Source organism: Ochlerotatus camptorhynchus, unplaced genomic scaffold (genome assembly GCF_037179485.1).
Source record: "Ochlerotatus camptorhynchus isolate MF236.1 unplaced genomic scaffold, CSIRO-AGI_Acam_v1.1 ptg000132l, whole genome shotgun sequence".
NCBI classification, from domain to species: Eukaryota; Metazoa; Arthropoda; class Insecta; order Diptera; family Culicidae; genus Ochlerotatus; species Ochlerotatus camptorhynchus.
Window position 1 is genome coordinate 2066297 of NW_027040622.1, and position 1083432 is coordinate 3149728.

Here is a 1083432-nt window from a genome sequence, read left to right on the forward strand (position 1 = left end):
ACTGAGTAAAATTCTATGTCCGTCTATCAACCTTAGTTTTGTTTTAGCAAAATTGAGTACACGGATGTTTCGATTTTCCTCATATTCAAGCTGTTTTTCCCAGAAATTTGACTTCACTTTTGCAATTTTGAGTTGTATTTGACTCAGCTAATGTGTTACTCTCATCGGCCGTGTGTTGGTTTTCCAGCTTTTGGGGAAAGTTGGATTCTCTAAGCCTGTTGGTACTATTTGTAGACCGCGTAAAATTTTCGTTAATTTTCCGGCAGATTTTTGAGGTTTTCCACAGGAAACATGCGACAATTTTTCTCATTGCTGAGCTCCTGCAATTTTCGTGATTATTAGTAAACTGAACTTAAATTTGAATGATCTCATTGGCCGAGTAAGACAATTTTAATTACACGGTGAATGAGAACGACCCAAAATTTGAGTTTAGTTCACTCATAATCACCAAAAGTGCAGGAACTCAGCGATGAGTAAATTTGTTTCATGGTTTCATGCGGCAAACCTCATAAAACGGCTGGAAAATGAGAAAAATTGACTAAAACTTTATTCACTCTAGGAGTAGTACTTAATAGACTGAGTGAATCCAATCTTTACTTTTCTCATATTCGGGAAGTTTTTCGTCGATAAACCTGGAAAAACATGAGGCAAATTTGCAAATTCGCCGTGCAGTCTATGAATAAGCACGGCCAATAAGATCATCGCAAATGTGACTTCAATTTACTCATATATCGTTAAAAGTGCAGGAACTCAGCGATGAGTAAATTTGTCTCATGGTTTCCTGTGGAAAACCTAAAAAATCTGCCGGAAAATGAGGCAAATTGACGATATTTTTATTCAGTCTGGAAGTAGTACCAATAGACTGAGGGAATCCAAGGAATTACTTTTCCCAGGTTCGGGATTTTTTTTTCCTGAAAAAACATGAGGCAAATTTACTCATTGCTGAGTTCCTACACTTTTTACGATTTATGAGTAAACTGAACCCAAATTTAGGTGGATCTCATTGGCCGTGTCATTTTCTGTATATTCGAGCAGATTTGGGAGGAAAATCGAGAAGCTTACACGTACGCACGGTGAATGAGAGTACCAAAATTTGAGATTAGTTTACTCGTAAATCACATACAGTGCATGAGCTCAGCGATGAGTAAATTTCCGTTATGATTTTTCATGGTTTTCCAGTTTTGACTAGGAAAAATATTCCGAATATGAGAAAAGTAAAGATTGGATTCAGTGAGTCTATTGGTTGGGTCAAAATTTTCGTCAATTTTCCTCATTTTCCGGCAGTTATTTTATGTTTTCCACAGGAAAACATGATGAAATTTTACTAGTCGCTGAGTTCTTGCACTTTCTGAGATTATGAGTAAACTAAACTCAAATTTGGGTTGTTCTCATTCGCCGTGCATTTTTTGCTATTTGAGTCCTATTCGATTCTATTTTGAGTTAATCTCATCTGCCGTGCATATACCGAGTAAATTATCCTCGACTTTCCTCAAAAATCAGATCGAATATGAAGAACATCGAGGACAATTCTTCATCAACATTTCAAAAGGGCGAAGCTACTTTGGTAAACAATGAATTATGCCGTTGATTTCTCGCGAATGAAAGCTTATAGATGGAACATAACACCATCAAGTATGGGAATATTTCCTCTATCAGTTTTTTATGGTTAGAATACAGAAGTGAGCTTTTATTTGCGTACTAATCGGTGGTTGAAGTCGTCGTTTCCTAAAGCAGTTTCACCCTAATGACATTTTGGCATCGAATTTTACTCAGTCGTTTGGTTTCCTGCGCTCAAATGGAAATGGAAATGGAGCTCAAATTTGAGTTGAATACTCAAGACACACCTCCAAGCGTTTGTATACTATCACGGCCGCAGAATTCAACTCAAATTTGATCTCCGTTTATTCAAATTCGCAGAAACTCGGTTCCTCATAAATTGGTAAAATTTTCAACGATTTTCCCAAAACTGCTCGACCATGAAGAAAATTGAGGATGTTTTGACTCACTCTGCACGGCCGTTGAATCTGACTCAGAATCGAGCTGCGTTTACTCAAATTAGCATAAACGAAGGTCACTCACTAGGACTGAGTAACATTCCCCTCGATTTTCTTCAAAATATTTACTAAAATCTCATTGATTTTTCTGATACCAATATTTCAAAATAAATCTCTCTGAATCTTGAAGAATATTCTTAATTTCATTAAACTATTTTTTTTTTGCAAATCTTATTTTATTATTTTTATTTTTTTTTGTATCCAGTAAACTCTTGAGCTCTGAGAGTAAAGAATTCCAAGGGTATCAAGACAATTCCAACATACAGTATATACGGTGGGTGGTACTGTCCACCAGCGTTGCCAGATATACCGATTTATATACTGATTTCCGAACTAGATACCGATATACAGATAAGGTTCTGCAGAATACCGATTTTTGACGTTGGATAACGTCTTTCGGCAACATACGGGGGTACAAAATTGAAAACAGTCATTTTGGATGCGTTACGAAAAATTAAAAGATTTTGAACGATAATAACTCAACCGTCTCTCGATAGATTTACGAGATAATAGCATCAATCGATTGGAAATATTTCTAGCAATTTGCTGAATGTTTCAAAACTTTTGATTTCATTCTGTAAACTATTGAAAAACGGTTAAAAGTAAACCATTGTCTAAAGATGGTGAAAATCGATTGATTTTTTATATTCTTATACTTTCTCCAACCGAGACATCAGATGCGAGTATCTGACACCTCTGATATTTTCTGTTCTACTATATAAGCGTCCAACAAGGTCGCCCGTTCCATCATTGTCTATCCGATCGTCGACCCAGCAGCATAGCAGCAGAGCAGCAGTACCAGAGCAGCGGCAGCAGAGCCTGGGGGCGAAAGGGCAACTACGCCGAGTGCGTTGGTGCCAGTGCTCCGGTATACTGGGCCGCCGTCATGAAATGCCCAGCTGCTGCAGTTCTCAGTGGGTCGTATTCACCGTCTGCTAGCGCAAGGGCAACTACGCCGAGCGCGTTGGAAAAATGGTCCTTTTCAGGGCCACAACATTATCAAGAAAGAGTTTAACGTACGTATGCGAGTATCTGACACCTATGATATTTTCTGTTCTACTATATAAGCGTCCAACAAGGTCGCCCGTTCCATCATTGTCAACAACATCAGCCCAACAAAACGGCCCTTTTCAGGGCCACCATACTTTCGCAAAAGAGTTATTAAGGAATATTCCTAAAATATAATATACACAATTAAGTACAACACATAACAGACGTTATACAACGCCAACCCTGCGGTCGTACTAGTATACAACCCTTCCAACTTTTTTGAATAATCGAAATGATTATTGCCTGCTCGTGCTCGTACCTTCTTGAATATTTCAATTTTTTTTAGACTTAAAAAAACCCTCATTAAAATGTCTTATGGATACTCTTTCGATTAATGTTTCAATTTCCTCACCGTTTTTGGCTACCCATGAATCGATAAACAGTCAGGAAAATTTAATGGTTTTCAGGACAGTTTAGTTTCAGGAGAATTGAGAGAACTTTAGGAAGCTCCGAGAACATCAGGACAGATCAATAAATTTCAAGGAAATCGATGAAATTTTAAAGGAGTTCCGAGAAACTCAGGCAATTTCCAAAAACTTCAGCAATGTTCCGAGGGGCTCATGCAAATTTTAGAAACGTAAGGGAACATTAGCACATTGTGAGAACATTTTATGGGAAGTTCCGTGCTTATTAATGGTAGTGTCGATTACTTTTAAAAATTAAAAAAAATCTGAAAGATCAGAGAACTTCAATGCTGATGTTACAATAAATTCAAGAAAATTGTGAGAGCGCTTAAGAAATTTCGTAATCTTCAAGAAAGTCAAGAGACCTTCAAAGTTGATTAGAGATATTCCAGTAGTTTCATTATAATCATGGAAGTTTCAAGTATTTCAAAAATGATCAGAGTACTCCGAAATAGCCCTATTAACTTAAGGAAAATAACAAGAACTTTTAAGGATAAATATAAAATATTGATAAGTTCATTTCAGGAATGTTCCAAAAACTTCAGGGGCATTGCGGGGTCTTCAGGGACGTTTTATGACGATTTGGAAAATTTTCTGGATCATTAGAACATTCCCCAGGCGCTCTTTCTTCCGGAATTATGTCCTTGTTTATTTCGACTGTTCCGGTAGCACTCTGGCTTCGGACTTTCTCCAGATTTTTTTTCCAATCTACCTTAGGAAGTTTCTGCCAGCATCTCCATGAAGTTTCTTACGTCTTCTCCAGAAAGTTCAATTTAACTTCTCCCAGAAATTTCTTTCGTCTAGTTCAGGAATTTTTAGCAGTTGGTTTTTTTTACTTCTATTTTGAAGGTTTTTCCGAGCTTCTTTTGGCTTCCCCTGGAAATGGCTACTTCTGGAATTTACTTCCAATTTCCGAAACTTTTCTGCCTTCCTTTGAATGTGAAATCCGATTTTTTTTTTCGAAAGTTTCTTTAAATTTTCGCCAGAAGTTTCTCATTTTAGGTCTTGGAAGTTCCGTGGATGTTTTTCCGACTTCTCTCAGAACTTTCCTCATTTTTTTTTCTCCAGGAGAGCTTCTTTCTTCTTTATCTGGATGTTGTTTTCAGCTTCCTCCAGAAGATAATTCAAACATTCCCTGGAGTTTTCTTCCGGAATTTTCCGATCATAGTACAGAAGTTAAAATTTTCGCTTTCAAAAACGGCAAAAATATAAAATTAATTAAAATAGCAAATACCGATAAATACCGATTTTTTAACACCTTTGATACCGATAAGCTTTAAAAAATTCTGAGAACGCTTCTGTCCACCCACCGCTATTTCTCTCCCACTAGCGAATCAATCATCGAAAAATCATCTTTCAAATCTTCAAAATCGACATTAATCTTCCTTCTATCTACTCAGCGTGCGTGCAGCTAGCCACAGCAAAACACAATCTTTTCTGCATCGTAGATAGAGTCGCCCCCCTTGCAAAACACACAAATTTGAAATTGCTACTCCTTGTTTGCTGTGCTACTACAAACAGAGAGTAGCAATTTCAAATTTGTATGTTTTGTGGAAGCTGACATTTGTGCCTTTGAAGTTTCACGCTAAGGCTTCCTTAGAGTATCACCTTAATCAATTGAGTTGATTTTCTGTAGATAACTAGAACTAGAATCTGCGTAATTAACCACATTATTCGAGCACTTAAAATGACGTTTACTACCACTCGAACTTTGAAATAAAACATAATTTTGAGATTTTTTCTTCTAGGACTTCGAGAAAAGTAGCCAACATTTGTGCGTTTCACAAACAAATAGAAATTATTTGGTCCAGTTTTGTGAAATCGCTGGTAACAAGTCACGCCAAAACTGCTTGACAAAGTGGACAATTGGTTGAAGAACAGCTGAGAAACAGCGGTGGGTGGACAGCACCACCCACCGTATATATGGTGGGGTTACAGTATGTTGGAATCATATTGTTACCTAGGAACAATATGAATTCTTTGCATTATTTTCTGAACAATTTCCATAGAATTATCTCGGAATACACTGCAGCAGCACCGACGAGTTAACCTCACTTTTTTGACATCTGGTAGTGCACACTTAATCTAGCTCGGTAAAATCTCCAACAGCCGATTACCTCGGCATTTACTTTTTCTGATATATCTGCAAAATATCTATTTGTTAGCGGATATCTCAGCAAAATGATATTTGTTAGCCGAGTCTCGGCAATTCCGGAGTGATTTGAGATTTGGGCGTAATTTCTTTTGTAAACAAAGATGTCAATTTCTTGAATTTGTAAACCCCTCTGCTACTCAGTGGAAATATTGATCAACAGGGTCGGAAGGAAGGAATGCGGTACACGACTCTCACTCATCAATCTATGCTGTCAGAAGGAACTCACAACGATAGGGTGTAGTCCATAAACAGGGCAACGGGATTAGCAATGGCAGATAACTGTATCATGATTTTTATGCTCAAAAGCCGCAGTGTAAAAACATTAATTAAATAACCGCAAAGGGAGGGAGGCATGGAGACTCCTTTCGAGTCCGGAAGAACGAAGCAAACACAAAAGGTAGTGAAAACAGTAAACAGTATGAAAAGTGACCAAGAAATACGCTTACATTATGCTATACATATTCAAAAGTTTTGGTGTATACAGAAATGTGGATAGATTTTATAGCTTAAATCTAGATTTGTGACGTCACATACTACTACTTGCGGTTTTTTTTTTGGTGGTGTGGGCGATTATGGCTAGTGCGCGGCGATCTTGCTGGTACGGTTGCAACGGTAGGGCAACCGGTATGGGGCAGCTGTGATGCGACCGGTGCGTGGGAGTACCGATGGTGGTGCTGGTGCGTGGTGGCAACTGTGGTGCGAGCGGTGCGAACCAACGTGGTTCTTCCTCAAAATGGCCGCGTCTACGGTCCGTCCTTTGACCGTCAGGGGAAACGATGGCCGTTGTATCCGAACAAAGCTGTCGAAACAAAAGAAAAAGGCCCTTTTGTGGACCTAATCGCCTTGGATTAGTTGCGCACTACATATGCCAATTTTTCCCTGCCCAGAATCACCCAATAAACCGCAAGTTTACAAGCATCGTACATAAAAATTTCACAATTTAACAATACAATTTACAATAAATTACCTTTTTCTTACAGACGACAATGTTCCGTGACAATGAACATTCAACGTAGGTGACAATAGGTCACACTACCCTAGTCGGAGAACAAAGGGAACACCATTATTTTCACCGCATTTCCCTGACTAACAATACTAATCACTTTTAGCTTTAGCGTCTCAACTAATTTTAACTTTAGGTCAGTACTAACTTTACTAACACGTTTTTACATGCACTCGACCCTATAACTGGAAAACCAAACACAATGATTAACAATTTCACTACCGTTTCGCCCTTTCAGCGAACTTACGAGACTAGCACGGCGCGCACTGTGACTATTCCCGAGTGCGGTCAAGAATGCAATCGATTTTACTCCTGCTAACAAGCCAAGCCAGACCGACAAAACCATGTCCTTCGAACGAACCCGAATTTCGCTGTATTTACTTTTTTAATTTATCTGCATTGCCTCTTCCCTCGCCCCGTCTACAGACAACCTCTTCGGCTGAGAGTCTATGACAGCAAATTCGATGAGAGTGAGTGGTGTCGTGGGAGACTGGAAAGGTAGGGGAAAGTGAGCAGTTGCAGCGGAGTAGGATTTTGGTCGCACTTCTCAAGTAAACTGTTATACAACTGTCTTGCGATGGAGTCGCAAGCCCTATTTTTGAAACCATCGGTTACAAATTAAAGCTCAATCTCATAAACAAACTATACCAAATTATAAAAAATTCATTCCTCTATCTCATAGCGTTATTAGTTTTCAAGATTGAGCTGATCGGTGATTGACGTGTTTGTTTACAAATGCAATTACGCCCAAAACTCAAATCACTCCGGAATTGTTTTACTGAACCTCCGCAAAATAAATTGCAGAACTACTCGGTTGTTGGAATTTCGGCGCAAAAATTTAAGTGTGTGGTTTGTTTACATGGGCTTAGAAATTAAATTTGAAAATTTTATGAAATATTTTTTTAGATTTTTTAGAGAGGCAGACTTTTGAAAAGAACCTAGTTGGATAACATTTTTTTTTTTATTAAAAACACGAATCTACTTGAACCGACTAGCAGGCAAAGGTAAACAAACCACCACCAAGAGGATGCAAACTTGGAAGGGCTCCTTTTACGACCTATTTGGCAATCGTTCCGTTGCAATCGATATGAATCACTTGAAGCGACATGACTACCTTATTCGCTTGGAATGACTGCACTGCCTATGATCAACAATCAATACGAAACTAACGATTTTAAATTGGCTCACCACTTTAGTAGCCTATTGGTCCCAAGCAAACGATTAACATACCCTATTCTAGTTGAAATTCTATTACTACACTATGTTTGTTTTGATTCGCTATGAAAGTTTGACAGATAACATCAGGGGTGTGTGGATTCATGCAGAACATGCAGGGGTGAGTGAAATAGCTTGGGACTGCTTGGGACCGTTGTTCTGGTACTGAGTGAGCCAAAAATAATAATGATTTTCTTCGGGACCCAGTGGTCTTAGAGTTACCTCTATGCTATGATCGCATATCAGACCCATATGGAAAAAAAGTAGGCATTGAGAAAATGACAGTCGAAGTTATGAAGTGCAATTCCCATGTAATTATTTGAAAAATCATAGTAAATTTATTGATCATTTATTTAAGTTAAAATTTGTTGCAATGAAGCTTGAATGTTTTGTTATATCATCGAAAAATATGGCAATTCGAAAAGCAGAACTATAACGTGAACTATGGACAATTGAATTTCAGGATGGGGCTGATATGCGAATATTTTACTTGATGGGACAAACTGACTTGATGTTGTTTTCACATTTTTCATTATCAAAGTCCATAGTTTTATCACATAATATGAAAGTAGATGCCAATTGATAGTGGATAACGTTGTTATCTCAAAATTGACAGCTGCTCATCCGTTTTGGTCACGAAATTATTGGAATAGATTAGGTTAAAGGTTCGTCCAAAAAAATTCTAACGGTTGGGGCTGTGGGACATTGGAAGGGTTGGCTGTCTTCCACGACCACGTCGTCGCGCTTCACCGGAACGATGTTGTTCCCCAGCACTTTCAGCCGCTCCTTCTGGTTGATTGCCTGCTGCTCAGACGCGGCGTGTCTCGACTGACGCTTCCGCATAACAATGTCCATCTTGTCCAGGTACTTTTTCACCGTTTGGCGGGTTGCTCCAACCCCCCGGTCAAGGCACGGAACGATGAAGCCACCTTGCCTTCGGTGTTCCTCTTCAACTTCTGCTGCACTTTACGGTCGCTCAACATCATCGGGCGGCCGGAAGCAGGCTTCCGTTCGACGCTCTAGTCTTTCTTCAGAAGGCAGAGGATGTTTAAATGCAGGTTCGGCTATATCCGGCGGACACGAAGTGCCTCACTATGTCCAACTTCTTCGCTCAGGGGTGGAGCTGGCAGTACGAACAAACAACCGAGCGTAGTTGCTTGACTGTTTTCGCCATGGCTGCTGCAAATCAACTGATAACTTTTTTCTGTACACGACAGGGCTGCTATGATTGGCAAAGTATGGATTCATCACCAGGGTAAACGCATGAATTTTTTTTAATGCATACGTTATGGTCATAGATAGAAACAATATTTGTATTCACCGATTTTCCGATAATCTCAATACTGTAAAACTCTAGGGGCATCCCACTCTAAACTTTGTATTTCTATCGATATACCTATAGATACCTGGGAATATTTATAAATACTTAAGAAATACTTATGAAATATCTAGCGATGGTTTGTTTGCTCGGTTGCTATAGCCTATAAACAAATTTCATTTGTTTGTTTATCTGACGTTTGGATTCAAATCTTATCTGATTTTGTATACATTTAACATTTATTATATTGTTACTGATCGGGCAACAGTTTTTCGTTGCGTATAATTGTGAGACGATAGGAAAAGAAACAGTGTTCAGTGTCCCATAATGAAGAGGATCACGATTGAACAGCGGATAGAGCAAAACACATAACAAAAGGGTGGTGGATGAGCTATGATGAAGAGGAGAGAAGGTCAGTGAGTCTGGAGCTGTGGTCCAGAGTGGATCTGATGAAATTTGGATGGGGTTGAGAGACGCACGTTGTTAGAGTGCACTTTTGGAAGGTAGTGTGTGAAGAGCCTATAAGGCGGTTTCGGAGACCGAGATTGCAACCTCTGGGACAGCAAACGTCCGTGGTCTCCCAGGATCTGGTATAAGTTCACACTACAGCCGCCGATAGCCACGAGGATCGGCAGCTTGACATAGACAGCGGCCGGTTTCTCTATTGCAGCAGCGTAAGTGTTAAACCTCCCGCCCGCCATTGGATCAATAAAACCATTCAATTAAAGCCTAAATTAACCCTTTTTGTAAAGCTTCTCATAATTCCGAAAACTCTCCCTACCTCGCCAACGCCCGGAGACCCGGGAGCAAAACAGGCCTTTGGTGTCCACCCCAACAACTGCCGACTGGCTTAGACCAGCAGTCAGGGATGTAGACACGTCCCCTTCAGAGACGGGCAGAAGTCCCGGTGTCAAACAGTTGCGAGTTTCAATATTAATAGAATAAACTACACACCACTGACCGTTTCGTACGTGACTCTTTGATCCAGTCCCAGGAGGAAGCTATGCTGATGGCCATTGGAACCTTTCGACTATTGCTCGTTTAAATGTATCATTCAAAATACAGATCTGGAAATGACTATCTTGTTATAAGTATAGTTTTCATGGAGGTTTTCACGCAAGTTTTCACCCAAAAATTCACTCGAAAAATCGGTTCAGAACCAAATTTAGAACGGTTATTAAAATTGACTATCATAACATTCAATTCACCTGATATTTTTCTTACAGACGCTTACTTTGGACATTCTCATGTGGAAATTATGGTCCTAAAGATTTCGTTTAAAGAAAATCTATTATTTCACCCTAAAAAAAAACAATAGTGTTGGAACCATTGAGTTGGAAAGCATGTATTAAGCACTCTTCGCAAAAATTAGAGAAAATGTACTCCCCCTTCCCATTCGTCACTTTGTTCCACTACCTAATGCATTGCTTGTCACACATTTGTAACACCCCCCCCAAAGCGTGACGTACTTAATGGATGCTCCCTTAGAGGCTTGAACTAGCTTCTAGTGGATAGTTACAATGATTTTACGTCACAGATGTGGCGATATTGGGGGCATGCTCATTAAATGGGTTAATGAGCTGAACGAGAACCTTACAAAAATGCTCCATTTTCCATGTTTAATTTTATGGTTTAAAAAACCATATTGTTATTTTCAAATTATTGTTATTTATAGATTCGGTGGTTTGGTAAACTATGATTAGTCTGTGAAATGTTTAGTAGTCTTGAGAATAAACAGTTTCATTGTGTTCAGCTTTTATTTCAAAATATATACAGTCAACAACAACATACATTCTTCCACAAATATGAATCACTTCCATATGATGGACACGCTAGACTGACTGTACAGTAATTAAATGTTCTTTAATTGTAGGGGACTGTTCACATTTAAAGCTCTTTGGTTCCACAATCGTCTTCTAGGATTCTGATGTTAGAGAAAACGGATCAAAAAGACTTGGTGTACTTTCACATTTTAGATCACTGAAAAACATACATTTTGTCATATCCTTTCGTAGGCAGATTTGAAATACTTACCTCTTACAATGAATTCATACTTCATTTCAAATAAACTAATTTTATACTCTAAAAAATGATTAGATCACGCGACTAAAATTATCGAACTGATGGAGCAAAAAACAACAAACACAGCACTAGCAACCGGTCATAAACAAACGCTACTACGATGAAAATAAAACCTAAAAACAAAATACTTAAAAATACTTAGCGATACTTACGAGATATTTAAAAATATTTAATAAATATTCGAACTAAAGTTTAGAGTGGGATGCCCCTAGGTAAAACTTGTTTATCCACCACCGGCGGGTTGACATCTGTGGGATTTGATGGCGGAAAGTAGTGCCTTAATCCTTAAAAATCTGGAATTCAGATAAATTTTCATTAAAATTACCTTTATATCCTACTCAGGGTTTACTTGAAATGCTACTAAGAATTACCTTGGTATTCTCCTGGGAATCTGGAGTTCCTCAGAAATACCTTCAAATGAGTTCCTTAAAAATTATCATCAAATTCCATGCACCAAGAAAATTATGCAAGGTCGTTGATGTTGATTTTTGATTTCAATCTGTGATCTTGGAAAATATTCAACTTCCGACATCATGAGTATGTTTTTTTTAAACTTTATTATAGAGATTTTTAGCCGAAGCCTAGTTCATCATCATCATCATCATGAATATATCGTTGCTCTAGATTCTTGAAAATTTATCCAAGTATAATTATTTTTAAGTCTAGAATTTCAAAACTTTTTATCGAGTTTAAAATGTTCAAAAAATATCCTTATTAAGGAAATTTAATAAGAAAACAATTCAAACCTCTGAGTTTTTTAAATTAATATTGAACTTGAGCTTGAGCTTGATTGACCGCCCACGGTTGCTACTCTGTTACTGCCAGATCAGCTGTAATTACACAGAGAACCAATAGACGATGCTTGGGACTAGCAATCATCCTCAATGTGTAAAAACTGGTGATCTTAAATTAGGCAATACCAGCGCCGGCCGCGCCCGAACACAGGTCAAGAAAGGAATGGGAAGAATAGTGTTGACAGAACACCTCTGCACTTCCACGAGGAATCACTGGGATGTTGGATAAGAGGGTTGGGTTTGCAGCAGAGTTCGTTTTGGTAAACGATAAGCTGAATTGATGTCCTAATGATCATATAACGCGAAGGAGCTTGGGACTAAACCCACGGTCTTCTGCTCAGTAAGCAAAAACGTTTGCCACTAGGCAGACGAGCACTTTTTTAATCACCGAGTTGCTGTTATTACCATGTAGTCATATTAACAAATAAAACGATTGACGAATCTTCAATGTGGATGGGCCTGAGATTAGACTCATGATGTTCTGTTCAGGAAGCAAAAACGGTTGCCCTAAGGCCACCGAGCCCCTCATATCACATAATGCCGTTGCTCAAATTTGTGTATCAATTCAAACCCGGAACCAACGGCAACAACGGGTTTCGCAAAATACACGATACACAAGCGATTTTACCATAAATCTCTTTGATATGTAAGAACCTGGGACCGCGTTTTTCTGCTCAGTAAGCAGGCCACTGTAACCGACGAGCTTTCAAATCCGAAAACTAAAAACTACGAAAAAGTACTTAGGCCTTCATTAAGTTCCACTTTCACGCGACGTTTAATGACAGGGTCCTATCCAGGATTACATCTGAAAAATCCAAATCTGGCCAACGCCCACCTTAAACCTAAACCTGTTCTAATCCACCTGAAATGACTAACGAATGGAGGACTTTGACTACCCAGCCATGCAATAGTCTCATTCCGTGCCTTATGGCAACTTGATGATTCTATTGCGCTCATCTTTTGGCACCACCCAGGGGAGACTTGGTCCTGTACCCAATGCTTAACTTATCTCCATTCCACTCAGCTACTCGCAATTTCTTGTGATATAGTGGGCGGAATATTATTATATGAGACAATTCAATGCAGACGTCTTTCCAAATTTGGCAGATCGCCAGGTAATCGGTGAGTTACCATGATAGTTGCTATTCAACAACTCGACAACGTCCCATCGTCAACGCCTGCTATGAGAATTTCCCATTGCAGACGCCAACGAAATGACGTCATCGAGCTATCGATCAACTGCCCTGTGTATCACCTGGTACCTTATAGCACGATGCTAGGAGGCGAACCGGAAGAATCGATGAGCTACCTCTCCCCCCTCTGAGTTTTAAAAATTTATATTGTTACAAAAGATAATTTTGCTCCAGATCTATTAAATTCAATGAGTAATTAAATGTGTGCATTACAAAATGCATTATTTTCTTATAAAAAGTCCATAGTAAATTAATATCGAAAATTCCCTCAGTAATGATAAAATTCCCTGAAAATTCCTGATTTTTCCAGGATCAATAAAATTCCTTGAAGATTCCTGGTTCCCCATGTTTTTGCAGGTAGTAGACATCTTGTTTACTCAGTCTATGAGTAACCTGCATTTGTTCGAATTTGTGCGAATTTTTGAATTAAATTCAGTGGCCGTGTTAATTATAAGTAAAATTCCACTACCAAATTAGGGTTAGTGGGTAATAAGTAGGGTAAACGATCCTATAGTTGCTGTTCCTAATTACTCCCTGGGCTCCCATTCTAGTGAAAGGGCGTGCATTATCCTATTAAATATCTCGTTTTGCATAACCCTGTTATCTCAGTTAATTTCTAACCCAATACTTGACGACTGTAGATCATGAAACCACTGACTAAACAACTGGCGGGATTAGTTTGCGTAGTCATGAGAAATCGATAACTGAAGCCATTTTGCGACAATTGAAGTCATTTTGCCGTGAATAGTAACGAAGTTCTCTAAAGATCTAAAAAATTGATTGAACTTCTACGAAGGATCCTGTACTTCCACAAAGTTTCTTGAAGTTAAACTCAGTTTCATGAACTCAAACAAAGCTCCCTGAACTACTTTCCAACCCATTGAGCTCATCCGAAGTTCCATGAGTCTTGTAGGAAGTTTTGTGAACTCCTGAGAAGTTCCGTCAACTTCTACGAAGATCGCAGAACTTCTAAGATTATTTCCGTAGCTTATAAAACTTCAACTGAATCTGTACCAACTTTGCTAAAACTCCATGAACATATTCTTATTATTATATTCCGTTATCTTTACAACTAGAATATTTTCTTATCTATCAGAGCTGGAAAAAGGGCCTATCTGCTTTGATCGTTTCTCTTCATCGACTTTCTCTTACGTTAATAACTCAGCTGCAACAACATTCCCTGTTGTATTTGACGATTCGGACGATATATAAGAACCTCCTTTATCATGCTATGAGGCAAAAATAGAACGAAAACTGTTTTCATAGCCATAGTTATCAAAAAAAAAGTCGATGAAGAGAATCGATCAAAGCAGATAGACCCTTTTTCCAGCTCTGTATAGTTATCCTCTACTGAATTTCTTCCAAGCTGCATAATTGTAGGTTTCCAAGTTCTCTGAAATTCGACCAAGATCTCAGAACATCCATGACATTCTCCAAACTTCAGAAAAGACCCTGAACCCTTTCTGCGAATTTTTCTAAATATCTGGGCTAAACAATGTTCCCAAAACTTCCAGTAAGCTCACAAATCTAACTCAGAACTTTTGAACTTCTACGATACTTCTTGAGCTTCTACGAAATTCTCTGAACCTCTACGAAGTTCGTAGAAATACTAAAATTTTTGGCTGAACTTCTACGAAGCTCCCTAAACTTAAAAATAAGCAATAGAATCCGTTGCAATATCTCTTGCTCTTCTACCCTTAAGCTGGGCTTCGACTAGGCAAGTCAAATGATCAACTCAGTTGAATTCAATTGGCTTGAAAAGTTGAGCCTGGTTCAACTTTTTTCAATTCAAGTGAGTTGATCAAGTCAGTTGAATGACACGGTTTATACGTTCAATTCGCGTTCAAGTCAGTTGAATTCAACCGACTTGATTAATTGACTTTCCCTGTATAAACCTAGCTTTATGGAATGTGATGCGGCCATCGTAAAAGTGAAAGAACCAGGGGGCGCAACAGTGGGACTTCGCCATCTAATCAAAAATCCTGAGTACGGCTCTGCTTTGAACTACACCTCCTTCCTCGATTGCGGAGACCAGCTGTGATTGAATCAAAGTAATAATAAAACTGCAATAAAAAAAATAACATTAGCTCAACAGCAACACAGGACAGTCTCAAAACAAATTTGATGACCACTCAGCGCCAGCGCCTGCTTTTGAGAGTGAGTTCGGCGAGTAACAAAACGATATTTCAGTGCGCTCGTGTTGGTTGGTAGGCTTAAATGGGAGCGCGTGTTCGTGCGGCCGATCCGATGACTCCAGCGCATTGCATCGTGACTGCTTGGGGACCACGTGCTCAACCATGCATTATTTATAATGGAGAACGCACCGTCCATTGATTTGATTTTCGGGATTCCCTTTCAACCCGTTCGATCGATGTTTGTTTTTATTTGGTATACTGCGGTCGGTGGAGGTTGAGGTTAGGGTTGGGGTTTGAAGGTCAAAGTTGAATACAGAAATAGATAGAATTAAACACCAACAAAAAAACCAATCTCGCATACACGCATACACTTATCAATTGTTGGTCCTTGGGAAGGGGTTCGGAATCAAAGTTATTCAAAAATCGACTGCATGTAGAAGATCGAGAATTCGGTGTTGGTAAATTTCGTCACGAAAAGGTGAAGGGGATTGAGTGTGAGGAGCTACCGAAAAAACACACCAATTTTTAAAAATAAGAACGTGAAAAAGGTAGAATGCTTGATTCTCGGGACCATCGAACGTAATTAGCATGTGCGGGTATCGTGTGCCGATCACCTCTCGGCGGCTACCCGTTTCTTATGCCTCTACAATACAACCGTGCATGCATGCACACAAAAAAAGGCAACCATTGGTCGTCATCAGCACGTATGGAAAGCAGCCAGAAAAACACCTCTAGACAGGAGACGAGGTGAAACTTGACTGCTGTTGTGTTGTTTGCTTAAATTATTCACTAAATTAAACTCTTGGCTCGAGCCAGCGGACGGACGAAGTGAGCTGACTGTGTCGATGAGCGAATTACAGAGCAGCGAATGCGCGAGTCACTCACGCTTCGTGATTGATGATTGCGCGCGCAGCTTAGTGTGTGCGATGGTGTATTGTGTTGGCTCTCAGCGTTTGATTAGATTTGAGAGTGTGTTTGGTGGTAGTTGTGGAATACGCGAACTACTCCGACCGGTTTTATTTTTATCGCGGTCTCACGTGTTTTTTTTCGCGGCTCTCATTAAAAGGGTTGCCGTAATATTTGTTTTCCTTTTTAGCATGATGATAAGTTATTACTGGAAACGGATCAGAAATGGAAAGCTGGATGTAGGATCAGGGTTGCTTCAGTGGGCTTAACCATAAAAAATGATTATAGGAATTATTGAATCATGTGAACGCTCACGAATCGTAAAGGGGAAGCAACGAAAATGGGGCAGATTTCAAACGCATATTTCTCCAAAGCATTAATCTGACATATGTCATGCAATATTACTTGCAACGGGGAATGTATCCAGCATATTTTTGGCATGTAGTACAAATGGTAAACATAGTTAAACAACTGAGAAATTTAACGAAAATTGAAAGCATTATAATTTCCCATACATTTGCTTGGACCATAAGGTGTTGTTCGTGCAGGCGACTACTACTGCCTCTACCCTTAACATAAAGTAACTACTGTTCCTATTCATAGATGTCACCACTTATCCCCGTATCATTGTCATTGCTTTTGTAGTTTCCTTGTTATGTTACAATAAATAAACGTTTATAGTTCTCATACCTCCGCCATGGCAGGACGGTCAAATAATAGTTCTCGTTTAAACTAATTATCACACAACGTACAAATCGGGTCCTATCTGTGCGCGATCAGGTGTCTTTCCTAACAGAGGCATCACATAATTGTTACGAAACTTTTCAAAATTAAAGATTTTAAAAATTCTCGAATAAAAAAAAAAATTGAGGCCTTACATAAAAAAAAATGACTCTTGGTGTTACCACGAGGTAATTAATTTAGAATCAAGTCTTTAAGTCAACCCGCATAGTTGCATGAGCCTTAGCTAATTTCGATACTAAGGCCAAGGAAAAAAATGAAAAGTTGTTTTGCCCAACAACAGCTCACTTACATAATCTGACTGCACTATTTACTTAGGATGCATATGCGCTCGAGTAGGATAAACACGCCCACACGCAACAATTCTGCGCATGTAGATTACGATTAGTTTTCCCTCTTTTTTCATCCTTCACGAAGGATAATAATCCTATGTTTATGAGTCATATCGTATCTGAGTTACAAAAAGCAATAAATTCATGAGCATATTGAGAAATCCCGATTCCGAAAAGGACATAGGGGAATTTACGTATTCTCGGCAACCTAAGCAGCGACCTTCTTTCTATAGCCTTTTTCTCTATGGAACGCACACATATGCAGTATTGGTTTGTTTACAATCTTTTGCTGCCAGCTGCTCTAACAATTTCAGTCGAAAGAATTGTCAAAAACTGTTTTGAAACGCTTTTACAAAGCTCCAATCTTCTCTAGTGAGAGCGAGTATTGTCGGCAATCAGTTTTTCTTCGGCAACCGTTCCATTTGAACTGCATGTAAATCTGCTGTTCTATTATCGGCAACTCGAAATCAGCTACAATTTGTAGTGCGTGTGTTTCATTTCAAGAAAACCCTGCTAGATTACTTTTTCTCAGTGGTGAAAGTATAGTCAAATTGAAGCTGAAAGCATAAAGAATCGTTTGCATGCATTCAGCGAAGTGTTTTCGTAAGAAAATCCAGTGAAAATAGTGTTTCAATTTGGGTTGCCGAAAATAGTCTTTCATGCCGAAGCCGTCATTTCCCCTAGTATATAAGGACTCGAAAACATAGATTAGCCTTTTTTTAAGCCCGAGTAGAAATTCGATTATAACTAGCAGAAATTGGCTTTAAGTTCGGTATTGATAGGTACATAGAAAATTCCATAGTGACAGGAAATGATGGTACATAATTATAGTTTGCTAATGTAACACATAGATTTAAGATCACATTGTACAGGATGGAAAATAAAACAAAGTTCGTAGGTTACTCCAGATTCTTCTCATTTTTGAATCCGAAAGAACCTTCGGCCTAGAAGTGAAAGACTCTCCCTAACCGGATAAGAAAGTAGCTTTTGGCCGCGACACTAGGACTAAAATCAGAACGCCAAATGAGTTTTTGCGAGAATTTTAGCCCTCTACAATACTTTCTCTACTAGAGAGTATCTAGGAGTAATTCTAAAGGAATTCAGAGAAAAATTCCAAGGAAATGTGAACATAAGTTGCAGGTAGTTTTGAGAAGCATTTCAGGAAAACTGTAGGGAAAACTATGGGTAAATCTTAAGGTAGTTCAGAAAAGATTTTTTTTAAGACTATGAGCAGAAGTCTAAATAATTCTGAAGGAATTCTGAAGGAGAATTCAAAGTGAAGTAACCCTACTACAAGCTTAATGATTATACGGAAACAATTTTGATACAACTCCTAATGATCACTTAGGGCCTAGAAATTCTCTTAAATCTTAATCAATCATTCAATTAATTCAAAAGAATACTAAGGACAATTCCCAGGGGATTCCGAAAATAATTCCAAGAGAATCTAATGCTGTACATAATTGAAAAGAAAAAACGTTGCTGATTGTCAAACTAAAGATATAGTTTGAAGGTAATTTCTACGAGAATTCATAAGGATTTCGAAAAAAATTAAAGAGATTTCTGAAAGGGTTTCAGAGAGGAGAATTGACAGTGAATTTAGATTATTATTTCCTAAAAAATCTGAATAACGTTCCAGAAGATTCTGACATACAACTACATTTGGAGATTGCAAAAGTTGACAAAGAATTACGTGTTCTCTTTAATCATTTAGAAACTTTATCACCACCTTGGGTTTGACAACTTACCAAAACTCTAGGGAATTGCTATTTTTTAGGTCTAACTCGTAAATTTTGGTATCCCGAACTAATAAAAAGTTAAGAATGTGGAGCAAGAAAAATTCGAGATCACGGATTATTATAAAAATAATTTAGAATTTAAATTGAATTTTAAAATATATTGTTTACATGTATGTACATGTACATTTTTCAATTTCAAATACCTAAGTACATGTAAAAATGTATTTAATTTTCAAATGCTGTTTCCTTACTGAATACCAATGCTACTGACGGCAAGGAGGCAGTTCCCACACCTGGAGCCTACCTATCGATCCATCACAACTCATGGACTGGGATCAACAGCTTTACAACCCGAAGGAAGGCGTGATCAGAGATTTTATGCTTTAGAAAAACCCGGAGGCGCCGACTGGTATTGAACCCAGGCCCTTTGGCGTGAGAATCAACCACGCTTACCACTACACCACCAACGCCGCTCAGTGGCCACCCTGTATTACTTATAATATTAAACTAGTTCTAACGGGACGTTACAAGAAATCAGCTCAACTGAAGATCTAAATTGAATTCCTAGGTGATTCAAAAGAGATTTTATGGGGATCGTAAGAAGATTGAATAGCAGGTTAATTTGTAACGCTGACACTACGGACACAAGCTGGATGTGCGTATTCTGCAAGACGGGGCCACACAAACAAAAGCTCGGCGATTTATTCGGTCCATACATCATCAGCACCAAATCCAGTGAATTCGAGCAGAGTCAAACCGATGAAGACTTTTTCAATGTTAAACGGACGAAGGAAAGGTTACAATCAAAGCTGATCAAGCAAGAGAAAGCGGCTGGTTCATCAAATGCTTCTAAAGCTAAAAAGCGAAAAATTGGAGCACACCGCCTATCATACCAAGTATCGGTTAATCTTTTATCAAACGATTCAACTTTTGACTTTAAATGTTCTTTATTTCTTGAATCTGTGTGGTACATACATGAATGAATTTTAAAGTGACACAGATGCGTCTTTTCAGCTTTAGTTCATTTGATTTTTTTATATTTATTATTTAAGTTCCTAGTGCTATCAGGCTTGTTTATAGCATTCCCAACATGGTGGGATTGGTTTGTTTGAAATTGAAAAATGAAGACTACTTATATAGGGTGTCCCAGAAAGTCCCAGCATAGTAAAATATTGGAATAGAACAACGTTATGTTCGTTAGTTCATTAACTGAAATTTTTATTTCATATATATATATCTAGATTGAGCTGGAATAAGGGCCTAACAGCTTTTGTAAATAATGACTTCTCTTGATGATTTGTAGAAATCCAAGGCACACCCACGCGAACCAACATCCTCATCGGGTAGGGAAAGACTTCCCCTATCCGACGGTTAGGTTGGTCTGCGTGGGCATGCCTTGAATTCCTAGAAATCATCGGTAGAAATAATTGTTTACAGAAGCTTATACGCCATAATTCTAGCCCCCCTATCGAGATATGCTCTCTTCCAATTGGATGAAAATAATCATTAGTTCCTTTAAAAGTATGCAAAGGAGCGAACTTTTGATCTGACGCTGCCCATGAGCTTCAGCACAGATTCCTTGGCGATAATTTTGGCCACTTTTGTCCAGTCTTTTAAACTCTCCGATTGAATTCGCTGCTTTAAAGTGTTTCCGTAGATATCCCTTGGAAAGGGCCCAAAAAGTTTCCATTGACCGGACCTCCGGACAATTCGGAGGATTTATCTCTTTTGGCAAGTAGGGCACTTTGTATGCTTTGTACCAAGCTACCGTGTCTTTCGAGTAGTACATTGACACCAAATCAGACCAAAAATAGTACTGGGCCATCATGTTGACGGATCATGGGCCACATACGCCAATTCAAACACTTCCGAACGTAAATTTAAGTGCTCATCGTCTCCTTCGTCACAAGTGGCTTTGACAACTTGCCACACTCACTTATTGCTTGCCAAACCATGGCCTTCTTTCCAAATTGTTCGGTAAAAATTGACTTATCGGTATCGGCAACTTCCAAACCATCACGCACTGTGTAGTATTGGTCTCCCGGTCAAGCGCCTTGTAGTCAAATTTGACGTATGTTTCATCGTCCATAATATCGCACGACAATTTTCCACACCGCAGGCTCATGTATAGCGTCCAATTCCTCGGTTTGACGGATGTGGCTTGTTTCTGATTCCGGTTCCTCTTCTTCTGCCAAATCTCGAACATAGGCACTTTTCTTATTGACGAAAGCTTGGTGATCTTCTGGTTGGGGTAGAAATGGCGGCGAGTTGAAAGTGTGTTTATACTTTCTGGGACACCCTATAACTACTATTCACAGGCACAACTAACCTAAACTTTTCATCGAACAACATCCCGATATAGGTTACTTGTTCCATCCATGATTACAGTACACGATGGAGTCGGTTTTAGTTTGTGCGATTGCCGATGAAGGAACATAATCGTTTGAGTTTTAGAGGCATTGATTTTGATTCTCCACGTGTTAGCAAAATCAGCAAAGGCATCGTTGAGGTTTGTTCGTTATATTGCGAGGCATCCTATTATAGGGTATCTCAGAATGCCTAAGACCGATTAAAAAAAACGATAACGTAACTCTGTTTACAGTAAATTTGATTTTCATTTCGTATACATGTTCTGTATAGTATTCTCTTACAGTTTTACGTAGAAAATCCGAGATTCGATCAGGCCTAAGCCAAGGAGCGGATTTTTGATCTTACACTACTCATTAGCTTCAGCACAGATGGCTTTCCAACAATTTTGGATACTTGTTCCCAGTCTTTCACAAATTTTGTAACGGAATCCGCTGCCTTTACATGTTTCCGCAAATATGCTTTGGTCAGGGCTCAAAAAGTTTCGATTGGCCTGAGCTGGGGACAGTTTGGTGGATTCATCTCCTTGGGTACGGATTGGACCTTTTTGGCTTTATACCAGGCTACCATGTCCTTGGAGTAATGAACCGACGCCAAATCCGGCTAAAGCAGTACTGAGGCGTCGTGTTTGCGGATCATGGTTAACAGACGCTTGTAAAACACTCATGCACGTAAACATCGATTGTCATTGTCTCCGTTGTCACAAACGGGTTGGAAAGTATACCACACTCACAAATGGCTTGCTAAACCATAGCCTTTTTACCGACTTTTTCGGTAAAAATCGACTTATCCGCGTCGTCAACACTTCTGCCATCACGAACGGTGTTGTACTGATCACCAGGAAGAGTTTTGATATCAAATTTAACGTATGAATCGTCGTCCATAATCACGCACACAACGATTTTCCGCACAGCAATTGGTCGTATAACTTCCGAGCCCTCGGTTTGACATATGAGGCTTGTTTTTCACTCCACTATGGTTGCTTCTTCTGCTTCTTATATGTCTTTAGACCCATTCTTGCCTTGGTCCACTGGACGTTACTAGTCGAGGATCTTTTCTTGCGAAAGCTTGCACGATTTTCCGGTCCAGATTTCGGTCAACAGAGTTCGGTTTACGTCCAGATTTTTGCTTGTCCTGGAAAGTTGCTTCATCACCATACTTCGAACGGCCCCGGTGCTTACACCTTCCAATTTCGCTAATTGACTCAGAGAAATGTTGAGGGTAGTACACCATTTGTGCACAATCTGTTTGCGCTTTTCCGGAGGAATGCTTCGTTTAAACGTCATCTGAAACAAGTAGGGGTGTTCCAAAGTCGTGCTTAGACATTCTGGGACACCCTATAGTATCATCTGCGAACATGAAAAGGACGCAATTGTCTCCGAGGGAAGGAATGTCAGAAGTGTAGATGCTATAAAGCAAAGGGCCCAACAGACTTCTTTGCGGAACACCTGCTGGGATGGAAAACGTGCCTGAAAGACAACCATTCAACGGTACACAGATAAAAATTCTGAATTTTAATTGTGATGTAAACATTGATTCACGTAAACTTGAATTTCATTTCACGCAATCGAGCAACTTGTAAACAATGTTGTTTACAAAGATGGGCTTTTGTATACAATATTTGCTACATTGCATGAAATGTGTCAGAACTTTACATGATATATAATGTAAACTTATATTATATGTGACGCTCCATTTATGTGCATCATATTGAACAGAAATTTACACTACTTTTTCGAACTGTGTACCTTAAACGACCTTTGCTGGAGGTAGTTACGGGTGATTTTAACCAGATGTAATGAGAAGTCAAAGTTACAAAGCTTGTACACAAGTGCGTCATGCCTGTTCAACGTCTAGCAAGGCCATGGCTGTGAACCTGGATACAGCTTTGTTACTTCGGATGTTATTCATCGTCCGTACTAGCTGGTGATTGGTGGAGTGCTCCTTCCTGAACCCGAAATGTTCCGGAAGGAGAATGTTGTTTTCCTCGACAAACTTGAGCAAACGATTGAGAATGAGTTTCTCGAACAATTCGCTCAGCGCTCAAAGGAGGCTGATTGGTCTGTAGCTAGAAAGGCAATGTTGGATCCTTACCGAGCTTGCGGATTGGTATGATTTTTGCTACTTTCCAGATGCTTGGAAAGTAGTGCCGTTCCAAGCATCTGTTGAAGATAGCGGTTAGAAGAGCCTGCACTTTCATGCTGAGTCTCTTCAAGATCAAGTTGAATATACCGTCTAACACGGGAGCCTTCATGTGCATTTCAGCGCTGAGCAAATCTGTTGTACTGTAATCGCCGGAAACACGACACAAGGGGAGGCATCTGATTTTCGAGCGGACTTTGGATAGTCAAGCCAAACAAATGCGATGAAGCGACATGCTTTCTCCTGTGGGGTTATTAAGAGCCGATCGTCATCATATTCGCCTCTGAGAGGTGGAACTGGGATGAGCTTTCAAAACCTTGGCTACCTTCCAGAATGGTCTGGAGCGGTAGTCCAGATTCTGGACAACACACACAACCTTTATTTTGGAGTGAGTTCATTCTGGAAGCAATCTGCCTGTACAGATCGTCCATTTCACAAATTTTGTTCAGATCTCCAGTCTTCTGAAACTGGCGTCTATGAACATTTCTCAAGCGAATCAGTAATTGGGTGTGGGAATCAATAGCAACAAACTTACCCCTCACACGAATTTGTTGAACACATGGCTCGTCATCCACGGATATGGCCTATTGGAGTCCTTCCAACGCATGGTCGATGTCATCTACGGTGCTTCTGTCAACTGCACCCAGTTAACGTGGTGTTAGTCTTTCTGCAGGCTTGGAACAGGAGCCCCGTTGATGCCAACTTCAACCACCATCGGTTGGTGGTCGGAACCGAGATTGTTGTGCACTTCCGGCTTGGATAGTCCGATGTACGACAGGAAAAATTCCAGGTTGGAGGGATTTCCCACCGGAGAGATGAAAGTTGGCTCGTCCGGAAACTGCACAGTGTACAGTACATGTTGTGCATGATCGAATAGTAGACATCCGTTTCGGTTCCGCTGGTAGTTTCGCCAAGCTTCATGGCGGGCTAGTACAAGTGATGGCGGTCGGGTTTTTCTTGAATTTGCTTGCTAGTCCGCACACTGCCGCGGGCTGTAAACAGCGATGAACCGGACACTTCCAGTTGGCGATTCATTCCATTCAATGATAGAAGTGTGGATGTGAGGCGGGGTGTAAAACTTGATCCCTTTCTCGATGATGACTGCAACAACGCACACCCCCCCCCCCCCACCCCCCATAGAGCTGCTGCGATCCGCCGGATAATATTGTGGTCAGACAACCAGAAGCTATCGCTGGACTTTAGGTGGGTCTCGGTCTAAAGGGAACTAAAGCCGTTGGTCCCCGGTTCATGAGTTGATGGGTTCAGGTGTGGGAGCTGCCTTCCTGGCGTCGGTTGCATTGGTGTTCAGCACTGAAAACAAGATCGGCGGAAAACAAATCAATGTAAGAAAAAATTCAACATGTTAGCATTGTCTGGTAAACTAATTTTTTTCTGCTATGAATTTACATTGGTTATAGATTGTCTAATATTTTTCATTCAAACCAGATGGCCACACTGCTTCAATCCTCTACAATCCCATCGTATTAGTGAGTTCCTAATCACATGTGCTGTTCGGAGACGACAAATCATAAACAGATTGCGATAAGAATGATAGATAACACAAACCCTTCTTTTGCGCGTCGCTTTCCCACATTTCCATCACATCACGGACACATATACGGACATCGTCACGTGATAGGAAAGATGTGGAACTGCCTGAGAGAACATCTCCTCCAGCAGCCAGTGTGTGCTGAGCATCGTTCCCATCAATTGACCGCAACCGTGTAACATTGATCATTTTGATTGCTTTGCTTCATTAGACTTAATCTAGAACTGCGTGTAGATAATGGCTTACATACACAAACACACATACACTGAATGAATGGAAACGTCTTCATTCACGACGGTTACCAGCCCACATGTGGTGGGGGTATTTTCGTTCATCACGTGTCGTTTGATGGAATTTTACCTCTCATGTGTCACACTCGCAGACAGTTGGGGCCGGTCTTTCATCACTTCACACGGCATTTAATTAGCGAGCGGGCGGTTGCTGTTTTGCGGCTAGGCTTCTCAGAACTTATCACCTCCGAGAATCTCCGCGCTGCTTGGTTTCTTTTTCTTATGTTGTATGCGAACGGGGTTTGTTTGTTTCCACTAATTCTAGTGTCACTCTCGCCGTGGTATAAGTATACCTTAATGTGGGAGAATTTCAAAGCGTGACATTGGACGGTAGCTCACTACTACGACCGTCTCCGAATAATGGTTGGTTGAGAAGGGGACACACAACCGGAGGGTGGTTTAAAAAAACAATTCTGACAAGCCGTCATCGGCCAGAGCCATTTAGAAAAAGTGCGAAGAAATCATGCCAATAATAATTCTCTAACGAGTGTGTACTTTTTCTTAATGCTGTCGGTTGTTAGAGCTGCGTTGTTTTTTTTTTTTTTTTTCGTCATTTGGAATATGGCTGGGTATTTGTTGTTTTGTTCAATAACGCAATTTGCCCGGAACGATTGTGTGTGGTGGAGTGGCGGAGATTGCACCATACCGGAGGGGTGCGGTGTGCGCACGGGGTAGTCGTAGTCGGTGGAAAAAACGGGCTCTGTAGAACAAAAACAAGTCTAGCAAGATTGCGTTTGCGTTTGTCACTAGGTTGCCTAAAGCTTTTTTTTTGTTTGGATGGTTCCGTGCGAAGCACTGCTAGACAGATTGATTGAATTGGCGGTCAATTTACGATGATATGATTGTCCGTATGTTGCGGGAACATTTATGTGTCTGGACATGTTGCTTTGTTTACGTGAAATTGTGGTATGATTATTACTCCATTTTAGAAGTATATACGTCAATTGGTAAGATATGGTAAAGAAACTCAATCGACATTAAGCTCAGTGGCGCCGGTGATGTAGTGGTAAGCGTGATTGCCTCTCACCCCAAAAGGCCTGGGTTCAATCCCAGTCGGTGCTGCCGGGATTTTCTGAGGCATAACATCTCTGATCAAGTCTTCCTTCGGAAGGCAAGTAAAGCCGTTGGTCTCCGGTTCATGTGTAGGTCGATAGGGGGTAGGGTAGGGAAAACAAATCAAGGGAAAACATTAGCTCATATGCAAAAACCTGTTTCCTAATCTTATACGCACAATTAGTAGACCATCACTGCCGTGTGACAGGAATGTGACGTAGGCGCCAAAATCAAAATTGTTCAGAAGGTGGGTAAATAGGTAAATTTTGATTGCAGTTTGATTATAACATAATAATTACAATCCTATTTGACCTGATGCATGAAGATGTCAGGAAAAATCGAATTTGTGTGTAACAAAGTTCCCAATGGGAAATAATGGTCCAAATTCAAGTTTTTTGACGTCAAAAGGTGCTGTTTGATGCACTGAATACGATATTGCAAGAAAGTGAAAATTAGTCATAATGTTGTATACAGTTCATTTTTACTAAAAAAAAAATCCGGATCCCAGCGGGCATCCAACATTATTTTCCTCATGTTAAGTTGTGCTTCTGGACAAATTTCAGCAAAATCGGGATGTTTTTTATTTCCTTTACTTTTAAGATAAAATTGGGGATGGTTTAGAGGTGCTTCAAGTCAAGTCAGGTAAATTCTGTCTCATAATCAGCTCGAGACTGAAAGCATGAACACTGCTGTAACAACTTGCATAGTAAAGCTAAATATGTTATCTACCAACTTTGTAAAATAATGCGTCGATTTAATTTTTTTTAACTCTTTATTTGTTCTAAATTCAAAATAAATTACATTTCATTTTAACCTAGGTGCTCCAGTTACTACAGTAACTTACCAGCCTTAATTGTTATGATATATATCTATGTGTTTTTACATTGTTCCTGCCTTGGCAATTCAGTATTTTTAAACAGGTTTTTTAAACCTGCATGTCAGTATAACAATTGAAATATTAAAACTAAAAACGAAAACAAAATCTTATCTTGGTATAAAGGGAATTAATCGTTGCAATTGGGGACTGCAACGATTTTTGCTTGAAATTATTAATAATTTTGTTGGACATTTGTTCTAAAGTCTCAACATTCGAAATTCTATGTACTTCGGTAGTACTGTACCAGGGAGGCTTCAAAATCATCTTCAGAACTTTGTTCTGAATCCTTTGAAGTGCTTTTTTCCTGGTAGTGCAACAACTAGACCACATTGGCACAGCGTAAAGCATGGCCGGTCTAAGAACTTGTTTAAATATTAGAAGTTTGGATTTCCTGTTTATAAGAGGATACAAACATTTTATATATTTGTTACATTTGGCTTGAATGCTCTCAATGTGATCGTTAAAAGTTAATTTTTGGTCAAGTATTAATCCAAGATATTTCACTTGGTTTAACCAGAAAATTGGAACTCCGTTCATAGTGACTATGTGACTACTACTAGGTTTCAAAAACGAAGCTCTAGGCTTATGTGGGAATATTATAAGTTGAGTTTTGGAAGCGTTGGGAGAAATCTTCCATTTTTGTGAATAAGAAGAGAAAATATCTAAACTTTTCTGCAGTCTGCTGCAAATAACACGAAGACTTCTTCGCTTCTTCCTTTAGTGGAAATGCCTGTGTCATCAGCGAACAAAGATTTGTGGCAACCCTGAGGCAAATCAGGGAGGTCCGAGGTGAAAATGTTATACAATTTAGGCCCAAGAATGCTACCCTGAGGAACTTCTGCACTAACAGGTAGTCGATTGAATTTGGAATTTTGGTAATTTACCTGCAGAGTTCTGTCAGTTAAATAATTCTGAACTAATTTCATAATATAAAGTGGAAAATTAAACTTTTTCAATTTAGCAATCAAACCTTCATGCCAAACACTGTCGAATGCTTTTTCTATGTCTAGAAGAGCAACTCCAGTTGAGTAGCCTTCCGATTTGTTTGAACGAATTAAATTGGTAACTCTTAAGAGTTGATGAGTAGTTGAATGCCCATGGCGAAATCCAAACTGCTCATCTGCAAAAATTGAGTTCGTATTGATGTGAAGCATCATTCTATTCAAAATTATCTTTTCAAAAAGTTTACTTATTGAAGAAAGCAAACTTATTGGACGGTAGCTAGAAGCTTCAGCTGGATTTTTATCCGGCTTCAAAATTGGAACAACTTTTGCATTTTTCCATTTATCAGGAAAGTATGCCAAATGGAAACATCTGTTAAATAATTTTACCATGAAAGACAAGGTACTCTCTGGGAGTTTTTTGATGAGGATATAGAAAATTCCATCATCACCTGGAGCTTTCATATTTTGAAACTTTTTAGTTATAGGCCTTACTTCGTCCAAATCAGTCCCCCAGGAATCATCAAAAATATTTTCCCGAGAGAAAATATTCAGAAAATCCCGATCAACCTGATTCTCAATAGGACTAGTAAGACCCAAACTGAAATTATGGGAACTCTCGAATTGCTTAGCAAGTTTCTGAGCTTTTTTCCAAATTTGTGATCAAAATTTTACCACCTTCTTTAAGCGCTGGAATAGGCTTTTGAGGTTTTTTTCAAAAATTTTGTGAGTTTCCAAAAGGGTTTGGAACTCGGGTCTAATTTAGAAACATTATTTTCAAATGTTTTGTTCCTCAGGGCAGAGAATCGTTTTTTAATTTGTTTTTGTAAATCCCGCCAGATAACTTTCATGGCAGGATTGCGTGTTCCTTGATATTGTCTCCTGTGGACATTTTTAAGATGGATTAAGAGCTGAAGTTCGTCGTCTATTATAATTGAATCGAATTTAACCTCACATTTTGGAACTAAGGCAGCTCTGGCTTCAACTATAGAAGTAGTCAGAGATTCAAGAGCATAATTAATTTCATCTTTGGTTTGCAAAGGAATGTTTGGATCGAAGTTATATTCCATAAATGTTCGATATTGCTCCCAATCTGCTCTATGGTAATTGAAAGTAGATCTGTTGGGATTAGAAATTATTTCTTGGGATATTTCAAAAGTTACTTGTTGGTGATCAGAACCAAAGTCAGCATGGGTAACCAATTGGCTACAAAGTTTACATGAATCAGTTAAGACCATATCAATAGTGGAGGGATTTCTTGCAGAAGAAAAGCATGTTGGGCTGTTTGGATATTGAATAGTGTAATAACCTGCAGAACAATCATCAAACAGAATATTACCATTGGCATTGCTTTGAGCATTATTCCATGAGCGGTGTTTTGCATTAAAATCACCAATAATGAAGAATTTAGACCTATGACGGATAAGTTTCTGGAGGTCACCCTTGAGAAAATTCTTTTGCTGGCCTACGCATTGGAATGGCAAATAGGCAGTTATAAACGTATGTTGTCCACATTTTGTTTCAACCGAAACTCCCAAAGTTTCAAAAACATTGGTTTCAAATGAAGAAAGAATTTTATGTTTGATTCGTCTATGAACAATGATGGCTATGCCATCACAGGGTTAATCAAGACGATCATTTCTATAAATTAAATAATTTGAGTCCTTCTTAACCTTAAGTTCAGGTTTGAGGAACGTTTCAGTTATAACGACAATATGCACGTTATGAACGCTCGTCTTCATTATCTAAGTCAAAATTGTCAAAATTTCCGTTAGAATTACTTTGGTTAGTATTTTGATTTCTACCCGCTGCAATAGCAGTATAGGTAGCTCCATTAACTCGCTGAACATTGTTAGCTGCGAGGGGAGTAGGTACAGATGAAACATTTGAAGCAGGAATGATATTTGTACCTACGGGTACGAATGTAGAATTTGTTCCTCACTGACCGTTGTTAACAGCAGGGGAATTTGTACCTGTTCGGAAACGTGGAACGTTTCCTACCTGTAGGTTAGAACGAGATTGTAGGATTGCTTTGCGAGTCTTACATTCCCAAAAATTGGATTTGTGGTTTTCACCACAATTTGAACATTTAAATTTCTTAGGATCTTCCTTCACAGGACAGTCGTCCTTTGCGTGAGAGGAATCACCACAATTCATGCATTTAGCTGGCATGTAGCAATTTTTAGTTCCGTGACCCCATCCCTGGCACTTACGGCACTGAGTGAGGTTTTGGAAATTTCCTCTAGTCTTCCTGAAGTGCTCCCACTTCACTCGGACATGGAGCATAAGGATAGCTTTTTCTAAGGCCTTAAGGTTGTTTAGTTCACTAGAATTGAAGTGAACTAAATAAAAATCATTAGAAATCCCGTTGCGCGAATCGACAGGACGGGATTTCATTTTCATTTTGATTACTTGGAGTGGCACAACTCCAAGTAATTTTGCCAGTTCATCTTTGATCTGATCCAGGGATTCACCACTGGGCAGTCCTTTCATGACAACATTGAACACACGTTCAGTTTTGGTGTCGTAAGTAAAAAAATTATGTTGCTTCTCAGTAAGATACTTGAGAAGACATTTAAATCCGTCCAAGGTTTCAGCCAATACACGAAATTCACCCCGACGTCCAATTTGTAGTGAAAACTTAACTTTCACGAAATTCAAAAGTTCCATGCGAAGAGCATGGAAATCGGAAGTGGTTATCACAATAGGGGGAATCTTTTCCTTCTTGGCATTAAGCCGGGAAAGTTTACTAGAATTGTTCTTGGATGATGGATCATTCTCATCATCCGTGAGCAAATCAAATTGATTACTCAAATTAATTTCATCAGAAGGAGGATCAAGAGTTTGCCCTTTTCTTTTGCGTAGTAGGTATTAGTAACACTTCCTTAAGCAAAAAGCAAAGAAATTCGCACGGCAAGAGAGCACGATGCGGACTATGTGCCAATATCATGATTATCACGATGGACCACGGACCCACGGTTTGCCAATATTCACTAAACTTAGCTTGAAGACTTAAGTTAACTCTTTGTATGAAAGGACTCAGTTTGAACTGTTTTTTCCCAACCTATTCTTTTCATTTTCATTTTTTAGTGGACACCCGTTAGTATAGGCTGTAATGTGAACGTGGTATTAATTTACTGAATAATCATAGTCCACATGCTGTGAGCGTCTTAGCAACCGACGGTAGACTGGTTGTTTGCTTGCATATTTTGACACAATAAATGACGCATGATTGACAGGTCACCAAAAGTATTCCGAGCCCCTGAAGGCAGTTCATTTGAGAAAACCCTAACCGTAGAAAAAAACCGTCCCGAAAAAAGAACGTCGTAAATTTCGACTCGTGTATATTTTTACCACTGTCCTTTTCCCGGAATGCTCGCACTCTTCGAATCTTCTGTTGGTGCACGGTTTTATGCCGGCTTAAGTGTGTATTTGCTGACACCAGCAGTCGCAGCAGCAAGGGGCAAAGGAGGTGCGAGGAGTAGGTATGAGAGAATAGTCCATAATGCACCCCTGGGGTAAAATGGCCCCGAGCAGTTTTTTCCCATTACTAATTCTGGGATTTTAAGTGCCAGAATACTAGTTCAAATACTGAACTAGCAACCCTAATAAACAAATGTCAATAACGAACGGTAACCCGGATGGTAGAACTATTCCACACATGGTTTGGATGATACCCCGAACACGTAGTGAAGCTTTTTACTATGGTAATTTTTATTAGGGAATGCCGCTGAAAAACAGCGTGGGTCATTTTACGCGAAGGGTGCGTTTTAGACCACCATACCCTACCATTATCAGTAGAAAACATGTGTAAGCAGAAAAATAATTGAAAGGAGTTTGAGCCAGCAACTAACGCTCGCACGCTGATCGGTAGAGGAGCCAAGCCAGAGGAGAAGGAAGAAAAAACAAACCTGCCTTTCAGCGACTGTCCTTCCACCCCTTGTCGTGTCGTCTCCGACAACATTCAGCAGCAACCCATGAGAGGTGGTCAAAGTTTGTGTACCTACTTTTCCTCTTCGGTCGAGTTCATAATAATAATATTAAAATTCATGTGATTCGAGAGCTCGCCTTTCCGTCCAACCATTTAGTGCTCGCTCTCGCAGTACACCAGTAGTCCATTAACCGCACGGTAATGTGAGGGTGAGCGGTTCGCAAGCAAGTGAGTACCAACCTACCGATTCCACAGTGGAAACCATATGGTGTGCTCCGCGACGACCCGAACGCAAGATAAGACGACACACGGCGAAGCTGCGAGTAGCGATTTATTATCACTTGCGCGCATGACCAAGCACTACGACGCTTGCAAGCGAGTTCTCGATTTGTTAGATGGTGTGCATGTGGTGGTAGTCAAACAGTTCGATTGGGACTTGTTGTTGAATGAAATTTGAATATGTTAGAACATCAGAGCTGAACCGATGACGGGTTGAAGACTTTGCGTGACTTTGAGGTTGCGTGGTTGAGGTTTTCCAAAATATGAGCAGTTACAGGTCAAAAAAAAAAGCAAAAGATAATTTTTGACTCGACCTTCTCTGATTTGTCTGAAGCTTTGTATAATTGTTCGCTGTAGGCAATCATTCACATTTTGCTAAAATTCGGCCATTTTGAATATGGTGAATTCGTCATTTTAATTAAATCGTGTCACGAAAATGACGTCTGTTGTAGGGAAACATAACGTTTTTTTTTTTAAACAAACGGTTGATCTTTTTTACGTGAAAAAAAAAACCAAAATGTACCTAACAAAAAATATACAATATTATTAACTTAAAAAAAACTGTATGAAAACTAACAACTTTTGAATGGACAAATCCTAGAAGAATAACTTGTAGTCAAATTTTGGATCTTTTTGTTGGCACGATTTTTTTTATTTTTACACAGAAAACAATAAATGAGACCTTTAGATCGTCTTCTGTGCAAAATTTCCGAAACTATTGAATAAAAAAAAAACAGTTAAACAGTTTTACCTAAAGTTGTTATTTTACGATTTTGGTTGGATTGTTTGTAGGACACTAACCACAGTTTTCAATATTTGAATAGTTTGTATTTTTCATAAGCCTTCTTTTAGCATGAAATTTTATTTTTGTTATATAAATAACTTACACATTTTTTTAGAGTTCTCTTAATCGATTCTCTTAATCGATTCTCTTCATCGATTCTCTTAATCGATTTTCTTAATCGATTCTCTTAATCGATTCTCTTAATCGATTCTCTTAATCGATTCTCTTAATCGATTATCTAAATCGATTCTCTTAATCGATTCTCTTAATCGGTTCTCTTAATCGATTCTCTTAATCGATTCTCTTAATCGATTCTCTCAATCGATTCTCTTAATCGATTCTCTTAATGGATTCTCTTAATCGATTCTCTTAATCGATTCTCTTAATCGATTCTCATAATCGATTCTCTTAATCGATTCTCTTAATCGATTCTCTTAATCGATTCTCTTAATCAATTCTCTTCATCAATTCTCTTCATCGATTCTCTTCATCGATTCTCTTCATAGATTCTCTTCATCGATTCTCTTCATAGATTCTCTTCATCGATTCTCGAACTTGGCTGCATTCATATTTTGGGCTAATTTTTCTATATAGTCTGTTAAAAGAATGTTTTATTAAGCGTATTGGACGACAAGAACAGCTGAGCATCTGTTTGGAGCCGAGTTATTAACGAAAGAAAGAATCGATCAGTGTAGTGATTGGTCCATTTGAAAAGTGACATTCAAATGCATATCGGAGAAGGTCGAGTCTGATCGATTCATCATTTGGCGTTGAACTGCTCATGTGTTTGTCGGACGCTCCAATTCCCGTAGTCCATTATTTGGATGGAAAATCCGTTTCGTTTAAGCACTTCAATGTTACTCATTAGCTGAGCTGATATAAATTTTGACGTTTTTGCCTTTATCTTACACCTGAGGGTACCGAAAGGCTATAATATCACTTGAAAAAGAAAATATGATTTAAATTTCGGATTTCCAACTATCATGTACCAATTGCCCCAGCTCGACGAAATCGGAAGATGTCTGTGTATTGTGTTTTATTTTCTAGCAAGGAGGAAAACCAGGGTAGTTAATATCGTTTCTGAGTCCTGGGTTCCCAAGCACCATCGTTTGATATAACAAGGATGATTTTTCAAAAGGAAGTATCTGGTTCTAACATAGGAATTTATGTATATCTGGATAAACATACATTTAAGTTCCCTCAAACTGATACTGAGAGATAAATAAAACTTGTCTACATTCAGCTCGCCATAAAACTATCTGAGATGTAGTTCTCGTAAATTTTCTGAGGTTCACGTAACTGACAGAAACACCTGTAAAGATTTGTTAAATTATCTAGACTTTCTCGAAGGGCAAAAGATTCCTTTACATTCTATGGACTTCCTTGAAGTTCACTGCAAGTCCTTAGAACTTCTTAAAAGCTATACAACTGCCTTGAAATTCTTCCGATGTCTGATGCTCATACCTCCCCTGAGATATTTGAATTTTCCTGGAATTCTATGGACTTCCCTAAAGTTCCTTCAAGTTTTCGATTTTTTTTTCTGGATTTCTAGGCACGTTTTAAAAATTGCCATGAAGTTCTCTACTTTTTTGTAATTTCCCTGAAATTAATAGAACTGTCATAAGGTTCTATGATCTCCCTTGAAGTTATCGGAACCTCTCCAGCGTTCTTGAAATTCTCGTTCTTCTGAGTTCTCTGAGCATCAATGAAGTTTAAAAAAAAATGAAGTTTTTTAAGCATCTCTGAAGTTTTCATGACTTCTTTAAATCTAAGAACTTTTTTTTAAATTGTCCGCTATTTTTCTGGAATAAATAGACTTGCAATGATCTTCCATGACGTTCCCTCAACGTTTGAAGCAGCCCAGCAACTTACGAAAATTCCTCTAAAATGTTCTTGCCTTTTCCTATTGTTCTCAGAATTTCACAGAAGTTTTCTGATCTTTCCGGGAATTCATTTTTCAACTTTATTGATGCGATTTTTAGCCAGAGGCTCGTTCACTACTTTCTGGAATTCTACGAAATTCCCACATTTTGCTGAGATTTCTTAATTTACCTTGAGTTTTTTTTGAATTTCCAGAATTTTTTTTACGCATTTATTTATTTTACTAAGTTAGAACTTCTGGGAAATTCGTAGAACTTCTTGAAAAAATTTAAACTGCTATGAAATTCGTAAAACTTCTGGGAAAATTTTAAACATGCTGAAAAAATCGTAGAAATTCGTGGAAGTCCGTTAAACTCCCAGGGAATTCGTATTATTTCTAGAAAATCTAATAACTTCTGGGATCCTGATGAATGTTGGCGTCTTAGTGGAATACCTGTATAAATAGAGAGGAAGAAAGATTTGTAATATCCATTTCATTCCACTACCTTATTTGCTTATCTTTTTTTTCCTTGATTTGTTTTCCGTCGATCTTGTTTTCCGTGCTGAGCACCAATGCTACCGACGCCAGGGAGGCAGCTTCCACACCTGGACCCTACCTATCGACCCATCAACTCATGAACCGGGGACCAACGGCTTTACTTCCCTTCCGAAGGGAGGCGTGATCAGAGATGTTGTGCCTCAGAACATCCCGGCGGCGCCGGCTGGGGTTTGCTTATCCTTGACAGATACGTTTATTTCGTATACAATGTGTAGACTGCTTCAGTGTCGTGTACTAATGCTCGACTGAAGAAAACATAGAAAAAAACTTAATATATATTAACCTAGGTACATTTTCACTTAGAAGCTAGCTAAACTAAAATCTAATTTCCTGTAGAAGCAGGTACTCTGGTGGTTACTCGTCGATGTGTCCTATGTAGTAACTTGAAAAGCCATGTGTGTCCGTTTCCTTGATCCCTGTTGAGTAAAATTGAATTCCGTTGTTTGTTGATCTCGAGGCACTCTGCCACGTCCAATTTCCATCGTGTAGATACGGTTCGTAAAATCATGATGTCCTCCGTCGACTGTTGGTGGTCCTCTGTGAAGATGTGTTCTGTAACCTTTGATTTGAAATAATACGTTAGCCCTTTTTCATCTTGCTTTTTGGTCTTTTAACCTCCGCTATATGTTCTTTAAATCTAGTTGTTAAAGTTCTCTTGATTTGTCCTACATATACTTTGTTACAATGATAACAGCTTAATTTATATACACCTGCTTTACCTAAAACATTAACTGGGTCTGGGTCAATAGTTTTAACTGGTCTAATAGTGAAATTTTTAAACTTCTTGGACATTGACAGATCTTTTGAGAGTTCGTAGAACATTTAGGGATACTGGAGAAGCAGTGTTGGCAACATCAGAAATTAATTGATATTTTTCCGCTCTCATGTGCAGCCGTTATGGAAGTCTCGGTTGCATTCGGGTGTAAAGCAAAAATTATGAAACTCAATCTCACCACAGTTTGCTGAGATTTGCAGCTGGTGGGTTTTGTTAGCTTGATATTCCGAGCTGCGATATCACAGCTTGCAAAATCAACCGCAGTTGTTTGCTTGTTGATTTTTGTCCACGAAAATCAAGCGTGATCTTGGGCGTTGGTGAGATTTGATTTTTTGATATTTTTCCAACACTGTGGAGAAGTCTGGGAAGCTCATACAAATTCTTGGAAGGTTTATAGCTTCTGCTAATATCGTAGGAAATTCATTGAACTTTTGGTAAATTCCTAAAACTTTTGAGAGGTTGATAGATCTGTTTCGAAGCTCTTAGAAATTCTGGGATATTTTTACAATTTCTGGAAAATTGGTAGAATTTTTGAAGACTGATAGGAAGTTTGTAGATATTGTAAGATGATTGTGAAGCTGCTGGGAAAATCGTAGAACTACTAGAAAATTCGTAGAATTTCTGGGAAAGTTTCATAGAAACTGTTTGATGCTCTAAAGCATCTGAAATAGCCGTAGAACATTTGGGAAATTCTTAAAACTACTTTAAAATTAGTGGATTCTTTTGAAAGCTAGGATGAATTCTAGGAAATTCGTTGAAGTTCCAGGAAATTTGTAGAATTTTTGAATAATTAGAAGAACTTATGGTAAAACTTAACAAATGCTGAGATAAAAAATTTATAACTCATGGAAAACTGTAGAAATACATGGATGTTTGTAGAACTTATGAGAAAGTCCTACAACTGCTAAGAAAAACGTAGAACTTCTGGTAATTTCGAAGCTACAAGATCTTTGAGATATTCGTAGAACTTCTACAAAGTTGGCATAGATCTTAAAAGAAAATTTTGAAACTGCTGGGAAAATCTAAGCTCAGTTTTTAAAGGTGCAGCTACAAAGCAAAATCATGCTGTAGGGTTCTATTCCCGGTCTGGTTTAGCAATTTATCGGGTTGAAAAAATTCTCGACTTCCTTGGGTATATAGAGCATGATAGCCACACAATTATACTAATACAAACATTTTTTTGTTTTTCCTTAATTTATTTTCCGTCGATCTTGCTTTCCGTACTGAGCACCAATGCTATCGATGCCAGGGAGCCAGCTTCCACATCTGGACGCTATCTATTTAACCATCAACTCATGGACCGGGGACCAACGGATTTACTTCCCTTTCGAAGAAAGGCGTGATCAGAAATGTTATGTTTCAGAAAATCCTGACGGCGCCGACTGGGATTGCACCACAGACCTTTGGAGTGAGAGGCAGGCACGCTTACCACTACACCACCGGCACCGCTGATGCAAAAATGGAGCAGGCAGCAAAGGTCTCAATTAATAACTGTTGAAGTGCATCTAGAGCACTAAGTTGGGAGCACGCTATAAGCCAATATGTGCCAATATAGGGGAAATGGCTCTAATGTTGGCCTATGGATCTAAGATTGGGCCCATCGCTAAAAATCTGCTATTTATCAATTTTATCTGGATGGACGCGTCAATGGATATTTTCTGTCGCTATTGAAAATTTAGTCGATTTGCTGAATTTATATATGGGCCCAAATTAGGGGCATTTAGGCCAACATTACATCCATTTCCCCTACATCTAAGAATTTCTTGGATGTTCGTAGAGCTACTGGGATAATCGAAGAACTTCTGGGAACATCGTAGGTAACTTTATTTTGTATGGCTTTCTCAGTCTAGGGTAATCCAAACGGTCAGTTGTGCACTGCCCGACGTTTCGGCCGTTTATTGGGGCCTTTTTCAAGGGTAAAAAAGTCTACCGTCTGTTGCTAAATTTTGTTTGTTGCCGCGATAAGCTTGAAGGAGCTTCCTTATGGTTCGTTGAGTTTGATTTTAATTAACATGGTACACTTTATGACACTACACTTTACAACGGTTATTTTGAGGAAGATGGTGGAATAATTTATCCGATTACCCTAGACTGAGAAAGCTAAAAAAATAACCTAATAAATCGTAGGTAAATTCATAGAATTTCTTTTTATTTAATTCGAAGAACTTCTTGGAAGTAGGTATATCTTCAGGAAATGGCGTAGATTTTGTGGGAAGTTTGAAGAAGTTCAGGTATAGAAATAGAAAATTTATTGGTCTTCTAGAAAATTCGTAGAATTTCTGGGTTATTCGTAAAACCTCTGGGTTATTTGAAGAACTGCTCCGAAAATTGTTAAAATTCTTGGAAGATCGTGGGAAAATCGTAAAGCTTTCAAGAAATTTGTAGAATTTCTGGTACTAACTGTTTGGAAGATTGTAGAACTTCTGAAACGAACAGTTGAGCTTCTAGGAAATTTATAATAGATCTTGTGGTAAATTTATAGAACTTCTGGAATGTCATTAAATCTTTTACGATGTCGTTAAAAAACTATGGATGCTTCCGGTAAAATTGTAGAACACATAAGAAATTCGTTGAATTTCACATAAGTTCACAGAACATCAGAGAAGTTCTTGGTTTCGTAGATCGTCAGTAGAAAGTAGCAGATCTTCAAAGAAATTTGCAGGCCTATTCTGTGTGGCGTGTGAGATGAGGATACAGTGAAGTGATGGTGAAGTGACAATGGTCACTTAGAGTTAGGTGACTCTCCATTTGATTTGCACGGAGAGTCACCTCACCCGAGGTGACAATTGTCACTTGGCAAGTCATCTATCCGTACACACCGCGCAGAATAAGCATGTTTTAGAATTTCATTAAACATCGTAGATCTTCAAAGAACATTGCAGAACTTAATGAATATCACATGAAATTTACTTTTTGTTTTGATACTTGTATTTGAACGATTATAATACCCCGTACAGACTATGGCTTATATCATGTAATATGGCTGTCTTGCAATGAGCACTTATACATCTAGTTTTTACTGGAAATCCTACGTATGAGTGCTCATTGCAAGACAGCTTATATTACATATTATAAGCCATAGTCTGTACGGGATATAACACACAATTATTAAAAAATTTCAATCTTTTATCTAAACTAATTTCTGGATGCATTTACTTGTGTTTTATACAAATAGTATCAATTTTTCATCATGATATTGTTTAGAAAATTAAGCACCAGCATAGAGTTTAAATTTCAGTTGAATAAAAGTGAGTGAAATTAGGTGCACTGTTGCGCGGAATCACAAACATCGCTCGAATCAGGGCACGGAATTTAGTGCACCGTTCCATCATTTGCGAGGCAAATTTTGTAATTTTGGTTCTGAGTTTTACAAATCTTATATTGTTTAATGAAAATACGGTAATTTAATAGAAATCTATTAAATTACATATGATAACTTTTATCTTCTTCCCAAGTTTCTGTAGAGAGAAAGACTTTACTCACGCGTTAAGTGCGCGCAATAAGCAACCTTCACGGTACTACGGTTCACTCTATGATTCACCCTCGAGAGGTAATTTTTAATCTTGCTGATAAAAAACAGACCGTCTGCATACACATCATAAACCCTTGTAATCAAAATTTACATTTCTACAGGAATCCTCCAAACAGCGCGGTGGGTGGACCCGTCCACCCACCACAATTTCTCGACAGTCCCCTGTCAAATTAAACTGATTTATTGAATGTTAATAGGGTCAACCATAAACTTGACACCTATAGAAAATCAGTTCGGTGGGTTGGAAAACAGCTGAGAAATGCGGTGGGTGGACGGCCCCACTCACCACGCTATTCGGGGGATTCCTGTATTAAAATATCATCTCTTCTAGAAAATAGTGTCCCGAAGTTTTCAGTATTGGACTCAGCATAAGCGACAGATTGCAGCATGACAAGCGGCTATCTCAACCCCTCCGGATTACAACGCTTTTCTTCTGAACCGTTAATCGATCGGTCATTCTACCAAGAGCACGAGGAAAAACTAAACCAGCTCACGGTTCGTGATTACTCAGAACCTACCTACACTTCTCAAAAGCCTAAGGCTGGCACTCACCACAGGCACGATGTGTGACGGCAATGAGTGCGCACGGTGTGTCACACACAAACACAGTGGCGTCGCGTATTTGTCTGTCTGTCTGTACTGTCCTAAGCAGCACCTCCGCTGATGGTGGATGACGGCGGGTTCGCCTGCTTTAGTCGGAGAAAAAATCGAGCGCCGAATAGTAGGAAGATTCCTCTTCTCTTCTTTTCGCCAAGTGTCTGAGTCGGAGTCTCACCGAAGAAAATTTCCTAGCCGTGTACCGAGTGGTGTGGTCGACCGGTGTCCGCGGCTATCCTGTGCGTGTGTCGTGTCGGGATCCTTTCTGTTGTTCGTCCTCTGCTCTCGCCCTGGTTTTATTTTGCGTCCAGAGCAGCGAGGTGTGCTGGAAAAGCGGATTTTATTTTGCCTTTGAGTCGAGTGCGATTTTTCATGCCGGTTCCGACGCGACGACCTCGACAACGCGCGTCCGAAAGTGTTGTGCGTTAATTACATACGTACATACCTGCACGACGGTACCAGTGTGACCTGAGGCGACGACGACGTCAACGATTATTTATCCTGATCTCACGGGCTGACGGGGATCTCTACGCGCGACAAGGAAGAGATCTCGGAGTTACAGAAATTGCTAGGATCAGATTCTTCGTAGAAGAGTGTAAGGTTCAAAACAACACATTGGAGGACGAGATTGCTCTTTTGGACTTTGTTTTCTTTTTCATCGCCTGCTTGGTCGTCAACCGCGTTTCGATCGCTCGGAGTGGGACTTCTTAGAGAGTATTCAGTGCTCCTTGAAAGATAACACGTTCACTCAGCCAGCGGAGGATTGTGGGAGTGCTTTGATTGTGTGGGACTGAAGTTTTAAGGGGGAATAGATATCGAAAAGCTTTTACACCAATACTGGCAAACGTCGCGTCTGGAAGGCCATTCAGGAAAAAAAAAATCAATTGTTTGAGAGTGGGCCATAGAGGGAAAGCTTTCGGTGCTTTGGCACCGTGTTTGTGAGTGTGCGTGTGCGGGGGTGGAAAGGATATAAGGGAAAAGTTTTTCCCACCAACACGAACCGTCATCGAAAGAGGCTGTCAAGAAGCTTTTGCTGCCACACGTGAACAGAGTGGATTTCGTTTCGGACACATGCTGCCGTGAGCTGTGAGACTGAAGAGTCTAATCTAAGCAATATTTTCAAATTGTGTTCAAATTTCCAAGGGTGCGATAAGCCGGAATGGTGTGGTGAAGTGAGAAGTTGGATGAGATTTGAAGTTGGCTGGTGAAAAGGAATAATTAAAGGGTGAATTAAATTTCAATTTGGTTCTATAGAGAGAGAAAAATGTAGATCTTCCTGGATTTTGAATCCTTCATCAACGAGTGAGAGCAAGTGGAAGCCTTTTTCCCAATATACACATATAGGAAGCAATTGTTTTGTTGTACCACTACAGTGGTGAATCGGATCCTGTAAATCCTCCTGACTACTACTACACACAGATCCAGAACCATACGGAGAGAGAGAGATATAGAGAGAGACAGAGAGAGGTTGGTCGCGCGAAGGAGGCCACCAGCTAGAATACGAGAATCGTAGCAGCACACACGGGATCCTTCAAGCAACCAAAAAAGGGCCTTCCGAAAACGAACCACAGATCAATTTTCTGACGCCTACGGATGGTTGTTGTTCGGTGCCCCCTGTGGTGAAGAGTCAATCTGCCAAAGGGCAGGTGAATCTGCTAATTAAAGTGTAGTGATTTTCCGTTCGCCCTTCGCCATCGCCGTCGTTCGGTCGAAGAAGATTCGATAGCTCGCCGTTCGAGTGGCCAGAGAGCGAAATATTTTCGATTCTCGAGTGAAAAATAGCATCCTCCGAGTGAAATCGGCAAGCAGGCGACGAAGAAGAAAAATTGACAGATGACACTACTGCACGACGACTGCCAATCCGCAACAAGCAATCGGTGGTGAAGTGCGTGAAAGATTCGGATTTTTCGGCATCCAAGTGTGCCCCAAGTGTGGCGGTCCTTCGCGGCCGAGGAAAAGTGTGTTTTGTAAATAGAAATCACATTTAGTTGTACAGTTTCTGATATTTTCCACGTCTCTCCTGTGTCACCCATTTCCCACTATCCCCATCTGTCACTCCTCACCCGCTGTGTTCCGCGATCATCACTTGATGGGGCGGAAAAGTTGACATCTTTTGCGACGTTGTTGAAGTTTTCGAAGCAAAAAGTGTTAGAAAGTTGTTCATAAAGCAAAGTCCAAACGAAGAAGCGAAGTTGTTACACAAAATTATAGAATATAAATAGCTGCTAAGTGTTGAATATTGTTTATTAAGTCTAGAGAAAAAAAAAAGTTGCTACCTGAGTAGAAATCACCGCTTAAAGTAATCGGAGAGCACGCAAAATTCGAAGCCGATTAAAAGTGATTGAAATCCTGAAGAAAGTTTTGAAGGATCACAGAGTCAAGTGGTTATATTAACTAACAGCTCTGTTCACGCCCACAAACAACCAACCAACCTACAACATCATCATCAACAACAACAACAACAACAGCAACAACCACCACCATCAAAACTAGCAACCATGAGCGACAGGGATCGGGCATCACCTACGTTGATCGAGTCCGGATTAAAGACGCTGATAGGAGGCCGTGATAGCAACTACCCACTGATAAGCGGGACGAATGGTAAGTCTGAAGCTCTGTCTACCTATTATTTTCATTGAAACCGAATCCCACATTCCGAGTCTGACAGTTCGCGCTGTGGTAGGAATGGGCGTCATAATAGCGAAAGCAATAAAACAATACCAACCACCCACCCACCCGTCGGTGGGTGGTTGAGCCCACATGGGCTCGATTTTCCCTCCTTCCTACCATCTGTTTCCTCCTTAGTCGACCGCTCTGCACCAACCATGTTGCAATTGTCGGCGTGTTAGTGATGGATTAACCGAATGGCAGTTTTGCTTGCACCCATACTACCGACCCACCTAGCGCTCAGTGCGCTGTGACTGTGATGGGCTTTGCGGATGACTTGTGTGAGGATTATCAGCCCGGAGGAGGAATTGAAAAGCGAAGGGCTTTGCACAACGTTCGACCACCACCGCACCGGTGTGTGAGCCGCTACATGGGACGGGAGGGAAATTCTTTTGCAGTTCTTTTCTTTGCGGCGCTTGTGCTGTTTTCCTCTTTGCTCAAAGCACGTGAACATAGTCAGTGCCGTGTAGTCGTCGGTGGTGACTTTGCAGGTCGGCGATTAAGGTGATTGATTCGATGGGCGACGCAGTGGCGTTCTGGGAGGGAGTTTTGCTTCTCAATTCATTATTGTTGTGGAGCATGTTGGCTTGGTTGGGCTATGGTGAGCTTGTTGGGACGATACCTGTGATATCTGCAGATTTTTAGCGTCCCGTAGAATGGATTGTATGTAGGACTAGAGCAGTGTTGTGATTGAGAAAGTTGTTCGTTTTGATTTCTTCTGGTTCTTGGCTTAAAATTCTTATGCTGCTGCATAAATTATTAGCATTGTGGAAACGCCTATAGAAGGTGAGGCATTGTGGCAATGGAGGACGTGTGATAATGTTCAACGGTTAGAGTTCGAGGAACAACTATGTGATGCCGTCTCGTATGGATTACATTGAACATGGGACATTTATGCATATAAAAGTAGTGTTGGGATTATATACATGGATAGTTCATTCATAATAATCAAGGCTGGTTCGAAGATATAGAACTTTTTTGATGATTCGAACTCTTCAGTAAACACTCCTGGGGCCTCCCTTAACTCAGTTGGTAAAGGCGCAGCTATAAAGCAAGACCACGCGGAAGGCGGCTGTTTCTTGTAATCGAGTCACGTTGAACATTCCTCTTTTCAAACATGACTTGACTATCGCTTGTTTCGTTCGTCAAGTGCTTCAGTTCATTTCATTTGAAGCAAAGACTTGTTTCAATTGACGCAATGAATGACTCGAAAACTGCATCATTCGTTTTTTTTTCCATTTTCACTTCAATTCGGGCTCATTCGACTTGTCACGCATCGTGTCGTCAAGCATCAAAATATAGTATCCGCACAATATCGGTTGCCGATAGGGATGGTATATGGATTATATATAGTAATAATATGTTATTTTATGCTAAACGAAAATTAACGAGGCCATTCTGGAGTCCAAGATGACGGCCATCGGGGTCAGGAAAAGTCTCAAAAAAACCTACAATATGGGTATTTTCGGAACGGGGACGACGCAAAGGTGCCGAAAATCGATATACTATGTAATTTTGAAATCCAAAATGGTGGCCATCTGGTTTCAGAAAAAGTGTCAAATACCCTACATTAGGATATTTTCGGAACGGGGATCGTAGATGCTGAAAATCGATACCCGACGCCATTTTTAAATTCAAAATAGTGACAATTGATTTTCGGATGTGTCGAATACCCAAATATATGGGTATTTTAGGAACGGGAACAACGCGTAGATGTCAAAAATCGATATCCGACGCTATGTTGGAATCCAATATGGCGGCCCTCAGGATTCAGAAAGTATCAAATACCCTACAATATGGGTATTTTCGGAACGGGACGACGCTTAGGAGCCAAAACCGATATTCGACAGTATGAAAATTGAATAGAAGTTGAAAATGAGCGAAGGGCCATTAATGCGTCAGTTTTTCAAGATAGACGCACATCTTTGCCTAACCCGTACGATGTACGCGGGGACTTGAAGTATGTCTCCAAGTCCACAGGCAAAAATGTGCGTCCCTCTTGTTGCTCATAAACTGACTGCGGCTGTGGAATAGTTCTAGCGACGTTTTCATCACTACCTAAAGCCCCACGTTGCGAGAGCATTTCCAGTCGATGGTGTGTTATAATGCAGTTCTTCTTTACCCAACTATTGTGTTGCTCCTCTCGTCATGACCAACGTGATCATCTCAGAGAGAAAGCAGTAGGGTGGTTGTTGCGTGCTGTACCATCATCAGCATTGTTGACGGCTACTCCCGCCTTGAGTTGTTACATTCAAAGTGTTTTTTATGTTACTTCATACGCGAAGTTAACGATTTTCAGAGTTGGTTGGAAATGCTAACATGAAGCTTTAGTGTGATGATTTATTAGCTAGAGAATGATCTTTAGAAGAGGGTAGGTGGATAGTTCCGTTAGAGTACGGCAGTATGAAAATTGAATAGAAGTTGAAAATGAGCGAAGGGCGACGTTATTTTGGAATCCAAGTTTCATAAAACGTTTCAAATATCCTGGCAAATATCCTAAGATATGGGTTTTTTCGGAACGGGGACAACGCGTGGATGCCGAAAATCGATATCCGACGCTATGTTGGACTCCAATATGGCGGCCATAGGGTTTCAGAAAAAGTGTCAAGAGACTACAATATGGTTATTCTAGAACGGGGACAACGCGTAGATGCCGAAAATCGGTATCAGATACCATTTTGAAATACAATATGGCGGCCATCAGGGTTCAGAAAGCGTCAAATACCCTACAATATGGGTACACGCAAACCAAAAATCTATTACAATGAATGTTAGTTCCGTTTCCTATCATCCTCTGTTCATGAACATCGCAGCGAATGTTAGAAGTTGACCTTACAGGCGATGTAATGGTTTTTTGTCTTTTTCATTTCGTGTTCTATCTACGCTTTCGACTATACCAGTAAGCTTGTAGAACGACGCACATTGTAGAACATTGTAGAACGACGCACACACTTGCCTCGAATCTCTCCAGCAGAAAAAAGCATACGAAGTCGAGTATGCGAGAAAATGAGCGCTTCATGTTTGCTTTTAGGCTATCCATATTCAGGAGCATGGAGAGAGCAGTGGACAAAGCACAGGTCTGATAATCGAAGCGTTCTTGGTTCGAGTCCAGTCGGCAATCGGATTCCTATTTTTTCGACATAACTAATTTACCTCACTAATACACTCTACATTTTTCGGTCTCCAATTTTCTTGCATTGGACCGCAGCTAGGTATATCGCATCCTCGGTTCATGCGGTCTCCACGAACATCCTCTGATGATGAATCCCACATAATTGTAAGCGAATCTTACATCGCTCGGTTGGGTGTATTTTTGGAACGGGGACAACGTTTAGATGCCAAAAATCGATATCCGATGCCATTTTGGAATGCAATATGGTGGCCATTAGGTTTCATACAAAGTGTCAAATACCCTAATAGCAGGGTATTTTTCGGAACGGGGACCTTTCTGATTTTTACGACGCGTAGATGCTGAAAATCGATATTCGATACCATTTGCAGGCCATTTGACACACCCACATTGATCGGTATTTGACAGTATTTCACAGTTTCTCTGAACCAAAGCCACCATCTTGGATTTAAAGAAGCCGTGACATCAATTTTCGGCATCTGCATCCCAGCCCCATTCTGAAAATAGCCATATTTTAGGGTATGTGACACTTCCGCAAATCGGAAGTCACCGTCTTGGATTTCAAAATGGCGTCGGATATCGTCCGGCCTCTCGACGCCATCCGGATACCAAAAATACCTATATTTATGGGTATTTGGCAATATTTCCCATTTTTTCTGATATCGGAAGCCGCCATCTTGGACTTCTAAATGGCGTCGCATATCAATTTTAGATTTGTAGACTTAATTTTTTTTTTCTTTGATTTGTTTTCCGTTGATCTTGTTTTCCGTGCTGAGCACCAATGCTACCGACGCCAGGGAGGCAGCTCCCAAACCTGGACCCTACCTATCGACCCATCAACTCATGAACTGGGGACCAAAGCCCTTCCGAAGGAAGGCGTGATCAGAGATGTTATGCCTCAGAACATCCCGGCGGCGCCGACTGGGATTGAACCCAGGCCTGTTGGGGTAAGAGGCAATCACGCTTACCACTACTCCACCGGCGCCGCTGGATCTGTAGACTTCATACTGATTACAATAATATCAATATTGATGTGTATTTGATTCAATTTCCACTTTTTATTAAGTCGGAAGTCGCCATATTTGATTTCAAAATGGCGTCGGATATTGATTTTCATCCACTAGACATCATCCCGATTCCAAAAATACCTTTATTGATAGATGTTCGACAGTAATTCCCACTTTTTATTAAACTGGAAGTCGCCATTTTGGATTTAAAAATGGCGTCGAATATCAATTTTCGATCTCCAGACGTCACCCCGATTCAAAAAATACCCATATTGATGGATAAACAAGCCACCCAACAATGATAAATTTGACATCCACCTGCACAGATCTATGCGCATACGCTTAAATGAACCGAGTGAACAATCAACAAAAGTCATGAAAACTACGCGAATTTGGATTGAACAGCTTCGCTTCAATGCGTAAATAGTAAGCAAGTTCATTTGACAATGATAGAAGAAATGAACACGAGTCAAACCAAAACAAACAGCATGAAAACTGATCGAAACTGGTTCTGTTGATGTTGACGGGGATCTGCTCGAAGAGAAGACAGAATGACTTTCAATTGAAAGTGATGGTTTACAGAATCATCGTCACTTGATGATTTTCAATTAAAAGTGACTTTTTGGCGCCCTGGTTTCAAGTAGTGTGAGAATAATCCTTGGTTTACTTCTGGAAAAATCGCGCAACGTGTGTTTTGAATGACTGAGTGTACATTTTCTATAGAAAAATGCCTCAATTACATGCTGTGTGAGCGAAGACAGGCGATGTGAGTCGCCTGTTCGTGAGTGACTGCATGTTTTTGTTGGCTCTTTCATTGCCTCGTCCTTTACCGTATGTATCGGTCAGGATAGAGTAATGAATTAAATAGAGCAGTGCTTTCACACTCAGCTAAGCAGTCAATAATTCTACGCTCTGACGGGAACCAAAGTTGGCAACTGCCGCAACTACTGAAAAAAGGATCCAATTTATGTAGGAAGAGTTCTTGAAAAAAAAAATCAATTTAATCACAATGTAATATTTCTAGCAAACTAGAGGCTATAGATTGATGAATAAAAATTGCATGCATATCGTTTATCTATTTGTTGACGTAGGACTACTTCTGTGGTTTCTATATGGGGGCACACTTCGTGAAAACCGAAAATCGAACATGCAACAAAATTATGAAAGATTTTGAACGTTAATAACTCAGCTACCCCTGGACCAATTTCAATAATTTTATCGCCAATCGATCAGAAATATTTCCACGCATCTTTTAAATTTAAGACTTTATCATTTTTCAAAATGTCACTATTGAATTGCACGAATGGGCAACTGTTGCTATGATAGTTAATATTATCACCGATTGCCTGCTAAAAGCGATTTCCCTAACACAGATTTCAAAGTTGAATTCGATCCGGTCTCACCAATCGGTGTTTATTCAATCACCGCGTGGTGAGTGGTGATGTTCTTCAGTACACACCGAAAGGCTCCCCACAAGCAGCTAGCTATCAAGGCTGCCCACAACCGCTGATCGGATTTAGTTCCAATCACCGTGTGTGGTGGTGTCCGGTCATCGGCATCAGCAGCAGCAGTGCTTTCGGCGCGTGGCGTTCAACATTGTCATACTAAAGAGTATTAACAGAGAGAACCCCACTAAAATTCCTATTCCTACGTAAAACACAAGCTCCTGCTGCAGTCAACAAATAAGATTTGAATCTTGATGAATGTGGGCGTCTTACTAGAATACCTGTATAATGAGAGAGAGAAGGATTAGTAATTTCCATTTAATTCCACTACCTTATTTTTTTTATCTAGTTCGTTTATTAGTAAGGCTCAATCGCGTTAGATTTACGGAGCCGATAATTCATTGTTCTTTGTTTGTAACAAAATTCACTTAATTCTATGTCTAGTAGGAGTTCAAAAGTCGCTCTCTGGCGGCGTCATTATCCGTACATTGCCAAACTGCGTGATCGATGTCGTCGTAACCGTTTCCACACCGACATATGTTGCTGTCCACAAGGTTTATTGTATTGAGATGCGCGTCTAGCGAGTAGTGGTTGGACATAAGTCTACTCATCACGTGAATGAAGTCACAACTTAAGCCCAAGCCTTTAAACCACGCTCTCGAAAAAACATTAGGAATAATTGAATGTAACCACCGTTCAAGATTTTCAGTGTTCCAATCGGCTTGCCAACTCGAAAGGGTACTCTAACGCACTAAATGGAAAAATTCATCGTGTGAAAATTGCCTGTTATAAAATTCGCCTTCCTGCGCGCCCACCTTTGCGAGAGAGTACGCCTTCTCATTGCCTGGGATTGAGCAATGTGAAGGGACCCATACAAAGGTAATCATATATGATCTTTCGACCAGCACACTCATCTGCTCCCTTACCTTTGAAAGGAAATAAGATGAGTGCCTACTTGGTTTCATCGAACGAATAGCCTCAATCGAACTGAGACTATCCGAGAAGATGAAGTAATGGTCTGCGGGCATGTTGGAAATCATCCCCAATGCGAAATTGATTGCTGCCAGCTCAGCAACATAAACGGAACAAGGTTCCTGAAGTTTGAGGAAGGCGCTAGAGTTTTCATTGAAGACACCGAAGCCAGTGGATCCACTGAGACGAGACCCGTCTGTAAATTATCTTTTCACGCAATTGACGTGTTGGTACTTTTCAGTAAAAATACGCGGGATAATAATAGGTCGAAGTTGATCTGGAATCCCATGATTCACTTGTTTCATGGACAGATCATATTCAATTGAGGAACTGCGATTGGTGAAGTGAGCACGGTCTGGAGTATAACAAAGAAGACACATATCCGATGATATGTAGTGGTGGTAGATTCTCATAAATCGAGATTGTGTGTTCAGCTCCAAAATTTCTTCAAAATTTGCAATTATAAGTGTGTTCGTCACTTCGCATTTGATTAGTATTCTGAGAGAGAGAGCTCCCAGAAACGGTTCTGGAGGGGTGTTACTCCTGCCAGAACCTCGAGACTCATGTTATTCGTTGAGTGCATACAGCCAAGAGCAATACCCAGCCAACGATATTGAATTCGTTCCAATTTTATTAGATGACATTTTCTTGCCGAGAGAAAGCAGAAAGAGCTGTACTCTAGAACAGAGAGAATTGTTGTTTTATAAAGCGTTATGAGGTGCCGCAAATTGAACGGAGAAAGTTGATCCTCTGTTGACATTTTTGCTTCAAATACGTATAATGGGTATTCCAAGTGCACTTTGAATCAAACCAGACCCCCAAGGTATTTGAAAGACAATGATTGAGTAATGTTTCTGCCCAAAAGATTAAGTTGCAGTTTCTGCGGCGCGAATTCAATCCCTAGATTCGTAGCCCAAGAAGACAAGTTATCTAAGGAACTTTGCAATGATCCTTGCAAGTCCACGGCATGTGGACCTCTTACGGAAACCACACCGTCATCTGCAAGTTGTCTTAGCGTGCATTGTTCTGCCAAACAGTTGTCGATATCTTTGACATAAAAGTTATAAAGAAGAGAGCTGAGACATGAGCCTTGGGGCAGGCCCATGTAGCTAATTCTGGAAGTTGTCAGTTGTCCAAGGGAAAAGTTCATTTGCTTTTCTGACAACAAATTGTACAAGACATTATTTAAAATTCCAGAAAGTCCACATCTGTGCAGACAATCTGCAGACAGAATTTCAATGGAAACTGAATCAAAAGCCCCCTTAATATCCAAGAATACTGAAGCCAATTGCTCCTTGTGTGCAAAGGCCAGTTGAATATCTGTGGAAAGCAGCGCTAGACAATCGTTTGTTCCTTTGCTCTTGCGGAACCCAAACTGTGTATTTGATAGCAAGTTATTTGTTTCGACCCACTGATCGAGTCTCCGAAGGATCATTTTCTCCAACAATTTCCTAATGCACGAAAGAATAGCAATCGGACGGTATAAGTAATGGTCACACGCTGGTTTGCCAGGTTTTCGAATAGATATTACTTTGACCTGTCTCCATTCAGGCGGTACAATGTTGTTTTCGAGTAAAGAATTGAATAAGTCTAGCAAGCGTCTTTTAGTAATATCTGGGAGATTTTTCAGAAGATTGAATTTAATCATATCGCTTCCCGGTGAGGAGTTGTTCGATGAAAGAAGAGTCATAGAAAATTCCAGCATTGTGAATGGTCTATCCACTACCTTATTTGCTTATCCTTGACAGATACGCGTATTTCGTCTACAATGTGCAGACTTCTTCAGTGTCTTGTACTAATACTCGACTATGTATCGCGGATACACTTGTATGACCAACTATGAGCATGACCACTATTTGTATATTCAATTATGAGCAAATCCTTGGTCACACTTGTTTAGGATGTGCTCATAATTTATCATGCAAATAATGCTCATGTTCATATCTTGTTATACAAGTGCCCTTATACCTCATAAATGCAGAAATAGACCATAACTAGTAAAAAATACTGAAATTGACCATATCCCCCAAAAACGATCATACATTCAGTTCAATTCTCCATGAAATTGTCCGAGTGTATAACTAAGCTATCGGAACTTCTGATCATTGAAGACCCAGTCCTCCGGTGAGTCGCGATTAATATTGATATTTTAAATCTTGTGTCCTGTGCATGTGCACACATGCGTATAATCACCAACGACTGACTAAATTAGCCAAACTGATTTTTGAAAAAAACCATCGAAAATATATGGACCAAACTGTCCAACCCTATCGCAAATTGAAGCACAACAGAGTTAAATTTTAACACGTTTTTACGACCGTGCGCGGTTTTGGGTCGTAAAAACTTCCCACCCGCACTCTTTCCGAAAGTAATTACGATCCGGCTTCATACTGCATGACTGCGTTCACACAACACACACACACACACATACACACGTCACTGTCCGGACCAGTTCAGAATCAATCCGTGCATTGCACGTCGGACGCCGACCGACACATTGTGTTCACATAGTAAAGGTCCTCGGAGGGTTCGGAGCATCACGAAAATTCACTAAATATGAAGGTAGGTCCAACTGGTCCATCCGTGCCAGCTCGCGAGAATCGTTTGCCGTGCCCGGAAGGCCCCGGCTCGATTCGGTTGCGACCACCATAAAACTGCCAAGGACAATTGCCACTATAACATTTTATGGCTTTATAGCACTGCAATACGCGCGCTAGCTGGTGGAAGGGGGTCTTGCTGCTCCAGTTAGTCATCCCGAAGCAATGCGCGGCCTCTTTGTAGGATGCTGGGAGAACGGGTTTTGTGCGCCGATTCCGAAATGACAGTGCGTCAAGTTTTCTAAATGTTTGTACTTTGCTGGATGGATCCGCAATTGGCGTCGCCACCGTCGTCGTCGTCGTCGTAGAGCTGATAAGAGCCTGCTGGATAGGCTTTGTTCGCATCACAGAGTCCGAGGTTTGTTGATGGAAAATGGCAACGACGAGATAAAGGCGGGTTGGCTGGTTGACACACATCGATTAGAACAATGGCAGTTGCTCTTGGTTTATGCGATGAGGAAGCTATTTTTGAAATGTGTGTCTACGACAGGATGGAGTTAGCAATTTAATCAATCTTAATTACTAAGCCGGCAATTTCGGAACTTCATGCTTTACAATGCGTTACAGTACAATAAATGAGATTGTGCGGTGGATTAAGATAATTTATATGAACCAATTTACGATCATTAGCTTAACAAACGAGACACAATAATTATATGCATTCGCGTGCATCGACCAGGTTGTTTTCATACTTTCATTGGCATACTTAGGCAGGGGACAATCGCTGATTTGTAACAGTTTGAATAAATATTACCTCAAAATGCACATTCCTCAAAATGTTTGGTCTACCCACAACCCAGAAACCTGCATGCTCCGATATCTTGCTGTGTAAGTATTCTGTACTACCAAGTGTCACGAGAAAATCAACAGCAAGTTTGTCGCGTCGGGTTGAATAACACAATTAACAATTATTATCGCGTACGGGTAGGAGGGGCATAATGAGCATCCTGAACCTTAGCCTTACATTTCAAATTGTTCAAAACAAATTGATTGGTAGTAGGTTCAATATCAATTTAATTTAATTTGTTTTAAACAATTTGAAATTTAAGGCTGTTCACTATGCCCCTCCTTCCCCTATACACGAGCACATATCGTTTCTGCACTGGCTGACTGATCCCAAACGTTACCGGCTTGTCATCCCTCGAGTCCGGCTGCACTGTATTGAACTTGAAACCCCAGTTGTTTCTCGCGCTAACCTCCTGTGCCCGCTACAATTGAATCCCTCGTGCGTAATTAAAATTATGAAATATTCTGCCAACCTGTAGCTACATGTGTTTACAACACCAACCGACAACACCAACCGAGAACGGCTCAAGTAGGTTACGGCGGCTGGTCGGGTCTCTGGCAATGGATTTGCGCAATCCAATTAAAAGTCGAATCATTGATTACTCTGTGATATACGACCGAACCATGGTGCAATACTGCGTCTCAAGTGCTCAAATCGGGCCACAGACAGGGACGAGAGCTCGTAGCTATACCTACTAGTTAATAAATAGTAACTAGCAGACGTCCTGCTGCTTCCACCGGCAGCAATCGTCACTATCCGCGTTTCTGCTTCGTCATTAGACATGAAGCGGGTTATCTCTGCCTTTAGTTGGTCTAATCTTCTACAACACTCTTGTTCTTTTCGAAAAACGACGGCGGCTGAGGCGACGCGACGCCAGCTTACCCGGACCAGAGGAGGTTGTTTACCTAGAGAAAAACACTTGACATTTCGCATATGATGCAATCGCACCCAGCAACACGCGGAATGGCTCGTTTCAGAAAAATATGAACTTTTTACCAGTCAGTGCTGCGATTCTGACTGTTTGGTGGCTACTTGTTGCGAATCCTGACGGGGGAGAAGGACGACGGGGAGTGTATGGCAAGAATTTTCATCTCATCGCCACGCTGTCAAAAATAGAATTTCATACGGAATGTGTTGCATCCAATGAGGCATACGGTTGGATTCTGCTAGTCAGCGGCGGCGGCTGTGGTGCTAAACCGTGGTGGAATAATTCATAAATGGGTGGTTAAATCATTATTTTCGGCCAATTGGTCTGCGCTCGCGTTAAGAGCACCGTCGAGGGGAGATTTATGACCAAGAACTTTACTCAATGGTGAATCATTCCAGTTGTGACAGGGTGTATGGGGAGTTTTGCCAGTTTTGGTACGTACATTAGGTGAGTTTTAGATTTTAATAAGATTAATTTAATTTCTATGATGCGATACAGGACAACACAATAATGTCCATTATTTCCCAAGATTCAATATTCAGTTGGTAGAAAGATAAATAACGAAATTATATATTGTGTGGCAAGCACAATGATACTTTATTGACTAGGCTTTCTGAGACCCCTTTTTTAGATTTTCTGCATATGAACTAAAATGCCGGAACTTTTCTATTAGTGATTGCTGAAATCAAAGTAAATAAATTTAAAGGCCTTATCTAGAACAACCATTTCTAGCTGAAACAATGATCACCACCATGTCCTGGGCATGTCAAGTTCACTCCATTATCAAATCATTCCGTTTATACTAGACTAATCTTCAGTCATCACGAACAGGTATGCAAACATTCATCAACCATCTGTAGGGCAGAAGCGTGTGTAGTTTGATCTAGCTTCCATGGATGGAATTATAGGTTGTAGGTACTTCCTGATGTGGGTGCTGATTACTGGCAACGGCAAACAAAGGATGAGGTACATGTGTTAGATATGTGATTGTGATTAGATTTACGTTGGAAATATCGTTGTTGGTGGAAGGATTATTCTGTTGAAAACCATTGTGTTAATTAACTGTAATGTTAGAACGCGGAGCAGTGGTAGAACAAGATATTGTTGGCACAATGTAAACGCATCCCGGTTGGCACCGGTTTGCTCACGAAATGGCTTAGCACAAACTAGATCTGGAAAGCTTTCAACTGATAACACCCGATACGGTGCTGCCCGACCCGGAGCCAGATCCAGCAGCTTTTATTCCAGTCACATATGCACACACAATATAGAGGAAAATAAGCTTCCATTCTCGTTTGCCAGTTTTCTCAACAAAGCAGCAGCCTACAACAATGTAGCATGGTGAGATTCTTTGGTTGTCCGGGACCAGAAGCTGAAATGACAGTCATTTCCGGCAGTCTTCCCACCTCCTGCGCCCGGTCACTTTCAAGTTCGACAAATCCTGCTTCGCACGAATGCCATACCCCATGATGATGATGATGACGATGATTATGGGGAAAAGAAGTTATTCTCTTCATGTATGCTGTTCTGAGCTCTATCCGTCACGGCTGTTGGTACAGAAGAGGAATAGCGAGTGCTTCATTATTCCCAACCACGAGCTCCCCGGCTGATGGTTCTTATCTAAAGTCCCTTCTTGGAGCAATGCGCTGCTTGTGGTGGTTTTCCGAAGCCCTAAAGTCGCTGGGCATTACTCCAGAGCTAATACTTCTGATAGGGAATATTCTAGAAAACTTAACCCAAATTACATCCCGGTATTTAGTAACTGTCATATTGACAGTCATGGAGCTGTCAGCCCCATATCCGGCTATCGTTTCTTATCGAGAAAAGCGCCACGTTCCGGAACTTTCAGCTTGACCGAAAAAATTCTGCAAACCATACAATCCGACACAGAGGAAGAACCGTACATTAAACTCCTCCGGAAAAAAAAAGTGCAAAAATCGATGACTTTTCGGCAGCAGCAGCATGACATGGCAGAAAACGAGTTGCCACTATCGAAGCATACCTACAGCAGTGCTGTGTTTGACTAGTTTTTTCCCTCTTTTTGTGAAACTTGCTGATGGCATTCTGTAAGAGGAATCCACCGTGCTACAGAATGTTGTGGTGCATTGTTTGAGCAAACATTGGCTTGCTCACTTTGCTGAGAGGTACCACCACCGGAACGATAACGGGCGGAGGTCACGAGGTGACGTTTAGTGGATCGATGTGCGGTTTTTCAGACGATGCATGTCGATTCGAAACTGCAAAACGATGACGTACAACCAGCAGCCAGTTTTTTGCCCGGGCCGGTGCATTTGGGTTCAGCCTTCGATGTGTTGTTAAAATTTGTTAACTAATTCGCATTTGAAGTTTTCAGATCGTACACAAAAAAATAATAAGTACGGACGGGTTATGAAATGAGGGAATAATTGCTGCTTCCCGACAAATCGTCGCTTCGTCGGTGGAGATCCCAGCCAAATACGCAAGTCATCCTTATGTTTGCTTATTTTGATCACGCTTGATACTCAATAACATGTGATGGCTTTCGTCAAATCCCGGTATAACAAACCGGTTTAAAGCCGTTTGTGATTTCCGAGAGAAAAAAAAACTCCATAAATTAAAACCAGTAGATGGTTAAAGTGTTCATGCAGACATCGGCAATACTCTGATTAGTCATAATAGCCCGGAATGTGATGAACTTACCATATTTGCCTAGGCCAAGCTTGTTCAACACTGCGATGCATAAACATAAACAACCGAAATCACAGTTCGCTTACCAGCGCCCTCTAAGCACCAGAGAGGGTGGGAAGCTATACGCTAATCATGGACATGGGCTCAATATCAGCCTACGAGCAGAATGGGTGGCATGAAATAAAAACCTACTCCGGTAGGGTTTGGGACTATTTTGGGGCTACTAAACAAAATCCGCACTTTACCTCTTTTTTTAGAGCGGATTTTAACGCGAAATTGAATGTTTCTGCTATAACCCAGAAACAATTTCTAACTGAAGAAAATCCTTCGTTATGATTTTATTTAGTTGCGTACTGAATAAATGGTGTACTATTTTTTATCATATCTTCTGATCAAGCTTTGTTCACACAAATATGGAGCATCTTTTTAACTACACATTCAATTGATGAGCGTTGTTTAACGTATATTGAAAAGCATTTATTCGACGGTTTAACGTTCTGGCAGCATCATTTCGAAAAACATTTGCTGGTTCAGCTTTTATTAAGCTTCAGAGCTGATTTAGCACATCGTTGCAGCGTCTGCATTAAAAAGAAATAGACAGTTTTCATCGCTTTTTATGTGATTTTTTCCCACCTGGTGGTGAATCCACCTATGCATCGCCAATCGTTGTACCCCTATTGTTCACAGTCAAACTTTGTCAGCGATATCAGTTGTTTTGCAGAAGCCATGGCGAAATCAGTAAAAAACTTCCGTTCGATGGTATGTTCTTACTGCCGCCTGCACCGCATGGACATCGTTATGGGGAAGCGCAGGTCCAAGCTGGCCGTCTCGGTGCAGCAGGCCACCACCCAGAAGCAGCGGCTGAATACATTGGTCAAGGAGATTTTCCCGGCAAAGCGCGATGTGGTGGTGGTGATGGACGATGAGACATATCTGACCCTGGACGACAACGACTGGCAGGGGATCGGGTATTTCACGTCCTCCATCAAGGAGGTGAGTAGCAAGGTTAAGTATATCTCCCACACCAAGTTCCCGAAGAAGGTTCTCCTGTGGCTGACTATCAGTGAGAAAGGGATGTCAAAGCCACTCTTTTTTTCCTCGGGACTTGCTGTGAATGGGGAGATGTACAGTATCAAATGCCTGCCGGAACTGGCCACCTTCATCCAGAAGCACCATGCGGCAGAGGATGTGGTATTTTTGCCGGACCTGGTATCGGCCCACTACGCCGAAAGGTCGTTGGAAGAGATGAACCGCCTGAACATCACTGTCGTCCCAAAGATCGCGAATTCTCCGAACGTTCCCCAGCTGCGGCCAATCGAGAATTTCTGGGCCAACCTCAAACGCAGGATCTATTCCCACAATTTGTTTTTCATCGAAAAAGCGAAGAAGGAGCTGAAGAATATCCCAATAGGGTGTTTGATCTAATTTACGTCCTACTAAGCACAACCCGCGCTTTACCTCCTTTTTTTAACGGGTTTGAACAAAAAACGGAAAATTTCTCTCAAAGATGACTTTTAAATTTATTCACCTTTGTTTTTTATTTGATAAAGAGTCACAAATTGTTGAGATATTGTTTAAAATCTAAAACTGCTTCTTGATTCTAAATTCGTTCTACAAGTTTCAATTCCGTCCTACGCCATACGCCATAAGATTTTCTTCGTCCAACGGATAAACGTAGAAAAACGGGAATCGCTAGGAGAGCTTCTTTTGTTTTGAGAACAATGAGCGTTACTATTTATACAATGCGCTCTAATTGGATTTATGAATAATTATAAACACACACGCCAATTATCGATCAGCAGTCAAACCTCTTTACTGCGGTCCTTACTGGTAGATACTTTTTATAACCTTTCAGCTGCCTCAAAACTGTTTGAGATAATTGTGAGTGGGGTAATTCTTGAACTTACCAAATGGTACATCTCCTGCGACCAACATGGCTTCATGCCAGGACGTTCGGTTACTACAAATCTCCTGGATTTTACCACGACGTGTTTCGAACAACTGGAGAATGGGGCGCAAGTAGACGTCATCTATACGGACCTAAAAGCAGCGTTTGATACGATCAACCATGATATTCTGTTGGCTAAGCTATCCAAACTCGGCACATCAAATCGGTTGGCATCGTGGTTTTGCTCGTACCTGACTTGCAGGTCTTGATTCTAGTACTTCCTCGTATTTTACGAACTCGTCGGGCGTACCACAGGGTAGCAATCTTGGCCCGTTGTTGTTTCTTTTATTCTTCAACGACGTATTGCTTGTACTTGGAGATGGTTGCAGGCTTGATGCCGATGACCTAAAGCTGTATTTCGTGGTGCGATGTACTGAGGATTGTATTCGTCTTCAATCGCTATTGGATCTATTCGTTAGTTGGTGCAATCGGAAAAGGCCTACCGTGAGCATACCAAAATGCATGGTAATGTCGTTTTACCGCATCAAGCAGCCGATTATTTTTGATTATGCCATCAACAGTGTTATACTGCAAAGAACCGACCAGTTCAGCGATCTAGGCGTTCTACTAGATAATAAATTATCATTTAACCTCCACCGTACTGCTGTGATCATCAAGGCTAACCGTCAGTTAGGATTCAATTCGAAAATATCAAAAGACTTCTCTGACCCACACTGCTTGAAAGCTCTTTATTGCTCCCTTGTTCGACCTATCCTGGAAAACGCCTCCTTGGTCTGGTTTCCTCATCAGTTGACCTGGAACTTGAGGATCGAAGGTGTTCAGCGAAAGTTTATGAGAATGGCATTGCGTAACCTACCGTGGCGCGATCCACAAAATCCTCCGCCGTATTCTGATCGCTGCAATTTGCTGAGTTTGGAAACCCTGGAACGTCGACGGAGGAATCAACAGGCAGCATTTGTTGCCAAGTTATTGAATGGGGATGTTTACTGCGTGAGTCTTCTTTCGCTGTTAGATATCCGAGTGCCACCGAGAACATTACGAAGTGGTACCCTACTCCAACCATGATACCATCGAACAGCATTCGGTTACAACGAACCACTAACAACTATGATGCGTATGTTCACGGCTGTTGAAGAATTGTTTGAATTTGTGGAACCTTCTGCTCGCTTTTTGACTCGTATTAGAAACGCATGAATGGTATAGTTTTTAAGATATTTCATGTAGGCAACAGTCAGATGATTAATTAAACAAATAAATAAGTCTACCATAGTTTGGATGCCGTGTATGAACAAAGAAAGCCCTTCTCCCATTTAAGTCTGCTCGATCGAACAATGTGATATGCAAACCTGCTACAGCCGCAACATCCCGGCCCCAAACACGGATGTTTTAAGCAACAATTTGTCGTAGAATGAGATTTTGTGCGATTATTTTGCTGGTTGATCGGTGCCGCAAATTGGCTTCAATTCTATGACGACGATCCGATAGATGCTGCGACTGGATACATTCAGCTGACTTGAATTGCTTGACGAACTGGATGTAATTTTACACAGGTAAATCCATAGACGGTAATCTATACCATTCAACATGGTTGTCGGGATGTAGGAATATAGGAATAGAGGGACAAATGATTCGATTTGTTGATCCTGCCGCCGAGAGACTCTTTGTGGTGGCTGTGCCGTGTGTGACAACCCTGGCCTGACTACGCCGACTGCGAGGCCTGAGTTTACAGGAGGTAGCAATAGGAATTGTAACCTGATGGAATTGGAACCTGATTGAATTGAGGATGGGGGACTGTGCTCCGGAAACGTTCACTCTACAAGTGAGCCATTAGCCAAATAAATTCTATCAGGGTTCAGGAGTTTTTCATTTAGTTTTATGCATAAGAAAAATTATTTTTGAGAAAATTAAAGATACAATTTAAATTTCATGATTTCAATTATGGCATTCGACTGTAAAAACCACATTCAAATCTGAATATTCTTTAAGAATATTGAAAGTCTCGTCCCGCATTTCTACCAATGTTTTTTGATTTCCCGAATAGGCAAATCGATCATAAGTAATATGATATAAGGGCTCGATGGCCTTAGAGCGACCGTTTTTGCTTTCCATTTATCATGACATGAACATATCACATCAATTTGGTTCTTTGAGGGAATCTGCATTAAAAATTCAAAATTTCATCAATTTTGGTGCACTGAAACTGGAAGAGCTCTCAAGTGCACCTTCATTGGAAACACAGAGTGTGGCTATGCGGTACGGATATTTTGAATCTTTGTAGGGAGATTGACAGCACTAAATGGTCTTTTTTAATATGGGTTAACTGTAAACTCAAATGGCCCATTGCTAAAAATCTGATTTTTTATCAATTTTATCTATTTATCAATGGGACGGTACTAATGGATGTTTTGGTCGCTATTTATTTATTTACCAGGCTGAGCCTCAATGATGTTAAAGTGAACAACATTAAAATACTTAGTTCAGGTTAATAAAATACACAATACAATAAAATACATGGTCATTCAATGGTTTACTACGTCAGAGAAAATACGGGAAAAGCGCCGGCGTAGCATCTCTCGTGTCAGGTTGAAATCGAACACTGAAGAAACTCGTTTGAAAACACGTTGAAGGCCGTCTATAGCACCGTTTATGCTATAGCTAGTGCGATGCTGAGGCAATCTTAACATAGCGTTAGTTCGCAGCGCTCGGGGTTGGACGTTCACGTTGATCTTCTCCAGGATTGTAGAACAATCAATTCTACCCTGTAAACTATCCGCGATGAGCAGGTCCCGCGAAGTGTCTCTCCGAGTACGTAGAAGCTCCAGATCAATCAGTTGACATCGACTTTCATAGCTGGGCAGACGAAAAGGGTTTCTCCAAGGTAGCTTCCTCAGAGCAAATCGAAGAAATCGACGCTGAACGGACTCAACTCTTTCTGCATCATTGTTATAGCTTGGGTTCCATACTGCAGAGGAATATTCCAGAGTGTGGACCGCACCAGGGAACAGTATAGCGATTTGAGATAATATATATCGGAAAATTTTTTTGCAATCCTGAAAATGAGTCCCAAACATCCTGACGCCTTGTCGGCAATGAACGAGATGTGTTGCTTATACGTTAACTGGGAATCCAGAATAACTCCCAGGTCTTTTACGTGGTTGACACGGGTGATAGTTGTTTTCTGAAGTACATAATTGAACATGATCGGTTCCCTCTTGCGAGAAAAGGTGATAACTGAACACTTCGTGGGTTGACCTCCATTCGGTTCAAGTTGCACCAGTTAGCAAACGCTTCGAGCTGGCATTGGAGGAAGTGACAGTCATCGATAGAACGGATCCGGATATAGGATTTTAAGATCATCTGCATACGATAGACGAGGGCCTTCGAGGACCAGATTCACGTCGTTAAAGTACAACAGGAAAATCATCGGGCCTAGGTGACTTCCTTTTGAGGTATCGCTGACGTGGCTGGGTAAGAAGCAGACTGACATTCACCAACGATTACCATCAGCTGGCGATCACTGAGATAAGAGCGAAACCATCGCAGGAGGTTGCCATTTACCCCGAGTCTATCTAACTTAGCAATCGCAATTGCATGGTTCAGTTTATCGAATGCAGCCGACAAGTCGGTGTAAATTACGTCTGTTTGAGCCCGTTCTGTCATGCTTTCCGTGACATACGATGTCACACAAAGTAGATTAGTGGTAGTAGAACGACCGAAAATGAAGCCGTGTTGATCACTACTTAGATACTACTTATAATGAAGGAGCAGGGGCTCCATGATGACTAACTCGAATAACTTCGAAACTTAGCTCAACGATGTGATTGCACGGTAATTATCCACGTCCCGGTCTATTGACAATTAAGTCGATTGCTGAATTTATGTATGGGCCCAACTTAGGCCGACATTACATCCATTTCCTCTCGATAGGACAAAAATGGGCGATTAGGCCAAAGTATATTTTCACCCTACCTAAATACCAAACGTAAACATCAAACTTCATCATTGGTCGCCCCTTTTGCTGCTTTAGGATGTTATACACATCGCAGCCCACTAAAGGGGGTTAGTTCGGGTCGGAAAATAGGAACGAGGATACCGGAAAACGAAAGAATGAAAGGTGTAGGCATCCCCCAAACATCCTTGGGCAATGTAAATTTTATCGATACAGGCACTGAGACGAACGACCGGGAGGTTGGGTATGTGTGTTGGTACACAGGCACACATTCGACCTCTATAATACCACTCAGCCGTCTTTTTCGTCACCGTAATCATCGATGCTCCATTCATTCAACAGCACCTCATTTTATTTAGGATAGGCAGAGGGTGAGTGGTGGTACCGGTTTTGATTACTCTTTTAGGTTTTTGTAGTATGTCCCGTAATGAACCAACCGAAGCTATTGGCGCCTCCATTTAGCATATTGTTAGCAGAGGTGGAAGGGTGAAGCTTTGACGCACTTTCGTTAGTCATTCTAAGGGTTTGATTATGTCCGGAGTTGGTGGAGCTGAGCTGATTTACTCGTTTACAGGTTTGCTGCCCTTCACTTTATGAGTACATTACTGTTCCATTTAGGACTAGAGATGGCTGATCCGCTAAAACCCAATTCGCTTAAGTGAGCTGGTGACCCGTGGTTCATTTTTTATGGAGCTGCAGCTCATCGGCTCACTCGCATCACAAGTCTAATCCATTAAATCCGTAGCTTACTGCGCGGCTTCACGATTCATAAAAGAGATTGATTACACCACTGACGCTACGATTTTTGTTCAGCAAAAGTACCATTCTGCCCCATTGTGCTACATTGGCCACACCAGAGCATGTTCCTGGAGCTCCGAGAGACCATCGTTCACTAGTGAGTATTTGAGGTATTCTCAAATTTGAGTCAATTTAACTTATTGGAATACATTAAGAAGCTAGAAAAAAATTGGTTAAGACACAACCCAACAAACAATTGCCTATTGAAGAAACGACTTCTTAACGATTTTATTCCACTTCATGCTTAATAATACTTGTACTATTTTTAATAATAACTTCTGTTCAGGCTTTTTTCACACAAATCTGGAGAATTTATTCAACCACAACATGGACATATTTGGTGTTGAATAAGGTATGTCGAGAAGCTTTTATTCGACTTACAAAAGTTGGAACAGAGATTTTCGATCAAATTTTGGATTATTCAGCGTTTATTAGACATCATTATTCCTTAAACAGCGATGGTATAAAGGTGTGTATAGACGCTTGATTCTCATGTGAAATGATGTTTAAATTTGACACTAATATACATTTATTAAACGATTATTCAACAACGGGATAACTAATCCGAAAATAAGAACGGGACAGAGCAGGGTTGTTCTCGTTTAGTGATTGTTGTGTCATTACTTCTATCAAAGCACGCACCCACCACGCATAGTGGTATAAGAGCTATTTTGCTGACTGTATTCACATTTATAGAGCAATATTGTAAAGCAATGCAATGGAATCTAATAATGGAGCTAGAAAACATTTATAAGACGTCTAATAAAGAATTTTATTAAATCAATTGAAAACAGTCGAATTAAAGCGACAATGTATGTGCAAATTACACTTATTAAGTTTGTTATTAGATCAAACTTCTGGTTCTGAATCAGGAAGACAGTCAACGTTTATAAAGTTTTTAATAAGCAATTTAATCATATCAGAGCAAACGGTGGAATAAAGCCACATCTATCGATCTCAATGAGCTTTTTTCAGCACATAATTTGACATCTTGTTTTATTCAGCATTGTACACTGTTATACGGCATTTATTCAATGTGTATGCTTATTTGTGACTTTGAATTGTTTGTTGGGAATGCAGTGCATGTGATTTCTTCTTCAAATCATAACGACCAAACTAAACATTAAGCCTACCCCCGAAACCATGCCATCCCCAAAAAAACTGCAGGAAGTTATATGGTCATTGGATTAGTAGCTTAATAAGTTTAATTAATAGTGTTCAGATTAGTTAAATTAATAGTGTTCAGCTTTAAATTAAGAAAAAAGCTAATAAATCCTGTCTTGGCAACTTATTAATATTGACTAAATAAAAGTAATTAACCGTGTTTAAAAATATTCTTTTATAGTTTCGAATACTTTCATGTCTGTAAACACTTGCCAGTTATCCCACTTGGTAAGGGTCTTAGTAGACTGACTAATTTTGAGCCAAACGAACTGTTGAAACCACAAAAAATCTAGTAGAACCTATTTTGTTTTAATTAGCAGTGTTGCTAAAATCCATCTAGGCATAGATTGGCATGGAGGTTTGTTAAAAATATGCTGCTTATTAATGACACTTTACCTCATGTGTGAATAAGGATTTATCTTTTGCAAGGAACGGCGATGGTTCGACGAACTGTAGAAAACGTAACTCTTAGAAAGAACCCTTAACATTATTATACTTTGAACTAATTTGCTCCCATTCCAAGTGACCAACGAGTCCGCTTATCGACCTTTTTGAAACAAAAGGTTAATATTGGCATATTAGGGGCTGTTCATTAACTAAGTAGACAGTTTTTTTTTGTATTCTCAACCCCCTCTCCCTGCGTAGACAATTGTCCATAAACAATTTATAAAATTTGTATGGACCGTGGATAATTGAAAACCTCCCTTCCCTTAACTGTCTTTATAGTTAATGATCAGCCTTTTTTATATATTAACCTTTATCGAAAATTGACCAAAAAGCGGTCTTGTCGGTTACTTGCGATGTGCTACGGGGACTTATTAATTTCTGTTGCATAACTGATAGCAGGAATACTGCATATTTTCTTATTATGTACAACACGTTCTAATCTGCCATTCCATATCAAAACGATGTAGTGGTTCTCAGAGTTTCGTTATATTGGTAGTTTTGTTCTTTATCGCAAAATATAAAACACGTATTATTTTGTCATTAGGGTGACCATTTCCATAAAAAAAAAATTATGTCCATTTTGTCCAAAAAATCGACCTTTTTCAAAAATGACATTTTTCAAAGCTTTTGAGCCACTGTCCGACTAGTAGTCTAGCATTCCAGTAGACTAGTAGTCGCTATAAATCAATGGAGACGCATGGTAGACTAGTAACAGATGAAAATTAAGCAAAAATACAAAACTTGATAACTTCAAAAAATATCACTCAACAACGCAAATCAACATATTGATGATTGCTGACAGCCTAAATTTACAAGGAAAAAGATAAAAACATATTGCGTCCTCTGTTTACAAACCATGAAAACCATTACAATTAAATACAGTCATTGTTTTTCAATACAAAATCGCAATTTTTAAATATCATTATGTTTTTTTTTCAATTACCTTTCATTTGATATTTTGATTTTTGAAATGGGCTTAGTGATTCAACAGTTAGGAATTTTTGAAAAAATGGTTCTAATAATATATGGGTCTAATATTTTTCGATAAGGAACAAAACTACAAATTTTAACGAAATTCTAAGAACCCCTACATCGTTTTGCTAAGGAATGGCTGACAATCCTCATTGCATGTATATACAAGGTTCTACTTGTTTTACGATCATAACACCTGTGGTTAATCTGTGTTTACAATGTGTTATCTCCTCAACGTACACAAATCATAATAATAGATGCAAAATTCTATTCACCACCACTTCAAGCATTTACTCATAGTAAATTGTTATGTTGAAGATTGATATCTCTACTGTCGCGTGTGTGTCGCTTAGCCTGAGTGAACTAATGCCAGTAGTGTTAATTAAATTCAACAGAAAAAAAACGAGAAAAAAAAATAAAACAACGAGCTGATTCAGCACTGCGAAGTGATTGTTATCAACTGTAAAAGTTCAAATTAAACGCATTAGGCATGACAAGATAACAACAATGGGTTGGACCTCCACCGAATCGGTATAGAAGTGATTATTATTATTTAACTTTATTAGGGAGGCTTTCAGCCTTGGGCTGGTTCGCCTCCATGTATAGAAGTGAACAATTATTTCTCCTGCCATATTCTATGATCACATTTCAGTAAGGCACATACACACACAAACACACTGATGACCTGATCGATGTCGTACCAATTCTTTAGCCGTGTGTGGTCGTCACGCAGGCAGATCTAGGTGACGAAAGTGCTAATCACTCGTAGTCGCACAATTGCCACATAAATCAATTATACCTATCGATACCAACGACGGCGACGATGCACTGCAACTGGAGTGCTGAAGAGGGCGCTCTGTACGACGGCAAACAACTCGATTATTGACCGAGTGTTAATTAGTTTAAGTAATGGCAAATACTTTACATCTCACTGCTATGTCACTGTGGTCGAGGGATCATATACTGCTATCGATGATGCACATGTGGGTACATTGCGTCAGTTTCCCGCTTCACGTGTTCAGAAGGGTTTGAGCGGCAAACCCCCTTTCCTGATAAATGAAGGCATGCCTGCTCGGCTATAAATGCACATCGTTGTTGTCATGGAAAATGCGGGGGGTTTTTTTCAGTAGTAGGTATATCACCCGAAGCAGAAACCGTATTGGCTATCAAAATGATCGATTACTGGTTGAGGGAGATTGTTTCTAATGCTATATAGTGCGCTGACGGCTGAGGTGTAGATGTTGGAGTATTTTGATGAATGGATTCATATTTAGTGTCTCAGCGTATCAACAAGTGACATAGTGTTATCGCTATAGGGCCATTAGTTGAATGGGTCGAACTTAAGAACTTTTCCAGTTCATTGTTCGAATTTACTTGATGCTTCGCAGACCACGATCTGAAAACCAAGGTCTTGAATAATTCACTGTATATTTCCATTGGAAAATTATTAGAAATTATTTTTAATCGCTTGAGAATACCTTAGTTACTTTCTTGGTATTCTTATGGAATTCTCCTCAAACTTTCAATGGAACACTCGTGTAAAGTCTCTTGATAAATGCTTTGGGATTCTATCTAACATTCTCCATGGCAATAGATTTGGTATTTTTGAATGTTTTTCTAGGAAAAGAATTCTAACCCTTGGAACTTTGCTTAAAATGATTCTTCTCGAATTTTTTTGTAACTTTCCTCCAAATTTGCATGAGCTCTGCCCAGTCCAAAAACAACAATAATATGAAGCAATTCAAATGGAATCGATTTGATAAATAATATAGCTGACATCATGTGGTCGTGTTTAGGAATATATGAAGAAAATCAACACTATAAGAAAGCAATGCACCTACGAGTTCTACACGCAAATTGCTCAATTGTTAATATCTTTTCCCTCAGTTGTTGAAGTTCATTAAAGTAATTCATGTAATAGGATCATAGTTCATTGTAGACATGCAAAGAGTACTTTGACTATATGTTTAGTATTACTTCTGCGTGAAGTCAACGATTTACATAGTTGAAGATGCTAATTTCGAATAACAGACTGAAGTGGTAATTTTTATACGATAGATGAGGAGCAGATGAAAGTATAGAATTGATAGTTCCGTTTAGATAACGGCAGTGTGAAAATTGCATATAGAGAGTAGATAGCGAGCTAGGACAACTTTTAAGGAAGGTACAAATCGGTTTTTATGCAATTTTCACACTGCCGTAATCTAAACGGAACTATCAATTCTATTTTTTTTTTAACTCTTTATTTGTTCCAAATTCAAAATAAATTACATTTCATTTTTAACCTAGGTGCTCCAGTTACTACAGTAACTTACCAGCCTTAATTGTTATGATATATATCTAAGTGTTTTTACATTGTTCCTGTCTTGGCAATTCAGTATTTTAAACAGGTTTTCTAAACCTGCATGTCAGTATAACAATTGATAGCTTAAAACTAAATAACTTAAACTAAATCTTATCTAAGTATAAAGGGAATTAATCGTTGCAATTGAGGATTGTAACGATTTTTGCCGAAAATTATTAATTATTTTGTTGGACATTCGTGCTAAAGTCTCAACATTCGAAATTCTATGTACTTCGGTAGTACTGTACCAGGGAGGCAACTTCAAAATCATCTTCAGAATTTTGTTCTGAATCCTTTGAAGTGCTTTTTTCCTGGTAGTGCAACAACAAGACCATATTGGCACAGCGTAAAGCATGGCCGGTCTAAAAACTTGTTTAAATATTAGAAGTTTATTCGTCAGGCAAAGTTTGGATTTCCTGTTTATAAGAGGATACAAACATTTTATATATTTGTTACATTTGGCTTGAATGCCCTCAATGTGATCTTTAAAAGTTAATTTATGGTCAAGTATTAATCCAAGATATTTCACTTGGTTTGACCAGGAAATTGGAACTCCGTTCATAGTGACTATGTGACTACTACTAGGTTTCAAAAAGGAAGCCCTGGGCTTATGTGGAAATATTATAAGTTGAGTTTTGGAAGCGTTGGGAGAAATCTTCCATTTTTGTAAATAAGAAGAGAAAATATCTAAACTTTTCTGAAGTCTGCTGCAAATAACACGAAGACTTCTTCCTTTAGCGGAAATGCCTGTGTCATCAGCGAACAAAGATTTGTGGCAACCCTGAGGCAAATCAGGGAGGTCCGAAGTGAAAATGTTATACAATATAGGCCCAAGAATGCTACCCTGAGGAACTCCTGCTCTAACAGGTAGTCGATTAGATTTGGAATTTTGATAATTTACCTGCAGAGTTCTGTCAGTTAAATAATTTTGAACTAATTTCATGATATAAAGTGGAAAATTAAACTTTTTCAATTTAACAATCAAACCTTCATGCCAAACACTGTCGAATGCTTTTTCTATGTCTAGAAGAGCAACTCCAGTTGAGTGGCCTTCAGATTTGTTTGAACGAATTAAATTGGTAACTCTCAAGAGTTGATGAGTAGTTGAATGCCCATGGCGAAATCCAAACTGCTCATCTGCAAAAATTGAGTTCATATTGATGTGAAGCATCATTCTATTCAAAATTATTTTTTCAAAAAGTTTACTTATTGAAGAAAGCAAACTTATTGGACGGTAGCTAGAAGCTTCAACTGGATTTTTATCCGGCTTCAAAATTGGAACAACTTTTGCATTTTTCCATTTATCAGGAAAGTATGCCAAATGGAAACATCTGTTAAATAATTTTACCAGGAAAGACAAGGTACTCTCTGGGAGTTTTTTGATGAGGATATAGAAAATTCCATCATCACCTGGAGCTTTCATATTTTGAAACTTTTTAGTTATAGACCTTACTTCGTCCAAATCAGTCCCCCAGGAATCATCAAAAATATTTTCCCGAGAGAAAATATTCCGAAAATCCCGAGCAACCTGATTCTCAATAGGACTAGTAAGACCAAACTGAAATTATGGGAACTCTCGAATTGCTTAGCAAGTTTCTGAGCTTTTTCCAAATTTGTGATCAAAATTTTACCACCTTCTTTAAGCGCTGGAATTTGCTTTTGAGGTTTTTTTCAAAATTTTTGTGAGTTTCCAAAAGGGTTTGGAACTCGGGTCTAATTTAGAAACATTATTTTCAAAAGTTTTGTTCCTCAGGGCAGAGAATCGCTTTTTAATTTGTTTTTGCAAATCCCGCCAGATAACTTTCATGGCAGGATCGCGTGTTCTTTGAAATTGTCTCCTACGGACATTTTTAAGACGGATCAAGAGCTGAAGATCATCGTCTATTATAATTGAATCGAATTTAACCTCGCATTTTGGTACTGAGGCAGCTCTTGCTTCAACTATAGAAGTAGTCAGAGATTCAAGAGCATAATTAATTTCATCTTTGGTTTGCAAAGGAATGTTGGGATCGAAGTTATATTCCATAAATGTTCGATATTGCTCCCAATCAGCCCTATGGTAATTGAAAGTAGAGCTGTTGGGATTAGAAATTATTTCTTGAGATATTTCAAAAGTTACTGGAAGGTGATCAGAACCGAAGTCAGCATGGGTAACCAATTGGCTACAAAGTTGACATGAATCAGTTAAAACCAAATCAATAGTTGAGGGATTTCTTGCAGAAGAAAAGCATGTTGGACTGTTTGGATATTGAATAGTGTAATAACCTGCAGAACAATCATCAAACAGAATATTACCATTGGAATTGCTTTGAGCATTATTCCATGAGCGGTGTTTTGCATTAAAATCACCAATAATGAAGAATTTAGACCTATGACGGGTAAGTTTCGGAAGGTCACCCTTGAGAAAATTCTTTTGCTGGCCTACGCATTGGAATGGCAAATAGGCAGCTATAAACGTAAGTTGTCCAAATTTTGTTTCAACAGAAACTCCCAAAGTTTCAAAAACATTGGTTTCAAACGAAGAAAGAATTGTATGTTTGATTCGTTTATGAACAATGATGGCAACGCCACCACAGGGTCCATCAAGACGATCATTTCCATAAATCAAGTAATTTGCGTCCTTCTTAACCTTATGGTCAGGTTTAAGGAACGTTTCAGTTATAACAGCAATATGCACGTTATGAACTCTCAAAAAATTAAATAGCTCGTCTTCATTATCTTTAAGAGATCGAGCATTCCAATTTAAAATGTTTAATGCTTTAAAATCCATTACTGAATTTTAAAGTCATGACAATATTATTAGCAAATTTTACTCCAGTTTGAATAGCATCAAACATGGAGTTAGATTTAAGCATATCAGAAATCATGTCAATTAATGAATTCTGTAAAAATTCCATTTTAGGGGCAGTAATGCTTCCTAAGTCAAAATTGTCAAAATTTCCGTTAGAACGTTGGTTGGTATTTTGATTTCTACCCGCTGCAATAGCAGCATAGGTAGCTCCATTAACTCGCTGAACATTGTTAGCAGCGAGGGGAGTAGGTACAGATGAAACATTTGAAGCAGGGGTGATATTTGTACCTACGGGTACGAATGTAGAATTTGTTCCTCGCTGACCGTTGTTAACAGCAGAGGAATTTGTACCTGGTCGGAAACGTGGAGCGTTTCCTACCTGTCGGTTAGAACGAGATTGTAGGATCGCTTTGCGAATCTTACATTCCCAAAAATTGGATTTGTGGTTTTCACCACAATTTGAACATTTAAATTTCTTAGGATCTTCCTTCACAGGGCAGTCGTCCTTTGCGTGAGAGGAATCACCACAATTCATGCATTTAGCTGGCATGTAGCAATTTTTAGTTCCGTGACCCCATCCCTGGCACTTACGGCACTGAGTGAGGTTTTGGAAATTTCCTCCAGTCTTCCTGAAGTGTTCCCACTTCACTCGGACATGGAGCATAAGGCTAGCTTTTTCTAAGGCCTTAAGGTTGTTTAGTTCACTAGACTTGAAGTGAACTAAATAAAAATCATTAGAAATCCCGTTGCGCGAATCGCCAGGACGGGATTTCATTTTCATTTTGATTACTTGGAGTGGCACAACTCCAAGTAATTTAGCCAGTTCATCTTTGATCTGATCCAGGGATTCACCACTGGGCAGTCCTTTCATGACAACCTTGAACACACGTTCAGTTTTGGTGTCGTAAGTAAAAAATTTGTGCTTCTTCTCAGTAAGATACTTGAGAAGACATTTAAATCCGTCCAAGGTTTCAGCCAATACACGGCATTCACCCCGACGTCCAATTTGTAGTGAAAACTTAACTTTCACGAAATTCAAAAGTTCCATGCGAAGAGCATGGAAATCGGTAGTGGTTATCACAATAGGGGGAATTTTTTCCTTCTTGGCATTAAGCCGGGAAAGTTTACTAGAATTTTTCTTGGATGATGGATCATTCTCATCATCCGTGAGCAAATCAAATTGATTACTCAAATTAATTTCTTCACAAGGGGGGTCAAGGGTTTGCCCCTTTCTTTTGCGTTTAGGCGCCATGGCGGCAGTAAATTTTTTATTCAAATCGACTTCCAAGCAGATTACTATAAGAATCTGAAGGATCGAAGAGGAATTTTCCAAATCGATATCCAAGAAGGATTACCTCGGGTAGGGTCCAAACAAGGATCGAAGAGGAATAAGAGGAGTTGAACAAAGTAGAAAATTTTTACAGGTTGAGCACTGAAAAGTGCGATTATGCGATTATCCAGATCGACTTCCAAGCAGATTACTATAAGAATCTGAAGGATCGAAGAGGAATTTTCCAAATCGATATCCAAGAAGGATTACCTCGGGTAGGGTCCAAACAAGGATCGAAGAGGAATAAGAGGAGTTGAACAAGGTAGAAAATTTTTACAGGTTGAGCACTGAAAAGTGCTGTTTAAATTTGTTGTAGCTTTAGGTAGTAGTAACACTTCCTTAAGCAAAAAGCAAATAGATCCGCACGGCAAGAGAGCACGATGCGGACTGTTAACTATCAATTCTATACTTTCATCTCCTCCTCATCTATCGTATAAAAATTACCACTTCAGTCTGTTATTCGAAATTAGCATCTTCAACTATGCAAAGAGTAGTAAAATTTGAAAATGAGTTTTTTTACTGGAAAGATGTACATCAAACATTTCTCTTTTCTGTAGCGCAAAAATGATAGCAGATTTTATAGTATATAAATCTACTAAGGTAAATGTCGGCTTCGGCACACATTGACTGTTTTCGGCACGAACAATATATACAGTAATTTCACTATATTTTCCCATCAAAACACTTTGCTGAATGTATTCAAAGGATTCCTTAAATTTTGTGCACAATGTGCCGGCCAAAATACCCTTTGGACTTACAAGCTACGACCGTGGCGATTACCGCGACAAAGTGACGAGTGATATGACGTTATCTGGAATTGTTCCATCGGAACTGCTTCGATACAACAATCCTTCGCACCTTGACGGCAACCGATAACGCGCGTTCGTCATTTTTAATCAAACTGCGTTCCCATGGGTGAGCTTTACCCTTTGACTATCGTCGGAAGATAACCACCCCCGCCCCCTCCAATTCCTCGGGATCCGGAGGGGGGCGCTCTTTCGTCTTTCGCAAGAATGTGCTAAACCTCATGTCTACCGGTGGCTTATTAGAGCTGCTTACGATATCAGCCCGAAACGTTAATACCAAAGAGACCGTTCTACTTGGCGACGACGACGCCCATGTTTCTACACGCTTCGTTTGGACTTTTTGGTCGATTAAAATTTATCACCTCCGACGTCTCAATTGTGCATCATTTCCTTCTATCTAAATAGTCACCCGGAGGGACTGTGCTGTCGAACGAATGATTCAAACCCGAGCCGGAGTACCAGGGGTGCTGGCGGCGGCGGCGTGATCCTATTTTTAGTGTTACCGTGCATTCGCTCGAGGATCGCTCTAACGAGCACGCGAACTTCGTCGACGACGCTCTCCCTCTGGTATCGTCGTCGATTAATCAAAATGAAATAAATTCGAATCTATTTCGATTCGTCAGTTTCGTGCAAAAGTGTGTTCGACGACATGCTGAGAATGGTGGGGATGGAAGGGCGAAACGGGCTTCCGGAAGCCGAACGTCAAATAAATCGGCAATTATGAAAAAGGGTCCGCGGCTTGAATTAGTACTCGGCACGCACAGGTCACTGGGTCAGATTCTAAAAAGGCATACTGTGTATGTCAAGAATTGATTGTTGTTTTTACTTGGACGGTGCCTTTCACTCCTTTGCTCCTTGGCGATGCTAGCAATTTGCATCGATTGAGTGATGGCGGAAGAAATTTTTGCGTCCCTCGAGAGTTTGCTGTGTATGTGTGTTTAAATTAACGTGGATGCTATTTCGGATCGATTTCCGAAAGTGGATTGATCGATCAAACTCGACGAGAATTCCTCAGTTCCTCCGTTTGGTGACTATACTAGATCAAGGGATGGCTTTTTTTTTACTTTGTATGCGTTCTAGAATGACAATCATGTGACAACAAACCTTTGCCGTGCATTCATTCGGAATTGGTAGTTAAGATTTTGTTTTAGATATATCTGTTCGTTGAATATAATTAGCTTTCGTCAACATTCAGGCACGTCTAGATCTCTATGAAACTTTTACAATTCAGCGTAAAATAGTTCATAAAACCAGTTACGTTCAGCTTACTCTTTGCACCGGATTCGAAAAAGAACCGCGAGTTTAGCAGAAAATATAGTTTGTGCACATCAACTAAAACAAATCTAGCGCACGTATACGTGGCCCGTGTCGTCGTAAGCAGTTTGTCCAGCAGTTGCTTGATTGCTGAATCTATTATCAGCTGTATTTTGCTCCGCTCGATGCTCCACTACCTACTGACCGCACCGACAGGACCGTGCCCTTGCCAGTAGAGTGGTTCAGAAATTTCCGTAACATTTGCTCCAGTTGCTACACATCATCTTGTCGGGTGGATCGTTTTGATTAGCAATTTGCGACCATGTGTGATTAAACATTGGTCCAGGACGGATGGCGCTGACGGCAAGGGATGGAGATTTGAAATCGGGGCTACACTTTCGATGGCATTTTGATGACTAGCCGTTGGGAACAATTTGGAAATCATAGTTTGTCGCCTCCGGGTCAAAGTGGATTGGTAAACAATGGAGTTTTTTGCTGCTGTTGTTGTTGTTGTTGTTGATTCAAATTCGGGATTTGGGTTGTGGTTTCATATTTTTGGGAGTTGAATTTGTCTGTGTTGACCCATATATTGTTGAATAACTAATGGTGTACCTTTTCTCTTCTCATTGCAGGTAATGGATATATTCTTCCCAAACAAACAATCAGACTTTAGGAAAAGTACAGTATCCTACCTATTATTTAACTCTACATAAAGACATAAAGGTATGCGGTTTGAATACAATTTCCAGTTTAAGCGAATCGTACACCCAACCAAGAAATGTGAGATTATATTGGAGATTTGCATAAAAAGCATGACGAATTTGTAGTTTGTTACCGCAGATTCTATAATATGGTCGATGGAAGGATTTTTTAAAAATACTTGCTTTTGGAATTTTTATGTTAGCTATACTGCCGGTAATCGCATTTCAGTCCCATCTGCGTTTTTATAAATTTTGAGTTAGCATCCTTATTCAGTTTATCTGTCTATGTTTTTAGAGATGTGCTATTGAAAAAAGGTGGTTTGTTCAAGAAAAATTAAGAACAATACCAAGTCAAATTGTCCCACACCGAAAAGTAACCGCAAGTCAGTCCCATTAGAAGAAATATGTTAGAAATGTTAGACAACGCATCGCATCATGAGATTTGTCTCAAGACAGATTTTGACTTCCCCTAGTTCTTACGATACTCATTTTGACCGTAAATGGATATGGCTTTGAGTTCTCATGTGATTTGCTATATCACTTGATGGATTTTGATTTAAAAAGGATTTACCACTTCCCCGGGGATACCCGGAATATGTCCGGGTGTGGCCAACATGTTGCTGGTCACTCATCATGACTCTTATTGATCTTATTTTTGAATTCTCATGTGAATTGATTTATCGCATGGTGGGTTTGGCACGTTTATGAAAAGCTCTGGTCTGATGAAGACCCATACTCACCGGAATATGTTCCGGCAATTGCTGTAGAACCAGCGAAACAAATCCAGGATCATTCAATAACGTTCTATGGACCATGGTATCTTTCTAATGTTCAATACTGTGCTAAACTAATGCAGCATCGTCAAGGAATTGTGACTGACTTGCGGTTATTTTTCTCATTGACGTTAAATGTAATCGCAAGTCAGCCCCATTCAGATTTTGGCCATAAAATAAAAACTTCACGATATTTTTTCAATATTTTATGGTAAACATAGATGCATTCTATCACATTGTATGATTATTTTTAAATTTATCCCTCCAAAATAAGAGTCAAATCAGAAAACTTGTAAAATCTGTGAACGCCGTTTTCTCATTTCTTGTTTTTTTACAAATGGGACTGACTTGCGATTATGGTCAGTATATTTTCGAAGAAAGCTTGTTTCCCCTCATACATTGCAGCTAGAAAATCACCTCGTGAAAGTTTTTAACGAAAATATGAATTCTTTGTGCACTACAGGCCATTTTTAGAACTGCCGTTACATTTACTGTAAGAAAAACTGCAGAAAATTTTTGGAAATCCACACTTATATTTGATGTTCATGCTGTTCGATTTGCGTGTAGGGTTGGTGTCCCAATTATGGCTGCACGTTTCTATTATGGTGTGTTCCAATTATGGTCTATGGGATTCCCATAGGTCAAAATTGAAGCACACCAAAATAGAAGCGTATAGCCATAACTGGTACATCTACCCTATTTAAAACGTTGAGATAAGAGACTGAATTTGTCTAAAGCTATGATTCCTGAGAGAGCCCAGATACTTCTGGGTTTGACACCAAGGATGTCAGATATACAGGGTGATTCAGGATAACTCAACTATTTTTATTTTAAAGTGTGTACCAATATCAGCTTGTATTATCAGATTTGAAATTTCATTCGTTTTAGATTTCAAGCAGCCGTGAAAATGGAGCATGTAATAAATCTGTATAAATTCGTGTGTTATCTTTTAGAAACTGAAATCTGTTCGATAGAATGAAACATTTATTTTTCGTATCATTATAGAGGTAAAAAGGAATCATGCGTGGAAAATCAGTTAAATATCAGAGCTTAGACGCATCGCCAGGACTCCAAAAGTGCTGGAACTTAAACGTGCGTGCCAGCTGTGGTTCATTTTCTTGACAAATGTGGCTAGTAATTAAAGGTAAAGGGAGAGAGATTTCAATTGAAGTATACTAACTTGAAGGTTATATATGTAGTATATCTGGAATATACTGATATCAAAAAATCATGTAAGCATTAAACCATTATGACCCTTTGCAAATGTGACAGTTATTCTGAATCACCCTGTACAGACACATCTACATTATTATAGCCACTTGATCATGCATATAGACTTCATACAGAGTACATACATTGGTAAAAAGTTACAGATTTACACAAACATCATCCATCAACATAAAAAATAGGTTCAGCAACGAATTGACCTGCTTAAAACATGTTTTTTTAACGGCAGTTATTTGCTAAAATGCTGTGCTGTTTCGACTACGTGACTTCGCAGATTTCACTTGAATTTGTATTTCAGATTTTGAGTTTGATGTGAATTTGGTTCGGATTAGTTCCAATAATTCTGGATTCAACTAAGTTTCAGTTTTAATGATTTGAAGACTCCATTCCAATTATTTCAATGACACATTTTCTAATAGATTTTGTAAAAGCAATTTCTCATGAGTCATAATTGCTTCTTCGCCCATGTAAAATAATATCACCAATATGTAATGAAAATATTCTCAGTGCTACTTTTGTATAGTTCAGTGGTCAGTCAAAGGTTTTATGATCTACACACGCCAAGTCTTGCCTTATAAATTTGCGGAGATAATATGATTATGCACTACGAGACACATTGCTTAGGATAGTGCAAGCCCTTTCTTAAGAATGGGAGAGCAGGAATAACATTCTGCGGTTCTCAGAACGTATTTGAGTATTATAAACCCTTCAACACTCTGAAATCTCTAAAAACTTCTAGAACTTCCACGACCCTTGAATACCAGTCAAGATGTATAGTATCCAGCAATCGAAATTCTCACTCAGCTGTAAGATAAGCGACGCATCAGTCAAGCTGCTTTTCGCAGAGCTGAGAATAGACTATATTTTCATCTTTAATTCTTCATCCTCTCCCATCCGAACTATGAAAATATCGCTCCCAAATTCGGTGAGTGCACTTTTTCATCTCCTATTGGACACCGAAAATATTCGAAAGTGTGTTGCTGGAGTCTGAGCAGGAGTACAGCATCTGAGCGTTTGAGCCCATTGTTATGTAAACAGGTGAGTCGATATGAATTTGTCGGCTCTTTTGTTCGCCTGCTGTTTATTTATTTATTTATTTATTTGTCTGCATCAACAGGCTGTGTGAAGCCCCAATGATGATTTAAGTAACTTATACAGGTAAATCAAAAAATAAAAACTAAGAATAAAATACATAAATAAAACACACAATCATTCACGGTTAACTGTGCCAGAAAAGAACGATTCGAAGTATCTTCGTAGCAGCTGTCGAGGCATATGGAAATCGAAGATGCCCGAGACTCGATTGAACACTCGTTGCAGCCCACCTATTGCACCGTTCATGCCATAGTTTGTGCGCTGAAGTGGCAATCTCAGCATAACGTTGTTACGTAGCGCACGGGGTTGGACGTTAATGTTGACTTGCCCCAAGATTGCACTGCAATCAATTCTACCTTGTAAAGTGTCCGCAATGAACAGGGCCCTAGAGGTGTCTCTTCTAGTTCGGAGAGGCTCCAGATCAATCAGCTGGCAACGACTTTCATAGCTGGGCAGATGAAATGGGTCTCTCCAAGGCAGCTTCCGCAGAGCGAATCGAAGAAAACGGCGTTGAACGGACTCAACTCTCTCAGCACCATTGTTGTAGTTTGGACTCCAGACCACAGAACAATATTCCAGAATGGATCGCACCAAGGAACAGTACAGTGACTTCAAGTAGATATCGGAGAAATTCTTTGCTATCCTGAAGATAAATCCCAATGTCCTAGACGCCTTGTCGACAACGTACGAGATATGCTGCTTGTACGTAAGTTGAGAATCTAGAATAACACCCAGATCTTTCACATGGTTCACACGGTCGTTTAAATGTATGACGGAGTTTAACGTCACACTCCATCGACTATTTAAACAGCGGAAGAACGTTGATAACACACCACAAAGCTCATTTTACGAAATAACAGGAGCCAGCCTGACAGAATTTGACATTAATGTTGTTTCACACAGTCGTTAGGTTATTGCCTCCTGTCAAAGTTCATTCATAAATTGAAAAATCAGCTAATTAGAAACGTCTCATAAAATGCTTTGTTGATTTGAGCCAACCAAGGACCAAAAACAAGAGAAAAAGAAGAATTCACTGTTTTCTTTCACAAGCAATATTTCTAGCGTTCAGAATCATAAGGGCCTAACTGCGATGATGCTAGCTACACACTAAGATTATCTTACCGAAATCTGTGAAATTTTACCGAAATCTCAACAGCTGAACGTTCGGTAAACAGTTCGGTGATTTTTCACAGATTTTCTGTGATTTTTCACAGTTTTCGTTAAAAAATTACAGGAAATCTGTGAAAAATCACCGAACTGTTAACCGAACGTTCAGCTGTTGAGATTTCGGTAAAATTTCAGAAGCTTCGGTAAAATAATCTTAGTGTATAATAAATCGTTTTAGTACACTGTACTGCACACTTAGAAATAACTACTTATACACGAGACGTAATCCATCTTCTTTCTTCTTCTTCACATTTAAAGCTTATTGCATATCGCATATTAGCTTATTGCGTGCTCTCAACTTAGTGTTCTAGATGCACTTCCACAGTTATTAATTGAGAGCTTTCGATGCCTGTACCATTTCTGCATTGGTATAATTGTGTGGCAAGTCCAATCATACTTCTATGCCCAGGGAAGTCGAGAAATTTTCCAACCCGAAAAATTCCTAGACCGGACCGGGAATTGAACCCAGCCACCTCCAGCATGGTCTTGCTTTGTAGCTGCGCCTTTGCCGACTGAGCTAAGGGAGGCTCGTAATCCATATTCGAAGTAAATCATGGAACGTAAACAAACATTCATGTAAAATTAAGTGTTCTCAAACCGAAACATCAGCTAGTCGACGAAGAGAACGTTTGATTGAATTGATTTTCACGTTTCTTTCAACTGCTTCTTACGGCAAAAATATGCTTCTTCAGCTAAAATATGGTTTATTCAGCTTCTAATCAGTTCAAATTATTTGTTGGGAATGATCCCTAATAAAATAAACAACAACACATTAACGAACGATAACCCAAATGAAAGAAGTATTCCACAAATGGTTTGGATGATACACGGAACATTGTATATCTGGCATATCTGAGTACTACACACTTAGAAATAACTAATTTTACACGTGACGGAATCCGTCTTTGACATAAAAGATGAGACGTAAATAAACATGTCATGTAATATTAAGTGCTCCGAGACTGAAAAGTGCGTTGCTCGACGAAAAGTACGTTTGATTGAGTTGAATTTCGCGTCTGTTATGACTCAAATTTATGTCAAAATTGACGCTCGTATATGTCACTCTCAGAGCATCTAAATTTACATGAACTTTTCTAAATGTGTAGTTGTCTCTCTCATACCACCGCGAATCCAGACCCGTACGACACAAGCTCGGTTTTGTCTGAAGACAGCATAAAATCGGGTTCTCGGGAAGGGTAAAAAATCATCACTGTAAAAAAAAACCGAAAAAGAAATGAAATTATCGGCTATCATTGCACGGCTACTTTTCTCAAGAGAATTAGGTACTTTGCGTGAATAATGTTCTCTAGCTCTTTGTTTTGACTTTTTATTCTCTGTACCGGTGAAAAGTGCCGTTTCTCTTCTCACATCAGTGATAATTTCGATCTGTGATATTATCGTTCGAAGCCCGCCTCCGAAGTTCACTGAACCCACACAGATTTCTTTTCCTTGATTTGTTTTCCGTCGTTCTTGTTTTCCGTGCTGAGCACCAATGCTACCGACGCCAGGGCGGCAGCTCCCACACCTGGACCCTACCTATCGACCCACCAACTCATCAACCGGGGACCAACGGCTTTACTTCCCATCCGAAGGAAGGCGTGATCAGAGATGTTATGCCTCAGAACATCCCGGCGGTGCCGACTGGGATTGAACCCAGGCCTGCTGTGGTGAGAGGCAATCACGCTTACCACCACATCACCGGTGATGTGAACTTGTATTTCTTTTCACGCAAACTAGCCACTTGCAAGATCTGTTGCATGCAAAATTGGTATGTTTCATTTAATGACTCATAACTCTACACGATCTTTATTGTAAGCTTATATGATATATGCCACTCCATTTATGTGCATTATATTAATCATAAATGTACACTACTTTTCCGAACTATGTATCTGTAGTTCATCAAAAGTCTCTGGAGTTTTTCAAGCTTCTCAGCTTCTTCATTTCATTAGCTTCCTGATTATTTAAGATTTTTTTCTGAGAAGTTCAGAAAACTTCAGAAAAGTTCCGAGAGCTTCACAGTAGTTTACTGCACTCCAGGGAAGTCTAACAAATTTTAGATAAATTTCCTAAATATAAAAAAAGTTCAGTGGACTTCAGAGATGCTCAGTGAAATCAAGAGAAGCGTAAGGAACTTCATTGTAGTTTAGAAAATCTGAAAATTACTCAGTGATCTCTTTTAAGATATTTGGGTCAATTGCAGAGGAGTTTAATGAACTCCTGAAAATAATGGCAAAGTTTGAAGAAACTTCTTAAATTTCAGATAAGATCACTTGAATTCAGATAAATTAATCGTAATTTAAATGCATTCTCATTGCGTTGAATGAAACATCACAAATACTCAAGAAACACCTCAGACAAGTTTGGAAAATCTTCAGAGAAGCTTACACATCTTATACAGGCTATTTGAAGACGTTTAAAGGAACCATTATGAAGATTAGGGTAATTTTTGAGAAGTTTAAGTCAGGGTTTTTCAAAGAAGTTGAGATAATTTCAAAAATGTTTTGAAAATCTTGAAGATGCGTTGGGAAACTTTATTATTATCTTAGAACATTCGGGAAATTTATGGAACAACCGTACTTCTAGGGTGTCCAGAAAATCTAAACAAAAACCTATGCAAAATCCTCCAAAAATTGCTTTAAATGCTAAAGTTCAGGAGACCTCCTTACAATTTAGGGAATCTGATGGAAGTATATAGGACACTTTGTGAAAGTTCAAATTTTATTGGAATGGCTCAAGGTAGGCTCAGAGAGGTTCACAGAACATCTAAACCCCATTGAAATATTTCTCAATGACATTTTGTGTACAACAACGTTTTATTTAAAGCTTTAAATTAAGGTTCGAATGGATTTGGGATCAAATTTAAATTAAATTTCTCGTAACAACCCTGAGAATCAGTGTTCTCTCGGCTGTCAACAAAAGCAGGCCACTCTCGATGTGTGCCACGCGATCGTCTGTTTTCTCGGCAGCAACCATTGTGTGGTCCTCCTCATTGTTCTTCATCAGCAGTTCTTTCGATCGATGCGTTGTCGACTTTGCAAAGCAACCACGTTTTGCGTCAATTGCTGCAATGGAAGCGCTTTGCCCCACGATGGCGTAGCTGCCATACAATGAAACTACTGGAAGCGGCTTCAGTTCTCATGGAGGAGGTTTATTGGATAGCGGAAGATAAAGTGTTCGGGGCCTCCCTTAGCTCAGTCGGTAAAGGAGCAGCTACAAAGCAAGACCATGCTGGAGGTGGCTGGGTTCGATTCCCGGTTCGGTCTAGGAATTTTTCGGGTTGGAAAATTTCTCGACTTCCCTGGGCATAGAAGTATGATTGGACTTGCCACACAATTATACTAATGCAAAAATGGTACAGGCATCGAAAGCTCTCAATTAATAACTGTGGAAGTGCATCTAGAACTAGCTCCGGAGTGTTGGGAGGGTTGAACATTTTCGGCACGAAATTGACCTTATTGTCCGCATACCACTTCAGCACGTCCTTGGAGTAGTGGCATGAGGCCAAATCCGGCCAGAAGATTGTTGGGACGTTGTGGGCCTTCAGGAGAGGAAGCAGCCGCTTCTGGAGGCACTCTTTTATGTACACCTGTCCGTTCATCGTGTCCTGGGTCACGAAAGGTGCACTCCGCTTCCCGCACGTGCAGATGGCTTGCCAAACCAGGAATTTCTTCGCAAATTTGGACATCTTCTGAGTGCGGACATGCTCCGGAACGCTGAACTTATCCTTGGCCGTGAAAAACAGGTTGCCGGGGATCTGTTTGAAGTCGGCCTTCACATATGTTTCGTCGTCCATGATGCAGCATTCAACTTTCGTCAGCATGTTGAGGTACAACTTCCTGGCACGGGTTTTGGCGGACTTGTTCTGCTTCTCGTCGCGATTAGGGGCCTTCTGTACCTTGAACGTTCGAAGCCCAGCCTTAGTTTTGGCCTTCTGGACAAAACTTCGGCTTAGGTGCAGCTTCTTAGCCACATCCCTAACGGAGGCGTTCGGATTTCGGTTGAAGGCCCCAACTACGCGGTTGTGATTTTTGGTGTTGTACGGAATACTTTTTCCTTCACTTCTGGGCTTCCGATCGGTGGTCAACCGTTCCTCGAACCACTTAATCACTCGCGACACCGTGGAATTCGCGATTCCCAACGTTTTAGCGATGGAACGATGCGAGAGATCCTTGTTCTCGTGATGAATGCGCAAGATTTTATCACGCACGAGCTGTTCTTTCGACTCCATTTCCGCGAGTTTTGATCACAGGACTTTAAAACTTGCAGGATGTAAATAATGCACTATGAACTAAATCCACCCAAATTTTCATTAAATTCTACCCAACGGTTAAAAAGTTAGAGCAATTTCATAGTGTGGCAATTTCATCGTGGACACCCTTTAAGTTGAGAGCACGCAATAAGCTAATATGCGATATGCAATAAGCTTGAAATGCGAAGAAGAAGAAGAAGGAAGATAAAGTGTTTATTGTGTTGTATCTTCTGACTATAGTTTTAAGATGTATTGTATAGTGACCAATAATCCTCGGCTCTGTAAAGTTAAGTTCGGGAAATATGCATTTGCAACAGAACTGCCTTAATGATTACTCATGGTTACTCCATGATTAACCAGTTTTGAAAGCCGATGATTTGATTTTTATTAAAGCCAACTGGGCGCAGAAATATTCTCATCTAAAAGCTGCGCCCCATAATATATAAGGCACTATGTGCTTATTAAAATTGCCGACCTCTAGAAGTTGAAGAGATATTGCTATTGATAAAAACAGACGCTTGAAAAAATTCCACCGATTTATCCGAATTACCGAATTTTCGCCTAAAAAAATAAAGAAACTTTATCAGGGATGTTCTGCGCTAATTAGAGCAATTAAGAAAACTTCATGAAGATTCTATAGCCAGCAATGCTACAAGAACTTTAAGAAATACTCTAACCATTCAGAGAAGTTCTGATGATTACAGGAAAGTCCAGAACTTTGGTTAAGGTTCGAGAACTTCAGGGCAGTTTCATTACATTAAAATTTCATAAACTTAGAGGAGGAAGGTCAGCGAGCTTCATGACAGTTCAATTAACTTCAGGTACTGAAGAATACTTAGAAAAGGTAAGAATGCTTCGGGAAAGTTCGGAGAACTTCAGAGCAATTCCATGAACATCCGAAAAAAGTGGGATCTTTGTGGATGTTCCGAAATCATTAGGTCCGTTTGATTAACTTTAAAAAATTGCAGGAACTTTACAAAGTAAAAAAAAACTTCAAAGAAGTTGGGAGTCCCGTGATTGACAGGAAATTTGCGAAAACTTTAATGAAGTTCCGACAGCTTCAGGATAATTTTGAAAACTTTATGATAGGTAGTTTCATTAACATCAGAAAATTACCTTCAAGTAGATCTGAGACGGAAATTCCAAGAATGTAAAAGAAATTACAAAAATTTCAGGGTTGTTCCGAGAGATACAAGAACGTAAAGAATTACAGGAAAGTTTTAAAATCCTTTTTTTTAGGTTCCATAGATTTCTGGAAAAATCAAGAAGATTATTGAAGATCAACGAGCTCAAATCCAGAAAAATTACATGGAACTTTACAGTAGTTTCCAAAACATCAGATGAGGTTAAATATCTTAAAGGAAGAAAAACCTGGAAAACAGAGATGGTTAAGGTTAATTTAGAGAACTTTAAGGCAGTTCCATTAAAATCAGGACCATATCGGGAACCTTCAAGAAACTCCGAATATTAAAGATAGTACAGAGAGCATCAGGGAAGTTTAGACAACTTAATAAAAAAAAGTGCTAAAAACGAAATTTGTAAGGTACATATTGTGTTGGAGTGTTCGACTGTGAGGTTTTACAATAAACAGTTTCGGCTTGGCAGTCTGGCAATCACTCAATCAGAACAAAAAAAAAAAAAACAAAGATAGCCACCATAACCCTCGAAGAGTGCACAACCGCAAACAATTTTATACCCGACACAAATTATATAAAAAATCAAAAAAAGAAAAAACTTTGAATATTCAACTAAAAACCGCTATGTATAAAAACTTACCACCAGAAAAACAGACGTTAGACTTCAAACAGTATTTAGACAAAGAACAAATCCAACAATTTTTCCCCTGAAGAAGGCCCTAATCAGAGCCGAAACGTAGGGACAAATTACAAAATTAATTTGTTCTGATTGAGTGATTGCCAGACTGCCAAGCCGAAACTGTTTTTTGTAAGGTACTTTATACATATTCTGGAGAATGAAAGGAAATACCGAGAGTTTCGGAGAAGTTTCATGAACAGACTACGGGATGGTAAGAGAAGTTCTGATAATTTCTTTGAACATTTACCAGAACCATTTCTTTGAACAAGTTTCCAGAACTTCAAGGCAGTTCAATGAGATTTAGGTTTGAAAGGTCTAAGAGCTTCATGGATATTCAGAGAACTCAAGGGATGTCTAGGAAACTTCAGAGAACTTCAAAGAACTTGAGGCATTGTGTGGAAACTTTAAATAAATTCCAAGAACCTCAGAGAAGCCACAACTAGAGATCATCAGAAAGAATAAAGATCTCAAAAGCTTAGTAGTCCCAATAGCTTCAGGAAAGTCTAGACTTTTGGGAAAGTTCATAGATGTGTAAAGGTTGGTTTCGATGAATTCAAGATAGCTCCATGAATTTCAGAAAAAAAAATCGAAGATTTTTTAAAAGTTCTGGGAGTTAATTCAAAGAACAGAGCTCTTTAGCAGTAAAAAAAATTCTCGCATATTTTGAGAACTTTACAGGCAAGTTTAAAGATTTTTCAAACAGTTGCTTTTATTTTTGGACAGTGCCAAGAATTTCAAAAGAATTACGAGAGCTTCTGGGTAGTTTCAAGAACATCATGGAAGATCAGAGAACCTTAAGGTGTTCAACTTACTTCAAGATAAAAATTCTACAGAAACTTTAGCCCTGATCTTGACATTTTCACCTAGGGAATGAGTATAACGAGTAATGAGGGGTTAGATTTCAATAAATAGATCTTTTGTGGGAATTACACTGATTAACACTGCACATTGTAATCGAAACACGTATCCATCATTGATACAACATACTAAGCGTAATTAAATGAAAAATAATTACCTCATAAGAGCATTAGTAACTACTAACAGCCCAACTTCATAACTTTCAGTATTTTTAAGTGACAAACTTTTTGCAGGAAAGAATTGCCCGTACTGTCACGGTTGCCATTTGGACTTAACGTTAATGTCTTGAAATTTATTGTCGTGGGAGATTTTTGTCTGGTCATGACTTGGTCGGCTTTGTGGGAATATAAATATAAATTAATTACCCTGTTGTTTACAACTTCTAGAAGAAGATTGCTCTAGAACTACTATTCCGGAATAATTCCCCTTTCTGGACCACTGTGCAATGCACCAGTGCTGATCCGACTAATGTAATGTAACATTAACCCGATGGACCCTATTGATGGATCGTTCGTACCCATGTACGTACAAACAAAGGCACGACAAAAATAGCAAAGGCACACACGACAGACCAATCGAACTGCAATCGACGAAGTCTCAACCATCGGAAGGATTATCATGAGTATATAATTTCCTTCCCGACTCGATAGCGATACGGGAAAATTTATCGCCACTAATGAGAGTTTAAGTGCGTAAAAGAACGACGCCGTTTTCTGAATGCTGGTGAAGTTCCTTAGATGTGAGCTTAGCTAAATAAAAGCAACAATATTACCAACGAGACTTAGTGGCAATCAAAAAGATTAATGAAGCAATTCGAATGCCAATGAAACTGAATGTTGGATGAAAAAAACTTATCGACACGCGATAAGATCCTCGTGAGTTTAGTGCAGAAAAGAAATTGCTGTGCTAATGGCAATAATCACAGCAATTTGCTTCAAAGGAGAATGACACCTCTAATATTCTGTTTCACATTTAATGAAGCAGTTTACAAGATCCTAACATTTGCATTGGTGTTCAGTCCTCTATCAATTTTTAAAATGTAGCCTACCATTAATCGCTAGTTACCTGGTAGAACACGAGACCTATAACTTGTTAAAAGTAAAATAGAATCCATGAAGGCCAAGTGCCTACCAGTACAGCGATAAATAAATAAAAAAAGTGCCTCGATTTAATGGAAACTCCTGCTCACCGTCCGCCAGAGAGAAAATTTACAACCATATAAGACATCTACGTTGGCTCGCGTCACTTTGTCTGTCAGACGAGGAACGATATGTGCAAGCACCACCCTCACCCCGGTAGCACAAATGTAATTATTATAAGCTATTATTATGTCATTATACGTGCCTTCCACTGACTGTGGGAGCGAATCCCTATCATTGGCTGCGGCTGTCACTCGTCGTCGCAGCTCGCCGGCTTCCAAGCCGATATGTATTTGCTTTAGACTGATGCAAAATTTTAAATTTTCACTCCACAGTACTCAAACGGTTCCAAATTGAGTCCTAATCATCGGCCCTAAAATTTGAATTCAGTTGGTTAGAATCTGACTGTTTGAAATTTGTTTTAAAATTCCTTTAGGAAAGTCAAACTTTTTGTTCATTGCCTTCTAGTCTTTTTTCCATATTCCATATTGAGAAAATTTTAAATATCTATTCTGCCGCTCTTCGCATGTCGGTCCCATAGTTGTTTTTGTCAAAACTGAGTTTTTCAATGCAAATGCTAGATAATCACGCATATTTTCACAATACTGGATGAACTCAACAACTTTGTTCTGAAAAAGTTTGGAAATACAGTCAAATTAGTTGTCCCATCACATAAGAAGCAATGGTACGAAGTAAACTTAAAACGTGATTTTCTCGGCTTACTGATTTTCGCTATGGGACGGACATGCGAATAGCGGCAGTATTCTTGTTGGAAACTTTCTCAGCTACGACGCACAGGGGTCCAGGATATGTTTTGAGCCTGAAATTGAAACTTTAGACTAAAAGTCTCTTATCAAAGTTGTTCCTTTTAGTTAGGTCCTCATTTTTATGACACTGAATTCTAGGGTGATTCTTATTATCATTGAAATCAAAAATCTTACTGTTTTGTTTATAGAAATAATGGTAAATATTCTTTGGAAAAGTTATAGCTAAGCTAATTTCAAGCATCTTTGTATTTATTTGTATATATAAAAATTTGTATCTCCTAAATTGACCAATTTAGAGCTATTTTCTTGGATTGAGTTAGGGTGTCTCTGAAAAAACTGTTGTTTTGCTTTAATTTTCTTATTTCAAATTTCTCAGCAAAGAAGTCTTGTAATAACAAAACTTGTCGATATCTTTCGCCGATCAAGAGTTATTAACGTTTTTCTACTAAAAATGTGCCTTTTTCAAATGATAAAATCTCTGGATGGGGCAAAAAAAAAGTTGTTATACGGCATTCGAAAGGGCGTATCTTATTCTTAATAATATGAAAACAAAGAGGTATGTTGTTTTTTAAACTCGTATAAAATCAATTTGAATTTATTCATATATTTTACTATAATACTTTATATCTTTTTTATTAGAAGAGATACAGGCAACAACTATTGCTATAAAACATTCGTCTTAAAGAGCTACAAATGTCTCAAGAAGATGTCTTTCATGAGAACTGTGAAATATTTTTTTTTATTTCAACTATAATAAGAACCACCCTAGCATTCATTGTCATAAAAATGGGGACCTAACTATAAAGAACAACTTTGTAGAAAAGACTTTTAGTCTTAAGTTTCAATTTCATGCTCAAAACATATCCTTCCACCTAAATCTGCATTCTGGACCACTGTGCAACGTTCCTGAAGATTGTTTTTCAACCAAACGCATTGGCGTAGCTAGAAAATTTTAGTGGAACCCCTCTTGCCTGTGGCAATTTTTGGGTTTTGTTAAACTCCGGTTAAAAAGAAACTGTGGAACTGCCATTCAATCAAAAGGCGTCAAGGCTATTTGTTATTTTATTTTCTTGTTTGATAAATTTCCACTTCGTCGAATAATTTGACGTATTATGGCGAGGCTTACTTTTATTTTGATGATGAAACATTAAATTTTATTTAATTTAAATTCATTACAACGCTTGGGGGAGCTTTAAAAGCTTACTTATTTTGAACAAGCAATGATCATTTGCTTACGAAGCATTTTGTAATGAAACTACATATTATCTGATTCTCATAAGGATTTTAAGGATCTCAAACTTAAGAAAATTCTCATGTTAGATAATTCCATGAATTTTGTAAATAGATTGTTTTTAGATCTGAATGTTAAATAAATATAGTTTTGCGACCCAAAACCATATGTTTTCAAGATTTTAAAACTTAAAATTGGATATCTCTGATATAGATTGTAAAGATAAATTCTTCAAAATCAAACGTTAATGGAAAATCACGAAATTTCATCAATTTGAATAATTATACGACTAAGATAAAATTGCAGATACTTCCCAATATCCTAGTGGATATTAAAAAAAAAGAATTAAAAATTGTCATAAAATCTTAGCTCATAAACTGGCTTGGAATCTCCCGGATTTCTTAATAAAATCGTTATTAAAGATCTTGAGAAACTTTCTTAGAATCTGATCATTTTTGAGAGAAAAATTCTATGATATAATGATTACGAAAAAAGTAAGATTTTAAAACTTCGAATAATCAGGAATCGCAGTCATAGAAAAATCTTTAAAACCCAGTTTATAATTTAACATTTGTAACGTTTTTAAGATTCCTAGTAGATTTAAAAAATCCTAATTCTAATGTTTGATGAAAAAATAAAATTTTAAAGAATTTACCAAGATTTTTTTTTTCGATACCTTGGGCTTAAGATTAAAGTCCCAAATTTAACTACAATTCTAGCGCTGTAGTACAGCTATATACGGTAGGTACCTACTGGTGTCCTTTCAATCTGAAAGGCAATCAGATTGTCATGGCGAAAAGTAGTAAAAGCAAGAAATGGCCGTATGAATGAGAGTAAGCTCTGTTGTGCTTTTCTTACGGAACACTTGAACTCTTTCTTTAAAAGGACCCATCTGATATGTTTAATGTTGATAAAAAAAAAATAGCAAGATTGTCCTGCATTACTTTTTTAATGGCTTAGGACCAATTTATTCACCTGTGTTTAAGCTTCAAACCAAGCACAACTAAAACTGGTTTAAAAGGGGAAATGCAGGTAATGTCGGCCTAAGTGTCCCTAATTTGGGCCCATACATTAATTCAGCAATCGACTAAATTATCAATAGCAACTAAAAATATCCATTAGTAACGTCCCAATAACGCGTTCATCTAGATAAAATTGATAAAGCGATGGGCCCAATCTTAGATCCATAGGCCAACATTAGAGACATTTCCCCTATGTAGGCAAATTCACAAAACTTCTAAAAAGTTTTCTGCACTTCTACGATTTCCGTTGATTTTCCACAAAATTCGACGTATGAAATTTCGTGAACATGTACGTAATTCTCTGAACTGTTCCAGGCTCATGAGGCTTCAAAAAATTGTCATGAAATTATATGAAGATCCCCGAACAATAAGTAGGTTCCCTGAAAATTAAATTATGTTTAACCTCTACGAAGATCACAAAACATAATTATAGTTCCCTCTTCTACGCAGTTTTCTGAAATTTTCTAAAACTCCCAATCCAGAAAGATTGATGTATGCTGTATGAAATTCTCAGAATTTCTACTAAGTTTCGTTAATTTTTACGATTTTCCCTGTAGTCTTTGATAATCTCTGAAATAAAGAAAAAAAAAATAAGTCTATGAAGTTTTACGAATTAAATTGAGGTTAATTAAAAATCCAGAACTCAATTGTCAATTTGTAGAGTCTGAAGACCTCTTATTATGCTATCGATTCAATGTCGATATAATATAAATTCTCGACATTGTTTCTTCTAGTCTAGAACATTAAGAAAAGAAGACATTAATAAAAAATCCCTGCCCCCCTTGGCACCCCCATTAGCTACACCGTCATATTTGCTACTGGTTTGTGTTCAACACTGTATTTAGCAGTGTAACATACCTAGTTGTCAGGATTTGTGTGCTCTATTTCATGTGTCAATATTGATTTTTTTTTAAATATTTGAAATTTTTTATTTCAGTATTTCCGATAGATGTAAGCCTCAAATGCTTAATTCAAGGCTTATTTGAATTTTGTGCATAGCGGTAAAGATAAAAAGGCTTTGAAAATTAGTAAAAAATTTCACCAAGGAATGACATATTAATCTTTCAAGAAATTTATGTTAATGCATGAATAGTTTATTTCAATGGAATAATTTTTCTGATTCTTATTGAAAAAAAAAAACTACAAGGGACAGCCCAATGGGGTTGCACGAACAGTTGACGTAGGGCTACGCTCACATATGTTAACTATTTTGAACGAAAGTTATTTAAAATTCCCGATATTATTATGACATCCGTGAATTTCTTCCAAAGTGTAATAATTGGTCATTGTACATTTCCGTTTAATACTAATAAGATTCTTTTCCAGTTCATGTGTAATTATTCTTGTGCTAGAAAATATTCCAAACAATCCCTTTTTTGAAAATTGTAGTGGCCCTGAAAAGAGCCGTTTTGATGTTGCATGGCTCTCAAAAGGACCGTTTCTGGTTCCTCTATATATGCATTTTGATCAACATCCAAAGTCCCCCCTTTTTTACATATTCTGCACATAGTATGCTGTGCAGAATATGTAAAAAGGGAGGGACTTTGGATGTATTTTTTGTATAGAATTTCTAAAAAGGGAGGGACTTCGAATATTAATCTAAATGCATATCTAGAGGTACCAGACAAGTTTTGCACTGCACTGTTCTCTGTGAAAAATTAACGGAGTGAACAATTGCGTAGTTTCAAACAACAGCAGTGACATATGATGGAAAATGTTCCTTTGGTTTGTTTTTTTCCGTCGATCTTGTTTTCCGTGCTGAGCACCAATGCTACCGACGTGCCAGGAAGGCAGCTCCCACACCTGGACCCTACCTATCGACCCATAAACTCATGAACCGGGGACCAACGGCTTTACTTCCCATCCCACAGTGGTTCAAAACCCCCAAAACGTGCGTTTTTTATTTTTCGGTATGAAAACGACATTTTAGAAGGATGGTGTCTTTAGAAGAGTTGCAGAGTTTTCAAAGGACTATCGTTTGGTGCTGAAATATTGCTGATCTATCCATCTAGAAGGGCAGGGCAAAATTTAAATTTTACAAACTTGCTCAAATTATGTTGGTGTTTTGAGCAAAGTTGTAGATTATGTCAAATAAAATAACTTTGCTCAAAACACCAACTTCGTAAAACAATTGCGTAACGAGTTAACGAACGTTTTCTTTAGATGACCCCCCAAAAACAGTTTTTTTAAATAACTTTTTTCGACGCGATTTTATCAACAAGGTTTGTTCTAGAAAGTTATTTGCAATCATAAAACACACATTTGACCTGAAAACACTTTACCTCTCTGACCATAACTGTCAAAGTTATAAACAATATTATAGTCAAAATACGCATTTTTCACGTCGACACACCATAAAAACCGGCAAAAACCGGCAAACCAAACAGTTTCCATTCGAAAGATACGCTTTCAAACTACATAACACCATAGGTTTTATCTTGTTCTGTAATGTTCTTCTATTGATTTATCCTCATTCAAAGAGGAGCGTATTTTCCTCGTACATCATTCCGGTTTTACCTTTGGTCTTCAGTTTGCCATCCTACTAACCTTTATATAATACACAATGTTTACCGAGTTTATGTGAGAGCATAAGATCCGTATCGATACTATAAAATTCTATGACTTTATATGTAACTGCAGAGCTTTTTGTCTTTAACGTTCCTTTAGCTTCTTTCCAGTAGAGGAACAGATCCCGTCTATCAATACCCTCTGTGTTAACAAATTACATTGCATTTTAGGTATACAGCAAAATGGAAGTATCAATATTATTATTTTTACGTACCTGAAAGGTTGCACATCTTTTCGGACTCCATTTTAGATTTTAAGATAAAGATCGTCTAACACAATAAACTGAACGGTACGAATTGCCAGCACAAACAAACTGAAACTAAGCAGCACGTGGTTGATCAAAAACTGTAATTTATTTTTGTCTAGCTCTCACATAATCTCGGTAAACATTGTGTATTATATAAAGATGTGAATGTGTTAGTAGGATGGCAAACTGAAGACCAAAGGTAAAACCGGAATGCTGTATGAGGAAAATACGCTCCTCTTTGAATGAGGATAAATCAATAGAAGAACATTATAGAACAAGATGAAACCTATGGTGTTTTGTAGTTTGAAAGCGTATCTTTCGAATGGAAACTGTTTGGTTAGCCGGTTTTTGCCGGTTTTTATGGTGTGTCGACGTGAAAAATGCGTATTTTGACTATAATATTGTTTATAACTTTGACAGTTATGGTCAGAGAGGTAAAGTGTTTTCAGGTCAAATGTGTGTCTTGTGATTGCAAATAACTTTTTAGAACAAACCTTGTTGATAAAATCGCGTCCAAAAAAGTTATTTAAAAAAAAAAACTGTTTTTGGGGGTCATTTAAAGAAAACGTTCGTTAACTCGTTACGCAATCGTTTTACGAAGTTGATGTCTGGAGCAAAGTTGTTTCATTTGATACAATCTACAACTTTGCTGAAGACACCAACATAATTTGAGCAAGTTTGTAAAATTTAAATTTTGCCCTGCTCTTCTAGGTGGATAGATCAGCAATATCTTAGCACCAAACGATAGTCCTTTGAAAACTCTGCAACTCTTTTGAAGACACTATCCTTCTAAAATGTCGTTTTCATACCGGAAAATAAAAAACGCACGTTTTGGGGGGTTTTGAACCACTGTGCATCCGAAGGAAGGCGTGATCAGAGATGTTATGCCTCAGAACATCCCGGTGGCACCGACTGGGATTGAACTTAGGCCTACTGGGGTGAGAGGTAATCACGCTTACCACTACACCACCGGCGCCGTTATGATGGAAAATGGATGCATAAGCTTGACAAAATGGTTAATTATCAACATCAACTCTTTGGTGGTAAAATTAATATTGGCGCCCCGAAAAAGACGGTTTTGTGTGAATTTTGTGTAGGTGGGTTTTGCTTCAAGAATATTTATGAAACATTTATGAGGAATTATTTGTGTCGCCCTGAAAAGGACGCTTTTGGTTTGATACGCATCGTGATACAGTGACAGTGTGGCTTCATCACTGCTACTCTGTCTGAGCGCTCTTGCAGGCAGCCTTGGCAGCAAGCTGCTTGTCGAGCATTTCGAACACGTCTGAAGTTCGAAAAGAAATGCGGCAACGGCTTGATTCGTTTGGGACCAACTATGTGATGTCTTTGTTAGGAAATACACCTTATGATGTAAGCAAATGTATGGGAAATTTTGATGCTACAAATTATAGTTGAATTTCTTAGTTGTTTAACTATTTGCACTATTTGTACTATATGCCACAAAATTGCTGGAGTAAGCCCACGTCTAATTGCATATTGCATGACATATTTCACACTAATGCCTTGGAGATATATGCGTTCAAAACCTGACCCTTTCGATTCATGCTCATTTTTCGTACCCGCAAAGTGTACCCCCATATAGAAAACAAAGACGTAGTCCTACGTCAAAAATTTCATGTATTCATTAGAATGATCTAAAATCTGCTTTAAACCTTGTTTACTTTAGTTTTTATATTACTTAATGACTATTTTACACAGAAACTAATTATTTGACATCTAAAGCATGACTCATTTAATGTCTGGACGCACTGTTTATTTTGCTGCAGTGCTCCTAGCGGTCAGATCTGGAATGTTTTGACAGCAGTTTGTTTTGAAATGTTTCCTCTTTCAGTGCTGAAAAGTTCGTCACGATTCATTTGGTTTAAAAGAAATTATACTTGATGGAGGTCGCGATCTGAAAATTAGCGGTCAGATTCAAAAATCGCGAAGTCGATGAAATTGCCTAAATCGACCGTGTGCAGTGTTCTCAAACGTTTCTGTGAGCCGCATACTATCGATCGGCAGGATCATAGCAAGCGTCGTAGTGGAACTAAGGATCGTAAGCTGCATTTGAAGGTGTTGAGAACGGCAAACCCAGGGCTGTCGGATTATGATATCGCAAAAAAAAAAAATCAATGCCAGCCAAAGCACCGGATTCGTCAGTGAGAAATATTTCGATCTTTTCGGGCCAGTAAGCAACCAAACAGGACACTGAAGCATAATCTAGTGGCCAAAAGACGTACCCGGAAGTTGAACAATGAGGTTCTTACAAAGTACGAAGGATGCATGGACGACGAAACGTACGTGAAGATGGATTATGGTCAGCTTCCCGGACAAACGTTCTATAAAGCCACTGTTCGAGGTAATGTCCCTAGCAAGTTCGAATTCGTTTTTGCCGATAAATTTGCAAGAAATCTTATGATATGGCAAGGAATTTGCAGCTACGAACAAAAAACCCAGGTTTTTGCGACAAACAAGACTATGGATTCCAAATTGTACAAGCAGGAGTGCCTGAAAAAACGTATTCTTCCGTACATTAAGGCTCAATGGATCTGTAAAATTTTAGCCTGATTTGGCTAGCTGCCTCTACAGCGGAGAAGTTCTACAGTGGTATCGAGACAAAGGGGTAGATTTCTTCGAAAATAACTTCAATCCACCCACATGCCCTAAATTCCGAGAGAAATTCCAATTGAGAAATATTGGGCAATTGTCATAAACAGAAGTTGAATAAAAGTGGAAAGGTGACTCGGGATGCGACAGAGATGAAGAGAAGGTGGAACAAAACGGCCGCTCAGGTTAGCCATCAAATTCAAATCGGAATAAATTTTTCGGTTTTTTTCCTTTAAAGTGCAATAAATGACCTTCATTTTGAGTACTTAATATTTTTATTTCATTAAGATGGTTTCGATATACATCCGTTTTTTTTGCGTCCAAATATTAAATGACCCAAGCTTTATAACTAAACTGCACTCAATTAGGTTTTTACTGCTTGAAAGGGGCTTAAAGACCTTTCTGAATATCTGGATCATGAAGTAATGAAATTGGGTTGTTAGCGGAATGCTAAATAAAACAGCAAAAAAGGTTATCTTCCATTTAATTCCACTTAATTAGTTTTGGTATCCATGACAGATACGTATTTCGACTACAATGTGCAGTCTTCATCAGTGTCATTCCCACTAAAGAACTTATCAAAATCTAACTTATTAACTAACTATATTAACTAACTAATTTAAGTAAGCTAAAGGAGAAAAATCTATACAACTCTCTAATAAGGAAAATCCTAAAAGGCTTGGTAGCCATCATAATGAAGTAATGAAATTGGGTTGTTAGCGTTGTTGTTAGTTCTTTAGTGGGAATGACACTGATGAAGACTAACAACCCAATTTCATTACTTCATTATGATGGCTAACCAAGCCTTTGGGGATTTTCCTTATTAGAGAGTTGTATAGATTTTTCTCCTTTAGCTTACTTAAATCTTTGGTTTTTATTAGTTAGGTAGGTTCCGATTCAACACATTGTAGTTTCATTTTTATACCTATGATCTTGACTTTTTACCTAGGGGATGAGTACTTAAGGGGGTTAGATTTTGATAAGTTCTTGATGAAGACTGCACATTGTAGTCGAAATACGTATCTGTCATGGATACCAAAATTAATTAAGTGGAATTAAATGGAAGATAACCTTTTTTGTTGTTTTATCTGGATCATATTTTCTTTAAGTTTGTGCTTCTATGTTAAAAATGATTATTTTCAAAAGAATATCTTTTTGGTTATATTTAGAAGCTGAAAATGTTTAATGTTATTAAAATAAATCTAGAAAATTACCCAGAAAAATTGTCATTATAATTTTTTCTAATTTTTAAACGTATTTGTTATGAAATTTAGTTATTCTTTTCGTCAAATTACTTAAAAATTTTAAGCAAATAGTTTCATTACGACCGGTTTTTTGTACGCAGCACTGAGCAGTAAACTGATGCAAAATTTAAAATTTTCGCTCCGCCGTGCTTAAACGGTTCCAAATTGGGTCCTGCTTAGTCTCCCAAAATTTCTACTACTTTAGTAAGAAACTGACTTGGCACATACCATTTCACGTTTATATGGGAAAACTTATGTTTTTGTTCATATCTATCTAACAATGCGCCCCATAACTATGCGTTTAAAAATGATAGCAGTGATTGTAGAAAATTTTCTCAGCTTCAACTTTGTTGAAAATTACTTTGGAATGTAATGTAAGGAACAAAAGTTATTAATGATTCAAGTCACTGATGTCTTATGATTATGCTCATTCAACTGTTCAGCAGGCAACATTGGTGTTTCTGGTGCGAAGAATAGAGCACAAATATCATGGCTACTATGTCATACTGCAGAATCCAGTGTTGCCCACAAAACAGCTTATCAATCTCTTAAACAATTAATAACAATTTAATTTGACATTTGGCTGAAAAAAGATATTGGCCAAAGTTGTAGCTTAGAAAATTTCCCGTACGAATAGTTATAGAAATTTTCAAAAAAGCAAAATGGAAAATGGGTAGAAGACAATTTACAATGGTTTTCCCATAGTAATTTCCATATAAACTTCGAATAGTTTGTGCCAAGTCAGCTTCTTTCCAAATGAGTTTAAAATTTGGGGAGGCTAATCAGGACCTGATTTGAAACCGTTTGAGCACTGTGGAGCGAAAATTTAAAATTTTGCATCAGTCTACTGAGCAGTTGATTGAGCGTCATAATAAGTACATACTTTTTAAGGATGATCATGACCTGATTTAAAACCGTTTATGCACTACGGAGTGAAAAGTTCAAATTTTGCATCAGTCTAATGTGCATTCATGTCATACACGCTTCTACGCTGTGTTTAACGATTTTGTTCAACATCACGACTCTTTGACTGCACACGGCGATGTGTTTTTTGATTACAGTTATAAACTGCGATGCAGCAACAACAGCAACAACGATTTGCAAACAAAACGAAAAATCCATGAATGCACCTTTTTCCCGCTCTTTCATATCAGTTTGCGAAAAATGGGTAACTCAGATCATTAGCATTCAGAAAAGTAGCGTCACATGATAATCACCCGTTCTGGCCACCATCCACATTTGTCCTCACCTGCCCGGTTCGCCGCCATTGCTTTGTAGTATGTACATATGTGTGTGTGTGTGTGTGTGTGTGTGTGTGTGTGTGTGTGTGTGTGTGTGTGTATGTGTGGGTGAAAAGAGATGGGAAAATGTCACCCTGCGCAGGAAAGCACCTAGTTGAGAATAAGCGTAATTTTGCTGAAACGTGCCGGTGCATTTCAAATTGCATCATCACGAGATAGAGTGTATAATGCAAAGTGCAGCAACAGCAGTAGCGAAGACCTTATTACCGGGTGATGCTGAAGCTGTTCGGCGGTGATAAGCTTTGAAGCCAGACCGTGCATAGGGATTACATGAGTTGCACACATCTCGATGGCGAGACACGGGGACTGTTACATGGAGCAGGGGGGACGATTTGTTTACATTATCTGTAGCATGTATCGCCACTGTCAAGCAACCTCACTGGTGGCGCGCGGTGTGTTCGGTGGTGGAGGAGCTGACGCGCTTCTAGCGCTGGACGATTCGTAATATAGGGCATATCAATTAGGCGGATTCAGTGCTGGGATATTTGCCTCGGGTGGAGATATAGTTGAGCCAATTTTAAGTTGTAGCAACTTGTGTACTTGTTAGGGTGGTTCAAAATATAGATTTAGCTCAATCGATTCTGAATCAGATCCTGATAAATCATCATTCTACTACTATGGTAATATTGAACTATTTGTTATCATTATCCTAGCCTTTTTTCATAATGAATTACAAGTAAGCTTGCTGATTTAAGGGCAATAACGCATTTAATTTAAGGGCAGCTCAAGTAAATAAACGATTAATCGATTCAAAAGAATCGATCTTCCGAGAATTGATTCAAAATCGTCCATTTATGAACGGTTCACAAAGTTGCATCTTACTTAAACTCAATATGAACATGTGAAGGATTTCTCCGCCACATGCAGGAAGGATTACGTGATCTTCACAATCCTTATCAAATCCCCTATCGATACTAAAATTCTTCCAGCGGTATTAAAAAAAAATCGTAAGCCGCCAACCCCTCGGAAATAATCCCCATCCGGCATGGAATTATACACGCTCACTTAATTCCCCATCAGCTTCCGAGGCAAAATGTGGTGAAAAATTTACCGATCGGATTAGGGAAAACCCCTCCCCCCTCCCATTGAGTTAGTTCGCCTACCACACATCCAAACGCACATTCCATCCTTCAAACTCACCGGTGCGATGATGATGATGGTGATGCATACTACGCACCTAAACGTCCTCCCACACAACTCCGACGTCGGCTGACTGACTTACTGACTGACTGATGAACACAAAAATGAAAGTTCAAGGTTCCCATGTTTATGTTTGTTTTACCTCTCCGGATGGCTTCTGATATTGATCCAAAAACGGAAGAGAATCGAAAATATTTGGCGAACCCAGGTTGGGAGGGGGCTTGTGGAAAATGTTGATTTTAATAAACAAAACATACCGTCGGTTGTAATCCACCCCGAAGGGGTACCGTGGAAAGGGAGTTAAGCTACAAGGTATCTATTTTTACGACAGGCAACATTTGTCGAAATTTGTCAAACGGAATGGAAAATGGGCCGTGCCGGCTATTACGTAGAAAAAAAGGCAATCAAAAAACGACGGAATGGGACTCTGTCTGACTGTGTAATCAATTTCGATATTGAATCGTGACCCGGTGAATGTTTTTTGCCTTCTTCCTTTTCTACATGTACCTACTTCTGGAACGCAGATCGGGTTATAAATCGAGAAATTGCGTCGGTTAAGGACCGGTTTTACGGTTTGATTCATTTATTTCAATTGCGAAACTTACAAAAGATCGAACATGGGAGCATTTCCAAACACCTTTGAAGTTCTTACCAGTATTCCTTTTCGCGTACCACTGCTTCGAGGATGAAACAGAGAGCCATAAAGGTTTCGATAATTCTACCAAAGAAGCATGATAGTGCCGTGGTCCCGGGAGAAGTGGTGGCGTCGGTATCCAAGCGTTTAGATTAAATCGAAGCAGATATGTTGTCGACGGGTTGCTTTCGACCTCTTTGCTTCGAGCCTGTCGACCTTCGACCCTTTACCTCTCCTCTCGCCACGCCGTTGCTCCTAGGGCAATCGATACAGTCCCCCAAAATGACCTTCCCTCTCTGAGCACGGATCGTCGGTTAAAAATAGTCATAAATCACTTAAACCAAATCACACAAACTCACACTCCGGCAAACGCAAAACGTGCGCCCAGTTTCCTCTGTGACGCTATGTAGCGTCTAGAGCAGAAGCACCAGCGAATGGTGAGTGGTTTTCTATTTTTCACATCCGATCCTTTGAAAAACTTTATGCTTCATCTTCATCTCTCGGCTGTCCGTCAGTTCGTTTTTCGTCACTGTCGAAAAGATGGTTTTGCCTCCACCGTTGGAGCACATGTCGAACAGTCGTCATCAATCAATCTGTTAGCCAAAAGTGTAGGTACGGCATTAGAGACACGAAATGCGTTGCTCTCAGAGTGCGTTGACAACGAGATTAGATCTTCACTAATGAGATACACTCGATATTGTTACGGTCGGCCCTGGGGGAAAAAACCGAGCTTCGAAGGTCGCCCGCAACTCGGTGATTGACGAGTAATGATTTGTCCTCTGGATCCCTCCGAATATGGGATTCGATTTGTTATTGTAAAATCCCATAATCTAGACCGGAACGGAACGTCATTGGGAACCTACATACAGTCAACGACTATGCCACCCACAAATCTTTCTTTTCCGGTAATTCATTACAGAGCGTAAATACTGTGCACTGACTGACTGGCAGCCGGTCGCGTTGCAACTTATCGTCAATTATCTTCCATTATTTTATTACCACCCCCGCCCCGGCCGGGCTGGGAGCAGATGTAGCCAATGATCTATTGTACGCGGTTTGGTGGTCGCCGCACGCCTTTTGCCGTTGCATCAGCACCGAGCCGACCGACCGCGAATGACACAAACATACATACACACACACATCGACCATCATGTCGTTACGGACCAGCGCTACCCATTCATTCATCGGTTATTATTATGATGATGATTATGATGATGATAATGATGACTCCCCTAGGAACTATTTTGTTCTTGAGCCACCTTGTAGTGGAGTTCAAATGATGTTACCATTAGCCATTCTCAATTTGGATCTGCATATAATCATAATCCGCGAATACATAAATATTAATTGAAATCACCACTTGGTTTGTGAAACAACCGGTGATTTTGATTTTGAATTTCATAGTGATTTTTTTTAATTCTGAACTATAATAAATCTGCATTGACGTAGCCAGGATTTTTTTATTCATAGTCGCTTTAACGCTCTTGGGTCATTTCTTGACTTGTCCGGGGGTGAGATTTGAAATCGTGACTTTGGCGTGAGAGGTATGGATGCTAACCACTACGCATTGTCATATTTTTTTATTATGCTGTATTATAGTCACTTTAACACATTTTAGGTCATTGTGTAAGTTAAATCGTGTAGAATACAAATTCCCGACTAACATGCGCTGAGTCGTTTTTCCACCGTACTGTACCATATATTAAATCGGATTACATCAGTCCACATCGTGCTCTTTTGCCATACGAGTCCATTTTGCTTTTTGCTGAAGGAAGTGTTACTGCTATCTAAAGCACCAACACATTTGAACAGCACTTCTCAGTGTTTAATATTAATTGCAAATCCTCTACCTCGTTCGATTCTTAATGTTCTTCGATCCTTGTTTGGACCCTACCCGAGATAATCCTGCTCTTAAATCCTTCGGATTCTTATATTAATCTACTTGGAATTCGGAATTTGGAGAAACTTTCTTTAGCCGCCAATGCGCCTAAACGCAAAGAAAAAGGGCAATAACTTGATCCCCTTTATGATGAAACGCATTTGAGCAATCAATTAAACACAATTAACACAATTAAAACACTATATAACGCCTATGCGAGGTCAATACTGGAATATTGCTGCATTGTATGGTCTCCTTTTTCAATCACGCACGAAGAAAGATTAGAATCCGTACAAAAACAATTTCTATTATACGCTCTTCGTAAATTAGGTTGGACATCATTTCCTCTTCCATCATATGAAGCACGCTGCATGCTTATAAATATACAAACATTAAAAGAGCGTCGTGAATATGCAATGGTTTCATTTGTAAACGATATTGTTTCGCAACGCATTGACTCCACAGAACTTTCATCAAAATTAAATTTCCATTCACCTACTCGGCAACTCTGAAATCGAAATTTATTTGCCATAAAACATCATCGCACAAATTATACAAAATATGAGCCATTAAACCGCATGATGGCCTCTTACAATCAATACTGCTAAACCATTGACTTTACAATGTCTCAGCATAAACTAAAACAATATTTTTACTCCATAAAGCATTATAACTCATAAAAAATATGAAAGCTGACACTGCTTAATTTTTATTAAAGAAAAAATTATACTTTTAACCTTTTGTCCAAAGTTGACGAAATAAACAAATAAATTTAAGAAAACAAAACTGTAGTCTAATATGTACTAGTCTACGTTGGTTGACGAAATAAATAAATAAATAAATAAATAAATTTGAGAATGATCCATCATCCAGGAAAAATTCCATTAGACATTCCCGGCTCACTGCCAAGAAGGAAAAGGTCACCCCTATTGTGATAACCACTTCCGATTTTCATGCTCTTCGCACGGAACTTTTAAACTTCGTTAAATTCATGTCTTCACTTAAAATTGGCCGACGGGTTGAGTTCCATGTATTGGTTGAAACCTTGGGCAGATTCAAACGTCTTTTCAAGTATCTTACTGAGAAGCAACACGTCTTTTCAAGGTTGACTTGAAATTTCTTGAAGTTGAGCCAGTCCAAGTAATCAAAATGGAAATGAAATCCCGTCCTGGCGATTCACGCAACGAGATTTCAAATGATTTTTTAATTAAGTTGAATCAACCTTAAGGCTTTAGAAAAAGCTAGCCTTATGCTCCATGTCCGAGTGAAGTTGGAACACTTCAGGAAGACTGGACGAAATTTCCAAAATCTCACCCATGAATTATGGTGATTCCTCTCACGCAAACGACGCCTGTACTTTGAAGGAAGGTCCTAAGAAATTTAAATACTCAAATTGTATTAAATACCACGTTCCTACAATCTCTTTCTAAGCTACTTGCTCTTTCCTTTGTAAACCAAAGATGATATTATCAATATTGCTGCTCTTGAATCTCTCATTACTTCTTTAGCTTAATCAAGAGCTGCATCATTACCTACAAGCAAGGTTAAATTCGATTCAATTATAATAGACGACGATTTTCAGCTCTTGATCCATCTGAATAATGTCCGTAGGCGGCAAAATCAGAGAACACGTGGATCTGCCATGCAAGTTATTTGGTGGGATTTGCAAAAACAAATTGAAAAGCGGTTCTCTGCCCTGAGGAACAAAACTTTTGAAAATAATGTGTCGATATTAGACCCGATTTCCAAACCCTTTTGGAAGGATACAAGCATTTTGGAAAAAAAAACATCAAAAGCCTATTCCTGCGCTCAGAAAAGGTGGTAAAACTTTGATCACAAATTCTGAAAAAGCTCGGAAACTTGCTGAGCAATTCAAGAGTTCCCATAATTTTAGTTTGGGTCTTACTAGTTCTATTGAGAATCAGGTAACTCGGGAGTTTCTGAATGTTTTTTCCGAGGAAATTTTTTTTTGATTCCTGGGGGACTGATTTGGACGAAGTAAGATCTATAACTAAAAAAGTTTCTAAATATTTAAGCTCCAGCTGATGACGGTATTTTCTATATCCTCTTCGAAAAACTCCCAGAGAGTACCTTATATAATTTGGAAAAAAAAAATTTAACAGATGTTTCCATTTGGCATGCTTTCCTGATAATTGAAAAAAGCAAAATTTGTTCCAATTATGAAGCCGGATAAAAATCCAGCTGAAGCTTCTAGCTTCCGTCCAATAAGGTTGCTTTCTTGAACAAGTATTTTTTTAAAAGGTGATCTTCAATAAAATAGTGCTTCACATCAAACTCGTACTCGATATTTTCAGATGAGCAGTTTGGATTTTGCCATGGGCATTCAACTACTCATCAACTCGTAAGAGTTACCAATTTAATACGTTCCAACAAATCTGATGGCTGCTCAACTGGATTTGCTCTTGTAGACATAAGTAGAAGTAAGATTCGACAGGGTTTGGCATGCAGGTTTGATTCCCTACCACTGCATTTTCCGTCCATTTGGAAGAGCTTTAGAGCAAGCAAATCGAAAATCAGAACAACACAATGGATCCTTCTTAAACGTTAAAGGACCTAGAGTACAACAAAATTTATTGGAATTCATGACCAACTATGATTTTATCATTGATATTGTCATCCCTATGGATACGACTGTCACTCAACCGCTGATTCGGTTGAAGTGTGTTGAAGAAATGAGCGACTTATGAATAACCAAGCGTCTACAGCAAAAAGGTCTTATGAAAATGATCAAATTTGAAATAGAATCGCAAACACAGTTACAAAATAGAGTACCTGACACTACAAAAACATGTCTGGTACCTCTATATATGCATTTAGTTTAACATTTGAAATCCCTACTTTTTTACAAATTCTGCGCAAAAGATTATTTATGCTCCACCCCATACATAAAAATCGGCGGGAAATTCTGTGAAGGGTGAGCTATTTTGTGTGCAGAATGTGTAAAAAAGGAGGGACTTCGAATAATAATCTAAATGCATATTTAGAGGTACCAGACATGTTTTGCACTGCAGTGTCCTCTGTGAACAATTATAGGAAAACAGATTGTGTCTAATTTTCGATAGATGTCACCGCAAACAACAGCTGTGACATCTGATGGAACATGAATGCAGAAGCTTGACAAAATGATCAATTGGCGTAAAACCCCTGCAGAACCGTTGATGAGTTTGCTGGTCCAAAGATCATAAAGGATTACCTTTGTATGGGTCCCCTCACATTGCCCAATCCCAGGCAATGAGAAGGCAGCCTCTTTCGCAAAGGTAGGCGCACAACAAGGCGAGATTTATGATAGAAGAATTTCACATGATGAATTTTTTCCCCATTAGTGCGTCAGAGTTCTAATGATCGAAGTAGGTCACGCTGAAGAAGTGACGTGTTTGAATTTTGCTCCTGTGTTTAACAAATTGTGAATGGAATGTTTGAATCTAAGAGTGGAGCAGTTAGAGCTGATCGGAACGGGGATCGTGAACCAACATCTAGAGGTTCATCGACAATGCTGCAATGACGGTACGTTTATTCCGATGCACTTCTTCCTGATGCTAGAGCAAGGAGAAACTGATTTTGTTATTATCAGGATCAAGGAGATTGAGCTCCATTTGCGAGAACAATTGCTGTTAAGAATCGCGTAGAGCCGGGCTAATTACAGATCATTCGGGTGAGATCGTTTCTTTTTTTTCATTTGTTTGCATTATAATCCTATTAGTATTCATAAAAACTTTACCAAATTATAACCCAGGGTTTAAATTGAGGAGCTCGGCTAGCTTGGTGGCTGCCGCTTTTGCTTACTGAGTAGAAGATCGTGGGTTTACTCCCAAGCTACTAATAAAACAATTCCTAAGGTCGCATCGCCTGCTTAAGCGAATTTTGACCCAACTCCGTAGCATATATAGGGGCGTTGGTGAGTCGCTGACCTCTAGTTAAGTAGATGGTACACCAATAATATTCTTACTTTCCCCGTAACGGAGAAGATGGGGCTGGCCGGCAATATCATGCTTTTCCTGTTCTGAATTCTGAATGGAAAGCTATTCACTCTCAAATAGTTTTCCTTAAGAAATTAGAAGAAGAACGTTAAAGTTGATACATGTCAGTTGCCAGTATGCAATCTACGAATAATTCCGTTGCAAACGCAACGCAACGAATTGTTTAGCTTTTAGAACAATTCTGAGACTTAAACTAATTAGAATTTCTGAATATAAAAAAAAAACTAATAGGGTTACGGGATGTGCAGGAAGACATTCCGCGCAAATACCATAAACCGGACTAGTTCATGTTGATCTTCGTCAAGCTTCGTCTACAATTTGGAATTCTACATCAACACACTTCAGACAGCCTTCAGGTTCAATTGGCTAAACTTGGTGAGTTCGTTCCATTTTGTAAATTTTTATCTTTTCAAATCAGTAACGTTGGGAGATCACCTTTTTGTGGTGCGTTACTGGTATGAGATCTACCACCAAACCCTAGTCGTGACAACTTCAAACTAGAGATTCAGGATTTTCCAGTTATCAAGAGATTACATTTTAGTCATTGTTACTTTTTAAGACTTGATAATAGTGACAAGACTCGGGTAGTGACCACCGCGCCGCTCTATATTGTATATTTCAAATCAAAAAAAAAAAAATTATGTTCATAGATATCACATAATCCTCTTGCCTTTTGTCCTTCTCCTTTTAATTTTCCTCTTCTATTTTGAGAAAGCGAGTAATGGCGCTATAGCCATAAGTCATAAAAGGCTAGGACAAGAGTTAGTGTTCATGCCCCAACCGTCAGAAGAAAATGGAGCCTCACTTAACCTTTCTAGCTTTGATGCTTCCAACGACCAACAAATTACCAAAATCGGAACGTACGGTACGAGATGTCCACGTTTCATCCATTTATTAGATTCTGAAGCACCATGTTTAAATCTTCGATTTAAATAGGCCCGATAATTTCTGAATCATCTTGCCCCTTAAATGCTGCACAGTAGGCCTGGCCGTTTTGATATGTGTGACGCATCTTCGAGGTGAAACTTATATCAAATAGACAAGAAAAATGATGTAGGTATATATATCATTTTCCAGGATGCTTTCATGAACTGGCTGTGTTGGTGTTAGATTAGATTAGATTAGATTAGATTAGTACGTCAGAGTTCTCTTCTAAGTTGGCAAAACGATTGGACAAGTAATTCTCTTGGGCGGTGGTTACATTCCATTACCCCAAATGTTTCTTCGAGAGCATGGTTCAAAGGTCTGGATGTAAGTCGAGGATTCATTCGCCCTTATGTCCAACCACTGCTCGCTACCCGAGCAAAGTCGGTTAACAAAATGAAAGCAAATCGATATTAAAATTTGCAGTTTCTATCATAATGAAAACTCATTTTGATTTCAATTGTCGCGACATAAGTCTGATATCATATTGTGATATCATTATGCAGTCAAAACTTTTTAAATGAAAGCAACTCAACTTGAAGTTCTGCTCTTAACGTCTTGTTTAAAATTTAATTTAAGTTCATCGTTTGTTGAACTAATGATTATTGTTTATTTGTTTTGTTTAACACATTTTAGGTTATTCCTGACTTGCCCGGGGTGAGATTTGACTTATTCAACTTTTCAGTCTTTCAGCGTGAGAAGCATGGATGCTAACCATTTATGCCAGGTCCGTATTCAGTTAAACATTATGAATGCAAAATGAGTAATCAAATTGATTTCATTGAAAGCAGGATTAGTTTTCCGTTTGCTTCAATAGTGTAAAATTTTGCTCTCATTTTTGCTGTGTTAACCGTTAAGTCAACCAAAATGAGATCAACTAGAGTATTCAAAACAAGTTACATCATAACAGCAAATTTTGATTTCAATTTGATCTTCAGCTTTGCTCGGGTAGACGCCCATCTCTACAGAATAAACCTCGTTGACAGGAATATATGTAGGTGTAGAACCGGTTATGATGACAGTGATCACGCAGTTTGGTGTTTCCCGGGTGATGACGCCTCCAGAGCACGACTGTTGGATACCCTAGTGGCCCGAGGTAGACAACCCTACCGTGCAGTAAGAGATGTATTGGAAACCCGTTATCTTCCCTAACTAGATTCTTCCAATCGAAATTGTTACCCATTAACCTCTAGCCCGCCTAGAACTACTGCTGTTTAAAATGTTAATTCAAACATTACGGATTTTTGGTGTTACACACGACTGAGCTTAGTAAACAATGATGCACACATTATTGGTTTAAAAAAAGAGATTTTTTCAATGAATGTTTATGCTAAGCAAACAATTCAGTGTTTTTTTTATCGTGTTGAATTTTTGCACCTAGTTAAAAAATAACAACTCATGAAACAAAATTGCATCACGACCGGCTTTGCTCCAGTGTGCACTTTTTTGTTATTAAAAATTTGGGATTTTGTATTGAAAAACATTGATTTCATTTGTTTTTTTTTTATGGTTTTCATGGTTTGTAGACAGTGGGTGCAATATGTTTTTATATTTTTCCTTGAATATTTTGGCTAGGGAATTTTACGCAACATATCAAAAAATCAGCGATGATTTTTTTTAGTTTTTTTAGTCATCAAGTTCTGGGATTTCGCTCAATAGGTACTCCTATGCGACTTTCCAATGTCAATCAAATGTTAATGGAAAAAAATATAGCAGATTCAAACACGATTACACCGACAGCAATCAAAGTCATTTAAAAACGTTGAAAACAGAACCTCAAATCGGCTCAACATTGTTCAACAGTGGCAAACTTTTGCAAATTCAATCTGGAAAAATAAGCACCATCACATTATTATCATATCCAGCAGAACTTTCGCCCGAACAAACTTTTTCCTTCAAAACAAATGCGCAAATATCTATCAGACCTCAGCAAATTTTCCTCCATAGAGCGAAAAGAAGACGTCCGAAATAAAAAGAAATCAAAAACCTGGAACACTTTTTTTTTCACAATTGCCACGCCATCCACGAGGCTAATGCATGCATATATGCATTAGAAGCCAAGCACTTGCATCTCCAACCGGCTCGCTCACACTCGTCGTACACCACCCATAAACATATGAACCATAGAGCATAAGTCACACAAAAGTTATTTATCGGATAGATCTTCGTTCGACGACTAAGACGACGACGACGACGACGACCAAACGACATAGCTTTTCTCACGCTTCTCTTCATAGTCGCCGCCATCGTCGTCGTCGTCGTCGTCGTCGTCGTCGTCGTCATTGGCGTTGGCACTTTCTGCGATCTTACTGCACATAATGTGTTTTAAATTTAAATTAGTTTGGAAAACTGTCAAAACATGTAAGACAAAATGGCGACTTATACGAGACGGTAAACGGTGGAATCCCACGTCGAAAGAACCCAGATGCAATAACTCTCAGTTTATTGGATTTGAATTATACGGTGCCCCGGCGGTGGAGTTGGGAAGTTTTTCCACCAATGCCACCGAGCACCTCGGTTTAGTTGTGAGGTTCACTTTTTTTATTGATTTCGATTGAATGGTTTATTTTTGTCATTTTCAATCCATTAAGCAATGTTCATTCTCTCGACGGTAGTATATTACCACCTACAACCCTCTTGCCCTTGCTGAAATCCTAAGTTCGGGGGAGTGTGATCGGTAGGCGCACGGCATGAATTTAATGACTCATCATACCCCCACCGCCTCGTGGTTGAACGCTTTAGCAGCTCTCAGTACGATTCGTGTGTTGACAGGAAGGAATTCTCCGAGCGGAATGGGCCAAAACCAACACGATGACGACTGCCATACCATACCTTTCTTCGGTCGAACATGTCGCTGCTTTTTTGTCGCCTTGTCGGTAGACTTTTTCCGTCTTCGATGAGCGTCTTCGTCGTCGTCAACGGGGCAAGAGGTATTCAAGGGCACTTGTTTTCCCCTACTATCGACTCGAAACTGTTTTCGAACCAACACAACTCGGACTGCAGTTGCTAATGACAATGTGACAGTTTTATGCTACGAACGAACCAGTTCTGCAAAATCGAATGTTTTTCACAAACAATTTCCCAACCTTGTTGACAAATTTCCCCTGCCAGCTAATATAAATGCCACGTTAATCGCACCTCGTTTGATGCGTATTAGAGTAACATCTGGCCTACGAAATGGTCACAAACAGCTGGACAGCACCCGTTGGGGTGCGACCTCTAAACCGGGTCCGCTAGCGGCCATTAGTAACGACGAGCTGTCTGCCTTCGGTCCATTTCCCCAAATCGACGAAATCCGTTCGTTCCGTCCGTTCTCGATGATGAATGAATAGCATGAGGAGACCGGGCAGGAGTGGGAGTCTCTTTTTCCTGTGTGCACGTTTCCGTGGAAGAGAACATGGATTACGAAAATTAATGGCGGATCCAAGCAGATTGAGTGGGAGAAGCTTTGCGCTCCCCTCTTTTTCTTTCCTTCCGTGAAAATACGTTGTGAGTTATCTGGAATCGATACATGCTGGTTATAATGCGGTGTGTGCGATACTAAATAGGATGAGAAACTTTATTTTTTAGTTTGAAACTGCAAGATGCAACGAAATCAAAATGTGTAAGTCAAATGACGTTAGAATTAATTAAAAAAAATAGTATATTTATGTGATAAGTGGCTGAAAATCACTCTAATCAATTATAAAAAAGTATTATTGTTTACTTCATTCAACTTATCAACTTTGTTTCCGAAAATATCAAATAATACTAAGTAAAGTAGGGTTAATGATGGATTTGGCTATACCTCATTCTATTATCGTCGAGGGGTAAACAACGTCCTAGAGAGCTCAATTTTTGGCATGTGGATTAGGGTGGCCCAAAATACAATTTTGTCAGGAAAACTGGGGGCTCACCCTCCAAATTATAGCTAAGGGTGTCAGAAACAAACTTTTGTAAGACGGCAACTTTGGGAAATGTTGCTTCGAGTTGCTAATTTGAGTTTTATGAAAAATGTCCTTTTTACTTAGCTAATATCGAAACAATATGTGTAATTATTTCAAATCTAGTCAAACCTTACCAATTTAATTTCTCTACAAATTCTTTAGGGTCCAAACTATAAGAAAAAAAAATATTATGGGTTGTTTTGTGTCTAAATTTGGTACAATTTTCTGAATTCTCTATACAATGATTTTTTTTTTGTACCTAATGGCATTTAATCATCAAAAGTGGGTTTTCACATAACGCTTGTATCAATCTAATACATTAGAGAGAAGGGAAATTTTATCACAAACAACTTTGCCCGAAACAGTTTGGTCCTATCTTAAATCTTCGCTGAGATATTCACGATTTACTGAAGGAATAGTAAAACAAGTTTCAAGTTTTTATAATTCTTCATATATTTATAGCTATCATCAACATAATAATCTTAATCATTATTTGTAGCTGATACATAATTGATTACAGAGGTTTAAATGCTATTACTTTGAAGTTTTCTGTTCTTAGCAACGGTCAACATTACTTGATGTTTTTCAACATTGGACCGTGCACATTCAAATCTCCTGCCAATCCTAGTGCACGTTCTGCCGGACCATTAATTACACACAAGTAGTCGCATTTTTCTATGATTTTCATGAATTCAAGGATGTTAGTCCAATTTGAAAGATCTTTTTCAAGCTGGGTTGACATTTGAATTCTTGAAAAATTGGAGAGACTTGTTGCTCACAAAATCTGGTAATCTCCGTTTAGGATTGAAATTTTTCACAAGAGTGTTATGTCTTTTGTATGCCGTTTAAGCAAACATAGTAGTTTTGTCAGAATCATATGAAATTTTTCTACATGTGTTTTCAACCATACTGAAGCTGACAGTAATAAGCGTGAATATACTGAAAATAAGTGTTTTCTGCAAAATAGTATTCCCAACTATGGTCCTTGTTTCAGTTTAGGATTGACAGTATTGTCCAACTAATGATAATGAAAAACATTAACCGTAGCTACACCCAACCGGGGGATGTAAGATTCTCTTACAATTATGTGGGATTCATCATCAGAGGATGTTAGTGGAGACCGCATGAACCGAGGATGCGATATACCTAGCTGCGGTCCAATGCAAGAAAATTGGAGACCGAAAAATGTAGAGTGTATTAGTGAGGTAAATTAGTTATGTCGAAAAAATAGGAAACAGATTTCCGACTGGACTCGAACCACGAACGTTGCGATTATCAGACCTGTGCTTTTTCCACCGCTCTTTCTATGCTTCTGAATATGGATAGCCTAAGAGCAAACATGGAGCGCTCATTTTCTCGCATACTCGACTTCGTATGCTTTTTCTGCTGGAGAGATTCGAGGCAAGTGTGTGCGTCGTTCTACAATGTTCTACAATGTGCGTCGTTCTACAAGCTCGTCGAAAGCGTAGATAGAACACGAAATAAAAAAGACAAAAAACCATTACATCGCCTGTAAGGTCAACTTCTAACATTCGCTGGGATGTTCATGATAGGAAGTGGAACTAACATTCATTGTAATAAATTTTTGGTTTGCGTGTAGGATACAGAAATTACAGAATAATTCTTTAGAGACCTCTCTAACTGATTGTATGTCAGCTGAAAACAATAATAAATTTTATTATGAAGAAAAACACAACCTTCCACTGTAAATAAATGAAGAATTATAAAAGCTTGCAAAAATGTATTGTCCTATATTTCTTCAGTAAATCGTGAATATCTTAGAGAGATTTCTAAATAGGACCAAACTGCTTGTTGACCAAGCTGTTTGTAATAAAAATTTCTTATCTTTTTATCTTATTAGATTGATACTAGCGTTATGTGTGAACCCCACTTTCAATGATTAAATGCCATTAAAATTAAAAAAATTAACACCAAAATTTAACACAAAACAACCCGTGGCAATTTTTTTTTCTTATAGTTTAGACCATAAGGAATTTGTAAAAATTTTGAATGGGTTAGATTTCACTACATTTGAAAGAATTACAAATATTGTTTTGATATTAGCTAAGAAAAAGGGACTTATTTCAAAAAACTCAAATTCGCAACTCGAAGCAACATTTCCCAGAGTTGCCGTCGTACAAAAGTTTGTTTCTGACACCCTTAGCTATAATTTGGAGGGTGAGCCCCCAGGTTTCCTGACAACATGCTATTTTAGGTCACCCTAATGTGGATACATTGTGTTTCAGAGTATCTATTGGCCAAATATGAGTGCTTTAGGACTTTGTTTACCCTCTGACGATAAGGTAAGGTTATGGTATTGCCGAAGCCAACATTTCCCCTACTTTCTGGAAGATATGTGGATCTGTGTCAGAGTTTGCATGCGACACGGTTTGGCTCATGGCAGAATTTGGCCAACAAGCACTAGGACCATGCCCGGATGTGAGCAATGCATCTTTCTGCGCTCCAAATGGACGTAAACGATCATATACTTGAATTTTGAAATCATGTGATGTGACTTTAGTTTACTTCAGATTCTGGTCACTTTCCCTTTTAATGTGGTACGATGCATCGAATGATAAGTTTTGAATCATTTAAAATTTTGGTGATTTCTTGAAATATGTATTTTCATGAAGGGGTCGTTCATAAATTATACTCATTTGGACGCCACTTGAAAATACTAACTTTTTTGAGAGACGATTTTAGAAATGTTCTACAAAATTGTAGAACTCGTTTTCTTCATAAACTTTACGGAATACGTCATTTTCATTATTTATGGAAGCCCCCTGAAAATCGATTTTTCGGCTTTACATTTTTGGTTTGATTTTTCGAAGGCAACTAGAGGAAATGGCTCCAATGTTGGCCTATGGATCTAAGATTGGACCCATCACTAAAAATCTACTATTTATCAATTTTATTTAGATGATCACGTCATTCGGACGGTACTGATGGATATTTTTGGTCGCTATTGAAAATTTAGTCGATTGCTGAATTTATGTATGGGCCCAAATTAGGGGCATTTAGGCTGACATCGCATCCATTTCCCCTATGTTGATAAAAGGTTTTTTATTTTACAAAATTATTCAACTTTCTCGAAGGCAGCAACACGCTATCTAGTGATCCACAAAAGATACATGGGTTAATTTCTTCCAAACATGATGTTTTACACAATTGAAATCTAAAAATGGGGCAAATGTTTTCAAAAACTTATATCGTGATGATATTTTTTATGTTTTGATGAACATTTGTGTAAACAAATAGTGAAGATGCAATTACTAAATACTGCGTGCAAGTTAATTAAATATTGAGATTTTCAGTGTAACTATGGCTTTAAAATCGGTATTTCTTCAGTTACACATTCGATTGAATTTTTTGCCACATTCTATGTTTGGAGAAGTTTTTTAAACCATCCCAAGTAACATTTTAAGTTTTATGAAATACTACAAAGCAACTATAAAACAACATTCATAAAACTCTGGTCAAGGCTATTTTGTCATTAATGCATCCGCCAAAACCTCAATAAGACTAGAATATGTCTAGTTGGCCCACCCTGGAGAAGGTTCTGAAGGGTGTATTCTCGAAGCTCTTCAAAATATATTTACTGCAAAAGGTTGTATGACGAACGCATTGAGAACCATTTGAAAGCTAAAACAAAAGCTTTTTAGCAACAACAAAAACCCTTTCAAAGCCATTTAATTTGCCTCTAACTTTTTTCATTAACGGGATAGTACACTTTAAACGTCCAAAAAGTAAGAGAGATAAACGCGTTTAAAGATAAAATTGCTCTCTCAGCGAGCCGGTACATGTTTTAGGAAATCGCTTCGTAAAGCGGTAAGGAATATTCTGGCGGACTTGGAGTCTTTTCTAAATTAATGTATACTTCAAAAGGAACATTTTAAGCCAAAAAAAAAAATGCATTTTTTTTTGAAAAATCAAAGTGTACTGTACTGTACTGTAACAGCATTCCGCCAAATGATGTTTAGAGCTTTTGTAGCTTTTATTATTAGCTACAAGTTATGCTCATTATTCAAATCTGTATCTCTTATGCATAACGAACTAGAGCGGGCAGAACTTGTTACTGTTTTTCAGTGAATGTAAAATACATTCAATTAAAAACAGTAGTGGCTTCTGTTCGCTCTGGTTCGTCATGCATAAGAGATACGGATTTGACTTGTTAACAAGTTGTAGCTTATAACAAAACCTACAAATGCTCCATACATCATTTTGCGGAATGCTGTTGAAGAAAAAAGTTAGAAGCAAATGAATGTAAATGAATGCACGAAATGAATGCAAATGATTTTCCATGCCTGCCCCTAACAACTTGCTAAATCCACTAGGAAAACATCAATCAAGATAGTAAAGGATTTATGAATCCGAAATTATTAAAATAATTAAAATAGAAACTGATGGTACAAAAATCTTGTGGAATATCCAAATTTCTTACAATAGGTCTCCATAAGTGGCCTAGATTTAAGTGCCTAATTATATGTTATGTGAAATGTACGTGAAAACATCGAAAAAAAATAAGTCCGCCCTCGTGAAACGTGCATTCGACTTATTATTTTACATTGAAAAAAAAAAACATATATATATATTCTTCAGACCGAGCTAGACCGAGATTTTTTTTATGATTTTCGCTTTTAAATGTTTGCTCATTGCTAAATTTACCAAAATATAGTAATATCCAAGGAACTATAGATTGAAAATCGAAGATTGTTAAATACAAGCAAACTAATTGTAACATGGCGGTGGCATAAAAGTTGATTTTCATGGGTCATTTGTGAAAAAGTTGTTTTGCTTTCAAGAAATCCTTAACAAATTCATAATGTTTTCAAATGGCTTTTATGAAGAAAGCTTGCTGACTCAATTGTATTTAGCTGAAGCCATTTTGCTTGATCCTAACCCGTTCAGATTTATGGCAGCATTTATGGAGGCTTAGTTGTCTGCAAAAAGTTAAACGTCAAAGTTTGTTTATCTTTCGATATTTAGTTGCGCTGTGGGATCCAGTGTTCTTCCAGGCGGTTTTCTCCCGATGGATTGGGAGCTGTTCCTGAGATAGTTTGTTTTGCAACATTGCGGATTTCGAACAGCTGGAAGCGCAATCGTTCCCGAAAAAGATCCCCTTCTTCCGGATGGTTACAGAAGTGCACGATCCAACGATGCAGGGATGTACGCTTGAATGAAATTTTCGTAGAGTTGATTCTTTCGCCGAATAAAATCGCTGCTATGGATCGGAAACCAGCTATTCTCCGCTAACAGTTTCAGTGGTTTGCTGCCGGTTGTTATTTCGATTATTTTCTATTCGCTAGATCTGGAGAAGGCTTGTATGTTTTTCAACTTTCGACAATGTTTTATGAATTCGAGGGCCTTGTTTTCACTTTACTCTTCTCCGCCAGATGGTTAGTCGTTGATGGTGTGCTGGTTCTTCTAAAGAAGTAAATTTTGCTAAAATCGACTTGAATTTTTCATCCTACCATCCTATCATCCTGAAGAACCATATTTTAAGCTCAATTTGTAAACAAAGTAATTGGGGAGTTTATGATGCCCTTTAAAAAGCCTAAAAAGCAACAACTAATGCTTTTTGCTCTAATGCAAAACCTAATGGTTTTATGATTGCTTTTATAATGATAGAACACGTTTATAAACTATTTTATTACTAAGCAGGAATGTTTAACACTTAGAAATTCTGTATTTATACTTAATGGATTGTTCATTGCCGTAAAACCATCATAAATCAGAGTGGATGCCAAATGGTCACTGAATTGTTACTTGGGATGCCATATAATACCTGTCAAAGAGGATTTTCATAGAAAATGATCAACTATGTTGTTACTTTGATAAATAATTAAATATAGATGCAATATATTGAAGGTGACTCACCTCCGATGCGCCTAGATAGGAACTGGTAAGCCTGACAGCCACCACAACTGAGAATTAATTGTTTGTTATTAAATATACAATCATGGAAAACACATTTTGTTGCTGGACATCATGACTAACGTTTGTAATGGTCTAAACTGTTGGAAATTCATAGTTATTATTTTTTTTAAACTAGCATTACCTAGAGAACTGCTGGACTTGAGAAAAAAGATTTTCAAGCAAATTTATCAAAAACGATGCATAGATTCCAAATAAATTATCATTTCATTAAGAAAAATGCAACTTCATCACGTTTTAAATATCAGCATAAATTTAAAAACTACATATTTTTTTTGAAACAAGCTACCTGTTAAAACTCTTTACCAAATTTCAGGGAAATACTTCAGCTTTCTTTCCAAAACAAATATAAAAATTGTAATGGGGCTGTTTTGAGAAAATCAACGTTATTAAATACTTTTACTATGAATTTCCACAGAGGATTCGATTCCCACTCCATCCGGTGGAATTATTCATGCAAAATCAATTTCCCCTCTGATCTGCTGGGTGTTTTTGCATTTTACGTCCATCGGCAACATATTGGAAAATCAAAAAAAAAAAAAAAACACAAAATTTACAGCGTTACGAAAAGTGTTCAGGTTTTGACCACTTATAACTCTGTTAATAGCGGATGGATTATAATTCTAAAGAAACCAATCGATAGGAAATTTTTCTACAAATCTGTAAAAATTAAGGCTTTATCAATTTTCAAAAGGTCACAATTGAAAATGGCACGAATGTGCAACTATTGCTGTGATTATTAAAATTATCACCAATTGCCTACGAAAAGCGCTTGCTTTCTCTAACACATATTTCAAAATAGAATTCCATCCGGTCTTGCCAAACGGTGCTTATTCAATTACCACGTGTGGTGAGTGGTGGTGTCCGGTCGTCACCATCAGCAGCAGTAGCAGTGCTTTCGGGGCGTCGCTTTATCCATTTTTGTCCAGTAAACATCGAAATGATCCCCGCAAGCAGCTAGTTATCAAGGCTGCTCTCAAAAACCCTTGATTCACCTCAGAAGCAGGAAAAAGCTGCACCGCTACTGATCGGATTCAGTTGCCCGTCGTGAGCCAAGCGCACAACGGGGATTATTACGGATGTAACTTCACGGTGAAAACTTGTCACTTGTCGTCACGGTGAAGTGATTCCCATTTGATTTGTACGGCAATCACGGCTCTTATTCTGAGTATCACTTCCTTATCACCGTGTAGTGACATCCGTAATAAGGCCCAACATACAGCTTGCCAGCCTCATCCGTGTTGAACATCCTAATAGCTCAGCATTACTCAACCATCACGAAAAAACGAAAGATTCAACAAAGGATAAGTAAATTTGAATTCTTCTTCTTTTTGAAATATCATTCAATCATCATAATAAGTGTACCCATACATTCACTCATTATTAATACGAAAATTTAAAATATGTATTTCATGTTTGTAGAACAAAAATTTCCTGGGTAAAACACATTCACTGTATTTACTTACTTGTATTCTTCGAAGCATAGCACAATTACACGCAATTGAATACACGAAACTTAAAACAACTGTTTCACAACACTGTTGATGAACAAAATTGATCAACAAGAAAACTACTTCAACTTTACTGCTTTGCTAGCAATCGTTAAAGTATCATTGAAAAAGCGTTGCCAGATGAATTGCCTTTAGCAATAAATTTAAGTTTGTTAAAGCAAGTAATTGTGAAGTTTGACTCTTAAGCATAGATGAGTGGATGTATTTTATGGTGAATAAATGTCATAAACTTAATAAATCAATCAAAAACGACCATTTTAGGCATTTTACCGGTCCAATTAAAAAAGTCACCGAAGATTGAATTCAACACTAGCAGGAAAGATGGCAGCAGTGCACGTAACCAGCCATTCGCTTTCCCTCTCATGGCGGTAAGCTCCAACTCGGATAAATTTTCAATACCGGCCGTGCTTGAAGGATCTACCAAATGTTTATCAAGGATCGTATTGATTAAAACCGACGTCGACACCATAACAGCCTGACATTCGTGTTCAGGATTTAATCAGAGGATAATACCGGTTGGAGCTTACCGCCATCAGGAGTGTAAACACAATTTCTCACAGCGTGGTCTGGCAATGTGATTTTTTGGTCTACAGCATCCTTATTCACTAGGTAGTGTGACGTCATATTTGCTGTTGTTTTAAATGAAGGAAGAAAAGAGATGGTTAAACTTTCCTCACCGTCACCATACCAGTTGATATTTATGAAACATAGACAGTTTTGGCGTGTTGACATGCACTGGACTGAATTTTACCAATATATTTAGAAAATTATGATTGAAGAATATTTCAAAAAAAAAAGAAGAAAACTAATTATTTACCCTTTGAATAAATTTTCCTTGAACGTTCGCTCGCCTTGCTGCCAGCCACATCACCTCAAAGCTCTTTGATAATGTACCCAGCAGCCAAACGTTTGTGGTCAATGTTTACATAAAAATTCTCGCAATGACCGAATACCACATGACCTTGTAAATTAAACAATAACACGAACCAGACGAATTGAAGTTAGGGTTTCTCCAGGCCGCCAGAAAAAGCAAAAAAAAAAACTCGAATTTATATGATTGTTCGCAAATATCTTGCGATTGGAAAATTTTAGCAAAAAATTCCTTCAATCAATTTTCGCATTTTTATTGTCTTTTGAATAAACCAAACATTCCGTGCGTTTTATGCACGAACATGTGTAATTTTGTCATCAGAAAACGAGGCGAGTTGTTTCACTAACACAGTCGCCGAATATTGATACCGAGCACGAGCATCCTACTCAAATCTATCGTGTCTTGGATACAACATCTTACTTTTTAGGGAAATCAAGAACCCAGCCAAAATGCACTGCAGAACACATGGAGGACATTATTAACTTTCTGCTTAGTATAGTAGTAGTATTTTGAATAAAGATTTTCTTCAACATATGTGTTAATATTGTACATCCTTTGGTATAACACGGCTTCACTAGCCATTTCGTGTCATCATCACAACTTCAAACAACTCCACTCTACTTTTTTTTCCTTTGGTTTGTTTTCCGTGCTGAGCACCACCAATGTTAACGATGCCAGGGAGGCAGCTCCCACACCTGGACCCTACCTATAGACCCATCAACTCATAAACCAGGGACCAACAGCTTTACCTCCCTGGGGTTGAACCCAGGCCTGCTGGAGTGAGAGGTAATCACGCTAACCACTACATCACACCGGCGCCACTAACTCTACTACTTAGTAATCGTGATATCCTCCACATTTTCGACAATTTCAATCCCAGCATTCTTCCAAATAGGAAACAAAACTGCTTTCCCCTCTGTGAAATAAAAACATTGCAACTACAGTACAACTTCACTCAAAAGTACCACTTATTACTACTATAGAACCAGCTCATGGTGCTGCTGGTAAAGACCCTCAAAGTCCCGAAACACGAACCCAGCAGAGCACACAGCACCAGCACAGAATGCGCGCCCGGCACGAGAAATGCATCAAGGCGGAAATGAGAACTTGATGCTGCCGGCCGCCAGCTTGTTGATGGATTGCACACCCAGCTGAGTGAGTAGGTACCTAAACCTTTATATTTTTTACGAGTTGCAGCGGAATGAGAATCAGCTGTTTCTGACGATGCAGACGAGAGCATAAATTCTGCGATGCGACTGATGGAGAAACATGGTGGCCGGTATTAAGATGCTCGCTCGGCTCCCATAAATCGCGAGCGCACACGCTTTGATGACGAATAATTCGGGGCGTTCCGAGGAAGCACATCCTGTTGTTTTATGAACTTGAATCTACCAGAACCGTCTTTAAATGCTCCCTGCTCTTGCCAGACTTATTACACACTTATTAAGTTTCCCATTTTCGCCGTAGCGCGTTTCATAACCTATTTGGTGTGGTGATGGCCATCGTTAACCATGTCGAACAACACAATATAGCAGCATTAGCCGCCATCGACACATCGCTTCTGAAACATTGTCGAACAAATATTTATAAATCCTCAACCCGAACCAGCTCAGCAGGATTGGCTGTCACAACTTTGGACTAATGAGTGATAAATGTCGACATCGTGTGCTCTGTTGTTCCTTTAAAGCAGCTACATATATATTGAAGTGAACCGATAATGGAAGGAGGGAAATTCGATATGACGCTTTTTTTCCCACGTTTTCCCGACTTCCCTGAGGGTGATTGCGGAGCGACGAGTTGTTTTGATTTCATCATTTGTTTGCTGCCATCGCCGCTCAAGGTTGGTTACTGAAGTGAAATGTTGTTTTCCAATGTTTGATTTTACTCGGATCGAGAGCAGCTAATTGTCGCTTGACATAGAAGGGCAACACAAACCGGAAATGGTGAGCGAAAATATGGACTTCATGACCCATTGCCTCTACATCAGATGGAAGGATGCCCGACTTTGAAGAATTATGATTGGAATTTTTCAAAATTTATGCAAAGGACTAACGTTGACATTGACGTGGTTTCGATCAAAGCATTGTAAATTGGATCAATGAGATGTTATCAAAAAGATAAATATCAGCAAACCTTGAAAGCACAATTATCAGTGTAAGAGCAACCAAAGGATGCCCGCAAGGAGGCGTGTTATCACCTCTATTGTGGTCTTTAATAGTTGATGATCTTCTCAAAAATTTAATAGCCCAAGGCTTTGAAATAGTTGGCTTCGCAGATGATATAGTCATAATTGTACGTGATACATATGATTTTATTATCGCTAACAGAATGCAAATTGCCTTAAATTTTGTCACATCATGGTGTGATAGGGAAGGATCGAAATATAGAGTATTTCACCAGTGTGTTGAAGATTTACTTGGTTGATTTTGTTCCACTGCGCAGGCCATCTTCAAAACCACCTTGGGGAAATATACATTTACGACGACTCAAACGTCTAAGATCCAAAGCACTCCGAACCTACCGCCAGTCTCGTTGTCCTTTTTCCAAGCAACATTTCGCACGTGCTAGTAACAATTATTGCACGCATAACCGTTATCTGTACAAACGCTACTGCAAACGAACTCAGGAAAATCTACGCAGACATCCCCTACATTTTTGGAAATTTGTCGACTTTAAACGGAAGGAGAATGGATTACCCGTTGAGTTGTTTCTGGGCGATGAAGTCGCCACCTCCGCTTTGGAAAAGTGCAATTTGTTTGCCACTCACTTTAGAAGAGCACGTCTGCACGTCAAATCACAGAAGCTTGTAGAGATACACCTAGTGGGGTCTGTTCTCTGAGAAGCTTTGCGACCACGTCGAATCAGGTGGACTCCGCAATAAACCATTTGAAATACTCTGTGTCCAGTCCAGATGACATACCGTCATGCATCCAGAAAAAATGCGGCGAAGAGTTGATTTTTCCTCTTACGACACTTTTCAACATATCATTACGGAAGCGTAGTTTTCCCACAAGCTGGAAAACATCGGTCATGTTCCCCGTGTTTAAAAAGGGGGATTGACAGAAGATCGAAAATTACAGAGGAATAACTTCGTTGTGTGCTTGTTCGAAGGTTTTCGAAATCATAATAAATGATGTACTTTTCGACTCCTGCAAGAATTACATTTCTACGGATCAGCACGGTTTCTACCCCAAAAGATCAACATCTACCAATCTCATCCAGTTTACTTCGTTTTGTATACGCAACATTGATGCTGGGGCTCAGATCGACACCGCATACATTGATTTGAAATCAGCTTTCGATAGAGTTGACCACGGAATATTACTGAAACGTCTAGGAAGAATTTGTGTCTCTGTGGATCTTGTTAGCTGGTTTGGATCATACCTTACGGATCGTAGCCTCACCGTTAATATCGGATTTGAATCTTTGGAACAATTTACAAACTTATCTGGCGTGCCACAGGGTAGCAACCTGTGTCCTTTGTTATTCTCACTCTTCATCAACGAGCTTTCTCTCGTACTACCATCTGGCTGCCGTGTGTTTTACGCTGATGACGTGAAAATATACATGATCATTAAAGGTATCGAGGACTGCTATGCTCTACAATTGCTGCTGAATAGTTTTGCTGATTGGTGCACCCGGAACATGCTGACGTTGAGCATCCACAAATGTAACGTTATATCGTTTCATCATAAGCTCAACCCGATTACGTATGAGTATTCAATGAATGGTCAGTCCCATGAGCGTTGTCTTCAAGTTCGTGATCTTGGTGTCATCCTAGATTCAGCGCTGACCTTCCGATCGCACTACAACGATATTATCTGTAGAGCCAACCGATAGCTGGAACTTATGTTCAAAATATCCTGCGAATTTACCGATCCTCTCTGCCTCCGGTCTCTGTACTGCGCACTGGTGCGATCGATTCTGGAATCCAACTCTGTAGTATGGTGCCCGTACCAGTCAACCTGGACTGGTAGGATCGAAACAATTCAGAGAAAATTTGTGAGATATGCCCTACGACGCCTTCCGTGGCGAGATCCGTTAAACCTACCACAATATGGAGATCGATGCAGATTATTGGGACTGCAGACGCTTGAGCAGAGACGGAATGATGCCCAAGCGGTGTTTGTAGCTAAACTTCTCACAGGAGAAACTGACGCACCGGAGTTACTAGGTCAACTTAACCTTTACGTTCCTGAACGATTACTTCGCCAACGGAACTTTTTGCTGTTTGAGCCCCGCAACTCCTTGTACGGCCTTCATGATCCTGTCCGCTTTAAGTCGACTAGGTTCAACGAAGTCTACATCCTCTTCGACTTCAAATCTACTGTGGCAACATTTAAGCGTAGACTGACTGAATTGCATTAATGGATCGAGTGAGATTCGTTATTGTGAAAGAATTATAATTTTTTTTATGTTTTTGACTACAGTTGATATTTGAAGCCATGTTCACTTTATGTTAAGTTCACGGATGTGCTTGTTTTGTAATGTTTGTACTGTATTGTGAAAGATATGGGGTTTTACGCCTTTTCCCCATCACATTCATTAAGACGACAAAAAGTCAGATGAATAAATAAATAAATAAATAAATAAATAAATAAACAAATAAATAAATAAATAAATAAATAAATAAATAAAAATAAATAAAACATAAATCCTTCTAAAACTACTTTTGTGCCATTTACGCGAAGGAAGAAATATTCATTGGACAACATAAGACTGAAAGGCACACTTTAAGAACTTTCGAATGCTGTCAAATATCTTGGAGTCATATTTTTCTTAACTAGTTCGTTTACTTAGGCTCAGTTGTGTGTGACACTTTGCGGAGCCAAAAATTCATAATGTTTGAATTAACATTTTGAAAAGCAGTAATCTAAGTTAGTATTGGGTATCAATTGATCTTCTTCTTCTTATAATTATTATTCTTTTTCTTCCCTTTATTTAACGTCGGTCTCTGTTCCGCAATCTAGTGCCAATAACAGATTCAGTATTTTTCACTTTTTCTGAAATCCTAAGCCGCGATCTTGGATTTCAAAATGGCCTCGGATATCAATTTTCAGCCTCTAGAGGTCATGTCGATTAAAAAAATCTCTACATTAATGGGTAATTGACGTTATTTCCCAATGCTTTTTAGACTGAAAGCTGCCATCTTCGATTTTAAAATGACGTTGCATATAGATTTCCGATATTTAGGCGTCCCCAATCCCAAAAATACCTATCGATCGATTTCCAGCCTCTAGAAGTTACCCCAATTCTAAAAATACCCTATTGATGGGTAAACAAACCGTCCGACAATGATAAATTTGACATCACGTGCACGGATCTCTTCTTCATTCCTTTATTTAACGTCGGTCTTTGTTCCGCAATCTAGTGCCAATCACCGACGGACATCGATTGCCATCCATTGACGGCAATCGAATGTGCAGGAAGGCAACTTCCACACCTGCGTAGGATATTACACCCATTCAACACACATGGGCGTGCATAGATCTATGCGCATGCGCTTAAATGAATCGAGTGAATAATCAACAAAAGCTCGAACCGCTACTTTTCAATGCGAACGTAAGTTCATGAAAGACGAAATGAACACGAGTCAAGCCAAGAATCGAAAGTGGTTCTGTTGATGTTCAAGGGGATGTGCTCAAAGAGAAGACAGAATGACTTTCAATTGAAAGTGATGGTTGATGGCATCGTGGTCGCTTGACGATTTTCGATTGAAAGTGACTTTGTTGGGCCCTGTGTGGAATAATGAATGAATTCGTCGTTTGTGAAGCATTTACAAAGCATGAAATTAAAACATGGACGCATTCAGAGACAAAAGAGCTATTTTTCAGACTGTATTCACCTTTATTCAGCAATATTGTAAACCAATGTAATGGAATCTAATAATAGAGGAAGGAAACAATTACTAAACGTTTAATAAAGCATATTATTGAATCAATTGAAAAAAATCGAATTAAGTCGTCAATGGGCAAATAACACTTATTCAGTTTATTATTTGATCAAACTTCTGGTATTGAATCAGATAGACAGTCAGCCTTCATATAGCTTTAAATTAGTAAATTAAACAGATCACAGCAAACAACGGAATAAAGGCGCATCTATCGATCTCAATAAGGTTTTTGCAGCACATAAATCGACATCCCGTTTTATGCAGCATTGTAAACTTTTATACTGCATTTATTCAATATATATGCTTATTTGTGACTCTGAATTGTCTGTTGGGATCTCCACTATCTCTTCTTCCAGCACTTCAATCTCTTCTTCTGTAACTTTATCGTTGTCCATTGACGACGCACCTCCCTTCACTGCACCAGCGCAAGCAACGGCACTAGTTTCTTCTTCTTTCGGTTGTTGGGTTTCCTCTTCATGTTGTTGCCATATTGGCTGCTTCCGTGCCTTCCGCTTGGTGCAGGAGTTCATTGGAAGCCCCTCCATATTACAAAGTTAACACACATTTTAATTCCCTTGGTAGAATATGTTTTCCTTCTGATTTAGAAAAGGTACCGAGTTGGGAATCTCCTTTTTTGCCCATTCCAAGGTTACTTTCACTCACAATAAGCCCCGCATGTATGCATCACCGCTATCAAATGGATACTGGTTACACACTTCCATATTTGAACATATTTTTTTTCCAAACCTGGCATGTATATAGTTTAATTTTGATATTTAATTAAAAAATATTGGAAAGCTCTCACCATATTCTGCTCTTCCGCCGTCGTTAATTGCTTCTTTTGGAATCCCTTGGACTTTTTCTCTAACGCTTCGTATTTCATTCAGTGCTTCACCTGCAATTTCCTTCCGTAGATCGTCCTTGGTTGGTACTAATATGATTTCGCCTTTTTTGGTCAGTTTCATGTCCACCATCTGTCATTGAATTGCCACGGTGATCTGGGACGAGGCTCACGTCCAAAATCACTGGTCCACCGAGCGCTCCGTGTACGAAAAAGAATGAAAAAAAGGATCAGTTTCAAGAAATGACAGTTTCATCAGATTCCCCAACTAATCATAATCAAGCAAAGTAAGAATATACAAGCTATATTGCGACTATATGGTTACTTGGGTACTCATTTGGCCGTCAGAATGGTTCATCGGTTGCGAAGTGAAGTATTTCTGAGAGCGTTATATTTCTCATTGTTTTGATTTTATCCTAACGTTACCTCAATGTTGTATCACAGACAAGCAGACACAACATATTGAAATTTATCATTGTAAACCCTACCACCATCTGTCGTATATCCTTTGCTGCTGCCTTTCCTACCAACTGAGAAACATTTAAATTGACCGTTAAAAACGATTTTGATGAACCTTCACTATCGCAACTTCGGGTAATCTGCGAAAGTACTTGCATTTTTCTCAGGCACTTTTGATGTAACTGCAATTACTCTCTCTTGAAATACTTGAAATGTGCCACGACAAAATTGGCACAACGACGCGCCATACGCTCTCTTACCGAAGCGCAGGGAAATAATAGTCAGCTTTACTTGTGCTCACAAATTCGCATCTGTTGGTGATTGTAAGCATTAGGGTGGTCCTAAAATTATGTATTCAATAATTCATGTTACATTCAAAGTGATTTATGTTGCTTCATACGCGAAGTTTGCGATTTTCAGAGTTAGATGGAAATACTATTTAGTGTGACAATTTTTTTTGCTAGAGAATGGTCTTAGAAGAAGGTAGGTAGATAGTTCCGTTAGAGTACGGCAGCAATTGAATAGAAATGGATAATGAGCGAAGGGTCATTAATGCGACAGTACAAGTCAAACGCACACTTCTTTGCCTAACTCGTAAGATGTAGATAGCATTTCCAATCAACCCATATTTGAAAAAAACTTACTCATGCTACTATAGTTACCTACGCTTTTGCGAATTTGAGTGAACGGTACTCAAATATGAGTCAGTTTCATATGCCGTGACGTTTGTTTTGACGGCAGGATTGACTGCACGCTATTTCTAAACAACCTTAATTTGAGTAGGATCTACTCATATACTCATATCCGTCAAAAGTAGGGCTACTCTAAAATGAGCAAACAAAGTTAGAACTGACAAGATTGTCAGTCCCAACTTTTTCAACTTAATTTGGGGTACCGTAAAACTGGTTAACATTGATAGTTATTTAAAGTATATTCTAAACATTTTTAACAGCAATGCATGTTTTTCAAATTTTATATTTTTAAAACAAGTACTGAGGATCTAAGAGTTAATTCATTAGTAATATGTTGAACGAAAATTAAAGCATTTGCACTATTTTTTTAGCTTTGTGACCGAACTTCAATATTTTGATTTGGGGTTACTTTGATAATGCTCCATGAATGTAGAAAAAAATGAGTGAAACTCAAACAATTTAGATCTTTAAATATGAAACTTTGAATGAGTATATAATCAGAAAACTTCATAAGCAATAAGAATACAACATTGAATTTGTGATGGCTGTATCGGCAATACATTTCATAAGTGATGGTTTGAGTGCTTTTTCAAAAAGGCGAAAAACACATAAATGTTTTTTTTTTCCATATTTTTGTAAAATATGTAACACATATTATATAAAAACTATACACGATATCAACGGAAATATCCTAAGCTACAATATGGAACCAATGTTTCTTATTTGGAAAAAGCGCAGCGAGTAAATTCATTATTTATATTATACTATCAAAGTTACCCGCATTATCAAAGATACCCCGTTTTACGGTACCTACTTCTGATGGATATGAGTATATCTTACGCAAATTTGGGTTGTTTTGAAATAGCGTGTGTACGTTTCGACCCGTCCTTTCACGCAAAGATTAACATTTTGCCTACGGGATTTCTCCGTGGAGTGGAAGGATAAGAAACGATCCGCTATGTTTCACGAATTTCGACATTTGCTTATGGGGTTTTCCTATAGAAGTGAACAGCCGTCGTCAACGTGAATGGTTTCACCAATAGCAGAACAAATTTAAGCTCGTAGGCCATAGTTAGGAACACGTCTCAGTATTACGTCCCAAATGTGGTGGTTATAGGCTAGTTCACTAGCGCAAATGAGCTCGCTGCTAGCAAAAACGCTCACCGGCATAATGTAAACAGGGCATCAGCGTCTACCAGCATGAACTTTCAGGAGCAACTGAAATTCGTGCTAGTTGGAGAGTACACTAGCGCGAGTAAATCTGCACAGATGTAAACACCTCATAATGTTCAACCCATAGCAGGCTTGATGGAACCTCACTCGCGAGTTTGAAATGAGCCGAGCGTAGCATTTTTCTGAGGAGTAGAATGCCTACTGCCAAATCATTCCACTGAGCTTCAGAGCTTGTGAGTGAAAGGGGATAAAATGAGAGTGAGGTTTGCTACCATCCATGTTCATGTTTTCAATCACACGCTCTTACTCTCACTCTAGGTAAACTCTGAGCTTCTTGCGTCGAACAAAAAAGTCACCCGGAGTCTCGAAAAGCGCCCCTCACGTTAAATCATCCTCTCGCTGAAGTTCACTCTCCCTCTCTCTCTCGAGGAGTTTTTGTTTACTTCTTCCATATTCCTGCCGCCACTCACTCGAGGTGAGGGCTTGCTAAACTCGCAGGACATGAGTGTTCTAAAACCTCATGTGAGTTTGAGGAGTTTCAGCTAGCCTGACACATAGTTATGAAGCGCAAAAAGTGCTAAATCTTCTAAACATAGAGTGAAAAGTGTGATATTTCTTTATTAGGGCAGCATATTACAAAAAGGTTAGTTCTTTCAATTCATGATATTATCAGGGTTTTGATGGCAAGATCATGGTGCCAAGAAATCGAAAAATATGCAAATTTTTCTGAACTTCTTTTTATGTAAAGAGCAATAAATGATCTAAATGTGTCTCAAATCAGTCCGCATCGTGCTCTCTTGCCGTGCGGATCTATTTGCTTTTTGCTTAAGGAAGTGTTACTACTACCTAAAGCTACAACAAATTTAAACAGCACTTTTCAGTGCTCAACCTGTAAAAATTTTCTATCTTGTTCAACTCCTCTTATTCCTCTTCGATCCTTGTTTGGACCCTACCCGAGGTAATCCTTCTTGGATATCGATTTGGAAAATTCCTCTTCGATCCTTCAGATTCTTATAGTAATCTGCTTGGAAGTCGATTTGGATAAAAAATTTACTGCCGCCATGGCACCTAAACGCAAAAGAAAGGGGCAAACTCTTGACCCCCCTTCTGATGAAATTAATTTGAGTAATCAATTTGATTTGCTCACGGATGATGAGAATGATCCATCATCCAAGAAAAATTCTAGTAAACTTTCCCGGCTTAATGCCAAGAAGGAAAAGATTCCCCCTATTGTGATAACCACTACCGATTTCCATGCTCTTCGCATGGAACTTTTGAATTTCGTGAAAGTTAAGTTTTCACTACAAATTGGACGTCGGGGTGAATGCCGTGTATTGGCTGAAACCTTGGACGGATTTAAATGTCTTCTCAAGTATCTTACTGAGAAGAAGCATAAATTTTTTACTTACGACACCAAAACTGAACGTGTGTTCAAGGTTGTCATGAAAGGACTGCCCAGTGGTGAATCCCTGGATCAGATCAAAGATGAACTGGCAAAATTACTTGGAGTTGTGCCACTCCAAGTAATCAAAATGAAAATGAAATCCCGTCCTGGCGATTCGCGCAACGGGATTTCTAATGATTTTTATTTAGTTCACTTCAAGTCTAGTGAACTAAACAACCTTAAGGCCTTAGAAAAAGCTAGCCTTATGCTCCATGTCCGAGTGAAGTGGGAACACTTCAGGAAGACTGGAGGAAATTTCCAAAACCTCACTCAGTGCCGTAAGTGCCAGGGATGGGGTCACGGAACTAAAAATTGCTACATGCCAGCTAAATGCATGAATTGTGGTGATTCCTCTCACGCAAAGGACGACTGTCCTGTGAAGGAAGATCCTAAGAAATTTAAATGTTCAAATTGTGGTGAAAACCACAAATCCAATTTTTGGGAATGTAAGACTCGCAAAGCGATCCTACAATCTCGTTCTAACCGACAGGTAGGAAACGCTCCACGTTTCCGTCCAGGTACAAATTCCTCTGCTGTTAACAACGGTCAGCGAGGAACAAATTCTACATTCGTACCCGTAGGTACAAATATCACCCCTGCTTCAAATGTTTCAACTGTACCTACTCCCCTCGCTGCTAACAATGTTCAGCGAGTTAATGGAGCTACCTATGCTGCTATTGCAGCGGGTAGAAATCAAAATACTAACCAACGTTCTAACGGAAATTTTGACAATTTTGACTTAGGAAGCATTACTGCCCCTAAAATGGAATTTTTACAGAATTCATTAATTGACATGATTTCTGATATGCTTAAATCTAACTCCATGTTTGATGCTATTCAAACTGGAGTAAAATTTGCTAATAATATTGTAATGACTTTAAAATTCAGTAATGGATTTTAAAGCATTAAACATTTTAAATTGGAATGCTCGATCTCTTAAAGATAATGAAGACGAGCTATTTAATTTTTTGAGAGTTCATAACGTGCATATTGCCGTTATAACTGAAACGTTCCTTAAACCTGACCATAAGGTTAAGAAGGACGCAAATTACTTGATTTATAGAAATGATCGTCTTGATGGACCCTGTGGTGGCGTTGCCATCATTATTCATAGACGAATCAAGCATAAAATTCTTTCTTCATTTGAAACCAAAGTTTTTGAAACTTTGGGAGTTTCTGTTGAAACAAAATTTGGACAACTTACGTTTATAGCTGCCTATTTGCCATTCCAATGCGTAGGCCAGCAAAAGAATTTTCTCAAGGGTGACCTCCAGAAACTTACCCGTCATAGGTCTAAATTCTTCATTATTGGTGATTTTAATGCAAAACACCGCGCATGGAATAATGCTCAAAGCAATTCCAATGGTAATATTCTGTTTGATGATTGTTCTGCAGGTTATTACACTATTCAATATCCAAACAGCCCAACATGCTTTTCTTCTGCAAGAAATCCCTCAACTATTGATTTGGTCTTAACTGATTCATGTCATCTTTGTAGCCAATTGGTTACCCATGCTGACTTCGGTTCTGATCACCTTCCAGTAACTTTTGAAATATCCCAAGAAATAATTTCTAATCCCAACAGCTTTACTTTCAATTACCATAGGGCTGATTGGGAGCAATATCGAACATTTATGGAATATAACTTCGATCCAAACATTCCTTTGCAAACCAAAGATGAAATTAATTATGCTCTTGAATCTCTGACTACTTCTATAGTTGAAGCAAGAGCTGCCTCAGTACCAAAATGCGAGGTTAAATTCGATTCAATTATAATAGACGATGATCTTCAGCTCTTGATCCGTCTTAAAAATGTCCGTAGGAGACAATTTCAAAGAACACGCGATCCTGCCATGAAAGTTATCTGGCGGGATTTGCAAAAACAAATTAAAAAGCGATTCTCTGCCCTGAGGAACAAAACTTTTGAAAATAATGTTTCTAAATTAGACCCGAGTTCCAAACCCTTTTGGAAACTCACAAAAATTTTGAAAAAACCTCAAAAGCCAATTCCAGCGCTTAAAGAAGGTGGTAAAATTTTGATCACAAATTTGGAAAAAGCTCAGAAACTTGCTAAGCAATTCGAGAGTTCCCATAATTTCAGTTTGGGTCTTACTAGTCCTATTGAGAATCAGGTTGCTCGGGATTTTCGGAATATTTTCTCTCGGGAAAATATTTTTGATGATTCCTGGGGGACTGATTTGGACGAAGTAAGGTCTATAACTAAAAAATTTCAAAATATGAAAGCTCCAGGTGATGATGGAATTTTCTATATCCTCATCAAAAAACTCCCAGAGAGTACCTTGTCTTTCCTGGTAAAATTATTTAACAGATGTTTCCATTTGGCATACTTTCCTGATAAATGGAAAAATGCAAAAGTTGTTCCAATTTTGAAGCCGGATAAAAATCCAGCTGAAGCTTCTAGCTACCGTCCAATAAGTTTGCTTTCTTCAATAAGTAAACTTTTTGAAAAAATAATTTTGAATAGAATGATGCTTCACATCAATACGAACTCAATTTTTGCAGATGAGCAGTTTGGATTTCGCCATGGGCATTCAACTACTCATCAACTCTTAAGAGTTACCAATTTAATTCGTTCAAACAAATCTGAAGGCCACTCAACTGGAGTTGCTCTTCTAGACATAGAAAAAGCATTCGACAGTGTTTAGCATGAAGGTTTGATTGCTAAATTGAAAAAGTTTAATTTTCCACTTTATATTATGAAATTAGTTCAAAATTATTTAACTGACAGAACTCTGCAGGTAAATTATCAAAATTCCAAATCTAATCGACTACCTGTTAGAGCAGGAGTTCCTCAGGGTAGCATTCTTGGGCCTATATTGTATAACATTTTCACTTCGGACCTCCCTGATTTGCCTCAGGGTTGCCACAAATCTTTGTTCGCTGATGACACAGGCATTTCCGCTAAAGGAAGAAGTCTTCGTGTTATTTGCAGCAGACTTCAGAAAAGTTTAGATATTTTCTCTTCTTATTTACAAAAATGGAAGATTTCTCCCAACGCTTCCAAAACTCAACTTATAATATTTCCACATAAGCCCAGGGCTTCCTTTTTGAAACCTAGTAGTAGTCACATAGTCACTATGAACGGAGTTCCAATTTCCTGGTCAAACCAAGTGAAATATCTTGGATTAATACTTGACCATAAATTAACTTTTAAAGATCACATTGAGGGCATTCAAGCCAAATGTAACAAATATATAAAATGTTTGTATCCTCTTATAAACAGGAAATCCAAACTTTGCCTGACGAATAAACTTTTAATATTTAAACAAGTTTTTAGACCGGCCATGCTTTACGCTGTGCCAATATGGTCTAGTTGTTGCACTACCAGGAAAAAAGCACTTCAAAGGATTCAGAACAAAATTCTGAAGATGATTTTGAAGTTGCCTCCCTGGTACAGTACTACCGAAGTACATAGAATTTCGAATGTTGAGACTTTAGCACAAATGTCCAACAAAATAATTAATAATTTCCGGCAAAAATCGTTACAATCCTCAATTGCAACGATTAATTCCCTTTATACTTAGATAAGATTTAGTTTAAGTTATTTAGTTTTAAGCTATCAATTGTTATACTGACATGCAGGTTTAAAAAACCTGTTTAAAATACTGAATTGCCAAGACAGGAACAATGTAAAAACACTTAGATATATATCATAACAATTAAGGCTGGTAAGTTACTGTAGTAACTGGAGCACCTAGGTTAAAAATGAAATGTAATTTATTTTGAATTTGGAACAAATAAAGAGTTAAAAAAAAAAAAAAAAAAAAAAAATGTGTCTCAAAAATAGGCAACTCATTTACGGATTACAATTTCCTAGCAGATGTGGTAGGGTTTTCGATCTAATTTCCGTCCTACTAAGCACAACCCGCACTTTATCTCTCTTTTCTGAACGAGTTTAAACCAAAAATGTAACATTTCTGTCATAGATGACTTCTAAATTTATTCACCTTTCCATACGTACCGTCGGATTTGATAAAGAGCCTCAAATTGTTGAGATATTGTTTAAAATCTAATACTGCTTCTTGATTCTAAATTCGTTCTACGAATTTCTATTCCGTCCAAACGCATTGAAACGCCATTGGATTTTCTTCGTCATACGGATAAACGTAGAAAAAGGGGATTCGCAAGGAGCGCTTCTTTTGTTTTGAGAACAATGGGCGTAAATATTCATACAATGCACTCTAACAGGATTTATGTTGTAGCTAATGAGCTAACGCATCGGAACAAACCTATTATTGATTTGTGCACGGTGAAATCATAGATATTATTGATCTTTTCAGATCGATAGAACGGAAATGGGCGATTACGACCAGGCATGGAAAATCATTTGCATTCATTTCATACATTCAATTACCTTCATTTGCCTCTAACTTTTTTCATCAACAGCATTCCGCAAAATAATTTATTGAACTTTTGTAGGTTTTGTTATTAGCTACAATGTTTGTACCTAACTCAAATCTGTATCTCTTATTCATCACGAACTAAAGCGGGCAGAACTTGTTACTATTTTTCAGTGAATGTAACATACATTCACTGAAAAACAGTAGTGGCTTCTGTTCACTCTGGTTCGTGATGCATAACAGATACGGATTTGAGTTATGACCAAAAGTTGTAGTTAATAACAAAACCTACAAAAGCTCTATATATCATTTTGCGGAGTGGTGTTGATGAAAAAAGTTAGAGGCAAATGAATGTAAATGAATGTATGAAATGAATGCAAATGATTTGCCATGGCTGATTACGACGAAGCAGCGCTCTACCCTATTAGTTTTTCATTACTATTGCTGAATGTATGAGTTATTTTCTTGATAGCATGAGACATCTAAAGGGTGATACGGTCAAAATTTGGTCAAGGGAAAACGCGTGTAAATCGGTGAAATCGTTTATTTAAAAAATCAAATTAAATTTCTTTTTCAAGTTCAATTAGTATAAAATTCAGGAAAAATATTCAGTTAGGCTTCCGCTTTTCCAAATCCGAATTGCCAGGCCTTACGCTTGACCCCTGCCATCAGATTTTGTACAGCCACCTTGCCCACCTTCTTCGCCGCAGAAAACCAGTTTGCCTTGAACTGCTGCTCGCCCTTAAATAGCAGTTTTTTTGGTCTTCTTTAGGTTCCGCTTGACAATAGCCCAGTATTTCTCAATTGGGCGGAGCTCTGGCGTGTTGGGAGGGTTCTTGTCCTTGGGAACCACCTGCACGTTGTTGGCGGCGTACCACTCCATGGCCTTTTTACCGTAATGGCAAGATGCCAAATCCGGCCAAAACAGTACGGAACAACCGTGTTTCTTCAGGAAAGGCAGCAGACGTTTATTCAAACACTCTTTCACGTAAATTTCTTGGTTGACAGTCCCGGAAGCTATGAAAATGCTGCTTTTCAAGCCACAGGTACAGATGGCTTGCCAAACCAGATATTTCTTTGCGAACTTTGACAGTTTCATGTGCTTGAAAACATCTGCTACCTTTCCCCTTCCTTTTGCCGTATAAAACTCCTGTCCCGGAAGCTGCTTGTAGTCGGCTTTGACGTAGGTTTCGTCGTCCATTACCACGCAGTCAAACTTCGTCAGCATCGTCGTGTACAGCCTCCGGGATCGCGCTTTGGCCGTCGTATTTTGTTTATCATCGCGATTTGGAGTCACTACCTTCTTGTAAGTCGATAGTCCGGCTCGTTTTTTGGCTCGATGCACGGTTGTAGACGATACACCCAGCTTATTTGCGGCATCTCGGAGAGAGAGGTTAGGGTTTCGCTTGAAACTACCGGCAACTCTCTTTGTCGTCTCAGCGGCTTCCGGTTTTCGATTTCCCCCCGATCCAGACTTCCTGGCTGTCGACAAACGTTCCCCAAACACTTTAATTACATTTGTATCGGTTGATTTGGCAACTTTTAGCGATTTTGCCAACTTTGCGTGTGAGTAGCTCGGATTTTCGCGATGCGCGAGCAAAATTTTGATACGCTGCTCTTCTTGTTTGGACGGCATTTTGACAACTGAAGAGTGAATTCCAAAATCAAAATAGGAGCAACATTCTACACACACACACCTTCAAAATGAGGGGTGTTCAGGTTTTTTAAATGCAAAATTGAAAGAAATACGTCAAGTTGATATTGACCAAATTTTGACCGTATCACCCTTTATACGCCCTTGCGAGCGGTCTTTCGGCAGTTAACCGGAACATTCGCCATGGCGGACGAAAACATGCGTGTAGGCATGTTTTTGAGTTCTTTCTTCGTTTTACTTTTCAATTCCTCCTCAGTTTTCACAACAAAATTGTTGGAGTAGATCTTACGCTTTAGGTTGGCCCAGAAATTCTCGATGGGACGCAGTTGGGGAACGTTGGGCGGGTTCACCGACTTGGGTACCACATCGATATTCAGCCGCTCCATCTCCTCCAACGATCGCTTCGAGTAGTGGGTCGACGCCAGATCCGGCCAGAACACCGCGTCTTCGCCGTTATGGTATTTCTTGATGAACGACGCGACTTCCTGCAGGCATTTCGTACTATAAATTTCGAAATCAATGTCCGTTGGTGATTGGCACTAGATTGCGGAATAGAGACCGACGTTAAATAAAGGAATGAATGAAGAATTGCTCAGTCGTAAAAATGTAATCACTTATTGGAAGGATGAGGTTTGCTACTAGGTGGTAACAGAAGCAATATTACTCGGTTCGTATTCATTGCCCAAGTAACAATTATGGTTTCATGAGAGTTCTACAGACCATGTTTTAGACTTGTAGAATGCTTTTAAACCACGATGAAACTAGCAATGTTACTTGGGTGAAATGCATGGGAAAACCATGCTAATTTGATATATTTGTTGACCAATTGAGTCCTTCCAGTACGTCCTTAGAAAGCGTTCAATTAATAGTAATGGAAGTAGTGATAGATCACGTAATAGTCATTAAGCAACAAGGAAAAAAAAGAAGAAAAAGAAGCACTTTCCTTGTAATCCAAATCTTACGCAAAACTTTTCCCCGTTTCGAATCCTCCAGGCAAAATTTGGCATGACTTGGTAATATTTCACCGTCACATTACTCCCGAACGCAAGAATCCATTTCAAACAAGCTTGGCATTCTTGCGGCCGGTGTGCCAAATTTTCCCACAACAGAAAACCATCCACCGCGCTTTGTCACACACACACTCAGCCACACAGGCAGAGTTTGGCGCTTGAGTGACGCACTCATCCGCCAATGTTGACATTTACCAGCCGTTCAAAATGATCCGCTTCTACACGATATGCATTCTAATTAGTGACCTCTCCCCCCGCGATTCCCCTCTGCCGTATGTCATCATTCCGCGGTGATCCACCCGCATTTCACCAACTATAACTACTGCCTGCTCGCATCACACAGAGCACGGCTGATGCCGACAACGACGACCGAGCGAGTGTGTTTTATTTTCAGAAACTTAATGAAATGACGGTAGATCGCTTCTCTCGTGTGCGTCGTCGTCGTCGGCGTCGTCGTTCAATGTTTTCTTTGTGACGTACGAATATTTTCTCGACTTGCTGACGATCTAAGCAGTAGTCCTCCCTCACCCACATGTCCCCCCCTCACTGTAGTGGGAAAATCTAAGCTCTGGGATTTTCAGCCCCCCCCTCAGCTTCACCTCCTCACGACGACGATTCTAAAACAGCGAAAAAAGGCATTTGTTTCGGGACTGTCGTGCATGAGCCAGTCTCCGCGCAACGTTCGTTCACTAAATCGTCGAAAAACGACGTCAGCAAAACATCACGCGCTTTAGTTTTTCCCGATGGTCGTTTTTCCCCTGCCAGCGCGAGCGGTTGACTAAGCTCGGGTGGGCAGTGGCGTCACTTGGGCTGAGGTTTTAAAAGGGGACACTAGTTTTTGTTTTAAATGAAAGAACAACGCACCAAGTGGGGTGAAGAGCCCGCCCTTTGTCCATGTAATGCTAGCAGTAAGGAGTTAGCTCTCACTTCTTTTGTTGTCTTGACAACACAATTTTGGTTCTATGAGTGGTTCTGTAGTCCATGATTTAGACTTTTAAAATTATTTAAAACCTCAATAAAACTTGTAATGTTACTGGGAAGCTAGGTCATCGATGGAACAGATGCTATAGTATCAAAATTGTGGTCACTTAAAAAATATACAGCCCAAGCAACGCTACAAGTTTTATCAAGGTTTAAAAGCATTCTGCAAGTCTAAATAATGGTCTACAGAACCCTCTTAAATCCAAAACTATAACTTGGGAGCTGTGCTAATCTTAGCCAGTCCCAACTCTCACGACGCCCCTGACCGTATTTGCTTATACTGAACTGGGATGACGGTTGATGTAAAAGCATCCACCTTCTTTTCCTCGTCGCCGCCGTTGTCTTCGTCGTCGTCGGCAGCTTTGACTACAGCAACGTTGAAACGCTTACCAACAACTATGAGAATGAATTTTCCGCAAGACATTACGGCCGAAAATGAGAAAAAGCAGTTGCAAAGCAGTCGGCTGATAGGAAAGCAGCCGACGATTTTCCTCCCTAAGCTGCAAATGAGAGGAAATCGAACAGGAAGGCTAGTGGGATGGGGGGTAAAACGTGCACCGGTACGCATCAGCAAAATATCACAGAGTGAAGTAAACAGGCAGATTGAACCGCCTTTTCGCCGGATTGCCGTGTATTTACGTCCGACGACCGTTCGTGCGTTCTTGATGCAGGATCACAGCTTAAGATCATCAAATGTCGAGTGGAAGGAGAAGGAAGACGAACAAGAAGCAAACACCGACTAGAGCAAACTAATATTGAAGAGTAAGACTCTTCGCTAAAATTACATGCAAGTTAAATACCTAATCTAAAATTAAACTAGTCTATTAATACTAGAAAGAGGAGCGGATGAAGGTGTGGGACTAGAGGTGAACTAGAATGAGATACAGAGCGAGAAAACAACAGATCACAGACAGAAGATAATCAAATTCGGATGGTGGTAGTGTTGAAACTCTGGCATCAGGGGCAATTATTCTCTAAGGTTAATAAAAATGTTGTCGCATAAATTTTCACCGGTTTATGGGCCTTTAGAGAATGAGACAAAAAAACAAGTTTCCTTTAATTTTCGGGTCCACTGAGTTGGGTTGGATCGTAAATTTCGGGCGAAAACAGATGAAGATTGACTCACGCACTCAAAGTTTCTGAAATTTCCGCTGTCACATGAGCTTAAGTCGCGAATGTTTTCACACAAAATGATTAATTATATCCTAATGATAACATCATTTGTTGAAATAGCCGGGGCTCCAAGCTGTACGTGTCCCAGGTTTTGTTATAAAATGATATTTATATGAATGATATTTTCGTTCACTAGATCCCACCAGCAATGTCGTCCATCTAGAACGATTCAAATAAAAACCCCTAAAAAGGCATTAAAACGCTAAAATTGACAGAGTTGTCAAAATAGTTTCAAAAATACTAGAATGGTTGAGAATACCCTGTGACGGTATTGTAAAGAAAGGCAGTTTCCACATCTGCGTAGGATATCGCACCCACTACACCACCGGCGCCGGCTTATGGCTTTGAAATCAGAACTGCCAAAATGGCTTTAACAATGTTTTTAGCCAGGCTTTAGGTACAAGCTCCGTATCTTTGCAAGAGAGAATATGAAAGCTGTAACTTCAACCTCTCTCCAGTCAACACCGTACTCAGCAGGAGGCGAAGGTGCCATGCATTTGCCACCAAATCTTTCACCTTCACCCGTCATTTTTGTCTGCCTTCTCTCGGAAAATTCTTCTAATTTCACCAGGAAAATTTATTCGGATTCTGCAGGAAATTTTTTGACAGTTTTTATCCAACCGGAAGCTTTGATTTCAAAATGGCATCAATCATCGATTTCCGGCCCCTACACGTCACCCGATGCCAAAAATACGCGTATTGTGGTGTATTTAACAGTATTTTCCTCACACCAATCTTGGGCCATCTTTTTTATCAGTGTGCCGCAGGTGAGCCGATTGTGCCGGTCATAGAGCAAGCTGTGATTTTTTGTAAAAAACTATGCAGGCAACCCGGTATTTCGGACACCTTGAATGTTTTGGTTTGAAATCGAATTGAGGATGACGCGGAAAGTGGCGGGTGTGCGAAATTTCGTTATTTTGTATGAACACAAAATAACGAAATTATTTACGGATAGTAAAAGTCCAGTGTTTTAGTGTTTTATAATGTCCTCAAAGGCAGACCAGAAACCTAGCTTTTCGTAATGTGAAATGCACCGGTCTATCAGCGGCTGGAAAGAGTTGGAACCGGTGGGGAGCATTGTTGGAGACCGACTATAGATGATGATAAATAGACTTCTTTAGTTTGTTTTGTGTGATTTGCAGCATTATTTGAATTAAGGGTACATACAGAAAATTTCTTTGTTGTTCACGGATGAGTATGATAATATCTGTTTCTATAATCCGTAATTTATCGTTCATAAATGAGGAGACAGGGTTGTTTTTATATAGAAAAAGGTCAAACACGTGAACATTCAACGTGACCCTATTCACTCACTTATGAATTGGCGCTAACCAAACCTTCACTACTTTGTAGTACAGAGTCTAAGCTTTAAAAAGAGCACTTGGTGCTGTGTCCCGGTTTGCCACCTTCTCCCCTATATGCAGCTGAAATTAAGGAAAAATAAATGTAAAAAATACTCTAACTTTGAAAGGGATGATTTTAGCGACAAACTGTCTACAGCAAGAATATGTATTTGTATGTTGTTTACATTTTTTAGAACATTGTTTACTTAAAAAACATTTATAAAAAAAAGTTATACATAAAAAAACTGAATTTAAGGGGGTTTCCATCAAAAACGCTTCATATCTTCACAAGTATTTGTCATACAATTTTATGTCTTGAACAAAGTTTCATATTTTTGTAAGTACTACAACTTTGCTCAAGAAATTACCCTTCTATCTCTTTTGCAAAAAAAGTTATTTTTCTTAACTTTTTCTTAGTGTGCCATGACAAATATTGAAAATCGGCATAATACGCGCAATGTTTTTGTAAACAATTCTTCTGAAGACAGTTTTTGGATTAAGTCAACGGTTTGATCACAAAACAATTAAGTTCACTAAATTGGCATCTCCGACCACTGTGTAATGGGGTCTGATTAACTGCCTTTTTTCAAAATTCGTAATCCTCTCAACCTTTCCTTATCCTTAAATTGTAAAACTCCCTAACCACGAGTAATCAGTTAAACCCCCTTAACTCTAGTTTTAAGATTCTTATTGGAGAAGAAAAAGAATATATCGGCTCTGTAAAGTTTATTCGACTGAGCCTGTACAAATAAACGAATTAAAAAAAATGCCTCTTTCTCTTGAGCCCACTCTAGAACCAACATTTCATATTTAGATCTATAAGTGAACTGCTGGTCTGAGATCCTCTGGTATATTCAATTAGAGGATGTTCCTGAATATACAGTCAAACAGCACGTAATGTTGTGAACAACTTCAATGACAGTTGTCCAGCAGTGTTCCCATTTTATTTTCAACAATCCAATGCCTACGAGATTGTGCCGAAGGTATGCCGAAATTGTGTTATCCCTTTTATCCCTTTATGTCATCCGGTTACCAAAAATATCCATGTTGTGGAGTATTTGACAATATTTTCCAGTTAAAAAAATCCATCATCTTGGATTTCAAAATTGTGCCAGGCATGAATTTTCGGCTCCTACACGTCACCCTGATTTAAAAAATACCCATATTGTTAGGTATTTGACAATATAAAAAAAAATACGGACTAAATCCCAAAAAACGAGTTTTTTACGCACTGATTCGATTTAGTAATATCCGGTTCATCCAGTGTATAAAGTTGTACAGTCTTCGGCCAGCTCAATTTTTTTACGACAAATCTAAGGTCAACAGCTGGATGGAAACGTTGACCATGATAGAACTGCAACACTTTTTTAAGACTTCGAAAGCCGAAATGAAATGACTTATTCTTCAAGATCTTAAAGTTCCAGTTCCCCGAAAGTCTAGACTTTTCTGAAGTTTTAGGAGCTTCCCTGAAGTTACTGGAACTACTCTTAAGCTCTCTGAACATCAATTATGTTCTATAGACCTGAATTTCTCTGAGGTTTTTTATTGTTTTGCAATGTTCCTAAAAATAATTGAACTGCCTTGAAGTTTTCTGATCTATCCTGAAACTCCAAAATTTTCGTTTGTTTCGTACATTTGCAAGAAGTTCTCGAATTTCCTATTACGTTTCCTAAATTTTGTATAAATTATTGGAACTTCTTTTGCGTTCCAATAATTTTCCTGATAGTCATGGAACTTCCATGTATGCCCCGAATGTTTTCAGATTTTTTTCAGGACATTCCTTAAATTGTCGAATCATTCCATAATTCTTGAAAGTTCCTGCAGTTAATTAATGGAACTGCTATGAACATCTCTGATCTTCCTTGAAAGTCTACTAGAATTGAATGTAAAAAAATGTAACCTAATATCATTTAGCAGGAAAAGAACAACTTCAAATATTTCAATTGCACTAGGAAATTAAAATGTAGAAAAATGTGAAAGAGTTAGGGATTTAGGAATTATCTTAGACTTTAAACTAACTTTCATAGACCATTACAACACAATTATTCACAGGGCAAATAACATGCTAGGCTTTATCAAGCGCTTTTGCTATAACTTTCAGGACCCATACACAATTAAAACACTATGTATCGCCTATGTGAGGTCAATACTGGAATATTGCAGCATTGTATGGTCTCCTTTTTCAATCACGTACAAAGAAAGATTAAAATCCGTACAAAAACAATTTCTATTATACGCTCTTCGTAAATTAGGTTGGACATCATTTCCTCTTCCATCATATGAAGCACGCTGCATGCTTATAAACATACAAACATTAAAAGAGCGTCGTGAATATGCAATGGTTTCATTTGTAAACGATATCGTTTCGCAACGCATTGACGCCACAGAACTTTTATCAAAATTAAATTTCCATGCACCTACTCGGCAACTCTGAAATCGAAATTTATTTGCCATAAAACATCATCGCACAAATTATTCAAACTATGGGCCATTAAACCGCATGATGGCCTCTTACAATCAATACTGTGAAACCATTGACTTTACAATGTCTCGGCATAAACTAAAACAATATTTTTACTACATAAGGCATTATAACTCATAAAAAATAGGAAAACTGACACTGCTTGATTTTTATTTAAAAAATAATTATACTTTTAACCTTTTGTCCAAAGTTGACGAAATAAATAAATAAATTTAAGAAAACAAAACTGTATTCTAATATGTACTAGTCTACGTTGGTTAACGAAACAAATAAATATAAATATGAAATACTTGAAACATTCCTGAATGAACCTGCTTAAAAATCTTTAAACATCCCTGAAGTTCTCTGACCTTCTTTGTAGATGTTGGAGCCTTAACCAGTGTTTGGCTGCAAGTCTCATTAATAAAGATAACTAACTAACTAACTGTTGGAGCTTTCCTGCTTACGGAAATTCCCTGAGTTTCTTGGAACTTCTGTAAAGTTACTGTTATTTCCTAGAAGATAGTTGAACTACTCTAAGGTTGTCGAAGTCATCAAAAAGTTCTTCCAATACTCTGTTTTGGAACTGTCCTAATTTTTTTAAACTTCCCTGAAAATCTCCGAATTTCTGTGTTCCCAAAACATGTCCAAAGTTTTCTGAACATCCTGGAACTCCTTAAAGTTTCTTAAAATGTTGTTGACTTTCAAGGTACTGTCGTAGAAAATAACGTTCACAGATCCTTAAGCTTGCCGAAAGTATGTATGTCCCTGAAGTTATTGTGACAACCTTAAGATCTTTGAGCTCCCCTAATAATCTCTTGATCTATCTTCCCTGAGGATCGTGGAACTTCTTTAAAGTTTCCACAATTTTTCTCAAGTTATCTGATCTTTTCTGAAGATTTCTTGACTTTCCTGAAGCTCAAAAAAAAAAAAAGTTCCTGTAGTTTCCCTTCCACGTTGCAATTTTAGATTTATTATAAACTCGATATAACTTGCAATATTACCTGGGCTGAAGCTGATAGAACCACCTTGAAGTTCTCGAAGCTTCTCTGAAGATTCTTTATTATCCCGGTGTCTTTTCATGAACCTTCTTCCTCGGCATTTCCTTTCATTCTTCAGAACTTTATCAAAGTTCCAACTAATTTTTGTTGACCGTCTAAAATTGTCACTACTCTTTTGATGATGTTGCTTTTAATAACACCCCTAAACTTCAAGACGATTTCTACAGTACCGTGTTTTTTTTTTTCTGTGAAGCTTCTGACATTTACTTTGTTTTCTAAACCTCCTTATGTTCTTTAGAGTGTCAGTAATTTTCGGAACTTCTTGAAGGAACTGCCCTAAAGTTTTATAAAATTTACCTGAATTCCATGGAACTTCCCTGAAGTTCCCATGATTTTCATGATAATCATGAAACTGTCCTGATTTCACATAGCTGTCTGAAGTTACGTAACTTCCTTTAAGATCCTTAAATTCTTGGAATTTCTATGATATTGTCAAGTTATTAAAGTTTCCCTGAAGTTCTTGGAATTTCATTTCAGTGTTTGCAATGTTTTAACGATCATGGGATTCATTTTTTTTTTATTTAATGCGTTTATTTTTCCAGGATCATTTGCTGTAGCTTTGCGGAGCCGATATTTATTGTTTAGATCACAATATTAAAACTAACGTTGGTAAAGCGGGGGCCGATTACTCGCGGCAATCTCGAGGTTAGCGGTAACAAATTCTAACAAATGGATGGCAGGGTTGGGATTGAGAACACAAGGTTTGGAGAACAATGTGCTCTTGATCTCAAACTAAGCGACATACTGATGAAAAAGACAAACATGGGGGTACACCGATGGGCAGCTAACAACTTGGGAGAATACAAGATGACACTAACTACTACATTGGTGCCGGTGGTGTAGTGGTACGCGTGATAACCTTTCACCCCAGTAGGCCTAGGTTCAATCCCAGTCAGCGCCGCCGGGATGTTCTGAGGCATAACATCTCTGATCACGGCTTAAAAAGGGAAGTAAAGCCGTTGGTCCCGGGTTCATGAGTTAATGGGTCGATAGGTAGGGTCCAGGTGTGGGAGCTGCCTTCCTGGCGTCGGTAGCATTGGTGCTTAGCACCAGGGCTCTACAATTTCGAAGCTCTAAAATGAACTCGTGTTTTGTTTCTCTCATACATACGTGTTCGACGCTTCATTTCTATAACGCCTAGCTAGACTATCAGCAAGAAACGAAGATAAAAAAGCAGGACGCTTAGAAGGAAAGGCTGGCTGTGGAACTTCTCGTCGTTGCTTTGCTCATCGCTTTCAATGTAACTAACGTCGATTTTATAGTTAAACGAACTTCATTATGGCTTTCAATCCCCTTTCACGAACACTCTATCACCGCTCTTTCAATTTGTTTAAAATGCGTTATGTCCCGTTTTCGATCATTTTTTTTAGATAAATATATGGATGGAAGATAAATTAGAAACATGACGTGTAATCTTCAAGTGTTTTGACGTGAGAAATGCTTTAAATGTGTTATTTCATTTTCCGTCATATACGTCATGAAACCTCTGTTGATGTGTTTCATGAAAGAGAAAACTATCAAAGTCGAGCGCTCTTTCGCTCATCCGTTTCGACGAAGCTTGAAAGGAAGACCAACGGAGCGACGGGAGAAAGAGAGACAAGCGATTGAACATTTGTTTGTGCACGCCGACTGAGGTTCTAGAATGCTGCAAAGCTGTTCGACTTTAACAGAAAAAGAATGCCAGCAGTCTCTTCGTCGCATCGATTTGGTCGATTGAAGCTGATATTGTGACGCCCTGCTTAGCACGGACAACAAGATCGACGGAAAATAAATCAAGAAAAAAAAAGACACTAACTACTAAATCCTCAGATTTATCCGTTTTAAAAACACTTTCCTCGAGCCCTGAGGGATGTGGATAACTCAGATCTGGAAACACGGTTTAGGGTACATGACCAAACAACATGCTCGATATCATGATAACCACTGCCACACGCACATAAATTGCTGCCTGAGAGCCCAATTCAATAGAAGCGAGTCTAACGAACAGTGATTGGACATAAGCCTTGACATAACGCGTATAAAATCGCGGCCTATGGCCAACCCTTTAAACCATGGTTTGTTCGAATGGGATTCATAACTTTGTTGAAGGTTTCTGGACTTTCTTCTCGGACAATCTGTAAAGGTTGTGTGATTAACATTATTTTACTGTTGTGCGATTAACATTAAACAACTGTTCTCACAATTTTCCTGAAGTTTTTGTTCTTTGCTCTTTGATCTTCACTGAAATTCTCAAAACTTCCCAGAAATCTATGGAATTTCCCTGAAGCTATTGGAACCTATCTTAAAGATCTTATAACGTCCATGTTGTTCTGAAAGTTTTTGATGTTTTCACAGTCTTTATAAGACATCATTATTTTTTTTGCTTTATTAGAGATATTCAGCCTTGGGCTGGTTCATCTCTACACACATGTAGATTGATATTTCTGCGCCCAGTTAGTATTCAAAAGAACTATTATGGTAAATTTAGAGCTGGTTACTCACTTTCATATGTGTAGGGAGGGGGAGCGGTTACATTTTTTTCCACCGAACCTCTCACGTGAAACACCAAATCACATGAGAATTCAGAAATAAGATGGTTGGCTGGCAAAGGATGAAGGACCCAAGAGAGACTCTGGAGAATATTAAAAGAGATTTCTTAAGCTCTCGCAGTTTCCCTGAAGTTCTTCTCTAGAAATTCCGCAATTTTCCAGATGTTCATACAGCAGCCTTTGAGATCCCATCCTTGAAATTCATAGAATAGTCTAAAGACCTGTGAACTTTTCAAAATTTCTCTAGCCCTTGGGAGTTCATGGACTTGGACTTCCCTGAAATTCTCTGGGCTTCCCTGAATTTTTGAGTATTCTCACATGGAACCGACTTGATGTTCTTTGATCTTAAGGTATTCGTGCCCAAGCCTCGTTACATTACTGAGTTGATCTATCCAGGCCTCTATTGAAAAAAATTGTGGGGGTGCCGGGCAAAGGTGTTATGTCCTAGACAAGTGGTGGGTTGCAGGTTCACTGTTGTCGTCGTCGTAGACGCCGTCGTATTCACCGTTGTAGTCGCGGTCATAATCGCCGTCGTAGTCGCCGTCCTAGTCGCCGTCGTAGTCGCCGTCGTAGTCGCCGTCGTAGTCGCCGTCGTAGTCGCCGTCGTAGTCGCCGTCGTAGTCGCCGTCGTAGTCGCCGTCGTAGTCGCCGTCGTAGTCGCCGTCGTAGTCGCCGTCGTAGTCGCCGTCGTAGTCGCCGTCGTAGTCGCCGTCGTAGTCGCCGTCGTAGTCGCCGTCGTAGTCGCCGTCGTAGTCGCCGTCGTAGTCGCCGTCGTAGTCGCCGTCGTAGTCGCCGTCGTAGTCGCCGTTGTAGTCGCCGTTGTAGTCGCCGTCGTAGTCGCCGTCGTAGTCGCCGTCGTAGTCGCCGTCGTAGTCGCCGTCGTAGTCGCCGTCGTAGTCGCCGTCGTAGTCGCCGTCGTAGTCGCCGTCGTAGTCGCCGTCGTAGTCGCCGTCGTAGTCGCCGTCGTAGTCGCCGCCGTAGTCGCCGTCGTAGTCGCCGTCGTAGTCGCCGTCGTAGTCGCCGTCGTAGTCGCCGTCGTAGTCGCCGTCGTAGTCGCCGTCGTAGTCGCCGTCGTAGTCGCCGTCGTAGTCGCCGTCGTAGTCGCCGTCGTAGTCGCCGTCGTAGTCGCCGTCGTAGTCGCCGTCGTAGTCGCCGTCGTAGTCGCCGTCGTAGTCGCCGTCGTAGTCGCCGTCGTAGTCGCCGTCGTAGTCGCCGTCGTAGTCGCCGTCGTAGTCGCCGTAGGCAGTACCGTTGGTATATTTGAAATTAACCATCAGCCACTGAGGCTATTTGAGTTGTCGCGTATCTCTGTTGTTCATTGCATACCAAGGGGAAGCTTAGTCGTGTTTTGTCGTGGAGTGTTGTGGATTTGAGATGCTTGATAACCCTGGAGGGTTTGGTTTGGTTAATGAGCAGAATATCATGGGTTTAATCCCAAGCTCTCCCACAACAGAATAAACCACCATCGTTGGGTTCCGAGGGCATAAAGCACAGTTAATAACCAAAAGTTGAATAGTTTAAACCAGTGTTGGAAAAGTTCGCGATATTTCACGAAGTTCTCCAAGGGAAAAGTTCGCGAGTCATAGGGATTTTTTGCGAACTTTTCCATCACTGGCTTAAACCATGAATTTCGGAAAGGGTGTATGCGTGATCCAGTTTGGAAGACATTGTTGGCTGCTTTCAGAAACGTTGCTTCATTTGAATAACTGTTGAGTCAGTCGTAGATTTTGGTAATGGCTATAGAGCAACTGTTTTTGCTTAATGAGTAGATGATCATGGGTTAAAACCAATCCTCATTACATTACTAAATTAATATATCCAGCCCTGTATTGTAGAAAATCGTTAATAACAGAAATTGGAGGAACGATTCAGAAAAGTAATAAATATATTTTGACAAATGTGACGTACGCCTGAATCGGTTCGGAAAACATACTACATACTACTTTGGATGATTTCATTTTATTGTAATAGCTTCTTGTAACCGATAATGAACGATCGTCGGTCGTAGCTTGTTGTGATGTAGGCCTTAGAGCGACCGTTTTTGCTTACTGAGCAGAAGATCGTGGGTGAAAACCCAAGTCTCTTACATAACTGAGTTGATAGGGTCACGTCATTTGCTTGACATGTTTAAAAAGATCGCATCACTTTCCAATGTGAATCCAGATCCACTAACAAAAACGTCCTTTTCGTGACAACCGTGGAGATGCAGAGGTATACTCGGTCTCTAGTAGCAACGGTTGTTGAAATAACAATCCCTCCCAGATGACACTAAGGACGTGGCCGGCGCCGTTATTGACCTCAAAATTATGGATTCTCCTGATTTTGTACACGGAGAATGGATTGCTAGTTCCAAACCCCATTCATATGGATCTTTGCGCAAATTTCGCTAAATCTGGTCAATCACGGAGTAGCAACTACTGAAATGTGTAGTCGTCAATGCTTATGCGCATGCTCATGCTGAATTGATGTTATTTGATCTTAAAGCCCTGACAATTTTGAATCGATACACTTCTTTTTGTCCGGTACAGCACTCCTAGTGGTCAGTTCTGGAATCTTTTGACAGAAATTTGTTTATAATGAAGAAGAGAATTAATTCTGCAAACAAGATATAAAAATAGCGGCGCCAGTGGTGTAGTGGTGTGCGTGATTGTCTCTCACCCCAGCAGTCCTGGGTTCAATCCCAGTCTGAACCGCCGGGATGTTCTGAAGCATAACATCTCTCATCGCGTCTTCCGTCGGAAGGGAAGCAAAGCCGTTGGTACTCGGTCCATGGTTGATTTGTTGATAGATATGTTCCAGGTGTGGAAGCTGCCTTCCTGGCATTGGTAGCATTAGTACAAGATCGACGGAAAACAAATCAAGGAAAAAAACAAGAAATGTAAACCCGGAAGAAGTTCCTGAAATTTTCACGGCGTTTTCGAAAGTTTGTTGCTCATGGAACTTGCTTTAAAATCATTAAACATTTGTAATCGTATCTGAAGTTTCCTCAATTTACCTAATGTTTATAGATCTTTCCTGAAGTTCCCGTAATTTTTCTGAAATTCTTAGAACATCCTGAAGTGGTCAGAAAAATATTTGAAATTTCCCTAATGTTAATATAGTGCACTGAGGTTCTTTAATCTTCCCTGATGTTCTCGGAACTTGTCTGTAGTCTTTGATATTCTTCTGAAGCTTTTGGAACTGTACTTCCTTTGAGTTCTCTGAACTTCTGTGAAATTCCTGCAATTTTTTCTAAAGTTTTCTACACTACAATCTAAACAACCTTAAAAACTGTAAGCTTCTCAAGGAAAAAAAATCAATCTGATTTTGTATTAATCTATGTCACACTTTGTCCCAGCTTAAATTAGACCAAGTCTGTTCATCCCGCGTAATGTTTGTATGATTTTATGCCCAAGGATCCATTTTTCCATTATCTTCTCACCAACCAACACAATGAAACATATGATAAATAGTTGATCACATCTAGAAAATCTTATCGCGAAATCGTTATCCGTCCTCCTCTCTGCTAATTATGAAATAAATGTTCTTCCATTACAAATGAGACCCAACCAGCGACCATTAATTATATCCTCAAAAAAGATTTGTGTGTCGTTGCTGGTCCTTGGTTTTTCCTCTCTCAGAACAAGTGCACATTACTGCCACTAGGGCAAAATATTACATTTTAAATTGGTATGCAGTTTTGAACAGTTAGCACTGGACTTGACACAGCACTCTGACGAGAAAAGAAGAAGAAGACGATACAAAAAAAAACACTGCAATGCCATTCGCTTCCTGGCTCTGACTAATGAACAATCTGCGTTTCGCCAAGCTCTCTCTCTCTGCCGCCCTGTAGCGCGAGCAGGCAGATGTTGGCATCAATCGAGCGTACCCACCACTTCAGTTCACCACTGCTAACTGCTGGGCTGGGTTCGTTGAAGAAAATGGCATTTCCACACTACTGTGTGACATATTGTCATAATTAATAGTTGGCACCGAGTCGGCTAGTCGCGACTTTGCATTGGCTCTTGGGTCGTGTCGAAATGCGAAACAGCTTTCCGCGCTTAGATGGTATCTACTAACGATTGAACCGCTCGGTTTAGGAACGGGTAGTAGGTACCTGTTGCAGTCAGTTGATGTTGATTTAGATTGTGATACAAAGTTGAGCAGACTTGTTGTTATGATCTGGTCAAATAGAAATAGACGAGCTGATTTTTAAGCCTTGATTTGTTTGCCGTCGATCTTGTTTTCGGTACTGAGTAATAACATAGAGGTAACTCTAAGACTAGAAGGTCCCGAAGAAACGTGCTCAACTGTTTGGCTCAGCTCTAGTACTCTCTTCGGTCCCAAGTTAATCGATGCACCCCTCGAAACATAGGAAAATCCACGAACCCCTCATTTTATCTGTCAAACTTTCATAACGATTCAAAACAAACATAGTGTAGCTCAAGAATTTTGACTAGAATCGAGTACGTTAATCGATTTGCTTGGGACCAATAGGCTAGTCAGGTAGTGAGCCAATTTATAATCGTTAGTTTCCACCGGTTGGTAATAATGCTCCCACACTTAGACTCTACCTATCAACCCATCATCAACTCATGGACCGGGCACCAACGGCTTTACTTTCCGAAGGCGTAATCAGAGATTTTATGCCTCAAAAAACCCCGGCGCCGCTGCGATAGCTGATTATAGTTTTCTTCCAAACTGCGGAATGACGCTTTAAATACCAAAATGAAACAACAGACACGGTTTTGTTAACCACGTATACTGCCTTCATATCCAACTTCCATTACCATTGTATACTTTTCGCATTTCGACCGTTCCACCCCCTAGATAAAATGCAATTTAATTCGGAAACCACAATTTGCAAGGATTGGACCAGAACAGTGGAATTAAAAAACTGTCACCCGAATTATCCGCTTTTGTATACTTTTTACCGCTCGCTTTGGATCCACAGAAATGATAGGGAAAATTACAGGGCTCATTAATTTTTCACCGCAGCAAACTACCGCTAAAAGCGAAAAATTTGTTCGGGAGCTCGGACCCTCACCGAGCAATGGGAAAACCACGTCGATTTAATACAGTTGCTGTTAACGAAAAGAGGAAAACAAAAATGCAAACAACACGTCTATTTCCAGTGAATCGATTTTCCATTTCGAGTGTGGCGGAACGGAACGAAAATTAAATGCATTTTCTGATGATTTCAGACAGACTTGAAAGGGAAATAAAGGCGTGGAAAAGTTGCTGCTCCTCTAGACGATGCGGGCAGTTGCAAGGATTTCTTTAGCTCACTTTCGGACCCAATAAATTGTGCAGCTGTTAAACAAAAAAAAAAGTAGCGAGTCGGTGTTCCGGATTTGGAACGGAAACAGAAACAAAACATGCAAGGATTCTATTTTTCCGCTCCAATGCAAGCAGCAGCGTGTCAACTGTGGTGGTGTCAGCCGGTGTGTGAGTGAGTTGTTGCTTTTTGGGGGTTGAGACCGTATTCGTTTGCTTCCGGGGTAGTCTTTCCGGGGCATTGTTGACGAAAATGTGGTGATTAAATCTTGTTTTGTTATTTAAAAAAAAAATGCAGTTCACCATTATTGATTGCAACTATTAATATGAAGTATTTATCCAATGACGAACATGGAATTTTTTAATGAATAATATGCAGTGCTGAGTTTGTGGATAGTCGCGGTTAGTCGACAAATACTCATCACCAAACAAAACAAAAAAAAAAACAATTTTAATAATTTTACCTAGAAAATTACAATTGAATTTAGATTACGAGTAGTGAAATCATATTTTAACTTGGAAAAGCGAAATTGCATTTAGAATACGAGAAGCTCAGACATAATAATACAAATTTACTAAGGCGCCTAGGAAAGCTGAAGGTGCAATGTTTTCAAGTTATAAAAACAAGGAACACAATTAAAAGGAAACATTTTTTAGAGGTCACTCGTAAGCCCAAAAGTAAAAAATGTCGCAAAAAAATGAAACAAGTAAAATATTACGATTTTCGGAATAGTTAGGGAAACCGCGGTAATGTTGGCCTATGGTTCTAAAGATTGAGAGTTATATTTGGTTGGTATAGTCGAAATATATTGTTAAAGAACATTTTCTAATATTTCATGACCAACTTTTAAAAAGGGCTTAAGCTTTTGTACAAAAAGAAGTCATCATTTTCATAAAGTTCACTGTTGGATGAACGTAAAACTACATTCGTTTATGCTTTATTCTAAAGTAAGTACCTGGGTTATGACGATTATAGAAGCATATGCGTAAGTATGTACCTACGCATATGCGCGGATGAGTTTAATTTATACCTAAGTCTGTACTTACCCTACTGTAGTGTCAATTTGAAGCCATTGTGTATTTTGTGTAGCTTTTATTTAAACTACTACAGTGTAATTCAAATTTACGGTTGAGACCAAGTGTGAGCATGGATAATAGAACCATTATTAATCTATTAGACGCAAAATTAAGCCATAGTGACAATGTTCACAGAGCTTACTTACTTACTTAAGTGTCCTGAGCGCCATCCCTGGCGCAAAGGGCCAACGTGAAAGATCTCCATCCTGGGCGATTGTTTGCTTTCGCCTTGACCTGGGCCCAGGTCAAATTCCGGTCGACTTGCTTAATCTCCTTGTTTAGACTTCGCCGCCATGAGCCCCTGGGTCTGCCTCTGCTGCGATGTCCGGCTGGATTCCAATCCAGCGCTTGTTTGCAGATTTCATTTCCGCTCTTCCGTAGAGTGTGGCCAACCCACCTCCACTTACGTTCCCGAATTTCTGTCGATATCGGCTTCTGGTGACACCGTCGATGGAGCTCGGCATTCGAAATCCAGTTGTGAGGCCACCAAGCACGAATTATATACCGCAGGCATCGGTTGATGAACACCTGCAGCTTCTGTGTGATCTCCGCTGATACGCACCATGTTTCGCTAGCGTACAGCAGTACAGATTTCACGTTAGAGTTGAAAATTCGGATCTTCGTGCGGAGACTAATCTGATTTGACTTCCAGATGTTTCGTAAACTCGCAAAAGCAGCCCTTGCCTTCTTGATCCGTGCACCTATGTCACTCTTGGTTCCGCCGTCCGACGCTATCTGGCTGCCAAGATATTGGAAACTTTCAACCTTCTCCACTTCCTGACCAGCTACCGTAAAATTGGATGGATTTCCCGTGTTGATATCCAACGATTTAGTCTTGCTGACGTTGATGTTGAGACCTGCCGCTGAGGAGCGTTCGGCGAGATCGTCGAGCTTACTCTGCATGTCAGAACGCCGTTGTGATACTAAAGCAACGTCATCCGCCAAATCTAGGTCGTTTAGATGCTCCATTGTAATAGGCTGCCAGAGCAACCCACGGTTCGGCACACGGTCGATCGCACCAACCATTATCTCGTCGATTACGATGAGGAACAGTAGCGGTGATAGAATACATCCTTGCCTCACTCCAGCGACTACCCGAATAGGGTCAGATAGGGCTCCGTTGTGCAGCACCCTGCACGTGAAAGCCTCATACTGAGCTTCGATGAGGTTGGCGATTTTATCCGGAACTCCCTTGCGCCTTAGGGCGCCCCACAGGTTTTCGTGGTTGAGTCGGTCGAAAGCTTTTTCGTAGTCAATGAAAACCAAGTAAAGGAATTCGTTGACCTGCTCCAAGATTATGCGGAGCGAGACAATATGGTCCACACAGGATCTTCCAGCACGGAATCCCGCCTGCTGCCGTCGGAGAGTCGCGTCGATCTTCTCCTGTATCCGGTTGAGGATAACTTTGCATAGAACTTTGAGAACACAACACAGTAACATAATGCCACGCCAGTTATCGCATACAGTTGGGTCCCCCTTCTTTGGGACCTTCACTAAGACGCCCTGCATCCAGTCAGCCGGAAAAGTCGCGGTGTCCCAGATATTGCAGAATAGCTGATGCAACATTTGTGCAGATAGCATGGGGTCAGCTTTGAGCATCTCTGCTGATATGCGATCGACCCCGGGAGCCTTGTTGGATTTCATGGTTCGGATAGCAGCTTCGATCTCCGGTAGGGATGGCGCCTCAGAATTGACGCGAGTGATGCGTCGCACTCTTGGCGGTTCATGCCGAGATGTTGATGGCTGGTTGACCGACGAAACTTGTAGAAGCTGTTCGAAGTGTTCAAACCAGCGTTTCAGCTGATCAGTGGGGTCGGTGAGCAACTGACCAGTCGCGTCGTGTTCACAGAGCAATTGAATTCATTTGTGAAAATTATAACATCTCGGTGGAAAAACGTAAACGTCTCGATGAAAAGATCCATAAATCGTTACTAAATGCATCAACAAATAGCATGAAGCTAATCGCACGAAAGAGCGATTTGAGTCGTATTTTCGGAATTGGCTTGATGGAAAATTTGGCATCGAGGAATTCATCGAACAGGAGCAATGTGTTGCCTCAACCTCGGCCTCGGGAACAAAACGTGGACGACCTTCAAAACCTTTCTTGGATTTGAGTGAAAGAGGAAAACGTCGCGTCATCGATAAAGAAGCAGTTGATCCAAAATTCGATACCATCGAGAAAGCTTTGTTATTTGCAAGACGGACCACTTATAATCGAAAGGATTTTAATTTAGTTAAAGTTATTGGGCATATTTAAAAAAAAACAAAAAAGCTCTAAAACCATGCTGGCTCAACTAACTGATCAACGAGGAATGATGTCACCAGAAGAGGCTTTTAGTGTACTTATCGAGGCTGGATTGAGTACATTTCAATACGAAGTAATACATAGTGAATCACCTTCAAGATTTCCACCTTACTATGTGATCGGAGCAGTGAAAAAAATATGCGCCCCTCCTAGTGAATTCATCGAAGAAAGTGCATTGAAAATAAGAGTGAAACTCCAGGCGCTGATGGAAAATACAGTGATACGAATCGTCCAAATAATTGATGCAGAGCTCAACGAGTATATGGATAGCAACGATCTAGTTTCTACGGAACTGGTTCTTCTATGTAGCTGGGGTATGGACGGATCAACTGGATATTCGCAATATCATCAAGTGCTACCAGAAGGATGTCAGGACGATTCAGATGTATTTTCGTCCACTTTAACACCAATTCAGTTGTTCATGTACAATGATCGAAAGGAAATTATGTGGTTTAATCCCATGCCTCAAAGTATTTGATTTTGTAGGCCATTCATCCTTGAATTCATTAAAGAGAGTAAAGAAGTTATTCTGGCTACAAAACAGGATGTATAAAAAGAAATGAGTGAACTAACGCCAGTGAAAATTGAACTCTCAAACGACAAGTTTATACTTGTTGATTTTGATTTTGTCCTCAGTATGATAGACGGAAAAGTCTTAACTTATATCACTGAAAATTCATCGATGCAGAATTGTCTAATATGTGGGGCAACACCAAATGTAATGAATGATGCAGAGAAATTCGAGGAAGGATTTATATCAAACGAAGAAGCCTTGCATTACGGCATATCTCCACTTCATGCTTGGATAAGATTTTTCGAATGCTTTTTGCATATTGCATACATAATGGATATCAAAAAATGGAAGGTATCGAAACCGTTCAAAGAACTATATGAACAAAGAAAAAAACATGTGACGACACAGCTTTACGAAAAATTTGGAGTAAGAGTAGATCAACCACGATCGGGTGGAGCAGGTACCAGTACTACAGGAAACGTTTGTCGAAGAGCATTTGGAAATCCCAAGCTTTTAAGCTCCGTGCTGAACATTGATGAAGAGTTAATTTTCAGATTCCGGAATATATTAATTGCTATTAACTGCCAAGAGCCAATAAACCCGGAAAAATTTGATGCACATTGCAAGGAAACATATAGGCTCTATCTTAAATTGTATGATTGGTACAAAATTTCTGCAACCGTGCATAAAGTTCTCGCTCATGCCGGAGAAATAATCATACATTCACCAGCACCACTTGGTTCATTAGCGGAAGAGGCAGCAGAAAGTCAACATAAACAATTGAAAAAATATCGAACCCATCATGCAAGAAAACGATCAAGAGTAGAAAATTTACATGATGTCTTTATTCGTGCCATTAATGAATCGGACCCACTGATCAGTTCCATTTGGATGGCAAAAAGACGACAGAAAAAAGTATCCCTGGATTATTCCGACATCGTGAAAAGTTTCATGACATTTGAAAATTCTGTAAGTGATTCAGTAGTCAATACTAATAACTTCAATGTCTTGGAGGAACTTATGAAAGCAGTCCATGAAATTGATAAAGAATTTGTTCATGATGATATTGTAACAGAGGAATAAAAAGAAATTCGTTGAAACATATTTGATTTTGATTATTGTATCATGGCTTTTTGTATTTTTTTTACAGAAGATTAGTTGAAAAAAATAAACATATTTCCAAAAAAAAAGGTTTTTTTTTTATTTTTAACGGTGTTCCTCCCAATAAAACCATGGTAGGTTGTCTGTTCAATAGATTTTATTCGCTGAAAACAAGCTTGAAACTGTAACCGTTATAAAATCGTAAAAATTAAATTTTAATTAATCAAACGTTAGGCCCTTTTCAAAAGTTGTTCGTGAAAATGTTGAAAAGTGATAACGCACACCTTATATTGATGAAACAAAGCAGAAATATTTTTGACCGCCTGGTTGTATCAAAATGCCCAATAGTGCACCCCCCGCTTGAGATCTCTCTACCAGCGCTTGTGGTGTGTGACGAACCTATTGAAAGACATGAGGAGCGACCTCTACACTTTCGAATGATTGATTTTGCGGCCCTTTCGAACTTTTTGCTAAACGTTGACTGGAATGCGATATCTACTGTCATAGATGTCGATGAAATGGCGGAAATGTTTTGTTCCATTTTGAACGATTGGCTTGTTTCGAATGTTCCACGAATTCGGCCGTCAGTTTCGCCTGCCTGGAGTACTCTCCGTTTACGGGATTTAAAACGCACTCGCAATGCTTGTCAACGGAAACTGAGTCGTCAACGAACGCCTGGCAACAAACGAAGTTTTCAACAAGCCAGCAATGCGTACCGGTTTTTGAATGCCACTCTCTACAAATCTTACGTATTGCGTGTGTAAACTGGTCTGAGAATAAAACCACGTGGTTTTTGGCGCTTTGTTAACTCCAAACGGAGAAGTGCAGTGATCCCAACGAATGTCTACCTGAACGAAACTACTGCAGCGTCAGCTACAGAGTCATGCCAGTTGTTCGCCAAGCATTTTGCATCCGTATTCGCGACGAATCCCGCCTCAAACTTGGAAATCGATGAAGCCACCAGTGATGTTCCCGCTGATTTTGTTGAGTTTAGACTAGGGGAAAATTTGGCTTCGGCAATACCTTAACCTATTATCGTCAGGGTAAACAAAGTCCTAGAGCACTCAAATTTGGCCAATAGTTGCTCTGAAACACATTGTATCCACATGCCAAAATTGAGCTCTCAATGACGTTGTATACCCCCTGACGATAATAGGTATTGCCGAAGCCAACTTTTCCCCTATTTGCTGTAAATCCAGAAACAGTTTCATTGGCTGCAAATAAACTGAAACGTTCGTTTGTCCCTGGTCCTGATGGTTTGCCTGCAGCTATAATATGCCGTTGTATTGCCGCTCAGCTGTCTCAAAATTGTTTGAGATTATAGTGGGTGGAGTTATTCTCGATGCCACAAAAAGCTACATATCCACTGATCAACACGGATTCATGCCCGGACGATCGGTTACCACCAATTTGTTGAATTTTACGTCGAAGTGCCTCCCTTACCTCAGTCGGTAAAGGCGCAGCTACAAAACAAGACCATACTGGAGGTGACTGGGTTTGATTCCCGGTCCGGTCTAGGAATTTTTCGGGTTGGAAAATTTCTCGACTTCCTGGGCATAGAGTATGATTGTACTTGCCACACAATTATACTAATGCAGAAATGGTAGCAGGCATCGAAAGCTCTCAATTAATAACTGTGGAAGTGCATGTAGAACACTAAGTTGTGGGCACGCAATAAGCTAATATGCCATAAGCAATAAGCTTGAAATGCGAAGAAGAAGAAGAAGAAGCATAAAAAGTATGGAGGAAAATGCGCAAGTCGATGTAATTTATACCGACTTGAAGGCGGCGTTCGATAAAATTGATCATAACATACTGCTACACAAGTTATCTCGTCTTGGAGTTTCTATGCAATTGGTTTTTTGGTTGTCCTACCTTACAGAGCGTGTACTTCGAGTGAAGGTTAAGGGTTGTGTATCTTCGCCGTTTTCAAACAAGTCTGGAGTTCCAAAAGATAGTAATCTCGGACCGTTGCTGTTTATTCTGTTCTTCAACGATGCTGCTTTGGTTTTGGGCGAAGGATTCAAACTGGTCTATGCAGATGATTTAAAGCTGTACATTGTGGTGCGCACACAAGAAGATTGTTGGCTTCTGTAAAACTCGCTGACTTTGTTTACCGATTGGTGCCAGAGAAACAAACTGACTATTAGTGTGGAAAAATGTCAGATAATCACGTTTCACCGCATGGTACATCCAATTTTGTTTGACTTACCAGTGTAACTGATCTAGGGGTTCAACTAGACACAAAAATGACTTTTGACTTACACCGTTCAGCGCTCATATCGAAAGCAACGCGACAGTTGGGCTTTATTTCCAAAGTTGCGAAGGATTTTTCGGATCCACATTGTTGGAAGTCATTGTACTGTGCACTTGTCCGTCCAATTTTGGAAAATGTGTCCGTCGTTTGGCATCCTCACCATGTCACGTGGTGCCTAAGGATCGAACGGGTTCAGAAACGGTTCATTCGTCTGGCACTGAGAAACTTGCCGTGGAGTGGTCCTGACAATTTGCCGCCGTATCCTGGTAGATGCCGACTGTTGGGCTTAGACACACTGGAACAACGACGGAAAGTACAGCAATCGTTGCTTATTGCTAAGCTGTTGAATGGTGAAACTGATGCCCCCGACCTGCTTGCGATGTTGAACTTTCGTGTGCCGAGCAGAATACAACGCTACTGCAACCAAGTTTTCACCGAACCATGTTTGGGAACAACGAACCAATCTCAGCGTGTGTTCGTGCGTTTACGGCTGTCGAAGAGTTTTTCGAGTTCAATGAACCAACCGAACGTTTTGCAAATCGGATTAGGTCTGTGTTAAATTAGCTCTAATTTATTCATTAAGACTAAATTGTCAGATGAATTATTTTAAATACAAATACAAATACAAATTACTAAAAACGCATGATTTAGAAAATCAATTTTGGCCAACGTAATGACAAAGCTTGTATGAAATAATGCATGCCGTGCTCAGCTTTCTCGCAAAAGCATTATTTTATTTCTATGACTATACGGGAAATACGGACACTATAAGCTTAAGTTGGAAAATCTACCTATGCATTGATGTCAAATTTTGTGCAAGTTATATTTTATACTCATATTTTATCAGAAAAGTTATTGATGCTCGCGAGTTTCAAAAAAAAAATGATGTTTTAATTATCAACAAAAAACATGCTTTTACCGGACAGATTCAAATGTTCGCGAAAGACGGACACATGATATGGGTAAGACGGACACTTTCAAGGGTAAGATGGACACTCACAGAAATGATGCAGAATGTGAAATATTTGACCCGATTTTGACATTATTTAGTTGTAGCACGTTTCTTGGAAAAAAAAAGTATTGAATGAACATAAACTTAACGTGCAAGCAATTCAACTGTCAAACAAACAATATTTAACCCGGAGTTAAAAGCAATTCATGGCGAATTATGTCAAATTAGGAGCAGCGTCGGTATTGAGGCATCCCGTGTGAAACCAAGAGAAGCATTGCAAACACATTTCCCATCCCGTTCTTGCATCAAAATCTGAAAATTGGCATCCACATATATCACACAGGCTATCAAATAAAGTGTCGGTCTTGCATTGCTTTGATTGGATTTCTTCGACGATCGCTTTCGCTCCTTTCTAATGGATTGGATGTATTTGGAAGTTTTGCATTTTTCAAAGTAACGGCATATTGATCAGATGTTGTGTCTGCTCCTTTCTCTGCTTGAAATTATCGTTTGCTGACCCTCGGGGTTACCATTTTAAGCAACGGCAGTATCGCTACTAGTGATACTTTGAACGTCGGTTTAGCTGTTGTCTTCAGAAGCCACATGAGCCGTTTCACACTGGAGAAGTGACATCCTCTGGATCCTGATGAGACAGTGCTTCTACGTGACCACTAACAGGTTGATCGGTTACCTCAGTTGGAGCAAATGCATCGTCGGCAAAGATATTACGATTACAAGGGCAGATTCCTGTTTTACTGAAACTGTTAATTTAACTTTAACTTTGACTTTAACTTTTAACTTAAAATTTAAATTTTACTTTTACTTTAACTTTAATTTTAATTTTAGCTTTAACTTTAACTTTAACTTTAACTTTAACTTAACTTCAACTTAACTTTAACTTAACTTAAACTAGATTTTAACTTTAACTGCTGATTTCACAGACGTGCACCTCTATGTCCCTCTCTTCACTTGATAGCTGTTTTCTAAACGTTCATAATTCTTGAGAATTTATTTAAATAATTACCGTTCATTAACCAGATGTGTTCTGGATAATCACAATAACTCGTTCAGGAAGGAAAAAGAAGGAAATACAAACTCTTCAAGATGTATAACTAATCCGACGCCGCAAACTTACATCCACTAGTGTGCCCACGAAGAAAACTTTTGTTTTGTATACAGCTGACAGTTTGCGTGTTGGATGTCAACTGTGATTCTCAAAAGTATTGCTGCGCTTTCAGATTTGATACTGCTTCAAAAAAATATTACCTAATACTTTAATTTATAAAATATAATAAGTGTCCATCTTTCCTACTTTCCCCTACAACCTAGACGATCTGAGAAACTGTTGGGTGTGTGTTTACATCCCTCAATCAGGTTTATATAGCTGAGCGGTTAGCACAGTCATGTACTCGTTCAGGGTTCAAAACTCGTCAAGATCCATCTTGATCCATTTTTTTTTCTTCTGTGGATGAACTATTATTTCATTATTGATTTTATCATCAGTAAACTAAAAAGCATTGTTTTTGGTGAGATATTACAACAACTGGCTAAGGTAATATTCCAGAAGATCCGGAACATCCAGAAAGTGCTTAAACTTTGATTGTGTGTTCAACCTTACCCCTACTGATAGGTATTATGAAAGAAATATGCTTGCAAAAATCTTTCATATGATAATTTAAAGCAGCTTTAGTCCGGGAGTTAGAAGGTGATATCTCGACTTCAGATCTAGCAACCCATTTCAGAATGCTTGATAATTCACGTCTATTCTTAGGTCACTTTCACTTACAATAAGCCCCGCATGTAAACACTATCGTTATCTAATAATACTACAAACACAGTTCCAGATTTCAAATCGATAAGTTTGGAAATCCAGCACGTATTTAGTAGTATTTGAAAATAAACATTTATAGAAGTTTCATAATCAGAATGATCTCACATCCGCTTCCGAAATTTCACTGGTTTGTTCACTCGAGGAAATTTAAAAAATCGAACGCATTTTTTTTAATCACTTGAAGGGTTATCGAATAAAAGAAAAAAATCTCGGCGTCCAATGATCCACTAACAAAAGGAGATTTTAATTTTTGCACACACATTTTTCACTTACCACTCAGCAAAATTTCCGTTAAAAAAATTAAACAAAAACCTCAAACCGAGTGTGTGCAAAAATCTCTTTCACCGATCCAGAACCTAAAAAACTATCCGAGTGAAAACTTCAAAACTTCACCACATGGAAACGAAAAAAAAAAAAAAAAACTGGTCAAATCTTTTTTGGGCTGGTGGCGGAGCACCAAAACAAAGGATAAGAAAAACCGACTAAAGTGATGCCACAGCAACGCAGCTACTTGAATTCTAGTCTCAGAATTTTCACATTGATTACACTGGTTTTTAAAACGTAATAGATCTTCATAGACACTTATATATGCATGTATGTATATGCATGTATATACAATCCAACTTCCACTGTCCGGCAGTGTTTTTATGGAAGAAAAATGATTGCAATATAATCTTTTATTATCTTATACTGATCCCATTGCAAACAATTTTAGCCCGGAAGTTGAAAGGTGATAGCTCTGTTGAGATTCAGTAACCCATTTCAGAATGCCTGGTCACTCACGTCCATTCCGAGGTTACTTTCACTTACAACAAGCCCCGCATACACGTAGTACCGATATAAATGTATATTGGTACTGCGTGTACACTTCCATCATCAAAGCAATTCCTGCTTTGTAGATGGCACGTATTTAGTAGGATGCATTTCATATTTTTATATCTAGTTGTAACCAGTTAGATCTCACCGCTTATGTATTGTGTACTTGCTACTGAATCTTTGTAATCTCGATTCTCGTTGAGTTCTGTTGAATAATAGACATCTGTAGTGGAATACTCTTCCCTCTCTTTCTCTATCACTTTTTGATGTTTTTCGTATCTCTTCTTGAATATTGTAACCGTCATCAATTGAATAATGATAATGCCAGCACTATCCATCCCGGTTATTGTTTGGGGGGGAGGCAGAACGCCAACACCAACAACGAAAAAAAATCTTCCGGAAGCGGAGGCGTAGCACCGAACACGCGAAAAGAAATACCCACCGAAGCACAAACCAGCTAGCACGACGCTACATCTTTTTTTTTTTTTTTTTTTTAACTCTTTATTTGTTTCAAATTCAAAATAAATTACATTTCATTTTAACCTAGGTGCTCCAGTTACTGCAGTAACGTACCAGCCTTAATTGTTATGATATATATCTAAGTGTTTTTACATTGTTCATGTCTTGGCAATTCAGTATTTTAAACAGGTTTTTTAACCTGCATGTCAGTATAACAATTGATATCTTAAAACTAAAAACTAAAACTAAATCTTATCTAAGTATAAAGGGAATTAATCGTTGCAATTGAGGATTGCAACGATTTTTGCCTGAAATTATTAATTATTTTGTTGGACATTTGTGCTAAAGTCTCAACATTCGAAATTCTATGTACTTCAGTTGTACTGTACCAGGGAGGCAACTTCAAAATCATTTTCAGAATTTTGTTCTGAATCCTTTGAAGTGCTTTTTTCCTGGTAGTGCAGCAACTAGACCATATTGGCACAGCGTAAAGCATGGCCGGTCTAAAAACTTGTTTAAATATTAGAAGTTTATTCGTCAGGCAAAGTTTGGATTTCCTGTTTATAAGAGGATACAAACATTTTATATATTTGTTACATTTGGCTTGAATGCCTTCAATGTGATCTTTAAAAGTTAATTTTTGGTCAAGTATTAATCCAAGATATTTCACTTGGTTTGACCAGGAAATTGGAACTCCGTTCATAGTGACTATGTGACTACTACTAGGTTTCAAAAACGAAGCTCTAGGCTTATGTGGAAATATTATAAGTTGAGTTTTGGAAGCGTTGGGAGAAATCTTCCATTTTTGTAAATAAGAAGAGAAAATATCTAAACTTTTCTGCAGTCTGCTGCAAATAACACGAAGACTTCTTCCTTTAGCGGAAATGCCTGTGTCATCAGCGAACAAAGATTTGTGGCAACCCTGAGGCAAATCAGGGAGGTCCGAAGTGAAAATGTTATACAATATAGGCCCAAGAATGCTACCCTGAGGAACTCCTGCTCTAACAGGTAGTCGATTAGATTTGGAATTTTGATAATTTACCTGCAGAGTTCTGTCAGTTAAATAATTTTGAACTAATTTCATAATGTAAAGTGGAAAATTAAACTTTTTCAATTTAGCAATCAAACCTTCATGCCAAACACTGTCGAATGCTTTTTCTATGTCTAGAAGAGCAACTCCAGTTGAGTGGCCTTCAGATTTGTTTGAACGAATTAAATTGTTAACTCTTAAGAGTTGATGAGTAGTTGAATGCCCATGGCGAAATCCAAACTGCTCATCTGCAAAAATTGAGTTCGTATTGATGTGAAGCATCATTCTATTCAAAATTATCTTTTCAAAAAGTTTACTTATTGAAGAAAGCAAACTTATTGGACGGTAGCTAGAAGCTTCAGCTGGATTTTTATCCGGCTTCAAAATTGGAACAACTTTTGCATTTTTCCATTTATCAGGAAAGTATGCCAAATGGAAACATCTGTTAAATAATTTTACCAAGAAAGACAAGGTACTCTCTGGGAGTTTTTTGATGAGGATATAGAAAATTCCATCATCACCTGGAGCTTTCATATTTTGAAAATTTTTAGTTATAGACCTTACTTCGTCCAAATCAGTCCCCCAGGAATCATCAAAAATATTTTCCCGAGAGAAAATATTCAGAAAATCCCGAGCAACCTGATTCTCAATAGGACTAGTAAGACCCAAACTGAAATTATGGGAACTCTCGAATTGCTTAGCAAGTTTCTGAGCTTTTTCCAAATTTGTGATCAAAATTTTACCACCTTCTTTAAGCGCTGGAATAGGCTTTTGAGGTTTTTTCAAAATTTTTGTGAGTTTCCAAAAGGGTTTGGAACTCGGGTCTAATTTAGAAATATTATTTTCAAAAGTTTTGTTCCTCAGGGCAGAGAATCGCTTTTTAATTTGTTTTTGCAAATCCCGCCAGATAACTTTCATGGCAGGATCGCGTGTTCTTTGATATTGTCTCCTACGGACATTTTTAAGACGGATCAAGAGCTGAAGATCATCGTCTATTATAATTGAATCGAATTTAACCTCGCATTTTGGTACTGAGGCAGCTCTTGCTTCAACTATAGAAGTAGTCAGAGATTCAAGAGCATAATTAATTTCATCTTTGGTTTGCAAAGGAATGTTTGGATCGAAGTTATATTCCATAAATGTTCGATACTGCTCCCAATCAGCTCTATGGTAATTGAAAGTAGAGCTGTTGGGATTACAAATTATTTCTTGGGATATTTCAAAAGTTACTGGAAGGTGATCAGAACCGAAGTCAGCATGGGTAACCAATTGGCTACAAAGTTGACATGAATCAGTTAAGACCAAATCAATAGTGGAGGGATTTCTTGCAGAAGAAAAGCATGTTGGGCTGTTTGGATATTGAATAGTGTAATAACCTGCAGAACAATCATCAAACAGAATATTACCATTGGAATTGCTTTGAGCATTATTCCATGAGCGGTGTTTTGCATTAAAATCACCAATAATGAAGAATTTAGACCTATGACGGGTAAGTTTCTGGAGGTCACCCTTGAGAAAATTCTTTTGCTGGCCTACGCATTGGAATGGCAAATAGGCAGCTATAAACGTAAGTTGTCCAAATTTTGTTTCAACAGAAACTCCCAAAGTTTCAAAAACTTTGGTTTCAAATGAAGAAAGAATTTTATGCTTGATTCGTCTATGAATAATGATGGCAACGCCACCACAGGGTCCATCAAGACGATCATTTCTATAAATCAAGTAATTTGCGTCCTTCTTAACCTTATGGGCAGGTTTAAGGAACGTTTCAGTAATAACGGCAATATGCACGTTATGAACTCTTAAAAAGTTAAATAGCTCGTCTTCATTATCTTTAAGAGATCGAGCATTCCAATTTACAATATTTAATGCTTTAAAATCCATTACTGAATTTTAAAGTCATGACAATATTATTTGCAAATTTTACTCCAGTTTGAATAGCATCAAACATGGAGTTAGATTTAAGCATATCAGAAATCATGTCAATTAATGAATTCTGTAAAAATTCCATTTTGGGGGCAGTAATGCTTCCTAAGTCAAAATTGTCAAAATTTCCATTAGAACGTTGGTTAGTATTTTGATTTCTACCCGCTGCAATAGCAGCATAGGTAGCTCCATTAACTCGCTGAACATTGTTAGCAGCGAGGGGAGTAGGTACAGATGAAAAATTTGAAGCAGGGGTGATATTTGTACCTACGGGTACGAATGTAGAATTTGTTCCTCGCTGACCGTTGTTAACAGCAGAGGAATTTGTACCTGGTCGGAAACGTGGAGCGTTTCCTACCTGACGGTTAGAACGAGATTGTAGGATCGCTTTGCGAGTCTTACATTCCCAAAAATTGGATTTGTGGTTTTCACCACAATTTGAACATTTAAATTTCTTAGGATCTTCCTTCACAGGACAGTCGTCCTTTGCGTGAGAGGAATCACCACAATTCATGCATTTAGCTGGCATGTAGCAATTTTTAGTTCCGTGACCCCATCCCTGGCACTTACGGCACTGGGTGAGGTTTTGGAAATTTCCTCCAGTCTTCCTGAAGTGTTCCCACTTCACTCGGACATGGAGCATAAGGCTAGCTTTTTCTAAGGCCTTAAGGTTGTTTAGTTCACTAGACTTGAAGTGAACTAAATAAAAATCATTAGAAATCCCGTTGCGCGAATCGCCAGGACGGGATTTCATTTTCATTTTGATTACTTGGAGTGGCACAACTCCAAGTAATTTTGCCAGTTCATCTTTGATCTGATCCAGGGATTCACCACTGGGCAGTCCTTTCATGACAACCTTGAACACACGTTCAGTTTTGGTGTCGTAAGTAAAAAATTTGTGCTTCTTCTCAGTAAGATACTTGAGAAGACATTTAAATCCGTCCAAGGTTTCAGCCAATACACGGCATTCACCCCGACGTCCAATTTGTAGTGAAAACTTAACTTTCACGAAATTCAAAAGTTCCATGCGAAGAGCATGGAAATCGGTAGTGGTTATCACAATAGGGGGAATCTTTTCCTTCTTGGCATTAAGCCGGGAAAGTTTACTAGAATTTTTCTTGGATGATGGATCATTCTCATCATCCGTGAGCAAATCAAATTGATTACTCAAATTAATTTCATCAGAAGGGGGGTCAAGAGTTTGCCCCTTTCTTTTGCGTTTAGGCGCCATGGCGGCAGTAAATTTTTATCCAAATCGACTTCCAAGCAGATTACTATAAGAATCTGAAGGATCGAAGAGGAATTTTCCAAATCGATATCCAAGAAGGATTACCTCGGGTAGGGTCCAAACAAGGATCGAAGAGGAATAAGATTTGAACAAGGTAGAAAATTTTTACAGGTTGAGCACTGAAAAGTGCTGTTTAAATTTGTTGTAGCTTTAGGTAGTAGTAACACTTCCTTCAGCAAAAAGCAAATAGATCCGCACGGCAAGAGAGCACGATGCGGACTGGACACGACGCTACATCAACAATTCTTTTTGTACCACGTTCTTGTTCGGGAGTATTCACAATATTGTTCAGAATCTTCATTTATTCACATTAATGGAATTTTGCATTGGAACCAGCACGCGGAAAACACTAAATTTGTGACAGCAAATTTAAAACCGACCATTCTCGGGGCAGATCTTCATAGACACTTATATACACGCGAAAACAAATACTGTTCTGGCATGGTACAGTTTGAAAAATACACGGAAACACACACGAAATGAGCGACAAATAAAAATCAACCATTTGCGGGCAGAGCCTATTGCGTTCTTCACCATCCACCATCCAAGATAATTTTGAAACAAAATTCTAAGGAATTCTGAGATGAATTCCAAGGTATTTCTGTGAAGAAGAAAGGCAATCCTGAATTGAATTCCCAGGTGGTTCTGAGCTGAATTGAATTTAAACTAAATTGTTTCGGCAAACTTGCAATGTTTGAAAAATTAAAGCTCAGCAATTTTTTGACAAATTCCAAATCTATTATTGTCATTTGAAACAACACACTTTGAAGATTTATTCGGTATCAATATATTTAAAATCCATTGTTAAATTTCTGAGCATTGATGTTTCAAACATTGCCAATTTACGTTACAGAAAGCATCGTGTTCGGAGTTTTAAAAGGCTGTGCCGAGGATAACTTCAAAGGGATAGGAAGGTTCAGAAGATAAATCCAAGTGATTCTCAGGATAATTAAAAATAAAGAGGGAAAATTTAAAAGAGACAAATTCCATACATAAGTCCAAGGGATTCCTGAGACGAATTCCGAAGGATTTCTGATAAAAGTTTAGTGTCCAAAGTAAATTTTGAGAAGAATATTCAAACCAATCTAATATCATAAAAGATGCACCAGGATTTAAAAGAAGATTCCAAGAAAATGCATAGTAGAGTTTTAAGGGAATCTCAAAGAGAATCAAAATGATAATTGCGAGTATAGTTCCAAGAGAATTTGCTGGTAAGAATGGCTCCTCGGCTTGGGCCGGAAACACTCGTAGTTCTAATACAATAATTAATTAACGGTTGTGCATATGGACCATGGGGACCGCAGTACGGTTATTCCAAAGATTTGTAACATTAGTAAAAGTAAAATATCTGAATTTTTACAATTGCTTAAAATATCCATACGTTTCATTTTGAGGTTAAGTTGACCTTTGCAAACACGTTGATTTACATTTTACAAATTTACCAATGCCAATATGCCAAATCTAGCGTCAACTACGCCCAATTTACAATTTGTGTTTTATGTAAGTTCTGTAGACTATGATTTAGACGTGCAGAATGTTGCTTGGAAAGTGTGCTCTATATATCGCTGGAATTGACATTAATGTTTCAAATGGTGTAGAATCTACGACTTTCTTTTAAAAAATTTGTTGTTTTACTTAATTATTTCATTAGGGCTTGTATTTTCATTACGGACCCAGGAACAACAGGAATGTCTTCTGGAAGATCCGGGACATCCGTAAAAATGTTTAAATAGGGAAACTGATCCTGTAGGTCCTGGGAAGATCTCAAACACCCGTAAAAGTGGTTCTAGAGTTTACGGTTTTTAATAGTCTTGATAAATATTAGAATGGAATGCTAGAATAACCCAAACGTTAATTTTAGTTTTATGAGGGTTCTGCAAACTATGATTTAGACTAGTTAAATGCTTTAAAATCTGGATAAACTTTCAATGTTGCTTGGGAAGATTACTTTATTGAAGAGACTTTCTATCATGAGCTGGTTCATGTTTTCATATTAATACATGCTTATCTCAACTGCCTTTTCATGAGCATAACGAAAAATTAATCACTCCGGATTTTGTACTGCATTTATTTTTCCGATTTGAACTTAATGAAGATGGCTTTCTCCTCCGCAATTCAGTACGTTGCACAGTGGCTGGAAATCGTCATTTTCGTGTACCTAACACACGGTGTGCACGGTGTTACCATCCGATAGAATCTAACGATTTTAAATTGACTCATATTGGTCTAGCCTATGGTCCCAAGTACATCCATGAACGTACCCCATAGTAGTCGAAATTCTAGTACTACACTATGTATGTTTTGATTCGCTATTAAAGTATCACAGATAAAATGAGGGGTTCGTGAATTTTCCAATGTTTCGAGGGGTGCATCGATTAGCTTGGGACCGAAGAGAGTACTCAAAATGCTCGTAAAATATTCGTAAAATGCATAGAAAAAAAGAAGAAGAAGAAGAAGAAGAAGCATAATTTCGAAATTCTTGAAAGAAACTAAACGGTCAGTGAGTCATCTTATGGCACATTAATTACCACCCAAGTAACCAACAAGCCCGTCAATCGCCCTTTTTGCTATATAAGGCTGCTATACGACTGATATAAAGTTCGGAAACCCAATATTTACCTTATATCGCAAAAAAGGCAATTAACTGGTAGTTAGCGGACTTAGTGGTTACTTGGGCAGCGTTCCATCGAAAATCCCTTTTTTTCCCAAATTCCACATTGAAATTAGATAAATTCACAAACGCGATCCTACGCCTCCCGAACCTCCCAGCCAAACTAATTCAACTCAACAGTTGGTCGGGAGCCAAATCCCTTCACACTTTGATTTGTCGATCACCGACCACGACGGCACACGACGCTATCAACGACAATGAGTTGGCTTGTTTTCAGCCAGTAAACGTACATCTCTCAGCACTTTGCCACGCGTCGTCGTGCGAAAATACAACAGCCAAAGGTCGCCGTACAATACAAAACCACGATCAACTGCCGTACGTATAAAATGCGTTCGGATGCATCAAGTGCGTCGTAAAATGCTGAAAGTTCAACGAATCTTGCGTTCTTCCAACTAGAATGATACGTTGTTGCCCGCCACAGCCACCCCCGCATGCAGTGCAGAACGATTTCAATTTCATCCACCAGCAAATACTTGACATCCGCGCTTTCACCGGTTGCGCACCATTAAATTTGACAGTTCCGAACAATTAACATTCCCGTTCGTTTTAATAGTGGCTGTGTGTATTCATGCATTCGTTCGACTAACGCGGGTCCCTTCACTCGAACCACCCACCCACTACTGCATAATCTGACCCCAATCCGTTCGCTGGTACAACAAGTTGCCCCTCCACAGCCAGCATAGTGCGCACTACTCTTGCCCTAACGTCGTCGTCATCTTTCAGAACATTCGCACTACTGACTTTTATTGCAAACCATCAAAGATGCGGTCACCTCCTCGTTTCAGTAGGACTCCTCCACCATAACCCGAGCAAGCCAGCAGAAGCTGAATGGCGCAGAACAATTTCTCTCATTTTGTTATGGGAATGCCGTTGGCTGCAGAGCATCTTACCGTCGTCAACGTCGAACGGGTCCGTCTTCAAATCATCACCGAAAAGCGCGTTGACCGAAAAACGGCTGCACGGAAGATGAAAGCTGAGGGAACTTTGTGGCATCCTTAGTCGTTGTCGTAGCTTTTTTTCTTAGCTGGAGAAAGCAACGAAGGATACTACCCTCTTGATAGTGCTTCCTTCTGGAGCAGGGTGGGACAAGTGTTCTTTGGAGGGAAAATGTTTCGAAATGTTTTCGGCGATGACAACATTGCATCGGAAAATGGGATGACACGGAGTTTGTTTATTTTTTTAAAACAAGAAGATAATTTGGATTCACATGGCTAACGATAAAGGAAACCCAATGCACTCGTATTCATATGGTGTTATGTATTTCTTAAGACAGGTGCGTCAATTATGAAACTGGAGCTCCACTGCAACTTCATTATTTAAAGATTTGTGGGAGCTCACATGTATGACCTTGAAGTTTCTATATAAGACTTCCATAAAGATTCACCTTAAAGCATACAGCAAATCGCAATACATTATTGGAGCTACACATTTGCATCAAAAGTCTGACAGAGAGCCTAAATCAGACAGGAATCTAATTAACAAAACTTATTCCGTGCGGAAAGATCCCACCAGGATTAGAACCACAGACCGGCTCCTGTCTCGCTGCTCCTATGCATGCCGCAAATATCTTCACCATTTTTTCATCTTTTGTATTCCCGGAAAGAAAAATGAAAACACAAAACTGCCATTGTAGGGATAATAGAAAGGATAGAAAGCAGTATTTTATGACAATGGGTTGTGTGTGGTTGGAAGCCAAACAAGGAAAAGCCACGTGCCATTTTAGCGCCGACCAACCCAATGGGCCTGGAAGTGGCTGTGCGTGTGAACTTTTCTAATTTTGAATGCCATTTGATGAAGTTAATGTGATAATAAAAAGCCAACCCGGCATGGTAGGAGAGCATTTCCCCTTTTTCCAATGCTGGTCCGAGCAAATTAGATGGCAAGGAGGAAAATAAATGCGAATTGAATGCGTTTTCTCTTGTTTTGAGGACAGATGTGGGTTGACGCGTCGTTGAGCAGAGAAAGGCCAAAAGCAGGCCGAACATAAAGATGTTAAGATTGTAGTACCTTTGTTTGTTGACGGTGTCATTCACACTGTTGCCCTTTTCAACTGTAACATTCGAAGTGTGAGCAATGTATCGTCGGTGGCCTCTTCGGGTCAGCTCGTTTGGTTGAAATGATTTTTTTTCCCCAAACGGCACTGCACAGTGTTCCACATCAACACACACACACACACACACACGAGTTCCAATTCCGGTTACCGGTAACACCTTTGAGCTGATCTTTGAATTTATGTTTTAATTTGATATTGGATGCTAACCACCGTGGCACGATTTTCATAAATAGTATGTAATCATCTCGAAGCTGCTGCGGCTCCGAGAAACGAAGTGAACAGCAATGTGCTGACTTTGTTCCATTTCTCTGTTTATCGGAAAACCTCCGTAAGGGTATCCAAGCTCATCAGTATTCAAACCCAGAGGAGCTATCCACAGCCAGCGCCAAAGATAGAGCCGCCGTTGCCACCAGCCAGCCACTGATTAGAGTCTCATCGAAATGGCGAAATAGAAAAACGATAGCCGGCTTTGACTTCTCTGCAATCTCGTGTCTACATGTGGCCGATGGTCGGCCGGCGGCGGCGTGGAGCGGAAACACCACAGAAGTGTCGGTCGGCAAACAAACAACGTTGGATGTGTTTGAATTTCAAAATGCGTCCTAATAGACCGAAGACGGGAAGGTTACTTGGACGAAGACGGCGAGAGCGAGGTGATCCAATTTATGTTTAGTCATTCAATTATTACATTTTGCTCAGACACTTCGCCGGTTCGAAACAATCATTACGGACCTGGTCTGCTGTAGCGCGAAGATGGAGAAAGGCAGAGTTGGTATGTAGCAGCAGCAGCAGCAGCAGTGCTCATATGGTTCCGGAAAGTTCCTCATGTCGAAGAAAGTAAAGAAAAGCCGTGCGGAGGTCGGCGGCACCAGAAGACAGGACCATATTGAATATGTAAATTGCGAAGGAAAACCACATGTTGGACCACAAGAAGCCAATGGTGATGGCTATACAAGTGTATGAGGTTGACAAAGAATACCATATGATGCTGATATAGTCAATGCTACTGATAGACAGAATCTCATATGGAAACCAGGGGGCTCAGTGGAACAAAAAGAGCTTAGATTTCTGTTTGTTTGGGTGAGTCAGATGTATGTATGTGTATTTTCATATGGAAACGAGTTCTTTTGATAGCCATTTGCCAGTGTTGAATGGTTATTGTCCCATTAGTAGGGATTTCAAGCACGGACAAAAATGATTCTATCGTTAGTTTACAACCGTGCAAGAATTTCATTCTTAACGAAGTTAAGGACCTTGCATAACTGACGTAACATGTTTTTGATCATTTATAGACCCTCATCTCCCCTCGTAGTGTATATTGCTATACATTTTTTTACGTCAGAGTTTTACCCGCTCCAAATATAGTTAAGGCTGACTAAAAGTAAATTGGTACGCCCCTCGCGCGCTGCTAGCACACCTCTAGTGTTGAGAATCGCAAATCTTTGTTTATTCTTCTATTGGCGTCTTGCAGTGAAACTTTTCCAAGCTTTCGCCATCTACATTTCGAAGTGAGAACTACTAGAAGGAGGATACTTTTCAAATTCTCCAAGTAAAACAGATGATTTTTGGGGCAAATCGGTCCATAACGAAAAACTAATAATTTCCCGTGGAAAATTTTGCTTGAATCCTGTAAGAAAACGTGTTTGCAAACTAACTGTTATTATTTCGGTATGGATCGGAGATGTTTTCATGGAAAATTATGCATAACATGTTTGCACCCACAGGAAGAGGTTACTTCCTGTGCAGCTGCATTTTTCGGAAAATGGTAAATATGTACGATTTCCACTAAGATGAAAGTGGAAATTAAGTGAATTTACTTAGGAAAGATTGTTATCAGTGCGAAACCGAACTTTTTGTCAGTGCGAACCTCAACCTGAGCTGGGTTTTAAAAACAAACGATCGAACTGACGTTTGTCAGAAAACAAGCAGGCCCAATCTTGATACCCGATCCAGGTTGGAACTGAATAATAAACGAATTCGCTATAAATGTTCATTTTGGCCTTTTTAGGCAAACTTATTGATACTCACAATTTTCGACGGAAAACGCAACGGAACTTGATTTACTCAACACACACCATGCTATAAAATGGTGCTGGATGGTTTTCAAAGTGATACGAAGATGACAAATCATCTTTATTTTGAGTAATTGAGCAATTTACTTCTGTTTACGTTATATTTACGATGCAGCGTTGATGGAGCCATGAAATGAAATGAATATATCTTATGAAAGTTCATCTGGAAAAGACAAAGATACACATCAGTCTGATCGTGAAAACGTTTTCTTCTTCACTTCGAATGTGATATTGGAAGGATTTTACGCAGACTTGATGAAAATTAGGATTTAATGCTAATTTTCACGAATTTTATATGCAGTCTGTCAACATTATCATCATCATGCAGTGGCGACATCTATATTGAGGTTTTACGGCAATCTTCCAATAGAGAACAACTGGTGCAAGTTTGATCAAAATACTCGTTCACGTTCAGAAATAACGTCAAACGGAACTCGAAAGAAGAAAAAATATTGTGCACAAACACCTGGAAAATCCGCAGTGGTCCGGTTCCAAGCTGGCTTAAGCGCTGGAGATGTCCAAAACAACAGTTTGTCGAGTGCTCAAAACCTACTAGGAAACCCCTTAGTGTGGAAAGCAATCAGCGGACCTACGCAAAACTGGAACCAGGGATCGTCAGCTGCGCAGCTGACGTGGCCAAAAAGCGTACAAGGCTCTCGTACGACCGTGTTTTGACGAAACACAAGGGCTGCACTTGATCAACTGCAGTACGTCAAACTCAATTTTAAGCAGCTTCCCGGTCATAAGTTTTACATCGCGACTTGACGTGAAGATTCAAGTTCGTGTTTGCCGAAAAGTTCGCTAAGAAGGCCATGATTTGGCAAGCGATTTGCAGTTGTGGCCTGAAAACGGAATCATTCGTCACATCCTCGATGATGACAACCCAAGTATACATCGAAGAATGCCTGAAAAAGCGTGTATTGTCGTTCATCCGCAAGCATAGAGGCCAAGTCATCTTTTGGCCCGATTTTGCCAGCTGCCACTACGCCAAGGTGGTTCTGGAGTGGTATGCTGCCAACAAGATCGATTTTATCCCCAAGCTAATGAATCTTCCGAATTGCCCGGAATTTCGACCAATCGAAAAATACTGGATAATTTCAAAGCAGCGACTTCGACAAAACAGCGGGGCAACCATGGACATCCAGTAAATGCGGACAAAATGGAAGAAATACGCTGATGTCGTGTCCGTTTACACTGTGCGGGCGCTGATGAGCTCCATCAAGAGGAAGGTTTGAGATTTCGTTTGAACTGGAGAAATGTGACCATCTTTTTTTTTTTTTTTTCTTAAAACGTGTTTATTTCTGATTGTTTGTTGTTTTACATATTACATAAAATTTTATAAATGATTTATATCTTAAGAGAAGTATTAGATATAGGTTAAGAGAAATGTTAGTTCGTTTACATCTAAATCCTCCCTAGCTCCATCCTGTACATATTTGAGATATTCAAGAAATATTTTTGCAACTTTTCTCCTTTCTTTTGTCCTCAAAACAGTCAACTCCGGAAATTTAAACTGATTGAATCCTATGTTTCTAGTTTGAGTTCTGTTGATTCATTTTATTTGTGTTAGAGAATACCACCAACAATTTCGCACTTTTTCGCAACCAGCATACCTGTGTTCAATATCCTCAACCTCTTGAGGACAATAAACACACATTTTACTGCCCGCTCTACCAAAGCGGAATTGTTGTTCCGCACATGAGATTTTCTCATTCACAAGAAGATACCATGAAACTTGGTATTCTGATGAAATCTTCCTATCAAAAATATTTTTCCATATTTTTCCCCAGTTGTATTGTGAAAACTTCACCATTATGTGTGGTTTTGGTAGTCGAGCTATATAGTTGCTGTACAAGCTAATTGATGATGGGTTTTCTTTTAAATTTTCATGTAAGTATGGTAGTTCTAAACATAATTTTTTTAAGTAAAGAGAATTTAGTGGTATTTGTTTTATGTTCGGTGGATTCATTAAATTATCAGTAAATGTGTGAAAAAATGGTGCGATTGCCTTCAATCTAATATATCTATTAATTAATAATGCCTTACATTTATGCTCAGGCGAAATCAATCCCAATCCTCCCAATCTTTTTGGGAGGCAAAGTTGATCAAAAGCGACCCTGTATGAAATTCAATGCCACAAAAAGTTTCCATACATGTTTTTAATTTTTGCAATAGATTTCTTATCAATTGGAACAGTTGAGGCTACATACCAAATTTTTGACGATGCATATGTGTTCAAATATACAACTTTTTGTATTAGATTTAAATTTCGAAATTGGTTGTTCCATAAAACAAATCTTAGGTTTTGAAGTAATCCTTCCCAATTCAACTCAATCATTGATTTACTGTGATTGTGATACCATATACCTAAAATTTTTATCTTTTCGTCTAGACGAATCCATTCTGGCACATCCAAACTTCTGTCAATTCCAACAATCATTGCTTTCGTTTTCGAAAAGTTTACTTTCGCACCTGATACTTTTTCAAACATATCGAACATGTGTTTAATTTCCGGTAGTTTACGTAAATCATTCAGGATCATGCTTATGTCATCTGCATAGCTACATAAAAGATCTAACTCCGTTGTACAACAACTTTTAAGCTTCTGCAGTAAGGGTTCCAAATATAAGCAGAAAAGGAGCATAGACAGGGGATCTCCTTGTCTTACAGAACGTCCAATTTTTATGTAGTTTGATAAACTTCCATTTATCAATAATCTAGATTGTGTATATTCGTTAATCTTTTGAATAAATCTAATAAAATCAATATTGATTCCCATTTTCTGTAGGTTTCTTTCTAGAAACTGATGACTGACTCTGTCAAACGCTTTTTCTAGGTCAAACGATATCAATACAGATGTTTTCTTTTTTAAATGTGTTTCTAAAATTTTGTCTCTTAATGAGCATGTAACCTCAAAAATGTTTTTGTGTGGATTTGAACACCTTTGCGTATTTGACATTAACTGTGAACTGAAACTGCTCAAGCGCTTTTTTAAGACTCTTGAAACGAGTTTATAATCAAAATTTAATAGTGTTATTGGTCGGTAGTTTTTTAAATCATTGCGACTTCCATTTTTACGAATCAGAATAATTATTCCTTCCACAAATTCTTTAGACATCTTTCCGTTTAAAACATCGTTTACCACATAAACCAGCTCTGTTCTAATAATATTCCAACATTTCAGATAGAAACCTTTCGGTAAGCCATCCACACCCGGAGATTTCTTGGATTGACTTGATTTAATTTCATTATAAAGCTCATCTTCCGTAACCCTATTCATCATATTTATATTAGCTGGCAAATTTTCCTCAACAGTCTTCGCGGATCAAAATGATCGTTTGTTAAGACTTCTGATCTAGTATATAGAGTTTGGTAAAATTTAAGTATTTCCGTTTCTATTTTTTCACGGTTTGTTTCAATATTTCCATTGATTTCTAATGATTTTATCTCCGTTTTTCTTTTATGCTTCATTTGTTCTCCTACATGGAAAATCGTTGTGTTTTCACCCGCAATCATTGTTTTTGAGTGTGCATAGTAACTTTTGGATATGTCCTTTTGTAAAGCCAGCATTTTTCCCTTGACTAAATTAATTTCGCTACGTAAATTTGGATTGTTTACAGATTCTTTATGCAATAAATTTAACGCAGAATAGAAAAACTCCATTGTGTCATGGTTGCGTTTCTTGAGCATGCTGTTTTTCCATTTAAAAAACGAGACTATTTTTCTTTTGGCGAACTCAGTCCACCATGAAAACCACGAATCGTAATGCCGTTTTTGTCTAACCAACCAGTTCCATTTAATACTGAACTCCTCAATTATTTCTTCTGTTAAGACAGATTCATTCAAACGCCAAACACTTTTCCCAAAAGGTTTCCCTAAATTTGGTAACTTGACCTTCATTATAATTGCTTTGTGATCGGAAAAACAGCAACTGTTTGATTTAATGTCAACAATGTCCTTCTTTAACTCCTCACTCACATAAAATTTATCTAATCTTGCACCTGACCCATTTCTTACAAACGTATAGTCTATCAGCGTTTTATGCATGATTTCCCACGCATCACTGAGATTTAAAGATTGTACTAAAAATTTCAGCGATTGACTATGGTTAGATGTATGATTTGCATCCTTTTTACTGATGACTGCGTTAAAATCCCCCCCTAGAATTAATTTTCCTGACCCATGGTTTATATAATATTGAACTGAATCTGTAAAAAAATTTTCTCTCTCTGCTTTTTGTGCACTGCCAGAAGGTGCATAGACGTTGCAAATTGTTGCATGGTCGTCTATTTGAATGCTTATAATTCTGGAGTCTATACTACGTTGTAAGCGTGATGTTTTAATGTGCGATTTTATCAAAATTTCGGTTCCCCTTTTACTATGATCAATGTTTGAAAATGCTTCAAAGCCATTGATCTCAATTTGTTCTGTAACTTCTTGGAGCATGACAATGTCAAGCTCCATTAGGAATATAAATGATCTGAGCGCATCTAGCTTATTTCTATTAGAAATTCCGTTCATATTTATCGACCCAATATTATATGATAAAACATTCATCTTCCACGACTTATTTCGAGGTTTTCCTTGTACGACTACGCTTCTTTTGATGAGAAGGTGAGCCACTCCTACTTCGTATCTTATCATTTTCATTCATCTCGTCATCGGAGATGAGTACCGCGTATGGATTTTTAAGTGGAATTGTTGGTTGTATTGAAGAGTTCCCTGCAGCCTTTGCTGATGTCTCTGTTATCGGTTGTTGAGTCGACGTGTCCATTTGGTCACTCACCGTTTTTTCTGCTGTAATCTCTTTTGAGACTACTACGCTGCTCGATGGCTGGATTTCAGAGAAAGCGTTAGCGTTGTTAGTGATGTTAGTGTTTGTGTGAGTGTTTGTTTTGACTGGCGGTCTAACATCCGGGGTCACCTGAATTTTGCTCGCGATAGATTTCTGTCCCAAACGTACTAGCTGCGTCAGATTAGTAAAATTAGGACTCAATGGCTCAACCCCATTACCTGCACCGGTACTTGTACTGGGCTGTTGACTTGATGGGCCCCCTGTAGCTAGGGCTTTCGCGTAATTAACTCCAGCTGCCTTCAGCCGGTCGCTGATGTTCCCGTTTTTTCCAGAGTGTAGTTGCATCTCCATGTAGCCTGCCTCCATACATTTGCGTCCCCAGTGTACTGGTCTATTGCAGTGCCTACATGTCTGCTGTTGATTTTTGTAGGTTACCAATGTAACCTCTCCCCGAATGTTGATGTACGAAGGTATTTCGGTGTGCATCTTAATGCGTACAGCCCTGACCCCATTTTTGATACCCTTCAATATGGCTGGTTCAGTCCATTCTTCCTCCTTCAACCAAATGACATCACCATACTTCTGCAGCGCCTGTTCGATTACCGTGTTTTCCGATTGAGGGGAGACATCGTGTATCCTGACTGTTGTTGCGCCATCCTCCATGTGCACAGTGACAGCATATTTGATGTTCTCGATCGTGATCTCGTGTCTACCATCGTTTATGTCCGCTGCCGCTAATGCTTGATCTTCCGAACGACATTCCAAGAACACCAATGACTTTCCAGTGTTGTGTTGAAGTGATTGCACAGTTGAGAACTGGATCTTGAGGTTTTGGTGGACAAACCTGACGATCAGATCCATGTTGATCCGTTTCGATGGCACAGTACCCAAATCGATGACCAACGTGTTGACTCGTGGTCCATTTGATGTGATGTGATATGGCGATATGGCCATTGTTTTGTGTTGAATTGTTTTGTTTGCTTGGCACAGTCTCGACGACTGGCTGAATAGAAGCTTCACTTTTCCGAACAATATTGATACTTCTGCTCTCGTCGACTGATAAAGCGTAACTGATCTAATGCTGTAACTTTGAATTTTTAATAAAAGTACTGTAAAGCAACCATTAATGGACTTTTTAAACTTATTGAATCACGAATTACAGGTATTTTTGTGCGTACCAATTTACTTTTAGTCAGCCTTTACTTCCACAGTGATTTCTTGTAGAGCCCACAAATGGCCGCCACGTAGGCTATACAGGCACTTCCACTTCGAATTTTCATTTACACAAATCTCGGAAATCGGTGCCCCATTTCAATTGCTTCTTCATGTATGCTGCAGTGCAGCAAACGTGGAGTAACAATTTGAATGTTGCACGTGTCGTAGACGCTGAAAATTGTGCACTTAAAGTTTCAAAGTGGTTCGGCGAATAAGGATGTTTCAGTGATTCACCTGATTTCTCCTCATCAAGCACACCAGGTCTGTCATGATCGTTACTCATGGTTACTAACCATTACTAACCAGCTCAGAAGACTATATATATATTTTTTCTAATCAAAACTAAGTGAGCGTAGCAATTTTGATCAACATGCATCCCTCTGATCAAAGATGTGCATGATTATGCAAAGCCAATTCAAGACCAATAATTGAAAAGGCCTTAACACCATTTTGTAAACAAACCTTGTACTATCTAAACTATCGTGAATCAAAACCTACATTTGAAAACCTAAAACACAATCGGGTAGAGGAGAACTTACCCTACCTGTTCATTTTGTTGGTTTACGTTGGCGGACTTCGGTTCGCGACAAAATGGTCTTACAAGGTTTGTTTACAAAATGCAGTTGAGGCCTTTTCAATTGTTGGTCTTGCATTTTTGGACGCCCATATAGATTACTATGCGCTTATATGAGCAAAATTGCACTGCAATAAAACATGCTGAGAAATCTGCACCCTTAAATGTAGATTGGAAATATTACAAATTCATAAATCCAATTCTTTAAAAATTCTTGATTTTAATTATTAACACATTCGTTGAATGTAACTTAGTGACTGAGTAAAATTATATAGCTATCTTTTTTCTCTCATTGAACTATTGCTCAATTATCATTAAAACTGGATTTAAACAAACCTCTGTATAACTCCTGTTTTATGATAATTGAGTAATATTACCGTGCGAAAAAATACAAAGCAATACTACATTACACAGTCACTGAGGTATTTTGATCGACCGTTCTATTTTTTTGTTTTGTTTTGTTTATTAATTTATTTGATAAGGGTCAACCGAATTAACTTTACACAGCCGAGGATTCTTGGTCACTATACAATATATTTTAAAACTATAGTCAAAAGAGACAACACAATAAACACTTTATCTTCCGCTATCCAAAAAGCCTCCTCCATCAGAACTGGAGCCGCTTCCAGTAGTTTCATTGTATGGCAAATTGTTGTACGCCAACGATGGTCAGAGCGCGTCCATTGCAGCAATGGACACAAAACGTGGTCAGCACTCACACACTCATCACGAAACGGTTGCTTTCCAAAGTCGACGACGCATCGACCGAAAGAACTGCTGATGAAGAACAATGAGGAGGACCACACAATGGTTGCTGCCGAGAAAACAGACGATCGCGTAGCACACATCGAGAGTGGCCTGTTTTTGTCGACAGCCGAGTGAACACTCGACCGTTCTATTTATTTAAGAATATTTTTTTTGTTTATTTATTTTTCAATAACGAAGCTTTGAGTGTTTTATAATAGTTACAAGAACGTCATACTTGCCAGACTAAGGCCTTGATGTACTCTGCTGTCCGAAGAAGTCGTATCCACTCTACTCAATCCATGACCACATGTTGCCAGCCTCGTAGTCTACGATTTCAAACTTACGTTGTTGAAGTTCGTCATAGATTATTAACCTATCGCAACCCGGGAAGCCGAGCGATTTGCAGTTTCCATTCGTAGTCCTTATTTCGTCTCTTCCGAGCCGTATTTATTTCTTCGGTACTTGCAACTTTATACTTTTTTTTCTAGGACGGTGATCAGCCGCTCTTAAAATGGATACCAGACGCCGCACCTCCATGATGAGCAGACACGCGGGTTTGATGAAGCATTTCCTCTATCACCGTACTATGATTAACACGCCAGTGTTCACGTCGCACCTCTCCACTTTGCTAGTGCCGAAATTGACAACAGTTGCCCAGGCTATGCTACCCAGCAGTGTCCATGTTTCAGCTGTTAGTCTTTTGTTATCATGTGACTTTCGAGTTCTTTAGAATGCAGGTCCATAGATTCCATAGCTACATTTCATAGCTTCAGGGAAGTTCCAAGAACTGCATGATAGATTAGAGTTCTTCACTGCCGCTCATGGCAAATCCGTCCCATAGCACAAATCAGTATGCCGAGAAAAAGCGTTTAAAGTTTGCTTCGCATCATTGCTTCTTATGTAATGGGACAACCCGTTTGGATGTTTTTCCAAACTTTTCCAGAATAAAGTTTTTGAGCTCATCTAGTATTATGGAAATATTGGTGATTTGCTACCATTTCCATTGAAAATCTCAATTTTGATTAAAACGCAAATGGGATCGACTTGCAATGAGTGGCAGTTCAGAGAAGTTCTATTAACTTTACGAACATTTTTGGGAACCTTAATATAGTTCTGAAAAATTAAAGAAAGATTTGAGAATTTCTGGGAAATTTCTTGAGAAAACTGCGGATATCCAAAGAAAATTCCCAGATCTTCTGGAAAAGTTTCTAGCTCTTCTAGGAAGCTTCAAGAACTTCAAGGCGGTTTAATTAGTTTCAGGAAAACTTAGAAAAGTTCAGAAGAAAAAAAAGTTCTGAGAACTTCAGGGATATTCTGAACACTTTCAGGAAGTCAAGAAATGTTCAGAAATGTTCAGCGAACTTGAGGCAAATCGATTTTTTTAATTACAAAAGCTCAAGGAAGCTAGGTTTTGAGATGTTCAGGGAAGATCAGAGATTTTGTTTTCCAGACTTTTTGGAAGGTTACTAATCATTAAGAATTAAAGGAAAATTTCAATAAACTTTGAGGTGTTCCGGAAATGTGAGTGACGTCGAGTTTTAAGATTTTTCGGTCATTTTCATATATTTCAGAACTTCAGAGAACCACTACAAGAGGATTGCGTGAGCTTTAGAAAAGCTCCGATATCAACAGAGAAGATCAGAAAATCTCAGGGTAGTTAAATTAACATGAGTTACAGAGCGTTCGAAGAAATTTTAAGTAACCGTGAAATTTTCAAAATTATAATTTGGTCGCCGGACATCAACAGAAGTAAAAACTGTCTTCACAAAAAAAAAAAAAAAATATAAGTAGGGGAAATGGATGTAATGTCGGCCTATATGTTACTAATTTGGGTCCATACATAAATTCACCAATCGACTAAATTTTCAATAGCGACCAAATATATCCATAAGTACCGTCCCAATGACACGTTTATCTAGATAAAATTGATAAATAGCAGATTTTTAGCGATGGGCCCAATCTTAGATCCATAGGCCAACATTAGAGACATTTCTCCTACATATCGCATTGGGTGATTTCCTTGAAATTCGATGCCATGAGGCCATTTGTCGTTTGGTGCAACATGGAAAACAATTATGAGTTGACACTTTGGTACCTGGTAAGACGAGTGCATTGGATTGATTGTAACACTTGTATGGCATAAGAATAATCGATCAGTTGTGAATTGACATGACCCATATATGTTTGTGGAAACATGCCAACTTGTGCGTGGGAATGTTCCAAGAATTTGGTAACTTTGGTTTCAAATGGGTTGTAAATTTCACTAGAAAACATTGGGATCACTGATATCTTGGTAAAATCTGTTACAGTACAGCGAAAACATTTCAAAGAAAGTTCCAATAACATCATGGCAGCTTTGAAAACGTCTGAAAGGCATTAATTTTAGAAAAAAAGCGAGTTTTTTTTTAGTAGATCCGAGATCTTTAGGAAAATTCAAAGAACTTCAAAGAAGTTAAGAGCATTTTGGACAGTTTCTTTTTCTTCGAGAAATTTCCGAGTACTTTGAACAAGATCGCAAACTGCAGAGTGCTTTCATTAACTTATTAAAAATTTCAAAAGTATCAGAAGTTTCGAGAAATCATGGCAAATTCCGAAATATTCATAAATTTTCCGAAAATTTCGGAAAAAATGGTCGGGTCATCACGGAAGCTTCATTAATATCAGAGAAAAATCTGGAACTATAAGTTCCAAGAACCTCTTGACAATTTAGAGAACTTTTTTTCTTTCTTTCCTTTATTTAACGTCGGTCTCTGTTCCGCAATCTAGTGCCAATCACCGACGGACATCGATTACCATCCATTGATGGCAATCGAATGTGCAGGAAGGCAGCTTCCACACCTGCGTAGGATATCGCACCCATTCAACACACATGGGCCGGGACCAACGGCTTTACTCTCCTTCCGAAGGAAGACGTGACCAGAGATTTTTATGCCTCAGAAAAATCCCACCGACCTCGGCTGGGATTGAATCCAGACCCATCGGGATGTTAGAAAGCAGTCACGCTTACCACTACACCACCGGCGCTGGCTTTTTAGAGAACTTTAGGGATACATAAAAAACTTTATGATGTACCTTAAAAGAGGCTTATCCAGCTTTTAGTCTGCATAATTGTTTATTAGGAAGTTTATGGAAGTTTAGTGATTCTAAAAGTTGTTCCATGAGAGATGTTCAATGAAGCTTAGAAAACTTCATGAAAATTTCGGGAGCTTCAAGGGTGCTCAAATGGATTTCAAGGCGGTTCAATTAAGCTCAGCAAATAGGTAGAAGCTTTTTAAAAGTTTTGAGAAATTCAGAAATTGAGAACTTTAAGAATGTTTAGACAGCTGTTTCAATAACATCAGGGAAGCTCGGAAATTTTATTTATAAGCATGCAGATATTTTTAAGAATTTTCAATATAAATATTTTTAGATAAATAAGAATGTTTTTTTTTTTGGTAGCGGGAAGTTTACCGCTCAATAAAAAAAAAAGATTTGGGACGTTTTTATTTTTCTACAAATATTGGGAAAAATTATCAAAAATTCAAGAAAATCCGTTTCTTCCTAAGATTCCATACAAAAATTACATGTAAAAATATTTTTTCTATCTCATCATGGAAAAAAATTGGACTCTCAGCTAAACCACATAGTCGATATTTTGTGGTTTTTTGAGTCCAACTTTATGTCATTGTGACTTAATAATTTTTGTCAAGAATGTATGGAAGTAACTGATTTTCTTGGACTTTTGATAATTTTTCCCAATATTTTCAGAAAAATAAAAACATGCCAAAATTTTTTTTTTTAATCTCGCTGCGGTAAACTTCTTCTTGAAAAAGCTTTTGGAGTTCTAGTGAGAGTAAGACAATTTTGGCAAAACTTCACAAAAGTCCATACAACTCTAGAGAAGTTTAAGAAATACTGGGCAAACTTGGAGAACTACATGATAGTTTTTTAATTGCAAAAACTTATGAAAAGTTCAATGATGACTATGCAGAAACATTTAAATCGAAGTTCCGTAGACTTCATGGCAGTTTCAGGTATGGTGAAAAAATACAGAAAAATAAAAAAAAGTAATAAATTCTGAGCTACCAGTTTGTCAGCAAGTTAAAAAAAGACTTCAGAAATACTTAGAGGAATTTCACAAAAATTTGAAGAGCTTCAAGGAAGTACAGTATCAACAATATCAGAATCACAACAATCCAAAAAACCCCGAGCAATTTGATTAACTTCAGCAAAATTTTTGTTATTTTACAGAATTTCGGAAGAAGTACTTTAGGAGCAGAAGTTTCGCAATACTTCAGGAAGTTCTGAAAAATCCATAAAACTGATAAAAGCTTCAAGAAAAGTCCATGAACATTAGGAAACTTGAGGAAACTTCAGGGACGTTCAGAGATCTTTAAGGAAGTTTAAAGGTTTTTTACGAAGTTCCATAAGCATCAAACTTTCGATAACTTGAAGAAAATTGCAGGAGCATACAGGAAGATCACAGGTCATCAAGGCAGTTCCATCAACTCTAGGAAATTATTGAGATCTTTTAAAAAATACTGAAGAATTCAGGAAGGTCCAACTTCAAGAACTTTTAAAGTCTAAGGAAATTGACAAAAGTGTAGATATCTTCATGAAAGTTGAACTTCAAGGAATTTCTGAGAACTTTAGGAAAATTAAGGGATCTTAAGGCTGCTTTATGAAATTCTGGAAACTTAAAGAAACTCCAGATTAGTTCTGATACCTTAAAAAAAAAATAGAAAACTTCAGGAAAATTTCGAGAACTTTTGGAATCTCGTTTAATATTTTCCAGAGTCAGTCTTGCGTGCTATGTATCGATATGCCCGCCAATCATATTATTCTAGAATTCTCAAGTGATTCGAAGTGAGAGTTTTGAGAGTTTTTCCCTATCGTCTACTGTCTTCAATTTGTTCTATAGGAAGTAAGAAGTGGTACCAGAATTGCGGTCTATCACAATCACGATCGTCAAACAGCTGATGGTAGTAATGCTTGGTACATTCCTATCAATGTGCTCGTCGAAGCTCTCTCCATGACCATCCATCAAGTTGACGAAAGAAGTAAAAAGCAACTGGTGAATGTCGTCTTCGGTGGTGATCCATCACCAATCTGGTCATTTTCGGCAATTACGCCACTCATCTGTGCTCGTTTTGAAGTGTGTGAGTATGTTTGTGAGTGAGCCCAATAGATTCCGTTGAATTTTGCTAGCTTTGAAACTCACACAATTGCTCGTGCCGAGACGAACTTGGAATGCGTAGACATTGTTTTCATTTGGTTCTGTCGTTTCGCTTTTTCTCATCATCGTACTGCAGAAGTCTTCACTGTTTTCGTTGTGCTTTACATCATCAGCAGCGAGTGTTACGTTTTGCCTGTGAGCAGCGACCATTATTGGTGACAAAACGTTATCTCAGCGATAGTCGGTTGATGCGTTGACGAGTGTCGAGTGAGTGTCATGATATTTTGCATCACTGAGTGGTACTGCAAGACAGGTATTAAATCTCGAATGATTTAATCATTACAGTTTATGCATTTTTTCGTAGATGAGAGAGTAAATCAAAAGCAGTGAAAATTTCATAAACAATTGTTTGAAAAACCCGGGAATATCTCAGAAATCTGAAAATTAACGAATTCTGACTATGCCTCTAATGTTGGCCAATGGATCTAAGATTGGGCCCATCGCTAAAAACCGGCTATTTATTAATTTTATCTAGATGAACGCGTTACTAAGACGGTACTAATGGATATTTTTGATCGATATTGAAAATTAAGGTGATTACGGGCATTTAGACCGACATTATATCCATTTACCCTATCTGGCTAGATAACACAAATTTGAGAAAAAAAAACTGGATACATCGAAAAAACTGGCAACGCTGCCTCCAGCTAAGAACGGTGCTCTTTTTTTTGACGTTAATTCACTAATCAGATTTCAGGTATCTTCAATCAGAGTACTCTTGAAGCCATGGATTGGCCTGCGATTGTTTGGATTAATTAAGTTCTGAAGTTTTTGCTAGGTACTGTTATCTAAATGGGTGCTGGTTACTGTAAATTGTATGTGTCGAAGACGGCCCTTGCATAGTGTTAAACATCCATACCTCTCACATCAAAGTCACGAGCTCAACGAATGACTAGTCCGGGGATGCGATTGGTGTAAAAGTGACTCTAATAACAAAACAAATTGTATGGGTTATGTATTGTAACGATGTACCGTAGACCAACGTTGATCTGATAGACACTGAGTTGAACTTCTAACAACCCTATAAGCAACAGAACTGCACGATTCTGCTTCCCGTTTCACAATGTCCCACGTCACGTTAATCAATTCTATGTTCTCGCAAATTGCTCGCTGTAATTTTCTTCAACCCCTAAAATTTCTTGGGCCTCGTTAAGTTCCTTGTACCATTGAAGAAGCATGAGAATACTACACACTTAGAAAAATTCATGTAAATTTAGGGGCTTTTGGAGTGACATATATGAGCGTCAATTTTTACATAAATTTGAGTCATAACAGACGCGAAATATAGCTTAATCAAACGTACTTTTCGTCGAGCAACGAACTTTTCAACGATCTTGGAGCATTTAATATTACATGACATAATGAGAGAGAGAAGGATTAGTATTTTCCATTTAATTCCACTACTTTATTTGCTTACCCTTGACAAATACGCGTATTTCGTCTACAATGTGCAGACTTCTTCAGTGTCTTGTATTAATACTCGAAGTTTACTCTCGAGTATTAGTACAAGACACTGAAGAAGTCTGCACATTGTAGGCGAAATACGCGTATCTGTCAAGGATAAGCAAATAAAGTAGTGGAATTAAATGGAAAATACTAATCCTTCTCTCTCTCATTATACAGGTATTCCACTAAGCCGCCCACATTCACCAGGATTACATGACATGTTTGTTTACGTCTCATCTTTTATGTCAAAGATGGATTCCGTCACGTGTAAAATTAGTTATTTCCAAGTGTGTAGGTTTGGCGAGAAAGCATTGATTGGCGATTGGTTCTCGAAATTCATAAGCCTCATTCAATAAACACACTTTTGGAGTACTAATCGTTCACACCCAATATTTCATCAGTCGGTTCCCTATCCATAGATTACCTTTAAATCTGTGAAGTCCACAGTATTCACCTTCAACGTTTTCCAGGAACCCTGAGGGAAAGCTCACCAGATCTGTTCAGCAGTAAAAGCGGATCACCAACCTGTGTTTGACGTCCCCTGAACCAGCCTGCAAATTCCTCCAGATCTGCTTCTCAACTCCCAATCACCCCAATCCTAATATTAACTATGAAAGTTCCCAATATCAAAGCACTACCGTCTTGTAAAACTTATCAGACCATTCTGTTCAACTGATTACTCTTTTCGAACACAATTATACTATCTAAACTTCCCAAAGCCATCCAATCATGAAAAATCCATTCCTCTAGGATGCACTCAATATCAATTTGTCCTCGCACATAAAGCTCTAAACTTCATCCTAAAATTCCATCCTCAAGCAACTATTTCAGATGATCTAACTCGCTGTAGTTAGTTCATGTAGTCCTCCTTTTGAGCATCCCACTCTTGTCACCTAGCCCCTAGCGGGGTGCCGAAAGGTCTCTTTCCGGTTAAATTTATTACATTTTTCTGTCTCTGGTGCTCGGTGCGCCCAAGAAAACCACTTTAGAAAGCGAGCCCACATGAAAGCCTTGCTGTGTTTCTGGCGAGGGCGAACATCTTCCAAATGGAAAAAAAAATCTCCGGATCTCAGCACGTGCGGGGCAGCCTGGGAGGGGGTCAACTATCTCCGTACAATTTACGATCATAATGTATACTACTACCTGGTGCAGTTTGCGTTTGAGTTAGGAGCTTCAAGTTTTCATTTCCCTGTGAAATTCTGCGAGAAAAAAAAATCAGCTGATTAGTTTATCGATTTTTGTAGTCCCAGCACGTTCCACGGGGATGGTATAGAACAAACAAAAACCCACACCGGAAAATGAGGCTTCAACCCGTCCCGTCAGCTCAGCACAGCCGTGTTGCGATGATGGTGAAAAATTCGTCCCTTTTGTTTCGTTCACGTTGCCTCCATATTCCTCCATGGCCGGTTTGCCGGGTCGGGTAAAACTTTCGTATCGCTCGCAACTCAAGTTTCCTGCCCCATTCCGGTTCGCTTTGATTTGTTTCCCATTTCATGCGAGCAGCAGCAGTAGCAGTATAGTGATTACCCGATTTTGACAGCTCCTATTTTGTATGTTCTATGAAACCCATGCGCTTTTTCAGTGGTATTATTACACTTGATTGTAGCTTAAACATCTGTCTGGAAGATGAAGGAGAAGTATTTGGAATTATTTAGGGTTGTGTGAAATTATTGGAAGATAAAAGTCTGACGCGTGGAGGAGCTGACAAAATCGGGTAATTACTGTAGCATCGAAATGGGGATTTCTTTTTGGAGTTCACAGCAGCGTGTTTCATGGGGTTGAGCGTCACATCGGCAGCGAAGCTCATTTTAGGCGTAGACAATCGAGAAAACTAAACAGCTATGTAACATTTCGTTTTTCATTTGCTGGCTGATTCCAACATCACTTCGGTGGCCAGCAAGCTGTCATACTGTGAAAGAGTGTTAACGGAAGGCATTCTACATGAGAGAGGTTCACTAGCAAATGTACGGTTGCTCTAATGAGAATGAACCATGAACAGGATTCGACAGGAAAACGGTTATATGAAAAGATGATAAGTGTAAATTCAAGTCCCGTGACGGTCATAAATTGATAGGAAAATAAAGAACGCCTACCTTCAGACATCGCTTGTACTGTGTACCATCTATGGAGACTTGACTGTATTATTAAATGTTAATGTGCTCAATGTTTTTTTCTTAGCCACGAATAATCAAAAGGTGTAGTTTCTGTATCTCAAAGTTGTGTACAATTTTAAACGAATTTTCGCATTCAGCCCAAAAACCCATTTGCTACGTTTATTGAGTCCAAAATAAGACACCCCACTCTCTAAGTGAAAATGGTGCTAGGATCTTTTCGCCCACGTCCGTTTTTTCTCCCAACCTCTTCGGGAGCCTTGAAATCGAACAACTGCCAAACTGGAAGCGAACTGTTTTGATAATAAAATATCTTCACTTCTGCTTGCACCTCTTAATGCTCGACTCTTGCTGCTCACCCCTATCAATAATGGCTATTTTGTGCTGTTGAGTTCCAACCGACCAAAGAAGGCAAAAGGGATCAAACTCCGAAATATTGTATGACATTCAGCTGGAAGAGTATATACCTACCGTGGGAGCCAGTTCACTCTCCATCGAATCGTTTCGACTCCATTGTGGGGAGGTCACGTACGGAACCGTTCGAATATCAATGCACACATTCCATAGTAGAAAGATCCGGGGTAGGAGAAGAGAACCGGTCAAAGCGAAACAGTTTTGGAAGGAGCAATATTTTTATTGTTATTACGCTATCAACAATCATAAGACGAAAAAAAAAACCAAAGAACCTCATTCGGTTAAAACATTATGGAACAGTGCAGCAAATCCACTCTCTAGTACTGCATGCACTACAATATAGGGTGGGAAAACGGTTGGAGGGAGACAGTCTCTCCACTTTATTTGATTGTTTGGATCTAAAGCGAAAGATGGAAGGGAGCAGCTGCAGTGGGTTGTAATTTTCCCGAACGACGAAATTGAATTTGAAGAAATGGCTCCTCTTGGGATGTAACAACCAATCCTGCCATCATCCGTCGCGGTCGGGGTGGTACAGAGTGGTTGGGACATGTGCAAATTTCGACCCAATGACTTCTGGGAGCATCGCCATCCACGGGAGAGAGCCGGGATTTGTAACTTTGAAAGAAGATTTATGAAACCAACTTTAACTGGTCAATTTGTAACTGTCAGCAAACGCTCGCTCGCGTCAGTGGTAAGATGTAGCTTTCAGGAAAAGTGGTACCGAACATTTTTCATAAGCTGTTTGGTTTTGCTTCGGTGCCACCTCCACCGCCACCTTCCCCCCGCCGTTGGGCGATTTCGGAAGTTGGATGAATTCTTTTTCGTGCTTAGTCATGCTAAAAATACATTGTAATTTGCAGCTTGGAATGTACGCTGGTATGACGTGATTTTCTGCGTGTTTACTTGTTTTTCACGAGTTGGTAGTAAACACTTTACTCATTCGGTTAATTATATGTGGTGCTCGGGAGAGTAAACTTCTAGAGTTGGTTTTAACGGTCGGAAGTGGGGTTGTGATTGGTGATTGAATCCGGGGTCATTTTTCATCCTGCAAATTGAATCTCATACTGTTTCATTCAATTACTAATGTTTCTGTTTCAATGCTCTTGTCTTTCCAGGTAAGGATCATTATCTGTTGAATGTTGGGTGTTTCCGGTGCCAGTAAGTAATTTTTCATCGATTTATATAAAAAAATATAATACGCCATTGTGTGTTGTGTGTTTTACTTCTACAACTTAAAAAATTCGGCATTGTTTAGCATTTAAATTATGGTTTTACAATCGTATGTTTTGAATATCCAATACATTGGTAGAACGATCCCCCCTTTTGATTAAAAAAGGGACAGCAGAGCGGTGGAAAACATGTAAAACAGAAGAGTACTGAAACCGAGGTAAGTAGAGAAGTTGGAGGTAAAGATTATTTTCAAGTAACAATTTTACGCTGATGTTTATTTGTGTTTAAAGGTTTATTTAAATAACAAACATAGATGAATGATCTGTTGTTCGGATATGCTATAGTTTTTACAAATGAGCACTGTTGTATAAAATCACGGAACAGAGCAAATGATCGTCGTAATGTTCTGACGTCTCGGGAACTTTCATCTTCTGACATGTTAGTCCAAAATCAAAATGGACAGTTTCGCACGCCTGTTCGCCATATAGCTCAACTCTGATCCTAGTAAGTTGCAGAACTCTGGAACATGGAAGCGTAAGATATGGAACTTGGAGCTATTTGCCTGAATCCAGCTCTCTGCAAATTTTTCAATTCTCTGAAGATGAGCATGAGCATGATTGACCACCCACGATTGCTACTCTGTTATTGCCCCATCAGCTGTAATTACACCGAGAACCAATAAACGATGCTTGGGACTAGCAATCATCCTCCATGTGTAAAAATTGATGATCTCAAACTAGGCAATACCAGCGCCGGCCGCGCCCGAACACAGGTCAAGAAAGAAAGGGATAGGAATGTGTTGACGTGACACTCGCTTTGATGGAAGCCGAGAACACCTCTGCACTTCCACGAGGAATCACTGGTATATTGGGTAATAGGGTTGGGTTTACAGTTGCTTTCGTTTTGGTAAACGATAAGCTGAATTGAAGGTCCTAACGATCATATAACGTGAAGGAGCTTGGGATTGAACAAACGGTCTTCTGATCAGTAAGCAAAAACGTTTGCCACTAGGCAGAGGAGCTCCTTTTGAATCATCGAGTTGCTGTTATTACCATGCAGTCATGTTAACAAATAAAATGATTGACGCTTCTTGAATGTGGATGGGCTTGAAATTAGACTCATAGTCACTCAGCACAGTGTGCCGAAAGTATGTTCGGTTCGGTACAGCATGGGCACATACATCGGTACACCTTTGGCACAATCTCGTAGGCATTGGATTGTTCATAAAATAGAATGGTAGCACTGTTGAACAACTGTCATTGTAGCTGTTCACAACTTTACGTCTATATTTCAAGAACATCTTCTAATTGAATATACCTGATGAACGCAGACCAGCAGCTCACTACTCGGTTCATTTATGGATTTAAATCCGAAATGTCAATTCTTGCGAGGACTCGATAGAAAGAGGCAGTTTATCAGACTTCGATGGTTCTTCTAATTAAAATAATGCTGCAACTCTAACAAAACAAACTACAGAAGTCATACTCATCATCCTCTATATTCAGTCTCTAACAATTTTACCCACCGTTTTGCCTTTGAGGGCATTACAAAACCCTAATACACACGAATATTATTATCTTATGAACACAAGACAAATTTTGCACACGCACGATTAACAACCCTCTCTACAACCGATCAAATAGAAATAGAATCAGGAAGTAATCACATTTATGAGCGCATTTTTCTTCTCATAAGTCCGACGGCGGTTGCTCCTGCCTAGTATTTTTCGATGTTATTTTCTTTTTTCGACATTGTACTCCTTCTTTTTATCTTGGTTGTGTCCTGTTGGATGGCTGATTCTGCTCACGATCCATATCGCCAGCATTCCTCCTTGATGGTCGCCAGACCGATGTTATCCTTATGATTGCAAAGCAAAAAAAGCTGTCAGAAATACCGAGTTGCCAATTATACCATAACATTCGTATTTTTTCAAAAAGACACAGCTTGCTTGCTATGAACGGCACTGTCGGTACAATCGGCACACCTGCAGCTGACTTGCGGCACACTGAGAAAAAACTTGACTCAAGATTGGTGTGCGGAGTGACCTATTCCTTGTGTTCTGCTAAGCAAGTAAAAACGGTGGCCAGAGCTGGTAAATATCACGGCCGTCATGTGACAATGAGAAAACAGGTCCTCTCACTATCAAGAGACGAAACTACCTATCATTAGCTTTCTTGTCATTTTCCAATGATCAAGCACTCATGAGAAAAATTCTTATGCGGGTTTGACATCAAAATTTCTAACTGATTTAGATGAATTTAAGCAAGCAACGGTATGTAATCGGTAGAGTGGTTATATTATTAAGATTCCCTCGGTACAAGTTACTTTAATAGCAATAAATGAGCCAGTAATTACGATGATCACAACACTGTCACGTTCTGCCATGCTAAAAAATTCGATGAGATTTTGAAGAAAATCTCTATAATCGGTTTTCTCATCCGATGATAGTGACAGAAGTATTTCTCTAAGGCCACCGAGCCCCTCATATAACATTGCACCATTACTTAAGTTGTTATAACTATTCAAACCCGGCACCGATTACAACGAAAAGTTTTACAATATACACGATAAACAAGCGATCTTACCATACATTTTTAATGGGAAAGGACCTAGGACCGCGTTTTTCTGCTCTGTAAGCAAGCCACTTCAACAGGCGATCTTTCAAATCCTAAAACTAAAAGCTACGAAAGAGTACTTAGGCCTTCATTAAGCTCCACTTTCAAGCAATGTTCAATGTTTCGATTTGCTCTTAACGCATGATTCAGGCAATCATAACAAGCTATGACCGACGTGACGATCCTTTAAACCCTGGTTAAAATAGCTATTCAAATGAAATTACGTTCTCGAATTTCACTTGGTAGGTAATGAACAACAGAAATACGCGATAATTCATATAGTTTCAGCGGTTGATGTTTAATTTCAAATTTACTAACGGTACTGCCTACGGCGACTACGATAACGACAACAGCGATTTTGTAACTTACCATTTTTCTAGGATATAACACTTTTGCCCGGCACCTCCACTTGAGCTTCATGCAGGGCTGGAAAGCACCTCAGAGCGTTAGCAAAGCAACTTTGTGCATGCATCTCACAACACTCGACAAAGAGTGTGTGGTTCTCCCAGTTACTTCGCACACTCTCTTCCAACTAATCTGTGAGAAAGCGATCCACACAATGAGCGGTACACTCCGTGCGGCGCAGGGAACGAATATAATACAACAAGCGCTAATGTCTTCTTTGAGTTCTTTGCAGACTTTGCTTACCACGACTGCATGCATAGGAAATGAAGAAGGGCATAACGAAGAATAATGTTGTCTTTTTGCTGGGTTTTCCATGTGCAATCCTACACTGAGTGGCGCTCTTTGCGTCGGAGCCATCGGAGCGATGGCTGCACATTGAACTTTCGTTATTTCTGGGTGTGTGCTTGTCTTCTCTTCTGCGTTGCTTTACACTTGTGCAGGGTGAAAGACAAGTAGACTTTGTGTTTGCTTCATTCTCACTTCGTTGCGCGCATTGAGTGATCAGATTACAGCCCTAGCTTCATGTCTGTGATCTGTTACTGTTTGCAAAAATATCTAATAGCAACTACCTTTGTTGTAATACTTCCTGCATTGCCATGGTCGTCTGGGAGGAAGGTCGCGTCTAGTGCTTTCCCCAGGAACCGGTCTTGGGCGTATCCAGCGAGGCATCCTTCAGCTTGCTTACAATCTCCGACACTGGCGAGAGACCAGTAGACGAGCACTTTTGCAAGCCGTAAACTCGCTGATTCACGGCAAAGTCGGCCACCGAATCACCACCACAACTCGCGGCGGACACATTATCAGCACTTTCCCCAGCTAATTTACCAACCGGACCGTGTTCAAACTCGACAGAAAGCTGGCTAGAAAAAAAAAACACACCCGTGCAAAAAAACGGATCCAATAAACGTCACTCTCGCGAAAGCAAACCCGTCGTCTTCGAACGGAAAAAAAGGAACTCGGTGAGCAATTTTGTGATACGGAATTTCCACTGAAAATAAACCGGGAATGCACGAATTTCACCACACTCAACTGCCGTATTTCAGAAGCACTTTTGATACACTTTCGGTATCAATTTCGGTCGAAAACACTTAATTTTTTGCAAAAAAAAATAGTTGCGAGCGAACCAACATCAACACCGACCGTGCCAAGCTCTTTGACGCCCCTTACAGCGCGTAAATAAACTGAAAGTGATAACTCGCGATGCCACAAATTTCTGGTCCCGGCGAAGAAAAAAATTAAACAACGTTGAGAGGGACATCTCTTCTGATGCTTGCAAACATGATTAGTCACGTTATCTTTCTCCATTCTAAAACTTCCCGGAAAGCGTGAAAATGCTAATCCGGCAACTGCAGCCGAAAACTATGAAAGCGAACGCACGCACAAAACAGAGAACAAACTTAAAACACAACCGTTTCCAAAGGGGTTCGAAACTGCACTCCAAATTCTTCAATTCTCTGAAGATATCCAGAAATTAAGTTTTCTTGAAGTCAAGTTTTGAACATCTCACCAAAACGGTCAAGTACGTACCAATAGTGCTTAATTGAGTTAATGATAATAAGAGAAGAGTTAAATTGAATTCTTTCATTTCTGAAAATACTGAGCGGTTCATCAGATTTCAACAAAGCCCTCTTGTCCAGTAATGTGTGGCAGTTTCTACCTGCAAAGCCATACTGCTATGACTTTGACATGAACTTTTTTTCCTCTGTTTGGGACCTAACACTACTGCGACCAGTAATTTGATCTATTGTAGTATATTCCGTGCCCTTAGTTTAGTGCATGTCGTATTACTCCATCACTATTGAGAAATGATGAAGTATTCGATTTTTGTACAGTTGTCGTTCTTTCATTTATCACAAGGATCCGACTCTAATTGAAAGGTCCCGCTATTTATACCCTTCGGAGTGTTGGAATACGCTCCAAAGGCGCGCCTCTTTGTCAGTCAACATTGGATTCCTTAGCAACAAAATTAAGGAATGACACCGATAATGACCATGCATCAGAACCCTAGTCTTAACCACTTCAAACTAGGGAACAATGATTAGAAGATTAGGAACTTGTTTCAGGACTAAGATGTGTTCCTTTGATTACTGAAAAATCCTGTTCCCCTAGTTTGAAGTAGTCGGGACTAGGAATGGGTGGTAGATCTTACATTCCGTAACGTATCACGAAAAGGTGATCTACCCACGTTACGGGGTTTGACATGAACTTCACCCACTGTTCAGCAGTTGTTAGCTAACAGTTCCATCATTTTTGTAAATGACGTTTATGATCCCATGTACGATATGGAGCACGGGTGGTGGACAAAGCAGAACAGTTCTTTGATTAGGAGTTCCACATAACATTGGTTGCGTTCAAAAATTAAAAGAACGCTTTGCTCGTTTATCATTAGCACCATCAGTCTTCCATTTTCCGTAATTTGTGTTTATTAAATGCAACGTTCTTGGAACCTTGCTCTTTTGTGAAAGCATGGACAAACTTGTGCAGCAATATGGACAAGAATAAGTTGAGCTATGACCCATGATACCTAGCAAAATATTGATGATGTTTAGGTCACCTGCGACAACCGCTTCCAATTTGTCCAACGCGAGAAGTGTCGACCAAACTTGTACAATATTGGTGTACTTTTCCGGAATGCTGGGTATTACTGCATGAAGAAATAGTTTGTTCACTCCTGTATCTTTAGGTCCATTCCCCCTTCTGGCTCTCCTTTTCTACAATAGATAACGTAATCTTAAATGAACCTCCTTCCCCATCTGCTCCTATCTTAAAGAGTACATCGGTATTAGATAGAAATCTTTCATGTTCAACATACTCGATTAAAGCCTTCACGTCGTTACAATATAGGACTGGTTTCATCAAGACTCTTGGAGAAGACCCCTTACTGGTCTGCTCAAATTCAAATGGAAGATATGTAACAGAAAAGAACTCCTTGAGCTTCTGCTTCATAGCTTTTATCTTTTGGGGAAGATAAGAGGGGACTTCGATGTTCATTCCTTGGAGGTCATTGCTTAATTGCAATGTTTTTCTTGTGCTAAAATTGCATAATTGGTTTTTATTAGGAACAAGTCATCAACAGACAGAATTGTATTACTATGCTAACGGGAAGGACGTCCTCTTATGTTAGCACGAGTTTCGGAGCCATCTTCATCAGAACGGTTTTCCCTCAGATAGGATGCAACAACTGAATCGCCGGTTCGTGGTTGTTCACCTTGCACAAGCTGCAGAAGATTATTGTGTCGTTCAAGGAGGGTACATGAATGCCGTTTGCCTTTGGAAATTTCCGAAAAACATGCCGTACAGAATTTTGAAGTGCGCATCTTTTTGGAGACCTCCTTCGCCGAAGGCCTCCCGCGCTTCTTCGCTCGCCTTATTCTGTAAGCCGCATAGATTTGGCAATGTTACACGAGCAGCTATACCACAGATGCCAGATTATTTTTTATGTCATATTCAAATCTCATGGTCCGTAATGGTGCCCTTTATGTTGTGAAGACTAGTACTTCAAAAACGGTAACTTTTGAGGCAAGACAGGGTGTCCTCAACAAGTTAAGGGAACAGGATGCACTAGATGTCCACAACAGGTACAGCAAAACATCACATAGACGCCCTTATTCACACTAACTACTCAGGGGGTAGAAGGTCAAGAAGAGCCACCGCCGCCAACAAAAGCTTGAACCGGGTACCTGGGACTCCCACGATATACCCGCGGCAATGGTCAGCAGACGGTGCCCTGTGCGTATTTAGTATGTAATATGTTTTATTTGGATACACAAAATGTTTGCATCCATGCGTCATCTTAACCATAATTTGCATCACCACAAATACACTTTTCAACAATCTTCAACTGGAACGTACTCACCAAATCACTACACCCGGGAGCGCATTCCCGATGCTTCCACGCATATTTTTATCTAGTTATCCTTAAACAATTCCTCCTCCAGCGACTCCAACCACACATCAACCAAATATCACTCTTCTTCGCTTTTCTTCTTCAAGTCACTTCGTGCACAAAAGCAATGCACTTCGCAAAACCCTAACAATAAATCAGCGCCGTTCTCATCACCGCGTAAATAAACTGAAATTAAAATTTTCACTCACGATGCCACAAATTTTTAGTCAGCGCCAAATCTTCTGATACTTGCAATTTTGCAAACATGATGAATCATGTTTTCTTTCTCGATTCTAAAACTTCTCGGAAAGCGAGAAAACCACCAATCCACCACACACGTATAACCGTCCGGGAGGCAGAGTGCCAGCGCTAATCCGGCAAATGCAGCCAAAGACTATGAAAGCGAAAGCACGCACAAAACAGAGAGCAAATTTTAGACACAACCGTATCCGAAGGGGTTCGAAACTCATCTTCTCTGTGACGGGGGGTCATGAAATAGATGCGAAATTCAAAATGTCAGTAAAAGTCATGTTAGAGCAAACGAATTGAACCTAATTGGAGTTGTGAATCGTTAAAAGCAATTAATAAAAAGATAAATTACGATTACATGACAAATGCGGTCGACTCAAAGTTGAGATTAGTTCATTCATATTCTTTAAATCGTAGTTAACGCACAGGCTGAAGTTGCTCTAGACCCCCTGACCGATTATTTTCAATGAGGTCGCTAGTGATAGGGAAAGGCCTCTTCTAGCATGAGCCAAAATATAAGACTTGCTGATTTTTTTTTTTTTTTTTTTTTTTTTTTTTTTTTTTTTTTTTTTTTTTTTTTATATAAGATAAAGTGGAGGCGAACCAGCCTAAGGCTGAAAGCCTCCTAAATAAAGCTAAATAATAATAATAATTATAAGATAAAGTTCTCTTTAAAACACACCGTTAGCAGTCCCACACAGTTCGAAAAAGTAGTGTAAATTTCTGTTCACTATGATGCACATAAATGGAGCGTCACATATCATATAAGTTTACATTATTTATCATGTAAAGTTCTGACACATTTCATGCAATATAGCAAATATTGTATACAAAAGCCCATATTTGTAAACAACATTGTTTACAAGTTGCTCGATTGCGTGAAATGAAATTCAAGTTTGTGTGAATGAATGTTTACATCACGATTAAAATTCAGAATTTTTATCTGTGCATGCTTCAGAAATAATCAATATAAAAACACTATCAATTTTAACCATATAAAAGGGAAACGAACACTCTACTAACAACACAAAAGCATAATTATTTGTCTGAAATTTTCGAAGATACTGCAAAATGGAGAGAAATGTGTTTTGGGCAGGGCTGGCAAATGTCATTTTCAATGAAAGATCTCACGCGATATTTACAGAGATACTGCTGTCACTATCATTGGATGAGAAAACGATGATAGAGATTTCCTTCAAAACTCATCGATTTTTTTGTCATGGCAGAACGTAACAGTATTGTTATCATCGTAATTACTAGCTCATTTAATACTATTAAAGTAACTTATACCAAGGAAATCAGCTCAGCTCATTTAATACTATTAAAGTAACTTATACCAAGGAAATCTTAATGATATATTCACTCTACCGATTATATACGGTTGTTTGCTTAAATACATCTAAATCAGTTAGAAATGTTGATGTCATAACCGCATAAGAATTATTCTCATGAGTGCTTGATCATTGAAAAATAACAAGAAAGCTAATGATAGGTAGTTTCTTCTAGTGATAGTGAGAGGACCTGTTTTCTCATCGTCACAAGACGGCCGTGATATTTACCAGCTCTGGTTTTGGGTTGAGGACCCAAAGAGTGGCGAAGAAATCAAACCTAATTGTTGGTATAATTATAGAAACCATCTCAGGAATTCAATCAAGTTGGTTTCGTCTCGTGCCAATCTGAGCAAACTGCTATTATGGTCTGCTTTTCCCGACGAGTCTATTTTGAACAATTTGTCTCCAGTAATGACCCTCTGTGTGGAAGTTTTCCAACGTTTCATTGATGAGCTAATCCACTGAAAGACAGTAAATAGTGCAGTCCGACCATAATAAGTAAGTGAATTGAATCGTGTGTTGCATTGCTTGGGAAAAGTTACGTAGACATAATGTCGGTGTAGAGTTTCAGTCGAGCTACGAAATGTTTGGCAGCGAGTGGTGCCAGTTTGGACATGGTCGCTAGTATGGATAGGATCGTCCCTTTTGGATCCGATGTAACTGCATGACCCATAGGTTAACTCTGATGCTTCAAGTATAACTGCATTCTAGGAGCAACGTCGAATGAAACGAAGAGAGAAATTCGCAGCTCATTTGTCCTTTTTACTAAAATTCGGCCATTTTAAATCTCGCAAAAAACTTCAAAATGGCGTATTTGTGATTTTCCAACAAATCATAACTCGAAAACGTCACATTCAATAGAGATGAGGTCCTGGGCCATACCTCACTCATTTTAATCTTTCTTGAGCAGTCATGAGGTGGTCATCATGGAAATAAATATCCTGAAGATAATTTCCACATTTGGGAAAAACAACTTTCTTAATAGCTTGAAGGAAAATTTAACCAAAACTGTATACAATTTTCTCGATAAATTTAGTGACTATTTATATCTTAAGAGTACTTTCCCTAATTATATTGATTTTCAGAAAAATTCCTTTTGTTTTGATAATGTTTTATCACCAATCAAAAGTAAATTATCAGACTAAATAATGAATGCAAAAAAATCATGCGAACTTGAACCTAATTTTATGAATTGACTACTTTTACGGATGTTCCGGATTTTACATGATAAATTACGTTTGCAAAGAACTCTGCATCATATTTTTTTTAAGAGTTGATTGTTTGATTGTCGTCTCCTGCCCTTATTTATAACCTTAGATTGGCTTTCCATGCCTTCCGCTTTTAAAAAATAAGCACCAATAATATTGAGCAGACAAAATGTCCGAAGTAACAATCAATCAACCCATCGTTCTCAATTGTACATTGGACCTATGATTATCTTAAATCAATGAAAGTTGTCGAATTTTTTTCATTTGTTACCTAGGATCTTTTGAAAAGGTATCTTTTAGTCAATAATTGATTTCCCACTTGTATACTTTGGCCAGTTCCAAAAATTTCCATATGCTATGGTATTTTATGTTTCGATGTGGGACTACATCTTTGTCAAAGATATGGGCTACCATTTCACCGTAGCAGCGTCACAAAATCATGTAAGGTTTAAAATGCCATAACATGGCCATCTATGGAGGGATAGTAAAAGTAAACTTTAGATATATGAACAAACTGAAATGCTTGCCATTATTATGGAATGTTGGTAGACTTAGCCCATAGCGAATCCCTAACACGGATTTTAATTACAGATACCAAAACACTAACACATACAATAACAAATGGGTGGAGCCCTGGATCATTATACTCTACACTGACAAAAGTTTTCATATGTTCTTTTTATCTGAAATGCATATAAGATTCATGAGTTCTATGTGATAAATCACATATATTTCATTTGGCCCATAAGGTTCAAGGGATTTTGTGGTGTGATTCCCAGTTATGAGATCACATGAAAGTTATGTGAAATTCTTGTGGATATTTTCCATTGAAAATATGATTTATTTCTTGAGTGTAACTTTATCAAAGCTGTTCAGATATGAGTGGTGCGAAGTCGATCATTTTAAATTTTCAAGTTATTTTGCTTGAAAAATATTAATTTTCTTGCCTTTGTTTACATTCTCACAACACCGCTCACAAATCTGCGCCTTTTTCCAGAGCAAAAATAAGGGCGGGTGCAGTGGCAATTGTGACAATAACGACATGGTGATCGGGATTTCGCTCTTCCCCCATCGGCCAGCACTTCGAACAACTTATTCAAGTTTCGACGGCCAACCAGCCATCAACATCTCGGCATGATCCGCCTAGGGTCCGGCGCATCACTCGCGTCAATAAGGTGATCCAAGAGACGTTTCTCAGTGGAACTGACAGCTATAAATCTAGAGTGTGTGAGTGATCTGGTGTTAATGGTGCTGAATGTAAACATAAACAAAGCAGAAATTCATATGAGAATAAACTGCCAGCTCTACTGTGATCTGTCAAAAGTTTTTGGTAAACAAAAAAGTCAGCTGATCGCAACTGTCTCGTGGACAGCCTTATTCTGAGGCCCCAACCATGCAGGAAATTGAAACAGCTATCCGAAGCATGAAATTCAACAAGGCTTTGATCGCATATCAGCAGAGATGCTCAAAGCTGACCCCATGCTATCCGCTTAAATGTTGCATCAACTATTCTGTAATATCTGGGACTCCGCGACATTTCCGGCCGACTGGATGCAGGGCGTCTTAGTCAACATCCCAAAGAAGGGGAATCTGACTGTGAATTGGCGAGGAATCATGTTACTGTGTATTGTTCTCAAAGTTCTGTGCAAAGTTATCCTGAATCGAATACAGGAGAAGATCGACGCGACTCTCCGGTGGAAGCAGGCAAGATTCCGTACCGGAAGCTCTTATGTAGACCATATTGACACGCTCCGCATCATCCAGCAGGTCAATGAATTACGAGAGTCCCTTTATTTGGTATTCATTGACTAAGAAAAAGCTTTCGACCGACTTAATCATGAGAATCTGTGGGGCGCCCTGAGACGCAAGGGAGTCCCGGATAAAATAGTCAACCTCATCGAAGCGCAGTATCAGGCTTTCACGTGCAGAGTTCTGCATAACGGAGCTTTGTCCGACCCTATCCGGGTAGTCTCTGGTGTGAGGCAAGGATGTATACTATCACCACTACTGTTCCTCATCGTAATCGACGAGATCATGATGGGTGCATTTGACCGTGTACCGAACCATGGGCTGCTTTGGCAGCCTATCACCATAGAGCATCTCAACGACTTCGATTTGGCTGATGATGTTGCTCTACTAGCACAACGGCGCTCTGATATGCAGAGTAAGCTCAATGACCTAGCCAAACGCTCCTCTGAGGCGGGCCTCACGTCAACGTCAACAAGTCCAAATTGTTGGATGTCAACACGGGGTTGTCCAACTTTACAGTAACGAGGCAAGCTGTGGAGAAGGTCGAAAGTTTCCAATATCTTGGCGGCCAAATAGCGTCGGACGGCGGGACCAAGATCGACATAGGTGCATAAATCAAGAAGGCTAGGGCTGCCTTTGCGAGTTTACGAAACGCATGGAGATCAAACCAGATAAATCAACGCACCAAAATCTGAATTTTCAACTCGAACGTGAAATCTGTGTTATTATATCATCAACCGATGACTGCGGTATATAATTCGTGCCTGGTGGCCTCACAACTGGATTTCGAATGTCGTACTTCATCGTCAATGTCATCAGAAGCCACTGGCAACAGAAATTCGAGAGAGAAAGTGGAGGTGTGTCGGCCACACACTTCGACGGGGCGGAAACGAAATCTGCAAGCAAGCGCTGCATTGGAATCCGGCAGGACATCGCAGGAGAGGCAGACCCAGGGGCTCATGGCGGCGGAGCCTCAACATGGAAATAAAGCAAGTCGATAGGAATCTGACCTGGGCCCATGTTAAAGTAAAAGTGAGCAGCCGCTCAGGGTGGAAGACTTTCACGTTGGCCCTTTGCACTTTCGGTGGTGTACAGGACCCTTAAGTAAGTAAGTAATGGGCTGTTCATTAACTACGTAGACAGTTTTTTTGGATTCTGGACCCCCACCCCCTCCCCTGCGTAGACAATTGTCCATGCATTTTTTTTAATTTGTCAGGGTCGTGGATTATTGCCAACCCCCCCTAAGTAAGCATATTTTGTAGCGAAAGAGTTTATAGCTACGCCCAAATGTAGGCAATCACCATGAGTTTTTCACATAACACAAAAAAAAAATTTTTTGTATGGAAAATATAGTTCGAACGAAAACAAGAATATGGGTGAATATCATGTTTATGATACAGAATCGTTCATTTAAACAAAATTTGATTTCAGATTTGGATTCAGCAACCCAAAAAACTGATTCTGATAGGATGTTTAAGAACAGTTAAAAGTTGTTTATTTTATAATATCCACAAAATTTTAAATTTAAAGTGTTAGAATGCATCTTTTGCTAGGGGAAACATTTCAATAGTAATATTCAAAACTGCCCAATGAAATACTAAACAAATTATCCTATTACAATATCACGCAAAATAATTGTTGAAAAACAAAAATTGAGCGGTGTAGTGATCAGCTTCTCCCCGTTTTACGGATCGTATTTTTATGTCATCAGTGCTAGAATTTGAAAATTGATATCAAATAATAGAGGACCCCACCTTAAAAAATAGATCAGGGGCCCCAAAGGTGGTTAAGACGACCCTGGTGCAACGTAATTCATAGTTCATTTTTCCTGTTTTGCAAATAACGAAATAATTAGCGTCAGAATGGCAATGCTATCATTCTAAACGTGCTGATTTGCTGATACTTTTTAAAGGGAAAATAATTGTAAATAATGTGTGAGTACGAGTTGAGTTTTGAGTTTTCTGCAATTCAATTAAAGGGTTCTACCTTATATTCCAGATGTTTTATGTATGCTAGGAATCTACTTCTACTTGAATACCAAATAGAATACTTAAATTTAATTACCAAAAACGTAAAACTAAACTCGTACTCACCTTCCCTAATCAAGTATCAGCAAATCAGCATCGTTAGAACGATAACATTGACATACTGACGCTAATAGTCTCGTTATTTGATAAACATTTTATGCACTCCATTAAAGTTTGGATCTTGTGGAAGTCTCAGTTGCCATCGTTCAAAACAAATGGTGACAGTGATTATTTAACTCGTTTCTCAGAAGAAAAAAACGGACAAGTTGATTTGTGGTGTGAACGTGATTTACTTGGATTTTTCCCCCCATTCCATACATCGCACAGTGGTGCCAGGTTTATTAAAACGCGCTTTTTACTATTTGCACTGAAATGGTAGATGTAGAAGTTTGATGTCTTCAGGTACATTTATTAGTGAGATAAGAATTTTTTTGAATAGTATTAGCTAGAGGCTTGTTATGTTCAGAAAAAATGTGGAGGTCATAACTACAAACAACTTTGCTGGAGATCATAACTTTCTAACTGCTGTATTCGCTGCGATTTTTTTTAAATCTTTCAAATCATCAAATTTTTGGCAGTAATTTTTTCTAAAAAAAATTCTCATATTTGGTATGTCCTACAAAGTTTATCAAACTGTCAATCTACAATCAACATTGCTGAAAATGGCAACATGCTATCATCATTCTATTCTATTGATTTTGGCATGACTTTTGTATTCGTGACATTGGTGATGGTGGAATCTAAATATTAAGTGCAAGTATTTTGATACAGGATCACGAGAGGCGGCCTGATCTATTCACCATTGTTTATATTTTTTGATGTACTTTCATATCGTTACTGAACGGTCTGCTTGTTTCCACTTGTTTAGAAGCTATTGGTATTGGAAGTTGAGTGATTTTCGAACATAAAGCGTACACAACTTATCAAATATTGATGATTAGTTGTCGTGTTCAGAAAAGTTTTAAAGCTTGACAGTTTTAAACACTTTATAAAAAAAAATATTTAAAATTTTTAAATCGTTTTATTAAGGTGCTAGAAGGCTATGATTTTCATCAAAATTGTTAATAGTAACGCCCTCTACAACTTTGCTGAACAAAACATGCCTCTAAATATTTTTTTATAGCCAATAAATGTATCATCTAACTTTTAGGGAAATCGCTCGCTAAACTGCTTATGCCATAATAATTTTGCTTACAAAAAAATATTCCTCAAGATGTCAAACTTCTACAATCAGCCATTTCAGCGAAAATAATAAAACGCGTGCTTCAATACCCATGGCACCACTGTGCATCGGCATCGGTAAAAGCAAACTCTATTTTGCTCGTTTGGCGGAGAAAATTGGCTTACGTGTCCTACGTGCACAAGCTTGTTTGAGTTAATTTTGGATCAGCACGGCAAATGAGAACAACCCAAATTTGAGATTAGTTAACTCATAAATCACATAAAGTGCAGGAACTCAGCGATGCATGAATTTGCCTCATGTTTTTCCAGGTTTTTCCATATTTGTCCAAGAAAAACTTCCAGAATTTTAGAAAAGTAAAGATTGTATTCACTCAGTCTATTGGTACTACTCCTAGACTGAGTGAAATTTAAGGATTTCTGATGTTTTCCACAGGAAACCATGAGGCAAATTCACTCATCGCTGAGCTCCTGCACTTTTGGCGATTATGAGTGAACTAAACTCAAATTTGAGTCGTTCTCATTCACCGTGAGGAAGATAAAAAAAAAGCAGAAATGCAAGGACACACGAACACGAATGCATCGCGGCCACGAAAATTGCCCGCGAGTTTGGCGGCAAGATAACACAAACTTTGTTTGCGGGAAAGCAGCGTCCATTTTGTTCCACTTTCGGTTCCAGCCAGCCGCCCCATTGTGGACTGAAAAGGTGAAAAACGGAATGTCTCCCAGAATCCTATCATTATTTGCCGCAACTCAGCAGAATTGCGCCGAAGGTAGTACATGTTGTTCGGTGTTTTGTGCCGTGAGCAGTTTCGATTGTTGTTGTTGTGTTGTGTCGTGTCGTGTGGGAGTAGTAGGTTATTGCTATTCTGAACCTGGTTCCGGTGCCGGTTCCAAAAAAGACACAAATCAATAATTTAGCTGCAAGCAACCGCCAAGTTGCAGCCAGCTCGGCAGGAATGAATTCGCAAGCGCAACATTCCGCTTATCACGTTTGTAGGAAAGCATCCAACACAGTGGTGGTGGAGGTTTCTTTTCACCCACGTGGCGCCTTTTCAAGAGAACGGTTCTTCGGAAGGCGGAGAGTTTTCAGCGGCGACGCCAGCTAGTGCTCTATCCCGCCAAAAGAAAAAGCATGCCATAGCCGAGGGGCGGGTTGTGGGAGGACATCTACTTCAACAATTCTGTCTGGAGCATTAAGTAGTTTAGCTTAACGAAGCGCTGGCTGGTGCTGCCGCAAAACGAGTGCCATAAAGGATATATGTATTGAAGATGAAAAATTAAATGTTGATGCACACTGGTTGTCTGGCAATCTGAGCTGCGCTTCTTCCCACTCGAGTTTGCTTTCCACAGCCCAGCTCTTATCCGTTTAGAAATGGTATGTGACCCAATTTTTCGGAATCAAAAAGCAAAAATGATTATTGTCTTGGGAAGTTTTCTTGCGCGAACCATCTTCTTATGGACATACACTTCTGTATATGTGTATGATGCAAACTGTATTCGGGAAAGCCAACCGGGAGCCAGTCATTTCAATCCGAGCACGTGCAAGAAATTGTTGGTAGGAATTTTGAGTGGTAGTGGCTTTTTGCATTACCAAATATTTATAGATTAGCCGGGGGTCCAACAAATTTGATTTCCAACAAACTCTAACCAGTTTCAACGCCACTCTCAGACCCCTCGACCTGTCCAGAGTGGAAAATGTACCAATCGAACGAAATCTCGTAAACGGTTCGGACGGCGGGTGGCGGAGAAATCAGAAGCATTTTCATCGACTGTTTTATTTCCACCAGATTGCGAACATCCACAAGCGTGCTGCGCCCTCCTGGCTGACGCTCATCACAAGTTGTTTTGATATTTACTCACTCACTCACTCTTTCACTCCTCCCGTCCACCACCGAACGTCATCGTTTTGATGTTGTTTTAGATGTTTTCCTAGATGGACACGAAACCATTTGGCATTCTGGCATTTTGTTTTCCCCCATTTTCCACCGATGATTCGCCGCTTAGCTAAGAGCATCTTGTTGCGGGATTCGCGTGTGCGTCGTTTTCCCTTTGACTCGATCTGATGAATTAAGATGTATGTACTCTCAACGTACGCACCTAGATCTGCTACAGCCAGCGTCTCGTCCATATCTAGAGCGAACCGAAAGGGGTTTCGAACATTCATCTGTTGGCGGATGCGATACGAGCTACTAAAGCTTCTACTTTCGATGTGTTTAGATAGCTACATTTGAAAAGATAGAAGAGTGGGTTGAATGAAAACCGAATATTTTCGGATACTAACCGGCAGCTTGCAAATAATCACATGGTCTGTTGGCGGAAAAATTGCAGTTCAATCCGGCCGAGAGGATTAGCAGTGTGAATTTTAATTTACCATTTTGACAGCACAAAATGCGTAGCGTCTTACTTCATCGCATCGGATTCCTAAGATGAAAGCGATAACGGAAGACGGTATGCAGCCGCGCTTTCCCCCGTGATCAATCATTCAGACTTAATTGCCGCACGTAATGTTTTCGTACCGAAAAATTTGAGCGTCACACATCGGACGCAGATTTCTGACGCAGGTATAATAATATAGAGGACAACATTGTCAGATGCTCGGTCGTGTCACGGTCTTGACGTGCGATGCTGCGATTTTTAGTAAACGTGAATGTTTTATTTGCGTCCGAAGACTTAATGGACGACGTTGAATAAATAATACGTCATGTCTAAGCAAATGTTGTTGATGTTATCCGATGCGGTTTCCTAATAAATTTACGACCAAATTTTAGGTTTGTAATGATTATTAATTTGATAAATTTGACAATTCAAATTCAAGTCAAATTCAATTCAAATTCATATCAAATTCAATTCAAAATCAATTCAAATTCAATTCAAATTCAATTCAAATTCAATTCAAATTCAATTCAAATTCAATTCAATTTCAATTCAAATTCAATTCAAATTCAATTAAAATTCAATTCAAATTCAATTCAAATTCAATTCAAATTCAATTCAAATTCAATTCAAATTCAATTCAAATTCAATTCAAATTCAATCCAAATTCAATTCAAATTCAATTCAAATTCAATTCAAATTCAATTCAAATTCAATTCGTATTCAATTCAAATTAAATTCAAATTCAATTCAAATTCAATTCAAATTCAATTAAAATTCAATTCAAATTCAATTCAAATTCAATTCAAATTCAAATTCAATTCAAATTCAATTCAAATTCAATTCAAATTCAATTCAAATTCAATTCAAATTCAATTCAAATTCAATTCAAATTCAATTCAAATTCAATTCAAATTCAATTCAAATTCAATTCAAATTCAATTCAAATTCAATTCAAATTCAATTCAAATTCGATTCAAATTCAATTCAAATTCAATTCAAATTCGATTCAAATTCAATTCAAATTCAATTCAAATTCAATTCAAATTCAATTCAAATTCAATTCAAATTCAATTCAAATTCAATTCAAATTCAATTCAAATTCAATTCAATGCAAACTCAATGCAAATTCTAATCAAATTCAATACAAATTCAATACAAATTCAATACAAATTCAATACAAATTCAATTCAAACTTAAAATCCATTCAATCAAAAGTGGTACAATTTATTTCAAAGTTATAAATACAACATTTCAAAAAATAAAAGTTCCGAAATGGCCGAATATTTGCCAAAATTCACACATTTCACACAATTGCCCAATTTTTATGTAAATCGGAGAAGGTCGAGTTTTTCTGATGCTTCATTCGGCGTAGAACTTCTCAAATTGATGGTATTTTATACATGTATTTGACCCAACTTATAATAAAATCAGTCTCAACTTTTAAACCACATTTACAACGAATGTGATCAGCAACCAACCCAATGAAGTGGTCGGAAAAAGAGAAGATTTACAGAGAACGTTTGTACAGCTTCTAACGACTTGATTGCAACTGTTCTCTAATTTCCACGAGCTCCTGTCAAATCTCCAAATAAATTGATCATGATTTTTATTTAAAAAAAATTGGCCTCATCTGTTAATAAGGTAAATGTAAAAATTTGTCAATCTCAACCAAAGGTCGAAAAGACAAAAGGTCACAAAGGCAATAGGTCGAAAAGACAAAAGGTAGAACATACAAAAGGTCAAAAAGACAGAAGATAGAAAAGGCAAAAGGTCGAATCATCAAAAATCCAGTAGGACAATAGGTTGAAGGGACAAATTATCTATCAAAGAATTGCTCATATTTTGAAAGAAGGAGTCAACTCATAGAGAGAGAAACATATTATAGCGGATCAGATTGATTGCCTAAATTGTACGAATTGTATTTCCTTTAATGGTTTACAATTACAATATTTTTTCCTCTTGACCTTTTGTCCCTTCGACCTGTTTTACTTTTAACCTTTTGAATTTTCGAACTTTTGTCCGTTCGATCTTTAGTCTTATTAGTTTTTTGATGATTCAACCTTTTCTCCCTTTGATCTTTTGTTGCTTCGACCTTTACTACCTTCGACCTTCTGTCCTTTTGGATTTTTTATGGTTCAACCTGCTGTTCCTTCGACATTTTCTTCCTTCGACATTTTGTTCCTTCGAAATTTTGTTCCTTCGACATTTTGTACCTTCGATCTTTTGTCCTTTCAACTTTTGTCCTATTAGTTTTTCGATGATTCAACCTTTTGTCTTGTCGACCTTTTGTCCTTCAACCTTTTGTCCTTTGACCTTTTGTCCTTCGACCGTTTGTCCTTAGACCTTTTGTCCATCAATCTTTTGTCCTTAGACCTTTTGTCTTTCGAAATTTTGTCCTCTGACCTGTTGTCCATCGACCTTTTGTCCATCAACCTTTTGTCGTTCGACCTTTTGTCCTTCGACCTTTTGTCCTTCGACCTTTTGTCCTTCGACCTTTTGTCCTTCAACCTTTTGTCCTTCAAACTTTTGTCCTTCAACCTTTTGTCCTTCGACCTTTTGTCCTACAAACTAAAATAGCAATTGAAATATTTAGACATTTTGGGGAATTAAAAATAAATAATTGATACATACTAAATGCTTTAAAAGCATAATGTTACGATCCATAATATGAGGAGATTTGCAAGATCTACATCAACAGTAAACACGGGCTGTAGGGTGGTTGTTGCTTGCTGTACCATCATCAGCATTGTTCACGGCTACTCCCGCCTAGATAGCATTTCCAACCAACTCTGAAAATCGCAAACTTCACGTATAAAGTAATATAAAAACACTTTGAATGTAACAACTCACTGCTTTCTCTCTGAGATGATCAAGTTGAGCAGGAGCAACACAATAGTTGGGTAAAGAAGAATTGCATTATAACACACCATCGACTGGAAATGCTTTCGGTAACGTGGGGCTGTAGGTAGTGATGAAACGTCGCTAGAACTATTCCGCAGCCGCAGACAGTATTTGAGCAAAGTCAAGCGTACACTTTTTGCCTGTAGATTTGAAGACATACTTCAAATCTCTGCGTACATAGTACGGCCCTTCGCTCGTTTTCAACTTCTATTTAAATTTCATACTGCCGTACTCTAACGGAACTATCTACCTACCCTCTTCTAAGACCATTCTCTAGCTGATAAACTATCACACTAAAGCTTCATGTTAGATAGCATTTCCAACCAACTTTGTAAAGGATGACCGTGTTGACATTCAACGATTCGATATTTACGACATTGATGGTGAGACCTATCTTAAACCGCATACAATTCAACTTGGATTCAGCATCAAAGAATCCTTCATAAACCCATAACCATACTCACCTTGCATCGCCTCTACTTCCAACTCAAATGCGTCTGCTTGCGAATGACAAGTAGCTGTCGGTGTGCAACATGATATCTACTTAGCCCGCTACCGACAACATAGGGCAACCGTGTAACAACATCCATACCAGTTCCCATCAGCAGTGAGTGACCTGCCCTTTTCAGAAAACGAATCCACAGGAATAGGGCAAAACTGAAAAGTCGAACACGGGTTGGTACATGCACTGTCCCCACCCCAGCCCAAGCAGCTCAGTTCATGAACATGGTGTACAATTAGCAAACAGCAAACTCGAATCGGATATATGGGAGTTTTGGTGGATTCGAAACGGGTGGCCACAAAGCAAGTGGCGGAAAATACGAGTGAAAACGATTTCCCTGAAATCAATTAGTTACAAGCAATTTGTGCAAGAGCTCTGGTTGGGTGGGTGGGTTGATGGGTGCGTATGTGACTGTGGGAGATTGTTTTCCCACATTTATGCTCGTTTCGGAACAACGCAGTAGTGGCTCAGCAGGATGTTTCACAGTGCTATACACGGCCGATGAGATCGGCTCAACATTGAGTGGGTTTTCACTTTGGTTATTCGTAGACTGATTAAAATGGTCCTCGTTTATGCTCTAAAACCTGCTCGAACATGAAGAAAATCAACGAAAATTTTACTCAGTCTAGGGCTATACTAACGGACTTAGTAAAACTTTTCTCAATTTTCCTCATATTCGAAAAGTTTTTCCTGGAAAATCGAGAACTCTATGAGAAACCTACGTTTTTGCGCATTTGAGTGAACGAAACTAAAATTTGAATTGCTTTAATCGGTCGTGTAGCTAGAATTTTAGTTGAAGAGAAAACCAGATGGAAGCAAACGGTTAAATCCCAATTATAGTGAAGCTTTCTGCCATCAGTTTCCTATGGCACGCTCGGAACTGACTAATTGAAGATTTTCAACATCTACGAGCTAGGTTGGTCGAGAAGCTAGAAAACGAGGGAGGTGGAGTATGGCCAGTGATGGAGTTGAATTTTAATGTGACATAAATCGATGCTCAAACCGAATCGATTGTGTCCCATTTCCTTTCATTGCGATAAGAGGTTGTGAATGGTAAGATAAGTTTTTCTCGTTTAACTTTTCCTGCAGTCCAAAGTTGGTTCTGTGTGATCGTGACTGAAAATTTGGTTGCTGAAAGAAAAATAAATCTTACAAGTTTTGTCATCATCAACTTGATCAATTTAGATTCAAACTGTCCAGGTGACCTCTAAGCAAACCCTGTCTTAAATTACTCACTCCTCCATAACTAGTTCCGGAATTTTCCATAATGCCCTCTAAACCCACAATTTGCAGTTGCCTTTTTCACGGCGCCCCGATTCCCATTAATCAAACCCGATTAAAAGCCCATTAATCAAACCGAATGTCAACGTGCATGAAATGATTCTCCCGCACCGTCCGGTTTTCCACGATAGCGCAGGCAAAAAAAAATCCTGCACCTCAATGTTTGTCCACGGGAAAAAGCAAAATAAACTCGGCGGTCAAAACCCCTGCCAAACTCGCACCACAACAAGAATCCCTGTGGCGAGCTAATTCGATTATTGATTAGCAATTTTACAAAACATCATCATCATCACCCTCCACTCGCGTCGATTCAGCCTGCGGTGATTCATAAGTTCTCCATCTCCGTTTCCCCGTAATATTACATCGAAACGTGAGCATTTTCCGGTCCCCCTCCCCCAGCGTCCCAATTGCTTCGATTGAAGTGAAGGCAAATTTGCTTGTTTGTGGCTTTTCACAGTCACGGTGGTCCTGGGCGGGGGCAGTGGTCGCTTCACTCACTCGGTGGGGTTCATTTTCCAACTCATCTTTTCTTTTATTCAGTAGACCTTCTTCACCCGCCACCGCCACCACCGACCGACCCGCTGTAGCGGTGGTGCATACCCACCATATGTTGTTTAGTTTGTGCTAAGGGGCCAATTTCAAGCACCGACCGGTCGGACGGAAAGGTAAAAAGCCAAAACACCCACGCGGGAGTTTCGTATCAAAGTTGCAGAAGAGGACGACCTGGGCCGGTCTGGTTTCTATCATGCATCGAAACGGTTCGGTCGGTGCGCTTCCCAGAGGATTTCGAAATCAATGCCTTTTCCCTTTATCGTGAATGGATGAGATATGGCAAAGGGATATATGCTATGTGGGAAGACGTGCAACGAGGCAAGGTTTTGAAGGAGCTGGATATTCTTTTTAATAAACAAGGTGCAGTCCAGTACCGCTGTTGTTCTAGTATGCTCAAGATGGTGGGTGGATAGTTCTTATGGGATTGCTATGCTGCGCATCAACAGCGAATGCCACAATGAGGATGACGAACGGTAGTTTGGGAATCTAGGCTCGATAGTGCACATGAGCTCGTACGGAACGGTACGTGCTCACTTTCATGGTGGAAATGCTGTAGAATATTGGTCTGTTGAGTTGTCTGTTTATGGGAGGCAGAGCTACCTATGCGGTCGGTTAGCTGATAGACTGCAGTGTGGCTTTCCAACTGAGTTGCTTAGTAGGAACATCGATGCACTATTCTTCATTGTCGTGACGTGGTAGCTTTAGCTGAATCTGGATGAAATTTCAAATAATGTTCGATGAATGTTTTATGACTTTAACATTTCCTAACATGATTTTTTTTTTCGAATGTAATATCCTTCCGTGAATTGAATCCCAAATCACATTTTTTTTAACTCGACTGGTTTGATTCGGTCTAGAGATAGGCAAACCATTCGCGAAGGTTAAAATAAGTACTTCATCTAAGTGGGAAAATTAATGACCGTTCATTTCTTCTATTTAGGAACGAATTAGAAAGAATGAATTGAACTGAGGGACGAACACTATTTAGAAACGTTGATGAATTAGTACGAGAATGATTGGATTGCAATGAAATACAGTGCTTTCCTGATTTTGTCAGCATAACCAAGGGAAACTGAGCAGTACGTTCCGGCTAATGGCCATGCGAGTCGTGAGTGCGTACAGAACCATCTCATCGGAAGCAGTATGCGCTATCGCCGGAGTGATCCCTATCGGCATCACCCGGCGGAGGACAGCGAGTGCTACAGTCGGAGAGAAGCCGGTTGAGTACGGGAAGTGATGAAAGCGGAGTCTTTGGCAAAGTGGAACACGGTGGATAGCGGTAGATGGACACATCGGTTATTACCAATTCTTTCGACCTAGGTTAACAGAAAACACGGAGAAGTCAACCACCACCAGACGCAGTACCTTTCTGGCCACGGCTGCCTCAGGAAATTCCTGCATCGGTTCGGACACGCAGCGTCACCCCTCTGTCCAGAGCTTGGCAACGTGGATGAAACGCCGGAGCATGTGGTCTTCGACTGTCCAAGGTGCGAGACAGTGCAAAAGGAGATGCCTGTCCTTAACGTGGAGAATGTCATCGATGAAATGTGTCCAGAGGAAGGCACTTGGAATGGAGAGAGGAGCAGCGATCAAGCAACGCCAGCTAGCACTGACACACAAAACATATGTGGAACTTCATTCAAAATAGCTGACTCAAATTTGACCCCTTTTTGTGTTGCCTTAGTGGTATTACTGGCCTAGTTGGACATCGATCTGTCTAAATAAAATTTTCGTGGTATCGACACTGAGCGTGCATAAGGATCATAAACATAAATAATGGCGTCTTTTGTAAACTTCTCGTGTGTCAAAATCAGTCCATGTAAGCCACCAATTTTATCGGATAGGAGGACTCTTTCTCTACACAATCTTACTTGAGTGAGTTTTCATTTTCGATCAATTCACGCATAAAGTAATTGTTTACGTTTGTGGCATTGGCCATTACGAAAGAAAAGCTATGGATAGGTTGTATGCTCAGAAAGCATTGACGTTGACGGCGACTCTGCAACTCTTTATTCCTGGTAAAATTCCATAAGCATCTGACAATCTGTGCATGGAATCTAGCGGACATTGTCACCATGGTACCAGCCAGCCGCCGTCTTTTCACGCAAAGATTGACATAATCTTATGGGATTTTCATAGGAGTGAAAAGGTAAGAAAATGTTCACCATGTTTCAAACACAGACTGATGTTTGTTTGAAGGGATTGGAGTAAGGAGTTACAGAGTGACCACAATGGCGAATTGTCGATAGTCAAGATAATGTACAATGAGATGTAAACAATTGAGGCCCAGATAATTTGTCGTCTCTTTTGTTCCTCCACTGTATAAATGCTTGACGGAGTTTGACGTCTGGGCATTCTTTTTTAGACTAGCTCAACAGGGGGCTTTTCAAAGGATTTTTCAACTCGTATTTTCAAGTCAGTTAGAAGCCAATCAAGAGCGTTGTTATCCAATATTGCCTATTTAAAGATGTTATATGTCTTCGTCTCTTCTATCTAATAGTATTGGATTGATTACGGGAATTATGTCAATTGAATGGAATTTAGTGCAAATAACTCAAAGATTTGATGATTACGTTGCATAGCTGTAAAGCTACCATTTTGTTGAAATATTGTTAACTGTGCTTTTAGTGCGTCAACTTATGATTACACCACGAAATAACCATGCATAAAAGGCAATTTTTTTCTAAAAAAAAACTATAAACAAAACAACTTCCAATAGAAACAAACTATTATTTTCGTTTGTAAATAGTGCTTAACTTTGATACAATTAGCTAGTCCCATCCTAGGACCTTAGTGGTCTAAAACAAGTTTGAAGCCCTTTGCCGTTTTGATCATCCAGGATCAACTTATTACTGTTTTTTTTACAAAGTAATTGGAGTAGTTCTTTGGGTAGGGATTTGAGAAGAATCTTTCAATGTACGGCAATTGAGAAACATGGGGAGTGTTGAAATCTTGGGTATTACAGGTATCGATTAGCACTTGATTTCATTTATCGCTCTGCTTGCGAAATTCTTGCGAATAAAACGATGCAAGGTCACTTCAAAACACTGCATATTTTTTAAATGGTACTTCTGTATAACCCTTGACAACTTGTTTCAAGATTTTGCTGCTTCTCTCTGGACTTCAAAATGTAAGCACTTAACTCCGAATTTATGAAATAGTGAGACATGAGTTCAGGAGTGCTAAGAACACATAGAATTATAAACCATGTTAGAATTATTTTAAAAGAATTGACTACCCCCTTGATCCCCCTTCTCATTTTCAGCTGATTGACAGATCGATGTCCTTCTATACCACTTGAAATCACTGAAATGGGGTCGATTTTTTAAGATCGAGTTCCACATATGTTATGTGACTGAGAGTATGAGAAGTGCCAGTCCCCTCGAAGTAGTCGCTTCAGCGTGGTCCCGGGGGAATCCAGGCAATGGAGAGAGTAAGGAATGGGATTTCGTGGAGCTACACTAGGCACACCCGTGCCAACTTCAATACAGGTCTAGCTTTTTGACCTCCCTTTTCTCTGCTTTGAAAGTTGATACATATTTCATTATCGTCAAAGTAAAATAATTCAATAATTGTAATTATTTGATGGTTTAGAAGAGTTTTTACAAATAATAGGGCAAGGTGGGGTAAAACGCACCCTGGCGTTTTACGACCAACAACGTTTTTCTCGTTGTTTTAAAATACTACTTGATTGTTTATCCCAAGTAACCAAAAGTTCCGCATTCAACGATGAAACTCATGTTCCATAAAGTTCAAATAAAGTTCCGACAAAACCTTCAAGTTCCATAAAGTTCGAATAAAGTTCTGACAGAACTTTCAAGTTCCATAAAGTCCCGACAGAACTCAACGATGAAATTCATGTTCCATAAAGTTCAAATAAAGTTCCGACAAAACCTTCAAGTTCCATAAACTTCAAATAAAGTTCCGACAGAACTTTAAATGTCCATTAAGTTCAAATAAAATTCCGACAGAACTTTCTTCCCAAGCAACCAAAAGTTTCGCATTCAACGATAAAACCCAATTTAGTTCCACAAAAGGCATATAAAGTTCCAACACAACTTTCTGGCTACTTTAGAAGATATAGGCATGAGGAACTTCAGGCTCCAAAAAGTTCCGATGCGTACTCCTAGCAACTTGAAGTTCAAAAAAAGTTTCAAAAAGCATCCTTAAGTAACTTCAGACAAGGCTTAAAACATGGCCGCAACAAAGTTCCCAGCGTAACTTCTTAGCAACTTTAAAGTTTCTATAAAGGTCCGTCATAGCCCACATGAAGCAATCCGCACAAGTCTTTATTAAATTTAATGGACGTTTATATGAAATGATCAGGGGTTCAAATAAATCCAAATTCTTATATTTATCCAGTGCATCAATATTCTATCCAAACATTAAAAAAATAAAAGCAAGTGATGGAATATCATGCGGGCAAACGCCAATTTAAAATTCATCAGGGTGTTGTGTTTCGTATTCAAGTCAGTCAGTTGGCACTGAAAACTCCAACAGTAGGTGGGACAACAGCTCACTATAATATATCTCAGATGACGTAGCGGTTCGTGCTGGGGCTCTCACGCAGAAGGACTGGGTTCAATTCTTCAAACAGCTCCAATACTACTATTAATGCAGATAATTCAATACACGTTCACCTGCCTTTAGAAATAACTTTCATACAGACCTGACTTTAGGATAAGCTTTCATAAAAGTGCGATCTAAATATAATATTGGTGTACAGGACAAAAACCTTTTTTAACTTATTTTCTAAAAGTTTCGTTCAAGTTCCGCCAGAAGCTGCTTAGAATGCTCTTCAATTATGGTACCGGAACTTTCAAGTTCTTATAACGGCTTAAAAATGAGGCTGCTTAGAATTCTATAGACCACCTTCAACCAAGCTGCTTAAGCCACCAATAGTTTTTCATCGGAACTTTTGGTTACTTGGGAATCACCCAGATGACTGTTCTGCAGCTCTTCTAGTGATTATGGGTGAAACTCCATTTAATTTGTTATGCAAAACACGTAAATAAGCGCTGATGGTCAAATTATCCCATAGCACCCGGTACCCTACAGGGATTTCATTATTCTGTAATAGTTTTGATCAAAAAAATAATGGGATTTTTTTTCCCGATTTTGTCAGTTTCCCGATTTTGTCAGTTTCCCGTTTTTGTCAGCCTAAAATTTGAGAAGGGGCTGACACAATCAGGAAAGCACTGTATTCCGTAAAGTCAAGTAAAGAGCCTTAACTGCGTCAGACGACAATCTCGCAACTGACCTCGTGGGGGTTGGACTAGTTTTTGTACTGATCATTTGAAGTGTTTTACGACGAAGGTGTGGATACTACACTAAGCTTACTCAACCAAACAACACAAACAATACATGGAAGCAGGGTTGCTTCCACTCACCAGCTATAAAAAAATGTTTTTCGGAATTATACAATCATTAGATGATATAAAGATGTATTGTACTTAAAAGTAACAAGAAAAGGATGTAAAGCATATGTTTGACTCATAAAACCTGGCAATTTTGCTTTCAGAGCGTCACAATCAGCGATCTTATGATTCGTGAGCGTTCACTCAGAGTGAGCGCTCACGAGTCGTAAAATCGCTGATTGTGACACACTGAAAGCAATATTGACAGATTTTATGTGTCAAACATATACTTCACGACCTCTTCTTGTAGCTTACAAAAACTAATTATCATTATACCATCTCATGATTTCATAATTCCGAATAACCCTGCCTGGGAGGAGCAATGATTGACCTGCTGCTAATGGAGCTGACTGCCTCCACCATCCTCGGCCAATATTTGACCGAGGGCGACATAGCTCAGCACACCAAAGCCGACTATAATGCATTGTCCCGAAATTTGCAATGCAAGAATGAAACCATCATCACCGTGATGCTACTGAAGGCCATCTAATTGTAAGCATTTCACCGTACCGCGTAATGTTGTTGACCCTTTTCCGAAACGGAAAAACTTCAACGGAATGGGTGAAAAACACTGGATCCAGGACAGGATAAGCCCATCGTCATTACTGGCTAGAAGTCGTTGACAACGGTGACATCCAGTTCACTTCGTGAGCATGAGTATGAGCATGATTGACCGCCCGTAGATGCAACTCTGTTATTTCTAGATCAGCTGTAATTACACAGAGATCCAATAGACGTTGCTTGGAACTAGAATTCATCTTCAATGTGTATAAACTGGTGATCTAAAATTAGGCAATACCAGCGCTGGCCACGTCCGAATGCTGGTCAAGAAAGGAATGGGTAGGAATGTGTTGACGTTATACTCGCTTTAATGAAAACCGAGAACACCTCTGCACTTCCATGAGAAATCACTGGGAAGTTAGATAAAAGGATTGGGATTGCAGCAGGATTCATTTTGGTAAACGATATACTGAATTGATGTCCTAACTAGTCGTGAAGGAGCACTGGGGGTGGACCCACGGTCTTCTGCTCAGTAAGAAAAATTGGTCGCCACTTGGTCACCGAGCTCCTTACATCACAAATCACTTACAATCAAGTTACCGTTCAATTTGTTGTTACTATGCTTCGATTCCGGCGACGACCTCACCGACGACAACAAAAATTGTTCTGGAGAAGAATTTGATATGAGTTTCATTTCAACACGTCTTTCCTAAAACTCAAATAGGGTAAATGGATGTAATGTTGGCCTAAAGTCCCCTAATTTGGACCCATAATAAATTCAGCAATCGACTTAATTTTCAATAGCGACCAAAAATATACATTAGTACCGTCTCAATGATGCGTTCATCTAGATAAAATTCATAAATAGCAGATTTTTAGCGATGAGCTCAATCTTCGATCCTTAGCCCAACATTAGAGCCATTTCCCCTATTACTTCTTTTACGTACAAGGTGCTTGGTACCATCTTCTGCTCAGTAAAAGGGCCACCGTGCCCCTTACATCACAACAAGCTACGACCGACAATCGTTCATTATCGGTTACAAGAAGCTATTAAAATGAAATTTAATCCCCGAAAGTAGTTAACGATGTCTTCCAAACCAGAGCAGGCTTACGTCCAATTTTTATGTAACGAGGCTTGGGTTTAAACCCATGATCTCTTACTCAATAAGCAAAAACGGTTGCTCTATAGCCACCGTGCCCCTATAGGGTACGAACATTATTATTACTCAAGTAACATTGCAAGTTTTATCGAGGTTTTAAAGCATTATTCAAGACTAAAACACGGTCTACAGGACCCTCATAAAACCCCAATTGCTACTTGGGTATGCAATCGAGCGGAATTATGAACACCACAATCTCTGCTGCTGCTTTTTCCGCACATATCTATTTCCGCAATTAAAACATGATTTCCAAACTTTTGGTTGATTAATGACATGAATATTGGAAAGCAATTGTATCAACCTGTAACCACCTCTGCACTTTAAAAAATCCTAATAAATTCTAAAGCAAGACCACTCAATTATGGCTGAACGCATACAATTTTCCACAAATATGCTTGATTCGTGAAAAATCATCAATTATCGTCTCAAAACTTGCTCAGATCATCAAAATTCTTCAGACTCTATGACCCTTATTCTGGGTTAATATGAATTATTTCACTAGCCTCTAACCTCTTCAGAAAGCATAATTCTAGTTCCATTCCCCTTAATATCAACCTCACGCAATCACAATTCACACTTCCCCATAGTTATTTCCTCCTATGCCCATTTTGCGACAAAACCGTTTTGAATCACGTACGCTGTACGATTCGGCCAACTGGACTGGATCCATATATGCTTTGTGCACCACCGCTGACACCTAGCTGCCTGACGAACGAGAATGGTAAGACCACACAGATAGCGTAGAACATCCGTCCGTCCTTCGCACGTGTGTTAAATTGCACACCCCTCCGATCACTATCGGTGTTAATTGATGGTGATGATAATCGTTATTGTTATTATCATTGGACCGAGTCCACTCGTGTCCCTCCAAATGCCAAAACACCTTCCCCTTCCTCCGCATTCTAATCTAGCCTGCCATATAAGCCTGCCAAAACACCCGTTCAATTTTCGGGAAGCTTTGGATTTCCGGTCATGTCGTCCAGTCCAGGCAGGGCTCTCCTTTGGTAGAACGTTAATAGCAATTTGGATTCTCCGGAGGATTCTCGTACGTACACCGTTTGGACGTGGATTAAATTAAAGATTTAAATCTAGTTCCAGGCAGGGATTGCTTGCAATTGAGAAAGCTCGAAAGCAGCGCCTCAACTTTGTTTCAATTACAATGGCCCCTTTTCAGATCTTGAAAGGTTCATTTTATTTTTCAACATGCTGGAGATGCTTTGTGAAAAGTAAGTGCTTTCGTTTGCCATTGCCCTCAAGGGAGGTAATTGTTGGATTTTGTACGGGCTTAATTGTGTCATGGTCTATGGTCCCGAAAATCCACGCTCAGCGGGGGTGGTTTTGAAACAATGGACCAGAAAATAAAAGAACATTCCATGGCAGGCAAATCTTCTGCTGCCTCTTCAAGGCAATTCCCGCGTGTGTATGTTTGATGAGTAAAGGAAAACAATCGAAAAGCACCGGAGCTGAAGGAGGAACGACAAATTTTGATCTACGGTGGATCAGTCAGAATCTACCATATATCCTAAATATTATATTTTGCCAGATAGCTCCTCATTCCGGCCCGCCGCGTCTATCCTAAATCCATGAATCCAAAGAATTTCCTTATCCTCGGTCCTTAGCATTGTTATAAATCTTGTTTCATCCCCACTAGCAAAATCCTCCCAATAAAACTTTGCCATTCCGACGCACATCCACACCTACCGGGAGGGGATCGCTTACACCTTCCTTTCCCCGACAACAACCGACTGCCACAATTGCTAGCTGCTTAACGCAAGTTGAACCACCATCACCAAGTGGTCCTTCTCTTCACAGCAGTTTTTCAATGGCTTCCCCATCTTTCCCCCCACCCTAAGCATATTGTGTTTCATTTTTCACCCGCCGGAAACCTTCGTTCCCACACGCTTCTTATCGCCAGTGGCTTCTGTAGACTAGGTCTCCAATGTTTCAGATTTTCCTATAAGCTTGTTCTACGAGCGGTAAAGGTTGAAATATCGCCGGTTAGTTCTTCTTCCTAGCTTCGAAGCTCCGAAAGGAAAACACCGCACACAATTATGTTGGGAGTTACTTTCGCGTAACAACCCAGCCTCTCGTCCTCCTAGGATCCTAGGAATATAAAACCGCAGCAGGTTGATTTGGTATGGTATGTCCCAACGAAGACGACGACGACGACGAGACGGAAACGGATACTGCAAATGAGGTGTTGCATAGATGGGGAAGGGAGGTGATTTAAAATATACAACCAACTCCGCGACGACGACGATAAACGACGCCAGGACTTGTGTCGGCCACCGAGTGAGAGTTATTTTGCAGAACAGTGCGAAATGTGAAACGCAACATGGTGTCTTGCTTTGAGTATTGCGAGCAAGAAGCTTGGAATGGATTTTCCCACTAAAATGGGAGGGATGCAACCAGAGCTAAGGGAAATTGTGGGAGACTCACGAAATTAATTTCATAATTTATAGCAATGAGTGGATGACGAAGTGCACGCAATCGGTTGAGGAAATAGAAAAGAAATATGAATCGCAAATAAAGTTTAATTATAAAAAGTCATACAGACGACCCTGATGGAACAAATCAAAGCAGAGCAATCTGGTAGACGAGAAAGAAACTAGGAAACAAAGTGATCGCGCACGGGTGGGATCCATACGTTGTGTTGATACGAAAAGAAATAGAAATAAAAGCACACCGATTGTTCGGCCGTCCTGCCATGGCGGAGGCATGTGAGATACTGTTTATTGTTTTGTATGAGGTTTTGTAGACTGTAGTATCGATACAGTGTGTAAGGTAAATGTACATATATATATGACGTTGTACAAACACTTAGTGTTCACATGAAACAAATAGTAACAAACAAATCAGAACATAATATCATAAAATAAGGTAATGATGGAAAATGGAAATTTCTGAAAAGCTTGAAAATTGATATCGAGAAAAAGAGAAAATCGGGATTTATTAAAATTCAAAAAACAAAAGTGTAAATAAATCAGTGAATTTAACTGATAAAAAATAAATTGGGGAACGAATATAATGAAAACACAGATTTCATCAATGAATCAAAAATGGTAAAACATAAGAATAGTAAAAAAAATAAACAATTAAATAAACTGAATTCAAAGAAGCGAACCACTTTTCAATCAAAAACACATAAATTATAAATAGAAGATGAAAAATAACCAGGAAGAAATGTCATACCAAAACAAATAAACATAACAATCAAATAAGAAATTATTAAATAAAACACGAAGAAAATAGACGTATACCAAGTCGCACATTTCGGTCAAAATTTTTTGCAGCTACCTGATTATGGCTAAAATAAGTCGTACAGCAGTTTTCACAATCGGAAAACGTCAGAAGCATAGATGCTACATGCAGTGACATGTTTGTCGAAAGATTTTTTTTTTCCATTAAGTGGATAGAAAGGCAGTTTAGGTTCAATATGTGCTAGTGATGCATCGAATAATCGGCCACCATAGTATTCAGCGGAATACTTATTCGTAATATCAAGCAGCCACTATTTTTTCCTCAAACACCTTATCGACCTCTTGTTAGGTTTACCGAATGCCTGACCGGATTAGCACTATTCGGAGCAGACCGGAGGCAGACCATAACGAACCGGATGCGGCTGGTAATGAATCCATAGTTTTAAATAATTTTTCTACGAAACTGGCACGCTCCATAGAGGAAGAAAATAACGAAGATCCCGACACTTTGCAGAGCGAAACAAATATGGAACATGGATCAGGGGTAAATAATTTTGATAATAGTTTTATGAATGACAGGTTACCATCAACTTCTTCACCTTAATCTTCAGAACACTACAGAAATTTTAGTTTATTGCCAAAATGTTAACCGCATGAGAAGCGCCGGCAAAATGAATGAAATTAATAAAAATATACTAAGTTCTACTTACTCTATCATAATGGCTGATGAAACAAGTTGGGATGATAGTGTGAGAAGGGAAAAAGTTTTTGGTAACAATTATAACGTTTATAGAGACGACCGCAATTTTCAATGGTCTTGAAAAAAAAAATCGGTAGGTGGAATATTAATAGCGATTTCGACCCAATTGAATTCGGAAATCATTATGGCTACTAAATATAAAGAATTCGAACATGTATGGGTAATAGCGCAAGTAGCAGATGAAACACATGTCTTTGCTTCGATATACTTTCCTCCAAACAATGCTCATAAGGACACGTATGATATGTTTTTTTTGGAAAAGCGGAAGAAATTTTGTCTAGTTTACCCCCTGAAGTAAAAGTACATATACAGGGTGCGTGACGAATTTTTGCAGTAAATGGCATATTTGAGAAAAAATACACCAGTTAGTTATTCTAGCAATGAATTGTGTGCGATTTATTTTCTTTCGCAACATATGGAAGTTGTAAGTAAATTTATTCAAAAAAATTGCCTTCCCTTTCGACGACTGTAGTTAGACGCTTCCGGAAACTGCAGTATGCACGTTTTAAAATGTTTCGATCCATAGATGTCATCACTACCTGGATTTTAGCTTTTAGCGACTTAAGTGTGGTGTGAGGGGTTCTATTGGTATCCCATTGGACGACGCCCTATACAAAATAATCCAACGGATTGATATCGGGACTGCTTGGGGGCCGAATTTCTTCCTCCCAAATTTACGAAATATTTTCCGTAAGCCATTTCTGTGCTTTATTAGCAGTATGAGCAGGTGCTCCGTCTTATCACTTTCCCAAGCCTTTTTTAATATTATACACTGTTCTTTCAGACACATTTACCGACCGAATTATTTCTTTCGTGCATACTCCGGCGCGCAACAAAGCGACAACGGCTGACAGATTGCTCTCTTGTTTCGACATCTTTACGTTTACTCAACATTGTTTGTTTAAATCTTACACCTAACAGTGCTGCCAAATATATCTAAATCATGATGCACAAGCATGAGAAATTACTATTTGAAATTTACTGCAAAAATTCGTCACGCACCCTGTATATGGGGACTTTATTTCTGATATGGACAATGAAAGCATGTTACTTCCGGTTGTTGGCGAAAATGAAACACTCCTTTTCATTTTTGACAAAACTGCAAATTTAGAACTTAATCACTTATATTTTGTAACTTAAGACTTATGTCTTTCTTCTGTTACATCGATTATATCAAGGAAGAACAAGTGCCACAATTATATTACAAAACAAAAAATAATTGATACGTAATACAAACTGAACTACATTTACTACTCAACTAAAATGCTCAATACATCCTCTATTAAATGTAATGAGATCCCAGAAATCTTCAAATTATACGGTACACCAAAATTTAATGAGGATTTATGTAAGACCTATTTTGATTAATAAAAGGGCGCGTCTTTGGGTCCTAGAACGCTTCGAATATTGCGAAACATCACAATTGAATGAAGCTTCTTGTGAGAAGAACAAGTATGTATGATTTAACTGTATCGAAAACGAATACCTCATTACTTTTCCATAGTAATGAGTACAACAACGACATGAGGCCGGCGCCGGTGGTGTAGTGGTAAGCGTGACTGCTTTCTGACACCCAATGGGTCTGGGTTCAATCCCAGCCGAGGTCAGTGGGATTTTTCTGAGGCATATAAATCTCTGGTCACGTCTTCCTTCGGAAGGGAAGTAAAGCCGTTGGTCCCGACCCATGTGTGTTGAATGGGTGCGATATCCTACGCAGGTGTGAACTACCGGTCAAATGATAAAAAGTCGAAAGGGAAAAGGTTGAATGCATATGAGCGGTTCCATATCATTAAAGCAACGAGTAATTTTCATCTTTTTTGATTTGCATGAAACCTTGCATACAAGTTTTTGGGGAAGAAAAACGCCGTTTTGCATACTTGGTTCGCCATTTTGAATCTAGCCTTACTTATGAGAAGGGCCTATGAAAAATGCACATGATATCTTCAAAAAATTGTATCTCGGAAACGGTTTGTCCGATTGGTTTGGTGTCTTGGGCGAAGTTTTAGACAATTGTTGGTGTTATATGAAGAAAATATGCACGGTAAAAAAAAAGTTTGGTATTTGTGTTTTGAACTAAAATATAAATTTTCCCTTTAAAGTGACATGTCAATAATTTTTTTATTATCTTTATGTTATAGCTGACTGAAAATGCTATCTAGTGCACAGTAGTTTGTTCTGGAGAAAAATAGGTTACGATGAAAAAAATTGTTTTTTAAAAAAATACAATTTTCAAAAAAGCTATTAAGAAAAGTCAAAAAAGTTTGTCACCCTAATTTTATGAAAGTACATCAAATTTGCAAACAAAAAGTACTTCGGTAACATTTTTCTAAGATGCACCGTTTAGAAGATATTACTGATTTAATATTGTTTTTTTTTGATAACTTAATAAGTTTTGGCCCTTTTCGGATGCACTCCGTGTTTTTCCAGTTTCAAAAGTATTTTTTTCGAAAAGATTGGAAAATTTTGAGTTAAAATGACACTGACAGCTTAAAGATTCGAGTGAAATTCTCTGCCTTAAAAGTATTTTGAAAAACAAGTTACAAAATCCCACTATCAGGAACAATGATTTCTTCAAGTGATTTTTGGTGCGTTGTGCTGAAAATGTGTATTCAACTCTTGCATATCGCCTAACAGTTTAATCCATTTAAACTGGATGTGTTTATACTGTGCATATTTTCTCTCTATTGCCGAACATCGCCACAGACATCAAACCGATGAGACAACTCGATTTCGAGATACACCTTTTTGAGAACTGCAAATGTAAGCTCCTCAATTAGCAAGATTCAAAAGAGCGAATTAAGCTTATTTTTCAGGGATGGTGATTGTGCGCAATAAAAAATAACATTATATGTTGGATATCATCTGTTTATTTTTATTCCTGTATTTTTATAAAATTATTGTTTACACAACTTTCTTAACAATATTGAATATTTTGGCATCATTGTCAGGACAGTTTGAATAAAGCTTTGCCTTTATTGTATTTTCTGATAGAGGAAGAAATGAGTGAAATTTTAGAGTTCCTTGAATTGTTTTTATATTATTATATTGATTATTTAGCTGCAAAGACATATTTTCGTATTCTTCTGTAGTAGAATAACAAAATGACAACTTTGTAAGTTCTTCTTCTTTTCGTTTGTTTGCCCAATTAAACAACTCTCTTGCAGTCTTTATCGGGTGTTCGCGTTCTTTGGCTAAACTTGCTCTGGTAGCCATGCGTTTTATCGTACCTCCAATAGCATCGCATGGACCTTTTCCGTGCGATGTTGCGAAGAAATGCCATTCAGCGTCAATACCATACTTTGACTTAAATTTACAAAGGCTAGAAAAGTTTTTTCGGTTTTTATACTGTGAAGCAGCACCATCTGACATAAAATAAATTTTTTTTATGTTTTTATTTTGATCAATTTGTAAAAAGTTTATCATTTTATCAATAAACAAATTGACAGCGACTGAATCATGTCTTAGTTCTTCAGAAATTATAATGAAGCTAAAATGTTTAATTTGCATATTTTCAGTATAATATATTACGAAAGGATGGATTGTGGCCTGTTGCACGTTTCAATGGTGTGATTGAACTTCATCCTGCAAAACGAAGCTGTAATTTTCAGAAAAGTCACAAATAGCTAAAAATTCACCATCTTGCAAGTTTTGTTTTGTAGTTTTCAAAAATTGGATTGTTCGGTTTTTACAAAATCATGCGGAATCAAACTTTCTAATTTTGAGCTGAAAAATGAAGCAAACTCATCGGTTTGCTTTACAATAGTTTCTAAATCACATCTGTCAGTGGTAACCCATTGTTCGAATGAAAGCTTTTCAACAAAGTTTTCTTCCAGTTGTTTCAATAAACTGTCTTCTAAAACTGAGGTATCTGGGCAGTTTTTACATCTTCATAGATGGCAATGAGTTGTCTTATTTTCGCAAAGTAATCTATTCGTTAATGTTTTTTGATCATTCAAGACATTGTATTTTTTTAAGCTATGTAGAATTAAATTGACATTTTCATGCGTAGTGCAAACGCAAACATTATTTGTTCCTGTGATAGTCAATAGTTTACATTGCCTTGGCCGGAGGCTTGCAAATGATGAAAACCCTATTTTTACATTGACGTACATTTCATTAAAGCGATTAAAAGCTTCTCTCAATGTCATCATTAACAATCTTTTCTGAACAGCTAATCTCTTATTTCCTGTCTTTACGCTAACAAAATCTCTTTGGCCTGGCATTGCACGGCTTATATCATCGTCCTCAAAAAAATTCAAAACCAGTTATTTTGTTTCATTACTCAAAGCTTTTCCAGAGCTTGAACCTTGAGATGAATCAAATACATTATCTCTTTCCTTTCAAGATTGCATCTGATGCCATATTTCTACTGGTTTTAAATTCGTCTACAATTTTTTGTACTGACCATGATTTTGGCAACAATGATAAAATTGATAGTTTTTCTTGCCTTGTGGCTGAATTTAAAAATTTAATTTTCATATTTTCTATGACTTCATCAAACTCGTTTGCTTTTTCTGTTTTAGCGTTTAATTTAAAAAGATTTCTTCGTACACCTTCGACGATTTCAGCGCACTTTTTTTCAGGATAGTGAACATTTTTAACCTTACCTAAATCTATAGGCGAAACACGAATAGCTGCTATTCCTCGGTTGAATATTTCGACGTCTACAGGCATCGTGAAGTCTTCATTTGATTTAATGGTTCTTAGCGTTGACTCTGATGGTATCGTGACCAAACTTTCATAGCTTTGCGAATCAGGTACATCAGGTATGGTCTGGTATCTGATTACCTGTATCTAATACTTGTTAGCATGTTTTCAGCACAACGCACCAAAAATCATTTGAAGAAATCATTGTTCCTGATAGTGGGATTTTGTAACTTGTTTTTCAAAATACTTTTAAGGCAGAGAATTTCACTCGAATCTTTAAGCTGTCAGTGTCATTTTAACTCAAAATTTTCCAATATTTCCGAAAAAATACTTTTGAAACTGGAAAAACACGGAGTACATCCGAAAAGGGCCAAAACTTATTAAGTTATCAAAAAAAAAACAATATTAAATCAGTAATATCTTCTAAACGGTGCATCTTAGAAAAATGTTACCGAAGTACTTTTTGTTTGCAAATTTGATGTACTTTCATAAAATTAGAGTGACAAACTTTTTTGACGTTTTAATAGCTTTTTTGAAAATTGTATTTTTTTAAAAAACAATTTTTTTCATTGTAACCTATTTTTCTCCAGAACAACCTACTGTGCACTAGATAGAATTTTCAGTCAGCTATAACATAAGGATAATAAAAAATTATTGACATGTCACTTTAAAGGGAAAATTTATATTTTAGTTCAAAACACAAATACCAAACTTTTTTTTTACCGTGCATATTTTCTTCATATAACACCAATAATTGTCTAAAACTTCGCCCAAGACACCAAACCGATCGGACAAACCGTTTCCGAGATACAATTTTTTGAAGATATCATGTGCATTTTTCATAGGCCCTTCTCATAAGTAAGGCTAGATTCAAAATGGCGAACCAAGTATGCAAAACGGCGTTTTTCTTCCCCAAAAACTTGTATGCAAGGTTTCATGCAAATCAAAAAATACAAAAAATAAAAACTGGAAAAATTTCCCACTTGTTCGTGGAACCGCTCTATAATGTAAAATGGACAAAAGGCCCACCTTCTAATTATATGTTTTGAGCAGTTCCAGGCCAAATAGCACAAGCATAATAATTTTGAGGCTGCGGTGAAAATTGAAAAAAAAAAAGTGTGGCGAAATAGTGTTAGGCTTTGAACGCTTGCAACTTTGTCATTTATAGATGAAATTAAAATCCAAATAGGGGAAATGACGGCTTCGGCATGACAGACTATTTTCGGCAATAGAGAAAAAGGTTCCATAGAGAAAAAGGCTATAGAAAGAAGGTCGCTGCTTAGGTTGCCGAGAATACGTAAATTCCCCTACATCAATCGATAGGAAATAACTCTACAAATGTGCTGAAATAAAAACTTATCAATTTTTCATGGATAAACTTATAATAAATGATATTTTTATTACTGTTTTTTATGTGATAAACGTTTTCCCCAAGCCCAGTCGTCGTATTCGAGTACCACTTGGTTACACATCGTTCTGTTTAAAATTGAAAAGTTATAAAAAAGCACTGTTCGCGTGCATGATCACCTTGACAACCAATGATGGGATGGAAGGTGACTCACCTCTTCAACGGGCTATTTTTGCGTTAAGCTATCCACACCTACCCGATATCATCCGTTACGACTGGCAGTTTTCCATATTTATCTCGCTCTCATATTTATCTCTCATTTGTGGAGAGTCGATCGGATGATATCGGGCGGGTGTGCGATGAGCTTTATGTTAAGAACGATGTCGTACCGAAGTTCATTTTCGCATCGGACAACGTAGTGGAGATCGAACAATCGGTCCTTCTCATGACCACACAGTTAAACTGCCGCTCTTCGTATGTCGGTCCCATGGCCGTTCTTGACAAAACTGAGATTTTCAATGGTGCTAATCACCCACAGGATTTTTCAGTAATCCAAGGAACACATCTTAGTCCTTGTTACTTTTTATGCCTTGTTGATAGTGACAAGACTCGGCTTTGTCCACCGAAGATGATCTTGTAACAAGGAAAAAAATGGGTTAGTTAGTCTTCATATATGCGATTCCTAATCTTCTATTCGTTGTTCCCTAGTTTGAAGTGGGTAAGACTAGGGTTCTGATGCATGGTCATTATCAATGTCATTCCTTAATTTTATTAGTAAGGAATCCAATTGTGACTGACAAAGAGGCGCGCCTTTGGAGAGTGTTTCAACACTCCGAAGGATATAAATAGCGGGACCTTGCAATTAGAGTCGGATCCTTGCGATAAATGCAAGAATGATAACTGTAAAAAAAATCGAGTATTTCATCATTACTCAATAGTGATGGAGTAATACGACATGCACTAAACTAATGACACGAGTAGTGTTGGTAAAATCAGAAATCAATTGATATTTTTCCGCTCTCATGCGCTCGCAATATCACGTGTGATATTGGAACAAAATATCATGCTTGATATTGATTTTACAAGCTCCTTTGATATTGCGAGACTATTCATAACGTGCAAAAATCAAGCTGAGAGTTGACTCGACACAAAAATGATTCCGTTGCACATCGTTTTCTTAGAAAGAGAAAGTATAATTTGCTATCTCTTTTTACTTTTCACCGATGGCAGACACGCAGTGACTGCTGCCAGCCGTTATGGAAGTTTCGGTTGCATTCGGGTGTAAAGCAAAAATCATTAAACTCAATCTCACCACAGTTTGTTGAGATTTGCAGCTGGTGAGTTTTTTTAGCTTGATATTCCAAGCTGCGATATCACAGCTTGCAAAATAAACCGCAGTTGTTTCCTTGTTGATTTTTGTCTACGAAAATCAAGCGTGATCTTGGGCGTTTGTGAGATTTGATTTTTTGATATTTTCCTAACACTGGACACGAGATATACTACAATAGATCAAATTATTGGTCACAGTGATGTTTGGTCCCGAACAGAGGAAAGAAGCTAATCACCCATATTTTCATAATATTGGATGAAATCAACAACATAGTTCTGAAAAAGTTTGAAAAGACAGCCAAATTTGATGTCCCATCACATAAAAAGCAATGGTACACACTTAGAAATAACAAATTTTACACGTGACGGAATCCATCTTTGTCATAAGAGATGAGACGTAAGCAAACATGTCATGTAATATTAAATACTCCGAGACTGAAAAGTTTGCTTTTCGACAAAAAAAAAAGTACGTTTGATTGAGCTATATTTCGTGTCTGTTTTGACTCAAATTTAAGCCGAAATTGACGCTCGTATATGTCTTTCTCAGAGCACCTAGATTTTTCTAAGTGCGTACAAATCAAACTTAAAAAGTGATTTTCTCAATTTGCTGATTTTTACTATGGGAATGTGAAGAACGACAGTACATTCCTGTGATAAACCGGTGGTATTGACCGATTTTCAGAGAGGCTACAATATTTTTTCCCTCTTTAATCCCGTTATATTACTAATATTAAACACTGTACACTTAAACGCAACTAACTCAGAGAGTGAATAACCTACGCTTTTAGAAATTTATCCATACGAATGAGTAAAAGTGACTCCTTCTCTGAGTAAGATTCGTTTTCAGTGTAGTTTGCATAAGGCGCCTATTCAATGATCAACCTCAGTGTGCAATTTACATAAAATTCTATATTTTAACAAGACAGCACGACTAGAAAGCAGGTTTCTGTATTCAGTGAGATTATTCAGATGGACAAGACCTATCACATGATTGACCTCTTAGTTCAGAATTCACTCACCATGCAGCGCTAGTGTTATTTGATTCAAAACGCCTGCTTAAGCAGTTTACATTCTTTGAAAACGAATCTTATTCAAAGAGTGAGTAGCTTTTACTCATTCGTATGGAGACATTTCTGAAAGCGTAGATCATACGCTGAGCAGAAAGAAATTTCTCCATATGAATCAGTAGAAGTGACACACTCTCTGAGTTAGTTTCGTTTTCAGTGTTTCAACTAGGTAGGAGGTTGCTGTCTTTAGTAAAGTTATTTAGATGGATAAGACTTATACTGAACAGCTCAGATCAGAATTCTCTTATATGTCGGCAGTTATGGACCATTTGACTTCTGATTGCTTGCTTTAATTTGAATGCTCTGCTAGGTACATAGAATGTTGCTGTCTTTGGAAAAGTTGTTCAGATGAATACAACTTATTCAAAATTTTATTGTTGCGTTTAGTGTTGTCTGGGATGGTTTCTGTTCTAAAAAAACTGTTTCGCAGGCAATGGAACTTCCCATAAAGCCCGTCGATCGCCCTTTTTTCTATATATAGCTGATATACGCCTGCTATAAAGTATGGTAGCTCTATAATAACCTTACATTGCAAAAATGGTGATAAGTGGTTTATTCGTAGGCTAATAGTTGACTTGGTAAGTAACAAGTAACATTACAAGCTTTATAGAGGTTTTATAGCATTCTACAAGCCTAAATCATGGTCTACAGAACATTCATAAAACTAAAATTTTAACATGGGTACTTTGGTAGATTTCCGAGAATCGGTAGTTGGGGACGTCCCGGGTAGGAATCACTATTCGTTGACTCTTTGATTGTTGATAGTTAATTCACTGATTCCTTCCCAAGTAACAATACTGGTTACTAATTATGATTTCTTAGACCATTCTTTAAACTATTAAAACTAAATGTCGCTTCGTCTTTAATATATTTTTCAAATAATTACATAATTTTCTCGAATTGCTTCTTTTACCATGCAAATAATATACAGTCAACTCTCCATATCTCGATATTGAAGGGACCATCGAGATATGGAGGGATCGAGATATAGATCCTTTGACATATAGACAAAAACATATCGAGATATACATCGCCGATATATGGAGAGTTCGCTGTATTCGAATCAAAACGTAGATTGTAAGAGTAAACCGGTGCAAGCAGTTGGAGAAGTAATATTCCAAGCTACCTGGGATGCAGTTTTTCAAAGACAAAGAATCCAACGAGCAATTCACATCCAGCAGGCATTCAGACACTGACTGGCAGACGCCCAACTCCAGCCCAACCGAGCATGCATCGATACGTCTTTCAACTTCACTCAACTTGACTTTCGCACAACTCAGCTCAGCAGAAGTTAAAAGCGTTTGCCATATCGAACCGTACGAAAGACATTCATTCCTTGACGATGGTAGGTAGGTACTGTGAAAAACATCCCTCAAATGAATGGAACTGAACTGGCTGCCGTCGTCGTCGGTGTGTTCTTCATGGAAACAAATTGGTGGAGGTGCAGTTAGCGGAGGAGTTCCGCCGGAGTGTGTGAGCGATTCGCTTGATGCTTGATTTGAGTGCATGCACCTAGTCGAGCGTGGATCCACAACAATCTCATGGGACGACGCGAGCAAGGCATCCTGTTTTTATTTATTGCAAGCATTATTTTTCTCCGTGCGTCGTTCGATCCTTGCTCGTGTGCATCGAGAAGTGCTCTCGAGTGGGGGTGTCTTTAGCCCGAATTCCATTTCCTGAATCGATGTCGGGCGGAAAGTGGATTGCACACCCCCTCGGATGTTTTTGCTGCTGCCACTTCTTGCATAGTGTGTAGTTCTGTCATTTGTTGTGTTGTGTTCGAAATTGACATGAATAGGTTGTTCCCGGTGGCGGGTGGTAATGGAAAAATGATTTCTCGCACTTGTAGCTTTCTGTTCTGATGGATTATCTGTTGTAGTCTGAACAATTTTTACCAGCATGAAATCCATATCCGTACACTCGTTAAAATTACACGTAATTGTCTGTCCGGCAATGAATAAATGACATCCTCAGCTCAGTTGAGAAGCGCAGGATCATGCTCCTCTAAGTCGTCGGTTATCTTTCGGTCGAGCGACGACGACGTGGCTGTGGCAAGTGTCGTGGAAATTAATTTTATTGTCATCATTAAAACAGTTGATGTTGTACATAACTCATCGCAGATGGTGCATGAGCGTCTCGTTATGTTACTGTTACTATTGCACCGTGTCGCGACGGACCACTGTGGATGTATGTCATTGTTTTTTTTTTCGAGAAGAGAGTTGAAAAGCGACATTCACGAGACTTTGCGAACCAGCCAGCTGGGTGGGTGCGCTGCTGTTGGTTGGATGTAAATCGCGTGCAGCGGTAAATTATGACTAATTTATGTTTTAATGTGCGAAAAAAGTAGACTTAAATGCTTGAGTTCAGAACGATGTTTCAATTATGAACCTTCTGCAATTATTTTAAGAGATTTAAATACGCTGGTAGTACACGATGTTTGGCATGATTCGCTAAGATTAAGGAATTTAGTTCTCTTAGAGATATGCAATTAGTGGTCTGATAGGCTAAGCCAGCTCCTGGTTGGTATTGAGAATTTTCTTTATGAGGTGACATTTAAAGGAAACTCGGGTAAAGGTATTTTAATTTCACCAGTAAACAATTGAAAATGTCGGGTGTTTAAAATATCTACCAGGAAAATATTCTTTCATCTATGATTTCAATGGAATCTGAATTTCACATCGATGATAGTGGCACTAGTTTTAAAATATCGTTAATTTTTATTATGAGATCAAAACTTATCATTTCGTTTTTTCCTTGATTTGTTTTCCGTCGCTCCCACACCTAAAGCCTACCTTTCGACCCATCAACTATGGATATGGACATTTGATGATTTATTTAATGAATCAGTTGAAGTTATAGTTTCCTAAACATAAATAGAAAAAAAATTAACTCTATTTTGTTCAAATAATAGGTCAAATGCTCTAAAAACATGTTTGCATGATCTATCTACAATATCTCTACATAAGTATGGATTAAATATTTGAATTATTTTGCATATAAACTGTTATTTAACAATATTTTTTATGGTTGTGGTACCCATTTATTTAAAATTATAATAAATTATATTTGCATATGCATAAGTTTTATGCTTTCTATGCCCATAAGGCAACTCCAGATGCTTGAAAATTCTCGCTTAAAGTTTTTCGATTTTTCCATCTACAATTCTTAGAGCAATAACCTGTAGCTCTGAGCAAATTAGCAAACCAGAATATTTTTAGAATCTTGATATTTGTCTCTCAAAGTTTCGTACAGAACTCTTGTTAGAATCGGTGACTAGATTCTAAAACAGTCTAGTCACCGATTCTGACAAGAATTTTGTCCAAAATGTTGTGAGAAAAATTTCAGGATTCAATGTAAATTTCTGGTTGGGATAAATTACTATCAGATTCTCATTCGAAACCATTGCTGCTAGGATTTCAAAATAATTTCACACTGGGCTCTAAAAGAATGGCGTTGGAGCTCTGAAAAATCAATCTTATCCAAGATCTTGTTGGACACCTGCCCGAGTTTTCTGAAGAATGTCACCTGGATAATACAAATGAAAGAATTTCATTTGTTTCAAAGATTTGCTAATTCTGAGAAATCTCTTTCAAGATTTTAAAATGATTTCAGTTTTTTCAGAGATAAATCAATCTTGGTTTCTGAATCTGGCCTTGGATTATTGGAAAAACTAACCTGGGATTCTGAGAAAATTCCGTATTTGATTTTGTGGGAATCTTTTCTGGAATTTTAAGGTAATCCAATTTGGGGTTCTCAAAATCTCGTGTAGGATTCTTAGAGTATCCCGCTTGGAATTATAACAATATCTCACTTGGGGTTCTAATGGAATCTAATCAGATATTTTGATAGAGTCCGGTCTGGAAATTTGTAAATGAAACCACACCAGTAAGAATCTCGTCTAGACACAAACCAGTTTCAGGTTCTGAGAGAATCCCATTTGGGATTATGAGAGAATCCCGTCTGGAATCTGAGAGAATCCCAAGTTGGGATTCCCAACTGGTGTTCTGCAGGCTTGATGGAGCCTCGCTCGCGAGTTTGAAATGAGCCGAGCGTAGGCATTTTTCTGAGGAGTAGAACGCCTGCTGCCAAATCATTCCACTGAGCTTCAGAGCTTGTGAGCGAAGGAGGATAAAATGAGAATGAGGTTTACTGCCACGCTCTTACTCTCACTCTGGGTGAACTCTGAGCTTCTTGCGTCGAACAAAAAAATCATCCGGAGTCTCGAAAAGCGTACCTCACGTCAAATCATCCTCTCGCTGAAGTTCACTCTCCCTCTCTCTCGAGGAGTTTTTGTTTACTACTCGAGGTGAGCGCTGGCTAAACTCGCAGTACAAGAGTGTTTTAAAAACTCCAGTGAGTTTGAGGAGTTTCAGCAAGCCTGGTATTCTAAAACAATCCCGTCTGACGATTCGAGAGAATCCCGCTTAAGATTTTGAGAGAATGCCATATGCCATTCTAAGAGAGTTTCATCTGGGATTCTGTCTGGGATACTGAAAAAATTTCTCTTGTAATTTAATGAGTATCTCGGTTGAGTTTCTCTGAGTCAACCAAAAATGCCAAAATTCAGAGCAACGAACTTTAAAACAGGAAATCTTTTCAATGATTAATGCACAGTTCAAATTTCTAAGACAATACTCGTAGACGAATCAAGTTAAGTATTTGAGATTTTCACACAACTGATAGTCGATGATTCTGGCAAAATGCAATCAAGGATGATGTGAGAATCCCGCCCAGCATGTCCGTGTCAACGATTCGAGTGAACTCTTCTTACAAGCTATAATCTATTGCAAGATGTTTAGAGAATTCCGCTTGGGAATCGGACAGAATCTGAGATAATTCCACTTGAGATTCGGAGATAATCCGACTAGTGATTTTTAGAGATTTCCGTCAAGGAATCTATGGGAATCTTATCTGGGAGCATTCTGAAAAAACACTAAATTATATTTAGAGCTAATCCCATCCAGTATTCTGGATGAATTTCGTCTTGAAATTTGAAAAAATCCAGCCTGGAATGCTTGAAAAATTCCACCGATATTCCCATGAGATCTCAATCCTAAAATGTTTGAGAATCCCGCAAAGTATTCACAGAGATTGCTGTGTGAAGTTTTGATAGGATCTCAAATCAATTCTAATGCAATTCTATTCAGAATTCCATCTGCGATTATGAGAGCAATCTAATTGGAATTCTAAGAACATCTCACCTGGATTTCTTAGATAATCTAGTTAGAGATTCTTAAGGAATCCAACGAGGGATGCTGCTCATCTAAGATTTTGTGAAAATATCATCTGCAATTTGAAAAGAATCCATTTCTATATTCTGAAAGAATACCGTGTGGGATTCTGAAAGAATCCCATCTGACATTTAGATATAATCCTATTAAGAACTCTTTATGATTTTTCTCCACCTGGTTTTCAAAGAGACCTCTTTCTAAACATTTTTTGAGAACTCTGCCTGTGATTAACATTGGAATTGGATTCTTATGGAATAGAGTTTAAAAATAAATGGAATTACTTACAGGATTCTTAAAAAATTCCATCTAAGATTCTAATAGTATCCCACTTGAAATTCTAAAAATGTCTCTCCTGGGTTTCTGAAAGTCAGAGTGAATTCTAGTCCATCCAGGATTTTGAGAGAATTTCGTTTGCGATTCAATGAAAATCCTACTCTGGATTACGAGAAATTTAATACCGAGAGGTCACCATCTCTAAGAACTCTAGGAGAATTTCATATGATATACATAAAAAATCTCATCTGGTATTCTGAGATAATGCAATCGAAGATGTTGAATTAATCCTATCTGGGATTCTAAGATAATTTAGCTTGGGGTTCTTAGAGAATCCAATCTAGGATTCTAGAAAAATCTCGTGTTTGATTCTGATAGAATCTCACCTGGTGTTCGAAAAGAATCCCGTCAAGCATTCATACAGTATCTTTTCTCGGTTGCTGAGATAATTCCACCAGGCAACACACTTGTCGCAAACCGCAATTTAGTCACAATCAGGTTGCTGCAACTTGAGATCTTTTTTTTTTTTTTTTTTTGTTCTTTATTATAGAGATTTTTAGCCTGAGGCTAGTTCATCTCTTAACTTGAGATCTGTGCTACTTGGGAAAGTAACCCATATAGGATGTTGAGGAAATTCCGTCTGCAATTCTAAAGATAGTCCATCCGGGATTCTGAGGAAATGCCGTCTCAGATTCTGATAGCAGCATGCTTGGAATTTTAAGAGCATATCTCGAGGGTTTCTGAGAGGATTTAGTCAACTATGCTGGCAGAATCCTGTCCAGGATGCCGTGAAAAATCCGCCTGGTTTGGATTATAAGAATCCATTTTAAAACTTTGAGAAAATCCTGACTAATTTTCAAAGGGAATCTCGACTGATATTGAGAGGTTATGTAATACAGGATTCTGCATGAATTTCATCTAGGGTTCTGAGAAAGTTGCCGATTAGGATATAGGGAGAATTCCACTTGTTTTTTTTTTAATTCAAGAGTACTGCGGCTTAAAAACGGAAAGAATTCCGTATAGGGTTTTGAAAGGATTTCATCAGGAATTCTAAACTAATTCCATTTAGGGTTCTAAGGGAATTCCATCTGGGATTCACTTCGCTTGGAATTCAAAGAGCATATCGCTTGGGTTTCTGAGAGGATCTAGTCTGAGATTCTGATGGACTCCTATTCCGGATGCTGGAAGAGACTCACCTGGAATTCTAAAGAATATCGTCTCGGGCTATGAAAGAATTTTGTCTGCAATTCGAAGAGAATCCATTTGAAAATTCTATTCAAATCCCGTCTGGTAGTCTGAGAGAACTCCATCTGATATGCAGAACGAATTCTATTTCATATGTAGAGGGGAAATGAAGAGAAGAATCCTATCTGATATTCTTAAAAAGAATTACTCCTAAGGATTTTGAGTGAAATCCACCTTAGATTATGACAGAATCTCGCCTAAGCGTCTTTAAACATCTCGTATTGGATTTTGGGAGAATCCCATCTGTTATACTAAAGGAAGTCCATCAAGTTGCCTAAGGTTATTCCGTTTAAAAGTCTGACAGCATCCCTTTTGAAATTCTATAAAAAAAAAACACTTTGTATTCTGAGAGAATACTACCAGGAAAATTGATAGAATACCACCTTGAATTCTTAGCGAATACAGTGTAGAGATGTAATTAGTAATTTCTTCTTGAATTCTTAAAAAAATCCTGCCGGTGATTTTTAGAGAATCCCTTTTTTCACGAATTCCATCGGAGATCCTTAATGAAAACCATCTCAAGTTATGAGAGAGTCCTGTCTGGAATTCTACGAGAAATTCGTCTGAGATGCTTCAGGGATTCTTAGGGAGCTCCATCTGGGACTTTGCGACAATTCCGCTTGGAATTCTATAAGAACCATGCCTGTGTTTCTCAGTGAACCTTGCCAGGAATTTTGTGAGAAGTTTTGCTGGCATTTCGAGAGAAGCTCGTTTGAATATCTGAGTGCATCTCAACTAGGATAGATAATTTAACTTGTGGTTCTGAGAGAATATCTCTTGGGATTTATGTAGAATCCCGTTTGAATCCATCAGGGATTATGATTGAATTCTGTCTGGGGTTCTCCGGTAATACCACTTTGAATTCAAAGATAATGTCTTCCTGGATTTTTGAGATATTCACTTATGAGATTTTAAGGGAATCCCAACTAATATTCTGAGAGAATTGTATCTGAGATTTTAGGACACTTCCATCTTAGATTTTTTTAAAATCCAAATTTGGATTATGAGAGAATCCAACCTGGTTCGTGGTACTTACCTGTGTTCCTGGCATTCCGATAGAATCTGGTTATAATTTCTGAGAGGATCTCACCTAAGTTTCATAAATGATTCAACCTATGCTTCTAAGAGAATTCTTCCTGGGATCCATAGAGAATCCTGTTTGGGACTCCAATAAAATTCCATCAAGGATTATGATGGCATTCTGTCTGGAATTCTCAGATAATTCCACTAGAAATTCATAGCTTATGCCACCTGGGATTTTCAAGAAAAACCCAAATAAGATTCCTATTATATTCCAGCTGATCACATCTGGGATATCAAGACAATTCAACCTGGGATTATGAGATAATCCAACCTGGTATTCAGAAACGATGCAACGATTGTGAAAAACACCGTCTTGGATTCTAAGATGATCTCCCCTGATATTCTTAAAAGGGAAATGAGGGACTTGAGATTCAGAAATAATTCCTCTTTGGATTCTGAGAGAACATTCAAACACAGAAAGAGCATTATTATTAAAATAAAAACCTAGAATAGCCCGAACAATACATTTGACCAACCACGCTATAACACGCAAAACAGCAATTTTGAACCTTAGAAACCCATTTCCACCCCAAACCATACGATTGAAATGTAGATTCCTTAAATTTGGATTCACCTCTTCCTGACAGTAGTAGAAGATTGTTTGTCGAGATTTGTTCACCCAAGATTTATGGGAATTCAAGATTCACACTAGATCCTAACGGAATCTTGCCTACGGTAATCAACAAAGCTTTTTTTGCGAATTAATCTTTTCGAATAATGTTCATGTTACTTCTGAGTTATAGAGTTGGTGGTGAATTTTGTCTGGATCGCTGAAAGATTATGATTTACCTCAAACATGCTGAATCTAATTTTCTGTTATTCAACATTCTGATTCCATTTCTTCAGCTGTGATCCAAGATTCGAGATTCGGATTCCTAGCAATCAGGAGTTAAATTCTAGATTTTTAGTTTGGGAAAGTTGACCAAGATGCTTAATCTATTTTATAAATATTGAAATTTGCCTTGAATTTGAATCATGAGAATGACGAAGTATGGAATAAAGAGAATGATTTTTGATACTTATTTAGGAGTTTATGAAAAATGCAAACTTTTGAAATATTGAAAACCTTGGACTCCTTAAAGTTTACAAAAACCGTAAAACAATTCTTATCACTGTTATTATTTGTTTCTCCTAAAAAACTTGATTTATCTCTACTACACAAACGTCATTTCAATTAGAAGAGACGTTTTCGTGCTACGATTAATTAAATAAAGTTGTACACACCATTTAAAAAAATGCAGGATTCAAAATGGCCGAATTTTATAACAAATGTGCATGATTGTTTACAACAAATAATTCTGCAAAATGTTATGTAAATTAGGGAATGTCAAGTTAAACATATTTTTTGTTTGTTATTAGGCCTGGAACTGCGCGCAAGAAGCTTATTAAACATGGCAGGCTTTATTGGGCTGGACATGTAACACAAATGCTGGAGAACGTCAAAAAAAATATTACGTTTAGAGGTCATTCAACAATTACGTAAGCGATTTTTTGGGATCTTCAAACCACTCCTCCTTCAATATAATGCTTGGTTATATTTAACAATCCCGCCTCCTCTTTGTAAGATCTCAAGACCAACAATTGAAATGGCCTTAACTCCATTTTGTAAACAAACCTTGTAAGGCCATTTTCTCGCGAACCAAAACCTTCATTCGCAAACCTAAACCACAATCGGGTAGATGAGAATTTCCCCTACCTGTGCATTATGTTGGTTTGCCTTTGCGGACTTCGGTTTGCGAGAAAATGGCCTTACAAGGTTTGTTTACAAAATGGAGTTAAGGCCATTTCAATTGTTGGTCTTGATCTTGCGTCGAATATTGGAATGGTGTGCATATGACTTGTTCATGCTTACGTATGATATTTCTGATACTTCCAACTTTCCATGAAATTATCCCTTCCTGAGCGCTTAAGTAATTATTGAATAGCCCCTTAGACTCTGGGATAGACTTCGTGCATGTGTAATTCATGCAGTTTTGGAGAACATAAGTTCATAGCAGGACAAAGTGCATCGGGACAGATTTGGAAGAATGATTCCTTTCCACCATCTAGAGTTCCTTAATGTGAGTACTACATCTTAAATAGCTTACGAAAATATGAGAAATTTTCAAACATTCACCGTAGGAATGCTTAAATCTAAATTTATAGAATAAATATAATTTTTCTTGCAGTGGTGGAGTAGTTATGACGAATGATTTGGAATATCAAACATAGTTATACTTACCCAAAAATTTAATCACCGAATCAAATTACAATGTGACAATCAAATCTCAATTTCCATGGCAGTGAATCGATTTGCAAAGTAGTGTAAACCTCGTTAGACCGCCAGTCCCAGAGCAAGTTCCCAGCACTCCGTTAGCCGGCCACGTGGAAAATCAACCCTCAACCCAACCGGTCACAAATCGATTTTCTTACCTGCTACACACCCACTCAAATCGGTTGAACATGGCAAGCTTCTCGACCTGTTCCATCACCAACCGACCACCCACCTTCTGGGGAAATGGAAATAATGACTGAAGATTGTACCTGATTGGGACTGCCGGCCGGACGATGACGCTCCACTTTGCTTTGCTTGGTGCTACTCTGGGCATTTAAAGCTACTAATGCACTTTGAATTATACGTAGCCGTCGATGTAGGTAGTAAAGTCAAGGTAAATCCAACAGAATGCCAAGTACAAACCACTCTTTCGGAAAGGAATGGCATTTCCGATTGAGTTGTTAGGCTCGAGGGAACCCAGGCACAGCTTGAGCAGGAGTCCACTTGAAGAGAATTTCTCAATCATGCACTGCAATCTCGGTGGATTCATACACAGATGCTCGAAGGGTAACTAATTGTACGGAAACCAGATCCCAGGTATTGGAAGCAGCTTATAAATAACCAATAAATATCCCATCAGAAACGGTGCGAAGTAAACAGATGTTCCGTGCACTTGCTAAATAATAAAGGTTATTTTGAATAAATATGATAAATCAGCGTTTTTCAGTCATCTCATGGTCAATTTTTTTTTTTAATTTCGAGCAAAATTTTGTCTTAGCTAATATTGCCAGTTCACAGCAATCTTAGCATTCATTGAATTTTCAAAAATAAGAAGAAGAAACAACCGCAGTTGTCATTAATTCAAAACACTGACTCAAAAACATATTATTAAATGAATTCAAGATCCACATGTGAAAAGGGCATACAAGGTTTTTGTAAACAAACCTTTGTAGGCCCTTTTCTTGCCAACCGAGGGTCACCCACGCAAACCATCAATATAATCGGGAAGGGGAAAGTTTCTCCTACCCGGAAATATTGATGGTTTGCGTTGGTGTCATATGGGTTGCGAGAAAATGTGATAAGAAAGTTTATTTACAAAAAGCTTGTATGCCCTTTTCACACGTGGCTCTTGAATTGTAGACTCCGAGCTGCTATGTGATGTGGTCAGCATAAATTCTTCTGAGATACGTTCTGGCACAGATTCTGGCATATTTGACGTAACTAATCACAACCGGATCAATTATGACAGATTCATAAACCACCATGTCCTGAAAATTTGTGAGATTCTGCGGATATTAAAGACCTCTGTTTGCACTGTTATCATCACTAGCAAAATCTTCTTCAACTTCATCGACAGCTTCCATGAGTTCTTCCAATGCATTGCAGTTATCATCACCGACTGTTGAGCAGTTTTCAGAATCTTCGAATATCATAAAACTTTTGAAAATATCGGCATAGCTCGATGCTATTTTTGATTGTCTTCTTTTCTTCATCCAAATGGTACTAATGAATGGATCTGATTCGTTCATTTCCCGAATGAAGACACCGTGTAAATGTTCGACTCTGGATCGTTTTCTAGCATCGTGAGTTAGATATTTTTTCAGCTGTTTATGCTGACTTTCTGCTGCTTCTTCTGCTAATATTCCAAGAGGAGCTGGTGAATGAATTGTTATTTCTCCAGCATGAGCAAGTACTTTATATACGGTTGCAGGAATTTTATACCAATCATATAAAGAAAGATAAAGTCGGTATATGTCTTTGCAATATGCATAATTTTTTTCTGGATAAATAGGCTCCTGACTGTTGATAGTAATCAAAATGTTTCGAAACCTCACAATTAATTCTTAGATTGTGTTTCCGTTTAAAAGATCAAATTTCACGGGTATTAATTCTTGCATTTATTTCTCCATGTCTTGTTTTATAGCAAGAATTATCTCTCTACTCTCTTTCACGAATTGCAGGATGAATGGTCTACAAAACCGAATGCTTTGAGGCATGCGGTTTAACCACATAATTTTGTTCGGATTATTCGCCAAATATAACCGAATACATCAAAATCATCTTGACATTCGTCTGGCAGTGTTTGATGATAACCGGTTGAACCATCCATGCCCCAACTACTCAATAAAATCCATCGTCGAGTTCCCTCTCAATAATGATGATTCGTTGGACTGTATGCTCCAACGGAGCCTGTAGTTTCACCTTTATTATGGACGCGGTTTCCTCACTGGATTGAGTTGGAGGGGCACATAATTTTTTAAATGTCCCGATAACGTTGTATGGTGGAAATCTTGATGGTGCCTCTCAATGTATTACTTCGTATTGACTTTTGCTTAAACCAGCTTCAATGAACATATTGAATGCTTCTTCAGGTGACATCATGCCACGTTCACTACGCGTATATTTTCTTAAAATGTTCTTGGTTTTTAGTAAGGTGTCCAGATTAAAGTCCCGTCGATTATAGGCAGTCCGTCGCGCAATAAATAAAGCCTTCTCGATGCTTTCCACCTTTGGATTTACTTCCTCGTTGTCGACGAGACGACGCTTGCTTCTTTCGCTCAGCTCATCAAACTGCTTTGAATGTCTCCCTCGTTTTGATGTTGAAGGAACGTTCTGCTCCTCTTCGATGAATTCTTTGATGGCAAAACTAGATTCGAGCCAACTCCGATGATCTGAATGAAATCTCTCTTTTTTTTCGATGAGATTTACTCCACTTCGTTTGTATTTACTGATAAGTTTGTAAATTTTATTCTGCCGTCGTGTTTGCTTTTCCACATGGATATGATATTTTTCACAAATATACTTGAAGGCTTTTTGAACGTTTTCGCTATGCGTTGGCACTACGTCAAAAAGTGGAACAATAATTTTATTATCCATGTGCACACTTGTTTTTAACCGTGTTCAATGAAGCTAGAAACAACCCTTAACAATTTATATACAACTAGCTGAGTGTGCCCGGTCTTGCTCGGGATTCAATATTAGCTTGAGTTTATGCGCCGATTAAAAAAAAAAAGCGTGCTATATTGTACGTAGCCCCCCCCCCCTATTATCTAAGGGGCTACCCCCTATGATTATCTCCCCCCACACTCGCCCCCACATGCCTAATTTGGTTCCATTTGCTTGATTAGTTCTCGAGTTATGCAGAAATTTCTGTTTCATTTGTATGGGAGCCCCCCCCCTTACAGAAGGGGGAGGTGTCTCAAACCATCATAAGAACCTTCCACGGCCCCAAAAACCCCTGTATACAAATTTTCACGCCAATCGGTTCAGTAGTTTCCGAGTCTATAAGGGTCAGACAGACAGACAGACAGAAATTCATTTTTATATATATAAATATATAGATCCTGAACACAATGAGAAATATAAGTAGCTTCAACAAGTCTTTAACGATAGGTAGGAATTCTGGGTAGCAGATGCTTTATTCTACCTTTGATACATAATAAAGCCCACAAATAATAGGTATAAATATAAATCTAGATAGATCTGGAATTAGGGCCTAACAGCTTTTGTAAACAACGACTTCTCTTGATTATTTCTAGAAATTCAAGGCTCACCCACGCAAACCAACATCCTCATCGGGTAGAGAAAGACTTCCCCTACCCGATGAGGATGTTGGTTTGCGTGGGTGAGCCTTGAATTTCTAGAAATCATCAAGAGAATTCATTGTTTACAATAGCTGTTAGGCCCTAATTCCAGCTCTATCTAGAAATAATCATATGAGCACCATCACAATACATTCTTAATACGTCATGTTGCTTAGCTTTTTATATCAAAAATTAAATTAAGTCCGTTGTTCAACAACATATTTCAATCTAACAAAACAGTTTCATCGTGAAAATTTGAAATAGGGTAAATGTTGGCTCCAGCACCTACGACTATTGTCGGCAACCAATTTTCAAGCGGTAATTGCACAGCAGAACATCTTGTTAGATGTTTTCAAACGATTCCTTGGTTAATCAACTACAAACTGATTACATTTTGATGTCTGAACAAATTGGTCATGCCAGTTTTTTTTACATAATGCAGCCAATTTAGAGGGGAAAGGGAACATCCTCTTAGAAAAGCATTTCAATTAAAGTTCAGTAAAAAGAAAGAAGGAAGACCTAGTTTAACTTGGAAGGATTCTTTGGAGCAAGATAAAAATAGATATAGAGAATTAACAGAGAGAGATTGGATAGAGTTAGTTAAAGATAGAGAAAAACTCAAAAAAGCAGCTGAAACAATTTATAAAGATAGTTCAAGCGAAATATCAGATGGGGAATCTACGGATGAAAACGAGAGTGAAAGAGATAGATGCAAACATTGGAAAAAAATTCAAGAGGAAATGAAACCAAGATATGCAAGAGGATCAATAAACACAAAATTCAAGTAAAAATAGGCAGGTAAAATTAAAAAATAGATGTGAAATTCATATTAAAACAAAAAAAAAATAAACAAAGACTTGGGCTGCACACTACTTATGAGAGATGTCGAACAAAACGGTTTCAATGAAAAAAAAAAAAAAAAAAAAAAAAAAAAAAAAAAAAAAAAAAAAACTATACATGGTAAGATCATTCTAAAATGTTGATATCAAGGTAAGTGACTGTTATTGATGAATCATTATATAAAACATATAAATTACAATATACACTTAAATACATATACAAAAGAGAAGGGAGAGTCCAACAGGGCAACCGATTGAAGCGATTTGGATAGGGAGAGTGGGATTGCCAACTTCCTGTTGGTAACATTTCGTGGATAGAGGGCGGGCTCTTCTCCACACTCATGGGGCATCCTTCAGGACGAGGGCTTGTTCCATTGCGAATTATATGATTTTGGTTGCTGGAAGGAGATTCTTATTCTGTTCCCGGTGGGTTTCGTGTGGATGTTTCTGCTTACGGGTCCACCCCTCCGTTTTTGGCCCTTCATACAGCGCCAAGCTGAATATGATTTGTCAGTGGGACTTGATCAAGCCGTCGAGATTGGATTGCCCATTGCTATGTGCAGGCGCCTTGCTACATGAGTGGTAGTCTCAATCATCATCATCATCAATGCAGCTAATTTAGAGGTCCCGATAAAAGGACAACCGGTTAACACGTGAATCAAAAAGAAAGACTGCCGCAGAAAAGGAAGCTGCCAATAATTGTCATACTCACCTGGAAAGTTTGGAGCGTTGTAAAAACGATTATACACCATTTTGGACAATTAGGTCGATTTGAATACATAAATCAGCAGGCAGCAAAAGAATGTAAATAAACAAGGCCTTCAGTTGTGTGCATGAGAACGAGACAATGTAAAAAGAAGCATGCACGCTGCTTAGACTGACGAGAATATGTAAATTCCCGTATTACACGAAAATCAGCTAATCTAATCGTTTTTAAAAACGCAAATGACGCAAATCTGCGCAAATTTTTTTTCTGAACTCAATAAAATACTGTCCAACAAAAAATAAATGTTGATGTGTTTCTTGTCGTTTTCATCATTTTTTTTTTATTTTTTTATTTTTTTTTTTAATATTTTCCATCGTATTATATTGCATTCGCATTGAAAGCTCTTTACATAACTGTTAAATACATTATAAATTGATATTTAAATGTAGGCTATGATTTCAGAATTTTTTCCACTTTCAAGTTGAACATCTCTGAAACTACAAATCGTAGACACCTGACATTTTGGGAACTTATTAGTCAAAGTGTTTACTATTGATAGAGTATTCCAGAATTTGAGTAAGCAAAAGTAATTTTTTTTATTTTTGTCGGCCAGGTTTCCTATAGTGCATTTGGGAGTTTTATTGTTTAAATGCCGTTTTGGAAAATTATAAGTTATTTATTAAGCGATTGGTTTCATTGGACGTGATCGGGTTTTCCTAATTATGCTTAGGAGGAGGAGGTTTTTAAACCATTTCAGTTTGTGAAGACCTTGTTTGCTATTTAAAGCTATTTTTTGAGTTGTTGAGGTTATTTTGGCGCTTAAAGTTGACCCGGAGTTGGATTTTTCATTTGCGTTTTGATTACTCATTAAGGGTGTTCAGATCATGTACGCCCAGTTAAGATCATTTTTGCGCAATTTGGTTTTAACTATTTTGACTGTTTGGCATTTTTGGTTTTTCAGTTTTCAAGCCATTTTAACGACATTGTTTGAGTTTCAAGCAATCATGGTATCTTAAGTCATTTCAATGATTTTTCGTGGTTATTTTGGAGTTACACTGTCATGGAACTGTCATTAGGCCATCATCTATGATGGTGGTGACACTGTTATCGGCATGAGTTTAATCTACGTACATACGTACAAACGGATAGCGGTTTAACGAAGGATTTCACACACCTGGTTATAAAACATCTCATGCTAACAACATACGGATCTCACGAAAGATAAATGAAAAAATATGATGCCTGTTTAAACACTCACGCACGTAAACACTGTTTGGAAAGCATACCACACTCACAAATGGCTTGCCAAACTATAGCCTTTTTATCGAATTTTTCGGTAAAAATCGACTTATCCGCGTCGTCAACACTTGTGCCATCACGAACAGTGTAGGACTGATCACCAGGAATAGTTTTGTAATCAAATTTAACGTATGATTCATCGTCCATAATCACGCACATCGATTTTCCGCACAGCAATTGGTCGTATAACCTCCGAGCCCTCGGTTTACGGATGAGGTTTGTTTTTCACTCCGCCTTGGCTTCTTCTGCTTCTTATACGTCTTTAGACCCATTCTTGCCTTGGACCGCTGAACGTTACTCTTCGAGGATCCCACTTTTTTAGCCACGTTTCAATCCGAATCACTTTTCATGCGAGTGAAAGCTTGCACGATTTTCCGGTCCAGATTTTGGTCAACAGGGTTCGGTTTGCGTCCAGATTTTTGCTTGTCGTGGAAAGTTGCTTCATCGCCATACTTCCGAATAAAAACTACCTAAGTGTGGCATTTATTTAAATGTGACATAAATATGATAAATACTTTAAGTATATTAAAAAAAATGCGTTTTTATAATGGGAACATCGAAATCCAACTGAGTTTGACTGATTAGCTGCGATAAGACTGCGATACTGCTCTACATGCACAAACTTTTCCAAACGATTTCATCCTAATGACCTTTTTTCTTTTCTTTCTCTTTTCAGGTAACTATACCCAGCACAGTTTTGATGAGTTATACTAGCAAGAGCATCGTACAAGGACTAAAGTGGTTACAGTTTAAGTATTTATTATTTCAGTATTAAATGTTAAAGTGCCAAACACGTCACATATTTTAGGTACCGCCCTCTTTTTTAATATTAATATGTTTGCAGGTCGAATACTGAAAATCTGAAGCATGTTGCATCGTTGCTGTTTAAGGGTTTTGGTAGAAAATTACTTAAGAAATAATAATACCATTTATGGAAACATTGAAACAAATAGAGAGGATTACCTATTCAATTCGAGACAGTAAATTTGAATTTATATGAAAAAGTGTGACAAGTAGTTTTAAACAGTTGCGCGAGTATCATTTATTTCGATGGAGAAGTCTTGAATTTTGAAAACTGTTCGAATTAAAAAAAAAGATTATTACATATAGTCACTCTAACACATTTTTTGAGTCTGTCAATTGGGTGGCTTAAATCCAGTCTCACATATGACTATGCGTTGAAAGTTGAAAGGAAACTATATTTATTTTCCTGGAAATGCTCCCTAAATATTTGCAAAATACTCAATTATTGTGCAGCTACTCAATTTGATTTTCTTAACCGTCTTCTTCATTTTTTCCTTTATTTAACGTCGGTCTCTGTTCCGCAATTTAGTGCCAATCACCGACAGACATCGATTGCTTTCAAGCTTCCCCATCTGCGTAGCATATCGCATCCATTCAACACACATGGGTCGGGACCAACGGCTTTACTTCCCTTCCGAAGGAAGACGTGACCAGAGATTTTTATGTCTCAGAAAAATCCCACAAATCTCGGCTGGGATTGAACGCAGACCCATTGGGGCGAAGAAAGCATTCACGCTTATCATAGTACGAAGAGCGTAGTGATGGACAATTTTCCTTTAGTCTTTCACCCGTCGCTATGCTCCCCTATTTAAAATAACTCGGGAAGTTTGAATTCTCTCACAATCTCAGGTTGGATTCTATAAAAATCAGAAATGTGAATGTATCTTAAAATATCAGATACGATTCTCTCAGAATCATTGTTGGGATTCCTTTTGAATCCCATCAGTGAATTTCTCAAAAATCCCGGGAGACATTATCTATGAATTCAAAGTGATGTTACCAGAGAATTCCAGATAGAATGCCATCATAATCCCTGACGGAATTCTATTAGAACCCCAAATGGGATTCTCTATGAATCCCACAAGATATTCTCTCAGAGCCAGAGCCAGAGCCAGAGCCAGGTTAAATTATCTAAGAAACATGGGCGATATTCACCCAGATATTCAAACGAGAATGTCTGGAAGACTTCTCACAAAATCCCAGGTAAGAATCAATCAGAAGCACAGGCATCATTCTCATAGAATTCCAAGCGGAATTATCGCGGAGTCCTAGATGGAGCTCCCTAAGAAACCTTGAAGAAATTCCCTTAGCATCCCAGATGAGTTTCTCACAGAATCTCAGACAGCGTTCTCTCATATTTCTAAAACTCTAATAAATCTTTACGTGGTATTCTATAAGCATCCCAGGTGGGATTCTATCGTACCTACAGGTACATTCTCCCAAAAACTGGATTCTTAGCGAATCCCGTCTGGAATTCTGAACGAATTTCGGCTTGGATATTACGAGGCTCCCGCCTGGGATTCTGAGAGAATCCCTTCTGGGATGCTGAGAGAATCCCGTCTGGGATTCTGAGATAATCCTGTCTGGGATTCTGAGAGAATCCCGTCTGGGATTCTGAGAGAATCCCGTCTGGGATTCTGAGAGAATCCCGTCTGGGATTCTGAGAGAATCCCGTCTGGGATGCTGAGAGAATCCCGTCTGGGATTCTGAGAGAATCCCGTCTGGGATTCTGAAAGAAAATCCCGTCTGGGATTGTGAGAAAATCCCGTCTGGGATTGTGAGAGAATCCCGTCTGGGATTCTGAGAGAATCCCGTCTGGGATTCGGAGAGAATCCCGTCTGGGATTCTGAGAGAATCCCGTCTGGGATTCTGAGAGAATCCCGTCTGGGATTCTGAGAGAATCCCGTCTGGGATTCTGAGAGAATCCCGTCTGGGATTCTGAGAGAATCCCGTCTGGGATTCTGAGAGAATCCCGTCTGGGATTCTGAGAGAATCCCGTCTGGGATTCTGAGAGAATCCCGTCTGGGATTCTGAGAGAATCCCGTCTGGGATTCTGAGAGAATCCCGTCTGGGATTCTGAGAGAATCCCGTCTGGGATTCTGAGAGAATCCCGTCTGGGATTCTGAGAGAATCCCGTCTGGGATTCTGAGAGAATCCCGTCTGGGATTCTGAGAGAATCCCCTCTGGGATTCTGAGAGAATCCCGTCTGGGATTCTGAGAGAATCCCGTCTGGGATTCTGAGAGAATCCCGTCTGGGATTCTGAGAGAATCCCGTCTGGGATTCTGAGAGAATCCCGTCTGGGATTCTGAGAGAATCCCGTCTGGGATTCTGAGAGAATCCCGTCTGGGATTCTGAGAGTATCCCGTCTGGGATTCTGAGAGAATCCCGTCTGGGATTCTGAGAGAATCCCGTCTGGGATTCTGAGAGAATCCCGTCTGGGATTCTGAGAGAATCCCGTCTGGGATTCTGAGAGAATCCCGTCTGGGATTCTGAGAGAATCCCGTCTGGGATTCTGAGAGAATCCCGTCTGGGATTCTGAGAGAATCCCGTCTGGGATTCTGAGAGAATCCCGTCTGGGATTCTGAGAGAATCCCGTCTGGGATTCTGAGAGAATCCCGTCTGGGATTCTGAGAGAATCCCGTCTGGGATTCTGAGAGAATCCCGTCTGGGATTCTGAGAGAATCCCGTCTGGGATTCTGAGAGAATCCCGTCTGGGATTCTGAGAGAATCCCGTCTGGGATTTTGAGAGAATCCCGTCTGGGAGTTTGAGAGAATCCCGTCTGGGATTCTGAGAGAATCCCGTCTGGGATTCTGAAAGAATCCCGTCTGGGATTCTGAAAGAATCTCATCTGGGATTCTAAAAGAATCCCGCCTTAGCACATTCCGTACTCAGGTTTTGATATAGCCTCATCTTGTACTCAGAGAGAATCTCGTCTGAAATCCATCTGTTTTTCTGAGAGTATCCCACTTAGAATTAGCATGTAGATAGGCTTTCTAAGATAATTTATTCAGATAATCTTTTAGAAACTTGCTCGATGTTCTTAAGAATCTCATCTAGCATTAAGAGTGAATGTCATTAGTGATTCAAAGAGAATCCGTTTCAAAAATTTTAGAGAAACTCATCAGATATACAAATAGAATCTCGTCTCTGATTCTGAGACAATCTTACCCAAGGTTATTAATGAATACCACCTAGTATTATGAGAGAATCTGACAAATTCTTACCACACATATTACTCCTAGTATTCTATATAAGTGAATTATGTCATAAAAATTAAAAGCTGTCTTTTGGAGCATTGACAGAATCTAACCTGGGTTTCTAAAATAACTCCATCTGGGATTATAAGAGAATCCTACCTGTTATACTGAGATAATCCTGTATAAGATTTTGAGAAAGAACTGACTCACTTTAGAAATGTTCGGAATCAATTTTGAAAGTACTACAGAAATCAGTACGGTTCTACTTAAATCTCTTAGGAAGCACAAGATCACTTTAGAAATTTTCGGAGTCATTTAAGAAAGTACTGAATCACATCGCAAATATGTGAACCTCTTCGTGTAGCTATGAATCACTTTATAAAAATTCTAAAGCGCTTCTAAAAGAACTGAATGATCTCAAAAATATTCATACTTAATTCAAATAGTACTGATTTACTTACAAAAACTCCTAATTACTGCGGAAAGTTCTGATTTGCTGACTTCAGATAGAACTGAACCACTTTAAAGAAATTTTAAATGACTTCTAAAAAAACTAAATCACTTGTTCGGAATCACTTCGAGAAACATTGAATCACTTCAAAAAAAAATTACAAATTACTCCAGAAAGAGAAGCATTATATTTGTAAGTCATCCGAAATCATTTCGGATAGTACTGAATCATTTCGGAAAGAACTATATCACTTCAGAAAAGTTAGGAATCAAAGAAATGATCTGAATCAATTCATAAAGGTTCATAGTCACTTCCTAAAGAACTGAATCATCCCAGAAATATTCAGAATCAGTTTCAAACATATGTATTCACTTTGGAACATTTTTTAATCACTTTTTAAAGTACTAAATCATTTCAGAAATAACATATTCAACATTTTTTTAAAAATTTACCAAGGGTGTAGCCATTTCTAATTTATCACTTTCTCGATATTTCCCTGATCATGTGAGGGGTGCAAGCCATTCAAAATTTCAAGATTTATATCAATTTAAACCAGAACTTGTTAGCCAACCCCGCTAGCCATTTCAAATTAAGCATTTATGTTTTGAATTTTTCCTGAATTAAATTTTAACCTTTATGATTTTGATCAATGTTTGCCATGTCTACCAGCGGTACAAGCCATTTGAAATTTAATATTAAAAAAATCCAGATGTGCTCATTGTATGACGAAATAACAAGCCTGCATATATATTTCATGGGTGGCAATATTCGTCGTCTGCTCATTTATGCAGACATACTATCTGCTTATCTACCAATCTTGGACTACTTTATGTATCACGTCTAGACTCGGATCCATAATTTTAACAGCTAATAATATCACTGACGTGCCCACCGATTGCGAGATTATTGCATCGCTTTGGTACGCATATTCAATCATTTATAAGCGAGCCACTATCAGCCAATGATGACACTGGTGAAGAAGTGTATATAATCCACGTCCCGATATCACTCCGACAAAATCGCCAGTTCAAAATGCGCCAACCGAAGCAGGTGTAATTAGCGTGATGGAATTTCGCGATGCACATGTGTCCGGTAGCGGCGGCACCCTTCGGGGAAAAAACCAAAATGAGCACAACTCCGATTAGATAAGATTAGATTTCCCTCAAGTGCTCACACATCCGTGGTTGACTTGCACAGATCCAAAATCCTACGTTCACTGCACCGTCATACCAAATGCCATATGCTCGGATTCATCAGCTTAAACTTGGCACTGGATCCAAACCGCGAGCGAATCCATTTAGTTGGCGAAAAGTCGAGTCAACAAGAAAATGAATGACATTTCTGAGCAGGCTGGGGCTTGGAACGGCCATCAGGAAGTGCTTAGCCGTGTGACGTTTCGTGGTCGGGAGGTGCCGGGCTGGTCATATGACATTTCTGTAAGTTCAGCAGATACATATTTAAACTCGTGACTTTGGTCGTCGCCCAGACACAGTGGCAGAGCGAGAGCGAGAGCACCAAGCCATATGCGTAGGCGTTGGCTGGATGATGGACGGAAAGTAGCTGATCAATTTATACTACATCTATTTGGAGGGAGAAATCCTACGCCAAGATCAAGTATTTTTGGGGAAGGGCGGCAGGATGTCAGTCGGATGCCAGTCGTCGCAACCTGTTTGGATGTGGATGAAGGTGATGAGAAATGTGGAATGAAGGTTCTGATTAATAATAATATTTACGTATCTTCTGTCTGGGGTGTTTTGGAAGTAAACACACATTTCTAAATTTCATAAATATACACATGGCAGCAGCCGGTGGTGATGAAGTCCCGGTCTCTACATCATCATTTTTCGATCGGAGTAGGTTGATGGGTCATTTTGCCGAACCAGCAGTTTGTAACACCATGCATCACTATTCAATGAAGCGTATAAAAGAAATTTTCACAATGTTGACATTCCGATCCCATGGTTGTCATAAACTTTTAATTAAAATATACTAATCGATTCCAAAGTAGATGATCAAATCCCCGTCCCTCACCGCATCCTTGCCGGCGAAACGCCACCAGACTATCAAAACACCCCTGAGGTAGAATGTTAAACAAATTTACATTTTCCTTTCGTGCTCCGTTCATATTCCTACTTTTTCCTCCCATCATCGTCGGCGTCGTCATCATCGGTGGGAGAAATAATTTCCGTAATTGGCATTGCTGAGATTGTTCCAAACAACACAACACATGGTTCCTTCTTCGTATCATCTGTCCGGCTTTCTCCTCACGTGAACCTACCTTCTCCCTCACCAACCAGCAGATACCGAACCTCTTGTGCTTCGCTTCTCAAACATTCCTACAACCTATATTACCACCGCCGTCGGTTGGTCGTCGGCGTCATCTCCGTCGTCATCATCGTCATCATTTTAGTAAACGAAAAAAAAAAAACGGTGGTAGTGACGTCAACAGATTCCACTGACGACGACGCCATCGTAATGATGATTCCGTTCTAGGACTGTGTGAGTGTTCGTGGGGGAGGGGGGGAGTTAAAGCTCCTTCGAACGAGCTTCAAGTGTATTCTCTCAATTTGAGAGAGGAATAATCGGTTGTCACTGTGTTGGTTTCCGCAACCACCACAGTGGAAGTTGCGGGAGCTTTTACGAGCATCACGACCACCAGGTAAAGTTTTGTGAGCTACTAGCGAAATGGATTTCAAAACAAACGAACTGAGTGATGGAATGGGAGTTTGGGAAAATGACACTTGCCGGACCTGCGCCGTTTGTATGGGCTCGATGAGTGGTCCCTGAGTGCGGGGTTGCTCAGGCAGCTGATGGTTTGTTTTGACTGATACGGGTGTCGATTATAAATAACATATAAATAAGAAAGTTTACGTGGGAGATTCGATACCCGGAAATGGCTTTCAGATATTGTTTGTTGTTTTTGGAAAGAACGCCTAAACCGTATTGAAATGGTGTGGGAACGGTTTCGAGATAAAATGATTATTATTCAGCCATTCCATAGCAAAACGATATAGGGGAAATGACGGCTTCGGCATGACAGACTGTTTTCGGCAACACAAATTGAAACACTATTTTCAATGGATTTTCTTACGAAAACACTTCGTTGAATGCATGCAAACGATTCTTTATGCTTTCAGCTTCAATTTGACTATATTTTTACCACACACGCTCTACAAATTGTAGCTGATTTCGAGTTGCCGATAATAGAACAGCAGATTTACATGCAGTTCAAATGGAACGGTTGCCGAAGAAAAACTGGTTGCCGACAATACTCGCTCTCGCTAGAGAAGATTGGAGCTTTGTAAAAGCGTTTCAAAATAGTTTTTGACAATTCTTTCGACTGAAATTGTTAGAGCAGCTGGCAGTAAAAGATTGTAAACAAACCAATACTGCATATGTGTGCGTTCCATAGAGAAAAAGGCTATAGAAAGAAGGTCGCTGCTTAGGTTGCCGAGAATACGTAAATTCCGGAGTGATTTGAGATTTGGGCGTAATTGCATTTGTAAACAAACACGTCAATCGCCGATTTCTCGCGAATAAAAGCTTAATCTCAAAAACTGATAACACTATGAGGTAGAGGAATGATTCCTCTATCATTTGGTATAGTTTGTTTGTGAGATTGAGCTTTTATTCAAGAGAAATCAGTAATTGACATGCTTGTTTACAAAAGCAATTACGCCCAAATCTCAAATCACTCCGGAATTCCCCTAGTGGTTCTCAGAATTTCGAAAAAATAATAGTGTTGTTCCTTATCGCAAAATGTTTTACGAGTATTTTTATTTTGTCATTAGGGTCATTAGGGTGGTTCAAAAAAACCTTTTATTTATTATTTTTTTTTTCAAAAATTTATAACTTTTGATCCAAATTTGAAGAAAATATCATATTAAAGGTAATTAAAGCATTTTTTTGGAAAAATCTAATGGTTTTGTAAAATTGGGATTTGGTATTGAAAAACATTGCATGGTTTGTAGACAGAGGGCGCAAACTGTATTTTATATTTTTTCTTGAAAATTTAGGCTTCACAACAAAGAAAAAAAAATCAGCAATGCATTTTTTTCTTTTTTGAGTTATATTTTTTTTAAGTTATCAAGTTTTGGGTTTTTGCTATATACTCCTATGCGACTAAGCTACTATGCGTTTCCATTGATTTATAGCGACTGTAAAATGGTCAGATTATCTATACTTATTTCAATTTTGGAGTATTGAGGGAAAACCCAAAACTTGATCACTTCAAAAAAATATAACTAAAAAACGACAACAAAAAAACACATCGCTGATTTTTTATATGTTGTATAAAAAAGCCAAAATTTTCAAACAAAAAATGTAAAACACATTGCGCCCTCTGTCCATAAACCGTGAAAACCATAAAAAATCCCAACTTTTAACATCATTATTGTTTTTCTTAAAATGATTCTTAACTATCTTTCATTCGAAATGTTGATCTTTAAAATTGACCAATGGATCAAAAGTTGTGAATTTTTGAAAAAAGTCGTTTTTGAAAAAAACAAACAAAAAAAATCTTTTGGACCACACTAAAATAGAACTGGTCATCCTAAGGGGGCTGTTCATTAGCTACGTAGACAGATTTTTTTTTTGGGATTTTTAACACTCCCCTCCCCCTGCGTAGACAATTGTTCATAAATTTGTTTTTGAATTTGTATGGGCCGTGGATAATTGCCAAACCCCCCTCCCCACTAATGACAAAATAACAAAATACGGGTCTAATACTTTGCGATAAGGAACAAAACTACAAATTTTAACGAATTTCTGAGAGCCACTTTATCGTTTTGCTTTCTAATGGCTGTATTCAAGAGAAGGTTCAGCAGAGCCTCATCTGCACCTGCCGCTTCGCGATTTCTGGGGCACCAATTGCATCATCTAGAGCTGAATGCTTGATTCTCTATAATAAGCAATGAACTCAGTACGTTTTTCGTTTTTAGGTTCGTACATTAAGTAGGGGAAAGGCCCATGTGCTTTCAATTTAGATGCATTTCCACAGTTATTAATTGAGAGCTTTCGATGCCTGTACCATTTTGGCATTGTGTGGCAAGTACACTATGCCCAGGGAAGTCGAGAAATTTTCCAATCCGAAAATTCCTAGACCGGACCAGGACTCAAACCCAGCCTCCTCCTTCACCATGGTCTTGCATTGTAGCTGTGTCTTTACCGACTGAGCTAAGGGAGAAAATACACGCGCTTATATATCAACTGCTAGTTGAAATCAAGTCTGTAATGGTGGTTATTCATAGCTACGCCATGAGTATATGAAACAGCGACTGAGCGGCTACTCTCTACCAGAGGTGTTGCACCACCAACGAGCTGGGAACCGGCTTTGTAGTGCTGGGTAAGATGCGCCAACGCGTGATTGTGCAAGTTGAGGATTAAGGGCCGTTTCTTCAACTACAGCATCATCAACGTGCACTGCCCACACGAAAGGAGACCCGACGACGAGAAAGAAGCGTTCTATGCGCAGCTGGAGCAGGTGTACGACGGCTGTTCGCAACGGGACGTCAAAATCGTCATCGGCGACATGAACGCTCAGGTAGGACGGGAGGCAATGTATAGACCGGCAATCGGACCAAACAGCCTGCATGCCGTATCGAACGACAACGGCCAACGATGCGTGAACTTTGCAGCCTCTCGGCTTATGGTAGTTCGAAGTACATTTTTTCCCCGCAAGGATATCCACAAAGCCACCTGGAGATCACCTGACCAACACACAGAAAACCAAATCGATCACGTTCTAATCGACGGGAAATTTTTCTCTGAAATTATCAACGTCCACACGTAGCGCAGCAGTGCGAACATAGATTCGGACCACTACCTAGTTGCAGTATTCATGCGCTCAAAACTCTCGACGGTGCATAACACCCGTCGAAGTCGAACGCCGCGACCCCACATTAGGCAATTACGGGAACCCGGAGTTGCCTAGAATTACGCGCAGCAGCTGAACTACCCACGGAAGAGCAGCTTGGCGCAACTTCTCTTGAAGATGGCTGGAGGGACATTCGTTCCACCATTGGTAGTACTGCTGCAGCCGCACTAGGTACTGCGATCCTGGACCGAAGAAATGACTGGTTTGACGGCGAATTCAAACTGTTAGTAGAGGAGAAGAATGCAGCACGGGTGAGAATGCGGCAACACCGCACGAGATTGAATGTGGAGCGATACAGACAAGCGCGGAACAGAGAAAACTCGGTTTTCCGAAGGAAGAAGCATCAGCAGGAGGACCGAGATCACGAGGCGATGGAAAATCTGTACCGCGTAAACGACACACGGAAGTTCTATGAGAAGCTAAATAGTTCGCGCAAAGGCTACGTGCCGCAAGCCGATGTGTGCAAGGATAAAGCCTTCTCACGAACGAGTGTGAGGTGATTGAGAGGTGGAAGCAGTACTATGACGAGCACCTCAACGGTGAAGCAGCAGAAAACGAAGGTGGCACGGCATCAGACTTTGGAGCACGCGCAGAAGACGACAGGCTACCGGCCCCTGATCTTCAAGAAGTTGAGGAGGAGATCGGTCGACTGAAGAACAACAAAGCATTTGGTGTAGATCAACTACCAAGTGAGCTTTTAAAATACGGTGGTGAAGCACTGGCTAGAGCGCTGCACTGGGTAATTGCCAAGATTTGGAAGGAGGAGATATTACCGGAGGAGTGGATGGAAGGTGTCGTATGCCCAATCTACAAAAAGGGCGACAAGTTGGGTTGCTGCAACTACCGCGTGATCACACTGCTGAGCACCGCCTATAAGGTACTCTAGCAAATTCTATGCCGCCGCCTGTCACCATTTGCAAAAGAGTTCTTGGGGCAATATCAGAAGGGATTCATGGGTGCCCACGCTGCCACGGACCAAATTTTCGCAATTCGGCAGGTTCTGCAGAAATGCCGCGAATACAACAGATCATTTGTTCATCGATTTCAAATCCGCATACGACACAATCGATCGAGATCAGTTACGGAAGAGTATGCACGAGTACGGATTTCCCGATAAACTGACGCGATTGGTCAAGGCGACGATGGATCGAGTGATGTGAGTTGTTAGAGTATCGGGGAGGGACACTCTCAAGTCCTTTTGAATCTCGAAGGGGTTTACGGCAAGGTGATGGACTTTCGTGTTTGCTGTTCAACATCGCGTTAGAAGGCGTGATCAGAAGAGCAGGGATAGACACGAGTGGCACGATCTTCAGGAAGTCCATCCAGCTTCTTGGCTTTACCGATGCCATTGACATCATGGCACGGAACTTTGAGGCGATGGCGGAAACGTACATCAGACTGAAGGCTGAAGCTAGGGGCAGGTTAGCCCCACACCCCGAGTTCAGATTGACGGTGACAAAATCGAGGTGGTCGATGAGTTCTTGTATTTGGGGTCACTGGTGACCGCCGAAAATGATACCAGCAGAGAAATTCAAAGACACATTGTGGCAGGGAATCATGCCTACTTTGGACTCATAGTCCTCTATGGCCACGAGACCTGGACTATGCTCGTGGAGGACCAACGCGGTGGTTTAGAACGGAAGGTGTTGCGTACCATCTACGGTGGAGTGCAGATGGAGGACGGAACGTGGAGGAGGCGAATGAACCATGAATTGCACCAGCTGCTGGGAGAACCATCCATTGTCCACATTGCAAAAATTGCGCGACTACGGTGGGCTGGGCACGTCGTAAGAATGCCGCACGACGACCCAGTGAAAATGGTTCTAGAAAGCGACCCAACAGGAACTAGAAGAAGAGGCGCGCAGCGGGCAAAGTGGATCGACCAAGTAAATAGAAGGCGACCTGCGGACCCTTAGCAGACTAAGAAGCTGGCGAAGTGTGGCCATGGATCGAGTAGAGTGGAGATGACTTCTTCGGACAGCAGAGGACAACAAGGCTTTAGCCTGATTGGTAAGGTAAGTTCAGCAGAGCCTCATCTCATGGTCTTGCTTTGTAGCTGCGCCTTTACCGACTGAGCTAAACGACGCAACCCTATCAACTAAGTAATGCAAAGGGGCTTGGGTTCTAACCCACGATCTTCTGCTAAGTAAGCAAAAACGGTCGCTCTAAGGCCACAGTGCCCCTTACATCACAACAAGCTACGTACAATGATCGTTTCGGTTTCAAGAAGCTATTAAAATAAAACGACATCCACGGGAGCAGTTAACAATGTCTTCCAAACCGAATCAACCGTACGGAAGTGAACAGAGAACCTCAGTTAAGTTCAATTAACTTAACTAGGAAATTAAATTATTCAAGAAAACTTCGACAAAGTGCTGAGATCTTCAGGAAACTCCATAGAACTTCAGCGAAGTTGTGAGATTTTCTGGCACTTTCATTATTATCAGGGATGTTCCGAGCTCTTGAAGGTTGATCAGAGAACTTTTCAGCAGTACCATTTATTAACTGCAAGAGCTTTCCAGAAGTCCAGATGAATAATAGAAAATTGCAAGAATCTCCGGACTGTTTCAAAAACTTCAAGAATATTGTGGGGATTTCCATAAACATCAGGAAAACTTATGGAATGTTAGAGATGTTCCAAGGACTTTTTGAAAATGTATGGAAACTTATCATGGAAGAACTCAAAATTCTGGCTAAGGCAGAGAAGTTTAGGGAACTTGAGTGATTTTGACCTTGTGAAGTGAAAAATCTTTAGAAAAAAAAAACGAGAACATCTGAATAGATCAAATAATTTCAGGGCAGATCAATTAACTTTAGGGACATTGCGGACATATTTAAAAAGTTCTGAGAAATTCAGGAAACTCTTGAGAGCCTTACTGAATTTCAGTGATCTTTAAGGCAGTACCAAAAACTTCAGAGATGCACCGCAAACATTTGAAAAGTCTATAGACTATTCAAAATCTACAGCTATGGTTTACACTACCTTGTGGCATACCATGGCTATTTCCTACAGGACTTGAAACCGAATCATTAAAAAGCTTCTTTAAGTTCTTTTCCACAGATAGCTTTCAAACCAGTTTTATGTGAAACCCAAAATTTAAAAGCGCTTTATTTGAAACAAGTCGTATAGAAGCTTCCACAACCCACTTGCAACAATCGTGCTACTAGGGAAATGCGGTTCAATCATTCAATTTTTTTCCTTGATTTGTTTTCCGTCGATCTTGTTTTTCGTGCTGAGCACCAATGCTACCGACGCCAGGGAGACAGCTCCCACACCTGGACCCTACATATCTACCCATCACCTCATGAACAGGGGACCAACCGGTTTACTTCCCTTCCGAAGGAAGGCGTGATCAGAGATGTTATGCCTCAGAACATCCCGGCGGCGCCAACTGGGATTGAACTCAGGTCTGCTCGGGTAATCACGCTTACCACTACACCACCGGCGCCGCTACAACAATTCAATTAAACGGTGTGTGAAAAATTCGAGTGATGAATCCGAAACTTCACTGTATCGCATACCCTTACTCCACTTACGTTCTGTCTGTTTTGGTAGCTCAGCATTAAAGAACTAGTTGTTAGGCCACCAGGTGCTAATTATGTTCTGAGGGTAACGGTTGATTAAGACTTGCTTTCCACATCTCGTATGATTGATTTTTCTTTAAATTCCCATTTAAAACATTAACAGAGAATGTAAGTAATGCATACAAGCATTATATTCTATTGCGGTCTGATTTGTTTATTTAATTATTTTCTTATTAGATTTACAACCGACCCACCAAGTAATACTCAGTCCTTGCAGAATCATAAATCACACACTTCATTACTCAGAAATCACTTCAATAGCCAAGCCTCCACAGCCGTTAGTGAACAAACTTCATCATCCCCGTCTCGAAGTACCCGAGCAAAGTAAAATAACAACCTGATATCATCTAGATAATTCAAGCTAAACATTGCATTAGGTCCTAAGTGACATTGATCGATTCTCTTCGTCGACTTTCTTTTTCGTTTATAACTTGAGCACAGAACCGTTTCTTGTTATGTTTGTCGTATAAGATTGAAAATACCTGGGACTGTTTTCACATCACCGTGGGGATACAAAGAGAATCTGTTAAGGTTACTTAGGACCTTATGCAATGTTCAGCTTGAATTAGTCTTGCTATTCCAGATATAATTTAACTTTTCAGTCTTTATCTTGTAATACGATTAAGTTATCAACCTTGACTAATATTGTTATCTGGCAGTATCATGAAAGAAAGTACTATTTGTTTACCAACGATGAATGGTTAGTTTAAATCTCCCCTTGATACCCGGGTATCAGAACTTGTTATCAATTTGGTATTAGTCTTTACACGGGTAGCAGCTACTAAGCACACTTATTATTACTACCACCACAACATGCCAGCGCCAGTGCCCTGACAACTAATCAACACAAACAACTTCCTCCAGTCGGCAGCCAATTTTTGCATCATTATAAGTACGTCGCCGTCGTCGTCGTCGTCATGCTGAGAGAATCATGCAAAGAGCGTCCGTCCATACGTCCACGGGGATGGCGTCGTAGATTATTATGAGCGCCTGCCTGTTTAGCAATTTAGGGAAACGACCCGCGTCTGTATTACTCGATGTTGCCGGGTCAAGTATTATCAAGCCTGTTTACAAGCAAGGTCCGATGGCTGCCGTGCTGTGGGACTTAGGAGAGAATGGTTCAAAGTGTGCCAGTGATCCAACGTGTTTCCGTTCTGGGTTCGTTTTAGACTGCCTTCCCCTAGACTGTTTTTTGCGTTTGTTTTTTTTTTCACGTCTGTCAAAAGAAGCAAAATAAAATAACAGCTGAAGAAAGCAGCTCTGCATTGATCCATGTAGGTAAAGGGTAGGAGTCATGGCTCTATTAGGAGCTGATTGTGTCAATAAGCTATGAGCTGTAATCGTTTGAACGGCAATCGTATCCGACCTTGAGTTAGAAGCACTACTCTGCCATTATGAATAGGTAACGGCTCTCCTGGATATTATTTATTGATAAGTGACACCCAATGAATATTGTATTCTGCCCCTTAAAGTAAGGCATAGGCTTCATTACTTTAGCAACCACAAACCACCGACTAAAATTTCTGCAATTTACTACTGTGACCCAGTGCTGCAAAATATGAATATCAATACCTAGAATATGATTAAATTCACTAGCCACCTGGCGTCAGTATCAGTTCACACAGTTAGAATATCAATATCATTCGCCTCAATGTCAGTGCGCAAATGACATTGACATCGTGAAGAGACCACTGATATTCAAAGTTCTCCGCAAATGTTTCTTATATACGCCAGCTAATCGAGTACCGATCTTTAGAAAATTCCTCAGTTATATTAAAACAATGCAACGATTATACAAAAAAGTAAGATTTGCAACTTTTGACGTAGGATTACGTCTTTCAGCAACATATTGGAGGTGCAATTTAAAAAAACCAAAATTGACAGCGTTACGAAAAGTAGTCAGGTTTCGACCACTTATAACTCTGTCAATAGCGGATGGATTTTAATTCGAAATGAGCCAATCGATTGGAAGTTTTTCTACAAATCTGCTAAAATGAACACTTCAGCAATTTTCAATAGGTCACTATAGTAAAATTACACAAATGTCCAATTCAAAATGATTACCGATTGCCTGCAAAAAGCGCATTCCCTAACAGAGATTTCAAAATCGAATTCCATCCGGTCTCACCAAACGGTGTTTATTCAATCACTATTTGTGGTGATATCCAGTCGATCGTCATCAGCAACGGCAGCAGTAGTGTTTTCGGCGGATGGCGTTGAACATTGTTCGCCAGTACACAACGAAAGGCTGCTCGCAAGCAACGAGCTGCAGCCCACCGAAGAAAAAAGAAGATGCCGCACCGCTAGTGATCGGCTCAAACACTACGAATTCCCTAACTGACCCAAACGGGAAACAAAATATGCGGAATGGAAAGAACAAACTCTTAATATTGAAGTATTTAGGACGAAGCTTCACAATCAATTAAGCGAAGAAGCATTTATTTTTTCTAGGAACTTCTCGGGGTTTGCCGAACTATTTACATTAGTCTGGGGAAGGATCCTAAATTTGAGCTCAAATCAATTAAACTAGACTTACGGTTCCGATGCTACTCTCTTCTACCCTTACTACGCCCACCGTGGGCGCTGTTCCGCTGAACGAAGAATGCTGCGACGTTGCTCGATGCGACAAAGGTGATGTCGTCCGACGAGGAAAAGTTGCAGAGCGATCCCAATGGGAAGCCTACGCTCAACCTTGCTTGGTGGGAGTCAGCAAGATTTCCATTCGATCAATGCGTCGAATTACGCTCGATTTCACATAGGGTTGACGAGCGGTCGATTCGCTCGACGGATGAGTGGCAGTTAAGGTACGTGGATCACTGGGTGGTTTTATTAGATGAAATAGGACCCGACAAATCGTTCACCCTCCGGGGTCACGAACGGATGGAATCCACCGGATATCTTACGATCCACGGTAATCACGGAGGCACGAATATTGAGCTACGATGCGTGATTAAATTCCTAGGCACTCGTCGAGGATTCGTAGAGCATAAAAAAAAACCCTTCGTTGAAGGAAAAACTACCCCGCAACGAAATTGATCTCTGCGTATCTCTTAAACCACGCAATAACACAAACCTGCGTTTTTTTTTCTATATTCTGTTCATAAATAATTGTCGGATTTCGACGGTTTGGGTATTGAACTAAAACAAAATTATAATAATTATCAATTCCAGTGAACTACAAGTGAAAATCTTATATCACTGCTCACCTCACTTTTCAAAGCAAACGGCACAGTTAAAAAAAAGTCATTGTGTGGTCAGTTGTAAACGCCCGATCAAGGACTAGGCTAACAGCGTCACAGAAAGTTCAAAATTCATTTGTTGGCGGAACAATTGCTCAAACACCGTGAAGATCTGGAAAAGCGCGGTCAAGAGGTTTCTCCTTCGCATTCCCGCCTACAGTACAAGCCGTGCAATTATTTGAGATCCATATCTCTGAGTGTGAGCCATCTTTCTACGCTGGAACTCATACTCCTAACATCCGGTTTGCTACCTGCAGGCTTGCTTCCACTCACTTGCTATAAAAACATAATTTTCTGAATCTTGAAACCATTAGATGTTATAATCATATTTTGTTCTTGTTAGATACAAGAAGAGGTTGAAATGCAAGTGTTTGACACATGAAACTTAGTTGAAGATGCTAATTTCAAATAACATACTGTAGTGGTGATTTTTATACGATAGATGGAGTAGATGAAAGTATAGAGTTGATAGTTCCGTTAGAGTACGGCAGTGTGAAAATTGCATATAGATAGTAGAATAGCGAGCTAGGACAACTTTTAAGGAAGGTACAAATCTGTTTTTTCATCTCTCTTTACCAAACTCCCCATTTGGAGAGGGATGGTGGGGGGTCCCCTTCCCCCCCGCCACCACTGGAAAAAAGAGATGAGAGACGCTTTCAGATAGCCACAATCAGCGATTTTACGACTCACGAGCGCTCACTCTGAGTGAACGCTCACGAATCATAAAATCGCTTATTGTAACACTCTGGCAGCAAAATTGACAGGTCAAACACTTGCCTTTCATCCTCTTCTTGTATCTAACAATCACAAAATATCATTATAACATAGAATGAATTCAAAATTCAGAAAATCATTTTTTTATAGCAAGTGAGTGGAAGCAACCCTGGCTATCTGTATCTCCGTAAGTGAGAGAATTTTAATTGAGTGGACCATAAAAAAAACAATCGTTACGCGCGCGCCGCACTTTATCCAGTGGTTGAAAGATGACACCGCCACATGCTGTCAGATGTAGCTACAACAGTGTAGTCCGCAATAAGAGGGACTGTTACAACATTATACAGACATTAGTATACATTATCATCAAAAAAGGATTTCAGTAAAGAATTCACTTGCTTAAAACATGCTGTTTTAAATCAGATATTTTTGAAAATTCAAGCTGTTCCAACTATTCGGATGTCACGCGTGAGACTTCGTAGATTTTATTCGAATTTGAGTTTCAGATTTAGGGTCTGATGTGAATTTTGTTTGAATTCAACTAAGTTTCAGTTTTAGTTTTTTTGAAGACTCCAATGCAATCATTTAAAGGACACATTGTCAAATAGATATACTTAAGTGCTTCTGTAAAAAAATAATTATATCTGTCATCAATTTCTCATGAGTCATAACTTATTCTTCATTATTCTCAGTGCTGCTTTTATGCAGTTCAGTGGTCAGTCAATGCACAGTGGTACAGAATGCAGATTCAGGTGGAATGATATGTTTTGAGCCTGAAATTGAAACTTTAGCCTAAAAGTCTCTTCTACAAAGTTGTTCCTTATAGTTAGGCCCTCATTTTTATGACAATGAATTCTAGGGTGGTTCCTATTATCATTAAAATCAAAAATCTAACTTTTTTGTTTGAATTAATTAAGGTATACATTTTTCGGCAAAGTTATAGCTGAGCTAATTTCAAGCAACTTTGTTGGAAATAACTTTTTTGTATCTCTTAAATTTGAAATTTATCATGAAAGTCATCTTCTAGAGACTTTTAAAACTCTTTAAGACGAATGTTTTACTTTTGAATTTGTTGCCTGTATCTCTTCTAATAAAAAAGAGATACTCAAATATAGTAAAAAATATGAATAAATTCAAATTGATTTTATACGATTTAAAAAAATAACATACCTCCAATTTTTCCAAATTATTGAGAATAATATACGCCCTTTCAAATGCTCCAAAAAAACTTTTTTTTTGTTTGCCCCAAAAAGAGATATTAACATATGAAAAGTGCATATTTTGAGTATAAAAATGTCAATAACTCTTGATCGGCGAAAGATATTGACAAGCTTTATGAAACAAAAATTTGCGCCTTTTTAAGATCTAAAAGTTATCTCAAGAAACCTTTGCTGAGAAATTCGAAATAAGAAAAATAGAGCAAAAAAACTTCTTTTTTAAGAGCCACCCTAACTCAATTCAAGAAAATAGCTCTAAATCGGCCAATTTAAGAGATACAAAAAAGTTATTTTCTACAAAGTTGCTTGAAATTAGCTCAGCTATAACTTTGCCCAAGAATGTATACCTTAATTTATTCAAACAAAAAAGCTAGATTTTTGATTTTAATGATAATAGAACCACCCTAGAATTCATTGTCATGAAAATGAGGGCCTAACTATAAGGAACAATTTTGTAGAAGAGACTTTTAGTCTAAAGTTCCAATTTCAGGCTCAAAACATATCATTCCACCTAAATCTGCATTCTGGACCACTGTGGCAATGATCTGCACATAAATTTATCGATCTTATAAAATTATGAAGATAACAAAATTTCCAAGTAGCCACCAACCCCTTTAATAACCTGGTGAGGGCCCTTTTTGAAATATAAGAGTGATATGCGGCTCTAATTTTTTATGTTAGCCGTATACCAGCCTTTTAACATGAGACATATTCCTCAGGATAATGGACGTCCGTTTTTTAGAATGAGAACACAGAAGGAATATTCTGTAGTTCCCAGAAAGAATTTTAGTATTTGTAACCCTTCATAACTCTGAAATCTCTAAGACCTCTCAGAACTTCTACGACCTTATAAGTTCCCTAAATACTCTCCGAAGATCTCTGCACCTCCTGAAGTGCGCTGAACCAATCAGAAGTTCGCCGAATGTCGCAGAAGATCTTCAAGTTTCGCAGCTGCTTCTTTTCATCAGGATCCTGATTATTTAGGAATTTCTCTGAGACGTTCAGAGAATTTCATAACAGTTCAGAGAGCTTCATTTTTGAGAAATTTAGTGCACTCCATGGAAGTCTATCAAATGCTAGATACATTTCCTGCATTTGAAAGAAGGTCATTAAATTATTGTTGTTTAAGAGTTAATTTTCATTGAACGTTCGATCGCCTTGCTGCCAGCCACATCACCCCCAAAGCTCTTTCATAATGTACCCAGTAAATGGTCAAATTGTGGTCAAATGCGTAACAGTATTGAAGTGGTACCACATAAAAAAAATGCGAAATTTTGTCATCAGAAAACGAGGCGTTTCTTTGATTCGAAAAATGGAGTTTCCCTCAGGCTTCCGGAAATCTCACGCGTACACAAATGCGACAGCGAGCTGGGAGACGGAGCGTCGCATGACTCTCAAATCCATGGTGTGCTACATTATTGTACAAAAGAGAGACCAGAACGATGCGCGCGACAAGCTACACGCTCTCAACAAATTCGAGCGTTTCAATTTTTGTTTGTCTCATCGCATTGCTCTCTCAATGCGACGCATGTATTTAATCACATGCGACTGTTTCATTGAAACATCTCAATGCGCTCTCTCAGGGCGCCATCGCCGTGCGCTGTTTCGCATGCTTTGACTCTCGCGGTCCCATCATAAGTGATGTTGTCGGGTGACGAGGTAAGGGACTGCAAGGGTTTGTTCACAGAAGACTTGTGGCCCTTTGCACATGTGGATTTTGAAATGGGGTAAAGTTTTTAGATGGTTCCAGGAATATCTTCTAGTATGGATTCAAGCAGACTCAACTCATGGTTCCAGAGATATACTGGAATCACCGTAAGATCACCACTAATGATCCTAGGAAGACGCAATTGCTTGTCGAAAGGATGCTAAAGGAAGGTAAAGGAAGGCTACGTGAGCAGTGGATGGCAACCTTACGGTAGTAAAATAATACCGGAATATCTGTGGAACTATGTGTCCTTCAACAAGTCCTTATGTGGAAATATTCTAAAATACATTTTGGTCTGACTTGACCGATCATATCAACACGCTAGTAATGAAAGAACTCTGAAGATTAATATTTTTATTTGTCTGGTTTGAGTGAACACTATTTTAAGGGATTATTTTCAACGCAGAAGTGTACTTTGCTGCAAAAACGTTGGTGGTGACTTCTCATTGCATACACACAAGTCTGCACTTAAAAATTAACCAAGTTTAACATGTTGTAAATGTGTTCTGTCAGATCAATTGAGTTGAAATTTTTGACACAAAATTGCTTTTCCATTGACCTTTGTCCGATCAGCTATGTACAAATTTTACTTTTATTGTCACCTTCCAGCAGGTGCTTCAAAAAATTTGGTATTTCTTACACGTGAAATTCAACATATTTGTAGTTTTGCGTCAAAATTTCAACCCAATTGATCATAACAGAACACATTTATAACATGTTAAACTTGGCTAGTTTGTATGAAAACGACCTTTGTCCGATCAACTTTGCACCACAGTGTACGTAGGTACGAAATGCTGGATTAAGGTTAAAGTAATAAATATAGGAACAATTTGTGGCATATCTGTATTACGGATTGTTGCTAAGCTTCTTGCTTCAGGAATTGTATTGAATACCTGTCAATCAACAAAACTTACTACGGCAGCAACTGAATTCTTCAGATGTGTTAGCGCTCACAGGATAGTTCATATCAGCCACCATGATGCTGAATTGAAACAATCAATTTGCGACGACAGATTTCTAAATAGTCCTAGTGTTAGTACCGTGGACCCTCGGTGAAATTAAAAAAAAGCATATTAACGAGCAAATAAACCACAACTTGATTGTACATTTCGCTTACCAAAGCCACATCTCTTACTTCGTTCGTTATGAATGGGCTATTTTTCAAGTTAATCCTTTAATCAACGAAAATTGCCGCTAGGAAAACTTTGTTGGTCATAACCATCCGACACCTCTTCTCCATGTTCGATAAGAGTGTAGTAGCTAGGTCGTTTCCAAAACAAAACAACACTTTCCCCACATCAAGAACACGAGTTGGTCTTCCAGTTGAGTTTGTTATTTCGATGTCGCAATGAAACGTCGCTTAGCGAAATTGTTCACGCTTATGGAGGGTAAAACGATTATCACGCAAGTACCACAGCAGCACGCTACGTTATGATGATTAATATCTATCAAATTACATAGAATATTGTCAATTCGGAGAAAATTAGCATTTGGCGTCAGATTAACTATTAGTTTTAATAGGATGCTTCGGCTGCCAGTTGCTTTGGTATGTTTTCCCTGAAATGGCAATACTACCCGAGCAGGAGAAAATCACTTATGAATTCCTGATTATGATCCTGATTGCAAAATTTGGTGTTGATCAGTCTGACATAAGAGGTAAAATACCAAAGACAAATACCAACAAATTGCATGCAAAATATTTAACTCACAAATATATAATAAACAGTTTCGGCTTGGCAGTCTGGCAATCACTCAATCAGAACAAATTAATTTTGTAATTTGTCCCTACGTTTCGGCTCTGATTAGGGCCTTCTTCAGGGGAAACTGAGGGGAATTTTATTTTTAGAATTAATTGTTTCACATTTAATAAATATTTTACACTCACAATTCTTGGATTTGTTCTTTGTCTAAATACTGTTTGAAGTCTAACGTCTGTTTTTCTGGTGGTAAGTTTTTATACATAGCGGTTTTTAGTTGAATATTCAAAGTTTTTTTTTTTTTTTTTTTGTATACTTTGTGTCGGGTATAAAATTGTTTGCGGTTGTGCACTCTTCGAGGATTATGGTGGCTATGGTGAAATGGTGTAATTCCTGTTACATAGGCCTGACCCAGCACTCGAACACTCCAACACAATGTAACACAAATATATATATATGAATTCCAAAAGAATACCTGTGTGGTATCCTTTGTTTATTGCATTTGCTTAAGGGGAGGTTTACTTGGATTTGGCTGAAAAACAGTTGAACTTTGGAATTTTTTTTTCAGGAGAATGAAAAGGCATACGAACTTCCTGTTTCGATAATTATATTTGTCCACTATTCCTGAATACTTGGAAATTTTTTGAAGGTAAAAAAACAAAATGGCGGCTCAAAATGGCGGCTCGCGTGGAGGAGTGTCAGTCAGGTTTTGCTGCAGAACTTCGAGTGCACACCCTCTGGTGGTGAACTGAAATGAATTTTTTTTATTGTGGTTAAAGTTGATAATATTCCCTATGGTTTATACCTAACTAGAACGAAATCCGACAAAAATTGACCAAATTATGGACATTTGAAAATTTAGTGCTTTTTTACCCCTTTTTTTCTCACTTTGACCTTGCTTAAAAAATAGTAACTAACAATTTTTTTTTCATTTTAGGTATAAGCCATACAAAAAATAGTATCCTTCAAAGCGCAATTTTCCGATTGTAAATCGGATCATTTGTTCAAGCACTATGCTCTAAGTTGTTATAAAAAATATGGTTTCGAGAAAAACGCGTTTAAAGTTTTTGTAGCGTCCCTCAGCGCGCATGACAAAGGTTCACTCAAAGCGCCATAACTCGCTAAATATGTTTCGGATCGTAAAATCCTTATGGCCACATATTCTACACACTTGTAGCTTTCATTTTATGCAAAAAAAAATCAATTTTTTTGAAAAAATCCAAGTAAACCTCCCCTTAATGTGGTATTGGAATGATTTTGTGCGAAAATTTTGTTGGTATTACTCTTTACCATGTCAGGCTAGACACGGTTTTCGATAAGTACCTAGGCCGTGATTTTGCATGACTTTCCTTCAATGCTGGCTTCTGAAGCTTCAAAGAAACGATTTTTGGTAGAAAAATATATTAGGCTAAGCTTTTGTTTATAAAATTAGATTTAATTTACTCGACTTCCTTGGGAATATAAGAATCACACAATACCGAGCCTCGAAAATAAGCATATTGCATCTTACACATAATTTTCGCAGACACAGATTTTCTCAAAATTGAGCAGCTGCTTATTCGTAGGGGATGTTCTGGAACATGTTTCGACCATATTTCCGTCATTCATGTTCACCCTGGTTTTCCTTTGACACATATGTCAAATTTTTTGAACCTTCAAAGTCGCTATATTGGATTGCTGCTATTTGAGCAATGTGTCAAAAAGCATAATTCCTAATAAATTATATCCATTCTTAACGGCCTTCACTAAACCGAACATTCAGTGCCGAACATTGTTCAATCTTGAAACGATATCGAGATATTGAGCTCTATTTGATTCTAGTTGAGCAGTGCTGCCTTCTATCTGCTAAACATTTGGAGTTGCTATCTCGAACCGAAACTGAGATAATGAGCTCTATTTGCTTCATCTGGAGTAGTGTTGTCATCTCACGATAGAATCATTAATCATTGATGGTAGCCCTTAATGGCCCTGGACTCATAATCAAATCTTACTGAACATTGGAAGTCACTATCATTCACGACAACCTTGGCTGGCTCTTGCGTCATACTGAAACTTTGCGAATATTAAACGTTGCCATCTTCAAAGCGATACCGATATATTGTGTTTTTATTTAATTTTTCTTAATCATCAGTGTTGCCATATCAAAATTGAGAATCAGGTAACCCAGACTGGCGCTCGACTTCAACTTTGCTGAACATTCGAGGACGCTATCTTCAAACGATACCTTGATATTGAGATTTAATTGATTCCATCCGAGAAGTGTTGCCATCTAATTACAGAATTTTGTGTCATTCGTGTCAATCCTAGATGGCCCTTGATTCTTACTCCAACCTTGCTTAACATTCGAAGTCACTATTAGGGATGGAAGCCGGTATTTTCGGTACTGTTCAGGTTTTTGTTTTAGAATCAAATCTTAAAGGCCTTAAACATCCAAATGTATTTCAAAGTGAGTGAGATTGATAGATAAGACATGCTATGTCGATTCGATCTATTTTGATTCGAGCCCAGGAGCTCATGGATTTCAATACCGATCCGGTATTTTCGGTATTGGAGCCCGTGAGGTTCCAAGTTCGAAGCAACACAGATCCAATTAACATAGCATGTTTTATCTATCAATCGCACTAACTTTGAAACACATTTGGGTGTTTGAAGCCTTTTTGATTTGATTCTATAACATAAAACACGAAGAGTAGCGAAAATACCGATTTCCATCCCTACGCACTATGGCTAATAAGGGTCTATATATACATGATATATAGAGCCTTATTAGATTCTACCGAAACCATTACCATAATTTAAAGTAATTTATGGTGATCATGAATGGCCCTTTACTTGTACATACTCCAAATTCGCTGGACATTTGAAGTCACTATCTTGAAACGATTCCGAGATATTGAGCTTCATTTGTTTCTGCCATCTATCGGAAGAATAACGAGTCATTCATGTCCATCCTGGATGGACCAAATCACTTTTCAAAAAGTAGAAGCGTCTGTTCCTAGGGACATGAACGGGAGCTTGACGTAGGACCGCTAGGGCACGCAACAAATGTGATGAAAATTTAGGTCCTATAATTGATCGATCATCTATTATCTTAACTCTTTCCGTTTTGGATTTGTAGGCATACCAAATTTGTAGTATTTTTTTTTTTAATTAGATCACATCTTCAGCACACCTCGTGTTTTCTCGTAGATCAGACCGGAAACACGTTGACACCGCCACGGCGAGCCATACGACTGCTTTTGCTGCTGTCTGCTCACCACGGCGTCCGAAGCGAAAATGAGTTGAAGCTAGACAGCAGCGTTGTTTTATATCTTTTCAGGTTAAAGCAAAATGATGTGCAACCAAGTGGTACTCGATATTTCATGAAAAACAGAGAAAAAATTATCCCTTTTTACTTGTACTTTGGATAATGCTTGACATTACCACTTTTTCAATAGTTTCTTGTTGAAAATCATCGATTGGAAGCATTGCGTAGACACATTTCTGATCGATTGGTGATAAAATTATTGAAATTTATCCAGGGGCAGCTGAGTTATTAATGTTCAAAATATTTCATAATTTTGTTTCATGTTCCATGTTCGGTTTTCACAAAGTGTAACCCAGTAAATAAATTAAATACGTAGTCCTACGTCAAAACCCTGTGATCTGAATTGAGTATGTACCCTGACTTTATCGGAACCAATTCTTCAATATCTTTAAACTACCCTTAAAGCTAAGATATTTCAAAAAATTCTAGACCATCCCTGAAGGTATTGGAAATTGCCTGAAATATCTAGATTTTCCTGAAATTGTCTCTCATTTTACTGGTCTTTCTTTAAAATATCTAAAATTCCCTGAACTTCTTTAGACTTCCTTGAAGTTTTTGGTGCATGCCTAATGTCCCGGATATCATCCTGGAATTTATAACATTTTCTAGAAAAACAAGCAATTTTCATGTTGTTTTCAGAATATCTCTCAAATGATCGAAATTTCCCATATTTTCTTAAGAGTTTTCGTAAGTTCTTGTAGCATTCTTGAAATTAATGTTGCTTTAAAGTTATATGATTGTTTCCAAGTACTCGAATCACTCTTTAAAGTTAATAAAACTGCTCTTCAAACATCTCAACATATCTGCAGTTCTCTCGACTACTCTGACGGTTTTGGATCTTATTAAATACTTTTGCAATTGTCTGAAACTAATGGAACTGCCATCTTCGCTTAACTTTCCACAAATTATCTTAAGTTCTGGAAATTGCTCTAGTAAACTTCCGTTAAAACGTTCCAGAAATGAATTGATCTTTTCGGAACATTGCTGAAGTTTTCAAAAAATTTTCTGAGATACTCGGAATAAATTTGTAGTTACTTCACTTTACTTAAAGTTAATAGAAGTACTCTGAGGCAGTGCTGCAAAATCTCGACAATACACGGTGATATTCACAATTCTGCTTTGGTCACTCATTTGAGCTAACAGACATCGTCAAGGCAAACCATATCAATTGTCAGTGACAATGCTGTCCTTGACAAACATATGTAGATTTTTTTTTTGACTTGTAACGAAATTAAATTACTTGAGGAAGACAATTACAGCCGTTAAAGTGAACAAGCATCTTCGTCCTGATCTGCTTGGATAACAATAATGTAACATAGAATGCACGAAATTACAATTTTTGTTACCAAGTGAATCGGTTTTTTTTTGAGGATCAAGTCTGACAGTGATTACTTGAAAAACATTTTTGTTAATATCGCACGAAACTCTGTCTGAGGGATCATAATATATGCATGACCTTTCTACTTACTGAGCATTCTACTCGAAATTATTATAAGCTTTCAGGGGAAAATAAGGAAGGAGCAATCAATCAGTTTGTTTTATCTAGTTCGTTTATTTGGAAGGCTCAATCACGTTAGCTTTACGAAGTCGATAATTAATTGTTCATTATGTGTACCAACATTCACTTATATGAATCAGATTTAACTTGCTAAAATGGCTTGACTGCCGACTTGTCAAAAATTTAACTTACAATCGTACTAACCACCATGTGGCATGACCAATTTTACCAACAGAAAGCGGAACAAGCTAACAAATAACTATCCGTCCCAACCAGATGAAAACAAATTCGTTTTAATTAACGCAGGTATTACGGAAATCATAAAATCTTTTATTTTGGTATGGTACTCGAAGATTTCAGGTCTTCTGGACTTCTCTAAAATTCCCGGAACTTTTTAAAGAATCTCGAAATTTTCCTGAATGCCATAAAACTGCATTAAATTCATCGGAACGCACCCTAACAGATCTTTCAACTGCCCCAAAAGTCTGTACTTTTCATAAGTTCTCGAAACTTCCTTGAATTTATTGGAAACATCCTAAAGATGGCTTCCTGAAGCGCTTGAGATTTATATTATTAACTTACCCACAAATCATCAAGTGTTATGGACTTTTGTGATGGTTTCTAAACTACCTTTAAATTCTCCTGATATCCCTGAAGTTCTCAAAACTTCATGAAAACACTTAGAATTTTTCGGTTCTTCCCTGAAGTTCCCGAAGTTTTCCAGAAGATCGCGGTACTTCCTCAATGCTTTTATAGTCGATGAAAACTTCTCTGAAATTCTCAGAATTTACTTGCTCCGATGCAAATTGTTGGCTGCCTGCACAGGAGTGCATGTTCATGAGGTGGCCCAAATGAAATCATATTGTTTGTACCAAATGAGCGCGCAATTTATATTTCTGGAGTGATTTGAGATTTGGGCGTAATTGCTTTTGTAAACAAACACGTCAATCGCCGAATTCTCGTGAATAAAAGATAAATCTTGCAAACAAACAAAACCAAATGGTGGAGGAATCATTCCTCTACCTGATAGTGTTATTAATTTTCGAGATCGAGTTTTAATTCACGAGAAATCAGCGATTTACGTGTTTGTTTACAAATGCAATTACGCCAAAATCTCAAATCACTCCGGATTTGATGAGCGTAGAACTTTTTCAACGCATATTAATTTGTAACCATAAGTAGCCACCATGACAGGCCTGCTCTCATCTAAGGTGACTACATATACGTATTCTTATGTGTCAAATTCAAGGTTCATTTTTCCCCTCGCGATCTTCTTGCCCATATAGTGACAAAGCTGTATCACCATGTATAGCTTCGATTTGCGAACGATTTGAATGAATTTTTGCACATTTGTTGTCAATTTTTCCAGATTTTTTTATAAGGTCTTATGTAAACTGGGTTATATTTGTTTTCATAAAATCATAGCTTATAAACGGTTTATTTGATCAAAAATACGTCTGAGAAGAAGTTGCAGGCAATATTGTAGACTCTTGAACACACAAATATAGAGAGAAAGATCACTGTTAAATCGTGTTTCGATTTTATTGTGAAGAAAGTTGAAAATATGCCCTTAAATCTGATGCAGAGTGTGAAATGGTTAAATGTTTAAAAATATATTTATTGTTTATTTTTATAAAATGTTTTTTTTTCCTTCGTCCAGCCATAGTCAAATTGTTTCTGTCTCGCCAATCCGTTCATTAGCCTACCCAGGCAGCGACCTAAAACGAACAAAGACCAATCAAGTAAACCACAAACAGTCGTTCCACAAAACCCCCCAAATGCTTACCCCTCATTCCCACGTCGAGATACGCACATCATCTGAGCCCCGTCGACACGATCAATCAATCCACCGAGCCGAGCTTCTGTTCCGGAACGGAACGGGCTCATAAAATTTTCCACTCACTTCAGCTGCAGCAACGCAGAGGCTCACCACGACTCTATGGCTGCCTACCAACCATCGGAATCACGTGGCAGCACAGGTAAAATCGGATTCCCGGTCACGTGGCCTTGCAATGTTTTGCTTGCTTCTTCCTCGGAAAGGATAACCATCCCCCGTGTTCCACAACGTCCCAGGCTTCCGCTATTTCGTATCCCCAATGCGACCGCTGTGCACGGGAACGAGATAGAGCTACTTCCACTCGATGGTGGCTTACCGTTGCCATAGCTGCACGACTGCCACCCCGTCGCCGGTGGAAAATGCAACCTCTTACTCACCTATGCTGCTCCACGAACAGCTAGCAGCAGCAGCAGCAGGATTTGGGTGGGTGAGAGAGCGTGGCAGACAGTTCAAAACAGAGAGCGTTCCTCCCTCTCTTTGAATATGCCAAGAGAAAAGAGTTGGCAACGTTACGCGAAATGGAATTTGCACGGCCGATGAGAGTAACTCAAAATATAGTCTAATCCGAATCAAAATTGTAATAGGTGTGGTTACTCAGTGAATGAGTAAAATTTTCCAAGATTTTCCAGGAAAATCTTCTTAAATATGAGGAAAATCCAGAGAATGAGTAAAATTTTGGTTGATTTCCTTCATATTGAAGCAGTTTTTTTTTCGGAAAAGTGAGGATAATGTTACTCGCTCACTGCCCACCAAACAATGTTTAACTGTATAAGCAAGTCTGCAGCTAAAATTGTTTGTTTGGTAACTAATCCCACTTTTGCAATTTTGAGTTCAATTCGACTCAGTTACTCTGACGGAGAGAATCCACCACAAGGTGCTCTTCGCCAGGTAGCGCTGACATGCGGTTGAGAGACGCGATTTTCTGGGCGATGCAGCGCCAATTTGGTCAGCTGAACGGCCAGATTCGTAACGGTCGGTAACGGTCCGGTTGAATCGTTATCAGTCGCTGACGGTGCGTTTCACGATCGCACGCGGCACGTTTGCCAGACGTAGGTATGGGCCCGGTCGGGTAATTTGAGCGTGAGAGAGTGCATCGAAGCGGCCGGCAATGAATGGAGCTGGTGGACGAGGTGCTGGGGTGGGTATCAGAAAATATGTACCAGCACAGACACTGTGGAAGCGAGAGGGAGAGCGATAGAATCAGCAAACGCGCGCGTTCCTCGGCATCCGAGAATGTCGCACGTGTTCTGAAAACGTGAAAACTGCTTTCGTCGACTGTTTTGTGCCGCCTGTCTGCCTGCCAGCCTACCCTCCTCGGTGGCGTTGTTCTACACTCTATGGTGTGTGACTGTGCGATAGAAAAGAGGTAGGTAGGTATATTGGCTCATCGTCATCAGAAGGTAGGCCGTCTACTGGTCGAGGCATCCAACACAACGGCAACGAGGAAGCGGGATGATAAACTGAGTTAGGGAGCTAGTTGTGTAGGAAAATTACCGGCCGGCTGGCTGGAACAACTGAATACCCCCTGGTGTTGCATGTGGATCAGGCCATCACAAAGGTCAGCTTCAGGGTTTTTTTTAATCTATTTATTTTTCAAGGCTCAAATGCGTTAGCTTTGCGGAGCCGTGCTTCACTGGCAAAAGTTAGCTTTTTTAAATTGTGATTGGGACACATTTTTTTTTTGTAATTACATACAGCCAAAATACAAATTACAGTGTTACTCAATAATTATGTGAAATTGTAGTTGGGTAAATAATGTTGACAAGTACATCATTAAAATAAACATCGACCATAAAAACTGTAAGCGACTCGTGCAAGTTTTGAAGTTTAAGGTTCATCTAAAAAAAAAAGTATCCCTTTATTGAGAACTTAAGGTGTTTTCCAGGAATGTAATTAAGAGACATATATATCTACTGCAGTCAACTCTCCATACCTCGATATTAAAGGGACCATCGAGATATAGAGAGATCGGAATATATAGAACAATAATAACCTACGAGTTCGTTTGGAGGCACCGAAATAGCCATATAGAAAAAAAAACAGTGATCACATATCGAGATATATAACATGGAGATATGGAGAGTTGACTGTAACAACAATGATTAGGCAACATGCAAATCTTCACTATCTACCCATTCACTCAAATAGCACCATTCTATTGTAAAGATTTCAGGAGAATCAAATTCCATCCATTTCATGTTGTGTAGACTTATAAAAATTGTTAATTTTGCTTTGTTCTCCCAAAACTAATCAAAAAGAACCTAATAAATCAGATGGCAACTTATTTGACCCTGTAAATGAACCCGTTTCATAATGTGTAGACCACAAAAAATGGTCAATTTTGCCCGATTCTTTCCAAAATAGCCTAATACTGACGAATTATTTGGAACCCGGTAAATCATCTCAAATAGCACTCTTCTATTGTAAAAATATCTATATGTATGTTGGGGATAATCACGCAAAGTGGATCTTGTTTTTAAAGTTTCCACAGTGTTTAATGGGTGGCATTCGATTTCCCTGATATTTTTACAATACATGGGTGCTATTTGAGTTCATTTCCCGGGCATCAAATAAGTTGGCAACCGCATTATTAGCTTATCGTGTATTTTGAGAGAATTTGGTAAAATGAACCATTCTTTAAGGTTTGTGTGCCCATATTGCCCATGAGCACCCTATCGAGTATAGGTATTAAGGCATGTGTGTCCGTTTCCTTGATCCTTGCTGTGTTAGGTTGAATCCCGTTGTTTGTTGATCTCGAGGCTCTCTGCAAGATCCAATTTCCATGCTGTAGATATGGTTCGCAAAATCGTGATGTTCTTCGTCGTCAGTTGGTGGTCCTCGGTAAGGATGTGTTCTGCAACTTTGGATTTGAAATCATATATTAGGCCTTTTTCCTCTTGATTTTTGGTATTATTAACCTCAGTTATATGGTCTTTAAATCTAGTTCCTAAAGTTCTCTTAGTTTGTCCTACATATACAAGTCAGATCTGGAGCAGACCATCATTGACGTGGAGACAGCGATTACCAGCATTGTAAAAGAGTTGAAAGCTAAACCAGCATATTACGTGAAAACAGATAAGGGCAACGTGGTTGTCATCAACGACAAGGACGATTACGACAATCAGATAATAACATAGATTAACAACGGACCTTATAAGCTGCTTTGAGTGGACCCCCTTCAGAGCATGGTGAAATACTTTGAGAAAAACTGAAGTAGTGTAAATCAATATTAGGAGATGGAGCAGGTCGTTTACGGGAATCCATTCCCATTCTATCCAGGATCAAAGGTCTGCCCAAAGTCCACAAACCCCTTGGTTCCCCTTCCCAGAAATTAGCGAAGTAGCTAGTCACAAAGTTCCAGAGTATGCCGAATCAGCCCAGCAATTACAATCTTCAGGAGACATCAACGAGGATGAGATTATGGTATTTTTCGACGACACAGCTCTTTTCCCCAGCGCACCGGTCAAGGAAGCGATCAACCATTTGGAGGACTGCCTTTATATGGAAGAGAACTACCGCTCTTTCCGAGGTAGCTTCTACAAACAGACGAAAGGAGTCCCAATGGGAAATCCCCTATCTCCCTTACTGTGCGAACTTTCCATGGCTAACTTGGAGACAATCCTGAAGGAGAAATCACAATTACCAAACCGTTGGTTGGTGGAAGTTTGCTGACGATGTCTTCAGCGTAGTTAAACGGGAAGCCCCTCCACAAATTTTAGAAGAGATCAACGGAATTCACAAGGATATAAAAATCACTCACGATGAAGAAAAAGACGGGAAACTTGCATTTCTCGACCTTCTTGTCATCAGGGAATCATTATCATCTTCTTCTTTTGAAAAATAAATTTACAAAAACCAACAAGCACCAATAGAGTTATCCCCTATATTTACTTCTAACCATTCATTTTAGTAAAAATGGCCGCCATAAGCAAATAAGGCAGTGGAATTAAATGGAAACTGCTAATCCTACTCCTTTCCTTATTTTATGATTCAGAAATCTTACACTGAGGCAAATAAACTTCAGATTTCCATAAGGCCTGGACAAATTAGATTTCATAAGCCACTTATAAATTGCATAAACACGGATTACGAATGATTATCGTAGTACATTAGGTGGTTCTTAAAGCTACGTCTTTAGGCCATCCGATTTCCCAAGCCGTTGATAGACGTGAGCGCAAATGATGCACTCAATAGTCTGAAGGCTCAAGGTTTGAATCCAGTCTGCTCCATTTTATAATCCTTGTATAAGTTTGATAAGCTAGCTTATGAATTTCATGGTTTTGACTTATGAATTATGTGTCATACGTCAAACTTATGATTTCCAAAATAAATCCTTGTTGTGAAAAATCATAAGTGATTCTTATGGAATTCTTTGGATTGTTTACCTCAGTGTACCACATTTTTTATATTTTGAGCTAAGACTTTTCGAATATTCTCACTAGAGAAAACGGAAATTGTGTATTTATTGTGTATTGAAATGAATAGCTCTAGTAGGCTTCAAGCATTAAGTAGCTCTAATAAAATTGTTATGGTTATTTTCCTAAACTACGTATAATCCAACCCATTTGTGGAATAGTTCAATCATTTGGGTTATCATTCGTTTATAGTATTTTTTATTAGGGAAAGCAAAATATTTTTGAAAAATATATTCCATTAGTTGATCTCTAGGGGAGTGGCCACATTACCCCTACGTCGAAACTGCCCCACTTTCCCCTAAAACTATAAGATCTTCAGAGTTGGTTGGAAATGGTATCTAACATGAAGCTTTAGGGTGATAATTTAGGATAAGGTTTCTCAAGAAAAAGGTGTTTTCCTTAAATTGCTCTAACTTGTTGTAAACTCAACCAAATATGCCTAATACTGAGCCAATAATTGATAAATATATGCTGCCAAAAATTCAGAGACGTAATGTTTTAACTCGTTTTTATGAAATTTAAGTACTGCTGTACGATCAATTTTGAGATACACTGTATATGTTCTCTATAGTATTCTCTTTAAATTGGATGAAAATAATCCGCAGCTACTTTAATCGCATGCCAAGGTGAAAACTTTTGGCAGTTTGCATTCAACACACAATATGAGCCTAGAGGTTCTAGCGGGAGTAAAACCCCTGCAGACCTTGTGATTGAAACTTCGAAGGAATGCTCGAATTGAGCATCCAGTCTAGATTCGTGCGAATCTATCTTAATTATATGTCATCGTATATTGGCCTTCCTTGCTATAACCCCTCTCGTGTATGCTTTACTAACTACAGTACTCCCATTGATTATGATCTCTCCATGAAACAGGCTATTCAAGGAGTTCCAGATCACCTTCGACCTTTCTCAATTCCCCGTATTTTTGCTGAAAAGTACCAACAAGTCAATTGCAATAGAAGATTTTTCATTGATCTATCACGCATGGATGGATCCACTGGCTTCGGTGTCTTCAATGAATAATCAACCGCCTTTTGGAAACTTGTTGCGTTTATATTGTTGAGCTAGCAGCAATCAACTTCGCATTGAGGATGATTTCCGACATGCCCATAGGGTATAGACCATTACTTCATCTTCGCGGATAGTCTCAGTTTGAGGCTATTCGGTCGATGAAACAAGGTAGACACTCATCAAGGGAGCAGATGATATTGCTGGTCGAAAGATGATATATGATTACCTTTGCATGGGTCCCCTCACATTGCTCAATCCCAGGCAATGAGAAGGCAGACTTTCTCGCAAAGGTGGGCGACAACAAGGCGAGATTTATGATAGAATAATTTCACATGATGAATTTTTACCATAAGTACAAAGTTCTCTTTCAAGTTGGCAAAACGATTGGACAAGCAATTCTCTTGGGCGGTGGTTACATTCTATTATTCCAAATGTTTCTTCGAGAGCGTGGTTCAAAGGTCTGGATGTAAGTCGTGAACCCGTGATCTTCCTTACATGCAGGCGACCTACGAATTCCTTTGTTTGTCTGATGTTAGAGTTTGATATGGCTATCCCCTCCTTTCCAAACAATTTCCAAACAGCCAGGATTTGGTCAACCGTCCGAGAGTAGTATCTGAAGGAGGCTTCAGAAACCAGTTTACTACATAGCTCCTTCCAATCGAAATTGTTACCGATTAACCTCGAGCCCACCACGAGTAAATGGTATCCAATACTAACCTAGAACTACTGCTGTTTAAAATGTAAATTCAAACATTTTTGGTTGGTTTTTGGCTCCACAAAGTGTCACACACGACTGAGCCTAGTAAATAAACTAGCAACAAAAAAAGGCGTGAACTTTTAATCTGACGCTGCCCATGAGCTTCAGCGCAGATTAATTGGCGATAATTTTGGCCTCTTTTGTCCAGTCTTTCTCAAATTTTTCGATTGAGTTTGCTGCCTTAAAGTGTTTCCATCGATATCCCTTGGAAAAGGTCCAAAAAGTTTCGATTGACTGGGCCTCCGGACAATTCGGAGGATTCATCTCTTTTGGCACGTATTGCACATTTTTTGCTTTGCACCAAGCTAGCGTGTCTTTCGAGTAGTGGTTTGACACCAAATCGAACCAAAATAGTAGTGGGTCATCATGTTGATGGATCAATGGCCGCAAATTCCAATTTAAATACAAATACATACTCCCGAAAGTAAATTCCAGTATTCACAGTCTCCTTCGCCACAAATGGCTTTGAAAACTTGCCACACTCACATATCGCTTGCCAAACCATGGCCTTCTTACCAAATTTATCGGTAAAATTTTGCTTATCGACATCGCTAACTTCCTGACCATCATGGACTGTGTAGTATTGGCCACGCAAATTTTCTACACAGCAGGCTATCATATAGCTTGGAACGTTGGACGTTACTCTTCGATGTTTTTTTGTTTTTTGGCCAAATCGCGAACAGAGACACTTTGCTTATTGACGAAAGCTTGGTTATCTTCTGTTCCAATTTTAGGTTCACCGGTTCCGGTTTACGGTCACATTTCAATGTTTTCTCGAAGGTAATTTTTTCTCTGAAGTTCCGGATGGCGGTTTGGACTGCTCCGATACTAACTTCCTCCATTTTCGCCAACATCCTTACTGATAGGTTGGGAATAGTGTAGCATTTGTGCACGATCTGTTCGTGCTTTTCCGGGGAAATGCCTGGAGTTTTGATGATTTTATACTTCGCGCACACAAATTTGTCGAGCAATAAGCAAACAACAACACACATCGATTTTTGCTTATTTTTCAGATACAGGGTAGACCTCCTGTTGATGAGTGGATACAGATGTTGCACTTGGTTTTGAATTTGTCAACGTGATCCTTGAAAAGAAGCTTGCTGTCTAGTGTTAGCCCGAGGTACACGACCTCTTTGGACCATTCCACCACTGAGCCGTTTAAGCAGATCTTATTATTTTCTGACGGAACAAGTCTGGGAGATTTTGAGTGTGGAAAGATGATGACCTGGGTCTTTGCCGCGTTGATACGGATCTTCCAGCTGTTGAAATATTCAGACAGGACGTTCAGGCCTCTCTTAAATTTGGCAGTCAGAGCTTCGATGACCCTACCCTTGTAAACGATGGATGTGTCATCTGCGAACAGAGACAACGATCCACCATCAGGGAGAGCCGGCATATCGGAGGTGCACAGGTTGAATAGAATGGGGCCAAGGATACTTCCTTGTGGAACCCCGGCACCGATGTTGAAAGCATCCGATGTGATGGTATTCAGAGAGACTCGGAACGTCCTATCCGATAGATAGTTGTTTATTATCTTCACTAGGAAGATTGTAAGACCGTACTGGTGCAATTTGAACACCAGGCCAGGCTTTTTCAACGTCCAACAACACCATGGCAGATGTTTTCGAAACAGACTTGTTCCGTCTGAGAATGTTTGTCACTCGAGTCAGCTGGTGGACGGTCGAACGACCTTTCCGAAAACCAAACTGTTCCTCGAGTAACAAGTTGTTCTGTTCGGCAGATGTTAGGAGCCGGTGGTATACTGCTCTTTCGAACAGTTTTGATAACCCTGAGAGAAGGCTGATTGGTCGATAACTTGAAGGAGAGGACGGATCCTTCCCAGGTTTCCGGATGGGTATGACTTTAGCTGACTTCCAAAACGAGGGGGAGTAGCCAAGTTTAAAGATTAAAAAGCAATGCCAGATGGTTGTAGAATGTGGAACTCAAGTGTTTGCGTTCCAGATTCAGGATGTTGTCGAAACCTGGGGCCTTCATGTTTTTAGATGATTTGATAAAGGCCAACAGTTCGTCAGTCGTAATCTCAGATTCCTCTGGAAAAATGTAAGGAATCTGATGAAGATTGGTTGCATTTTCAGCAACCTCAGATTCATGAGGGCTGACGATGTTTTGTCCGAGATTATGGGAGCTGACGAAGTGTTAACCTATCGCGGCAGCCTTCTCTTCAGGAGTTATCAGATGAACCACTGGGTCACCGGGGCGATCCAGTGGGGTCAGTGGTGGAATGGGTCTTCCAGAAGGGCTTTGCACAATCTGGGAGAGAGCGGATGATTTTTGTAAGACGATTGCAATGGGTCTTCAAGACACGTAAACCAGTACGCTGGTATTGCCTTCGGATGGAGCTACGGAGTCTGATGAGATCTTTGGTAATTCTATCAAGGTTCAGAGTATTGCTCACCTGTCTGTATACTGGCACGTGTTGTTCCCTGGCCAGGGATATCGCCTCCTCGATGGAACGTATACACCGGTCAACTGTCCGGAAGGACACCGTAGTCAACAGTGGAGTCGACACAGTGTTGGAACTGCTCCCAGCTGACACGATGGTAGTTGCGTCGGGAAGCTTGGAGTCGGTTAACGGATGAGCCTACTTCGGCCACCACCGGATAGTGGTCCGAACTCAGCTCCTGATGGGTCATAGGTAGCGAGATGTTGTCTCCAATGTTGCTGATGAAGATGTCTATCGTGGTGTGAACGCCAGACCGGCTCAACCGGGTGGGAAAGTCCGGCGCTAATACGGTGTAGCGAGCCTCTTGCAGGTCGTCGTTCAGGATGGTGCCGTTTTGGTTGCGTCGACTGTTGCCCCAATCTTGGTGTTTGGCGTTCAGGTCGGCAGCGATGATGTACTTTTCGCGCCGTCGAGTTAGTTTGATGATGTCCCTCCGCAGGTCTGCTGCCGACCCGTCCCTGATGGTGACTTGCTTGGGGCAGTAGGTCGCAATGATGGTGATAGGGCCGACCGGAGTGGAGACTTCTACCCCTAAAGCTTCGATGGTTTTCAGCTGAAAGCTCGGCAGAAGCCGACAGCAGATGTTTCTCCTTACAGCAATGGCCACTCCTCCTCCCCCGGAGCTGGTTCGATCAAGTCTTAGAAGCCGGAAGTCAGGAAGGTAGATGTTTACCTCCGGTTTCAGGTCGGTTTCGGTGATGTCGATGTTTTGTTTGTTGAGGAAGTCAACGAACTCGATGATCTTGCTCTTGAGCGATCAAGCGTTCCAGTTGGCGATCTTGATGGTTTCACGGTCCATAACTGAGCATGAGCTTGGAGCTGGTCGGATTTGTTCTTGATGGTGTTGGCAATGTCGTGCATCTTGAGGAAGATGATCATTAGTTCCGCTGCGGTGAACCAAGAACCATCGTTGATTTCGGGCTGCGGTAGGGACGGTCCATCCTGACGCCAGTTTAGCCCGGGGGCTGTGGGGAAATCCTGCGGCTGTGGAGCAGCGGTCGTCTCTTGGCCTGAGTTTGCAGGGACTCTGGCAGTTTGAACTTGAGCGGTGGTGGCCGCCGCAGCAGCCAATCTTTGATTCAGTGGCAGCGGTGGCAGCACTGTAATCGGTCGTCGAGGTATCGGTGGGAAGTTCTGGTCATTAATTTCCGGCACTTTCTTGCGGCCTGGCTGGTTTCTCGTCGATGCTTTCTTCCGGATCGCAATGTACTCGGTGTGCTTCGGGCAGGCCTTGCTTGTAGCTTTGTGATCAGCACCGCTGGTCGCGGTACATGACGGCCTTGTTGTGGCAGGCCATCTTGTTAATTTGGACCGGCTTTAGTCCATTAGCCATGTTACAGATACAAAACTGATTTTAACGATCCTTTATATCTCAGCAGTTATAAGAGCTATAAAATTATAGTCATGAACAAAGCTTTGCCAAATCAAATTATTTTGTTTCTCATCATAATAAAAAAAAAATGCATCTCACTTATTGGTGGATTAATATTTAATTTTCTTTTACCATAAGAAGGAGTGTTGTAACCCGAGAAACTTATCATAAGACACCTAGTACCTTTAATGAACGATTTCAGCGTAAATAAAAAAGCGCGTGTTTTGATATCCTTGGCAACAGTTGAGTTTTTGAATTGATTTTCACCAATTTGTAGAAAACTTTGCGTAATTGTTTGTTGTAGGCAATTATTTTGGATATTGTTAAATGTTTAAAATAGTGCCTTTGAAAATTTTCAAAAAGTTTTGCATGAAAACAGCATTTTTAAGCGAAATGTGGTCTGATACAAAGTTGTAAAAAATCTTTCTGAGTGGGAATGACACTGATGAAGACTGCACATTTCAGTAGAAATACGTATCTGTCATGGATTCCAAAATTAATTAAGAGGAATTAAATGGAAGATAATCTTTTTTGCTGTTTTAAAAATATATATTTTTTAATAAAAAAAAATATTTGTAAATAAAACCCAAATGTTTAAGCCCATGGACACTTTAAAACTAACAAAATCGTTGAACATGAACTTTTGGTATTTGTATTAAACTTTTTGTTAGTACGTTTTTTTCGCACAGAAAATGAGTTAAAATGTCACAAGAATTGTTTTCTGAGCCTAAATTACATGAAAAAAACGTGTTAGCAAAAAAGTTCAAAAAAATTATCGCAAGTCATAAAGTGTTCTTTATTTTAAATATATCAAAACTTTGCATTTTTCATTCCCTTTTTTAAAAGAAGAATAGAAAATCACAAATCGAACAAGGATATTTTGAGATAGTTTTAACATTATTTTGAAATTTTAACTTGAAGTAACTCAAAACAAATTTTCTCTACAACTTTGTCTCAGACATCATTTTGACCAGAAGTGCCATTTTCGTGCTACAATTTTCAACAAATTTCAAGGACACCATTTTCAAAAATTTGCAAGATCCAAAACAGCCGAATTTTTAAATCAATTTCAAGTATTGGGATACAGGTTATTACGCTCAAAATTTTCCAGAGTTTCCAATTTTCGAAAGTACCAACATCCTTCCTGATTCTCGACATGCATTACAAAAAAAAAGTGAAATAAGATCCAAATGTTCTCAAACGTGGGGCTCGTATTGCTCCTTTGAGGAAAACAGTTTTCCACTGTCACACAAACATTATAATTGCTGCCGACTCCCATTCATCAAACAAATTGAAGAAAATTCTTCCATCACAAATCGCAACCACCAAGCACCAGGTGAAGAATCACCCTCCCAAGAAGACAATTCAACTCTTATTAATCCAACAGCAGCGGAAGGCACGTCGAGAGGAACGTGCAGGTTAAAATTACTTTTCCGTACATTTCTACGGAAGTCGTTCGTTGTCTCCACAAGAAGGATGCTGTCGCCAAATTTAGCTCCTCTACCTTCGTTTGTATCTAAATTTAGTAACGAAAAGTTCAAGTAATTGAACAATTCAACCACCTTTGCCAACATGTGGTGATAGCTCTAGCGCGGAGAAGGAAATTCTGTACAGACCGGCGCGGGTGCCGAGGGGAAGCTTTGTTGATTGTTATTAGCGGTGTGCGAATAGTTCTACCCAGGCAGACGGCAAGCCGAGCGAAAGCGCGCGACAAGGATGGAGCGAAAAACCTGGTCTGCCACGTGTATTTCGCATATATTTTAGATTTATAATACGCTTGATCGTGTCCGGATCCGCGTGACACGAAACTCCACCCTCTCTGCTGCTGCTGCTGCTGCTGCTGTGGTACGGTCGATGGATGATGGGGCTTCCTTTTTTCCCTTATTCCCGCGGGGTAGGTGAATTATGGGGGACGGGGATGAGGGTGGAGGGAGCTTCCAGTCGTTTGTCGCACTCGACGAGCGCTCCAGTTCCTCCAGTCAGTCAGTTCATGCAACGTCGGTCGAGCGCGCGTACACGAGAGGTATTCTACTGTTGTTGCGATTGTTTTCCTGCCCCATCCCAAGTGGGGTTCAGGGGTGCTATTTCCGGCCATCTGGATCCAAGAGAGAGATAGAGAGAGGGGCTAAAGAGTGCGTATCTTGGAGGCACATTTTTGCAAGCATGATCCGAGATGGGCCCGAGATTGGCTTGTGCGCAGTTTCCTACAGTTGGCTCTGGGAGGACGACCCCTGGACCGCCGCCGTTGGATGGAGTCGTGCGTGTGCAACAGTTTCTTGCCGGAAGCGCTATAATTCAGTCGAGTTTCTAGTCTACTACCTATTTCGCAGGAGTACGATTCGAATGGTTCATCGTCGGCAGCGTCTTGTGAAAACCAATATCATAGAAGTGTGAAAAGCGAAAGTGATCTGGAAGACCCCAATCGATAGTGAGCCTTATACAAGCAACGGTCCTGGAGAGAAAATTTTATTGAAATTGCGAACTTGGTGTTTTGAAAGCTACCGGGTGCCGGAACGAAACGAAAGAGGCCGCACTCGGGAGGTTTCAAATCACAAATCGGCTGAATGATCCTTCGGTAATCGGATTCGGACCGATTTCAGCAGGATTGTTTAGTCCGGTTCTAGCCCAAATCTTCGGAACTTCCGGAGCAAGGGCTAAATACGATTTGTGTTTTTCTTCTGCGCGAATCTCTAGTCCCCCTACAGGAGTGAGCTCGTCGAGCAGACGCGAAACAAGATCCCAGGCTCCAATCGGCGATCGAAATCAGTGATTAGTGGGAAATTTCCTCAGTGAGCGTGTGAGCAACGCTATACGTTTGACCTTTTCGTGAAAATAATCAATACGATTATCGGCTTTTCGCGGTTTGTGTGCCTACGGTACGGTGAAACGCAGTGACAGCTCGTGGTCGGTAGCGTGCCCTCAACGGAGGAAGACAAAGTGAATTGCCTTGCTGCTTACATGTTTGGCAAGTGAATTATCGCGAGTGCATTTCGGAACACACACTGCGGGGGTGGACGAAAATGCCTGGCAAACTGCTTCAGGAGTGTCGCTTTGCGGAAATTCTACCGGTGGCAGTAACGAGCCTTAGGGCCGTAAATCGCTAGATTTGCTTCGAAGGTGAAAAAACTTACCCGTGTCATAATAAAACAGTGTGCACCAACGTTTGCAGAAATACAGGTGCTATTCGTTTGGGTGGGATCAGTAAAAAAATTCCCGGTTAATTTACGACCACACGGTGGCTTCGGTGACTGAAATGGGCACAGAAACTGCCTGCGGCAGTTACTACAGTGAACAGCAGGGTGGAAACGGTCCCGATATGGCCAATTACTATCAAATGAACAACAGTGGCGGTAGTGGGGGAGGATCAGGTGGAGGTGAAAGTTCCCGCGGTTCCAACAACCAACAACCCGACGATGAGATGACTCACGGTGCTGGAGGCTCTACAGAACAAGCTGAATCCAAGCTGGACCAACGCCAGCAGGAGCAACAAAGATCCATCCACACCGAAAGCCCCAGGAACCCATCCAATCCCTGGACCATTTCCCAACAGATCCAGAACCACATTTCCAATAATCCAGCAAGTTCCAATCCTTCTCGACTGGAAAGATCCAATTCCTTGGCCAGCAATTGGACCTTCCCTTCTTACCAAAGAGTCTACAACGAGAACCACTACGGAATCTCGATAGCATCAGCCGTCCAGCATCAGCTTCCAGGAATCTCTCAACCTCACTCGCTTCAGAACTCACCAATGTCCCACCATCATCAGCAGCAGCAGCAACAACAACAACAACAACAACAACAACAACAACAACAGCAGCAGCAGCAACAGAATCAGCAACATCCAAGTCACCACCAGCAACAATTGCAGCAACAGCATGCCACCCACCTGACAGCGATGAATGGCGGTGCCGGTAGTGGCGGTGGAATACCCCAAAACCATCCGCACCTGTCCAAGAGATTCTACTACCCAGCAGGTTAGTGTGCGTTACTCTTTGCAGCCCAGCCAGTCTCGCAAGCGATCGCAGCGCTGGTGGGTAAAGTTGTACGATAATCGGCGAGCAAACGATCGTGCGCGAGTGGGGGATCAAATGTCATCTCCGATCACGACACGAGTGCGCAGGTGTTGGTGTGATTAGACGGTTTCGTGTGCAGTGAGTTTGAGTGCATTTAGAGGCATATAGCAGACAGAAAATTATTGAATAAACGAAACGATGAATGATGACGGGGAGTACCGTGTTTGGGGGGGGGGGGTCTGCGGAGAACTGTGATTGTCGGTAGCTCCGGTGTAGAATGTTCAGAATAATTGCCACGGAAGATCTACGGGCTACTGCCGATGTGGTCGGTCGTACCGTTGATTGATGATAGTCTGTGTTCGATGCACGAAACGGTGATCCCGGGGGTCACTTTGAGAAGGCAGCCAGACGGGGGTTTAACAACGGTGGGGGGGATGTGACTTGGGCGGAAACGTCTGGATATTCGTCGCTTTTGTGAAAGGCGATTGTCTACAACGATTGAAATAGTTAAGATGTGGATTATGATAAATGATCATCCTTGTGCTGATGTATTTGAGTAGCCGGATGGCGAAGGGCAGTGAAATTGAGTTCTCCGTTCAATAAGCTTTCAGTGTGGCAGTTTAAAGTTGAATAATTAGTTGTTATTATTAATTATTGACGACTCCTATGTGAAGTGGTAGGGGTTCAAATTATTCATACTCAATCGACAAATTGTATACTTCATTCATACGGTTTATATGGAGGATTTTGGTAACTCCTCGAGCACCACATTGATTTCTAATGTTTAGGTCACTTCCTCAACTTTTTATAGTAACCTGTTGTTCACGTTACCTGTTTTTTCGTTGCACCATCAAATCGGGATTACTATTTTTTAACAAAATTTTTGGAAGGTCATAACTTTGTCAAATCGTGAGTGAAAATATAAATTTAACCACTTGGCCATAGCAATCTAATAGATATTCATATAAGCATTCAGGGAAAAAATGGAAGGAGACAAATATGGCATGCATTTGAAATGTGCACTGTTAACTTCCCTAGTTTTTTTTTTTTTTTTTTTTTTTTTTTTAAGGCTTTATTAAAGAGATTTTTAGCCTTAGGCTAGTTCATCTCTAGACAAGTAACAAGTAACATTTCAAGTTTTATTGAGATTTAAAAGCATGGCCTACAGAACCATTCACATTATTGCTAAAATTCGGCCATTTTGGATCTTGTAATTATATTTTTTTTTTAGTTGCGCTTTAAATTTGACTTTAACCGGAGTTTCGGTTTTGGGTAAAGAGCTTTTGCGTTTGTTGGCAAGGATGGTGAAAAGTTTCTGCTCCCGTTTTCTTTCGGTTTTGGCAATGAAAAAACTAGTCAGCAAACGATCGATGTGCAAATACGGAATGTACCCCGTGATAAGCAATGAGTGATGAAATGATGGTTGGAATACTTGACCAGTTTTTAAATGTTGAGTTGATCATTGATTGTTATTAAAAATATTAGATTCACGTTATATCCTGAACGAGAAGATAAGCTTGCGGAATTTTTTTGATTTTCTGGACGTGGTGCCGGGGTTCTGAGAGGGTCATGGTGTTCCTCTTTGTGACAGGGGATGTCGGTGAAATCGGGATTTGGATATTTCTTCGGGGCTGTCTTTTCATCGTGAATTTTAGAAACATTTTTTTTTTCAGGCACGGTAAAGTTAACTTTTTTTCTATAGATAGGGGGAAATGGCTCTAATGTTGGCCTATGGATCTAAGATTGGGCCCATCGCTAAAAATCTGCTATTTATCAATTTTATCAAGATGAACGCATCATTGGGACGGTACTAATAGATATTTTTGGTCGCTATTGAAAATTTAGTCGATTGCATTTAGGCTGACATTACATCCATTTCCCCTATATTTTATATTTTTTAAAGCGGTGAGCTTGGGAGAGCGATAGACTTTAAGCACATTAGACATTAGGAAGCCGGCTAATTGCAGATCAAGCGGATGAGATCCTTTCCATTTATTTCTTTAAATTTGATGCAATCTTTACCAATTAACATCTTAAAAAAGTAATTGAGGAGCTTGGCCAGCTTGATGGCTGCTGCTTTTGGTTACTGAATAGAAGATCGTCGGTGAAAGACGTGTTTATCAGAAATCCATATCAAATACTTCTCAAGAGCAGTTGTTGTCGTCGTCGTCGGTAAGGTCACCACTGGAACCGAAATCTAGCAACAGCAAGTTGAACGGGAACTGGATTGCAATTGTTTTGTGATCTAAGAAGTTCAGTGGTCTAGTGGCAACCGCTTTTGCTTACTACGCAGAAAATTATGGGTTCAATCTCAAGCTCCTTCACATTTTAGACTTTTAGTGTAAATCGGATTATTTCTTAATATGAGATAAAGCGTATTGAAATTCGGTTGGAGCAACAAGTACGTACAAGAAATAATTTGATCGGAAATCTATAACAAAGCATCCTAAAGAGTAGCTTTTATCGTTGTTGGTGAGGACACCGCCACGATCGAAATCCAGTAACAGCAAATTGAACAGGAACTTGGTCGTAAATGACCCAGTTGTCAGTCACTGTGAAGTGATTGCCGTGTAAATCAAATGAGAATCACTTCACTGTGAGTGATTAGTTGTCACTTCAATTGAATTTAGGAGCACGGTGACCTTGTGGCGACCGATTTTGTTTACTGAGCTGAAAATCATGGGTTCAATCCCAAGCTCCTGTTCATTATAGAGTTATACTTTGAATCGAATTTCTTTCATAAAAAACGCAATGAAACTAGGTTGGAGGGACGAGTACGTAAAAGATGCATTTAAGTTTTAGGACAGACGTGATGATCGGAAATCTATACCAAATCCTTCTAAAAACCAGTTGATGTCGTCGTCGGTGAGATCGTCGCCAGTTTCGAAACCTTGTAACAACAAGTTGAACGGAAACGTGATCGTCATATTTACATATACAATAATACAATAGCGAGGATTGTAGAACGGAGACGACATTGGATAATGAAAATGATTAAGCGATCTTCGCACTGAGATGATGAGTTGAACTCCCAAGCAGGGATGGAAAATCATTTACATTCATTTCGTGCATTCATTTAAATTCATTTGCCTCTATCTTTTTTCATCAACAGAATACTGTAAGATGATGTATTAAGCATTTGTAGCTTTTGATATTAACTACAACTTTTGTTAATAGCTAAAATCTGAATCTCTCATGCATGACGAAATATAGCTGGCAGAACATATTATTGTTTTTGAGTGAATGCAATTTACATTCACTGAAAAACAATGGTGGGTTCTTATCGCTCTGATTCATCATGCATAAGATATACAGATTTGAGTTGTTTGCAAAAATTGTAGCTAATATCAAAACCTACAAAAGCTTCAAACACTATTTCACGCAATTCTGTTGATGAAAAAAGTTAGAGCCAAAATGAAATGCACGAAATGAATGTAAATGATTTTCTATCCCTGCTCCCAAGTTACAATTTTGGTTTTATTAGGGTTCTGAAGACCATGATTTAAACTTGTAGCATGCCTTAAAACCTCGATGAAACTTGAAATGTTACTTGGGCTGTTTCTATGCTCCAACCTGTACACACCCCCATCCTCTCGATAGGGTCGAACGGTACCCACTAACTGGTGGGTCGCTTACCTGATGTTGTCCTTCATCTTCGGGTGTGAAATGCTGACATCAAAAGACGCTAGAAATGAGAGGATGCTTTTTACCTTGACTGGCTCGTCGTTTCAGTGATTTGAATAGGTCGAATTGGTCATTAGCGATCAACGATGCTACGACCATGGCGGCTGTATCCCTCCGGTCGGGTTGATTAGGTCCTGAAGATGACTCGTCGGTTATGACTCGGATGGAACTTGATGATGATTGGATTGATATTGTGCTATGACCTTTAGAGAGACTGATTAGCTCTTTGTTAATACGGATTGACGCCACAACGAAGTGCCGGACGGACGATATGGACATCATGGATAGGACATGCTTGACCACCGCATGACGAACCAAAGAATGATTGACGGAATGGAGCAGCTTAAACCGTCTTCCAAATGGCGGGCGCAACCCCCTGCAATACGATACAGTTCTTGAAACTGCCGAAAACATCAGCAGCGCTGGTGATCCATTACATATTTAAGCTACAACTATGTAACATCAAATGCGGCAAGGTGACAACAAATGTGATGCCTTCAAAACCATTCTTACTTTTGAAATTACAATTGAAAAATGATTTAGTTGTTTCCGAATTGACGAGCACAATTTGCGTGAATCATGCTTTCCCTTAACGTTGTCTTGGAAACTCTTTCTATTTTCCGCAACGCGGCGCAACATGTACCAAGCTTAATCATAGAGAAAAAAAACTACAAGGGACAGCTCTGTGGGGTTGTACGCAATGGTGACGGAGAACTACGTGGTCTTACATAATAAATGTTATTTGTTAACTGCAGCAGGAGCTTGTGTTTTGTGTAGGAATAGAAATTTGCCTCTGCCTATACTCTTTTGTATGACTATGATTGCTCTGAAAAGAACCTTTTGATATGAATTTTAGTTAGGACATGTTCAGAAATTTAACTCTTTTGGAAAATCTTAGTGGCTCTGAAAAGAGCCGATGGTAGTACAGACTTAAAGCCTTTGAAAGAAGATGATGAAGTGTAAATAGACAGCTGGATCAGCAAATCGGACCGGACAATCCCATATTCTTCGGTTCAATAATTGGGCACTCGCAAGAGTCTCGGTCCGTCTGATACTGGACATTGGTCGAATAGGTGGCTGCGACGGGTTGGAAGGACGCATCGAAGGATACTTCAACGACGAATGGGCATTTGGAAGAGTCTCGGCCCGGCTACTGCTGGACACGGGTTAACCCGGTCGTTGGAAAGGCGTAGCGATGGATACCTTAACTTCGCTACGAGAAATGGGCACTCAGAAGAGTCACGGTCCGGTTGCTTCAGGATTAGAAGCTTGGTTGCTACCGTTTAGCAGGTTCCTTTTGCTGATCGTCGCCATGGTTCTACTTTCACATAGGGGTAGTTACTTTGTTGGTTATGTGACTAGATGAGATCATCAGATGATCAGACCAAAGATACGTTTGACACTGCCACGGCGAGCCAGACGACCGATGGCGGGCTTGGTAATCGACGAACCTTGCGATGACGCTTGGCGCCTCCTTTACTACGACCAGTCATTGTTGTTTGTTGGGTAGAAGAGTGAACTACCTAACCTGCCACCACGCCGTCCGAAACGAAAATGAGTTGACAGCAGCGCTCTTTTATATCTTTTCAGGATAAAGCAGAATGATATGCAACCAGGTCGTACTCGATTATGACGACTGAGCTTGGGAAGAACGTTTCTTTCATGAAAACAATGATAAAATTGTCACTTTTTTTTGTACATTGGACAACGCTTGATATTTACCACCTTTTTCAATAGTTTATTGTTAAAAATCCACATATGATATCGATGCGTAGAAATATTTCTGATCGATTGGTGATAAAATTATTAAAATTGGTCCAGGGGCAGCTGAGCTATTAACGTTCAAAATCTTTCATAATTTCGTTACATGTTCCATTTTTGGTTTTCACAAAGTGTACCCCCATATAAAAATCACAGACGTAGTCCAACGTCAAAAGGAGGAGTTGTCACATTAGCACCAGAGCACCAGAAAAATTTGGATTCACTCGAGTTGTTCGCAGATGACAGGCGCTGCAGTCCTGTGGGCGGGCGTCCCCGAAAGGAACCATATGATGGCTCTGGTTGAGGAACATTTCTTGAGCTTTTAGAAACATTTTATGATACAAAAACTTAACTGGAGAGGGGAAACCTTTATGATGAAGACCCCCGCGATGCTGAGGCACCATCGATGGACGGAGCTGTGTAATTTCGCCGTAGAACGTTTCGCCGAAGGACATTTCACTGAAGGACGTTTCGCCGAATGGGTCATTTCACCTATTGGGTCATTTTGTTGAATGGGTCATTTCGCCGAATTTTACAACTTGAAAGAACTGCTAATGTTTAAGTGAAGGAAGCATTCCTTTAAATTAAAATTTTTAATTATTTAAAAATTTCTGAAATTAGCTGAACTGGTCATGTTTAAAAGAGGGAAATATTTCTTCATATGTAAAACATTGATAATTTAAACATTTCCGAAATCAGTACAACTCGAAAGAACTGCTCATGTTCAAAAAAAGGAAGCATCACATTTGAACGTTTCTTATTTTTTTTTTCGAGACTGATTTCAATATCTACAGAAGTTTGAGAAAAGTTCAAAACTGTAGAAAATAGCTTGCTCTCCGGTGAAATGACCCATTCGGTGAAATGATCTATGACCCATTCGGCAAAATGACTTTCGGTGAAACGTCGTTCGGTGAAATTTCCTGCTCCCGTTCTGAATTTATCTAATTTATCTCCAAAAATCTGAACTTTCCAGCATTTATGGGAACTGCCCTTAATATCTCTGAAATTCACCAAAAATCTCTAGATCCTGCTTTTCTGTGGTACTTGGAGCTTCTTTAAAATTTCCCCAGTTTGTGTCAAATCTCTATCCCTATCTCTGATTCTTTTTTATCTTTGAAAATTCCTGAATTTCCAAGAACTTTTCAAAAGTTCCTGCAACTTTTTTGATTTCAATGGAACCACTTTAAAGTTCTCTAGGCTTCCATGAAGTTCCCCATATTCTCAAGATGTTTTAAGAACTCCTCTCTTGTTCCCGCAGCTTGTTTCATAAGCTTCACTGAATTTTTTTTAGTATTAACTATCGTTCCTACAATGATGTGAAGTTAATGGGACTTCTCTGAACATCTTCCATCAATCATAAAGTTAAATTTAAACGTGAAATAAATTTAAAAAAAATCTTAATCATGGCACATTGAAAATTTTCAATCGCTTGAAGAAAAACAAATGTTGATACTCAGAGGTTGCCTTGATCATGAGAATGCTGTTATGTCAAAATTCAAATTCATGCAGGTAGTTGGTCTATCTGTTAAGGTTGTCTTCATTGTCAGTTAACTTGAGTGTAGAAGAAATTATTTTGATCAGCACTGGTGTTGACTACTTTCCCCTAAACGATTTGATGATTTATTTCGTAAAAGTCTCTTGACATTTGTGCAGAAGTCCCCAACGTAAGCATTTTGGACTGAGTCCAAAATGTGTCTTGCCAAAACAATAATGTTTGGAATAATTCCTATTAATTTAATTTCCGTAAAACCAAAATGCACTTCCGTCTTATTTCCATATGCTTACCAATATAAAACATCGGAAACAAAAACGGTAAACAAACGGCTCAACACAATCTTCATCGCCTTTTTCATTGTTCAGAAGAAATACTATAGGTACTATTCCACACTCTATTCCGGAATCTGCATCAACCCTACAGCGGCAACAGCGATCCAACCAACTACAAAAAATACCCTTCCACTCTCCATCGCTAGAGTATAATCCGTATTGATTAGCATATCCGCTTCTATTTTGCGCTCAAAGGTATTATTTATTATGGCAGATTTAAATGCACACACACACCCTTGCATGTGCGAAAGCCAGTTAAAAACAAAACAATACCCCCGCTGCTTACCTTCCAGGTATATATCTTCAAGTCTTTTATACCTTCCACTACTAACGGCGACGATTGCATCTTATATTTGAGCTAAATTGAAGTACTTCACCTCTTCCAGGCGCGGTGCATTATGGTATGGAGGAATATAACTACTATCAAATCTGTTAAGTGGTGTGCTGGGAATAGCGAACCAGCTTTCGGGGAGTGTAGACTGCGAGGGTGAACATCGATGAACCGATGTATCGCGTTTCCCGAAGAAGCGTGGATCTGCTCAGCAGGGGTGTTCTCTTAGGTTTGATTTGTTTTCCAATTTTTTGTTGTACTCCAATTAAGGTTTTCGGAGCGGTGGTTGTCCCGCGAGGGCAGTTGATGGGAATTAATTTCAATGGAATTCAACTTCAAGAACGTGAATGATCCAGTCACTAACCGAAGAACGTGACTATACCGCTTGTGTAGGAATAGTTTAATTTCTTGTGTGCTGTACAACTATTTGCAACAAGTGGCCGGAAACAGCTGAATTGATAAAAGATAAAAGGTGAAAAAGGCAATGAAATATTTCTCCGCAAACAACCTGGGAGCAAGTGGAGCAACATTAATTTGATTAAATAGATTGATGGGTTATTTTATCCATATTCGACGCTATTCCTATGAGAAATCAATCGCGTGCCAGTACCGAAGATTGCTTCGTTAAATGTGTTTGCATGTTTTAGTAGCATTGGTATGATTTACATATAGTTCTTGTGACAAATTTTGGTCAGTCGTGGACAATTTTCCAGAGTTATAAAACAAATCAATCATAAACCAATGAACCGAAGTTCCCATAACAAATTTAGATCGATTGAACTACGTCAACTTGTACGATGCTCTGGAGGTAACCTTGGGAAGTATTTTTTTCCCAATCACGGACCATATTTTCAACAGCCCTTCCCTTTCTCTCTTTCAGGTAACTATATATTACAGCTTACAGTTTGTGTCATTGACTAACGACGAACGAGTGCTGCGACTGACTGGGGCAAGTCAATTGCATGAATTGTTGACTTGTCCGGAACATTCCTTCCTAACAAACCAATCTAATCGCTCCATTTTCACTACATGCGGCCTTGTGCTTCACGAAATCGAAGGTAAGTTCGGCTATCGCAGTGCCCGACTGCGTTAGTTAGTATATTGGATATTCCACTCCGAAATGTCAATCGAAAGAAAATGCTTCTCCACCGACTTGACGCGGTCACATGTTCGGAAATGCTCATCGGAGGCGGAAAAAGGTGCCCGGGAGTCTTTATGGCAGATAAGCCAATTGAGGCGTCCTTTGTCATATTGTATTTCTGCCTGGGAACGGTAGAAAACCAGGACATTTGTGGCGCGTTGTCGTACTTATGGAATCCAATTAGCCGCAGTGGCAAAATTCTTCGCGTGCTTTTGTTTTCAATGGCCATCGGAAACCTGCGAGAGGTTGTGGAAATTTTCGGAAATATTTCTGTTCGAATGCAATTTCTGATGCTCATTCAAGATCGGTTCGAATGCAAATTTTGTAGAAGTTATAATGTTTTTACAATCCATTCTAGAGAAAATTATGCCAGGAATTACTGTTTGCATGATTTTTCGTACAATTCGAATTGTTAAATTGAACTTCTTTTTTGATAACCGTAAAGATGGTGGTCCAAATTTTTTTGGAAGTACACCCAACCTGGAAATGTTAACATGAAAAGTATACAGAATTTGCAATGTTTCGCAACATTAACATTGCTTCTAGAAAATCATCACGGGAAGGTTTTTATACAAACATATGCATTCTGAAAAAACTACCCAAGTAACAATTTAAGTTTTATGAAATACTTCAAAGCAACTATAAAAAAAACATTCATAAAACCCTGGTCAAGGCTATTTTGTCATTACTGCATCCACCAAAACCTTCTTAAGACTAGAATATGTCTAGTTGGTCCACCCTGGAGAAGGTTCTGGAGGGTGTATTCTCGAAGCTCTTCAAGATTGATTTACTGCAAAAGGTTGTATGACGAACGCATTGAAAACCAAGAAAAGCTATTTAGCTACAATAAAAACCCTTTCCGAGCCATTTCCCCTAACCGCATGCTAAATCCACTAGGAAAGCATCAATCAAGATAGAAAAGGATTTATGAATCCAATCTTATCGAAATAATTAAAATAGAAACTGATGGTATAAAAATCTTGTTGAATATCCAAATGTTTTAACAATAGTTCTCATTTAGTGGGCTAGTTTTAAGTGCTTCATAAAATGTTATATGAAATGTATGTGAAAACATCGAAAACATTAAGTCCGCCCTCGTAAAACGTCGATTTGACTAATTATTTTACATTGAAAAAAATAAATAAAAAATATTGTTCAGATCGAGCTTGGCCGAGTTTTTTTTTATTATTTTCGCATTTAAATGTTTGCTCATTGCTAAATTTACCAAAACATAGTTATATCTAAGGAAGATAGATTGAACATTGAAGATTGTAAAAAACAAGCAAACTTATTGTAACATGGCGGTGGCATAAAAGTTGATTTTCATGGGTCATATGAAAAAGTTGTTTTGCTTTCAAGGATTCCTTAACAAATTCATAAAGTTTTAAAATGGCTTTTATGATGAAAACTTGCAGGCTGGTATGTTTTTTAAACATTCAAAAATGTTTTATGAATTCGAGGGGCCCGCTCAGTTTGCTCTTCTCCGCCAGATTGGCAGTCGTTGATGGTGTGCTGTTTCTTCTAAAGAAATAAATTTTGCTGAAATCGACTTGAATATTTCATCCTACTTCGTCTATCCTTCGAGATTTCCTTGTCATAAATTTGGCTTTTATTAACTATGAGGAACCATATTTTAAGCTCAATTTGTAAACAGAGTAATTGGGGAGTTTATGATGCACTTTAAAAAGCCTAAAAAGCAACAACAAATGCTTTTTGCTCTAATGCAAAACCTAATGGTTTTATGGTTGCTTTAATAATGATAGAACACGTTTATAAAGTATTTTATCAAGACATTAATAAGCAATTGCTAATGACATTTATGCTTGAATAACAGAACAGTTTTAAGAAGGGATCGAGAACTGATTTTTTTTTTTAAACAAGACAGTTTTTGACTTTCTTGCCAGCCTATAAAAGGTTTTTAAATCAGCAAAAAAGCTGAATTACTAAGTAGGAGTTGTTTGTACTTTGAAATGCTGTATTTAAACTAAATGGATTGTTCATTGTCGTTATAAAACCATCATAAATCAGAGTGGATGCCAAATGATTACTGAATTGTTACTTGGGATAACTTGTACACTGCAGTCCATTGCAAGAACTGCCATTTCATTTACTACATGGAACATATGCAGAGGATGTAATAAATCCAACCTTACGTTGGATGTACGAGAAATTTGTTTTGCGATGAAAAAGGAAAAAGCAGGAAAAAACTTATGGTTATTATAATTGTTTACTCTTCCATAGTACAGGAATTCAGTCTGAAATCTTAAAAAAATAGAAATGTCTCAGAGTCTGGCATTTTAAATATTTTATTGACAGTGCACACTGGGCAAAAATTTACAAAACCACGACTAAATTGAATATCTCGGTTGTCTAAAGCTTCCATCCCGGGATGTACTGGGATGAAAATCCCGGAATTGTTACTTTTCCCGGGATTTCCGAATCCCGGGAAATTTATTTGAAGATCCGGGATCGCGTGTATCCCGGAATTTTTTAATTTGAGACTCTTTTACCCGTTTAAATCTTTCCTGGAATATCTGGAGCATAGTTTGAATCCAGAACTTTCACATCTTATGAAATAGATCTCTCCCCTTCGTTTGCCATTCATTCTATTTTTTCGAAAGAATTGAACACAAACATCACTTTTTGAATATGATCGTTCTACAAGAAGCACTCGTGAAAAATACGATCTGGCAGTGAAACAAACCTAAAAAACTTTTGGATAAATTTTATAATCTAAATGGTACATAGACGAAAATAAGGTTGAGCGTTGTGAGATGTCCATCATTCATAATTGATCGAAAAACCATTGAAATGCATTGTTAAGATGGTTGGAAGTACGTAATGAAGCTAGTCTCAACTAATGAAAAGACTAAGTATTTGCAGTTTTTGAAGTCCTTTCTTAGATTACCGAGCGGAATCTTGTAAAATGCTTACTCCTTCTGGAGGAATTTCTATGTCACCGTTTTCTATCTTGGCTTCCATAGCTCTCCATCGCTGTCATTTGTTACACACAAAGGTATGCATTACCTTAACCCGTTAGTATGAAATCTATGTAATCCTAAAGCACGGCAAAATAGTTTATACAAATACATTCATGAGAGAAATCATCCACCGTAATCATTATGATCTACATGGACTATTGTGAAATTTGGCTGACAAACATAACATCGTGTCACATTAAGGAACTTCTTAGATGTCAAGAGACATTGGTTTGATTTCAGAGAACTTCATAGAAGTTCGTGGAACTTCGTAAAACTTCAGGGACCACCATAGATCTTCAGGATACTTCGTAGAATGTTAAACAACCTCGTGGACGATGATTAAGGAACATCGCATGGATTATTTGAAATTCGTACAAGTTCAGCAAGCTGGCCAGAAATTCAGTTGTACCTATCGAAAAATTAAAAGATGTAAGCTATGGAAAAATCTTTGAAGTACTAGGAACTTCGAATAAGTTGACGGAAAATCCCAGGATTTCGTTGAATATTCTACATATTCAGGGAACTTTATACAGGCTTTGAGTTCATGGAACTGAGTTGAAGTTCAAGAAACTTCTTGAAAGTACAGGAATCTTCGTATAACTGATATTCACGGATTTGCGATAATATCTCTGGCTATTATTCAAGAAGTTCCAACTTAATCAAGTAATGTTTTGAAGATCTGCAAGTGTTCAAAATTGAAAAGACATATTTTAGACATCCTTCCAAGAGGGAAGTTTGATTAGAGAGTATTTATAGGATATACAGCTGGTTGAAGATTTAAAGACCTCTGGATATTTTTCAAGACTTCAGGTTGATCAATTATTATTCATAAAATATTCAACTGTTCTTAAAATTCAAATAACGCCTCTAGATAGTCTCTCAAGATTGCTGGTTGGTCAGATATTAGTGAATTTAGGTGAATTGGCTCTCTCGAGATGACAGATCGGTTAAAAAGTACTTAAATGTCATTTTGAAGATATTCTCCCAAAACTAAACGTTGATTAGGAAGTATTCAAAAGATCTCCAGCTTATCGAATATTTCAGTGAAGTCCTGTGAATATTCAATTGGATCAAGTTTTATTCTGAAATATCCGATTTTGGCTACATTATTCATATTCAGGAAGAAGTTAAAAATATGAAGTCAAAAACTTAATTTATTTAACAAAATTCTTCATATTCCAGGTTAACATTTTAAAAAAATCCATCGGAAGCCTGCTTCAGCTTCCGCATGTCTTGAAACAACTTCACAAATCATGTGTTGTCTTCAAAATGTCTGCATGAAAAAAATACCTTCACATAATTTTGAATTCTTCAAAATGAAGATATGTCTTCAAATATGGTGTCCCTACCATTTAAGAAATCTCCTTTTTTTATCTGTCGTCGAAGGAGATGAAACATACGAATATTAAAACAGTTTACTATCTTTGATCCCGGGATTTCCCGGGATATCAAATAGATATTTACCGAATCCCGAGATGGTGGAAGCCACCGGGAAATGGAAGTTCTACGGCTGCCAAACGGTTTCAGTCAACATGTTATACATATTTTCAAAGGAAAAATTCTGCTGAATCGATTGGTGGTGGCCTTATTGCGAACCGAGATAGAGGGCCGGGATCAACCCGTCTCGCGGTAAAGTAGGAAATGGCACTATTCATCCACCCAATTTTACACTTTACTTAACGTACATTACTGGAAATTGATAGTACTAAGTATATATGGCGTAAAGACACCATATACGCCTTCAGGGAAACTCTACTGGCCTAAAGGAGGATCCGGAATGACCGATATAGTGGCCCCATTATAAAATAATGTCCTAGAACCTTGTGATTTTTTCTATGTTGTTCAGAATCAAGAGATCAAAGCGAATTTAATAAATAATTTATATTTTGGTGTGAAGTGGCCACATCCTGGTTCTCTGGATAATCTGGATTGAGTTGTCATAGCATGTAAACTGGATTGACGTAGAAGTTGTCATAGCATGTAAACACTTTACACCAACATTTTAAAATCTTTATTAAATTCGCTTTGATCTCATGATTCTGAACAAACATAGAAAAAATCGCAAGGTTCTAGGAGATTTTTTATAATGTGGCCACTTTATCGGTCGTTTCGGATTCTCCTTTAGGCCAGTAGAGTTTCCCTGAGGGCGTATATGGTGTCTGTACACCATATATACTTAGTACTATCAATTTCCAGTAATATACGTTAAGTAAAGTGTAAAATGATGTCAATAGATAGTGGCATTTCCTACTTCACCGGGAATTCGGGTTGATACTGGCCTTACATCTTGGTACGCAAAAGTCTCCGGCCAATCGATTCAGCAGAATTTTTCCCTTGAGAATATGTATAACATGTTGACTGAAACCGTTTGGCAGCCGAGATATTCAATATAGTCGCGGTTTTTTTAAATTTTTGCCCACTGTGCAGCGCCAGTAACGTAGTGATAAGCGGCACTGCTTTCTCAACCCAGCGTGTCTGGGTTCAATCCCAGCCGAGGTCGTTGGCATTTTTCTGCGGCGAATATATCTCTGATCCTTTGGAAGGGAAGTAGAGCCATTGATCTCGGTCCATGTGTTCATGGATGCCATATCTACCCAGGTGTGGAAACCACCTCTTTGGCCATTTGATTGCCGTCAATAGATGACAATCGATGTCCGTCGGTGATTGGCACTAGATTGCTGAACAGAGACTGATGTTAAATAAAAAACCCAAGAAGAAGAAATAGAATATTTAAAAAAAAATTGTGAACACTGAAAGCTTTTCACGACACAGATTCTAGGAAAATATCCATTTTTACGGGATATTTAAGGGGGTTTGTCCAAGTTTGAGATCTAACATTCCTTACTACTACACTTTTCTGAAATTTTGAATCCAACAATCAGGAACACTTTTCTAAAATCTACATCCTGAAATTTATTCTCGATCAAAGTCTCAGAATCTTATGAGTGTTTGTTAATCGTGGAACTTGAATTTCTGTGTATGGACTCTTGAAAAAATGTTCAATGCTTGAATCACTAAATTAGGTCTTTGAGACTTATCTTTGCAAATTTCTCAAGGATTTCCTAAGGATCATTCCAAAATGTCTTCAGAATTACTTTTAATTTCAAGATTCCCCTTAATCGGCGCCGGTGGTGTAGTGGTAAGCGTGATTACCTTTCACCCCAGCAGGCCTGGGTTCAAACCCAGTCGGCACCGCCGGGATGTTCTGAGGCATAACATCTCTGATCACGCCTTTCTTCGGAAGGGAAGTAAAGCCGTTGGTCCCCAGCTCATGAGTTGATGGGTCGATAGGTAGGGTCCAGGTGGGAGCTGCCTCCCTGGCGTCGATAGCATTGGTGCTCAGCACGGAAAACAAGATCGACAGAAAACAAATCAAGGAAAACATAAAAGATTCTCCTTAACAATCTTATAATTCTGTCTGGTATTCTGGTCTTGGAGTTTTGTGTAGAAAGCTTAAGGAATACCCTCCAGAAAGCGCTTGAAATGTACTCTACGTGTATTTTCATATTCTTAATAATTGCTGAATAATGCTTATTTTTTGCAAATCATTTGGTTACTATTTCGTTTAGGATTAAAAATATTATTTTACCAAAATGTCCTAGGATATCGCCTCTGAATTCCATAAGAATTAATTTCAGATTTTCCTTAATTCTGCTCACAATGCCGTAGAGTGGATCTAAAGAAATTTTCTTCGAATTCTCTTGAAACTCTCCTTAGAATCCCCTCTGAAATTCCACCTAAATCATCTGCAAGACAGTTCAAAATTTGTTTGGAAAAATGCTTGAAATGTTTTACCAAACCCTCCCGGAAGCTTCTTGAAATTCTCGTAAATTGCATAAGAAATATCTTGGGAATTATCTTGAAACTATCTTCAAATACGCTTGTAATTGTGTAAAATACTGTTTGAACTAGATTAACACTCGATGACGATGCCTCTGATAAAATGGGTAACGGAAAATTGGCAATATTTGAGAAATTAATTGGAAATTTATCGATAGATTTAAAATTTGTAAAGCATGTAGTTTCAAATGGCGTCAAAAGATTTGTCCATAATTGGCTGAACTATGATTTTTCAAACATTGCAAGTTTTCTGTTACACGTATTCGGTGTGTTAAGAATTATCCCCAGTAGTCCTACACTATAACTGTTCCCTTTCGTCTTTCGTATCGACGAGATACAAACCGTTTGTACTTAAACGAGAATTATTGTGACACAGAATTCTATTGTTTGGCTGTCAGCTCAATATAAGATTCGTTTAAGTTGTGCACTAAGTGGAATTCATTGATTTTCCGTTCGTTCTTACTTGAGTGGTTTTATGGTCATATGGAAAAGCAATAACCTGTACCTGTTCAGCTACGAAGCGACCTGCACTACAGGAGTCAATTTTGTAAATTAGCAACCACTCTCTAGCTGATAAGCATTTAAATAATTATTGCATGGGCAACCTGAGTTCGTCGAGACCTCTTTCGGATCAACTGTTTCCAGAAAGGTATCCATCCACTCAACTGAAGCTCCACGTGTTTCTCACCTCACTACTGTGGACCGTAAATTTGACACAGGGTTCAACGGCTTCTAACTCCCAGAACTTCTGGAGGGCTTGTTCCAGATTACGGTCCACGTGAAACTTCAGGTGAGTGGATGGATACCTTTCCGGAGACAGTCCATCCAAAAGAGGTCTCGACGAACACAGGTTGCCCTTCGCCGCAGGAAATCTTACTGCCAGTGTGCAGTTCGTGGTACACTTCTCCACCGACAATCAGGTCAATATCGGCTGGAATGTGGAAGCTTGGATCAGCTAACGAACCTTCAGGAAATTTCCACGAGGAAATGTCAATCGGCATGGTTGGCAGGCAGACTGTGGGCTTCTTCAGGATGAGGAACTCGAGCGTTGTACTGTTCAAACGCAGCGTGGATTTAATAGTAGCAGTCAACTTGCGCTTGATCTGCTTTGACGTTTCACCGATTCCAGACACGGCGATGTCTACTTTCGTTCGACGGAGGTTGAGTGTGTTCGCAAGCTTCTTCGTGATGATACTGCTCATCGATCCTGAATCTAGGAGTACACGAGCGGAAAACTCTTTGCCATTCTGGTCCACAACTAGGAGGTTGACCGTTTCCAACAGGACCGTGGATTGGTACGAGTGTATCGACAAGCTCACTTGGGGGTTCAGATTCACTGATCCGGGGGTTGTTCGACGTCTGTCGACGTGGATGGATTCGGTTGTTGGGATGGCTGACCAGATATAGCTACTGAAGTGGATTGTATCTTCGTGGTTACAATTTCGTGCAGCAGTGTAAGGTGTTTCTGGTGACAGGTTCGGCAATCGTACTTGGATGTAAAATTCCTCCTTTGGTGTCCAGAGCGGAAGCAATTCCAACATAAATACCAGTTCTCGTCGCTGGCGAACAGACATCTTGGAAAACGTTGGACACTGGAACAGCAAGTGGTTCTCTGGACAGGCGATACAGTACGGAGCGGAGTGCTTGGATTCGGTCGTGGCGGAATTGGATACCATCTTGAATGGCTTCTTCTGGATTGGACTGGCCGGGTTGGTTGGAACGATGCTGCAGATCAGTTACGACGGACTTCAACATTCGAGCACTTTGGTATAGGCAATCAACTAACTGCTCGTAGGTGACATCATCACTGCTGCAATATTTCCTAGCAGCTGCCCTCACAAGTTCTCTTTGATCAATTGTTTTATCAACATTAAAGCAAAATATATTTTCAGCCGTAGTTGATCATTAGGCGTAGTTTCAAAATTGGAGTCAGTTATATCATCAATAGGTTTCAGCCATAAGGACTGTTCATTAATGAAAGTAGACACACAAAGGAAAATATTTATTTTCGAACAAATTGATAAGTTTACTCTATATAAATGAAAATCAACATACAGATGACCGATTTCACGTGAGTTTGAATGTTTACTTCTCATTTCTGAAGAACGCTCGAGCTTTTCTCTTGATACTGCCCATTAGATTCTGCACTACTTCTTAACTTTTCGTTGTGCTGCAGACCAAATTTTCTTGAAGCAGGACACAGTGCTTGCTTCTCTTCCATCTTTCTTGAGATTCCGTTTAATTATTGCCCAATATCTTTCGATAGAACGCAGTTCTAGTTTGGGGGATTTTGGAATGTTTCGACAAAATCGACTTTTTCCTTCTTGAGCACCTCCGACGTAGCAGAAACATAGTGAGCAGATGCCAGATCCGGCTAAAACAATGGAGGATCCGTATGCTTTCGGTAGATGGGTAGAGCCGTTTTTTGATGCATCCTTTTCTGTAATTTTCACCATTGATTGTGCCCTTTGTGAAATACGAAGAACTCTTCAAGCCACAGGAGCAAATGGCTTGCCACACCAAAACCTTTTATTATCCCAAATTTTTCGGTTCGGATGTATCGCACATCATTAGGCACATCTATCCTCTGCTCAGCGTTGAAAAATTTCGGCCCGGGAAGTGTACCGGTATCCAATTTGACGTACGTCTTATCGTCCATCAAAATGCACCGGTTCCGCTTTTGAAGGAGAACTTCATATAAGTTCCGTGATCGTATTTTAGAAGAAGCTTTCTGTAAATCCATCCTTTTGGGTGCCTTTTGCTTCTTGTAGGTTCTGATAAAGTTACGTTTTTTTTTTTATATTCTGCACAGTTCCGACGCTAATTGCCATTTTTTTTTGGCAATTTCACGAACGGAACACGGTTTATGCGATTTCAAAAGGCGCACTGCTGCCAGCTACTTTTTCTGGTCCGATGCCCCCTTTTTGCGCCCAGATTTTTCCAAACTTCTTAACAAACTTGAACAGTGTAGATTTACTGCACTTCACGTTTTTTGCCATTTCTCGAAACTCGGAAAACCATTTGTGCATAATTAATCTGCGAGTTGATAAGCTGATCTGACCCATCGATCTGAATTTCTCACTTTTTTATTTTATTTTTCAGGGGTGTTGCCAAAATAAACAATGTTTTTACACACTGAGCGAAAATTCACAATTTTTCGTTACGTTTTAATTTTAAGCCATTGATAAACAGGTGTCCACTTTCTTTATTGAACAGTCCTTAGGGTTACTTCACTTTGAATCTTCCTCAGAATTCCTTTATAATGCTCCCTGAAATTTTCCCGATTTTTAAGAGTTTCCTCGCATTTTACTCACGATCTCCGTAATAGTCTTCAGAACTATTTTGGGATTCATCATATCATTTTTCTGAAATACATCTCAAAATATCCATAAATTTCTTATAATAATTCTATGCTTGAAGTGAAGTATCAGAATCCCAAAAATGTTGTTCATGAAAATAGTTTTTAGCAAAGTGAGTCGAAGCAATCCTGCTCGGAATTATCTGCCGCTATATTTGCCGTACATCAGCCTTGCAGGCTTGTTGGTTACTTGGGTCAAGTAACTAGTCAGACAATAGGTTATGTTGCCGATCAAATCCTGCCGTGAACCAATGTCTTGTTATCCTGATGATTGGGAAAAACGAATTCTAAGTTAAATCCAAAGATCAGACTCTTGAAACGATTTAAATACCCCACAAACACGATTTCCTGCATCATCTCCAGCCTGGCAAACCGTCCGCCCAAATAACCTAAATCTAGATTACCGCTAATCTGCGACCCAATCTCGTTACCATCGTGCAAAACAGAAAAATTGATCCGCCACGCACATTTCCAGCCACTCCAAACCGTGCCGAAACCTAGCGAAAAAAAAATCGCTAAACCATAGACGCCAGGAGAGACGCGATCTGAAAAGTGAGAGTAGGTAGGTAGGTAGGTAGGTAGATAGTGATTGGTCTAGCGACTGCGTCGCCGCCACCGTCGCGGAAAAGAAAGTGCGTGAACCGCATTTCACATCCCCGAAAATATCGCGCACTCACACCAGTTTGGGCAGTCAAGCATGGAACCAGACAAAGAAATTCAACTATCAACAGCACCAGCTCCAGCAGCAGCAGCCGTTGTCGCTGTTGCCAACCATGCTACCTCCAGCAGAGCACCACCGCTCGAGATCATTAGCATACCTATAGGTGGAAAAAAGTGCGTAGAAGGGTGGAGTCGGTGATTGTTGCTCATTGTCGGTTTTCACCGGTTAAGGCTCGATGGTTCAAGAGGAATAACCACCAAAGTGGCGAAAGTCTCCGACTTGACCATACGCACAGGCCTACGACCACCGAAAAAAAAGCACCGCTCAAGCACTTGGCCACTCCGCGCAGAGTGCGTGAGCCTTGTTTCGGCGGGTAACGACCGTACACATGGCCGCGCCGCCACGACTTCAACCTCGCCCGTCAAGAGGCGACGGACAGTGGGTTTACTTTCGACCATCACATCCGAAAAATCTCCTCTCTTGGTATCTTGAACTGTAGAAATGTGCATAAAAAAAAAAAAGAGAAATGGTCACCGCCACTGACTGATGCTGGCCATTTAATCTCAGGGTGTGTAGTGAATGTATCAAATCTCCCCGAAAACCATTTTCCGCCGGTGTGCTGGTGGTGGCGGGGCGGTGGAGCGCACCGGAGTCAGTTTTAATCATTTAAGCGTCTTTTATGACTGGCCGGGTGAAAAGATATGATGAATTCGTCAAAAGATTCAATTGTGGTCGCGAGCAAGGTGGGTTAGACAGGCAAGGAGAAAAACCGTTGAATATGTATCGCGAAGCGATTAGCTTGCCAGACGGCTGGGAGACAATGAAGCAATTCCACCGTGGGCCTGGTTTTGATTGGCAAAACACGGCTGGCTGCTAAAAGGTTTCACAAATGTAAAATTTGCCAGCAGTTTCAAATCCAAATTGAAGTTTTCGCTACTCTTTTGCAGTCTTGGGAATGTGTTTCAGAGCTGATTTTTCTTTAAATTATGGCCTTCACTGAAAGCTTACTGTCCAATATAATCAATATTTGTACCGGAATCATATTTTAGACGCTTAAAAGTTTCAATTCATCGATATATTGCTGAAGTGTTCTTAAATTGAGCTATCTGAGATAATATTTTGAAATAAATATCAAAACTATCCGGATTCACTTATCTTAAGCAAATTCAAATTTCGAACAGAAAAGATTCAAATTTCGGACACCCAATTTTGTATATGGTGCTTTAAGCTGAAGCGTGTCCCACATCAAATTGCATCACGGAAAAAAACGGTGTAGAAAATTACCCATTGGGTATTTTCTCTTGAAAAATTGGGGTAGAAGTAGTTTAGAGTGTATTGTTTACACTGTATTTTTATCGCTGTCAGTTTTTCGAAAGTTGGAAAAAAGATGGCGTCACGAATTGATTTTGCGCAAGCACCTGGAAAATCCTGAATTCACTCATCGGCACATCGGCAAACAACTCGGAATCGTGCAGTCAACGGTGAGACGTGTGATTAAATGTTACTACGAATCTCTGAGCATCGAACGGATGGAGAAATGCGGTCAGATTGGATGTACTATTAGTGATCAGGATCACAAGCGTGTCGTGAAAGCGTTTAAGCGGTATCCCAATGCTTCGGTCAGGGATGTGGCCAAAAAGTTGAATCTGTCCAAGTATTTCGTTCAGAGAGACAAGGACCGGGAGGGACTGCATACGTACAAAGGCTCCAAATACGGTGGGAAAGTCATGGGCCCGGATACTGTACACCCAGATGCTGACGAAGCCTCATTGTCTCGTTAATGGATGATGAGACTTACGTCAAGGCGGACTTCCTGCAGCTTCCGGGACTACTGTTCTTCACCACCCAGCACAAGTTTGATGATCGGGAGGAAGTAAGAAAGCACAAACTTTCAATCAATCAAGCAATCTGCTCATGTGGCAAACGGAGTTCGTGACTACCGGAACTGTATATGACGTCTATGTGCATGATTAAATAATGTCTGTATAAATACAGCTGTTTGTATATCTGGTATTCCTGGTGTGGAGGTGTTTTAAGATAGAACTGACAGTTGGTCAAGTAAAATCAATGCGTTTTGAAGCCTTCCAACCTGGTAGCAGTGTGTATGAGTAAGTTGCTCAAACATCGCATGTATTTTAAATGGGTTGACCAACAGGTTGCCGGACAAGTTGAATAGCGGATTGAATTGTGTGTAGTTCAGTTGCGAAATTTTCTCTCCGTTGACGAATTTGCGAAAGTCGAAGTGAATAATTGTTGTATGTACGATTGTATGAAAAAGTTTATCATTTCGATTTTCGAATTGAGGCCTCAGGTAACAGTGTGTATGGGCCACATTAGACGAGGCAAGTCAATTGATAAACTCATATAATTCAACTGACTTGCATTCAATTCGTTTAAATCAGCTTGTTTGGACGAGACAAGCCAGTATTTCAACTTTCGTTCAGGTCAAGTCAGTTAAAACGGCAAGGTTTACATGTTAAATCCGCATTCAATTCATTTGAATTTCCGGCTTAAGGTCAAATCATTTTGTGAATCTCACTTGAATTTAGTTGACTTGATCGCGAAGAATCGATTGACGTGCCTCGTCTAAACCCGGAGTTAAACGTCAGAAGAGCATTCGACTGAGTCGAGCAACTGACTTAAGCTGGGCTTAGTCACTAGACTAGTTTTCTAAACTAGCTGATTCGATAGAATTTAATCCAAGTTAGTTGACGTTGGTATGAGTGTAAGGAATTAAAATGTGTGTGCGCTTTAGACATGGCAAGTGAGTTGAATTCAATTCACCCTGTCACTCTAGTCGACATTCAATTGACTAGAGCAAGTCTGACTTCAAATAGCTTTCTAGGTGTTCATTTCGCAGTTCAAGTAAGTTGAACGCTGAAGTGAATCATCTAAACCGAGTTTAAGTCTATTTCCAACGTTGAGTATTCGCTTTCAAGTCACTTGAATGATGACCACCAGATCGGAGGTGAGATGAATTTCACTCACTTGCCTCATCTAACCGCAGCTTTAGGCCGGGTTTAGAGAAGGCAAGTCAATTAATCAACTCAGGCTTGAAAAGTTGAGCCCGGGTAAACTATTTTAAATTCAAGTGAATTGGTCAACTGACACTTCCCTAGCAGCTGAATAATTGTGGCTACTTGTGTGCAACTTATTCTAGTCCCAATCAAGTTGTGGCAACTTATGCTGATGGAAGTTTGCTGCTTGGGTTGGGCATTCAGATATACCGAATTTTGAACTTGATACCGATACATAGATAAGGTCCCAAGTAACCAACGAGCCCGCTAATTCGCCTTTTTGCAATATAAGGCTAATACAAGGCTAACATAGGGCATGCTTAGCTTTATATTAGCTACATATTAGCCTTAAATTGCAAAAAGGCAACTTAGCGGGCTTGTTGGTTACTTGGAGTGTCCCAGAATACCGATTTTTGAGATTTTATACCGATTTATACCGATTTATACCGATTTTGTTTTAATAATCAAAATGATTATGCCTGCCCGGGCTGAAATGTCAACTGAGAAAGACTTAATTTTTTTTTTCTTGAGCCTCAAATATAAAAATGCTCATAAAATTACCTTTAGAAATGTCTTATGGTTGATACTCTTTCGGATAATGCTTCTATTTCCTCGCAATTTTTGGATGTACAGGAATCGAGAAACAACTGATGGTTCATCCTGGATGGGAATCGGAAAATTATTTTATTCAGTTAACAAATAGCTCCATTCAAATTGATTTTTTTTAACGTTTATTTAAACTTTCTTTTTTCCTTGATTTGTTTTTCGTCAATCTTGTTTTCCGTGCTGAGTACCAATGCTACCGACGCCAGGGAGGCAGTTCCCACACCTGGACCCTACCTATCGACCCATCAAACTCATGAACCGGGGACCAACGCCTTCACTTCCCTTCCGAGGGAAGGTGTGATCATAGATTTTATGCCTCAGAAAATCCCGGCGGTGCCGACTGGGATTGAACCCAGGTCCTTTTGGGTGATAGGCAATCACGCTTGCCACTCACCACCGGTGCCGCTATTGAATCTTTCCTTGGAATTTTTCCAACTTACCCCTTTGCAAGTTTTATGGAGGTTTTAAAGCATGCTATAAGGCTTAATCATGGTCTACAGAACCCTTATAAAACCAAAATTGTTACTTGGGTTGGATGTTTCTTCTGACTTCGCTCGAAACGTGCTTCTGTATTCTCCCGCCATTTTATGTTTATCAAACTCCAGAGTTTTAATGTGGTTCCATTAGCTTCAGGAAAACTGCAGGAACTTTTGAAACGTTTTGAATCATCAAAAAAGTCCCGAGTAAGAGTAAGTTCCGATAAATTAATGACAGTATCATTAACTTCTTTTATAAATCGAAAACCCGGGAATTTCAGGAAAGTTCAACCCCAGTGTACTTAAGGAAACATCAGAAATATTTTAGAAACTTCAGTAGTCCAGAAAACTTTAGGAAAATTTAATAGTTTTTAGGACAGTTCCAGGAGAATTGAGAGAACTTTAGGGGAGCTTAGAGAACATCAGGACAGGCCAATTGAATTCAAGAAAAACATTGAAGTTTTAAAGGAGGTCCGAGAAACTCAGGGAATTCCCGAAAACTTCAGCAAAGTTCCGTGAGGATCATGAACATTCTGGAAACGTAAAGGAAGCGATATGAACTTCAAAAAATTGAGACAACATTTTAAGGGGAGTGCTTTTTAATGGCAGTTGGCAACTTCTGTTGAACTGATGTTCCATTGAAAATTTTGAGATCTCTTGAGAAATTCCGAAATCTTCAAGAAAGTACAGAGACCTTGAAATATAATAAAAGATTTCCTGTAGTTTCATTCTAACGAAGGAAGTTACGAGTACTTCAAGGATGATCAGAAAACATCAAAACAGCCCCATTAACTTCAAGAAAATTGCAAAAAAAATCATGGAAAAATGGGATATTCTTAAGTACATTTCAGAAATGTTCCGAAAACTTCAGAAACATTGCGGGGTCTTCAAAGATGTTTTATTAATATCAGCAAAATTTTTGGATCATTAGATTATGTAAGGATCTTCAGAAAATATTATGCTAGCATCCCCCAGAAATCTATATCTTCCGAAATTTGTTCCCAACTTTTCCTTGAAGTTTGTGTCGACTGTTTCAGAAGTCTTGTGGCTTCTGACTTTTCTCCAGAAGTCTCTTCCAATCTTTCCTAGGAAGTTTCGTTCAGAGTTTCTTCCGTTTTTCAGGAAGTTCCATTTAACTTCTTCGACCGAAAACAAATCAAGGGGAAAAAAATCTCTCAGAAGCTTATTTCGTCTTCCTCTGGAAGTTCCTCCATAAGCCATAAGGTTTTTTCCGTCTTTTATTTGAAGCTTTTTCTATTCCTAGAATTTATTTCTAATTTGCACCATCCGAATTTTTCAAAAGTTTCTTAAAATTTTGAATCTTGTTCATCCTCGATAGACAAAGCTGAGTCTTGTCACTATCAACAAGGCATAAAAAGTAACAAGGACTAAGCTGCGTTCCTTTGATTACTGAAAATTCCTGTTCCCCTTGTTTGAAGTAGTCAGGACTAGGAATCGGTGGTAGATCTTACATCCCGTAACGTACAACGAAAATGAGATCTAACCATGTTACGGAGCAAAAAAGTGGGGATACTCAGTGAGTGAGTAAAATGTTCCTCACTTTTCCGGGAAAACTGCTTGAATATGAGGAAAATCGATCAAAAGTTTACTCAGTTTAGGAGTACAGTAATAGACTCAGTGAGATATCTCTCTATTATTCTCTATTATAAGTAAATGTCTCTTATATTCGAACAGATTTACTACTCGAATATGAGTTCCATTTACTCATATTAGAAGAAATTGTGAAGACTGATTGTAATCCTCAATTTGCATCAACTTTTTACACTTTGAGGAGTATGGCGATACGTCATTTAATCTTCTTTTAGTTTTGCTATCTCCAACCATGATAAACGGTAAATGGCTCTTATGTTGGCCTATGGATCTAAGATTGGGCCCTATTGAAAATTTAGTCGATTGCTGAATTTTTGTATGGGCCCAAATTAGGGACATTTAGTTCGACGTTACATCCATTCCACCTAGATGCTCAGCAAACCATGTGTTTATTTTGGGTGCTTAGTCAGAGGTCAGAAAAATGTGGCCCAATTCTAAAATACCAACACGTCCTATCCTGCACTACCGTGTGACCGAAAACTTGCTGCACGGGCTACTAACAGTGCTGGAAGTTACTTGCTCATTTGGCTGGCAGGCGTCTTCCTTCGTTAGCGGAAATCGGCTGTCCGTGACATGGCCACATTGGTCGAGACGAGAAGGGATCCTCCTTGACGATTAAGGCCAGCGGCCTGAATGAGTCAGCCATTGGGAACGATAAAAGTTCTTTTGCCATTAGGCTTGGAAGTCAAGATGACCGTGTGAGACCGTTTATCAATACGGAACAAGGTACAACAAGTACTAGAAGTCCTATTGGAAGTGTAATATTTCTGTCAGGTTGGCTGATAGTGATTCAAACCTATTTACCTGGATGGAGGCAGTCAAATTTCCCATCACCCCTCAAGGTGTGTGGGGGGGGGGGGGTAGTTGAGTGCACCTTCAGATAAATCGGTCTATTCACACGAGCGCCTGATATTACTTCTGCCTAATCTTTCAAAAATCTATGATTGCTATCCTCAATCAATATTGCCAAATCTCTTTTCAGCATATGCGCATCCATTTTTTTTAGAGCGGAGGGACTTCAACTATCCGGATACATCACTTTTTTTTCAATAAAATTACTCTCAGACAAATGAAATATCGTTGAATTGATATTCGATATTCAGTATACAGAATATCATGCTTTCTAGTGCCCAATATTGAAATAAAATAAATTGAGAAAACGTTGAGTTCATTATCAGGCGGATAGTAACTATCCGGATATCCGGATAGTGAAATTTCAAATTTATTTTCCCTTTAACAGTTTTCTGTTTTACTGTTCTATATATTTCTAAAAAAAAATGGGTTTTTAGGTGCCCATGTGACCTGATGTGGAATGGCAGATCTGTTAATTGAATAAAATTTAATAATATTGAAAAATAAAAATATCCGGATAATCCAAGTCCCAGCACTACCATTTTTAACTTAAGCTACGATTTTACTACCTTCAGTATCGTTCCAGTGTTTTGGCAGCGGTACTACCCCGAAACAATAACCATACAATTATCACCTCCCTTAGCTCAGTCGGTAAAGGCGCAGCTACAAAGCAAGACCATGCTGGAGGTGGCTGGGTTCAATTCCAGGTCCGGTCTAGGAATTTTTCGGGTTGAAAATTTCTCGACTTCCCTGGGCATTGAAGGTATGATTGGACTTGCCACACAATTATATCAATTCAAAAATGGTACAGGCATCGAAAGCTCTCAATTAATAACTGTGGAAGTGCATCTAGAATACTAAGTTGATAGCACGCAATAAGCTAGTATGCTATATGCAATAAGCTTGAAATGCGAAGAAGAAGAAGAAGAAGAAGAAGAAGAAGAAGAAGATTATCACTAAATAATATGAAATCACAACAAAATCTATTGCCAACCATCGATCTTATTGTATGTATATCATGCAAGTAAATTTAAAATAGTGTTATTACAATAGATCTACAATACGTTCCATATAGCATGAATTTTCAACAGTAGAGAAATAATAAAATGAATGATAAATGGCTTAAGTTTGTTCGGGAAAAACTGATTTTTCGTACGGTTAAGATATATAACAATCCCCTTGTTATGTTGTAGATTTCCCCATATACCAACGATTCTATTGTAGAATCCATACATTCTATGGTTACTTTATCGTTGTGGACAATACAACTTATGTTAAGTACAATAAATTCTATTGTATGGTTACAATACATTTAATTGTACCTCTATCGTTCTTTTTTTACGGGTAACCCTCTCGCTGCTGTGTGTGCCTAGTGAATTAATTTAAAAAAAAATATGAACTTTCCAACACAACAACAACTCATATAGATGAAAATCCACGGATTGTAACCAACTGGTTACAAAAACGTTACTTCTGATCGAAATGACGTCTGAGAAAAGGCTGTAGATTAAAATTATGTATTTATGAGAAAAATATACACAGTTGCTGGTAGCCTTTCGTTGTGTACTGGAGAACGCCACCACTCATCATGCGGTTATTGAATAAACACCGTTTGGTGAGACCGGATGGAATTCAACTTTGAAATCTGTGTTAGGGAAATCACTTTTCGCAGGCAATCATAAAAACAGTTGCACATTCGTTAAATTTTCAATGGTGACATTTTGAAAAATAATAAAGTCTTAATTTCACTAGATGCGTTGAAATATTTCTGATCGAATCGATAATAAAATTATTGAAATTGGTCCAGGGGCAGCTGAGTTATTAACGTTCAAAATCTATCATGATTTCGTTACATGTTCCATTTTCGGTTTTCACAAAGTGTACCCCCATACAGAAATCACAGGTGTAGTAACGTCATAAAATCTTATGCAAAATTCAAAGTTTTGGAATGAACATTTGAAAATTGGCAACAATTGTAGATCAAGAACTTTTAATAATTTTTTTGAACTTTTTGTTAGTACGCTTCTTATGTAATTTAAAATGTCTTAAATATTGTTTCTTTTGTAGAAATCACGTAAAAAATCGTACCAATAAAACTTCTTGTTAAACGATTTTTCTAATTTTTCAAGATGTTTTCAATAATCCAAAAGTTTGTATTTTTCATAAGTTTTTTTTTTAAATAATTGTAAAATTTGAACAAGGAATCTAAGAATATTTGAGTATTTTACACTTTAAAAAATCTCAGAATTACTTCTAAAAAATAACCCTTTTATACTTTTCCAGAAACACTTTTTTTTTCTTCTACAAATTAGTCCTAATCATTATTTTGCTCAGAAATTGCGTTTTCACGCTAAAATTTATTGAAAATCTTCTGATGCCATTTTGAAAAAAATACAAGATCTAAAATTACCGAATTTCAGCAAAAATGTGAATGATTTCCCAAAACAAATAATAATGCAAAGTTACATGCAAATCGGAGAAGCTCGAGTTTTATCGATTCATCATTTGGCGTGGAACTGCTCCATTGCGTCTTACGATTATGGGTGTCAACGGTGCAAAAGCACCGCTTAAATTGTAGTAGCAAGCGAAAGTAGATAGGACCCATTCAACAAATAATCAAGACTTACCAATGGTTGGGTCTGTAAGCGATTATTAAGCGACGATCATCTTTCCCATTTATCTCAAATAAGATCACATCTTTCGGTAGGCAAATCGTTCCCATCCGAGACAAACAAATCCACACCCCACTAATCGTAGGGAAAATTTCGTCTCAAGACGACGCATGGAATCGAGACTTGAACGCAGGAAAAACCATCTCTTCCAACCCAACACACTCGACACCCCACAGGTACGTCCGCTGCTGGTCTGCGTGTCCCGAACAGGGGGGGGGGGGGGGGCAGGTGGGTAAGGCTCCTAGACAAAAAGCTTATTACGGCAGCAGCTCGTTTTTTTTTTTGCTTTTCGATTAAAAGTCAATTATCGGTCGTTTGCCCCTTTGTGGACCAGCCAACCATCACGCGCTGCAGCCTCAGCCTCCTAGGCAATTTGATACTTTTTTTTGGAAATTTTTCTTTTGACTCTACTGGCAGATTGGACCACGGCGGCGCGGTGTGGCTAATGCGTGTTGAGTAAGACCCCCGGCCAAATTGATGCTGACTGCACTTTGCTGTTCGTTCGCATGTAGTGATTTTTTTCTTTTCTTTAGACAATCTTTTCACGACGGTCTGGCTAGCTTTTTTTTATTGGTTGGAAAATGAGACGCTTTGGGGTCTGGTCTTGGTCGGGTACGCCACTTCGAAATTTTGGAGGTGAATGCACCCGTGTGGAGTTCATTTCCGCCTGGGTCCGAAAAGTGGTACTGCGGCGTCGTCGTCTCTTTTGCGGACAGACGTCGCAGTCTCGACCAGCTGATCTCACGAGTTCGGCTGGGTTGATTGAACGGGGTTTTTCGCCGGTTTTTTTGGGGGTATTGATCGACGCGGAAAATCTAGTGTACTGATAAGGCTTTTAATATGCGGCGAACGGGGTCGGTGGAGAGTGGGAAGCTGAATGGAAGCACTAATAACCATCATCGAATGCGAGTGCGTGTGCTGGATGAATTGCTATAATCTACTCAATCAGAGGTGATCGGTTTGGGATTTTGGACATGCTGAGCCATAATTGGGCGGAACTGGGCGTTTAGTGGTCGCGCCTGCAAGTGATTAGATAAATTTGTGCTGATTATGCTAATCGGATGCCTTAAAAGTGTTAATAGTTAGAAGAGAAGTAGGGAATCAGCATGAAGTTAAAAACAGTTGCTTTCAACCTCCACAGTGTGACAAAGTCACCAATCAAATCGTTCAATCTCGGAGACTATTTCCAACCAATTGGAACCCCAAAATGATTTATTCACCTGTCCACCTGAAGCGCTGTTAGCAAGCCAAACTAGGTTTTGTCTTTTTGCTCTCATCGCGACGAAAAGGAAATGCTGCCGCCGGCAAATCAGCGGCTGTAATCTGATCCCAATCCATTGCTCTGATTACTGCGGCTGCTGCTGCTGCGTCACACCGCCAAGCTTTAGGTTTATATGCCCAAAACAACAAAAGCAAAAAGTTCGTCCCAAACAGATCCGGCTGAACGTTTGCGTACAAGGCCATGCTGTAGCAGCGAAAGGAGAAACAACCGGGACAGGACAAGCTGCCACCGTCTGAGGCTTCAACATCATAAAGAAAGTACCTACCAGCACAAAATGAATCCGAACCAACTTTTACCCCATGCAGGTTCCTTTTCGCCTTGACATGCGGAGTTCCCCGCCGCTTGCTTGTGAACCACGTTGAAATACCACGCGATACACGTGTCCCGCGTGCAACGCCGTTTTGTGCTATTGATGACGAACTCCCAACCCCGGGAAGGCGTTTCCAGTGCCCTTTTGTGCAGGATTCAAATTCAGAGAAGAAACTTTTAGCAAAGGCTTTAGATTGAAACCTTTTCAGAGTGGAGAATTTTGGAAGCATTCTCTCTGATAGGAAAGTTGCTATCAATAAGAAATTTGGTGCGGTGAGCAAAATACCCTAAATATTAGGGTGGGTCTTCGTGATCAATTATCAATGAAATTAAAGTTACAGACTGAAAAAAGTTCGAAGTTTCACATCTCACGAGTTGTTCAGATGGGTTATTCAAAAACAATTGTTCAATCTCATAACAACAGTTTGAATGTGTGTACCCTCAGGGGGTTTCCTACTCTTTTGGTATAAAATACATTGTCAGACGTTTTCACACAAATGTCATTGGATTGTAATGATTATATTTCAGTTAATATATTCCACGATTTCTTAGGTTACTCTTTTAGATGCTGTTCGATCACCTGAACCAAATATTGTTGTTGAACTGGGTCCCTCGTGGATTTCTGGCTGATGTCGGAAAATAGCTTCATTCCTCGTTCAGCCACATTGTTGACAATCATCAAGAAAACAACTTGTTGTTTTGCATTGAAAGAACCTGTATCAGAAAAAAAAAACATTTGACTTTGATTTAGATGAGCTACAGCCCAGCTAATGGTAGCCCAACTAAAACGCAGGCAACTTAAAGATAGCCCAATGAATGAAATCCAACTGTACCTGTGTACTTCGGGTGGCCCTAATAGCAGTTTAGTATTTTATTTTAAAGCTTTATTTTGAAATTTTAAATCATCCAACTGCTAATAATTCAAACAACATCACCTCACTAACAACTGTACGGACAAGTTAACTACGCTTTTGAGATTGAGTAATTGCTTTTGAATAATTGATCTGAACCTACCAAAACGATAAGATAAGAAACTCCGAAGTTATTTCAGTTTGGAATCTGACTCCCATTGGTACACCGGCAGTGTTGGCAGAAAAAGTTATTTTTGGCATTTAATTCACACCATACATATTTGAAAATTTATTTAGACATTCTAGTACCATACTTCTATTGGCAAAGATGTTTAACACTTCCTGGAATATATTTATACATGGTCAGTGGCATGATTCATGCAAAAGGTGGCCTCTAGGGATGAAAATTTAAAAAAAAATATCGTTTTCCTATACTGCCTATAATCGCATATCAGTCCCATGTGGATTTCCATCAATTTTGAGATAACAACGCTATTAACTATCAATTGGCATCTACTATTATATTATCAGTCAGTTTGTCCCATCAAGCAAAATAATGGCATATCAGTCCCATCCTGAAATTCAATGATTTAGTCTATAATTAAAGTTCAAGTTTTGCTTTTCGAATTGATGTAATTTAACAAAACATGCAAGCTTCATTGCGACAGGTTTTAACTTGAATAAATCATCAATAAATTTACTATGATTTTTCAAATATTTATATGGGAGTTGCACTTCGTAACTTTGACTGCCATTTTCTCAATTCCAACTTTGTCCATATGGGACTGATGTGCGATTATAGGCAGTATACTCATTTCCATACAAATTTCAAACGCAATGCGGAAAGCCAAGTTACAACCAATTTTCTCAAAATTTTGCACAGTTGTTTGGGACCCCAAATGGAACCAATAAAGGGATGTTCTAGCTTGGTGAGGTAAAATGTGTGCTTCTCCATATAACAGTGACCCACCTTACTAAATATACACATAAGGCCTGTACTCGAAAAAAAAAATGCACCAGGCAAAAGTGTTCGCCAAAAATTTATTTTAAGTTGGATTTTCTTGAAACTTTCAGGGAATGAACTAATACATATGGATTGTGTTTCGGCATAATTACTTTATTCAATTTTCTTTCCATCGCTGAAAGCCAGCACCTTCCTCTTAAGACCCCTCATTACATTTTGTGCAATGGTGGAGCCGACCTTTTTGGTCACTTTCATCCATTTTTTCTTCAACTCCAGCTCGTTCTTAAACACCTTGGACGATTTTCGAACTTTGGCCTTCATTATGGCCCAAAATCTTTCCACCGGACGAATCTCTGGTGAATTTGGGGGGTTGGCGGTTTTTGGTACAAAAACAACGTTATTGATCCGGCCAACATAATGTCTCGCCTCCGTGGGACCGCAGGAAGGGCAACAGACCGTTCTGGAAGCACTCGGTGCGGCTGTTGAGGGTACCCATTGTGATGTACGGTTTATTCAGTTTACCGCATTGGCATATGGCCTGCCAGAGCAAGTATTTTTTGGCGAATTTGTCCACTTTCTTCTTCCTTATGTCTTCCGGAACATCAAACCGTGATTTGGCAACGTAGAACTCCAGCCCCGGTATCTGCTTTGCGTCTGCCTTGATGTAGGTTTCGTCATCCATAACCACACACATCGGTTTCGTTAACCACTCTCGATACAGCTTCCTTGCGCGGGATTTGGCCGCCGTGTTTTGTTGATCACGCCGGTTCGGTGCCTTCCGGACCTTGAATACATGAAGCCCAGCTCGTTTCATGGTTTGCTGAACGAACCAGGCGGAACACTTTGCCTTCAGAGCCGCGTCGTGAATCGAAAGGTTCGGATTACGCTTGAAATAATCCAACACCTTCCAGGCCTTCACAGCTTCAATGTGATTAGATTTTTACGAGTGAGCAGACTAATTTGGCCAGGTTTTTCTTGAAATTAATCACACGCAGCACGCACTACTAAATACGGCTGTTTTCGAGTTGCGAGTTTCGAGTTAATGGCAAGAATAAATAAGTTATGTGGAGTCAAACTATTTTCTACTTTATGAAACGATACTAGAAGGCAAGACCATGTATTTGGGTGGTGAGATATGTTGCGAAAATGATGAAAATAAAAATTGTCTCAGGCCGAGCAGCTAACCCCGCTGTCAACATGAGAATGTAGAGGTAAACAACAGTCATCAAAAATTTCCCACTCACGCGAGCGGTGCCGGTGGTGTAGTGGTAAGCGTGATTACCTCTCACCCTAGCAGGCCTGGGTTCAATCCCAGTCAGTGCCACCGGGATGTTCTGAGGCATAACATCTCTGATCACGCCTTTGGTAAAGCCATTGTTCCCCGGTTCATGAGCTGATGAGCTGACATAAACATCAGCTGGTTTTACTGAGAACTGCCAAAATTTATCGGTAATCAAAAAAATCAGCTGCTGTCGCATGGAAAGCCGTATTGCACCCCGGTGATGAATTAGATCCTGGATTACGATAACTACTTTGGGGCAGTTAATAAACTACGTAGACCGTGTTTGAAAGATTTAAGATCCCCCTCCTCCAGTTCCCTTAACATCGACTAAGATACATATATATGTACTGGCTTCCCTTAGCTCAGTCGGTAGACACGCAGCAGCATTGAGTGTTCAGTAAGTGAAACATATAGTTGAAGACGATGTCCATTTTTTTGACATAGGACTACGTCTTCCGGGAAGAGTTCCAATTCAGGGAAATGTAACGAAAATTGGTCAAACTTTAAACGCTAATAACTTGGCCAATAATCAATGGATTTTGATGATTTGTATGTTGATCGATTCATCAGTGTTATAAAAATTGTGTAGTATGTCACAGATTTTAAATGTTAAATATTTATATAGTTAACAATGATGAAATATGGAAATATTAAAATTTCCCATAAATTTTCTTCGACCGCAAGGTGCTTACCCCTAACACACAGTTGATCTCTAACGACACAAGCCAAAGTCGCAGAATCATTCACCGTTGGGGTCGATCTGATCGGAGCTCGGTGAAAACTGATTACGCTAGAATAGTAGAAGAGGTAGAGCAGCCGAAATTTTCTTCTACAAAAGGATCTGTCAAATCGCTTCCACTATCAGTTAGGTAGGTTATCGCTTTTTTTTCAAGTCAAACATAACACACCCTCCATGTGGTATTGTAGGCTAATCAATTAAAATGTTAAAACAATGTATAAACATAATTAACAGAAATAAACGTAATTTTACTACTACTAGCTTCCACTATCAGTTGCTGCCAAATAGTGGAGCTGGTCGGAGGGAAAGGAAAAGCAGCGGAAAGGGATGTCGTTTCCAAAATGATTCTGCCAAATCGCATCCACCGTTACCATCAATTCCCAGCCCGACAGTGCAGCAAGTCGGAGCTCGGCCATAACATTTAATAGGAGGAATAAGGAGAGTAACGGAAATCTTCATCACGTCTGTCAAATCGCTTCGACTTCCACAGTCAGCCAGTCTCAGGGTCTAGGTGCCTTATATGCAGGTGCCATAGGAGGGAAGAAATCTCGATTATTTTTTCGAAGAACGTATCAGGTTTTGTAAACAATGCATATGATCAACAATTTGGCGAAACTGGTATCTCGCTTACGCATTCTAACACTACCCTCAGATAGAGGATTTTCCCCCTACTGATAGTGGTGTTAGTATGCGTGGGCGAGCTACCCGTAACGACAAATCGACGATCAAATGCATTGTTTACAAAAGCTGATACGTTCCTTCGAAAAAGTAATCGAGAATTGTTAGTTTGTTTACTGAAATGGAACTATGACTATTGTTTATGGCATGTTTTGCCTCGTGAAATTCACGTCATATTCGTACGTAATCAATGAATGATATCGTCAGGCCATATTCCACAGAGATGGCGCTGTTCCGTTGGTACGGTGTGATGAAAATCTCCATATATAAATTGAGAAAAGTGGGAATAATTCGCTTCCGGTGCAAAAAAAGTGAACGACCACCTAAAGAAATAAGAAATAAAGTATCTGATACTTCAAAACATGTCTAATACTTCTTTATATGCATTGAGATTGACACCCTCTTTTACATATTCTGCGCAAAATATACTTTCTGCTCCGCCTCATTTATAAAAATGGGGGAAATCCTGAGCAGAATTTGTAAAAAAAGGAGGGACTTCGGATGTCAAACTAAATGCATATATAGAGGTACCATACATGTTTTTACCGCACTGCCGTCTGTTAACAATTAATGGAACTAAGTGTATGCGTAATTTCTTATAGATGTCACCAATAATAAAAGCAATGACATCTGATGGACAATCAACGGCATATTAGCATGATTAATTTGGCAAGGCATATGCGACCGGAATACACCTTCCGGCTGTATGAAACAGGCCATGAACATTACCGGCAAATAACCCACCAACACTAGTGGACCGTGAGTACTGTGCCCAGGAAAATGCCGATAATTAATCATATTGTCTGGCCTTTTTCAACAGAGATGGCGCTGTTCCGCTGGTAGGAAGTGATAAAAATCCCCATATAAAAATTGAGAGAAGTGGGAATAGTTCGCTTTCGGTGCATATTCAGGTCCAAAAAAGTGAACGGCAACCTAAATTATTTAGTCAGGAACATTGTTGTTCAGTTTTTCCCGGAAATTATTGTTAAACAAGCTTTACTAGAATAAAAACGATTTTTCGCCATACAGTTTTACCTGCTTTACTACCAGTCCCCAGAGAGCACAAAAAAATTAAATTTGAGAGAGAAAATTCTCTCTTACGGCCTCAATCTCTCAACATGCCATGTATTTTGATGACACTCGATTTGTGAATTCCCTTTCACAGATTACAAAATAGAGTACCTGTCGCTACAAAACATGTCTGGTACCTCTATTTATACATTTAGATTAACATTCGAAGTCCCTCCTTTTTAACATATTCTGCTCAAAAGATACTTTCTGCCCCACCCAATCATAAATATCGGCGGGAAATTCCGTGAGGGGTGAGCTATTTTGTGTGCAGAATGTGTAAAAAAGAAGGGACTTCGAATATTAATCTAAATACATATATAGAGGCACCAGACATGTTTTGCATTGCACTGCCCTCTGTGAATAATTAACGTAAAACAAGCTATGCGTAGTTTCCGATAGATGTCACCGCAAACAACAGCAGTGACATCTGATGGAACATGAATGCAGAAGCTTGACAAAATGATTAATTTGTCAGTAATCAACCGTGTACAATCGATTTTTTTTTTTTAATTTTCATCCACGAAATCATCTGTAAAAGTGTTTCACTACAATCAATGTCCTGTTAGAGGCGGAACTTAGGAAGAATCTTTTGTATCGAGCAAGCATGGGGAAAATCATTCACTCGCGCGAGCACCACAGAATCAAAACAGCCATCCTCACCTACGAACGAGTGTAAATGCAAAATGAAACGATTTTTCCCATGCTTGTGTCGAGTATGCTTAAAAGGAGGAGCCTCGAAAATGAATCTAAATGCATAAATAAGGTCGCAGCTCTGTATTCTGGGTGGAAAGCATGGTCCTTCGTCAAGCTTTTGTTCGTGCTTTTAGGCACAGACCTTTCAACTTTTTTAAGATAGGCTCCCCAAAGTTTAGCTTAAACATTTCAATTAATATTTGTGTGGATTTGGAGACGATTTTATTTAAAATGTCTTTTAACAAATCTGAAAATAACAGCAGCCCATTAACAGGTTTTAGTTTTCGTCCCTCGTTCATTGAATATTAATGTAATGCAATTAGAAATTACTAACAATATGGTGATAAACGAAATGGTCATTTTCAATAACGTTCTGAGAAAACTTTCACGCACGTACCCTAATTGTAATTACTAATATATTCTATCAGCGTTTGGATTGTGGCTCAATAGGCAGGGGCAAAAAATTTATTAAGTTTATCTACAACTTTGTCTCAGACGTAATTTCGATCAAAAGTGCTGTTTCCGTGCTACAGTTTTTTTTAGTTTTTTTTTACATTTCAAAGACGCCATTTTGAAAATTCTATAAGATCCAAAATGACTACATTACAGCAAAAATGTGAATCATGGCTCATAACAAACATTTATGCTAATGCAAGTTATGCAAGTCGGAGAAGGTCAAGTTTTTCCCGATTCGTCATTTGGTGTGGAACTGCTTCGGTAATGTTACTAGGCGTACTATTTTAGTTTATAATTGCCTCACATGATGGCACTACTGAGTAAAGTCATACTTCATTATATCTCGTTATCCATGTAGAGCTATCCCGTCTTCTTAATAAAGACATTACTAAGTAGGTGGTGCTTTTGAGCAAAAATCGTTCTTACTCATAATGAACCCCTGACCAAATGGAAAGATGCCATCTTCGTTGAAGAACTCTAAAATAAATAGTTAAAATCTATCTCACAGGGTGTCATGAGTGAGTAAAGAAATACTTTTAACAAAATATCTCGTGATGCTGAAAATTCCTCTTCGTCGAAGTTGTTCATTTGAGTATTTTCCGATGGTGTTTTTATTGTGTACGGATCATGAATATTATAGCTAAATCGTTTAATAAAGCCAAGCATGTTGTATACTCTGTTGATGATTGTATTATAATGATCACTGAATGTTGGTTTTGAATCTATGATAACTCCTAAATCCCTAACTCTTTCACCCTGTTCTACGGGCTGATTTCCTAAAACGATTTTAATGTCTACTAATAGTTAGAAGGCCTAAATGAGAGCCTTTGAGGGACTCCTGAAGTCACTTGAATGGGATTCGATTTCTTCCCTTTCTATCTAACAATTTATTGGCGATTTGTTTATTTGTTTATTGTTATTTGTTGATAAATCGAGCAATCTGAGAAGTCCTGGCTCAAATCCCATTTTTTTTTCAATTTGAAAAGTAGCAAGGTATGTCAATGCGATCACATGCCTTACTGAAGTCTGTATATAAAGCTTCAACGTGGTTTTCATTATCCACTGCAATCAGCGAATAGTTAATAAATTCGAGTAAATTTGTACTAGCCGTTCTTTGAAGAAACCATGTTGTATGTTAGTGATTTTGTTTTTGATTTGATGAAATAATTTTTTATTAACATTGCTTCAGTAATCTTTGGAATACAAGAAATAATTGCAATCCCACGGTAATTACGTACGTTAGATTTGCGTCAGAAGACCATGCTGGAGGTGGCTGGGTTCGATTCCCGGTCCGGTCTGGGAATTTTTTGGGTTGTAAAATGTCTCGATTTCCGTGGACATATAGGGATTGTACTTGCCACACAAATATACTAATGCAGAAATGGTACTGGCATCTAAAGCTCTCAATTAATAGCTGTAGAAGTGCATCCAAAACGCTAAGTTGAAAGCACGCAATAAACTGATATGCGGAGAAGAGTAGAAGCCAGTTTTTTGACGTTCAAGCTTATTTAACTATGATTAAATTAGTAAGAATTGTTTAAGACAACGAAGTTTGGATGAGCGTTAAATTTCAGGAAGTGAGAAGTTCACGCAGAGAATTGGCTGAAGTCATATGAAGATTCTTGGAAAATATAAAATGAACGGATGTTTGATGGGAATTATGTTATAATATTAGCATGTACAGGTGTGCTCAGGGGAAAAACTGAACTACTTAAAACAATGTTAAGAGTTGTTTGGAAAGCTTCCATAGTTTGTAGAAAGAATGTCGTGAAGCATTCAAAGGATTTTCATCTGGTTTTGAGGAGAAGTTTCTTGAAGTGTTGGGACGATGTTCAGAAGTCTTCCAAAGCCATTTTTAGTACTTATCTGAAAGTTTAAGCAAAGATTCACGGATTTCACGGAATTTTCTAACTAGAACACTAGTTATAATAAAACTAAGGAGTCTTTCTGTGAAAAGTCAGTGCCTGCCACAACGTAAATGTTATGAACTAGGAGCAGATACTTAATATTATAACAATCCTGGACTAAGAAAATTTTGCAACCCAAGACATAACAAAACGAACCTCTCTTTAGATCGAATTAATGCTCCATAGTTCACTACATATCGATCTTCAATCCACAAAGCTACACGCCGTTCGGTGCCACTTGATGCGCATTGTTCCGTGATTTTTGGCTGTCTCAAACTACCACCACACACAACCAGATCAAAGATGTCGGAGGCCTCGTGCATTTCCGCGCACACCATTCCGAACCCGTTCGAGGGGGGGGGGGGGTCTTTGATATGAACACACCAAAATAACCCCCCTCCCCCCCCCGGAGAGGTAAGGAGGAAGGCGGTGCAAGCGGGAGACAGTCGAAAATTTCACTTTTACCAAATGAAATCGAAAGTTGTTTCGGCAACCGTCCGGTCTCAACCTTCTCTCTCGCTCGTTCTGCTGCAATCTGTGCGACCCGTCTGCGATCGCGAGCAACTTTTTTTTTTTGTTCCTCTCTCACTGGTTTTGTGTAAATTAATTTTTCGTTTTTTGGTAAATCTCCCCGTGGCATGCCATCCATCCGTCCGTCCGTGCGTCCAGCAGCACGGCACGAGGGGGTTGTGAATTTGATTTTCCTTCACTTCCTCTTTGGTCCGGTCGCCGAATTCAGCTGACTCCGGCTGGACGCTGCGTCGGTCGTCGTCTGTATTGGTGAGTTTTAATGGGGCTTTTATTTTGACGGGCTTTCTTTCCTCTCCTGAGACCGAGACGGTGGCCGCTGCTAAGATCGTTGGATTTAAAAAGTAAAATTTCGTCTTTTTCGGATCTCTTGCGGTCTTTCACTCTGGCTGGCAGACTGTCTGGGCCGCCGAAAAAGTACATTCACATTTCGGGCCATTGTTTTTTTTTTTTTTCGGGGGGCCCCTTCCGAGAAAGACGCGCGGTCCAGGTCGACGGAAAGCGCCAGCGAGTGAAAGATTTATCGCTCGGTCTTTTTCCTACTTGTCTCATACATTTTTAATTTTTTGCCATTCCATCGACGCGGCTCGGTGCCTTCGGCCCCTGTTTCCGAGATAATGGGATTTTATCTGACTGCGCGCGCGCACAGGTTTTCCAGCCCCAATCCGACGGCCGTGCTGGTCCGAGACGACGAAAGCGAAAGGGGGTCCTCATTGCATATTGACAATTGTCTTTTAATTTGGACGATTCTGACAATATTACTCCGGGGCCGAAAGAGGGGAGATAACTAGACTTAATGTAAGGTGTCCAAAATCGCATGGGACTGATTTTGCACCGAAGGGTGGCAGATTTTTCCTTCATCCAAGTGAAAGTAATCCAATTACCGAGGGAGGCCTTTGTTGAGGTCCTACAAACATTGTTTTCGGTAAATCGCGGCTGACGGTGGCAGTCGAGATTTTAGGGGTGTTTAGAGGTTCAAAATTGTAAATCGCATTTGGGTCATTCCAGCTCAACTGGGTACACCACCTGTGGTTGATGTCCCCGATTTGAGCCAAACTTGGCCAAAACGCTTGTTTTGGCATTCTGAACAAACGCATTTTTTTTTTATTTTGCTATGAAGTGCCTAGATCTCTCTCGGCTACAACCCTGGATTATCGAGATCTAAAAAAAAATCATCTTTCAAAAGAGACTACTCCACAACCAAATAGGCTATTTGTGAGCTTATAACGTCCATTTGAAGGTCACGTTTATCTCTTCAAATAATGCTCTAAGCGAAATTTTACGGGGTTCGAAACCTTCAATTGTATTTATTCAATCGAGAATGTAGGAGTGATTTGCGGCTCGAAATCTTTAATCGCATTTATCTCCTCAAATATTCCCTGAAAGAGATTTTAGGAATCATAATTATCTCCTTAAAAATGTCGTACTGGAGATTTTTGAATTAAATTGAGCACATTTATCTCCTTATAAAATGCCCTCATCGATATTTTATGGGTGCTTTAAGGTTTGAAACCTTTAATCGCATTTATCTCTTTCAATAATGGCCTAATCTATATTTCAGGGGTGCTTTAAGCATAGAACTCTTAAATAGCATTTATCTCCTTAATCAGTTATCTGTATTTATCCGCATCCACCTTTATCCGCTTTAATCGAGATTTAAGGGATATTTTGAGGATCTAAATGTTTAAGTTTATGGAGGCGAACCAGCCCAAGGCTGAAAGCCTCATTAATAAAGTTAAATAATAATAATGTTTAAGCAGATTTATTTCCATAAAAAATGCCCTGATCGAGATACAGAGGGTGCTTTAAGGTTCGAATTCTTAAATTGTGTTTTCGTCTCTAAATAATGCTTTAATCGAGATTTTCAGGGTGTTTCAAAGCTCGATATCTTAAATTGCGATTTTCTCTTTAAATAATGCGCTAATCGAGATTTAAGGGTTTTTTTAAGGCTCTAATCCTTTGATCACCGTCAATGCCCAAATCGAGATTTTAGGGGCATTTTGAGGATCAACATCATCAATTGCATTAATCTTCTTAAATAATGCCCTAATGGAGGTTTAAGGGGTATTTTAAGGCTTGAAATCTGTAACCAATGCTTTGAGGATCGAAATGTTTAATCGCATTTAGCTTTTCAAATAATGCTCAAATCAAAATTTCAGAGGATTTTGAGGTTCTAAATCTAAAATCGCGTCTTGATGATTGAAGTAGGCCGCGTTGCGAAAATGACGTGTTTTTGTTTTGCTGCGTCGTTTTCGTTCTAGTGAAAATGTTATAAATTTACAATTTCATTTTAAAAAGGTGTTAATTTGAAAGTACAGAAGTGATGTTGAAAAGTGCATTAAGGGAAAATTTTCAAATTCCTATCCGTTGCATGTGGTGTCGACTGTTCTAACCTACGCGTAGTTACACTCAGCTAAGTTTATTTACCTTTTCGTTCCTCTGTCCTCGATAGGAAATATATGGTGATGGTGTATATTTGCATCAATAATGTATTGGAGCAGGGCTTATCATGTGTGAAAATAGCTTTGGAATGCTTGCGTTCTTGAAATGGGCAAAATATTGTAGCTGCGGCAGAGCTGTAACCTTCTAACTCCCGGGTTCAAGCTTCTTTGCATTCATAAGAAATGATTGCAGGCAGATTTTATCCATAATACCACTGCCAGACAGTGGGAGTTAGGCCAAGGGCGAATCTTCATTCTAATCTACGATTCCACATACTATTAATAACCTTTAACACATCAGAATGAATTGTGCAAATGTTTAGGATCAACAAACATTTTCAGGCGCAAAGGAGCAACAGGATCGAGCTGAAAACATTTCTTAATTCAAAAATCTAAAGACTGTTTTGCATAATATGTTTAGGTTTTTTTTTTTTTTTTTTTAATTATAGTCACTTTAACGCTCTTGGGTCATTCGTGACTTTTCCGGGGGTGAGATTAGAACTTGTGACTTTGGCGTGAGAGGTATGGATGCTAACCACTACACCGGGGTCGCCCCCAATATGTTTAGGCAATGGGCAGCAACAACGGACATATAAACTACTTACAGCTTCTATTTATTAAATGCTTGATATAACTATTGCCAGCAACGCTGGCTGGGCGTATCCAATGGCTTACCCTCCCAACTAACAAAAAATCACCCTTCCCGTGACACTTATGAGGGGTCGTAGAGTTCTCTGCATCTCTCTTAAGTAAGTGTCGGACTAACATTCCTCCCCCTTTCCCCATCAGATGCAAGGACGTGGCCAGGACAGCTCTGGTCTGTTGGAGGGGGACACATGCTTTATCTAAGAGGTAGTAATAAATCACAAATTACTATCTAACAGCAATGGATGAAGATGAGTCTCCTTCTTAACAACAGTTTGGAGCTCGTACCACCTACGACATTGTGCAACCTGGTTTATGCTATGCTATGCTATGCTAAATCTAAAATCGCGTCTTAAATAATGGCCAATCATAATTTTAGGGGTGTTTTTTTTTCTTCTTAATTTTGAAAGGATTTTTAAGAGCATTCCAAGAGAATTCTGAGAAGAAATTATTCAGAAATACCAAGCGTGATTCCACATGTATTTTAAAATAAAACTTAGAAAATGATTAGGAGTATTGAATCAAAATTGTGAGGAAAGTTACAGGCGAATTTTGAGGAGAATTTTAAAAGAATTTTAAATGAAATTCCGAGCGAGTGCTGACTTGGATTTCAGGAGAATTACGAGGTGAATCTACGGAAGGTTTGAGGATTATTCCAAAAGTATTATCTTATAGAGTTCTAAGAAGAATTCCAAGGGAGCTATTCCAATGCAATTGCAATTGTTTTGATTTTTATTTAAATCAAACTGAGCTGGGCGCTTCATTTATGCATATGTAAAGTTCTGGATACCCTTCTATAGCTGTTATGCTGCAAACGTCAAACATTATGTAGCTTCAATAAGGGCCCTTAAATGCGAAATGAAAATTTTCAGCAACATCAGAAGAAACAAAAGTGGAATCTCTGAAGAACGCAAATGTCTTGGAAATTCTAAGAATTAAAAAAAAAAACAGTTTCGAAGTTGAGGGTAGTCCCGAAAACATTAAGAACGTCCAGAGCTACGGGCATGTTTTAAGATCTTTCAGATACCGATAGCTTCAAGACAGTTCTATTGATTTCTGGAAGGTTTATAAAAAAATAATGAAGATCAAAGAGATTAACTTCAGGAATTTTGCAGAATTTAAGTTGAGTTAAAAGATCTTAAAGGGAGTTACGTAGCTTCTTAGAACTCAGACCATGATGATCAGGCTCCAAGAATTCCAGGAAAATTTTGTGAATCTTAGGGTGGAATTCATAAATCTGTTAGGATCGTAGAAGTTTAAAAAAATTACTGCCTACAACAATTACAATGACATCAGGAAAGTTATGAAAACTAAAGCAAACCTTCTAACACGTTGCTGAAGTTGCGATTAACTCGCGGAGATATAGAAAACTTCGGGAAGTTTAGAGATATTAAGACGAACCAGTCCAGGGCTGAAAGTCTCCTTAATAAAGATATTAAAAAAAACCTATGATTTCGGTCCTATGTACATATTTCGGATTGCTTACTAAGTAAAACTTGGTTAAATTCAGTATCTCATAAAAATGCGAACACATATTCTATTACATTTGGTTCCTAAATAACAATCCGATATGAGTAAAGCTTTCTTCAGGTGATTCATTGAAGCGTCCAACAATGCCCACGCTGATATTCCCTATCACTTCAAGATTTCTAGGGCACAAATCTTGGACGGTTGTGGCATCACTCATGAAATTGAAACTCCTTGTGTACTGCACTGCAGCTGCTGCTGCTGCTGCTATCTGCACACCCGTCGTCCGAAGCGAAAATAAGTTGAGGCACAAAAGCAGCGCTGTTTTATAACTTTTTAGATTCAAGCAGCACGATGTCAAACCAAATGGTACTCGATTATGACGACAAGGTTTGGGGAGAACGTTTATTTCATGAAAACAGTGATAAAAATATCACTTTTTATTTGCTAATTTTTCAACAGTTTTTTAAGGAAAATTTGGAAAAGCATTTATTTTGGAAGATTTGGAGAGTTGTTTTCTATCGATTGGTGTATTTGGATTTAAATTTCATCTTTAAATGACAAACTCATAAGCGTTCAAAACCTTACACCTTTTCATGACGGTCACAGTTTTAGATTTTCGATATACCCCCAGCACCTTCCCGTAAGCCGTAGTCTACGTCAGTGATTATCAGAGGAGAAGTCTACAGATCTTTAGAAGAATTGTGGAAACTTTCATGAATGCTAGCTCTAGAGATCTCCAGGGAAGCTCAAAGATCTCAAGAACTTAAGTTACGAATCTCGGGGAAGTTTAATGATCTGTAGTTTTTGGTAGTACTAATATCTGTAAATATTAAATTCCATAAATTCAAGACAACACCATGAGCTTAAACAATAAGAAGTACCGGACATTTTAGAGTACTTCATAGAACTGCCGTTTCATTATTTTCAGGGGTGTTCCGAGTATTTCAAGCAACTTCGTTAATTAATTGCAGGAACTTTCAAGAAGTGCGGAGGAATTGTAGAGTATCCCAAAATTTTTAGAAATGTTCCAAATATTCCTGGAGATACTATGAACATCAGGGAAATTGATGGAACGCAAGAGAAGTTCCGATAAATTCTAGAAAATTTTAGGAAATTTCAGGAAAATATGCATCAAAAAATTCTGGTAAATTTTGAAAGCTTCAGCATACACCAAAAAATTTAAGGACAGTTCAATTAACTTCAGGAAAATTGCGGAAACTTTAAATAGTTCTAGAGGACTTTTGAAGATAACATATTGGATAATTTCAAGCTTATTCTGCTGAAATTATTAGGAATTCACAGTGAATTGCAAATAGAATTTCAAGAGTTATCTGAAGAGAGTTGATAGAGGGTTTTCAAAAAAATGTGTTTGTATTACCATAGAGAATCAAAGTCCAGGGATGGATTTCTTATACGATTTTAAAGATATTCTTGGACTTCTGCCAAATAAATCCTGTGAAGTGTTCCGTTTGGGGGCCTCCCTTTGCTTGGTCGGTAAAGGCGCAGCTACAAAGCAAGACTATGCTGAAGGTGGCTGGATTCGATTCTCGGTCCGGTCTAAGAACTTTTCGGTCTGGAAATTTCTTGACATCCCTGGGCGTAGAGTATGATTGTAAATAATTGCCACACAATTATACTAATGGAAAAATGGTAAAGGCATCGAAAGATCTCAATTAATAACTGTGGAAGTGCATCTAGAACATTAAGTTGAGAGCACGCAATAAGCTAATGTGCGATAAGCAATAAGCTTGAAAAGCGAAGAAGAAGCAGAAGAGCGATAGTTCTGCGCCCATCTAGTTTTTATAAAAAAAATAACATATCGGTTTTCAGAGTTGGTTACTCACCATGACAGACCTAGTCCATTCTAAGCCTTATAAACCTCTTTAAAACTATGATAAATCCTGAAACAGTACATCGGGAATTGATAACGTTAAGGTCATTCTACGGCACTTTGGAGTTCCCTTCATGGCTTCAAACTACCAAATGGATTTGATTCAACCGACAGATATGGTTTACCTTTCAACAAACAAGAGAGAACCATCAGTCTGACTGTACAAGAAAATCTGCAACCTAACTCCCAAATCATATTTCCTGATGTTTGATAAAAGCACAACCCACAGAAACATTATCTCATGTTCCTTAACCCCAAGCCAACGGTGACTTCAACGAGCACGCAAACAGCACAATGAAAACCCATCTCGCACGCACTATTCACTACTCTTCCTCTAACCCGACACTCCATTGAAACGGGGTCGGAAAATCACTCTCCTGGGAGCCGTCTTTCCATCCACTCCGCACACTGATCGATAGTCGATGGATTTCCACCGACTGGAAAATTACCTAACAAGGATGAACCGATTGCCGCTTCCCCGACCCGTCGGACCCGATTTTGAGTGCGTACGCATGTTTTTCCACATTCCACAAACACCTGGGAAAATATCGACACTGTCGTATGTCATCTAAAGCAGAAGTTGATACTGTTGGCCGCCCTGAGGCAGGCAGGGCCAGAAAATGGGTGGAATATGCTAATTCAGTTACCGATTGACCGTTGAAGGCGAAGAAGGAAAGCACTGGCCGCTGCTGGGTTTTCCCGGGCTTCCGATATCCGGTGTAATTTTGTGTCTCTGTCGCCGCTGGTCCGAGCGTTTTTGTGAACCGTGACTCGAACGTGGTACGAGCGCGCGAATCGGAAAGTGAATGAATGGAAAATTAATTAGGCTGATGGTTGTGCGGCGAGTAGTTTGTGACGTTTGTGGAAGCGATTTGAGGGTTTCTAGGAGGTTTTGATGGTCGATCTTTCTGCAGGGTGCAGTGGGATTTTATGTAGGTGATTTGGTTGGGGGGAAATTGATGAATTTGCATACATTAATTTAAGCTGTTGGGCTTGGATAATACAGATTGTGAACACTGGTTGTTTTGACGTTTGGAATGCTTGTGTTTGTCGTGACGTATGTGAAAAATCTGCAGCTCTGTGTACATTTTAGAAAGTATTAAACACGAATTAAAGTTAGGAAATATGAAGTCCCAAGAGCATTGCAGGATTTTTCTCCCTCCTTCCTGGCTTTGATGGTGTCTTAGGGATAAAACGTTGAAGGTTGAAAGGATAAAAGGTCGATAGAGAAATTATTAATTGATTGATTTCCTTTATTTAGGAGATTATCAGTCTCAGGCTGTAAAAAGAGGAATGATCGAAAAATAAAAGGTCGAAAGGAATAAAAAGGTCGAAAGGGACAAAATGTCGAAAGAACAAAAAGTCAAGAAGCTGATGTAAATATTCTGATTCTGATTTGTCATCACTTCACACAAATTCTCAAAAATTTAATATGATTTTACACTATTTTTCCTTCTTAGAAATCAGCTCTTTCTTTAAACTTTTGTCTTCATTGATGTTGCTGAATTGTTTATGATATAATAAAAGTTAATATCTATTCAATTTACTCTTCATAGGAAGCTTATTGAATTTGCATTAAAGACTTTAAATTTTTCCAATCCTTGATCGAAGTGTACGAATTTTGGAAAACTTGTGAGTTCAAGGATTTGAAAAATTGATGAAAAATCATAATCCTATGGATTAACTTCTTTTATACACGATCAGATCTTTCGAAAAATTTCGGAAATTTAAGATAAAATATAAGAATCTCATATTTTTCAGAGATTTTTCCTTCATTATACGTGAGTAGTACTTTACTGATTAAAATATTAAGACAATTTACTCTTCCGTAAATAACACTTATTCATCCAAACAATTGAAAAAAAAATCAGTTGTAGAGTTTTGACCTTTTGTCTTTCGACCTTTTGTCTTTCGACCTTTTGTGTTTCGACTTTTTGTCTTTCGATCTTTTGTCTGTAGACTTTTTGTCTTTCGGCCTTTTGTCTTTCGATCTTATGTCCTTTCGAACTAATTTCCTTACGACCTTGTGTCTTCCGACCTTGTGTCTTCCGACCTTGTGTCTTTCGACCTTGTGTCTTTCGACCTTTTGTCTTTCAATCTTTTGTCTTTAGACCTTTTGTCATTCGACCTTCTATCATTCGACCTTTTGTCTTTTCACCTTTTGTCTTTTCACCTTTTGTCTTTTCACCTTTTGTCTTTTCACCTTTTGTCTTTCGACCTTTTATCTTTCGACCTTATGTATTTCAACCCTATATCTTTCAACCTTTTGTCTTTGAACCTTTTGTCTTTCGACCTTCTGTCTTTCAACCTTTTGTCTTTCGACCTTCTGTCTTTGAACCTTTTGTCTTTCGACCTTTTCTCTTTCGACCTTATGTATTTCAACCTTATATCTTTCAACCTTTGTCTTTGGGCCTTTTGTCTTTCGACCTTCTGTCTTTCAAACTTTTGTCTTTCGACCTTTTGTCTTTCGACCTTTTGTATTTCGACCTTTTGTCTTTCGACTTTCTGTCTTTCGACCTTTTGTCTTTCGACCTTTTGTCTTCTATACAGCATTGTCTTTTGTCTTTCGACCTTTTGTCTTTCGATCTATTGTCTTTCAACTTTTTGTCATTTTGACCTTTTGTCTATCGACCTTGTATCATAAATTCTTGGCAGCTCCTTATGCGACTGTTTTTCCGGCTCTCAACTTTTCGTAACAGGGGTGGGCAGTTAATTTTTTTTATTGATGATAAGGGATTTTTCCATGTGTCAATAGGCTTAACGCCATTAAGCCGTAGAGATCACGAGGTTAAATTAGTCATTTTATCGAAATTTAAACTTCTGCCAAACTGCATAGGTTTTTTTTTTCAAGTTTAGAGACCAGCAACTCACGATTAGCAAATTGCCGGTTTTTCTGTGTTTTCCCGGAATTTTCAAAAATTTCCGCTTGTGCTATATTAATTTAATTTAAAAATACATCCTAATGCGATTTAGCCGAAATAACCACTAGGTAGGTTAAATGAGTTACATAACAGACTATAATTTGTCTTAGTATTTTCTACCTTGAAATGTTGACAAAATTTCTTTAGAATGAGTTGGCGCATTATCCGTTTTCTTTGAAAATTATTACCCACCAAAGAGTTCTTTTTCATAATTTCTTTAAAATAATTCAGGGATTTCCTTGACGATTTTTATTGAAATAAATTCCAGATATTCTATGCACAACACTTGTAAAAAAAATCATGGAATTCATTCTAAGATTAACTTAGAGTTTTTAATGGTTTTCATGGGAAATGGATGTAATGTCGGCCTAAATGCCCCTAATTTGGGCTCATGCATAAATTCAGCAATGGACTAAATTTTTAATAGCGACCCAAAAATATCCATTAGTACCGTCACAATGACGCGTTCATCTAAATATAATTGATAAATAGCAGATTTTTAGCGATGGGCCCAATCTTAGATCCATAGGCCAACATTAGAGCCATTTCCCCTGATTTGCTAGAAATCTCCCTAGAGTTTTTGATGCAATTCACTTCAATTCAGTATTGAAATTCTGCTCATTATAATCGATCATAATTCTCAAATTGGGCTTGCGATAATCTTCGGAGTTCCCTTAAAAATCTCCTCAGAATTTAATTTAAATTGTTCCTTCAAAAATCAATTTCCTAGAGAATATCCTCAGATGTAAATTGGAGCTATCTTCAGAATTCACATGAAATTATTTTTAGAATTATTCTGGGTGTGGATTGAAAGCCTCTTTAACCTTTACGCGCCTAACGTCTAAATTTGCATAGATTTCAAAATTCAATTAGCACTGAAAACATAATTTCTCAATATTTTTCTGCACAACAAGCTGCATCTATTCAAGTTTTTAAATACGTCAGTTATTCCGGTTTCCGTTGGGGTCACTATGGGTCAGCATTCGGCTTTACTGTGCTGTCATAATTATACACACGGTGAACATAATAGTTTCGCATTCAAATTACGGCTATACCGATGAACATGATTATATTGGGCATCCCGGAAAAGTTCAGGTGCCCCCAAGGAAGTGGTAAATTCTCAACAAGAACCAAAACACGTCGTGCGACATATCAAACTGCATGATTTTACAAAACTCGGCCGTTAATACCCTTATTGACAGTCCACGGTCACACCAGCCCTCCCGGTCATGTTCCGGTGCCCTCGGGCAAGTGGCCAATTCACGACAAAAAGCAAAACCGGTCTTACGACCTATAAAACTTCAAACCAGAACATTTCTGGGATGGCCAATGTGACCATGGCATCTCAATAAAGTCATTATCTGCCAAGTTTTGTAAAAACATGAAGTTTGGTACGTCGCACGACGTGTTTTAGTTCTTGTTGAGAATTGACCACTTTGCCGAAGGGCACCGGAACATTTCCGGGGTCACTGCAACATGCCCTGAGTGTGACCGTGGACTGTCATAAACACCATTACCGCCCAAGTTTTGTAAAAAAATGAAGTTTGATATGTCGCACGACGGGTTTGCTTCTTGTTGAGAATTGACCACTTCCTTGGGGGCACCGGAACTTTTCCGGGATGCCCAATATGATCGTGTTCATCGGTATAGCTGTAAAGGGTACAATTACATAATTTGAATGAGAAACTATTATGTTATTGTCGAGAATTTTCCACTTTCTCTAGGGTACCGGTACATATCCGGGAGGGCCAACGTTGGTTTGAACTGTCAATAAGGCCATTACCGGCAGAGTTTTCAAAAACCATGAAGGTTGGTATGTTGCATGACGGGTTTTGGTTCTTGTCGAACATTTTCCACTTCCTCGAGGGTACCAGAACATGCTTGAAAGGGCCAATGTGACCGTGGCATCTCAATTAGGCCATTATTCAGCGAGTTTTGAAAAACTATAAAGTTTGATATGTCGCACGACGGATTCTTGACAAAAATTGTCCACTTCCTAGGGGCTCTAGAACATGCTTGGGAGGGCTAGTGTGACCGTGATCTGTCAAAATGGCCATTACCGGCCAAGTTTTGTAAAACTATAAAGTTTGATATGTCGCAGTTTGATATTTGAGTGAGAAAATATTATGTTCGCCGTGTGTAAGCCGAATGCCGATCCAGAGTGACCCCAACGGAAACCGAAATAACTCCGGAACCATGTATTGATTCAAAAGTTTCCTAGCGAAGTCTAAAACTTGAATAGATTCCAGACAAAATCTTTCATGCTGTGCAGGAGTAGATTGAGAAATTATATTTTTAGAGCTAATTGGATTTTGAAATCTATGCAACTATTGACGTTATTCACTCAAAAAAAACTACAAGGGACAGCCCTATGGCGTTGTGCGCAATGGTGACGTAAGAGTACGTGGTCTTATATAATAAATGTTATTTGTTAACTGCAGCAGAAGCTTGTGCTTTGTGTGGGAATTGAAATTTGAGCGGCGTTCTCTCTGTTTATACTCTTGGCATAGATGGCCCACAGCGACACACGAAAAGCTACTGATTGCGATCAATAGCGGTGCGGCTGATTCCTCCTTCTATGGATGCTCATGAAGACTGCAGCTCACTGCTTGCAGGCAGCCTTTCTTTCGTTGTGTACTTGAGAGCACCACCACTAGCCACGCGGTGTTTGTAGATCACGGGATGTAATTCAACTTTGTAATCTGTCATAGCAAGATCATTTGCCGCAGGTAATCGGTGATAATTTTAATTATCATAGCAACCGTTGCACCTTCGTGTAATTTTCAATAGTGACAAGTCTTGATTTTAACAGATTCGTAGAAAAAATCCTATCAATTGGCGTAATAAGAATTAAAATCCATCATCTCTGAATCAAAATCAGACCACTTTCATGCCGCGACCGACTTTGGTTTTTGAAACTGCACCCCAAATGTTGCCTTAAAGTACATGGTATGTTTGATTTAAACATATCTAAATAGAGCTGGAATTAGGCGTTACACCTTTTGTAAACAATGACTTCTATCGCTGGTTTTTAGGAATTCAAAGCACGCCCACGCAAACTAACATTACCGTCGGGTAAGGGAAGTCTTACCTGATGGTGATATTGATTTACATGGGCGAGCCTTGACTTTCAAGACATCATCGAAAGAAGTCATTGTTTGCTAAAGCTGTTACGCTCTAATTCCAGCTCTATCTAGATATGGGAGCTGACATCCGATTGATGACCTTGACAAATGTCCAAAAAATACTCTTTTACAAATTTATGGTGGTCTTGAAAAGGACCGTTTTGTCGTGATGGTTGAGTAATTCTGAGCTATCAGGGTGTTAAACACAGATTAGGCTGGTGAGCTGTATGTTGTTTGGAATGAGGGTGACGTGCTTGGCAAAGATGGCCCACAGCGTCTCACGAAGAGCTACTGATTCCGATCAATAGTGATGCGTCTTCTTACTCTTTCTATGGATGCTCATGAGGGCTGCAGCTTTCGTTGTGTACTGGAGAACAATGTTCAACGCCACGCGCCGAAAGCACTGCTGCTGCCGCTGCTGCTGATGCCGACGACCGGACACCTCCACATACTGTGATTGGAATTGAATCCGATCAGTGGTTGAGGCCAGTCTCGATAGCTAGTAGCTTGCGGGGAGCCTTTCGTTGTGTACTGGAGAACACCACCACTTACCACGCGGTGATTTATTAAACACCATTTGGTGAGACCGGATGTAATTCAACTTTGAAATCTGTGTTTGGGAAATCTGTGATAATTTTAATAATCATAGCAACAGCTACACATTCGTGCAATTTTCAATAGTGACAACTTGAAAAATGATTAGGTATTGCATTAGAAATCAGATGCGCAGGAATATTTCTGATCAGTTGGTGATAATATTATTAAAATTGGTCCAGGGGCAGCTGAGTTATTAACGCTCAAAATCTTTCATGATTTTGTTACATGTTCCATTTTTGGTTTTCACAAAGTGTTCCCCCATACATGCATCACAGACGTAGTCCTACGTCAAAAAATACCTTGGAATTTGCTATAAACTTTCTTTGGAACTATGCTCAGAATTCAATACCCTCGGATTTTTATTGGATTTATCATCAGATCTCTCTTGAAATTTTTCCCACACAGATAAAAATTCTGAATTTTAATAGTGATGTAAACATTCATTCACGTGAACTTGTATTTCATTTCACGCAACCGCACCACTTGCAAACAATGTTGTTTACAACAATGAGCTTTTGCATACAATATTTTCTACATTGCATGAAATGTCTCAGAACTTTACACGATATATAATGTAAACTTATATGATATGTGACGCTCCATTTATGTGCATCATACTGAACAGAAATTAACACTACTTTTTCGAACGGTGCAGAACTTATTTGAAATATTCATTAGATCCCAGATTAAGCAGAATAAGCGACATTGAGTTTTTGAGTATATCACATATCACTCAGCACTATGAGCTTCAGTCCAGAGAACTTCAGAAATATTTTGCGATCAATACAGAGGTCCAGACAGTTTCGGGGAAATGTACCGATTTTTATGCCAGGTCAATTGATTCCAGGGCAGTTTGAAAAACTTCATGCGAATTTCATTAACTCCAAGGTAGCTTTGAGAACATCACCCGAGTAACAATTTTGGTTTTATTATGGTTTTGAAGAGGTTTATAGGCCTTATAATGGACTTGAAGACCACTATGACGCCCTGTGATCTTTAATCATTATCTGTATCTTTAATCGGAGCAGAGAAAAGCTCATTTGAGTAGAACTAACTTCAAAGCACTTTTTCTCAAATGGGCATAAAACCTGCTCATCTCTTAGCATCAACAGATTACAATCCAAATGATTTCTTTTTCTTAAAACTAGTCAAAAATTCTAATTATTTTAAATTTAACAGCTATGTATGCTAACCGGAACTTACTTTTATTAACAGAACGGGACAAGTAAAAGTTGCAGACATAATAGCACACGACGCATACTATTTACTAATAGGCTCATTATAGCCATAATTAATGTGTAGGGATAGGGATTTGAAAAATATTATGTTAGCACGGAGGTTAATAACGAAATTCAACTCAACTAATACAGCAGAGCAATCTGTCTGAGAATGAAATACGTCAGATACGAAAAAAAACCTTAGTTACGTTCCTACGGCTCTCGAGAAGATCGAGACCGATTAGTTTGCAATGATCTTCATAACTAGGGAAGTTGAAATGATCGTTCCAATCGACGAAGAGCAAAGCGGACAAACTTCCGTTGAATTGCCTCTACTTGTTCTATACTGTTTTGATAGTATGGAGCCCATACAACAACTGCATCCTCTAATGTAGAGTGAACCAAAAAACAGCACAGGTTCTTTAAGCAGTGAATATCAGGCATTTTGATACTTTGGAGGTTATGTATCCTATATGATCTTTAAAAGTTAATCTCGTATCTAAAAGAATGCCCAAATCTTTAACTGGATGGTCACGCTTTAGAGATGTACCAGCGATAGTGTAATCAAATGAGTCTACGGAGCGTTTACGAGCAAAAGAAATCACTGAGCATTTGTCAGGGTTCAAAGTCGTATGCTTTGTTGAGCACCGTTTGTAAAAAAAATGTCAAGTTCTCGCTGAAGGAAATGTGCGTCTTCTTGACAGGTTATTGCAAATTAAAGTGTGAATTCATCAGCAGACGAAAGCTTGAAACATTTAAGCAATACGTTGACGTTATTCAAGCACAGCAAGATGTGACAAAGAATGGTTCGGATATAGTATTGCCAATTTTCACTGACATTGGTGGACCAACCAGCTAGAAAGCAAGCCAATCTAGTAAACTACTAATGTTTTCCGATCAAGATTTTATGATTAATTTTATCGAAGGCTGCTGAAAAATCAGTGTAGATTGCATCAACCTGCTTGTGAGCTTCTATAGTTTTGATGATGAAGGATTTATAGGTAACCAAATAAGTGCAGGTCGATCTCTTTGGCTTAATCCCATGTTGAGTCCCGCAGACATAGTTGAGACAATGATGCTTCAGAAAGTCGAGAACAGTCAGCTCAAATAGTTTGGACGTAGCACAAAATGTCGCGATTCCTCAGTTGGAGACTTTTCGTGTATTACCTTGTTTTGTATTCTGGAAGAACGAATGATTTCTTCCAGATATTCGGAAAAGATCTAGATGATAGAGAGCGGTTGGAAGTAGTTGCGAACGAAATTGCATAACTAAACCTTTTCAAAACGATGGATGATATACCATCAGGACCGGGATTTGAAGAACATTTCAAATGAGCGCAAGCTGATTCAACAGTGTCAAGTGTTATGTGTGTTTAGTACTTAGTACTGCCACAGTTAATAATTGAGATCTTCCTATGTCAACCAATGCATGTATTTGTATACTGTGCGGTAAGCACTCTTTGCCCAGAGAATGACAAAAAAAGCGTTTCTCTTTATAGCCGTCAAACAAAATCTATCGTCTCTAGTGAGTTTGTCAAACTCGCGAATGCAGAGCATCTGAAACCGTTCTATTAAGCTGTAGAAACAAGTATCTTTACTCGGTGTTTCATTTTCAAACAGGTCGACTCAACATTGTACAATATGTCAAACCCCAGGAGAGATCCTCAGATTAGTCAACCAATCAATGCAACGTACAAAGAAAAATACTTCCCTCCCTTTCTCGACAACATTAGCAACATTGTCAGCAATGCTAACCTTCTGCATTGTCACGAAAAACGTGGCTGCCGAAAAGCTTTCAATACCAAACAACAACAGCAGCAGCAGCGAAAATCACTTCCCCTTTCGCTTTCGTCGGATTCGATCATACTGGCTGATGGCGCGTCAGCTCGGCCTATGATTCAATACTTTCCCGACTTCCAATTCTGTTGTAATCGCAGCAGCAGTGAAGAAAAAAAAAACAGCCAAGCAAATAGAGCCCCAAACCTGCTGCTGCGACTGCCGCCGTGGTATTGGTGTGCCTTACTGACTGGCATTTCGACTAATACTGCGGGCTTAAACGTCAAGATGAGTCGGAATCGCAACGGTGGTGGATAGTTAGTGTTGGTTTCTAGAGCCGAGCCGTGCACAGCAAAAGAGAAAGGTCCATGCAGCGCACATTTCCCTTTCTCCTCCAAGCCAGCCGAAAAAAAAACAGTTTCCTTTGGAGAAATGAATCGGTGGTTTAGCAGATGAAGCTTTTTGAGTTTTTAGCAGTCTTTACTCCTGAATATTCATAGACGTATTCTTCAGAACCGCCGTATGACAGACTTAAGTTGTCCCGTTCAAGATCTGTCATGCCTGTACTCGCTGAAACCTAGCGGCTTATGTATCACTACCTCTTTCTAAGCTGTACCCTGTCCACTTCTGCATTGTGAAGCTTACTTCCATATACCGCCATTTCTCGGTCTTCTTTCCTCCTTCCACACACCATCTCTCTTTTCCGATTTTCGCTTTCAACGTGGATTTTTAACGATTTTATATTGCATTAAAAATAGCCACTTTGCTTCCTATATACAACCGCTGCCAGCTTGCGGTAAGCCCTCTTCGCCGTCATCGCGGTGGGTTTTCCTTCTTTCTTCACGCGGCTCCACAAGACAACTTCCTCCTATTTTGCCCTCTCCGCCTCCTCCTACTCTCTCTCTCTCTCTCCTAGCCTCGCACGCTTCATTCCATTCAATGCGATCCGACAGCCCTCACGGCAAATTCCTCACTCTCCTCGACCACCAAACCAAAATGACTACTAGTCATTTTCTTTCCGTTTCTGGTTACTTGGTTACTCTTGCTTCCCAGGGCCTGTTGTTTATTTGTTGTTAGTATCCACCACCAACTCAACCGTGCCACACCATCTACTACTTATTAATCCAACTTACTACCTTACTACCCTCCACCCGGCTCAGCGCGGCTCGGCTGTGATGGTGGTGGCACATCCACTTGGTCGGAACATCCATCGCGTCTCGTATCACATTCGAAGCGCCTTAGTGACTGACTTTTCCTATTCCGAAACCCACCTCACCCTCCCTCACCCCGAGGCACCGGGTGCGCATGGCAAGCTTAGGTTTCTTCCTAGTGTGTAGACCCTTTGGTTGCGCCGTTTTTCCAACCATCGGCGCCGCAAGCTGCAAGCGGATAAAAAGGTTGATTGAAAATTTTTAATTATCACCAACTGGGATCGTATTCCACGGCCCGGCAACATTGAATTAATTGAAATTAATTGCAAAAATGTTGATCGGCAGTTCTACGGCGAATGCCGCATCGCTTCCAGGGCTGTGAAAGGAAAATTAATCCTTGGAATGGTTCTTCTGTCGCTGAGGGCGTTTTCCGATGATTGGAAAAGTGATGAATGTAAGCTTTTTGTGTCAAATCGGAGTTCCTGTGGATGGTGACATTTTAATGGCTTTTAGGATCTTCCGGTTACATAAATTTGAATAATTGGGATTAGGGATATAGTGAGGGGTGGCGAAAAGGGCCTCCGCCAAGGGCGACAAACCAAAGAGGCGAATACCGAGAGTTTCAACTCAGAATTTTTTTCACCTAATGCATTCAATAGTCGTTCTATTCATTTACGGATTCAGAAAGGAGGGGTTGAAATAAGGAGCTCGAATAAGCATCTGTTAGTTTGAGAATCGTGCAAGTTTTTTTTTAATTTCTACAAATGTTTTGATCTTCTGAGCTTAGGCAACATTTTGCAGGTCCCCCTTAGCTACAAAGCAAGACTATGCTTGAGATGGCTGGGTTCGATTCCCGGTCCGGTCTAGGAATATGGACATATAGGGATTGTACTATGAGGAAATCAATAAGCTTGAAATTCAAAGAAATGAAGACTTAAGGGTGGCCATAGTTAAATTGCATCACTTAGAAGTAATCGTCAGAAGCGGCCTCTCAACCAATTAATTTTACTCTTATGGTTCACCTTATCAAATTGCCCGGACTTTCTTTTTAATTCCACTCATAAGGTTTTGTACAACGGTTGAATCGAAATTTTGTTCTGCTTTCAACCATGATTTCCTTGAGATCCTTCGGCGTAAAATTGACCCAATTCGTCTTGTACGACCCCAGAACGTCCTTGGAGTAGTGACAAAGGCTAAATCCGTCCAAAAATTGTAGGAACGTTGTGTGAGTTGAGAAACGGAAGCAGTCGTCTCGTAAGGCACCCCATCATGTAGACGTGGCCATTTACGGTTGTAGTTGTTACGAAACGCTTGTTCCGTTTTCCGCACAAACTAAATCCGCCAGCTAAATCATGAATTTTTTGGGGAATTTCGACACTTGCTGTTTCCTGAGGGACTGTGGAACAGCAAAATTGTCTTTCACAGTCACATACTGGTTTCCCGGAATTTGTTTGAAGTCCGCTTTTACATATGTTACATCAAAACAGCAGTGTGGTTTTTTTCAATATTTGTGTGTACAGCTTACGTGCCCGCGTTCTAGTTGTCCTATTCTGTCGTTCTTTGTAGTATGGTGCTTTCTGAACATTGAATGAACGTAGTCCTGCTTGTTTCTTGGCTTTCTGCACGAAACGTTTGGTCAGGTGCAGTTTTTTTTCGCAACATCCCGTTTGTGATCTTCAACGAAGTACGAAACACTTTTTCTGGAACTCATTTGCTTCCGATCGACAGTTAAACGTTCTCCGAAACGTTTTATGACACAAGAAACAGTAGATTGTTGGATTCCCAACATCTTTCTGATGGCTCGGTGCTAAATATGTGGGTTGCTGAGTGCACGCGCTGTTCCTTCGACTCCATTTTCAACACTACTAAAAAATTTACAAAGAAACTCACGCATTCTACACAATACACGCTGAGGCCATCTCACCCATAATTTCATTAAATGTAACTCAAAGGGCAAAATGTTACAGTTTTTTTTAAAGTGATGCAATTTAACTTTGGACACTCTTTAATGGTAATCCAGTCAACTCTCCATAAATCTAATTGAAGACACCACCGGGTTATAGAACTATCGCCTTATAGAATTGATACATATTTTTTTTTGTTCGTTAATTTATTTGATAAGGCTCAACCGAATTAACTTTACAGAGCCGAGGATTCTTGGTCACTATACAATACATCTTAAAACTATAGTCAAAAGGTACAACACAATAAACACTTTATCTTCCGCTATCCAAAAAGCCTCCTCCATCAGAACTGGAGCCACTTCCAGTGGTTTCATTGTATGGCAGTTACGCCATCGTGGGGCAGAGCGCTTCCATTGCAGCAATGGACGCAAAACGTGGTCAGCACTCACACACTCATCACGAAACGGTTGCTTACCAAAGTCGACGACGCATCGACCGAGAGAACTGCTGATGAAGAACAATGAGGAGGACCACACAATGGTTGCTGCCGAGAAAACAGACGATCGTGTGGCACACATCGAGAGTGGCCTGCTTTTATCGACAGTCGAGTGAGCACTGGAAATATATTTTTGTTCGTGCTTGATTTTTAGTAAAATCGAAATTTATTCCATCTACTGTAATAGCTGTTCCTATATGAATTCGAAAAATAGTTCAAGAATCCATTTACGGAAGATATGAGTAGTTAATTTCAAATATTAACCCAGTATGAACAAAAACACGCACAAAGGATTTTGTCAATTCTTGGAATTGGATTCGTCATATGAAAGGTTCTGGTTCTTGATAGGTTCGGCCATTTGCAGTTCAATATAATCACAAATGATTTAATATGAACGAGATTTGATATACCATGCAGCGGGTGTTGCTATTTTTAATATCTTCTCTGGCGCTAAAGGGTGTCCACGATGAAATTGCCACACTATGAAATTGCTCTAACTTTTTAACCGTTGGGTAGAATTTAATGAAAATTTGGGTGGATTTAGTTCATAGTGCATTATTTACATCCTGCAAGTTTTAAAGTCCTGTGATCAAAACTCGCGGAAATGGAGTCAAAAGAACAGCTCGTGCGTGATAAAATCTTGCGCATTCATCACGAGAACAAGGATCTCTCGCATCGTTCCATCGCTAAAACGTTGGGAATCGCGAATACCACGGTGTCGCGAGTGATTAAGTGGTTCGAGGAACGGTTGACCACCGATCGGAAGCCCAGAAGTGAAGGAAAAAGTATTCCGTACAACACCAAAAATCACAACCGCGTAGTTGGGGCCTTCAACCGAAATCCGAACGCCTCCGTTAGGCATGTGGCTAAGAAGCTGCACCTAAGCCGAAGTTTTGTCCAGAAGGCCAAAACTAAGGCTGGGCTTCGAACGTTCAAGGTACAAAAGGCCCCTAATCGTGACTGCATCATGGACGACGAAACATATGTGATGGCCGACTTCAAACAGATCCCCGGCAACCTGTTTTGAACGGACAGGTGTACATAAAAGAGTGCCTCCAGAAGCGGCTGCTTCCTCTCCTGAAGGCCCACAACGTCCCAACAATCTTCTGGCCGGATTTGGCCTCATGCCACTACTCCAAGGACGTGCTGAAGTGGTATGCGGACAATAAGGTCAATTTCGTGCCGAAAATGTTCAACCCTCCCAACACTCCGGAGCTCCGCCCCATCGAGAAGTACTGGGCGATTATGAAGCAGCACCTTCTTAAACGACCTAAGGTAGTGAAGACAGTCGAGGAACTGAAGAAAGTATGGGTTTACATGCAAAAAACGGTTGATTCACAGGTTGTGCAGAATCTTATGGCCGGATAAGGTGCGGGCATTTGCGTATGGACTGTAAATAAAATACGAGTAAAATGGTAAAATGGTAAAATGAAGTTTAATAGTTATTTCTAAATCCCTGAAAATTTGATGGCAATCGGATGAAAACTCGAATTTTGCGAATCAATTTTGTGTGTGGCAATTTCATCGTGGACACCCTTTATGTGATACTTTCGCCCTGCATTAGAGATGTCAGATTTGAAGATACGTTATCATTTTGAAGACCTTTTAAATTTCGTGACGGCTTTTGTTTTACGCCGACATTTTTAATAAATTTCATGTTTTGTGAAGACTTTTGAAGACTATGAAGACACTTTTTTTTAATTCGTTTATTTTTTCAGGCTCATTTGCCGTAGCTTTTCGGAGCCAATATTCATTGTTTAGATTACAAAATTACTTAAACTAACGTTACTAAAGCGGGGGCCGATTACTCGTGGCTATCTCGAGGTTAGGGGTAACAAATTGTAACAAATAGATGGCAGGGTAGGGATTGTGAACACAAGGTTTGGAGAGCAATGTGCTTTTGATCTCAAACTAAGCGACAAACTGATGAAAAACACAAACATGGGGGTACTCCGATGGGCAGCTGAAATGAAGACACTTGGATGTTGAATTAGATTTAGGTTTCATATTTTAGGAAGCTTCTTAAAAATTGTATTTATGAGCAAGAATGTAACCAGGTTTCAAAATGGAGGAAGCAAAATCTCAAATGAAATGATCATACAACAAATAAAAAGAAATCGTAAAATCATTTCACAATCTCGAAGTCTTGAATACAAATCCTTTAAGTTTGAAATTTAAAATGGGTAAATATTGTGAAGTATTTGATTGGAAATGGTTTAAATCTCAGATTTCAAAAATTCACAGTGACCAAGAGTTTCGGAAAATAGTTTGAGTTCAGTATCTTCAAAACTATAAAAAATGAAAGTACCCTAAAATGCTAAGAAGTCTGAGGCCAGGCGCCCACTGTTGTGATGGAGGTCATCATTCTCGATGAACATTTCAAATGGTCCTATCTGCTTTGATCGATTCTCTTCATCGACTTTCTCTTTTCATAACCACTGCTATGCAAACAGATTTCGCGTTAATTCTACCACATAGTTTGATAAAGGAGGTTCTTATCTAGCGTCCAAAACGTTAAATACAACAGGGAAAGGTTTTGCAGCTGAGTTATTGACGAAAGAGAAAGTCGATGAAGAGAATCGATCAAAGCAGATAGGACCATTTGAAATGTTCATCGAGCATTGACGTGATCTTTTGACATGTTGATGATGTCACACCGCCGCCACGCCTGTGGGCTCCGGGCTTTAGACAATTGATTTATTTTAAATCAGCAAGGTTAAAAGTCCTGCGTTTTGATTATTTCAATTAGTCATCCATCTTCCGGATATTCATATATATATATTTATATAGGGGAAATGACGGCTTCGGCATGACAGACTATTTTCGGCAACACAAATGGAAACACTATTTTCAATGGATTTTCTTACGAAAACACTTCGCTGAATGCATGCAAACGATTGTTTATGCTTTCAGCTTCAATTTGACTATATTTTTACCACACACGCACTACAAATTGTAGCTGATTTCGAGTTGCCGATAATAGAACAGCAGATTTACATGCAGTTCAAATGGAACGGTTGCCGAAGAAAAACTGGTTGCCGACAATACTCGCTCTCACTAGAGAAGATTGAAACTTTGTAAAAGCGTTTCAAAACAGTTTTTGACAATTCTTTCGACTGAAATTGTTAGAGCAGCTGGCAGCAAAAGATTGTAAACAAACCAATACTGCATATGTGTGCGTTTTTAGAGAAAAAGGCTGTATAAAGAAGGTCGCTGCTTAGGTTGCCGAGAATACGTAAATTCCCCTATATATTTTCCTTTGATTTGTTTTCCGTCGATCTTGTTTTCCGTGCTAAACACCAATGCCAGGGAGGCACCTCCAACACCTGAACCCTACCTATTGACCGATCAACACCACCGAAGCCGCTTCAATATATTCATATATGATCTCATTTTGTTTAGTTAAAAAGTCTCAGAATCTTAATTTTTGTTCCAAGTCAGGTTTATCTTGGAATCTTGAATGTCTTTGGGATTTGTTCAAGAATTTCTTTAAAATAATCTAAGAAATCCATCTTGTGACACCGACTTTCAATAGTTATACGCGTATAATTTTCTCCAAAACACTCTAGAAATTATCCAAAGAAAGCTCTTGAAATTCGCACTGCAATTCACTTCGAATTTCTAATAATTGTTGCATAAGTATCTTGAAACTCTCGTCAGTATTCTTCTGATTCTTTTGGAATTTTCCTCTGCATTTTCTTAGAAAAAATTACTGACTTCGGTAATTCATTTGCCGAATTCTCAACAGCTGAACGGTTGGTAATGTGTTCGGTAATCGAGAACATTACCGAAAAATCAGTAAACTGAATCAGCAAAATTAGCTGTCAAATTTACCGAACGATCGGTAACGTTTACCGAAAAAAACAAGCTTGATTTGTAATTGATTTTACCGGAGAACTGTAATTTTGGAGTCGATATGGAAAATGAAAATTACCGAAAGATCTTTTATTTTTTAAAAAGTCTACTGACTCAAATTTAATTCGCTTTAATATTGTTTCAAGGTGTTTTCTGGGTATTATCAATTATTTAAATTGAGCATGAGCATTGAGCATTGAGCATTATTGACCGCCCACGGTTGCTACTCTGTTATTGCCAGACCAGCTGTAATTACACAGAGAACCAATAGACGATGCTTGGGACCAGCAATCATCCTCAATGTGTAAAAACTGGTGATCTCGAATTAGGCAATACCAGCGCCAGCCGCACCTGAACGCAGGTCAAGAAAGGAATGGGTAGGAATGTGTTGACGTGACACTCGCTTTGATGGAAGCCGAGGAGTCCTCTGCACTTCCACAAGGAATCACTGGGATGTTCGGTAAGAGGGTTGGGTTAGCAGCAGGGTTCGTTGATGTCCTAACGATCGTATAACGCGAAGGAGCTTGGGATTGAACCCACGGTCTTCTACTCAGTAAGCAAAAACGTTTGCCACTAGGCAGACGAGCTCCTTTTTAATCATTGACGAATCTTGAATGTGGATGGGCTTGAGATTAGACTCATGATGTTCTGCTCAGTAAGCAAAAACGGTTGCTCTAAGGCCACCGAGCCTCTCATATCACATTATAGCGTTACTCAAGTTTTTATAACTATTCAAACCCGGCACCAACGACAACGAAAAGTTTTACAAAATACACGATAAACAAGCGATATTTTAATATTTTTAATATGAAAGGATCCGGGACCGCGTTTTTCTCCTCAGTAAGCAAGCCACTGCAACCGATGATCTTTGAAATCCTAAAACTAAAAGCTACGAAAGAGTACTTAGGCCTTCATTAAGATCTACTTTCACACGACGTTCAATGTTTCGTTTTTCTCTTTACGCATGGTTCAGACAATCATAACAAGCTTTGACCGACGTGACGATTGTTTAAGACCTGTTTAAACAAGCTATTCAAATGAAATTACGTTCTCGAATTTCACTTGGAATGTAATGAACAGCAGAAATACGCGATAATTCATATTTTCAGCGGTTGATGTTTAATTTTAAATATACCAACGGTACTGCCTACGACTACGTGTGTTCCAGAGCCGGAGAAGACCAGGTGTAAACCTGATATGGCGTCGCAACCCGTTCAAACGGATGCCGCTGGGTGCGCTTCTTCTGCATTTGCGCAAAGCACCGACGGAAAGTGGGTGAAATCTGCGACAGCAAATCAATCAATGAATGGCACAGATAGCTGGGATTGGTTGATCCGTTGATTGATTGATGAAGAATCCCCGAGGGCATGCCGAAATGTGCAACCTCTTCTCTTCCATCGTTACCACGTACAAGTACATCAAATCCCCATGCAGCTTTCTTGGCCCCGGAGGAGGATTCCACGCGGAAGTTGTTAACACCTTGATTGGTTGGGGTCCCTTTTTGCCTACTCCCGGCTGCAGTGGAAGTAACGGCCTGTCCTTCGCTTCTGGTATGATATGCTCCGGAGGAGTACAATTCACACTCTCAGAACGACCCTTCTTCTTTTCCAGAATGTCGCCCTGAGTAATAGTGTGCAGGAACGTCAGCGAACTGCAATCCACTCCGTGGTAGGCATCAGCCGGATCCATCGACTTCAACAGATCCCGCACATGTCGAACGTGAATTCTTGCCTCACGCATCGTGTACGGCTCTTCCACAACCTTAATCACCGAACCTTCCTTCAATCCCTCGATATTCTTCAACTCAGCAAAGTTATCCAACGTAACTCCATCCAACTGCAGCGAGAAACACGTCCGATGGCACGTGTCCTCCCGGTCCATCAGCAACTGGTGGATCTCCTGCACCAGTTCCATGCTGCAAACCTGAATCGACAGGGCCTCAACTCCCGGCGATAGGATCTGCACCGTGAACTCCGCGTCCTGAATGATCTCCATCACTTCCGATTCGGACTTCTTCTTGTCTTCCGATGCTTTGTCCTTCTCCTGCTGTTGCTCACCTTCCGAAGTGTGACCGTTCATACCATCGATGACGGCAGAATCGTTATGTCCGTTGACTAGAGCCTCCTTGGCGGGTGCCATTATCAATTATTTAAATTAAATACAAATACTCAGATGAATAATTTGTTTGAGTTCATTCAATGTTGTCTCTGATTCACGGGTAGAACTTGCTTCATCGCATTGCGTAGGCATTTCATGACCGATGAAAAGAATTTTCCCGAGTGGATCGTTTCCCTTCATGGTACTTCCGGCTGGAACAAAGCTCACAAGTGGATGCTTGTCAATGATATGGCGTTTTAAAGAATAGAAGTTTCTATATCTTGCATCACATTTCTGATATGTACAATCAAAAATTGTGTTTGCCGGTATAAAATCTTTTTTTTTTATGTGATCATTTATGTGACGGTGCAGTCCAGTATCATAACCTGGAATTTGCAGCCGACAGATTATTTAGATAACGAAATATCATTACTTACAGAAAATATCTACGATTTGCTCATCTTGGTGTTGCAGCTGGTCCATATCAGCCTCCATCATTGAACTTTTTATTTTTCACAAGTTTCCACCAGGTCGAAAATCACAATATGGTGAATTTGACGTTTCTCGCTGTGAAAACTACCGAACTCGGTAATGGAACGGTTTGTTTACCGAAACTTCAGTAAAATATTTCACCGAAGTCAGTAATGAAGCTGATCTACAGATCTGCCGGTAATTTTTTTTTTACCGTTTTCGTTGAATTGAAATGAAATCACCGAAATTCGGTAATTTTATTTACAGTTTTCAGCAATAGAGCAAAAAAATTCGGAAAAATCTAGAATTTTTAGGATCACCGATCTAACACGGTATTTTTTTTTACCGAACTCAGGATCTCTGTTTAAGTGTGTACCAAATTTCGATTGAATTATTCATTAAATAGCTGTAGAAAACTGCTCATAAATTCCTCAAAATATGCTTCTGCGTTCTTATGGAACTTCACCCTAAGTTTCCATGAAATTCACATAGGAATTGCAATGGAATACTCCATGGAATTCTTTTCAGGCTATCCTTAGAATTCCTGTGGAATACACCTTAAAATTAAATTAAAAAACTTATATTATAAATTCTCCTTAAAATTCAGCTGTAACACTCCTCACAATTCCAAGCCAATATTCCTAGACATCCATAAAGTTTCTCCTCTTCTATGGTGGCATCATTTTTTTAACTCTTTATTTATGGTCTTATTTGCACCAAAGTATATCTTAAACATCCATCTTGAAGATGAATGAGCAAGATTTGGAATAACGGTTAAGTAAAATTATTGAAAAAGACAAGTCTGACGCTCTGAGGCTCTAAATCGGGTAATTACTGCAATTCCAAATTCTTTCCAAACTTGCTAACTAATAGCATTGCTCGCCTAAAACCATCGTTAGTAAACAAAACAACTCGTTTTGTCCGAAATTCCACTCCACAAACATTCTTGTTTTGTGCAATTTTTCCATCTCCCTATTTCATTCCTGCAACGCCATCATCGGAAGCAACCCGCTCCCGTACCCCCTCATTAAAAGTCAATCTTCAGTGCTGGTGGTGCATTCTATTCTTTTCCGTTCTAACCGGTTCTCCATTACGTTTTGTCCGGATCGCAACTCACGTGTAGGTAGGTATACCACCTATGACACACTTACCCCATTTGGTAGAACGACACACACTCAGAAAATCGACCCGGACTGTCATCGCTTCTATTATGCATACAGCTGAGCTGCGGGCTGTTTGCAGCGTACCTACTTTCCGTAATATGCATATCAGTCACCGACCAGCCAAGAACTTGATCTTGAAACACTGCTGAATTGCATCGCTGGCTCTGGTAGAACGCGACTACGACGACGACGACGACGAAGTAAATTGTGCAATTGGCTTCATGACGGGTAGTTAGTTGGGGCAGTTATTAAATTGCTGGTTGATTGCGCGGTCGGTGGCGGCGGCTATGAGATAATTCTTTGGAACGATTCAATCACGTTCACAGCTCTACGAACAACGGCATACGGATCATGTTCGTCTGCTTATGTTGTTGGTTTAATCTGAGTTGAAGTGGAAGTTGTATTAAGTAATGTTAATCAAACGCTTCTCGGGCGCAAAGTTTACACTTTCGATACCCGACGGGTGGGTCGTTGGGATGTGTTGGTGAGATAAGATCTCCGTTAAACAGGGAAAAGCCTCCCAATCGAGCCCCCCCCCTCTCCCTTTTGATCGCAGCAGTGCTGTGATTGTCGTGAGTTGTGTGCATTTCCTCAGCTTTCGGTTCCGGTATGCAACGAGCAAGCAGCACGGTAAATGGCAGCTTACAACTCAGCGATCGTAACGATCACTGTGGTGTTGGTGCTTGCAAAAATAAAGCTCACGTTCGTGTTGGCGCACCGAGCACTAGCACAAAGATGGTTGGGGACTTGTGTGGGAACTTTGCTCGATAGCGGTCCGTACAGCGTACATGTGTTAACTATAAACAACCGCGTACGCTTGTTGCTGTTTTTGTTGTTGTAGGCTGTGTAGTTCGGTCCACGTTTCTCCCCGCGGATCTTCCAACCCACCGTGTACTGACCCACGAGAGCGCTCGAGAGGTGGGAACTTGCTGCACTGCTGTGCGCTGACGGTGATATTGTGGAGAGCAGGCTCCCAGTAGCGTTCGCAGAGAGGGGCTAATTGGGAGCTAGCGATTTTTTTTTTTCGATTGTGTAGAGAGCAAATAGTTTGCAAATTTAACTCGGAATCGAAGTGAGTTTCGCTGCTATCGATTTCCGGTCCGTGATTCCCGAGTAACAATTTTGGATTTATAAAAGCCTAATTCCCGTCATACTGAGCACAACGCGCTCTTTACCTCTCTTGCTCTAACGACTTTGAACAACAAATTGAATGAAATGAAAAGTTTAAATCTATGTTGAGAAAGTGTTATGACATGGATAATAAATGTCATAGGCCTCTAAATATGGCCATCTTGAAAAAGGTTTAAGGGCTTGATTTTCAAAATGGCCACAAAAGGATTAGTTTCGATGGCCTATAGGAATTACGCTTTAACTTCAAACACTCAAAACTACTAACTCTATACTTTCATCTCCTCATCTATCGTTTAAAAAAATTACCACTTTAAGTCTGTTATTTGAAGCTTAGCAGCTTCAACTATTCAAACATGGCAAAAATATGTGTCGTTTGCTTAACATGGACAACATTAAATTTCTTTACATGTGTGAATTTCTGAGATTTTTCCCCAAGAATACCTTTATTTGATAAGATTCTCTCTTTTACAATAAAACGTTTGATTATTTTTTTAAGAATATGGAAATTGGGGCAAAACTTGTCAAAATAGCAGTTTTCACATACCTTTGCAAGTTAAAACATTGATGTTTTTCTATTGAAAACTAAACAAGGATTATTTGTTAAAAGATACCGGAGGCGAACCAGCCTCAGGCTGAAAGCCTCAATAATAAATAAAACTCAACTAAAAGGTTAAAAGGTTTGAGAGTTATACAAAGTTTTCAAAAATCATTTAACACCCCTACTTGCACTTATTCTGCACAAGATGAAACCAGTTCCATTCGATTCCTGATATTTGTCCGTGTAAGACGGAATAATTTGATCATCTTTCTCCAGCGCGAACTGGACTTGTTGAATTGTGAGAATTTGTATCCCCAGTGTGCAGTACACAGTGGTTCAGAAGGACGAGTTTAAGGAATATAAAAATTAAAGTGTGATGATGAAGTTCAATTAATTTGGAGTCTTCAGAGAAGTTTTTAGTTGAAAGAAGGCACATCTGATGAAGGAGACGTCCATAAATTATAATCATTGGGACGCTACTTGAAAATTCTAACTGTTTTTGACAGACGATTTTTGAAATGTTCCTCTAAATTATAGAACTTATCATTTCCGTAAACGTTGCTGAGGACGCAAATTAGCTAGCATATCATTTTCATCGAAAGATGAAGCCTTTTTTATGAAAGCCCCCTTAAAATATCTTATTCAGCTTTAACTGCTTTTGTTTGATTTTTCCAAGGCATACTATGTTCTGGAAAGTATTCTTATTTTATTATTATTATCGACAATGATAAAGAAAATGTAAAATATGCATATCAATTTTCTTTGGTGTCATAAAAAGTGTTGTATTTGTACGTAAATTACGATAATACGTACACAGCGATCGGTGAAGGAATCATGAGCGGTGAATGGTGTTCGAAAAAACTCAAAAACTCACGTCTCATGCATAAGTTTATTCCCCTACGAGTTTTACCTTACAAAATTCAACTGTACGAAAATCACCGATGAGTTCAATATTTCATTTTATAACTTGGCGTTATTAATTGATATTACGGTTGGTTTTGCATCAGTGGATAGTATGCTATCCATTGACGTTTCAGCGGTTTTTATGATTTTTTAGCGTTGTAAGTGTGAGTGCATGAAAATGCATGAGAATCTCAAGCGTGAGATTAGTTTGCCAGATCCGTTTATTCTCTCACGGAGGCTCAATTAATGAGATTTGAGATGATTTTCCATACATTGATGGTGACCTTACGGTATTCATTTTCCATCCAATTGCTGATGCAGTACATCATGTATATTTGTAGAAAAGTAAGTTCTCTTTTGAGATTTTCTTAAATCTCACTTGGAATTATAATAGAATACTTTAGAAATGTATCTCGGAATACCCTGGCAATACCCTTGAAACTCTTATCGGAATTCATTTTGAATTGAACCCTCACAAGTCACAATTAGATTTCAATAGTATTCTTTTCTGATTTTCTTCCGATTTGCAATTGGAATTCACTTGGAATTATCTCTAAAATATACAGTATGCGTGGTTCTATCTCACCAGCTAAGCAATCGGGGCGTCCTTCAAAGACAACTGGCCGAATTGACCGAGCTATCGTGAAGAAGGCGGAGCTGGACCGGGGACTATGAGCTCCAAAAATGGCGAAACAGATTGAAAGCGAGTTTTCCATTCAACTGACATCACAATCCGTACGAAATCGTCTTCATAAGAAATGTCTTAAGGGCAGAGTAGCACTTAAGAAGCCATGGTTGTCCGCAATATATATAAAAAAAAAAAAAGATTGAAGAGGGCCCAGGACCACATTTCATGGACCATGACGAGACGAATGTAATGCTATTTGGGCCGGCCTGATGGTATCAATGGTGACTCAAATAGCATTACTTTCGTCTCGTCTAACCAGATCACCTTATTCGAGTCATCACTAGTCCATGAAATGTGGTCCTGGGCCCACTTCAATCTTTTTTTAAAAGTTTTTGCGTACAACCATAGCTTCTTAAGAGCTACTCTGCCCTTAAGACTTTTCTTATGAAGACGATTTCGTACGGATTGTGATGTCAGTTGAATGGAAAACTCGCTTTCAATCTATTTCGTAATTTTCGGAGCTGATAGTCCCCGTTCCAGTTCCACCTTCACGCCCCGATCGCTTAGCTGGTGAGATAGAACCACGCTTTTTGTACATCTGCACAATTCTAACGACCGTATCTTTGTGAAGCTGGACAATATCGGCAATATCATGGTAGCTTTTGCCAGTTTTGTGATGTTCAATAATCAAATTTCGGATACTGATCGAAATTTGGTCTTTTTTGGCAATGTGATAAATAAACATAAATTGATAAATCATGGAGGAACACTCATTAAATTAAACTGATTTTCACCAGAAAAACAAAAAAAAAATGTTAATTGGCAGGGGGTGGATAAACTTTTTTTGCATACTGTACATGGAAGTTACCTATGAAATATTTTGGAGCAATCCTCAGCAGTATTCTTTTAAAATTCTTCCCAGAACTTGTTAAGACTGTGATAGATTAGAAGTGCTCCTAGAATCTCCCACTCTCTCAAAGTTACAGAATTGTCATGGAATTTTCCTCAGAGTTACCAACAAAATTAAACAATTACTTTAAAATTGTAACGATGTAATTCTATTTCAGTTTTCAAGGTTAGAGTATCATTTCATTCTGGAGAAAGATTAACGATTTTTTCCCGATCCGGATTCTCAAATTCCTGGCTTTTTCCAGTCTCCTGTTTAACTGGAAATCTGGCCGAATTTTGTATCTGCAATATTCGGTATGAGTCACAAGCCGCGAGAAAATAGAAAAAAATGCTAAATATTCGCACAATCGGTTCCTACGTATCAATTAGAAGTTGACTGTAACCTTCAGGATTGGTATATGAAACATAAAGCAAGATACGATTAATTGTCCTCATATATTGAGCATGAGCATGAGCATGATTGACTGCCCACGGTTGCTGCTCTGTTATTGCCAGATCAGCTGCAATTATACAGAGAACCAATAGATGATGTTTGGGACTAACATTGGAGAGCTAATATTTAGCAATATAAGCGCCGGCCGTGTTCGAATGCAGGTCAAATAGGGAATGGAAAAGAATGTGCTGCCGTTATACTCGCTGTGAAGGAAACCGAGAAGTCCTCTGTGCTTCCACGAGAAATCACTGCGATGTTGGTTGTGGGGAAAGGTTTGCAGCAGGGATCGTTTTGGTAAACTAATGCTATATTTTTTATTAACTTTATTAAAGTCATTTTAAGCCGAGAACTCATCACCTCCCTTATAAAGGGGAAATGTTGGCTTCGGCAATACCTTAGCCTATTATCATCAGGAGGTAAACAACGTCCTTGAGAGCTCAATTTTGGTATGTGAATACATTGTGTTTTAGAGCATCTGATGGCCAAATTTGAGTGCTCTAGGGCTTTGTTTACCCTGTGACGATAATAGGTTAAGGTATTGCCGAAGTCGACATTTCCCCTAGGTATCAAAATTCACTATTTTACGAAATTAGGTTCTTCTTCTTAAAAGGTTTATGATATTTTAATGTTCAACAAATCAAAACTGTGGCTATACTTGACTTTATCCGGCATTGAATCGTTGTAGACAATCTTGTCAACATCCATAATCTTAACATTCAGACGCTGACAAACAATTCGTTTGAAAAAAAAACATAGGTTTTAACATGAAAACAATATCCAGTCAGTCTTTATGACCAAATAAAAAAAAAACGAACGGTTATCAAATTAAATCGACAAAAATCATTGGAATTGGCGACCAAGATTCAAATGACCAATATTCTTAAATAGACATCTATCAAGATCGATGCTTCCGATTTAGCCTTTAAAATAAACAAATTTGATTTAAAAAGGCAATCAAAAAATTGCATAAACTGTTGATGAGGCTATTCCTTGAAAATTATGCACATTGGCGTTAACTGTCCATCTGAATTACTTTAACAAATGGACTCTACCAACTATCAAGCCCGATGCACGGGTACACGACGTTAGGCATACGGACGTTAGGCATAATTGACGTTAGGCATACGGACGTTAGGCATATTTGACGTTAGGCATAATCTACCTGATGAATTCAAGAAGGATGATAATGAAAACCGTCTATTGATTGCTGACATTGGTGACTATAATGAAAAAGCCTTAATTTTTGGGACTCATGAAAACTTGCGACGTCTTGGACAGGCAAAGTATTTGATTGCAGATGGTACGTTTTCCACAGTTCCTTGTTTGTTTTGGCAACTCGTCACTGTTCATGGAAGTATCGCTTCCTTACATCAGCAGACGGTTCCAGCTAGTTTTTATTCTAATGACAACAAAAACAGAATCGTTGTATCGAAAAGTAGGGGAGTAAATCCTGCAAGCAGCAGGTATGTTTTTTGCTATTGAATAAAAAACCACAGAACTCACCATTCTTGATTTCATGAGCTGTTCTTTAGCATCATCTTTTATTCAACCTTAGCTGTTTTTTTTTTGTTATGGAATGAAAAGTCACAGAATTCACCATTCTTTATTTTATGAGCTGTTATTTGAGGAAAAACTTTTCTTCTTTGACAATTGCAATATGTTTACAACAAATGTGTGATTTTTTTTTATTTCTAGATGCGATTGATTTCAAGTATTTATTGCCAGATTACTTAACCGCTATCGCTACTAATCTTGGATCTAAGTAAATATGTAGCTACGTCACTTATGATACGGTAAATGATGGATTCCAAACAATTCTTATTAAATAAACTATGTTTGTATAACTTGTATCATCTTTTATTCAACGATTAGCCGAATTTAAGCATTGTTTACCATGCTCACATCAGCTTCTAGAGTTGCACAGCAGCAAGGTAATTTATGCCTAACGTCCATAATGCCTAATGCCTTTATGCCTAGCGACCATTATGCCTAACTTCCGTATGCCTAACGTATTTATGCCTGATGGGTTACACTCCCGATGCACAGAGGAGTGTCTAGAAATAAATCCTGATCAAACTTTTTGAGAAATTAGAAATTTATTTAGTACTTTTGAACTTTTTCATTGATAAACAAAGTGGTCGAGTCTTGCGAGGTCCGATCATAAAGACTGTTCAAGTTATAAAGTGGACATCAAAAATTGTCTGCATCTTATGCATTTTCCAAAGCATCCGCATATTTATTCAGGATATGTACAAACTTAGAGATTATGACCGATTTCGTTATTTTTTTACAAACGTTCAACAGTTGAACGTTCGGTAGAACTTTGACTCTAATTTCCAAGGTTGTTCGACTGAATTTTAATTTTAAAATACTGTCAGTCTTGTGGTGAAGTTTTTCTTGTTTTGCAGACTGAAAACTAATTAATTAAAATGCATGATTTTTGCCGAATAGTTCAGCCAAAGAAGAATGCTACACACTCAGCATGTATTGTCGTGTTCGGTCATTGTTTACCAAAACCTCAACAGCGCAACGTTCGGTAAAACCTAAAGCTATGTTCATTTAGGATCCGGAATAATAAAATCATCTGTATCTCGGTAACGGATTGACGTACACATAAGGTTAATACATCAAAACAAATGTAATTCACTGTTCTTTTAGGAAAAAATATCAATACAAATCATTTCTCTTCATTACTAATGAAAACATTTTGGTCATCTGAATCGCAAATTTCTTCCCCAGGGTAACTGAAAAAAAAAACGCTTGCTAACCGGTTAGTTCAGTCGGTAAACATTTCTAAGAGTGTATCGATTAGATATAAAAAAAAATGATTATTATTTATTCCAATTTGACTCAAAATCAATTATAATTACTTTATACATCATTACAATGCCTTATTTTACTCAAAACAGCAGAAAATAATGTTGGCCAAGTTTTGGCCAAGTTACTCCTCCATGATGCTCATAAACTAATTGGAGTTCACGGTATGCAGTTTTTCAGGTTAAATATTACTTCGCTTTCCGTAATCTTGAATCTTTGGTGGATCCCAGGACATTAGTTTCATTTTTGATTAAGTGCAAAGAAGTGGTTGACTACCCACAACCACAGCACTGGGTTCAGGCTTAGCAAACTTTCTAGTAATAACTGTGGAAGTGCTAAAAGAAAATTACGTTGAAGACAGGTGCAAAATTCCAGTTGGGACGAAACAGGCAAAAAAAAAGAGATCCTATCGTTCATAGTCGAATTTCCAAAACCCTCGCTAACAGACACCTACCCACGCCAGTGTAGCGACGAGCCACCCCGTCGCTCGGCAAAAAAGCTTTACAGCAGATAGGTAGGGGAACCGGGTGTAATACGCGCCAGGGGGATTATATTTTTTTATTTTTAAAGTTCTTTTAAAGCAGCAATTGATATGAAAGCAGAGCCCACCTAGCAGTTCTGGATGGAAAACCATTAAATTGCAATTGGTTAACCGTTTTACACCATTTCCCTCTACTCTTTCGAACGTCCCATCATCGTCGTCGTCGTCGTAGTCAGTCGGGCAAACGGTGAAGCTTCGTCATCGTCGTCGTCGTCGGTCGGTCGGTGATCGTTGATCGTCGATCGTGCAGCAGTAGTGTGGTGGTTCGCCGGAATACTTCCTCTTTCACTCTCACTCTCACTCTTTCACAACAACTTCAGCATATCAGTGTAGTTTGCGCGCATTTCTCCTACCCCTTGACACGCTCGCCGTGTGACCGTACGGAACTTGGCGGAACCCAATAGCTAGCAGTTTTCGGCGGATGACGACTACAGTGAGTCTCGCCGTGTTTACTTTTGCCTCTTTCTTCGAGCAGCGTGGTGTTGGTTGTGTTGCTTTTTCCATTTCACTTACGCTGTTTTTTTTTTTGGCAAAGCGGTGGGGGACCCGCACACGGCAGCGGTCTCTGGAGACCCTTGAGACAGTACCGTCCGATGAGTCGGGATTCGTCGATCGCTGTAGACGCGCGTGCGTGAAGTGCTTTCTCTTTTTTTTTCGGCGGTCTGGCGGACAGAACCGTGTGTAACCTATTGACAGCCCACGAGGTGAAGGCGAAAGTGTGGTGGCGGCGAAAGAAAGGCCCCAAGAACCGTTCTTGATCGTGTTCTATCCATCCGTATAGCGACGAGCGGTTTGTTTTGATTCTTCTGCGCTGCTAGTGTACGGTGTGGTGAATTTGAAGAGTAGGTTGGGAAACCACCCACCTCCCGAAAACGAGAAGGAAACGCAAGAATATTTTGAGGTGAATTCAAAACCCAGAACGGCGAAGAACAGCTGATAAGCACCGCACATAAGGCGGCTGGAGTGACAAGTGTGCCCGTGACTACGTGTGAGTGTGCGAGTTGGGGGTAATTAAAATTCTAGCCGCAGGTTTCGCGCTAGAAGCTCCAGGGATATCTTGGGAACCTATCGGGAACAGCAATTCACTGTGCAATTTTTTGTTTGTTTGTGATTTGCAAGCTGACAGCCGAGGAACAACTGTGCTGTGCAACGGTGTGTGTTTGGGTGTGAGTGTGTGAAGATAGAACGTGGTGTGTTGATAGATAGAGCAGAGCGCATGCAGCAGCCGTGTGATACCCAGAGCTCTAGCTAGTAGCTAGCTGGTGGAGATGCAATTTGATTAATGAATATAAACAGATCTTCTGAATAGAGCGCGCACGCGAGTGGAAGTGTACGGTGCCGGTGTGAGACGCTCCCCCCGTGGGCCCTTTGAGAACCCCCCTTTCTAGCCCGTTCGAAGTGCCCGGGCGATCGTGTGCCACAGAGTGTATACCTTTGGAGCGAGTGTGGAAGCTTCGCGCTTCGAGAATAGAAGCTAATTTGAATTGAAAAATGAAACGCATGGAATAGCACGTACAAGGTCACTTGGGGATTTGCATTTACAGAAAAATAAAAATAAGAGTGTTTAACAGTGCTAGGGCGCGTGCGGAACTTGTGCGATAGCACTGTCGACGATCACCGAGCGTGTGACCGCGTGAGAACCGTTCCAGACCAGTTCGAGCAGAAGAGGAAGACTGCGCTGGCGCAGCCAGTCCCCCGGAAGATTGCCAAATGTTTTTCGAATTTGACAAGTGTTTACCGTTCTCCTGACACAAAACAATCACGACTATTGGTCGTCGCGTTGGTTCCTACCAACCCCAGTCCCATGCCCTGAAGAACACCAGAAGACGAGTGTGCGAGAGTGCGTGTGTAATCAATACGTGCCTTCTTCTCAGAACCAAGTGAACACCCGGTTGTCGGATGTCGATTAACTCGCGAGCAGCTGAATCCGGTGTTGTCTACCACCACGGGTGTGTGCTACATGGTTGAAAGTTGTACCAAAAATTCCAGTTATTTTGGCGAGTGGACGCTCAAACAAAGTGTGTGCGACAAGCGAAACGAGTGAAAGCATTGTGGTGTCGAAACAATCATCGCGATCGTGCGGAATAAGGCAACATCGAAGAATAACTCTGCTAGTGAAATTACCGGTTGTAACCCTGTGCTCCTGTGCAGATCCTGTTCCCGATGAATATGGAATTTCAACCGCTGCCACCGGTTTCGTCGATGAACATCGGTCCACCGACACCTGCTCCGTCGCCCCACATACAAATTATCCCAAACGGTTCCAGCAACGGGCCAAACGGGGTACCCAATGGAGGCGGCGGCGGTGGCGGTGGCATCGGTAACTCTGTGGCCAATCAGCTGCTGAACTCGATGCCACCTCCGATCCTACCGGTCGGGATGCCTTTACAGCAGGTGGTTCACAATCTGCAGCATCTGACCAACGTTAATGGACTGACCCAGCAACATCAACAGCAGCAGCAACAGCAACAGCAACAACAACAGCAGCAACATCACCAGCAAGCACAACAACAGGTACACCAGGCACTGCTAGGATCGAACAATCCGAATGGACTGACCGGGATCCATCAGGGCCAGAGTTTACCACCGACGTCACAGCTCCTGCAGGCGATACACCACAATACGAACAATAACAGTAGTAACAACAATAACAACAACAATGTGATCAACAACAACAACATCACGCAGTATCAGGTGCAGCAGCTCTGGAGACATCACGCCTATCTAAACGGTAATGTGTTTTTGAGTGCCGGGTTGGGTTTCAGGGCATTGTATTTTGGTAGGGGCTTCGATTCATTTTCAGTGACCGTTACAAATCAGTTGACCAGTGTTGCGGTGATCAAGTGCGGGGAATTATGTTGCAGTTCTAAATGGATCATAATGAAACTTCGTTCGTTCGATGACGAGGAAGGTGCCATATTAGAAGTGAATCGTCGATTGTCAAACGTCTGTGAGATTAAAAAGAAATTGAGGTTCGGTTCGGGATCCGACCGAAGATTTTTTGGAGTGGAACATGTGCTTACGGGACAGGCTTGGGATGCTCTCTAATTACAGCTGTGGAAGTTTTGAAAGATCTATCTGTTGAAGGCGGGTGCAAAATTATCAAGTTGGATCGAACCAGTTGACGAACCAAATGATTTTGTTCTAGGTAGAACATTTTGTGCAGCAAGACTAGCGACGCCTTTGGGAACTGCATCGATGTTGTTAAATGTAGGAATTCTGTTCGAGTAAGTTCTGACGAATCATGTATCCTGTTGAAGCATATCTGATCACGTAAATCATGCTAATGACATGAACGAACAAAGAATCGACACTTGACAAGAATATTTACGCGAACATAGGGTAGAGAACAGCTTTGGCATAAGTACACAGCAGAAACATTAAATATATCAATGATTTTGACGTGAACGAATCAATCCTACATTTGGTACGATAGTTTAGTTCAAAAGCTGCAAATCAAAGTCTACAAGAATGCAAAATATGAATATTTACATTCATTATTCTCAAAAACAGAAGAAGCGAATCAATTTTTTTTTCTGCCTTAACCCGTATGCCGAAGTGAATTTAATGGCTTTTCAATGTGTTTGGACGGAATTTAAACTCGTAGGATGTAATTTGGATCAAGAGTCAGTATTATATTTTTAAGCAATTCATCAACAATTTATGACTCTTTATCAAATCTAACAATCCTAAGGTAAAGAAACATTATATTTGTTGTTCAAACCCGCTCGAAAAAGAAAGCCAAAGTGCGGGTTCCCGAGCAGGAACCGATAGCTAATCGATAACAAATGAATATCTTAATGTGGTATGATACCAGATTTCGGTATGCTTGTGGTATAAATCCTTGTTTTGATATTGTTCAGCTATCGAAATATTTTGTAAAATATCAAATGAATACCAAAATAACAAAATGTGTTCTTTGAGTTTTTAGACAATAACTCCCAACTTGGTATTAGAAGGCCTTCAAAATAACAAACTATGATATTCTGGCATCTAAAAAAGTGTCTGTTATCCGTTTGTTATTGTAATAACTAAACTATTATTAGTTCGTTATTCGTAGAACATTTTTGAGGTATTATTTTTGGTATTTTACCTCTTATGTCATACCATATTTAGGTTGCCAGTTATGCTATTTTCATACCTGAGTTTGGTATTAATAAGTTATTTTTTTCCTGCTCGGGTTGTGTTAAGTATGATTGACGTTAGGTCTTAACCCTATTAGAAACATTGTAAAAGATCCAATAAGAATCAAAACGTTGGAGTAAGTAATGTTATAGCCTGTTGTAACTGTTTTCACTTTTAATTACTGCAGGGCCAATCGAGGAATACTCGCTTACTCTAATAAAATTGCGACTTCAAAGCTTTTGGAACATATTCTTCTTAACTGTATCAGCTTGGTGAGTGATAAACGGTTAGAGAATTTATGAAACTTTCATTTACCCTATCACTAATTTTTCATTTATGTTCCCGATTCTTCAAATACCCTGCCAATAATCTGGATTTTATGTTGATTGAATTATCATCCAATGGCTCCTGCTGTAGTAAGAATTCCGCTTGTCATTAATCAGTAATTGGAAAAGAAATATCTGATCAAGAAGAAGAAGAAGAATAAGTGTTAATTGATGTCAATGTTTTGACGTTTCTATGTCAAAGGCTTTATCTTAATTTTTAAATTTAAGTTTTACTTTTCCGCTAATTAACATTTAGCTCCCAAAATAATTGTTCGTCCCCATAGAGAACAATCGCGGAGGAGCACCAAGATTGTGATGTTTACTAATGTAATTGCACGTTTTTAAGGCAGTTCCAGTACGGCAAAATTTAACGACTTGACCATGTTCCTCCATGAGCAATCTGTCATCACAGTACCTTGATTATTGCCTTAAACATGGGAGAAGCCCTTTGCCTCACAGCATACCCTTTGTGACTGACGAGACATGAAGAAATTTGGGCGTTTTAGTGTTTTAAAGCCATGTAGATAACTATAGGCTAGTTAAGCGATTGTGTGGGCATTTTTGTGAATTGATATTTTATAGGAAACTTTGCCGTTTCCTAGATTATCTTAACGGATTTCAGGGCATTTTTATAAGCTATTTAAGCGTTGTGGGGCCTTTTTATAAATATGTTCATGTCATTTTGGCATTTCAAGTTGGTTCGGAGTCGTGTTTTGAGGAAATTTTCTAATGAGTTTTCTCGTTCTTTTGCTATTTAGGCCTTGCAATTTTTAATATTTAATATGAGTGGAATTCACATCATTACTCAAAGTGAGATGCAATTCTCAAAATAGTTGAAGATTCACTATTTTAGGGAATTGGATGTTGCGGCAAGACCTGAAGAACGGTTTTGTTTTCTTTGCTGTTTGTCTTGCTGAAACACCAACTTATTTTCCAAACCAATTTTGATCAACGAATTTTCGGATTTTCACGCAGAAAATCAATGTTGGATTCTGCGATCATAATGTCATCGATTTTCACATGATAAGCACAGCTCGAGCATACTCCAGAGCAAACCTTAGTCGTTTTGCTGATGAACGGAAATTTTCGAGCTGATCTGTTTTGAGACTACGATCTGAAATTACCCGGCGTACAGTTCCGTCGGAAATTATTGGCTGAATTATCGCATGATTTTGGTGTCCATTTTTGCAACCGTTTCTTCCGCTTCCAGTGCGATCCACCACTGATCCAAATATTTTGAAATTCAGGCAATTGGTTTCTCCGGCAACTGGGGGTGCTGTGCAAATTCTCGATCATTGGATCTTATCATTCGAGGAGTTTGAAATGACGTTTCCCATCACTCAAACTTTGCCGTGAAGCATCGTTTTGATATTTTTTCTTGAATAATATCGAGAAAATTGGGACTTATTTATGCTCAGCTAGAAAAATCAGATGGTAATTAATTCATTTTCTTAAAATCACTACTAAAAGGTGATCCCAAAACTGCTCGATCAGGATTGTTAATTTTATTATATCGGGCGCACAAGCCGTTCGTCACAAGCTCCCTGCTTTATAATTTGATCTATTTAAAAAAAAATAAGCATTTATTTGAGCATGGTAAAAAAAAGCTCCGTGTATGACCTCGATCGCACGTGATCTATTGTTCAGTTGTGTGATGAATTAGGCTTTTGTTCGCGAGAGTGTGGTGTATTTTTGAAAAAAATATACGATATAGAACATGCAGCGCTTGCGGTTGGTACTTGGCTGATTGGAGTGAATGACCGGGAGGAATGTTGAAAGTGCTAGTCACGCAGAATTTTTGGTCTATTCTTTGTCCTATGGAAGTGCAAATTGGAATATAAAGTGCACAGTGCGGGGAGCTATTCTACTTGTAGTTTGATCGGCATCAGTTCTTCACCCAGTTCCAGCTGGCGGAGATATCTCACCGTACAGCGTTCGCACGAGAATTTGTGGCCTATACGATGTGGCATGATTTTTTGGTAACCTTGATCGGTGGTGGAAGAGAGGCGCATGATTGAGTTGAGTACTTTCGAGGAGGTAATTCTATGTGAGTGCCTTTGAGGCTGTCGATTTTCTTTAAATGATGATTTATGTTGCACGACAATCGTTGCCATGATTGGATATCAACGGTGATATCAACACACAGTCAGCGGCTCCGGTGGTGTAGTAGTAAGCGTGATTATTTCTCACCCCAGCATGCCTGGGTTCAATCCCAGTCGGCGCTGATTGGATGTTCTGAGGCATAACATCGCTGATCACGCTTTCCTTCGGAAGGGAAAGTAAAGCCGTTGGTCCCCGGTTCATGAGTTGATGGGTCGATATATAGGGTCCAGGTGTGGATGCTGCCTCCCTGGCGTCTGTAAAATTGGTGCTCAGCACGGAAAACCAAGATCAACGGAAAACAAATCAAGGAAAACAAAATTAACACACAGTCAGAATGCTTTTAACGGTCGTAGTCAAGACAACTAGACGCCAAATTTCAGTTTTGAGTTTCAGCAAAACAATTTACTGTAATTCAGTAATATTTCGCTGCAGATTCGCCGAAAAATCAGTTGAACAGTGTTATTTATTTTTGTGCTGCAGCTTCAGCAACAAATTACAGATATACTGAAGATTCAGGAAAATTCTGTCATTTTAACAGAAGTTCGAATTACTGAAAGTTTCAGCAGTATTACTTTGTTGGAAATTTTGCTGATGATGTTGATTCTCAGCAATTTAAATTTGGTGTGTAAGATGTAAACGCAAATAGAATATTTAGAAATAGCATCGAAATACTGAATGCATGTGCTGATCAAAGTGTATTCTACGAATATGTTTTTTTTTTTTCAAATAATATTGAGATATGATCACCCAAATTGTCCCACTCCTAGGTCGAATTGGTTCATAATGATCCCAGGGACTCAGTGGCCCAGTAGTGAAAGTCTTTGCGTTCTTAGAAGAAGACCTTAGGTTCAATTTCAAACGGTTTTTATTATTTCCAGAACGTGAACACTTTCTCTCTTAGCAACTAAATAATTTTTCAAAACCGATTCCATTTGAATAGTTTAATATTACCGGGCTTGAACGATCATCTCTTGCAATGGTTAGTTGGATTTGAGTGGACTAGAAGCGACCTCCTTTTTAATTAGAACTAGCCTGGGATTTAACTCGCAATTTTTGCTCAGTTAGCAACTAACTAAGCAAAAATTATGAGTTAAATCCCAGGCTCCATCTTACTTTAAAGTTTTTTTTTATTTGCATTGAAGAAGAGAGAATGTAAAATCGCTGTTCGTGAAAGTCTTTTTAATACAGATAAACAACAACAGGTTCATGAGCAATGTTGCAAGAATGACCTCTATGTCAATGTGACAATTTGCTCTAGAAAACTTGTAGTGATAGGGCATATCAGCCAACATGACGATCGTTTGAAGACTCTTGTAGAAATCACCTTAATAAATCATTATATTTACAGGGTGGCCACTGAACCGAGAATTAACCGGGAATCGAAACAACCGAAAAAAATCAGGAAATAAACGGAACATAAAATTTTAGAAGAACGGCCCAGCGTAGTGGGTAACATCCATACCTCTCACGCTAAAGTCAATAGTTCAAATTTCACAACGGACTAGTTACCACAATCCTACAAGTGTTAAAGTGACTGTCTCGAATATTTCTCTACGAATTTTGAATGTAGCCCCGTAATCTTGAAAACTGCTCTAAGACCAGGATCATGTTTTTTTTCCCTTGATTTGTTTCCGTCGATCTTGTTTTCCGTACTGAGCACCAATGCTACCGACGCCAAAGAAGCAGCTCCCACACCTGGACCCTACCTATCGACCCATCAACTCATGAACCGGGGACCAACGGCTTTACTTCCCTTCCGAAGGAAGGCGTGATCAGAGATGTTATGCCTCAGAACATCCCGGCAGCGCCGACTGGGATTGAACTCATTAATCTTATGATTCTGTCCAGGAATCCCTAGCATTTGTTTCCATAAAAATCGGAATTTTGTGCAGATTGCTTTAAGCATTCCCCCCAGAAAACTCTTAAAATTAACTTGTACTAATTTTGTAATATTTAATTTCTCTCTATCAATTTCTTAATAATTCGCTTAGATTGTTCCTTGAAATCTCTTGGTAAGCCATTTAGAACTAAAAACAAGTTTTATCCCAAAATCAGCTTGACTTTCACCTCAGAATCCCGCAGAAATTTTTCTCAGAATTTCCTTGAAATGCTTCTCAAAATTCTCTTGAGGAGGATCTCTTGGAATTCTCTTGAAACTCTCCTTAGAATTCCCTTGGAAATTACTTCAGAATCTTCAGCAATGCTTCTTTATTTGGAAAAATGCGCCATATTTCCAAATTCTTCCAAACTGTTTTGATATTTTCTCAATTTTTATATATTCGTTAGCTATATTAAAAATAAGATTTCGTTGTAGCTCTCTTCCGAATTTTAATTAATCAATCGATAAACACTTAAGAGATTTTCAGTAGTAGACAATCGTTAGGTGTAGTATCTGGATTGTACGCATGTCATCATTAAGGTTGCTTCATGGTTTATTCACTTTGAATCCCCTTCCGAATTGCCTTAGAATGCTTCTTGAAATTACTTCCGAATTGCTCATAATCCCGATAATATTCCCTTCAGAACTACCATAGAATTCACCTTCATTACAATTTTTTTGAAATACTTCTCAGAATTACGTGGAAATTCTATTCAAATTTCAATGAAAGTCTCCCCAGCATTCCATCCCTAGAATTCGACTACAAATCTAATCTTATCTTATCTAACACCAACACAGTCAGTACTCGAGGGCATCATGGAAAATCATTCCAGAAAATCTCCATTAATTTTTGTTTGTCTATTTCATATATGTTTCACACCGAAATTGCACCACATACACAAAAACGGCCAGGCCTACTGTGCAGCAATTAAGGGGCAAGATGATTCGAACATTTAAACACGATGCGTCAGAATACACCGTTCGTTCCAGTTTTGATTAACTGTATCATTGGTTGGTCGTTGGATGCATCTAGGCTGCAAAGATGAAGTGAAGCTTCATTTTCTTCGGACGGTTGAGGCATGAGCACCAACTCGTGTCCTAGTCTTTTATGGCTTATGGTTGTAGCGCCAAAACTTGCTTTCTGAAAAGAGAAGGGGGAATCCCTAGAATTTCTTGACAATTCTCCTCAGAACTCATCTGGGATACTCATCATACTTCTCTAGTCAATTGTTCGGAGTGTCAGAATCCTAATCCTAATCCAAGAGCCATGATTTTATTTTCAAGCTTAGTTTTTTAATTACGCCAAAGTCACATATATCGCAAAATCCATGAATGTGGAAAACTGACCTATCCTAAAATGATGAAAATTTTCTCATGGAACCCATCAGCGCCAGCACAGTGAAAACGGACACGGAATCAGCGCACTTCTTCCATTTTGCCCGCATTTGCTGGATGTCCTTGACTGCCCCGCCACTTCGTCGAAGTTGCAGCTTTGAAATTGCCCAGTATTTTTAGATCGGTCGAAATTTCGGGCAATTCGGAGGATTCATTAGCTTTGAGAAAAAATCGATCTTGTTGCCAGCATACCACTCCAGAACCACCATGGAGTAGTGGCAGCTGGCCAAATTGGGCCAAAAGATGACTTTGCCACTATGCTTGCGGATGAACGGCAATACACGCTTTTTCAGGCATTCTTCGATGTAAACTTAGGATGTCATTGTCCAGGATGTGACGAATGGTTCCGTTTTCAGGCCACAACTGCAAATCGCTTGCCAAATCATGGCCTTCTGCGCGAACTTGTTGGCAAACACGTCCAGCCGCGATGTAAAACTTTTGACCGGGAAGTTGCTTAAAATCGAGTTTGACGTATGTTTCGTCATCGATCAAAGTGCAGCCCTTGTGTTTCGTCAAAACAAGGTCGTACAAGAGCCTTGCGCGCTTTTTGGCCACGGAATTCTGCTTCATGTGTCGGTTCGGATGTTTACTGGCTTTGTACGACTTGTATCCTTCCCAGGAAAGGATGTTCCGCACCGTTTGAAAGTTGGTGTTGTACCTTCTGGCCACATCTCGGATCGAAAGACCGGGGTTGGCTTTAACGCACCTCAACACCTTGCTGCGCAGCTGACGATCCCTGGTTCCAGTTTTTTCGTAGGTCCGCTGATTCCTTTCCACACTCAGTAGATTTTAAGCACTCGAAAAACTGTTGTTTTCGGCATCTTCAGCACTTTAGCCAGCTTGAAACTGGATCACTCCGGATTTTCCATGTGTTTGTGGACAACATTTTGTCTTCTTTCGAGTTCCATTTGAAGTTATTTCACCAACTTTCACCAGTTGTTTTCTATAGAAGTGTAAACAAACCACTGTCGAAGATTTTCGATTCCCAACACTAGAGGCGTGCCAGCGGCACGCGAGGGGCGTACCAATGTATTTTTGTCAGCCTTTAATCTTCATCATAAACATTAGCCCGAGAAAACAAATGTTAAAATGATGTTCAAATGATCACTCTTAACAAGATCGACGGAAAACAAATCAAAGAAAAAAACAAAATTATCTAAATTTTAACTATTTTGTTTGTATTACTTCTGCGTGAAGTTAACGATTTACTTCCTCAAAGTTATCCTTGCTCGCTTTCTACTTTCTATATACAAATTTCACGCTGCCATACTCTAACGGAACTATCAACTCTATACTTTCATCTGCTCATCTGTCGCATAAAATGACCACTCAAAGTCTGTTATTTGAAACTTTGCAACTTCAACTATGTTAATTTTTTTTAAAGTTAGCTAATTACGAAATCTCAAATCTCTGGAAATTTGTGGGTTTTTAAGGTTTTCTGAATTTAATATAAAATGCAGCCACTTTTTCAATCGCTGAAATCAATCATGCTGGTATTGCTTTTTTACCATATTTAGGGGTAAGAGGGGCATAGTGTACACGTACCTGTATTGGGTTGGGTTGTTTAACTTCGAAAAATATACCAATTTTTATATATCATCTGATAGAGCTTCGTTTTCTGAGCACAACGATATGTTCATCAATCCCGTAGGCATTCATCTTGATTTTTAAATCAAGATTTAAATTTTTGATCGTTGACACTAAATCTATTCGTTAACAGCTCGCTCCCATACAAAGTCCCACCAAGGGGTTCTAAGATGGTGATTTTTGCTAATGTAATCGTACTTATTTAAAATAGTTCCAGTGTACCAAAATTGATGAAATTTTGGATTTCGGTTCCATTTTTAATGCAGATAACGAATATGAATTTATCTCAAAACACCTAAACATTTAATTTAGTTTAATTTCTCAAATTCAGTGACCACCCTGTATTGAAGATTTAATCCTTTTTGATCCTGCATTTGGTGATTCGCGACCCAGAGATTGAGAAACGTTGTGTAGCTTATGAAATATAGAGAGCTCTCCACTTTAAGGAGAGGAAACCCTGCATCATTTTAACTTTTTATTCTGAGTCTGATCTATTGGGTTTTTGATTTTGAAAAACATAACCTCGTTTTCCGAGCACAACTAATATTATTTCGATCCCATACAGTATCATCTCGATTTTTAAATCATGAAATAAAGCAAAATAACCACAATACTGTTTGACACATAACTAACAAATAAAACAGCTCACTTCCATACAAAGTACCACCGAGGGGCGCTACGATGGTGATTTTTGCTAATGTTTTTTTTTATTTAAAATAGTTCCAGTGCTCCAAAATTGATGAAATTGTAGAGTTCGGTTCCATTTGTAATGCAGATTACGAATATGTATTTACCTCAATTGAGCAACCCAATTGACAGCTCGCTCCCATGACATTTCTACTCATAGCACACAACTAACAGCTTCCGAACATGAACGCCTAAAACGTTTAGCTAAAAGTGTGCAAAATTTATAAGTTGGTTCGTGTCTGATTTATTCTGGACAAGTTATTTTTATCTAGATAAAAATAATCAATTTGAATCTTCTATTATACATTTTCGATCAGAAGCTAAATTTAAGTGTCATGTCTGTTTGTCGGTGTACAAAGTACCGCCAAGGGGTGATAAAATGGTGATCTTTGCTAATGTAATCACACTTAATTAAAATAGTTCCAGTGCACCAACATTTTCGATTTCGCTTCCGCTGGTTACGAATATGCAATAATCTCAATACTCCTAAAGAACCCAATTAAATGGGTATTTCTGTTACTAGCTGCACTCTGCCTTTATTAGCCGTCTCCCCACCTGTGATAAAAAGAAAATTGATATCTACTGGAAGTTGTCGTGGCTCTTTCCTGACAGTCTCTTTAAAAATGTACTGTTTAACGGTTTCGTAAAAGTTAAAATCTTTGCCTAGGGATTTCGTTTCCGGACCCCAACATCTAGGGTCTTATGTTTTGCATGTACTCTTCTGAGCTAGAACAGTTCGAAGCATGGACAAGATTGGTTGAATAAAGTTAATTACAGCTTTTGATTAATATTAAAATCGACCAAACATACATTATGGAAATACTAATAAGTGACGAAACGATCTACTGTTAAATTTTGAGTAGTTCCAATTCAATTATATTATAATAATACGCATGTTATGTGACAGAACATCAGATTCATGAGTATTTCAAAAATGTTGAACGGTGATCAAAGATTGCTAAGATTAGGATAATGTTTATGTCAATATCAGTTTGCATTCAACACTTATTGTCAGACCTGTTCTCTATGACTTTGGTGGGTGATTGCTCTTGAGTCAGTTTGAAAAGCTCCTAACTTTCCAAGAACAGCGATTATTCGATTGAACTTTCATGCACGTGGAGTCTACAAATGGACGAAAAAAAAATAACGTTAAATTTCCCGATTAAATTAAGTAAATCCATTCGCACCTAGAATGTAGACCAGTCCAGTCGACTTCTCTACTTTCCCTAAATTTGCAGCGCTACAGCCCGTGAACCACTTTCAACAATTATCACCTCCTTTTTTTCGATTGCCATTAGGTTCGGCTAAACATTCCGGTACATATTCAAATTTCGCCATAAATCACCATTTGTGCGAAAATAATGTTAACGTAAGGGCTTTAAATTTAAGTAAGTACCGAGTTTGAACCGATCAGCAGCTACCTCAATTCCCCCGGGATTAAGCAACATTTGCAACCCGCCCGATCGTGGTTAGTCTGGAAGCACACATACACACAGGGGCACGCCGCGGACAGGCTGCCCAGGTACCCGGCCAGAACCTGGTCCGGCAGCTTTCCATTTCATTTCGACTATGACGACTTTCCGCACCCTACCCCTCTGCTGTCTGTCTGTCTTCTCTTCTTTCTCCGCGCACTCACACTTGTAAGTGCACGCCGCATTCTTCAGCCGTCGCCGCCGCCGTCGATGGTAGAAACTTCCAAGTTCGAGTCTCTGCCAAACCAACGCAACGATGACGACGACGATCGGACGACGGAGAGCGATCAATTCGTTTGGGGATAGTCGAATTTAACCGGTTCAACGATTGCGGTTCGCTCCGAAATGTGAGAGAAAGACAAGAGCGTTTTTTTTGCTGTTGTTTCGGAGCCCGGATCCAACTCGCGGGATTTATCTCCGAGCGTGGAAATGGCTGCCGAAGCCAATCACTTTTACTTTCGATGGGTTCCGAAATATGGCATGAAAATGACGGAAACGTGAAATTATGGATCAGGTTATTTTTTCGGTAATTGACGCGGTCGTTCAACTTTGGTTTTGCTCGGAAGCTGAAGGTAATTCGGAATTTTTTAGGAATAATTTTTACCCGTGCAAGAATTGCCAAATTTTCCTGCTCGAATTTCACAACCAATCCGGCGAGCTCCAATTCCAAAACCACCTCGTGGCTGCCAGTCGTGCCGCGCGCAGTTCGTTGGTAGTGGTATCGTCAAACTCTCTTTCTTCTCTCCGTCGAATTCCGCCATGCTGCGTACACGCACAACTGATCCGCAAAATTTTGGCACAACCCCAATCTCTCTTTTCGCCTCCAGCCAACCGCCCAAAACTGGCTGATCGCGAACGCATAAAACCAAAAAAGGCAGACGCATAAAATCATCCACCTAATTAATATTAAATTTGAACGGAGATAGAAAGTGTTGCTGGTTGGACCTTGGGACCGCCCGTCGGCACGCACAGAGCCGCCCAAGCGCAGGTCCGAAAATATACACACACAAACAAACCTCCCAACCAACCGACCGTCGCGACGGCCGGCATGATGGTTGGCGAAAAGACTTGGGTGCGTATCGCAGCGACGAACCGGTTTTTCTCAATCTTGTGGGAAGAACTGCAAATGTCTAAAATGCCTATCTAAGGGATTAGCAGCCATAATGGAAACCGCGAGGTGGTGACATTTTATTCCTCCCCCGGTTCCGGATGGGCCCGGTCATCGTTTCGGGCGGACTCGGAAAGGTCAAACCATCTTTGATATCAGCGCTCTGCCGGGGACGACGGAGGGTGCTCGGCCCGCCGACCGCCCGCCCGGATGTTAGTTTGAACTATGATCTTTCTCGCTCTTTGTTGGTCGGTGTGAATGATTGTGTGTGTGTGTGCGTTGCGATGTGATGATGACGGGGATGACGAGGGGCTTGCTCGGGTTTGGGATGTGTATTTGATATGCGTATTAAATTAAGAGAAAGAGAAAGTTGGCGGTTTTTTGATAGTGCACCAAGCGAAGCAAAAAGCACCCTCGGTCGGTTGGTTGGTTCAGTTTTGGTGATGGTGGTTTTTATGAGTTTTAAATATCATGTTAATTTAAACATTTCTTTCAGATATGAGACGGTATGATGGGATCCCCTTGAAATGTTTTCAATTTATTTATTTTTGGGTTTTAAAATTTAACTTTCTCGACATGCCAAGCGGCTTGAAATTGTCCCATGACCATTGGAGGTGCTTCATTTTGGAAAAAAAAAATTGTACACGGGAACAAATCAAATCTTCGAAATTAGAAAAATTACTCATGATTTCATGAACATATGAAAATACACCATGAATAATATTCATGATATCATGAGCTATTTTTGTTTTATTCATGAATTTAAATTTAAGCTTTTAAATCAAAACAATTATCCAAATCATTTGCCCTTGGAAACACATAAAGTAGAAGACTTTTTCAAAGTCTGGTGAAAATCCTCCCAAAATATTAAGAAATAAAAAATCCCGCGCAGCTTCCAATTATCCAATTAACAATTTGGATACCTGCCGGTAAGTAGCCCGTTTACTGTAGTTACTATAACAAAAACAAAATTTGGGTACACCTATAAGAATAAACATTAGAAAACCTTCAAATTGCCGTTCTAAGGTCACGAATAGCTAATTTGGTTGTGGAGTAATTAAAAAATCTCGGAAATCCAGGGTTGTATCCCAGAAGTATCTAGGCACTTTAGAGCAAAATTAAAAAAGGCGTTTGTTCAGAAAGCCAAAATACGCGTCAAATCGGTGACATTGACCACAACTTTTTTAAATTCTGTACCCACTTGAGCTGGAATGACCCATATTTGAACTACAGCTATCCCCCGAAGATCGCGTTACCCACTGAGTTGCACCCACCGCTTTTTCTCGGTTGGGCTTCAACCAGTCGGTCTGATTTTTTGCATGTGAGTAGTGCTAATGGAGAACTAGTCACTCGCAGAAAATCAGAGCGCTTGGTTGAAAACCTACCGAGACAAAGCGGTGGGTAGAACTCAGTAGGTAACGCGTTCTTCGGGGGAAAGCTGTACATCAATTAATTTTTATTGTTCATATACAAGTTTGTGATATGTCAAGTCAACTAGATCGATACAGCAGTAAAATTCGTTTTTATCAGTTGCAATAACGTTTAGGCACATTTGTATTTGTTGTCAGTTCAAATCAATTCAAAATTTCGCCTTATCCACCCTTACATATAAATCAGGTTCTGGAAGCGATTTCTTCTCTATCGAAAGAATAACCAAGTCAAAGAGTCTGTCTTGGCTCATTTTGGAACGAAGATAGTTTATTATCATTTTAAGCTTGCTGAAGCTACGTTCACACGATGTCACGAAAAAAAAAATCGTACAGCCGTTTCGATGTTAGGATAAACTTCTTCGGGAGAATATTCAAGAACACAGTTCAAGGTGTGTAAGGGAGTTGAAGAGCTCAGGTCAGACAACAGCTCATTAATCTGTGTTTAGAAATTTAAGCGGAAAGTTAGCTACGTATTCGACAAAATACTCCAATAAGTCCAATATATGGAGCAACGTGGAGAAGCAATGGCGGATATAGCATTAGAATTGTCATTTTTGACAGGACACGGACGCGCATCTATGACTATACAACAATTGAAGAAGGTCGCGGCAGACTTTGGGCTAAAGTCTTCTACTGTCATTGATACAGTAGAGCTTGTATCTGAGGTAGAAGTTTTAAACGCAAAACTTTAAAAAACTTCTACCTCAGATACAAGCTCTACTGTATCAATGCCAGTAGAATACTTTAGCCCAAAGTTTGCCGTGACCTTCTTCAATTTTTGTATATTCGTAGATGCGCGTCCGTGTCCTGCCAAGAATTGAAAATTCTATTGCTATATCCGCCATTGCTTCCAAACGCTGCTCCATTAGACTGATGCAAGTTTGAAATGTTCGCTCCACAGTGTTCAAACGGTTTCAAATCGGGTCCTGATTAGTCTCCCAACATTTGAATTCCTTGGATAAGAAACTGAGTTGGCACAAACCGTTTGAAGTTTATATTGAAATTACTATGGGAAAACCAAGCTTTTTGTTCATTGTCTTCTAACCTTTTACATATTGTACTGTTAACAAGTTCTATTGCTAATCTTATGGGAATTTTTATCAGCTACAACTTTGCAGAAAATTATTTTTCAGTCAAACGTCAAATTAAATAGTTATTAAATGATTAAAAGACTGACAATTTTATGGCAAGATTAAGCAACTATATTGTGGGCAACACTGTATTCTGCAGTGTGACATAGTAGCCATGATTTTTGTCCTCTATTCTACGCGCCATAAACACCAATGTTGCCTGCAGAACAGTTGATTGAGCATGATCATAAGACAATAGTGGCTTGAATTATTGATTACTTTTGATGCTTACATTATATTGAACAGTAGTTTTGGTCAAAGTTGTAGCTGAGAAAACTAGCTAGTTATCATTTTTTGAAGCAGAACGATATGGTAAATTCCCATGTAACATTGCAAGCTTTATAGAGGTTTTATAGCATTCTTCAAGTCCAAATCATGATCTACAGAACCCTCATAAAACCAAAATTGTTACTTGGGTTGTTAGATGGATATGAACAAAACATTTCTCGACTACTTTTTCAAAGGGTATCAGCCTTTGTAAACAATGCATTTGATCGTCGATTTGGCGTAACTGGTAGCTCGCCCACGCATGCTAACACTACCAATCAGATAGGGGAAATTTTCTCCTACCTGCTAGTGGTGTTAGTGCTACGAGCTACCAGTTACGCCAAATGAACGATCAAATGCATTGTTTACAAAAGCTGATACGTCCCTTTGAAAAAGTAATCAAGATTTGGTTTTCCCATACTAATTTCCATACATACTTCAAATGGCTTGTGCCAAGTCAGTTTCTTATCGAATGAGTTCAAATTTTGGGAGGCTAGTCAACCGCTAGAACCGTATGAGCACTGTGGAGCGAAAATGTCAAAATTTGCATTAGTCTACTTGGAATATTTTGTCGAATACGGATCTAAATTTCCGCTTAAAGCTGTTTTCACTCGATATAGGAGCTCGATCATCTGTGGTTCCATGTCTACAGATCTGTTTCATTTTCCGCTGTCGTGTCAATTGGAAGTTGTTGTCGATGCCAAGTTCAATGGATTTGTCTGTAAACCTCCAATAAGTTAACTGGCCACATCTATGATAATGGTTTTTGCCTGCAGTGATTCGTCTATATTGTCTATATTATTCAAGATTCTCTCCCATAGTTCGAGAAGACAAAGCAACTTAAAATCAATTTGTTTTAAAAGAACTTGAGCACCGAGCACCGTGACAGTATTATACTTTGCCAGCTTAGTTAAGTTGTTTAAGACGGAAAACACGGGAAAAATTTATCGTTTTAGAGCAGATAGTACTGCTTGTCGTCTAAAACCGTCTTGTATCGGAATGCTCTTTCAACGATACTCCCAAAGACTCTTTAAGAACACTCCATCTCGTAGTTGAGTTACTAAATTATTTGAATATTTATTGTACAGCTCCGAAGAAGGTTATCATTGTAGGTGAAGCACTGACTGCATGAATTTGCTGCAAGATTTAGAATATGGGTAGCGGAAGGACCAAAACGGGCTGGATTGTTAATTTGGTAAATTTTGTTTATTCCATCGTTTTGCAGTTTTTGGAAATTATCGTTCGACAGTCCTGATCCAGTTTTATCGGCCGTGTTGATAAAATCGATGAAATATTTAATGATACATAAACAAATACTCTCGGCTGGCACATGCATTCTCATACACAGCAAAAATAAATTTTAATATTACATCATAGAGGATGCACTTCAATCATGTCGAAAATCTCATGTAATTTTTATGGCCACAAAAATAAACAAATGCAGTAAAAGCAGTGTAATGTCAGTCCATGACTGTATTGATGATAATGTTGTCCCTTTTGGCAAGTAATAGGAGAAATGGCTCTAATGTTGGCCTATGGATCTAAGATTAGGCCCATCGCTAAAAATCTGCTATTTATAAATTTTATCTAGATGAACGCGTCATTATTGGGACGGTACTAATGGATATTTTGGCCACTATTGAAAATTTAGTTGATTGCTAAATTTATATATGGGCTCAAATCAAGGGCATTTAGGCCGACATTACATCCATTTCCCCTATTACACCATATTTTCGACACGATTGAAGTGCATCCATTTTGTTGTGATATTAAAATTATTTTTTTTCTGTGTATAGGGCGCTTGAGGCAATGGTTGTAGAGAGTAGAACATTGACTTTGAGCATCGATGGGCATAAAAAGGCGGGAAAATTAAAGGAGGCAAGGAGTGTACCTTTCGCAGTGAGCATCAGTATACTGTTAATTAATGTATTATTAATTTTTGAAAGTGAATTGAATGAATTTGTGGAACAGTTTGTCACTATAAATGCCCCTGGAGAGGGCCACTGCCGCCACCCCCTCACTACGCCCCTGCTAATACTTAATATCTAAAGCTTTTTAAATCGCTTGACTGACTGACTACAAAATAGCGCCAACAGTCTCTGAATTCAATGTCTTTAAAAACGATATGCCTATCTTTAAAATGCCTTCCTTACAATAGGTAAAATTCATAAATTTAAATCACATTTGTTCCTTTAAAATATGTTCAACATGCTAATCCCTCAATATTTAAAACAAAATTGATTTGTCTTTTTTTTATTCAACTGATCTCAATTTGTAGCTTCATCGGTCACCACTTCTAACACGATCGGTTAAAACTTTTGCAAAGGAAATTGACACTTATTTAACCGAGCAGGAACGCTAAAAATCTCTTAAATAAAGTTTAAAAAAAAACGAGCAGGAACGAATATCCCGATACATTAAATTGGTATGGATGAGCCTGACATAAGAGGTAGAATACAACAAAAAAAAACTAAAAAGATGTTTCCATAATTCTATTTCAATACCAAATTATGAAAATGCAATACCTAAACAATACCACACAGGTGTTCTTTTGGTATCCAAATATCAATTTTTGGTGTTTACAAAGTTTTTTCCATGTAATTTTTTGGTATTATTCTTTGGTATTTTACCTCTTATGTCATGCTGGTCAATACCAAATTTTGGTATCAGATCAGAATTAGGTATTCATTAGTTATTTGCTCCTGCTCGGGTTATTATAATGGAGGGAAATGGATGTAATGCCAGAATTAAGTATTCATTAGTTATTTTCTTCTCCTTGGGAAATGCCAGGGCTTCGAATATGAAAAATGAAATTTCTTCCAAAATTGATAACTTTTGTCACAACTTTTATCGAAATATGTCTCAACTTTCAGATCGCATTTTCCAACATAAGTTGTAAGACATTTAAATGGAATTTGCGCATCTTACAATGTTTTTACGTGTTGGGTATATTCATCACTGTGACCATTACTTTGATCGTGATCGTGATATTCCCCGTTTTTATATTGCTTTATCAATTATGTCATATCACTATTTTGTGAAGCGACCGACATATTTAGACTGACCAAAAGCATTTTCCCAGCCAGGTATTACAAATCGAATGAAATGTACTACTTGACTGGGACCTGCATTCCAAATATCAAAGGGTTCTGCCAGCCCCTTATCCAGAAAAATACGCCTTTTATTGAAGATTTCTGTACAAGAGCATAGCAGGTGTTCAGAGTCTTCCTTTTCTATGCCACAGAATCGACAAATATCCTCTTGAAGTTTTCCTATTAACTTCAAATGATATTTACATGGGCAATGTCCTGTTATCAAACCAGTAAAGACACTGAGATCTTTCTGTACTAATTCAAGAATTTTGCTAGTCATTGAAATGTTCGGAATTATGAACCGATTCGAATGCCTAGCAATGGAAGTGTTGTTCCAATTAGTCTCCACTTTCATTGTTTTTCCATTTATTGATTTCAATTTTAAGAGAACAAGCAGAAACTCCACAGAATGGTTCTGGTCCTATGAATTGCTGAGATGATCCTTGCCTGGCTAACGTGTTGGCTTTTTCATTCCCTTCAATTCCACAGTGGCCAGGAACCCAATATACACACTTAGAAAAATTCATGTAAATTTAGGTGCTCTGAGAGTGACATATACGAGCGTCAATTTTGACATAAATTTGAGTCATAACAGACAAGCAACGAACTTTTCAGTTTCGGAGCACTTAATATTACATGACATGTTTGTTTACGTCTCATCTTTTATGTCAAAGATGGATTCCGTCACATGTAAAATTAGTTGTTTCTAAGTGTGCAGGTTCACTTGGTTTTGACAGGCCAATTTCTGAAGTGACTTTGCACATTCCCATACGAGTTTTGAATTGCATGTTGCTGATTTTAAAACATTTAATGCTGCTTGACTATCAGACATAATGCAGATATTCGAATGTTTATTATTTCTGCGCAAGCATATTACAGACCATTCAAGAATTGCTTGAATTCCTGCTTGGAACACGGTTGGCCAGTAACCTTTAGATATTGAGATATCTATCCCTGGACCAGTTACCTCTGCTCCCTCACGATTTTTCAATCTTGAACCGATTGAATAAAAAACAGTTTTTTTTCTTTGGTTTGTTTTTTCCGTCGATCTTGTTTCCCGTGCTGAGCACCAATGCTACCGACGTGCCAGGAAGGCAGCTCCCACACCTGGACCCTACCTATCGACTCATCAACTCATGAACCGGGGACCAACGGCTTTACTTCCCATCCGAAGGAAGGCGTGATCAGAGATGTTATGCCTCAGAACATCCCGGCGGCGCCGACTGGGATTGAACCCAGGCCTGCTGGGGTGAGAGGTAATCACGCTTACCACTACACCACCGGCGCCGTTTATAAAAAACAGTTGAACCTGGTCTGATGTTTGGTCCCCCACTTTCCCAAACATTACGATCAAATTCTGCTGCATTGTATAAACGATCGAAATTATATTTTTTCTCCATCCAGTCTTCATTTTTTAATACAAGAGAATCAATATCAAACATTTTTTAAATACTAAGGTGTCCGGTAAGATCACCTTCAAGGAAGCACTTTGTTCGTTGAACCGTTAAAGCACTCCTTTCAGCTTCTAATTGGATAAATTGATGCAACGGAAGCAGATAAAGTAGCGCATCTAGTGCCATATTCGGTGTGCTGTTCATCGCACCAACTATTGGGAGAGTAGCAAGTCTTTGCAGTCTCCACAGCTTCTTCTAAGCCAATTTTTCATTAGTTTTTGGCCATCAACCAATGATGCGTAGGATATTTTGGGTCTTACAATCGTCAAATATATCCAGTGGTTCATTTTTGGTTTTAGGCCCCATTTCCTACCAAAAGTTCTCTTACTCATCCAAAGAGCATTTATTGCCTTATTAACAACCTGCTCTATATGTGAATTCCAGATACTTGAGTTTCTCTCAATTTTAAGTTATTTATAGAAAATTTCCTTTTCCGTGTGAACGGTACAATAGTGGTCTTAAAAGGGTTTGTATTCAACCCTTCTTAAGTGCACCACGACGAAACATAATTTAAAGTAGATTGCATTATATTTGAAATGACATTATCAAATTTTCCTCGTATGCAAAGTCAATTATCTCGAAGCCCTTTGCTTCTAAGTTTTCGAGAAGTTCGTCAACTATTAAAGACCATAAAAGAGGTGAAATGGAAACATTTTTTAATGAGAAATTGGCGGAATATCAAGAGAAATGTTTTACAACTTCTTAAGGAACTGGTAACAATTATACCAATTTTATCAAATTTCTTAGCTTTAGTGAGTACCAGTTAGAATTCTCAATGAGATCAATATATTTTTTTATTTTCAAGGCTGCTCATAGTTTTCAATGAAATACCAAACTTATAAAGAAATTCGATATCATTTCTAGAAAAAAACTTGAAGCATTTGGTCCCATATTTTCACCAAACGTTGCTTAAAAGTTTCCACAGTTAGTCTCTTGATATTCCCTAGCTTGCCTAGCAATTCTATTTGTTTAAATTTTCTCTATTTGTCCTGGGACTTCCTGCATTAATTATTGCCGAATCTAATGACTTTTTTGTTTTTCAAAACCCGTCATTCAAAAAGTTAATAATTTTTTAAAGAGGGTGATACAATTTTTTTGGAAATCCGTAGAATTTTTTCTGCACTTTTTCGAAAAAAAATCCAAAAAAATCAGGCAAATCCGTTAAACTTTATGACCGTAGATCGGTAATAAATCTAAAAATCCGAAGACTAAACCACACTGCCAACCACATACTACTAATTTTCTCCAACAACCGGTTCCTTCTCAACCCATTCAGCCGCCACTTTCCGGGAGCTTTCCCTTGTTTCAACATTTCATAAAGCTCACCTCCCGTCTGCTGTCAAATGCCGTAATCGCAGCCGATCGATCGATCGATCGATCACACGGCCTTAGTCGGCATTAATGGCATCATAAGCGGAAGGAAATGCTCGAGCTCAAACGAAATGGAAAACTGGTTACCAACTCGATCAACAACAGTCAGAAGCTTCAGTGAAGGCAAGAAACAAAAAAAAAATGCAAATCCGCCAACCTCAACCACCACCTAAACGAAGGAAAAAAATAAATAAACAAAACAAAAAACTAACGGCGAGAAAGTACCAACACACCGAAGCACACTCCAAAAAAAAAACAGCGAAACGATTCCATTCGTATACAATAGTTAACAGAGTCTCACGGGTTTGGATGCGCGAAGTGCACACCGCGCCGGCGAAAGAGCGAACGAAACAAAAGGCGGAAGAAAATTCACGTTCAAACGAACGGTACGCACGCTGTTTCGGCTTTTTTTTTCGTCGTCGTCGTCGTCGTCGTCGTCCGATGTTGTTCTCACTTTCATTTTCGTTGGATGATGATGACGACGTCACACTGACGCTACACCGTACGGTACGGGAGCATACGGTTGGCTACTCTCGCGAAACGTCAATATTTGTGCTCCACCACCAGCGGAGCCCAAACCTATTGCGAACGGCGAATGACAGTTTGGAGTTGTCACTCGGCTCACGTAGCACACCTTGATGGCGAAAAAAAAAAAAAGACTGAAAGAAACAAGATGTGGCAGAGCAGACGTGCCAGATGGCATCTTAAGGTGTTTTTAAACAGTTGGTTTATGGTTTGCAGAAAATATGAAGGAGCGTTTTTTTTTTGCTTGTCTAAAGAGATCATTTTCGGGTTTTTTGATTCGATCAAAAATCGTAGGAAACTCGCACAGCGTTACGATAGCGTTTATTGCGAAAAAAAAACTTGTTTACATTTTGGGAGAAAGTTTTTCCCCGTGCGACGCTGGCTCACGCATACCGTGATGTAAGAGAGGGGCTAAGGTAGTAGTAGCTATTAAGAAGTAGCTAACACAATTGGGCTGAACTTGCTTGAATTAAGTGGTGGAAAGAGCGTGCAAAAGTGGAAAACAATCAGAAATTGTCACCTGAACGGTACTTTCTTGGATGGTTGGTTGGTTGGTTGGTTGGTTGGTGGTCATTATAATCCCAGCCGAGGTCGTTGGGAAGTTTCTGAGGTGAAAAAATCTCCGGTCACGACTTCCTTCGGAAGCGGGAAGTGAAGCCGTTGGTCCTGGCTCATTGATGGGTGCGATATCTACCCAAGTGTTAAAGTCAGTGAGCGACAATCGATGTCCGTCGGTGATTGGCATTCAATTGCAGATCAAAGACTGACCTTAAATAAGGAATTAAGAAGACAAATAATAAGAAGATGATTGTTATTATAGATTTGTGTGGTAAAAATCTGCAAAATCATACTTAATCATTATTATAGATTACAGGACTGGTAATGCGAATTTGTCTGGCCATGGCGTCAAACTCTTTGTTGCATAAGAACAGCGGGAGAATGAAAGAAATTCAAGATTTCAAGAAAAATTGCAATTACAGATGTAGTTTTCCAAGCTAACTAGAATTACTTTCAATTGAAAGTCTGTTGACTATAATAGATGTGAGTTGAAGATCCCATATCTTCTGAAATTCTTATAAAAAATAGCAAATTGCTTCACTTAACTGTAGAAAGCAGAACAAGGAGAAAATCGATGACCGTAATCCAGTTAAAACCCTTGCCTAAAAAAACAGGGGGAGGAGCTTGACGAGCAGAATAACTCACTGCAGTTAAGCCCTTGAGATCATGAACGCTCATGTGTCCGATGCGTATTTTAAAACTTATTAGACGTTCAGAATGTACTCAAACTAAACTTAAGTAGCTTCCATACTACGACCTCGGCTCTGCTGAAAAGAAGTCGCTGGAAGCGATTTTCAAAACTCAAATTAATCAATTTGGCCTAATGCCCCAACTGCTACAAACCTGTTCGTCCCTTGAACTAGGCAAGCATTTGGAAGAACTGGATTGATTGATTGGTTACCCACTAAAGGGACAAGAAGGCAAAACTTCCAACGCCACCCGTACCAATGCGAGCAAATTCGATTCGATTATGAAATGCAAATTACCTTTTCGCCCCATCAGCTGCCGGGCAGCGCAGTCAGTGCGGGGCGGGGTGCTGCTGGTTGGAATAGATAATTTTTCCTCCGGACATTTGGACAAAATGCAAATATTTTCGCCACTTGGATGAAGTGCGATGTGGACAATTACGTTGCAAAACCTGCACACTCACAGCGATGTGCGGTGATCCATATTGGCATTCCACACACAGTTAGTTTACATGCCAAGTGGTGGAATTTTTACGCGTCCACTAGTCGGCTGTATATCATACGGCTCACGTCTTGGATGGGTTTTGCTATTGGACTAGTCAGTGTGTAGCTGACTTACAAGTAATAACACTACCTTCTGTTGAGGCAGCACTGATATGGGGCGGAAAAAAATAGACATCTGGGGACAGCAGCTCTCGTCTTTCTTCGAGCAGTGCAGAAATGCAGCAGGGGACCATCCATAAATGACGTAGCATTTTAGACCAATTTAAGACCACCTTTCTCACCCTATCAAATGCTACGTCATCTATGCTTGTTCCCCAGGAAGTTTGGCTTGCATGCTCTGTGACGACGAAGTCGATTTTGGTATGCAGTTTATGTGATTTGCATGTGGATGGAGGATTATGCTAAAATAGGGTTTGCTTGAGTGATCCCATTCATCTGAAAGGAGGGTGAGTGGCAAATTTTTAAAACATGATGAAACATTAAATTCCATGCTTATGTTTGAGTATTGCCTGCTTGAGAGTAACTGCGTTATGAGTAGGATCCTGAAATGCTAGGTCAATACCGAGTATCAATTTTGGTTTTATTATGGTCTTGAAGACCGTGATTTGCTCTTCAAAAATGCTTTGAAATTAAGTTTTAACAATTAATTTTTTTTTACTTCAATTAACATGTTTCTACTTGATCCTGAAGTTTTCTGAACTTTCCGAAAGTTTTCTGAGATTGTATAAATTTTACTGGTGTCCTATGAACTTCCCTACAATTCTCGGAACTAAGATTTTCGTTATTTTCTGTAATAAAAAAGAAATGATTAATGAAGTTTAAAATTTTACCATGAAGTTTCAAAGTTCTGCATGTAACTGTTCTTACCTGAGCAGAAGAAAAAAGCTTATGAATTCCAAGTTCAGGTATGATAATAGATATGATAACTGGCAACCTATTTATGGTATTGACGAGCCTGCCTTAAAAAGTGAATCATTACCCATTATAAACAATTACGCAAAGTTGCTTGGAATTTCTTCTCCAAAAATCTGAAATAAATTAAAATGTCGAAAAATCCTTAAACATCCTGAAGTTCTTCGGACTAACAACAATATCAAAAGTTTTCTTAACTTTTTTATATTTTTCTGGACTTGAGTTCCCGGATCTTCCTACAGGATATCGAAATATTGCTGTAATGCTTCAAACTGACTTGAATTTTTCGGAACTTTCTCTTACTGATGATTGAACTTCCCCTAAAATTCTCGGAATATCTCTGAAGTAATTGGATCTGCCCTTAGGACCTCTAAACTTCCCTGAAGATCTCTAAACCTAGCTTCCCTGAGTTTCTTGGAACTTCTTTAAAGTTTTTACAACTTTCCTCAAGTTGTCTGAGCATCCCTGAAGTTGTCTTGATTTCCTGGAATTTCTCCGAACTTTACAAAAGTTCCTGCAGTTTTCTGATGTTAATGGAACCATCTTGAAACTGAAAATAAGAGTCCGAATCTTTTCCAGAAGTCTGCTGAGTTCACGCAATCTGTTCAAGAAACTTCCAGAAATTCTTGGAAGTTCCATTCATTCTTCGGAACTTTTTTAAAGTTTCTTAAAGCTTCATAAAGTGTCCTAAGGTCCTCAATCTTTCCTGAAATTAACTGTTCTAAATACCTCTGAACTCTGAAATTTTCGGAGCTTTTTGACCTGCCCCTAATGGCATATCAGTTTCATATAGATTTTCGTAAAATTTGAAATAAAAATGCTATCCAATATCAATTGACAACTTCTTTCATATTATGTGATAACACTGCCGACTTTTATAATGAAAAATGTGAAAACAACGTCAAGTCAGTTTGTCCCATCAAGCAAAGTAATCGCATATCAGTCAGTTTGTGCAAAGTCATCTACATGTTCAACTACCCTACCCACTGTACCTAGAATACAAATCAAGCGTAACTACTCAAATCGACGTATCTGCTTTTGTAAAAAATCACTTCAATCGACGATTTGTCTTAACAGCTATCTCACCCACGCAAACAAACACCATCATCAGGTAGGGGAATCTTTCCCCTACTAGCTGGTGTGGTTAGTTTCTGTGAGTGAGCTAGCAGTTGTCACAAACCGTCGATTGAAGTGATTGTTTACAAAATCAGCTACGTCGATTTGAATAGTTACAGTTGAAATAAACAACGGTGTTCTTTATATTTATTCTATCCGTATCACAAACAAAACGTAGGGATCCCGCCACTGCGCGATCACAGTTCCATCCTGGAATTCAATCGTCCAGAGGCAGTGCTGCAAAATCTCGACAGTACACGTAATTCTGCTTTGGTCACTCATTCTAGTTAACAGTCATCGTCAAGGCAAACCATGTCAATGGTCAGTGACAATGCTGTCAGTGACGAACATGTGTAGATTCTGTTATTAATTAAATTTCTAACGAAAGTAAATGACTTGAAAAAACAGTTACATGGAGCCGTTCAAGTGAAATGCTTCTACACCCTGAACTGCTTGGATAACAATAAAGTGACACAGAATGAACAAAATTACACTTTTGGTTATTAGGCAAATTTTCGTCATTGACGAACAAATGAATGAAATTCTGACGAAGGTTTTTTTGAAGATCAAGTCTATCAGTGACTAGGTGAAAAACAATTTTGTCAATATCGCGCGAAAGTCTGTCAATGACAATTACAAATCTCAGCACAGTCCAGAGGTCAAGTTACAGTTCTACTTTTTGAATTGCCACATTTTTCGCTGATATAACAAAACATGCAAGCTGCACTGTAACTGATGTTAACTTGAAATAATTATCAAATAATTTACTATGATTATTCAAATATTTACATGGGAATTTCACTTCGTCATTTCTACTGGTATTTTTTCAATGCTTACTTGTTCCATTTGGGACTGATATGCAATTGTAGACATTGAAGGTTTCAGATATTTTCCTGAAATTAATAAAACTGTCCAAAAGTTTTTGAAGTTTATCTGATGTTGTCGGTATTTCCCAGAAGTTCCCGAATCTGTTCGGGACCTAACACCACTGCGACCAATAATAGGACCTAGTTTAGTGTACGTTGTATTACTCCATCACTATTGAGAAATGATGAAGTATTTGAGTTTTTACAGTTGCCATTCTTGCATTTATCGAAAGAATCCGACTCTAATTGAAAGGTCTCGCTATTTATTTCCTTCGGAGTGTTGGATCACCCTCCAAAGACGTACCCCTTTGTCAGTGAAAATCGGTTTCCTTAGTAACAAAATTAAGGAATAACACCAATTCAAACCTAGGGAACAACAAATAGAAGATTTGGAATCACATTGATGAAGACTAACTAACTCATTTTTGACCTGGTTTCAAGATCATCCTCGGTGAAAAAAGCCGAGTCTTGTCACTATCTACAAGGCATAAAAAGTAACAAGGACTAAGATGTGTTCCTTTGATTACTGAAAAATCCCGATCCCTTAGTTTTAAGTAGTCAGGACTAGGAATCGGTGGTAGATCTTGCATCCCGTAACGTACCACGAAAAGGTGATCTACCCACGTTACGGGGACAACGAGCTATACTGAAGTCCTCAGAATTGCTCAGAAGTTCACGTAAGTCCCCTAAATATCGTAATACTTTCATGAAACTTGCAACTTCCTGCTTTTTTCTAAAATCAATTAAGCTGCCCTGAAGGTATCTTATCTCCACACAAGTTTTTGAAGTTTTCCTGGTATCTATGGATTTGTCCTGATGCTATCGGAATGTAATTAAACTTCCCGAACCTCTGAATGATCTTGACAATCATCTTGAAAGATTTTGGAAAGTTTTTGAAGTTCTTGGATCTATTATAGTGTTCTGGTAATTCTTTGGGAGCTTTAAATAAATCTGAAACATTATGAACTTCCTTCAAGTTCTTGAGACTTCTAAATATTGATCCATTAAGATCCTGTCCTGCAGCTCTCTGATATTCATCGAGATTTTACTGAAGTTTATCGAAACTTATCTTTAAGGATCTTTAAGCTTCCCCAAAACTGTGGACTTAACTGAAATTTTCAAAAATTCTCTGAAAACTCTTTCAATATTTAGATGTTGAAGAGTTTTGAGTGTGTTGGTTTATTTCCTTTAAATTCCATTATAATTGTTTATCTTTTGACAGATACGCGTATTCCGTCTACTACTTGCAGACTTCATCAGTGTACAGTACTCGAGTACTTGGCACTGATGAAGTCTGCAAAGTCAAATTTTCAGCTCAATTGATCATAACAAAACATAGTTGCAACATGCCAAAGTTGGCTAGTTTGTTTGAAAATCGGCCTATTGTGCTATTTTAATGGCCACCACTGTAGTTCCAAGTCCCACGTTTGGTAAAAATTGAGCGATTTTTTTAATTTCTGAGAAGCAAATTAACAGTTTCAGACCATTTTCTATACAAATTATAATGCTCTCTCGCTAATCCTGATCAATATGAATCGAAAGAGCTATGGACCTCAATATGAATCGGAAGAGCTTTGGAGGATAGGGGGTTGTTAAATTGACCCACCCTTATGTAGATGTAAGAAGTGTTCTTGAGAATTTTCTAAAATACGTTGATTTAAATCAAAAGCCCATTAGGGCTCCCATGTGATTTATCAAACGATTTTTATTTTTATTCTCGACAATTTGCATGAACATATTGGATTTCTACATTAAAATATGAACTGTATCTTATTGGAAAAAGTCTCAGCTCAGAGCCTCGTGCAAAAAGCGGACTGGTTTCAGCGATAGTTGATCAGTAATATACAGGATTGTTGTCAGCACTTGCCAGACACGAAGCAGAATAGTATTGAAATGGCTGAAAGCACCCAAAAAGGTCCAAAAATACAAATAATACCATAGTATCGAAACGACTAAGTAGAATTAATAATAACAGGAGAAAAGTAATAAATTAAAAGAAAATTACCCCAAAAGATGGAATGGTAGAAAAAATCTTGATTCCGTGCGAACTGGCAACACTAAAATAACCTATGAAAAGAGCTAATAATTGAAGAAAGTCGTGAAAAGGCCTAAAATCACGAAAACGAAAGCCTCAACACACTGAAATGGGCTTTAGCAACATCCAGAAGACCTTCGAATTCATCTTGAAAATGCCTAAAATAAGCTACTAATTTTCAAAACACCATGTTAAAAATGCGTGAGAACTTGTTTATGCCATTTGCTCATGAATTTAAAAGATGCCCAAACTATATGATTTGCTCCATGAGCAGTAATTTTGTAACACATAATTCTGCGGTTGACGCTTAATTTACTCAACATGCATTTTAAATTTTCATCAACATAGCAAGTTGATTTCCTATCGAGAATTATTTTCTTATATGCTACTAAATCTATCGCTGGAGTAATTGATGATGCGCTTTCGATAATGTTCTACTTAGCAATTCCGAACAGAGGATCTCTATGCTCATCGATCAAACTCCTCGTTGGAACGTCTCTCAGAAACACCTCTTTTCAACGGATCACTACCATTTGAACTTAAGCAAAATCATGAGATTCTTTCTTCTGGAACCTCAAGAAAATATAGGTTCAACAAATCTTAATTATTTTCTTAAAATCTCTGGTTGCTCGATTATGTGATTAATTTGTGATTCTTTCCGTTTCGGAAGTCTTACAGAAACCACATGATGAAAGTTGAACTACGTCGTCGCCATGATCGTTCGATCGCTTCCTCCACTATAGGCCCGTCAGTCCGTTGCATAACCAATCTCGACATACGATTCGTCACCGACGACACATGGGCCATTAACGTGGTTGGCAGTCAGTAGTCAGTAGCATGACAACTCTCGCTTTCTTCCTCGCCTGGCACACGATGAAAGTAGTTCGCCTCCCAACCCGACCTCTCCGCTACATCAACATCCAATGCATGCTTCAGGGCAGGAGGATCTTCGAAAAGTAGGGCGACTGTTTAGGAACCCACATACATGCGAATCGCTGCGTGCTGTGCATATCGATGTTGATAGCACATATCTCTGCCTAATCTGTATGAGTGAGTGAGTGAGTGAGTGAGTGAGTGAGTGAAAACGCCAAAGGCGCTAATTGGATCGCACGAGCAAAGGAGGACACACCGCCGCTTTTGCTTTCATTTATGAACCAAGCGATTCGATCATAACATGCAAGCGATCGTGATCACGTAACCACACCGGGGCCGGACACCGGAATCGGATGGGTGCATTTTATGGTGATCCACTTTCGATCGGCGATGGTGCGGACTGACCTCCCCTGAGGGCACCCCGCTTTTGCCAGTCACGTACTGGAACAGTCCTCCTCTTGGTGGTGACATTTCCACCGCAGCACGAAAAGGAAGGATGGTTCGTTTGCAAAATAGAGGGAATCGTGTTCTGCCATTTGCTTGCAGATCTGTCCTTTTGGATCTTCATGCTCCATTGTGTGCCGCTCGCTGACTGGGATCGATCCGGAATTGTTTTCCGACAGAGAAACCACAAAACACAAATCATTTCCTCCTTTCCTGGGGGTTGGAGCAAAAGGTTCGTCGCTTGTGTTCCACGTCAAAGTAGGAAGAACTTCACTCAATGGAAAACCGCAATTACTGCGAGTGAACCACTGAACTATATCTGATCGGATGATGGCGGATGGTGGTGTGTGGCAGTTTGCCATTATTCATACACGCGATGAAATGAATTGCGTTGCATTCATCGGTTGGTTGGTTGGTTGGTGGAAGAAGGAAAGTGCTTCGCGCGAAATGAAGCAATTTCAAACAATGGGATATTGGAATTGGGCGGAGAGTGGTGAAAAATGACGGATTGCAGCGTACACCATGATGACGCAGCTTGTTGCAATTATTTCACATGCGATCATGTTGCATCACCACACCGTACCGTGCGTGAGTGGGAACATAATTTCTGCGAGAGCTTACACGACGAAATTCGAGCTAAAGTTTGATAAATTTGGAACGATCTCAAGATTTGGGCAAAATGTTTTCCTACATTAGAAATCCCTATTTTTGACAAATATCTTTCCCGTTAAATGGAGCCGAAATTCCAGGGATATTACCTAACGTGTCGCTTACCGTAATTATAGCTCGATGGGTTGTTCGACTGTGATGATGTACTTTAGTGGTTTGGCTTTCCAAGTAGCTCACTGCAATCACGAAAAGTTGCAGCAACTGGTTTATGACTGGAATAAGTCATAGAGATGTTTCCACAACTGGTTTATGACAAGCGTGTTACTAGGCTTAGCAGTTTTAGGGGGATTAATAACTATAGTTTTAATCTTTTCCCGACGTTCCGGGCCATTTGGGACCATTTTCAAGGGATCTTTTGTTGCATTTTCCTCGTCAAGGATGCTGTGTTTAACAGGGAAATCCAGTCAGGTTCAAAATGGGTCCAAATTGAGTCCAACCGGATTGTATCGGGTAATTTTTATTAATATTCAGACATTGGCTTGTAACCGGATTGATGATGCGATGAAAAGAAATACAAGTTGAAATGCATGGATGTTTACATCACCAGTCAAATTAAGATTTTTTTCTGTGTATTAGCTACCCTTCAGATAAAACAAAACAAAACAAAACAAAAACGCAATCCACTAATTTTGTCGGAATACCAAGTGCGATCCAAATTGATCGATCTGGAAACGCTCTGAACCAGGTGGATCAGTATTCATCCTCAATCTATTGGCAATCTGTTATCATATGTTGCAGGGACAGCTAAAGATCAACGTTCCTCAACGCAATCTTCAAAATTCACGTCTTGTATCACTTATAATAACAATTTCAAATAAATACAGCACATGTATTTAATATACAGCCAATGGACATGTCAGTTATCACAGGAATCTGTATTGCGAATATCTGGTAGAGGTAACTGAAAACGAGTACAGTGAAGTTTCGGCTTTATCACGATTCGTTTTGCTCACACTTCATTTATATTACTCTGGAATTTATCACGAAAAATGTTTTGCTTACATCACGTTTTTCAGAACTTGAATGTAGCGTTTTATAACTTATGTTTATCATTGTGTGAATATAACAAAAATGCACTACCAAGGAATTGTAAAACATTGTCAACGAATGTTTACTTTGGTTGATTGTTTTATGCTTCAAACATTCTGCCTAAAAATAAAAACTGCTCAGTTATTAGTAACGTGGAGAATAACCCTTGTATTCCTCAGGGACGACTTGTATTAGAGCTTCTTTTATTTATTATGTATATCAATGATGTATGACGCATTTTACGATTATTTATACATATGATAAAATACAATGGATTTGTTATACTAATATCAACATGAAGCTTAAGTGCTTACTTACCTTACCTTACCAATCAGGCTAAGGCATTGTTGTCCTCTGCTGTCCGAAGAAGTCGTATCCACTCTACTCGATCCATGGCCACAGTTTATCAGTCTCGTAGTCTGCGAAGGGTCCGCAGGTCACCTTCTTCTTGGTCGATCCAGCTTGCCCGCTGCGCGCCTCTTCTTCTTGTTCCTGTTGTGTCGCTTTCTAGAACCATTTTCACTGGGTCGTCGTGCGGCATTCTTACGACGTGCCCAGCCCACCGTAGTCGCCCAATTTTTGCAATGATGGTCCTCCCAGCAGCTGGTGCAATTCATGGTTCATTCGCCTCCTCCACGTTCCGTCATCCATCTGCACTCCACCGTAGATGGTACGCAACACCTTCCGTTCGAAACCACCAAAAAATTTGGTCCTCCACGAGCTTAGTCCAGGTTTCGCGCCCGTAGAGGACCAACGTTCCAATCAGCGTCTTGTAGACAGTCAACTTCGTGCGGCGGCGAATTTTATTCGATCGGAGCGTCCTCCGGAGTCCAAAGTAGGCACGATGCGTCTTTAAATTTCTCTGCTGGTATCATTTTCGGCGGTCACCAGTGAGCCCAAATACACAAACTCATCGACCACCTCGATTTCGTCACCGTTAATCTGAACTCGGGGTGGAGGCTAACATTGTCTTCCCTAGAACCTCTTCCTTTCATGTATTTCGTCTTTGAGGCGTTGATGGCAATTCCAATCCGCCTAGCTTCAGCCTTCAGTCTGATGAACGTTTCCGCCATCGTCTCAAAGTTCCATGCCATGATGTCGATGTCATCGGCGAAGCCAAGAAGCTGGATGGACTTCCTGAATATCGTGCCACTCGTGTCTATCCCAGCTCTTCTGATCACACCTTCGATGTTGAATAGCAGACACGAAAGTCCATCACCTTGCCGTAACCCCCTTCGAGATTCAAAGGGACTCGAGAGTGTCCTCGATACTCGATCAATGCACATCACTCGATCCATCGTCGCCTTGACCAATCGCATCAGTTTATCCGGAAATCCGTAGCTGATCTCGATCGATTGTGTCGTATGCGGATTTGAAATCGATGCACAAATGATGTGTGGGTACGTTGCATTCGCGGCATTTCTGCAGAACCTGGTATCACCAGAAAATGGTGATAGGTGGCGGCATAGAATTTGGGAGAGTACTTTGTAGGCGGCGCTCAGCAGTGTGATCGCGCGGTAGTTGCAGCAATCCAACTTGTCGCCCTTTTTGTAGATTGGGCATACGACACCTTCCATCTACTCCTCCGGTAATACCTCCTCCTCCCAAATCTTGGCAATTACCCAGTGCTGCGCTCTAGCCAGTGCTTGACCACCGTATTTTATTAGCTCACTTGGTAGTTGATCTACACCAGTTGCTGTGTTGTTCTTCAGCCGACCGATCTCCTAGCTTTAGTGCAATAATTTATTAACTAGAGAAAGTTCAGAAGAAGATAGATTGATAGTTCCCGTAGAGTAAGGCAGTGCAAAAATTGAACAGAAGTTGAAATTAACCGAAGGACCATTATTGCGACAATATTGATCAAATGCACACTCCTTTACTTAGCATACACTTGATGGGTAAGGGTTGTTTAGGTATTTTCTCAAATCCACAAGCCTGCTTCTGTTCAGTTTTCAAGTTTTCAGAACTTTCACTAGCTGATACATTATTGCACTAAAGCTTCATGTTGATATTAGTATAGCATTTATGTTCGATTGAAACTTTGTAGATGCCGACTTTGGATCTAGAATGCTGCAAAGATGTTCGACTTCAACAGAAAAAGAACGGTAGCAGACTCTTCGTCGCAGCAAATTTTATCGATTGACGCTGATATTGTGACACCCTGATTCCGATGGACCTTTTTAGTATTTATCGGATTCCCAGGAAATACTGGGATGAGCCACCAGATTTTTCTCGATTCCTGGGTAGCTAGCGAGGAAATGGAAACACAGTGTTGGTAAAATATAAAATAAATCAAATCTCACCAACGCCCAAGATCTTATTTTCGTATACCAATATAAACAAGCAAGCAACTGTGGGTGACATTGAAAGCTGTGATATTGGAGCTACGAATATCAAGCTAACAAAACGCACCAGCTACAATTCTAACCAAAGCGTGGCGAGTTTGAGTTTCATGATTTTTGCTTTAACCTGGGCTTAGACAGGGAAAATCAATTGATCAAATCAGTTGAATTCAACTGACTTGAATGCGAATTGAACGTGTAAACCATGCCATTCAACTGACTTGATCAACTCACTTGAATTGAAAAAGTTGAACCAGGCTCAACTTTTCAAGCCAATTGAATTCAACTGAGTTGATCATTTGACTTGCCTAGTCTAAACCTAGCTTAAAGCATCCGAACGCGACCCAACACTACCGTCACTGCTGGCAGCAGTAGTTTTGTGTCTGCCTTCGGTGGAGAGTAAAGAGAGATAGCAAACTATATTTTCTCTTTCAAAAAAAACTTTCAGCTTAATTTTAACATGTTGTGAATAGTTTCGCAGAATCAATGGTGCTTGTAAAACTAATAAAAATCGTGATATTTAAACCAATATTACGCGTTATGAGAGCGGAAAAATAGCATTTGATTGAAGATTTTGGCAACACTGATCACTTTTTAGACATGAATAAATATTTGTCCATTCGACTCAAACATTTTTACACTTTCAATATGTTAAAAATAGCTCACCATTGTTTTCTCTGACATTCGAACGCGGGTCATTTTGACTATGAACAAAATCGGTATAAAATCCCAAAAATCGGTATTCTGGAGAATCTTATCTCTATGTATGGAGCAATCCTCAGAATAACCTCAAATTTCGACTCTGCATTTTCTTGAAATCCTCAGCATTTTTTCAGAACTTAATTAGAATGTTCATGAGAAGTGGATCTGTAATCTATCGTGCAATCGTCATGGAGTTTTCATAAGAACTAACTGAAAATTCAACTCTGAACTCTCTTAACAATTCGTAAATTTTACTTGGAAGTGTTGGAAAAATATCAAAAAATCAAATCTCACCACAGCCCAAGATCACGCTTGATTTTCGTAGACAAAAATCAACAAGATCACAACTGCGGTTGATATTGCAAGCTGTGATGTCTCCATACTGTAATCTCTCCATACTGTGGTGAGATTGAGTTTCGTGATGTTTGCTTTAAGCTGGGTTTAGATTAGGTAAGTCAAATGATCAACTCAGTTGAATTCAATTGGCTTGAAAATTCGGGCCTGGTTCAACTTTTTTCAATTCAAGTGAGTTGATCAAGTCAGTTGAATGACATGGTTTACACGTTCAATTTGCGTTCAAGTCAGTTGAATTCAACTGAGTTGATCATTTGACTTGCCTGGTCTAAACTCAGCTTTACAGCCGAACGCAACCGAAACTTCCATAACGGCTAGCAGCAGTCGCTTCGTGTCTGACATCGGTGAAGAGAAAAAAAGATAGCATTATTATATCTTCTCTTTCTAAGAAAACGAGGTGCAACAGAATTATTTTCGGGTCGATTCAACTCTCAGCTTCAATCGAGGCTTCAACTTTACACGTTGTGAATAGTCTCGCAATATCAAACGAGCTTGTAAAATCAATATCAAGCATTATATTTTGCTCCAATATCACGCGTGATAATTTGCTAATGATCAAAACATCACTGCTTCTTACAATAAACATGACATGGACCAGAATATTACTTATTTTCGGAGAGAGCATGACGTTTTTATCCCGATCCAGATTCCCGATTCTCCGGCTTTTCTCGGTGCCCTGTTTCACTAGTCGGTAAAAGTCACAAGCCACGAGTAAACAGAAAAAAATGGCAAAATATTCGCAAAATCGATTCGATAATTTGAAATGTTTTTATATATTGCATTATCATATTAATGAAAACTTTGATTGTAGCCCAATAGCCGGTATGTAAAATATCTGGGTTAGGTCACATGAAACAGGTATCAAATAAAGTACTTTGCTGCATGTAGGTACCATTGCATAAAAGAATAATTTTTGTTTTTTGATGACCCCAGAATACCGGAACTGTGGAAATGCTTGAATCGGTTATATCTTCCAGTAACTCAACATTCTGACTCCGACAAAAATTTGGCCATAAAAACATGGATTTTATCACGAAAACTGCCCAAGCAACCAGTGTTGTGAAAATATCAAAAGATCTTATCTCACCAATGTGCATAATCTCATTTGAGTATCGTAGACCAAAAACTCAACACGCAAACAACAGCAGATAATATTACAAGCTGTGATACGGTTGCTATGATATCATGGCTACAATTCTCACCAAACTATGTTGAGTTTGAGCTTCAAGATTTTTGCTGTACATCCGATCACGAAACGAAACTTCCATCACTGCTGGCAGCAGTAATTTCGTGTCTTCCATCTGTGAAGCGTAAAGAAAGATAACAAACTATGCTTTCTCTTTCTAATGTCGTTTTCGTTTTTACTACACTACACCGGTGTAGTGTAAGCAGCAATAAGTGCGAGTCATTGACAGTTCATCATCACTTCTTTGTAAACAAAGGTGCAACCGATAGCTACACCCTAATTTGTTTCGGTGTTCGGCAGTGTAGCACCGGTGTAGCTATACCGCAAAAACGAAAACGACATAAGAAAACGATGTGCAAAGGAATAATTTTTGTGGTAAGTCAACTCGTGGCTGCAATTTTACATGATCTGAATAGTCTCGCAATATCAAAGGAGCTTGTAAAAACAATATCATGCTTGATATTTTATTCCAATATCATGCGTGATATTGGGAGCCCTTGAGAGCGAAACAAAATCATTTGAGTGAGGATTATGCCATCACTGCAAGCAACACACATCCATCAAAATAGGTTGCTGCAACTTGATTGTGACTGAAATAAGGTGCATACAAGTAACCACAACAGCTAAATGACAAGTGTGCTGCTAGGGTGCAACCAAATACAGTTTGATATCCTGGTCAATACGACCCGTTAACACCTCATTCTTTACAACATTTTAGCACACAAGAAAGCTTAATGAGACCGATCCTTCAACCAATAATGGCCAATATTCCGATGCCATACCATATTTTGAGCCAGTGCCATCACTGAATAGGACAGATTCTACGAAATTAGCTTTAACTGTTAACGAGACTAATGTTTCAAAATTTTACAAATTGATGCTAGCTGTCTAAACGACTAGCTTTTGAAAATAGTCGCTACCGACTATCAAGACCGATTCCCAAAATTAGTTGGAGTTCACGCTAATGCTTATTAGGGCCTACTTTCATAAATTAAGTCTAATATCGATCAATCCCAATGTTCCAAAACACTTCAAAATGGCGCAATCAGTTCTTCAGTTCAAAAATTCGACAATCAGGGCCAACATTTTAAAAGGGTGATATCGCTTTTGTGAACAATTGCCTTAGCCATCGAGGATCTCACACATGCAAATTAACGACGCCATCAGGCAGAGGAATGTTTCCATTATAAGCATTGCAGGAGTGAGCTTTTATTTGCGAGAAATCGCCATTGGCGTTGTTAATGTCTGGCCCCTTCCAGAATTAAGTAGGCCCTCTCCAGATTTTTTTTTAATATTTATATAATTTAAATTGTCGGCATTAGAATAATTAAAAAAGTAGAAGGGTCTGTGCCTAGGGGCACGAACGGAAGCTTGATAAAGGACCGCTAGTGGAGGGAAAACATATGTTGATCATTAAGGCCTTAGTTTTTTTTTTCGTTCTTGAATTGGTGGCCCTGAAATGTGCCTACACCAGTGCAAGTCGATGCTGGCCGGATGACAGCGGCCTAGTCATGCTTTCTATTGTGGGAAGCCTTTCTTTCGGTCGATGTGGGTGCTTTCGTCGTCGTCGGTCGTCTTCGTATTGGTGCGATGCGTGCTATTCCACTCATACGTCGTGTCCGACGCTTATTCGTCCGTTACTCGAAAGCAAATAACGAAAAAAAAAAAAACTATTTGGCAAGCCTTTTTACTATCGCTGCTTTTCTCTTCCCTTCATTGGTGAAATGGTGAGCGATCAACCGAGCATTGAGCTCGCTCATGTGAGCATGCGCAATGTGTCGTTTGTTCGATTTGCACTCTATCGTTGCGTCCGTGTTTGGAATTTTTCGTTCAATGTCTGAGTTTTTGATTTTTTTTTTTTAATGTGACCCCCAGTATAGAAATCAATATCTAGAGGAGGCCTGGATCATTCTCGAGGAGGCAAAGCATTAGCTACGCCAATGGAAATCACTGGTTGTTTACATAAGCAGTTTCTCCCTTATGAGATGTTGGCACTGATATGACCAATTTTCAACAATTATCGCTAGCTTTAATAGCTTGAACGATGATAGAAAACAAGTCAAGTTGTTTGTAGGATCATGATATAAAAACATAAATTTTCACAGCCTTGAAAGCCGTTAATCCAAAACAATAAGAGTTGGGTCCAAGAATCAAATACTCTTAAAAATGGCCGGAAACTGCTAATGATCATTTGATCCATTTAAAAAAGGGTTAATAGAGCTATGCAGACCAATGATACTCAAAAATAATCCAACTTGCCATCAACGATGGAACGATTCTAACAAATTGGTGAAAACTGTTTATGAGCCTGATGCTCCAAAATCCTAGGCCAATGACAAATAATTATCGAGATAGTTGATTCAATGTAATTTGTGTGGACGCCAACAGTGTTTTAAATGGATCACTTTGTCATGCAGTTTTGGTGTGACATTCTACCAACGATTTCACAAAACTGGACTGGATTTCAATCAAATGAAGTGGTTAACAATCTTCTTCGCGTCAGATCCATGACCAGGCATGAACAATCATTTACATTTATTTCGTGTATTCATCGACCTCTAACTATTTTTGAACAACAACATTTCGTAGAATGATGTGTGAATCCTTTTGGCTACAATTGAGTCTGTAATTTAAATCTGTATCTGTATCTCTTATGTATAAATACATAATGAACCAGAGCAAATAGAACCCACCATTGCTTTTAGTGAATGTAAACTACTTTCACAGAAAAACAATAATATGTTCATCTCGCTCTAATTCGTCATGCATATGTGATACAGGTTTGAGTTATACATAAAAATTGCAGTAAGTTTTAAAATCATTTTTCGAAATTCTATAGATGAAAAAAGTTAGATGCAAATGAAGGCACGAAATGATTGCAAATGATTTTCCATACCTGCCCATGACGCATACAGACTGCGGTACCGGGCAAAAATAGCAGAGATTTTTCAAACCTGATATTCAAGCAAAGTTACATTTTAATAGAAGATGATTGTTTGGTAGCAACCCTAATTGAATATTTATTGTTATTTAATTGACGTCCCCAGTAAACTTTACAATGTTTCATTTTGCGTGACAGTCGTTGTCGTCGTCGTTGAGGATTGAATAGTAGTAATCTGATCGGGGTCTCGGTATAAGGGGCTCGATGGCCTAGTGATGACCGATTTTGCTTACCGAGGAGAAAAACATGGTTTAATTCCCACCTCCTTCATATTATAGAGCTGTTAGTGTCACGATACAAACAAACGACCACATCACTTCCTAGGGTACTGATTCCACTAACATAAACGCCCTTTCTTTGATAGATGAGGAGATGTAAAAGTGTTCTCATGTAAATGTGTTCTAGTGGCAACGTCTGTCAAACTGGATTGTTAGTTCTCTTTCTAGATTACCGTAAGGACGTGGCCGGTGCCGTTATTGATCTTAAAAATACTGAATTTGCACACTGAGAAAGCATTGCTGATCTCAAGTTCGTCCGATTCATTTGCTATTTTAGGTAAATTTAGCTGAATCTTTTAATCATCTACTTCCTAAGCCTGCCTTTTGGTGAAGTAAATTTAAAAAGCTGGGACAAAACAATTTGAATTGCATAACAAATGTTGTGTCAATTATTAGAATGATAGACTATTTATATACAGGTATACCTCGATATAACGTAACTGTCACTTTTGAGTTTCATCGTAGATTTATCGTAAACAACAATTCAACCGCACTAATTAACATTACGATTAGATAGGGGATTCTCTCACCTGTCCGATGGTATTATTACTATGCATGATTGAATTGTTGATTGTGAAAAATCGATGATGCAATTTAACCATTTTCAGTAAATAAATTACATCGATGATAAATCATCTAAACTTCAAACAGAAAATTCCATCGTAATGACATTTGACTGAACAGATTTTTCTAAAATTTAGGCTAGAATTTTCTCACAAGCTTTACTTTCAGCTGGTAAAGTTTAGTTAAAATTAATAAAATAATTTTTCGTAAAAAACAAAAAATGGATTACAATAACTAACAAGCTAAACTAAGTGTTTCATGCAGCTTCTGACAGCACTAATCACTAGAGGGTGTAAAGCCTTCAATCGTTTGGCTGGTAGGAAATATGTAGCGAAATTCACTTTTAATTAAAAATTAGTTAGTTATGTTTATTAAGGAGACTTTCAGCCGAACGCTGGTTCGTCTCCGGTATTTAAAAATTACAATAATGGTGCAATTTCTCCGATATATTATTTCTACATAATGTCACTATTACTAAACAGAACAAAATGTCAAATTGTCTCACCACTAGAAGCAAGGTTTGAAAAGCAATCGACGATTTTTCGAAAATCTAATAGAGCTAAAAAACTATAGAGGAAGAATAGTGCTGCCGTCGCTGTCGGAACATCTTTTCCTTACATGCAGAAAAAACTATGCAGTTTGACAGTTCTGTACCCGGTATTATTCAACATCGGAACAAAGGGAACACCAGCGCTATTGTTCCTTTAAAGTATATTAGTTCTATTGAAAATCTCCATTCCGCAATTTGATTTGATGGGGGAAGCTTTTACTCAATTGATCGAGATCAAAAGAAAATACATCATATTTTCATATTGCCTTGGTGGTCTTTCAAAATAAATCACGAAAAATAGGAACGAATTGCAACTACAAACACTCCCGAGTAACATTACAATTACAATCGACGTTTTAAAAAACTCTTCAAGCCCAAACCAGCGTTGTAAAACAAAAAATGTTGCTTGAAGCACGATTAATCATTTCTCAAGCTCATGCTCATTCAAGCTTTTTTCTGTGGATGGTTTATAGTTTTTTATAGTTTTCCAACACCCTAACTTTTTTTAATCTTTCGAACCGCAGTGATTAAAAACCAAATTACGTAAGGATCAAAATTCTTGTATAACTTTTAAAATTCCGCAAAATCACATTTTGTTGCAGGCGAAATGGATGTAATGTCGGTCAAAATGCCCCTAATTTGGGCCCATACATAAATTCAGCAATCGACTCAATTTTCAATAGCGACCAAAAATATCCATTTGTCCCGTCCCAATGACGCGTTCATCTAGATAAAATTGATATATAACAGATTTTTAGCGATGGAACAAGGCACCCAATTCATTTTATATCTGGCATTCAAAAGTTGAACATGAAATCTTTTAGACTCTTCGCTTCCTAAAGTCTGCCAGCTCCTACATTCTAGGAGAAAGTCTGCAAAATTATCTGTCGATCCTCCTTCTCATCGAATCACGAATTTCCAATAACCCCCATGTCACACGATCAAATGTCACCCACTTCGCACCCCATGTTCAATGGTTCTTTGTTTATATACTCTCCCCCTTCTGTCTCTCTATCACCCTCCCCCGCCCGCTCGACTCGAATCAAGCGAACCGTTCGAAACCTCCAGCTCCAACACTAGAAACCTAATTTCCCTAGGAACCGAAAGCTTCCGCATCATCATACCTGCCTGCTCAAAGAGCGTACGCCCCGCCAACATGAATACAAGCCTTCAGCACCAAGCTCAGGCCCCATCAGGAAGAAAATGTACGAAATTCAACACCGACATTTTCCGCGTGTTGCTTATGTTTACTTTTTGCTTTCTGTACAACCAACCGCATTGGGAAGAAGCCTTCGGAGTCGATTGCCCCCACCACCATCGCAGCTGACTGACTGCCAGTATTAGGTAGGCGGCAAATTGAAAACAAACCACGATCGCGCGCATGCCGAACGGGTAAACTTCGCACTCAATCAACACTCCACCGCGAGTCAGTGGGAAAAATGCGTCATGACAACAATGCACCGCTGCAGCCTGCAGCCACCCACACACATTCCGCTGTCCGCTTACCCCAAAGCAAACAAATAACAGTGCTCAGTGGGGGAGAAGAACTAGCAGTGTTTACTTTATAACTTCCCGCTAGCTTTTTTTTTTGCTCTTCGAATCTTGTCGGAACAAAAGAAAAACGACCGTCACCGTCCGGCCGCCATCTTGGAAAACCTCCACCGCGGTGGTTTTGCATACAAACGGGAAATGCTCACCCATCGGTGCCTGGGGACGCGAGGTGGAGCCTTGACACGGAATTTGACGGACCGCGGCGGGACGCAGTAATCCAATTTCTTCTCTCGGAAGGAACCAGTTTGGTTCCACCGCTTCGGTTTCGCTGTATGGTTTAGTGTGTGCCCGCTTCCTTATCAGGTTTCGAACGCGTTTCGTAGGTTAGGTAACAGCTGATAGTGCGACTTTTCGTTTCGCTTTTGAAACGGTGGAGATGAAATGGTAAAATTATGATTCGATTTGGCTAATTAAAATAGAAAGTTTTATTTTTTTTTTCGTTCGATTCCATCGATTGGGTTGCGTAACTTTTGGTGGAGTGTGAACGGCGTCGTCATGGTCGTTGCAGGCGTCACGCTGCTGGCTGGGCTGGCAGCAGACGGGAGAGCATCGATCTAATTTCCAATTCAAGAAATGGTGGAAAATTGGTGTTATCGTGGCGTGCGTGTGGCGGTCATTAATGGGTCTTTGATTTTTTTTTCATTTCTTTCTTTTCGGTGGAAGTTACGTAACGACTTCGGGCTGTTGTTCGATTTTGGCGTTTCTTTTTCGGATAGGTATTTGATCGGTCGTGAGGTTGCAGGTTTGATGCGAAAGATTTGTACGTGATGACAAGCAAGAAACGGTGTTTGGTGGTTTTTGCTATGATTTAGTAGACATTTTTGGAATGATAGATGGGTGATTCGGGCTATAGTAGTCCCTCTATTTATACGGTGGGTGAACTGTTTCTCAACCACTATTTTTCGACTGTTATTCAACCAATTGAGCTTCTGTAGACAACTAGTTTATGGTTGACACTAATCACATGTACGTAAAAAAATCATCGTAGTTGGTGGAAGGACAGCCGAGAAACAGCGGAGGCTGAACGGTACCACCCACCACATGATTGGAGGGATTATGAAATATATCTCGATTTTCCTCATATGAAAGAAGTTATCCCTGAAAAATCGAGGAACATTTTACTCATTCACTGAATAGTCCTACTTTTTTTCAATTTTGAGTCAAATGCTACTAAATTTTTAGTTACTCTCATTGACCGTGAAAGTAAAGTAAGAAAAATTAGAGTGGTTGCAAGTGTCATTTTGAACTGCTCTTATGATTTTATTATCTGAGAAACGCTCGAAGTCTCAATCCATTGAGTCTACGTTGCAGCAAAGGGACAGCGAAATTATTTCCCAACTATAAGATGCTGCAACGGATCCGGATCGAATTCAAGTGCATTACGCACCGCTCTTAACCTTCTTTTGAACGGCGCTGTGGTCAACGGTCAACATTACGGAGCATTACTAGATTTCTACCAGACCAACGTGCATTAGTCCGACATGAACTCGACATTCGCTTGAAATTGAACAGATATTGATCCGACATCTAGTTGACATGTCTATAAGAGACCAGTTGGCCGGTTTTCTTCCACAGTACACCGCCATATATCAGTTGAAGGTGAATGTGACTCAATTGATAGTAGTTAAAGTTCGTTTGAAACAGTGTCTCTTCAATTGAAGGAGATGAAACATATGAACATGGAGCAGAATTAATAAAATTATTTTGATGGAATCTGAAATTGAAAGAATTGAAAGACTTTGATTCACCAATCTATACGCATGATGTACATACTATCAGTCATATGAAACTCGAAGCATACTGCCGCAATGTCTTCTAGTAAATGAATGAACGACTGTCACTATTTTTATCAGTGATGGGCGACCCCGGCGTAGTGGTTAGCATCCATACCTCTCACGCCAAAGTCACGAGTTCAAATCTCACCCCCGGACAAGTCACGAATGACCCAAGAGTGTTAAAGTGACTGTAATTAAAAAAAAAAAAAAAAAAAAAAAAGTGATGGTATCAGGCCTGTGAAGTCGAGTGAAAATACTATGAAATGATTCAGCCCATTTTGCTAAAATTTTTCTTCGGAAATAATGAGAAAATTTATTAATTGATTTTAGAAAAATTTCAGACAATTAAAAAAATGCTTGATCCCTGATTTAAATACTAACTGCATGACAATAAAATGTAGAAACCTTTGGTAATGCATCCTACGTACTTAAGAATATCATTACACAATATTTGATTTAAAAACTTCTACAAGTTTTGTTGAATTACGTTATCAAAAAATATAAAAACTTTTCCTTTTACTGGTAGAATATAGTTAAGCGTAAAAAACTGAATGTTTTTACAATTCAAACTAAAAAATCAACGTTTTGAAAACTAAGGCCGCTACGATTTTGGCGTCTTCGTAAGAGTTTGTGGAAGATACTAACTCTCCGTAATGAATAAATAAAATATACATTTGGAGCAGCAGTTTTGTACAAACACACCAAAAATCACCTGGATCGATCATTATCGCTCGATTTTGGTTCTAACTCAAGAAAAAAAAAAAATAGCGTTTGGATCGCTGCACTCAAACCAAACTCACGCTTGGGCTTGTACAGTCATTCTCAACAAACAGTTTGAGCTGATTAACAGATGAATTAGCATTTTTCAGCTTAATAAGCATGTTTTTGCCTGAATAAGCTCTTATTTAACTTTCAACATGGACTACAGCCTTGCCAAAATCGAATCCCCCACTCATCACTTTCAAAAATGAAGTCGATCTCAGCTGACCTTATAGAAGTTAGGCATTTTTATTGAATTTCAAGCAATTTTCCGCCATTTTGTAAAAGATTAATTCATTCGAAATGATCGATTCAAAATGACTGCTTTAATCGGCGTATCGATCATTGGAAACAAAAACAGATACATTCAGGGAAAAGGGCCCTGCACTAATTACGTAAGATATGGTTAAGAAGATTTTTCGAATTTTTCAACTCCTCCCTTCGCATCAGGACTGGAATGCACCTCAGAGCCTTAGCAAAGCAACTTTGTGCATGCCTCTCACACCACTCGACAAAGAGTGTGTGGTTCTCCCATTTGCTTCGCACACTCTTTTCCAACTAATCTGTGAGAAGCGATCCACACAATGAGCGGTACACTCCGTGCGGCGCAGAGAGCGAATATACAGGGTGCGTGACGAATTTTTGCAGTAAATTTCAAATAGTAATTTCTCATGCTTGTGCATCATGATTTAGATATATTTGGCAGCACTGTTAGGTGTAAGATTTAAACAAACAATGTTGAGTAAACGTAAAGATGTCGAAACAAGAGAGCAATCTGTCAGCCGTTGTCGCTTTGTTGCGCGCCGGAGTATGCACGAAAGAAATAATTCGGTCGGTAAATGTGTCTGAAAGAACAGTGTATAATATTAAATAAGGCTTGGGAAAGTGATAAGACGGAACACCTGCTCATACTGCTAATAAAGCACATAAATGGCTTACGGAAAATATTTCGTAAATTTGGGAGGAAGAAATTTGGCCCCCAAGCAGTCCCGATATCAATCCGTTGGATTATTTTGTATAGGGCGTCGTCCAACGGGATACCAATAGAACCCCTCACACCACACTTAAGTCGCTAAAAGCTAAAATCAAGGCAGTGATGACATCTATGGATCGAAACATTTTAAAACGTGCATACTGCAGTTTCCGGAAGCGTCTAACTACAGTCGTCGAAAGGGAAGGCAATTTTTTTGAATAAATTTACTTACAACTTCCATATGTTGCGAAAGAAAATAAATCGCACAAAATTCATTGCTAGAATAACTAACTGGTGTATTTTTTCTCAAATATGCCATTTACTGCAAAAATTCGTCACGCACCCTCTAAAAGCGCTAATGTCTTCTTTGAATTCTTTGCCGACTTTGCTTACCACGACTGCATGCATAGGAGATGAAGAAGGGCATAACGAAGAAGAATTTTGTCTTTCTGCTGGGTTTCCCATTTGCGACCCTACACTTAGTGGCGCTCTTTGCATCGTAGCTGCCGGAGCGATGACTACACATTGAGCTTTCGTTATTTCTGGGTGTGTGTCTGTCTTCTCTTCTCTGCTGCTTTACACTTGTGCAGGGTGAAAGACAGACAAACTTTGTGTTTGCTTGATTCTCACTTTGTTTATTTCAGAAAATCAGTACATTGCGCGCATTGATTGATCAGATGACAGCCCTCCCAAGTAACAATTTTGGTTTTATGAGGGTTCTGTAGACCATGATTTAGACTTGTAGAATGCTATAAAACCTCGATAAAGCCTGCAATGTTACTTGGGCTGCTTGCCATTCAAATATTTTGTAAAAGTTTAATGAACTCACACTACCCCTTCCAGCGCTTAATATGTTACTACCCAAGTAACACAAATTCATAAGAATATGTTAAGTATACTGCTGTACAAACAAAATCAGACATATAAAAGTTATATAAACTGTTATAGAACAAATGTGTTGTAAGGGTAAAATACCAACTTCAATTATTTTATTATAAAAGCAAAAGCCGTTAGACACAAAAAAAATTGAATGTAGTTCGAATATTTAACTGATATTAGTATGGTATAAGTGAATATAGAAAACAAATTAAAAATTAAATGAATTAAGTTCATCAACACAATGATGATAAAATAAAAACATAATTAAAAAATAACAGTCTAATAATCAGCAACAGTAGATAAAAACCTAAATTTTGCCAATCTTTTGATGCTCATGCCAATTCTACTCCAATCAATCGATATTCCTCTATCGATTCTCAAATCGTTATTCCTCCGTCGATTCTGAAATCCATATAATGAATTCTCAAATTGAAACTCCGAATGATTCTCAAATCAATGGTACTTCAATCAATTCTTCAATCGATATTCCTCTATTTATCCTCAAATCGATATTTAGTAATTGATTCTCTAATCGATATTTTTTTATTGATTTGTTTTCCGTCGAATCGATATTCCTCCATCAATTCTCTAATATTTATTTCTCCAGCGGTTTTTCTCCATCGATTCTCAAATCGATATGCCTCCATAGATTCTTAAATCGATTTTCCTCTATCGATTCTCATACCGGTATTCCTCCATCGATTCTGAAATGGATATTCCTCCATAGATTCTCAAATCAATGCTCCAATTGATTCTCAAATCGATGCTCCAATTGATTCTCAAATCAATGCTACTCCAATCAAGTTTCTAACCGATATTCCTCGATCGATTCTCAAAATGGTATTTCTTCATTAATTCTCTAATCGATATTCCTCCATCAATACTCTAATAGACATTCCTATATCGATTCTTAAATAGATGCGCAAATCGATATTTCTCCTTCGATTATCTAATCGATATTACTCCATCGATTCTTAAATCGATTTTCCTCTATCAATTCTCAAATCAGCATTTCTCTTTCGTTCTCAAATAAATGCTACTTCAATCAATTCTCTAATCGATATTCCTCCATCGATGCTTAAATCGATATTCCTCCATCGATGCTTAAATCGATTTTTCTCCAGCGATACTCAAATTTGTATATCTCCATTGATTCTCAAATCAATATTCCTCAATAGATTCTCAAATCAATGCTGTAATTTATTCTCAAATCAATGCTACTTCAATCAATTCTTCAATCGATATTCCTCTATGCATCATTAAATCGATATTCCTCTATGCATCTTTAAATCGATATTTATTAATCGATTATCTAATCGATATTCCTCCATCAATTCTCTAATCTATATTTCTCCAGCGATTTTCCTTCATCGATTCTCAAATCGATATGCCTCCATAGATTCTTAAATCGATTTTCCTCTATCGATTCTCATATCGGTATTCCTCCATCGATTATGAAATGGATATTCCTCCATTGATTCTCAAATCGATGTTCCAATTGATTCTCAAATCAATGCTATTCCAATCAATCCTCTAACCGGTATTCCTCTATCGATTTTCAAAATGGTATTTCTCCATTAATTCTCTAATCGATATTCCTCCATCAATATTCTAATCGATATTCCTCTACCGATTCTTAAATAGATTCTCAAATCGATATTTCTCCTTCGATTCTCTAATCGATATTCCTCTATCAATTTTTCTCTATCAATTCTCAAATCAGTATTTCTCTATCGTTTCTCAAATCAATGCTACTTCAATCAATTCTCTAATCGATATTCCTCCATCGATTTTCAAATCGATATTCCTCCATCGATGTTTAAATCAATTTTGCTCTATCGAAATTCAAATTGGTATTTCTTCATTCATTCTCAAATCAATATTCCTCAATAGATTCTCAAATCGATGCTGCAATTGATTCTAAAATCAACGCTACTTCAATCGACATTCCTCTATGCATCCTTAAATCGATATTTATCAATCGATTCTCTAATCGATATTTCTCTATCGATTCTCTAATCAATATTTCTCCAGCGATTTTCCTCCATCGATTCCTAAATTGAAATACCTCCATAGATTCTCTAATCGATTTTCCTCTATCGATTCTCATATCGGTATTCCTCCATCGATTCTGAAATGGATATTCCTCCATTGATTCTCAAATCGATGCTCCAATTGATTCTCAAATCAATGCTACTCTAATCAATTCTCTAACCCATATTCCTCTATCGATTCTCAAAATGGTATTTCTCCATTAATTCTCTAATCGATATTCCTCCATCAATACTCTAATCGATATTCCTCTACCGATTCTTAAATAGATTCTCAAATCGATATTCCTCCATCAATTTTTCTCTATCGATTCTCAAATCAGTATTTCTCTTTCGTTTCTCAAATCAATGCTACTTCAATCAATTCTCTAATCGATATTCCTCCATCGATTCTCAAATCGATATTCCTTCATCGATGCTCAAATCGATTTTGCTCTATCGATACTCAAATTGGTATTTCTCCATTGATTTTCAAAACAACATGCCTCAATAGATCCTCAAATCGATGCTGCAATTGATTCTAATATCAATGCTACTCTAATCAATTATCTAATCGTATTCCTCTATCGATGCTCAAAGTGATATTCCTCCATTTATTATGTAATCTATATTCCTCCATTGATTCTCAAATCGATTTTCCTCCATCGATTCTGAAAAACATATTATAAAGTCTCAAGAATTACAATTGATTCTCAAATTAATGCTACTCCAATCCATTCTTCAATCGATATTCCTCTATCCATCCTTTAATCGGTTTTTCTCAATCAATTATCTAATCGATATTCCTCCATCAATATTCCTCCATCGATTTTCTTCCATCGATTCTCAAATAAATATTCCTCCATCGATTCTCATATAGATTTTCTTCTATCGATTATTCAAATCGGTATTTCTCCGTCGATTCTCAAATCGATGCTCCAATTGATTCTCAAATCAATGCTACAATTTTCTAAACGATATTCCTCTATCGATACTCAAAGTGATATTTCTCCATCAATTTTCTAACCTATATTCCTCCATCGATTCTCAAATCGATTTTCCTCCATCGATTCTTAAATTGATTTTTCTCTATCGATTCTGAAATCAATTTTACACTCGAAAAAAAAATACTTACTTACTTACTTAAGGGTCCTGTGCACCACCAGCGGTGCAAAGGGCCAACGTGAAAGACTTCCATCCTGGGCGGCTGCTCGCTTTTGCCTTGACCTGGGCCCAGGTCAGATTTCTATCGACTTGCTTAATTTCCTCATTGAGGCTCCGCCGCCATGAGCCCCTGGGTCTGCCTCTGCTGCGATGTCCTGCTGGATTCCAATCCAGCGCTTGCTTGCAGATTTCGTTTCCGCCCCGTCGAAGTGTGTGGCCGACCCACCTCCACTTTCGCTCTCGAATTTCTGTTGCTATCGGCTTATGATGACATCGACGATGGAGCTCGGCATTTGAGATCCAGTTGTGAGGCCACCAGGCACGAATTATAAAAAAAAATGAGACACACAAAAAGGGTTGCCAAAAATTAATGTTATGTCGGATTTTCTCCAAACTTTCAGGGAATAAACTACAACGTTATGGTTAGGTTTCTCCTTCATTGCTTTATTGGATATCCGCTCTAAAACCAAATGCCCGCACTTTGCCCTTGACACCACTCATAAGGTTTTGGACAATGGTGTGGCCGACTTCTTCTTATATTTTTACCCACTGTTTCTTCAAATCCTGCTCGTTTTCCAACGCCTTAGGTGTTTTACAAAGTCTGGCCTTCATGATGGCCCAAAACTTCTCAACTGGGCGAAGTACCGGCGAGTTCGGTGGGTTGACGTCTTTTAGTACAAAAACAACATTGTTGTCTCTGTACCAGTCTAACACCGACCGCACGTAATGACCAAAACAGCGTCTCGCCTCCCTGAGATTTTCCCGTTGATGGTACCCGTCGTTAAGTACGGCTGGCTCATCTTACCGCACCCACAGATGGCTTGCCAAATCAAGAAATTTTTGGTGAATTTGTCCATCATCTTTACTTCCTCAGGAACGGCCAACCGTGATGTGGCAACGTAAAACTCCTGCCCCGGCAACTGCTTTGTGTCCGCTTTGATGTAAGTCTCGTCATTCATCACAACGAACCTCGGTTTCGTCAGCCACTTCCGGTATAGCTTCCTGGCACGGGATTTGGCCACCGTGTTTTGATTGTCATTCCAGTTCAGTGCCTTCTGGACCTTGTAGACTTGGATGCCGGTACGTTTTATCGTTTTTTGGACCAACCAGATGGAAACATACGCTTCAACAGACTTAAAACCTTCCTGGCCTTCAACGGGTCAGTTCTCTTCGGTCTTTTGCCACAGCCTGTCCACCACTGGATCGTATGGGTATCCATTAATGACTTCACCACCCGGGAAACCGTCGAATGATGGATGCCTAGATGTTTTGCGATCCATTTGTGAGACCACAAGATTTTTGGGTGGATCTGCTCTTGCTCCGATGCCATCGCGATAACCACTAGACAGATTGTGATGCAATTTTGCCAGCGTAAACATTACACTCTTAGCTGGTTTCAGTCAAAATTGCATAAATATTTACACACACTAAAAATTTACAAACTAATCTACACTACCGATCATAAGTTTAAGGACACCCTAAAAAAAACCATGCAAATACTTAATATGTAAAACATTAACTACCTGATGGTATTAATCACCTTGGTTCAACGGTAATGAATAACTGAGTGTGCTCAGTTCAACAAGAACTACGGATTTTAAGATGTCGATCCCCAGCAAGCAAACCGTCTTTGATTGGAACTACAATGTAACAATAGTACGGATGCTTCCTGTGGATTCATTTGGACTAACTTGGTGAGATCGTATCTGATTTTATCTATTTAAACGAAATTAACATGATTCTCTTAAATTTGGCAAATTTTTAATGAAGTTTTCTCCACACATCCCATTTTTTGTGTATTTGAAAACATCATTGAACGCCAAATGTCTGCACATTTTTGAACATGTGGTGGAACATTACTGTAATTCATATATATTAAAACATTATATAATATACTGGGTTGGGGGGCAGCCTAAGGGAATCAAAGGATTTGTTGACTGGACGAGGGTTCGTGGATTTGCCAGTCCCTTGTCACGTGATTACAGATGGCCATCTGGTCGTTTTGTCTTCCAAAGGTCTTCAATGAAGCTGATTCACCCTGCTGCAACAAACCATCAGGCAGAACTTTACAACCGGTAAAGTATCTGCAGACATTGGTAATCCTTGTACTGATGGTGGGTTCCATTCTCTTCACATCAGATCGACGGATTTTTAGATTTACAACGGATCTACGAACCGGCCATAAACTAGAAGTTTAAATTAAAAATGAACCCCGTTAAAATAAACGGAGTGCCGTTCAAATTAGCAGGGGGTCTAAGATATTATTCACAATCACCAAAGCACCATCACATCATCGTCACCAGATTTAGTGTCCTTATTTTGGTCAATGTTCCACTTCTGGCAAGATTCCTCCTGGTAGGCACGCTTCCGTTCCTGACCCAATCCATAACGTTTCTCCCTCTCTATCTAACTGTCAATCTATGTCCAACGTCTTTTGATTCGTGCGGTGAACATGTTTGCTCGTCGATTTTTGTATTCAATCGACCAGAAGGGGTACAACCCTAAAAAACACTCGAACACATAACACTGTACCAAAACATCATCCTCTGTTCGAATGAAACCTTAGACCATTCAAACCGAAACATCGAAATCACCTTTTCGAATGATAGCGGCATCCGGATAACGGTTGTTCTGTAATCAGATGATGCTCATCTCGAATACAGGATGAAAACGAGAAGCGAACGGCACTCAGTTGAAATCCGTAATGCTCTCATGATTGCATGATTGTCATCCCAAATTTAAATGCATATGGTATTGGTTCAGCCCCTTAACGCAAATCATCCAAAACGATGATGTAAATAATTCTATCGAACGTCATTTGCTGATCTGAGCTGACAAACACATGAGGAAACAAAGTCACCGCTATCAGAGCTGGTACAAACATTAGTAACGCGTGGAAACCGAATATTGTCTATTTCGTGGTGGAGGAAGTTTCCTCTACCAACAAACGGAAGTCAGTGTGGAAATGTAAACAATCGAATTATAGATCTAATTTAAAGCATTTGCAAGTCATCCTATTATTCAATTGTTGTCATCTGGGCGCTGATTTACAGCCAATTTTGAAATAAATATCATCCTTTATGTAGATGAAAGGTACATGGATGCTCATCAGCTGATGACGAATTCAACCATAAGGCAATCATCCGAAATTCGAACGCATATTGTTGAAGGGCTCGAGCAATGCCTTAACCATTGCAAGTATTCATTAGTTATTTTCTCCTACTCGGGTTTCTATCCTGTGGCCAGGAAGCGCACGAATAGCCAGGGCCATCAATGTGGTTCGTTCCACGTGTAGCCGCCAGTGGTTTCAATGGATCACATTATTGTGGAAAAAGATTTGTCAGTTCGAGCTGGTAGAGTTTGCTCGGCCTAACACTTGCGAGCTGTTTCTACACACTAAAAATATTTTACCGAAATCTGTGAAACTTTACCGAAATCTCAACAGCTGAACGATCAGTAAACAGTTCGGTGATTTTTCACAGATATTCGTTGAAAAACTACAGGAAAACTGTGAAAAATCAACGAACTGTTTACCGATCGTTCAGCTGTTGAGATTTCGGTAAAATTTCACAGATTTCGGTAAAATAATCTTAGTGTGTACCAATTTAAAGTCACTCATATTTGGATTAATGGAACACCAGTACAAGCAACTCGGAATGCATTAATGCCAAAACATATAGTCTGGGTAGTGGTAGAGGTTAAATGATGCAATTTTCTCAAAAAATTGCATTTTCTGATTGTCCATTTCATCACGATTTGCTCATTTTGGATGGTGACAATTTGGAAGAAGTTGATTAATCAAGTCAGTTTTTATATTATCACTGCTGGATTTCGAATAACGTTGGAACGCATGAACATGGTACATTTCTAGGATAAATTGCATAACCAATTTGGAATACATTCCCGGAAACTATTGCAAAGTACGTGTTTGCCTCAATACATTACCGATCTTGCATATCTTTCTTGCGAAGAATCTGAAATTTCTGAGTTGCGTAAACCAACCACCAACCAATGACTAAAATACTAATGCAAATGTGTTCCACGAAATCAGCATTGCGATCAAGATTCGTCCTTCATCAAATTAGAAAATACGTCCTATACCTATCCACCTCCATACTAAAACAACTAACCATAAACACACGAAATGAAATCCTTCTCACAGCAAGGCACTTTCTCTCCGGTCCCGGATTTGCATTCTTCGCCCACCACAGACACAGGCCAGTTCAAGGCTACACCAAACCAAACGATCAGCGTTCCTTTTGCAGTTTTCTCAGCTCCTTCCTTCCTGCTCTTCAGCACCGAGCTTGCACCCAAGCATTTTCTGCTTTCCTGTGAATGGACATTTACGGTCTTTAAAATCAAGCACAGAACTGTATGATTGATAAGTTTCCATCCCTAAATTGAGATTGAAGCTTTCGTGAAATTTGATGCGCCCACAGCAACGGATCGTCGGGTAGGTTTGCCTCATGTTTTAAAAATGAAATCCTCCAAAACCTCATCCATTCAGTGCGATAATCGTTTCCGCTTCAAAATTTCAATCAGGAACCGATCGGCGAATCAGTGTGTCCAAGTTAAGCTCCCCAAACAAATATGTATTAAATTCAGATTTGCCAGAATTATTCATTGCGATCTTCATCTCCACACCCTCAGCCTCAAAAAAAAAAAAAAAAAAAAAAACTTTCACTCTTAAGCCGAAAAAGCCTCCAGTTTTTGCTTTCCGCTTGACAAAATTCAGCTGACCGCCAGCGATCAAACAAAACCCACAAACTATTAATGACATTCGGATGGTAGATCTCCTACCCAGTTCATCTTTCTCTTGTTCATATTCCCCCCACCGACGACGACCTGCGCCACTCTCGGCAAGCCGCCCGTGGTGACATTTGCCGAAACAAAACAAAAGAGACCGGTCTAATCCACCACAAGGGAACTGGTTCCGATCAGGTGTCTTTGGGAATTCGCCTCCGGGAAGAAAGTACCCTGCCTGGCAACGCAACGAGTCGATGGGACAAAGGTCAACCTACCTAGCAAGGGGAAGATATGCAAAAATCCCTTCAGGGTTGTTTGTGGAAAGCAGCGAAAGAATTAAAGGTCTGATCGTTAGTCATAACTCGGCGCGAGGTTGCTCAGCAGAAGTGTGGTGGAATGACGACTAGGGAAAGACACGGAGGACGCGGGTGTAGGTGTGGATTACGGTTGGCGGGTGGCAAGGGGGTCCAGGGGAAGAGTAGTCAGACATGGTAAAATATTGGTCTGATATTTGAAGGTAACGGAACCACTTTCACTCCGTGTCCGTGGAAGTTGTGTAGGTACCGGGCTCGAGCTGGAAGAAATGAATTGCAAATATCACTGAAACTGCGATGTTGTCGTCGTTGGTTGGTTGGTTGGATGGGGGTTTTTTTTTTGTTGTTGCGAGGGAGAATCAAAAATTGCTGGTGCTGTTGTGGTTATTGCTTGCTCTGGGCGAGTGAGGTCGTGAGTCGTGCTAATGAAGATCTCGATTACACACACTCGCAGGGCTGCCGGAGACAGTTTTTATTAATTAGGGCCGCTTCGGAGTGGTCGTGTTTGGACAAGACAACTACGGGGATGCTTGCCCGGAGAAATTTGCATGATTTGTGGAGGAATTTGGTCGAAGTGATAATCGGTTACAAGAGCTTGGGATTTTACTTGAATGCAAAGGAATTGAAATTCGTGCTTAGAAAGGGCTACAAATAGTTAGGGTTTAAATTATAATTCCCGGCAGAGTGATGGCTTTGTTGGATTCGATTCGTGAGTTTATGAAGTGCAACTAGACGAAAGTCATTTAGTAGAATGACATTTCATCAAATGTCATACGAAGTGACGTTTTGCCTGGCATAGTGTTTGCCTTTTAATTCGATAAACATTTCTCGAACCGTGTACATTGTTATTTTTACTCTACAAATCAAAAATCTATTGATATTGTTGAAATACGATCACATTGGTATATTTGCAAAAATCAATAGCTAAACTTTCTTCTTCTGAATCTTCTCATTTCAAGCTTATTGCTTATCGCATATCAGCTTATTGCGTGCTCTCGACTATGTGTTCTAGATGCCCTTCCACAGTTATTAATTGCTAGCTTGTTGATACCTGTACCATTTTTGCATTAGTATAATTGTGTCATACTATATGTCCAGGGAATTCGAGAAATTCCTAGACCGGACTGGAAATCAAATATTGGAATCAATCGATCGATTCATGCAAACATATTGAAAATATATCCTTAAATTGCCGAGTTACAATCGTTCAAAACATGACCACTTTTCGTTACAAGTTCATTTTTCGTGCTCGCAAATTGTACCCTCATATAGAAAACACAGACGTAATCCTACCTCGAAACTGCACATGTTCGTCGCTGAATACATTGCCACTGACAATCGACATGATTTTCCTTGACGCTGATCTTTGGCTTGAGTGAGTGACGAAACCTGTTTTTTTTTTTCAATATCACATATATACAGCCATTCTATAGCAAAATGATAACGTGGTTCTCAGAATTTCGTAAAAATTTGTACTCATGTTCCTTATCGCAACATATTACATCCTCTTTTATTTTGTCATTAGAGTGACCATTTTTTCTATATTGAGGTGGTCCAAAAAATATTTTTTTTCCCAAAATTACGTTTTTCAAAAATAGAATTTGGAGTAAAGTGTAGATACCATTATCCAGTTGATTTATTTAAATTGTAGCAAAACACGTTTTTAAAAATGTCCTCAGGCAAACAACAGTTTAAACACACTTTTATGTGGATATACGAGGGCTTTTAAAACGTTTTAACCTCAAGACATTTTTAAGTTATTTTAAAATTAGAATTGCGGGTAGACGGGGCAAGATGGCCACCATAAGGTTGACATCATTTTGATATCAGGGTGGCCTACGAACCAGTAAAATTGGGAGTTTGGAAGGTAGTTGGGAACAGCGAAAAAAAAAAATCGGGGATTTAACGGGGGAAAATCAATTGAAGAATCTAAGTGCCGATTGACTCACAGATGGCAAGTGGGTGAAAATGGTAATGACGTTTTGATATCTGTCAAATTGCATGACATTTTTTTTTCTAGTACATCATCATTTTTGTAATTGCGGATCTTAAAATCAGGTGTCACATGACCAGTTTTGGCTTTGCTTTGATTCGCTAATAAACCGGTCAAATTTTACGTCACAGTTTCCGGATCAATTCAAACTTAACAATGCATTAGGTCCTAAGTAACATTCATTGTTTCTCTTAATCGGCTTTCTCTTTCGTTAATACCTTGGGTACTGGACCGTTTCTTGTCGTGTTTGTCGTAAAAAATGCTAGATAATAGCTTGTTTCATCGATCTGTGTGCTGAAATTAGCTGGGAATGTCAATGTTACTTAGAACCTAGTGCATTGTTCGGCTTGAATTGGTGAAACATAGAAATTCTTCACCAAAGTAATGACTTTCTCATTTTGCTGCTTAATTGATGCATCAGTTATTCGTTTTTTAGGATGCAATTGCTCAACAATATTGCAAATTGATTTTTCGTCTCCAATCCGGGTTTAATTTGTAGGAGACTGAAGGCAAATTGCTGTGTGAAATCTTCAAGAGCACGAATATTAGCCCGTGCAAAACATACAACTGCTGTGCAGCAAAAAATAAGTTCCAAAATTCCTATTTAAGTTCTTCTCAAAATGTTCTTTGGAAATTTCTTCTGAAATACTTTACAACTCTCCCCAGAAATCCCGTTGAATCCCTTTCTTTGAAATGAAGGAAATTAATTTTTTTTAATGAAACTCTAAAGTTGTTTTTTTATTGTTCTTGGAATTCCCTTGCATTATACAGCCTTATTTTTTATAATTATTCTTCAAAAGAATTCAATCATTAGAACTATTTTGATTTTCTCATTAGATTTAACCCTCCTGTCAAGATTCCTCCTTGAAACTCTCCTCACAACTCCTTTGTAGTTGCGTTAAGAATAGCATAGGAATTCAATTCAGAACTTCCTTTCTTTTCTACAGAAACCTTTTGAAATTCACCCCAGAATTTCTTTGGACTTCTTTTCAGAATTCCTTAGGACGTCATCACAGAATTCCTTTTAACTTCATCTCAAACTTCCTTTGGATTTCATCTCAGAATTCTTTTTGACTTCAGCACAGAATATATTTGGACTACATCTTTGAATTCCTTTGGAAGAATTCTTTTGGGCTTCATCTCAAACTTCCTTTGGATTTCTTCTAAGAATTTCGTTGGACTTTATCTCAGGATTCCTTTGAACTTCATCTTAAAATTTCTTTGAACTTCATCTCAGAATAATAAATTTCATCTCAGGATTCCCTTGGACTTCATCTCAGAATTCCTTTGGACTTCATCTCAGAATTCCCTTGGACTTCATCTCAGAATTCTTTTTGACTTCATCCCAGAATTTATTAGGACTACATCTTTGAATTCCTTTGGACGTCATCGCAGAATTCTTTTGAACTTTATCTCAAACTTCCTTTCGACTTCATCTTAGAATTCCTTTGGTCTTCATATCAGAATTTCTTAGGACTTCATCGTAGCATTTTTTTGGACTTCATATCAGAATACCTTTGGGATTCTTTGCAGAATTCCTTTGGACTTCATCTTAGATTTCCTTTGGAATTCATCTCAGAATTCTCACGTCACTTTTCAAATAGAAAATTGAAGCTGAAGTTCGACAGATTATTATTTAAACTGTTTAGAAATAATACATTTTGAAATACTATTTTTAATGGATTCAGTGAATAATAACGTTGAAAATTCAGAAGAAACGATAAAATCACAATTTAACTTTGAATTTCATGCTGCAACATAGAAAAAACCCCATAGGACGTTTCGGACATGTTTTTTTTTTTTTTTTGTAATTACTGTATTTGTACAGGCTCAATCGAATAAACTTTACAGAGCCGAGTTATCCTTTGCGTTATACATTGTTACTGTCTTATATTTAAAGTTAAAGGAACTGGACCGAATACTCGCGGTCGTCTCGAGGTTAGTGGAGATTTACAATTTTTTGGATGGGAAAAGGGAAGAAGCAGGTTTTAAATGTGGTTTACGATATAACTATTTAATTAATCCTAAAGCATGAAATTATTTCTATTCATCTTGAAAACAAACATTGAAAAAAAAAAACCCCAGACGTACAAAACACAAACTAAACACAAGGTTAATCAAACTTACAATCTAAGGTTAATATCCTTAAAGTAAACATATATGAGTTTCATAAACTCCAGATCGCGTCTAGCCAAAATATCCCGAACTGGAACATTAGGTTGTCTACCTCGAGCCCGAAGGGAATCATAAAAATGTGATCTGACTCCACGATACTCCACACAAGACCAAAGGATGTGATCAGCGTCCTGGTAACCTTGTCCACATTCACAGAGATTGCTGTCTCCCAACCCCACACGGAACAAGTGAGCGTTTAGACAATAGTGATTGGACATGAGACGAGACATCACGCGTATGAAGTCTCGACTCAAGTCCAACCCTTTGAACCATGCAAACTTCGACACCTTAGGGATAATTGAATGTAGCCATCGTCCCAAGCTCCCTTCACTCCATTGATGTTGCCAGCTAACGAGCGACTGCTGACGATAAATAGAAAAAAATTCACTATAGGCGATCTGTCGATCATAAATGTCGCCTTCCATAGCGCCCACCTTCGCAAGTGAATCCGCCTTCTCATTACCCAAAATTGAGCAATGCGAAGGGACCCACGCGAAGGTGATGATGAAAGAGCGCACGGATAAAGCACTAAGCAGTTCTCGTATTTTCAAGAGAAAATAAGAGAAGTGCTTTACCGGCCTAATGGAACGGATAGCCTCGACAGAACTGAGACTATCCGTAAAAATAAAGTAGTGGTGCGGAAGAAGTGAAGCAATAGTTTCCAAAGTGTAGTGAATTGCTGCCAGTTCAGCCACATACACAGAACAAGGAGCTTCAAGTTTTCGAGAGGCGCTATGAAATTCATTAAATACACCAAAACCAGCGGACTCCTCTATTAGAGATCCATCTGTGAAAAACGTTCTTGCAGAATCAACATGGCCAAACTTTGCAGCGTATAATGACGGAGCAATCATAGGACGATGATGCTCTGGAATTCCGCGGATTTCCTGCGTCATAGATAAATCAAAATTCACTGAATTGCCGAAATCGGAGAAGACTACACGATTGGAAATATTTCTTTAAGGGCTGACATCCTGTGTTAAATAAAGGTAGTACAAAGTCATAAAACATGTTTGAGGATTTAGCTCCAGAAGCTTCTCAAAATTTGCAATCACCAGTGGGTTCATTACTTCGCAACGGGTGAGGAGCCTCAGAGATAACTCTGAAAAACGGACGGATAGTGGCAACATGCCCGCCAGCACTTCGAGACTCATAGTATGAGTCGAGTGCATGCATCCTAACGCGATACGAAGACAACGATACTGGATCCGTTCCAGCTTGATGATGTGCGTTTTAGCTGCCGACTGGAAGCAAAAACTACCGTACTCTAAAACCGATAAAATCGTTGTCCGGTACAACGTCAGAAGATCTTGCGGATGAGCTCCCCACCACGTTCCGGTAATTGATCGAAGGAAATTGATCCTTAGTTGGCATTTTCGTCTCAGATACTCAATGTGGGATCTCCAGGTGCATTTGGAATCGAACCAGACCCCGAGATATTTAAAAGACATGGAATGAGTGATCGGTTTACCCAAAAGTTGAAGCTTCGGTTGTGCTGGGCTATGCTTCCTAGAAAAAACGACCAACTCAGTTTTCTCCGTGGAGAATTCGATACCTAGCTGAATAGCCCAAGTAGACAAATTGTCCAAGGTATCCTGTAAGGGTCCTTGCAGGTCAACCTCTTTTGGCCCTGTGATAGACACTACGCCATCATCTGCAAGTTGTCTCAACGTGCAATTGTCACTAAGACAATTGTCAATTTCTCTAACGTAGAAATTGTACAAAAGGGGGCTTAAACATGAGCCTTGGGGGAGACCCATGTAGCTAAATCGAAAAGCTGTAGAGTTTCCATGAGAAAAGCTCATATGTTTTTCTGACAGCAAATTGTACAAAAAATTATTCATTAATGGAGACAATCCACAAGCGTGGAGTTTCTCTGAAAGAACTTCAACGGATACTGAATCAAAAGCCCCCTTGATATCCAAGAACACAGAAGCCATTTGCTCTTTCTTAGCAAAAGCCAACTGAATTTCCGAGGAAAGCAACGCGAGACAGTCGTTCGTTCCCTTACCCCTACGGAAACCAAATTGAGTATCTGAAAGAAGGTGGTTCGTCTCAACCCATTTGTCGAGGCGAAAAAGGATCATTTTCTCCATCAATTTCCGAATACACGACAGCATCGCGATGGGCCTATACGAATTGTGATCCGACGCGGGTTTATCAGGCTTTTTAATGGCTATCACCCTCACTCGTCTCCAATCGTCGGGAACAATATTGAGCTCCAAGAACTGATTGTACAAGTTCAACATGCGCCTCTTAGCGACGTCTGGAAGGTTTTTCAGCAAGTTGAACTTGATTCTATCAGATCCCGGGGCAGAATTGCCACACGAAAGGAGAGCGAGTGAAAGTTCGACCATTGAAAAAGGCTGACTGATTTCGTCTACCGAATTCGCGGTTTCGTGAGGAATCAACTGCGACGGCACGGAATCCGGACACACTTTTCGCGCGAATTTAAGAATCCATTGATCCGAGCATTCCTCGCTTTCGTTGTTAGTAGACCGGTTACGCATTCTTCGCGCCGTACTCCAAAGCGTATTCATAGACGTTTCGCGCGACAATCCGTCTACAAACTGCCGCCAGTAACCCCGTTTTTTGGCCTTGATGAGGCTCTTGAGTTCGCGTTCAAGAGATGTGTATGCGTTGAAATGCTCACGTGTTCCGCGTTTCCGAAAAAGTTTAAACGCGTCGGACTTTTTACGGTAAACCTCCGTGCATTGTTGATCCCACCAGAGCGATGGTGTTTTCTTACGAATAGACGATCGCGGCACCGGTCGTGTTTGAGCTTGAAGTGCGCTGTCGACGATGAGATTAGAGAGGAAATTATATTCCTCCAACGGCGGAAGCTCTTCCACTGACGATACTGTATCGTCTATCGTGGATTGGAACTTAGTCCAATCGATGTTACGGGTTAGATCATACGCGACGTTAACGGATTCTGACGAGTTGAACCCACTGGCAATCGAAATTTTGATCGGCAAATGATCACTACCGTGCGGATCCTGGATTACATGCCAAGTGCAATCCAACGATAGTGAATTGGAGCAAAAGGTGAGGTCTAATCTGCTACCATTCGAGGATGGACCAGCCAAACGTGTTACTTCTCCATTGTTAAGGATTGTCATGTTGAAGTTGTCGCAGAGATCATAAATCAAAGTAGAACGGTTATCATCGTACAGTTCCCCCCAGCCTGTACCGTGGGAGTTAAAATCTCCCATGATCAACCATGGAGCGGGAAGTACCGCACATATGTCGAAAAGTTGTTTGCGATTAACAGAGACTCTAGGAGCAATATATACAGAAGCAATACAAAGGCTCTTACCTTTAATGGTAGCCTGACATGCGACAACTTCAATACCGGGGAATTCGGGAAGATTCACTCTATAGAAGGAATGGCACTTTTTGATCCCCAAAAGTACCCCTCCTCCACGTGAATCCTCACGATCCAATCGAATAATGTTAAAATCATAAAAAGGGAGATCAATTTCTGAAGAGAGCCATGTTTCACAGAGGGCAAATGCATCGCAATTATTGTTATGGACTAAATACTTGAACGAATCTAATTTCGGAATAAGACTTCGACAATTCCACTGTAGAACAGTGATCAAATCCCCGACCTCGTTTGGAAAATTATCCATCGAAGGAGATGATAGCTGCAAGAAGGGGCCATTTTGAAGTCAATTGCTTCAAGAAGGATTTCACAGTGGGAAGCAATGTGAGGACAATGCTTTTCAGAGGATCAGAAATGTTGAGGTATTTGAGAATACCGTCCACAATGTCATCAAATGAGAACAACCCAGATGAAGAAGGGGTTTCTGTTCTTAAAATTGGGGCATCAGGGGTTTTGGATGTCCCCGGAAGTGGTGGAAAATCCTGGGTATAGTCAGTTCTGCGGAATCCAGGAGGAGTAGAAGTCTCCTTTTTTCCACCACTCCTTGATTTAGGCAAGCTGATTTGGGGTTCTTTATTTGCAACAATCCGCGAACGGATGCGCTTTCGTTTCCGTGCAGAACCTTCCGGAAAACTGAAAGAAGTTCCCTCCTCAGCCAAGTCAGAGTCAGTCTCGTCATCTGACAAAAGAGAAAAGGGATTTTTGTCATTGGTCGATGGCGTGGCTGTCTTAAGCATTTCTGCAAAAGACCGCCTGGAACGTTCCTTAAGGGAGCGTTTCATTTTGTCCCCGAGCTGTTTGTACGCCGGGCACGACGAGAGAGCATGAGGAGGAGTTCCGTTGCAGTACACGCATTTTGGTGCAGTAGCTGCGCAGGCGCCATCCTCATGCTTCTCCCCGCATTTGGAGCAGCGTGCCTTGTTGCCGCAGTGGGAGGCCGTATGTCCCAACCGCTTACAATGCTGGCAGTTCATGACCCGAGGTACAAACAACCGCACAGGAAGACGAAGTTTTCCCAGCTCGATGTATTGAGGAAGGGCAGATCCAGAAAAGGTCACCCGAAACGAGTCTGTGGGGGTAAAACTCTTTTTACCCTCGCTGAGCGATACTGACTTCATTCTATGAACGGCCAGTATCTTTACCGGAGGAAGCAAGGGGTTCTTGAATCGGCCAACCGCTTGCTTCTCCAGTATCTCGGGGTTCAGGCTCGCCTCAGTGACCACGCCTTCGATCTCCACATCAGAGGCTGGAATGTACACCCTATATTCCAGTGTGAAAAATTGGGAAACAGCAATTTCATTGGCCTGTTTCAGGTTAGCGACGGTCACACGAAGTTTGTTGTGCCTAACCTTCGTTATTTCGGTCACGGCAGAGAATCGCTTTGTCAGATCATCAGATATCTGAACAACATTCAAGGGTTTGTTTTTGGGCTGAAAATAGACAACCCATGGGCCAGTCGAGTCATTCGGGTAGGCCCGCAATCTGGTGCTTTTCTCAGCCTGCCCATCGACAGACTGAGATGACGAACCAGGGATGACATCATCATTCTTCTGAGATGAATGGTCATCCATGTCGTCTTCTGACAAAACATCCATTTTGTTCAACTAGTGGGAGCGCAAAACGCTCTCCCACTGAACGCACAGACACAATACACAGAAAACACTACAAACACAGAAATACAAAATGAAAATTTAACTAATAGGGGAGTAAAAGAAACAAGAAAAAAACAAAAACTTATCTGATAATCCTATACTACTACCACCGAGCGTTATATGTGTAGGCGTTTACACAGATGGCTGGGAAGCGACGCGCAGCGTGGATGACCTTCGCTGTGGTGCACTTGATCGAGGCGCGGCACTCAGCGCACACAGGCGCACGATGAATGATGAACGATATAGATGTAGAAACGGGTGCTCACACTCGATGATGATGATACGTGAGCGGGTATGCGTAAGCGCGTATGCGTGACCACGCAACGATGATGCCCAAATTTGTTTGCGAATTTCCAATAGCACGGATTAATCTTTCCGAAAATGACACTTTCTACTAAAAAAAAACTCACTTTTCGATCAATTTACCGGGAATTATGCCAGGAGTCACTTAGTGAGAAAAAACTGATAAATTATATCAAGCGAATACCGAAAAAACTTCCAAAACAACGGAGCGCGAAACAAGTCGACCGTACTTCTTGCTAGGACGCAGTGTGTGTTTCGGACATGTTACATTGGACGATTTCTATCACTGACATAATCAATGAGTGTTACATTGGACGTTTTGATCTACATGATACTAGATTCCCTTTCACAGATTTCATAGTAGAATACCTAACTTTAGATTGGCCCCACCTTTAGAAAATGAGCACCAATAATGTTAGGTAGTCCGAATGACCGAAGTAATAATCATGTACCCATCATTTCAAACTTTACATTGGACAATTTTTGAGCTAAGATTGTCTTAAATAAATGAAAGTAAATTTGGATGGGTGTTTTTGTATCACATACAATGATAGACGAGCAATAGTTTGTATCGCTTAACTCGATTTGTTTACATTTGTTACATTGCTCTTTTTGAAAAGTGACGCGAGAATTCCTTTAAACTTCATCTCTGGAATCCTTTGAACGATTTCCAAGATCAAAGTATCAAATGAAAGGTAATTAAAATAACTTTTTAGGAAAAATTAAATGATATTAAAAAAAATTGGGAATTCGTACTCAACAACATTAATTGTATTTGTTTTTTTTTAAGGTTTTCATGGTTTGTAGACAGAGAACGCAATATGTTTAAATTTAGGCTATTTTACACAAATCAGCGAAGTGTTTATTTTTTAGTTTTGGAGCTATATTTTTTTGATGTTATCAAGTGTTGGGTTTTCGCTCAATACTCCTATGCGACTAGACTACCATGCTCTGTGATCATGTTGCAGTCGCTGTAAATCAATCGTTAATTTTCATCAAAATTCTAAAAGTTATATCATTTGTAAAATTTTAAATCAGGACTTTGTTTTCAGAACAGTTTATTTAAGGATTAAGTGAAGACAATATATATGTGGGGGTGACCCCGGCGTAGTGGTTAGCATCCATACCTCTCACGCCAAAGTCACGAGTTCAAATCTCACCCCCGGACAAGTCACGAATGACCCAAGAGCGTTAAAGTGACTATAATAAAAAAAAAAAAAAAAAGAAGACTAGCAACTTTGCTTGATTCAAAGATATAGATACAATAGCGCTGCGTTTGAGCAAAGGTGGAAGCAATTGATTTGTTTTCCGTCGATCTTGTTTTCCGTGCTGAGCACCAACACCTGGACCCTACCTATCGACCCATCAACTTATCAACCGGGGACCAACGGCTTTTCTTCCCATCCGAAGGAAGGCGTGATCAGAGATGTTATGCCTCAGAACGTCCCGGCGGCGCCGACTGGGATTTAACCCAGGCCTGCTGGGGTGAGAGGTAATCACGCTTACCACAATTCGTGCAGAGCGACAGTTGACGTGGCTGTGCCTGTCTCAGAGCAGACGTATGAGAAAACGGAAGAGTTACCAGTCACCTTGATATGTTGTCTGCGGATTAAGTCTACATGTAGTGATTCTGTCGAAAATCCAATTGAGTATGATAAAATAAATCGTTTCATTTGATATGTAATACTCGCTCACTCGCATAAACCATCGGAAAAGAACGGCGACTTCACTTTAATCCGACCTGATCTCGTCCGTTTTCACTTCGGTGAACGAAGCATCGAGCCAAAACGACAACAAAGCGTACCGTGGATGATTCATCGTCGATTATTCTTTCCACGTTGAATCATTATCGAGTGCATTCATTTGCAACAGCTGAGTGAGCGTTCGTTCTGTAGAAAGAATCACTCACCGGCTTGCTAGTTTTGAGCAGCAGGAAGACCCAATGATATCTCGGAAATAATCAAAAAACTGCTGCAAATAGTCAACTGAGTCTAAAACTGCTCACTGGTTGATTTTAAATCGTCACAGTTAGGCATGGAAAATCATTTACATTCATTTGCCTCTAACTTTTCTTCATCAACAGAGATTCATAAAATTATGCATGAAGCTTTTTTAGTTTTTGATATTAACTACACACTTAGAAATTATCGCCGACTTCGGTAATTTTTACCGAAATCTGAACAGCTGAACTGTTCGGTAAAATTTATGCAATTCAATTCAATGGCTTTTCAGCTACTTTGAAACTAAATCTCCACTAAAATGACAAGATTTGATCATTTAAGCAAGGTTGAACATGTTTTGAAATTATTTTCAAGTTCAATAGCATTTAAAATGAAGGTTAAAATTTTACCAAACGTTCAGCTGTTCTGATTTCGGTAAAATTTACCGAACACGAAAACAAAATCTTAGTGTGTACAACTGGGATTTCCTTTCTACGCTGCATTGTGCTTTGTGCAGTTGCTTTGCAGAAGCCGATTTTAAACTTTATTCCTTCTGCTCTGGTCAACTTGATTGCCAACTGCGGGAACTGTAAATTCAGACGGATTACCTATCGGCTACCTCACGGAAGCATTTTGCACACACATTATTTTCCTTTCTATTGTGAGATAGCAGCGCTTGGAATATATACGTGTGATACGATTTATCTCGATGATATCGTTTTTTATATATCAGGGGAAACATGTCAGAAGGGTCTAACTCTAAACGTAAACAATGACTTGGATTGTCGGTTTCTTACGAATGACTACATACCCACTCAAACTAACTAAAACATCTGACAGAGAAATGTTTGTTCTATAAGCTAGTGTAATCAGATTCCGTGGGTGTGTGGTCATTCAAGAGAAATCGACATTCAAAGTAATTGTTTACGTTTTGAGTTATACCTTTCTGACATGTTTCCCCTGATATCGGCAGTCATGTTAGCGGGGGTTGAGCATTGGAAAACAGCGATCGCGTGAATGAAGGACTCCCGCACGATAAGGCAAACAATTAAACTTGTCAAATACCATACAATATGAGTATTTTGGAACCGGTGTGACATGTAGGTGCAGGAAATGGATGTTTGACGCCATTTTGGAATCCAAGATGGTTACTTCCGATATTCTAGAATACTATGAATACTCGACAAATACCATACAATATGGATAGTTCTGGAACCGATGTGGAATGTAGATGCCAGGCATGGATGTTCGATGCCATTTTGAAATCCAAGATGGTGACTTCCGATATGCTGGAACCAGTGCTGAGATTTGTCATTGTTATTGACAGACTTTCGCGCGATATTGACAAAATTGTTCGTCACATAGTCACTGACAGGCTTGATCCTCAAAAAAACCTTCGTCAAAATCTCATTCATTTTTTCGTCAATGACAAAGATTCACATGGTAATAAAAACTGTAATTTCGTACATTTTGTGTCACATTATTGTTATCCAAGTAGATCAGGTCGTAGATGCTTGTCCACATTAAAGGCTCCATGTTATTGTGTTGCTCAAGTCATTTAATTTCGTTACAAATTTAGTTAATATAAAAATCTACACATGTTCGTCACTGACAGCATTATCATTGACAATTGACATGGTTTGCCTTGACTATGACTGTTGGCTCAAATGAGTGACCAAAGAAGAATTGTCAATATCATCGTGTATGGTCGAGATTTTGCAGCACTGGCTGGAACACTATGAAAACTCGTCAAATACCATGCAATATGGATATTTTCGGAACTGGTGCGGAATGTAGATGCCAGAAATGGATGTTCGACGCCATTCTGGAATCCAAGATGGCGACTTCAGGTATGCTAAAATACTATGAATACTCGTCAAAAACCTTACAATATGGATATTTCCGCAACCGGTGCAGAATGTAGATGCCAGAAATGGATGTTCGACTCGGTTTCCATACGAACTAGTGGGGATTCTCCTAATAGAACGTGTTCCGTGAAGATTTTTTGAGGTTGGCTTGGCGCAACCTGTCGTGGTGCGATCCAGTTAATCCAGTGCGGGAAGGCTGTACTATTTGGAAGCCTGGACTGATGTGCTATCACAAAAAATGGGGAATTCATTGTAACTTTTCCGACCCGGATTAAGTTGCTGTCATCAGTTTTGTTGGTCATTTGGCTCTCAATTTTTAACTTATCCAAACCAACCAAAATAATCGAGAAATGATCTCAATTCCATAAGTTGCACCGGATTTACATGGAAATTCCCTGAGGTCTAGCCAATGTGAGACATTTGCCTTTTTTTTATCGATATGAACATAGCATTTTTCGCTGTCAAATCATAAACGAATCGTATATATGCGAATAATTGCCATGTATACCGGATATTCTAGGTTCTCCAAATCGTCCTGGAGTTCAGTTGATTTTTTCTACTATATCAACCAAGACTGCAGTAATGTCTGTAGTGTCGAAATATGTCCAAACAGATTCAAAGTGTCTATGTGGATCGTGCCCGACCTATTGCTACGTATACAAGATGTTGTAGGTTCTGAAATCATTCTGAAGATCAGATTATTTTTTCTTCTAGATCATCCAAGACTTATTCAATATCTTTAGTATCGAAAGATGTCCAAACAAATTTGCAGTGTCTATGTGGATCATGCCAACCTATTTCCTTGTGTGCCAAATGTTCTAGGATTTCCAAATCGATGTTTTGATACTGCCAATATTATCCCAGTCTTTGTTGATCTAGTAAAACTAATCATCTGAACTGCGAGACGATTTGGAGAATCTAGATCGTCTAGTATACGTTAATATAATTAAACATTATCCATATAGACACTATGAATCTGTTTGGACATATTTCGATACTACAGACTTTATCCCAGTCATGGTTGATCTAGTAGAATAAATCATCTGAACTCCAGAACGATTTGGAGAACTTAAAACATCAGGTATACATGGCAATAGTTCATGCATGATCCACATAGACACCGTGCATCTGTCTGGAAATATTTCGATACTAAAGGCATTGTCCCAATCTCGGTTGATCTAGTAGATCAAATTATCTGAACTCCAGGATGATTTGAAAAACCTTGAACATCTGGATCACTCGGAAATAGATCATGCATGATCCACATGGGCACTTTGAATCTGATTGGACATTTTTCTACTACAGACATTATTGCAGTATTGGTTGATCTAGTAGAACAAATCAACCGATGTCCTGGACGATTTGGAAAACCTATAATTTCCGGTATACATAGTAATAAGTCACACATATATGGTTCGGTTATGATTTGGCAACGAAAATTGCTAGGTTCATATTAAAAATAAACAAAAAATCAAGAAAATATCTCACCATTGGACAGACCCCAAGGAATATCCGTGTAAATACAATACCGCGACGTGACCAACAAGTGTGACTTATGAAACTCTGGTAATTTCTCGATTATGTGCAGGGTGTTTGGTTTGAAACGATAAAAAATTGTGGAAACTAGAGCCAAATTAACATTTAGGACAGCAAAATACATCAGAGACGCAAAGGTTAACTTTAAAGAAAATGTGTATTTCAATTGAAAATGCATTTTTTTTAATAATGCTACATCGAATCTTGGCCGGTATTATTCAAAAGAAATCATAATATTAGTATTATGTTCACTAGCTACTCAGAATTTATACTGTACATAAATAACTAAAGATGATACATTGTTATTTTTTTTTTCAAAGGTTACACACGATACTCCTTTAGCTCAGTCGGTAAAGGCGCAGCTGCTGGAGGCAACTGAGTTCGTTTCCCGTCCGGACTATTAATTCTTCCGGGTTGAAAAATGTCACAGCTTCCTTGGGCATAGGACAGCACAGGCATAGAAAGTACTTCAAAGAACACTAAGTTGAGAGCAGGCAAAAATCTAATATACTATAAGAAATAAGCTTGAAATGCCATGTAGTAGTATACAAATCATATTTCTAGGCAAAGAAAACAGTTTTTTTTGTGTCGCGGATGTTTTTTTTTGAGAAATCGCGGATGGTTCAGATCAAATTTAGAAAATCTTGTAACAGCCCTGTATTTGTGAGCTCTGTTTATTTGTAGATTTTTTTTTATAAATTACCTTAATTTTATCCATTAAGCGACGACAACAAATCAAGAAGACTAGCAACTCTTCCATTTTCTCATACGAACACTATGACATAGGTACAATCGCGTCATCTGCCGCTCAAAGGTAAATGCTTCGAACGAATTTGATAGCAAAGATTAAATCCTCAGAAGAAGGGTTTGTGTATTTGCTCATTTTTCTATGCGTTGCTTCCACCTTCACTTAAGCGCAGCGCCACTGTATCTGTTGCTTGGATTCTGGCAAAGTTGCCAGTCATCTTGATTTGTTGTCTCCGCATGAAGGCAAACTTCTGTCAGATGAACTACAATAAATAAATAAAGAAATATCAAACGTTAGTTTATTTGCTCGGTTCCAACGTGAATTTTATCAGTTCGTTTACCCCATGTCAGGAGATTTGCGTGGATATTGGAAATTTTGTAAAGAAATTACGATCATTTTGATAAAAGCGTGAGCAGAGCCGTTTTCAGTGTAATTTCTTCGACCAGCAACTCAGCAACACAAAAGCTTTCGGGGAAATGGCGTTCGGTGAAATGGCGTTCAGCCAAATTTTCCACAGTAATTTTTTTTTCGCCCCTCCTTTGCTCTAAAGCTGGCTACGCCCTTGCCAGAAAGAATTAATTCTGGTCTGATAGACATGACAATCCTATCATTTTAATTCCTATGTCTAAGTGAACTCACTGTATTATATAATCATCTTGGCCGAGTGAAGAAGAATCTTTTAACTAATCTTAATCTTTCGTATATTTTTCACAATCTGCTGTATAAAATAATTTTATTATGTATAAGCTAATCTGCAGCTAAAATTGTTGGTTGGATTAACAGCTATTCGAAGCATATGGTTGAACGTTAACATGAAACTATTATGGGAATTCGTAATTCAAATAATTGGATTTAGCTTTTATGTTTTTAACGTAGAATTGAAAAAAAAAAGAAATACATAATTTTAAATTATTCGTTACAATAATGATGGAATTTTATTTATAAATAAAGAAACCCGGTAGATCGACAAACTTTCTTCCTGCTTTCGATCATACGTATTTGCACTCCTGACGATTTATCAGATCAGATCAGAAGATTCTGCGACACGTGTTTCTCGGCATTTTGAGCAGCAAACATTTAGTTCCTCGATATGTACCGTAAAAAACTACTTAGTCAGATGATTTGCTGCTAGGTAGGTCAACGGTAGTAAACATTAAATCTGTGTTCCCTCGATCAGTAGACACCGGGTGCATCTCATCTCGATCGCAAAACATAGTTTTTGACGTAGGACTTCGTCTGTGATTTCTATATGGGTGTACACTTTGTGAAAACCAAAAATGGAACATGTAACAAAATTATGAAAGATTTTGAACGTTAATACCTCAGCTGCCCCTGGACCAATTTCAATAATTTTATAACCAATCGATCAGAAAAATTTCATCAAAAAATCTGTTTCATTTTTAAAAATATTACTTTTGAAAATTGCAACAATGTGCAACTGTTGCTATTATAATTAAAATTATCACCGAATGTTTGCGAAAAGCTATTTCCCTAACACAGATTTAAAAGTTGAATTCCATCCAGTCTCACCAAACAGTGTTTATTCAATCACCACGTGGTGAGTGGTGGTGTTCTCTAGTACACAACGAAAGGCTGCCTGAAAGCAGCGAGCTGCAGCCGACATGAGCATCCATAGAAGAATCCGCACCGCTATTTATCGGAATCAGTAGCTCTGCGTGAGTCGATGTGGACCATCCATGTCAAGCTTGTCATACTAAAGAGTGTAAACAGAGAGAACCCCGCTCAAATTCCCATTACTACACTGATATTATTATTCCATCAGATTTCATAGAAATATCGTATGGTTTTTTGCGACAAGATTTTATGTTCGATTTCATACAATCGGACTATGAAAAACTGTCAGATGTTTTCAACCAGCCATTGTATGATTTTTCACGTATACAACTATGAATTTGAATACAAACGAATGATGGAAATCTTGGAATTTAACTATTGATTTCGTACGTCGTACATTTTTAATTTATTTGATATATTTACTCGTATTTCATTCAATTAATTTAATTTTTTAGAAAATTTCACGTGTTTTCTATCCTGATGCAATCGGTGCACAATAGACTATGCTGGTGCGAAAACTGGAAAAAGTTCGAAGGATCAAACAAACTTCTCGTTCCGTTAGCGTTCGACTTTGATGTTATTGGGGAAGCTATTCGGTCAGTCGGTGCAGCTATGTGCAATGGATGCGGAAGCACCAGAAGCTAATCTGCAAATGTAAAACTATAGAATTAAAATCATAAATAACTTAAATTTAATTAATCTTACAGGTTTACGAAGCCTTATACAATGTCACGAAACTGCATCCGCCATCTTTGTTGTTGTTGTGATTTGAACTAACCTACTACCTTTCATACGATCGTCTTATGACTTTTTAACATAAGTTGCGTCAAAACAATTTATAAGAAGGGCTTACGGAATTCAAATATTTCTCCTGCACCTTTTGTTGTATCCACCACCAGTATGAATTCATACGATACCTATGAAATTGGATGGATCGCATATTTTTATGTGTTCATACGATGCAGCTTATAAAAATAGAAGGGAGAGTTTCCTCAGTGTACTCAAAACACAAGTTCCTGCTGCAGTTAACTAATAAGATTTATTATATAAGACCACGTAGTCCTACGTCATCTTTGCATACAACCCTGCTGTTCCTTATAGTTTTTTATTATTTCGTTCAAGAAGCTCTGCATTTTTACATTGTAAATCGATGAAAAATATAAAATAAAGTTATTCTATTTCAAAGACATAATAAAACACTTACTCATTAACATGAGATTAAATATGACGCTGTATAAATACACGTCAAACGTCTCGATTTAGCACACCACAAGTCAACAACAAACAACGACACCTGCAATCCGTCATATAAAAACTACCTGTTTTTTATCGGCAACTAAAAATCAGCCGTATTTTGAAGTGTGTATATTTCATTTGAAGAAAAACCTAGCAAAACAGGTTTGCTCAGCCGTAAAAATGTAATCAAATTGAAGCTGGAAGACTAAGGAATCGGTATAATACATTCAACGGAGTGTTATGGTGAGAAATTTTCGTTTAAATTTTAGTTGCCGAAGCCATCATTTACCTAATTGTTACAGTTTCATTATTTGCAAATAAAAGATGAGTTTGGCGTTTGAGGTTGCTTTATCTTTGAGACTATGTTAGACGTTTTACCTTTGGTGGTGTTGAAACTCGTTTGCCATCTGTAAGACTATTTTGTTGAGTTAAAGGTGATTCTTAGGTTTTTTTCAACGTAGTAATCTGAATTTTAGAACCGAAAGAGTTGTGAATAATTAAAGGAAAATCAGAATTATATCTGGAACAGCCTGCCCCAACAGTCAACCGATCTTCAATGCTCAATCGATGAAAGTTCAAAATCGCCCATCGTGATATGCAAGCCCATTGAAAATTACCCACAATTATTCCCAACGGAGATCTCGAGAGAGAGAGAGAGAAAGGTAACGATCCCCAATCCCCAAATGACAGGACCCAAAATCATAATCAATCAATCCCGCTGAACGGTTCCGATGCTCAAGACACGACTCAATCACGGACGAAGACGCCGACGACGGACCGTTTGTGCAAATCTCGACCCGCAGATTTCTATTTTGATATGCGCACGACATGAAACGACACGAACCGAATGATGATTCCGCGCCTTTTCGCCGAGCAACGAATGACGAATGGTGGTAAAGGCCATGCCATCGCGATGATGGCATTTGAGACACGATGCCGACCGACAATCGGGAGGAAATAGAAATATGTAGGTGAAATGTCACCGAACGAAAGTGAAATTGTCAACTCTGCGGAGTTTGCTCAAAGCGTGGACAAACATTTCAGCGGGATGTTTTGCAATGCGGATCACCCGAAAGTCAATCCTAATTCCGACTTTCATCCGATTAACCCTCTAGGCTCATGAATAATTTGGGTTTGCTAAACAGGGCCGAACATTTGTCCAGCGCCCGATTTCGCCGGCTATTTTAGCATTACAATGACTCATAAAAATCAGCGCATTCGCATATTCAAACGGTTTTTTAAGGCTCGGCCCCACGCATTCACCGCCTGCAGCACCGTTATCAACCATTGTCTCTAAATGGTCGAAATTAAATCAACAAACGCATTAAAACAACACCATTTCTGTGTTAGTTTTTGCTCTAAAAAAATAAAAAAAACTTGGTTCCACTTTTGATTTCTCGGTGAGATTTCCCCCCTCAAATATTACTCATCACAAACTCACGCAAAGTCATCCATGTGGATGAGTCCATTCAGTGGGAGTCAACGGGGGCTGAGCACAAAATTAAGTAATTTCACTTTCGTTTTTGCATTTTTATTATTTTTCGGGCCACTCCGGCAGACACATTTGAATCACAAAGACCCGTCAAAACAAATTTCGACAGGTGTGCGCGCGAGCGCGCTCTCAAGAGGGGGTTCGCTTCTTTCGGGCGTGGAAATCACCAGCAGGTTACGCAACTCGTTTGTTCGAAAAAAAAACAATCCAAGCGATCGCTGAATTATCTCGATTCCGCTTTTCTTTTGGCTGTCACTGGTCCGCTGTGTATAGCCTAACTGTCCATCAACCTGATTTGCTGATTGCTGTCCACCCAGTGGTGGTTGCTTTCCGAAGGTGCTTATTTCGTGGACCGCCCTGAGGCTGATTGCTACTGTGGTTCGGTTTCGGCCGCCAAATGGAGAGCATTGGGGGAACTATAGCGTTAAAAATTAAAACTGATTAAACGCCGAGGAGGGTCATTGTTTTATGCGTTTCAAGTCGTTTGGCTTCGGCACAGTGTCGTGGACATGGAGCTTAATTTGTTGTGGCCGGCGGATTGAAATTAATGGGTCCCAGAAAGCTTTTTCACTTTCACTGACTGAATGGCTATGGGTGATGGTTTTTGCAATCATTGTTAACGAATTCATGTTTTTTTTTGCTGTGAAGTTGATTATTGATGGATGATACAGATACATGATGATTGCTAAAGTGTAGCAATTTGATCTTGTCAGAACTTTTTATGTAACTCTTATATTATAATTTGTTCAGCATGTCACAGCTTTAAAATAAAACAGCAAAAAAGGTTATCTTCCATTTAATTCCACTTAATTAATTTTGGTATCCATGACAGATACGTATTTCGACTACAATGTGCAGTCTTCATCAGTGTCATTCCCACTAAAGAACTTATCAAAATCTAACCCCCTTAAGTACTCATCCCCTAGGTAAAAAAGTCAAGATCATAGGTATAAAAATGAAACTACAATGTGTTGAATCGGAACCTACCTAACTAATAAAAACCAAAGATTTAAGTAAGCTAAAGGAGAAAAATCTATACAACTCTCTAATAAGGAAAATCCCCAAAGGCTTGGTAGCCATCATAATGAAGTAATGAAATTGGGTTGTTAGCGGAATGCTTTAAAATGTCGGTTATGGATTTTAATTTTAGTTAAAGAAACTTTAATAAATTTAAGGTCACTCGTGATTTATCCGGGGATGAGATTTGAATTTGTGATCTTTAGAACAAGCACATTGCAACTAGTTTTGAGGAAGCTCATTTTAAATTCCATGATTTTTATTTATTTCAAGTTGAAGGGAACTACACTCAGAAACAATTCTCTAAATTATAGATTGTTTCATAAGCTACGAAACAGTCTAGATGATCTTGAGAATCCATTAAATGATTTAAACACTCCTATATTTCATAAAGTTGTACTTGAAAATTTCAGAAACCATGTTAGAAAACAATAAATTGACCTAACAATTATTTAAAAATTGTATCAGAGACGTGAAAAATGCCATCGAAAAATGACCAAATCAGACGTCAAAAAAGCGACCAAAACGATAAAAAAAAACAGATAAATACAATCGCCAAAATGGTATTAAAATGTTTTTAAATCGTCCATAATCAGAAATGGCCTTAATCCTTTCCTTTCCTTTCCTTTCCTTGCGGCTTACAATTGAAATAGCCGGCATCGCATTTTGAAAGTTTCAGAAAAGTTTGCATTTCTGATTATCGTTCAATGATCTTAGATCGTTTTGGTGCTTTAAGATTAGCTTGGAGTTTTAAAAGACTACTCACGAGCAACGTAGACAGATTTTTCGAGACGTTAGATTCGTTCCGTTCTGCTCCTATATGGACAATTATCGGTAGGAAGCATGAAAAACGACCTCTAGAGCGTGACCTTAATGGATGCTCCCTTAGTTTATTTTGTTTTTTAACATTAAGTGTGTTCACGCACACTACGATTTTGTTTTCGTGTTCGGTAAATTTTACCGAAATCAGCTGAACGTTCGGCAAAACTTTGACCTTCATTTTAAAGTCCATTGATTTAAAAAAATAATAATTTCAAAACATGTTCAACCTTGTTTAAACGATCAAATCTTGTCATTTTAGTGAAGATTTAGTTTCAAATTAACTGAAAAGCAATTGAATTAAATTGCTTAAATTTTACCAAACAATTCAGCTGTTCAGATGTCGGTAAAAATTACCGAGGTCGGCTCTAATTTCTAAGTGTGCGTACTTGCTTTTCTGTAAGATTATGTACAGCAAAAAGCACTTGTACTTGCTGTACCATAGTATTTCAGTACAGAAAATTACAGAAAGCTGCAGTAACCTACAGCAAAAGCAAAAAAGCAAGTACATGAACAGACATATTCTCTCCTTATTTAGCGGGAAAAAAATATATAATCCTTTTCTATTCATTTGAGGAGATTAGTGTGTTCGTAGTAGTTGTTAATGAATAAATGAACCTACTTTTTATGGAACAGATTTTAAGGGTGGTGCTTTTATTAACTTAAAACAGCAATCTAACATTTTTGTTCTAAGTTACAGGTGGGTAAATTCTTCAACAAAGGTGTTGAAAAATATTTCATGTCACATTACTGAATACACCATTATTTATGGAGTGTCTACATCTGTGTGGATTACTAGCCAACTAGCACAAATTTCAGTTGCTCCTGATAAGAGATGAACTAGCCAAAGGCTAAAAATCTCTAAAATAAAGATAAAAAAAAAAAGTTGCTCCTGAAATCTTATTCTGGTAAACGCTGAACCGCTGTTTACATTATGCTGGTGAGCTTTTTTGCTAGCTCATTAGCGCTAGTGAAAAAGCATAAGTGTAAACACCCCATTAAGCTCTTCATTTTACCATGCTAGAAATATTCTTCTGTTTTAAATTAGGGTTGCCAAAAAAAAAAACAGTTTTCATTCGAACTTTTTTGCTAAAAATGTTTTGGAAAAAATGGTATTGAGAAGAGTTGTAAGAACAATTATGGTGCTCATTTTTGATGAAAAAAGTATTGCCAGCAGTCATGAATGCTTAGATTTCTGTGTTTTTTTTTAGAATTTCGCACAGTCAAAGTGACAGATCTGTGACAATTCGTTCGACCGAGGAATTTGTTTGTGTTCAAATATGTGTTTTCTCTGTGTAATATGCTCTCTTAATATGATTTTGAAATTATGTATTCATCGTTTCATTCAGCATAGGTGGCAACATTCGCTTGTGTTTCCAGTTCTATATTGCAATACTTCACACCGTCAACTTCCTTAACAAGCTCAACAAAGTCAATAAATCTTTCTTCTGGATATTCCATCTCTTTCTCCTCCATTTCAAAATAATCATAGTCGTCGTCGAGCGATGTCAATCATACAAGGTCTGGAACAACATTAGAATTAAAAGTAGAAATGTTGTAAACATTGCTGATCAAGCGAATGACGGTCACAGAACATCTAATATTGCAAACAGCAGACGTGACGACACAGAAACAGCTGTTTCGTGTAAAAGTTAAACATTGCGATGAAATACAAACGCCACTAAACATTTCCACATTTCACTAATACCAATAAGCCAGTTGGGCCACACTTTGTATGATTGACATCGGTCGGCGTGATCTTGCATTTTCGATTATCTGCAAATAGCATCAAATTTTCCACTGCTTCTTTTGAAGTTTTATGATTGCTTTTAATCAGCTTTTTAAACAAACGGAATGCCGGATCATATGTGTTTGAATCGGGACTCAACGATAAACAAAAACAAGTCATCCGTTGTTATCCCTCGGCTGAGCAGCTGACAGGTACTGCAATGTTTCCAGAAATGAGAGTGTCCAAAACTGCACTTTGTATAGAAATAACAGGTAACCTATATGTGTTAGTATGCTTTGCAGACTGCGAAATCGTGTGCGAGATTCGACTGTGATAGCAATGAATTCAAGGCGAGTCTAAATGGGTGTAAATGTCGCAATATTTAGGTAGTTTTATACCAAAAAAACATGCATATTAATATCTTAAGTTGTTAGCTACATAATTTTATTCTTGGTACGCATTGGCGTAGCATTTTTTTTGCTGAGCTATGGTTAAATGGAAGCTTTGGAACTGCCATTCAATCAAAAACCTTCAAAGGCTATTTGTAATTTTATTTTCCTGTTGGATACATTCTCACTTCGTCCAATAATACGACCTTCTATAGCGATAGTTACTTTTATTTTAATGGTGAAAGATTAAATTTTATTTTATTTATTTCTTAACAATGCTTTGCTATGCTTATAAGTATACTGATTTATAACAGAAAATGATCGTTTGTTCAAGCTTTTTGTATGAAATTACATATTGCCCGGATCTCATAAGGATCTCAAGGATCTCAAGCTTTAAAAAATCTCAGGATTCGATAATTTTATGAATTGTGTATCTAGATTTTGTTTAGATCATCTATATATAAACAATTACGCCCCTTTGAAATGTTGGCACTGTATTCTTAAAATTCTGAAAGCTCCCGGGCTTTAAAATAAAATCGTAATAACAAATCTTGGAAAACTTACCTACATTCTGAAAGGAAAATTCTTCGAAATAAATATAAGAACAAAATTAAGATTGCATCTCAGTTAAAGAAAAAATGATGTAAAATCAATCAGATTATAATTTAATTATTTAATTCAAATGTCCAGATTATAATGTTTGATGAAAAAAAAATATGAAGCATTCTTAATTTCGAGTCATGTATAAAATCAAGATTAAAGTCTCACATTTAACTTAAATTCCAATCGAAAGGAATGAACTCCAAATTTCTATGATTGTGCCCTGTTTGAAACTAGATACTATTTGAATTTCTTCGAACAAGGTTTTATTCGACGGAACACGGGATACAGAACATTTATCTTTGGTCAGTTTTCTGGTACGTTTACTTAAGACTAATGGCCTTAAGAATCCCATGTAACAATTTAACAGCCTTTTGGCTTTCACTTTGATTTATTGTGGTTTTATAATGGCAATAAGCAATCTTTTGAGTTTGAATACAGCATTGAAAAGTGTGAAACATTCTTGATTAGTAGTTTAGCTTTATGCTGTTTTTAAACCCTTTTAAAGCCTGGTGAAAAATCAGAAAGTGTCTGGTTTTATAAATTAATTGTATGCAGCACTCTATCCTTTTATAAAACTGTTCAGTACATCATGCGGTATTTGTCTTATTGATGTCACGACAAAATTCTCCATAAAGGTGTCTTATCATTATAAAAGCAATTTTAAAAACGTTCGGCTTCAAACGGGAACAAAAATGTTGATGTGTTTTGGTGTCAGTGAAGTGTATCACAAAACCTCCCACTGTTTACAAATGAAACTTAAAAGATGGATCCGCCTAGAGACAGCGAAAACCATATTCGAGTGGGGCTTTCAAGCGCAGAATCGTAAGGAAATGGCAAAGGATAATCGAGTAATAATTCTAGCTAAATCGATCAACAACAATAGAGCAGCCGACTGCGAGGAGCGAAGTGAATGCGGTTCACGAAGCACTGGAAGCCGTCAAATTAGACGCTTTAAATTGATAGGAATACACAGCATATTGTCAATGGTAGCCTTCTCCAGAAATAACGTTGCAATGATGATCCGAATAGCATCAGTGCCAAACTGGGACTACGGAAGACTGTTAACAGGAAACTTCTAACGCTGTCGGTAAGCCGGAAATTGACTGCCTTCCGAACCATAACAACGATCTGTCATTCGGCGAAAGGGTTAACTCAAGACCAACAATTGAAAAGGCCTCAACTCCATTTTGTAAACAAACCTTGTAAGGCCATTTTCTCGCGAATATATAAAAAAAAAATTCGCTGAATTCAGTATTTTTTTTATTAAAAACATAATGTTTATTCTTCAAAAACGTAAATGAATATTGGAGAAGGGGTCCTGGTCAGCCGTACGACGCAATTTAGTCGCAATGTTTTCACAAGAGCGCTGGACGGCACTGAAATCATTCTCATTTTTTGTATTGAACACCCGTTATGTTGAAAGGCCACATATAACGCATCATTAAAAATCAAATGGCGTATCAAGAGTGAAATTAGCTAACCATCTACTAAAGATATTAACATTTAAAAACTGCGTGTTTCTTTGTTAAAATTACCCATAACTTTTCAATGATAAGTTATGGTCTAATACTTTGTTCAGCAAAAAAGTTTGCTATAATTGTCCCTACATCTCGTCTCAAGACTACGTTCTCAAAACATTTAAAATAAAAGAGATAGAACAAAAAACAAGGTGTAAGTCACTCAGCACATTGTGCTGAAATTAGATGCGGGACAATTTCGTATGAATTGGATTGTTGTAAATAAAATTGGAGAACTGCTGGACAACTGTCATTGCAGTTGTTCACAATATTACGTGCTGTTTGACTGTATTCTACAAGTTTAAATCATGGTCTTCAGAACCATCATAAAACCAAAATTGTTACTTGGGAGACCAGCAGTTCACTTATAGATCTAAATATGAAATGTAGGTTCTATAGTGAGCTCAAGAGAAAGAAGCAGTTAATCAGACCCCATTAGTGCCCTTAATTCAAATAATGCTGCAACTCACACAAAACAAACTACAGAAGTCGATTCATCATCCTCTATAGTCGGTCTCCAACAATGTTCCGGTTGCTGATAGACCGTTGCTTTTCACATCACAAAAGGCTAGGTTTCTAGTCTACCTTTGAGGGCATAATAATGCACTAAAACACAGGACTATTATTATCCTATGAACAAAGCACCCGCACACCCGCCACTTCCCGCGTCATCCTCAATCTGATTTATCCTTTCGATTTCAAACCAAAACATTCAAGGTGTCAGAAATACCGGGTTGCCGGGATGGGTATTTTACAAACAATCGCAGCTTGCTCTGTGACCGGCAAAATCGGCACACCTGCGGCACACGAAAAAAAAAAATAGATGACCCAAAATTGGTGAGCGGAGTAACCTACCCCTTGACAAAAAACTTATTTTTTGAGGTGGAAGATGCACCCTAATTTAGAGCAGAAAATAGATCTAGTAAGTTGAAACGAAGAGTTAGAAAAAAGGTATGTGTGACAAAGTTTTTTTTTGTAATAAGATAAAAGTAAGATTCATGATTAAAGTTAAAATGAGGATCACCCTAAGCATCATATGTGTAAAACGTAGGTCCATTTAATTGAAACAACTTCTACGAAGACACTAACCACCTTAATTGAGTGGAGTAAATATTTTTCCTCCGCTTAATTGTCGTTTCGTTTTTTTGGTTTGTTTATGGGTAGCCCTTAAGCCCTACTGGAAGGAATCACAGCAAATTTGGCATATTTCATGCTGTTTGGCGTTGAGAAGCCCATTTTCAGATAATTTCGGCGATTTTAAGTTATTCCGACCTTTCTTATGTCGGTGTGGCGTTTCCAAGAATATTCAAATGATATTTATGGTATTTTAGCTTTTCAAGGCTGGTTTAGCGGTTTGATAAAATCCGTTGAAAACTGACGAAATGGTAGTTCAACTTTTATGGTCGAAAGCATACTACGTAAGGGCCCATGCATTAATTATGTCACGCTAAATTTAGAAGAAATTTACCCCCCCCCTCCTTATCGTGACGTTTTTCATTGCTGGATTGCAATGATGTATTGCTTTTCACAAAATCTTAGACCCCCTCCTCCCCTACAGCATGACATAATATATGCATCAACCCTAATGAAAAAAATAAATCTGGATTGTAAAAATAAGCAGCGTTTGACATCACTCTGCCTCAAATTACGTAGCGCAAACTTACTCGCATTCCTCCCTTTTTTAATTTTGTAAAAAGTCTCAATTAGTAGCCTGAAAAGTTTGTATTATGTTGTATACAAATGGGTTTTTTACCGTGAGTCTTATTTAAAATAATCTCCTCTCTTTCTCTTTCCTTACATAAAATTGCAAATCTACACTAATATCGAAACGACCGCGAGTTTCGATGCCATTAACTACACACTTAGAAATACCTAATACACACGTGACGGAATCCATATTTGACATAAAGAATGAGACGTTAACAAACATTAACTGCTCCGAGACTGAAAAGTTCGTTACTCAACGAAAAGTACATTTGATTGAGCTCAATTTTGCGTCTATTATTACTCAATTTTATGTCAAAATTGACGCTCGTATATATTAGTCTCAGAGCACCTAAATTTACATGAATTTTTCTAAGTGTGTATAGTTTTAATTTTTTTATTGTTTAATGAAAATGACAACTTGGCTGGCTCCGTAATGTTTATTCGATTGAGCCTGTCCAAATAAATAAATTAAAACAATAAAATATGCAAGGGTCGCGGGAATTACTTAAATAGCAAATAAATTTTATCATTTTTTGAATTTTGATTTCCGTTGGTTATGCATCTGTGATACAACATTCCTCAATACCCCCACCAGTGCTGTCAGCCCGAGCAAAGTTTTATACCAAATTGATAACAAGTTCTGATACCTGATTACCAAACTTTGATAACTGAACAAGAATTATAACAAAAAAATATCGTTGGATATCATAAAAATAACAAATCATTGTTTAAATTGAAAAAAATTAGATAACAAATCCAGGGATCTGTGCAAATTTGTTCAACCAATTTTAAATTATGTTATTGATTTGATAAAACAGCTTTACGTTGTTAACTGAAATATGATTAACGGTGTTGTTTTGTATCATGCGGATAATATTGAGAGTTTTGAACTAATCATGCATCGTTGCATTTTTGTGTCTTGTAAAGGAGTAAATGAACTTGTAAAATCAATTGCACCAATATCATGCGTGATATTGAGATCGTATGAGAGTATTGAGCTCCACTGGTGCGAAGCCAGGGGTTGGAGCCTGCCCAGACCCGTAGTTGACTTGGCAATTAAGAAGAAGTTTGGGGCAGGATCCAAGTCCCTCGCACTTGTGAAATCGGTAGCAGAACTTCAACGAACCGTATACAACGGTCATACAATCCGATATTCCAACGGCTCCGCAGCCCACGGGCGTGTCGGTATAGGAATTACAGACTCTCAAAGGTTTGTATGCCACCGGCTACCGGACCAGTACTCCGTCTTTTCGGCAGAGGCTGTCGCTGCTTTCATTGCTGCCACTGCACCATCCAGCAGACCAATCGCAGTTTTCACGGATTCCGCCAGTGTGCCCTTCGGATCGGACATTTCCAAGCATCCCGCTTTTAGTTGGATCCCTGGGCACTGTGGTATCCGTGGGAATATAGAGGCTGACCACCTGGCGGATTCCGGAAGAGAAGTTCCTATGTACATCCGGAAGGTCCCACCCAAGGATTTGAAACACTGGATTTTAAAGGTGATCTGGGACTCTTGGTCAGCCGATTGGCTTCGCTCAAGGGATACTTTCATCCGAAAGATCAAGCACGACACACATAGGTGGGAGGACCCACGAGACCACCGTACCCAGATCGTGAGGTCTCGCCTAAGAATGGGTCACACCAACATTTTCCATAACTTTACTGGGAACGGCCCTTTCCGCAGGATGTGTGACATGAGGGGCCCCGTAAATTTTATGACATACCGGTAACCAGAGTTGCGACCTATCACAATCACATGGTAGTAATGCTAATGGTAGTAACGCTTTGTACATTCCTATCAATGTGCTCGTTGAAGCTCTCTTCATGACCGTCCATCAAGTTGACGAAAGAAGTTAAAAGCAACTGGTGAATTTCGTCTTCGGTTGTGATCCATCACCGATCTGGTCATTCCCGACAATCACGACACTCATCTGTGCTCGTTTTGAAGCAGTTCCTGTTATGATTGCTTGTGTGAGTGTGTTGGTGAGTGAGCCCAACAGCTTCCGTTTAATGTTGCCTGCTTTGTTTGTAACTCACACAGTCGCGCCTGCCGAGACGAACTTGGAATGGGTAGGCACTGTTTTCATTTTCTTCTGTCGTTTCGCTTTTTGTCATGATCGTACTGCAGAAGTCTTCACTGTTTTCGTTGTGCTTTTCATCATCAGCAGCGAGTGTAATGTTTTGCTTGTGAGCAGCGACCATTACTGGTGATTGTTGTTAGCCATGGCTCTACCTCTCACTGCGTGACAAAACGTTCTGTCAGCGATAGTCGGTTGATGCGAAGACGAGTGTCACGTGAGTGTCATGATATTTTGCATCACTGCCGGTAACTATCAGAGATGCCCTTAGTGAGGACCCGACAAGAACCGCGGCATTACTCGGTTTTCTCCGAGAAGCCGGACTACTGGAAAACATCTAACACTAGTATATTGAACCTGATCAGATTCTGCACAACCCGACGAAGACCAACCTTAGCTTCTCACCTGAAAACGAACATGAACGACCTACAATACATGACCCACATTCTATTTCTCTTATGGGTAACGCCAACGAATGATTTATACGACAACAACAACCGGACGATAGTCATGACAGCAACTACGGCAGAAACAACTCTGATAAAACTATAACTATGATTTTAGGGGCTCCCGCCTTCTAAACTCTGTTATTAGAGGGCTCCCTTATGGGGCCTCCACTCTAAACTCTGTAACTAGGGGAACTCTCTTCTGGAGTCCCATCCCATTACAAACTTTTTAATCAGGGGTGCTCCCTTCCGAAGCCTCTAACTACGTACGAGATGAACCAGCCCAAGGCTGAAAGTCTCGTTAATAAAGATAACTAACTAAACTAACTAACTGAGAGCGTAAACATATCAATTTGCTGATTATGCCACCTGAGGTTGATGTTTCCATTTAAGGAAGAAAATAAAACAACGCAACTGAAAACCGCAACATACTATTAAAGCTGATAATATGACGCCAAATGTTAATTTTTCACACTTAGAAAAAATCATGAAAATTTAGATGCTCTGACTTATACGAGCGTCAATTTTGACATACAATTGAGTCATAACAAGTCAACTCAATCAAACGTACTTTTCGCCGAGTGATGAATTTTTCAGTCTCGGACCGCTTAAGTTTACATGACATGTGTGATTACGTCTCGTACTTTATGTCAAAGATGGATTCTGTCACGGAACAGAGACCGACGTTAAATCCAGAAACGGTAATAATTTCTAAGTATGTATCGAGTAAGGGACGGTTGACTGCTGCTTTGACAAAACATCTGTGAAGAATTATTAACTAAATAAGTAAAGGACATACTGAGCGAAGTAATAATTTCCGGGAAAAGCGTGAAAATTTTCCCCCAAACGAAGGGACAATGCCCCTTTGCTTATTGCTAGAGCAACCAACTGAGCCTGTCACATGACTTTTAATTGCGCCATTACTGCAATTAACAACCCGTCGAGAAAATTCACTTTGACCAGCTCGGCCATTTGTTACCATCGAGTGTGGAAAACTAGAGAGCAGCTCGTATTTTTGCTATGGGAAACTGACCAGCGTAGTAACGTTTGGATCTTGGCCAAAACCCATCATCTAAATCGCAAGCAAATGGCGTGAAAATTCGAAACTCTGGAGCACATTAGTAAAACTTTTGCGAACATAAACCGACTTTCTGTGTCGTTCGGGATGGAAGTGATTCCCGGCCGTTTATGACTGTTTTCCAATTTCCAAATGCTGAATAAATACCAAATTGCTGTCGGTCAATATTTGCGTGAAGCCATCAACCAGCTAAATGGCCCTTAGCGATTTCTCAAATGCATTTCTCATGACGTCAAACAAAAAAACAAAACTATCGCTTCGACCGACGAATTACATGTGCAAACAATTTTTGCAGAAACCAATCATCGCAAGCAAGAAAATCTGCCAATTCGCTAAATGCATCATCTTTTATGCAAAGTCCGTCCGATATAGATAAACAACAAACCCATCGTCGGTCGTGGTCGCTTCTAAAAAAAAACCTAGAAAATGTGCGAAAGAAAAGTGGAGTAAGTGAAAACCATTATCAACCACCTTTTTACCCCATCGATTTGAGCGATGCGAGGTGGAAGAGTGGCGGCTGCAGTTTTGTGTGCAATTTACTTTCTTCCTCCTTTACCCGACGACTCTAGACGGCGGTGGTGGAAGTTGTGCAATAGCGCAAGTGCACATAATTGTAATTATGTATTTTGCAACATTACCGCACTCCGGGCTCCGAGTCGCGATCATGTGAGTCGTCGATGGTGAAGTGGTGGTTTGGCTCCGAGGGGATGCGTGCAAATAAAGAAAGAGGTCCCCAGCTCGATGCGACTGCTTAGGTATGTGTAGAGAGGAAAGGGAAATTTGATCAAGAGGATCGGATGGCGGCGACGGCGGTGGCAGAGGCGATGGTACGTTGTTGTTTACCTAGTTTTTTACGGCATTTTTATGGGTAACTCGGAACTGAATCACGACGACCGACGGGGAATGGAAAGGAAGTTTTCGATGGAGCACAGTCTGCCAGTTGATGATGGGAAAATATTGCATCTTTTTGCTAATTTTTATTCGGATGCAAATTGCGCGATGGGTTTATATTTTGCATGTTCCGGTTCGAAAGCAACCACTTTTATGGGGATCGTGATATTTTAAATATTGTTGCGCTTTAGCAGGAACTATCATACGAACGCTAGACTAGTTTTGGTTACATTACAGTTTTGGTTTCAATTCCAACTGATCTATAGATTTCAAACCACCTTCAGATACTGCATTTATCACCAATAAATTTTATCAAAACTAACTAAATCTTGCTCATAATAATCAAGTATGAAATAAATTTTAAGTTTATCGGAAGAATCTTTGGAATAATTGGCAGAGTCTGTATGATGATTGAGGTATTTTAGTTGAATGTCTCATTTTGAAAATCCTTTTTCAAACTGCTACTTCCTGAAATAAAATGAATCATATTTACTACAATCGTACTCATTTGTAGGAAATAGAAAAAAAGCTTAATATGCCTAATTTTAATCTAAAATACGTTCACTATGAAAACAGTAACAACTGATAATTTTGAACCTTAAACACGGCACCATAGTGACATATTAATTCTCACTGTAGTGAACGTCTGTTCGTCTCAGCAGAGATTTTCTATGTGCACTGCTGGCGCTGATGAGAAAACAGAAACGTAACGGGAGAGCGTAAGAGTTGATAACTCTCTGCTGGAAAGTGTTCACTCTCTCATCTGTAAGAAGTGAGACAGTGCAAGAGTGTAATCGTATTCTCAGTAGAGAAGCATTATTCTAAGAGAGTCAGTATTTTCCTTCTAGCAGGAATTTACAGCAAGCTGCAACACTTATTTGATTAAAACTAAGGTACACCGGAGCAAGTGAGACCAACGAAAGGCCGTCTTTAAAACTGAATGCTTCTGTGAGATTGCGATAAAATGGAAAAGTTCATGGAGCCAACGACGCAAAACTGCCCATGGCAGCATGGGCTCTTCGGAGTTTTCCGTTTTATCACACCCACGCTTAAGCATTTAGAATCCCAAATAATCGTTCCCACCTACACCCCCCCCCCTCCCATTTGCCACGGTGTGAATGTAAAATTTTCACAGGGGGTTATGTTCCCCAATGAATCAGTACAATGTTCGTCGGTGATAATTCAAATGCTCCATTTCATGGAGCTGCTTCAGATGAGAAAGCGTTTGTCTCGCTCTTGAATCACGTTGCTAGCTGTTGTCGCTAGTACACAGTATTTTCTCCATCTCCTCCCTTTGCTTACACCGAAGAGAATAGCATCTCAGACCACTAGTTTCACTCGTCACGTGGCCGGTGTAGAACAAAGAGAATGGAAGGAAACGCCGCTATTTAAGAGTAAATGGTGAGTCGATAATTATTGCGACACTTTAGATTGATTGGTAAATCGGCTATAGTTATCGAAATGAAACCAAATTGTTACAGTAGTTCTGTTTAGGGTAAATGGCTCTAACCTATGGATTTAAGATTGGGCCTATCGCTAAAAATCTGCTAGTTATCAATTTTATCTAGATGAACGCGTCATTGGAACGGTACTAATGGAAATTTTTGATCGCTATTGAAAATTTAGTCGATTGTTGAGTTTATGTATGGGCTCAAATGAGGAGCATTTAGGCCGACATTACATCCATTTCCTCTATGACAGTTAAATTTTAGGATGATTTTCAGTAAAATGCTCGACATTTGACGCCCTCCATCAGAGCATATACACTGTTGATTGAGCATGATCATAAGACATCAGCGCATTGAACCATTGATAGCTTTCGATCCTTGCATTTAATCAAACAGTGGTCTTCAGCAAAGTTGTAGGTGGACAAATTTCTTGGACTACAAGTACAGCTGAAAGCTTTTGAAGCAGACCAATATGGTGAATTATTAGATAGACATGAACAAAAATCTTGGTTTTACCATAGTAATTCCCATACAAACTTCAAATGGTTTGTGCCATCTCAGTTTCTCACCAAATGGGTTAAAATTTTGGGTGGTTAGTCAGTATCCGATTTGGAATCGTTTAAGTATTGTGGAGCGAAAATTTCAAATTTTGCATCACTCTAATGTACAGTGGTTTCCGGTACGTTTTTCTCAGTTTTTCCCACTCCTTCCCCAAGTAACATTGCAAGTTTTATGGAGGACTTAAAGCATGCTACAAGTCTTAATCGTGGTCTACAGAACCCTTATAAAACCGAAATTGTTACTTGGGTCATCATTTCCTTTTCGTCCTTTGCCTCTCTTTTGGTCTTCCGAAGTTCGTGCTTCGTCATGGCCCAATAGGTTTCGATCGGACGGAGTTCAGGACAGTTTGGTGGGTTCATATCTGTCTGCACAAAATCCACAGAATTACCCGCATTTTTCGTTAGCAGCTTCGTGTAGAGTTTTCTGGCGCACGTTTTGGCAACACTCTGCAGACGTCCGTCCCGTTTTGGAAAGTTCTGCACCTTGTGCGTTTTTAATCCGGATCGTTTCTTGGCCCTCTGGACGAAACTTTGCGAAACATCAAGTTTTTTGGCCAAGTCCCACCTCGAAATGTTCGGATTCCGCTTAAAATGAGCAATCAGCGCTCTCTTGGTTTTTTTGCGCGTTGTTCCCGGTTTTTGTCCAAGCTTGTGGTCTGCTGTCATCCGTTCCTGGAAACTTTGGACGGTCGAATGATGAATATTCATCAGTTTTCCCAAGGCGCGATGCGACATCCCAAGATATTGCATGTTTCGCGGAAGGTTTACTGATTTTCTTCCATCTCCACCTGAATCTCACTGACAACTGCAAAACTAAGCGGATGTAAACAATGCACTTTGAAGAAAAACTGGGTGAAACTTGGTTAATTTCGGTCAAGTATGAAAAAAGTGTAGCAATAATTATCGAATCACCCTTTTAAACGTGGTTACTCGACCAACTCCAAAAGCTCGTCTTAAAGGATTCCTTTGAGAGGTTTGATTTTTTATTAGAAATATTAAATTCCTTCCAGTTGCTGTTGAAGATCCTTTTAACGTTCGATTCGTTGTCATTTTCATGTTCAGTTTAATTTCTGGCGGTGTAACGTGTTTCCTAGCCGTGTTCAGATGTGGTAGAATTGTTCGCCATCGACTCAGGGAGTTAGAGTTGATCCAGCATTTGGCTGAAAGTCTCTTAAATAAAAAAAAATAAAAAAACTAAAACATCAAGACTTCGGGATTTGAAATTGATTTTAATCGTAATTTAGTTCTGAGCTTTTTCAAGTGCCACTAATCATTCTTTAGAGTTTCCATTAAGACTGATGCAAAAATTGAAAGTTTCACTCCACAGTGCTCAATCGGTTCCTGATTAAGCTCCCAAAATCTAAACTCATTTGGTAAGAAACTGACTTGCCACAAACCGTTTGAAGTTTATATGGAAATTACTATGAGAAAACCAATTTTTTTTTGTTCATTGCCTTTTAGCCTTATTCCATATTGCACTGTTAAAAAGTTATTTAGCTATTCTTATGGGGAATTTTCTCTCTTACAACTTAGCAGAAAATCGTGTTTCATCCAAACGCCAAATTAAAAAGTTATTAATTGTTAAAGGGATTGTTAATCTTATGGCATGTTTGTTTGTGGGCAACACTGTACTCCGCAGTGCGACATAGTAGCCATGATTGTTGTGTTCTATGCTGCGCGCCAGAAACACCAATGTTGCTTGCTGAAAAGTTGATTGAGCATAATCATAAGACATCAATTCCTTGAATCATAAATAACTCTTGTTCCTTACATTTGATTGAAAAGTGGTCTTCAGCAAACAGCCATTCCATAGCAAAACTATACAGTTATTATAAGAATTTGCTTCATCAGCAGTTCTTTCGGTCAAATCGTCGTCGACTTTGGAAAGCAACCGTTTCGTGATGAGTGTGTGAGTGCTGACCACGTTTTGCGTCCATTGCTGCAATGGACGCGCTCTGACCCTCGTTGGCGTACAACAATTTGCCATACAATGAAACCACTGCAAGCGGCTCCAGTTCTGATGGAGGAGGCATTTTGGATAGCGGAAGATAAAGTGTTTATTGTTTTGTACCTTTTGACTATAGTTTTAAGATGTATTGTATAGTGACCAAGAATCCTCGGCTCTGTTAAGTTAATTCGGTTGAGCCTTATCAAATAAAATAATAAACAAAAAAAAAAAAAATATTATAAGGTTCTGTAGACCACAATTTAGACTTGTAGCTTGCTATAAAACCTCTATAAAGCTTGCAATATTACTTGGGTTGTTCCTTATCGAAAAATATTAGACCCGTATTTTTTATTTTCTCATTAGGGTGACCATTTCTATGTTAGAATGGTCCAAAATCTATGGATTTCTATGTTAGAAATCCCCTAGGTAAAAAGTCAAGATCACAGGTATAAAAATAAAACTACAATGTGTTGAATCGGAACCTACCTAACTAATAAAAACCAAAGATTTAAGTAAACTAAATGAGAAAAATCTACACAACTCTTCAATAAGGAAAATGAATAATCATAACTATTGAATCACTGGGCCGATTTGAATGATCAAAATATCAAATTGAAGGTTATCAAAAATACTTTTCAAAAGTTTTAAAAATTGAAGTTTGTATGGAAAAAATTTGATTGTATTTGTTTTTTTTTACGGTTTTCATGGTTTGTAGACAATGGGCGCAACACGTTTTAATATTTTTCTTTGAAATTTTAAACTTTTCTACGCAACATATCAAAAAGTCAGCGGTGTATTTTTCTTCGTTTTTGAGTTACAATTTTTTGAAATTATCATGTAGTCATGATTTAAAAATAATGTCATTTATGGAAAAATTAAAAAAATAAATCGATTTTTTGGACCACTCTAACATGGAAATGGTCACCCTAATGAAAAAATAAAAAAAAAACACGGGTCTAATATTTTTCGATAAGGAACAAAACAACCAATTGTTACGAAATTCTGAGAACCACTATATCGTTTTGCTATGGAATGGCTGCAAAGTTGTCGTTGAGCAAATCTTCTAAATCAGAGTCAAATGGTTAACTTTGAGAAAGATATGAACAAAAAAATTGGTTTTCCCATAGTAATTTCCATATCAACTTCAAATGGTTTGTGCCAAGTCAGTTTCTTAATAAATTAGTTCAAACTTTGGGAGGATAATCAGGATCCAATTTGGAACTGGTTGAAGCGAAAAATTCAAATTTTGCATCAGTCTAGTGTCCATGTGAGTGCTGTCTGCCGCAGAAAGCCGAAAAGCAGCGGTTCCTGATACTTCCGGGGATCCCATATTGAAGAACCATGCACAATCCAGCAGTGTGTTTTACAGAATGGAACACCACTGCCATATTCCGAGAGACTTACGTGTGTCCGGCTCGTAATCGGGATAGAACGATCTGGGACTGGGGCTCCGGTGGCATTTCCCATCTCCTGGTATCTCCTTCAATCTGTAGGATAAAGCGTGACTGTAGCCAATCAATGTTTCAGTTGTTCCAGATCACTCCCATGATCCAGTTTTTTAGGTATGGGACTTTTCGGGTCTGGGATGTAGTGTGGAAACCGAGAAAATGATGATTGGCGACCACAAAAATGCAATTGCTTCAGTAGAGAAGATGTTACAAGAATCTGGAAGTCGATGGAATGTACTCAGGTCCAAAATTTCCTAAATAATTTCAACCGAATGACATGTTAGGCTAACTCTAGCAGCACACTTGTTGCAAACCAGTTGAGGCAACTTTTATGTGCCTTATTTCAGTCACCTAATCAAGTTGCTGCATCTTTCAGCAACAGCTTTGTGCTGCTTGGGAACATTCGATTTGCTGGCTTTCAGCCAACTAGAATTAGGCCTTATCGATAATTGTCAAGAAGAAAATGTGACAGTGGCAGACAGCAACACCGATCAAAATCAAAACCATACGGAGCCATTTTCGCTGAAACTGGGCCATTATAGAGCATTTCCACGCCAAATGGCAAACCGATTGGACATGATTGTTTCCGATTTGAGCTTATTTTTGCTCATATGTTGGTTACTACCCAGGGTTGCATTTTTCATTTAAATGTCGATTTTATTTTTTCAAAAAATCATTACATACTTGAAAATAGCGTATCTGATCTTAATAACATCTGAAAAGAAGCTGTAGGCTGGTGGATTACTGCTTATGAACAGTGGCAAAACACAAATCGCGTGGCTGATTTTAATATTAAAATAATATAATGTATATAATTTAATATTAATTTTAGCAATATAAACCAGCCGTAAGTTTGACAGTCAGCGGTGCCGGTGGTGTAGTGGTAAGCGTGAATGCCTCTCACCCCACTGTAACTATGCTGAGTGGGGGTATGAGCATCGGTTGATTCTTGCACAGAACTTTTGGGTTTTCGCTTAACCGCCACTAGGAGTCACTTCTTCTTTTTAAAGGAAACACTTTGCAACCTTGGATTTGGATTTATTCTCTTTAAACTTGGGATACACTTTAGGTCTGGTTTTTTGGATAGCTCGATTTGGAATGGACGGGAATTGGGCAGGTGTGAAGAACGTAGGCGGAGGTGGTAGGATAGTCGACTGCTCAGTCGGCGAAACTTGCGGATCAAAGGTCTGGAAGGGCACAATGGGGACTTCCGGTGTATTTTATTGGAGTTGCAGCAGAGGAGCCTCTGGAAGCGTAGACTGATCGGAGGGTGGTCATCCGAAATAATTAATTGGATTGGAAACGATTTCCGAGGGTTGCTGTGATCCAGAAGTGAAAGCCGGGTTCGGGATCTTTTCCAACAAGTTGGGAAGTTTTTCGAAGAATAAAAATCCTGGTTTTTGGAGCTGTTCACGGCTAGCCGGTTGATTCGCGATGGAGGGAATTACCTCCGGAAGAGGAGCAAACTGACTGAGGTCTTGGTTTTGCACGGGAGCTACCACTGTTGGTGGCGATCCTACCGTGCTAAGACCCGGAATATGGGCGTAGGTTTTCTTCTTTGCTCCACCAAGACGGTAAGTATTGGATCGGACTGCTATCGCTGGGGGTAAATGAGTGGGCCCGGGTTGACTGATCGCCTCCGGATTGAAGAAAGTCAGCGGCGGAGGTGGAGGTTCCGGTTGTTGTTGTGGCGCAAATGCAAATGCGAGCTGATCAACAGGCGCTGATTGACTCGGTGGCAGTGGCTGGTGAGGACCTAGCGACGAACCCTTGATCACTTGACTGAACGTAGAGAATACAGTGGAGGCTACGTTTGACAGTTGTGCTGCGAATTGTGTTCCAGTGTTCCAATACTATTGAAAAAAAAATCAAGTTTGGAGTTTCAAATTGTCTCATATTTATGTCTTGTTTTAGAATATTTGTTTTAAATTTGCATTGGCTGCCAAACACCAGAGTTCTCTTTTACCGAATTCCATGAATCTTTGCATAATTGTTCACTAGGAGCAGTGAATCTATTTTGAGGCTGAATTCAGTCATTTTGAGTCACAACTAATTTAAAAAAAATGGCCTATTCGATATTTTTCAATAAATCATTGCACGAAAAATGGCACATATATTCAAAGTGATGCCTGAGAAAATTCAGCATAAACTTGGTTCTTTGTCCCTGTCGAAGAATTGTCACGGTATCTCTGGTAGGATAACATTGTTTTAAAAAAAAATCAGTATCACTGAAACACCCACCAAATGAAATCTTAGGTGCTCTTCTTTCTGTTAAGGCTAGTTTAAAAATGTTCTATCGGGGGTAAATTTTTATGCTTCAATGGCCAAGAGAGTTAATGTTTGGACGTGATTTTACCCCGATAAAACATTTCCACACTCGTCTCATATGAAAGGGTCGATTCGCTTTCGTTTTGTGGGTGTTCGACGATACCAATTTGACACAGTGATTATGTGAAGTTTCATGGAATTCTGAAAATTTAAATCATAATCAAACCATTTTTATGTGGCAAGCATACTTCTTAATTTTGTAAGGTAACATCAATGAAAGCAATTTGAATACTACCAGTAGCCTAAGTTCCAAATTTTCCAGGGGAGCGGCCACAACTCGAATAGTGCCAAAACCGACATTTGAAACAGCATCAGTATTCGATCACACATGGCGACAATATTGAACCTCTAAAACCAAATTTGATCACATCCTGACTTGTTCCGGAAACCCCCGGTGAAGTGGCCAAAATTTGAATAATAACAACACTGGCCATGCGCGACACATCAAACTGCATCAGCATTCACTTCTACCACAAAGTGGCCAAGGCAGCTGACAGCTCTAAAAATGTTTTCATCAACACCACCATGCAGTGCTGCAAAATATCAATATCAATACCTAGAATATGATAAATTTCACTAGACACCTGATGTCAGTATCAGTTCACGCAGTTAGAATATCAATATCATTCGCCTCAATTTCAGTGCTCAAATGAAATTGACATCGTGAAAGGACCACCGACATTCAAAGTTCTGCCGCAAATGTTTCTCTTATACTCCTGCTAATTGAGTAGTGATCTTTAGAAAATTCCTCAGTAATACTAAAACAATGCAACGGTTATACAAAAAAGTTAATTTATTGAAACAAAAGTAAGATTTGCCACTTTTTCCTAGTGATAGTCATATGGATAATAATATGCTATAATATGCAAAGCCGCACGCCTGATATTATGCTTACTACGAATATCAGTGTCGGAAGTGAAATTCAGTGCTGGACCAATATCTTAAGTGGACCCTACACGATTGCTTTTATTGACAATAATTGTATTGACGTCAATACATCGAGATTGACAATATTTTGGATTTCACATCATCAATATTATTGTCAATAATTCCCCTTCGCGTCAATATATTGATGCGTGTTTGGGTTTTGCTTTACGTCAATTGCCGTTGCTCACAGCACGCAGCACTGCCACCATGTAAAATCAAGTCTATTGATACCCACATTGAACGGATTTTAAGAGAAAACGTTGCTAACCACTTTTACAAAATAATAGTATAGTATAGTAGCCTTCAGATAGATCTCATTGACATCCGGAACATCTACAGTATTTGGTAGCCACTGCGAATTTCAGACAGGTCCTAAGATCCCTGAAGGTGTCATTGACGAATCCACTGAACCATGGAGGTAAGTCATTACCCCAGCTTATTACGTCCATCTCATGCGACTTGGGACTGAAATTCCTAAAAAAAAATTGTTTTTTATTATGATCACTTTAACACTCTTGGGTCATTCGAAATCGTCGTTTCTGATGACAAAGACCAAGAGATTTCCTTATAAATTCCAAAACCTTGCAAACCTAAAAATCTTTGATCAAGATTGACAGTCCTTTGGTTTTGAAAATCCAAAAAAACCATCCCTAAAAGTCCCAAAGTTCACTGGACATGCCATGTGATTTGTGCTTAGAGCTTCAACCGCACAAGACTGTCAGGTTTTTGGCAGGAAACTTCCCCCCAAGACATCTGAAGCATTTTTTACATTTTAAACAGCGGTAGTTCTAGGTTAGTATTGGGTACCAATAACTCGTGGCGGGGTCGAGGTTAATGGGTAACAATTTCGATTGGAAGGAGCTAGGTAGGAAACTGGTTTCTGAAGCCTCCTTCAGATACTACTCTTGGACGGTTGACCAAATCCTGACTGGGCAGAGGCAAGTAGCACAGAAACAGGAGGATAATAAGACTGGGACACAATGGCTGGAAATTGTTTGGAAAGAAGGGGATGGTCACATCAAACTCTAATATCAGACAAACAAAGGAATCCGTAGATCGCCTGCATGTAGGGAAGATCACGGGTTCCCACTACATCTCTTACTTCACGGAAGGGTTGTCTACCTCTAAACCACTAGGGTATCCAACAGTCGTGCTCTGGAGGCGTCATTACCCGGGTAATATCAAACTGCGGTTATACACCTACATATATTGCTGTCAACGAGTTATATTCTGTAGAGATGTGCGTCTAGCGAGTAGTGGTTGGACATAAGTCTTGACATCATGCGAATGAGACCCCGACTAACATCCATACCTTTGAACCTCGCTCTCGAAGAAACATTTGGAATAATGGAATGTAACCACCGCCCAAGAGAATTACTTGTCCAATGTGTTCTTATGACTAATGTTAGTAGCTGTGGATCCAAGCTCCTTGCTTACTTGGGCAATAGTTCATCTGCCCATCTTCCACTTTTTCTTCTTTTGACATGCCTAAATCCGCCACAAGTGGTGAAAGTTTTAGTATCTCGGCATCCAATGCTTAGGCGAAAAAACTATTTTCAGTTTCCATCAAATCTTCGAACCCCTGATGAAGTTGAAATCCAAGCCTTGTGTTTCCACCTGAAAACCGCGTACCAGCAACCGCCACTGTACACACATCAATCCACTCCGATCAATCTCATCCGATGGATCGCATCAAATCGGAATCGAATAAAAAAAACAAAATCGCTATAATAGCCAATCACGGGCCGGCGACCTCACCTCGACCGTTTCTTTGCTTGACCGAACTTATTAATACGCACTGTGTCAGCACAGCACAGCACCCACAACTCATCATCATAGTCATTGGGGTCCGGCATGTGTGTGTAGGAGCGCGGTGGAGGTACTTTGTCACCGAGTCGGACGTCCGTCGGTCCGCCTTGAGCCAGATTCGCACCGTTCGTAGTTTACAATTGCAGAAATCATACTTTTGTACTCGAGGCATGCTGCTAAGGGCGGGGGAGAGTCTTCGGGTAACTCTTTCCTGGTTGTGATGTTCGCATTGTTGTGCTGTTGCTGGAGTTGTTATCAGCTTGGTGAATGAATCGTTTAAACAGACACGACGTGGTGATTCTCCGGGAGGAAGAAGGGCGGAACATTGCGAATCGTAAAACCGGGTTGGTGGAACAATGGGTACTTGAAGCGAGCGAGCATGATGCTCTACTACTACTACTAGTACTACTGCTCGGTACAATGTAGTTACCGAGATGCGAGCGAGAAATGATGCTGCCGCTGCCGGGTGGGAGTCGCCGACATTATGGGGAAAAATAATTGGCGGAAGTGCTATTTGCGTTCAGTCGTGATTCGTTTTCCAATGGAGTCTACATTATTAGATTAGCCGTTCTGAATGGATCGGCATGTTGGTTTTTTTTTTACGCTAGAGGGTTGGGATGGGATTAGATGATGGCTGGGGGGTGGCGACTCAGGTGGATGTGTGCAGCAGGAAGCATGTTAGATTGGAGTTAATCAGTTAGTGTTTGGAATGCAGGGTAGGCTTTTCCGATGTTTGCATTGGAAATTCATGGCTTCAGGGTTTTCCCTTTTTTTTTGTAGCACTGTGAAGTATCCGGTGTGAAGGACTTTCCGTGTTGAGTAGGCAGTAAACTTAGGCTGATGTGATAATAATTAACCGAAATACATAATAGATTGAACGGCGCCGGTGGTGTAGTGGTAAGCGTGATTACCTCTCACCCCAGTAGGCCTGGGTTCAATCCCAGTCGGCGCCGCCGGGATGTTCTGAGGCATAACATCTCTGATCACGACTTCCTTCGGATGGGAAGTAAAGCCGTTGGTCCCCGGTTCATGAGTTGATGGGTCGATAGATAGGGTCCAGGTGAGGGAGCTGCCTTCCTGGCACGTCGGTAGCATTGGTGCTCAGCACGGAAAACAAGATCGACGGAAAAAAAAACAAACCAAAGGAAAAAAAAAAAAAAAACATAATAGATTCGCAGATATGATTGTACAGGGGATGAAGATTGATTTATTTGGTATGAAATGGCTTTCTTGTCACTCCGACGCCAGAGAAAGTATTTGATAGGTGCAGTTTAGGATACTGGATCCCTAAACTATGGATTCTTGACTGTTTAAAGGAAATTAATTCCCTCACACGTACATCGGTAACAATATACAAATACACGGTTCAAGTGAGTTGAAACAACTCATACCCGATCTCGTAGTCGGCGTTCAATTTGGACGCTTATTTTGTAATTCAAGTGAGTTGAACGCTGAATTTAATCGGCTAAACTGGGCTGTACAGTCAAGTGTTTTCAAAACACATTTTATTTTATAATAGACACTTCAAAATTCTTGGGTCATTCGTTACTTGTCCATGTGTTGTAAAATAACTGCAGGCTACAATCAACAATGTGTCATTGGTAATGACCAGTCCCGTATGTTTGCTGCCATGTCCGGCACACTCCAGGGTAGTCACCTGAGACCGCTGATTTTCCTGATTTACTGCAACGACGTGAATCTGGTTATTGAGGCACTACGATTATCCAACGCAGATGAACTTAAACTCTTCCTTCGAATCCACTCAATTGAAGACTTTTGCTTCCTTCAACATCAGCTGAATGCTTTTGCTGATTGGTGCATTCTGAATCATATTGGTGGAGGTTAACCCGTCTTTTAAGGCACTGAAATTGATTGGTTCAGCCAAGTTAAGTACCTAGGTGTTATTCTGGATACACAACTCTCTTTCAAGCAGCACATCTCGTATGCCGTCGACAAAGCTTCCAGAATTCTAGGGTTTATCTACAGGATTTCCAAAGATATCTACTTCCTTAAATCGTTGTACTGCTTCTTGTCTCGCTCGATATTAGAATACTGCCCGGATGCCTGCACTCCCCACTACAACAACGGTGTCGAAAGAGTTGAGTCTATTCAGCGACGGTTCCTGAGATATGCGCTTCGTTAACTGCCGTGGACGGATCCCTTCTGATTGCCTAGCTAAGAAAGTCGTTTGCAACTGATCCATCTGGAGCCCCTGTCAGTCCGAAGGGATACAGCAAGGGCATTGCTAATTGCGGATATTTTGCAAGGACGCACCGATTGCCCTGTTCTCCTTGACCAAGTTGACATCAATGTTCAACCCCGAGCCCTACGGAATAATTCAATGTTGCACCTGCCCATACAGCGAACTAATTATATCATGTTCGGTGCAATCGATGGTTTACAGAGACTCTTCAATAGGGTATCCGCACTGTTTGACTTTGACCTGACTCGCCAGCTGCTTCGCCGGAGGTGTTTGTTTGGTTTTTTTTTTCTAGATCAGTTTAGTTTGTCTACTAATGTTCCTTTAGTTACGAGATGACTATCTATGTACTGATTGATGTTTAGTTTTAGAACTTTTCATGTTAAGTTCAGGTTACATCATTGGGGCCAATAACGCCTGTAGATGTTTAGTCATAAATATATAAATAAACAGGTGCATCGCGTTCACGAGATACAGTTTTCTCATCACAAATGTAGCTGAACGTCAGGTAATGTCTTAAAACATGCATTTCAGGATCAACAACGGAAACTACAGATATTTCGTGCAAAAATTTACGTTTGTTGAACTGGTCACCTTGAACTTCACCTTAATTCTGTCAATTTAAAGCTTTTCAACAAAACAAATAATGTCTCCGGAAGTAGTAAACTTTGATTTTGAACCCGGATAGATCAGCTCAGTATGAAAAAATGGTCGTTACTAGGCCACGGAGCTCCTTCCATCACAATCAATCAATACAAATGATTCGACAAAAACTCTTTGCTCATAGCTATTTTGTGTCAACTGGAACCTTGCGCTTGCCTCCAACTTTATGGGAATATAGAATGTCATTTAGTTTCAAAATGTTTATTTATTAATTGAAGCTTTGTTGATTTGGAAATAAATTAAGACACCTACTGATGATTCTTTAGAACCTTTGATTGAATTTGGCAACAATCTGGTAATCCAATGTCAATAACGCAATAACATAATTCCAAGTCGCTTAGTTCGCGAGTCTTAGAACGATTTTGTGAACTGCCAACCCAACATTGAGAGCTAAATAAGAGCTTATTCATGCAAACATATACTTCTTCACCTAAAAATTTGCTTATTCAGCTCTTAATCAGTTCAAATTGTTTGTTGGGTGGGAGACGTGCATACAAAAGGTCGAAAGCCATATAGTTTTGGAGAAATAAGGGAAATGTGTTTGCTGATGAGCATTTCGAGGCCTAATTGCAAAACTTAAACAAAATCCAGACTCGGTCATTTTAGATTTCCATGAAACTTTACATAACTATTGGTAATGGGCAATCCTTCAAATGTTGTGCTGGGTTTTGACCATTTTGACTTTTTTTTTAAAGAAAGTGTATTTGATCATAACCATGCAATTGGCCTGTAGATTTGAAGACATACTTCAAATCTCCGCGTACATCGTATGGGTTAGGCAAAAGGTGTGCGTTTGACTTTGTACTGTCGCATTAATGGCCCTTCACTCATTTTCAACTTCTATTCAATTTTTATACTGCCGAACTCTTACGGAACTATCCACCTACCCTGCTCTAAGATCATTAACTAGCTAATAAATTATGACACTAAAGCTTCATGTTAGATAGCATTTTCAACCAACAACAAAAAAATAATTTTTTAAATGAAGATTTTCAGATTTGTATGAATCTTTGCAAAAATGTTTACTTTGGGAAATGTTTCACAAAAAATCAGCCATTTTGATTCTTGGTAATTTTTCAAAATGGTGTGCTTAAGATTAAATTTCTGAACGATTTTAAGCCTGAAATAAAAATGTAGTGAAAAATAAGGCCCTTCTAGGAAAACATATTTTTATTTATTTTCAGATAAAATTAAAAAAAAATTAAAACCTAAGTATCTCAAAATGTCTTCGTTCGATTTTTTTAATAAAAATATGAAAAAAAATGTTAACATTTGGAATGTTTGAAAACTGTACAAAAACGTGTAACAAAGTTTTTGGTAAATTTTTATGATTTAAAATGTTTCAAACATGGTTTTCTGAATATATATTACCCGAACAAAATTTTCAACATAAATTTTTAAATGTTTTCCAAAAACTCTTCTTTAACGAATTTTGGCAAATTTGAAGTTTCAAGCTTTTTTAAAAAATTTTATTGTCAAAAATTGAACATGGACATTTTTAGATATTTTAAATTTAAACATTTTTTTCGAATGTTTTCTTCATATTTCTAAAACCACTTTGTACTTTTTTTCCCCCAGAAAGACATTATTATTATCTACAACTTTGTCTCGACGTCATTTTGAATTCTCATTTCCGTGCAACATTTCTTTTAGTTTTGAAATTTTACAAGATCCAAAATATGAATCTTTGCCCCTAAAAAACAGTTATACAATGTTTCATCCAAATCGGGGAAGGTTGAGTTTTTCCGATTCGTCATTTGGCGTGGAACTGCTCAAAAACAAAATCCAGACTGGACCATTTTAGATTTTCTTGAATCTAGCTGTTTGAAATGGGCAATCATTCAATTTTGTGCTGGATTTTGTGTTTTGTGATTTTAAATAGTGAATTTGATACTTTTCAATCAATAATAGCTCGAAAAAGTCCTTCACATCACAATAATTTCAGGGAGGAAATTGTAAGAAAAAAATGTTAATTTTGATGAAGGAATCAATCAAAACATAAAAATGTATTTGTTGGAGCTTCTCAAAAACATTTTTAAAGGAAGTTTTGAAACTGTTAAAATTCGTTAAATTATAAAACCATACATTTTGGCACATTTTTTGGCATTTAAATATTTTTTTCACGTACGTTTTTATTGTTCTAAAAATTCTGGAAAGAATCAAATATATAAAAAAATAAGTTTTTTAAATTCCTGAGCAAATTTTAAAAACATATATCAATGTCATCATGGAAATAAATAGTTGCACCCAAAACAAAACCGAATTGTCATGTTTTGTGGTTGTCTTATTCCATCTTTATACAATGATGACATATGTTTAGAATAATTGTTTTTTACACGTCAAATTTGTTTTGAATTGGAGGAAAATCCGACTTCTTTTCGATTTTCGATATGTTCTTCCAATGTTGTTAGAACAATCCAATATTGTCCACTCTCATTCGCTCTCAATATCATGCGTGATATTGGAGCAAAATACCATGCTTGATATTGCGAGACTATTCACTGCGTGTAAAGTTGAAGCTGAGAGCTGAATTGACGCAAACAGTATTCCGTTGCACCTCGTTTTCTTAGAAAGAGAAGCTATAATAATGCTATCTCTGTTTTCTCTCTTCACCGATGGCAGACACAAAGCGACTGCTGCCACCCGTTATGGCAATGTCGGTTGCATTCGGGTGTAAAGCAAAAATCATGAAACTCAATCTCACCACAGTTTGGTGAAATTTTCAACTGGTTCTAGGTAGAGCTGGAATTAGGGCGTAATAGTTTTTGAAAGCAATGACTTTTATCGATGATTTCTCGAAACTAATGCCTCTCGCTGGCAAATCGACATCACCATCGAGTAGAAGAAGACTTCCCCTACAAGATGGATGTGTTGGTATGTGTAGACGTGCCTTGAATTCCTAGAAATCAACGACAGAATTCATTGTTTACAAATGCTGCTACGCCCTAATTTCAGCTCTACCTAGAGTCGTTTGCTTGTTTATATTTGTGTATGAAAATCAAGCGTGACTTTGTTCTTTGGTGAGATTTGGTTATAAGGTATTTTCCCAACACTGGAACAATCAAACCTTTTTTTTCAGGGCGGTAAGGTTAAATGTTAAGGTTCAATCAAGAATGTTCGAACATTTCCAGAAACTTAGTAGTTGGTTTGTGTATTTTTTTGGAAACTTAAACACATTTTTAAAAATATCAAGAAAGTAAGGATTATTTAAATTAAAACTAAAATTCATAATAAGATAAGAATTCCAAGTGAATTCAATAGCAATTCTGTAACAAACAAAAACCACAAGAATATACGAGAATAGGTCACCAAAATTAAAGGGGATTCAAATGAGAAATTAAAGGAAATTTTGAGGATAAAATAAAGAAAATATTAAAGTCTTATAGATGGGCATTTGATGGCAACTCACAATAGAATTCAAAGGGAATTTTGACCAAATTTCAACGAGTGTCTTAGCACAATTCAGAGAAAATTTGTAAGATATTCCCGTCACAGTCGTGGAAGATGCTGAGGATGATTCCAAAATAATTTCAAGATAATTCTCGGGCATGGCAGAGCTCTTTCCATAAGATAGAGTCCCGAGATTTACTTTGAGGATGGACATTGTTTAGAAAAGTACTTAGAAATCGGCCCAGAATATTTTAATCTCATCCCCAGACAAGTACTGACTACTTGAAGTGTATGAAACATGTTAGGATTCTACCAATTTGAAAAAAGAATTTCAAGAGGTTGGGCAGGCCTTCCCTGAACTTTGGCATGAGTTCTCTGAACTTCATCAGGACTTCCCTGATTTCCAAGAATTGAAATGAAAGGACTTCCCTGAACTTCAGCAGCCCTTCCCTGAATTTTGGCAGAACTTCCCTGAACTTCGGCAGAACTTCTCTGAACTTCGACAGGACTTCCCTGAACTTCAAAAGGACTTTCCTAAACTTCGGTAGAACTTCTCTGAACTTCGGCAGAACTTCCCTGGACTTCAACAGAACTTCTCTGAATTTCCGAAGAACTTCCCTGAACTTCATCAGGACTTTGCTGAAGTTCGGCAGGCCTTCCCTGAACTACGGCAAGACTTCCCTGAGCATTAATAAGACTATCCTGAACTTGGAATCTTGGAATTGAAGTCGTCATTTCAGTAATAGAATTTTTATAATTATACAATAATATTGTGTTTACGAATATGTTCAAAATTTCAATACTTCCCATTTTTCTAATTTTCAATGCTTGTTGGTATTGGTGCATTTCGAATTTGGGTACCACGAACGGGACAAATTCGGGAGAATTCAGGGAAAAATCGGGGAGAATTTGGGTAGAAATCGGGAAGAATTCAGGGAGATATTGAAGAGAATTCTGAGATAATTTTTGGTGAATTCAAGGAGTAAGCTGGGAGATTCCGGGAAGAACTCGGGAAGAATTTGGGGAGAATTCGAGGAGAATTCGAAGAGAATTCGGAGAGAATTCGGAGAGAACTCGGGATAATTCAGAGAGAATGCGGGGAGAATTCGGGATAATTCTGGAATAATTCGGGGAGAATTCGGAGAGAAATCGGCAAAAATTTTGGGAGAATCCGGAGAGAATTTGGGGAGAATTTGGGGAGACTTCGTGGAGAATTCGGGGAGAATTCGGGAAGAATTTGGGGAGCATTCTTGAAGAATTCAGGGAAAATTCGGGGAGAATCCGGGGAGAATTTGGGGAGAATTTGGGGAGAATTTGAGGAGACTCCGGCGAGAATTCGGGGAGAATTAGGGGAGAATTCGGGGAGAATTTGGGGTGAATTTAGGGAGAATTCAAGGATAATTCGGGGAGAATTCAGAGAGAAATCGGGAAAAATTTGGGGAGGATTCGGGGAGAATTCAGGGAGAATTCGAGGATAGTTCTCGGAAAATTTAGGGAAAATTCTGGGAGATTCCAGCGAGAATTTGGAGAGAATTCGGTAGAATTCGGGGAGAATTCGGTAGAATTTGGGGGAGAATTCGAAGATAAATCGGGGAGTTCGGGGAGAATTTGGGGTGAATTTGGGGAGAATTCGAGGATAATTCAATAATTCAGGGAGAATTCAGAGAGAAAGCGGGAAAAAATTGGGGAATTCGGGAAGGATTCGGGGATAGTTCTTGGAGAATTTGGGGAGACTTCTGGGAGAATCCAGGGAGAATTTAGAGAGAATTCGGTAGAATTCGGGGAGAATTTTGTAGAATTTGGGGAGAGTTCGAAGATAAATCGGGGAGAATTCGGGATATTTCTGGAATAATTCGGGGAGAATTTGGAGAAAAATGGGGACCAATTCGGGAGAATTCAGGGAAAAATCAGGGAGAATTTGGGTAGAAATCGGGGAGAGTTTAGGAAGAATTCGGAGAGAATTCCGAGATAATTCTTGGAGAATTCATGGAGAATGCTGGGAGATTCCGGGGAGAATTCGGGGAGAATTCGGGGAGAATTCGAAGAGAATTCGGGGAGAATTCGAAGAGAATTCGGGGAGAATTCGAAGAGAATTCGGGGAGAATTCGAAGAGAATTCGGGGAGAATTCGAAGAGAATTCGGGGAGAATTCGAAGAGAATTCGGGGAGAATTCGAAGAGAATTCGGGGAGAATTCGGGGAGAATTCGGGCTATTTCTGGAATAATTTGGGGAGAATTTGGAGAGAAATCGGAAAAAAAATCGGGGAGAACTCGGGGAGAATTCGATAGATACTTGTGGTAGAAGCTTAATTGAACTTCGTATAGAAGACGGAAGAAACTTCCTGGAGACGCTGGAATAAATTTCCTGAGGTAGTTTGGAAGAAGCTTTCCAAGAAAATCGGCGAAGGTTTTCGGGACAGGCGAAAGAGACGTCTAGGTGAATCTGGGAAAACAAATCCGGAAGAATGAGATTTTTGGGCGATGTCGAAAGAAATTTCCTGTAGAAACTTTTAGGAAAAGTTAGCACAATGTTCCGGGGGTAGATGAAACAACTCTTCGAGCGATTTCAGAAGAAGCTTCCGAGGGCAGTCGAGATCACTTTCCGGTAGGAATCGGAAAATAACATACGGGTTAAAGGGGAAGACAAGTCCAGGAGAAGATTATTTAAATAAACTTCAGACAGTTAAAAAATAGAATTCAGATGGACCTTTTTGGTCACATAAAAAAATAAAAGTATTTACCGATTCCCATGAACTACCGGGATGAGCCATCAGCTATGATTCAATTTCTGGGTATCCAAACATAGCTAGTAATTGGAAACAGTAGTCGAAAGATTATTAAGCATAAACAATTTTATAGAAGAATAAAAAAAGTTAAAAGCCTCTCACAATAGATTTCTCTGATAACTGAGTGCGGGCAGGCAATAATCATTTCGATTAGTAAACAAATCGGTATAAACTCTAAAAAATAGGTATTGAGAGGAACCTTATTTGTAGATCGGAATCAAGTTCGAAAATCGGAACAAACAATGATAAATCGGTGTATCTGGCAACACTTCACTGTGACATTTATATTTGTAGATACTCTCCAGTGTTGGTAGCTGGAAAGTTTATTCATCACAAGTGAGTCTTCCGATCAGGCCATGGTTTAGTCATGGGCATCAAATACGAATTCTCAGAACCCCATAGAAGCAAATCCAAACACTTTTTAGGCCTATCCACAAGCCTTTAAAAGCAGGTTCAGTGAAGATAGATACATGCGAAGGTCCCCCGAAGTACCCTGTTTAAGAAGCTCCCAGGTTCATTTTCACCTAAGTTTGCCAGCCGCCCACAAACTTGTTTTGACTCGGTTGAGTCGCAGAATTTCACTGAACATTCCACCAAGTCTGCTGAATCTGTAACAGAAATTAGGGTTACTCCTGCACTGAATGCACCATACTCAAGAATTAAGTTAATGTAATTTAATGTAAACCCGATTTTTGTCTAAATGTGTAAAATTGATATCAATTTTGAATTTTCCTCAGCAATCGCGCACCTTGCTCTGGCCTTGTAATTGAAATATTCTAGAATAATCTCCAAATCCCCGTTGACCTTTTCAAGTATCAGATTGTATTGTGGTCAGGTTGTGATTTGGAAAAAGTTGGAATCCATAACTCTTATGAATGATTGATCATGGTTTAATCACAAGTTCCAACCTCTAGGCGTTGTAAACCAAAAGGAAACAACCCAGGAAGCTAATCACCTCCCCGAAAGATCCTCCACTCAGACGGCAAGACCTTTCCAGATCGTACATCCTACTTATGTGCAGTCACCACATCATTCGTGCGCCAGCCAGCCAACCAACCAGCGAACGCCCATTCACTGCTAAATTACCGCACTCGGGTGGAAAAGTTTCAATCAATTTCCTCATTTATGCTGCCGCCGGTTTGGTGGTGGCTGACTTTTGTCCACCACAGTTACCTACTAATGGAGAATTACCCAAGCGGATGACAGCTGAGACAGCAATCCCAAAGAAAATAACCAGTTCCACCATGGCCGTCGTCGTCGTCGTCGTCTAATTGATCGCAGCTTCCCTCCGTTTCACCCGTTTCTCGGAAAGATTTCGTCGTGACGTGGCTGGAGACTGGTTGACTACGAGGTCCAACTCTCCCAAGCGATCGATGATGATTGATCGTCGTGTAATAGCACTTTCTTCGGCTGCCGAGCAGGCGTCCAAGCGCGATTCGATTGCATAACCGCTGCCGTAGCCTAGCAAGAACATCCGTGCTGAGTGTCTTTGGGATGAATATGCGATACTCGAAAATTTCATCATTCAATTCCACTCTAAAGCCCACCAATCGAAACTTGAAACAAACACTCCATCGCTGCTGCTGCTGCTGCTGCGGTGATTACGAAACTCCACTTCCGAGCAACTTGTCCCATCAAACTCGTCGCACTCAAACCAGTCCTCTCTCGCATCATCGGTATCGGTTCGCATATCAACTAACATTTTGTTTGTTTGTGCCAGGCTTGCCATTTCACTCGTAAACCTGTCGTCCCCTCACCGGACAAGTCAAACATGACAAGCAGCAACAGCGGCGACTCCGACTCCCGGGAGTTGTAAAATATGTATGTCAAATCAATTTCTCTTTCGTCCAAAGTCGAAGGGTAGCAAATAGAGGTGGTGGAAAACTACACGAGCTAGCGCAAAACTGTGCCAATAAAACCCACCGGGAGGGCTGGTAAATACCATGTCAGAAACTAGTCAGCGGATCACGTCACTTTGCAGAAGCGGGTGGCGGAAGGATGGTATTACAGCAGCAGTCATCCGGCTTTCGAACTGTGCATTGAAAGTGAAATTCTGCGAAACTTTGATTTGGACATTTCTAGCAAACTGAGTGGCGATTTCGCACAGTGTATCCTAATCAAACATCCTGCTGCCCCACGTCAATAATCTTCGACATCGCCGGTTGACGATGTTTGTCTGGGAAGCCGCTGCCGGAGAAAACCGGATTTGGGTTGCATAATATGGTACGAGACATTGGGATCAGGTTATAAGGAAGCACATTATGAAAAATTAGACCCTTTTTCCTCAAATGAAATGCAAACCAGCGACGAACATTGTTCATTGTGGTCATCACCTCACCTAGTGCCTTGGTAGCTGACTTACACAGATCTCTCGTGCAGCCCTTCCCAACCCAAGAAATGCAGCAAAACCATTCACTATCTTTCCTTTCATTCGAAGCATTGGAGGGGGTGCATTGCTTATTTTACTTTCCGCCTTCCGCCCCTCGCTCGCTCGCTCACACACACTGACGAAAGTGGTTGGTTGGTTGGGTTTACTATGTTGCCTTTTCCTCAATATGTTCCTATGCCTGCAGAGTTGCATGGAGGGTATTCGGAATGCCCAGAGGCACAGCTCGATGACGACGATCAGTTACGGTGTGTTAATTACTATCATCTTCCTCGTCGTGGCGTAATATGAATAAAAGGAAAATTTGTCGTCTTTTAGCTGAAGGCGCTTGGAAGGGCTCGGTGGACGGTTGTCTTCATCGTCATCAACAGGTGAAAACACGTTTGAATTATGTTGGTCACTAGGCTTTCGGTAAAAGGCTCTGAGATTGATAGGATACGCTGCGATCGTCCAGTGAACGAACAATTGGTCTTTAATGTGACTCATGAACATTGCATCTGACTTTGCGGTATAAGTTAAAATTCCGTCAAAATGATTCAGCCCGCATTCCTGGAATTAATTAATTATATCAATGAGTCTCCGGGTGTAGCCAGTAGTGTCCTGGAAACTCAATATAACAGTAAGTGGAGTTTTGGTATCGAACGATGGGTTTTAGCTTTTATAACAGATTGTGCTCGGTGATAATTTTGATCACCATTGGAACAGTTGGACATTTGAGTTATTTTCAATAGTGACCTATTGAAAATTGATAAAGTATTCATTAAAGCAGCTTCGTAGAAAAATTTCCAATCGACTGGCTTGTTAAGAATTAAAATCCATCCGCTATTGGCAGAGTTATAAGTGGTCAAAACCTGACCACTTTTCGTAGCGCGGTCGTGTTTTTTTTTTAATTACACTGTTGCCGAAAGACGTAATCCTTCGTCAATATTGGTGGGGTTGTGTACAAGACACGACCGCATGGTTGACGCAGACTACGTTAAGCTGTTGGATGAACTTCTGGTGCAATTTTCTTGATATTGATTTAAAGTACTGTAGAAGTAACCTATTATATCGGTCCTTTGAACATATTTTGGGTTTTATACTAGTAAAACTATGCAAAATTCAGAAACTCTTAAAAATGCGAATACATGGTCTATTACATTTGGTTCCTAAATTGCAATTAGATACCCCACCTTTAATTTATGATTTCTGGAAGGTTGTGAACCTTAACCTGTATACCTCTCCGCCATGAATGTTGTGAGATTAAATATTTCTCAAAAAATACGTTAACTTTTTTCAGTACCTCCATCATTAGATTTAAATAAGGTCTCTGAGGCAAATAACATAGTGAAGGTTGTATTTTATGACAACAGGCAACAGGCAGTTGTGTTTTCCTTGTCAGAAGACGATACTTTCAGTTTGTACAAAATGTCGGTTTATATGTCAGAAAAGTAGGGGAAGAAGGAGTATAATGATCATATCCTCCAATTTGGAGGTCAACCCTATCATGCATCATCATTATGTACTTTACAGCGCGTTGGTAGAATCATGCAACATATAGGGGAAATGGCTCTAATATTGGCCTTTGGATCTAAGATTGGGCCCATCGCTAAAAATCTTCTATTTATCAATTTTATCTAGATGAACGCGTCATTGGGACGGTACTAATGGAAATTTTTGGTCGCTATTAAAAATTTAGTCGATTGCTGAATTTATGTATGGGCCCAAATTAGGGGCATTTAGGTTGACATTACATCCATTTCCCCTATGTAGAATATGTAGTCCCTCCTACATGGATTATTATGCTATGTAACCTTACTATGGCTTGCTATGCCCCGCCTCCGATCAGCAAAAAATCCGGGAAATTATTTCATAATTCTTAAAGTAGGAGAGACTTACAATGCTAATCTAAAATCATAAATACAGGTACCGTCTGATAATGTCAGTGCTTGGTACTAAAATCTGAAATCTGTGATAGGGAAATAACTTTATTCTCACATCAGAATCACCCCATTTTTTATACAAAATGATGGATGAGCGTTCACAAAACGCACGAAATCTTTAAATAAAGCGATATTTAGTGATTTTTTTTTAATCAATCGGTAGATAAAATACCGAGAATTGGGAAGGATTCGAAGCTATTAACGATCAAATTTTATATAAAATAGGTACACAATTATAAACCCCGTTTTTGTGAGCTTTTATTTAGCGGTCTGAAGGAAGCCCTACCTTGCAAATTTACTACATGCCTTTGCAGGATTATATTAGAATATTTTCAAGCATATCCTTTGTAATCATTTCCTTTCATAAAAACATAAGTTTCAGATTATCTTTGGGAGTCCTTAAAACATGTATTTATAACACTCTAGAAATTCTCTGCAGATCAATAAAAACGCATGATTTTCTTGAAAGCTTACCTCCAAAATTCTATTTGAAATTCACTTGAACCCTCTTTAGAATTCTCAACCAATTCACCTCAGAAATGTTTTGAAATTTTGTTCAGAATTACCTTGAATCTAAAAATCTTCTAAAAATTCCTTCGAAACAGAAAAATCTAGTGTGGTCCAAGAATTTTAAAAAATTTCAAGGACCCAAAATCTTGTTTTGTTTCACACGGTGCTTATAAATTTACAAGTTTAAGCAGAATTATGTGCAAACAAGTGGTACTCGATTATGATGACTGGGCTAGGGAAAAGATTCTTTCATGAATACAGTGATAAAATTATTTCGTTTTACTTGTATATTTTTCTAAAGTTTATGGAACATTTTTTTTGTTATTAATTTAGTTGATAAGGCTAAACCGAATTATCTATACAGAGCCGAGGATTCTTGTTCACTATACAATACATCTTAAAACTATAGTAAAAAGGTACAACACAATAAACATTTTATCTTCCGCTATCCAATAAGCCTCCTCCACCAGAACGGGAGCCGCTTCCAGTGGTTTCATTGTATGGCAGATTCGCCAACGGGGGTCAGAGCGCTTCCATTGTAGCAATGGACGCAAAACGTGGTCAGCACTCACACATTCATCACGAAACGTTTGCACAATGGAAGAGCACACAATGGTTGCTGCCGAGTAAACAGACGATCGCGTGACACACATTGAGAGTGATCTACTTCTGTCGACAGCCGAGTGAACACTGGTTTATGGAACATTGAAAAAGTAATTATTTCAGCAGATTTGCAGGGTTATTTCTTATCGATTGGTGTATTTGTATTTCAATTGCATCTATAGATGACAAAGTTATAAGCGTTCAACACCTAACACCTTTTGTGACGGTCGCAATTTTAGATTTTCGATTTACCCTCTGTACCTTCCCGTAAGACGTAGTCTACGCCAAAAAACACGAGCAGGACAGTAAATCTACGCTTCAAGAAAATGATTAAATGTGCCATGACAATAGTGAAATGTTCCTTAACACTCCGAACACGATGTCAGCGGAAAAATGTGTATAGGCAAACTTGCAATGTTTTTTAAATCATAGCTTAGTCATGTATTCCAATATACTCCAATGTATATAGAGAATTCAATTTTTTACACTACCGTATTCTAACGGTCAACTCAACACTTTCATCTCCTCAGTTATCGTATAAAAAGAACCTTTTGAGTCTGATGTTTGTCGATAGTCATCTCCAACTATGTAAATTGTTAACTTCGCGCATGAAGTTAAAAAATTTCAACATCCAAAATGGGAGTTTTTTTCTAAAAATGTAAATGATTGCCCATAACACACTGCTATGCAATTCGGAAAGGGTCGAGTTTTTCCGATTCGTCATTTGGCGTGGAACTGCTCTACTATTATTTCTAAATAATTTTCCTCAACATTCCCTAATCAATCCTTTCTTGGTAATGTTCTGTTCTTTGGAACTGTTTTCATATTCAGGTTTGCTTGGAATTAGTAGCGCAATTCTCTTGGAAATAATATCCGGAGGTCTTTGGAACCAAATTCAGATTTTTTTAGGAATTGTGGCCAGAAATTCCTAGGAATTGTTATTTGTGGTTCGGTTGCTATGAAATCTTGCTCAGAATTTCCCTTGGAATATTCCTAAGGTTCTCCTTACAATCTTAATTGAATTCACATCATAACATCATACTATGTACTTTTTCATAATCCAATTCCCGTGGCATTCTCCAAAGAATTCACTTAAAGTTCTTCTCGCAAAGCCTTTTGAATACTTTTAATTTTAAAAATTCCCAAATTGCCGAATTTTACGCCATGACTATGGATTTGGCAGCACCTTCAATAAAAAAGACCTCAATGAAACTTTGCATACTTATTTTCTTAAAAAAGAAATCCAGACCGTCATTTGAAAAGGGTGAAGCTTTTTTTTAATTTTTATTCAAAAAATTATAACTTTAAAATGATTAGGCCTTCAAAATTGTTGTCTAGGAGTTATTTATCAAAACCTGTATGGGAAAATTAAAAAAAAAATCAAAAATGTCATTGCTACACTGATTTTTTTTCCGTAAGTACTCATTTTTTTTTAATTTTTATTTTCTAATCTAATCTAATCTGATCTAATCTAATCTAATCTAACACCAACACAGCCAGTTCTTGAAAGCATCCTGGAAAATGATATATATACCGATATCATTTTTCTTGTCTATTTGATATAAGTTTCACCTCGAAGATGCGTCACACATATCAAAACGGCCAGGCCTACTGTGCAGCATTTAATGGGCAAGATGATTCAGAAAACATCGGGCCTGTTTAAATCGAAGATTTAAACACGATGCTTCAGAATCCAATAAATGGACGAAACGTGGACATCTCGTACCGTACGTTCCGATTTTGGTAATTATATGATTGGTTGGTCGTTGGAAGCAACAAAGCTAGAAAGATTAAGTGATGCTCCATTTTCTTCTGACGGTTGGGGCATGAGCACTAACTCTTGTCCTAGTCTTTTATGGCTTATGGCTATAGCGCCATTACTCGCTTTCTGAAAAGAGAAGAGGGAAAGGAAAAGGAGAAGGACAAAGGGATATGGATTATGTGAAATCTATGAACATAAACAATATTTTTGATTTGAAGTATACAATATAGAAATGCATAACGGCGCGGTGGTCACAACCCGAGTTTGAAGTTGTCACGACTAGGGTTCGGTGGTGGATCTTATACCAGTAACGCACCACAAAAAGGTGATTTCCCAACGTGACTGGTTTGAAAAGAAAAAAAAATTACAAAATGGAACGAACTCACCAAGTTTAGCCAATTGAAACTGAATGCTGCCTGACATGTGTTGATGTAGAAGTCCAAATTGTAGACGAAGCTTGACAAAGATCAACATGAACTAGTCCGGTTTATGGTAGTTGCGCGGAATGTCTTCCTTCGATTTGAGGTAAACAAATGTTCGGATGTATGTAGTCGAGTTTTGATGTGCATTGGCAAGCCTTTTCGTGGCCAATAGTCAGGTTCAACGCTGCGACTCAACGAATGATGGAATTAATGATGGGACGAATGATGGGACGAATGATGGGACGAATGATGGGACGAATGATGGGACGAATGATGGGACGAATGATGGGACGAATGATAAGACGAATGATGGGACGAATGATGGGACGAATGATGGGACGAATGATGGGACGAATGATGGGACGAATGATGGGACGCCTCGTGGAGGTTCTACTTGGCTTCGGAACAGCTTCTCAGCGGCAAATAATAGGGACCTTGAATGTCCCCTGGGCCTGGTTATGGCCAGATTATAGATAAAAAATATAAAAAAACTCCACGGAAAAAAAACAAACGTCAGGTTCGAACACAAGCACAGCCTACTCACCGATGGCAGCACCTTCAATGAAGAAGACTTCAATGAAACTTTGCATACTTATTTTCTTAAAAAGTAAATAAAAATAAATTTTTATTCAAAAAATTATAACTTAAAAATGATAAGGCATTTAAAAATGTTATCAAGCCGTTATTTATCAAAAACTGTACGAGAAAATAAAAAAAAAAAAAAATAAAAAATGTCATTGTTAACCTGATATGTTTTTATTTTTATTTTATTTTTTTTATTATTATTTTTAATCTTGATTTTTTTAAACATAAAGGCAGCTATTTATCTTCTAGTCGTTTAGGTACTTTCACAGCAAAAAAAAAAACATTTTTTTTTGGCGTAGGAACAATAGTTTTAATTTTTTATATTTCCTATTGAAATCCTTCACACTTTTCTACAAATCATTCTGTGACAACATTTGTGTAGGTGTAGGTTTTGTTTTAGTTATAAATGTTTGTGAAAAAGGTTGAAAAAACAATAACCTTTGTCCTTTTTAAATGGCAGTTTGGTTTTTATGTTTTAAATAAGTATGCAAAGTTGATTAAGTCGACAAAATCGTTTCTTATTTATTTATTAATTTATTTAGGGGAAATGGATCTAAGATTGGGCCCATTGCTAAAAATCTGCTATTTATCCATTTATCTATGTGAACGCGTCATTGGGACGATACTTATGGATATTTTTGGTTGCTTTTGAAAATTTAGTCGATTGCTGAATTTATGTATGGGCGCAAATTAGGGGCATTTAGGTCGACATTACATCCATTTTCACTATTTATTAAAAAAAAAAATCATTACACCCATAAGATTTCATTAATATCTGAGAAGGTGCTGCCAATCAGGGCTGTCATCTGATCACTCAATGTGCGCAATATACTGATTTTCTAAAATAAACAAAGTGAGAATGAAGCAGACACAAAGTTTGCTTGCCTTTCACCCTGCGTAAAGCTGGGTTTAGACTAGGCAAGTCAATTGATCAAGTCAGTTGAATTCAATTGAGCTTGCTTGAGCTTGAGCTTGATTGACCGCCCACGGTTGCTACTCTGTTATTGCCAGATCAGCTGTAATTACACAGAGAACCAATAGACGATGCTTGGGACTAGCAATGATCCTCAATGTGTAAAAACTGGTGATCTTAAATTAGGCAATACCAGCGCCGGCCGCGCCCGAACACAGGTCAAGAAAGGAATGGGAAGGATTGTGTTGATATGACACTCGCTTTGATGGAAGCCGAGAACACCTCTGCACTTCCACGAGGAATCACTGGGATGTTGGATAAGAGGGTTGGGTTTGCAGCAGGGTTCGTTTTGGTAAACGATAAGCTGAATTGATGTCCTAACGATCATATAACGCGAAGGAGATTGGGACTAAACCCACGGTCTTCTGCTCAGTAAGCAAAAACGTTTGCCACTAGGCAGACGAGCACCTTTTTAATCACCGAGTTGCTGTTATTACCATGTAGTCATATTAACAAATAAAACGATTGAAGAATCTTGAATGTGGATGGGCCTGAGATTAGACTCATGATGTTCTGCTCAGTAAGCAAAAACGGTTGCTATAAGGCCACCGAGCCCCTCATATCACATAATACCGTTGCTCAAATTTGTGTATCCATTCAAACCCGGAACCAACGACAACAACGAGTTTCGCAAAATACACGATACACAAGCGATTTTACCATAAATCTCATTGATATGTAAGGACCTGGGACCACGTTTTTCTGCTCAGTAAGCAGGCCACTGTAACCGACGATCTTTCAAATCCGAAAACTAAAAACTACGAAAAAGTACTTAGGCCTTCATTAAGTTCCACTTTCACGCGACGTTCAATGTTTCAATTTGCTCTTTACGTATTGTTCAGGCTATAAATAGGCTCTTTTCAAAAGTTACGCGAAAAATACGCACAATCGTCGCCTACCTCGCAAAACTGGTTCCAAACGACAACAAAGGCATAAGCAACGATGGATTGTTGAACTTTGCTGGTGTAGTGCTGCTGAAAAAAGATAAGTCTATTATTTTGGTTAGTGATCGTTTGGATTTGGGTCACCCCACGTTGTGTTTAGGTTAGTATAAATAAATAATACTATTTAGTCATATAAATCACCACAGCTCATTATCTTCAGCGTTATCGGTTTTCGTTTCTGGATCTTTAGTTGCCTCTGTGATATACTTACTTGCGGCATACTATTTTGGGAGTGTATATGAGCGTGTACCATGTACGGTAGCTCATCTCTCATCGTGATGGTGGGACATAGTAGACACATTAGAGAGAAAACAAGGAGGTATTAGTATTAGTTATATGTAAACAAACAAAACAAAAGAAGAGAAGAGGAAAGAAGAGCAAACAAATAAAAAAGGGATGAAGTAGATAACAAATAAAAGAAACGTAGGCAGATTATTAGAAAAGGCATTATCCGAGACTCGGCAATCAAATGTCACTCCCGCCGAGATCTCAGCGAAACCCCCTCCCCGCCGAGACCCACACAGCCGAGCTCGGTAGAAAAAACTAAGTGTGTAGATAGATTAGTAGGAAAATAAATAAAACTACTTTATGACTCAAAGTGCAATGAATGAGCGTTAGTTTCGGGATCATTTCAGTGTTAGAGTTATGTTAGTTTTGATCCGTAATCAGCCCTGCCGACCCCTCCAACATTAGTTGCAGGCAGTGGTTGTTAGATAATGTGGCACTGTAACTACTACTATTTTAGAGGTATGATTCGTCAAGTTTATACAACTCAATGTTTCAATTGAGGCAAACTATCTATCTTACAATTACAAAAGCAAACCGAAACTTACAATTATATGCAAATGCAAAATGAAACTTGACAAATCATCGTCAATCCCCTTATTACAGGGCAGGGCCTGACGATTTGAATCTAATTTAATTTTGATCAGTGAACGGGCACCATATGGTAATTTTTTTTAACATGAACCTATCATTTCCAGCCTATCTGAACTATTTAATAAATGGAAGCCATAACATGGGTTACGCTCTCCCTAAGCGGGCCCTCCGCATCCTGTCTCTGTCTTATCTCAAATACAAAATGCCAATGTTATGAATGTATCTATATATATTGGTCAGGCTTCAGAATCGTCCAGTGGGCAGTGCGCTCTACACTCCAAGTTACCTTTTTTCAAATTTACCGCAAATTTGATATTTTACCCATTGAGTGTTGATTAGTCACAATGAAACATTGTGACAGAAGTTGAGGTTACTAGTGTTATTAAATAATCTAGGTCCTATTTAGGATTATATCTGAAAAATCCAAATCTGGCCAACGCCCACCCTAAACCTAAACCTGTTCTAATCCACCTGAAATGACTAACGTATGGAAGACTTTGACTACCCATCCATGCAATAGTCTCATTCCGTGCCTTATGACAACTTGATGATTCTATTGCGCTCATCTTTTGGCACCACCCAGGGGAGACTTGGTCCTGTACCCAATGCTTAACTTATCTCCATTCCACTCAGCTACTCGCAATTTCTTGTGATATAGTGGGCGGAATATTATTATATGAGACAATTCAATGCAGACGTCTTTCCAAATTTGGCAGATCGACAGGTAATCGGTGAGTTACCACGATAGTTGCTATTCAACAACTCGACAACGTCCCATCGTCAACGCCTTCTATGAGAATTTCCCATTGCAGGCGCCAACGAAATGACGTCATCGAGCTATCGATCAACTACCCTGGTTATCGCCTGGTACCTTATAGCACGATGCTAGGAGGCGAACCGGAAGAATCGATGAGCTACCTCCCCCTGATCAAGTCAGTTCAATTCAATTGGCTTGAAAAGTTGAGTCTGGTTCAACTTTTTTTCAATTCAAGTGAGTTGATCAAGTCAGTTGAATTGCATGGTTTACACGTTCAATTCTCGTTCAAGTCAGTTGAATTCAACTGACTTGATCAATTGACTTACCCTATCTAAACCCAGCTTAAGTGTTAAGCAGCGGAGAAGAGAAGACAGACACACACCCAGAAATAACGAAAACTCTGTAGCCATCGCTCCGACGGCTCCTACTCAAAGAGCTCCACTCAGCGTAGGGTTGCAGATGAGAAACCCAGCAAAAAGGCATCTCCTATACAAGCAAAGTCTGCAAAGTTCTCAAAGAAGACATTAGCGCTTGTTGTATTATATTCGCTCCATGCGCCGCACGGAGTGTACCGCTCATTGTGTGGATCGCTTTCTCAAAGATTAGTTCGAAAAGAGTGTGCGAAGAAAATGGGAGAACCACACACGCTCTTTGTGGAGTGTTGTGAGATGCATGCACAAAGTTGCTTTGCAAATGCTCTGAGGCGCTTTCCAGCCCTGCTGCCAATGATTTGTCGATTCCCTAAATTCTCAACAGAAGCTGTTAAGAACGCTTTGCAAAGTGTTTTCTTTACAGAATGCCTATGGAATAACGCTCTGCCAATTACTAATGCAATGAAATTAATCTCGTGGAGAAGCTGCTAGGAATACCTCCCCTTGAATTCGCTCCATTGCCTTTTCGAGCTTGGTGGGGTAAATTTTTGCCACCTACTCACTACGTCCCAGGCTGTGTTTAACCCATGATCTTGGAATTGAAGAAACACACACACTCAGAATGTTTTAATGTGCTCGGATTACAATGTAAAACTAAAATCAAACAGTAACTTGTTACAGACATAATCACCAAAGGTGAAGAGCTATCGGGCTAAATCAATTGAAATATAAAATAATTGTAAACCACAAGACAATAAGTAAATAAACGAACATTTTAGTAGAAGTTGTCGTCATCGGTAATGCTTTATCGAAATTTTAACAGTTGAACGTTCGGTAAAACTTTGATCTTGATGTTAACGCTTGTTTAACTCAAAACTAATTTCAAAACACGTTCAATCTTGTTCAAATTATTACATATTATAATGGTAGGGGAGATTTCGTTTCAAATTAGCTTTAACACAATTGAAAAATTACCGATGTCGGGGAAAAATTCTAATTTTGAGTAGCAAATTCAATAGACAATTGAACTTGCTGTTTTCAATTAACCGTCGTGTAAAATCTCCATTCGTTTAGTTTTGTACTTAATCTGGCATGACCTTTGATTTTTTTACAAACTACAATTCAACATTGCTGATTTATGGAATTTGGCGCTTACATTTATTCAAAATATAGTTTGAACGTATATCATATCTAGCGTTAATAACGTGTGCAATATACAGATATCCATAAAATAAAAAAAAATACAAGCGATGCATGGTTAAACATCGTGAATCTTGAAATCCATCTGTGAAGCGTCAAAAGAAAAGAACTCAAACAAAATACCTCCTAATTTAGTTGTTATATTGCATCCAAGCCACCTTGACGATATATGATGCAACATTGCCGAACAAATTTGAGCAAAACCTACATAAATCCATCCTCTGCAATCACCCTTCAGAGAAAGAGAGAGAGGGAGAGCATCCATTGTTTACGAATAAGGAAAGCGAAACAATCGACACTCATTAGTAGGAAGCCCGGTATCTACAGAAGACACGCACCCATAAAACAGCGATCAGCAACAACAACATAAACAGTGCTCTACACTCCCTTCTTCCCCTCTCCACAATCCATCCCACGACGATACCTTCCGCAAAAACAAACCACAAACACACTGCCTTCGGTTAGGTAGGTAGGTACATAAATTGACGATGATGATCGCTGGGGCTGGATTGGATGCTAGTAGGTCTACCACCCAATCTTGCCCTCCCCATGCGGCGGCAGCGGCGGCGCAGGTCCTAAGCTAAACACTCTATTATGTAGACGCGCGGGCGCACATACCAAATAGCTGAATTCCAAACATGGACGTCGTCGTCGTCGTCGGTTGGAAGTTGGAGCGCCGGGGGAGCGGAAAGTCACAATTTCACTTTCGCTTTTATTCGAACGGAATTAAGTGTTATGCTGTTGTATCTTTTTTTTGCTGCTGCTGCTTCGGCGGTCTTTCTTTTCCCCCTTCTTCGTATCTGTTTACGTTTCTTGTTCGTAATTTTCCCCAAGCCCCCCCCCCACCATTCTTGTGCTTGGGTCGTTTGAGTCTTAGCAGAGCTTTAGACTGGTTCGCCGAAGAGTTTGTTTTTTGTTTTTCGCTCTATCTATCCGCTTTGAATCTATTGTTAATTTTTCGAAAATTCGCCTCAACCAGCCTTCTCTTAGTTTGAGTGAATTTGCTGAAAATCAGCCGTTCATTATTCCAGCAAAACCTCGCAGCCAAGAGAAGGAAGACGTTTTTCTTCGGGCGTTCGTGTGAGACATGATGCTTCTGCTGCTGCTGCATCCGACAACTGCCGCGGGGCATTTCTTTCCTTCTATCCCCAATTCCTCCGCATCCCATCCGTGTCCCCGCGGATCGCAATGATACAAAACAAAAGGTGCGGTAATAGTTAATGAGATTTATTACGCCGTTAAAACGTTTTCTCGTGTGAATTGTGAGCTTTCCGCCGGGTGCCGCCGCGTGCGATGCACTTATTGAGATTTATGAGCTCCTGTTCAGCTGCAACGGAGTCTTTTGATTTTTCTATTGCTTCCGCCGATTGCCGCCGCCGTCGTCGTCGTCGTCGTCGCTGGATTGAAGAAGAATTTCAAAAACGGGCAATTCGTCTCATTAAAACGTCATTTAGAAGGCATCCGAAATCGATACACCACATATGTACCGTCATCTTGAGTGTGATGCTTCCGTAGACCAGTCGTCAGCGCGTTTGTGCGTGTGTGTGAGTGTACGTGTGTACCATAACCCAGGATCAGTAGAGTTTTGCCGTGTTTCTGTTTGCGTTTGCTAATTACCCGTTATAATTTTCACCAAACACATCTATAATTAATAGTAGTCTTTCTATTTTCAGGTAAATCAAGCAATAACAAAGACATCTGCGGCGATGACAAACACAAAGAGGACGGCGATCCGTGGAACGTCGAGGCACAGGCGGCGTTCCTGGGGCCGAACCTGTGGGACAAAACGCTACCCTACGACTCTGATCTCAAAGTGCACCAAGTGAGTATTGCCGTTTGCTTTAAGTTTTGATTTATTTTAACTTTATATCTGCGACTGCCTCATATTCTAGATGATCTGCCTGATTAATTTATATTCAATGGTTGATAATATGTTTTACACGGAAGGTTCTAATTATCAGCTAGAAGATTGTTGAAGAACAAGTTGAAAGAGGGCGAGTGTTTTAATTTTTATTTCAACACAACACTTTTGAAAAATGGGGCCTCAGATAGCCTAGTCAGAAAAGGCACGGTAATAACCAAGCCGAAGGTGGTGAGTTCGATTACCAGTCTGGTCTAGAATATCTTTCTAGACAGAATGTCATGTTACAAGTAAAAAAATGCGAATTTCATCACAGGTTTAAAACACTCTTCAAACCAAAATCATGGTCTTGAAGATCATGATAAACCAAAATTGTTGCTACGGTTGTCTTTGCCTCACAATGCACAAATTCATGCAATGGTTGGTATACAGGCCAACCAACAATTGGAGCGGATTAAAAGCTGTATACACATTTTTTTTCTGAATAAGTATATTTTAGCCTGAATTCAGCATCCAATTTTTACTGCGAAAGCTCTCTGGTAAGATCTGACCCTTCTTACTAATATAAATTCTGATATACTGTGATACATTACTATACATTTTCTGAAAGGTATGATGGGTTTTTGAAATAATTAAAAGCTGTCCACTTCTCTTGGGGCACCTGCAACATGTTTGGATACTGGACGGTTGAACTTTTTATTTTCTAACTATCATGGGTTTAGATCTGTTGTTGAGAGCAGTTCCGAATCGGAAAAACTCGGCCTTCTCCGATTTGCATGAACCTTTGCATAATTGTTTGCTATGGGCAATCATTAACATGTTTGCTATTTTTTTTATGGCGAATCGATTGTTATGCATACTTTTATTAAGAATTAACATTTGGCCAAGTGCCTGGAGTATATGAGGGGGTTCCTAGCAAACTACTGGAATCTATCTGTTTATTAACTTTTTGCACAGGATTTGAAACAATATGCGGTCCTCGAAAAATTTGTTCTGCCTAGTTCGGCCAATCTTAGTCTCAGATATGGACAATATTGAACAATATGTGAATTTTTGACGTTTTCCACACAGTTTCGTTTAGAAACTTTAAAGTTCTCTCGCATTTCAAATTTAGCACAGTTGTTGGGGACCTTAATAGGAATGGAAAAAAAGCAGTGGGGAACAGTAGGTAGTAGAAACTCTAGTAAAGATTATGTGGTTTTTGAAAAAGTTAAAAAGTGATAAGAATATTCGATTCACAATCATTGGTCCTTCTCTCTTGTTATGCAAGGTTTGATTTTATCGCTTAGTCATAAATATCTGACTTAGTTGATATTAGTTTTTGTACGTATTCAGTCGCTTTTCTATTTTTTTTTTCAGTTTCTGTTCCTGTTTTGATCTGCTGCAGGCTATTCCAAGCCAATTTTTTTTAAAGCTTTATTAATTAATTTCGATCCAAGTCAACATGCTGAATCAGTTACAAGGAAGAGTTTATTTTTCAAAATAATTTATTTCTACTAAATTGCACAGGAAATCCAAAATCGGCTGCTAAAAATATCGACTTTTTGAATCAGCATATCACAGAAAATGCACTTTAAAGTACCATCGCTGGTTGCTGCAGTAAAACTTATTTCACTATGCATTATAGAACTAAGCGTCTTTGACACTAAAACGTCACTTCTGATTGAAATGATGTCCGAGACAAAGTTGAAGTGAATAATAGGGTTTTTGATCTAATTTCCGTTCTACTAAGCACAACCCCCTCTTAACTTCTCTCTATTGAACTGGATTTAACAATAAATTAATTGTTTCTGCCAAAGATGACTTCGAAGTTTATTCACTTTTCCATAAATATCGTTGAATTTGTTAAAGAGCCACACATTGTTGAGATATTGTTAAAAATCTAACACTGCTTCTTGATTCCAAATTCGTCCTACGAGTTTCAATTCTGTCCAAACGAATTGAAACGCAATTGTATTTTTTTCGTCCTATGGATGAATGTAGAAAAAGCGAGTTCGCTAGGAGCGCTTCTTTTGTTTTGAGAACAATGAGTGTAAATATTCAAACAATACGCTCTAGTAGGCTTTTTTTCTCTGTTCGGGACCTTACACCACTGCGACCAGTAATTTGATCTATTGTAGTATATCCCGTGTCCTTAGTTTAGTGCATGTCGTATTATTCCATTACTATTGAGAAATGATGAAGTATTCAATTTTTTTAAGTTGTCATTCTTGCATTTATCGCAAGGATCCGACTCTAACTGAAAGGTGACGCTATTTGTACCCTTCGAAGTGTGCGCCCTTTGTCAGTCAAAATTAGATTCCTTAGCAACAAAATTAAGGAATGACACCGATAATGACCATGCATCAGAACCCTAGTATTAACCACTTCAAACTAGGGAACAACGAATAGAAGATTAGGAATCACATATATGAAGACTATACACTTAGAAATACCTAATCTTACGCGTGATGGAATCCATCTTTTACATAAAGATAAATATGTCATGTAAAATTAAGTGCTTCGAGACTGAACAGCTCAAAAATACGTTTGATTGAGCCGAATTTCACGTCTATTATGACTCAATTTTATGTCCAAATTGACGCTCGTATATGCCAGTCTCAGAGCACCTAAATTTACATTATTTATTCTAAGTGTGTAACTAACTCATTTTTTCCTTGTTTCAAGATCATCCTCGGTGGACAAAGCTGAGTCTTGTCACTATCAGCAAGGCATAAAAAGTAACAGGGACTAAGATGTGTTCCTTGGATAACTGAAAAATCCAGTTCCCCTAGTTTGAAGTAGTCAGGACTAGGAATCGGTGGTAGATCTTACATCCCGTAACGAACCACGGAAAGGGTATCTACCCACGTTACGGATAACTTTTAGGAATGTACGAATCGGGTTGAACATCTCTCTTTACCAAACTCCCCAGTTTGGAGAGGGATGGTGAGGGGTATCGCATTTTTTAAAACGTGGCCAATTGTAAATTTTCAGTGGTTATTTGTGGGAAAAATGAAAGCCAAATTACAGAAAGTGTTTTCTAAAGCTATAGGAAAAATTCAACTCTATGAGCCACTAAATGTATTCAAAACAATTTATTGATCTTTCGAGATACTTTGATAAATCGAATTCTACCACTTTTTATGATCGATACATCTTATGATTCAAGCCCTAGAATTTATTGAGTGACAGAGATTAAGATTACTGGGCCAAATGCTATCTGGATGAATAGTTTATATAATAGGTGAATTGGGCAGAATAAGAGATTTAATTACAAAAAAATGTTTCAGAAAAATGAACTTGGTACAAATGCGAATAAGAGCAAATTGATAGTGATACCGGATAAAGAAGATGTGTATTCACTGAAAGATTATTTACTAAAAAGATAGATTCCAAAGATTCTGGGGCTTTGAAATTTGTGTAGGGTCTGAAAATTGAACTTTCTTCAAAATTTGGGATTAATAACAATCTTCGTGATGCAAGATTTGGAGAAAAATAGTTACAATGTGAGAGTATAAAAATTTTCCAAAATCACTGATTTGAAAAAAAAAATCATATTTATTAAATAGTAGTCCTAGTCATAATTGTCAAGGCTCTGAGACTTGGAAATATTTTAAGAGTTAAAACAAATTACAGAACAATCGATAGAATCTTGCGGACAAACCCTGGAATTTTCAACACTAAGCCACTGTTGAAATAAATTTGTGGCGATTTACTGTGTAAAGATACAAGTTCCCCTAAGTCCAAAAGCCTTGAAAATTTCCTGGGACAAAAAATCTAGATTTTCTTCTTTTGAAAATTGACGATCGAGGAAATGTTTCATAATTCGACCATTTCTAACAGGCATGAGCTTATTTATTTTCCTGGAGAAAATCCCAGAACAAATTATCTGCAAATTTTGATGCAGAAGTTTCTTTTTCTAGCTTCTAGACCTTTAAAAATGTTAAAAATTCTTAAAATTTAATTCTTCACTGAATTACAATGGGATATTGAATTGGGTTTCTCCCCTATGGACATACCGCTGGCTACTCCCATGGATTAAATGTCAATAGAATAAATTTCGTGAAAAAGTTCCAAGTAGAAAAAGTATATTCCCGTACTTGCTTTTATAATTTTGCGTAGCATTTTGATGTCTTGCACAATGTTTCGTCATTTTTTAGTTTTTTTTTATTTGAGTAATGAAAAGGTTTGCTTAAGGGGGGTAAAGTTGTCCCACCTTAATGCACATCCTTGCAAAAATGGTCATGAAAACAGCAAAACGTAACACAACATTGAGGTACTGTATTTGAAAATTAACTAGACATCCTCCCCCTATGAAATGTCTATGTAACAGTAGGGTATAATTTGCTGATCGAAATGACGTTGAGATTAGCTGCTACTTGGATTAGGGCCACTTGGTAAAATAAAGAACTGGATCAGCAAATATGCTAGAAATTTTTCTTCAATCTTGCTCCAACAAGAAAGTAAGATGAATGAGTATAATTTAAATGAGAACCACCCTTGATAATAAAAAAGTAAGAGGTTGTATCCAAGACACGCCCGTAGATTTAACGTACGTTATCAATAATCAGGGATATCAGGGATAATGTTGTTTGGAACGAGGGTGACGCGCTTGGCATAGATGGCCCACAGCACCTCACGAAGAGCTACTGAATCCGATCAGTAGCGGTGCGGCATCTTGATCCTTCTTCGGTGCATGGACGCTGGCTGCTTTCGGGCAGCCTTTCGTAGTGTTCTGGAGAACAATGTTCAACGCCACGCACTGAAAGTACTGCTGCTGCTGCAAAAGTAGACCGACCGTACACCACCACACACGGTGATTGAATAAACACCGTTCGGCGAGACCAGATGGAATTCGATTTTGAAATCTGTGTTAAGGAAACGATCGGTGATAATTGTGATCATCATTGCAACAGTTGGACATTTGTGTAATTTTCAATAGTGACCTTAAAATTGATAAAGTTTTTGTTTACGAAGATTTGTAGAAAAATTTCCAATTGATTGGTTTGTTTAGAATTAAAATCCATGGGCTATTGGCAGAGTTATAAGCGGTCAAAACCTGACCACTTTTCGTAACGCGGTTGATTTTGGTATTTTCCACCTCCAATATGTTGCCAAAAGGCGTAATCCTACGTCAAAAAAGGATCATTCCATTAAAAGCAACATCTACAAAGACTCTAATCCCCTCAAACGAATGATAACGGTGTAAATATTTATTAATTGCTGAATTCTCGCTTTGGACCACAGTGCATGGTACATTGCTTGTTGATCAGTTTTAATGGAAAAGAAAAGTTTTCCTTGCAACCATTTTTTTTTCCTATAAACGATGGCAGTATGCCAGATTTATTGGGAAAATACATATTTGGTAACGTTCATCCAGACATGATTTTTAGAAAATTCTGGATGCTTCCTATGATAGCCAGTTTTTTTTACGAGACATATTTTTGAAATAATTTCCCATTTTTCGGAACCGTTTCTGGAGCTGGTCCTGGAACGGGGGAGAGAGTGGTGAGCGGCTGATGAAAGAGGAGGTAGCTGAAGTTCCCCAGTCCGAGTTGTGACTTTGGACTTCAAAATCTCCGCTGGCGACACACAGTGGGACATGGCCATTTGCGACGAAACTATTAAGTGTAGAATTTTTGATATTTTATAGAATGTTTCTCATTTTTTGAGCATTTTTTTTTTGTTTAGTGAAATTTTTTACTTAATTTTTATTTCTTGTTGAAATTGATGAACATCCATGGAAACATTGTAGATGAAGTTATTTTAAGGAGCTTTGTCGAAGGCGAAAACTTTTTATCTCTGAAGTGGACGAAAATATAAGATGAAAATTGAGTACAATAGGTAGTACCCTATTAAAAAATGTTTTTTACATAACTTTTTTGTTTGCGTTCGTTTTTATAATTTACGTTCGTTTTTATAATTTTTTAACTCCATCTTTTAGGGGGTGCATCTGGCAGGTTGACAGGTATTAACAGCTAATGTCAACGTCATTGGATGCAGTACCTTACATCCAACTGTAATAGCGGCACCACTGGTCTAGTGGCAAGCCTGGGTTCAATCCCAGTAAGGCCGTTGGTCCCCGGTTCATGAGTTGATGGGTCGATAGGTAGGGTCCAGGTGCAGGGGCTGCTTCCCTGGCGTCGATAGCATAGGTGCTCAGCACGGACAACAAGATCGACGGAAAACAAATCAAGGAAAAAAATCCTACTGTAATAGGGGTAATGGATTTAATTTCGGCCTAAATGCCCCTAATTTGGGCCCATGCATAAATTCAGCAATCGACTAAATTTTCAATAGTGACAAGAAATATCCATTTGTACCGTCTCAATGACGCGTTCATCTAGATAAAATTGACAAATAGCAGTTTGTTAGCCATTGGCCCACAACATTAGAGCCATTTTCCCTATGTACAATTCATAGGGAGATTCTAGGAGATGCCTAATAAATTTTCAATTAAAGTATCTCAATGTTTTGTTACGTTTCGATGATTTCATGACCATTTTGCAAGTATGTACAATAGATTGGGTCAAATTTACACCCCCTTTTCCCCATTTGTCATTTAATGCGTATTGGGGTCCCCAACAACTAAGTGATTTGATTGCGGATCACAATTTTCAATGACTAGTGAACGTTTTGTGTAATATAAGTTGGGATTTGTTGCTGAAAAGGCTTCGATAGATACATAGATACATCCCGTAACCGATTCAAATAATTACATTACACTCACATACAATGAGAGAGAAATGAAACATTGAAACCGGTGTGGGCTAATTGCTGTCATTTTCAGGGCTGTAGCAACAAAAAATAAGTAAAATACACGCCAAGTCCACTCGAACCTTAGTTCAAAGGTTTAAGGTATGCTTTGTAATTACTAAATTTCAACGATAAATAATTCAATGATTTAGAAGAACCTCCCTGATGTTTTCCAGAATTTTCTGAAATTTCACGAAGTGTTCTAGACTTCCATGAGATTCCCAAAAGCAAAAATATTTCACCGTCACTATGTCAGGATCAGTTTTGGAAGTTTGTCAACAAACAACGTCATGAGCTGGTCTGCCGTCGTCTATGACACATAATGGTAACGTGGCCTCATCTATACGCAAGATATCTGTCAGCTGTTCTCTGAAAAAGTTGCTAGTGTCTTCACGGACGAGAGACTGAGTGACGACCATGCCCGACTGGCTGCCAGTTACGTTCCACTCTCTGGCCAAACCATGAGCAGAATTGACATCAATCCCGAGATGTTTTTCAGGGCTTCCTCGAAACTCAAGTCGTCGTACAATCCGGGTCCTGACGGAATTCCATCGGCGTTCCTCAAAACGCACTTGGACAGTTTGTTGTCTCCACTGATGCACGTTTTTCAACGGTCTGTGGACATCGGTGTTTTCCCATCCTGTTGGAAGCTAGCGCTCATGTTTCCAGTACATAAAAAAGGCAACAAACAGGACGTTGGCAACTGCTTAGCGCTGTTGCTAAATTGTTCGAACTCGTTGTTATGGAACCGTTACTCGCTCACTGTAAGACGTATATTAGTATCGACCAGCATGGTTTCATGGCTGGTCGCTCCACTGCCACTAACTTGCTGTGCCTTACTTCCTACACCTCTAACAGTATGTCGGATCGTGCTCAGACGGATGTCATTTATGCTGACTCATCTGCTACCTTCGATAAATTGAATCACCGCATATCAATCGCTAAACTGGACAGGCTTGGTATCCACAGCTGCCTTTTGCAATGGTTTCAGTCGTACCTCACCGATCGCTATCTTACTGTTGTCATTGGTGATCACCAGTCCCGTACGTTCGCTGCCACATCCGGCATACCCCAGGGTAGTCACCTGGGACGGCTGATTTTCCTGATTTATTTCAACGACGTGAATCTGGTAATTGAGGGACCATGATTATCTTACGCAGATGACCTTAAACTCTACCTCCGAATTCACTCAATTGAAGACTGTTGCTTCCTTCAACGTCAGCTGAATGCTTTTGCTGATTGGTGTATTCTGAATCGTATGGAGGTTAACCCGTCCAAATGCTCGGTTATCTCTTTTTCGCGCAAGAAAGGGAATATTATGTTCAAGTATGTTTTGCTAGGCACTGAAATTGAGTGCGTCAGCCAAATTAAGGACCTAGGCGTGATTCTGGATACAAAACTCTCTTTCAAGCAGCACATCTCGCACGCCGTCGACAAAGCTTCCAGAATTCTAGGGTTTATCTTCAGGATTGCCAAAGACTTCACGGATATCTACTGCCTTAAATCGTTGTACTGCTCCTTGTCTCGCTCCATATTAGAATACTGCACGGTTGTCTGGACTCCTCACTACAACAACGGTGTCGAAAGAGTTGAGTCTATTCAGCGACGGTTCCTGAGATATGCGCTACGTAAACTGCCGTGGACGGATCTCTTTCGATTGCCTAGCTACGAAAGTCGTTTACAACTGATCCATCTGGAGCGCCTGTCGGTCCGAAGAGATACAGCAAGGGCATTGCTAATTGCGGATATTTTGCAAGAACGCACCGATTGCCCTGTCCTCCTTGAGCAAATTGACATCAATGTTCAACCCCGAGCCCTACGGAATAATTCAATGCTGCGCCTGCCCATACAGCGAACTAATTATAGCATGTTCGCACTCTTCAATAGGGTCTCCGCACTGTTTGATTTTGATCTGACTCGTCAGCTTGTTTAGTTTGTTTAGTAATGTTCCTTTTTTACGAGATGACTATTTATGTACTTATTGATGTTTTGTTGAAGTACTTTTCATGTTTAGTTTAAGTTACATCATTGGGACAAATAACGCCTGTTGATGTTCAGTAATATATAAATAAATAAATAAATATTCTTGCATTTATTCAGCATTTTAAAGGCACCTTAAATAGTGGCGCCGGTGGTGTAGTGGTAAGCGTGATTACCTCTCACCTCAGCAGGCCTAAGTTCAATCCCAGTCGGCGCCGCCGGGATGTTCTGAGGCATAACATCTCTGATCAAGCCTTCCTTCGGAAGGGAATTAAAGCCGTTGGTCCCCGGTTCATTAGTTGATGGATCGATAGGTAGGGTCCAGGTGTGGGAGTTGCCTCCCTGGCGTCGGTAGCATTGGTGTTCAGCACGGAAAACAAGATCGACGAAAAACAAACCAAAAGAAAGAAAAAGGTACCTTAAATTTTGTTTATGTTTCCTGGACATCTTTAAAGTTCTTAAGATACCAAAATTTTCTTTGATCTACTATTAGGTTTCCAAAGAAATTTTAAGATTTCCAAACCTTTTTTGAAGTTCTCCAAACATCATTGAAGAAGCCTTATCTATTCTATGGTTTATTTAAACTGCTCGAAAATAACAGAAAGCTTCTATGAGGTCATCTCCGAAAAGACTTTCTGTGGTTCTTAAATTTATCTGAAGTGCTTCCAAAATTATCTGAGGTGTTCCATGAGTCTTTTTGATATTCTCTCCTCTTCAATTAGGTGTGTTGCTCTATACTTTGCTGAATGTCTCTGAAATTCACTGATCTTTTCAGAAATTTAGAAATTTTGCAAATTTCTCTAGAACTGGCCAGTTTTCTTCAAACAGCTTATTGTGGTCGTGCGTCTTTCCGAGATTTTCCAAACAACAATGAAGTTTGTTGTGCTTCTCCGAATTTCGTTAAATTTCTCTGAAATCTACTGATGTTCTTTGAAATTCAGTAAATTTATCTAAAATTTACAGACTTCTCTAAAGTTTACTAAACTTCTCTGTAGTTCTCTGATCTTATAAAAGAATTTTAGAGATGATCAGGAAGCTAATGAAAATAAAAAGATGTGAAGAACTTCTGAGAGGTTCAACGCACTACTAATAGGTTCAGCGATCTTCGAAGATCTGACAAATGGTTAGAGGATCTGCAAACTTCAAAGCTGTTAATAATACTTCAAAGAGATTCTGATTGCTTCATAGACCTTCGGAGACGAATTGTTAACGAGTAAATACACCTTAATTGGTGTTCAGTGAACTGATAAGGTCATGAAAAATATGACGAGCTTAAGCAATTTCTAAGTCATGAAGTGGTTTAAAAATTAAAATACTCTCTGAGAACTATTTCGATGTTCATGGATAACAATGTCTGTATAATCTGTATTTTTTACCCATGTCTGTACTGTGTATGATGTCTGTATGCATGATCAAATCGCTAAACATCTGGTATCCCTGTGCACAATACAAGAGTGGCCCTTCAGTCAACGCGAGACCGAGCAGGCAGCAACAGACAACATCAAAGCAATTTGGTTTTAATCATTAATCAACCGCATTTTATTGACGCACATTTTGAATGTACTTTGTTTGAAATGCAGTTGGAGTCGATTAAATTAATTAATTATTATTAAATTAATATTAAAAAAAAATTAAAACAAAAGCGCTGAGAAAATGACTTGTTTGCATAGGGTTGATTTTTTAGCCTTTCAATATTTTGTGATTTATTAAGGATGACTGACATGAACTTAAAATTAAATTTTCATTAGTCTAGTTTAATTCACGCTTGCACCTTCCCAGGCATGGAGTTTGGAACAAATAAGCTCAAATTTCATAAGGCATATGATTCCTTTACCACGTGAAATTTACGAAAATGTAACCGAATTCATACTAAACGTGAATTGAAAAATCAATTTATTTGAGTTTCTTGGGGTATAAACTTAATTGACTCGACACTTTCGAAGGCGAAACACGGCGGACTTTTCGACCTCTTCGGATTTAGATAGAGACTATCAATCTTGTCATAGAGTATGTGTAGTTTCTCCTATCAATCTTGCCATAGAGTATGTGTAGGTGAGCAAACGAAAAGGAAATAGATCAACGCGAACTATATTGATATCATTTCTATAGCGTTACGTTGTTTTTCCAACACGGATATTTATTTTAGGAAAATTATTTCAACTATGGGCTAGCGGTGTCACTACACGGTGATAAGCAAGTGATACTCAGAATAAGAGCCGTGATTACCGTAGAAATAAAATGGGAATCACTTCACCGTGCCGACAAGTTTTCACCGTGAAGTGACATCCGTAATAAGTCCCTATACCAAATCTCAGCTCCCGATAGATTCCTTCCGAAGAAGCCAGTCAAAATCTTTCAACCAGGGCGAATCAGGAGAAACATCCAAGGGGGAGTTCGTACAAATCATCCGGGTGAAGACAAAATATTAAAATTTATTGAAATATGTTTATTTGCTTTATAAGCCACCCAACAGAAGTTCTATTTTTTTATAAATATTTTAGATTTCATACCTCATCAGACTCCATCGCTAAAAATAATTACATAGTAATATGTTTGCAATGATCATGAAATTTAAATAATTAACTTATTAAAGCTTTCTACATCTCGAATTCATTAGTGTAGCTTGCCAATACTGCTCTTAAGCTGCTACTGTTTTCATATAAGTCAAATTTATTCAATTTAATGACCAGTGCGAAAACATTGCTTTGCAATTCATTTTTCAACAGAAGTCGAAGGGTATCGAAATTTGATGTCACTCGAAAAAAATATTTCCAGATTCTCGGAAACTCCCGCGAAGAGCCATCAGCTATCTTTCGATTCTCGGGTACCAAGAAAAGGCCGGGAAATGAAAACAATAAATCCGTGTAGAACAATACTTCGGCGCAGAGGTAATCTTCACTGTATGTAAATTTAACTAATCGATCAATTCCCCCAGTCGAACGCATCGTCGATCAAGTCCCATTCCAATCAGGAACTAACACTTTGACCGTCACGTAATCACCTTTCCAAATGACTGGCGGGACCGTGCCGAGTCTGCGATACAGCCAGACGCGAAACAACCGACGAAAACAAACCGATCGTCGATGATGGTGCAACTTACAGGACAAGACGGGAGGCTTGCCCAGCCACCGACAGAAAAAAACGCATAAAGTAACATAACAGCCCGCGGAGCCGAACACAATTTGGTCAAAATAAAGCGTCTCAAATTTTCAGATTCGTTTTGACTCCATGGTTCCGCGGTGTTGGGGTCCAATCCAGAAACGGCAGCAACTTTTCGGCACTGGAAAGTGAAAGTTTGTGTTCAATAATGTTCGCCGTACGACAGACAGTCAGTCAAAGCTCTCGCCACTCGATGATGATTGATCAGTCGGAATGATTATTTCCATCATAAATTACATAGGTTGTGGCCCTGGCAAAGGGATGGAACAGTGCAGGCAATTGTCCGTCCCTCCATCCCCCCTGGGGTCGCAATTCGGTTGATTGGATTGCATCTTCTTCGCCTGGGCGAATTTGAGGAAGAAACCGAAAGTGAATCAAACAAAATTAGCCAGAGTGGAAGATGAAATTTGGAAACGGTGCGGCTGCGGTTCGTTCAACCGTGACGGCGTGGAGGCAGCTTTATGTGCGATTGAAAATTATTTAATAATAAACAATCAGCGGTTGTTGAAGGTGGGACGTGCAGTGCAGGGGATGAGTCAGGAAACGAAGGAGATGCTCTTTAAACGAAGTCATTTGTAAAATTGTGATTCCACGGGTCCCAGTGAGGAATGATTGGATACTGACGTCGCTGGAAGGAGAGTGTTTAGGGGCGGGTTTTTTTGCGATGATTATCTGATCTGATGGGTAATTTTCCCAGTTCCACGCGAAATAGGTAAATGAACAGAAATTAGTCTTTCCGATTTGGATGAAGCTTTGTCCATGTTATCGATTGATGAATCTTAAACATTTTTTTTTTTCTTTGATTTGTTTTCCGTCGATCTTATTTTCCGTGCTGAGCACCAATGCTACCGACGCCAGGAAGGCAGCTCCCACACCTGGACCCTACCTATCGACCCATCAACTCATGAACCGGGGACCAACGGCTTTACTTCCCTTCCGAAGGAAGGCGTGATCAGAGATGTTATGCCTTAGAACATCCCGGCGGCGCCGACTGGGATTGAACTCAGGCCTGCTGGGGTGAGAGGTAATCACGCTTACCACTACACCACCGGTGCCACTATCTTCCACAGATATTTTTAACAATTTTGGCTCAAGCGTCGTTTTTTAAAAGGGCGTAAAGGGTGTATGTATTTTCGTGGGAAATCAATTAGAGACTTTTAAAAGTAATTCTGATAATAAGCAAAATGTTTAAGCAAATTTCGTAGAAAAACGACTTTTTATGAATTTTTTAAAATCAGAACTTTTGAATGCCATTTCCGGAATATTTATTTGAGGATTTTCGTTTCAAATGACATAAGAAAGCGTATTCAGTGGATAAAGTTCATATGCGAAAGGAAAATTAATTATTTTATGCGTGTGTTTCACTTGCACATTTTAGGCATAACATTAACCTAATACATACTAGAGATGGTCGGGTATGAGTATTTTGAACCAAAACCCGATCTCCCAACTAACAATTTTCGCAATGTAAACGCTTTACTCATTTCATTTATACAGCCTCAAGCTGTATTCAAATGTTATACTATATGAAGAAACCTTTATTCATCCTCTATACAAGCAAATCTGGCGAACTTAGTCAGCTACTTACAGCTGTTATTCTGCTGTTTAGTTGTGCGTAGACTTGAACGGCGCTTATTAAACCTTTTCCCGGTTATCCAATAATCACTACACAGCTTTGTCTTGAAGCCGGGTTAAATATTATCTACGCTATTTTTAATGAAAGATTTTATTGAGTATATATTTTCCTGTCAATCAAATTAATCCAAATTAGTTGCAAGCAACACCACCAAATTATTTACCCTGCACCGACAATATGGAGTCGAACTCGAGACGACAGCATTGGCAATCCTTGACACTAAGAACTGTGCTATGCCAACACTTTGAACTGATGTAAAAAAATCAACATGCCCTTCTACAACAAGATCGCTGAGTAGAGGCTTTATAATAGTGCACATGACTCACTTTTCTCGACTAGTTACTTTACCTTAGTAAAGGAGCAGAGTAAAAGCTGTAAAACTGCACACGTCTAAAAATAAACCTAGTGGACTGTAAAAATGCGTCCAAAGTAGCGCTAACACAGTTGATTAGCTGAGTACAGGTTGTTTAGTTGTTGAAAAAACACTTTTGATGTTTATGTTATTCAGCAAGAGTGGTTGGTTGTGTAGAAGCCACCAAATGAGTAATATATTCACTTTATTAGCTTTGTTTTGCAGGATGTGTATAAAAGTGACATTAGCGTTTATTGACTGTTGTTATTCAGTGAGATTAGTAAATTGAATAATGGTTGTGAAAAAGTTGAGTAAACGCTAAACAAAACAATTTTGCTAGCTTCTGCTTGTAGCTGTATCTGCAGCTTTTTTCAGCTACTTTACAGCACAACGCTGCAAAAGTTGGCTTACAAAGCAGAAATTGTTAGTTGGGCCGTACCCGTACCCGACGGGTTCGGGTCGGGTACGGGTATTCATAAAATAAATTTTCAGGTTCGGGTCGGGTACGGGTATCTAAAAACAATATAGGGTAAATGTTGGCTTCGGCACCCATTGACTGTTTTCGGCAACCAAAATTTAAACGTTGATTTTACTATGTTTTCCCATCAACGCACTTCCCTGAATGTGTCCAAACGATTGTTTAGCCTTTCAGCTTCAATCTGATTATATTTGAACGATCGAGCAATCCAGTAATGCTACATTTTTCTTCAAATAAAGCATACGCACTACAAAATGGGGTTGATTTCGAGTTGCCGATAATAGAACAGCTGGTTAACACGCAGTTCTAATGGGAAGGTTGCCGAAGAAAAAGAGACTGCCGACAATAGTCACACTCACCTGAGAAGTTTGGAGCGTTGTAAAAACGCTTTCAAAACGTTTTGAAAAATTCTGTCGATTGGAATGGATAGAGAAGCAAGCAGCAGATGAATGTAAACAAACAGACGCATCATATATGTGCGTGACGCTGAGAAAATGCTAGTAGAAGTGCAGACGCTGCTTAGATTGACGAGAATACGTAAATTCCCCTATGTCGGGTAGATTGGCCCACATTTGGGAAAAATTTTATCATTTTTTAAACGAGACAACCCCTAGGTTTGTGCCATTAGGTGAGAAAACCACTCTCTGAAAATTTCAGCTCATTCGGATGTAACATGAGCTGGCGCATTTGATTTAAAATTCATATGGGGAAATTGGTTGAAATGTATGGAGAAATAACATTCCTTCATTATTTCGTGCATAGAACTGGTCCAGCAAACTCGATTAAGCTCAGAATTTCGGCACACGTAGCTTAAACTACAAGGAATAATTTTGCTCAAGACAGCATCACGATTCAAGTTAGTATTATGGAGATTTTCATTCTTGAATTTATGTGAGCATTTTGTTCGTATATTGCAATAAAATACAGGCAGCTTATGCAACGTATCAACTAGATTTCAACTGAAACAAATAAAGTTCATATTTTCCACAGGCTAACACCCTGACTCGTGTCAGTAGGTGAGATATGTTTCAGCTCTTTTTGACGTTGACATTAAAAGCGAATATCTCAATAAAACTAACTGGATTCATGGTGAAATCTTCAGCAAAGCTGTTATTCATTAACTGAACTACAAGTTTTGAAAATGTGAATCAAATCGAGAATAAGGAAACTTTTTTATGATCGATAGAGTGTAAGGGTGTCAGTTTTTTCATGTATTTTATCCAAATTCCCCATACAAAATTCAAACTAAAAGCGCCAGCTCATCCTACAACCAAATGAGCAAAAACTTTCAGAGAATGGTTTTCTCACCTGAAGGCACAAATCTAGAGGTTGACCCGTGGAAAATTAGAACTTTTATTTTTGTGGGCCAGTCTAATATCGGGTTTGGGTCGGGTACGGTAAACAAAATAAACTTACAAGTCGGGTACGAGTCGGGTTCGGGTAATATTATTTGCATCTTAACCAGTCGAAAAAATATTGATTCTAAAAATCAAAACCTAATCGATTTGTGTAAAATAAAAAAAAAAAGACAGAGATCGCCCAATGTTTTTCATGCCACCAAGTGTCAAAAATTTGCATTTGTTTACATTTTTACCGGTAATTAATATTTACTCTCATACTCACTCCTTTATTCTGTAAAATACTGAATACGAACGATGACTCGAAAATAAATATGTTGTTAAATAGCTTTAATTTTTGAATAGCATTTCGAAAATTTCAGTTTTAGCTGGATATTTTGGATTGGGTTCGCGTCGGGTCCGGACGGCTATTGAGATTTATGATTTGTCGGGTTCGGGTCGGATACGGTTCTTAGAAAATTTAATCGATTGGGTTCGGGTCCGATACGGGTAATGGTATGTATTTTGAAGTCGGGTACCGGTTCTTGAAAATTTAATGAGTTTAGTACGGGTCGGGTTCGGGTATTGAAATTTCCATACCCGACCATCTCTAATACAGACTGTTCCAGAAAGTATAAGCACACTTTCAAAATAACAAAAAAGTCATGTTTTTTTAAGTTTTAATAATTTTATTTGGAAAATCATATTTGTATTTGTATTTCAAATTATATTTTACTCTCGTTTTATCAACATATTTAATCATAGCCAAGACTCCTAACTTTTCCTCGAACATGACCCATTAGCTTCTGCACAGTGGTACTTCCCACAATTTTGAACACTTTTGGTCAATCTTTTTTGAATTTTTGGATGTCGTCCGCTGGTTTTATTAATTTTCGAAGCTTTGCTTTGGTTAAAGCCCAAAAAGTCTCGATTGGCCGTGCCTCCGGGCAGTTCGGCGGATTCATGTCTTTCGGCACGAAACATACATTTTGACTTTTGTACCATTCTAAAGTGTCCTTTGCGTAATGACATGACGCCGAATCAGGCCAAAATACTACTCGACCTTCGTGCTGCCTGATCATCGGCAACAATCGCTTCTGGAGACATTCCTTAACGTATTTCTGAGTGTTGATCGTCTCCGTTGTGATGTACGGATTAGATGTTTTACCAAACTCGCATATTGCCTGCCAAACCATAACCTTCTTACCGAATTTTTCGGTAAAAATTGCCTTCTCCGTTTCGGGGATGTCCTTGCCTTCTCTTACAGTATAGAATTGTGGTCCGGGAAGCGTTTTGTAATCTAGTTTCACGTACGTTTCGTCGTCCATTATTATAAACCCAGAATTTCGACACAATAACGAATCGTAGAGTTTGCGGGTCCGTGGTTTCACGGACGTGGCCTGTTTTGGGTTCCTTTTGGGCTTTTTTTCTGCTTCCGGTATGTTTTTTGCCCAAGTCTTTCTTTGGCACGCATGACGTTACTCGACGAGGTCCCTATTTTTTTCGCAACATCCCGTTTGTAGGCATCCCTGATCTTTTTATCGATATCCGGACTTACAGGACCGGATTTCCGGCCACTCTTCGGCGCATCTTCAAACGTACACTGTTCTCTATATTTTTTAATCGCAGTTCGTACCGCTTCGACGCTTACACCCTCTTCCTTGGCCAATTTTCTCAAGGAGAGTCCGCTCACAGTGCACCATTTGTGCACGATACTTTTTCGTTGTTCCGGAGTAAGACCACGCATTTTGACAGGAAACACAAAACTGAGCACTTTTTTGATGCTATGTCGTTCAGAAATGAGCAAACAAAAAGACGCAACCAAAACATGTTGAAATATTTCATTATATTCAAAGTGACCGTTAAAATAAGGTGTGCTTATACTTTCTGGAACAGTCTATACATGACAAACATGACATGACAAACCTACGACAAACTGAACTCGCGTCGAAATGGATCAGCACTGCAGATGACGTTGGGAAACTCTCGCCTCTTCCACGGTCCAAAATGGACGAGTGGACGTTCCAAAAACCCTCAGATCACATCGTGATCAATTATCGAAGTAATTAACGACCATTTTAAACAACAAATCTCATCAACTACGATCTTGAGCCGAATGAAACTCTACCACTTTTTCGCTCATACCTTTTGATTCAACTGTCTCGCTTCAATCTATTTCTCGTTTGATTGATTTTTTTTACGAGAGAGAGAGTTTCGGATTCGAACCTTGGTCTTGGTCAACAAGTCTCACAAACCAGTGAACGTTTCCATTGGCGGTAAAAATGAATTTCGGAAGGCAGCGTGTATGCAAACGTTTCGTTTTTATGCGGATTTACAATACGTTTCATTTGTAGTAGTGATTTCAATTTAACTTAAGTGAGCGTGTAATTATTTCACAAAATGAATAAATGTAAATGGTCAATATATAACGTGAACGATAATTAATATTGAAATACAAAAATAGATGACAAAACAAACTAAAAATTCAAAATAATACTTGGCAATTCTTAAATTATATTTACATAAAAGTGACCATGCTACAAGTGTTTCAAAACAGTTTTTAACAATTCTAAAAAATGGATAGAGCAACAGACAGCTGATGAATGTAAAAAAACCAAACATTGCATATGTGTGCGCTAAGCCCATAGAAGCGTGGACACTGCTTAGATTGCCAAGAATAAGTACCGTAAAACGGGGTAGCTTTGATAATATTTTTTTTAAGAATATTCTAAAAATCAATGTTTTTCACATTTTTTTTAAACACGTTCTGAGGATCCTAGAGTCAATTCGCTTGTTTTGGGGTTACTTTGATAATACTCGACGAATGTAGAAAAACATGCGTGAATCTCAAACAATCAAGTTAAAAAAATATGAATCTTTGAATGAGTATATAATCAAAAATGTTATGAGCAATAAGAAGACAACATTGAATTTGTGATGGCTGTATCAGAAATACTTTTAATAACTGATTGTTTGAGTGCCTTTTCAATCAAGCGAAAAACAAGAAAAAGGATTTTTTAGATATTTGGACAATATGTTAATCTTAATAAATAAAAACTCAATACGAAAACAAAATGGAAAACAAAATTTGCAATTCAGAAAAAGAGCAGAGAGTATATTTAATAATTATATTTTACTATCACGCACCACCAACATCCATCTTCAATCTCTTGTTAAATTCAGGAATCTAAAGTTGTATAAAATCAACCACAAGATTGCTGTTGCCAAATTAGAGCGATAGGGCTTCCATGGTCCCCTTCTTTTTTGACGTAGGACTACGTCTTTCGGGAAGGGTGCCAATCCATGGAAATGCATCAAAAATTGGTCAGACTTTAAATGCTAATATTTTGATGATTTGTATGTCGTTCAATTCTGCAGTTCTATAAAATGTTTGTGCTATGTCACACATTAAAAATGTTAACTATTTGAATAGCTAAAAATTAAGAAACATGGAAAAAAATTCAAATTGCATTTTACATTTTCTTCGACCGCAAGGTGCTCACCCCTAACACAGCCATCAGAAAGGTGGTCCCTAACAACACAAACCGAAGTCGCATAATAATTCAGCGTTACACGTAAGACAGGTCGACCTCGAACTTGTTCGCTGCAGCGTAGACATCATAGCATTTTTTCTACTCAGTCACCTACACCAATTTTGACGTAGGACAACGTCTGTGATATCTATATGGGGGTACACTTTGTGAAAACCGAAAATGGAACATGTAACAAAATTATGAAAGATTTTGAACGTTAATAACTCAACTGCCCCTGGACCTATTTTAATAATTTTATCAGCAATCGATAAGAAATATTTCTACGCATCTGTTAAATTATCAATTACAATTTTCAAAATGTAACTATTGAAAATTGTACGAATATGCAACTGTTGCTATGATAATTAAAACTATTACCGATTGCCTGTGAAAAGCGATTTCCCTAGCACAGATTTCAAAGTTGAATTCCATCCGGTCTCACCAAACAGTGTTTATTCAATCACCGCGTGATGAGTGGTGGTGTTATCCAGTACACAACGAAAGGCTCCCCGCAAGCAGCTAGCTATCAAGGCTGCCCTCAAACGCTGATCGGATTCAGTTCAATCACCGTGCGTGGTGTTGTCTAGTCGTCGGCATCAGCAGTGCTTTCGGGCGTGGCGTTCAATATTTTTCACCAGTACACAACGGAAAGCTGCCTGCAAGCAGCGAGCTGCAGCCCACATGAGCATCCATATAAGGAGGAAGAAGCCACACCGCTATTGATCGGAATCAGTAGCTCTTCGTGAGTCGCTGTGGGCCATCTACTAAAGAGTATAAACAGACAGAACCCCTCTCAAATTCCTATTCCTACACAAAACACAAGCTCCTGCTGCAGTTAAGATTTATTAAATAAGACCACGTAGTCCTACGTCACCATTGCGTACAACCCCATAAGGCTGTCCCTTGCATGTTTTTTACTCAGTTGTGAGTCACTTTTACTCATTCGTATGAAAAGTTTCTTAAAGCGTAGATTATTCAACGCATGAGTAAACTACAATTTAAAAAAAAAATCTCCATACGAATCAGAAAAAGCGACTCATTCTCTGAGTAATATTCGTTTTCAATGTATTTAGCATGCCATCTTGGCTAGATAATCAATATTGGATTGTCAAGCTCAGTGTGCCATTTGCATCCAATTCCATGTTTTAACTTGACAGGAAGGCCAGAAAGTAGGTTTCCGTGTACAGTGAAGTTATTTGGATGGACAATCTGACAATACTTATCGCATGATTGGCCTCTTCGTTCAGAATGCACTCACCATGAGGTGCTAGTACCATTTGATTCAAAAGGATTGCTTAAGCAGTCTACATTCACTGAAAACGAATCTTATTCAGAAAGTGAGCCACTTTTACGTAGGTTACTCATGCGCTGAGTGACCAACGCTTTTAGAAATGTATCCTTACGCATGAGCACCCTCTGAGTTAGTTTCGCTTTATGTGATTCGACTAGACAGGAGATTGCTATCTCTAGTAATGTTATTCAGATGGAAAAGACCTATTGTATACACAGGGTGACCAGTGAACCGGGAAATCGGGTAAAAGTCGGACATTCTAAATCACCGGGAGAAGTCCGTGAATTTCGATGATAAACCGGGAAAAAATATACTTCGTGCTCTCTTTGGAAAATAGAAATCTTTGAAGAACTTATTCGATCATTTTGATGAAAATTCCAAAGGAATTTAGAGGAAATTTCAGAATGAATTCTTGAGATACTAAGGTATGTAAGATACAAATTCCAATGGAGTTTGTAGAAGTATTTTTTATGGAGTTTTGACTACAACGCCAACGTTCAAGTTTAAAGTAGAATTATGAGGTGATTCTATGTGAAATAACATGACGATTGTAAAGAGGATTACAGGTTAATTTCAAATGAATATTCTAAATAAATTCTGGGAAGAATATAAAGAGAGTTCTTATGACAACTTAAAATAAATTGAGAGTATTGAATTCTGAGGGAATTAGAAAGATAATTTCAAGTGAATTCTAATTAAAGTTCCAAAAATAATCTCGTAGTTCTACGTCAATATGGCAGTAGTGCTTTGGACACAACCCTCAACTTTTTTGCTCACTATCAGAATTATTTTTAAAAGTCTCTAACTAACTTCCATTCTCCATAGAATTTTTTTCATAATTAAGATTTTAATTTTTGTATTAATTAAAATAAAAGGTTTGTTTTTCAGTGTATATTGTTTGCAGATTTTTGAATTATCTATAGCTCGTTCTTAGATAGCATTTCGCTGCAATCAATAGTTTTTGAGATACGTTTTTTCAAACACAATGCCCATAAAAATACATACGCCCTTTTTAAAGATATGCTTGAGCCAAGATGGTCGTAATATCTGGGGAAGATTAATGTTTTCGCCAGTGGAAAATAAAGACAAAGTATCATTTAATTCAGATATGCTTGCCTGAGAACGTTTCCACTTGAAACTGCTTATAGGCTTGTCATATCGAATGTTTGACAATAGATTTTCTAACGATTTGTGAAACGATGGTTCTAAATTTAAAAAAAAAATACTATGTTCAATGGATCCTGAGGCATGCCCAAAGAACCAGGAACCCAGTTTTGGTATGTAAAATTGCAAAATTGCAAACCTAAATTAAAATCACGCTTGATTTTCGTAGACAAGCAGCTGCGGATGATATTACAAGCTATGATTTCGAAGCTACAAATATCAAGCTAACAAAACACGCCAGCTACATTTCTAATCAAACCGTGATGAGATTGAGTTAAATGATTTTTACTGGCAGCAGTAGCTTCGTGTCTGCCAACGGCGAGGACATCAATTTTAATCCATGCAATAAAAAGTTATACACAACAGAAAATGTTGCATTTTTTTTTTCGAGTACACTCTTTAAGAAAACGAGCGGAACAAAATCAATTGATTGATGATTTTGCCAACAATGCTGTTGAGAAACTTTAGCTCAAAAGTTATACATGTCTTCACCAATGTTATTCTATGAACCAATCTATTGAAATTCGCAACCCATTTAGATTGGAATTAACTCACTAGGTGGCACTAGTATCAATAGAAAACTTCGTGCTATCAGTGTGTTTTAGATGCGAAAAAGAATGCGGTCTTCTGCAATGTTGTTTGGATTACAAAAGACAATACTAGAGTGTATTGTTTAGTTCAGAATTATCTCACTAGGTTACTCTAGTGATCACGTGAAATTTGTGTACATGCAATATCTCATGATCCTTGCTAGATACAAAGTTGCTGTTTTTTGCAATGTTGTTCAAAAGGCTAAGAACTTCTGAATTGAGGACAGCTTATTTTGGAATTCTTTTGCCAGGTGCCACTAGTGTTCTTATGAATTTCATGTAAATGCTGGGTCAACATCTCGAAACATTTTGAATTGTGGACAGGTTAGCTCAGAATTCTCTCACTAGGTGACACTAGTCTTCTTATAGACTACGTGTACAATGTACACTGTACATGCAGGGTCGAAATCTCGAGAATAATCTTTTGATTTTCGATAGTACGCCGTCCACTGCCTACTGCACCTTTTCTTCTTCTTGTTATCTTGTTGGTCATTCTTACGTTTTGGGCTCTTCTTCCTCTCCTGGTGTATCCCTATATTTCTTTTCCAGCGTTCTTTCGGCGTCCGTGGCAACTTACAGTGCATTTTCGGCTTTTGCCCTCCATGGCTTTCTATTACCGTTCTGCCACTTCTACCTGCTTCGAAACTTGTCAATAGTTGCCTGATCTTATGATGCACGGCGTGTTTCTTCATTATGAGTTCGTCAATTTTATTTTTGAGTTCCATATGTGCCAGTTATGGCTATTCGTTCCTATTATGGTGTGTTCCAATAATGACATACTCTCATAGGCCCCACCATAATAGGAACGTATATCCATAACTGGTTAACCCACCCCAGTGTTTATTATGAATGTGAAATAATTCGAGCGTTGATGAGTTGAGCAAACAAATTTGACAGTGATTCATGCGATCATCCTATGGATTTCAACCACACGATATGTTTTTGGGATATCATACGATATCGTATGAAAACTATTCTCATGGAAAACAAAAGACGTCATGGACCTCGTGATAAGAAGCCACGCACCTAACGGACTAGTCCAACGATATCATTAGAAGCGGCGAATAGATGCACATACGAACCAGAATTCTTCGATGAATGTAAAATAATAATTTCACACGATTTTGTATGGACTATATTTTCAACGGGCCTTCCTTAACTCAGTCGGTAAAGGTAGAGCTACAATGCAAGGCCATATTAGAGGTGGCTGGGTTCGATTCCCGGTCAGGTCTAGGAATTTTTCGGGTTGGAAAATGTCTCGACTTCCCTGGGCATAGAGCATGATTGTACTTGCCCCACAATTATACTAATGCATAAATGGTACAGGCATCGAAAGCTCTAAATTAATAACTGTGGAAGTGCATCTAGAACACGAAGCACGCAATAAGCTAATATGCAATGTGTCATAAAGCTTGAAATGCGAAGAAGAAGGAGATATTTTCAACGCTTACCTTGACCTTCATAAGATTAATCGTATGGATATAATTTGCCTAATTTTCTAAGTGTAGACAGCAAAATTTTCTCCAGAAGACTTGAAGATTTAACTCCAGACTAGGAAATGCGAAATTCTATTACAGTTTTCCCTTAAAAGATATGCTTGACAACAACCACAACAACAACAACCTTCGCCAAAACAGATCCTACAATGTGTCTTATCGTATGGCATGCATTTCATTTCTCGCAAGACTCGCATCCCCTGACAGCACAGGCATTAACTCTTCCCATTTCCCTTTTTAGTACGCCGACCTCGATGAATTCCTGTCAGAGAACGGTATCCCGGTGGACGGGCTGCCGAGCGGACACCTGGGCCACTCGACCAGCCTCAACAGCCGCTCCGACAGTTTGGGACACTGTGCGAGCCTCTCGCTCGGCCTCAGCCAGGTGACGACGAAACGGGAACGCTCGCCATCGCCCACAGACTGCATGAGTCCGGACACGATAAACCCGCCGTCACCGGCTGACTCAAGTAAGTAACCCTCTGCAATCTCTAGCTCTTCCAGCTGCTCTATCGATCACACCAGCCTCCATTCCCACAATCATCGACCACCAGCCGCCACCCAACCAGTAAATCGGTGGAAAACATCGCATCTCTTGTCCTTCCCCTACTGCCATACCATGTTCCCACCCAGTCCATCCCGTCGGAGAATCCATTTCGAACCACGCTCGTGTCGTTCCGGTGTGGTTTGCTTTGGATTTTAGCCACCCAAACACCCCACCCCCCCCTCCATCCTCCTCGACCCGTGCCGCCAGACCCGTCCCCTTCTTATAAAGAGCATATCCCCTCATAGTTGTAAATGTTAGTTTTCGATGTTGCAGCGTTTTCGATGTCGTCGGCCACGCGTGACTTTGATCCGCGGACACGGGCCTTCTCCGACGAGGAACTGAAACCGCAGCCGATGATCAAGAAATCCCGCAAGCAGTTCGTCCCGGATGACATGAAGGACGACAAGTACTGGGCCCGCCGTCGGAAGAACAATATGGCGGCGAAGCGGTCCCGGGACGCCCGACGCATGAAGGAGAATCAAATCGCGCTCCGAGCTGGTTACCTGGAAAAAGAGGTGGGTAATTTCACGAGGTTTAAGAGCAGCGAGGGGCCAGACGGGATCCCTAGGTCTCCACAATATGACATTATTCCTAGTTCAATTTTATACATCATTATGAAGTTTAGCCCAGAATTGATGAGCCATAAAGGACATTCGGCTTGAGCCATGTTCATCAAACGTAGATACAACCATTTAAAAAGGAAATTTTGAAAGATTTTGGGCAGGCCTGTTTTAGAGCGGACTTACTTGGGATGTTCGAGATTTACAAAAAATAACAATGCAATACAATAACATTCGTCAAGGCTCAGTCATATTTTTCACAGATGGTTTAAAAATTGGAATACAAACAGGTGTAGGAATCTTTGGTCCCGGCACAAATATTTCAGTTGCGATGGGACATTTTCCAACAGAGTTTCAAGCGGAAATTGTAGCCATACTTGAATGTGTACATGTTTGTCTGATACAGATGTGCAAATATTTGTATTTTTTCTGATCAAGCAGCGCACTGAGTTCTTACAAATGTACATCAAAGATCGTCTGGGAATGTATTCTCTCGCTTCGGAAACTGTGCCAACGGAACTCAGTAAACTTATATTGGGTACCAGGACACTTGGGGTATTGAAGGGAATAAAAGGGTAGACGACCTAGCAAATTTAGGTTCCAATTCACAGTTTTTTGGCCCAGAACCATACTGTGGAATATCATACTGTACGGTAAAAATGGAACTCAAATGCTGGGAAGAGCAGAGGGAAGACTGTCACAAACTGCAACCAGTCGAAAAGATTAATAACTCCGAATATAACATACACCAATCAATAAAAGAGCTCTTAGTATATACACTGGCCTAATAACTGGGCACTGTTCTAGTAGATATCACATGCAGAATATTGGTCGGGTTCAGAGTGATATCTGTCGTTTCTGTAATTTAGAACGTAAAACCTTGGAACATCTGCTCGGCAGATGGTGGTGCATTACACAAGCGTAGATCTAAATTTCTTTGTCTGGTCTGCAAATCCTGGAAAAATAGTTGGTTTTATAAACCATATTAAACCGGACTGGGAAAAGATGTGGCCAGGCAATTAGCCGTCCATTCGTTAAATAGTGGTCGGTTTGCATGATAGAAACAGCAAATAGGGGTACCACAAAAGTTCAAATAATGGACGCAGTGGATTTACTCCCCTCCCAAAAAAAACCTGGTGGCTCAAGAAAAAATTGCTTATATGTACCTAATAATAAAAGTAAGTTGTGAAACGGGTGGGAGAGGGTGGAGGGCGATATTGAAATCCCACTGGTTATACACAAAAAAGGGTTCAAAAGCTGACAAATGAGTGAGCAAAGATTTAAAGTCATACACTTATTCTGGGATTGAGTTGATCGCTTAGAGATTACCGATATTTCTCAACTGAATTTAAAAAAAAATTGAGTTAAGCTACTTTACGAAACACCCTGGCAATCCACTCTTAACAATAAGGGCAAAATATTTAGAATGACAAAGTTGGGAGTCGATCCTATACTAATACCAACATGATGCTTTAGAGCGATAATTGATTAGCTAGACAGGCTTGCAATTGCTCATAACAGCTAAAACGCTATTTTTCGTTGTTATGAAACAATGGGATACTATAATGATAATTTTTATTTGTAAGATGCATTAAGAGGTGCTTGTAGAATTTGTCAATTTTGCTTTCAGAAAGTCACAACTAGCGATTAGCTGTAACGATGAGCAACGCGATGAGCGAGCAATCAGTGATCATGAAATCGCTAGTTGTGACCTTCTGAAAGCAAAATTGACAAATTCTACAAGCACCTCTTAATGCATCTTACAAATAAAAATTATCATTATAGTATCCCATTGTTTCATAATAACGAAAAATAGCATTTTAGCTGTTATGAGCAATTGTAAGCCTGGCCAGAGAAAGTTCTGAAGAGGATAGCGTAAGAGGATAGTACTCTAGCGGAACTATTAATCGATCCTATTCAGAACTTTCTCTAGATAATAAATTTTCGCACTAAAGCTTTATGTTGATATTAGTATAGCATTTCCTCCCAACTCTGGAAATCGTAAACTTCACGTATGAAGTAACAAAACACACTTTGAAGATAGAATGACGGTAAAGGTGGAAAAATTGATAGGTATGAGTACGGTTGTTAAATAATTTTCAATCAATATTTCAGTCAGGGCTTTGATTCTTCAGTAATCAAAAGTTGGAGCTCAGAATTTGTAGAATCATAACAAAAACTGCTTGAATTTTACACAGTACACTTCGTCTTTGAAAATTTCAATGCATCTAATGTAGTCGTCATCGTGGATTTAGAAAAGTAACACTATGGTAGTTTGATTTGATGTTAGGGCCTCGATTCATAACCTCATTTACTTACTTTACTTTTCCTGATCCGACGTCCCCCAGGATTGAACCTGCGTCACAATGTTACGATGACTTACTCGGCTCGTGGCTGCTTGTCTCCAATTTTTTGACCGTCCCACACTTAATGCGGGTACTCCCCAAGAAATTGAGAGACTTGCAGTTCCATGTTCCGAGTTTCCAATGGTTAGTCCGTTTTCGTTGCTTGGGTCTATGCCAAGTGTTCCGGTTCGTATTTGCATTGCTTGCTTCCTGTACTTCAGTTTTTTTACGGCTGTTTGGTAGGGTTTGCACCAACTCCCACTATCTCGCCGAAGGACCATCGTGCACAGCACTGTTTAGAGTACCATGCTGGCACCAGGACGTTGATCAGCCGCTCCTAACATGAAGAACAGACACCGTTTTGAGCCGCACCTTCATGCCCAGACAACCAGAATGCACGTATATTCAAAGTTGTTTTCGTGATATACAAACATATATACAAACAAACAAATCGTATAGAATGCAAAGAAATGGCTTTTACGTACAAAAGTGGAGGCCATATACGCGCAAATTTTAATTTAATTTTAAACGAGTTGATTTAACATCATATACGATTTAATCTGTAATAACAAATTCACTTTGAAAAGTCTTACGATGTAATCCGATCTGATTCGTGATACAGTACGACGGAAAAATGAGTCATCGCATATAGGTCGGAAATTTGCATTCTATACGATTTAACTTAAACATAATGCGATGCATGCCATTCTTATATGCGATTTTGACTTGAACTGTAGCAATTTACGATACTGTCTGCTCATTGTTATACGACTTCTGGTTGTCTGGGTGGTGAATAGACGCTCGAAGACTGCACTCTACTGCACTGCGCAGCATACGACGTTGGTTACCCGATCTTTCCTATGGTTACTGGTACCCCAGCCGGCACCGCGAGGAGGTAGGGATAGGAGTAACTGCACAAGAGGCTAAGTGACCACGCCCACGAATCTCAAAGTGGCATGCAATTTCAGTATGATACCACCTCTAGTGCGTCGTTATTCAGCATGCAATAGAAACTACAGTAAATTCTCTACGTCTTGATGTTCCATATCTCGATATGTGTTCCCATTTTTCGCAATGTCGGTGGTATTTTCGGTCCCATCAAACAGCGTTTCTAAATTCATGGGTTGCAAGAGTTCAAACAACTTGGTAATACGTTTTTGAGTTTTGTGAAAAATTGATCTGATTTTAAAATCTAAATAAGTATGGTTCAGACAGAGTATGAACCACCCTTACCTTACCAGTCAGGCCTAAATATTCCCTGCCCAAGCAACATTGCAAGTTTTATCAAAATTTTAAAGCATGATACAATTATAAATCATGGTCCACAGAACCCTGATAAAACCAAATTTTTATTTGGGTGTGTGTTTTTTGCGGTACGCAGATGCCGTCTCCATTCCTTTCGATCCATGGCAGCACTTTGCCAGCTTCGCAATCTGCGAAGATTCGACAATTCGCTTTCTACCATGAGTACCCAGGTAGACGGAGCATTAAAAACAGCACGTTATTAGCAGTAAATGCTACTTAAAACCAATTTTGGAAAAATATCCGGCTGCTTTACTGCTAGACCCCATAAACTGTCGGAAGTATTGAATTTGTTATGTAAAATGCTGTTTTAATTTATTTTAATAATAATAATTTAAAAAAAGCATCTATACTTTCTTTTGTTATCTCGATATTCTCGAAGTATGGGAAATGCCGATTTGCGACAATTATGCATTTTAATTGCTGATATACAAGAGATATGCATCTAAAATGCTAACATACAGCAAGAGGTATTTGCAATACAAATATGAAGTTGATATACTGCAAATTCTAATGCTTAATGGTTAGCTGGGTGTGAACCTAATTGTTTTTATTTTTGTAAAAGCAAACACGGTGGCATATTGTCAAACAAAAATCGACGCAAAACATTTAAATTTTCAAACCTTCATGAAGAGCTTTTGGAATGGATAATCCGGGAAGAAATTGATCACCGGAATGAAATGGATCATTATGGGTCGCGTTTTTAGATAATGTATAGAAAAAGTACGGAGATGGATATCAAGAGAAATCTTGTTGAAATTTTATCATGAGATTCCACGAGAAAACTTGGACGAGTTTCTCATAACAAAAAAAAATGATTTTACTGTAAAAGTTTCAATTTTACTTTACTGACGACCAATATAATACAAAATCAGCATTCTAACAAACGGACAAAGGATTACAACGATTGTTCTCATTACCTTGAAATTTGTATTTTTCCTTTAAACAAGTGTCAGTGAATCGAATTATTGAAAAAATACTGTAAAAGGTTTTATATATTGAGAAATCAATGGTTTTCCATGAAACTTGGAGAGCTTATAGAAATTGCCTCCATTTAGGCGCAACTAGGCATTGAAGAAAACTGTTGATTTTTTGTTTGTAATTTCTACTGAAAATACCCTTTGGACAAGGATTTAGCTCAGCGGCGCCGGTGGTGTAGTGGTAAGCGTGATTACCTCTCACCCCCAGCAGGCCTGGGTTCAATCCCAGTCGGCGTCGCCGGGATGTTCTGAGGCATAACATCTCTGATCACGCCTTCTTTTGGAAAGGAAGTAAAGCCGTTGCACAGTGGTTCCTGGCTGGACAAAACCTATAAAATTAAAGTTGATATTTTTTTAATTCAATATTTTTTATCATTTTTGCATGTTAAGAGTATCATAAATTGTATGATTTGTGCAGTTCTGTTGATTACAATTTTTTTTATGGTTGTTATAGTGTAGCGATATCACAAATTTTTGAAAAATATCGTAACGTTTCATGTTATTGTTTGGCTCAAATATAGCAAAAAATAATGTTTTTATCAACTTGGTTGCTTCAGAAGAAATGTTCCTCGGCTTATTTTACGTTAAATGGATGGTAAAAAAGCGTGTCTGCACTGCCTTTAGTGACAGTTTCTAATAAAAAATAAGCAAAAATATACTTTTTCACATTTAGACTAAGCAAAACATATGACTGACATATCCGTCCACTACCCTTTAGTAACCAAAAGATAGCTAGAAAAGTCAGCTTTCAGATAGGTTTTGATGTGTTTTGCGATTTTTTGCGAAAGATGTTGAAATTAGGAATAACAAGTAAAGTGTTGGTATTTCTCGTGAAATTTTTATTCTAGACACTTTAAGCACTTTTTATGATGCATATTTTTGCTAAGTTGTTATCTTTTTTATTTAAAAAGTTATGGCTAGTTTTTGCTGAAAAATATAACTTTTTTTTTAAATTAAATTTTTATTTAAAAAAAATTAATTAATATTTAAATGCTTGAAACAGAAAAAAAAACTCTTGCAGTTTTTTTTTACCACAACTGAAGAAAAAACGATGTTTCCAATGAAATTAAATGTTTGAAAATTGGTTTGCTCTATTTGAGTTATTGACAATTGAGAAGAGCAATTTTTTTCAAAGAAAATAACCTTTAACTTTCTAATCATAGAATATAGTAACCTAGGTCCTTGAGCAAAAATATGCGTCATCAAAAGTTCTAAATGTAATCAGAACAATGTTTTACGAGAAATTAACGCATGAAAAAATATTCAAAGAAAACCGACTTTAGTGGCCACCCTAACCTGCTTGTTTAAAAAAAATCATATGTGATGAACCATAAGAGATAAAAACGTTGTGTTTTCAACAAAGTTGAATTGAATGATCTGCAACTGTTTAGAACACTGTTTTAGTCTATCTCAAATAATAAAAAAGTTTGTGTTTTTAATTCACCAATTTTATGGACCACCCTAATTTTACGAACATAAAAAGATTGAACAAAAAATATGGAGCAACTTTTCCATATACTGACGGTTTTGGCGCAAAAATGTTTGTCTTCCTAAATACGGCTTTGGGACCATTGTGCATTGGTTTTGGCTCTACTATACTCCTCATTGTGTCGTCTTGATTGTCAAGTTTTCTTCGTACAGCTAAAAAACATCTATTTTAACTGTTTTTTGCCTATTTGCAACAAATTTGAGGTTTTGGCCAACATTAGGTAGGGTCCAGGTGTGGGAGCTGCCTCCCTGGCGTCGGTAGCATAGGTGCTCAGCACGGAAAACAAGATCGACGGAAACCAAAATCAAGGAAAAAAAAAGGATTTTAGCTCCTTAATTGGATACAAGGAATTCAAATTTAAAAAGATCATTAACCAGTTTTTTTTTTTTTTTTTTAATGTAATTTGAAGGGACAATTTTACCCCATTTCGATGTTTTCAAATTTGAGATTTAAGAAATATCCCAAAAATAATCAAAACACTCAATATGATTGGTCATCATGCAGAATGATGGAGACTTATTAGCTGAGCCATCGAAACTGGTGGCTTTTCAGTTTCTTTCTATGTTAAGTGATTTAATATCTTTATTTACTTTATTAAGTTATCTGTTTGCCCCCGGATTACGGTAATTTTTTTTTTATTCCCTTAAGTAGCCCTTTTTTTTGCAATGCAATACATATGGGTTTTTATGGAATTTTTTAAATGGTTTCCGGCGATTCTGATAACGTTTTAAAATTACATTTTATGTACTTTGACTATATGTTTTTAGTATTACTTCTACGTGAAGTCAACGATTTACATAGTTGAAGATGCTAATTTCAAATAACAGACTGTAGTGGTAATTTTTATACGATAGATGGAGTAGATGAAAGCATAGAGTTGATAGTTCCGTTAGAGTACGGCAGTGTGAAGACTGTATATAGATATTAGAATAGCGAACTAGGACAACTTTTACCACTAAATTACCACTACAGTCTGTTATTTGAAATTAGCATCTTCAACTATACATTTTATGGCTATTTTAGAGGATTCAAAAACCATTTCAATGGTTATTTTTCCATTTTTTCAGATGACGCAAATGTGTCGGTCTCATAGCTGTTGTATAATAAAATGGAAGAGTTGCTAGTCTTCTTGATTTGTTGTCTTCGATTTTATAAAGCCATTTTGGCAGTATGCTGTTTTTTAACCTGGTGTTTCCAAGGCAATTATTGGCGCTTCTATTACGTATTCAAGATATTTTGGAGCACCAAAATTCTCGGGATTTTTTAGCTTGTTGACATTTTTGGAGTATTTAAGCTATTTGAACGATTTAAGGTTCTTTTGTATGGGTTTCAGATCATTTGATTTTCATTGTGGGTGATATTGATCTGTAAGAAAAATATTAGTGGGTCACGAAATTTTGGAAACTCTCCAAGTGGGTCGCAATCAATGAAAGATTGAAAACCATTGGTCCAGTGGGCAAGTGCTATTCTTTATCTTGATCTCTCTGTACTAGGTTGGTGAAAAGTAACCTCCTTGACCACCAGAATGCGCTGCTACTGCATAAAAGGTTATGGTGCCTTGTAGTCCGTTCATATTTAGGCAGACATGCCAAATTTCAGTGCAATACTGTCTTTAGTTTTGTTTTGATAGATGATTGTTGTTGATGTGTTTGGCATCATGTTGAGTATCGATGAAAACGATTTTCGTTCTCTTATAAAACATTATTTTTTGAGAGGCAAAACGGCGAAGGAAACAAAAGAAAAGTTGGATAAATATTATGGGGCTAATGTTCCGTCAGATTACATCGTCAAATATTGGTTTCGAGTGTTTCGTGGTGGCCGCAACTCCACTACCGATCAAGTCCGCAGCGGCAGGCCCTCCAATGTGGTCACAGAGGACTATGTAAAAAAAAATACATGAAATTGTGTTGGCTGTCCCGAAAGTGAAGGTGCGCGAGCTAGCAGATACCGCAAAGATTAGTACTGAGCACACACGCCATATTTTGGGCGAGATTCTACATATGAAAAAGTTATCCTGCCGCTGGGTGCCGCGCAAGCTCAATCCCGACCAAAAATACGAACACGAGAGCACTTCGAAAGAGTGTTTGGACTTGCTTTTGGCGTCGATTGGTAACTTTGATGAAATCTGGATCCACTATTACACCCTACAGAACAGAATGAGTGCCCGTCAATGGACTGAAGCCAGCACGAGTGCTCCGAAGCGGCCGAGGGAGGCTCGATGGGTCGGAAAGGTTATACCGTTGGTTTTCTGGGATTGTCATGGAAAGGAAAAACCATCAACAGCGAGTATTACTGTGCATTATTGGAGCGATTGAAGGCCGAAATCGTGGCAAAACGGTCTCACATGAAGCGAAAAAAAAAATTATTTTTGCAAGACAATGCGCCAGCGCACAAGATTATCGCAATCACAGCTCCAATTGCTTCCGCATCCACATCCGGTTACTTTTCACCCCACCTAGTATCACGAAAGCCCCTTCAATATAAAGATATGGAGAGATGGCTGTAGAACTTGCTTAACCTTGTTTATTACAAGTATGATTGTCATCCAAACTTTAAATGCTTATGACATTGATTCAACCCTTTAACGCAAACCATTCAAAGCTTCGTGATCGTGCAATTTGCGGCGTCATCCGTTGTTCTGGTGTATGTGCCACGAAGCGAGGGATCGATTCCCGCTCCAGCCAGTGGAACTTTTTGCAACACGAAAATGTCCATGCTGGTCTACTGAGTACTGTGTGCGTTGGTAAATATAATTTTCATAAATTTCATCATTCTGTTATGACAAAGAAATGTATGAGACTTTGAAGAAAATCTAAATCATCGTTTTCTCATTCGATAAGAGCAACAAAAGTACTCACTAACATCACCCCGTAACGTGGGTAGATCACCTTTTCGTGGTACGTTACGGGATGTTAGATCTACCACCGATTCCTAGTCCCGACTACTTCAAACTAGGGGAACAGGATTTTTCAGTAATCAAAGGAACACATCTTAGTCCTCGTTACTTTTTATGCCTTGTCGATAGTGATAAGTCCTCGGGTTGCCTGAACCGAGGATCATCTTGGAACAAGGAAAAAATGAGTTAGTCTTCATCTATGTGATTCGTAATCTTCTATTCGTTGTTCCCTAGTTTGAAGTGGTTAAGACTAGGGTTCTGATGCATGGTCACTATCGGTGTCATTCTTTAATTTTGTTGCTAAGGAATCCAATTTTTGGAGGGTGTTCCAACACTCTGAAGGGTGTAAATAGCGGGACCTTTCAATTAGAATCGATTCCTTACGATGAAGGCGAGAATGACAACTGTATCAAAACCGGTCATCATCATTTCTCAATCGTGATGAAGTAATACGACATGCGCTAAACTAAGGACACGGGATACAATACAATAGATCAAAATATTGGTCGCAGTAGTTTTATGTCCCGAACAGAGGGAAAAAAAAAACATTGGATTTCAAATTGGGTCAGACATGGATTTCCAGTCCCTAGTATTGGATGATCTTGAGGCAAGAATCGTTCGTGGTGAAACGTTTTTTTTAATAATCGATTCACCGATTAAATCAATCATTTTTAATCGATCTTTTAGAATCTATCTTTTGAATCGACTCATTTTTCATAGGATCATAGGAAAGTTGGTGCAGCTTAACGCCAAGTTCAGTTTAAAGTTGATATTACGTTACATAAGCTATCTTGTTATAACATTTTACTTATAATAGTCATTTGGTGTAATGATTGATATCATTTAGAAATAAATTGTGTAGTACGTACGTAGTAAAAGTTGTGAGTGTAACAAATATACATGAGTAAATGACTATTTTGATTTCATTTGACATGTGGAACTTTTTCCTTAGGATACTTGATATGGTGAGTGATTAATCAGTTTATAATATTCGTTTTATTGGTATTAAATGAACGATGATCCCATACTTGAAAAGGATCGACAGAACGTGGGAAAACAGGCTGATGCAAGAAATTTTGTAATTCTGCCGATATGTCCCCATGGCTATTGACCTCTGACATAGCAGAGGACTGATGAACCTGAAATATGTCATAAGAAGTGAATGTTTGTTCTAAAGAGACTGAATTTTGTGAAGAGGCGACGTCTTATCAATTTGACAGGTCTTCTGCTCGATTAGAATAACTTTTACTATGACTTTGACATGTCGTCTCTTTATAAATTGAGCCTCTTTAGTTTGTACATATGTAGATGTTCTAGATAGAGAAAGACAATTAAACGTCAAAAAGGTCTATAATCATCTCTGGAGCCCCAAACTTTCTCTTGCTCGTTCTTGCCTACTGAACTGTCACACTGGTTGTTTGCAGAATCCATGTTCAAGGCAAGTGATGTGCAAAGGTGAAGACAAACCAAAAATCAATGTTTAATTGCAAATGCAAATGCACTGATTTTTTTTTTATTGGATCGAAACGAAAATCAAATGAAAAGGATTAATCCAGTCAATTTTGTCGTGTTTGTGCTCGATTAAAAAAAATCGATTAATCGAACCAAAAGAATCAATCTTTTGTATTTCGATCCAAGATCGCCCATTGTTAGTCCCTACACGTCACTCCGATTTCAAAAATACTGATATTGACAGTATTTTTCAGTTTATCGTCAAGCAAGCACCACACGGGCAAAAATATTGTCAATACTCAAAAGTATTGACAATCATATTGATACAAATATGGACGACGGAAATATTGATGAACATATTGACGTAAAATTAGAAAAGTTTGAATTCATATTTCAATATTTCCCCTCATTTTTTCCTTCTGTTTGACTACAGCAGCAGATGGTGCCTGTTTCTTGGCAACTTTTGTCAAGATGGTTGTGATTTGACTCGCAATATTCCATCGGATACATAAATGTTAGTGAGGAGCGACCCTGTATTGATGAACCCCAGAAAATATTGTGGAAAATATTGACATGAAATTATTGATGGAAACATTGACAAAACTTCTGTCGTGTGGGGTGCAGTTCAGTCCAGTTTTCCTTAAAGTGTAGAAAGTTGTTTGATTTGAACCGACACTTTTTTTAGCTTAAATTTTCCAAATGGAGTCAAACCTTTTCTGAATGAACTTCCTTAAGGAGTCCAAACTATTCTGTTGAATGTTTGAATTATATTTCATGTTAGTCTAAGCTTTCCTGAAGTGATTTAACTAACTTTGAACGCAGATTCCACTCCACTCGACTCTATTATCGTTTTTGTGATTTTGAGCACAATTTTTGAGATTTTTTTAAGCAAGCACAATTGTTGAGAAAACTTTGTTTAGATCAACAAAAGTACGTATTTTTTGTAGAAATTTGGATTTCTTGATCAGCCAAGTTGGATTTTGGCTCTGTCCTTTGAAAAACAGGCTCGGATTTTATAGAATAGACCTTTTTGAGTTCATACCTGATGGTAGATTTTTTGGAAGCCAGGTTGGATTTCGGTTCTATCGTTTGAAATTTGTGCTTGTTTGTTTTATAGCACCATGCGTCAAAGATGAACCCGGTTAATATTCACAAAAGTATGTATTTTCATTGAAATTTGATTTTTACGTTTAGCCGAACTGAATTTTGGCTCCTTTCTTTGACAAATAGGCTTGTATTTTATACAATAGAACTTGCTGAATCCATACGTAATGGTTCAATCTTTAAATTTTTGAGAAAACTGAGTTCACAAGAGTACGTATTTTCAAAGAAACATTAATTTTCTGTTCTGCCAAGTTGAATTTCGGCTTTGAAAATAGACTTGGATTTTATAGAATGGACCTTGCTGAATCCATATGTCAGGGTTTAATTTTTTAATTTTTGGGAAAATCAAATTCAAATTCACAAAAATACGTATTTTGATGGAAGTTCGCGTTTCCTGTTCATCCAAGTTAGATATTGACTCCGTCCTTTGAAAAATAAGCTAAGATTTTATAGAATGGACCTAGCTGAATCTAAACGTGATGGTACATTTTTTGAAGCATGCACAATTTTTTAGAAAACTGGGCTTGAATTCTCAAAAGTAGGTATATTCATAGTAATTTGGGTTTCCTGTTCAGCCAAGTTGAATTTCGGCTCCCTCCTTTGATCATAGACGTGGATTTTATAGAATTGCTGAATCCATACTGTTTTTCGTAGGTTTATAGATTTTATAGAATGGAATTTGCTGAATCCATACGTGAAGGACGAACCTGGTTAATATTCACAAAAGTACGTATTTTCATAGAATTTTGATTTTTCTTTTTTACCAAACAAAATTTCAGCTCATATATTTAAAAAAAAATAGGCTTGTATTTTATAGAATGGACCTTTCTGAATCCATACGTGAAGGTTGAGCAGGGTTTGTAATTCGAAAAGTATAGTTTTTTTTTTTATAAATTTGAGTTTCCTTTTCAGCTATGTTCGATATCAAACGTCCCTTGACAGTTATGCTTGAATTTTATAGAATGGACTTTGCTGAATTCATACGTGATGATTATTTTTTCAGCACACTCAAAGCCAGGTTTAAATTGACAAAAGAGGGTAAATAGATGCTCATATACTCTAATCAAACGCGCACTTTTTTGCCTGTGGATTTGAAGACGTACTTCAAATCTCCTCGCACGTCGAACGAGTTAGGCAAAGAAGTGTACGTTTGACTTGTACTGTCGCATTAATGGCCCTTCGATCATTTTCAACGTCTATTCAATTTTCATACTACTCTAACGGAACTACCCATGTAACAATCTAAATGCTTGGAAGATTTATTCTTATTTAATCATTGTTTTATCATAGCATCCCTTGCAGCCTGTGGTTGTATTACGGTTTTGTGTGCTTGTCATAAAATCAGGCCGTCAAGTCTTCTATAAAACTGTTTTATGACGACTAAATTAAAACTCAGACTTCATAGTTTTAACGGTAGCTGTAAGGTGGTTCTGTATCGCTACTTATAACTGCAGCATAAAACCAAAACAAAACATGCAATTATGTTTTATGGCATACTTTTCATGAACGATCTAAAACTTGAAGCAGTCTTAGACCTTCATTAAAGCCTCATTACAACTAACATCTTTATCAGAGGGCTAAGATTCACAGATAAGACATATACTACAACAATAACAAAAAATACTCTGAAAATTGTTACCAATATAAAAAAAAAAACAAATCTATTCAGACATATGAAATGAAAACCCAGTGCTTTTGAACACGATGAAGATGAGACGATCGCCAATATGAAACTCCTGGAGGATCTACAGCTATGGGCCCCCTCATATAACATAAGGCACAGTGCGGTAAAGGAGCTCTTAAAAATATTGAACAAGCGGCTTTCCGATACACTTCCGAAAGATCCACGAATCCTTCTTAAAACAACGCAGACAGTTTCATTAAATCCGGTTGGAGATGGCAAGTATTGGCATCACGGTTTTAAACCTTGTATTGAAAAGGCTTTTAGTGGATCCAATAAGCATTACTTACATCTTGATTACAAGAGAAAATATGAGGATCGCTTAGAATGTTGACTTTTTGACAGGTTGCCAAGGTTTTGGTTTTGTTTTGATTCGCTGTACCTAATAAAACCAGCAAGCTAGTTATAGAGCTTAAATACAACTTAACGCTCGCAATTTGGACTACGAAATGCTAAGATACAGCCATTAGTTTTATGTTATGCTATAGAATTCCAATCTAGGAGAATATGTTATATTGAGGTATTTTTAAGGAGTAGCAAGCTAAAACGAAAAAAAAATGTCGCCGTATGAACAAATTTCACACAGAATGAATAATTACGCTTTAATTGATAGGCGATAAAACACTTTCATACATCTATGTATAATTAAATAATATGTAACTGGTTATTGCTCAACAGTAACAGTTTTGTACTAAATAGATAATCTTTTAATGACTCTGTAATGCATGGTGCTAATGTAACCAACTGAAAAATATCCCTATTTTTTAGTATTCAAATGGCGCATTAAATGTATGCTCCTCTTTGGTATAATAATCACCATAAATATTTCACGGCATGCTGTGAAGCATATGCAAATTGGTTTAATATTGTTATAAAGTCGTCTTAATTTTCAATAAACAATAATATCAGCTATTATTACCAACTGACAAGGATCATGATTTCACATCAAACATCGAAAGAATAAAACCACAATAAAATATTTCTCAATCCAAATCCAATCTATCATCCAAAAACCCCAACTTAAAACCTTCAAGGTCATCAAAATGTTTTGCGTATCATGTTTTATCAACTTCTTCAGAAGCGATTTATGTGGTTGTAATATAGTGTTATGGTAGTCATCAAAAGGATGTTAAAACTTTCTGACCTCAAGGAGGTTTTATGTTTTCATTTTTAACAACCACGTGTAGAGTGTGATAAAACTGGCATAAAACCTATGCTCCTAAGGTAGTTTGCATAACAAATTTTAATGATTGCATTAAAACTGGGCCAATTGGCCATGACATGGCTGTAGAGCGGTTCTCAGGAGGTTGTTAAAGCAATGTGATCGTCAGTGAAGGTTTTATAATTTGGTTATATCAACTGCTATAACACTTCAATAAAACAAAAATTGTTGCTTGGGTATTGCCACTTGACTACTGCCTAACCAAGCAAATCGATTAACGTACTCCATTCTAGTTGAAATGTTAGTACTACACTATGTTTGTTTTGATTCGCTATGAAAGTTTGACAGATAAAATTAGGGGTAGCTTTTCCTATGTTTTGAGGGGTGCATCGATTAGCTTAGGACCGAAGAGAGCACCAGAGCTGAGCAAAAAAGTTGAGTGTTTCCTCGGGACCTTCTGGTCTTAGAGTTACCTCTGTGGTACTATCCTCTTACGCTACACGCTATTATGAAACTAACCAAAAATGGGTGGACTCTAACCAGCTCGGTCAAAACTGAACCTAACCAAATTTTGGTAAACCAGTATTTACCCAAATTTGAGTAAACGTGCTTGCAAAGAAATCTGAGTGAAGTTTACCCAGATGATGACATTAGTTATCAGAGTAGACTTTACCCATTTTGATAGAGAGATTATGTGGAACCCATGAAAAACTTTAAAATACTTATAAATAATTTATATAGATCAGCGCAAGAATGACGTACTTGGTTCGAGTGGATGCCAAACTGAACTGGACTTGACCGTAAATCTACTTCACTAGCTTCATCAACCACAACCTTATCAGACGCGTTAGGCTCTTGATGACGGTTTATGATGAAATACGACATTGCAATCACCACCTGTAATGGGGATATCATTTACAACGCTGCATCGTATATTGTGGTACGGTTTCAAATGATTGGTGTACATTGTTTCGCAGTCATTGGGCAGCCAGTAATGCGGCACTGAATGCCGGAATAATTAGTATCCAGAAGACGACGCTTAATGTTTAACACATTATAATATACTTACCAACCAGCTGCTGGTAAATTTCACTACCCAAATTGTTCCGTTGTTGTTCCATTTTGATTGGATTTTAAACAGTAATTATCCAGCAATCACAAATCGTACGCAAAAGTCGATCTTTCAACGCCGCGTCATTTTAACTTTATGCTTTTTTTATAAGCCTCTGTTACCCAGAATCTGGGTAGATTCTACTCATCTACAGAAAACTGATTTACGCAGGTTTTGGCAACTCCATACGTCATTCAAGAATGGGTGCAATCTACCCAATCACTGGGTAGCCTGAGAATAGCGTGTATCCTCTTCAGTGGGGCTTTAGGTAGTGATAAACGTCGCTTGAACTATTTCACAGCCGCAGACAGTACATGAGCAAGTCAAACGCGCACGTTTTTGCCTGTGGATTTGATGAAATACCACAAATCCCTTCATCAATCAGTGTATGAGCTAAGTAAAGGAGTGTGCGTTTGATTAGTACTGTTGCATTAATTGCCCTTCGCTCAATTTCAACTTCTATTCAATTTTCGCACTGCCGTACTCTAGCGGAACTTTCAACCTACCCTCTTCTAAGACCATTCTTAGTTGATTTTAGAGTGGCAGTTCAAACGAACTCTGAAGTATTGTAAATTATATAAGAAAGTAGTGCAGCTTTTAAAAGAATGAAAAATCAATTTCATGAAACTTTTGAATACTGATTTTGAAACGATTTTATCATGCAAATCTCTGTTTGACAAGATAGATTTTTCATGGCATAATATCCTTCGGTGAAATGATTCCTCAGGCAGCTCCGAAGAAAAGTGCGTGAATGAACTTTGAAATAATGGATACACTGGAAATGAATCTAACTCAAGGGGGACGACTCTATGTAAGATGCATGAATTATTTTACTTTGCTGTTGTGAGATGCGCGAACGCTTAGTAGATAGAAAGAGGATTGATGAAGGTTTTAAAGATTTCTTGCAAAAAGGTGGAAAGCGATGCGAGTAGATGGCTTTAGATGCAAAAGATTAAAAACAGATTTTTCGTGGATTGTTTCGTTAGAGATTTTTCGACCATCACAAATTTTGATCTGACTAATATTTGAGTAACGACTCAATTTCACAGAAACCCAGGTCTCTCCTAGAAATAGTCAATTTTTACTGAAATATGAGTAAATGTCACTCATATATGAATAAACGACACACAAATGTGAGTGACATTTGCTTAAATTTGAGTAAAATTTTAGTAATTCCATGAGTGACCTACGCTTTTGCGAATTCGAGTGAAAGGGACTCAAATATGAGTCAGATTCAATAGCCATGTTATTTTTACGAGCTTAGAAATAAGGGTTAGCTAGTAGTACGTTCAGACTACAGAGTTATAACATGTTATAGCACTATCTTGATGGTGGTTTCTGTGTTGCAATTATTTGACAACCGTTATAACATGTTATAACTCTCCAGTCTGGACAGCGTTTAAGTCAGAGCAGGCATCCCACATAAACGCGAACCATAACTTGACCTTAAAAACTGTTTATAATCCCTGCTCAACTTCAACTGAAATCATTATAGAACTTTCCATGTACGTTTGGGTGATAAGGTTTTAACCTTATGTATTATGGTTCTTTGCAAGTGAGCCTTACAAATAATGGGTTGTTAAGAATCATTACCATTCAAAATAGTTGTTTTCTCCATACATTTTCGGAGCTAGGACTACATTAGAACCTTTTTACTTATGGTTTGAGAACTTTAATGGCAATGATTATGGTAGCCAGTAAGGTCCATTAATGGTTTTGTAATATCGGTCAACTTAACGTGGTAATTGGTAATCAGTAATTCACAGGCAACCAATTCGCGATATATTCCACATAAAGTTGATGGATGTTACAAAAACATCTATGAACCTTACCGACTACCATAATTAATAACATTAAAGTCCTCAAATCATAAATAAAATAGTTCAAATATGATTCCTTTCCCAAAAATGTATGGAGAAAACAAGAATTTGGTTCTTAACAACCCGGTTCACTTCCAAAAAACATTACACATAAGGTTAAAGTTTTATCACACAAACGTTCATGTAAAGTTCCGTAGCCATTTCAGTTAAAGTTTAGCAGGGATCATAAACAATTTTCGACCATTTTTGTTAAGGTCAAGTGATGGTTCGCACACCATAAACCGGTGGAAACTAACGATTTTAAATTGGCTCACTACTTGACTAGCTTCTGGTCCCAATTTCATCTATAAGCGTACCCCATTCTAGTCGAAATTCTAGATTTACGCTGTGCTTGTTTTGATTCGCTATGAAAGTTTGACAGATAAAATGAGGGATTCGTGGATTTTCCTATGTTTCGAGGGGTGCACCGATTAGCTTGGGACTGAAGCTAGTACCAGACCTGAGCCAAAAAGTTGAGCACGTTTCTTCGGGACCTTCTGGTCTTAGAGTTGCCTCTATGATACTATTCTGGAGGCAATGGGTTCGATTCCCGGTGCGATGATAATGATGATGATATAACCCACCCACCCATACAAAGGTTTAAGCTGGACGATTTATCTTTAAGATAATTAGGTATGACATTTTAACCAGGTTAGCAAACAATTGGACGATCAAAGAACTTATCAGATTGGAAAACTGCTAAACTTCCCTGGGCAAAGAGCCGATTTGTGCTAGCTACGCATTACACGAATGTGAATATAGTACAGCACAAGTATCAATTTTGGTTTTCTGAAGGTTCAGTAGACCATGATTTAAACTTGCAGAATACTTTAAAACCTCGATAAAACTTGTAATGTTGCTTGGGAGGCTGTAGAAGTGTACAACGAACACTAAGGTGAATTCCAGTTAAGACGTAGTAGCCATGAAGTAAATGGAGTATGGCTACCCAAGTAATCAACAAGCACGCTCTATTTTAACCTTATATTGTTAACAAAGGAAAATTTTCACCGAAATCCACTAACAACCTTCTTTTCTATTTTAGAACATGAACCTGCACCGAGAAGTGGAACAGCTGAAACAGGAAAACATGGAACTTCGTGCCCGTTTATCAAAGTACCAAGAGGTATAATCTTAACTCAACGTCATCCCTAGTTTAATCGTACCACGTCCACCATTACAACCACCACCACCAACAACATCCAACCCAAACAAAAAAAAAATGGAAAAAAGGCAAAACCGTCAACAAAAGTAGCAACAAATATAAAACAGCTGAAAAGCATCAAGAAACCTAAGTTTACCATCACTAAAGTCATCACAACCACCACCACCACCACCACCAGTAGCAGTAGTAGCAGTAGTAGTAACGATAGCAGCAGCAGCAGCAGTGAACAATAGACAACAGCAACGATTTACAAGGCAACTCCAAGCAGCTACACTAGATTGGGCGGCAGCGCTTCAAAGACGACGACTACGACGAAGACGAAGACGACGTGACGTGGAATGCGAGAATGAGACAAAGCGAGAACGAGAGAATTTGAGAGTGAAGTTTTAGTGAAATTCTACCAATAAGGCAAACAAATAAGCGGCATAAATCCGAACAACAGCAAGCATCAGCGAGAGCAGCATCGTTACCAAAAATGAAAGAAAGGAGAAGGACAGAAGCGAGCTAAGCAAATGTACAGAACAAACAAGCAGTGAAGAAGTGCTGGCTTTACCCCTTTTTTAAGTAGAGTTGTTGAAGGACTCAAACCCGCGCAGGACGATGACGGTCGTAGGTACCGTGCGGCTTCGATGAGAAGGCAGAACAATAGCAGTAGCACTAGAGCAGCTGAAGCGAAATCAACAAAAATACTGAGATATGACAGCTTGAAATTTGTTTACATACATCACACTGGAACACACACACACACACCCACAGACAGGCACATACAAAAAAAACAGTAACGAACAAACCCCCCCTCTCCTTACGACAGGGCAAACATCGCAAAGCCTGCAGAGTTCCCGCGTGTTGGATTTTTTGTTGAATATTTATAGAAAGCATTAACGTTAACCGATTAGAAAAAAAAATGTAAACAGGAGGTTCCCTGGTTTGGCAACTCGCTCGTACTATTTTTGTTTTCTCTCGATTAGTCAAATGTGTTCGGTTTGTTTTCGATAATCAGATCAGAATTCTCTTTTGTTTCGTTTCTCCGGAGTGGTATAGAGCTATTTAATTTTACTCAGACATACACACACACACATACATGCACACCTGCGAAAAAAAAAACAAATGGGTGACGAGTAGTTTTTTTTTATAATTTTTAAGTGTGAGCGAGTGTGAAAGTGCGAAAACTAGCGCGGGCTAAGGATTCCCTTGAAATTAGTAATAGTTGTACAGTTTTCCCTTTTTTCTCGAGGGAAATAAAAGTGTTTTGTTTGTTTTTCCTTTTTAATTAGACTAAATAGGTCTACGGAATATAAGTAGCAGTTAATGGCAGAAATAAGATAGCAATGCAAAATGAAAAAAAAAAAAAACAAAACAGACATCCCGGGAAGTTTGCAATCGATCAAATTACGTACTGTTTAATGTTTCTTATTTTTCTGACGTTTGTTTTGAATCAGGCTTCAGGTGCTGGCTGGCAGGTGGCAGTGCGGTCGTCGAGACAATTTGTACGGCCGATGAGAGTAACTCAGTAGCGGGAGTCGAGCTCAACTCAAAATTGTAAAAAGCGACGCGGAAAATTTTCCTCACTTTGCCGGGAAAAGTAACCGAGTGAAATATCTCTTGATTTTCATCATATTCAAGAATGTATTCCTGGAAAATCGAGAAAAATTTGACTCATTCACTAAGTACTGCACTTTTTGCAATTTTGAGTCAAATTCGACTTAGTTTTGATTGATTCTTATTAACCGTGCGAGCTTTGCCATGCGTTTGTTTAGAGCGATTTTTCTTTCATCTGTTTTTTGGAAATTGTGTTCAAACAGAAAATGTTACATCAAATCTAGATACACATTTCAAAAGGTCCTATCTGCATTGATCGACCCTCTTCATCGATTTTTTCCTTCGTTAATAACTCAGCTGCAAAGCCTCTGCCTGTTGTATTTGATGTTTTGAGAGCCAGTTAAGAAACTCCTTTATCAAACTATGTGGTAAAAAGAGCGTGAACTCTCGCGCAACACGAGAAAAGGGCCTGGGTTGATCGATTCTCGTCATCGATTTTCTCTTTCGCGAATCACCTGCCTGCAAATTAATTTCCCATTCAGTGTGTTATTTCAGCCGCAAGCTAACATCATCTTCTGTCGAAGAAACGAAGCGAGAAACTCGTTTATGTTGCCATCGATGAAGAGGATCGATCAACGAGGATAGGCCCTTTTCAAATGTTATGCGAGTTACTCTGTTTGCATAGTAGTGGTTATCAAAAGAGAAAGTCGATGAAGAGAATCGATCAAAGCAGATAAGATCGCTTTGAAATGTTGATCAAGATATGTTAATGCTGTCAAACCGATACGATCAAGTTGAGGTAGTGCTGTGAATTAATTCAACTTACTTAAATGTTTTGTTATCCTTCGAGGCTTTTTAAACTCGAAAATTATGGCCTGAAATCATCCTCCAAGCTGCTGTTCCGCTGTTCGAACTCAACTCGATCAGGGGAATCAGTTGTGAAATGTTCTTGCTTGCCAAGTCAGTTTATTTTGAGCTTGAGAAAAAGACGGAAAAATGGGAAAATCCTGTGAAAATCATACTTTAACCATGCAAACATGTAATTCATTGAAATTATATATGTAAATAGTCCAATAGTCGTAAGCATATGAGGGAAAGAAACAAACAGAGAAACGAAAGTATATTTACACAAACAGACTTGCTTGAAAGGAATTTGACTCTCCCCTAAAGAAATGTAATACAAAGTGTACAAGGAACGGTGAAGCTAGCGAGGGCAAAAGTTTAAAAACATTATCACTGTAGATTAACTAATTTATTCTCCCCCCAAAATCGATTTGCTAGTCGATTTTTGTTCTGGAATTTGTGGGACAAAAATCCGCTTCCGGCAGCTATCCTCTAGAGGTTTCTCAATTCGTTCTCGCTGCCATCTCCCGGCCCGGGGAACAGCTTTATCCTGCTTAGAGCCATGCAGCGGCCGCAGCCTTCAATAATTAACTCGTTCATGGCCATTTCAGTCACCCAAACTCACACGAACTCCTGAATTGAACAAGCGATTTACATTAAAAAAAAAAAACAACCTTCAAACACAAACGTTAAAATTATTAACCATAACAACACCACACAGAGTAGAATGCTCGCGAAAATGTTGTTGAGTCCTGTAGTGATGCAAATTGAAATGGAAAACGAGAATAGGATTAGCCAAGCGTGCGCCCGCGAAGGAAGCGAGTTGAACAAAGCAAACCGAGTAAATCGTTAACTAATTGAATGATTATTAAGCAAACAAGCAAAACACATTAGTCTGATTCAAAAACCGTAGTGATAGTACCAAGATTGAATAATAAAAAAAAAAAAACAATGAGAGAAAACACGTAGTTGATATTGAGATAAGAGAAAAAAAAAAGGCAAAAACAATATTATTAGTGATTAATGAACAAAGAAGAGGAAGAAACCTAATCAAAACAAACGACTTGATTGTGAAGCAAGTGTAGAGAACCCACTTAAAACCTGTGTAAAAAGTATATTATTACAAGCGATACGAGTTAGGAGAGAGAGATAATCCCGCGTCCTTATTTTTAATTTTTATTCCTTATTGTTTCTGGGTGGAAGATGTGGCAGAAGAAAAAAAATGTTGGTTGAGTGATACCCCCCCTCCCCGTCAAAACTCACTTCGTAGACTCGTAAAAGGAAATGATGTTACCGGTAAAATTTACCCTGTAGTATGTATAGTAGCCAAGTCAAGCCGAAACCCATCCAATCATATGAGTTCACAATCCTAAGAAACGGAAAAGGAAAATGTAAAATTAGGACCGATGGAATTGCGATTCCATCGTTCAAATTACGTCAAATCTCCCGACGACCATTGAGTTTTTGTTTGTATTTGTTATTCTTGTTTGGAAGGAGCAAATCGAAATACCGCGAAGAAGGAAATTTAGTAAACTTGCACCTAGTTATCCGAACACCCACACTTACTCAAACACACACACACACACACACACATACAATATGGTACCACAAATCGATCTAAACCACACTCCTATTGTTTCACGCTTCAATCAAACTGTTTTCATGGAATCAAGCGAAGCTTCTTCTTGTTTTTTTCCTATTCCCGGAAAACAATTCGTCTGTTTTTCTCTTCTTCTACCTTCATTATCTTAAATAATGGCTATTAGTAACGGTTAGGTGTTGAATTTCGTTTTTAGTAAGACAACAAAACAGAGCAAAACCGCAAACAAATAAAAGGAATCATATTTACGCCTGATTTTTTCTTATTTAGTTTGTTTCTTCTTTCCCGCATCGATAGAGTTCTATTTCTTTTTCTTTTGCATATTTCATTCTACAATTCCTGCCTTAAAGTTTCTCTTCGCTTCCGATTTTTTTTTTCATACTTACACGAACAGAAAACGGTCAAATTGGTTCTCTTATTTTCCCAGCGAATGCGCACCGAATTACAGCAGCAGAATTGGAACATTTTTGTTAAACCCCGAATGATAATGGCGGAAAATAGTAATACGTCTATTGAGCATAACAAAACAAAGCAATGAACACGATGAGATAGAGGAAATTTGTTTCTTGTTATCATTATTATTATAATATTATAATTTTTTTTTCTCTGTGAAGTAATGCCACAAACAATTACTTTATTGCTATTATTTTTTTTTTTTGAAAATAAAAACGTAAAACAATAAGTTTAGTTGGCCGGTTTGTGTTGTGTTCTTTATTTTTTTTTATATTTTTCTGTAGGTTTAAGTTCTTCTTTCGAAACTGTCCTTTCCTGTGTTGAGTTGCCTTTATTTAGTATCCGTTTGGATTTTTTCACTATGTTACTTTCTGTTTGAAAAGAAACTGGTTTGATGGATGCTCTTGGTCGTTTGTGTCTTGAGGCAACTGTCATTTCCTGAAAACGGGAAATGGCTTTGCGCTTAGTTCAATTTTAACTGGTGAGCATGTTCAATGAGCAATGTTTTTCGCTTCGGAGCTTCATCACAGTATGTAATTCTCAGACGAACTACGCTTTTTTCCTTAAATGAAACTACATCCTCACAGCAATATCTCCATAGCCGACGCCGGTGGTGTAGTGGTAAGCGTGACTGCTTTCTAATACCCCGATGGGTCTGGGTTCAATCCCAGCTGAGGTCGTTGGGATTTTTCTGAGGCATAAAAATCTCTGGTCACGTCTTCCTTCGGAAGGGAAGTACAGCCGTTGGTCCCGGCCCATGTGTGTTGTTGAATGGGTGCGATATCCTCACGCAGGTGTGGAAGCTGCCTTCCTGCACATTCGATTGCCGTCAATGGATGGCAATCGATGTCCGTCGGTGATTGGCACTAGATTGCGGAACAGAGACCGACGTTAAATAAAGGAAAAAAAAGTAGCAATATCTCCCGGCTCTAACAATAGGCAAAACCAAACACTTTATTATAAGAATATACGCGGGCTACGCACCAAAACTAACGAAGTGTTCCTAGCACTATCGCAATGTGACTACAATGTAGTAGTTTTTACCGAAACCTGGCTCGGTCCCGATATCGCAAATTCGGAATTATCGCACAACTACACGAACTATCGCTGTGATTGCAACGCCCCAACAAGCCTATTCCAACGTGGTGGAGGTGTTTTGATCGGGGACAGAAATGTTTTGAATAGTGCCGCTGTCTCGATTACAGACAGTGAGTGTTTGGAGCAAACAATGGTCCGAATCAAGCTAGTCACTTTTGAGCTGTACAGTGTACCTCCCACCCAATTGCGACAATGCATTGTATGAACGAACAGCACTGGGCATGCGTTCAAAGGCTGTTGTAACAAGCCGGTAATCGTGATATGATGAATTACGGTGCTTGCTACCCACAAATGCTTCATCTGAACAGGAGTATACTGTGGTTTAATCGTTCATTGCCAATGGTCTGTATTACATGAATCACTATGCCAATGCGAAGGGAAGGATCCTGGATTTGGTTTTCACTAGTGATACCGATGGTCTCGTGCTTATGGAGCGTATTGATCAACATCATAACCCGCTAGTGCTGGTGATTGGAACTGAAAGTGAAAGAGATATTGTGCGTGTAGCAGATCCATTCGACTTTGACTTCAATCAATGTGACTTTGCTATTTGGAAATCAATGATTAGCAATGTCTGCTGGGAGAACCTTCTAGTTGATTGCAGTATTGATGAAGCCGTTTCGATCTTCTACAACAAGCTGTATGGTTTCATCAGTGAAGTCGTGCCTTTGAAGCAGTGGGTCGACGTCCACAGGAAAAGACAACCTTGGTGGAACAATGAGCTCCAAAGGCTCCGTAATCGCCTACGCAGGGCAAGGAAACGTTACCTTCGGTCTAGAAATGAACAGCACAAGGCTTTCGCAGTTACATCCATCGCACTGAAGCAAGTCTGAAACAGGGCCCGAAACTGTTTTGGGCTTATGTGAAAAATCGAAAGCGGACCAGTGGTCTTCCTCAACACTTTCGTTACCAGGGAGAAACAGCTGAATCACCATCAGACTCTGCAAACCTGTTCTCGTCGTTCTTTCGGAGTGTGCAAAGTAATAACCGACCTTTGACTGAATCGCGCTTGACCAGTTTGCCACATTACGACTTGAACGTGACTGTTTACAACTTCTCTCCTCATGGTGTTCGCACTAAACTTGAGTCCATAGACACTTCAAAGTGAGCAGGTCCTGATCGTTTACCTCCATTCTTTATGAAACAATGTGCGGAGTCAGTTGCCTTACCTGCAAGTAGGCTTTTCAATAGATCGTTAGCGGAGGGCATTTTTCCTAGTGAATGGAAAACCAACCGGTGAACACTCGTGTTTATTTCAGTTACCGTGGGGACGTAATTTGTGATTATCCCCGGTCCCTTTCAAATTGTATCATTATATATGTACGGTCCTTACATTTGAAATGACGTTTCACATTCATCTAGTGATGGCCAATTTTCATTCGAATAATCGATTAATCGATTAACGAATCAATAAGTAAAATTTGTATTTGTAATCGGTTATATCATGCCGATATAAGCATTAACTTCTCCAGACGATCATCAACCATCGTTTCAAACATATGCTGCACTCTCATTGGTGGAAAAATGACAGCACAGCAAACAAAAAATAATCGATTAAATGTTAATCGAATAATTAAAAAAATTGGGACATATCTGATTTTGGTGTTATTGTTTTGATAAAAGAGAGCGCAAAATTTCACCTCTTTCCAGTAAAACCACAAAATTACCTTGCATACGGGGGGTATTCATTGGATGAAAGGGACCGTGAAAAAGGACACCAAAATAGAAAGTTTTTCTTCCGACAGTTTCATCTTACTATTCATCTTTGGGAAAACTGCAGCTATCACTCCCATTTATAAAACTGGTAGTGTTAACGATATTGAAAATTACCGAGCAAATTCCATTTTGTGTTGCTTTCTCAAAGTTTTGGAAAGTCTTATCCATGATTCGCTGTACCGTAACGTCCATCATGTGATATCAGAGAGTCAACACGAATTCGTAAGGAAACGGTCCAAAACAACCAACTTGATGTGTTACGTTAATTCGCTCGTGAATAGTCTGGAAAAACGTCAACAGGTCGATGCAGTATATGTTGACTTCTCCAAATCATTCGACAAAGTTCCACTTTTTTTTTGCAGGGGGCAATCTGCTCCCAGACACCTGAGAAGATAACTCAGGGTGTGGGGATGGGAGAAGTAGCGCTCCCGACCCACTAAACCTTACCCTGCGCCCTTAAGCATTACATCATGGGAGGGGGCCGGTTGCGCTATGGCTCATCACACTAGTGGTGTGTCACAGACGTGACACTCGCTACGGCACAGTGAGCAGCTGTGCAGGGCCTTCCTCTTATCGTTCGCCGTTAATTGTTCGCCTGAGTTCTAGAGCAGACGTGATAGCAAGCCAACTGTCCACGGCAGGACAGGACAGATGTGACTGCGTACCAGCTGCGTGTGCTGCGAGTTGGTCAGATTCGTCTACACTCTAAGAGCCCGGTGTCACTTCTGCCTTTGCACAACGAGGGTTTGTGCAGGGCTTATCGACCTCCTGGGACAAGCTGGCTGGGGCTCCCGCGTCCTTACTCTGCTGTAATTCGTTTAGCCGCAATATCTCTCCCTTGGGTTCGATAATTAACGTTTCCAGGGCACACCACCTTAGCTCAGTCGATAAAGGCGCAGCTACAAAGCAAGACCATGCTGGGTTCGATTCCCGGGCCGGTCTAGGAATTTTTCGGTTTGGAAAATTTCTCGACTTCCCTGCAAAAATGCAAAAATGGTACAGGCATCGAAAGCTCTTAATTAATAACTGTGGAAGTGCATCTAGAACACTAAGTTGAGAGCACGCAATAAGCTAATATGCGATATGCAATAAGCTTGGAATGCGAAGATGAAGAAGAAGAAGAAGAAGAAGAAGAAGAAGGGCACACCACGAGGAGGCGAACTACTTCATGCCCCCCAACACGCATTGGCTGTGGAAACACTCAAACGTATGGGATTCCCGGAGTGGCTTTCTCGGTGGATTGAATCATACTTATCTGACCGCAGTGCTTTTGTGCGCCTTGGTGGATCCTGCTCTGAAATGTTCTCTATTACTTCCGGGGTGCCTCAAGGGAGTCACTTAGGACCACTACTTTTCGTACTGTTTGGGAACGATCTTTGCGTATTCATCAAATCACCGAAGTATATGTTCGCTGATGACCTGACATTCTTTCGTATAATCACCCCAATGGAGGATTGTTGTGCTCTCCAATTGGACATCGACTCTCTCCTTGAATGGTGCTCATTGAACGGAATGGAAGTGAACATTCGCAAATGTAACGTTATTTCATTCAACCGATCGAGGACAACTGCAATTTTCGAGTACAAGATGTTTTCTTCAAATGTTAACCGAGTGTCATCAATCAAGGATCTGGGTGTAATTCTTGACAGCAAGCTGACATTTACCAATCACATAGCAGCAACAACCACCAAAGCCTACGCGATACTTGGATTTATCAAACGCAACACGCAACAGTTCAAGGATGTCTATTGCCATAAATCAATGTATTGTTCTCCTTATGGGCGCCTTATCATGTCACGCTTTGCTTTCGCATTGAAAAGATTCACCGAAACTTTGTTAGTTACGCTCCATACGGCTGTTACCCTGGAATAACCCGGTTGTTCTTCCCCCATACGAGAACCGCTGTGTTTTGATTGACCTTGGCACATTGGCGGATAGGAGGATACTTCTGCAACGGATGTTCATATTTGACATTCTGAACCAAAATATGGATTGTTTTTTTTTTTTTTATTATAGTAACTTTAACACTCTTGGGTCATTCGTGACTTGTCCGGGGATGAGATTTGAACTCGTGACTTTGGCGTGAGAGGTATGGATGTTAACCACTGCGCCGGGGTCGCCCCCAATATATGGATTGTGCTGAACTTCTTGGCAAAGTTAATTTCAATGCTCCGGTTAGACAGACACGCCAGAATGATCTTCTTCGCATTCCTCAACATGGAACACTCTACGGGCAAAATAATCCGCTTGATGTTTGTTGCCAGCGATTAAACGAGTCTCGTGACAACTACGATTTTAACGTCATGAGTCAACTACGATTTTAACGTCATGAGTCAACAATTGCAAGATTACAATCTAGTGCAGCGATTGCCAACAAGTTTAGATTCCACCGTTTTATACCCAAGCAACATTGAAGGTTTTATCATGGGTTTAAAGCATTCTAGAAGTCTAAATCATGGTCTACAGAACTCGCATAAAACCCAAATTGTTACTTGGGTAGTGTCCTCATATTTCTGCAGATACCGGCTTCTGAAGACGAACATTCGAGCTTTCAAGCATGAATTAACCACTTTGTCAAGCAGTTTTGGCGTGACTTTCTACCAGCGATTTCACAAAACTGGACCAACTAATTTCTATTTTTTTTTATGAAACGCACAAATGTTGATTACTTTTCTCGAGGTTCTAGAAGAAAAAATCTTAAAATAATGTTTTATTTCAAAGTTCGAGTGGTAGTAAACGTCATTTTAAGTGCTCGAATGAAGTGGTTAATTATATATCGTAAGCATCGTAGCGGTTGATTAGACCCGGCAAATTTGAGAGTTCTCCACTAATGCGCACCTCGTCTCGATAGCACACACTTAGATTTTTCTACCGAGATCGGCTGTGCAAATCTCGGCAAAAAAAGTTTTACTGAGATATCAGCGAACATTTCATTTGTTTGCTGAGATTCAGCTAAGCATTACCCGAGACTCAGCAATGAAATGTCATTTTTGCTGAGATCTCAGTGAAACTTATTTTGCCGAGATTTGCACAGCCGAGCTCGGTAGAAAAAACTAAGTGTGCAGCAAAGATTTCATGTCGGTAATCCGGTGGATGGAGTAATCCGGATAAAAACAAAGGCAGCCCTATGTCAAGAACAACATGTGAAAAGGGCTTATAAGCTTTTTGTAAACAAACCTTATTATGCCCTTTTCTCGCCACCCATATAACACCAACGCAAACCATTAACATCGCCAGGTAAGGGAAACTTTCCCCTTCCCGATGATATTGTTGATTTACATGGGCGACCCTCGGTTGGTGAGAAAAGGGCCTACAAAGGTTTGTTTACAAAAAGCTTGTATGCCCTTTTCACATGTGGCTCTTAATCTCACTTTTGGTCTTACCGTCTGACACAATCTGACTACCAAGATATTGGCAATCTTCGACTTTCTCTAACCATTTGAAAAATTCATGCAAATTTCTGATACGATCTTTCATGTAAATTTAAGCGAAACATCGCATAAATCAGCAATGTTGTAAACAAGCTTGCAAGCTATTTCGTTGTATGCCAACTATAGCTCAACATTAAACGAGAGGAAATTTTACGCGGCAGTTAAAGCCGTGATTTTTTTTCTGTGTGTAGGAATGGGCACATGGACAGCCTTGTTAAAAGAGCAATTCCGACATTTAGTGGCCAACTGCAGGATTCGTCCGCAGCTTGGAAGCTCGGGATGATGCAGTTTGGTAAATATTGTTGGTACATCCTATAAACTTGTCGAACCTCTTAACGGAATCCCTTTATGAAGAGCTTTTAGTAGGTTGGTTTATTTCCTTTAAATTCCGTTATAATTGCTTATCTTTTGACAGATACGCGTATTTCGTCTAGTACTTGCAGATTTCATCAGTTTAAAGTGATGTTGTGGTGTTAAGTGCTTGGCACTGATGAAGTCGGCAAGTAGTACACCGTTCGAAAAATTCATGTAAATTTCTGCGAGACATAGCGCACATAAAATTAACGCTAGATTTGGCATAAGCTTACGCGATATTTTGTGTAAATTTAAGCGCAATATCGCATAAATTAGCAATATTTATATGCAAGCTTGTAAACGATTTCGGTGTTTATGCCATGTATAGCTCAAAATTAAACGAAGGGAAATTTCACGCGACAGTTAAAATTCAGAATTTTTTTCTGTGTAGACGAAATACGCGTATCTGTCATAAGATAATCCATTATAACGGAATTTAAAGGAAATAAACCAACCCACTCAAAGCTCTTTATGTTGGTACATCTCAAGGGGCAAGACAGCTGTACTCAGAGTAAATATTACGCTGGGACACGGATATATGAAAAAAAAAATTCTCTTTCCAGTATGATTTCCGGAGGCCTTTTGGTTCCTTTAGTACCTGTGTAAAATTTCAGGTCGGTCGGTGGAACTATATTTTAGCGCCAGTGGTTTTCATTTTACAAAGGATTTTCTATGGGAAAACTAACTTTTTCAAATAATCAAATCTGGTGAGGTCACCCAATAAATTCTAAAAATAAATTAATCCAACTACTTTTTAGGAAATTTACAAGGAAACTTTTCTTCAAAGACTGCAAAACAATCCAACACTTGTCGAAAAAGTTATTTAGCCATTGCTGATTGCTAACCGAACGAACATTATTCTTTTTTTTTCTAGCAGCATCGCCAGCTGTCACTTGCTGCTGTCTGCGCGAGACTGTTACGTTGAGTGGGGGTTCACTCAGCATGGAGGAAAGCCGATTTCATGCGCAAAGAATCTTCGATTTGGATGAAACTTTGCACAGGTTTTCGGTATTGTACAACCATTATGTTTCACAGGGGTCATTTGGAAACAAGCGTAATTTTACACAAAGGTGTATTTGATTTGGCATACAATTTATTCAATCAATCCTACTTGGTAAAACTTCTATCTGTAATACAAAGGTGGCAAATCGGGACGAAATATGTTACCGTTTGGGTACTTTGCCTTATGGAAAAAGCTCGAGCAGCGCGCGATAGAAGTGCTATAAAGAGCCAGCACTCAACCGAACGAGACAGCAATCCACGGGTATACTGCTGTTCGGTGCGCTCAAGCCTGAGAACCATGAAAGTTATCTATCAGTATCGATTGAACTAATGTTTGTTTAGAATTAATGATACTATTATTCATATTGTTGCCTATTGAATGGTGAATGAATAGTAAATAACTAATGGAGCATTCATATACATAAAAGAGATAGGAATTAGGGAGCTGAATAACATAAACTTCAGTATAAACGGTCGAATTAAATACAGAAACACACCAACTGCTAAACACCTACACTTAGCATACAGAAAACAACACCCACTACCCGGATCATGGAGGAGAAGGGAAATTAGGAATGGGAATAATGGATCAAGAAGGAAAGGGACATTTTGGGAAAAGGGAAAAATATGGTCTGCTACCGGTCCGAATAATAGCACTAGTTCTTTTCCACGCCAACCTTTGAGTTAACAAGTTCACCAAGTTGAAGAACAAAGTTTAAAAGTTCACAGAGTTTGATAAAAAGTGAACAGTCGAATACGGGTGGAAAAACAAAGCTGCCTTCCTTTGAAACCGTACAATCAGGTAGGAATATATAAAACGGACTCCGGTAGCATAGCCTTCAATAGACCCTTTTCCTATTTCCCACATGCCCGCAGGACCCATTGAGTTTTACCTCAAAGCCACGTGTATATCAGCCCGAGATCGCACCGGGCCAGGTAGTGCTCGATCGACCGATTACACGTGCCAACGAGTCGAAGTTCAGCCTTGGTAGGGAACCAAGAACCGAATCGTGCCATTTATCGCACTCATAGCCCGATTTCCCGCAGCAGAGATCCCCGTGCCGGCCGGCTCTTACACACAGACACACCCAGATATTGTAAGCAGGCATGGAAAATCATTTGCATTAATTTGTTCCTAACTTTTTTCATCAACAGAATTCCGCAAAATCATGTATGGAGTTTTTGTAGGTTTTGTTATTAGCTACAACTTTTGCCCATAGCTCAAATCGGTATCTCTTATGCATCACGAACTAGATAGTTTTACATTCACTGAAAAACAGTAGCAAGTTCTGCTCGCTCTAGTTCGTGATGCATAAGAGATACAGATTTGAATTAAGAGCAAAAGTTGTAGCTAATAACAAAACCTACAAAAGCTCTATACATTATTTTGCGGAATATGGTTGATGAAAAAAGTTAGAGGCAAATGAATGTTAATGAATGCTTGAAATGAATGTAGATGATTTTCCATGCCTGATTATAAGTTGGTTTTGGTTATTAAAACTTAATTAGTGAAAGAGTAGGTGACCGTGTTTGAACTTGCTGATCAGTGTCCCATATTTGTCCGGAGCCGACCTTGAGAGCCCCGTCTTTCAAGCTCGAGCTAGTCGCCGCAAAAGAGGCTCGTGGATTCAGACCAGGGACCTGGGGCATTCTAGTAACTGAGTGAGAGAGAGCGAGAGCGCTCAGAGTGTAACAAAAATCAACTACTCTTTTAAAAATTTAGGCTTTGTTCTACATAAAAGTGATGGTTTGGTTAGCGTCAATTCATAAATGAGTGAGTAGGTTCAATTTGTCTCAGCAGAAAAGTTTACTAACATTTCATTTAACAATTCAATATCAAAAAATCGTTACAATTTTCAAGTGGCTTCCCACTGAGCATAATTTATGGGTGACCACTTCACCAGGCGTACATATTTTCAACTTAAAACTTCTCTGAAGACACCAAATTTATTTAACTTCTTCTACACGTGGACTCCGAATAGGAATCCTAACTACTGAGGCGAATTCCTACAGCGATTTCGGGAGAGAATCCTAAGGGAGAGATTTGATTCTTGGAGAGGATTTCAACACCGGAGTTCTCCTCCTGTGGAATCCCCATTGAGTTTCTTCTTTGGAACACCTCTTGGGATTCTCCTGCAGAATTGGAAATTGTGATTCAATTCCATAGCAGGAATCAATTCCATACGAGAATACTAACAGGGTTTTTGGAGAAGAGTCCTAAAGAGCCGAATGGATTATGCGTGGCTTTTAATAGAGATTCGTTTTTGAAAGAGAATCATAACTATTGGATTCACCTCCGGAATCTCCACCTTCCCTCGGAAACAACATGCTATATCACAAATAAAATCCAAAAAAGGCGTAAGGTAGGCCGTCCCTTATTTTCTGAAATTCGACCAATTTGTAAATTCAACCCTTTTAAAATGTTCGTTTTGGTTTGAAAACAAACACATAAAAATTTGAAGTTCGTACGTTAACGTTTAGAGGTTGCTCATCGGCTCTAAATGAATGGTAGTGTAGGAGACCCTCCATGCCACGGCAAGCACGCTTCCGTAGTGTATGCGTTATGGGTAAAAATACATCGTTTGTGGGTATTCCTCAAACAGATCATGGAACGTCAGATTGATCTCATTTGGTGTAAGCAACTTTTTCAAAACATAGTGTATATTCATAATAATTATTTTTGTGTAGTTTTTAAGCGATATGTTTTCCATTTAATGTGTTTTGGTTCAATATAGTCGTTATTTCAAAAGTGGATTAAAGCAAAGTAATGAAGGCAATCCAATTAATTTATTTTACTTATTAACAAAGTTTTGTAGTGTTATCTTTTGTTTATTTGGAAGTTTCTTCCGCAAATCTTCCACATTTAACAGCAGATTCTGGTAGTCTTTTTCTTTTTTTGTCACATTTCTGTTATAATCCTGCATTGATTTGATTGCTCTCTCTCTGCGTGGTCGTTTACCACTTGAAGCCGAGTAACGATTTCTTCTCCTTTTTGGTATTCCTTATTAGTACATCATTCACTTACTGGTTCATCGAAGAAGCTGATATCAATCCCCAATACTCTAAAAAATTCCACAGTATTGGTAGTTGCCAGCTGGTCCAGCGAAATTGTACTCAACACAGTGAGAAGAATATTCCGTTTCTTTGTCGGATCATCATTGCCTTACCTTGTTCGAATGGATTGGACAAGCTTTTCTCGTTCTTCGGAAGATAAGCCAGTGTCCAACACAGAGAGACCAATTAGTTCTTCACTTAGATACGCTGCTCCGACTAGGCCCATTGGATCGAATAGGCGTGACATCTCCGAAAGGACCAGACGTTTTGTGATCGGTTCCGACGATACAAACTCGGGAACATTGAAACTGAATTCATCCGACAGTGGATGCCAAAGGAGGCCGAGAGCTTTCACCGAACCCGATTGGCTGATCTGGAGTTCAGTTCGAGAGTCCCGAAGAGTTTTGGGAATGTAATAGCGAATTCGTTTATTACCGGGGTTAACACCAGTTCCAACCCAGTGCGAAACCGAACTTTTTGTCAGTGTGAACCTCAACCTGAGCTAGGTTTTAAAAACAAACGAGCAAACTGACGTTTGTCAGAAAACAAGCAGACCCAATCTTGATACCCGATCCAGGTTGGAACTGAATAATAAACGAATTCGCTATAAGAAAGAACGGTGGGACTGTTGCTACACCATTTTCGCATATTGAATCCACCTGAGCGAAGAAGATCAATTCAACAGTGAGCATGCATAAGGGCCTATACGCGATGATCGATTCTCTTCGTCGATTTTCTCTTTCGTTAATAACTCGCTAGATTGAATGTTTATCGGTGCGTTTGCTGTTGCTGTTGATAGCCAATACAACCTGTTACTACTATGCATTGAACAAATTCTAGAAAATTGTTTCGCTTAGCTGTAGCAATGCAAAGAGAAAATCGATGAAGAGAATCGATCATCGCGTATTCGCCCTTATGCATGCTCACTGTCGAATTAACTGGCGGTTTGTTTCCACCAAACGCTGTTCGTCGTCGTCTCCAGAGAGATAGTCGTCGACGTAGAAACACTTTTCAACCATTGGAGCGGCTAGCGGGTAGTTTGCTGCTTCATCTACAGCAAGCTGGTTCAGGACGCGTCTGGCAAGGTATGGAGCGGGTGCCGTCCCGTACGTCACCGTTTTCAACCGATAGGTTTGCAGCTTCTCGTTGGGAGTTTTTCGAAACTGGATCAGTTGAAGCAAGCAATCTACTGGGTGAACCCATACTTGCCGATACATTTTCTCGGCATACGGTGGTTGTACCGTAGGTCCGACGTAGCAAAGGTCGTTCAACGAAATGTTATTGCTGCCTCTACACGAGGCATCGAAAACCACGCGCGTCTTTGTGGTTGTGCTGTCGGATCGCTGGATCGCATGATGAGGAAGATAGAAGTGAGGTTTCAATAGATCGGGTTCAAATTCATTCATATGTCCCAAGGTTAGGGACTCGTCCATGAACTTTGAGTACTATGACAACTTCCTCTCAATTGCCAGGAGTCTGCGCTCAGCGATTTTGAACGACTCCCCCAATGAGTCAAGCATCTCCTCACGAATCGGCAATCGCACCACGTACCGACCATCAGGGGCTCGTTGGTGCATCTCTCTAAAGTGATTTTCGCAATATAGCTCCTCTAGCGAAAGCGCCTTGCCTTTTTCGAAGCTCTCCACCTCCCAGAACTTGCGGACAATCGACTCCAGGTTATCGATCGAGGAAACATTGCAGACTACGGTTGAGACAGATTGAGATTGCGCAGCACTGGTAGGCCACTGCCAAGAGTCAATTGTTCATTCTCCAGAATCGAAAAGAAGTTTTTGATGCCGATGATCAAATCCATGTCGTGGGCTATGTTGAACTTGGGATCTGCAAGGGGGAGGTGGCGAGGTATGACCCACTTCGAAATATCCACGTTGGCAGTGGGTAGAATTCTTGTCAACATGGGCAGAATCAAGAAATCCATGCTTGTTGTGTACGATCCTAATCGTGAGGACACAGTGATGTTGGTTTTGTGCTACACTTTCTTGACCGATTGACTGATACCGTACACATCGATATTTGCTGGTGTGCGTTTGGAACACAGCCGTTGTGCGAGAGATTCCGTAACAAAATTGGCTTCGGATGCACAGTCTAACAAAGCTCGGGCGAGAATGTAGCTGCCGTTAGAGTGCATGACTTTCACGTAGGCAGTAAGCATGAATACAGACGACATGTATGCTTTCGATACAAGAGACTGGCCAGGAGCGACGGTTCGACAGTTCGTCACTTGTGAGGAGCTATGATAGGAGCTTGACGGTATGGACTGTGGAACCGGCGAAATTGAACGATTTACAAGCCCATCCGACGACGACGGGGCTGGTCCCGTAACCCGAGGGACCACGTGACATTGATTGGCAATGCACGAAACCGACGACGGCGATTCGACGACCGTAGCCGATTGTGAGGAGTGCTGACATTGGCCGACCTGAGCTGCTACAGTCTTGTTGTAACTGTCTGTACTGGGGGCAGCTTGAACATTCAAGTGCAACAGTGTGTGGTGGCGTTTGTTGCAAGTACGACACGAACCAGCCGTGCAATTTTTCATCAAGTGTGAGGATTTCAAACAATTTAGGCAAAGGCCTTGCCTTTTAGCCAATTCAAAGCGTTTTTGTGGTGTAAGCTTCTTAAATTCGTCGCACTGGGACAATGTGTGCGGTTGTTTGCACACACTGCAATTAGGCCAGTCATCACTGTTGGCAGAGTGATACGAGGAGACTTGGACTCGTACCTTGGTTCGGTCTTGAAAACAGGTGGCGAAGATTGGGAGAGCGTAATAGATTGGAGTATGCGAGAGCGCTTTTGAATGAAAGCAACCAATTCATCGTACGTTGGCCGCATATCATCGTCGAGTTGGTTTTCCCACTCCTTCTGCGTAACTGGATCGAGCTTGCTGCTTAATAACTCGACAAGAAAGGAATTCCAGTGATCTCTGGATTCCTCCAATTTATTCAGCACGCAAATGTGCTTATCGAATTCATCTGCCAGATTTGACAGCGCCAACGATGATTTTTTACGCACCGAAGAAGTGGACAGCAAAGCCGAAAAGTGTTGCTTTATTAGCAGATTCCTGTTGTCAAAACGTTTCTTCAGCAAATCCCACGCGATTACGTAGTTGGCCGCTGAGACTGCTAAAGACTGAACAAGTCGCAAGGCATCTCCTTTTAGTACAGTTTTCAAATACTGGAATTTCTGTACTGTCGAAAGTTGCGAATTAGTGTGGATGGTAGTGGTGAAAAGATCATGAAAATTCATCCACTCATCATAGTTTCCACTGAACTCAGGAATCTTAAGTTCTGGAAGGCGAACAGAAGGAACGTGTGCAGGTGGAGCACCAGGACTAGGTGGTGGTCTTTCAACCCTTTCATTGGCGATCGCAAGTTTCCCAGCTAGAGAGCCTTTTAATTCAAAATACTGGTTTTCAAAACCACCTCTTTCGTCCGCGAGATCCTCGGACAATTCCTCTTCAAATTCAATCTCAGCCTGTACTTCATTAAATTGCTCCCACAGACTTTCTAGCTTATCGAGGCGAAATCTAAGTTGAGGGAAATCGCGATCGAACACAAAATTCTCATCGAATTGTTTGATTAGCTTAGCGGAACCAATAATGTTATTTCGACGCACGAAAAGCTTTTTGGCTTTCTTTGTGTTCCTCATAGCTTGCACAACGTATCAAAATGGGTGGTGAGGTCAATGAAACGCACAAAAGCCGATGTATTTGTGTGGATAAATGGTCTGGTTGACTCACCTGATTGTTACTACTCTGCTTTACCTGGGTTCGCTTGGCAGGACCTGCGCTCCTTGTGCAATAACAACTACGACCACAGCAGATTCCGTCCAGATTTCCAAGTCAAGAAGGCTGCCAATGCAGCGGAAAGTCCGGTTGAAGATTTCGTGGGGTACACAATAGCAGTGAAAGCGTCCAAAATGGTGACGAATTGCTCGAGGAGGTGACCCACGCTAACCTTGCAAGCCGGTCGATGATGGTTTTGACCTAGCAGTCCCGGGTTTCGGCACCAAAAATGTTGGCGAACCTGGATGAAGCGGCGGTGGACACGGCGAACAGGGCAGCAGCAAAGCAGGAACTACACCAGTGGTCAGCGAAGCAGGAACAAACGGGGCAACTAGTGGCACAATTCGTGGAGTACTTTTCTTCCATGCAGTGAGGAACACGAGAAAGGTGGTTTTTTGTGTGGTATTGATAACGACCAATTTTATACTGATTTAAAGAGGGCCAACCGATCATTATTTTCCCTAGCTGGTTGAGTTCGGGGTTTATAAGGCACGATCGTGAAGCGATCGGATCTAAAGGAGATAATGATATGGAGTGATAAGCTAGTCTACCTACTCTCGTATCTTATCGTTTGGCTCATTATAACATTTCAATTTTTAATTGGGTTCTAATCTCGGGATACAAATTTCAACAGTGTTCCCCTACTTATTAAGTTCTTCAACAAAGAGGTCGAATTTTTAAAAATAAGGGACGGCCTAGCGAAGCCTTACGCTGACTGTCAAACTGATTTTTTATTAAAGATTTAATCATGTATGATATCAAATTAAATATTTTAAAAATAAATCAAAATTAGCACGTGTGTGGCCTGCACTTTTGTTTGTACAAGCCATTTTTGTGCATACTATACGATTTGTTCATTTGAATATATGTTTGTATAGCGTAGAAACAATTTTGCTATGTGATCATTCTGGCAGTTTGAGCTATTTGTATTCTCCCCCAGCATTCCACTTGGAATTCTCCGTCGAAATGTCCATGTTGTTATTCTTCTTAGAGATTCCTGTTCAGATTCTCCTCCGGAATCTAGAATTAGGAGTTGGAATTCTTCTTCGCGAGAGCCCTGTTGAGATTCTCATCCCCAAACGCGTTTTCTTCCGAAATCGAATATCTTTTGGGTTTCTCCTTTGGGATTCCTCTTTGAATTATAACCCGGATCTCCGGTAGGGATTCCAAAATTCCTAGTGTTCCTAGTCTCTCTTGGTATTCTCTTCCAGAATCCAATGAAACCAACTGTTCAGTTGGAACAACGAGTACGTAGGATCCGGATAGTGGGTATACTTTACTTTTTCTGAGCTCCCTCGCCCTGTGAAGACAGTCGGTCAGGTCCGGATTTAGAAGGGATTGAGGGATCTCATAGGGTTGACTTGCCTTCCGCCTTCGTTAGATGTTGATGACTTTCGTGTTTCTTCTCCAAAACGCTGTGATTCTTCTGTATCGCCCTTGATGCAGGAAAGGAGCCATGTTCGAATAACTGCTTAATTTGATGGTTTGAGACCTGAGACGAAAATCAAACATCGATTTTCAGCTTTACAAGCTCCGTTGTGCCCGTTGCTGATAATATGGCCCGGCACAGATTTCCCTAACTACACACACTGGGAAAACGAAGGTTTTCTTGTACACGGTACTTCCTTGTGCAGCTGCGGATGGATATAACAGCTGTGATATGGTGTGTGCAACATCCTTAGCAGGAGAGGAGCCTTGATTGGATTATCACGGCTATTCGTTTTCAAACAGTGTCTTTCTCCGGATCAAAGAGCAGCTTGCTGATGATTGGGTTATAATGGATGGGTTCACTAGAATCGCGGCTGAAGCTCCGACGAGCTCGTCGCCATTCTTCCAGGATGGTTAGATTTCAGTAGCTCTTGAAAATTCTAGAAAAAACTTGTTGTCAAATGGTACGTCCGGAAGTCATTCCGGAGTAGAAAGAGCTTGATTTATAGAAGAACTTCTTTCTAGATCGAATTGATATAAATTGCTTGAAGATTTACGATAAATACAGATGGCTGAATAAATTTACTAACATTAATCCAGCTCTGCAAACGGTTTCTGATTTCAAACGGTCCATATAGGATATATCGAATCTCTGCGTTGAAATCTGCCGAAAAATTCACAGAAACAGTGACATGCCGTTTCCTGTCCTATGAATTCTGTCCAGCTCCACTCCAAATGACGAATCGATCGGATGAGATATACATGAAACTTTACCAATTGTTTGTTATAGACAGCCAAGCACATTTTTGCAAAAATTCGGCCATTTTGAATTTTCCAAAAAAATACTAAATGGCGCATTCGATGTTTTTCAACACATCATTTCTCGAAAACGTCACTTTCAATAGAAATTACGCATGAGACAATATTGTAGCCCTATTCAAGAAAAAATTACCCCTTAAAAAAAATAAAGTATTTTTCAATATTAAATTAAAAAAACTGTTTAAGCCACGAGCAAAATAAAAGAATATTTTATTTTTTTTTTTTTTAATTTAAATATTAATATTTTTGAAAATTTATTTTTTTTTTAAAAGTCATGAAAAATTATAACTTCTGTGATATATTCAAGTTGGATACCAGACAATTGACATAAATCATGGCCATGCTTAGAATTGTAGTCCGGGATAACCGTAGCCATTCTTCACCCTTATCTGATTAGGAATAAAAATAGAGATGTAAAAATTTCATATATGTTGGATCTCGTGATTGCATTCATGAAATCAATCATTTATTTTAATTTTGCATGATTTTTAATTATTACTTACTGGTTTTATTTCTTTTGAATTATTATCAAGTTTTGCTTTACTTCCTTTTCCGCTATATCCTTTCTCCACTCGTTGAAACTCCTGATACGAATCCACTTAGATGTATATCGATGTGCGTAGATGAGCTTTCCCCTTTACAGGATACACCCGTAGTCGGATTAATAAATTGACGGTGACCTATCTTTCTATAAACCAAAAAAAAAACAACTGAGCAATTCCTTACTATTGTGTATCTACATACCCCTAGAAACAAAACTGTTTATATTTAAACCGAAAACGCTATGTGTAGTTTTGTAAATGTGTGAGCGAACAGAAAATAATGACACTGATTCTACAGTAGATCCTATTGCGAATGAAAGAGTGAGAACGCGCGGGCTGTTTGCTAAGAGAAAACCCCTCCACACACACAGACTCACCGAACTATAAAACAAATATATATATATTGATTGATATTGCTCCTAAGAGAGGAACTTGAAAAGGGATGCAAATCTATCAGATAGTTTTCTACCCCTCCCTTAACAGGCGATTGTCCCCCGCTCTATTGTTCTTCAGCAATGTCCAAAAATGTGGTAAATTAAAAAAAAAAAACTGATGCAAAACAGGTTATGTGAAACCTAAGGTAGAATTAGTATTAGAAGTCCAAAAACAACACGTACACATAGACACACTCACACTCTTACTCAATGAAGTAGTCAAAAGAGAAGTCTTGATTCCTACCCTTTCACAACAACACACACCAAAACACACACACGCGTAGAACATAAAAACAAAACAAAAATCAAATCAAAAGACGAAAACAGTTCGTTGTTGTTACATGCTAAATGGTAGTCGAATTTAGAAAGGATGAAAAAAATCAACTAATAGAACAATAATAGTTATTAACGGTTCGTTTTTTGTAGGAAAAGCAAATTGAGAAATCAGCAAAAAAAAATGAAACTATGAATATAACACTCACACCGCTTCGGTTTAATTGAAGCTGACTGTAAAACTGGTAGAACTAGAAGGTATTAGAATTTAGTGTAGCATTTTACATAGCGATGGATGGAATTTTTCGTTTTCAGTTTCACGAACAGAACGACAGTTTAATTGTTGACCTACGCTGAATTTGTTTGATTTGATTGGTGCAGGCTCGAGGTGGAAGTTAACGCCAACCAATAATGTGCTGCTGAGTAAAACTAGTGACTAAACCTTTCCCATCACGGAAACTACTAATAGACACAAGAAGGATGAAACCAGGAGTTGTTCAAAATGACTGTTGTTTTTTAACACGTTTCCCCCCTCGTAACAAGTTATACATAGCGTGGATGTTGTTCAACTTTAGAAATGCTAAACTGGTGGTTCATTTAGTTGAAATAAATGGGAATTAAAATCAACTGTTACACACTTAAAAACAAGAGAATAAAAAAAAAAACAAATGCTTCCGTCCACCATGTTATCATAAAATGAAACAAGCAGTAAGTGCAGCAAAATAAACAAAATATTTCGTTCATGATTTTGATTTACGAATCAACAAACTCACAGCTCTTGATGTTTCCACATGAACTATAAAAACGCTTTGCAGCTAAACTCACTTACCGACAACAACAAAAAACAACCACAACATTCATGTTCGCTGTCATCTTAAAAATGTAGAACACTCTCCCTGTTTAGAGGCATATCCCGAGGCAAACAAGTACGTAGCTAACTAGCACTTACCGAGGTTTACACCGACTAAGGATGAAGTTTGTAGTTTAAGTCGTTAATTTTCATCACTATTAGCTGTTTTCAGTGGAAACACATATGAATAAACTGTCAATTTAGTGAAAGAGAGAGAGGCTTTAGTTCACCGTGTGTGTCGCGAAAAAATGCTGCTCGAACGGAGAAGAAACCGGAATTGTCAAACAAAAAACGCTGAGAGCGCAACTCCCCTAACAGTAGGCTGTACAAGCGCGAGCGCTTCATTTCGAACGACCGGGACTCGTTTCCAATGCAAGCCGCGTTCGCTTCAGACATATGGGCGACTGGAACCGGCCCTTATAGTTGAAATATGTATTATCTAGTTTATAGTGAGTTACCAAGACAACGGTAGTGTTGAAGTAATGGTTAGATTTTGCAATTAAGCAATTAAGGTATCAATTCAATTTTAAGGTAAAGCAAGCGATTGTTTCCCAGAGCAACAACCAACAACGGCAGCCGGCAGTTGGCTTAACGATAAATTCACACATTCGGTCAAAACAAGTTGTGAACCCTGAATTCTATCATTAAACTTAACTGAAACGTAGTTGAATAGCTTTGTAATTAGACAGGTATATAAACATTAAAAAAAAAAACTGAAGAAGTGTTAGCTGATTCGTTCGTTAAAGAGCATTTAAATTCACGGATACTTGCAGATAATAGACGAGAAAACTATAGTTCAAATAACGATTTACAGAACGAAAACTGTGAAAAAAGGACGCGTGAAAACTGGAAGATACATCTTCGAACGGATGGAACTATAACCTTAGCCAAGTGCTATTTCTTTTCCAAAAAAAACAAAACACTTTCCAATCCCATCAAAAGCCATCTAATTCTCAAATTGTTTCGACTGGCCTACTTGAACCCAACTGACTGATTCTACTTTTCCCCATCCGCCATTTTCGAATGAGCAAGCACTGAGTCCAAACTTCTTGAAACAATCTTTCGAAATGTTCCGATACGATTCATATACACGCAAACCAAGCAAACATACCGTCAAGTACAACGTACATTGAAAGACTTCCACATTATTAAAAATTATTAAAAACCGTGAAGCAGGTAATACGAGGAGATTCGCAGCAAAGTTCCAGCGAGTCGCTCTTCTGTACGATTATTTATATTGAGAAGATATAATCATAAATCCTAAGGGAAACCATTCCGGGTATAGTTCTCACTGTTGGTGTTAGAAGATGATGACATGAGAAATCAGTTATGATCCAACCGAATTGGATTTTGCTTCTGGGATTGAATAGGAAAATCTAAATTTATCGTTATTATTCCCATACACAAGCAGGATCTATTTACCATCGTTTTAATGTTATGTTAGAAAAATATAAGCTCATCTTGAATAAACTGGTTGTACTTCAAATTAAAAGAAATCTAGTTCAAGGAGCCAAAAATTTACATTACTAAGTCCTATTAATCGCAAATTTTACAAAGTCGGCATAAATTCATAGTTTTGAAAATTTGTCCAGGTGAGGACCTTAACCATTTCCTATGATGATATGGAACTACCACTCTGTACTGTCCTCGCTGTTCAACTTGATCGAGTTTAAAAACCTCTAATTGTACACCATCCTACCAATGTATGAAGAGCCAAAAACGGGTTAGGTAGATCCGTAAACAATATCACTCACGTACATACACGGGATTGTTGAGAACAATGATGGCATAAGCATCACTCAAATGATTTTTTCCCGCTCTCATAGACTCGTAATATCACGTGTGATATTGGAACAAAATATCAAGCATTAGGGTAGGATGGTGCAAAACGCACCGTTTAAGCAAAATCGTCAATTGCTGGCGAATGGAAGCTAAAATCAAGAAAAAAGTAATGGCGTTTGGTTTATTACCATGTTTTCTACGAAGATCGAGTGATTTAGAACTACAAAAGGATGATTATCCATGACTTTCAAGGTATTTTATAAATTGTTTCCAAAATGATAGCGGGGCAAAACGCCTGATTCATGATGCAATATGCACCACAACATTGGGGCAAGACGCACGACAACAATGGCCAAAACGCAACACAACATTGGGGTAAAATGCACCCCATGGTAGACAAACCATAACCCCTGCAAGTAGATAATGCAAAGGGATGCGGTATTTCAAATGATTATTTCTTTATGTTACATCAGAAATAAGGTCTCAAAATCTCAAAAGAATGTTAAACTGTGATTCAGCAAGTAAAATATCTAAAAAATATACGAAAAGTAAATTCGTTAAATTTTTTTGTGATATATGATGATAAAAGCTTAATTTTCAGTCGATGATTTTAACAACTGTGTCCTGTTTTGCACAAAATGCTATTTTTTTAAAGGAATCAATAGGTCACTATATGATTTTATGATCAAGAATAATTTGTGAAACCTCCAGTTGAAAACAATCACAAACCGTTACCCGGAAAACGCATCTGAGGAAAAGTTATCGATGTTTTTCAATAAGTGGGCATTTTACCCCAGGGGTGCATTATGGGCTGTTCTCCCTTATATTGATTTCACAAGCTCCTTTGATATTGCGAGACTATTCACAACATGTAAAAATGTAGCTGTGAGTAGACTCAACACGAAACTAATTCCATTGCACATCGTTTTCATAGAAAGAGAAAGCATAGTTTGCCATCTCTTTTTACTCTTCACCGATGGTAGACACGAAGTTACTACTGGCAACAGTGGTGAATGTTTCGGTTCGTGTTCGGGTGTAAAGCAAACATTTTGAAACTCAAACTCACCATAGTTTGGTGAGAATTGTAGTTGGTGAGTTTGTTTGCTTGATATCCAAAGCTACCGTATCTAAGTTGGTTATATCATCCGCAGTTGTTTGCTTGTTGATTCTTGTTGTGAGATTTGATCTATTTATATTTTAACAACGCTGGTTGAGAACCTTCTGCAAACAACAGGATCATACAACCACTCTCCTCATTCATGGTGGACCCTCCTGTATCCAGTATTTACTGGTTCCTATAATAATGGAATGAAAGGTAAGAGAAAAATACAGGAGAGATCTCACCCGACATATTGTAAAAGGAATCACATCAAACTACATGAGAATTCAAAAATAAGAACATTGGTGACAAAATTCAGTACTAAGGACCACGCTCGCTAAACATGGTCCGGGTGCTCCCGGGGAGTTTTATAAATACTCTGAAGTCCTCCTCAGAATTGCTTTGAACTTCTCCTCAGAACTTAGCTGAAGTTCTCGTCAGAATTGATTTGAACTTCTCCTCAGAACTACTCTGAAGTTCTCCTCAGAATGACTTTGAACTTCTCCTCAGAAATACACTGAAGTTCTCCTCAGAATTGCTTTGAGCTTCTCCTAAGGACTATTCTTAAGTTCTGCTCAGAACTACTCTGAAGTTCTCCTCAGAACTACTCTGAAGGTCTCCTCAAAACAACTCTGAAATTCTCCTCAGAATTACTCTGAAGTTTTCCTCCGAATTACCCTGAAGATTTCCTCCGAATTGCTTTTAACTTCTCTTCAGAACTACTATGAACTTCTCCTCATAATTACTCTGAAGTTCACCACAGAATTACTTTGAACTTCTCCTCAGAACTATTCTGAAGTTCTCATCAGAATTACTTTGAAATTCTCCTCAGAACTACTCTGAAGTTCTCCTCAGACTTACTCTAAAACTCTTCACAAAAATACTTTAAAGTTTTCCTCAAAATTACTCTGAAGCTCTCCTCAGAAATACTCTGAAATTCTCCTCAGAAGTACTCTGAAGTTCTCCTCAGAGCTACTTTGAACTGCTCATCAGAACTACTCTGAATTTCTCCTTAGAATTACTTCAAACTTCTCCTCAGAATTACTCTGAAGATCTATTCAGAATTGTACTGAAGTTCTCTTTAGAACTACTTCAACTGCTCCTCAGAACTACTTCGAACTGCTCCTCAGAATTACTCAGAAATTTTCCTCAGAATTGCTTTGAACTTCTTCTCAGAACTACTCTGAAATTTTCCTCAGTATTACTATGAACTTTCCTCAGAACTACTCTGAACTTCTCCTCAAATATACTCTGAAGTTCTCCTCAGAACTACTCTGAAGCTCTCCTCAGAAATACTCTGAAACTTTCCTCATAATTACTCTGAAGTTCTTCTCAGAACTACTTTGAAGTAATCCTCAGAACTACTTCGAACTTTTCTTCAGAAATTCCTCTGAAGTTCTCCTCAGAATTACTCTGAAGTTCTCCCCAGAACTATTCTGAAGTTCTCCTCAGACTTACTCTAAAACTCTCAACAGAAATGCTTTAAAGTTTTCCTCAGAATTACTCTCAAGCTCTCCTCAGAAATATTCTGAAGTTCTCCTCGAAACTACTTTGAAGTTCTCGTTAGAATTGCTTTGAACTTCTCTTCAGAACTACTTCGAACTGCTCCTCAGAATTACTCTGAAGTTCTCCACAGAACTACTCTGAAGTTCTCCTCAGAACAACTCTGAAATTTTCCTCAGAACTACTCTAAAGTTTTCCTCCAAATTGCTTTTAACTTCTCCTCAGGACTACTTCGAACTATTCCTCAGAGTTACTCTGAAGTTCTCCTCAGAAATAATTTGATCTTATCCTCAAAACTAATCTGAAATTTTTCTCAGAATTATTCTGAAGTTCACCACAGAACTACTTTGAAGTTCTCCTCAGACTAACTCTGAAACTCTTTACAGAAATACTATGAAGTTCTCCTCAGAACTACTCTGAAGTTCTCCTCAGACTTACTCTAAAACTCTCCACAGAAATACTTTAAAGTTTTCCTCTGAACTACTCTGAAGTTCTCCTCAGACTTACTCTAAAACTCTCCACAGAAATACTTTAAAGTTTTCCTCAAAATTACTATGAAGCTCTCCTCAGAAACATTCTAAAGTTCTCCTCGGAAATAATCTGAAGTTCTCCTCAGAACAGCTCTGAAATTTTTCTCATAAATAACTTCTCTTCAGGACTACTTCGAACTATTCCTCAGAGTTACTCTGAAGCTCTCCTCAGAAACATTCTAAAGTTCTCTTCGGAACTACTATGAAGTTCTTCTCAGAACTACTTTGAACTTCTCCTCAGAACTGCTTTGAACTTTTCCTCAGAACTACTCTGAAGTTCTTCTCAGAACTACTTCAAACTTCTCCTCAGAAATACTCTGAAGTTCTCCTCAGAAAAGCTCTGAAATTTTTGTCAGAATTACTCTGAAGTTCTCATCAGAACTACTTTGAAGGTCTCCTCAGAACTACTCTGAAGTTCTCCTCAGATTTACTTCGAAGTAATCCTCAGAATTACTCTGAAGTTCTCCTAAGAACTGCTATGAAGTTCTCCTCAGAATTACTTTGAACTTATCCTCAAAATTACTCTGAAGTTCTGCTCATAATATCTTCGAACTTCTCCTCAGAACTACTCTGACATTTTCCTCAGAATTACTATGAAGGTCTCCTTAGAACTACTTTGAAGTTCTCTTCAGAACTACCCCGAAGTTCTCCTCAGAATTGCTTGAACTTCTCCTCAGAACAACTCTGAAGTTCTCCTCAGAACTACTTTGAACTTCTCCTCAGAATTACTCTGAAGTTCTCCTCAGAAATACTCTGAAGTTCTCCTCAGAGCTACTTTGAAGTTCTCCTCAGAACTACTTTGAAGTTCTCTTCAGAATTACTCTGAAGTTCTCCTCAGAATTGCTTTGAACTTCTCCTCACAACTACTCTGAACTTCTTCTCAGAACTCCTCAGAAATACTCTGAATTTCTCCTCAGAACTACTCTGAAGTTTTCCTCAGAACTACTCTGAAGTTCTCCTAAAAACTACTCTTGATCATTGATGAAGCTTTCAAGATTTTCCTGAAATGTACGAAATTGTCTGAATATTCTCTTAAAGATCTTCAAATTTTCCTGATAGTCAGGACATCCCTAACGATATCTTTACTAACCAGAAGTTCAGTGATTGCATAGGAAATTTAATATAGATTTTAAAAATTTTGCAAACCACCAAAATTTATGATTGGTCTGCCACTAAATGTTAAGATAATTTATTGATTATTGAATTATCACACTGTAAACCATGAAAATTAAAATTTTACTCAGAATTACTCTAAAGTTTTCCTCCGAATTGCTTTTAACTTCTCTTCAGAAGTGCTTCGAACTATTCCTCAGAGTTACTCTGAAGTTCTCCTCAGAAATAATTTGAACTTCTTCTCAAAACTAATCTGAAATTTTTCTCAGAATTATTCTGAAGTTCTCCTCGAAACTACTTTGAAGTTCTCCTCAGACTAACTCTGAAACTCTTCACAGAAATACTCTGAAGTTCTCCTCAGAACTACTCTGAAGTTCTCCTCAGACTTACTCTAAAACTCTCCACAGAAATACTTTAAAGTTTTCCTCAGAATTACTATGAAGCTCTCCTCAGAAACATTCTAAAGTTCTCCTCGGAAATACTCTGAAGTTCTCCTCAGAACAGCTCTGAAATTTTTTCTCAAAATTACTCTGAAGTTCTCATCAGAAGTACTTTGAAGTTCTCTTCAGAACTACTCTGAAGTTCTCCTCAGATTTACTTCAAAGTTCTCCTCAGAATTACTCTGAAGTTCTCCTAAGAACTATTATGAAGTTCTCCTCAGAATTACTTTGAACTTATCCTCAAAACTACTCTGAAGTTCTCCTCAGATTTACTTCGAACTTCTCCTCAGAACTACTCTGAAATTTTCCTCAGAGTTACTCTGAAGGTCTCCTTAGAACTACTTTGAAGTTCTCTTCAGAACTACCCTGAAGTTCTCCTCAGAATTGCTTTGAACTTCTCCTCAGAACTACTCTGAAGTTCTCCTCAGAACTACTTTGAACTTCTCCTCAGAATTACTCTGAAGTTCTCCTCAGAAATACTCTGAAGTTCTCCTCAGAGCTACTTTGAAGTTCTCCTCAGAATAACTCTGAAGTTCTCCTCAGAAATACTCTGAAGTTCTCCTCAGAGCTACTCTGAAGTTCTCTTCAGAATTACTTCGAACTTCACCTCAGAATTACTCTGAAGTTCTCCTCAGAACTACTCTGAAGTTCTCCTCAGAACTACTCTGAAATTTTCCTCAGAAATACTCTGAAGTTTCCTCAGGACTACTTTGAAGTTCTCTTTAGAACTACTCTGAAGTTCTCCTCAGAATTGCTTTGAACTTCTCCTCACAACTACTCTGAACTTCTCATCAGAACTACTTAGAACTAATCCTCAGAGTAACTTTGAAGTTCTCCTCAGAACTACTTTGAACTTCTCCTCAGAACTAATCTGAAATTCTCATCAGAATTGCTTTGAACTTCTCCTCAGAACTACTCTTAAGTTTCCTCAGACTAACTCTTAAACTTTCCACAGAAATACTCCAAAGTTTTCCTCAGAGCTACTCTGAACTTCTCCTCAGAACTACTTTGAAGTTCTCTTCAGAATTACTCTGAAGTTCTCCTCAGAATTGCTTTGAACTTCTCCTCACAACTACTCTGAACTTCTTCTCAGAACTACTTCGAACTTCTCCTCAGAATAACTTCGAACTTCTCCTCAAAATTACTCTGAACTTCTCTTCAGAAATACTCTGAAGCTCTCCTCGGAACTACACTGAAGTTCTCCTCAGAATTGCTTTGAACGTCTCCTCAGAACTACTCTGAAGTTCTCCTCAGAACTCCTCAGAAATACTCTGAATTTCTCCTCAGAACTACTCTGAAGCTCACTTCAGAACTACTCTGAAGTTCTCCTAAAAACTACACTTGATCATCGATGAAGCTTTCTAGGTTTTCCTGAAATGTACGAAATTATCTGAATATTCTCTTAAAGATCTTCAAATTTTCCTGATAGTCAGGACATCCCTAACGATATCTTTACTAACCAGAAGTTCAGTGATTGCATAGGAAATTTAATATAGATTTTAAAAATTGTGCATGCCACCAAAATTTATGAATGGTGATGTTAAGATTAAGAATGTTAAGATAATTTATTGATTATTGAATTATCACACTGTAAACCATGAAACAGCAGCCTGTTTGTGAGTTTTTGTCTGTTTTCAAGTAAGGAGTTTTCTTAGAAAAAAAAAAAAACAAATCGCCAGCTGATATTTCCCGGCGACTTTACAAAAGAATCCAAGCTACTAGGCAAGCAAGCAAGTTTTCCTTCATATTTTGAAAATTTGCTTTCGAGAGTTATGACGTCGTCACCATCGTCTCCCATAAAGTTTACATTTTCCCCTCTACCAACACAAACACCAACATCGACCAGGTTGTGCCTGTAAGCCTTTGCGGTAGCGAATTCGCTGCACTGTACTACGGATTTCATCATACTTTTTACACAAATCGCGATTGGAAGTACCTGAATGTTATTGTTGTTGTCAGCAAATATACGTCAAAAGCTTCCGAAAACCTCCACTAGGAGCGCTGTAATAAGCAAAAGAGTTTGTTCCACAACTAAATAGGCCATGGTGTAGCTTGAAATGCTTCCTAGCTCGTTCATTCCTTCAAATAACAATTTTTGCTGCAGAACAGTTTACACCGTCTAAAATTTGTTTATATGCAACAAATGTTTGCTTGTATGAGCTGATTTTTTCAGCTAAAATTGAATGTTGAGAGATATTTTTACATGCCTCTGCAGGTTCTTTGTGGTATTTGCTGTGGAGTTGTTCCTAAGGTTAATTGTACTTGACATATGGGTCTTCAAAACAGTCTTCCATGGTCCTCTGCACTTATAGCGGAGGTGTCCGAGTTTATTCGAAGGGTGTTTTGGGTCTTAGCAAAGAATCCCTCCAAATTGCTTAGAAATCCAATAATCCAAAATCCAAAATTCAGATACAGGTATCTCGCATTCAATCCCAGAAGTTCAATGTCCATGATCGTTGTTACCACACGGAACGTAATAATAATAGTGAAATCGTTACATATAAAAAAACATAAACCAAGTAATCCAAATCATAACGTACTAAACATCATACTGCAAAGAATGTAAAAAAATCATAAATCACCAAGAGTAAATTAACCTACTAACACGAGAAGCAAAAAGTTATATCGAACAAAAAAAAATATTAAGAAAAAAGTGCCTGATAATATGAATTTCTGTTCTTTTTCAACACTTAACCAACCGACGAAATTTAAGTTCCGATTAATATTCCATGTGTTGCAGCACATCCTCCTGAACTCTTGTCGTTGCAAGCGATAATTTCAGCTCATTAGCTCCTATTAGTTTCATGTAGATAACTCTCTCACACACACACAACCATTGGTAGCACCTTGCAGAAGTCGAGTTGCAAGATGCCAGCAAGCGTGATTAGTTCTCCTTTAAATACGAAAAGAAAAATATTAGCTTTGTTTTCGAATTGTTTTTACATTTGATTGTTACTGCCAATGCAGTATAGTAGTCACGTCGCAGAATATGTTCAACGCGCAGCAACCGCATGCAATGCAAATAGATGCTCGATCACACGCATGCACAACACTAAGACAAAGAAAGTAACGGTTACTCTTTTGAGCAAGAGGAAACGATAATAAACATCAACATATTTGAATGCAAACATACAAACCAACAACTGAAAAGTGACAGAATGGACAAGATTTAATAAACATAATGATGTATGAATTATTATACAACAAAATGATGATTTTAGAGAAATATTATTAACAATGAGCAAAACAAAGAATCGTTACGAGGTGAGATTAAACAAAACAAAGAAGAAGAAATAAACCCAAGCATAAAGCTAAGCTGTATGAAATTAGAGAGACTTATTATTACAAGAGATAAAATATGAAGAAGATACAAAGAAAAGACATAAAACACAAATTTATTATATAGACCCAAAGCCGTCGGTGCAGCACATCGCTGGCTTGGGTTGAAAAATTGTTGTATGACGATAAAAGAAAGGAAGAAATGGAGGCATAAAAAAAAAATAAACACAAGTAGTGATGTGGCAAGTTTACAGAACACAAATTGGAACGAATAGAGCAAGTAGTGAAACGCTAAAACCAAAAGCTACAAACTAAATAAGTTTAAAGAAAAATAACAAATATGGGTAGTCGCAGGAATATGATCGACAAGATGGTGATGAAATGCTGAACTTAGGAACAGTAGTAATTGTTGGCATTCAACAGCAAAAGGGAAAGGAATGGGGAAGATGAGAAATATTATGCAAGATGGTATTGAAAGGATTACAATAATCAGAGCAGACAGATGAGCAGGTTATAACAAAAAAAATACATACAATTATGCGATATGCGAAAGGTTACATAAACATAGAGTGGCAGCATGCATTAAACAAACAAACAAAAATGGAATCATAAGCAGAAGAAGGAAGACACATATTCACGAAAAACAACAACACACACAGACACAGACACAGACACAAACACAAACACACACACTCACGTACGCAGTTCATGAAATATGTAATATTTTGTGATGATATTATTATAACATAAAAATTATTGAATAAAAGTAATCGTTTCAAACAAAATTGGAGGGTGTATTGCTTTTTTTGCTATCCGAAAATTATTAATTACAATATAAATAGTAGCTCAACTCCAAGTATTTTTCCCCAATTCATCTTTGATCTGATCCAAGGCAGACATTTCAAGACAACCTTTAACAAACGTTCAGTGTTGGTGTCGTAAGTGAAAAAAAAAGTGTTGCTTCTCAGTTAGATACTGGAGAAGCCGTTTGAATCCGTCCATGGTTTCAGCCAATAAACGGCATTCACCCTGACGGCCAATTTGAAGTGAAAACTCTAATTTAACGAAGTTCAAAAGTTCCGTGCGAAGAGCATGGAAATTGGAAGTGATTATCACAATAGGGGGAACCTTTTCCTTCCTGACATTAAACCAGGAAAGCTTAGTGGAATTTTGCCTGGATGATAGATCATTCTCATCATCCGGGAGCAAATCAAATTGATTGCTCAAATAAATTTCATAAGAAGGGGGATCAAGGGATTGTCCTTTTCTTTTGTGTTTAGGTGCCATGGCGGCAGTAAAACGTTTCTCCAAAACGACTTACAAGCGGATTGCCATAAGAATCCGCAGGATCGAAGAGGAATTTTCCAAATCGATATCCAAGCAGGATTACCTCGGGTAGGGATAACACTTCCTTCAGCAAAAGCAAATAGATACACATGGCAAGATAGCACGATGCGGAATGAAAAATGTCTACTTTCCGTGAATCAGTACTTGCGGAAGTGATTTTAAACTCTTCAGAAAATTCTGATTAAATTCAAATCTTTTCCAAAGTGGTTCAGTAGTTTCCGAAGTGACTTCAAACATTTCTAAAGATATTCAGTACTTTCAGAAGTGATTGTAAACTTTGCTGAATCGATTCAACACTTTCCAACGTGATTCAAAACTCTTCTAAAGTGAATTAGTGATTTCCGAAATCATTGAAATAATTTCTAAAGTGATTCAATACTTTATAAAGTTATTTCAAACTAATTCCTGAAGTGGTTCAGTACTTTCTTATGTGATTCCGAACTTTTATTAAGTAGTTTATTACTTTTCTTGAGTTACTCATTTTTATACATGATCCTGAATACTTCTGCAGTGATTCAGTATTTTCCGAAATGATTCAGAACTTCCCTAAAGTGATTCAGTACTTTCCAAAGTGGTTTTGAACTTTATTGAATTGGGTCATGGTAGTGTGTGTTGAAATACCTTTCTTAGCGATTCCGTACTTATGACTGGTAATGTTTTCAAGTAATTCCTAGCTTTTCAATTATGGTTCACTTCATATTCAAGTGATTCCAAGCTTGTAGATCAAATTAGTTTCATATTCAAAGGATTCAGAGAATTTCAGGTGTGATTCACTTAATATTCAAGCAATTTCAAACTTTTCAGTTTGAATTGACTTCATTTTTAAGTGATTCCAACATGTACAGGACTGATACACTTCTCAGATCCGGTACATTTCAAATTTGTGCATGCACTTAGCGGCATGTAGTGCCCTAATTCCAAAACAAACTTAACATTATCCGCTCAGCCATGGCCTTCTGAACAACTTTGATGAAGACTCGAGCTTTCTAGGTGGTCAGCTGCATCACGAGATAAAATAATTACAAAATTGCTCAATTTTGCATACACACTAGCGACGAGTAGTGACAGAATTCGGAACAATACTAGCCATCTTCCGGACGTCCTTGACCTTCTAAACAACTTTTCTCCAGACTTAAACTTTATATCAGGTTGGATAACATAATTCAAAAAAAGCCCGATGTTTCATGCACACTAATGCACGTAAGACTTGTACTCGAAAAAAAATGCACCATTTTTATCCGTGTGCAACTTTTTTATCCGTGGGTAAAAATTGATGAAAATCTGGGTATAACTAGTTTGGAATGAATTGTTTACATGTACACAATTTCATAATAATCGGTTCAGTGGTTATTGAGATGTCATCGAAACAAGAAGAAAATCGCCGGAGAATTTTGCGCGCCGTCATGGAAAATCCGACTGTGACCATGAGATGGATCGGAAGACAACTGGGAATCATCCATACCACTGTGTCTCGGGTGGTAAAATCGTTTAAGGAGTCCTAGACGAACAAGCAGCGGGCTGGAAGTGGAAGAAAACCGAAGACATCTGACCCTGTGAAGGCCCGGAAGGTGTTGGATTATTTCAAGCGTAATCCGAACCTTTTGATTCGCGACGCGGCTCTGAAGGCAAAGTGTTCCGCCTGGTTCGTTCACCAAATCATGAAACGAGCTGGACTTCGTGTATTCAAGGTCCGGAAGGCACCGAACCGGCGTGATCAACAAAACACGACGGCCAAATCACGCGCAAGAAGCTGTATCGAGAGTGGTTAACGAAGCCGATGTGTGTGGTTATGGATGACGAAACCTTCATCAATGCAGACGCAAAGCAGATACCGGGGCTGGAGTTCTACGTTGCCAAATCACGGTTTGATGTTCCGGAAGACATAAGGAAGAAGAAAGTGGACAAATTTGCCAAAAAATACTTGCTCTGGCAGGCCATATGCCAATGCGGTAAACTGAGTAAACCGTACATCCATACCATCAACAGCGAAATTTACCGCACCGAGTGCCTCCAGAAGCGTCTGTTGCCCTTCCGACGGTCCCACGGAGGCGAGACATTATTTTGGCCGGACCTGGCATCATGCCATTACGCGTGATCGACGTTGGATTGGTACAGAGACAATAACGTTGTTTTTGTAAAAAATACCTCCAACCCCCCAAATTCACCAGAGATTCATCCGGTGGAAAGATTTTGGACCATAATGAAGGCCAAAGTTCGAAAATCGTCCAAGGCGTTTAAGAAAGAGCTGGAGTTGAAGAAAGAATGGATGAAAGTCACCAAAAAGGTCAGCTCCACCATTGCACAACATGTAATGAGGGGTCTTAAGGGAAAGGTGCGGGATTTCAGCGATGGGAAGGAAATTGAATAAAGTAATTATGCCGAAACATAATCCATATGTATAAGTTCATTCCCTGAAAGTTTCAAGAAAATCCGACTTAAAATAAATTTTTGGCGAACACTTTTGTCTGGTGCATTTTTTTTTCGAGTACAGGCCTTAGTGACAGAATCCCGAACTAAGCTGTCCACCTTCTGAACGCCCTTGGCCTTGGCTTAGGTGGTCGGGATCACGAGATAAAACCGTTTAAAAAATGCTCATACTGAGACAATTCCAAACTATACCGAACATATTCCGGACGTCCTTTGGTCTTCTGAACAAATGTGTTGAAGACTCGAACTTTCTAGGTGGTCGGCATCACGAGATAAAATAAATCCCAAAATGCTCAATTTTACATGCTTACTACCGCCTAGTGCCATGTAGTGTCAGGATTCCGAACCAAACTTTCCACTTTCCGGACGTCCTTGGCCTTCTGAAAAAACTTTGCTCAAAACAGTACCTTTGCGGATAATCAGGATTTCGAGATAAAGGTGAACGTTCCTATTTTTATTTCAGGTGTGCTAGAATTTGAAAATTGATAGCAAATCATATGGGCCCCACTGTAAAAAAATAGACCAGGGGCTCCAAGGGTGGTTAAGACGGCCCTGTCTTCTATAGAGTACACCATGCATCTATTCACGAATGAACCAACACAAATGTTGACCAAGGGGTATTCAACTCTGCACACCTTAATCTGAGTTTTGGCAGTGCCGAAAGCTGTGCCAAGCGTTGTGCCGATCATTCTGAAGTAAGCCGAAATGCATCAATCAAGGTGTCAATATCCATTGAGTTTGGCAACCCTGAAGTTAGACTTTTGTGATTGTGTTTACATTTTCAATTTATCTAAATCATGACCATGGTTCATGGCAAATATTAGGCTTCATTCTCATTTGAATGAGAACGGATTGGGCAGTGGAAGAGGAACTGGAAGCAATACGACTCGTCCACAAGAAACGGACGGTGGACCAAACTCAAACGGACGAAAGTTCACTCCCTCTAGGGGAGTTCTGATCGACTTTCGAAATTGAGCAAGGCTTTATAATTGATTGAGTGGTAGGCCACCCATCGTACCGGATCCTTTTGACACGAACTAGTGAAGATTGGATCGTTGATGATGGGGTGTACTCACGGAATAGCATATAATTGCTTTTTTGATTGCATTGATCGGTTCCTAAAAATTCTATACTGTTTCGCTAATTGTCCAGAACTGATGGAATATTTGGAGTTAATATGTATCGACACATTTTTATCAGCACTTGGTGCGTAGAGTCTTGATATTCACGACAATTTTTGGAGGATCAGCAGCAACGTAAAGATTTGATCAATTGTCGACAACCCGTCCACAAAACCGGCTTGAAAACTACCCAGAAATATGCTTGCTAGCAGCGATTGACGGTGAAAGAAGATCAGGGAAAGCACTTTGTACGTTGCTTTCAGAATAGTGATTGCTCGATAAAACTCACATTCTAACTTTTTGGCTAGAAGAGATAATGAAATTACCGATAATCGAATCGGATCACTTGTTGAGCAATTCATAATAGTGGAATTATGATTTATTTCATCAAAAAGTCGTGTTGAAAATAGCTTTGAAAGAATATCGATAATGAACACGACACAAATGAAGGCTACGCTATAACTTCAATTTAAAATAAAGAGGTTCACAACATTATCAAAAATCTTAAATTATAACTAAACAAAAAGTTTTGAATAGGCGCAATATGATGACCAGCACTGTAAGCATAACCAACCGTCACCCTCTTTCTCGCGAAATTTTCAACAGGGTATTCATCACACATTCATTCCAAGTTTTAGTACAGCTTCACCACTTGTACGAGTCATCATTTGAGTACCCATTTTGCATCAGTGTTCGTTCGATCCGACTCAATGTTTATGTTTACCGGCAGCCCACTTGGCCCACCCCCACCCCCCTAACCGCTCTCTTAGCTCACTGGTCGCACTCACACCCAAGAATGCCGGCTTTCGCAAACGACGATGTTGTTGCAATAGGAGAGTGAGACGTTACGATAGGGTTATACAAACCCGCTGTTGACGATTACGTGACGATTGTCAGTCAGACCAAGTAGATGAATGAATGTCGAGCAAGAGAGGATTATCCCAACTAACCAACAACGCAGCGCTTCTTGAATGGGGTTACGAAGATGCCATGGGAGGACATGGGAGAAGGAGCAGGTTCAATTCCAGTTCGGTAACAGCAACTGTGGTGCTTTAGTTGGCAATTTTATAAACTGGGAAAATGTTGTAAATAGTGCGACTGTAGATGCTAAAATAAAACTGTTCAAGTGGCTGCCACCCCCGCCTCACAAGGTTTGACGCGGAGGGTGACTTACATTTTAGCTATTTTTTTTTATTCTTCACGTCGTGTCACCTTTTCCCCCGAACTGGACAAGGTTCGGTTGGTTGGTTGCGGAGAGAAAGGCTTTTAAACATTATGTATCGCCGCTCCGTGTGCTGAACTGTTGTACCAAGCTGTAGTTGCTTGCTTTGAGGTGGGTCGGTAGGCACCTTCAACAGCTGAGTCTGGGCTCGTGCTCGTTTTGCGCTCGAGATTGGGAAAGGTTATGAAACAATTCGTCACTGAGCCGAGCCACGCCGGTTATAGGTCGGTGAATTATTGCAATTGCGAAATTGGCTGATAGGGATGGTCAAGTTGGAGATTTTTAATTACAGATTTTTAACATCTGTGGCATCCAGAAAGTTATAGTTCTTGAAATTTTTTGGTGAGGAAACAAAATAGGGCTTAAATCTTAAAACTCAAATGGTCTTATTATTTCAAAATCTAGCCGTAAAGGTAAAAATGGTTCCAAATGGGCCCAAATAGCATTTTTAGTTTATTATTAATTTATTTGATAAGGCTCAATCGAATTAACATTACAGAGCCGAGGATTCTTGATTACCATACAATACATCTTAAAATTATAGTCAAAAGGCACAACACTTTATCTTCCTCTATCCAATAAGCCTCTTCCAACAGCGGTTTTATTGTCTGGCAGTATCGCCAACGGGGGTCAGAACGCTTCCATTGCAGCAATGGACACAAAACGTGGTCAGCACAAAACGGCTGCTTTCCTATATCAACGACAATCGCGTGACACACATTGAGAGTGGCCTACTTCTGTCGACAGCCGAGTGAACACTGACAAATGGCATTTAAACGGCATAATAACCTTAGAATCAAATTGATCGTGCCCAAATACCTTTGAAATATTACAAAACTCTATGTGCATTTTATACCTGTGATCTTAACATTTTTACCTAGGCGATGAGTACTTAAGAGAGTTATGTTTTGATAAGTTCTTTATTGGGAATGACACTGATGAAGACTGCACATTGTAGTCGAAACACGTATCTGTCATGGATACCAAAATAAATTAAGTGAATTTTATTGGAACATAACCTTTTTTGCTATTTTATTTAAAGCATTCCGCTAACAACCCAATTTCATTACATCACCACTATTCTCACCTTTCAACATCAAATGCATTGCATTGGCGCTAAATGCCTTAATCCATCCATATAGCTGAACTATGCCTCCTCAATTAAGTGCATGCAATCATCGGGTTGTCCTCTCACCTTTTCAGCCATGTTTCGACTGTTAATTTATCTGACAGCTAAGACCTACATTTACGAAACGACCGAATATGTCATAATAATCCGCTGTGAACGCGTGACGACTTAGCTAGAAATGCGCGTGCGACGGTGAATTTCGGAGATCGAGCCCCAGAGCAGAAGCCAAGTGCGCTTACTGAAAGGGACACAACTTGAACAACGCTCAGCTATTGGTTTTAATAAGTCCCCTCTCCATCTCCATGCATTTCATTGCTCCCCAGACGGACGGTTGAAAAGTCTGCAAAATCCTGCATAACATGTACATTTTTGCCGTCTCAATTTTTTATCCGTTACCTAATCAAAAGCAAAAAAAGCTCGCTGCCTTTACCCGAACTACAACAGCAACAGTACGAGATCGAGTGACAGACGGAATGGCGAATAACGACTTATTCAATTAACCGCACTGGGACGAATATGTGCTGCGATACACACTGTTTTTAAACTACCCAAATTGGGGTAGAATCCACCCAGGGTGGACATGCATAATTTGTCAACTTGTCACTCCCAACCTAATTTACCCATTTTTGGGAAGGTTCAGTTTTGATCAATCTGGGTGGTTTCTATCAAAATTTGGGTAGTTTTAAAATAGCGTGTACTCCAGGCTACGCTGCTGCTAGGTTGTGAAAGATCGGCTTTGGATAAACGCGGATTGAGGCAAGGGCCGTCTGGACAACACGCGGGTGGTTCGGAGGCTTGTCTGGCGTCTCAGCAGCTGATATATACCAACACAGATTGGTGGTGCAATTGATCGTTGCGAGATGGATGGATTGTTTGCGCTGCGCTGGTTTTAGTGATCATGGGGAAGCAGGATTGTGGGTGAAATATTCGTGTCGCGATCAGCCTCACCTCAAGGGTGTGTACATGGCGAAATGGACCGATGTAACCAATGTCCCTATTGAAAAACAGTACAAATAATTGTGTCGCTCCTGTAAGGTCGAACAGAGTTTATTTTTACTTACGTCATGTAATTGTATTTTATTCCATTTTAATAAAAAGAAAAATTATAGTTAATTTTACAAAGAACTGTGTCACAATGAAAAATCAGCATATTTTAATCAGTTTTTGTAATTTCCAACAAACAACAAAATTAATTGAATTTATTGCTCAACCTTCTCCGATGTGCATACAACTTTGAATGATTGTTCGTTATGGGCAATGAAATCTATGAAATTAATTTCGATTTTTGTTGGCTAAAAACATCTACTACGATTATTAAAAATACACAAATCACCCACTTCCGAAGAACGTCTTGATGCTACCGGCCATCCACTGGCATTTTTTGACTCTATATTAACTAATAGAGCTGATTGTTTCAATGTGATTAGAGTGAATCTAATAATGATAACTTATCACCAACAAAAAAAAAAAAAAAAAAAAAAACAGATCGACTGATTGAGTGTTTAACAAAAGACCGCGGAGATCTAGAGTAAATTTTACGGATGAACCACTTTTACGGATGCTCCGAATTTTCCGGATGACGGCTCCATAGCTATCCGGGACAATATTTATGTCACGACTCCAAATTCTGTCTTATATCACAGTTCCAAGTGTTTTCGTGGTTTGACCACTTTTACGGATGTTTCGAATCTTCTGGAGGACGGTCCCATGGCCATCCGGGTCCATGTGTGTCAAGACCCCAAATTCTTTCATTTATCACAGTTGCTAATGTTTTCGAAAAAAAAACGTGGAGCTCTACGAGCAGTTTTATGGATGGACCACTTTTACAAATTTTCCATATCTTCTGGAGGTCCATGTTTATGTCATGACCTCAAATTCTTTCTTATATCACAGTTCCTAATGTTATAAAAACCGCGGAGCTCTTGGATCAGTTTCGTGGTTTGACTAATTATGCGGATGTTCCGGATCTTCCGTACCGTTGTCTCCATGAACCATGACTGTATTCTGGCTAATTATGAACATTTGTGCCCAATATTGTTACAATCAAATTAATCTACAGACCATAGGAAATCTAGAGGTACCACATTTTTTTTATATATTCATCAAGAGATGGCTAACCTATGTCATTGCAAACATTACACTTTTTCGGAAGTCATCGTATTCGGAGTGATAATCGCAAAAAATGCAGGAACTCAGCAATGAGTAAATTTGCTTCATGTTTTCTTGTGAAAAACCTCAAAATTCTAGCAAAATGAGGAAAAATTTACAAAAACTTTAAAATTTGTCGAAAATATGCATATTCCATGTAAAAAAAAAAACATTTCAATCCTCTGAATTTTTAAAACTAAGTTCTACAAAGTTCGATTACTCAATGAAAATATTAAATAAAATTAATTGCTTGTGTTTAAAATCCATTGCTTTTTTCACATATATGCTTAGTAAGAGAATTTGCATGTTTAATGATGAGATTCCCTGAAAAGTCTAGGTATTTTCAAGAAAAATAAAATCCCCTGTGAATTCCCGCACTCAAAAAATAAATTACATTTCCAATGGAAAATATCCATTAGAATTTCACATAGCTTTCATGTGATCTCATAATTTGGATTTGCACCAGCAAATCACATGAACCTTATGTGTCCAATTTAGTTTATGTGATTTATCACGTAGAATTCATGTGATCATATGAATTATGTGAATTTCAGATAAAAATCAGTAATTTTTTTATTGGAAAAGTATCATGTGCGTTCCCGATGGAAACTATATGTAAACTATGTTCAGTGCGGTTTTATAGGTTTTCAATTTAGCTGACATCCAGTCATACACTCGAAACATTTGTCATATATCAAATGGATGAAATCCATGTGAATTTCACATAGCTATCCTGTGATCACATAGCTGCAAATCCCACTACAAAATCACATGAATATTATTAATATGAAAAATCATATAAAATTCATGTAATCGCATACATGTTATGTGAAATTCAGATGAATATCACTAATTTAGATTACGGATGAAATTCATATGCTTTTCCAATGGAAGCTACATGAAAATTATTTTCTGTGTACCTTGTACCAGTTAACGATTATGACGTTTTATGAACTATCAAGATATCTCACCCGGTATACCTTAGGTAATGGTAAAATGTACGAAAATTAATGATCGATTAATGATTTTGATCATGCTAGCGCCATTTTGATCTTGTATTTTTTTTTTTCTTTTGGTTTGTTTTTTTTTCCGTCGATCTTGTTTTCCGTGCTGAGCACCAAAGCTACCGACGTGCCAGGAAGGCAGCTCCCACACTTGGACCCTACCTATCGACCCATCAACTCATGAACCGGGGACCAACGGCTTTACTTCCCTTCCGAAGGAAGGCGTGATCAGAGATGTTATGCCTCAGAACATCCCGGCGGCGCCGACTGGGATGGAACCCAGGCCTGCTGGGGTGAGAGGTAATCACGCTTACCACTACACCACCGGCGCCGTTATTTTGATATTGTAGGCAGGGGTTGAAACAGTTGACGTTTTTTTACTACACACTTAGAAAAATGCATGTAAATTTAGGTGCTCTGAGACTGACATATACGAGCGTCAATTTTGACATAAAATTGAGTCATAATAGACGCAAAATTCATCTCAATCAAACGTACTTTTCGTCGAGTATCGAACTTTTCAATCCCGGAGCACTTAATTTTACATGACATGTTTGTTTACGTCTCATCCTTTATGTTAAAGATGGATTGCGTCACGTGTAAAATTAGTTATTTCTAAGTGTGTACACTTGCTTCGTTGTCGTGTGCGACAGTCTGTTCACAGACAAACAGACGTAACACTTCATTGTGTATCTTCGTTTACGCATTTAACGGTTGATTTGAATATTATCAGTTCCGCGAACTACTCGCCGCAGCGCTGGCATCGGATCACTTTGACGTTTCTATACATTCTATAGAACTTTTATGGAATATTGTTTGCGAGTTAGCGAGCAATCTTGTTTTCCGCGAGAAGCCAGAGAGATGTCGTTACTGAGGTCTTATGTTTTGAGATACTATGTTTTCAAGAAAAACTTGTTCAAAGTGTCACGTCTGTTTGTCTGTGGTCTGTTTGAATTCGTACACTCATGCTCTACCGTCGTCTCTCTCACACAACACAACCGGTAGAATAACATTCGAACAAAATGAAAATTATCAAATAAGTATCATATGACATGTGTGATTTCGTTTTAATTCCTCAATTTGGTGAAAATCTAACCATTTCTGATCAGAAATGTTATTGCTAGGACATCGTTGGTTGCTATTTCCAGAATTCACACAAGCACAACATGTCTTATTATGAGAAAACTAAAATACATACATACATACATAGGTATTCGGCGACGGTGTCGTATGACAAAGCCTGTCATATGACATTTTAGTTTGGTACTGTACTATATACTTGTTTTGCAAGTATCTGGAGCAAAGGCAGTCGATTAAATCACAGAATATGTGTCAACTACCGTGACCGCTTACAAGACTGCTTGTAGGGTAAAGACCGGCACCCATTGACTGTTTTCGGCATCCGTAATGTAAACGTTATTTCGCTGAACACTCGTTGCTAAATGTATTCAAACGATTCCTTAGTCTTTCAGCTTCAATCTGATTAAATTTTTACAACTGAGCAAACGAATTCTATCCGGTTATTCTCGAAATGAAATATACACACTCCAAAATGCGTTTGATTCCGAGTTGCCGATAATAAAACAGCAGGTTAACATGCACTTCAAGTGGAAAGGTTGCCGTAGAAAAATAGGGCTGCTGACAATAGTCACACTCACCTGAGAAGTTTGGAGCATTGTAAAACCACACTCAAACAGCTTTGGACAATTATGTCTATAGGAAAGGATAGAGAAACAAGCAGCAAATTAACTGTAAACAAACAAACACGTCATATGTGTGCGTGACGCTGAGAAAATGCTAACAGAAGCACGGACACTGCTTACACTGACGAAAATACGTATATTCCCAAGGGGTATTCAACTCTACACATATCAATCTTTGCCGAGTACTTTATCTATGCCAAGCGTTCGGCCGACCGTGCCGAAGTGCCGCAATCAAGATGTCAATCTCAGTATCCCGAGGGGCTGTCAAACCCCTAATCCCCTCATTACAGTCGAGCCACTTCTGCCAGCGTTCAGCAGTCATCTCGGTCCTGTGTATGAGAATGGAGAAGGGGTCTTCCAAACCGTCATCGCAGGCAAGTATACACACATTTGGAATACTTCTCCTCCAGTACTGTCCATCGCTTCTAGCTGCCACACTCCAACCGAAGCTATTGAAATTATTGAAACATCTCTGACCGAAGCTGTTGCAACAAGCGTCGTTTCACCCAGCATGCCAACATACCATCTAGCGTCGCATCTCGAAGTGCCCATTGCAACGAAGCGTGTTTCAGATCGCATGTTTTCTGTGTACTACCAGAATGTCAGGGGTTTGCGCACAAAAATTGCTCAGCTGCGTTTGCTGTTGTCCAGTTGTGATTATGACGTACTTGTCTTTACGGAAACATGGCTCCGTGCAGATATTGATAGCTGTGAAATCTCGTCTGATTACGTTTTTTTCCGTTGTGATCGCAATGAATTGACCAGTTGCCATTTGCGGGGTGATGTAGTGCTGATTGCGGTTAAGAACACACTGGAGTGTGAATCTGTTTCGATGGCTAACTCGAATGAACTAGAACAAATCGCAGTTTGCATAAAGTCACAACTTCGTTCGCTTTACGTAGTTGCTATCTATCTCCCACCTAATTCGAGTACCGAGTTATATACTGCTCATGCTAATGCAGTGCAACTTGTTGCAGATCGTCTATCGGAGTCTGACATAATCTTGTCGGTTGGCGATTTCAACCTTCCTAATTTGCGATGGCATCTTGACGAGGACATTAATGGATTCATTCCTTCGAATGTATCTACTGATACTGAGTTGAACTTTACAGAAGCAATGTTTGCCAACGGGTTGAGACAGATTAATAGTTTCGTCAACACAAATGGCAGACTGCTGGACCTTGTTTTTACCAATCTACCGGAATATATTGACCTGATTGCACCATCTTCTCCGCTGTTGCCTATAGATAACCATCACACACCAGTTATTTTACTACTTGACGAGAGTTACGCACCAACACTACTTGACGATCATGATCATTGTTTCAAATTTGACTATTCGGCATGCGACTTTGACTTGTTGAACTCTACTTTTATGGATATTGAGTGGGAAGGATTATCGAATAATGGTACGGTAGATCAGATGCTATCAGCTTTTTACGAATCTCTCTCAGAAGTTATCAACCGTCATGTACCTCGAAAAAGACAAAAATCGATATCTGTTTTCAACCAACCGTGGTGGACTCCTGAGCTACGTAACCTTCGTAACAATGTACGTAAGATGCGCAACCGATATTTCCTTACAAAAACTGGGTCTGACAAAGCTAGACTCCGTGAGCTTGAGTTGGAGTACAAAGTCATTCTTTCTGCAACACATGAAAACTATTTGCTCAGTATTCAGTCAACCGTCAAGCAAAATCCTTCACGCCTGGGACTTCATCAAGAAACGGAAAGCTGGAAATGGAATCCCTGGCTCAGTCAACTTCGATGGAACTACTTCTCGGTCAAGCTCAGAGAGCGTGTTTAGTAAAGCATCACCCGTGCAACGTCAAAACTGTTTTGAACAGATACCGTCCCATAACATTAATCTACCGTGTATACAGTTTTCTCCAGACGAAGTACAGAAAGTTCTCGATGAGCTTGATTCAAAGAAAGGATCCGGAACAGACAGCTTGCCTCCTGTGTTTTTGAAGAACTGCGCCGCTACGCTGGCGACGCCCATCGTTGCTGTTTTCAACCGTTCGCTCCAAGACAGAACGTTCCCAAATGCATGGAAAATGGCGTCCATAGTACCGATCCATAAATCCGGAAGCTACAAGTGTGTCACCAATTATCGAGGTGTATCCATACTTTGTAGTCTCAGTAAGGTATTTGAGAAACTGATCCACACCGTTTTGTACAGAGCTGCTGCACCGATCATCTCCAACAGTCAGCACGGCTTTATGAAGCATCGTTAAACAACATCGAACTTAATGTGTTATGTATCAGCGATATCCCGTAGCTTAGAATCGAAGCAACAAGTGGATTCGGTTTATGTTGATTTTGCGAAAGCGTTTGATACAGTACCGCACAATCTCATCGCTGCCAAAATGAACCACATTGGATTTCCGACATGGATCACTGAATGGCTCTATTCATACCTGTCTAATCGCAATGCTTTCGTTATGGTGAATTCCGCACGCTCCAGGACTTTCAACATACCATCTGGCGTGCCACAAGGCAGTGTTCTCGGTCCTCTTATTTTTATCATTTATGTTAATGACCTGTGTGACATGCTCTCATCATCCAAACTTTCTTTTGCCGATGATCTAAAATTTTTCCGTGTGATTGTTTCTCCCACTGACTGTGTCGCGTTGCAAGAAGATATACATCGTGCGATAGTCTGGTGCGGTGACAACGGCATGCGCGTAAACAGCAAAAAGTGCAAAATAATATCCTTCACTCGCTGCAACAACGTTATTCACCATCAATATTACATAGGTCCGGATTCTCTAGAACGTGCAATTTCAATCTGTGATCTAGGTATTACGATCGATTCGAAGCTAAGGTTCAACGAACACATAAACATCGTAACTGCTAAAGCATATACTGTGCTTGGTTTTATTCGTCGTCATGCTTCTGGTTTCACCGATGTTTATTGTCTCAAGACGCTATTCTGCTCACTGGTTCGCAGCATTTTAGAATATGCTTCCCCGGTTTGGTCTCCATTTTACGTTACGCATATCCTTGCGGTTGAAAGGATTCAGAAAAGTTTTATAAGGTTTGCATTGCGTCAGCTCCCCTGGAATGATCCAGTCAATCTTCCAAGTTATCCCGACCGATGCAAGCTGATTGATTTGGAATCCCTCTCTGCCAGGCGTCTCAAATTGCAACGACTGTTTATCTTTGACCTCATAACAGGAAACGTGGACTGTCCTGAACTTCTGGAACTGATTCCATGGAATACTCCTCCTCGACGATTCCGTAATTCTAGAGATGAACTAGCCTAAGGCTAAAAATCTCTTAAATAAAGAATTAAAAAAAAAAAAAAAAAAAAAAAAAAAGATTCCGTAATTCCCCGTTACTTGCAATTCCATTTCACAGAACGAACTTTGGATTCAATAATTGTTTTAATTCTTGTTTGCGTTCCTTTAATGATGTTTGTAGCGAGTTTGATTTTATTTTGACCAAACATGTGTTTAAAGGGTGATACGGTCAAAATTTGGTCAATATCAACTTGACGTATTTCTTTCAATTTTGCATTTAAAAAACCTGAACACCCCTCATTTTGAAGGTGTGTGTGTGTAGAATGTTGCTCCTATTTTGATTTTGGAATTCACTCTTCAGTTGTCAAAATGCCGTCCAAGCAAGAAGAGCAGCGTATCAAAATTTTGCTCGCGCATCGCGAAAATCCGAGCTACTCGCACGCAAAGTTGGCAAAATCGCTAAAAGTTGCCAAATCAACCGTTACAAATGTAATTAAAGTGTTTGGGGAACGTTTGTCGATAGCCAGGAAGTCTGGATCGGGGGGAAATCGAAAACCGGAAGCCGCTGAGACGACAAAGAGAGTTGCCGGTAGTTTCAAGCGAAACCCTAACCTCTCTCTCCGAGATGCCGCAAATAAGCTGGGTGTATCGTCTACAACCGTGTATCGAGCCAAAAAACGAGCCGGACTATCGACTTACAAGAAGGTAGTGACTCCAAATCGCGATGATAAACAAAATACGACGGCCAAAGCGCGATCCCGGAGGCTGTACACGACGATGCTGACGAAGTTTGACTGCGTGGTAATGGACGACGAAACCTACGTCAAAGCCGACTACAAGCAGCTTCCGGGACAGGAGTTTTATACGGCAAAAGGAAGGGGAAAGGTAGCAGATGTTTTCAAGCACATGAAACTGTCAAAGTTCGCAAAGAAATATCTGGTTTGGCAAGCCATCTGTACCTGTGGCTTGAAAAGCAGCATTTTCATAGCTTCCGGGACTGTCAACCAAGAAATTTACGTGAAAGAGTGTTTGAATAAACGTCTGCTGCCTTTCCTGAAGAAACACGGTTGTTCCGTACTGTTTTGGCCGGATTTGGCATCTTGCCATTACGGTAAAAAGGCCATGGAGTGGTACGCCGCCAACAACGTGCAGGTGGTTCCCAAGGACAAGAACCCTCCCAACACGCCAGAGCTCCGCCCAATTGAGAAATACTGGGCTATTGTCAAGCGGAACCTAAAGAAGACCAAAAAACTGCTAAGGGCGAGCAGCAGTTCGAGGCAAACTGGCTTTCTGCGGCGAAGAAGGTGGACAAGGTGGCTTTACAAAATCTGATGGCAGGGGTCAAGCGTAGGGCCCGGCAATTCGGATTTGGAAAAGCGGAAGCCTAACTGAATATTTTTCCTGAATTTTATACTAATTGAACTTGAAAAAGAAATTTAATTTGATTTTTTAAATAAACGATTTCACCGATTTACACGCGTTTTCCCTTGACCAAATTTTGACCGTATCACCCTTTAGCGCTAGAATAAGGGGTTTAGATTAAATTAGGTTTTAAGTAATGAGTCTGTACGACGTAGTCGAAGATGGTGATCAAATAAATAAATAAACTTGAGCATTTTTGATTCATCTACCCGACTTGAAAAGGTGTATTTTGTATTTTTTCGTATTTATGTATTTTTAAGTTTTGTGTATTTTCATATTAAAGGGTATTAAATTCATTAGGAAATGTATGTGTCGTGTACAAAGTACTTTCGATGTATTTTTTTAGTATTTTTATTATGGTATTTTAGTTTAAGCGTGTACGCATTTACGTATTTTTTATGTATTTTCCGAAGTGTGTATTTACAATTCAGCTGATTTATGAAGTTGATCGCCCCTCGCAGTATCCCATGAGTTTGGCAACCCTGCAGTTATGACTTTTGAGATTGTTTGTTTACAAATTCAAGCTCTGTAAGGTTTATTGAAAAACGGAAACGGAGTGGTGAACATTAATTTCAATATTAATGGTATACGAGTGTCCTGTTGCAAGTAATATGAGCATAAAATAACACGCGTGTGGTGAGTTCATTCATTCCACTTGGTTCAATGACGCCAAACGAGCGTTTCATGAAGGAACTGACAAACATGATCACAGCAGAAAATATATTTTGATTACAGCAAGGATTAGGAGTTCAAGCACCACCACCACCACATCATCACAAACATCGATCTTTGAGTTCATCGTGAAAAGGGCAGAATTAGAATAAAAGTATCATTAGGCTTATACCAAGATTTTTTTGACTATCAGTACGCCCTCCAGAAATGATCACAACCAGGCTAGCCAAGGCGGGCCCAAACCAAAATATGTACCCATGTACATGTTAGAAATACAACAAGATGGATGAGTTAATTTATTTAATTAAATCTTCAACATAATGTTGTACAGATATTTTCTAGGCTAGGTGTCGAATTCTATGTCTGGAAGTAGACTTACTATTGTTAAAATCATATACATCAAACGTTTCATTAAACACACGACAGCACAAAGTTCACGGTTCGTTGAATCCATAGTTGGTCCGATGGGTAGATTGCCACAGAAGCGTGTAACTACGTAGAACTCTTTGAGGAGCATTGATGTAGATTTGGCTCACAAAAGAGTTGCAATCCACGTAACCGTTAAGCAATCCAAACACGAAGAGTCGCTGAAGTAGTTTCCTCCTTGCTGCCAACGTGTCCAGGTCAATCAGCCTGCACCGTTCTTCGTAAGGCGGCAAATTTACCGAATCGTTCCAGGGCAGAACACGTAAAGCGTATCTTACGAAGTTTCGCTGAATGGCTTCGATTATGTTAGCTTGAATAGTGTGAAAGGGTGCCCACACAACAACAGCATACTCTAGAAGACTGCGGACGAGAGCACAGTATAGTGATTTCAGCGCGTAGATGTCCTGGAATGCGTTTGTGTTTCGTTTCAAGAAACCTAATGTGGCAGTCGCTTTAGCAGTTATCATGGAGATGTGCTCATTGAATTTGACTTTAGAGTCGATGATAACACCCAAATCCTTAACTGAAGAAACGAAGAGCAAACTACTGAGTCCTATCCTATAGTCATGTCGTAAGGGCTCGCGTGAACGGCTAAAAGATATTGCGCAGCATTTTGTGACATTATCCTGCATACCGTTCAATGTACACCAGCGCAAAAGGGAATCAAAGTCTTGACTTAATTGTACGAAAGATCTTTAAGTCATCGGCGAACATAAGTTTCGAAGAACACAGTCGACTACACAGATCGTTCACGAAAAGGATGAAAATTAAAGGCCCCAAATGGCTACCTTGGGGAACACCAGAGGGTATCTCGAAACTAGGCGAATTAACACCGTTAATGCTCACATAGGCTGAGCGGTCAGTTAAGTAAGACTGTAGCCACTTCGTGGCCCAATTAGGTAATCCCATACACCTCATATTGTCCACTGCAAGCACATGTGGAACCCTATCGAACGCCTTACTGAAGTCCACGTAGATCGCATCAACTTGTCGTCGTTTTTCAATGGAGTTGATCAGCGAGTTGACAAACACCATTAAGTTGGTTGTTGTAGAGCGTTTCCTCACAAAGCCGTGCTGATGTTCGGTAATTATTAGCCTAACCGCTTGATATACGACCTCATATACGATCTTCTCCAGAGCTTTTGGGAGGCAGCTTAGAATAGAAATTCCACGATAATTTTCAACGTTGTGGATGTTTCCAGCTTTGTGAATAGGTGTGATGGACGCAACCTTCCACATTGTGAGGAAAACACCACTAACTAGCGAACGATTGAAGATAATCGACACAGGTGAAGCGAGAGATGCAGAAAATTTCTTAATGAACGATGGCGGCAAACAGTCTGGACCAGGGCCTTTAAAGGAATCCACAGATGAAAGAACTTTCATCACCTCTTCAACAGATACATCCAACTGCGGCAAATGCAAGTTGTAATGAGCTATGCTGCTCATCCAGTCACGACGATCATCCGGAGAATGAGCGGGAGGGGTAGTCGAAAAAACATCCTTGAAGAATTTTGCGAAGAGATCAGAAGCTTCTAGTATAGATAAAAATAAACACGAGTCTTATTTTATTTCGCCGATGGGGTGATACATTTCCTTTCTTACATAGTAAATGTGGAGAAGGGGGTGTTAAATTCTGTGACATGCAATTATTTAGATATAGGAAAAACCTTACATGGGGAGAGGACAGTGGTTTTTTTATCCTTAATTTGCTCCATGGTTTCAAAAAATGCTTCGGTTATTATCTTTATTTATTTATTTATTTTTATTTTCCGGAAACGTAGCGTTATGGCTTGCTGAAAAAAAAAATCAAGCAGACCAAAGATAACTCGAATCCCTCAGTTTCATCAGAGTTTAGTTCTGCAAAGCCTTGTTTTTCCTCCACGATTGACTGGAATTCTTCCAAATAATCCAGATCTGTAAGTGATAATAATGTCTCTGTATTACTATCATTTATATAAATATAATGAATAAAGAAAATGTCGTAATTGTATCTCTTACTGGGCCTATTGCCTTCTTGCACATGGCTTCTTGCCTTGAGCTGCTCACTTGGCAGTTGCGCAAAGTGCCCTGCAGCATTCAAATCGATAAATTCTGGAAGGGTTTGGACTACATGAAAAAACTTCTTCGTTGCTTTTATCTGCTTCGGAATTTTTAACTAGCTTTTCATTCTCTAAGCAAACAGCCTTCCTTCGTTTGATCGGCTGGACCTTATGTTCATCAAAGCTGTTGTTCCTTTTTGGCTTCGAAGAATGAGACAATCTAAGATGGACAGAATTGCAGTGTCGCGTGAAACCAAATATACGCCAACTGCCAGTGCGGTCCATGGTCAATGATATTTTCGTCAGTTTTCTATCATAGCTGCAAATTGTACATTCTACTTTGGCACGGTATTTATTGCCTTGGGTCCTGAACACCTGAATTTTCAGGTTCTGAAGCTGTCCAAGGAAATTTTCATAAAATGATCCAGGAATGTTTCTTAAATGGATTGTGATATGCTCACTAATTAACTGTTTTGTTTAAGTTCTTTAAAAAAGTAAAATGCATCAGTATTTTTTCTAATAGTTTATGCCCACTTTTATGCACCTCCATAGAACGCACGAGAACACTGGCGGAAGCCTTCGCTAAGCCAGTCTGTTTCTTCCGTGGCTTAAGAAAGCTCTTTATCCCTCGACTTCTTATGTCGCTGCCAAATCGAGCAGACACATCATTTCCCCTTCCAGGAGCTCGAACCTCTGGGGCTGCTTAGCATACAACGGCCCATATAGCTCATGGAGGGAATCCTCACCTTCGACGACAGCCATACGACGCATATCCTCTGCAGTTTTTCCTTTCGATTCCCTCGTTAAGTTTGTTAGGGACTGCCGGCATAAATTCTGAGCTTTCAATACGTGTTTGATGTGGAGATTTATTTGGCCATACTCCAGCTCCAAATGTTTCCAGAAGTACGCCTTAAAGTTGAGTTTGTATATTATATGTCAAGACCAACAATTGAAATGGCCTTAACTCCATTTTGTAAACAAACCATTTTCTCGCGCACCGAGAGTAAGAGAGTTTACAAAAAAAATGGAGTTAAGGCCATTTCAATTGTTCGTCTTGATTTAATATTTTTCAATCGAGCAGCACTTTTGACAATACTTACTTCATCCCACGCATTTTCTATTTAAAAAAAAAACGGCACCACACTTGATATATCTATATCAACTTTAAAAATTCTAATGTTGATTACTGTTTCACCGTTCATGACGATACGACGGATATTCTCATTTTGAGTAAACAAAACTTAGTAACGGATAAATCGATTGAAAAAACTTCAGCGCTCAACAGTGATGCCGTTTGATATTATATTGTTCGTGTCATACGTATCAACGTGTGCCTTAACGTGTGCCGATCAGGCAGTGTGTAATACTGTGTTTTGGCACAGTGTGCAGCGTGTGCAGAGTTGATACCCCCTTGTATATTCCCCTTTTTTGGCTACAAATTAATAAATAAATGAATAAATGCGTCTACTTAGCTCAAATTTTACGACAACGAAGTGAGATTCAGAGATTTTGTCGGTTGCTTGCATCACAGGTACAATTCAACTATTTTCAGAATCTGAATTTGAAGTTTGTTGCTTAATTTACAGTTGCATAGCTCCCAATTTTGGTCATCTAACGATTTACATAGTTGGAGATAATCAATAAATAAACACAGCGAGCTGGTACTCGACAGCTTATTCTATTGTCTGCAGATCAAACAACAACTGTTTTTGATTCCTCTGACTCATCTCGTAGAAGTTATTTAAATCATGACAAACTAATTCATATAAATAACGTCAAATATCAGACTTAAAGTGGTCATTCTATTCGATGGATGAGGAAAGTATAGAGTTGATAGTTCCGTTAAAGTACAGCACTTTGTGTATAGAAAGTTGAAAGCGAGCACAGGCTTATTTTGAGAAACGTACGAATCGGGTTGATCATCTCCTTTACCCAGCTCCTAATAAAAGATTTAAAATTCGTTTTACATTACATACGGTTTATATTTCAAATGCTAACATTTTTTTCTTGCTCTTCGCTTTAGCCTTATACTTCTTTGAGGCCGTGATTTTTGACCTTAACGTCACAAATGTTGACTTTATTATGTGTAACACTCGGGTTATCAACAAGACATTTCGCGATCCTGGCGCAGTGGTTAGCATCCATTCCTTTCACGCCAAAGTCACGAGTTCAAATCTCACCCCGGGCAAGTCACGAATGACCCAAGAGCGTTAAAGTGACTATAGAAAAAATAAATAAAAAAAGATGGTTACTCCCTATCCAAACATGACATGGCAGAAAAGGAAACCCAAATTGATATGAAAATACCTACTTTAATATAAACTCAGTTTTTTCATCAATTGTACGTGCTTCAAAAAATCTAATAGGAAGGTATATTCAACAAAATCTAAGGAAGGAGCCAAAATCTACCTTGGCTGAACATAAAAACCAAATTTTAACAAAAATACGTCCTTTTGTCAATTTAAACCTGGCTTTGTGCAATCTTAAAAATATAATCATCATGTATAAATGCAGCAAGGTCCATTCTATAAAATCCTAGCATAACTTTCAAAGGACGGTATCAAAATCTAACTTCAGCAATTCTATAAAATCCACGCCTATTTTTCAAAGGAAGGAGCCGAAATTCAAATTGGCTGAACAAGAAACTCAAATTTCTATAAAAATGCGTACTTTTGAGAATTCAAACCCAGTTTTCTAAAAAAAATGTGCATGCTTCAAAAAATGTACCATCACGTAAGGATTCAGCAGGGTTCTATAAAATCCAAGTCTATTTTCAAAGATCGGAGCCGAAATTCAACTTGGCTGAACAGAAAATCAAAGTTTCTATGAAAATACGTATTTTTGTGAATTTAAACTCGGGTTTCCCAAAAATTGAGAAATTCAATCGTCACGTATGGATTCAGCAAGTTCTATTTTATGAAATACAAGCCTATTTTTCAAAGATAGGAGCCAACATTCAGGTAGGCAAAACAGAAAAATCAATTTTCTATGAAAATACCTTCTTTTGTGAATATTAACAAGGTTCGTCCTTCACGTATTCAGCAAGTTCCATTCTATAAAATCCAAGCACAAATTTCAAACGATAGAACCGAAATCCAACCTGGCTTCAAAAAAAAATCTACCATCACGTATGGTCTATGTATGTATGTAAGAAGCCACCATCCTAGCTTGGGTCTTGCCCTGCATGCGGCTCCACTTAACAGCAAGATCAAATTTCGTAATCATTCTGAATTCAACATATTGCTGTATGAAGGGCCAAAAAGGATTGGGCGGGCCCGTAAGCAGATACAGTTACGCGACACTCGCGGGAATAAAAGAATCTCCTTCCAGCAATATGATCCAACAAAACGAACCACGAAATTCGCAATACATGATAAGCTTTCCACGGGATGGTTTGTTTAAGAAGAGCGCGTCAAATTCATTGCAACTGTTGGAGTAAAATGCAACTATCTAAAATGATAGAACATTTCCTCCTAGACTCCGGCTGGCACTCCACTCCATTGTCCAGCTACAACTTCAATGATACTCTGATGCTCCCTCCCGTCCCCGCATTTTATGAGTATACAAAATAATTTTAAATATATAACATGCATTATTTGAAGTTTATTAAATATATAGTGAATTGCAAAATATAAGAGAAAATAAGCATGAAAATGTTCAAATAACGTAGATTTTAAATTTTTACAATTGCACTTTTTTCTTTTTTTTTTTTATATAATTATTATTACACCTTAATATTTAAGTAGGCTTTAAACATTTTGCCATAGAATGACCTAACGCATCATGGAATATTTTGAAAATATCGATACTATTTTTAGCAATGAATCAATAGACCGAAAAATCTAGGTTATTTGGACATGAAACAATACTTTTGCAAGGATACTAATGAATAAATCAACAATGATTGTATATAGTGAAAACCCTGTAAGAGTAAAACTATTTGGTTATTACACTGTAATGTAAGGTTATATTAAGGCAATTTGAAATTATCTCCAATGATGCTATGCTGTTTACTTCCAGACGTATTTATATCCTGTTTGTAAATATTTGAACAATTAATCAATTATTTTGTACAAAATAAATATAATTTCATGTAATGTATTCGTTTTCGCATTATACCAATAATCTACTATCACGTATGGTCTATTCTATAAAATCCAATTTTGTTTTTTCAAAGGACGGAGCCAAAATCCAACTTATCTGATCAAGAAACCCCAATTTCTATAAAAAAAATACGTACTTTTGTGGATGTAAACTCAGTATGAACACACGAAGGTCAATTTTTTTTAATATCAGCTTAGTTGTGAATCTCACAAGAACGAGAAAGGGGTCAAGGGGAGCGGAATATACGTTAAAAGTTAGTTTAATCACTTCAGGAAAGCTCAGACTAACATTAAATATAATTCAATCACTCAACAGAAAAGTTTGTGCTCCCTAAGGAAGGTATTGAACCTCATCAGAAAAGGTTAGACTCCATTTGGAAAATGTAAGCTAAAAAAAAGTGTCGGTTCACTTCGAAAAACTTTCTACACTTTTAGCTAAGCTAGATGACCTAAGCATGATTGTGTCCTTGCCAAATGCCAGAGCAGTTAAGAAAAATCTGGAGCTCACTTAAGCTGGGTTTAGACAGGGCAAGTCAATTGATCAAGTCAGTTGAATTCAACTGACTTGAACACGAATTGAACGTGTAAACCATGCCATTCAAGTGACTTGATCAACTCACTTGAATTGAAAAAAGATGAACCAGGCTCAACTTTTCAAGCCAATTGAATTCAACTGAGTTGATCATTTGACTTGCCTAGTCTAAACCCAGCATTAGGGAAATGTCAAACACGTTCTGACAAGTTTCAGTTCGGAAAAAGTTGAATCAATACAAGAAACCTTGGATTCATTTAGGAAAGGGACTAAATCAGCTAATGTTGCTTCACTTCAGAACATGCCAATCCAATTCTTAAAAGCTTGGTTTGGGATATGTTGGATCACTTCAGGAAAGCTTTGACAACTTTAACACTCCGAACACGATGCCTCCGATAAAATGTGTAACGGAAAATTGGCAATGTTTGAAAAACCATAGCTCAGCAATGTATCAATCGATTTTAAATCAGTTGATTCGGAATGAATTTTAAAAGTATGAAGTTTCAAATTGTGCCAGTAGATTTTAAATTTGTGAACAGCTATGCTGAGCTATGATTTTTCAAATATTGCAAGTTTGCCGTTACACATTTTACCGGAGGCATCGTGTTCGGAGTGTTAAAAAGGATTGAATAACATAACAGAAAAGTTTAGACTCAGTTTTGAATCTGCTTTGAAAAGTATCACCTCAATTAGGAATTTCCTGAATCGTTTCTGAATTGATTTCACTTCTAAAAATTTTAAACCAATTTTTAAAAGAGTGGATTTAGCTCGAAAATTGTTGAATCACTGAAGAAAAGAATTGAATCATTAAGTATCACTGCAGCAGGTTTGTAAGTTAAGAAATTTAGATCGAATGCAAAAATCTGGTGACTACGGTGGGCTGGGCACATCGTGACAATGTCGGATAACGACCCAATTTTCAGGGTTCTTGGTAGTGACCCCACTGGAACAAGACGAAGATGTGCGCAACAAACAAGAGGGATCGATTAGATTGAAGGCAGCTTACCTAGTGAGTTGCCAAACAAGATTAGGAATGATGTTCGATGAAATCCGTTTTCAACATCGGAAATCGGCTGATCCGATTTCAAGGACCTGGCATGCCTAAAGGGCGTCCACGATGAAATTGCCACACTATGAAATTGCTCTAACTTTTTAACCGTTGGGTAGAATTTAATGAAAATTTGGGTGGATTTAGTTCATAGTGCATTATTTACATCCTGCAAATTTTAAAGTCTTGTGATCAAAACTCGCGGAAATGGAGTCGAAAGAACAGCTCGTGCGTGATAAAATCTTGCGCATTCATCACGAGAACAAGGATCTCTCGCATCGTTCCATCGCTAAAACGTTGGGAATCGCGAATTCCACGGTGTCGCGAGTGATTAAGTGGTTCGAGGAACGGTTGACCACCGATCGGAAGCCCAGAAGTGAAGGAAAAAGTATTCCGTACAACACCAAAAATCACAACCGCGTAGTTGGGGCCTTCAACCGAAATCCGAACGCCTCCGTTAGGCATGTGGCTAAGAAGCTGCACCTAAGCCGAAGTTTTGCCCAGAAGGCCAAAACTAAGGCTGGGCTTCGAACGTTCAAGGTACAAAAGGCCCCTAATCGCGACGAGAAGCAGAACAAGTCCGCCAAAACCCGTGCCAGGAAGTTGTACCTCAACATGCTGACGAACGTTAAATGCTGCATCATGGACGACGAAACATATGTGAAGGCCGACTTCAAACAGATCCCCGGCAACCTGTTTTTCACGGCCAAGGATAAGTTCAGCGTTCCGGAGCATGTCCGCACTCAGAAGATGTCCAAATTTGCGAAGAAATTCCTGGTTTGGCAAGCCATCTGCACGTGCGGGAAGCGGAGTGCACCTTTCGTGACCCAGGACACGATGAACGGACAGGTGTACATAAAAGAGTGCCTCCAGAAGCGGCTGCTTCCTCTCCTGAAGGCCCACAACGTCCCAACAATCTTCTGGCCGGATGTGGCCTCATGCCACTACTCCAAGGACGTGCTGAAGTGGTATGCGGACAATAAGGTCAATTTCGTGCCGAAAATGTTCAACCCTCCCAACACTCCGGAGCTCCGCCCCATCGAGAAGTACTGGGCGATTATGAAGCAGCACCTTCTTAAACGACCTAAGGTAGTGAAGACACTCGAGGAACTGAAGAAAGTATGGGTTTACATGCAAAAAACGGTTGATTCACAGGTTGTGCAGAATCTTATGGCCGGGGTTAAGGACGAGTAAAATCGTAAAAGAAGTTTAATAGTTATTTCTCAATCCCTGAAAATTTGATGGCAATCGGATGAAAACTCGAATTTGCGAATCAATTTTGTGTGTGGCAATTTCATCGTGGACACCCTTTAATGGTTTAGTACCAATGTATGTGAAAATTCTGTGAAAGAACAAGGTGATATCCATACCCAAATGAATTTGCGATACTCGAAAAATGAATATACACTGAAAGTCCTCTATTGTGATATTCAAAATAGTGACAAAAGAAAAACTTCAGATTTGTTCCGGCCTAATGTTATTATTTAAATGAAAATATGAATAATCATAGTATTAATTGACACCATAATGAGGGCTCAACTGTAAGGCACAACTTTGTAGAAGACTTTTTTTCTTCTTCTAATGTTTCAATTTCAGACTCTAAATACATCTTTCTAAAACTGTTCGATTGAGTGATTAATTGATAGGTCATTCTACCTTTGTACTGCGGTTCAGTTAAGGGGTTATTCAAAAAGACGGCCACAGTTTTTAAACCCATTTCATTTTTATTTTTTCATTCTTATTACACGTACTGTCACACATTCTAGGACGTCTCATTTGCATCACCCCAAGGACATAGCCCTACATTTTATTCTTGGCATGAGATGTCAATAATCGATCCATTAAATCAATATCTAACATTCAATTCCACAGATTTGTTGACGTAATATTTGTTCGATTAACAAATATTCGATTTTCGAACTATTAATCAAACGAAAATCGGACATCACTATGGATGTCACAAAAATGTAAACCCTCTTCAGATTTTCACCCTGATTGTAAATTAAACTCATTCCTGTAGAACTGATACATCCAGTAGGTACTCCACAGCAACCAGAACTCGCTCATGGAAAATGAACCATAACAAAAACAAACCCACCGTCTTTGCATCCCTCTTCTTCCTGTGGATCCATCGTCCGTGCCGTGAAACAGTATCATTCAATCGAGTGGGTGGTGTACCGACCAACATTTGATTGCACAGTTCGTCGTGACCGTTCGTGTTCCCAGTTTTAGACCAAAACCGACGACGCCGAGCGCAAAATCGTTCAGTCACGTAACCTGATTATCCAATGTTTTTCCAGAGTGTTGCGTCGTAGCTGCCTGTTTGTGTACCTGCTGAGAAAGGGGAGCTCCTGCGACTATTTTGGGAACCGCCACCGCCGTCGCCGTCGTCGTCGTTGTTTGTGAGGCTCCAGCTAGAAGCTAGAAGCAGTACGAGAAGCTTATGGCAGTCGGTTGGGTGGGTGATGTAACGCGTCGATTGGTAAGAACGTGCAAGCAGTCATGTAAGCCCGAGCATTTTCAGCTTGAGAACGGAAAAAAAGTGTGTCGCATTGCATCGTGTTGCTTGGATTGGTTACGTGTACGGTGAATAGAACCCTAGTAGGCGGCGGCAGGCGGTGTGTTTGTCCGAGATAATTGTTTACTCGCACAACCAGGCCTACATTGATTGCAGCTGCTCCCTGTCCGCGTATGGCAGCGGCTGTTGTTTACTAAGCATTAATTCTCACACAGCAGTCGATATCAAACAAATATCGGCAGTTGTTTTTTTTTCTGCCCATGCAAGGCAGTAAGTTATGTAACGAATGATACGACAAGATGAGATTTTAGAATGTGGCTTTTAACGACCGTTTCTGATTGAAAGATTACGTCATCCTGGGCAATCCCGGAACGGATCGCTACCCATAATTGAGAGATGCAAACGCACTTGAATTGGATAATCGGGCCCCCAGTCTACAGCCCAGACAGACCCGACCAGACAACCTACATTTAGCGGCGTGTGAACACAGAATCTTCAAAGTAGCCCACTCCGAATCCGAAATAAAGACCCCGAAATGGGTTGTTTCACCCATACACCTATATAGGGGTACATAGAGGTTATGCAAGGGTTACGCGCCGTCTGGGTCTCTGTTGTGTCTGTCCGTCAGTTTCGTCGGTACCCACATCGGAGATATTGAGGTTACGCACGTGCTCGCACTCGCCAAAAGCCAACCGTTGCTAGGTCGATCGTGAAGTAAAGTGCAATCTCTTCTGCTCTCGCAGTCTGTGTCTACTCGCTTTCTCTGTTTCGTTCCATCTGTGCTCTACCATCGGTCTTTGTATTACATGCGTGATATACGCGGCTCGCTAAAGCTGCTGGTCCAGTCAGTAGACCCCTGAGAGAACTCTTTGTCTGGGTGCCGCGTGGGGTTACTGGCGGAGGCTGGGTTGGCCGTACCTTCCAGCGAAAGTAATAAGCTCGGTCGCGCTGGGGTTGTGCAACGGTGGTTTCATTTCGTTCGGTTATGATGTCAAGTCAACGGCGACTGCGAATACGTCATCATTGCGCAGTGTAGTCGTGATCGATCATGTAAGTGTTGCTCACGTTGTTGGCTGGGGATCATGTGAATCGATTGAATGCAAATGTGTAGCAATTGTAACAAAGGAGAAGATCGTTTCGACCTTTGACACACGTAACACACGTCTTGGTCACAAAACAGTCGTGGTAACTTTCATTGCAGATACGCTCAAGTTGCTGCTACCAGGGCCGTTGTTATCTCACGTGGGAGCACTGGCCTTTTGCACAGCGAGGTCTTTTAAAGCAATAATTATGTAATTTGATCATGCTATTTCGCTAATTTGGGTAGGTGTACCAGTTATGGCTATACGTTCCTATTGTGGTGTGTTCCAATTATGGGCTATGGGAATTCAATGGACCATAATTAGAACAGACCATAATAAAAACGTATAAATATAACTGGGCCTCTCTTAGCTCAGTCGGTAAATGCGCAGCAACAAAGCAAAACCATGCTGGACTTGATTCCCGCTCCGGTCTTTGAATTTTTCTGGTTGGAAAATTACTCGACTTCCCTGGGTATGGAGTATGACTCTACATTCCACACAATTATACTAATGCAAAAATCGTACAGGCATCGAAAGCTCTCAATTAACAACTGTGGAAGTGTATCCAGAACACTAAGTTGAGAGCACGCAATAAGCTAATATTCGATAAGCTTTAAGCTTGAAATGCAAAAAAATTAGACGGAAAAGCCATAACTGGTACACTAAGTGATTCTAAAATGTGTTCCAAAACGTTCTGAACGGGGAATCCAAACGATCTTGAAGGTGATTTCGATGTTCCCAGCTTGGATTCAACATGTTATCCAGACGTTCCTTGCATTTATCCAGACGTTTTAGAAATGGAATCTCAGAGGTTCCTGACCCTGACAGAGGGTCAAAACGTACTCGACTTTTCAGACTTGTGGGAATTCTAAAAGTACTTGAAGGAAATTCCTGCCTTTTTCAACCATGACTCTAGCCGCTTTCAGCGGGACATTTTTTTTATGGGATGTCTAGATTTGTATGAAGCAGATTCCAAACCACCTCCAAAGAAACTTCAGACGAACCCGATAGAGACTCCAAACATTCGCGACGGAGCTTCCAAACGATTTTAACTGGGATTACAGTCGTTTTAAAGGTACCAGGCGATTATCAAAGGAAGTCCCAAACGGTCCTGGTGGAGATTCCAGACATTATTGTCGGAAGGAGATTCCAAGAAGGCTTGCGCAAACAACATGATTGGCAATATGTACAATAGACTGATACAACATTTTAAATTATCGCTCCACAGTGCTCAAACGGTTCCAAATCGGATCCTGATTAGCCGCATAAGATTCTAACTCATTTGGTAAGAAACTGACTTAGTACAAACCATTTCTTTTTTCCTTTATTTAACGTCGGTCTCTGTTCCGCAATCTAGTGCCAATCACCGACGGACATCGATTGCCATCCATTGACGACAATCGAATGTGCAGGAAGGCAGCTTCCACACCTGCGTAGGATATCGCACCCATTCAACACACATGGGCCGGGACCAACGGCTTTACTTCCCTTACGAAGGAAGACGTAACCAGAGATTTTTATGCCTCAGAAAAATCCCACCGACCTCGGTTGGGATTGAACCCAGACCCATTGGGGTGAGAAAGCAGTCACGCTTACCTCTACACCACCGGCGCCGGCTAATACAAACCATTTGAAATATATGAAAATTAAAGGGTGTCCACGATGAAATTGCCACACACAAAATTGATTCGCAAAATTCGAGTTTTCATCCGATTGCCATCAAATTTTCAGGGATTGAGAAATAACTATTAAACTTCATTTTACCATTTTACTCGTATTTTATTTACAGTCCATACGCAAATGCCCGCACCTTGGCCTTAACCCCGGCCATAAGATTCTGCACAACCTGTGAATCAACCGTTTTTTGCATGTAAACCCATACTTTCTTCAGTTCCTCGACTGTCTTCACTACCTTAGGTCGTTTAAGAAGGTGCTGCTTCATAATCGCCCAGTACTTCTCGATGGGGCGGAGCTCCGGAGTGTTGGGAGGGTTGAACATTTTCGGCACGAAATTGACCTTATTGTCCGCATACCACTTCAGCACGTCCTTGGAGTAGTGGCATGAGGCCAAATCCGGCCAGAAGATTGTTGGGACGTTATGGGCCTTCAGGAGAGGAAGCAGCCGCTTCTGGATGCACTCTTTTATGTACACCTGTCCGTTCATCGTGTCCTGGGTCACGAAAAGTGCACTCCGCTTCCCGCACGTGCAGATGGCTTGCCAAACCAGGAATTTCTTCGAAAATTTGGACATCTTCTGAGTGCGGACATGCTCCGGAACGCTGAACTTATCCTTGGCCGTGAAAAACAGGTTGCCGGGGATCTGTTTGAAGTCGGCCTTCACATATGTTTCGTCGTCCATGATGCAGCATTCAACTTTCGTCAGCATGTTGAGGTACAACTTCTTGGCACGGGTTTTAACGGACTTGTTCTGCTTCTCGTCGCGATTAGGGGCCTTTTGTACCTTGAACGTTCGAAGCCCAGCCTTAGTTCTGGCCTTCTGGACAAAACTTCGGCTTAGGTGCAGCTTCTTAACCACATCCCTAACGGAGGCGTTCGGATTTCGGTTGAAGGCCCCAACTACGCGGTTGTGATTTTTGGTGTTGTACGGAATACTTTTTCCTTCACTTCTGGGCTTCCGATCGGTGGTCAACCGTTCCTCGAACCGCTTAATCACTCGCGACACCGTGGAATTCGCGATTCCCAATGTTTTAGCGATGGAACGATGCGAGAGATCCTTGTTCTCGTGATGAATGCGCAAGATTTTATCACGCACGAGCTGTTCTTTCGACTCCATTTCCGCGAGTTTTGATCACAGGACTTTAAAACTTGCAGGATGTAAATAATGCACTATGAACTAAATCCACCCAAATTTTCATTAAATTCTACCCAACGGTTAAAAAGTTAGAGCAATTTCATAGTGTGGCAATTTCATCGTGGACACCCTTTAGTATGGGAAATCCAAACTTTTTGTTCATTGTCTTCTAATCTTTTCCATATGCAATGCACAATAGTTCTATTGCTATTCTAATGGGAAATTTTCTCAGCTACAATGTGGAGTGAAAATTTCATATTTTTCATTAGTCTTATGCACAATACTGTCATGGTAGATTTAAAGCTGTTTACTCACTGATTTCTTAGATGCGCACGCCCACCCACCTCAAAGCCATGCGCGCACTTAATTCTAATATAGGAATTTGTATATCTGCATGAGCATTCAATTTAGTTCTCTCAAACACTGAACACTCAAACACAAACGCACAAGTCTTTATTAGTAACAAAATTTAATGTACGTAATTATGAAATGATCAGTGGCCCGAATAAATCATAATTCTTATATATATGCAGTGCATCGCCATTCTATCCAAACATAAAAAAAAAAAAATTAAAAAATAATTTCCTGGATTCGAACCCGTGTTTTCGGCATGCGATCTACGAACGCTAACCACTGCGCCACAAATGTATTGGTATACGATGCGGGCAAACACCAATTTAAAATTCATCAAGGTGTTGTGCTTCGTATTCAAGTCAGTCAGCTGGACTGAAAACTCCAACAGTAGGCGGGACAACAGCTCACTTTATTATATCTCAGATGACGCAGCGGTTCGTGCTGGAACGCTCACGCAGAAGGACTGGGTTTTAATTCTTCAAACAGCTCCAATTCTCTACTACTAATGCTGATAAATCAATACACATTAATACCAGCCTTTAGAAAATAACGTTCATAAAAGTGCGAACTAAATATAGAATTGGTGTAGAGGACGAAAACCTTTTATAATATTTTCTAAAAGTTCCGTTCAAGTTCCGCCAGAAGCTGCTTAGAATGCTCTTCAATTATGATACCGGAACTTTCAAGTTCTTATAACGACTTAAAAATGAGGCTGCTTAGAATTCTATAGACCAACACCAACCAAGCTGCTTAAGCCACAAATAGCCTTTTATCGAAACTTTTGGTTACTTGGGTAATGGGCCGAATTAACATTACAGAGCCGAGGATTCTTGTTCACTACATAATACATCTTAAAACTATAGTCAAAAGATACAACACAATAAACATTTTATCTTCCGCTATCCAATAAGCCTCCTCTACCAGAACGAGAGCCGCTCCAAGTGGCTTACTTGTATGGCAGATTCGCCAACAAGGGTCAGAGCGCTTCCATAGTAGCAATGGACGCAAAACGTGGTCAGCACTCACATATTCATCACGAAACGATTGCTTTGCAAAGTCGACGACTCATCGTATGAAAGAACTGCTGATGAAGAACAATGAGGAGGACCACACAATGGTTGCTGCCGAGTAAACAGACGATCGCGTGACACATATTGAGAGTGGTCTGCTTCTGTCGATAGCCGAATGAACACTGACCGATGTTCTTGAAATTCTCGTTCTTTTGAGTTATCTGAAATTTGAGGTTTATTTTTGAACATCTCTGAAGATCTCTGAACTGCTTGAAATACTGACAACTTTCCCCGCTATTTTTCTGAAAGTAATAGATTTACAATGATCTTCCATGGTTATTCGGAGTAACTATCACTTAAAAAATGGCCATAATAATTGAATGTTTGCATGAGTTTTTGATATCAGAACATTCAAGATATGTTATATTTACGCACGTTTTAGTTGCAGCCTGGCGATGTGTATAAGCCCTGATTTTGGATGGATTTTCCAAGCATGGTTCCTTTATACCTCTATAATATTCGAAAAACACATGTTTCATTCATCGAAGAGATTTCAGCTTCTAAAAGATAACGTACAAATGGATACAAATTTTTAACATCCTCCATTTTCACATTATAGCTGCTTGAAATCGAAAACGAATGACATTTCTAATCCTACTAGCCAAACAATCTGACATTTGTACGCACATTAAAACAAAAATTTTTGAACTATATCCATTTTAGCCATTGAGAACTGCATACTTGTGAAATCGGTGGCAGTTACTCCGAATCACCCTGTACATTCATTTCGTGCATTAATTTACATTCATGTGCCTCTAAATTTAATAATCAACAGAATTCCGCAAAATGATGTATGTTGCAGGTTTTTATATGTACTAAATTTTTTGTGAATAACTCAAATGTGTAGGGTTCACTACCCCATTTTCGGCCTATTAAGCACAACCCGCACTTAGTCTTTCAAATCTTGCGTGGTTTAGAATTAAACGGAGTTTTATTATTACTTATGGTTTCCAGATTTATTTTCCTATCCGTACGTACCGTAAGATTTGATAAAGAGAATCAAATTGTTGAGATATTGTTAAAAGTCTAACACTGCTTCTTGACGCCAAACTTAGCCTTACGGATTCTAAACTCGACCTAACGCATTGATACGCCATTGAGACACCAATAAATTCACTTCGGCCTATCGGATGAAGATAAAGATTCATTCGGTCGGAACGCTTCATTTGTATTTGAGAATATTAGGTGCAAACATTGATAATTCGCGTTCTTATTGACTTCGTTCGGTAGCATTTGAAATAAAGTATCGTACCAAACGCATAATTTACCTGTTAGCGCCGAAATCATGGATTTATTTGATGTTTTCTGCTTGAAAGGCCCAAAATGGACGCTTAGGCCGAAGTAGTTCTCTATCCTATCTTAGAGCGGGCAGAACCCACCATTGTTTTTCAAGGAATGTAAATTACATTCACTGAAAAACAATGACAAGTTCTATCTGCTCTAGTTGGTCATTCATAAGAGATACAAATTTGAAATACTCACAACAGTTTTAGCTAATATTAAAACGTACAAAAATTTCCGACACGTAACTCGGTTGATGATGCCTTTACATGACGTTTCCTCAGTTCTCGAAACAGCTTTGTAGCTTAAGGAACTTCTTTTGAAATATTTTTGCATTTTCCGGATATTCTCTGAATTTCTCTGAAGTCCTGACGTTTGCTGAAACTCTACGAAGTTCCCGCAGTTTTCCTGAAATGTAATAACTTCCCTTGAGATCTTTGGAATTTCCTGAAATTCTTGTAACTTTTTTTAAGTCCACGCAGTTTACCAGAAATGAAAACGAACATTTATTAGGTCTAAGATTTTCACTTAAGTTCTCAAAATTTTCCTGAAGCCCATTAAAACGCCCTAATTTTGTGGAAACAAATTCATCCTCATTTTAAACTTTCCCCAATAGTGTCTTTCCTGATCTAATCCTGACTACCAGAAAGATATTTGAAGTTCTTTTAAGTGCTGTAGACGCCCTGAATTTATCAATATATTTCAAAAGTTGCCGTTATTTTAAATTTTAAGTAGGTTATCAGCTAATCTCAACGTTATTTTGTTCAGCAATTTATACTGTTACATAAACAATTTATAGTGGGATCCAAAGGGTTGCCTAATGAATTTTCTAATAAAGTACCTCAATGTTTTGTTCCGTTTTGCTGTTTTCATTTTTCCAAGTATGTACATTAGTATGTGGTATAATCAATTTAAGTCTGAGCTTTGGTTAAATTTGAGCAATATTTGGATTTTTGGTAAGAAAATGAGTAGGATCGTTCCGTTTCCTATACATTTCCCATTCAAAATTTAAAATTCTTCCGCAAGCCCAAATTATAAACAAATTCGTTAAAATTTTGCCCAATTACTGGGGACCTGAATACGCATAAAAGAGCAGTGGGGAACCTACCCTAATGTAAATACTTGGAGAAATGATCATATACTTTATTTAAAATTGCACTTTCAGGTATCTTAAGAAGTTCAATAAGAAGAAGCAACCTCGGTCAAATAGGGTTAAAGTAAAGCTCATTTGGATGAGCTCTGGTCCCTCAATAATTCCAGGAAATCTACCTGAAGATTCAACACGTGTCGTTCCAGACCTTTCTACCTTGAGTGCGGTGCAGCAGACTATCATCAGCATGAAGAACGGGAAGTCCCCTGAAATAGACGGTGTCCACTCCGATTTTTGCAAATACTGCAATGAGCGAACGATTCAAGAGCTCAACAGTCTTCTAGTGAGAGTTTGATTAGGGGAAGAGAGTTCTGGTAGTTTCAATACCAAACACAGATAAAAATTCTGAATTTTAATTTTGATGTAAACATTCATTCACGTAAACTTGTATTTCATCTCACGCAACTGAGCAACTTGTAAACAATGTTGTTTACAAAGATGGGCTGTTGTATACAATATTTGCTACATTGCATGAAATGTGTCAGAACTATACATAATATATAATGTAAACGTATATGATATGTGACGCTCCATTTATGTGCATCATATTGAACAGAAATTTACACTACTTTTTCGAACTGTGAAGGTTAGGAACGCTACATTGGTGTGCCGGGTAAAGCAGGTGCATAAGAACGCCTATCAATGGTTGTCGGTCTCTGCCAGCTGATCAGTAGATTTGCGACTTATGTGCACATGAACTCCGATTCTTACCTCCACGCGGTGCTCGGTGGGGTTGCTGACGGTGATATTTGCCGTCAGTAATGCGAACAAGAACGGGGGATCATCGTCGTCACTAATGCACTATTGTCGCTAGTGTCGGTGATGATGATGACAGAGCAAATAGATAGGTTTTAGCCAACTCTAAGTTGCCCGTGATTATCGCTACCTGTGGATGCTAATCGGCTTGTTGCTGGTAACGATTTGGCCGTCCTGAATGAACTATATCCACCTCTTCAAGGTGGTTTGCTTAAAAGAACGCTAATAGATGGAGGCACAGCTACATTGGTGGACGAGTATAGGCGCATTAGCCTAGGCTGCACAGCATACAAGGTGTATGCGTCTTGGATTCTACATAAATTTCAAGGATCAATAGAGTCAATAGGACTTCACCAAGCTGCATTTCTCCCAAAACGGTCAACAACTGATCACTTACATGTGCTGCACAGGATCCTGTAGGAATGATGGGATGATGGTGGGAGATCTCTACTATCTACTGTCCCTTGTCATTGAGAAGGTGTTCGATCAAGTGTCTCTTGATGTACTACCTGCCATTTAAGAGAAATGTTTTACTGATGCGAACGATGTATGCTAAATCTGAATTAATCCATGGTTTCCTCTCCTTTTCTTCTCCCTTTCAAGGCAAGGGTGTTTCGGACCCCTTCACAGATCGAATAATGGAGATGTCTTAGAGATGAACAGCAGCAGCTGTCGCGATCCATCCACCGCAGAAGGGACATCAAGCAAGGTTGTCCCCTATCACCATTCATCTTCAACTTGCTGATGTAATCTGTGCTCGAGTCAGTTGGGGATGAAATAGAGAATCTGAAAATGAATCAGTCGCATGATTTTAGTGTTTGCAGACGATCTAATTATCGTTTCGGAAACCAAGGAAGATGTTGAGAAAATTTATTCAAAGCTGCAAGAATACCTATCCTACGTCAGACGCAACCTAAATGAGAAAAAGTATAAGGCACTTATACGAGAGCCAAACGGCGAGGCTTTTTCAGACATTGACATCAACGAGGCAACTTACAAGACGACAGAAGTACGCACACGAGATGCCGTTCGTATCTCTAAAGCCTTTATGCAATTTCTTAAAAAGTATCAACCAGACTGGATAATTGGGCGAATCATCTACGAAACCGTGATAGCACCTGTTATGCTTTATGGCACGCAGGTTGCCATACTAACTACACAGTTCGAAAAAGTAGTGTAAATTTCTGTTCAATATCATGCACATAAATGGAGCGTCACATATCATATAAGTTTATATTTTACATCATGTAATGTTCTGACACATTTCATGCAATGTAGCAAATATTGCATACAAAAGTCCATCTTTGTAAACAATATTGTTAACAAGTTGCTCGATTGCGTGAAATGAAATTCAAGTTTACGTGAATGAATGTTTACATCACAATCAAATGTCAGAATTTTTATCTGTGTACACAGCAAAAAATTCTGACATTTAATTGTGATGTAAACATTCATTCCATAAACGAAGTTTTCAAAATCGCAAGACCACATCATGGAGGGCATGGCAATGTGGAAGCATAAAAATAATTCCGACCGGTCGGGAGAAACGCGAGATGGAGAAGAAGGAGGCCACGTTGAAGAGGAACATGCGCAAGAAAGAACAGATGGAGAAGCAGAATCAGAAGGAGATGCTCATGGCGAAGAAAGCGGAGGATGCTAGAAAGAAGGAGATCATGAAAACCATGGAGACCAATACGCTGTTGAGGAATCGCGAAAGGGAACGGGAAAAGGAAAGAGAGAGGGAGTGGGAACGGGAAATGGAACGTGAACGAGAGTATCGTGAGCGTGATCGGGACCGAGAACAACTGCCGAGGCCACACAGTATTGCGATGATCCCGGAACAGGCCAAGTTCCCGATCACCAAATCCGATATTGACAAGAGGATTTCCAAGTTGGACCAGATGAATCAGCATCAACATCAGCAACAGAAGAAGGTCAGTCAGTCGAAACAGGAAAGAGAACGGCATGATAGGAGCGACAGGCAGGACAGGAATGAAAGGCCAGAAAGAAATGAAAGGCAAGACAGAACTGACAAACAGGATCGGCAGGATAGACATGATAGGCATGACAGACAGGAACGTCAGGAAAGACATGAAAAGACCGTCGGGATCAGGAATCGAGCCGCAAACCATCAAAGTCGACCAAGAACGATTCGAACAACAATAGGAGCAGTTATAATGATCGATTGGAACAGAGGAAGAGCAGAACTATGGGGATTCGATGCAGGCAAATGGTAAGGAAAAGTACAGAACTAAGGAGAGGGAGAGCAGCAAGAATTAGAACAACGATGCGCTGAACAAGTATTATCAGGATCAGCACTTTGACGACTTTGCGATCATTCCGAGCGATTCGATCATGATTCAGGATACGAGCTTCTACGATGGACGATATGATGTTGATGAAGACGGTTCGCCGGAAGGAGATTCTGAAGCAATACTACTCGAGCGGCACGGATACGGAGTGGAACTCGTCGAGTTCGGGCTCGGAGTCCACCATGCAAAGTCAGAAGTGAATTCCCTGTGTGCACAATTTTTCCTATAATTATAGTTCAGACAGAGACGAGAGCCGTATATGAGAAAAATATCTACAAACAAAAATAAAATTTGGTTAAGATTTTTAAGGACATGGTTCTACGAAACCATTTCAGGGGCACCATTCGCATCAACCGGAAACCGATCAGACACCATTGAAATTTCAACTGAATACTTGCTTCTCCGCGCTGCCAATGGGTAGCATTTTCAGTCCGTACATTAAGTATCGTCAGTGACTCAGTTGTGTGCCCAAAAAAAAACGCAATGTAGTGGAACAAATAGTATGATAAAAGGCTTCCATAAGCCATGCCGGCAACGAAATGCTGCTAGAATAAAAAATAGCCCTCCCTCTTTCTCTTCATTTAGTAACTTTTGAAACTAATTGCGTACCCCATAATTTATTCCAAAGGCTCATTACAGCTTATCTATTATCACCGTATGAAGCCTTTCAGTTGTTTCCATTTGTTGCGATATAAAATGGTACTGATATAACTGGCATCGCAAAAGACAGAGACGACACCAAAATACGTGACGCAATGGATGTAAATATAAGCACAAAGCGTGGCCCAAAATTCGTTGTTTATAGAAAATGAACAGTCTGGGTTGTCACAATCGCTCCCGCTCTCGCTCTCACTGAGCGTGAAACTCATTGATCTCTTCTCGTAACTCAATCTGCTCACTCTCCGTCGGCTCTCCCACTCAGTTTTTCATGACCATCACTCGACACTCACCTCCCCACTGACATCGAAGAGAAGGAGTGAAGCTCGAAAAAGTCGGTCACTAGTCACCTACTGGTGCAACATTTTTGCAACCAACACGTTACACAACATTCGGCGTGAGTGTTCTAACTAGCATGTGGATATGTAACTAGCCTCTCTTGCTCTCGTTCTCTTTCCAAGTGCATAAACGAGATAGCTAACCAAACCACCCCGCGCGATTGTTTGTAATCGTTTTACAGCATCATCACCCATTTGTGAGTGGACATGTTATGCACGATGATCACAGAGCGTCTCCACCACCTCGCTCTTTCTCTCTCTCTTTCTCTGACTTTTTCTCGTTTTCCACCCGTCGTCGTACCGCACCCAATCTGCTTGCTGAATCGGTTTGGTACTCACTCACTTGATGATAAATCTCGATTTCTTTTTCAAATGAACGTATCTGGTTTTGAAAACAAAGATTCAACGTCAATTTGTCGAAACTCTTAGCACTCCCACGCAAACGAACAACACTATCTTGTTGGTGAAACATTTCCTCATACGTCCCTTTGAAAAAGTAATCGAGTAATTTGTTGTTTGTTTTCTGCATGCCCTCCGCTCCTCAGTTCTGTGCTCGTTGGGACTGAGAGATTTCGGGAGACGCCGGCTTTGGAGTTGTGCCTACATACATGTTTATGCTCAACGGCAGCACTATCATCGTCGGTCGGTAGGTAAACTTATGTAATGACCTATGTGTGGCTCTGTAGGGAGCTCCGTAATCACAAAAATTACACCCTCTCATGAATGTGTGTCTTTTTTTTTTTGTTTCAGCTCGCTCTGTCCACCCGATATTGTTGCAATTGCTGGAGTACTACAGAGCATTTCGAGCGCAGACAAACCGATACGGGTGATCTGTCTGTTGGGGTCTTTTTTTTGCGAGTGTGTCTGTGCGAGCTCTCGTTTATGCAGCTCTTTTTACTCAATGTGCAAAACGTAACATTATATTATGTGTTTTGTGTTTCTGTCCCTCCGTCTCGGTTGCAAACAAGGCTCGTTTCACATCATTGTTTTCGGTTTTGGATGCCCTTTAGGCGAGCTGAAGTGATTGAGTAAGTTTGGTGTGCAATGTGTAATGTTTCTTCCAGGTTGGTCGACATAATCGGTTATGATGTTGGATCTATTTTTACGATCGTGCATAACCGTAATGGAGGCGGAGGAACGGCAATCGTTTTGTAATGGATTTGATGGGGACCTTTTACTGATGTGGCATTTTGGGGCTGTTGTTGTTGGTCTTCGGACGACGACAGGTTGGCTTTGTTTGTTGCTAAGTGGATCGTAACGTATACATCCGTAAACATGAATCAGTTATTTTATTCAAAGGTGCACAAATAAGCAGTTACAGGGTGTCGACTACCTGGAAAAACCAGGAAAATAAGGAAATATCAGGGAATCTCAGGCAATTTAATTCAAATTAAGGGAAATATTTACAGTACTGGACAAAATAAATCATACACCCATATAATTTCTCTTTGGAGCTCGATATATCAGGTAGATTCAAACATACAATAATGGTTTGTTCTGCAATACTTCTGTATGTTTTTCGCTAAAACTGTGCAGGTATAGAATATTCAATATATTGTATGACTTTCTCAAGCATCATTTATAAGTCGTAAAAGGAGAATTTCGAGTTGGACAAAATAAATCATACGCCTGATATCATATTGATAATTCTTGTTTAATTCAACTTTCAACTTAAATTTCAACACTCTCAGCAGGGGCGTAGTGAGAAGGTGGCTAAAGTGTCCCTCGCCAGGAGCGCTGAGTTACAGGGGCACCCAAATCCACGATAGACTTTCAGAAATTTACACTGCTGCACTTGTACTTCTCATAGGTAAAATCTTATCAGAGATTTCGCAGCCAGTAAACAGTGATTACTTTCTTTGGAACTGTACAAGAGATGTTCAAATATTCAAATAGTTCAACTACACGTTGGAGTGCTCTTAATTCATATTTGAGAGTTTAACTATAACTAATGACATTTCGTACAAGATGGCCGTAAGAACGACAAGTAGTTCCTTCTTACCCATTTAACAGATCTGACAACTTATAATAGTGCCAAGGTGTACGGGAATCAAGTTTTATTAAAACAAATTGATTTTAAATTTCATTGTCTGCTTGATCTATGAGAGAGAAACCTCAATATAATTAACAAAGTAAACGAATCGTTGCAATGACTTACTTACTTATCAGAGGTTAGCAAACATCTTTGAGGAAATAAAAATGGATGGAGCTGATTTTGCTATCCAGTACGCAAATGAAAAATCCATTGAGCGTCGGCGTAAACAACAACTCAAAGAGCTCCCCATATTTGACAATATTTCATAACAGATGGAACAGCGTAGAGAAGCAATCGTTTATTTTTTTTTTGACAATGTGGGCTGACAGCTAGGCTGACAGTTATTCCCATGCATCAATTGAAGAAGGTCTTGATAGACTTCGGGCTAAAATATTATTCTTATATTGATTTAGTGCAGCATGTATCAGAGATAGAAGTATTTAAAACACAGATGAAAGAGCTGTAACCTGACCTGAGCTCTTCGACTCCTTTAGACACTTTGAATTGGATCCTTGAAAAAGGTCTTGAAAACAGTTATCCAAGTATCGAAACGGCTCTTGGATTTTTGTGTTGTTGCTTTCTGTTACAGTGACACGTATGAGCTGCTTCAGCTATTTCAAACTGGTAAAAAATTACTTTCCGGCGTGGCTATTCTTGCAACAAAAAAGGAATAGCTTCAGAACTTGACTTGAATGACATTTTGAATCAGTTTTCTGCAGCTAAGGCACGTATGGCAAAATTTTGAATTTATTTTAAGTGATGTTAGGGATATTCGACTGGAGTGATGATTGGATAATTTTGTATCGGCTTTTCAGTCTTTAAGAAAAAATGCTGATTACAGTTTTGTTGCGCCAACCAGTGATCGAAACCAGGGGTTGGGATCATCATCAGGACTCGATATTAATCAGTTTGTATGGTTTGTGTCATAAGATGTTCTTACTTAGTACCCCGAATAATACGAATAACCGTCACTTAACTGATAAAACTAATTGTATTGCTGTATGTATTTATTTGACTCAAGTTATCATAAACTTGTATGTGTAATAATGTAAATTCATTTATGTACCTTTTTTAATAATTCGTTTATTTTTCCAGGCTCATTTGCTGTAGCTTTTCGGAGCTGATATTCATTGTTTAGACAACAAAATTACTTAAAACTAACGTTAGTAAAGCGGGGGCCGATTACTCGCGGCTGTCTCGAGGTTAGGGGTAACAAATTGTAACAAATGGATGGCAGGGTAGGGAATGTGAACACAAGGTTTGAAGAGCAATGTGCTCTTGATCTCGAACTAGGCGACACTCTGATGAAAAAGACAAACATGGGGGTACACCGATGGGCAGCTAACAACTTGGGAGAACACAAGATGACACTAACTCAAATCTATCCGTTTTAAAAAGACATAAATTAAATTCAAATAGTCGAGGTCTCGGCTCGCCAAGACATCTCTAACGGGTATCGCGGGTTGTTTTCCTCGGGGCCTGAGGGATGTGGATAACTCAGATCTGGCAACACGGTGTAAGGTACTTGACCAAACAACATGCTCGATATCGTGATAACCACTGCCACACGCACATAAAGGGTGATACGGTCAAAATTTGGTCAGTATCAACTTGACGTATTTCTTTCAATTTTGCATTTAAAAAACCTGAACACCCCTCATTTTGAAGGTGTGTGTGTGTAGAATGTTGCTCCTATTTTGATTTTGGAATTCACTCTTCAGTTGTCAAAATGCCGTCCAAGCAAGAAGAGCAGCGTATCAAAATTTTGCTCGCGCATCGCGAAAATCCGAGCTACTCGCACGCAAAGTTGGCAAAATCGCTAAAAGTTGCCAAATCAACCGTTACAAATGTAATTAAAGTGTTTGGGGAACGTTTGTCGACAGCCAGGAAGTCTGGATCGGGGGGAAATCGAAAACCGGAAGCCGCTGAGACGACAAAAAGAGTTGCCGGTAGTTTCAAGCGAAACCCTAACCTCTCTCTCCGAGATGCCGCAAATAAGCTGGGTGTATCGTCTACAACCGTGCATCGAGCCAAAAAACGAGCCGGACTATCGACTTACAAGAAGGTAGTGACTCCAAATCGCGATGATAAACAAAATACGACGGCCAAAGCGCGATCCCGGAGGCTGTACACGACGATGCTGACGAAGTTTGACTGCGTGGTAATGGACGACGAAACCTACGTCAAAGCCGACTACACGCAGCTTCCGGGACAGGAGTTTTATACGGCAAAAGGAAGGGGAAAGGTAGCAGATGTTTTCAAGCACATGAAACTGTCAAAGTTCGCAAAGAAATATCTGGTTTGGCAAGCCATCTGTACCTGTGGCTTGAAAAGCAACATTTTCATAGCTTCCGGGACTGTCAACCAAGAAATTTACGTGAAAGAGTGTTTGAATAAACGTCTGCTGCCTTTCCTGAAGAAACACGGTTGTTCCGTACTGTTTTGGCCGGATTTGGCATCTTGCCATTACGGTAAAAAGGCCATGGAGTGGTACGCCGCCAACAACGTGCAGGTGGTTCCCAAGGACAAGAACCCTCCCAACACGCCAGAGCTCCGCCCAATTGAGAAATACTGGGCTATTGTCAAGCGGAACCTAAAGAAGACCAAAAAAACTGCTAAGGGCGAGCAGCAGTTCAAGGCAAACTGGCTTTCTGCGGCGAAGAAGGTGGACAAGGTGGCTGTACAAAATCTGATGGCAGGGGTCAAGCGTAAGGCCCGGCAATTCGGATTTGGAAAAGCGGAAGCCTAACTGAATATTTTTCCTGAATTTTATACTAATTGAACTTTAAAAAGAAATTTAATTTGATTTTTTAAATAAACGATTTCACCGATTTACACGCGTTTTCCCTTGACCAAATTTTGACCGTATCACCCTTTAAATTGCTGCCTGAGAGCCCAATTCGATAGAAATGCGAGTCTAACGAGCAGTGATTGGACATAAGCCTTGATATAACGCGTATAAAGTCACGTCTCATGTCCAACCCTTTAAACCATGGTTTGTTCGACACCTGTGGGAGAATAGAATTTATGTACCTTGTAAATGTGAAAAACAAACAATGCAAATACCTAAGCCAAAAAAATCGTTTTGAAGAGGGGCGTTATTTTCATGGTTTGCCAGGGACGCTGCCAACCTTAACCACGTACTCTCAGTATTTGGTATGACCACCCTTTGCTTTCAACACTGCTTCCAACCGTCTTGGCATACTTTCGACGAGGTTTTGTAGATATCCTGAATGGATATTCTTCCACGCTGCTTCAAGTGCTTCAAAATAAACGTTTTTATTGGAAACCGATGCTTTATCCACTTTGTTGTCCAAGTAAGACCACCAATTCTCAATTGGGTTCAGATCGGGAGATTGGGGAGGCCATTCCAGCGTTTTGATCCGGTTTGATTTGAAAAATGCCGTTGTTTTCTTCGTTGTTTGTTGGAAAATGTAATTGGATTCCAGGCCAGTTTTCAGTAGCGAAACTTCCAGATTTTCACTTAACAATATCTGCAGTCATTATTCCCTTTATATGAGCCAAGCTGTCAACACCAGACCTCGCAAATGCTCCCCATACCATGATATTTCCGCCTCCGTTTTTAACCGTCTTTTGAATGTATGGTGCCATAAGAGCGTCACCGGAACCTTGCCAAACCCTTGATCACCTTTTCTGTCCAAATAACTCAAATTTTCTCTCATCCGTCCACAGAACTCGTTTCCAGAAGTCCACAGTCATTCCGGCGTACGTTTTAGCAAATTCCAGTCGCTTCCGTTGGTCCCGCTTGTTGATAAAAGGACGCTTCGATGCCAAACAGCTTTTCAAACCGCTCTCATTAAGTCGTCGGCGAACAGTACGTCGACTTACTTTGAGATCCATCGATTCCACAATATGCCTCGACGAATACTTCGGATTCTGCTTAGCCATTCGAACAATTCTGATGTCATCACGATTACTTGTCGCACGATGACGTCGTTGTCCGGATGAATTCCTCAGAATTCCTCGTGTTTCGTACTTTTTCCATATGAGCAGAACAGCTCCAACTGAGATCGAGTACTTTTCGGCAATTTTCCGAAAAGAAATTCCTTTTTCACCATCGCGAATCACCAAATTTCTAACATCGATCGAAATCTGCTTTCCCGACATTTTTCACTTTTCAAATGACGCAAACAAAACACAATGGTGCGATGCGCACGCTTCCCGGAACAAGAACTGTCAAACATTACGCCGTGATGCCAAATCTTCAGATTTTGTTTTTATTCGTTGGCTAAAAAATAAAATCTTAGGAGTGTATGATTTATTTTGTCCAAGCACAAAAGTGAGCATATATTTATTTAAATTTGTAACAAAAATAGCAGAATATTATAACAATTTTCATTCAGCTAATTGAATGCACCATGAGGAATACTTGAACATTTCTGAATATACTGCTGAAATTGCGTGCAAAATTTTGAACCATTGCAAGTTTTGTGGACCTTACTGAAGATTTCGGAAATCTCCTGAGTTTCTAGTTAAGCTAATTGAACTGCACTTAGGTACTCTGATCATTTTTGAGGTTTTCGAAGGTACCCGAAAGTTGGAGCAATTCTCAATAAGCTCTGTCCACGTGATGTAGAAAGCTCTGTAAGTGACTGTGACTGTTTATGATAAAATTGTATACATTTCCACCTCTAGCCACACACACTTTATAAATATCCATTCAAAATAATAAATTTTCAATACGGAGCTATAACCACATTTGGCTGCACATTGGGCAGGCCTGTTTCACATCCTTCTCAACCAATGCCACGTGCCATCTAAAACCTCCTATACCGAAGCAATGTCCAATACCCATCCATTGATCAAATATCTCAATTACACATAGGTAGATACGAGACAATCATCAGCCCCGAAGGTGAAGATCGAGTGCTGCTGGCAATTATCGCGCGCGTAAGCAAACGTTGAGAAAACAACAACCCGTTCATTCGTTTCTCAGTTGCATAACCTGGATTAATTTAGAACTCGCGCACGTGTACATACTGGACCGCTTACACGTGAACCTATCCTCCGAGCTTCATCGCTGGCTAGCTGGTTGTTTACACCTTTTCCAGTCGAGGAATATCGTCGATTCGTCGTTACTGTCGGTGACGACGACGACGACGCCGTCCGTCGTCCATCATTCAAATAGATGCACGGTCTCAATCCAGTGATAGGCTACGCGTGTACGGATGGAAGGGTAATATCTTCTTCAAACAAACGCTGTGTAATTGCGAGTTGTCGGAATCCTAATGAGATGCGATGCACAGATTGATGTTGTGTAATGTAGGCAGCGGCGATGTCGTTGATAGTAAGTCATCAATTCAAAGAATAGATTGAATAATCGGAAAACGATTTGCTCTGTTCGCTTGCATCCTCTGGGATGATCCGGGTGGACTGCGATAAACACGATTTACATCAAACAATTTAATGCGTCGTGTCGTAGAGTGCTGTTGATGAGGGTTACGTAAATGGGTGGTTGTTTTCCCAGGAAGGGCTCAGTATTACAGATATTCTCAAAAATATTATCTGAAATTAAGTCATTTGAGCATGATTGATCGCCCGCGATTTGCTACTTCGCTATTTCCAGATCAACTGCAATTACACAGAGAACCAACATACGATACTTGGGACTGACAGTTATCCTCAATGAGTACAAACTGGTGATCTCTAACATTATAATAGGCAATACCAGCGCTGACTGCGTCCGAATGCAGGTCATGGAAAGAATGGGTAGGAATGTGTTGACGTGATACTCGCTTTGTTAGAAGTTGAGAAATCCCGAGCACTTCCACGAGAAATCGCTAGGATTTTGCATAAAAGGGGTATGAGTATGAAGCATGGTTCGTTTTGGCAAACAGTACGCTGAATTAAAGTGATGTGTTCGAGTTAAGATAATAAAAACGGCTAATGAATCTTGAATGTGAAGGGGTTTGAGACTAAATCAATGATGTTCTGCTCAAAAAGCAAAAACGGTCGCTCTAAGGCCACCGAGCCCCTCATATCACATCACACCACTTATGACCGAGCTGTTGTTTTAACAGACGACAATTTTCAAAAACCGCACGATGAGCAAGCAACCCAACTAACAATTTTCACAATGTAAACGCTTTACTCATTTCATTTATACAGCCTCAAGCTGTATTCAAACGTTATACGATATGAGGAAACCTTTACTCAACTTCTATACAAGCAAATCTGGCGAACTTAGTCAGCTACTTATGGCTGTTGGAACGGTCGGGAGAAGCTCTTATTGCATATCCATTAACGCTTCTATACAGCTGTTATCCTGCTGTTTAGTTGTGTGTGAACTTGAAAGGCGCTTATTCAACCTTTTCCTGGTTATCCAATAATCACTACACAGCTTTCTCTTGAAGCTGGGTTAAATACTGTTTACGCTTTTTTATGAAGGAATTTATTGAGTTTATTTTGCTGTGAATCAAATTAATCGAAATTAGTTACAAATCATCACCAAATTATTTACCCTGCACCGGAACCTGGAATCGAACTCGAGACGACCTCATTGGCAAACCTTGACACTACTAACTGTGCTACGCCAACACTTTGAACTTATGTAAACAAATCAACATTCCCTTCTACAACAAAATCGCTGAGTAGAGGCTTTATAATAGTGCACACGAATGACTTTTCTCGACTAGTTATAAAAGAGCAGAGTAAAAGCTGTAAAACTGCACACGTCTAAAAATAAACCTAGTTGACTGTGAAAATGCTTCCGAAGTTGTTCTAACACAGTTTATAAACTGAATACAGGTTGTTTAGTTGTTGAAAAAGCACTTTTGAAGTTGTATGACTGTTATTCACCAAGAGTGGTTGGTTGTTTAAAAGCCATCAAATGAGTAATATATTCACTTTGTTAGCTTTGTTTTGCAGCTACAAGTTGAAAGTTGATTATTGTGTGTATAGAAGTGACATTAGCGTTTATTGGCTGATGTAATTCAGTGCGACTGACAAATTGAATAATGGTTGTGAGAAAGTTGAGTAAACGCTCTCCAAAACTATTTTGCTAGCTTTTGCTTGTAGCTGTATCTACACCTTCTTTTCAGCTACTTTACAGAACAACGCTGGAAAAGTTGGCTTACAAAGCTGAAAATGTTAGTTGGGAAGGTGACTATAACAACCTTACCTGACATAACTCCAAGCCATCGAAACTTCCTCAAAGTACCAACGCTGCAAAATGCAATCATGATCAATAATAATAATGATCCATCATTCGAAAGATATGGCTATCTAATTTCATATATATTAGGTAGAAACTTGATTGGAGCTGTGGTTTTCCAGCCGGAATGGAATGACCCGGAAAAGTTTTGAGCAAAATTCATATCGATTTAGGTTGACATGAGTGGTTCTCGGCAATTTGGTTACCAAATTTTAGGATTGAGTCACTTTTTGAAAGCTATGACTATCTACTTCAAACGTTACAGACACAGAACATATTGGACTTGTGGTTGGCCAGTCGGAACGGGAAAACCCGTGAGAGGTAGCTCTGTGGAAATTCGGATTTACCCGGAAAATGATTAATTCCTGAAAGAAGACCTAGAGACGCACGATTTTTTCTAAATTGCATACCATCATGATCATAGAGGAAATATGCCATCATCATAACGTTTCTGCTACCAGATGGCCAGAAAAGGGATCTGTGGATATCCGGAATGACCGGGAAAAAAGTCAATTCCTGAAAGTAGACCTAGAGATCGTCGATTGCTGAATTTATGTATGGGCCCAAATTAGGAGTATTTAGGCCAACATTACATGCATTTCTCCTATATAGAAAATTTGTCATTACCGTATAGATTGCTTGCCGGGTGGCCAAAAAATGGCCCTCTACACAGTTCGAAAAAGTAGTGTACATTTTTGTCACTATGATGCACATAAATGGAGCGTCACATATCATAAAAATTCACATTACAGATCGTGTAAATTTATGAGTCATTTAATGAAAAATTCTAAATATTGTATGCAACCATCCATCTTTGTAAGCAATATTTCTTGCAAGTTGCTAGTTTACGTGAAAAGGAAGTTTACATGCTTCAATTTTAGCATACATTGGTATTTACATCGCCGTTAAAATTCATAATTTTTTGGTGTGTAGGTATCCGGAATCACAGGAAAATGGTAAATTAGTGAAGGTCGATCCACGATTTTCACCATATCGATATGTCATCACCATATCGAATCTGCTACCAAGTGGCCAGAAAATGAACTTGTATCCATATCCGGCATCACCAAAAATGGTCAACTCCTGAAAGGTCTGGTCCTCTAGGTATCCGGAATCACCGGGAAAATGGTCAATTATTGAAAGTAGACCTAGAGATCCATGTTTTTTTTTTCTAAAATGCATACAATCGTGATCATAAAGAAAATATGCCATCACCATATCAATTCAGCTACCAGGTGGCCAGAAAAGGGTCCTGTGGATATCCGGCATTACCGAAATACGGTAATTACCTGAATGAAGACCTAGAGATTCACGATTTTTCTAAATTGAATGCAATGATGAGCTTAGAGGAAATATGCCACCACCATATCAATTCTGCTACCGTGTGGCCAGAAAACGGTCCTCTGGATATCTGGAGTCACCGGCAAAACGGTCAATTCTTAAAAGTTGACCAAGAGAACGTTATTTCGACTAAATCGTATACAATCTTGAGCATAGAGGAAATATGCCAAAACTTGATAGAATCTGCTACCAGTTTGCTGGGAAACAGTTCTCTGAATATCTGGATTGTTGTTGCTGTCTCTAATGAGATTAGTATACCACAAGATTTATTGTAAACCTCATCTTGATCAAATGAATTTATAATTTTGTTTTCATTATGGTTTACTTGTGGCATATTTTTATTTATCCAGGAAGTACTTATTTAAATAATTTGACCATAACTTCAAACTTGAGATTTATTTACAAAACTTCGTTTACATTTTGATTTACATTATGAGCAGTGACATGTGATTTATCATTATTATTATTGATCAAAATTCAGCTATTATTGGCATGTAAATGAACAGTTTCGTTCCGCTTCAGATGTTGCAATGTTGCATGCAATATTGATTGAACCACCCTAATGTACAAGCTGATTTATTTGAAGGATTCAAACCATTTTGTAAAAAACGTCATGTCATAGGTTATTTATTCATTATAATTTTATCTGAATTGAAGTCTAAATGAAATATGGGATGGGGAAAAGCCTTTTTGAGTTAGCATATTCGATTCAAAATGGCGGAAAATCCCATATCTTTTCACAAAATATTATAATTAAGGTATTGTATGGTATACGCAAGGTAAATCAATCAATAACAACAATGTCCTTTATTATCCTGAATGTCTGGTACTATTTTAAACAATTTTTCGTTTTTCGGAAAATCTGGATATCTGTACGACTATTTACTGGCCTCATGGTGGTCAAATTGATGTACTGGTACCAGTTTTCCATTTTAATAAAGGTACTTTACATTTTGAGGAGAAACCAATTCTCGAATTTCTTGCAATCGGGTGCTGACAAATTTCCACTTTGCTCTGAATTCTGCACCACATTATTGTAAACGCAGAACGCTGGACAACTGCCCAAAAATGGTCACTTTTCCGGTTAGTCTGAATATCTGGACGACTGTTTTGACGTAGGACTACGTCTGTGATTTCTATATTTCTATATGTGAAAACCGAAAATGGACCATGTAACAAAATTATGAAAGATTTTGAACGTTAATAACTCAGCTGCCCCTGGATCAATTTCAATAATTTTATCACCAATCGATCAGAAATATTGCGACTGATGACTTTCAACAAGAAACTATTGAAAAAGTGGTAATGTCAAGCATTGCCCAATGCACAAATAAAAAGTGATAATTTTATCACTGTTTTCATGATGTAATTGTTTTTCCCAAACCCAGTCGTCATAATCGAGTACCACTTGGTTTCACATCATTCTGCTTTAACCTGAAATGATATAAAAGAGCGCTGCTGTCTAGCCTCAACTCATCAATGATTCTCTGCTTGAACGTCAAGCAGTTGAGTTCGGTCTTTGCTCGCTTTGTCGAGTTGTTCGATAAATCTATAGTTTGTTACAAACGTTTGCAGATATACTGCACGTCGCGTCGTCAGTAGTGTCGGTCGCATCGCGTGATGGGAAGACAGCGCTCTCGGAGCCGACTTCGTGAACAAGCGGAGAAGAAGAACAGTGGTGAGGGTAGCTCGGTACCTACCTCAAATAGGTACGCTACTCTGCCCACCGATGTTGGAAATACCAACCCAGTCCCGGTGAAGCGGACAAAAAAGAGGAAGAAGAACCAAGGTCAGTCCGTTGGTACGAGCGGACGCGACGATGTTACCGCGACGAACGCCAGCGACATCGGTGATTTCGGCGACGCCGTCGAAACCGAGAATTCTGCCGGCCCGATTGCGGCGAAAATCAAGCTTCCTCCACTGGTGGTGAAGGTAGTGCCACTCAAGACGCTCATTGGCGATTTCGCATCGCTGGGCATCGCAGCTGAGTACAAGATCAGCAGGATCGGCACTAAGGTGATGCTCCGGACGAAAGCGGAATACGAAATCGCAGTCAAATTCCTGAAGGATTCCAATGCGGAATACTTCACGCACGACATCCCCGGTGAAAAGCCCTTCAAGGTAGTCATCAGGGGTCTACCGGATGTTGATCCCAAGGCGATCGAAGAAGAACTCAAGGACCGGTACAAGCTGGCCCCAATCGCTGTCTTTCGGATGACGAGGCGAGACGAAAACGTGAAGACGTACCCGGATTGTCTTTTCCTGGTGCACTTCCAGAAGGGAACGGTGACGCTGAATGCGCTGCAGGCTATCCGCTCAATCTACTCCATAATCGTACGATGGGAGCCATACCGTGGAGGCCATCGCGATGTGACCCAGTGCCAACGATGTCTGAACTTTGGACACGGCACTCGCAACTGCAACATCAAGCCACGCTGTAGCAACTGCGCTCAAGAACACGCCACTTCCAACTGCCCTGCGGATGGAGCCGTGGCGTTAAAATGCGCCAACTGTGGTGGTGCTCATCAAGGTTCCGACAGACAGTGCTCCAAACGCGAGGACTTCAAACGCATCCGAAAACAGGCGGCAACTAACAACCAACCAGGACGCAAGAAGGACAAAGTCCCGGCATTTCGGACGGAGGATTTCCCGCCCCTTCGTGCTCCTCAGCAAAGGCAAGTGAATTCGCGGGTGCATTCCGCTCAAGCAACTTCCGGTGATTCTGCTGGCCAAAGCTCTCCATCCCCCCCTGGATTCTGGAGACAACCAACAGCGCAAAACAACAACCCCGATCTGTTCTCAGCGGATGAACTGATGGAAATCTTCGTCAACATGTCCGGTGCTCTTCGTAAGTGCCGCAATAAGCCCGAACAGATCCAAGTGCTCGGTAAGTTCATCATCCAGTATGGCGTCTAAACCGCTAAGTGTCGTCACCTGGAATGCTTGCTCTGTAAGAGCAAAAGAGATTGAGCTTGCTGACTTCCTCCGCAAGCACAGCATCGACGTGGGCCTTCTAACCGAGACCCATCTAAAGTCCGGTGACAGCTTCTGGTTGCCTGACCACAACATTATCCGGCTTGATCGCACCAGCTCCAGGGGGGGTGGTGTTGCGGTCGTCGTCAAGAAAGGAATAAAATACCACACTCTGTCCCATATCCGCACCACTATCATCGAGGCCCTTGGTGTGGAGGTGGAGTCGTCGACTGGATACGTCCAGTTCATCGCCGTCTACTGCCCTCGACAGTGTGCCGCCAGCAGTGGACTAGCGGCTAAATTTAAGAAGGACCTGTCCACCATCACCCGTACCGGTTCCCGCTTCGTAGTTGGAGGAGATCTGAATGCTCGCCATGAGGCCTGGCGGAACTACCAGCAGAACCAGAACGGTCGTCTCCTGTTCGACCACTCACAGCATGGGCTGTACTCCGTTTGGTTTTCGGATGAGCCAACATTTATCTCACCGGCGGGCAACCCATCGACGCTAGACCTGTTCCTGACAAATATCGGCTTGTCCAAGCCGGTAGCCTTGAACGAACTCAGTTCCGACCACCAACCGGTGGTGTCTGAGCTGGGCTACAACGTGGCTCCTGCTTCAAGCCTGAGCAAGGACTATCATCGCGTAAACTGGGCCCAGTTTGGACGCGTGGTAGACAGGCACATCATCGACAACCCGCCGCTTGACACCGTGGAGGACATCGACCGAGCGTTGGAGGGACTCCACCAAGCCATAACCGTGGCTGACGAGGCGTGCATCCGACGAGCTCCTGTGAGGGGTAAGTTTATTGCTATTGATTCCCACACCCAACTCTTAATTCGCCTGAGAAATGTTCGTAGACGCCAGTTTCAGAGGACTGGAGATCAAGCGATGAAACGTGAAATGGCCGATCTGAACAAGGAGATTGCTTCCAGAATGGTCTCACTCCGGAACGAAAGTTTCGGGCGGCTTGTCCAGAATCTGAACGACCGCTCCAGACCATTCTGGAAAGTTGCCAAGGTCTTAAAGACGCACCCTAAACCCATTCCGCCACTAAAAGATGAAAATGATGACGATAGGCTCATAATCACCCCTCAGGAGAAAGCAAATGCGATTGGTGAGCATATTGCCAAATCGCACTTGCTTGGCTCCAACATCCAAAGTCCGCTCGAAGTTCAGGTTGAGCAATGCGTACTCAACTTTGATTCCTCCCCTTGTGCCATCCCTCCGGAGGATAGAATCACAGTGGAACAGATTTGCTCAGCGCTGAAATGCACCAAAAACATGAAGGCCCCCGGGTTTGACGGAATATTCAACCTAGTGTTGAAAAATCTCAGCATGAAGGTTCACTCTCTGCTGGCTGCTGTCTTCAACAGATGCTTGGAACTGCACTACTTTCCAAGCATCTGGAAGACAGCGAAAATCATACCTATCCGCAAACCCGGGAAGGACCCAACGCTAGCTTCAAGCTACAGACCAATCAGCCTCCTTTCAGCGCTGAGCAAATTGTTCGAGAAACTCATTCTCAATTGTTTGCTCAAGTTTGTCGAGGAAAATAACATTCTCCTTCCGGAACAGTTTGGGTTCAGAAAGGGGCACTCCACCAATCACCAGCTAGTGCGGGTGATGAATAACATCCGAAGTAACAAAGCTGTATCCAAGTCCACAGCCATGGCATTGTTAGACGTTGAGAAAGCGTTTGATAATGTCTGGCACAATGGGCTTGTATACAAGCTTTGTAACTTCAACTTTCCATTACATCTGGTTAAAATCACCCGTAGCTACCTCCAGCAAAGGTCGTTTAAGGTATATTTGAATGGTTGCCTTTCAGACACGTTTTCCATCCCAGCAGGAGTCCCGCAAGGCAGTCTGCTGGGACCCTTGCTTTACAGCATTTACACTTCCGACATTCCTCCCCTTGGAGACGGTTGCGTGTTTTTCCTGTTCGCAGATGATACCGCAATAGCCGTCAAAGGAAGGATGCCTCGCGAAATAACGAACAAACTTCAACGATGCCTTAACGCCTTTGCTGATTATGCCACCACGTGGAAAATCAAAATCAATGCTTCCAAAACACAAACAATCATGTTCCTCCATCGGCAATCACCCAAACTAAAACCGGCTCCCTCTTGTACTGTAATCATGGATGGCACAAGGGTTGAGTGGTCCGCCGAAGTAACCTATCTCGGGATGTTGTTTGACGAAAAGCTCCTCTTCCGCTCGCATGTGGAGAAAACCGTAGTCAAGTGTTCCGCCTTGGTTAGGAGTCTGTATCCGCTGATTTGCCGCAGATCCCGCCTCTCAAGGGTGAACAAACTGGCCGTCTACAAACAAATCGTAGCACCTGCGATCCTCTACGCAGCTCCGGTGTGGGAATCATGTGCACAGACTCACAGGAACAAAATTCAGGTCGCTCAGAATAGAGTGCTGAGGATGGTTCTTGATCGTCCTTTCGACACTAGAATAACAAATTTACATGAAGAGGCAGGCATTGCCAAAATAGATTCCAAAATTAACGAAATTAAGACTAAATTTACACAAAAATGTAATTTATCAGAACATGCTTTGATAAGCAATTTGTATATAGTAGGTTAGGTGTACATAGTAGTTGTAGGTTAGTTGTAGTTGTAAATAGTAGTTATAAGTAGTCTCCTTTTTCCAATTCAAATCAAACCAATCCCACCAAGGTGGTCATACTTTAAAATAGGCCTGATAGGACTAGGAACTGTAAATAATAATTAAAATCTCAAATGTACCAAAGTTGAAAAGACGAATCTGTGTCACTTAACAAATTCATACATGTAAACCACACAATCACAAGAAATAAAGATCATTTAAATGCAAATAAATGCAAAAAAGCCTCAACTCATTTTCGCTTCAGACGGCGTTGAGCAGGCAGCATAAGCAGCAATAGCAGCAGTAGGAAGGTGGTGGCAGGTTAGGTAGTCCACTCTTCAACCTAACAAGCAACATCCCAAGGCGCCAAGCGACATCCCAAGGTTCTTCGTGATAATCGTCCGGTTCTCCGTGGTGGTTTCCAACGTATCTCCGGTCTGATCTACGAGGTGTGCCAAAGATGTTCCTGGAAAATGAGATCTGTGATGCTGTCACCTACACTGAACACGCCAAGTATAAGCGACCATGGATGTCATCTACGCTTTGAAGCGATAGAAACGCACTCTGTACGGTTTCGGAGGTGAAATCATCACCAACTTTGGCAACAAAACGGCCCTTTTCAGCTTATTACAGTAAGGAGTTGTAATAGAATTTATCCTTGTCTGTTTGTCTTTATTCAGAACCACACGCCCCCAACGACCACACAAAATGCTCTCCATAGTTGTAATCTTGTAACCAAACTTGGAGGCAGGGGTGCTAGTGATTTTGATCGATGCATCTTCATTCAAAAACGGAAGAGATGATCGATCAATTAAAAGAACTAAATGCTGTTCACATTTGTTCCGTGCACTAGCGGTCCTACGTCAAGCTTCCGTACGTGACCCTAGACACAGACCCTTATACTTTTTTAGCCAACCGGTAGCAGAACCGGCTTGGTGATGACATCTTTCCTCTATGCTAATTATTGCTTACATGAAAAAAATCTCGGTGCATCTGAATATTCGGCAGGGTGTTTTCTGGTCGCATGGACTAAGAATCGATATGGTGCTTGCAATTTATTAAAAAAAATCGTGGATCTCTGGGTCTAATTTCAGGAATTCACCATTCTTTCGATGAGTCCCGATATCCAGAGGATCGTTTTCTGACCACTCGGTAGCAGAAACGATATGGTGATTGCATATTTCCTCTATGCATGATTGTATGCAATTTAGAAAAAAATCACGGATCTCGAGGTCTACTTTCAGGAATAGACCATTTTTTTCTGGTGAATCGGAATTTCCGCTGAGCTTCTATCACAGGTTTTCCCGTTCCAACTGGCCAACCACAAGTCCAACATGTTCCTTGTCTGTTACGTTTGAAGTAGATAGTCATAGCTTTCAAAAAGTGACTCGATCTTAAAATTTGGTAATCAAATTGCCGAGAGCCAGTCATGTCAGCATAAATCGACACGCATTTCGCTCGGGACTTTTCTGGGTTTTTCCGTTTCGGCTGGCAAACCGCAGGTTTAATCGGGTTGGATACTGATCTACATGAAAGTAGATAGCCATACCTTTCGAATGTTAGATGAATCATAATGATTGATCATTGCATTGCCGAGAACCAGCCATGTCAACATGCATCGACACGCATGTCGCCAGTTAATATGATGGGCCTTGGTTTGATCCTACGATTTTCTGCTCAATAAGCAAAAGCGGCTGTCTAAGGCTGCCGAGCCCCTCTGATAGTATCAGCGAGAGCAGCACAGGTAAGTTTCAAGTAGGTTGAACAATCTTCAGGTAGAGGTAACTTTTCTGTTTTTATTTTCAGGTGCACATACTTAAAGAATTCACATGCGGGTAAGTAAATTTCTGCACTGAACTTGATTACACATTGTTTTCAGATAGATTTAATGCACTTTATTAAAAGAAGACTTTAAACTATTCTTGTATTTCTTCGCACTACAATTCAATAAATTCTTCACTCATGACGTTTCTTCAAGCACAACAGACGATGAAAAAGCTATCTTCGTCGATGCCTTTTGTATTTAGTTGATCCATAGGAAGTACGTTGCCCCGGAAATGCAGGAAGCTGATGCAAAATTGGGCAATGAAGATGGATTTCGATGTCAACCTAACGGGTGTTCAATAAAAAATTAGATTTTTTTTCAGTCATATAGCTAGTAAAAAAAAATTTTTTTCAACTAGGGGAAATGACGGCTTCGGCATGACAGACTATTTTCGGCAACCCATATTGAAACACTATTTTCACTGGATTTTCTTACGAAAACACTTCGCTGAATGCATGCAAACGATTCTTTATGCTTTCAGCTTCAATTTGACTATATTTTTACCACTGAGAAAAAGCAATCTAGCAGGGTTTTCTTGAAATGAAACACACGCTCTACAAATAGTAGCTGATTTCGAGTTGCCGATAATAGAACAGCAGATTTACATGCAGTTCAAATGGAACGGTTGCCGAAGAAAAACTGGTTGCCGACAATACTCGCTCTCACTAGAGAAGATTGGAGCTTTGTAAAAGCGTTTCAAAACAGTTTTTGACAATTCTTTCGACTGAAGTTGTTAGAGCAGCTGGCAGCAAAAGATTGTAAACAAACCAATACTGCATATGTGTGCGTTCCATAGAGGAAAAGGCTATAGAAAGAAGGTCACTGCTTAGGTTGTCGAGAATACGTAAATTCCCCTAATTCAGTAATTTTTATTAAAAAAATAATGTTTATTCTTCAAAAAAAAAAACGTCAATGAATATTGGAGAAGGGGTCCTGGTCAGCCGTACGACGCAACTTAGTCACGATGCTCTCACTAGAGCACTGGACGGCACTAAAATCATTCTCATTTTTTATTGAACACCCGTTAATTTAGATCACACACTATTTCAAAACTACTCAAATTTGGATACAATCCACCCAGATCGGTCAAAACTGAACCTACCCAAAAATGGGTAAACTGTGTTGGGAGTGAGAAGTTTACAAATGAACAACGTCGATCGGATTCATGTCAATGTTGTTCATTTGTCAACTTGTCACTCTCAACACAGTTTACCCATTTTTGAACAGGTTCAGTTTTGACCGATCTGGGTGGATTGTACCCAAATTTGGGTACTTTGAAATAGCGTGTAGGTCACGCTATTCTGAATCTACCCAGTGACTGGGTGGATGGCACCCATTTTTGTATCCAGTAGGGAGTTGTCAAAATCTGGGTACACTATTTTTGATATGATGAGTAGAATCTACCCAGATTCTGGGTAAGTAGTTCTAATCGAAATTTCCCAAAAAAAAAATTGCTTAGGTATAAAAGGGAGATCGTTGCGCTGCCAGCAGGGTTGCTTCCACTCACTTGCTATAAACAAAATTTTTCCGGAATAATGAAATCATCAGATGATATAATGATATGCTGTACTTGCAAGTACATAAAAAAACCGAGGTTGAAAAGTGTGTGTTTGACTCATAAAACCTATCAATTTCGCTTTCAGAGCGTCACAATCAGCGATCTTATGATTCGTGAGCGTTCGTTCAGAGTGAGCGCTGATTATGATGCGTTGAAAGCAATATTGACTGGTTTCTGGTGTCAAATACATACTTCACGACCCCTTATTTTAACCTCCATGTACTAAATACCATTATAACATCTAATGATTTCATAATTCCGGAAATCAATTTTGACGTAGGACCACGTCTTTCATTTCTATACTGGGGGTACACTTTGTGAAAACCAAAAATGGAACATGAAACAAAATTATGAAAGATTTTGAACATTAATAACTCAGCTACTCCTGGATCAATTTCAATAATTTTATCTTAAATCGATCAGAAATATTTCTACGCACCTAAAGCAATGCTGATGATTTTTAACGAGAAGCTATTGAAAAATTGGTAATGTCAAGCATTGTCCAATACACAAATAAAAAGTGATAATTTCCTCACTGTTAAACGTGCTTCCAAAACCCAGTCGTCATAATCGAGTACCACTTGGTTGCAAATCATTCTGCTTCAACTTGAAAAGATATAAAACAGCGCTGCCGTATGGCATTTTCGCTTCGGACGGCGTAGTGGTAATACCAGCAGTAGGAAGGTGATGGCTAGACCACTCTTCCACACCCAACAAGCAATAATTGACTGGTCGTGGCAAAGGAGGTGCCAAGTGATTTTGATTGATTCTCTTCATCAACAAATTTGATACGATTATAAATAAAAAAACGGAAAGAGTTAAGATAATGGATGATTGTACAATTAGTTCTTTTAATGCTCTTCACATTTGTTCCGTCCACTAGCGGTTCTACTTCAAGCTTACGTTCGTGCCCCTAGGCACAGACCCTTCTACTTTTCATTAGGAAAATCGGCTGGAGTAGGTAATGTTAATGCTAGAGTTATTCAAGATTGCTTTCATGTCATTGGACACATCTTGCTGGACCTTATTAATCAATCATTGCAAACTGGACATGTGCCACAAATTTAGAAGGAATCCTTAGTGGTTTCTATTAAAAAAGTTGCTGGAACGATTAAAGCCGCAGATATTTTTTATAGCAAGTGAGTGGAAGCAACTCTGGCTGCAAGTTTTAACGCTCAAAATATATAAATCTGATGCTAAAAAATATACCGATATGGAACTGTTTTCATGGCAAATGCTACCAGCAGCTATAGTTAGTAAGTATATTGTTAGTTTTTGGACTTTGAACATTCTCCTAATTCTAGGTTATCGAGATATTCTGTGACGCTTTTCTCGATGCCAAATGTTTGTTGTTGTTCCTAATTTATGGAACTAATTAAAAATCAAATCTCAATAATTTGTTAGTATTTCTAACGGTATTGTTTTTTGGGTATTTCAATGTCGTATTCCGTAGTTAAATATTTTCCGACAATATGACCTTAACAGTCCATAGCAGGCTAGAGGACAAAGTTGAAGATGCTAATTTCAAATAACAGACTAAAGTGGTATTTTTTATACGATAGATGAGGAGATGAAAGTATATAATTGATAGTTCCGTTTAGAGTACGGCAGTGTGAAAATTGCATATAGAGAGTAGACAGCGAGTTAGGACAACTTTTAGGAAGGTTCGAATCGGTTTTATCATCTCTCTTTACCAAACTTCCCCTTTGGAGAGGGATGGTGAGGGGTGCCCCCCCCCCTGCCACCACTGGCAAAAGAGATGATCACCAACCGCTCAAGTACCGACGATGTGTTTGAAACAGTTCTACCGATTTTTACCGCACTCCAGTTGTTATCTGAAGGAAGGCATCCAGTCGTAGGTTTGGAAATTGCAGCTAAGGTTACCTCTACCACGGTATGTGCTCCTGGCATCGTCGACTTGACGATCTCGAGGGGACACGGGTAGGGTAGGTGCTGCTACTGTACCTTTCGACCAATGACAGCTATTGCTAGAGGAAGGCTAGAGGACCAAGTCGGGTGAGGTTATGTTTGATAGAGCTACTGCAGCGATCATATCGAATAATTTCTATTAAAATGGGTAAAGTTTACCCTGTTATCAAATGCCAACATCTGCGTAACTGCTACCCAGATTCTGCCTCAGGTACGTTTACCCAGATTTGGGTAAATACATGTTTACCCATTTTTGGGTAGGTTCAGTTTTGATCGATCTGGGAGGACTCTTCCCAAATTTGGGTAGTTTTGAAATAGCGTGCAGACAAACTAACTCTGTTGCGTGGGAAGTATTGTTTGCACAAATCAGGATAACAGAGGAAACTTTCACAACCCAGGTGAAGTCATCTGAGCTGTAAACAAAAACAAAGGATGTCAAAATAAAAAGATGTCCATTGATCGACATCAGGGTTGCAAGCTTCACTCTGCGTAACTCTTCTATTATCAACTCTGATTCAAATATCAGCGAATTACGATGCAGTTGATGTAAACGTTGCGCTGAAAACCCCTTCGTGTACGAACACCCTCATATCACATAATCTGAAATTAACTCATTTCAACAATGTGGAAAATACATTTCATAAAGATGGATTGGATAACCCATTAAAATGTCACTGCCTCGGCACGTGCTTTTGCAGCCCCAGAAAAGTGCGAACCGGAATCAATTGTCGCTTATCAGCTTCCGCAATCCTACCGACAAATGACAGGGCTTAACATGTATAGGTGCTAGAAAAAAAATCGCATATTACATAACAACAGCACAAAGTGGACGTTGTTGTTGCGATAAGGCCGTCAAAATAGTCAACAAATTGTTGAATTCCATTCGGATTCGACACATTCTAGAGTGGTGGTGAGGTAAATATTCGCTTCATTTCAAACTGGTGACGACCGCTCAAAGGGGCGCTTATCAGCATCCGGGGAGGGTAATTAGAAACGGCATTATTTTCCATAATTTATGCTATTGTTGTGTGTCGGCCTGTGTAGAAGCTTTTCGTACACACATTGTATGACACCGCTCGTTGCGCTGGTTAGCTGCTGGCTGCTGCTCCAATTGATACGGGGTCACGTAAGTGGACGACGACGACGACGACGTCGGTTTGTTATGTAAACAGTGAGATTGAAGATTGGAATGACGGGAAAATCCCAACCGTTATCATTCGCAATGCAAGTAATGATCCATTTGAAAATTCTCGGATCATGATCTCATTTCCTTTGTGTTTGGTTGATCGTTAATATTTTACACAATCGTATTTTCAGCTCATTTGGCAGCCATGTAATTTTATATTCATACGGGCCATTTGAACCGTCAGCCGTGGTACTTCCTGGTCGTAATTTTCGCTACATTATTACCTACCAACGGGAATTAAAATAATACACGCACCAACGGGCAGAACTTTCCCAACTTGGTCCGCATATTTTTCGCTCCTTCACCGCCGGCCAGCGAACGAGAGCAACATGCCAAGGGGAACACGTTTTGGTATTTTCGCTGCCCTCCTCGGTCACTCGGTTATTAGGCCTATCAAACGCGGAAAAAGGTGAAACTCGATAAGATAAAGGCCGCCACGAGGCGACCTGGCGTGCGATTCGCACACGTTTTTCCCAATGGTCTTCGATGCACACAAACACATGACACAATTGGCACTCGTCATGCCACCGTTATTCGTCAGTGTTCTTGGCTGGTTTCCTAGGTGGCTATGTGGTCTCCCGCATAAAACGTGTGCGCGACATGTGTTTACATTACAAGCTTGTGATGATTCACGGACGCGTGAGGGTGCTGCTTCGAGAACGGAATGTTAGGAGAGTATTAAAATTGTTAATCCGGACTGTAGGTTTGAGATATGGTGTAGTGTACTGAAACATGAAGGGTGAAGCTGAGACAATAATAGAAAAGGGTTATAAAATCTCTTTACGACGTATTAAAAAATTAGCTCAATACGCGGAACAGGCACACCTATTGGCGTGCACAGGGTGGGGCAAGGTATGATATAAAATAACTTGATTTGTTGATAACTTGATTTGAAGGTAAAATGACTTCATTTCATAATGTCAGGGCACTGATAACCTTTTATTGCGTCAATTTATTTGAGATGGTGCCCGAAAATTGCACCACAGTGTTGCATCCAAAAAAAATTCTGGTGTGTTTTTTTTTCAAGGTGGTTCATGGAGGGTTAAAAGAAGAGGGTAAATAAAAGGTTGAAAAAATTCACATTTGTGGTGGTAAATCGAAGAAAATGCTTTAAATTGAATATTTCTGGTGTAAAAATATCATCAAGGTCGTGCATGGAAGGACTAATGAAAAGGAATACACACCAAAAAATTCTTAATTTTAATTGAGATGTAAACATGCATTCACGTAAAGTTGTATTTTATTTCACGCAAACGAGCAACTTGTAAGCAATGTTGTTTACAAATATGGGCTTTTGTATACAATATTTGCAACATTGGATGAAATGTCTCAGAACTTTACATGATTTATAATGTAAATTTATATGATATGTGACGCTCCATTTATGTGCATCATATTGAACAGAAATTTACACTACTTTTTCGAACTGTGTAACTCTGGTGAAAAAAATGAATCACGCTAAACATTTGCAGGTGAACATATAACTGAAAATTTCTGGTGGAAAGTTCGCAACAAGGTTTATTCATTTTTCTGGAGCATAATTTGCATCGTTCTGATGAATGCAAGCTTCATTGGAAATTTATGGAGGAAAATTTGCACCATTCCGGTGCATGAAGAGGCAGTGCCTGAAAATTGCACCACAAATGCGCATGGTGAAACAAACTTCACTGAAACTTTGTGGTGCACCATTCTGGTGAATTGAGGAGCATGCTTTATTGAAAATTTCTGGTGCAAAATTTGCATCGCTCTGATTAATGAAATGGACAGAACATTTCTGGTGGAAAACTTGCACTGGTCTGGTTAATGAAGGCACAAGTTTTATTTTAAATTAAGCTATATTGAAAATTTCGGGTGGAAAACCTGCAACATCCTGGTGAACGGATGGGCAAGCTTTTCGGAAAAGTGTTGGTTTTTTAATTTGCATCCTTCTGTTAAATAGAGAAACAAATTTTAATAATAATTTCTGGAGTAAAATTTGCATCATTCTGATGATTGGAGGGAAGATGCTTTACTGAAAATCTATGATGAAAAATCTGAAAATAGGGGAAGGCTTTATATGGTGGAAAACCTGCAACATTCTGATGATAGGAGAAGTCAGCTACATTGAAAATGTCTGGTGGAAAATGGAAAAATCAAAAATCTGCACCAATCAGAAGAATGGAGAAGCAATTTTTATTGAACATTAACGGTGGGAAATTTGCAAAATGTTCTAAAATATTCCGAGAAGAACCTCAAGGATATTGAGTTCCTAGGGCAGTTCCATAAGATTTCTGGGGAGAATTCAAAAAAAAATTCTGCGAATAATTTCTAGTGACTCCTGCAGATAGTTCCAAGATAATTCCGAAAAGAATACCAAGAAAAACAAATTTTGAGTGAAATCCCAACGGGATTTTAAGGAAAATATCTAGGAAGTACCGATAATTTCTAGCTTATTCCGGGAATAATTTCTGGATAATACTGAGGAAATTCTTCTGAAACTCTAAGGGAATTTCAGTTCCAAGGTGTTCTGAGTAAAAGTCAAGAAGAGTTCTAAAAATAATTCCAGAGGACTTCTGAGAAGAATTCCAAAAGAGCTCATAGAGTTCTAAAAATTTCGAAATGAATCTCAAGAAATTCTGAAGATAGACTTTTTTGCAACTGTACAAAGTTTAAAATTTTTATTTTATTTTAATTGAAGAGTGGGCATTAGTTTGCCATTGAACTGTTGTTGTCTTACTCAAAAATCGCCTAAGGATCTTCTCTGAAAATTGTTACCGTGGTTAAAAAGTTACAGCTGTTTATGTGCGTTGCAATAAATTTGGGTTTGTTCTTTTTAAATCATATTCAAAACATGTAGAATATTCGGCATCATTGTCTGTCAGACCGACTGACGGTACTTTGGGACAGGGTTTTTTTCCTCGATTTTGTTTTCCGTCAATCTTGTTTTCCGTCCAGAGCACCAATGCTACCGATGCAAGGGAGGCAGCTCCCACACCTGGACCCTACCTATCGACCCATCAAACTCATGAACCGGGGACCAACGGCTTTACATCCATTGATCAGAGATGTTATGCCTCAGATCATCCCGGCGGCGCCGACTGGGATTTTTGGGACAGGGTTGACATGCTCAATCCTTTGCACAAGCTGTCATTCCGTTAACAATGCTGTACTGGATTGTCAAAATAGTTTTGGGCAATTTAGTTCCAATCGTTACAATTTTTTTTTTTTTATAAATTTTAATAATCCTATGAGCATTGGAACTTGGGTAAAAATTTGAAAAAAATTAGAACAACAATTTTCACTGAAAATGACCAAGTTTAACGTATTCGTAACAGTAATAGTAAAGTGTAACTACAACAGCATATAAGGGCTTAAGAAATCTTAATATAGTAAAAAAATAACTGTAACGATGCCTTCAAAATATACAACAAAAAAAAACGCACAGCACAAAATTTCAGAAACATAACTGATAATACCAGTACCTTGAAGAATATATTTTTTTTTTTTTGGTTTATACTTTTAACATGTAAAGAACAGCATGACGCCAAACATTATTACAACGATTCCTACAGGGTGCAGAAATTGGAAGAAAGCGACTGAGTTACTGGGCAAACACAATCGCAGTGATATCCATGTTGGTAGTATAAAAGCATGGAAGAGTTTCAAAACCAAGAAGGGTATCGACGAAGAACTGGACCACCAAAAAACAGCTATGATTGCTGCTAGTGAGGCAAATCGGCTACAGAATCGCTACATAATGGAACGTTTCATCGATATTGTGCACATACTTTGCAAAGGTGGCCAACCACTTCATGGATATTCGGAAGGAGCAGAAAGTGTGCCACCCAGTTGGTGCCTAACTACGATCCTGTGCTGGAAAAACACTTGGCGGAAAGTGCCGAAAATTGCCAGTACACAAGTAACTGTATTCAAATTGATATGATTACGTCGTTGCACAATGTAATGTTGCAGAACATTGCGAAAACCTTGCGAATAAAACCAGTGCACAGTGGTCCAGAATGCAGATTTAGGTGGAATGATATGTTTTGAGCCTGAAATTGAAACTTTAGACTAAAAGTCTCTTGAACAAAGTTGTTCCTTAGTGCTGGGGACAGGGCTTTCCAAGCTGCCATCCACGGCAAGTACCCTTATTCTTTCGACGTTGCTCTGCCTGATGCTGCCTCCACTTCCAGATTGCAGCCCGCTGTTCCATGCGTCCCAGCATCTCAAATTCTGCTATATTACCAGAACGTCGGTGGCATGAACAGCTCACTCGCCGAATACCAGCTAGCATGCAGCGAAGCATGCTACGACATATACGCCTTCTCGGAAACCTGGCTGAATAACAACACTTTGTCAAAGCAGTTGTTTAACGATACATATTCCGTCTACCGTCAAGATCGATCAACCCTCAACAGCAACAAGACCTCCGGTGGTGGAGTCCTTCTGGCCATTCGCTCCTGCTTCGTATCTCGCTTACTGAAACCTCCTTAAGATTCGACGGTTGAGCATCTGTGGGTTGCAATTTCAACTCTAAGTGGTACAATCTAGATCTGCGTGATATACGTTCCTCCCGACCGCGTTAACGACCACAGCCTGATTGAGAAGCATGCACTTTCGCTGGATTGGATTGTCTCTCAAATGGATGCCAGGGACAGCATCGTCATCTTGGGCGATTTCAACCTTGGCACTGTATCGTGGCTAAGCGATGTTCACGGCTTCTTCTTTCCTGACAATTCCCGTTCATCGTTCAGACCGGCTTCTCTCTCCTTGCTTGACGCGTATTCAACCGCAAGGCTTCAGCAAGTGAATGGCGTTCTGAATGCAAACAACCGTTTGCTCGATCTGTACTTTGTCGGGGAGGATTTGGGACAAAGCTGCTCTGTTACCCATGCTCCGGCACCGCTCGTCAAAAACTGCAGACATCATTCACCTCTACTGTTGACGCTTGCAATCGATCCTTAGAAACGCTTCCAAGACCACGCCGAAACCGTCTTCTACAACTTTCACAAAGGAGACTTCGAGCGAATGAATAACTTTCTCGCTAATGTGGATTGGAATGCGACACTAGACTCCGGGGATGCGAATCTGGCTGCCTCGACCATGTGTGGTATCATATTCTACGCTATCGATCAGTTTGTGCCTAAAAAACTACGGTGTAAACCTGCCAAACCCGCCTGGTCGAACTCTGATCTTAAGCATCTGAAAAAGGTGAAAAGGGCTGCACTGAGGAAACACAGTAAATATCACACAGATTCTACGAAGCCTAATTACGTCCGCGCCAACAACGAGTACAGAGATCTCAATGCAAGCTTGTACAACGCACATCAGTCTCACTTGCAGAGTCGTCTCAAAGCTAATCCTAAGGAATTCTGGCGATATGTGAACGAGCAACGGAAAGAAACGGGATTGCCGTCCAATATGACTGATGGCGTTACTGATGCCAACTCCGTCGCAGATATCGCCAATATGTTTCGCACACAATTCAGCAGCGTTTTTTCAGACGAAGTTCTTGATGCTCAGGAAATTGCTGCTGCCACGAGTAATGTCCCTCGTACGTCGGTGTTTGGTTCTCCATTCACCATCCACAGCGACATGGTGATTTCAGCCGGGAAACAGATGAAAACATCAACAGGATCTGGTCCAGGTGGCATTCCCTCATGAGTACTGAAACGTTGCTTAGACACTCTTTCAGAGCCCTTAGCTAAGGTCTTCAACTTGTCAATGACCTCCGGAGTTTTTCCAGAATGTTGGAAGGATTCGTTTGTTTTCCCTGTTCACAAAAAAGGATGCAAGCAGAATGTCGCCAATTACCGCGGAATAGCTACATTGAGTGCTATCTCCAAACTATTCGAGCTAATTGTCCTGGAAAAGTTGGTTCAAGACTGCTCGTACAGTATTTCTCAGGATCAACACGGCTTCATGCCTAAGCGCTCGACGACGACTAATCTAACTGTTTTTACATCGTTCATCATTCGTGAGATTGAACGTGGCCATCAAGTTGACGCCATATACACCGACCTCTCTGCAGCTTTCGATAGAGTGAACCATGAAATTACCATCTCTAAATATAACAAAATGGGTGTTCATGGGAGTCTACTTACCTGGCTTCGCTCCTATCTGACTGGCAGATCTATGTCTGTTAAGATCGGTGACTACGCTTCTCCACCCTTCATTGTTACATCTGGTGTTCCTCAAGGCAGCCACCTGGGGCCATTGCTTTTCCTGTTGTATATGAACGACGTGAACTTGATCCTCAAATGCCTTAAACTCTCGTACGCCGACGACATGAAGCTCTACTACGTAATAAAAGGGCCTCAAGACGCTCATTTCCTCCACCAAGAACTTGAAGTCTTTGATGATTGGTGCGGGATAAACAGGATGTCTTTAAATGTGTCCAAGTGCTCGGTCATCACCTTTGGCCGTAAACGGGCGATGCATTTCCACGATTACACCTTAAGAGGAATAAGCTTGAAACGCGAATCGACTGTCAAGGACTTGGGAGTCATGCTCGATTGCAAATTAACGTTCAAGGATCACATTGCTTATGTTGTATCTAAAGCTGCATCGCAGCTAGGATTTTTATTCCGTTTCGCCAAAAGCTTCAAGGACGTGTATTGCCTGAAGGCTTTATACTGTTCCCTGGTTCGACCTATACTGGAATACTCTGCCGTTGTTTGGTCGCCATTCTATCAGAATGCCATCCATAGAATTGAAGCTGTTCAGCGAAAATTTATTCGCTTTGCGTTGCGACACCTTCGTTGGTGCGACCCGCGTAACTTGCCGAGCTATGAAAGTCGCTGTAACCTCATCGACCTGGAGCTCTTGGAAGGAAGGCGTAATGTGGCGAAGGCTTGTTTCGTTGCGGATCTTCTGCAAGGGAACGTCGACTGCTCCACACTTCTCAGTCTTCTTGACATCAACACTCAACGACGGGACCTCCGGCTGCATGCGTTCTTCAACAACCGGCGTTCGAGGACCAACTATGGCGTACACGAACCAATGTTGAGTATGTGCCGCGTTTTCAATAGTTGTTATTATGTGTTCGATTTTAATGTGTCCCGCGAGAAAAATAAGCGTAGCTTTAAGAGATGTTTGCGTTAATTTTGTGTTTGAAGCAGTTTTGATGTTTAGATATAGAAAATTGTCATTAGGGTAACTATTTTATCTGTTGACAAGTAGAAATAAATAAATTAATAAACGCGATAAATATTTATAGTTAGGCCCTCATTTTTATTATGACGATGAATTCTAGGGTGGTACCTGCTATTATCATTAAAATCAAAAAACTAACTTTTTTGTTTGAATAAATTAAGGTATACATTCTTCGGCAAAATTATAGCTGAGCTAATTTAAAGCAACTTTGTTGAAAATAACTTTTTGTATCTCTTAAATTGGCCGATTTAGAGCTATTTTCTTGAAATGTGTTAGGGTGGCTCTAAAAAAACAGTTGTTTTGCACTAGTTTTCTTATTTCGAACTTCTCAGCAAAGGTGTCTTGAAATAGCTTTAAAATCTTAAGTAGGCGCAAATTTTTGCTATACAAAGCTTGTCAATATATTTCGCCGATCAAGAGTTATTGACGTTTTTATACTAACAATATGCACTTTTCAAATGTTAATATCTCTTATATATCTATACTTTTGGAGTATTGGGAACATATTGGCTGAAGACCAGATGTGAATCCAAGCTAACCTTCTTCTTCTTCTTGTTCACATTTCAAGCTTATTGCTAAGCGCATATTAGCTTATTGCGTGCTCTCAACTTAGTGTTCTATCTAAATGCACTTCCACGCTTATTAATTGAGAGCTTTCGATGCCAATACCAATGCATGAATTTGTATATTGTGTGGCAAGCACAATGATACTCTGCCCTGGAAAGTCGAGAAAATTTCCAACCCGAAAGATTCCCTCGAACCCGCCGCCTCCCGCTTGGTAATACCGTGCCTTTACTGACTAGGCTATGAGGCCCCATCCAAGCTCATATGAACACCACCTGCTTTACTTTTGGTGAGGGCCTAACGCGCTTTGTGTGGTTTCTATTTGTACGAACAGCAATGGGTATAACTTTTTTGTTTCACCATTAAATTGGCTTAAATTTTCACAGTAAGTAGAAAAATGATACTATGGCCTACTGAAAATTGGAACAGATTGGGCAAGTGGTTCTGGTTTTATTTCGGGTCATCGATCGCGGGGAAAAAGTACCAGTCGGCTTGAACAAGGTGATCCTGGAAATCCACAGCAACAGTCATCTATGGGTAGTGGTGATTAATATTTTAACAAAAACAACCCAAAACCTGGTTCTTGATACAGAATGTCCACGAGAAGACCATCGGCTGACCCGAAACAACCTAAATCTTTATTATATATTTTTGATCAAAGTATGGCTTGATTATTCTCTGCAACTATATGAAATGAAGTAAAATGGTGATTCTTGATATATTAGCTGGTCATTGACTCAGAGTTGTTATTAAATGGTCCGCCAGAAGATCCGCAACATCTGCGAAATTGATTGCTGCGTAAAGTTGATCGAAATAGGCTCATGCATGTTGTGTCAGTTTTCCATTCACTGATGAAACAACAACAGTAATAACAAAGAATAACCAAAACATGACTTCCCTTAGCTCAGTCAGTAAAAGCACAGCTACAAAGCAAAATCATGCTTAGGGTGGCTGGGTTCGATTCCCGATCCGGTCTAGGAATTTTTCGTGTTGGAAAATTTCTAGACTTCCCTGGGAGAGTATGATTGTACTTGCCACACAATTATACTAATGCAAAAATGGTACGGGCACCGAAAGCTCTCAATTAATAACTGTGGAAGTGCATCTAGAACACTAAGTTGAGAGCACGCAATAAGCTTAATTGCCATACGCAATAAGCTAGAAATGCGAGGAAGAAGAAGAACCAAAATATGAATTTGAAAACTCATCGGCGATTTTTGCTCAGTGGAAGCCAATTGTAAATCGTTAGTTTCCACCGGTTGTTAAAACCTATGTTCTCAAACATAAAATCTAAAATTCGCACATGCACCCAATCCTTCCCGAAAGTCATTAAAAATAACAACGATGCCTCTGGAAATCAAGCCACGTAGCACCAAACAGTGAACGCACGCTAGAGGACATGCTCATGTGTTTTAGATCAATTCAGTCACACGGCGAATAAGAACGACCCAAATTTGAGTTTAATTCACTCATAATCGCCAAAAGTGCAGGAGCTCAGCGATGAGTAAAATTTGTCTCATGTTTTGCCAGGTTTTCCCAGGATTTTCCAGGGAAAATTCCCGAATTTGAGAAAAGGAAAGATTGGATTCACTCAATCTATTGGTACTACTTCGAGACTGAGTAAAATTTTCGTCAATTTTCTCATTTTCCGGCAGATTTTTTAGGTTTTCCACAGGAAACCATGGGACAAATTTACTCATCGCTGAGTTCCTGCACTTTTGGCGAAATATGTGTCGTTCTCATTCGCCGTGCAGGTATTCGGCGTTTACTCCAAAATGTTAACTGATATTCGGCCATTTCCCACCTGACAAGGTGCCCGACTAGGTGCTTGAGCGAAATTGTGAGACTACGAAACTTGATATTCGGTCGAATGCCATGGCGGCCAAATATTCCGTGCATCACTGGTGACATCGCACAATTAAAAATCCGAAACGAGCTCATAAATTTTCAAATTAGCATATCAGCATATCCACTCAGATGAAATGTGTCATGTTAGACTATCCCGTACGGCGAGTGAGCTTCTTCCGACCCGACACGACTTCTCTGCTCTTGACAAACGTGACCTCATTCCCCGAGCAGCGCAGCGCCATCATCGACGTCGTTCGGTCGTTCCAATTTGCTACGTGCGAACACCAAACTGACTCATTCTGGAAAACTCATTCCCCAGCTAGATCTGAATCAGCTCCATGTGTAGCGACCTAGGACTTACTTTAGTCTTGTGTGTGTGTGATCTGGTATGTCAATAATAGTTATGCGAAGCTTGTGACGATTCCCTTTGTCGCCGGAGAGCCTTGTTCCATTGTTGTTGTAGTTGTCTTTTGCACTCTAAGACAAGAGGTGACAGGGTAGACTTGCTCTATCATTCGTTCCCGGTGTTGGTCTCACCGAGCCGAAAGTCACTGTTAGTTATCATAATGCTACCGAGTTAGTTGACAATCAACTTGCTGTCTTGTAAAGGGAAATTATATGCATCAAACCTAACGATTCTCGGGGATGACGCCATGAATTTAGATCACAAAATGAAATTGCCACCACGGTAGGGCGCGACGGTGGCACGGCCAGGAGGAAGAAGGTCGAACATGCATGTGCCGTTGTCGTTGTCGTAGTCATCGTCGGGTGGCCAATTTGAACTAAGTGGAAATGAAAGCATAGTAAGTGCTCGGATGATTTCATTTGTATGCAAAATTGACTTCTTTTTTTCATCTGGCTTTTCCCCAACCTTATTGAGAGATGCGGATAGCAAGAAGAAATGAGTCGGACGAAAGTGCTCGTTGCTTGCTTGGAGAGGACAACCGGTCGCTTGTTGGTCCATTTCTCGCTTTGTGTTGCCTGGCAAAGAATTTGAGATAAGGTATCATTAAATTATTCCATTTATGAGTGTTTTAATTTTAATGGAAGGCATATGATTTTCTGAGAAGAGATTTGCATTTGTTCCGAACATTTGGCATTGTGAGGTCACATGCATCCAACCGAGCAACAGTATGTGTATTGTCCCTTAGATGTGTCCCTGAATGATCGGGAAATTTTACGCCAAATCTAGCGCTAACGACGTGCTCGCAATAATCACCATTTTTGACGTAGGATTATGTCTTTTGGCAACCATTTGAAGGGCAATTAAAAAAAAAACCAAAATCGACCGCGTTACGAAAAGTGGTCAGGTTTTGACCACTTATAACCCTGTCAATATTTCTTGGCGGGATCGACTGTTACGAACCATGTTGGAGGTTATGTGATTTTCAGTCTTTTGATGCTAAAAAACATGGTTTTAAGTTTTCATCTGACGTTTCGGTCACATGTATTGTGCCTTTTTCAAAGAATTAACTAAATTCCGTTTTAGTGTTAAGAGCCTCCGCATACGTACAACATCGTGACAATTGTGCCTATGCTGTGGGCTCTTAACACTAAAACGGAATTTATTTAATTCTTTGAAAAAGGCACAATACATGTGACCGAAACGTCAGATGAAAACTTAAAACCCCTTATTTGAAGGTTAGGCACAATAAAATTCGTGTGTCCGTCTCTAACCTGAAGCAAGCTAAAGAGATTGCTGTCTCCCAGCTCTTTACGCTCGAGTATAGAGTTTACATCCCAGCTCGTGATGTGGAGATCGAAGGTGTGGTCACCGAAGCGAGTCTGACACCCGAGATCTTGGCGAAGCAGGCGGTTGGTCGTTCCAAGAACCCTTTTCTTCCCCCGGTGAAGAAACTGGATGTCCAAAAACTGGACTCAGTATCTGTCAGCGAGGGTAAAAAGAGTTTTACCCCCACAGACTCGTTTCGTGTGACCTTTTCTGGTTCAACCCTTTCTCACTACATCGAGCTGGGAAAATTTCGACTACCTGTACACTTGTTCGTTCCCCGGGTCATGAACTGCCAAAACTGTAAGCAGTTGGGACATACGGCCTCTCACTGTGACAGCAAGGCACGCTGTTCCACATACGGGGAGAAGCACGAGGATGGCACCTGCACAAAAATGCGTGTACTGCAACGGAACTCCTCCTCATGCTCTCTCGTCGTGCCCGGCGTACAAACAGCTCGGGACAAAATGAAACGCTCCCTTAAGGAACGTTCCAGGCGGTCTTTTGCAGAAATACTTAAGACAGCCACGCCATCGACCAATGACAAAAATTCCTTTTCTCTTTTGTCAGATGACGAGACTGACTCTGACTTAGCTGAGGAGGGAACTTCTTTCCGTTTTCTGCACGGAAACGAAAACGCATCCGTTCGCGGAAATTTGACAATCAAGAACCCCAAATCAGCTTGCACAAATTAAGGAGTGGTGGAACAGAGGAAAAAAAAATACCCAGGATTTTCCACCTTTCGCGGGGCTATCCAAAACTCCTGATGTACCATTTTTAAGAACAGAAGCCCCTTCTTCATCTTGGTTGTTCTCATTCGATAAAATTGTGGACGATATCCTCAAGTACCTCAATATATCTGATCCTCTTAAAAGCATGGTTCTGGCAATGCTTCCTTCTGTGAAGACCCTATTGAAGCAATTGACATTGAAGTTGCCCCTCGTTGCAGTAATAATTTCCTTCGATGGATAATTTTCCAAACGAGGTCGGGGATTTGATCACTGTTCTACAGTGGAATTGTTGAAGTCTCATTCCTAAATTAGATCCTTTTAAGTTTCTAGTTCACAATAATGAGTGTGATGCATTTGCTTTTTGTGAAACTTTGCTCTCTTCAGATAACGATCTTCCTTTTTATGATTTTAACATTATTCGACTGGATCGTGAGGATTCGCATGGAGGAGGGGTACTTTTGGGGATCAAAAAGTGCTATTTCTTCTATAGAGTGAATTTTCTACAATTTCCAGGTATTGAAGTTTTTGCCTGTCAAGCTATTGTTAAAGGCAAGAGCCTTTGTATTGCTTCTGTGCATATTGCTCCCCGAGTTTCGATTAATCAAAAACAACTTTGAGATATATGTTCAGTACTTCCTGCTCCACGGTTGATTATGGGAGATTTTAATTCCCACGGTACAGGCTGGGGTTGACTGTATGATGATAACCGTGACAACTTCAATATGACAATTCTTAACAATGGAGAAGTAACACGTTTGGCTGGTCCATCCTCGAATGGAAGTAAATTAGACCTCACACTTTGCTCTAACTCATTATCGTTGGATTGCACGTGGAATGTGATCCAAGATCCCCACGGTAGTGATCACTTGCCGATCAAAGTTTCAGTTGCCAGTGGGTTCAATCCGTCGGAACCCGTTAACGTCGCGTACGATCTTACCCGTAATATCGATTGGACAAAGTTCAAGAATGTGATAGAAGATGCCCTAACGTCGATAGAAGAGCTTCCACCGTTGGAGGAATATAACTTCCTCTCCAATCTGATCTTGGACAGCGCGCTTCGAGCTCAAACTCGGCCGGTTCCTGGAACGTCTTTCCGTAGGAAACCTCCTTCCCCTTGGTGGGACCAGCAATGCACTGAGGTTTATCGTAAAAAGTCCGACGCGTTTAAGCTTTTCTGGAAACGTGGAACACCCGTGAATTTCGAAGCGTATTCTTCTCTTGAACAAGACCTCAAGAGCCTAATCAAAGCCAAGAAACGCGGATACTGGCGGCAATTCGTGGACGGATTATCGCGCGAAACGTCGATGAATACGCTTTGGAACGCGGCACGAAGGATGCGTAACCGGTCTTCGAACAACGAGAGCGAGGAGTACTCAGATCGTTGGATTCTCAAGTTCGCGTGCAAAGTATGCCCTGATTCCATGCCGGCACAGATGATTCCTCGTGAAACGACGAGATCAGCCAGCCTTTTTCAATGCTGCTCCAGAAAAGTGAGAGCTCCTCTCACTCGCGCTCCTTTCGTGTGGCAATTCGGCTTCGGGGACTGATAGAATCAAGTTCAACTTGTTGAAAATCCTCCCAGACGTCGCTAAGAGGCGCATGTAGAACTTGTTTTTTTTTCGGTTCCTGGAGCTCAATACTGTTCCGGATGATTGGAGGCAAGTGAGAGTTATAGCCATTAAAAAGCCTGGAAAACCCGCGTCAGATCATAACTCGTAACGTCCCATCGCGATGTTATCGTGCATTCGAAAATTGTTGAAGAAAATGATCCTTTTTCGCCTGGACAAATGGGTTGCGACGAACCACCTACTCTCAGATACTCAATTTGGTTTCCGTAGGGGCAAGGGAACGAACGACTGTCTCGCGTTGCTTTCCACAGAAATTCAATTGGCTTTTGCTTAAAAAGAGCAAATGGCTTATGTCTTCTTGGATATTAAGGGGGCTTTTGATTCAGTATCGGTTGAAGTCCATTCAGACAAACTCCACGCTTGTGGCCTTTCTGCATTAATTAATAACTTTTTGTACAATTTGCTGTCAGAGAAACATGTGAGCTTTTCTCATGGAAACTCTACAGCTTCACGATTTAGCTACATGGGTCTCCCCCAGGGCTCATGTTTAAGCCCCCTTTTGTATAATTTCTACGTCAGAGAAATTGACAATTGTCTAAGTGACAACTGCACGTTGAGACAACTTGCAGATGACGGTGTAGTGTCAATGACAGGGCCCAAAGGGGTCGACCTGCAAAGACCCTTACAGGATACCTTAGATAATTTGTCTACTTGGGCTAGGTATCGAATTTTCCTCGGAGAAAACTGAGTTGGTCGTTTTTTCTAGGAAGTATAGCCCAGCACAACCGAAGCTTCAACTTTTGGGTAAACCGATCACTCATTCTATGTCTTTCAAATATCTCGGGGTCTGGTTCGATTCCAAATGCACCTGAAGATCCCACATTGAGTATCTGAGACGAAAATGCCAACTAAGGATCAATTTCCTTCGATCAATTACCGGAACGTGGTGGGGAGCCCATCCACAAGATCTTCTGACGTTGTACCGGACAACGATTTTATCGGTTTTAGAGTACGGTAGTTTTTGCTTCCTGTCGGCGGCTAAAACTCACATCATCGCGTTAGGATGCATGCACTCGACTCATACTATGAGTCTCGAAGTGCTGGCGGGCATGTTGCCACTCTCTGATCGGTTTTCGGAATTATCCCTCAGGCTCCTCACCCGTTGTGAAGCTATGAACCAACTGGTAATCGAAAACTTTGAGAAGCTTCTTGAGCTAAATACTCAAACTCGTTTTATGTCATTGTACTACGGGTACATAACACTGGATGCCAGCCCGTCACAGCAAAATCCTCATCGTGTATGCTTCTCCGACTTCGGCAATTCAGTTCGTTTTGATATATCTATGACGCAAGAGATTCGCGGAATTTCAGAGCATCATCGTTCCATGATTGCTCCGTAAATTTTCGCTGCAAAGTTTGGCCAAGTTGATTCCGCAAGATCGTTCTTCACAGATGGATCACTAACAGAGGCGTCCGCTGGTTTTGGTATTTTTAACGAATTTCATATCGCCTCTCGAATGCTTCAAGCTCCCTGTTCCGAAATATATTGCTGAGCTGGCGTTAACGATAGAAACAATCGCCTCACTTCCACAAGATCACTATTTTATTTTTACGGATAGTCTCAGTTCTGTCGCGGCTATTCACTCTATGAGACCGGTTAAGCACTCCACGTATTTTCTCATGAAAATACGAGAGCTTCTTTAAGATTTCTGGTTTTTGGCCATTTCTTTATCTTTAAGAAATGAAAAGATAAGTGGCCTTTCATGCTTTTTTTTTGTTATTATTACGAGATAAACCAAAATAGCAACTATTCATTACTCGGCTTCAAATAAGTTCCAGCATAATTCTGCTAGCAGAGATACCAACTTTTTTCCTGCATACCAAGCTTCAAATGGTGCAGCAATCTGATGGAATCTTTCGCCATGTTCATCGGTTTCGGTGCTCAATTGTTTTTCAAGTTGATCGAGATGGCAATGCAGGAAATGGATTTTTAGGGACATGTGCACATTTATATCGTTGAACGCGATTATCATACTCTCAATAATTGATCGGAATCTTGGAGACCGATTTGTTCCAAGACAATTATGAATCACATCTTTAACGCTTCTCCAGGCAACTTGTTCCTTTGGCAAAAAATTGTTTTCGAAGACTGTACTCTTCTCTAGCTTCCTGATATCCGGGCCATTAAGTATTCCTGCCGAACGAATAAAATTAAGATTATCATATAGTTATAGTTATTTACTTGTTACCTTCTTTAAATTTAGGTGGACTTAATTTCGGGAACACGTCACGCAAACATAGAACCGCTGGCATTTCCTTGTCCAATGACTTAATAAAATTTTTAACTATCCCTAGCTGGTTATGAAGGGGAGGAAGCAATATTGAGTCTCTGGGAAAGAGTGGTGGATAGATTACATTAGATTTCCGTAGCTGGTGTTGTCCACGCATTTTCCAATCAGTTTTCAAGGACTGGTTCTGCTTATAGCGTGTGTCCCATAAGCACAAGTAACACATGTTTTTCGTATATTCAGTTTGCAGACCGCTTAATAACGTGGCAACCTTAAGGTCTGCACAAATATGCCACTGATGATCCTTGTACATAACTCCACTGTTTACGTAGGTTGCAATTGGCACAGGGTTTTTCGAGTTATCAACGTACAGTAGAACAGCTTTAAGTGAGATTTTCGCCAATCATCTGGCCGGTATTCATTTCCCATTTCAGTCATTAATCCATTGATGTCTATACAGTATGCAAACGGATTTTCTCTGTTGCTCGTAAAAAATAGAACAAATGATTTCTGTCGATGTCGGAAGGATGTTGTATTTGCACCGGTACCCAGGATATTAACTGATTTCAAGTGACCTGCCAATAATTCCGCTTGGCGCTGCGACAGTTTCAGTTGTCGAACTATTTTGTTCAAGTGATCTTGTGTTATTTCGACATGGGTACATGGTGCACTAACCTGGGATGGGCACTAGAGTGATGCAAAATTTGAAATTTTCGCTCCACAATACTTAAACGATTCCAAATCAGATCCTGACTAATCTCTCAAAATTTGAACCCATTTGGTGAGAAACTGAGATGGCACAAACCATTTGAAGTTTGTATGGGAATTACTATGGTAAAACCAAGATTTTTGTTCATGTCTATCTAATAATTCACCATTTCGGTCTGCTTCAAAAACTTTCAACTGTACTTGTAGGAAATTTTCCCAGCTACAACTTTGTTGAAGACCACTTTTTGATTAAAGTTATCAATGGTTCAATGCGCTGATGTCTTATGATCATGCTCAATCAACTGCTCAGCAGGCAACATTGGTGTTTCTGGGGCGTTGAATAGGACACAAAAATCATGGCTACTATGTCACACTGCAAAATACAGTGTTGCCTACAGAGCAGCTGCTTGATCATGTCTTAAGTTTACCAATCTCTTAAATAATTAATAACTTTTTCCTGTCTCGTTTTACATAGAAACAATCTTGAGCAAAGTTGTAGCTGAGAAAATTTTCTATAAGAATGGCTATCGAACTGTTTCGCAGCTTAATATGGAAAAAGACTAAAAGGCAATGAACAAAAAGTTGAGACTTCCCATAGTAATTTACATGTAAACTTCAAATGGCTTGTGCGAAGTCTGCTTTTAACCAAATGAGTTGTAATTTTGGGAGGCTAATCAGGACCCGATTTGAAACCATTTAAGCACTGTGGAGCGAAAAAGTCAAATTTTGCATCAGTCTAATGGGCACATAAGAAGAGTAACTTGTTGTTCCTAATGATGGTAATGAGGCTTGTTCGGAAATAACATTGTATTGTAGGAGCTTTGGAACAGGAATAGCTTCCGAATTTGGCATTGGAATTTGAGCTGATGATACTTCTTTATATATGATATTATCTCTCGAACGTTTGTTGTGGCCCAACACTTTATTTACGCATACAAAACAGTTCTCTGCATCATCGGAACTCCAAATGATAAATGCACAGCTCTCCCGCATTCCCATTATCTCAAGCTATTGTCACACGAAGTACATACAACGTTAGGAGCCCAACGTACACCCGAAATTACAGGCATGCCAAAATACTGCTGGTATCTTTCGACAAACCGTGGTGAAATTGATCTTCTGCTGGGCGCTATTATAAACTTGCTACAAGCGTAGCAAAATATGTTAATATTATTCGCTTTAATTGCAAAACAGATCACGATACTCTGGTACACAAATACAACACTTATTTGACGTTTTACATGTGTGGATTTGATGCAATGTGCTATAGAGGAGGTGAAGAGATATTAGTGATATGGTTATGAGCAGAGCAAGGTCCTTCTTTTAGTTCCAGAACTTAAGTGAAATATTTTATTTGGAAAATCATCAAAACGAGATATAAAACGTTAAGATAACATTTTCAAATGTTTATGAAAAATGTTATCGCAGAAATTTTCTACAAAATACACTTTTCAACAATGGCATAATTATAATCTTAACATCTCATCGCATCCCAAAGTTGTTCACTGTAAATTTCCATGGATTTTAGATTTTTACGGGGGTATCCCATTTCAAAAATCACACGAACGAGGGGTAAGATGGCGAGATATTGTTTTCAAATGATCTAGGAAAGTGTGTCTCTAGTCACTTCCTACAAAACACTTTCAGACGACAATGTCATAACATACTCTAGTTAGGCAGTATACGACTATCATCGGGACAACATACCAAAATTCATAAAGATGGCGGTACCAAAAAATTAGGACGTGGTAGGCTTGAGCTTGAGCTTGAGCTTGCTGGCTTGAGCTTGATTGACCGCCCACGGTTGCTACTCTGTTATTGCCAGATCAGCTGTACTTACACAGAGAACCAATAGACGATGCTTGGGACTAGCAATCATCCTCAATGTGTAAAAACTGGTGATCTTAAATTAGGCAATACCAGCGCCGGCCGCACCCGAACACAGGTCAAGAAAGAAATGGGAAGGATTGTGTTGACATGACACTCGCTTTGAGGGAAGCCGAGAACACCTCTGCACTTCCACGAGGAATCACTGGGATGTTGGATAAGAGGGTTGGGTTTGCAGCAGGATTCGTTTTGGTTAACGATAAGCTGAATTGATGTCCTAACGAAAATATAACAAGAAAAAGCTTGGGACTAAACCCACGGTCTTTTGCTCAGTAAGCAAAAACGTTTGCCACTAGGCAGACGAGCACCTTTTTAATCACCGAGTTGCTGTTATTACCATGTAGTCATATTGAAAAATAAAACAATTGACGAATCTTGAATGTGGATGGGCCTGAGATTAGACTCATGATGTTCTGCTCAGTAAGCAAAAACGGTTGCTCTAAGGCCACCGAGCCCCTCATGTCACATAATACCGTTGCTCAAATTTTTGTATCCATTCAAACCCGGAACCAACGACAACAACGAGTTTCGCAAAATACACGATACACAAGCGATTTTACCATAAATCTCTTTGATATGTAAGGACCTGGGACCGCGTTTTTCTGCTCAGTAAGCAGGCCACTGTAACCGACGATCTTTCAAATCCAAAAACTAAAAACTACGAAAAAGTACTTAGGCCTTCATTAAGTTCCACTTTCACGCGACGTTCAATATTTCAATTTGCTCTTTACGTATTGTTCAGGCTATAAATAGGCCCTTTTCAAAAGTTACGTGAGAAATACGCAAAATCGTCGCCTACCTCGCAAAACTGGTTCCAAACGACAACAAAGGCATAAGCAACGATGGATTGTTGAACTTTGCTGGCTGGTGTAGTGCACAGCAAAAAAAATGTAATATCGAACGTTATTCAAGCTGATGTATGAAATAATGATGTAATTGTAATTTTGTAATTTATCAGCACACACCCTGAAAACCAATCTGCCGTTAAGCGAGTGTGTACCTACTGAAACCTGGCCGTAGGCCTATGCTAGACCGTATAGCATAACGACCTTCTTCCACTAGCAGGCCTGTTTCTGTTTGCACAGACAGTCCCACTAGTTTCCGATACATTTATAGGGGATAGTAGGAGATGAAAAGAATGGAGAAGAGTTATAGAGGTTTTTTTGTTGTTGTTTTGCTGAAAAGAGAGAAACAGAACTAAACGAAATTACACCTGCTGAAAAAAGATAAGTCTATTATTTTGGTTAGTGATCGTTTGGATTTGGGTCACCCCACGTTGTGTTTAGGTTAGTATAAATAAATAATACTATATAGGGTAACCAACTTGAATTGGACCCCTACATATTTTGGACCCTTTTCATATATTTTCCTCGCTTACTGTCTAGTTTCTTCAAATTCATCTGGGTTGATGTTGTAATTACATTCCTTCAATTACTTGCTATGTGTCAAGATCATTAGTTCACCTAAAATTGCTTACAATTGCTCAATTTATGCAGTTTTAGAAAATGTTATCGAAAAAGTTTCATGTTTCGACGTTTGTCAAGAGGAATCGGCGTTAGTGAACTTGTTTTAAATTTGGTCTAAAATATACAATTCAATGATTTTTTTATCAAATCAGTTGATCTGACTTTGGAAGATGTATTTCACGTGTTTATAAAGATTTCACCTTAAGATTTTACTTAAAAAGTATTAAATAAAAAGTGTCCAAAAAAGATCGTAAAAAAATGTTACCAACTTATTTTGGACACTTATCAAATGAGAATCATCAAAAGAGCGACAAAAAAATTCCGGTTGGTTGATCGTGCTATTATCTCAGATTTCTGATTAAATTGGTAAGTAAATCAATCAAAATTATATGAATTCATTGTTTTTAAATATATTTCTTGTTTATCAGGTGATTAAAAATGGGAAAAACGGCAAAACACGTAGAGTGGTCCACTCTGAGTTTTCCTAGTTTTCCTGGTTCCTAGTTTTCCACAAAAGTTTTCCTATCTCCCAAACGCATTTAACTAAGGGGCTGTTCATAAACTACGTAGACGCTTTAGGGGGGTGCGAGCGCTTGGCAGATGTCTATGGCCCATAGAATTTTTTAAATTTTGTGTTTGAGACTGTCTTCTACGGTTGAAATCTCTCAAAAACCGTCTACGTAGTTTATGAACAGCCCATACAAAAAATAATATGGACTGCAAGCATAGAGTCAGGTGTCCGTATTAAGATTTACTTCTGAATGATTTTTTTTTATGGTATGATCAGGTGTCCATACTACGAGGGTTCTGACTTAATTGGTTACAACATGGAATATCTCGAGATCCTGACCAGATAGAAAGTTACTGTCTTTGCCAAAGTAGTTCTAGAGATCATAACCTTTTTGCTGGTGGACAGTAGTTCAAAATTTACTCACTACATAGCGCTAGTATACATGAGAAGTTCTCGCATGTGATATATCTCGAAATTCTGACAAGATAGAAAGTTACTGTCTTCGAAAAAGTTGTTCAGGAGTTCAAAGCCGATAGTTCAGAATTTTTTCACTATATGGTGCTAGTATATACGTGAAATTCTCATATAAAATATCTCGAAATCCTGATCATATAAAAAATTACTGTCTTCGGCAAAGTTGTTCAGGAAGTCAAGGCCTTTTTGCTGGTGGACTTAAGTTCAGAGTTTTCTCACTTTGCAATATACATGAGGAATTCTCGCATATAAAATATCTCTAGATCCTGACCAGACAGAAAGTTACTGTCTTCGGCAAAGTTGTTCAGGATGTTAGGATCTTTTCGTTTGTGGAGTTGTTCATAAATTTCACACTACGAGGCGCTAGTATATACGTGTAATTCTCGCATATACAATAGCTCGAGTTCTTGACCAGCTAGAAAGTTACTGTATTGGGCGAACTTGTTCAGGGGGTCAAGACTTTTCGACTGGTAGACATTAGTTCAGAGTTTTCTCACCACGTGGCGTTTGTATACATATACACTTCTTCTGCATTTACTTTCTATCTGGTCAGGATCTAGAGATATTTTATACACGAGAATTTCACATGTATACTAGCACCACGAAGTGAGATAATTCTGAACTATTGTACACTAAGAAATAGGCTTTGACCTCCTGAACAACTTTGCCCAAGACAGTAACTTTTTATCTGGTCAGGATCTCGAGATATTCCATGTTGTAACCAATTAAGTCAATCCCACGTAGTATGGACACCGTTAACGCGGTTTCCATTTACATTTTCTCTATTATCCGCATTTTGGGGGTTAATTGTAATCAAAGTTTAGCTTTTTTAGTTCAAAACAAGTTTTTTGAGGAATAAAAGTTGGTTGCAGATCGATTGGCAGCAACAAAATGGCAATGGAAAACTCATATGTGTTGTACAAAGTACAAAAGCGCGAGTAACGGGGGGTTAACTTTTATGCATACCGTAAAACGGGGTGTAATTGATCAGCGGTGCAAAATTGATCGCTGAAATTTCTCGTGATATTTTTTCATGTATAACATGTTTTTCGTTACTAAGCGTACGAATGTATCTTTGTAACATTGTAAAAATATTATGCATAAGTACAATATTGGGTATACTCAGCGATCAAATTCACCCCGCTGGTCAATTTCACCCCGTTTTACAGCACCTTCTTTGAAAATTTTCCCACCTAGACGGACCTAACAAATGCGAGATAGGAAGAAGTGACCGTCGTAATTAATTTTAGGCTCATAGGTTGAAAGAACTTCAGCATGTCCAAGATATATTCGTTCCCATTCAGTGTGTCCAAAATATATTATGGACACTGTCCAAAATCAAGTGGAAGGGTCCAAAATATGTGAATATCATGATGTGAAAAGAATTATTTTTCGAGTATATATCAATAAATAAAACATCTAGTGACATTTTACATCCAAGATGAGTAGCTTTCGAACACAACCGCATGTAAATTGCATAATAATAATAAACAAATAATATTATTTTGACATAAACGTGATCTCACTTCCTCTAGGGGTCCAAAATCAGTTGGTTACCCTAGTAATATAAATCATCACAGCTAAATATAAATATATAATAAAGTAAATAATTAATAATAAGTAATGTGAGTATTATTGTACAAATTACAAAACAGTGTAGTAGTTACCTCATTATCTTTAGCGCCATCAGTTTTTGTTTCTGGATCTTTAGTTGCGTCTGTGATATACTTACTTGCGGAATACTATTTTGGGAGTGTATATGAGCGTGTACCATGTACGGTAGCTCATCTCTCATCGTGATGGTGGGACATAGTAGACAAATTAGAGAGAAAACAAGGAGGTATTAGTATTAGTTATATGTAAACAAACAAAACAAAAGAAGAGAAGAGGAAAGAAGAGCAGTAGATAACGAAGAAAAGAAACGTAGGCAGATTATTAGAAAAGGCATTATCCGAGACTCAGCAATCAAATGTCACTTCCGCCGAGATCTCAGCGAAACCCGCACAGCCGAGCTCGGTAGAAAAACCAAGTGTGTAGATAGATTAGTAGGAAAATAAATAAAACTACTTTATGATTCAAAGTGCAATGAATTAGTTTCGGGATCATTTCAGTGTTAGAGTTATGTTAGTTTTGATCCGTAATCATCCCTGCTGACCCCTCCAACATTAGTTGCAGGCAGTGGTTGTTAGATAATGCGGCACTGTAACTACTACTATTTTAGAGGTATGATTCGTCAAGTTTATACAACTCAATGTTTCAATTGAGGCAAACTATCTATCGTACAATTACAAAAACAAACCTAAACTTACAATTATATGCAAATGCAAAATGAAACTTGACAAATCATCGTCAATCCCCTTATTCCAGGGCAGGGCCTGACGATTTGAATCTAATTTTGATCAGTGAACGGGCACCATACGGTACATTTTCTCACCATGAACCTATCATTTCCAGCCTATCTGAACTATTTAATAAATGGAAGCCATAACATGGGTTACGTTCCCCCTAGGCGGGCCCTCCGCATCCTGTCTCTGTCTTATCTCAAATACAAAATGCCAATGGTATGAATGTATCTATATATAACTTGGAAATGACGTACAATCAAATAAACCCGTAACCCACTCACTTGGTCAGGCTTCAGAATCGTCCAGTGGGCAGTGCGCTCTCCAAGTTACCTTTTTTTCAAATTTACCGCAAATTTGATATTTTACCCATTGAGTGTTGATTAGTCACAATGAAACATTGTGACAGAAGTTGAGGTTACTAGTGTTATTTAATATCTAGGTCCTATTTAGGATTATATCTGAAAAATTCAAATCTGGCCAACGCCCACCCTAAACCTAAACCTGTTCTAATCCACCTGAAATGACTAACGAATTGAAGACTTTGACTCCGCAATAGTCTCATTCCGTGTTTATGGCAACTTGATGATTCTATTGCGCTCATCTTTTGGCACCACCCAGGGGAGACTTGGTCCTGTACCCAATGCTTAACTTATCTCCATTCCACTCAGCTACTCGCAATTTCTTGTGATATAGTGGGCGGAATATTATTATATGAGACAATTCAATGCAGACGTCTTTCCAAATTTGGCAGATCGACAGGTAATCGGTGAGTTACCACGATAGTTGCTATTCAACAACTCGACAACGTTCCATCGTCAACGCCTGCTATGAGAATTTCCCATTGCAGACGCCAACGAAATGACGTCATCGAGCTATCGATCAACTACCCTGGTTATCGCCTGGTACCTTGCACGATGCTAGGAGGCGAACCGGAAGAATCGATGAGCTACCTCCCCCCCCAAAAAATTAGGACGTGGTAGGATTTAAATATGTTCTAGAGTTTTACTCAGCGGACAAAAAAAAAGTCAAATATGGTCAATTTTCTCAGTCCTAGAAAGCTGTGTTATTCTTATAATCAGGCAAGACCAATAATATTTTTAAATTGAATAAAATAACAATAAAATATGATTAAAATCATCGCATTTCGAGTGTTTTCATTCTTTTGGGTTATTAAAATAATTACTTTATGGAAATCTCAACATATCAGCACATATTATGGTTTTTTACAGTGAATTTACATGAATTGTATATTTTTAGGGGGGTACCCAATTGAAAAAATCACCCAAACGAGGGGTAAGACAAAGAGATATCGTTTTCAAATGCTCTAAAAAAATGTTCCTCAAGTCATTTTCTACAAAAAACTCTCGGACGGCAATGTCGTAACATGCTTTAGTTAGGCAGTATACGACCGACATCGGAACAACATACTAAAATTCATAAAGAGGGCGGTACCGAAAAATTAGGACGTGTTAGGATATAAGTTTGTTCGAGACTTTTACTCAGGGCACTACGAGAAAGTCAATTAAAGTGAATTTTCTCAGTCATAGAAAAAAAAAGTTCCGATTTGTTGCACAGTGATATTAACCTTAGATTGTAAGTTTGATTAACCTTGTGTTTAGTTTGTATTTTGTTCGTGTGGGTTTTTTTTAAAGGTTTGTTTCTGTTATAATTTTGTCATTACACTGCGGATACCAAATTGAATAGGAATAAGTTTATGTTTTAGGAATAATGAAATAGTTGTATCGTAAATCAAAACTCAAACCTCCTTCTCCCTCTCCCCATCCATAAAACTGTAAATCTCTACTAACCTCGAGACGACCGCGAGTAATCGGTTCAATTCCTTTAACTCTAGATTTAAGACATTAATTATGTATAACGCAAATGATAACTTGGCTGTGTAAAGTTTAGTCGATTGAGCCTTTACAAATAAATTAATACAAAAACTACAAGGGACATCCCTATGGGGTTGTACGCGATGGTGACGTAGGACTACGTGGTCTTATTTGTTAACTGCAGCAGGAGCTTGTGTTTTGTGTAGGAATAGGAATTTGAGCGGGGCACGCTATGTCTGAAGGCACTTTTTTTGCAACATCCATGTACCTCAGATTTTCCTTCACAGATGGTTTTAAAATGTTTCACCTTGGGTTTTTTGAGAAAAAGTGTTTTGAAATTTACAAAGCCGATTATGAATGCGTATATGGACTATTGACGATACAAAACCATTACGAATTCAACAAATGCAGGTAAACAAGGTTCAACAGTTGATTGAATTAATCCAAATAGCCTTAAAGAGTTCTTTTTGGCTCTCAAGTAAAATTCGTAGTGATTAAGTCGACTTTGTGCAAAATCAATTAACATTTGTTGCTAGAACAACTTATTTTTTAATTTCTCTTCCCTCATAAGAGTATAAGAGACAGCAACGAGCAGGACAGTCCGAGACAGCTACGTAATCATAGTCGGCATTGATTTTTGTCCTGTTTCGAGTGTTTTTTTATTGGAGGTATCGTGTAGAAAATCTGGAAGAATAAAAAAAACCTTTATGAAGAAAATAGAGAGTTCGCTTCTTGTGCTTTGAAAAAGCGACTCTGTAAAAAAAATCAAGCCACTTTAGTAACGACGATTGTTGAAATTTTTTTACCGGAGTTCAATAAAGGAGATAGTAGGAACCGAAAGTTTTGTGTCTCGTACTCAGCAGGTGGCAAAGGCGGCATTTGCCACCAAAACATCCTGAGGCTTGAAAAATTTGCTAGGATTCAAAAAAAAATTATATGTTTGACTCAACGGCGAGATCGAAAATAAATTCTGGCAACCATGACGAATTGGTTTGAAAATCGTTTAACCGATAATGCCTTTTAATACAGGAATGAAACGCACATGAGGTAATCTCAAGGGGTAGGTCACTCCGCACACCAATCTTGGTTCATCTTTTTGTCAGTGTGCCACAAGTGTGCCGATTGTGCCGGTCATAGAGCAAGCTGCGATTGTTTGTAAAATGCCCATCCCGGCAACCCGGTATTTCTGACACCTTGAATGTGTTGGTTTGAAATCGCAAGGATAAATCGGATTGAGGATGACGCGGGCAGTGGCGGGTGTTGGTGTTTTATGCTCATAGAATGATAAAAGTCCTGTGTTTTATGATTTTATAATGCCCTTAAAGGCAGACCAGAAACCTAGCCTATCGTGCTGTAAAAACAACCGTTGGGGAACATTGTTGGAGACCGACTTTAGAGGATGATGAATTAACTTCTGTAATTTGTATTGTGTGAGTTGCATCATTATTTGAATTAAGGGTGCTAATGGGGTCTGAATAACTGCTTCTTTCTCTTGAGCCCACTCTAGAACCTACATTTCGTATTTAGATCTATTAGTGAACTGCTGTTCTGAGTTCCTCAGATATATTCAATAAGAGGATGTTCCTGAATATACAGTCAAACTGCACGTAATGTTGTGAACAACTTCAATGACAGTTATCCAGCAGTGCTCCCATTTAATTTACAACAACCTAATGCCTAAGAGCTGGTGCCGAAGGTGTGCCGATGAATGTGCCCTAGCTGTGCCGAATCTAATTTTGGCACAATGTGCTGAGTGACTTACCCCTTGGGTAAGCTACTCTTGACCAGTGAGTTCAAGTAGTCCTCACGTTGAATTACTACAGAATTGATAGAGCTTCATTGCAATTCCCATATTTTGTCTAAGGAAATTTTCAGGAAGGTTCAGCGACTTTCTAGAAAATTCTGCGAACTATAGGGAACTGTAGTGAATTTTAGGAAAGTTCTGAAAACTTTAAATAAGTTCCACCAAAGAAACAGAGACATTCAACAACTTTCAGAGAAGTTTATTGAACTTCAGGGAAGTTCTTCAGACTTCAGGGAGGTTCTACAAACTTTAAAGATGTGCGTCGATGTTCAGAGAAGTCATTTAAACTTCAGGAAAATTCTGCCAACTTCAGGGACATTTTGTGAGCTAAAGGAGTGTACAATGTCCTCCTGGTACGGGGCTGTTCATAAACTACGTATACTCTGGGGGGGGGGGGGGGTTGACAAATGTCTACGGTCCATACAAATTTCGAAAAACAATTGTAGAGAGTTCTGTGAAAAATACCTACATTATATGAATTTCAATGATACTCTGCAAAAAGTTCTTTAAACGTGAGGAAATTTTTTGCAAACTTTATGATGGTCTGTAAAATTTAATAACATTAGGAAAGTATTGTGACTTTTAAAATAACTGAAAATTTCGGGTATAAATGCCAAACTCAGAAGAATTTCATCGAAGTTCAACGAAATCGTGGAAAAATGTATGAACAGGGATTTGAATTTGAATGTAACTTCTATAAGCTGTCTCATCGGGTTGTTGGTGGAACAACTCCCACTCCATGTCTTAGAAAACAGGTATAATAGTAAGAATTTGTTGCGATATCTCTTTCTCTTTTACGCTTCCCTTATGAAATGTGATCGAGGGCATGAGCAGGGTGGAAGGGCGTAAAATGAGATCTTGCCAGCTAATAATATATCGTGAGTACGGCTTACACATGTTACATTGCCGTTTAACGGCATAAACAAGGGTGCAGTTTATGGAAATTTAGGTTTAAAAATATCCACAAGAAAGATGTTAACAATAAGTTCAAACCAAAGTCGACAGTCAAAGTTGTACGGGTGTGTAGAATTTGTAAGAAGAAAAAAACACCACAGAAAAAAAATTCTTAAAAATTTGTTTCTCCTGGGAAACATCATGCATCTAGTGAACAGAAACTTCAGAATCTCTTCAAATTGGCAGATGAAAGCAATAATGACTTTTTTGCTAAAAGCATTAGAGAGTTACCTGGCAAAAAACTAGCCTAGGTTAGTTTTTCAAACGTCGAAGGAAGACCAAAACAGTCAGGAAAAAAATCTAAGATTTCTCACGAAGATTTACGCAGCTTTAAGAAAGATCTTATTCTGAGTGTAAATAAGGTCGGTATGTAACTGTTATCTTTATATCTATATATTTTTCATAACTTTAAACTGTACTTTTTTATATTACAGACGTTAAAATTTGCCAAATGTATGAGACATACCGGCCGTCAAACTATCCAGCCCGGCCTCAACTCAGCTATGAAGAAAGACATCGCGGCCAAGAATGATCCCAATAACTCAATATGGTGGCTGCCGAAAATGCGACGACAGTTTTTGAAGGTTGAAATTTTTATCATCAGCTAATGAAAAATAACGCATCGCTGATTTTTTGATATCCTGTATAAAAAAGCCTAATTTTTAAGGAAAAATATAAAAACACATTGCGCCCTCTATCTACAAGCTATGAAAATCATTTATTAAATACAAAATTCCATTTTAATAATATCATTATATTATATTAAGAATTTTTAATTACCTTTCATTTTATTTTTTAGTCTTTAAATGGGCCCAGGGTTCAAAAATTATAATTTTTTGAAAAAATCATTTTGTAAAAAATCATTTAAAAAAAAATAAACAATTTTTTTGGACTACCCCAACGTTGAAATGGCCACCCTAATGACAAAATAAAGAAAATATTTTGCGATAAAGAACAAAACTATATTTTTTTACCAAATTTTGAGAAGCACTTTGCAATGCAATGTCTTAATAATAGTAAATTTAGGACAATAGTTTGCTTAATTATTTTATTAATTTAAACATTATGAGATCATGACATAGTTACGATATCTGACGGTACCGAAGAGTAAATCTTACTATACCATTGAAATTTAGTATTTGGGTAACTACCATCCCCTCTGGAATCATTTTCAGCTGAATTTGTTTCGATCCTTAACAGTTTGTATCATCAATCCGTATACGCCCTTGTAAACAGCTAAGTAAACTTCAAAACCCTTTTTCCCAAAAATCGCAAGATGAAATATTTTAAAACCATCATAGATTTGATTGTTAAAATGAATACTAACCTCCTGTGAAGAAAAAACTGAGGTACATGAAAGTTGCAAAAAAAGTGCCTTCAGACATAGCGTGCGGGGTTCTCTCTGTTTATACTCTTTAGTATGACGCGCTTGACATAGATGACCCACAGCGACTCACGAAGAGCTACTGATTCCGATCAATAGCATTGCGGCTTCTTTCCCCTTCTTCGGTAAATGGACGTTCATGTGGGCTGCAGTTCGCTGCTTGCAGGCAGCTTTTCGTTGTGTACTGGAGAACACTACCACTCACCATGCGGTGATTGAATAAATATCGTTTGGTGAGACCGGATGGAATTCAGCTTTGAAATCTGTGTTATGGAAATCGCTTTTCGTAGGTAATCGGTGATTATTTTAATTATCATAGCAACAGTTGCGCATTCGTGTAGTTTTAAATAGTGACATTTTGGAGAAAAAAAAATGATTAAGTCTTAAATTTAACAGATGCGCAGGAATATTTCTGATCAGTTGGTGATAATATTATTGAAATTGGTCCAGGGGCAGCTGAGTTATTAACGTTCAAAATCTTTCATGATTTTGTTACATGTTCCATTTTTGGTTTTCACAAAGTGTACCCCCATATATAAATCAAAGACGTAGTCCTACGTAAAAAAAAACAACTCTAACAGATTAAATCAAGACCTATTCTGGTCATCTTGATCTGAATAATTAATTTCTTATAGCTCCGTCAACAATTGTTGTTGATAATATCTAAGGAAGGACATGCGTATTGTTCAGACATGAAGTATCGGTCGATTCTCATCTTAAGATGAATTATTTTAGATGTTTGCCTTGAAGGTTGCGAGGCACAGCAAATGTAGGCCACAAATAAACAACATCCAATAACCGCTGGCTAGCGGAATGTGGTGTTACATAAACATTCCTCAAAACCACCATCAAGATGTCCAACCTAACAATCAGCGCAACGACGAATCCTTTGGCACCGGTTTAGAATTCAAATTAATTGCGTGGTTTTCTCTGTGCTGCCATCACTATCATCCCTGTCAAACTCTTTAAGTCTCGAATATATGCGTCTGCCTCGGTCGCGGTACCCGCCTCTCAATTATCGTTGTCTTCATAGCGAAACATGTGCTACGCGCTGCAGTCTGCCGTTGGAATGTGCAGACAAAACCCCCAAGATGAATAATAGACCATGTCACTCGTCGGCGTTTGGCTTAGACATCGAGCAGCTACCCGAGACGGTGTGGATTTAATAGAACAGAATAATTGCTCCGTTTGTGTCTGATAATCTCCGCAGGAATGGTGAAGTTTCGCGTGAAATTCACTTGTGCGGTGACACCCACCGTCATACAGTGACGATTGCAATTGTCAGAACTGGCTAAGGGGATCCAAACTATTGCGCTCGGAAGTGCTGAATCGGCAATAAGTGCCCGCTTTTGCCAGCCGCATACTCAATCGCTAGGATGACAATCGCAAATAACAAGCACAGATCGTTTGCAATTAGAGAATTCAAATGTCCTCACCACAAATGAGCGGTGGCAAGCCGCGGATGGATGGCGTTGAATCGGGTTTGCCGCTTTGTTAGGGCTGATCCGTGGAGAAATGAGCTGTGCAAACCGAGTGTAAGGATTATACTGCAATCAGGTGTCGTCTTTCAACGGCTCTTCTTGAACAACGCAATCCTACCTGTGGCTTTGACGGTAATGGTTATGGTAATTTAATTGTGTTGAGAAAGGCTGTGATTAGATTTAGCTTTGATGTTAGATGATAAGTTTAACGAGCGTTGTGAAGACTGCCACCACATGTGGTGTCAGATATGAGGGGGTGACAGATGAAGATGATTTCTCCGGTTGTGCGGCAGCCATTTTCCCTGATAGCTATCACAATCGAATAGCTAGGATGAGCATTCACACGCCAACTGACGAATCGAAATCCTGAGAAACCCCAAGTGAGTCAATCTTCAACAGCAACCTAACCTTATTTTCTTGTTTTTTTGGTAGTTAACAACCAATGTCGATCATTGTTGTTTCAATCACGCAAAAGTTCATATTAAATTCATTCAGATAATCCAGTGAACTTTTCTTTTTTTTTTTTTTTTTTTTTCTTTATTATAGAGATTTTTAGCCTGAGGCTAGTTCATCTCTTAGTGAACTTTTCTGATAATCCTCACAACATTCAACATTCAAAAGAAAGAGATCTTATAGATCCCAAATTCTGCTTAAATTCCACCGGAACTTACACCTGCCTTCCATTGTAACAATTTAAAGGGAACATACATATATATCATTAAATTATCTTAATGCTCAGTGAAAGGATTAACCCAACACGGAAACAGGCAATCATAAAAATGATCCCAAAATCAGCTGCCGGTCGTTTGAATGCGAATTCATCCCAACCCAAAGAGCAAGAGCAGGTGCAACACCATCTCTTTATTTACCCATTTTACCTCATTTGACAATTTGTATGTACTGCGAATGGACAAACGGCCACATGAAAATTGAATCTGTCATTAAAATTAAGCTCAGGGCATCGGGTTCGTAACTTTAAAACTGTAATAAATATTTTTATGAGCAATTTGTTTTAATCTTTATCCACCTGCCAGTTTGGGTCAATTTGCCAGCAGAGTAGGTGGTCACCGTGCTACACGTTTACGTTCGACAGGATGAGAATGAAGAACAAACACCCGATAAGGATTAACTCCTGAGAGACCTGGGAGGGACAACGCTCTTATTTCGGAAATGATTAACAAGTGTGGTTAATGAATTGAAAAAAGTTTCTCCCGGATTACCCAGAATGACCCTTTTATTCAAGCAGATATAAATTAGCAGCCGGTGAGAGTACGCGTTGGCAGCTGTCAAACGAAATTTACGATCATTTCAGTTTGTAATCAGGTTGAGTTATGATGCAGTAAAAAAATATACAAACTCCATCAGCTGCTGGATTTTGTACATTGTAACTTGAATAAATTATTCATGATCGTTCAATATTACCACGGCGAGGTCGGTAGTAAGCTTCATTGCTATCTGCGGCTGAGAGTGCAGACACAGCTAAATTTGTTTCCGTTTACAATCTTTTTTTTTTCGGGGATGCACCAGATGTGATTCGAAAAGGTTTGCGACTAAGCTTTTTGGCTTGTTTACACCGGTTTACACTGGCTTCTCTCTGGCGTATCTTGCCATTGTTGCATGAGAGCAGAGAATGAGGCGTGTGAATTTGAAGCATAAAATCTGCACCCAACCAAACTGCACTGAGCAGGAATTTGCAGTTGGATGCCCCACATCCGAGCTGGGAAAGAGGAAGTGATTTATGGAATGATATACTGCACTACTGGATTGCAGAGAAATGGTGCGGAAATTCTCAACTGAGGATTAACATGCCACGTCAGCTCGATGAGAGATAAGGTACATAGGTACTAGCGGTGCTGGTGACCATTACAAACATGTGATTATCGTTTCATTCGGTGGGTCCATATTGCGTCTGCAAAGCCATGTGCTGGGAATAATTCAGTCGGCAGGATAGCTTTGTCAAGTCAGTTTTTACCCTTCTTACTAAGAATGGTACATATACACTAGGCTGCCAATGAACGTATGGAGAAAAATTGACCATCAAATTTTCTACATGTGAATTGCCTCGAAAAACGACCCTATGTAAAATTTGACCGCAATCGGACTTGATTTAGGTGTGGCAATTTTCCAAAGTGAGAGTGGGGGTACATTTTTTCATGTTGAATAATTTATTTGATAAGGCTCAATCGAATTAACTTTACAGTGCCGAGGATTCTTGTTCACTATACAAAACTTCGTAAACCTATCGTCAAAAGATACAACACAATAAACATTTCATCTTCCGCTGTTAAATAAGCTTCCTGATGTCAGAACGGGATCCACGTCCAGTGGTTTCAATTTATGGCAGTATCACCAACGGGGGCGGAGCGTTTACATTGTACAGTGGTTCAGAATGCAGATTTAGGTGGAAGGATAAGTTTGAAATTGAAATTTAGACAAAAAGTGACTTGTATAAAGTTGTTCCATATAGTTGAGCCTTTATTTTTATGACAATGAATTCTAGGGTGGTTCTTATTATCATTGGAATCAAAAATTTAACTTTTGTGTGTGAAGGAATTAATGTATAGATTCTTGGGCAAAGATATAGCTGAGCAAATTTCAAGCATCTTTGTGCAACATAAACTTTTTGTATCTCTTAAATTGACCGATTCAGAGATATTTTGCTGAATTAAGCTAGGTTTCTTCTAAAAAGAAACAGTTGTTTTGCTCTAGTTTTCTTATTTCAAATTTCTCAGCAAAGATGTGTTCAAAGTTATATGGATTATACATAAAGATATTTTGGTGGCGCAGATTTTTGCTGCACAGAGCTTGTCGGTATCTTCCGCCGATCAAGAGTTATTGACGTTTTTCTACTAAAAATATGCCCTTTTCAAATGTTAATATGTCTGGTTGGGAGACACAAAAAATTTTTTTACTGCATTTGAAAGGTTATTCTCAAGAATATGAAAAAATAGAGTCAAGTTATTTTTTAAACTTGTATAAAGTCTGGAACGCGCAAAAATTGATCAACTTCAAATTGGTGTATTTCTGTTAAAAATGCATTAAAAAAAACCTGAAATGCTGCATTTGGAAGTTGAGCGTATATACAAGGGTTGCTATGATGAGTTTTTACCGTTTGCTCTCCAGTTTTGAAAATGACGTTCAAACAAGAAGAGAAGCGTATCAAAATTTTGCTCGCGCAGCAATAGAATCCAACGTCGGATTGGCAAAATTGCTGGATGTGGTCAAATCTGTTAAAACGTTTTAAAAGTGTTTGGGGAGCGTTTGTCGACCGCCAAGAAGCCTGGAAGCGGAGGCAATCGTAATCCGGATGTGGCAGCGACGACGAAGAAGGTGGTGGTGAAATATAAGCGGAATCCTAACCTCACCATCCGAAACGCCGCTGGCAAGGTCAATGTCTCCCATACTACTGTGCAGCGGGCCTAGAAACGAGCCGGGTTATCGGCGTTTAAGAAGGTGAAGGTGGCGAACCGAGATTACAAACAAAACACGTCGGCAAAGCAGCGGTCCCGAAAGCTGTATACGAATCTAATCTAATCTAATACAAGCGCAGCCAGTACGAGAAAGCATCCTGGAAAATGATTAGGTTAGATGTGATCTAATCATTTTTCTTGTCTAATTGATGTTTACAGCATATCTGAGATATGATATAAACATCAATACGGCCAGGCCACTGCGTTGTATTTGCCGCAAAGATGATTCTTGGGAATGAATGGGAACATTTCTTGAATCTACAGGGGTGGAAGGATGCGTGGACATACCGTACCAAACGCTCCGAGCTACTATGTGTAGTTGTGTGTAATGTGTAAATTTTTTGTTACAATATTGATGAATCATAAAATAATGCAATAAAAGGATCTTACCGAATTTTCTCCTATGTTAACAAAAATTTGGACAGCTCTAACCATATTCTGCTCTTCCGCCGCCGTTAATTGTTTTCTTTGGAATTCCTTGGATTTTTTCTCTAACGCTTCGTATTTCATTCTGTGCTTCACCGGCAATTTCCTTCCGTAGATCGTCCTTGGTTGGTTGATTCTAATATGATTCCGCCTTTTTTGGTCAGTTTGATGTCCACCATATGTTATTGAATTGCCATGGTGATCTGGGTCGAGGTTCACGTCCAAAGTCGCTGGTCCACCTAGCGCTTCGTGTGCGGAAGGAGAATGAAAGAAATACGAAAGGGATCAGTTTCAAGAAGTGACAGTTTCATCAGATTCCCCAACTAACCATACTCAAGCAAAGTAAGAATATACAAGCTATATTGCGATTATATAGTTACTTGGGTACTCATATGGCCGTCAGAATGGTTCATCGGTTGCGAAGTGAAGTATTTCTGTGAAGTGATGCGTTATATTTCTCAATGTTTTGATTTTATCCTAACGTTACCTCAATTTTATATCACAGACAATCAGACACAACACATTGAACATTTATCATTGTAAACCCTACCGCCATCTGTCGTATACACTATGACGGGCAATTCACTCAACAGATGGTTGTAGTGTGTAAACGTCAAACGCTAGGGAATTAATTATGTGCCCCACAAGTGGCAGTACTACCAACTAGGAAACATTTAAATTGACCGTTAAAAACGATTTTGATGAACGTTTAAAGAGTGTTATGTCTGCTTGTCTGTGATCATACCTTCACTATCGCAACTTCGGGTAATCTGCGAAAGTACTTGCATTTTTCTCAGGCACTTTTGATCTTACTGCAATTACTCTCTCATACTCGAAATGTGCCACGACCAAATTGGCACAACGACGCCCTATAAATACGCTCTCTGACCGAAGCGCATGGCGGTCCCGAAATCTGTATACGAATCTGCTCACAAATATCGACTGTGTCTTCATGGTCGACGAAACTTATGTGAAGGCGGATTTCAAACAGCTTCCGCACCAGGAAAAGGGAAGGTGGCTGAAATTTTCAAAACCATCAAACTATCGTAGTTCCCGAAATAATATATCGTCTGGCAGGTCATATGCACGGGTTGTCTACAAAGCGGCATTTTCATTACTACGGGAACCATCAATCAAGAGATCTAGGTCCAGCAGTGCCTGGAAAAGCGGCTGCTACCATTCCTAAAGCAACATAATAGACCTGTGCTGTTCTGGCCGGACTTGGCGAGCTGCCACTATGATAAAAAGGCAATCGAGTGGTATGATGCGAACAACGTGGTTGTGGTACTCAAAGATCACAACCCTCCCAACAGCCCGTTCCAGTCTTTAAAATCAATTTGAATGTATTATTCTTTTTAATTATATTTGGGTATATCTTTTTTATTAGAAGCGAAACAGACAACAACTTTGTCTATAAAACGTGCGTCTTTAAAAGCTTTAAAAGTCAACAGACAAAAGATGGTTTTCATAGGACCACTCTAAGGACAAATTTAAATAAAATATGATAGAACATTTGTTTCGATATGTCGATATTTAGTGAATTCGGAAATATTTTCGTGCTTAAAAATTCCCTTCTTTAAAAGTTTGCAAACGTCAGGGTTGTCCTGAAATTAGAGGATTTTTTAAACTAACTTTTTTGATTTACAAAATAAACATATGTGTTGTCTTAAAAAGTTGTGACCGAGTTAATTTCAAGCAACTTTGTGCAACTGAATTCTTGTCAATCTCTTAACGTTTTCGTTTTAGAGTAATTTTTCGGAGTTGACTTAGGGTGTTTATGGAAAAATAATTTTTTAGCAATATTTTTTTTTATTTAAAATGTATCATGAAAGTCATCTTCGAGAGACTTTAAAAGATCTTTAAGAAAAATGTTTTAAAAGGAAAGTTTTTGTCAGTAACTTTTCTAATAAAAAAATAGAAACAAGTATAGCAAATACTTAATACGACTTTGAGAGATAATATACTTGATTTTTTTTCATATTATTGCCCCAACCAGAGATATTAAAATTTGAAAAGATCCAAAAGTTATTTGAAGACATCTTTGCTGATCAATTTGAAAGAAGAAAACTAAAGCAAAACAACGTTTTTTTTTAGAAACACCTTAACTCAATTCAAGAAAATAGCTCTAAATCTGTCAATTTAAGAGATAAAAAAAGTTATGTTCCACAAAGTTACTTAAAACTAAATCAGCTATAACGGCGCCAGTGGTGTAGTGGTAAGCGTGATAACCTCTCACCCCAGCAGGCCTGGGTTCAATCCCAGTCGGCGCCGCCGGGATGTTCTGAGGCATAACATCTCTGATCACGCCTTCCTTCGGATGGGAAGTAAAGCCGTTGGTCCCCGGTTCATGAGTTGATGGGTCGATAGGTAGGGTCCAGGTGTGGGAGCTGCCTTCCTGGCACGTCGGTAGCATTGGTGCTCAGCACGGAAAACAAGATCGACGGAAAAAACAAACCAAAGGAAAAAAAAAATAGGTCAGCTATAACTTTGTCGAATAATGTATAACTTAATTTCTTCAAACGAAAAAGTTCTATTTTTGGCTTCAATGATATTAACAACCACCCTAGAAATCATTGCCATTAAAATGAGAGCCTAACTATAAGGAACAACTTTGTATAAGACACTTTTAGTCTAAAGTTTCAATTTCAGCCTCAAAACATATCCTTCCACCTAAATTTGCATTCTGGACCACTGTGCATTGCAGCAATGGACGCAAAACGTGGTCATCACTCACACACTTTTCACGAAACGGTTGCTCTCCAAAGTCGACGACGCTTCGACCGAAAGAACTGCTGATGAAGAACAATAAGGTGGAACACACAATTGTTGCTGCTGAGTAAAAAGATGATCGCATCGGACGGACATCGATTGCCATCCATTGACGGCAATCGAATGTGCAGCTTCCACACCTGCGTAGGATATCGTACCCATTCAACACACATATGGGCCGTACCAACGGCTTTACTTCCCTTGGAAGCCGTGACCAGAGATTTTTATGCCTCAGAAAAATCCCACCGACCTCGGCTGGGATTGAACCCAGACCCATCGGGGTGTTAGAAAGCAGTCACGCTTACCACTACACCACTGGCGCCGGCTTTTGGGGTGGTGGTGGGGGCGGTACATGAAATTGTAGAATTCGAAAACATATTTCGATGCCAAATGGCTTAAAAATACATGAAACGTCGAGGTCTTTTATTATCAAACATTGTTTGTCCCAAATCTACATTCTGGGATTTTTTTCATGATTTGTATGAGAGATTTTGAATATTGATGAATTGGCTTCTAAAACTGTCCTAATAAACAAATACCATAAACGAATTGTATCCCGGATGGGTAAACTATTCCACAAATGGTTTGGATGATACCCCGAACACGTCGTTAAGCTCTCTTTTATGGTTATTTTTATTAGGGGTTCGCAATCGTCTCCAAACTACTTGTATATCGATTTAAACCACCAATTGGCATCTGACACGTGATGCTTCGTTGGAGTGGTTTTCTTATTATTCATTCAGTGGCAGTGGGAGTGGCCAAAAAAAAGCAAAATACATTTAGTCTTCATCTATGTGATTCCTAATCTTCTATTCGTTGTTTCCTAGTTTGAAGTGGTTAAGACTAGGGTTCTGATGCATGGTCATTATCGGTGTCATTCCTTAATTTTGTTCACTGCACAGGGTGAGGCAAGGTGAGGCAATTGCCAATTGCCCTTTTATAAATAAGATTTTTATTTTAACATTTACAAAATTATGATATAAAATAACTTGATTTCTTGATAACTTGATTTGAAGGTAAAATAACTTCATTTCATAATATAAGGGCACTGAACACATTTTATTGCGTCAATTCCTTCCTAAGAAAATTGCACCACAAAAGTGCATGAAGGGACAAACTTCAATTAAATTTTTTGATCAAAAAATTGCACCTCAATGGTGTAATTTTTTTTTTCAAGGCCGTTCATGGAGGGTTAAAAGAAGAGGGTAAATTTAAGGGTGAAAAAATTCATCTTCGTGGTGAAAAATAGAAGAAAAAGCTTTTATTGAATATTTCTGGTGTAAAAATAACATCAAGGGACTAATAAAAATGAAAATTGGAAAAAAATGAATCACGCTAAAAATTTGGAAGTGCGCATTTAACTGAACATTTCTGGTGGAAATTTCGCTACACTGTGGTGAATGTAGATGCAAGGTTTATTCATTTTTCTGATGAATAATTTGAATAGTTCTGATGAATGCAAGCTTCATTGACAATTCATGGTGGAAAATTTGGGCAAAGCCTGAAAATTGCACCACAAAGGTGCATGGTGAAACAAACTTCCCTGAAAATGTTTGGTGCACCGTTCTGGTGAATGGAGGAGCATGCTTTATTGAAAATTTCTGGTGCAAAATTTGCATTGCTCTGATAAATGAAATGAACGGAACATTTCTGGTGGCACAAGCTTTATTTAAAATTAAGCTACAATGAAAATTTCTGATGGATAATATGCACCGTTCTGGTGAACGAATGGGAAAGTTTTTTGGAAAATTTATGGTCTTAAATTTGCATCCTTCTGCTGAATAGAGAAACAAATTTTAATAATAATTTATGGTTTAAAATTTGCACCTTTCTTATGATTGGAGGGAAGCTGCTTTACTGCTACTTTATTTGGTGGAAAACCTGCAATAATAACCTGATGATAGTAGAAACAAGCTATATTAAAAATGTCTGGTGGAAAATGGAAAAAGGAAATCTGCACCAATCAGAAGATTGGAAAAGAAATTTTTATTGAACATTAACGGTGGAAAATTTTCATCGTTCTGATCAATTTAAATTTTCTGGTGTGCAATTTTCTGGGGGCAAGTTGGTGTTAAAAATTCTGGTGTAAGATTTGCAACAATCTGCTGGATGGAGAAGCAAGCTGAATTTAAAATTTCTGATGTAAAAATTGCACAGTTCTGGTGAATGGAGGGGCAAGCTTTATTGAACATTTCTGGTTGCAAAACTACAACGTTTTGGTGAATGGGCGGGCAACTTTAACTTGACTTCCGAGAACCTCAAGGGTATTGAATTCTGAGGACAGTTCTATAAGAAAAGCTTTCTGGGGATGATTCCATGAAAATTCTGTGAATAATTGCTAGTGAATCCTGCAGATACTCCGAGAAGAACCTCAAGGATATTCGATTCTTATGACAGTTCCAAAAGATTTCTGTAGAGAATTCAAAGAAAATTCTGCGGATAATTTCTAGTCAACGGCGCCGGTGGTGTAGTGGTAAGCGTGATTACCTCGCACCCCAGTAGGCCTGGGTTCAATCCCAGCCGGCGCCGCCGGGATGTTCTGAGGCATAACATCTCTGATCACGCCTTCCTTCGGATGGGAAGTAAAGCCGTTGGTCCCCGGTTCATGAGTTGATGGGTCGATAAGTAGGGTTCAGGTGTGGGAGCTGCCTTCCTGACACGTCGGTAGCATTGGTGCTCAGCACGGAAAACAAGATCGACGGAAAAACAAACCAAAGGAAAAAAAAAAAAAATCTAGTGCATCTTGCAGATAGTTCTAAGATAATTTCAAAAGGAATACCGAAAAAATCAAATTTTGAGTGAAATTCCAAAGGGATTTTAAGTAAAATTTCGAGCGAATTCACTGGATAATTTCTAGCTCATTCAGTTCCAAGGTGTTCTGAGAAATAATCATAAAGAGTTCTAAATATAATTCCCCTGGGGTTTGGCAAAACCTTGAGGTAGTTTAATTAGGCTACCAGGTCCCAGGGCTGATCTGGATCTTTACCACATTGGAAAGATGCACACTAGTGTTGCCAGATAAGTGTTGATGCTTACCAAAAGTGTATTTGAACCCGCTTATAAAAGCATATTAACAGATTAATCATCACCGTACATTGTTTATTGCTCTGTACTTATAATAAATGATTAAGCACAGCATTTGATATTTTAGTAGGAATGCTGGATTTAGTCGCAGTGGAAATCAATCTTTATTGAATTGGATTTATTTCTATGGATATGCACGTTTGGAAAGTATCATCACAAAGATTCTGCACTCGGTTTACAGCTTGTGGGCGGGAAGTGTTGTGTTTGTTTTTGTTTTTGTTTTTATCTATTTAGAGAGTCAATTCTTAGAAATACGAAGCGAAATATAAATCAAGCATTAAGCACAAGACCTTCAAGAAAACTAACAACACGATGTCTGGAAATGGCAATGTTTCATTCAAAACGTCAAGTATTTCAAGAATATCGGGTGAGACCAATCTAATTGTATTTAATCTTATTTTTGTGTAGTAGGATATTCAATTGAAGCGCTCCGGGTTATTATGAAGCCCTCCCCTTGGCTAGTTTTTAACCTGGACGTTGGTGGGTGGGCCTAATATAATGCTTCATAGTGGAGCGTTGGAGACGGTTGGTTTAGGTCCGGCATCGTTGGCTCATGCCGTGGCGGAGTGCCGTCATGAGCATGCGATGAGGATTACTGAGCTTCCCCTCTCTGATGAACAATTGCAGGAGAGAACCCAAGTTCTAGTCTAAAGTGATACTATCACACCTGTTACTCCTTTTTTAAGAGCCGCGTCGTGGTACGCTTACGTATAGGCACTGACGTTGGGTGCGATATTGGCGGTTTTTTCCGCAAATCACTCTTATTTTATTTATTTTTACACAGATGGGTTTGTACTATTGAGGTATTTTAGAAGGTGCAAAACGGTGCTCCTCCTACTTGCGTGACGGGCTTTGATTGTTGTTTTCATTGAAGTATTACTCAGTGAACAATGTTAAACACCATTTGTGTACATGGTATTGTAACTGATCTTATATGTGCTTCATTTTGATTTGGGATAAGTGTTTGAACTGTGGCTCGGGATTTCCACTGTGGCGTGCTTCTATTGTGACATACCTATACGTATTTTTGTGGTGCGACATAGTGGAAGCTTGTGAGCGTAGTTGGAGCATATACCCTATGTAAGTTAAAAATCAGCTAGGAAACTAACTTCAAAGAGAAGCATTTTAGTCACTTGAAGGTGTCACCTGGGACGAACTGATATATAATAAGTATAGGTCAAAGTCAAAAACAACTTGAAACACGTTAAATTTTGGATAGCATGCACAAGTGCAGGTACTTTATAAAGCATGGGTTATGGTTGATTGGGTGGATTAGAGATTTCAATTATTTGATGGTTGCTTTAAAATATCTATTTGGTATATATGTGGAAGGATGAATCAGTGGGAGGTGGATTTAGGGTTTCTTTACATTTTGCATCACAAATCTAGTACTAGGTGTCATTTCCTCAAAACCCCCCAATAGCCGACCTCTTCAATCCCTTCTTTTTCCCATGGCGTTCAAGTGGTCCACATAGACTATTCAGCCATTACCCTTCCTTTATCCTCGGCTTTAGATTGACTTGCGCTCCCATTGCCCCACCAAACGCTGCAAAATGAAAATGAAAGAGTTCTAAATATAATTCCAGTGGGGTTCTGAGAAGAGTTTCAAAAGAGGTCTTAGGAGAGTTCTAAAAAATCCAAGAAGAACCTCAAGGATATTGAATTCTGAGGACAGTTCCAAAGGATTTCTGCACAGCAATAAAATATGAATTATAATGGTGATGTAAATATCCATGCATGCTAAAATTGAAGTATGTAAACTTCCTTTTCACGTAAACTAGCAACTTGCAAGATATGTTGCTTCCAAAAATGGATGGTTGCATACAATATTTAGAATATTTTATGAAATGAATCATAAATTTACACGATCTGTAATGTGAATTTGTATGATATGTGACGCTCCATTTATGTGCATCATAGTGACAGAAATTTACCCTACTTTTTTCGAACTGTGTGGGGAGTATTCCAAGAAAATTCTGCGTATTATTTTTAGTGAATCCTGCAGATAGTTCCAAGATAATTCCGAAAATAATATTGAAAAATAATGAATTTTGAGTGAAATTCCAAATGGATTTTGAGGAAAATTTCAAGGGAGTACCGATCATTTCTGGCTCATTCCGGGAATAACTTTTTTGCGGAAATTCTTCTGAAACTCTAAGCGAATTTCAGTTCCAAGGTGTTCTGAGTAAAAGTCAAGAAGAGTTCTAAAAATAATTCCAGAGGACTTCTGAGAAGCATTTCAAAAGAGCTCATAGAGTTTTAAAAATTTCGAAAAGAACCTCAAGGAATTCTGAGGATGGAATTTTTCGCAACTGTACAATGATTAAAGACAGCTTTTGGATTCCCTAATTGAAAAGTGGGTAATAGTTTACAATTGAACCTTGGTCTATTGTTGTCTTACTAAAAAATCGTCTAAGAATCTTCTCTGAAAAAATCAATTTATTTGTTACCATGATTAACAAGTTACAACTGTTTTTGTGCGTTGTAATAAATTCGGGTTTGTCCTGTTGTTGAATGTTCGGCATCTTTTTCTGTCACCCCGACTGGCGGTACTTTAATTTCCATTGGCTGTCTGAAAGAAGTTCAATAAAAATAAATAAAATTAGTTAAATTAAACCGTAGGGAAACAGTGGTGGGTGGACAGCACCATCTACCACCCACTTTGGAGTACTCCCCATCGCCAGATTAAATGCACCATAGAAAAAAGATTGCCCCTCCTTAACAAGATTCCTGTGCACGCTAGTGATTTTGTTGCTAAGGGATCCAATTTTGACTGACAAAAGGGTGCACCTTTGGAGGGTGTTCCAACACTCCGAAGGGTATAAATACCGGGACCTTTCAATTAGAGTCGGATCCTTGCGATAAATGCGAGAATGACAACTGTAAAAAAATCGAATACTTCATCATTTCTCAATAAAGATGGAGTAATACGACATGCGCTATACTAAGGACACGGGGTATACAATAGATAAAATTACTGGTCGCATCTGATATAGTTCTTCTTAAAAATGATAGTAAAAGTAAATAGTGTAAGTGGATAATTAATTTAAAAAAAATATATAAAAGTTTCCTACAGACTACATTCACGAGAAATTTAAATCAAAGGATTTAGAATTAAATTTATTTAGATTTTACTACTCAGAATTCCATGCGACATTATTGTTCGCCAGGGGCAATGATCCTAGGTTGTGCTGAAATTCTGCCATTTCAAGTGACGCTTAATTTTTATAAAAGGCGATATTTTTTCATTAAATCATAACACGAAAACGGCCCTTCTAATCGAAATGACGTTTTGCTGCGTCGTTTTCGCTCTTGCAAAAAAAAAAAAAAAAAACAATTGTGATCTAGAAAAAGTTAAATTCAAAGCACAAAAGTGGAATAAAAAATGTTTCAAGTTATATTTATCAAATTCCACGTGTCCCTAGTGTTTGTTGCAGTGATTAGTAATATGAGCTGAATGTAGAGTCAAATCCTGGCTGTTCCATGGTATGAGGTGCCGTTAGTTCTAACTAACGCTTTGGAATCCTCAGCTAAGTTTATTTGCCATCCATATAATTATTTCTGTTTATCCATATACATTGCAACTATAATATAATAACTAAATACGTGCCGGTATCAAATTGGCATCTTTTTGATTCTGGAAGTGTGAATTTCAGATATCCATTCGATATATGAATGTGTTCATGCGGGGCTATTGTATATGAAAATTTCCTCAGAATGTACGTGTATGAACAGGCATTCTTGAAATGGGTCATTGGATTTACAGTACACGCTAACTTCTGCTTACTCAACAGGTGAGTCGATCGTACTCACTTTCGTCCGATGTATCGAGTTGTCAAAACTTGAGTAAACGAGAAATGTCCACTCAGACAGCAAAATGCTGGACTTGGAAAAAATGCCAGTCATTTCGGAGGTAGCCTCATAGAAAATGTTACTTAAAACCGCCTGAAATGCCTTCAGATAAGTATGAATTGTTTAGGAAAACGGTGTTGAACCATTTTCTGCTCCGGTAGAATGAATCCGGAGCAGGCAATTTCCATTTCCTTGAATAAAAATCAAAACAAAAACCACAGACAAACAGACATAACTAATTGCATATTTATCAATGTAAAACATCGTCGCTAAAACATAACCGCCATCTGTTGAGTACACTGTGGTGGGTAGTACGCTGAACAGATGGCGGTAGTGTGCAAACGTCAAACGCAAGGGAATTGAGTATGCGCGCCACAGGTGGTGGTACTACCAACAACGATACTTTTAAATTGACTGTTAAATGCTTGTTCGATGAACAACTTACGAGAGTTATGTCTGTTTGTCTGTGCAAAAACCCTCCCCGCAACCGAAAATACCGACGAGTGGATTTGACTCAGTCTACGTGAGAACGTCGTTTACTCAAAAGTGAGTCATCATAAGGCTACTCAATTCTGAGTAGCCCTACTTGCCGCTGAGATGAGTACATTCGACTCAATTTTGAGTTGACCAGAATAAGCGTGTTAAGCTATCACCCAGCGCTGCCATGTATACAGATTTATCTGTATTATACAGATTTTTTTTAATGTTAATACAGACCCGATACAGAATACAGATTTATCACAGATTTTTAAATTACAATACAGATTTATACAGATTTTTATAAAACGCTTGAGAAAAAAAAAATTCAAAATTTATAAAAACAAAATAACTTGCTCGATTTTATCAGCGTACCCCCTTCTCTACAAAATTAATTATTGTGCTAAAAACCATATTTTTTGCAGTGGGATCTGCTCGAGGCGTTGCTGTTTTTTTTTTTTTTTTTTTTTTTTTTTTTTTTTTTTTTTTTTTTTTTTTTTTTTTTTAACTCTTTATTTGTTCCAAATTCAAAATAAATTACATTTCATTTTTTAACCTAGGTGCTCCAGTTACTACAGTAACTTACCAGCCTTAATTGTTATGATATATATCTAAGTGTTTTTACATTGTTCCTGTCTTGGCAATTCAGTATTTTAAACAGGTTTTTTAAACCTGCATGTCAGTATAACAATTGATAGCTTAAAACTAAATAACTAAAACTAAATCTTATCTAAGTATAAAGGGAATTAATCGTTGCAATTGAGGATTGTAACGATTTTTGCCGGAAATTATTAATTATTTTGTTGGACATTTGTGCTAAAGTCTCAACATTCGAAATTCTATGTACTTCGGTAGTACTGTACCAGGGAGGCAACTTCAAAATCATCTTCAGAATTTTGTTCTGAATCCTTTGAAGTGCTTTTTTCCTGGTAGTGCAACAACTAGACCATATTGGCACAGCGTAAAGTATGGCCGGTCTAAAAACTTGTTTAAATATTAGAAGTTTATTCGCCAGGCAAAGTTTGGATTTCCTGTTAATAAGAGGATACAAACATTTTATATATTTGTTACATTTGGCTTGAATGCCCTCAATGTGATCTTTAAAAGTTAATTTATGGTCAAGTATTAATCCAAGATATTTCACTTGGTTTGACCAGGAAATTGGAACTCCGTTCATAGTGACTATGTGACTACTACTAGGTTTCAAAAAGGAAGCCCTGGGCTTATGTGGAAATATTATAAGTTGAGTTTTGGAAGCGTTGGGAGAAATCTTCCATTTTTTGTAAATAAGAAGAGAAAATATCTAAACTTTTCTGAAGTCTGCTGCAAATAACACGAAGACTTCTTCCTTTAGCGGAAATGCCTGTGTCATCAGCAAACAAAGATTTGTGGCAACCCTGAGGCAAATCAGGGAGGTCCGAAGTGAAAATGTTATACAATATAGGCCCAAGAATGCTACCCTGAGGAACTCCTGCTCTAACAGGTAGTCGATTAGATTTGGAATTTTGATAATTTACCTGCAGAGTTCTGTCAGTTAAATAATTTTGAACTAATTTCAAAATGTAAAGTGGAAAATTAAACTTTTTCAATTTAGCAATCAAACCTTCATGCCAAACACTGTCGAATGCTTTTTCTATGTCTAGAAGAGCAACTCCAGTTGAGTGGCCTTCAGATTTGTTTGAACGAATTAAATTGGTAACTCTCAAGAGTTGATGAGTAGTTGAATGCCCATGGCGAAATCCAAACTGCTCATCTGCAAAAATTGAGTTCGTATTGATGTGAAGCATCATTCTATTCAAAATTATCTTTTCAAAAAGTTTACTTATTGAAGAAAGCAAACTTATTGGACGGTAGCTAGAAGCTTCAGCTGGATTTTTATCCGGCTTCAAAATTGGAACAACTTTTGCATTTTTCCATTTATCAGGAAAGTATGCCAAATGGAAACATCTATTAAATAATTTTACCAGGAAAGACAAGGTACTCTCTGGGAGTTTTTTGATGAGGATATAGAAAATTCCATCATCACCTGGAGCTTTCATATTTTGAAATTTTTTAGTTATAGACCTTACTTCGTCCAAATCAGTCCCCCAGGAATCATCAAAAATATTTTCCCGAGAGAAAATATTCCGAAAATCCCGAGCAACCTGATTCTCAATAGGACTAGTAAGACCCAAACTGAAATTATGGGAACTCTCGAATTGCTTAGCAAGTTTCTGAGCTTTTTCCAAATTTGTGATCAAAATTTTACCACCTTCTTTAAGCGCTGGAATTGGCTTTTGAGGTTTTTTCAAAATTTTTGTGAGTTTCCAAAAGGGTTTGGAACTCGGGTCTAATTTAGAAACATTATTTTCAAAAGTTTTGTTCCTCAGGGCAGAGAATCGCTTTTTAATTTGTTTTTGCAAATCCCGCCAGATAACTTTCATGGCAGGATCGCGTGTTCTTTGAAATTGTCTCCTACGGACATTTTTAAGACGGATCAAGAGCTGAAGATCATCGTCTATTATAATTGAATCGAATTTAACCTCGCATTTTGGTACTGAGGCAGCTCTTGCTTCAACTATAGAAGTAGTCAGAGATTCAAGAGCACAATTAATTTCATCTTTGGTTTGCAAAGGAATGTTTGGATCGAAGTTATATTCCATAAATGTTCGATATTGCTCCCAATCAGCCCTATGGTAATTGAAAGTAAAGCTGTTGGGATTAGAAATTATTTCTTGGGATATTTCAAAAGTTACTGGAAGGTGATCAGAACCGAAGTCAGCATGGGTAGCCAATTGGCTACAAAGATGACATGAATCAGTTAAGACCAAATCAATAGTTGAGGGATTTCTTGCAGAAGAAAAGCATGTTGGGCTGTTTGGATATTGAATAGTGTAATAGCCTGCAGAACAATCATCAAACAGAATATTACCATTGGAATTGCTTTGAGCATTATTCCATGAGCGGTGTTTTGCATTAAAATCACCAATAATGAAGAATTTAGACCTATGACGGGTAAGTTTCTGGAGGTCACCCTTGAGAAAATTCTTTTGCTGGCCTACGCATTGGAATGGCAAATAGGCAGCTATAAACGTAAGTTGTCCAAATTTTGTTTCAACAGAAACTCCCAAAGTTTCAAAAACTTTGGTTTCAAATGAAGAAAGAATTTTATGCTTGATTCGTCTATGAATAATGATGGCAACGCCACCACAGGGTCCATCAAGACGATCATTTCTATAAATCAAGTAATTTGCGTCCTTCTTAACCTTATGGTCAGGTTTAAGGAACGTTTCAGTTATAACGGCAATATGCACGTTATGAACTCTCAAAAAATTAAATAGCTCGTCTTCATTATCTATAAGAGATCGAGCGTTCCAATTTAAAATGTTTAATGCTTTAAAATCCATTACTGAATTTTAAAGTCATGACAATATTATTAGCAAATTTTACTCCAGTTTGAATAGCATCAAACATGGAGTTAGATTTAAGCATATCAGAAATCATGTCAATTAATGAATTCTGTAAAAATTCCATTTTAGGGGCAGTAATGCTTCCTAAGTCAAAATTGTCAAAATTTCCGTTAGAACGTTGGTTAGTATTTTGATTTCTACCCGCTGCAATAGCAGCATAGGTAGCTCCATTAACTCGCTGAACATTGTTAGCAGCGAGGGGAGTAGGTACAGATAAAACATTTGAAGCAGGGGTGATATTTGTACCTACGGGTACGAATGTAGAATTTGTTCCTCGCTGACCGTTGTTAACAGCAGAGGAATTTGTACCTGGTCGGAAACGTGGAGCGTTTCCTACCTGTCGGTTAGAACGAGATTGTAGGATCGCTTTGCGAGTCTTACATTCCCAAAAATTGGATTTGTGGTTTTCACCACAATTTGAACATTTAAATTTCTTAGGATCTTCCTTCACAGGACAGTCGTCCTTTGCGTGAGAGGAATCACCACAATTCATGCATTTAGCTGGCATGTAGCAATTTTTAGTTCCGTGACCCCATCCCTGGCACTTACGGCACTGAGTGAGGTTTTGGAAATTTCCTCCAGTCTTCCTGAAGTGTTCCCACTTCACTCGGACATGGAGCATAAGGCTAGCTTTTTCTAAGGCCTTAAGGTTGTTTAGTTCACTAGACTTGAAGTGAACTAAATAAAAATCATTAGAAATCCCGTTGCGCGAATCGCCAGGACGGGATTTCATTTTCATTTTGATTACTTGGAGTGGCACAACTCCAAGTAATTTTGCCAGTTCATCTTTGATCTGATCCAGGGATTCACCACTGGGCAGTCCTTTCATGACAACCTTGAACACACGTTCAGTTTTGGTGTCGTAAGTAAAAAATTTGTGCTTCTTCTCAGTAAGATACTTGAGAAGACATTTAAATCCGTCCAAGGTTTCAGCCAATACACGGCATTCACCCCGACGTCCAATTTGTAGTGAAAACTTAACTTTCACGAAATTCAAAAGTTCCATGCGAAGAGCATGGAAATCGGTAGTGGTTATCACAATAGGGGGAATCTTTTCTTTCTTGGCATTAAGCCGGGAAAGTTTACTAGAATTTTTCTTGGATGATGGATCATTCTCATCATCCGTGAGCAAATCAAATTGATTACTCAAATTAATTTCATCAGAAGGGGGGTCAAGAGTTTGCCCCTTTCTTTTGCGTTTAGGCGCCATGGCGGCAGTAAATTTTTATCCAAATCGACTTCCAAGCAGATTACTATAAGAATCTGAAGGATCGAAGAGGAATTTTCCAAATCGATATCCAAAAAGGATTACCTCGGGTAGGGTCCAAACAAGGATCGAAGAGGAATAAGAGGAGTTGAACAAGGTAGAAAATTTTTACAGGTTGAGCACTGAAAAGTGCTGTTTAAATTTGTTGTAGCTTTAGGTAGTAGTAACACTTCCTTAAGCAAAAAGCAAATAGATCCGCACGGCAAGAGAGCACGATGCGGACTGAGGCGTTGCTGTTTCTTTTATGCTTCTCTCACTCCCTCCAACGGAAAACGCAGTCACGCCCGTCAGCCCGTAGTTTCGTTGTATGAATCGGCTCGCGTATGGAAGCAGTTTGACGTGCGACAATTTGCTTTTCCGTTTCGTTTCCCGCGTTTCATTCAAATTTCTGTTGGGTCGCTCGAAAGTGCAAGTGCTGTGTAAATTAAATCGAAAGCTGTATTTTTTAGAATGCCGAGGAAAAAATGCCAAACGTGGCCTTCAGTTCCAGTTCCAAGCCAATTTCTTCCTTTTTCGTACGGAAGACGGCAGCGCCGGAACAAGGTTAGTTTGTTGTACCTATTATAGCTTTCAAAAGTTAAACCAATCTGTTACCCCAATTTTCAACTACAACTACAGACTGTAAATTTCAATTGGTTCAAAAAGATTTTCTTATTTTGCAGAATGCTCTCTTGATGTGATTAGCAGTGCTAATACGCCAAAACATAATCCGGTTGTTGCTAGCAATTCGGAGACGATGTCAGCAGATCAAGGTTAGATTTATTTATATTATTGTGACTTTTTCTTAAACTTCCTAGCGTTTGCTTACTACGTTCCATATGCAGTCTGAATATCAGATAGTATTAAAGCTCACAATTATTTTTCAGAAATTTCCAAATCGAAACAATGTGATCCGGATATTGCCACTTGCTCGATGACGTCGGAGGAAGGTTAGTTATATTAAATATTTCTTGAAAATAGGGCCGTTGATCAATACTCGATAAAGTCTGCGTTATCATCTGAAAAATGGTGACTGAAGACGCTATCGCATTGATTAATCACCCTGCTCATAAACTATTAGCGTTCAAGGCGTTAGATAAGCCTGGTCTCTGTACTCCACACTTCATTACATGAAACCTCAAACAAAATGATCATTGTCTTCAACTCAAATTCAATGTTAACATAAATTGTTGCGTTATTTATTTTGTTTGAATCCATTGGCTTCGATTGACATGGATTTTAACTTTAATTTTTTTTCAGGAATTTCTCCCGATGCTGAATCAGGGTCAACATCAGAAGCAAGTGGCTCTAATTCTGATGATCGTTGTGAACCAAGTAAGTTTTTGACATTTATTTATACATCAAAAAATATTTCAAAAAGATATTATCACCAGAGTATTCAGTAAGTGGCGAAGATAGCATTTTCCAGCAAAAAAAAATTAAAAAATCTGAGATTCGGAAAAATTAAAATTTTCATAAAGTGCCAAATCATTTTCATCTTCCAATTACCATAATCATGTTTATACAGTTCTTCACTAGGCTTTAAGAGAAATCTTGAGACTTCTTTACGAAATTTCTTTAACGACTAGGTTAAATTAAGATCCCAAATCTTTCAGTAAGATCTTGAAATTTCAATGTAGTATATTGAACTCCTTTAGTATTTATAATTAGCTACGAAATTCCCTGGAATTTAACAAAGCTTACTGAGCTTCTACAATTTTGGCAGACTTCCAGAAAATTCTTGAAGTAAAAAAAAATCCAGCACTGTTTTTTTGAACTGTTGCACAATTTACATGACTGTTACATTATTTCATGAAGTTTTATGTAGTTTATATAATTTTTACGGACTTTAAATAAATCCAGTAAACTCTACCAAAACTCACAAAGCTGAAAGAACTTTTATTAATTTTCTTAAAACAAACATCCAGTCTTACATACTGTTTTGAATTGTATGAAGTTTTCCTGTTAATAAATTGTATTTAAAATAAAATAGGTACCATGAATTTATGCAAAACTCTCTACAGCAACTCCATTGTTAAGCTGGATTCCATTAAATTAGCTCCACATATTTAGCTACATCGAACTTGAAAAATTATACTTGGGAACGAAAGCTCAGATGCTGGTTGACAAATACACAGACGAGAAGCTACTTACTGCGGTTGATCTCCACAAGATTCGTTTGGATGTGATGAACTTCTTCATCTCTATCGTGAACCAAATCATTATGCGCTTTGATTTCAATAATGGTGTGTTGATAAACTTGGCCATAATCGATCCAAAAAATGTAGTGGAAAAAGTTCATCCGTCAATGTACCCGCTACTTAAGCAGTTTCCTGAACTGTACGATGCCGAGGAAGTTCAAAATATAGACGACGAGTTTAGGGAAGCTCGGAACACAGTAGGTGAATGGAGTACAAATGGAGAACTGATCGATGGACCGGAGTTCTGGAGTAGAGTTTTGTCGACTCGTCGTATGAGTGGTGAATTAGCGTTTCCTCTACTTAAATGTGTTATCCCAGCCTTCCTTTCATTCCCACATTCGTCTGCAGATGTAGAGAGAATTTTTTCTGCACATAATCTTAACAAAACTAAGGTGAGGAATAGCCTAAACACATCCACCATGAAAGGTATTCTAGCTGCAAAAGAATATGCAAAGGCTCATAAAACGCCAAGCGGTGTTGTCGAAGTCACCGTTGCAGCTAGAAATCGATTGACAGTGGATATGTATAAAATGAAGTAAATGGTACAGTATCGTTATGTATCAAATCAACCAATTTATCATGAATAACATAAACTCATTAACGTTCTTTTTAATTTTTACAGGGATTGTTTGGTTTTTCAACTGAAACTGCATAATTAGTGAGAAGCTAAGATTAATTCCTATCAATGTTATTCAAAATATCGTTAATAAACCTTTTAACAAAATAGATCTGTTTGTCGACTCCTTTCATAAAATATCACAAAAAAGTTGCAACCGAAAACTATTTTATCTCCACCTCTTTGCCTAATAACTATCCTTTCACCTCTAAATTAGTTAACCATTTAATTTGAGTGGTAGTTTTATCAAATATCCGAGAGTTTTTGCCCCTCCAGTGGTTGGAAAACTGTTTTTGCAGTATGGAGAATATCACAAAATTCGCGACTCTCTACTAAATATAACTTCACAGAAGGAAAAAGGCGAACATGAAAGAAAACGAAATCCAATTTGGCTCAAAAGACTAGAAGAAGCTTACTCGTCGCTATGCTCCTCTAACATAAAAAAAAATTAAAAAAATTATGGAACATTTAATCGATTCCACTGTGCGTTTATATAGCTGCCTTTTAATAACTCATGATGACATCAAAATGCGATGTATTTTTATTTTGTTTTTTCGGCATGCATGCAATAACATGTTGATAACTAAATTTGTAATCTAAATAAAATATCTATATTAAAATAAGTTATCAAGCAGTTCTCACTAATATCAATATATGTTATAATTTTGATATTCTTCGCATATCTTTAAGCTCTCATTTTTGTTCTGTTAGCCATCAACTCCATCAAAATGAAATCAATTTGAATTATCAGGAATAATGAAAACAACATAATTCTTGTTTTCATTTTGTTCTCACCCTCTGCTCGGGAACCTATAAAAATTTCCATCGACAATTAATCATGTTATGGTGTTTTTGACAGCATTCACAACCAGAGGACCAACCGCTTTCGGATGCATATGGAGCTGGTAGTAAACGATTTGAGATTGTATGGGGATTTACAGTATTAATTGAATATTTCCAATATAAGCATGTATGTTAAATACAAGAAAAGTGCCCGAGCACATTAAAATGGTACAAATACAAGTACTCGTAAACATTTAACTTGCATTGAAAATGTATTTCGTAAGAAATTGCGGATTTTCTGATATTCTCCATACTGCAAAAATGATTTTACCAGCACTGGCGGGGTGACATCTCTCGACTTTTCGGTGTAACTACCACACAAATGATGTAATTAATTGTATTCATCTATATTAAAAATATCAAATAGTAATGAACTCGTGCACTTTTTTGCATTTAAAACTGCTTATCAGGAAGATAATGGATAGAAACTAAAATCTCCATACATTTTCAAACGGCTTCATATCACTCTTATAAATAAGTACGGACGATATCACAAATGGCGCAATTATATCCCGTATGGTTAGTACGATAGCCCGAATAGGTGGTTAAGCACTTTTTATGGTTATTTTGTATGCACTGTATTTGTAAAACAACAAAACATGATTAATTAAGAAAAAAAAATCGTCAATACAGAAAATACAGATTTTTTAATAGAGTGGATACAGATTTTTTTATAAAACCACCTGGCAGCTCTGCTATCACCTTTCATCTCCAGGGCTAAAAATGTTTGCATCTATCGGTGAAAACAGTTCTATCAACAAATAGGTGCAGGCAGGTTTCTTCCATAAAAGCACTGCCGGTCAGTGGGAGATGGATTGTATTCACACACGCACACAGCTACAAAGCAAGACCATGTTGGAGGTAGTTGGGTTTGATTCCCGGTCCGGTCTAGGATTATTTTCGATTGTCAAATTTCTCGACTTCCGTGGGCATAGAGTATATGATTGTACTTGCCACACAATTATATTAATGCAAAAATGGAACATTGATGCCTGCTCTCAATTTGTAAATATGGAATATATAACACTAAATGAATAGCATGCGATAAGTAATGAGCAATAAGCTAGCCATATTTTGTGACCGTGTGGTGTCTTGCATTCTAATGTATTTAAACACATTCAATCTTTTCACGCAAGTAATGATTCATCGAAATTTCCACAAGTTTCACGCAAATTGAATTACTCAGCTGACTGTCCCATGTCATGTTTTGACGAACTTTTCAAAGGGTCCAATCTGGCTTGAGCGATTCTCTTCAACATCAACGACTTTCGTTTTCATTCAACTCTGTTGCAAAAATATGCGGTGACTGTGTTAGTGTGTTAGACTGCGGTAAAACAAACAGCAGAATCGACCGGTTGAGCCTAGAATCATTCAAGCTGAACATTGCATTAGGTTCTATGTAACATTGATCGATTCTCTTCGTCGACTTTCTCCTTCATTAATAACTTGAGCACATAACCGTTTCTTGTTGTGTTTGCCGTATAAAATGCTAGATAAAAGCTTCCCATATTGATATGTGTGCGGAAAATACCAGGGAATGCCGTTACATGGTCGTGGGGATACAAAGAGAAAGTCGACGGAGAGATCTGTCAATGTTAGTTAGGACATAATGCAATGTTCACCTTGCATTCTTCAAACGACTACATATAGCACATTCTAATTTACACGTTCATTCCCGTTCATTCCGTTCGTTCGGTTCATTTGCCCGTCCAACACTACTATATTCGCTAGTTGTGTTTACTGACGGCGCTCAAGACCGGTATATGCGATTTTTCTTCAACAAATAGCGGTCAACCTACTTCGAGCTGGTTGAATCGTCCCTTTGGAATCAAGTGATCCCCACACATATCAATTGTATTATTTGTAGAATAAATCTTATTATACTTCACATTATTTATTCAGTTTTCCTTCCAATCAATGCGAGCTTGCTATCTGTTTTGAACTGTCATTGAACAGACCGACTCATTTGTGTGCGAAAACTATTCGTTTAGTACAACCGCCTGTCAGTCAGTGCTAATCGGATTTCCTTGACGTGCAGTTGCGTGCGTCGCGAGTAGTGTTGTGCAGTTATTATTCAGTTTCCACCAGAATTCGGCTTCATTTGGTATTTCGGTAAGTGGTAGAACTATGTTTCACCAGTGCTGCCCTGCAGTTTATCAACCGTCTGCTAGGTAAAAACGTAAATTGCGTTGCATCTCGAAAAGATGACAAAGCTCAGTAGTGAAATTCATTCGCCAGTTGCTTCCCTTTGTTCAGTGCTCTGCCGTGGTAGACGAAAAAAAAAATGTGAATGAAATCATGAGAATGATGATAGCAAACAGAAGGAGATGTGCGGTATTTTTAGAATTTGATGTGAGGCGGCAAAGGTCTTTCCCTGTTTGTTATGTGTTTGTATCGGTTGTTTTGCACTGGTTGCACTTTGTTGCACCGTGCCGTCGGTGTTGTTTTCAGTGTTTAGGTTGGTAGATGTGTCAGTTTGGTTTTTGGTGCTTGTTTTAGTGTGACGATGGGTACTAGCGTGGGAAGCGTAAGGTGAATCAAAACAAAAAGTCACTAAGGTAAGGATGAAAACAATTTGAAATATTTTCTATTCATATTTATGTAGAAGCCTCTTTTCAATTATGAGTCAGAAAATACGTCACAAATCGATAAATGATACATTGATGACACGAAAAGGATTATTGACTGCAAAGTACATATAAGGAAACATAGGTCAGCATATTTTTTTTCGATGACGTTTTATTTACATCATTCCAATAAACATTTATAATCGAAAAAACCACCACGTAGTACAAAATATTACACGCAGGATGAACACGTTTGTCATCTGGGGAGTTTCGCATAGAAAATGCCGTTTCTTCAATTCGAAAGACAGTGAATTATTAATTCAAACACCATTATCAACATCCCAGCTACGCTTGAATAGAAGCCAACGCCAGCACCTCTCACAGTTCCTGTTTCATCGCACTCTCGTCGTAGTGCTCCACGTCCACCTTGACCACGTACAGTAGGAACAGTGCCAAACAGATAAGGAAGAAAATGGCACCCAACTGCACCCAGCTGAATATTTTAACGGCTTTCACCAGCTCCGGTCGTTTCTGAAAGGGGTGGGACACACCAAGAAAGGGTGGTTTCAATTCAATTACCTTGACAACAATCAACCGACCGCGGTGCACCACTACTGTCCAACTTACCATTATTATTCCAATAATCAATGCCACCACGGAAATCACATTAGCCAGGCATGTGCCGATGATGATGACATTAGTACCTAGCAAAGGAAATGTTTACGATTCAATGTCCCATCAAGGAGGTATAAAGAAAACAGTCCTATCACTTACTCGTGGGTAGATTGGCAATTGGGAAGATCTTGGCCGCGATTGTCACAAAGGTACCGAACAGGCAGATGGCAAAACTATACAAAAACACCCGATGAAGCCGGCTGGAAGTCATCTTTTACGTTTGTTTTCCTTTTTTTCGGCAAATTACGGGCCTAAGCAGCTGATGAAAATCGGTCGCCGCGAATGAAATTCTCGAATTTTTCTGCGTTTGGTTGGCAGCAATGGCTGACCGTCTGTCAATGAGACTGCGAAGGGAGGATGGAAAATGGGAAAATTCTTTTCGCTTTCCTTCGCATCCGAGTCGGTCGTTCGTAAACAAATGAACGGGTGAACGTCGGCGCCGTCGGTCCGGCAGGATTGTTGCACATTGTTGCGATGGGGTCGGTGCGATGAACAACTTGTGGCTTCAGACATGCGCACTGCGCTGCAGGGATGCCAGGTGATGGGAGAAATATTCGGAGTGGAAAGTAAATCCAGTGTTTTGTGTACAACAACTTATTCTCAGTATTTCTGTATTACTGAGTAAATGCTCAGAACTTGAAAGAATACCAGAATTGAATATGTGGACCAAATTCAGGAACTTGATTTGCAGTGAGTGCCGTTTATGATTAAAACTGGAATCATAAGGAACTGGACTGCCCTTAAAAGCATACTTGAATATGTTTCGTCTTAATTCCATCTCCTGGGATTCTCCTGAATCGTTCATGAGATTCTCTGGAATCGCTCCTGGGATTCTCCGGAATCCCTCCATTGTAACAAATAAAGAGGCGACACCGACATTAAAATCAAAAACAGTCTTGCATTACAAAAACCCTTCTCACGGGCTCGTATGCACAACTTTAACCCGAAATAATGGGACGATGCCAGCCTCCTCTGGATCACGCGTGAACAGCTATCCCCGCGTCTGCCATTGATCCGTCGAAATATCGACACATGTACCGTTTTTTCATCGTCTCAGGTGGATCCTACAACGAGCGGTACCAGTGCACCACCGGATGGGACGCTATTTGGCCGAACATGTTGACATGTTGACATGGCCTCTGATGGATTCTTCATGTAATTTTGGTTATATGGAGTCGATAAATTGGCCATATTTACGGTGCTTTCGAAACCAGTGGCCAATGTTGCTTTAGACAGTTGACATGGCCTCTGAAGAATTCTCCATGAAATTCTGCGAATTTTGAGATGTAGTACATCAGCGCTGCGTGCTGTCAACCATGTCAATTGATATTAGATATTGCTCCAGCCAGGGCTGGGAAATTTCATTTTCAATAAAAGATCTCACGCGATATTTACAGAGATACTTCTGTCACTATCATTGGTTGAGAAAACGATAATAGAGATTTACTTCAAAATCTCATCGATATTTTTGTCATGACAGAACGTGACAGTGTTGTTAACATCGCAATTATAAACTCATTTATTGATATTATTGTTACTTGTACTATAGAGGTAACTATAAGACTAGTAGGTCCCGAAGAAACGTGCTCAACTTTTTGGCTCAGCTCTGGTACTCTCTTCGGTCCCAAGCTAATCGATTCACCCCTCGAACATAGGAAAATCCAATAACCCCTCATTTTATCAGTCAAACTTTCATAGCGAATAAAAACAAACATTGTGTAGTACTAGAATTTCGACTAGAATGGGGTACGTTGATCGATTTGCTTGGGACCAATAGGCTAGTCAAGTAGTGAGCCAGTTTAAAATCGTTAGTTTCGTATTGATTGTTGCTTGTACCGCGGTAATCTTAAAGACATATTCACTCTACCGATTACATACTGTTGCTTGTCAAAATCTAATATAAATCAGTTGGAAATGTTGATGTCAAAACCGTATGACAGTTACTCTCATGATAGTGAGAGGACCTGATTTCTTATTGTCACTTGACGGCCGTGATATTTACCAGCTCTGGCTCCAGCACTGAATTTCACCTTCGATACTGATACGCTTAGAGCATGATATCAGGCATTGCAGTTTGACATAGGAATCCACACGGCGAATGAGAACGAACTTAATTTGAGTTTAGCTTACTCATAATCGCCAGAATCGCAGGAGCTTAACGATCAGTAAATTTGCCTCATGTTTCAGCAACCAAATTCTAAATTAAAAGTTAATACTAATAGAATTTCAAAACAAACAGTGCAACCCTTTGGAGGTTTTGTTGACAAAAAACCATCTCAGCAATGTTCAACAGATCAATTAAAGATATTACTGAACGTATTAAACATTACGTAATTATCATTGAAATAGAAACAACTATAAACATTAGACAACTACCAACCGAACAAAAAAAAACACAACTAGAACATTATCAGAAGAAAACATCACGAAAGGAACACAAGAATTACTAAACAGCAGAGAAGAATAAACAATCATCAAGGAATTAAAATACAAATCAGTATACTTCACAAAAGCAGACAAAGGAAAAGCAATTGTCATTTCACGACAACACGATGACAGAGAAACTCAACAACGGACAATACAGAAAACAAAGAAAAGACATATTACCAGAAATAGTTAAACGTGTGACTGTGAAAAACCTCAAAAATCTACCGGAAAATGAGGAAATTTGACCAATAGACTGAGAGAATCCAATCTTAACTTTTCACATACCCGGAAAGTTTTTTTTTTTCCTGTACAAACCTGGAAAAACATGAGGCAAATTTACTCATCGCTGAGTTCATGCACCTTGTGTGGATTCATGAGTAAACTAAACTCAAATTTGGGTTGTTCTCATTGGCCATATGAATATCACTAGTGACAAGTTGAAAATCTTACTTATATCTCATTAAACTAATTATTTTGTGTAATCTTTGCATTGTTTCAATAGCATCGATAAGTTTTCTAAAGATCAGTACTCGATTAGTAAGCTTGATTATCTCTCGCCCCAGCTGGCCTGGGTTCAAGCCCAGTCAGCGCCGCGGGGATGTTCTGAGGCATAACATCTCTGATCACGCCTTCCTTCGGATGGGAAGTAAAGCCGTTGGTCCCCGGTTCATGAGTTGATGGGTCGATAGGTAGGGTCCAGGTGTGGGAGCTGCCTCCTTGGCGTCGGTAGCATTGGTACTCAGTACGGAAAACAAGATCGACGGAAAACAAATCAACGAAAAAAAAATGCATCGGCAATGTATTGTAGCGGGGTTTATTGTGTGCGAAAATAGCTTCGGAATGGTTGCGTTCTTGAAATGGGCTATTGGTAGAGGTGTTACTTTCTCACTCCCAGGTTCAAGCTTTGTGAATTCGTGAAAAGTGATCACAGGTAAATTTTATCCACACTGAGGCAAATGTGTGCCGGAGCTGTGCCGGCAGTGCCAAGAAGTCATTGAACTGACTTTTGTTTGCTTGTGAATAATGCCTTGTTGGCAACCCGGTATTTTAACAGCTCTTGTTTTCGATTTGTTTTTCAATGTTTACAAAAACGATACGGTCTCCAGTTGGGACTACACATTGGATGCAGCCGTCTCCAAGGATGCCTGCAACGAACGAGCTCCGTTGCTACCCGATCCTTCCATCTTCGGCGGAAGGCGGACCCCGCACAACGAACGTCAATCATTAGTCAATCACCGAATTTTTCACCGCCCGAGTATCATCCGTCGGAAAACTGGAAACCAACACCGGCCGGAACACACGTCGGACTGATGAAGGACGCACTGTTGACCCGAAACGGACCAGCCAACTTCATTCAACCGGCACAGCAACAGGCCGCAGTAATGATGGTCTACGAACTCGATAACAACACAGCCAACACCGATAAGCTGTTCAATCTGTTCTGCCTGTACGGAAATGTTGTCAGGATAAAGTTCCTGAAGACCAAAGAGGGTACCGCCATGGTCCAGATGGGAGACGCCATCGCTGTCGAACCAATCGAACGCAGCATCCAGCGTTTGAACAACATTGAATGAATGGAAATGATGATAGCAAAGTTCAGATTGCTTTTTCCAAGTAGAACTACATGTCAGAGTCCACCAACACCTACACCCTGCCAGACAATTCGATCAGCTTCAAGGACTACAGCGCCTCCAAGAACAATCGCTACCTTTCGTTGACCCAGGCCAGCAAAAATCGCAATCTCCACTTCTTCAATAACCCACCCTTATGCCGACCGAGTTCCTCCTCCGCATTGGTTGAATTCCCGAGCGTAGCCCTGGCAGTGAACGCCATCATGAAGTGCAATCGCTACACGAATTAGCGATGCAGCTCCCACGGCTGCAGCTGCTTCCAATGCTGCTGCTACTGTTCCTTCTGCTGGTCCGGCTCCTCTAAAAGACGTCAAAAAAGATGGACAAGCAGCAGCAGCAGTAGCATTGGAAGCAGCCGCAGCCGTGGGAGCTGCATCGCTAGTTCGTGTACCCATGGCCGGAAACCTCGGTCATGTCAAGATACCACTGTTGGCTGTTCTTCGTCTGGGAAGCAATGTGGAGGCGACTGCCTTCACGGGTGTAACGATTTTAAGAATCCATGGCGAGACTTGGTGGAGATTCACGGTTGTGTTTTGAAAATAATTTGATTATATTGTGGCAACATCAATAACAAATTTTAACACATGCACACTGCGCAGGCGCAGAAAAAAATAATTGTTGCCAGTAACTTTAAAGATCAGAAAAATTGTAACCATGGGTGCCAAACAGTGCCAATGACTGTGTCCAGGTGTGCCCCAGCTTGTTTTTGGCACACTGTCCGGAGTGACCATCCCCTTGGGTAGCTCTTATACGCCTTTAACAATTTCATTTTCTGAAGCGTTGAAAGACGAGTGGTCAACACACGAGCCCCGGAATCTCAACGTCCATGGTTCGGTTTCAGTCTGCTTCAGTTTATTATTTTTTTGTCAAAATTATTTTTTATAAGGCAAATCAATGAAATTCGCATCGATTTCTTGTGGCTAAAATTCATAAGTTGTTCTTATAAAATTCTTAGGTTCTTTTGCCTCAATGCATAATGCCATTGGCAGACAGTAGGAGTTAGATTGAAGACACACCACACATACACACACGAGAAATACCGCAAGATGGCTTCCCCAAGCTCTCGCTGCCTACCTTTTAGTAACAGTCATCTACTACCAGAATGTTTGTGGCTTGAATTCGTCTGTTCAAGAACACCATTTGGCTACAGATTGCTGTCTACATTCTCTGCGAAACCTGACTAAATGCCAATAATCTCTCCAGCCAAATATTCGGCTCAAACTATGAGGTTTTCCGGTCCGATAGAAGCCCCACGAATAGTAGGAAGGCATCTGGCGGTGGCGTTCTAATTGCTGTCGAAACCTGCTCGATTGACGATCTCCAATAGACTAGTTCCGAGCAAATCTGGGAGAAAATCAAATTCGCTGATCACAAGTCATTCCTTGGTGCTGCATTTATCCTGCCAGATCGTATTCATCCGATCTGCTATATTTATCTCATGTGACGCTGCTGTATGTGACGAGTTTTTTATCCTCAGTGACTTCTATCTTCCCGGAATTATTTGGCAATCTTCAAATAATGGCTTCTTGTTAGCAGACACGGAAAGGTTTTCGTTCCCATCGTGCCTTGCTAGATAGCTACAGAATAGCAAACCTTCGCCAAAATAACAACTGTTTCAACGAATATGGACGAACGTTGGACTTATGTTTTATAAGCCTTCAAGACGTTGCTCGGGACTTGACAATCGGGTAGCGATTTCGAGCCAATTTGCTGTCAAATCCGAGCCAGTTGCTGATTGGTCGATTTGACAGTAGCAATCGTGGAATAAAAAGGACAGAGGAATCACACCAATCTGACTGGCAGTGATGCCGGAATCAATATTGCCGTCAATGGCGTTGTTAATTGTTTATATTTGCGAAAGGAAAGTTGGAAAATAAGGTCCACGGCGTGCTCTAAGCGATGGATGTTCTTGTTTGTGTATGAATGTTTTTAATGTGTTAAGCAAAAATGGTGCCCTAGGTACTAAACTGCAGTAGAAACTCCGAATCAAATTAAAATTAAAATAGAAAAACCATTCTGCAATCCTGGCATTATTGGTCAACCCCGTTAAACAGTAATTTTCGACGGGCATTCATCAAAAACATTAAGAAGAGTGAGAAGCTGGGTTGTCAAGTCCCGTCCTGGCTCTAGACATCTCAGTGAGTTTAACTCCACTCGTGAAACACGTGCCACATCACCCACACCTGCAGTTAGTCCCTAAAGACAAGAAGTTTCCAGTTTTCAACGATAACGCGGAAACGGTGAGTTGTGATTTCAACAAGGCTGACTACAACAACATTATTACTGTTTTGATTGGAAAGCCCTACTAGATCACGAGAACGCCGACAGTGCTACGCAAACTTTCTTAAACATTCTATGTCATAGACTGCCACGTTCCTAAGGCTCTGAACCATATGGTGGATTTTTTAAACTTTTGGTTGAAATTTGACAGATGGAAAGATATCGATTAATCCTAGCGTGGTTATTTCTGACAGGCAAGAAGTCTAATTTTGACAACCGTGGCTGAGTTCTGCTCGAAAACCGATCGATCGGTAACACAGGGATTTTCGAATATAAGAAATAACTTTGGAAATGTCTCTTTGTAACTTTCAACGATGAAGTTGAATGACGCTGAAGCTTCGAGTGAATCGGAAATCTGCCAACGGTTATCTACGAAATTCGTTGGTGATTTTTTTTCAAACGAGTCGCTGCAGCCACAATAGTTTACCGAAGCTGCTACAAACGTTCTAGCAAGAGATGTATTCATCCTTAGATGTTGATGACTCCATGATGCTCTAAGCAGCTTCTAAATTGAAATCTTCGACTTCACTTGAACCCGATATAATTCCTGCTATGTGAATTATATGAATGAAGTATATATGATGAAGTATGTGAATGTTCCCAAAAAGGGTGACAAAACTAACGTTGACAATTACCGGGTTATCTCTGCGCTATGTGCAGTATCGAAATTATTCGACTAAGGCTTGTACTCGAAAAAAATGCACCATTTTTATCCGTGTGTAACTTTTTTATCCGTGGGTAAAAAATTGATGAACATCTGGGTATAACTAGTTTGGAGTAAATTGTTTATATGTGCAAAATTTCATAACAATCGGTTCAGTGGTTATTGAGATGTCATCGAAACAAGAAGAAAATCGCCGGAGAATTTTGCGCGCCGTCATGGAAAATCCGACTGCGACCATGAGAAGGATCGAAAGACAACTGGGAATCACCCATACAACTGCGTCTGGGGTGGTAAAATCGTTTAAGGAGTCTCAGACGACCGAGAGGCGGGCTGGAAGTGGAAGAAAATCGAAGACAGCTGATCCTGTGAAGGCCCGAAAGGTGTTGGATTATTTCAAGCGTAATCCGAACCTTTCGATTCGCGACGTAGCTCTGAAGGCAAAGTGTTCCGCCTGGTTCGTTCAGCAAACCATGAAACGAGCTGGGTTTCATGTATTCAAGGTCCGGAAGACACCGAACCGGTGTGATCAACAAAACACGGCGGCCAAATCCCGCGCAAGGAAGCAGTATCGAGAGTGGTTAACGAAACCGATGTGTGTGGTTATGGATGACGAAACCTACATCAAGGCAGACGCAAAACAGATACCGGGGCTGGAGTTCTACGTTGCCAAATTACGGTTTGATGTTCCGGAACACATAAGGAAGAAGAAAGTCGACAAATTTGCCAAAAAAATACTTGTCCTGGCAGGCCATATGCCAATGCGGTAAATCAACAGCGAAATTGACCGCACCGAGTGCCTCCAGAAGCGTCTGTTGCCCTTCCTGCGGTCCCACGGAGGCGAGACATTATTTTGGCCGGACCTGGCATCATGCCATTACATGCGATCGACGTTGGATTGGTACAGAGACAATAACGTTGTTTTTGTACCAAAAACCGCCAACCCCCAAATTCACCAGAGATTCGTCCGGTGGAAAGATTTTGGGCCATAATGAAGGCCAAAGGTTGAAAATCGTCCAAGATGTTTAAGAACGAGCTGGAGTTGAAGAAAGAATGGATGAAAGTGACCAAAAAGGTCAGCTCCACCATTGCACAAAATGTAATGAGGGGTCTTGAGGGAAAGGTGCGGGCTTTCAGCGATGGATAGGAAATTGAATAAAGCAATTATGCCGAAACATAATCCATATGCATTAGTTCATTCCCTGAAAGTTTCAAGAAGATCCAACTTAAAATAAATTTTTGGCGAACACTTTTTCTGGTGCATTTTCTTCGAGTACAGGCCTTAAGGGTGCTGGACCCTATTTTTTCCAATGCAAGCAGCTCATCTCCGACGATCAGTATGTTGCTTATTTGCTTTATTTAACGTCGGACTCTGTTCCGCAATCTAGTGCCAACCACTGACGGACATCTATTGCCATCCATTTACGTCAATAGAAGGTGCAGGAAGGCAGCTTCCACACCTGCGTAGGATATCGCACCCATTCAACACATATGGGCCGGGACCAACGGCTTTACTTCCCTTCCGAAGGAAGACGTGACCAGAGATTTTTATGCCTCAGAAATATCCCACCGACCTCGGCTGGGATTGAACCCAGACCCATTGGGGTGAGAAAAGCAGTCACGCTTACCACTACACCACCGGCGCCGGCTACGACGATCAGTATGGTTTTATGCCGAAATGATCAACTACTACGAACCTTCTCTGCTTCACTATGTCCGATGTTGATGGAGTGTCTGAAGGACTGCAGACCGACGCTAATAGGTACACATATTTGTCATCCGCTTTCTACAAAATCAACCACGAAATTGCTGTTGCTAAACTCGCTAGGTTTGGTTTCACCGGCTGTTGGTTCCAATCTTACTTGACCGGCCGGCGTCTTAACGTCAAGATTGGAGCTTTCCTCTTATGGAGTTCCTCAAGGCAGCCATCTCAGCCATTGTACCTAAATGACATATCAACATTTAACCTGAAGGACCTCTTTTATAATATGCAGACGATTTCAAAATATTTTGGAAAATAGCTAAGCCACACGATGCGAATTTCTCACAAAGGTAGCTACATATATTCGCCCACTGGTGCGACTTGAACAGGATGGTGTTAAACGCGAATAATTGCACTATAATTTCATTCACAAGAAGCCAGAGTCCGCATATCTACGAATATTTGTTGTCGGGTGTTCGTATTAGTAGAGAGAGTCTGGTGAACGATCATAGGATGATCTTGGATTCCAAAATTACATTCAGTAAACACGTCTGTTATATAACGGATAAAGTTTCGAGAAACCTAGGACTGATTTGCGAGTAGCCAAAGATTTCAAAGACGTGTACTGTTTGAAATCACTATACTGTGCACTCGTTCAATCGGTACCGGAATATGGATCAGCAGTTTGGAATCCTTTCTACCAAAATAAATCCGACAGGATGGAAAGCGTTCAACGCAGATTTCATCGCTGGGCCCTGCGTCACCTTCCATGGCGCAATCGGTGTCAGCAGATAGGTCTGGACACTCCCAGCGTCAGCAGAAATACATCCAGCTCTCTGTGTTTCTGATGTGCTATGTGCTCGTATTGACTGTCCCACTCAACTGGTACATCTACCTCTTCAGGCAAGAGCGCGTAGTTTGAGAAATAACCCGGCATCAAAATTATCCCTATCAATTATCATTTTCACATCTTTCTTTTTCACCTATCTCTATTCCTAGGACAACTGCTTCTATCAATGATACTACCAGTGCACAGTGGTCCATAATGCAGATTTAGGTGGAATGATATGTTTTGAGCCTGAAATTGAAACTTTAGACTAAAAGTCTCTTCTACAAAGTTGTTCCTTATAGTTTGGCCCTCATTTTTATAACAATGAATTCTAGGGTGGTTCTTATTATCATTAAAATCAAGAATCTAACTTTTTTGATTGAATAATTTAAGGTATACATTCTTCAGCAAAGTTATAGCTGAGCTAATTTCAAGCAACTTTGTTCGACTAACTTTTTTGTATCTCTTAAATTGGCCGATTTAGAGCTATTTTTTTTAATTGAGTTAGGGTTGGGGCAAACAAAAAAAAAATTTTTTTTACGGCATTTGAAAGGGCGTATGTTATTCTGAATAATTTAAAATACTTGGAGGTATGTTATTTTTTAAACTCGTGTAAAATCAATTTGAATATATTTATATTTTTCCCTATATTTGGGTATATCTTTTTCATAAAAAGAGATACAGACAACAAATTTTGCTATAAAACATTCGTTTCAAAGAGTTTTAAAAGTTTCTAGGGGATGACTTTCATGAGAAATTTGAAATAAAAAAGTTAGTGCAAATAAACTATTTTTTCCAGGAACACCCTAAGTCAACTCCGAAAAATTACTCTAAAATGAGAACGTTAAGAAATAGAAAAAAAATTCTTCGACAAAGTTGCTTGCAATCAACTTAGCTACAACTTTTTCAAACAAAACATGTTTCTATTTTGTAAAACAAAAAAGTTAGTTTTAAAAATTCTCTAATTTGAGGACCACCCTGACGTTTGCAAACACCAAAAGAAGGGAATTTTTAAGAACAAGTGCAGTGATAGAAAAAATGATAGAGAGATGATAGAGGGTATTATCCCTATCGTTGATAGGAGTGAGGAGTGATTTTATCAGCAGAGAACTTATGAATGATGGAGATGTTATTATCCATCCCTATCTTTTGAGTGAACGTTTGTGATATTATCATTATCAATTAAACGGCGTATATAATCTCCATCACATTTTTGGAGACCTGTTTCATCACTATCATTTTATATTATCATGCATACCGAAAAACCTGGCATAGTGGGAAAAATGGTTTGTATCAGAAAAGAATCTGCCAAACTTGTTCAGCAAACTATACAAAACATATGGATATTTTAGGAATGGTGGTGACATCTAGCGACCGGAAAACGATATCCGACGTCATTTTGAAATCCAATATGGCGATTTTTGGTTATGCAAAATCTAGAAAACATTGTCAAATACCCTTCAATATGGATATTTTTGGAATCGTGGTGACGTCTAGAGACCGGCAATCGATGCCCGATGCCATTTTGAAATCCAAGATGGCGGCTTCTGGTTATAATGAAATCTGGGAAACATTATCAAATACCCTTCAATATGGGTATTTAAGGAATTGTGGTGACGTCTAGCGACCGGAAATAGATGCCCGACGCCATTTCAAAATCCAAGATGGCAGTTTCTGGTTGTTTTAAAGTCTCACATTGTATATACCAGAAAGCCGCCATCTTGGATTTAAAAATGGCGTTGGACATCGACGTCCTGTTTCTAGACGTCACCCCTATTCCAAAAATACTCAATATAATGTCTCCCAGATTGTTTTTACATTGAAGGGAATTTGACAATGTTTCCCAGACTTTAATATAACCACCATCTTGGATTTCAAAATGGCATCGGACAACAATTTCTGGTCTCTAGACGCTACTACGATTCCAAAAATACCCATATTGAAGGGTATTCGACAATGTTTTTTTAGATTTTACAAAACTGGAAGGTGCCATCTTGAATTGTAAAATAGCGTTGGACATCGATTTCCGGTATCTAGACGTCAACATGATTCCAAAAATACCCATTTTGAAGTGTATTTGACAATGTTTCACACATTGTTTATACCAGGAAGCCGCCATCTTGGATTTCAAAATGGTTTCGGACATCGATGTCCGGTCTCTAGACGTCATTTTCTAAAAATACTCATATTGAAGGGTTTTCCGATTCTAAAAATACTCATATTGAAGGGTTTTCAACAATATTTCTCAATTATAATGTAACCGGAATTTAAAAACGATAGCGAACATTGTTTCCGGTGTTTACACGTCATCTTCGTTTTTAAAATATCCATACTGTTAGAGTATTTCTGGCATCTACACTTCGTCCCCGGTCCGAAATATAAATATTGATTCAGATTGCAATGTTTTTTTTTTATGTTGACCATTTGGGAGGTCAATTGTCCGTTGTTCAGAATAAAATTGATAATTTCGAACTATCATTGATACAGATAGAATCCCCATATCTATCATGAGATAGTTCAACTATCAGATGGACCATTTATCATGATAGCAATGGGAAATGATATTGTTTCTATCTCTCCTATCCCATCATTGATTCTATCTATCATTGTTTCCATCATAAAAGTACCAGAGATGGGATAGGGGTTCTATCATGATAGACTGAGAGAGAATCTATCAAATAGAAACCTATCACTGTGATAGGCCTCTATCTGATAGATGATATTATCATCATTTATCAGATAATTTTGATGCCAAATAACTCATTGATAAGTTTGCCTTTTCGTCGTACCAACTACAGTGCAAACTGTGGAATTCATGGCCTTCTGCGAGTTTGTAATAGAGTAGATTGTATTTATGATTTCTGTTTTTCCCGTGAAACGTTAAAGAACAAGTTTGTGACTGTTTTCAGACGATTTGAGTAATTTAGGCTAAATTATCAATATGGCCCTGTGCGGTCTATGCGGTATTACCAAATAAATAAATAAATGGCGGCTGGAGTTAAATGTAAGTAGATGACCATAGAAATACTTACAAGTAAGAGAAATTTCAATAGGGTGGAAAAGGAGCATGATAAATGTATTGGCTATGTAAATAACCCGGCATTGTATGGGAGAAATCCAATTGAATCTAACATAATTTTTGCTTAACGATTCACGATAATACCGCTGCGCTCTCTGTCAACCGTCATATGTTGTTTTGCTGGACAGCTGAAGATTCGCCTTCTCGGTACGTGAAACCCACAACCAGTGTTAGCAAAACACCCGATACAAATAGATATGCATTTTCTCGCCAAAGCGAATCCTGCTATACAGTTCATGCTTTTGCTACATACATTCATCAAAAACTGAAAATAAAACCCAGTAAATGCTAGATGTTTGGATCTTGTGTGAAGCTTCTCCCGCAAACTGAAACCGGTGAACCCCCTAACGACGATATCACCCATATATGTAGGTAAATTCCGCCCACACAACGATGTTCCGGCATCACATGACCAATTTCGGATCCTGTGCCAGCGAGATCCACAAAACGCTATGCTACTTCTTTGGTGGATTGAACATATTTCTTGCGTTGGACATCCTTGCCGACTTCAGCACGGTATGGTTCGAAGTGGGTGACTCCCGAGAACTGTTCCACGGTGAATCGATTGGAGATGCTTGTAAGTCTGAATCGAATTGAAGTAGTCTAGCCCTTCGGATTCCATTGCGCCCTAAGAACTTGTTCCGTCCGGTTTTAGATCGTATTGCGACGTTCATTGTCATTGCTGGTCCAGCAATTGCTAACATCTGCCTGGCAATAGTACTTATCATTGGCGTCTACAAGGTAAAGTTACATTTTTTTTGATGAAAGTTATTAGTACTAATGGGGTTCAATTTTTTCGTATATTTAGCGACATCCAACGTATGTTAAAGTGTTCCGTATGTTCATCCTGGCGCAGATGATCATCATCTGTATTTTGGCTGCGTTTTCCTATACGACCGTACTGAAGCATAGAGGAAGTTACACCATTATGCTCTTTGTACTGGTGGTTTCTATCGGTAAAGCACGATCTGTATTTGCATCGAAGTACAAACGGTTTCATCGACTCATTTTAATATTTCAGCCTTATTTGGCGCCGAATCATGGATCGCTGGAGACTATTACAAGCTATTGTTGGAGGAAATTAATGAGGAGGAAAAGGAACGCTGCATTAGAATTGCATAATATTAGTTGTAGTTAAGGGACACGCAATGTCAAGTTTACTAACTAATGAAAAAAAAAAAAAAAAAAAACGATGGGTCAGACTAGTGTGGGTCTAAGTTAAGAGAGAAGCCAATCGAGCAGTGCGTAACTTGTTATAGTTGGCAGTGTTGCTAGATTCGGCTTAGGCATAGGTTGCCAAGGCAGTTTGATTCGAATGTTATCCTTTCTTGTACTAGACCCCAACTAGTTCAGATGGGTCACCTTTGTCTAGTTCTTTTGGGCAAGCATCCTCTTGTACACTTTTTACTACTGATTGGCAAGAGCGTAGCCAGACGGGCAGAAATACAACAATATTCTCTTCAAATCTTAAAATAGCTTGACGTGATGGTAAGGTTGTATTTATTCACTTGTTTTTATGCACACGGCTTGGACGAAACCCCGTCGGGATGTGTTAATGCAATACTGCTGTGTTTCTTACTAGGTTCAGCTTCACCTTCAGTGCTATAGTCCGTGCCGTATTAAAAGTAGGGTGAAGGTGGGCTAATGCCAAAGCCCCCAATTTGGAGGGGGCCCCGGCTAAGAGAAATCAATTATATCCTTCTCAAAACAAATTTTCAACCAAATAATCGTTGATTTGTTTTGTATAGTATTTGAAAAGACCCAAGTAACAATTCAAGCTGAATAGTAAGAACGAAGCTGATTTTTGTTTGATTTAAGGTGTACAAAGCCGATTAACATCAGGCTGAATATATAGTTGATTAGTAGTGCATGAAGCGAGTTGTATCCCCATAATCCAACCTCAATAAGTTAGCTGATTTAAAGATTGAATAAGCCTTATGTAAGCTTAACACTACTCCACAAATCAGCTATGCGTTACACGTATTTTGATAGCTTGATTTGTTAAATGTCGTCAGTATCTGTGTCACTCGTTCCATTTCCAGCAGTTCAGTTCTTCTAAATTCACTGCCTACCTTTCTGATTACAAGCAGCGGCAGCAGTAGAGACAAGGAAGAGAAGATTTTCAATTATGGCACTAAAATAGTATCCAAATGATCATCGAAATAAATCACGCACTTGTGTCCACATTGTGTTAACTGCACTTGAAAATGAGAGGAACACACTCAATCTAGCTCGGTAAAATCTTCCACAGCTGATTACCCGGCATTTACTTTTGCTGGTATCTTTGCAAAATATGTTAGCTGATATCACAGCAAAATGTTATTTGTTTGCTGAGTCTCGGCAATTGTTTTACTGAATCTCAGTTGTTTACAATTCTGCGTTGCTGTATAATATTCTTCCAGTTTCTGTTATTCAACTTAAATTTGACGTGCTTCAAGTCAATGATCATACCTTTTGCCACACATATACAGGGTTTACTCAAAACAACTAGGATAGGCGAATTTTTGGTCAACTTTGTGTTGTAACTTCGTCAAATATGATCCGATTTTAAATCTTCCAAGAGCATTTGACTGGAAAACTAATATTGTTTTACGGTGTAGCCACGAAAATAATCCTGGTCATCGGATACCGCAGATATTCCGGGTTTCCGGAGGGCTTGTCGAGCTTGCTAAATTTTTGGTGAAATTTTATATATGATGCTGGTTAAATATATATATATATATATATATATATATATATATATATATATAACCATTTTTTAAGCGAATCATATACCAAGAACTAGAATCGGCCTAAATTCAACCGAGATATGGCCATTTTCCTGGAATCGGTTCTGGTGAAGGGTTCTGAATGCGGGCAGATATTTTAATCACTCAAAACATGCCGTGCGACAGCTCTTTCTTCATGGTTTCTCATCAATAGACTTTCAATAAACTTTAAATGCATCATTGACCACATTGGCCACTCTCGGAACATCCAGTATGCCCCCGGGGGAACCTGGAGCAGGGGACAATTGCATGTTTACACCAAAACATGCCGTGCGACAGCTCATTCTTCATGGTTTTTCATTAATATGCTTTCCATAAACTTCAAATTAATCATTGACCACTTTGGCCGCTCTTGGTATCACGGGATACCCCCGAGGGATCCTGTAGCAAGGGTCAATTGCGTTTTTACACCAATACATGCCGTGCGACATCTTTTTCTGCAAGCTTTTTTATGAGTAGGCTTTTGATAGACTTTAAATGGATTAGTGACCACATTGGCCGTTCTCGGGACCTCCGGTATGCTCGGGGGAACCTGGAACAGAGGACAATTGCATTTTTACACCAAAAACATGCCGTGCGACAGCTCATTCTTCATGGTTTTTCATGAATAGGCTTTTCATAAACTTCAAATGAATCATTGACCCCATTGTCCGCTCTCGGAACCACTGGGATGCCCCGAGAGAACCTGTAGCAGGGGACAATTTCGTTTTAACTCAAAAACGTGCCGTGCGACAGCTCTTTCTTCATGGATTTTCATTAATATGCTTTCTATAGAATTGAAGAGGATCATTGACCATATTGACCTTTCCTGGGATGACCACATTGACTGGAATGCCCTGAAGGGAACCTGTAGAGCGGAACACGACGAGGACTTTACACACCTGTCATGGCCAGCACACTCGCCGGATTTAAATATAATTGAGCCACTTTGGTCGACGTTGTAAGCTCATATTCGAAGCGTTTTTCCTCCTCCATCGTCGTTGAAAACGCTTGAACATCTTTTGATCCAAGAATGGTACAACATTCCACTAGAAGCCATCCAAAAACTTTATGAATCAATTCCCAGACGAGTCCAAGCTGTAATTGAAGCAAATGGTGGTCCAACATCATATTAGACGGTTCGATTATAACATTTTCCTACAATTTTAAATGGCATTCCTAATTTATAAATAATAATTTATGAATAATACATAGCTTTGCAAATAGCAAATAGCTTTGGAACCCAGATTAAAAGCGCAACTTTCCAAATAAGAATGATTTATTCGCACTGTCACTATTGTTTATTTTTAAATGCAGGAAATGGCACTAACTGATGGTTACTAGCGAGCACAAAAGTGCTGGCGAACATCTCCAGAGCTGACGTCGACATTAAAGAGTTGTTGTTGTGCTCTTGCTACACCTTACATTAATACAAGAGAGAGACTTTTATTGGTCTACAACCAGAGTTTAAAGACCTACTCTCCCTATCCACTGCTAGTAGTCAATGATCCATTTCAAGACTTCAGATAGTTCGAGCTGTCGAACGGCATTGTGAAGTGAAAATACAATTTTCCTCTTACATGTTATCCTGGGGCATCTGCTGGTTCCAGAATGAGCTCCCCAATGGCATTGTTTTGTGTAAAAATGTGATTGCATCCTACTACAGGTCCCCCCCCCCCCAGGGTATTCCAGTGACTCCGGAAAGGTCAAGGTGGTCCATGATCCACTTCAATTCTATAGAAAGCATATTCATGAAAATCCATGAAGAAAGAGCTGTCAAACGGCATGTTTTTGAGTAAAAACGCAATTGTCCCCTGCTACAGGTTCCCCCGGCGGTATCCAGTGGTTCCAAGAGCGGACAATGTGGTCAATGATTCACTTTAAGTCTATAGAAAGCATATTCATGAAAATCCATGAAGAAAGACCTATCGCACGGCATGTTTTTGAGTTAAAACGCAATTGCCAATGTGGTCACTGATCTATTTGAAGTTTAATGAATGCCTATTCATGAAAAACCATGAAGAATGAGCTGTCGCATGGCATGTTTTGGTGTAAAAATGAAATTTTCCTCTGTTCCAGGTTCCCCCGGGGGCATACCGGAGGTCTCGAGAGCGGCCAATGTGGTCACTAATCCGTTTAAAGTCTGTAAAAAGCCTACTCATGAAAAACCATGAAGAATGAGCTGTCGCACGGCATGTATTGGTGTAAAAACGCAATTGACCCCTGCTACAGGATCCCTCGGAGATATCCCGTGATACCAAGAGCGGCCAATTGATTCATTTGAAGTTTATGGAAAGCATATTCATGAAAAACCATGATGAATGAGCTGTCGCACGGCATGTTTTGGTGTAAACATGCAATTGTCCCCTGCTCCAGGTTCCCCCGGGGGCATACTGGATGTTCCGAGAGTGGCCAATATGGTCAATGATGCATTTAAAGTTAATTGAAAGTCTATTGACGAGAAACCATGAAGAAAGAGCTGTCGCACGGCATGTTTTGAGTGATTAAAATATCTTCCCGCATTCAGAACCCTTCACCAGAACCGATTCCAGGGAAATGGCCATATCTCGGTTGAATTTAGGCCGATTTTAGTTCTTGGCATATGATTCGCTTAAGAAATGGTTCTTCTTTCGTTGTATCTACTAAAAATATATATATTAACAAGCCCTCCGGAAACCCGGAATATCTCCGGTATCCGCTGACCAGGATTATTTTCGTGGCTACACCGTAGAACAATATTAGTTTTCCAGTCAAATACTCTTGGAAGATTTAAAATCGGATCATATTTGACGAAGTTACAACACTCGAAAGTTGACCAAAAATTTGCCTATCCTAGTTATTTTGAGTAACCCCTGTACTTAAATTGTCCAGTAGGTATGGTTGACGCCTGTGAATCAGCGACTGCCAATTCAAATCCCGAAATGCAAAGGTAATTTTTAGACTTATATTAACAACATAAATACCTATGTAAATCCGATTCGTCGTCAACAAGTAAAAGCAGTTCCATATAAATGCATAAGATATGATGCGGTCTTCCATTATTATTTTTAAAATAAAACTAGAAGGCTGAACAAGGGTTGGAAAATACTGTTATTTAATGCCTTAAAAATCTTTTAATGTGTGTTACTGTTAAGCTTTTGGCTGATTAAAATCACCAGATTTATATATTTAAAAGCTGAACAAAGGTCAACGTGGTATATGTACAGCAATGATTCAATCAAAAGCTGAATTTAAATCGATTATACAACACTTATTAAGTAACAAATTGTTACCTGGGGAACGCTAAAGCTTTGAAAATTTTAAGCAATAAATCATACAAGTTGATAGCATGAAAATAAAATTAAAAACCCTCACATATACTGTCAGATTACAGAGAACATCAGGACCCTTAGATCGGTAACTTGGCCAAAATCTCTAGAGCCGTGGCATTTTTTCTACAGCTCGACGACCTTCGAGCCACTTGGTATACAAAACTTCAAGTTTTTAAGGTTTCTGTTTAGTTCTTGTTTCCAATGTATATTAAAAATTTAAAGAGAATTGCAGAGTATTTCAGGACAGTGTTCTGCAGATAAATTCTTTAAAGCTCCAAAGTGATATTCCTGGGAATAACAGAGAAAAAGATTATTCGAGGGAACTTCTAAACAGAACTCTGAGGAAACTAAAGAATGATTTTGAATTTTAATAAAAAAAATCCCGTAAAGAAAATTATTGTGACATTCAGACAAAGCAATCTGAACATAGAAAATTTGCGTTTTTTTTTGTATTTTGAGACCTGGTGATTGGAATGCAACGAGAATATTGATTCAAACATTATGGACCAATGCACAAGGCTGGCCATAGACGATTCATCTGACAAAGACGATCCATATGAAAGGAAAATGTAAAACTATATGTTAAAACCTTATAGCTTGTTCATCCGGACTGTTTTGAAATTATTGCGTGCCTCTGCGTCAAAGATAAATATGTGCCTTACCGAATCTTTTAAATTATAAACCATTTTAAACTTAATCATACTGTTGTTTTATTGAGATATTTTTCACCAGAAGGACCTTAACTACGGCTTGGGGTTGTCTCTTCCTCTGTTCTTCATTGGCTTCCGGTTTGTAGTGCTAGTGTCCCAGCAATGTTCATCAATGATTGACTAGGTTCATCTTTTGGACAACCGTTACCTGCTCTTTTCTCCATAAAGAAAGTTTTTTGAATATAATTAGAACTAGTTTATCTATCAAGGGCTGTTCATAAACTATGATGACATATTTTGTTGTATTCTTAATCCCCCCTTCTCTCTACATAGACAATTGTCCAACAGACAGTTGCCTGTACATTAGTGTGCACCAAGCATAGTGAGCTAGTTCAGAAGTAAATTTTCTAACACTCTGAGGGTCTTTATCGCCTGAACAACTTTCTCGAAGATAGCATCTTCTTACATAGTCAGTATGTTAAGACATAGTAGCATATGCAGGAAGATCATATGGACGCTACGCCACGTAGTGAAATAATTCTGAACTAATCTGTATAAGACGGCAGCCGAAGACGGTAGCATTCCATATGATCAAATTCACGAGATATTCTGAACTCGCAACGTTTTCTGGTTAGAGGCGCTGGTGATATAGTGGTAAGCGTGATTGCCTCTCATACCAGCAGGCCTGGGTTCAATCCCAGTCAGCGCTGCCGGGATGTTCTGATGCATAACATCTCTGATCACGCCTTCCTTCGGAAGGGAAGTAAATCCATTGGTCCCCGGTTCATGAGTAGATGAGTCGATAGAGGTAGGGTCCAGGTGTGGGAGCTGCCTTCCTGGCGCCGGTAGCATTGGTGCTCAGCAAGGAAAACAAGATCGCCGGAAAACAAATCAAGAAAAAAAAAAGTTTTCTGGTTTACGGTAAACTTCGTTTGCATTAAAAGTGGTACATTTTCATCACACACAAGTCAAATTTCGTTAGTTTTTGACGTAGGATTACGTCTTTCGGCTACATATTGGGGGTACAATTTCAAAAAACCAAAATCAACCGCGTTACGAAAAGTGGTCAGGTTTTGACCACTTATAACTCTGTCAATAGCTGATGGATCTATATACTAAACAAGCCAACCGATTGGAAATTTTGCTATAAATCTTCTAACTTGAACACTTTATGAATTTGTAATAGTTCACTATTGAAAATTACACAAATGTCTAACTGTTTCAATGGTGATCGCTTCTCGAGTGTTCGTGTAAGTCATCAAGTTACAACTTCTCATGCAGAAGACTTTCGAGAACTTTGGCCAAGCAGTTCAGGATCGAGATAGGTCGGTAATTTTCCACTTTGTGCATGTTACCGGACTTGAAGATTGGTCCCTCCCCATGGACATGGAGGTTGACGGTACTGAAGCAAAGGGTTATGTTTAATTTCTTTATATTTGCAACGATGATGATTTCCTATAGTGACACATATCACCTTCTTAATGCTTCAGCATGCCTCAAACGATTAATTCTTGGTTGTTAATAGAACTTCCTTGATGAAATCGGCTGTTTCATGCAGACTGAGCAATTCTGATTATAGTATCAGATTTGTTCTGTATACAGAGGAACTGGGAGGCCTTATTAAAAACTTCTCACCAATAAAGTAATGATCTTCTAGTTAATTTTGCATATAATTTTATTAATATTTTATTTTATTTAAGCATATTATTTTTGTTGCAGTCAATTAGCATTAGCATACGGTACAAGAGATTTAATATTACTTGCTCGTTTTTGCGTAAAATAATCAATATTTACTTTACTTGTAATTACCTTTGAAAGTTTTCTTCAAGTTTTTTTTTGTGATCTGAAAATTTACCCAGTTTGGTTAGAAGTTTCGAAGCTAACGCATGTCCACAGGCCTAATAGAAAGATAGGCAGAAAAAGTGTATCATGAAGAAAGGTTGCATGCAGGGTTGCTTCCACTCGCTTGCTATAGATGAGTGATTTTCGGAGTTTTGAATTCGTTAGATGTTGTAATGGAGATTTGTGCTGTTGGATGAGGAAGGAGATTGGAGGGCGGGTGTTTGACGCATAGAGCCGGTTAATTTCGCTTTCAGAGTGTCGCAGTCAGCGGTTTTATGATTCGTGAGCACCCGCGATTCGTAGAATCGTTGATTGTGACTGCAAGTGGATTTGACGGGTTTTGTGTTTCGGACGCTTGTTTTTGGCCTCTTCTTGTGTCTAACATGTGCAGAGTACCATTATAAAGTCTAATGGTTTTGAGATTCCTGGTGGCGTGAAATATATTTGTGAGAATATCTTTTTGATATTTTAACAGTTACGTTTTGTTTGTAGTTTACATTTTATTTATTCATGTAATTATCGTAAATAATAGTTATTCAATAATAGATATTTCATCCATGTATTCGTACTTTGACGCGAAGCGCTGTGGATTATGAGATGCTCGATGACCCTGGAGGGATCGATTTTGCTTACTGAGCAGAAAATCATAGATTTAACCCCAAGCTCTTCCACAGCACAATAAATCGCCACCATCATTTGTATATTTGATATTGAACATTAACCTCGGAAACTATTTGCATATCAAGCGAAAACGTAGTCCTGTATTGTCGCGAAGCGTTATGGTTCTGAGATGCTCGATGACCCTGGAGGGATCGTTTTTGCTTACTGAGCATTATGGGTTTAATCCCAAGCTCTCCGTCATGACTCTTAAAATTCATTATCACTAAACAAAATTAATATGTTCTTTCGATAGCCGGCTATCGAGAGATTAAATAAACAACAAATAAACAATACATACTTTTGGTTGCATCGCCAACTTGAGGTGAATCCTAACCGAATACCCTACCCAACCCTCCAACTCCGTAGCACTTATGAGGGTGTCGCTAAGTCGGTGGCCTCTCGTTAAGTAAGTACTACATCAACATTTCCTTCCCTATCCCTAGTTATGGTAAAGATGGGCGTGGCCGGGAATAGCGACAGTCATGCTTCTGTTACTCTTGTTTAGATTGGAACCAATGTTTACTCCTCAGCATTATTCCTGAAAGTAGTCTAACTGAGAATTTCAGAAGAGACGTGAGTGTCGCTAGTATCCAATCTACGAAGTATACCATAACAACGCTAACGCTAACGCTAACGTTACCGGACTTGAAGATTGGTGTAATTGAGGCTAGCTTCCAGGTATCCGGAAAAACGCCATCCTTAAGTGATCGGTTGAAAACAGACATAACGGGAGTCGCCAACGATGCTGCACAGTTCTTGACGAAAGACGGTGGAATACGGTTCGGGCCTGGACCTTTTTGACTGAGCAAAGGGCTTTGATAATAGCGTCTTGACTGAAGATGAGCTGCTGCAGGTGAATGTCGTATCTTGGTAGCTGATCAATGTATTGCTGCTGTGGAGGAGTTTGATCGGGTTCGAAAACAATTCGGAAAATGTCAGCGAAAAGGTCAGCAGAAGCGGTGTCGGTGGTGGAGCTTCTACTACCGTAGGTGACGTCCACGGGAATACCAGGATTTTCCTTGAAACCCCTCTGGAGGATGTCGACGTACTAACGAAAGCGAGCTTCCTGCAAACTATTATACTCTGCTTCTACTAGCTGCACCGTATACTTAAAGTAATCCAAGATAATGAGATCTGACGAAGTGTTGACCTATAGCATCAGCCTTCTTTTCAGGGGTTATCAGATGGATGACTGAATCATTGCGTTAATTCAACGGTACAAGTGGTGGAATGGTCCTTGGATTATTTTTAAGGATTTTTGTTAGTTTCCAAAAGGGTTTTGCACAATCTCCAAGAGAACGAATCTTATTGGCAAAATCGTTATTTCTGAGATCCACCATCATTGTTAATCGATTACAATTAGTCTTCAAGGTGGGCAGACCGGAACGCTGGTACTGCCTACAAATGGTGTTACGAAGCCTAATGAGATCTTTAGTAGGGCTGTCAAGGTTCAGAGTGTTACTTACCTGCCTGGATACTGGCACGTGTTTTTCCCTGACCCGGTCTATTTTCTCTTCAATAGATTGCAGACATCGGTCAACGTCTTCAGCCGCCTCCATCGCAGTCGATGGTTGTATCGACGCAGTGTTGATTTTGATCTCAGGTGACCCGATGGTAGTCTCTAAATGCGCTGGGAAGCTTCGAATCGGTTCACTGAGGAACCAACTTTCGCCACCACCGGATAGTGGTTCGAGCTAAGTTCCTGGTAGGTATCGATGAGCACCAGACTAACTCAACCGGGTGGGAGTGGCCGGACTCAAGATGTTGTACTGTGCTTTCTACAGATCGTTGTTCAGAATGGTACCATTTTGATTGCGCCGACTGTTGCCCCAAGCTTGATGTTTGGTGTTCAGGTCACCCACGATGATAAAGTTTTCCCACCGTCGTGTTAGCTTGACAATCACCCCTATTTTGTATTTCGTTTCGAACGAAATTCTCATGCAAAAAAATATTTTTTTGTATGAGAATTTCGTTTGAAACGAAATACAGAATAGGGGTGATTCACTGCTGTCGACCCATCCCTGATGTTGACTTGTTTGGCGCAGTAAGCCGCCATATATGATGGTGATGGAGATAAATTTCCACCCGTACGGATTCAATCATCTTCAGCTGGAAGTTCGGCAGCAGCCGACAGCCACTTCTCCTTCCTCGGAGCTGATTCAATCCAGCCTCACAAGACGGAAATCGGGAAGGAAGACGTTAATCTCATTGAGGAATTCAACGAACTCGATGCTCTTGCTCCTGAGCGAGAAAGCGTTCCGATTGGCATGTTGATGGCTTCACGGTCTATACTTATTGATGAGGGATAAGGCAGCATGAAGCTGTTCTGTTCCGGTCCTGCAGGTGCACGTTGAGTTTCGCACGAGGTGGACCAAATGCAGCTAGTCACGGTACCTACGGGAGGTTTTTTTTTTTAATTTTGAAGACTTGGTTCGGCTTCAGACCATTCTCCTTCAGTTCCTCTGATAGTAAATACTTTGTATGGTTGAGGCGTGTAAGAGGTGCTTTACCTACCTTGCCATTCAGGGTCGTATATACAATTGATCTCCAGGAGAAATTGCAATGGGGCAAACTTTCATCCCAATATTGGTGGAAAGGCGGAATTTACAAAGAAGATAGCGGAAAACAAGATTTTCTTTACAAACAAAAATTAGAACATATAATCAGTTGAGGTTTAGAAGACCAGACATTTTAATAAATTTTTTAAAGAGAAATTATCGAGTTTTTTTTTTATTTAAAACCATGCTGTGAGCTCACCGTTGCGGCCGATTGTTGATCTGCTCTGGAACATCTGGAAGTGGCTGGGACTTCGTTGATCTCCGGAACGCTTTTTCACGAAATCATTATTCTTCTTCTTCTTCTTCTTCTTCTTCTTCTTCGTCTTCGGGGTACTTCTGAGCTTCACTGTTCCCACTCTTAACAAGGGAATCACTAGCGTGATTGTAAGGCTCTCATAATGTGGGCCAGAGTTCCGTGTCCGGGGAGTGGTACAGTTCGTGTATACACTGTTCTTCTTTAGTGGTCATCAAGCGAGCTGCACCACCATTTGTGAGACGGACAGTCACAGTCTTTACGCAATACCACTATTTTCACTGTCCGCTCGACCACTGTACATTGTTCACTTCAACTGCAGTTTTTTTTTAAATGTTCACCACTAGCTCGCTTGATCTATTCGCACGTTAACGGTCAATGCGGTATAACGCGGCTAAGACTAACGTCTTATATTTGGGGTGCACTTTCTTAGCCGTTCGTGGTGATTTCCACAATTGACCCACACTAATTAATTTTTTTAAAGCTTTTAAGTTGTGTGGTATTATCGCTGTTTTTTATTACTTTAATTTGTAAGTTTTAAGATTTAGATTTTCAATTTTAATCTATACTTTAGCGCAAACTTACGCGGAACTACTACGGTTAGTTTTTAACGTGCTAACTCGCACAACCGTCACTTGTCTTCATTCCGCCGGACAAATAAAATACAAAAGAGGCCTGACTCTATTCGACCGCCCCTTTTTATAGCAGTCGATGAGTCAGCGCAATTGAAGCGACCCCATCATGATTATCATCACAACACACATAAAGATGACGACGATGACGATGAATCGCGATGATGAACGAATGATGACAGGAGCGATGACGGAACGATGACAGGCGTGATGACGGTACGAAAACTTACACACTAAAATGGTTTCGGTTGGTATCATAAACAAACTACTCATTTACTCCGACAAAGTGGCTGCATGCATAGCCTTAACAAATTCAAAATCCCTAACACTTGCTTCCGCGAATAAATAAATAAATATGAAAAATATTGAATAAATAAATAAATATGAAAAATATTGAATAATAAATAAATAAATAAAAAAATAAATAAATAAATATATAAATAAATAAATAAATAAATAAAAAAATAAATAAAAAAATCTGATATTTAGAGCCGGAGGAACAACACAAATCAAAATAAATATTTTGATACACGGGATATCAACCAGGAAGTCTACAATTAACTGTTTTTTTTTTTTTCAGAGGTCAGAGGGACCTCCTTCTAAGCCTCTGGTAACTAGTCTAGCCACGGTCACCGTCTGAGGTGGGCATTACATGTGCCATCTTTTAAATGTACAGTTAATTATACACACCCTTAAACTACAAAATGAAAAATAAACGTCACTCAAACACTATACAAAGCGGAGACAGACATTTATTTGACATTCGAGCACCAGGGAAATCTTAGACGACACAAAACATAAAGATTTACAATTTTTCAGTGTGTCTAAACCTCCAACTGGCCTTTCCACCAAACAATTTATTGTGACCTGAAAGTCGTCGGTCACACCTCTGACAGCGCAGCGGTTTCCATGTCCGGCAAACCACGAGGGACCACCTTGACCGACTTGTCCGCCTCGACATCGTGGGAGAAATACTCCACTTTTTTCTGCTTCAACACACGTGTACCATCTTCGGCTTTACTTCGTGAAGCAGCTTGCCAACAATTTGGTCGTTTCCTTCTACCGACCCGAGTGAGCTGTGTTGCAGGGGCTGTTTGTCATGAAAATAAGACTCGTTGATCGCCTCCCTAATAAAATAAATACCATACCCGAACAATAAACCAAGAGATAGAACTATTCCACAAATGGTTTGGATGACAAAATAACCTTAATTTTTTTTATTAGGAGTGTAATTTTGTCATTTGGATATATGTTTGATTCCTTGGTTAAAATCCATTTAACATAACAAAACACAAAAAAATGATTGACCGCCCACGGTTGCTGCTCTGTTATTACCAGATCAGCTGAAATTACACAGAGAACCAACAGATGATAAAACAGCAAAAAAGGTTATCTTCCATTTAATTCCACTTAATTAATTTTGGTATCCATGACAGATACGTATTTCGACTACAATGTGCAGTCTTCATCAGTGTCATTCCCACTAAAGAACTTATCAAAATCTAACCCCTTTAAGTACTCATCCCCTAGGTAAAAAAGTCATTCATCCTCAATGTGTAAGAACTGGAGATCTAATATTTAGCAATACCAGCGCCGGCCGTGTCCGAATGCAGGTCAACTAGGGAATGGGAAGGAATGTGTTGACGTGGTACTCGCTGTGAAGGAAACCGAGAAATCCACTGCGCTTCCACGAGAAATCATTGGGATGTTGGATGTGGGGAAGGGTTGCACGCACACACAGGGATCGTTTTTGGTAGAGCGATTATAATACACAAACACATACACACACACACACACACACACACACACACACACACACACACACACACACACACACACACACACACACACACACACGCGCGCACTCATCCAATTTCTATTTTTAGATCAGGACCCACACTGTGCTAAGTGATGCGATCGGTGTTTAAGAAGAATTTGTTTTCATTAAAATCTAGTGGGTATAGAATAAGGCAAAGTGAAAAATTGCAAGGAAGGGGACGGGCCTGGGATTGAACTCCCGACCTTCTGCTCAGTAAGCAGAAACGGTAACCACTGAGCTCAGCGTTGCCAGATTGTGTTGAAAGCTTATCGGTATCGAAGATATTAAAAATCGGTATTTATCGGTATTTACTATTTAATTAATTTTATATTTTTGCCATTTTTGGAAGCGAAAAATTTAACGATGGTGACGACTGGGACTTGAGGGGAATTACTTTATTTAATGGCTTTCCCAGTCTTAAAACACTCTTTGTTTTTTTTTTTAATTTACCGTTGTCCTCAAGTGGTGATCAAAATTATGAAGAAGTAGTTTTTTTTTTAAATTTAATAAATATGGAAAATCAGCTACAACAACGACTAAACTATTGACAATAACGATAAACAATATTTTCCCTTGAAAAAGGCGACAACCCATGACTAAAATGTCTTGCAGAATACATCGTAGTCACTGCAGTGTTTTAAGACTGAGAAAGCCGTTAACCAAAGCAAAATTTTAGCTTTTGAACTATCGTCGGAAAATTCCGGAAGAAAACTCCGGGGAATGTTTGAATTAGCTTCTGAACGAAGCTGAAAAAAAATTCCAGGGAAAGACGAAAGAAGCTCTCCTGGATGAAGTTCGAGGAATGTTCTGAAAAAATTGGAAAAACATCCGGGAAACTTCAAACACACAATTGAGAAACTTGTGGCGAAAATTTAAATAAACTATCGGAAAAAAATCGGATGTCTCATACAAAGGAAGCCCGAAAATTTTGGAAATCGGACGTAAATTTCCAGAAGTAGCCATTTCCAGGGAAAGCCAGAAGAATCTCGGTAAAACCTTCCAATAGAAGATGAACAAAAAAAACCTTTGGCTTATGGTCGAACTTCCAGAAGAAGACGAAATAAATTTCTGGGAGAATTAATTGCACTTCCTGGAGAATACGAAAGAAACTTCCTGGAGACGCTGGCAGAAACTTCCTTAGGTAGATTGGAAGACACATCTGAAGAAAGTTGGAAGCCAGAGCGCTTACGGAACAGTTGAAAGAAACAAGGACATAATTCATAAAACATCCCTGAAGGCTCCGCAATTTCCCTGAAGTTTTCGGAACAATCCTGAAATGCACTTAGGAATATTGCATAATTCCTAGAAATTCCTTAAAAGTTCTTGTAATTTCCCTAAAATTAGGGGCTGTTTTGGAGTTCTCTGGTCATCCTCGAAGCGCTTGGAATTTCCCTGATTATAATGAAAATGGAATATCTCCGAAATATCATCTTTGAAGGTCTCTGGACTTTCTTGAAGATTACGAAATCTCTTAAGTGCTCTCACAATTTCTTGAATTTATTGTAACATCAGCATTTTAGTTCTCTGATCTTCCCGATTTTTTAAGTTTTAAAAGTTATCGACCTTGGCATAAAAAAGCAAAGTAACTTCCCTTACGTTTCCTAAATTTGCATGAGGCCCTCAGGACATTGCTGAAGTTTTCGGAAATCGCCTGATCTGTCCTGATATTCTCTGAGCTTCACTATAGTTCCTGAAAACCATTAAATTTCCCTGAAGATCTTTGGACTTGTGAAGTTTTCAAAATATTTATGATGTTTCCCTATATTCACTAGAGTTCGCTGGAATTTTCTGAAATTTCCGGGTTTTCGAATTTTAACAGAAGTTAATGAAACTGTCTTAAATTTATCAAAACTAACGGAAAAACCTGGACTTTTCTGAAGTTTCGGAACTTCTTAAATGTTCCTGTAAATGTTGGATGAAATTTCAGGAAGTTTAAAAATGAATAAAAACTTCCGTAAGTTAAATAATGTTTAAAAAATATTTCTCGATTCCCTAGGAATTACCGGAACGAGCCATCGACTATTTCTCGATTGATGGGTAGCCAAAAACGGTGAGGAACTGCAAACATTAGTCGAGTAGAGTATCAAGCATAAGGCATCTTTAGAGATGATTGTTTAGAATTTTGAAGGCTCAAAAATATGAGGTATTCAAAAAGATTAAAGTCTCTCACAAAAATTTTCTCCGAAATTTGAGTGCGGGCAGGCAATAATAAATTTGATTATTTAAAAAAAAAACGGTATAAATCGGTATAAAATCTCAAAAATCGGTATTCTGAGGAACCTTATCTGTATATCGGTATCTGGTTCGGAAATCGGTATAAATACCGATAAATCGGTATATCTGGCAACGCTGACTGAGCTACCGAGCATCATCAGCCTTGGTTAAAATCCATTTAACATAAAACTAAAACTACATGCACAGCAGGGAATATTTCTTCTGTCGAATTAAAGCTGATCAATGCATTAGTTAGGTCCTAAGTAACATTGACAGATTCTCTTCGTTGGCTTTCTCTTTGCATCGATGATACAAGCTACTATCACAGACAAGCAGACATAACTCTTAGAAGAAAATTCTTCAAAAAATATCGTCAAGCTTATTTTGCATGCACACTAGCACCCTCTATCGTGCACATTCCCAAGTACTGTTTTGCAGCCGGAGCATCCCTCGTTCATGTTTTGTTTTCACTAGTTGTTCTTACCTCGTTCTGTCAACGACGCTGACGCAGCTGTGTGGAATAAAAACAAAACAGATGGAAGTCAGTATAAAATTAATTTAATTTTGTAGAAATACGGATCCGTTCACTCTTTAAAATGATTTGTTCACAAATTCTGTGTAAATCATACAGCGTAATACTGCACAACAAGCAACAACAACAACAACTTCTGTATTCGTCAAATTAGTATATAATACAGTATTTACCTTATTTTTATCATTAAATAATTTCATAAAATCGTAATTCCAACTCATTCTCATGCATCTTCAAGACGGGTGTTAAACGTTTAACCCGGTATACTTTGGTACAATAAGACCACGGAAAAATCAAATGGGTTTCGTACAACATTAAAAAAGATTTTCAAAACGGAGGCTGACAAAATCGGGGCATTAATGTATATGACTTGGTGGGCTGCCTTGGTCCTCTTATCAAGAGCTGACATCTACTAAATTGACCTGAAAAAGAAGTAGAATCAATGATAAGTTCAAAATCCAGTGGCTTGCTTAACGCTTTAGTGGCGCCACCATGGCACATACGAGCACATTTCCAACTAAAACCTTATTTGCGAAGAATGTGATTGTGAGAGTAATGTCTGTTTGTTTGTGCTATTATCTAGCATTTTATACGACAAACACAACAAGAAACGATCAATGTTACTTAGGACTTAATGCATTGTTCAGCTTGTATTATTATCAAAAAATAAAGTCGATAAAGAGAGTCGGTCAATGTAGGTAGGAGCTATTAGAAAAATCGTCGATTACTATCTAAAAAAGTATTAAATTAATTCTTGTCAATCTGGGTTTTGGTAATTTTTACAATGGTAAATCATGTTGACTATTCATAATACAAAAAAAAACAAAGCCTAATATACCTTTCGCCCAGCAAACGGGTCACTACCTCAGCTATCAATGATACACTACTACTGAAACATCTAACAACGTAAAGCAAAATGAAAAGGGCGTCTCTAATACAATCATATCCCCGCTATCACTACACAGATAACACGAATATCAACCATGGCTTCAATTTACAAAACGATGTGCTATGTTCTTGCAACCGTGCACATAACACTGTATGGCGGCATGCTCGTCTTGTTAACTGCGGCTTTGGCCCTAAAGGATTATCAGATCAACAATCCGACCGAAGTGTCAACCGAGGTCCCAAATGAGGTAAATTCGGTACCTTCTATGGATCAATATTCCAACCTGGTGATTTTAATTGGTAAGTCAAGGCAACGAGCTGAGCTATTTATCTGATCGGTTCAGTGAAACATCTGCTTCAAATTTCAGTTGCTGTGGAATGCCTTCTGCATGTTATTCTGGCAGTACTGCTTATCGTCGGAGTTAACAAGGTAATGTGTGCGGTTGATTAAAGGATTTAAACGTTATAACTATCATACACCACTTGTCATTCGATTAGCGACGTCCGGATTTTGTTCGAGTGTTCAAATATATGATCCTGGTCTGCCTGATGATCCAGTGTCGGCACATTGTGGGCGCTGGGAGCCAACCATCTCCGGTTCAAATGTTGATTATGCTGACTATCGGTGAAACATGACCGTTTCTTTTTAGGTTAGATTTTCTCATCAACACTCTTTCAATATTTCAGTCCTTAGCGCAACCGAAGCATGGACTGCTGGGCAATACTACAAAATTCTGTTGGAGGAGATCCGCCAGGAAGGAATGAGCACTTTTCTCATTATTGCGGAAGTTTATACGAGCAATGGTCCTACTAAAACTGACGAACCAACAAGGCTTGCCTAGGGGAAACGACGATCAACGTTCACAATACGGTAGAAATGGTTTAAAGCTACTAGAAAAGTAGAATATTAGAAAAAAAAAACTACAAGGGACAGCCCAATGGGGTTGCACGTAATGATGACGTAGGACTACGTGGTATGATATAATAAATATTTTTGTTAACTGCAGCAGAAACCAGAGTTGCGACCTATCACAATCACGATCGTCAAACAGCTGATGGTAGTAACGCTTTGTCCATTCCTATCAATGTGCTCGTCGAAGCTCTCTCCATGACCATCCATCAAGTTGACGAAAGAAGTTAAAAGCAACTGGTGAATGTCGTCTTCGGTTGTGATCCATCACCTATCTGGTCATTCCCAACAATCACGACACTCATCTGTGCTCGTTTTGAAGCAGTTGCTGCTTTGCTTGCAGATGTGAGTGTGTTGGTGAGTGAGCCCAACAGATTCCGTTTAATGTTACCTGCTTTGTTTGTAACTCACACAGTCGCGCCTGTCGAGACGAACTTGGAATGCGTAGGCATTGTTTTCATTTTCTTCTGTCGTTTCGCTTTTCCTCATGATCGTACACTCAAAATAATCTTCACGTTAATGCTACGTGAAAACATACATAGATTTTTTCCATAGCACTTTTCACGTAGACTTTACGTGATTCTCATATGGAAGCACTCATTTCAGTGAGCATCAAAGTCACTGGATTATCACATAGAAGTTACGTGATTCTTTCAGTACAGCTCATGGTGGTTTCTTATGATGTTAATTCTGGTACGATTTGAATAAAATGTATTCTTGATTTCGCATTAGGCAACGATCCAATATTATTTTATGCATATGCCTTTATTTTGTCATAAAATATATACATCGGCAACAAAAACATATTGATATTAGATTCGATCGGGCCAAGGATCGGGAACGGGAAAACATACATGTAATACAAATGCCTATCCTGCACTTGATTTTTCACCATGAATGATGCTGTCACACTAAAAAAAACAGACTTAATTATTCTCTATGCAAATGATTAATTCATTAAATTGTCCCACAAAAAAGTAACATATAAAATAATCTGAATTTACACTGGCACGAAAATATGCCCTCTGAACTAGCGCTATACTGAGTGTCACTCATTTATGTTTCGGACGTGAAAATCACTTAGGGTTTACGTGAAACGCACATAGAATCTGTGCATGGGAAAATCACGTAAACTTCATTAAAAAATGTAGCGGTTTCAAATGGAATTTCCCCTCAAATATAATTGGTATCAAGTAGATTCTAATTTGGTCATGTAAAATTGACGGCAAACCAAAATGAGATACTCCACGTGATTTATCACGTAACTATAACGTGTCGATTATTTTGAGTGTACTGCAGAAGTCTTCACTGTTTTCGTTGTGCTTTTCATCATCAGCAGCGAGTGTAACGTTTTGCTTGTGAGCAGCAACCATTACTGGTGATTGTTGTTTGCCATGGCTCTACCTCTCACTGTGTGACAAAACGTTTTGTTAGCGATAGTCGGTTGATGCGTAGACGAGTGTCACGTGAGTGTCATGATATTTTGCATCACTGGCAGGAGCTTGTGTTTTGTGTAGGAATAGGAATTTTAGCGGGGTTCTCTTTGTTTATACTCTTTTGTATGACTATGATTGCCCTGAAAAGAACCTTTTGATATGAATTTTAGTTGGGACATGTTCAGAAAATTAACTCTTTTGGAAAACGTTGGTGGCCCTGAAAAGGGCCGATGGTAGTACAGGCTTAAAGCCTTTGGAAGATGATGATGACGTGTAGGCAGCTGCGTGTTCAGTGACGGCATCACGGATCACATTTTCTCGGCACACCTTAGCACACCTCAGGTTTCCTCGTACATCAGACCGGAGATGAGCTTGACACAATCACATCGAGCCAGACGACGAATGGCAGGCCCTGGATATTATCACACGATGACACTTGGTTGAATAGCAACTAATGCGAACGCGCAGTTAGCTACCTGTTATATAGACAACCAGCTCTGCCGGCTATACACAGTAACCAATGAGAAGTGAGAAAATATGGTACCTGCAGAGCTGGTTGTCTGTCTATATATCAAGTAGCTAACTGCGCGTTCGCATTATTATCAGACATTCGCTGCCAGACTGTTGAGCAGTTCAGTCGATTTGAATTCTCTCTAGTTTCGTTCGTTCGTTCGTTCGCAAGTCGAATTAGCTCCACGTTGTGTAGTGACGCTCTCACTGACCCAGTCATGGGTAAGAAATCGCGCGGTAACGCGAGTGCCGGTTTACCGGGAAAACAGACTCTCCCAGGAGACGGCGCGACCACCGAGCCAGCCCAGAAGAAGTAGAAGAAAACCCCATTGCCCGTCCCGACGGGCGTTGCGGACCCGCAGCCGGGGCCTCCCGGAACTAAACGACCCAGACCTGAAGACAGCAGCGCCACCGCATTGGCAGCAAAAAAGCTGCTGAGCAACAATCCGTTCTCCACCCTGCAGAACGGAGCCCAGCCGCAGACGGTGCCGAAAAAAGTTAAGTTGCCACCCATTTTATGTGAAGGGCTTCCCTTCCGGGCTATGGGAGCAGCTGGATTTCTACATTAAGCAGGGCCTTCGCAGCACCATTCAACGGTGCACGAAAGGCTACAAACTGATGGTCCCGGCCGAAAAACACTTCAACACAGTCCAGGCCCTCTTGGACAGGATGAAGCTGGAGTACTTCTCCCACGACATCGAGGCCACCAAGCCGCTGAAAGTGGTGCTGCGCGGGCTCCACGATATGGACACCACCACCTTAATGGACGAGATTAAGGCGAACGGCCTCAAGCCGGTCGAAGTCCACAAGATGACCCGCAGCAAGGCCATCAAGTATCGTGACCAGCTCTACCTGGTCCATCTGGAGAAGAACTCCACAACCGTGAAGGATCTCCAGACGACACGCACACTGTTCCACATCGTAGTGAAGTGGGAGCGGTATAAGCCGACCCACCGTGGCGTCACTCAGTGCTCGAACTGCGTATTGTTCGGGCACGGCACCAGGAACTGCAGCATGGCCAGCCGCTGCATCAAATGCGGCAAAAACCACAAGATCGACAACTGCGACAGCATCGAGGAAGCCACTCCCACATGCGCCAACTGCGGTGCCGCCCACAAGGCCACGAGTAAGGCCTGTCCGAAGCGGCCCGAATCCACCGAGATCCGGAAGAAGGCCTCGTCCAACAGGCAGCCGGGTCGCAAGAAGGTTCCAGAAAACAACGCGCAGAACTTTCCTCCGTTATCACCGGTCTAATCACGGCCAATTCCAGTGTTGCCGCCGGTCCCGCTCAACCAACAGTTGGCTGCTGCCCAGTCGGCTGCCGCTGCAGTACCCGGTCAAGCATCCGGGCCATCGACGGATCCCCCTACTCCGGGATTGACCGGTACAACCGGCGAAGCTACAGACGATTCTCTGCTGTCAACGGATGAGATCATCCCAGGTTGGCCCAGGTCATCATCATCAAGCGCACGCCAGTTTCAGCGGACTGGGGATCTGCAGCGTAAATACGAAATGGTCGATCTGAATCGGCAGATCGCTTCCAGAATGGTCTCAATCCGGAACGAGAGTTTCGGGCGGCTCGTTCAGAACCTGGACGACCGTTCCAGACCATTCTGGAAGGTTGCCAAGGTGCTGAAGTCTCACCCCAAGCCCATTCCACCACTTAGAGTCAATGACGAACGGCTTATCACCAACGAAGAGAAGGCCAATGCGATTGGGGAGCACATTGCCCAGTTGCATTTGCTTGGCTCTACAATCCCAAGTCCACTCGAGAACCAGGTTGCGCAGTGCGTCCAGACGTTAGCTACCTCTTCTTGTGCCGTCCCTGCAGAAGAACGGATTACAGAGGAACAAATTTTCTCAGCGCTGAAATATAGTAAAAACATGAAGGCTCCCGGGTTTGACGAAATATTCAACCTAGCGTTGAAAAATCTCAGCCCGAGAGTCCACTCGCTCCTGGCTGCCATCCTCAACAGATGCTTGGAGCTGCACTACTTTCCAAGCATCTGGAAGGTGGCAAAAATCATCCCGATCCGCAAACCTGGGAAAGACCCTTCACTACCGTCAAGCTACAGACCGTTTAGCCTGCTCTCAGCGCTGAGCAAGCTGTTCGAAAAATTGATCCTCAGCCGATTGAACAAGTTTGTGGAGGAACATGACATTCCCCTTCCGGAACAGTTTGGGTTCAGAAAGGGGCACTCCACCAATCACCAGCTAGTACGGGTGATGAATAACATCCGAAGTAACAAAGCTGTATCCAAGTCCACAGCCATGGCCTTGTTAGACGTCGAAAAGGCGTTTGACAATGTCTGGCACGACGGACTTATATACAAGCTTTGTAACTCCAACTTTCCACCATACCTTGTGAAAATCACCCGTAACTACCTCCAGCAAAGTTCGTTCAGGGTGTCGTTGAATAGTTCCCTTTCGGGACAATTTCCGATCCCAGCAGGTGTTCCGCAAGGGAGTCTGTTGGGACCACTGCTTTACAGCATCTACACGTTGGACATCCCTCCTCTAGGAGACGGTTGCGTGTTCTTCCTGTTCGCAGATGACACCGCGATAGCCGTCAAGGGTAGGATGCCTCGTGAAATTACGAACAAGCTCCAACGATGCCTTGACACCTTTACTGATTCTGCCACCACGTGGAAAATCAAAATCAACGCCTCGAAAACCCAAGCGATCATGTCCCTTCACAGACAATCGCCAAAACTTAAACCGTCTCCCTCTTGTACCGTAATAATGGATGGTACAAGGGTCGAGTGGTCCACTGATGTTACTTATCTCGGGATGTTGTTCGATGAGAAGCTCCTGTTCCGCTCGCACATAGAGAAAACCCTAGTTAAGTGCTCCGCCTTGGTTAGGTGTTTGTATCCGCTCATTTGCCGCAGATCCTGCCTCTCAAGGCAAAACAAACTGGCTGTTTACAAACAGATCATAGCTCCCGCGATCTTCTATGCCGCCCCGGTGTGGGAATCGTGCGCTCAGACCCACAGGAACAAAATCCAAGTTGCACAGAATAGAGTGTTGAGGATGATCCTAGATCGTCCATTCGACACAAGAATAGCAGACCTCCATCAAGAGGCAGAAATTCCCAATGTAGATTCCAAAATTGATGATATGACAACCAAATTTATCCAAAGTGCAATCTTTCTGAACATGCTTTAATAAGCAATTTGTACATAGTAGGTTAAGTGTATATAGTAGAGTAGGTTAGTTTTAAGCTGTAAATAGTAGTATTAAGTAGTTTCTCTTCAAATTTTAAAAACAAAACAAACCAATCCCACCAAGGTGGTCGACCATGTGCTAGGTCTAGGACTAATTATGTAAAACAAATTGTGAATTTTGCCCATACTTAATGATGAAGAAAGCAATTAAATCACTTAGTAAAATGTATACGATAATCATCCAAGTTAAACTTAAATAAAGATCATTTAAACTAACTAACTAACGCGTTCGCATTAGTAGCGATTCACACGTTCAACAGCAAATATACAACAAAGGAGGCATGTGCCGAGAAAATGTGATCCGTGATGCCTTCACTGAACACGCCAAGCGCAGACAGTCACGGTCATGGATGTCGTCTACGTATCATCACCAACAACCAAGTAACAAAACGGCCCATTTCAGGGCCACCAAGTTAATTTATGAAAAGAGTTAGAGTAGAATTTTTAAAGAACTACAAAAATAGTTTTCACCACTAAGTCAAGGCTATTTTTTCTCTTCGACTTGTTTCGTCTACTTACTACTCTCTGACGACTGTGCTAGGGAACCAGCATATGCATGTACGTAATTGGTGGATTTGTTAATTATTTCGACGCTTTTTGACAATGCTTGACATTTACTACTTTTCAATAGTTTCTTGTTGAACATAAACAGTCAAAAGCATTGATATCGATGCGTAAGCGTAGCCCTGATCGATTGATGGTAAAATTATTGAAATTGGTTCAGGGGCAGCTGAATTATTAACGTTCAAAATCTTTCATAATTTCGTTACATGTTCCATTTTCAGTTGTCAAAAACATAGATGGAAAATTTGACAACTGTCAAATTTTCGCGTCCGTTTAGAAGCAGGGCACACTTCAGTCACAGGCTGGGTAGCCCTATCTCCGCGTTCGAACACAGGACCGGGGCAACTACGACTGGAACTCACTGAAGATAGGTTGACTGTGCCGAAAAGATAAAGAACTCCCATAGAGCCTGTTTTAATGCGTCCCGGGTTTAGTTCGATGTCATTTATTGATTCATGGCTGGTGGTCCGATTCAGGTTACGATACGATGCCTAATGAGAGGTTGCTCGAACGTGTCTGTTCGGAATCCAGATCTCTGTCAACTACAACCCTGGCATCCATCTATTGCAGCTGAGCAGTACAATAGCCTGTCCGTGCAACCGCCGGGCGGATTTGTTTACGTTTGGGCTATTGTCTACAGTCTAGACCGTACAGTATGTACCATCCAATGATGGGGATAAGGAATCGAGGTTTAGGTATATAAAAATTCATCTCTTCTCTGGTAGCTTAGGTCAGTAGGTACCACATATGTAGCAGCTAAAGTGATCTAATGAGAGTATAAGAGACGATGATAACGTCCGATCAGTGTGTCGACCTGGCTTACCAGACCATCGACCGGCAATATCCGTGACGTCACCTCTCTCGCAATAGATCAGCTTATCTGGATCTATTGCGCTGCTCTGGATAGAAAGGGAAAGTTTTTAGTTACGAACAGGTCATTGGACAGACCACCGGTCATTGTCATACGTTTGCGGTAACCGCAGAAGATTCGTGTTCTTTTTGTATAATCGTGTAGTTAAATTGATAAGGTAAATAAATGTAGTGTTTTGACTAAGTGTTTCCATCAAACGAAGAGTTTTATTGTGACGCAAAAACGGATTAATATCCTCCTGATACATTCGCTGCATGAAGATCCCTGGCAATGAAATTCGAGGCTGGTTGGATGATGGTGCTACCGTTCCTGCCGCTGCGTTTCTCAGTGTTGGAGCTCTGATCGAATTTTATCCACTACACATCGAAGGTGAGAAGGTTCAGGGCTACATCGATATTGGATTAATGTTAACTACCCCACAATATGGGTATTTTTGGAATCGGGGTGACATGTAGGAACCGCAAATCCATGTCTGAAACCAAACTCAAATCTCAAACGATTATTCGGTGTTAAGCCGCGGTGGTCAATTTGTCCCCGGATTTCGGAACCTCATTTGTTATTCAATCCGTATAATGTAAAATTAAATCGTATGATTTACGTATTCTTCCAACTTGAATTCACCGAAAAAAAAAATCCTTCTCCACCACAATCCGGTAAGTTGCTTCCATCTGAACGGAATTCCCATCCAGTGTTTGCAAAAAATTGGCAAACTCACCAAAGGCGAACATCACGCTCATATTGGGAAAATAGAATTTGATCTTATTATTTAATTTAACAACACTCTTTTTTAGCTTCACAGCCTATATTCGATGCGTCGCAATTGATAACACCAACCGAATCGAAAAGAAAACATTAACCATGCCATGCTTGCAGAAAATTCGACATTTTTCATAGAACAGCACATCATCCAGAAAATATAATCGATTATTATCGACTACTTATGTTAAACTGATAAAAAATGATTAATGGGACATCCACCCTATATAATAGGAACAGCCGTTACCGTACCGACGGATCCATAATTTCGGATCTTCAAGAAGACTTCGAGTGATGCTCCAATGTGACTCCAGCGATTGCTGTTGGAGGCTGACTGATTACGCCGTTTGCTTGGCGAACTTGGGATCCTGGCTGTTACCGACCTGATTAACCATGGACATACGTGATTTGAACCCGTGAACAGAACGGTCCTTGGTTCAAAGATTGAAATTTCTTATCAACATTCTTTCAATATTTCAGCTTCATTCGTACTCGAAGCATGAATTGCTGAAGGAGATTCAACTGGAGCTCATCCGTCAGGAAAGAATTGTCGCCCGAAGGCCCAAAAATTCACTCAACTAACAATGTGTACTATTTTGGAACTTATCTAATACATTATAATGATTGGCAACGGTCAGAAAAAAAACCTTAAACCAGAAATTTTTCGTTCAAAATTGGCTAGAATTTAAAAACAAAATTCGTCTTACTTCAGTGTAAGCAATAATCAAAATATTCAAACGATGCTTTCGATGGTCGATACTTTCAGATCTCTCGCCACCCCGTGGTTGTCTGTACAAAATGATAACCTACCGACTGTGCAAGATCTTGTGCTACCTGATCGGAGCGGTGAATACTTTTCTGGTGATGCAAATCGTAGCTCATGTTATCATTCCCGCCTCGTCGAAAGGTAGGTGAAACTCTAGCCCTTTCCATTTCCCCCCTCCCTAATCAGACCACTTCCTACAGGCGTCACCGCTCTGCTGCTGCCACCATGCTTCGGAAATCTGTTCCTGGCCGGAATACTGATCATTGGCGTTTCCCAGGTGCAGTTATCTCCATTTCATCGTTGGTTGAAGTTAACAAACTGAAAATGCGTATTTCTACATTTCAGCGAATGCCCGCATTCGTCAAGCTTTTCCGAACGTTCATGTTTTTCCAGATAGCTTTCCTCGTGCTGTTAGCCGTCTACTTCTTTCGATTGATTGTCCACGGTAGAGACGAGCTGCGTGTTCCTGCCAATGCTTCCCTTGTGCTAATAGGTTCGAATGCGAGTCTGGTTCAGCTTAGTTTCTGAAATATTACACTATTTCAATTTTACAGCCTTGTTTGGTGTAGAAACACTGATAGCCACCGGTGGTCTGCAGACGGTGCTAAGTGAGCCCCCGCCTTTCGAAGAAGGAGCCGTCATATTTCAACGCCTCTAGTCTAGATTTGCTTTTGATGGTTTATCGTTGACCAAAGCCATAGGGTTAACAATTCTATTCCCGGATTAACATGCATGACTTTACTTTTGTTGTGCCTTTGAATAGTGAAACAATCCGAAAGATCCACAGAATTTGGTATCCTATTGACTAATAACAGTTAAGGCGTGAGCATTGGTTACTTACGGTTAGCAGATATCGATAATATCGATACTATCGGGTTGCAGCCGATATATTTTAACCCGATACGTTAATAACTCGGCTACAAAAACGTTTCCAGAACCAGGGTACGGCACCAATTTGACATAAAGTCTGGAACGCGCAAAAACTGGTCAACTTCAAATTTGTGTATTTCTGTTAAAAATGCATTAAAAAAAACCTGAAATGCTGCATTTGGAAGTTGAGTCTATATACAATAGACCTGTTCATTTTAACAATAATGTTTGGGATGCACCGTGATTACTGTTCATCATGTTAATTTGTACTTCTGCGCAAATGTTCAGCAAAATCGGTGATGATTTAGAGGTGCTTCAAGTTAATTTTATGTTTTTAAGGTAATTTACGGCTTATAATATATGTATCTCGAGACTGCTGTAACAACTTTCATAGCAACTTTCTACCAACTTTGTGACTAAAGGTTGACTATTCAAAGTGATTTTATTGAAGTTTGACTTAGTTTCATGCTCGAAGATATCTTAAAAAGTGAAGAATTTACAGTATTTGTTCTACGAACTTTTCACCCATATGATATAAAAATGTGTAATCTACACACACTTAAAAATAGCTATTTTTACACGAGACCTCATCCATCTTTGACGTTAATTATGGAACGTAAACAAACATTTCATGTAAAGTTAAGTGTTCCCAAACCGAAACATACGCAACTCGACGAAAAGTACGATTGATTGAATTTATATTCTCGTTTCTTTCAACTGATTCTTATATCATTTGAGCCGATTGCATGTGTCGGTCTCAGAGCACGGAAATTTACATGACTTTTTGGTAGTGTGCAGTATAATGTTCCTTATAATGTTCTAGAAATTTCGTTCAAACATAGTTTTCGTGTATATTACATAGATTAATAGATAAAAATCAGAAAAGATGCCGTTATAGCTAAAATTCACAAGACAACAGAGCCAATAAAAGTTACAATTAGATCGACAGAACATAGTTGCATTGCTTTTCAATGACGACCGATGAGTGTTCCATTGATAGATGATTTTTTTTAGAAATATGAATCCTCAGTAGACGTGTTTTTTTTCATCAAAGGCAAGTCACTCGAGCCATCCAAAATGTTCGTTATTTTATAAATTGCTGTTATGGCTCGAGTGACAGAGAGTCGTCCTGCTCAAACCTTTGTAGGGGTAAGAGGTGGGACCATCATCATCACCAAGTAAAGCCGTTGGTCCCCGGCTCATGAGTTGATGGGTCGATAAGCTGCCCAAGTAACAATTTTGGTTTTATGAGGGTTCTGTAGACCATGATTTAGACTTGTAGAATGCTATAAAACCGCGATGAAACCTGCAATGTTACTTGGGTAGGGTCTTCTTTTTTCTTCTTTTCCTTTATTTAACGTTGGTCTCTGTTCCGCAATCTAGTGCCAATCACCGACGGACATCGATTGCCATTCAAAGACGGCAACCGAAAGTGCACTTCCACACCTGCGTAAGATATCACATCCATTCACAACATACATGGGCCGGGACCAACGGTTTTACTTTCCTTCCTAAAGGGTGATACGGTCAAAATTTGGTCAAGGGAAAACGCGTGTAAATCGGTGAAATCGTTTATTTAAAAAATCAAATTAAATTTCTTTTTCAAGTTCAATTAGTATAAAATTCAGGAAAAATATTCAGTTAGGCTTCCGCTTTTCCAAATCCGAATTGCCGGGCCTTACGCTTGACCCCTGCCATCAGATTTTGTACAGCCACCTTGTCCACCTTCTTCGCCGCAGAAAGCCAGTTTGCCTTGAACTGCTGCTCGCCCTTAGCAGTTTTTTAGGTCTTCTTTAGGTTCCGCTTGACAATAGCCCAGTATTTCTCAATTGGGCGGAGCTCTGGCGTGTTGGGAGGGTTCTTGTCCTTGGGAACCACCTGCACGTTGTTGGCGGCGTACCACTCCATGGCCTTTTTACCGTAATGGCAAGATGCCAAATCCGACCAAAACAGTACAGAACAACCGTGTTTCTTCAGGAAAGGCAGCAGACGTTTATTCAAACACTCTTTCACGTAAATTTCTTGGTTGACAGTCCCGGAAGCTATGAAAATGCTGCTTTTCAAGCCACAGGTACAGATGGCTTGCCAAACCAGATATTTCTTTGCGAACTTTGACAGTTTCATGTGCTTGAAAACATCTGCTACCTTTCCCCTTCCTTTTGCCGTATAAAACTCCTGTCCCGGAAGCTGCTTGTAGTCGGCTTTGACGTAGGTTTCGTCGTCCATTACCACGCAGTCAAACTTCGTCAGCATCGTCGTGTACAGCCTCAGTAGCTCGGATTTTCGCGATGCGCGAGCAAAATTTTGATACGCTGCTCTTCTTGCTTGGACGGCATTTTGACAACTGAAGAGTGAATTCCAAAATCAAAATAGGAGCAACATTCTACACACACACACCTTCAAAATGAGGGGTGTTCAGGTTTTTTAAATGCAAAATTGAAAGAAATACGTCAAGTTGATATTGACCAAATTTTGACCGTATCACCCTTTAATGCAGACGTGACCAGAGATTTTTATGCCTCAGAAAAATCCCATCGGCCTCGGCTGGGATTAAACCCAGACCCATTGGGGTGTTAGAAAGCAGTCACGCTTACCACTACACCATCGGTGCCGGCAGCATTGGTACTCAGTATGGAAAACAAATCAAGGAAAAAAAATATGTAACGTTCTGGTTGCACTGGTCGAAGCTATCAGGTGATATAAACAAGGTGGCAAAAGGATGATGCAAAAAAAAAACATAGACGATAAGAAAAAAGTACCCAGCGGCCAGTTTAAATTTATCTACTTTTGACTTTGAGTATAATCAAGTTGAGTTTAATCATATTCACCTACTTTTGGGTATAAATAACATACTGCTGCAGAAGCTTGTGTTTTGTGTAGGAAGAGGAATTTGAGCGGGGTTCTCTCTGTTTATACTCTTTATTATGTCTAAGATTGCCCTGAAAAGAACCTTTAGATATGAATTTTAGATGGGACATGTTCAGAAATTTAACATTTTATGATTTCAAAATGCCCCCAAATAGGTTTCCACGAAACACCGTGTATTGATATTTAAATTCTTACAACACCGACTGCGCAAAATTTCCACTCATATCCACAAATCATTCGATCTTAACCGGCTCCAAATTTCAACTCCACTCATCACGCAGTAACACACATTTCTCCCCGACAGATGGTCCTAGCCCATCGCTCCGGACGCAATGTTTTCCAATAGGAACTACAAAATCCTCACCTACATCTTTGGTTGCATCCACATCTTTCTGGTACTGGTCGTGCTCAGCCAAGGGGCGGTCCCCATTGTGACAGACTGTGAGTACGAAGTTAGAACTTTCCCATTACATTGGTGCTCATTTTGACATACTTTTCCGAACAGGGATCTCTGCCGTGTCGATCATCACGCCATGTGCCTTGAACATCGTTTTCTCGCTATTCTGGATGATCGGAACTGGGCTGGTAAGATATGGAATTGCTAGTGTACTGTGTATGAAAACTTGTATGACATCGCGGCTTATTGTTTTCAACAGAGACGACCGGCAATGATCGATTTGTTCAAGTACTTCACCTACTGCCAGATGTTATTGATTGCGGCCCTTACGACCTGGTTCATCGTCCAGTGCATCCTGAACGGGGGTCAATTTCACCTCTACATCATGATCTTCATCGTTCTTTCTCTGTTCGGTACCAGCCTTTCTTAAATTCAGTATTTCGCAATGATTAACCAATCAAACTTTGTTCTGTTTATATTTTTTTCTCGAAACAGTGCTCTCGATGATCGAGATCTTCGTGGCCGTTGGAGGGCGTCGAGCGGTGCTGGGAGAACTGGTGGGATCTCGTATGAGAGCCGTGGAGATGACGGAGTGGAATAGTTGAAATTAACCCGATTAAAGGGAAATAGTGAACGCACAGCATTTATACCTCGAGAGATTAATATTATTTAACCAACTGTTAAGTGTTAATGGCCTACGAAACTGAAAGCTTTAAACGTTCGTGCTTCCTAAGTGCTAACAAATGCCTTTTGCAGCTGCCTTGAATAAAAAGAGAAAATTTGTATGTGATAACAATTATGAACAATGACTATTCTTTGAGAACATATCACAGTCACAGGCCTACAAAAAAATCAAATGTTCTACGAGGCACCCTCAGAATTCCGCCATTAGGTGATCACTCTTTATAACACGAGCTGGCGTTTTTGGTTCAATGGAAAAAAAAGTATTACCGAAAAAAAAAATTGCTTCGAGTTCGCTCAAACCTTGTAAATGTTTTCCTTATCGATATATTTAAGGTGTATTCAGATTTGAGCGAGAGCGAGAGTAGCGGAGCTAGGGTTACCATATGGTATACTAAAGGAGGACATGTCCTCCTTTTTCAATAATTTTTCTACATCCTCCTTTTGCATGAAAATGTCCTCCTTTTTAAAGGGGTAGTCCACACTGGAAATTTCAAAAAATCTTTTTTTTTTGGCTTAAAAAATACTTTGGAATGTCTACTTTGACATAAACTTAACCGCAAGTCCGCAAGTGACATCGTTATAGTTATAGGCCGATTAGTGGACTCGTTTCCAGACGCTCCAAGCGCGCTCAGGTGAGCGCTCGGAGTACCCACCCGTTACCGGCGAAACGGCGTGTCTTATTAGTTCCAACTGCTGCCGCGATTATCTCTAAACGATTGGCGGGCGCTGTATTTTAGAAACGGCTCATTCGATTTAAACGGCGATTGAATTTTCGAGCTAAGTACCTTTTTTTCTAGTCTTGTACGTAGCCGATTTTCAAAAGAATCAAAAATGGATTTTTGGTGCAAGCTTTTATTTTCAATTTTAGGGTACAAAAACGGACTGTTTTTTTTTTTCAAAACGTCGCCTTATTTTTATTTTTCAACCAAATCAAAAACGGCTACGTACAAGACTGGGTCATCTATCAGAGAATAACCACAAAAAAACTCGTTGTTCCAGCTCCAGTGGTGTGACCGCCAGACGTCCCGCCCCGCGACGACTCAGACGGGAGGTCTCCTGGGGAACCTGGTGCAGTGGCTACAGGAGACATCCAATAGCGCCAAAAAATTTCAATTAAAGAAGACATTTCAATTGACAAAACCATGCATTCCTTTTTTTTAATTGATCGTTATTTACCCTCAAAAAACATTCGTGAAAATGACCTATTTTTCATGCCGCCAGAGTGGACTACCTCCTTAATACTTTCATTTTTTCCAGTAACATATTCATAAAATTGTTTGCAAAGAGCGTTGTTTGCAGAGCTTATTTGTTTAATTATGTCACAACCTCATCTTATCTAGCAAATGCCATTCGAAGGTGGGACTAGGAGCAACTACAGCTGTCAACCCTTCTGTATTTTGGGTGCGGTCCATTTGGTGAATTTTAACTTATATTTGACAGATGGAAAATTTTCAAATAAACCTGCTATTGTACCAGACTTATTTCAGACAAACCAGGAATCAGTTTTGTTAAATAATTTCTTGAAAATTGGACAACAACAGATGGATGTTCGAACATTATAATTTATTTTACTATTATGAATGGGCAAGGGGGAGTGAAATTTCATTTTTTTTTAGTTCTAGTTTTCTGTAATCTATTGATATTCCAAAAATCAAATCAATTTTATTAGATTTTCTTGCAAGAAAATCCGGTGATCAGGAATGATTCCAAAGACCATCAGTTGATCAAATACAGAACAGAAAATAGAATATTTAGTTAACACATTAACAGAACTCAACCAAAATATTTTTATATTAAATTCATTTTTCTGGTTATTTTTCGGTTCTCTGGTTTTACCGGTTGGGTGGCCACCCTACAGATTATTATTATTATTATACTTGATCAACCGACTTTCTTGCAAGAATATCTTAGACGCACGATTTGAACTATTGAACAATATGAGATCTTCAGAATAATTAATTATCAACCAGAAGAGTGCTAATATACCCAGAAAACATTATGCTCGTTACATCTGTGGACTTCAAAACATTCCTGTAAGCGTCAGAAGAAAAACAATTCACTTTAATTTTGTGTATTCCACATGTGTTTTGAAACTTTTTTTAACTCAGCAAACAACATAAATAGGGGAAAAGTTGGCTTCGGCAATACCTTAACCTATTATCGTCAGGGGGTAAACAACGTCCTTGAGAGCTCAATTTTGGCATGTGGATACATTGTGTTTCAGAGCAACTATTGGCCAAATTTGAGTGCTCTTGGATTTTGTTTACCCCCCTGACGATAATAGGTTAAGGTATTGCCGAAGCCAACTTTTCCCCTACTCAATAATTTTCAAAGATGTAAACCTTTGAGAAGCTTGTGTTGAATTGTATGAAAAATCGCATATCAGCAGAACTTCCGAAATTTTTTAAGAAATTTAGTGTTGTATTGTGAATGTTATTTAATTATTCTGAAGTTCACGAAGTTCTTTGAAATTTGCAGGGCTTTGCTAAAGTTTGTATTTATTTCCTAAATTTTTAAGATCGTCTTTTGAAGTGTACAGAAATGATAAAATAATGTATTATTGAATTATAAGAGACGATGGGTGGCCCGTGCTCCCCTTGCCCATTCGTAACACTGGTTCTTACACACTTAGTTTTTTATACCGAGTCCGACTGTGCAAATCTCGGCAAAATAAGTTTCACTGAGATCTCAGCAAAAGTGACATTTGATTGCTGAGTGTCGGATAATGCTTAGCTGAATCTCAGCAAACAAATGACAACCTACTTCTCTCCCTTCCGCTCTCAGGATTCGCCGATTCGGTGTCTTTTGTTGGGTGTTCTACTAAAATTACGCCTAAATCACGAATCACTCCGGCAGTCATGCAGTACCTTACCTATTTTTTTATGTTCTCAATTCTCGTTCTCTTCGGCCGATGCTATGCAGAGATAATCAGAGAGCAAGAATTTCCGCCAAGCGGAGCTAGAAAAATATCGTCGAGAACGTATTTTTGAAGCCCACTGTGGCGTGGTAACAATCAAGCACAGAACAGAAGGAGAAGTGCAAACAAATCGGTGAATCAAAAAGTGTTCGTTTTTCTGCTCAACAAGCGATGTGTTGTGGTAGCGTTCCACAGGGCTTTCTATGTGCACTCACACTATCATAGCATGCTGCCTATCTTAACTGCAGGCAGAAGATGCCTTCTACCGCTAGGTGCGCTAGTGTTCGCAAATGACAAGTGGAGCCACTTTCTAATCCAAAGTTCCACTCCTGTGAATCAAGCCATCTTCAGAGAGCCGAGCGCACCCGAATACCCGAAGTCCGCTCCGCTACTCTCGCTCTTGCTCAAGTCTGAATACACCTTTAATACCCATATTTTTTATTTCACCCTTCCTGAGTTAGGGTGGTCAGAAAAATCAACATTTTTGCTAATATACCCAACTTTTAAATTAATTACTTTTTTAATTGCTTCACCGATTTTCAATGTTTATTCATCAAATTTAAAAATATGAATGTCCATAAAAATATGAAACTGAAGGTCAAATGAATTTTAATATATATTAGATTTTTTTTATGTATTTAACGGCACTGAGTCCAATAAAACCCTTGTTTTATGTGTTTTTGGAAAGCTCATAACATAAAAAGCACGATTCAAGTTAGTTTTATTGATATAATTTCTTTTGAATGTATGAGAGAGTTGTATCCAAACACAATTTAAAAAAGATGAAAAAGGTCTGCCCATATAAATTTGGGCCCGTCTAATATCACAACCTTTCAGGGTAAAATATTATTCAAACTAGAAATACTCAAAGAGAGAGATGGGCGGAGAGAATGTTTTGAGTTAAATGAACTGTCAAAATCTGAGCCAATCGAACATTCTAAATAGATTTTTTCGATGATTTCTTATTCTTATTAGATTAAATTTGAGAGTATTGCAATCGAACAGAAATTCAATCATCTCTATGTTTCGTGTGCTTCTCAAATTCAATTAGTTTTTGGAATCAAAAGCAATAGTCTAACTCTATTGATTCATTGATCTTAGTTGGTTAATTAATGGCACCAAGAAATGTGAAAAATCTTGCGATGCAATCAATTATTATTTTGCACGTAAATCGAATCAAAAATAAAAGTCATGTGAAATGCTAGCTTCAAGTAAGTGTTGCAAGATAATTTAGGTACAAATGCCTGCTGCCGAATTGTATTTTGTTTTCTCCGCCCATCTCTCCCTCTGAGTATTTCTAATTCAAACCAAAACACCCAGCAACATTAACTGAACTGAGTTGAATGTGCACGATGCAACTTTAAGGATTATGATACAGCCCACTGATGATGTCACGGTAAGTTTAAAGATAGTATGAGAAATTGTGCCTTATTGTATTATTCAAATACCATAGAAAAGAGTTGCCAAAGAGTTGTTTTCCTTCATAACTTGAATCTTGGTTTATTAGTTAAGTAGGTTTGCGATTCTGCACGTTGCAGTTTGATTTTTAAATCTGAGCTTGACATGTTTACCTAGGGAATGAGTATTTAAGGGGGTTAGACTTCAGTAGATCTTAAGTGGGAATGACCCTGTTGAGCACTGCACAATGCTTAGTGGAATTAAATGGAAATTTTGCTCTTACAAAGTTGTGAGCCTGCGGAAAGTCCAAGTAGCGACGTAGTAAAGCCGAATAAGAAGAAGGGTTTATTGAATTATTCCATCATGTAAACAAAAAATTTAAATGTGTGTAATACAAATTTTGTGGATAAGGTGAAAGTAATATCAGCTATAGAATATTATGCACACCTACGAGTGTAAACAGTTCTGATTGTGCTAGATAGAGTACATAAGTGATAGGATAGGATTTCAGATTTTATTCTGTGTAATCAAAGTGGAATAGTTATTATACATAAAGTGCTTTGACATAGGATTACGGCTTTGTAGGCGAAACCGGGGTGCAAATCAAAAAGTTGTGTAACGAAATAGTGATAGGTTATGAACGCGTATAACTTGGCCGTTTATTTATAGATTTAAATTCTTTGTCCACCCTTTGATTCAGAATTGATGAAAAATTTATTTTAAATAAAGACTGTAGTAATTTAAAATAAGAAAACTATTAAAAATTCATGAAAACTTTTACGGCACTTTTAACATTACGTACATAACGGCACCGGTGGTGTAGTGGTAAGCGTGATTACCTCTCACCCCAGCAGGCCTGGGTTCAATCCCAGTCGGCGCCGCCGGGATGTTCTGAGGCATAACATCTCTCATCACGCCTTCCTTCAGATGGGAAGTAAAGCCGTTGGTCCCCGGTTCATGAGTTGATGGGTCGATAGGTAGGGTCCAGGTGTGGGAGCTGCCTTCCTGGCACGTCAGTAGCATTGGTGCTCAGCACGGAAAACAAGATCGACGGAAAAAACAAACCAAAGGAAAAAAAAAAAAAAAAAAAAAACATTACGTACTTGCTTGTTATGACTATCGAGAGAACAGAGCGGGACGACCGGATGCGAGGTTATAAAAGAACTTACCTATAGTTTTGCTCAAGAGGCAAGTAGATCGGGTTAGAATGCCTCACTTCATCGATTTTTTACAAAGTAACGGAACGCACAATCGAAAAAAAAACTGTTCCGTGCAAAATTAAAGAACTAAAATGGCTATCTATAGCAATTTTTACAAGATTGATTTATTGTTTAAATTTTCTGAAAACCATTTTCTAAGTTCAACCAACAACCAAGTCGCCAACTTTGCTCATCAATTACACAAGGATTTAGTATGAAAGGTCATTTTACCGTCCATAGATCTTCGGAGTTGGTTGGAAATGCTATCTTACATGAGCAGGCATGGAAAATCATTTGCATTCATTTCATACAATCATTTACATTCATTTGCCTCTAACTTTTTTCATCAACAGTATTCCGCAAAATGATGTGCAGAGTTTTTGTAGGTTGTGTTATTAACTACAACTTTTGCTCATTATACAAATCTGTATCTCTTATGCATCACGAACTTTAGCGCGCAGAACTTGTTACTGTTTTTCAGTGAATGTAAAATACATTCACTGAAAAATAGTAGTGGCTTCTGTTTGCTCTGGTTCGTCATGCATAAGAGATACGGATTTTACTTGTTAACAAAAGTTGTAGCTAATAATAAAACCTACAAAAGCTCAATACATCATGTTGCGGAATGCTGTTGAAAAAAAAATTTGAGGCAAATGAATGTAAATGAATGTACGAAATGAATGCAAATGATTTTCCATGCCTGAACATGAGGCTTTAGTGTGATAATTTATTAGCTAGAGAATTTTCTGAAGAGTGTAAGTAGATAGTTCCGCTAGAGTACGGCAGTATGAAAATTGAATGGAAGTTGAAAATGAGCGAACAGCGAACAGTACTAGTCATACGCACACTTCTTTACCTAATATATTCACTAATTTATTAATAACAAATCAAACCTTGAATGAGGAATCCTGTGTATGGAATTAGTTTGCTTCCAAATGCATGGAGTTTTGAGATTTTTTTCAACTAAGATCGAACTTCTGCTTCTCTGCACTCTATCTGTCATAGTAGTTTCATAGCATTCTCAGCAACGAACTAAAGTCCTGAAAAAAACATGAAGAGATGTTGATGTTCTGCGGAAACTTGAAACCGAATCAAATTTGAATTCCAAATGCACTTGTGCATCACGGAGTTACTCTGACAATATTTTCACATTCTGTGCATCACACATCATGACCAACATCAACCTCAAGCGAGGCAGTGACGAAGAAAAAGATAACAATTGCATCATGTCCCTCAAATGCCGTGTCGTGTCGTGTTGTACGCCGAAGCCGATGTCATCGTCCGTATCGCACACCGACGCATAGAAGAGATCAACGTTCCTATAAACTTCTTGGCGTGACAAATCTGCTCGTCGTCGTCGTCTTCTTCGTCGTCGCTGTCGGAATTGAGAAGATACAATTTGCATAATTGAAAATTCCTTTGGCTTGCGATACAATAGTGACAACAGTGAGTCTTGAACGATGCGAGTGCACTAGTTTTCGCATGATGGGTTGATTCGGTATTGTGCATCTTTTACTCGCGAGAAAGGAGAGCCCCCAATCCAATAGAAGACTTTCTGCGAACAGGCTCTTTGTATGGTAATCGCACTGACGACGATAAGTGAATTCAGTTGTTGGATTTCCGAGAAGCACATTAGCATCGGAGATCGTAAAAATGTCGTCTCGGCATCGTCGAAAACGGCACCCTCAGATCCATTAATAAGCTCCCCGCCATAAAGATTGGCATTGTTATGACATCTAATATAAACCACTAAATTTCATTATCTGCTGCGTACTTTTGAACTAGGAAAATCGTAAAGGGAAAGCGAGCACAGTCCGTCGTCGCTGGTCCTGAGGGCGTGCGCTCCGTCGGTCGATCTCGTAGCATCCATCCCGAAATGTGATCGCACGGCCGGCTGCCAGGCAGGGGCTATTATTACTTGCGATTTATTATCTGCTGGTTGTTTGACTTCGCCCATTATTATTTGCTTTCTTGGCTTTCGACGTTGCTTCGCCCGAGTCGAGAGAAATTGCTTTATTTTCAGGTTTCGTTCGGTCTCAAATTTTCTGGTGGGTTCGGTATGTGCCTTCTTGCCGAAATAAATGTTCCCCTGACACCTCCTAGCCCCCCATTGGGGGTAATCTTTATTTTTGTTAGTGTGTGTGTGTGCGTTTATATCATTCGTTTTAGTAGTTAATAACCGCAGAGGATCATGCGATTATGTAATATGATCTGTGTGTGCATCGAGATCAGGTTCTATCTCGGGTGATGTCGAGCCTCTGGGATGGTTTTCCGAGAGATGGGACTGAATCAGTTGTATATTTAGCATTTAGCATTAAATCTTACAATTTGATTGAGGTGAAAGTTTTCTGAGGAAAGTGCGATGAATCTTAGGTACTTTATTAAAGGCATTCTGGTGATGCTGGAAGATCTCTAACTTGATCAGTAGAATAAGTGTGCTAGTTTTTAAGGTCACATTAAAAAATAAAAAATGGGGGTGTTTTCAAACGTATATTTCTCCAAAGCATTAATGTGAAATATGTCATGCAATATGCTATTCTACAGGGAAGCTATCCACAAATATAAGTGAGTGATTCGGCATAACTATCACTTTTAAAAATGGTCTCAATGATTGAACGCTTGCATGATTTTTTGATATCAGTATATTCCATTTAAAGGGAAATGGCTCAAATGTTGGCCAGTGGATCTAAGATTGGGCTCATCGCTAAAAATCTGCTATTTATCAATTTTATCTAAGCGCTATTGGGACGGTACTAATGGATATTTTTGGTCGCGATTGAAAATTTAACGGCCCAAATTAGGGACATTAAGGCCGTCATTACCAGCGTTGCCAGATATACCGATTTATATATAAATACCGATTTTCAAACTTGATACCGATGTACAGATAAGGTTTCTCAGAATACCGATTTTTGAGTTTTAATACCGATTTATACCGATTTTTTTAATAATAAAAATGATTACTGCTCGCCCACGCTGAAACTATTATGAGAGGCTTTTTTCAAACATTCAAATTTTTGAGCCAGTTCTAAAAAAAAAAAACTTCTTTAAAATGTCTTCTGCTTGATACTCTTTCAACTAATACTTCCATTTCCTCGAGAAACAGCTGATGGCACATCCCGGTATTTCCTGTAAATCGGGAAATACTTTTATTCAGTGAACAAATAAATAAGTCGAAATGTTAATTTTTCTACTACCTGAAATTTTTCTAATCTTCCCTTCGAAGTTTCTTCCAACTTTCGCAAATTTCGTCCACCTTACCCTGTAAGTTATTTTACAATTCCTTCCGGAAATCTATTTCGACTTATCTTGGAAGCTTCTTCTGGCTGCCCTTGAAAAGTTCTTTCGTCTTCTCCCTTACCTGACCAATCAGGCTAAGGCCTTGTTGTCCTCCGCTGTCCAAAGAAGTCTTCTCCACTCTACTCGATCCATGGCCACACGTCGTCAACCTCGTAGTCTTCGAAGGGTTCGCAGGTCGCCTTCTACTTCGTCTTCTCGCGTCAGTTTTTTCAACTTCCCCGGAACTTCAGAAATGCTTCCAGAGATTTATTGCGGTTCCATTAGTTTCAGGAAAACTGCGTGATCTTTTCAAAAGTTCTGAAACTTCAGAATAGTTCGGACTTTTGGGTAAGTTTAACGAGATGTAAGGGTGGTAAGTTCCGATAAATTAAAAACAGTTTCATTAACTGCTGCTAAAATTCGAGAACTCGGGATTTTCAGGAAAGTCCAGAAAACTCCAGTGAACTAAATGAAACATCTGAAATATTTTGGAAACTTCAAAAAGCTTCATGGAAATTTAATGGTTTTCAGGACACTTCCATTTGTTTCCGAAGATTTGTGATAACTTTAGGAAAGCTCTGAGAACATCAGGACACATCAATTCATGACAATTTCTGATTCTTTAAAGGAGTTCCGAGAAACTCATGGAATTTCCAAAAACTTCAGTTAAATTCCGAGAGTTTTTTATTTATTACTTCATTTGCACAGGCTCAATCGAATAAACTTTACAGAGCCGAGTCATCATTTTTATTATACATTATTAATGTCTTATATTTAAAGTTAAAGGAACTGGACCGGATACTCGCGGTTGTCTCGAAGTTAGTGGAGATTTACAATTTTTTTGGATGGGAAAAGAGAGAAAGAGGTTTTAAATGTGGTACAAATGCGATACAAATATTTAATTAATCCTAAAAAATGAACTTATTTCAATTCATCAACAGTCATCTGGGAATTTGTTTGTATCAATTAGTCTTTTAATAGTACGAGAAAAAACGCTGTTGGTCATATAACGCCAGGGTTCGTTTTACCCCACCTTGTCCTACATATGGCAATTTGTAAAAACTCTTCTAAACCATCAAATAATTACAATTATTGAAGCAATTTTGCTTTTATGATAATGAAATATGTATCAACTTTCAGAGCAGAGAAAATGGGGGGGAGGGGAGGTCAAAAAGCCAGACCTGTATTGAAGTTGGCACGGAGTGTGCCTAGTGTAGCTCCACTAAAGCCCATTCCTTACTCTCTCCTCTGCCTGGATCCCCCAGAGACCACGCTGAAGCGACTACTTCGAGGGGGCTGGCACTTCTTATACTCTCAGTGCTAGCTGGCGTTGCTAGATCGCTTCTCCTCTCTCCATTCCAAGTGCCTTCATCTGGACACATTTTATCGACGACATTCTCCACGTTAAGGACAGGCATCTCCCCACACACTCTGCACTGTCTCGCACCTTGGACAGTCGAAGACCACATGCTTCGACGTTTCATCCACGTTGCCACACTCCGAACAGAGGGGTGACGCTGCGTGTCCGAACCGATGCAGGTATTTCCTGAGGCAGCCCTGGCCAGACAGGAACTGCGTCCGGTGGTGGTTCACTTCTCTGTGTTTTCTGTTCACCTTGGCCGAATCCATCGTCTACCGTTATCTACCGTTTTCCACTCCTATTGCCACTTTGCCAAAGACTCCGCTTTCACCACTTTCCGTACTCTACCGCCTACTCTCCGACAGTAGCACTCGCTGTCTTCCGCCGGGTGATGCCGATAGGGATCATTCCGGCTAAAGTGCATACTGCTTCCCATGGGATGGTTATGTACGTATTCACGACTCGCATGGCCATGAGCCAGAACGTACTGCTCAGTTTCCTTTGGTTCTGCTTCATTTCCAGTGCTGCAAACCAGGCTGGACCTCCATACCTTTAGGTACGTTTAGACTATCTGATTTGTTGGTCTGATTCGTGCGAACTGCTCGATAATTTTGTCGGATGCAATGTTTGGATGCGTTCACACTTTTTCGACTGGATGATTAGATTTGACGATTGATTTGTCGAAAGCTTTGCGTTTAATTTTCATTCGACTCATCCAGCAAAATAGCCGCAAGTTAGGTGAAAATATTGATTTTTTTCTAAAATTTCACGGATTTGAACCGCTAAAGAACGCTTGATTTGTGTTTTGATGGCATCCATCAGCAACCCTAATAACATGTGTACGTTTATTTTGCTTAAATACGTGATCAGGGTATCATCCAAACCACTTGTGGAATAGTTCAATCATTTGGCTTATCGTTCGGGTATGGTATTTTTTATTCGGAAAGGTAAACCGATTTCACTATTCAATAATGTTCTGTGTATGGATTGACTGATTTTTATTTTCCAGTGTGATTGGCCGAAAGAGCCTATTAGGAATTTTTTTTAAGAGTTTCAGAGAGGTTCGAAGATCTACTGAGAAATTTATTGAACCTCAGGGTAGTTCGTAAATCTTAAGAAAAAAACTGCAAAACTTCAGAAGAATTTACAGAAATTAAAAGAAATTTGCAGAAATTCATAAAAAAAAATGTCACAAAATTTTCAAAACTTCAAGCAAGCTAAAATATTTTCAGATCAATTTTGCAAATCTTCAGGGAAATTCGCATAACTTCAGACAAGTTCAAAAATCTAAAGTGAAATATATAGTATTTCACAGAAGTTTGGAGATCTACTGAAAAATTGTTCAACATCAGAAAAGTTCGTAGATCTTCAGAACAAAGCAACAGAACATTGAAAAAATTATAGAACTTCTGAAAAAATCACAACAATGGTCATAGAAATTCAGATAAATTTGAAGACCTTCAAGAAAGTGTGCAGATTTTTTGATGCATTTTTGGAATCTCAGATGGATCTTCAGTGAAATTTTTAGAACTTCAGGGAAGGTCTGCGATTTAAAAAAAAATATACGATTTCAAGGAAGTTTGTAGATCTTGAGAGAGACATTTAAAGCTTCAAGGAAGCTCAAATATTTTCAGATAAATTTTGAGACTTAAGGTAATTGAGAAGATCTTCAGGGAAATTTTCAGATCTTCAGGTTAGCCCGAGAGCCCACAGAGGAATTTACAAAACTTCAGAGAAGTTTGCAGATCTACTGAGAAATGTATTGAGCCTTAAAGGTTTTTTCGTAGATCTTGAGAATAGAACTATGGAGCTTCAGACAACTTTACAGAACTTTTATGATATTTGCAGGAATTTTTCAGAAAGCTTCACAGTTTCAGAAAAATGTGAGATCTTAAGAAAAATTCGTAAAATGTCAGAAAAGTACCTCAATTCCGAAAACAAATCGCAGCGAAGTACAAATGTCCAAGATTTTGCAGAACTCCATGGAAGTTGGAAATAGATCTGAAGAACTTCAGAGAAGTCCGTAGACCTTAAGAGAAGTCTGCAGTGCGTCAGAAAGTTAGTACGTTTTTTGAAAAATTTGCAAAAATTCAGCAAAACTCACAGAACTTCGGAAAAGTTCGCCGATCTTTAGAAGTATTTACGCAACTTCAGATAAATTCGTATTTCTTAAGATACATTTTTAAAACTTCAGCGAAGTTCAAATATTTTCAGATATTTTGTAGAGCTTTGAGGAATTTAAAAGAATTTCCGATAGATCTGCAGAACTTTATGGAAACCCAAGAATCCACAAAGAAATTTGCAGAACTTTAGAAAAGTTCGGAGATCTACTGAGAAAATTAATGAACTTCAGGGTAGTACTTCAGAAAACTTTACAGAATTTTAAAGAAATTTTAGGAACTTCAGAAAAGTTCAGAGGGTAGATCGTAAATCTACTGATTTATATAGCGGTTCCTGGATTTTAAGAGAAATTTACAGAACTTCAGGTAAGTTCGCTGATCTTTAGCGATATTTGCACAACTTCATAAAAAATAGTAAAACTTCAGAAAACTTCCTAGAACTTCCGGAAAACTCAAAAATTTCTAGATAATCTATTAACTCTTTAGAAAATTGTGTAGATGTTCAGAGATATTTGTAGATATATATATATAGAATCAAGAAAATCTACAGAGAAAATAACAGAACTTTCAAAAAATTCGTAGTTTATTAGAAATTTTGTCAACATCAGAGATAATTGTTGATCTTTAAGGATCTTAAATCTTTAGGGATTCAGGAACTTTGTAGATTTTTAGGAAAATTTGCATATCTTCTGAAGAAGAAATCTGTAGAACTACCGAGAAAACAGAAACAAAACTTCAGGGACGTCCGAAGGTCTTCAAAGAAATATGCAGGATTGAGTTCTTAACAGAAATTTTCAGAACCCAAGGAATCATGTAGATCTATAAAGAAATTTTCCCACTAGCTTGTCGAAAATTAGTATCAAGATCCTGGCGAAGTTTTGAAATCCATTTTCATCTTCATATCGCAGCTCTTGAAGGACAAGATGAGCCAGATCCCTGCCGGTGTTCCTCCTGAGCAACCATTTCTTACAAAGTTCACCTTCTTCTTCTGATTTTATTTAAAATAATAAAAGCAAATACGCCTGCCGAAGCTAGAGCAATTTCCCAGTAATTCATCATGGAAGTATTTACTTTTGACAGTTCTTTCGACAATTGACTAGTTCTTTCGACATGTGCAAGCAGTGTGAACACCAACAAACAGGGGGGGGGGGGGTTCGACAAAGTGTGTCGAAAGTAAATTAGAGCAGATTTTTCATTATGGCGGCGGTCAAAATCAGACCAAGAAATCAGACAGTCTAAACGTACCTTTTGATATTGCTAGTAATAGAGTTGTTCAGCATGATTCTAGCTATTGTGTTGTAGCCTTCCAAGCATTCTCACATACATATTCTACATGGCTGTTGAAGTTTACCCGGTCATCGATCATCACTCCCAGGTATTTCAACACGCGCTTCGAGGCAAAGGCGTGCGTTGGACCAAGGATGTAACCTTGTGGAACGCCCGTTATGATCCTAATCGATCTCTATCTCATATCTGTCTCGTAGACCATAACCAGGCTCTGAAAGTAACTCCTCAGAATCCTGCACAGGTAGTCAGGAATCCTCTTTCGCTTTGGCAATGGATTTTTATCCGCGCTGTTGAATGCATTCTTGACGTCGATCGCTATCACAGTGCAATATAGATCTCCTCTTCGCTTCTGTTTGGACGCCTTCTTGGCTCTCTCGATTATTGTACGAATTGCATCCACCGTTGATCTCCCTTTCCGGAGTTCAAACTGCCTCTCCGACAATCCAAAACCAAAGCTGATAGGGCTGATTAGGTTGAAGCATTGTCCCTTCGAATTGACGATGTTATTTATCTCCGTTGAATTCGAGAATTTGCGATGACGAAATCTCCTTAAAATTGAAGGTCAATCAAAACATTATGTACAATTCAATGAAATATGTAATGCTCTTCTTTATTTTCTAAGAATAAATATTGCTGACAATCAAGCAATGTTTTTATTTACAACTGCAAAAAACTGGTTTTCAGTGGTAAAAAAGATGTTTCCAGCAAACAGCAATTCAAAACTATTAATTCCTAGTAGGAGTATATTATATCAATGTAAATGAATTAAAATGTAAAAGGTACATTGAATGAAAGACCTGTGATATTTGAATGAAAAAGCACTTATTATCGTCAATTGTTAATTTTACCCCCCATGCATATTTTACCCCCTAAAATTCACATTAGAGCGTAAGAATAAAAATTATTCATAGTGTAGAGTTTGAGAATCAATGTTTAAAAACTCAAAAATTTAGTGAAATCTGCAAGTTGACAAAATCGGGAGCTGAAAAAATCGGGAAAGCACTGTAGTACATTTGGTGAAAATGCTAGTACAAATCAGTAGTAGTGTTGCCATGTGGTACACTAAAAAATTGCAATAGCAGGTTCGTCACCTAAATTTTCGAACCGCTCCGTCTGTCTCTTCGTTTGTGCTATTAGTCTTTGCGATCGCCTTTTTCCGAGATTTTTGACGAAAAAGAAATGGCCTTCCAACTCACCGGATCTGAATCCAATGGACTATTTGGTATGGTCTATCTTGGAGTCAAGAGCTTGCAGAGCCCCGCATAAATCACAGGAACATTTGGAAGCATCTAAAGGTTTGGGAAGAAATATCTGAAGAAGAACTTGCCGTCATCGTGGATAACTTCCCGAAACGTTTGAAGGTGTGTATCTCAGCACGAGGCGGCCATTTTGATATGAACAAAAAAGATTATTATTATTATTATTATTATTTATTTACGACACTTTACCACATTATTGGGTGGCATCCCGAGCAAAGCTGGAGATCAAATTGAAATCAAAATTTACTGTTATGATGTAACTTATTTTGAATACTCCAGTTGATCTCATTTTGGTTGACTTAACGGTTAACACACCAAAAATGAGAGCAAAATTTTACACTGTTGAATCAAACGGAAAACTAATCTTGCTTTCAATGAAATCAATTTGATTACTGATTTTGCATTCATAATGTTTAACTGAATACGGGCATGGCGTAAATGGTTAGTATCCATGCTTCTCACGCTGAAAGAGTTGAGCTCAAATCTCACCCCGGGCAAGTCATGAAGGACCTAAAATGTGTTAAACAAAACAAATAAACAATAATCATTAGTTAACAGCAAAACTTCAAGTTAAGTTGCTTTCATTTAAACAGTTTTGACTGCATAATGAAAGCACAATATGATATCAGACTTATGTCACCACAATTGAAATCAAAATGAGTTTTCATTATGATAGTTACTGCAAACTTTAATATCGATTTGCTTTCAATTTGTTTACCGACTTTGCTCGGGATTCGTGTCAGGATAATTATTACTACAATAGATTACTCTAACTAATCAGATTTCATTGAATAAATTACTATCCCTTAGAAATTTTAATATTACTTCTTCTTTGTCGGTATTGTTAGCTAGTATCATGCGTAGTGATCCATTGATTCCGCAAGATTTCCTAGTTTGTGTATATCCTCTGCATTCCACTAGTATATAGTGAACTGTTATCTGCACTCCGTAGAACCTACATACAGGTGGGGGGTGGTGGTTCATCAAATGTGAGTAGGTAAGCCGGGTATGTCCTATTCTAATTCGAGTTAGGACTCGTTTTTCTGAGGCGCATTTTCGATCGTTGTATCTATCAGGTGTTGACTTAATTCGTCGCAATTGGGCCTGACTTTGATGCCATTCCAATCTCCATACTGCCCAAATCCTACTTTTTATCACATGTACAACATATTCGGATGGTTCCGGAATTTCGAGTTGCGGTTGGCTTCGTCAGCTCTTTCGCCAGTTCGTCAGCTGTTTCGTTGCCAGCGATACTGGAATGGCCAGGGATCCAGCTAAACGTAATGTCTCGTTCATCTGTGTTTTTTTTTCGTTGAACTGTATCCATGTGTGTTTGGACCGACCTGCACTTAGTGCATCAAGGCAACTAGCAGAATCGGATAGAATCAGGGTTTTTTCTTGGCCTTGGATATTCGAAACAGCTGTTTTTAGGGCAAATGCTTCGGCTGAGAAAACGCTACATATCGCAGGCAAGCCGAAACTAACGTTTGTGTTGTGCGCACCTATTCCAGCCCCGGTGCGGTTGTTTTCTTTGGAGCCATCAGTATATATCTGCTCGTGGTCGTGATAACGAGTAGTTATGAATTCCATAAACTTCGGTTGTACCAACAATCAATAAGAAACTATCGATTTAAATTGGCTCACTACTTGACTAGCCTATTGGTCCCAAGCAAATTGATTAACGTACTCCATTCTAGTAGATATTCTATTACTACACTATGTTTGTTTTGATTCGCTATGAAAGTTTGACAGATAAAATGAGGGGTTCATGGAATTTCCTATGTTTCGAGGGGTGCATCGATTAGCTTCGAACCGAACAGAGTACCAGAGCCGAGCCAAAAAGTCGAGCACGTTTCTTCGGTACCTACTAGTCTTACACTCTATGGTAGTACGATGCTCCTGTTTGCGCCCGCTCTGATGTTGTTCCTAAGGTTGTTGTCGATTTTTGGGACTGGTGCATACCACTCTCTATAGGCAGCTCTTAGAATTCTGCATACATCTGGGTAACACCATGCGGTTGTTTCAATAAGAAGGTGTTTTGCTCTTTTTGTCAAAGGATACTCGGTTGCTTCATGAATTTTTTCCGTCAGTCGGACAGTTAGCTGACATAAACGTTGGATAAGTGAAAGACGGAAGGGAAGACAACCAGCCTCAGCCATTATAGAAATTTTGGGGCTAGTTAGAAATGCACCAGATGTCTGGCGAACTACGTCATTGTAAGTGGGCCCTAGGATTCGTTCCATTGCTTCGATGTTGGCGCTCGTGATTCCCAGGCCATAAAAAAGTTTCGATAATACCAGTGCGGATCCTATTACTCCTTTTGAGGCGATGTCCGAGTATTCGTAGAATGTTGATTCTCCTTAGAGTCGAGTATGACCCCAAGAATTGTCATACTTCTCACTAGTGGGATTGGAGTTCGGTTGATTGTTATAGCCCGACCGCGTTTTAGGTGGCGAAGGTGGCAGACGTGAAGTTGTTTGGATTTGCTTGGAGCGATGGCAAAGCCAACAGTAGTTGCCCACTCAACAGTAGCTACAACAGCTTTTATAAGAACCGTACGAATAGTTCCATGATTGGTTCCTCTTGCTATGAGAATGACGTCATCTGCGTATAGGAGGATTTCAACTCCAGTTGGTATGACATTGAAAATTGGCTGTATAGCTACGAGGAACAGAGTTATAGAAAGGATTGAGCCTTGTGGCACTCCGTTTTCAGCTTTTCTGATACTTGGTTACTATATACTGTATATAGTAAGGAAACTGGACAGAATATTCATCATTCGTCCAGAAATTCTCCATCCTGCTAATGTACATAATATGTTGGGTCTGTATGTTGAATCGTAGGCCTTCGATATATCGAGGGATACGATTTCCACGTGTTCGTTTTCTTCAAGGCTGATAAGGGACTCAAGCTTGGCGAGGTGCAAGTCGATGCCCTTCCCGGCACGAAAAGCATGTTGGCGTGGGCCCAATTTGCCTTTCGAATAGTTTACCAATGCAAGTGAGCAGCGTTATTTGCCTGTATCCTTCGGGTTTACTGTGACCTGCATCTGGTTTTGGAATGGTGATTACAATCCCTTTTTTCCACTGTGCCGGGAAGCTACCACTATCGCATACTTGATTAAACACTTCCAAGAGGGAGATCTTTGCGGATTATGGTAGATGTTGCAATAGAACATAGCTTATGTTATCGGCACCCGTGGAGGATCCTCCACGCCGATTAAGTGCCCACATCAGTTCATCAATGGTGAAATCTGAGTTGTAACGTTTATGCATACTAGGGCGTTGGTTGTTGAAAGCTGTATCTTTGTTCATTTTGTGTTTTTTGCGGAATTTTTCAGGGTAATGTGCATCTGATGATTTCATTAGATATTCGTCGGCCAATGCATTCGCAACTTTTTGTGCTTCGTTAGTGTGACCGGTTGAGAGGTTGAGAGTTATTGTATTGCAATGCCTTTTCCTCTGAAGAATGTTGATGCTATTCCATACTTGGCTGCAGTGGTCGGGTTAACACTTTCAACAAAGTTCTCCCAACTTGTTTGTTTGGTATCACGTATGGTTTTCCGACAGAACGACCGAGCTTCCTGAAACATTTTTAGAGCTGTGGTTTTCTGTGGGTCGTTGTCGCTTAGCCGCCGGAGAGCTCGCATTCGTTTACGTCTGGCTTTTATTGCTGCTTCTACTTCTTGGTTCCACCAAACGACAGCTTTTGGTCCTGTATTCCCTGTAGTTTTGGGGATGCTAGATTCAGCTGCATTAATAAAAGTTTTCGTGAAATCATCTACTGTCTGGGTAGACCCAGGACGCAGAGATCTACTAATGAGTTGTTCGTAAAGTTCCCAGTTGGCCTTTTCGAACATCCATTTTGTTCGACGTTTCGGTTCGTTTATGTTATTAATAGTATCTGTCAAGCAGGGTAGATGATCACTACTCGAGTAGTCTAACAATGTTTTCCAGTTCAATTTATTTGCATGAGATATTGAGCAAATGGAGGCATCAAGAGCCTGGGAGGCTCCTGTTGCAGGATCAATGCGAGTGTGACAGCCGTTGTTGAGGACAACCATGTCGTGTTACACCACTAGATCCAAAATAGCTTCGCCACGTTTTTTTGTTTCGTATGAAGAGTTCTGCATCCTGCTTCCCCAGACGGTGTGATGAGCGTTGAGATCACTTTATAGGAGGATAGGTTTCGGAACCTCCTCTATCAGTTAATTTAACCCTTTGGCTGCATTTTTATCTCTAGGTGGGAGGTATACTGAGGCGACTGTTATTGCCATTGGAGCGTACAATTGTACTACGACAGCTTGGATGTTAGCTCGAATAGCTATCTGTTGAAAGGGAGTTCTTTCTTTTATGGCTATCCCAGCACCTTGTCTGCCATGAGAGGAGCATTGACTCAGTAATAGCTCGTAATTGTTTCCCAGAAAAACAAATAAGATTGTTTTCTTCTATAAACATTGCTATAGATTAGATAATGTCAACACCATTTTGTTGTACGGATTATATTCAGACACCCTGCAATGTATATCAATTAATTGAACAATTTTAGCCTACTTAATAGAATCTACGCAATCAAATCATACGCTTTTCGTAAGCGTGATGCTCCAAAACTGCCTCTGGAATATCAAAGTTCTAAAGCATTGAGATGTTTAGCGTTCAAGTCATGCAGATTAGAGCTATTGATGTGCTGAATAAGATCAAGTGAATAATTTTTATGTCTTAATTCAATCCTCTGGGCCGTACAGAATTCCATCTGAATATTTTAAATCAACGATGCAGCTAAATTCAGCTCTCGCCACATAAAAATGGTAATAAAATAACTTGAAACTTACCCGTTCAAGAGTACACAACTCGAAGCGGGAAAACACCCCCACACACACCCAAAAACTCTTATCAATTCTCATATGCCAACAACAGCAAGTCTGTTTCAAATTCCGGTCACAAATCCTCATGATCCCCGCTCTGCCTTCCTATCACCATCCCTCTGTTCAGCTTCGGAATCCAAGTAAATATGACAGCCCATCGCCTTCCGGCCATCAATTCCAGCTCTTTATGACCCACTTTGGACGTGTTCAATCGTCGGCTTATTCCGTGAAGCAGCAGGAGAATGGTGAAATTCGGTCAAAGTCAACTCCCCAGCAACAACAGCTCCACTACGCCAACACAGTTCGTGCTGTGGAAAATTTCACCAAAGGAACGTGACTTTTCGGATAGAAAAAAAAAACGAGCCAAGCAGACAAGGCAAACGCCGAAAGTCTGAAGGAAAATCAACCGTCGTCGTCTACCATGTAATCGTAAATTCAAGCGAAAATGTGATGCTTTCGGCAGCAAAAAGGCAGACTACAGCATGGAAGTATGTCAATATCCCCGTGTGCCTGACTCCCATCTTGGATGACCCACGAACGACGACGACGACGCCTTGAAAGACAGCACCTCCTTGTCATGGCTATACAGCACATGAAATGTAATAAAAACAAACTTGAAAGCCATGCCTTCGGTTTGCGTGCTCGCTTCCTTCCCCGGTAGGAAAATTTCCTGAACGAACAGCTCAGTTCCTTTTTCACAAAGGAAAATCATTAGCGAGATAGTGGAGGGAAAAACAAGTTATATGTGTGCACACCATTAAGTTCGAACGTTTTCTCGGAGAGGAGGGCATCCTTCCTGCACGAGCTGCAAATTGACCCCAGCTATGCCCTTGCGGAGGGGGATAGACATCCGAGATGCTAAACATCCTGCCGCGGAATGTTGCCTCGGTCCCCGGCGTTGTCTGCTGCTGGACGCCTACACGCTTTCATCTTTGTGCGTCGCCGTCGCCGTCGTCGCCAGCACAGCAGGCAAACACTGAAGCGCTAGATAGACGGATGACGCTGACTGACGGCGACGATGCCTCATTAGCGTTCATTAGGACGACCCGGCTGGGCTGGCTCCCAATAAGACCCACTGCGTAGCAGACTCATCCGGTCTGGCGAAGGCGATGGGGTCTTACAAAGTGACATTATGATATGGCACTGCGAAGAGTCGAGTCTCCGGCTCCGATTTGGTAGGGAGGGGGGGAAAGTTTGCAATTGCGTCTAGCAAAGCAAGGACGATGCTGATGGGAGTCTGTCACAGTTCTGAACGTGCTATAAATCAGTTGCCTATTGGAATGGAAAGCGGAAGACTTGCTTACATGGGCAGTTTTTGCTCGTCTGGAATGATCTGCGGATTGAGCTGAATCGTGAAAGAAAAATTGTCAATCAAATGCGCAATAAACGCAACGCAGGCAAACCATTTTCAGTCCCATTTTGCTCCATAAAAAATCCTAGTCGTTGTTATATTTGGTTAAAATAACACTCAGACTTCGAGTGGGATGACCGCCTACTGATAAATGGATCATTTTGCGTGAAGCGTCCTCTAAGCGCCCATTACATATGTCAATATATTGACAAACATCGTATTGTCAATTTTCCTTACAATATAATCAATATATAAATATTGACAACATTAATGACAATACACTAAAGCGTTTGTTACTCAGGTCAATATATTGACAATAAATTGACATACTGACAATATTATTGAAAGATAATATTGATGACGATGGTTTGATGACGAGTATTGTTGAAAACTGATTTTCATTTCACTTTCTCAATATTCTTCCCCTACCCAAGAGGAGGGAGAACGTACGTCATTTAGACCGACTGACTCACAAAGCACATTCACGCATGCAGTGTTGCCATTTTGTTTAAATCTGCGTGTGTGATATAAAATTGGTTTCAAACTAAATAAAAAAGTATCCTTTTACAGTCGCCAATCACTACCCAGGCTTCATCTATATGGATGTTCATTTTCTACAAAATCACAAGCATAATCATGTACTTTTTTACTTTAAAATAAAATATATACTTTCTGCGTTTCACGTAACGCAAATTCAATAATATATGCAAGTTTTTCCTTTAGGAATGTTTACCAAAACATCAGCATAATAGTTTATTTATGGGAAACTGCATACCATGAACGTGGGTTATTCAACACGAGTGGTAATTCCACGCAGTCGACAATCGATTTGATTCAATTCCATTAATTTGTTATCATGCTGTCCTGTGTATTTTCTGTGTTCTGTCAAAAAGTTACAACATTTGATATTGGCGTTGACGGAACCGTCGAGAAATCATCTCTTCTAACAAACATTGACAGTTTCTTATTGGAACTTTCAGTGGAGTGAAAGGATAGTACCAACTAGAAATACTCAGAGGGTGTGATAGGCCGAGAAAACAAAATACAATACGGCAGCAGGGATTTGTTCCTAAATTATCTTGCAACCCTTGCTAGAAGCTAGCATTTCAAATGACTTTTATTTTTGATTCGATTTACATGCAAAATAATAATTGATTGATTTGGTTGTTCGACTGGTTTTATGGAGATTTCGTTTTTATGGCTTTCTCAGTCTAGTGTAATTCAAACAGTTAGTTTTGCATTGCAAAACTAACTGTTTGAATTACCCTAGACTGAGAAAGCCATAAAAACAAAATAATAATTGATTGCATCGCAATATTTTGCACATTTCTTGGTGCCATTCATTAACCAACGAAGATCATTTTGTATTGTTTTTGGTTCCAAAACCTAGTTGAATTTGAGAAGCACACAAAACATAAAGGGGATTGAATTTCTGTTCGATTGCAATACTTTCAAATTTATTCTAGAAAGAATAAGCCTCGGAAAAATTTTAATGGGAATGTTCGATTGGCTCAGATTTTGACAGTTCATTTGGCTCAAAACATTCTCTCCGCCCATCTCTTCCTCTGAGTATTTCTAGTACCTACCAATTCAACAATTTTGAAATTTATTACGAAATTGTACGGACCTATTTAAAACCGTTCAATGATAATGTGTCAATTTTATTGATTTCTTACGAGTGATAGTAATTTCAAATCATCATTGGTAGTTCAAAAACCGGGTAAAATTTTACCGACTCAGGTTATCCGAATTCAGTGTGTAGTTAGTATTTTCCACACTCAAAAAATAAATCACATTTCCAATGGAAAATATCCATTAGAATTTCACTTAACTTTCATGTGATCTCATAATTGGGAATCGCATCACAAAACCACATGAACCTTTTGTGTCCAATGAAGTTTATGTGATTTGTCATATACAATTCATGTGATCGTATGAACGTTATTTGAATTTCAGATAAAAATCATTAATTTTGTTATTGGAAAAATATCATGTGCGTTCCCAATGGAAACTATATGAAAACTTTTTCAGTGCATAGGTCCAGTAAGGACGTTTCTCTTTTGACCCGCTGATCCATGTTTCTTGTGTGGGGAAATTAAGACAAGTAATATTGACTTTAATACATTGAGGTTAAAAGGCTTCCAACGTATTGCCATTGATGTTGTCAATATTCGTATATTGATGATATTGATAGAATTGACTGTTTTTTTTTTGTAAATATATTCTGAGTATTGACAAAGTGAAATGAAAATCAGCTTTTCGTCAATACTTGTCATCAATCATCATCATCAATAACACCTTTTCAATAATATTGTCAGTATGTCAATTTATTGTCAATATATTGACATGTGTAATGGGCGCTCTAGAGGGCACCGTAGATTGCTTTCCAATGACATCTGAGGATATATAATCAGAGAGTTGGGTGTGGAGAACCAATGTAGAAATCTCCGGAAAAAAATACACTGAAACAACTAATTAAATAATTTTATTGACAACATTGAAAAGGATAATTTTACTATTTGATTCCACAGATGACCGATAAGGTTTTGATCCTACTAAACACAAGTTGTGTTGCACAACCCGTGCTTTACTGCTTTTTCAATGGATTTGAACATTAAATGGAATGTTACTACTAAAGATGACTTCTACATTTACTTACTTTTCCATACGTACCTTTAAATTTGATCACAAATTGGTGAGATATTCTTAAAAAAAAACTGACAAAGCTTCTTGAGTCCAATTCCGTCATACGAGGTTCAATTCCGTCCAAACGCATTGAAACGTCATTGGTCTTACGGAGAAAGGTAGTAAAAATTTAATTTGCTAGGAGCGTTTGTTTTGTTTTTGAGAACAATGCACAACGGTTTCAAAGCCGTATTTATGAAGACAAAAATATTTGCGCCCATACCATCACTTTAAGGTATATGGTGTAATATGTGTAAGTGAAATAAGGGTGGTCCATAAAATAGGTGAATTGAAAATAGAACCTTTTTTGACGTAGGACCACGTCTTTGTTTTTCTATATGGGGGTACACTTTGCGAGTACGAAAAATGAGCATGTAACGAAAGGGTCAGGTTTTGAACGCATATATCTCCAAAGCATTAGTGTGAAATATGTCATGCAATATGCCATTCGACGGGGGCTTACTCCAGCAATTTTGTAGCATATGGTATACATAGTGCAAATAGTCAAACAACTAAGAAATTTAACTAAAATTTGTAGCATCAAAATTTCCCATACATTTGCTTACATCATAAGGTGAATTTCCTAACAAAGACATCACATAGTTGGTCTCAAACGAATCAAGCTGTTTGCCGCATTTTCTTTCGAACTTCAGACGTGTTCGAAAGGCTCCACAAGAAGCTGCTACCAAGGCTGCCTGCAAGAGTGCTCTAGACAGACTAGCAGTGATGAAGCCACACTGTCACTGTTTGGGCACGTTATCGTCATGTCGAAGTTCACCCAAGCTCAAACTAGCTCACCGTATCCGTGGAGGTCTCAGAATTCTCCAACCACGACAAAGATCGAACAATGTAATGTGCATCAAACCTGTCGCGTCCAGAATAATACGAACCTGTGATAAGTGGCGTCACGATATAGTGCGTGTTGTTCATCGGCAAATAGCCGGGTAATTTGCTTGCCACTCGAAAGACGACGATGCGTATCAAACCAAAAGCGTCCATTTATATTGGGAATTTTAAAAAACGTTATTTCAAAATAGTTAACATACGTTGGCGTACGCCAACTGTTCGTGCAACCCCATTGGGCTGTCCCTTGTATTTTTTATTATTCGAGACCAATGCAATGTTTGAAAAAAAAAATTCCTTGGATAGTTTTCTGTCGTTCTTGTTTTCCGTGCTAAGCACCAATGCTACCGACGCCAGGGAGGCAGCTCCCATACCTGGACCCTATCTATCGATCCATCAACTCATGAACCGGGGACCAACGGCTTTACTTCCCTTCACTTCCCGAAGGAAGGCGATCAGATCAGAGAAGTTACGCCTCAGAACATCCTGGCGGCGCCGACTGGGATTGAACCCAGGCCTGCTGGGGTGAGAGGCAATCATGCTTACCACTACACCACTGGCGCCGCTATTAAAAAAGCAACTTTGCTCAAGACACCAAGTTTCTATCTCTTATCACATAACATATGTGGAACTTCATGCAAAAAGCTGACTCAAAGCTGACCCCTGTTTTGTATTGCCTCAGTGGAATAACTGGCATAATCGGGCATCGATCTGTCAATATAAAATTTTCGTGATATTGACACTGAGCGACCAATGTCGAAAACATAAATAATGGCTTCTTCCGTAAATGTCTCGTAGGTCAAAGTCAATCCATGTAAGCCACTAATTTTATCGGATAGGAGGACTCTGTCTCTACACAATCATTGTGTTGGTTTTCTTGAGTGAGTTTTCATTTTCGAGAAATTCACGCAAAAAGTTATTGTTTGCGTTTGCAGCATTGGCCATTACGAAAGTAAGCATTGACGTTGACGGCGACTCTGCAACTCTTTACTCCTGGTAAAATCCCATAAGTATCTGACAATCTGTGCATGAAATCTAGCGGACTTTGTCTTATCTTTTCATTCCTACAGCAAGCCGCCAGGGATCCGTAAATCCTTCACGCAAAGATTGACAGAATCATATAGGATTTTCATAGGAGTAAAAGGGTAACGAAACGTTCACCAAGTTTCACGCACAGACTGATGTTTACTATGAGATTTTACCATACGAGTGAAGACTTATACAGTGACCGAAGAGGCGACTTGTCAATAGTCACGGTAATGCGTAATGAGATGTAAACAGGTAAGGCCTAGATAATTTGTCACCTCTTTTGTTCCTCCGCTGTTTAAATGCTTGACGGAGTTTGACGTGTGGGCATTCTTTTTTCGACTAGTTCGACAGGGGGCTTTTCAAAGGAATTTTTAACTAGTATTTTCAAGTCAGTCAGAAACCAATCAAGAGCGTTGTTATTCAGTGATATTGCCTATTTACAGATGCAATATTTTTTTCGTCTCTTAGATCTTATTGGTTTGCATTGGATTCATTAGGAAAATTGTGTTAGTAGAATGTAATTTAATGCAAACAATTCGAATATTTGACGATTACGTTGAATAGGTGTATTATTATGTCTGTGGTATTTTGAAATATTGTTAACTATGCTTTTAGTGAAGCAACTTCTGATTACATCACGAAATATCCAGTTGATGCATTTTAACGATTGTTTTCGTTAGTTAATAGTGCTTAACTTTGATACAGTTAACTTTGATTTAGTGGTCGAAAAAAAGTTTTTTTTTATGATTGTGTGTTGCGCCTCTTTTGCCTTTTCGATCAACAAGGATCAACCTTACCACGTTTTTTGTTGCAAAGTAATTGAAGTAGTTGAGTAGCAATTGACAAACATAGGGAATGTTGAAATCTTAGACATTGCAGCACTCAATTTCATTTATCGTCCTGCTTGCAAAATTCCTGCGAATGGAACGATGCAAATTCACTGCACATTTTTCAAATGGTACTTCTGACACTTGTTCAAAAGTTTGCTGCTTCTCTCTGCACTTCAAAATGTAAGCACTTAATTCCAAATTTACGCGGTCGTGTTTTTCGACCTACGAAACCTTATGAAATTAAAGTTTGATGCAATTGGTTTCAAAAAAATAGAAAATATCCAAAGAAGGAAATGTTACTTACTTGTTTCTTCTAAGTTTACCACAGTTTTGCTGTGTGAATCAAGGTGATGAATTTGTTAAAGTTTGCTATATAATTATAACTAAAGCACATAAATTGTTAAGGAAATAGTAGGACATGAGTTCAGGGGTGCTAGGAACACATAGAATTATAAACCACGGTAGAATTAATTAAAAGAATTGACAAGCCACGTGACCCCCTTTCTTTTTTAACAGCTGGTATAATCAATTTGACAGATCGATGTCCTTCTAAACCACTTAAAATCACGGAAATGGGGTCGATTTTTGATGATCAAGTTTCAAATATGTTATGTGCTCTTATGGTTCATGAGTTGTGATTTTTTTAAACAAGCAGTTTAGGGTGGCCCGTAAAAATCAGTTTTTGTTGAATATATTTTTCATACGTCCATTTCTCGTTAAAACGTTATTGCAGACACTTAAGGAACTTTTGCTGACGCATATTTTTTCTGAAGCAACCAGGTTTATCTTTTTCGTTAGAAAGTTAAAGGAGATTTTCTTAGAAAAAATGACTCTTTTCAATGGTCAATATCACTAAATGGAATAAACCAATTTTATAGCTTTTAACTACACTTGAAAGATCGGTATTTTTTTTTCATTTTTAATGTAAGAAAAAAACTGCGAGAGAGTTTTTTGTTTGAATAATTTTATTTTATTTTTAAATGATATTTTTTAGCAAAATCTAGCCATAACTTTTCAAGTTCAACAGATAGCAACTTAATTGCTTCTAACTTTCTAAAAGTGTTTTACGAGAAATGAACGCGTAAAAAGATATTTAACGAAAAACCATTTTCTAGGGACTACCCTAACTTGCTTTTAAAAATATCATAACTCAATAACTATAAGAGATATAAGTATGGTGTCTTCAGCAAAAATATGCGCCATTAAAAGCAACAAAAGAGTTTAGAATATGTTCAATCTTTTTATGTTCGTGAAATTAGAGTGGTCCATAAAATTGGTGAATAGAAAATACATTTTTTTATTATTTCAGATAGACCAATGCAGTGTTCAAAACAGTTGTAGAACAATCAATTCGAAGCAACTTTACTCGAGACACCACACGAGACAAATCTTTTATGGTTTATTCTATTCATGATTTTTACAGTTTGATTTTTCAAAAAATGCATTTTTTTTGTTTAAAATGTTCCTTGGGTTGTATACTTTAATTTAGAAAAGACTCCAAGTCCACCAGAATATTCCTTACTGCTTTACGAAGCGATTTCCTAAAACATTTACCGGCGCGCTGAGAGAGCAATTTTATCTTTAAACGCGTTTATCTCGAAACGGGGTTTTTCAAACTGGCGTGGGAAATAACTCTAACCAGTTATCATCAAATTTAGATATCGCCTAGGTTTTCTTGTTCACAATTAAATTCTGCTTAGAAATACGTATCCACATTTTCGATTTTGTCAAAAATGGATTTTTTATCCACGACTTTGTAAGCATTTTAGGGTGAAAAAATGGACTTTTTTTTTCCTAAGGCCACAACTTTTGAAAAAAATTAATTAAAAAAAATCGGAATACGTATTTCTAACCCAAATTTCATTACTAATCAGGATTTTTGTTCAAAAGGAGTATTTTCCCACGCCGTTTTCCGACTTCCGCGCGAGGACGCCCGCGCGACCTGGTGCACCGGCCACGGGGAGACGCCAATCGAGTTCAAAAAATTACAAATTGTAGTTCGAAGGATGACTAATAAATGGGTTATAACATATTTGCCCTCCCTGAGTGTTTTATTGCTTAAAAAAATTAACGAAAATGCCTTACTTTTTGGACGTTTACAGTGTACTACCCTCTTAAACAAGCAGGTTGTGGTTGAATATCTTATCATACGTTCATTTCCCGTAAAAAAGTTATTGCAGACACTTTTGCTGACGCATATTTTTGCTGAATTAACCAGGTTGCTATCTTTTTTGATTAGAAAGTTAAAGTAAATTTGTGTTAAACAACATAAGCATATCGGCCAAAAAATATGAACAAATCTTCCTGATACCTAAAACTGTGATTTGGGCGCAAACATTTTTGTCATCCTAAATACGTTATTTTTTCGCAATTATTCTTGCTTGGTTACATCAATAGACATTGCTCATAAACATTTTTCAACATATAATGACTAACGTGGGTAGATCACCTTTTCGTAGTACGTTACGAGATGTAACCGATGCCTAGTCCTGACTACTTCAAACTAGGGGAACAGGATTTTTCAGTAATCCAAGGAACACATCTTAGTCCTTGTTACTTTTTATGCCTTGTTGATAGTGATAAGTCCTCGGGTTGCCTGGACCGATGATGATCTTGAAACAAGAAAAAAATGAGTTAGTTAGTCTTCACCTATGTGATTCCTTATCTTCTATTCGTTGTTTCCTAGTTTGAAGTGGTTAAGACTAGGGTTCTGATGCATGGTCATTATCGGTGTCATACCTTAATTTTGTTGCTAAGGAATCCAATTTTGACTGACAAAGGAGCGCGCCTTTGGAGGGTGTTTCAACACTCCAAAGGGTATAAATAGCGGGACCTTTCAATTAGAGTCGGATCCTTGCGATAAATGCAAGAATGACAACTGTAAAAAAAAAATTGACTACATCATCATTTATCAATAGTGATGGAGTAATACGACATGCACTAAACTAAGGACATGAGATATACTACAATAGATCAAATTACTGGTCGTAGTGGTGTTAGGTCCCGAACAGCAAAAAAAAAAACTTTTGAAAGGGCTTAACTTTTGATTGTTTAAAATTTCAGAGAATACAATTTAAAGAACAACGACAACTTGCAATTGGTTTATACAGGGTGCACTGTAAAAAAGTCAAAACATGAATCTATTTCTTTTTCTATAAATATATTTATTTATTTCAATAAATCTTCTGTAAATAAAAAAACTCCGTTGATCAGTTAATTGAGCCAGCATTGTTTTAAAAGAATTTTGGTTTTCTAAAATATGCCCAATAACTTTAACTTGATTCAGATCCTTCGGTTATAAGCGGTCCATCTTACTCATAACAAAGTTTTTCGCCGGCATTGACTTTAGGATCAACTTCATTATCGATGATGTGGTATTTTCCTCTTTCGCTCAAATCCGAGATAGGTTTTGAAGGTCTTCCACGTTTTGTTCCTGAGACCGAGGTTGATGCAACGCATTGTTCCTGTTCGATGAATTCTGCAATGCCAAAGTCTTCATCAAGTCAATCTCCAAATTGTGTCTCAAATTGCTGCTTAATGCGATAAACTTCAAGTCACTTTTGTTTGTATTTATTTATTTATTTCCATTTCGTCAAGCCAGTGTAGACTACATACAATGATTATTACAATGTTTACTTACATACTATGCATTAATTCTATTCTGTTTTAGCTTAGTTTGTTTTTGCTGCTTGGACATAGTGATGTCAATAGTTCCGCAATGCAAATTATATAGGCGCATCATTCGATTGATTGGGCTATTTTTTGCATAGTTTGTTCTGTACGATGTTTCTGAAAATAAATTCTGTGTTCTAAGATATCGACAAGGTGTGTAAAAATTCAATTGTGCGAGAATTTCTGCCGAATCTATCCGCATTGAAATAATGTCGTTGATGAAGAAAAGCATTGCAAATTGGCGGCGCTCCTTAAGTGTTTGTATATTGATGAGCATGCAGCGCGCTTCATAAGATGGTAATGGAAATGCAGTCCAATTCAATTTACGTAAAGCATATAAAAAGAATTGTTTTTGGAAAGATTCTGTGCGTTCTTCGTGTATGGAAATGTATGGATTCCATACTAGGTGGAAGTATTCCAGAATTGGCCTTACATATGTGGTATATAAAAGCTTAATAGTGTGTGGGTCTTCGAAATTATGACTGAACCTTTTGATGAAGCCTAGCATTCTGTTTGCTTTACTAATGATAGTATTATAATGTTCTATAAAAGTTAGTTTGAAGTCTAGGATTACACCTAGATCTCTTACAATTTTGCTTTTTTCTACTATTTGGTTGCCTAATGATATTTCAATATGCGGTGTTTCAATTTTTCTGCTAAATGCTATTGCAGTACATTTTTTTACGTTCAGTTGAAGTAGACTTTTACTACACCAGGTGTGGAATATATTGATTTCATTCTGGAATTCTTCTGCATCGCTAGAATTACTTATTTCCATAAAGAGCTTCATGTCGTCTGCATATACAAGCAATTTTATTTTTTTAAGTATGTAGGAAATGTCGTTTATGTACAAAATAAAAAGAAGTGGGCCTAAATGAGAACCCTGGGGTACCCCAGAGGTGACTGAAATTGGGTCTGAAAGTTTATTTTGAAAGCGAACTATTTGTTTACGATGTGTTAGGTATGATTGAAGCCAATTCAAAAGTCCAGGCTCCATTCCTATTTTCTGCAATTTGAGGATTAATAATGGTATGTCGATGCGGTCAAATGCTTTACTGAAGTCGGTGTATAGCGCTTCAACGTGCTTGCCACTGTACAACGCTTTAATAATGAAAGATACATATTCTAGAAGATTAGAGGTAGTTGAGCGACCTTTAAAAAAGCCGTGCTGTTTACTTGTAATTAGATTTTTCACCTGCTGAAAAATATTGCCGTTTACGATTGATTCAAAAAGTTTTGGAATGCAAGAAATAATAGCAATTCCACGATAATTTCGAATGTCTGATTTTGTACCTGATTTGAAAATAGGTACCAAATAAGATGATTTCCAAATTTCAGGGAATTTTCCGTTTTTCAGAGACATGTTGAAAAGACGCTCTAGAGGAAATGCGAGTTCTTCAGAAAGGTTTTTCAAAAATATGGGTGCGATGCCGTCAGGTCCAGACCCTTTCGACGCGTTTAAGTTTTTTATTGCATTGAGGACTTCATGTCGAGAAAGCTGGTTGACAGAGATGTTTTTAGAAATTTCAGGAATGAATGCAAAGAAATCGCGGTCACGATCTTCTTCGGAAAATGTGGTGTATACTTCTTGGAAGAAATTTGCAAAGAGATTGCAAATTTCAGAAGAATTCACACCTACATTTGCATCCAAATTCATTCGCGAAGGAAAATTGCTGCTTTTTAATTTCGTGTTTACATAATTAAAAAAGTTCTTAGGACATTGTTTGACTTCATTTTCGACTTTGCGGTTATAGTCCTCATATGCAGAGTTGATGGCTGTATTTAATTGGTTGCATAAGTTGTGATAGTTTTGTAAATTGGTTTCAGTTTTTTCTTTTTTGTATAGTTTATGAACTTTCTGTTTTTTATTCTTTAAATTTTTCAGTTGTGGATTAAACCATGCGGGTAGTTTATTGTTTTGTGTTCGTTTTCTTTTTTGCTTTTTCCAATTTATTGTACATAGTCTACGTTTGGCTTCTTCGTAATTTACTTTATGGTATTCCGGCACTTCCTCGTATTCCCAGTCGCTGGAGGAAGAAGAATTTTGTACGAAGATTGAGTATTCAATTGCTGTGTGAAACACTTCATTTTTCCATAAAGGTGCTAATGATGTATCCACACAGAAGTCTTCAGTACAATTTGTAAATAAAAGGTCTAAATATGAGTTTTGTTGATTTTTTACATGGTTTATTTGATTAAGACCAAAATAAGATATTTTGTCGAATAATAATTGTAATGTTTCGTCTTCACCTATGACCGGGAGTAAAAATGATTCATTTTCAATGTCTGTAATAAAGTCAGCGTTTCGTTGATTGAAGTCGCCATAAATATGCAGTTTTACTTCTGGTTCCATATTTGACATTATAGTTTCAACAATTTGAAAAAATAGTTCAAAAGACTGCTTGTGGGCATGTTTAGGTGGAAAATACACAGAAGAAAAAATGTGTATTTCACCGGCAATAAGTGCTTTGACCCAGACATTTTCAAATTCCTTGTGCTTATTTGTTATGATTTCTTCAGAAGTAAAGTCAGCATTGATGGCAATGAGCACTCCACCACCAGACTTTTTATTACAGAGTTGAAAATTCCTGTCGTGCCGGAATACATTAAAATTGTTTCCAAAAATTTCTTCGCTTCTGACGCTTTCGTCCCAGCTTGTTTCAGTTCCAAGAATTATTTGAAAAGAAGAAGATAGAATGTTCTGGTGGATTTCTTTCATTTTAGCTGGGCTTTTCATGCGATTGAAATTTTGGCAATACACCAAAATTTCAGTCGCATTCTGTTGAGGAAGTGAAGAGATTTTTGGAGGGTCAGTATTACTTACGTTAGCAGGGTCTACCTCATGTAGAGTGTCGTCATTCGATAATAATAATTCCCTTGCATGGGAATAGTCGTCGTTACTTCCTTTAGTAGAGTGCGTCAGTGCCGTTGAAAATTTGGAGGACTGTAAAATTTGCGAGCGGCCTCCCTAGTTTGCTGCAGTCGTTGTGTGCGTTCACTAAGTAGCAACGTGCGGTGTGAATTCAGGTCTGCCAAAGCGTCGGTGCGTGGAATTCCGAGTTCTTCGTGAACGTCCAGGAAAATTTCGCGTAAAAGGGCTGTTTCCGTTGGTAGTCCTTCTGCTGCCAGCATTAAAGTTGCACTAGTTTTAGTGATTCCGCGAATGCATACTGAAGGTGGCTGGTCGTGCAAGTACAAAAAGTTAAGTCCGCACAATGTCCATAATTTTGGGGTCCCGCAGCCGTGCCTTCAAAAAGCGTCGGTCGCCAATTGCAGACTGTTCCGTGAGTCTGTTGTTGTTGTTGTTGTTGTTGTTGTTGTTGTTGTTGTTGTTGTTGTTGTTGTTGTTGTTGTTGTTGTTGTTGTTGTTGTTGTTGTTGTTGTTGTTGTTGATGTTGTTGTTGTTGTTGTTGTTGTTGTTGTTGTTGTTGTTGTTGTTGTTGTTGTTGTTGTTGTTGTTAGATAAAGTGTTTATGGTGTTGTGTTGTACCTTTTGACTATATTTTAAAGATGTATTGTATAGTGACCAAGAATCCTCGGCTCTGTAAGATTAATTCGGGTGAGCCTTATCAAATAAATTAATTACCAAACTAAAAAAGGATGCGGTGTCAATGGTGCGATTCAACAACATTTAATATGTTAAACCTTAAAATAATTATTTTTTTAAAAAAATCTAACATGTTTTGTCATTCTTAATAGAATGCAAATCTTAATCATTATTACCAGCAGAAAACAAATAAAGCCACAAATATTTTCTTAAAATTCATTCATTTGTTTACTTTTTCTCGTAATTGCTTATTAAAGGCTTTAAAAAAATATTATTTTACATTCTGATGGTTCACTGAAAATTCCGGTCAAGGATTTAAACGAACTAACAAAAAAAATGATGACGCATGATTTTGACCGATTTTGGTGACGGTAAATAAAAACAATAAATTAACATATATTCGTTACTTTGTATCATTCGATGTTCAATAATGCGCACATGTTTTAAACATCGGAGTTTTTATGTCATAAAATTAGCACGTAAATGGAGGTTCCAGTGTATTCTAATTCATTTTAATTCATCGAATTTTGAAAAATCATGAAAACTTTTTCTTCGAGGAACATTTTTATTTAAAATTTTTCCATCTTGGATAAATCTTTTTTTTTTGTGTTATGACATAAGCCCATCTCAGAAAAAAAATAGTTCTCATTTTATGTATTTTTTTTTGCTATTTTTTTTTCAAAGGTTTTATATATTATTACCTGAGTGGTGCGGAGAAACACGAAATGGTTGTCAAAAAGAATCCAACTGGTGCTGTCAAAAAGAATCCAACGATCTTGAGCTGCTAAAAGTGATACTTTTCTCATACAATCCCCATCGGCAGAGAAAGTATTGTGGTCAATGTTGAAAATATTGTCATTTCGGTATTTTTTTACTAATATTCTTCAACAAAAAACTTGCTCAAATACTCGGATGTAAACAATGTAACGAACGAACGAACCTGCACGAACTGCTGAAGGAAGAATGCAAACAAACTTTATAAGAGTCATGTGGGTAGGTGCCCTCCCAACACCATGTACACGTTATTTATGGAGCAAAGGGTGAACTTTCGACTGCATGTATATGCAAATTGTGAGCAGTGCATTAGCAAAACAATTTGTGATATCGGAAAATTTTCAAGTTGTTTCCTGCTGACTTGCAAAACAAAAAAGGCTGTGTTCGCAGTACCCACTAATGCTTATTTTTTTTTTAAGGTGATACTCTAAGGAAGCCTTAGCGTGAAACTTCAAAGGCACACATGTCAGCTTCCACAAAACATACAAATTTGAAATTGCTACTCTCTGTTTGTAGTAGCACAGCAAGCAAGGAGTAGCAATTTCAAACTTGTATATTTTGTGGAAGCTGACATTTGTGCCTTTAAAGTTTCACGCTAAGGCTTCCTTAGAGTACACCTTAAAGTCCAATCAATTCTCTATAGCTTCTTGTCAGACAGAATTTTGTTACAGTAAATGGTTTTAGAGTTAGAATTTTTTGAAAAATTCATATATGTAAACACATACGCACTTTTCCAAAATTAGTCATGAGTCAAAAAGGTCTCGTGATCTGTGGAAAAATCATAATCTCCAATGCTGAAAACATGTTGAAAGTATCATTCAGATCAGAAATCGTCGTGCCAGATTTTGACATTTTCTGGCAGATTTCGCCTGGAAATGCTCCGTACTAATTTCCATACAAGTTAAAAACGCAATGCGGGAAGCCGGGTTACAACCAATAATCCCCAAATTTTGCATTGGTGTTTGAAACCCCAAATGGTACCACAAAAAGGTTGTTTTCGCTTGATGAGGTCAAGATTGTGTTTTCCCATACAACGGTGACCCACCCTTTTTCCTTGATTTGTTGTCCGTCGATCATGTTTTCCGTACTGAGTGAGTACCAATGCTATCGACACCAGGGAGGCAGCTCCCACATCTGTACCCTACTTATCGACCCATCAACTCATGGACCGGCTACCAACGGCTTTACTTCCCTCCGTAATCAAAGATGTTATGCCTCACACTCTGCTTGATGGAAAATATCCACCCAGTCACCTCCAAAGCTCGAGCACAAAGTTGTTATGACCTGTGTAACAGTAGCACTAATTGATGTCATGAAGATGCATCAGGAAAAAAAATATTTGCACAGTTATTGTAAGACATGGGATGCTTAACGCGTCACTTATAACACATTTATTTAACAAGTTGTTTTCAAAACGGTATTGTGTGTTTTACTCTGAATGTTCAAGCGTGTCATTAGTAGCATACAAAACACATTCATTACACATCCCTGAATCACCAAAAGTCAGCATTTGTTGCAGTAAATGTACCCCTAGGCTGAAGTAAAACTTGCCCAGCTCCTGGAACGATAAAACAACAAAAAATGGATGTTAGTTTTGCCATCATAACTTTTCTGCAGTAGATACCTAGATACAGATATTAAAAACACAAACGACTTTTATATTTGCTCACCATTAGCTCACCATTTGGATCTCTTCGGCGCACTGCAGCAGCAGCAGCGGCATGAGTAGAAGAAGGTTCCATTGTTTGGTTTAGAATTGACACGACGAGGCCGCTGCAGCACAGAGAAGAACAACTTTCTACTCATCAAAATTTGTTGGATCTTTCTCGACGTCAAACTTGGGACGGTATTTATTTTTTTTTTTATTCAAAGCTCTCTTCCAGAACTTGCTATGTTTGGTCTGAGAAGAGCATACCGCTGCTGTTCTATCATGCAAGGTTATGAATTGTGCGTTTGCCAAAGAACTAAAACAGAAATTTGTAGCAAGTAAATAGTGGAGGATATGAGAAAATGCTAACGGAAAATTCTTTAGTGTTCTTGAAGTGCATGCACAGTTATAAATCGAAATCAACTTTTGATATCAACATCTAACTGAAATCATAATTTGATTTCAGTTTACGCGATTGACAAATTTAATAACAAATTTTGTTCTATATTTCTGTATACTTGCTCTTCAAAAATATGTTGTTGGAATTTTGTTTTCGTTACCGTAGCTGAACATCAAATGGAATACCGTAAAACGGGGTAGCTTTGATAGTTTTTTTTTTTGAGAATATTCTAAATATTTTTTTTTTTTACAACAATGAATGTTTTTCAATTTTTTTTATTTTTTAAAGCAAGTACTGGGGATCCTAGAGTCAATTTGTTGGTAACATATTTACCAGGAATTATTGCATTTGCACTGTTTTTAGTGTCTTGTGCCCGAACATTAGATTTTTGTTTTGGGGTTACTTTGATAATACTCGATGAATGCAGAAAACCATGCGAGAACCGCAAATATTTTTGATGTAGAAATAAAAAACTTGGAATGAGTATATAATCAAGATCATAAGCAATAAAAAACAATATTGAATATGTCATGACTATATAGGAAAAACATTTTTTTTCACTGCAACCGTTTTTCTGATCTATGGTGATATATTCCCCATTTTTTTTTCTTTTGTTAGGAGTGATCGCCATCGCTTTTTAGCATTATCCCAGCACGGCATTATACTTCGAATAAAGTGCACTGCCGTACTGGGAGTTGTTCTCCAAATGTCAAAGGGTTCTATCAGCCCCTTGTCGAAGAACTTACGCCTTTTATTGAAAATTGCTGGACAGTGACATAGCAAATGTTCCGAGTCTTCCTTTTCTATGCCACAGAAGCGACATACATCATCTTGAAGTTTTCCAATCAGCTTCAAGTGATAACGGCTCGGACAATGACCTGTTATAAGACCTGCATATATACTAAGATCTTTCTTAGAAAGTTCCAGGATTTTGTGGCTCACAGAAATGTTTGGATTAATAAATCGCTTCGACTGCCTAGCAGTAGAAGTGTTCTTCCAGTTTTCCTCCACTTTTGAAGATTCCCACGCTTTTAGCTTCATTCTAAGAGATGCAGCCGATAAACCACAAAAGGGCTCTGGCCCGATGAACTTATGAGAAGATCCGAGTCTTGCTAGTGCATCAGCTCTTTCATTTCCCTCAATCCCGCAATGACCAGGAACCCAATATATAGAATTTAGAGCAGCTTGACTGTCGGACATGACGCATATATTTGAACTCTACGCAAACATATAACGGAACACTCTAAAATTGCTTGGATTTAAGCTTGGAACACAGTTGGCCATCTGCCCATAGGAACCGATATATCCCTGGGCCAGTTACTCCTGCTCCCACTTGATTGTTCAATCTTGAACCAGCTGTATAAAAACAATCGATCCTGGACGAAGAACCGGGCCACCAAATTGCCATGAATTACGCCCAGGGTCAACTACTTGAAAAAGTCGATTGAAATTGTATCTTTTCTCCATCCAGTCTTCGTTGTTCCTTACTAGAGAGTTGATACTAACAGTTTTTAGAATCCTAAGATGTCCTCTAAGGTCACCTTCAAAGAGTTTCACTGACCTTGTAATCCTTAGAGCACACTTTTCGGCTTCTAATTGTAAAAATTGATGCAAAGGTAGAATATAAAGCAAATTATTCAATTCCTTCGATGGTGTACTTCTCATTGCACCTGTTATTGAGAGAGTTGCTAACCTTTGGAGTTTTTCTAACTTTCTCTGAGCAACACTCTCTTTTGTTTTTGACCACCAGACCAATGCACCATAAGAAATCCTGCGTTTCACAATTGCCGAGTAAATCCAATGGATCATTTTCGGTTTCAGTCCCCACTGTTTACCGAATGTTCTTTTGCATATCCATAGAGCATTAGTAGCTTTGTTTATTGCCTGCTCTAGGTGCATATTCCAATTAAGTTTACTATCGAGGATTACGCCAAGATATTTGACAGCATTAGAAAGTTCCAAAAGTGTGCCTTTCAATCTTATGTTGTCTAATGAAAATTTCTTCCTTCGCGTAAATGGCACGATAGTAGTTTTAGAAGGATTTATGTTTAATCCTTCCTTATCACACCACGATGAGACAAAATTTAAAGCAATTTGCATTCTGTTAGCGATAATACAATCATATTTGCCACGTACTATATCATCTGCGAAGCCAATTATTTCGAAGCCTTGGGCTATTAAATTTTTGAGAAGATCATCAACTATTAAAGACCACAATAGAGGTGATAACACGCCTCCTTGCGGGCATCCTTTGGTTCACACATTTAATAAGTGATTTTTTAGTGCCTTTTCATTCAGACGAAATACAAGAAAATTTGTTTTGCAGGTATTTGGAAAATATGTAAAACATACTGCAAAAAACTCTATACGATATCAGAGGTAATACCCTAAGCTACAAAATGGAACCAATATTTCCAATTCGGAAATAGCGCAGAGTGTAAATTTAATCATTATATTCTACTGTCAAAGTTACCCGCATTATCAAAGGTACCCCGTTTTACGGTACTCTTTTTGTTGTCAACAGTTTTTTATTTAAGGTCACAGGATGATGTTTGTTGCTTTCAATTTTAATATTTTAACCATTCAAACGACCAAAACGACAGCAACCTGAGTAATAATTATCAGTGACATCAAAATATCAAATTGAGTTATCAATTTGATCTCATACTTTACTCGGGGTCCTATCCAAAATATTTTCTAGACCGAACGGCGAATTGACCCAGACACCTCCGGTTTGGTAGAACCATTTCTTAACAGACCAGAATACCCAAGGCCCCAGAGCTTCACACACACATTTTTTTAGTTCCCCGCATCTACACGAAGCATCTCATCGACTCGGGCGGGAGTCTGCTGCTGATAGGAAAAACTCGTGTATTTTCACGTTTGCCTAGCACAGAAAAAAAAACCGCAAGCGCAAATGGAACCACGACCAAAACTAGCACGATGGTACGTCAGATAAATTCTATGGAATAAATTGAGTGTAGATTCCTGATAAAATTTGGGCAAAAACGGGTAATCCTTGCGTTTTGGTTCAAGCGTCGCTCTCATCGCGTAGGAACAGTTTTGGGTCAGTTATCAGCGAGTCAAAATCGAGACGAATTAATTTCTCTTGTTTTTCGGCCACTGTCTTCATTCCGAGTTGCGACAGAATTTCACGATATGCTTATAACTTAGAAGAACAACCCCAATAAAGCTTTGATGAAGTTCTGAAATCCTAACCGGAGCGCGAAAATTTCGTGACTGTGTTAAGACAGTGCACCTATTTCTAATTTAACTTGCAAGAGAATTAAATTTTTAAACAGCGAAACTGGGTAGGTGGCCAGCATTATGCAAAGAAGTTTTGAAAGCATGAAGAGAAAGTAAGATGGTATAAAACTTCTACAGGTATCAAGTTGCAGTATATCAAAGGTGTGCAGGGAGCGTAGAGATTTATAAAGCACCTGAATTTTCTCGCGGGTACCGTAATTAAAAACTTAAAAATTCAGTTTGAATTACAGTAGCGGGAAATTAATTTGAGAACATTGGGATATTTCCACGCTGGCGTAGATGTAAAGGATTAATTATACAATTTGCTTCAGTTATTGGTCTTTCTTGCTGGTATGTGCTTGGAACGTAAAAATAACAAGGTTCACCAAATGGTATTTATAGGTTTCGTGGGCCTAAAATGTGTCCAATTCTTTTTTCAACCGGATACGCATATCCGGATTTTTAATTTGCTATCATTGATGTGCTCAGAAAGTAAATCTTTTTTTTTTACAAATTCATTTATTTATCAAGGCACTAATGCAGAAGCTTTACGGAGCCGAAATTCATTATCCTATTCAATGTTTCTTAATAAAGTTATTAATAACCAAAATAAAATTAATTTTTGACTCCAAAATCTCCAAAATATTTATACAGAGATGTTATGCCTCAAAACATCCCGGTGGAGCCGACTGGGATTGAACCCAGGCCTCCTGGAGTGAGAAGTAAGCACACTTATCACTACACCATCGGCGGTGTTTACTTGGCGTTCTTAACGACTGTGTTGTAGCGATTGTACTAAAGTATCGTACCAAAAATTGAATTGTCTCGTTTGTGCCGAAACCATAAATATATGTGATGCGATGCGATTAGGCCAATGTAGTTCTCTAACCTACCGAAATGTTTCACATTATAGGGTAAATTATCCTATTATAGATTCCCTAGCTATTGTGAGAAATATATAGAAGCTATATGAGTTAGAAAACGCAATCCTCGTTGAAGTTTACCAGTATAGATAAATCCAGTCTTGCATCGAAATAATACTAATCTATTCCCCAAATGTTCGCATTCCTACAGCGTCCGATTCGTTAGAGCATATTATTTGCATTTTTGTTTTCGCCTTCCGCTCCGAAAATTTATCCATCTCGCTGCGTTGATTTCATCCATTTCACTTGAGCAAGTTGGCCAAACTGACTGGATTGTCGAAATTTGCATTTTGATTGTACATTAGGGTGCCAATGAAGATAATCATATTGAATTTCCAAAACCGAACTTTTTTTTTCCTTGATTTGTTTTCCGTCGATCTTGTTTTCCGTGCTGAGCACCAATGCTACTGACGTCAGGGAGGCAGCTCCCACACCTGGACCCTACCTATCGACCCATCAACTCATGAACCGGGGACCAACGGCTTTGCTTTCCTTCCGAAGGAAGGCGTGATCAGAGATGTTATGCCTCAGAACATCCCGGTGGCGTCGACTGGGATTGAACCCAGGCCTGCTGGGGTGAGAGGTAATCACGCTTACCACTACACCACCGGCGCCGCTATATACTCTTGTTCGTCACCCGGATGAACGGGATTGTCCGGCGGCTAACTAGCCTAAAAAAATTGTAGGGTCTACTTAGCGATATGATGATAGTAGTTTACCACCCATTGTAGCACGGAAACTAAGTCCGATAGCAGTGGACTCTCTTCTAGGATTGTCTTGATCAAGCTTAATAACCTCTGATTGTCCTCAACACGTCACTGTATGAAGGGCCAAAAACGGATTGAGTGGATCGATAGACAAAGTCACCTATACGCATCTATGACACAGTAAAGAATCTCCTTCCAGCAACGCAACAACACAATTGATCAAAAAGACGAGCCCCCAAACAGGAAGATGCCCCAATGAGTGGGGAGAAGAGCCCACCCTTTATCCACGAAATGTTGTCAACAAGAAGTTGGCATTCCCAATGTTTATGTATATGGGAGTAATGATTATTGTCAATCATACTTACATTTCGATGAAGATGATGCTACCTTTTTTATCATTTATGTGATACCTCCATTAACAATACACTCGTTCCGAGAAGGGTCTCTATGGTACCACTCATCCTCATCCTTCTTATTATTTAGGTTCGATCACCACCTGGAATAAACACTCTGTGCGGTTAGTAATATCAAATATACTGATTCCTTTATTATAGATAGGGTTTAAACGATTTAAGTCGTTGATATTTTTTTATAACGCGTTTATTTTTCCAGGTTCATTTTCCGTAGCTTTGCGGAGCCGATATTCATTGTTTGGATTACAAAATTACTTAAAACTAACGTTAGTAAAGCGGTTCCGATTACTCACGGCTATCTCGAGGTTAGGGGTAACAAATTGTAACAAATGGATGGCAGGGTAGGGATTGAGAACACAAGGTTTGGAGAGCAATGTGCTCTTGATCTCGAACTAAGCGACAAACTGATAAAAAAGACAAACATAGAGGTACACCGATGGACAGCTAATAACTTGGGGGAACACAAGATGACACGAACTACTAAATCCTCAAATCTATCCGTTTTAAAAATACATAAATTAAATTGCAATAGTCGAGATCTCGACTAGCCAAGATATCTCTAACAGGTGTCGCGGGTTGTTTTCCTTGGGCCCTGAAGGATGCGGATAACTCGGATCTAGCAACACAATGGAGGGTGCATGACCAAAGCACGTGGTCGATATCGTGATAATAGCCACTACCACAAGCGCACAAATTGCTGCCTACGAGCCCGAATCGAAAGAAATGCTAATCTAACGAGCAGTGGTTGGACATGAGCCTCGACATGACAAGTCGTTTATATTGGCTCTTCTGATTATTGGAGCTGCGTAGGGTGTCCTTTTCGAGCCATTTTCTTCACCCATCCAACAAGCTCAAGTTCGTCAGCATGATCAAGTGCCGGAGCAGCTCCAGGTTTTGTCTGATGTTTATAGCGATTGCTCAAACGGAACTTGATCGTGGATCTTGGAATTCCGTACTGGCGGCAAGCTGTTTTGATGGCCGTACCTTTTCTGATGGCATACACGCATTTATTAACTTCCTCCTCAGAGTAGGCCACTCTACGTGTTTTTGCCGTTTTTCCCATTTTGAATCGCCTGATAAACAAGAAATATATTTAAAAACAATGAATTCATATAATTTTGATTGATTTACTTACCAATTTAATCAGAAATCTGAGAAAATAGCACGATCTACCAACCTGAACTTTCTTCGTCGCACTTTTGATGATTCTTATTTGATAAACAAACAGCTGTCAAAAATGGAAATCTAGGGGTGTCCAAAATAAGTCAGCAACAATTTTTTACGATCGTTTTTGGACACTATTTATTTAATACGTTTTAAGTGAAATCTTAAGGTGAAATCTTTATAAACACGTGAAATACATCTTCCAAAGTCAGAAAAACTGATTTGATAAAAAAAAATCATTGAATTGTATATTTCAAACCAAATTGAAAACAAATCACTAACACCGATTCCTCTTGACAAACGTCGAAATATGAATCTTTTTCGATAATTTTTTTTAAATGCTATAAATTGACTAATTGAATACAATTTTAGGTGAACTAATGATCTTGAGACATTGAAAATAATTAATAGAATGTAATTACAACATCAACCCACATGAATTTGCAGAAACTATACAGTAAGCGAGGCAAATAAATGAAAAGGGTCCAAAATATGTAGGGGTCCAAATCAAGTTGGTTACCCTATAGCAGCTTTGGGACTAACATGGCGTTGAGAATGTATAGCAGTGTTTTTTTCTGTCTGCTCCAAAGTTAGTATTGCTGATGTATCTCATTAGGGATACGATAATTCTGCATTTCTCTCGTTTTGTTTGTATGTAGTATATATTTGTAATCCAGCTTGTAGTCGATCCATACGCCTAGTACTTTTGCAATTTTTGTTGTGTTGATTAGTTTATGGTGGTATTTTGCTGGGTTTTATTTTTTTTATTTTTGTGATTTTTAGCCGTAGGCTAGTTTGTCACATATTTTGCTGGTGGTTGTTTTTTAAGCTTTCTTCTGTGGGTCCTATGTTCATTATTGAAGATTTTTGGATTGGGATGGTGAATCCTGTTTCAGTGTTCCAGTATTCAATTTGTTGAATTTTGAATGCGAAGTCTAGTCCATCTCGTCGGCGTATGTTTTGATGATTGTGTCCTCTGGTAACCATTCTTTGATGCTGTTGATGGCTATTAATAAGAATGTTACGGATAGTACAGACCCTTGTGGGACTCCATTTTGTTGTATTTTATATGTTAATTGATGTCCTTGTTATACTCTTTTTAATCGTCGCTCTTGAAGAACATTCTCGCAGAATTTTACCATGTGGCCTCCTATACCTGCTTTTGCCATGTTTTGTCATATGCTTTTTCTGTATCAAGGAACAGCAGTTCGATGTGTTTGTGTTCATCGATTGCTTGAAAGCATATCTCTTATATCTCCATGAGTCGATCTAGCGTTTTCGGAATGTGTATTGGTCCGGGTCGAGGATGTTTTTGTTTTCCAGTTCATTCATGAGCCGACGGTTGATCATTCTCTCGAATAGTTTCATGACACAGCTTGTTAAGTATATTAGGTTATTCGACACGATTGAAGTGCATGCACTTTGATGTGATATCAAAGTTATTTGTTTGCTGTGCTCAATAAAGTTCGAATGAGCCCAAATTTTGCACCGGGTATTTTTTCAAAGCAATACACATTTTGCAGAATGGTCGGTATTGAATATTGGCACCCTATTGTATATATTATAACGGGAAGACAGTCGCCGTTCGGCACAAGATTGGACCATCCGTTTCCGCTTCTTCGCGTCGGTCTGCCCGGGGAAACCATAAGAACGATGATTATGGTGATGGTGATGATGGCAATAATGGAACCGTACGGTAGAAGTGGAAAAAGGGTCCACTTCAGCGCTGCTTTTTGAGGAATTTAAGATTTTTATCCGGTACCTACTTTCCGAAACCGGGACAGCAAGCACAGCTTCTGATCACGGAATTATCCTCGTTTGCATATTTGGAGAGGAATTTATTTGCGTAAGATGCTCATTTTTGAAATGACTTTTTTGGTTTTGATTGTCGTCATGGAGATTTTTGCAAAGTCCTATTCGAGCATTAAGCAGTGGACATATTTCGAGACGGTTAAGTCCTCGTGTATCGTCCCATTCAATTCCCTTATGCTTGGTTTGGTTTTAATTAAACGCTCCACCCAGCAATCTCCACGACACGGATCAGCAGACACACCAGCTATATGTCACTTGTGGGTCGGTTGTCGAATGAAATCTGTCTCGCCATCCGACGATTTGCTGAGAAATCAACTTCTCCGCCCAGACGTCCTTGGTGCTGTGATGATGGTAAGGGGAGCACGCTTCAATGGATGCCTCCCACTCAGAAAATTGCTTCCAAGTCAAATTTATTGCCTAGCAATAAATTTCGACTTCAATGGACTGATTCCATGGAAGCTTCCGAGAGGGATTGTTAGCAAAAGAAACTTTAGACGATAGGAAATAAAGTCTAGAGCTAACTACTTGAATTAAATGATTCCATTCCCGGGATTAAATTTCGATCAATATCGCCGCTACGCATCTCGACAACTGTCACGCTTCGATAACGAAATGTAATGAAATGTCATCTAATCACGGGTTGTCACTCAACGAAAGACAAGATCCATCAATGTTTCCCCCCTTTGTCTAGACGGACCCATCGTCAAAATTTTCAGATTGTATTTGCTGTTCCGGTCGGTCACAAGCTGTCGCACCAAGTTTGCTCATTACTAAATCATAGAACTTCGTGCGAACAATCAACAACGATGATGGACGTTAGGTACCTTAGTGGTACAGGGTCCGTTCGAATTTGGCATGGTACTAATTTAGTTGGAAAACTGAACGGTTTATGGATACACAGAAGTTTTGACAAATCTACGTGGTCAGAAAAGAGGTTTCTGACGCGTCGGTCTCATCGATTGTGTTTTCAACAAGATTCAATATTACCCAGCAAACTGAAAGCCATAACCTCAATGCACACCGAATGTAAAAAACTAGTAACAAGTCAAAAATTTAAAATTTGGAAATCCTGGCGGCAAAATCGGACGTCTACTGTAATGGCTTCTGCTATCAGACAATCTGATGGCTTGTTTGAACCAGAACTGTAGGTGAGCTTATGACACACACCATCATCGTTTGGGAGCATGAAGGAATGATGGTTTGACTTTGATGTTTGATGCGGAAAGTCTGATAATGTCGAATGTATTTGCTTCGGATGTGTAGAAGTAGAAGGGTAATTGAAGCGCTGAAAAATGGGGACACTTTGATGCAGCCTATTTCATGGTGAATAGTGCGGACGGTGGTCGGGGTGGTGTTGATAATGTGTTGATAACAAGCCTTCTTGTGGGTGTCTTGAAACATTAGATTTATTGGATGGACAGGCAGTAAAGATAGGCTCTTCTAAAGCCACGCTTGCAGCTTCTTTTTTCAATGAAATGAATAATTTCATCAAACATGTTAAGGTATAACAAGCACCAAGTCTACAGGAATTGTCCAAGAAATCCTCTTGACCGGTAGTGGAGAGCCTGTTGTTATTCATACAGTGATTACTTGAACTACAAGCGTTAACCAGTTGAATTTCTATGCTTCTTCCAAGGTTAGAAAGCATAAAACCACAATAACAAAAAAGCCTAATAGTTCTTATTGATTCAACCCAAATCCGTCAATCAACCCCAACCTTAGGAGTTTAATTTTTGTAGAAACAACCCATGACGCGTGCCACCGTAACCGATTTTCCACCATTCAACTTGAGACAGCAATCCACGGCGGCAACTTCCAATTCGGCGCGCATTATTTTCCCAAACCATTAGTCAGCATGGTCGTCGTGGTCGTCGTCGTCGTCAACCCAAACAAAACCCGCCTTACCTGTGCGGTCGAAGCGAAGCGAAAAAGCAACACCGATTTTTACAACAATCACACAAAAGAGCGTATCCATGCTGCTGTGTGCACTAATGTACCTCTATATCTACCTATAGTGCAGACAACTTGTAATACTGACCTACTTTTTTCCTATACAGCAGAGATGGGATGGGAAACTCACGCTCCCAGCATTCTGCGACCCTCCCACTCACCCACGACCACGGCAACGACGACGACGAAGTTGCACTACATTTCCCATGCAACTTCGCAACCGAAGAGCGAGAGTGAGTGAGTGACCAGCTTCACCAAACCTCGGGAAAAAATGGTTACGTGACAGATATTGCACACGGTCTTCTTTTCGCCGATGTGCTGGAGCGGGTGGGTGGTTGTGCTGTGCTCTGCGTTACGTGTGCGTGAGTGTGTTACATCACGCTCTTGTGCTTCAAACACCCACGCTGGTGCTCCGCCGAGTTGGAATGGGAGATGGGAGAGAGAGAGAAAGAGCGATCGTGACTGAGTGCTGTTCTTTGATTCGCCAACGGGGGGCTTTCGATTCATTCGCATCGAGTCTGTCGGACGGTACGGTTGTTTTTAGCACCGAGAGTCTTATTCGTGTCAGAGATTGTGTGTTCGTTCGATAACTCGCGCGTGCCTGCCGTGTGTTCGCTCTCGTTTTCGCGTTCGTATTGTGTACTGTGTGCGAGGGAAAAGGAGCGAGAGAACAAGCTGCAGAAGAAAGAAGAGTGCGGACGACCCCCGGGCCGGGTGTGTGTTATTGTTATTTAACAGGAATTTGATTTTGAAATTTGTGTACCACAAGAGGAGCCAAAGGCGCGCGCGACGGGACTTTGGGCTAGACAGTGTCCCAGGGTTTGGTGTTTTTTTTTCCCTGGCGAAGAAATTATTTCGAAAATTGTGAGACAGCGAAAATAAAAGTGGATTGCAGTGTCCGATTGTGGCTAGAGCTGTTGGGCAAGCTTGATGATATAACCAATTTGGGGGCAGCTGTAAGTCGTAGATTCGTGAAGGTGAGCACGGGAGATTCCAGCTGGGGTTCGGGAGGGTGTGGAAGATGGCTCGGGATCTGTTGATTGATGGTGTGGAGTTATGAGGCAATCAAACGCGGTTTGACTGACTTTGTTGATTACCTAACCAATCTGGGATTACACAAACGTTGTCGTCGCCAGTACTGAAAAAGGATTACGTACTCTGTGCTCTACGGTGCGTCACTCAGCGATTCTCCATTCATCCAGCGTTTGTGGTGTGTTGTGTTCTCCAGCGGTGAGCGGTGAGTGCAGCACCGAGCAGTTCCAGCGGGACTCGGAGCGCGAGTGAAAATCTCTGTTTAGATTTTCTCCAGGCCTGGTTCTCTGGAATGGGGCGGATGTGTGTGCGCGCGCGCTGGCTGTAGTGTTGTAACGTTAAATCGACGTGAATTCTGGAAACTCGCGAGTGTTCTAGAGGTGGTCTCTTTCTCACTGGAGGAGCCGCGAGTGCAAAGACGCGCGCTGCCACTGCCGAGTGTTATGCCCGAGAGTTTCTAGGTGTGTTTGTTCAAGAATTACATGCCGCTTTTATGCTTCTTATGGCATTCGGTGGTGCCTTCGGCTTCTTCTTTGGTGACATAATCCAAAAAAGTCTTGCTATTATATAACGGAACGCGCGCAGTGGATACCACTGAGGCCGAGAAGAAAGTGCGCCCAGAATCCGGGGATACATCCGTGGTGGCGGTAGCGGCAGCAGCATCATTTGAAGCCCGTATCCTGTGGTGAAAGTGAAAATTAATAAGATCCCAGACCATCCCCTCGAGTGTGTGTGTGCAGATCTTCTGCAACAAAGTAATATTTTTGTAGCAACGGATTCGCTCGAATCCGCCGGATGGTTCGCCCGCGAAAAAGAAGATTCGATGCGGGGTGTATCAAAAAAGAACAAGTCCCAGTAAGTGCGCGATGTGTGTCTGTTTACATAACAATCGACCGTAGCTGCTGCGCGACGCTCCGTGTCTAAACTGCGGGGAAGAAGAGGAATACGTAACACGGTCGCCTTCTACTCCGTGTGTCTGCTTGGTGATTCGCTTGACAAGTGGTTGCTGGTGATAATTGCTCTAAATCACTCCAAGCTGAATCATCTTGAATCGTGGGTATCCTGGCAGCAGCGTCGCCAATGAATGGAGCCAGCGTGCGTTGTTTGGTGGACCAGTACTTATTAGTGACAGAAAGTGAGATAAGCGTCTATAAATAACAGTGATCCTTTTCGAGCCGGAATTCTTTGGAAAGCCTCTAGGTGACTAATCTAGAACCTTTACCGCGAGTTCGGTGTTGTCAGGAAAAGAAAAACAAATCAACAGCCTGTTACACAATCCCAAATCCTTAGCGGTTGCGTTATGCAAATTGATTTGCCTGTGGCAGCGGTGGTAGGGCAATGAGAGTATGGATTGTTATGGAACGGTGAACAAGTTATGCAACAGTTTTTCGAGCGCGGCGGCTACTCCCCATCCGCTTCATTACACACTCGGCCGTCGTTGTCGTCGTTCCAGGACTCGCGTAGTGGTGGTACCGATAGTGAGCGGTAACAGTTTTGATAGTGTCCTCTGCTGGGGCTGTAAGGGTCTTCTGTATTGTTGTTACGCAAACGATTGCCGACAGGATGGAGAAGAGTTCCAACCGGCGAATTACCGCGAATCCGAATGATGGTTTCCATCATTGAATTGATAGACTGTTCTCGGTTGTCGGTTGGCAGTGTGTTGCATGAGCTGAGGGCACCGCGCGAGTGTATTAGTTCTCGCGTGGGGGAGGATGTTCATTTCCTGTCGGATCAGAGCATGGGGTTTTGCATGGAAACATGGTGGAGCAATGTGCTTCTTCAATGACGGTGACGATGATGATGGTGATAGTGTGTTGGTGAATTATGGTGATGTGGTATGGACGAGATGAAGAACGGAAGTTTGTTCACCCTTTCTATGGATGATTGAAGACCGTGGTTTGAAGTTTAATAGGGTGGCGGAGGCTATATCTTAACTTGTTTGAAAGCTTTTTTTATACTTTGACAGACTTGTGAGTTGATCCAGTTTCCCAAGTTACTATAAAGCCTGTTAACTGCCCATTAATCGCCATTATTTTGCAATATATGTTTATTATAACGTATCAACGCTCTACGATTAATAGTATATCAGTTTCTTATTACAAAAAGGTCAATTAGCGGGCTAGTTTGTAACTTTCTTGTTAGTTTTTTTGAAATTATAAAACCAGTTTATTATTCATAATTAGGTTCCATACATATTCACTCAACTTTCTGAAACTTACTAATGTTAGTCATAGCAAAACCACTAGAATGCACAGAAATCTTGTTAAGGAGGGGCAATTTTTTTTTCTATGGTGCATTTAATCTGGGGATTAAAGTGAAAGTGATGTCGGATATTCAACACTTTTTAAAGATGATATAAAGGACAAACCCGAATTTATTGCAATAGCTGTAACTTTTTAACCACGGTAACAAATGACTTGAAATTTTCAGAGAAGATTCTTAGACGATTTTTTAGTAAGACAACAATAGACCAAGTTTCAATGGCAAACTAATACCCACTTTTCAATTAGCGAATCCAAAAGCTGTCTTTTAACTTTGTACAGCTCAGAATTTCTTGAGGATCATTTCGATATTCTTAGAACCTTATGAGCTCATTTGAATTTTTTCTCAAAAGTCTTCTGGAATTATTTTTAGAACTCTTCTTGACTTTTACTCAGAACATTTTGGAACTGAAATTCCCTTAGAGTTTCAGAAAAATTTATGCAAAAAAAAAAAAATTCCCGGGATGAGCTAGAAATTATCGGTACTACCTTGAAATTTTCCTCAAAATCCCTTTGGAATTTCACTCAAAATTTAATTTTCTCGATAATTCTTTTCGGAATTATCTTGGAACTATCTGCAGGATTCACTAGAAATTATACGCAGAATTTTCTTGGAACACTCCCCAGAAATCCTTTGGAACTGTCCTCAGAACTCAATATCCTTGAGTTTCTTTTCGGGTTTTTTTTTAGAACTCTCCTAAGAGCTCTTTTGAAATTCTTCTCAGAAGTTCACTGGAATTATATTTAGAACTCTTCATGATTTTTTTCCCAGAACACCTTGGAACTGAATGAGCTAGAAAATATCCTTGGAATTCGCTTGAAATTTTGCTTAAAACCCTATGAAATTCAGCTCAAAATTTGATTTCCTTGGTATTCTTTTCAAAACTATTTTGGAACTATCAGCAAAATGGACTAGAAATTATCCGCAGAATTTTCTTTGAATTCTCCCCAGAAATCCTTCGGAGCTGTTCTCTGAATTCAATATCCTTGAGGTTCTTCTCGGATTTTTTTAGAATTCTTCTAATAGTTCTTTTGAAATTCTTCTGACTTCTGACTAAAAATCATATTTAGAACTCTGCATGATTTTTTCTCTGAACATCTTGGAACTGAATAAGCTAGAAATTATCCACGGAATTCGCTTGAAATTTTGCTGAAAACCCCTTTGGAATTTCACTCAAAACTTAATTTTCTCGGTATTCTTTTCAAGATTAGCAAGATGCACTAGAAATTATCCGCAGAATTTTCTTTGAATTATCCCCAGAAATGTTTTGGAACTGTTATAAGAATTCAATCTCCTTGAGATTCTTCCTGGAATATTTTATAACTTTTTTTTTTCTCAGAATATCTTGGAGCTGAAACTCCCCTAAAGTTTCTGAAGAATTTTCTCACCATTCTCCAGAAATTCTTCCCAGAATGAGCCTGAAATTATCCTCGGGATTCCCTTAAAATTTTTCTCAACATCCCTTTGGAATTTCATTAAAAAATTGGATTCTCTCGGTATTTTTTTCGAAATTATCTTAGAACTATCTGCAGGATTCACTAGGAATTATTCGCAGAATTTTCATGGAATCATCCTCAGAAATCTTTTCTTTTAGAACTGTCCTCAGAATTCAATACCCTTGAGGTTCTTCTCGGCAGACAAGTTTAAGTTGTCCTCCCATTTATCAAAACGGTATACTTTTTCTATCATAAATGTTCAATAAAGCTTGCCCTTCCATTCACCAGAACGGTGCAATTTTTACATCAGGAATTTTCAATTTGGCTTGCCTCTCCATGCAGCAGATTGTTGCAAATCTTACATCAGAAATATTCCCCCAGAAAATCTAACACCTGAAAACTTCAATTGATCAGAACGATGCAAATTTTCCACCGTTAATGTTCCATAAAAACTGCTTCTCCAATCTTCTGATTGGTGCTGAATTCCTTTTTCCATTTTCCACCAGACATTTTCAATATAGCTTGCTTCTCCGATCATCAGAATGTTGCAGATTTTCCACCAAATAAAGCTTGCCCCGTATTTTCAGATTCTTTATCATAAATATTCAGTAAAGCTTCCCTCCAATCATCAGAATGGTGCACATTTTACACCAGAATTTGTTATTAAAGTTTGTTTCTCTATTCAGCAGAAGAATGCAAATTTAGGACCAAAATTTTTCCAAAAAGCTTGCCCATCCGTTCACCAGAACGGTGCAGATTTTCCACCAGAAATTTTCAATATAGCTTAATCTTAAATAAAGCTTGTGCCTTCATTTACCAAACCAGTGCAAGTTTTTCACCAGAAATTTTCCGTTCATTTCATTTATCAGAGCGATGCAAATTTTGCACCAGAAATTTTCAAAAAAGCATGCTCCTCCATTCACCCGAACGGTGCACCAAAAATTGTCAGTGAAGTTTGTTGGACTTCGTCGTAATGGAATAAATGGAACGTCAATTTTATTGTTTCATTCTAGAACTCCCAATTGGATTGAATTAAACCCCATATAAACATCATATAGTTCTATGTATAGTTATAGTTTTCATAATTTTAATTATTTTCTTCCGAGAAAGATTGTCACGCAAATTGCACAAATCGTGTGATATTCCTCCTTATTCTTGTTTACGTTCGAACCGTTTGTTGAATCATTGATTCAACGACGCATGGTTACTTCTTGACCAAACAAAATATTGCATGGTTGTTTGTAAAAAACCCAACCGTAGAAGTCGTCATAGATAACGTTAAACAGTAAATAACGATTCAAACTGGCCATAACCGATGGAATTGGTGCTCATTAGCACCATATTTGCAGGTCAAACAAACTCTGAGCAAGCCAGCAATAGCTCTAACAACAGCTGTCCCCGTATTCTACGCTTTGAACCAAAAATGTTCCACGCTAATTGCTATCACACGAGTACGCTTTAAATCGATATTAAATTATGTAAACATACGCTGCCAGAAGATTAGATTTATTGCTTACCCGGGTCAGCGGTTGGTACAATTGTCATAAACCTAATTGGACAGTGGCCGGTCCTGATAAGCCCAAGGCTGCTTGTGTTATTATTGGGAACAGGTAATTACGTTGTCACCTGTATTTGACAAATATAAAAGGGAGTATAAACAGAAACTCCTTTCTAAACTTATAGTTGGAATGACAACTTAATATTTTTAGTCAGGATTTATGTGTGTAAAACAAAAACCATTACATAATCTTTTACCTTACTAAGATGTTTGTAATTTGACTGACGTTTGATGACCCTACCAACCATTCATCTCTGCCGTATGCCGTTAAGCTCAGCATACAAATCGTTCCCCAATCCCCATCCCGATCCGCATCCGTCGGACAGTAAGTTCCATTTTCCCCAAAATTGTATGAACAATCGCATGGTCATCGACTTCACCACTACAACGGTCCGGTTTCAGCACATAGGCATCTAAATTCTGGAATAAACAACCCAACAACGACCATGGAAATTCTTGAAAGCAGCTCACTCACTCACTCACACCGCTACAGGCTTCGAACGCGACCGCGTGCAAAACTCTCCCGCCCTCTCTCGCTCTCAAGAGTGACCACTCTCGAACTATAAACAGAGAGACTTGCCTTGGCAACTCACTGTCCCGGATGAACGCTCTCCGGTTTTCCGCAGCGACCTGAGCTCCACTTGGAGCGACGGAGGAGCTGAGAGCGTGAGTGGATCGGACCGCCGCCACTGCCCGTATCGTGTTACGGAAACTCGTCCACCACAGCACGGTTCAGTTTGTTCTAGGCAACCGACGGAAGCGAATCGTGATTACCTGTGAAATACCATTTTAGTGCCGCTCCTAGTGCTGCTTATCCTGAAGCATTCGCGCGGAAATCCTACGACTCACCCACTGTGAGTCTGTGAATCGGTGTAAATCTTTGTGTTCGTGTTTGCCTGTCGGTCTGTCCCGTAGCGGATTGTTGATCGACGGACGCTGGCCACACTCTCTGCTGGACCGGATGGTCGCCTTCTACGCTGAGATTATGTTTTAAATTAGGAAGCGTTATGTAATTCGCAAACATTTGTTTTTTTGACTTGGTTCAACGGAAGTTCAACGGCAGTTAATCGGGAACGAACGAAGACGTGATTGCGTTTCCGCTTGTGTGCTCGGCAGTAGTAGAAATCCGCCGTCCTTCAGGTGCCGTTCCATATGGTGAGCAAGCTTCGCAGTTAATTTTCCTGGAAACGAAAAGCTGACTTACCGAAGCATTTAACACGATTTATTACGGTACAGTTCCGATAAGGTTTCACTCGAAAAAAAAAAAGTGCATGCAACACTTCTGGTGGTGGTGCAGTTCTAGTAATGCTCGCCAAAGTGCTGAGTGCGCGGCACTGAGAGTAGAATTGTGTGCAGTTACATAATCACGACGGCTACGACGAGAACGGCTGTGCGATGTGTTGTTGTTCTAACCGGTGGTGGTGGTGGAATCGGGAGGTTGTTTTGAATATGTAAGCCTATTGATGGAGAAGAGCAAACCTCAAACAGAGGGGGGGGGGGAGGGATGGAAAATGTTAAGTGACGATGGGCTTTGTGTGCGTCGCCCGTCCGTTAGTATGCGATCAAAGAGTTATGAATGATTGCCTGGAAGAAGTTACGGCTCGGTTGGTTCTGGAAAGTCGGAATGCTTTGCATAAGCAAAAGAAACGGGAAAATGGGAATTTTTGTGTTGGCGAGTCAGCCGAGTGCTATCTATGTGGAAGTATTTTTAGCTGCTGACATTTAAGTTCCTGACGCAATGGAAACGGGAGGTTTTCGGTTGAAAGGAATAAACTTTGAATCTACTTTTCATAACAGTCGCTGAAAGTTTGTGCCTCAAGAAGAATACAAAACTTCCAATTAGTGATGCTGTTGAAGCAATTATGACATTGCAAGACTTATGAATCTGAAGTGGTTCATAATTTCTGTTACGGCGAACAGGATTAGGTGAAGCGCTACGTTATACTACTGAGTTCCGGGGAAGTGTTCGTGTAATCAGCTCCGCTGGCTCTCGAGTTTTGTTTTCCTTATTTAGAACAACATTATGGCACTGTGGCATTCAGCAGAGTAAACTTTTAACTTCAGTGTTAACTTTGTTTCGAGCTTTGTGTTTAATTACGGATATTGCGCATAACCAGAACGTTACGGCAATCTAGAAGTGATACAATAGATGCTCAAATAGGCATATATACCTATCTAACGGTGGTCCCAGTGTGGTCTAGAATAGTGGCTTCCAACCTTTTCAGCTCCGCGACCCCCTGAAAAGTACCTTGTATAAATTACGCTGAGATGAATAAAAATCATTCATTTGATCTGTTAGTTATTCATTTCATTTCAAAATACTATGTTAACAACAGCCAACAACTCGTTCAGTGAAATTGTTGTGAAACGTTTGTGATCATGTCAATCTCATATCTTCGTCAACGTTCAATTTGTTTCTTGTCATGGTTTTAATGCGGAGAAGAGTTGAAAACCCGCTCTCTTACGTACGTATGAAGATGCAAATGGGACAAGGATCTTCAATGTCTGCTAGGAGACTTTGGGATACGACATAGCACGCCAAAACCACAGGTTCAAATCTTTTTCACGGAACAAATCACGAGATGATGAATCATTTTCTCAGGTCAAAATAAAAAAAATGTTTCATCAAGACTTCCACATCCATTGAGGAAGAAAACGGATTGTGGACTACATCAGCATCTTCTTGTATCAGCTCAGGGAAACACAGCTCACATTGATAATCCAGTGAGTGAAAATGAGCAATAATTCCTGATTGAAGATTCGAATTTAGCTCGTTCGCTCTTTTGTCAGTCATACTTCGGAGTCTATGGAACATGGCAAAATTTCCAATACTAACCTTTCGGGGCCAGTTTTGCTTGAATGCTTGAAGATCGTCTTGGAAGTGAATTAGAGGGGTTTGCTAGCCCTCTGAGATGAACTAGCCATCGGCTAAAAATCTCATTAATAAAGTATTAAAAAAGCTTACTTGCCCCGTAGTTTCAAGTCCATTGAATTTTGATGCACACAAATTTATTGAACAATCTTCCACACTAAAATTAGCAGTGAAATCATTTTCCCCTTGAATTTCCAAGAACATTTTGATTTCTTCCTTCAATTCAAAAGCACCGTTGAGAACATTGCCTTTGGACAACCAGCGCACTACACAGGGCTGGTAGCGAGTAACTTTCTAGTGACTTGGTCACTTTTTTCAAGTAAGTCACTAAAAAGTTTTTTAAGGCTAAGTCACTAAAGTCACTTTTTCTTGTAATCAGTCACTATTTTAAACTTTTTTTAACATGAATTTATGTCAACATTGCGCATTCTTCTTGCAGTGTGTAGGAAAGGCCTATATTTTGTTCTAATTTTTGAACTGGTAAAGAGTTTTTTTTTAAGGTTAAATCGTTCTTCTCTATCTACAGGGTGTCCACGCATTTGACTAACTAAAGTTGCCTGCGTTTTCCTGGTTTTTCCATAACTATGGTAAATAATTTCCAGGTTTATAATAAGAAAGCTATTTATGAAATGCGTTAAAAATATGTTTTTTTTTTGTAAAACAACAACAACAATTAACGCAAACGTTTTTAAGGCATGAACATCAGTTTTAAAGAAACAGTTTTACTTCATTTTAGTAAGTCTAAGATCACAACATTTTTAAGCTATAAGCGTGAGTTTAGACAAATCCAGGATTATTCCGTGAACCCTTAGTATGTTCTGAAAGATTCAGTTCAGAAATCTTCAGAAAATTTATGAAAACTTCAGAAATATTTAAGGAACTTCAAAGAATTACAAGGAAGTTTATAGGTATTCACGAGAATTCCATTTTTTTAAGGCAGAACCGAGATCTTCATTAGAATTGAGAGCTTTAGGGAAGCTCCGAGAACATCAAGACACATCATAGAATTAAAGGGCAGGTTAAAAAAAATTCAAGGAAACTGCAGAAACCTTAAAGAAGTTTTGAAAAAAATTCCGAGAATTTCCGGAAACTTCGGTTTGCTCAGAGAAAATTTCTGGAACGCAATAAAAATTATATGAAAATCCGGAAAATGTGAGAGTATGTCAAAGGTGTTATATCATGGAAATTTCAAGATCTTAAAATTTCAAAAATTCAGTAAAGTTGATTAGGGAACATAAACGAAGTTCCATTAATTTAAAAAAATGCGAGAACTTTTAGCAAGCACCAATATTTTCAAGAAAATCCACAGAACTTCTAAGAAATTTAGATATTTTCAGATTGTTTCGTTATATTCAGTGCAGTTCAGAGTACTTCGAGGACGATCAGATAACATCACAAAAATCCCATTAACTTAAGGAAATGTACAGCGACCAACAAGGAGTTCCTTGGAATTATGGGATATTCTGAGAATTCTATGATAGATCTAAAAACTTTAGGAGATTCAGGGAACTATAAATATTTATCAGAAAATTGGCCGGAACATTTGTTAAATTTAGAGAAATTAAGGTAAGCATAGAAAACTTCAAGGCTGGACTTTCCAGGAAAAAATAGTGATTTAAGACAAAGTTCCATGAGCGTTTATGAACTTTATGAAAGGGGGCGACCCCGGCGTAGTGGTTAACATCCATACCTCTAACGCCAAAGTCACGAGTTCAAATCTCACCCCCGGACAAGTCACGAATGACCCAAGAGTGTTAATATGACTATAAAAAAAAAACTATGAAACTTAAGGAAAATTGTAGAACTTAAAGGCAATTCAATCAATTCAAGTAAAATTGTGGGTTCTTTTAAAAACTACAAAGGGCGGCCCTATGAGGTTGTACGCAATGGTGACGTAGGACTACGTGGTCTTTTATAATAAATCTTATTTGTTAACTGCAGCAGGAGCTTGTGTTTTGTGTAGGCATATGAATTTTAGCGGGGTTCTCTCTGTTTGAAGAGTACTTCAGTATGACGCGCTTGACATAGATTGCCCACAGCAACTCACGAAGAGCTACTGATTCCTCCTTCTATGCATGCTCAAATGGGCTGCAGCTCACTACTTGCAGGCAGCCTTTCGTTGTGTACTGGAGAACAATGTTCAACGCTACGCGCCGAAAGTACTGCTGCTGATGCCGATGACCAATCACACAGTGATTGGAACTGAATCCGATCAGCGGTTCAGGCCAGCCTTGATAGCTAGCTGCTTGCGGGGAGCCTTTCGTTGTGCACTGGAGAACACCACCGCTCACCACGTGGTGATTGAATAAACAAAATTCAACTTTGAAATCTGTGCTAGGGAAATCGTTTTTCGCAGGCAATCGGTGATAATTTTATCTATCGTAGCAACAGTTGCACTTTCGTGCAATTTTCAATAGTGACATTTTGAAAAATGATAAAGTCTTAAATTTAACAGATGCGTAGGCATATTTCTGATCGATTAGTGATGAAATCATTGAAATTGGTCCAGGGGTAGCTGAGTTATTAACGTTCAAAATCTTTCATAATTTTGTTACGTGTTCCATTTTCGGATTTCACAAAGTGTACGCCCATATATAAATAACAGACGCAGTCCTACGTCAAAAAATCCTAGGGCAGTCTAGATAATTTTAAGGAAATTTGAGAAATATTTTGGGCAGTCTTGAGAACTTCATCATTTCATTGCGGGAGCTTAAAAAGGTTCCTCGAATTGCAGATTAGCTTCGAAATCTTCAAATAAGTACAGGGATCTTCAGAAACATTTCGAAAACTCCATAAAAGTCCTTGGAACCTAAGGGAAGATCCGAGAACTTCAGGGACTTGTACGGACATTTCGGAAGCATTTCAAATAAGTGTAGTAAAGCTCCAAAAACAAGGGAAATTTCAGGGGAATTCAGTTCCATTAGGTTCACTAAATTAGCGGAAAAATTTCAAGAAGTTCCCAAATTTTAAGAGAACTTTAGAGATGTTAAGAAAATTATTGAGGTTTTCACTTATGTCCAGAAATTCACGGAAGCTTACACATTTTTAGAACAGTTCAATTCAGTTAACAGTACAACAAGCTTCATGAGAACTGCAAACACTGTAATGAAGTTTCGAGAACTTCAAGAAAGATATTGATCTCACTACAAAGGTAACCAAAAAAACTGCAAGAAAGAACAGATATCCTCAGAGCAGAGATATCCAGAGCAGCGAAATTACATAAATTTTAAAGAAATTTAGAGAAATTCAGTGAATTGTTAAAATTTTAGAAAAGATTCATGATCGTTCGGAAAATTGTGGAAACTTTAGAAAGTCCGAAAAAGTTTGGAGAAGTTAAAAACAATGATAAGAAGTATTGTGAGCATCAGGCTAGTGTCTCAAACTACAAAAGAACTTCAAGGCAGTTTTATTAACTTCAGGAATATTTTGGGAACTTTCAAGGTGTTCTGTAGACCTCAGACATGTTCAACGGAGATTTCTCATGAAATTTCGCTTGGAGTTCTCCTCATCATTCGCTCGTATTCTCCCGAAACTCTTATGGAATTATTTCAGAAATTCACTTGGAACGCTTCTCTGAATTCTCAAAAAAAAAATCAAAAAAATATAGTTAGATTACTTCTCGTAACTAGCCTCCGAATCAAATTTTCTTTTAATTTTTCTAGGAATTACCTTGAAATTGTCCTCAGTAAGAAATCCTATGGAATGATTCTAAGAATTTTCGTTGAAATTATTTCAAATTTCTTATTTAATCTCACTCCTTGGAATTCTACTCACATTGAAAGCCTCCTAAGAATTCAATTTCAGGTCTCCTCATAAATTCCATAGATTTCTCCCCTTAATTTGTTTGGCAATCTCTCCTTTAATTGTAATCCTCCTTTTAGCATCCCCTCCACCCCCTTAGTATCCACCAACAAATTACGAGGACTTATGCTCCGATTTCAAATGTGTGAATGAAAATAACTAGGAATATTGAATGTTTTTATTTTAAAATGCATTCTTTCCTTTGGAATATCCTTTGCAAAAAAAAAATATAAATTTCCTGAGTAATGATAAGATTTCCTGAGACTTCCAGGTATTTTCAGGAGAAATCGAATACCCTGAGAATTCCCGGTTTTTAATTTTTTTTTTCAGGCGGTAGACACCTGGAGGTTTAGTCATAAACTTTCTATTGAATATTTCACTTTAAAGGTTCCTATCGTACATATTTAAGTGTTTTTGAGATTCTAATTTAATGAAACATTCAGAACGACTAATTTACAACTATAAGTCACTGTTTGGTCACTTTTCTCTACAACATGGTAACTAAAATCACTATTTTTGACAGCATTGATCGCTACCAGCTCTGCTACAGTGTAGAAAAGAAGAACCACGGGATCCGAATTAATTTGCTTGTAGAGTTCTTTGAATAAACGAGTGTTCAGAGCTCCAGATTTGACATAGTTAACAATTTTGATGGCAGAATCAAGTACTTTTAACAATAGTTCCGGCAGAGTCTTATTCTTGCTGACAAGGGCATATCGAATACCTGTGGCGTATGGAACAAGCTCTATAATCTCTATCTGAAATTCTCAATTTGTTACCAAGCATTGCTAGAGCGCCATCGGTATTAACTCCACATACTTTTCCCTACTGTAAGCCACCTGATTCAAAAACTGTGTTGATTTAAGCCATGCTATTGTCACTTTTGGCATTTTTTTTAGACCAAGCAAACCAAGATCCTCGCAGCCCTTCTGAAAATACTTCGCGGCCCCCCTGTCGGCCGCGGACCACCATACCGGTTGGGAAACCCTAGTCTAGAACATATAGAACATATAGACTTCCCTCCCAAGTAACAATTCAGCCATTCCATAGCAAAACGATATAGTGGATCTAAGAAGTTCGTAAAAATTGATAGTTTTGTTCCTTATCGCAAAATATTAGAGCCACATTTTGGCGTAGGATTACGTCTTTCGGCAACATATTGGGGGTGCAATTTCAAAAAAACCAAAATCGATCGCGTTACGACAAGTGGTTAGGTTTTGACCACTTATAACCCCGTCAATAGCGGATGGATATTAATTCTAAACAAGCCAATCGTTTGGAATGGCTTCTAAGAATCTGCTAAAATGAACACTTTTTCAATTTTCAAAAGGATTCTATTGAAAATTGCACGAATGTGCAACTGTTGCTATAATAATGAAAATTATCACCGATTGACTGCGATTTAAAAATCGAATTCCTTGCGGTCTCACCGAACGGTGTTTATTCAATCATCGCGTGTGGTGAGTGATGTTGTCCGGTGGTCAAACATAATCCTACGTCATATCTACGATCGTGTCCTGGATACAACCTCTTTCTTTTTTTTATTTTGACATTAGCGCGACCATTTTCGTGTTAGAGTGGTCTAAAACATCGATTTCTTTTTCCAAAAAGCATTTTTTCAGAACATCATAACTTTTAAACCACTCGGCCGATTTTAAAGATCAAAATATCAAATGAAAGGCTATTAAAAAAAATTATTTAAAAACAATATAGCAATTGGTTCTTTTTAAATTGAAAAACATAGATTGTATTTGTTTAAGGTTTTCATGGTTTGTTGACAGAGGGCGCAATATGTTTTTCCTTGAAAATTTAGGCTTTTATACACAACATATAAAAAATCAGCTATGTGTTTTTGATCATTTTTGAGTTATACTTTTTCGAAGTTATCAAGTTTTGGGTTTTCGCTTGATACTCCTATGCGACTTGATTATTATAGGGAAAATGACTCAAATGTCTATGTAGCCCATCGATAAAAGAGTCCCCTGTTCTTCAATTTTTCAAAAAACAAATCGTCATCTGAACGAAACAAATGCAAAATATTGGGTTGCTTAAGTGAAAAATTGGCAAAAAAATGCTTTCCTTCGATATGCCACTTGGACCGATATTTGCGACATTAACCCTATTAGCCTTGAGCTGGATAGTGTTTTTTTTTAAACATTAGGTATTTAGGTTCTGCCCTTTAAGCTACGATCACAAACTTCCCGCTTGATGTTCTACAGACAAATACTTCTCACTCAAAACATGAAAAAATCCTTATCTCGAAAAGATCGTCCACCTGCTAAGCCGACAACAACAGTTTCACCTATCCGAACCGGTGACAAGTGGAAGATTCGCAGCAAATTTCCACTCGTCAGTTTGTAACCGAGTGTATCCCTACACCCAAACGAAAAACGGAGCTTTTTTTTTTAAAAAATCGATTCTTGAATTGGCAGAAACAAACGCTCCAACATGGGCCAACATACTCGATACTCGACACGTCGTTCATTGTAACGTGATTAACGGTTGATTTGAATTTCTACTACCGCATTATCCGGACATTGAATGTTGAACGGTACCATCGGTACATCATATAATTTGCGTGGTATTTAGAGCATATTTTTTCTAAGTATTTAACTGTTAAAAGTGCCCAGAATTGTAGTCTAAGTGCCCTACGCCAGTAAATGAGTGGCGCACTTGATCAACTGGCTATAACGTTGGACAGGCGAGTAATCCTGATGGCACTGGTGGTTGAGGTAACTCTAAGACCAGAAGGTCCCGAAGAGACGTGCTCAACTTTTTGGTTCAGCTCTGGTACTCTCTTAGGTCCCAAGTTAATCGATGCACCCCTCGAAACATAGGAAAATCCACGAACCCCTCATTTTATCTGTCAAACTTTCATAGCGAATAAAAACAAGCATAGTGTAGTACTAGAATTTCGAGTAGAATGGGGTACGTTAATCGATTTGCTTGGGACCAATAGGCTAGTCAAGTAATGAGCCAATTTAAAATCGTTAGCTTCCACCGGTTGATACTACTGCCATCTGTTGAGCACTCCAGTGTGCTCAACAGATAGCGGTAGTATTTCAAGGATGATACGTTCTTGCATTCCGTTATGTCTCAAGTGGACCTTACACGATTGCTTTTATTGACAATAATTGTATTAATTAATTCTATGTTGACGTCAATACATCGGTATTGACAATATTTCTGTGTTCACATCATCAATATTACTGTCAATAATTCCCCTTCGCGTCAATATATTGATACGTGTGGGGTTCGCTTAAGATTCCAGCCATTGTAGTTCAGAGTGAAATCCTGATCCGCTTGTTTGGGTGTATTCAGCGATGTACGACGGCAGCAATGTTTGCACTCTTGCTTTTGTTTACCTTCTCGCACGGAGTGGATGACAGATAAGATGCAATTATTTTTAGCTACACCCACCGACAATGTAGCGAGTCATATTAAACGTAATAAATCTGCTCAGTTCCGGGCCAGAATTATCAAAGTTCCCAGCGTCTCCCGGAAATAGCCTCCTGAAAATAATGGAATTTTAATTCTTCTTCTTATTATTATTATTTAGCTATTGCGATCCAAATGAAACTTTTACGCCGGCTCCTGCCAACTGAGAATAAATTTGATTACATAAATTTCCCCTTTTTCGCGGAACCACGAATGGCACCCATTAAGGATGTTGTTGTTGTTTGTCCCGCCCCTTTCAGACTATGGCTTTTGTTTTTTTTTTTTCGTTTCCATCAACGGGTTGAGGTTTTTCCCGTCCCGCTCATTAGGCTTTTTAATTGATGCGGTGGCCCTTATTTTCGATTTGTGTTGTTGTGGTAAACAACAACGTCACTACTTCTTTGAAACTGATTTGACGTGACGTGGGTGGGTGGTTGGTTGGTTGGTTTTGAGCTTGGTTTTGGTTTGAGTATTTTCTATCTTCTGGGTAAGCTTCGGGCCTAATTCAGTTCCATGCGGAAGCGTGAGCTGATGATGAATATTTTTAAAGATGACTGACAGTTTTTGAGCGCTTCCGTTGTTGGCGCAACAGATGTAGTTATATGGATAGAAACCGAGCAATCACCACCATCATCATAACCATTATCGTTTCATGACGCAGCTTCCGTCGTTTTTTTCTTCTCCTTTGGTCATTCCATGTCAAGCAATACAAGTGGAATCAAGTTCCAAAATGATTCACATCATAGTCATAGTATCATATTTTGGGGTGATAAATTTTCGCGGAAAATTTGAGTAGAAGTTTCCGAATTCTCCCGGACATCACGTACTTTGGAAATTAAAAGCTCCTTAACCAACTAATGTAGAAAAAATATAAGGAAAGAATAAGACACATGGCGGAAATGGCTCTAATGTTGGCCTATGGATCTAAGATTGGGCCCATGGCTAAAAATCTGCTATTTATCCATTTTATCTAGATGAACGCGTCATTGGGACGGTTCTAATAGATATTTTTCGTCGCTATTGAAAATTTAGTCGATGGCTGAATTTATGTATGGGCCCAAATTAGGGACACTTAGGCCGACATTACATCCTTTTCCCCTATTTCAGCACTCCATTTAAAATATAATCTGAAAATTGTTTATCAAAAATATGTTCACGGAGGGAGATAAATGCAATGAAATATGGAATGAAATATTTTTTGGGTAGTTAAATTTTATCCAATAGTATAATATATAATGATATAATATATACATTAATAAAAAAGAATAAAGATCTGAACTCCAGGAATTTTGGAAAACCTAATATTCCAAACCACACAAGCAACATTTCCGATTTCAATGTGGTCTTTAAGTCAATTCTAAACCTATAAGGCCTCTTCAAAACCATGATAAAACCAAAATTGTTACTTGGACAATTATATTATACGGCTTCCCGAAGGTTTGCCCATTCCATCATTAACTCGAATCATCGTATTGATAATCTTAAATTATATTTCTAACGGAGATCCAGAAGATTTAAAAGTGGAAATCGAGCAATATATGTATTAACCTGTAAAATATGTCCAATTCAATTTAAATATTTTGGTAACACATCTTTGTATCTCACAAAATGTTTTAAGGCATCTAGAGCCAAACTCCTGGAAGATTTTAAGAATTTTCAATACTGCGTATTGATTTATGCTTTGCCAAAACAACATTTAGACTAAATTTTTTGCATATTTTTCTGCAAAATTGACGTATTGTAGAGCGATTCTGCTGAAAAAATATGATTATCTATAAAAAGTTATTTTTGAATGCCTTTTTAGTTTATGCCGTGATTTTCTGGATGTTTTTTTTTAATATTTGGGAAAAAACCGGTAATTGGAAAATTGGATTTGAATGGACACCCAGCCTCAGAGATGTTAAGAAAATTATTGACGTCTTCATATAACTTCAGAAGTTCACGGAAACTCAAATTTTTTATGATAGTTCAATAAAATTCAGCGCAGTACAATAAGCTTCATCAAAACGGCAAATACCTCAGAGCAATACCGTCAACATGAGAGAAAATTCAAGAACTTCAGCGAAGTGTAAAGACTTCAGAGAAGATTCATCATTGAGGAGTAAAATTGAGGGAACTTGAGGAAGTCCGAAAAAGTTCAGGAAAGCTTAATAATTTGATGAGAAGTATTGTGAACATCAGCCTAGTTTCTCAAACTACAATACTGGTAATTGTCTGGCCGATGACGCCAGAGATACTACGCCCCTAATGATCTTCCACGATTTCCGGTCGCACTGTCCATCGTTCATACCACTTCATATGGTATCTGGGTTCATGTTGCTCGGCTCTAAACTAGCTTCAAAAATTCGCACCATCTACGGTCTCATTGCTGCCACATAATTGAGCCGCTTGTCCATCATTCGGGTTCCGGCTACACTCTTCAGCATATGGTTCTGGTTCCATGCTTTCCGGCTCACAAACTACACACTTAGAAATAACAAATTTTACACGTGACGGAATCCGTCTTTGACATAAAAGATGAGACGTAAACAAACATGTCATGTAATATTAAATATTCCAGGACTGAAAAGTTCGTTGCTCGATGGAAAGTACGTTTGGTTGAGCTATATTTCGCGTCTGTTATGACTCAAATTTATTACATAAATTTACATGATTTTTTTCTAAGTGTGTAGAAAGGAATGCCAGCTATTTTGTCAATTCTGAATCCATTCTCTCCAGCTCCAAACGAGCTACAAGAATTCGCAACATTCATGATCTCATCGCTGTCACCATCTATGAACAGCTTGTCCAGTATTCGGGTTCCGGCTGCACTCTTCAGCATATGGTTCTTGTTCCTTGCTCTCCGGCTCACAAACTAGCTTAAAATTCTGGTAGGAATGCTAGTTATTTTGTCAGTGGATCCATGCTCTCCAGCTCCAAACGAGCTGCAAGAATTTGCAACATCCACGGACTCATTACTGTCACTATCTATGAACAGCTTGTCCAGTATTCCGGTCCATGCTCTCCGGCGACAAGCGACAGGTGAGCGACAAGTTGTAAGCTCCTCAACTGTCGGGGTGGGACATCCTGTAGTAGTTGAGGACAATCAATTTTGCCATGCAGTAAGTCGAAAATATCTAGTTGCTGAATGTTTGTGCGCCTAGCACGTAAGGTTTCCAAATCAATCAGCATACAGCGTGCAGTGTAGTCAGGCAGATTTAGCGGGTCGTTCCATGGAAGGTTGCGCAGCGCGAATCGAATGAAAACCTTCTGAATTCTTTCGACTCTGATGATCAGCGATGCGTGATAAGGTGTCCAGACAGAGGCCGCGTATTCCAGGATGCTACGTATAAAAGGACAGAACAATGTTTTTTGTGCAAAAATATCTGTAAACTGCCACGTATAGCGTCGAATGCATCCAAGAACCGTAGAAGCTTTAGCCGTGACAAGTGCAACATGTTCGTTGAATCTTAACTTCGAGTCAATAGTAACACCAAGATCACAAATTGAGGTAACACGCTCTAATGACACGGATCCAATTGTGTATTGGTGGTTGACGGTGGTGCTCCGACGGGAAAACGATATCACCTTGCATTTTCCTATGTTGACACTCATACCATTTTCTTGGCACCATAGGAGTAGCCCATTTATGTCATTTTGCAGGGCGAGGCAGTCGAGTACGGTCGCGATGACTCTGAACATCTTCAGGTCGTCGGCGAACATTTGCTTAAATGAAGAAATCTGAAGGCACAGATCGTTGACGAAAAGGACAAACAGCATTGGGCCGAGCACACTTCCTTGCGGTACTCCCGAAGTAATTGCAAAGGCCTTCGAGCGTGCAGAATTGATCGAAACGAAGGAATGGCGGTCGGTCAAGTAAGAGAGAATCCACTCAACTAACCAAGTAGGGAATCCAATAGCTCTTAATTTTTCGGTAGCGTACACGTGTGGCACTGTGCCAAATGCTTTTGAAAAGTCGATGTAAATGGAGTCCACCTGTCGCCGGGCTTCAACCTCTCGAAACAGAGTATTAGTGTAGCACAGCAAATTTGTAGTAGTAGAGCGGTGCTGTGCACTAAGGTTTCAAAGACCTTGCTAATGCAACAGAGAATTGATATTCCACGGTAGTTTTCAGCTCGGTTTCCATTATCCGCTTTATGGATAGGCACAATTGAAGTTTTTCTTCCAAACATTGGGAAATGATCTTTCGCTCAGCGAATGGTTGAATATGCAGGAGATCGGAGAAGCGAGTGAGCGTGCGCAATATTTGAGCAGAGATGGGGGAATACCATCTACCCTAGGGCCTTTAGAAACATCGAGGTCATTCAAGGCTTTCATAACGTCGTCCGGCAACGTTGGGATATTCAGGTTGTACTCGTGGATGCGATCGAAACTTGAAGGATTTAGAGGTGGTAAATTTGTGTCGTATACTGATTGGAAGAAGCTCGCAAACAAGTTAGCAACATCGACAGGGGAGCTATCAGCGATCCCGTTAAACTCAACTATGTCCGGAATACGATTACCGAAAACGCCGATGGGTGCTGCTTCAGATTCGCTTGCGTTCGCTGGACGTACTCCCCATAGCTAGACTTCAACAGTCCGTTGTATCTCGTTTCGATTAATCGGAGACTATTTTTGCTCTCGTTGGTTCTGGTACTGAAATAGCATTTGCGCGACTTACGCAATACGTTCCGCAAATTACGTAGCTCAGGGCTCCACCAGGGTTGCACTGAGGTTAACCTCGTAACACGCCTCCGGAGAGGAACTCGCGCATAGAGTGTTTCATACGGATTGTCGTAGAATTGGTCAGCAATAGCGTTGACAGAAACACCATCCAGAATCTGTTGCCAATTGATAGTGGACAGTTCATTATTCAACGAGCCGAAATCGCAGTGCCTGAAATCCAATTCAGGTGGATACGAATCACAGTCCGATATCATGGGCGGATTGCAGTCGGCATTAAGTCGTAAGATGAATGGCTTATGATGATGACCGATATCCAGTAGATTGACCAGAGGCTCAAAAAGGTTAACGTTATCCGGATCACTGATGAAGGCTAAGTCAAGCTAGGAGCATCGGTTCCGGGAGAGCCAGTTCCTGTTCAGTGGACGCGTTTGATGGTCAATAACCGTTCACGTCCTCGTCGAAAGTCCAACTCAGAAACGGAAGGTTGTAGTCGCCCATTGCCAAGATGATATCGGCGTTAGAAGATCTCTCAAAGATAATCTGTTGTGCAGTAGTGTGAGACGTGTATAAATCCGGGCTGGAGAGAGGACGGAGGTAGATTCCGGTGATGAATAGCGAGCGGTGCTGCAGAGTGATGCGCACAGCCACTTGCTCCAGACGGTCGCAATTCTTGAGCTAAACTGATGTACATGAATGCTTGGATTTTATCGCAATAAGTACACCACCGCCTCTGGAAAGCTGACTGGTAGCTCGATTACGGTCGCAGCGGAAGAAATGATAATCTGACGATAGCTCACAGTCCTGAATGTCCGCTCGAAGCCAGGTTTCGGTGAGAACCAGAACGTCGTAGTCGCATGTTGAAAGCCTTTAGCGGAGCTCGGTTGTCTTCGTTCGTAAACCTCTTACGCACAGTAAAAAAATAATTTTGATATCACATCAAAGTGGATGCACTACAATCATGTCGAAAATTTCATGTAATTTTTATGACCACATAAATAAACAAATGCAGTAAAAGCAGCGTAATGTCAGTTCATGCATTGTATCAATGATAATTTTGTCCTTTTTAGCAAGTAATATTACACCATATTTTCGACATGATTGTAGTGCATCCACTTTGACGTGATATCAAAATTATTTTTTTGCTGTGCGTTTTGGTAGTAAATGGTGAAGATAGGATCAATTTGACTGCGAGGATATGTGCATGCGCTGTTGCTGACATCGCTGGATAACGAGCTGGAAACCACGAAACTATCAGGAGGCGGATGGAACGTCGAATCGAAGTACTTGCCTGGCAACGCCGACTGGAAGACCCCCTCACCATTTCCGACCGCAGGGCCGAGACGACTTTGATGGCAGGATACACCGGAGAGTGAAAGTGTGGAGGTTGGCGTTGCAGACTCGAAATGTTGTCAGATAACAAGAAGTGGTATATGTCTGACTGAAGCCAGAGATACTACCTAATGATCTTCCACGATTCTCGAGTCCCGGTCGCACTGTTCATCGTTCCTACCACTTCATATGGTATCTGGATTCATGTTGCTCGACTCCAAACTAGCTGCATGAATTCGAAACATTGTCCAGTATTCGGGTTAAAGATACACTCATCGATTTTTCTACAGCTGACGTACTGTTCGTCATTCCAACCGCTTCATATGGTTTCTGGATCCATGCCATCCAGTTCCAAAACTGGCTGCAAGAATTTGAACTATCGCGGTCTCATCGCTGTCACCATCATTGGAATAGCTAGTCTAGCATTCGGGTTCTGGCTGCATTCCTCAGCATTGCAAGAGAAGCTCCACGTGGTTCTGGGTCCATGCTATCCAACTCCGAAGCTTGCTTCAAATTCCGGTAGAAATACCAATTATTTCTTCAGCTGCAAGAATTTGCAACATCCACGGCCTCATCGGTCACCATCATTGAACAGCTTGCCCAGCATTCGGGTCCAGGCTGCAGTCTTCAGCATTCGAAGAGCTCCACATGATTCTGGATCTAGCTACATGGTCTGGTAGAAATGCTAGTTCTTTATCAGGCAACGCATATTGGTATATGTCTAGCCGAAACCAGAGACTACTGCACCCCTAATGAAGTTAATCGATAGTTCCAGAGCTTGCACCACCTACGTTTTCATCGTCGTCACCAGTATTGGACATCGCTTGCTTGATCTATATTTCAACGCAGATACCACTCCAATATTATCATATGCTTCTGAATTACATGCTATCGTGTTCTCCAACTCGGTCAATTATACGGAGTCCCTCTGTGCATTGTTATAGATTATGAGTATTGAATTTAGATTATAAGCTACCGTCGCCCTTCCTTCAAAGAGCAATTCAGCTAACTGGAAAGTGAATCTAATGTAAACTTCGTTAGAAAAGATTGACGGTTTTGTGCCTCCTTTGCCACGACCATTCATTGTTGCTTGTAAGGTAGAAGAGTGGACTACCTAACCTTCCACCACCTTCCTACTGCTGCTATTGCTGCTTCTGCTGCCTGCTCACCACGCCGTCCGAAGCGAAAATGAATTGAGGCTAGACCAAGTGGTACTCGATTATGACGACTGGGTTTGGGAAGAACGTTTGTTTTATGAAAACAGTGATAAAATTATCACTTTTGATTTGGACATTGGACAATGCTTGACATTACCACTTTTTCAATAGATTCTTGTTGAAAATCACCAGTCGAAGGCATTGGCGATGCGTAGACATATTTCTGATCGATTGGTGATAAAATTATTGAAATTGGTCCAGGGGCAGCTGAGTTATTAATGTTCAAAATCTTTCATAATTTTGTTACATGTTCCATTTTCGGTTTTCACAAAGTGTAACCCCATATAGAAATCACAGACGTAGTCTTACGTCAAAAAAAGACAATAGTAAACAAAGTAAACAGTATTCCAAAAGAAAGGTCATATCAAATATCAACCCAATCCACCGTGGAACGACGCTTGTGTGGAACGACAAGCCAGCCACTTGGGTGGCATCCATCAGCTGTTAGTTCGAATCTCTTCCACACCCACTCCGAGAAGACGAGTGGCTCACTCAAGATATCACTCTTTGCCCGTTAACTGGTACTGACAAGTTCCTTTTCTTCTCTCTTCCTGTTTTTAATTTTCCTTACAGAGCTATTAGGGAGACACACAAACACAGCAAAGAACCTGCCCAGTCATCACCATCGGCAGAGTACAGTGGGTGGTAGTCCTCGCAATCGGCGAAGGCGTATAATAGTGCAACAGCAACGCAAAAATAAGTGTAAAGTGTGGTTTTTAAATTAAAATTTCCTGTGAGAAGAAAGCGAAGAAACACACGGCGGTCGGTGGTGCGATCAATCTGTCTCTATTAATAAAGTGCTCTGGGCACGTTGGGCCCGTCCCCGTGATTAAGAAGTGAGCGTTTCGTTCGAGAAGAAAGCTGATTCAGAGTGCGGTTTTATGAGAAATTACGCAATTAGTACCGATGTTGTCGCTGCACTGACACGTGTCATCCGATGCGTCCCAGTTCCCAAGCGCTGAACGGTACTCGACGAAAGCGAAAGAGAAGAAGAATTATCGTGTGTGTGTGACGGTGAAAAATTTCTAACCAAAGTGAAGATCAAAAATAGCCATACCTGTGAGTAGTGATCGAGCGCGCGAAAAAACGAAAAGGAGATTAACCGCCGCCGCCTGGGTAGATAGTGCAAATTAATTGATCGTTTGCGATTTGACACCAGATCGGCATCTGGGGGCCAAAATGGCAACGATGACAGATCTAGCAAAGGATGCATTTAGTATGATGATCTGCGATCCGTTCGAGTGTGAGCTGTTCGAGCGGTACCTCCGGGAGGTGCAGGAATCGAACAGCGGTGGTGTGCTGCCGTCGTCGTCGGCGTCGGTGGAAGACGTCAGTACCAGCAGCCGTCAGCGGAAGCCCTTCGCTGCTGTGTACGGTGGTAGCTTCAAGGAGTGGCCCGCAAACACAGATGCTGGTCGTCTGAATCGACTGAAACAGCTGACGGAGCTGCTGATCGCGACCGTCATCTCCAAGCGACTAAGCGAGTCTAGTTTTAGTTTGAACAAAATCTGTAGCGATAGTTCCGTAGTAGATCCACTGTGTTGTCCCATCTGCGAGGATATCCTTCGGTATCCGGTGACGGCCACCTGTGGCCACACATTCTGTCGGCAGTGCTGCTTCGGGCACAGCAAGTGTACCGTTTGCCATCAGAAATTTCCAACGATCTCTAGCAGTTCACAAGCGACGGCGGTGGTGGCAGCTCCTTCGTCAACCACCACATTGACGCTGCTATCGATGACGGCTCCTTCGACGGCCACGTCGTCGTCCTCGTCGTCGACGACGTCCGCTACGATGGTGCCGAACCATGACAACAAGCTGGGCCCGGGCTCAGGTGCGGTGGGTACGATCGAAGAAGAAACCAGTGCTGCTGGTGTGGTCGAAGGGTGTGTCATTGGATTCGAGCAGGACATTCTGGTGCGACGGCTAGTCGAGCGATGGTGGGGACCGGAGCTGAAGGCGGCAGAGTTCAACGAGGAAGCCCAGCGGCACCTGGAGAGCAACGCTCTGGACGAAGCGCTGCGCTGCTGCAATCAAAGTCTTGAACACGGTGAGTGGCATTTTCTTATCCGTTCTTAATCTTAGCTTGGGACGCCGACTAGCTTGTGTATTGAGCACTTGCCCGCATTTATTGATGATATAGAATGGCCAGCAAACAGGAAAAACCGGAGAATTGGGATTTTGAGAATTGGGAAAAATAGATCAACCTTACCATACGATCAAATTTTTACGCCAGAATTTTTTAACTAAAGAAAGACTTGTTTATTTTTCTGCATAGCTTCCATCAGTTATCTTATATTTTTAGTACAGCCAGCTCATAGCAAACGATATAGCGGTTCTAAGAATTTCGAAAAAATTGGTAGCTTTGTTCCTTATCACAAAATATTAGACCTCCCAAGCAACAAATGTGGTTTTATGAGGGCTCTGTAGACCATGATTTAGACTTGTAGCATGCTTTAAAACCACTATAAAACTTGCAATGTTACTTGGGCTGTATTGTTTTATTTTATAATTGGTCACCCTAATGTTATATGTTAGGGTGGTAAAAAAAGCTGATTTTTTTCAAAAATGACCTTTTTTAACATAATCATAACTTTTGAACCATTGGGCCGATTTTAAAGATCAAAATATCAATAGAGCAATTCCCTACGAATTCGCAAATCGATTTATTTTTGTAATTTTGATTTGGTTGAAAATTTGCAGAAACGTTCCTTATGACCGACAATGCCATTTTGCATCTTCATATCGCCATTTTGAATCCAGCCTTATTTTTAAAAAGGACATATAGAAAAATATCAAGATTATCTTCAGAAAAAATTTACTCGAAAACTGTTTGCCTGATCGGTTTGGTGTCTTCGGCAATATTGCAGATAATGAATAAGACTATTTGAAAAAAATATGCGCTCCAGAAAAATTTGCCCATTTTTTTTTAGATTTCAAATAAAGTCTTAAAAACAATTTTTCTCAATAAAGAAACCAGTGAACCGTAAAACTTTAGAAGACCAGGAAAACTATTGGGAAATGCCTTCAATTTCGATTAAAAATCGGGGAAAATATACCTTCTTTCCCAGAAAATAAATAGTAAATCTTGTAAATTTTCCGAAGGTATTTGTCTGTGATAGATTTTCAAAAGTCTTTCAATGATGATTACGAAGAAGGAATTTTAAAGGATTTTAGGATATATCAGAGAAGAATACCAAAGTACAGACTACGAAAGTCTCATGTAAAATTAAGTGCTCTGAGGACTGATTTCTTCATCTCCGCTTAAATCTTAAGCCAGGTTTACTTATATATTTAAAATTGGCTTAACACATACGAGCGCCACTTTTGATTATTGTTTAAATTGTTAGAGACGCAAAAGTCAGCTATGAAACAATTTTGGAAATAATTCCAATATAATGGAGAGTGCATTCTAACGAGAGTTCTTAGTATAATTCTATGATGATTGGATGAGAATTCAAAATTAGTTCTGAAATTTTGCTTGAGGAAGCACTGATGAAAATTCCATGGAAATCCCGTGAACTCCAAAGATGGTCTCTGCGGATAGTTCTAAAAGAATTCTGGGGTGATTTCTGAAGATACTTCCATTTGAATTCTGAAGAGTTCCAAATAAATTCCTAGAAGAAATCCAATAGAATCGAATTTCGAGGGTTCAATCGCATAGGAATTCTGAGAAGATTTTCAAAGTTATTCTGCAATGGATTTTTGTTTTTAGAATTCTGAGGAAATACAATGGGATTTCTAAGGAGAATACGAATTGAATTTCCAATTGAATGCAGGGGGACTTCCAAGATTATTCTAAGCAGAAATTTATGAAATTTCTGAGGTTAATTGCATCGAAAATCGAAAATAATCTACTTTAACTAATCATGCGTTAATTTAACGATTTACATAGTCGGAGATGATTAACGTAAAATGTCAGACTTAAAGTGGAGATTTTATACTATAGATGAGGATATTAAATTATATAGTTGATAGTGGCGTTATAGTACGGCAGTGATAAAATTGTGTAAACAAAGAAGAAAGCGATCAAAATACAATTTTGAGAAAGGTACGAATCAGGTAGTTGTTTACGTCAGATGGGACTTGAGTGTGAAACAATCAATAGAACATTGGAGGTACATAAGAAACTCGGCGATCATCCCTTTTGCCGGTGGCAGGGGGAAACACCCCTCACCATCCCTCATTAACGGATGAGTTTGGTAAAGGAAATACGATTCGTACTTTCCTCAAAATTGTCCATTGTTCGCTTTCTACTTTCTATATACAAATTTCACACTATAATGGAACTATCAACTCTTTACTTTCATGTCCTCATCTATAGTATAAAATGTCCACTTTAGTCCTCATATTTGATGTTAAGCATTTCCAAGTACGAAAATAATCTATTTCCAAGAATTTTGTTGATTGTTCTGCAAAGAATTTCAAAAATACAATATTTTTTTTTTTTGTAAAAGCTAATTTACCTCAAAGTTTAAGTGAAGGAGAATTATTCTCAAAAAGTTCTTGAGATCATTCTGAAGAAATTCTGTGAAAAGGTCTTAGCGAATTATCAACGTTATCTACCTAGATATATCAAAATTTTAAAGATTTCAAACGTAGAATCAAATTCAAGATCATAAAAAAAGGGAATTACTATTTGCTAGTCATCATGTATAACGAAAGCAAAAGTAAATTATTCAAATCACTTCAAATGCTCTTCACAGGAGATTCCGTTGTGAGATTCGATTAAATTAGAGGAATTTATGAAATTTGATTTTAAGTTCCATGACATAAAAAGTTTATTTCAATATCAAACCGTATTTGAATTTCTAAGTTACCATATAAGTGGTTACTTATTTAGCATTTTCAAGTCACTATTTGGTCACTATTTCCGTAATTTAAGTCACTAAAGTCACTACTATTATATCGCATCAGCACTACCAGCCCTGCAAGACGGATTTTTTTTTATTCAATATGATATCTAAATTACGTTGTAATTTTGTGCAGCATCCACATGATATTAATATAAGATCAACCTTTGAATTCTATTCTGAATTGTCATGGAATTCTTCTTAAGTTAACCAGAAAACGCTGCTCGTAATAGCCTTGGCATTCTCTTTCTCCCTTGAATCACTCTTAACCCTGTGATGGTAAGCTTAAATCATGGTCTATTTTGGAAACCATGTATTGCTGTATCTCAAGATCTTGATTATTTATAAGGGTTATGTCTTCAACAAAGTTGACCAAGAAGGTCAAGGGCTGTAGGAAAGATCCATTCGGAATTCTGCCACTAGATGGTGCCAGTAAGCTGATTAAAGGGTGATGCGGTCAAAATTTGGTCAAGGGAAAACGCGTGTAAATCGGTGAAATCGTTTATTTAAAAAATCAAATTAAATGTCTTTTTCAAGTTCAATTAGTATAAAATTCAGGAAAAATATTCAGTTAGGCTTCCGCTTTTCCAAATCCGAATTCCCGGGCCTTACGCTTGACCCCTGCCATCAGATTTTGTACAGCCACCTTGTCCACCTTCTTCGCCGCAGAAAGCCAGTTTGCCTTGAACTGCTGCTCGCCCTTAGCAGTTTTTTTTGTCTTCTTTAGGTTCCGCTTGACAATAGCCCAGTATTTCTCAATTGGGCGGAGCTCTGGCGTGTTGGGAGGGTTCTTGTCCTTGGGAACCACCTGCACGTTGTTGGCGGCGTACCACTCCATGGCCTTTTTACCGTAATGGCAAGATGCCAAATCCGGCCAAAACAGTACGGAACAACCGTGTTTCTTCAGGAAAGGCAGCAGACGTTTATTCAAACACTCTTTCACGTAAATTTCTTGGTTGACAGTCCCGGAAGCTATGAAAATGCTGCTTTTCAAGCCACAGGTACAGATGGCTTGCCAAACCAGATATTTCTTTGCGAACTTTGACAGTTTCATGTGCTTGAAAACATCTGCTACCTTTCCCTTTCCTTTTGCCGTATAAAACTCCTGTCCCGGAAGCTGCTTGTAGTCGGCTTTGACGTAGGTTTCGTCGTCCATTACCACGCAGTCAAACTTCGTCAGCATCGTCGTGTACAGCCTCCGGGATCGCGCTTTGGCCGTCGTATTTTGTTTATCATCGCGATTTGGAGTCACTACCTTCTTGTAAGTCGATAGTCCGGCTCGTTTTTTGGCTCGATGCACGGTTGTAGACGATACACCCAGCTTATTTGCGGCATCTCGGAGAGAGAGGTTAGGGTTTCGCTTGAAACTACCGGCAACTCTCTTTGTCGTCTCAGCGGCTTCCGGTTTTCGATTTCCCCCCGATCCAGACTTCCTGGCTGTCGACAAACGTTCCCCAAACACTTTAATTACATTTGTAACGGTTGATTTGGCAACTTTTAGCGATTTTGCCAACTTTGCGTGCGAGTAGCTCGGATTTTCGCGATGCGCGAGCAAAATTTTGATACGCTGCTCTTCTTGCTTGGACGGCATTTTGACAACTGAAGAGTGAATTCCAAAATCAATATAGGAGCAACATTCTACACACACACACCTTCAAAATGAGGGGTGTTCAGGTTTTTTAAATGCAAAATTGAAAGAAATACGTCAAGTTGATATTGACCAAATTTTGACCGTATCACCCTTTATACAGAAGGGTGATGAATTCGGCCTCCCTTAGCTCAGTCGGTAAAGGCGCAGCTACAAAGCAAGACCATGCTGAAGGTGGCTGGGTTCGATGCCCGGTCCGATCTAGGAATTTCTCGACTACCATCGGCATAGAGTATGATTGTACATGCCACACAATTATATTAATGCAAAAATGGTCCAGGAATCGAAAGCTCTAAATTAATAACTATGGAAGTGCATCTAGAACACTAAGTTGAGAGCACGCAATAAGCTAATATGCGATAAGTAATAAGCTTGAAATGCAAAGAAGAAGAAGAAGAAGAAGAAGATATTTTCAGAAAAGTTGATCAGGTGGTCAAGGGCTGATGATAGGTGGACTTATGAACTCTGAATTCCGCCGCTAGGTGGCAGTAGTGAGCATCCCACATGCACATATTCTGTATTGATGTATCTCAAGATCGTGATTATTTAGACCGGTAACGTCTTTGGTAAAGTTGATCAGGAGGTCAAGGGCTGCTGGGTTGTTAACACCAATTCAGAATTCTGCCACTAGGTGACACTAGTGAGTATCCAACATGCAAATATTCTTTGCTGTTGTATCTCAAAGCCCTGATTATGTAGAAGGGTGATGTGTTGGGCATAGTCGACCAGGAGGCCAAATAATGCTGGGAGGTGGACAGATCAACTCTGAATTCAACCGATAGACGATGCTGGTGAGCATGCCAACATTTTATACTGATATATCTCCAGATACTGATTATAAAGGGTGTCCACGATGAAATTGCCACACACAAAATTGATTCGCAAAATTCGAGTTTTCATCCGATTGCCATCAAATTTTCAGGGATTGAGAAATAACTATTAAACTTCATTTTACCATTTTACTTGTATTTTATTTACAGTCCATACGCAAATGCCCGCACCTTGGCCTTAACCCCGGCCATAAGATTCTGCACAACCTGTGAATCAACCGTTTTTTGCATGTAAACCCATACTTTCTTCAGTTCCTCGACTGTCTTCACTACCTTAGGTCGTTTAAGAAGGTGCTGCTTCATAATCGCCCAGTACTTCTCGATGGGGTGGAGCTCCGGAGTGTTGGGAGGGTTGAACATTTTCGGCACGAAATTGACCTTATTGTCCGCATACCAGAAGATTGTTGGGACGTTGTGGGCAGGGCTGACAAATGTCATTTTCAATGAATGATCTCACGCGATATTTACAGAAATACTTCTGTCACTATCTTTGTATGAGAAAACGATGATAGAGATTTTCTTCAAAATCTCAACGAATTTTTCGTCATGACAGAACGTGACAGTGTTGTGATCATCGTAATTACTAGCTCATTTAATGCTATTAAAGTTACTTGTACCGAGGTAATCTTAAAAATATATTTACTTTACCGATTACATACGGTTGTTTGATTAAATTCATCAAAATCAGTTAGAAATGTTGATGTCAAAACCGCATAAGAATTATTCTCATGAGCGCTTGATTATTGAAAAATGACAAGAAAGCTAATGATAGATAGTTTCGTCCCGTGATAGTGAGAGGACCTGTTTTGTCATAGTCACATGACGGCCGTGATATTTACCAGCTCTGGTTGTGGGCCTTCAGGAGAGGAAGCAGCCGCTTCTGGAGGCACTCTTTTATGTACACCTGTCCGTTCATCGTGTCCTGGGTCACGAAAGGTGCACTCCGCTTCCCGCACGTGCAGATGGCTTGCCAAACCAGGAATTTCTTCGCAAATTTAGACATCTTCTGAGTGCGGACATGCTCCGGAACGCTGAACTTATCCTTGGCCGTGAAAAACAGGTTGCCGGGGATCTGTTTGAAGTCGGTCTTCACATATGTTTCGTCGTCCATGATGCAGCATTCAACTTTCGTCAGCATGTTGAGGTACAACTTCCTGGCACGGGTTTTCGCGGACTTGTTCTGCTTCTCGTCGCGATTAGGGGCCTTTTGTACCTTGAACGTTCGAAGCCCAGCCTTAGTTTTGGCCTTCTGGACAAAACTTCGGTTTAGGTGCGGCTCCTTAGCCACATCCCTAACGGAGGCGTTCGGATTTCGGTTGAAGGCCCCAACTACGCGGTTGTGATTTTTGGTGTTGTACGGAATACTTTTTCCTTCACTTCTGGGCTTCCGATCGGTGGTCAACCGTTCCTCGAACCGCTTAATCACTCGCGACACCGTGGAATTCGCGATTCCCAACGTTTAAGCGATGGAACGATGCGAGAGATCCTTGTTCTCGTGATGAATGCGCAAGATTTTATCACGCACGAGCTGTTCTTTCGACTCCATTTCCGCGAGTTTTGATCACAGGACTTTAAAACTTGCAGGATGTAAATAATGCACTATGAACTAAATCCACCCAAATTTTCATTAAATTCTACCCAACGGTTAAAAAGTTAGAGCAATTTCATAGTGTGGCAATTTCATCGTGGACACACTTTATAGAAGGGTGACATCTTCAGTAAAGTTGATCAGGGGTAATGAGCTGCCGGGTGGTTGACAGATCGCTCACTTGGTGGTGCTTGAAAGCATCTTAATGCAAATATTATGTGCTAAATTTTGCGATAAATTTTGAAAACACATAGTTTCGTAGTAAAGAACTTCTCTATGGACCACACTACAGTTGTTGACTAGAAACAAAACCTTGATTTTAATCTTCTTAGGCATTAACATGAAGGTCCATGTTCACCTTTTTTTAATTTGTAAGAAATGCGTTATAGTTACACAGTTCGAAAAGTAGCGTAAATTTCTGTTCAGTATGATGCAGACAGTGATGGAAAAGTTCGCAAAAAATCACTATGACTCGTGAACTTTTCCCTTGGAGAACTTCGAGAAATATCGTGAACTTTTCCAACACTGGATGCAGATGAATGGTGCGTCACATATCATATAAGTTTACATTACATATAATGTAAAGTTCTGAGACATTTTATGCAATGTAGCAAATATGTTATACAAAAGCCCATTGTTGTAAACAACATTGTTTACAAGTTGCTCGGTTACATGAAATGAAATACAAATTTACGTGAAGGAATGTTCACATCACTATTAAAATTCAGAATTTTTATCTGCGTAGAATAAAAATTTCCGTTAGAGAACGGCAGTGTGATGTTTGCACAGAAACTGAGAATGAGTAAGAATTTACAAACGTAAGAAGTCTCGAGCTAAGAAAAGTGATACACAGATGAAAATATCTCAGTCATACAAAATTAAAACCTGTACAATGTACAATGCCATGCGTCGAAAGCACTGCTACTGCTGCTGATGTTGATGATCATGACGACCGGACACCACAACACATGCGGTGATTGAATAAACACCGTTCGGGGAGACCGGATGGAATTCGATTTTGAAATCTGTGTTAGAAAAAGCGCTTTTCGCAGGCAATCGGTGATAATTTTGATCACCATTGGAACAGCTGGACAATTGTGTAATTTTATATAATCACCTATTGAAAATTGATAAAGTGTCCATTTTAGCACATTCGTATACAAATTTCCAATCGATTGGCTTGTTAAGAATTGAAATTCATTCACTATTGACAGAGTTATAAGTGGTCAATACCTAACCACTTTTCGTAACTCGATCGATTTTGGTTTTTTTGAAATTGACCCCCCATATGTTAAAACGTCAAAAATGAAATGTGATATAAGAGGAACAATATCAAGAAATAATATCCGGAATTTGTTCCTGCAACACCGTTCCAATAGCAAATTAAGCAATGATTCTGTCAAATCAATAACAAAGTACAGAAGTTTTGGCATTTGCTTGATATGCAAGTATCAGGATTAGTTTTTACCATGATATTAGGCATGCTTTTTTTGGTATTATTTCTTAATATGTTGTCGCTTATGCAATTTTAATAAAAAAAAAACTTTAGATATCAGCAGTAATGATTCTTCCCGGGTATACTTTCAGCTTTAAAAAATAATGCTATAGATTTACTTCTGGAGATGAATGGGAAAATATACACATAACTTCGAAAATTTTCACTTGGCAACATTTCAAGCTTCTTGCATTCATAAGAAATGATTACAAGCAGATTTTATCCATAATGCCACTGCCAGACAGTGGAAGTTAGGCCAAGGGCGAATCTTCATTCAAAGCTACGATTTCACATACTATTAATAACCTTTTACACATGAGAAACTCCTATCGATCAGAATGAATTGTGCATATGTTTAGGATCAACAAAAGGCGCAAAGAAGCAACAGGATCGAGCTGATAACGTTTCTTAATTCCAAAATCTGAAGACTGTTTTGAATAATATGTTTAGGTAATGGGTCGGACTAACATTCCTCCCCTTTCCCCACTAGATGCAAGGAAATTGCCATGACAGCTCTGGTCTGTTGGAAGGAGACACATCCTTTATCTAAGAGGTAGTAATTAATCATAAATTATTATCTAACAGCAACGGGTGAAGGTGGGTTTCCTTCTTAACACCAATTTGGAGCTCGTACCACCTACAACATTGTGCAACCTGGTTTATGATATGCTATGCTATGCATATAAGAAAAATATTAAATAGAGTGTAATGCTCTAACACAAGCATAACGAAACGTGTTGTTAATGTTTGACCCTTACCGTATTAACAACCAGGATTTTTTTTTAGATTTAAACCGGGAAAACCAAGAAAAAAACCGGGAATTTCAAAATAAAAAATCAATGGCCACCCTGTTGATGTGGACAAATGAGACTGGACAGTCATGTGAAAACTTCAATTGACTGCATCAAATTGGATACCCAACATTTCTTCAAACCAGCATTCCAAAAAGTCAGTCGATTCCGATAGCCGAGACGAAACAGCCTGTGGCTGAAAGTCTTGTTAATCGAGATGACCAACCAACCTATTGCGTTAAAGAAATATAAAACATCTTAGTTGCAAATGTCCAATCCCACCAAACTCAATTCAATCGAGAAGAGCGCCTTCCAGTCAGGCACACATCATCCCTTATTGGGAACATTCCTTCTGTGCGAGCGTTCGCATTTCCCCGTAGTATGGAAACTAGAATCCGAGGAATACGTATTTGACCGTAAATTCCATTCCGAGATAAAGGATGGCGGAAGATGATTCAGTTTCAAAAGAAAACGCTAGTCCTTGGGTTAACGTCGGTGATGGACGTGGGCGTTGGATCAAAGGAATTCTTGAGTATTCGAAATTATCTGCTCTCAAGCAGGAATGATTTTTTCCTCTCGTATGGACTTGACGTCCACCTAAAGGTATGCTTCTCGTGTGGGATTTGTGCCGATGAAGCGATAAAAGTTTTCCGTTCGAGAATTTTCCCCCGAAAGGAAGGCGAAGCCTTCTTGTGCTGACATTAACCGATTCACGTTTTACGATTGTATCGTTTCGACTGAATATAAAATCGACTCGATCGGAGATGACGGGTGGTACTATAAAAATAAGACTCACTGCCGAGCCGTATGGAATTCCAATCGCTGGGACGATGTCGGTGGTCTGCTATTGAGACAACCAGAAACCACAAGGCTCTATCGCCATGAAGGCCATATAAAGTATTTACGTGTCGTCATGTTTCCACTTAATCTTATGACATTGGACGAAAAAAGGGACGTAATTTAAAACTCCACTCACACCTAACCCTAAACCATCTGAGCCCGAGAACAACTTGAAACCTGAATTCTACAACTTTGATGTTTCCCAGACCACACAACCCTCGCAGGGCCAAAACAAAAGCTCCAAAATCCATCCCGGAGCACTCTCCTCTCGAGACGAGACTGGCACCTATTTTCCACCAAGCCCACCCTCAATTCAATTCGACTAAAAAGGTGCACCAAAGACGAATAAAAATAGCATCTACATAATTGCCATTATGTATGTTACACCGTGGTCGTCGTCGTCGTCGTCGTTCGCCACGCCATCATCATCTACCAGCGCTGGAATTGAGTCATACAGAAACAGAACACGATCAGCTCCGCCGTGCAAGAAAGTACCCTTCAGCCAGCGATGGCTGTTGTAGCCTGAAGTTTTACTACCTTTACCCCCTTTCGCCCCTCTCCTTCACAGCATCTGACGATTGCAAAAGCTTTGCTCTTTTTCAAAAGCCCGTCGGTGTGGTGCCACCCACACCCACTCTGCACGGTCGTCTGGTTGTTGCACTCTATTCATCGACGACGACGACGACGGACGACCTACTTGAACATACGTGGGTACACGAGAACTCAACCGAAAGAAGTTATGTGAATGCGAGAGAGAGAGAGAGAGAGAGAGAGGTCATGCCGTTGCAACCAACCACAAGCAGCTGTCTTGTGTAATGGTTGGTAATGTAACCGATTGGAGCATGGAGTCGGTTGTCTGCCCACGGACTGGGATTGCGAAAGCTGATTCGCGCAGGCACACATGCAGAGAGCTTGATGGTTCCATTTGGTTGGTCTTGATCAATTGATTCTCGTGGAAAACTTGAGCACCACCGATATTGGTGCTTTGGCTATCAAAATAGGGTGGAGAACTACTTCAACATAAGCGCCCATTTCCATCATATCGAGCAGAAACATCAAATCGACAGTGAGCAATTCTAGAATTTGTTCAATGCAGAGTTGTAACAGGTTGTATTGGCTGTCAAAAGCAACAGCAAACGCACCGAAAAACCGTTAATTCAGTGCCAACATTTCAAAGGGGCGTAATTGCTTTTGTAAACAATGACTTTAGCCGTCAATTTCTCGCGAGTGAAATCTTACCTCTCCAAAATTACAATGCTAGCTACTAGAGGAAACATTCCTCTACCTGCTGATGTCATTATTTTTCATAAGTGAGCTTTTATTCGCGAGAAATCGACGGCTAAAGCCATTGTTTACAAATGCAATTACGACCCTTTGAAATGTTGGCACTGAATTCTAGCGAGTTATTAACAAAAGAGAAAATCGACGAAGAGAATCGATCATCGCGTTTACGCCCTTATGCATGCTCACTGTCGAAATATATCAATAAGTTTTTCTGCCTTCATTCCGAAGTGAATCCAATGACTCGTATGACGGAATCAAAAAGCAGTGTTATATTTTTAACAATATTTTCAACAATTTGCAACTCTCTATCAAATCTTATGGTACGCATGAAAAGGTAAATACATTTAAAAGGCATCTGTGATAGAATCATTCAATTCTTTATTCAAACCCTTTCGAAAACAAGAGGTAAATTTCAGTTGTGCTACGGTGGAAATTGGCTCTATTAGGACATGTATCATCATGTAATGTATGAGGCATTTGAATCATATTTGGCCTAAACATGAGGCTTACCGCGCCTGGCGAAAATCTTTTGTTCTAATTTTCTAAAATTATTGGAAAATATATCAAAAATCCATAAAATCAGGTTTTTTAATTTTTTTTTTCTATTTCATCACTTTAAAAACTAGGTTTAAAAACCGCAAAAAACACGACCGAATGATTTTGATTTTTACAAAAAAATTTAAAATTATAAAATAGGAAACATGGTTTTACATGTAAATTTTCTCAGAAATCAAAGAAGATAAAACAGATTTTCTTAGTTTTTGTTTTTAAATTTTCCATTACTAGGAATAATTAACAAAACTACCCAAAATAGTAAGCATTGTTTTAAAAGGTACAACCGTCTTTAAACCACCAGAGTTATTCAAAAACTTCTAAAATACCCTGAAATTCTATTTTAAAAATCGTCTAAATAGCCCTCGAATCACCAAAGTTGTTTAAAACGCCCAAAATGTTTAACAAATGGAAATATACTCATAGCCTGAAAATGATTTGATAATCCCCAAAATTGTTCTAAATTCGTATTTTTGTTTTATCAAAGAGACTTATAGTTTTCTGTTTTGCTGTGACGACTGTGCTAATTGCTGTGACAGGGTGTATACTACCTGGAAAACCTGAAATTTTTTTAATACAGATGTATTATTTTCCCCGTTATGTTCTGTCCGTCCCTTTAACCTTATAGATCAGAATTTATCTTCATTAGCAAAATAAATATGAGCATGAGTGTGATGCAACTCCGTTATTGCCAGATCAGCTGTAATTACACAGAGAACCAATAAACGTTGCTTGGGACTAGCATTCATCCTCAATGTGTAAATACTGGTGATCTAAAATTAGGCAATACCAGTGCCGGCCAGGTCCGAATGCTGGTCAAGAAATGAATGGGTAGGAATATGTTGACGTAATACTCGCTTTAATGAAAGCCAAGAGCACCTCTGCACTTCCACGAGAAATCACTGGGATGTTTGATAAAAAAAAAGAATTGGGATTGCAACAGGATTCGTTTTGGTAAACAATATGCTGAATTTATGTCCAAACGATTCAATAGTGCGAAGTAGCATGGGTTTGAACCCACGGTTTTCGCAGTAAGCAAAATAGGTCCCACTAGGTCACCGAGCTCCTTATATCACAAACCAATTAGAATCAAGTTTCAGTTCAATTTGTTGTTACTATGTTTGGACGACGATAGCAATTGCTCTGTAGAATAATTGGATAATGATATGGATTTCCAATCCACACGTCTTTCCTAAAACTCAAATATTACTTCTTTTACGTTCCTATCCTTTTAACCGAGATTCATTACGCTCAGTAGTGTATGGCGCTTTGGTTCTAAGCCACGATCGAAAAACGTTCGCTCTAAAGCCACCGTGCCCCTTACATCGTAACAAGCTACGACCGACGAGGCTTACGTCAAATTTGTCTAAATATATGTATCACTTTTCTGAATTGTTCCACCGATTTCTATTATTAACGGTTTTCTACAATAGAGGCCTGGATAGATCAACTAATGTAACAGTTTAACCCATGATCTTTTACGCAATACTTACATTACCACAATCTACGGCCGACTTAATAAAAAGCTATTCAAATGAAGTGACGTTCTCGTAATTAATGATTTAAACAATTCAACTTTTGGTTATTAGCTGCGCTTTATGCTCTCGGAACCCAAAGATGGCGGTTTATTCTGTTGTGGGAGAGCTTGCACGAAAACCAAAAATCTATTACAATGAATGTTAGGAAACGGTTCTTATCATCCTCTGTTCATGAACATCGCAAAGAATGTTAGAAATTGACCATGCAAGCGCTGTAATGGTTTTTTTGTCTTTTTTATTGCGTGTTCTATCTGCGCTTTCGACTATACCAGCAAGCTTGTAGAACGACGCACACACTTGTCTTGAATCTCTCCAGCATACGAAGTCGAGTATGCGAGAAAATGAACGCTTCATGTTTGCTTTTAGGCTATCCATATTTAGAAGCATGGAGAGAACAGTGGAGAAAGCACAGATCTGACAATCGCAACGTTCTTGGTTTCGAGTCCAGTCGGCAATCTGTTTCCTATTTTTTTTTCGACATAACTAATTTACCTCACTAATACACTCTACATTTTTCGGTCTCCAATTTTCTTGCATTGGACCGCAGCTAGGTATATCGCATCCGCGGTTCATGCGGTCTCCACTAACATTCTCTGATGATGAATCCCACATAATTGTCAGCGAATCTTACATCCCCCGGTTGGGTTTGGGATTAAACCTATGATATTCTGCTCATTCCTCCAGGGTCATCGAGCATCTAAAAACCACAACACTCCATGGACAAAATATGATTAAGTTTTCACTTGGTATGTAAACAGAGATACGCTATAATTCATATAGTATCAGCGGTTGACTGTTAACTTTAAATATACGGCGACTACGGAACTCATTTCAAGATAGTTCTGGGAAGAACTGCGAGGAAAACATTGCACATGTGACATTGCATGTTTTATCGCAGGACATTCTATAAATCCAAATCATGGTCTGAAGATTCCTTTTTTTTGTAAAATATTGTAATTAATAACATATCAAGATATTAAAAAACAATATTAATCGTCTTGACTCAAAATGAAATCTAGCTCGCCCAGCCCAGTGGCAGGCGCGTAGAAAACATGTCAGTGCCAACATTTCAAAGGGGCGTAATTGCTTTTGTAAACAATGGTTTTAGCCGTCGATTTCTCGGAAATAAAAGCCCACCTCTCCAAATTACCAACGCAAGCTGGTACAGGAAAAAAATACTCTACCTGGTGGTGTCATTCATTTTTATGAGTGAGCTTTCATTCGCGAGAAATCGACGACTAAAACCATTGTTTACAAATGCAATTACGCCCTTTTGAAATGTTGGCACTGAGTTATACGGTGACAGCGGGCCCAGCAGAGCAAAATAAATGTTTTGAGCCCGGGACATGCTGCCTACTGTCAAACACTGCTGTTGGTATAGGCCTTGTCACTGGCCTGAGCTCGCCTACATCGATTCTATTATTAATTTTCACATTAACAAAGTTGATGTACTTAATGAACGTTTTTGAAATATAATTTCTTATCGCTGTTGTCATGTTCCAAGATTGGCCTTCTCGTTCACTACCGCAGGTAGAGATCAGAGCGCTGGTTCGAATTGTTACTTTGGTTCAAAGGACATTTTAATGAATGATTCAAAGGCATTTCTGAGGTTAATTCGTATGAATTCTACGAAAATTTGGAAGTAAATTCTGATGATTTTTTAATGATAATTCTAAACAGAACTCCAAGGCAAATCAAAGGAGAAACCCGATGAAATTCTAAGGGTGAATCCAAGAATTTTGTGGGAGAAAAGATTCATGGAAATTTTCGAAAATACTTATATCCCCTAAAAGAAGGATTTCAATTACACCTGAGAATAATTCCTGGAAAACGTTAAAGGAATTCAGAAAAGAAGTTCTGACTTGATTGCCAAACCCATTTTGAGAAGAAGTCCAATGAATTTGTCTTCGCGATTGGAGCGAACGTAATGTATTAGTAGTTTTTGTTTGATTTAAATCGCCGTACCCGATTACCCAATCCTTTAAAACCTCTAGTAAACCCGAGACGACCGCGGGTAATCGATTCCCAACACTAACCATAATGTGTAATTTGTGCCAAGACCCTACAAACAAGCTTTGATCATTTCCTCACGCTGCCGCTGGCTTGGCACGAGCATGCAAGCAGCAGCACCGACCGAGCGACGACCGACCGACTGCAAACCAATGAGCGAGCAGCGAGCGCTGATTGGTTTGTTAACGAAAAGGGAATGGTAGGAAAGAAGAAGACAGCCGAACATATTTCAGGCAACGCATTTAGCGCGTCGCGATGAAGCAGTTCCAATACTGTATCGACTACGGTGTCCTTCCGGAGGCGCCCGAAGACGTTGACCGGTGTCTGCGTTCCATCGAGGAGGCGATATCCCGGGCCAGGGAACAACATTGCCACACAGGTGAGCAATACTCTGAACCTTAATAGAATTACCAAAGATCTCATTAGACTCCGTAACTCCATCCGAAGGCAATACCAGCGTTCTGGTTTACGTGTCTTGAAGACCCATTGCAATCGTCTTACAAAAACCATCCAAGCCAGGATGGTGGACCTCAGAAATCAAGATTGTGCTAACAAGATCCGGTCTTTCCCAGATTGTGCAAAGCCCTTCTGGAAGACCCATTCCACCACTGACCCCACTGGATCGTCCCGGCGACCCAGTGGTTCATCTGATAACTCCTGAAGAGAAGGCTGCCGCCATAGGTCAACACTTCGTCAGCTCCCATAATCTAGGACAAAACATCGTCAGCTCTCATGAATCTGAGGTTGCTGAAAATGCAACCAATCTTCATCAGATTCCTAACATTTTTCCAGAGGAATCCGAGATTACGGCTGACGAACTGTTGGCCTTCATCAAATCATCTAAAAACATGAAGGCCCCAGGTTTCGACAACATCCTGAATCTGGAACTCAAACAGTTGAGTTCCAGATTCTACAACCATCTGGCACTGAAGTCAGCTAAAGTCATACCCATCCGGAAACCTGGGAAGGATCCGTCCTCTTCTTCAAGTTATCGACCAATCAGCTTTCTCTCAGGGTTATCAAAACTGTTCGAAAGAACAGTCTACCACCGGCTCCTAACATCTGCCGAAGAAAACAACTTGTTACTCGGGTAACAGTTTGGTTTCCGGAAAAGTCGTTCGACCGTCCACTAGCTGACTCGAGTAACAAACATTCTCAGACGGAACAAGTCTGTTTCGAAAACATCTGCCATGGTGTTGTTGTACGTTGAAAAAGCGTTCGATAATGTCTAGCATGATTGCCTGGTGTTCAAATTACAGCACTACGGTTTTCCAATCTTCCTAGTGAAGAGAATTAACAACTATCTATCGAACAGGACGTTGCGAGTCTCTCTGAATGGCATCACATCGGATGCTTTCACCATCGATGCCGGGGTTCCACAAGGAAGCATCCTTGGCCCCATTCTGTTCAACCTGTTCACCTCCGATATGCCGGCTCTCCCTGATGGTGGATCGTTGTCTCTCTGTTCGTTGATGACACATCCATCGTCTACAAGGGTAGGGTCATCGGAGCTCTGACTGCCAAACTTCAGAGAGGCCTGGACGTCCTGTCTGAAGACCCAGGTGAATAATAAGATCTGCCTCAACAGCACAGTGGTGGAATGGTCGAAAGAGGTAGTCTACCTCGGCTTAACAATAGACAGCAAGCTGATTTTCGGGGAGCACGTTGACAAAACCAAATCCATTGATAAGATCACTGTATCCACTCATCAACAGGAGGGCTACCCTATCCCTGAAAAATAAGCTTGCTGTCTACAAACAAATCATCCTTCCCGTAATAGAATACGGGATGCCAATCTGGGAGGGTTGCGCCAAATGCCATCACCTTAAACTCCAAAGGATCCAGAACAAGATCCTTAGGATGGTCCTAAACAGTCCCCCGCGGACTAGAAATTCTGAGATCCACCTCCTGGCTGGAATTCAGACATTAGAATAACGGAGAGTATTCATCCTGGAAAGGTTCAGAGACACCTGTCTGAGATCAAATCATCAGATCATACGTGATCTAGGGCGTTAGGTTAAGTTATACTCGTAGTTAGGTAGGTTTTCACTTTTTTAAATTAAAAAAAAAAAAACACACCCTCAATAGCTTTTCTTTGTGTTCCTGTTGGCATTTGCACAGGGGGAATTGGCCAAATCAGCTGGAATCCTCCGAGCCGAAGATTTCCACACCATCTCCAGTGTCCGTGATCGGACAATTTGTGAGGAGTTGCTGCAGCTATCCGTGGAGGAGAATTGCATTAAAGAAAAGTCCTGAAGTGAAATTCAACAGGAGTGCTGAATGAGAATTCAGAGGATAATTCTAAAAGGATTTCTGAAGGAATCCCTAGGAGTATTCCATTGACATTCCGGTGATCATTTTTGGAGAATTGGAAGGAGAGTTCCATAATAGTTCTGACCAACATTTCAATGAATTTATGGAAATACTGAGCAGGAATAAAAAGGAATTCCTAGGATAATTCCATGGAAATATCTGGAGAGTACTGAGTGACTGCAGAGGAGAACTCTAAGTAAATTATCATAAGAACTCTATGGGGCATAACTTAGCATTGCTGCAAGAATTAATGATAATTTGACGAGCATTTCTGAGTGAATTCAACGAGTGTTTGGCAGAAGATTTTGTAATAATATTATAGAATAAAAATACCAGAGACGGGTCCAAGGTTCACTCTAACGATATTCGGAGAACACGGAGAAACCTGTAACGAGTTCCAGATGATTTAAACATAGACATTTTGTTGAGATCGTGAAAATATAAATCGATTTTTTTTAATATTTACGTAAGCAGAAAATCAATACTTCCCGGCGCCATTTGACCGACTCAAAATAGAAACTAGCTGACCCAGTTACGCACTACCGACTAATCAAATCACCTAGGGTAAGCCGAGAGTCAGTCACCAGAAAGCAAACGAATTTCTGATTTGATTTCTGAAAATAAAAAGGGAACCGATCCTCCTAATAGGGGACAATGCGGCAGTCCCAAATACCTATCGAAATCTACGATTTCATCTATTTCGAGGTGTGAAACGTGCCCCCGCTTTTCGTCCTGTTCCATTTCCAACTTCTCCACCACCACCGTCAGCATCACCACCGGCTCAATCATAAGGGAATGCGAAAATCTAATTGAATGGCTTCCGAAATTGGATTGCAGAAAGCGGATTCCATTTTGTGTCACTGTCGCTTGGTCTCTGTTTTTTTTTTCGTTAGTTGAAACAAATTCCAAACCCCGCAAAAATCAACGTTCTACCCTGCGCCGAAGTGGAGAAAGGACGATAAAATACGTCCTCTTCGGGTGGAACTGGCTAGACCTTTCATCTATTTTGTAGAAAATAAAAGACAACATTTATCAAACACGGAAAAATCTCACATCCACCTTCATTCGGTCCCAGTCCCAGTTCTCCGTTGATATGTTCTTGATTGAGCTGAAAGACAAACGTAGGTACGGGCTCTGTCTGTATAGAAGCGAGCACAACGAAGGCATAAAGCAGGAAAATTTCATTCCGAACAAAAAAAAACCGAGTTTGAGTTATGAGCTTTTTGCTCCGATTTGCATTCACTGACAAAGGACCCGGCTCTGGGTGCATCGTCATCAACAGGGAAGAGCATTTCTCTCGTGTCGACTTTTGTTTTGCCCAACCATGTGTCGGGTGATGTTTAGCTCAGATTCTTAAATCATCATGGAGGGAAAATAGCACTCAGCTTGGATGGGGTGGGTGGTTGGACAACGAACACTTGACTTGCTTGCTGGCTGTTGCACCTGCTCAGATGGTGTGATGATGGAACGGATGAAAAATGTGTCAAAAGAAAGGGGAAACTTTTTAAGTGACTATGAGTTTCTCACCTGGCTGGCATGTGACTGAACGTCTGCTGGTAAGTGATTTTCAGGGATGAAGTGTAGGGAACACAGGCTTATCCGGGCATTAACAGAGTAGCAACTACGGGTGGTCAATGCTTTGACTAAGTTCAGAACCAAAATATGGTATAATCCGTCCAAATGATGAACTGGCGAACGACATTTTCTCTAATAGTATTGCAACGATTGATCGCTGTAAAAGGAAAACATAGCAATGATGATTGCATCGACCTAGACTCGAAGAAAAATGTGACCAGTTGCCTTCGGCTGTGAATGCATCTGAAAAGCACAGTTCCAAAAGTAGGTGAACATGTCACCAGCTCAACCAGCGGTTGGCAACGCGGTTTGGCAACAATCCTGCCAAACCACCCAACAACTCAACCAGCCAACCAGCGACGACAGCAGCACCTCTGAGTAATTCATGCAATCACGGCAATTGAGCAACAACTTTGCAATAATGTGGCGACGAGTTATGCTACCATTCTCTTTTTCCCCCCATTTCAAAACCCATTCACTCACCGCCATATGCTTGGGTTGCATTCGGATGGCAACGACGACGACGACGTGACTATATATGTGATACAACTAGTTGCAACTGGAGCATAATGCCACGCGCATTCGGTAACTGTGCTCTGAAATGTGATTCGATTTTCAGCCACCAACTAGGGCGGGGTGCTCTGATGAGCCCCATCATCGGTTGGTGTAATTTGCTTATCCAATCTCGTTGATTGTTTTTTGACGCTCCATGAAAAACGGTTTAATCGAATTCACTCCCAAAAATGGATTTTTTTCGTTTCTCGTAAAAGGTTCAACGAATTAAAATTAAATTAACTGCAAGAAGGTGTTTGGGTCTCAACACCGGGCGCAAAAAGTTGTTTCTCCATTTTCCCTTTCCGTCAATTTAGGCTGTACTCTCTCGAGAGGGCTCTGATTTCTCTGACGGGACAAGAATATGCTTGAACTTTTTTTTTATACCGATTTCAAGTAATGAGCTTTTAAAGACGTTAGGATAACTTCGAAACCATTTGTCCAACTGGAAAGATAATTGTGAAATTGGATTTTTGGTTCTTGAGTAGAACAATAATTTATCAAAAGGGCATCTTAAACCATTCAAGTTGGAAATAACATTTCAGACTCGACATAATTAAAATACCGCTATTTTGTTTATTTTTTTCCAACGTTTCGGTCCATTTGGGACCTTCTTCAGGGGCTCTTGAAACATTTATTGACAACATTTATTGTATTGACATTTAGTTATTTGTCTTTTCTTATAATGTAAGTCTTGCAGTAATTATCCACAAAAAAAAAAGTAAAATCATTAAAATTATCAATACATTATTCTAGAGCCCCTAAAGAGGATCTCAAACGGATCGAAACGTTGAAAAAAAACGAAATAGCAGCATTTCGATTCTGTCGAGACTTAAAACCCGTTTCCACCTCATACCATGTCCCAATCGATCAGTACCAATCTTAAAACCATCATCTAAATGGCACACTCCAAGGCAAGCGGGTTCGATTGTGACCCAAAAAATTGAGCAATCCAAGTGCCATTAAAGGTTACCCAATAATAAGCCACAAAGACGACGTCGTGCCAGTTACCACTTTTGTCCAGCATCAGAGGGCTGCTGCTCAAAGCGCAGCTCCCGTATCGAGCTCAAGGTTAGCGCGTTAATGTGCATTATTTAACCGAAAACTCCACCGCCGACCTCCTTTTACCCATTCCCGAGCAGCAGAGCAGCCTATCTGTCTGCCGGCACCAGACAGACGAAGCTCTCGATTCGTGTTATGTAACTCTCCATCACAAGCACAAGCTCTGCGCTGCGAGTCAGTTCATAATATTTTTACAGAGTTTTGCAGTTGGAATAGTTCATGCAATGCCACGCGAAACAAAACAGAAGAAGAAAAAAAGAAGGTGACTGCAGCTTACATAGTGAGTGTGCTGGGTAGTTGTTGTGGCATATGATTACGCGAGCAACTAATTTTTCGGTGTAATCGCCAACAACAATAACACCACCATCAGTGGACAGTGGTGGTGGTGGTGGTGGTGTTACAAAGAGCAACGTTGACACTTAACGCCACTCGTTTTGCTGCTTTTGACATAGCCACCACACTGACTGGTTGGTAATGAGCGTAATAATTTTGGCTTTTTGCGTTCGGTGCGAAATGAGGTCTTTGGTTAGGCTGGTTCAGAAGATGGCTTTGGGGAAATTAATTCTTCTGCAATGACTAGTTTTTTTTCAATGAATTGCAACGAATCTAGTACGGGAAGAGCGTTTGCTCTGTTTTCATTTCGTCGTAACCTTCGTATGGTAAATCGAGCTCGCACTTGGCAGTGCGTAACATCTGTTCGTAATCTTTGCGTTCATAAGTGTCGGCTGTCCGGACGAGCGAGAGGTTGTTCGAGCAGCCAGGCCATTTCAACGCAACCGATGGGTGCGAAGCGACATGACCATGATGATGGTGCAAAGTATGTAATACAGAGTGGTAACATGTGGTGTTTTACTACGATTGAAGCTGGTAGCCTGGGACGTGGACAAAAACGTTACTGAATATCAAAGTATTGTTGAGGATCAACGTGTCACGCACGGATTACATTTTCTCGCAAACCAACGAGACCTGTTTTTCATCCCCAACATTCTGATAGAAACTGGTTCACAAATCGACACTGGTATTTCATAGGGGCCTATGTTAAGTACGGCTTTCGTCACCTAACTTTTTGGGAATGATAAATCTCGCAACGAAACCACTACCATCACGTTGGAGGGAAAGATTACCTCTATCTCAGCGTTTCTCAATCTCTTTGGGACGCTGCACAGTGGTTCCTCTTAAAACAAAAGTTTAAAATTTAAATTGTTCGTTAGAGCTAAAATTCGATTATTCAGAATTATGAAACTATGAGATATTATAATGATATTTCTGATTTGTAAGATACAGGAAGATGAGGTAAAATTTGTGTACGACACATAAAACCGGTCAATTTCACTTTCAGGGAGTCACAATGAGTGATTTCACTATCGCTGATTGCTCACTCATCGCGATTTGCTCATTACAGCTAAAACCGCTAATTATAACCTTTGAAAGCAAAAGTGACAGGTTTTATTTGTCCTACACAAACTTTATCTTCTCTTCTTGCATCTTACATATTCAAATTATTACTATAATATCACATAGTTTCATAATTCCGAAAATAGTATTTTAGCTGTAATGAAAATTAGCAAGCAAAGATGGCCAAATCCTCAAAAATACTACAAACAGGCAAACAACGGTTGAAATGGATGTTAGAACCAAAATCAATGTGTTTTTCTGGATCTGCTGCTCCACTGAAAACAATGTTCAACAAAATATGTGAAATCAATTGTTATAAACAAGAGTTTACCTTCAATTAAATTATATTTCAGAATGCTGATAACAGCTGATAACTCCCTCCCCTTGGCTAGTTTTTGCACCTTGTTGCTGGTGGGCGGGCTTAATTTCATGCTTTATAGTGGAGTATTGGAGACGGTAGGTTTATGACTGGCGTTGCTGGCTCATGCTACTATAGAATGGCGCCATGAGCAGGCGATGGGGATTACTAAGCTTCCCCTCTCTGATGAACCACTGCATGAGAAAACCAAAGATCTAGTCCAGCAGTGATAGTATCACACTGGTTACTCCTTTGTTTGAGAGCCGCGTTGTATACGCAAGGGGATTATACTTTTGAAATAGTTCAGAAAGTGCCCACCGGTACTCATTCTATTTGCGTGACAAGCTTTCATTGTTGTTTTCATTGAGGTATTACTCAGAGAACAATGTTAAACACCATTTTTGTACGTGGTATTGTAACTAATCTTATATGTGCTTCATTTTGATTTGGGATAAATGTTTGAACTATGGCCGGGGATTTCCACTGTGGCGATCTTCTATTGTGACATACCCATACGTATTTTTGTGGTGCGACATAGTGGAAACGTGTGAGCGTAGCTGGAGCATATACCCTATATAATTTAAAAATCAGCTAGGAAACTAACTTCAAAATGAAACATTTTAGTCACTTGAAGGTGTCACCTGGGTCGAACTAAGATATAATAAATAGGTATAGGCCAAAATCAAAAGTACTTGAAACACGTTAAGTTTTAGATTACAAGCACAAGTGCACATGAGTACACTCTGGAAAGTCGGCAGAAGAATGCGAAACGCATCATCACCGGTCAACGAAGACAGTTGGATATTCAGTTTCGCCAGGAAAGTTTGCCCGGATTCGGTGTCGGTTCAAACCAACGTTCGTGATCGTCCGTGGTGTAGCAACGAAATAGATTCCCCGTTTTCGATGGTGGAATTCTCACTTGCGCTCCTCTCATGTAACAACTCAGCTCCAGGAATGGATATAATCAAGTTCAACTTGCTTAAAAATCTCCCAGACGTCGCGAAGAGACGCTTGTTGAACTTATTCAATCAATTTCTGGACCACAACATTGTTCCGGTTGACTGGAGGCAGGTAAGAGTTATCGCCATTCGAAAACCCGCGTCGGATTATAACTCGTACCGTCCCATCGCGATGCTGTCCTGTATACGGAAATGGTTGGAGAAAATGATCCTTTTCCGTCAAGACAAATAGGTCGAGTCGAATGGTCTACTTTCAGATACGCAATTTGGATTTCGGAGTGGCAAAGGAACGAGCGACTGTCTTGCGTTGCTTTCAACTGAAATTCAACTGGCCTATGCGCAAAAACAGCAAATGGATTCAGTTTTCTTGAACACTAAGTGGGCTTTTGATTCTGTTTGTATCGATGTCCTTTCGGATAAACTCCACGATAGTGGGCTTTCACCAATTATGAACAACTATTTGAGCAACTTGTTGTCTGAGATATATATGAGCTTCTCTCTTGGAAACTCGACAACTTCACGAATTTGTTTCATGGGTCTCCCCCAGGGCTCATGTTTAAGCCCCCTTCTTTATATTTTTTATGTAAAATACATTGATGGTTGCCTTGATGAAAATTGCTCGCTAAGGCAGCTTGCAGATGATGGCGTTGTTTCCGTCACCGGGTCAAGTGCATCGAACCTGCAAGGACCATTGCAAAATACCTTAGTAGACAATTTGTCTACTTGGGCTATGAAGCTGGGTATCGAAATCTCTCCGGAGAAAACTGAGTTGGTTGTTTTTTTCTAGGAAGCATCTTCCTGCACAGTTACAGCTTCAACTAAAGGGTAAAACAATCACTCAAAGTATTTCTTTTAAGTATTTAGGTGTCTGGTTCGATTCCAAATGCACATGGGGAAAACATATTGTGTATCTGAAACAAAAAAGTTTGAGGGTGGTGTACAAGGCACGACCGCATTGTTGACGTAGTACTACGAAATTTTTGTTCGATTTTCTAGTTTGTTGTTTCGGATATTATTTTGGAATTAAGTGAATTTCATAAGTCAACTCTTTTGTAGAAAGTGGTGGTGGCCCTGAACTGTGATGGTTTCTTTATGGCAAGCTTTGCTATAATCACTGGACCTCGTGTTTATTCGCGTTGCGTAGGAAATCAGTTTGGCACGGTAGCATGAAACAGGTCAAAATTTGCCCAAATCTGCCAATAAATTTGTTTGTTTTGCATTTGCTTATAGAAAAATACTGAACTTTTCGGGAACATTAACGCCAAAGAACTCACCAACACACTTTTTGTTATATGCCTCATGCATTTAACAAATGAAATTTTGATTGCCTTTCTTTTTGAACACGCCGGTAAAGTACACAGACTCCTCCCATCATGAGTAGTTTGCTATCAAGTAGCGACACTGGCTCCTCTCCTTTTGTATTTACTCTCTGTACTTTAAGTCTATACTCTCTGTACTCTTTATTTTTTAACGGTTCGGACGATTTCGAAGATGTCGCACAGCAGGAGAATGCATGAATACGATAAGGGTTTCTCAGTTTACGAAAGTGAAACGGAATAAATTTAACCCACCGATATGACTACCCTAGCAGCACACTTGTCACTGAACAGGTGTGGTTACTTGTGTGCAACTTATTCCAGTCACAATCAAGTTGCAGCAACTTATTTTGAAGAAAGTGTGCTGCTTGGGTACAAATTAAGCATAATTTATTTCCGTAACAAATGATTTGATTTTTGTGTCATTTTGATGTATTGAGTGACAAATTGAATGGGTGAATCATGGGTTACTCTATATAAATTCTATTCTAACTCTTTTCTGAAATGAACTTGGTGGCCCTAAAAAGGGCCGTTTTGCTACGTTGGTGATACGTTTTAACCTCCGAAATCGTACAGAGTGCGTCCCTGTCGCTTCAGAGTGTAGACGACATCCATCCTGCATTACGGATTTTTCCAGAAACACCTTCAGCACCCCTTTCTGAATCCAAACTGTTCCGGAAGGAGAATGTTATTTTCCTCGACAAAATTGAGCAAACGATTGAGAATGGGCTTCTCGAACAATTTGCTCAGCGCTGAAAGGAGGCTGATTGGTCTGTAGCTTGAAGACAATGTTGGATCCTTACCGGGTATAATTTTTGCTTCTTTCCAGATGCTTGGAAAGTAGTACAGTTCCAAGCATCTGTTGAAGATAGCGGTTAGAAGAGACTGCACTTTCATGCTGAGTCTCTTCAAGATCGCGCGTAGCTAGCAACCTGTTATATAGACAACCAGCTCTGCCGGGATCATATTTTCTCGCTTCCCATTGGCTACATACACTCATGATGATGCAGCTTTGTCGATATTGGGAAATTCTGCGTGATAACATTCAGGGCCTGCCATCCGTCGTCTGGCTCGACGTGGTGGTGTTAGGCGTATCTCCGGTCTGATCTACGAGGAAACCCAAGGTGTGCTGAAGGTGTTCCTAGAAATTATGATCCGTGATGCGGTCACCTGTACTGAACACGCCAAACGCAAAACCGTCACGGCCATGGATGTCGTCTACGCTCTGAAGCGACAGGGACGCACTCTGTATGGTTTCGGAGGTTAAAACTTGGTGGCCCTGAAAAGTTAGAAGTCATTTCAGAAAAGAGTTAGAATAGAATTTATATAGAGGATCCCCTGCTTCCATGTTTGGTTACAGGATTACAACTCTGGAGAGCAGCGGCACCGGTGGTAAGCGTAATCACCTCTCACTCAGGTAAGCGTAATTACCTGGGTTTAATCCCAGTCGGCGCCACCAGAATGGTCTGAGGCATAACATCTCTGATCACGCCTTCCTTCGGATGGGAAATAAAGCCGTTGGTCCCCGGTTCATGAGTTGATGGGTCGATAGGTAGGGTTCAGGAGTGGGTAGCATTGGTGCTCAGCACGGAAAACAAGATCGACGGAAAACAAATCGGAAAGCATTTTGTGTGGTCGTTGGGAGCGTGTGGTTCTGAATTGGCAGCAAAATGTTCCGCAATTGCATCCTCCCTATTCGTACACGCCCGAAGATCGGAGGCGAATGTCACTTCGACTTGTTTCATCTAGGAACCATTCTCTGATGACTGTATTGGGGAAGCACTAGCATATGCATGTTCGTAATTCGTGAATTTGTTAGTTATTCCGAAGCTTTTGGACATTGCGTGAAATTTTCCACTTTCTCAATAGTTTCAATTTCAAAATGAACAGAAATGTTTCTGATCGATTAGTGATAATTTCTTAAAATTGGTCTAGGGGCAGCTAAGTTATTAACGTTCAAAATCTTTCATAATTTCATTTTTCGGTTTTCCCGAAAGACGTAGTCCTACATCAAAAGCCAGCAAAGGATTAATTTTCTTCGTACAATTACCGGAACTTGGTGGGGAGCACACCCGGAAGATCTGATCAGGTTGTACCGAACAACCATCCTTTCGGTTTTAGAGTACGACAGCTTTTGCTTCCAATTCGCAACAAAAACACACATCCTTAAGCTTCAACGGATTCAATACCGTTACCTTCGTACTGCGCTTGGCTGTATAAACTCGACTCTAACGATGAGCCTCGAAGTACTCGCGGGTGTCACCTCGGTAATTTACTCATTGAGCGCGGGCAGCGTTTGTGTACACGTTATTTTAAAACTACCCAAATTTGGGTAGAATCCACCCATATCGGTCAAAACTCCCACTGACAGATCGCTGAGCTGTCTTTACGGTTTCTCATCCGTTGTGAAGTAATGAATCCTTTGGTAATAGAACACTTTGAGAAGCTGCTCGACCGAAATCCTCAGACAAGATTCATGAGTTTGTACTATGAGTACATGACGCTGGAGGTTGTTCCTTCTTCATTAATCTCCAATCGTGATTGCTTTCAAGCCTTCTATAGTTCCTCTGTAAATTTTGATCTGACCATGATGCAAGAAATCCATGGAATACCAGATCACCATCGGTCGATGGTTGTTCCCTCAATTTTTGGATTCAAGTACCACCATGTAAGTAACGATAAATTTTTTTTCACAGATGGGTCAACCATAAATGCTTCCACTGGATTTGGTGTATTTAATCAATTTCATAGCGCCTCCTATAAACTGCAAAAACCATGTTCTGTATACATTGCGGAACTCGCAGCCATATTTTACTCAATAGAGCGAATTGCCTCACCTTCTGACCATTATTTCATTTTTACGGATAGTCTTAGCTCATTGGAGGCTATTCGTTCAATGAGGCCGATGAAGCACTCCTCGTATTTCCTGCCTGAAATACGAACTAAACTGAGTGCTTTATCTAACTGCTCCTATACTATCACCTTAGCTTGGGTCCCATCTCATTGCTCAATTCCGAGTAATGAGAAAGCGGACTCATTGGCTAAGGTGGGCGCTATGGAAGGCGATATTTTTGAGCGACAAATCGCCTTCAACGAATTTTTCTCCATTGCTCGCCAGCAAGTCCTCGTCAGTTGGCAACAAAAATGGAATGATGGTGAATTGGGAAGATGGTTACATTCTATTCTCCCACAGGTGTCAAACAAACCATGGTTCAAAGGGTTGGACATGAGCCGCGACTTTATACGCGTTATATCAAGGCTTATGTCCAATCACTGCTCGTTAGACTCGCACTTCTATCGAATTGGGCTCTCAGGCAGCAATTTATGTGCGTGTGGCAGTGGTTATCACGATATCGAGCATGTTGTTTGGTCGTGTACCTTACACCGTGTTGCCAGATCTGAGTTATCCACATCCCTCAGGGCCCGAGGAAAACAACCCGCGATACCCGTTAGAGATGTCTTGGCTAATTTACGGATCGATCTAAGGATTTAGTAGTTAGTGTCATCTTGTGTTCTCCCAAGTTGTTAGCTGCCCATCGGTGTACCCCCATGTTTGTCTTTTTCATCACTATGTCGCTTAGTTCGAGATCAAGAGCACATTGTTTGAAAAAAAAACCTTGTGTTCTCAACCCCTACCCTGCCATCTATTTGTTACAATTTGTTACCCCCAACCTCGAGTTAGCCGCGAGTAATCGCCCCCCGCTTTACTAACGTTAGTTTTAAGTAATTTAGTAACCCAAACGATGAATATCGCCTCCGCAAAGCTACGACAAATGAGCCTGGAAAAATAAACGCATCATAAAAAAAGCCTTTAATATTGACATAGCCCATCCATTTTGGAGGTTAACAAGCATTATAGACACTTTTCAAGGTCAAGATTGAAATCGATACAGTATGTTATGGCCATTTTGGCGGTTTTAAGAGTTTGGTTGAAGGACTTAACGCGTAGAAGGTTGATTAATTTTGTGTGCTTTTGCTAGATTTTTGGCGCGTTTTGAACTCTAAGTGAAATACAAAGGCCTTTTCAGACTTTGTTTTCAGGGCTTTACTATTTCAAGTGTAACTATTCAAATTGACGTATCTGGTTTTGTAAACAATCACTTCAATCGACGATTTGTGGCAACTGCTAGTTCCTTCACAGAAACTGTCAACACCAACTAGTAGGGGAAAGATTATCCTACCTGATGATGGTGTTTGTTTGCGTAAGTGAGTTATCAGTTAAGACAAATCGTCGATTGAAGTGATTGTTTACAAAAGCAGATACGTTGATTTAAATAATTACGCTTGATTTAGTCGATTTTACAGCTATTTGTCATTTTATGATCCTTGCTCAGTGGTCTAGGATAGGAATTTAGCAAGACAAAAGTTCAGAGGTTTAGTTTTTAGTTTTAGACGTTTGGTGTTTTGAGTGAAGGGTTTTTGGCCTAAAAATCTCTTTATTTTTGCCGTTTTTGTTTCAATGAGGGTTCACCAAAAGTCCTAAATTGAAAATCATACCAGTAAAAAAAATTCTTGCTAAATTGTGCCTTGGAATCTTTCAAACATTTTCGGGACCTCCCTGAGCTCAGCCGGTAAAGGCACAGCTACAAAGCAAAACCATGCTGGAGGTGGCTGGGTTCGATTCCCGGTCCGGTCTAGGCATTTTTCGGGTTGGAAAATTTCTCGACTTCCCTGGGCATAGAGTATGATTGTACTTGCCACACAATTATACTAATGCAAAAATGGTACAGGCATTGGAAGCGCTCAATTAGTAACTGTGGAAGGGTATCTAGAACAATACGTTGAGAGCACGCAATAAGCTAATGTGCCACACGCAATAAGCTTGAAATGCGAGGAAAAAGAAGAAGAAGAATCTTTCAAACATCATTTTGGAGATTTTAGACCATCCCGACGTTTTATGGACATTTTCATAAATTTAAGGCCTTTTCATTTTTTGTTGTTTATTAATTTATTTGATAAGGCTCAAACGAATTAGCTTTACAGAGCCGAGGATTATTGTTCACTATACAATACTTCTTAAAACTATGGTCAAAAGGTACAACCTAATAATCACTTTATCTGGTTTCACTTTAACTGATTTCATTGTATGGCAGTATAGCCAACGAGAGCCAGAGCGCTTCCATTGCAGCAAGGGACGCAAAAAATGGTCAGTACTCACACACTCATCACGAAACGGTTGCTTTCAAAAGTCGACAACGCATCGACCGAAAGAACTGCTGATGAAGAACAATGAGGAGGTCCACACAATGGTTCCTGCCGAGAAAACAGACGATCGCGTTGCACACATTAATAGTGGCCTGCTTTTGTCGACAGCCAAGTGAACACTGAAGGCCTTTTCATGGTGATATATTATTTCAGACATCTAACTTTAATCTAGAGTTTAAAAGATTGTGAACGGAGTTTTTAAAGATTCAAATATATTTTGACTTGTGTGTAACCTTTTTGAGGCCTGTGACTGGCTGTGCTCAATAACAAATGATCGATAAATGGATAAGTTTACATCCAGATTGACGACCTAGACCTCCAAATGAGGATTAAGAAGTTAGAACACACAATTTCATCAATTCAACATCGTTCAAATAAACGTGACCTTCACATGAAAGCAAACATCCGTTGTTTGAAAAATTTCTCATGCATCAAACCCTAGCAAAAACGAAGACATCAAGAGCAGAAAACAACCCCCAACTGAACAAAAATCATTTCATAACACATCCCCCTCCCCGTGCCGAAGGATATTTCCTGCAGTAGCAGCAGGTGAAAAACTGAACAGCAAGCTCGGCAAAAAAAATGAACGTTAAACGATCAACAGCCAGCCAAAGGACGCACTGCATAGTAGGATGACGACGACGGGAACGAAGTGAATCAAAAATTGATTTCATCCTGGTGATGGCAAAATGAAAACTCACAACAGCCACCCTGCCAGCCAACCCAGAGCTAGAGCGGATGGGGGTGATGTCGGTGTTCTGATAATGCAGTGTGGGTGGGGTGACGTGTCCAATTTTGCATGTTTGTACTTTGTTTCAATCAGCAGCAGCAGCAGCAGCACAAAATGTTCAGCAATCTCGGCTTCAGCTAGCTGTGTGTGTGTGTGTGTGTGTGGTTTGCTTCGATGTTTTGGCATAGTCCGACGAAAATCTCACCGCCGCCGCACTGAGAACGGTCGAAATTAATGCTGTGGGCAAATGTGGGTGGAATAGGAAGAGAAAGAGCGGTATGTTTTGGATTTCTCATTTCCGTGTGTGTTTGATTCGGAAAAACCGACAGAGAGAGAGAGAGAGAGAGCTGAGGGAAAAACGTTTTATAACTTTATAAAGTTGTCCAGAACAAGGCTGCAGTGTGCATTTGTGACGAATCTGCAGGGGGTGGGAATTTGTTTGAGTTATGCTGATTGCAGTTTTCACTTTGACTTGCTTGGCGATGGCGGTTGAAGTGGTGGTGGTTAGTGCTTGTTTCACTGTTGGGAAAGATGTGGGAAACCAGCTGTGTGTGTGTGTTTGTGTATGTATGTACACATGTTCTCGTAGAGCTTTGCTCGTATCAGTTTGATATCTCGTGATGGCAGAGGACCGAGCGATAGCCTGGGGAATTTGAGAGCTTAGGAAGGTTGACGAAGGGAAAATAAAGAAAGGAAGTCAACCGGAATGGTTGGACGGTTTTGAATGTGGGTCAGGAAAAATGAGAGTACACATCCTGCAGGGAAATGTATCATGAATTGCTTCTGATGGAGCCAGGGATATGAAAAGGCAGCATTACTTTTTAAGCGAAGCTCCTCGGTATCATTATCCTTTGAATGCTTGACTGCGAAGCCAACTTCATGCATAACATCCATAATTTACAAACCGATACATCATCATCATCATCATCATGGTGGCGTAAGAAATGGGCTGTGTGTGAGTGTGTGTATGCGCTCTCGGTAGAAATAGTTTCCGGTTCATAATTAAGTTAGAAGTTGGAAATGGGATGCCGTCATGAGAAATTTAGCGCTGCTGCATTGAATCGGATATGGGTTACGACGGAGCACGACGACGGGAGCGTGACTATTTGCATGTTTAATTTGTGCGCTATTACGATGAATAAATCATCAATGTGGACATCTACTTCCTTACCTCTTCATTGATGGAAATTACTTAATATAAGGCAACGAATGGAAGAACCCTTGATTGCAGCGGATCTGCAAGAAGGCAACTGAATTAACAATTTAAAATTTTAGGATTTTGCTCGTTTTTCCTGGAAAAAACTTGGGAAGTTTCCTAGGTTATTAAGATCTTATGAATCACCTTAAAAATAACAAAATATCAGAAGCTTTAAACTGATAAAATGGCCCTTAAACTATACAATTATTTGAACCACCACAGATGTCTTCCAAACTGACCTTTTAAATTCAACCATTTTCAGTTCTATCAATTTTAAGTGTTCTTCTTTGCTACAAAATAAAAGTTTTAAGGGGTCAAGCCTATCTTCGAGGCCAAAAAAAGCGCAATTTTTGTTTTTTTTTTTTTCGGAAAGTAAGCGACATATTTCAAATCGGTTTTCACACATTTATTGCTCTTACATTCGTCATTAAAAATCATTATACTTTATGTTTCCTGGTGGTGTTTGTTCCCCAGAACGCAGCTTCCAGGAGAATGGCTTTTTAACATGACGTTCCGCGGTGGCCACGCTGGCATGAGAAGAAACTATCTGAAATCAAAAATTTCAAAGGGATTGCATTTACAAGGCAATCGATGGATTAAAAAAAAATATTGACAAAATGGCAGCCTGTTAAAGTAAAAAAAAAACAGGTTACAAATTGTGTAAAATTGGCTCTGAAAATTCTAATTTAAATAACATGCGGAATCCGGACGATCAAGGCCTTAAATAAACTGTTCTAAACAATATACAAAAACAGTTGAACAAATCGGATGTACTGCATTAGAGCTATCACGGACACCGACTTTGAAAATAAGCTTTCGAAAAAAAAACTCCGATTAAAGTTCTAAGTTATATTTATTTATTTTTATTTATTTATTTATTTATTCATCTGACTTTTTTTCGTCTTAATGAATGGGATGGGGAAAAGCCAATTTAAATGGCGTAAAAACCCCATATATTTTCACAATATAGTACAAACATTTCAAAACAAGCACATCCGTGAACATAACATTAAGTGAACATGGCTTCAAATATCAATTGTAGTCAAAAACATAAAAAAAATTATAATTCTATCAGCTCCATTGGACATCCATAATCCGAAGCAATCCTCGTCGGCAGTGGTGAATCTTTCACAATAACGAATCTCACTCGATCCATTGATGCAATTCAGTCAGTCTACGCTTAAATGTTGCCACTGTAGAGTTGAAGTCGAAGAGGATGTAGACTTCGTTGAAACTAGTCGACAAAAAGCGGACTGGATCATGAAGGCCGTACAAGGAGTTGCGGGGCTCAAGCAGCAAAAAGCTCCGTTGGCGAAGTAATCGTTCAGGAACGTAAAGGTTAAGTTGACCTAGTAACTCCGGTGCGTCAGTTTCTCCTGTGAGAAGTTTAGCTACAAAGACCACTTGGGCATCATTCCGTCTCTGCTTAAGCGTCTACAGTCCCAATAATCTCCATCGATCTCCATATTGTGGTAGGTTTAACGGATCTCGCCACGGAAGGCGTTGTAGGGCATATCTCACAAATTTTCTCTGAATTACTTCGATCCTACCAGAATCGATCGCACCAGTGCGCAGTACAAAGACCGGAGGCAGAGAGGATCGGTAAATTCGCAGGATATTTTGAACATAAATCCCAGCTGTCGGTTGGCTCTACAGATAATATCGTTGTAGTGCGATCGGAAGGTCAGCGCTGAATCCATGATGACACCAAGATCACGAACTTGAAGACAACGCTCAAGGGACTGACCATTGATTGAATAATCATACGTAATCGGGTTGAGCTTGCGATGAAACGATATAACGTTACATTTGTGGATGCTCAACGTCAGCATGTCCCGGGTGCATCAATCAGCAAAACTATTCAACAGCAATTGTAGAGCATAGCTGTCCTCGATACCTTTAATGATCATGTATATTTTGACGTCATCAGCGTAAAACACACGGCAGCCAGATGGTAGTACGAGAGAAAGCTCGTTGATGAATAGTGAGAATAACAAAGGACCCAGGTTGCTACCCTGTGGCACGCCAAATAAGTTTGAAAATTGTTCCGAAGATTCAAGTCCGACATTAACGGTGAGGCTACGATCCATAAGGTATGAGTAATATTCCGTGGTCAACTCTATCGAAAGCTGATTTCAAATCAGTGTATGCGGTGTCGATCTGAGCTTCAACATCAATGTTGCGTATGCAAAACGAAGTAAACTGGACGAGATTGATAGATGTTGATCTTTGCAGATGTTGATAATTCTTGCAGGAGTCGAAAAGTACATCATTTATTATGATTTCGAAAACCTTCGAACAAGCACACAACGAAGTTATTTCTCTGTAATTCTCGATGTTCTGTCGATCCCCCTTTTTAAACACGGGGAACATGACCGATGTTGTCCAGCTTCTGGGAAAACTACGCTTCCGTAATAATATGTTGAAAAGTGTCGTAAGAGGGAAAATCAACTCTTCGCCGCATTTTTTCAGGATGCATGACGGTATGCCATCTGGACTGGACACAGAGTATTTCAATTTGTTTATTGCGGAGTCCATCTGATTCGACGTGATCGCAAAGCTTCTCAGAGAACAGACCCCACTAGGTGTATCTCTACAAGCTTCTGTGATTAGACGTGCAGACGACGTAGAATCATTAAATGCCCTTCTAAAGTGAGTGGCAAACAAAGTGCACTTTTCCAAAGCGGAGGTGGCGACTTCATCGCCCAGAAACATCTCAACGGGTAACCCATTCTCCTTCCGTTTAGAGTCGACAAATTTCCAAATATGTCGTGGATGTCTGCGTAGATTTTCTTGAGTTCGTTTGCAGTAGCATTTGTACAGATAACGGTTATACATGCGATAAATGTTACTAGCACGTGCGAAATGTTGCTTGGAAAAAGGACAACGAGACTGGCAGTAGGTTCGGAGTGCTTTGGATCTTAGGCGTTTGAATCGTCGTAAATGCATATTTCCCCAAGGTGGTTTCGAAGATGGCCTGAGCAGTGGAACAAAATCAACCAAGTAACTCTTCAACACACTGGTGAAGTACTCTACAGCAATGTCAATATCTTCAGTGGATTCAAAGATGTGCCTGTCAGTTTGGCGAAGCGCTTCAAGTAATCCTCCGAAATCGGCGCGGTGAAAGTCAAGTCCAGGTTCGTCCGGGAAACTCTCAAATTCAGTAGGCTGTGCGAGACTAATAGTTACTTGAAAAGCGGGATGATCGGCATCAAGAAAAGATAGTGGTTCTACAGCTACTTCAATCTGGCATCGAGAGAGCGTTGCTTCATTCACCAAAGAGAAATCCAAGATTCGCATGTTCTGATTAGTAATATAGTTAACTTGATACAGACCATGCAGATTGAAGCCATCGAGTAACGAGGCGTAAGCAACAGAGATGTGAGACTGCAATGCATCTACGGAAGGGCGATCGTTGCTTGGTGTGTTCCAGACAAGTCCCGATTGATTATAATCGCCAAGAAGAATAGCATGATCGTTATTCCCAAGGTGTGAATGTATCGCTTCGATAGACTCGATATGGTTATTCACGCTAGGTAAATCAATCTTGCGATCAGGTGGAAGGTAAATTACACCAATACTAACTGAACATTGATGCAGTTTCAACTTAGCCCAAAGCTGTTCTAGAGATTCATTTACCGGAGTGGGATCAATGTACTCGTTGAAATTAGTTGAAATAGCGATCAACACTCCACCGCCACGTGATTTATGACTGTTAATATTGCTGTGATCTGTTCTGTAAATGGTGTAGAAATCTCCGAAAAGCTGTGGTGAAAATATTTTGTCATCAAGCCATGTTTCCGTAAGCACTATAACGTCATAATGACATGACGAAACAGCCAAGAAAACGTCGTCAATTTTCGTACGCACTCCTCGAACATTCTGGTAGTACACCCTTAGTTTGTTATTAGCATCTGAGACCGGTTCGTTGCAAGCAAGTGTAACGGGAGTAGGCACAGAAGAATCGTTCTGGAGATTTGATCTACTTGATTGTCGTGCAGTACTATTTCTAGCCTACCTGGACGAAGATCTGGAATGCCATCGAAATCAGTAGCGGAGTAAGAAGTCAGGAAGGATGCGCAAGCAGTGGTATTGGTCCCAGAATCATGGGCATGGTACTCGTCAAAGTCTCATAACTTCAACAATTTGTATCGGTTCAACTTGAAATTCTGGAAAAACAATCCTAAATATATACACTTAAGATTTTTTGAAACTTACAGGTCAGCATGACCTCTTAATGAAAAGGAGCCAGGGATTTAACTCACGATCTTTTGCTCAGCAAGCAAATTTAGTTGCTACTGAGTCACCGAGCTCCTCATATCACATACAAACCACTCCCAAGCAAGTTCTATCGATATTTTAAAGTCTTTCTATAAGTCTAAATCATGGTATACAGAACCCTCATAAAAACAGATTTTACTTGAGCCAGTGATGCATTTGAACGCTATCAGTTCGATTTCTGATGAAAATATCTGAACTCACGATCAAACTCAAAGAACGCCCGTGCAGTGCATGAAAAAGAACTTGATCATATGGACCAATGTGTTGCTATGGCTCGTTTCGATAGTATTTGTTTTTCTTTCGATACTACTCCAAATCTCTTCCCACTTGAGTTTGTGTTCGTAACGAAGCTTGCCAATGAAGGGGCTTGGTTGTTTTCTACTGATATGTTTGCTGTTAATGGTGCCTCCACTGCTGTGTTTACTGCTGCTGTATGTTTCCTGAATTAAAGCTCTTCATTTTGTTGGTTTTTAAATTGAGTGAATACCCTCGCCATGCTAGAAGCACCAATGTTGCTAGAACATCCTGCTGCAGTCGCTCGTTATTTGATTTCCCTTGCGGACATTCCGCATTGATAAGATCATCCGGACTGCCACGTTGGAAAATTCAAACTTATGGCTAGGACTGATGTTGAGATTTCAGCATCATGTTTAAAATCGAAACACAGTCCTCGTACAGCTGTCCCAATAGGTCCTGATCATCCGAATTACCTTTCCAAAATTCGACATCACCTTATGGATCTCCTGATTGTCAACTCGGAGCTCTCATTAAGAATATTGATTAAATGTAGTGTCAGTAACAACCTTGTGATTGAAAACTTCGAAAAAATGCTCGAATTGAGCATCCAGTCTAGATTCGTGCGAATCTATCTTAATTATATGTCTTCCGTGTTATAACCCCCCTCGTGTATGTTTTACTAACTACAGCTCCCCCATTGGATATGACCTCTCCTTGAAACAGGCTATTCAAGGAGTTCCAGATCAACTTCGATTTATCTCAATTCCCCGTATTTTTGCTAAAAAGTACCAACAAGTCAATTGCAATAGAAGATTTTTCACTGATAGATCACGCATTGATGGATCCATTGGCTTCGGCGTCTTCAATGAATACTCAACCGCCTTCCGGAAACTTCAGGAACCTTGTTCCGTTTATGTTGCTGAGCTAGCAGTAATCAACTTCACGTTGGGGATGATTTTCGATATGCCCATAGTCCATTACTTCATCTTCTCGGATAGTCTCAGTTCGAGTGAGGCTATTCGGTCCATGAAGCAAGGTAGGCACTCATCTTATTTCCTTTCAAAGGTAAGGGAGCAGATGAGTTTGCTGATCGAAAGATCATATAGGCCTTTGTATGGGTCCCCTCACATTGCTCAATCCCAGGCAATGAGAAGGCAGACTCTCTCGCAACGGTGGGCGCACGAGATTCATGATAGAAGAATTTCACATGATGAATTTTTCCCATTAGTACGTCAGAGTTCTCTTTTAAGTTGGCAAAACGATTGGACAAGAATTCTCTCGGGGGGTGGTTAGATTCGATTATTCCAAATGTTTCTTCGAGAGCGTGGTTCAAAAATCTGGATGTAAGTCATGAACCCGTGATCTTTCGTGCAGGCGATCTACGAATTCCTTTGATTGTCTGATGCTAGAATTTGATGTGACCAAACAATTTCCAGCCATTGTGTCCCAGTCTTATTATCCTCCTGTTTCTGTGCTACTTGCCCCTGCCCAGCCAGGATTTGGTCAACCGTCCGAGAGTAGTATTTGAAGGAGGCTTCAGAAACCAGTTTCCTACATAGCTCCTTCGAATCGAAATTGTTACCCATTTACTTCGAGCCCGCCACGAGTAATTGGTACCCAATATTAACCTAGATCTACTGCTGTTTAAAATGTAAATTCAAACATTACTGATTTTCGGCTCCGCAAAGTGTCACACTCGACTGAGCCTAATAAATAAATGAACTAGTTAAAAAAAAATTCTTAAGACCTAATGTATTGTTCAGCTTGATTTTAGCGCTTCAATATTGATGGCTCGCGAGTTTCGGAATTTCGCAAATTGAGTCTTAATCAGCGACAGTTTGAAAACAGCTGCCCTAGATGATTGTGAAATCGTTAAAGCTGTTTTAATAATTTACATTTTCGTACTTACGTTACTCACTGATTTGCCCAGTTCATGCTTAAGCATTCCATCTGCACCGACTTTTTACCAGCAGTGCGCATAAATGTATTAGATTTTCCCAACATTTCAAACCACTCAACTATGCCTCACGTTAATCGGTGTACATGTGTTTCGGATGTTCCACAATAAAACATTCTGTAACAGCCGTCCATTACATTGAACCCACAAAATTATAACACGCGAGCAGCTCGAAGAAAAAAAACCAAGTTTCAACAGGTTTCGTCAAGTTCCTCGCATCTAGGCCGAGTTGCGTTGGCCCCCAAGTCCAAACCAAAAAAAAAAAACTACAATCACCGAAAAGCCGGTCACGGCCAGCGCCTGTTATGAGGGCTTGCTGCTGATGCCCCACTCCAAGAGTCTCGTGGAGTTACATAACAACCTCCGCAACAACCACGCTTTTCTGCTGGCTTCGTTGTCGGCACTCACGTGAACCCGTCCGAGCCGCGTGGGGGTCTCTCACTCACATCTCTCGCAGATGCCGTCGCCGTCGTCGTCGTCGTCGTCCGATCTCACTTGTTCATTCGGCGCCCGCTAGGGAAGGGGGACCCAGACCCAACACAACGCGTGTGCTAGTAAATAAAAGTTGATCGACCTTGAAAGTGTGGCAAAACGACGACTACCAACGACTCAAGACGCCAACGAACCTGGTCAGTCGGTGCGGCGGCAACGGCGCCGCTGATGGGCTATTTTCGCGTGCCCGAAAAAAATTAACGTTTTCTCAAATTGCATGCGAGAGGCGTGGTTTGGAGGGGTGTGTTCTTTACTGCAGAGCACTTCACTGTCACAAAAGTGACAAAAATAAAGAACCCAGTTACGTAACCTGTCGCCACTGCCACTGCGAGTGAGAAGGTTTGTTTGTTGACGAATTTGTAATTTTAAATTCTACCTTCAACTGAGTTTAAACGCGAACTTCTGACCTGGCATAGGTAATGAGACGTCGACGAAAAGGACCTGCTGTTGTTGGTCCGAATGCATATTAAATACGTCCGCAGTCGATCGATTTAATATTATAAGCACAATGGAGAATGCCATCTCTGTTCAAAGATTCAAATCAAGTGGGTAGATTATGAACTATTGCTGCTTTATGCTTTGCCGAGGAGGACACCGAGAGGAACGATGACGACGCCTAGCAGCACCATAATCGCGATTTAATAAGTGAGATCAGCCTTCTCCTTCTCCGCTGCAAACGAAAATGGATCGCTGGGTGGAACGGGATCGGGAAGCGGGGAAATTGTTTGCATATTTTACGTGCCGCAAACTGAGACTGAGGAGAGGATTTTGCTATATGAATAAAAAGTGTGCATGCTTCAACCAGCACCGACGACCACGCGCCGGGTGGAAAGCTCGTATGATAAACGCCTGCACTCTCTATCTAGCTGGGTTGGACGACTGGAGCGACGGTGATGATGCACACAGTGTTGAGTGATATTCCCTATGGTTAGGATCGTAAAACTTGCCGACAAAAGACAAAGAGGGGAGAGGTGATAGAATTTATTAAGCCGTTTAGGGAAATAATGAGCATTAAATGAAAGGGTCTCTACCATGCAATGGCACGTTATGAATTTGTGGCTCCTTTTGGCGATGTGCATAATGGGGCTAGGGTTTGTGGAAGTGATTAGGTGGATTTTATCGATCATTCAATGCAGGCCAGCTTAAGTCGGGGTTGGATATCTCTGAGTTTGGTTGGAGATGGGTAATTTTAGCGAAAACTGTGCCACTAAATGAGCGTTTCTCTGAGTTGACGATGACCTGTTCGGAAGATCAAACAACGTGTCATCAGGGATCTAGAAGTGGAAACGCCTGGAAAATCTGTGAACTCTTAGCATAGGTACGAGCAACATGAAGACTGGTCAGATGAGCTAAATAGCCTGGAGTCTGAATCGTCAAGAAATTCTTCTAACTTCTGAGAAACATCCGAAGGATTTTTAGACAGGTCAGATGTGTAACATGGACCTGCAGTTACGAATGCCAGGAAAATCCGTGGACTTCTACGGCAGACTCAAGGGACTTGAAGATGGATCTGGTCAAAATTGCCGGCTAATTGAAATTGACCTATCGCGAAGATCAAACTATGGGTCTTTAATCGATCTGGAGATAGAAACGTCAGGAAAATTTGTACGACAGTTCGGAAAAGTGTTGCCATTTAATTTTCTGGAAAATCAGGTGCAGTGAAAATATTATATAAAATCTGGAAAAATCGTAAATGCTCTGAAAAATCCAAACTACGTAAAAATCCTTCTTTCAATAATGCGATGGATATCAAAAAGATGTACCATTGAAAAAATCGTTCAATGTATTCCTGTGGAATGTATTTAAAGTATAGAAACTTTTTGTTTACCATAATAAATACAATTTTAAATAAATCATGTTAAACAAATAACTTGTTAGCATTAAGAAAACTAAAAAATTTGGACACAATGCGTCCAAAAAGTTTGAACATCCATTACGCAGAATTTGAAAAATGGAGTTAAATCTTATGAGGATTAGCTAAAAGCATATTTGTTAGATTTGTTTTTTTAACTGTAACCTATTTGAAAAGCATAAGAAGCAACGAATCGAGCAACTTTGAATGGCAGAAATTTTAAAGAGTACTAATAGATCTAAATAGTTCTAAAACGTACACACCATATTTAACCAGACGTAGTATTTCCTACCCGGAACATGCTGGGAAATTTTCCAAAAATTCCGATTTCTCGATTTTCGGGAAACTCGTTTGACTTCCCGATGAACATCTTGTTGTACAGAAGCCATACTCAGTATAAAATTTTTGCTATAAATAGATCACAGCAGGTGGAGAAAGTGCTTAGTTGATTTACTGTGGGAAAGTAGAAGAACCTATCCAGAGGAGTCAGTAGAAATTTCCGGAATAAGCTGGCAGAAACTCCCAGAGGATGTTGGAGGAAACGTCCGAGACAAGTGAAAAGCAGATTTCGGGGAAACTCTGATAAAAAATTCCCATATAAATTGGAAGATACGCTAGGTGAAAGCAAACTGTCAACTCTTCCATTTTCTCGTACAATGCTATGAGACAGGTACAATCGCGTCATCTGACGCTCAAAGGTAAATGCTTCGAACGAATTGGATAGCAAAGATCATCAGAAGAAAGGATTGTGTATTTGCTCATTTATCTATTCGTTACTTCCATCTTCGCTCAAACGTAGCGCTACTGTATCTGTCACTTTGATTCTGGCAAAGTTGCCAGTCTTCTTGATATGATGTCTTGGTGAAAGTTGATAGAATCCACATATGACCGCTATTCTGTTTTTTTGCCTTGTCACTTCGAATTTTTGATGACCGGAATCCCAGAAACTATAAAGATTTCGTGAAGGAAATTGTATTCATGTATGCTGCAGTGCAGCAAAAGAGAGATTATAATTTTGCAAGCGGAATATTTATGGTTTCTAAGATTCGTGCCATCACAAATTCGAACTGGTAAGGCAAAATAACCCAAATAGCGGCCCTTTGTGGGATCTATCAACTTTCACGTTAAGGCGGTCATCTAAATTGCCACAAATTGAACTGCATAGGATACAAATATGCTCCTGGAGGTCTCTGTACTTACCCTCAAGGACCCTGGAGACCCTTTGGACTAGTCTTGAAGGTCCTCCTTTGTATTTGCTCGGAAGACTCTTGGTAAACCCCATTCAATATTGACACCCCTAAATTGACCTCGGGTGTCCATCGATCTTGTATGGAAGGCCATACATGCCTTGAAGATTCGATGATCCTTGCCCTGAAGATCCTCAAACATACCTCGTAAACCATATGCGCATTTCCTGGGTTTGCCCAGATTATCAGGAGGATTCTCTAATTTTGACATGAAGACTCTTTTTTACTAGCTTTGATAGCTAGTAAGACCCCCCGAGTAGCACAGTTTCATCACAGTTAGTTACAGCAACTTGTTTATGACTGAAATAAGTCGTATATAAGTTTCTACAATTGATTTGTGACAAGCGTGCTACTAGGGCCTTTATAGACTCTGTGGATTCAAGCTTGAAGCCTTTGAGTATCATTTGATCTTGCACAAGAGGTCATGCATACTTGCCTTACCATGAAGATCTTCAAAACATGCCTTCTGGGCATTTCCTGAAAGTCCTATGAATTTAGCCAGATTATCCCAAGGATCATCTAGATTAACTGGAAGATCCTTTTCACTAGTTTTGGAGGTCTTCTTGATTCCCATGAATTACCCAATTACCCAAAAGACCCTTTGTAGACTCTATGGATCTAAACTGCAGGCCCCTGAACTGACCCCGGGTGTTCTTCGATCTTGCACAAGATACCATGTAGATTTGTCATGAGGATCCCTGAACCTTACCCTGGATACCGTCCAGACATACCCCTTAGGACCTTTTGGACATCCCTTGGAAGTCCTTCTAATTTTCCCAGATTATCCCGAGAAAGCTTTAGACTAATCTTGATGGTTTTCCTGACTTTGTAGATCTCCGGGATTTAGTCTTGAGGCTCAGGAGCTTGAAGTCCTCCTGAACATCCCCTAAAATCTTCTGGAGCTTTTGCATATTGCCTGGAGATCTTTTGCTCTTGCCTTGAACATAATGTGCACTCCTCTGTATTTGCAAACCAGGCTCTCTGGATTTACACTGGAGGCTTTTGAAATCACCCCGATTGTCCTTCCACCTTTTTTTTACTTTGTTCGGGGCATACATCTAAAAGAAAGACTATGAGCTGTTCATTGAATGACGAATCGTTAAAACTCGATCTACTTCAATTAGCATGAAACGTTGCATATTTGTTTGTTATGGGCAATCATTCACATTGCTGCTACAACTCAGCCATTTTGAATCTTGTATTTGTTCTTTATTTTGTAGCATACAAACTTCACTTCTGATCGAAATGACGTCTAACACCTTTGTAGAGAAAAATTTAGTGTTAATTTTTTTTAGTAATTTTGCGTAAATTAAAAAAAAAGTGTTTTATCGCAAAATGTTCTTGTACAATTTTCATATTTCGTTTAGAATGAAAATTCATGAGAAATGCAAAGTTTTGGAATATAGTATTGACAACCATGGACACTTGAAAATTGACAAAAATTCTACAACACGAACTTAAGCTGAAATGTTTGAACTTTTTTTTTTTTGCTATTTAGCCGGGACTGCTACTATGCAGACTTGACCTGAAGATTCCTGGAAGCTTACCCAGAAGATGATTCACATGACATAACTTGAAGACTTGCTGCACATTCCCTGGAAGTCCTCTGGATTTGGACCCAGCTATGAAATTCCCAGGAGCCTCTAGATTTTTATTGGTTCGCTTCACATTATAAGTCTTCTGGAATTAAACTGATGACCTTTGAACTGGTCCTCAAATCTTGCACAAGGGGTAATGCAGACTACCAAGAAGTTTTTATAGACTTGTCTTGGAGGTCCTTAAATCCTACCACCTTGAAACACTTCGTCAAATGCCCGGAAAATTTCCTGGAGCCTCTTTAATTGAAGACCTTTTGGATTAATCATGAACTTTCTGTGCTCACTTCTGTATTCGCAAATAAATGCTGTTGGAGGGTATCTGAATTTAAACTCGAGGCTCCTGGCTACATCGATCCTGAACAAAAGACCATGCATCCTTGCCACGAAGTTCTCTGAAACCTAACCCTGAAAATTCACAACTAAACATAGCTTGAAGACATTCTGGACACCCTCTGGAACTCCTCTGGATTTGCACTGATGATCCAAAAGAGCCTCTAGATTCTAATGGAAGACCCTATGGACTATGTTTAGAGGTATTGTTTTACTCTGTAGGTTCCCTGGATTTGAATTGGTCCTGGATGTCCTTCGATCGTGCACACGGGAACATCTAGATTTGCCATGCGGGTCCTTTGGACTTATCCTCGAGGTCCTCAAAGCATATCACCTAGATATCTATCTGAACATTTCCTAAAAGTCCTCATTATTTACCCATATTATACTTTAACTGGAGGCTTCTGAACTCACTCAGGGAGTCCTTACCCTGAAGATTCACAAGACATACCTTGAAGACTTGCTGGGAATTCATTGTAAATCCTCTGAATTGTCCCTGATTACCCAGATGAGCCTCTTACTTTTACTTGGAGACCCTTTGGACTAGTTTTGGAGGATCTCTTGACTTTGTAGGATCTCTGGATTTAAAATTGAGGCCCTTGATTTGGCCCTGGATGTCTTTCGATCTTGCACAAGTGGATTTAGGTTAGATTAGGTTACTTTATTAAATAGACTTTCAGCCATTGGCTGGTTCGTCTCTGAACATAAGGGGATTTGCCATAAAGGTTCTTTGGACTTGTCCTGGAGATCCTCAAGACTATCTCCTAAAAATCTTTCTGGACATTTCCTGGACGCCGTTATTACTTGTCCATATCATCCAGAAGATCCTTTGGATTTTAATTGGAGACTTTTTGGACAAACCTTTGAAATTCTGTTGACTCTTTTGTATCTAAAAACAAGTGATTTTGTAGGCTATTTGGATTCTAACTGAAGGCTTCTGAACCCACTCATTAATTCCTTTGATCCTAAACAAATGCCTGCTTGTCTTGGAGGTCACTAGAACCCTACCCTTAAGATTCACAAGATATACCTTGAAGTCCTTCTGGACATTCCCTGTCAATCCTCTGGATTAACGCAGATTATCCAAGAGGAGCCTCTAGATATTACCTATAATTTAGAACTAGTTATGGAGTTCCTCTAGACTTTGTAGACTTCCTGAATTTAAGCTGGAAACCATTGAGCTGGTTCTGAAGACAAGTGCTTTTGTAGACTATTTGGATTTAAAGTGAAGGCTTCTGAACTCATTCAGGAAATCCTTAGACCTTAAGTAAATGCTTCCTTTTCATGACGGTCACTGGAACCTTACCCTCACAATATATATTTTGATGACCTTCTGGACATTCCCTGTCAATCCTCTGGATTGATGTAGGCTATCCAGAAGAACCTCGATATATTACATAAAGTTTTGTACTATATTTGGAGGATTTCTTGACTTTAAAGGATTCCTGAATCTAAACAGGAAACCATTGAGCTGGCCCTGGATGTCCGTCGATATTGCACAAGGCGTCATGCAGACTTGTTTTGAAGGTTTTTGGACATGTCTAGGGGGTCCTGAAGGCTTGAAAATATTCTGAACAATTTCTGGAAGTCCTCATTATTTGCATCATCCAGAAGATCCTCTCGATTTTAATTCGATACATTTTGGACAAACCTTGTAAATTCTGTGAACTTCTCTGTATTTGCAATCAATAAACTTTTGTAGACTCTCCGAATTTTTACTGAAGATTCCTTAACTCAGTCGGAGAGTCATTCGATCATGCACAAGAGTCGATGGATACTTGCCATACCTGAAGATTCTCAAGACATACTTTGATGACCTTCTGGATATGCCCTTGAAGTCATGTGAATTTGCCTAGATCATCCCGAGAAACTTCTAGATGCTACTGGAAGACCCTTTGGATCAGGAATTAAATTCGAGGTTCTTAACTCTAGCCTGGATGTCAACTGATCTTGCTCAAACAATATTTGCAGACTTTTTGTGGAGTAGGAGGTAGGAGTAGGAGTAGGAATTTCACCTCAAGACTCTGGTGAATACCCAGCTTTTATCTTGGAGGTCCTCTGGGTTCGACACGCCCTGTATGAAGAACCTTCTGTGCATTAGGACCTTCCATATATTACTGTTGGCAACCACCGCTCGAGGGCCCTTGTGGAAAAACCAGAGTCCCCCAAGGTTCCATCGTAGTGGTCTCTAATTTTCTACGGTCATGAAGGGGGTCTTCAGGTGGTAGAAGAAATCCATATATTTGAGTACCCGAAGGATATGGTTCTCCTGGCAGCTTCCAAACTTTAAGCAACGCTCATCGAGGCTACTTAATGATCCAACCGGGTAAGTTGCCGACTGTCCTCGGCTCTGCAGATTCCAACGACAGCCAATAAATTGTCCTGGATCCTGGGAGTTAATGAGGGGTGTAGCAGACGCCTTATCCTATTCCGTACACTCTCCAAGTCTTAAACGAGATCCAGCTAAGAGTAGCTAAAGCGCTAGTGAACAGCAACATCTTTTCGCTCAGGCTAGTCTCTACCTTCAACCAGGCGAACTGTAGCGGGGCTCCTCCCTTAAACATCAGCAATGCTCACATCTGTGGAGCTAGATATTCGCTGCCCTACATCAGCAACCGTTTTCAAAAAAAAACTATCTGCTTTCTGAAAATAACGAGTGGGTCCGACGAAGTTTACCTCCTTGCAAAGGGGAATATACTTCTCAGGAAGCTTGCCAACCAAGATGTCCTCATGGTGTTCAGAGTCCACTAAAACAGAGACAAGCGTTAAAGCTAACAAGGAACTGATTTCGGGCGGAAAACAGCTCGCAATTCTCGACGCAAGGATGAGTGGTTTTCGGCTTATCAGAAGCTCAGATTCACAGTGGCCTCAGATGATACAGCAAAACCCATAGGAATTTGAATCAAAAACCCAACGGTAATCATTTCAATAATCCACGAATAAAAACACAGCTTGAATCCATCCAGCACTCTGCTAGGGCTCATTAGTTGGAAATGCTTTACCTATTTTTAAATTTCATCAATTTCTTCTTTTTCTTTTTTTCTCTTTCTGCACCCCAACCACAAACTCCTCCGTAGACTGATCATCCTGAACTTCAACCTTGTCATGTTTACCCTTCTCCTCGAAATCCATCCGATTCCTCCTCCTCGGGCAGGCATCAATCAGCTGCCCCTCCACCTTGCATATGAAACGTTTATTTTTAAGTCCATCATAGAATGTCGTTTTCCTGTCATAAAAAATTGGTTTCGGTAGAATCTGATCAAAATTCCAAAGTGGTTTCTGAGAGCAGAACCTGACCAATTCCAAGGATAGTATCCAGGCGTTTCAGATAATATGTTAGGTAATTGAGAGTTAAGAACATGCCTTGATTTATTTGGAAAAACATATTTTCGCAACTGAAAATCTGATAATCTGGCCTACAAATAGACTCCATAAAGATCAAACTTTCCCTCCCAATGGAATCTAGTTACCGAAAACAAATTGCAATCCCCATGTCTACAACCCGACTCCCAAACTGCCATGTAAAAGTCCAATCATCCCCCGAATTAATGACCCGCAACGGAATGCTAAATTTACCGTGAGGAAGTGATTGATTGTCCAACCGGATCGATCGACTTATTATCTCATTAATTCCTCCGAAACAGGCCGTTAGCTCAAACGAACTGTGGAAAACTGTTGCGTAACAACAACGGCGATGACGACGCCGGATCGGAAAAAAGGGTCAAATCGTGAGCGGGCCTAGAGAAAGGTTGAAGGTCATTTCGCTTACCGGTTGCGTTGCGGTCAAACACCCTCCATACATACTCATCAAAAATTAAACCAACTTTCCGTCTAATTTTATCATCCCATCGAACGAGGTGGTTGGTTGGACTGCAATGACAGAACAATATTTGTGGAATGGAGCAAATGGTGAAATGAGTTCATGATGGGGATGGGCGGAAAGACTCGGATTCAAACTGAGAAGCGTAACAGGCAAGCGAACCGAATTAGAAGTAACAGGGGCGTGGGAGAACGGAAGGGGGGAGGGTAAGTAAATTACTGTTTCCATTTTGGAATCTGGAAGGACCAGTGAACTCGATTGTGGGTGAGGTTTTGTTTCTTTCTCGGAAGTTGGAGGGGATGAACCGGAACTGATTAAAACGCCAAACGTGGCAAGTGGTTTCGGGTGGTAACATCGGATGTTTATTTCCTGGGATTTCTAAGGAGATGGGGAGTATAATTTGATTTAATTGAATGTGTCGTGAGGTAGAGAGCTACTGAAATTAGACTTCGAGCATTTTTCAAACGTGATTTTCAGTCTACAAATCGAAATTCAGATGTGTTAAGAATGCTTTTAGTGAATTCAAATAGAATTTGATTTGAAACAGAGGGATGACTAAATTACTTTCAGCGGAAAATCTTCAAGACTTTCAGAAGAAGAGAAACACTTCAGAATTTCAGATGAATCTATTCCTTAGTAAAAATCTAAAGGATTTCCATAGACAAGTCTTCAAGACTTGCGTGACAATTATTATGGACTAACATGGGGAAGCTTAAAAGACTTCAAGACAGAAGTAAAAAAGACTTACATGTGGACTTCTTCACTCAACTAACATTGCAATTTTTATCGAGGGCTTAAAGCATTCTACAAGTCTAAATCATGGTCTACAGAATCCTTATAAAACCAAAATCTTAACTTAAGTAAGCAAAATCTAAACGTCTTCCAAAAGACTGTCTAGAGGTCTGTAACAGGTGGGGCACTCCCTGCCCAGCACTATATAAGTAACAATTTTGGTTTTATAAGGGTTCTGTAGACCATGATTTAGACTTGAAGAATGCTATAAACCTCCATAAACATGCAATGTTACTTGGGTAATAAGAACCCTTCAACACTGCCTCCGGGTCGGCATACACGTGTGACTATTGCGGCCAAGTAAACATTAAAATAATTTTCGCACACACCGATGAACCCCCACTTTATTTAGTTTCACACAGGTATCTTTTATTTCCCTAAACTTTCCACTTTCGTATCAGTTATCTCCTACCTTACCCTTCACTAGATCTTCCTTCGTCTTCTGTCGTCAATTTTCCCTTCTTCTCCGTTCCGCTACACCTTCAACTTCACTTTTTCCTTCCGTCTCCTTCCGTCCTTTGTCCCTCGGTTTCGACTGTGGTTGTCCAGTCGATTCACCTCTTACCACTTCACTCTCCTCTCCTTCTACAGGTGCTCCCACGGTACCGTTTGCCGAGCCGTTCGCGAACTGTATAACGAGTCCACGACGCTTTTGATATGGACGTTTGGGGTGGTTCTAGGATGGATACTTGGCTACGGTTGTATTTGTACGATAACTTCGGGGTTTGACCGCAGTAAGTCGAACACGATGAACACTAAGGGGTCTGACCGCACCGTAGATAAATGCTAGCGGTAAAATACGGGGTCCTGTGGGTGTTCACGCCCAAACGCGAACGACAGTCAGTGACCGTCGTAAGCCCCACCCATTTGTTAAATTTCTCTCAACCAACGATCGAGCAAGGCGAAAACCAGAAGATGAAGAAGAAGCAGCATGATAGTATAAAAGCAGCGAAGCTAGTGGCATTAGGATTAGTCTGGTTTTAGTTGTCAAACTGTATACAACTAGAGGAAAATAAATAAATAAAGCTATCCTAGTTTTTTTTTACAACATCCTCTGATCCGGCATTGTGTTCAACTGAGGAGGAGCAGTACAGCATTTTTAAATACAGTCCACCGCTGGTTGAGTGCTTGCTGTCGACGGGCTTGCGGAATCCCAACCGTCCTTTATCAGGACAAGAAGAGTTTTTCGTTATCCCAAGTGCCTGAGCAGAACACTCATTTTACGAAGACTTCCTGTTTGAGCGGCACCCTTTCCCTTTCCTGTCTTGTCAGGACACGATTAGTTTTGCCACAAGAGAACTAGGAAGTCTCACCATTCCCTTCATTGGAGTCTGGTACGGCTACGACAGTGGGCACAACATGATACCATGATGGCGCTTGGTTTTCGACTACCGCTTTTGACTTTAGCCAGGTAATTTGCCAGCAACGGCGGCAGGTGATTTACTTGCGCTTTCGATCTTTGATTAATTTTCCTTCAGCATTTTTCTTCTTTACACCACGTCCCTTGCCCCTCCCAATCCTACTGTCAGCGGCATCTGGCTGTGAGTAGCGGAACTTTGTGGTGTTCTTGCGTGCTGTCCAGTGGGTGGTGGACGGTGTTTGCACTAATATTTGAATCCTTCTCTGGCATTCATAACATTTAAATCGAAACATGGTGTGATTACTGTACTATATATGGAAACCTAAGGAAGTATAGAAGGCTTCATTAGGGAAGTCTAGAGGAACGTCTAGAATGCTTGTAGCTTGAAGTCTAGAAACCTCCCTGGAATAAGCCAAGACAGACTCTGAGCCCAAGTAACAATTTAGGTTTTATGAGGGTTCTGTAGACCATGATTTAGACTTGTAGAGTGCTTTAAAACCTCAATAAAACTTGTAATTCTGTTTGGGAGACGAACCAGACAGTGGCTGAAAGTCTTTTTAACAAAGAAACCTCACCCAACCGAACCTAAGTCTAGACAGCTTCCATAGGAAAGTTTAGAGGACTTCAATAGGCAATTCTAGAGGACATTCATTGGAAAATCTAAAGGACTTTCATAGAAGAAATTACATTGGAAAAGTCTAAAAAACTTAAATATGGAAGTCTAGAGCAGGGTTGCTTCCACTCACTTGCTATAAAGGGATGTTTTACGGAACTGTGAAGTCACTGGATGTTGTAGTGATGGTTATTAGATGTAAGTTGCAGGAAGAGATTGTAATGTGTGTGTTTGACACATAGAACCTTTCACCTTTACTTTCAGAGCGTCACAATCAGCCATTTTACGATTCTGAGTGAACGCTCGCGAATCATAAGAACGCTGATTGTGACGCTGTGAAAGCGTAATTGACAGATACTCTACACTCTCTTCTAGTTACTTACGAGAACAACATATCATTATATCATCTGATGATTTCATAATTCCGAAAAACATTGTTTTATAGCAAGTGAGTGGAAGCAACCCTGGTCTAGAGGGCTGGGAAGTCTTGACGTTTCGGATAGCCCAGGCAGTAAAGACACAGCATTACCAAGCCGGAGAAGACGGGTTCGATTCCTGGCTGAAGTCATCTTTCGGGTTGGACATTTTCTCGACATCCCTGACCACAATATGCAAGTGCATGCGTGGGTTGAGATTGAAAACTCTCAATAAATAACTGTGGAAGTGCATCTAGAACACAAAGTTGAGAGCCGGCAAACACTCGCTGCAGAAGCGTAAAAAGTTTAGAAAAATAAGAAGATGCCTATCCATAGGAAAGTCTAGAGGACTTCCAATTGGAAGTCCAGAAGACTTTCAGAGCTTATTCTAGGGGACTTCCATAGAGAAGTTTATGGATCTTCCATAGGGAGTTCTAGATGGCTTCCAGAGGTAAGTATTGGAAACTTGCAGTGGGAAGTCTAGAAATTTTTCATAGGTATGTCTAGAGAAATTCCATAGCGAAAGCCTTAAAGAGTTCCATCGGCAGGTTTAGAAGAGTTCCAGTGGGAAGTCTAGAGGAAATTCCAAAAGACTTACAAAAGGCAGTCTAGAAGCTTTGTAGGTAGGGGAAATTTAGAGGATTTCCAGAGGTGGATCTAGAGGACTTTCAGAAGAAAGTCTCTTCCAGAGGGAAGTATTGAACTGACGAATCGATTTAATTTTTTCCTCTCCGAATTCCATTAAACTTCGCACAATTCTTCGCTAGGGGCAATGAACCAAGTTTGTGCTGGCCCGACCATTTTGACTAACGCCTATTTTTTTTTAACGGTTTTTTCAATAAATCATAGCACAAAAATGGCTCATCTAATCGAAATGACGTCTGAGACTAAATTGTAGGAAACTAAATTGCCTTTTAAGACCAAAATACACACTAGACAAAAAAAAAACAAATTTTCGTCAAAAATTAAAATAAACTTTTCCCAACAATATTCACTTATTTGTAACTCCCCCCCTCAATCTGACCTTCAACGTAGTAATTCGAGCTGAACTTATATCGATCCGGTAGGTATCAATTGCATTTCTAATACCAACAAATACGTTCTTTCTCTGATGACTGTACTAAATCCAAAACAACCATACCATCAGCCAGGCAGCTTTAGCAGCGTCTTCAAGAAAGTCGAAAATCTAGGCCACAAAGAGGCGCACGTGACCTGACCCAGTTTGCTCTCCACTGTCATAGAGCCGGTCACTGTCGTCGTCGGTCGGTCACATGAAATAAACAACAGATGTTCACAGTTACGGAAAAACCTCATTTCCGTTTCTTCTTTCGCACGCACTTGTTCCGAACAACAACGGCTGTCTGTCTGTCGAATGTTGAATTATTTTTCGAAACAAGCCCCACTCGGTGAGTTACGCAAAAAATCTTTGGCCTTCGCACTCCGCAACTTTGAAGTCAAAAAAAGTCTCCTCGCTGCTGCTGGGGATGGGTGTTGGAGCGATGCGACGGCAACGCGCTGACAGACGCCTGTCAAATCTTGCTTCGCTGATGACAAAACTCAACTTGGGTGCCAAAAAGGCCGACGGCGAGCGTCGTCGGTGGCAGTATCACTTGCGAAATTTGTGTACAAGTTTTCTTTGGGGAACACGCGCCCGGCAGCTGGGGTGCGAAGTGTTCGACGTTGTTGCTTGACGGTGACACACTCCACGTGTCAATTAGGGTGCCACCGAATGTATGCAAGACGTGGGAATGGCGACGACCAGCTGCTGTTGGAGACGTGGGTGCTAATAGTGTATAGTGAATTCAAGTGCGTTGGGTTTCCATTTACGTTTGGGATGGGTTTACAGCGTTAATCTACCGCGGGAATGTGGAGTTGTCATGTGCACGACAGGATGGCTTGCCATATGTGACAGCTTGTGAGGTTTGAATACGATTTTCGGACTGATGGGTCGTTTTAACCTTTGAAGGTTATAATGTTTATATGCTGAATGAGGTTTTCAAGTTTTATTTATAAGTTATAAGATATAAGTATTGTAAATTGAAATTAAAACAAAAATCATTACTAAACATTGTATTTTCTTTCTTTTTTCAGGTAAGCCACAGTTTTTCCGTTTGTAATGCTACATACAAATGAGTAAGTAAATGAAAAATACACCAATTTCCAATACATCAATCTCATTTCAAAACTGCAAATGTTTTCCAATAATCATCGAGGTTCTTTGGCCAGTTTAATTAATTTAACACATTAACGGTTGTTCTGAATTTTCTGGATGACCTTCTGTCAATTCTTATGTCAAAATTACAAAACGTAAAAAATCGAAAAACTTTTTTAATAATTGTCCACATTTACCGGCACTATGGATCTTCTGAAGAACCAGTTCATGGCCTCCAGGGTCCATATTCAAGATACAACTTTAAAAGCATTCTACAATCACAATTACAATTTCTTTCAATAAAAAAAAGTAAGAGGTTGTATCCAAGACACAACCGTAAATTTGACGTAGGTTTACATGATATCGATATTCGGCGACTGTGTTAGGGAAACCTTCTTTTCTGATGACAATATTACGCATTTTCGTGCAGAAAACGCACGGAATTGTGGGTTTATTCAATAAATAATAAAAAAGGCGAAAATTGATTGGAGTATTTTCTTGCTAAAATTTTCCAATCGCGAGATATTCGCGATCAATCATACAAATACGCGATTTTGCAATATTTTTTGACGTATGACTACGTCTGTGATTTCTATATGGGGGTACACTTTGTGAAAACTGAAAATGGAACATGCTACGAAATTATGAAAGATTTTGAACGTTAATAACTCAGCTGCCCCTAGACCAATTTCAATAATTTTATCACCAACCAATTTAAATAATTTTATCAACAAGAAACTATTGAAAAACTGGTAAACGTCAAGCATTGTACAAAAGCGTCGAAATAACTAACAAATCCACCAATTACGTCCATGCATATGCTGCTTCCCCAACACAGTCATCAGAGGATCGTTTCTAGACGAAACATGTCGATGTAGCATTGTTGCTTTCCCAACACAGTCGTCAGAGAGTCGTTAGTGGACGAAACAAGTCGAAGTGGCATTCGCCTCCGATTTTCGGGCGTGTGCGAATGGGGAGGATGCAATGGCGTAAAATTTTGCACACTCATCGCCATATTCAGAACCACACGCCCCCAAAGACCACACAAAATGATCTCCAGAGTTGTAATCTTGTAACCAAACTTGGAAGCAAGTTCACTCTACGAAGCACCCGTTTCCAGCAGCAGCCGGGCCGAGACACTTCCAAGAGCCCATTTGTCGTAACACCTTCACAACCAACAAGCCATGCCCTACTTTCTGCAATTATTTTTATTTAATCATCAAGTAACCATAGGTAAACATTTAACCTCAATGACATTTTGGAAAATCTCGTTTTCACTCATCTAGTCAAATAACCAACAAAGCAAATACAAAATTCAAACTAAAAGCGCCAGCTCATCTTAGAACCAAATGAGCTGAAACTTTCAGAGAATAGTTTTCTCACCTTCCTCCGTTAGGGGCTGTTCATAAACTACGTAGACAGTTTTTTGGGATTATTAATCCCCCCCTCCCCTGCGTAGACAATTGTTCATACACAAATTTTGAAATTTGTATGGGCCGTGGATAATTGTCAACCCCCCTCCTAAACTGTCTACGTAGTTTATGAACAGCCCCTTACTCGCGCCAACTTTTGTAACACGAGTACTCGCGCGTTGTACTTTGTACAACAGTGTGAGTTTTCCATTGCCATTTTGCAGCCGAGCTACCAATCGATCTGAAACCAACGGGTATTCCTTAAAAACTTGTTGTTAACTAAACAAGCTAAACTTTTATCACAGTAAACCCCCAAATAATGCAGATAATAGAGAAAATGTGAATGGAAACCGCGTAAACGGTGTCCTTACTACGTGGGATTTGACTTAATTGGTTACAACACGGAAAAACTCGAGATCTTGACTAGACAGGAAGTTACTGTCTTGGGCAAAGTTGTTGATGAGATCAAAGCCTATTTCTTTGTGCACAATAGTTCAAAATTTTCTCAATACGCGGCGCTATTATACACGTGAAATTCTCATATAAAATATCTCGAGATTCTGACCAGATAGAAAGTTACTGTCTTCGGCAAAGTTTTTCAGGAAGTCAAGATCTTTTCGTTGGTGGAGTAGTTCAGAAAATTCTCACTACGTGCCGCTAGTATTACGTGCAATTTTCGCATATACAATAGCTCGAGATCCTGACCAAATATAAAGTTACTGTCTTCGGCAAACTTGTTCAAGGTGTCAAGTATTTTTGGCTGGTGGACAGTAGTTCAGAATTTTCTCACTACGCGGCGCTAGAACACACGTGAAATTCTCATATAAAATATCTCGAGATCCTGGCCAGATAGAAAGTTTCTGTCTTCGACAAAGTTGTTCAGGAGGTCAAAGCCTATTGCTTGGTGTACAATAGTTGGGAATTTCCTAAGCGGCGCTAGTATACACGTGAATTTTTCACATATAAAATATCACGAGATCCTGACTAACTAGAAAGTTACTGTCTTCGGCAAAGCTGTTCAGGGAGCCAAGGCGTTTTGGCTGGTGGACAGAAGTTCAATTTTTTTTCACATCGTTGCGCTGTATACACGTGCAATTCTCGCATTAGATATATTTCCAGACCTGCTAAACTGTCATCGGCAAAGGTGTCCAGGAGATCGAAACTTTTTTGCAGGTCGACAGTACAGAATTTTCTCACTACGCGGCGCTAGGATATACGTGAAATATTCGCATGTATAATACCTCGAGATCCTGAACAGCTAGAAATTTACTGTACTTGGCAAAGCTGTAGTTTAGAAACTTCTCAAAACTTGGTGGGCAATTCTCGCACATCAAATATCATAAAATAAAAATACAATTTACATCAGCCTACGTGGGTTAAGACAAATATATTCTGGATTTCTTTTACTGGTGAAGATTTTCATGCAGATTTGTGGATGAGTCGTTCCACTCTGATAAATTAGTGGTAACACGTATCTCAGGTGGAAAACATTATCTTAAAAGATCAATATTACTGCCGCATGTACAACTTTGACAATGACAGTTATTTCCTGACCTTAAGCTATAGCATATACAAATATGTTACATGTACACTAACGCCGCATACCGAAAATATTCTGAACTATTTACTGTTCACCAGCAAAAAAGCTTTGATCTCCTTAACAACTTCGCCGAAGACAGTAATTTTCTAGCTGTTCGGGATCTCGAGCTGCAGCATATATGAGGATTGCACGTGTATACTAGTGCAGTGCAGTGAGAAAATTCTATACTACTGCCACCAGCCAAAAGACCTTGACCTCCTGAACAACTTTGCCGAAGACAGCAACTTTCTAGCTGATCAAGATCTCTAGCTATTGAATATGCGAGAAAGGCACGTACATACTAGCGCCGCATAGTGTGAAAATTCTGAACTATTGTCACCCAACAAAAAGATCTTGACTTCCTATCTGGTCAGGATCTAGAGATATTTTATATGCGAGAGTTTCACATGTATAGTAGCGCCGCAAAGTGAGTAAACTTTGAACTACTGTCCACCTACGAAAAAACCTTGACCTCCTGAACAACTATACCCAAGACAGTACCTTTCTATCTGGTTGGGAGTTCGAGATATTTTATATGAGAATTTCACGTGTATACTAGCGTCGCGTAGTGAGCAAATTCTGAACTATTAAGTACAAAGCAATAGGATTTGACCTCCTGAAAAACTTTGTGAAAGACAGTAACTTTCTATCTGGTCAGGATCTTGAGATATTTCACATGCGAGAATTTCACACGTATACTAGTGCTACGTAGTGAGAAAATTCTGAACTACTGTCCGCCAGCGACAAGGCTATGAGCTCCTTAACAACTTTGTCGGAGACAGTAACTTTCTATCTGGTCAGGATCTCGATATATTCCATGTTTAATCAATTAAGTCCATTCCCACGTAGTATATGACCACAGTTCACGCGGTTTACATTTACATATTTCCTATTATCCACATTTTTTACGTGTTTACTGTAATCAAAGTTTAGCTTGTTTAGATCAAAAAAAGTTTTTTGAGTTATACTCGCTGGTTTCAGATCGATTGGGTAACTCAGCAACGAAATGGCAATGCTGTGTTGTACAAAATACTCATGTGTGTTGTACAAAGTACAACAGCGCGAGTAACGGAGGGTTAAGGCACAAATCTAGGGGTTGGCCCGTGCAAAATTAGAACTTTTATTTGTGTGGGCCAGTCTACTCATAACGCTTCTAACGTATCGCGACAAGAGAACTATTTCCCCTATATGTCCTAAAAAGTAAAACTCACTATAACATTTCTTTACGAAAGCATTTTTCAACACATCGAGCGATACAGATTTTTTGCATCAAGAGAGTCGGATCGCCTGCATGTTCAAAAGCTTGTCTCGAAGAAATATTAGAAACAATGGCCATGCAGCGCTATCATTTTGAAAAGTTTTTATTACAAACAACTGTATTCAAATGGCTGACTGACAACCATTTCACGTGTCATCTTTTCCAAATGTTAATTACAGTAAACATGTAATGTAGTTCCCATTTCAACCACTGTGCACACTCTTGCCCAACACGCAAACTCTGCAACATGCAAATAATTGTCCCTTTTCCGAAGGACAAGGTCCGTGGCGTGCAGTAACGCAATAAATCAGTGTGAATGTAAACGAGGGGGTAAGGACGGCACACAACCCGGCTGAGAATGACCAAACAGTGCAGTGTAGTGACCTGCATACTAAATTTTGAACCCCACAGACGACGACGACGACGACGACACGACAACCGGTCGGGATTGGATATAATTAATTGAACGCATAATCAAATAAGGGCCGGTTGCTATCTGCCATTTCCTCTTCTGCATTATTCCATTACAGGTATTTGCGGATGCATGCAATTTCACAGTCAAGGCACATCATCCCGCATGACGTAAATACAGGTACAGGTGGACCATCAAGTTCAATATTGATCAAATCAAATCACCACGCGGCTCCATCAGTGCGACCTCAACCCCCAAATACTGAAATCAACAACATCTGCCCGTTCATTTCCCGTGTCGGTGTGGTTCGATCATCTCCGCCGTTAATCGATTTTACCATAAATCCCACCACGTCCACTGTTGATCCCGTTGCGAATCCCAGCCTGTTTTAAATAACAACGAAAACAATTAAAATTTTCCCATTTATCCTGTTGTTTTCCCCACTGGCGGCGGCGGCAATAAAAATCATGCATGCAAATGCAGAATGGGAGCGGAATAAAAATGAACTCTCCGGCTAATAGGCATCCACTCGCTCGCGCTGGCTGGTTGGTTGGTACTCTTGGCCACTACACAGCGGCAGTGCCTTCATTTCCGACGCTCGGCGAAACTCTGCATTCTGTGTTTAATTGCTGAGAGTGCTGCTGCAGAGCGGTCATTTGCATAATATTGCATTCAGTGGGGTGTATGTGTCCGTTTCCTGTCGTCACCGTCGTCGTTGTCCTGGTCGTCATCATCGAGTTTTTACGACGTTTCCGGTGTGCTGATGGGGCTGCAATGTTTGAATTAGTACCTGAATGGGGGAAAAGCAATTCGTGGAGGATCACGTACGATAACAGTTGGGAGCAAAAAATAATAAAACAGAAAAGTTGTTTTTAATTAAAAGTGAGGAACTACAAAAATGCAAATGCGGTGTTATAGATTTTTGCATTAGCAACCGAAATTTAAATGTGAAATTTAATTAATGCAATTGACGTCGTGTTAAGCGATGAAAGAATCATGCATTGATACCGTTCAATTAGTTCGCTTTCGTTCAATGAGTAAACCTTTTGAAATGGTATTTTTGAATAGATTGGAGCTTCACATAAAGTCAAATAAACAGCAAAACAATATTTCAACAGCGCAATCGCAATCGCATTAAAATACGAATGTAATAACGCAACAAACGAAAGTCATGTAGATGTGAAAAATAAACTTACATCGATGTGCTCAATCCCATATAATTTCAATACAATCACTGCCTGTGAATGCCAAATACTTCCTTCCATGACAATTAACATTACACCATATTTCGACATGGTTGAAGTGACTCCTCTTTTATTTTTAATATTTGCTGTGTTGCCAAAGGACTACCCTGGGTATTTTCATGTAAGTTCTATGAGATGTTTCATAGATTTTGAAAAGGGAGAGTTGTCCACATATCGTTTAGAGCAAAGAACGTTCTTAGGAAGAGTCATAAAAGGGATGACTAAATATCTTGATTGACTTTGTGACTGACTGACCGTAGCTTCATCCATGCCACTACTTTCTCTGGAAGTGCGACCTGTGACTATATCTGCGTTCACAGTCATTATTCGCATTTGAGGAACTTTTTAAACCCTAAGAACTGCCGGAAATTCCCGGAAGATTCTTGAAATCTTGCAGCAGCAAAATTTTTTCATCAATAGCATTCCGCAAAATGATATATAGAGCTTTTGTAGGTTTTGTTATTAACTATTTACAACTTTTGTTAACAAGTCAAATCCGTATTTATGATGCATGACAAACCAGAGCGAACAGAAACTACTACTGTTTTCCTGTGAATGTATTTTACATTCACTGAAAAACAGTAACAAGTTCTGCCCGCTCTAGTTCGTGATGCATAAGAGATACAGATTTAAATTATGATCAAAAGTTGCAGCTAATTCCAAACCCTACAAAAGCTCTATACATCATTTTGCGGAATGCTGTTGATGAAAAAAGTTAGAGGCAAATGATTGTAAATGAATATATGAAATGAATGTAAATGATTTTCGATGCCTGCCCACGCGTACACGCGTATCCTATGTAATAGAAATCGTGTTATGTGGTGTTATGTGGTGTTATGTGTCTCACAACACAAACTTCACAATCTTTTCTTGTTGCTTACACAAACAATATATCGACAGTGAGCATGCATAAGGGCGTTTACGCGATGATCGATTCTCTTCATCGATTTTCTCTTTGGATTTGTTCACTGCAGAGTTGCAACAGGTTGTATTGGCCATCAAAAGCAACAGAGAAACGTTAATTCTAGCGAGTTATTAACAAAACAGAAAATCGACCATCGCGTTTACGACCTTATGCATGCTCACTGTCGATATTATCATAATATCTTATTGTTTCATAATTTAATAAAAAAAAAAATAGTAAAAATGAATTCAAGGCACCCTGCTTAGAAACTCATTACGAAATCTTAAGCTAGGGAATATTTAGATTTGATGTTAAAAACAAAGTGAAAACCGTCAACATACCGGAATTTTCGAGACCTCAAACACAGAATAATGTTTAGCATAGGGGATGGCCCCAGATCACGCCAAAGTCACGAGTTCAAATCTCATCCCCGGATAAGGTAAAAATGACCCAAGAGTGTTAAAGCTACTAAAATGAAAAAAAATCGCTTTTTATGGTGACAAATTTATGTTAGAAAAATTGATTAAAATCAACGTGTACTGTCTGACAAGAAGAGTTGCGAACAGACACAGTCTGGACCGTAAACCGTTCAATTGGTGTTGATTAGTATGGCACAACATGATCATTTTTTCAGAACTAAAAAAATATAATTTTTGAATCGACCTTCTCCGGTTTGTTCGAAACTTTTCGTAATTGTTTGTTATGAATAATGAATCACATCATCTTCACTTGCTACATGCTGGTCCGCAATTATTATTGGAATCGATCCGCCAATGTTACTGGCCGTTGGGAGGAAGACACGTTACCAGGCAAATCGTGCAGCAGTGCCTGAAGTGCTTCAGGTTAAAGCTTAAGTTGGTGCAGCAGTTTATCGGAGAGTTGCCGGCATCAAGAGTCACGGTCTCTCGTCCATTCTCGAAAACCGGAGTTGATTTCTTTGGTCCGGTGTATATTCGACCAGGACCACGCCGTACTGCCGTAAAAGGTATACGTGGCAATTTGTGTATGCATGTGCACGAAGGCTGTGCATATCGAACTAGTGTCTGATTTGTCCACGGACAGATTCATGCAGGCTCTCCGACGATTTATCGCACGCCGAGGAAGGTGCACTGATCTGTACTCAGATAACGGTACGAACTTCGTTGGAGCCAGGAATCAGTTGCAGGAACTGCTTCGTTTCCTGAGAACTGAGGGACATCGACAACAGGTAGCGAGATTTTGTTCAGACGAAGAAATCAACTGGCATTTCAACCCTCCAAGCGCACCCCACTTTGAAGGATTGTGGGAAGTTGCAGTGCGAACAACCAAGTACCACGTCTTACGGGCCATTGGGGACAACCCAGTTACGCTGGAAGATATGCATACGTTACTAATCCAGATAGAAGGTTGCCTAAATTCAATGCCTTTGACTCAGATGTTTGACGATCCAGACGATCTAGAACCATAGAGGTAGCTCTAAGACTAGAGGGTCCCGAAATAATGTGCTCAACTTGTTGGCTCAGCTCTGGTACTCTCTTTGGTCCCAAGCTAATCTATTCACCCCTCGAAACATAGGAAAATCCACACCCAACCGGGGGATGTAAGATTCGCTTACAATTATGTGTGATTCATCATCAGAGGATGTTAGTGGAGACCGCATGAACCGAGGATGCGATATACCTAGCTGCGGTCCGATGTAAGAAAATTGGAGGCCGAATAATGTGGAGTGTATTAGTGAGTGAAAATAATTATGTCGAAAAAAATAGAAAAAAGGTTGCCGACTGGACTCGAACCACGGACGTTGCGATTATCAGACCTGTGCTTTCTCCACTGCTCTTTCCATGCTTCTGAATATGGTTAGCCTAAAAGCAAACATGAAGCGCTCATTTTCGCGCATGCTCGACTTCGCATGCTTTTTCTGCTGGAGAGATTCGAGACAAGTGTGTGCGTCGTTCTACAATGTTCTACAATGTGCGTCGTTCTACAAGCTTACTGGTATAGTCGAAAGCGTAGATGGAACACGAAATAAAAAAAGACAAAAAACCATTACATCACCTGCATGGTCAATTTCTAACATTCGTTGCGATGTTCATGAACAGAGGATGATAGTAAACGGAACTAACATTCATTGTAATAGATTTTTGGTTTGCGTGCACTAACCCCTCATTGTATCTGTCAAACTTTCATAGCGAATAAAAACAGACATTGTGTAGTAGTAGAATTTCGACTAGAATGGGGTACGTTAATCGTTTGCTTGGGACCAATAGGCTAGTCAAGTAGTGAGCCAATTTCAAATCGTTAGTTTCGTATCGATTGTTGCTAGAACCGCTTACTCCAGCGCACTTTCTAGTCGGAGCATCTTTGCAGTCGTTCCCTGGAAGGAAGAAGATCTATGGCCGAACGTGAGGAAAGAGTTTCAGTCGCTGGGCATGAACTATCGTCAGTCGCAACGACAAGCGGCTCGGTGACCTAGTGGCAACCATGTTTACTTACTTAGTATAATGTTGTGGGCTCTTTTATCTTCTTTTACTGAGTTTGATAGAGTCGCATCATTGGCTTATTTGGCTATCAAAGATCGTATCACTTTTCAAAGTGAATCCAGATCTAATTTGCCCTTCCCAAGACAACGCTGGCGATGCAGAGCTTTATTCGATCTCTAGTAACATCGGATGTCGAACCTCTTCCCTTCTTCGATGACCGTAAGAACGTAAATTAAAAATGTTTTCCAACAGCAGATGTTCAATGATGTTTGTCAATTTGTGTCCAATATCAGAAAAGTTTGCAATTTTTTTCAAATTTAAAAATCTTAAAAAAAAAAATTTCTATAGAAAGTTTTAGCTGTAACCAAAATTTACGATTTTTCTTTTCAGTGTGTTTTCGTCATTTCGATTAGATGAGCCGTTTTCGTGCTATGATTTATTGAAAAACATCGAATGCTCCATTTTGAAACATTAGGTGCGAGTCAAAAAGGTCGACTTCCAGCACAAACTTGGTTTATTGCCCCTAGTGAACAATTATGCGAAATTTTATTGAATTCGATCGTTTCGTCACTTGGCGTTGATTTGCTCTATTGTCAGCCAGAACCTATGAAGCTTCTTGTATGGGAGCTGTCTACCATGCTGCTGATTTGGCCACCGGTTTACAGGTGAAGAAGTTCACTGTTAACGACGTAATTTTACACCCAATGCATTTGCCCCGAAGGTGATAACGTTTAACAGGTTCAACAAGCACACAGAAAAAGTTGGAAGGGTTGTATACTAGATACGACCGCAGGGTTGGCGTTGGATAACGTCTGTTATGTGTTGTACTTAATTGTGTATATTATATTTTAGGAATATTCCTTAATAACTCTTTTGCGAAAGTTTGGTGGCCCTGAAAAGGGCCGTTTTGTTGGGCTGATGTTGTTAACAATGATGGAACGGGCGACTTTGTTGGACGCTTATATAGTAGAACAGAAAATATCAGAGGTGTCAGATACTCGCATACGTACGTTAAACTCTTTCTTGATAATGTTGTGGCCCTGAAAAGTGCCATTTTTCCAACGCGCTCGGCGTAGTTGCCCTTGCGGAGCAGACGGTGAATACTACCGACTGAGAACTGCAGCAGCTGGGCATTCCATGACGGCGGCCCAGTATACCGGAGCACTGGCACCAACGCACTCGGCGTAGTTGCCCTTTCGCCCCCAGGCTCTGCTGCTGTGGCTCTACTTCCGCTGCTCTGGTACTGCTGCTTAGACCTGTGCGCCGCCGCGCCACGCCGCCGCCGCCGACGATTTTCGTACGCCGCCGCCGCCGATGAAATTTAGCCGGCGCGCCGCCGAAGTAAAATCTTCCACGCCGCCGAATAAATTTATGTCACGCCGATGACAAATCCGTAGCACCCTTTAGGTTAAATTTATCTTGAACGCGTTGAAATTAGCGTGTGGTGCAGCGATTGTCATTTAGTCTTTTGACGTTTGTTCGCACTTTCTCGTTCTAGCACACAGGAATGAATAATTCAAGTCGGATTTACATAAAGGAGAATAAGTGAATATAGGGTATCCCAGAATGTCTAAGCACGACTTTCGAACACCCCTGCTTGTTTCAGATGCCGTTTAAACAGCTGATTATCACGCTGAATTATTGTTTACATTTCGACCAACAGTTTCGTGTATCGCAAGTTGCGGTTCTTTACATTTCCGTGACAATGCGAAGCATTTCTCCGGAAAAGCGCAAACAGATCGTGCACAAATGATGTACTATACCCATTTTCTTTTAAATATCATTATTAAGGAAACTTTCAGCCCAATTCCCAACATTTCATCGGAGCCGTTCGAAACGCGATTCAGAAGTATGGTGATGAAGCAACTTTCCAGGACAAGCAAAAATCTGGAGGTAAACCGAACCCTTTTGACCAAAATCTGAACCGGAAAATCGTGCAAGCTTTCACTCGCAAGAAAAGGCAGGGCTGGTAGCAGGTAATTTTTTAGTGACTTGGTCACTATTTTGAAGCCAGTCACTAAAAAGTTACTTTTTACACCAAAAAGTCACTAAAGTCACTATTTCCCTAAACATAGCCATTAAAGTCCCTTTTTCTCACTAAAATAGAGTGAAATTTAAAAATATCAACAATATGTTTAAATTGAGTACTTAGCACTAAAGTCTAAAGTAGTTTTGACAAAATATACATATCTGTTAAAAAAAATTAAAATTTTAAACAGGGTGATCAGTGAACCGCAAAACTTTTGAACACCAGGAAAACTATTGGGAAATGCCTTCAAATTCGATTAAAAATCGGAATAATAATTCCCAGAAAATACATTGTAAACCTTGGAAATTTGCCAAATGTATTTGTCTGTGATAGATTTTCAAATGTCTTTCAAGGATGATTAATAACTTTAAAAAATCCAAAGTATATTTTAATAGAATTTTGAAGGATATCAGAGAAGAATACCAAAGTACAAACTACGAAAGTCTCTTGTGAAATTAAGTGCTCTGAGGACCGATTTCTTCATCTCCGCTTAAATCTTAAGCCAGGTTAACCTATATAGTTAAACTTGGCTTAACACATACAAGCGTCGCTTTTGATTATTGTTTAAATTATTAGAGACGCAAAATTTAGCTCCGACACAATTTTGGAAATAATTCCAATATAATTGAGGGTGCATTTAACGAGAGTTCCGAGAAAAAATCTATGATGATTAGTTGAGGATTCTAGGTCCAATTCTAATAAGAATTGAGGGGGTTAGAAAAGGGGTGTAAGTGTGTAAGTGACTTTGATCGATTCTCTTCACCGACTTTTTCTTTTGACAGTCACAGCTTTACAAACAGATTTTGCGCTATTTCTCCCACATAGTTTGATAAAGGAGGTTCTCATCTTGCATCCAGAATGGCACACGAATCAAGGAATTATTATCGAAAGAGAAAGTCGATGAAGAGAAGCGATCAAAGTCACTTACACCCTTTTCCTTCTAACCACTTCAATTCAAAATTAGTTCTGAAATTCTAAAGAGTTCGAAATAAATTCCGAGAATTCCAATGGAATCGAATTTTGAAGGTTCAATCTCGAAGGAATTCTGAGAATAGTTTCAAAGTTATTCTGTGATGGATTTTAATTTTAAGAATTCTAAAAAAAAACTATGGGAATTCTAAGGAGAATATGAATTGAATTTCCAATTGAATGCAGGGGAGAAGCCCATGATTATTCTAAGCTGAAATTTATTAAATGTCTCGAAATTCTAAGGAGAATTCAAATAAATTTAAAATGGATTTATGGAATGGGCCTTCAGGGAGTTCCTAGAAGAACCAATATCAAATCGAAAATGATCTACTTTAACTGTTCATGTGTTATTACTTCATGCGTAAATTTAACGATTTACTTAGTAGGAGATGCTTAACGTCAAATATCAGACTTAAAGTTGAGATTTTATGCCATAGATGAGGAGATTAAATTATAGAGTGGATAGTTCCGTTATAATAAGGCAGAGTAAAAATTGTATATACAAAGTAGAAAACGAGCAAAGGAAAATTTTGAGGAAGATACGAATCCGGTAGTTGTTTACATCAGATGGCGACTTGAGTGTGAAACAATCGATAGAACTGTTTCCGCACATCGGAGGTACATGAACAAATCGGCGATCATCCCTTTTGCCAGTGATGGCAGGGGGAAACACCCCTCAGCATCCCTCATTAACGGATGAGCTTGGTAAAGGAGATGCTCTACTCGATTCGTACCTTCCTCAAAATTGTCGTTTGTTCGCTTCCTACTTTCTGTATACAAATTTCACACTGCCGTACTATAACGGAACTATCAACTCTTTACTTTCATCTCCTCATCTATTTTTCACTTTAATTCTGATATTTGATGTTAAGCATTTCCAACTACGAAAATAATCTATTTCAAAGAATCTTGTTGATTGTTCTGCAAAGAATTTAAAAAATGCAGTATCAGTTTTGTTAAAGCTTATATGCCTCTATGTTTAAGAGAAGGGGAATTATTCTAAAATTCTTGATATCATTCTGATGAAATTAGCGAATTATCAAAGTTATCTACCTAGATATATCAAAATTTTAAATATTTCGAACGCAGAATCAAATACAAGATCATAAAAAAATGAGAATTACTATTTGCTAGTCATCATGTATAACGCTAGCAAAAGTAAATTATTTAAATCATTTCAAATGCTCTTCACAGGATATTCCGTTGTGAAATTCGATTAAATTAGAGGAATTTATGAAATTTGATTTTAAGTTCCATGACATAAAAAGTTTATTTCAATATCAAACTGTATTTGAATTTCTAAGTTACCATATAAATGGTTACTTATTTCGTATTTACAAGTCACTATTTGGTCACTATTTCCGTTTAGTCACTAAAGTCACTACTATTATATCGCATCAGCTCTACCAGCCCTGAAAAGGGCTTCGGTTCAAGACGTGGCTAGAAAAGTGGGATCCTCGAAAAGTAACGTCCAGCGGGCCAAGGCAAGAATGGGTCTACAGACGTTTAAGAAGCAGAAGAACCCAAAGCGAAGTGAAAAATAAGCCACATCCTTCAAAGCGAGGGCTCGGAAGTTATAGAGAGTTTTGACGTTTAATCGGCGCACACTACTACACCATTTAAATCGAACGAGTACGAGCAAGAGGGAAACAGATTAGTGGGAAAACAAACCGTTAATTCATCCATGTATGCTAGATAGAAAAAGACTATTAAACGTCAAAAAGGTTTATACGACCAGTTGCTGTGCGGAAAATCGGTGTATGAGATTATGGAAGTTGAATCATACGTTAAATTTGATTACAAAACTCTTCGTAGTGATCAGTACTACACCGTTAGTGATAGCCGAAGTGTTTGACGACGCGGATAAGTTGGTTTTTTTTTTCAAAAAAAATCGGTAAAAATGCTATGGGCAAGCCATTCGTGAGTGTGGTATGCTTTCCGAACCGTTTGTGACAACGGAGATAATGACAGCCGATGTTTACGTGCGTGAGTGTTTAAACAAGCGTCTGTTACCCATGATCCGCAAACACTGTTTTGGCCGGATTTGGCGTCGGTTAATTACTCCAAGGACACGATAGCCTGTTATAAAGCCAACAAGGTCCAATTCGTACCCAAGGAGATGAATCCGTTAAACTGTCCCCAGGCCAGGCCAATCGAAACTTTTTGGGCCCTGACCAAAGCATACTTGCGGACACATGTAAAGGCAGCGGATTCTGTTACAAAGTTTGTGAAAGACTGGGAAAAAGTATCCAACCGACCACTATTTAACGAGTAGACAGCTAATTGCCTGGACACATCTTTTCCCAGTCCGGTATAATATGGTTTATAAAACCATTTTTGCAGACTAAATATCACTAGGTTGTAAGCTAATACTTCCAAGAAATTTGGATCTACGCTTGTGTAATGCACCACAACTGCAGAACAGATGCTCCGAGGTTTCACGTTCCAAATTACAGACACGACAGATATTACTCTGAACCCGACCAATGTTCTTCATGTGATATCTACTAGGACAGTGCCCAGTTACTAGGCCAGTGTATATACTAAGAGCTCTTTTATTGAGCTCTAAGAGCTTTTTGGTGTATGTTATATTAGGAGCTATAAATCTTTTCGGCTGGTTGCAGTTTGTGACAATCATCTAATTGGCCATCATCCTTTGCTCTTCCCAGCATTTGAGTTCCATTTTTACCGTACAGTATGATATTCCACAGTATGGCTCACTTTTGGAAAATGTCCCATCGCAACTGAAATATTTGTCCCGGGGCCAAAGATTCCTGCATCTGTTCGTATTCCAATTTTTGAGCCATCTGTGAAAAATATGATTGAGCCTTGACGAATGTTAGGACCACCAGTTTCGCAATCCGAACGTGCCGTTTCACAAGTTGAAGGGAATTTCATAGTTGTCCTCTGGTTTCATCCAGTCTCCATTCATACTCACCACTGGTCCTCTTTGGATGTATTGTAACCCTAGTAGTGTTACAATTCAATTGTAGAAACTTATATACGACTTATTACAGTCATAAACAAGTTGCTGTAACTTATTGTGATGAAAGTGTGCTACTCGGGAAGATGTTTAGATGACCAACAAGATCACCTGGCACATGTTCATAAAAGGGCAGCAGATTGAGGATTGCTTCTAATGCTTTTTATGGGGTGCTACGCACCGCACCCGTTATTGCAATGCATGCTAGACGTTGAAGTTTTGCTAGTTTCCTCTGTGCAGTAGCCTCTTTTGATTCTGACCACCACACTAACGCAGCATGAGAGTTCAGATTACTCAAATTCGCGAAATCGTAGGTCACTCATAGATTGAATAAATTTTCCGACGCTTTTCTGAGGAAAACTTCTCGAATATGAGAAAAACTGATTGAGGTTTTAATCAGTCTTCTAGTACACTTCTACCCTGTGTACAATTTTCTTAATTTTTCCCTGTATTCGAGAAGTTTTCCCCGGGAAAGTGTCGGAAAATTTACTCAAACTCTGAGTGACCTACGTTTTAGCGATTTCCAGTAATCTGAAATCAAATATGGGTAGCATTTTTTGTCAATGTGCGATTGGTTTGGAAAGATTTTTTTTTTTCTAAATCAGGTGAAATAAACTCACGCCGACCCACGCCGCCACGCCGCCGCCGCCGAAAGCAAACGGCGTGACGCCGCCACGCCGCCGCCGCCGGCAGAAAACAACATATCACGCCGCCGCCGAAAATATTTTGATCGGCGCACAGGTCTACTGCTGCTCTGCTGCTCTGCTGCTGGGTCGACGATCGGATAGACAATGATGGAACAGGCGACCTTTTTGGACGCTTATATAGTAGAACAGAAAATATCAGAGGTGTCAGATACTCGCATCTGATGTCTCGGTCGGAAAAAGTATAAGAATATAAAAAAAATCAATCGATTTTCACCATCTTTAGACAATGGTTTACTTTTAACCATTTTTCAATAGTTTACAGAATTAAATCAATAGTTTTGAAACATTCAACAAATTGCTAGAAATATTTCCAATCAATTGATGCCACTATCTCGTAAATCTATCGAGAGACGGTTGAGTTATTATCGTTCAAAATCTTTTAATTTTTCGTAACGCATCCAAAATGACTGTTTTCAATTTTGTACCCCGTATGTTGCCGAAAGACGTTATCCAACGTCAAAAGGAAGGGGTTGCCAACTTGGGTTCGCTTAACTTGACTAAAGTGGACTGAAGCCAAAAAATCTTATCCCAACAAGGTGGACAATGTTGAATCGAAAAGAATCAAGTTGGAGTTTGTTCTGGGACTAACGATGAAGAAAGATCCTGTTAACGGTGGATAACAGTTGAAAACAGAGTGACCAATAAACGAGGAAAGCAGGGAATTCGAAATCAATTGTCCTCTGTTTGAAAAAAATTCAAGACCCTTGGATTGGATTGGATTTTCCGGATACAACCTTCTTCAACTGATTAGCGAATTTTGATGGAAGTTTCAAAGGAATTTTAAAGAGATTTTAAAATAAATTTTAAAGAAAGCAACAAGGTATGTCGGAGAAACATTTCAAAGGAGTTTTTGGAAGAACTTTTAGCAAGCTTTGACTAGAACTGCTAGTCAATGGGTCACATTATTCGAGCTTTTTCAAATTACGTTTCATACCACATGAACTTTGCCGTGGGATAATATTTTGAAAATGTTTATTCTAGAACGTCGAGGAAATATGGCCTAAATTGTGCTAAGCTGGAAAAAATCGGGAATTTATCGTTTCACTTTCAGAAAATCGCTGGTAGAAGGACGTCCCAAAACTGCTCGATTATAAGATAAGCTGTCTTAGTTAAAATAATTTTTAAGGGGTTTTGTGGGAACTTATATAACGATTGTAAAGTGGACGACGAAACGTATATAAAAGCCGATTTTAAGCAAATTCCGGGGTTGGAGGTTTTTACCGGCAAGAGCAAGTTCGATGTGGACGACAAATTTAAGAAGAAGAAAATGTCGAAGTTCACCTCCAAATATCTCATTTGGCAGGCCATCTGCTCTTGCGGACTGAGGAGTGAGCCTTTCGTGACAAAGGGCACAGTAAATGGCGAGATCTACAAATCTGAGTACCTCGAGAAGCGCCTTTTGCCGTTCTTGCAGCAGCACGACGAAGCTCCGCTATTTTAAAAGTGTCCTGGAGTGGTATGAGGCCAATTCTGTTCATTTTGTTCCAAAGGACATGAATCCGCCAAACTGATCGGAGCTGCGCCCGGTGGAGCAGTACTGGGCAATAATGAAGGGAGAACTTCGGAAGAGCAAGAAGACAGTCAAAGACGAGAAGGACATGTTAAGAAAATGGAAAAAAAAAACTGAGAAACTGGTACCGGATGACACTGTAAAGACTTTGATGGAGGGAATCAAGCGAAAATGTGTTCAATTTTACACTCAAGGCTCCATTGATTAACTTTTCTTTTGATTTTTGAAGTAAATATATGTATAAAACTACCCTAAAATTTTGGTTTGATTCTAAGGGACCCACGCGAAGGTGATGATGAAAGAGCGCACGGATAAAGTACTAAGCAGTTCTCGTATTTTCAAGAGAAAATACGAGAAGTGCTTTACCGGCCTAATGGAACGGATAGCCTCGACAGAACTGAGACTATCCGTAAAAATAAAGTAGTGGTCTGGAAGAAGTGAAGCAATAGTTTCCAAAGTGTAGTGAATTGCTGCCAGTTCAGCCACATACACAGAACAAGGAGCTTCAAGTTTTCGAGAGGCGCTATGAAATTCATTAAATACACCAAAACCAGCGGACTCCTCTATTAGAGATCCATCTGTGAAAAACGTTCTTGCAGAATCAACATGGCCAAACTTTGCAGAGTATAATGACGGAGCAATCATAAGACGATGATGCTCTGGAATTCCGCGGATTTCCTGCGTCATAGATAAATCAAAATTCACTGAATTGCCGAAATCGGAGAAGACTACACGATTGGGAATATTTCTTGAAGGGCTGACATCCTGTGTTAAATATAGGTAGTACAAAGTCATAAAACATGTTTGAGGATTTAGCTCCAGAAGCTTCTCAAAATTTTCGATCACCAGTGGGTTCATTACTTCGTAACGGGTGAGGAGCCTCAGAGATAACTCTGAAAAACGGACAGATAGTGGCAACATGCCCGCCAGCACTTCGAGACTCATAGTATGAGTCGAGTGCATGCATCCTAACGCGATACGAAGACAACGATACTGGATCCGTTCCAGCTTGATGATGTGCGTTTTAGCTGCCGACTGGAAACAAAAACTACCATATTCTAGAACCGATAAAATCGTTGTCCGGTACAACGTCAGAAGATCTTGTGGATGGGCTCCCCACCACGTTCCGGTAATTGATCGAAGGAAATTGATCCTTAGTTGGCATTTTCGTCTCAGATAATCCTTACATTATTGTATGGAGAGAATATCAAGTATAATTCAAGATCAAAATATATATTTGGTTAATATAACCTTGAAATTTCAGTGCTACATCCACTTGATATTGTGAGCTGAAGAAACATAGAGCTGCATCTTATTATATGTAAAATATGTATTTTTTCATTGCAGAATATCAACTTTTTTATCTACATAAATTTATATTCATTATTCTAGTTATTCATCACAATTTTTAGCATTATTGTTAGTATCATTCGAGCAAAATATATTCAATTGCTTAATATATCCTATACATTTCAGTGTTGCACCTACCATTGTGAGCTCAGGAGGTATAGAGCTGCATCTTATTATATGTAAAATACTTCTTCATTGCAGTAGCAACTATATTATCCATATAAATGTATTTCATTGTGTCATATTTTAATGTTCTGATATATTTCATTTCTCCATTACATATGTTTTCATTATATAAATAAATACTGGGTTGGGAGGGAGCATCAGGGTATCATTTGACCTGGAACTGGACGATTGGAGTGGTATGACAACCGGAGTCTAGGAGGGAATAAACACTATCATTTTCTTTATCCTACCGATTCGATTGTGATGGTGTGAATTCTACAACAGTTTCATGGAGATTGACGCGCCCTTCTTAACAAACCATCCTGTAGGAAGCTTAATAAGTATTGCGAATTGCGTTATTCAATTTGTTGGATCGTATCGTTGGAAGGAGATTCTTAAATTCCCGTGGATTTCGCGTAAGTGCCTCTGCTTACGGGTCCACCCCACCGTTTTTGGCCCTTCATACAGCGATATTGTGAATTCAGATCGGTAGCTCAAATTGATCTTGCTATTAAGTGGAGCTGCATACAAGACATGATCTTCGAAGGGATGGTGGCTACCTTACATACACTTATATAACGATTGTAAAGAGCATTATATGTCTTTGTCTAATAAATATTCTAATTAAGGTCTGAGAAGAGTGTTAAGATCAGTGGCGTCCCGTAACCTAACTTTTTACCTGTGCACCAATTTTCAAAACCAGATTTAATGTCATATTTATTCTCGAATCGGTTAAAAAATACACTCAATCTTCTAGTCTTCTTGATACCTATCCATTGCAAGCAATATTTTGATAATTGTTTATGTTTTGAGGGTTGGTGCACAGGTAGATTGAGGTTAAAGAAACGCCACTGGTTAAGATAATTCTGATGAGGAATCCAAAGATATTCCGAGGGTATTGAATTCCGAGGAAATTAAAAAGAAAATTTCTAGTGAAATCTTAAAAAAAAAGTTCCTTGGAAATCCGTGAAACATCCCAAGAGGTTCCAATTTTTAGGGTAAAATTCCAAAGGAATGCTGAGAATGGTTCCAAGAGTATTTTGAGAAGAATTTCTAAAGAATTCTAAGAATAATTCCAGGTAAATGCTCGGAAGATTTAAGAGGAGAACTTTAGGGTTATTTTCGGCAGAATTTCAAGACAATTCTGACGTAAATTGCATGATAATTTTAAAAGAATGCAAGTGAACTTTCTAAATATGCATAATTATTGAAGGATCCTGCAGTGATTTATTGGAGAAATCATTTACAATACGACGAGAATCTGGGGATAAATTTCATGGTTATTTTCAGTGTTCTGCAGAGAATTTCTGGACTGCTATAAAGGCATTTTCAAGTGACTAGAGAGAATCTCAAATTTATTTCAGAGAATTTCAGAAAAGAACTCTTTAAAGGGATATGGTTCTAGAGCAAATTATTCAGAATATTACAAAGGAATCCTGTAGAGAGTTCTGAGAAAATACAGACAAATTTTGAAGACTTCGTAGGCAGAAAAAAAAATTAATATCGAAGGGAAATGTTGCTGTCTTAGTAATGACCCACTTAACACATTGCTACATTTGGTTTCAATTGAGTTCGGTTTAATGCTTGATTTAAATGTTCATCACATAGCCGAGAAAATTACCATAATTCCGAGAAAAAAACGGGGGAAAAATACCGGGAAAATGCTAATCGGGGTTTGCTAATCACCATGAAAGAAGACGACGAGAGTTTATCCTTGCAGAACTTGGTAGCACGAAAAGCAAACTGTTCTATGGAGATACTCTGAATAGTCAACGGTCACAGAACAAGAACCTGAAGAGGATGGCCGAAGGAAGGAGTCAACAAAAGGGAACAACATAGAAAGCCGAAAATTGTGCCAAATAAAGAGGAAACCCCATCCCAGGCTCTACAGTCAACTATTGGATGGATCAGAACTCGATAATCAGTGAGCAAGATCAAGGCTCTCAACGAAATGGAAGAAACGTCACGAGATGGCATTGAATACCTTGGAAAAGTTTTATCATTGATACCCAGGTTAGGTTGGACGCAGAGGAGCATGCATCCTGTGCGACCCAAGAGGAAGTCGATTGGAATTGGAAGTCTTGCTCACTCAAAGATTTTCCGATGCAGAGAAGTATGAAAAGAACCTTGAAGAGCTACATACCGTAGCACAAAGAACGACTGGCAGACTATGAGTGCTCAAAAACAAGTCGAAAAACTTTACCAATGAAATAAGGACTGTAAATTTGAACAAAAACTTTCATAATTGGAAAATATTCCGTTTGTGGCGACTAACGATCCAGAAGCGTGTTGCCAAAAGCGGATCAGTACTGCACTACAAATGTAATAATTGATAGCCTCACCACTGAATCTTGAGTGTTCACGGCTACACTGGCCACCGTCCTGGTCATGTTCCGATAGTTCCCGGTCCAATGATGGCTATATTTGAGCTCCATCACCACAGTAGCTGCTTCGAAGATGTTCCATTCTTTTTTAGAACCAAACCAAATATCATGATCTAACAAAACTTCACCAGTGGAACCCACTGCTAAAGGCTCTTGTCGAGAAAGGGTCACTTCCCAGTGGGTACCTGGAGCAAGCCTGAGTTCAGAAAGAATATCCAGGTGCCACATGAGGCCATAATTGCATTAGTATTACAGTCTTAGTGTTTGAAATGCAAAATTTACGAGAGGGCAATCTCACTCATCTAAAGTTATAATTTGTCGTCTTGCATACCTCAATTTTCACTCTTTTTCTTACATCAGTTGAGTCATTTTTCATCGCCAGCACATAAAACGCTTTTCCGCTGATTTTCCCTTTGATGCTCGTAAATTGTAGCGAGCTTGCATCACAGCCACGCTGCGACGTTCTGCAACGGGAAAAAATGTAACACACAACTGAAAACATCACCCGGGTGCGGTCGGATGCGTTTGATCACCGTGCGGATTTTCGCCCACCCTTCCTGTGTGTTGGTCTGTCACGCTGCCGTGGTGGGTGGGGACATCACCAACCCGAACACGTCACAGGAAATCAATTTCCAGTTGCAAAATTGAATCACTCACGGTAGAAAGGAAATCAATTAAACTCTGAAGGCAACACCGGTTTCTGCCGTTTGAAGTGTACGCTCCAAATTCCGAAAAGGGCCATTACTCGCGCAATGAAGCCCCCGTCGCCGGATGCTGTTCTCCTAGAAGAGGAGGATTCTGGGGGTGGGTGGCGGAAAAGCATACAGCTACCGCAGGCTTTATGATGATTTAATTATTTTTCACGGCAATCGCACGCACGAGTGGGCGGGGAGACAAAGCGAGGGCGAGAGAAAGCTATTCGTCTTAGATTGATTGATTTGTTACGATGTTTTATGATCCACATCGTCATCCGGAGTGGGTGGTTCGTAATTGAAAGATGGAAATTGATTGTTCTGAGGTGATGAATGGGTATTAATCAGATTTAAGTTGACAATCAAGGGTTTTTGTGGAGTTTGTTTAAGTACATGGCAGGAACTCCTTTTGAAGGAATAAATGGAATAAACCACGAGCATCAAATGCTTAGCAAAATATCGACAAGTATTGAACATCAACCCTCCCACATAACCAAAAAGCCCGACAAGGGCCCTTTCTGCAATTTAAAGCTTACATACGACTGACAAAAAACTTGGAATCCCTATATCAACCTATTATTGCAAAAAGGGCTTGTGTGTCTACGTGGTTTATGAACAGCCCCTTATCGGGCTATTAGTGGGCTTCATGGTTTTGCATTCGAGAACGATTTTCCTTTGTTCTCATCCATACAATTCCGAGTAAATTAATTGCACTTAAAATCTCATCCCGCACAATTTAGCTCCCTCTCAAAGTTTTGCTAATTCAAATCAAAATTCAAAAAACGAAGCTATCCGAAAGAAATGAGGTACCTAATACGCATCATGCCAATCAACATCATCCAATTCACAGACGTTAGACTGGTTCAACCAGCTCCGTAATAGCTACCTCTAACATGCTTCTAAAAATCCCTCTCAAAAACCGTCTAACGCACGTTCCCCGGGGGAAAAAAATGAAGAACGATCACTCGCAAATGTGAAACAAAACGCTACCGGAATGGTGGCTCCGGGAAGGTGGGAGGTAATCGCCATCATCACAGAACACCATATGAAATGACGAATCGAGCTGGAAAACCCGGTTCGCTGATTCGCAATCATCAGCGGTTCAGTTGATGTGAAAAGTCAGTCGTTTTTTTTTTATCAGGTGGAAAATTACGTTCATTATTCGGCTTAAACATTTTCAGATTGAAACAAAACTCAATTTTACCGTGGGAAACTTGTCATCATTGAATAACAGTTCAAAAACTACACTATCCCTCCGGAAACGGATGGCAATGAGGTGGGGATTTCCATTAGCAAACCCCTCCCACCCTTGACTTTGGGGACCCTTTCGCGCGTCTCAAGCATTCTTGAGTTTCACTGCGTGAAAACCGTTGGCAAATTTGTTGACTTTTCCACTTCACGGTTGCTTGAGTTTACTCTCTCAGTAGAAGTAGAAGTAGTACCTTACTCTCTGTGGTGCTTATTTCACGATTATAGCTTAATGCACGTTTGGCACCTTGCGCGGGTGGCAGAAGGAAACAGGGTGGGGAGGGGGGTTGGGGTATGGCTCTGTGCTGTGACATACTTTCCAGCATCGTCGTCGTCGTTATTGGTTTTCATAGGCGTCTCTTGGTCGGAATTGTTTGCAACCGTACGAAGGGACGTTGGTGTTAGTTATAATAGATCACATCTACTGTTGATTGAAAAAAATGCACATGGAATGACCCACCCACCACCCACCACCCACTATCGTGTGATAAAAGTGGTCATTTTGATTAAATTGGCGTGACCAAAACGACCAAAAAATTAAAAGAAAATCGATTAAGTTACCATACAAATTCATATTTTGATGAAATGAACATCGAAATAAACGTTGCTACATTGTACTGTTATTGAAAAAATCAAACTAAATCCATATCATTGTACAATTTCTTTTTCGAATTATTGATTAGTTCTTGCAAGGGTTTTGTTTTGACAGTTCTTCTAAACATTTAGTTATGGATAATTGATGGAAATCATTCGAATCTCGATCAATAGCTCATCCAGTGCAGTTTTTATTAATTTTCTCCTGAATCAGTGCACGTTTAACAATCAAATTTGATCATTTTAAACTATTGGAGAGTTATCAACCAAGAATCAAGTTTCAAGAATAGAGAATCTTAATTAAATAAAGAACATCCAAAATCAAGATCGGAGAATCAGGGATCGAGAACCGAGAATTGATTGATTGATTGATTTCTTTATTATAAAGACTTTCAGCCGTTGGCTGGTTCGTCTCTGCCCGAGAATCGAGAATCAAGGATCGTGAATCGAAAATCGAGAATCGGGATTCGAGAACTTAAAATCGAAAATTGGGATTCGAGAATTTAGAATAGAGAATCAAGAACCAAGGGTCATGAATTGAGAATCAAGCATCTATAATTGTGAATTAAAAATCAAAACTAATGAATTGATAATCAAGAATCGAGAGAATCGAAAATCGAGTGAATCTAGAAGCGAGAAACATGCACCATAAATCATGAATCAAGATTCGAGAATCGAAAATCTAGAATTTCATTCAGAACCAAGTATCAAGAATCGATTATCATGATTCAAGTATCAACAATTAACAATCACGAATCAGGTATCATGCATCAAGTATCGAGTATCAAAAATCGAGACTCAACGAGAGTCGAGAATCAATAGAATCATATATCGAGATGATCTAGAATTAAGAGAATCAACAACCGGAAGAATCAAGAATCGAGAATCGGTAGATTCATAAGAATCGGGAGAATCACGACAATCGTGAACTTAAAAGCGAGCAACAAGCATCAATAATCGAGAATTGGAATCGAGAATCGAAAATAATATAATATCAAGTATCAAGAACCGATAATCACGAATCAGGTATTAGGCAGCAAGTATGAAGAGTCAAAAATCGAGACTCAACTTTCGAGCATCGTGAATCAATAGAATCGAATGTGAAGAGAATCTAAAATCAAGAGAATAAAGAATCGATAGAATCGAGAATCGAGAATCGAGAGTCGGTAGGTAATCTAGACTCAACTTTTGAGAATCGAATATTGAGAGAATCTAGAATCAAGAGAATCAAGAATCCAGAATCGGGAGAGTCATAAGAATTGAAAATTTGGAGAATCGAGAGAATCTGGTGAATTGCGAGAATTGTGAATCTTAGACGCGAGAAACAAGAATTAAGAATCTAGAATCGGAATCTAGAATCTAGAATCGAGAATCAAGAGTCAAGAAACGAGATTAATATAGTAAATAATAATAGAATAATAAATTCATGAATCAAGGATCGGGAATCGAAAATCATGAATCTTGACTAGAGAATCGAGAATCAAGTATGAAGCATCAAGAATCAAGAATCAATTATCAAGAATCGAGTATCACGAATCAGGTATCATGTATTAAGTATCAAGAATCTAAAATCTAGACTCAACTTTCAAAAAGCGAGAATCAACGGAATCGAAAGAATTAAGAATCGAGAATCGGGGCAGTGATAAGAATCGAGAATCGAGAGAATCTGGTAAATTGCGAGAATTGTGAATCTTAGACGCGAGAAACAAGAATTAAGAATCTAGAATCGGAATCTAGAATCCAGAATCGAGAATCAAGAGTCAAGAAACGAGATTAATATAGTAAATAAAAATAGAATAATAAATTCATGAATCAAGGATCGAGAATCGAAAATCATTAATCTTGACTAGAGAATCGAGCATCAAGTATGAAGCATCAAGAATCAAGAATCAATTATCAAGAATCGAGTATCACGAATCAGGTATCATGTATTAAGTATCAAGAATCTAAAATCTAGACTCAACTTTCAAAAAGCGAGAATCAACGGAATCGAAAGAATTAAGAATCGAGAATCGGGGTAGTCATAAGAATCGAGAATCGGGAGAATCGGGAGATTCGAGATAATCGGGAGATTCGAGAGAATCGGGAGATTCGAGAGAATCGGTAAATTCGAAAGAATCGGGAGATTCGAGAGAATCGAGAGATTCGAAAGAATCGGGAGATTCGAGAGAATCGGGAGATTCGAGAGAATCGGGAGATTCGAAAAAATTGAGAACTTTAAGCTAGAAGAAGAATCAATAATCAAGAATCGAGAATCAAGAATCAAGAATCGTGAATGGAAAATCAAGTACACTCAATTTACGTTGTATTCGAATTTATTTTCACCTCGATTTTCGTCGTGGGATCTCAATTTTCAACCAATTTTAATGCACCTCATTTTATCAACAACAAAAAAAATCAAAGAAAAATCAGTCGGTATTAAAAGTGCATACCTGTATGAGGGAAAATTAGAAAAAAAAATCGCTTAAAAACAGAATTGAATGTATTGAGCAACGAGAATCGGGATTCAAAAATTAAGAATAAAAAATCAAGAATCAAGAATCGAGAATCATGAATCTAGAATCGTAGGTTAATAAAAATTGAAACGCATGAATCGAGAATCAAGAACCGACAGAATCGAAATCGAGAATCGAAATCGAGAATCGAAATCGAGAATCGAAATCGAGAATCGAAATCGAGAATCGAAATCGAGAATCGAAATCGAGAATCGAAATCGAGAATCGAAATCGAGAATCGAAATCGAGAATCGAAATCGAGAATCGAAATCGAGAATCGAAATCGAGAATCGAAATCGAGAATCGAAATCGAGAATCGAAATCGAGAATCGAAATCGAGAATCGAAATCGAGAATCGAAATCGAGATCGAAATCGAGAATCGAAATCGAGAATCGAAATCGAGAATCGAAATCGAGAATCGAAATCGAGAATCGAAATCGAGAATCGAAATCGAGAATCGAAATCGAGAATCGAAATCGAGAATCGAAATCGAGCCCCCTTATTCTGCGAGTCACGTGACTCTCTGTCACCGGTGAGGTGACAATTGTCACCTCGTGTGAGGTAACTCTCCATGTAAATCAAATGGAGAGTCACCTCACACGAGGTGACTATTGTCACCTCACCGGTGAGAGAGAGTCACGTGACTCGCAGAATAAGGGGGGAGAATCGGAATCGAGAATTGGAATCAAGAATCGGAATCGAGAATCGGAATCGAGAATCGGAATCGAGAACCGGAATCGAGAATCGAAATCGAGAATCGGAATTGAGAATCGGAATCGAGAATCGGAACCGAGAATTGAAATCGAGAATCAGAATCGAGAATTGAAGTCGAGAATTGGAATCGAGAATCGGAATCGAGAATCGGAATCGAGAATCGGAACGAAGAATTGGAATCTAGAATTCGAACGAAGAATCGGAATCGAGAATTGGAATCGAGAATCGGAATCGAGAATTGGAATCGAGAATCGGTACGAAGAATTGGAATCGAGAATTGGAATGACAAATGTCTACGGTCCATATAAATTTCCAAGCATGTTTATGGACGATTGTTTACGCAGAAAAGGGGTCTGAAACCTCTCAAAAACTGTCTACGTAATTTATCAACAGCCCTTATATACAACTTATCGGCTCAACAGAATCATCAAAACAACGAATCGAGAATCACAAGTATACAGAATGCAAAGCATCTAAAACCTTATTTTTCTTCTTCAGCATTATTACATCTCTACTGGGGCTTTACGCTGGCTCTCAACATAATGTTCTTTGAGTACTTTAACAATTGTTAACTGAGAACTTACCTTTGTTTGAATTTGTATAATCGTGTGGCAAGTACAATCAAACTCTAATACCTAGGGAAGTCGAGAACCGAAAAATCCTAGACCGGACCGGGAATCGAACCCTGCCGCCTCCAGCCTCTTGTTTTATAGCTGTGCCTGAGTCGACTGAGCTGAGGTAGACCCCATGCAAATCCTAAAATATCTATTATTATTTAGGGTCATGTTTACATTCAAATCAGTTTCAAAAGGCATAGGGTCTTCTAGTTTCACTGATTTGTATCCATTGGAACTAATATTGTTTTGTTTGTTTACGTTTTGAGAGTTGTTGAACAGGTAGATTGAGGTTAGGGTGACGCCACTGATCAAACGTATTTATTATGCTTCTAATTGAATGCAGTATTTAATTTAAAATAAAATGTCCGGATCAATGGTCCATCCGGTATTCGATGTATTACGGCACCAGAATTAAAAATTTTCAGAATTCACAATATCCAGAATCTCAAATCCACAATATTCAGAACTCATTAGGGGCTGTTCATAAACTACGTAGACAGATTTTTAGAGGTTTAAGACCCCCCTTCCCTACCGCGTAGACAATAGTCCATACATTTGTTTTTAAATTTGTATGGACCGTAGATATTTGTCAACTCCCCCCCCCCCTAAAAAGTTTACGTAGTTTATGAACAATCCCTTACATCCAGAATCCAGGGTAAACAGAATCAAGTAATTCCCCAAAAACCAGAATACTCACAAATCTCAGAAATCCGGTACCCAGAATACCAAAATCAGCTGGTTCGCAAAACTTCGTCAAGCACATTCTCGTGAGTCATAGTGAGTTTTTGGGTAGTTGTCCATCACTGAGTAGAATTAAAAACATTTAGAATTAAAAATATCCAGACTCCTGACTGACTATCTAGAACCACATTATCCAGAATCTAGGTTTCGGAATTTCCGAATCATGAATCCATAATATCAAGTATTCAATTCATATTGGTTTTTGAGCATCCTGAATTCCAAGATACAGACTATGAAGTAGTTGGATTATTCCGACCTTACAGGACTTTATGCATTATTCGGGTTAAACTGTCCAGAATCCAGGTAATGTGAAATCCAGAAAACACAAAATCAAGGAGCCCATAGCATTATACATTATATATGCACGTGTAACTTGTGCATCCATGTATTTTAAATGCGAATTACAAGTACAAAGTCTTTGTAGTTCCGTTATGCTACCCGCCCCCAAATACCCAGCATTCCGGATATCCAGAATAAAGGGCGGAACGAGCAAAAAGCAGTCAAGGTTTCTGTCTACGGAATCTCTTGTAATTTTTTTTTCAGTTTTTAAGATGGTTACCAACCATGAGAAATAGCATTAAAGTCAAATACTTCTTTTTTAAGGTAGATTTTAAACAGCTTCTAAGTCAAGAATTTTATATTATAACCAAAAATAAATGACTCAGAACAATTCAAGCAAATAAAATCAGCAGAAATTTTCAAGAAAATGGTTGGTCTGGCTAGCGATTTTCACTGGTGACCACAAGCAACATCGACCAGAATATGAATCAGAACGCAGAAATTAAAAAAAAAATAGAACGCCCGAATTTACAACTATCAAAATATGCATAAAATAGAATATCCAGAATCCAGATTATCCAGATTCCAGATGATGCGAAATTCAGAATAGTCATAACTAAAAATACTTTGAGTTAGGGATATTCAAATTCCACAATATTCAGAATCTAGAGAATTCAAAACGCATTACACCCAGAATCTAGAATGTCCAGAACCTTAACCATATAGGAGCCTTAAGATTCAAATCCCATATTCCATAAAATTCTGAATCCATAATATCAAGAACCAAGTTAATTCCGGATTTAGAATATTTAGAATCCAGAATCTTGATTATGATGAAATCAGATTCAATAATTCAGCATGTCCATGAAAGCATGTTGAAACAGAATTCAGAATAATCTGAATCGAGAATATTCAGAATTCACCATATGCCTAATCCAGTTTGAACACAATCCAGAAAGTCAAAAATTCTGGATACTATGAATTCAGAATAACCTGAATCCAAAATTCCAAGAATGCGGATTATAGTAATGACCCGATTTTTTCACCCCCTCTACGCATCAGATTTCTATCTTTCCATCAGTTCATGTAAGCGTAGTTCCAAATAGTTATCCTTCATCTTCAAGATGGATGTTTGAGGTATAAATTGGTGCAAAAAACCACTGAAAAAGCACATAGGTTTAGTATAACATAAGAAAATATTTTCAAAAAGAGGCCTGACAAAATCGGCAGAATTGAGTGTATCTCAAACGCAGACTAATCAGAATCCTTTCCAGTTCCAGACTATTCCGAATCCAAAATATCCAGAATTAATCAAAAGCCATAGTTCAGATCATCCACAATCCAGAATGTCCAAAACCCCAAATTTCCAGAATCCAGATAATTACGATCCAAAGGTCAACTATAAAAAGGAAACAAATTATCTTATTTTGTCATTGAATTGCATAAGTGGTGCGAAAGCATTAACTAATGTTGAGTAAGATATAGGGAGAATTTAATAAGGTGATGTCCATAAACCGCGTAGACGCTTTAGTTGGTTTGGGAGTGGGTAGGTTATTGCTGTTTGATCAACTGCGGTCCATACATATTTTTTAATTGTAATTCAGTGTGATAGCAAGTGAATTGAACACGATTAAAATGAGGTCATGAATAACATTAGGTCACGAATAAAATGAGGTAAAAATAAAACAATAAGAATTGTGATAAACATGCGAATAGTTCAATGATTCTTGATGTTTCTTATGGCTATATTCGACTACTTTCAGCAAATCTTGAAGTTGCATAAAAGCTTCCTTGTTATTTAGCTTTTTCTTGTTCTTCGTCTTCTTCTTATTCTCCTTATTTGTCTTCTAAAGTTTTTACGTTATTTTGCGAGCGTATCGCAGTCTGATCTATTTCAGCGATTCTCAATCTAAGGGTTGTGAACCAAGTGAAGTGGGTTGTAGATTGCAGAAATTTAGGCTCCTTGAATATCAAATTATGTATTTATAAAAACTGTCGAAAATTGAAAGATGCATCTTGTTAATTTAGGATTTTCAACCCCATTTTTGTGATGATAAGATTATTTTAGGGGTGTTTTTAGGCCTCTTTTGGCGTTTTCAGAGTTGTTATATCAATTGATATCAGGACTATTTTGGCGTTTTCAGGCCATTTATGTGATTTCAAGACAATTTTGGCATTATGGATAGTAATTTTTGGTTTTAAGGGACACTTCCTAACCATGCTCATTTCCAGCATGGTTGTTGCTCCATCCAGACGTGCTGCTGGGTTTGAGGGTGCGGAAAATTTAGTGGCGCAGAGTGGCAAAGCGCGATACACAAAGGAAGTGAGCGTGTGTTAAATGAGCTACACTAATTTCATTCAAAAACAAATAGTACCATGACGTGTAAACTTCTCCCTTCCGGAAAAGTGGAATCATTCAACGTGTTCAGGAAGTTCTGATTTCTGTATATAATTCGGGAAAAAACCATGACTGTGTGTCTATGGCATCCCACATTTCCACGGCCGTGAATCACCAGCTTGTGTAAAGTGTCGTTGAGCACCGCGTCTTGTCGATTGTGGTTGAGGAGGACTACACACTAGCTCAACACACTTATCCTCGACTCGATAATTCTCGCTGCTTGCTTATAGAGTTACGATGATAGTTGATGGGAGGCAGCTGTGTGCTATGCTATGGTGGCACACACCACGCCATCCATCGACGAGTGAGTCGTACGATATTTTCCGGTTAGCAGCGCTCAAGCACCGCACTTCTCTCGTTGCTGCAATACACGATTATTGAATTACTCTAGAATACATTGTAACAGATTTATGACGATACTGGTACTGCCATGCCAGTCAGTCGGTCGGCGTGAATCCGCTACGCTCGATCGTCATGTAGCAATGTCACATATGTATGCCATTGCTGAGCGCTTCTGGGATCCGAGGGGGACGTTATTACCGTGTGAAATGATTTACAAGTAGAGTGGAACAGGCCAAAATGCAACCCGGGGCAAAACGCCCGATGTGGGTTTTCAAAGCTTTTCCACTTCTAATTGCTAATTGGTAATGCTACTTGTCAAATCAATGAATTAAAAACGAGTGCAAGCTGCCCCGGGGTGCATTTTGGGCTGTCTTCCCTTACTATAGGAGTGGTGAACTTTTTGGAGGATTTATCAGCTGTTATTCTTCTCGAAGCGGTCACGATGGTTTCAACATACACACAGAGAGCGTGTGTGAGAGAACACTGAATGGAGACGCATCATACTTGATGGAAGGAGTGAAGGCGCGTGTCTCTCGACCGTAAGAAACGATTTCATCGTCATTTATCACCCTCCGCTACTCTAGCATCTCGGTTGCGGTGTCGAGCATTTTCCACGGATTTTATGATTTATAACGCAATGCGTAACCCAGAATAATCACTTGAAGGGGTTTTGGCAGCGGATCAAGTGCTCGGGTGAAGCCAGGAAATTGTGCAAGACTGCGGGGCGGTACGCTGTATAACATGTATCCAGATATTTAAGGTCGACGAACCGAGATTGAGTCAGGTTGTTTCGATTTTTTTGAGGACTGGCTGTGGCTGAACATTTTCGAACCTAAAAAATGAAATCAGCTACTACCTGTTTTTGAAAATATTTAGAAGATACTGAGAAGCCTTGAAATACCTTGTTGATACCATTCAATGATATCCCAAATAGCATTGCAAGTTTTATCGATGATTTAAAGCGTTATACATGTCTAAATCGTGGCCTACATAATCCTAATGAATCCAAAATTGTTACTTGGGATGCAACTTGTCAATTTCAACAGAAGGAGCTTTTTATATCCAGAAACTTTCCCGAAGACACCACAAGGCTAAAGTGCAAGATTCACGAGAAAATGACTTTTGACTGTCTTTTCACAGTTCTGGATCACAGGGCGTCGTAGGCTTCTGATGACATCGATGATAGAGCTCTTCAAGATCCAGTTGTAACGCCGCACGGCATGGGCAGGACACGATTTTATGTATTGTATATTTACAACTAGTGAGGTGAACTATTTTATCCAAGACTATCAGTCGTATCAGGGTATCAATCGAAAGCTTTTTCGTAGTTAATGAATACCAAATATAGGGCCAGGGAATTCGTTGATTTGCTCCACGATGAGACTAAGTGTGACAATACGGTTCCACGGAATTCTGCCTTCTTCCAACGGAGAGTCGCATCAATCTTCCATAATGAATTACTGTATTATGATTATCTGTATTCGAAAAAAAAAAAACAGCGCCGGCTAAACGAATTCATAACCATTAAGCTCCAATTAGGAAATCTCCTTGATCTTTCATTGGCTCAACAATCCTCCCCACCTCGATGAATTATACAACACTACACATCAACCACATCAACCACTCGTCCCATTGAACTACACTTTCACATCGGCACAGGTGTTCAAACGTAATTATAGGCGTCGATAGGACCAACAATGGAACAAAAAGTGTACTCAGTCAAACCAACATTAACCAACAAACAACGCTTATCAGTTCTCACCCTTTCCAGTTGTGACATTGCCCAATCGCCCGCTTCCCGCGATGAGACCTAGGGCCAACCACAAATAACACGATAATTATTATTTATATCAGTGGACACTTTACGGGGGAAAACAATCATCATGAAATGAATGCTTCCCAATCCCGTTTGGTCGAAAAAGTCATCAATTTCAAAACTACGGCCAACTAATATGGGGGAAAAGCTTTCATTCAACGCAAAAAATTGCGGTCCCAAAAATTGCTGAAATTATTTCCGGTTGCTTGGCAGTGCAGCGTCGGCTCCAGCTGTGTGTGGTGACCGAAACTCCTCGAATGAATGGAAAACCAGGGAGAAGAAAAAATTCCGAACAATAATGTGCGCTGTTTTCCCCCTGGTTTTGCGTTTTTATGTCGGGACATAAATTTGACTCGTGCCGCTTTTCGATTTTTTTTTTGATGCTGGGAATGCAATGGAATGAATTTTCCGCACAAAATTTATTCAATAACGGAAAGATATGCACCGGATAAATTCCTTTGTGTGATTGTAAAAAAAAAGAAAACAGCGATACATTTTTCACAAGAAACAACCGCATTCTCTTAAAAAATGCAAACAGTTTTAAAACATTCAAAATCCACTTGTGCTCGTGCACGTTCGAAATAAAGTGCAGCAGAAGGGGAGGAGCAAAAAGTCGGTCTTAAAAGAGTCCTGCTGGGAGCGATCCCCGTTTTTTCTTTCTTACCTCGGAAACTCCCATCACGTAGCAGCTATAACATACCAGGGAATCGTGCAGGAAGTGCACTTCCCTGACTGCTGCTGGGGAGCGAATGCAATGCTATGTTCTGCTGCACGTACATCCCCAGTTCATCTACACAATAACCGTGCACCTCCATTATCGGTGTTCGGTCACCGTCGTCGTTGTCGGTCCGGGGGAGAAAAACTATTGCCCCATTAACTGAGCCGAGAGCAAATAGTACAACGAATGCAATAATTCATTGGAAACGGGATTTCAGACGTTTTGCTATTTTTCCCTGGAATGGTTTCACAGAATGATTCCACTGTACGTGGAAACGGGATTCAACGGAAGGTCGTTCGGAACGGAGATTTCTGCAGACTGCAAAACATCTGGGACCAACTTTAATCAATAATAAGAAGTCGCTGGGAAAACAATCCCATGACAATGACGATGACTTTGAGCCTCTACAAATAAAGTAATTAACAATTAAAAAAAAATGACTATGACTTAAACTACGATATCAAAATCAGTGAGTCATTTTGGAATGCTTTATGGTAACACATAGAACGAACCACAGATTATACATTGAGAAGATTTTAAAAACAAATCTAGAGCACTTTCAAGGCTGGTTTTGATGACCAAGAAAAGTAGACAACAACGCATTAAATGGAAGCCCAGATGAGCTTGAATACAAGTCCAAACGTAAAAAAGTTGTACAATCCCATAAAGATAAGTGCAGATGAATTCTCGAGTAAATTTAGCGGACCCTTATGGAACTCAAAACCTAGTTTAAATAATCAGAAGCAAATTGACGGTAAAGGAATGGGAGTCCTGTTGGTTCAGCTTTCAAATCTCCAAGTACCCTCCTGCTCAATGTGATTGAACTCAAGTTCTTTCGACCCAGTAGTTTTAGAAACCCAAAAAAAAAAAAATAATAATGCGAAGCTAGAAGTTCTACGGACTAACCTTTGGAATTATTGGAAGGGATTGTCCAGAATGCCCCTAAGACTGTCATGAACCCTCCTTGTGATTGTCCATAAGAATCCGTATTATGTGGTTACTAATGTTTGCAGTAGTCGATCGTCATCGGCATGACAGTAAAGCATCTCTGGCTATAGTCACCATGAAATTCTCCATCGATTTTGAGGTGGCCGCTTGAAGTTTCTTTAGTAGAATGCTATACAATAGTGAAATTCTTCGGTACAATCAACGTAAATATTTACCTTTTTTGACAAAACCCAGGTAATCATGACGTTTCATTATTGAAAACAATATGCATGAAGAAAAAGGCTAACTGCTGTCATAATTACCTGAGATTTGTCAAATAATGTAAATATTTACAACGATTGTATCGAAGAATTGCCTTTCCATTGCCGAAATATCTAGACTAACATTTGAAAAGAGCGTAATTCCAAAATGACCATATCGAGAAAATCGCTTCTGAATTTTGTTGACCTAAAAATTAATCCTATTTCACGACTTTCCATTTTCTGGTTGATTTTATAAGCTTGACATATAGTTAATAGTGTAATCTATCATCGTGCATCACTAAAAACTCAAAAAAAGTTTTCTTTGTCGTGAAATTTTCTTCTCAACATCATACGCCCTGATAATTTCATACATGTTGTTACCCCCCAGATCTTCCACCCTTTGAACTGCCAACACTGGTGATACGCCGTGGAAGTACACCCTCGGGATTTTTTGTTTGTTGTTCCGCCTTGGTTCTTCGTTCGCAAATTTTGTGAGAGTGGAATTACGCCCGGAGATTTTTTGGTCTGCTTTTTGTTCGTTGTTTAAACGTGAACTATCAATCGGATGCATTTCAAATGAATCGGGCGTGACTAGATACTACAGAATCAAAACATTTGGCATATTAAAACCATATAATTCGTAGTTCTGGTACAAGGCGTAACAACCAGATTTATCATAGATTTGAAAGTTGGAAATACGCCATGTAAGAAGAAACGTTTTTGATAATTTGAATGATATTTTCTTCTACTTTTTCGTATTTATCGAGTAGTTTGTGAACTATTCTCTCTATATGTGGCAAAATATGGTTTGTTTACATTTTGGCTCTTCCGCCCCTTTCAAATGTTAGTCTAGATATCTTCTCGGTTAAACTTTGGTCAGAAAGGGCACCGCTTAAAATGTTGAAATACGTAAATTATGTTTGGTTGACAGCATCGGTTTCAACAAAACAACCAGGTTGCTATGTGATGAGCAATGCAAGTTACTCAGAGTTACTCTGCATTAACTGCGATTTTATTCATGATCGAAAGCTGTCTTGCCCCAAGGTTCTGACACTTTGAATGGGCTTTGCATCGACATAATTCAGGCTACTTCATTAGCTGCTCATTATTTTCGTAATCTGGAACAATACAGATGCCGAATCATGAAAAGTTAATAACTATTAGAATTTCGGCCTAGTGACTTATTCGGCCTAATGGCATTCGGCCTTTTAAGCTATCAAAACTTATAGAATTTTTAAAAACTTTCCGACGATTATTATGTGATCTGTTCATGCCGTGAATCATTACGAATTCTGTATTCTTTTTATGCAAATCTGTAGTAGAACCAAGGGGTAAGTCACTCAGCACAGTGTGCCGAAAGTAGATTTGGCATAGCTTGGGCACATCCATCGGTAAACCTTCGGCACAATCTCGTAGGCATTGAACTGTTCATTGAATAGAATGGGAGCACTGCTGGACAGCTGTCATTGAAGTTGTTCACAACATTACTAGACAATATACAATATACTAGAGAAACTCAGACCAGAAATTCACTTCTTAGTTCACATTTAAATTCGAAATGTAGGCTTCCGAGGGCTGTCGATTTCTATCGATGCCGGTCACAAGTCTTTCAGCTACTACGCAAATGGAGTTTACTACGAACCGGAATTCAAGAGCAATTTGGATGGATTGGATTATGCAGTGGTGGCGGTTGGATACGGAAAACTTAAAGGAGAAGATTACTGGCTATTCGAGAACTCCTGGTCCAACTACTGGGGCAACGATGGATATGCTTGTGAAGGGTAACAACTATGGCCAATTGTCTTTCAAACCAAACTTATTTGAACAATACCGAACTAATTTTCACGGCACAATCACACGGACTTTCGATTGCTTCAACCTAATTAACATACAATTTTATAACTGAATTTCATTTGTTCAGGTAAATCCTACGATTGAATTCTCCCGGCACTCCAACCCCATGGTAAAACCGAACGTCTTAGCTTGAGATCATCCTTTCTTGGCATAAACCATTCCGACGTCGAAAACCTCCGAGAGCTTCTTGTCCGGAATCATCACCTTCAGCACTCTTCCAGATTGAGCAGTAACGTGTAGTGCTTCTGAATCGTTTCCGTCGGGTTGACCAGCAACGTTCGGACGAAATTGGAGTAGTAGGACTTGTAACGCGCACCCAGAGCACAGATGATAGATCCAAAGTGCAGATAGTTCTTGTCGCTGAATGCACTGAACGCCAACTGAACTTCCAGCTGTAATTGCCACCCGACTAGATAATCGCCGAATAGCACATGTTCAACTAGTTAGTAGCCACACCGGAGACGTACCTTTTGTCCGTCAGTGCCTGCTCGACACCCTCCGACAGTTTGGTATATTTTACTTTCTTATCAGCATCTATTATCTCCATGATGTGATCCTTGAGGTACTTGTTCAAAACGTCTACCGTCTGATGGTTATAACCTCGTAGTCCTCCTTGGAGAGCATGATGTACGCGATTGGGACGCTGATGTCCACCGTGTCGAAGCTCTTGTCCTTGATGAAGGCTCGCCACGATTCACAGAATTCACCCGGCTGTTTTCCTTGGAGAAGACGCCCAACGTTTTGCCATGCTTGGATCCATTAATCGCCTCCAGCAGGAAAAAGATTGACTTTTCGGACAGCACCCTAATCGTATCGATCAGCTCGTATCCCAGCAGCCAGGTCTTCAAAGAGGTTGATTTGCTATAGATGGTTTCCTCGTCTACGCCTTTCAGCTGGCGTAGAGGCGTTTTATTCGTCGGTAGAAGAAATCCTTATCGAGCACGTTATTCGACATTTTCGGGGCCGTTGCGATTGCAAACCTAGTCATTCAAGCTGTCAGAAATACTGGGTTGCCAAATATATTCGTATTTTTTGAAAAATCGCAGCTTACTCTACGCCCGGCACTGACGGAAGAATCGGCACACCAGCGGTACAGGGTGCGTGACGAATTTTTGCAGTAAATTTCAAATAGTAATTTCTCATGCTTGTGCATCATGATTTAGATATATTTGGCAGCACTGGATAGCTTATACTGTTAGGTGTAAGATTTAAACAAACAATGTTGAGTAAACGTAAAGATGTCGAAACAAGAGAGCAATCTGTCAGCCGTTGTCGCTTTGTTGCGCGCCGGAGTATGCATGAAAGAAATAATTCGGTCGGTAAATGTGTCTGAAAGAACAGTGTATAATATTAAAAAAGGCTTGGGAAAGTGATAAGACGGAGCACCTGCTCAAACTGCTAATAAAGCACAGAAATGGCTTACGGAAAATATTTCGTAAATTTGGGAGGAAGAAATTTGGCCCCCAAGCAGTCCCGATATCAATCCGTTGGATTATTTTGTATAGGGCGTCGTCCAACGGGATACAAATAGAACCCCTCACACCACACTTAAGTCGCTAAAAGCTAAAATCAAGGCAGTGATGACATCTATGGATCGAAACATTTTAAAACGTGCATACTGCAGTTTCCGGAAGCGTCTAACTACAGTCGTCGAAAGGGAAGGCAATTTTTTTGAATAAATTTACTAACAACTTCCATATGTTGCGAAAGAAAATAAATCGCACAAAATTCATTGCTAGAATAACTAACTGGTGTATTTTTTCTCAAATATGCCATTTACTGCAAAAATTCGTCACGCACCTTGTACACTTGCGGCACACTGAGAAAAATGTTGAACCAAGATTGGTGTGCGGAGTGACCTACCCCTTGAGTAGAACCTTAAATGCCCCAGTTGGATTTACTCAGTTACTCAGCAAGGGTATATGACGGCTTCGACAAAATCAACACTTATCATCGTCACGGGGTGAATGAAATCCACGAGCGCTCAATTTTTGCATGAGGATACCTAACGTTCCAGAGCATCGTTTGACCAAATTCGAGCATTCTAAGACTTCACTTATTTGTTGTTATAAAGGTTATTTAATCATTTGAGTTATGGACTATTTTGGCGTCCTCTTACAGCTTATTTGGACTGAGAATGAGCATGATGAATCATAGCGTTTTAGAAGTCCATTTTTGCGTTTGTAATGCCTTTTTTGGTATTATAAGTCATTTTGGCGTCTTCATCGTTGTTCGAAGCCTGAATTTAACGTTTTGGACTTTTCATTATCATTTTGACGATTAGAAAGCCATCTTGGCGTTCCCAAAGCCATTTTATGACGTTAAGAGATCATTTTGGTGCTAACAAAATTATTCGAAGCCTGACGTTTGGCGTTTTCTGAACCATTTTTTTTTTTGGCCTGTATTTTGAAAGTGCTAAATGTTATGCCATTTTGGCGTTTTTAAGGCTATTTTTGGCTTATACCCAACAAACATTGAATACTGAATAACAGCTTATTCAGGCAAAAATTTGCTTCTTCAGCTAAAATATTTGTTGGGTACGCTCATAATGGAATTTCCAAAGTTAATCGAAGCCTGAATTTTGGATATTTAAAAGCCGCTCTGGTGTTTTCAAAAAACCATTTCGGCGATCCTAAGTCAATTCTTGGCATTTAAGGATGGTAATGGCCTGTACCATTTATGCTTTAGTATTTATAATTGTGTGGCAAATACAATCCTCTATTGCCCAGGAAAGTCGAGAAATGTTCCAACCTGAAAAATTCCTAGACCTGGCCGGGAATCGAACCCACCCACCTCCACCATGGTCTTGCTTTGTAGCTGTGCCTTTACCGACTGAGCTAAGGAAGTCTATGTTATTTCAACTATAAACTTTGTCGATTGTAAGAACCGTTCTGGCGTTTTTAAGGACACTTTTGGATGGGATTGCATTGGAATCCATTTTTCATTCAATTTTTAATGTCATTTCGTATTTTCACGGGCGCACCTTTGGGCCACCTACTTAATGAACAAAGTTCAAAATGAATCTACATTTCTGCTGCAAAGAAGCAAGCATCTCATGTTATGTTCAGAACTGTATGTTTCAAAATCATTTTGGCGTATTCAAATCCATGTTAACGTTTCTGAGGCCATGTTTGGCGTTTCTAAGACCGGCATTTTAAAATCATTATGGCGTTTTCAAAGTAACTCGAAGTCGCATTTTTATAGACGGTTTTGGCGGATCATTTTGACGTTTTCCAAGCTAAATATTGGAAGCCTGAAATATGGCGTTTGTTCGTTTTTTTTTGCATTTTAAGGTCAAAGCTATTCGTAGCCTAAATTTGGTAGTATTTACAGCCGTTAAAGCGGTTTCTAAGATCATTTCTAGCATTTTAAAATCATCATGGAATTTTCAAAGAGTTATTTTTTGTCAAAAAATCGTTGTTTTAAATAGCGGTTTTTCAACCATTTTGACCATTTTGACTAAGGCCTTTTTTATTTTTTAAAGATCATAATGATGACTTCAAAAGTTGTTCGATCCCTTTTCTAAGGCCACTTTTGCCTTTTTCTAAATCAGATAGTTGTTTTCAAAGCCGTTTTATCATTTCTTATAGCATTTTAGTCGGTTTATGAACATTAGGGGTGATAGGGGTAAAATGAACATCCTAAGGAAAATGATGTTGTGCATGGTCAAAATGAATGTACAGGGTGCGTGACGAATTTTTGCAGTAAATTTCAAAAAGTAATCAAGATGATTCAAACATTTATATTCGTTCGATATCCTGAACACAGAAAAATAAGTTAAGATCCGGTGTTGCGAACACCCCTCGTCGACTAGCAGTCTGGTATCATCCTGACAGGGACAAACAAGTCAACGCACTATTGTCCACTATTGGTGGATGGTGTGCGTAGAATGCATTGGAGAAAACAATTCATGAAACGTGAGCTAAGCCAGGAAATTATAATTGGTTGATGTTCTTTAGCAAGAAGCATTGTTCCTTAGTCTTTTCTCCTAAATTAACCAGTGAACTAGTATAATCAAGTTAGGATAGGATAGAAAACCATGAACTTAATATGAATTTGTATGGTAACGAATGTTTTTCGTTAGAAGTCAGCAAAAGAGGTTATAAGCAGGCATTTTGTATCATTCTGCAAAGTTACGGAACTCTCCTGCCAGGCGTTAACTAAGCTACAGTAATAGAAATGCTTCTGGAATATTAATTGTTTCCTCAGAATTTGTAATATTCTTGTGGAAAAACGATGGCTAAATCTTGAACCGGAAAGCAAAACGATAAATTGATCATAAGAACATACAAAACGTAATTTGCAATACTTTAATCAATATTGCATAACCTTATCAAGATTCCTAATTTGTAGGAAACTTTACCATAATCCTGAACAAACGCGTTAGAATGTTCGTAAAGCTTATTTTTTAAGTAGCCAAGTCAACATCCGGGATTTAAAAATAAATTGTAATTCTGAGGATGTGAATTCTTTTTTTTTAAGTTTTATTTAAATTTAATATTCAGGACATAGAGAAATATCCAATATTCTCAAACATGAGAGGTTTTCAAGTGCCAAAACTAAAAGAAATATTCCAAATGCTGAACACCGGAATGTGTTTTTTTTATCATAGTCACTTTAACACTCTTAGGCCATTCTTGACTTGTCCGCGATGACATTTGAACTTGTGACTTTGGCATGAGAGCTACGGATGTTTTAGTCACTTTTTAAAATGATTAATTGATCACTAATTCACTATTTTTACTGCTTAACACTGCTATTAGCGCTGGGTTTATGACTTGGGATATTATTTTCGCCATCATTATGAATTTTTATATTATTCTAGATTTGAGTCCACTACTGCCAACTTAAGCAAGTATTGTTTTTTTTTCCTTGAATTGTTTTCTGTCGATCTTGTTTTCCGTGATGCTACAGACGCCAGGGAGGCAGCTCCCACACCTGGACCCTACCTATCGACCCATTAACTCATGGACCGTGGACCAACGGCTTTACTTCCTTTCCGAAGGAAGGCGTGATCAGAGATGTTATGCCTCAGAACATCCCGGCGGCGCCGACTGGGATTGAACCCAGGTCTGCTGGGTTGAGCAGCAAGTATTGTTGTAAATTAACCATTTTCGGAAAATGACTTATGGAAAATTTGTCTACACCGTTCGAAAAATTCATGGAAATTTCTGCGAGATATAGCGCACATAAAATTAACGCTAGCTTTGGCATAAATTTACGCGATATTTCGTGTAAATTTAAGCGAAATATCGCATAAATGTGCAGTGTTGTATGCAAGCTTGTAAACGATTTTACTGTTTATGTCAAGTATAGCTCAAAATTAAACGAAGGGAGATTTTACGCGATAGTTAAAATTCAGAATTTTTTCTGTGCAGAACACTTGATAACGCTATCTTGATGTTTCACCCCTCATTTCGGTGATGTTTCAAACACTTAGGCAATGTCAATGTGTTCGATCAAAATTATATTCTAGACTCTAACTCCGAAGGACCGTAAGACTGAAAATTATTGTAAATTTTGTCTGTTCTAGTAAGTCATAGAAAGTTGCTCAGTCTGGGATTCTTTTGTCCGTTAAGTTATCAAGTATTGGGTTTTCGCTCAATACTCCTATGTGACTAGTTTACCTTGCGTGTCTATTGATACACAGCCAACATAGTCACATAATCTATACCTAATTTCTGCTTCTGTTCTTATAGGCTTGTTTGTTGAGCGAAAACCCAAAACTTGAGAACTTCGTTGATTTTTTATATGTCGTGTAACAAAGCCTAATTTTTCAAGGAAAAATATAAAATCATATTGCCTACAAACCATGGAAACCATGAGAAACAAATACAATCAATGTTTTTCATTACAAATCCCAGTATTCTAATATCATTGTATTTTTTCTAAAAAGTATTTTTAATTAACTTTCATTTTATACATAGTTGAAAATGCCAAGTTTCAAATAACAGACTTAAAGTGGTTATTTTTCTACGATAGATGAGGAGATGAAAGTATTGAAATGATAGTCCCGTTAGAGTACGGCAGTGTGAAATTTGTATATAGAGAGTAGAAAGCGAGCAAGGACAACTTTGAAGAAGGTACGAATCGGATTGATCATCTCTCGTTTGGTAAAGAGTCCCCAGTTGGAGAGAGATGCCCGCCACCACTGGCAAAAAAATATGATCACCGATCTGCTCATGTACTGACGATGTGTTTGAAACAGTTCTATCTATTTTTATATAAACTCTTTACTTTCATCTCCTTATCTATAGTAAAAAAATACCACTTTAAGTCTAGGGGTGAGACAGCTTTTGATAATGAGTAATATTGGAGTCAATTTAGAGTAACTCTGAGTAACTCGAGTTGCTCAATATTCAATGCACGGTGACATAGCAACATGTTAGTTCTGCCATCCAGAGATTGCCATCCACAAAATCCGCGTCGCAGCCTGCAAAATCTGTGTATGCTTATCGTTGGTTGGATTTTCAAGTGAATATGGAATTGACATAATTTAACGTATTGATGATACACATTTTGGCAGATTGCATACAATAAAGATTCAAAATGTGTCAGTGCCCTTTACAAGTTTCACTTCACGTGGCGTCAAAGACTACTGCTTTGTGATTCCAGGACTGTATTGCTGAATGAAAACTGAAGTTTTTGATGGAAGTTTTTCTTTTCCTTTGCATCGCGTTTCACTGGCGACTTTGAAAAAAAAATAATAATTGAGGAATTGCAGGTTTCACAAAGTTTAAACCGAGATTATTGGAAAGATCATTGTTTAGTCACATGTAAAACTTTACTGCTCTATCAGAAAAATTCAATCTAGGATTCGCAACTCATGTTAACTTATTTATATAAGATGCTGAAATTAAATCATACATTTGAAGTGGTTTAAACTCTTAATCTTCATCGATTTTGCTTGATTGGTCAAATCTTGAACAGTTTTTAAACTAATCAGCACTTTTCCAATGTATGATCACTATAAGAGGCAATGCCAAAACTGCTAATAGAATGCTAAATTAACCATCAAAAAAACACACCCTTTGCAACGCCAAATAACGGGTTCGTTTCTTCGGATCAAATCGGAAATATCTTTTCCTGATTTGTCAACTTTATTGCCCACGATAGTAGAGACCACGTATATAAGAGTAATTCATACTGAAAAGAAGTACACACGGATTAATGAGTATTTGATGCAAGAATACAAAAATAAAACACTTATAGGATCACTCTGACACTCTGACAGATAATGTATGTTAATACTGATATAGTTTTTAATTTCTTGACGAATGTGAGACTATTTTGATCACTTTTGAGTAAATATGAGTTACTTGCTTGCTGTGAAAATATTAACTCTGAGTACAGCCGTCTTACCCCTAGCTTTAAGTCTGTTATTTGAAACTTGGCATCTTCAACTATGTAAAATCATTAACTTCACGCAGAAGTAATACACATGTAAATATAGTTAAAGTTTCATTTTATATTTTGATCAATATGTGATGAATTTAAGAAAAAAAAATTGGACTACCTTAACATGGAAATGGTTGCCCTAATGACAAAATAAAAAAATACGAGTCTAATATTTTGCGATAAGGAACAAAACTACCAATTTTTACGAAATTCTGAGAACCGCTACATCGTTTTACTATGGAATGGCTGACGGACTGCTTAAAAAAAACTATGTTTTGTCAGCTATGTGCAGTAGCAAATGAGCAGTTCGGGACCACAACTGGGTATGCCAAGCATGGGCCCCAGCATTGCATTGACAACAACAATGTTTCCATATTTTTTTGAGGGTTGCAATCCAGAGGCTATACCCTAGTCCGGGGTCTTCACATGAATTCCCTGGATCTTAAAATGTTTCATGTCCAAGATTCTTAAAGCAATTTCATTGTTCAATCATCCACTTCCCAAAATTCGGGTAAGATTGTTTGACCTTTCCGGCTTTCGTGCTAATGTCATTTGGCCTTATGATATCTTACATCGTTTGGGTATAATACGTACGTACTTGCGAAATTCCAAAAAATAGTTTAATCGGTAAGGCGTTTACAATAGTTGTAAATATTGGTGATTCATTTACACTACATCAATTGCTCTGGTTTGGAATTCAACAACTTTAAAAACTGTTAAAGCTATTTTGTCTTATATTCGATATCAAGTTCTATATCTTCGAATTAAAAGTCAGATTCCATAGTGCCAATTTTAAAGTCAGAACTGACGAGTACGGCCAAAAGATGGCGATTTAAATTAACACAATCCGTTCTATTTAACAAACTGAAACATACACTACTTTTGTATGCTATATACTTTCAGAACATGAACAAGTAAGAGTTCAATGCATTTTTATTTTCAGTGAAGTTCATGAGAACTATCGCAAGCTTTGTCCTTTATGAACCACCACCATAGACTCCTCGCAAGCCATACAAAACACACCTCCCGACTGGTGGAACCAAAAAATTGAATCGACAAGAACCTTCCGCCCTGAAATAACAAAGCATCCGTTTTCGTAAAACAGAAAAGTTTATGGTCCCGCTGCGTTATTCTTTTTTTTTTGCCTAGTCCTGGTTCCCAATCTAGTAGAGTCCACATTCATGCTGTGTTAGGTACTGAACCTTCGAACACATTCACTCGGGTGCCACCATCATCATCCTTTGAACCCATTTTTATCATCCAACCTTAACGACACACTCACAGCAGTGCCATATCATGACCCTTCCATTTGCACCAGTCGCACATAGCCCACTGTACCTACTCTATGCAATCCAATCGGGGCGGAATGGCAGTCCGCAGTAGCCATCATATCGTACGAAACGGAACGACACCAAAAGACCGGAAAGCTCCCCAGCAGGGAGTAATAGCGAATGGGTCCTAACTGCAATAGCAGCGAACCCCATCCAATTTTATTTTTTTCTATCGTTTTATCCACCCCCGACGATCCAGTGGCTGTTGGCAACTCAATCGCCATTCGGATGCAGGCCGTCGATGGATCCCGGCGAAAATTGAGTTGCCCTCGACCCTGTCGCGCTGATGGCTGGCTGGCCGGCGTTCTAGAGCGGAAATTGAGTGGTTTGATATTTTAATTATATGGAGAGGAAAATTGATCACGCGGAAAAAAGTAACCCTGCTGGAGCAGTGCCGGAACGAACGGGACAGTATCCTTTGTTCCGGCAGCAGGGAAGGTCTGCGTTTGATGAATTTGCATTGATTGACATGCTGGCGTTGGGGAAGTGAGTGTGTGTGGGTGTTTTTTGCACCGAACTGTTCGCCAAATGAAAGGTGCCATTTCCCATGGAATGTTCTTTATTTTTTATTATATCTAGATGCTACCTGATACATGTCATTCCCGTCATGCGACACATCAAATTTCATCAGAATTCAAAAACTACATCAATGGCTGCTATATTGACGGGCGGCATGTTCCAGGAAAGTGATTAAAATCATCTTGAATCAAAACCCCTCAAGTGACACATCAAACTACTTGAGAATTCGATCGTAAGATCCACCTCTAAAATCGTCCTTTTCGTTCTGTCTCTTACCTCAACCACCTTCCGGATGCCTAACCACTAACAATACCGAATATGCAAATCGACAAATGCCGGCACGTCCGATTTACATTTATTCGCAGCAACAGCGCAGTGTGCTCAAACCGTTTACCACGATGATGCCGGCTTCTTTGCTCTTCGCTTCGCCCAGCAGTACAAAGGTTAATGTGTGTTCTCCTGCTGCTATACCCCCTAAGTACATGATGCATACACCGCTTCGTATCGCCGAAGCCCATGGAAACGGTTCCCAATGCGACCTAGTTGTGGTGGGGCAGCTGCTAGTCTAGTAGCTCGGCTTCTGTGAGTGTGTGCCAACTTTTCGCCCGAAGCTGCTGCATTGCCTCATATTCATAGTTCAAACCCGCTTTCCGTGCTCCCCGAGTCCCATTCAGAAATAATGCAACAGTGCTGCTACAACAGCAGCAGCATCGTCGTCGCTGGGGTCGATGGAGGCTCAAAGTTTTCCAAATAAGCATGCTATCACCATCTATCAACTGAATCCTTTCCTCCTCGTCCGAATCCCACAGCAAAGCAACGGCGCAAGATGGGATTTTCCCCACGTATGTGAACAGCGGCAACAAGCAGCGAAAGAGGAACTGGATGCAAAAAAGGAATCATCCTCGTTTCGGATTGTTAGTTCTGGCCTGAAGGAGTTTTTTCCCTGGCGTTGTTGGCAGAATGCGATGGCTGCTGAAAGTAAATCAAAATTTCCATGCCGGTCCTTTGAGGGGTCGGTCGGTCGGTCGGTTGGATGGGGAAGTGAAAAGTGTCCCCCGGGGGCGGGTGATTGGAGTACTTCAAGGCGAGATTGCATATGGGCTCAAGTGCCGTGCCGAGTTGGCTTTGTAAAGATATGGGTAAAAACGGAAAAAGTTGTTTGAGGTGGTATTTTTTATGGGACTGATTTACAAGGGAAAAAGTAATCTCGACCATCGTCGTCGTCGTCGTCGCTGTGGGAATTTTGGTTTTTCGGTTTATCAGGCGATGATTGTGCTTTGGGGAGTTTGCTCCGATGCAGTCAATTGGAATGGATGACGATCATGAATCTATGAATTTGATTACTTTGTTATTTGGGAAATTTTTATATCTGTCGATATGGTTGAGATAGTTAACCACATCAGGAATGATACATTTGATCCAACAAAACAAAAGCTGAAAGCACATTCAGGTTTACCCAAAGCTTAAGAAAATTAAACAAGAATTAATATGTCCATAAAATGTCCAAGGCGGCATTTTGAATAAAAATCATATCATACAAAATAGTCGGATTTGAACAAAAATGTGAATGATTGCTCATAACAAACAATTATGCAAAGTTACTTGCAAAACGGAGAATATATAGTTTTTCCGATTCGTCATTTGGTGTGGAACTACTCAGAGGGGTGTTTATTTTTACGTGACATAATTAATGAACGCTCCTCAAAATTGGTTTCGCTATTGAGTTAACTTTCATTTTCAATGTTCTGTAATTTGATGATATTAAAATTGTTAATTTATTCATTTCCTTCTCTATTTACAGGTATGTTGTCCCTCCCAACTGAGATTAATAGAGGAAGAGCAAGTATGTGTTTTTTTTGTTCAGTAGTTTATTTAATAAGGCTCAATCGAATCAACTTTACAGAGCGGAGAATTCTCGTTCACTACACAAAACTTCGTAAAACTATAGTCAAAAGGTACAACACAATAAACACTTTATCTTGCGCTATCCAATAAACCTCCTCCATCAGAACGGGATCCGCTTCCAGTGGTTTCATTGTATGGCAGTATCGCCAACGGGGGGCATAGTGCTTCCATTGTAGCAATGGACGCAAAACGTGGTCATCAATTACACACTCATCACGAAACGGCTGCTTTCCAAAGTCGACGACGCATCGACCGAAATAACTGCTGATGAAGAACAATGGGGAGGACCACACAATGGTTGCTGCCGAGTAAACAGACGATCGAGTGACACACATCGAGAGTGGCTTGTTTCCGTTGACAGCCGAGTAAACACTGAGGTGTTTGCCTATGAATACTATACATTTAGTTTCAAACAAATATCATCAGATGTAAGGAATTCATATTTACTTGCTGAAACTGGACTGAAGATTTGTAGAATTGTATATGTTATACCTAATCTAAACTGTCATCAATATTTATTAACATATGCTGCTGTATTGTGCAAGATGTGAAGCACGAAATATGGATAAATGTCCACATAATTCAATAAAAATGGAGTAAATCCACGCCAAAGAGTGGAGCAAATATTTATTTTGATACTGGACATTGCTCGGGAAGAGCCACCCTCATTAGTGCCGGATCTAACGCGTTACGGTAAAGTGACAGCTTACACTATGTCACTAACACAAACGAATCTAATGTATGTGGCCCTTTAGAATCTTTCCAGATCCAATTTTGTAAAACATGGAAAAAATGTCAAAACCTTGCATATGTGTAGACATTATTTCAGCTGAGAAATTTGTAGTCTACATTTTATATCTTCCCGATGAACATGGCGGTTAACGTTACTAAAGTGAAGGGTTATAGGGCTTATAATATTTTCCTTAATATCATAATCTTCCATAGTGGGACATAGCACCTATATAACACTTTAGGAAGCCTCTAGTGATTAATTCTTAGTTGTTAATAGAACTTCCTAGCGGAAATGAGTAGCTTCGCGTAGACTGAGCAATTCTGATATCTAAATATCAGATTGGTTCTAGAGGGCTTATGATGTTTGATGTAAAGAGAGGGTCTTCCAACCTGCTCTAGTAGGCAAGTACCACGTTAATGTGGGATTGCCTCTTCCTGATGTCTGATCGAATTCCAGGAGCGTTGTATGCAGCCCTTCACCTTCTCCATCGGCTCCATCGGCCGCATCTGTTACAGTTAGCGCTGTAAACGAAGCTCATCTCCTGCGAATATACTACCAGAATGTTCGAGGACTACCGACCAAGGTAGATTCGTTCTTTGTGTCCGCTAGCGAGTGCGATTATGATGCCATTGTATAGACGGAGACATGACTCGATGACCGTTTATACAGTACTCAGCTATTCGGGAATGCCTTTTCGGTTTATCGCACAGACCGTAATGCCTCCAACAGTGCAAAAACTTGTAGTGGAGTTGTCCTAATCTCGTTGGAACAGTTATATCGATCCGACACCTGTTTCCGATGCTCTAGAGCAGCTGTGGGTTAGAATCACTGCACCAAGTCGAGTTATTAGTATCATTAGGTGAGAAAAAAACAAACTGCCAATTATGTTTCAGTTATCTGCGTAAGGTTTTAATACCAAATCAATAAAAGAATTTGCAATTTTTTGAAAATATTTGCATGGATCACAGGATTTGATATCAAGATGTTTTCAATGATAACTAAATCAGTTATTTTGTTGATATCCACGGAGTAATTTTTTGTTGTAATTTGTGTTATGTTGGCTGCTTATTTAACCACGATGATAACACATTCAGTTATCAAATCTTGATAATCGGGTATCAGAACTTGTTATCAATTTGGTATAATCCTTTGCTCGGGAATGCTCTGCAGCTCGGAGATTATAACCAGCCTTTGCCCCGGTGGAGTAAGTCGTACGATGGGTCTTCCAGGTTGAGCCTCAATCGGTTCTATCGGCTGCTAGTTCAACGCTTATCAACGTGGCCTCACGCAGATCAATGGTGTATCGAATAGGGACACTCGCTTTGTAGACCTTGTTCTGTCTAACGAAGCTGCAACTCTGGCATGCACCGTTTCGGAAGCCATAAAACCTCTGATCTTTCTTGATGTAGATCACCACCCTGCTTTAGACGTTCTGATGAACCTTCCAGCGCCAATCGTTTTTCAGGATTGTTCCGAAAATAATCGGACACTGGATTTCCGTCGAGCCGACTATGTTGCGATTAGTGCTGCTATTTCCGGTATCGACTGGCGACCATTAGAATTAGCTGGATGTGTTGACGATGCCATTGAATATTTAAATCAAATGATTTGGGATATCATGGCTGAATTTGTACCAAAGCCACCGTGGTCACTTGCGTCGACTGAAACGGTATTGGGCTAAATCGCTACGAAGATACTGCCAAAATTGTTCGTACATTACGAAGCAGGAGTTCAACCGTACAAGTAACGACTATGGGAATTACAACTGATTCCTGTATCGACGATATGTCTTCCGTACGCAATCATCTCTACGCATAAATCCAAAGCGTTTCTGGTCTTTTGTAAACTCTAAAAAGAAAGAAGTCGGTTTACCATTGTCAGTTCATCTCGGTGAGCAAACCGCTAAATCTGAACCGGAGAAATGTCGCCTTTTTGCTCAACATTTCATGAGTTTGTTCAATGAATCTTCGGCCTCACCATATCAAGTCACGATAGCTTTAAGCGATTCTCCAACAGATGCATTTAAGCTCCGTCCGTTTCACATCCGTAAGCATGCCGTCAATCTAGCTCTTCAAAGGTTGAAACTCTCGTCTGCTGCCGGGCCAGACGGCATTCCTGCGTCCGTTCTGAAGCTGTGTTCGGAGTCGTTGCTCACTCCCTTGGTGAAGTTATTTAATCTGTCACTACATGTAGCTATAGCAGCGATCCACGTACATAAGACGGCAAGTTAGTCCTGTCACGCCAGGGCAGATGACGAAGCGCGTAGCGAACAAACTTTCTCTGTATACTCTCAAATCTGGCTATCCAGCATGCTGGTACGGGCACCAGACGACAGCACTATACTCTCTAGGCCTCGTAGGGAGAGAAGCAAGGGTGACGCTCTGGTTGTTGAGGCGAAGGACAAAACGTCCTACGCAGCACTTCTCCACTAGGCGAGAACGTGATGAAAACCAGGTGAACCCAGAAAGGCGAGATGCTATTCGAGCTGATAAGGGACCCTACGTTTAAGATCGCAGCTTTTAAGGAGCTCGTCGAAAAATCTCTTGGCGAGACGGCGAACGTAAGAGCCTTATCCCAGGAGCCAGTGGTCGTCTGCAGGGATCTGAACGAGATCACAACAGAAGACGAGTTAAAAAGTGCGCTGAAAGTGCAATGCAACCTGGGAGGCATATCGATGGCAATTCGGTTGAGGAAGGCGTATGGTGACACGCAGACGGCGTCGATACGACTTTCTTCGGACGCAGCTAACGAGCTGCTGAAGACAGGCCGAATCAAGGTTGGGTGGTCAGTGTGCCCGTTGAAAGCTATTCCTCAGGTATCTTAGAAAATGGAGAGAAAACGAAAGATAAAGCTGAGCAAGTCAAATAGTTTCAAGGAGCTGTGCCGCGATGCCGATGCCCTGGGGCAATGCATACCGAGTCACGATGGCGAAGATCAGAGGTCCAACGATGCCGGTTGAAATGTGTCCCAACAATTCTGAAAGTCATCGTGGAGGGACTTTTCCCACAGCATGACCCACCTACACCATATGGCGAGGAAGATGAAGACAACGTTGGACAAGTCTCCAACGAGGAACTCATAGCAGCAGCGAAAGGGTTAAAGGCGAATAAAGCTCCCGGCCCGAATGGAATTCCCAACGTGGCGTTGAAGGTGGCGATCCAGACGTTCCCGGACATGTTCAGGATGGTGCCGCAGAAATGTCTAGACGAGGGTCAGTTCCCTGATAGGTGGAAGGTACAAAAGCTTGTGCTGTTGCCGAAGCCCGGAAAACCGCCGGGGATCCTGTATGGGCCAATATGCTTGCTGGATACTATCGGAAAGCTCTTGAAGAGGATCATCCTGAACAGGCTGACGAAATGCAGGAAGAGTGAACATGGATTGTCGGAGAGGCAATTTGGATTCAGTAAAGGGAGATCGACGGTGGATGCAATTCGGACAGTGATTGACAGAGTCGAGAAAGCTTCCAAACAGAAGCGGAGAGGAAATCTATACTGCGCCGTGATTACGATTGATGTGAAGAATGCATTCAATAGCGCCAGCTGGGAGGCCATCGCCAAGGCGCTCCATAGAATGAGGGTTCCAGACTACCTCTGCAGGATTCTAAGTAATTACTTCCAGAACCGGGTCCTGATCTACGCGACAGACACGGGGCAGAAGTCGCTTAGAATCACGGCGGGAGTTCTACAAGGCTCCATTCTAGGTCCCACGTTGTGGAACGGAATGAACAATGGCGTGCTGACGCTCAAGCTGCCCAAAGGAGTTGAGATCGTTGGCTTTGCGGACTATGTCGTCTTGACGGTTACCGGTGAGACGCTGGAAGAAGTGGAAATGCTGGCGGCCGAGGCGATAGATACGATTGGTAACTGGATGCAAGGAGCGAAGCTGCAAATAGCCCACCACAAAACAGAAGTTATGTTGGTCAGTAACTGCAAAGCAGTGCAGCGGGCAGAAATCATCATTGGAGAGACCATTGTTTCGAAGCGCGTGCTGAAGTATCTGGGAGTGATGATCGATGACCGGCTAAGCGCTAGCCACATCGAATATGCTTGCAAGAAGGCGAAGGTCATCAACGCAATAGCCATAATCATGCCGAACAATTCTGGTCCAAGCAGCAGCAAGAGCCGTCTTCTGGCTAGTGTGTCCTCATCGATACTAAGGTACTGAGGTCCAGCCTGGATTGAAGCGCTGAAAACGAAGCAGAACCAAAGGAAATTGAGCAGTTCCGGCTCATAGCCATGCGAGTCGTGAGTGCGTACAGAACCATTTCGATGGAGGCAGTATGCGTTATCGCCGGTATGATCCCAATCGGCATCACCTTGGCGGAGGACTACGAGTGCTATATGACGAGAGAAACCAGAGGAGTACGAAAAATGGTGACAATGGTGTCGATGGCTAAGTGGCAGCAGGAGTGGGATGCAGCAGTGAACACAGGCTAATACCGATTCTTTCGACCTGGGTGAACAGGAAGCATGGAGAAGTCAACTTCCACTTGACGCAGTTCCTGTCTGGTCATGGCGGCTTCAGGAAGTACCTGCATCGGTTCGGACACACAATGTCACCCTTCTGTCCTAGATTTGATGCTGTGCGAGAGGCCTTTAGCACGGAGAATGTCGTCGAAGAAATGTATCGAGAGGAGGGCACCTTTAACGCCGTCAGCAGAGCAGTAACGCAGATCATGTCAGCGCTGCAGCGAAAATGGCGAGAGGACCACCTAGAAAGTAGTAATGTGCTCACACAAGTGCGAAGTGAAAACCGAAGCCGAGAGAACTCTCCGTCAGCGTAGACCCCAGGGGTTAACCGAGTAGAACGCGACGCTGGGAGCTAAATGGCTCACACATTGGGGAGACGATCAGTAAACTTAAAGCTCCAATTATCTGAGGTAAAGTGAGGTGCGTAATGCACGGCCCCCTCCGAAGTAATACGACAAGTGGTTCCGGGGGAAAAGGCAAGGTGTCCAAGGAGGTTTTAGTGCGGTAAGAATCCCACACACCGTGTCGCCGCGACTGTGCACCCACTCATCAAGCGGTGGCACGATGGCCTTTTGAAGGTTTTCTCCTTGCCAAAAAAAAAGCTCTACTCTAAGATTGAACGTACTAACGAACAATACAGCGCTCGCAGGCAAAGCGGATCGCGAAGGTCTTCAGATATTTTGAATATAAAGCCAAGATGCCTGTTAGCTTTAGTCAGGATATCATTGTAGTGCGGTTTGAGTGTCAATTCACAGTCGAGTATTACTCCCAACTCTTTGATCTGGCTAATCCTCTAACGTTTGCCCGGAAATGGAATAATCAAATACCATCGGGTTTTGTTTGCGGTGAAATGATATCACAATGCACTTATTGACACTGAGCGTCAAGAAGTTACGGGAGCACCAACTCTGCATACGATCCACAATCAGCTGCAACATTACACAATCTGCGATACAATCTAGCGTAGAATAGCCGGTATCTAGGTGGCAGTAGACACGAAAGCTCGTTGACGAAAAGCGAAAACAGAAGGGGTCCCAGGTTCCTTGGGGAATGCCGGAAACGTTTGTGAACACTTCAGAACGAGAAGCTCCAATATTAACGTAAAGCGAACGGTTCGTAAGGTAAGATTTGAACCACAAGATGAAGGATCCAGACACTCCGAGTTTCTCAAGCTTGCTAAAAAATAATGTTGAGTTCTACTCGGTCAAATGCAGCCTTGAGATCAGTGTAAACAGCGTCGATTTATCCGCCAGAGTTCATGGTCCGAACGCAGAGCGACACGAATTCGGTCAAATTTGTTGTAACTGACCGTTTTAGGTAGAATCCATGCTGAAGAGCTGAAAAGCGCCGCATTGATGATGATCTCGAATTCTTTGGAGCAGCAACATGGTGATGTGATGCCTCTGTAATTCTGGACATTCCTTTTACCGCCTTTCTTGTAAACGGGGAACATATACGAAAATTTCCACGCGTCAGGAAATTTTCTCTCCTGTTATTAGAAACAATGTGTGAGAATAGATTACATTCACGTACTTGTTTCTACAAAATCTTTTATACCGTGAAGTGCCATAATTTCGCACGATGCCTAGCTCCGCACATTTTGCCAATATTTGGAAGTGTAATGTGATATTTTTCTTTACACTAGTGATTAATATCCATCAACATCCCTTCATTAAAATAGATTCGATTCTCGGTCCAGTCTAGAAAATCCTTCGGATTGGACATTTCCTCGACTTCTCTGGGCATGGAATATCATGGTGTTTGCCACTCAACGTACAAATTGATGCATTGATTGGCGTAGAAAGCTCCCAATAACTGTGAAAGTGATTTAAAGAGCACTATGTTGAGAGTAGGCGAAAACTCGACTAACCGCGTCAAAGCCATACTGAGAGACAGTTGTGATGTGTGATGTGATGTGAATGGAACACACCATCAGAGTAAGGATTACGATTATCTGCAGATACTTTACCGGTTGTAAAGTTCTGGCTACTGGTTTGTTGAAGACCTTTGGAAGACAAAACGACCAGATTGCCATCTGTTATCACGTGACAAGGGACTAGCAAATCCACGAGTCCTTGTTCAGTCAACAAATCCTTTGATTCCCTTAGGGTGCTCCCCCAACCTAGTATATAATATAATGTTTTAACATACATGATTTACAGTAATGTTCCACCACATGCTGAAAAATGTGCAGACAATCCATTTGGCGTTCAATGATGATTTCAAAGACGCAAAAAATGGGATGCGTGGAGAAAACTCCATTCAGAATTTGTCAAATTTAAGAGAATCGTGTAAATTTAGTTTGAATAGATAAATTCAGATACGATCTCACCAAGTTAGTCCAAATGAATCCACAGGAAGCATCCGTGCTATTGTTGCATTGTAGCTCCAATCAAAGACGGTTCGCTTGATGGGGATCAACATAAACTAGTCCCGTCCTATGTAGAACCAATTTGAAGTGTCCAAATGTAGTGATCCTCCGGCTTGGGATAAATGATAACCGGCTGTAGTCGATTGCTGGATCGGAGTGAAGGTAGCCAAGTATCAGGTCCAGCAACTTGCAATTTTTTGACGCGAATACGACGAACAATGGAATATCTTGGTTCCAATAAAGGTTCCTCTTCGTTTTCGAAACCGTATGTCAGCGGCAAATCACAGTCAGATGCAGTTCTCGCAGAGCTTCTTCGGCATAGATGGTTTGATTTCATTTGAAACGGATAATCGCGTTCTTGGCCATCTTCGAAAATGTTAACCGGATTAATAACCAAATAGGCATACTCCGAGAGAAAAAAAACGAACGTCATGTTCGTTCACACGCGCAGCCTACTCTGCCAGGCAGAGAGAAAATTGTAGGCAAAAATTACAACAAGCATTCCGACAATGGTGGACCAACCTATTGCTCAAAATTACATCGATACGCAATTAGGAGAAAAATCAAGATTCCAGCCACTATGGTTCCATGAAGAAAATTTGGATGCACATGCATTTTTATAACATTCAGACGTGGCGTGAGAGGAGTAGGGGTGGTCTGGCAAGTGCCCAAATTTAATTCATATTTTGTAAAATTTGTTAGGAATACACTTAATTCTGGTTTTATTCGACTTCCATGTTTTCAATTTTGACCTTATCAAGGATGAATTCATAGCCCTCAAGCTACGCTCTTCGTTTAAGATCAAAAGTTTCCACCATCAGAACTTTCTATTCCAGTCTACTTTGTATCAACCTCGCAGCTCCTTTTCGTGCATAATCCTCCAAGGATCTTGAATCGGAATAGAATGCAAAACGACACATGCTCTCTTCAACGAAACAACAACAACATTAAGCTGGTTGTTGTAAATCAACGCTCGCGAGTTCGCCTGTAATATGCAAAAGGAATCAAATTGAATTCCATTTCACATCGATCACAGACTCGCGCTCCCACAGTCAAGCAGAATAAAAGCAATCTGCTTTGAATTTTTCACCTCCCACATTCGAACAAGAATGAACACCTACATGGTGAATATTCTGAACAACGTTATCAAAAGATTCGCCTATCCGAAAATAAAATTCAATACTTCCCGGGTGTCAGATTTGCGACCGTCGTTGCTGTTGATAAGTTTTATGACATCTGTTTTATCTTGTGCGTAGAGCGGCACAAGTTTTTCATTCATTCCCGGTCGATTTCCCCCCGGGGAGCAATATCATTTATTGTTTTATTGTGACAATATCTCGAGCCTCTATCTTCCTTCGAAGAACGCTGAGGTCGAACAAACACCACGCGTCTCCATAAAAAATGACACTCATTTGCCATGTGCTTTTTCCGAAGGCGAACATTTCCTAACGAAGGCAGCCGGCTTCCAAGCGCCCGTGAATCTGATTCCAATTTATTGGAGCTCATTTTTCCTGCTTAGGTGGCATAATTCCCATCACCGAGCGTGTCCGCCGGCAATGCAAACAAAGTGCGTGTGCGTTGGAATGTGGATGTGGTGTGTGCTGCCAGTCAGCAGAGTCTAGCGGAAGTATCATTATGATCGTTAAATGGAGCGCTACAGTCGACGAAAGACTACAGCGTCTATGCTACGCCCACCAAAGCATGGTTATTGGGTGTTTATTGGTGTGTTTTGTGTGATTTAGATGCGGTGCCAGGTAGCATAGCTGTCTCAATATTTCCCGCATGTTTTTTTTAGGGAAATGGGAGATTTGAATTGTAGATGCCCACGTTGGTGCTTTCTCGCAGTGCTGCGGTGGTTTAGTGGCGATGGAAATGTGGGCGTAATTGTAGGAATGCCGAGAATATTAAACTGTTGTCATTTTTCATTCGCGTTTGATCGTAAATAATGAAGGGTTTTCATATCAACGAATTAATCTTGTGGAGGAAAAATGCTCTTTATATCAAATTCTGTCTGTTTTTCGTTAATTTGATTGATTATTGTTCAAATTGTTTAATTCATCACGACAGTTCTTATTTCGATAGATCTAACATTGGTGTTAAACATTACATAGCTGTTTAAACATTTTGTTATGCAGCAATGGCCATAAAACATCTTATACAATGTCGTAATCCTCTTCAATATTTGTATTGTGTATAACCCTCTTCAATATTTTTTTTTTAATTTTTCATCAATAAACTTATAAAAAATGCTATCTTTTGTTACAAAAATCAAGTTTAAAGCTTAAAAATTTACAAAAATCCTAGGACAACATCTTTTACACATTTTGCTTATGCCATTTTTAGTAAATTTTTGAGCAGATAACGATTTTTACAGAGTATAAAAATGGTTTTCTAGGCAAAAATTCAAAAAACATTGTTTGCATAAAAAGTTTCAATACATGTTCAAAAATTGTTGTTCCAAAATTTTTATTAACTTTTAAGTAGTCAACTTGAAAATTTCATAGAAGATTGCATTTTTAAAAGATGTTTATAGAAAAATATTGAAAAAGGTAAGATCAAGAATTTGAGTGAAGGCAGCTGTTATTTTACATATAGGGGAAATGGCTCTACAAAAGCAACAATTTTTGTTTTATTTAAGTTTTATAGCAGTTGATATAACCAAATTATAAAACCTTCACTGACGACCACATTGCTTTAATAATCTCCTGAGAACCGCAATACAGCCATGTCATGGCCAATTGGCCCAGTTATATTGCAGTCATTAAAACTTGATATGCGAACTACTTTAGGAGCATAGGATTTATGTCAGTTTTATCACACTCTAGACGTGATTGTTAAAAATGAAAACATAAAACCTTCTCCAGGTCAGAAAGTTTTAACAGCCTTCTAATGACTACCATAAAACTATATTACAACCGCATAAATCGCTCCTGAAGAAGTTGATAAAACATGATACGCAAAACATTTTGACAACTTTGAAGGTTTTAAGCTGGGGTTTTTGGATGATAGTTAATATTGAGAAATATTTTATTGTGGTTTTATTCTTTCGATGTTTGATGTGAAATCATGATCCTTGTCAGTTGGTAATAATGGCTGATATTATTGTACATTGAAAATAAGACGACTTTATTATAATTTTAAACCAATCTGTATATACTTCACAGCATGCCGTGCAATATTTATGGTGATTATTATACCAAATAGAAGCATAAATTTAGTGCGCCATATGAATACTAAAATATAGGGATATTTTTAATTTGTCTGCATTAGCACCATGCATTAAAGAGTCATTCAAAGATTATCTATTTAGTACAAAACTGTTACTACTGTTGAGCAATAACCAGTCACATATTATTTAATTATACATAGATGTATGAAAGTGTTTTATTGCCTATCAATTAAAGCGTAATTATTCATACTGTGTGAAATTTGTTCATACGGCGACATTTTTTTCGTTATAACTTGCTACTCCTTAAAAATACCTCAATATAACATATTCTCCTAGATTGGAATTCTATAGCATAACATAAACCTAATGGTTGTATCTTAGCATTTCGTAGTCCAAATTGAGAGCGTTAAGTTATATTTAAGCTATATAACTAGCTTGCTGGTTTTATTCGGTACAGCGAATCAAAACAAAACAAAAACCATGACCACCTGTCAAAAAGTCAACATTCCAAGCGATCCTCCTATTTTCGCTTGTAATCAAGATGTAAGAAATGCTTATTGGATCCACTAAAAGCTTTTTCAATACAAGGTTTAAAGCCGTGATGTCAATACTGGCCATCTCCAAACGGATTTAGTGAAACTGTCGGCGTTGCTTTAAGAAGGGTTCGTGGATCTTTCGGAAGTGTATCGGAAAGCCGCTTGTTCAATATTTTTAAGAGCTCCTTCACCGCACTGTGCCTTATGTAGGGATCGTATAACTGTAGTTCCTCCAGGAGTTTCATATTGTCGATCGTCTCATCTTCATCGTGTTCAGAAGCACTGAAGGGGTTTTCATTTCATATATCTGAATAGATTTGTGTTTTATAATGACAAAAAATTTCAGAGTATTTTTTGTTGTAGCAGTATATTTCTTATCTGTGAATCTTAGGCCTCTGATAAAGATGATAGTTGTAATGAAGCTTTAATGAAGGTCTAAGACTGCTTCAAGTTTTATATCGGTCATAAAAAGTGTACCATAAAACATAATTGTATGTTTTGTTTTGGTTTTATTCTTCAGTTATAAGTAGTGATGCAGAACCACCATACAGCTACCGTTAAAACTATGAAGTCTGAGTTTTAATTTAGAAGTCATAAAACAGTTTTATAGACGACTTGACGGCCTGATTTTATGACAAGCACACAAAATCGTAATACAACCACAGGCTGGAAGGGATGCTATGATAAAACAATGATAAAATAAGAATAAATCTTCCAAGCATTTAGATTGTTACTTGGGTACTGTTGGCCTATGGATCTAAGATTGGGCCCATCGCTAAAAATATGCTATTTATCAATTTTATCTAGATGAACGTGTCATTGGGACGCACAATGGGACGAAATCAAAAAAAGAGGGACATGGCCATTTGCGACGCAACTATTGAGTGTAACATTTTGATGTCTCTTAGAATGTTATTTGCAGTGGTTTTAGAAATGTTTATTGCAGTGGTAAATTTTTTTGCCTAAGGGGGGTATACACTAAGATAAAAAATAACTTCTTTATGTCTTGTTGAAATTTTGATGATTATCCATGGAAACATTGTAGATGAAGTCATTTTAAGGAACTTTGTCGAAGACGTCAATTTTCCATCTCTCAAGTGGACGAAATAATAGGGTGAAAATGGAGTACAAACGGTAGTACCCCCTTAAAAACCGTTTTTTGCCATAACTTTTTAGTTTGAATTTTACATTGTTTTTCAAAGTTCTACAAAGTTGTAAGTGCTCTTAAATTGCACGTTTTTGCTACGGAAAACAAATCGCTATCTCTTTATTTTCAGAATTTAAGTCTTTTTATTATTTGTAACGCTATCTGTAAGTGGGGTGTATCTTCCAGGTTAGCAGGTATTAGCAAGTATGAGCAGCTAATCTGAACGTTATTTTGTTCTGAATTTTCTACTCTACTGTTACAAATACAATTCAAATGGGGATCCAAGCACGGAGAGCAAATTCGTTAAGTTAAGATAACAATCCTAATAGTTACTGTCACATGGAAAAATATTGTTGTTTGAAAGAAACCTATAGTTATTCCAACATTAATTTGACCGTCAACTCAATCATATCTACCTAATAGATTCAACTGTTCATCTTATACTCAATTCAACTATAACTTTGATCAATTATAACAACCGCCATATGTAATTTATTTATATAGTTTGGTTTCAAGTGATCATCATAAATCCACATACTTTTAACTAGTGATGCGTAGAGCAGGCAATAAGATAGTTGGCTCTAACGCAGATGAACACGGTTCAAATCTAAGTTGAATGTTCTTGTTCACTTTTTTATGACTGCAAAGTCAAGTTGTGTTTTTGAGATCGATAAAGAAGCAACACAAACTTCCATAATATGTCGATAATAAAGAGCAGTTTGTTTAATAAAAATTGTAAAATTTTGCTTTTCTAACAATAGTTTTCTTGAATCAACTAAAGCATAGTTGTATTTTGAAGTTTGACGTTTGTTCATCTACTGAAAAATATAGTTGAGCCAACCGAGGAGCCAACTATGGACTATAGTTGTTTCCCTCTATATATAGTCAAATCAACTATAGTTTCGGGTTATCTCTAAAACAATTTAACAATATAGTTATTTTGACCGGAAAAATAATTGTGTCTGCTATAATTTGTTCTCCGTGAGGGGATGCCTAATTAATTTTCTAAAAAAAGTACCTCAATGTTTTGTTACGTTTTGCTGTTTTCATGATCATTTTTTCAAGCGTTTATATTAGAGTGGGTTTGATAATGCTCTTTCAATGCTTATTCTGGTCCCCAATAACTTGACAAAATTTGAACGAATTTGGTAATAATCTCGATTTGCGGGAGAATTTTAATTTTTGTATGGGAAACGGAACAATTCTATTTATTTGCTTACCAAAAATCCAAATAGGGTAGAGAACTACTTTGGCCTAATCGCCCATTTTGGGCCTATCGAGCAGAAAAATTCAAATAAATCCATGATTTCACAGTTAACAAATCAATTATGCGTTTGGTACGATACTTTAGTTAATAAGCTACGGAACGAAGTCAATGAGAACGCGTGATATGAAGGTTTGCACCCATTATTCCCAAAAACAAAAGAAGCGCTCCGACCGAATCAATTTTTATCTTCATCCGATAGGCCGAAGTGAATTCATTGGCGTTTCAATGCGTAAGGCCGAGTTTAGAATCCGTAGGCCGAGTTTGGCGTCAAGAAAAAGTGTTAGACTTTTGACAATATCTCAACGATTGGTTTCTCTTTGTCAAATCTACGGAAAGGTAAATACATTTGGAAGCCATCAGTAATAATAAATTTCCGTTTGGTGCTAAACTACGCTAGATTAAGAAAGACTAAGTGCGGGTTGTGCTTAATAGGCCGGAAATGGGGTAGTTAACCATACATATTACTCAAACTTCACCAAAACTCAGACTTAGATTGAAAATACTATACCAAACAACTTTGTCGAAGCTACAACCCACTCTAATGTACATACTTGGAAAACATCATGTCATGAAAACAGCAAAACGTAACAAAACATTGAGGTAGTTTATTAGAAATTTCATTATGCATCCCCATCGATCCCCCCATGATTTGTATACACAACAGTAGGGTATAAGCTGTTGAACACAATTACGTCGAGTTTAGCTACTAATACCTGCTAACCTGCAAGATACACCCCTTTAAAGATAGTGTTGAAAAATTATAAATACGTATGTAAATGCTTAACATGAAGAGATAGCGGTTTGCTTTATTCAGCAAAAATGTGCATTTTTAAAGCACTTACAACTTTGTAGAATATTGAAAAAATCGAAAAATTCAAACTGAAAAGTTATGGAAATAAAAGGTTTTCAAGGGGGTACTTGCGTTAGTACTCCATTTTCACCCTATAACTTCGTTCACATGAGAGATAGAAAATGGACGTCTTGGACGAAGTTTCTTAAAATGACCTCATCTACAAAGTTTCCATCAATTTCAACAAGACATAAAAAAGTTATTTTTGTTATCTTAGTGTATACCCCCCTTTATCAAACATGTTCACTTGTCAATTAAAGTTCTCAAAAAATGAAGAAGACATCAAACTGCTACACTCAATAGTTTCGTCGCAAATAGCCATGTCCCACTATTTCTGATTTCGTTCCTCTGTGGGACGGTACTGATGGCAGGGCTGGTAGCGAGTAACTTTTTAGTGACTTGGTCACTTTTCTCAAGTCAGGAGACTTTTTCCTTTTTTAAGCCCAAGTCACTAAAGTCACTTTTTCTTGTAATAAGTCACTAATTTCAACTTTTGTAGCGTGAATTTATTTCAAGATTGACTATTCTTTGCGTTGTAACGTTTAATCGTCTTTCTCTATAAACAGGATGGCTACTGATTTTTCTGGAAAAAATTACCTGAGTTTTGCAAGATCTAAAAATATTCAATGTCTTGAAGTTTCGTATTCCATGCACAAGTTCAAGATATTGAAAATATTCAAAGTGCCACAATTAAGTAAAAAAATTAATGAAATAAAATGATTTATTTCAAGTTCGTAATTAACTTTATGAAAGATTAGAGATCTTCAACTTAACTTTACAACAATTGAAGGAACTTTGGAGAAGTTCTGAGGAATGAAAGGAAATGCTGAGAATCTCAGTGAAGCTATATAAAGAAACTGCAGGAACATAAGGGAAGTTAACACGCTGAAAATATGGGAAACTTACTGGAAGCTGTAAGAACCTCAAATCGGTTCTTTTAATGTCGGAGACTTTTCCGGAACTTTTATGAAGTTCCTAGAATCTCAGAGAACTTCACAGATGTCAAGCGAACTTGAGAAATTTGGAAAACTTTAGGGGTATTGTGCAAATTTTTAAGAAGTTCTAAGCAAGTTCATGATAGTTGCATGATGTGCTGAAAAACAAATCGAGAACCCTTAAGATGTTCTGCGAATTTCAGGGAAGTACAGAAACCTTCAGAGAATTTATGAAAACTTCAGAAATATTTAAGACACTTCACAGAAGTCCAGAGAATTTCAGGGAAATTTAAAGGTGTTAACGGGAATTCTATTTATTTCCAAGCAATACCGAGATCTTTAATAGAACTAAGAGCTTTATGGAAGCTTCGAGAACATCAAGACAAATCAGAGAATCAAAGGGCAGTTCAAATAATTTCAAGGTCATATTAGAAACCTTAAAGAAGTTTTGAGAAACTCAGTGAATTTCCGAAAACTTCAGCAAAGCTCCGAGAGAATTCCTGGAAATTTTATGAACATCAGGAAAACGTGAGATTATTTTAAGGGTGTTATATCATGGAGATTTCAAGAACATAAACAAAATCCGAAAATTTAGCTAAGTTGAGTAGAGAACATCAACGAAGTTCCATTAATAAAAAAAAGCGAGAACCTTTAGCAAGCAGCAATATCTTCAATTTAGATATTTTTAGATAGTTTAATGATATTCAGCGAAGTTCCGAGTACTTCGAGTACGATCAGATAGCTGCAGAATAATCCCATCAACTTAAGCAAATTTGCAGCGACTTACAAGGAGTTCCGTGGAATTATAGGGTATTCCAAGCATTCTATGATTGATCCAAAAATGTCAGAAGTGTCAGGGAATTATGAATACATATCAGAAAATTTGCTGGATTCAGTAAAGTTGTTGGTTCTTAAAAATACTGATAAATTCAGGGCAGTCTAGAGAACTTTAAAGACATTCAGTAATCGTTTAGGCACCATGAAAGTCTAGACTATTGAAGAAGTTTAAAATAAGTGTCAATAATTTAAGGGAAGTTTTATGAACATCTAAAAAAAGGTTGAGAACTTCAGTGAAAATCATAGAACTATAATAATTATTTGGTTCTAATTTCATGAAAATTGAAGGGAGCACAAAAGTTCCATAAATTTAGAAAAACTTCGGAAAATTCATTGACATTGACATTGACGTTATTAACATACAAATTTTTCAACAGATTGCTATTGAGAATTAGCAACTAGCGGCGCCGGTGGTGTAGTGGTAAGCGTGATTACCTCTCACCCCAGCAGGCCTGGGTTCAATCCCAGTCGGCGCCACCGGGATGTTCTGAGGCATAACATCTCTGATCACGCCTTCCTTCGGGAAGGGAAGTAAAGCCGTTGGTCCCCGGTTCATGAGTCGATGGGTCGATAGGTAGGGTCCAGGTGTGGGAACTGTCTTCCTTGCGTCGGTAGCATTGGTGTTCTGCACGGAAAACAAGATCGACGGAAAACAAATCGAGGAAAAAAAATTAAAATATGGACAATACATGACAAAAACTCATTCATAAATATATTAAAATCGAACATTGCAAAATTACGAAAACTCCATTAATTTCTTCCACTCGCAATCTAATGAGATACGGGACAAACGGCGTTTTTGCCGTTGTTCCTATCACGATTACCCAGAGGGTAAATTTTTAGAATAACTTTTAGAAGAAACGTGTTTGCTTTATTTTGCTACAATTATCCGAGTGTAGTAGTTCTATTATAAAGCCTGAACGAGACATATCTTGTTACGATACTACTTGATGCTCGACTTGAAGATAGAGAAGCAGATTCATTCCAATTAAAAAAAATGTCCGATCATGCTAGGCATCCAAATGTTTGACACCGGATACAATCAACGATCTAAAGAAATCCAGAGGTAAATTTAAAATTAATGTCTGCCCTTTGTGCTATTCATCCAAGTAACAATTTAACAGCCTTTTGGTTTTCACTATGATTTATTGTGGTTTTATAACGCAATCTTTTGAGTTAAAATACAGCATTTAAAAGTGCAAAATATTCTTGATTAGTAGTTCAGCTTTATGCTGTTTTAAAGACCTTTTAAAGCCTGACGAGAAAATGATGTGCCTGGTTTTAAAAATGAATTTAATGCAGCACTCCATCCCTCTATAAAACTGTTCGGTAAACCAATCGGTTTTTGTTTTATTTATGTCATGAAAAAAATACTCCATAATGGTGTTTTGTCATCATAAAAGCAATTATAAAACCGTCCGGTTTCAAACGGGATCAAAAAGCATGTATTGATGCGTTTTGGTGTCAATGAAGTGTTCCACAAAACCTCCCACTGTTTACAAATAAAACTAAAAAGATGGATCCACGAGACAGAGAAAAACATAATCGAGTATAATTAAGGAAATGCCAAAGGATAATTGAGTAATAATTCTAGCAATGCTGCCGACGGAAGAGAAAAGGAATCCAATTCCAGAACATTCTGGAAGGCTCCGCAGCTCGGACAAAATCGGTCAACAACAACAGAGAAGCCGACTGAGAGGATTGAAGTGAATGCGGGAGCACTGGAAGCCGTCAAATTAGACGCTTAAAATTGATGGGAATACACAGCATATTGTCAATGGCGGCCTTCTGCAGAAATAACGTTGCGATGATGATCCGAATAGCATCAGTGCCAAACTGGGATTGCGGCAAACTGCTGACAGCAAACTTCAGAAGCTGTCCGTCAGCTGGAAATTGACTGCCTTCTAAAGCATAGCAACGATTTCATTCAGCGAAAGGGTTAACTGTTCCAAAAATTCCAAACAAGCGCACATAAACTTCTTCGCATCATCCGGAAGAAGGAAACTTTTCAGGAACGATTGAGCTTCCACCTGTTCCAAGTTACGTAGATCACTCCGGTGACACAAACGTCATCCACCAACAATTTGCTTGAAGCCAAAGTTGTTGCTTCTTTTGCTCGATTATCTGTGAATCTAAGACAGCTGATGCAAACATTGAGAAATTATGCTCCGTCCACATAGATTTTTGATTTGTTGTGTGGCAAAATAATCGTGATTAATGTTCAACAAGCGCGTACATGTCGGGATTAAACATTTATTATAATAATTTTTAAATTAGGCAAGCTAATCAAGAAAAATTCAAGTTTCATTAATGATTATTCACATAAGATTATTTAACGCATACGTGTCGTCAATGCACACCTAAATATAGCATAAAAACTGTAGGCTACAGTGCTGACACCATTAATGGTGATGGCTTCAGCAACCCTCCATCTTGGCAGAGGATTGACGTAGATACACTTCCTGATGTAACTGCTTCCAGTAGATGAATCGCCCTTATCAAGGATGTCCTGCAACTTGTTCGAAAGGATGTCACGCAAAACTATCGAAAGATAAACAAATTTTGACGTTTAACTTTTTCCTGGCTACTTTGTCACCATTAATGCCATCATAAAACTAAACGGAATGGGATCAAGCAAAATGGCTTCAGATAAAAACAATTCAATCTGCAAACTATCTTCATAAAAGCCGCATTAAAATGTTTTGCATTTGTTAGCGATTTCATGAAAGCCAAACAGCTCTTTCACAAAATAATGTTTATGCTATCGCCATGTTGTTATGATTCCATTTGCTTTATTACAATCTTCGTGTTTCAAGATGTTTTTCCTTTAACATAACTTTATTCTCGTCACTTCATCAATGAGCAGTAGTAGAGATTATGGAAATCATCAAATTGTTTCGACTGGGAGCAAGATGAACATAACAAATAACTATATTTTGTTTTCTAAATTAAAAATATTAAGTCAAATCAACGTTTTCCGAAGGCGGACTTATTTTTTTTCGATCTTCCGAAGCACATTACATATAAGATTTAAACTGTCACCTAAATATAGACTACAGCGTGCGTGACGAATTTTTGCAGTAAATTTCAAATAGTAATTTCTCATGCTTGTGCATCATGATTTAGATATATTTGGCAGCACTGGATAGCTTATACTGTTAGGTGTAAGATTTAAACAAACAATGTTGAGTAAACGTAAAGATGTCGAAACAAGAGAGCAATCTGTCAGCCGTTATCGCTTTGTTGCGCGCCGGAGTATGCATGAAAGAAATCGACAGTGAGCATGCATCAGGGCGTATACGCGATGATCGATTCTCTTCGTCGATTTTCTCTTTTGTTAATAACTCGGTAGATTTAACATTTCTCGGGGCATTTGCTGTTGCTTTTGATAGCCAATACATCTTGTTACTACTCTATATTGAACAAATTCTTGAAAATTGTTTCGCTTAGCAGTAGCAATGCAAAGAGAAAATCGATGAAGAGAATCGATCATCGCGTATTCGCCCTTATGAATGCTCACTGTCGAAATAATTCGGTCGGTAAATGTGTCTGAAAGAACAGTGTATAATATTAAAAAAGGCTTAGGAAAGTGATAAGACAGAGCACCTGCTCATACTGCTAATAAAGCACAGAAATGGCTTACGGAAAATATTTTGTAAATTTGGGAGGAAGAAATTTGGCCCCAAGCAGTCCCGATATCAATCCGTTGGATTATTTTGTATAGGGCGTCGTCCAACGGGATACCAATAAAACCCCTCACACCACACTTAAGTCGCTAAAAGCTAAAATCAAGGCAGTGATGACATCTATGAATCGAAACATTTTAAAACGTGCATACTGCAGTTTCCGGAAGCGTCTAACTACAGTTGTCGAAAGGGAAGGCATTTTTTTTTAATAAATTTACTTACAACTTCCATATGTTTCGAAGGAAAATAAATCGCACAAAATTCATTGCTAGAATAACTAACTGGTGTATTTTTTCTCAAATATGCCATTTACTGCAAAAATTCATCACGCACCCTGTACGATATGAGTTTCTACAATTCAAGTACCCAATTATATCACTTTAATGACGAGGAAATTTATGAGGATTTTTGACTGAATTAATTTTTGAACAATGAATTTCGCAAGATCGGACGATATTTATGTATCCCTTTTCATCTTGATTCATGCTTTATTTTTAGTGCGCTCAGCAAGCGTCAAAGGCAAATGGCACAAGTATTGAAGTATTGATGCCAAATGGTTTTGTTGTACTTTTAATTATTTTAATTAACGATTTCAAATGGTTCTCAACGTATTCGTCATATAGCCTTTTTGCAGCAAGTCATTCTGGAATTGTCTCGATAATACACTATTTAGAACCTTCTTCATGGTGGGCCAACTAGGCAGAATCTAATCTTAATGAGGTTTTGGTGGATTTAATAAAGGCAAAGCTATCTTGGACATGGTTTTATGAAGGTTGTTCTTTATAAAACGTTAAATGTAACTTGGGCAGGTACATAAGATTAGTGAAAACATCGTAAAATAACCTTGTTTGGTCTGTTAGTTAGACTTAAATAGAATAACTGAACTCCAAGCATTTTGCAAAACCTAATAAACCAAACAAATTGTTTTATGGGGCTGCACGAATGTTATATCATTAAGTCAAATCATCGTTACCATGTTGCATTATAACACACCATCGACTGGAAATGCCGTCACAAAGTGGGGCTTTAGGTGGTGATGAAATGTCGCTAGAAGTATTCCACAACCGAAGACAGTAATGAGCAAAGGCGGGCGTTCACTTTTTGCCTGTAGATTTGAAGACATACTGAAGACAAATCTCCGCGTACATCGTACGGGTTAGGCATTAGGTGTGCGTTTGACTTTGTTCTGTCGCATTAATGGCCCTTTGCTCATTTTCAACTTCTATTCAATCCACCTACCGTCTTCTAAAGATCATTATCTAGCTAATAAATTATCACACTAAAGCTTCATATTAGATAGCATTTCCAACCAACTCTGTTACCTTGTTGAGTATGCAGAACTTCAACATCAGATATCTAGGATGATTTGGATAATCCAACAACGTTGTTTTCAGTCACAATTAATCATTTTAATGACCTAGTCAACCGTGGGCCAAACAGAAATTCAAGTAATTCTTTGCCTCCGGTAAAGTGTGTTACGGCAAACTTACAATGTTTGAAAAATCATAGCTCAGCCATTTATTGACAAATTTCAAATCTATTCGTGCCATTTTAGACTGCAAAATTTAAATTTTTATTCGGAATAAACATATTTAAAATCTATCGATAATTTTTTGAGCAATAGTTTTACAATCATTGGCGTACTCGGAGTGTTAAATGCTTCAAAATCAGTAACATGCAATGTCACTTCCGAAATTAACCCTTTCGAAACCAAGTGAACCTATATTGGGCTCCTAGCCACTGTGGCATTGAAGGGAATTAAAAAGCCAACACGTTAGCCTAGGATCATCTCAACAAGTCACAGGACCAGAACCATTCTGGAATAACACTTCCATTGCCAGGCAGTCGAAACGTTTCATAATTCCGAACATTTTAATGACTAGTAGAATTCTTGAATTATCAAAGAACGATCTCAGTGTCTATACTGGTTTGATAGCAGGGCATTGTCCAAATATCACTTGAATTTCATAGGAAAACCTCAAGAGGATAAGTGTCGATTCTGTGGAATAGAAAAGAAAGACTCCGAACTCCTGCTATGCTCTTGTACGGTAATCTTCAATAAAAGGCGTATTTTTCTGGATAAGGGGCTGGCAGAACCCTTTGATATTTGGATTGCAGGTCCCAGTAGAGTAGTACATTTCATATCTTAATGTAATATCTGGCTAAGAAAATGCTTTTTCACGAAATAGTGATTCGACATACTGATAAAGCAATATAAAAACGGGGAATATATTACATTAGATCAGAGCAGGGTTGCTTCCACTCCCTTGCTATAGAAAAATGATTTTCGGAATTATGAAATCATCAGATGTTATAATGGTTACTGGTAATTGAAAGTTAGAAGAAGGGGTCGTAAAGTATGTATTTGACACATAAAACACGTCAATATTGCTTTCAGTGCGTCATAATCAGCGCTTTTACACTCAGAGTGAGCGCTCACGAATCATAAGATCGCTGATTGTGACGCTCTGAAAGCGAAATTGACAGGTTTTATGAGTCAACACACACATTTTTCATCATCTTCTTGTTACTTGCAAGCACTTGCAAGTACAACATATCATTATATCATCTATTGATTTCATTATTCCAAAAAACAATTTAGCCATAAAAATCTCCCCATTGTTCTTCATCAGCAGTTCTTTCGATCGATGCGTCGTCGACTTTGAAAAGCAACCGTTTCATGACGAGTGTGTAAGCGATAACCACGTTTTGCGTCTAGTGGAGGAGGCTTAGTGGATAGCGGAAGATAAAGTGTTTATTGTGTTGTACCTTTTGACTATAGTTTTAAGATGTATTGTATAGTGAACAAGAACTCTCGGCTCTGTAAAATTAATTCGATTGAGCCTTATCAAATAAATTTATTAACACAAGATTAGACTTTTTTTTACGAAATCGCAATTCCCTGAAACTGACATATTTAAGCGTCACTTGTGTCATAAAACTCCAGCATTATGAACGTACAATTTAGTTTACTGAATTGTATTTTTCCCCAAGCTACATATTTGTTCAGCTTCGATACAATATTTTTTTTTTGCTCAAAGACGTTTTATCCTTTATGGCAATATTGGATTTCACCAGCAATGTCGAATGCAATGTCATGAGTCAATTTTTCGTTAAGAATTCCTTACTAACGCTTAGTCCCTACTCAGTTTATAGTTTTCCCGTCAAAGTGCCTACCCCTTACCAACTTCCACAATTCAACCATCCAGAGTACATTTTCCCAACCGTTCCCCCCCATTATTCGTTCACCGGAATCATAAGCAAGAATAAGCGATGGGATTGAAAACTTCTCCCCCTTTCATCTCGGAGCACATGAGAACCCTTCAAGTTTTCCAATCGCTGATAGCTTGCCCACCAAAGATCTTAATGTAGCGTTATGCAACGACATGTTTTGACCGCTAATTTAGATCTTTTATTCTATTCACACTTGATATGGCTTTTGAAAGTGGTTCTAGTTGCTTAACAAATTGCAAGAACGATGTGTTCATGGGTATAGTGTATGTTATTTAAATTAGCTATTTGAACATGTATTGTTTAAATAATTGGAATTATGGGAAGATGTGCAAGATTTGAATTGAGATCTGAACCTGAACCCTGGTTGGCCACCGGCTGGTTCTCAAGCAGATGTGAAACAGCTGGTGATCTTAATCACATCAATTACCCGGTTATCTAGATGCTATGCCTAATACCCAATCCGATTAGAATGCATCCTTGCTCGTACATCCAAATGGCCTCGTTCCCCATTCTGATCACTCATACCATAATGGCTTCTATCCGTTTTAGCCAAAAGAATTCAAAGTATTTCCTCATCGGTAATGACCGTCTTCCCATCTGCTACGCCCTTAGGCAACCCAAAACACAGGCCTTCATATTTCATTGGCTTTCCCAAACAGGACGACGACGACATCATTTCCTTCTCATACGAAACAGAACAAGTCGAAAAATGTATCAGGCCACTAGCTTCCTCGCCGGAAATGATGCCTTCTCTCCTAATGCGAGCCATCTCTTCCCCCCCCCCCCCCTGCACTCAGCAGTAGTGTGATTGCCTTCCATTTGTTATCGATCTGACCGGGTCCTTGATGTGTCGGCTTTCCACACAAATGGAAGTCATTCTTGGTGATAACGCAAACCGGCGCACGTTCCTACGGTGTGACCGTGCCCGATCCTAATAAATAAGCCCCCATTTCCGGATGTTCGTTCCGCCGTAGCACCGGGCTCTACCAGGTTCAGTTTTGATTAATTTACTTACCCGGCAGCAGGCAAATGAACACACGCACACAGGTTAGTTAGGTCTCGTAGCCTAGATAGGATATGATTTGTTTTGTGGGTTGATCAGCCGCTTTGATGTTTGGGCGACTGCGGGCAATAATTTTCTCCAGGACGACCACCAGGAGATGAGCAACGAATGCAAATGACATGCTCTCTACCGACCGACCGACCGACCGGATGCCGTAATGAATGATTATGCTAATGAACAAATTAGAACGAAATAAGCTCATCAGAAGAGCTGGAATTTCGGAAGCTTCTGGGGTTCAGCTTCATGCATTAAAATTTATCATATTCTGCGTAGAGGAGCTTAGGGAGCCGAGCTGGAGAAGCTCACTTGGAAAATGGATTTATTTGTTGGTATGATTTTGTACAGATTTGCTTGTCCGATAGGCATAAATTACGTCGGATGAAATTATTACCGCTCCGAAATGAAATTTAATAATTTTATAGTAAGTTTAATTTGTTGGACTTAAAAATCAGCAAACATCGGCAATTCGCTGTTTTGAGAGTCCAACATGGTTGCATGATAAGATAGAAAAAAAATGTTTTTACGTGTCATGTTTCTCAAGAATCTAAGGAAACAATTGATTTTCTCACATTTTGAATATCTTATTCCAATTTTTTAGAAAAAAATCAAATCGACCTAGAATTAAAATTTTCTTTTTGTGCTCATAACATACTTTATACTACTCTGCAGGAGTCATTGAAACTAGGTTAATTTCGACATCTCTCAAAATGTGGCACTCCAACCGACCGCTTACGTTTCTACCGTTTAAAATACTTCACCAAACCGTGTTGCTCGAGCATTCAACCCCCCCCCCCCCTCCCACAGAAACACTCACGTGATTATGATTAATTACTTTGGCCGTCATTATAAACGGCGGAAGCTGACATAGCCAGAGCAGAGAATCTCTTAATTAGGATGCCCTGTTCCCGCAAATCTAGGCAAACGTTGAAAGTCAACATTACGGAAATGTCAGAGACATACACATACACACACATATGAGCTTCGCATTCATATTTTGGGCTTCCTATGGATCTCTGCAGATTCGTGCCATTCCGGACGGTCGTAAAAGTTCCAGCCCGTAGTGCCAGGTAATAAAAAGTTACGAGCTGTGAGAGCTGTAAATCAATTTGGGCTGGGAACAGGTGGTGGCTGTGGTGGTGAAAGGGAGCGCGCAATGGGAAACTTTCCGCAGGAACAATTTTTCCGTGTTCATGCCCCTGGACAGTAAGGGATTTTATGCGCTTCCATGACGAAGCGACGCCCGCCACATGCCACAGACAGGGGCAGGGTTTTGCTTAGGTGATGAACTTTTATTCACGGCTGCTTGAGTGGGGTTGTTTCTGAGTTGATGACTTCCTAGTCCTGAAGGATAACGAAGAACTGGGGTTTGCGGAATCGTTGGAGTGTAATAAACTGTCATACGACGACGAGGAAATGAAGGAGATGCGATATTGGACCATATTAGTTATTCGTGGGTGTTTCGGTGTCCGAAAAGGATTGGAATTGCTCACAAGAATGCCTTTGAAGACCATGCAGGATTCTTTTGACGCAGGATTACGTGTTTCGGCAACATATTGAGGGTGCAATTTCAAAAAACCAAAATCGAGGGCGTTACGAAAAGTGGTCAGGTTTTGACCACTTATAACTCTGTCAATAGCGGATGGATTTTAATTCTAAACAAGCCAATTGGTTCGAAATTTTACTACTAATCTGCAAAAATGAACACTTTATCAATTTTCAATAGGTCACTGTTGAAAAGTACACAAATATGATCAAAATTACCACCGATTTCCTGCAAAAAGCACTTTTCCTAACACAGTTGACAGGTTCTCAGAAGTTCCGTTAATTTCCGTTAACTTTCGACATTTTCACATAACTACCGACAAGTTTTTAGAAATTCCGATGTTCCACCCATTCCACAGAATTTCTGACAAATTTATAAAACTTCCGACAAGTTCACAGAACTTTTGACAATTCAAAAAAAATACCTCCGACAGGTTCTCATAAACTCCAATAAGCGTACAAAATTTCCGAAAATTTCACAAAGCTTTTGACAAGGTCACAAAAGGTGGAAATGCTCTCGCGACGTGGGGCTTTAGGTAGTGATGAAAACGTCGCTAGAACTATTCCACAGCCGCAGTCAGTTTATGAGCAACAAGAGGGACGCACATTTTTGCCTGTGGACTTGGAGACATACTTCAAGTCCCCGCGTACATCGTACGGACTAGGCAAAAATGTGCGTCTATCTTGAAAACTGTCGCTTTAATGGCCCTTCGCTCATTTTCAACTTCTATTCAATTTTCATACTGCCGTACTCTAACGGAACTATCCACCTACACTCTTCTAAAGATCATTCTTTAGCTAATAAATCATCACACTAAAGCTTCATGTTAGCATTTCCAACCAACTCTGGTCCGATAAGTTCATAGAATTTCCGAGGAATTTTACAAAAATTTCGTAAAGTTTACCGAACTTTCGAATAGATCACAAGACTACCGACAATTTCACAAAACTTCGGACAGGTTCTCAGATGTTCCGATAAGTTCACAGAAGTTCCGATAAGTTCACAGAACTTCCGACAAGCTCACAAAACTTCCGACAAGTTCACAAAACTTCCGACAAGTTCTCAGAAATTCCGATAAGTTCATAGATCTTCTGACCACTTCACAGAAATTTCGACAAGTTCACAGAAGTTTCGACAAGTTCGCAGAACTTTACATAAGTTCATAGAACTTCCGACAATTTCACAAATCTTCCGACAGGTTCTCAGAAGTTCCGATAAGTTCACAAAACTTCCAATAAGTTCACAAATCTTCCGACAAGTTCACAGAACTTCTGACAAGTTCTTAGAGGGTCCGATAAGTTCACTAATCTTCCGACCACTCCACAGAAGCAAGAAGAACTTTTGGAAAGTTCCCAGAACTTTCGACAAGTTCTCAAAACTACCGACAATTTTACAAAACTTCCGACAGGTTCTGAGAAGTTGCGATAATTTTACAGAACTTCTGACAAGTTCACAGAACTACCGACAAGTACACAGAACTTCTAACAGGTTCTTAGAAGTTCCGTTAATTTTACAGAACTTCTGACAAGTTCACAGAACTACCGACAATATCACAAAACTTCAGATAAGTTCTCAGAAGTTGCGATAATTTTACAGAACTTCTAATAAGTTCACATAACTTCCGACAAGTAAACAAAACTTCTAACAGGTTCTTAGAAGTTCCGTTAATTTTACAAAACTTCCGACAAGTTCACGGAACTTCTGACAATTAAAAAAAAACTCCGAAAGGTTCTTATAAACTCCGATAAGTTCACAAAATTTCCGACATTTTCAAAAAGCTTCCGACAAGTTCACAAACGGTCCGATAAGTTCACAGAATTTCCCAAGAATTTTCAAAAGTTCCGATAAGTTCACCGATTTTCCGACAAGCTCAAAGAACTTTAGAAAAGTTTACAGAACTTTCGAATAGTTCACCAGACTAACGACCATTTCATAAAACTTCGGACAAGTTCCCAGAAGTTCCGATAAGTTCACAGAACTTCCGACAAGTTCTCAAAAATTCCGATCTTCTGACCACTTCACAGAAATTTCGACAAGTTCACAGAAGTTTCGACATGTTCTCAGAACTTTACACAAGCTCATAGAACTTCCAACAGTTTCACAAACCTTCCGACAGGTTCTCAGAAGTTCCGACAAGTTATCAGAGGGTCCGAAATAATTCACTAATCTTCCGACCACTCCACAGAATTTCCGCCAAGCTAGAAGAACTTTCGGTAAGTTCCCAGAACTTTCGACAATTTTACAAAACTTTGGACAAGTTCTTAGAAGTTCTGATAAGTTCATAGAACTTCCGACAATTTCACAAAACTTCCAAGAGGTTCTCAGAAGTTGCGATAGCTTTACAGAACTTCTCATAAGTTCACAGAACTTCCGACAAGTACAGAGAACTTCTAACATGTTCTCATAAGTTCCGATAATTTCAAGGAACTTCTGATAAGTTCACAGAACTTCCGACAAGTTCACAGACCTTCCTACAACTTCACAGAGCTTCCAACATGTTCACAAAACATTCGACTAGTTCACAAAACTTCCGACAAGTTTTCAGAAGTTCCGGTTAGTTCACAGATCTTCCGACCACTTCACTGAACTTTCCCAACACTCCCGAAAATTTCACAAAACTTTCGAAAAGTTCTTTCTACTAAGAATTTCACAAAACTGAGAAGTTCCATCACGACTCATAATCTCACTTCACTTGTCCGTTTTCGTTTACGGCTGTCAATAAACCACGTACATTTTTTTTTATTGATTTGTGCTAACTTTCTGACATTGGACACTTTAAAATTTACAAAAATCGATAAGCATTAACTCTGAGTAAATTTTTAAATTTTTATTTTCACAATTGAATTTTATTTTTTTGTGGAAAAAAATTGCCCTAAAAATTGTTTCCTACACAATTTGTAAAAAGTAGTGTAAATTTCAGTTATAAACGATGCACATAAATGGTGTTTACATTGAAGATCGTGTAATGTTATGAAACATTTCATGAAATATTTCAAATCATCAATCCATTCTCCTCTATGGCGGGCTGTACATAGGTGGGTCACAGATCATCAGATTTTCACTTCTTTTGATGAATTGAACAGAATTTAAAACCATGACATCAAGCGGGATTATTCATGTTAACCAATTTCAATATTTATTTAAAAAACTAGTTATAGATAATTGAATAATTTTTCCTTTTTCTGCGAATGTTTGTTGGTTTTACCGTTTTCGCAATTTGAACGTATTTTTTTCTGTTTTTAAAGCCATTTGGCGTTTTCACGGTAATGTTGATGTTTTTGAAGCAAATTTCTTATTTCTTATCAATTTTGGATTAAAGGTCATTTGAGCATTTCTAAGGCCATTTTTGAGGTTTTTTAATTGTAATCATAGATGATTTCGGCATTTTGAATCTTTTTGGTTTAACAACTTTCGGTGGCTTTAGGGCCCGTTTGGCGATTTAAAGTTATTATGGCGTTTCTAAGGTCAATTATTAGCGTTTTGAAACCATGTTGGTAATTTAAGGCCACTTTTGGCGGTTAATGTTTGGTGTTTCAGAACGTTTTTGGTGTTTTCAAACTTATTTGAAGTTTTTTTTTATTCGTTTTGAGCCCATTTTAAGGTTTAACGGTCATCCAAATCCAAACCAACCCGATGTTTTGTCGTTCATATATTCATATACTCTAGCTGTGAGTATGCAAGTCTAACAATTCTAGGACCCTTTGGCCCAATACTGCCCGGTAGTTAAAAAGTACCCTATACACAAAAAACAGGGTGCTCAGTACATTGGAATGACTGCTTGAAAACATCAATAAGCTATTTTTTGAATCTCGATAGGACATTTTGTCCTTCGGCCTTTTTTTCCAATAGATGCTTCGTCCCAAAGCTGGTCATTTTAAACTTTAAAAAATGACAAAGGAGACCACAGTTTGAATGCCTTTCAAGTTATCTTTGCACCCATGTGGACTTGTGCTTGTGGACATGTCTTTCCAAATATTTGATAATGCCTTAGGAACATCTGGATTAAACCAAAAAAATATTCGGATTTACCCTTCCTTGGCACTGAAGATGAAAGTCTTCTTAAATGCTGAATTGAGCAGATCCTTGGAGTACGCCTCTGCTTCGAAAATCAAAACTTGAACGCAATCGATGGCAGCGTCGTTTGAGGGGCCCATAAATCCTCATTTACAAAAGCTAATTTCAAACGAGCGAGTGATGACTACCGAAAGTTGAATGCAGCACTCTACAAATCACACGTTCTACGGGTGCAGTTTGGTTCACGCCGGGATACAAAATCCTTGTGGGGCTTCGTAAATAGCAATGGCAAGGCTTGATGGCAAGGAATCCAAGAGTGAAGTAGAAGCGTGCGATTTCTTCGCGACTCTTTTTGCATCCGTCTTCCAATCAGAGTCATCGTCCGACGCCGAGGCCGAACTGGCTGCGTCAAACATATTGCTGGACGCAGTTGATCTGGACACGTTCGAAATATTGCCTGCAATGATTATCGGTGAGTCAAAAAAGTTGAAGAGTTCATTTGCTCATGGCCCGGATGGAATTCCTGCTGTTGTTCTCCTTCGCTGAGCAAACCCAGTAACAGAGCCGTTAGCCTTCATTTTCAACCACTCGTTCGAGCAAGGAGAATTTCCCATGAGCTGCAAACTGTCTTACACGTATCCTGTGCACAAAAGCGGTGACCGGCGAGATCAGAAACTACCGTGGGATAACCAACCTTTCTGCCGCTTCGAAGCTATTCGAGATCATCGTCAGCGATCATATTCTGCGTGCTACAAAGACCCACATCTCAACCAATCAACATGGATTCATTCCCGGCAGGTCCATAGCTACTGATTTGTTGGACCTAACTACCACCTGTTTTGCGGCTATGGAAGAAAAAGCGCAGGTGGACGTAATCTATACGGACCTGAAGGCGGCTTTCGACAAAATCGACCACAAAATGTTACTCAGGAAATTATCACGACTGGGTGCCTCGAATAGGTTGGTGTCATGGTTTTCATCGTATCTGACTGGCAGAGTGCTCTATATTAAGCACGGATTTTGTGTTTCATCGCCATTTGCTAGCACGTCCGGCGTCCCACAAGGAAGCAATTTGGGGCCGTTTCTATTTGTCATATTTTTCAATGACGTTGCATCTTCACTTGGCTATAGATGCAAGCTCATATATGCTGATGATCACAGATGTATGTGGTGGTACGCTTCATCGAGGATTGTCTTCACCTGCAAATCACTGGTGTCGTTTGAATAAACTTGTCCTCAGCATCGCAAAATGCCACGTGATGACCTTCCATCGTTCCAAAGACTTGATAATTTATGAGTACCACGATGATACTGTGCTTGATAGGTTGGACCATGTGACCGATCTTGGTGTTGTGTTGGATTCGAAGCTCTCCTTCCATTCCCATTACGCATCAATTATTTCCAAGGCAAACCGTCAACGTGGCTTTATCTCCAAAATTGCCAAGTACTTCACGAATCCACACTGTCTAAAAGCGCTATATGGTTCCATCGTGCGACCGATTCTAGAAAACACTTTACTCGTATGGGCTCAAAATGACGTTACATGGAACCTAAGAATCGAGCGAATCCAAAAAAGGTTCATATGGCTTGCTCTCAGGACCTAACCTTCCAGCGTATCCCGCTAGATACCGTCTACTTGGTCTTGAAACGCTTCATCGAAGAACGAAATTATATACAACAAGCTACGTTTGTCGTTAAATTACTCAACGGTGACGTCGATTGCTCCTATCTTCTATCGCTCCTTGACTTCCGTGCTTCAGGTAGGATATTACGTCAGCGGTCCCTGATGCAGCCGGGATTTCATCGTACTCTGTATGGTTATTACCAGCCTATATCTGCACTGGTGCGTTTGTTTGCATCGGTTGAATCCGCGTTCAATTTTGGTATGTCAACGCCTCAACTTGTGAAAAGAGTAAGAAGATTGAACATAATTTAGATATTCATTAAGACTGTTTGTCTGATAATTTACTAAACAAAAAATAAATAACATGTCGTTTAAGACCCTTCATGTGGACGGAGCTTTTTTTTCAATTACCTCTGCACTTTTCTGCAAAAATAGTAGAACGTACCCTTGAAGACACAATTCAAGACTGAACCTTGAAGTCCCTAGGAAATGCCCCTCACACCTCAAACCTAAACTGAATTGAACTAACCCCTATAAATCGGCAACAATCATACCCTTTTTGTGAACTGAGTGCTGTGGGTAGAACCGTAGCACTCAACAGTGATGCCGTTTTATATTATATTGCTTGTGTCCTACTTGTCAAAGTGTGCCTTAATGCGCCGAACAGTGTGTTATACTGTGTTTCGGCACAGTGTGCAGAGTTGATTGCCCCTTGGATCATTAGCTTATAAATTTTATCTGATTTCCACTAGAATGTGAATATTTGCGTTGAATACTATCTAATGCAAAATATATTTGAAAAAATATGAGCTTAAAATCGGTTTAAACGAGGGGCATCTCACAACAGCGTTTGTTTTCCATGTTAAGGTGGTTGGCAGAGGTGTAAACGGTGATTCCTTTTTTAGTACATTCGCTTCGTAGTCGTGGGCTATAGTATTTTTATTTTAGTGCTCTCATGCTCTACCATCACCTCTCTCACACAGCATGATAGAACAACATTCGCGTAAAAGTAAAACTGTCAAATAACTGTCATATCAACAGCGTATATTTCAAATATTTCTTATCAGTAATGTTTCCTCTCGCTTATCATTACATATTATATTGATAATTATCCCAATCACGTCATGAGCAGCTCTCACAATAGGAAAAAAATAACACGAAAGCGAAACACTCTTCGGTGGCATGGTCGTATGAGAGCCATATCATGTGACATTTTAGTTTGGTGCTGTATTTTGAGGGCATGTGTTGTGAGAGTCAGATGGAAAATACGTCGACTACTGTGACCGCTTGAACCACTGGTCACTGCACAGATTTATCCTCACACATTTATTACTAAGGCTGTGTTCCATTTGATGAATGTTCACTTAAATTTAATAGTTGGAAAATTTTCAAGTAAACCTGCTTTTGTACCAGACTTATTTCTGACAAACCAGTAATCAATTTTGACAAACACCTTCTCGAAAATTGAAGATCAACAACAGGCAGCGATTTTCGAACATTATAATTTATTTTCGAAGCGTCAAATTTAAGTGAAAATTCACCAAACGGAACACAGCCTAACAAGAGTGGAAGATTGAATGAGTGAAAGATAAGTGAGTGACGCCTTACTCTTGCATCCTTCCACGTTCTCGCAGTAATCGTCTGGAAGTACGTGCACTGCACAAAAAACAAAAGATTGTGCTGATGTCCGCTATTTGACTCCGGAACACAATTATACAAAAACAATTATTGGGATGATGGTTCCATGACTCTTGAAGCCCCACACTGTCAATTAAGTCAATATACATAGTAAAGATCTTTAAATAATATATTCAACTAAAAGTTCGCCTGAGTAGCATTTTTAGCATAGCACGTCAGTTGACCTTAAAGCTTGGAATCTCTAAGAATATTGCAGGTGTAAATGTTGAATATTTGCATTGCCTCAAATTTGGGTTACTCTTCATAGGAAAATGATTCTTCCTGGAACAGTAACCCCAACCTAGGTCAACAGATTTAGACGTTACTCAGATGCAAACAAACACCGTATCACTTTTCACAGACGATCATTCATTAGCGTTGTGATGCAAATGTTATTCTTCTCGGAAAGTTTTCTCTACTAAACAAATGCTTGACTACATAGCCAAATGGGGATTCAACTGCCACAAACAAGTCGAAACTTGTGCTTGATGGAAAGGTGAGCTTATCAGTCAAGTGCATTAGCCAATACAACACAGTGAAATCCTGGTTCATGCTGGTCACTGTGCCTTCCACTGATAACAAACAAGTGAGTCATGCAAACTGGCGACCGCCAGCTGATTCGTTTGTGTACGTGGTTTTAAGAGTGACTGATAAGATAATATGGGGCGATGGTTGTATAAGACAATCGTGTGGGATTACCCTGTACTTATCGTGGGCCCTGGAAAACGATAACAACGCGGTGATAATGTTTCAGATCGCAAGGAAAGGTGCAACTGCAGTTGCACCGTAAACAGCTGTGTTTGTTGCCGTGATGATAAGCGTAGGTTTCCTGGATGACAAGAAATTTTACGTTAGCGTTGGAGATAGCTGATGGATTTAGTCTTGATTGATTTCACGTCTGCCGTCATGATTGACGATTCTCACGAGTTTTATAGCAATGCTATAAATGAAGAACATTTGGTCTACTCGTGCCAAACCAGCATAGTCTTGGATGGATGGTCGGTCTCTAACTGATCGTTCCGATCCAATACCAACCAGCAGTAACTTGCAGATTCCATAACTTTTCATATGGATCTGTAAGCCACTGTAAATCACTAGAGTTGCTCAAGATCTTGCACGGTGAATGCACTACTTAGCACAACCCGGAATGTTTTTACAAAAGATGACTTCAAAATGTATGTTCTGCCTAGAATCTCATATCAATCCCATACGGAAAAAGTAGGTATTGAGAAAATGTCAGTTGAAGTTACGAAGTGAAATTCCCATGTAAATATTCGAAAAATTAATGTAAATTTATTGATAATTTTTCAAGTGGAAACCAGTTAAAATGAAGCTGCATATCAGCAAAAAATAGTACGATCCAAAAAGCTCAACTGTAAATTGAACTCTGGAATCAGGGTTACTTCCACTCACTTGCTATAAAAAACTGTTTTTCGGGATTATGAAATCATCATAAAATCATCAGATGATAGAATGATATGTTGTACTCGTAAGCAACAAGAGGGCGTAAAGTATGTGTTTGACTCATAAAACCTGTCAATTTCGCTTTCAGAGCATCACAATCAGCGATTTTACGATTCGTGAGCGTTCACTCAGAGTATGCGCTCACGGATCGTGAAATCACCGATTGTGAAGCTCGGAAAGCAATATTGAAAGGTTCTATGTGTCAAACACACACTTTACAATCCCTTCCTGCAACTTACATCTACTAACCATCACAACATCCAGTGACTTCACAGTTCCGTAAAATATCCCTTTATAGCAAGTGAGTGGAAGCAACCCTGATAGGCAGTTTACCTTGCCGTACGTGCCGTAAGATTTTGTGACCCCAAACTTGACCTACGGAATTCACTTCGGCCTAACGGATAATTTTGAATTGGCAGTAACGGAAAATTGGCAATGTTTGAAAAATCACTGCTCAGAAATTTATCGATAGATTTTTAATCAATTGATACCGAATAAATCTTTAAAATATGTAGTTTCAAATGATGCCAATATGTTTTTCAAAAATTGCATTTTTCCAGTTACACATTTTACCGGAGGTATCGTGTTCTGAGTGACGTTCTTATTTTCAATATTCTCATTTTGCAATGCTTTCTTTCAGTTTTCCATTTAAAAACATTCTGAATCCGTATTTACCGATCTCTTTGGCTCCGCGATAACACCCTAACCTTTTTGGGTAACCAGTTACAGCTACAATCCATTATAATCCTATTACTATCATTAACGACCGCTTCTGTTATCATCATTGCGCGTCGCGGGAATGAGCGGACAAAACCCGTCCAGACAGGTTCTCACTCTTCTTCGAAACATCAGGTCCATATCATCAAAGCACTTCACACAACCACCACAGCCCGAATGATTGTCGAAACAAAGGAAATAAAATATCACACACCAAACAACCGACTCATAAAGATTTCACACACAAAACCAGCACCGACCCCCGCCCTCCGTCAACCATCCATCGCCCGATTTGAAGTCTGACCGTCTGACATACTTTGTTCACCGCCCGAACCAACCGATTCCGACCGACCACTCTCTATCAAAAACAACAACAATGAATGGCATTAAACCCCGAACACCGAACGAGGTCAATGGCCGACGGACGGAACGCGCGGCGGTGACTTCGAAAAGATTGTTTACGTGCTACTTATTTTCTTTCTTTTTTCCTGTTGCCACACTGCTGCTTCAATTTCAGTGTCGAGTTTGTTTTGATGATAAGTAGAAGGTGACTACCCCCACAAGCAGTCTGCTAACGTCATCTACAAAATAACAACGGCAAACCGTAAATCGCGGTCGAAGATAAGGGGATGTGCACACATTCTCGAATGTCAACAAAAGCAGCTCCAGAGATTTTGTTGTCAGAGAAAAGAAAAAGATTTATCTATATGGAATTCCCTGAATTAACGTAAACTTAGATTGATGTTATTATAAACAATTGATGGAGTGAAAAATAACATAAATCGGCGCAAATATTCAAAAGGACGAAATTGGATTTGTAAGCAATGGTTTGGATGTTTACTCTACCAGCTGGCATCGCTAATTTGTACGAATGAGATTTTATTTGAGAGAAATATTGATGACCTCATTGTGTACGAAAATGTAATGAAACATAACCACTAAATTAATCTCAAATATCTACAGAACCCCACCTTGAAATAAAATACACATTACAAAGAATTAAACAAATTTTTTCGCACTCCACTTGACAGTGCTCAAATTCATGGGTAAACTGTAAACGTAGCTCAGCTCCTAACACGCAAAGTGTGCTATCTATTTTTCTTCTACTTCATCTGTGAATGACTAACGCCAAGCAAACCACAACATCATGTCAGTTGTCAAAATTATTAGGTTACGGCAGCCGTTGCCGTCGCCATGACATGGCAAAAGAAGCGCCACCTGTAGGTGCTAACCCATACCAATGCCCTCCAGCGGCTTGACTACTGCGGCGGAGAGTGGAATCGCAGTAAATCTGTCTGCCAATTTGCGAAGTATGTGTAACAGCCACAAACAGAATTACTTGGTACTAAATTTGTTTACAGTGCACGGCGAATGAGAACGACCCAAATTTGAGTTTGGTTCACTCATAATCGCCAAAAGTGCAGGAACTCAGAAATTGACGAAAATTTTATTCAGTCTCGGAGTAGTACCAATAGACTGAGTGAATCCAACCTTTAATTTTCTCAAATTCGGGAATTTTTCCCTGGAAAATTCTGGAAAAACCTGGGAAAACATGAAACAAATTTTACTCATCGCTGAGTTCCTGCACTTTTGGCGATTTTGAGTGAACATAACTCAAATTTGGGTCGTTCTCATTCGCCGTGTGTGTGCTTTGCACTACTTTCTCTTGACTGAAGAAGTTTTCCGAAGCAATTTATCAACCGAATGTCCCGGCGTAGCACCATCTCATCATGTCTCACCAAAGCAAGCCATGTTGTTGTTTACCTTGACAGTAACCTTGCATCGTTCAATGTCACTGTTATCTTGCCGTTGCTTCCAGGGTTGCTTCGACTCACTTCGCAATAAAAAAAAAATGTTTATCGAGATTTTGGAATTATTGAATGCTGACATGATATGTTGAAGTTGTACGTTACAAGAAGAGGTTCAATCGTATGTGTATGAACATAAAAACCTGCCATGTTTGCTTTTAGAAACTCACAATTAGCGAATTTATGATTCATAAGCGTTCACTCAGAGTGAGCGCTCACGAATCATAAAACCGCTGATTATGACACTCTGAAAACGAACTTTTCAGGTTTTATGTGTAAAATACATACCTTTCAACTTCTTCTTGTAACTTACAAGTACATAATATCATACAGCATCTAATGATTCGATAACTCCGAAACTTGTTATTTATGCAACAAGTTGCACACACTTAGAAAAAAATCATGTAAATTTAGGTGCTCTGAGACTGACATATACGAGCGTCAATTTTGACTTGAAATTGAGTCATAACAGACGCGCAATTCAACTCAATCAAACGTACTTTTCGTCGAGTAACGAACTTTTCAGCCTCGGAGCACTTAATTTTACATGAAATAATAGTTTACGTCTGATCCTTTATGTCAAAGATGGATTCCGTAGCACATTTCGGCATTGATATTTTGGGTAGGAAAAGTAGGCCATAATGTTATTCAAAAGAGCTTCGAAAAGTAGCACTGAGTTCCAAATAGATTTTTTTTATAACGAAGTGAGTTGAAGCAACCTTAGTTGGTTCTCTCACTCTCTCTCTGTATCTGTTTCCCGCACGGTTATTCGGCCTTGGAGTTTGCTGATAGCGAAGAGAATAGGTGTTTCACAGATTGCAGTTGATGCATGCAAGTGGCAGTGTTGATTGATTTGAATGTGGTTGTGGTTCTCAGGCGGTTTCACTAATCGTGCGTCTTTGGCGAAAGAAGTGACACAAGGAGAAGAGAGCATAGGTTTGGAGCTATGAACCGACCGCAAATTGATGAAGCAATTTCAGCATGTAAAACATCAGTTTTAGTGTAGGATGCCATTCCATAGCAGTTATTCATGATTTCCTGGAGCAAGAATAGTTATGTTTTTGCAAATTTCCATTAAAATCTATAAATATTTGCAATGTCATACAAAAATGGTCAATAAATATGAATTATTTGGAAAAGTAAATCATCAAAAGAAAATAGAAATAACGCTCAGAAAAGTTCCATTTTAATTTATTCACTTGATTATTTCTTCTAATAATTCATATTTATTGACCGTTCCTGTATGACATTGCAAACATAAAAAGATTTTAATGGATATTTACCAAATCATAACTGTTCTTGCTCCAGAAAATCATGAACAACTTTTAAACCATCAAAAATATGCATATATTTTGTTGTCAACAAAGATGTTAATCATAAAATTCCCTTTTGATGAGCTGAATTAAATCGCTTATTAGTATTATTTTGATACCCTCTTTAGTTGATTGAAAGTCATTATGCACAATTCTGTGGATTGAAAAAAAATAAGCATTAAGCAGGCTGTGACTAATTTTTCTCATATAGTATGGAGCCCAAGGAATGTGTAAAAAATGTAAAAGGGATCGGTAGAGTGAGTTTTGATGCAGTAGATATATTTTTTCAGTAATAACTGTTAAAAAATGACTTTTTCAAAAATCTGGTCGTTTCCCAGAGTATCTGCTATACGAAAGTTTCTTTTTAAACACCCAAATAATGTATTGGTTTGGGCCACCCTAAGAAGTGATCATAAAACTATGGCTCTCTGAGAGCGAAATTTACAGATTTCATGTGTCAAACACATACTTTCTTGTAAGATTATCACCTTAGAGAAGACGATAAACTCAAAGGAAAAACGCATTCTATCGTTAATTAAGACGCACAAAGAACCCGTGAGACCTAATTTTAAGGCATCTTGCACTGTGCCAAAACATCATCCTGGGATCGAATTGTTATTGCCTCATTTGGAGATGATGATCATTCGGGTTATACAGGGTGACTGAGGATTATTCGAACAAATGAAAGGTCGTATATTTGTATCGTTTGAGGGCCCCTTAAATAAAGTAATTCCACATAGTTAAGCCATATGAATACGCATGCAAGATTTCTGTAATTTTTTTAAGTCAGGTTCTTAATCTTAATCCAGGTTCTCCCACATAGTTAAAACTGGTTTAAGGCTTAAAATCAGGGCCTGAGACTGATCCTTACTATTGTGACTTCTGAGATTAAATTATTAAAAACGCAAAATTCAACTCAAAAAAAAAATTGTTGGAGGGATTTCAAAATATTTGGGAGAAGAGCTCCTAGTGCATTTTAACGAGAGTTCTGATAAGAATTCTATAGTGCTTGGATGAGAATTATTGGTCCAAATTTAAAATAAGTTCTGAGAATTTGTTTAAGAAAGCTCTGATGATAATTCCAACGAAGCCCCGTGAGCTCCAAAAGCCTCCAAACTCAGCGGAAAATTCCATATGAATCCTGGGGCGATTTCTGATGTTAATTTCAAGAGAATTCTAAATAATTCCAAACAAATTCCAAGAAGAATTCCAATGGAAATAAATTTTGCGGGAACAAGCTCAAAGGAAATCTGAGAAGAGTTTTAAGGGTTCTTATTACTGTTGTTATTCCTCCAGCATATGCGCTCTCACCTCTCCTCCAATGATTCTCTGGGGGAGCGGAAGATCCGCACAAAAGGAATTAACCGAAAAGTTAAATGCAGCTCTCCACCTCACAGCTCAGCTCCGGATCCGAATCATCGACCCGAATGATTCACTGGAAGCTGTTTAGGATGACAGCTCTCTAACCCGTCCAGCTTTCGGATCCGTCTTGCTCTCGGACACGTCCAGATTTCTATATGGGGGTACACTTTGTGAAAACCTAAAATGGGACATGTAGCGAAATTATGAAAGAATTTGAACGTTAATAACTCAGCTTTCCCTGGACCAATTGCAATAATTTGATCACTAATCGATCTGAAATATTTCTACGCATCGATAGCAAAGCTTTCAACAATTAATATTCAACAAGAAACTGTTGAAACAGTGGACAATATCAAGCATTGTCCAAAAGCGTCGGAATAACTAACAAATCCACCAATTACGTACATGCATATGCTGCTTGCCCAACACAGTCATCAGAGGATCGTTTCTAGACGAAACATGTCGATGTAGCATTGCTGCTTCCCCAACACTGTCATCAGAGAGTCGTTAGAAGACGAAACAAGTTGAAGTGACATTCGCCTCCGATCTTTGGGCGTGTGCGAATAGGGAGGATGTAATTGCGTAACATTTTGCACACTCATTGCCATATTCAGAACCACACGCCCCCAAATGACCACACAAAATGCCCTCCAGAGTTGTAATCTTGTAACCAAACTTGGAAGCCAGGGTGCACGTGATTTTGATCGATTCTCTTCATCGACTTTCTGTTTCGTTAATAACTCGACGGCAAACACATTCATTGATACGTTTGTTGTTCTGGATGATAGAAGCGCATAGCAGAAATTGTGCGAAATAGGTTAGTGAAGCCATGGTCATTAAAGGAGGAAATCGATGAAGAGAATTGACTTTCACCCCTCTGCTTCTAAGTTCCTTAATTCAGTCGTCGTCATTGCAATGAAAACTAGCATCGCAATGCTTTTGGTTCTTGGGTTACACTTGCTGGTTGCAATTCTGCTGCTCAACATTTTCGAAGGACCACCAAAAACATGAAATTACACTATTTTCTAGGATTGCCTGAAAGTTCAATTATTCGATTAACGATTAATCGCAAAGACTTTTCCAGCTATTCGATTAAATATTCATCGAATTTTCAGTTATTCGAGCGCATCACCCCTGTCCAGCAGCAGACGGGCCGAGATTCTTGTAAGTGCCCAATCATTGAACCGAAGAATATGGGTTTGTCCGGTCCGAAATTGCTTATCCAGCTGCCTACACGTCATCATCATCTTCCAAAGGCTTTAAGCATGTTCAGGGCTAGCAAGATTTTCCAAAAGAGTTAAATTTCTGAACATGTCCCAACTAAAATTCATACCAAAGGTTCTTTTCAAGGTAACCATAGTCATGCTAAAGAGTATAAACAGAGAGAACCCCGCTCGAATTCCTATTCCTACACAAAACACAAGCTCCTGCTGCAGTTAACAAATAATATTTATTATATAAGACCACGTAGTCCTGCGTCACCATTCCGTACAACCCCATAGGGCTGTCCCTTGTAGTTTTTCTCTCTCGATTCTTCACGATTGAGCTCCGGATCCGGATCAAAGCTGATGGTCTGGAGCTGAAGCCGAAAATAGTGAGAGCATTTCTGCGTAGAGTGATGTTGTTGGTTTAGACTACTTGTACGATATTATGTAGTGTTAAGCTTATATAACTCTATTGGTTTAGGTTCACCAAAACCACTTAACCATATTGAAATTGTGTCAACATTTCTATAATTTCAATGTGAGCTGAAGAGCTGTTCAAAAGAATCGGCTCTCCTTAGTGAGCTGGACGTTTCTGATCCGCTCAGACATATGAGCTGTTTGGCACACATCTAGTTTACAAGCCAATTGTACATCATGACAATTGCCGCCGCATTGGGTAACAGAATTCTGATCCAAACTGTGCACCAGCCAATAGGTCTTATAAATCTGAATAAATTCGTAAAAATCAGCTATCTTCTATCTAGTTAGAGCAAGTGAGTAACTGCGCTGTTCAATCCATCTGAACAACAACAAATCTGCTCATATATGACAAAAACCGATACAAAATTTACTTGCCTACAAATCATACTCATAGACTTAAAATACGTAATCCCAGTGAGTAATCACATTTTCTAAGATGTTAAATAAAATCCTACTCAATTTTGAGTTAGTCTCATCGGTCGTGTGTTTTGGATGTTTTATTGCGAGTAAAGAGCGGTGACTTTTGCCAGTGGTGAGTTATTTACCCTTCATGAAAATTCACTATTGTTGCATACAAAATGCTTAAATATTGAAATTTAACGAATGAATTTTGACAGATTTGGACCTGTTTCATACGTCCGGAAGTTGCTGGACAAAAATACCTTCAACAATTGATTTTCTACGGAAGTCAATCAGTCTTTGGTGATTATTTTACGATTAAACGGTTTGAGCAGTTCTTATAGCATATAAATCAACCCCCTGTAATGAGTTCCAGTTCTTGAAACTGCCGAAAACATAAGTAGCGCTGCTGCTCTTTAACATATTTATGCTCCAACCATGCAACATGAAATGCGGCAAGGTGGCAACAAATGTAATGCCCTAAAAACCATTTTCAATTTCCCGCACTGGTCAATTAAAAATTGACTTACTTGTTTCCGAATTGGCGAGCACTTTAACATTATCTAAAAAACTTTCTCTATTTTCCGCAACGCAGCGCGACATGTACCAAGCTTAATCGTAGAGGAAAAGGAGAAGCTGTAAAATTGGAACCAGAGCACCAGAGGAATTTGGCTTCACTCAAGTTGATCGCGTTGCAATCCTGTCATACAAATTACCCATAGTTTATTGACCACCACCACATTCACAGACGAACTAAATAAATCGTACACACACTACAAAAAATCATTTAAATGTCGGTTCCCTGAGACCGACACTTGCAACTGACAAGCGAATTACGTCATGTGCAAAAATAGTTATTTCTAAAAGTGCAGGTACGCTCTTTTATAGCCTCACGATTGACTCGTCTCCCTCTGTTCTATCGATAGTCATAGCAAGTAAGCACGTGATTAGTTGATTACGGCCAAAAAAATTGATCAATTTTCAATAGTTTACAAATGATAAGTCACTATACTCCTTATACCATACGAATCTTACATCAAATCTGAATCAAATGGTGTGAAAACAATTGAAATCCATCCATAAATGGCCAAGTTATAAGCGTTTAAAACCTGACACTATTCCGTCACACATATTTTTTTTTTTGCACCCTGGTATAGTCCACACGGACATAGTCCTGCGTCAAAAAATTGCATCAGCACAAAATTGAATTATTGCTCATGACAAATAGTTATGCGAAATTTCAGAAAGTCGAGTCATTTTTTTTTGCTTTGTTCCAAAACTGCTGGACCCTGGGTAGCTTGGCGTTTCAATATAAAACTGATACCAGCTGTTTGGACGTTCGGTAAAACTTTGACCACGATTTTGACAACTATTTTTTCCCGAACATGACTGCAGCAAGCTACCAGCCTTACAAAAACATCTTATATCTGTTGTGTGTGTGTGTGTGTGTGCGTGTGTGTGTGTGTGTGTGTGTGTGTGTGTGTGTGTGTGTGTGTGTGTGTGTGTGTGTGTGTGTGTGTGTGTGTGTGTGTGTGTGTGTGTGTGTGTGTGTGTGTGTGTGTGTGTGTGTGTGTGTGTGTGTGTGTGTGTGTGTGTGTGTGTGTGTGTGTGTGTGTGTGTGTGTGTGTGTGTGTGTGTGTGTGTGTGTGTGTGTGTGTGTGTGTGTGTGTGTGTGTGTGTGTGTGTGTGTGTGTGTGTGTGTGTGTGTGTGTGTGTGTGTGTGTGTGTGTATGTGTGTGTGTGTGTACAATCTAACCCCCACTGCCCGGCAGTGTTATTATGGAAGAAAACTGCTTTTTATTACCCTTAAATTAAAGCAGGTTTAGTCCGGGAGTTAGAAGGTGTTAGCTCTATTGCAGCTCCAGTGACCCATTTCAGAATGCCTGGTAATTCACGACCACTCCGAGGTCACTTTTACTTACAATAAGCCCCGCATGTTCACTCTACCTTTATCAAATGGATAATGGTATCATAAACACACTTCCAGATTCAAAAATATTATTTCCAAATCTGGCACGTATATAGTTTTGAAATTTGTTCAACTGTATTAAATCGATTTGAATGGACATTTCTTACCAATTTTGTTTCGAATACCTCTTGATTCATCTGCTGGCAGCACTTACTGGCCCTTACCGGCGACCAACCCTCACTCAAATGCTTCAACTTCCCGGATGGCGGCCCACTTGATTCACTCCATCTTGATGACCTTCTGTTTGCCTATCAGCCTCTTCCACTTTTCGTCCTTCAGATACAAATCCGGAATAAGATCTTTTTTTTTTTTACACAATCATTTTTAGAGTTTTTTTAATCGTTCAACTTGATAAAAACCATAAAAACACAGAGACGTTTTTTTTTTTAGCAAAATCAAAACACGTCATTTCAATCGCGCGGCTTACTTCGATCATGTATCAAAAACATCTATATCTGTTGGTCCTGAAAATATGTTCATAGTTTTGAAGATTTGTAGCCAATAAATCGAGATGCCTGAGTTTTATCAAACAGTGCAGTGGTTTTCTTACGAGACGAATCAGTGGAAGACTGGGAAAAAAAATCTATTAGGCGACCATTAAGTCCATGATAAAACCTGAAATATTAATTGGATTGCATTGATTTCATAACTGCCCAACTAAATAGCGCCCCTCATTCGATGTATGACATTAATGACTGTATCGTGATTCTCCGATTGTATGTAATAAGCGGTGTCTCCTCTCATTACTCATGAGGGTTTCCTCCCCGCGCTTCCCGCGTACCAACGAACGATTTGTTGATATCAATTTCCCGGGTCCGGCACTAACCGAAGCCGATAGCCATTGCTGCCACTATCAACGCACGCTCGCTAAGGAAAGGGTTTCCTATTTCCCCGTTGCAACGACGACGACGACGATGTAATTAACCTTCTCCCTCAAGGCTGCAATGGTACACCATCAGACCTCTCGGCGCGTAGTAGTCGCGAGTCGCACAGTGTTGTTTGCATAGCTAATGGAATAATTAGCACCAATTTGTAAAGGACTGCTGCTGCTACTACTGCCGCCACCGCTCACCTATGAGCCAACTATCAATGATGTTCTTTTTTGTTTGCCGCCGCAGATAAAGAAAGGTTGTTGAAAATGAGAGGGCGCGGGTGGCAATGTTAATATTTGCTATCACATTTCTCGCCTTAAATCTTCCGCTCATTTATAGATGTAGTCATTTGTTTTAATTGCATAATTTTTAATTTTTTGTTGTCTCTTCTTTATCATTTCAGCACCCAACAGCTACAAAGGTCTGCTGCTACGGACCGAGGTCCTGTACCGATTGCAGCACTACCAAAGCGCACTGGCCGACGCCGACAACGCTCTCAAAAGCCGTCCAACGTCGTACAAGGTCAGTACCGTCGTTAGTTAGATTGAGATCGGAGAATGAATGGTGACAGTGTACTTTCTAGCGTACTTTACGGTCTCCGACCATGCGTTGTGGGTGCCACCATGCTTCCTGTAAACATGTTTTCAAAGTCGAATAAAATCCCACTCACTCGCACCGTCGTTCGACCAACAATTTTAATTTCATTATCGTGCCCGATGACAACAAACAGATCTGAGCTTCGGTTTTCGTTTCCACCCGGCTAGGAAAGTCGTTTTGAGTAATTGATATCGCAATTGTCCTCGAGTGGGGTATGATTTCATCGTTTCAACGGCGTCACCGAGAGTGAAGGTGGGCACCTTCACCTGGGTTCTTACCATTCAACGCCGGGTGGGTGTGGGCGGGGGCAAGTACCGTTTCTTATATTGGCTTGAGCTGCTGTTGCGTCTGGTTGTGGTGTGGTGGCGTGTCTCGATTGCGAGAACTTCCGCCTTCTGCCGACATCATTAGAGGTGTACTTACATACGATATGGGAGATTGCTGCTCGATGCGGAAAGATTGGAACCGAGAACAAGACGTGTTTATCGTTAGATAAATTGCTTACGTAATGGCGATTGTCACCGGGAGAAAACAGGTACAGAACTATACGATACGGAATAGGTTTGTAGGTGGTATGTAGGGAATAAGTAGACCACGAAATTGAATCAACCTTTTTCACAGGAAATACTCTTTACTTCGACTGCAGATGCTAGTTGTAATTTTCTCAAGGATTTTAGGCTGCGTGGTACAGCTAAGAGACTTCATAGTGCTGTTCAGAAAGGAAATGATTTCTTTTCGGTATCAACGTTATTCAATAAATGACTTAACGGTGTTATAGAAACAAGATTTTAGAAAATAAAAAGTTAGGTAGGTTCCGATTCAACACATTGTAGTTTCATTTTTATACCTATGATCTTGACTTTTTTACCTAGGGGATGAGTACTTAAGGGGGTTAGATTTTGATAAGTTCTTTAGTGGGAATGACACTGATGAAGACTGCACATTGTAGTCGAAATACGTATCTGTCATGGATACAAAAATTAATTAAGTGGAATTAAATGGAAGATAAACCCTTTTGCTGTTTTATTTAGCATTCCGCTAACAACCCAATTTCATTACTTCATTATGATGGCTACCAAGCCTTTGGGGATTTTCCTTATTAGAGATTTGTATAGATTTTTCTCCTTTAGCTTACTTAAATCTTTGGTTTTTATTAGTTAGGTAAGTTCCGATTCAACACATTGTAGTTTCATTTTTATACCTATGATCTTGACTTTTTTACCTAGGGGATGAGTACTTAAGGGGGTTAGATTTTGATAAGTTCTTTAGTGGGAATGACACTGATGAAGACTGCACATTGTAGTCGAAATACGTATCTGTCATGGATACAAAAATTAATTAAGTGGAATTAAATGGAAGATAAACCCTTTTGCTGTTTTATTTAGCATTCCGCTAACAACCCAATTTCATTACTTCAAGATTTTAGATTTTTAGAATAGTTACAAATGATTGATCATTCGGCATTTGTAGCCTGTTTTCATACAGTGTACGCAATCTGATTTGAACCGGTTTGTAAAACTAAGGTCTGTCGTGGAAATCTTTATGGCACATAAAAGCAGCTGCCATTTTCTACATTCTGGAACTGAATCAGTGCTGTCATGAAAATATTTAAGCTGATTGCTCACTGATTTTTCATATTTTTTCCCATGCTTACCTCAAATCAAGCAATGTACACACAATTTAGTTCCCTGTAATAAAAACTAGGATTCGAGTAAAATTTGTCTACAGTCGGCTCACTAGAAATACATTTATTTATTTATTTATTTAATTTGTTTTTCTTCATCCGACTTAACGTGTCTAAATGAAGCCTGATGGGGAAAAGCCTAGAAAAGGCGTAAAAACCCCATATATTTTCGAAATACATGAATCACAATAGTACATACAATACAATTACAACGAACATTAATCAAGTCTATAGCATAAAAAAAGTTATCCTCGTATGGCATAGAGTTGTCCGTGAATCATGTAGAAGTCCTCGTCCTTCTAAGGAGTCTGCGTTGTATACTGTGATGAAAGCTTTCCGCTGCACAGTTAAAGTCGAAAAACTCGTAAAACTCGTTGAAACGCCCAGACATGGACCGTATTGGGTCATGCAAGCTGTAGTTCGCAGCACGAGGTCCAAGATGCAGGAAACTCCTGGACCGAAGAACTCGTTCGGGTGCGTAGATTTTGAATTCAGCCAAGATTCCTGGAGAGTCGATATCACCAATAAGTACTTTCGCTGCGAACACGGCCTGACTAATCGTCCGCCTATGTTCTAGTGTTTCAAGACCCAGGAGTTGACAACGATCTTCGTACGGCGGAAGGTTCACAGGCTCATTCCAAGGAAGGTGACGAAAGGCATACCGAACAAATTTCCTTTGAACAGATTCAATCCTCGCTATCCAAACTGCTTGATACGGGCACCATACTACCGAGCTGAATTCCAAGATCGATCGCACTAGAGAGCAGTATAGAGCTTTCGAACAGGCAGGATCGCGAAACTCGTCAGCGATCTTAAAAATGAACCCGAGTTGCCTGTTAGCTTTCGCAACGATGCCCGAGTAATGAAGCTTGAACGTTAAGGCGCAGTCCGGCGTGATTCCTAGGTCACGAACATTGTCCACACGTTGCAGAAGTTGGTGATTTATCGTATAGTTGAATGCCACTGGTTTCAGCTTGCGATGAAATGAGATAATATTACATTTTTGTACATTCAACGTGAGATAGTTTCTTGAGCACCACTCTTCCAAAGTATCGATTAGGTGCTGAATCCGCAAGCAATCGGCGAAGCTACGAACAATCACATCATCCGCGTAGAACGATCGGCAACCAGTTGGAAAGATCAGTCCGGACTCATTCACAAAAATCGAGAATAGCAATGGTCCCAAGTTGCTACCTTGAGGAACACCGGAGCTGTTTGTAAAATGGTCCGATTGCTCTGATCCGATTCTAACACAAAGTTCCCGATTGGTCAGATAGGACTTGAACCAACGAGTTAAACCCGAGGATACACCGAGTTTTTCAAGTTTAGCTAGCAGTATGGAGTGGTCAACCCGGTCGAATGCAGCCTCAAGATCTGTATGTACAACGTCCACATGCGCTCCAGCTTCCATACTCCGAAGACATAAAGAAATGAACGGAGCTAGATTTGTTAAAACTGATCTCTTGGGATAAAAACCGTGTTGGTCAGGAGAAATGTAATTTCTGCAGCTAGAGAATAATGCGTCGTTGTTGATGATTTCTAAAACTTTAGAGCAGGCACTGAGTGATGTGATCCCTCGGTAGTTTTCGACGTTTCTCTTGTCTCCTTTATTGTAGATCGGGAACATGAATGACGATTTCCAACGCGTAGGGATCTCCCCCTGCTGTAATGAAATATTGAACAGGTTCGAAAGCGGTGTTGTAAGCTCTGAACAGCATCGCTTCAGGATGCTTGAGGGGATCCCGTCAGGGCCAGCAGTATTAGAAAATTGCAGCTTCTTGATAGCGGATTCGACGAGGTCTACTGTAACCGAGGTAATCGAAAAATTGAAAGCATCACTGGGAGTGTCCCTCACCGCTTCAGCAACTTGGGACAACGAAGCCGTAGTGTCATTGAAAATGCCTTTGAAATGTTCTGCCAGAAGATTACATTTCTCAAGGGAATTTCTGGCGATTCTATCACCCAGGTGAACTTCGACTGGTAGCCCCTCCTCGTTTCGTTTGGTATTCACGAATGACCAGAAGTGCTTTGGATTAAGCCGTAAATTAGCCTGCACACGCCTTGTGTAGCTCTTGTAAAGAATGCGGTTATATGTGCGATATTCGTTGCTCGCTGTTGAAAATAATCGTTTGGAGAATGGGTTACGAGTACGACAGTATTTACGGAGGGCCTTCGATCTCAGACGCTTCAAATTCCGTAGTCGAGCATTGGACCATGCGGGTTCGGGAGAGGGTCTCCTCAATGGGACAGAATCAGTTATTGCCCGGCCAACGACCTCAGCGAAGTAGTTGACGACTTCATCAATAGATGAACACGTGTCAAAGAACTGCCAATCTGCCTGGGCAAGCGAGTGACTCAGCGCGACGAAATCTGCTCTACGAAAGTCGAGCTCATGTACATCGTTATCGTAGCGAACAGGAACAGATAGGTTGATGGAAACTTCCAACGCAGGATGATTGGTGTCGATGCCAATCAAAGGCTCTGCGGCTTCTAGGATAGAACATTCCAGTCCTGCAACTTCGTTCGCCAGAACGAGATCAAGCAGCCGAGAGTTGCTATTCAGTATCGAGTTGATTTACGTTAAGCCATGCAGGTTGAAGCCATCAAGGAGAGCACAGCAGGATGCGGGCATGTTCGAGCGAAGTACATCAATGCTAGGAAGATCGTTTGCAGGAACGTTTCATGAGAGCCCAGACTGATTGTAGTCACCAAATACCAGAGCTAGATCGTTTTGTTCTAGTCGAGAGAACACGGTACCAATCGAATTGATGTGGTTTGCAATGCTGCTCGAATCAGATTTCCAGTCTGGAGGTAGATCACAGCTGCTCTAGAGAAGTGCAAACTGGAGCAGGATCGATGCACGCGATTTGGTACCATTCTGGTGGTTGCGGTCGTTTCGAAATACCGTGAATAGACTGCCAAATAATTGAGATGAATTAATGCGGTCATCGAGCCGGGTTTCCGTAAGAACTATGACATCGTAGTCAGAGTAAACGGCAGTCAGGAAAAAGTCATCAATCTTTGTTCGCAGGCCACAAACGTTCTGGTAATACACCAACAGGCAGTCGAACGAAGTCGGTTGGAGGTCTGCAGAATGATCGATCAGCCGAAACGAGCATGGTGGTACTCTGGAACACAGAGACGGATCAGGAGAAGATCTGTTTTCAACAAACGCATACTTGCCTGATGTGGAAGGTTGGAAGACCCCTTCACCATTCTCAACCACAGGGTCAGAACGACTACGATGACAGGAATCAGCAAGCGTGACTGACACCCAATTCCGAATATGAAAGCCTGCTTTTTGATGCACTTCCGCTACTAACAATGCCAAGTCAACCGCCTCTTCTTCTGTGTCGACACTGTAAAGATAATCGTCGACGTAATGTTTATTCTTAATTGCCGCAGCCGCCAGTGGAACTTTAGAAACATTTATGAAACTTTTTAAGAAGTTCCAAGCTCATGGAAGCTAGATCTAGAGATCCTCAGTGAAGCTCAAAGATCGTAAGGTGAAAGAATTTATTTTCAAAAATTCATTCTTCAATTTTCAAAAATTCAAAAACAGTTATTTCAGTCTAAACCAAAATAGCGTTCATGAAAATATGTTCATTACATTCTACTTGCCTAACGGAACACAGTGAACACATTTTTATTTGCAGAATTTTGGTTCTAAACGAAAACATTGCTTTAAAATTTCCATATGTTAATGACGTTCCCTCGACTTAAGGGCAGACCCAATAGTTTCAGGATTGTCCAAACATTCGGTTTGAAGTTTAAAGATCGGTTAAGGTTAAGATTTCAATGAATTCAGGACAGCTCCAGGAACTTCACGAATATTTCAAGAAACTTTAAGAAGTTTCGGAAATTTCAGGGAAACTCCTGGGAAGTTAGAAAGTTTCAGAAATGTTTTAGGAATGTTTTGGAAGTCGAGAGATTTTCTGGGAAATTTTGAGATTTTTACGACAGTTACTGTTATTTCAGGACAATTTCATGAACTTCAGGAGAATTAGGCTAGTTAGCCGCCGGACAATCCCGTTCATCTGGGTGACGAACTAGAGAATAAGACAATAAGATAGCCGGAGTGATTTGAGATTTGGGCGTAATTGCTTTAGTAAGCAAACACGTAAATTCCCGATTTCTCGTCAATAAAAGCTCATTCCCCTACCTCTTAATGTTGTTAGTTTTCAAGCGAGAAATCGACGATTGACGTGTTTTTTACAAATGCAACTACGCCCAAATCTCACATCACTCCGGATAGGTAATAAGACAAGTATAAGACAATATAACAACAAAACGAATTAATTAAATTAATAAAGCCCAAACAGGCGCAAAGTTCTGGAAGCTATTGGAGAGATCAACCCAGCTACAGTGAAGAACCTAACGATGAACACTCAGAGCGGTTTTGAGCGATTGCTGGGGATATCGTGGTGGCCCGCCAAACGGATGATGCTCAGTTTCTTAATGAGAATTTACGATCCATTAGGGTTGGTGGGTTCGCTGGTGATCCAGGGAAAAATATTAATACAGGACGTGTGGAAAACAAACGTGGAATGGGATCAACAGATCCCTAAAGAACTTGTTGGGCGTTGGAAGGCGTGGCTGCAAGTGCGGAAGGAGTTGGACAACGTGAAAATCCAGCGTTGTTACTTTCCTAGGTACGATCCTAACTGCTATTATTCATTTGAGCTTCATCTTTGTGGATGGTAGCGCATGCAAAAGCATATTCTGCAGTCGCTTATTTTCGCGTACGTGACCGAGGACAGATACGATGCTCTCTGGTTGCGTCCAAAACAAAGGTTGCCCCACTGCAGCTTTTGTCGACCCCCCGTATTGAGCTGTAGACGGTGGTAATTGGCACACGGTTGCGTAAAACAATAGAAGATGGTCATTCCGTCAAAATCAAGCGAACGTATTTCTGGAGCGATTCAAGTACACACACTTAGAAAAATATTTAATTTTAATTTAGGTGTTCTGAGAGTGACGTCTACGAGCGAAAATTTTGACAAAAATTTGAGTCATAACAGACGCAAAATACAGCTCAATCAAACTTACTTTTTGTCGAGCAATGAACTTTTCGGTCTCGGAGCACTTAATATTACATGACATGTTTGTTTACGTCTCATCTTTTATGTCAAATATGGATTCCGTCACGTGTAAAATTCGTTATTTCTAGGTGTGCAGTTGTCTCCTGGATTAGATCGGACACCCGACGTTACCGACAATATGTAGCTTTTCGCGTCAACGAGATCCTGAGTTTGTCAAAAGTCGACGAGTGGCAATGGTTAGAAAAGAAAATTAATGTAGCAGACGAGGCAACAAAATGGGGGAAAGGCCCGAACTGCAAACCAGATAGCAGGTGGATGCGTGGACCAGCGTCCTTGTATGAAGAGAAGGATGACTGGCCGAGAGATAGGTTCGAGTTACTGGATGAAACTGCGGTAGAACTACGTCCAGCATACGTGTGCAGCCATATGTTGATAGTTCCAGCGGTAGATGTAGATCGTTTCTCGAAGTTAGAGTGACTACTACGTAGCGTTGCGTACGTTCATCATTTTTACGACGTCATGCTGCAACGGACAAGAAATGGACTTCATGAGCACTCAGGAGTATATTCGAAACTATCGTTAATGAAGTCAGGCAGAAATTCTATATCCCGAAATTGCGTACGTTCTGCAGGTCGTCGCTGCCAATGGTGTCGTGTCTATAAAGTCAGACCTGTAGCTCCAAAAATGGGACAATTTTCAAGGGTTCGGGTCACGCCATTCTTACGACCATTTACATTTGTAGGGATCGCTTACTTTGGGCCCTACTACGTAAAAGTAGGACGCAACTCGGTCAAACGCTGGGTTGTTTTGTTTACGTGTCTTACTATCCGCGCAATACATATGGAGGTAGCCCACGGTTTGACAACTGATTCGTGTAAGCAGGCCATTCGGCGATTTGTCACCCGACGAGGAGCTCCGCAAGAAATATATACTGATAATGGCACGAATTTTGTAGGTGCTAGCAGGGAGCTTCAAACCGAGTTGCAATCGATCAATACTACGATGAGCAGTACGTTTACGAACGCGAATACACGGTGGAGGTTCAACCCCCAGCAGCGCCACATATGTGGTGCTGTTGGGAGCGAATGGTTCGATCCGTGAAAACTGCATTAGGATCGTTACCAACGGTAAAATTAATTGATACATTGTGTAAGGAGACGAAATCTTTGAGATTATGTTGAATCCGCTCCTAGAAGGTAGAAGCTGTTCAGCTCGCCTCTCGTCCTCCAGACGTTGGATTTCACGGTCAATGTGGGACACAGATGAGGTGCTTTGAAGACCACCGAAATCATTTCAACACAATTCTCTGGAATTCTCTGGAGTTTTCTTGACTTCACTGTAGTTCTCTGGACAGTTCTACGAACTTCTGAAAAGTTCCTGCAGTTTCCCTGAAACTAATGGAATCGCATTGAAGTTCTCACAGATTCCTTGAAGTGCCAGCAATGTTACAAAAGTTCTCAGAAGAATCCTTTATCGTTTCGTAGTCCGTAACATTCATATAAAGGGTGTCCACGATGAAATTGCCACACTATGAAATTGCTCTAACTTTTTAACCGTTGGGTAGAATTTAATGAAAATTTGGGTGGATTTAGTTCATAGTGCATTATTTACATCCTGCAAGTTTTAAAGTCTTGTGATCAAAACTCGCGGAAATGGAGTCGAAAGAACAGCTCGTGCGTGATAAAATCTTGCGCATTCATCACGAGAACAAGGATCTCTCGCATCGTTCCATCGCTAAAACGTTGGGAATCGCGAATTCCACGGTGTCGCGAGTGATTAAGCGGTTCGAGGAACGGTTGACCACCGATCGGAAGCCCAGAAGTGAAGGAAAAAGTATTCCGTACAACACCAAAAATCACAACCGCGTAGTTGGGGCCTTCAACCGAAATCCGAACGCCTCCGTTAGGGATGTGGCTAAGAAGCTGCACCTAAGCCGAAGTTTTGTCCAGAAGGCCAAAACTAAGGCTGGGCTTCGAACGTTCAAGGTACAAAAGGCCCCTAATCGCGACGAGAAGCAGAACAAGTCCGCCAAAACCCGTGCCAGGAAGTTGTACCTCAACATGCTGACGAAAGTTGAATGCTGCATCATGGACGACGAAACATATGTGAAGGCCGACTTCAAACAGATCCCCGGCAACCTGTTTTCCACGGCCAAGGATAAGTTCAACGTTCCGGAGCATGTCCGCACTCAGAACATGTCCAAATTTGCGAAGAAATTCCTGGTTTGGCAAGCCATCTGCACGTGCGGGAAGCGGAGTGCACCTTTCGTGACCCAGGACACGATGAACGGACAGGTGTACATAAAAGAGTGCCTCCAGAAGCGGCTGCTTCCTCTCCTGAAGGCCCACAACGTCCCAACAATCTTCTGGCCGGATTTGGCATCATGCCACTACTCCACGGACGTGCTGAAGTGGTATGCGGACAATAAGGTCAATTTCGTGCCGAAAATGTTCAACCCTCCCAACACTCCGGAGCTCCGCCCCATCGAGAAGTACTGGGCGATTATGAAGCAGCACCTTCTTAAACGACCTAAGGTAGTGAAGACAGTCGAAGAACTGAAGAAAGTATGGGTTTACATGCAAAAAACGGTTGATTCACAGGTTGTGCAGAATCTTATGGCCGGGGTTAAGGCCAAGGTGTGGGCATTTGCGTATGGACTGTAAATAAAATACGAGTAAAATGGTAAAATGAAGTTTAATAGTTATTTCTCAATCCCTGAAAATTTGATGGCAATCGGATGAAAACTCGAATTTTGCGAATCAATTTTGTGTGTGGCAATTTCATCGTGGACACCCTTTAGTTGTAAAATCTTTATAAAGGCTGACTAAAAGTGAATTGGTACGCCCCTCGGACGCCGCTAGCACGCCTCTAGTTTTGGGAATCGAAAATCTTTGACAGTGGTTTGTTTACACTTCTATAGACATAACTGGTGCAAGTCTGATCAAAGTAGTCGATCGCGTTCAGGAATAACGTCAAATGGAACTCGAAAGAAGAAAAAATATTGTGCAGAAACACCTGGAAAATCCAGAGTGGTCCGGTTCCAAGCAGGCTAAAGTGCTGAAGACGCCGAAAACAACAGTTTGTCGAGTGCTCAAAACCTACAAGGAAACCCTGAGTGTGGAAAGAAATCAGCGGACCTACGAAAAAACTGGAACCAGGGATCGTCAGCTGCGCAACAGGGTGTTGAGGTGCGTTAAAGTCAACCCCGGTCCTTCGATCCGAGATGTGGCCAGAAGGTACAACGCCAATTTTCAAACGGTGCGGAACATCCTTGCCAGGGAAGGATACAAGTCGTACAAAGCCAGCAAACATCCGAACCGGCACATGAACCAGAATTCCGTGGCCAAAAAGCGTGCAAGGCCGGGAAGCTTCAAACGGAACCATTCGTCACATCCTTGACGAATGCCTGAAAAAGCGTACATTGCCGTTCATCCGCAAGCATAGGGGCCAAGTCATCTTTTGGCCTGATTTGGCCAGCTGTCACTACTTCAAGGTGATTCTGGAGTGGTATGCTGCCAACAAGATCGGTTTTGTCCCCAAGCTAATTAATCCACTGACCAATCGAAAATACTGGGCAATTTCAAAGTAGCGACTTTGACGAAGCGGCGGGGCAGTCATGGACATCCAGCAAATGCGGGAAAAATGGAAGAAATGTGCAGATTCCGTGTCCGTTTCCAATGTGCGGGCGCTGATGGGCTCCATCAAGAGGAATGTTCTAGATTTCGTTCGAACTGGAGAAATGTAACCATCTAATGCTGTAGCTTTGAAGCTTGAATAAAAGTCCGTAAATTAATCATTAATGGACTTTTGCGCCTTTTTGAGTCACGAATTACAGGTCTCTTTGTGCGTACCAATTTACTTTTAGTCAGCCTTTACTTGCTCAAAGTGCTAGATTTAACAGTAGTTCTCAGCAAGGTTTATGTCATTAATTCGCTATAATTTCCATTGTTCAGTAAAGTGTATGTGTTTGAAACATAAAACCTGTTATTTTCGCTTCCAGAGAGCCATAGTCAACGATTTTGTAATTCATGAACGCTCATGAATGATAAAATCACTAATTGTGATTCTCTGGAAGCGAAATTGACACGTTTAAATAAAACAAACAAATTAAAGTTTAAATTAAACAAAATAACTTCATTACTTCTAATACTTTTGTAATTAAAACAAAATTATAGCAAATGAATAACAGCACCAAATCACAGACAAAAAAAAACACGAATAAAAATAGACAATTATTTTACCAGCGCTACGTCCAATTCCCGTGTTTACGAAAACATGTGCATCCAACTCACATTGAACGTCGTCCTCCTCTCTGTCTCTGCTTCTAATCCGGAATCTATATTTATTTGTTTGAATATGTTTTCGCTTACTCGCACGTAATGTTTCCTTTGCATCCTGCTTCGCCTCCACCAAATTCAATCCTCAACAGATGGCACCCTGGCTGAGGAATTCCTTCACACACAGCATACCAGCATGGCAAGGATTGCGACCACCACAACAATGCACTAGATGGCATAACCTGTAATCATCCACCACCGGGGGCAGTCAGTGGTCATCGTCCACTGTAATTCAATATTCCAGTCAGTCACGCGTTTTCATCGTTATTCGCCATCCTATGGATGGGAGAAAAGTTTTCCAAAAGACAAGTGTCACGTTTTTGGCATTCCTATCACCATCGCCGTCTTTGACCTACCTACATGTGGAATTTGGATAGTGTAGAATAGGGGGACAAATGCAACCCCGAGCAAAACGCCCGGCGTGGTTTTTCATAGCTATTCCACTCTTAATTCTGGGTTTTCTTACGCCGAAATGTCAGTTTAAGTGCTTTAAGGTAGTTTGTCAAATTTATGAATTAAAAACGGGAATGCTCTGCCCCCGGGGTGCATTTTGGACTGTTTTCCCGGACTGACGAGCAGCTGAAGCTAACTTGAATGCGATTGACGATTGGTTTTGTCTCTTTGGAAGTTGGTAGCATTGGCGTCACTGATTGGTGAGGACAAAGTTATCTTCGATTCAATATGTTAATACTTAATCTTGTTTTACCTACTTCGAATCGACTCGAAATTTGATGGTGATTTTTTTCCGTTCGGTGACAGTCAGCAAATCGCTCGACATCATCGGTAGCACACAACAAGTGACAAATGAATGTAATACGCCCGGTGCGGTCCAACTCCATTAGTCTTGTTGTGGTATTTCTTCGCACTCCTCCTTCGGACTAGGCCTGGCGGCTGGTGGAGACGCACGGTGCTTGTGTCGATTTTCACGTGTGCCAGGAAATTCGAAACGGGCGAGATTAATGATCCTGAAGCAAATGTGGGACTAGGACTGGGATCGCTCGTTCGGGAACAATTTTTGCGAGATAACCGCGGAGTAGATTTGCCAGTCGAGTGAATATATAAATTGAAGAGAAACGCAACAATCGTTCCAACGACGACTATGGAATGAGTAAAGTTCTAATGGATTGATAAATTGTTGCAGATTTGGGTTTGTATGTTTCTGTGGCTCAATGAAAGGGAAAAAGTTTCCAGAGAAGAAGATAAATGCTACAGCATGATTTACCGTTCCAAGAGCATTGATCTATTGGTTGATTGGAATGGCAGGAGAAATCTGCTCCACAGGAAATCAATCTGAACATGAGGTGTCTGTATACTGATAATTTATAGCCTGTTAATTGGTGCGGAGCAGTTCAAGGCTATATGGCGAAAAATTATTCAAATTTTAGATTTTATCCTGCTGAATTCCATGAAACGCAGAATTCTATTAAACCATGAAGTTGGATCTGGTTCTTATGATCCTGACACAATAGAGTGATTATGTTTTTGGCAATCATGTTCACTTTTGTGAGAAGATTTAATGGATGTAATTTTGGTTCTTAATTGTCTCAAATGATGGCGCTAGTGAGCAAATAAATACTGTTTTACATAATATATTGTAATCATGACTATGTCAGTAAAGTTGTTGAGTTGAGTGAGTCTTTCAAGATAGCGGATGGTTTGGTTCAATAATGTGGAACTAGATGGCACTAGTGAGCAACATACTGCTCTGCCTCGTTTCAAATGATCCTTACCATAGGGAAATTCCCCGTGTTCGGCAAAGTTACTCATTCGAGAGAGGCCTTTTAAATGGCGGGTCATTTAGTTAAAATTATGCTCACTAGGAGGCACTAGGGAGGAAAATATTGTTTAGTTATATTTTACAGCTCCTGAACACATGGAAAATTCCCATCTTATCAATTGCAATGAGGCCTTTCTAATGGCGGATATTGTCTTTTAAAACAAACTCATAAGTAGGCACTAGTGAGCAAAATATTTTTTTAAATGATTACTTACTACTCATCCTGACCATATATAGAACAACCTGTGAAAAGGGCCTATGTGTAGAATCTAAACAATAAGTTTAAACGGTTATTTCTCACCGTTAGCATCTGGTAGATGAAGATTGTTGTATCATATGGTTTGGGGTCTCCCTTGGCTTAGTCGGTAATGGCGCAGCTACAAATCAAGACTATGCTGGAGGTGGCTGGGTTCAATTCCCGGTCCGGTCTAGACTTCCCTGGGCATAGAGTATAATTGTACTTGCCACACAATAATACTAAAGCAAACATGAAAGCTCTCAATTAATTACTGTGGAAGTACATCTAGAACACTAAGTTGAGAGCATGCAATAAGCTAATATGCGATATGCAATAAGCTTGAAATGCGAAGAAGAAGAAAAAGAAGACGACGACGACGACGACGACGACGATGTAGTTAGTTTGCGTGATTCGTGAGCAATCAACATTCAAAGTAATTGTTTACGTTTGGCCTGTAGGCCCTTTTCACATGTTGCTCGAGATATGGAAAGCTTTCGTCTTTGGCAAAGTTGTTGAGGTGAGTTAATAATTTCAGATTTCGAATAGTTTGATTCAATAATGTGTCACTAGGTGGCACTGCTTCATTTCAAATGATCCTTACCATATACATATCGGACTAGATTATACGCAAACTCAATTATCGGAGGATTCGATTATCCACGATTTGATTATCTGCAGTTTTAGGCTCGAATGACCGTGGCTAAAGAAAGGGAGGGTGTAGATCAAAGTTAATGGTTTACTATGTAAACGAGTCACTTGTTATATACAGGGTGTTTGGTTCCGGGTTTTACATATTTTTAGGGTAGATAGAGCTCCTTAAGTTATGAAGAAATCCCTATGAAACATAGGGTTGGAAATGACTGCTAAGTGAGTTATTCAACATTTTATGTTTTTTTGTATTGCCAATTTTGGTTAGCTATATGTTTTTGATCTTTATTTGGTTTTCTGATTTCAACATACCAAATGAAAGATTAAAGTCTTAGCTATCAATGCTCTTTGAAAAAGAACTCGATTAAAGTTAATTATCATACATTAAAACTGAAAAGTATGTTGAAAGTACCAAAAAACGGGTGAAATTTCATACATTTTAGTGTTTTTAAGTTGAAAATTTTCATTTCTGTTTATTTAGTTGTTCTAGTAAACATATTCCATGCAGTTCCCTAGATTTGTGCCTTTGGTAGTAACCTTGTAGGTTTTATGGTTTCTTCGTAATTATTGATTTAAAACAGCCATAAAAACTTGTGACGTTTTCATAAAATGCGCTATAGTCACCCTATTCGATCGTACGTTCGGCTGTTGCAGTGGACTACGCAAATGAAAATTTGGTAGAATGTTATTGTAAATGTTTAGCTACATTCTTAACTTTTGATGACCGCACATCTCCTGCGCCCAAAGAAAACATAATTGCGGAGATGTTTCGCGGTATCGAATATTGCTCAGTCTCAGCAGAAAACACAACGAGAGACACCGAATCGGCAAATTCTGAGAGTGGAAAGGAAGGGAAGTAGGTAGTGGTAATAAGTCGATGTCCTTTTTATTTCATAGCACTCGTAGCTCAGCTGCGGTGCTGTTTCGATGGAGGAGATGGAGCTCCGCTGCATCTGTATACACACTTAGATTTTTTACAGGAGTTAGTATTTTTACTGGATTTTTGGATTACTGATTCGGTTAAAATTCAAATGACTGTTATTCGTAAAGATGGGATAAAATTGATTTTTTTTTATTTTTCATCATTACACGGGGTTAACAGAAGTTAGTCTGTAAATTTTCGTAACACATTTTCTCAACTTTGAATTTTTCACAGATTTTTTTAAATTTTACCGAAGAGTTCCGCAATTCAAAAACTCGGTAAAAATTACTGACTCGATAAGTGTGTACTGATGTATGGTTGGTGAAGAGGCTAGCATGTGGAGGGTATTTTCGGGCTAGTGAATGCCACCCATCCCCACTTATAATTCAGTAATACACTATTTATTCATTTCTGTTTGATATGTTTAAAGTTTGCAAACAGAAATGAGCATTGCAGTGTAGTTACCAATTTTCCAAGTCAAAGACTTCAGATAACTGTTCAAAGTCCCAGATTTTTTATAACGGAATCATGAATAAAAAACCAAAGACCACTATGACAAGCGTGATCGGTCTGAAGGGATTTTTACATAGAAATTGTTTTAAGGTGATACGATCCAGAACCTTGGGCTCTGGTTCTACTTCGCTTTTTTCCAGGAGTCCATTATCTGCTACCGGAAAACATACAATAACAAAACTGTAATGACAATTTAGTGCCTCAAATCACAATAGTGCCCGAGATTAACTCCCTAGAAAACTCTAAGTGGCAGTGAAAGTGCCTGTGGACGCTGAATCGTATCACCTTAAGAACTCTGTATGTTCCATTCCCAGGTTGGAAATTTTCTCAACTTCCCTAACCATGAGACAAATTTACTCATCGCTGAGTTCCTGCACTTTTGGCGATTATGAGTGAACTAAACTCAAATTTGGGTCGTTCTCATTCGCCGTGCGCCCAACTGATAACAGTGTCGATCATATACAACGCACCTTGCGTCGTGGAAAATGTATTGTCACCATCATAGAACGATGTTTTAAGATGCAGAACGTTGTTCACTATATCCTCGTTACTGATAGCATCAAACTCCACGTCCTCTTTCTGTACAAAAGTGGCCTGTTCCATAAATTTTTGCTGGACCCAAAGGAGGCATTCTTGTAAAACCGATTGCGGAATGTTATCCTCTTCGTCAAACTTGGCTTCTCTGTACAGCATTTTCCATGACTTAGCAATAGAAGAAACCGGTACAATGTCCCATGCATCAGCTACCCAAACCATAGCAACTTTGATTTTGATATACTAAACATTAGTTTTTGACGATAGTTTGATTCCACCATTTGTATTATATTCTGTTCCATAGGCGGCCCCTTGTATTTCTCCTGAGCATTTATCAGGAATCAAGAGGTCCTTAGAATTACATTGGAAGCATTCATTAGATTTCGCTTGAAGTTCTCCTCACAACTAAGGTCTGTATCCACTTTAATCCTTTCTCGAGAAATTTGTGTTTAAAGCCATTGTTTACGTTTGGTTGTTCCGCCTATTTCAATTGTTGGTCTAGATTTCTGTCCTTAGGCGACTCCTCTTCTGCGTCTTTTTGATTTTTCTTCGTTTTCGCTTGATCTTCTGCCCCGCTTTCTTCATCTTGTTCTCCATAATTGTCTACTTCTGCTCCCACTTTGCATGTTTCTTCTCCATCATCCTCTGTTTTCTGCTGTTGTCCTTAACGTCCTCTTAATCCGCTACTATCTTTTCCTCGTTTTCACAATGTTCGATAGATATTAGCTTCATGCAGGATATTCAGCAATCGCTTTTCACTGTCATCATCGTTGCATGTGTGCTGTGTGAAAACTAGTTGGATCGATCCCATGTTTCGTCCTGACTACTTCAAATTTCGTGCAGTGTAGAATTACGTGCCGGACATCGATAACCGTTCCACAGCTTTCGCATGTCGGTTGCGATGATTTCTTCAATAGAAATTCTTGTGTCACACAGGTATGGCCGATGCGCAGATGAGTAGTTTCGCCCATCGTGGTTCCCACTGTTCACTTACGGCTTTGTTCATTGCCTTAATAGCAGCTGTTCCTGGAATACCGATGTTGAGTGACGGATTATTTCATACTCCTCCGGCAAGTCGACCGGCTTCTTCGTTTGCATTTGTTTATTTGGTTATACATCCACATGCTGGGTTTAGTCCTAGTGATGGATTAAGCAATACTAGGAAATACAATATAGTCCAGAAGTAACAAGCTGCAAAGGCCGTGAAGTCCAACTTAATTCCTAATTCTTAAAAATATGTCACGGAATCTCTGACGCAGTGTCTTGCGTGCCAAGTAAAAATCAAATAAGGAAGCAACACGATTGGAAACCCTTTGTAGCCCATTGATAGCAACATACGAACTATAGTTTGTACGACGAAAAGGTATCCTCAGCACTGCGTTGTTACGAAGTGCTTGTGGTTGAACGTAAGCGTCGATTTGTTGTAGAATAGAAGGACAATTGATTCTGCCCTGGAGAATGTCTGCCACAAACAGGGCCCTTGTCGAATCTCTTCGACTCCACAAAGGATCCAGGTGAATTAACTGGCACCGACTTGTGTAGCTTGGCAGGCGATGAGGATCCCTCCAAGGCAGGGCTTTCATCTGATCATATCTGAAATATACAAAGTGAGAATCAAGCAAACACAAAGTTGACTTGTTTTTCACCCTGCGCAAGTTTAAAGCAGCGGAGAAGAGAAGACAGACACACACCCAGAAATAAAGAAAGCTCAATGTGTAGCCATCGCTCCGACGACTCCGACGCAAAGAGCGCCACTCAGTGTAGGGTTGCAAACGGGAAACACAGCAAATAGACAAAATTCTTCTTTGTTATGCCCTTCTTCATCTCCAATGCATGCAGTCGTGGTAAGCAAAGTCTGAAAAACATCAAAGAAGACATTAGCGCTTGTTGTATTATATTCGCTCCCTGCGCCGCACGGAGTGTACCACTCATTGTGTCTATCGCTTTCTCACAGTTGGAATAGAGTGTGCGAAGTAAATGGGAGAACCACACACTCTTTGTCGAGTGTTGTGAGATGCATGCACAAAGTTGCTTTGCTAACGCTCTGAGGTGCTTTCCAGCCCTGCTCCAAGGCAATCGTCAAAGGGCAAACCAGATGAATCGTCGTTGAATAGACTCTACTCTTTGTACACTGTTTTGGTAATTGGGATTCCATACAGGGCAGCAGTATTCTAACAACGACCGGATGAGGGAGCAGTAAAGCGACTGCAAACAGTAGATGTCCGTGAAACTTTTAGCTATCCTGAAAATGAAGCCGAGCGTTCTGGATGCCTTGTCGATCACGTACGAGATATGCTGGCTGTATGTGAGTTGACAATCTAAGATGACTCCCAGATCTTCAATGTGATTCACACGATGTACGTCAACGCCTTCTAGGATATAACTGAATGTAATTGGATGTTTCTTCCGTGAGAACGTGATTACTGAACATTTTGTTGGATTTACAACCATGCGGTCGTGTTGGCACCAATTAGCAAAAGCGTTGAGTTGGAGTTTGAGAAAGTTGCAGTCAGCGATGGCTCGGATTCGGAGATAGATTTTCATGTCGTCTGCGAACGGCAGTCGTGGACCATCGAGGACGAAATTGACGTCGTTGAAATACACAAGAAATATCAACGGGCCGAGGTGGCTACCTTGTGGAATACCCGAAGTGGCAGGAATTGAAGGAGATCGGTAACGGCGCCGGTGGTGTAGTGGTAAGCGTGATTACCTCTCACGCCAGCAGGCATGGGTTCAATACCAGTCGGCGCCGCCGGGATGTTCTGAGACATAACATCTCTGATCAAGACTGCCGTTTATACCGAGCCTATCCGGATGCCCGGATTCAATTTCTTGGATCAAGGAATGCTGCGATTTGCCACTCTCTATTGCTGAAAGACATTGCTGAATTGGACAGAATGATCGATCGCATAAGCCTCCGTAGAAAAAAAAATACATTGTGACGGAAGGACTATTGCTCTCTGCACGCTGCCGCTGAATATTCCTACTTCTACTCTGTCTTCACACCTAGAACCGTCGGGTATCCTGAACGATGGGACGCACTGTATCTAGGGGATCTCCAGCTTTCATCCGTCGTTTCACGTCCCAGTTCCAGGAAGCGAAGGCAGACGCTAAGAAGGCAGTGCAGGAAGCTAAAGAACGACTGAGAGGTAAGCGGCAGCACAACAAGGCGGTTATCAAACGACCAGACGGTTACACGGACATGGCAGAAGAAGTAGCAGAAGAACTGGCGAAGCACTACTGCGAGAGATCGGCGACCTCTAGCTTACCCCTAACTGTTGCAAGCAGCGAAGGAAAGAGCGGAACGGGATCGCGTGCAGTGGCGTCGCGTAACCTCGCTTTTTACCTGTTCAACAACTTTGAAATCGTTATTTAGGGTCATGTTTACATTCAAATCAGTTTCAGGCATAGGGTCTTCTAGTTTCACTGATTTGTATCCATTGGAACCAATATTGTTTTGTTTGTTTACGTTTTGAGTGTTGTTGAACAGGTAGATTGAGGTAAGGGTTACGCCACTGATCGCGTGTACTCTCTTTCAGACACCAACGACATCTATAGTTCTGACTGCACCCTGGATGAGCTTCTGTGGGCACTCGACAAAGGACGTAGTGTCTCTACAGGTCCTAACTCGGTAGGGTATCCGATGCTCCGACGGCTGCCTGATCGCGTTAGGCCAACAACATAGTAGTTGAAGCGATTCGATGCGTTGGCAATAAGCGCTCCCTCTATGAGCGTTCTATGGGAATCGCCCAAACCTATCATAGTGAAAGCGATGCGAAGAGGTGTGTAGCGTTCAGCAAAGCGACAGAGCTTTTCGTGTTGTGCTTTGACGCCTGCAAACGCAAGTGGACTGATAATCTTGTTTGTCACTAGATTCAAAATCAGATCGAACGTGTCCATATCCATTCTTGTGTAAGACCAAAACTTTTCTGGATATTTACGAAGATCTTCGTACAATCTGAAGAAATCCTCATCTCGCCTTTTATTTCGATTGATCGGTTGAACTACAAACTCTCTTTCGTTGTTCATTACGAAATTAATCGTGCTTGAGGAAGCGAAATATTCCTCATCGGATGAATCTATGCTGAATTGAAACAAATTTGAATAAATATTTTGCACTGCGCGCGACTGTAATCAAGCTGAACATTGCATTAGGTCCTAAGTAACATTGATCGATTCTCTTCGTCGACTTTCTCTTTCGTTAATAACTTGAACACAGAACCGTTTCTTGATGTGTTTGTCATATTAGATGCTAGATAAAAGCTTCTTTTATCGATCTGTGTGCTGAAAATACCTGGGAATGTATCTACATTCTACATGGCCGTGGGGATGCAAAGAGAAAGTCGACGAAGAGAATCTGTCAATGTTACTTAGGACCTAATGCAATTTTCAGCTTGTAATGTTTTCAAAAACGCTTTCACTATGTCGTAGGTTGCTTTGCTTGCCGCTTCATTTCACTTTGCCAATTGCTATCGCATCGAATCGCTTCGAATCGCTTCTACTATGTTGTCGGCCTTACTGGAGCTTCTAAACAGAGTTTGGTGTAGTGGCGTGTACCCTATCAGCTGGCGAACCGGAGTAGTCGTGCCGATTCCGAGGCCGAATTCATCTGAGTCTGGTCCTGCAGCTTTCCGACCTATTACTCTGACCAACTGTATCGCGAAGGTGCTCGAGCGCGTGGTGAGTTGGAGTCAAAAGGATGATTGGACAAAAGACAGCACGCTTTTAGAGCTGGGGCGGAGTTGAAACGTGCCTGGCTCGTTCCTGCTGGTTGTCCTAATGTGCCATCTTCATGCCGTCCTCCGTCTTAAATAAAGTGCTGTTCTAAAATGATAAAATGCCAAACAGCTAATAAAATTTTAAAATCAATGGATTTACATAGTTTTTAAGTTGCTCAATTAAAATGGTCTTGCAGCCTAGTGGTTACAGGTGTTGTTTTAGTAATCATGAGGTGCATCATTCTAATCTGTTACATAGATTTTAGATATTAAAATAATTTTGATCATGGTTCAATAATTTATAATCGAAATGATCTGTTACATTTCCTAGGGATCACAATGTGTTCTTCCTTTTCGCCTTGAGAAGGTCAGCTTACGATTGGGGTTGCCCTCTGACTCCTAGTCCAAAAAACCTCACCGTTTGTCCGATCTATCCAGCTGTGTAAATGAAATATTATGCACACTTTGTCGGCACATGATTAAAGTAGAATTTTTCAAGCTTTCATGAGCAAGGCACATTAGTAATTTTCTCATTTATGAGTAGAATGCATTCCCGATTCTGTCAGCCCCTCTCAGCAGCAAATTACTTAAAATTTGCACGGCATTTGAAAAGGCGCATGGAAGTGGACTGCCTTTGCGCTGTGATAGGCAAAGCAACTTCAAGCGGCCATTGCATAATAAGCAATATGACCATATTATGGCAACCCACAATATTCTAGGATACAGCACCACGTTAATCAATCTTTCCTAGCGTGTACACTTCAATCCATCCGCAGTTAACCAATCAAACCACCAATCAATCTTAACGCCATTGCAGTCTCAAATTCTCACCGTAACTCAATTCCACCGGAAGCATACCTACGTGTGCCAGCGTCGACCGTGCCGGACTTTGATTCGTTGCCAGGGGTGTGCTGATGGGTTTGCTTTCCTATCCTGAAGGGCAAAGCATCAACGGGAAAATCCCCGTAGAGGACATGGTGTCGCGTAAGAACTTTCCCCTCACACCTCCATCCCCCATTATTGGCAGCTTAGCAGTTACCTCATCGAGTCAATTGTACTTGTACCTTCCTACCAACGGACTATTGCAAAACGATTTCAAGCTCCGTTGTTTGGCGAACTTGGGAGGAGGGGTCGGTAAGCCACGGAGGCTTTTCAAATCATCGTCAGTCATTCGATTGTGTTACATCACACCTCCCGCCCGGAATTCGCGTTTCGTATTCGGAGGACCAAAACCACGTTTCCATCGGGTCACGTTTGATGGGGAGCCTTTTCTCACGTCTCTTTGCGTTCCCGTCAGCATGGCATGAGTGAGTGTCATATGCATGCACATGTCGGATCTGTTTTTCGTGTTCCTTGCGACACGCTCCGCGTTTTGATCAAATACACAAAGAATAACTTTCCGTTCGCGAATAAATAAAATATTTGATTAAATTAAACATAAGCTGAACATGTGTAGAGATATTCATCTTGGCAAGCTCCGCAGCATTCTGTGTCTGATGTGAATGGCATGAATAACAAGATCTTCTTTTCTCTTTCCTTCCTTGCAGGCACACTACTACCGGGCCCTATCGCTGTCAGCTCAGGGGAAATCCGAGCAAGCCATAATCTCCCACTGCATTTCGATTTTCCTGGATAAACAGTCGATGTGTGTGGCCAACGGGATAAAAGAGGATCTCGCAAAGGTACCGCCCTCGATCGCTCAATCGATCGCGCAAACCAAGACTAAACCCATTTTCTTTTCCGTAGGATCTTCAAAAACTACTCGCCACGGTCCGATCGGAGCCGGAACTCCCGGCCAGCATGGTTGATCCACTCTCGCTAATCTTCAGCACTCCGTACTCTCTGATGAGTTCCCGCAAGCGGCGCCACCATCGGATCCTGTCGGTGCACAAGCACAAAGCGAAAAAACAGTTCCTCAGCCTGCGAACCAGCGACTTCGATGAGGACCACTCCGACTGCGGCGACGAGGACTACTTTCGGTCCAGCTTTTTCGACGAAATGGACGACGACTTCTATCAGCAGACCATGAATCCACCGCACCACCGGCGGAAATCCCTCTCGGCGTACAATCTGAACATTTTTAACCCGCGCATGGACGTTCCGCTGGGATCCGGCAAGGAGCAAATGTATCTAAGGCACCTGCAGCAGCAGCAACAGCAAGTCCAGCAGAATCATCAGCAACCAACAATCATTCCAAGGCCCAACTCGAAGCTGCGATCGTTCGTTGACCGAATGATCAAAGAGTTGGAAGCGGTCCGGTGGGCCGAGGGAAGCCCCGTCCGGTTGAGTGCCCATCCGAGCCAGATCGAGACGTCCGACTTCGACTGTGTGCTGTGCTGCCGGACCCTGTGGCGGCCGGTTGTGACGCCCTGCGGGCATACCTACTGCTGGGTAAGTGATGTTCGGTTAGGATCCGAAGGTTGCATAAATGTTACGCATTTTCGATATTCACCATGCAATAAGCAATGTGAACACAGACAAACAGAAGTTACTCTTTAAACAACATGTCCTTCAAATGATTGCCATGGAACACACTAACGGCATCATCGCGGAAAATAAGCATGCTTGCTAAGTCGCAAACAGTGTTGCATGCAAGATCAAAAAATCATGGCCATTGAATGTCACCCATATTCGAATGACATTTACTCAGTTCATGAATGACATTTACTCAACCTTGAGTCAGATTCAGCGCGCACAATTCTGGAACACTTCCATTTGATTAACACGCTAGAATTGTCCATCAAATCAGCAGAATCAGGAGTAAAATGTGGAGGATCTCGTCCTGGAAAACAACCAAAAATAAACAGCTCTACGGTTATTGAACGATCACTTTGAACATGTTTATACAAGTGATAAGCTTCGAAGATGCTTCCATATGCGCTTGATGCGTATTGCAAAACATTGGAGTGGTTTGAATATTGTAGAAACACTGGAATAAGAGCGGAGAAAAAATCATGAATTTGGCAACAAGATAACCATCTGGCATCACTTGCATTTGTAACTGCTTGCGAGTGACTTTGCCAATGCACCGACGAGCGAGTTCATGAGTGATTGTTAAAAGATTTCAATACTTCTTCCCTAATTGAAGCAAACCATTTGTACATATTGCAGATTGGAACCGCTTTTGACAGATCGATTGGAATCATAACAGTGTCTCCGCTGGTCTCTTATTCCAGTGTTTCTAGAATATTGTATCCACAAGCCGGATGCAACCAGAAAGTGAGGATTGACACCTGCACGACAACAATCTGACAATTAGAGTACGGATTTCGTTCCGATGGTACCGAAGAATTAATATGTCGATGCTACCGACGAGTAGAGCTTCAGACGCTGTTGCAAATCGGACAAGAGTGGGGCTTTTTGTTGAAGTTATATAATCTTCACTGGAGTTTCTGGAGCTTTGCTGAAATTATTGAAACAATTCTGAAGTTTGTGGATCTTCGCTAACACTTTTTAAAGTTCGCTAAAGTTTTTAAATTAGAAGTTAAGATATTCAGCAAATGTTCAAACAATTCAGCGAGTTCCAAGAGCTTCAGCAAAGTTCGAAAAGATTAGGAATAGCTCGTTTAAATGTTTGGAGCTTTTCCTAAATTTATGGAACTTTGCTAAAACTCTCGGCACTTCACTGAATTTCTTGAATCTTTGCTGAATTTCTTAACTTCAAACTTAAAAACAAAAAGCTTACGCGAACTTTAAAAATGATAGCAAAGTTTCAGAAACTTCAGAAATATTTCAACTATTCCAACAAAGCTCCAAAAACTTCTGCGAATATCGAAATAGTGTTCAGTGATGATTATATAACTTTAAAAAAAAGTTCTTCTCTTCTCCGATTTTCAACAGCCTCTGAAGCTCTACTCCTCGGTGGCATCAACATATCAATTCGTCGACCTTCGCTCATGTTCTCAGACCATATCTTAAGTGCTTTAATTGCTAAGAAGTTCTCGGAATTGCTCCGATGGTCTCGGAATGTCTCAAAAGTTTTCGGAGTTTCTCTCAAGTTCTTGGAACTTCACTGAAATTTATTAATCTTTGCTGAAGTTTTTGGAAATTTGCTAAAAATTTTTAAAACATTGATGAACTTTGATGAACTTGGAATATCACTGAATTTCTTGAACCATTCATAGTTCAGGTTTTCGGAGCTTGTCTTAGGTACTTAAATTTCTTAGAATCTCTCCGAAGATCTTAGAATACTTTCGGAATTTCTCCAAATTTTTCGAAGCCTATCTTCAGTTCATGGAACTTTGCTTAACTCTTTGTAATTTTAACGCTGATATTTTTGAAATTCGTATAAAGTTTTTGAAATTGAACTATGTAATCTGAAGTTCTTGGCACTTCTCCAGAGCTCTTGGAAATTATCCGAAGTGCCAGAAATTATTCCGAAATTCCGAAGTAAGTGGAACTTAACTTTTTTAAACGTTGCAGAAGTTGTTGGAACTTTGCTGACATTTTCAAAATATTTTGAAGTTCGCTGCTTTATCTCAAGAACTTGAACTATATAATCCGAAATTCTTGGCACCGCTCCAAAGTTCTTGGCACTTCTCCAGAGCTTTCTCGAAGTCTCTGTCAAATTCTTGGAACTGCACTGAAATTAGTTAAACTTTGCTGAAATGTTTGGAAATTCGCTGACATTTTTTAACTTTCACAAAAATTTTTCAAACTTCGTCTAAGTTTTTGGGACTTTGCTGAAGCTCTTGGAACAGCACTGAATTTCCGAATGTAATCCGAAATTCTTGCCACCGCTCCGAGGTTCTTGGCACTTCTCCAGAGCTCTTGAAAATCTTCCGAAGTACCAGAAATTATTCCGAAATTCCGAAGTACCAGGAGTAATTCCAATGTATCTCAAGTTTTCGGAACTTATCTCAAGTTGTTTAAACTTCGCCGAATTTTTCAAAGCTTCGATTGAGTGCTTTGAACTATGTTGAAATGGTTGGAATTTCGTTTAGATGCTTGAAGCATCGCTGAAGTCTTCAGAACTTATGTCTAGTTTGGCAACCTTCAGTGAACCTCTTGATCCTACACTAATTTTTTTGGAGCTATGTTTAAGATATTTGAACGTTGGTGAAGATTTACTGGTGAACTTTGCAGATCTTCCCGGACATTGTTTAAACTTTGCCGAAACTTTTAAGAATTTGTTGGAGATGTTTCGAGAACTTTAGAGAAGTTTATGATGAGCTTCGAGAACTTTAGAGAAGCTCAAGATGAGCTTCGATAGCTTTTGGGAAGTTCCAAGAAATTCAGGGAAATTTCATGATCGTAAACTAAGTTCAGTGAAGTTTTGAAAATTTCAAAGAAGTTCATAAACTTTCAGCGAACTTTGCTGAAATGCTTAGAACTTCGTATAAATTGTTAAAACTTTGCAGAAGTTGTCACAGATTATGTCCAATTCTTCAAACTTCTCTGATGCTCTTGGCCTTCGCTGAATTTCTACGAGCTAAACATTGCTAAAAATTTTGAAACGTCGCCGAAGTTCTTGAAACTTTGTTGAAGCTTTCGAAAATTTGCTGAAGCTCGTGTATATTCGAACTTTGGTTACAATTTATGAGCTTTGCCGATGTTTTTGGGACTTCCAGGATTTTTTTAAACTATGCCGATGTTCTCGGATCTTTCGGAGTTTCCAAAAATTAAGAGATGTTCAAGATGAGCTTCATCGAAGGTCCAAAAAAATTCAGCGAAATTTCATGATCCTCCACAAAGTTCCAGAAATTTCAGCAATGTTTCAAAAATTTCAGAGTAGTTCTACGACTTTCAGTAAAACTCGAAGCACTTCAGCAAAATTGAAAACACTCCTAAGTCTTCAGATAAGCTCTGACGAATCTTCGGAGGAATTCCAAGAATTTCAACAAAGTTTGAAGAAGTTTCGAGATCTTTGGAGGAGTTCCAAGAATTTAAACTTGAGATAAGCTCCGAAAACTTCAGGAAAATTCCAAAATATTCACCACAGTTTCACAGAGAAGTTTCGAAACTTTTAACGAATTTTCAAACACTGCAGGAAGTTGAGATAAGCTCGGAGAACTTCGGAGACATTAAAATATTTGTGATAACCAACATAAAAATCTGCTACGCTTAAAGAGCGTCAACAAATTTCCAAAAACTTCAGCGTTTTTTCAATAATTCCAGCAAATTTTAGAGAATTTAAGAAAAGTTCCATAAACTGCTGTAAATGTTCATAAATGTAACGTAGTTTCAAAACCTTCGTCAAAGTTCATATATCTTCACTGGGGTTCAAATATCTCAACGAAGCTCCAAGAAATTTAATGAAACATCAACGAAGTTTGAAAAACTTGAGATAAGTTCTGAGAACTTCAGAGAAGTTTCAATTAAGTTTTAATCACTTCAGCGAAATTGCAAGAAATTCAGCAAAGTTCCAAGAGCTTGAGATAAGCTCAGAGAACTTTCGAGAAATTCTGAGAATTTTGGAAACATTTCGAGCACTTTGGAGAAATTCCTAGAATTTATGTGAAACTCCGAGTATTTCAGAGAAATTCCGAGAATTTATGAGACTCTTAGAATTTCTGAGACATTCCAAGAATTTCTGAGAAATTCCAAGAATTTCTGAGAAATTCCTTGAATTTTCAATAATTTCAGCGAATTTAGAGAATTTTAGAAAAGTTCTATAAACTGCTGTAAAAGTTCATAAATGTAACGTAGTTTCAAAAATTTCATCAAAGTTCATATATCTTCACCGGGGTTCAGATATCTCAACGAAGCTCCAAGAAATTTAGTGAAATATCAGCGAAGTTTGAAAAACTTGAGATAAGCTCTGAGAACTTCAGAGAAGTTTCAAAAAATTCTGTGAAGTTTGAAAACCTCAGCATAGCTCAAAACATTTCAATTTAGTTTAAATCACTTCGAGAAATTCTGAAAATTTTGGAGAAATTCCGAGAATTTTGGGGAAATTGCAAGAACTTTTGAGAAATTCCTAGAATTTATGTGAGATTCCGAGTATTTCACAAAAATTCCGAGAATTTCTGAGAAATTCAGAAAATATCTGAGAAACTCTTAGAATTTCTGTGAAATTCCGAGAATTTCTGAGCAATTCCAAGAGGTTTGAAGAAGTTTCGAGAACTTTGGAGGTGTCCCAAGAGCTTCGACAAAGTTTGAAGACCTTGGGTAAAACTCCAAAAACTTCTGTGAAATTCAAAACAAAATCAGTAAAGTTTCTAAAAGTTCAGCGAAGTTTTGAAACTTTTAGCAAAATTTCCAAAAGCTTCAGCGAATTTTCAATAATTTCACCGCAATTTAGAGAAGTTTAGAAAAGTTCCATAAACTTCTGTGAATTTTCATAGATGTAATGTACTTTCAAAACCTTCCTCAAAGTTCAAATATCTTAGCGAAGTTCCAATAAATTTATTGAAGCATCAGCGAAGTTTGAAAAACTTGAGATACACTCCGAGAACTTCAGAAAAGTTTCAAAAACTTCTGGTAAGTTTCTAAGACATCCGTGAAGTTTCTAAAACTTCTGTGTAGTTTCAAAAACTTCTGTGTAGTTTCATAACTTCATTAAAGCTCCAAACATATCAATTTAGTTGAAAACACATAAGCTTTCGAAAAATTCTGAAAATTATGGGAAAATTCCGAAAATTTTGGAGAAATTCCAAGAATTTCTGAGAAATTCCTAAAATTTCTGAGAAATTCCGAGAATTTCTGAGAAATTCCGAGCATTTCTGAGTAATTCCGAGATCTTCTGAGATATCCCTTGAATTTCTGAGAAATTCCGAGAATATCTGAGAAATTCTGAAAACTTCTGAGGAACTCCGAGAATTTATGAGAAATTCCGAGAATTTCTGAGAATTTCTGACAAATTCCGATAATTTCTGAGAAATTATGATAATTTCCGAGAAATCCTGAGAATTTTCGAATTATTTTTGCGTGGTTTGGACCCATTAATTTTACAGCAGAGGGGTTTTAGTTACAACTGAATTGCACACGAAACACTCGAAAATAAAATTGGGGTTTGAATTTTGAATTGATTGTTAAATCAGTGTAAATGAGAATGAAGAATTACGTCTGTTTGTCTGTGATAAGAATATTTTTTTAGATTTATCGCAATGGATCATATCCGAATGCATTGTGCGTGGCTCATTATTCTAATAATTTCCAAAATACCCGGGATTATGCCCAAAATGTGTGTTTATGTCGAAATGCAATAACCATGACAAACTTCAATCAGATTTCTAATTTCCAATTTCTACCCTTTCGCCCCCTTTAGATCTGCCTCGATCGCTGCATGGATTATTCCTCGTCCTGTCCGCTGTGCATGGCCCCTCTGATCGAACAGTTCCGGCACCATCTGGCCAACAGCAACAATAGCAACAGCGGGAGTAACCACACCCTGCTGGCTGCCAATCCTACACTGATCTCATTGTCTAAGCGTAAGGTGACCCAATTTGTCGAGGTGGCCATGCAGCGGTTCATTCCGGATGCGTACGAGAAGCGACGCCGGCAGGAGCTAGACCGGGAACCGACGGTTCCGGTGTTCATCTGTACGACTGCATTTCCCTCGGTGCCATGTCCGTTGTTCGTGTATGAACCTCGGTACCGGCTGATGGTCCGGAGGGCGATCGAAAGCGGAGAGCGTCAGTTTGGCATTGCTCTGCCGCAGCAGATCGGCCGACAGCGATACGTTGAGTATGGAACGATGCTAGACATCCGGGACTGCGTCCAGCTGGGTGATGGATGTTCAATCCTGTCAACCGTGGGAGGGCGACGGTTTCGAGTGATGGCTCGCCACGAGCAGGATGGCTACGATACGGCTAATGTGGAGTTCATCGAAGATGACAAGATCATCGATGGTGCCAATGGCGCCGGCGCTGGCGTCGACGAGGAGAAGGTGCATTTAATCCGGGAGCTGCATGAGAAGGTCCTGCTGAAGGCCATTGGATGGCACGAGAGCCTTCCGGACAACATCAAGTGTGAGATCTTCAAGAGCTTCGGTAAAATGCCGGATCTGGAGGAAAAGTGGGAAGACGTGGTGGATGGACCGGCGTGGGCGTGGTGGATCATAGCGATCCTGCCGTTGAGTCAGCATTTAAAGGTTGGTATTAGCGTTTGATCCCATAATTTCAGCAAGTTAATTAATTAACTATTCTTCCTTACTTTAGGTCGGAATTCTGTCCACCACTAGTCTGGAGAAGCGGCTGCGAGCCATCGACAAAACGCTCAACCTCGAGTCGGCTCAGCAGAAGCGAAAGCGCTCGGTTTGCGTTGTTCCTGCTTCCCCGGCGTCACCCCCTCCTGCTGGTTGCTGTGACGGTCTTCAGACATCTGCTGCAGCGCACCAGCATCAGCAACAGCAACAACATCCGCACCATCCACACCACCACCATCACCATCATCATCAACAACAACAATGCCAAGCAATTGATTGTTGCCTACGAGAAAGAACTACCTCAACGCATCATCACCATCATCATGACCATGAGCACCATCACCACCACCACCATCACCACCATGATAGCGATAGGAACAGTTCCGGGGATCATCACCATCTCAGCCAATCCGCGGTGGAAGCGGCAGACTATCTGCTTTAAAACTAAGCAAAGCATACATGCACTCCAAACACAACACAAAGGCTAGAAATTAACGCAAAAAAACTTGTAATCAATCCAATCCTACTAGGCAGAAACACAGTCAGTGGAAGCAAACGCAACTAAATGGTTCTCTTCTCTTTGAAATGTACAGTACACACATACACTCACTCACTCAAAAATGCACCAGAGGGCATCCCTCAGTGCGTGGAAACATTTGTGGATCAAGCAGCAGTAAGGGCGAGAAAAACCTAGTTTAGATGTGTATAAAACAAACAAAATGCCATAGATCAAATGATAGTTAAATCAATATCCTTCCCTTAAACTCTTTTTTTCCGTACGACAACTTGAACTTGAAACCAATTAGGCAAGCAAACAAAGTATAGGTGTAAGTGGAGCGCGCGTGCATGAATGAGCTGGACACAGAAACAGCGCTGCGGAATGGACAAGTCAGGGACCGGTCCCATTTGTTCCGAATTTTTAATAACTATATTCAAAATCCTCTTAAGCCATGTGTGATTTTTAATCTTAAACCAAACATTTTGAACCCCATAATTCGTAAGGCAAACAAAACAAAAACCCCTACTAAATTCAATCAAGCTTTAATTCGAGATCCTCTTTCAAGATAAAATGTTACCTACTACCTACTACTACTGAGCAAAGCAAACCAAGTTTCTCCTTATACCCGTTTCTTATTCTCCTAATAAACCACTATTCGTAAGAAAATTAAACTTTAAAACAAATCAAAACAAATTCTATATTAAACAGTGAGAACTCTGCTAAGATTAAGGCAAAATGTGAAATGTGAACTTTGAATAAACGTGAATCGATCTGTATTCCGCTGCCCCACGGTTCTGTCTGGGGCCTTTTTCAATCCTACATCTGTGCTGTTCTTTAGCTACTCTATTTCTTGTATCGAAAAATTCTTGCTACTGGTTAGGCTGTTCGTTCTATTCGAATATCTTGTTCTTTCTCTACAAATTTCGATTCTGCAAGCCATTCGTGTGCTATTTCTTTCTCTAATTTCTCTTATTATGCAAGCCCCATTCGTTTGCTATAAAATCACGTTTTGCAGAGTTATGAAATCATTAGATGTTTTGATGATGTTATGTACTTATAAATCACAAGAGGAGGTTGGTATCTTATTGTATGAATTTGACACATAAAACCTGTCAATTTTGCATCTAGAGAGTAAGCGAAATCAACAGGTTTCATGTGTCAAACACATATGGGCCTATTCTGCGCGGCGTGTGAGGTGAGGTGACAGTGAAGTGATGGTGAAGTGACAATTGTCACCTCGGGTGAGGTGACTCTCCATTTGATTTGCATGGAGAGTCACCTCACCCGAGTTGACATTTGTCACTTCACAAGTGACAGCGTGTCACCTCACCTCACACGCCGCGCAGAATAGGCCAAATACCTTAAGATCCCTTCTTATAACTTGCAAGGGCAAAATATCATCATAACATCTAATGATTTCATAATTTCGAAAAACTGTTTTATAGTAAACGAATGGCCGCAAACCTGCTCTTAATTAACCCCCCTATTCTGCGAGTCACGTGACTCTCTCTCACCGGTGAGGTGACAATTGTCACCTCACCGGTGACAGAGAGTCACGTGACTCGCAGAATAAGGGGGAACACACTGGGAAAGTGCTCAAAGGTTTCCGTCCTTCGCTGTCGTTTAATTCGTAAACATTCGCCTCTATTCTTGTTTTCGCTCGAATCGGATACGCCATACAATTTCTTGTTTGTATGGCATATCCGATTCGAACGAAAACAAGAATAGAGATGAATCGTAAGAATTAGCTTTTGCCAGGAAGAATTCAGTGTTGCATTTTGCAGACCTAGAGAGCTCACCCTGAGTAAACGCTCACGAATCATAAAACCGCTGATTGTGACTCTCTGAAAGCAAAATTGACAGGTTTCGTGTGTCAAACATATACTTTAGAACATCTTCTTGTATCAGCACAACATCTAATGAATTAAAAATTCCGAAAATCATTTTTTTATAGCAAGTGCGAAATGCGAGGAGCCGAGCTGACAAAAGATTTATGGCGGTATGCTCCTACTCGGATTAACTTTTTAATACCGTCCCTGTTTGGATGATCTCCAAACTGTGTGCTTAGAGTTGTATTAATTAACTCTGATGTCGACATCAAAGCAGCCCGGCATTCTTGATCGGTATTTAATCCGAGGATAATACCGGTTGGAGCTTACTGCCATTAGAGACACGATTGACGGACAGGGTGGCCAGATTATTTTTTTCATTATCGGTAGCTTCTCAAAACTTTTATCGGTAGTTATCGGTAGGTCGTCTTATGAAGACTTCCTGAAACATAAAATCTTTGTTAGCGAAGGAAGGATGAAAACAAATCACGCGCAATTTTGGACTTTCGAACCGAGCCATCTCATCAATTGGATACCCTAATAAAAATTGTATGGTTAATTTGCTTAACGACGTGTTCTGGGTATCATCCAAACCATTTGTGGAATAGTTCAATGATTTGGTTTATCGTTCGTTTATGGTTATTTTTTATTAGGGTAGTCTAAGAGTCGGTGTATAATGAGTCACGCCAAGAGTGAAGCCAAGTTTACCTATTGAACTGTCAAATCGGTTACCTATCGTGCAAAGTAAACAAACATTACGATGCTATGAAAGGTCCACGAAAGGTATTACCACAGACAAACAGACATAACACTCACAAATTGTTCATCGCACAAGCATTTAACGGTCAATTTAAAAGTATCTCAGTTGGTATTACTGCCACATGTGGCACGCATAGTCAATTCCCTTGCGTTTGACGTTTACACACTACCGCCATCTGTTCAGCGTACTACCCACCACAGTGTATTCAACAGATGGCGGTAATGTTTTAGTGACGATGTTTTACAATGAGAAATATTCAATGTGTTATGTCTGTTTGTCTGTGGTATTACTATAAAATATAAAATATAATTGAAGAAATGATCATAAAAACGTAGTGAGCATTAAATTGGCATGGGATACGTTTGGTTATGATCAGTAATGAGAATTTCTACTTTATTTTTTTGATAAGATAATTTGACAAAATCACTGATATATTGTTTCACTACAGCCGCTATTTTTTGTTCTCGCTAGAAGTCATTTGAAGTTGATGTAGAAGTCCTCTGTTGCCAAGTGAAAAGAAAGGGAATACTTCGAAAACCGTGATGCGAGTTCAACTGTTTTTCTCTTGGCGTGACTGATTATACACCGACTCTAGTCTAATCATAACAAATAAGTGTAGGTAGGACGAACGGAATACGGAACCAAAAATAGAGAAACAGAAAAAGCATCTCCGCTACGAGACAGACATAGCTATTTATTTATTTATTTCGTCAACCAACGTAGACTAGTACAATTAATTAATACAGTTTTGTTTTCTTAAATATATATTTATATAAAAAAGTAGTGTCAGCTTTCTTGTCTTTTCTTTTATGAGTTGTTATTTCTTATGGAATAAAAATATTGCTTTAGTTTATGCCGAGACATTGTAAAGTCAATGGTTTCGCAGTGTTTATTGTAAGAGGCCATCATGCGGTTTAATGGCCCATATTTTGCATAATTTGTGCGATGATGTTTTATGGCAAATAAATTTCGATTTCGGAGTTGCCGAGTGGGTGCATGGAAGTTTAATTTTGATAAAAGTTCTGTTGAGTCAATTCGCTGCGAAACGATATCATTTACAAATGAAACCATTGCATATTCACGGCGCTCTTTTAATGTTTGTATGTTTATAAGCATGCAGCGTGCTTCATATGATGGAAGAGGAAATGAAGTCCAACCTAATTTACGAAGAGCGTATAATAGAAATTGTTTTTGTACTGATTCTAATCTTTCTTCGTGCGTGATTGAAAATGGAGACCATACAATGCTGCAATATTCCAGTATTGACCTCACATAGGCAATATATAGTGTTTTAATTGTGTAAGGGTCCTGAAAGTTATAGCAAAAGCGCTTGATAAAGCCTAGCATGTTATTTGCCCTGTGAATAATTGTATTGTAATGGTCTATGAAAGTTAGCTTAGAGTCTAAGATAATTCCTAAGTCCCTAACTCTTTCACATTTGTCTACAGTTTGATTTCCTAATGCAATTGAAATATTTGAAGTTGTTCTTTTTCTACTAAATGATATTAAGTTACATTTTTTTACATTCAATTCTAGTAGACTTTTTTTGCACCATATGTAGAATATGTGTATTTCATTCCGGAATATATTGATGTCTTCTTCATTTCTTATTTCCAAAAAGAGCTTCATGTCGTCGGCATAAATAAGCAATTTAAGTTTTTTGAGAATGTAAGATATGTCGTTTACGTATAGAATAAAAAGGAGAGGTCCCAAATGAGAGCCTTGGGGGACGCCTGAAGTGACTTGAATTGGGCTCGATTTCTTTCCGTTGAATTTAATTATTTGTTGGCGGTTAGTTAAATATGATTCAAGCCATTTCAGGAGCCCTGACTTAATTCCAATTTTTTGCAGTTTAAAGAGTAACATTGGTATGTCAATGCGGTCAAATGCCTTGCTAAAGTCTGTATAGAGAGCTTCTACGTGGTTTCCATTATCCATTGCATTCAATGAATAGTCTATAAATTCAAGTAAGTTGGTCGAGGTCGAACGACCCTTGAAAAAGCCGTGTTGCATGTCAGTAATTCTATTTTTGATTTGGAGAAATAATTTTTCGTTGATAATTGACTCGAAAAGCTTAGGAATGCAAGAGATAATGGCTATTCCACGATAATTACGTACGTCAGATTTTCGACCAGATTTAAAGATAGGTACTAGAAATGAGGTTTTCCAAATTTTAGGGAAGGTTCCGGATTCCAGGGACATATTAAAAAGCCAAAACAATGGAGCAGTGAGTTCCATTGCTAGACATTTAATAAATACTGGAGGAATTCCGTCAGGTCCAGGACCTTTTGAGGCATCTAAATTTTTTAAAGCCTGCAAAATGTCCTGCACTTGAAGTTGATTGAGGCCAATGTCCCTTGAAAATTCTGGATAAAATGCAAAATAATCGCGGTCACGATCTTCTTCAGAAAATGTCGTATAAATTTCTTGAAAAAATTTTGCGAATAGATTACAGTTTTTTTCCGAACTATCACCGACATTTTCGTCTAGATGCATTATTGAAGGAAAATTGTCAGATTTTAATTTTGTTTTTACGTAATTAAAGAAGTTCTTCGGACAGGACTTTATTTCACGTTCAGTTTTTGCATTATATTCTTCAAATGCAGTACTGATAGCTAAATTCAGTTGATCGCATAGATCCAAATAAATTAATAAATTATTACTACTATTGTGTTTTTTATAAATTTTATGTGCTTTTTGCTTCCGATTTTTCAAGTTTTTTATTTGTCTGTTAAACCAGACTGGATTTTGTGTGTTTCTGTTACGTCTTTTTTTCTTCAAAGGTATTTCTTCCGAAATTATTTCTGTTAAAATTTTATAGAACACGTCCATACCAATTTCGACATTTCCTACATTCCTTAAAATTAATTGCCAATTGACACTGTTTAATTTAAATTTTATTTTTTCGTAGTCTGCTAATTTGTATTCAAAGACTTCTTCGTATTCGCAGTCGTTGGGTCTTTGGTTTTCATGCATAAATAAAGAATATTCGATTGCTGTGTGAAACGCTTCATTTTTCCACAGTGGATTTAATGATTCGGTCACACAGAAATCTTCATAAATATTCGTTAGTAAAAAGTCCAAATAGCAATTTTGTTGGTTTTTGATGTGGTTAATTTGGTTCAGTCCTAAATTAGCAGTTTTGTCAAATATGAACTGCAATGTTTCATTATCCCCAACGACTGGGAGTAAGATACATTCATTTTCAGAGTCCAGAATGAAGTCAGCATGGCGTTGATTAAAGTCTCCATAGATGTGAACTTAGAACATAGAAAGTCGATTCAACGTAAAAAACACTCATCCGTTTGGATTGAAGTTGCAAAGCGCATCGCGTTCGATCAAATTGACTGACTTCACGGAAAACAAAACATAGGTATTGAACATTTTTCAAGATTACTTAAAATCTGTGATTCTCGATAGGAAAAGAGAAAAATCGGTATTTTTAAACCTTTCGCCTGTGAATCGGTAGGCATCCCGAAAATCGGTAGGACTACCCATAAATCGGAAGGTATGGCCACCCTGATGACGGAATCTTTTTTGCTTTACCACTTCTCATTTTGACGATCCCACATAAAGGGTGTTTCGATCAAAATTTGGTCAAAAAAGAATGCGTGTAAATTATTTTTTTTTTTTTATTAAATTTTTTTAATTATTTTTCTTAAAACATTCAATTTAGCTCGCAAATCAGCTAAGCTTCCGGTTGACCGAATCCAAATTGCCGGGCCTTTCGTTTAACTCCTGCCATCAGATTTTGTACAACCACCTCGTACAATTTTTCGCCGCACAACTGCCTCTCGCTTCCAACAGTTTTTTGGGTCTTCTTCAGGTTCCGCTTGACGATGGCCCAATATTATTCGATTGAGCCGAGCTCTGACGTATTGAGAAGGGGGGTGATGTTTAGTTTATTTGTTGGACATTTTCTAAATTTCAAATTTGAAAATGTCGAAATGGGGTGAAATTGATCAACTCTTCAAATGGCTTCCCGGTGCATTTATAGTATGAAAAATGGGGGTAGCCATTTCTTAGATTTAATGTGATATGTTGCAGCTAGTTGCTGCCATATGTTGAACTTTAAACGTAGGGCATAAAAGTCATTTGACATTTACAATTACTGCGTATTTTTCATGCTGTTTAATAATAAAACAAATGATTTAAGTATCCCATAAATTTGGTATCGAAAAATAAGTATGAATTGAATAAGCAAGAGCAAGGTCCAATTCTAACCTCAATTTCCTCAATCTGCACTCTTTTGTTTTCCTCGATGTTTTTTTAACAAACAATTTACTAAGTTGATATTATTTGCAGATCACGAATTGGTGATCTGATCGTGAAATTGAGGCACAGAGAAAAATGTTCAAAGTCACGGATTTAGACAATTTTGTACAATTTTGTTACAGTAATTTTTAGAGAGCTAGGATAAAAATGAAGCGATGCGTTTAGTAACATGAAGAATTGCAGTCTATAGGTAAACTTGAAAGTACCCATTAATGAATAATATAAAAAATCTTATTGAAGAAAAGTAGCATAACTCTTTAATGAGTAAATTTGTTTCCCCATGAATGAGCATCCGTTACCCATTAATGAGTAACAGTTACTCTTTAATGGGTAATAGATAATCATTAATGAGTAAATTGTTTACTTATTTAATCAGTTGAGGGGTTAGGCCACTGTACCTACCGGGTCTAAAAAAACTGATTTGTTTTTTGGTCTTAAATGATAGTTTAGAGCAGTGTTGGAAATATATTAAAAAATCAAATATCACCTTAGCCCAAGGTCATGCTTGATTTTCGCAGACAAAAATCAACTAGCACACAACTGTGGTTGCTATTGCAAGCTGTGATGTCGCAGCTATCAAGCTAAGAAAACTCACCAGCTGCAAATCTCTTCAAACTGTGGTGAGATTGAATTTCATGATTTTTGCTTTACACCCGAACGCAACCGAAACTTCCATAACGGCTAGCAGCAGTCACTTCGTGTCTGCCATCGGAGAAACTTTTTGGCTCAGCTCTGGTACTCTCTTCGGTCCCAAGCTCTTCGATGCACCCCTCGAAACATAGGAAAATCCACGAACCCCTCATTGTATCTGTCAAACTACTAGAATTTCGACTAGAATGGGATACGTTAATCGATTTGCTTGGGACCAATAGGCTAGTCAAGTAGTGAGCCAATTTTAAATCGTTAGTTTCCACCGGTTGGTAACTCCAAAGTAACAATTAATGAGTAAAATTTTACCCATTTTGAAGAAAAGTGGCTTAACTCATGAAATGAGTAAAACTGGCCTTACTCATTACTGAGTATTCGATGAATACTCAAAAAATTTGTATTTTTTATCCATTTGTTTTTTTTTTCTAAACATGAGTAAAAAGTACCCATTTTATTTATGTGTTTTGATTCTTGAGGCTACCTGTCATCAAACCAATTGAAATCCTTAAACAATGAAATCAAAACACTCAATACACTGTACAATACATAGGCAAATAGGTATATCAGAATCGATCGATTTGTACGGTTGCAGACATCGCTAAGCCGGGTATTTAAATATCTTTGGCCAATCGAGGCATAAAGTGTCCATCTGGTAGAGCAAATATTTAGTCCAGTTCACTGATGGGATCGGTCCGCAAGGAAAGCTGATCTTCAAGAAGGTACGGACCCTTCCTCATGTGAACTCCGTTTTCCATTTCCGCTAACCTGAAATCCAGCCTGAAACGGAACAAGTTTTTAGAATTTAACTTAATGTTCTTCCTAATTGCACTTTTTATCCTTACCTCGTTACTGTCGGTACCAGATCGTGAGCAGGAATCCTGGAGGAATGCTGCGCTGTTATTGGGCTTTTTTGTTTGACGGCTCCCTTTCCCTGATAGTAGAAAATAATTCAACTCCCAACCACAGCATTATTTCAAATTAACTTTTTTACCTCAATCATCACCGGCTTGAACGAATCTGCTAACTTATCGCGTTATCGTTATCGTTTTAAACACAGTGTTAAACCGATGTTCGAACATCAAAAAGTGAAAAAGTACGCGCTTTTGGATTTTTTTAATACTCATTTTTTGACAGTTTTGAGTAACTTTAAAAAATGAGTACAAAATACTTATTTAATGGGAACTTTCAAGTTACCGTGTTGGATGAAGTACCAAAATAGGTTACTTAAAACACACCGATACGCCTAAATGTTTTCAATTTATTTAAAAATCGTTTCACGGTCGTTGAATCTACCTCATATTTGAATTCCGTTCACTAAAATTCTCAAAAAACGGCGACTCGGCTGAGTAAAATTTTCCACGAGTTTCCAGGAAAACTTATCGAATATGAGAAAATGTCGTCGATTTTCCTCATATTTGTGCAGCTTTTTGAGGAAAAGCGAAGAAACTTGTGCTCAGTCTATGAGAAGCCTAATTTTTTGCAATTTTGAGTGAAAAACCACACAATTATGAGTTGATCATCGGTCATTTAGAAATGTGATGCAAGTGCTCAAATTTAAAATTATTGAATTTTTTTTTCGTAATATTTTAAATAATTCGAATTAATTGACATTGCTTTAGTCATACAACCACCTTCAAGCGTATGACATCAGTCGTTGTACCTCTCAAATCGTTTGTTTGGATGATATCGGAAGCTATTGTATGCCAGTCAAATGAAATTGAATTGGTTGTGGAAAACTCGACAAAACTAGCTTTAGAGTCCCATGATGAAATACATACTATCACCTACTACTTTCTCTTGATATCTATTGCCGAAAATTTTCTATGAGAGCTGAAAATGCAAGACATTTAGATCAATTTCATCCCCATTTTACAGTACCGGTTTATGGCTCACATTGACCAGTACTAAAACTTGCCACAATTAATTAAGTAGTTATATTTCACTCAACCTTCTCCGGTCTGCATGTAACTTTGCATAATTGTTTGCCATGGGCAATCATCACATTTTTTGCAAAAAATCGACCTTCTGGACCATTTATTTTTTTTTCAAACTGACGCCTTTGCAATTTTTCAGTAAATCTGTAGTAACTTCTGATCGAAATGATGTTTGAGACAAAGTTGATTAAAAAAGGGAAGTTTTTCTGAAAAAAAAACACGGTATTTTTTTAACTTAACTAAAAATTCAGAGTTGTGCTGCTGATATATCTAAAATAGTATAACTTCAATACTTATTATTTATTTTTTAAATAAAGCTCAGGATAAATGTATACTTAAGGAGTGATTCAACCATGGACACTTGAAAATCGACAAAAGACGTAGAACAAAAAACAACTTTTGGTCGTATTTTAAACTTCTTGTTAACGATTAAAAATGTCTCAAATATTGTATCAGATTTGAGTTTTGAACACTTAAATTTTACTCAACATCGAAAAAAAATAATACGACGTGTATTTTTCCCACGAAGATTTTATTTTTCTCTAAAGCTTTGTCGATCAGAAGTAACTTTGTCGATCTACAGTTGATTGAAAAACTACAAAAACGTCAAAGCTGTCATTTTGAAAAAAACAAGACATTCAGCAAAGGTGTGAATGGTTACAAACTTTTATGCAAAGTTCCATCAAAATCGAAGAAAGTCGAACTTGATTCATTCGTCATTTGGTGTGGAACTGCTCATTTCCCCTATTTCCATTAATAACTTGTTCTCGAAGAAATCTAGTGCTTTGCAGGCTTCAACATTATCCGGATAGGCATGGATAATATAATTATCCGGATAGACCTATCCAGTGGATAGAAATAAACGGAGTCCATCCCTATTCACATTTCTTTCCCTCCGGATAATTTTAACTTGGATATTATCCATTATTTTCTTTCCGGATAGTATACGGAGTACTCCGAACAGTTAATGTTAAGAATAGGGATGTTTGATATCAAATATGTGCCCGACAATTTGTGTATTTTTAATGGGGGTGATGTCTAGAGTCCGGAAATTGATATCTGACGCCATTTTGGAATCCAATATGGTGGCCATTGGGTTCAGGAAAATTGGTAAATACCTATCAATATGGCTATTTTCGGAACGGGGACGACGTGTAGATGCCAAAAATTGATGTCCGACGCCACATTTGAATAAAAAATGGCAGCCATTGTTTCAAAAAGAGTGTCAAATACCTTACAGTATTGGGTATTTTAGGATAAGAGACGGGGCTGAAAATCGATGTCCGACGCCGAATTGGAATCCAAGGTGGTGGCCATTGGTTTATGAAAACCTGAGAAATACCTTACTATATGGCTCACAATATTGGTATTATTGGAACGATGACGACGCATGAAGGCCGAAAATCGATGTTCGACACCTTATTGGAATGCAAGATGCGTGCCACCTGTTTAGGAAAAAGTGTAAAATATTATAGGATATGGATTCCAAAATGGCGTCGGACATCGATTTTCGGTATCTACACGTCGTTCCCGTTCAGTGGCTGTGTCTTTTGTAACTAGCGGTTGTAAGAGTGCCTGCAAATTGCACTGCCTTTTGGGAGGTCGGTTCACCGTGTTCGTATGTCACGCTTTCATCGTGTAGTTCTATCGAGAGTCTTTCAGAAGCGATAGTTTTTGTTTGACTGCAGAAGGATATAAATTGTCCTCTAATCTATGGGAGCTCTTCGCAATCGCCGTGAAGTTATGGATTCCTTTGCAACATGTTGGGAGAGATCTTTCCTTTATTGTGCTCTTAACATTCATTCCATTATAATATGACACATTATATGCTGGGTATGGGACGGTCCAACCAGGGCACCGGATTGAAGCAATTTGGATGGGGAGAGTGGAATTGCCAATTTTCTGTCGTTAACAGATCGTGAATTGAAGGCGGGCTCTTTTTCCTCACTCATTGGGACATCCCCTAGTGCGATGGCTTGTACATTACCGGGTTGTAGGATTTTATTGTTGGAAGCAGATTCGTTTTGATCCGCGGAATAAGCGTAAGTGTCTCTGCTTACAGGTTCGCCTTCCGTTTTTGGCCCTTCATACAATGGTAAATTGAATACAATCAGGTGTTGTACTTGATCAAGCCGTATGAGGTGGACACTCCACTGTCCAATGGTTGTGTCTGTAATAATAAGTGGTTTCCTTTACATACATACATACATACATACATACATGCATACATACATACATACACGTCGTTCCCGTTCAGAAAATACCCATACTGCCACTTTTTTGAACCTAATGGTCACCATATTGGATTCCAAAATGGTGTAGGGAATCAATTTTCGGCATCTACCCGTCGCTCCCGTTTCAAAAATACCCATATTGATAGGGATTTGCCACTTTTCAGAACCCAATGGTAGCCACCTTGGATTTGAAAATGGCACCGGACATGAATTTTCGACATCTACACGTCGTTCGCGTTCTAAAAATACCATTATTGATGGGTATTTGCCACTTTTTCTGAACCCAATGACCACACACCAAATTTAAATAGCTGAAAATCAGCAAAATTTTGCTGATTTTAGACTTGATGAAAGATCAGCAAACGTTTCAGCAAAATAATGCACCTGAATTTTTCAGTAATTCCAACTTCTGTCAAAATGACAATCTTTTACTGAAAATCAGCAATATTTCTTTACCGATCTTTCAGCAATTCAAAATTCTGACATTAGGCAGCATTTTGCTGATTAAACTATTAAATTCAGTGATTGGAATTTGTTTTCACTATATGAGCTTCCAGCTTCTATCCAGGATCGTTGATACAAATATTCGAATAATAAAGATAAAATCGCCAGACTCTTTTCCAAGTATCACTTGTTAAATATAACCAGTGTCCGCACCAGTGCCCTTACCTAAATAATTTTATTTATTTGTAGTTTTTTTACCTTCCTCCTCCTGCGGTTTGAACGGTGGTGTACGAATGCAAAAATACTTGCGACTGTGATGGTAACAGTTTGACAGCTCTTTGAGTAGGTGTTAGTTTATGTTAGCTGATTTTTTCGGTAAAAATATCGTTTGCTGTTTTTCAGTAAAGCGTTGGATTGCTGATCATGATCATACTGATAATGAAAACTTAAATTTGGTGTGCAACATATTGGATTTGAAAACGGCGTCGGATATCAATTTCCAGTCTCTAGACATCACCCGATTCCAAAAATATCAATATGGTTATATATAACATCCCTACTTTAAATATTCACCCCTATTATGTATTTCGTTCGAAACGAAATTCCTATACAAAAAATATTTTTTTGCCTGAGAATTTCGTTTCGAACGAAATGCAGAATAGGGGTGATTAACTGTTCGGAGCACTCCGGATAGAAAAATATTGAATGTCATCCCTTTCCACTTAGCCGACGCCGGTGGTGTAGTGGTAAGCGTGACTGCTTTCTCACCCCAATGGGTCTGGGCTCAATCCCAGTCGAGGTCGGTGGGATTTTTCTGAGGTTTAAAAATCTCTGGTCACGTCTTCCTTCGGAAGGGAAGTAAAGCCGTTGGTCCCGGCCCATGTGTGTTGTTGAATGGGTGCGATATCATACGCAGGTGTGGAAGCTGCCTTCCTGCACATTCGATTGCCGTCAATGGATGGCAATCGATGTCCGTCGGTGATTGGCACTAGATTGCGGAACAGAGACCGACGTTAAATAAAGGAAAGAAGATCCCTTGCCACTTTTTTTTGCCATCCGGATAATTCAACTCGGATATTATCCGTTTTAATATTATCCGGATAGGGATAGGGATAATATCCAATGATATGATGGAAAATGGATAATGGATGGGGGATAATTTTGATGCCTGGTGCTTTGGATTGACAAACTTGTGTTACTACAGTAACCGAAACCCTCCTCTGCTTCAAGTAATTCAGAATCACATTCGAATAGTTGCTACACTTAAAACGAATCTTACTCAGAGAGTGAGTCACTTTTACTAAAAGCGTACGTTACTCATGCTTGAGTGACCTACGCTTTTAGAAATTTATCCATACACACTAAGATTTTTTTACAGGAGTCGGTAATAATTCGAATGACCGTTACCCGTAAGGAAGCAATGAAATCGACTAATTTTATTTTCTATCATTAAATGGGATTTACAGAACTAAGTATGTACAAGTTCAGAACAAATTTTCTCATTAATAAGTTTTCCACAGATTTTTAAACTTTTACCGAACAGTTCCGCAATTCAAAAACTCAGTAAAACCATAGAGGTAACTCTAAGACTAGAAGGTCCCGAAATAACGTGCTCAACTTTTTGGCTCAGCTCTGGTACTCTCTTCGGTCCCAAGCTAATCGATTCACCCCTCGAAACATAGGAAAAACCAATAACCCCTAATTTTATCTGTCAAACTTTCATAGCGAATCAAAATAAACATTGCGTAGTACTAGTATTTCGACTAGAATGGGGTACGTTAATCGTTTGCTTAGGACCAATAGGCTAGTCAAGTAGTGAGCCAATTTTAAATCGTTAGTTTCGTATTGATTGTTGGTAAAACCGTACTGACTCGATTAGTGTGTACGAATGAGTAAAAGTGACACACTACTAAGTCACACTGACTCACGCTCTGAGCTAGTTTCGTTTTCAGTGTACTAGCAGAAATATCTGTGTCAGCAGTGCCTCCGTGTTGGCATACGTCAGGTACTTCAACGCCATTAAACGGTGTTTATCAGCCCTACGGTGGGAAGACCCAGGGTTGTGGAAGAAATTCATCACTCTCCCGATTGCAAACCGACTGGTGACCTCGAGTCTTGTAACGAGTTCAGGAAAGATTCAGGGGTATTCATTCTGTGTGTCGTTTGACTCTCTGTCTCTAGTGAGGTGACAAAAGTCACGCCGTGCAAATAATATGAGGAGTCATCTCACTAGTGAGGCAGAGAGACTCACGACTCGCAGAATAGGCTAGAATATGAACAGATAAATCAATCAATTCTTACTTGCCAACACGACTTGACTATCGGCGACGCCAAAATCCCTTTTGCATTAATCGGAGGTAGAAAGCAAACAATATCGAATTAATTTTCAGTATGGGACCCAATGTACTAATATTTCAGTTTCTTTATAAAAATTTGCTCGTTTTATTATGTTTAAACGTGTTATTATTTTTATATCTGAGGAAAAACCTCTCAGAATTCCATGTAACTTCACATGATTATTCGTTTGTGGCAATGAACCAAGTATATGCTGGAATTCGGCCATTTTGACTCACGCCGATTTTTTCAAAATGGCGTACTTGACAGTTTTCAATAACTCATAGCACGAAAACGGCTCGTCTAATCGAAATGAGAGAAAATACGAGAAAAAGTTGTAAGACACTGGATTGCCAAATTAATTAAAAAAAAAAAATGCAGAGCAAAAAAAGTCACGATTTTTTTTCCAAAATATAAAAACAACAACTGCTTAAAACTGCAATAACAAAATAAGTACATTTTTAAGATTTAAAAACTATGTTTATTAGAAAGCTTACCAGAAATGCAAACTTTTCTGATATTGAACACAATGTGCACTTTAAATTTATCGAAAATCGTAGAACATCAGCTTGGCTCAAAATATGTAAAAATGACACAAAAAATCTAACAAAATAGTTTTAAAAAGACTTTTAGATTACCGTAAAACGGGGTAACATTGAAAGTTTCTTCAAATATATTCTAAACATTTTTTAAAGCCATTCATATTTTTCAAATTTAATTTTTTTAACAAGTAGGCTGAGGATCCTAGAGTCAATTTCTTAACAATATGTTTAACGGAAAGTAAAGCAAGTGTACTATTTTTTTAGTCTTGTGACCGAACATCAGTTGATTTGGGGTTACTTTGATAGTGCTCGATGAAAATGCGTGAAACCAAAATAATTCAGTTCATGAAATATGAAACTTTTTATAATGAGAGACAGAAGGATTAGTAATTTCCATTTGATTCCACTACCTTATTTGCTTATCCTTGACAGATACGCGTATTTCGTCTACAATGTGCAGACTTCTTCAGTGTCTTGTACTAATACTCGACTGGTCGAGTCGAGTAATAGTACAAGACACTGAAGAAGTCTGCACGTTGTAGACGAAATACGCGTATCTGTCAAGGATAAGCAAATAAGGTAGTGGAATTTAATGGAAATTATTAATCCTTCTCTCTCTCTCATTATACAGGTATTCCACTAAAACGCCCACATTCATCAGGATGAAACTTTTTGTTGGCTATATAGGAAATACATTTCATTAGTGCTGGTTTTAGTGCTTTTTCAAACAGACGAGAAACAAGAAAATTGTTTTCTTAATATATTTTTAAAAGATAGTATGTGTTATATCAAAATTTTATACCATATCAACGTAAATACCCTAAACTACAATATGGATCCAATGTTTCTAATTCGGAAAAAGCACAGAGAATATATTTAATTATTATAATCTACTACACACTTACATTTTTTCGCCGAGATTCCAACGGCGGAGTAGTTCTGCAATTCAGTAAAACAATTGCTGGGACTCAGCTAACAAATAGCTTTTAGCTATTTATTTAGTTTGCTAGCTCAGCTAACAAACAGATATGTTGCAGAGATATCAGCAAAAGTAAATTCCGAGGTAATCGGCTGTTGGAGATTTTACCGAGCTATATTAAGTGTGTATCACAGTTACCCGCATTATCAAAGAAACCCCGTTTTACGAAATCTAGAATTAGGATTTTACCAATTTATTTTATTAAAATAAAAAAAAAGTTTGATTTTCCATATTATTTTTCATTACTCTATTCATTTTTTTAAATCGAAAAATATTTTTTTTCGGCAGCCCGGTAAGCTCCTCGTTAAATCTAAATGAAGTCAAATGGATGCAAAAGTCGAGCAATGATCAAACAAAACTTAGGAATGCAAACAAAAATATGAATAATAAAAGGTATGGCGCTGTGAACGTGACGACAATCTGTATCCGTAACGATTCTAACGAAAAAATATAACACAAATCAAATCACACCAAAACCTCCTTCTCTCTCTCTCTCTCTCTCTCTCTCTCTCTCTTCCTCTGTATCTTTCTCATCAGTAGACTAGAAATCAAGAGTAGCCGTAGTGATCCCTTTTGAGCAGCCCTAGTGTGTCAACCAACGAAAACAAACTGAACCGAACAACAATCACTTACTCAAAAGCCCCAGTTTTACAACGACAAAACTTTCCAGTAGCCGTCTTGATTGACCCGTTAGCAATGCCTACGTGTTTGTGAATGGAACCAATGGCTAGAAATTATATCCTTGGAAATAAATTAGCATTTGTACTGAAAGTCCTCGGCGCATGAGTCTACATACCAGGATGCTACCGTATAGCATAAGCATTAGGGTAGGTTAACTTTACCCCCTGTTTCCCACTGCTTTTTCTATGCGTATTTAGGATCCGAACAACTGTGCAAAATTTTAACGAATTCGGTTGTATTTTAGATTTGCGGGAGAATTTTTAATATTGTATGAGGAAATATCCAAATAATGCTCAAATTTCACCAAATCTCGGACTTAGATTAAGAATACAATTGAAAACAACATTGTCCAAGACTGCAAAGCGATTTTGTAGGGTAGAGCGCTACTTCTTCGTGATCGCCCATTTCCGTTGTATCGAGCAGAAAACATTAATATAATCAATGATTTCACCGTGCACAAATCATTTATACGTTTGTACCGATGCGATAGTTCTCAAGCTATAACATAAAGCCTATTAGAGCGTATTGTGAGAATATTTACACTCGCTTTTTCTACTTTCATCCGTAGGACGAAGAAAATCCAATGGCGTTTCAATGCGTTTGGATGGAATTGAAACTCATAGGACGAATTTGGAATCAAGAAGCAGTGTTAGATTTTTAACAATATCTCAACAATGTGTGGCTATTTATCAAATTCAACGGTACTTATGGAAAGGGGAATAAATATAGAAGTTATCTTTGATAGAAACGTTTTATTTATTGTTAAAACCCGTTCAAGAAAGAGAAGTAAAGCGTGGGTTGTGCTTAGTAGGACGGAAATTAGATCAAAAACCCTATTTGTGCAAAAAGTTACTAATCATTCACTGATGTATACCTGAGTACTTCGGACTCACTCAATGTGCTTGTCACTTGGAAGCCAGTGTGAACTGTCAAACGGGAGCCAAACATTCAGGAGTAAAAAATGCAGCTACTGTTCTTATCCATCGTCATCCATACTTTTTCATGACACATTCTTAATGTTAAGCTTAAACACAAAAACCAGCAGGCTCAGTTATGAAAGTATAAAAACCAGCTGAGCTTTCAATTGCAGTAAAACATACTTTGGTGAAACATGGGGCTGGCTCGGAGCTTTTGGCGTTAATCAAATGAGAACGACCAAAACAGTTTTAACCTTGAGAACATTTTCAAGCAGTTTTCAATTGGCTCGCAAAATAAAATTGAACGACTATGCAGCACCAAGATATATACCTAAGAGGAAGAGGAGACAATACTATAGTCGCTATATTCATAGTCTGGCGGATAGAATCTCGGGAACCAATTCAGCTGTCAAATAGCGGAACCAATCGAGCCAATCATGACCAACAATATGATGATGATGATGATGATGATGATGGTCCCACCTCTTACCCCTACAAAGGTTTGAGCTGGACGAGTTATCTTTAAGATAATTAAATCTAAACATTTTAACCAGGTTTGCAAACAAAATCGAGCTGGTTACAATTACAGATATAAATGTCCTGTTAAATATGCTATAGGCATCAACCAAAAACATTCAAATGTGTAACTAGTTATCAAAAGTCCAAGTATAGTCCTCGACAATACTTCCATTTACACGTGATCTGGGATTTACACGGTTAAGCTTCCGCAGTGCCAGGACTATATCCAAGGAAACGACTTCCAGCCAATCCTCTACTAATTCAAGGCTTTTGCCACAATTTCCACGTATTAGTCATTTATACCTGTATTCTGCGCGCGAGGCCCAAACCATTGTAGACTACTAAAAGCTATTTTTACTATTACTACTACAAAATCAAAAAACTAAAAATCCATCATCACCATCGAGGCAAACAATGTAGTTTTTTTTTGCATACACTCCCGGATATAAATATAAAGACACATAAAAAAGCATGGCGCCTACCAAATATAAGAATCAGAGGAATTCTAAACCATGTATTTTTGGAAGCCACATTATCATGCTACAATATCACCCATAGAAATAACCAATTGCATCATGTACGCAGGGGAAATAAATGGAAATGTGATTTTCTCCTTCGGAAATAAATATAAAGACACATAAAAAAATGTATGGGAAATTGGTCATTTTCGAAACATTACCAAGCATGTCAACAATTCTTGTAGCACCAAAATAACCAAAGAGTTAGTTAAAGCAATAATTAAACTAAATTTCTGAAACGTTTTAAGCAGATTCAATCGCTAGAAGTTATCGAAAATTACAAAAAATCATTGGTTGATCAGCGATGATTAATTAGGTGATACATACATTTAGGCGTTTTCCGAGTTAGAATGTGTCTTGAGATGTTCAAACAAATTAATAGGAAGATGACCTGTGTTTATTTAGTTACACTAAAACTGATATCTAGTAAAAGTGAGGGGGTGACGGGCCTACGCGCTCTTCCCATCTTCCTTCCTAATCGTCCCAGCAACTTTTTGTATAGGAACAACTAAAGATTCTTTCCAAATATGCGGCACGTGCCCAGATTGCAATGATTGATTTATAAGGTCCCGCAGAGTGTGTCGAATGACATGAAAGCAATCTTGAATAACTCTAGCATTAACATTATCTACTCCAGCCGTTTTTCCTAATGAAAAGCAAATATTTTTAAGTTCATCTAATGTAATTGGGTGAAAACCATTAAATCTACAATTACTATTAATCGGCTGTTTTATTTCGTCCGGTTCATTGCTCAGTTCAATAGATTGATTGATCAGTGAAACGCTCTCGACGAAATAGTCATTAAACTTAGAAGCAATTACTGGTTCTGACTGTTCTAATATGCCATCAAAAGTTATGGTCCGCGATTTACAATTACTAGGCTTCATCAAAGATTTCAAAATTGTCCATAACTCTTTGCTGTTGTTTTGATGCTGATCAATTTTCCTCTGAATATATTCACATCGAGTTTTCTTAATTGATTGTGAATATTTATTACGCACGACCGTGTACCTATTTCAATGATTATCACTATTAGATCAACAAAACTTTTTGTACCATTTGTCCCTCTTACGTTTAAGACGCAAAAGATCCAAATTGTACCAGCTGTTCGAGTTTTTCAAAGAAACAAACTTTTCTTCAACTAATTTATTGGTACAAGTTTTCAAAACGTTAGTAAGAACAGCTGCATCTTCATCTAAAGTTCCGGTAACTAATGAAAAATCCACGCTTCTCTCAACAAGATTCGAAACAACTTTCTTCGAATATTTCCTCCAGCACTTCAATTTTACAAAATTATCGTTATCGTTAACACTGTCTAAGACATTAATTACTAAAGTTTCATGATCGGTTATTTTCAAATCAGCTTGAGTAACTGAACTGACAGAATCAAAATTAGAATAAACATGGTCAATCAAAGTTCTACTGTGCCGGGAAATACGCGTACATTCACTTACTAATTGTTTTAAATTAAAGAAATCAGCTAATTGCTTCAGATGGTTCGAATTGCTAGTATCATACCAATTAATGTTAAAATCACCCGCAAGCATATTTAATTTACTAGAATCTAAAAATGTCTCGAACCAGTTCTCTAAAATTTCAACAAAACGCTGATTACTTGAACTGGGAGAATGATACAAAACACCATAATTACCCATCTTCATGCCACGTTCAACTGTAATGCCTAAGAACCAATTGCCATAAATAACTTCGTTTTGGCGAAGATTGAATTGAACTGATTCTTTGACATAAATAGCAACACCGTCACACCGTTCGAAAAATTCATGTAAATTTCTGCGAGATATAATTAAAATTAACGCTAGATTTGGCATAATTTTATGCGATATTTCGTGTAAATTTAAGCGCAATATCGCATAAATTAGCAATATTTTATACAAGTTTGTAAACGATTTCACTGTTTATACCAAGTATAGCTCAAAATTAAACGAAGAGAGATTTTACGCGATAGTTAAAATTCAGAATTTTTTTCTGTGCAGTGTGCCTCGAATGTGACAAAAAAGCAGCAGCTTTATATCCCGGAATGCTATACTGATCAAAAGATTCAATTTCTATAATATGTGTTTCTGCTAACAAAACCAAAAGTGGACGATTATCTTCTAAAATCTGACGTAATGTTACGTAGTTTGTAGATAACCCCGCAATATTCAAATACAAAATCTCTAATTTACTCACATTACTACTGGAACTTGGTTGCTATTTATTGAAATAGCAATGAAAAACAGAAAAGAGCACATCAGGTATTGCGAACAGAACTTCGGAAACATTTTTCTCGTGACTCAAGGCTCGCCTACGCAAACTGACACCATATTTGTGTTGGGGAAAGTTTCCCTTATCCGATGATGCCGGTAATTTAGGTTTGATTGGTGAGGAAAGAATAATCAACGTTTTGTTTATAAGTTTACCTTTTCAATTACCACTTTGTCAAGCAGTTTTGGCGTGATTTTCTACCAGCGATTTCACACAACTGGACCAACTAATTTTTTTTATGAAACGCACACATGTTGGCTACTTTTCTCGTGGTTCTAGAAGTAAAATTCTCAAAATGATGTTTTATTTCAAAGTTCGAGTGGTAGTTAACGTCATTTTAACTGCTCGAATGAAGTGGTTAATTGTTGGTCTAAAATATATTGAATTGGTTCCGCTTTTTGGAAGATCGAAATTCTATCCGCCAGACTATGAATATAGCGACTATAGACAATACGGGGGCGGAAACGAACCACTTTTCTTTCAAACGCGATAGATAGAGATAGAGATAGAGATAAAAGAGTAAGAAGCCAGTTGTCTCCTCTTCCTCTTAGGTAAATACGTCTGTTGGTATGCGCGGAGCAATAGGTCTTGCAAATATAATAAAAACTTTTTTCTCAGCGCTCAATCGATTTGCAGTCTTAGGAAAAGTTGTTCTGCATAGTATTCCTAATCTATTTCCGAGATTTGGTGAAGCAATATTGATCAATATTTGAATTTTTGGTAAGCAAATGAATAGGGGAAAAGTTGGCTTCGGAAATAACTTAACCTATTATCGTCAGGGGGGTAAACAACGTCCTTGAGAGATCACTTTTGACATGTGGATACATTGTGTTTCAGAGCAACTGGCCACATTTGAGTGCTCTAGGATTTTGTTTACCCCTCTGACGATAATAGGTTAAGGTATTGCCGAAGCCAACTTTTCCCCTATGTTCTTTTAGTTTAACATACACATTCCCATACAAAATTCAAATTCTCTCACAAATTCAGATCATAACAAAAGTCGTTCAAATGTGGCATTGTTCTTGGGGACCTCAATATACATCGCAAGAGCAGAAGGACCAAGCCTAACAAGCATACACTAGTGGAAATTAATAAAAGGACACGTTAAAAACCATGGCTCCTCAAAATTTTAAGACTCAGAGTAATTCTAAATCATGTACGTTTGGAAGCCACATTGTGATTCTACAATATGAGCCTAAGGAATAACCAATTGCATCATGTACGTAGGAGAAATAAATAGAATTGTGATTTTCTCCTTCGGGAATAAATAAAAGGACGTCATACAAAAGTGTATGGGGAATTGTTCATTGTCGAAACATCATTTAAAGGGTGTCCACGATGAAATTGGCACACTATGAAATTGCTCTAACTGTTTAACCGTTGGGTAGAATTTAATGAAAATTTGGGTGGATTTAGTTCATAGTGCATTATTTACATCCTGCAAGTTTTAAAGTCCTGTGATCAAAACTCGCGGAAATGGAGTCGAAAGAACAGCTCGTGCGTGATAAAATCTTGCGCATTTATCACGAGAACAAGGATCTCTCGCATCGTTCCATCGCTAAAACGTTGGGAATCGTGAATTCCACGGTGTCACGAGTGATTAAGCGGTTCGAGGAACGGTTGACCACCGATCGGAAGCCCAGAAGTGAAGGAAAAAGTATTCCGTACAACACCAAAAATCACAACCGCGTAGTTGGGGCCTTCAACCGAAATCCGAACGCCTCCGTTAGGGATGTGGCTAAGAAGCTGCACCTAAGCCGAAGTTTTGTCCAGAAGGCCAAAACTAAGGCTGGGCTTCGAACGTTCAAGGTACAAAAGGCCTCTAATCGCGACGAGAAGCAGAACAAGTCCGCCAAAACCCGTGCCAGGAAGTTGTACCTCAACATGCTGACGAAAGTTGAATGCTGCATCATGGACGACGAAACATATGTGAAGGCCGACTTCAAACAGATCACCGGCAACCTGTTTTTCACGGCCAAGGATAAGTTCAGCGTTCCGGAGCATGTCCGCACTCAGAAGATGTCCAAATTTGCGAAGAAATTCCTGGTTTGGCAAGCCATCTGCACGTGCGGGAAGCGGAGTGTACCTTTCGTGACCCAGGACACGATGAACGGACAGGTGTACATAAAAGAGTGCCTCCAGAAACGGCTGCTTCCTCTCCTGAAGGCCCACAACGTCCCAACAATCTTCTGGCCGGATTTGGCCTCATGCCACTACTCCAAGGACGTGCTGAAGTGGTATGCGGACAATAAGGTCAATTTCGTGCCGAAAATGTTCAACCCTCCCAACACTCCGGAGCTCCGCCCCATCGAGAAGTACTGGGCGATTATGAAGCAGCACCTTCTTAAACGACCTAAGATAGTGAAGACAGTCGAGGAACTGAAGAAAGTATGGGTTTACATGCAAAAAACGGTTGATTCACAGGTTGTGCAGAATCTTATGGCCGGGGTTAAGGCCAAGGTGCGGGCATTTGCGTATGGACTGTAAATAAAATACGAGTAAAATGGTAAAATGAAGTTTAATAGTTATTTCTCAATCCCTGAAAATTTGATGGCAATCGGATGAAAACTCGAATTTTGCTAATGAATTTTGTGTGTGGCAATTTCATCGTGGACACCCTTTAGCATGTCAACAATTATTGTGACACCAAAATAATCAAAGAGTTAGTTCAAATAATCCAATCGCTAGAAGTTCTCAAAAATCACAAAAATCAAAACAGCGATGTTCACTTAGGAGATACAGACACTTAGGTGTTATGTGAACTAGTATCTGTGTATCCATGTCGATTAGATTCGAATGTTCTATAAGGTTGGATCTCCAAATGTTCAACGATTATTTGTACTAAGGTATTGGTTGTTGTTGATGCCAGAGCTTAGATAAGCTTACATTCTGGTATGACAACCCTTTTATTTATTTCCGAAGGAGAAAGTCACATTTCCATTTATTTCTCCTACATACATGATGCAATTGGTTCTTTCTTAGGCTCATATTGTAGCATGACAAAGTGGCTTCAAAACACACATAATTTAGAATTTCTCTGATTCTTAGATTTGGGAGGAGCCATGGTTTTTAAAGTGTCCTTATATTAATATTCACTAGGGTACTATCGTTTAAACTTCCACTTCCCACTAACAATTTCATCTAACGTTTTTTTTAAACAACCCATCGGAACAATGTTTGTTAGCTAGATAACACAAATTGATATAAAACAAATCCACAGCGCTTGAGAATGTACGGAAAATTTTCCCAAAAATTTTCCCAAAAATTTGTTAAATGTAAATCTAAAGTTTCCTTCCTAGTCCTTCAGCCGTGCTAGATCTACTTTGCAATTAGGTATTAAGTATGAACAATTAACACAGTTCAGCAGAGCAGTTACTTTTAGTGCACATTGGTGAATAATTGGGAATCAAAAACCAAGCAAAAGCTGTCGAATAACGCCACTTTAGATGTTATTTATGTTGTTATCAAAATAACCAGACTGCGGGGAAGGAGCTGGCAAGTTGGAGGAGAAAAAGCCAAAATACATCAAGTCAGAACAAAATTGTGTTCGGTGTGAAAGTGGCACATTGTTCGATGAAATTTTTCTCTTATGAAACTTTATATTTATGATAGAATGGAACAAGGCGACAACTGTAGCACAGTTGCTTGTGTGTGGCAAACTGTCCAAGTAACATTGCAAAACGCAACAATCCTATTTTCTAAAAAAAAGAAGTGGATCAAATAAAGTTGCAAGCTCTAGTGAACATACGCATTTGGTTTTATGTACTGATGTGAAATTGAAAGAAAATCCGACGTTGAGAGTGGATTAAACTAAAGTTTAATTAAAGATCTAACACTCTTCTGGAAAGCAGCATAATATGGAAGCGCATGGTGATCCATCCAATCCCTTTCGAATTACCCCTAACTGTAGACTATCGCCATCAACAATCTTGTAGCATACGAAATTTGTTGCGTGACATTTTCCTCGGACGCCGCTGCACTGCCACTGAGACTAACTTAGTGAGAGAATCACTTTTACTCAGTTGAATGGGAATTTGAGAAAACCAGGCTGTTTCCCAATCGCCGCACAGAGGAGTAACTGGAACAAAAACCTGGCCAAAATTATATTCACTGGTTTTGAGCAATTTTCTGCTAATATATATTAAAATATTTAATAATAGGTTTTTAGACTTCTGTTAACTTTAAATTTTTAAAACCATCTACTTAGCAGTGCATATCTGGCCTTTCATCATCCATACGAATAAAATAAGTAATGGGTTTTGAAAGTAGGATTTTTTTATTCTTCTGCTTAATATAAGGATTATTTAACAAACAAAAAAGTGAAGAAATTAGCCAAGAATCATTGCCCTGAAATAAAAAAATTATAAAAAATAACGAAAGTTTTAATAACATAACTTGCGATTTCTTACGTTCGATTAGTTAGAATCTTTGTATTGAATATTAAGTAGTTTGCGGTTACCGTGCACAGATTCTGCTTTATTTTCATTCGTTATCGCCAGCTATAGAGATTAGTGACGTTTAACGCACCCACACTAGCGGGAGCAACGCCGTGTAAAGTTGTTTATTATTTTCCACTGGCTAACCTAAAAATGTATGAAAGTAGATCGGTCAAAATGAGTTTGACATCGATTTGTTATGTATTTTCCTCGGATATTCACTAACATACTCTCACATATCGCACCAATACAACCGGACATGAAAATCTCTATGACGCTCTGCTAGTTTAGCTTGAACGAACCTATTTGTATGTAAAATCGAATGGGTAAATGTGTGTGTGTGTGTATGAGAGAGTATTACAACCAAATGGCACTCGCTAATTTTCAAAATTCACAGTTTCTACATGAAAAGTGAAATACTTTATGGGGTAAACGGTCTGTGATAAACATTGAATTACAAGGCAAAGAAACCTTACTCTAACCTTAAATTATAAAAAATAAACATGGTTTTTCTAACGTTACACTCCTTTAAGCTAGTACATCAATTGAGGTACTAGATTTAAAAACTTAGCAACATTAGTAAAATGATGCTGGCCATGGGTATCAAACCGGGAGTAGTTTACTGAAGCGTAATTTTAATCTAGTACCACAATTGATGTAATAGATTAAAGAAGGACAGAAGTATTACTCGGTTAGTTTGTCATAGGTATCTGCAGAAAACCGTTGTGCTACGGAAGTTTTCTAGAAGTATGACCTTATAAAGGGATAAAATTTTGCCACGAAATGATGCAAAACATGCCATTTTCAAATGGCTCGCAATCGCCAATCCGGACGACTCCGGACAAGATTCTAATGCCAATGTGTTCATAATAACGTGAACTTTCATTCGTCCATAGATTATATGATCTGATCGCGCAAGATTCTACAACTTTTTCAAGTCTGAAACAGTACAAAAAAGCATATAAAATACATTTTTTTCATATTGTTGAAAAAATAAGACATTATTTAAATTTAAAGGTTTTTATCTCATAACTTGTTAGAAAATATTCCAAAGTACCCATTTTATTATAACACTTACCTCTTGTTCAAATTGTTTATATCTGGTAGGCGTAATTATTACATGGTTACTTTTTGGAAAACAAGAAACTTCGAATTTCTTCAGTTTTTGAACACGTCTCAAAATTTGTAAACAAAATGTAACGTTTTTATTCCGTTGCCACTTTATGCTGCATATATTGAAATATATAAAAAAAATATAGAAGCATGAAAAATCAAGAAAATCTTGTTTTCTTATTTTGGCCAGGTTTTTGTTCCAGTTACTCCTCTGTGCGCCGGGTTAAATATATTTTTTTTTATTAATTTAATTATTTGTAAGGCTCAAGTGTCGAAATCAACTCTACGGAGCCAATATTCTAGGGAATAAGTTTACAATTCATTAGAATTAAAAGTTATTCGGATTCAAAACCGGAGCGTGGAGAGTTGGGGCGTAAAATTTTTCTCGGTGGTGAATTTTCACTGGCGTGCTTCTGTAGTTTTTGTACTTCTTTGATCAGTTTGGTGTGTATTTTCACGTGCTCGTCCAATTTCCAACTGTTTGTTTGTGTCGATGCTGGTAGTGAAGAACCGTCTGTTTTTGCTGATTATTCTGCTGCCCTCCGCTTCTAAGTCCAGGGTCGTAGTTGGAGCTACAGCTGCACCCTTTTCTTCTTCTGCTTATTTTGCATCTCTATTTCGAGTTCTACTGTCTGCTTGTCCGAAGTACTCGTTATTTTTTTGCCCAGCACCTCTTCTGTTTCTCGTGTTGATTTGTTCTTCCTCTTTCCGCATGCATTTTTTTTGGGCCCCTCCTGTCCACAAGCGAAACATATAAGTTTGTTTACATTATAAAAAATTCTCCCCCGTCTATTGTGGAAGTACAACACCGATGGGATTTCATTTTCTACATCCATCACATCATGCCGATATTCTGGGGGATACTTCTCTCAAATACAGCGTTTGATTTTTCCGTACTTGATAAGCACCAGCGACAGATCGTGATTGAATACTTCCGGCGGAAGATCAAGCACTCGTACATATTGAATGTTACTACCTGCTACCAACATGTAAACATCCACTTTTTTCCATTACAATAATGGAACGGCAGCTTCTTTTCATTGAGCGCAAGGACTTCTCTCATGCCCTCCTCAGAATTGTATTTTATATAAACCATCCTCTCCTCTGCATTTTTGTAGGCTGTATCCATCGTTCCCTGGTTACCCGCAAGTCCTTTTACAAAGTGGACTATCTCAGCCAGTTTTGGCTGCGCAGCATTGTCCGGAAAAAGGAAACCAAGGGTGTTTGTAACCGAAATACCACTCGACATTTTTCTGTGCTCGAATTATTACCACTAGCCCGAAACAACAACGCAGCAAGCATACAAAGCGTCTTTTTACTAGAAGGTCAGATCGTCAACTGGCCGGGTTAAATATAACTCGTAGTTAAAAGTAATAGATAGTTGAATAACGAATAACCCTACTATACGAGCGAGATTATTTATGATTTTGGTAACCATAGAGGTGTTCTGCTCGAAAACCAGGCCTTCGAGAACACAAGGCACTACCCACCGCATAAATTGGAGGGATTACTGTACTCTCCTTTGAATAAAAATTTCATAAATTTTACTTATATTCGAGAAGTTTTTACTGGAAAAATTCGGAAAATGTTGCTCACTTTGTGAGTTAAACTACTTTTAACGTCATTGAGATGAATTTGGTTCAATTTGAGGTACTCTCATCTACCGTGCGCTCAGCTGCAAGATGGGAAAATTCTGCACGGAGGATAAGATCAACTAAATATTGAATTTAATTCGACTCAATTTCACAAAAAATGATCTTGCTAACAAATTGAGTAACATTTTTCGAGCTTCTCCAGGAACAACTTCTCGATTATGAAGAAAATTGAGAGAGGTTTCCCTTAGTCTATTAGTAAACTCCTAGACCGAGCCAAATTTGCATCGATTTTCTTCATTTTCGAGATGTTTTTTTCCTGGAAAAGTTCTAAAAATTTTGCTCACTTCCTGAGTAAATCCACTTTTTCCTAAATTGAGTCGAATTTAACTCAATTTTGAGTTGATTTCATCGTCCGTGCGTGAAGCGATGTTACCTGCACATTCGATGAGATCAACTCAAAATTGAGTCCGGTTCCACTCAATCTGCAAACAAAAACCGGTTACCGAGTAAAATTGCCTTCGATTTTCCTAAAAAATCTGCTCGAATATGGAGCAAATCTAGGCAAAACATCGAAAACTAATTGAATTTTAGAATCACCTTCCTCCGATGTGTAACAATTTTGCGTAATTGTTTGTTGTGAGCAATGATTCATATTTTTGCTACAGTTCGGCAACTTTGGATTATTTAAAAAATTCAAATGGCAAAAAATTGTAGCACGGGAACAGCATCGAAATGACGTCTGAGGCAAAGCTGTAGAAAAAATAATGTATTTCTGAGAAAAAAAAGTGTTTTTAGGAATCAAAATATATAAAATCCCAAATATCTCAAAACTTCTCTGCTTGATTTTATTAATTCTGTTTTTTTTTAATAAAGCTATAGAAAAAAAAACTTTTGAAAAACTATGAAAACTTGAAAATTGACCATAATTTTTGATAAAATTTTTGAACTATTCGGTTGTACGATTTGTTGTATATTTTGTGTTTAAAAAAACATACAAGTTCCAAAATGGTTCAGTTTTAGACCCAACACATACAATTATGCAAAGTTTTATGCAAATCGGAGAAGGTTGAGTTTTCTGGATGCATCATTTGTCGTAGATTTGCGCTACACGGCAAATTAATCTGCCTCATATTTGGTTACCGTTCACTAAAATTCACAAAAACGTAGGTCACTTAAAGAATGAGCAAAATTCTCGAATATGAGAAAAATTTAGAGAGTTTAATTAGACTTAATTTTGCTCACAAAGTAAGTAAAACTTACCGAGCTTTTGCAGGAAAAACTTCTCGAATATGAGGAAATTTAGAGAGGTTTCGCTTAGTCTATTAATATACTCCTAGACTGAGTAAAATTCTCGTTCTTTTAAATATGTCGAATCTCTTAACGGAATCCATTTATGAAGAGCTTTGAGTGTGTTGGTTTTTTTTTTCTTTAAATTCCGTTATAATTGCTTATCTTTTAACAGATACGCGCGACGAACTACTGCTTGCAGACTTCATCAGTGCCAAGTGGTGTTGAGTACTTGGCACTGATGATGTCTGCAAGTCAGTGCTGTAAATTTTCATATCATTCGATTGAAGATGAACCACTACAACCATTCAATCAATTCTGTGTAAACGAATTCTCACATGACCATAATTTGAAGCGCCCCTTTCTCATTCGAAGCTCATTGTCACTGTCAATTGAGTCACTCAGTATCATTTGATATACGACAGTGGAGTATGGAAGAAATCCAGGAAAATGGTCCCGAACAGACAAGTCGACCCGATGTCGGATCAATGTAAAGCTTATTTAAGGTCGATGTCGACCCAATGTCGTGTTAATGTCGGGTCAATTTTGGGTTTATGTCGGGTCAATGTCGGGTCAACATCGGGTTGGGGTTTGATAGAAGTCAGGTTGGTGTCGGGTTGGCTTAGCTTTTTCGCCGGAATGTCGACCAGAGCTCCGTTTGTGTGTAGGTTACACTCAATCGAATGATATATAGCGTTTCTCAAATGAGAATGATCCATGTCTTCGTCAAATGACTAAGCAACTGATATCACCCATTCGGAGGAGGACCCCTTTGATAGCGAATAGCTACTTTTCTCATTTTCATCAAAAATGTTCAAATGATTTTGAGAATTTACAGCACTGCTGCAAGTAGTAGACGAAATACGCGTATCTGTCAAAAGATAAGCAATTATAATGGAATTTAAAGGAAATAAACCAACACACTCAAAGCACTTCATAAAATTCTCGTCTTTTTTTGTCTTATTCGAGAAGATTTTCCTGGAAAAGCTCGAAAATTTTTACTCATTCGATGAGTGACCTACGTTTTTGCGAATTTGAGTGAACGATACTCGAATATGAGTTAGATAATTTGCCTTGTATGAGGAATCTTGATAAATTTTAAACACAGTCTATATGAGTAGGGTAAGTGATCCTGTTATGGCAATAATGCTTCAGTGTCAAAAGCTCATGGACAGAATGTATAAAAATGGAATATGGAGCACCTTTGAGTAAATTCAAGAATGGAAAAGAGTTAAGCTGGGATTAGATAAGGCAAGTCATTGATCAACTCAGTTGAATTCAATTAATCGTGTTTTGTTGTTTTTGATATCATCCACATCCAGAGGGCCACTCCATTTATTAACGTCCTTTTAAATGAACCACCTTGAAGAGGTGGAAAAAGTTAATTCAGGACGGCCAAGCCGCAACCAGCACCCAGCCGGTTAGCATCCCCAGGTAGCGATAATCACAGGCTACTTAGAGTTGGCCATAACCTCTTTACTCTGTCATCGTCATCACCGACACTACCGATGTATTAACAATAGTGCATTAGTGACAACGATGATCCCCCGTTCTTGTTCGCATTACTGACGGCAAATATCACCGCCACCAACCCCACCGGGCACCACGTGGAGGTAAGAATCGGAGTTCAGGTGCACGGAGGTCGCAAATCGCCGGTCAGGGCAGAACCCAACAACCATTGATAGGCGTTCTTATGCACCTGCTTTACCCGGCATCCAGAGGGCCAGTCACTTTCGAATGTATGGGAATGGTAGGAAACCATTTAAAAATGCATGAAAATTTTCAGTTTTTATTAATTATCGGCGTCAGTTTTAGATGCACAAAAAATGCACGAGTACATTACTATGGTGGTAAGGTAAACACTCGTTTATTTCCTTCTGTGAAAGCATGTTAAGTCACAAATAGTGGATTTTCTGATGTTCTCCATATGGCAAAAAAGATTTTCCTACCACTGAAGGGGCGACATCTCTCGGATCTTCAGTATAGCTACTACTCAAATCATATAATTAATTGGCTTGAAAAGTTGAGCCTGGTTCAACTTTTTTTTCAATTCGAGTGAGTTGATCAAGTCAGTTGAATGGCATGGTTTTAACTGAGTTGATCAATTGACTTGCCTGATCCAAACCCAGAACTCAGAGAACTGACTAAATGAGAATGTGGGATAATGGTCTTGCTTTGAATAATTTTTTTTTTATTGCTTGGAGTAGCACTTTTATGATTGAATAATGATTCAAATATACGTAGCCAAGCATTGCTTTGACAGCATAGAGTGGCTTTATTGAGTATTCTAGGTCTTCATTGGATTTCCTGGTTAGCTCGTAAAATTAGCTTCCCAGTGAAGTTTTAGTATTGTAATGAAGCTGCTATTGGAATTTAGATGGAATTAACTTACATAATTTTGGAGGTAAAAGCGCTGTTTTAACGTTTTCCCACTGGAGGAATCCGCTCATGAATTAGTTTTTGGAATAATTTCTTGCGGATCTGGGCCTTAAAATGTGCTCCAGGCAAAACAAATATAATTAGATAAAAAACAAGTGTTTCATATGTAAAACGCAGAGTGACCAGTGAACCGAAAAACCGAAAAAAAAACAAGAGTCGATAAAACTGAAAAAATATACCTCGTTCTCGATCCGCAATCAATAAGGCTCCATGACCCTTGGACTGGATACAGTCACTATGAAGAACTATTAACAATTCTTGGCAGGGAAGGGAGATTACAAGTTTTGCTCCTAAAAGCTAAAAGGCCCACTTCAAGTTAATGACAACAATCTGTTGCAACCATATGACCGTTTGTTTGAATGCTTATATTGAATGCTATTGAACGTCAGTTAAATCAAATTGAAATATAGGCAGTACAAAATTTTACATAGTTGAAGATGCTAAGTTTCAAAAAATAGACTTAAAGTGGTCATTTTATACCACCACTTTAAGTCTGTTATTTGAAAGTGATGCAGCAGAAAACAAAGGTGGTTCGGCAACAGACCTTGGAGCACGCACAAAAGACGACAGACTACCGGCCCCTGATCTTCAAGAAGTTGAGGAGGAGGTCGGTCGGCTGAAGAACAACAAAGCAACTGGTGTAGATCAACTACCAAGTGAGCTATTAAAATACGGTGGTGAAGCACTGGCTAGAGCGCTGCACTGGGTAATTGCAAAGATTTTTGAGGAGTGGATGGAAGGTATCGTATGCCCAATCTACAAAAAGGGCGACAAGTTGGATTGCTGCAACTACCGCGCGATCACACTGCTGAGCGCCGCCTACAAGGTACTTTTCCCAATTCTATGCCGCCGCCTGTCACCATTTGCAAGAGAGTTCGTGGGGCAATACCAGGCGGGATTCATGGGTACGGATTTCCAGATAAAGGACGCGATTGGTCAAGGCAACGATGGATCGAGTGATGTGCGTTGTTCGAGTATCGGGGACACTCTCGAGTCCCTTTGAATCCGAAGGGGGTTACGGCAAGGTGATGGACTTTCGTGTCTGCTATTCAACATAGCATCAGAAGAGCTGGTATATACACGAGTGGCACGATCTTCAGGAAGCCCATCCAGCTTCTTGGCCTCGCCGATGACATCGACATCATGGCATGGACCTTTGAGACGATGGCGGAAACGTACATCAGACTGAAGGCTGAAGCTAGGCGGATTGGACTTGCTATCAACGCATCGAAGACAAAATACATGAAAGGAAGAGGTTCTAGGGAAGACAATGTTAGCCTCCTACCACGAGTTCAGATTGACGGTGACGAAATCGAGGTGGTCGATGAGTTCGTGTATTTGGGCTTACTGGTGACCGCTGAAAATAATACCAGCAGAAAAATTCAAAGACGCATTATGGCAGGGAATCGTGCCTACTATGGATTCCGGAGGACGCTTCGGTCGAATAAAATCCGCCGGCGCACGAAGTTACAAAAACGCTGAAGGCCCCCCGTGACACCAGCAGCTAAATTCTGAATATAAATGTCTTCAATGATAAATAAATTTGTACATATCCCTAATAGGGGGAATGGATGTAATGTCAGCCTTAATGCCTCTAATTTGGACCCATACATAAATTCAGCAATCGACTAAATTTTCAATAGTGAGAGTGAGAGTTGAACTCGTGACTTTGGCGTGAGAGGTATGGATCTTAATCACTACGCCGGGGTCGCATCCGCCTTAAATACCCATTAGTACCGCTCCAATGACGCGTTTATCTAGATAAAATTGATAAATAGCTGATTTTTAGCGATGGGCAAAATCTTAGATCCATAGGCCATTTCTTTCTATATATAGATATGTCTACGATCTTACCCGTAATATCGATTGGATAAAGCTCAAGAATGAGATAGAAGATGCCCTAACGTCTTTGAAGGGCTTCTAGAGGAATATAACTTCTTCTCCAATCTGATCTTGGACGACGTGCTTCAAGCTCAAACTCGGCTGGTTCCAGGAACGTATTTCCTCCTTTCCCTTTATGGGACCAGCAATGCACTGAGGTTTATCGTAAAAAGTCTGACGTGTTTAAGCTTTTCCGGAAACGTGGAACATCCGTACATTTCGAAGCGTACTCGGCTCTTGAACGCGAACTCAAGAGCCTCATCAAAGTCAAGAAACGCGTTTACTGGCGGCAATTAGTTGACGGATTATCGCGCGAAACGCCGATGAATACGCTGTTGAATGCGCCGCGAAGGATCTTCGAACAACGAGAGCGAGGAGAACTCAGATCGTTGGATTCTCAGGTTCGCGCGAAAAGTATGTGCTGATTCCGTGCCGGCACAGATGATTCCTCGCGAAACGACGAATTCGGTAGATGAGATCAGCCAGCTTTTTTCATTGCTGACTGGAGCTCTCACTCGCGCTCCTTTCGTGTGGCAATTTGGCTCCGCGGGCTGATAGAATCAGGTTCAACTTGTTGAAGAACCTCCCAGACGTCGCTAAGAGGCGCATGTTGCACTTGTTTGGTCAGTTCCTGGAGCTCAATATTGTTCCGGATGATTGGAGGCGGGTGAGAGTTATAACCATTAAAAAGCCTGGCAAACCCGCGTCGGATTGTAACTCGTACCGACCCATCGCGATGTTGTCGTGCATACGCAAATTGTTGGAGAAAATGAAATGAGTTGAGATGAACCACTGTCAGATACTCAATTTGGTTTCCATAGGGGTAAGGGAACGAACGACTGTCTCGTGTTGCTTTCCATAGACATTCAGTTGGCTTTTGCTAAAAAAGAGCAAATGGCTTCTGTGTTCTTGAATATCCAGGGGGTTTTTGATTCAGTTTCAGTTGAAGTTCTTTCAGGCAAACTTTACGCATGTGGCCTTTCTCCATTAATTAATTTTTTTTTTGTACAATTTGTTGTAAGAGAAACATATAGGCTTTTTTCATGGAAACTTTACAGCTTCACGCTTTAAGCCTGGTACGCAGCTGAAAAAAAATGACGTTTTTATGTGCTACCGGATAGGACACGCAATGCAAAAGAAATTACTTTTCCTCAGCATTTCTTGACCCAGTACGCAGCTCAAAAGAAACCGGTAAAGGAAAGATCGATTACATTAGTATCGTGATCGACATGAAGGTGGCGCATTCTGAATGCAATTTCACTTTCCTTGCGGAATAATGGTCTGATCAATTATTCCGTTAGGTAATGTTGGCGTTTATTGCAAAACTGATGTTTTGGATGCATTTAAACAACATAAACACTAATAAGTGTTGATTTTACAATTTGACGACATCTCGCTATAATCTCAAAATTTAGCAGACTATAGCTGTCAAATTTTCTTTTGGGAAAAATCCTCAAAAATTACTTTTCCGTTTTCTTTTCAGCTGCGTACCAGGCTTTAGCTACGAGGATCTTACTTAGGGCTCATTTTTATGCCCCCTTTTGTATAATTCCTACGTCAGAGAAATCGATAATTCTCTTAGTAACAACTGCACGTTGAGACAACTTGCAAATGACGGCGTCTGTCACAGGGCCCAAAGAGGTCGACCTGCAAGGATCCTTACAGGATACCAATTTGTCTATTTGTGCTATTCAGTTAGGTATCGAATTCACTTCGGAAAAAACTGAGTTGGTCGTTTTTTTTCTAGGAAGCATAGCCCAGCACAACCGAAGCTTCAACTTTTGAGTAAACCGATCACTTATTCTATGTCCTTCAAATATCTTGGGGTCTGGATCGATTCCAAATGCACCTGGAGATCCCACATTGAGTATCTGAAGCGCAAATGCCAACAAAGGATCAATTTTCTCCGAACAATTACCGGAACGTGGTGGGGGAGCTCATCCACAAAATCTTCTTACGTTGTACCGGACAACGATTTTATCGGTTTCAGAGAAGGAACGGTAGTTTTTGCTTACAGTCGGCGGCTAAAACTCACATCATCAAACTGGAACGTATCCAGATGAAGAACGTATCCGTATCTCGAAGTGTTAGCGGGCATGTTGCCACTCTTTGATCGGTTTTCGGAATTGTCCTCACCCGTTGTGAAATTATGAACCCACTGGAAATCGAAAACTTTGAGAAGCTTCTTGAGTTAAATCCTCAAACTCGTTTTATGTCATTATACTTCGTGTACATAACACAGGATATCAGCCCTTCGCAGCATAATCCCTATCGTGTTTGCTTCTCCGACTTCGACAGTTCTGTTCATTTTGATTTATCAATGACGCAAGAGATTCGCGGAATCCCAGAGCATCATCGTTCCATGATTGCTCCGTCAATTTTCGCTGCAAAGTTTGGCCAAGTTGATTCCGCAAGATCGTTCTTCACAGATGGATCACTAACAGAGGCGTCCGATAGTTTTGGTACTAAAAGCGAATTTCATAACACCGACATGAAATTGAAACTTAACTTTTGATCGAGAATACATAGCGGACGATTAAAATGTGCAGCAATCCCATCAATCAAAACCATAGAAATGTTTGGGATGATGGGATGGGTCATCAAAGGGTTTTTTTTAATTCTTTAGTTAACTTTCACACATTTATTCACCAATTAATTCTTATGGAAACACAACTGATCACTGATCACTTTGGAAACTAAACTAGAACTAACTGGTTCCCTCAACCTAAGACCATCTAACAACCTAACTTCTAAGCTAAATTGATGAGGTCAGCTGGGAACAGTTGATGTCGCCATGATCTCTTCCACCCAATAGTCACATCTCGGGATTCGTGTAACACTCGATGGTGATGAGGTTGCAAGCATGCTCACTTGGAATGATGACTCGCCTGGCTTAAGGATTGCGTGGGAATGTTGATGCTATGGATTGATCAGCCTGCTGGTTATATGGATTGGCTGACGCTGCGTGGGAAACTTTATGTGTTGCGGCTCCTTCCAGGTTGGGACATAACTCTATATATATTATCTATAAATAAAAAAATACAAAGGTCTGCGCCTAGGGACACGAACGAAAGCTTGACGTAGGGCCGCTATTGGATGGAACAAATGTGAAGAGCATTTAGTTCTTTTATTGATCGATCATCTATTATCTTAACTCTTTCCTTTTTTGAATTGTATTCGTACCAAATTTGTAGTATTTTTTTAAGTTTCTTTGAAGAGAATCCATCAAAATCACTTGCTGCTTCCAAGTTTCTTTATAAGATTAGAATTCTGGAGAGTATTTTGTGTGGTCGTTGGGGGCGTGTGGTTCTGAATATGGACAAACAGGCACATATATATTCTATTACAACTCTTTACTGTAATAGTCTTGTTGGCCCTGAAATGGGCCATTTTGTTGCCAAATTTGGTGATAATTTAACCTCCAAAACCGTCGCTTCAAATAGACGACATCCATGGCTACTTACGCTTGGCGTATCCAGTGTAGGTAACAGCATCACGGATCTCATTTTCCAGGAACACCTTCAGCACACCTCATAGATCAGACCGGAGATACGTTTGACACCGCCACGGCAAGCCAGACGACGGATGAGGGTTATCACGAAGAACCTTGTGATGATGCTTAGCGCCTTCTTAACCAAGATCTTTTCCTCCTTTGCCACGACCAGTCATTGTTGCTTGTTAGATAGAAGCGTGGACTACCTAGCCTGCCACCACCTTGCTACTGCTGCTATTGCTGCTTCTGTTACCTGCTCACCACGCCGTCCGAAGCAAAAATGAATTGAGGCTAGACCAAGTGGTACTCGATTATGACGACTGGGTTTGGGAAGAACGTTTATTTCATGAAAACAGTGATAAAATTATTACTTTTTAATTGTACATTGGACAATGCTTGATATTACCACTTTTCAATAGTTTTTTGTTGAAAATTATCAGTCAAAAGTATTGTTATTGATGCGTAGAAATATTTCTGATCGATTGGTGATAGCATTACTGAAATTGGACAAGTGGCGGCTGAGTTATTAATATTCAAAATCTATCATAATTTTGTTACATGTTCCATTTTCGGTTTTCCCAAAGTGTACCTCCATATAGAAATCACAGACGTAGTCCTAGGTTAAAATCATTTGTCCGAAATAGATTTTACACGAACCAACTCATTGCTCGATTCCGGGCAATGAGAAGGCGGACTCACTTGCAAAGGTCATAGCGCCCACCTTTTACGATCGACAAATCGCCTGCAATGAACTTTTGTTCATTTATCGTCACCAGCCACTCGCCAGCTGGCAAAATAAATGGAGTGAAGGGAGTTAGGGACGATGGCTATATTCGATTATCCCTAAGGTGTCGAAGATTTCTTGGTTCAAAGGGTTGGAGGTGGCTCGAAACTTCATTCTTGTGATGTCTCGCCTCATGTCCAATCACTATTCGCTATAGCTTATAAGCGCTCACTTGTTCCGTGTTGTGAATGTGGACAAAGTTGCGAGGACGCAGATAAGATTATTTGGCCATGTGCTGAGCACCGTGGAGTCAGATCCCAGTTGTACGATTCTCTTCGGGCTCAAGGTAGACAACCTAATGTTCTAGTTCGGCATATTTTGGCTAGACGTGATCTGGAGTTTATAAAACTCATATATGTTTTCTTTAAGAATATTGACCATAGATTGTATGGTTGATTAACCTTGTGTTTAGATTGTATTTTGTGTTTGTGTTTGTATTGTTGTACATTTGTGTCTGTAATAATTGTATCATTACAGAGTTGATATAACGTTGATAGGATTAAATACATATTTTAGAAAAAGTGAAATTTTTAAATCATAAATCATATTCCAAATCTCCTTCTCCCTCTCCCGATCCATACAATTATCATTCACTAACCTCGAGAAGACCCGCGTAATCTGTTCAAATTTTAGATTTAAGACATAAATAATGTATAACGAAAATAATATCTTGGCTCAGTAAAGTTTATTCGATTGAGCCGGTACACATAAAGTAATTGTCAAAAAAATATAGATATGTCCAAGAAATCAAAAATACCTTACTGATAATACTAATATAGTTCAATAACTACTAAAGTACTGCTAGAGCCAAATTTAGCATGTCATACATTTAATCAGTAGCGACGACCTCCACCATGTCGTGCAACTCCTGTTGAAACCTCACGGTTCAAAATATGACGTACCTAAAAATTACGCCGAAGGCAATTCATTTAAGACCTCCCAAATAAGAAAAAATAATATGAGTAAAAGAAAAACCTCCGCAGTCAAACAACACACACACACACGCAACGTTCGTACAACAAATCTTGCATGCACAAATTATTTACATATTTTCGGCCGCGGCTCGTTGAACCTCTCTACCTCGGTACGCCTCGGAAAGAAGCAAATTTTCAGGGTGGGTCTGCTTTGAAAATATCCCAACTTCGGTTCACAACCAAACGCCACCCCACCCCACCCGGTCTGCTCGACCCGTATAATAATTCGCGATTATTTGCACTGCTCTTCGGGGTCTATTATGTCATAGAGATAAGTTTCATTTTCATCTTTCATTTCATCGGATGAAGCAAACAAAGTAAAAAGACGTCAACAGCTCCGACGACGACGACGACGCGTCTGTTGGTCGTACAATGATGATGACTGCCGCAGTGATGTTTGACTTTATCTTCGAGTATAGTTGGATACCACCCAATATGCAGCAATGGGGTAGTACACCCATTTGTCAGTGGGTGAACGCCAAAGGAAAAGGCCAATTTCGTATGCTAATTTTGGACTTTGGTGATGAACGAGGGGTGAAATTCGCATTATTTATTAGCGCATTCGCTTGGTCATCGCCGTCTGGGAGGATGGGAGTGGAAAACAATAACTCTTGTTAGCGCTTCACACCTGTGGAGAGGCAAACAAATTCGGTAATAAGATCTTTGTACGATCTTCGATGGACGGATGGAGTGAACTCGCTCCGGTGGTTGGTCACCAATCACACCGGGCGGTTGCGGATGGCAATAAGCTGGCAGAGTTCATACAATGAGCTGCGGCGTCTATTTGTTTTGAAATGAGTGGAATATGCAAATGGATGCTACAAATTAGCCAATTTTCAATAGGGGAAACACACCTATTTTGGCCACGTTTTGACTGCCCAAGTAACAATTCAGCAGCTACTTGGCATCCACTCTGATTAATGATGGTTTTATAATGGAAATGAACAATCCATTTAGTTTAAAGACAGCATTTCAAAGTGTAAAACATTCCTGGTTAGTAGTTCAGCTTATTGCTGTTTTAAAAACATTTTATAATTTATCGAGAAATGTTAAAAACTGTCTTATTTTAAAAATAAATTTAAAGCAGCTCTCAATGCCTCCATAAAACTGTTATGTAAATCAATAATAAAATTCATTAGCAATTGTTTATTAATGCCTTGATAAAATAATCTATAAATATGTTCTGTAATTATAAAAGTAACCATAAAACCATTCGGTTTTAAATAAGAGCAAAAAGCATATATTGTTGTTGCTAAAACTTGTTAAAGTGTATAAGAAAATCCCCAATTACTCTGTTTCCAAATTGATCTTAAAAGTTGGATCCTTATAGTGAATAAAAGCAAAATATATGACAAGGAAATCTCGAAGGGTAGACGAAGTAGGATGAAAAATTCAAGCCATGTTCACGACCGAAGGGAAGTCAATTTTAGCAGCGACTGAGCATCTGGCGTTTGCATCACGTTCTGACCGGTGTTGACTGTCTCCATCATGAAACAGTCTAAAAACAGACCAGCCTTCTCCAGATCGAGCGAACGAAATAATTTGCATTTGTACCAACAGAAAACCACTGAAACTGTCAATAAGCAGAGATTGGTTGGTTTTCGATTCATAGCAGTGATTTTATTCAATGAAAGGGTAAAATTTCATTCAAGCGTACTTAATTTAAACTGCATCGTTTGGTGGTGCACTTCGGGAACCATCCGGATGAAAGGGATCTTTTACGGGAACGATTGAGCTACAAAATGGTGAGTGACAATCTGGAAGGAGCGATATACCTAGCTCCGGTCCTCACAAGTTCCTACCTCACGCCTCCACGAGTCATATGATCACAAGTCACTGCCAGCTGAAACATAGACACAGCTGGTTGGCATAGCCTGGGCAATGTTGTCAATCCGACAATAGCAGAGTGAGGAGGTGCGACGCGAACACTGGCTCGGTAACCATAGCACGGTGATAGAGGAAATGCTTCGCCAACCCGAGCGTCTGTTCACCATGGAGGTGTGGCTCAAACAGCGTCTGACTGGCATCCAACGGCTGAATCTTCCCCGGAAGCTGCACTTAAGATGGGAGCCCCATGACGGTGGATAGGAGACCTTAGGCCAACCACCTACTGTCTCTGAAACCTTTACAATTGTTACAGAAACCAACAGAGAAAGACATCGAACTGATTTAATGGCAACGACTTTTAGCGCAAAACAACGGACACGAATTGGAGCATGGAATGTGTTGACGTTAGCCCAGCCAGTGCTGCAAAATTTCGACAATACACGGTGATACTCAAAATTCTGCTTTGGTCACTCGTTTGAGCTAACAATCATCGTCAAGGCAAACCATGTCAATTGTCAGTAGCATTTTTGTCAGTGACGAACATGTGCTGATTTGTTTATTAGCTAAATTTGAAATGAAATTAAATGGCTTGAGCAAAACAATTACATGGAGCCATTAAAGTGAATAAGCATCTACGTCCTGAACAGCTTGGATAACAATAATGTGTCTCAGAATGCAAGAAATTACACTTTCTGTTACCAGGTGAATCTTTGTCATTGACGAAAAAATGAATGAGATTTTGACAAAGATTTTTTTGAGGATCAAGTCTATCATTGACTATGTGAAAAACAATTTTGTCAATATCGCGCAAAAGTCTGTCAATGATAATGACAAATCTCAGCACTGAGCCCAGCAGGGTAAACTGGCACAACTCGCCAACGAGGCGTGACGCTTGAAGCTAGAAATCCTGCGACTGAGTGAAGTTCGTTGGCCAAACTTTGGAGAACACAAACTGCCGTCAGGGACAGGTACCACTATACTCTGGTATTCGAGGTGAAAACGCTCCCCGGCATCGTGGAGTTGGTCTCCTACTTAGCGTCCAGGCAAGTGCTGCGCTCATCAAGTGGGAGCCTGTTAATGAGAGGATAATCGTTGCCAGATTTAGTACACGGGTTCGTAGCCTTACCATAATCCAATGTTATGCGCCAACCGATGCTGCCGAGCTACAGGACAAGGAGAATTTTTACAGTCAACTGAATGCCGTCGTGGATAAGGTTCCAAAGGATGACATCAAGATCTACACTGGCGACTTCAATGCGAAGATCGGCTCCGACAACACGGACTATGAGCGTGTCATGGGACGCCATGGTCTCGGCGAAAGGAGCGAGAACGGTGAGCTGTTTGCAGAATTTTGTGGCAATAACGACATGGTGATCGGGGGCTCGCTCTTCCCCCATCGGCCAGTGCACATACCGAAAATCAGATCGACCACATCTGCATCAGCCGAAAATGGAGACAGAGCCTTCTTGATGTCCGGAATAAACGCAGCGCCGACATCGCGTCTGACCATCACCTTCTAATCGGTGAAATCCGCCTACGCATGGCGCGGATCCAGCGACGGGAGGAGAGACTCGGGCGGCGGTTCAACACACGCCGACTTGAAGATCCAGCGGTAAAAAGGTCTTTTGTTGAAGAACTTGAGACTCGAGCTGCGGACGTTCCAGAAGGTGGCAGCGTAGAAGAACAGTGGACGGCCATCAAGAATGCCTTTATAGAAACAAGCGAGAACAACTTGGGTGAGCTGCGCACCCAGAGGAAAGAGTGGATCACAGATGAAACCTGGCGGAAGATTGAGGAGCGTAAAGAAGCAAAAGCCGCGATAGAGCGGGCGAGAACCACAGGAACCAAGAACGAAGCCCGTGAACTGTACTCGGCTCTAGAGAAGGAAGCCAAGCGCTCTTGCAGACGGGACAAGCGAGCGTGGGTGAACTTTCTGGCCGACGAACGGGAGAAAGCCGCAAACACTGGCGATATACGCCTCCTCTACGATATCTCACAACGCCTGAGTGGAGCAAGGATGAACCCGAGGATGCCAGTGAAGGACACGACTGGACAATTGCTTACCGACCCCACTGACCAGCTGAAACGCTGGTTTGAGCACTTCGAACAACTTCTTCAAGTTTCGACGGCCAACCAGCCATCAACATCTCGGCATGATCCCCCTAGGGTGCGGCGCATCACTCGCGTCAATTCCGAGGCCCCATCACTGCAGGAGATTGAAGCAGCTATCCGAAGCATGAAATCCAACAAGGCTCCAGGGGTCGATCGCATATCAGCAGAGATGCTCAAAGCTGACCCCATGCTATCCGCACAAATGTTGCATCACCTATTCTGTAATATCTGGGACACCGCGACTTTTCCGGCCGACTGGATGCAGGGCATCTTAGTGAAGGTCCCAAAGAAAGGGGATCTGACTGTGTGCGACAATTGGCGAGGCATCGTGTTACTGTGTATTGTTCTCAAAGTTCTGTGCAAAGTTATCCTGAATCGGATACAGGAGAAGATCGACGCAACTCTCCGACGGCAGCAGGCAGGAAGATCTGGAAGTGTGGACCATATTGTCACGCTCCGCATCATCCTGAAGCAGGTCAATGAATTCCAAGAGTCCCTTTATTTGGTATTCATTGACTACGAAAAAGCTTTCGACCGTCTCAATCACGAGAATCTGTGGGGCGTCCCGGATAAAATCGTCAACCTCATCGAAGCGCAGTATGAGGCTTTTACGTGCAGAGTTCTGCAAAACGAAGCCTTTTCCGACCCTATCTGGGTAGTCACTGGTGTGAGACAAGGATGTATACTATTACCGCTACTGTTTCTTATCGTAATCGACGAGATCATGGTAGGTGCAATTAACCGTGTACCGAACCGTGGGCTGCTTTGGCAGCCTATAACCAACGACTTCGATTTGGCTGATGATGTTGCTCTACTAGCACAACGGCGCTCTGATATGCAGAGTAAGCTCAATGACCTAGCCGAACGCTCCTCTGCGCCGGATCTCACCATCAACGTCAACAAGACCAAATCGTTGGATATCAACAAGGGCAACCCGTCCAACTTTACGGTAGCGGGGCAAACAGTGGAGAAGGTCGAAAGTTTCCAATATCTTGGCAGCCAAATAGCGTCGTTTACGAAACGTACGGAGATCCAATCAGATAAGTCAACGCACCAAAATCCGAATTTTCAACTCGAACGTGAAATCTGTGTTGTTATACGCCAGCGAGACGTGGTGTGTATCAGCGGAGAACACTCAAAATCTGCAGGTCTTCATCAACCGATGCCTGCGGTGTATAATTCGTGCATGGTGGCCTCACAACTGGATCTCGAATGCCGAGCTCCATCGTCGATGTCATCAGAAGCCGATAGCAACAGAAATTCGAGAGCGAAAGTGGAGGTGACCTGGCCACACACTTCGACGGGGCGGAAACGAAATCTGCAAGCAAGCGCTGGATTGGAATCCGGCAGGATATCGCAGCAGAGGCAGACCCAGGGGCTTATGGAAATTAAGCAAGTCGATAGGAATCTGACCTGGGCCCAGGTCAAGGCAGCCGCCCAGGATGGAAGTCTTTCACGTTGGCCCTTTGCACCGCTGGTGGTGCACAGGACCCTTAAGTAAGTATGTATTGAGCTTCCAGATGTTCCATTACATATGCGAAATGTTGCGAAATGTTGCGAAATGTTGCAAAACAGTATCGCGCACTTCCTGACTAACTGCTTCCAATCCATCGGGAGAAAATCGCCTGGAAGAAAGCTGGATCGCACAGATAAACAAACTGTGACGTTTCACTTTTTCCAGGCAACTTGCCTCCATAAATGCTGCCATAAATCTGAACGGGTTATGATCAAGTAAAATGGCTTTAGATAAATACAGCTCAGTCAGCAAGTTTTCTTCATAAAAGCCATTTTAAAACCTTATGAATTTGTTAGGGATTTCATTGAAGCAAAACAGCTTTTTCACAAATGGCCCATGAAAACCAACTTTTAAGCCACCGCCATATATTTTGTTTGATTTGTACAAACTTCGTTTTCAATGTGTATTTCCTTGGATATAACTTTATTTTGGTCAATTTAGCAATGAGCAAATATTTGATATACGATAGTCATATAAAAAAAAAATTGATTGGGCTTGATGATCAATGTGAAGAATTTTTTTTCTCAATTAAAAATAATAAGTAAGATCGAAGTTTTCCTAGGGCGGACTTAGTTTTTTCGATGTTTTCAAGTACATTTCACATTAGATTTAATATACAAGTAGGTCACTTTATGAGAACAATTTTAATAATTTTGGAAATTGAAAAATCTTTGTATGATCAGTTTATATTTCAATTATTTTGTTAAGATCGGATGGTATTTTTGAATCCTTTTCTATCTTGATTGATGATTTTTCTAGTGGATTCAGCAAGCGGCTAGGGAAAATGGCTTCAAAATGTTTTTTTTTTATTGTTGCCAAATAGCTTTTATTGTAGCTTAAATACGAGTTTCAAATCGTTCTCAATACTTTCGTCGTACAACCTGTTTTGCAGTAAATCAATCTTGAAGAGCTTCGAAAATATACCCATCAGAACCTCCTCCAGGATGGATCAACTAGAAAGATTCTATTCTTTATGAGTTTGGTGGATGCATCAATGGCAAAGTAGCCTTGACCAGGGTTATATGAATGTTGTTCTATAGTAGCTTTGTATTACTTCATAAAGCTTTAAATGTTACTTGGGTAGTGCACAGGGGACTTTTTTATCCGGCATCTCAATTTTTTTTTAAATAGACAATGCAAAACCTTATGGGGGTGACATTGGGCCAAAACATAATAAAAATATCTTAAAAATTGTTAATGTAATGTAGCTATTCTGAGTACACTTGTCTATGATCACAATTTACTTCGTATGTATGGTTAAAGATCGCGTGTAGCCCTCGTATATCTACTTATAGTAAAGGTGTGTTCAAACTTTTGTTTACCGTGGACATTTTTAAAAACGTGATTTTGCTTTTTATATGACTCTTAACTTTACAGCACTATTTTAATAAAACATCTGGTTAATGTTATCTACGCTTTACTCCAAGAGTTTAAGAAGCATATTCTAGTCATCATTTGGTCTATATTCAAGATATTTGCATCAATATTTTTTTCTCAATTTTGCCGAATGTCACCCCGTCACGGTACTTCAAAATTTATTGTTTGTTTTTAAATCGGTGCAAATCTTGTGACATTCACGTGTTGATTTTTTCTTAGCGGTGTGACGAGCATCGAGAAATGGTCGTTTTCTCATTCATGGTAAATCATTAAACAATTAAAGAACTGAAGGTAGTCGTACTCGAACGAAAACAACTGCAACATCGAAACACTTCTCCCGCGCATCGTTAGCCAAAACACGTTAAATGGCAAATGCCACAAATGCCTAACCTCCTCAGAGTATGGATTTCAAAAATTTGATGGTTGATTTCTAATTGCCTACTTATTGCCCCAAGAAAACAAAAAATACCAAGCTGAAAAAAAAGCGTCAAACGAAAAGAAAAGAATCCTCCGTAAACGACCACCGTTGAGCCACGACTCTTAATTGTTAAATAACCCAAAGTAACTGGATCAACGTGGCTCAAACACACAGTCAGAAGGTATACGAAGAAAATAAAAATCGATTTCAAATGAGAGCAATTTCCAACCCATTCATTGTACCCAATTTAATAACACCCAGCTGCGAGAGCATATTTTGGATCGTGTGGTGGCCCAATCACTACAACACGGCGCGCGGCGACAACGACGACGACGGCTTTGGCAGCAGTTGGTTGCTTGGGGTGCATTCAAAAGAAACTAGATGTCCTTGGTGGGTTTTTAGTTCGGCGGCACAACATATCTTCGGCCAGCATCGAGAATGGGTTGCTGCTGCATTGCTACAAGCCAAGTGAAACGCGTGGATCTGGTCCAGCTTGATTTCGGCGCAGAACCGAAAGTTTGACCCTGGACGATTTCCAAAAGGTGGGGTGATCTCGAAAAGCATGAGAACTTGCTGCTTCTGTGACGCAGTTTTTTAGCAACGTATGTCTTATGGATTCAAGAAGGGTAGGAGTGCATAAAACGCCCCACCGGGAAAAACGCCCCACCGGGCAAAACGCCCCCTTTACATTTCTACGAATTCAGGATTTATATAAATGCAAAAGTGATCGGCAATGCAAGTATTTGTTGGGACCGCTCTACTATGCAAGCTTGATAGTTGTCAAGTACCGTGAAACGGGGTGAGGTTGATCATTAAGGTGTACAATTTTGTGGCAGTGATAAAATATGCAACTTTCCAATCATAATCAGCAAATACGATTTCGTTAAAATGAATGATTTTAAACCATGGTCCACATAGTAATGGAACAAACCTTTGCTTGTTACAGCGTTCCTAGTGAACTTTTTCAGAAGCTTTTGACGTCTATTTGTTGACAGCAAAAATAACAACAACAGTGTTAAATTCAAAGTGTTTTTATTTTACTTCATACGTGAAATTTGCAATTTTCAGAGTTGACAAATCAAGTGCGCACTTTTTTTGCCTGTAGATTTGAAGACATACTTCAAATCTCTTCGTACATCGTACGGGATAGGCAAAGAAGTGTGCGTTTGACTTTGTACTGTCGCAGTAATGGCCTTTTATACTGCCGTACTCTAACGGAACTATCTACCTACCTCTTCTGAGACCATTATCTAGCTAATAAATTATCACACTAAAGCTTCATGTTAGATAGCATTTCCAACCAACTCTGAAAAACAGTGTATTTTTCAGTTCATAAAACGCTCTTGTATTAGAGACAGTCACATTGCAATATGAGCGTAAAAAAAACGTGCAAAATCCATCGTGGTCCGCGTCCAAGCTGGCTAAAGTGTTGAATTTTCCTAGAATCACCATATGACGCGTGCTCAAAACATACAGGGAAACCTTGATGACGAATCGGAAGCCTCAAAGTAAACGCCGGAGTGGAACTGCCAACCTGCAGCTCCATGGAAAGGTCGTGAGGTCCATCAGAAGCAACCCAGCTATGTCCGATCGCGATTTGAGTACTTAAGTACAGTAGAACAGTGCAAACGAATTCGCATACCGCGCCAGTAGGGAACCAAATCGATCGCTCAAGCAGAATACCGTAGCTAGAACCCGTGCTCGAAAGCTGTACGACAACCTGCTGACCAAGTCCGGTGGGTGCATACTTATGATCATGAAGCCTATGTAAACGCCGACTTCGGACAGCTTCCAGGACCAAAATTTTACAAGACGAAGGCTTGAGGAGGGTGTCTCTGGCAGATTCAAATTTTTTTTTTTTTTTTTTTTTCCTTTTGGTTTGTTTTTTCCGTCGATCTTGTTTTCCGTGCTGAGCACCAATGCTACCGACGTGCCAGGAAGGCAGCTCCCACACCTGGACCCTACCTATCGACCCATCAACTCATGAACCCGGGACCAACGGCTTTACTTCCCATCCGAAGGAAGGCGTGATCAGAGATGTTATGCCTCAGAACATCCCGGCGGCGCCGACTGGGATTGAACCCAGGCCTGCTGGGGTGAGAGGTAATCACGCTTACCACTACAAGATTCAAATTTGTTTTTGCGGATAAATTCACACGTAAATATATGATCTGGCAGGGAAATTTCAGCTGCGGCCAGAAGACAAAGGTTTTCGTCACTGAGAAAATGCGTACTCTGAGGTTTACAGAACCGAATATCTCCAGAAGCGAATTCTACTCTACATCCAGTCACATGATGGTCCGGTAACATCACTAGAGCCGGGAAGTACAACAATGGTACAATGACAACGGAAATCAGTTTGTTCCGAAAACCCTCAATCCGCCAAATTGTTCCCAATTGAAAATTACTGGGCAATTATGAAGAGGATACCGAAGTTCAATAGTACAGTCATCAAAACGGAAGCTCAGATTGGTGAAATAAAATTGCCAAAACAGTGGACGAAACCATTGTTCGCCGCTTGATGGGTCGTATTAGGGGAAAAGTTCGAGAATTCCTTCAAAAACGCGACGAATAATTCGTTTCGTATTTTTTTCTTAAAATATAAGAAATCAAGACCAACCATTGAAATGGCCTTAACTCCATTTTGTAAACAAACCTTGTAAGGCCATTTTCTCGCGAACCGAAACCTTCATTCGCAAACCTAAACCACAATCGGGTAGAGGAGAATTTCCCCTATCTGTTCATTGCCTTTGCGGACTTCGGTTCGCGAGAAAATGGCCTTACAAGGTTTGTTTACAAAATGGAGTTAAGGCCATTTCAATTGTTGGTCTTGAAATAGTGTGCACTTAAGTGAAAACCGTTTGCAAATCCGTTCATTCAAATCCGAAATAAACCCAAATGATATTGTTCCACAACTAAGTGGGCCATGCTTTAGTATCACAAAAATAATTTTGTGATGAACGGATGTTATTGGCCTACTTTTAGGCGTATTTTTTGAAACTATTTTACCACAGAAAATGCAGTTTTTTCACAAACCTCGATTTCTATGCCGTATTAACGGTAGGGCGATGCTGGGCTAAAGCCAGGGCCCCCAATTTGGAGCCCCCCCCCCCCCCCCCCGCTCAGATTGATGTGTCTGTATCCTTCTCAATAATGTGTTTCAAGAAATTAATCGTTGGTTAGTTTTGTATTTGTGAAAATAAAATGATAATTCAATTTTAAACTCTTACGTAGGGGAAATGGATGTAATGTCGGCCTAAATGCCCCTAACTTGGACCCATACATAAATTCAGCAATCGAATAAATTTTCAATAGCGACCAAAAGTATCCATTAGAACCGTCCTAATGACGCTTTCATCTAGATAAAATTGATAAATAGCAGATTTTTAGCGATGGGCCCAATCTTAGATCCATAGGCCATCATTAGAGCTATTTCCCCTATACTTTCAGATTTCAGAAGAACAACATGGCAGTTAGGCCAATAGCGTGGTCAAAATGTCTGGAGCCGTGGGTATAATTTCTACAGCTCTCCGGTTTTCCAAAAAAAAAAAATGCACGGTTTACAAAACACCAACTATTCCAAGGTTGCTGTTGAGTTTTTGTTCCCACCGCCTAGAACAGTGGTGCTCATGCAACTTTATAACTTTTATCAAATTAAGATTCCGTTGGATTTCATATCTGAGTTTTTTTGGAACTCTTTTTGGAATTGCTTCTTGTTCATCCTCAGAATTATTTTCAGAATTCCTTGTAATTTCTTTCAAAATTCCTCTCGAATTTTTCATCTGTTGTAACATGTGTATTACAATATCTTTAAAATTTTCTAAAATTCCATTACCATTTTTTTTAGTTCTGTTGAATTTTCCCCAGAACTTTCATTCACTATCCTCAGATGTTGTGGGTTTGAACTTCTTTGGAATTTAACTCAAAACTACTGCTATATAACCTCTGCTTGATGCAGGGGCTACAAAATGGTGAGTTGACAACCTGGAAGGAGCGGAATACCTAGCCCTGGTCCTCACAAGTTCCTACTTCACGCCTCCCCGAGTCATATGATAACAAAAGACTACCCGCTGAAACATGGACACAGCTGGGTGGCGTAGCCTGGGAAATGTTGCAAGTCCGGCAATAGCAAAGTGAAGAGGTGCGACGTGAACATTGGCGTGGTAGCCATAGTACGGTGATAGAGGAAATGCTTCACCAAACCCGAGCGTCTGTTCACCATGGAGGTGCGGCTGAAAACGGCGTCTGTTCTCCATATTCCGAGCGGCTGATTACCGTCCTAGTGCCAGCGTGGGACTCTAAACAGAGCTGTGCACGATGGTCCCCCGGCGAGACAGGGAGCTCTACTACGATTGGAAACTCGGAGCATGGAACTGAAAATCACTCGGCTTCCCGGGCTGCGATAGGTTGATCTATGGCGAACTTCACTGCACTGCAGGAACTTTGCTGGACGGGACAAAATGTATGGAAAAGCGGACATCGAGGGGCTACTTTCTACCAGAGCTGTGGCACCACCAACGAGCTGGGAACCGGCTTTGTAGTGCTGGGTAAGATGCGCCAACGCGTGATTGGTTGGCAGCCGATCAACGCGAGGATGTCCAAGTTGAGGATTAAGGGCCGTTTTTTCAACTACAGCATCATCAACGTGCACTGCCCACACGAAGGGAGACCCGACGACGAGAAAGAAAGAAGCGCAGCTGGAGCAGGTGTACGACGGCTGTTCGCATCGGGAGGTCAACATCGTCATCGGCGATATGCACGCAATGTATACACCGGCAATCGGGCCAAACAACCTGCATGCCGTATCGAATGACAACGGCCAACGATGCGTGAACTTTGCAACCTCTCGGGGTATGATAGTTCGAAGTACCTTTTTCCCCGCAAGGAAATCCACAAAGCCACCTGGAGATCACCCGACCAACACACAGAAAACCAAATCGATCACGTTCTAATTGACGGGAAATTCTTCTCCGACATTATCAACGTCCGCACGTACCGCAGTGCGAACATAGATTCGGACCACTACCTAGTTGCAGTATGCATGCGCTCAAAACTCTCAACGGTGCATAACACACGTCGAAGTCGAACGCCGCGACCCAACATTGAGCAATTACGGGACACCGGAGTTGCTCAGGACTACGCGCAGCAGCTGGAAGTTGCACTACCAACGGAAGAGCAGCTTGGCGTAGCTTCTCTTGAAGATGGCTGGAGGGACATCCGTTCAGCCATAGGTAGTACTGCTGCAGCGGCACTAGGTGCTACGATCTCGGACCGAAGAAATGACTGGTTTGACGGCGAATGCAAACTGTTAGTACCTAGAGGAGAAGAATGCAGCTCGGGCGAGAATGCTGAAACACCGCACGAGATTGAATGTGGAGCGATACAAACAAGCGCGGAACAAACAAAACTCGGTTTTCCGAAGGAAGAAGCGTCAGTAGGAAGACCGAGATCGCGAGGCGATGGAAAATCTGTACCGCGTAAACGACACACGGAAGTTCTACGAGAAGCTAAATAGTTCGCGCAAAGGCTACGTGCCTCACGAACGAGTGTGAAGTTATTGAGAGGTGGAAGCAGTACTATGACGAGCACCTCAACGGAGAAGCAGCAGAAAACGAAGGTGGCACGGCAACAGACCTTGGAGCACGTGCAGAAGACGACAGGCTACTGGCCCCTGATCTTCAAGAAGTTGAGAAGGAGATCGGTCGGCTGAAGAACAACAAAGCAACTGATGTAGATCAACTACCAAGTGAGCTATTAAAATACGGTGGTGAAGCACTGGCTAGAGCGCTGCACTGGGTAATTGCCAAGATTTGGGAGGAGGAGATATTACCGGGGGAGTGGAAGCTGTCGTATGCTCAATCTACAAAAAGGGTGACAAGTTGGATTGCTGCAACTACCGCGCGATCACACTGCTGAGCGCCGCCTACAAGGTACTCTCCCAAATTCTATGTCGCCGCCTGTCACCATTTGCAAGAGAGTTTGTGGGGCAACACCAGGCGGGATTCATGGGTACCCACGCTATAACGGACCAAATTTTCGCGATTTGGCAAGTTCTGCAGAAATGCCGTGAATACAACATGTCCACACATCATTTGTTCATCAATTTCAAATCCGCATACGACACAATCGGTCGAGATCAGCTATGGCAGATTATGCACGAGTACGGATTTCCGAATAAACTGACGCGATTGGTCAAGGCAACGATGGATCGAGTGATGTGTTGTTCGAGTATCGGGGACACTCTCGAGTCCCTTTGAAACTCGAAGGGGGTTACGGCAAGGTGATGGACTTCGTGTCTGATATTCAACATCACGTTAGAAGGTGTGATCAGAAGAGCATTGATAGACACGAGTGGCACGATCTTCAGGAAGCCCTTCCAGCTTCTTGGCTTCGCCGATGACATCGACATCATGGCATGGACCTTTGAGACGATGGCGGAAACGTACATCAGACTGAAGGCTGAAGCTAGGCGAATTGGACTTGCCATCAACGCATCAAAGACAAAATACATGAAAGGAAGAGGTTCTAGGGAAGACAATGTTAGCCTCCCACCCCGAGTTCAGATTGACGGTGACGAATTCGAGGTGGTCGATGAGTTCGTGTATTTGGGCTCACTGGTGACCGCCGAAAATGATACCAGCAGAGAAATTCAAAGACGCATTATGGCAGGGAATCGTGCCTACTTTGGAATCCGGAGGACGCTCCGGTCGAATAAAATTCGCCGCCGCACGAAGTTGACTATGTTCCTGAAGCTTTCCTCACAAAGCCTTTTAATTTATTTCCAGAATTAATTTCTAGTTTACTCGGAATTCCTTGAGAATACCATCAAGAATTCTCTAGGAGTTCACTTCGGAATAATCTTTGGATTATGCCAATTCTCAGCGAAATTCCATTTGCATTGTTTCCTGTAAATTCATCCAAGTTCAAGACACATCCCATGTTTTTTCAAGCTCAAGGTTTCTAAAGAATTTCTTACTAAAATAATTCCAGTGTTCACTCGGCTGTCGAAAGATGCAGGCCACTCTCGATGTCACGCGATCGTCTGTTTACTCGGCAAAGCAACCGTTTCGTGATAATGTGTGAGTGCTGACCACGTTTTTTGTCCCCTGCTTCAATGGAAGCGCTCTGCCCCCCGTTGCTTGTACTGTCATACAATGAAATCACTGGAAACGGCTCCCGATCTTATGGAGGAGGCTTATTGCATACCGGAACATAAAGTGTTTATTGTGTTGTATCTTTTGACTATATTTTTAAGATGTATTGTGTAACAAGAATCTTCGGCTCTGTAAAGTTAATTCGATTGAGCCTCATCAAAAATAAGCAAAAAAAAAACATTTTTCAATTTCCAAAAATCAACCCTTTTAACCCGTTCAGTAAAGCAGCCTTCGGATATTTTTCATGATTTTGTAGCTCGGAAAATTTCTTAAGTCTTAACTCGAGATATCCAACTTTAAAATATTAACGTAGTTATAGAGCTCATAAAATATGTTACAGTTTTATTGAAACAAGTAATTAACTGATTCGTGATCTAAATGGTTTTTCAAGATCGAAACAATTAATATGCTATTGATGCAGTGAGTTATGAGGAAAGTCGCTAAATAAAACATCTTTTAATTTCGTTCGCTTTTCTCCCTTCTCAGTTTTTGGAAACCCATGGAATATTTCGAAATAATATATTGGTAATCCGTTTCTAGCAGCTCTTGAATTCCGAACCACTCACGTTTTTAAACATTGTGATTTGCATTGTTCTGTGTTCTGGAAAATATCTACGATTCGCTCATCTTGGTGTTGCTTTATAGCCTTCATAATTTCACTTTTTTATTTTTCTCAAACACGAACGTTTTCAAAGTCGATCGAAAATCACAATATTGTGAATTTGACGTTTACCGAAACCGTTACCGAACTCAGTAATGGAACGCTTTGTTTACCGAAACTTCAGTAAAATATTTCACCGAAGTCAGTGATGAAGTTGATTTACAGACCTGCCGTTTTTGTTAAATTAAAATGAAATTACCGAAATTCGGTCATTTCATTTACAGTTTTTAGCAATGAAACGAGAAAACACGGAAACATCTTTATATTTTAGCATTATCTATCCAAGACGGTAATTTTATTTACCAAACTCAGGGTCTCTGTTTAAGTGTGTGAGGTGACTTGAATTGGGGTCGATTTCTTTCCATTGAATTTAATTATTTGTTGATGGTTAGTCAAATATGATTCAAGCCATTTCAGGAGTCCTGGATTGATTCCAATTTTTTTTTTTCAATTTGAGGAGTAGCATTGGTATGTCAATTCGTTCAAATGCCTTGCGAAAGTCGGTAAGAGCGCTTCTACGTGGTTTCCATCATCCATTGAATTTAATGTATAGTCTATTAATTCAAGTAAATTTGTCGAGGTCGAACGTCCTTTGAAGAAGCCGTGTTGCATGTCAGTAATTCTAATTTTGATTTGAAGAAATAATTTTTCATTTACAACCCTAGAAGCACGCTTGTCACAAATCAATTATAGAAACTTATATACGACTTATTTCAGTCATATTGTCATATTGTGATGAAAATGTGCTACTCGGGAATAGTATGTATGTAATGTATGTGAGGTAGCCACCATCCCTTCAAAGATCTTTTCTTGTATGCAGCTCCAGATCAATTTGAGCTACCGATCTGAATTCACAATATCGCTGTATCAAGGGCCAAAAACGAAGGGATGGACCCGTAAGCAAAGACACTTACGCGAAATCCACGGGAATTTAAGAATCTCCTTCCAACGATACGATCCAACAAATCGAATAACACAATTCGCAATACTTATTAAGCTTCCTACAGGATGGTTTGTAAAGAAGGGAGCGTCAATCTCACAGAAACTGTTGAAGTAGAATTCACACCACCACAATCGAATCTAGCCGGCGCCGGTGGTGTAGTGGTAAGCGTGACTGCTTTCTCACCCCAATGGGTCTGGGTTCAATCCCAGCCGAGGTCGGTGGGATTTTTCTGAGGCATAAAAATCTCTGGTCACGTCTTCCTTCGGAAGGGAAGTAAAGCTGTTGGTCCCGCCCCATGTGTGTTGATGAATGGGTGCGATATCCTACGCAGGTGTGGAAGCTGCCTTCCTGCACATTCGATTGCCGTCAATGGATGGCAATCGATGTCCGTCGGTGATTGGCACTAGATTGCGGAACAGAGACCGACGTTAAATAAAGGAAAGAAGAAAAAGAAGACAATCGAATCGGTAGGATAAAGAAAATGATAGTTTATTCCCTCCTAGACTCCGGTTGTCATACCACTCCATCGTCCAGTCCCAGCTCAAATGGTACCCTGATGCTCCCTCCCAACCCAGTATTTATTTATATAATGAAAATATATGTAATGGAGAAATGAAATATATCAAAACATTAAATATGAAATAATGAATATAAATTTATATCGATAAAATAGTTGATATTCTGCAATGAAAATAATAATTATTTTACATATAATAAGATGCAGCTCTATGTTTCCTCAGCTCACAATATCAAGTGGATGTAACACTGAAATTTCAAAGTTATATTAAGCAAATATATATTTTTATCTCTTATTACTAATAATGTAAGGATGTAAATATGGAAATAAATGTAAAGTGTAAAGTGTGATGCATAATTAACATGACTAACAATAAAATGGGATTACGAGAAAAATAAAGGAAAGATCTCACCCGATATGTTGCAAAGGAATCCATGACATCACGATGATTTCGAAGAGCTCCAATAGATATGCTGCCGTTACTTCTTCAACCGGTGTTAAAAACAGCACTCTCGCCTTTCGGTTTTCACACAGCAGAGCAAACCCCATCAGCCACGAAATACAGTTTAGAGAGATCTCCGCAGAGAAAAAAAGGACTGCATCCACTTTCCATCACCAATCACTCGTGACGGCAGCTCCTCACCGGCCCAATCAACTCGCGACCAACGCCGAAATTAGAACCCAACCAGGGATGTGTCATAGTTTATTATATAAATAATGCTCATGTTTAAAGTTTACCATACAAGTGTATCCGCGGCATTACACTGACCAGCAGACGATCACTTTTGTAAGCCGTAAACTCGCTGATTCACGGTAACGTCGACCACCGAATCACCACCAAAACTCGCGACGAATACATTATCAGCACTTTGCCCGGCTAATTTGCCAACCGGACCGTGTTCAAACTCGCAGACGGTGACGAGACTCTCGATAGAGCTACATGATGAAAGCGTGACATCCGAACACGATGAACCGGCCTCCCGGGAGACAATCGCAGGCACACTTACGCTAGTTACAAAAAAACATCCGTGCAAAGAAACGGGTCCAATAAACGTCACTCTCGCGAAAGCACACCCGTCGTCGTCGAACGGCAAAAAAGGAATCGGTGGGCAATTTTGTGATTTGGAATTTCCACAATAAACCGGGAATGCACGAATTTCACCACATCCAACTGCGAAACACGTTTAGGAGCACTTTTGCTACACTTTCGATCGAACACACTTAATTTTTTTTTTCAAAAATAGTTGCGAGTGAACCAACATCATCACCGCGTAAATAAACTAAAATTAAAATTATCACTCGCGATGATACAAATGTCTGGTCCGGGAGAAAAAATCAAACAACGCAGATAGCGTCAAATCTTCTGTTGCTTGCAAACATGATGAATCATGTTTTCTTTCTCGATTCTAAAACTGCTCGGAAAGCGAGAAAACCACCAATCACACACGTATAACCGTCCGGGAGGCAGAGTGCCAGCGCTAACCCGGAAAATGCAACCGAAAACTATGAATGCGAACGCACGCACAAAACAGAGAACAAACTGAAAAAACAACCGTATCCAGAGACATTGGAAACTGAACTGAAATAATTTTTCATTTACAATTGCTTCGAAAAGCTTTACTCTTGCCTTCCACGATAATTACGTACGTCAGCTTTCCGGCCAGATTTAAAAATAGTTACTAAAAACGAGCTTTTCCATATTTTTGGGAAGGTTCCGGATTCCAGTGACATATTAAAAAGCTAAAACAGTGGAGCAGTGAGTTCCATTGCTAGACTTTTTTTTAAATACTGGAGGAATTCCGTCAGGTTCAGGACCTTTTGAGGTGTCTAAATTATTTAAAGCTTGCGAAATATCCTGCACTTGAAGTTGATTGACGCCAATGTCCATTGAAAATTCTGGATAAAATGTAACATAATCGCGGTGGCGGTTTTCTTCGGAAAATGTCGAATAGATTTCCTAAAAAAAAAATTGCAGAAAGATTACAATTTTTCCGAGCACGTTCGTCAAGATGCATTATTGATGGAAAATTGCCAGATTTTAATTTGGATTTTACGTAATTGAAGAAGTTCTTTGGACAGGACGTTATTTCAAGTTATTCAAGAAATGACACATATTACGCGACAAATTTTTTTAATGGAACAGACTGTAGATCCAACATAAGAGCGATATTTGAGTAATTGAAGCCTCTAAACCTTCATCAACATTTACCTTTTATTGCATAGGCTTATATTTTGGTGATATAAATCAAGCTGGATGGAGGCCAATAAGATTGCATATACTTTATTTTCAAATCGAAAAGTTCTGCTTATGTTCTACTACGATTTCATTCACTTATAGTTGAACTATTTGATCATTGTATGGGGCAGAGCCTGTAAATCAAAGAGCTTAAAAGACTGTAAGTATTACAAAATCGATATATTAAAATAATCTATAACCTACCGTTCCTGCTTCCATCTGTCCGGTTTTACACAGATTTTCCACATAAAGCATTGCTTATACCAGGCATGTGTGAAGGACAAAAATTGCTCTTGATTCACAATGTGCAACATAATCAAGCAGGTATTTATAATTTACCTACATTAAATTAATCATCTCTCTCGATCACGTGCGTATTCAAACTTTGGTCAGAAACGGTTTACTTATATAGGTCCAGCCAAACAAAACAATCTACCCAGCGATATACAGATGCTAACAAATCGTTCATCATTTAAATCTAACATTAGATGCTATTTACGATCTCAAATACCACAACTTTTAATTTAGGCTTTTTTAATTTATTTTATTTTTATTATTATATTTTAACCGTCATCAAACATTTAAGTAAAAAATATTTGTCCATCTTTCATTAGTTTGAAGGATAAATTTGCAATGTTTTGGATATATGCGCTTCTTTAATAGGATACTTTATCCAATAGAAGCACATGTTTTGTTTTCTTCGTAATAGTCTCTGCTTATTGTAGAATTATAAATTAAAATATTGTCAGCCATTTTAGATGTAGTATTTTGTATCTATTGTGTTGCCTATGGCTGAGTTTTTGAGTGTCGAATTGAGCTTTTTGGTGTGGGGGAGAGCGAAGGGTACTCAAAACAAAAATCGAAGAACCCCAATGAGCATCTGGCACACAAATGGACTGTTATATTAAACTTTAAAGTATAGCCATAACTGGTACATCTACCCTTTATTAATAAAAAGTCCATTTCACAGAAAAAATGAGAAGGTAAAAATAATGTGTTGAAACCGTTCATCACTTAATCACGACTCTTGCGATAATACCAGCCAGCAAAAGAAATAGCCTCCTTTATCTGCCCAGTGAAGTGTTTCGCTCACGCATCTCAAAACCCAAAACATACAACTCACAGAAAAATCTTACTTTCAGATTTCCAGCAGCATACTTTTCTACTACCTGTAACGTTGCTCGGTCGGTACATCAATGTAGAAGTCCACCGATCGACACACAACAGACAGGAGCAAGTGTAGTAGCAAGGGAATCTGGTTTCTCTCGAGGCTAACCTGAGGCAAGACGAGATCAAATGTAGGTTTATAGCACTCTGGCTAGTGAATAGAGCCCCAGTAGCCCGCCGTCCGAGATGCAGCAATCTGCGAGCAAACACATGTGTGTAGAATGTAATATGGCCGAGTATGGAATGGTGACAAGCATAGCCACTACATAAGTCCATACAATATAGTGCCTTTTATCATCACCGTCATCGTGGTGCAAGTCGCGGTTTGATAACGTATTAACCTCGATTATAGACGATGAGGTTTGCTCTTTTTTTCCCATCTCGCCACCTCATGGTAAGATTGCGAAAAATGGGACACTGGACTGGTCGAGGTCCGTTTTGATGGATGATGTGTCGCGTTGACTTCTTTTGATTGAAATTTCAAGCGACACGGCTGCTATTGATTCGAGAAACGGTTCGCCAACTAAGAACTCGCCAAATTTACAAGTGCCCTCACGCGTCGACAACGGATTGTGGGCTGCTGCAGGGCAAGCAACCACCGAACGAACGGTGCATAATTATACATTGTGCTCGGTTGCATTCAGCAAATTGCATGTTCAATCACCAAGGGCACACCGTAGGTAAGGTATATCCACCACAACAGTGCAGCGCAGTCCGGTGTGAACCTTCGAAGGCTAAACCTATCGAATGGCCAAACCGATTGCTACCGATTCCGTGCATTCGCTGACGGCTCTATACTTAGGTGTCACCCGTGGATGTCATTCTACGGAGAATGCACCCTCTCATGAAGTGCAATCACCGTTCGTCATTATTATTGCAGTAAAACATGTTCAATTAAACTAACTGTTATGGGATGCATTCCTAACCTAGAAATTATCTTCGAAGAAATATGAACCGGAGAAAAAGATGATCTTCTTGGTTTCTAGATACTGAAGAAGATCGGTGATTGCTTTTCTGGTTTGTACGTTCTTCCACTGTTTCCTGAATGTATTTTTTTTGTAAGAAGGGAAAATCTAGATCACTTTAATTGCATAATACAGCTGAGTCCAGCAGTACGTATAAAAGTTGGACTGACTATACAAATATCACCATCCATCTGTGTGTGTGTGTGTCGTGGTTGGTTGCTATTTGTTCGCCTCTCAGTCGTGTTTACTGCAATAGCTAACTGGCATTTGCACGGAACACTGAGACCAAACATTGATCTGGGGTCTGTTCGCAATGAAAACTAATTTGGCTAATGCTGAAAACGGTGCAAACCAGTTTCAAGCTATAGGTACTTTTCACACTCAGCTGTGCATTAAAGCACTTGCGAAGAATAGTCTAGAATCTAGTTGTCAAGATTCATATTTCTTTGATTATTGAAGGTAGTCAAAGGAGATCAGACGACTTCATATTTATATTATTTTGTTACAACTTAGCTAAATTGATGAAGAATGTTACCTATCCCGGCTAGTTTTTATTCCTGAAAACTTAGAATAAGGTTATTTATTTGTCGATTTATTTAAATCTTGTATGGTGAGTCTGTTTTTGGTACCCAGATTTAATTTGCGACATCATTATTCCAAAATTCCTAATGTATGCTTCTAAACGTGTTTATTTAAGTGGTGAGGACTTGATCACATTCAATTTTCTATTCATTTTACGTGGAAAATATTAGCTTTCTTGCCTGTTCCTTCACTCGCACACAAGTTTGCGCTATTTTCCAGAACAAAAATTAAAACTTTACTAATTAGGCTTTTATTGCTTCGTGCCAGTCGACGTTTACTGAGGAAGATACTCAATGAATGTCAATATTAGACTTAAGGTGTACATTTATATCATAGAGGAGGAGATGATAGTATAGATTTAATAGTTCCGTTAGAGTACGGCAGTGTGAAAATTGTATATAGAAGTTGAAAATTAGCAAACGGCAATGTTTGATGACGGTGTGAATCGAACGCAGCGTGAAGGTTCAAAATCAAGATATTTTAAAATTGTTAGCAAGAACCTTTTTAAGAGATTTATTCCATTCCACCAATAATTGTTGGTTTCTAGCCGTATTTATACCTGTGAAAATCAAATCAGTGGATAAAATAGCATAATATACATATTTTTCTTTTTTCCTTTACACTCCGAATACGATGCCTCCGAAAAACGTGTAACAGCAAGTTTGCAATAGCATAACTTAGCCATTTCTTGATGAATTTCAAAAATTGTGGTATTTTTAGAATTCCTAGGATCTGTAGATTATTTTGTAAAAAGATTAAAAAATGGTCGTCAACTTTATTGAAAAGTGAAAAGAGTGGTTACGTTTTTTTTTAAAGGAGTGTTTATGGGTTTTGCAAGTGGCCTAAGATACATAAATTAGATTAATGGGCACAAATGTTCATAATTAGCCAGAATACAGTCATGGTTCCTATATATGGATCCTGGAGACAACGGAACGGTTCTCCGGAAGATTCGGAACGTCCGTAAAATTGGTCAATCCACAAAACTGATTCTAGAGCTCTGCGGTTTTTGTTTTCGAAAACACTAGTAACTGTGATATAAGAAATAATTTAGGGTCGTGAAATAAACATGGTCCCGGAGCTCCGCGGTTTTTTTCAAAAACATTAGGAACTGTGATTTAAGAATGAATTTGGGATCATGACATAAACCTGGACCTGGATGGTCATAGGACCATCCTCCGAAAAAAGTGGTCCATCCATAAAACTGATCCTAGAGCTCAACAGTTTTTTTTTTCGAAAACACGTGGAACTGTAATATAAGAAAGAATTTGGAGTCGTGACATAAACATGGACCTGGATGGCTATGGAACCGTCCTTCAGAAGATTCGGAGCATCGGTAAAATTGGTTTATCCATGAAACTGATTCTTGAGCTCAGCAGTTTTTTTAATCTCCTGGAACTGTGATATAAGAAAAAATTAGGTCGGGACGTAAACATGGACCTGGATGGGCATGAGACCGTCCTCTGGAAGATCTGGAACATCCTTAAAAGTGGAAACTGATCATAGAGCTCCGCAATTTATTTAAAAAATATTAGGAACTGTGTTATAAGAATGATTTTGGGGTCGTGTCATAAACATGAACCTGGATGGCCATTGGACCGTCATTCGGAAGATCCGGAACATCCGTAAAAGTGTTTCATACACGAAACTTTTTTTTCGAAAACTTCACAGTTCGAAGTGTTGTCGAGAAAACCAAGAAGTTCTAGAATCAGTATCATCGATGCACCACTTTTACGAATCTTCCGGAAATGAACCCTTCTTCCGGAAGATTGTCAAGGTCATTTGGGTTCATGTTTGTAGTTGAAGATGCTAATTTCAAATAACAGACTGTAGTGGTAATTTTTATACGATAGATGGAGTAGATGAAAGCATAGAGTTGATAGTTCCGTTAGAGTACGGCTAACTATCAACTCTATGCTTTCATCTACTCCATCTATCGTATAAAAATTACCACTACAGTCTGTTATTTGAAATTAGCATCTTCAACTATGTAAATCGTTGACTTCACGTAGAAGTAATACTAAAACATATAGTCAAAGTACATAACTCTGGATGGGAGCATACCATCAATTACTGTCAATGGTCGAAAGGTACAGTAGCAGCACCTACCCCACCTGTGTCCCCTCGAGATCGTCAAGTCGACGATGACAGGAGCACATATCGTGGTAGGGGTAAACAATAGTTGCAATTTCCAAACCTACGACTGGATGCCTTCCTTCGAATAACAATTGAAGTGCGGTAAAAAATCGGTAGAACTGTTTCAAACACACAGTTGGTACTTGAGCGGGTTGGTTTTCATCTCTTTTTGCCAGTGGTGGCGGGGGGGGGACACCCCACACCATCCCTCTCCAAAGGGGGAGTTTGGTAAAGAGAGAAGAAAAAACCGATTTGTACCTTCCATAAAAGTTGTTCTAGCTCTCTATTCTAATATCTATATGCAATCTTCACACTGCCATGTTATTTGAAATTAGCATCTTCAACTATGTAAATCGTTGACTTCACGTAGAAGTTATACTAAAACATATAGTCAAAGTTCATGTTTATGTTACAAACCCAAATTATTTTGTATATCACAGTTCCACGTATTTTCGAAAAAAAAAAACGTGGAACTCATATATCAGTTTTATGGATTGACCATTTTACGGATATTCCAGATCTTCCAAACGACGATCTCACGGCCACGCAGGTACATGTTTATGCCATGACCACAAATTCCTAATGTTTTTGATAAAACTGCGGAGCTCTAGGATCAGTTTCATTGGTTGACCTCTTTTCCGGATGTTCCGGACCTACCAGAGGACGGCCCTATGGCCATCGGGGTCCATGTTTATGTCATGAACCCAAATTATTTCTTATATCACAGTTCCTAATGTTTTCGAAAAACCGCGGAGTTTTAGGATCAGGGGTTTATGGATAAAACACTTTTACGGATGTTTCGAATCTTCCGGAGGACCGTTCCGTTATCTCCAGGTTTCATATATAGGAACCATACTGACTATACTATATATATAGGACTGTATTCTGGCTAATTATGAACATTTGTACCCATTAATCTAAATTATGGATCTTAAGCCACTTACAAAACCCATAATCATACCTTAAAAACGTGTAACGACTCTTTTCAATATTTCTGCAATCAAAATAATTTACAGAGCCTAGGAATTCTAGATGTACCACAATTTTATGTCATTGCAAACTTGCTGTTACACGTTAAACTGGCTTCGTAGTCGGCGTAAAGTATTTTACCCACCGTATTCGGAGTATTAAGAAGTGTTCCAAATACGAACAAGTCTTTTATTAAAAAACAAACATTCGAACGAGTCTATTTGTCATATTTCTCGGACGATCCAATCATCTCGAGCAATTTTGAATAACCATGCAAAAGTAAATACTTGAAAAAATCGACACAAGTAAAATTTTCAAATTAGCTACCGTAGCGTAATACTACCGTAGAACCATTCCTTTCATCACTCCACTGAGATCCAATCAAGGAAAAAATTCCTTCACAGTTTGCGTTGTGTCCTGGTACTGACCGAAAGTACTGAGTAATCTTCAAAATTTCTGAGTAGCCCGCCATATTCAGATTGCTACTACAAAAATCACACAACTTCTTACTGTGATTCTTGTTGCAATATTCCGGCTCGTACCCTCAGAACAGAAAGAGATTCCGTCCACTTCTCCAAATACTGTTTAGATCCTCTGTAGACTTCCTGAGTAGCAGCTTTGAATTCCAAACATTTTCGGTCCTCACTTTCCTTTCTGATATTTGACAGAGTTGATTTTATGCTTAGAGATAGGAATTTAGCTTCAAATCTCTCCTCAAGAGAATCACACATTTCATCAATCGTTCGCAGTACCTCTGCTGCGGTGGTTTGCTCTCTTTTGAGAAACTGGAAAGGGCCATCAGACAGTGCGTAAAAAGCTAGTAACATTCACTTAACTTATCGTGCAAAAATATGTCGAAATTTTTGGTGGCTGGTCCAAGGGTAAAAAAATACGATTTCAACGCCGGAAACAATTGCAGTATTTCATGAACAGCTGTTTTACTGTGACTGTTTTGACTGCAGTTTACGATACTTGATTTCCATGAAATCGTAGAATTGCTTCAACTCAGCTGATCTCACAGTGTAGATCGAAAAGTAGTTTGTAAATTTTCACGACAATCGAGTCCATGTGAAAAGCTCCCAACTGATCAAGACCGTGGTGAAGCGCGTTGTGCAGAACAGAGCATCATACTGCAGATTGGAATTGAATGTCTGTTTCAGCAAGTGAAAGATGTTCTCCTTTCCTCGTCAGTTAACGCCACCAAACTTCCTATTAGTGTTGCCTCCACTGAAAGCTACATGCTTAGTTTTTTTTTTCCACCGAGCTCGGCTGGGCAAATCTCGGCAAAAAAAAAAAAGTTTTACTGAGATCTCAGCAAACATTTCATTTGTTTGCTGAGATTCAGCTAAGCATCAATTCGTACCTAAGCGAATCAGTCACGAACCTGTTAAACCTGCCTGGTTGAATTCAGAGCTTAACCGATTCCACGAAAGCATGTTATTCTAAAGCGAACACAGATTACAAGCGACTCAACAACCAACTGTACCATGCACAGCAAGACCAGCTTCAGCGTCGTCTGAAATCAAATCCTAAGAACTTTTGGTGCCACGTGAATGCCCAAATAAAGGAAAGCGGACTACCCTCAAGTATGACGAACGGCGTAGTGGAAGTGGACTCTATTGTGGGTATTACCGAATTGTTTCGCACACAATTCAGCAGTGTTTTCAACGATGAACGACTCAGCACTCAGGATGTAAGTGCTGCGTCTAGTAACGTCTCTCCTTCAACCTTCATGGTTATTTCATCCGGGAAGCAGCTAAAAACTTCAACGGGTTCCGGTCCAGATGGCGTACCGTCGTTAGTCCTCAAACGCTGCCTGACTGCTCTCGCGATACCTCTAGCCAACGTTTTCAATCTCTCCTTGATGTCTGGAGGTTTTTCCAGCTTGCTGGAAAGAGTCTTTCGTGTTCCCAATCCACAAGAAAGGCTGCAAAAGGACTGTTTCAAACTACCGTGGAATAGCTTCGTTAAGTGCTAACTCCAAACTTTTTGAGTTGATTATACTCGAACTCGTTAAGTGCTACCTCTAAAATTTTTGAGTTTATTATACTCGAAAAATTGGTTCAAAGTTTTGGACACTGTATGTCGACGGATCAGCATGGCTTCTTGCCTAAGCGTTACACGACGACCAATTTAGTTACGTTCACTTTTTTCATCATTCATGAAGTAGAACGTGGCCATCAAGTAGATGCCATCTACACAGACCTCTCCACAGCATTTGACAAAATGAACCATGAAATTGCGTTGGCTAAATACGACAGGATAGGTGTTCACGATGGCCTGCTTACTTGGCTCTACTCATACCTAATTGGTCGAAACATGTCTGTCAAGATTGGAGACTACACACTAAGAAAAGTTGATGTAAATTTAGGTACTCTGAGACTGACATATACAAACGTGCACGATGCAAAAATCAGCTCAATCAAACGTATTTTCGAGCTTTTCAGTCTCGGAGCACTTAATTTTACATGACATGTTTGTTTACGTCTCATCATTCATGTCAAAGATGGATTCCGTCACGTGTAAATTTAGTTATTTCTAAGTGTGTATGTTTCTTCATCCTTCGCCGTGACATCCGGCGTTCCCCAAGATAGCCATCTTGGGCCATTTCTGTTCCTGTTGTACATGAGTGATGTCAATACCATCCTGAAATGCCTTATACTATCGTATGCGGACGACTTGAAACTCTACTTCGTGAGAAAAGAACCTAGTGATGCCATTTTCTTGCAGCAACAATTGGAAGTCTTCGCTGAGTGGTGTCGTATTAATCGCATGTCACTGAATTTCTCGAAATGCTCTGAAATTTCCTTTGGCCGCAAGCGTTCGCTTCTTCACCATGACTACACCCTGACGGGCATAACTTTGAAACGTGAATCGACTATCAAGGATCTGGGAATACTGATTGACTCCAAGGTCAGCTTCAAGGATCATGTTGCATACGTAGTATCCAAAGCTTCCTCACTACTCGGGTTCATATTCCGCTTTGCCAAAAAATTCAAAGATGTATACTGCCTAAAAGCATTATACTGTTCGTTGGTGCAACCTATTTTGGAGTATTCGACGGTTGTGTGGTCTCCATACTACCAAAATGAAACCATGCGTATTGAAGCTATTCAACGGAAGTTCATTCGGTATGCTTTAAGGCATTTTCGCTGGAATGGCTTTAGAAATCTGCCTTGCAATGAAAACCGTTGTATGCTTAGCAACTTAGAGCTTTTGGATGCGAGACGTAACGTAGCAATGGCGAGCTTCGTCGGTGGTCTTCTTCAGGGAAACGTTGATTGTTCTACACTGCTGAGTAGTATCGACATCAATACCCGCCGCATGACAGTTTCGGAGTAATCGAACATCATACGCAACAAAGCAGGCGTACAACCCATTGATTTGAAGCTGTTGTGGTGCATTACCGTGTGAAATACAAGAGCAGCTTCTGCTGCCCAAATTTTCAGTGCCACTGGAGTAGACTTTTGCACCACTAATTTCAGCATGGACTTCGAAGTCGACGCCATCTGAACATTTTTAGACTGCTTGGGTGTTTCGATATGCTTTTCCAAATCCAGTTTACCTTAGGAGACTTATGATTTATTTGAGTTTATTATTCCTATAAAATGTACATACCGCTGTTGGCCACTGACACGTGCAAATCACATAAACAACATTTAGCCTCAAAATCGCTTCGTCCCTGAATGATGCAAGGATAGTTCCGGCGTAGTTTTTCGGTGAAATGGCACTTTCGCTTGGACATATTTATCGTAAACCGGCACATGAACTTAACGAATTAAATCTCAGAATTTACACCGTGATTAGCAGAAGCGGCCTCAAATTATAAACAATCAAAGAGAACCTGTCACACTGTACACGCTCACAATGTTTCAGTCAATAATGAGTGAGGTTTTACACGAGAAATTCACTTTCTTGAAATCAATCGATTTATTTTCTGAACCTAAAAATGTTGCATCATGTAAAAAATAAAATTTATGGTGGGGTAAACATGAAAACAAGAGACTTGTATAGATTTTTCTCCTTTACTATGCTTAAATATTTGGTTATTATTAGTTTGGTAGGTTCCAATTCTGCACATTGTACTTTCATTTTCATACCTGTGAACTTGACATTTTAACCTATTGGATGAGTACTTAAGGAGGTCAGATTTGGATAAATGTTTAGTGGGAATGACACTGATGAAGACTGCAAAATACGTATCTGTCGTGGATACCAAAATTATTTAAGTGGAATTAAATGGAAGATAACCTTTTTTGCTATTTTATTTAAATAAAATACAAACCGTAAAATTAAAAAAAAATCACCCAAGACGCTCCAAAACGACCGCAAAATCAGGACATGTTCTGCTAAATCAGGATGGATGGTATCACTGCTGACTCCACTACCAAGCAGGCCTGTCATGGTGGTTACTCAAAACCAAAAACCGCCTATTATTACTAATGTGAGCGCAGAAATATCGATCTACATTCGTTCCTCTTATAAAAGCTGCGGTCCAAAACACATAAATTATTTGTTGGGCGCCCATATGAGCATAATTGCCCTGAATACTTACAACATTATAAATGTTCTGTCTTCACCGAGGTTCAATCTGCGCCTTTACATATAGATAGATAGGTAGTGGTTTAACACTCATTGTAGCACGGAATCTAAGTTCAACAGCAGTGGGCTCTCTTCTCTGTTTGCCTTGATCAAGCTTAATAACCTCTGATTGTCTTCAACATGTCGCTGTATGAAGGGCCAAAAACGGATTGGGTAGATCGATAGGCAAAGTCGCCTATGCGCATCTACGGAACAATAAAGAATCTCCTTCCAGCAACTTGATCAGCCAATTGGTCAAAAAGACAAGCCCCCAAACAGGAAGATGCCGCAATGAGTGGGGAGAAGAGCCCGCCCTTTATCCACGAAATGTTATCAACAGGGAGTTGGCTCCCCACTCTCCCCGTTCAAATCGCTTCAATCGGACCGTTGTTGGACCGTCCCTTCCATTTTATATATGTATTTCAATGTATATACGAGTTGATTGTTATGATTATTGTCAATAATACTTACATTTCGAGGAAGCTCGTGATACTTATCATTACAGAAACCAATCTTGAATTGTAGACCAGGTCCATCAACAATACACTCGTTTCGAGAAGGGGCTCATGGTAATCTTCTTTTTCTTCAGGCTCGCTCATCACCCGGAATGAAGGCTCGGTGCGGTTAGTAATATCAAACAGTGCTACATGAAAACAAAAAAAGAGATACAACCAGGATTAGTTTTTTAAAGTCATAGTCATCTGAATACCCAACTAACCATATCTCAGTAACATTTTCTCACTCTGAACCTACATTAAAAGTTATTTTGTGATTATATGGTTACTTTGGTACTAACATAAAATGTTGTGCAAGTACCACAAGTTCAACAACGCCCAACTAAGTACAGCTCATTAACTTTTTGAATCAGCGTACACCAACATGATAATCTTCTAAGAAACACCTAAGAATGTATAGAGATAAAGCTCAAAAATACAGTTAACTGATGGCACTTTATAAACATCAAACTGTCCAATGGACCCTGCCAACACACGGCGCCTGCACGGTAATGTGGGCCGTCAGAATGGTTCATCGGTTGCGAAGTGAAGTGCTTCTCAAACTGAAGCGATACATTTATCAATTTTTCAACGTTATCCTAACGTAAAGTTGATATTATCACCCACATTCCCGTTCACGCCCGAAACTCATCCACCACACAAAATCAAATAAAATTATTTCTGTATGAAAAACACGTTCAGACATAAACGAGATTATGGGTGTATATTTTCACTGTAACAACTACGGGTAATCATCGAAAGCACTTTTGAGCAAACTGCAGTCGCTCTCTCATACTCGAAATGTGCCACGTCCAAATTGGCACAAAGACGCCCTATACGCTATCTGACCAAAGCGCAGGGTTCAATCTGTGCCTTTACATATTTGAGAAAACTTCGCTTTCGAATGTTCCATTACATTTTACGGTTGGTTTTAATTGCGCTTATGAATGATAAAGTATGAAGAAAAATACCTACATCCCTAGATTCATTAGGACATTTTTGAATACAAATATTAAAAAGGCGCTCCTAAATATAAATCAATATTGCACCGCTCCACAGTGGGACGAAATCAAAAAAGTGACACATGGCCATTAGCGACGAAAATATTGAGTGTAGCCTTTTTATATCTTCTAGAATGTTTGTGTAAATTTTTTTTGCTTAAGGTGGGTTTACAAAAAGATAAAAAAAAATATTTTTTTTTAAATCTTGTTAAAATTGACGAACTTCTTTGGACACATTGTAGATGACATCATTTGAAGAAACTTTGTCCAAGACGACAATTTTCTGCCTCTCAACTGGATGAAGTTATAAGGTCAAAATAGGGTACAAATTGTAGTACCCTCCTAAAAACCGTTTTTTACCATAATTTGTTTGTTTGAATTTTTCAATTGTTTTAATGTTCTACAAAGATGAAAGTGATCCAAAAATGCACATTTTTGGTAAAAAAAGCAAATCACCATCTCTTTGTGTATAGGATTTATGTCCATAATTATAATTTGTTAACACCATCTTTAAGGGGGTGTATCCTGCACGTTCAAGAAGTTCCAAAAATTAAAGTATAATCCATAAAACTTCAGGGATTTATAAGTAAATTCTAGATCATCATCAGTAAATTAGTGAGAACTTCAGGGAAGCTTCGTGAACTTCAAGAAAGTTTAAAGATCTTCAGGGTAGTCCCATTAAATTAACAAAAATTGTTGGATCTTTGAAGAAGTTCTGATGAATTTCTCATGTCCATATTTAATTAATTAAAAGAAAGGCTGATAATTTAAAAGAAGTGTCAAAAGAAAACTGCGAGAACATAATTCTTGAATAGTCTGGAAACTTCAAGGAAGCTTAAATAATTTCAAAGCAGTTCCATTTGCCAATGAAAAACTCCAGAAACTTTTAAAAATTCTGATGAGAACGTCTTAGTTGAAAACCTGTAGAAAGAGAGAGAGAAGGATGAGTAATTTTCATTTAATTCCACTACCTTATTTGCTTATCCTTGAGAGATACGGGTATTTCGTCTACAATGTGAAAACATCGCAACTTACCGAATATATATTACCCCTTCTTCAACCTTTGATTTGAAATCATAAGTTAGGCCTTTTTCCTCTTGCTCCACTATATGTTTTTTAAACCTAGTTGCTAAAGTTCTCTTGGTTTGTCCTACATATTCTTTGTTACAATGATTACAGCTTATTTTATATACACCTGATTTACATAAAGCATTAACTGGGTCTTTAGTGGATTCCAACAATTATTTTAACTGGTAATATCTACTAGTGGCGGCGCTGGTGGGATAGTGGTAAGCGTGGTTGCCTCTCACCCCAAAAGGTCTGGGTTCAATCCCAGCCGGCGCCACCGGAATTTTCTGAGGCATAAAATCTCTGATCATGCCCTCCTTCTGAAGGGAAGTAAAGTCGTTGGTCCCCGGTTCATGAGTTAATGGGTCGATAGGTAGGGTCCAGGTGTGGAAGCTGCCTCTCTGGCGTTGGTAGCATTGGTGCACAGCACGGAAAACAAGATCGACGGGAAAAATGTCTACTAGTGAAAATTATATCTAATCCGAGTTTTTTAACTGTGGTCTTAGCTTACACGTAATATCTTGATCAAAAGGGAAGGACACTCGTTTCAAGAGTTCAGATGCTGTGGTTAAGGTTGTAAATAATCTCCTTTGTAGAATTTTCGCTTTTAATCGATGATTGCTTGGTTTGTGATCTCCTTGTATCCGTTGAGTCTCGTTGTTTCAAAGATGCCCTGCAGTTCCTTAGCCTTTCCTGTTTAGTTTAGTGGAAGAGTCTGGCTCCAATAAATAATGTGATGGAAGACGGCCATTTTTTGCTGGAACGAATGGTTGGAAGTATAGGGGATAACTCTTTTGGTGCTTGTTGGTTTCCTGTAAACTTTGTATTCAAACGAAGAAGATGATGACGATTCCCTTATGAGTAGAAGATCGATAAATGCCAGTTTTACTTCTTTTTGTACCTCGTGAGTGAATTTTATATTTTTGTGAAGTCTGTTAATCTCATCTATAGTTTGTGGAAGGGCTTTCCGTTTAACTACGCTGAATATATCGTCGACAATCATCCACCAACAGTTTGGTAATAGTCCTTTTTCATTCAGGATTGCCTCCAAGTTAGCCATGAAAAACTCACCAAGGGAGGGGAGATAGGGGATTATTCATTGGGGCTCCTTTCGTCTGCTTGAAAAGATAAGTAGTTCTCTTCTATACAAAGGCAGTCGAGTATTATGTAGTACAAGACACTGAAGAAGTCTGCTCATTGTAGATTAAATACGTGTATCTTTCAGGGATAAGCAAAGAAGGTAGTGGAATTAAATGGAAATTACTAATCCTTCTATCTCTCTTTTTCCAGGTATTTCACTATACCTATATAAGGTTAAATAATATAAGGTTATAACTATAAGCCATAGGATTAAGGTACGGACACCCACCCCACCCAGCGTAGTAAAGAGGATGGAAGCTGGGTTCATCAAGGATAGAATCAGACGACTATAAAGAAAATTTAATTGGATACTCCTTGGCCAATTTGAGGTGTAGAGAATAACATTCCAAAGACTTTATAATGTTATTCTCTACACCTCAAATTGGTCAAAGAGTATCCAATTAAATTCCAGGAGTTTATGTCTAGGGCCAAGTTAGCAGAGGAGTGTGAATCGGATATGAAACGACTACGACACGAGTCTCACCGGATATGGATATCAACATTTCCTCGACTTCCCCGAGCATAGAGTATTATTGTGCTTGCCACACAATATACTAATTCATGCATTGGTTAGCTCTCATTCCATTACTGTGGAAGTGCTTCAAGAGCACTATGACTAAAGCTCAGGTCAGGTTGTCAAATTCCAGGAAAGAAGAAAGGTTTTAGTTTTTCTCACAGATCTTGGGTTTTTTAATGCCTTTGGAGGGGAACAGTTCATGGAATTGCGAGGCTTTTGAAAGTTATCGAAGTACATATTGGAAGTCTCTCAAAAGTTTTTTAAGTTTGAGAAACCTCTGGAGTAGTTCCATGAAATATTACGGAAGTATCAGGAGCTTCAAGTATACAGTATGTAAAAAAGTATGCCCACTAAGGTGGGTCAAGTTTATATAGTGAATCACAACCCTTTGTTCCCCACTGCTCTTCTGATGTGCATATTTGGTCCTAGACATCTGTGCGAAATTTGAACAAATTTGGTTATGATCTGGATTTGCAGGAGATTTTTAAAATTTGGATGGGAAAATGCCAAAAATTCAAATATTGCTCTAAATTCACTAAATTTAGCAAATAGATTGGGAACACTTTGCAGAATAACTTTGTCGAAGACTGCAAATCGATTAAACTTCTTCTGAGAAAAAAAAAAGTTATTATTAAATCAATATAGACCTATTGCTCCGAGCTTGACGTACCTACATACAACGATTTTCAGTATTAATGATTTCCACATCAAATGTATTTGAAATTGTCCTTACTCATGAAAGGCAAAGAAAATGCGCCAACAAATATACCCACCCAAATTTGCCTGTTAACATTTTAACGCCTATTAAGCAGTACCAGCCACTCTATTGGATGTGGCAATTGGATTCAACTGTTGTTTTATCGTTTGGATGGTTCCATGGAATGGATGGAATCCAAGTTCGAGACGTTAACGCTTCAAAATGTCTTAGAATGCTCAAATTTCGTTCAGTGTTCGAAAATTAACAACAGAACCTTTCCTGTTCGGTTAGTGTTACAATAAAATTGTTTAAATACGAGAAATGGCTCTAATGTTGGCCTATGGACCTAAGGTTGGGCCCATCGCTAAAAATCGTCATTGAAACGGTACTAATGGATATTTTTGGTCGCTATTGAAAATTTAGTTGATTGCTGAATTTATATATGGGCCCAAATTAGGAGCATTTAGGCCGACATTATATCCATTTTCCCTATATTTTGATCATAAAGTAACTGTTGCAAGAACTGTTAAAAAGGTATTAGAAGTGAGATTTGATGTTACCTGGGAAGTGTTAAGGACGTGCATAAAAAAGAGAGTTAGGATTGATAGGGCTATCAAGGTTTATCAGCTCCTTTAATTGAAAATCATATCGAGAATGAGTTTACACTTCACGTTACACTTGGAATAATTCCAAACTGACTACATCAACAATTGAAAGATTGGCACTGCATATTCCAAAAAAAAAACATTGGTAACGTTTTCATTGATAGGCACTATACACAACTACAGTTTTACGAATACCCGCTTTCCAGTGTTCCATGTGAGCAAAGTTAAAGAAGCTAATAGAATTGGTTTATAGAAAATGAAGACTCAAATATTTAATTAATGGAAGTATAGGGCCACCCTTAGCTCAGTCGGTAAAGGCGCAGCTACAAAGCAAGACCATGCTCGAGGTGGTTGGGTGCAATTCCCGGTCCGGTCTAGGAATTTTTCGGGTTGGAAAATTTCTCGACTTTCCTGGGCATAGAAGTATGATTCGACTTGCCACACAATTATACCAATGCAAAAATGGTACAGGCATCGAAAGCTCTCAATTAATAACTGTGGAAGTGCAACTGTGCGAAATTAGAACACTAAGTTGAGAGCACGCAATAAGCTAATATGCGATATGCAATAAACTTGAAATGCGAAGAAGAAGAAGAATAAGAAGAAGAAGAAGAAGAAGGCCACACTCCATACAATTTGTCATGGTTTCTTCATTTTTATTAAGAATTTTACGTAATTCACTTCAAATCAATTTTATTCTTGACAAACAGCATTGAGTGAATCGCAGGTATTCTGAGAGATTCGACTTTAAATGACCTATGATGGACGCTATAACTTCAGTATACCATCAAACGATCAATAAATTAAAGACACGTTTGTTATGGTAGCATTAATACAAACACAGCTTCAGTTGCTTTGTTTGTTACCAACAAAAAAATGACCACACCACACATAAACATTTGTTTGGTTGTGAAATCACAGAGAAATAACCGACAGCTGTCGGAGCCCTGATAAATCAAAAGCCTCACACCATACATTTGACATTTGGAGCAGCCATCGAGTCATTCACCGTCCGCCATCGAAAACCAGAACATAGTCCGAACAAAAATCTCGAAAGTTGCCCCATTGCAGCAGCAGCAGCAGCAGCAGCTGATTACGCATTGCTTGTCGTCTGAATGCAATTAATGCACCGACCGACCCAAAACCAGAAATATCCACACACTGTCTACTTCGAGCGTGGATGCATGTTCTTCAAGAATTCTTTTTTCCGAGTGTGGTGATGGTGATTGGCATTTTCATTCATTTACCTTAAGTGGGAATCAGCTGAGAAAAATCTCTCGCCAAAGTGGTTCATTTTGCACGCATGGTTCACATGAGTGGATGAAAAAGAAAAAGAAAAATAAAACCACCGCAAACCGATCTGGCTTTCCTACTTTGCCAAATTAGTCTCGAACGATGTCGAGCTGGGTATTCGAGTGGATGGTTGTTGAACACGAGCCGGGCTCTACCGTCACAAAGAGAGTCCTCTGGAAACCTTTCACGATCGAAAAAGCTCTGTCTGCCTAGCTTAACCAACGCAGCAGCCAGGCCGAGCAGCAGCGATGACAATGAGGTATTTTATGTACCTTTGGATATCTAGTTTGTTTTTTTTTAGCTCGACTTCAGTTCAGTTGAGTTGCATGCGTCAATAGCTGGGCAGGGTCGGTCAGTTTTTTGCTCGGTGAGTACTGGTTTGCACTCCTGGTTAAATTCTTAGTATTGAAACTGTTCACTTAGTAGTACGGATCAGGCCATAACTGTAATCGCAGGCAGATCTTGAGAGAACAAGTTACCCGAGTAAAAATGCGTGACTGGCTAGGAAACATTAGGCAAGTATCATGAAATTGATTACCAAAAGTAATTACTAATCCAATGTTTATGATTCTTGCAATTGATCCATGTGATGCTATGATGCTGCATTTTGCTCCATGAAAGAATTAATTAATGCTTGTTTCATAACCAATAAGATGATTTTATCGCTCATCCCTACTATAATGTGTCCATCCATCAGGTCATGGTAATTCTAACTATTTCTAAATTTCTTCAGTCCATCCATTAGGACATGGCAATTCTAACTATTTCTAAATTTCTTCAGTCCATCCATGGCAATCCTAACTATCCATAACAAATCCATCCATCATACAGCAAAAAATACTGAATTTTAATTGTGATGTAAACATTTATACACGTAAACTTGTGTTTAATTCAACGCAAACGAGAAACTTGTATGCAATGTTGTTTACAAAGATGGGCTTCTGTATACAATATGTGAAACATTTCATGAAATGTCTCTGAACTTTACACGATTTATAATGTAAATTTATATGATATACGACGCTCCATTTATGTACATCACATTGAATAGCAATTTACACTACTTTTTCGAACCGTGAAGGACATGGCAATTCTAACTATTTCTAAATTTCTTCAGTCCATCCATCAGGATATGGCAATTCTAACCATTTCTTCAGTCCATCCATCAGATCATAGCAATTCTAACTATTTCTAAATTTCCTCAGCCCATCCATCAGATCATGGAAATTCTAACTACTTCAAAATCTCCTCAGGCCATCCATCAGGTAATGGAAATTCTAACTATTTCAAAATTTCTTCAGTTCATCCATCAAGTAATGGAAATTCTTATCTGCCATCTATTAGGTCATGGCAATTATTATTTACCGTCTACCAGGTTAATGTTGACAATTTGTTTGCATACTCTACCATCCATCCGGTCATTGTAATTCTATCTTCCATCCATCAGGTCATGGCAATTATTTTTCAAATAAAAATCTTCAGTTCTTCAGTCATTCCACTATAGTTACACTATCGTACCTACTGCGCCACTGTCGTGACCGAACCGAGGTTTCCAGCCGCCGCCACGGCTACACGAATTAATGGTGCAGCTCCCATGGCTGCGGCTGCTTCCAATCCTGCTGCTATTGTTGCTGCTGTTCTTTCTCAACGTCTGTCTCCTCCAAAATTCGTTACAAGAATGCCGTCAACTAGCTTAGGTACCTCATGGGCCTTATTACGGGTGTCACTACACGGTGATAAGGAAGTGATACTCATAATAAGAGCCGTGATTGCCGTACAAATCAAATGGGAATCACTTCACCGTGACGACAAGTGACAAGTTTTCACCATGAAGTGACATCCTTGATAAGCCCCCATTTTTATACCTGCTAACTTATCGAAATTCTCGAACCAATAATATTCAATTTACACGTTCACTCGATTCTACTAATTCTTTATTCCACACTAACTGTATCTACTACAGTTAGAGTGCGTATATTTCAACCCCTTGCTCCCACACTGCTCTTTCGATTTGTTTTGAGGTTCTCAACAACTGTGTCAAATTTGAACGAATTTGCGGAAGAACTTTAAAGTTTGTATGGCAAAATGTATGGGAATCGGAATGAACTATTAATTTGCTTGTCAAAAATTCACACATTGCTCCAAATTGCCCAAACCTGAGACTAAGATTATAAAAACAATGAACTAATTGTTTTTGGATTTGTAATTGAACTCTTACTTTAACGCCCGGACACCGAATCTTTTATTCTCCCTCGAAAGGCTCTTCTAATTTCTCCATGAAATATCCAACATCACCAGAAGTCCTTGCTCACTCAATCCAGCGAGCGCCTGAGATCGTAACAATAAACATTAAGTGTGTGTGTGTGACGTTTTTCAAGCTTCTTCTCAACTTAAAAAAACTCCTAGTTCCTTTAGAAATTCTTTTCGACTTTTCCTGGGAATCTCTTGCCGTACGTCTCTTGTTTCCTTGCCTCAGATATTTCTATCGGTTTCCTTGCATCCTTCATCCCGAAGTTAATCTTTCATGTGAAGTTAGAGGACGCTCTAACTTCGCATGAAAGATTTTTCCTAGAAAAATATTATTTTTTTACAACTTTGTCTCAGACATCATTTCGATCAGAAGTACCATTTCCGTGCTTCAATGTTTAGAAAAATTAAAAATACGCCATTTTGAAAATTTTACCGAGTTTTAGCAAAAATGAGAATCACTGCTCATAGCAAACAATAATTATGCAATGTTTCATATAAATCAAAGAAGGTCAAGATTTTCTAATTCGTCATTTGGAGTGGACTGCGCTTATATTGAAATCGTGAAAATCGTTAATAGAAAACCAGTATGGTTAGTTTGGAGGATCATAAACACCCTGCCAAAATTTGAAGTCATTCGATTCACTGGAACCCCTCGCTCAACCCCTCGGCTTGAAGTTTGTATGGGGAAAATCGACAAAATGTATGGGGGAGCGAGCCACTTTAACATTTGCGGTGCTGTAGTGTAGCGATTTTCTTCGTGTGCAAAATGTAGAACCTTTGGATTATTGAAAACATCCTGGATCAAGACCAGATGTGAATCTGAGTCAACCCCGAAAAGTTATTAGCGTTTCAAAAAACAACAACTGCCTTACTTCTTGGGAGGGCCTAACGCGCTTTGTGCGGTTTTTATTTTTACGAACAGGCATACGAATAGCAATGTTTGCATGGGTATAACTTTTTTGTTTACCAATGAAATTGGCTTAAATTTTCACAGTGAGTAGAAAAATGTTCGAAATTATGGTCTACTAAAAATTGGAACAGATTGGCCAAGTGGTTCCGGTTTTATTCCGGTTTCTGAGAGGCAATCGGGGGAGAAAAGGTACCAGTCATCTTAATACTGAGTGTCCACTGGAAGGCACTCAGGTGACCCGCATCAACCTTAATCTTTTTTATTATGTAATTTCGGTCAAAGTAGGCCTTGATTATTCTCTGCAACTATGGTATTTTTTTTATATATCAGCTGGTCATTGGCTCCGAGTGGTCACCAGATAACCCAATGATGGAACATCCGTAAAATTGATTGCTGCGTAAATTTGATCAAAGTAGGTCTTGATTTTTCCTACAACTAGGGGAACTTACGTGTTCTCGGCAACCTAGACAGCGGCCATCTTTCTATAGCCTTTTTTTTCTAAGGAAAGCACACATATGCAGTATTGGTTTGTTTACAATCTTTTGCTGCCAGCTGCTCTAACAATTTCAGTCGAAAGAGTAGTCAACAACTCTTTTGAAACGCTTTTACAAACCTCCAATCTTCTCTAGGGAGAGCGACTATTGTGGGCAACATCTTTTTATTCGGCAACCAGGGTTACTTCCACTCACTTCGCTATAAAAAATGTTTTTCGGAATTATGGAATCAGTGGATGCTAGTATGAAAGTTTGTACTTGTCAGAAACAAGAAGAGGTTGGAAGGTATGTATTTGACACATAAAACCTGACAATTTCGCTTTCAGTGCGTCACAAATCAGCGAATTTATGACTCGTGAGCGTTCACTCAGAGTGAGCGCTCACGAGTCGTAAAATCACTGATTGTGTCGCACTGAAAGCAATAATGACAGGTTTTATGTCTCAAACACCTAGTTTACAACCTTATCTTGTGACTTACAACTACTAACTATCATTATAATATCTAATGATTTCATAATTTCGAAAAACAATTTTTTATAGCAAGTGAGTGGAAGCAAGCCTGTCGGCAACCTTTCTATTTGAGCTGCGTGTTAAACAGCTGTGCTTTCATTGGCTACTCGAAATCAGCAGCATTTTGTAGTGCGTGTGTATCATTTCAAGAAATCCCTGCTAGATTGCTTTCTCTCAGTGGTAAAAATTTAATCAAATTGAAGGTGAAAGGCTAAAGAATCGTTTGAATGTATTCAGCGAAGTGTATTCGTAAGAAAATCCAGTGAAATTATGGATTCAATTTGGGTTGCCGAAAATAGTCTGTCATGCCGATGCCGTAATTCCCTCATATGGAATGAAGAAAAATAGTGATTTTTTTACATATAAGCTGATCGATGGCTCCCAGTGATCACAAATGGTCCTCCAGAAATTCAAAAATCCGTAGAATTGATTGCTGTGTAAATTTGATCAAAGTAGGTTTTGATTTTTCTCTGTATTTATATGCGATGTTGGAAAATGGTGTTTGCTGATAAATTAGCTGGTAATTGGCTCCGAGTGGTCACCAGATGGTCCGCTGGAAGAACATATGTAAATTTGTTTGTTGTATAAATTTAAAAAAAAGTAGGCCTTGATTTGTTATGATACCTAATGGAATGTTGTAAAATGGCTTATTGCTTCGTAAATTTGATCAAAGTAGGCCTTGAATTATCTCTGCAACTATATGAAATGTAGTAAAATGGTAGTTTAATATAAGGGAAATGGATGTATTGTCGGCCTAAATGTCCCTAATTTGGGCTCATGCATAAAAGCAGTAATCGACTAAACTTTCATTAGCGACCAAAAACATCCATTAGTACCGTTCCATCTAGATCATCTAGATAAAATTGATAAATTGCAGATTTTTAGCGATGGGCCCAATCTTAGATCCATAGGCCAACATTAGAGCCATTTCCCCTATATTAGCTGGTGGTTGGCTCCAAATGGTCACCAGATGGTTCACCAGAAGATTCAGAACATCTGTCAAATTCATTGTTGTGTAAATTTGATCAAAGTAGGCCTTGATTTATTCTGATGCCTTATGGAATGTAGTAATATGGTGATTTTTGATATATTAGCTGGCCATTGGCTCCGAATGGTAACAAAATGGTCCACCGGAAGATCCGGAGCATCCGTAAAACTGATTTCTGCAAGGGGTAAGTTACTCGGCACACTCGACACAGGTTGCATTTTTTCTCAGTCTTTTTTTTAGTGAATTGTGAACATTTGGGTATGCTTTTCCCGAGCAAAGTAAAATATCAAATTGATAACAAATTCTATTATCCGGTTATCGCTTTTTGATAACTGAACATGCTATCATTAAGGTTGAATTAACAGCCAACATAACAAAAATGATAACAAAAAATTGCTCGTTGGATATCACAAAAATAACTAATTTTGTTATCATTGATAATATCTTGATAACAAAATCTGTAAGCCATACAAATTTATTCCATTAATTTCAAATCATGTTATCATTTTGATATCAAAGCCTTACGCTGATAACTGAAATATGATTAGGGATTAAAAGCACTATTTTTTTTTTTTTGTTTCTTTGCGAATAACATTTAAAGTTTCGAACTAACCTTGCATCGTTAATAAATATATAGTGAATTTTTCATGATAACAACTGATAACAAAATTGATCAAGGCTGATAACTAAATAAGTTGTGCGATAACAACTGAAAACAAAATGATATCTGGGATAACAAGACTTGTTATCTAGATGATATCGGGTTGTTATTCTACTTTGCTCGGGTTGGCAACCCGGTATTTCTGTTTTCGGTTCGAATGTTTTGAAATGGATTCGAAGCAGCAAGAGACTGGAATCGCTACGAAACTTTGCTTCATTGTCGACTTCTTGCTAGTAGAATTGATAAGGACTGGGGAGGACAATAGTAGCATGAAGAATAACAACGTGAAAAACTCGGTAAGAGAGACCGCTGCCAGGGAGCCTGGGAAAGTAGAATGCGGGATCGTGACATGATTGGACGCTGACCTGGGAGGGAGACCCAGACTCGAAACATATAAACGTCAAAAGTCAACCGACAGATGTCATCACTTAGTTATGTTGCATATTGTAACTATTCGTTATTGTTTCTCTGTCATGTGCTGTCCCTGTGATATGAATATAGTTTAATGCCATGGCAGGCCGGCCAATAAATCGGTCTCTTTTAATTAATGATAACACAACGTATGAAATCGGGTCCTACCGTGCGCGATCATATGTGACCCGCTCTTATACGTTATGTGATTTATTGGCCGGCCTGCCATAACGGAGGCATAAAACTATATTCATATCACAGGTACAGCACATGACAGAGAAACAATAACGAATAGTTACAATATGCAACATAACTAAGTGGTGTCATCTGTCGGTTGGTACAGTAAATAATATATGCTAAGGGTAAAGGTAGTAGTTGTCACCTTCACGAACACTTAAATATTCTAAAAAATATTTTGCTGCTGAAGTGGGGGGAAGAATGCAACATCCTCCTCTCTGTAAACGCATGCCGATGAATTAAAAGACAATGGAATGAATTTCGTTGGAAACTTGCCATGAAGAAACTCTCTGAATACGCCCCCTTGGCTTGTCGTCCTTAGTGGGGGCCATTTATGCTACCCCCTCACTACGTCCCTGCAGTCAGTTAAACAAATTGGTGCAGGATAAGAATGATCAGCTTTTAAAGAAAGAATATACCAGTTTCCAGTTCCCTCCCAATCCCTGCATAGTTTTGCATGTATAAGTAATAAAAAAAATTAAAATTTAAAACGATCTCACCAGCTTTCGCTATTCCTTTACCCTTCTGTCCAATTTTCGTGCCTATGTGTGAACACGTTGTCCTTCTCTGCATCACTGCTGTTCGTTACTAGTCTTCCGAAAGTCTCTCATGTTATTTCGGATGTGTTCTACGATACTTCGACGTCCATTATCTTTCTATGATGATCTTGAGTTGCGTCTTATAAAACCGTAACACTATTGCGGAAAATGGAGTGTCTCCGGATATTTTCTTAACGAGCATCACTCCATTTTCGTATCGCATGTGCTCGATTTTGCAGCTGTTCTTTCACTTTTACTTTGTTGACTCCACGGTACCGCAAAAGATATAGATATATACATTATTATCAATGATGTGATATAACCACAACGGGATGCCGTTCAGAATGGTTCAATGGATATGAAATGAGGCAAGATTTAAATGTAACACGATTTAAAGTATTTCAATGCAACATTACATGTGCTCACTAACAATTTTCAATATGTTATACTAAATAGTTTCTGGAAGAATTTACTTGTATTTTATACAATTAGTATAAATGTTCCGTCATATCGTATCAACAAGTGTTTGCTCTGGGATCTGATCTAATTTGTGGCGAAAAAGAATTAGTAGGGCATATAGTTTTGGAATCTGACCATGCAAATGTCAGTTCGATACTGAAACGAAAACAATGAATGAAGAAAATAAATGGATGCAATATTTAAATAAGGAAATGATCTCGTTTTCTACCAATTCATTGAAGTTTTGGCTATTTTCTTAAATCACACTGATGATGGCTTTCTGCAGGGCACTTTTCTCTTTGCAATGGTAATGAAATTGACCAGGATCTTGCTACCGTAGTACTGGGCATCCAGATGCTTAGAGCAAGCGAATGAACATTCCCTTGCGGCTACCAGCTTCGGTGGGAACATGTAGTTGAGGATGAATCCGGTGAGGGTCTCGCTTGCTAGAATAGGAAAATACAAACGTACAAACTATTCCACCAAAACCCCACAGCCGCCCCCCCCCCCCTAACCCCATTTATTTTGTATCAAAATAGCAACGTTATTGCGTGATGTTTGTTTTGCTAGCAGGTTCTCCGATTAATTGAGTATATTTCACGGCATAGATCACCGGTTGAAAAAAACTAACGTTCCTTTACACCGAAAACATTGATTGCTTGGGCTGCGCTGTCAAAACAATCGAGATAATAAAATTTTTCATCAGAGTGCAAAAGAGTTCCTCAGAGTTACTCTGGATTGCTCTTAATTTCTCACTGTCTTCCCCCTCGGCAGGAACCGAGGTGAAGCGTTAAGTATAAGCGCTAAAAGGCACAAAATACATAATGCAGTTCATGAGCATACACCCCTCGGTTGATGTGAACACCCCTTGTCACATTTGTTTATGAATGATAAGTGTCAGCTAATTTATCAATTCATCAAAACAGTGTGATGGCCAGGGTGCTTCATACGAGTTAAAGTGTTGAAAGTGCATTAAGTTAACGAAACCTGTTGCAAAATGAACAAAAACGAATTATTTAGTGCCTTGTACACAGCGTTCGTCAAAGCCTATCCGGAAAAGAAAAAATCCATATGCCAGGCTGATGCAGTCAGCTACTGGAATCAAACGAAGGATAAAGAATCAGGAGGCAAACAAGAAGAGCAGGTAAAGTCCAGAAGTCGTGAATTGGAGGCACTAGCTTTAGGTCGCCAAGGAAAACTGCTACAGTTCTGGAGCAAAGCTGCTATCAAACCACTGAAAAGTGCTGTTGATCATCCGGAACCACCCGTGTGTGAGAAAAAACCCCTCGAGATCCCACCGCAGCCTAGTATATCCGGTTGTCTGAAGCGTCCCGCTCCTGTGCAGGAACAAATCAGAAATGAGTTGAACGATGTGACGGTACAGGTTCTACGTCTTAAGGAGCGAAACTAAGCGGGCCTAATGACAAACGACGAATTTGATGAACTCAGGGAGCTTACTAATAAAAAAGTGAAGCTAGAGAAAGATTTGAAAACAAAAATAAGTGAAAAGGAAAGGCAGCAGAAGAGGAGGGATTTGGTGAAGAGTTCAATGGAAAAGTTAATAGAAGCAATTCCAAAATCAGGTATCTTTAATGCTGAATATGTGTCATGATATACATTTTTACTTTTCATATCATTTCCTGCGAACTTTCTCACTGCCAGAACAACAATCGGTCGCCCACGCCTGGAGGAACAACAACCGGAGCTGTTGAAGTTGATTTGTTATATAGCTTTACACGGATCAGCAGCTCAAGAAAAGCGGCGATATGACAGTGTTCGAAGTGTCAAAACATTGGACGAGCTAACAACGGCTTTACACGAGAGAGGGTTTCATCTCAGCAGATCAGCAACGTATTTCCGTTTGCTTCCTCGTCGAGTCAACACGAATGAAGGAAAACGTCACATCAAGACAGTACCGGTGAAGCTGCTCCGTGCCAGTAATACCAAGCATAATGACCACCAGGATAGGCGATTTTGTACCGCAACTATCACCTCTCTAGAGCAGGTTGCTTCATTACTCGGACCGGATGAAATAGCTTTTCTCAGCCAAGATGATAAAGCTAGGGTCGTAATAGGACTTACAGCAGCCAACACACAAGCACCTATGCTTATGCAAGTTGAATACAAAGTTACTCTACCGGATCATGATTGGGTTGTGGCTCAACGTCATAAGCTTATCCCGTCTGTTACCGCAGGAATCGAGGTGAAGCGTAATGGATTGGGAAAAGCAGAAGCTGTGGGCTACACAGGTCCCACTTACATCGGAATCCGATCGGGAAAACACGCATCATCCACTGCTTACCCGCATGCTGTTGATTTCAAACGTTTGTTGGAATTGGAACAATTCGATTTATTTATGAAGCTGAATGGATTCGTTAAGCCGATTGTAATGATCACTGTAGACGGCGATCCGGACGAAAATCCCCGATATCGAAAAGTCATTCAAGTTGCGGTTCACCACTTTCATAGAGCATAATTCGGATGCAATCTTCTTTGCCACGAATGCCCCTGGGAGGAGTGCGTTCAGTCGCGTGGAAAGGAGAATGGCTCCTCTCAGCTAAGAACTTGCTGGCTTGATCATTCCACACGATCATTTCGGATCGCACTTGGATTCTCAACTTCGCACAATGGACGAGCAACTAGAAAGGAAACATTTTAAGTATGCAGGTGAAATATTAGCCGATGTATGGGGTGAACATTCCATTGACGGGTTTCCTACGGTGGCTGAGTACGTTGATCCGGAATTTTCTGAAGTGGACCCAGCAACACTCGAAAGCCGAGATCAAAATTGGTTCGATATCCACGTAAGAACCAGCCAGAATCATTTTGATAATATCACTTTATCATTCAACTGATGCGTTCCTAACATTTTGTTTTCAGAAATTGCTGCTCACCACTGAGAAGCACTCTGGCCAAGGTACTTCCTAACAGGTTTTTGTGTCCACCAATTTCGCTCACGCAATCATCCGATGGACTAAGAGGTGCTACGAGGGACGAACCGCAACACTTCCCTTCAGTCTTCGTCCTCAATTCAGTAGACATCAGTAAAATACTGCCGAAGACTTTGACTGGTTTTAAGATTATTCCTTACGATCTTTATTCTCCGTTGATTAAGAACTCTTTGAAGGATAGAGTTTGTGACTCTTGTTGAAGGATCACAAGAAGGTACACAAAATGACAACAAATATAAAAAAAGTTCGTCCGACACGGATTGCCGCAAGACGTCAAAAGGAACTGCTGGTGCTTGCAGATGAAACTGGTGATTTCGAGTGGCTTGATGAGATCGACATTGATTTGAAAGAAGTGCCGTTTGACAACTACGAAGATGCGGAAGCACCAAGTCATCCGATCATAGCAGTCGAAGAGCATTTGCAGAATCCTTGGATCGAGGATTAGAGCGATCAATAGTTTTTAAAGGTTTCTTGAAAGTGATGCAAATCATTGATTCTAAATTAATATTAATTTTCAATAAAATAAATCAGATTAATCCACCAGTGAATGGCGCAAGTCTTTTCGTGTATTCAATGTTTTCTTAAATCTAGTTCGTAATTTTGTCTTTTTTAATTATCTACAATTGCCGGTTTAAAAAAAAATTAAATAGCGGTCTGTGGCACGCAGATGCAAACAACATGGTTATGCTATGCAGATATTATTGATTTCCCAGTACCTTACATAAAATATTAGTTTTAAAGTAATATTAAACCAAGTGTAAACCAAGTGTATGAAAATGCCTTTTATTTCAATAAGGGGGGGGGGGGTTTCCTCAGCGTGACGTATTTTTCCAGGGGGGGTTTGAGATCTCGTGACGAAATGTGACAAGGGGGGGGGGAGGGGGGTCAATTTTGCTCAAAATTTGCGTGACGTACTTAATGGATGCACCCCCATTTAAAATTGACAAAAATCGTTCAACATCAATTTTTGGTCATAATTTCCTATAGATCAAGGTGTAAGCGTAAGTCCATATGCGGAAGCATCTCTATGTCATACACACTACAAAAAAGACATAAAAATTTCAGTTCCCTAAGACCGACACATGCAAGTAGCCCTTTTGACATAAGAATCAGTTGAAAAAGACGAGAAAATCAATTCAATCAAACGCACTTTTCGTCGAGTTGCATATGTTTCAGTTTCAGGGTACTGAATTTTACACGCCATGTTTGTTTACGTTCCATGATTTACGTCAAAGCTGAATTACGTCTCGTGTAAAAATAATAATTTCTGAGTGTGTATGTTTCAAAGGATTACGGCTTTTGGATTTTGAACATTTTTCTCAGTAAATCAATACCGCCGAAAACTTTGCTAAGCGGCTATTTGTAACATACCCATTTCTGCTCGGGTATTCGTTCAAACCTCTAAAATCAGACAGTATACCTATAGGTAGGTATTACAATCACTCGCTCTCAGATCTGGACCGTGATTGAAAAATTATTGAGTGGTCCAAGTGAAGTTGTTTACAGCCGTTTTGCCTCTACTTCACACATGCAAAAACGGTCCACTCTCAGTTTAATTAGTGCAGCCGTGTGGGCCCTCGTTGTACGCCAAGCTATGACTGTAACAAACAGTGTAGTATGTGCGGAGGAGGTGCGGCTATTCCTTGGAATGGGCGTTGAGCAATGATTTTTTTTTAATATGAATAAAGCCGAACAAAGGATTAGCTCCTAAGTAACATCTCAAGCAAGACATATTCGCGATATTATGCTGCACAACAAAAAATAATTTTGATATCACATCAAAGTGGATGCACTTCAATCGTGTCAAAAATATAGTGTAATTTTATTTGCCATAAAGAACAAAATTATCATTAATACACTGCATGAACTGACATTACGCTGCTTTAACTGCACTTGTTTATTGTTGTGGCCATAAAAAAACAAAAGATTTTCGACATTATTGACGTGCATTCTCTTGGATGTAATATTAAAATTTATTTTTTGCTGTGTGAGTAATCTTCTTTAGAACCAAATCCAGTCATAACAAGGTTATACAAACTGTAATAGAGCTTAAGTGTTGCTTGGGATTGATCGAATCTCTTTTTAGACTTTCTCTTTCGATAATAATTTGGCTACAAACCGTCTCTTACTGCGTTTGCCATATTAGATGCTAGATAATAGCTTCTTTTATCGAACTGTGTGTTGAAAATAAATGGCCGTGGCTACGCAAAGGGAGAGAATCTGCCAATGTCACTTAGGACCTAATCCATTGTTCAGCTTGAAATATTTTGCAGTAATGCGTTTTGTCGAAGACTTCCTAATTCATTTCCCTGAGTCAAAGCAACAGCCCAATTAAGTGTCTAGTGACTCTGACTAGATTGAAGTGTGAGTATCGGAAACGTCATCAAAAAAATGGTAAAGGTTTAAAGCTTAATTAATAGCTTCGACCGTTACGCCAATACCGTCTCACATTAACAGCTCTCAACTGCGTGTATTTTTGGTAGTACCACGTTACGCAGCCCAACTAAAACAGCACTTTGCGCGATTGAAAGCAAAAGTGCATAAATTAACCGAACTTATGCCAACTGCTGCCGTCAGTCGTTTTAACGGCGACGGTTTCATATCAGAAGAGCCTTCCCTTGCTTTGCTTTCGACCGTGTAAAGTGCCTTGTGCGCGGTAGGCAACAAAAGTCCAGCCTCAATAGACCCTTTAGTGGGTAAGTAGGTTCGCATTTGAACGTGTACCTATCCAGCTCCCCATTCTTGCGCCGAACCCTGCAGGGGGGCTTATGCATTAAGTTTTATTAGATAATTTTCGGTTTCACCACACAAAACTACACGCTTTCGATGCACGATCACATATGGGTATGTAACTGCCAGAAAAAAGCACCTTATTCCCAAACGAGTGTCTCTGAAAAGGTAAATATTGGTCAGCTGTTTTCGCCTTCTTTCATCTCTTCGAGCGGCTTTTCGATCTAACATCTAGGTAGTTAAAAGTGGTTTGCCTAGTTGGTTGAAAACGACGATTTCTCGGCAAGTGTGTGAAAATAAAAGCGATACACACAGATCATAACACCCTCGACTGTTTCAAGAGCCGTACACTCTCGAGCTTGAATAAACTATCCACAAGTGACCACTCTCCTCCGTTCTGTGGATTGCCCATCTGTGGGGTCGCCTCACGTACACTACTGAGGTAACTGGCGAAACGAGGTGCGCCAGGGCTCTAAACGGTCCCATGCTCGGTAGGAACGGTCGGAGGCAGGTTTTGCAGGCAGACTCTTCCACTTTTTTTTTCGAGTGTTGCAATAATTGACTGCTCATGTGTGTCACTTTAGGTCTGGTTTTGGCCGGTTTGGGCTGCTGAATTAGAAGAAAACGAGAAACCCATGAAAATCTATTTCATAGAGCAGAAGTGGTCTCATACGTTCCTTTCGGTTTCAAATGAGTAGGAAAAGTGGTTACTGTGCATCGGGGTGGCCAACATAACATTTTGACTGGAAACCTGGGGGCTCACCCTCGAAATGATAGTCAAGGATGTTATAAAAAACTTTTGTACGGTGGTAGCACCGATGAGCTTTTCGAAAAAAGTCGATTTTTCATAACCATGACTGAACAAATATTTCTAATGCATCGAAATCAAGTTTAACCCAACCCTTTCATATTCACACTTAGAAATAACTACTTTTACACGAGACGTAATCCATATTGGACGTAAACAAACATTTCATGTAAAATTAAGTGATTGAATTGATTTTCACGTTTCTTTCAACTGATCCTTATGTCCAAAGGCCCGCTTACATGTGTTGGTCTCAGGGAACCGAAATTTACATGACTTTTTAGTAGCGTGTTGTTTACATTCTTGAACGAGTTTGATTTACTTGGTAAATTAGAACTATAAATCAGAATAACTCTCAAATATTTTTTATTTATTTTTTCTGTTGGGTACATTACCGCTGCGAGCTAGAAAACTTGCATTTGTTGTTGCACACACTTAGAAAAAATTATGTAAATTTAGGTGCTCTGAGACTGACGTATATTTACGAGTGTCAATTTTGTCATAAAATTGAGTCATTATAGACGCAAAATTCAGCTCAATCAAACGTACTTTTGAACTTTTCAGTCTTGGAGCACTTAATTTTACATGACATGTTTGTTTTCGTCTCATCCTTTATGTCAAATATGGATTCCGTCACGTGAAAGATTAATTAATTCTAAGTGTGTACGGTTAAAGTCACGAAGATGTTATTCGATTAAATTGGGTCAAGGCAACTTGTTTTTGGGTTTTTTTTTCTGTGATCTGTGATCGAATTGAGTCTTAATATTTTTTTATAGGTTTAACAAATTTGATTATATTTATTTCATGACAACGATTGGGACCTCGATTGTGGGAGTTTAAAGCCTTATTGATTTTGAACAAGCAATGATCTTTGTTCATGCTTTTTGTAATGAAATACCATAGCGTCCAGATCTCATAAATTTTAGCATTTCAAACGCCATAAAACAGTTGCATAAATCAATCATAAGCTTCATTAGCGATTGTTTTATAAATGTCTTGATAAAAAGCTCTATAAACCTGTTCTGTTAACAAATTGAACTTTAAAGATGGATCCTCATAGTGAATAAAAGCCAAATTTATGACAAGGATGTCTCGAAGGATAAACGAAGTAGGATGAAAAATTCAAGCGATGCGAAGGGAAGTTGATTTCAGTAAAACCAGCACGTCCGGCTGAACGGGTACCATCAACGACTGAGCATCTGGTGGAGAAGAATGAAGTGAGCGTGGTCCTCAAATTCATAAAATAGTCTGAAAACAGACCAGCCTTCTCCAGACCTAGCGAATAGATGACGATTGGAATAACTTGCGTCAGTACCGACAGCAAACCACTGAAACTGTCAAATAGCGGACACTAGTTGGTTTCCGATCCATAGCAGCGATTTCATTCGGCGAAAGGGTCATCTCTTCGAAAAATTTCATTCAACCGTACATTCCTGCATCGTTTGATGGTGCACTTCCAGAACCATCCTGTAGAAGGGGATCTTTTTCGGGAATGATTGAGGTTGCAGCTGTGCAAAATGCGAATTGTTGTAAAACAGTATCGCACACTTTCTGAGTAACTGCTTCCAAGCCTTTCGGGAGAGAATCGTCTGGAAAAACGGTGGATCGCACAGCGCAACTATCGAAAGATAAACAAATTTTGACGTTTAACATTTTGTAGGCAACATTGCCGCCATAAATGTGAAAGGGTAAGGATCAAATAAAATGGCTTTAGATAAATACAATGCAGTCTACCAATTTTCTTCATAAAAGCCATTTCAAAACCTTATGAATTTGTTAGGGATTTCTTGAAAGCATAATAACTTTTTCACAAATGGCCCATGAAAATCAACTTTTATGCCTCTGCCATATTACAATTGTTTTGTTCGTTTTTTTCAAACTTCGATTTTCAATCTATATTTCCTTGGATATAACTTTATTTTAGTCAATTTAGCAATGAGAAAATATTTAGAACGCAAAAATCGTGAAAAATAGAAAAATTTTCTTAATGTAAAATAATTAGTAAAAACCAAGTGGTAAGACAGCCTTTGATCATGAGTAAAATCAGAGTTAATTTCGAGTAACTCTGAGTAATTGACGTCAATCAACATCAAATACACATAGAAACCTGTTTTTTATGTTGAAATCTGTCATCATCGGTGGGCTGAAGCCGATTGACATATTTTTCAACAGTAATTTCATAAGCAACTGAAAACTGGCGCTGAAGTTCTAGCGGATGTGATACTTGTGGTGCTGTTGCGGAATTTGCTGGATTGTATAATTCTGTCCGGGATATCGGTGTTACATAATGCATGGATACGATGATTCAATACCACCACCAGGTCTGAGTCATCTGATACTATCACCGACCGGGTGGATCTATTTCCAGAAAATCCTTTAAACTTGTAATGTTACTTGGAATCAACTTTCATATTTTTTTTCTCTCACTCGCAATCTGTTCGGGCCCGGATCAAGCGGTGATTTTGTCGTTGTCGATAGCTAAATTTATATAATTTCATATGGTGTCATTGGAATGTGCATATGGTGTCATTGCTTGAATTCTTTTGCTACAGTTTTCTGAGTGAAGTAGTTCTAGTATATAGGCTGAGCGAGACATATCCTGTTACGAAGCTACTTCAAGATAGAGAAGCAGATTCATGCCGTCTCAAACTCCTTGCAAACTCCGATCAAACTCTGCATGCAAATGTTTGACACTGGACATAGAGATAAATTAAACATTAATTTCTGCACTTTTTGCTAACCAGATACCAATATTAGAACATTTTTGAATACCGAGGTTAGTCTGTAAAACATAAAGATCTGAATCTATACATCTCTCTCAAAAATTATGAGATCAAATCTCACCCGGATAAAGCACGAATGATCCGAGAGTGTGAAAATATCTATAAATAAAAAAAATACTCTTGGAATCCTGTAAATATAGAATAACATATTTTGACCTTACTACATATTACATACTGTATTCTTTATGGTCAATAGCACTAGTTTACAGCATTTTTGAACTCGGTAAGGTGATGATCATTTCCAATGCAAAATCCTACGCTGAATTCAATGCCGTGGTCAGAAAAAATTAAAGTAGGGCCATTTTTGAGATATACAAAAATTTTAATTTTTTGGATTTTGGACAAAAGTACAATTACTAAAATGTCAATATCTTTGTAACTAGTGCACCAATTTTAAATCTTTTTTTATGAAAATGAAGCTAAATAAATTTGCTATCGTTCACTAGAATATTATGTCTTAATCAAATTTTGTAGTCATTTAAAAATTTACAGCATTTTTTTTTTTTTTCCTGCAAATTTTCCTTAAAAATCTTGTTTTAATCAACATTTTTAATGGGATAAAAAGATTCAAAAAATCATTCCATAATTTATTCTTAAAGTCCATTCAAAACCGGAGAAAATGAGCCTTTAATGGATGAAATCGGTTGGAAATTGTCGAAGTTATGAGCATTTTTGTAAAACACTTAAAAATGTTGCTGAAATACAACAGCTTTAGAGTTCCTTTTCTAGGTGTCGTTGTAAGCATCCAAATCGCATGTAAAGTTTTCATGGGAGATTCTTTTCTCTACATATCAATTTGATTAAGGCATATCAGGATTTAAAACCGAGTTGATACAAAAGAAATTTATTTAGGTTTTATTAAAAATGATTGAGAATCGAATGACTTTGTCTTCGATGTTTTGAACTTGTTTCTCTAATCAGAAACCAACAATAGTCACCCATCATTGCTTCATCCCAAAACCCTTGGTAACGACTTTCCATCATCTTCATTTGTTGGTGAAAACGTTCGCCGTGCTCATCACTCTCGTCACCAAGATTTTCCGGGAAAAAATCCATGTGAGAATGTAGGAAATGTATCTTCAAAGACATGTTCACACCTGTGTTCAGTGAAATAAAAGGATTTGAAATTAATTATGTGTAACAAACACAATATTTTTGATTTATACCTAGTTTCTCATAATTTTTGAGCAATTCATCGACGGCTTCCTCATAATCTGGGCTTCTGAAATTTCCTCAAAAGGTTGTGACAACACGCTGGAACGATTTCAACGCTTCTTCCTCATCTGGTGTCAAAACTGTATTGAATGCGGAATCATTGAGCAGTTTTTTGATCTGTGGGCCAACAAATACACCTTCCTTTATCTTTGCGTCAGATAAATTTGGAAATACTGATTTCAAGTACTGAAATGCCGGCCCTTCTTTTTGCAACGCTTTGACGAAATTGTTGAATAGCCCAAGTTTTATATGTAGTGGTGGAAGTATTATGCGTTCTTTTACCACAAGAGGATCATTTTTAACGTTGTCTTTACCAATTGTGAAATTATCCCGTTTTGGCCAATCTTTTCAGACGTAGTGTTCCTTACGAGCTCGACTGTCCCATTTACACAAAAAACACATATATTTTGTGTATCCCTGTTGCAATCCAGTCAACATGGCAACCACTTTAAGATCGGAACAAATTTTCCAATTGTGTTGATTGTAATTTATCAAATTGAGCAATAGAGCCATTGATTCATACGTTTCCTTCATATTAACGGCATGAGCTAATGGAATAGAAGGTTTCTCATTCCCTTGATGCAGTAAAACGGCTTTCAAGCTCAACTTGCTGCTATCGGTGAATAAACGCCATTCAGCTGGATCATATGGCTCACCAAACTCTTCAAACAAGCCGTTTACGTCATGGCAAAAACATGCCTTGTCCTTTGTAGAATAATATTTGTCAAATTTCTTGTGACGATTCCTGTGACAAGAAATTTTGACCTCCTTGCTCAGCATGTTGTGTTCTTTCAAGCGTGATGCCAGCAATTCGGATTTCTCCTTCGATAAGTCGAGATCTCGCACCAAATCATTAAATTCGGATAGTGTAAACAGTTTTGGATTTCTTTCCAATTCCATCTCGAAGTTTTCCTCGCATTCCTCCTTGAATTCCTCCTCACTTTTTGTAACGGTCGATTCAACAGAGGGCGCTCGTTTCCGCTTTGGATAAACAGGATACGGGACCGAACTTGAATGTGGAACAGGTTTTGTCATAGAAGCCACTTGTGGATACTCAACTGTTTTGTGACGTCCTTGTTGCTTAACTTTTGTCAAGCAGAAATAACAATCCGTTGCATGACAAAACGGTCGACGCCATATGGTGGGCATGTCAAAGGACAAATAGCGACTGACAGATAACAAATAAGTGAGTTAGTAAGTAAGACATTAACACTTATCAAAAATAGATGAAGTAAGATAATGTCGATCAGGAAAGAACAAAACACTACCATACTGTACATAAATTGTTTATATGAAAGTTATTCAAAAAATCAATTTACCTTGCGCCTGACATCCACCTAGCCAAGCACGTTTTGCACGAACTACATAATACTTTTGGAATCCACGGTTCGTCAAAGTCTCCAGGATCAATTTTAAAATAAAGCCTGTATGTAGTTTGCAACGAAGCAGTGAAATTGACCGATTTTGTAAATATATAGTTGCCACACGCGTAACAAAACTTTTGAGGATCATTTTTACACTTGAATTCACGTTTTGTCGTATACATCGTTAAGCAATGTTGAAGAAAGAAAGCTGTCAAATTGAGTTGGTTGCGTTAGGTTCTCGCCGAGCGGTCTCACAAACACTAGCGTAAATTATATTGTTGAAAATATCCCATTTAATTTTGCGTGACAGCTGGTAGTGTTAGTGAAATGCACCGTATGCGTACACGTCTGCAGAAAGGCTTACTGGAAGTGGTGCATGAACCTAGGAGCGGGACAACGGCCAATCTTGGAACATTCAATTTCCATGATTTTACAAAAAAATTCATAACTTCGACAATTTCCAACCGATTTCATCCATTAAAGGCTCATTTTCTCTAATTTTTAATGGACTTTAAGAATAAATTATGGAATAATTTTATCCCATTAAAAATGTTGATTAAAACAAGATTTTTATGGAAAATTTGCAGGAAAAATAAAAAAAAAAAATGCTGTAAATTTTTAAATGACTTCAAAATTGAATTTTTAATTGAGACATAATATTCTAGTGAACGATAGCAAATTTATTTAGCTTCATTTTCATAAAAAAAGATTTAAAATTGGTGCACTAGTTCCAAAGATATTGACATTTTAGTAATCGTACTTTTGTCCAAAATTCAAAAAATCATAATTTTTGTATATCTCAAAAATGGCTCTACTTTAATTTTTTCTGACCACGGCATTGAATTCAGCGTAGGATTTTGCATTAGAAACGTTAGTCAACCACTAAAGTTCACACTTTTTATGTTGTTTTGTAAACTAGTGTAGTTAAGCAAAATAATAATCTATGCTTCAAGTAAGGATTTGGGTTTTATCATGCGATAAAACTTGTGATGGTATTTGGGTATTTTATCATATTTAACTATTTCAGTTAAACTGGTAAAACTAGGTTAGACAACTGGAAAAAACAGGCTTTTAAATTCTTAAATAGAATGGACAGAGTGCATTTGTTTCAAGCCCGTTGTCTTCAAGAAAAATTAGGACATACAATTCCATTGTCTATGATCCTGAGATATCACAAATTTTCTGAGATTTCGAAAAAAATTAACTCTGGTTCCGATATATCTTCGTCATGTTGAAAGTTGTCCTAGCCTAATATGTTGAAAAATGGTCTAGGAAACTTTCCAAGCGCTAGAGATTTTTTTCAAAGACATGAATTTCGATTAATCTTTGAAGGCCGGAAGCATTAGTATCGGCAAACATCGAAAAATCATGTAGTAGAATCTTCTTTTTTTTTCAGAATTTCTTTCCTAAGCCCATCAAATTGTAGTTTTCTACAAGTAAGTTATTCTACGCTTTCTTAATTTGTTTGAATTGAAGATCGCGAATTACTAAGTACCAGCATAAAACAAAAAAAAAATCCAAATCTTTACAATGTATATCAGAATCTTACAACTTTTTTGATGATCGAGATTTTTCCAGAAAATTTTCCTCGTTCCAGAATAATGATAGTTATTGATACGATCCAGAACACTTGCCTAGGTTCCAGAGATATAAAAATTTCTCTATGTTTGAAGTTTTACTGAAGTCTTTATATTCGAGATCTTCAAAATTGCTTGTGTTAAAATTGATGGATTTGTTCAAGACGTTGAACATTTTTCTCTGCGCCTGAGTTTTCTCCAATTTCAAGATTTCCTAATAAATTTCTATGTTCAAACTTTCAAATCCCGAAGTTCAACCAATTCGCGATCTGAATCTAAATTCAACTTATTCAACGGTTGATTTAATAAAAAAATCATGGCAGAAATGTGAGGAAAAAGAGGATACAAATTAACCTATTGATTATCCAATTAATACTGATTTTCCGAAAACAAATTTATAAGATCCTTCAACCATTTGTTTTATTTTGAAAAAAAATCTTGTAAAATGCTCATGGTGGTTTGGGAATTTATAATATTTGTCAAAGCGGATCGCATTCAACCACAGATTAGATCCATATCTTTAATATCTTTCTGATCAATAAATGGTCACTATTTATTAAAGTCACTATTTGGTAATTTTTTTCGTCATTTTAGTCAATACTATTGTATAAAATACCCACTACCAGCCCTGCATATTGTAGAGGAGTTCTGCTGACAAAATTTTATCATTATCTCTAAAGGGTTATATTTGAACGCCTTTTTTGTTTAAGGTAGAGTTTTTTTTTAATAACTGGGAAAAACCGGGAATTGAAAAAAGGAATTTGAATTGACACCCTGCATTGCGTACAACCTCATAGGGCTGTCCCTTGTAGTTTTTTGTTAGGGATTATGCTCAATCCTTCTGACTTACACTATGTAATGGTGTAATTTATGGTTTGTTGCATCCTGATGGTAGTGACATCATCATATTTTCCCCGAACAATTATTACAATATTATCTGCAAACCCAATTGTTTAAAAACCCTGCGCTTCTAGATTTTTTTTAGTAAATCGTCTACTACTAATGAGAGAAGAGAGAGACAATACGCTCCCTTGTGGGCATCCTTTAACAGCTCTTACTGATATGGAGGAGCTACCGAGCTCAGCCGAAATTTCACGTTTTGAAAGCATTTCACTAATCCATCTTGCGATACGTATGTCAAAGCCACGCTTTGGCATTGTCTTCGCCATAGAAGTGTATGATGCGTTGTCAAAAGCTACCTCTATATTGAGGAATGTTGTAAGCAAAATTTCTTTTGTTCAAACGATTTTTCTGTTTTTGAAACTGATGGCTGCTCAAAGGATTTTTCTTTTCTTTTTTCTTTGGTTTGTTTTCCGTCGATCTTGTTTTCCGTGCTGAGCACCAATGCTACCGACGCCAGGACCCTACCTATCGACCCATCAACTAATGAACCGGGGACCAACGGCTTTATTTCCCTTCATCAGATCCCTTCCCGTCATCATATAGGGTAACTGATGATGGTAGGACCTATTTAGGCCGGTTTCACACAACGTCAATATTCGTCGTATTTTTTTATGACTTCAACATAAAATTATGAAAAATGCGTGATTAGGGGAAAGATCTACGTTTCTTGTTTCTTATAATAACATAAAAAGTTAAATATTATGAACAAATGATTTTATAAAACGTTTTTATTCAGCAAAGAATTATGATGTTGGTTGGACCTAAAAAATGATGATGGTTGGACCTATTTTTGCAAATGCTAGTTTAGCCCATATTTGTTCAAAAACTTTGTTTAGAGCTTATTGGTATCATGAAAAAAAAAACCTTTTTATACAGTTTTTATGAATTTGCTATTTAAAAAAATCAAGAAATTTGAGTTTAACTTCGTTTTTAAAAAAGTTCACTTTCCACACATTAGCTATTCATCAGGGCTCATTTTCTCGGAAATCATTGACCCGATTTGGATTTTTTTTAACGTCAAACTATAGATATTGTGGTCTCATTGAAAGCTATCGAATATTTTTGGAATCGGTCAACTGGTTCCAGAGATATGGCCGGAACAAGTTCCAGGGTATATGGAACATGGACCTAATTTTGACATGGAAGGAATAAAACCTATCATGCGACACTTCACATTACTTCCAAATTCGATAACAAGATCAATAACAAAATTGAGTGCCTTGGACCACATTGGCCACTTCATGGCATGTTTTGGGTGCCCCCGGCGAATTTAGGGGCTTAAAATGACAGAATATCAGAACTTAATTCTGGTTTTTTTTTTCTTAGGAGTTTTTTTTTCGGAAATAAGTTTCAGTTTGCAATTTTTAGTTTGTTTACATTTTATTTCAAGTTAATTTACACACAGAAGGTGTATGTGAAGTGCATAATGTAAATTCATATTAACAGATTCTTTCGGCGCTTCCGTGGTAGTTCGGAAATCGGTGGTTACCCTTTCAGCCAACCTGCATTGGAATTCCTCCTTTAAATTTACGCCCAACTAGTGATGCAAGGTCTTTAGCAACTTCCAAGATCTTTTTGGCCGTCTTGGGACTGCCAGAAGCAGCGCACATACAAACCCAATCCGCTAGCTGGTTCTCCAAATCAACACTCAACACTATTTCCCTTCCATATTTCTTGCCGTGGCTTCCCTTAATTTTTGTGTGAAGTGTCGTTTTCGGAATATTGTACCTTTTCTGTGCCTGATACGCGGTAAGTGATTTATTTCTTACTAAAAGAACAGCCTCTTGAAGATTTTCAACCTATAACTCTTTTCTTTAGCCATTTTTTTCAATCGAAGAAACTGACCACTCGGAAAAAACGAAATCGAATTTCAAATCAGCTGCGCATGAAGGATGTAGACAAACCGAAGTGCACCTAGCGGCCGTCTTAGGAAACACATAGGTCCAACCATCATCATGCGTAGGTCCAACCATGATCATATTTGTCTATTCGAATTTCGTCAATTATTCAAACATTTTAGTGAAACCAATGGATAAATGGCGTACTAACGTGTTGTTTACACCTTAAAGCAGTATTTTACTACATGAAAATTAAAATAAATGTGAAAAATATTCCCTATTTGTATGTTTGAAAGTAAGACATGATGACGAACTAATGCGTGAAAAGTGAACTGTTTTGAAAACACATTGAAACTCAATTGTTTTGAAGTTTTTTTTTTCAATAAAACACCCATGCAAAATAAAAACTTAGCGAAGATTGACTAAACTAGCGATTGAAAAAATAGGTCCAACCATCATCAGTTTTTGGATAGGCCCAACCAGAATCAATTACCCTATGTATGTTATGCCTCAGAACATCCCCCCGGCGTCGAATAGAATAATTCATATTTATTGGACGATTTTGTATGACATTGCAAATAAACATATTAAGATTTCTAAGGAAATTTGCAAAAAAGTGTCTTTCTTTTCTCAAGAACATCGAGAATAACTCAATAACAATAGACAATAGGCGTACACTTTCTTGTGAAAAGAAGCTTCTCATGAAATATCTCATATATTAACTGCATTAAATCAACTATAAATCTTATGTATATAAACATCCGTGGAGAAACGCCTACCGATCTCAGTATTTCCCAATCACGATAAAGAGTAACCCGGTACCCGCCGCTATCAGAAGAATACAAACCTGGAGCTTTCACGGAATGTTCCGAATGTAGTCTTGAAACACCTCGTGACCGTCCGACTCAATCCGTACACTGTGGAACTCGATTCAGGAATTTCAAGTTTCAGTTTGTCACCAATATCACTTTACTGTTAAAAAAAAACCGCAGCAACTCAAAATCCAAAAATTTGACGGGAGGAAATTTCTTCGCTTCCATCTTCAAGCACAGCACTTTTCGATCCAGCTTTACCACATGCTGAAGGTTGAACACGAAAATCAAGGTTGTTGGGGTTTATATATGCGTTTTATTTTTCAAAGTTCAATGTAACAGCTGTACACATTAGTAGGTATTATGCTTATTGTAAGACCATTGAATCAGTCTTCCTTCTAACCATAGGCTGTTGCTCGAACTATCCTTTGTACACGGCCCATCATCTTTTGCACGAGTCCTGTTCCCACTTGTTTGGCTACCAAATTCCATTTCAGCATGAAATCCTTCAGGTTGATTACAATTTCATCCTTTCCAGTATGTGCTTCACAATCGACCAGTATGTCTTAGTTCCGGAGTATTGGCCGGATTCATCTCCTTGGGAACCACTGTGACGCCATTTTCACTGTACCACAGTTTGGTGTACTTTGAGTAGTGGCAGGTTGCCAAGCCTGGCCAGAATAGGAAATCCACCTCATGCTGCTCCACAAAAGACAGTAGTTTCTTCCTTAAATTTGCTGGTTCGTGGTCCCAGATGCAACGAAAGTTTCATTTTTCAGCCCACAACTGCAAGTTGCTTGCCAGACAATGCACTTTTTGGGGAACTTCGACTTCTTTTTGATTTTACATTCTTCCAGGGCAGTTTTGCGGTCAACCAAGGTATACAATTCCTGCCCGGGAATTTGATCGAAAAATGCCAGGAGCGGATAGACCGGGATTTTCGTTTCAAGCGTGCAGGATCGCATCGTGACGTGCTTGCTCCGGTCAAGCCATGATGTAGACAAATGAATTTATTCTGAGAACCAATGCCTACTGTGATTCTATACACTCTTAGCTTGATTCATTGATATTTTGAAAAATGTTACTCGAAAAATACTCTAATGGCAGCGCTTTTAATGTGTCCGGATTTTTTCATGTTCAACCTTTACTGCCGGTAATCGCAAGTCAGTCCCATCTGCATTTTTATCAATTTTGAGCTAGCATCATTATTCAGTTTATTTTTCTATGTTTTTTGAGATGTGCTATTGAAAAAAGGTGGTTTGTTCAAGAAAAATGAAAAACAAAACCAAGTCAAATTGTCCCACAGCGAAAAGTAACCGCAAGTCAGTCCTATTAGAAAAAAAATAAATTTGATTTCATAACATAAACTATAAAACAACGTCACATCTATGTTTTTAGGATTGCTTCTATAGAATTAAAATTGTTAGACAACACATCGCCACCAAAATCCTCTAGCCCAAGATTTTGCAACAGTGAAATGTCAACTTCTGCTCGACGCACGAATATGGCGTCCAATTTACGCTTCAATACTGCAATCATTTTCCACCGGTGAACCTGGTAATGGGCTGACCAATCAACCACTTCTCCGTATCACTTCTCAACTCCATGGCACTATTGTATCCAGAGATGACAGCACAATATGTTTATTAACATTGAGGTAAAAAAATCTGGCAAGGCATACTATGAAATATGCCCAAGGTTTATCTGCAATCTGAGTTCCGAAAGCCAATTTCTGTTTTCTGAAGCATCAAATCGACTTGCAGCCTTGAACAAAGTTGTTCATTATAGTTTTAAATATAACTTATTTTAATTTCATGCAAATCGGTTCATTCGGAAAAAAGTTAGAATGATTTTAGTTGGTCATCATTTTCTCCCATACTAATTTGACGAAAGTCCCGAACAAAATTGAAATCATTGGCGCGACCTCTTAACGTTGACCAATTTAGCTAATTCTTTGCACAGATGTTTGTTTTTGTTTGTTTGTTTTGGTGGCCTATCAAAAATATCAATCTTTTTCCAAAATGAAACACCCTAACATCGCATCAAGAGATTTGTCTCACGATAGATTTTGTCCACATTCCCTTGGGTATCTAGAAAATGTCCGGATGTGGCCAATATAGTTCTTACGATACTCATTTTGACCACCAATGGATATGGATTTGAATTCTCATTTGATTTGATGTATCGCTTGATAGATTTTGATTTAAAAAGGATTTACCACTTTCCCGGGAATATTTCCGGGTGTGGCCAACATTTTGCAGGTCACTCATCATGACTCTTATTGATCTTATTTTTGAATTCTCATGTGAATTGATTTATCGCATGGTGGGTTTGGCACGTTTGGCTTTGGTCTGATGAAGACCCATATTCACCGGAATATGTTCCGGCCATTGCTCTAGAACCAGCGGAACTCATCCAGAAACATACAATAACGTTCTATGGGACCATGGAATCTTTCTACTATTCAATACTGTGCTAAAATAATGCAGCATTGTCATGGAATTGTGACTGCCTTGCGGTTATTTTTCTCATTTACGTTAAGTGTCATCGCATGTCAGTCCCACTCAGATCTTGGCCATAAAATAAAAATTTCATGAAATTTTATTCAATATTTCTTGGTAAACATAGATGCATTCAATCACATTGTATGTTTATTTTTAAAGTTATGCCTCTAAAATAAGTGTCAAATCAGAAAACTTGTAAAATCTTTTAACGCTGTTTTCTCATTTCCAGGTTTTTACAGATGGGACTGACTTGCGATTATGGGCAGTTTAGCCCGTACGAAACCCTCCGAGGACACATCACAGTAAATAGCCCTTACACAGTTCAAGGAACTGATTGAACTCAAGCTATTCAGGGTCACTAGAACAACAATAAACATGTCATAAAGCTCTGAATTCACTTTGGGTTTATGTTGTTTCGTGAAGCAAAATAATATTTTGAAAACCTTTGATCAACCCCCGCCAGCCTAATCAGTAAAGGCGTGACACACCATGCTGGAGGCTAATACTACTACGAATGTTAAAATTGAATAGGCTTGAAAACTCTCAATTAACAACTGGTCAAAGAACACTTAGTTTATGAAAGGTTTAAAGTTCCAGTTGGAACGTAAACACCTAGATGAAAAGAACACGAAGATTCAACCCCATCGTTAACAAACCAGAAACATAAAATTTTGCTATCCACACCATAAAGCTCAATACCCATGCTTCATTTCATTAGGAAAGTTCAACACAGTATTGAAAGCGTTCGAATGTTGAAACAAATCCATCACGATCGAAGCTGTCTGCTGGCTGTTTGTATTGATGACAACGTTGACTCGCCTACAGCAAATGGTTCTGTGCAGTTTAGAAACACACAATCGGAAAACTCCAACGCTCACACGAAAGATTCAATTTTCAGCCAAATGTCTGCCACTGTTATTAGCTCTCATGGCTACCTGCCTGACTATGAACGCGACGCTAAGTCGCTAAGTGAGCGTAGCACAGTGGAATTTAAGTGCCCATAATCCGTCAGAATACGATTTTGGCCCACCGTGCTCGAGCATAGTGCAAAGTATGCTACTAACAAGCAGCTACCCCATCGTGTTGCAAAGAGAAGGGAAATCAAGCGAACGCAACTCGCCAGAAGACAATCGACTCTGCAAGGCGCCTCCATT

The 1083432-nt window shown here is 39.3% G+C and overlaps 6 protein-coding genes across 18 annotated transcripts; 4 read left to right on the top strand and 2 right to left on the bottom strand.

Moving 5' to 3' along the window:
• The first annotated feature begins 40741 nt into the window (after positions 1-40741).
• Positions 40742-539575, top strand: Pdp1 (PAR-domain protein 1). Of its 9 annotated transcripts, none has more exons than XM_065220813.1 (6): positions 40742-41257; positions 42916-43258; positions 491296-491459; positions 515494-515722; positions 516058-516314; positions 534783-539575. In XM_065220813.1, exons 2-6 carry the CDS (start codon positions 43156-43158, stop codon positions 534867-534869), a joined length of 840 nt encoding a protein of 279 aa, XP_065076885.1. In that variant the 5' UTR covers positions 40742-41257; positions 42916-43155; the 3' UTR covers positions 534870-539575. The 9 variants fall into 9 exon arrangements, with proteins under 9 accessions (XP_065076885.1, XP_065076884.1, XP_065076886.1 ...); XM_065220812.1 differs by having other exon boundaries at positions 40742-41252; positions 42761-43258; XM_065220814.1 differs by having other exon boundaries at positions 40742-41252; positions 42909-43258.
• LOC135700308 (uncharacterized) lies at positions 303810-312148 on the bottom strand. Its single transcript, XM_065220775.1, has 2 exons — positions 310905-312148; positions 303810-310872 (listed from the first exon to the last, which is right to left on the bottom strand). The coding sequence occupies exon 2, from the start codon at positions 310427-310429 to the stop codon at positions 309521-309523; it is 909 nt and encodes a 302-aa protein (XP_065076847.1). The 5' UTR covers positions 310430-310872; positions 310905-312148; the 3' UTR covers positions 303810-309520.
• Positions 539576-685704: 146129 nt separating the features above from the next.
• LOC135700330 (uncharacterized) lies at positions 685705-728508 on the top strand. 3 transcript variants are annotated; one of them, XM_065220823.1, is made up of 7 exons: positions 724417-724699; positions 725433-726230; positions 726295-726402; positions 726581-726721; positions 726781-726857; positions 726926-727073; positions 727135-728508. In XM_065220823.1, exons 3-7 carry the CDS (start codon positions 726399-726401, stop codon positions 727236-727238), a joined length of 474 nt encoding a protein of 157 aa, XP_065076895.1. In that variant the 5' UTR covers positions 724417-724699; positions 725433-726230; positions 726295-726398; the 3' UTR covers positions 727239-728508. The 3 variants fall into 3 exon arrangements, with proteins under 3 accessions (XP_065076896.1, XP_065076895.1, XP_065076894.1); XM_065220822.1 differs by having other exon boundaries at positions 725433-726402; XM_065220824.1 differs by lacking the exons at positions 724417-724699; positions 725433-726230; positions 726295-726402 and adding an exon at positions 685705-686141.
• LOC135700332 (uncharacterized) lies at positions 686155-691936 on the bottom strand. The gene is made up of 3 exons (XM_065220826.1): positions 686925-691936; positions 686778-686854; positions 686155-686681 (listed from the first exon to the last, which is right to left on the bottom strand). The coding sequence occupies exons 1-3, from the start codon at positions 687034-687036 to the stop codon at positions 686529-686531; spliced, it is 342 nt and encodes a 113-aa protein (XP_065076898.1). The 5' UTR covers positions 687037-691936; the 3' UTR covers positions 686155-686528.
• Positions 728509-730464: 1956 nt separating the features above from the next.
• Positions 730465-731493, top strand: LOC135700331 (uncharacterized). Its single transcript, XM_065220825.1, has 4 exons — positions 730465-730759; positions 730824-730903; positions 730975-731128; positions 731211-731493. The coding sequence occupies exons 1-4, from the start codon at positions 730651-730653 to the stop codon at positions 731318-731320; spliced, it is 453 nt and encodes a 150-aa protein (XP_065076897.1). The 5' UTR covers positions 730465-730650; the 3' UTR covers positions 731321-731493.
• Positions 731494-778587: 47094 nt separating this feature from the next.
• LOC135700312 (uncharacterized) lies at positions 778588-981294 on the top strand. 3 transcript variants are annotated; one of them, XM_065220786.1, is made up of 7 exons: positions 778588-779053; positions 802260-803733; positions 950287-950405; positions 972441-972575; positions 972640-973284; positions 979103-979927; positions 979995-981294. In XM_065220786.1, exons 2-7 carry the CDS (start codon positions 802866-802868, stop codon positions 980421-980423), a joined length of 3021 nt encoding a protein of 1006 aa, XP_065076858.1. In that variant the 5' UTR covers positions 778588-779053; positions 802260-802865; the 3' UTR covers positions 980424-981294. The 3 variants fall into 3 exon arrangements, with proteins under 3 accessions (XP_065076858.1, XP_065076859.1, XP_065076860.1); XM_065220787.1 differs by lacking the exon at positions 778588-779053 and adding an exon at positions 785096-785519; XM_065220788.1 differs by lacking the exon at positions 778588-779053 and adding an exon at positions 785578-785594.
• The last annotated feature ends 102138 nt before the right edge of the window (positions 981295-1083432 follow it).

What these genes read in the sequence shown, in the direction of transcription:
- LOC135700312 (XM_065220786.1), top strand. Translation starts at nt 802,866, where the DNA reads ATGGCAACGATGACAGATCTAGCAAAGGATGCATTTAGTATGATGATC. An exon ending in TAAAAGAGGATCTCGCAAAG is followed by an intron (nt 972,576 to 972,639) that starts GTACCGCCCTCG and finishes TCTTTTCCGTAG; the next exon opens with GATCTTCAAAAACTACTCGC. An exon ending in CGTTGAGTCAGCATTTAAAG is followed by an intron (nt 979,928 to 979,994) that starts GTTGGTATTAGC and finishes TCCTTACTTTAG; the next exon opens with GTCGGAATTCTGTCCACCAC.
- Pdp1 (XM_065220808.1), top strand. Translation starts at nt 292,429, where the DNA reads ATGGGCACAGAAACTGCCTGCGGCAGTTACTACAGTGAACAGCAGGGT. An exon ending in CTGATCTCAAAGTGCACCAA is followed by an intron (nt 491,460 to 515,493) that starts GTGAGTATTGCC and finishes TTCCCTTTTTAG; the next exon opens with TACGCCGACCTCGATGAATT. An exon ending in GCCGTCACCGGCTGACTCAA is followed by an intron (nt 515,723 to 516,057) that starts GTAAGTAACCCT and finishes TGTAAATGTTAG; the next exon opens with TTTTCGATGTTGCAGCGTTT.
- LOC135700330 (XM_065220822.1), top strand. An exon ending in TGATCATTGGCGTTTCCCAG is followed by an intron (nt 726,858 to 726,925) that starts GTGCAGTTATCT and finishes TCTACATTTCAG; the next exon opens with CGAATGCCCGCATTCGTCAA. An exon ending in TGCTTCCCTTGTGCTAATAG is followed by an intron (nt 727,074 to 727,134) that starts GTTCGAATGCGA and finishes TCAATTTTACAG; the next exon opens with CCTTGTTTGGTGTAGAAACA.
- LOC135700331 (XM_065220825.1), top strand. Translation starts at nt 730,651, where the DNA reads ATGTTTTCCAATAGGAACTACAAAATCCTCACCTACATCTTTGGTTGC. An exon ending in GGATGATCGGAACTGGGCTG is followed by an intron (nt 730,904 to 730,974) that starts GTAAGATATGGA and finishes TGTTTTCAACAG; the next exon opens with AGACGACCGGCAATGATCGA. An exon ending in CATCGTTCTTTCTCTGTTCG is followed by an intron (nt 731,129 to 731,210) that starts GTACCAGCCTTT and finishes TTCTCGAAACAG; the next exon opens with TGCTCTCGATGATCGAGATC.
- LOC135700308 (XM_065220775.1), bottom strand. Translation starts at nt 310,429, where the DNA reads ATGGTATCCAATTCCGCCACGACCGAATCCAAGCACTCCGCTCCGTAC.
- LOC135700332 (XM_065220826.1), bottom strand. Translation starts at nt 687,036, where the DNA reads ATGACTTCCAGCCGGCTTCATCGGGTGTTTTTGTATAGTTTTGCCATC. An exon ending in AATTGCCAATCTACCCACGA is followed by an intron (nt 686,855 to 686,924) that starts GTAAGTGATAGG and finishes TTCCTTTGCTAG; the next exon opens with GTACTAATGTCATCATCATC. An exon ending in TGATTATTGGAATAATAATG is followed by an intron (nt 686,682 to 686,777) that starts GTAAGTTGGACA and finishes CACCCCTTTCAG; the next exon opens with AAACGACCGGAGCTGGTGAA.